Below are 1,086,562 nucleotides of genomic sequence, written 5' to 3'. Positions count from 1 at the left end.
TCAGGGTCGTTTGTCAGGCAGATATTGATAGTGAGCTGGATGGAGCGGATTGACATAATCTGGTTGGGAGGAAGCCTGATGGGGATTTGCCATGTAAAATTATTTCATGGAATATAACGGGTGTCATAACACATATGTCTGCTCCAAATTGTTGGAGAACACCAATTAATTTTTCTTCAGGAGACATGAGCCAAAAAGGTAAAAGGGGAAGTCCTAGTGGGGGCTTGCTTATTTGGGTAGATTCCATCTTAAACTGGCACGTAGAGCCTCGTACAACTGACCTGGCTGATCTTCAACATGTGGTAGCACACATTATTGATGGACATTGTGTTTTGATGTTTAATGTGTATAACAGGCCTAAGACAATGATGGTGCTGAATAGAATCCACTAGCTTATGATCTCTTGGGATGGGTCAGTCCTGACTAGTATGCATGTACTGGTCATGGAGGATTTCAACCTACAGGTCAAACCGTTACTCGAGTTAGAGGGGTTCTGGGAGGACCAGGGTGAGGCCTGGGACATACCACCATTAATAGCAGATGCCACCAAAAGAACTCATTCTTCTGCTATTGAGACAGCTCACATCCTATATGCTCTTGAGTTAAGGGCATGTAATTGGCATTTTGCTAGCGATCAGCCTGCCAGGAAAAAGTTTTTTGGCCCATAGGTTCCACCTTCATCGATTATGTCTTTGTGGCCACCAGAGATTGGAGAAGGGTCATTGATTTCCAAGTTTTATATATATACGATACTGACCATAGGCCATTAGTGATTGTTTTTTTTGTCTGGAACTCCCTTTCCCATCGCTCTGAGACAACTCAGCCGTAATCAGGCATTGACCATCGTTGGACATGCATGTAAGGCTGTTAAATGGCCCAAAGTGCCGGAATGAGATGCTAAGCCAGACTTACTTCTATGGGGCTATTTTGCCCAACCTACATAGAATTTTTGTGTGAGAGCCTCAATATCAGGAGATCCTAACCGAATTTCAAATAATGACAGATGTTGTTCTCCCCTTTGTCACCCTGCCCTCCCCTATAAACTAGCAAAACCCGAATGGTTCGATGATGATTGTAAGTTAGCTAAACAGACGTTAGTTACAAGTTTGGCAGCAGGTCCATCTGTGGATAAGCTGGCTTTGCGATCCAATAGAGCATGGTACAAGAGCACCATTAAAATGAAGAAAGATGCTAATTTTAGCTGTAGCTGGACCTGCCTTACGAATGCGCAGGACAGTGGTGATGTCGCACCTTTTGTAGACTAGTTTCGGGCGTTGATGTCAATGGGGTCAATGGGTGTCAGGATCTCCAGTGTAGTATCACTGCAGAGCCTTGGCTTAATCATTTTGCCATCCTGTATGAAGGGGGTGAGGATCTTGGATTCTAGAGCCCAGCTGTAACCACTCGGTCCAGGCAACAAAGAGGCTTACAATAGAATTTGATGAGGTTGTGAATTCCATCAAATCACAGAAGGGGGGAAAGCGTCAGGTCCAGATAGGCTGCCCACTGATATTTTCAAAGATGAATATGTGTCTGGGCACCTATTCTGTGGAGACTCTTCTTGGCATGTCTTAAATCAAACAGGATTCCAGAGTCGTGGAAAGGTGCTGAAATCCTGCCAGTTTTTAAAATGGGGCGAAAGACGAACAGGGCAATTACTGGCCCATCTCTTTATTGGATGGGTCCAGAAAAATATTTTCTAGGTTTATCTTGGAGCGTGTACAGTCTTGGGTTGCTGAAAACACCCTCATCTGTACCCTTCAGCAGGATTTTAAAAGGGGATGGGGACGGTCGACCAGAGTTTCCGTTTGTATTTGTTTTTTCAGAAATACACAATCTTAAGAAAGACCAAACTATATGACGTCTTTGTAGATCTAAAGACGGTATTTGATGCTGTGCCTCGAGATCTTTTGTGGCAGGTGATGATGAGGAGGAAGATACCGGATTCTCTGATTATCCTGAGTCGCTCGCTATATAGTAACGACAGGGCAGTGGTTCGCCTTGGGCTAGCGGGAGGGGTCACGCCGCAGTTTAATGTTATGAGAGGTGTCAGGCAGGGGTGTGTCCTCAGCCTTCTCCTGTTTACCATCTACAAAGAAGAAGACACATCTGTCCTCTGTGTCGACGGCCTCCACCGCCCAAAGATGTGTTTGGTAAAGTACCCAGGACTTTTTTCATGGACAATGCAATCTTAATGTCACTTTGCCTCAGAGACTCAGAGCTTCCTTGGAGGTTTTTATCACAACATGCGGGGAGTTAAAACCATCCCAAATGTCGATTAGACAAAGTCTATGGTTTTCTTACCCAAGCATGTTAATGTTAATGTTAAAGGACATTTGTACCGCGCACTATCACCACCAGAGTGATCCCCTGGCGCTCTGGCGGCTCTGAAGGGGGGGTTAGTGGGAAGAAGCTGGAAAAGTGCAAGAGAGCAGTGATGTGCTGTTGGCAGCCTCAACCCGGTGGGTCTGTTGGCTGGGCCTGGGGTGTTTTCGGCCGGTAGTCGTTGTGTGCTGTTGTGCGAGTCTATCTGCATTTTTTTTTTGTTAAAATGTAGTGACGTTTGTGCAGTTTGTTGCGCTGTAGGTTTGTGGTTGTGTTTGGTTTGGAGTTTGAGAGGTGTGTGCAGAAGGGGGATTGTTAGTGAAATTGGTTAGTTGGCATCTTTATCCTGAATTGAGGCACTGGGCTTACGTAATCTCCCCAGGTGGGGTTCAAGAACACCCCTGCGCCTCTTCTGATCTGGGTCCGTCCGGCCTTCAAGGCCCCTTTCACATCTGGTCCCCTCCTCCCCCAGCCTCCCTCGCAGCGCTACCTGTTTTCCCTTCCCACTCGTACGGCTAGTGCACCTGCCAATGTCCACAGCTAAGATAGTGTGGTGATTGCCAATATCCCGATAATTCCACCACACTGTGGTACCTGGTCGCAACTAAGGGGCGAGTGCGGGTGTTGGGTGGGAATTAGGGTGGGTTGTTGACTCTGTGTCCTTGGGTGTCTCCTGTGTTCCACTCTAACCGGCGTCCTTCGTCCAGGTGCTGTGTGAGCTTCTTCACATAGGGTGGTAGCGCCGGGAGGCCTGTAGATGGTAACAATGGTCAGAGTGGAGAAGGGAGAGAAGACTGGCTTGCAGACCAGGTTCTCAAAGGAAGAGTATAGCCTAGTTGGTATGACAGAAGAAGGAACCCACTCGTGGAAGATTCACCGCCAGCAGAGTGAGGTTGTGGCTTGGAGATGGTCTTGAAGCCATCAGGGAGAATGCAGTGACTGAGCTGGCATTGAACCATGTCTCGGTCAGAGCAAGAATGTCAATGTCAGTGTCTTCAAGAAGGAGGCAGATGTCGGCGGAGTGTTTGTTGGCAGAGCGGGTGTTAGGAGTCGCCAGGCAAAGGAGATTTCCACCTTTGAAAGTTTTCTGAGGTGGAGTACAGGGAACTTGGTACACCAGTCAGAGGGGGAGAGACAGAGAGTGGTGGGGGAGAGGCAGGTGAATAAAGGAAATCAATGAGGGATGGCAGGCACAGGCCAAAGAGGAGGAGGTTGGGTTGAGGACACTGAACCAAGATAGTGCCTGTGTGGTAGATATTAATGAAGCAGCCAGATGATGAGAACCTGGCCAAGAGGACTTCCCACTTGGTGCCACCATTAATGGGAGAGGATGTGAAAGGGAGGAGAGTGGAGAGGAGATGAGGAGGCCGTAGATCTGGAGAAGGGACAGAGAAAAGGATGTCTGTGAAGACCTCTATGGAAGTTGCAGTGAAGGGTGGGCCAGTGTTGGCTCTGAGTATGTCTTTTTTGTGTTTTTTTCTTCAGGGCTTTGTAAGCATGCTAAACAGCATACTATAGATATTAAAACGGCCAACCATAGACTGGAACAAGTTAAGTCTTACGACTACTTGGGGACTCGCTTCCACGAGAATGGGCGATGGGTGACAGAAGTGGATAAGGCATGTTTAACCTTGGAAAAATATAGTGGTGCTGCAAGGTCATTTTTTTGTCAGCATGGTAGAGGAGCAATTAGGCGGTTAGTTGAATTGTATAAAAAAACAAGCTGCTACTGCAGCCCTTTTTGGGTCAAATCTCTGGGGATATGCAAATTGCTCTACTATGGGGACAATAGAAAATACATTTTGGAAGAGTATTCTTTTGCTCTCTAGGTGGGCACTTAATGCAATGAGACACATGGAAGTAGACGTAAGCCTGATGAACTATAAGGTCTCTATGAAGCCGTTTTATTTTGACTGAAGTTGTAGTATACTCCAAAGTGTGTGAATATCATGATGCGTTGGTTAACCTGCTGAGCCTGGGCTGTACATGTAAAGACTTGTTGTTGGTACTGGGTGAATTTAGGCCCTGGGAACACCCCGAAGACATCACCATGGCTACTTCCCATTGAGTCAAGAGGCTGTTCATGGCTAAGGCCAGGATGGATATGGAGGAAGCTTGTCTCAGGCCAAAGACGGGCCCAGGCTATCTAAGTTGCAAACAAGAGTTGGGTTATGAATGTTACTTAGACCTTGTCAGCCCCCCTTTTGCCTGTTCCTTGTAAATTAGTTTCAGGCTAGGTATACTTAGGCTGGCCAACTTCACAAAGTCATGGGGTGTGTATGGTATGGGCATCTGTCCTCTTTGTGCTCTGTACGAGGAGACTGTTGTACATTTTTCATTCTCTGCTCTCCCCTCTATGCCCTCAAGGGGCTCCACTTGAAACCGTTGTTAAGATCAGATGACATCATTACTATGGCAGGGGCATTAGCATTTTGCAAATGAACGGATGATCTGCAAATTGTTTTTCGGGTTATTAAATTCATCCATCAATCTTGGCTCTTAAGATCAAGGGAACAGTGAGAGAACAAGTCAAATAGAGTGGGCTGTTAATCATGGACAAGGGGGGCTGCGACTGTCCCCCCCCATTATTTTATACAGATAGTCTGTCTTTAGAATTCTTTCTATGAAATTTTAATGAATTGTATGTTTTTAAAAACATATTTTGAATTTCTTGTTAATGACAATGTTGTTTTTGTTGTTGATGTTTTGTATCATTTATATCATTTATGGTTCAGTGCTGAATAAAAGTAAATACATTTAAAACACAATGGGCCTCATTACGAGTATGGAGACAGCCATGCCCTTAACAAGGGCATGGCTGCCTCCATACCGGGTTCCAGTACCAGGTTCTGTGAATGAGGAATGACCCGGTAATTCCTCATGTACAAAACCAATCCCCATTCCCATTTGAACCCCATAGGGCTCAATGGGAATGGGGATGGAGCTAATAACGGGCCCGTATTAGCTCCTTGGTCCCCTCGCAGGACCTGGAAAGGACATCTGGTTTTACCAGACATCTGTTCCGGGTCCCGCTAGGGGACCTCGTAATCAGGCATCCCGTAATGAACGGTGCCAGTCCCGTACTGGCACCCTTCATTACGGGAGCGCAAACCTCGTAATGAAGCCCAATTAGTGTGGAGGATCCTACGTTCCATCAGAGTTGGTCAGAGGCAGATTTGTACATTGTGCTGCGGACAACATTGACTTCCTCGAGGATACACTTCATGGGAAAGTAACTTTGCATAGTATAGTTATGGTGGCCTATCAGGAGAAGAAGGAATCAGATGGCTTAAGCCCAATTGAAATATCAGGACCATCATCATTTAGATCACTGCAGAAGATTCCTCAGTCCGTGTCTGAGGTCATGTCTTGCAACAATCCCAACATTTGACAGCAGTCAAATTACTGATCATACAGAGAGGAATAAGGTTATTTTAGATTCCAACGACATATGATGATGTCGGAATACTTGCCGTTGAGTGATTTTCAAGAATGTTTTGATGAAGAGTTGCTGGATACACATTGTAATCTCACTGAAGAAACCGAGACTGATGAATGTGAGACAGAGTTAGAACCACTCACTACAGTTCCAACTTGGTCAGCATACAATTCCCCATTATAAGTGATCCTCCAACAAAATAAATCAGAGTCTGTGTACTCCCACTCATAGATGCCAGCCCAACCAGAACACAAACACAGATCACATTCATGAAAAAGTTGGAGAAAATAACATCTGTTGTCACTCTAGAATCAAAAACATTTGTAACCTTTGATCTTGGCCTTTACAACCCTGTTTTAAAATTATCTATGGCTAAAAAAGACTTAGACCAGGTGCGCTACATATAATAATTGCGATGCTTTGAGCTATTGGTTCTTTATTGCATGGACGGTACAGGCATTGAGGCCACCTTAACTTTACTTTATGATGCGAATGTTGTGTTGAAGGTTCTATCAGGGAAATGCACAAGAGGAGCATTTGAAGCATACACATTACTAAGGCTTGCACTTTTGAAATGCATCACAGATGAATTCTACAAAGAGCATGTTGAAATCAAGGAAAGGATGGTACCTGAGCTTAAGAAGTTACTTAAAGGTTTACAAGTGGATGATTCCCAAGAAACAAAATCAGCCCATAATTACGTTGTGTCAGTTCTGACACATTGAATGTGATGGCCAAAATGGAAGCATTCAAAGGCTAAAGAATCTCAAGAACAACCAACACTCAGAGTTGCTCTTCAGTACATTCATATGGTGGACACAATGCTTTTATTTCTCGGATCCATCTGAACTGCAAACTGGGATTTACGCCTTGCATCACTTGAAGAGTTTGTTAAGTACCTTTTAGCCCTCGATTTGATAAACTACACAAGTATGATAGCATGGTACTTAGCATAAATAAAACAGCTTGAAAGCAAATCCCTGGATTTGTGGAGTGAGTTTCAGAAAGGCAATTGAGTAGTAAGCAAGACAAAAGTACCATTTTCTGCTTTAGGTTCAGATGAAGGCCTGGAACATCAAAGCAGGGCAATCAAAGTCTTTGGCGGTGTGGTTAATATTACTCAAAAGAAATAGGCTCTTGCACAATTCTTTTTAGCCTCTCCTGAGCTGTGAAGGCTGTCTACAGAAGTGAAAATAATTGTAGGAATCACAGATTACAAACAGTCATAACCATCACCACATAACAACATCCAAAGCAACACACCAAAAGGAAGATGTTCAACAGATCTACAACTCGATCATGACATTGACTAATCATTTGAATTATGATGTGAAATAACTCAACATCTCGACAAAAGAAGTTTTTGGACACATCAAGAATGACAGAAAAAGGTTGTCCAACGTACAACAGCTTTAAAGAAGACCAGATTGTAAAAGACAGTTGTAGCCTCTGAGCACCAATGAAGAAAAAAAAACCTTCAGCTGTTTAAAGTGCACGCAAAGTTGTTAAGTCAGTGCAGATGAAGTCAGATCATTCTTTGTTCACATGTTTGCTGATTGTTTCACGAAGTCAAACTGACCTTAATCTACAGGAATGTTTGAGTAATTACGAAATCTCTGCAGTACCTCTTTCAATGTTCATCTTAGATGATACTATGATTTTAGCTGCAAACAAAAGCAAGCTGATAAATAAACTGGAAGAAGAACAACATACAGAGGTTTCTATAACATGACAGAGGTCTCTTCATTTGTTACTGAGACCAGATTATCTGTACCAAAGCAAACATATTCAGCAGCTGTCCTTGATGAAATGGCAGAATTGCAAGCAATGCAGAAACTGTCATGGGTGAAGACATGCTATGACCTTGCAATTGAATTCAACAAGAAAATACAACTGTATCTGCTCAAGTATGATGAAACTCATTTAGCATTTGATACCTAGCTAGAAAACTCATTCAAGAACTCCATGTGGAGGAAATGAGCAGTAAAAGCAACACCTGTTTGGTACAAAATCACAGATTCTACAAATATTGAACAATGTTCCATGAGAACCCACATATTGCATTCTAAAACTCAAGATAGCCCATCTTGACATCTCAAATAAAGCAAATCTGCATTCACAGAGGATAAAATGAAGCCTGGTAGCCAGTTGGAGAAATTATGCCAGGTCATCAGATGGAAATTATGTTGGAGACCTTAAAAGCACAAATGAGGAGGCAGACACAAAAATGATTCTTCACTCCCTTCTTGTATCACGTCGTCATGCTACTACTCTCCAAATGTTTTCACCTAATACCGAAGTTTTTGTTTTTTCACTTTGGTAGTCACTGTTTTTCCCATCTGACAGCATGTTTGTCACAGGAGTTGTAACTAATAAAAAATGTATTGATCTGAAATGTCTGTGCTCCTGCTTAGGGCCTACAAAAGTGCAGGCATTATTTGCCATTCATGCTCTTTCAGTGTGTGATGTTACCGGGTGCTTCACGAAGAAAGGAAAAGTATCTTTCTGGAAAGTTTTCAAGACTTCAGAAAAAGAAATCCTTGAAGCATTGGGAAAATGTGGATGTCTAGAAGAATTTAAGAAGGAAGATGAACGACTGATAGAGTGAGTAATTTGTCAAATGTACTCACCATGAACAAAGATTTTGGTCATTGGTCAACTGCATTCACAAAAAAAGAAATATGAAGTGAAAATTTGCCACCAAAAGATCCTCTCTAATACCATACATCTGAAGGACTCGTTACCAGACTATGGAGTGATGATGCGCCGATCAACAACACCCAAATCTCCCAGAGCCATCACAGTTCGGATACGTGAAGGCAGATAATCAATATTCTCCTGCTATGTGTACCCTTCCATGTGCATCACAATGAATCATACAGCTGGTATGTTGTGTATGCATCAAAGGACGGTGTGCTGTGCATTGCAAATGCCAAGCTCAGTCACTAAGGTGCACAGAATTGTGTAAGTGTGATTGCAACAAACATCTCTGTGATAACGATTTTGTAGATGATGAAAATGAAATGTGGGACTCAAAAGATGACCTGTAAAACCTTAATTTCTCTCTTCAAATGTAAATAACTATTGTAGTTTTAATAAAGAGTATATTTCAATGAGACCGTTGCAAATTATTTGAAACGTTCTAATTTAGTAGAGCATACAATCGAAGGTTTGCCATGAAGTAGTAATAATTTACGAGGCTATATCTCAGAAATGGTAAAAGTTATAAACAAATTCCTTCTATGAACCTTTCTATTCCTTTTGTCCTGTTTAACAAAAAAACCTATTTAGCAAATTTTTCACAGAACTACCTTAAAAGCAGTTACAGCTCAAAAACGAAATTAGTATCCGTAACTGTGGTAATCTTGGATTAATTATGTCACAGAGCCATTCTGCCACAATCAAACAAAACACCCAATAGTCCATGATTGTGTGCTTCATTATCAATGCCTACCCAGCAGACATACCTTCCCTTCATTCAAAATCCCATGGACTAGGTTATTGTAACAGATGCCATTCAACTAGTCATAAAGGCTGTTTTCAATCTGGACTTGAGCCCACTGTGAGTTTGATTAGATGATATATGGACCTTATGTCCAAAGCTAAGAATATTGTCGCCCCTCCCATGAGGCCCACCATCTCCTGTTGAATAGGGTGAGTCACAGTTAATTTGCATGCAATTGATGCACAAATAATAGCTTATTTACCAATATGAGGAAGAATGATAATTAACAGATATCTCCATGAGAACAATCCTATTGATTCTGGCAATGTTAGTGACACCACTGTTGGGTTGGTCAGGAAAGCTCCCCAAGATAAAGAGGGTTCATGTTGCGCGCGCCATATTCATAACTGGGAGTGCAGCGAACTGGGCACGATGTTGCAATTTCATATGTATTCAGTGTAGCTAATTGTGAATGGGATATGTTACTTTAGTGTTACTTTTTGTTTAAATTGATAAATATTAGATTTGCACACACTTAGAAAGATAAAATGCTAAAACCGCCAAAGGGAATATAAATGTGATTCAAACATGGTGTGCTACAGAGTGCCCAGACGCAGGCAACAAGGAGTTTCATAATGCACATGCGAGGAAGGGGGGCCTCACCTGAAGAACTTACTGTAAAGGAGAGATAATATTTATTAAACATGCATGCACACTAAGGAACGTATAAAGGGAATTTATAAATCTGTATGTAGTGGTCTTTTATGAATTCATTTAGACTTTGCAGCCAGCAGTTCATGCATTGAATTTCATGTGGCTGGGAAAATCTGGTTCTGCAGGATTGAAGGTTGGGGGGTGGGGGGTACAATGATTAACCAAGCATATAGTCAGCCACTGAACAGGACACAATGTTTACGGCTTGGTAGTTCTGCAGGAGGCAGATCTAATCTCTTTAAGTGCATTAAAAATGTTCAGAGGGACCTGGCCATTTGTTTTGACCAGCACTAAACATGGGGTGAAGTAATGCTCACGGCTAAAGTGATCGAAAACCAGGAGTTTCACATTATAAAAAACACAACCAATCCACACAAAATATTAGATTTAAAAACTGCGTAAAATGTGTATTCTCAGATGTGCCGTGCGTGTTGAAATGGTAGCCATTTAGATTAGAATGTTCCGAGATGCCAGTAAAAGTTGAAGTGGATGAGATGGTTATCGGCAGTTGATTTATCGGCTTTCCTCATGTTGTTGAAAGATCCATGCAGACAATGTGCAATTATGATTAATGTTAAGGGCTCAGGCCAGTTGTTACTTTGAATAAATAATGTTTGAACACACATGTTTAACTGTGTGATGATGTCACAACCTACCACAGACGAATTCCATGAAGGGGTGTGCTATGAATACGATCTGAAGATGGTAGTTAAGATAATCAGTGGCCAATGAGAATAGAAGAATTGGAGAAAGATGGGATTTCTCTGTATAGCTTTTGTCCAATCACACATGAGGGTGGATTGTGTTAAAATATGTGAAAGTGTTTTAACTGTTGCAAAAATGTATATCATGTGTCAATTTATGTGGTTCAGCGAGACTTGGGTTTCTTTGGTCCCACAGTGCCATCTAGCTCCTCTCTGGATGATTGTACAATAAACATGCTTTACGTACAAACATGCACTTTGTTCCTTAAGTGGTGGGCCACCCATACACCAGTGACCCACTCCTGCAACAGTCCATTAGCAATCAATGGTGCCCTGGCATGTTACCATCCGTTAATTTCTGAGGGATGTGGCTCTTCAGGTTGTGACACACCTTTTTTGATTTTTTCAATTTCCCTCTCAGTTGTGTTAAGAGCATTACTTCTTTAGGGATGTTTTCGGTCTATCAGAAAAAACCTCACCTCATCATCCTTGATCAGAATGTTCGTAAAGCAGGGCCCAGAATAGCCTCCATCACAAGCACTTACTGCTTCTCAACTAGAACAATTGTCTTACACTATAGCATACAATGCATCCTGCATTGGTAGTGGTGAATAGGGTATATCCTCAGAAAAGATATGTTTGCCTGCCACTTGCAGATAAGAACTCATGGTTGTGTAGTCTGCTGCAAGATTCTTTATTACATGAAATTTAGTCCACCACACATTGGGGGAAATAGGTTACATAGCTCAAATCATCAACCTCGGGAGGATGAAGGCCTGACCCAGTCATTTTTATATTTTAATCAGTGAACGCAGGTTGTACATACATCTCTGAAGCAAGCTCTTAACTTGCCTGGCTGTCTTTCTGGCTATTTCAAGTTTCACTCTAAGCAACGGGGATGAAAACCATAAGCTTGCTCTGAGCTTCACCACGAGAGATGACTGGGCATGTTGACTTGGCCTCGCATTTGATGGGAAAAAGAATATTCTTCCGAACCTGGAAAGAGAACACAGGTAGCTGCCGTTTTGTCTCCCAGAGAGAACATCCTTTATTCTGCCTGAATACATTAAAGTAGCCAGCTTTGTACCACTCGTGAAATGGAAACGTGAATGCGAATTGTGTGATCCTGGCTTCTGCCAAGTCATTTGACTAGTTGATCAAGGTGAGCACGGCACAGCAAAAGCTTCGGGCAACAGTTCCAGCCCAAAGAAACATCTGGAAATGTTCAATTATATTCATCATGCATCGCATGGTCCTAAAATAAACCTCAGTCAGAAAAACAGCATCCATGTGCCCCAGAGGGATATGCAAAGAAGGCGTACATGCGTGGCAATGATCCGCCACCCTTTGTTCTAAAGCAATGGTCTCTGGTTCATCCTTCCTTGGCAAGGATGTTCAGCATAAAGTTGGTAATTCAATTGTTTTTATTAATTCCTGTATAATGTTAAATAATCAGAGACAGGCTCTGCTTCTACGGTGTTTGGTGCACAGCTCTTTCTTGCGAGGGCGGAAGGGTCCACACAACAGCAAATGGTACCATTGTACAGCCTTGATGATCCCCATGTTTGCATAATGGCAGAGCAGTGAGGCTTTGCAAACTGTGGTAGGGGTCGGTGCCGCGCTCTGTCCTCGAAGGGGATTTCTGATTGAGCTTAAGTGATAATACGTGGGGTCATAAAGCAATGTCATTCTATCCTCAGTTACTCCCTATGGAGTCTGCATGAGATTCCATAAGCAAGGCACGGCTGGTCTGCACTAAGGCAGGTGGGCCACAAAGGCCTCAGCTATACTTGGTGGTAAGGGGTGGTTGGCCTCTGTGGTAACTATGGGTGTTAGCCGGGAGAGGGGGATAGCTGAGGGTTGTGACCAGTGGTCAAAGTGGATGAAAAGAAGTAGTGGAACTATGTTCCCTGCTGGCCTGCCCCCGCTCCCTACAAACCCACACCCCCTCCCAGGCACAATCCAAACCCTCAAACAAACACACCTGCTGTTTAAGGGAATGTTCAGTGCAGTGCATTGAGGGGCAAGATTCAACTTCTTCCTACATTTTTATTTTAAATGAAACCATTCCAGAACGGTTTGTTTTTTTAAAGGAAAGTATAGGAACAGTACCGCTCCCAACCGCTTCCGCCCACTTCGACCACTGGGTGTGCCTCTGCAGCACTGGCTGGGAGAGGTAAAACGTTCTTCCAGGAATCTAGCGAGCAGGGCCTCATAGGATTCCATCAGAGGTGCTGAAGAGGCCAGCTGATGCTGCTTTAGATATGAAGGGAACCTGGCGCTGCTGTACACAATACCGCCACTCTGCCCTTGTTTGCATACCCCTAACCCATCTCATTCATCTACAGATTGGGGAAGTTATTAAATGCAAGATTCTGGTTATAAACTAAACTGTCACTTTAGCCACACCCGAGTGGGATGGGTATGCCTAGCTAGAAACACAAACTACTCCTCACTGATGATGCCCAACAAGGAAGAAACTTGTCTGGGGATGCTTGTGGTCTTGTGCAGAATGGATGTGACCTAGCAGTTCGGGCTGGACTTCAGACCAAGCCTGATTTGCATATGGTCTTTCCCCTTCTGCAATGGCTTGGCAGGCTGGAAAACGCCCTGAAGGGTGGCCCAGAGCTGTGCCGGTGGTTATGATGTTTGCAAAACCTTCCAGCCATCATCTCTTAGTTTTGCTATAAACTGAACTGTGACTGCACGTTAATGCATAGCTACGCAATATAGAGTCACATGATTGTAATCTGTGGTTTGGTGACAGCAAGTCTACAGTATCAGACATGAAGAGCTCAAACTATCTAGAAGAGCAACCATCCAACTATGGGCTCCACTTAAAATGGTTTTCAATGTAGATGTGTCAGCCCTACATCTGTATGTCTGTATTCTGGGAATTGCGCATAGAGTACATAATAATAATTAATAATAATTTGACATTTATATAGCGCTACGAACCCTCAGGTATCTGAGCGCTGCTTATTATTACCCACGGTGTGTGGTGCTCATTTATCGACCTCGGAAGGATGAAAGGCTGAGTTTGGCCCAACCGAGATTCGAACCTGCGTTAGCAGACTCTGCACGGATGTCAAAGCGAGCGCTCTACTCGCTGTGCCACTTGGCATCTACATGCACTCCGGAGCATGACATTTGCCTTTGCAGTTAGTGACAGTTTAAAAAATGGCTTAGCTGTCTGTGCTGCCATTGATATTGAAATCAGTTGCCACTGGCTGTAATTCACCCACGAACACCAAGTTTATCTTCTCATTACTTCGTCCGACCTCCTAGGAGAAGCTTCTATATCCTCATAACCTGACTATACCATTACCTCTCTGTTTCAGATCTTGAGTTCAGTGCAAGGCAGGCAAGACTACCTGGGTGTGCTTGAGAGAATAAGACATTTATAAGGTGCATGCCACACTTTGATTTCTTGTTGATGACGGTTCCCTGGTCCAGTGCAGGGGATAATAAAAGATTCAAATGATGGGTTTCCAGTGTCTCTTGGGAGTAAAATAGTTGCCATTGCCATTACAGTCTTACTGCACAGCGATGTACTGTTTCCCTAATGCAATGGCCCACATACTGCTGTGTCGCATCTGTTTATTGTTTGCGGTTTTCGATTCACCAGTGTACTGTAAAAAAAATAATAAATAACTGCATATAAGCGAACTGCATGCTCCTTTATCAGAATGCAATCATACAACACATGTCAGGGGGGAGTTTCGGCTGAACTCTTTTCCTTGTCAGCCCTGCACTGCCATCTCCTAGATGGTAGAGGGCTGGTGGGCGGTCACACATTGCAGAGTCACAGGTATGACTGGCAACGCAGGTGACTAGCGACAGAGTGGTGCATTCCTTTAAATCTCCACATTTTGGCAAATACTGTCCTCTTGGAAATCAATCTCTGTACCTCACCTTGTTTATGTTTGCTTATCACAAAATCTCATTGGGGGGCTGTGCACCCTCATTTGTAATCCACTCGATTTGAGTGTGTGTTACTAGTCCCCTTGTTGTGCTGAAAATGCTATGCAGAATGTACTGATTTTTTTTTTCTTCAATGCGTGTAACTCTGGCGTTAAGCACCTGTTCCAAGCACTAGAACGGTGGGCAGAGACCCGGCAGCCCAAGTTAAACGTTTACTGAGGTCCCCGGCCGTTACCATTCATTCCAGCCCTTGAACGGGTGCTTAACGCCATTAGCATCAGTCCCATGGGGTGGGACAGGGCTACTTGAAAGTATTTTCTTCTGTGTCCACTTCACGGAACGAAAAGATGTTCAAAGATGGCCGTCATTGAAAGGGAAGGCGGGACTCCGTACAGAGCTCTGCGTTTCCCTTTCCGTAGCAGCCACACGCAGGCAAAAAGCTCGAAGGAAGCAGCAGCGGTGGGTGCGAGTGCTGCCGCCGCCACAATGAGATACGTGGGCAGGGGGGATATTTTAAAAAGGGATTGGGGTGAGGGAAGATGGTGAGCAGGGGAGGTGGCCTTCTGGCGGCTTGGAACGTGGGCTTAGATTGCTGGTTTCAGCCTTTGTTCCTAGCCACCTAATTGGCTGGCTTCACCCCTCCCCCCTCCAGGGTGCTTATGCTTGTTGCACAGCAGCTGAGTAACTGTGCCAAATATATCAAATGAATAGGTTTGTTTGCTTACTCATGTGTTGACTCTCTGCTGGAATATCCTTATGTAGCAGAAACTCTGTAGGAGGCACATCGTCTTGCCAGTAGTGCACCCGAATGGGAGGCCTGCAAAGATCATTGCATGCCTTGAGGCCGTATAATTGCCACAGCGCTTGCATGCTTTGGGCCATTATCCCAATTATCATAATGTGGAATTCGACCAAATGTCCTTCCTGATGAACCAGCATCATCCTTCAACAATCTTTGTTAAATGCAGAGTATCCAGGATGCTTTCGGTAATTACAATTGGACAGGGACCATGCTTTTACATGCCTCCCTAGATATGTTCTTCACAGGATGCCTGGACTAAAGCTGGCTCGGCATGTGCCCTCATTTCCTGAATGCGAGATGGCCAGTGCAGATCATGCAGACTTGTGGCACAGAGGTGTCACCTTAGAAAAGTACATATTGAAAGCCTTCCTATATAGAAATCCAGTATGACGTAACCTACTGAAATGCATCAGTCGTTATCTTAAAACAGGCATTGAATTTTCTATTGAGTGTTGATACTAGGAAGGGCCAGGATGCTTACAGGGTTATGTATAGAATGATATAGGGCATTGTGGAAACCATTATGACTGTACGTAGTATCTAAATCATTTACTGAATGTGTATTCAACATTCGGGCGAGACAAGATTCTGCGCGTGGAAACGATGACCAAGGAGTTGGCCACCATCTGAGGAGGATTGAATATTGAGTGGGGACAAGTAGAATGGTAGGATAAAATGGTCCATGTTCCCTTTTGGACAGTGAAAGAAGTGTCCTCAAAAAGTTAAACTGCTCCAATTATCTCATTGGATGTGGCAGTCTGAAAAATCATTGGGGAGAGATAGTTTGGAAAATAAATCAGTGACATTCTAATATTACAAAAAACATGTGCCCTGGACAAGTGTGTTGTTGATGTAGTGCGAAGTATACCTGTTCCTTCAAAAGCCCAGTAGTGGGATGGACAGCAATGAGTCATCGTCACTGAGACGTGATTCGATTTGTGAGTGTTGTGTCTTGACTCCGCCCTTGTCCCTGTGCTGTGAGCTTGTGTGCTGGGAATGCCTGTGGACTGCCTCCTTCTGGAATGGTGAGTCAGTGTTTGTGTTTGAGTGTTCCCTGAATGTCAGTTGAGAAGGAGCTACCTGGATGAGAGGGTGCCCGTTGATGTCTTCTTGTATGTCTCTCATTTGTGAACTTGCGTGATAGCTTTAATCCTGTCTACCTGAATCTAAGTAAAGAAGTTACTCACCCCAGCATGGCTTCATGGTGTCTTCAGTAAAGGACCCATCTTTTCATTGGCAATGAGTTCAAAAGGACACAATGGCGACTGTCCAAAGGGGACAAAGAAGAAACAGTAAGAGAAAAATCAAAAGAAACGACTGAAACACCTGTGTGCGAGACATCAACCACCTCCTCCCCCACACCCCAATGAGAAGACCCTTTCTCCAGCGGCAGTTAAGGTGACATGAGCAGGAAGTAATAGTGGTTCTGCAAGGGGCAGACAAAGAGTTAACTGAAGCCGGGTCTCCAAGGGGCTCTCTCGCCAGGTTAAGGGAAACGACTGCCAGGCAGGTGATCACTTCTTCAGTGGGCAGAAGAGCAGTAACAGCAAGGTGGCTGAAGTGCCAAGTGTGCTGAAGGAGGTTTCACCGGGGCCTCAGGAACCGTGTTGGTAGAGGACAAGTGATCAGTCCTGGGACGGAAGTTGGCTGTGTGGTGGGCAGCGACTGCTGCGGGCACACTAATGTACCTTCAGGAGGAAAGGTGTAGTGATTTGTCTTCTTCCTGCATCCTGGTGGAATCATTGGAATGTGGGCTTGACTGACACAGAGGGTTACCAGGTGGAATGTTGTGTTCTATGACTGGGGTTCTGAGAGAGTCAGTTGAGATGTGAGCCCAGAGAGAGAGAGAGAGAGGATGCCAGTGCTTGCCATTGTAACCTGGAAGTTACCATCTTGTATATATGACTCAAGGAACTGGATGTAACATGCTGGGACTTACTAAAAGAGTCACTTATAACTACAAAGATGTCAAAGTCATATTACCTGAACTCAGACCTTTATAAAGGCATCACTGAATGGCAGTGGCGGAAGCCGGGCGTTGTGAGGGCTGCATGGAGCCATGGAACTTTTGAGCGAGAAAAAAAAAGTAATAAGCCTGGAAGTGGCATAGTGCAGGGAACTGTTAAAGAGCAGGTAGGTGTATGTAGTAAACGAGCACCCCTAAACCACACATAGCATGCACATGTAATGACAACCCCAGAAACAAGATAAGGTGGGAAAACAGGCAGTAAGAGTTATTGAACGAAACAAAATAATCATAATAAAAAAACAAATAACAATAAAACGTGAGAAATGCTTTTGGGAAACATGGGATCGGGTGAGCGAGGCCCTGCTCCATCGTATGGCCAAATCGAGGCTGACCCATGCCGCCGGTCCTAAAGCGTACGACTGTTGTGACAGCGTTGAGCTCTGTAAACCATTTGTAAATTAGTGCATTTTCATGTGATATTGTCCAGGCATTTAGAGCCTTTCCGTGGCCATTTTGGGAGGGTGGGGTGGGTTTTTCTTCAATTAGTGTGAGGTTCCTTCTGCTGCTTAGCTGTGTTGGGAGAGAAGTATGCTGAGGGTACTTTTGCCTTTGCTTTTATGGGCAACAATTAGACTAAGGGCAGAAAGACACCTCATGTGCTAATTGTGAAACCAGCGGCCTCAACCAGTCCAGTTGGCGACCGTCCTTTGGTCGTCTCTTTTGTTATGGGGACATGTGTGCCCATGTCAGGTAAGTGTTACCTGCTATGCCCCTTCCTCCGGGGCTTGGCGACCATTGGTGCCAAGGAAATATGCCATTTGGTTGGCCCCCATTCCCTTTGCAATGGAGGAGGCACCTCCTCCTAACATTTCCACTGCCCGGTTTATGTGCCTGGGCCCTCCACCTCTGGTTCCCAGTGTAAAAGATGCGACTCGAACCTTCCGAGGTGTCATTGCAGTGAGCGAGGCTGCTCCAGGTAGCTCGTGTGATCACAAACAGTGGTGCAATCTGTGTTTGTAGCTGGGAGGTCTGTTGGCCTTACAGACCTGTGCAGCTCGGTGTCCTTTGCCAAATGGTGACATCTTAGAACGTCTACACTCGACGTGCCAAGTCTGTTGGAGGACCTATGGTGCAGCGTGCCGTGTCGCCCGCAGGAGGCTCCTGTGTTCCCTGTAAGATCTAGTGCAATGGTCGTTGGCACAGCTGGATCCTGACATGGAGGGGAAACTCGTACCTTTGAGGTGACCGGCGATGATGGGCAGCAGGCAAAGTCATTATGAGCTGATGAGCTACCGGGATCATAGCATGATGTCCAAAAGAAAGAAAGAAATGCTTGTGGTGTGTGAGGGATGGAACACACGAGGTACTGGTTCCTAGAATGAATCGTCTTGTGTGAGGAGAACCTAAGCTGTCGACACTGTGCACTGTGAACTGTCATTTTGGATTGATGGTGACATCTTTATTTCCTTGTTTTGAGTGCAGGGGTCAAAGCTGTTGTTTTTGCATTTCAAGCTCACGTGATGCAGTGAGTCCATTTTGCCTTTTGAAGTTGGTGTGTTAGGAAGGAAATGGACGCTCTCCTGTACATCCTTGCAGGGGAATGTAATCGTTTTAATCTGTTGGCAGCGTTGCTAATCTGGTGTGCATGTGTGATTGTGGGGCACAGTTGGAGTTTGGAGAGGAGCAGTAAAATTATTGGTTTGGGTTATCAGTGCTTGCTTCTCTGCAAGTCTTTATGTGTTATGTTTAACGTTTCCCTCCACAGGACCATCCAAATATTGCGGACTTCGTTAGCCCAGGACTTGGTTTTGTTTAGAGTAGGGAACTCTTAATTTTCCATATTCGTTTGTGTGCGCATTTATTGCATATTGTGATGGTGTGGTTTCATGTTGTTTGTCTTGTTACGTGAGTGTAACTTGGGGCCTAGAACACCGCCAGTATGCTCCAGGCGGCCACTGCGTTACTGTGAGTGTCTGGTAGCGTGTTGTCCGCTGCAGTGAGCTTGACCTGGCTACGTTCCACTTTGGGTGTTGGACACCCTTACACTTTTGGTTTAGCATATATCTTTCCAGAGGTTCACCTAAAGGTGTTGGGCGACGGTTGCCACGCTTCTTGAGATGGTGTAGGCGCATTGGTTTGGAACTAGACACCTTATAGTATGCTGTGCGTTTTTTTTAAAAAAATGTTTATAGCTTATTACAAACCTTTAAAATATAATTACATCCTCACAGTTTAATCACGTAGCATTACGTTTCCATTCAGCAAATTATTTTACATTTTTACTCATTTGTTTCCAGCCCCTTTACTTGGAGAAGTTCCTTTTCAAAATTATTTAGTTTCACTTCCAGAATGTCTATAAAGAAGGTGAGGGCAAGAGTTAGTTTTCTTTCTGTCTCATCAAACAAAATTTGCCACCAATCCTCAGCATTTAAAAAGGGTCTTTTTGTAATCAAGTCTCCAAGACAACTTGTTCTTTCCTTTCTAAGGGCTGTGCATAACAAAGTAAGGTGTTTTAAAGTCTCCTCACATAGTCCGCAGAATCTCCAGATCTTTGTCAAGTTTTTGTTTTTCTGCCATAAACTTTTTCGCTCTTGTGTTTTATGTAGGTTCAGTTTGAATTTAAAGTACAAATCTCGCCGACGGGACTCAGGAAATAGTCTCAGATCATTTGGAATTTCATTATAGGTTCGTTTTTCATAAGGTACATTTTCCATCAATTTATGAGTTCTCCTTTTATCTTCTGTTGCTATCCAGTCAAATCTCCATAGGCGTTTTTTCACCAAATTTGGGTTGGTATGGAGGGTTTCAATGTCAGTGTCGAGATTCTTCAGGATCATCTTGCAATTCTCTACCCAAGATGTTAGCACATTTTGTTTCTTGATGTTTTCAATGTTCTGTAGGATCTCGAATTGGATGGGGGTATTTATATTAGTCATGTTGGAATAAAGATTTAGCGTGTCCCAACAGATTCTGCCGTGAATTGATATTAGGCCAAGTTCATATCTGATACACGCCGTCGGAGTCCCTTGTGGTAGATGTAGTACTTTAGTCCAAAAGATGTTTTCAAGAGTATTCCACAGCTGATAAGGGGTGCCTAGGGCACATTCCGCTCCATATATGAGTGCTGGAACTGCTTTTTGTTTGTAAAACGCCAAAGCCGGAAGGAGTGAGTATTGCCCATACGTTTTGTGGATAATACATGCTTGATTTGTCAGTTGTTGACATTTAGATTTTACGCTGGCAACCCAGGGAGCATCATTAATGCTTGAATTGATGATCATTCCTAAATATCTTGTGGACGGTATCTTCTGAAGAAACGTCTTTTCCAGGGACCAACAGAATTTGCTTACTCGGCCTTTATTTTTTTCCTCTAAGATTTTCTAACACAAGGATTTCAGTTTTGTTTGTATTGATGGTAAGTCCGTTGGTCTGAACATGTAGCTCTAGAGCATTTAGTTTTCTTTGAAGGGCTATAGGAGCAAGATCGAATAAGATTAGATCGTCCGCATAGAGAAGACGGCTAACGTGATGACCATTTATTTTTGGTGGATACGACTGAACTTGATCAAGAGTAACATCTATATCAGAAAGGAATAGATTGAAGATTTTAGATGCCAGTGCACATCCCTGCTTCACTCCACAATGGGTAGGTATGGCATCCGATAGTTTACCAGTTCTATCAACTCTATTCTGTATGTTAGTTTCAATGTGGAGCTCTCGTATTGCTAATAGCAGGCTTATGGGACAGTTCCAGGAGTGTAACTTAGTCCATACCCTTTCACGCGCAATGCTATCAAAGGCGTGTGCAAAGTCGATGACTGCAATATATTTTTTTTTGCCCGATCTTATAGTTTACATTTTTAAGATATTTACAATTAGAAGGTTCAAGGCACATCCAACTTCTTTCACAAATCCCGTCCGTCTTGGATCCATTTGATTTACAGTGTGGATCCAATCATTTAATTTGCATGTTAACATTGTTGCATAAACCTTTCCCAATACGTCTAAAAGTGCAATTGGACGGTAGTCCTTCGGATTAGTTCTATCTCCCTTTTTGAAGATAGGGACTACAATAGCACTTTTCCAAGACTTCGGGGTACAGCATGATGTCGCGATCTTATTGAAGAGTACCTGGCAGAAACTGGCCCATTTGTCTGGATTCTGTTTTAAGATGTAATTACTCAACCCATCGGGTCCCGGTGCTCTTGAGGGATTTAGATTTTTGATGATTGTTAAGATCTCATCATGATTGAAGTTAAGATCCCACGATGTTGCGACTGAAAATTTTGGCTCTTTTTCATTTTCTTTTTTACTTTATACGTTGGTATAGTGAGCAATCCAGTCTTTTTCTTTTACTGCATTTGTCAAAATGGCTTGTTGTACAGTCCCGTGTTGGTTAATGACACTCCAGAAGTCTCGGGTGTTTGTTTTGGCGATCTTTGATAGCATAATTTCAGCATCGCGTTGTTTCATAATCGATTTGTGGGACATTAACCAAATTTAATACGTTTGAATAATGTGTTTTTTTTACTTTGTGTTTCAGGCATTTTTGTTTTCTGAATAGCTCGTATTCAAATTCTTATTTTGCGTTTTTGTTTCAGAATTTCTAAGTCGAATGTGTGTTTTGGTAAAAAGCTTATTCTTTTAAGGCCTTGATTTTTTTCCTTAAATTAGGTGATAATATGATCATATTCAAGCACATCCTTTTCTTGCTTATATGTCACTGTAATGGATTTAACTCAAGTTTCAGACGTAATCTTGTAGAATCCGTAACAACATCATGTTTCCAATAGGATTAAGGTTTCCAGCTTAGATTAGCCAGACTTATTTCCAACAAATTATGATCACTTTCTATTTTCTCATGGACTTGCAAGGTCTTTATTCACCAGTGCAGGTTCTCGGAGACAAAGAAGTAATCTAGAATAGATTCCTGTTTCTCTCTTCTCCAGGTTGTTTTAGTTGGTATCTCCCCTGGCGTATTTCTGTTTAACATATTCATCTTACGTCCTTCCATCTCCATACACCATTGCTTAGCTATGATTGAGTTGTTCTTGTAAGCTGATGTATTTTCTTCAATGCACCTAATGTTTAGGTCACCACAGAGTATAACGTTGGGTGAATCAGCTTGTTCATAGATTTCATCAAGCAATTGTGTTATCATGTCTATAAAGCATGTTGGTTTCATTATTTTATGTTGCTAGTAGATATTAATAATGTATATTAAATCTAGTGTCCTTCGATATTCATCTTGTTTAGACATGTGGATCACTTGTATATAGGCATTTACGTTTATGGATTCAGTTATCTTGAATCCTAGACCCTTCTTGATCAACATGATTAGTCCAGCCATCGGCCTTCCTTTCTCGTTTTTAATGGCTGGATTGAAGCAGATGTCGTAAGCATCAGAAATGGGAGGATCAGTCAGCCATGTTTCCTGGAGGCATATAATATCTAATCCTTTCATCCATTCCTGTTGGAGGAGATGTTTATATCCTCGCGTATTCCAGGATCCACATGTGATAGTAAATTTAGACGGAGCGGCATGGTGTTAATTTTTTCCATTGTGTTTTGTCAGGGCAGCGGGTATCCAATTCCAATTTTTAGATCACCATCAAACCCTTGCAGTGGAGATCTTGAATTAGTGTCATTACTTTTGTTATTGTTATTACATAAAAATATAATTTGGATTTGTTCTTTTTCTAAGTGCATTTCTACTTGTTCGTTATTTGCAATTTCACTTAACTTTGAGTTATCAATTATGCTACGGGTTTTTAACTTCTTCTCTTTGTTGTTAACTTCATGATTTGATCTCTGTTTTTCCCTTATCTGAAGCAGAGTATTTATGTTTGAGTTTTTAGCTCTGTTGTTGACTCAATCGTCCTCCTTGTTCACTTCAAAGATATCAAATCCTAGCGAGAGTAGAACTGCCGTTGCGTCAAGAAGGATGTCACACACAATCCTGGAGTCAAGATGGAGTTTTACTTTATCGTCTTCAGGTTCTTTAAAGAACTATACACATTTAATGTCTCCCGATTCAATAGTCCTTAACGCAGGAATATAATGGAAGAGTTGTAGGACGTTTTTACGGTTTAACGTCAGTCCATCTTTACCTGAGAACGTATGCTCTAAACCAAGGCAGTATTTGAATTGCGGTTTTCTTTCCACTTCCTGTTGGACATTCTGCCGACAATTTTTTTTGTACATGTGATCGTTTTGCATTCTTTGTTTGGCAGGGATCCACACCGGTGCATTGGAATTGGTCTTGGTAGAGAGTGGACTAGCAGCAGCAACTCCGAATTGAGTCGAAGATTTCCTGTGCATGTTTGTGCTTATTGTTCTTCTAACTTCATCGGACTGATCACTATTGGAAGCCTCTTTGAAGGCCAAATATTTCAGTTTTTCATCCATTGTTCGAAACACAGGACTGGATTAAATTTCCTTTACACGTTTTTGAGTATTCAATGATGGAATCAGCACACATACTCGGACCTCTGTTTTATCATGACTTTCTGGTGTGATCGTGACACCTGCTGTTTCTTTTGTTTTTACATTGGCTTCCTGCAGGTTTACAAGAGAGAGTTTGTCTTGCGAATGAGACTGATCGGTCAAAGCGGTGTTATCTATATTTTTTTCTTCGCTTTCGTCTATATCCTCATATATGGATAGCTCCATTAAATCAGTTGAATTTTCCATATCAGAGGATAGCTCTTTGCAGCTTTCGTGTTGTTTTGTGTTTTCTTTTGCTCCAATGTGGGTATTCTTTTCCTTCTCTGGAATTTTTTCATCAAATTGGTTTATTGTAAAACTCGCTGTTTTAAGATTGCATAAAAACTTTCTTGAGCTATTGGTACTCTTATGTTTTTTCATGTTTTGATTTTTTTCATTTTGACTTGTGCTATCTTTGCACGCTTTGTTCCTGGGGGTTGTTTAATTGCACTGAGTTTATTACGTTCTCATCTTCTATTTCAGGTTTGTCTTTTGAGGATGTAGAAGGTCTTTGGCAGTCCGAGTTGGCTCAATTTTCTGCTCTATTAGATAGGGCAAGTACTTCCTTAAAGGAAAGAGTAGGGCTTGGATCCTGAGTCCGGCTTACAGATTGCTGACACATTTCAATAGTGGCCTATGTGTTCTCTGGCTCTGGTTCTCTTCTTGCCGCACTTAGAGATTCTTGTGTTGTTAGATCAATCACTTTAGGTTCCAGAGCATTTGTTTGATTAGACATTGGGCCTCATTACACGGACGGCGGTAAGGGTTTACCGGTACCGGTATATTATCGGTACCGGTAAAACCTTACCACCTTACTATGAGGTCCCTTTGCGGGTTGGAGAATTTAACGCCTGCTTTTTGCAGGCGTTAAAAACCAACCCGCAAAGGGACCAGGGAGCTAATTACGGTACCGCAATTTGCGGTGCCGTAATTAGCACCTTCCCCATTCCCATTATGCCCTATGGGGCAAAAATGGGAATGGGGAAGGGCAATGGGGGAAGGGGGAATTACCGCCCCACCAACCTTGGAATAGGGCGGTAATTCCCCTATCCACCAAGGCGGTGCCTTGGTGGAACCATCGTCCGTCCGTGTAATGAGGCCCATTGTCACTACAGTGATCGGTTCCACATGAATTTGTTCCTTTGTTACATCTTTTTGTGGGGCAGAAGCATCGATACCCAAGTCGCTGTTTACACATGTCTTTATTTGTGAGTACTTGTTGCCTTCGATAGTTCTTTTCTGTTTTAGCAAGGAAAGCGTTTCTTTCGCAATTTCGGCCAATAGTTTTTTATCTTCACTATTGTTACGTTTTTGTGTAGTTAGTGTTACTACCATGCCGTCGATTTTATTGGTGAGATCTTTAAAGCACTGTTTGGTGTGGGTGTTTTCATATCCTATGTTAATTAGCTTAGAATTCATCAAAGTGATCAGAGTGGTTTGATCCTTTATTGTCTCATTTAGATGCTATTACATTTTCAAAAATGGCGAGATGGACATTGACATTTCTGAAGTCAGGGCAGGTTGTAGCTCTTGAATGCATTTTTTAATTGTATTGTCCAATTGATCAGAGTTGACCCTATTAGCGCCATGTATTCTTTGTTTGGTTTTTCAGCAAGTTCTTCTGATCTTCGGGTAGTCTCGAGCCAATATTGAGGACTCTGTACTGGTTTCGTCTGATGAGGTTTCGGATGGGACCTTTACAGCTTCAGTGTTAGACAGCTTGGTGCTTGTCAGTTTCGTTGATGTTTATACGTTTTAATGTTTTAGTCTTTTCTGACAAATGCATATCTGTTTGAGCTTGTCTCAACCTTTTTTGTGAGTAAAGTATCTTACGGAGGCTCACTATCCATTATTCTTCTCTGTTTCAGAGTTACACTCGGCCATATGAGTTTGGTGTTTGTCAGTGAAGTTCGCTGTCTGTTGCTCTCATCCTCATTACCCATATTTTGTTCCATATTTTTGTCATCCAGTTGTGAACTTGAATTGGATTCATTACCTTCACGCATAATTATATGTGTATTTGTGCTTTTTGTTTATCTCATTTGTATTCAGCAGGGGAAGGGTTTGGTTTTTATCCTTGCGCTCCTGATTGATGTTGGTCAAATCCATTAATAATTTATGTACTATATCCAGAGATTGTCTTCTTTCTGACAAGTCCTCATTTTGTATTTGGACATTGAGGGGAAAGGTATTGTCTGACACAACGGGAAAGGATCCAAAAGAGGGATCTGAATCTAAGTTAGTGGAGAAGAAGACATCTGCAACACGGTCGTCAAAACCTGTTTCATGTCTTTCTGTATTGACATGCTGTTTCTCGTTGGGTAGCGTGTCCAGTGGTCCCATAGTCCTTCTTTTGTCTCTGGTCTCCACTCTGGGCTCAGTCCTCTTTTCATTTCTGGCTTCAGACCCAGGCTCCAACCCCCTCAGGCACACCCGCCCCCACAGCGCAAACCCGCGGGACACCCCCATAGGCGCCTACCACTCCGGCCCCCCTTCCGCCGATGCCCACGATCAACTGGGCCAGGGGCGCCCGCGAGAGGGCCCCCGAACCAGAGGCAGCCGCGGGCAAGAACGAACAGAGCACCGAGGCGGGCGCAGGCAGACTCGCGGACCCACGCGGCCAGGCTGAGGAGGCCACTGAGTCAGCCGGGGAGGATGCAGGCAGACGCGCCGCAGTTCTGAGGCATACCCGCATCGCACGCCAACCCAGCAGCCGGGGCATCGCACACGGCCCACAGCCAGCACTCACGCAGCCGGTAGGATTCTGCTTTACCCTACATTCTATTGTGCGTTTCACTTCCTCATGTAGCGGCATACAGCGTGAACTAGTGTTTACACTGGTCTTCTCAGCAGTCATAGCAGGGTGCTGTATTTCATGTATTGAGTCTAGATCACCAGGTGATTCCACAGGTTCTACAATTTCAACAGGGTCTACAAGGTCTACAATTTCGCTGTCAATCTGTTCACAGTTATTAAGTCTTTCCACATGGTGATAGGAGCAGTCTTGTATATTTCTATGCTCCTGTTCTCCATGGGCTTGTAACTGTAACTGTGACGGTAAGTGTGCACTCAGCACTCTGCTAGTAGCAAAGGTAGTCACATTAGATATCACTTGGTTACTCACTTGCTGCTTGATGTCCGTTTGTTTGTGCTGGAGCTTTTTTCCTCCAGGCAAATGGCTCCCTTGCATAGTTGCAGTCTGGTGAGAGGGTGTGGGCCAGCAAGGGGGTCAGCATGCGAGTCAGATGATTTGCCCCTGGACCGCCTCACACTAAGTTTGTTAGGCAGTTGTATATTTTCTGGTCCCATGGCTCCCCAGGTCTCCACGAGACTCCAAGAGACTCTGCGGCCGCTCCGCTGTGAGTCTGGGTATTTGAGGGAATAGGTCCGCCTCCAGCAAAGGAAAGAGAAAAGCCACTGGTCACTCCAAGAGGCTCTGGAGACTCAGCTGTGCGTTTTTTCATTTTACTCCCCTTTCAGTTTAGCTGGGGCGTTCCAGTGGTGTCAGACACTAGGTGCGCTTTAGGTGCATAAGTGTTGGGTTAGCAGTATGAAGAGGGATGGGTGAGTGAGTTTTAATGTGGAATCCAGTTGTTTTCAGGGGTTGGGGCTGGTCCCCTGGTTGGAGAGTCCTGCTTTTGGACTCTCCAAAGCGAGGACTGTGAGTTGGGTTGCCGTGATGTTGTCTTGTTCATTTCTTGTGGAGGACGGTAAGGGAATGTGGTTGAGCGGGAGTGTGGCTCCATGTTCACAGTATGGAATGGAGTGATTTTTGAAGGCTTTTGGTCGAATTTTACGACGGTCCTTTTATGTTGCTCCATTCCGTTCCCTTCCATTCCTCTTATTCTGTTAGAAGGAGGGAGGTGCATTGTGTCTTGACTCCTCCTTGTCCTGTGAGCTAGTGTGCTTGGAATGCCTGCTTCTAGAATGGGAGTCAGTGTTTGAGTGTTCCCTGAATGTCAGTTGAGAGGGAGAGGCGCTTAAAACCGAAGAGGTTTCTAAGTGCGGACCCAGGATTCGAACCTGTGCTGCTCTGCAACGTCTTGCTTCCAAGAAGAGCGCATTGCCACTGAGCTATACTGCCATAGTATTTGTGAACTTGCCTGATAGCTGTAATCCTGTCTCCCTGAATCTAATTAAAGAAGTTACTCACCCCTGCATTACTTCACAGTGTCTTCAGTAAAGGACCCATCTTTTCAATGAGCTATATCTTAACTTAATCGCACATGAGGGACGCATCTGTCACTCCTTTACACTCAAGGTACTGCACTCTGTAGGCTTCTTTATCCTGAACAAGAGCTTCCGGCAGAGTTCTTCCTCTGAAAACCACCTTTCCGGGAACACAAAGAAAAAGGCATTTAGGTTTCACAATAATAAATGAGTGATCACTTGCCCCCATGTTTCTTTTTCTGGCAAGGAAAGAAAATGAATAAAGTCCAGAGATAGTGGTGAGGGTGTGGGAGAGGGAAGGGGGTAAAGAAGAACATTTTTAAATGGGCCAATGGGATCAACAGGTTGCAGACTGCACAGCTATATCGCCAGGCATCAAAATGTGTGACTGCGCCTCTCCCTAATCTTCCAATTCACAGATCCTTGTTTTCTTGTAAATGGGGCACAATGTTTCTGTTTGAGAGACAAAGAGAGAGTGTCGCGAGAGTGAGAGAGAGAGAGAGAAACAGAGAGAGAGAGAAAGAAGGAAAGAGAGGGATAGAGAAAGAGAGAGCTAAAGAGAGAGAGAGAGGGCCTTATTACACAGATGGCGGTAAGGATTTACCGGTACCGGTAAAATACCGGTACCGGTAGATCCTTACCGCCTTACTACGAGGTCCCTTTGGGGGTTGGGGGATTTAACGCCTGCTTTTTGCAGGCGTTAAAAACCAACCCGCAAAGGGACCCAGGGAGCTAATTAGGGTACCGCAATTTGCGGTACCATAATTAGCGCCTTCCCCATTCCCATATAGCCCTATGGGGCAAAAATGGGAATGGGGAAGGGCAATGGTGGAAGGGGGAATTACCGCCCCGCCAACCTTGGAATGGGGCGGTAATTCCCCTTTCCGCCAAGGCGGTGCCGGTATTTTACCGGCATGAACCATGGCGCTAATAGCGCCATGGTTCTCCGCCATCCGTGTAATGAGGCCCTCAGAGTGTGGTAGGGTGAGCGAGAGAGATTGAAGTGTGGCTATGTGAGATAGGGAAAGGGAACCTGTTGTCAAGAGACCAGTTGTAGAAGTGCAGGGTTTCAGGTTGTTTTATCTTGTAAAGCCTACTCCCCTTACCCCCAAACTACACATCTACCCATTAAGCTCTCCCACCACCTTACACGACACACACGATTACCTCACAGTCAGCCCCCACAGCCTAGCCGTTAGCACATCAACAGTAATCGAGCCATAACTAAGTTCTCCACTTCGGCCCTATCACACCCTCCCACATCAGTGGCCAATCAGACAAACAGGTTTTATTGGGTAATAGTCACTGTTGGCTTTTTGTCTCCTGGGCGATTCCTTATGTGGTTTGTATATTTTGTTTCCACTGGTTCTGCACTTGTGGCTGTAGAAATAAATTAACATAATGTCTGTACTAGTTTGGAACCTCTTGTGCGTTCACAACTCTGTTGTTCATAAAAAAAAACACTTGTGGGTCTGATTGTTGAATTCAAAACAAATGTATTCCAGTTGTTTAAAGATTATTTGTATTCTTTGATGTACAGTGGCGTAGGCCTTTGGGGCACATTGCTGTGGCTAGTGTTGCCATGGAAATGCTGCACGTCAGCATCACCTTTTGTGTTTTCAGATTCCAGGACCCACCTGGGCAGGTGGTCATCCCATTGTGGCGCTGCAGAAATCATGAAACGCATGCAGCTGGGTGTTGTGAAGACATGCCATATCTAGGCCGGCATCTCAAGCTATAGACCGTCCCGCGTGGCCCCAGATACGTCTGCCTCACTGCTCTGTCTGTATGTCTGATTATGCTGCTACCATCTAGTTCAACTGCATGCTGCCAAGCAGTGCCAGCATGTGGAGACATTGTGCATGATATATGCCAGTGGCTGGACATCGCTTGCCCTGTTCTTGGAGTGTTTGGGCAGATCACAGTTTCGCATTTAGCAAAACGCATTCAGTGTTTGCACGTGTCATTAATGTAACAACGTTCTTGTCTCCCATCTGTTTCCACAGGCAGGTTGCCGAAAGATCATGGGCCACATTGCCCTCTCCCACTCCCCACCCCCCTCTCCCACTCCCCACCCCCTCTCCCACTCCCCACCCCCTCTCCCTCCAAACCCACCCCCCTCTTCCACTACCCACCCCCCTCTCCCACTCCACACCCCTCTCCCACTACCCAACCCCCATCTCCCACTACCCACCCCCCTCTCCCACTCCCCACCTCCCTCTCCCACTCCCCTCCCTCCTCTCCCACTACCCACCCCCTCTCCCTCCAAACCCACCCCCCTCTTCCACTACCCACCCCCCTCTCCCACTCCACACCCCTCTCTCCCACTCCCCACACCCCTCTCCCACTACCCAACCCCCATCTCCCACTACCCACCCCCCTCTCCCACTACCCACCCCCCTCTCCTTCCAAACCCACCTTTGCAGACACATCCCGCCTCCGGCACACAGGGAGTGTAGTGCAGGCCAGGTAAGTGATCGCTTCATTTCTATACAAAGTAATTTCCCCTTTCCAAGTCTCCCTGTTATTACACAGTGTGTGTACACACACAATCGATTCAGTCAAAGTTTATTTGGTACACACCATTGAAAACAGAAATATAGAACCGCGGTAGATTAAATAAACACAATAGAATATAGTGGAATTAAGGCGTAACTGCCAATAAAATCACAATACATTAAAACAAATACACAATAAAATATAATAAAATATGGGCCAAGAACCATAACAATGCTTGATCGATATCCATCATTTCAGGGAGGTCACATACGCCCACCCCAGGATTCTTTGACAAATGATAAATTGTCAAACATAAAATCGTCATCAGCTGAGTGCATCATTGAAAACATAGCCTATGCACAGCTTCTAATACTATTCTTTAAGAAGTATGGCCTTTGCCATCTCTTCATTGGCATGCTGTTAATTGTACATATAAATACAAAATGTGTAAGCTTTCCATCCCTTCCCATCCCACATGGGCATTTCCTCTGCATTGCCAACCGTGGAGGTCTGGGGTGCACCGGCAAGGCACTTAGCCTGATCATTAATATGATTCTCCTACACTCGTGGGATTTAAACTTTGTAATGAATTCTCGGGGGTCATCTCGACACATAACTACCTATACATTTTCAAAGACGGGTGCCTTGACATGCGCTTCTGGGGGATTTCCCACTCTTATTTTTCAGCGCACTTTATAATCTGCCTTTTTTCCGTTGCCCTTTTGACAATGTTCTTAGAGGCTCTAATTTGCTCAGCCCGCTTTTTTCCATTAGAGCAATCCCCTTTGGAAAGCATTGGAATTTACCTTGCATGGGGAAAACTAGCCACTTCTTTCAGGGCATTCTTTATATTGGGGTTAATTGATGAGTCACAGTGTGCTTTCATAAAAAAACTGAGCAAAACGAGAACGTGTCTGACATCCTAAACTAGAAATCCCCACCATTCCACGTTCCTTCCATCAAAAATACTGCCCCAGGTGCAACCACCTCTATTTATTCTTGATTAATACACAATGTGCCCCGAGGTATACCTTTCCCAAAAACCACAATCTTTGTTTTAGATAAATGTAAAGATAAATTGTGGTCCCTGAAGAAGGTGTCTGCATATAGAAAGCTTTGCTGGATCCTCCCTAGGGTGAGATCTATCAGAGCAGTACCATTGGCATATAACAAAGCGCTATACTGAACCCTGTTTAACTTTGTGGGAATGATTTTAACAGTAGAGTTGTGTGGGTTAAATCACCCCTGCCTGACTCCTCTATTTGTGCTAAAATCGTCTGAGTATTTATTTGCACCCTCACAGCGGATTGCTATTGAGGTATCCTCATAGATCAGAAGAATCATCTGGTTTAATCCTACGGGTGCACCGATTTGGGCTATCTTCCTCCATAAGAGATTCCTGTCGATTGAGTCGAATTCCTACGTTAAACGAGGAAGGCTACATATACTTTTCTGCCTCTAGCCTTCTTTTATTTCTCAACACTAGTTTGCAAAACGAGACATTGATTCAATGCAGAGAAACCTTTCCTAAAGCCTGCTTGGCTGTCAGGTAACTTATCATTATCCATGGCCCAGATCTGGAGCCTAGAAGCAAGACAGCCTGTCAATATCTTGCTTGAGATGTCAAGTAAAGATATTGGGGGATAGCAATGGGAATCTGCTCTCTTTCCTTTAAAAACGAAAATCAGGGTTTATAGACTCTTATTCCATGAGCTTGGACAGTTCTGCACCGAGACGATTACATTAAAAACATGTGTGAACACAGGGACCCACCATTCTCACATCCAGACAAATATTTCTGGTCTTGCCCTACTGGGACCTGCAGCTTTGCCTGTTTGTAGTAGAGAAATGTGCATCTCAATTACTTCTTGTCCTCCTGCATTAATGTGCAATATTTGCACTTCAAAGTGCTGCCAAGCTTTGTTGCCAGAGGAGAGTGCAGTGTACAACATTGCACCATGCCTTTTTGCAAATTGGTTACAACAAACTCCCATGCTTATTCCAAGAAGGTGGCCACCCAACCGATACACAGCAATCAGGCACTGCACCATGCTGGTCAAGGCATGCACACATTTATGATTCTTGAGTAAGTACCGTTAGGTGGCAACTTCCTTCCACTGGGGAAACTGCCAGGTGATAGGGACAGCTGTTTCTAGTGGCTGCAGCGATTCTCGCCTCTGTGGCATATGTATGACAACACTGAATATACACAGATGCAACAAGCAATTTGTTTGGGCATATGAGTGGTGTGGCAAATGACCTGTTAACAGACAGGGAGGCATCACCTTGCCATTCGGAAGGGTCAAGTGGCAGTGGTTGTCCCAAACGATGCGAGGGGCAACAGGAGGTACATGCCTTGTATGAGCTTACACCGGTGATGTCACATGTCAACGGAAGTTGACACCTGGGTGGTTGGGTGTATTTCAGCAGTTATCACAGACAAGAGCAGCCCACACGGGTTTGCTGTAGTTTTAAATAAAACAAAACAAGGTGTCTGGATTTTTGACACAACTAATAAAAACCAACCCAAAAGAAACATTTCTCTTCAGCATAAGGCAACCAACGCAAGGAATTCACTAGGGTAGTTGGGGGTATCAGAAGGCTGGGTCCCTCCCCAGCGATAAGGTCTCTCAATAAAACAAATAATAAGGGGATCAAGAAATAAAACCAAAAGAAAGTTCAGTTCTCTTTGTGTCCTTGGTCCACTCCTGCTATGAGGATGGTCTTTTGGGTTTTGAACAGAAGGTCTGTGAACCCACCCGCTGCACCCACTGCAAGGGCCATAGTCTTGACTGGGTAGTTACACACAATATTCTATCTATTGATTTTCAAGTCCTTGTCTGTCCGTGGTCAGACCATGTTTTTGTTCATTTCACTGTTCAGAATGAATTTCCCATTAAATTGAGAGGCTTACCTACTCAAGAGCTATGGATCAGAAATAGAAGACATTTGACATTAGAGCGAATTGAACCTCTGCTTATCCCAGCTCTTGCTGATTTTTCTAATTTGCATTCAGCCGAGGAGTTGTCTAACCTTCTCTCTTCTTCGTTTGCCAACATTTCCAATGCGCTGGCACCCTAGAAAAAGAAACTTGGTAAACAAACACGATATAATAATGCCTGGTTTTCCCCAGACCTCAAGAAACTTAAAGCCAGTAAGCTTAAACATTTTTACACATTGACATCTAGTCAGACCTCTCAGCATCTGGAAGCTTATAAAATGTCAGCTAAAGAGTACAAGCTAGCAGTCATTGACGCTAAATAGAATACTTTTAACAACAGAATCCAGAACTCACAGTCTGAAGTGAAGAAGCTCTTTAAAATTTTAAAAGAGCAGGAAACCCCTTGCATTCAAGATACAGCAACTGTGAGAAAAGATGATGCCTGATGCTCATCTATTCAAGAAGCCATGCAAGGAAAACCTGATCAAATCAAGGCAGACATTGTTCTGAAAAACAGTGTTCAAGATAATCAGGAGGCAACTAGGGCTTCAGCTGAGCATCTGGATAACTCTTTGATAAGGCATTTTAGATTCTCCCCCATAACTGGGCCTGAACTAGCCGATATCATTGATCATCTGAAATCCACCAAATGTGAGGGTGATCCTTGCTCTGCGATGAACATTGGGTCTTGCTCGTCTACTTTGTTGGACTCAATTTGCAAATTTGTGAACGCCTCGTTCAGAGAAAGCACAGAATCCGTGGGAATAAAAAAGGCCTCGATAACCCCCATTCTTAAAAAAACAGGTTCATGTCCTAAGATAGCCTCAAACTATAGACCTATAATTAATACGCCCTTTTTGTTAAAAATTCTGGACTGTGTGGCCTATATTCAAATCTCTGCCCACCTCTCCAAATACTCTATTCTCCACAAACAGCAGTCAGGGTTTAGACAAGGCTATGGTACAGAGACAGTTTTCTTGCAGCCCAAGTCCAGACTTTTGCACTGTATAGATAGGGGCGATCCGTCTCTCCTGGTGTTGTTGGATCTGTCTGCGACCTTCGACCTGGTGGTGGATCACTCCATCTTGCTCACCAGGTTGAAGGGCATTGCTAACTTTTTGGGTGAAGTGGCCCTTTGAATCTCTTTGTTCCTTAACAATTGAGAGTGTTGAGTCTTCCCCTATTATCCTTGAATGTGGTGTCCCCCAGGGGGCCTATATCTCTCCATGCTTATATAATATTTTTACGGTCCCCTTTTTTGCCCTATTGGAACAGAATGGTGTTGCCTTTACAAATTATGCTGATTACACACGATACCTCCAACTCGCATCAGAATGCCCTGCTATCTCTGACGAACAGCAGCAGTTTTCTACGCCCGATTGTGATACATCTGCTTCAAATGTCTAGTAGCTCCATGGGCTCACTCCAAGGCAATACAACACTACTCGGAAATCCTGCACAGGTTTTCGAGCACGCATAAGCCCCCGCGTCCTTCTTGCCTTCATGATGCAGTGAGTTCCTTTCACCATCAGAATAAAAGAAATAAACCGGGATGCCTTGAACTGGAAGCTTTGCATGGTTTGAACCACGCAAGACCCCTGGGTCTCTGACCATAAGGCTTGGACTTCGGCCTTTCCGCTCCAAGCTCCCACAGAAGACTTCCATACAGGGACTCCCAAACTGCCACAACTTCTTGCGATTCAGGGTGTCTCTGGGGGTGGCTCATGGTTTGAATACCACATGCGTTTCTGTACCGACGACAAAGAGGTCACACAATCCACTTATCGCTGCCTAAGCAACATGGGACAAGAAGGTCCTTCGCCCTGAGGAAGGCTGTAGTTAGATGCCGCCAATTTTGGCAAAGCCGAAATGTGTTTCCAGTGCATATCCGTTTAAACTTGGAATACTGTTCCAACAGCATTTTTTATGCAGCACTATGTAATTTCGATTAGTTTATTATCATCACACATTGGCAGTTTGGTAGATTAATGGACATGTTCATAAATTGAACATGTTCATAGTCTAGAATAAAATTACCATATCCTACCAGGATTGACATGAAATAAGATCCTGTTCTACACTTTTAATAGTAGGAATTGCTCCACTATGAAAATTAGATAATCTTGTTAGACGAATGTTATGATTACTTGACCTGTTTGTTTTCTTTATTGAAATACTGATTCTAACTTTATTTAGTTCTACTTAGGATCATGTCTACATACATGTATGTTTCAAATTATACATGCATTTTTAACAAACTTGATGTATGATTTTGTTTTTTGATTTTGTTTTCTTTAAATAATTGTATTAACAATAGATTTTGATTCAATTGTAGAGTGTTCTTGCTGTTTTGTTTCCTCAGTGACTCGTAGAGCACAAAACAAGACCTTTTCCTTAAATATATTTAAGTATAACAATGAAATGAAAATTGTTGTAAATGTGGATTTTCGTGTTATAAGTTAATCAGTCTCGATTACAGGCAGTGTGCCATTCTGCTGACAGGTTCACATGATAAAGATGAATCCCTCCTCAATAAAGTGTACAATCTCATTCAGAGATGGATGTTGCAGAATGATCTTGCTCTGAATAGAGACAAAACTGAACTCATGGTAGTCGGTACTCCTAATATGGTAAGGAAATTAGGACCCTCTTATGTGAACTTTCTTATAGGAGACACAAAAATTACTGCACAAAAGAAGATTAAGATGCTTGGCATTTTCCATGACCAGCACCTGACCTTGAAGGCACACATCAGTAGTCTGGTCTCTTCCTCAGCATACTAGATCAACCTTTTAGCCCATCTTCGCCCATTCATCATGCAAAGGAGTGCCAAGACCATTGCAAGGGCCATAGTGGGTGCCAAATTTGATAATTGATGCAGTTTGCTGTACAGCATTACAAAGCTGGACTGCAACCATTTGCAGGTGATACAAAATAGTGCGGTTCGAGTGGTCACTGGTCTTGCAAGGAGAGACCATATCTCGGAGGCAAGACAGAGTCTGCACTGGCTCCCAGTAGAATCAGGAATACGGTATCGCCTTCTGCTTATTGCCGACAAATGCTGCATGGGTAAAATTCCCTCCTACTTACAGGATCTTCTCAAAGATAAAACTAATATGAGACTTCTCTGATCCAATAATGGATCACAAGTAAAGCTATAAAGGGATTGTTTCAGAATGTGGCCCCAAGAGCATGGAATGCCATGCCACTTGATCTCAGGGTTCTGAAGTCCACTGAGACATACAGGAAAACATTTAAAACACTGTTATTTGCTTAATTCTCCCCTGTTGGTTCCTCTTTTTTTCCTATGCTCTCGGATCATGGTCTTCTTGTTGTTTGTTGGTTTCTGTTGATTTATGTGTGCCCTTAAGCCTACGGGTAGATGGTTGTGCGGTATAAATCCAATAAAGTAAAGTCTTTGTTCCCTCTTCGGGGTGGTGGGATAAAGCCCATGCCTCAAATAAGTACTCCTTTCCCCAATCCGCCAGCTCCTGTCAGAATTACGTCGAAGCTTTTGCAGATCCACTGGAGAATCAGGCCATCTGCCTCAGGTCCAAATTAACATTTTAATATCTCTCATTAATTGAATTAACTCCTGCTAGAAACTGAGCAATTTGACAGTAGTTTTGCCACCATTTCAGTACTATGCAGTTAGTTTCTCTGAGCAGTAACTTTACACTAAATGCATAACCGTATCCCAGTATGCACTTGATAGGTTTCACTTAAATCTATGAGGGTACTAGAATTAATGGGGGGAGGTCTTGTCTGTTGACACATAAGGGTCAGATTTACAAACCTTTCCACAGGAGCAAATCAACAGATGCCCGGAACATCTCAGATTTGCTCCTGAGACGTCATACCTGGTCCACAAAGCCTACAACTTGAGCAAAGTCAGAGCTTCCTGGATCATCTGTGAGATTCCCTTGAGCAAATCTTTGTGAATCACATTTGAATTTGAGCCACATTTCAAAGATGGTCCAAGCAGCTTTAGATCTGCTCCAGTTCAATGCTTTGTTGGTGAGGCAAACAATAGCAGGAGGAAAGCTGATATGCTGTGGGTATTTCCTGATGTGCTCTAGTGCAAATCTTGGTGAATCGGCTCCATAGTACTAAGTAAGCCATGTCCATTCTTTAAATGGCATATTCTGGTTGAGGGATTGTTAGGAGTTTAGAAAATGCTCACTTTATTGATTTAAACATTCCTGATAATGTGTTAAATTGAGAGAGGGCTAACCCTAAAACATGTGCATTTCTTTACATCACAAGCAAACCTCACATGGCAAACATCTAAGGATTTGGAAATGGCAAAACCAATGCACGTAATACATCAAAAACTTTTTTGATATTGATGTGTTACCAACATTATCCCAAATGAGTATGATTGCCAATGGATGTGATTTCCAGATTACATAAATGGATTGTATACTGCAGACCAGCTACCACATAAGGTGGTAAGAATAAGGACATTCCTACATTGTCAGATACAAATTATTGTTTAAATTAAATTCCAGACCTCTCCCTATTCTCTGAAAGCATTTTGATTTGTCTCCGAGATCACCCAAAACACTCTGCCTATCTCTACTCCCTGAAGCTGTTGTCCTCGGTAGAGCGTCTGCTTGTTAAGTGAGCTGGGGTCAAAGTAGGAGATTAAGAAAAAGGAAAGGTGTTCCTAATCTCCTCTGTAAAACAGGACTACATAACGTTATGGCATAAACATGGTTTACCATAGTCCACTATCTACCCTCTCACAAGTTATAGGCTTGAGCCACAGGTGAGGTCCTATAACGATGCGGAGGGCATTAACGGCTGGCACAGCCTGAGGCAGAAGGGATATAAAGCTATTGAAATATTTCACCAAATGAGGTTAGAATATTATGTTTAATACAGAGAGAGACAAATAAACATATTGGAATGTTGTCAGAAAAGACTTATACTGGCGATTAGTACCCAGCGTGGGTTATTATAAATGTGGCAAATGCACCGATTGGTGCGTTTGAGAGCCTTACCACACGGTATGCCGGCACGCGTTGCTGCACGTCCCTTGCGCCGGTCTTGTTTTTTTTTTCTTCAGGCCACCATAGAAAGTGAGAAGGGACTAAGGGACTTCGCCTTGTCCCTTCTCACTGTTCCATGGTGGCCATGTTTTTGTTTACTTTTTCTTTTCCATTTAATTGAATGGCCCCCATTGAAAGGGAGAAGGGACTAGGTCTAGTCCCTTCTCCTCTTGCATGTTGGCCATTTTCTTTGTTTACTATCGCTGCCACAGAAAGGGAGAACGGACCATGTTTCCCAGTCCTTGGTGGCCATTTTTAAAATGTTTTTATTTTTTTGTCTGCGAACCACAACAGGTGTCGCAACTGAAAAAACCCACCATTGTTACCCTGGTCTAACAGGCCGGTGTACTAATGGCAATAAGTCCCTCACCAGCGGGCCATTACCACATAAGGTAATGCCTCCGGGGCCTTCAGTAACTATGTAAATATGGGCCCGGGGTCATTACCTTACACTGTAATGGCCCGCTGGCTGAGGGCTTATTGCCTTATTATTGCCCTCTGGGACTGCATGGTCTGTAATGGAACAGATGAAATTCCAGTGTTCTAATGTGGCGTTAAGCACATGTTCCAACATCTGGAATGGATGGTAATGGCCCGGTGACCCAAGGTAAAGGACAGAGCAAAGCGCAGGCTTTTAACGGGGGTCCCGGGTCCTAACGACCCGTTACAGCCCTTGGAACGGGTGCTTAAAGCCATAGGCTGGGATGGGGCTATTGAAAGTATTTTCATTCCGTCAATCGATTGCCTCACTGCGTCCTGTTCACGGAACAAAAAGACTGTTGTTCAAAGATGGCCAGCATGGAAAGGGAAGGCGGGCGCTCCGTGCAGAGCCCCTCTTCTCTTTTAATAGCGGCCTCACGCATGAGGAAAGGAAGAAGGAAGCATCAGCGGTGGCGGCTACGGATGCCATCGCCACAATGAGGTAAGGGTGGAGGGGGTATTATTTAAAAATGGGTCCGGGGTGCGGAGAAGATGGTGGGCGGCCATTAGGTGGCTTGAAACGCGGGCTAACATTGGGAAGTTCGGCCTGTGTTTCAAGCCTCCTGAATGGCTGGTTCCCTCACCAAGGGTGCTAATTAAGCTATATAGACCTGTTCTGAGCAGGGTATTGGGCGTTATGGAGCCTAAAGGCGCAGTTGAAGGCCTTAGTGCAGTGGGTGATTTTAACTAGGTGTGTAGGCCTTGGGTTGGTCTATAAACCTATTAAAACCTATATCGCTCTTGAAAAAACCCATATCGCTCCTCGCCTGGGAAGCATCAGGACAACTCTCATGGATCCCCCCCATCTTGCCCATTTATCCCAGCTGAAACCTAACTTCAGGCATAGCATAACTATCAAACCTTACACCTGTCCTACAGTGGATACCAAACCCTTCTGGAACTCCCCCTCCCCCATCCCTCCAAAACTGTACTACTAGATCAGCATAATCCTACCAGTGGCCCAGCGAAACTTGACCTCCCACGCAATACGCAAACAAGAAATCAAAGACTCTGCTCTAGACTAACTAGACTCTGTGAGCCTTTAGCTAATGCGAGCAAGAACAGTAGACCCCTGAGAGAAGGCCTATGTGTTAAATATAACATCAAGAATATACACAAACCCCAAGTCATCCTAAGTTCACCATCACCTAGGAACCTCTTGCATATAAAACAACCAGCACCCATCCAACCTTTAGACTCTAACCAGCCAACCGCTAGCCAAGCCAATCGACCGACCCTTCTGACTAACTACAACGCTCCTGCCATTAGGTGCGCTCTTATCAACGCTAGATCCTTGGTGGCACACGCTACAGAAATAGCTGATTTAATTTGCACTGAAGACTATGATTTTCCCCGTAGCAACCCCTACCCCCATGGGATACATACCGCAGATTTCTACTCTAAACAGTTTCAGTATTTTTTAACAGCTTCACCTGGCTTTTTACTTTTTCAACACCCAGACGACACCTGCATTATGGCTTCTTGACACAGCACTCATCCACGCTGATCTCTATTCAAACGCCTTGAACCTGTGGACTCTGACTACAACGAATGAGAGCCACCTCCGATACAGAGACTGTACTACCTTCAGGTATGCATTCTTTAGATACCAGTACAGTATGATTACCTCTTGACATCAGATGCCCCTTGCAGTATACTTCCAACTATGCCCTACTCAACTGTGCACAAGCAAGCCTTGCTTTAATCATGTGCTACTTTAGAATTACGCACCCCCCCTTGATATTCTAGGTGGTTGAATCTACCGTTTGTCTGCAACTCTGCACATGAACATCCCAAGAGACCCAGCAAGATACCCTAGGAATCCCATACAAGACGCAGCAGCTAACACGCCGACCTACCCTGAGATATTTATGTTACATATACCCATATGGCTCAAACACTAAAACATCTCCCCTCACACTAGGGACTCCGCCACTGTTGGTCCCCACACCTGGCATGTGTCTATGCCAGCCCAGGCAGCCCGTTTGAACTCTGAGACTGGGGATTCAAGATCACTCTCTCCATATACCCCTGTCTGAATCACAGGGTAAGTATATGAGTGGACCTATTGGTTTTAGTGGTTCTTTTAGCAGTAGTCCAGATTGTTCTTTTGGGTTAAGAAATTACTGTTGTGTCTCTCATGCATTATTGATACAGGGGCAGTCCAGCGCCGAAATGCTTGGCAATTCTCCTCTGAACAAGAGTACCATCAGTATCCCCATACACGTGTTTCAGCCTTGTTGGGCATCATCAGTGATCTTTTGCATAAATTAACTTTGGGTTTAACCCTAAGTTACCAGGGTGATCTAGACGTGGACCCCTTGCTCACTGTTCTTAGAGAGGCGCAGCTTCACCTCACTGATGATGCCCAACAAGGCTGAAACACGTGTATGGGGTTGCTGTGGTACTCTTGTTCAGAGGAGAATTGCCTAGCATTTCAGTGCTGGACTGCCCCTGGGCAGGACAAAGACTGATATGCGGGGAAATTTCTTCTCTGTGAAAAGAGCAGTGAGCTAAAGACTGGGTTGAGACTCACCCAGGGGCCATCCACCCAAGAACAAGTCAATGGGCTGTGTTCGTGCTGGTAGAGAGTTTCCCAGACCCCCCTTTCCTTTGCATAAATTAACTTTGGGTTTAACCCTAAGTTACCAGGGCGATCCAGACGTGGACCCCTTGCTCACTGTTCTTAGAGAGGTGCAGCTTCATGACACTGATGATGCCCAACAAGGCTGAAACACGTGTATGGGGTTGCTGTGGTACTCTTGTTCAGAGGAGAATTGCCTAGCACTTCGGTGCTGGACTGCCCCTGGGCAGGACAAAGACTGATATGCGGGGACATTTCTTCTCTGTGAAAAGAACAGTGAGCTAAAGACTTGGTTGAGAATCTCCCAGGGGCCATCCACCCAAGAACAAGTCAATGGGCTGTGTTCGTGCTGGTAGAGAGTTTCCCAGACCCCCCCTTCTTTTGCATAAATTAACTTTGCGTTTAACCCTAAGTTACCAGGGCGATCCAGACGTGGACCCCTTGCTCACTGTTCTTAGAGAGGCGCAGCTTCACCTCACTGATGATTCCCAACAAGGCTGAAACATGTGTATGGGGTTGCTGTGGTACTCTTGTTCAGAGGAGAATTGCCTAGCATTTCGGTGCTGGGCTGCCCCTGGGCAGGACAAAGACTGATATGCGGGGACATTTCTTCTCTGTGAAAAGAACAGTGAGCTAAAGACTTGGTTGAGACTCCCCCAGGGGCTATCCACCCAAGAACAAGTCAATGGGCTGTGTTCGTGCTGGTAGAAAGTTTCCCAGACCCCCCTTCTTTTGCATGTTTTCTTTGTAAATAATGTATTCATTTGTCAGAACTTTACCCTTTTATTTGCACAATAATGATTCAGAAAAACACTTTTCCCTCCTTGATGACTCATTTGAGCATCAGAACAAGTCTTTTCGAATTGCAGGATGATTTATTTTACAACCCCATCGGTTTATATATGTGGATTTCCCTTTTTCTGTTGTTTAACTATGTGTTAAATATAACATCAAGAATATAAACAAACCCCAAATCACCCTACATTCACCATCACCTAGGAACCTCTCACGTATAAAACAACCAGCACCATCCAACCGTTAGACTCTAACCAGCCAACAGTTAGCCAAGCCATTCAACTGACTATCCTAACTACCTACAACGCTCCGGACATTAGGTGCGCTCTTATTAACGCTAGATCCTTGGTGGCACACGCTACAGAAATAGCTGATTTAATTTGCACTGAAGACAATGAATTTCTGGCCATTACAGAGTCATGGCTCCACGCAGCCGCAGGCCCTGCCCTTATGCTCGCAGTCCCCTATAAATATATTATACTTTGAGTTGATAGGGCAAACACTAGGGGCGGAGCTATTGCTATTAGAGGTAAATCCACCCTCTCCATGAGACTAGTCCCTCCACTCAATTTTAAATCTTGTGAAGTACTTCCCGCAAAACTCTCCCTCTCTGACTCTCAAACACTATCCATCTTATCTATAGGCCGCCAGACACCCTTGGCAACTTTGAGGAGGATATATCTATAATTCTATCGGACAACCTGAAAACGACGTCTCAAATATTAGTATTAGGAGATTTTCATCTGGGACACAATGACCCCAATGACCAGCAAGCCACCGTTATATCCAACATGCTCACTGAACTTTGCTTCACCCAAAGAGTTACATCGCCTACACACAATGAAGGCAGGATCTTAGACTGGGTCGCTGACCTTAATTGCACTGCCTCTATTACCTCCATAACCCCTCAATTTCGGACTGACCATGCCCTCCTCTCCTTTACCTTAGCAGTGAAAACCATTACCGCCTCACACACGCCAGTAGCTCCACCTATCCTCACCAGGAACAAAAAGAACATCACAGCGGACAAACTCATGCCATTGATTATACCCACTCTTAACTCACTATCGAATACCTCTGACCCAGCTACCTTGGTAAACGTATACAACAACGTGATGACTAAAGCCTTGGACAGGATCGCCCCATTAAAAATGAGGAAGAGTAAACCAAGAGCTCACTTGAACTCCTGGTTCACGCCCACCTCAAAATATTGAGAGAAAAGAAAATGTGAAGCCACATGGAAACACCTACCTAATGAGGAAAACAAAATGAATCTGGCTAACATATCAGCTCAATATAAAAAATAAATAATTAAGACCAAACAGGAAACTTACAATAGAATCCTTCAGGCCAAATCAAGCACAAAGGAACTCTTTGTTATACTAAAAGAGTTGGAACCCCCCATACCCCTCGCCGACAATTGCGTGAAAGATAAACTTTGGTGCTCAGATATTCAGAACACACTAATGAATGAAATCACCATACTCCAAAGTAAGATTGCTAAGAAAAAAGATAATTTACCCAATTTAGCCACACCTGCCAGCACCCCTACTCTTGGCACCAAGCCCGCAACACGCTTTAGCTTCTCCAAAGTCATCATCCTTGAGGTTAAAAAAATCATACTCTCCCTCAAACCGTCTAACTGCTGCAGCGACAAATGCCCGGCCCAAATCATCAAAGACGCAGCGAGAGACCTCTCATCCTTCATAATGAAATGCCTCTTTTGCAACAGGCACCATCCCAAATAACTTAAAGGAGTCCTAGGTCCTCCCCCTCCTTAAAAAAAATCACTTGATCCTTCCATCCCCACGAACTACAGGCCTATTACGACAGTGCCTTTTTTACTTAAAATATTAGACTGTGTGGCCTATTGCCAGATTCGAGATTATTTAGAGTCTAATCAGCTCTTGGGAACTCGCCAATCTGAATCCAAGCCTCAACACGGTACTGAAACAGCGCTGATCGATCTCAAAACACAGATTGTGAACTCAGGAATAAGGGGAATACAGCACTGTTACTCCTCCTCTATCTTTCAGCTGCTTTTGACCTGGTTGACCACTTAGTTCTATGTAACCACCTCAACTCAGCTGCCCATTTCGCCCAGGATGCCATCCTCAGGATTCAATCCTTCTTGAGCAATAGGACCATGACAGTCTTTTTGCCTACTGCGGCAGCAGACTCCATGCCCATCACATGTGGTGTGCCACAGGGATCCTGTTTCTCACCCACATTGTACAATATATTCACTAAGCCTCTGTTCGATGATCTGGACCACCTGGGTGTCACATACACTAATTATGCCGATGACACCCAGATCATCATACCGCTTTCAGGGGATTATGATAAGGATATGGCCTCAGTAAAGAAAATGTACCTCATCATTGAGGCATGGATGGCCGCCCACGGACTATGCCTGAATGATGACAAAACTGAGCTCCTCATCCGAGGGACTACAGCTAACCTCAACAAACTCGGTCCCAACTACCCATCCTTCAACATAGATGATAACATCATACAAGTCGCTAAAGAGGTGAAAACCCTAGGTTTCTACCTCGACTCAACCCTAACCTTGGCCAAACAGGTTAATGCCATGGCCTCGGCATATACCTGCAAGCTAATTAGAGCTGGTAAGCCTTTTTTATCCAAAGATAGCTGTATTACACTTGCCCGAGCATTCATTCTTTCCAAGCTGGATTACTGCAATGCCTTATATCTGGGTGCCAGTAAACACATTCTAAATAAGATTCAATTCTTACAGAATAATGCCCTGAGGACAGCCTCGGGCATTGCCAGAGAGATTCTATCTCGGTAGCAAGGCTACACACCAAATGACTATTAACGACAAAATCTGCCTGAAAGCTGTGTCGCTTATCCACAAAGGCCTCAACAACGCTGCCCCTCGTTACCTTGTGGAGAGAATGACCAGAAAAACATCCAATCGTCCCACCAGAACTGCCAATGCTAACTGTCTAATTGTACCAAGATTCAAATTAACTAAAGCAGGTGGGGGTAGCTTCCCTGTCAAAGCAGTGCAGCTATGGAACTCCCTCCCTCCTACCTTGAGGGTAGACCAAACATTTCTTAAACTCAGATATAATACCATTAATTGGCTCAGGGAAAATCACCACTAACCCCATTAGTGCCCATCCTGCACCATTCCATATTCAGTTTCACCTACAGATCTGACTGGATTTCATGACCGATTAATTGCATACTATCTTAGTTATCGTACCTCTACTGTAAATATGAAATTACTGATAGACTCTATCTACATATATATATATGCCTTTTGTAATGAATGTCATTGTCTGTATGTCTAGTATGATTACCAATCCCTAAATTGTTCTGTATTTGGGAGCGGTGAACACCCTCTGTTCTTGTAACCTTGTAACTTATTTACCTGTAAGCCGAAAGTAATCTTGTAACCTTTTCCTGTACCTTGCGCCCTGATGCCCCCGGGTATTTTGCACCACTCTGTGAATCAGGGTATTTGTTGGCAATGCAAAGTCACTTTGCACCACGCTAATAATTCCATGAATCGGGCCCAAAGAGAGAATGAGATTCAGAGAGAGAGAGAGAGACAATGAGAGAGAGAAAGGAAGAGAGACAGAGGGGGTCATTCCAAGTTGGGCGGTAAGTGTTTTACGGGCACCGGTAAGGATGCTGGTGCCGGTAAACCCTTATCACCCTATTCCGAGGTCCCTTAGCGGGTCTCAGCCGGGTCCCTGCGGGACCCGTTAAGGGACCTTGGAGCTAATAACGGGCCTGCAATTTGCAGGCCAGTTATTAGCGCCTTCCCCATTCCCATTGAGCCATATGGGGGCTCAAATGGGAATGGGGAATGGTTTACTGAATGTGGATTTACTGGGTCCTCCAAGGTAGGAATGACCAGGTAAATCCCCATTCAGTCACACCGGACCCGGACCCGGGTTTGGAGGCAGCCATGGACCTCCAAACTCGTAATGACCCCCAGAGAGTTTACTGGAAAGAAGGCAATACAGATGAGCAGATAATTATTGCCTGTAGGAAAGAGTGAGGTAGCACATGCAAACAGCCAAAAGTAAAATGAAAGAAGGCAGAGGCAAACAGAGCAAGCATCTAGCAGACGGGAACAGAGGGACTGCAGAACAGAATTTGGAAGGAGGAATATTGCAGAGAGGAAGGACATTTGTAAAGGAGGCAGGAGCCCAAGCTGTCTGAAGAAGGGACAGTGACAGTGCGGAATAAAAGAGCGTTAGCATTTGCAAAGACAATCGTTTTGCTGATGTGCAGTTGTTTGTCAGGCAGTGGCACTATATGCTCGCTTACGCACACCAAGAGCCTGCTATTGCCAACATATGACCAGGGATTACCATGTTTTGGTAGGTATTGCCATGCCATGGTACTCACATCATATGGCAGATATTGCTAACATAATCCAGATATTGCAATCAAAAGCCCAGCTCCTAGCCCCATTGTCTCGTGTTTGTTATAAATTCCGCAGGAGCGTGTGTCATTGCACAAGCAGTCAGACCTTTCTCTGTGATATGGTCCAGTTAGCACAGCAGGTCAGGTTCCATGATGACCAGTTGGCATAGGAGTGACATTCTATTACGTCCAGCTGCAAAAGTGGTGCTAGACTACAGTCCGCCCAAGGTGGCTCTCCTGACAAGATTGGCTTGCAATCCAAGCATTTTCAAATTGGTCTTTCTCAAAAAATATGATCCTCTTGGCCAGCTTCCAAGTGTGCCGTATGTGAATGCAGTGTAACGTGTTTACATTCCAAGATGGCGTGCTGCATTTTGGCTGCAAACCATGCACTGCATGCACAGGCATAGAATACAGTGACCCCGCTCATAATCTCTCCTTTCTGGGACAGTAAACAAGGTGGCTATGTTTGCATGTAAATATAGTATAGGGAATAGGGCCCAAAGCTGCTGGCATAACTGAAATTCTGCTTCTCTGATCTTTTTCATTGAATTGTACTGTAAAAGTATGTTGCAGTACAGATTCTCTGGAGGGGACATTCATAGAAACAGTAGAAGTTTTGCAGTTAATTTATTTTTCACAAAATTGAAATCAATGAAAGATCCATCTTTTTTCCATTTCCTTTTTTTTAGTAATCCTAAAGGTTCCTTACAAACTGAAGAGAAAAAATGACCCTCGATGGAGAGGTCACCACAATCCATTAATGTTAACAACGATTTGCAGAAGCCTAAGGTGGAGACATTGGGTCGAGTTTTCATGTTAAACTGAAGTGATGCATGCCGTTTGCTGCTATTTTGATGTGCTGTGGTGGCACGTCAGGTAGTGTGGGACCTTGAGAGGCACACTTTGCAGCAGGAGGCTGCAGTGTGGAGCTTGCAAACTCTCATCACAGCCAAGCACAGACACCAACTATTCCAGCAACTCCTTACCAGATCACCAGAAGAGGAGAACCTGATCCATGTCCAAGTTGGTACCAGGCTTTCTTCCTTCCCTGGTGCCGCTTCACGCCCTTCTATTCAAAATGTGTGACAGGCGTTTATGGCATGTACATCCCACCCACGTCACTCCTAGGATGCACACTGGTGGGATTGACAGCAGGCCAGAGTGAGTGGGAAAATGATGTGTCCTCTCACTGCTTTCAGAAGGTGATGAGCATGACACCCAGGATTCTCCCTGCCATGCTGTGTGTGATGATTCAACAACACCAAACTATCAAAGCCCTCTACCTCTACCTCTATGTGGACAACATTGGTTAAGCCTATATATTGATGAAGGATCTAGTATATACGTTCGAGGATATGCTAACTGGGGCACTTATTTGCTAAAGAGAATGCAACCTTCACATTTGAACTCCACACACATAATTAAACAATTCTATTTATTAAATGTATCACAAATAATACATTATTAAAAACATCAGAAAGTTACCAGTGCACCCCATAAAGTGATTTGTGTTTGTGCACATATTGCAATGAACAATTAATATCATACACAGATTAACCAAATCATTGCCTCTAGGTCAATTTTTAACATGAAAATATATACACGTCCACAATTTCACCACCTATTGTGCTATTCTTATTAGAAGCCCTAATCCTGATGTTATGTAAGAGCAGCACTATATTATGCTTTAAATCCTTGCCTTGGTGTTGTTATGGGCAACCACGCCTGGGTGTGCGCCCTTTACCAGATCCAACATGTTTTGTTCCTTCTATAATGACAACGCCTTATTAGGAATTTCTTCAGGGGATATTACATACAACAGCCTATGTAGCCTGTGGCACCAGTTCCACGACAACAAAAAGCACAAATGCTAGTGGACACATCTCATTCTCTTTGCGGTGCTTGACAATTATTTTGCATAGACCGGCTGGCTATGAATAGTCTTTCTTTTTTCTTTTTAAACCTTTATTTAATTTGCTTGACATTACAATGGACAGACGAGCACTCAACCTTTTCAACCATGTGACCTCGCAGGGTCCTATAATGACATCTTGTACATTTTACAACATGAGGTTTACACAAGGGGTCTTGTGACAGTTGGAACAGCATTGCTACTGTTTAGGAGGAGAGGGAGAATCCATACTTCCATCATCATCATCAACTATCAATGACTGCAGTAAGCCCACAAGGGGAGCCAGATATGCACAAGCCTACTAGTGACAGGTTGGAGAGCAGACCACTGTTCCTCCATGCCCATGTGACAGCGTGCAGCCAGTGGTCTAAGATGGGGACTGCATAGTAATAATATGCAGTGTGTGGCCAACAGCATACAAAGCCCTGCCAACTTTCTATAGCTACGGCACATCTGAGGAAACTCATGGAACAGGCATGACGTTGGGGACAGAACAATAGTACAATCAAGTATACGTGACAGAGCCTCACAAACCCCTTCCCAGAAGGTGGCAACTTTTGGACAGGCTCAAAGCATGTGAATATATCCTGCATTGTCGGTGTTGTATCTAGGGCACTCAGGGGACCAGTCCCTTGACATCAGGTGCATTTTAATGGGGGTGTAGAGGTATCTATGCAGAACTTTAAATTGAATCAAGCAGAATATTGAATTGAAGGACACCCCCTGGGTGTGGGTCCACATGTCTTCCCAGATATCATCCGTCATGTCAATACCCAGGTCTCTACTCCAGGCCCAGTGGAGCCTGTCTAAGGGTTGGCATGTCCATTCCTGAAGGAGCCCATATAGCCTAGACACCCCACTGCGTGCCGAGGAGCCGCTCACGACCAGGGTAAATAGTGGGTTGTCAGGGGGAAGTGAGGGGAATTCCTGCCAGCGGTCCTTGATCATCTGGCTCAAGCCAGCATAGTGCAGCCATCTAGAGAGGCGCGTTCTCAAGGATTCCGGCAGGTCCCGCCACTCTGTGAAGGATCCACCATTGTAGACATCACGTAGGACGCCAAAGCTGGCCACCGTCCAATCACGCACAGTCGATTTGTCCATAGGGGGAGCCCCGCAGACAGTTCCAGAGGGGGACGTCGCCATGAAATGGGTGGGGGACAGCAGTCCATTTCCAGATTCTGTTCCATGCAAATATCGTGACCCCAGTGGGGTCGATGGGTTCTCAATTCTGGGCTGGGAAGGGGAGGATCAGGGAGCGGATGTCACGGATCCCGGCCGCCAGCCATTCCAGTTTGACATGCGGGTAAGGCCCGCGGGGGTTGAACCAGAATATAGCAAAGTGAGCCTGGGCCGCCGTCCAGTACAGCTCGAAGTCTGGGGCAGCGAATCCACCCAGATCGTAAGGACTCGTCAATGTGTCCAATTCCAGCCAGACCACACCAGAGTGCCACAGGAAGCTGTTGATAGCTGAGGTGAGTCTCATGAAAAATCCGGTCCCTGGCCAGAGCGGTACATTCAGGAATCTGTATAAAAGCTGCAGGAGTACCACCATCTTGAGGAGTGCCACACGTCCAGCCAGTGTAATTGGGAGTTTCACCCAGCCACTCAGTCTCCGCTCAAGAGGTGACAAGTAACTCCCGTAATTGCGGTCGAAGAGCGAGGACTGATGACGTGTGACAACGACCCCAGGTACTTTATTTCTAATGGAGACCAAACAAACCCAAGAAGGTCCCGGGGGACTATAGTGGCGTCTGTCAGTGGGAACAGTGCAGATTTCGTACAGTTAATCGTTAGCCCAGACAGCTCCCGAAAAGGAGCACCTCATTTATTATTGGGGCTAGGTCATCCTCAGGGGAGCGTATGTAGAGCAACGCATCATCTGCATAAAGCAAGATGATCTCAGGTTCCCCCGTAAGTCTAATGCCTCTTTATGCGTGTCCCTGATGAATCCTGTCAGCTAGAGGTTTGATGGCTATAGTGAATATCAGGGGTTAGAAGGGGCAGCCCTGTCTGGTTCCCATGGCAACCTCAAATTGGGTAGAATAGTGGCAGCTGGTGTACACTTTGGCCACTGGGGATGAGTATAGAAGTTTCACCCAAGATATTAAGCGAGGGCCAAAGTTGCACTTCTCCAGCACGGTCCTCAAGAACCGCCATGAGACCCAGTCGAAGGCCTTCTGTGTCACAAGTCTCTCCCCTTCTCACCTGTTTTTCCTTGCTTGCGACCTTCTTGGATGATTTCTTTCGCACGGTCTGGGATTTGTATAGACCCGTGTGCTGGTCTTCGGGTTCCAGCGTGAGAATAGCAGTCCTACACCAGGAGGCATTCAGATGTCCAGGACCAGGAACCAGGAAGGAAACAATGTCTGAGCTCAGAGGCACGGAACACTGTGACCCGAGCGCAGGCGGGGATCCAGGAAGAAGCTCGAAGGTAAGTTCGAGGAAAGGAAAGGAAGTTGATTCAAGGAATCGGGGAACAGGACTCAGAAGGAAGCCCCGAGCGAACTCCGGCAACACACGTCAGACTACTCCGAGCGGTAGCGTTGAGACGTGCAGAGGCGCGGGGGCATGTCTGTTTTGTAGAATGTTGAACGTAGCACGTAAAGACTGGCAAGCTGCGTTCCGCACCAAACGGCCATGTTGGAAGGATCACGGAATTCAGTCCTCTATGGGTCAGGGACCACGAAGTCCAGAATGGACGCAGGCGGCGGTTCATGACAGTATGCCTCCTCTGAAACCCAGCTCCTCCGGGTTTGCCTGGATCGATGTGATGGTATCTTCATATCAGCCGGGGGGCATTCATGTTTGAAACGGGTTCCCAGGTGCGCTCACTGGGAGGATATGCTTTCCACTCGACCAAATACTGTAGTTGACCACGTCGGTACCTAGAGTCACAAATTCTGGAGACCTCATATTCGAGTTTGTCATTGACAATCACTGGGGTAGATCTTGGAGCAGTTCGAGAGGGCTGAACATATGGTTTCAACAGAGAAGTGTGAAAGACTGGATGAATCCTTTTCTATGACTCTGGTAGTCGGAGTCGAAAGGCCACTGGATTAACAATTTCTTTTATAGAATAAAGTCTGTAATACCTGGGAGCCAATTTATTTGGTCGTAGGTGACGAGGAAGGAGTTTTGAGGATAACCAGACCTTATCGCTAATTGAATAGAAAGGCCCAGGGCTTCTTTTGGAGTCTGCATATTGTTTCACGTCTCTTCGGGCCTTTTCTAGGTGTTTCTTTGCTTCTTTGTGCACATTGATTAGTGTTTCAATCCAGGAATCAACCGCAGGAACTGGGGTAGGATGTGGGAGAACGGATGGTAGGACTGAAGGATGAAATCCTTGACTACAGAAAAAAGGACTGGTCTTGATAGCAGAATGATCCGAATTGTTGTATGCGAATTCGGCCACAGGTATTAAAAGTGACCAATCATCCTGGACATTGGTGGTGAAACAACAAAGCTACTTTTCCAGGGTTTGGTTTACTCGTTCGGTAGCTCCATTGGTTGTGGATGATAACCCGAAAACAATGCACATTGAATTCCCAATATAAGACATAGCTGTTTCCAAAACTGGGATATGTGCTGGGGTCCTCTTTTGGAAATGATTTTGGAAGGTAGTCCATGAAGCCGGAATATGTGTTCTAGAAAAATCCCAGCAAATTCAGATGAGGATGTAGTTTGTATAGAGGCGTAAAATGAGCCATATGTGTGAACAAATCAATGATAACCATTATAGTCGTGTAGCCTCTGGAAGAAGGTAGTTATACGATAAAATCCGTGGCAATGATTTCCCAGGGTCTTGTTGGTAGTGCTGGTTGGTGTAGGAGATCTGCTGGTCTTTTATTGTCATGTTTGTTCTGATTACAGACTGCACAAGTCTGGACATGGATCTTGATGTCATCCTTCATCCTTGGCCACAAAAACTAACTGTCTTTGTATAAGATGGAGGGTGTTGGTTATGCCACATTGTCCTGAATGGAGAGTATCATGGCATAAGCTTGTGATCTTTTGTCTCAATCCAGGAGTAGGGATGACCAGCCGATTGTCCTTGAATAGATATCCGTATTTTGTTTTGAGATTCCACCAATTGTTTCTCTTAAACTCCTTCCAGGGTTCAAAGGACTGAGTTTGGGCTCGAATATCCTCCAGGAGAGTAATTGCTTGAGCAACAAATATTGTGTTGGGAAACATCTTAGGAAAGGTCCGGTCCTCAAGGGTTAATCAGGACTTCTGGATAGGGCATCAGCGATAATGTTATGTGTTCCAGGAAAATGATGGATTTGAAATTGGTATTGGGCAAAAAAGAAGGCCCACCGGGCTTGGCGACTGTTTCTACATTCCAGGGATTGTAGGACTTGAAGATTCCGATGGTCCGTGTGGACTTGTACCGGGTGTTTGGCTCCCAGAAGGAGATGACGCCAATCAGTGAAGGCTTGACGAATGGCTAACAATTCCTTCTCCAGGACGGAATAATGAGTTTCACTGGGAGTCAAGGTACGGGAGAGATAGGCGATGGGGTGTTCTAACTTGTCGCCAAGTTCCTGTTTCAGGACTGCCCGGATGGCATAGTTCGAGGCATCAGTATCAACAAAGAAGGGTCGGTCAGTGTCGGGTTGAGCTGGGATGGGAGCTTGTGTGAACTCCGACTTCAACCATTGAAATGCCGAATCTTGGGCTGAAGCCCACTGAAAGGGGTTCTCTTTCTTTAATAATGTGACAATGGGTTGCACAATCTCAGAGAATGTGGATATACATTTCCTGTAGAAATTAACAAGCCCCAGGAAGGATTGAATTTGTTTTACAGTGGTCGGAACAGGCCAAGATAGAATGGAGTCAACCTTGGAAGAATCCATTCCAATCCCCTTTGGGCTAAGAACGAATCTGAGATATGGAACAGTTGATACATGGAAAAGACATTTCTCGGGTTTGGGCAGGAGCTTGTGTTCTCGTAAACATTGTAAGACTGCCCTTACGTGCTCTTCGTGTTTCAGATAGTCCTTGGAGTAGATCAGTATGTCGTCTAAGTATACAATGATGAAAAGGAACAACATATCAGAAAAGACCCGATCCATGAAACGTTGGAAAGTTGCAGGGGCATTAGCAAGTCCAAAGGGCATGACCAAGTATTCAAAATGGCCAAAGGGTGTTGTAAAGGCTGTTTTCCATTCATCACCTTCTTTTATACCAATAAGATGGTAGGCACGCCTGAGATCTTGTTTTGTGAAGATGACTGCACCTCTCAGTGTTTCCAGGATGTTCGAGATGAGAGGCAATGGGTAACGGTCCTTGAGAGTGCATTGGTTAAGGCCACGGTAATCCAAACATGGCCTAAGCTTCTTGGAATCCTTCTTAGGGACGGAGAAAAGGGAAGCGCCCGCTGGGGACTTGGATGGTCGAATAGTTCCATTTTCCAAGTTGGTGTCCAGGTATTCCTGGAGGGCCCTTTTTTCAGGTTCTGAGAGAATAAACATTCTTCCGAAAGGAATCACGGCTGAAGGTTCAGTGTCAATGGCACAATCCTCAGGTCTGTGGGGTGGTAGAGCTTGAACAATTGCTGTTGAGAATACATCTGTGTATGCCTGGTAGGCCCTGGGAATCCGGATAATGTTAGAGACGGTGACCGGAATTTGCTGAGTTTCTTGAGAGTCTTCAGAGGAACTTGGTAAAGTAATTGGGGACAAACAGTGGGACATACAATGTTCTGAACCAAGAAATAAGGAGCCTGCTGCCCAGTTGATGTAGGGTTTATGCTTCTGTAACCAGGGCATGCCTAGAACCATAGGATAGTGGGCAGAACCTATGATATCAAATGTAATTCTTTCTTGGTGGTGGTTTATAGAAAGAAGAATCTGTTTGGTTTGAAGGGTTATGGGTCCTGAAGATAAGGGTCTCCCATCAATAGCTTCAACAGGTTGCATAGTCTCTCGTGTTTCATGGGGGATGTTGTGACTAGTGGCCCAATCATTCTCTATGAATATGCCCATGGTTCTGCAATCCACTAATACCAGGATGGGGTACGATTCTTTCTTGGAAGGCGATTGGAATGCCTGTAGAATCACAAGATTGTTTTGTCCAGGAGAGTTCAAGGAAGGAATTGATGAGGAGCAGACACCTTTCTCCCGAAACTGTGCCCCACTAGGATCGGGAGCTGGCGTTTCCTGAACGCCGTAGTGGAGCGATAGGGCACTCTCTCACAAGGTGTGAGTCCAGTGTGAATCCGGCGCATCCTTTCTTGTGGGGTAATGGGTCCACACAAGGCCCCCAGTTGCATGGGTTCTGGATCCGAGGTTGGAGAAGCTTTGAGCTCTGGTCTGTATGGATGGTCTGTGGCAGCCTTTTGGGATGTTGACTTAGCCTTTCTTTTCTCTGCCTTTCTTTCCTGGATACGAAAGTCGATTTGTAGGGAGAGGTCCATGAGGGCCTGGAAGGAGCTTGGGCGAGCTACCCTGGCTAACTCGTCCTTTATTTCTTCATTTAGGCATCTTTGAAAGAGGGTGAAGCTGGCTTCTTGGGACCAATCAGCTTCTTTTACAAGTTGTTTAAAGCGGGTCACATAGGTAAGCATATCCTGGGATCCTTGTTGAAATTCAAGTAGTCGTTCTTGAGCGCTGAAAACAAGCTCTGGACGATCAAACATGGCTTTTAGGGCTTCTGCGAACCCATCATAATCATCCAGGAGGGCGTCACCCGAATTTACTAGGGGGGTTGCCCAGGTCAAGGCGTTACCAGTGAGGTGTGAGATCATAAACCCCACCTTTGCTCTTGGGGTGGAAAAGTAGTAGGGCTTGAAGGTGAAATGCACCAAACATGAATCAAGGGAGGCACGAATGTTCTTTGAAGAGCCATCATATTTGTCCACTACTCCTGCCAATAAGATACTTTCTTTAGTAGCAGAGTCATGAGACAAGACTAGCTGCTTTAAAGCAGCATTCTCTGCCTTAAGGTTCTGGACTTCAGTGGTTAATTCCTGCATACCTCGCATGAGGTCTTGAACCGCGGCTTCCATCTCTGTATTCGTATCGTTTTTTAGGCGTCTCAATCTGTCACAAGTCTCTCCCCTTCTCACCTGTTTTTCCTTGCTTGCGACCTTCTTGGATGATTTCTTTCGCATAGTCCGGGATTTGTATAGATCCGTGTGCTGGCCTTCGGGTTCCAGCATGAGGATAGCAGTCCTACACCAGGAGGCGTTCAGATGTCCAGGACCGGGAACCAGGAAGGAAACAATGTCCAAGCTCGGAGGCCCGGAACGCTGTGACCTGAGCGCAGGCGAGGATCCAGGAAGGAGCTTGAAGGTAAGTTCGAGGAAAGGAAAGGAAGTTGATTCAAGGAATCGGGAAACAGGACTCGGAAGGAAGCCCCTAGTGAAATCCGGCAACACACGTGAGACTACTCCGAGTGGTAGCATTGAGATGCGCAGAGCCGCGGGGGCGTGTCTGTTTTGTAGAATGTTGAACGTAGCGCGTAAAGACTGGCAAGCTGCGTTCCGCACCAAACGGCCATGTTGGAAGGATCACGGAATTCAGTCCTCTATGGGTTAGGGACCATGAAGTCCAGAATAGACGCAGGCAGCGGTTCATGACATTCTGCATGTCTAATGTTGCCGCCACTGCTTGCGTTCCTGGATCTGTCCGGGCCAGAATGTCGAAGAGGCGCTGCAAGTTAAGTGCCGTTGAGCGCCTCAGTATAAACCAGCCAGATCGGGATGAATAATGGATGTCATGTACAGGGCCAGCCAGAGGGCAAGCACCTTAGCAAATATTTTGACATCACAGTTTATCAGCCAGAGGGGCTGGTATGATCCACAATGTGTAGCCGGTTTATCAGGCTTCAGCAATACAGAGATGATTGCCTCACACAGCGAGGGGGGAAGCCTACTGACTGCGCATGTCTCCTCCCATACCTCAGGTAATCGTGGAGCCAGGTGTCCCTTATAGCATTTATAAAAGTCGGAGGTGAGTCTGTCAGAACCAGGGGCCTTTCCGGCTGAGAGCCAATCAATGGCTCCCAATATCCCCTCTTTAGCAATAGGGTGACCCAGTATCTCTCTAGCTTTGGCAGATAACATGAAAACGGTAGATAATCCAGAAATGACTCGACATCCGACAGGGGGTCGTATCGTTGTTTGCATATAATGATTCATAGAAGGAGCAAAATTCCTCATTTACTTCCGGGGCAGTATGGGCCAGTGTACCGTCTGCCCTCTCGATTAATGGAATATGGAGGGCACCGTTTTCCTGCCGGACCAATCTGGCCAGCAGTCTTCCGGGCGCTCTCCTCCTCCATACTGTCTGGCGGCCTGAGGTTCATCCAGGAACTTGTGCTCCTGGTCTGCATGTCCCCGAAAAGTGTCGAGAACAGCCCCTATCTTGCCCAGTGTAACGATGGATGGAGAGACGGCATATTGCCCTTCAAGTTGGGCAAGTAAGAGCTCGCTCTCCTTCATGGCCCTAAGGATCGCACCAAGGATCCCAGTTTCCTTTGCCAGGGTTGACCCCACGTATATAGGCTTTAAAGGCCTCCCACAAAGAAGAGTGAGAGTACACCGTCCCAGCATTGAACTCAAAGTATTCATCAATACCTAATCCGAGCTCCGACTCAGAGACCGGGTCCAGCAAAGCATTTGGTTTCAGTCTCCATGAGCGCACCGTCCCAGCCCCCTTACCCCAGATCAACGAGATTGTGACCGGGGAGTGATCCAAGAAGGTCCTGGGAAGGATCAACATCTGTCCGATACACCCAACAAGTGCCTCTGAGAGTAGCCATCTGTCAATTCGAGAATATGAGTTGCGCACCATCGAGTAAAAGGAGAACTCGCGGGATAATGAGAGTAGCAGTCTCTATGCGTCAACCACACCCAGTGAAGCCTGTACCTCTATAATGGTCTTAGTTGGTCTGGTCAGTTGACGTGCCTTGGAACTGGACCTGTCAAGGTTGGTCTCTACTATGGTGTTAAAATCACTGCCCCAAAGTATAGGAACCAGAGGGAATTGGGTCAATAAGGAGGCAAGTTGGGAGTATAATTCAAGGTCGTCGACGTTCGGGCCGTATATATTTAAAGGTACCACCTCCCGCCCCATCAAGGTCCCGTATAGGAGGACATATAGGGGTCCATATGTGACACTTTGTGGGAGAATCTGATGGATTTATGAAGCAGAGTCATCACTCCACGGATCTGAGTGGAGTAGGTAGATTAATAGCGCTGTGTGCCCCATGACCTTGCAAACCTGTCACAGCCCCCAGCCAGTGCGTGTGTCTTTTGCAGAAACCCGGGCTATTTGGCGTTTGTGCTCGTTAGAGCCTCCACAACCTTTGATAGTGGCTAAAACATGATGAAGAATCTTCGATCAAACAGTAAGCAATTTCTCTAAGGAATGCGGATTGTATAACACTTGAGCTGAGACTCATTATTTGACAGAGCCCGCCCTGAAGAAGAACCTGCAAGTCCGAAATGCATCGGCAAGGGCCTCTGCAGATCACTTTTGAATAAAAACAATTGGACTACTCACAGTTTTTGGACATTTGGAAAATTATTGAACTTCTTTTTTTTTAAAGAAAAACAGAACCATTGAGTGCTTATGATTTATTTGAAGTAGTATTTACTACGTACCGGGCCGTCTCCATGCTCAGTGAGAGTTTCACTGAGCACCCCTTGCCCGTTCTGCATAGAGCTGCAATTTGCTCATTTTGACTGGGTTGCCCAACCCCCTAACATTCCAACTCATGAACACCATACCCTCATCCGGTATCTAGTCGGTAGACATATGTTTTCTGAAGTCTGGCCAAGCCCAGAAAAGGAGGTCTCATGTCATAAGTGAACCAGGGAGAAGGTTCATCTCGTCTGTCCAATCGCAAGCCAAGCAACTTTTTAACTTTTAATCCCCTCCCAATCAGAGGAGTGCAAACCAAACTGCCCTTCAACCTAACATTGCATGGGGGTTGTGCGCTGTCCCAGGACAGCCTTAACACATACGCGAGACATAAGGAAGCAAGTATAATGCACATTTGTGGCTTATCAAATCAACATTGCAGGTGACAAATATATACTGTCTGTGGAGCCCCCTCATCAGGGTACTGGCCGAAGCCCTAATCTTGAGGGATACCAGGAGGGAACCAGTACAGTGCAACGGGACACTAACAATCAACCGGGAAAGTGTTCTTCCAGGGAGGCTTCCTCCGGGATGGTAAAAAAGTAGACCTTCTCAGCATACTCGACTCTGTAAGTTTAGCTGGATACAACATGGAGTGTTTAACCCCTATCTCACAAAGTTGTTTCTTGGCAGCCAAGAATGACCTGCCCTCCTGCTGGACAGCAACAGAGAAGTCTGCATAACGGTGGATCCTAGTAGAGCCCAGCAAGAGCTCTCCCTTGATTCTTGCTGCCAGCGAGAACGCATCCCTATCGCGGTAGTTAAGCACTCTGGCAATAATGGGCCGGGGGGCCCAGGCCTGGGTTTCGCTGCCGAGGATCGATGGGCTCGCTCAATAGCGAACTGTGGTGACAGCGGGGGGCCCTCCAGCAAAAAGAGGAGGATGCGTTCCACATATTCCTCCATGGGCATGTCAATGTAATCTTCTGGCACGCCAATTATGCTATTATGGATTCCAAGTCTTCATTTTTCTTCCTAACGGCGTGGACTTGCCTGGACAGGGAGGCGACCTTGGATCTGAGTGCAGAAATGCTGTCTTTGGTAGAGACCACCCTAGCCTCCACCTCAGTGACTCTCAAGTCTGTCTTTTCCATCAGGGCCTTGAAGGAGCTAATTGTCCCCCTCATGTCATCCAATTTCGTATGCAGTGCAGTGAAACCTTCCCACATGTATTCCATCATTTTCTGCATTACAGTGGGTACCCCGGACGTTGAGGGAGGGGCCTCCACCTCTGCGTGTGTCTCAGAAGGTTTTGGCGCAGCCTTGGCGAACATGTTGATTGAGCCCTGTTTTCTGCCCGCTCCCTTAGTCATAGTGTTAAGGATTTCAATCAGGCGACACACCTTGGTCGAGACCTAGTATGCGGCGCACACCTGAAATGCCTATCTTCTTATATTGATTCAATATTTAGATGTACACCACTCATATCACACACCCTTTTCAAATACCCGGGTCACCATAGACCATGAACCAGGCTGGTTGGTAAAATGCAACATTTATTTATTTATTTGAAAATTCAAAAGAAATCATACACTTTTTAATATGGTGCAGCCATCACCAATGGGGCGATAATTACAATGAGAATGCGAGCAATGCACTGGGTTTAACTTTCTAGTGGAACATATACACAGCACAACAGAATAGGAGCACTTTTGGATTTAGGACAGATAGCACCCAAGTTAGAATTTCCCCCTGCAATGTTTCCTCAACCCACAAATAATCGATTCTGAGTGGATAAACAGAAGCAGTAGGTAATCAGGAATGAGAAGCAAGAAATGAAATCAAAATCTGAACTTCATTCCCTAAATAAGAGAGAAAAACAGATTTTAAACCCCTTTCAATGTTATAAAATAACACTCGGAAATGGGACAAATAAATAATGAATGTGTGCTAAAAACCTTGAAGCAAATATAATTCCTCACTAAAGCAACAATGAAAAGACACTAATAATCACAAAGAACGGATTACCAAAAGCATACAGTTCAAAAATTAGTGGCAAGTTTAAAACATGTTGCAGAAAAATGACATGTGTGAAAGTTGAATTTCTTCCATTCCCGCCCAAAATTAACCAAACAGTTTTTTAATAAAAAACGGGTGAAATACACTGATGGTTAGGGGATAGAGGCATATCTCAGGTACAATATGGAAGTGAAAGTAAGTCTCTAGCTGGTAACTTGAGAGAGAGATAGAAGATAGAGTGAGGTTCGTTTTTAGGAAAATAGAGCAGTGAAAAGAGGAATCGGCTTTAAAATTGAAAGGCAAATCTCACTTATACTAGATTTAATGGCTGAGAAAAGAGGAACGCCAACTGTGAATATCAACAGTTACGCTTCAGATCTAACTGTTCACGCAGTGTACCCCTTTTCTTAATGGAAAATTAATTTATTTAAACACAATATCACTGATGACTTAGGATCTATGCAAGACAGAAATGAAGAGAAACGTGGCACTAACACTAGAAATCAATGGCAAGGTTGCACAGATCATTCAGACAGTTTTACAAGTCAGCTGGGTAAGGATGGGATGACTTAGAGAGTGGGATAAGGACCAAGGCAAGACAAGATATACTACGGGTTTCTCTTGGGTGGTAATACTTACAGTCCACTTTTAGTTTGGGGTTTTGGACCATCAAGGGTTCTGGTCACTACCGGCAGGGCGCCTGGAAAACAGCTGGGCAGTTCTGGTCACCGGATGGCACTTCTGGACTGGCAATTCTGGTTACTGGATACTAAAGATCAGTTGGATGGCAGGTTTGCCGGATGTATGCAGTTAGTGGGATCAGGATGCTTCCCAAAAACACCACAGCTTTCCCCTATGGTTATTTGGGGATTTTAGTGGGTTTTCAGAATTGAGGCCTTGCTGGGGCAGGATCAGCAATGCTTGGGTTTTGCAGTGGGCCCTGGAGTAGGTTCAGCAATGTCTTGGCCTTGTAGTTGTGATCTGGAATCTGGATGGATGGAACAGGACGCCGGCGCAGGAAAATCAGGAAGAGTGTGTGTGTGTCAGGGACTCTTATTTATAATGCCTCGTGACATCATCAAAGTATATTACTGGGACAGGCTTAACACGCCTCTAACAACGGGATTGGATAAGGGTGATAGTCTCAGCCTCGCTCTCAGCTGGTTGGATTTTAGGAAAATTATGTCAGATTTATGAGGTGAGTTTTACAATGTCCAAAAACCTCCCACAGTTACTTTAACTAAAATCCGATTTTGCCACAAACATACATTTATACAATTGCAAACTCTTATCAAATTATATAAACAGGTTACATATTTTGTGCAGCACATTGCAGTCCAATATTCCAGTCAGTGAGACCTTGTTTCGCCGTTCTACCAGTTTTTCGTGCTTTTCAATGGTATTTATATTACTCAAAATTCTAGAATTTTATACATGGATGTGGATTATCATTAGGGATGTATGTACAAAAATTCGCATTTGCAACATGGATGCTTTTCTCATAATCTGACAGACTTTGCCATTTTTGTCCCCAAGGTGTCAATGAATTCTACCAAGTCTTAAAAGAAAGCCCATAAAATTATATTTAAAACTGCAAACTTTTTACATTTTTACTAATTCTTGCTGCCGAGATAAAAAGTCTTTAAAGTTTATTAATAAAACAGTCTTTGGAAGCACATGGCAGTCCTTTGTCCTGCACTGGACCATTCTTTTCTTTTTCAGCTGTAACCAACTGTCACTTCAGCCCTGCATAGGGTGTGGGGTTCCCAGTTTGATTGAAGGTTTTATGGCCCCCTACACTTGACAGGTTAGTGTCCCAGGACTTCTATTGTCCCAGCCTGGAGCACAGACGAATATCTGACGAGCGTGTGAACTTCCTTTGTCCTGGCCCATTCAAAGTTTTTCAAGCTGGCAACTATCACTTTCGTATCCTGGAAGATTATGGGGTGTCTCCCTCCCTAGGGGGAGGTTTCAGGGCTGACAACTGGAATAACTGTTTCTTTGGAAGCTTGTGAATTCAGCCCACGTGTTTTAAATCTTTATTTTCTTATTTTGGGTCCTGACTTAAACCAAATCTGTGGAATAAAAATACCCCCTGTGTGTATTATCATCAACAACAAACCCCTTCACATTGCTAGGTAATGGCAGACTTTCCTTCAACAGTTTACTTTTTAAATAGGCATTTTTCTCCTTTAATTTTTGCAAAAGGCCATTTTTACACATGTGTTGAAAACTGCTAGCATTTCCATTCAAATTCGATTTTGCCATCTGACTTCCCAATATTGCCTTGCAGCCATAGTTAGTTTCTTGTACCCAGCAGTCTGTACAAGGCAAAGGTCTCCTGGAATGTGCATGTGTACAGAGCTATGATTTCTTTTCCAGGGTTCATTCCTTTGACACTTTATAGCACAAAATAAAGTGTTTACCGTGCACAGCAGAAAGTGAAGTTTCTTGTTGATTTCTCTCAGAGTTGGTTTGACAGGGCCTGTCATTCAAGGATTATGCCTGGTTTTGGTGAGGCACAATGCAATATCCTGGGCATGGTAGGGCCTTTTTAATCACAGTAGTTTGGGACAGAACAGATGGAATTAGCGTCAAAACAGTATTTTAAAGGGTGAAAAAGTTTCATTTTGAAGAGGAATTTGGGGTTTTCAGCAAAGCAGTGCTGCCTTTTCACTTTATTCCCTTTATATGTTTCAGAACACACTGGCATGATCCTTCAGTGTGTCCCCTGGTTCCATCCTGCCTGAAGAGTGCTTGGCAGGACGGTGCAGCCATCTTTGTGTTGCTGCAGAAACACAGTTTTGAGGTCCTGGTGCGCACAAGAGCCAGCGCAGCCATATTGCTGTTTCTTGCAGACAGGCAGCTTGGTAATGTGATGAAATGCTGTTGAGTGGGTCAGTATATCCCACAATGGTGTTGTGGCGCTTCCGTGTACAGAGATGGCAGAGAACGGAACAGGGAGCCAGAGGTATTCCACAGACTAGTTAAGGCTGCAGGGCCAGCGAACCATCCGCAGGGTGAGGCCAGCTTCCAAGTTAACTAGTCCAGCCCAAGACAATCATGGGTAATGTGAATTATATGATAGTATAGTGTAGGGGCCTCCGTTTGGAACAGCCTCCCTGCCACTCTGAAACTTGAGGAGAACCATCTCCGGTTTAGTAAGCACCTCAAGACCTTCATCTTTGCTTCTGCCTTTGCCCCACTTCTCCCATGCTGATCTGTTTTCTCTCTCTGCAGTATGCACCTGGCCACCCTCTGTCCCCCGGGCCCAGGTACCTGCTCACCCTGCCACCCTCCTGCACTGCCCCCAGGCCACCCCTTGCACTGGGGTCTGTATCTGTAACCATACAGTCCCCACCATGCTTTTCTTTTGCACTTATCAGTTATACCCTGTGGTTAAACCCAGCACTTGCCCCTTGCTGGCTGCACTAATGCTGTTTATTGCCTTATTTATTAATTTATTTAATTTATTAATATTTATCTGTTTCTACTATGTTCCGCACTTTCCCACTTTCCCACTTCTCCCCCCTTCCATGCTCTTTTCCCCTTTTTCCCTTCCCATACACTTGCACGTTCTCAATGTCACCGGGCCTAGTAAGATCGTTGTTTTGTTCTCCCCTGTTCCCCTCCCTTGCCTTGTCGTGCTCTGAAACACTTGTGTATGAGCGCAATATAAATAAAATATCATATCATATCAGTATATAGGTGCAGAGAGTGATCCGCTCAATATATCAGCCCACTGCCGCAAACCCCTGGGACCCGGTGGGTCAGAAAAGTCCGTAGGTAGCCGCTGGTGGCTGCATCCGATCTCAGGAGTCAGACCAATGTAGTAGTGGGTGCCAGAGGCAGCGAGGGCATCACCAGCGGGTTGGAGAAGGTTTATAGAGCCCAGTCTCTACACCACAGCCCCAATGTGGGATGATCCTGGTGCCCTGCCATCAAGCGTAAGCTAGTTCAAGAGCCATTATCCCCAGGTCCAGGGATCTACACAAACCCAGATGGCCAGGGGTTAGAGGGTATAGCAGCTGGCCTCAAAGGCAGTCCCAGGTTGTGAGAGCCCCTATGAGTGCGGGGGTGGAACAGGCTCCCCGCCACGTGGGTCCGAGGCCGAGGCAAGCGGTCACAAAGCACTCACCGAAATTGCTGTGTAGGTTCAGCCTCCTGTCCTCACCGCAGCGTGTGGGCTGTCAGCAGGACCATTCCAGCGATCATCAAAAGAGCTCCAGGGGCCCCAGGAGAGGGGGTCAGACTTTAGATGGGTAGAAGGGCCTGGGGACCACAGTCAATGCAGTCACAGCAGCAGGGCAGTGACTGGGCCCCCAGAGGAGGAGCCAGCCCTTAGTGTTTAATAAAGAAGGTCCTTGTGTCCCGCTCAGCGGAGTTTGCAAAGTTCGGGGCACAGACACCAGCCACCAGCACTGGCTGCCCCATGATGTAAGGTGTGCTCCCCCCACAAACGACCAGCAAGGCGGTGGGGCGAGAAGAAGCAAAGTCCAAGCAGCTAGGCCAGAGCCCCGGGTGCCGCGGCAAACCGCCACCAGCCACCAGCCTCCACCAGTCTCCCAGTGGCGCTAGTGAACACTTAGATGGGGGGTGTCAGACCAGAGGGCCAGCACAGCCCAGGAAGCATGAGCGGCCGCAGGCAGTGATCTGGTCCAGGTGCTGAGCCGGGAAGCGTGTGATTCCGATCGAGTCGGCCGATGCAGGTCTGCCCAAAAGCAGGGGGCTCGGGAAGGTGAGTGAGGGTGCCCAAGGTAAGGGTAAGACCACAAGGATTGTGAGCCCAGAAGTGCACGTTAAGGAATGATATACGCTGTGTGAGGACGCTAGGCTGATGGAGCAACAAGCTCACATGGCCATCTTAGAACCAGCACAACAGCGCTGCCGATGAATAGTCTTTCTTAGTTCCAAGTGAGTAGTCTCCATACACTTACTCTTACTCTTATTCACTTGATTTTCCAATGAAACCTATACCATAGACAAATAAACAGCGATCAGTTACCTGCTGTTTATGCATTTGTTCACCCTCCCTTCTTGCTAGAGTGAGTACAAATATATCTGCTTACCAATATACGTCTGTGGCTATACAGCAATGCTGATCAAGATACATTTCATCAATGATAATTCCGTCCCACAAATGCTGCAAACAATTTTATACAAAGAAGGATACCAGGGTTTTTTGCTTGAGGGAGAGGGGCATACCTGGTTTATAATGCTACAACACCAAACTATCAAGGCCTTCTACCTCTAAATTTATGTGGATAACATTGGTTAAGCCTATATATCGATGAAGGGTCTAGTAAATATGTTCGAGGATATGCTAACAGGGTCACCTATTTGCAAAGGAGAATACAAACTTTACAACTTCACCCTCTGCATACACCTCTCAAACTCTAACCAAACACAACCACAAACCTACAACACAACAATCCACACAAAGTTCACTACACTGCAACACCAAAACAAAACACACATGAGCCACCACAGCAGAGCACGACGTCCCCCAACAGTCTAACACCCCAAGCCCAGCCAACGGAATTCCGGGCCGAGGCCGCCAACAGCACATCACTGCTCTCTTGCACTTCATCTCATCCCACTAACTCCCCACCCCTCCCCTTTTCTTTCAGAGCCGCCAGAGCACCAGGGGACCACTCTGGTGGTGATAGTGCGCGGTACAAATATCCTTTAACATTAACATTCCACACTAATACTTCAACAATTCTATTTATTAAATGTATCACAAATAACACATTATTAAAAACATCAGAAAGTGACCAATGTTTTCCACATAGAGTTAGAGGTAGAGGGCCTTGATAGTTTGGTGGTGTTGTATTATTAACCAGGGATGCCCCTCTCACTCAAACAAAAAAACCCTGGTGCCCCTCTTTGTATAAAATTGTGTTTGATGTTTAATTTGATCGGTATTGGATGTTGTAGTCTTACAAGCCGGTGGGCATACTCGATGGAAAACTACACTAAGGCAACAGCAAGTCAAGCACGGTATTCTTACACAAATGCAGAAGCCCACCAACAGCATTTCTTTGGCACCTCACTGCCAAAATTAATAAATCGTACCCTATAAAACTATTTAAGCATTTAACCGTACTGCATATAACATATTTATACTTTTTTTTATTACTGATAAACACCCTTTAAAAGCTTCACAAAGATACACCAATGAGTTATTGGAAAAAATGTAATATATTTTGAGTCAGTGTGCAGGACGTATGGTTGACTGGAGTAAAATGTGCACAATGCTTGTAATTAGAGCGAAGCACCGAAAACTCAGGGTTAAATCCTGAGAGGCCCATCATTTTGTATTTGAATAGTTCACAGATATGCTCCCGATCTCTTCCTTCCCCTCGGCAGAGAAAGAGCTCAATAATCTATTGCCTAAGTAGGGGAGACATTATACAAGCAGGCACCCAGCTCCTTTCTCCTTCTTGAGGACACAAGATTTGGTTAGTCAGCATCAAGCAATGAGGAATATTTTCATAGGCACACATCTCTTTTCTGGTTGCTCTGGAGTCAGATGATGAGGAATTACGGCTCTATACATTTCCTGTTTACAGACTCTTAGCGCAGTGAGGCGATGAGGGATAGGTGTTATAGTTTTGGTAAGGAAAGAAGGTGGGACAATCTTACATCATCCACTAATGTTTGGATGAGTGCTGCCCCTGAATGAAAAACAAATAAAAAGTGCTGTAACCCTACACAAATGCAAATTCGCACCCGGGGAAGGGCTGATCTGCTGCCTGGAACATTGGATGAAAGTATGTATTCTCCACCTGCTGTTCCAGCCACCTGAAGCCCTTCCTTGTGTGGCGCCATTTTTTAGTTTTATTTTTATGTGGGGAGGCAACAGGGAGGCCAAACAATACCACAGGAAAGGATTATGGCCCCGGGGGAGGGGGTGAACATGTCCGGTAATGGCCAGCAAGATCAAGCCATGGTAGGCAGAGTGAAAATATGGGTATCGGGACTTGGCTTGCACAGCCGATCTCCTGAGGGAAGAATACAAAAAATTGAAAAAAGATGGCCACCGCCATAGGGAAAAGAGACTAAGCCCATTTTCCATTTCCATGGCCACCAAAGTGGCATCATTGTCACTGTTAAACTTTCATAATGCTGCAGCTGCACTCACAAATCATGCCAGCCTTTTAACATACCATGAGAATTGTTTTAAAATGTTCTGACTGTACGGTAAAAAATCACTTTACTGAAATACAGTAAAAAACTGTTGTCTTGGGGTGAGAAAGTCAGCACCGCTGATGCCAACATCGTTCACATGGGATGCATAAAAGGGTCAGAAATTACCCTTTTGTGCATCAAAAGGATATTACAGTAGTGTGATGTACATTATCAATTTGCACCATCAATGAAGGCTTGGAAATGAGTAGAAAAAAATACACAATTAGAGCATCTTGTGTTTTTCGAATACCCCCAGCAGTATTACAGAAATACCACGCCAGTTACCACAGGGTGAGTGGTATTTCTGTAACTAGGTGTATTTTTTTTTTAAATTCCTCCTATGCTGGTGGTAATTACAGCAAGCAGATTTCACCCAACAAACTCTTTCCAGACGGTAATGATGCCCTAATGAAATTTGCATGGAGTAAGTCTTTTTTCTGAAGCCAAAGTAATTGTGCATCACATATATTTTACTTTGTATCTTTGCACAAATCCGAAAGCCCCCACTAGACAGTACTAATATTTTTGCCATGTTTGCTTCACCAACCTTCAACCTGAATGAAAAATGCAACATTCGCTTAGGAGTAATATGTAGAAGTTACTAAGGAAAGCAGAGTGCAATGGGAGACTCAAATGACCTTGTTGGCTTGAGGGAAAACATACTTGATTCTATTGCATTTTCCCCTGTCAAATATGAGCAAACATCTGGGACGGCACTGATTTCCCAGTGGCGGCTGAAGTTTGATCCATGATGTATAGGGCAGCATGGTGTTGAAAGCAGCTGACAGGTACAGCAGAATCAAAACCGAGAGTGAAACCCTTTTCATAGGAGAGGATATCATGCAAGACCAAACCACCAACGCTGTGCATTGACCAGTGCAAAAACCTCATTAGAGGTATATGCAGGGGTGGCTTGTTTATAATGAGTGGTTGGGTAGTGACCCACCCGAGCACCGATTATGGAGGAGCCAGCTCCCCACAGAACAGCAGAGAGAGAACAGAGCCCAGGAGCGCTCCCTCTCTCTGCCTGGAGGAATCCTCTGTAATAGTGCGTGTCCAATTGGCCATGCCTGGTTTGGGCGCACATCTCTCCCAGCCAGGCATGGCTCATTGTCCATACTGACAGGTTTCATTTTGTTTAAAAACATTTTTTATTATATGTTAATGATGCATTCAACCTTTAATATGATGAAAAGCATAGAATAAAACAAATCCAATCTGTCAAAAGAAGAAAAGAAATCAACAGTACATAGATAAAATACAGAGGTTAAACCCAGATAAAAAGTCCAGTAAAAAGAGAACTTCAATAGAGCATCATACAATAAATCATTAGTTCACCCTCATAAAAAATAACTTCAATTACATTCTATAAAACACAATTCAAGAGGCATTACCACAGTCCTAAAACATGTGTAGGTACAAAAGCCACAATTGCCTCATTCGTCTAATGCTTTTTTAAAAATCCTAAAATTCCAAAAATTAACAACAGAGACTAACAATCAGACAGATAGTGATGTTTACAGTTGATCAGCACCCATTAGTAGTGGGAAAACACATTCAATTTAGGGATTTTATAAAACCTGTAACTGCATTACTTACCATTGAAGTGGTTCGACCAGATAAACAAATAGACCAAACATGATTATCCTCAAACCCTGTAGTTAGATGTTGAGTTTTGTTAAAGAATGAGGATCGCAAGCCTGCTAATGCAGTACATGAAGTCAACCAATGTTTTAAAGATTCACACTGTCCGGCTAAATTACAGAAAAGACATAGAGCTTGAACTGATGGAATAATGCCATATCTAACTAGTACCTGCTTAGTAAGAATTAGATTCCAACTAAAACGAAAGAAATTGGATCTGGTTAATTTGTCAGTATAAATACTGAGGAAGGGTGCTCAAGTTCCCAATTTATTGTGATCACACTGCAAATGGACTAGTGAAGGATAAGAATGCATAGATTCTAAGATGTTGATCCAGTCTTGATGGTAAAGAGTTAATTTTAACTTTTGCTGTGTTACACAGTAATTCTATGACAAGACTGGAGGCGAGCATTATGCTTCAACTTCTTTAATTTACCACTCCTCAGCAGTTTCAACAAACTCAAAAACCATAACAAAAACATTGAAAACTGTCTGAAACAGACTTTTCTTCTTTTAAACTACAATTCCCATAGTCTCTGTAGTCCATCTCACTCCATGCTCAGCTTATGACCACATCCTGTCCCTGAGCTCCCCCACTTCTTTTACAGCTCTTCAAGCAGATAAGTACTATTCTTTGTTATCTCCCTATTATATGTGGATAGATTAGTATTGCAGCGTATGTAAAGTAGTTTTTATGTTTGACAGGCATTATAAGTGTTTGACAGTAAGAACGTGGAAGCTTACAGTGTCATTTCGTCCATACAGAGAATTGAAATAGCTAGCAGCCCAGCGGCGCGCCGAATAAGGTAGACGAGCGTTCGGAGCTCGTTTAATTTACCGGCTTGTTTTTACGAGCAGACTCCCCCACGCCTCGCGAGCCCCGTGCCGTATGTCCGGCACTTTAGGGGATTTAGTCGCAGGCGGGGGAGCACGTGCGGAGGAGCATACGTCCGCTAGTGAGTTTGAGCCCGGCATTCGCCCCGGGTACTGCCGGAGGTGGCTGGGAAGCTCGAGCGCCATACAGCGGCCCCCTTCTATCGGGAGGCAGAGCCAGCAAAGAGCGACTAGCGGCCCCCTCCGTTGCGTAGGCAGAGGCAGCGGGTGCCTGCTTCCGTACGCGCATTGGAAAATAAATGCGACACGGAGCAGAGCACCCGTATTAAGCCGGGCCCAGCGGTGATCGTAACATTTATCATCAATGCTACAACCTCGAATTTAACATTCTACTGAGAACCGGAGAGCGCGATCCAGCGCGTGTGCAACAGGAAGAGTCTCCTAACAAGCACAACAAAGGATAGCCTCTCGAGGCATTCAGCTGCATTAGCAGAATAAACTGAAGATCGTTTCCTCTCGTTCAGAGGCACTACAGAAAATAGCCAATATCAGGCTCCCATAAAGACTACCTCCCATCCGGTGCTGCCACCAAGAAATAAAATAAAAAATAAAAATATACAAAGATTAAATAAAGATATTGCATCGATTGAAAACTCATAGAAGGGTCACTAGACTAAGACCCCAAAGCATCTACAGTTAAAGGGGCGTGCGGAGACACCCTCACGGGTACAGCAGGCACTCAGCACCCACACAAGATGTCGGAGTTTGAATGGAGTGATGAGGAGCAGACATCTGATCTAGCTGCCAGCTTCAAACATGTGCTAGGAAGCTCACTGGTAGATGCGGTGGCGCTAGGGGTGAAGCCCCTGCAAGACAGGCTGGAGTCCATAGAGGCGATATTACACCAGCCTCTGGATATTACCGGAGGGAGAGAGAGCACACGCCCGCAGAACCCTCAGAAGCAGGGTCATTGGGGAGTACCAAGGCCCGAAAGAGGAAAGCCCCTCTTGACCCACAGGGCCCTTCAGATGGGGCGAAAGAAAAGGCCCCGGAGGTCGTCGACGCATTCGCAAAGCTCCGAGAAGCATACTTGCGGCGCCAGACTGTACCAGACCTCACGGCCCCCACTCCAGGGGACGAAGAATTTGGAGAAGGAGAACCTTGCTCAGAAGAAGAGCTGGAGGAGGGTGAGAATCTCTCCCAAGAGGAAGAAGAAGAGGTAGAAATTAAACCCAGCGGAGGGAAGAGAATCCGCAAAGAGAAACACCCCGAGGAGGTGGAGGAGGACATGTTCGATCCGGCCAGCATCCGGAACCCGAGATCCTCAGACTGGCAGCCATCGCCTAGAGTGGCTCAATATATGACCAAGAGGTTGCGAAAGGCAATGGATAAAGAAGTGCGCCAGAGACTTTGAGCAGAGTGCCCGAGACCGGACCTCCCAGGGAAGGTGGCCGAGATGTCAGAATTAGACCCTATGATGTTGACTTTCGTTTCCAAAACGACCAAGGACCCACGTAAGGGTATCGATAGATCCTGGAGGAGTTGCCAGGAGAAAGTGTTAGACCTGGCCGGACCTCTCGCAAAGATAATGGATCTGGCCGAAAGAGCTAGGGATTCCGGGGAGGAAGTAGACCCCGACATTCTAGCGGCCTGGGCACAGAGAGCCGTATGCCTCCTGGGGAACGCGAACTGTGCCATCGCATCAGAACGACAGAGAGGGCTCCTTCTAAAGGTAGATTCTAATCTAAGTGACTTAGCTTCATACGAAGCTGGCGAAGCAGCGCAAGGGCTCCTCTTTGGAGAGACATTTGGCAAAGAGATGGGGCGCTTTGTGGGCACCTATGTGTCACTGGAAAAGGCGCAAGCTTCCATTAGGAAGATTTTTCCCAGCCGTGTTTTTGGAGGGACCAGTCGCCACAGGGGTCGTTCGACTGGTCGCAACCAAGGGGGGAGAAGACCCCAGAACCCCAGAGCTTAATACTGGGAGAATAGGCAATAAGACTCCTTCTTCCCGCCCAGAGGACGATTCCCAAGAGGTCGCAGAGGAAGAGGAACAGGTCGCGGACAAGGGTTCAGTCAAGGTGAGAGCGTATTATCCCCCAGTGGGGGGGAGAACAAGCAAATTCTTGAGAAATTGGCGCAAGCTTTCCAGCGATGCCTGGGTGTTGCAAGCAATAGTAGGTTTGCGTCTAGAGTTTGTCCAGTCACCAGTAAAAGAGCGCAGACCCCATCAGCAGCGTTTAGAGCATGCAGAACAGAACCTGCTGGATCAGGAGCTGCGCGAGCTAGCGACAAAGAATGCCATAGAAAGGTGTGCGGGAGCCCCAGCTTTTATAAGCAATATTTTCTGGTGCACAGAAAAGAGAAAGTGCGACCAGTTATAAACTTAAAGGAGCTGCACAGCTGGATAGTGTACCATCATTTCAAGATGGAGGGCATCCATCAGCTCAGAGACTCGCTCAGAGAGAGAGATTGGTTAACAAGACTAGACCTGAAGGATGCATACCTAACAACACCGATAGCAGAGGAGTTCAGAACTTTCCTAGCTTTTCGCTGGAAAGGACAGCTTTGGCAATTCAAGACTATGCCCTTCGGGCTAGCTTCTGCGCCATGGGCCTTCACCAAAGTAATGAAGCCAGTAGCAGTGGCTATAAGAGAGAAAGGAATAAGGATAATCATTTATCTAGACGATCTCCTGCTGCTGGCCGAGGATCGGGAGACCCTCAAGTACCAGACGAAGTGGCTCATGGACCTGTTGTCATCCCTGGGGTTCCTAGTGAACAAGGAAAAATCGGATACCGAACCAGCGCAAAGGCTGGACTTTCTGGGTTTCATCCTGGACACCAGGAAGGCGCCTCTCGAGCTGCCGGCTCGAAAGATTGGAGACATCTAGAGGGAACTCAGAGGATGTCTGCAGAAACAGATAGTATCCCTCCGAACCCTAGCAAGAATTGTAGGGCTATTAGCGGCTTCTATTCAAGCCATTTTCCCAGGGCCGCTACATTATCGGGCGCTGCAGCGATTGAAGATAAAGCATCTTCAGCAGGGCCTAAAATACCACCAAGCAGTGCCACTGGATCAGGAAGCCAAGACAGAGCTAGAATGGTGGTTACAGAATATGGACGCCTGGAATAGACGTGCCATTTTCGGAGACAGACCAGATCTGATCATAGAATCCGATGCCAGCCGACTAGGTTGGGGCGCAAGATGCGGAGCCCTGCAGACAGGGGGGAAATGGAGCAAAGAAGAACTCTGATTACATATAAACTGCCTAGAGTTGCTGGCAGGATCTTTTGCGATCAGAGCCTTCACGAAAGGGAAGATGAAGTCTTGTGTCCTACTAAAGATGGACAACATATCAGCGGTGCGGTACATACATCACCTGGGCGGCACCAAATCCAAAATGCTGGCTGAGCTAGCGAAGGACTTCTGGCACTTCTGCCTACAGTCAGAGACGTCTGTCATGGCAGAATATCTTCCGGGGACGTTGAACGTCGTAGCAGACTGGAACTCTCGTTACCTCACGGATTCCAGCGATTGGAGGCTGGATCCAGCAGTCTTTCAGAGCATGAAAGAGAGATGGGGACCAGTAAGCATCGACCTCTTTGCATCGCGGCTGAATGCCCAGGCAGCAGAATACTTCAGCTGTAGACTAGACCCGGGTGCCCGAGGGACAGATGCATTTCTACAGGAGTGGAGCGGAGGTCCACAATACGCGTTTCCCCCATTTATGATGCTGAGCAGAGTTCTAGCGAAGTGTCGGAGGGAGACGGCGGAGCTACTGTTAGTAGCTCCATGTTGGAAATCTCAAGTGTGGTTCCTGACGCTTATGGAGCTAGTAGTAGATTACCCGAGGATGCTTCCGGAAGGGGAGCACTTGCTCACGGACCCAGTTGGGTCGTATCACCCTCTGAGAGTGAGGGGGGCTCTCCCGCTCGTCGCGTGCAGGATATCAGGAGACACTGGGCGTTGCCAGGAATTTCGTCTTAGGCTGCACAGCTCATCGCAGAATCTTGGGCTCCATCCACTAGGAGGAGCTACGACGCGGCTTGGGCCAAATGGACGAGGTGGTGCAGAGGGAGAGGTGTTCATCCCATTTCTGCGCCCGTAGTAGCAATTTTGAATTTTCTAGCTCATTTATTGCAGGACGGAAAAGCGTTCCACACTATAGGAGTGTACAGGTCCGCCATTTCCGCAGGCCACCTGCCTATTGAGGGAGTACCAGCAGGCGAACACCCAGCAGTGATTCGGCTTATCCGAGGAGCGAAATTGCCACCAGAGCCTCGGTATAAGACCGTCTGGGATGTTTTTTCAGTTCTTAAGTTGTTGGAGAGCTGGCCCGCCAACAGATATCTATCTCTTAAACAGTTGTCAGGGAAGTTGGCAATGTTATTGTGCTTGGTGTCGTGTAAACGCGTGTCAGACGTAAGGGCACTGGAATTAGACAGAAGTTCATTTGAGCCAGAAGGAGTGACTTTCTCTATAGTAGCAAGAACTAAGACAGGGACCACATCGGTCCATTATCCATATTTCCCGAACAGAACTAAGTGGTGTGTAGCAAGCTGCGTAAAAGAGTACGAGAGCAGGACGGCAGAGTTCAGAGCAGCGAGTACTAAGCAATTGCTGATAGCGCGCAGGAAACCCTTCAAGGGTGTATCCACAGCTACGATAGCCTGATGGGTTAAAGAGGTTATGCTTGCAGCTGGAATAGACGTGAGAAAATATGGGGCGCATTCTGTGCGCAGAGCAATGGCGTCTAAAGCTTTTAAGACTGGAGTATCTCTTAGAGATATTTTATTAGCGGCAGATTGGTCAAATGATCGAACTTTTAAAGAGTTTTATTTTAAACCGTCTGAGAACTTAGCGGTTACAGTATTGGGAAGCTTTGAACAAGCATAATGCTCGCCTCCATTCTTGTAATAGAATAAAGATTACCCCTGCTAGCTGCGCAGGGAGTATTCATTCTATTAAAGACTAGGAGGTGAGCATTAAATTCCAACCCAAATCATGTATTGTGTAAGATATTGGATGATGGTATGAGATAATGTTATGATATTATTGACAATACATGGACACCACCCTGATTTTTCTGCTTTCTATTATTCATAGGAGAAGAGCAGAAGAACAATTGAAGTAGAAAACGGGCGGAGGTGATCGCGGAGGTGATCGCCTGAGTGAGGAAGTTTGACATTCGTTTGGAGTGATTCAACTCGTTGCCAGTTGCAGGACTTTTGTGTGGAGTTCTTAATGGACTTTCAGAGCGAGTAAAAGAGAGGAGGAGCTCAGGGACAGGATGTGGTCATAAGCTGAGCATGGAGTGAGATGGACTACAGAGACTATGGGGATTGTAGTTTAAAAGAAGAAAAGTCTGTTTCAGACAGTTTTCAATGTATTTGTTATGGTTTTTTGAGTTTGTTGAAACTGCTGAGGAGTGGTAAATTAAAGAAGTTGAAGCATAATGCTCGCCTCCAGTCTTGTCATAGAATTACTGTGTAACACAGCAAAAGCTAAAATTAACTCTTTACCATCAAGACTGGATCAACATCTTAGAATCTATGCATTCTTATCCTTCACTAGTCCATTTGCAGTGTGATCACAATAAATTGGGAACTTGAGCACCCTTCCTCAGTATTTATACTGACAAATTAACCAGATCCAATTTCTTTCGTTTTAGTTGGAATCTAATTCTTACTAAGCAGGTACTAGTTAGATATGGCATTATTCCATCAGTTCAAGCTCTATGTCTTTTCTGTAATTTAGCCGGACAGTGTGAATCTTTAAAACATTGGTTGACTTCATGTACTGCATTAGCAGGCTTGCGATCCTCATTCTTTAACAAAACTCAACATCTAACTACAGGGTGTGAGGATAATCATGTTTGGTCTATTTGTTTATCTGGTCGAACCACTTCAATGGTAAGTAATGCAGTTACAGGTTTTATAAAATCCCTAAATTGAATGTGTTTTCCCACTACTAATGGGTGCTGATCAACTGTAAACATCACTATCTGTCTGATTGTTAGTCTCTGTTGTTAATTTTTGGAATTTTAGGATTTTTAAAAAAGCTAGTCTTTAATAGAATTAATACTCCCTGCACAGCTAGCAGGGGTAATCTTGATTCTTCTGTGGAGCTATTAATCACATCAAGAATCACAAATTGCTTTGATACACGCAAATCCATGTTCCTGCAAAGTAAGGTTAAGATCAACATACAAGGACCCCTCTGTTGGGCATAAGATCTTACTGAAAAATGTTAAGAATCTCCACTGTGCTCTTGCTCATAACGATTCAATTCCCGATTAGTATTTGATGGTGTCCCCTGGAAAACCACTCAGTAATCTTAAAGTTCTTTTCCATATCAATGACTCAATAGCAGGTCAGTCGTCCAACACATGTAAAGGGTGGGTTTTTATGCCACAGAGCAATCTAGGCACTATTTTACCTTCATAGAAATTAATCAAAGGCTTCAGGGGAAATGTACCATATTACAAATCTACCTTCATCAGTTGGCTGGCCAACCAATGAGCAGGGTCTTTGAACCACAAGTGTAAACTTAGCAAACTGGGCTTCGACTTAATCAGAAACCCAAGATAGGTCAATGAGTTCACATTACTAATCGGTACTTCCCCAATATGCCAATAAAATTTGCTCTTATTTCTGGATTTCGTAAATTGTTTCACTTTTGTTTTTTGAGGGTTCACCTTCAGTGCATGAGTTTCAACGTAGCTAACAAAATCATTGATTAAATGTTGGAGACCTACTGCAGTACAATCAAATAATACATAATCATCCGCGTAGGCCAGCCAACATGGTCTCAACTTGTGCAGTTTAGGCGAAACAAAAGCAGCAGGTTTTAAACAATCATCAATATCAGCTGGCTGGTTTAATACAGCAAGAGGGGGTGCTCCAGGGTGCCCTCTTCTCATTGTGGCTGAATTTGAGGCCTCTGGGCATTCATATTTCACAGCCATGTAATTTGCATGGCCTACATGTGCGGGGCTCTGAAACATGACAACCAATGCTTCCTGGTTTCTGGCGCATAGCCCCCTTCCTGGCAGCCTATCAGTACTTCTGTGAGGAAAGGTGAGGAAAAGGTGATTTGAATGTGTGGGTGAGCGTGTGTGGGAATTTGTGTACATTAGAGGTGTGAGTGCTTGTAGGTGTGAGTGTGTGCGGTGGTCTTTATAAGTGAATGGGTGGGTGTTAAGGGAAGGTGCTTGGTGCAAGGACAATGTTTTAGTCCATGGGCAAATTTGAAGTGACAATGCTGACTTGTATTGGTGGCACCAGCGTTCTGAAATTGTATTAAAGTGACATTGCTAACATATATTGGTGGAACCAGCATCATGAAAGTGTTTAAAGGTGGCAATGATTACATATATTGTTGGCATCAGTGTAACAAAACTGTTTAAAAGTGGCAATGGTGATGCATGTAGGGGGTACTAGAGTCATGAAAGTATTCTAAAGTGGCAATTGTGACATATATTGGTGGCACCATTGTCATGAAAGTGTTTTAAATGGAAATATTGGAGGCATCGCGGTCATGAGCATGATTTAAAATGGCAATTGTAACATGTAGGGGGCTCCACCATAATGAACGTGAGTTAATGAAGTAATTATGGCATATACTGTCAACATCATCATTGTGGGCAGAGAGAGCATGTACACATTTAAATACATAACTCCTATAACATCTCACAATGAGTAAACACTAGAGATACAGCTACTATAATCTATACCACTTGCAAATAATATTACTTCGAAAGCTTAACAAAATGTATAAAACGCCATCCTGAATTCAATATGGCTGTAAGAAAACAAAAGAAAAATAGGACCAAGAAGTGCAAGAAATTGCAACCTCCCTACTCATAGAGTATTTCAAATGCATAGACAATGAATTCATCCTCTGTGATTTCAATTACTAACAATGAAGGTATTTATCATATTGTTGGATACTGGGCCCACAAACTACAGTAAGAAGATTACTAACGACCTCAGCAATTCACAATAAAAGCAGAAGATAAACGCCAGAGGAAAAAACAATATAATGACAATATAAATACAATATTCTATTTTTTTTTTTACCTGTAATTAATCAAGCTGAATCTAACAAGATGACATACTGGAGATGCTGCCCGACGATACGTAGCACGAAATGCAATGTCCACGCCTCTGAGCCTTTAAGAACCAGGGCTCGGACCCTCTGCGGCAAAACCCTCGCAGGACAAGGCCGCCGTGTTGAGCGACGCAAATGTTTGGTGGCGATGGGGTTGCAGCACAAATTGTGAGTGTGGTCGACTTCACCCTCCATCTGCGGGGAGGGAGAATTGCATTACTACACTACACGAAACCCCCTGACCTCCCCGTCTGTCCCATTCGCCCTCTTGCACACGCATTGTTCCTTCTCGCAATTGTTCCACGCTTCTCCCGCCCGTGCGTTCCGCCCATTTTCCCTTCCCGTGCACACTCCATTCAGAACCTAGGCCCCGCTCTACCCGCCTTGCGTGCCACATGCGTTCCCTCGTAATTTAGGCCCAGTCCCCCTCCGTCCTCGTGCCTGCGGCCCCACATAAGCTGCCCCTCAGGCCTAACACATCCCTCTCTGCGCTTCTCCTCACTCATTAACGCTCTGCGTTGCTCGCCACACAACTTGTCCCAGCGCTCGATTGCAACTTTCCCCCGATCTCCTGATCTAGGGCAACCCTGTGTTCTCCCCGACACATTAACTCTGTGCAGCGCTCCCCGCGCAACTTGTCACAGCACTGTTCTCACACAACTATCCCCACTCCCCTGGCCTAGCGCATCTTTCTCAGCGTTGCTTCTCACGCTACCCTACCCTTTTCCTCCTCTCCAGTCTCCCCGATCCGCGTCCAGTGCATTGCTCCCTGACTGTGCCTCGCACCCTACGTCATTACAACCTGTGACCATTGTATTGTTTCAGTCCACTGTTTTGCATTTCACTACAGTATAGTCTCCCATTGCATTGCCTGCATTCCTCTTAAATCCAGGTTTGCATGGATTACCAGTGTTTGTTTTGTTGGTTTACTGTTGTATTGTCTACGTGCTGCATTGCTTGCATTTCCCTTCTTCCCCTCTAGGGCCCCTTTTGACCACCAGCTGTGTATTGTGTACTGTGCTTGCATTCTCATGCCTTGAGTTCCACTGTTGTGTACTTTTGTTGTGCGCACTGTTCTCCCCACTCACGCCAGGACCTCGCAAGGCCCTAGTGTTCTTGCTCTGTGTTGTACTTCATGCTGCCCCTCTGATGTGACCCCTTTGTGTGCCTCTCTCCTGTTTGCCCCTAGCGTGTGACCCCTACTCCTGCTTGGGTTGCCCTCCCCTTACCATCCGCTCGCACCCTCTTTGGTGCTCTCTGTCTCCCCTATCTTCTCTAACTGCTATTCTATCGACTATCCTATCCCTCTCACTAAGTTTGGCAGGAAGAAGCTCAAAAGGGACATCCTGGTCTCCAACACAGGCCTACCTATCGCTGATACCTACACAGTGTTTCCTCGAGACAGACCCTCACCGACATCCTCTTTTTTGTTCCCTCTCCAGGCCTATGAACCCCATATATGGTCTCTGTTCTCTCTCCTTTTTCCTCCTCTCCCATTAATGGTGGCACTCGCTGGGAGGGGGCCAGGAAGGCCTCCCACCAAGACCATCATTAATGTCTACTTAAATGGTGCCATCTTGGTTCAGGGCCCTCAGGCCAATCTCCTTCTTTTCGACAGACGCTTCCAGTGTATTATCAACTTCCTTTCTTCTCCTGCTACTCCGATCTACCCCTCTCTGGCTCCTCTGCCGCCTCCTTCCTCGACCACCTCTCTGGTACCCTCTACTGCTTCTTTGGCTGCTCTGCCACCATCTTCCTCCACCAGCTCTCTGGCAACCTGTGCTGCTTCTCTCGCCGCTCTACCTTCTCCTCTTTCCGCGACCTCTCCGGCACTCTCTTGCTCCTCTCTGACTACCCTTCCACCTCCTCCTTTGCCCATTCTCGGGCACATCTAACACTTCCACAGGGCACATCTAATGCATGTACCACTCCACAGAAGTCTTTCAAAGGTGGAAATCTATTCCTTAACTCTCGCTCCGCTGTCAAACACTAATCGGACATCTGCTGTCTCCTGGAAGAGCTTGATTTGGATTCACTCGATCTCGGTTTATAGTAATTTTTTCGAATACAAAAATGTCGAAAGTCGATTTATTTTATTACATTTTTTATTCGAAATGGGTGGGTTCCCCTCTTTTTTGAATTTTTTTTTTGGTTTTACCCATTTTTTTTTATTCCCGGACCCCAAAATAAATATATAATTTAAAAAAAAGAAATTCGACTTTTTTTTTCGACATTATTTTTTCGACATTATTGACATTCGGCATTTTTTTTTCGAAAAAATGACCGACCACCCTCGATCTCGCTGAGACTTGGTTCACGGCCAGCTCTGCCACAAGTTTTGGCACTCTCCTCCCTGATGACTACAAGATCCTCTCTGTGCCCAGAACCAACCAGCCTGGTAGGGGAGTAGCCCTGATGTTCCCCCGAGTGGATCCCTGCTTCTGTCATCCCTATGCAGGGCTACTCCTCCCTTGAATGCCTGGTCTGCAGGCTCTCTACCTCTCCTGGACTCTCTCTCATGGTGGCCACATTCTACAGGCCACCTGGACAGGTCACCCTCTTCCTCTCCGAGTGGGCTGACCTCTCCTCCTCCCTGCTTGCCTCTACCTCTCAACTTCTCCTCCTCAGGGACCTTAACATTCAATTGCATGCTACTAGCCCCTCCTCTGGGCTCTTTAGCAACCTCCTCAACTCTCTCTCTCTCTCTAGTCTACCCTCTGGCCTGACTCACTTTGCAGGGCACACCCTGGATGTTCTGATCTCCTCAGACCTCCCCCTCTCTAACCCCCTCACTACTCCTTTCTCTTGGACTGACCACTTTCGTCTCTCCTCTCACCTGCTGCTCTCTGCCCCTCAGGCTCAGCCGTCCCCACCACTGCCACCCACCTTCTCGGTCATCCGGGCCATATAGCGTGTGTCAGTGGAGGCTTTAGCTGCTACTTTCTCACCTCCGCCTACACCTTTGACTGACTCACACTGACACCGCCCTTTCCAACCTTCATCTCTCTATCTCTAACACTCTTGATGTCCTTGCCCTGTCATGAGGATCTTTTTTGAAGCCTGCATCCAAGTGCAACTTTTAGTATGATTCTGACCTCGTCACCCTAAGGAAGTGGAGAACATCAAGCACATCCTTTGCCAAACTGGCCTGCCGCCTGTTCCAAAGGCAATACAGACTTGCTGTCCTCTCTAAGAAGAGAGCCTACATCCAAACCCACGTCTCTGCGGCCTCTAACAACTCGGTCGAACTTTTCAAAAACTGCAAGGAGCTGGCCAATCCTGCTGCAGCCTCTACCTCTACTGGTCCCTACCAGGCCCTTTGCACGGCGTTGGCATCTCATCACTAAAACTCAGGACATCCTGTCCACTCTCTCTTCCTCTACCTCCTCTTTCTTTCCCTTTACCATTCCCGGCCCCTCTGACGCCGCATCTCCTCTTCCTTTCCCCTCCTGCCCCCAGTTCACTCCCAACAATGTTTCTAGACAAGTCTGATCTATGAAAGTCTTGTCAAAGCAGGTGCTCTCCTGCTCCTCCAGAACCATTGAGGACCACATTGACACCCTTGCTCCAGCCTTGGCCGATTTCTGTGATCACTCTTTTGCCACTGGAACTTTCCACTCCCCCCTTAAGCACTCCCTTGTGCACCCGCTTCTTAAGAAGCCTCCTGCCGATCCTTTGGCCATCACTCCTTTCCTGGCAAACATCTGGAAAAGCTGGCCATCTCCAAGCTTAATCTAGATACTGAATCTGTTGGTTGCCACCATGACCACCAGCATGGCTTCAGAGCAGCCAGAAGCACTGAAACTGCTCTTCTGAACACCCTTGACACTCTCCAATCTTGACTCTAACCTTCTGTCTGTCCTTATTTTCCTTGATCCATCCTCTGTTTTTGACATGGTCAACCACGCCATTCTGCTTCATCGTCTCAGAGACAACCTGCGTATCTTTCATGATGCCTACCCCCGGACATCCAGACCAAGTCCATCAGTCCAGGGAGCAGGCATACAGACACCTATTCGAAACCCAGCCACCCCGGCTAGGGGCTATCTGGGTTCAGTCCTGGCACCGTAGGCGCCAAGCTCATATATGGGATCAGTCCTGGCGCCATAGACCATGCTGCAAAGAATCCAAGCCAACATGAAGCCTGGAAGGAACTACTTTGTTTCAGGGGCTATTTTTTACTCAGGTGTGGTCTTGGGGAACTTCTTACCTGGGACTACTTTGGAGGCTATTTAAACCACGCCCGATGAGCAGCACACGCTTCGTGTTATTCTGCATCCTGCAGCGTAACGCTCACCGTGCCTGTCAGTCCAGCATCCAGTCTTCTGCCACGCCCGCCTCAAATCCAGAGCTCCTAGAAAGAAGGGAAATAAGAAGAAAAGGTTAGAGCAAGAACATTACCTTCATTCTTCATCTGATCCTGGATCCTTCGCGCATCCGAACAAGGAAAAAGACTTTATTTTGTGCGCGTCGCACCGCCAGCTGCAGCGCCGCGCTGTACTTACCAGTCTTCACAGCACCTCCTCGATCAGGCGCTGCTCCATCATTCATCACCGAACTCCCGGCACCTAAGGGGACGAAGAAAGACAATAAGGTGTGCCGAGAAAACCAACAAAGACAATTTCTATTATCACTATAGACTTACCGAGTTACCGCCGGAGATATTATTCTTCTAGACGCCACATCGTCTTACGCTGCACCTGTCAGGAGAGAGAAAGCAACAGGTTAAGCACTGGCATTTTTTACCGGACAATGTTGGGTAATACAGCCTCTTACCTAAACACAATCAGCTGCTACAGGACAATCTCCTCTCGAATCAAGCTGCAAGACAAAGGAAGGAATCGGACAAGAGTGAATAACAGACATTTTGAACTCTTACGAACCAAACACAGCTCCTCGCCACTTACCTCGGAATCAATATTCATCTGGAACTCACCCAATTCTTTTGGACCAGTGAAGTAACTGGTTATCTACGCGCCCCTGCACTCCACGCAGGATGGAGAGCTCATCATTCAAAACCATAAGGTGAGACTGGTGAAAGGGAATATCGGAGGTGATTAGTGGGAAAACGGAGGGGATGTGCTCGCTCAATCCACGGGTGGCTAATTCCCTTTCTCCGCTTTCAGGAGAATACTCCTATGGGTCAAGCAGACGAAATTGAGCAGGCCAGTCCAGTCAGTCATCTCTGCACTACGAGTCATGTTTGTGGAGGCCGCAGCTATCCAGTTCCGACCGTCGCCCCTGTGGGAGCCAGGTGAGCGTAACAGTATCTCTGGTCAGACCCTTTCCTAGTTGACCTCCTTTCTCACCGATCGACACTCCTTGGTCCAACTGGGGTCGTTCCTCTCTTTTATCTCTCTCTCTAATTGTGGTGTTCCCCAGGGGTCTAACCTCTCTCGCTGGCTTTTTAACCACTACCTGCAACTCTGGCCCACTGCATCTCTACCTTCTGCTCTAACTTTCATTGTTATGCGGATGACACCCATCTCTCCTTCAGGCTCCCCTCAGCCTCTACTGCTCCTTATCTCATACCTGACTGTAAGCAAATCAGAAATGGTGTGCCACCAGCGATCTCTGCCTTAATGCCAGTACGGCAGAGGTCCTCCTCAATGGGACTCCTGCTCCCGTCTTCCTGCTCTCAGTTTGGTCCTCCACCCTGGGCCCACTACCGGCTCCTTCCATTGAGGCTAAGAACCTTGGGTCATCTTCGACTCCACCCTCTCCTTTTCTCCTCACATCTCTGACATCTCTAAGAAGTCACACTATCAGCTGCGCCTCCTCACAAGTATTCTTCCTTTTCTCAGAAGCTCACTTTCTCCAGAGCCTTGGTCCGCTCTAGGCTGGACTACTGCAGCAGCCTCTTTCTAAATCTGCCTGCCTCTATTCTCCGCCCTCTACAGCTTATCCAGAACAGGACTGCAAGACTTGTCCTTGGCCTTAAGCCCTCCACTGACTCCCTGTGGCTGCGAGGATCAAGTTTAAGACCCTTTGCATCGTCCACATGGCTTTCTGGGGCCAGGTACCACACTACATCAAAATTTCTCTTCCTAAGCATCTTCCTTCTCAAGCCCTCCGTTTATCCACCTCCAAATGAGGGTCAGACGCTTCTCCAAGCAGAGAGTGGGGGGTAGATCTCTGTCTTCGGCTTGGGCCTCCCTCTGGAACACCATGCCTGCCTCTCTCAAACTTGAGCAGGACCACCTAAGGTTCCGGAAGCAACTCAAGACCTTCCTTTTCGATTTCGCTTTCTCTCTTCCTTCCTGATGTTCCTGTCTGCTGCGCATACTGGTTACCTCGCCACCCACTGAACTTACGGGATCAGGCTCCTGCATGACCGGTTGCCCTTGCACTGCCTCGGGGCATCCAATTGAGGCACTATATCTGTAACCCTACAGTCCCCTGACTCTCTGCACTTATGGGGCCATCTCCCGGCTGGAATTACTAGTTTCTTTGCACTTGCCCCTCCCACCTAGTACTCCCCCCGCATTTGACACAAGGCCTAGTAAGATTGTCATTTTGTCCTCCTTCTGTCCTCCCTTCCTTGTCTTGTCGCGCCTAAAAACACTTGTGTACAGACGCATTATAAATGACTTATCATATCATGTCCTTGAGCAATGGTGAAATCGGTTTTACTGCAGATTTGGGCCATGGCAACAACACTATTGATTTGGATGGTTGGGAAATTGTGTTTGTACCAGAGTATACTACTCCCACATTGGCACAGACTTCGAAGGCAACTGGCCAACTTACACAAGATTTTAGGATATCCTCTATTGTGATAAACAAGGGAGCTAATAGTGCTTATTATCTGAGAGAACATACTAAGGACATAAATATTTCTGCACCTAATGGCATAAACCACACAATCAATGGCATTGTTCTTACAGACTCATAACATAAACTTAACAAAATGGTCTTCATACTTTAACCAATAAGAAACCAGGCCCTTAAGAAAGTCCTTAGAATAGAGTGCCTTTTTGCCCCAGTTCAGAATGCATTTTGAATCATTCAGCAAGTCTTCACTTTTGTCAACAACTCTTGCTATTGTGCACTATCTCCACGTTTGATATTGTTCATGTTGAAATCCTTGAGAACACACTTTATGTGACAAGTGTCTGCTGTTATTCAAAGTCTATTGATTTTATCATCACATTTGATGTGGAATTCTGTCGATTAGGCTATGATTGCTCCGTAGAACTTCCTAATTAACTCTCTCATTTCTCTGATCATAAGGGTAAGCCAACCAACCACGTTCTCTTTTGAGTGGTACCCATAATTTCCATGTGATGATTTATGCTCTAGGAAGGAGGCTTACTAAGGGTATCTCCCTTTGCAGCATGTAGACAATATCACAGTTGTATCAAATAGAGCTGGTAATAGATCTCTATACTTTGCTAATGAGGACAGTGTTTCCCGCAACCATGATGAGAGCAATTGGCAGTGGCTCTCTGTTTTCTTTCCTAATTACTACTTGAGGCGACCCTCACCGCTGCCTAAACCTAGTCTCGTGGAACACTTGTGGTTTCTCTCATCTTTTTGAAGTGGACAGATTTATATCTATTATTAATTACCTTGCAAGAAACATGGTTAACTGAAGAACTCAATGGCAGATGTACAATACAGAATGCCGCAACTTGGTATCTCCCAAAGGTGGCTTCTTAGTTTTTTTTTACTGTTTATTAGTAATGTGATCCAACAAATGTACATTCATCGTGATTAAAGCATAAGCTTCACGTTACAGTTTCTAACACAATAACAACAACAGAATAACATGCCCAGCATTTTATCTGTTAACGTGCAGCTCACTGCTTCCATCCAGGGTTATGGAAGAGGTCACACCCTCCACAACCCCCAGCTCCATCTTCCATGGAAGCCACATTGCTCCCTCCCTTCCCCGTTACATCTCCTCTATCCAATGTCTTATGTATGTACTCCATGCTACCCTTTTTAAATCCTGTGGTGCATCAAGGGGGGTTTGTCATCCAGAGAGGAGAACATCAATAGGGTGGCCTCTTAGTAGAACATTTTCCCTTCACTGACCTTAACATTTCTTCAGATTTAGTTTTGGTTGGTATTGTTTCCTGGAATACTCTGCTTTGCTTCCTGTGTCTGCTTTTGATATTTAACCTATATGATCCTCTAGGAGGTGTGCCTAACCTTCCATTAGTTACAATGCTCAGAAATCTATTAGCGCTCTATCAAAATAGTCACCTACTTTTAGTCATGATTGACTGTAATGCCAACATCCCAACTCGACTTTCCTCACATGAGGGTATAGCCACATCCATTCTTATGCAAATTACATACGATGCATGAGGCACTGTCTGGGCCAAATGATTTGGTGCTTATGGCCTTTGTATATTGAATGGTTGCTGTCTCTGTGACTCCCCATGGAATTATACCAGATTGTCCCCAAACAGTGCCTCCACCATCGATTATATTTTTGCTCAGGAATTGTTATTTGAAATTGAAGTGAACTTGAAAATCATTCTGCGTGAAGAGAGCGATCATCTTCCTCTTGTTACTTTTCGAGTTCCTGAACCTTTGCTTCCTGTTGATAATTCTGAATATGCAGAAGTTGACCTGGTAAATAAATAGAATTAGCTGGAGTACTTTAAATTTGAAGAAGGCAAATGATAATCTATTTTACATTGATGTTAAGTATTTGAATGGTTTTAGCTCGAACATGTTTTACCATTCTTTTGGTGAGGTTAGCTGTTTGGACTTGATGAGAATCGGTTGTGCTAGTGATCTGACAAGTTCCAATAGTTTGATTATCCTTTCTATTTACAACATTGAGCTTTATACTTAAGATACAAACATATCACTGACTTTATTAAGTTGATTAGGTCGCCTGTAAGAACAATGGCTTATGACATTAATAGATGCTTTCATACTCACCAGTTCGATTATAAATTATGTGAAGCTAAAAGGTGTTTGAGGTATGATTTCCGCCAACTTACAATAGTACTAATAGTAGATCAGAACTTATCTTGTTAATTATAGTAAGGAATAACTCCTATACTAGATGGCTGAGAAATCATAGCAAAGAAAAAAACAGAGAACAATTGTAAGCCCTTATTATTGTGGAAAGAATGATTCCAGTTGTTCTGTAAACCAGCCCTACGTGTTGCGCTCCACGGCCGATGGTTGGTGATGCCTCCAAGGATGAATGGGAAAAATACATAGTTGATGCTTTTGGACAATTTGCATCATCTAGTCACCACTTTGTTGAAATCTTTGCGAAGTGAGTTTTTACAATGCAGGTTGTGGACTGGACAGTCTTTTTTGTTTCCTTAAAACGTTTTCATGCCCCTCGCCCTGACGGGATCTGTAATGCTCTTGTCAAGTTGAGACCAAAAGTGGTTTGTCTTGTTTAATGCCATTAGTTTACTTTCCCGTACCTGGCAGGAAAGCATTAGTGTCCCGATTCATAAAAAGGGACCACACAATAACCCCACAAACTATAGTATCTGGACCATGTTAGAGTCCTTTTTAATGAAATGAAATAACGGGGTCACAGAGAGTAACATTATTCCATTCAATCAGACTGGCTTTTGCAAAGGCTCGGTCACTCAGGTTGACATTTTGGAACTAGCATCCATGGTTGAATTTGCTTGGTGCACAAGAGGGCAGACTACCTATGCAGCCTTTATTGAGTATAGTGCTTCCTTCGACACTGTACGATGGACACTCTTTTAGCAAAATTTTAATAATTGGAGCATAGCTGCTGGCCTGTTTAAACTTATTATAGATCTGTACTCTAAAACCAGTGCCAAAGTAAGATGGACCCTTTAAGGAGAAACCACCAATTTCATTCGCACCTTTGTAGTGCTCAAGCAAGGTGTATTCCAGCCACTGTTGTATTTAGTCTTTTTTCTTGCTGATCTTTCTGCCAAACCTTTCTCCTAGATTAGGTGCTTCCTGTGTACAGTGGCTTGGGTAGGCGGACACGCTTGTTATTCTAGTTGGCACTCCTAAACGGCTTACAGGTTCAGCTTAACAAACTGAACTCCTGTTCTGATAAAAATTGACCATTAACGTTAATACAACCAAAATGAATGTGTTTATTCAGTGCAAAGCTATGTTTAAGAACATGGGGGTTACTAACAATGACAGGTTAACTTGGCAACCCCAGTTGAAAAAGATAAAGGTTAACGTGCGACAAAAACTAGGTGCCATTATGAGTTTTGCCAGGAAGCATGGGGGTTACTCACTTAACTCCATCATAAATGTTAGAAGGCAAAATTTTCCCCGAGATATTATATGTTGTTGAAGTCTGGGGTTGTAGATTTGCATCTCATATCAAGACAATTGTTATGTTGTTATGTTATGTTATAACATTTCTATAGCGCCAAAGCCCTCAGGCATCTAAGCGCTCCTTCACAAGCAGAAAGGATGAACCGAAGATTAGATAAAGAGTATGTGCCCTAAAATGATTATGAAAAACCACAGTTGTTTGCCGGTAGAATACCTGTACTTCTAGCTTGGACTTAATAGCATTATTAACTCATTGAAGTTACATAGATTCAATTTATATTAGTACCCAGCGAGAGAGGTGTGGCGGCCTCCCAGCCAATAAGGAGGCTCAGAACGTGGGCATTACCAAATGGTAATCCCACCACCCTGAGCCTACTCAGGGCTGGCGGCCCCCATCTCCCCTCGCCAGGGGATGGGGTAAGTCTATCCCTCCTGCCATCACACATCCACCGAAATCCCGCCCCGCTCTCCCACCCCCACTTATCTTTTTTTCTGCCCTTTTTGGGAATGGACACGCTGGGATCACTTGTGTCCCCAGCACGTCCGCTCCCGATTTATGACAGGCCATGATGGAAAGGAAGAACGGACTGCAGGTAGTCCCTTCTTCCTTTCCTTGGTGGCCTTTTTTTGTTTACTTCTTTTAATGGCCGCCACAGAAAGAGAGAAGGACTACGTGTAGTTCCTTCTCCCATTTACATGTTGGCCATTTTTTTGTTGACTTTTTTCCAATGGCCGCCATGGAAAGGGAAAACAGACTGCGTTTTCCCTTCCCGGCGCCCATTTTATTTTCTCCAAAAAAATGCTTTTAGTGCCCGAGTCTTATGGGCCGGGGTATTAGTAGCAATAGGCCCTTTGCAGGGGGGCATTACCACTTCAGGAAATGTCCCAGGGCCTTCGTTAAGGCCCTCGATTTGCTTGGGCCTGTAACTATGGACCACTTTAGGTAATGCCCCCCCTACTCTGGGCCTACTGCTTAATTGGAAGCTAACACATTTTTCCCCTAATACTCTAATGCTTCTCATCCGTGTAGCACCAATGAACAGGCCTTGGGGACTTAGAAATGCCTGTCTGAGTTTATTGGTCAATGAAGCCTATAGATGGTGCTCAATGTCTTCTATTGATCGAGCCTGCACTTCACTTGTCCAATACAAATCTATATCTAAACAGGAAGTACTTACCAAGGACACTGAACAAACCACGATTGATTTGTCTTGTAAATCACTAAGCCATGAATATCTAACACAATTTCAAGCCTGTAGCTAACTTCAGATCTACTTGTAGAGAGTACCCTAATCATTGGATTGTTCAAGAATATATGAGATTCAAAATTAATCTCTTTAATTCATTATAAGTAACAGGAGGGCGTGGGCTGTGGCTTGGAGGCCATACGGTGAGGTAGAGCAATCTCAGAGCTCCCGGGAGATCCTGCTGTAATATCCATCATCTGGTCCCATTTAAGTTGCAAAATTGTGGAGAGGTGTTGGAAGGCCGCAAGGACAGCTGCACCAAGAAACCGCTATGCGAGACAGTGGAGAGACGGTGCGCAGCGGCATGAAAGAAGGACAGAAGTGAGGGTACCAAGATGGCAAACTGCACCTGAGAACGAAATTAGAGGAGCACAGAGGCGTGCGACCCTCGGCAAAGGACACAGCCGACTGGGAGAGAAGGAGGAGTAAATCCGCGAAGGAGCATGGCGAGGCAAAAGGCTTGCACAGAAGAAGCACATGACTCCTGAGTGCGGCAATGGAGCGCATACAAGGAGGGGGACCTACTGGAGAAGCCAAAAGAGCAGGTGAGCCTACCTGATCGCAGGCCAACATTCGGCCAGAATAAGGCCGGAAGAGGAGAACGGGTGCCTGAGGCATCGCGGTAGCAGCCCATCCCCATTCACAATGCAACGCGGCAAGCAGAGCTGGGAGTCCTGCAACCTGAGGGATAACGTCAGTGTGGCAGGACCCCACGTCACCAGCGGGAACGCCAACAGCCAAAACACTGTGGGGCTACAGGGAAGGCTACCCTCCCAGCAAACAAGGCATAGAGGGGACGCATCTTTCCAAGTAAAGCAGTTGCAGGAGCATAGCAGCACAGTGTGTGAAAAGGGGAAAGGGGACAGCGAACAGGCACAGAGGCAGTGGACGAGAAGCAGATACTGGTCTGCCGCCTAATCTCCTGAAGGTGCTGAACAAAGGAGAAGCAAAGTCACAGATGGGAGCCTGGGAATGCGAACATACCTAACTAGCCATCTACAAACCCAGCTGCGCAGAATGCAACAGCAGCAGCAGATCCTGGCAGACTCCAACCAAAGCCCCTGAGGAACACTGGGGAATTGGTGAAGCACACACCTTAAAACAGAGAGTGAGATACTTGTGGCCCGGAGCTGAGGGATGCTACCCTATTGACAAGTATCCGCGATAAGAGTCTGGTCAAGGAACACCAACAGCCTGGACGCCAGACAGCACACAGAGGGCTATCCCACGAGGTAAGGTGGAGTAAGTGGGGCACCCAACCCATACCCCAGGGTGGGATTGATGCAGCGCTGCACCCCACACAAGAGGAGCGAGAGGCAAGCACATATGACACACAAAGTAAAAGAGCACAGCAAACGCCAAACTCTACCTCCCTGGCCCCCCTGTTCCCCTGAAGAAGCTAAGAAGGAGCCAGTAACAAGGGAAGCCCGAAGAGCAACAACTCTATCTGACAATCAAGCTGAAAAGACCATAACTGAAGGTTAACCCACTGAGCAAGGCTAAGATTAGACAAACAGGCGGCAGGAAGCACAGAGTATAGGAATTAAGAATAGACCCTGCAACCACGTGGCACCCCCAAAACACCTCGGAACAACCGAACAGTGTTATCTGGATGACTGGGGAGACAGGTAGAGATGAAGGAGTGAGACGGAGGACAGCAAGATGCCAAACAACGAGGGTGAAAGGGTAAACAGACCAGTATGGAGTCATATGCCCGAAAGAACAAAAACAGCCTGCATACCTCAGCGGATACAGACATGGCAAGCTCGGACCAGTAGGCAGGGCGGCAAGAGAACAGACCCATTTTAGAGGCAATAGCTGCACTGAAAACTGCATTAGAACACAAAATGGATGCAGTGATTGTAGATGTCGGCTTGCTGCATCAGGATGTTAGAGCACTAGCAGAACAGATGGGCACAGCAGAAGAAAAGGTGCAGGAAAACACAAACAGCATCGGAAGCACCCAATCCCAAATCACAAGTATGCTAGAAAGAATACAAACCCTGGAGCATAGAACTGAGGATGCGCAGGGGAGAGCTTGAAGAAACAACATCCACATTGTGGGTCTACGCAAAGGAGAGGAGGGAAAAGACCCCACAAACTATGTAGAAAGCCTTCTGCTGCAGGAGGTGGGGGCGGGCACGCTGTCGCAGGGCTTTGCAGTAGAAAAGGCCCATAGATCCCTAGCACGAAAGCCCCCACAGGGAGCCCCTTCTACCCCATGATAGCCAAAATCATGAACTTTAAAGAACGAGAAAAGATCCTTACCTTCTCAAGAGAAGGTGGCGCGATCACCAGGAACTCCTCGAAAATTGCAATCTACCCAGACTACACTGTGCTGGTACAGAAACAGAGAGCACACTTTGGGCCAACGAAAGAGCGACTTAGGAGAGCAAACCTAAGATACTGTATCCTGCTAAACTCAAAGCGTTGCAAAACGGATGATCCTGCTTCTTTGAGAGTACAGAGGAGGCCCACCCTGGATAGAGCAGCAAGACATACCCCAATTGGAAACCAGAAACCGCAATAAAAACATCAACGCACAGCCATAACCAAATGGGAAATAGGCCCACAGGGGCCCGCGAGAAGACTAAAAACAGAACATACGAAAAGACACTAAGACATGGAACCAAAACCGGAAAGATTAAGAAGTGGGAGCCTGAGAACAGGGACCCTGAGGCCTCACCAACGGTTGCCACAGCGAGCAACGCCCAGAATGCTGAGAAAACCTAAGATGTCAGTTGAAAGATATCACGCTGTGGAGGGCCAGACCCAGGAACCCGGGGCTCAGCTAGAAAAGCAGCGGAGCCTGAGCAGGGGAGGGAGGCTGGGCGTCTGTTCAAAGTTCAAGTTTGTTGTTTAAAAGTTTGAAGGAAGGCGGGAGACTATATCTAAACCAATGAGCGATCAGATGGCTTGTGGGGAGGGAAAGTACATGGATCGAACTACTCTACCTACGCCAGAGGGGTTTTAACTTGGATAGCCCCTAACGTACCTTTTCAGTTTATAAATGTTCACAAGGATAAAGAAGTCAGGCTAGTAATTGTGCACGGACTACTAGAAAATAAAGAAGTGTGTTTTGTAAATACGTACGCGCCAAACCATGGAGCAAATGGATTCTTCAGAACACTTGTCTCCCGACTCTCCGCATACAGAGGTGTGGCATACATCTGGGGCGGGGACCTCAACTCTACACTCAACCCGCTGCTAGACAGGTCAGACACAAAACTCAAGAAACCAGCACTCCCGGGAAAAGCCTTGCAGATGCTCTTGAGCCAGTTGAGGCTGGTTGACATCTGGAGAGAAGCACATAATGACACTCGTTGATACTTTCACTTTAGCGCTGCACATGGCACGCATACACGGATAGACTATATTTTCTCGCGGAGCATGACCCTGGGAGAGTTTGCAAACACAGAATATAAGGCAACAACCCTTTCAGACCATGCCCCGTTGGTGACGATATGGCGATACATAAACACAAGGTCCCCCATACCAATGTGGTGGTTGAGAGCCGAAGCACTATTAGATAATGAATTTCAGGAACACATGCAAGAGGCCATAGAAGAATACTTTGAGCATAACACCGGCAGCACATATACGCTTGGAACCCTTTGTGACGCCTTAAAAGTGGTGGTCAGGGGTACGTTGATAGGGAAGCCTGGAAGACTAAGGAGACATATACTTGGGAAACTGGCTAGAGTGGAAAAAGAAATAGCGGAGGCTGAGGGATGAGCGGGAGTAATGGGAAGGGAACCTACTGAATTGCTATCATTAAGGAAGCAGTGCATCGCCATCTGTGAAAGACTGCGGAAACTAGATTATGGGAAATACATTCAAAAGCTACATGCTGAGGTTGATAAACCGGGCAGATTTTTGGCCTGGTTGACCAAGCAGGAAGTGCAAGGGACCCGATGAACGCAGTTAGAAATTGTCAGACAGGGGAAATTGTTAGAACCCAAGAGGATATTAACCAGGTGTTTTTGCCATTCTATGAGGAATTGTATGCCCCGAAACTGGGCGCAGAGGCGTGGGGAACACAGAGGCCCTCACCCAAATAGAAATGCCAAAACTCACAGAAGAACAGGCATAGGTCCTAGACGCTCCGATAATGATAGAAGAAATCGAGTCGGTAATCGAAGGCCTCACACCGGCAAAGACCCCTGGGCCAGAAGGACTACCGGGGGAGTTCTATAAGACATACAAAGGAAAGCCTTCTGCTGCAGGAGGTGGGGGCGGGCACGCTGTCGCAGGGCTTTGCAGTAGAAAGGGCCCATAGATCCCTAGCCCGAAAGCCCCCACAGGGAGCCCCTCCTACCCCATGATAGCCAAAATCATGAACTTTAAAGAACGAGAAAAGATCCTTACCTTCTCAAGAGAAGGTGGTGCGATCACCAGGAACTCCTCGAAAATTGCAATCTACCCAGACTACACTGTGCTGGTACAGAAACAGAGAGCACACTTTGCGCCAACGAAAGAGCGACTTAGGAGAGCAAACCTAAGATACTGTATCCTGCTAAACTCAAAGCGTTGCAAAACGGATGATCCTACTTCTTTGAGAGTATAGAGGAGGCCCAACCCTGGATAGAGCAGCAAGACATACCCCAATTGGAAACCAGAAACCGCAATAACAACATCAACGCACAGCCATAACCAAATGGGAAATAGGCCCACAGGGGCCCGCGAGAAGATTAAAAACAGAACATACGAAAAGACACAAAGACATGGAACAAAAACCAGAAAGATTAAGAAGTGGGAGCCTGAGAACAGGGACCCTGAGGCCTCACCAACGGTTGCCACAGCGAGCAACGCCCAGAATGCTGAGAAAACCTAAGATGTCAGTTGAAAGATCTCACGCTGTGGAGGGCCAGACCCAGGAACCCGGGGCTCAGCTAGAGAAGCAGCGGAGCCTGAGCAGGGGAGGGAGGCTGGGCGTCTGTTCAAAGTTCAAGTTTGTTGTTTAAAAGTTTGAAGGAAGGCGGGAGACTATATCTATACCAATGAGCAATCAGATGGCGTGTGGGGAGGGAAAGTACATGGATCGAACTACTCTACCTACGCCAGAGGGGTTTTAACTTGGATAGCCCCTAACCTACCTTTTCAGTTTATAACTGTTGACAAGGATAAAGAAATCAGGCTAGTAATTGTGCACGGACTACTAGAAAATAAAGAAGTGTGTTTTGTAAATACATACGCGCCAAACCATGGAGCAAATGGATTCTTCAGAACACTTGTCTCCCGACTCTCCGCATACAGAGGTGTGGCATACATCTGGGGCGGGGACCTCAACTGTACACTCAACCCGCTGCTAGACAGGTCAGACACAAAACTCAAGAAACCAGCACTCCCGGGAAAAGCCTTGCAGATGCTCTTGAGCCAGTTGAGGCTGGTTGACATCTGGAGAGAAGCACATAATGACACTCGTTGATACTTTCACTTTAGCGCCGCACATGGCACACATACACGGATAGACTATATTTTCTCGCGGAGCATGACCCTGGGAGAGTTCGCAAACACAGAATATAAGGCAACGACCCTTTCAGACCATGCCCCGTTGGTGACGATATGGCGATACATAAACACAAGGGCCCCCATACCAATGTGGTGGTTGAGAGCCGAAGCAATATTAGATAATGAATTTCAGGAACACATGCAAGGGGCCATAGAAGAATACTTTGAGCATAACACCGGCAGCGTATATACGCTTGGAACCCTTTGTGACGCCTTAAAAGTGGTGGTCAGGGGTACGTTGATAGGGAAGGTGGGGAGCCTAAGGAGACATATACTTGGGAAACTGGCTAGAGTGGAAAAAGAAATAGCAGAGGCTGAGAGACGAGCGGGAGTAATGGGAAGGGAACCTACCGAATTGCTATCATTAAGGAAGCAGTGCATCGCCATCTGTGAAAGACTGCGGAAACTAGATTATGGGAAATACATTCAAAAGCTACACGCTGAGGTTGATAAACCGGGCAGATTTTTGGCCTGGTTGACCAAGCAGGAAGTGTAAGGAACCCGATGAACGCAGTTAGAAATTGTCAGACAGGGGAAATTGTTAGAACCCAAGAGGATATTAACCAGGTGTTTTTGCAATTCTATGAGGAATTGTATGCCCCGAAACTGGGCGCAGAGGCGTGGGGAACACAGAGGCCCTCACCCAAATAGAAATGCCAAAACTCACAGAAGAACAGGCATAGGTCCTAGACGCTCCGATAATGATAGAAGAAATCGAGTCGGTAATCGAAGGCCTCACACCGGCAAAGACCCCTGGGCCAGACGGACTACCGGGGGAATTCTATAAGACATACAAAGGAACGCTAGCACCCAAACAATTAGAGGCATACGAAGAGGCGCACACACAGGGCTAACTGTGTGTCACTACTGTTTTTTACTTTTATCTTGAATCTAGGTGTTGCCCTTATTTCTTTTGCATTTCAGCCAATTGCTCTTATCTTTAAACTAGGTATCGCTCCATGGCATTTTAGCCTTAATGTACTATTGGTACCAAGGGTTTGCCCCACTGCTGTTTTAGCCCCACTGCTGTATTAGCACCCAAGACTGTATCAATCCTATGCCTGACTGTATTATATTAGTTAGTGTTCCAATGGATCCATACATTGAGAGCACCTGCCTACAATCCTTGCCTGCAGGCACTTTATACCTCCACTATGTACTGGTGCCTAACTACTCTCCTTCACCTACTGTACACCTACAATGGATGTTGGACATCCCAGTCTCACCTACATACTGGCCACCACATGCCCACATACACACCTGAGGATTAATACCATGATCTGTGCTAACCCTTATCTGGATGATCCGGCACTTTGGTTACACCACTTTACTACTAGACCATCACCAAATCAACCCTGCTCTATTACTAATAGAAACATCAGACTAAATCCTAGAACCACCCCATTAAAAGTGTGTCTATACTCGAAGCTTTATAATAGCTCACCTTCACCGCGCAACAATATCACAAGTAACCATGTTCAAACTACACTATGCTTCTACCACCCGAGCACCACATTCAGAAATCTCAGATTAGGAGCTTGACTGTGGACTAAAACTCCTCAGCCTCATCTTCACAAGAGAATTAAACACTTGCATGGGCATAACAACCCAGCCAAACATGCCAATGAACCAGACACCAATTTGACCCCTATGACCCCGCATGACACACCCCGACCACCACCGAAAACCCCAGCAAAAGACACCTTCATCAAAGCAGCCTTGGTGAATGCTCGGTCCTTCCCTGCCCACGCATTGGACATTGCTGACTTTACAACTTCTGAAAAGCTTGATCTCCTTGCGGTTACGGAAACTTGGCTAAATGCAGCATCTGGGCCTTCCTTGGCTCTAGCCAGACCAAACGACTATGCTATCATTGGATGTGATAGAAACACTTATCAGGTGCAGGGAGGTGGTCTCGCCTTCATCTTCAAAAACACCTTTGACATTAGAGTCATTCAAGACTTACAAATACCCTCTGCTGAATCCTTGTCCATCAAACTACCACTATCACCCAACCACACAGCAACAGTGCACCTCATCTACCGACCCCCAGGACCTATTTCCACATTCACTGAGGACATTGTATCCCTTATATCTACAAATACCAAACCCAACTCACAAAGTATACTACTTGGGGATTTTAATGTGGGTTTTAATGACCCTTTGAACATTAACGCCTTTCAACTAGCCAACACTCTATCTGACCTTGGTCACACCCACATCATTCATGAGCCCACACATATTAAAGGAAGAACATTGGACTGGCTCACCAACCTTAATTGCACTATTGAGCTTCTATCTAACAAACCATGTATTTGGTCTGATCACCATAAAATAACCTTCTCCATCAAAGCTACTACACAACGTCCTGTGCCAAATTGCCCCAGCCACCCACACCAGGAACAAGAAAGACATTACGCCTGATAAACGCCTCCCGTTATTACTCCCCCTTCTCAACAATACTGCCACCTCTGACCCCACAGTCTTAGTGGACACTTACAATTAGGCAATACTTAAAGCCTTGAATACCATCGCCCCTTTAAAATTGCAGAAACCTAAACCACAACGTCACCTGAATTCGTGGTTTACGCTGCATCTAAGAGAATTGCGTAAAATTAAGAGAACTGCAGAAGCACACTGGAAAAAGTGCCCTTCAGTAACTAATAAGAATGAGCTAACCTTAGAATCTTTTAACTACAAAGAGACCATTATACTTGCTAAAAAAGACACTTACAACAAAAGGATTATACAAGCGGATTCAAATACAAAAGAACTTTTCAAGATCCTGAACTGGAAACTCCCATCGCCCCTGTTGAGAAATGCATCACAGATGCATTATGGTGCACGAACATTCAGAAGGCGCTATTAGATACAATAGCTCTGCTACGATCTAAAATTAACGTGAAAAAATGTACGCTGTTCACTGACCCTGAATACATACAATATCCTAATAAAACCTCTACCTTTGAGCCTTCCTGTAACCCATTTAGTTTCTCACCTCTGTCAATATGGGAAGTGGAAAACATCATTAGGAAACTCAAACCTTCGAATTGCCAAGGTGACGCCTGCCCTGCTCCGATCATCAAAGCAGCAGCACATGACCTTGCCCCATTTATTACTAACCTTATCAATGCCTCCTTCAAAACTGGAGTAGTGCCTGTTAACTTAAAAGACTATTGGGTCATTCCTCTAATCAAAAAACCGACTCTTGAACCAGCCAACCCGTCTAACTATAGGCCGATAACAACGGTACCCTTTTTACTAAAAATATTGGATAGAGCAGCCTACTTGCAAATACAGGCGTATCTAGAATCCAACAATCTATTGGGATTAAGGCAATCCGGTTTCAAACCAAGACACCGCACAGAAACTGCCTTGATAGATCTCACCACTCAAATTCAAGTATTAAAAGACAATGGTAAACTAGCACTCCTCTTACTGCTTGATCTGTCAGCAGCTTTTGATTTGGTTAACCACCAAACGCTATGCCACCATCTGAAATCTGCAGCACATTTTTCCGACTCAGCCACATCTTGGATCAGCTCCTTCTTGGTGAACAGAACTATGAGGGTCTTCTCTCCTGCTGACTCTGCTGATCCTTCCCCGGTACTTTGTGGGGTTCCGCAAGGCTTGTGTGTGTCACCCACACTCTATAATGTCTTTACAAAGCCCTTATTCAATATCCTTGACTATCTGGGTGTCACCTATACTAACTATGCGGACGACACCCAGATACTCATTCCCATCTCTGGAGACTATGCAACTGACAGCAAAACCCTTAACGAAATCTACTCAGTATTACAAGCATGGATGGCGCAACATGGTCTTTGTCTAAACGACGATAAAACGGAGCTGCTTATCCTTGGTACACTTGCCAAACTGAAAAAACTAAACACTGCCTTCAAATCATTTACTATAGAGGGCAACGCCATTCCTGTCTCAAACAACACTAAAACTCTCAGCATTTACCTTGATACCACCTTATCCTTCTCCAAACAAACCAACGCGGTAGCAACTTCATCCGCATATACTTGTAAACTAATCACCGCCTGCAGGCCCTTCATTTCCACACCTAATTGCATCACACTTGCTAGAACTTTAGTTCTGTCCAAAATTGATTATTGTAACACCCTCTATTTAGGTACTATCCACAAAAACATCAACAAGTTACAAGTAATTCAGAATAATGCCATCAGGGCAGACCTTCACATCCCCAAGAAGTTGCATATTTCTGAGACCAGACGCAATCTGCACTGGGTCCCGGTAGAGCACAGAATATCTCTCAAAACTCTTGCCCTAACGCACAAAGCTGGGGCCAATCTCGCTCCACCCTACCTTACTAACCAACTCACTTCACATACGTCCTCAAGACCACTTAGAGCGGCTCAAGCAAATACAATGTCTATACCGAGATTCAAACTCCATAACTCGGGAGGTGCTAGCTTCCCTCTACGGGCATCAAAGCTATGGAACACACTCCCTGCCTCCCTCAGATCAGAACCCTCCTTCCACTTATTCAAGCGCAACGCTAAGTGTTGGCTTCAGGATGTGGATACTATGACAGCTTAACTTCTTTGATCTTAGGCCCTTGTCTGCTCTACTGGATTTATTGTAAGTAATGTACTGGATTGTATTATTTAACTGTATCCTCCTTTATTTACTGTATGTAACTTCAACATGTATGTCTCTGCAACACGTATATGCATCTTCCTTATCTACTGTATGTAACTGTAACGTTCTGCAACTCGTTTTAATTTGATGCGCCCGGATGCCCCTGGGCCTGGCTGTGCTATACAAATAAAATAAATACAAATACAAACTACTAGACAGCAGGCTAGAGTCGCTGATAATACCCATCCTGAAACCTGGTAAAACACCCCTAGCCTGCAGGTTAAAACAGGTCATACACACATTGGTACACACAGACCAGATGGGATACGTCCCTGGACGCAATAGCAAGTGGAATCTGAGAAGACTCCATGTCATAGATCAGACCAACGATAGACAGGAAGAGAGTGCAGTTGCCTGCCTAGACGCGGTCAAGACCTTTGACTCAATGAACTGGGACTGGCTTCTGCAGGTGCTCGAACACTTTGGGATGGGTACAAGATTCCTGCGATGGATCAGGTTGATATATACGGAACCCAGAGCTAGGGTCAAAACTGGCAAGCATGTCTCGCAGCATGGAGAATATCCCGAGGTACGAAACAGGGCTGTTCGTTGTTATCAATGCTCACATACTGGCCCTGGAACCACTGGTGGCCTTCTTAAGGAAAGAATATAGCAATATGGGAATAAGCATACATGACATCACCCACATAGTCTCGCTATACGCTGATGACATGCTCCTATATGTCAACAACCCGGGAGCAAATCTACTCCACTTGCTAGAGGTAGAAACAGCATTCTCTAGGCTATCGGGAACATGTATTGATAAAGACAAATCCTCCTTATATCCCTGGGCGGCACTTAGGCGGGAACATAGAGACCATTTGCCTAGCCTGGGACTAAAATGGGCCCCGGTCTCCTTCCGATACCTAAGTATAAAGATACACCATGACCCAGCAACATCACATCAGGCTAAGACGCTATCAGCCCTCAAGAATGTCACCAAATCCTTGGTGTTTTGGAAGATGCTCCCCCTGGGAATGCCAGGCAGAGGGGCCCTGCTGAAGCTGATTGTACTTCCCTGCCTCCTGTATTACTTTACTAACATACCCTACATTATACTGAAGAAATTCTTTAAGCAACTAAACACATTGATGAGGGAATTTATGTGGAGTGGCTGTAGGAACAGACTAGCATTGGGAACACTACAGAGAGACTACGACTCGGGTGGGATTAAATTACAGAACTATGAATTGTACTACCTGGCACGACAGCTGCAGTTCGTGGCACATTGGCTGGGAGATGAGCCCACCATAGATACACTTCTCTTAAACCCCGCCTTGCAACACTGTTATCTGAAGGAGATCATATGGATGAAACAGTTTAGGAACCAAGAGCTCCTCCTGATCATCACACTGGGTCTCACCCTGTGGAGAAGAGCATGGAAACACTTGAAAATCCCAGACTCCTGTTCAGTACATGGTACTCTAGCCGGACTGGTGAACACCCAATTAGATGCGCTAAAGATGTACAGATGACATTATGAAGCTAAGGGGATAGCCAAATAGGAGACCTCTGGAAGGAGGGTCAGTGGGTGGAATTCCAGACCCTAACAGAAGAAAGCAATATTCAGAAAGTCCAATTCTTGCTATACAAAGGTATGATAACAGCAATGAATGAGAGGTGGCCAGGCCTGAGCACTGGGGAAGGGACGGACGAAGTACTAGACACATGGTACGACGTAGCAGAACGAAGGCACACTCTGTCCAGACTATACGGATTTCTCCTGAGTACTGAAAATGCTGCTGAGTTCCCAGCACGAAAGAAATGGGAATCGGAACTTCAAAAAACCTTCACAGATGAACAGTGGGCACAGGCCCTAAAATATATAAAGAAGGTCTCCAGAATTGTAATGTTTCAACTAACACAATTACATGTCACGCACAGGGCGTACCTCACCCTGAGCAGAATACCCAAAATGTGATTCAGAGCAGAACAGACTTGTCCAAGATGCACAAAGGAAGACGCAGACATGCTGCACGTGTTTAGGACTTGTCCAGTAATAGAGAAATTCTGGGAATAAATAAGGTTAAGAGCTGAGGCAGGAATAATTCAAATGCAAGTGTGGATAGCAGAATCCTATTTGCTTGGGTTGTTTCCAAGAGGAGGCAGGCAGAAAGTGAACCTGGCAAAAATTAAAGACTTAATCAGCATCCTAGCAAAATGACAGATACCGATAGCTTGGAAGTCCAACACAGGCCCGACAGCCGAGGCATGATGTCAGCACCAACGGGTGTGGGCTGTAGGCCAGAAGTGGACAGCCCAAAGAAAGAAACCCTCATGGGGAAAGCAGACACGTACACTCATAAAGAGACAGTGAACATGTAATGTGGCAAGACGGGAAGTACTCCAAAACACAAGCTGTATGATGCTCCCGCCGATGTGCATTGTATTGTATGAGAAGAACAAGTTACTTACCAACTGTAACGTTCTTTTGAATGGATGTTCCTCCCACGTATTCCTCATCATAGATACATATCCTTACCTGCAGCTTTGCTGCTTCGGAAAAAAAGTTCTCCACCAGTGGATGCTCTGCTCGAGTCCACAGAGTCGATGACCCTCGGTGGTATCCATCGAGCGTCAACGTCATCCGCAGTATAAATAGCCCGAGCCACGCCCTTTCGCCTCAGTTCAGTTTTTTCGTATATTGTAGTCAATAATTATCAGATAAGGCGTGTCCCTTTGACCAAAAGCTTTAAAGGAACTTTGAGTGTAAAACATGTAAATTGTACAGTGAGGTTGGCTCGGGGGTCGATGAGGAATACGTGGGAGGAACATCCAATCGAAAGAACGTTGCAGTTGGTAAGTAACTTGTTCTTCGAATGGACTGTGTCCTCCCACGTATTCCTCATCTTAGATAGGCTCACAAAGCAGTTTTAATAGGAGGAGGGAGTACCATGGATATTAATCATGTACAGAATTAAGTACTGATTTTTCAAAGATACCTCCCTGTGAAGAACTTGAGTCAAGGGAGTAGTGTTTTACAAATGTGTGCATGGATGACCATGTGGCTGCTGCACAAATATCTTGTCTTGGGACACCTCTCTGAAGAGCTGTTGAAGTCGCCATGCCCCTTGTTGAATGAGCTCTCAGCCCATCTGGAGGATCTTTCCCAGCCAATCGATAACATTCAGTTATAGCTAAAATTATCCATCTGGACAATGTTTGTTTTGTCACTGCCAGCACTAATTTATGGCCAGTAGATCCCACAAAAAGCTGGTCACACTGACAAAATTTAGCCAGTCTCGATATATAGAAACTAAGAGCTCTCTTAGGGTCTAATAAGTGTAATCTCTCTTCGTCCTACATGCGTGAGGAGGAGGATAAAATGCAGGTAATGTTATCCTTTGTGACAGATGAAAATCTGAAACAATTTTCGGTTAGAAAAGAGGGTTTAACCTTTAGAATAACTTTATCTTTGTGAAAGATGGTGTGAGGAGGTTTTCTAGAAAGCGCCTGCAACTCACTCACCCTGCGGGCTGAAGTAATTGCCACAAGTAGTATAGTTTTTAGAGTAAGGAGCCTTAATGGGCAAGAATGTAATGGCTCAAATGGAATACAAGTGAGAAATGTTAACACTAAATTTAGATCCCACACAGGTACTTGAAAGGGTATAGGAGTAAACATATTAGTAAGCCCTTTTAAGAATTGTACTATTAGGTGGAGGAGCACTTAAAAATGTATAGCGCTGCCAAATAACCCTTAATTGTGCCAAATTTTAGCCCCAAATTGGCCAAATGTAAGAGAAAAGACAATATTGTAGGAATATAACATTGAAAAGGGTCCACATTCTTATCTCTGCACCAGTTACTGAATTTGATCCAACGACACCGGTACAGAGATTTAGTTGCTGGCCTTCTTGTATCTCAGCCTCTCATAAACCATGCATGAAGGCTGAGTGTCTTGACCTCTGGATGGAGAACACAACCCTCCTCTGGTGAGAGAAGGTCCTCTCTTTGCGGAAGATGCATTGGAGGGCAGACGGACATGTCTAGAAGGTCCGGGTACCACACTCTCCTGGCCCAATCCGAGGCAATTAGGATCATAGATTTCCCAAACTTTCTTAACCTTCTGATTAACTGAGTAATCACGGGGACTGGAGGAAATGCGTACAGAAGTGGAAATTCCCAGTGCACCAGACTGGTCGTGAACAGATCCACTTGCTGGGTTCCCCAAAGGGCGAAGATCTCTTGAAGGACTTACTGAGCTAGTTCCCATTCAAGGGATACTGTGCTCTGCCTGCTCCAAGTGTCCGCCGCCGTGTTCTGCTCTCCAGCTAGGTGAATTGCCCTGAGAGAGATTCCTTCCTGTATTGCCCAGAACCAGAGCTACATTACCTCTCTGCACAGTGGAGTGACCCTACTCCTCCTCCCTTGTTGAGATAGTACATGGCCACTGTGTTGTCCGTCATTATCAGGACGTTCTTTCCTTGTTCAAATGGCATGAAGGCCTTCAGTGCTAGTCTGATTGCCCTTGGTTCCAAAAGGTTGATGTTTAGTTTGGACTTTGATGGACACCAATGACCGCTGATTGTCATTGGTGTGAGCCTCCCACCCCGTGAGTGAGGCATCCGTCACTACCGTTATCTCTGCCCATGGTTGCCAAAAAGATTCTCCTTTGAGGATATGTTCGATGTAAGCCCACCATCACATATCCTGTGCCACTCTGGTCGGAACTTGCAAAAGATCTGACATCTCCCCTGAAAACTGGGACCATCGAGTCCTGAGGGCCCCCTGTAGGGATCTCATCCTCAATCTGGCCTCTGGCACCAGAAACATGCAGGATGCCATAGGACCGAGCAACCTTAGAAAATCGAAGGCTGGCAGATGCTGGGCATTCTGGAACTTTGTTACCATCTACAGAATGTGGTGAGCTCTCTCTTCGGGAGGCGAGGCTTTGCCCGTGGAAGTATCCAGGACTGAGTTTTTTTGATGGTATCATCTTTGACTTCTTGAAATTCAGAGAGAAGCTCAGTCTGTGTAGGAAGTGGCAGGTCTTGCATAGATGTTCCTGGGCTTGTTCTGGAGAATGTGCCTTTATCAACCAATCCTCCAGGTAGGGGTAAAGGTGAATTCCGCCTCTCCTGAGACTCTCTGCCACTACCGCCATCAACTTGGTGAAAACGCTTGGGCGGAGGTGAACCCGAATGACAGAACTCGAAACTGATAGTGAGAGTTGCCAATCGCGGACCTCAGGTACTTTCTGTGCTTGAGATGGATTGGCACATGAAAGTAAGCATCCTGAAGTTCCAATGATACCAACCAGTCATGGAGTTGGTGAGCCTGAAGGATCTGAGAAATGGTAACCATCTTGAACTTGTCCTTCCTGAGCAACTTGTTCAAGTTTCTTAAGTCCAAGATGGGTCTCAATCCTCCGTCCTTCTTTGGGATGAGGAAATATGGAGAGTACCAACCCTTGTTCCTCTCTGCTACAGGTACATGTTCTATTGCACCTTTCTCTAGCAGGTTTAACATTTCCTGCAACAGGAGCGGTTCTGGAATTTTGGCAGAGATGTATCCCGGAGGGTGATTCTGAGGTTTCTTTTGAAAAGGACGGCAGTAACCCTGGGATACTCTTTCCGTTGCCCAAGCATCTGAAGTAATGACCCGCCATTCTTGCAGATATTGAGAGATTCTGCCTCCCATAGGGGTCTTGTGGGTCAAAACCTCAGAGTGGCTTTGCGACAGCTGCAGTAGCAGCTGATGGGACAGCTGCTGCTGCTGGGGCAGATCTAGCACCTTTTCCTCGCCCTCGCGTAAATTTCCTTTGTCCTCTTTGACTGGCGTGTCCCCTGCCTTTTCCAAATCTATATAAATAAAAATGTAAATGTTTGTTTGTGCAAAATCTTAAATCTCCGAAAGTTCTTCACTGATTGCTTTGAAATTTTGACATAACATTGCATTCGAATAGGTGCGTGTTTTTAGGAATCGTACAAAAATGTCACCCTCATTTGTGCGCCCCCGCAGTTACTGCGACTTTGGGGGCGCACAAAATGAGGGTGACATTTACTGTGCCCAAGAAGTGCAGGGGTTGCGGGGGGGTGTCCCCCGTTCTGCTTGGGCGCCATAATGGGGGTCAGGCGTTGCAGGGGACACTAAAAAAAAAAGAAAAAGCACCCTGCGGCGTCAGCTCTAACCCACGTTAATGGGAAGAGCTGACGACGCAGGGATAGCAGGGTGCAGGCGGCACACAGAAGTGTGCTGTGTGTGCCGCCATGAACGGTAAATTGGGGGCAGTGGGGGTGGGGGTAGGAAGGGAAAAATCAGGCCGGGGAGTGGGCACAGTGATCTATGTGATCACTGCACTGCGCCGTAACTGGAGTCGGCATTTCGGCCATCGCAGTTATGGGCGGCGCAGTGATCACTTAGATCCTGTTTTTATATACCTACTATACATAGATGTCACACCTGTGACAGGTAAAAACATGCTTTTTCTGAAAAACAGTGCCATCTGTTGCACATAAAAGCAATACACGCTATACTAAATATTTTACTGAAAAACAGCGCCGTCTGTTGGACGTAAAAGCAACACACGCTGTACTGAATATTTTAAGATTCCATTACAATGTTTCAGTGGCTCAAATGCGTGCCGAGGAAGCAGCAGAGCGACGTGCAGCCAGACTTCAGGATGTACGGTTGCGAGCATGGCGATCGCGTTCAGCGGCTTCAGAGCTGCTTCGCTCTCAACAGAATGAACGCGACAGGCCGAGAGTGGCTGAAAGACGTCAACGAGAAACAGCAGATCCACGTCAAACACGACTCCATGCTCAGCAATCACGCAATTACAATCGCCTTGCATTCCGGTACAACCCAGCTGATGATTATAGTCTGAGCTGGCATGTTCTCATTGGCACCATGACTGAAATGTGTCCTTATTGCATGGCACTGAAATTTAATGGAGAAACGAAAGGAATGTGTTGCGCCACCGGGAAAATTAAACTGCCTCAACTTCGAGAACCGCCAGAGCCATTAAAAACTTTGCTTGCCAAGCACCGAATCAAACCATTTCCTATCTAACATCAGGAAATACAACTCATGCTTCCAAATGATGTCGTTCTTTGCAGAAATAGTAACAGTTCAATTCATGCCAACTTGCGGTTGCAATCACCATCAACAAAGCTCAAGGTCAATCGTTAGAATTGTGCGGTTTAGATCTAGGCACGGATTGCTTCTCACATGGACAATTATATGTTGCGTGTTCTACAGTCGGCAAACCAGACAATCTCTATATCTGCACAGACAATGGAGCAACAAAAATATTGTATTCCCACAAGCATTGTGAAATTAAACATATTAGAAACGTGTGCTTTCTCTTTTCTTTCTTTTCCATTTAACCATACTGAGCCACAGCAACGTGTGGCCGGGGTCAGCTAGTGAGGAATAAAATCGAAAGGGACGACCCCTCCTAGTAGACGTGACCACCTGAACCACTAGACTTTCAGGTGATGGATGTTTTCTTAAATATTCAGGGTCTGAAGAAGACGGCCTGTATTTAGATGTGAATTTTTCATTTACTACATTAGCTGACTCAGGATTTTCCCATGCAGTATTCACCTTCCTTTGCAAAGCTATGTGAAAAGGAAGTACTGGGTCTTGTTGAGGTCCCCACGAAAGGGTGTCTGTCATATCATCCTCTTGGTAAATCGGGGAATTTCTGTTCCATCCCATAAATTCTGTTACTCTATTCACTAATCTCCTGTATCCTGCATCTGCATGATCAGCAGGGCCAGGTTTTTCAAATTCATACTCTGGAGATGTATCCAGCCCACTTGCTGTTTGTAAGCACTCATGCAGGTCTGCCATTTTTGAATGAGGGTCAATTAACTCCTCGGGGACTTCTCTTGTCCCAAACTTAACACCAGCTGGTGAAATATTCTCATTCTCTGAGGATTTCTTCTCATAAATGGAGGACATGGATTTGAAAAAATCCTGTCTATTTTCCGGATGGAAAATCTTCACCAGTGGTATAGACCTTGCCTTGGACACAGCAGTCATTTAGTAATGGGAATAAACGAAGACGTCGACAATGGCGTTGACATTAACGATAAAGGCTTTGATACAGTTGAAGGAGCCTTCGATATCATCAAAGTAGTTATTGATGCCGTCGAAGGAACCCTCGACACCGTCGAAGAAGTACTCGACTTAAGAGTCTTCAAGTGGCTTGTCGACACCTTGGACTCAGACGTCTTCGAGAAATGCTTTGAGGAAGCCTTCAATGATGATTTTAATGGCGGATGAGTATCCAATGCCATTTTATCGAGTTTTGCACTGGTAAGCATTTCTTGTGAGGCGTCGGGGAGGATCCCCTCAACCACGCCCTCAATGATTTTTCATCAGATCTTTTTGCTTTATATCTTCCCCTGTCACTTTTAGCATGAGCAGGTGCATGGCTTTCAATATACTTCTTTGAGGTGGTCTGGGCCGCATTCTCAAAGATTTTTAACATTGAGGTTTTGAAGGGCTCCCATTTCTTCAGAGAATCATGTTTGGAAGGGCAGGTGATAACCTCCTCTGAAGATGTCGAAGAAGAAGGGGGAAACCGGTGTTGTCTTTTCTTTGACTTTTTTTTGAAGAAGAAGACACCTTCCTAGATCTACTCTTTGACCTTGATTTCTTAGATTTATGACGTGTTTCACTAGGCTCAGCCGAGCCTTTCTTTCCTCTCGAAGAAGACTTTGAGAATTCCTACCCCACCGCTAGTTTACCTCTATGTTCCTTTATCGCTTTATTGATCATCGACTGACAGGAACCGCACTCGTCTATCCGATGGTCGGGGCTGAGGCACCAGAGGCAATTTCGATGGGGATCTGTTATGGACATCTTTTTATCACATTTCTGACATTTCTTGAAGCCAGTTTTAGGTGTAGAAGGGTTTGATGACGAAATCATATTTGAGAACTGAAGCGCCGTTTTCTTGGTACGAAGCAAAAGCTATCAGAAAAACAAAACTGAGGCCAACAGGCGCGGCTCAAGCCATTGATACTGCGGATGACATCGACATTCGACGGATACCTCCGAGGGACATCGACGCCACGAACTCGAGCAGAGTGTCCCATGGTGGAGAATTTTTTTTCCGAAGCAGCAAAGCTGAAAGTAAGAATATATATCTAAGATGAGGAATACGTGGGAGGACACAATCCATTCGAAGTTGTTTGTTGCTTGGTATGTTATATAAAAAAAACAATAAAATGTATGTTTTTTAAAGTAACAGGAGAACGTACGGGACTGAGTACAAATTTAAGATTATGCAGACTCTGTGCTGTCCATGTTTTAGAAACTGCAAAGGTTTTCGAAACTGCAAAGCAAATGATGCTTCAATGTAATGGTCTTGCAGTAATTAGAAGGAAGTTTTTGTTATCCTGTGGCAAGTTCATGGAGATTTTGCTGACTCCTTGTGTGAGGAACATTGTGGCAGAAATTAAGTCATGCTAATCTTCCACTTGACAAAATTGTGGTGCAGGATTAAACACATTCTAGAGCTACTAACTCTTTAAGGTCACAGAATTGGATGATTCGTCAGAGGTTGTTTCATTTTTTCCCTCTTTTTAACATCTCATTTATGCTTTTTATTTAAGTGGATTGAAAAAATTTGATGCATATTTTGGATATTTTGTATAAGTGGGTATGACATTTGATGTTTATTATGTATATTTTTCAATGACTGGATTTTATGATACTTGATGTACTTTATGTATTTAAATCAAGTATAAAAAGCCATATCTGGCTATGATATAATAACATTAAAATAAAAATGAAATAAATACTTCCATATACTCTTAGCGACTTGGCATCTTTTGGATTTGTTCAAGTGTTACCCTATAGAACTGATGGGAAATTGCATTGCATTTGACCCAATTCCTAGCAAAAATTGTGAAGCAAAATTGTTCAACCTATTATTTAAACAAATTTCTCAGGGGGAGAACCTCCCTTCCCATCAAACCACCTTAGGCTGCTTTGGGCTGCATGCTATGTTCAATCAAGCATACACATTTGTGGGAAATATTTAATCCCTTCCACTATCAAATTTCACCAGCTGCTTCTGAGTATATGGTTAGATTCAAAGTAATTTTATGACTATGATTGCACCAGTCTTTCAATGAATTTGGGGGACCAGAAAAGGTTGCATATGGAGCTCTAGTAAACAAAGATGCTGGGGACTAAGCTTTGCTCTTGGAAGCTGAGTGACCACAAAGAATATGAGGACTTTGGGGCTAGTTCAGAAGAAAGGGATGAGTTACTGATGATGGCTCATGCTATGATGAAATAATATTGTTTGCCAAAAGATGTAGGAATGGCATTAGCCAGCCCGTGGTTGGGTGTTATGCTGGATATGAAATGGAATGAAATTAAAACCTGCATTTCCAAACATTTGTCCAAAAAATTGTGCTTCGAGCTAGTTGGTACAGAGTTCTTAGGAAGTGGGTGGAGTAGCATTGACACAGTTCAGGTTCAGAAATGTTGACTTTTATTTTAAAATAGTCTACTGTGTTTGCTGATTGTGTTGAGAAATGCGTCTGCTATTATGCCCGTCTTGGCTACAGCACTGGATTGTAAGTGGTTAGAAAATGTTTGGTTCTTGGCCATGGTCAACTTTTCTCAGATCATATCCCATATATAAGGAAGACATACAAAGACACTTGACCTTTTTCACCACCATTTTCACTCATGCCCCCCCCCCTTACTATCATGGTCTCCGCCCCATATATGAATGTAGTCCAGGGCCTCCAATGAATTGTGGCAAACCTTCATCTGTCTAACACATGGTTCATTTGGTGTTTACTTGATTTGATTCATCAGTAGGCGCCACTCGCCACGATGCAGGCAAGGCACAGCAGCTGAACTGAAATCCACTACTTTTATTTTTTGACACTTCCACTGCTTTTTGCAACCATTTTCACAGTTGTGGAAGTGTTGTTTTTGACCTTTGATGCATACATCTTCACTTATCTCAAACTCCTTTTAAAGCACTAATCACTTCACTTGGGCTCCTGCAGAGCTGCTGAGCCGCATAACAATGTGTAAGGCATTCTTAACTGCGTACAGCAGTTACATTTAAACTGAAATCTGCTTGGACCAAAGGGAACATTACATTGAAGAAAAGCCGATCCGGAGGACCCCCTTTCTTTGGACATCTTCCCCATGTCCCAGGAAACCTCAGCACATGTTTCGTTACATGATCGACTCCATATTTCCCAGCACACTCTTCGGGGGTCACACTTCTATGTTTGCAAACACTAGTCTCAAGTTGTAGCTGGCACAGAGAGCACAGAGGCCATTTTCGACTCATATGCAGCTTTGTACCCTACAGAGGAATAGAATGAGGGCTGCTGAACTTAAATCATGTCTACCACTCTGTTAGATGCAAATAATTACCAACAGCTGTGAAAATCCAGAGGTTGTGCCCTTTCATGTATAAGGGCAGTAACAATAATGAATTAGAGGATTCGGCTCCAAAACCCTGCACTGCCCCATAATCCACACACAATCTGGTGAATAGGTGACCTGCACTAGTGCACACATGTGTACAAATCACCATTCTTTCAGGACAGGGTGAGGAGTGCCTGTGGCATTGGTGCTCCTGGGCCTCAGCAACTACATAAGATTAATGCACCCACAACATTCACTAACGTGAATGGATCAATCTAACAGTTCTGGCTTCTCTAAAGGCATATCCTTCATCTATGGAGGCCTCCTCCATGGTCCCAGGAAGTGGCAGGCACCCTGCATGTTCAAAGAAGCATCTGCGTGGGAGGAGAGTGCAATGGCACCATTTTCACCCTCTTACTCCAGGCTCTGCCTGGCTCCTCAGTGCCTTCCGGTGTATACTCTTTGTTGCATGTCACATTCATGGGGGTAATTTTAGGGAGTGTGGGGGCAATAGTGTTTGCCCCCCCCAACTTTCTTGGCACACCATTTTGTCACCCACATTTGCCAGGAGGCCCTTTCCTTTAGATGCCATGTCCCCCCAACATTTTCAGCAAAGTTACTCCACTGGTCACATTCCATATAGATATAACAATATCATTGGCTCACTTTATTTGGTACCAAAACACCACCCACAAGACAAAACTAATGAAGGCACATTAGTGCTTTGAGACAAAACTTTGTAACCTAAGGACACCTGCAAACGTCATCTTCCTCCTCGATTCGATCTCTCCCGGTACCTGTACATTTCCTTACTAGGAGGTGCTTTTGAGTCAAAACTCCTGGACAGAGGACAGAAATCCTTAGGCATATAGGTTCCTGGGAGTTTGTCTCTTACAATAAGTGTAGAGTACTGTTTTTTCATTTGGAAAAGGATGGTGCTTGGCTTTTACAGAAGAAGTGAGACATTCCCTCAGCAACTGATGCAGATAGTAAAGATGTACTGCTCTCCCACCTGAGGACAAAGAGGGAGAAACGCCACACACCGGACGATCAAGTGACAACACCAGGAACCGCGGTTAAAAATGGCACTGTTCATTTATACATAACATTTACTTAGCAGAACAGCTACAAACATGACATAACAAGAGCACAGCATCAAGTTAAAAACTGAAACCAAAATCTTCAACATTTTGATTGGTGAAAAACAGCATCAAAGAAATGAAACAGGCCCTTTTATTACATGAACATTGTCTAAAATACCATTTCCTGAAAACAATAAGTTATTGAGAGCTAATTATGGCGACCTAACATATTCAGTTCATGATAATTCAAAAGAGCTAAGCCTTTTGAATTTACATAATTCTGCGGCCTCTTGGCACATTTTCACATCTGAAGCTGAGCACACACGGGAAAGGCTACACTGAAAAGGGACAAATATGCCCGGCATATTTGTGCACCTGTGTATTCGAGGTGGGTGGTCATGCTACCAACAATCGGGGATCAATGTGACATTTCCGCACTCCACTCCCCGCTTTCACAGAAATAGTTCCACTCCACTACACCCACAATGCTCCTCCACGTCACACAGGCCCACCTCACAGGCCTCGGGATCTGGAGCATAGGTCTGGCTGCACCCTGCCAGGATAATGCCACATCCGGTTCCTTAGCATCAGGAAGGGAGGATTTCCGTGAACCCTAAGGTGCTTACCTTCCTGGAAGTCCTGTCAGTCTATGCAAATGAAGGAGTGCAAACTCGGTAGCGCCTCTAGCTAATCCAATCATTATTGCTCTGGATTCCCGGGTAAATGCGTTCACCAAGGAGAGAGAATTGGCACTGGGGGAGAAGGGAGGGGGGCAGATGCTGTCACTTTGGAGGGAAGTAAACTGCATGCAGGGACCCCTCTATCCTAATCTCCTTTTCAGTGTGGCCCTTATCAAGCCTTAGCTCACTGTCGAGGCCCGCTTCTTTTCACTGTCTCCCCTGATTTCTCTTCTAACCTCACAGCTTACTCTACTGCCTAATTTCCTCTCTGATTTTGACGTTTGCTCATCTGCTCACTTCCCCTTCAGTATTCCCAGATCCCCACTAGCGCCCTGAAGCAAGTGGCCTGCAGTCTGCAAGTGCTATACGAGACACCTACATACTTGCCTATACAATGGTCTCTATACTTACCCTCCAGCTTTCTTCAAGCCGGCAGGTCTCCATTTTGTGTCGAGGCCAGACGGCTCAAGCTTTCACATATGTATTCTTTCTGCTGTGGGACATAACTCCATTTTGGTATGTGTTGTACAGCCACATGCATGTATTTTAGGAAACCACTAAATAACGTAGGATACATACAGCATTCTGGACAGTGTCCCTGTTCTTAAAAGGAACATACCCTGCTTATGCTTATCTTGCAGACTCTTTCTCTTACTGAAAATGCATCCACAAACAACTCACGGTGACCACTGGCTCCATCTTAGTGTCTTAGATCACTCCCTCCTTAAAAACACAGGATGACATTTCATAAATTACACTCAACCACTGCAGCAACTGAGGAATGCCAAAGTGACCTTAACTTGAATGAGTTTAGTGTGGTCACCTAAACACCTACCCGGGTAATTTCCAAAAGGCGCTCAGCTTACGCTCTCAGTTGAGCACCTTTGCTTTTTACTCATTAGGTGGCATAGCACATTAGAAGAAGCGAGACTCAATTTGGAGAATTGACTTCATGCTTTGCTGATCACAGTATAACTTAAACACATATCATTTCTTTCATTCCAACCATGATTTCTTTGCAAATAAAAAAACTTGGTTCATCTCGATAAGTATAAAAAAAAAACAGAAAAATAACTTCATATGTTAAATTCAGATTACCAAATCAACACCACAAACATGCAGTAAAAACTGCTAAGCGCTTAGTTCTGTCGATCCCTTCACATATTGTTAGCTAAGCTCTCATAGGGCTGCCCTGGGTCCATCCGGGCCGTTGGAAGAAAGTCTTCTGAACGGGCCTTAGTCTATCTCCCTGGCAACTGGCTGCCAATTCCAGGACTGAGCAGTGTCACCCAGAAAGGCACAAGTGAACATGAGTCTTTTGTAAGGAAGATAGTGTTTGTTACTACGCCCTTCTGTCTTTAAAATCCATCCTGTCATCGTTGCTACCTTGCGATGGCTCTTAAACCAAAAATGGCTCAAATCTGTTTGTTTAAACAACTCCTGCATCACTTCTACTTAGCTGCTCCTTGAATCCCAGTTTCGGAGAATTTCACCAAATCATTCTCCCATTAGAGGAAAAGGACAAAGAAATAGTGGTTTGCCTGGTATGGCATCTAGGGTGTAGGTCATAAGCTTTGGCATCTTGATGGAAGAGTAGGCTCGGGCGTCGGGGTTGTGCTCTGGGCCCACTCCAGAATGTCTGCACACAAAGACTCAACGGCATCAAGTCGCTCAATTTGCACCAGTCTTGTGAGGAGGTCCGGGATACTGTAGCCAGCTGTACTGATTCTATCGAAAAGTTGAAGTCCATCGGTCATGCCCCCTATTTCATCCCTCTTGAGCCCGAAGCTCTCAGCGAGGTGCCGCCATGTTTTGACGATTGCCTTCTCTGTGTTGTATGTTGCACTGAGCATTCTGCTGGTCTTCTCCAAGCAGTCAAATGGAAGTTCTGTAGGACTGAGTCCTGCAAGAGAACAGTTTAAGGTTACATCCAGAACCACAAGTTGTTCAAACCATTTAAGTCAGCTAAATAAATTCCAACATGGAAAACAGGATGTATTCAGCTGAAACATATTTTTCCGCGAGTGCATGACAGAAAGATAGGGCTAATGTTTCTTTATACTCAGTCGGATAGTAGTTAGCTAATGTCATAGGGCCTCATTCCGAGATTGGAGGTATCCATGGTGCTATTTGCGCCATGGCTGCCTCCAATACCGAGTCCGGCACCTGTGTTGTTAAATGGGAACTTACCGGTGCATTCTGACCTTGGAGGGACCGGTAAGTCCCCATTGAACAAACCATTCCCGATTCCCATTTGGGCCCCTATGGGGCTCAATGGGAATGGGGAGGGTGCTAATAACAGGCTCGCGATTAGCAAGCCCGTTATTAGTGCCCTGGTCCCTTAGCGGGACCCGTAAGGGACGTGTGGTCAGACCACATGTTCCTTACGGTTCCCGCTATGGGACCTCAGAATTGGGCAGTAAGGGATTACCGGCACCGGTCTCCTTATAGCTGCCGGTAATCCCTTACCGCCAACTCATAATGACCCCCATAGTCTCACTGTGAATCTATAGAGAAGTAGTAACATCCACCCATGCAGAGGAGAAGATATAAAGATGGGCGAAGGCAAATCCCAAATCGTGCAAAAATCAGCCTGTCCTATGCCAAATTCTGTTAAACAGAAAACACCCTCCAACATCACACCAATATCCCAACAATCCAGAATGATGTCCATGGCAAAAATAAACGGAAAGAAGCTCTTCACAAAACGTTTAAATATCAACTTATCATGTTATTGAGTGATTCCAGTTGGGTCGATTCAGCACTAATCAATTAAAATAAGACACATAGGCCCTCATTCCGAGGTTGGTGCTAGTTATGGTGCTATTAGCACCATGACTAGCACCAATACAGGTACCGCCACTGACATGGCGGTATGGGGACTTACCGGTCCATTCCGTGCTTTGCGGGACCGGTAAGTCCCCATTTTAAAAGCCATTCCCCATTCCCATTTGAGCCCCGATAGGGCTCAATGGAAAGGGGGAAGGCGGCAATAAAGATACCGCAAATTGCAGTACCGTTATTGACCCCGGTATCCCTTTGCGGGCCCTGTCCTTAACGTCCTTAACGCCTGCTAAAACCAGGCGTTAAGAGAAGGACCCGCAAAGGGACCTTGGAATAGGGCGCAAAGGGATTACCGGCACCAATGTCATTACCGGTGGCCGGTATCCCTTTGCACCCGGGTCGTAATGACCCCCATAATCTTATATGCCGTTTACTTTTTCAAATGATTGCTCAAACAATAAGCTGAACGCTTTTTTTTGTTTTTTATAGTTAATTCCTGCACTATTATAGGCACAAAGAGAAATGTTTTCCGTGCTATTTATTTGTTTCGATGGCATTCTAAAGCCAAGAGTAGGTATCCAAAGAGAACAGAGCACTTTGACCTGAAGTCTGGGAACCCTATACGGGCATTAAAAGAAATAAGAAGTGGGCCAGTCAAAGTCTAAGTGAAACAGAAAACAATAGTTCCGTCAAGGGAAGGTGGGTGGTGTCATAATAATTCTGGAACTATTTCAGAGGACAGGATAGGGACAGTGGTGAGTGTTATGTGTAGTCCCATCTTCTGCAGCATATTGTAAAAACTAGCCATAACAGATAATGTAAGTGACAGAAAAATTGCTTTTAATATTTTTTTTTTTTACAATTCTTTCCATTTACTGATCCCATATGTGTGTTGCCATGTAACACATTTCTTACAGTGTAGCACTGAAAGTTCTTGTGCTTCTGGAATCCCATTGGCTTGTGCGCAAGTCAAGGGTCAATGGAGAGAAGGGGACGAGAACAAGTAACCAGAGGGAGGAGGATGCAGCTGCCCCAGCATTGGGGAGCCCTGGTGGAGATGTCTCGACTACCTGGGTTGCAGGAATAATCGGGTATGTAACAATTGACCTTCAAAATTCGGTCAATTGGGCAAAGGTCAATTGTAATTCGAACAATTGTAGTTCGAACAATTTGTATACAATCGTGCCACACATGCCTGCAGCCCATGCTTGAGTGCCCAACATTTAACCACCATTAGCCCATCCATAACCCGTACACTGCTCCATCGAAAATCAGAGCACATTTCTTTCTGAGCCCTCGCTACAGCCCGCCTACCACAGAGCCAAATCAATGATGTACTTCCATATTCTACATTCCCAATGCTGCGGGTAGAATAACAGTGAAGATGCAGAGCTCTGGCATATTTGGGCAGGCACCACGCTGGAGGCATAGAAGATGATGCCAGAGGTTGGTTGCTTTACTATATCACACAGGTGGGATAGCACTCCCCAACTTGGATTGGTACACAGGAAAAGTAAACGGGTGCTGCTGACTGATGAAATGTGGGATAACTAGAGATGCCTGTATAATTGTAAACAATAAAATGCAAGTGTGAGGTGGTCAGAGGTCATCATGTAGGCATGGTCAAGGGTTGGCCTTGGTAGGCTTTTAACAGTCTTTGTAGTGACAGATACTTAGTTGACGATCAAAATAAATAAATCCACTGTACACTACTTCATAAATCTCGGCTAAGGCAGCAAATTAACTTTTTTCAGGATGAAACACATGCAAGATCATGTCTAATCACAAAGTTAGAGTCCCGAATGGGCCAGGGAAGTGGGGGGCGGTGTTCAATTGGTCACGTTGAGCAATGGCTAATAATCCTTGATAGAGCAGAGAAGCTGGACGCCAAACTAGTCCTTTTAGGTCTGGATGCGAGCCTAGAAAAAGAGCCAAAGAGGATGGACTTTATGCCAGTATGGCAGGCTTTCCAGGAGTTTTGTAGTGAAAACAGACATTTCAAAAGTATGAATTTCTCCTAAGGGCAATACGCATGCTTCTGTGAGCCAGGACAGCTGATGCTTTGTTGAAAACAGCGGTAAAGCAAACAGGGAACATGTCAATCCAACGTCAATGCAGGTAGCAAACCAATAACTCTGCCAGAGAGTCAAAACAAAGCGGGAGAGAAAGGGGCCTATGAGTGAAATGACGCATGTTTTGGGAGAAGAGGATAATTCGGGATATTGGATAAGTGAAATTGCTGCTGGTTTGGGGTTGGGATATAAAACAATAACATATGACACATTTCATTTGATTATAGAAGAGTTAATTGTTCAAAACATGCTGATGGAAGGAGCACTTTAGCATTGCTTACCTTCTGCAACACCACAGGCAGTAGCATAGAGATTCAGTATCTTTTTCCTTCGACTTTGAATCTGTGGATCAGACAAAAGGAATATTAGTAGAGGTGCGAACAGAGTGAAATGTACATTTTATATCTGTATCCTACTGTTACCCTAAACTACGCCAAGGACAGATACATTTTCGAGACCTAGGCTTTCCAAGGGTTTATACATTGTCTCCGCTAATGCTTTTCAAGATTCTATATGGATAACGTATCATTTCAGTAGGGGTCGAACCCTGTCTGGATAATAAAGAGCCTCATTTTACCTTTCAAATGGTAGAGCGTTGGACATATGTGCTTTCCAATGAGACACATATAGAATTATAGAGGGAGTTATTAACTGCAGAGATGTATTCCACCGCGGGATTCCATAGAGAACAAGAATGATTCTCAAGTTGTCTATGATGTCCCTCGGAACCCCAATGTGGTTTACACCCACATAGTTTATAGTCAAGCTATAATACCCTCGCAGGCAGGTTGGATTAGGCGGTATCAGCTCGGGGTCCAAGTTATAGGCCTAAAAGAAGCGAGGGCCTTAACGATGGGTGCCGGTGCTACTACTGCCCACCCAGCCCTGCAGCAAGGACATTATAGCTATCAGCACTGCGGGTTTTAAATCCAGTGTGCGGGAAGCAATCTTTTTTGTTTGCATGAATGGGTTATGCACTCACAGTATCCCGTTCATTCAAACAAAATACTTATCTAAGATGGCTGCGAGGAGATGGAAGGTGGGGCACCATGCAGAGCCCCTCTTCCATTTCCATGGTGGCCGGTGAACTTCAGGGGAGCGGCGCCACTGTGCTGCAGTACTGCATCACCTTCAGGTAAGTGGGAGGCGGGGAGGGCTGGGGCGGTGGGGACAGTGAGGGACAATGGTAGGGCAGAAACTCGCAGCTGCACGCTTGCTCGTAGAGTGGGCTTGTAATGTTAGGTGCAGCCCATGTTCTGAGCAACCTGATTGGATGTGGTGCCCGCCCTGGGTGCTAATTACCCATCGGCAGCTTTATGGTATTCTTTTCCACCCTTTGCACTGTGCCCATTTATCAGCCTTGCAGGGTGTGGAGAAGGAGGATTTGAGGGAAGCATAGAAAATGTAAATGGGGACCTTCCTCTGACCCCAAAATTCTTGGTTTCCTTCCACCTTGACTAACTTCCCCCGGCGAGGCAGATATAATGCTATATTCGCCTCCACTACTGTGCCATTACAAATCCTGTCCTGTTTTGTTACAGGAGGAAGATACATAATTTAGAAAATTATTTAGTTCCTACTGGCATGTCTTGGAAGACATAGGACATACACAATCAGAGAAAATACATCCACCGGAAAAGGATTCGGTGGTGCCCAATGTTACAAATGCCACCCATCTATTTGCTGACCATTAAGATGGTTCCTGTTACATGTGTTTACTGACGCGAATGGCATGAAATGTCACACAGCGTGACGTGATGATGTCATGAGAACGTGACGCAGACTAGCCATAAAAGGCTTTTTCAAGATGACGGCGGCAGAGCTACCATGCAGAGCACCGCCATCTTGAAAGAATACAAAAACGATTTGCCAAAGTAAGGTAAGAAAACATGTTGATGCGCTAGGTGCACTATCCCCCTCTTTGAATGGTAAATGTATTATAGGGAATTCCTTTGACAGGTAACTTCACCACCTAGAATGCAAGGAACACCCTTGATTCATGGAAGAAAGGTCTAAAGATATACTGGAACAGGAATCTACCATTACTGGGGCCCAAAAATGGTCATTCTGCATAGAGCTTAAAAATAGGTAAATATGAAAGGGTCACTTTCAGAGAATGGACCCAGGTGGTGTACACGTGGCCACGACAGAAGATACACCCCCTAGGCCTGATTGATTTGTTTTACAGGGATCAAACAACTGATTGACATCCATTAAGGACAGAGAGGATGATAACTTGCCCTAAAAGAACCAATAAAGACATTCCACTATGATACATAATAAGTTAATATGTACAAATGTTATACTTAATGCATGAAATGTTGAAGGAGAGGTCTAACTAGAGAATGATAGCCAACGGAGGACTAGGGACCTAATGGCCTGAGCCAGGCTAGCTCACATGCACTGTATGTACCAGATTCAGTAGAATCACTCCGCTTGGTGCGGCACAGCAAGAGACAAAAGATGGTGGGTGAGTGCTCCTACTTATGCCCAGGGGAAATTTCAACCAATACATCTAAAATGAAGTAAGCCTGAGTCTATCCCTAACAGAACAAGGATAATTGATATTATCATAAATGATTTATCTACTCAAGAAGCGTAAGTTCACCAAGTGGGATATTATCGGTAAAGGAGTGTTCATGCAATAAGCATAAGAACACCAATAGGAATATTTGCAATATGCACAAAATGACACAACTCACACATTCTATTTTTGCTTTTTCCATTCTCGTTCACAGATGGAATTCCAAAGTATATTGTAAACATGTTGTAACAGCATTGTGCAAAATGGTATATGTTTAATTTTGTTATAGACCAGGAATTGGTTAATACAAACACAAAGGAATTTCTAATTGTCAAAGAACAAATGCGTTCGAATGCAGCAGTTCATTTATATTGTTTTTAGCAATCTGGTACAGACCAGAAAGTTACCTGGGGGAACCCAGTCGTGGACCCCTTGCTCACTGTGCTCAGAGAGGCACAGCTCCACCTCACTGATGAGGCCCAAAAAGGCTGAAACATGTGTCTGGGGTTGCTGTTGGTACTCTTGTTCAAAGGAGGTTTGCCTGCCATGTCAGTGCTGGATCCCCCTTGTGAGCGGGACAAAGACTGATATGCAAATGGATATTCCTCCTTTGTAAAATGTATAGTGAGCAAAAAGTGATGGCTGCTTTCTCTCAAAATGGAAAAAAACACAGAACAGGTTATCATGCCATTTTCTTTCTAGAGAGGGGCGCCTGCTACCTTTTTTTGTACAGACGGGAAACGCTTGACAAAGCTTAGAGGAAGCCAATGGATTGGCGAAACAATAGGCACATGCACCAACATGTTATTGTTGGGTAAATCATAAGGTTGCATGTATTAATTGAATATGAGTCAATATTCTAAGATTAAATCACAAGACCATATGTACCTATTGAATATGAAGGGTAAATAATAAAGGGCGCCTGGCTAAGTCCTGATATGCCCAGTAGGGTAAATAGTCATTAAGAAAAATAATCGGGATGAGAGAACCACACAGTAGGAATTAAGGATTTATAAATTTAATCTCAAAATTATAGTGATAATGCATAGAACAAATCACTTATTTGTAGGGTAACAGATAGATGGACAGTTTTTTATTTAGATTTTTAGGGGTACCACTGTGTACCTCCCTCTTTGGTGTAGAGGGTATTAGGCTCATAAAAGTGCAAAATCTCTCGATAACAATTTGAAAATTGATTAACAAAACAGGAGTGAGTGCTGCCAAGGACCACTGTTGGTCCATGGGTATTGTCATAGAAAACACAACAACAAGTGTGAACAGGTAAATGTTCAATGAAGTTGTGTCATTGATCGACACTTTAGTGTTTCGGCCACAGGTAACGTAGACTAGACATTAGTGGCTGGCGTGGCCTTCCTCAGGATGGGGTGAAGGATGAACACTGTCCGTGGGATATTGTTGATATTCGCCGGAGCGTCTCATCCTGATTCTTTTTCTTAATGCCTATTGAATATGAATCAATATTCTCAGAAGATCAATCAAATTAAACCTGATCATATTGGTGAGACATAATAAATCGTGTATTGTTTTATTGAGAAATATAAGACACTCAGTGCACTATTGTGGGGAGATAATCTTGTGCATTCCATTTATTTTCAGACTGGTAGGTTTTACGGTCATCTCCCTGCAAGATGCAGATTGTGTAGCACACTCAAATCAAAAATTTACTCAGAGATGGGATGGCGCTGTGTCACTTAGTAACACAGACACATTCCTATAATATACTAATAGACCAACTAAGTTGGGCAGTCCAAGTGGCATCCTGTGGAGCTGTGGGTGAGTTAGGGGTGTTTAAACAGAGAAGAGGAACTTACATACAGCAATGTAGCTTTACAACCATTCACAAACCTTCAAATTTGTCATTGACACGGTTGTGAACAAACTTAAGCTACACCTCAATGTGTTCGGTTTAAGTGTTGGATGAGAGGTTTGAAGTTTAAAGTGAATTACAGTGTATTTAAATGTGTGAGATGTGCGGAATGTGAAGGGCTCTTTGGTTTAAAAAAAAAACGTTTGGAGTGAGAGAAAAGCTTTCAGAAATGTTTTGGACATGTTTTGTTTTTCCTTTCTGACGTAGAGTGAGTTTGCTGTAAAGTGAGGTTACTCTACCTGAGACCATCCATTGTGGATACAAATATGACATTTCTGTCTAATGGGTGTGCATTTGACGGATTTTTGCCTTTCTGAATAACGTTCTCAGGTGTAAGTCAGAACCAGTTGTAGGCACCACTTTGTCCAGTGCTTGGCTTAACAAGGCTCCTATAGCTCTCTCGACCACTGCTTCCATTGCTTAGTGAGCTTCCCAAAAGATTACCTTTATTTTTCACCCTGTTTCTATTCTTTTCAAGCTAAAGATTCCTTTTGTTGGCACCCGTCCTTTGTGGGTTTCGTTCCCGGGCTGGGATGGTAGTGCCTATAGTGTGTGTTCTTTTTGCTTATGTTCGTTCCAGGGCCTGTCAGAGCTGACATTGTTCTACCATATTTTAAAACCAAAAGTGGACTAGTAATGGAATTTTTGTCTCATTCGTTTCCAAACTAGTATGCCAGATCTGATTTTTCATTGGCACGTGTGGTGGCCAAGCTATTATTGCAATTTTCTGGTCTGCAAAGCTCCTCAAGACTTTGAAATTTGCAGCAAAGAATGTATTGCATAAATATTGTTATTTATATCTACTGACAGAGGTGTTCTAATGTGCCAACAACGAAGCTGTGTGGATCCCTGACCGTTTAACCACCTGACATAAGCAAAAGTGTAGTGAGCATGTTTGCTATTATTTTAGTTTTGTACATTTGTGTCCATCCAAACTAAGAAATATTTTTGTGTAAATAAGAACCATTAGCCTCCTCAAAAGCATTATGAAATTGCTTCACAATTGACAATAGGTGGTGCTGCCATAGTTAAGGCCTTAGATTCCTTAAGAGCTGAAGAATCATACTGGCCCTTCCGGAAGGCCATGAAATCCTGGCTGTTTGCCTAACTCCGGACATTTTCACCCGGCACTCCTACCCTTCCTGACATTCACAGGCTAGGGCACGGCCTAGTGTCCATGATTCGCCTTCCTCAAATACTGTAATGTACCCTAATCAGCGTGACCCACTGGCTAATGTAATGTTCTTTTCCTGTGTGTAACTGGTTTCATAACAGTACCCAGATGCCTTCGGGTTTAGGCGCTTTACAAATCACAAAATAAATATAATTAAATAAATAAAAAAGATGGGGGGTTTGTGGAGGGTGGGGGGTTAGTTTGTCCATAGGGGACAGCTGATATTACCTTGAATCTATCAGTCTCCCCAAGTTTGAGACTGTCATCAGAGGAATTCAGCAGTCATTTTCCATTTGAATCACATTAGGTGGGTCGGTCTGGGAACCAGGCTACACCAATACCGTTAAGACGCACAGCAGCCCCAGGCCACCCTGCATAGTAAAATCTTGTCAGAAATAATACTCTACAAATATTCAGAATATTAGCTGTACATACTCTATGTGACAAGCACAACATGATATGGAGCAAGAGAAAGAACAAACATTGAATGTAGTTGGGTCTTAGTGTATAAGGGCATGGTCTAAATTGAAGACACCAAAGCAGGCTGACATCTAGGATTCGGTGTTTTAAATTGGTCTGTGTGTATATATATATATTTCATAATACATGTACATGTTAACATTGCAAAGCATATGTTTTTCTAAATATCAAAAAGGGAACCTCTGAACGTGACTATTACTTTTTAGATTAATATGTGAGGAGAATATGCAGGGCACAAAAAATAAATTGAGTGTTATGCTGGAAGCAAAAATGAACACATGATAAAAAAAAAGTGGTAAGGAAAACAACGTGGAGTGTGGAATCAAAACTATGCACACGTGGCCCCAAGGAGCAACAGGAGGTGAAATGCTTCTTGATTCAAGGCACGTTTCCTGTAATTTTATCAGTATGTGGGTTGTTAGCAGGAGAAATGACTACAGGCCCATAGGAGGCACTGCAGTAATTGAAAGAGAGTGTTCCATATAAGAAATGCCTTGGATAGGGACTCGTTTCACCCCCCTGCCGGTGCCAGATTCTTGTGAAGCAAGGGCAAATACTTAACAATCTACCACTGATGCACCAATAAATGGAGGGAATAATGCATGGTCGGCAGGGAGTACCACTTTCGCTTAGTGGCCAAACTTGTCTACTTAATTAGCGTTAACATTTTGGAACTACTTTGATGTGCATGCCACTGCTTAACAAGCCATGTATGTATATATTTGCCAGCTGTTTATAAAGCGCCTAACCTGTTACGGTGCAGTCGCTTGTGACTTTTGTGTTTCTCTTGCACAGCTATACATAGTTTGTGAATGTATATGCGTCATAGACCGGGCACTGGAATGGTTGACATTTTTCCTCACCAATCGCCCTTCCCAGATGCAACTGGGCCCTTTTTCCTCCGCCACCACACTCTCGACCTGGAGCGTCCCTCAGGGCTCCATCCTATCACTGTGGCTCTTCAATATCTATCTCGCTCCTCTTGCCCACTTGATCACCTCCTTCTCTCCTCATTTCCAGGGCTATGCTGATGACACACAGCTTTCCTACTTTCCTACTTTACCCCTACTACCCTTTCCTCGTCCTCTCCCATCCCCGACTGTCTGAGCGACACGCAGGCATGATGTGCAGCTAACAAACTCTCTCTTAATGCCAATAAGATGGAGATCCTTCTCATTGGGACACCTGCACCCTGTTTTTTTTCTACCCTCTTGACGTCATCCTTGGGCCCTCTACTCTCACCTTCTTGTGAGGCCAAAAACCTTTGACTCTGACACCTCCTTCACCCCTAACATCTTGGACCTTGCCAAGAAGGCCCACATGCAGCTTGAGGCATTCACCCTTTCTTACCTTCCCCCAGAAGATCAATGTCCCCAGAGCTCGGGCCTCTCTAGGCTGGACTTCTTCCTCAATCTCCCCCTTTCCTCCCTACGCCCCCTTCAGCTAATCCAGAATAGGGCTGCAAGATGTATTCTTGGACTTAAGCCCAGGGACCGAATATTTCCAGTCCTAAAATCTCTCCACTGGCTCTCGGTGGCTGCGAGGATCAAATCCAAGACCCGCTGCATCCTCCACAAAATGTTCTGGGGCCTAGGACCATGCTATCTCCAACATTCCCTCCCTAAATAGTCCCCTGCTAGAGCCCTCTGTTCCTCTAATTCCAACTCTTTGATTGTCAAATTCTTCTCCAAGAAGAGAGTGGGGGGCAGGTCTCTCTCTTCGGCAGGTGTCTCCCCCCTTTCAAACAGCCCCCCTAGCCCTGTCAGACTTGAGCCAGTCTTCCTTAAGTTCTGGAAACTTCTCAAAACTCTACTCTACCTCTTTCCCTGCCTTGCTAATTACCCCACTGCTGCTGAGACTAGCGGCCTGATCCTCATGCATCTCACTGGTTACCAGGTGCAGCAACCCAGACGATACCAGCACAATCCCGCCCCCCCCCCCTATTGGCCCGTACAGCACTGCCCCCTGTGGGCCCCTGAGGCCTCCTCCTGGCTCCCACTGGCAATTCTCTCCCGGGGACCCACAAGCTCTTGTCCATTGCCCCCACCCATCCCTATCTCTTGCACTTCTCTTCACGCCACTTGCATGTCTGAATGTCACAAGGCCTAATAGGACCACAAATGTAGATTTGCTGTCTTGCCATTGTTATTAATTCCCGTATTCACTCCCCATTTAGCCTTCTGACGCATTTAAACACAATTCTGTTGTATATGCACCTAACAAATGCTTAATGAATAAATAAATATGCAAGCAGTTGTCCAAGGGCTGGGGAACTCGCTGATGTCAGTGAATGGGAAGAGGTATAGTGGGTCTAAGGTAAGCTTGTAGGTGGTAGGTGTTGTTAATGTGAGCAGGTTACAAGGGTCAAGGACAAGAGACTGGTTGAGGGGCAGGCTGATTGTGCCATCTTCATAGATATGTACATTTGCAAATGTACACCAGTGGCTTGCATTTTGGGATTGTTCTGCAAATAGTATTGTGGATGATGCTACATTCGCCCTGATCCTACTAGAATGAATAATGGCATTTTCTGACGTTTCAATGTTTGATTCTGCAGTTGTTTTGGACTCTCTCCTCGCCTCTACCCAGCATAGTGAATAGAGAAGGGTCATGGGAGTCGTAGTCCAAAATAGCCAAAGAGCTGCAAGTTGCAAATACGTGCCTGGAACAGTGGTGGTGCAGCTTTGAGGCATTCCACAACACCTGGGTGTCAGTGTTGGTTTGGGTGTGTTGGAAAAATGTGCTGGGGGTGTGTGTTTTTATGTCTTAGTGCCTGGCATTGTGTGGGATGTAGAAAATGGCTGAGTCAGAGGTGGGATTGTTTTGGTTGCTAGGCTAATGTGTGTTAGTCTGGCTTGTTATGAAGTAGAGGAATTGTGCTAGTTGATTCGTGGTACTGTGGAAGTTAGATGGTTGCTGTATGTGTTGATAACTGGTTGTGCTGCCAAATGGATTGTTGTATGGCTTTTGTGATGTGGATGATGGACGGTCGTGTGTGGTGCTTGGTTGGCCAATATGTTCATTTGGTTGAGGTATGGGTGGCACATCAGAGATTTGTCACTGCACAGTATGTATGCGTATAGTATGGGAAGGTTAGTAGGTGGGAAAGTGTAGATTGAAGGTGTATAAGTGTTCAGCACTGTGTGTGGCTTTACAAGATGAACTGCATATGGGAGTCTGTGGGTACACGAAGGTAGGTGTTTCGTTAGGGTCTTCTTTATGCTATAAATGCCACTATTGACGTTGGTCATTTTTATGATAATAGCTCATGTCACTAACCCCAAATTCAGTTGCCTCTAGGTGACCAAATTAACCATGTTTCTATTGCCCAAATCAGACGTTCTTGAAGAACTATGTGGAAAGCTGTTGGTCCAGACGGCATCCGAACCGCAGGCGTGGACGGGCAGCAAGCGCATCAAGCTATTATATAGGACTACCGTCTGCCTTAAATTGGATGGTGTAGGATGTGGGTGATGTGATCTACGCCATGGTACCCAATGTTAGGGACCGAAACTCTGATCCGATCCATTGCACCCCATCTAGAGCTGGAATGGCTTGCCTTCTCAAACAGAGCAGCGCCAGCCCGAGGATGCCTCCCGCCTCTGGGGCATTGCTCCCTTCCCAGAACCAGGGCATCGCATTACTCCCCCACAGACGCTGAGGTGGAGTGTCTGGAAAACTAGGAGCATTACAAATTCACGGAACACAGTTAGTGTACATTTCAGCTGGTGTGCTATGACATTTCACATTTTATCAGCATTGTGAACGAATTATTAATTTGCAGCGAGGCCTGTCCGCACCGTTTTTAGAATCCCTAGGGTTCCCATCTTAATAAATGTCAGATTTTCTAAAATGAAAACAAATAACAGCAGATCACACAGACGACAAAGAAAGCAAAAACAGAACCGCTCATGCTTAGCTGGAGGACAGTGAAAACTGGGAACAGCTGTGCGTCCGCACCCCGATGCTCTCCGATATCCGTGTAGCACGAGCTGGATTCATTGGACTCTATTAACATTTTTTTTAAGGCTGTTTAAAGATGCCTTTTAGGAAAGTGATGTGACTAAAGCACTTGAAGTTAAACCCTGCTTTCTAACATCTTTTTCGATGGCCTTGTAGAGAGATATCATCCATCAGCTTCTACTGAATGCATAGCCTTAAAAACTACATTTCTCAAAGCGAGGTCCACGACAGGAAAATGCCAAAGGAATTAAAGGCATCAATCAGTCTTATTTCATGTTAACATTAACAAATAATACTGGCATACTTCTGCTGTGCTGTCCACAGGATTTACTCGGTCTCTAGCCTGTGCGAGGAAGCCATTTCTATCTTCCACCAATGGCATGAGCGTACAATCACAGTGTGAAAGAAGTTGGGCAGTATCTTGCTCATGCGGTGGATTGGGGTGCCAAAGGTGGTGAGAGAAGACCAAAGGCCGAAAGATTCCAGGAGACAAATTGGTGCAAAGTGGGCATATCTCCAGTCCCACTCCCTCAGTCCCAATCTATGGAAATCCATGAGTGTGGACCTAGCGCTAGAACACCAATCCACATATCCGCATTGCAGTTGGGGCAGACGGCAGTTGTGATTGCTTTGTGACAGTTTTGTGCTGACAGGCTACTCTGAGGGCAGGATTTTGCAAGCAAAGATCAAAAATGAAGAAATGTAATTTAGAAGTTGTGTTGCAGGATGCGGGGCTGCCTAGGCCCATGATTTGTATTGGGATCAGTGTCCTCTTCCAAAGATTCCAGTGTAAAAGCCTCCGTGTACTTAGCCACCTTCTTATGCAGCACATCCTGCATCCACATTTTCATTACACAATTTCGCTGGAAAACCTTTGTGTTGAGAAGTGCACTTTGTAGACCGAGGAAGGCGTCATTATCATGGTATAATGACCTGTCCCCATAAGCTGGGAAGGGCCATTATCCTAAGCTAAAATAACCGCTCCCTGCATCTATAAGGCTAGAAGTAGCACTACAGGTTCTGGCTTGATTGTGGCGAAGTAAAAAGGTTAGTTTAATAGTGAGTTAAGTAAATAGATAAACTGAGTTGATAAATTAAGTGTGTAATATTTTGTAGCATGTAAATAACAAGGTTGTCTTCATTAGTTAAGCATTTTAATGACACCTTTGGTTGAAGTGGAACAGATTTAACATGAGCATGCATTAGGTGTAATTTGAAAGTTAACAGTTTCTCTGTAAGAAGGGGAACACATTGTCCATGTTTTACCTTTATCATTTGTGCATTAAATTGAATGCTGCAATGATAAAGGATCCTTCCAGAAAGGGAGTCTGTTGTTAAAAGAACTCTTGCCTGGATTGCTGGTTCCCTGCCTGTTTTTGAAGTCAGAATGCTCACAATACAATCCCAGTTGTTATTGACTTCACTTTGAACCTTATGATTGGGCGAGATGTCGTCAATGATCACCATGTATGCCAGCATTCTCATATAACAACCTATTCATGTTTGCTTTGCTAATAACACCGGTAATCATACGACAAAACATGTCCATGCTGGCTCTGCCAATATATGCCTATCTACCCATATAAAAACATACTCATGTTGGCTTTGCCAGTAAAACAATGCCATTACACAGTAAGAAAACATGTCCAGACTGGCTGCACCATATAGGACAGTATGGCCACATAAGAACATTCAATGATTGTAATGCCAGTACAAAATGCCTTGTCACAGTAAAAACAAATATCCAGACTGGCTGCACCAATGTAGGTCAGTACGGCCACTTAAGAACACTCATCATGCTGGTTTTACCCCTGAAGCCAGTAACAAATGCCATGTGACAGTAAGAAAACAAGTGGAAGAAATGGATCAGTGGAATGGGATGACGCTGGTTAGATTGAATACATATCAAATTTTATTTGAAAAACTCATCATATGAAAAATCATCTTACTGTCGTAATATTTCATGAAAAACCATCGATCAATTCATACCTTCATACGTATCCACATACAAAAACACATTCATATATACATGAATAAAACACCCTAGTGTAGTTATAGCATCACTTAATACTATTCCGAATATTTCCGGTTAACATCTCCTATAGTGACCCAGTACATAGTATCAGGTGTCGTTATGTAACTGGTATCAAATTTCATCAGATATCTCTCACAGAGACAATGTCGACACGTGTTTCGGTCAGAGACCTTCTTCAGGACGTCGGGCAAAGAGCAAATACTCTGCCCTTTTTTCCACATATATGGGCCAGTAATAAATCTAAAAGAATAATAAAAAACCAAAATGTCATCCCTATTTCTTAAAGTCGGTGACAGAAAAAGTCACAATGTGCCTTAAATTAAATGAGCACATGTGCCCTACTCACCCCCAAATTCCAACTTGCGGGACGGTAAGTCAGGACAGCGGAAATGAATCCTCCACTGGCATCAATATATATGTTGAGCCTGTGGAACCAACAAAGACACCTCTCAGTATCTGTCACAGAGCAAAACACATAGTATGCCTGCCTACAACATTACAATGCATCCAATGATAAAAATACCAAGAGAAAAAAAAAAAACACTTACAAGCACAACGGTGCTGTTAGAAACTCCTCTAGCACAATGTGACCCAGGAGCCCCTAGGGTCCACGTAAAAATTCACAGGGTAGTTTTAAATGTGTGTCAATCACAGGATCCTCCGTAGCGCTGCAAAAGGAAACATATAGTGGCAGTGTGACAGTGGACGAGCACTCACTTCGCATCATGTCATAATGGAAAATGACACAACAAATATTTCCCCATATACAAGGAGTGGTCCCGCTTGTTGCTGCCAATCTCCACATGTTGGAAATATCAAAATGTTAGAAACTAGGACAACCCAGAATGTGTTAACAACTAACTTATCGCAACAGGGCTCGATACACTATATATATCTCTCAATGCGGCACCGCCCGCATGATATTTAGAAAAGACTGCCTGCTGTGCTTGTGATAAAAAGACCTTTGTGAGAAGAATCTGCTACAAATATAGCAATGTTAAACATATGCGCAGAGTTCCTTATACCAAGCCCAAGGTGACAAGCATCTCGTATCTATTAGCCATAAGTGTGTTATACTTTCATTGATACAACCACGTGGTACTCCCTCGTACACGCATTACCTTGACAAAAGACTGCACAGCTCCGTGTGTTATGGGGAAAAGAATCCTCCAAACTGCACCTCCTTCGTTCACGCGGCGCTAAACTTCAACAAAGTAACATCGTCAATGCGCGCTAGACACTATCAAAGGACTAGCAGTTATTCCATGCACCCAACACTAAAAACGGACTACAAGAACTAAAAAAAAATGGTCCATGCCAGCTAAACGCAACAAACACTGAAAAAGGACTACCAACACAGGGACTAAAAATGAAAATGAAGCAGGAGTCCAAGCCAGCTTAACAAAGTTAGAGCACACGGTCAGAAAACATCCGTTATGATTAATTACGGATCCTGAACCAATTGGAAAATTACACAAAAATGTGCGCAAAAAGACAGAAACCGAAAGGGACAAAAATATCCCTTCCTCCTCTGTCACGTGCAACGTAAAACCTGAACAGAGAGTGGGCATCAAATCTACTACACACCCTGATTGGAGGAACTGGGACATAAGGAGAATGAAAGCTCACAGGTACATATTACATTTGTATAAACATGTATTGCCACTTACTCCTAATCGGTACATTGGTTATTTGGTATCTGCAACATGAGGAAAGCCACATCAGGGCGCTTGTCACAATGTACAACAAAGCAAATGAGATAAATTGAATCAAAATAAACAAAACAATCATCTGTGCCAATATATTACAGTTTGCCCCCAATCCATGCACTACTTTTATGATTTATACAACATAAAGAGAACCGCTTCAACAGATTATCACAATGTGATGTAAACACATGAAATAAATTGAGCAAAATGAACAAGATCAACATCTGTGCAAATCTGAAATAAATTGAGCAAAATGAGCAAGATAAACATCTGTGCAAATGTGCATTATCATCAAGCTCCAGTCAGCTGGTGGGTGTCCTTCACTTGCAGGCGATTCTACAATATTACATCTCAATTTTTAGTAACCAAATTGTTCCATTCTACTGAAACGCTAGCCATGACAGAAAATGTCTTCTTGTTTAAAAAACAACTCTATAATAAGGAGAAAGGCATCAGCATGGGGGCCACTTTTGCCCCCGATGTGGCGAATTTATATATGGCTGATTTTGAGGACCAGTTTGTCCTGGGAGAACACAATTTGCTTATGAGCCACCCAATCCTAAAAACGCATCTGAAGCTTTGGCATCGGTACATCGATGACGTGTTTTTTAATTTGGAGGGGATCAGTGACATCCCTTAATGAGTTTCATGTTTGGTTGAATCAGTGTGATATGAATATCAAATTCACAATTGAACATAGTTATCGCCAGGTGAGCTTCCTTGACCTTGTAATTAAAAAATCTGCAAATCAACTCATAACTACTCACTTCAGAAAACCTACTGACAAAGATTCCCTATTACACTTTAACAGTTTTCACCCTGCCAGTTTACGACAGAACTTACCATACAGTCAGTTCTTGCGTATCAAGAGAAATTGTTCTGAGAAGGATGAATTCAAATTCCATGCGGAACAGCTAAAGGATAGGTTGCAACACAGGGGGTATCCAAGAAAGTTAGTGAAAGAGCAACTAAAGAAAGCTGACAATACGAATCGGGAGATTTGCTTGACTACAAGGGAAAGAAATAAGAATGAACGCCTGGTATGTGTTACCACTTTTAATCCAGTGTGCGTGGATGTAAAAAGAATCATTAATAAACACTGGAATTTAGTCAAAAATCCAGGATCATTACGGAAAAAAACGATGTTTGTGTTCAAACGTAACCAAAACCTGAGACAAAGATTGGTTCATACTTATCGAGAGCCCATAAAATAACCCACTATTAATGATCAGTGGGGGTTGCCACCCATTATTGGGCATTATAAATGTGGCAAATGTGTTGCCTGCCCGCTAACTGAAACTAAGAAGGAATTTCATTATGGCAAAAGGATCTGGAAGATGAACTGTCACACCAATTGTTTAACTAAAAATGTAGTTTACATTATTAGCTGTCCATGCCAACTTTTATATGTGGGGAAGACCACACGTGAGGTCAGACAACGTATATCAGAACACAGGAGCTGTATACGTAACAGAGTGGCAGATAAGCCGTTGGTGGAACATTTTACTAAAATGCAACATAAGGATACAGACATGAGGTGGTTTGTACTCCAACATATTAAGAGTAACATGAGAGGGGGCGATATTGGTACAATATTACATCGTACTGAACAAAAATGGATGCATACTCTCAACACAGTCCAGAAGGGACTGAACGTTTCAGTAGAATGGAACAATTTGGTTACTAAAAATTGAGATGTAATATTGTAGAATCGCCTGCAAGTGAAGTACACCCACCAGCTGACTGGAGCTTGATGATAATGCACATTTGCACAGATGTTTATCTTGCTCATTTTGCTCAATTTATTTCAGATTTGCATAGATGTTGATCTTGTTCATTTTGCTCAATTTATTTCATGTGTTTACATCACATTGTGATAATCTGTTGAAGCGGTTCTCCTTATGTTGTATAAATCATAAAAGTAATGCACGGATTGGGGGCAAACTGTAATATATTGGCACAGATGATTGTTTTGTTTATTTTGCTTCAATTTATCTCATTTGCTTTGTTGTACATTGTGACAAGCGCCCTGATGTGGCTTTCCTCATGTTGCAGATACCAAATAACCAATGTACCGATTAGGAGTAAGTGGCAATACATGTTTATACAAATGTAATATGTACCCGTGAGCTTTCATTCTCTATATGTCCCAGTTCCTCCAATCAGGGTGTGTAGTACATTTGATGCCCACTCTCTGTTCAGGTTTTACGTTGCACGTGGCAGAGGAGGAAGGGATATTTTTGTCCCTTTCGGTTTCTATCTTTTTGCGCACATTTTTGTGTAATTTTCCAATTGGTTCAGGATCCGTAAGTAATCATAACGGATGTTTTCTGACCGTGTGCTCTAACTTTGTTAAGCTGGCTTGGACTCCTACTTCATTTTCATTTTTAGTCCCCGTGTTGGTAGTCCTTTTTCAGTGTTTTTTGCGTTTAGCTGGCATGGACTGTTTGTTTTTAGTTCTTGTAGTCCGTTTTTAGTGTTGGGTGCATGGAATAACTGCTAGTCCTTTGATAGTGTCTAGCGCGCATTGACAATGTTACTTTGTTGAAGTTTGGCGCCGCGTGAACGAAGGAGGTGCAGTTTGGAGGATTCTTTTCCCCATAACACACGGAGCTGTGTAGTCTTTTGTCAAGGTAATGCGTGTACGAGGGAGTACAACGTGGTTGTATCAATAAAAGTATAACACACTTATGGCTAATAGATAAGAGATGCTTGTCACGTTGGGCTTGGTATCAGGAACTCTGCCGCATATGTTTAACATTGCTATATTTGTAGCAGATTCTTCTCACAAAGGTCTTTTTATCACGAGCACAGCAGGCAGTCTTTTCTAAATATCATGCGGGCGGTGCCGCATTGAGAGATATATATATAGTGTATCGAGCCCTGTTGCGTTATGTTAGTTGTTAACACGTTCTGGGTTGTGCTAGTTTCTAACATTTCGATATTTCCAACATGTGGAGATTGGCAGCAACAAGCGGGACCACTCCTTGTATATGGGGAAATATTTGATGTGTCATTTTCCATTATGACATGATGTGAAGTGAGTGCTCGTCCACTGACACACTGCCACTATATGTTTCCTTTTGCAGTGCTACGGAGAATCCTGTGATTGACACACATTTAAAACTACCCTGTGAATTTTTACGTGGACCCTAGGGGCTCCTGGGTCACATTGTGCTAGAGGAGTATCTAACAGCACCGTTGTGCTTGTAAGTGTTTTGTTTTTTTTTTTCTCTTGGTATTTTTATCATTGGATGCGTTGTAATGTTGTAGGCAGGCATACTATGTGTTTTGCTCTCTGTGACAGATACTGAGAGGCGTCTTTGTTGGTTCCACAGGCTCAACATATATATTGATGCCAGTGGAGGATTCATTTCCGCTGTCCTGATTTACCGTCCCGCAAGTTGGAATTTGGGGGTGAGTAGGGCACATGTGCTCATTTAATTTAAGGCACATTGTGACATTTTCTGTCACCGACTTTAAGAAATAGGGATGACATTTTGTTTTTTTATTATTCTTTTAGATTTATTACTGGCCCATATACGTGGAAAACAGGGCGGAGTATTTGCTCTTTGCCCGACGTCCTGAAGAAGGTCTCTGACCGAAACACGTGTTGACGTTGTCTCTGTGAGAGATATCTGGTGAAATTTGATACCAGTTACATAACGACACCTGATACTATGGACTGGGTCACTACAGGAGATGTTAACCAGAAATATTCAGAATAATATTAAGTGATGCTATAAAGACACTAGGGTATTTTATTCATGTATGTATGAATGTGTTTTTGTATGTGGATACATATGAAGGTATGAATTGATCGATGTTTTTTGTGAAATTTTACGACAGTAAGATGATTTTTCATATGATGAGTTTTTTAAATAAAATTTGGTATGTATTCAATCTAACCAGCGTCATCCTGTTTCACTGATCCATTTCTTCCGATTGTTATATATTCTACCTGAAGGATCAGGGATTTCGAGTGCAGGTTTACCCCTTTATTTACTTTTTAGTAAGAAAACAAGTCCAGACTGGCTGCACCAATGTAGGCCAGTAAGGCCATGTAAGAACATTCATCATGTTGGCTTCACCCTTGATGCCAGTAAACAATGCCAAGCTACAGTAAGACCACATGTCCAGACTGGATGCATCAATGTAGGCCAGTATGGCCACATAAGAACACTTGTGATGCTGGCTATACTCTAGATGCAAGCAAACAATGCCGTGCTACAGTAAGAAAACATGTCCATGTATATATTTCTCTCCTTGTCCAGTGCTTCTCTCTTGCAGCTGATGTCATTGTATAGGTATTAAGTGAAACTTGAAAAAACAAACAATCAATTTAGAGAGAGAAAGACCTATTAAAATCGACAATTTGGTCTTTCTAAATCAATTGTTAAAATCCCATTCATCCAACTCCCTAGCTCATTAAAAAAACTGCCCACTCAACCCCTCCCCACACTTACCATGTTCGATTCTAACGCTCCACTCCTCTCAGTGTGCCTGCCATCTTGGGGATTATAGATGCTGACAAGTGAGGGACGTCTTGGGAGTAAGGTAAGTGTTTGTTTTGGCATGTGGATGTGTGTGCTGTGTGTACATGTATTTGAGGGAGACGTGAGTGAATGTCTGTGGTGGGAAAGGGAGGGGGCAGTGTGTGGGAACAAATGTGTGTTTGTTTATGTGAACAAGCGGAATGTTTGGTTCGGGGCAGGTCAGGGGCGTCCAGGGGGATGAAAGAGAGTTTGGGGGTGAAACCCCCTGTTTTACTAACATATCCACCAGGACGGGAGCGGGTCGGGCCCAATAGCTTATATTTCGGCATTTTGGAGGCTAGACCAAAATGGCCCAAAGAAATCGGTCTTTTTGGTGTACGGTCCTCAAAATGCAGAAATATCACATAGAACGAGTGTATATCTTCCAACCCAATCCTATTTCTGCAGTTCTGTCCTTTCCTGAATCTATCTTGGACTCAGGAGAGGATCCTCCTTTCAATCAGTACACTACTTAGAAGGATTTACATGTAGAGTTTTGATCTTTGTTGATTACACTTATTGGGCTGTTGGAATGTGGTCTATTTTAATTACTTTTACTGTAAATTGGAACAGCCAGGCTATTGCCCCACCATGTGGAGTACTGATGGTTCTTGATGAAGATCTCAAAGGCCAAGCCAAGGATTGCCACCAACCTCTTTGTCAGGTCTTTCTGTCTCTTAAAGATCTCCAGAGATATCATGTTCAGTCTGTGGGTTATAATAGTGACCAGCCCATCTACTTCTTCCTCTATTTGTAATTGGAAGGACGAGTCGATGTTATCATTTAGTCCTTGATGGGGTGGGATGAATGTTTATGGATGTGTGCTTCATTGTGGAATTTGTCGGTAAAGCTTTCTTTGAGTTTATATTAATTTGGTAATTTTGAATTTCTTTCTCTATTAAAAGTCAGAACTTTCCCCAATTATTTTCTTTCACTGCCTTGATGGGGTCTTGGCATCTTCATGTTCTATTTTCAGTTTCCTTCAATGCTATCACTTCTTTTTATTCCTCTCCACTCTCTTTGATTTCTGTTTGGGACCGAGGGCATTGTTTTTGAATCTCATCAGCAACCTTGCTTTTACTTCTTTGCAATAGTAGTTGTTTCCTTACCTATATTCCTTTCTCCACTGTGGCTTGTTTTGTTACCTCCTGCCCTAGGTTGTTTAGCAGGCACTAACATGTAGGCTCTGTTCTCACAATTTACTGATCACAGGAGAAACTGCGACCTCATTCTCCACTCTATAAGGCGTTCTTAAAGTTTTTCTGTCTATTTTAGCCATCTTCTGTGTAGCGCTCTAGGGTGCGCTGCTCTTGAGGTAGTAGCTTTTCCCTATTCTGTTCTCTCAATGGCTCTCCTGGGGTACATACTATACTCAGTGTGCACGTTTCACTTTGCAAACTTTGGAAAAATTGTAATTTTGATAATGTTCATTTTGGAAGAACAGTGTGTAGTTAATTTCTGATCATTTGCTCCATAATACGGAGTCAATAGAGCTCATAGTCTCCTGACTTGTAACAATTTGCTACATGCTTAGAAAATAGGATGGAGAGTAGTCCGATTTTTGGAGATAGGGGGAAAAGGGATATAGGGGGGAAAGGGAGGCAGAAACGTAGCTCCCCTTCGGTCCCCTCTCTGCCTTCAAAGGCCAGAAAAAAAGTGTGAATAAAGGTGCCAAGGAAGGCGCAACACCTTCATGCCTTTCTTAAGTACCTTTATTTATGCTTTGGGACCTAGAAAATGACCATCACAATGTTACACTGTTTCTAATATTTGTTTGCTACACATTACATGCTGCAAATCTCCTTTCATCTAAATTGGATCTACATTGATTATATGTATCAATAACTTCAAGATCTCTTGCATTACAGTAAGCAAGAGCCCAAAGTGGATGAATAAAGTACCCCCACCTGTATGTATGCAAAAAGTATATTGCAAGTCACCTTGGAGTTCTGAGACCTTATTAAACAACTTGGCTTTAGTCTGTGTTCCTCTATTTGATGATGGTACTCGCAATATCTTCATAACGTATAGTCATGTGTACTTCATGCCATATAATTGAAGGAATTTATATATATATATGTATATATTAGTATTTTTATCAAGTAGTGCGTACACTGTGCCAGAAATACTTCTCTACAACCCAAGGGTATATTCAGTAAATCAGTGCATTGGAAGGGCCCAAAAAGATCACCTCGAAAGATTCTAGGGCCAAGTCCCCCAAACATTATTTTCACCCGCATTTGTACAAATTTCCATTTTTGCACTACCTCAAGTTACAGCAAATATGCCCAAAATTTGCAAGAGCGGATGATCTAAGGTTGCAATTGCACACGTTTGCACAAATAGAAGTGTGGCCATGATTGCGGTCTACCATAATGGCAACACATCAGACATTTGTAGAGACTCCTTTTCCAGGTACCATATACACAGGATGGGTGACTGGAATGTTAAGGTAGGACAGACTACTGGCCCTAGCATGGAGAACACATTTTTGGAACAGGCGTGTAGTATACCCAAGAGAAATATAGTACTTGTATACCTGACAGTGGTGGCAGAGAGCTGGCTTATCTTCTCTCTGAATTTTCCCTGGTCGAACTTAATTGTAGGACACGAGGCACCATCCCCTGAGACGGGCGTTTGCCAGAGGTCCTTACACATCTATAAATGATTACACACTGGTAGATTGCCATATTTTTAACTGGCACATGGACGTCTGGGTGGAAGACAGACCAGACCGGCTACTTACCCATGGTTCTACAGCGTAGAGTCAGGGGATCCTGGAATTGTCAAGGCCAGGGCTTGTTGGGGAATCCTGCACGACGGTTAAACAGGTCAAAAATCGACAGTTGCTTTAAATCTAGAGATTTCAAAAGCGAATACCAACTGTTTTTGGAGGAGGGGCATACAGCAGCTGAAACTGTGGTAGCCTTTTAATCCTTTATTGATACGCTACATAACAGAATGTATGACACACCCAACAGGAATAGCAGAAAGGGGTATGGTATGAGTAGACATGCACCATGGTTTGATTTAGAGTGTCAGGATAGAAAGAAATGTTTATACGCGGCACTCAAGAAGAATGATAGCCTTGTGGCGGGTGAGAGATACATATTCAAAAGGGAATATAAGATATTTCTGAAAAGAAAGAAACCAGAGGCTACGGAAAAACAATGGGATCCTTAAGCTCAAGCAGTGTGAACAATTAATGACAGGCTATTCTGCAGGTTAGTAGCAAAACTCTGGGAAAAGCTGGGCGCCCACCAGGCCGGTTTTATTGAAAAGGATAGATGGCTAACACATTTTAGGAAGATCTTTAACACACATGAAGGTGGAGAGACCAAACCACAATTGGTTTGTTCAAATAATAACATATTGTTTACCAAGATGGAGGTTTCAGCAGCTATTGACCAATTAAAAAGGGAAATCAGCTTGTCCAGAAAAGCTGCCCTCGGATGTGTTTGTGCGTCATGGTAATTGGTGGGCTCCAAATCTGGTAAAAGTTCTTTGAGACAATCGGTGGGGCCGGGAAGATTGCTACTAGGTGGCGAGGTGGGACAATAGACCCAATGTTTAGGAAAGGGAACCTGGAAGAACCCAATTGTTAAAGACCAATCTCGCTACTAGATATCTTGGCTAAGATTTACACAAAGTGCATCTTCAGTAGGCTGGAAGATTGGATCTCAGAGAATAACATTTTGGATCAATTGCAAAGATAGATCACTGCTTTATTTTGTCTGCAATTATTGACAAATATTGCAGATTTCGAGACAGAGTCGTGTACACACCTTTTTATATCTTGGAAAGGTCTTTGATGGAATTGACAGAGACACATTCTGGAAGAAATTAGCTACGTTGGTGATTCAGCTTAATTCATTAAGATTGGTGCAACTCTGTTATGAGCAGACCAAGACGGCAGTCAGACATGGAGGAGTAGGAGATAATACAACCTTTTTTTAAACTAATAGGGAGGTAAAAAAGGGCTGCCTGCTCACACTGTTCCTTTTTATACTTTTCATGACAGATTTGGACCCAGAAAGATTTAATTACAGGGTGTGCCCACCGAGGTTGGGTAACAAGGAAAACAGTGCTTTACTTTACGCCGATGACACTGTCATCTTGCCGATAACCCCAGCTGGCCTTAAGCAAGGGCTTAACTATGCTGTGGTTGTTCTGGCAGCACACAAACTAAAGTTAAATAAAGATAAAACCAAAATTATGATCGCCAGGGTGGGAAGTAAAAGGGGATCCCATAGAAGTTGTGGACGCATACATTTACCTGGGCCTAAAGTTCGCAAAGAATGGTCTCTGGAAGGATCATATTAAATTCCAGGCTGACAGGGCTAAATTTAGGCTCCAAGGATTATGAAGGTTTTATTTTAAATATTGAGCCCATAGACTAGACAAGTGTATAGCGGTCTTCAACCTCAAGGTGGCATCACAGATATTGTACGGCAGTGAGATATGGGATCATAGCACATGCAAGCATTTGGAGTTAGTCCAGCCGCACTTTTGGTGCCAAATTGTGGGGCTTCCACCAGGGTGCCTGAGTAGCGCGCTGAGAACAGATTTGGGAATATAGAGCATTTCCTCCATTGCACAATCTAGACATCTGATTTATTTTTCTAAATTAGAATTGGGATATACAAAAAACCCAAATGTACAGCTGGGATTTGCAATAATGGAGGCTGCCCCAGGTGCCTGCAAGCCAGTTTGGTACAAGATAGGTTGCAGGCTGTGGGGGCAGTTTTGAGCCGGAAAAGGGCTGGATAATTTAGTTCAAGTTAAATCTGGAATTAAAACCTGGTTTAGAGATAGAGCGCCAGTAGAGGATGTTAAACAAATTCAAGCTTTGCCTTTGGTTTCAATTTATGTGGAGGCTAAGGGGAGTCGTTCGGCTACTGGTCCCATTCCTTGCATTCATTCACCTGATGGGAGAAGACTACTGCTTATGACCAGGTTAAAGTTGATGCCCCTGGCCAAAAGAACCGGCTGGCTTAATAATGCCACTTTGACATGGGGCTGGATGAAGACTTGGTACGTTTTATCTTGATCTGTCCCTTTTACAAAACAGAGAGGACGAGGTGGTAAAAACCTCATTTTCTAGTTTACAATATTCGAACCTGCAAGGAAGCGATGGCTTTAATTTTTAACTATATTGAGCACAATTCCTCTTTGACCTAATCAAGTACTGAGACCGGGCTCTGAGTGTTAGAATGCTTAAAATAAAAATGTGGGTGTGGAAACAAATTCTATATTATGATTTTAAGGTAAAATGTTACAGAAATGTTAAGTTATGTTGGTTTATCTGGACTTTGAGCCATTATTTTATTTTTTACCTGGTTGTAAACATGCTAAATAATTGTGTACATATGTGGATATAATGTATTTATTGTTAATAGAGAAATCTGGATACCTTTTTTATACATAGGAGAAAATGTACTTCTTGTAGACATAAATGTTGACGACCTACGTTCCTTACCACAGAGCAGGATACAATGATTTCATGAGAATCGCTCAACAATATTTATTGAGTAGCGGTGGGATGACCTATGGCACGGCTGTACCATTTTAGAAAGAGATACATGTTGGATTATAATTATTAACATTTGTATGCACCTGGGCTCAATATAAGTAACCCCAATGTATAGGGACAGCCAGGGTTACAATTGTCACCCCCTATTGGTTCATTAAGACCTGCCCTTCAGATTCTGTCTGTGCTAGGTCATTGTGTCAGATTGACTAAGAGCTTGTCTAAAAAAGGTGGATTTCCAAGATTTGTAAACTGACACTGGAGATTAAGGATACCACATAAGGAAGGCAAAAATTAGCACAGTGAATGACTCCCACATCAAATAAGCAGCTTCCTAGTGTAGAGCACATGAACTAAAGCTCAACTTGATCCATGGTTGTTTTGACAACCTAGTGGTACTTCCCGGAGAACAGCCAAAAAAAAAAGCCTCCTAAGTAACTCTGGGAAAACCTGTTGATTGATTTAACAAATCACCAGGATTGTGGGTGGTTTTGGCCTCGGCGAATGTTTAGAAATTAGAGATCACAATGGGCACAAATTTAGACCTTTCAAAGAAGAATAGACTGTGTCCATGATAACATGCCCCACTACACGACTGGGTTCTGACAGACCTGTGGGGTATGTCAAAATGTGTTTTCTGTTTCCAGCGATCTTCCAGCAAAGGTATTCTTGGAGAGCTCTGGTGAGGGACAGGGAGGCCATGCTGTAGGGCTGAGGGTGTACGGGTTGCTTTGAGGTGGTGCAGAGGGATTTGCTTATATAACTAAATAAGGACCTCAAATATTCCCAGGTCACTAAACATTTGGGTCAGTGTTTCATAAAAATTCAAAGGCAACTTTTGGACATGTTTGCCCAGCCTTGCTCACAAGTAACCAATGCCACTTTGGGCCTGATTCGTGGAAGTGTTTTATAATGGCACAATCCCATAGGAAAACGTTCCATGAATCAGGCTCTTTAACTTCAGGGTTTTCATGTAATGTTAAATGTGGCTCGCTTTTCAACGGGCTGTCTGTAAAAATAAAATAAATCTAAGCTTATAAAGCAATTATATAAATGTGAACCTGTGTTAAAATATACATTACTGAAAACGGTTATTGGTACAGGCAGTTCTTATAAAATGTTAACGCATAGAACATTCAGTCGCATATGGGTCTTTCTTAATCACCATGGCAAATCTGAAAGCTCAAGTATTATATGGCATGTGAATTGCGAGTTTTCTTTTGATCACAAGCTGGCTCAGCAGCCTAACCCAACATGGTCACACAGACACCTCTTTTGTGCAAGTGTGCTTTGTGCCTACAGGCATTCGCATAAAATAGACCTGTGCCAAGCACAGGTGGGCTTCTTTAACGATGCGCTTTTGCACGCAATGTGCATAACCTTTTTGAGTGAAAGGCAAGCTAAACTCAGTGTTTCATCATTGTAGGTTGGGGATGCCCATTTTTAACCTGCTCTTCAAATGAAGCATGTAAAAGATTCTTGCTTGTCTGAAGATTATTAACCCACTGCAAAACCGTTTGCGTGCCAGATCTGACTGCCATCTCTTGCTTCCTCCAAAAGGGTCGGGTGCACCCAAGGGGATTTTATAAAGTACTTCACACAAGAAACTACAAAATGTAATATTTGTATAATATATTTCAAATGAGTGGGGCTCTAAAATAAGGATCGCTTAAGAAGGGCGTATTCTATAGATTTCGGGTCTTACCCAAATATAGAGTTGTTTGAACCTGCACCTACTCCTGGTTCATATCCAATAAGACTATGTGGGCAGATTCTCAAAGACTTGCACTGGAGCAAACTGATTTATGTATTAAGCATCTGAGAATTGCTCCTGTTACTTCATACCTAATTCACAAACTTTATATCAGAACAAATCTGGAGCTTCCAGAGGCATCTTCGAGATACTCTTGATTCAAATCATTGTGAATTAAATTTGCTCATGAACATCTCAAAGGTGCGCCACCTCTAGATTTGCTCTAGTGTGAAGATTTGTGAATAAGGTCTAGGACATTACGAACAAAGGGGGTAATCCATGGGTTATTTGAACCAGAACAAAACGGGATTTGTGCGCCATTCTGGCCGCAAATCCCCACTTGTTAAACAGGGATTTGTGGGCAGAATGGCGCACAAATCCCGTTTTTTTCAGCGCAAATAATCCATGAATTACCCCCATAATTGAGATTCTCAGGAAATCTCCTGATTTGCTCCAATGCAAACCTTTGTGACTCTGGCCCAATGTCTTTACCTGCCTACCTTTTCCTGGATCCCCCACCTGCCACATAGAGCCACTGACATTGGGCCTCATTACGAGGTTGGAGGTCGCGTTGCCGGTAAGAGCGGCAAGGCTACCTCCATACCGGCATGAAAGTCTGGCACCCATGAATGGGCAATTACCGTGGTATTCCGACCCCGCCGGACCTGGTACTTGCCTTTTCGCGGGTGCTGCTGTCGGTATATAACCATTCCCATCTCATCCCCATAGGGCTCAATGGGAATGGGGATGCCTGTAGCACCGGCACCGTTTATAACGGTGCCGGTACTCACGGGTGCCTTTCATTCCGCCAGGGCAGACCTGTTGGAATGAAAGGCAACCACGGCACAACTCAGAGTTTGCCAGTACGGAAACAACGGTACCGGCAAGCATACTGGTACCGTTGTTACCAGACCGGCAACCTCGTAATGAGGCCCATTGTCAACCGATCTGGAAGGGGGATGTATTAAACATATACCTTATAGCATGTCCTGCTCTAAAGATCACTACAGCTCCTGGCCAACAGAAAGGATTGTAGGGAACAACCCATGATTACTTTCCAAGTCAGGGCAAGGGAACCAGACATGCAAAGAGAAGAGCCTGTTTGATCCAATACTGAATAGTTTGCAGCCATATGTCAGAGCTCTCTGTAGCATGTTTGGGAAAGAACCAGTTGGCATGCCGAATACCCTCATATTTGTGTTCAGAATGCATCCAGAAAAAATGGCATATGTGATTTGGGAGAATGCCCACACCAATAAATAAAGTAATGCCACGATGCATGACACTACTCATGGTTCCATCAATATAGCAGAGCCCAAACGTCAGACTCAGAATGAGGTATGCCCAGTCTGAAGTTAATTCATGTCATAGGGGAACGTAGTGCCAACCATATGATTTGCCACTTTTAATGCTGGCAGGGGTTGCTCATTCCCAGAGGGATGAAAACAAGTTCTTGCAGCCACTGAGACCATGTTATCATTGGTTATGGGCAGGCTGAAGGCTAACACTTACTACCTGAGCATCACGTGATCACACAATACCCGTAACACTTCCATCAGCATTAACACAAAGATGCACATTCACTCACTTATTAACTTATCCGTGGTCCACAGGCCAGGGCTCTAGACCCAAATCTAACCTCATCCTTACAACAAAAACCCTGATTCATGGAACTGTGCAAAGTGTATTTGTGCAGTGCAGAGTCAGTGCAAGTTCATTTTTGCAATGCAAAGTTCCATGAATCAGGGTTTGTGTCGGCAGTGCAAAGTGAATTTTCAGAAGTGCAAAGTCACTTTGCTCTGTGCACATAAAATTCGGGCCCTGTGTGTGCATATACTTTTAAGATGATAGTCCGGTGTATCAGAGAACCCACTGCACCTATCAAAATAAGACACGTTCTAGTAGTTTTGTAATGCATCTCCATGCTGCCATAACAAGAAGGGAATGGAATAAGGCTCGCGTTAGCTTCAGAATTTCCTTTTTCTGTTGCGGGACAAGAGATTTGATACATGTAGCTCTGCAGGTTTCCCTCATGGATAATTCTGGAGGGAAGATTTGATTAGGATGCTACTGTAATCTTATTCCAAATTCAGACCACCAAACAGGTTCTTGATTTCAGGTGTTGGCATTGTCTTGTCCCAATCTTTTGAAATAGTTCTAATTTCTCTTGTGGAAAATATTCTGCACAGATACACCTGTTCACCAAATTGTTCCATACAGACAGATTTCTCTTTGAAACGAATTTCACACGTAGGAGCATAGATTTCAATGAGATGGTGACGCTTCGGCCAGAAATATGAGCGCACTGGCGCCACAGAAGGGAATTCCTTTCAGTTCCCAAGCCGCAGGCAAAGACTTTACCTTCAACTCCTCATGTTGGCTGTTATTAGACATATGATTTTAGTCAAATATGATTTGGTGGGAAACATGGGGCAAACTTTTGCACATGATTGTGCCTATCATATCCAGTCGATTTACGGACAGGAATTGCTTCGAAGTGATTTACTTCAAAGGAATTCTGCCGAAAAACTCATTGAATTATATAGGAGGTGGAGGTAAGGGGTTAACAGGGCTAGGGAGGGGTTTGAGGGCGGGGTATTAGAATAGGGAAAGGGCGGGCTTGGAGGCAGCCATTTACTTTTCTTTTTAAATCGATGAGTATTTTCCAGCGGAATTTCTTCGTAAATTACTTTGGAGGAATTCCTGTCGGTAAAACGACATGGAACCTTAACTACTGCCTGCATACCAACCATATTGGTATGTCATCAGCCACAGAGTATTACTTTGGTGTTGCTCTCTATCACTTCCCCCTCTCTAGTGATCACATTAAACATGCACATGCACTGATCATGCCACACATCACTTACTGATACTGCTGTAGGGGTGATGGGGTAGGAGGATGAGGAGGCGGGGGGGGGGGACGCGGCAGAAGGTGGTGTCATTTAAAGGGTGTTCCACGCTTTTGCCATAATACACTTTGCCAATTTTTTTTGCCACATCTGTCACCATTTTCTTTCCCCACACAAATGTAGATGGCAAGGTGGGTTAAGGTAATAAGGGGGGCGGAAGGTGGAGTCCGGGGTGGGCGAGGGGCTCCCAATGCATTATGCAGTAAGAAAAGTTGCACAAATCGGCAAACAAATTCTGCAAGAGTGTATTCCGGCAACAAAAAAGTCAGGCAAACTAGATAGATCAATTTGAAGAGTCTGTTGTCTATCTAATATTATCATTCATCAACAGATGAAGAGGAATACAATGTCCATGTGTTTGGTGTTTGGCCAGCATTTTACATAAAACAGCAAAACATGTGACCACAGAATGGGGGTGCTAGCTCCAAATGAGCAGAATGACCCCCCCTCATATAACAGCATTACCGAACTACTTGCAAAAAAACACCCATTTTCAGTTTCTCTGCATGCATCTGTTTGATTGAAGGAAATATTAATTATCCTAGTTTGTTCACAAAGCAGAGACCTTATTAAAGGGCGCCATGGCTGCTGGTAAAAGCTGGGCTATTCACACAATAAAAAGAGCCATCTTTTTTTTTTAGCATTTCCCTAATGCTCGGGTTTCAATTACTTTCACCAATTTTGTAAGAAAAGAACCACGTTCATGAGGTTCCACTTTGTTTTTAAAAAGTGAGGATTTTTAAATGTCTTCTTTTAAAAAAAACGTACCTCTGGAAAAGAATCGAACAGCAGAAAACAAATCTACTATTCCCTTATGCAAAATTGTTTGCTACAGATAGTTCTGAACACCATGGTTCTCTCATAAAACTACATTTGGCATGAAGCATTAGTCCTTATTCACCTACACATAATGTGTGATATAGTGGTCCATGTGTGTGCCTGCTTGGCAGCCATTTTCTTCGTCTGCAGAAAAAGTTGAGGGGGGAAACGGTCACCCAAAATATTCCCTCTCTGCCAACCCAAGCAGCAGTCACATTTCAACCCAGTGCTGTGCCAGGCAGAATGTGTCTTGGTGTTCAGCAAAGAGCCTTGTTCAGCCTCCTCCCATCAGCACAGGCTGCCACGCCTGCTGAACACTTGTGCCACTTGTGAACCAGCGTCGCGACTCGCTCGATATCCTACCTCAAAATAGCTGAAGCGGAATACATTGTAAAGAAAGCAATATTAGTACTTGTAATGGGCCCACCCAAGCTACGCTGGGGATGTTCATGGCAACTCTGAGGCATAAACTGTCAACCACAGAGACAGCGAGGCATATAGGAGTACCGACAGAAATACTAGCACAATTAATGAGTGATTCATAACTGTTGATGGTGACCCACCTGAAGATATTACCCAGGACCGAGAGAGGGGGGAACGGAGTGTAGTAGAGGCAAGCCAATCAGTCCCATTCAACCATAGGCTCCTTCAGTATTGCCTGCCACAGAGCAAGGCAAAGGGTTACCAGGAGGAGGGACGCGGCAGACGCCCAATACTTTGCGTTCTTATTGGCCGACAGTGATGCTATGAATCTAAACAGACTTAACATAGGCATCAGGAACGTATTTATATGTGGGGCAGCACTTCTTCTGCAGAATCTCCATACATATTTATTTTTATTGGCCTTTATATTCCTGCACATTCAAATGGCCTCAAACCATGAGAGATCAACAGAAGCCTTTGTTTCGCCAGAATGGAAATTATTTCTACAACTTTCTCTGAATCAAAACGCAATTATATGAAAATTGGCAATACACAATGAAACCGTGGAGCTGAGACGCTTCTGGCCAAACAGAGGCAAAAAAACAGCCAACAGTTAAATAGCTAATGGGCTTCACTGAGGAGCTAATAATACTTTAGAGAGCAGCCAAAAAAGCGAAACAAAGAGGGCTATTAGCAATTTGCAAACTGGTAGCACAATTACCAAAAGGCTCGATCAGACAATGAAATAAAGCAAAACCTCCTTCCTGCAATATCACACAGGAGCAGAACAACTGCCGACGGTCAAGAAGCCTGGGAATGCGATGCTGTCTCTCCCTGCCCATCAATCATTTATTTATCCTTCCCCAATTCTATTATTTGGCACTTCGCCTTGGTTTGCCACCTTCTCATGCTTTGGAAGATTCTCTGGAAGCTTCTGTACAGAAACTGACATCCATCGTAAATAATGATTGATGACATTCCTTTCGTTCTGAGGGTACAAATTAAATTAAAATATTTGTCCCCAACGTCTTCATTCGCCAGAAAAGTTTGCACATTGGACTTGGCAGGAAAATACATGCAATGTCTCCCAGCAGGTGTGGTGGGGCAAAATCTGTGACAGGGTTCAATGCTCCTGAGACAGACACAGTAGAGTAACCGTAGCATCAGAGCATCACAATCACTAACACTTTCAGATAATTAATGGGATCATCTTCCTGGGCATGCATGGATGTACCACAGTGTGATCTTTGTCTTCTGTTTTTCAACTAAATAAATATTTAGTAGTGGAGTGAATAGCTCCAGTAGACTGGTGGATGCAAGTAGTCAAGAAAACTGACAAATGTGTACAGTGTCTAACTTGTTCTGGAAAAACTATGGCGTCTACTGAGGTCTAAGGAGGTAAATATTAAACTTCTTCAGTCACCTATGGGACAATGTTACAGTCATTTAAAACATAACCAACGTCCAGCTCAAGCATTCATTCACAGAACTAAATGTTATAAGTACATCCTCAAGAGCTCAGAGTACAGCAAAGGAGTTCTAATTTGATGACTATTATATTGTCTTGCTGCAAGCAATTCACAATTTACAGTTGAAATGTAGGTTCTGCTACAGCACATGATCTTGTCACATTTAACCATAGTCTGCATAATTGAGTCTCTGCTAATAAGAAACAGCTATTACCATTTAAATATCAACTTTGACAATATATCTCAAAGAACGAGGGTCCACGTTTGACTGCATTTTAATGGAGGCTATTTATCTGCACACACACGTACACACACACTCTTCCACTTCCAGTTTCAGAATGTACTCTATAGACTACACATTGGGATGGCGCTCTATCATTGATCATTCTTCCCCCCCTGTGCTGTCTGAGAATGTGCTATTTTCTTCATCTCTAATAATACAGCAAATTATTTTCCCCAACTTTTATTGGGCTGAACTTTTATTCATTTATTTATTGAACATTTGTATGGGGCCTATACAGCAGACAGTGTTTCCAGGCACCACAAGAAAAAAGAAGGAGTGCAGGGGGGGAGGGGGCGGGACATAGGAGAAAACAATAACGGTCCTCCTAGGCATTGTGACATTCGGATGGTGCGAGTGCAGTATCAAGAGGTGCAGGGGGAGGGGCAGTCACGGATGGGATGGGAAGGGGCGGGGGAAGAGGGCGAAGTGCTGGAGGGAGGGAACCAAAGGGTTGGGCACGTACTAAGGGGCGCCCGGGAGGGTTAGTGCCAGGGGAAATAAGGGGTAGGGTAATAGTGCCAGGGGAGGAACAGCCTCAAAAGGCTAATCAGGGATGGGGGTCTGAGGGCAAGTGCTAGTAGGAAGGGGATGGCTAGGGGGGCTGGACGAAGGGGGCCTGACCCCAGAGAGACTCGTAAGGGACACAGGCATCCAGTTGTAACGGCAGGAGGAGACTAGCATGGGAGGGGGAGAGGGAAGGAGGAGAAGAAAAAGCAGGTCTTGAGGAGCTTCCCAAACTTAAGGAGATCTGGCTCAGGACAAAGAGGGACAGGGAGGTCATTCCAGAGGGAGGCTCCAGCCAAAGAGAGAGATATACCCCCCTCTCTGCTTGAAGAAAGGTCTGACCTGCAGAGAGTTGGAGCTAGAGGGCCGAAGAACCCTAGCAGGGAGGTATTTAGGGAGAGAGAGAATTGAATGTAGCAAGGTCCCAGGCCCTAGAAAGCCTTGTGGATGATACAGAGGGTCTTGAATTTCATCCTTGCTAGCACCGGGAGCCAGTGGAGAGATTTTAGGGCTGGAGACATGTGGTCCATGGGCTTGAGGCCAAGGATAAATCTTGCAGTTCTATTCTGGATTATTTGAAGAAGGCGGAGTGAGGAGAGAGGCAGATTAAGGAAGAGGCTGTTGCAATAATCAAGCCTTGAGAGAACCAGAGCTCTGGAGATTATGAGTTTCTGGGGGAAGGCGAGGAAACGGAAAATGCCTCTGTGGAGGTGAAGTTGATAGTGGGCCTTCTTGGCATGGTCAGCGATATGAGGTGAGAAGGAGCGAGAGGAGTCGAAGATGATACCCAGGTTTTTAGCCTCACACGAGGGTGAGGGCAGGGAGCCGAAGGAGGGCGGCCACAGTGTAGGCAGGAAGTAGGGAGTAGGGTGTCCCAAATGAGAAGTTATTCATGGTTCACCCAGTATACCCAAAAGTTTTTTATTTACATCAATCGATAACCCATCTCATGTTGCTTTTCCTCGCCCTTTTTACTGGTATGTTTTTAGACTGCTATTTAGCCATCCTTCGTGAACGGTGGGGAAATACAATGACACTGCGAGCCTTAATTAAACCTTGCAGTTTGTCTGAATGTAATATTGTGTTCCTATGCTTTGGTATCCATTAACAAAGCTCAACTCCATGAAGAATAATGTTTTTTCATCCTATGATTTCAAATGTGTTGACTTCAAAAAGTCACAATAGAATCATTAATCCAATGTCACTGGCCCGGAAGAAAACTGGAAAATGAATAACTACTAGCTGTAAGAGTCAAAACATGTTGTTTATTCAATATATAATGGAGATAATTAAATATTCTCTACCTTTACTTGACTTATGATGTTTTTCCCTCTAGTATTCTGTGATATTGTTAGGTAATTTGCAATGTCATTCTCTGTATTGTTGTAATATTGTAATTGTCTTTGATATCTTGTGAAACACAAATCTAGCAAGTGGGGAGTTTGGTTATGACTACACCCTAGAAAATCATCCATTACATACTCATCTTTCAAAATAATATGTGGTATTGTTCTTCTGTATAACGAATGGACCTGAATGGTATTTCAACAAACTACATTGTCCTACTACATTTTGTTAGGAGATCTTAAGTGAGCTATTGACATCATGAGACTATGCTTTAAAAATAAATGAGATTTAGTCTGATATTTCAGATGTACGAGTGTATTAAGTAACAGTTTTTATATTGTTCAATCCTCTTTGGGAATTATTTGTTTATATATTATTTGTAGGGTGATGCAACCATCTATATTACTTTTATTTTGCTTCATTCTTATTTTTTGACAAACATAGAAATGTACAGATTCTTGGTGTGCATCTGCTTGGAAGTAACAATTCCCTTTGTACTCAGCTGTTCCCAGGACACGGGGGCTCTATCAAACTATAGAAACAGCTTTCATGATAGCATCTGAACTCATTTAGTTGCGGTCAGAGCTAGATTTATGTTTAGGGGCCCCAAGCACCAACACTAATATGCCGCTCTACCACTGCATCACTGTGTTCTAGCAACTTCTCATTTATGTGGTCATGTGAGAAAAAAACCCTATTAAGATGACATTCCTTAATACTGCAGCACAAATCTATTTGCTAATCCATCTTTGCAAAATAATACAATATTCCAAACCAAGCACACATATCTCCCACACACCAGACACATACATATATGTGTACACTTGTATTCTTAAACACACCCATAGAATCGGAGCTACTCACACAGGCACTCACACAGAGTAACATATATATATATATATATATATATATATATATATATATATATATATATATACACACACACACACACCCACACGCCACACACACACACGCACGCACACACACACGCACGCACACACGCTGTCTCTTTCTCTGCCATTCACTCTCTCACTCTTTCTTTGACATGCATCTCCGGTGTTATCAAACTGCTGCATACGCCATAATTTGCATTGTGCTCTGCACCCGAATTTGCAAATAGTAGAGACAGATAACAGCTTATCTCGCCCCAGATTGTCTTTTTTCTTTGCATCCTGGTGCCATGCAGACCTTTCTGTATGGAGTTACACAGGAATCCACGAGGTTCAGTAATTACCATGGGCCTCATTACAGTTTTGCCAGTGCACTTTTAGCGCACTGGCAAAACACAAGTTTGCCGGTGGGGCCACTGATTTACCTCCAGCCAACAGATGGCGGTACATGTGGACCCCACAGGCAAAAAGGATCCAGAATTCCCAGCACCGGTAATTCCAGCAATCCCCTCCATGGCATTCCATGGAATGGGGATTTACTGGCAGTAATTCCGGCACTCCAAGCGGCAGAAACGGTATTACCGTTTTGGTGACATCCCGCTGGATTAACTGTCCGGATACCACCAAACTGTACTGAGGCCCCATATGTGGTAATTACCCCACCGGGTAATTATTGTTTGGGGCAATGCTTTTGTGTGGAGGTATTTACCTCTGACGAAGGAGGCCCACATCCACCATCACTGCATCCAGTTTGTTTTCTAGCACCACCTTCAGGACCCCTATTGTTGCGTCCATTTTGTTTTCAAGAGATGCCTTCATGGCAGCTATTGCTCCTATGATTGTGCCTTCGTTTGCGTCTTCTGTCGGTTGAGGTGCAGCCATTTCCATGTCTGTTGACGTTGTCTGTTTTTGCCCTGGTGTCTTGGTGTAGGTGTCCATGGTGCTCTGCTTGACCTTCCCTTCGATTTTCTTATTTGGCATTGTGCCCCTGCGTGTCTGTCCGCCTTCGGTCCCGTGGACAGCTGGGCCAAAGGTGGGGGACGGCGTTTCCAAAGCGGGATGCTGGTACCGAGTCCTGATATTTGCCTCTAAATTTTCCCGACCCGGCTCCTCCTCTATCTTTTACGGGTCGTGCACTGTAGCCCTTCACCTTATTGCGTGGGCGCCATGTTGGTCCGCCGGGGGCCCAGACTTTGCCTTGTCTTGGTGGTGTAATGGCGGCAGTTAGGCAGTCCTGCCTGGTGCGTGTTGGTGTCCAGGGAAGCGGGCCGCCTCCCCCTCGCTCCGTGGCCTTTCGGCCGGCGCCGGGAGGCCTTTCCCCTATGCCGCTCAGTCAGCGACCTGGAGCCGGAGGTCCTGCCGCTTCGTCTGGCGTGCGCTGCCCGGTGTCTTCCCCACGGGCCCTGGCTCGTTCACCGTCGGGAGTCCGCTGCGCGGCGACCTCTCTTTCGCTGTCCGTGCCCGTCGGCCTCTCCACGGGGTCTGTCTCCTCCGGGGCCGCTCCTTCCCCCGGCTTGGAGCTTTGCAAGTCAGCTTTATCACAGAATGTACTACTTTAGCTACGCAGAAAGCACTGCCCGCAGCAGCAAATAGAAAGATGAATGGGAGAAGATGTAGTCTACTGCCAGTATTATAACTATAGAGCCAAGTATCTTGGGCTCAGTTCCTGGTATGCCTCCATGACTAATCGATGTGTTGCTGGCCAAATCACTTTACATCACTGAGTCTTGTTTTCCTAAGCTGCCAACTTTGGGATCACCAAGGCGTGAAGAAATTAATGTGTGCACTACCCCCAAAGGACTCACTTTTGCATGGTTTAATGGACTGCAGTGTTTCTCTCTCTATGTATCGACATGATATTGAGCATTTGTGTAGTGGCTATCATAGCTTGGAATGCCTGTTGACTCACTCATGGCAATGCCAATCATAAGCCATGGTTGTGTACTCACAGATAGCATTCCAAACACAGTGATGCTAAGGGATGATAACCGGGTTTGTCCTACGTTTGTACCAGATGCTCCACATTATTGTTTTGCAATTCAAAGCACTACTCTTTTACTCTAAGCAGTGTCACAGCAAACACCCTGTGGGGTGGTGCAAATGTGGAGTGATGCCAATAAATAATCCTCTTCCCCAAGCCATCCCACGTGATACATACATGCGGCTCTGTGTGCCCTGTAACATTTCAATGGTGGTTTGTCCCATGTCCTTTAATAGTGTTAACTCTCAGATAAATTGTCTATTTAAAACCAACTGTACCTCGCTTGCGTTATGGCTGTTACCCTATGAAATCGTTAGAAAGTTGAATGACTTTGAGGTGGTGGTATGAACAAAACATTGACTACACAAAGATATTCAAGTTTTAACACCTTTATTTTAGGGAAATGGCATTATTTCTCAGGTTTCTCTCTGAATTATCAGTCTCTTAATGGATGACCTTCAATTCTTCGACTCTTTATCACACTCTTTTCCATTCTTTCAGTAGTTTCTAGGGGAACCCCAATGCCAAAAAAACCCTTCTCTCTCTCCATCTTCATATTCTACCGCCACTTCTCTTTATCTTCCTAGAACATTTGGCTCACTTCACATTAAACATATCATGAATGTTTTCGTTATCGCAAAGTTGCCAACATACGGGCTGCAGCCACCTTTCTCAACACCTCCTTCGGAAAAAATAGTTTCTATCTTTGGACACCGAAACGCCACTTGCACAGTTTTCTCCACCAAATAACCACTTCTCTTGTACATCTCTCCTGGATCCGTTCACAACTTGTCTTGCTTTTAATTTTCAGTATGTCTTTGTATCTCACCACCGTATTACTCTTCAAAGGTTTGTAAAGTTTGTAGCACCTCTGGGGATGAAGAGCTCGCCCGGGTCCTCAGCACTGCATAGGGTCCTGCATCTTTAAGGGTCAAGCGCTACTGTGGGTTCTCTGCACTTTTTATGTTCAATCGCCTCAAAGGGATTTCAGTACCTCCCCTGAATAAAGCTTGTTCTGTGCGTCTGCAAACCTTGTTAATCCTGGACTAGAGCTCAACTGTCATTGTAGGTAGATGCTCTACACAGTCCTGAAGCTCCTTCTATGGTTCATCTACCTTTGGTTAGCCCTCTGCCCCCACATTCTATTCCCCCTTATAGAGAATGGTGCATTCAAATCCTGTCACATCTTGCCATCCCCTTTGACTCCGATTGCTGGAAGGACCAGCCACCATCTTGTTTCCACCATCTTGTTCCCTTGAGCAAATCTTTGTGATTAGCATTTGCGTGTGAGCATCTCAGAGATTCTACGAGCAGCTCCAGATCTGCTCCAGTATTAGGCTTTGTGATTAAGATACATGGCAGCAGCGACAAATATGGGATGTCACAGGCAACTCATTTATTCCAGTCCAAACCTTTGAAAATAAGGCCCAGAGCATTCTGCACCATAGTTATAGGAAGGTCCTCCATCACTCTGCTGCAATGAGGCAGACTGGATTTCTCGCAGATAGATGGTATGTCCCCCAGGCATAAGCCACTCATGCATGTGTGTCTAGAGAGAGTCCATTAGTGAAACTGCCACTGTTATTTGCATATCACTGGCTCCCGTTTGGAACACTGTCTTTGTCCTCGCTTTATAGCTTGCACAACTGCCTTTGCAGCTTATCATTCACTCTCATTGGGTCAACCTGAATTGAAAAGCCAATGATAATACAAAAGCAAGAGTTACAATGTGTTAGCGGCAACGGCTGTGTTGAGGGGGTGCAGTGACCTGTTACCCACTGCAGGCCTCCATGGGAAAGGGGAGACTTATTGCAAAGAGCTCGAAAACCGGGCTCTTGCATGTGCATAAACCCAGCTCTTTGCTCACTGCCGAACTCTAGATTTTGGCAGCCCCGGTTTTTGCACTTTTATGCATCCTATGTAATCAGGTATGCCTTTCATCTGCTCTCAAATTATACGTCTAGACCTACGTGTTGCAGGATTTCAATCGAAATATATGCTCTCCTTTGTCTATCCCCACGGCTTCATAGTTATTACTTCTATTAATCCAATAGCCCGAAAACAGATGGGAACATTTTCATTGAAATGAGGCCCCGTTGCATTTTGAAATGGCACATCAAAGGCTCACTACATGCAAAAGAAAAATACTGAAAGCAATTTCCAAATACGCTTAAAATCTTGTTAAAGCGGCTATTTCTACAGACGAAAATAAGCGGTGGGTTGAATACCATAATGGTGCTTAGACCACAAAACAATTTCATATGTTGTCATGCCACATGCAATTACGTTACACACAGGTTTACATCCGTATAGCTCGCCCAGCTCTCTTACGAGCAGGTGCCCATGGTATCACCCACATGGAGTTTCCTCGTGCCCCTCGCGACTGTGTGGGGAAATGGAGTGGCTGGGCATTCCATAATTGGGTGTCCATCGTCCATCATAAGGATAGCGCGTGCGTCTTCCTGTAGTGCGGCTTGCAAAGGCTCTAGTGTCACAAGGAGGTGCAGTAGTTGCAAACGAGTTGGCGGACGAATCAAGTCACTGGGTCCACGGTAGGATATGACAGACTGGATGTAATCAAGAAATGTAGCTTATGCAATGGATAGAATTTAGAAAGGGGCACATCCTGGCACTAGTTGCCTTTGTAAACCTGTCTCCTAATCACCAAGACCAAATAATGGAGAGGCCCTGTAACAGCCATATTGTCTGGGAAGTGAGGTCACTGGCAGGAAGTCACTGAGCTATGGCGCTGCAGGGGCCTTCATCTCTGCCAATAAACCCAGTGACTTTGCACCTGAGTGGATGCAGTTATCCCAGTGCTCATATGCAAGGCCAACAATAGTCAGGTTTAGACGATGGCAGAAACAGAGGCCACATTGTTTTGACAGATGGGCATTCGACTCTATCATACATAACTCTAACAAGGAGGATCTAGCATGTGCCAGGTTTGGATAATAGTGTGCTTGCAACCCAGTCGGAGACAAGCGCTCAGGTTCTCCATTAAACCAGGCAACCGTTATCAGGGAAACTGCAGAACCATTAAGACTGACACTAGTCTACAGTTCGAGGTTTGCTACAAGAGTACAATGGGAAGTCACCCAATGCCACATTTGTGCATCCACTCTGAGCTTGACTGTTGCATGATAGTGTTTCTTTTTTCTGTTTTTAATTTTTTAATTTTTATATGGTTTAAAAGAAAACCTTTAAAAAGAAAAGAAGAAAATTAATTCCCAATTACAGCACTTCATAGTGTTTCACTCCAAGGTGACAGCAGTCAAGGATAAACAATTCCACTTGCTGCATCTGTAGCCTAACAAATTCTACCAGACAATTGCTCCATTACCTAATCCACTTAATTCCAGCTTTGGCATGATAGTGTCAAAGGTTGAATGCTAGTGGAAACAAAGCATGTCTCCTTTGCATCCAAATGTAAGTTACCTAGACACTCATATTTTGGTGGGGTCGATTAACTGATGCATGCATGGACATGACTACTAAACATTTCTGGGTTACAACAAATTCAGATGCTTAGGTACTGTTACCGACAAGGACTTGCCGTTAACTTGGCATTCTCACAAAGGTGAAGTGTTCTTGAAAGTGTACTTGAAATGTAGATAGAATAAAGGTATCGTCAGAGTAATCACTGGTGCCATAAGCTAACTGAGCAAAGTTGCTATTCCTGCCGTCCCATGAAAATGTAGTTCTCTATCTGTTGTGGTAGTGAATTCAATTGAAATCCATTTTTGGTGAATGGCTCTGTACGCAACCACGAGGTAAATATTCAAATTGCCATTATGAACACAAGGTAACAGGTCAGCGGTTTGACAGATAGCAATGGGTGGAGGCTAGGAATGCAGCTGAGGCTAGGATGCAGGGCTTCTCTGAGCGTGCCTAAACAAGAATACATTGGTCTGGTATCAGCAGAATTTGTGTCTTACCACAGTTAGTTTGTTGTGTGTAGAATTTCTATCCTTTGCTAAATGGACCAAGGATAACAGGCACAGGTCTGTGGCTATCTGCTTCTCAAAGGCCGCCTCCTCGTCACTGTCGATGCTGCGGCTTAAAAGCTGCTCATTCTCTGATGAGGCGTCATTTTCACTAGAAGAGAAAAGTAAAGATTACTCTATTGACTTGTTTTTTATTTCACGACAAGGGCCATGTGTATTGTGCTCATGCGTAGTTTAATCAGTTTTAATGGCGAGGAAGGAACCTATGTGGTCATGCAAACCGACAGCCATAAACATGAGTTCGCCTAATGATGGTATCATCCCTGCAAGATCTTTTGTTGTTTTCTGCATTTCTTTTTAAAACATGCTGTACTTTTCCTTTGGCTATCGAGCAAGGTGCACTTTATTCAAACTCTTGCTGCAATTTCAGTACATTTCAGCACCAGAATCAGTCGACCAGGGGGGGCATTGTAGCGTAAGTCATTGGCAGAACAGTCAGTAGGAGAAATGCAAATATTTGTTGCAGAGGAAAAGACAGAAGTCAGGAAATCAGGATGTAGGGCCAATGCTAGGGCAAGCATTTCTAGACAGCCACACAGAGTGTCACAAATAGGGTGATGTCATGTAGCAACTATAGCACTAAAGTGGGGAGCTGCTAGGCCTGGAAAAGACCCGGGGCTACACTAATGTCGGAACTGTCGGGACTGGGGGCTAGCTAGTCTTTTGGCTGTAGCTCCTGAGATTCTATCCGGGGCTACAACCAAAAGATCAGGGGCTATAGCCCCCTTAGCCCCCCCTAGCAACGCCCCTGGCACTAAACGATGGTCCTTTTACCTGGGAACGATACTTAGGGGTAATAAAAATACCACATTTCTTGGGGCGACCAGGAACCCTTATACTGGCCATGGAAGCGTATTCAGACAACAGGCTAAGATAGAAGGAGTGCAAGCCAGAAGAGGAACCAAGAAATATGCAGCATAAAACCATAAGCGGGTATATGGGGTGTGTGTGGATGTTGGCATGGAGGAAACCTGAAAAATTGTAAGCATGAGCAAAATAGAAACAGCATTAGATATTAAGGCTGACGGATGGAAAATTAGTGAAGCTAGCGACCCAAGGCGGGAAGGAAGCAGTACATTGAATGTGTGGAGGGGAGTGGAAGGGCTTCAGTGCATGACCAACTTGGTAAGGAGACATTCCTGGAAGTTATTTGGGTGAGGGTAACACTCATAACCTGGGCAGTGCTTGAGGCAGGTTTTGGTTGACAGAGGACTCCTCATGGGGCCTGGTCAATACCCAAGTCACTACTTTGTGAGCAGCAGTGGCACGTCAGGGAGTGAAGGAGCCCCGGGCACCACAAAACATTTTCTAATGCCCGCCTCACTGCACCACTGGACTTTGGTGTGCCAATTCATTTGAACGCCAGTATCAAACAGGTGTATATCAACTGAAGGTATCAATTCTACCTAAGCAATAGTGTGATTAAACACGTTACATAAAGTGGAAGGAACACATGTAAAGGATATCACGAACAGATAGATGACAATCCCTTAACATTGCTACACACATTTTCTCAATTTGTATGAAAAATATCATAAGCATTGAAACACATTACTATATCTGGGCTTATCATTGGTGTCCACTGGTAATCACTACCTTTATTAAATAAGTGATTTTTTTCATGGTGCACTCCATTTTAGGGGGACCTCACAGGTTTAAAAATAATGCCCCTTTTTATTTAAAGCAATAGAGCAAATCCCTGAGATCTGCAAATTATAACCAGCTCAATTTTTCCTTAAATGATAATTGGATCAATGTAATTTTAGTCATTCACAAATGGCTACTGATTAGCCCGATGAATATCTGTGCATCTCATATGCAAATATTCCTTTTGGACAAAAGTACTTTCATGGTCAATGCTTTTATTGTAGTCACAACAATTTCTCCCATCAGGCCGGGATATGGCTCATGGGAAATGTGCTTGCTTTAGGAATAATAGGACAAGCTGTGCAACATGAGTTCCATCCCAAGGGCGGACCTAAGAAGCTGGAGGAGTCCGTCAGTAAGTACATTTGTGGCTCTTTGGAATATTATTTGCTGTTTCAATAGTTGGAACCATTTAAGGTTAATGGGTTGGCAACACCTCCAAAAGTTTTCACCAGCTATTGTACCACTTTTTTATTTTTTACAAGCCGTCCGCTTGCCAACCTGGACAATCAGTATAAATCAATTCTGAATATACTTTTTCAGGAGGAATCGTGTAATTCAATACATGATCTATGTATCTATGTGTTGAGTGTCCTTCAACCATTATATAACATATTAAATCAGCTTCACATATATATTGTATTTATTTTGGGATCTATGGAGTTCTGAATGCTGCCTTTCAGCTAGTAGAAGGGCTTTGGTAGGATGGCCACAAAAGTAGCTACTGAAGGTCAAAAGAGCTGAATGGGCCTGAGGGCGTGCAAAGCCTGCTCTTTACCAATCATATGCTGGAAGTAAAGTTCTGTGTGGTGGACGATGTGAAATATGTAGGATGGATATCCTTGAAGCAAACCCCTTCCTATGTAGGGATGACCAGCTGGAATGCAACAATGGCCAACTGTTATAGAGCAGCTAGGAAATGGGTTGGCTAGGTTTAGCGAAGGAAACACAAAAGTATGTGGGTGGGATATGCCATCGCTATAGATAGTTCAAACAATGTACTAGTACAAAGATTCATTGTTTGAATAAAGAAAACACAACTACATCTGCAAAGAGTAATATTTGCTATTTCAGATTAGGAATATTAATTGCATAAACTGTCTGAGTTCCCAATCACAATTTTACATTCATATTTGTTTTTTAAAGTTTGTTGGATTTGGCTAAATAAAATGTCTAAGGTGTAATTTACTTCCAATGTGATAGTTTGTCTTCTGGTCAAGTATCCAGTTTGTTTGTTTTGTTTGTTTATTATTTATAATGCATACAAGGGGTATATACAGATAGAGCCTATTTACAGGTGGATGGTACAAGAACAAATATACAAATGATACATACAGCTTACATCAGCAATATAATATAGGTGATTGTGGGGTGAATGTGTACAGGTATACATTTGGTAGGAGGGATAGTTGTGGCTCCTCACAGCCGTGAATCCTGGCTGCTTGCTGCATTTAATGATCATTCGATTTCAGCCACAGGATAGTGTTGGTCCTGAAAGTTTGGTAGGGTTGATCAGTTCTCAGTGTGGGAGGTAGGAAGTTCCACAGTTTGGCTGCTTTCACCAGGAAGCTGTTACCACCGATTGTGGAACGATTGAAATTAGGAATAGAGAGGCAGTCTTTATAAGCTGTTCTAGAAGGTCTCAGGGAGATCTGTCTGTGGAATATGTCGACCAGGTAAATGGGCGCAGCATTGTTGAGGGATTTGTGGGTGAGTGACAATGTTTTTAGGAGGATTTTGTCATTGGTTGGGAGCCAGTTGTTCTGTCGGCTACTCTCAGAAATGTGGTCTCTTCTAGAAATGCCTAATGCCGCTCTAAGGGCATTATTTAGTAAAGTTTGGACTTTTCTAATGGTGACTTTGGTTGATCCTAGATAGAGGGCGTTGCAATAGTCCAGGCGAGACAGGATGAGGGCTCTAGCCAGGGTGGTGCAGCTAGTGTCAGAGAGAAATGGCTTAGCTGTGCGGATAAGTTTACACGTGTAAGCAGTGGAGGACGCTAAAGATTTAACTTGTTTGGCAAATGAGAGGTTTGAGTCAAAGTAAAAGCCTAGCGTTTTTGCCTCATGTCCTACTTTGATGCTGTTACCATCAAATATAAATGAGGAATAGTCAGGTCCTAGTTTTTTTAGGTTAGAGGTGGTCCCCAAGATGATGAGTTCGGTTTTATCATCATTCAGGCACAGTCCATGCATGGCCATCCATGCCTGGATGATGATGTACACTCTATTCACCAAGGCCAAATCCATTTGATAATCCCCAGAAAGCGGGAGGAGGATCTGGGTATCATCTGCATAGTTAGTGTAGGTGATACCGAGATGATCCAGATCATCGAAAAGGGCCTTGGTAAAAATGTTGTACAATGTAGGCGAGACACAAGACCCTGAGGCACGCCACAGGTGATTGGTATAGGGTCGGCAGCTGCTGTAGGAGAAAAAACCCTCATGGTTCTACCATTTAGGAAGGATCTAATCCAGTTAACTGCTTTATCAGAAAAGTGTGCAGCTGTGTTAAGGTGGTTGCATATAATAGTATGATCGACCAAGTCGAATGCAGCCGAGAGATCTAGGAGGAGGAGTAGGGCAGCTTTGCCGTTATCGCTAAGCTCGTCAACTTGGGTCTTGAGGTTGATGAGGGCTGTCTCCGTTCCGTGTTGAGGGCGGAAGCCTGATTGTCTGGCTCCTAGTAGGTGGTGTACTTCCAGATGTTTTTGGATTTGTACATAAGCAACCTTATCCAGAATTTTTAGGAGGAAGGGTACTGTCGTGATTGGCCTGTAGTTGGTCGGCGTGGATGGGTCGAGAGTAGGTTTTTTTAAAAGTGGAAGTACCCAGGATTGTTTGAGATTGGTAGGGATGGTATCAGTGGAGAAGGACGCGTTGATGAGCTTCGTAATAAAAGGAGAGAGGTCTCGGGCTGCATCCTTGATAAACTGTGCGGGGCAGAGATCGCCATGGCAGTTAGACGGTTTCAGGGACAAAATGATTCTTTCCACTTCAAGAATAGAAACTTTGGTGAAGTGGATTCATTAGCAGTAGTACTCTCAGTTATTTTAGATGGGGGAGGGTCGTTTAAGGAAGCTCTTTTGCTGGAGATTTTGTTTTGTAAGGTGGATATTTTATTGGCTAGTGAATTTTGGATCTCTCAGCACCATTTTTTATCTTTAATGCATGTGTCAGGTGGTGCTATGGGGGTCTCTATTTCTTTGAGGATGGAGAATAGTTCCTTCATATTGGATTTGGCTTGGGATATGCGCGTGTCGAAGGAGATTCGTTTTGCTAGACATATTTCTTTTTTATAGAGGGATGATAGTTTAGTGAGTTTGTTGGCTGCTGAGGGTAGTTTTTTCCAGGCGGCCTCGCAGTTTTTTTTTTGTTTCCTTGGTACACTTATCTTCCTGCACCGAGATATATGAATGCACAATTTTGATTGTGAACTCTATTCCAGATCCAATTGTGTTTTCGTTATTTAAACAATTCATCCTTGTTTTAGTGCATAGGTATGCGAATTGTGTGAATTATTTGTATTTATTACATTTAATATAGCACTTTATGCCAAAGCGCTTTACATTACAACAACAAGAATACATTAGAACAAATTAAAGCATAATTGCCAAACATGAGACAAACCATCGAAAACAGTATGTAGAACAATTTGCATAGGACTATAGAAGAGGAACAGAACAGAGGAAGAGTAAGAGGGAAGTAGAGAGGGTTATCAGGACGGGGATGAACAAGATGAGATTTCAAGGAGGATAGGAAGGAGGAGTAAGAGGAGATGGAGCGGATAGGGAGAGGTAGAGAGTTCCAGTGTATAGTGGCAAGAAGCTGCACAAGGAGACGGAGGAACAGTGAGTAGTAGATCAGCAGAGCGGAGGGGGCGCAGAGGGGGTGCGAGGGAGCGTAGAAGGAGAGGAGAGTGGAAAGGTGAGGGGGGCGATATCATGACGAGATTTAAAAACGAGACAGAGGAAGTTAAATTTAAGTTGAGAATGAAGGGGAAGCCAGCAAAGAGAAGAAAGAAAAGAGGAAATGGAATTATGAGGAGAGAGAAGGCCAAAGAGTACGGATAGCAGAGTCATAGAGGGATTTGAGGGGGGCGAGTTGAGAGGCAGGGAGGCCAAAGAGGAGAGCAGCACAGTAGAATAGACAAGAGAAGAGAGGGGAAGAGATTAATAATTTAGTGGCATGAAAGGTGAGGGAGGAATGGATTTTACAAACATTGAAGAGGTTTAACAATTAAGTTGTCAAGCATTATAATAGGTGTAATGCATAAGCATTCCACTAGCTACTAAGTCATTTCAGAAGTGTTCACCATTTAACCGGCACAGGCATCTTCATGATACCCATACTGCTTTATTATGATCACGATAGACTGAGGTTGCGGGGCGACCCTGTAGGTAACAGCCCGCCGCCCAAGTGAAGGGCCTGAGCGCAGTGACGATCACTTAATGAGGGTGGTGGTGACGTTACCGAAAGGCAGAGGCGTTGCTGTGGGAGGAGCTAAGTGGGCTATAGCCCCAGATCTTTTGGTTGTAGCCCCGGATAGAAGCTCAGCGACTACAACCAAAATGCTATCTAGCCCGAGTCCAGACAGTCCTGATATTAGCGTAGCCCCGGATCTTTTCCAGACCTAATAACATCCCTGCCAAAAGGGCCAGGACACCAACGACTCAGCATCGTCCTGGATCAGTACTTTTTTAGCTAACAGAACCATTAGGGTTTTTTCTCCTCTAGCATCAGTAGAACCTGCACCTGTCCCTTGTGGAGTCCCCCAAGGGTCTTGCGTCTCCCCCACACTATACAATGTGTTTACCAAGCCTCTCTTTGACATACTTGACTATCTGGGTGTCTCATACACCAACTATGCTGATGACACCCAGATACTCATCCCTATCTTTGGTGACTTTGCTCTTGACGCAAAGAAACTTAATGATGTCTACCTAATCATCCAGGCTTGGATGGCTCATCACAGGCTCTGCCTCAATGATGAGAAAACGGAGCTACTCATCCTAGGAACGCACTCCAAATTGGCTAAACTTGACCCAGCATACAAATCATTCACCATAGATGGCAACATAATCAAAGTGTCAAACTTAGCTAAAACTCTAGGCATTTATTTTGACGCAACTCTATCGCTAACCAGACAAACCAATGCCGTAGCGTCCGCATCGGCCTATGCTTGTAAACTCATCACAGCCTGCAGACCCTTCCTGAACACTGAGAACTGGATCATCTTAGCTAGAATACTAATCATGGAAAAAATAGACTATTGTAACGCCCTCTACCTAGGGACTAGCCAAAAAAACATTGACAAGCTACAAGTTACACAAAACAATGCTACCAGGGCAGCCCTCAACATCCCTAGAAGATCTCACATTTCTGACATCAGACGTAACCTTCACTGGCTCCCTGTCGCGCAGCAAATATCGCTCAAAACCTTAGCCTTAACTTACAAGGCTCAGAATAACCTGGCACCATCTTATCTGACCAGCCGGTTCTCACAGCATGTCGCGTACAGACCGCTGAGATCAGCCTATGTCAACACACTCTCTATACCCAGATTCAAGCTACAGTCTGCTGGGCGATCTAGCTTCCCAGTCCTTGCAGTTAAACTTTGGAACACCACCCCCTTCACACTCAGATCAGAACCCACGTTCCACTCCTTCAAAACCAAAAACAAATTCTGGCTTCACAATCTTGATGAGCCTACTTCACTCCCATTATAGGCGCTCTCCATAGTACACCAGCACTTCTTTCCCTGGTCTAACTCTCATGTTCTCTTTATTCTCTCTCTCATTTGTAGCCTTTACTTTAGCTTCTAGTACCTGTTATACATTTCTGGAGTAATTATGTGTAACCTGCTCCGTTATGTCACTAGTTGTATCATTGTAAATTTAATTGTTTCTTCTTTGTAAGACTGTTCCCCTAGGCGAACAGGTTATGCTTGTCTGTAACCACCATCTTGCAACTACGCGCCCAGATGCCTGAGGGCAAGGCTGCGCGCTACAAATAAATAAATACAAATACAAATAAATACAAACGAGGGGCATATCACCATAAGCACACCTGTAGTTATCTACACATGTGCTAATGGCGTCTTTTTGTTTTGTTTAAATAAACATACATTTCTTGCACTGACCAGCGCCACAGCAGTGCTGCTGATAGGAAGTCAATTTTCCATGTCGATGACTGTGAGGTCATCGACATGGAAATTGAATGCTGTGGCGCCAGGCTTTGCAAGAAAAGTATGTTTATTTTATTAATTTATTTCAAAATAAAGTCACCATTAGCACCCGTGTATGAAACTACACATGTGCGAAGCGGTGAAGAGGGAGCGGGAAAGGGTGCTGCCCACCAAGGCTACTTGGAAGGCGGGCTTGTACTATAGAATACAGCCCACGCTTTGAGCATCCTGCTTGGATAGCACCCGCTCCCAGGGTGCTAAAGACCGGCAAACGTGGGTCTTCAGACCTCTCTGAAATTATGGGAAAGTGGTGTATTTCAGAGGAAGGAAGGATGCAATTAATTCCCAACCAAACCACCATTTTGCAGATAGGGTAATCAGGAGGGCTTGGGGGAGAAAATATCAGTGTATCATACACAAAGGACCAATATATGAAATGTAACGGCAGATAATGAAAGCTAATGAGTGGGATGCCTCAGTAAATATGATAAAGTTGAGCCCACAGGTAATGTGAACAACTTAGAGCTTTCAAACATTTTCAAAACAAAGTCCCAATATATTTAATCTAAATGCCTTAATTTTATGAATCATCCAGAAATGTTAGATCATATACAAAAACGTTTCCGAGCATTCCTAAAATTAAAATGTCAGCCAACTGAGGATGATGCTCCTTGGTCTAGGAACACAAATCAGGAATCGTGTTCCTGAAACCAGAATTTCAGAATCCAGCATCCTCAACTTTCATTAAAACATATTTTTTTTAAAACACGATTGTGTAATTTTTGTCCACAGGTCATAGTTCACTGAATCAATCCCTGATGGCACAATCCAACATAACATCCAACATCCTTCTAAAGTAAACTAAGGATCACAATTGAACACATGGAGAGCAAACAGTAAGCATCAATGAACCTTTGCCAGTGGCTTGCCGCAGTGGATGATAGAAACAACTTTGCAAATAACTTAAACATGAAACAGATAACTAAGAAGGAGCACGAGACAAAGGTGCTAACAATACCTCTTAAGTTGGAGACAATTTATGAGAAAACACTTAAAAGGTAATAAAACACAGCACAAATCTAATTGCCACATTTCTTCATTTCAACACTATTACTATTATCCGTACTAAAATAACCATGTGGTGATATTTTCTGAGTCCGTTTAAGATGCTACTTGCCAACTTACAGTAGGCAGGACCAAATGTCAAGGTTATAAAAGAGCAATATTGATTGGAAAACCCTATGCCACCGTACCAAATACCCAGAGCATGTTTTGTCCATCTCTGTTCCTTACTTTAAACATAGGTCATGCAGATGAGGTCCATATTTGTAGTGTTTAGGCAATTCTGGATCATTTTGCAAATGATAAGCATGACTCTTACATTTTACCCAAAGAATATCCTAGGATTGTGCCAATTGAATGAATGTTAAACATCAAATCTAGTGAGTGTGTTACATGATACCAACAAGCTCTGGCAGTGTTTATTTAAATGATGCTTCTGTTAAGGAATTTCAACTCTGAATACTAGACTTGAGATCATTGGTGAGTTGCAGGAAACATTAGAAAGATTTTTAATGGCATGGAAATACATACCACCTTTCCACTGTGGAAATATAGAAACCGCATGTAAGTGTGGGTAAACAAGGATTAGTGATCTGTAGTGTTCAAAGGGTGAGAAGTAGTAGGCAGGAAGGAGGGCATGGGTCGCTGCATAAAGGAGGTGTCTTTTGAAGGAGTGTTTTCAGAACGTTGAAAAGAGTCAAGGTGGGCTGAATGTACCTTGCAGAAAAGAGTTTCACAGATGGTGGTTGTTGCTGGTGAAGGGCTGATATTGGGGTTGACTTTACTGAAGGCATGGCACTTTAGTCGTAGAACTGCCATAGTTGCTGTGGAGTGAGTTCTGACTAAAGTATGGGATTAGGTCATGAGTATGGGAGCATGTCAAATTGTAAAACATAATTTCAAAAATATGTTTCTGAACCCAGTCCTGCCCAGGTAATCAGCGACATGTAGGACAAGGGAAGAATTTAATTTACATACCTTCTTCCTGAATAATAAATAGTATTTACTAATATTTGCAAAGAGGTATGGAAGACCCTCTGCCGAGAACGAACATTTCCAAATAACCTGTTCTATGGGGAAGGTACACAAGCGGGAGGGTCTACAACCACCTTTTAGGTCACTGCACCCTTCACAGAGGAGAAATATCAATTTGCATATCAGTCTGGGCCCACCCACCTAGGCAGTCCAGCACCCACCTAGGCAGTCCAGCACCAACATGCTAGACAATTCTCCAGGGAACAGGAGAACCAACAGCACTGTCGCACCTTCAAACACTTGTGTATAGGCGCGTTATAAATGCCATATCATATCAGTTACAGGTTTTCGGTCTTGTTGGGCCTCACCATTCAGGTCAAGCTGTAGCTCTTTAAGCACAGTGAGCAAGGGGTCCACGTCTGGATTACCCTGGGTAACTTAATGTGAAACCCCAAGTTCTTAAACTTTCACAAAGAGGTCTGGGAGCCCCTTTACCGAGAAGGAACATGGATACGCTCATTAAAATTGTGTCCTTAAACTCGTGCAGACTTGAGGGAATAAAAACGTTAATTGCCATTTTCTTCAGAATCATATTTTCCATCACAAATAAGTATTGATTTTTTGCTTGGCGCAACATTGCCATGTTTCGTGTTGCATATACTTTTCATTTTTGCTCACCTTTTCTCCGTTTTTACAGGTGTTTCTGGATGTTTTTCAAACTCGTTATTCTCAGCATAATTTACGCCATTTTCTGCAGGAAAAAGTATGTTTAGATTTTTTTGTAAAGTCTTTTGTATACCCACAATTTCTCAGTTCAGTGTCATTTCAACAATGGGCTTGGGAAAACTTAAAAAGTGGTAGATGGAGGGAAAGGCTTGAGCCGACACTTCCTGAACCAACGGTTGTTCTTTGGGCAACAGTCGATTCCTTTATTTTATATACACCTAAAATCTTAAGGAAGGCTCAATCATAACTATTCATTGAAAATTCAAGTGGCCACCACATTACTTATAGTCACAGTTAGTGGACTGCTTAACACCTAAAGCCGCCTCAAGCAGTTTATTGACTGAAACAAAGTAATTCACACATTCAATATCACAGTGCAATGTGGCTTGTCACCACCAGGGCTTGGGTGGCAACCATAAACAAAAGAGTAACCGTGCGACTTCTCTTTTTTATTGTCCCGTTCTGGGGGCACTTCAGGCCACGTCCATCATTCACGCCACAAAACCATCGTTGTAGCAACCCTCGACTTCTCACCCAACTTAGAGCACTGAACACGCCAATGCCCATTCTCATAAATCGCCCAACAATAAACAACCAAACAGAATCTCAAACCTTGGGCTTCCTTCTTTTCTTCCTGGTTGTTTGCTGGGGGTTGAGGTTCCCCCGTTTTCACAGACTGTAGCGCGCAGCACGCTGGAAGTTAAACGAAAAGCATCATAGAAAATCAGCAACAACGGCATCAGAGTGCGCATGCGCTCTCGTGTATTAGGGATGCCGCAGCGTTCTGTTTACCTTGAGACGAAGGCTTGGATTTCACGATGTAGAACATGATGATGAGTACGATGGCCACAGCCATGATAAATATTGTAGACATGGCAATTATGAGGGCATTCGCCAGGTGTCCCTGCCCAGGAAGTTCTGCTAAAAAGACAAGCATTATTTTACTGTCAAGTGTTGGTCTTAGTCGTGTTTTCACTTGCATTTAGAAGCAATTCGGCATGGCTGGGGCCTGCCTGGGATATTGGCGCAGAACAGTTCTTTGGGCAAAATTCACAGTGAGTGAGTTTTAAAAAATATATGTTAAAGATAAAGCACATATTTTTGAGTAGTGTGCTTAGTGTTATGGGCACATTAAGTGGTGGTGCTTCGAGTCTTTTTCGAGAATGTCAAGACGATCATTAGGGCTAGTGATAGTGAGAGCAGAAGGGGGAGGCTATCAGAACACAATATAAATGCAGAAATAAAAGCAAGTAAGACAGACACTATTTGGTTATAGACATTGTCGTTGCAGATAATTGAGAGATTAGCAATAATAACATACAGCTGATAAAACGGCTCAGCCAGTTGATTGTTTGCACCAAAGATCAGTGCATACTATGCTGGGCGCAGGTTCAAATCCCCACCAGGTCAGTTTATCCCATCATCTATCTGAGGTCTTTAAAATAAGTACTATTAAGTTGGCTTACCACGCATGCTACTGTTCAAAGACAAGTCATGAATTTTGGTATCACAATAGTAAAAATAAGAATGTAGGTTTCCACTGGGTTAGAGCCCCTGTAGTTGGCAAGCGGTAATGACTGGCAGTGATTCATTAGGAGAATATTGCACCAAGTTCGCATTCATCCCCTCTTTTTACCCAAGTTGACACACAAGGATGAGCAATGCTGCAATGCATAGTGCCCATTAATGAGCAAGGTTCGAGGAGGCACAGGGACTGCTGACGCACCTGTAGGTAGAGAAGACAGGGCAATTTAAGCATTGATCCAGGAGCGTTTTCACCACATGGAACAAAAGAGTAAGACCAGTGCTTAGGAAAGAGCGCTTCGGCAGCCATTCGGCACGCGAAAAGTAAGAATGTTTACAACCAGTTTGTGAATAGACTTTTACTATGTCTGCTTGTAGTCAGACACCTAATTAAGAAAGAGATGCATGTTTCCTCTTCCATTATCTCTTCTTCCTTTTTCGCATTTTTACAGACACCTGAAGTTTCTTTCCCATCCCTCTAAACTCTTCTCCTCTGTAGCTCACTATTTTGGCCAGCATCTTTGCTGTATTAACACGCATGCCATCTTTACTTTCCTTCTCACCAAACACATTGGGTAATGTGGGCCGTTTTCGTATTGACATGTAATGTATCCCAGCCTCTCACCTCCCCACAACTGTAGTATCTACCTTTCCCTTCCCTACTAACCGATATCACCCCTCATCTCCCCCATCTGCATTGGCTTTCAATCTCTTGAGTTTGAGTTGAAATGCGCTTTCTCACAGCAGTGCTTGTAGGCAGCCAAGGCTTGGATCTACTTTACATCTGACTTCCATTCTCTTCTCTGCTCCTTGGATTCTGCCTCGGTTTGTTTTCTAAGTCTACCCTCACCCTTGCGCACCTTCTCGCATTCATTCCTTTAATCTTTTAGCACCTGATCACTGGGACTGTTGTCTATTTGCAATTTTCCAACCAGTCTCAAAACATGTCTCAGCTTTAAGAAATGTTTCTCCCACAAACCCTTTACCACTGTATAGCCTGTTATACAGTTAGTGAACTCTACAATTATTGATTTTTACTTTGTTTCAGTGTTATAAAGTAAATCAAATATTTCCTTCATGTATATATTCTCAATGTCACTGGGCCTAGTAAGATCGTTTTTTTGTTCTCTCCGCTGTTCCCCTCCCTTTGCCTGGTCGCGCGCTGAAACACCTGTGTATGAGCGTGATATAAATAAAATATCTTATCATATGTTTTAATTGCAATTTGCATTCTGTATCAAGTTTTTCACATGTATCACCTTAAAATAAACTCATCAAATGAAACATATAAATAACATAACAGATGGAATTTAGCCTGGCTCTTAATAATAGAGTGCGATAATCAAATTCAGTGCAGAAGTTCAGTGGTAATTTTAAGAGCTGGAGTGTAGCACTGAAGTTCAATGATTATCTTAGTGAGGATATTCCAGAAAGAATTGATGAAGTTACTGTTCAGTGTATGGCGCGTGGTGATCCCGTTTACTGATAGTGTTTCATTCTAATGTTTAGTGGCAGGAGATGTTGCTGAAAATTTATGATGGAATTTAGTTGTTTAGTTTAAGTTTAATGAATTAAGTTTTCTGTGTTAGTTTATTGATGGAGTTCAGCTATTAATTGTAGGTCATGGAGGCCACTTTAGTTATTACATTTTGGTAAATTCAGTCAATTGACATGATGTAGAGATGGAGTTTAGAGAATACGCTTATGTTCAGTGGTCTCCTTAGTTAATGAATACAATGGATGGGGTTCAGTGAAGAACTTTAGAGATTAAGTTTAAATGTAATAATGTAAGGCAGTGAATAATGGTTCTAGTATCAATCACCTGTTCTTAGATGCCAGACACCCAAAGACACCGTAACCCTGCCAAAAACAGACACAGCACTCTTCAGGTTAAGCTCTCAGTCGAATTGAGCATCTGTGGTTGAGCACCGAAGCAAGTTAGGGTCAGGACATGAGCTCTGGATCGTAGACCTGGCCACCCTCAGATAGGTGAGTGTCACAGCCTGTCTCTTAGAACTGTTTGATAGTGATGCCCCTCGAATCTTGGTGCCCTTGCCCCCCTAGAAGTCCCACCGCCCTAACCAAATGAAGGGGCATGTATCGGCAGTGGCTCCAGGTTTACCACCGATTAACTAACATTTATTTATTTATTTAATTTATTACATTTGTTATACGCCCAGATATTGAGGTATCACGGCGTAGTTACAGACAGTACAAGCTTACATTCTTACAATTGTGAGACAATGCTTACTTACAGACAGTTCAAAATTACATACTTGACAGTTGTGGGCAGATGAGCCCAGAGGTAAGAGCCAGAGGAAGGTGAGAGAAAGGCTGGAATGTCCTCTGGAGTTTGGGTGGTTAGTATAGGTTGAATAACCAAGTTTTCAGTGATTTTTTGAATAGTTGGTGCGACTCTTCTTGTTTGATGTTTGTTGGGAGAGCATTCCAGTGTTTTGGGGCTAGACCTTTGAAGCTGCTGCCCCCTGCTCTTGAGCTTTTCAATCTGGGGATGGCAAGGAGGAGGCTGTTGCTGGATATGAGCTGTCTGGCTGGAGCTTTGTATCTAATAATATTGTTGAGGTATTTAGGATATTTATTGGCAATGCATTTGTGTGTGATACATAAGGTTTTGAAAATAATTCTTGCTTTGATTGGAAGCCAATGATTATTTTTCCTGATGGCTGAGATGTGCTTGTACTTTTTTATTCCCAGTGCTGCTCGGAGAGCTTTATTCTGCATGAGTTTGATTTTGGTCAGATTAGCATTGGATGTACTTAGTAGGAGTACATTACAATAGTCCAACTTCGAGAGTACAAGGGCTCTTGCAAGTGTGATGCAGTTTTTAGGTGTGAGGAATTTAAGGTTTAAAGAGATGAGCTTGGTGGTGTATGAGGGGCTGAGGAGAGGCCGTTGACTTGTTTGGTCATGGATAAGCTGGCATTTAGGTACACACCTAGAGTTTTTACCTGTTTGAGAACTGGGATCGTGGTGCCATCAGTGGTGAAGGAGGCATAAATAGGCTGAAGGGATTTTAATCTGGGGGCAGATCCAATTATTAGCAGCTCAGTTTTATCGTAGTTTAGACAGAGACTATTGTGGGCCATGCAGTTTTGGATGAGAGCATATATTTGGTTGATGAGTGAGGTGTCTTTTTCATGGTTGCCTTTTAGGGGGATAAGGATCTGGGTGTCATCAGCGAAGTTGGTGTAAATGACACCCATGGCATCCATGGCTGCGAATAGCAACTTAGTATAAGCATTGTAGAGGGTGGGGAGAGGCAGGATCCTTATGGGATGCCTATGGGGACTGGAATAGTGTCAGCAGAAGCTTTGCCAATGGATACTCTTGAGGTCCTGTCTGCTAGGAAGGATTTGACCCAACTAGTGGCGTCTTTGGAAAAGTTAAAATTATTAGAGAGGGTGGCACAGAGTTTGTCGTGGTCGACCAGGTTGAATGCGGCAGAGAGGTCAAGGAGCATTAAGAGGCAGAGATACGTCTCTGTTAGCGTCCATTTGTATTTTCAAGTCAAGGAGAGCTGTTTCAGTGCCGTGATTGGGTCGAAAGCCTGATTGTCTGTCGCCCAATAATTGATTATGTTCGAGGTGGTTTTGGATTTGGGTGTATGCTATTTTGTCTATTATTTTCAAAAGGAAGGGGACTGTTGTTATGGGGAGGTAGTTAATGGTAGCGGATGGGTCAAGTATTGGCTTTTTTATTAGAGGGGTTACCCAGGCCTTTTTGATGCTGATGGGGACTGTGTCAGAGTTAAAGGAGGCAGACACAGGCCCCATCATTTCCTTTCTGCAAGCATTGGGAGGGAACTGGAGACACCTGCTTGCTTGGGGACTCTGTCTAAGTCCCCTTCTCACTGCGTGCCTTGACAAAGTGTTAACTCATACTGTCTATCCCTGTCAATGTGCTAACTTAAAGCTATACCTTGGTGCTGGCTGACAACTGAGTGTATGCGAGACTACCAGTACATTTTTGACTTCTTGATCATACTCCCTGTAGAACATTGAAGCGGCTATTCATCTTACTTTACCTCGATTTGCTACCACTGTGCCTTTGAGAGAATGCCATCTGAAATAGTGTGCTTTTGAGATGATTATTCATATTTTTGCAGTGAAAAATGATGCTGGTTTTCGCCCTCAGAAAATTAACTCTGCTGAAAAGACCTCACTTTCCAAATACTCCATGCTTAAAAGTATAGTTCACACATGTTATGTTATGATATGTTACTTGAATTTATACTACACAGCGCATGATCACCCGAAGGTATCTTGGCGCTGGAGAGGGATAGACAAAAGACTACCATCCATTAACCACCCACCACTAGAACAACAATGGGCCTCATTACGAGTTTGGAGGTAGCCATGCTGTTTTTAGAGGCATTGCTACCCCCAAACTCGGGTCTGGGTCCCGAAAAATGGCAATTACCGGGCCATTCTGACCTTTGCGGACTTGGGAATTCCCATTCACGGGACCTGGACCCGGTACATCCCCCTTCCCATTTGAGCCCACATAGGGCTCAATTGGAATGGGAGGATGCTAACAATGGTCCTGTTAATGACGGGACCGTTGTTAGCATCCTGTTCTGTTAGCGGGTGCCGCTCTGCACATCTGGTCTGACCAGGCGTACAGGGTGGCCCACGAGCAGAACTCGTAATGAGGCGGTGAGGCAACAACGGCGCCTGTAGCACTACCGGCGACGTTGTTGCCTTACCGCCAGGGTCGTAATGAGGCCCAATGTCTTTAAAACCCTTTTAAATGCCAAATGATTTGGCAAGGTCTTTACTGACAGTGGCAGGCATTTCCACATTCTGGCAGCGGCAACCGAAAAAGCCCTGCCACAGATGCACGAAAGGCGGAAGATAGGCACAACCAGCAGACCAGCCGATGCAGAACGCAAGGAGCGGGTGGGACAGTAGCGAGTTCATTTGGTTTGGAGGTATTCTGCCCCCAGTCCATGCCACGCCCGATGAACGATGCAGAGTGTCTTAAAGTTGATACACTGAGCCACTGGGAGCCAGTGCAAGGCACGAGGCACCGGGGAGATATGCGCTTTATGGGGTGAACCTGTGTCTACCCTGGCAGCCAGATTTGGGAGGCGTTGTAGATGATGGATTATACCCTTAGGCTGAGCAAGATATAAGGAATTACAGTAATCCAACGGGCTGTGCACCATGGCCGCAACCACCGGTGGACGAAGAGTGGCCGGTAGCAAAGGAAGCACCTTTTTTAGTGTATTAAGGTGAAAATGACCTATTTTGCAGACTATAGAGACTTGATCGTTCATGGAAAGGGATGCAGAAAGAGTCACTCCCAAGTTCTTCACCTTAGTCACTGGTACCGGAAGAGACCCAAGAGAGGAAGGCTAGAAAGAAGACACTCAGATTGAAGGATTGGGGGGGGGCACCTACCACCATCACTTATGTCGTCTTGTCCCCTTACAACTTCAGCCAGTTGCGGCTCATCCACTCACCTACGGCCGTCAGGCAGCGATGCAGGCACGACGACACCTCAGTCTGATCAAGATCTAAGCGGATCAGGAACTGAGTGTCGTCGGCATAAAAATAGCACCTGCTGCCGAGGGAGTGGATGAGACAAATCAAAGGCCAAATGTAAATGTTGAAGATAATGGGTGACAAGGAAGAGCCCTGCAGGACTCCACAGGTTAGGTGGCAGGAACCCAAAAAGGGGGGAGAGAAAGCACCTGAGTGCGATCAGCCAGGAATGATGAAAACCAGGCTAGTACTTGACCCGAGATACCAATCCGAGTCAGGCGAGTCAGCAAGATGGGATGGTCGACGGTGTCAAAAGCTGCTGACAGCCGCTGCATCAACCAGTCTGGCCATGCCATCCTCGACCGATACCAAAACACTCTCCATGCCCCGGCCTGGCCTAAAGCCAGATTGGGCAGGATCAAGAAGTATGGAGGATTAGAGGATTCCAGAAATGTAGATAGCAGGGTTGACACCAAAGACTCCAAAAGCTTCTAGTGACTTTTTTTTCAGAAGGGGAATCACTGTGGCGACCATATGTTCTGCAGGAATAACCCCCAGTCTGGCAAGAGATATTAATAGCCGCCTTAAATTCCATTAGCAAGTCACCCGAGATCTCTTGCATGACTGCCATTGGAACCACGTCAGAGGGAGAACATAACTCAGTTTGCTGTATTGCAGTGGATAACATGGCCTCAGTAAAGAGCGGAAAGGAAGACCATTCTTTCACTTCAGTCAAGCCACCCGGACTTGATAATTCACATGTGTCATTGATCCTTGTCTACGGACACACCAGCAGCTGCAGTGTGATTTGGCAACATGCTGGACTCACAATAATTGCAAGAGCCATGGGCTACCTTTTAAAAGAGAGCACTTGTGATCCATATTATATTTAACTGCGTATACTCATTGGCTGATTAATATATATATAAACATATATATAGTTTGATACAGTGACATATACACAGAAACAGTAAAACTAGCAACACTCAATCTGATTTCATTTTATTATCAATTGGTTTCCTGTGACCCTTGCAGTAGCAGAACCATTTGTGTGTTGTGTCTGGTGTTGGGAGGCTACCCAGATGGTGGACCTGCACAGGAAGCTCTTTTTTGTATTTTGGGAAATGCAAGGGATCAAGAGTAAGACTCAGCCACAGTGGCATGTTTGTTGTTTGCTGTTTGCTATATACTTTTATTTCTCAGAACCATAAGATGGTTGGGGGAAATCCTATCTATCTCTAGTCCTCAGAGGGATTTCCCTGCCTCAGCAAAACTAAGGAACGTCTGCGTCAGGATGTTTAAACAAAAGAGTGTCCTCTGTACAAAAATTCTAATATGACCCTTGCACTCGAAGCTTTATGTAATGTGTGCAAGGAGATATCTATAGAATATGCAGTCATAACCTTCTTTCAGAGATCCAAAATATAATGTTTAAGGTGAAGCAAAGAAAGAAAGTTCTACCAGGAAAAGGGATTGCCCTTCCTCGAGATTCCTACTGGTAGTTTTGAAAGAACCACTTTATCACGATTCTGGTGTTATTCTCAAGGCATTACTTCACAATTTCAGGGGTGCTTACCCTTCCTTTGAACTTTCACACAATTCCTCTTAATCATTCCAGTTCTTCAAACTCTGTATCTTCCACTTGCCTTCAGGGCGTATTGCTCTACCCTTCTCCACTGATTGCTCCTGTTAATGTTCCTGGTATACTCTCCTGCCTGAGTATTTACTCCTTTTCACTGATTCCAAACAGACATGTAATTCTTCCCTTTTATATATTGGTTTGACACGTTTACCAACTTCAGGTTTACTTGTTTTCCCACTCCTTGTTTACTCTCCTGCCAGGATATCACACTGTTTCACAAAGTTCACTTCTCTTGGTTTACTCTGTTGACATGATATCACACTGTTTCACAATGTTCACTTGTCCTGGGTGTGCGTGGGGGTTCAGCCCCGGACTCACTATTTGCCCACTAACATGCTGGGGCTTATTCCATTCTCTGACTTCTTTCCTTGTTATTTACGAAACAATCTTTTCTAAATATTGGGTCACCAACCCTTTCTCATTACAGTTTGTTTCTGCTTTTACTTCTTCCTTCAGATATGGGGTCCTCAGCCCTTTTCAAGCACTGTTCGCACTCGCACCAATTCCTGTTTTTAAACATTAGGTCACCAACCCTTTTCTAATATTGCTTGCATCTTTATCACCTTCTTCAAAAGTGTTACTTAGCACGACAAAGCATTCACCTACACGTGCTTCGGTATCCTGTTTGCTTCCTCTGGGCTTACCGAGTGGCTTAAGTGCTTCTTGTGCCTTCCCTTCTCCATCTTCTTTGGTTCTCTGACTCTGTGTGGCGGTAAGCTTTTGCTTTGCCCTCCTCTGCTGTGCACGGCTCACACTGCCTTGGGCCCTCAAGCAGTAAGCTTCCTTCGGTTTGCCTCTCCTGCACCCTGTTTGTGTCAGCCTCAGCGCTGCTTCTGACGGTCTGCTTGTCTTCTGCGTTTTGACCGGTGTCAGAGCAAGCCACCGACAGTGGCAGCATCTGCCCCTCTCTTCGTTCTGGTGTTCTCTCAGTGGTGTCAACTTTAAACTTCCTGGCACGGTGTAACGCTTTCCAAAGATTAGAACGCAGCATTGGCTTACCACTTCTGGTCATCTTCATTACTCCATCCCTCCTCCTCTTCCCAGTACGGAAACAGAGGGGGCACATACAGTGTTTGACTGCAGTAAGGTGGGATTTCTTCATCTATACCGCAATAAGCCATCTATCCATGTTGCAGCAGCATACATGTGTCATTGGGAATTGTGACTGCAAGACTATTTTGATGTAGTATTCTTCTGTCCTTCTGGAGTTTGTCTTCCCCTATTTGGTCCTCCCGCAGATAGCCATCCTCAGAGTCAGAGTCAGGTAGCTTCTGTCTTTCCCTGACCACATAGAAGCTTCCATCCAGAGAATTAGTGGCAATATTGCTAGATTTGTCACAGATAGCTTGACACATTCTTTGGAGAGCAGGATATTCCTCCTTCAGGGGCGGGGGAAAGACTGGGAGCTTCAAAGTGACATCTGCAAAACAATGCAGACGTCTGACATGGGAGATCATTATTGGAATGCTTTTGATCTCAGGAAGACTGGAGAGGGGAGAAGTATAGTGTAGCTTGGGAGAGGACATGTAAACTAGAGAAGGGCCCGCCATCCTGAATATATGCCACAGTTCCTTCCTGAGATGTCCCTCATTTCCTGCAGAGAAGGCACACTGGAACCAAACATCCCAAGGAATAACCCTAGTTACAACAGGAAGGCACGCCCCTTGCATAATGCTTGGAATGGATAACTTTGCTGTGACAAAGTGATTACCTAAAGGAGTGAAACCTCCCTTAAAAATAATCTTATTTGAATCTTCTTAATGGAACCATCTTCTTTAAGCTTCTTGCAAGATTTTATCGGAACCTTGGTGGAGTAAAGACTGCACAAAGCCCCCAGCCATTTGGGGCAGATAAGGATTTCCAAGGAGGGTAGACACTCTCACCCAAATCATTTCAGGGACATTTTAAGCATCCTGCTGTGAAAAAAAGACTCGACTTCTGCTGGACACTTGCATCCTGAACTGAACCTGCTGAAATGACAAGTTCTGCAGGTTCCCCTGGCAACCTTCCTGGTTAGAAATGGCAGAAGACAGACTTACCATTCCTTAGAGTCCCAGTGGAGCATCTCACAGCAACCCTATGGCCAGAAGAAGCTGCTTTTGGATTGCTCTGCCATGTGAAACCAGTTTGGGCCACTGCAAGTGCTCTGAATGATTGCTACCTGCTTCAAACACCTTTGCGCTGTGCTGATCAGAACATCGCCTTCCTCTGCCAAGCTTCTTCGTGCTTAGAGCCATTGCACCTTGTCAAAACGTGTTGCATTCTTGGACCCAGTCAAGCAAGCTCACCACTGAAGTCGAATTGCTGCTTGTCCGCATCGAGATGCAGTCAAACCTTCCAACCATGTAGATATGCACATTGTTGCCTGTCCTGAGCAATACCTCAAGCCATTGCAGCTTGTTAAATTGCACTCCGCTGCTGAATCCTGTCGAACCAGGTCGACCAACTCAAACCTGATTTTATGCATTAGAAAGTGCCTTGAAACCTGCCTCAATGCTTTTGAACTACTGAAAGAAGACGATACAATATCTAACAGTGGTGCTGCCACCCTGTACTTGTATGAGCTCTCATGACTTTTAAGACCTGCTTTTATGCTTTAAAGACATAGGGCCCAATTCATGGAATTATTTGTGTGGAAAATAGGGTACACGCGTGCCAAACTGCGTGCAAATCCACATTTGTCGATTCATGGAATCAAATGCGTGGTACTTTTCCTGGACTTACGTGAAGTTCGTGCAGGTTTGTAACATCTTTGCGAGCCGTTGAGAGTCTTGCTTGAGACTCCACGCAGAGCATGGGTATGGCTTGCGCAAAGAGCTGGGAAGGTGGCGGAACACCAAAAATGAAGAAGAACTTGCTAAATAGTGGGCGTTCCAAAGGATGGCCTGCAGGCAGTCCCTTGCATTCCTTCTATTTCACAGCACAAGACGTATTCATGGATTCGATCGTGCAACATCTCAGCCGGAAAATGGCCACGCAAGTCCCTCATACTATCTGCCACCGAAGGCAGGCGTAAGTACAATTGCACAAAGGAATTGCAGCGCGGAGGTGGGTTAGCATGTCGAATTTCGGTGTGCGTGTATGCAACCAGGGTACCGATCCAACTTAGGGGTGCGTGTACGCAGTGTAGTGGGGTGCAGGAGCGGTTTACACGTAGATTTTGTGAGATTTCAACCGAGTTGCGCTTTTTCTTACGTATGCTGACGCGGTGCTGGATACATTTACCAGGGACCCTGCGCAGGGTCCCCGAGATGCAGGCCTACTTGCTGGGGACCCCAGAACTGTTTGAAGGGTGCATTTAATCTTGCCCAGGGGAGCACGCAAAGCTAGCTGTTCTGGTTGTCTTTGCTTTGCGTGGGGACGCGGTGAGTGCATTCCGGGCACGACTTGCAAATATGGTTACTTTGGGCAGTGAATTCCATGAATATGCAAGGCGCACATTCTTTAATCTGCGCGCAGGCTCGTGCAGTGTCCTTCTCGACACACGGCCCCTGCAGGATTTCTGTCCACATTTCCATAAATCTGGCCCATATACTTGATCTTGTTTGACTTTTCACCAATAATGTTTACCCGCAGACCCCCGTTCTTCAATACCCTTCCTCTTTCTCCCCTAGTCTGCATTCACTGTATATTTGCTTACAAGGGTGGGCTGTTAGCGTTCAATAGTTTTTCTGCTCTTTTAGTTTAATTTAAGTCTTATTTTATAGAACCTTAATTGGACCTTTCCTTTATTTTGGTACTTGCTGAACTATTTTTGTTTGCATTCTTCCTTGCTGGCTGACTTACCTCTTAAAGAGTATAGTCTGCCCATGGCCCATGCTACACGAAAAGGTGTGCCATTCATGTTGTGCCTGTCTCACCTTTATGATTAAGATTACTGCTGGTTTAGTAGTAGTGTGGGGCTGAGTAGGAGTTTAGAAATCACTTCTCATCCTTGCTTTCCTGCAGAGCAGTAGTTATTTCGTCACATTGTCCTCCTCTGATCACAATTTTTACTTTACTTTAATTAAGAGAGGACATGTCAACTTTACACTATAATAGAAGCACTCTTCTGTAGTAGTTATTCGACAAGATTTACAGGTTTGTCGTATACGTACGTTAACATTGTGGGTGGAAACAAAGCATTTCACTAACAGTCGAAAAAAATGATAAAAGAAACCCGTATCACAATTGTATATACTTAGGAGCGTGATTTATGGAAATTTTAGCACAGTACAAAGTGAGTTTGCAGTAGTGCAAAGTCACTTTGTACCGTGCTTAAAAATTCCACGATGCGGGCCATTAGTACATAACAAGCCAGCTCACACTAAACAGCAGAATTGAATTTCGAATTAAATAACGTACATTAGAGAGTGCTTTGTAATAATAATTAATCAGTAATCACAGCCCCAGATAAATCAACATACTAAAACGCGATCGATTCCGGAATGTTGGCCAAGGTGACAGCAGCTTGAACCTGCAGCTCCTGATCCCCTCCCTGAAGATATTTCAAGATTGATAATGAATTCAAAAAAGAAAATTCATGAACCAGAAAATCCTACTTCAAAGAAACAGAAACAATTGTTGGAGGTGGAAGATGAAAATCCTAGCAGTCAGGACATCTATAAACTTCTGAAGCAAGTGTCCCTTGATATGGCTGAAGTGAAGACTGCCTTGGCAGAACTGAACTCTAAAGTATGTCATCTGGATGGCAGAGTGGAGGAATTGGAGAGAAAATCACATTCAATGACCTCAGAAATGGCAGGGAGCTATAGGGCCTATAACAATTTGAAGAAGGACCTTCATGATGAAAAAGACCGGAGATTGGAAATGGACTTTAAATTGCGGGAGAGAAATATCAGAGTGGTTGGAGTAGAGGAAGACCCTGGAGTTGAGATCCTGATTTCAGTAGTTACTGGGATCTTTAAAGATTGCTTTGGCTTACAGTCGATTAAGGAGGAAGATATAGATCATATCTATAGGATTGGTAAACAACCAGGGTCCAGACCTAGACATATAATGGTGGTTTTTGTTTTGGCCAGGAAGAAAGAAGGTCTGCTGCTTGCTGCTAGGTCTAAGGGATCTACTCATTACAAGGGGAAACCTATTTTTGTGTTTCCAGATTACCCTAAAGATGTCATGATGGCTAGGAAGAGCTTTAAGGGTGTGAAAGATCTGGCAAAATCCCTGAAGGTGAAGTCCATTTTGAATAGATATAATTCATTGACTTTGGTGTTGCCAGAGGGAGAGAGAATAACTTCTGACCCAAAGGAGGCTATGTCTTGGCTTGAGGCACTACGGGATAAATCTAGCACAATTGCTGACTAATTTCACCTAGATACATTTTATGGACCCCCCCCCCTCGTTTTCGTGCGTGATGTGTTTTTTTTTTTTTTTTTTTTTTTTAATTGGATTTAATATAAGAAAATGGCGCCGGGTGTTGAATTCAGTTGCAGATTTGAATTCATCCGCATTCGAGGCCGTAGCACAGCGTGTTGATGCGTGGCTTCAATGGAGGGGGAAGTAAAGGACCTTCGTTGCCGACGTGTTGACGCGCAGCGTTGCACTTCACTGCGTGTCATGTCACGTGTCGGTGTTACAACCGGTGAAGGGTGGCGCGTAGGGAGCGAGCGGTGTATTCCGGTTCGCTCTCCCTCCTCGCACGAATGGATGCGATGTGGTCCGGGGGTTGGATTCGGCTGTCCTCGGCTTCCTGGACTTCCGAATTCGTGTTGATAAATCCCGGAATGTTGCAGTCCGGGGATTGGATTCAGATGTCCTCCGCTTACTGGACTTCGAGGTACGTGTTGATGGAGGTCGCGGGATGATATCGGAGGGGTGTAACTTTAGTGAACGTTAGTTGGAAAGACTAACAGTCTTCAGGAGAACCACTGACATGTTATGTTTTGCTCACTATCCCCTGAATACGCTGGAGTGGTGTGATATGAGATTCTTCCCAGATTACTCAGCCGCTGGAGGAATCCGATGTCAGGGGCACTTGTGTGTTCTCCAATCCAACCTCCTGATATCATGGGAAAGTGATGTGCGATAAGAATCAGTCTTCGTTGGCTGACTAGCGGGTTACAGGCCATAGGAGGTCACTGTACATCGGACGAGCGTCACGCTGGTTCAGATTATAAGACTGAGACGCTCAAGTTAATGCCAAATACAAACATCTATTATCAACAGTATGCTATATCTGCAGATATTAGGCAAAGAGGTGACATCTTGACTATTGGTATTGATCTCATGGTTTAACGCTGGTTTTTTTGGTTCTATGGCACAGCCCCGTGTTGTAGTCACACCACACTGTTTTTGTGATCTGATTACCTATGGCAGGACATTATTGGGTACTGTACTGTGACTGGTGGCACACAATGTGCGCTAAAGCGGCAGGATGGCTATCTCACATGCTGCAATTCAGATCGCCGATGCTAATCTGCGATTTTACGGCTGAACTTGGACGGGAATGGGATGTTACACCACGGTTACCTGATATATATGCTACTGCATTGATATTTGTTTACTATTTAACTATGTTGCTGTGTTGCTGTATTTTATTTTTGTTTTTCTTTCTCTTACTAGGAGGGGGTAGGTTTTGATGGGTGGTTTGATGGGTGTGTTTATTTAATCTCAGACATATTTGCTGTTGCAATCCTTTTCACCTGTTGTTTCAATGATTGGGATGCTTTTGAAGTGATACAAGTGATTCAGGTTATGCTGTGTTGTTAGGCTACTCGTAGCCTGCATGGGCTTTTTTTTAACTTTGGTATTTTCTGGTTGGGGATATCTTTATATGATTGGGAGGGGTATCGGGGGTGGCTTGGGGTTTGTTAGTTCTTGTTGACGTTGGATCCATATTTCTGCAGGTGGGGGTGGGGAAGGGTTTTTGGTATTTATAAGTACAGTATTTTTGATTTGGTTTTTTGTTGTTGTTTTTTCCTTTCCCTTGCAATGCCGTCTGGGAGGGGTGACCAGTTGTCTATTTCCTCGTGGAATATCAATGGTCTAAATAATCCGCTCAAAAGGCAAACGATTTTTAATTGTTTGAAAGATATGCACAGTGATGTACATTTTCTCCAAGAGACCCATTTACTGTTAGAGGATGCTAATATACTGCGCAAAGGTTGGATTGGGGAATTTTTTGTCTCTTGCTATTCATCCAGGAGTAGGGGGGTTGCTATTTTGATTCGGAAGAACTCCCCGATTAAGGTTTTGAAATCTCGCACTGACAAAGAGGGTAGGGTCATCGTGCTCTTGGTGGAAGTTCAGGGAGTACAGTATATTCTATGCAATGTTTATGCCCCTTCAGTAGATGATGGCACATTTTTTGGGACAGTGGCTCAAATGTTGCAGGATTTTGCTTGTCAGAACGTTATTATGGGAGGCGACTTTAATTTGGTTATTGATAACGTCAAGGATCGCAGTGGGCCGCATATTGCTATCAGAAGAGACCCGACTTTTTGTTCCTTTAACTCACTTATTTCTGAATTTGCATTAGAAGACTGTTGGAGACTGCTTCATGGGGATTTGAGAGAATATACATTTTATTCTAATTCTCATGGCTCACATTCTCGTATAGATATGTTTTTCTCGGCTGGTTCTGCAACCCTGAATTTGAAAAGCTGTGAGATTGGTTGTATTGCTGTCACTGACCATGCACCAGTGTTTATAAATGTAGATTTGCAGTTCAGTACTCCTAGGTCGTTTTGTTGGAGAATGAACACTTCAATTCTTCGAGATGAAAAGATTGTGGAGAAAATCAGATCTGAGGCTGATCATTTTGTTGTGGAAAACAGGACAGATGGTATGGCTGTTGGGACAGTATGGGAGGCATTTAAATGTACAATGCGGGGCTTAATTCTAGGTTTGTCCAGTAGCAAGAAGAAATGTATGGTGGACATAAGTATGGATTTGGAACAAAGTATTAAGCAACTTTCACTGGAGGTGGTTAATGACTCTGGGAACATGGAAAAAAAGAGAAGATTGAGGGCACTACAGAGAGAATTGAATGAAACTTTGAAAATAAGGTCTGAGAAGGATTTGTTTAAATTGAAATGTTCGTACTTTGAATATGGTGAAAAGTGCGATCGCTGGCTTGCCTACAGATTAAGGCAACAGCAGTCAGAAAGATCTATCACTTCTATTAATAGAGAGAATGGTCAGGTGACTTGTGATCCAAAACTGATTAATGAGACATTTAAGGAATACTATACGAAGCTATATCAGAATGAGATGGATGTCAATGGATTAAATGGTTCATTTCTGGAAGGATTGGAGATACCTGTAGTGAATGATTTGGAGAATGCGATGCTGAGTGAGGCTTTGACTGTGGATGAATTGAAAACTGCGATTGGGAAGTTGAACTCGGGCAAGTCTCCGGGTCCGGATGGTCTGCCTGCTGAATTTTATAAAATCTTACCTGATTCAGTGGTAGAACTTATGCGGGATATGTTCATAGAATCCAGGGTGGGAGGTTCGCTTCCTGCTTCTACTAGTCATGCCATTATATCGGTTTTTCTGAAAAAGGGTAAAGATAGTTGTTTGACTTCGAATTACCGTCCGATCAGTTTGATTAATACTGATAATAAGATCCTTGCGAAACTATTGGCCCTTCGTTTGCAGAATCTTCTTGTGAAGTTAGTGCACACTAATCAATCAGGCTTTGTTCATGGCCGGAGGACATCTAGCAATATTAGGAACTTACTGTTGTTGATGATACATACACAGGATACGGATGATGATGTTGCGGTGCTTTCCTTGGACGCGGAGAAAGCGTTTGATCGTGTTGATTGGAACTATCTTTTTTCAGTATTGCGTGCTATGAATTTGGGAGAGGAGTTTATTTCATGGATCGTCTTGCTATATGCTTGTCCGACTGCCGCTGTCAGAACTAATGGGCAATTGTCAGACTCCTTTGTGCTACGGAGGGGTACGAGACAGGGATGTCCTTTATCCCCCCTGATATTTGTTTTGGCCATGGAACCATTGGCGATTGCCTTAAGGAGTGATGTGGAGATACAGGGTCTGGGCTTTCATGGTGCTGACCAAAAGTTATGGTTTTATGCAGATGACCTACTTTTGTTGTTACGGAATTTAGCAGTGTCCCTTCCGGCCTTGCTGAATGTTTTGGAAAGATTTCATGCGGTGGCTGGATTTAAGGTTAACTGGTCTAAATCGGAGGCGTTACCAATTTCAGGATATTGTGACAAGAACTTGATCACTGGGATTGGGTTTCAATGGTGTGAAAGGAAACTGAAATACTTGGGTATATGGCTAACCCCACTGGTGGATGAGATGGTTGTGGTAAATATGAACGAGGTATGTACTGATTTGAAAATGAGCATCCTGAGGTGGTCTTTGCTTCATTTGTCCCTATGGGGCAAGGTGAACGCTATCAAAATGAATGCAGCTCCAAGGATTAATTTTGTTCTAGGTATGCTTCCGATGAAAATTGGTCAACATTACTGGAAAAAAATTGATGGTTTGCTGCAGACATTCCTGTGGGATAATAAGCCGCCCAGGCTTAAATTGTGGAAACTTCAGTTGCCAGTAGATAAAGGTGGTCTGGGTGCACCGAACTTCAGGGCATATCATTTAGCCTTTTCAAGTCATTTTATTGTGCCTTTTTTGAGGGATTTGCCTGATAAATGGGTAATTGCGGAGGCGAGTATGTTGGGTCCGCTCCCTCCAAGGGCTATTCTCACGGCGACAAATAAGTCATGTAATAAATCGCCTTTGACGGTTTTCCTGAGAGAGACGTGGAGACAGGTTCATGAATTGTTGGGCTCGGTTGCTTCAAAGACCATTCACTCATCCATTTGGTTGAACCCTTTGATTGCAATCGGGGGAAGGTCTTTATTCTGGCCGGATTGGTTTCTAGGCGGGGTGCTTTGGATTGATGATGTTCTGGTGGATGGAGGGTGGATTGGGGAACGTGAGTTACGAGCAAAGTTTCACATTGATAATTTCAGAACTGAAGACTTCAGGAGATTGAAAAGATGTATCGGTGATGTGGCGGAGCTAGGAAGTTCAATGGTGAATCTTTATCTTATGGAGAGGGAGTCGGGTAGTTGTTCCATTGCTAGCAGGATTTATAATTGTATTGTGTCTGAGAATAAGGAAAATTCAAACTTGAGAGATGAATGGGGAAGGAGGTTGGGGTGTGAGATTTCGCCTGAGATGTGGTTGAATATGTGTGCTAATGTTAAACTCTGTGCAATTGATATGGTGGAACGGTCAAGACAGATAAAGATCCTCAACAGAGTGTTTTGGAGCCCGGAGCGAATGTTTAAGAGGGGACTGATGGACTCGGATGAATGCTGGTGTTGTGGGAATGAACAGGGAAGTCTGGAACATTTGTTGTGGGAATGTGTGCGTGTGCGGGGATTTTGGCACGATGTCTGTGGTGCCTGTCTGCGTGTTTTGAATCTGGATGTTGAATTGGATTTTATGACAATGATTTTGGGGGGTGGAGATTTATTGGATGATCTCTCTGTGTCACGGAAAAAGTTTTTACTCCGTGGAGCTTGTCTGGGTAAAAAATTGGTCCTCAGGGGCTGGAAATCACGGAATGCGCCTTCTCTTGATGATTGGGTGGAGGGCATGTCTGCCCTTGCGTCCATGGAAAGGTTGGTTTACAAGAGGCAAGGGAAGTTGAGATTGTACGGAAAGGTGTGGGATGACTTTCTAGATATTTACTGATTTATTGCAAGTTATGTACTTATATTATTCTGTTACTCTGTGTATTTTTGCTGAGTATTTACTGTTCTGATTGCTTGATTGTTTATTTATGTGTAAATTTTATAAATAAACAAATAAAAAAAAAAAAAACATACTAAAACGCTTAACCGTCGATTTTCAAATAAAGGTGAAAGACTTTGGTTTTTAATGACTAACGCGACCTGCCCCTTGACCAACAATCTAGGGTCAGCATGACTGAGCATGGCATGAGGGCAAGCCATGCACCCAGTGCTGCAGAATGTGCCCAGCCTACTGTTGTTTTGAAGCCAACAAACCGGTGTATATGGTACAGGATCATAGGTAAATCAAAACGTAAAATGTACACTACCATTGGAAAATTACACAGACGAGGCATTTTCCCAATCTCTGAAAAAAAGCTACCAATAGTTTAAGATTTTATTGAAACATTTTCAGTTCTTTAGAGCCTTTCGCGTGAATGCAATACAATACACACAGAACATAAAAGCAGTTTAAAATGCATGGACTCTGTGACGAATCAACTTCTGGGGCACCAGTGGTCCAGGGATGAATATCGGTTTCTAAACCATCAATCAACTGCACACCGCTAGTACACTAGAAGGGATCCAAACAGATTGGAATACAAGCGAATTATAAGACCTCCTTGTCCAATTTTGGTAACGTGGACGGAACGTCAGGCTTATCTCCACAAGGTCGTGGATCGTTGGTTAGTTGCAACACTGTGAAAATACAATTATTACCCAATGATAAAAGGGACTGTGAAGTCAAGGTTGTATACAAATATCTACTTTATTATTACTACAACAGACAGTTCTAGGACACTACAAAATATACCCCACCCTGTAAAGGAACACAGAGGAAGGCACAGTTTCACAAAGGAAAGGGGTGCACTCTGGATAGTGACATGAGTGTAGTTGGTAAAGTAGGGAATAGTTTCTTACCTGTAACTCCATTTCTCCAGCATTGGTATCTTTCATGGATTCACATGCTTAGAATATTCCCCGTCGTCAGGCTGGGAATCCCCGGTACATTATATATAGACCCTTTCCCGTAGGAAAACTTTTTCGACGCTTATGCGTCCTATCCACCTTGTTTTGTATCATGCGTGCCCGCACCGTCAGGACGTCATGATATAAATACAGGACCCGCCCCCGCGCTCCCTCAGATTTCGGCCCCCAAAGTAGTGGGGGAACCGGTTTGCATGTTCAGGGGGAGGCAGGTGGGCGCATGTGAATCCATGAAAGATACCAATGCTGGAGAAATGGAGTTACAGGTAAGAAACTATTCCCTTCTCCAGCATTGGATCTTTCATGGATTCACATGCTTAGAATAGATTACATAGCAGTACACCCCCAAGAGAGGAGGCGTGCATGCAAACCCATATACTTTCTTCGCAAAGCCCGTTCCCTATGATCATGTATACATTAGTAATCGTTAACATAGGAAAACGAACCACATACAGTCATAAATTCCACAGGATGCAACCCCTCAGTCGGGGCTTACCTTATTGGAATAGGTGTCGGAGCACCGCCTGTCCCATCCTGGTATCTTCGGCATGTTGCTGCGACAGGCAGTAATGGCGGGTAAAGGTGTGTGTAGCCGCCCAGGTAGCCGCCATGCAGATGTCCCCCAGAGGGACTCCGGCCCACAGTGCCGTCGACGATGCCGCTGCTCTAGTTGAATGAGCTCTTGGCCGTCGTAGAAGAGGCTTCCCTGCCCTGGAATGGCAGTACGAAATGGTAGATGACACCCATCTTGACAGTCCTTGCTTAGAAATGGCTTTCCCTCTAGCACCCAAACCATAGGCCACGAACAGTTGTCTTGTTTCTCTGAATGGTTGCGTACAATGAAGATAAAACTTGAGAGCCCTTTTTACATCCAATGTGTGTAACGTGCGCTCCGCTACCGAGCATGGCTCCGGAAAGAACGTAGGCAACACGATAGAGGAGTGTTTATGGAACACCGAAGGAGCTTTCGGTATGAACTGTGGGTTAGTGGCAAGGGCTACCTTGTTCTTGAAAAATCGTAAGTATGGCGGGTCTACCATTAGAGCCTGAACTTCTGAAATACGTCGGGCTGAAGTGATGGCCACCAGGAAGGCCAATTTCCACGACAAAAACTTTAGAGACGATGATGACATTGGCTCAAAAGGAGGCTTCATAAGAGACGTTAAGACCAGATTGAGGCTCCACTCCGGTGGAAATTTCTTCTCTGGAGGGAAACTCCGAAAGAGGCCTTTAAGGAAGTGCTTAATCAGGCGGTCGCTGAACAATGGTGTCGAATGCCGTCGACGAGTAAACCTGGAAATGGCTGCCAGGTGTACTTTTATTGACGATACCGATAGGCCCTTTTGAGCTAAGAACAGCAAGTATGGCAGGAGCTGTTCCGGCATAATCGATTGCGGGGCCAACCCTGGTTGGTTCTCACACCACTGACAGAAACTTCTCCATTTGTACGTGTATGAGGCGTTTGTGGAAGGCGCTCTTGCCGCTTGCAGGATACGCCGACAGTCCTCCGGAATCGTTAGCCGACCGAATTCGGCGAAGTCAGGAGCCAGGCCGTCAACTTGAGGCTGTCCGGGTCGTGATGCCAAACTACACCCTCCTGTCGAGACAGGAGGTCGGGGGTCTTCTGGAATCTCATCGGTTCCGCCACAGCTAAGTGTAGCAGGTCTGAAAACCACACCTGTCTGGCCCAGTACGGGGCCACCAGAATTACTCGACATGGGTACCTGAGGATCCATTGCAACGTCCTCCGGACAAGGGGAAATGGAGGGAATGCATACAGGAATTTGTTCGACCATGGGAAGGAGAACGCATCCCCCAGTGAGCCCTGCTGAGGCCATCTGCTTGCGTACTGATGGCATTTCCTGTTGTTCTTCGTCGCGAACAAATCTATGGAAGGATGTCCCCATTTCTTGAATACTTGCTGTAGTTGTTGGTCGTTCAGCACCCATTCGTGAACTTCGTTCATTTCTCTGCTGAGGGCATCGGCTTCCACATTTCTCACGCCTGGTAGGTGGAACGCCAAGATTTGCATGTTGTGTTGTAGGGCCCAATGCCAGATTTTCTGTGCCTCCGTCGATAGGGACCTGGAACGTGTCCCTCCTTGTTTCCTCAAGTAGAACATCGTAGTGGTGTTGTCCGTCATGACACGCACCACCGAGTCCCTCAGTTGAGGAAGAAAAGATTTCAGAGCCCATCTCACTGCTCTCAGTTCTAGCAGGTTGATATGCAGGGAGGACGCCTGCAACGACCACTGGCCTTGTACCTGTAACGTATCCAGATGAGCTCCCCATCCGCTCAGCGATGCATCCGTCACCACCGTCTTCTGGAACTCCGGTTCCACCAGAGGCATTCCTTTCGTTAGATGAGTAGAAACTCTCCACCAACAGAGTGCTTGTACCAGTTGTTCGTCGATGATCAGTCTGTCGGACCAGCGACCTTGGCTCTGCGCCCAACGGTCCGCTAGAAATTCCTGGCAGGGCCTCATAAACAGACGGCAGTTGTTTATCAACGGAATGCAGGATGACATGGTCCCTAGCAGGGACATGTATTTGCGCACCGACACCCTGGTACCACATCTCCATTCCGACGCCTTGCTTTGTAGCTTCTGTATTCTTTCGCTGGATGGTCTTACCAGACTTGTGTGCGTATGAAACTCCGCTCCTAGAAAGACCAAGGTCCTCGAAGGCTCTACGGAGGACTTGCTGAAGTTTATCGCGAAGCCCAGTTCCTGTAAGAGGGACATCGTGGCCCCCAGACTTTTTCGTGTTTGTTCCATGGACGAGCCTCTGACCAGCCAGTCGTCTAGATAGGGATAGACATGGTGACCGTCCTTCCTTAAATGGGCCGCTATGGGGGCCAAGCACTTGGTGAACGTCCTGGGGGAGGACTTGAGACCGAACGGGAGGACCTTGAACTGAAAATGCTTTCGCCCGACGACGAACCTTAAATATCTCCTGTGTCGTGGGCGTATTGGGATGTGAAAATAGGTGTCTTGAAGGTCTAGTGACGACAGATAATCCATGGGTTGCACCGACCTGATAACCTCCTGGAGCTTTAGCATTTTGAACTTTAGGCTCTTTAGCCATTTGTTGAGTACCCTCAGGACGAGAATGGCCCTCCATTTTCCATTTGGCTTCTTGACAACGAAGAACCGGGAATAAACTCTGTGTCCTTCCTGTGCTACAGGAACTCTCTCTACCGCTCCTTTTCGCAACATAAGCGCCGCCTCTTGTCGTAGGATTCGGAGGTGGGGCTGGGTCGAAAATACAGGCGGAAGACGTGGAGGCTTGTCTCTGAATTGTAGCGCATGACCCATGCGAATCGTGTCTAGAACCCATCGATCTGTGGTGATGCATTTCCATTGGTCGAAGTGATGAGAGACTCGTCCCCCCAGGACGTTCCGAAGGCCGTCATTGGTTGCTGGTTTGCTTGTTCTTCGTCGACGAGGGACCCGAGCCTCGCCGCCTGGAAGCTTGATAGTCTCTGCTTCTACGTGCCGATTGGGACGCTCGTCTGAACCCTTGTGAAGAGTACGAGGGCCTGTTAAATCCACGGTCCCTCGAGGCTCCAAAGCGGGAGTTTCCAGAAGCACCCCTAAAGGGGCGAAAAGAACGAAAGTTTCTACCCGTTTGGAGGGCGCCGAGGGACCTAGCAGTATCCGTGTCTTCCTTCATCCCCTTCAACGCTTCGTCAACCTTTTCGCCAAACAGGTGTTCCCCTTCACATGGCATGTCAAGGACTTTGTACTGGACTTCAGGATGGAAAGTAGTACATTTGAGCCACGCTTGTCGACGAAGTACTACGCCATGGTTGATTTGTTTGAATCCAGACTCTGCTAGGTCAACTGCAATATTAATTGCGTGGTTCGAGGCCTCTTCGCCCTCCCGCAACAGTAACATGGCTGCTTTCCGGTGTTCGTCTGGCAGGTGTTCTAGGATAGGGGCTAGTTTGTGCCACATTTCTCTATCGTATCGTGACACGATCGCTAAGGAATTGGCTGCTCTTACCGTCGTCGCACCGACCGAGAGTACCTTTTTTCCAAAGGCGTCTTGCCTCCTAGCCTCGCTTTCTGGTGGAGTTGAACATTTTTGCTGTACCCTGGCCTTCCTAGCCGCTGCCGCCGACACCACTGAGTCAGACAGAGGTTGTGATGTTAGACATTTTGGAGTGGACTCCGGAGCTTTAAACTTTTTCTCAATCCACCCCTTTATAGCTGGCTCCGAGAACGGATGGCGCATCGTCTTGAGACCTTCCTGCCACAAGTTGTCCAGAATTGGGATGACAAATACCGATTTCCTCCTTTGACCCATATGGTCAAAAAGGAAACAGTCTTTCTTCTGCTCCTCAGGAATCAAGCCGAACTCGGAACAAGCTTTTCCCATCATTGCATGGAAGGCTCCCACATCATCCGGAGGAGATGGCTGTGACTGGCTCCTCGTAGACTCTACCTCTACATCCAAATTCCATGTTGGGTCCCTCGAAGGTGACAGGTAGATTTCTGACCCTGAGTCACCCAGTATAGAATCGGACTCCGACAACTCACCCTCCTCCTGCGTTCGAGGACGATCTTTTACTGCCTGAGGAGTCGATGGGTTTTTAGTCGTCGAGCGAGCCGCACAAGTTTTCTCGTCGACAGGAGGTACAGAAAAAGGTGACGACGAAGTCCCAGGTTGAGGGATCTGCGTATCCAGCCGCTGCAGGAGCTTCTGAAGAGTATTAAGCACATCCAGAGACAAAACTGCTTGGGGGTTCAATAACGTTGATGATATAGGTACCATACCCCCACTCGCACTCGTCGTCGTCGCCGACGTGGAAGGCCGTAAGCCTAAATCCGATGGCTGCAGAACCGTGCCACCTTCTCCTTCCACCGAGCAGGCCGTGTCTGGCTGCAGTAAGACCTCAGGGGGGATCGGGTCATAGACCTCTGGCAGCCAAGCCATAGACTGAGTCTCCGTCGACGAAGGAATCCCAACCGCTGCTGCCTGAACGGTAATAGGCATCGTCAATGACACCGAGGTCGACGAGCAAGTTGTCGTCGTCGAGCCCTTAGACTTCGTCGCCGATTTCGATGCCGACTTCCCGGCTGAAACATCTCGACTCACGGAAGACCTGGGACGGTCCCCTGAGGAGGATTTTGACAGCGCTTGCCTCTCCGTCTTAGATGAGGAGGAGGAGGAGGGCTTTTATGTGATGAGGAGGACCCAGCATGCTTCCCCTTATGCTTGTCCTCAGTGCGGTTTTCTGCTGGCCGTACCTTTTTCGATGGAGGTTCCGACTTGCTCCTGGAGGCCGTGGAGCCAACTTCCGAAGCCGGGTAGGCACCCGCTCCGTCATTAAGCCAGTCGACCAGCCTTCTTTTACGGTCCTTAAGGGTTTTTTGGGAGAAACCCTGGCATATCTCACATGTATCAGCCGTGTGGTGCGGGTGGAGACAGTAGATACAATCCATGTGGGCATCTCCTTCATAAACTTTTTTGAGGCCACATGTCGCACAAGGGCGAAATAACGCTTTTCCAGACATATTCTCCAGAATTTGAACGTAGCCGAAGCGAAACAGAAAAAACAACCTAGTTTCCACTAGCAGTAATCACGAGGATCCCACTACTTTGAAAGACGGTTGAAATCTGAGGGAGCGCAGGGGCGGGTCCTGTATTTATATCATGACGTCCTGACGGTGCGGGCACGCATGATACAAAACAAGGTGGATAGGACGCATAAGCGTCGAAAAAGTTTTCCTACGGGAAAGGGTCTATATATAATGTACCGGGGATTCCCAGCCTGACGACGGGGAATATTCTAAGCATGTGAATCCATGAAAGATCCAATGCTGGAGAAATCAGTCTTACAGTTCAAGGTTATTCTGTTCCAGCCCCAAGGGGGCAATGGGTTGTAACTGTCTTCAGGGGCCTTCGGAAAAAGGACCAGGGGGGCAGAACCACAATGTACCTGGTGCTGAAGAAGTTCTTGGTGCTCAACAGTGATGAGGCGGTTCCACGGCGCTTCGCAGCCTTTGAGACAGAGTTAGTGGCGGGAGACAGCTGCGGGTACCAGCGGCAGGCAGTTCGGCATGCGAGGCTGGACGGACGTCTGCAGAATGTCCGGCGTGGCGGCTCGGGGCCAAGAATTATGACAACAGTCAGTAGTGCAGCCTGATGCGGTTCAAGGACTCGACCGTCTCGAAAATGTCCTTAAAAGATGGACGCTGGATGATGCTTGTGCGGCACTCCTCCTAACTTCTTCGTAGGGCTTGTGTCCTTTCAAGGTGGACGCCCCAAAGCTCAGGAGAGTGTTTGCAGGCAACAGCCTTGTCCTTTGTCCAGAGACTCTCTAGTACTTCCCACCTAGGAAGCTTGCTGGCAGAACCTAGCAGGGCATGCTGTGTGCTGTCTGGGTACCATTTCTGGAGCTTCTGGACGGGTCCTCTGAGTCCGGTATCTCCCTCTGTTCCCTGGGAGATGTTTAGGGGAGGGATCTTGCTTCCCTCTTGGTACTCCTGGCGGAAGATGTAAGGTAGTCTGTACCTTCAGCTCAGGACCAAATGAGTCCTTCTTCTTACTCCTTGCAAAGTCTTCAGATGATCTGTGAAGTGAGGGGTTCAGTCCACCTTTAAAGCCAAATGGGCCCCAGTTATTGGTGCATGCTAAGCCTATCTTAATGAACCAATCCTGGGTCCCCACCAACAATCTTCTGTTATGCATGAGGTCAGGTCCAGGGTGCTGTGCAACAGGACAGGCAAGGGGTGACAACATATACCTAAGTCCCACCCATATTCCTGTCTGTTGTAGATCTAAGTGTCCCTGGTTAACTGAGCCATCTGTGACTCTTGATTAAAGCACAGGCTTCCCTTGAAGTATGTGCTGGGAGCAGACTTCTTGTCTCTTCCAAATCACACCCTTCGTCCCTCTGAAAGGGATCTGCTCTGCAGGGACACCTGCGGTAACTGTTGGACCCAGACAGGCTATTCACTGCCTTTGATACAGAGAGGTGGGAACTACCTTCAGGTTGACACATTGCATTCCAAATGGGTGTTAGTCCCCCCTCCCTCTTGTCTCTTCTGGCAAACAAGCCTCTCCTCTAGGCTTGCTTCAATAATCTTGTTAGTATGCACTGCCACCAGCCGGAGTAGCCAAAAGGAATGCAGATCCATGGAGCCTTTGATATTTAAATTAGGCTACTCATGGCTGGAGGAAGGTGTTTCTTCCCCCTTCTGGAGATGCTTTGATGTACCCGGGGCTGTCACATTCCAGCTGAATATGACTGGGGAAGACGGCGCCTGTAAGCTATGCCTTCCCGGAGTACATGTGCCCATGCGTTTTGTGCGGGAAGCAGATAGACTGTGTGCAGAATGGCTTCACACAGTCCTCTGAGGTTGTTCTCCCATCATTCAGTCTCATTATTAAAAAATCACAAAGCCCAGGCGAGAGCACTCTTCCCATGCGGATGGTCTAATTCAACAAAGTCTCAACACAGGACATGCATGAAGAAAGCTGAAGACTATCGGTCTGATTCTCAGAAGATCACACCCGACAGGATGCACCTTTTTAACTTTGTGATTTCAAGAAATGCTCAGTGACCTGTGTGTTTTGGGGTTTCTTTGCACATGTGCAAATGATACGCTGGCTACAGCATTTGTTTGCTTGAGTGTTGTGGTTATGCACCTGACACCAATGTATGACTGCATCTCAGGACTCAGATTGGTGCCGGGAGCATATTTCACATGGCATGCCCTTAAGGATTTCAAATGCCTCAAAAAGAAAGTACATATTTCAATTCCTGTTTGGGGGATATAAATGCACGTGGTACAGCAGTGGCTCATACTGCTGATCTTGCATTTAAAGAAATACATGTTAGGTTCAGAAATCAGGGACTTAATTTGGGGGCTCTCTCTTGCTATCGCTAAAAATACAAAATAAAAATGAAATTACCCGCTTATTACCTGTGCCTCCATCCCCCTGTGCCAGTTCAAGGCACAGTGGAAATCTGATGTTTTTACTCATTTGAAATGGCATCCTGTTTCTGGATTCAGGATGTGCAGAAATGCCCGCTTATTTTTGCAACTGTGCAAAGGGGTTGAAAAAGGCATCTGAATGCAGACTTATATGATTCCCACACTTGCGCCAAAAAGGTTTTCAGAATACCAGCCCAACTAATTACGTATACTAACTGTGGAGTAAGTCATCTGAGTCTCCGGGACGCAAGACTTTCCCAGCGGCAAACTCGTCACCCAACTTCATTGAGTTACAAGGAACGGAGACGCGACAATACTTCCTCTGCAACATACACCACAACCAGGTCCCAGACCCAACAGAATAGCCCAATCCAGGACATGTCCTCTCCAGACCGTAGTCCTCTAAATCCCCAGAAAACCGAATGGAATACTCACCATTATGTTGCTTCCACACCAGACATCTGCTGCGGTGCCATGTCACAGTCCTGATGGCACACACTGCTGAGGGCTTGCTTCTCTTCTGGATACTGGCAGCCAGGTTTCTTGGTGTTGTCCAGACCGGTGTGTCACCTGGCACGTCGATTTTAGGATTCACGTTCTTAGTGCTTGTTCCAACGACTAGTGGCTGTGCGTTGTAGCCTTTTCGATGTTACATTTGCTTCCATAACTATTTGCTTATTGCTGCAGTAATCTGGAACCATTAAGAGCCCAATTCATGGAATACTTGCACGGTTCAAAGTGACTTTGCACTGCCGATAAGTGACTTTGCACTGTCAACACAATCCCTGATTCATGGAACTGTACAAAGCGTATTTTTGCAATGCAAAGTCAGTGCAAGTGATCATTTTTGCAGTACAAAATTACTTTGCACTGACTTTGCGCTGCAAAAATACACTTTGCATAGTTCCATGAATCAAGGTTTGTGTCGGCAGTGCAAAGACACTTTTCAGCAGTGCAAAGTCACTTTGAACTGAGCAAATATTCCATGACTCCGCCCCTAAGGCTGTATTTGAAAATTCTCTTCCAAGCTAGTTCATTTTCGGATTGCAGCAGCCATTACATTTTGAATTTGCTGTGCTCTGTAATGATTTGGGTTACACTGCTCAGTGCGGTCTCATTCCTGTGGCAGCTCTATTGCAGTGCACCCCTGTCGCCGAAAGTCCACTGTTTGACCGTGTACTCCAGTTTTTTGATCTGACACTGATTTGCGTTGAACCCCTATTTTCTGGGCTTGTTCTCCTTGGAGCATATTTTTATTTCGAAATCCTGATCCCTTCTACATTCCTGTCCACTCCTTTGTTGAGTGTCTGTGTGGCAAGGATGTTCTTGCTTTTTCCGAGCTCCATTTGGCTGCCAGTTGTTTGAGCGGGGTTTGTGGCTGCGTGTTCCTGGTCCACTTCTTTGTTTCTCTCTTGTTTATTGGGTGTGGTGGGGCTGTCTGCAGGTGCATGCTTGCCAATGTTTTATTTTCTGTCCAGCAATAATTACTCCTACTTAGCCCCTGGCTTGTGGTTGCCAAGTATCACATGTGTCCACCCTTTGCGGATACCGCCTTTTGTGTTGCTGTGTGATTGGCAGGTTCCGTTCCGTGTGCACCTTTGCCTACCCATGTGGCGGTTTTTGTCCCTGAGAGTATTGTCATGTAAGTTATTTTACCTTATACCACAAAAGTACTCATATGGTAGTATTTATACATAGCTTTTTCTTTTGTGTTTAGGTGCACCTAATGTGTTCCCTGCAACACCTCCTTGTACTCACCCAACTGAAACCTTGCGACCCACGGTTTTGAGTCAGCGCTGCAGAGGGCAAAGAGAATTTCATGAAGGCAAAACCTCAGATAGGCGTTTTAGGGGGCGTGGCCTTTGACCCACTTTCACAGGAAGGAAAGGCTGCTGACGACCCTTAACCGGAAGAGGGTTGCAGGAGCCTAGGGTGCCCAAAGGAATGCACAGAAAGCACGGCGAGAGCAAAGCACGGCGAGAGCCACACTGCGACAAGTACCCACCTGCCAGCGGAAAACATGAGAAACCCCTTACCACCCGGAATAGCTGTGACAGAGTATATTTGGTAATTTTATAATGCCTAATTAAATTATATCTTTTTTTTCCAAGAGATTGAAGTAATATATGGATAGTGATACTGAAAAGTGAGGCTTAAATCCTAAATAACTAATGCCCCAAAATAATAGTGACTTAATATACTTGATCCCTTAGGGAATTGTATCACTTTATATGCTCTTACTAGCGGATCTATGTGATATCAATGAATAAATAAATAACGAAAACATTTTTAACAAAACATTTTTTATGATAAAATGCAGATTTTAAAACATAAATGTGGGGGGTCACCCCCTCAAGCACCCTGTTTACCTTTGTTTATAACCCCAACCCCCACCCCACCCGTTTTAACCCATTACCCCACCCCCATATATATAGATTTTTTAAACAAATCTGTATTTTTCGGTAAAACATAATTTGTTAAAAATGTTGTTCATTTTTTTTTTTATTCGGTAACATCGCGGGATACCCTTCTAGCTTGTGTCCTGATTAGAGTAATGGGACGAGCCTCATGTGAAATTATAAAAGTGAAAGAAACCTGGACGGGAAGGGTGCCCTTTGGTAACCTGGTAACCACCTCTCATATGCTACCAAACGAGTACTACTTTATCAACTACAGGTGGTTGTGTCTATTTCCCAGAAACACCTAAAACATGCTCAGAGTTGTAACTTTTGTACAGCGTTGTTTGTCTCCGACCCGAAAACAGCTCTTGTATTCTTTAACTGTTGAACTTTTTTGGGTTGGCAAGGCAAGCTCTGTGGTGAGCAGCCTTCATGTCCCATCAGCTGCTAATAACGCCATCTTTTGTTCTTCCCTTCACCTGCCCACACCTTTGATATATGAAGCATTTTATGTCTTTCGGTTTTGGGCCAAAAAAGAAAGCCGCAAAAGACATAATGTTTCACTTCCAACATTCCAATCATTTTCCAACTCATGCTTATGTAGGAGATAGAAATTAGCAATTATTGTCATGCCTAAGGCTGATGGAATGTGCTTCTAGACCTGTCCGCAGAAGCCTGGCTTATGCGCTCCATCTAAGTTACTGTCTGAGAAACACTCTTTTCACCATTGTACAGGGAAAGCATTCTTGGATCTACTCTGAATATCTTTCGAAGAGATGCCCTAGTTTAGGGAATTGGTAACCATCCAGGAAAAATGGGATTCTGCTGAGCTTGTTGGGTTTCGCCGTTCATCAATATAACTTGTTAGCACCTTCCTTTACAGGTAAATGTCTGCCACCACCTTTCCTTGCTCCGTCAAACCCACATTTTGAGTTATTTGGTAGTCTAGTAAATATCCAGAGAGTGAAGAGCGTTATGGAGTTCATAAATATTTAGCAGGAAAATAAATAAATAGGTGTACAGTTTTAAATACATTCCTGTGTCAATTTCCTAAACCTTCTTATTTTTTGTTGTTGATGTTTTAAGTACACAACATCAGGCTCTTAAGAGTGGTTAGGCTTTATGTTCCAATACCTATTACTAGGCACTGCATAAGATGTGGACGGCCAAATCCCAAAATGAAGCAGTAATCGGGAAGTGTGAAGTTTGAGGGTTTTGAGATCACTCCACACCTCCTACATCACACACCCCTCTAACACTAGATACTACATGCCATTGATCCACCACACAGCCCTACTACCCCAGGCACACTCGACAAACCACACATTCCCGAGACACAGGTACACCAATATTTAGAGCGATCTGAATCATGGGTAAGTGCAAACTGTATGAAATTATACTCCTGATGATTATAAGCAGGAAGGTGATGACAATCAAACATATAAGCATGGAAATGGCAAGAGTGTTTCTGGTTGTAGTAGGTCTGTGGTGAAGCTGGGTATAATAGTGGAGAAACAACTGGTTATGAGCAGCCAATGCTACATGGTAGAAAACAAGTCACATTCTGTACCAGCTTGTGTTGAAAGTAATGCAATATGATACAGAACAGGTGCCTCTTTTGTGGAATGAATATATAATGGAATAAGCAAATCATTGGCACATTAAAGCCGATTAATTAGACACAGAAAGTCACTGAGTTCTCTTAATCCCATTGGAAGTGATCAGTGACTGGCTTGGAACAGTTAAGCCGACCTCGTTTTGGGCAGCTTGGAACTCCCCAGAAGTAAACGTCCTGAACGTTTCCCCGTTCTTACATAATATCAATAACTTCTCCTTGCCTCAGCTTTAAATTCTTTCATCCGATATACATGCTCTAATTTAGCCCTCTTCTGGCAAAAAAGTATAGAAAAGCTTGCTGCGTACCGAATTCCAGAAGACCTAGAAACGCAATCATTTCTCAGTAGCTCCTTAGAGTGCTGGAAGACCTGATGCATGACTTTTCATAGAAGAGCTAATGAGGTAACCCCACTCCCACTATTTTGCTGTTTAGACATCTTGTGTTACACATGGCCATGTGCTATATAATATTCATTGCCGGCCCTTCATTCACCATAAACCACAGGTGCCATTTAACCCTATGGAGAGGATGTGCAATTCTGCATTCATCTATCTGGACTCTCAATTTGCTAAACTCCGTGGCAATCTCGCTAGAGCTGAATTGAGGGAATCCAGAAATGTGATGCCTTCGACTAATAAAGTGGCCGTAGCTACACTTTCCTCCTACTGTCTGCTATCCACTTCCAGTTTTTGTATCCGTCTTTCTCTGCACAAACACTGGCAGTTTTGTAAACGTCCATTGCTCTCCATATCAATGTAGACTCTAGGTTGGGCTTCTTTTATGTAAAGCTTTTATATCATGGCCTACACTTTATTCCCACAGAAGAGGAGGTGTAAGCGATGGCTGTCCTGTTCAATAGACGGGACTGACTAGTGCAACGCTTTGTATTCTGGACTCTGTGCAAAGTCCATTCACTTGCCACTCAGTCACCCATTCACTTACACCCACAATATCTGGAATACTGGCAAGTCAAATTTGCTTTAAGTTTAAGGTAATTCCTTGTTGGGTACAACCTGTGCAACACCGGGCTTGTAGCAGTCTGATAAAAGTTGTAATGGTACATCGCTATGACATTGTCAAAATAGTGTGCGCTGGCACCGTAGTGTACCAGTGTGTTGTTTTAGAGCAGTGTTGGTGTGGTCTGCTTTGAGAATGTTTACCCACCCATTGCACTTCTTTAGGTGAATGATATAAGGAAATCCCTGAACGGATGCGCTCTTTGATGGTAACCACTCACTACGAGTGCCAGCAAAGACCACCAGACCTCCTTTAAGGATATCACTATTTTAAACCACCCCTTAGGTGGGCTAAAATGTGTGCCCTCTGTCCTGGCTCGGGGGCACTCAGTGCATTTTCTGTATTACGAAATGTTCTGGTGGAGGAGATCATTTATATGGGGGGGTTGTCCCATGCAAAAGAGCCACAAAGTTAGTCTGTGATACCTCTGTGCATACATTATGCTACCACACATAGCTTTGTAGAAAGGGGTTTACTGCCCACTTTGAAATAGAATAAATTGCGCCAGGTATAAAGCCTAATGCAAAATGAAGTTTGTGCCGGGTTTGCGTCCAGAAGCATCACACATACTCGAGACTACTCTGCCCAATTTGTGTTACAATAAGATTGATACACAGCAGATTAATGAAATATATGCAGGTCTGATAAGCGAAAAATATGCCCAGCCAGACTGATTCTCATTCACAAAAGCACATATCCAATAACAGAAGTATAACAATAATAATAACTTGTTTTTAGTTTTGGCTGAAAGTTGGCAAAGCCAGCTCCTTCAAAAGTCTTACTCAGTGGAGTAACTTTGCTGAAAATGTTGGTGGGGGACATGACATCTGAAGAAAAGGTGCCCCAGCCAAATGAATGGGGACAAAATGGTGTGCCATGAAAGTTTGGGGGAACAAACACCCCTGTCCCCCCCCTAAAATTACGCCCATGGTCTTACCGTCTACTTGGGCTTTCTGATTTCTGTAAGGACACAGAGTAATTTGTAGTTTGGCTTGCTGTTGCCTTTCTTTAAAGCATTCATAAGATCAAGTTTGTTCCTGACCTTTTCAAGACAGACTCAGGAACACCCAAATTGGATGTATGCTCCCACCGCTCCCTTATTATCTCTGGTCCTTTCTCTCCGTCCCAAAAAGTGTCCCTTGATATTTGACAACTTTCATATTTCACTTCATTGATCCCTATCTCAAAAGTCATCAATCCATCTGTGTGATTCCCTTTGGGCTGATGCTTGATCACTAACAATTTAAGAAATAAGTTTCACACAGAAGGAGCTGCCGAGTGGCATTGAAGCATACTGGCACTGCTTCCTGAAGTCTATGGCTTGCCGTTTCTAGGCAACGAAAGATCGAGTGCCGTCCCCTGCTACCAAAGTGTCCATTCTCTGTGTTCCTTCATACTCTTTGCAGGACACACGTGCTGAAGCCTGATATCCACGTATCCACCCGGACTGGAGTGATATGGCCAGATATACTCTCACCATTTTTCAGCTACTACCACTAATGGCCAGCTAGTACCATTACGGCAGTGCCTGGCAAATGTCTATCCCATGGCTACACAGAAACCAAAACTGCTGGTATTGCCAGTGCTTGTTATCACTATAGCTAGACAATGTCATTAGTCAATTTAATGATATTGAAATAATTGAATTCCGAAAGATGAAAGTTTGAGTTGATTCTGGCGATATTTGAACTTGCGATCTGCAGATTTTTTCAATCTTTTGAGTATAGCAGGTAAGTTTGGCCACATGGATTGCAAGATGGTAAGATTTGCAAGTCAGGGCAAAGGCAGCTTTATCACAGGCGGAGTAGGTGCGTCGCCATTTCTGCTCAGCCTGCCGTTTCGCAGTCCGTAAGACTTTTTTACTCATCTGTGAACCATGGCTGAGAAGGGCGGCCTGTCTGCTCACGAAGTGCGAGAGGGGCTAATGTATCGGCCAATAGGCCAAACATTTTGGTCAGCACAGAAAAATTAATAGTGTCTGAGGCCAGGCAATGTGCCCTAATGTTGGAGACTATGTCCAGTTCCGACGTAGCTGATATTTACAATCAATATTAACGCGAGGAATCTGAGCCTGAATAAGAAAAGGAACAACCATATGGTCAGACCAAAGAATGGGAAAAGGGGGGAAAGTAGCAACCAGGGCAGCGCTGGCAAATACGCGATCAGGTGCATTGCCAGCTAGGTGGGTGAGGGCGGTAATCAAGTGATCCAGCCGCAGGTCATTCATAGTTTCACAAAAGTGCTTAATAGCAGTAGTGGGTCGGGCATTAAAGTGAAGATTAAAATCACCAGTGATGGCTAGATGCAGACATTTAACTTCAAGATCTGTGACAAAATCAAACAATTGACCACAGAAAAGATGATCTGTTCCAGGGGGACGGTATATCACCAGAAAATGGAGGCTCAGCTGAACCGAGATAACAATTGTTATTAAAAGCGCTTCCATCTTTAAAAAATGAAGCAAGGGCACAACAGTGGCGCCCAGCCAAGTTTTCACAATCACAGCAATACCTCCACCAGGGTCAGGTGAAAGTCGATCCAGTCAGAGAGTGCTTTGAGGGTCAGGAAAGAGCTGGACCACCACAGGACCAGAGGCATCATTCAGCCAAGTTTCTGTGATGCATAAAACATCCAGAGCAAAGTCAGCAAGCAGATCAAAACAAGCAGCTGTATGTTTGGCCAGGGAACGGGTGTTTATAAGTAACCCCGTCAACACATTAGGAGGGATTTTTAAGGGAGAAACTATCGGACAGTCAGAGAAAGGCAGTACCGTATTTGGAGGTGCTAAAGCCAGTAGCCTCCGTTTATGCCATATGATGCGAGCACTAAGCTCCTTACAGTTAGTCTACGGCACAGAGTGCGCACGGACAAGCAAAAACGGGCTTAATTTAGGCACAACTTCGGCGCGCTGAGTGCATGCCCGCTGCGCTCGTCCGCTGCGCCTCTGTGCATAGGTCTGACTAATAAGGCACATGGTTTTGCCAAGGGCGTTCCCAGCAAGCTGAATTTGAGCAGCAAAGAAAGACTTCATCTAATAAGGAACGCGATTCTAAAAAGGCACCGCTGCTTTGCAACATTGCAGCATGTCTCATGAGGCTAGGCATCCTTCGCCCAAGCGGCATACAAGGAAATGAAATTAATTTAAAAAACAACGAAAATAACAATCATGCTGCAGGCGACCGGTCAACAGCCACGGCCCGGTTAAAATAACTGAAGCCTAAATCGAACTGAAAGAAAGTAAAGTAAAGTGCTAAATGTAAAACAAATGTGGTTAAAACATCAGGGGCATCAGCCTACCTGAATATCCAAGGGACTATGGCAATGCGGGAAGACTAGCCCCAAAATGGGCGTTCCCAGCCAGCTGCGTATGAGTAGCAAGGAAAGACTGTGTCCTATAAGGAACGCGATTCTATTAAGACATTGCTGCTTAGCAACGTTGCAGCTTGTCCAATGAGGCCAGGCACTCTCCGCCCAAGCGGCGTACAAGAAAATGAAATTAATTAAAATAACTCAGAAAATAACAATTGTGCTGCAGGCAACCAGTCAAACGCCAAGTCCCGGTTAAAATAACCAGAACCTAAAAGGAACTGAAAGAAAGTAAAGTAAAGTGCTAAAAGTAAAACAAATGAGGTTAAACAATCAGGGGAAGCAGCCTACCTGAATATTCCCTGCATTATTTATACCTCCACTATCCTCACTGTGGCTGAGATCGAGGCCTGTTTCTCCTCTTTCAGTAGGGCAAACCATTAATATAGAGTAATTGAAGACGCGTGAGGGATGCTGCATTCGGGTGACAGGCCACACAGGGATCTTTAAAAACTCCTGTGTGGCTTGTGCTTTCACTTGCAATAGGTTGACAATGCCCTCATAGTCCAATCTGAATTACCGATTGAATAATATTGAGCCAGCCCACAGACACATCACTGTTTTTGCAAATATACAAAACTAGTGGGAAGTTGCACACTGCAGATCGACATTCATGTGCCACTTGCAAAGTCTCCTTTGGAACACTGCCTGGAAATTCACAGTTCAGAAGTTATGCTTATGAATGCTTAGCAATACACAAATGTGTGGTGAATCTGGCACAATATTTGAATCTTGAAAAATGGTGTCTCTAGCTAAATCGCTTTTTGGTTTTGGTTATTAGGTGTCAGAGCCACCTATAGACCAAAACTATTGCATTCGAGTACAGATAGGGAGAAAAGGCTTATGGGGAGGGACACAAAGCTTGAAGGTGTTGTTTGGTTATATGCCCACCCATTGACTGCCCATGGGCATGCTAATAACCTATGGCCAGTCGCACCCAGTTACTACATCTCCCCGCCCAAAGCACCTCATCATGGAAACTCTTTTAGCTTCCTATCACATGCCGAGGTACCCCCACCACTTTGCACCTGCTTCCATCATTGGCCAGTTAATTCCAATATGCTAGTGCTTGGAAAGTGCATTTCTCATGCCTAAACAAAAGACTAAATTGTTAATATTGCCGGGTCTGTGACTCAGTGGACTAATGCATACAGTACAGGGACCTGGGCTTGACCACATGGTCACAGGTTCGAAACCTGGCAGGCCCACTCAGCTCTTCATCCTTCTGAGGTTGATAAAATGAGTACCATTAGGTTGAGTAGCAACAAACATGTTATCTGTCAATAGCACCAAGATGCCTCTCCATGGTTGAACGTGCGCTCTACAAATAAACGTCATGTTTGTTTATTTTTGATACTTCTACAACCGAAAAGGTTTTAAAACATAGAAAATAGATTCAGGTTAGATAATAGGAAACCCTTCTTGTCATCAGTGCTGTTATTTTCATGAGTAGCCGCCTCCCACATACAACCCCACTTTTGCAGAAAGGCTCTCAGACACAGTCGCCAAACTCGTATATGAACATGAGAACCTAATTGTGCTAGGAGAGTTCAATATTTGATTTGAAGAAGAACATGACATTTCTGTGAAAATCACTGAGTACCAACATGTCCAGCAGTCACATTGAACAGCTAGCCAAAGGGGAAACGAACTGAGCCAGGCATACATTGGATGGATGCAATCTTCTGTGAAGGACCGATGACTACAGTCTCTTCAATCCACGCTCCGTAGAGCAACCACTTCATGGTATGCCTTTGTGATCAATGCACCAACACACATTCCCTACTCAGAAAGAACATGCAAGCATCACCAGTAGAAGCTAGAAAACCCTCAACCCAGATGAATTTGCAATGCTAAAGGAGGGCACCAAGCCTATCATACCACCTGCAGATCACTGGTTCTCAGTGAATCGAGCAGAGATGCCCCATAACCAGATTGTAGGGACCCTGGACATCCAAATACCTAAGAAACAATTCTTATCATCAGAGAATAAAGAAGCAGCTAGGTTGTTCACTCCTAACTTATGAACCCTGAACAAAACTAACTGGATCTAGAACAAGTATGGAGGAAATACTAGAATCAGCATGAGAAAGCACCCTACCGGTGACAGATCTGAAACTACTGGCTAAGCCACTACAGTATGCTGAATGCTTCAGAATGTCAAGCAACTTGCAGAAAGAAATGCTCAAAGTCGCTAAGGAGATTAGAAAACCTACATCCTGCAGCAGAACACCTACACCCTCTCAAAACCAGTTATTTCCAAAACAAGGAAAAAACCATCCATCAAGCAATATGCTTAGCACTAATCAGTAGGAACACCATCATCCTTCTTAACGAAACTGCTCCCACAACCACAACACTAAATCAACTGAAGCCCATCTCTGGTGCTGAGGTCTCTGAATTGGTGAAGAAAAGCATCAAAACAGGCGCTCAGCAGATCCCTGTCCCTCGCATATCTATAGAGCTATCATTGTCAGGGAACACCCAGTTTATTTCTAGAGTGAGCCTATGGACTCCTCACTGGATACTGGAGTAGTACCAAAGATGGTACTACTCCAACCTTGTTGGATCTCCTCTCCAACCTTGACTCTAACATTCCCTCTGTCCTCATCCTTCTCGATCTCTCTTCTGCCTTCAACACAGTCAACCATACCATCCTGCTAAACCGTCTCCATGAAAACCTGGGTATCGCTGATCAGGCTCTGGCCTGGCTGACCTCTTTCCTCTCTGATCGACCCTCCCAGGTCCAACTTGGGTCCTTCCTATCAGCTACCTTCCTCTCTACCTCTGGTGTTCCCCAGGGGTCTAACCTCTCACCCTGGCTTTTCAACCAATATCCGGCAACTCTTGCCCACTGCATTGCCATTTTCTGCTCAAATTTCCAGTAATACGCAGACGACACTCAACTCATTTTTAGGCTGCTCTCGGCCAAATCCTCTCCCTCTCTCATCTCTGATTGCCTAACTGCCATTCAAGATTGGCGTGCCACCAGTGATCTCTGTAAGAATTCCAGCAAGACGGAGATCCTCATCGGCACACCTTCACCATCCTTTCCACTCATTCTCTGGCCGGCCTCCCTTGGCCCTCCTCCTACTCCCAACCTCGGGGTCATCTTTGACTCCACACTTTCCTTCTCCGCACACATTTCTGATGTCTCTAAAAAGTCCAACTTCCTACTGCACCTCCTCAGAGATACTCTGCCTTTCCTCCCTTTCCCTCAGAAGCTCATGGTCTCCCAAGCTCTAGTTCTCTATGGGTTGGATTATTGTAACAGCCTCTTTCTAAATCTACCTGTTTCTACTCTCCGCCCTCTGCAACTAATACAGAACAGGACTGCGAGACTTGTCCTTGGCCTCAAGACCTGGTATTGTATCTCTCCAGCTCTGAAATCCTTCCATTGGCTCCCAGTGGATGCAAGAATTAAATTCAAAACCCTCTGCATTGTCCACAAGGCTTTCTGGGGGCTGGGTCCAAAATACCTCAGCTATCCCTCCGCAAATACCTGCCCTCTCAAGCTCTTCTCTCCTCTACCTTTAACTCCCTCAGGGTCAGTTGTTTTTCAAAAGAAACAAGCTGGGGGTACATCTCTGTCTTCGGCTTGGGCCTCCCTCTGGAATAGCCTCCCTGCAACTCTAAAAGTTGAGGAGAACCACCTCCGGGTTCGGAAGCACCTGAGGACCTTCGTCTTTTCTTCTGCCTTCGCTCCCCCTCTCCCCTGCTGATCTGTTCTCTCTTGACATCATGCACCTGGCCACTCTCTTTGCTCTGGGCCCAGGTATCTGCTCACCCTGCCACCCTACTGCACTGCCTCCAGGCCACCACTTGCACTGGGGTCTGTATCTGTACCCATACAGCCCCCCCCTTTTTCTTCCTGCACTTATCAGACCTACCCTGTCTGCTGCCTTAAACCCAGCACTTACCAATTTCTGGCTGCACTACCACTGTTTGTTGCCTTTATTATTTATTTGTTTATTTATTATTATTTATCTGTTTCTCCTTTGCTTCGGACTTTCCACTTCTCCCCCCTTCCATGCACTTTTCCCTTCCCCCTCTCCCATGCACTTACGCGTTCTCAATGTCACTGGGTCTCGTAAGATTGTTGTTTTATTCTCCCCTGTTCCCCTCCCTTGCCTTGTCGCGCTCTGAAACACTTGTGTACGAGCGCAATAGAAATAAAATATCAGTATCAATGTTCAAGATAACACATCTATAAAAGAAAACTTGAAATGTGGTTGACCCCACACACTGCCACCCATTTCAAATATACCATTACCCAGCTAAAACCCTGGAAGGCTAAATAATTTACTGTCAAATCCGGGGACATTTTGAGTCCAACAGAATCTTGGACTATGCACTACTAGGTTTCACACCAATGAGGGAAACAGAATCTGCACTTCTATTCATTTGCGACAATCATAAAGTCAATGCAGTTATAAACCATACCATGGTGCTCATACTTTAAGATTTCTAAGAAGCTTTCAACACCATTAACCGCACATCACTAATAATGAAGGCGGAAGAGGCAGAACTGTGCAAGAAGGAACTATGATGTATCAGATTTTCCCTGAATACAGAAGAGCTCAGTTTACCTGCCTACCCATATTTAGTTCGAACTCAGGCAACATGATCTGTGGAGTGCTGCAAGGATACAGCTTACTGCCTTTGCTTTTCAACATATCCATGGCCACACTCAAAAGGCTCACCAAACTAACCTGATGCAATTACACAGATGGCACTCAAATCATTGTCAAAATGACCACCAACAAGAACACAAACACCACCCTCACCAACTGCCTCACTCAAATGAATTCATGCATGACTAACAATACTAAACCAGGCCAATAGAAAAATCATGACCCTTGTGTACAGGTACCTCCTTGGAAACCTCCTTGGAAACCTCAAAAACCTTGGGATTCTTATGGAGAATGAATTTGCCTTTGAACCAATAATTAACCCACTGGTAAATACATGTTTGTATCACCCATGCTTCATTGGGCACACCTGGCTCTTCCTTACCTTTCCACACAGGAAACTCCCTATCATATAGATGGTCTTTATTAAGAATCAACTATGCCAGCAGCAAATATGTTGGCATGCCAGATTATTTTACCAAAAAATGTAAATGTATCCAGAACGCAGCAGCAAGATTGGTTCTTGCAGTCCAGGGGAGTGAACACACAACGCCAACTCTAATATCACTCCTCTAGCGACCGGTCAAAAAGGATCCCTTTCAAAGAAGTCTGCATTGCCCATAGAAGCCTTCAGAGCTAACTCCATCACAAAGGGAACCTGCACAATTCAGGATCATCTCACTTCCAAGAAAACCTCAAAGATCTGGCTTTTTAACATACCTAACTAGCCAAGGCACAATCCCAGTAAACTATCACCGACCAATCACATGCACTCTCTAAGCCGCCTACTGGGCTTGCCGTAATCTCCTAGACTATCACCTTTAACATCTAAAGAACTCTATCCCCAGACTTCAAACGACACACTACACCTCACAACAAACCTATATACCATCCTATGACGACCAAACGCCTACAACCCATCAACAAATAAAATATAGAAACAGCCTTGCCCGCAGAGCACAGGGTAGTTCCAGTCTGCATGCATCCAACTCGACGTCAAAGCTGTCTCCTTTCTTCAATGTAACCTAAAATCCCCCGCCCCCTTATCCCCCCACGTCTGTTTCAGATCCACTGGAGCACCTGGACAACAAACAAATGGCATACGTGTTTGGGAACCTCTCATGACAAGGTTATAAATAAATGTGTGATTGTCCGTTATTATATTGAACAGCAAAAGACATAGGGCCTCATTACACAGTATGCGGTAAGGGTTTACCGTTACCGGTAAGGTCACCGGTACCGGTAAACCCTTACCACCTTACTTCGAGGTCCCTTTGCCAGACCTGACCTCAACGACTGGTTTTACCAGCCGTTAAGGAACGGGCCCGCAAAGGGACCTTGGTGCTAATTACGGTACCACAATTTGCGGTACCATAATTACCTCCTTCCCCATTCCCATTGAGCCCTATGGGGGCAAAAATGGGAATGGGGAAGTGCCTTGGTGAATGGGGAATTACCGGCCCCGCTCACCTTGGAGTAGGGCGGTAATTCCGCCATCCACCAGGCGGACACAGTAAAATACCGGCGGCAACCATGACGCTAATAGCGCCATGGTTACCGCATACCGTGTAATGAGGCCCATACTGTCCGATATTGACTTGCATCACTCCTCCTTCCTAACCATTTATACCATTATTTTATATACAAATATGTACTTTATTAAAAATGAAAAATCTTCAGTTTTTTTTACCCTATAATTCTGAATATATTGGATGCGTGTGAAAGAGCCACATAAATAAGTTGCCGATGAAGCCTACATAGCCCTACACAAAATGTGAGCACATGTGTAAATAAATGTGCAGGTTTTAATATACCATTCCCCTTAAATCACATGTTCTGAAAGCTCTGCTGTCATATGTTTAGAGAACTGCAAAATATTCCCCACATTTGAAGTGTGCTGGCGGTTATTTCCTTTGCCCATATTTTGACGTTTTGTTGCAACCGTGCTCTGAAATGGATGAACATTGTCAAGTCTTGGATGATGCCATACTAGTTGGAACTCCCCTCCCCCAAACAAGCTGATATGGTGTTGCCCTAGCGAAGCGCCATCTTTTATTATCATACTTAATGCAAAGCCCTTAAAAAAGACTTTAGATGAGGTGTGGAAAGACTATCCAGTCAGATTTAGTGTCTGATTTAGTGTCTGAAATGAAACAAAAAAACACTGTGGGGGTCATTTTACTGACAGAGCATTGTTGCCAGTAAGTATGTGAACCTGATCTTGTTTATAAGGATAACAGTGTGAGACGAACAGGAAGGGTGCAATTGGTCATGGATGACTGCTATTGAAACCAGTGTGTGCCTCTCAGCCTATGATACATTGTAACACAATGGGCCTCATTACGAGCTTGGCGGAAGTCGTGCCTGTTTGATAACAGTGCCGGTGCAATTACGAGTTTTGCTCGCGTGTGCCGCACAGCGCGCACAGCGCGCCAGGTCAGACCTGGCGGGCTCTCAAGCACCCGCGAGCAGAACTCGTAAATCAGCAGTACGGTATGAATGGTGCCGGTGCCTCACATTATAATGAGGCCCAATGTATTCAAAGCTGATCTTGTATGGTACACTTGATCTGTTTTGGAGACTTCATGGTGCATGGTTCTGGAGAAAAAAAAGAATGGTGGCGAGGGATGGATGGAAGGTTAGAGTGAGAGGCAGGTGTGGACGTTGTGGTGTTTATGAGTGCAGTCCATAAGTACCCGAGTCCTGTGTGCCATCATGATTCTACATGACTTGTGGTGGTGACATTTGGGTGTTTGTTATACCTGGAGGGGAGAACCCAAGATCTATCCAGCACTGGGCCATTGGACAAGCCACGGGTGTGGACATGCGGGGATCAGGGTATATGATAAAGCTAAAGATGCTCCAGGCTGTGTAGAGAGCTCTGGGTGACTTTGCAGAGGTTGATGTGATGGAGGTGGTGTTAGAAGGCATGTATATGGGTGCTTTTTCAGGTGTGGGAAAGGTAGTTTGGGAGGCTCTCGATGAGCCCGGTTGGTGGATTTTAAGGCTAGGATGAACGAACAAAGTTCCAGTCTGCTCTTAGCTGAAAACAGCATGTTTGTAGTGTTGTCATCCATCAGGATAAGGTTCTTGATGTTCTGTGTCCATTCTATGATGATTAGAGGATGATGTTGATGTCCCGTATCAGGTGAGTCAACTCAAGAAGATTAACCCTACGAAGTCCGATCATAAGGGTGTTCTTCATATAATGGTTGTGTGAAGGTTTATTTGAGTGTGTCATTGAGATGGACCACAATGGGCCCTGTCTCTAGGGTCCAACAATTAAGCCTTATAGACTGAGGGACAGATCACTCTATCTTGCAATGTTTATCAGTCCCCAAGTTTTGAGTGAGGTGAAGCTGACGGTCATAAGTTGGAACAAGGCCAATTGTCCAAAGCGATAAAGATGCCTCTCTAGGAATAAAAGGCAATTAGCACATTATGGTAATAGCATTATCAGTATATGAGATGTGTCAAGATGGGTACATTGTTTTTGCGGTCACTAACAGAGATTATTGACTGCATTCTAATTATTCTGTGTGCCCAAGAGATTGCCAATAGTGAATGCTGTGTGCTAATAGTGCATATTTCAGTGAATACCAATATGGGATATAGAAAGAAAAGGGTTGCTACTGTGTATAAGTCATTGAGTTTGCATCTTACTCCTCTAAGTGCATCTACAGCGGTCTGGCTTTGATACTAGACCAATACGTTTTGTTCTGTTTCAAGGTGACATTGGTTCACCAGGAGTTCTTCTGCAGTAGTAGTAGTTGTAATCGTAGCAGCAGTTCATAAGTAGTTTATCAGTAATTCAGTGTCATGTTATCACTATTTTAGCAGTAGTTTAGCAATGCCTTCCAGCTGCTGGCAATGCTCTTACCTTTCTGTGCTTGATGGATGGGAGGTAGCGTGTTGGTGCTAGTGCTACTGGTGACGCTAGATGAGATGATGGAAGAGGCTGCAACACCTGCAACAGAAGGAAAGCCATGACGCCCTCAGCTGAATTAAAAAGTATCAACAACATGACAAATGAATATATTGTGTATAAAGAAATGCTGCGGCAAAGAAGCAAGGCAAGGGTCTGCTATATACGTCTAGAGTCATAGGTCTATTTTTGTTCTGATCGTAAAGATGTTCATTTAACAAGACTGGGTGCAAGGTTGCCTATATATAAATAAATATATATATATATATATATATATATATATATATATATATATATATATTTTAATGTAAACTTGTTTTTTATTAGTTTTAGATACAATAAGTACAAAACAAGAAACTTCCACCCCGGGGCCACAAGGCCTATTCCACCGCCACGTCCCACCCAACCAGGGCCATCTTAAGAACTTTGGGGGCCCGGAGCACGGACACCTCTGGGGCCCCTCTCCAAAAGACCTAGGGAATTCATGGATATAGAATATCTAGTGCGCCGCACCCGGTATCACGATAACAACCCATAGGTTGATATGCTACATCACAGAGATGAAAATAAGCATGGTAAACTCCCATTCAGATACCTTACCCTCTATATTCTTGTTGTAATCAGAGTGATACACAAGTAGCATGTTAAGGGCAACATTAGCAGTCTACGACGAGGGTACTTGCGTTCAAGCACAGGTACAGCAAACATTTCATCAATAGCAGCCACGTGGAAGGTATACTGGACATAGTATAACTGCAGGACACAGATTTTATGACAAACGTACAAATAATCCAAAATAGTCAAACGACTCAGATTAGCTGCCTCAGAGACAGCAAAAGTGCTCAAGCATGGATACAGGCGACCAAGGGAAACAAGGATAAAACTACACATACCATAGCATAGACAGTGGATGACTATTTCAAGATACCAGGAAGATGTCTGTATCAGACAGACTGAAATTAGAAGCGGGACATGGTTTTCAAGCAGTGTTGCCATTCGAGTGCAAAGAAACTGGTGGCTGTGGTGTGTAATATATCAATGCGCACTATCATTATAGAGAAAATAACTCCATATATAGCCAGTGAAACCATGGGTGAGTCTTTTTTAAAGATCATACCCTGAGAACGAAATCACTCTGAAGGGCTGACAATTTTGAAAGGTTTTGGGACTTGCAATTTTGACAGGTTAGGAAATACAAGATTAAATGAGATACCCAGGATCACACATTCATTAAGAGGTGAACCTGGGATTCGTACCTACTCTGCAATTTCTGCTCTTTCCCAATTTATTTTCTAGTTTTTACCTTAAACTAAAATAAACCCATTTTACAGAACTGACTTGGAAAATATGAAAATCACATAACCCAATATAAACAATTTACAAAACAAAAAGTTATAGAAACCTATTATGCAAAATGGGAATGATTCTAGCTTCATTGTCTCCATCATCAAGGAAAGTATATAAATACCAGCATACTAATGGATGAGATTTTAAAATATTTCAGATAGGTTTCTCTTTTGTATTGTAAAGTTTTAAATACACCCCAAACACAGGCATGTGCAATGGTATTTAAAACCGGCAGACAAACCTTTGAATTGTACGAAAAAGCAAACCGGTTTGTTGTCACATAAGCAGACCTTAAAATATGCTTTTAAGAAGCCTGCAATATCTGGTCTTCTCTCTTCTGTCTAGAACCCCTTCCACTCCAATGGCCTACATGATAGGAAAGATCAGGTAATTGGCCAAACAATGCCACCAGTATGTGAGAACCAAACCTTTTCATAGAAGGCAGTACAGTACTGTCAGTGATATAAGATTTGTCCAGGATCACTGTATCGTCTGCTGATAAAGCCAGGATCCAAGCATGAGCGCTTTGGTTTCACAGTCTGGAATTTGGATACATAAACACCTCTAACACTTTATTGTCATCAATGGAGGTGCCTACCCAGGTTTTACAACTCCTCATCTAAACAAACCAATTTCTAGACCTTCACCAGACTGACACTATGTTAGGTTATATAGCAACTGCTATCTAGTACAGGTACATTGGTGATAATAACACCTGGAGTGCTATATAACAAAGTACATATACATGCAGGCTTAACAACTTCATACATTCGAAACGCTAAGTCGGCCTTGCTGGAATTTGGTATTGTAATCTTGCATATGAACGCAGATCTCTGCAATGAGTGCTTAACACAAATGAGCTATCCTCTGAACCATTGGGACACTCAAATTTATCAATATGTATTTCAACTTTGGCTATTGCACATGATCAATTTAATCCCCACAGAAAGGTGAGAATGCTACAGGTGTTGTGCCACGTAAACTATGCATACCACAGTGAACATAGCATTACAGGAAGAAAAGATCAGAACAAAATGTGCTTGTCACAACAGACAGAAAGTAGGTTTAGCCATAGCAGCACACCATAGAAAATCCTGATGTGTAATACTTAATTTTGTTGACTTGGGGAAACTGACTTTAAAAAAAAAATAATAAGGCTCTTTCTTGGGGCCCCCTCCATGGTGGGAGCCCGGGGCACGTGCCCCTTTTGCCCTCCCATAAAGACGTCTCTGCACCCAACAACCCAAATGGTGCATTCCTTGTGCTACTACTAAGGGCGCATCAAAGGGTACAAACATTGCCAGCATTTGTTACATCAATTGATCGCTCTCGATGGGAAGCACGGTGCAATTATTTACAGTGTGCAGATATTACCATTAGTTAGTGACCAGTTAGGACTGGCAATACAAGTTCATTCATGGGGAGCCAGTGCCCACAATGTTCTTAAACCTATAGGATCTGAGGGGGCCCAATAGTCAAGAGGTCTGCTACTGGCTGGTAGCGATATGGCAAATGCAGATTCTCTCAACTCGCACATGTTCATGCTATTCAGCCATACCTGGAAGCTCGGGCCTTCTGCTTACCCCAGGCCCTGGCAATAAGCGATCTGGCCACCACTGATGCCATGCCAAGAAACCTCCTCTCTGCCCGGAGGCCGGCCTCTATCAGAGCCAGTAGCCACAACTCAGGCGAATACCCACGCGAGGTAGGTAGCATTTCAACTACTGCTTTTTCCACCTCCCCCCAAAACTGCTGTATATAGGGGCATGCACAAAACCAAGTGAAAATTGTCTGCCCCCTCCTTGTGGCATCTATAGCATGAAGAGAATCTATCTGAGTAAAAACGGTGTAATCTTGCCGGGGAGTAGTGTACATAATGTAGGAATTTAAAATGTGTGAGGCGTAGTCGGTTGTTCAGGGACAGGCCTTTTTTCTGCATGAAAATACGTTTCCACCGGGGATCTGTGAGCCTTTTACCTAACGCCTCCTCCCATAGGGCTCTCTATAGTTGTGTATATGGGGGGTTTTCATGGAGCTAATGATTTTGTATATACAGGAGACGAGCTTCGTAGAGGCTGCGCCCATCTTGACGCCGTGCAACAGTGCCCCCGGGTACAAGGGTGCCTATTGATATGCGTCTATGAATAATGTGTACGAGTGCACAGATGATGTATTGCTTGGCCTCTTTTAATAGAGCATGAAGAGGCAGGAACTGAATCCTTGTGTGGTGGCACGTGTGTATTAGAGTCCAGACCAGCGACCACCAGCTGACTCTACTCCAAATTTGGTGTCACCTGGGCGACTTGGCATAGAAGAGTCTATCTCAGGGATGAAAGGGGCAACTTTGCTCCAGTGTGACATCAACCTGACATTAAGTTCATGATACTTCGCTTTCACAGGAGCATTGAGCAAGTAGGTCAAATGACACAGATGTGTCTTATTTCACGGCAACGCTAGTACACGTGGAAGAATTAGTGCACTGGTGTCTCAACATGACACGTTTAAAAGCGGTTGAAGGTTGCCTAATACGGCCATTGATATATCTACTGTTCCGTAAATATCTAATCTACTAGGTCCTATAAAAAGTGTTGCCAGTAATTGACTGTGCAGTTAACAGGCTGCATTAGCCAACTTTCAATATCTTTGAAACGTGGTCATACTGACACAGCAACGTACTTTCTTCCACATGTACTAGGGCCGGTGTGAAATACACATGTATTTGCACTTTCCATGGTTTGCTAAGGGTAACATTATGTGTGATTGAATTGCCTCCTTACAGGATATTTTATTTTTAAATAAACCTAAATTTATTTTCACGTAAAAATTGATGGCTGAATGAAGAAGGGACGTTTTTGTTCATGAAAGTGCTACATTCAAACATCTGTTGGCTAAATGAGACATCCCTCTTTAGAAGACAATATTGGTATTTCACTTAAAAGAAATGTTCTCGTCTAACGGGATGGTCCCTTGAAAATGCTAGAGATAGTAATGAATTGAATGTTTCCATAGTTTACGGGGGGGATTATCAGCGATGAAAAGGGCATCAGGTAATAATGTCCCCATACATAATGTCGCCGGGAAAAGCCATTGGCAACATTATATATGGTGACATTATGTATGGGGACGGGTCACAGGGATGTCCCCTGCACCGCTTCTTAGCAGACAACATCAGATTTGCTTTTTCAATCGTCTCACTGTCTTTTTTTGTGTATTCTGTGGCTCGTTTCTGCTCTGTTCAGCTATCTTCATTGCTCGTAGTCCGTGCAAACAGATACTAGTACTATCATTACTATCTATTTTAATTTTGTCGCATAATGGCAACAATACAGCCCTACCAGTACGAGCTGGAGTATTCCGAGGCGGAATTACTTGAAAGAAAAAGATGCAGAAACAATGGGGCTTCGGACGTCAGTTGGGAGGACAAATCACCAGATCAAGAGCCTGAGCCTAGTCACATGGACGACGTCTCCACCTGGTGTACCTGCAATCGGTGCGAGGTAATGCCAACCGAGGAGGAGAACTGCTGCTGCCGAGAAAACTCTGGATGCTTGTCCTACATATCGGAAGACGAGACACAGCCGCAATGCGTTACCGAGCTGCATGACTTCAGGGCAGCCTGCCTCACACGGTCCGTGTTGAGGATTATGATGGTGGTTATGCACGAACGTCGAATAACAGTTCACCCTCGCAATCCAAGTAATGAGTAAGTGTACTCTAGATGTGATGTCACTTAGGCCACTAACATTTCATGTTTGTCTCCTATATTGTCGTAACTTTGATCTATCACTGCCAAATGAATGTAGTCTTGCAATTCTATGCGAAAACAAGGGGGGTTCTGGGAGTTCCTCTACTACCGGTCTATATCCCGGGTTAGAGTCTCAACCACAGTCTTTAGCCCACCATCCTTTCACAGAAGAGACATTTCCACTACATATCAGTCTTTGTCATGCCCAGACTCTGGGTAAGGCTCTCATAACAGGACTAATGTCTGGCAGAGAGACTCCCAGGACCCCCTTTGTTATTTGTCTTGCAATTCTATACATCACTCGCGATTTGGGGAAATCATAGTGGTCATCTTATGTGTCTTTCACATACAACCAAGAAAAAATATTTCTCTCTGTCCCAAATGTAATGGAATGCATAGTTGTTCACTTTTGTAATGTGTCTACACTTTAAAGCCCAAGTCAATTGATCCTTGAAGTAACATTTGTACTGGCAACAATGCCATAGGATATAAGATTGCATTTTCAACTAAGGTTTGATACACTTATCTTGTTCATTTAAATACAGTTTGTATCTTTCTCTTCCACAGGTGGTACAGGCTGGTGGCCTATCATGTGTTTACATGGTGGCTTCATGGGAGGCTTCGACACCGCGTTCGACAAGTAATACCCGCCTGTGTCGTTGGTGCCATTAGAGACACATTCCCCAGTGACAGTGGTCAGTACAGGGGATTTTCTCATACTGTGCTGCAACCCAAAGTATTTAATGTGTAGTACATTTGTGCTACCAACATCAGCAACAAAATAAAATACAACTGAACTTTTATGAATGGTTGTTTCAATTTTTCAGTGAATCAAGGACACGCTCACTTGTCCTGGCAGGGCTGTCTGGGTTGGAACCAACGAGGTGCCAAACACCAAGTACACTTCAAATGTATCTTAAGCGCAGGGGCCATTGTACACATGGTTTAGCCAGACCCTTTGTCTCCAGGCAGGCTCCTCTGAAGCAGCCCGTGCCCTTGCAATCCACATAAGTATGTCTCTTCCTTCAGCAGTGTTCCGTGCCTTGTCTGCATGCCTCATGCCTATTCATCCCCCCTCCATTATCAACTGTAGTTCACACCATTAGATGTGTGCTGCCAAGGGGGCGGGCAGGGATGGGAACGGCCAAGGTGCCAAACACCATGTACACTTCAAAGGTATCTTAAGCGCAGGGGCCATTGTACACATGGCCTACCCAGACCCAGTGTCTCCAGGTAGGCTCCCCTGAAGCAGGCCGCACCCTTGTTATAAACATAAGACCACGCCATATACAAGTCACTCATTCACATACACACCTACTTTTCTAATTCTTTATTAACCCCTGATATTTATCATGAGAACATCTGTGAGCACTGCAAGTCAACTCATGATCGTGCTACCTGAGAACATCTGTGACCACTGAAAGTCAGCTCATCATCGTGCTACCCGTGAACATCTTTGAGCACTGGAAGTCAACTCGTGATCGCGCTACCTGTTTTCCTGCTACTAACTACCCTGCTTGCTCAATCTAACTGTTTGTTGGTCAAGGTAAGACCAAGTCACCTAATTATCTCTTCTCGATCTATACATTTCTATCTATTTTGAACAAATGTACCCAGTAGTGTAATGTTCATTCACCTCATTGCCATTACCATTGACTTGTGTTTAATTTTTCTGTTCTCGATATATAGCAATTGTCATCAGTGTCAGATAGACAATTGCTTCATCCTTCGCGGACCGTGTCTATAAGCATGTTTCCTTTTGATGCATGATAGTACATTCAAGGGACGAGTAACACGTTACGATTTCCGTCACATCAATCAATTGTGTATGAAAGTTATCCTAGTGTACAGTTGGCTACGCTACACAGGTTTTCCTTCTCTGACCAAAACAAACATTGCATAGAAAAATATATGATATAATTCAATCTTTCTCAAGCATTCATGCAAAATATTTTGTTAATGATGTGGATTTTTTTTTAACAGATTTTTCAATAATGCCTACTTGTATGGTTTACGGTTGCCGTTCTAAGACCCATACCAAACCTAAGGGCACAATAGTGCATATATTCCTGAGGAATATAGATCTAATAAGAGAATGGGTCAGATATAGCGAATTTGCGCCGGACGAGCTTGAAATTAGAGCCCATATTGTCTTCGGGACTTGAGGGGCGATCGATTCCGCATCTGCAGCCTGCCCTTTACGCCAGATATGTACGACCAATCACAGTACACAAAGAAGCATCGACTCAGACCGTCTCGTAAATTGCTTCCAAATGCAATTCCAACTCTATTCATGCACACGCTGCCTCAGGTGAGTCATGGTTAATGAATTAGCTGTAGGCCTTGGGGTACTGAACAGGTATGGACGAATTGGTGCTTTTGGTGTAAATGTTTCTTACTAAACTTTGCATATTTACCAGATTGTATTGCTTTATAACTATACCCCATTTTGCTAGACATCTGTCCCTGGTTTTAGGAGCATCAAAGAAAATTATTTATGAACACAGAAAACTATGCTATAGTGCCCTTCAAAATAAGCATAATCTTTTTGTAATCGGTTGCTTCACATGTCAATTCTTTTAGGTGAGCATATTGACTGAAGCAGAGACTATCGGTAGTGACAACATCACTGACACGTCCAGTATACCAATGGTGAGCCATACAGACTTTCTGAAGTTCATATTTTTGAGAGTTGGATCTTACCAGATATCTAATGCAAGTCTAATTTTCCCTCTACCACTTCGTGACAATGCACTGAAAATTAAGGAGCAAGATTCTTGATCCATTTCTTTCCCGGAGTCAAGAACAACTTCGAGCGCCTATCAGGTAGTTTTATTTCACTTTTTGATTATGGAAATGTATTATGCATGGAATTTTAGATAATATGAAATAGTTTACGTTTCCTGTCATTTGTTTACATAATGTTTCATTTATGGGTTTTTATTGATATGTACCATTGTCTGCATCTGTTTGTGTCTGTTCAATTTCACTGTTTTCATCCATACTAAAACAAGTACTGTGTTACAGGGGGATGCTGGTACTTCGACTACAATTACATCATCCTTTGGAGATGGTCCAGAGCATGAGGTATGCGTACTGACACTTCCCTTGAATGAAAGAAAGTATATCCCACATCTGATATTATTAGACAGTGACATTATTATAAACGAGCATCTTTTCAAACTTTTACCATTTCAATTCTCACGTTACAATTTCTACCCTAATGCTGAATACAATGCAAAATGCTTGAGTGCAACATTACAATCAGTGGGTTTCGCACAGTGATCTCTGATCGAGTACACTAGCCATCAATCAGGAGAAATTCAAAATGTATATTTTGACTAAATGACATACACAGTTTAAGAGGGTATGTAAGCGATGTGTGCAAGGAAAGAATTTGATTTCAAATACGATTGACTTTTTTTTAATGAATATTCTTTTCAAGGGATGCATACAGGGTCCTGAGTTAGAAAAGGAGGCACATGGATCAGAGGTGGTAGACCAGCTTGTGGGTGCAGTGAAGAAAACAGTTTCACAGAAAATCAATGAAACAAGGGTAACTAACAAACAATTTAGTTTACAAAAAGTGGTTTGGGCTGGTGTTGTCTTCATAACATGCTTTTAAAAAACTCTAAAGTGCTATATAGTGTATGTTGGATTTACATTGAACATGTTTTTACAACCCATCTCCTAGAGACCCAGAAGAAAACGAAGTATGAATACACAGACAACAAATGAAACCAAAGATGCTGCTTGCCAAACAGATTTCACCATTCAGAAACTATTATTTGAGGCGCGGTGTAGTCCAGTCAATAAGCAGACTCTAGATGCTTATGCCCAATGCCCAATGGCCAGAAAATTAATTGAATGTGACCAGCAAAACAAGCAAAGTGTTTTTGGACCATTTCTACAATGTGAGAACTCGACAAATTGAAAAAGAAACTTAATATAAGGAAGATGCTTTGAATTACTCAGTGACCACTTTACACAATATACACCCGCAAAAAAGGGCCACCCAGTAAACAATTGACATTGATGGTTTCTTCAATTTGTGTTCAAATAACACAAGCTGAAATAACAGACGCTGAAGCCTCAACGCAATTGACCAAGGAACTTGCCAAAGATCTCTACTTCAGTGTGTACTTCACTGTGTCCTTTTCAGCCGACATGTCCACCACAGTTGAGACACAAACTGCATTCATGCAGGACAATAGTCTAATAAAAGAGCACAAATACATTTTTTTCGACAGCTGCTTTGTAGAGATTATACTGATGCTGAAATGTGTCCATCCAGTGAGGGGGGAAGTATGCAGACAGTCATTGGTGAATGTGACTCATGTATTGCAAGGCACTAACCTGAAAATCCAAGCCACCTGTGGCCTGCTCCATGCTACATTTTCATGGTCCGCTCAACTAATGCTGGGCAAAGTGTCAGCTGGAAATCTACTGTGTGCAGTAGCCTTTATTTTTCAGTGGCTCTACTTTTAGTAAGTTGTCCAGTTTCTGTCAATTTGTGGGACTCCAGTTCCTTTCTAAAATGCAGTACAAGTAGGAACGAGAATATTTATTCCCTGCTATTAGTGAAGCTTGGAAAATTGAACAAATGTCAATTGAAAGGACATTCTCCGACAAACGGTTCAGGCTAGCCGGCGTTGGATAGTGTGACAGCCCCGGATGTTCAGCAAAGTCGTGCACATACCACTTTCAGGACACGGGAACTATAAGAATTGTGAGTTCGGTGGTCCTGCAGCTGTCCCAATGTAAATCCTCAGTGCCCATGGAGAAACATGGTTTTATAAAATCCCTGGAAGATCTCCAATCGAGGGGAATGCAAATAGACCTCATAGCCACCGACAGACAGGTTTCAATAGCCAAGGCCATGCGAGAGCAGTTTCCAAACATTCACTGCAAATTTGATGTATGGCACGTTGCCAAATCAATCAATAAAAAAATCACAGCTGCTGGTAAAAAAAACGTTCTGAAATATTTTACAGTGGTCACAGTCTTTGAGCAAGCATCTTTGGTGGAGCTCCAAAACCTGTGGTGGGTCTGTGGAAATTCTACTTGAAAAATTGCACTCTTTAATGCACCACTGTTCCAACGTTCACTCTTGGACAGAAAACCTACATGTGCACATGGACCTTTATCGGAGGAGCAGGAACGCAAGAAGAAGTGGTTGGTTCCATCTTCACCTCCACACAAAGCTCTTGAGAAGATTGTGTTTGATAAAACTCTATCAAGAGATCTGAAGGGACTCACAGAATTCTGTCACACGGGAGATTTGGAGGTGTTCCACAATATGTGCCTAAAGTACAGGCCCAAGAGATTGAATTTTGGCATAGATGGGATGCAATATGGGACATTACTAGCGTTCTTAGAGCATACCGAGAACATAGGGAGAGAACAATCGAGCACTGCGGGAAACTTTGGGATGCTTCGTTACACTATGGCCTTTACGAAAAGAAGCAAAAAATGGGTGGTCAAGCCAATATACCAGGAAATGGAATTCGATTTTGTGAAAGCTCTCACTTTGACTGTGTTGGACATACATACTCATGGAATCGCACATGATTTTGTTCCTAGGACACATACATTGCCACAAAACATTGCAAACGTGCCTTGTCCACCGAAAGCAGACCTCATGGAACAGTTCACATCCCGGTTCAAATGATTAACAGCAATTTATTTGTTCAACAATGTTTATATAAAGGTCATCATCACGAGTTAGCCGCTAACCCCGGCGGTATTACCGCTGGGGTATTAGCCCTACTGCCAAACCCCCGGCGCTATTAGCGCCGTATCACAGGTTTGGCGGAACAGTTGGTTCCCATTCCCCATGGGGCCCATTCAGGAATTCCCCATTGGGCCCAATGGGGAATTTCCACGCTATTACCACAGGCGGTATTAGTGCTGGCAGTAATAGTGCCAAAAATTGCCAAAATCGTGGCAGATTTGCCCCAGCTCAGAGCTGGGGGCAAAACCGCCAAGCCCATGATCTGGTGGACCCTTAAATGCAGCAGTAATAGCGCTACCGCTGCATTTAAGGGTTAACGCTAGACTCGTGATGAGGCCCAAAGTGTCCAAATAAAGCGTCCAAAATGTCTTTTGAAATGTATCCTCTTTCTCCATTTTTTTGCCAAGAAGTGCCTTTTGGAGTATGCCATACAGTGTAACGCTTTGCTTTCACACGTCCCGCTTTTGGCGAGCTCTTGTGGGTCCTTCACTGATCGGGGGAGGGTCAGATGGATATCAGCATAAAAGCAACTTTGGGGTTCTGCAGTTGCCTTAGCAATCACGTGCCTAAATAGCTGAATAAATACGTGTCCCACAAAGGAATGAGACCTAGGCTACATAACAAACTTGGCACACAAGAACTACTGACTGTAAGCAAAACGCCTCAAAGGGTGTTGTTGGTGAGAAATAGATGCATTCTGACCTATATTTTTATGGGGGCATGTGTTAGGGGTCGTTGCAATCGGATGCCTTATCAGAGGGGCCGATCTTTGATTTGCGGCCCTCTGAATCTTACGATTTCAAACGCAGTGGGGATAGGTGTCAGTGTTACCAAAATATCTGACCACTCTTAATTAGGTATATGGGAGGTGAAGTTGAGGTGGTGTGGGGGTAGGGGTCATGGGTTCAGGGGACCGCGGACTGGCAGGAGGGGGTTGGAGGTGTCATGAGTCAGCGACCAGAGACGGATTGTGCACTAAGTTTGGAGCTGGGCTTCCTTTGACATTCTCGTACAAGCACATTGTGTCAGGGCTCAAGACTGGCTACTTGCAAAAATGATTAGCTGATTTGCAGTGAGAACAGGAGACGGGCAGAGCTGACAGGTGGTGGGGCCTGGCTTTGAGAGGCACTGGGAGAGTGAGCAGTTCACCAGAGGGACACTAAAAATAAGGCATTTGGAAGTAAACTACCTGTAACTGTTTTCATTAAAAAAAAGTAAATCACTAGAAATTTTGCGTGGCATTGGTTGATGCCAGCAAACAATTAGTTTGTTTTTCAAATATATTTCAAATGCCACTGTGGTCTGCCGGGCTATTCGTTCCCATTGGAAGTGAAGGTCATCGTGTTTGAATTTTGTTTGTGAGCTGTGCACACCCACACATCCTACACAGTATAAGGTTCGTCCTTCGAAGAAAGGTAGGATTCCGATTAGAATGAATGAAGGGAGGTGTGTAATACCGTCAAATATGATAAATGTGATAAGGTTCACCATTCCAAAACTGGACAAAGGAACATGTAATTTGATTTTATGAAAATTTGTTGATCTGAACGGACACTCTGCGTTACGCCGAGAGAATGGAAATGCTGAATATTATGTACGTTTTACTGTGGACAAGTTTATAGAGGAACGTCAAGGTTTCATTTTCTGACCGATATTGCTGGCTTACATTATAATGGGTTGTTGTTTGTGGCATTTTGCAACGACACGCAAAAACAACCGGTGTGTACTTGTCTTAGTCCCGGACAGATGGGCAGTCCAGCAACTAAATGCATGTAGTCCACATCTGGGTTCCCCCAGGTTCCACCAATGCAAAATTCTATGCTAATATTCCGTTAAAATGCCATCTATGTGTTCTTCAAATTCTTCTGTCAGCTTTGGCATCCCATTGCGAGCTAAACATACTCCAAAGCACTAACCTCTCAAGCACATCGTAGACTCCAACTTTCCACAATGTTTTCTCAGTGTCTCCATTGTTTCACGTTTATGTTCATCATTAATTTTCACATGGTGCAGAATGAATGGGTAAATTGATACATTAGAATAAACAACACGCTACTGAGACACATTTCTGTTATGTTTTCTACACAGCTACATCCTGCCTTTCTGAGAATGTCATTAATTCCAGATACCAATTGATGGCTTCTTTAGCCGGCAGATGCAGATACACTTAAATGGCTGGATTACAATGACTCTGTTTTGGGACGATTGCCCTGGGCCGATATGCCCTTTCGCAGTAACAGCAATAAGGAGCAACCTGACATTGTTTAAGGTGGTCTACTGCCAAGATGATGCCGAACCCTTGTGATTCACGGTGCATCCAGTGCGCTTCTTAGACCCAAAGGAACACAGTGTGACTCACGATAAACATTTGTGGATCGAGAACAAAGAAAGAAATTACCAATGTGGTTGAATATGGAAATCAGCGGGTGTTCTGGGAGCGTTTATTGTGAAATAAAAGCACATTATAAATTGCAGAGTATTGCGGTTCCTTTAAAAACAATGTTTTGTATTCAAAATTGGGACACACTGTGTTGTGAGAGGATGTTTGTTGATATTCCGGGTTCTGCGTCAACTGACGTCAACACGTAGGTGATGACTGGGCGCGTTTGGCTACGCTGCCCAGTAACGTCATGGAGATAGGTGGAGAATATCGCTAGGAATGGTGATGTCAGCCTCAGGGGCGGGGGATATGATTTAGTGCCGCCAGGGCAGTTCACCTGAGTGTGATGCAGCAAAGGATAAGATTAGCACAAGATGGCTGCGCCCTGCTGCCTGATTTTGCATGTGTAAAAGTGAGGAAAACTATGCTAAGGTGCATAGGAAATGTTTGTACGATCGATCAACGTATGCTTAAAAACACATGCCTGAACGCTCGGGACAATAATATTTTTGAGCGCACTATTCCTTTAAACGTCTACACTACCCTAATTTTGCTTCCCCAGTGGATACCAAGTTCCTGTTACACAATGATTGGCTGACTGTTTCTAAATATGATTGGACGGCCATTTAGCTCCTGGCCAATCACCTTCAAGCTGGCATTCAGCCACTCTCTGTGTAACAGAAACTTGGTATTTTTTTCAACTGGCTCCAATCTCAGTGAAATTAAGTCGAAGCAGGCCATGGCCCTAAAGTAACATTTCGGAGGGGGTAGGGGTGGAGGGTTTTCTGGAGTGTTACGGATGTCAATCAGGCAACACACACTTTGGTTTCAGCCTAGGATGTAGCGCTCAATTGATATGCCTTTCTCTTTATTTTATGCTAATTCAATTTGAGATGGTACGCAATTCGTATCACACCCCCTTTTTCAAATACCCCGGGTCACAATGGACCATGAACCAGGCCAGTTGGTGAAAATACTATATTTATTTATTTTTTAAATTCACAGGAAATCATACAGTTTTTAATATGGGGCAGCAATCACCAATGGGTGATAATTACAGTGAAAATGGAAGCAATGCACTTAATTAACCTTCTCCCAGAACATATACAATGCACCATTGAATAGGAGCACTTTTTTGATTTTAGGAAAGATAACACCCAAGTTAAGGTTTCCCCCTGCAATGTTCCCCCAACCCACAAATAATCAAATTCTGAGTGGATAGAAAGAAGCTTTAAACCCTTAGCAAAGGCCTAAAATAACACTCGAATTTTACAAATAATTAATTAATGTGTGGTTAAATTATAATATACATATGTTTTATCACAATAGCAGGTATGTTATATCATTGGCAATCACAAGGCAATGGATCAGCAAAAGGCATACAACTCGAAAATTAGTGGAAAGTTTAGACCATGCTGCAGCCAAATGACATGCTGGAACACTTGCAATTTGTTCAATTCCCGCTTTAAATTACCCAAACGTTTTTTAAATAAAAACGATGAAATACTCTGATTTGGAGTGCAGTATTTGGGCTGGGGATTAGATAGATATCAAAGGGACAATAAAGAGGTGAAAATAGGTCTCTAGCTGGTGAATTGAGAGAGATATGGAAGGTAGAGTGAGGTTCGTTTTTAGGAAACTAGAGCAGTTAAAAGTGAGAAAATAAGTTTTGAAAGAAAGGAAAATGTTACACTAAAATATCTAGGCTCTATTGTTAAGGAGGAACACAGTAAGCTCCAAGGTTGATTCGCGAGGTCAACCTTGTCACCCCAGTGCTCATCCCTAACCATAAAATATATGGAAATTAGTTTGATTACTCCAAATATAACTTAGGGCTTATAATTTACACCAGACAAAATTGAAAAGAGATGGCACTACCACTTAAACATTAAGGACAGGATACAACGATAATTTGATAATTTCAACAAGTTACCAGGGTATTAATATGACTACTCAGAGAGTGGGATAAGGACAAAGGCAAGACGAGATAGGCTATGTGTTTCTATGGGGTGGGGATTATACTCACAGTCCACTTTTTAGTTTTGGGATTTTTGGACAGTCAACAGGTTCTGGCCACCACAGGGCGGCGCGCCTGGCAAAAAAGTCATCTGGGCAAGGTCTGGTCACCGGATAGCGAAGAGCTGGGCAATTTGGGTCACTGGTTGGCACAGGTACCGCTGGATGCAGTCAGTGGGCAAGCAGTCGTGGGCAGCAAGCCGGTCTGATTTCAGGATGCAAAAGGTACCATAGCTTTCCCCTTTTTAATGGGAGATTAGTGGGTTGATTCTGGATCACTTGCTGGGATAGGAATCAGCTATGCTTGGGTTTTGCAGTGGGCTCTGGAGTAGGGTCAGCAATGCTTTGGCCTTGTGGTTGGAATCAGCAAGAAGAATGGAGCAGATCAAGAACGCAGCGCAGGATCTTCAGGAAGAGTGTGTGTAGAGTCCTGTCATGGACTCTTATTTATAATGCATAGTGACATCATAGAAGTATATGGCTGGTCAGGCTTAGCTAAGCACACCTCTAAATCACTGGATTGGTCAGGGGTGATAGTCTCCGCCTTGCTCTCAGCTGGTTGGATTTCAAGGGCAGGATGTCAGATTTATGATGTGAGTTTTACAATGTTCAAAAACCTCCCACAGTTACTTTAGCTAAAATCTGATTTTGACAAAAATGGTACATATATACAGTTGAAGTGTCTTAGCAAATTACATAAACAGGTTACATATTTTATGCAGACCATTACAGTCCAACTCTGCAATCTATGAGAAATTATTTTGTACGTTTAAAATTCTGGGACTTTATATGTGCGTACATACTATCATGGGGCCTTTTTAACATTACATTGTGTGTCCTTTCCCCATGATTCACATTCTTCTGGCGTTCGTGTCCCATACAGGCTATTGACAGCCAAGATCTCTTATTTGAAAGCCGCAAAAATCACATTTAAGCGACTAAATTTTTACATTTTTGAAAAGTCCTGTTGCAAAGATAACTGTCTTCAAAGTTTCTTAATAAAATGGTCTTTTGAAACAAATGGGCATCCTTTGTCCTACACTGGCCCATTGTTTTTCTTTTCAGCTACCACCAACTGTCACTTACCCCAGAGCGAGAATGGGGTTTTCCCAGCTTAATTGAAGGTTTATCGCCCCTTCTCCACTTCGCACATCCGTGTCCTGGCAATTCCATTGTAGAGGGCTCAGCCCAGACCAGATTCTGTCCAACCTAGTAATTATCACTGGGGTGATAGTATCTACTGAGAGGGCCCCTTTTGTTTCTTTCATCCTCTCAGCAGAAACCTGTCTTGGGCTGATTACTCCCCTTGTGCAGCCACTGAAGTTTAATTTACTTGTATTTATTTTTGTTCTGAATTGGAAGAAAATCTGCTCTATAGAACCATTTCATACATTGTATTTTCACAGTACAATCCCCTTTCACATTGCTAGGCAAGAAGACATTTTTGTTCAACCTAGGACTCTCAAACAAGTATTAGTTTGCAAAGCCCATTTTTACACATGTGGTGCAAGCTGCTAGCACTTTGATTTCAAATTCAGTTTTTGACTTTCCATCTGGATTCCCACATTGTTTTGCAGCTATAGTTATTTTCTTTTAGGTCCTAGTTTATTTGAACCACCTATGCACCGAAATTGACAAGAGCTGGAGTTCCTTTGAATTATTGACCCTTGACACTTTGTAACTTAAAAATGAAGCTTTTTCCCATGTGGCAGAAAATGATGTTTCTTTGTTGATTTTTCTCAGATTTGGTTTGATAGAGCCTGTCATTCAGGGGTCATGCTTGGTTTTGCTGAAGCACAATGGGGATATGAATGGGCATGGCAGGGCATTATTACTAACAGTAGGTTGAGGAAGAACAGATAAAAATAGCGTCAGAGCAGCATCATTTTAAGGTAAAATACCCCCTTTTCAATGGGGACTTTGGGCTGGCAGCAAAGCAGCACTGATTTTTCACTCTATTTCTTTTGTATATGTAAGAACACACTGGCAAGCTCCTTCAGGGTGCCCCCTTGTTCCATCCTGCCCAATATGTGCTTTGCAAGATGGTGCAGCCATCTTTTTGTTGCTGCAAAACACAGGTTTGGTCCAATGGTACTTAATGGAGCCAGCACAGTCATTTTGCTGTTTCTGCTGAAGCGCAGCTTGGTTATGGAGAAAATCTGTTCAGTAGGTCAATGTAGCTCACAGGAGCCCAGATAGCTCAATGACACTGCGTGCCTGACCTCCCCTATTAAGCTGAAAACGTATGTTTCTTTTGGCAATTTATTCACATCAAGCCGTAAGAGGAAAAAAGTTAGCGACAGTGAGCTGCCAAAGACAGCGCATTGCATTACAGTAAGAACTGTGACAGGGACAAGGAATTCCAATGTCAATGTAAATATTTCTTTGTACTCAGTTATTCATGCACATTTAAAGATACATTTTACCTCTTCAAAACGGGCAATAGTAATAGTGGAGCACCTTCTTGTGGCTCTCTGTGTAGATAAAGATCTAAATACATGCATGAAGCTGTGTGGGTAAGAGCAGGACCTGGCTCCTATATGTCCATTTCCTATTTTTTGTTGAGAGTATTTTTACTCCCTGTTTTTTTTTAGGGTGTATTTTCCCATTTTAGGCAGTAAAAGGGGCCCATTCACCCCTAATCTGTAGTACTGACTGCACTGTATTACCTTCACATTGAAGGTGGAAAGGATTGTAAAAAATAACTTTACAAAATATTTGTTTAGGTTACCCCTGGCGCAGGTTGTATTTCTGGAATGCCTCAGGAGTTATTCTAGAAATACCACCTCGGTTAGTGGTTAACTCTGAATTGGGTGGCTTTTCAAAAATACAAAGGTGGTAACTTTCTCCATCAGCATTTCATGCCTGCTACACAAGAGGAGGAGTATGCACTGGAACTTAGACCTATTATTACTCCCTATGCCTGGTAAGCTGCCGCCAGAAGGATGCAGAACCCAGTCATTGCAGACTTCTGACAAGTACAGAGAGTGAACTGTAGTGAAAGGTCTTCAGAAGGAAGGGGCAGCTCAAGCAGAGGGGCTCAAGCCATTTAAACTGTACTCTAACAATTATCTACTAAACAGTGAGCGTAGCCCTCCAACCCAAACTCGAGTCACTAGAAGGTTAGCAGTGTTCCATTTCCAGAAGTTGCCTTTTTTTCGATTTGGCTTAAAGGATGCCATTGGCAGGACAATTTGGTGTCCTTAAGATCCATGGCTGATTGGCCAGAAATGTTTGCTGACCCATGGTAGGTGTTAGTGAAATCCTTCCTGTTTGCAGCTTTCCCCTCTCTTTCAATGGGACCACCAGCATATCTGCAGACTGCGTGAACCTGGGATGATTTTTGGGAGCTATGTATTTTTCAACCTCATTCCATGGCTTATATCTTTTCGGTTTGGAGGCACTGGTCAATACCCCATTTGAAGAAGATTTGATGTAATAGGAATTGAAATGATAAGTGTATCTTTAATTTGGCAAGGTTGGAAAACTTGTATAATTTAATTTCTTCTTTTCCATGTATTGTTTATTTTAATCAAGCGATTGTAAGGTGTTGTGTACACTTACTTTTGATCAAGTTTTATGAATCATCTTTTAAATTGTTAATATTTTATAGTGTATTGTGAACTAGTAATGTGAAACACTTTTTTTTCTTTTTCTAATGTTAAAAGGTTGAATATTTCAGCCAAATAAAATAAATAAATTAAATAAATAACAATACCCCATGTATGTCTATGGTATGGCACAACTACATCACATAAGGATAGAAGTGGAGGGGAACCTTTTCTCCCCACTATGCTTATATTTTGGAAATTCTTCTACACCTAGTCAAGCCTAGGCAGGCTGGTGGCTGTGGGGCCTTATTTTCTTTCATTTTTGGGTGCACTGCTAGGCACCTATTTAGTTTTACTGCATGACAGCATGTTGAAGATGTGATCATATGGACATCCTCTCTGTGAGCTCTGACCAGATATCTGGTTTAGATATGGAAGGTGGCCCAATACATAATCCAAATCTTGAGTGAGTCATGACTGCCTGAGATGGCTGAGCACCTAGAAATGAGAATGTGGCAGTCCCCTGATAGGTGGGCTGTGGTCCCCCCATCCCTGGATTTCTCATGTTAGCAGAGGATCTGGAGCCATAAATCCAAAGATGAAGAGGCCACAGAGGGACACTAGAGAACTGTTGCTGGATTTATCATTGGCTAAACCATCCACTGCTAGGCAACTCTGCTCTTGAATCCTCATGGGAGACCTTCAACAGGGCCTCCCTTCTTTGAATTGGTCAGCCTAACCTGTTCCGAGTCTAGATTCACCAAGGTCATCACCCTGGAGCCATGAGGAGTCATGGTTCTATATCTGGTTCTATATCTGGAGCACAGCATTCAAAGTGGGGTCTTCCTCTGATTCGTGGATCTACTGCTGTTAATCATTCAGTGTATCCTCACCATGAAACTGGGACCTCGCTGCTCTGCTGCACTCTACCAAAAGGGGAGTCCCACTGGAGTCTGCGTCCTGTGGCCCTTCATCCTTTTTCCGGCAGACCATGTGCAGGATACATTCAGCTGCTTGGTGGGTGTGCCTGAAGTGTCCCACAGGTTCTCCAATATCATGAGAGGCCTTCCTGCAACTTCAACCAACTCCACTCAAGTAGTGATCCATTTACCATAGGTTGCTGAAGGAGACCGGATCCAGCTGTCATAGTTGTCATCTGACCTCCAGCGCTTGACCTAATGCTGACAACAGTTGCCCCCAGCAGCGCTCACTTACTCATTGCTCTTCTTGAGTGGGGTGCGAGAGGCTGGATTGCCTTACTGTTTTGATGCCTGCCCTGTTCCGCATCAATTCTAATGGGCATAAAAACATTCAGCTACCTGGGCCTGGCTCTTGTTGGTGCAACCTGAGCTCTGCATCCTACTTGGGGTACCTTTGAATGACATGGATAGGTTGCTGCCCTTTCCCCATATGGCAAACCTAACTCTGTAATCTTCAAAACTATCACACTACTCTACTGCTACTGCTGAACTGTGAATCATTACCTTCTATGGAAACACTTTGAATAACTTTGCAAACAACCCCCAAGTAGCCAAAACCTGATTAGTTACTTTTTACATAGATGAACACTGTCCTTAGGATAGGGCATGGAGCCCCTTAAGTTTAGTGCTGACTATTGGTGGCATTAAAAGACCTATGTTATAAAGTCTACCATCTTTCCCCTCCACTTTTATTTATTTATTTATTTATGTATTTATTTATTTATTTATTTATTTATTTGTGTTTATGGTTTATACAAACCTTTACACAATATTAAAAGAAAATGTTGCAGATATATTACATTACATTCCATTGCAAACATTGAAGAAAGGACATTAAATTACGTTTCTTACAGTATAAAAGTTATGACCAATTGACATGGGTTGAATAAATAGTTCATACCAAAGATAATAGAACAATAAATGAAAATATAATATCATCAATAAAATCATCTATAAAAATCATCAAAGATTAAGAAATGAGGGATAAAAACTCCTCATCTAAATACATAATGCCAATTAGAATAATACTTCAATGATAAAAGTGCAAATAAAACAATATATTATTAATATACATTAAACAACGACTTGTGTAAAATAATTCAATTAATTCAGTTACTGGGAAATTATTTGTGTATTAGTCTTCTTCCAAACATAGTAGGCAGCACCTGACATAACAATTGATTCCGCCGAAAAAATTGTAGCCCAGAACTGATTCTCTTCAATCTATAATGATGGTGTCATCAGCATAGCTGATCCATGATACTGGTCTGGTCCCAATAACAGGTGGAAAATTACGAACATTTTTAATAAATTGATCCAAAATCTGCTACATATAAATTGTACAAAGTTGGGGTGAATACACACCCCTGCTTAATACCTGTATTGGTACAATGTCAGGGGTAAGTGCACCTGTGCTATTAACCTTGATTCTAACAGTTGTATCTGAGTATAAAGAAATGATAAAATGTAGTAAAATAGGATTAATCACCTATTTCCTAAGTTTTTCCCAAAGACACGGCTTGGATACTGTGTCAAAGGCTTTACTAAAATCAATAAAAACAGACATAAAAACAGTCTTGCTTTTTCTGTTTTGTGGCCGCCATAAAATAATGCTAATATTAGTCAAAGTATTCATACCTCGGCGGAAACTAGTTTAAAACTGCGGCAAAATCTCACTACCACAAATCCACTTATTTAATTTTCTTAAGAGCAAAGCAGCAAAAACATTTTGAATGGCATCAACCAGGGCCAATAGTCTAAAATTGGAGGGTTTAGTGTGGTCTCCACCTTTAAAGACTGGGATCATGATAGATTTCTGCCAGCTCGTTGGGCTGCTACCATCTCTTAATATAATCTTGAATAGTTTTTCAAATACGGGAGCCCAGAAGTTAGGATTATCCCTCAAAATTGTGTTAAGAATCATATCGGGGCCCGGAGCTTGTGAGCTGTTGATCGAGGTTCAAATTATCACAATGTCTTCAATATCAAAACCTTCCAGAGAGTAACTAGTTGGTCTATAAGAATCTATTTTAATTGAAGGGACTTGGGCTGTGAAATAAAGCTCCCTCACTGCTTTGCTCCAGTCTTCAGTACTGATTGAATTAGTTTCCATATTGGATAGGGAATGACTATTGATTCTGATCATAGTCCAGAATCTATTTTCATCCCTTTTACTCTATAATGTGTAAGTATATCTCCAATTAGCATTTGTGGTTGATGATTTGTGCAATTTCAACCAGTTTTTATATCTAGTTCATGCCAGGGTTTTAAGCCGCTGCTTTGCATCATTACTTAGTGAAGAGTCTTTATAAAGAACTGTACATTTTCTGTGGTTATGTTGCTTAGTTAACATGATCTCTCTATCAAAACATCCCTGGTGTATATGTATACCACTTCCTTGTACAACATTTAATTTAAGATGAGTTTTTAAAATCATCATCAACTTATTGAAATTCCAATGATAATTCTGGAGCCAGGAAAATAACCAAGTGTTAGTATCCTGGATAAATCGATTCAATTTTTCCAAGTTTGTATTACTGCATGTGATCATATTTCCTGTTAGATTTACATAGACTGGTTCGTTATAATGGGCAATGTCATGGGTTTGGCCAGTCTTAAGTGACCCAGTCAATACTGCATGGTCACCAAGAGTAAATGAAATCGTTATTTTCTGGCACCAGTTCCATTAGTCCAGGTAATACCACTAGTGTTAGTGGTGCTTCTTTTGTGATTAAGACATGGGATATCCCAAATATGGAATAGTTGTACCCATTTCCTCCCACAATCTTTCATAGTCAATATCAAATCCAAATGGCTCAGAGGGTCATACCATTCATTCTGTGCAAGGTTGAATTTACATAGATTCGGGGCATTTAAGTCCCCAGCAATTAGTATGTTGTCATTTGGAAAATCTGAATGCAATATATTAATTATATTATCAATTGCTAATACAATTTCATTGATATTTTTGTCACCAGGGGGTGAATATACATTGATAATCAATATATATTTTAAAAATGGGGAGAAGTGTAAAATAACAGACAATACATATTGGGAATTAAATGCCAAACAGTAAGGACTAATATAAAGAAATGATTGTGCTCCTATAGCTAGTTCACCCATTGGTCTACCTCGTGGTCCTTTAATTGCATGGAAATTAATAACTGTATAAGCATCAACAATAGCCTTGTTACTGCCCATGTTTCTTGTAATAGAAACACATGACAAGAGCCAATAAGAGCCTGACTTTCTGCATAGTTGAGAAAAGAGTTGTATGCTCTTGTATTCCAGCATAACCATTTAAATGAGGTGGAATAAATGCACGGTCAATTGGTACTAGACGAAAGCCCATTACCATTGACTTGATTTGTATACTGTATATGACGCCCCTCTTTCTATTTTACAGTACACAGTTTAGTATTTTGCAAATAATCATTATGGGCCATGGATGGCTCATCATATCTTGTAATAAGATTATATCCTAACAACTCTGAATATGAATACAATAAAGCTGTAACTGCTGGGGAGGAAAATTCTAGCAATACCCAATTAGTTGAGCTATACATTTAGGTAATTCCAATCTCTGCATATCCTCATTTTGAAGCATAGACAGACGAGGAATGGAATTCCATAATGCTAACAGTCTAGTTCTATTTAAGAAAGGACTGTCATTAGTGGGATTAATTTCCACTAATTTTACAAACGAACTCCGTTTATTCTATGCATCATTGTCATTAAAAGTGACGGGAGGAGCTAGGTTCTTAGGGATATTTCCAGTTGAATTTGTAACCTTTAATGGCGATGTTCCAGCAGGTTTCACAGGTAATTTAAGGTCTACCCTAGCCGCTTTAGATTTAGAGAAATCATCCACTGTTTCCTGAAGCGGTTGTGCCGATCTACCGGAGACATAATAATTCATAACAAATGTACCCAGCAGGGCCTCTAAGATCTACCTGTCTGATTTCCCCATTATCATTGATTCGTGAAATAATAGTGTTAGAGGATTTCAGTAAAATGGATAAGTCGACTATATCTTTATCCTCCACTATCATTTGATTTTTCATGCTACATACCGTTCTTTGTAAAGGGGGTAAAACGAGTAAATGTGTTTGCAATCCTCTTCAGTTAAATGTGTTATCTTTAATAATCTTAGGTTTTTGTGAGGTGTGCTTTATGCTAACGATTTTGTCCTTGTGGATCGGACGTGAGGGTTTTCATGCTAAATTTGAGGTTCTTGTGGATTACTCTAAAGAAAATGATCTTGTCATCAATTTGATTAAAACTAAATCTATGCTGGTTTCGGGCCATAAGGTAAACCGGGTTACATTGGTTGCTGAAACTGGCAATATAGAGTAGGTAGATTATTACCCATATCTAAGAAGCTTAGATTTGATGGCAAGTGGAAGTTATGCTGTTATCATTGAGAGGAAAAAAGTTAAAGCACCGCCAATTTACTCAGCGGATATACAAGTTTGCTAAGCAGACTGCACGCTATTACCTGGGGAGAATACTTAAACTGTACAATCAATGCTTTTGTCCAGCCATTTTGTATGGTCTGGAGCCCTTGGCTATGGGTGATCTACTATGGTTGGATGTTCTGGAGGGACATTTTTGGAGAAGGTTGCTCTATCTGGCTCAGTCTACCTCCATGGCCTACTTGCAATTAGAATTTGGTCTGGTTGCGTTAAGTACACAAGTCTTAATACACCGGTGGATCCTGTACATCAAATCAAAAGTTAATCCTTTATGCCCTCTTTTGGGATTGCTGTCCACAAACTATGGGACTGATATTTGGGGCAAGTGTGGTACGGCTGGGTTTGGGAAATTGAATTTGAAGTGCTTTATTAAAATTGACTGGTTCCCAGATTGTAATAGTGGTACGTGTTTCCTGATCCTGAAAAAATCTTTAAGGCCATTTGATGCTGGAAATGCCTTATCGAGGGACAGTGCCTCCTGTCCTTGTCCTACAACTTCTCTGTGTATGTTTTCTCTATGTTTTCTGCCACTGAGGTGCCGCCTGGACCTCTGGCAGTGCACCTCTTCATTCTTATCTTTTGGTGAACATCACCTATGGGATACCTCCATGGTACCCATGGGTGGGGCTACACCCGTGTACCCCTTATGTATGTTTATGGGCACCCGTGTGTTGTCCAGAGAGCAGGGTATGGGCTGGTGGCAGCTACATGCTGACTCGACGGTGGCTCTGAGTAGCCTCCATTTTGGGACATCCAGGCCCTGCCATAGGAATCAATGGATTCCTGACAGAAGGCAAGACGAGCCCTGTGGCCTCTTGTTTTCTATTGCCGTTTACCTTGTTTCCCAAAGTCCTGGGAAGCCCTGACTCTGCCCCCTCCTCCTGAATGGCTGTTGGGTGGAAACATCATATATATCTCTGTTGTTCCCTTTCCCCTTGACTGGATGTTGGGTGGAAATACCATATATGGCTCTGGGGCTGCCTCCTGTCAGACTGACTGGAGCCTTTCCAGGTGTTGTGTGTTGTGGGTACACGCTAGGGGTGGGAACTTGTGTGAATGGAATCTGAAGGGAACTCACATTCTCTGTTGTGGGTGTCTGGTTTCTGTGTGTGTGACACAGCAAATGAGACAGCCTTGCCTGAAAGTGACATGAATGCAGTGTAGTGTGCTGAAAGGCTGTGTACTTGCCCCAATCCACATCTTTTGTTATGGGTGTCTGGGTGGAGTGAATGGCCTGAATGCCTGGGAGCCTGTTTTGCTGCCTGCCTGCATAAATGCCCTACTGCGTGATTGGCTGACTGAGCCTGGCTCAGCCAGAGTGAATGAGGGACAGATGTGTATATCTGGGGACCTCTCACTTACCAATTTGTTCAGTAGCTGAAGTCGAAGCTTAGCAAGAAGAAGCTGCTCCTTGAAGCCCAGCTGGAAGAGAAGTCTGCTGCTGCATTTCTTCAACAATCCTAAGGCTGTTGTGTCTCCCAAGGACTGATCCAGAGAGGACCTGCAAAGGGGATCTCTGCCCGAGCTACGGGGGACCATCGTGCAAAGCTGCTCTTAATCGAAGTATCCTGGAAGACAGTCCTGTATGCCTGCCGTCCGGGGAAGGGGTCGTCGAAGTATAGAAAAGGAGTTCCGGACATCTCGAGCCAGAGAAGTCCATTGGGGTCACCCAGGGTCCAGAGGTGTGTTTCGGGACTGCTTGAAGCCATTGCAGTCTACCACCCAGAAGAGGGAGTACCCTGGCATAGTGCTGCTGGACACCCAGAGCTGTAAATGTTCCAAACTGCCTAAGAACATTTGAAAGGACATCCTTGCAGTCACCACTGACAATGTTTCCCACCATAGAGAGCCCAGAGCCATTGGGTGCTGTGGAAAGTCTGCCAGTGGGTTTTCCGTCACCAGAAGCTATCAAAGTCGTCCCGAGGGTACAGACATGGTGAGGGCCCGGGGTCCACTCCAGTGGTCCAGTCGATGTCGCCAGAAGCCGTCCAGAGGTCCATGCTGCGGCTGCAGTACCTAAGAAAGAACCGAAAGTCGGAAAACCGCAGTATATTCCGAAACCTGACACCAAAACTGACCTATTCACCCGTCGCTGCCAGAAGTCATTGAAAGGTCCAAGGGGTCTTATATTTATCCACCAAGCCTTTAAGAAGACCACAGAGAGTTTCTTCCTCAAAGGACTTCTACAGTCAGAGAAATATTTGAGCAAAGGAGAGCACTGTGAAGAGCCAAACTGATGCCATTCTGAAAGACTTTGGTTCCTTTTTATTCTTGGATTAGGCATCCCAGTGGCACCTTCTTTCAAAGGGGGACCATCCCGGAGGGAATCGTCGAATAAAGCCGAGAAACTCTGCCACTTCACCTGCCAAGGCGCCAAACATACTGTGATGAGGAAGAGCATCTTCTAGCCTAAGGAGTCATCCAGGGGTCCCAGGTTTATCTTGGATCATGTTCTCCTGTGGCCTCTCTGGTACTTTGGGGGGGTAGAACCTTTTAAAAGAAAGCACAACATAATTGAACAATATTGGACTGGGCTGGAAAAGACAACATAAGTTACTCCCTAACGTTTTCCATTACAGGTTGCAGAGGTGCGGGGGCGGGGGGGGACCTCACGCAGAATTACTTGTCTAGTCTAAAGAAAGAATTCTGCCACTGTTCATAACTAACCTGCCTTTCTTTTCTATTCTATGCTGGTTACACCTTATTTAAGAATTCACCTGCCATTTAAAACTGTCTGCAGTTAGTGCAGTTATTACTGGATTTAAGTAGTGTGTGGTACCATTTTTACCATTTTTTGAAAAAGTATTCCTAAGTACAAAGTGTTATTATTTATATGTGCATATGTTCCTGAACATTATTTTATATAAAGAAGCTGTGTTATCACCTAACATAGTGTGTGGACATTCCTTTGTGCGGGCTTGGGGGAAACACTGTACTTAAGAACCTGCCTGCATCTCCCCCTGAAAGCTTAAGCCTGGCTGGTCGGCCAGAGCTACCAAATTCAGAGCCTTGCTGGGGTTGTTCTGTGCCTTTAGCCTACCAGATAGGGGGCAGAATTACAGATACCCCCTCCAGTCTTTACAGGCCAAAATGCAGAAATGGGACTGGGTGCGTGATTACAAACATCTTTACACACTAAGGAGTTATGTATATGTGGCTATGGTCATACATGAGCTTTTAAAACCCCACCGTTAGGTGTTGCGGTGCCCAAGCCCAGCATTGCAGAGTTTTAGACTTCGCCTTCACATTAATGAACTCCCTTTGTTGGTTACCCAAGGTGCATGTATCAAAATGCCCAAGGAAGAGAGAACATGCCGAATCTGTTGACTTTATGGTAAATTGGAGACAGCACGACATGTCTTCATGGAATGTACACAGTTGACTTCCAATTACATGTGTATAATGGGGAAATATGTAGGCTGTTACGATTCCATTAAGTTCATTGAGTCCCCGGATTATTGTCTGAACACAGATTGTGAAGCTGTGCAAATTGCGTTGTTTAGGCTGTGGCAAATTATTAGCAAATGTTTTCTTGAAAAACCTGATGGGAAGTAAATTAGGTATTATTTATCCATTATAGGTATGTTTGTTGTGCTGAGTTTATAAATCAGAGACAGTGCAATGCATGGGCTTTTGGGTAGGTGCGTTGATGATTTAGTTTCTGCAATGTATTTTAGAGATTTGGAGGATGAAATCAAATTTTAATTCAAAATGAAATTGTATTTTAGATATTGTTCTGTATTTATTGATGACGGATTTGCTATAGGGATTGATATGTATACTTGTAGATTGTTTTGTAAATATTGATGTACGATATGATTGCTGTTATGATTGTCTATATTTGTAAAACTTCTTAGGAACTAAATAAAAATAAAATAAAATATTAATACAATACCAACAGAGGATACTTCAAACACTGGAGCTTTTTTTGTTGGCATATCGCATGGAACCTGCTCTATTTTACTGATATGCACTTCGGCTTTTTATACTTCTACCTTTTCAAGGTTTAACTTGTCCTAGAATACCTCTAAGCACTCCCATGTTTGGGGCAGTGCCTCCAAGGGTCGAGAGCAAGGAACTAACAGTGTTTTAGCCTGGTGTCCCCTACCTGGCCCCTCTGTCAGTCTTTCTAACTGGCCACCCTCCTTTTTCTATTCCTATCTATTTCATCCTTTCTATCTTTTTTCTTTCTTGCCTCCTATCTTTCTAGCTTCATGTTTCTTTTCTTTCCTATTCTTTTCTCCACCCTTTCACCTTCTCCCTTTTCTGTCTTACTCTTTCTTCTATGCTTCTCATTCACTCGGCACTTGATGGTGGGGGCTACTGAAAGGAGGGACTGCATATGATGGGATGATTACGCCTTTTATGGCGGTGCTTCCCAATGTGGATAACAGTGGGCTGATGGTGGGTGAGGCAATGTGCCGGGTCTAAACCTGAATGGCGTGACTGTGATTGATGGCTGTTGTGGGGGTAATTATGCCTGGTTGAGTGGGGGAAAGAGGTATGGCAATGTCTGATACAGCGGATTGTGTTGGGTGGGATGGGTTGTTACTGACTGATGGGGTGACTGCTAAAGGGTGGGCAGGATTTCTAATTGGATTGGTTGTGCATAATGGGGTGGTGGGTCCTCCGAGAGGGGGCTCTGCCCGATTGACTGGCCGACTAATACAAAGTTTATTAGACAGAGTGACCGTTCCCTATGGGAATGACTGTGCCCGGAGAGATTAATCATATCTGTTGGTGTGACTATTCCACATTGCTGTCATACAGCACTCACCCATGTAACTACTAAGCATAGGGCGTTGTGGATACAGGGCCAAGCATGTGAAACCAGCACATGTTGCTTCTCTACCCAAATTCATTTTGTTCACTCATCCTGATAGTGAGCGCCCGCACTTGTTTTTATCCGATTGTGTCTTTTATCTTTCCTTTCTCTGGTCCCGGGATTGACTGCAATAAGATAAATCAAACTGTGCCGGCATGACGGGTGGTGACGTGGAAGGTTGCCTTGAGCTCTCAAGCCGTTGTGGAAGTGGGCTATAGGATTTGCCAAATGACCCAGTGGCCGGCCCTTTTCGCCAGACCTCTCATCGCAATGAGTACAAGATGTCGTCAACATCACAAAACAGGTTCAACGAGAAAATGACAGGCCTGGAAACATTACAACAACATCATAACTAACCATGTTGCAAAAAAGACATCTTTTTTCAACAGAGGTCTGTCAGAATTGTGTAAAATATAGTCCAATAAAGGTTGACATTGTAGAACGCCGTATGTGGAAAATGCTATTGCTCGAGGAAAATCTAGAGTCCCGCTTGTACTGAGCCACAAATCAAGCAAGTGCAGACAACTTCAAAAGCTTTCCATGTTGAGATGGAGACATTGCATGTCGCATTGCAAGCTGCAGCCGAAAACCATCCAAGGAATAGAAAGAAGCATGTTGGCACGTAGTGCTAATTGAAATGTTGGTGTTGGAGTTATGGTGAAGTAAACGTCTCTGCTCTATTAGTGAGTGAAGAAATGGATCGCGAGATTCAATTTTGTTTAACAATCTTGTCACTCATACTGTGTGCATTCATTAATAAGTGTTTCGTGATAGTGCTAAACATTCCACCTAAATGATCACAATAATACACCTCTTTGCAACCATCCTCATAGGCTAATAGCTCATAGCAGTAAAATAAGGTAACCAACAAACAGTTTAAGACTGGCGTCTTTACCGTGATCCGAGACCGCGATGATTTACTGTAGGTAAAACAGCTAAAAGATGGTGTTTTGCCATTTTATCTATTAGAAAACCCACGTGTTGATGATTAGAGTTAGTGTCTTCTTTTCTTTTGATTTACAGGAAAGATAGCCTTCTTTTGTCTTTTTTATTTCTAGTGCACAGGTTATTAGCTATTGATAATTCATCAGGATTGTATGTATTTATGAAGGCAGTATGAGGTTTTAATTATTATGTTATCTAATATGCATTTTTTTCCATACAGATCGCTACAGTATAGGACACGGATAGGTATAAACCGTACAAAAGCATATAAACACATTAATCAGTGTATTATGAAAATATTTTTTTGAACATGCCATACTTTTGTGGTTTTTGTGTTTTTTCTCTTTCTTCTTTTTCTTATGCTTTCTTATTACGTATATAGTGTGGATGCAGCTTGATTAGATTGGAGTTAATTGTACATACCGACGGGCCAATGTCGGAAATGCATAGGCGATCCCCTATGTTATGTGAATGTTGGATTATAGACACGGATTGTTTAATATGCAGGAGAACACGAATTATGAGCTCTGCTTAATATGCAGGAGAGCATGGATCATGAACACTGATAGTTTAATATGCAGGAGAGCACGTATTATGCACTCTGATTGTTTAATATGCAGGAGAGAATATATCATAAACAGAAGAGCATGGATTATGGACACTGATTGTTTAATATGCAGGAGAGCATGGATTATGAACACTGATTGTTTAATATGCAGGATACCACGGATTATGGACACTGATTGCTTAATATGCAGGGGAGCATGGATTATGAACACTGATTGTTTGACGCTATAACTATTAAAGTGTCATTCAGATGGCTCCATTGGCGCATTACGTAGAACATATTTTAGGAGTTATAGATCCATTGGCTACAATGCTGACACACTTGGGAAGCACACATTGTTCAAGGATTTCCTCAGTAAGGCTGGACTCATTGACTCACAGAACAGTACCTTCTGATCAGGCTTTCAGGGTAGCCATACGACATTTGTATGAGGCAAATTTACAGACAATGATTGTGGGCATTACTTTCATACTTGTTCGTCATTCTGCAAAGGTTTGGATTTTAGCTGCATTTGTCATGTCATGTGAAGTAAAGTGTTAACGGTAAAAGCGGTAAAACGCCACTGTCACATTAACTATTTTCATCCAGTTATCACTTCTGCAATGTTACTAGTTCACTCACGAATCACGATGGCTGGGGTGAATACAGAAGAAGGATTACCTCTTTATATATATTAGAAGGAGTCAGCCTGCAGTCATGCTGGTGACTGGGCCCTGGTGCATGCTGTTCTATAACTAAGCCTGATTGGCCTGGACGAGTGTGTTTTTTATATTTAATAAAATGATTAACTGCTTCATGGGGTGTCTGGCCTATCAAAGGGCTTAGTTTAAAAAATGTGAAGTCCAGCCGTCTGCAAATATTTGCAGAGCATCTGCATTTTTAGGGCCGCACAGTGATTATTATCAGATTCATTTTCGAGAGATTTGCCCAGACCACCTTCCAAACCTGGCTTAAGTCATGACTGGCCTCATTAAGCCTAGCATTGTTTTCTCTTTACGCTTCTCACTGAATAAGGAAGACATTCATCAAAATTGAGGGCCAGGACTTAGGCTATGAACCCTAAACATCCAGCCTCTCTGATAACCTTAAAAAGCAGATTTCTCTCGACTGCTCTCTCCTACATTTCTGTTCATCCCTTTCAGAAACTCTGATGGTGAACATGTCACTTTTGAAAGTAGAACACTCCCATACTTGTTCTTCCAAGGACCCTTTAATGAATTACACTTTCCCCATTGACGAGCTGCATATCAGTGTTGTATTACTGCTCACTTCCTGACACCCAGTGCAGAGTACCTTTTTTAGATTCTTTGATTTTTCAGTAGAACTCATACTACAGGGGTGATGACATCCTGCTTCATACTTCTAATAACAGGACCTGGAGTTTGAATGGCATACATGTGTGCGGTAGGTACAGTCAGTAGGGCTTGTTGGTACCTTGGGTGTAGTCAGGGTAATGATACAGGATTGGGAAAGGTTGTTTGGGAAAGGTTGTTAGTCGATGGCACTGTTTGTTTAGTGGCACGTACCTTTACAACCAGTAGACTAAGTCAAAAGCATAACGTGAAGAAGAATGGATATCTATCGGCGAGCTGGGGATTTTCGTTAAACAGGAATGGGCATTTGGTCGCTTGAAGGACTGAAGTTGTTGTCTAAGTTTTTTTTTGGTAAATTCCAGGATGCAGGTAAGTTGGCAGTTGATTCAGTGTGAAGAGGTGATATGATCCAGAGCCGAGGCAGGTTTTTAAATGTCTGACCTCTGATGCAAGTGAGGTTATGTTACAGAATATCAGGGGATTGGCCTGGTGTAGCAGTGCTGTCTGGGAGTGGGCCTACGGGATCAGAAAACGTTAATGTGTTTGTGCTGTAAGTAGGTTGTTCTGTGTCGTGTACAAACATTTTAAATAGGGTGTTATGTGAGCAAAATCAAGTGTGCTCTTTCTGTGCAGGGCACCGTGTATGCCAATGTATCCCTTTCACAAACTCCCTGTGTGACAAATCAACTTCTGGTGCATCAATGGTTCAGGGGGTGAATATCGGTTTCTAAACCATCTTTCGGCCCCACACGTCTAATACACCAGAAGAGATCCGAACAGATTGGAATAACAAGCAAAGGATAAACATACTTGTCCAATTTTGGTAACGTGGACGGAACGGCAGGCTTATCTCTGAAAAGTCGTGGATCGTTGGCTAGTTGCAACACAGCGGAAATACAATTATTACTAATGATCAAAGGTACTGTCCAGTCAAGGTTGTATCAAAAATATCTGCTTTATTTATATCACAACAGACATTTCTAGCAACACTACCAAATACAACTCACCTGGTAAAGGAATGGAGAGGGCAGACAGTTTCAAAGAAGGAAAAGTGATACACTCTGGATACTGACAGGAGGGTAGTCAGTATGGTTAATAATCACAGTAGTTTAAGGTTTCTTGGATTCAGCACATAGGTAGCAATGGGTCTTAATATGTCTCTAGGGGCCTTCTCAGAAGGACCAGGTAGACAGAACCACAATGTACAAAAAGAGGTCAGGACGCCCCTGTGCAAGAAAGAACACGGCATGATAACCTGTTCTCTGGGAATGTGCCCACTCAGAGTCCGCAGCCACATGTTTTAGCTTACTGTGCCTTTCACAAAGGAGGAATAACTATTTGCATATCAGTCTTTGTCCCGCCCACTTGAGCAGTCCAACACAGAAATGCCATTGCAATCCTCCTTTCGAACAAATGTACCAACAGTAACCCCAGACACATATTTCAGACTAGTCGGGCCTAGAAGGCAGACAGTACCTTCAGCCAGCGTCCAAGGTTGCATTCTTCTTTATTACTTCTGGTAAACTCGTCAGATGATCTGCCAAAAGAGGGGCTTGGCCCTCTTTGAAAGCCAAATGGATCACAGTGATTGGTGTAGGTTAAGCCTACCCTAATGAACCAGTCATGGGGTACCTACCAACAAGTCCATGGGCCTCATTACGACCCAGGCGCTAATGGGTTAACGGCGCCGTAAAAGGCTGCAGCGCCATTAACCTATTAGCGCCTAATTACGAGGTCCCTTTGCGGGGACCTCGTAAAAGTAGGGACCCGCAAAGGGACCTTGGTGCTAATTACGGTACCGCAATTTGCGGCACCGTACTTAGCGCCTTCCCTATTCCCATTGAGCCCTATGGGGAAAAAATGGGAATGGGGAAAGGCCATGGAGGAAGGGGGAATTACTGCCCCGCCATCCTTGGAATAGGGTGGTAATTCCCCCTTTCTCCATGGCGGAGTCGGTAACTTACCGGCATGGACCATGGTGGTCTTCCGCTAGGGTCGTAATGATGCCCCATGTATGTGTGAGGTCTTAACCAGAGTGCTTTGCTAAAGGACAGGTAAAGGGGTGAAAACAGGAACAAGGTGTGCCCCAGAACTAAAATGGCACAATCCTTCTCTCAACAGAAAGGCCTCAGGCCACACTACATTGTGATACTTATTCCAACCCATTTTCCTGTCTGTTGATGAAAGGGTCTCTCTGGTTAGTGGGTCTCTCAGTGGTTCCTGATTAAAGCGGCAGGTCTCCCTTGAAGCTGCGGTGAAACCAGACTCTCTGGCTCATACAAACCACATTCCTGTACCTTATTAATGGGGTCTCCCTAGCAGAGTGGCCTACTGTAAACAACAGACCTAGACATGACAGTTTAGTGCCATCGATATTGAGAGGCAGGAGCTGGCTTCAGGTTGACACAGTTGCATATGAAAGGTTGTTGGGTTTCCTCCCCCTTTATTATCCTCTTCAGTCAGGTCCTGTGTGGACCTGTTTGAAACAGCCCTTGTTGGTATGATAATCGCTGCCACCAGCTGCAGGGCCTAACAAAAGAGCAGGGCAGATCCATGGAGCCTTTGTCAGTTAATTAGGCTGACCATGACAGGGGGAAGGTTAGCCCTCCCCCTTCCTGGAGATGACTTTGTGCATTCCTCGACTGTCACATTCCAACTAAATATGACAGGCGGACGGTGCCTGTAGGCGTTGACCAGCCTGGAGTGCACAGGTCTATGCTTTCTCAAGGTGTGAGCATAGGATAATGTGTGGATCAGCCCCACACATTTTCTTGAGGTTGGTCTACCATCATTCCACTTAATTACACATTTCATAAAAGCCCAGGTGAGCGTACACCCTCCGTGTGGATGGTCAAATTCCTCATATGCACCCCAGCCTCAACATTTGAACCACCACCCTACTGATGTTCTCGTTCATTATTTAGGCAAAAGTACCGGCTGAGGTCATCTGCATTTCCATGCTGGGAGCCTAATCCCTGTAGCGATATGGCCCAACGTTCTTCTCTTGCATGGCATTAACCATCGAAGAGGCCGGTGGTCTGTTTAGATAGTAAAGTGCGACCCAAAGATGTAAGGTTTCAGCTTCTTTACTGGCCACATAACTGTGTAAGCCTCCTTTAAAACAATGGCCCAGTTCCTTTTAGTCAATCACCTGCTAATGTAGGCATCAGGTTGCTCTACCCCTTGAGAGTTCAGTTGAGCTAACACTGCTCCAATCCCAAAATCACAGGCGCCTGTCTGTATAATGAATCCCTGACCATAGTCTGGCACTTTCAGAACTGGGGCCCTGCACAATCCGTCCTTCAAATCCTGAAAGGAGGTTTGACAGGCAGGGTTCCAAGTTACCTTCTTTGGCACCTTTCTGGAAGTTACATTTTTCAGGGGCATGGCAATGGTCCCATACCCTTTGATGAATGACCGGTAGTACCCAGTCAGACGTAGGTAGGCTCTCACCTGCGTCTGTGTGGTGGGCATATCCCAATCCTTTAGAGCCTGTATCTTCACTTCGAGAGGTTGTTTCTTACCTCCACCAACCAGGTGGCCCTAGGTAAGTCACTGTGCCCTGCGCTATCTGGCACTTTGTGGCCTTAACAGTCACACCTGCGTTCTGCAATGCCTCAAGCACTTGTTTCAGGTGGTATAAATGATCCTCACAGTTGTGACTTAACCCAGAATTGTTGTCTAAATAGCCAACACTGATGTTTTCCAGTCTAGACAAAACCTGGTTAACCATCTGCTGAAAAGTGGCAGGGGCATTCTTCAGTCTGAACTGATTAGGTTGAAAAGGCTGACCTCTCTCTTGGTCTATCTGTCAAGATGACCTGCCAGTACCCTGCCGTGAGGTCAAAGGTACACAGCGGCAAGCTTGTCAATGAGCTCATCTGCCCGAGGAATGGGGTGAGCATCTGTCTTCGTAAAAGAGTTGAGACCTCTGTAGTCGACACAAAAGCAGACTTCAGTCTTCCCACTACTGGTCTTTTTTTAAGGGCCAGTACCAGTGGGCTAATCTAGAGGTTGTGGGATGGCTCTATCACTCCTAGGGACAACATCTTGGAAACTTTCTCCTTGCTGGTGTCCCTGACCTTATCGAACATCCAGTGAATCCTGCTCTTCATCTGCTTACTGTCTCCAATGTCCATATCATGGGTGCACCAATCAGCGCGACCTAGAGTCTGAGAAAACAGTTGCTGTTCTGACAGGTCTGTTGTAAGGTTGACACCTTCAACTGACCCATCTGTGGCATCAGTGTGCAGGAGCTGTGGGAAGGGATCGGTCTCCTCAGTCTTTCCATCTGTCACTAGAGCCATGACCAAGTCATCCCAGCTATAATGGGGTTTTAGCCGGTTGATGTGAAAGACTGGGCACATCTGTTTAGGTCCTTTCATGTCAATGAGATAATTTACCTTGCTGACCTTTTCAAGCACACAGTAAGGGCCAGTCCACTTGTACCGAAGGGCATTGGGTGTGACAGTTTCCATAATCCACACCCACTGGCCTGGAGTATAAACTGTCACTATGGCCTTCTGGTCGTGCCTGTGTTTCATCAGCTCCTGACTAGCCTTTTGGTTTTTTGTCCACTGTTCCATGTAATGGCCATGCTTCAGTTGAAGACAAGCATAAAGCCAAAGCAAAAACGTGCACGCCTTCGAGCCTGGGTCAGAAGCCTGAAACACCTCGAGACATTTCGAGTACTCGATGAGATGAGAAATTGTCTAACACTTTGTCGGGTCGAGGATCGAGTCCCTCGAACACACGTCAAAGACTAAACTGCGATTCCATCGATGCCTTGTGCGTAGACACTGTCAACGCCATCGACGCCGAAAGTGTTGATAGTAGCCAAGCCGAAAATATTGACTCCAGCAGTTGGTATGTCAAAGACTTTACCTCAAAAACCTATGGAAAGGGAAAATATCTAGAAACCCTTACCAGAAAATGACTTTTTCAAGTCTCTAACCTCTATTTATGAGGGATATGAAACATCAGATGAGACTGCACCATTTGGCCTTCAATTAGATCCTCCTATTCACAGGGGAATATCCCTAATGTTCCAGATTGTTTTATCCCAGATGAAACCAGGATCAGGGAACTGCATGATTCTTTAGAAACAGCTAGGGGGTCGACACCTCTCCTGAATTAGATTTTGGGAAACCAGATCCAGCTGAACATGCTGATGCATCCTTAGTCTGATGACTAAGGGTGTAGACTTTTTAGGTTGGACTAGACCTGCTCCACCATTTGAGCAGGATCATCTCACCGATATTTTGGAGAAGGGTCCACAAAATTACCCGATTCTGCCTTTTCATGTAGTTCTTCAGAGAAAAGTAATGATGAACTGGGAGGTTCCAGAATCTAGTCTTGCAGTAAAAATAATCCTCACCAGATAATACAGGCCAACCAGTAGCGACCCAGGCTACCTATCTAAAGCTTAGTGGTTCAGGCAGCTATATCCGCCTCTAAGCAAGCTGCGTGCCCTACTATCCCTCCAGATAGGGATGATAAACTTGTTTTATTCCTTGGCAAAAAAGGTCTTTTTTGCAGGTAGCATGGCCCTGAAATCTGCTAACTCAACCTGTGCATTAGCAAAATGTACATTCACCCTGTGAGACTGCATAGAGATGGCGGCAGATGGCATCCCTGAAGGTGAGAAAAGAGAGACGGCTTCCTGAACCTGGTAAGGAGGACATGTGTGAGTCTCGGTATCAGGTAATAATATCCCCATATATAGGGTCGCCGTAAATAATATCGCCGGGAAAATGTTGTGGCAATATTATTTGGGTGACCATATATATGGGGACCGGGGCAAAAAAAAAGAAAAAAAAAAGTTTGGGGGTTACGGGGGTGTCCCCCACATGTTCCATGCAATAATGTCGCCACAAAAAACGGCCATTTTTGGCAATATATTTGCATGGCGAGATTTTTGTGGCGACATTATTACATGATACCTGAGTCCCTGCAATCAAGTCTGGACGCTGCTGACAGCATCAGCAGGGCCATGGCGGCAATCAATGTCATATACAGATTTGCGTGGTTGAGAAAGTCAGGGTTTGCACCTGATGTACAATCTAGACTCCTCAACATGCCCTTAGATGGCTTGCACTTATTTGGTAATAAGGCTGACAAAAGCCTTGAGAAGCTGCAGACCTCAAAGGCGGCAGCCAAGTCCCTTGGTGCCGCTATCAGACAGCCACAGCCTTTTCACCCCAGCAGATCATCTTGGAAGGGTAAGTCCTTTTGTTACTATTCCTCAGATCGAAGAGCAAGAGGACAGGCTGGTCAAAGAGGTCAAAGAAGATTCCCTCATGGTGGATGAGGGAGGGGTTCAAAGCCTGCCAAATCAGCAGTGTTTTTACCATCAGCCGCTCCTTCAGCTGCCTCAAAACCTCTCTGAGCTCTTGACTCATGACACCCGGTGGGAGGCAGACTGTCACAGCATTTGAAATAATGGCAAGGTGTTACTTCGGATGCATGGGCACTGGAAACAGTTTTCCAAGGTTACTGCCTCCCCTTCATACAAGGACCTCAGGATCATCCACCGGGAAGCCATTCGCTCAACGTTCCAGACCCATTCCTGTTGCAGGAAATTTTGACCTTGCTAGAAAAAGGTGCTATAGAACCAGTACCTGTGATGGAGATTGGCTATTTCCTATAACCCAAGAAGGACGGAGGACTGAGACCTATCATGGACTTGAGATACTTGAGCAAGTTCCTCAGGAAGGACAAGTTCAAGATGATCACACTTTCGCAGATCCTTCAGGCCCTCCAGCTCCAGGATTGGATGGTATTATTGGACCTTCAGGATGCTTACTTTCATGTGCCAATTCATCACAAGCACAGGAAGTTACCTGAGGTTCGTCATTGGCGGTTTGCACGATCAGTTTTGAGTTCTGCCATTCGGGCTGACCTTTGCCTTGAGGGTTTTCACCAAGTTAATGGCTGTGGTGGCAGCGAGTCTCAGGAGAGGGGGGATTCATGTCTACCCCTACCTGGATGATTGGTTGATCAGGGCATGTTCACCCAAACAAGTCATGGAACATCTCAGTGTAACCTGACACCCCCTGGTCTTCTCCCTCAATTACAAGAAATCCCACATGGTACCATCTCAAAGACTCCAGTTCATCAGAGCAGTCCTGGATGCATCTCTGGGAAAGGCCTTGCCACCAGAGGTGAGGGCTCAACACATTCTGCAGATGGTAACCAAATTCCAGAATGCCCAGCGTCTTCCAGCCTTTGACTTTTTGAGATTGCTCGGCATCATGACATCTTGGATTTTCCTGATGCCAGAGGCTCGCCTGAGAATGAGATCCCTTCAATGGGCTCTCAGGATACAGTGGTCTCAATTCTCAGGCAGGATGTCAGATCTACTTCAGGTTCCGAACAGGGTCACACAGGATCTCCTGTGGTGGGCCTTTGAGGACAACACTCTGAAGGGAGAAACCTTTAGGCAACCATGGCCGGAGATAACAGTAGTAACGCACGCCTCACTTACATGGTGGGGAGTACATGCCAACGATTTGACAATCATTGGTCGTTGATCAACCTTTTGGAGCTAAGTGCAATTAGACTGTCGCTGAAGGCCTTTCTGCCCTCTTTACAGGGCCAAAATGTCCTGATAATGATCACAACACAATGGCCATGTAATACCTCCTCAACAAGAGAGGAGGTGTAGGGTCACTACCACTGTGCAGAGAGGCAATGCAGCTCTGTTTCTGGGCAATTTAAGAAGGAATCTCCCTATTAGCGGTTCACCTAGCCGTAGAGGAGAATACGGTGGTGGATGCTCTGAGCAGGCAGAGCCCAGTCACCCACAAGTGGGAACTAGCTCGGGAAGTCCTTAAAGAGATCTTCACCCTTTGGGGAACCCCTCAAGTGGATCTGTTTGCGACCAGTGTCAACCAGAAGTGCGAATTGTACTGCGCCAGGGAATTTCCCTCAAGAGGAGCTCTAGTAGACGCGTTCATAGTGGACTGGGAGTTTCCACTCCTGTACGCCTTTCCTCCAGTCCCCGTCATTTCTCAAGTCATCAGGAGGTTGGGAAAGTTTGGGAAATCCATGATCCCAATTACTCTGTATTGGGCCAGGAGGACGTGGTACCAATACCTTCTGACATGTCCATCTGCCTTCCAATACGTCTTTCACAAAGAGAGGACCTTCTCTTGCAAGAGGAGGGTCAGGTTCTCCTTCCAGAGGTCAAGACACTCAACCTTCACGCATGGTTTCTAAGAGTTTGTGATATAAGGATTGGGACCTCACGGATTACGTAATGGGGGGTTTGTTTTCGGCCAGCAACAAAGTCCTTGTACCTCTGCCATTGGAACAAATTCTGCAGCTGGTGTATGGAAAATGATGCAGAGCCTTCCAATGTGATACACCTAAGGTGTTGTCTTTTTATCATATTTGGCAAATCTGGGGCTCCAGATTGAAACAATTAAAGGTTACCAAGCAGCGCTTTCCATATTCAAGCGCACCTTTTCATATTCCAAAATACACTTAATAATTCAGCTTCTAAAGGGGCTCACTAATGTGTTTCCACCAAATCCTTTCCAAGTCCCAACCTCGGACCTTTATTTAGTCTTAAAAGTTCCGATTTGTGCTCCTTTCGAGCCGCTGCATTCCTGTCCATTAAGCTTACTCACACTCAAAACTGTTTTGCTGTTGGTCCTAACGTCAGCCCGAATGGGGAGTGAGTTGCAGGCCTTAACATGTAAACCTCTGTTTCCCATGTTTTTTAAGGATAAGGTTGTTCTAAAGGTCAAATCAGCAATCCTACCAAAAATTGTTTCTGATTACCATTGAGCACAGAGCATTGTGCTTCTGACTTTCTTTCCACCACATCACCCTAGCAAGGAAGAGGAACAACTTTATAGGTTTGATCCTGAGAGAGCTCTAAGTTTCTATATTTTGAGAATGTCAAAATTGCGACAACATGACCAACCTTTTATTGGATAGACAGGACATAAAATAGATTTATCGGTTACCAAACAAACTCGATCGAGTTGGATAATACTGGCTATTTCAGAATGTTACAGGCTAGCTGGAAAAGATCCCCCAGAAGGCTTATGGGCTCATTCCACTGGGGGCATGGCAACTTTCTCTGCGCTTCAGAGCGGAGTTCCGATAAATGATACCTGTGAGGCAGCTACCTGATCTACAATTCATACGTTTATAAAACATCATTGTTTAGATACCTCAAACAATGAGGGAAAGTTCTATGCTCTATCCTTGACAAGTAATACAATTAAAAAATGTATACACCCTCTTCCAAAAATGTAATACTGCTTTGGGAGTCTATCATAAAATGAGGAATACGTGGCAGGACACAATCCATTCGAAGAACAAGTTACTTACCCCTGGTAGCGTTCTTTCGATTAGATGTTCCTCCCACGTATTCCTCATCAACTCTCCCAAGCTACCCCGCTGTAGAATTTCCAGCCAGTAAACTACTCTCTTTTAGATTCTGATGAATTAAAGACACTTAATAAGGTTGGTAATTCTGCATATGGGTGGCGTATAAACAGAACTGAAGCCAACGTGCGATGCACGTGGTATATGTACTTGGCGATGATATCAACCAAGACGGAGGTTCTCGAGGGACATCGGGTTGACAGTGTCAACGCACATCACCCTTTGCCGAGAAGAATTTTTTTTCCAAAGCAGATGAAGCAGGATACAATATCACCAACCTTCTGGCGCTCTCACCCTCAGAGTCTTTTGGCTCACTGTACAGGAGTCCATCCTCCCAGTACAGTTTTATCAGTCTAGGGGCCCGCCAGAGTGGGCCACTATTTCTGGGCTTTGAAGAAGTCAGTTTGATGTGGGCCCAAAGCCTATGCAAACTCATCCTGCTTGGGCAGGTCCTTCAGATCTGAGCTCACCTGGTCCTCCAACTCAGGTTCCTGTGCTAGGCCAGGCAACTTCGAAGTCACTGCTACCAAAGTAGGGTCCTCATTGGCAACTGGCCCCTCTCCAGCAGGAGTAGGCGACTCAGCAGTCAGTGGAACTGGACCATGGGCTGCCGGCCACGCCGGTCCCTCCAACAAGCCTTCTGGAAGCACTCGGGTCCTAAGGCGCTGATAGCCTTCAATCTGGCGGCCTCTTAGGCCTTTGATCTGGGATCTGCCGCGACAATCTTGGGGTCAGGAAGATCATTACCCAACAGACATGGGCCAGGGATGGAGTCTTTCACCGCTAGACGGCGCTGGGTCGTTTCACCTTGCCAGCTGAATTTGACTATAGCCAAGGGGCACATACTCTTTCCGTCAAACCCACTGACGTTACAATCAGGCCCATCAATATACTATCCTGGCCTTACTCACTGCTGTTAGCAGTGACGCTAGCTGCGGTGTCTCTGACCGCAGGAGTTTTATGTCCATTGATGCACACATGTTCCAAGAACAATTGAGTATTATTGGGAACGGTTTTCTCTTTTGGAGACCCAGTGTCGTTCCCACTCAGTGTAACCAATCCACATTCACCCACTCCTTGGCCTAGTGGGAGGTACTCCTCTAGGAGGCCCACGATAATGTTTGGCCTCCTCCATGAGTCCAACATTCACTATGGCTTACTTCTGTAAGCCCGTTTAAGCAGGATCCCCTTTTCTATGGCCTAGCTCCTTACTCACAAAACAACCTTTGGGTTGTGAGAACGCAGGTATCCCAGTATTAGGGGTGCCTGCACTCTTCTTTTCCGTGTGTACGACTGAACTAAAGTTTTGGGATTTCATTTCATTCTTTTGGGGACCTGGCTTAGAAGTGGAGTGAGTTGCTCCTGTGTCCTTCCCATCCTTGTTACTTTTCTTGTCTGAGGATTTCTCGTATGGTTTATGTGTGCTCGCTTGAGTATTTTTCTGGACTTGAGTGTTTACAAACCTGTCAGCAACCTTTGTAAGCTCCCTAGGGTCTTGTCCACAAGATGCTGGTGTAGGTCACCCTCACAATTCTTCAAGACATGCTCACACGCAGTCAAATTGTACATCCCTTTAAATGTGTCAACTTTGCTACCAGACACCCACCTGCTCAGATATTTCAACCACAAGTGTGTGAACGCTTCGAATGTCTGCCCACTCTTCTTTCTGAGCTCTCTGAAGCTCTTGATATACTGTTTGGGGGTTTTACTGAACTACTTGAGGAGGACCGCCTTCATGCTCTCATAAACAGGCCTTTCCTCTGGAGTTAACTGAAGAATTGCATCAGTCCCTGGTGTCGGTAAGCGACTCATCAGAGCTGCACCCCACAGAACCTTGTCCACCTCCTGAAGCTGAAAAGCAAGCTCAAGAGCTTCAAACCAGTTAAAAGTATCCTTCCCTACTTGATAAGTCTGCACTAAATCTTTGGGGATGTGGCGCCGGGGCTTATCTTGGGCACCCTGGTTTGAGCTAATACTGCTGCTTTCACTGAGGTGGATCTGTTGGCCTCCTTCTTCTCTACAAGTGCCATCTTGCGCAGCTCTGGGTCCCGCTGTTTTTGTTCCTCCAGCGCTAGCCTCCTCTCCTCCAACAGGAGCTTTCTAGCTGCTACCTTGTTAACAGCCAGAACAATTACTGGGCCTCTAAAAGGCTCTGCCAAAGCCTGGGACCTGTGGGATGCCACACTAGCCCCTGACCTCACTGAGTGTTGAGAAACCATGCGTGTCCCCCAGAGGAATGGTTGACAAGAAACACTACTCGTGCTGTCTTCCTCGCCATCTTCCACTACCCCTCCCGGAAGGTCTTCTTCATTCGGGTGCATGGGACCTAACCCGTCGCATGGGGTCTCCTCCCCAGCCGTCCTCTCTTCTACCCAAGATTGGAGGCTGGTCAGCAACTTAGGTTTATTAATCCTGGTGCTGTGGGAAAGTCCCCTCTCTTGACATAGGCACGAGCAAGGTTGTCCTGCATGTCCTATCAGTCTCTATGTCAAGACCCATGATTATCTAACAACACCGACCAGTGTTCAAAACGTTAACTGCAACCATACTTTTGAGAGAAATCAACTTCCGGGGCACCAATGGTCCAGGGGTGAATATTGGTTTCTAAACCATCAATCAGCCCCACACCTCTAGTACACCAGAAGGGTTCACAACAGATTGGAATAACAAGCAAAATATGCACCTCCTTGTCCAATTTTGTGGACGGAACGGCAGGCTTCTCTACGAAAGGCCTTGGATCGTTGGTTAGTTGCAACACAGTGAAAATATATTTATTACCCAATGATAAAAGGGACTGTCCAGTCAAGTTGTATCAAAATGTCTACTTTATTTATATCACAGAAGACAGTTCTAGTAACACAACGAAGTACAACCCACCCTGTAACAGAATGCAGAGTACAGACAATTTCAAAGAAGGAAAATGGATGGACTCTGAATACAGACAGGAGGGTAGTTGGTATGGTTAATAACCACAATAGTTTAAGGTTTCTTGGATTCAGCACAAAGGAAGCAATCATTCTTAATATGTCTAGGGGCCTTCTGGGAAGGGCCAGGTGGATAGAACCACAATGTACATTGTGCTGTAGGTGTTCTTGATGCTCAACAGGTTCGAGTTGGCTTAACAGTGCCTTGCAGGTTTCTGTGACAGAGTTCAAGACGGGAGTCAGCTGCGGGTATCAGGCGGTAAAACAGTTTGGCGAGTGAAGCTGGACAAATGACTGCAGGATGGCCTACATGGTGGCTCGGGGTCAGGAATCATTGTCTCAGTGCTGATAAGCATTTCTGAAGCACTGGTCGAGACGTCTCCATTCCAACACCCCGTGTCCTCATCTTACTGGATCTCTCTTCTGCCTTTGACACGGTCAACCATGCCATCCTTCTCAACTGTCTCCGTGATAACCTGGGTATCACCGATCAGGCCCTGGCTTGGCTGACCTCCTTCCTCTCCAATCGACCCTCCCAGGTCCAACTTGGGTCCTTCTTCTCCTCTGTCTCTATCTCTACCTGTGGTGTTCCACAGGGGTCTAACCTCTATCCCTGGCTGTTCAACCCATACCTGGCACTTCTTGACCACCGCATTGCCGCTCTCTGCCCCAACTTTCAGTGCTATGTGGATGACACTCAACTCATTTTCAGGCTCCCTTCCTCCACCTCCTCTCCTTCTCTCATCTCTGGCTGTCTGTCCGCCATCCAGGAGTTGTGCGCCGCCAATGATCTCTGCCTCAATGCCAGTAAGATCGAGATTCTCCTCATAGGCATACCTGTTCCCTCCTTTCCTGTCACTCTCTGGCTGGCCTCTCTTGGCCCTCTTCCTGCTCCCACCTGTGAGGCTCAAAACCTTGGGGTCATCTTTGACTCCACACTTTCCTTCTCTCCTCACATCTCCGACGTCTCTAAGGAGTTAAAATATTAGCCTGACCTCCTCAGAGGTATTCTTCTTTTCCTCTCCTTCCCCCAGAAGCTCACTGTCTCCAGAGCTCTGGTTCTCTATCGGCTGGACTACTGCAACAGCCTCTTTCTAAAACTGCCTGCCTCTACTCTCCGCCCTCTGTAACACATCCAAAACAGGACTGCAAGACTTATCCTTGGCCTCAAGCCCAGGGATCATATCTCTCCAGGACTGAAATCTCTGCACTGGCTCCCAGTGGCACCGAGGATTAAGTTAAAAACCCTCTGCATTGTCCACAAGGCCTTCTGGGGCCTGGGACCTCAATACCTTCAAATCTCTCTTCCTAAAAATCTTCCCTCTCGAGCTCTTCGCTCATCTGCCTCAAACTCCCTCAGGGTCAGTCACTTCTCCAAGCAGCGAGTTGGTGGTAGATCTCTTTCTTCTGCTGGGGCCTCCCTCTGGAACAGCCTCCCTCCCTCTCTGACACTTGAGGAGAACCATCTCCGGTTCTGGAAGCACCTCAAGACCTTCCTCTTTGCTTCTGCTTTCTCTCCTCCTCTCCCCTGCTAATCTCCTGGCTGAATCTGAAACTGCACTGGTTACCTGGCTACCCTCTGATCTTGGGCCCGGGTCCCCTCCCCGCCAGTTGCACTCTTGCACTGCCCCCTGGCAACCCTTGCACTCGGAGACTGTTTCTGTATCCCTACAGCCCCTACTAGCACTTGACCCCTTAAGTCTGCTCTTACCCTTGAACTTGCCACCAGCTGGCCGCACTTTCATTTATTGTCTTTATTTATTTTTACTGTTATCTTGTGTACTGCACTGCCCCCTCCCCTCTCCGCCCACACTTTTCCGCTTCTCCCCTCCCCTGCACTTGCACGATCTCAATGTCACCTGGCCTAGTAGGATCGTCGTCTGTCATCCCTCTGTTTCCCCTCCCTTAGCTCATCGCACCTTGAAACACTTTTTTATAGGCGCATTATAAATGCCATATCATATCATATCATATCTCTAAGTGCCTGTGGCTTGACAACTGTCAGCATTGCAGTCGGATGCAGCTCGAGGAACTCGACTGGCTCGAAAACTTCCTTTAAGGCGGACGTCGGGTGAGAAGCTCATTGGGGCAGCTTCTTCAATGGGCTTGTGGGGTCCTTTAAGGCATTTGACCCAAAGCTGAGGAGTGAGATGCAGGCAGCTGCCTTATCCTGGGTTGTAGCTTCAGAGACCCTCTGACACTTCCTATCCGGGAAGCTTGCTGCAGAGCCTAACAGGATACCCAGTTGGGAGTAAAATTATTTTTTAGGGAGTAAACAAGTACATCCCGTTTCCAAAGGGAGTATTTTACAAGCAAGTAAAAATGTTTCAATTGGAAAACGGAAATCTTTTTGTAATATGTTATTTCCTTGCACCTAGATATTCATGCACATAAAAAGATACATGTTTTCTTTTTCCGATCAGGCAGTTATAATCGTAGTTTCTTCCTTTGGTACTACGTGCACTACTGGTCCGTACATATCCATGGAACTGAATGGGTGAAAGCAGGAGCACAAGGTTTTATGGGTCCGTTTCCTATTTTTTGTTTGGAGTATTTGTCTTCATTATTTTTATTTTTTTGGAGTATTCGCCTATTTTTAGGGAGTAAAAGCGGCCGATACACCCCTTATCTGTAGGGCTGCCACTAGGTGTAACTTAACTGGACATGCATTCCTTGGGCCTCATCATGAGTCCGGCGAAGTAATTTATTTTCCAGCGCCAGGCAATGGTGACTTACCGAGTCATTACGGCCCCGGCGGTCCCTACGGCCAGGCGCCGGAAAAAGAAATTCCCCATTCCCATTCGAGTCGCATTGGACACAATGGGAATGGGGAGGACGAATACACCAGCATCATTCAGAAGGGCACCCGCTCGCAGAACTTGTAGTTTGCCGGTCCGGAAACAATGGTACTGGCAAGCTTACCGGTACTGTTGTTTCCGGACCGGCAACCTTCTAATGAACCCCTTGTGTCTTTGGAGTTTACATCTTCTTTGCCCAAGATTTTATTTTCCTCCTGGTTCTTTTACCTTTGCATACTAAGGCCTGGACAACCTGTGCGGGCTAACCATACGCCAATCTCCAGATAAGCCCAAATGTTCAAGCCCACTTCGGTGGTGATTTGGCGCAGTACAAAAAATTCTGAATATAACAAGACATAAAAAAGAAATCATCATCAGTAGGTGGGTTACATCTTTGAAAACGTCATGCTTGAACTCCTTCCTGCATCTCAGCAATGGTGATAGTGATCTCCACTGTAAGTGGTACAATGGCAGCTGTTTTTCAGTTTATGTTGTTCGAAGTACAATGTCCTGAACTGGTTGTTGTTATTTTGGAATGGTTAATATTTTTACATGACGTCAGAACGTTGACAGGGGTGCCTTTTCCCTTTGGACGTGTGTGGCCAAGTTGGCAAGTGGGGTTTTCAGAATTGCATAAGAAGTTATTATGGGAATTTGGGAATGCCATGATAATGTTTGGCTAAGAATGCAGCTGAACATGAGCACCTTTGAACCTGTCCGTATTGAGCTCACTGTACAAGCCCTTAATCTGTTGCGACTTTGGGTTTCAGGCTTAATTTCTGTGGCTATCATCATTCTTTACAACATATTAACCTAATATACAGAGGTTATTTATTTGTGAAAGCATTTTACTCTTGTGATGGACTCAAATTAACCTCATGTTAAGAATTGGAAGTGGTACCTGATAGTAATAGATCCTGTGGCCCAGCGTCTTTGTCTTACTGAGATTTGGTAACGATATTTGACAACAAATCCTCTTACGTTAAACTCCTCGGGGGAGAATTGTTAGTGGTTTCTCCCTTCTTTAAGAGCACAGCAGGCTAAAAAAAGATGGAATCAGAGGCTCCCCAGAGCAGTGGTTAAGATCACTTCAAAGCTTTTACATTCATTGCTCTTCAGTGTTACAAAGTCACCCTAAGTGGGATGGATATGCTTAGACATGAGGCTGAGCTTGTTATGCTTAACATCCCAAAGCGTTCCTCAGCCTATATAGCCCGAGGTGGTCGAAACATGTCTTGGGTCTCTTCTCGTCTCCACCGGAGGGATGTGGCCTAATTGTTCAGGCTAAATGACCCTTTTGGAGGAGAAACATGTCTGACTTGCATTTTCCCTTTTTGGATGGTACAGGGGGCTGAAGTCTCTAAAATGGGAGGCAATACAAGATGATACATTCAATTTAGAGCTTTTCTATCACTCTTCATTGTTTCAAAGACTAGAGGCAGTACTCATCCAAGTCCAATCAGCCATCTTGCCTGTTTAAAGAGACCATCATACACAGACAATGGGCAACACGGAATATATAAATCAAGAAGTAATGTAATATCTATCTCAAGTTGTAATCTAAATGTAAAGGGACAAAATCTGTTTTCAAATTTCCAGGAGGTATGAAACCCGAGCGGTAGCATTTGCTTCAGACTGAGTTATTCAGCTACCTTGTATTGCAGCAACTAAACTGGTGGATTGTCTTTCCGATGCAGATGCATGATCTGATACCGTTCTCAGGTACCGCCCTTCAGCAACTAGGACCTCTCCTTCTGAGACTGTCTAAGCAAGGTAAAGAAAATATATTTCTTCAAAACCAGTGCTGACCAGAAAAAAACCTTCTGCCCATTTTCCACCATGATGTTTAAATGATATTAAGGGGAAGTCTCTTATAGTATGACCTAAATGTAACCAAATAACCTGATGTTCCCTATCTAGCCCACCCAATTGCCTCTTAACACTTGAAGGGTTCTCTGCTGGGTTACAATAAAATGCATTATTCACACAGGCATGCATAGACTATGGGGAGAAAACCATTTATTGTTTCCGATTAGTTGGGGCTATTTAATCTCGAATTCCATTTTTATTGGCGTAACTGTGATGTTACAAGTCAATGCCATGTGTACTTGCTTGTTGCATGCTACTGTTCCTTTCTCCACTGTACCGCCTTGCGCACCATGTTACTGACTCTTAGTCGACTCTTCTGTCCGATTATTGTATCTGACTCCCTTGCTCTATTGTACAATCATGCTCCATCTCATTCGCCTTTACTATTCTGTATTGTATCAAGGTCAATGTTAGTGTTTTTTAATCCGGTAGTAAGCGTGGGCCATCCCTGTTGTTAGCAGCATGCCTGCCCAGGCTAAGGACACAAGCGTAGAGGTCTCCTAATGAGGACCTCGCAGTGCTGTTACCAACCGGGGCGGCCCAGCCTGCAGGTAACTATGGCTATTAGCACTTGTCTTATAACAGAAGCATATAGCATGGATGGTAGTGAGGCTAAGCAGGAAGAGGTTCAGCAGTGGCGGCCCAGCCTGCGGGTAATAATCCCTATTAGCTCTTGTGATATAACAGAAGCATATAGCATGGATGGTAGTGAGGCTAAGCAGGAAGAGGTTCAGCAGTGGCGGCCCAGCCTGCGGGTAATAATCCCTATTAGCTCTTGTGATATAACAGAAGCATATAGCATGGATGGTAGTGAGGCTAAGCAGGAAGAGGTTCAGCAGTGGCGGCCCAGCCTGCGGGTAATAATCCCTATTAGCTCTTGTGATATAACAGAAGCATATAGCATGGATGGTAGTGAGGCTAAGCAGGAAGAGGTTCAGCAGTGGCGGCCCAGCCTGCGGGTAATAATCCCTATTAGCTCTTGTGATATAACAGAAGCATATAGCATGGATGGTAGTGAGGCTAAGCAGGAAGAGGTTCAGCAGTGGCGGCCCAGCCTGCGGGTAATAATCCCTATTAGCTCTTGTGATATAACAGAAGCATATAGCATGGATGGTAGTGAGGCTAAGCAGGAAGAGGTTCAGCAGTGGCGGCCCAGCCTGCGGGTAATAATCCCTATTAGCTCTTGTGATATAACAGAAGCATATAGTATGGATGGTAGTGAGGCTAAGCAGGAAGAGGTTCAGCAGTGGCGGCCCAGCCTGCGGGTAATAATCCCTATTAGCTCTTGTGATATAACAGAAGCGTATAGCATGGATGGTAGTGAGGCTAAGCAGGAAGAGGTTCAGCAGTGGCGGCCCAGCCTGCGGGTAATAATCCCTATTAGCTCTTGTGCTATAACAGAAGGGTATAGCATGGATGGTAGTGAGGCTAAGCAGGAAGAGGTTCAGCAGTGGCGGCCCAGCCTGCGGGTAATAATCCCTATTAGCTCTTGTGATATAACAGAAGCATATAGCATGGATGGTAGTGAGGCTAAGCAGGAAGAGGTTCAGCAGTGGCGGCCCAGCCTGCGGGTAATAATCCCTATTAGCTCTTGTGATATAACAGAAGCGTATAGCATGGATGGTAGTGAGGCTAAGCAGGAAGAGGTTCAGCAGTGGCGGCCCAGCCTGCGGGTAATAATCCCTATTAGCTCTTGTGCTATAACAGAAGGGTATAGCATGGATGGTAGTGAGGCTAAGCAGGAAGAGGTTCAGCAGTGGCGGCCCAGCCTGCGGGTAATAATCCCTATTAGCTCTTGTGATATAACAGAAGCGTATAGCATGGATGGTAGTGAGGCTAAGCAGGAAGAGGTTCAGCAGTGGCGGCCCAGCCTGCGGGTAATAATCCCTATTAGCTCTTGTGCTATAACAGAAGGGTATAGCATGGATGGTAGTGAGGCTAAGCAGGAAGAGGTTCAGCAGGAGGAACAAAGAAATTATAGGTGAAGTTAATGTAGAAGACAGACTACCTTAAGCGCTTTAATCTCAGTACGTGACTTGGTCATTGGGAGCGCATATGTGGCATGGAACAGGATGGTGAGTTGTGAACAGGAGGGAGCCACCATTTGAAAGAAGCCACATGACAGGTAGGGTGGCAGTTGGCTTTGGTTAGGGTCAGTGCAGCATAAGAAGGTGACATAGTAGAAGCCATGAATCGTGTAAGAGACGGACGAATGTGGGCCTGTACAGTTCTATACAGCATGTGTTCTCTTGCAACTGATTGGTAGAGTGCTCAGGTGCCCTTTCAAGGGTGCTAACTCATTGTGCTTTCTGGGCCTTCATATAACTGCCTCTAATGACCTTGTACATTTCTAGTTCGGTGTCATTTTCTCTTACTCCATTGTGTCATCTCAAGCTACATGTCACGGTCTCGCTAAACACCACCCTTTTCTCCATCTTCTTAATTACAACCTGGTGACATAAAGGAAACAAGGCTTGCTTGCTTGTGGACCCCATGCATGGAGGCACCCAGTTGTCTTTTGTAAGGCATCCGTTTTGTGTGGTAACGGGTGTCGTAACATTAATAGCTCACTTGCATGACCCTGGAAGCTGCTCAGAACTCCCATCAAAGATGCAACATACTTCGACTGCCACGAGGATGCCAAACAATCACAACAGGCTTCAGCAAGTCAACAATAGCTTTTTAGAGCACAATGTTAATTAATAGTCACAAATAAAGTAGTGTTTTGTCTGGTTTAAGATTAGCCAACAAGCCGGAGCTCGTCTCCCCTTCAAGCTAGTTGCACGTTGTTTCTCTGTGCCGATTTCAACAGCGTTCAAGATTGCGCTAATGGAACCGTTTCCACTCTGCTCGTTTGATCTCCCCACTCCCGCGGAATTGCTAACACACTCAATTTCTTCATTGATCCACAGGAGCGGGAACAAAGAGGTTTTTGACGCCATTCTAACTCAGCCGGGCATTTATATGTGTAAACTCAGAACAAACACAAACCTTCAGGCCTTCCCCGCCTTCCTCGTGGCAGGACTGGAGGAGAGGAAGGAGGGATCCTGGCAGGACAAGTAGAGCACCACAAGAAGCTGAACTCTTCACAAGAAACAATAGCCCTGTGTGTGTGTGTATCCTTTCCATCGTACTTGTTGCAGTTTACGCACCCTGACTTTTCGTAAAATGTCACCTCAACGGAAAAGCCCAATGGATTCAGAGTGGCGCTGTGTGTTTGCCAAGAAACAGAACTCCAAATCTGGTTTGGAGTCGGTATTCTCCTCCTCAAGCTGGTTTGTAGTGGGAACGCCATAAAGTCAATGCTTGCTGCAAGCCAGGAGGAAGAGTGCACGTAGTGCCGGCTGGTAACCCACAGAGGGTTGTCAACTACAGAACTACTACTGGAGTTGATAGTGAAAATACATACAACTTGGGAGTCAGGGGAAAGGTACTGATGACACCATTCGTTTAGATAAATTTAAATAAAACGCATTTATCAGGTAGTATGTATAAGTGTGAATTTGCGTCTTCACAGCACCATTAAGATATGTCTTCACGCCATACACACCTGGATTAAACACAGCTGACTATTCTTGAAAATGGAGACGATCCAGAAAGTTATTCTGTCAAGAGTGGCGCGCGCGGAGCATACAGGCTAATAGGCCATGTGTAGCTTAAACTGGAAAAATGCTCATCGTTGCTTGATGATTGACCACGAAAATGTTTACATTTATCATTGATATAGGGAGGTTTGCGTTACAAGGTTCATGGTAGAACTCACTTTGAAGCCATGTATCCATCCATTTGTAACTATTTCAGGTGACTACTGAATTCATAACTTTCATTGTGGTTGCCAGAAGAAGCTCTTGTGCATAAAACACGTGCTGGTACAGGTAAAAGTCGCTTTCACATGAGCTACAAGTCTTATTAATCACAGTATTAAGTTATTGGAATATTTTTCTGAATAGGATGGCTATGAGGAATACACATTGACTATATATCGTGGTGCATGCTCGCTTACTCAAGGCTTGTTACATTTGCCTTGGATATTTAGATGGTATTTGGTGTTATGCCCCAGACCTGATCTAGAGACACAGCAGAACCACGCTCGACAGAATTCTTAGGCCCAGCGCAGGAGGCAATAGCACCCCTTTTATTTCTTCATGTTTAAATTGTCTTGGCTGGTGGGCCTTAAATCTCCCTGCAGTTCCTATTCCGCAGGCCATTAATTTTAGAGAAGGCTCCTACTCTGTTCAAGTATGTTAAAAAAAGAAACATGCAAAGTCCTTACTAAATCTTCTTTCTCAACCAAATCACTCATTTTGAACCTCTCATTCTCCTTTGGCTCAAAACATCACCCATTTCCTGTCAACCAATCTCCAAGCTTCAATGATCAGGACCACCAACGGCACGAGCTGGATTACGAAAACAGCACCCATTACGCCTCAGCCAACTTAATAAGGAAACTGCAGGTAGTAAATAAATGCAGGATTGTAACCATCTAGCTCGGAAATGCCTTGTCTGGTTTCATAGAGAGCCCATATTAAATTAAACGTGTTCTCCACACACAACCTCCAAGGCAATCTGGTAGAAAGGCACAAGGAATCTCAGATCATGCTGCCATAGCTAGCTCCCATGAAAGGAAGTAGATACAGGTGGCTTAAGTTATGCATTTCTGAGCCCAAAACTGAGGAAGTTCCTTCCGGACTCACTGAAAGTGATGGGGCTGAAGCCCACCTATCAAGAAAACAATTAAAACCCAGCTCTTTCAGCAGTTCCTTCACGTCAACCTGCTGAGAGATAGCTCTGCTTTTTCTCTCCCGCTGGAATACCTTAAACTCTGAAATCCTACATTGATAGAGGACCCTGTGCACCATCTGAAACTCTGCCCGCAAGTCTGCCAGCCACCAGGAGCACTGTCAGTGGTTCCCAGAGGAACATGCGACTGGAGGCTCATTTCCTTTTTTTCTTCTTTCTCTTGGCCACATTTAGCTTTGCCAGAGGACCCAGTGCACCATCTGAGGGTCCTGACTGCAAAACAAAGCTGCCTGCGCCTACAACGCACATGCCTCTGCCTACAAGCCTGCAAGCCTTTCGGTGCACTGTAATTGCCTCCCAAAGGCACGTGACACACTACCTCCCTTATTCAGTCTCCCCTGTGTGTCCAGCCCAGGCATCTGCAGCCAAGGGGCAAAAGCAGCAAAGAGTAACTGCCTGTTTGGTCTTGTCAGGGCTGGAATGGGCCATGGGCCAGGACTCCTGCTGAAGCCAAGACTTTGCTGCGCTCACCGTTTACCTGAATTCTGCTTCCACACATAGGGACCATCCATTGACTATCCCTTCAATGCACAGCATCTGTTACCTCACAGGACATTACTGTTTTGGGCCTGTTAACTGTCTTTTGGCTACCTATAGCCCCATTCTAGCCCAACTCAGTACTTACACCTGAGTCTTCTCAGCCAACCATTCACCCTTACCCTTTCCACTGAACCACCTACGCTCTCTCTCTTGGGCTGCACCCTCTCTTCATTGTCTTCACTTGCCTATTTCTTCTACCCTTCATCATGCATCTTGGCTCCACTCCATTCCTCTTTCTACTTACTCTTCTCCTTCCTTTCTCTTATAGCCTTCAGCCTGAACTTGGTCTGCCTTCTGCATTACTCTTCAGCCTTCCCGTATTTCTCTATCTGCTCTGCCCCCCAAAGACCTAAAATAAGAATATCCCACACTTCCAGGAACTCCAACTTCCTCTATCCTCCTTGCCTACCACACAACAGCTGCTCCTCTCCCACACCTCCTATTACTCTTTCACATGGCCCCTGGAATGCATAATTCCTCTGCAACAAACATCTTTCTACATCATTGACCACTTTGACTATTATCACCCTCAACTTTCGCTTCTCGCTGTCGGTCACACAAAACCTGGATCCCCCCACATGACTCTGCTACACTAGCAGGTGACCACTCTGACTCTGCTACCTTGTCCCATTGTTCAAACCCTCTTGGTAAAGGTGGCAATGTGGGGTTCCTTATCAATAAGGCCCTCAACACTGCCCATCTACGTCTATCTGACATCACCACTTCCATCTTTGAAAAAGCCCCTATTCAGCTCCTCTCTCCTACTCCCCTCGTAGCTCTGGCTCTCTGTCGACCACCTGGTCCTCTCACCTCATTCTTCCCTGATCTGACCACTCTTCTCGAACCACTGAATACTGGTATCCTATCTGTTAAGCTGGGGGACTTTAACCTTCCCAAGCCTGCTGCAACCACGTGCCTTAAACCTGACTCTCCCCTAGCTGACTACTCCCTCCACGACCAGCCTACCCACTGTGGTCTTGATCTTGTCTTTCTCAATACTTGACTCTCCTCCTCTGGCCTCTCCATTGACCTCTCTCCCTCTGGTCCCTCCATTGTTCACTTTAACATCTTGGTCCCTCCACCCTCTACTCCTTATCTCCCGCCTTCAATGACAAAGAGGGAATGCATGCAGGATTCTCTTGCCCCTTATCGTGATGATGTGAGGACCTCTCTCTGTCTCATTCCCCTATTTATGCCTCATCCATTGCCCGTGCTTTATCTGGCTTTCATTATGCACTCATGGTTCCATTTGACCAAATCTATTCTTCTCTCACATTCAAACCTTACCATCCATGTCCTTAGCTTTGGATCACCATGAAAATTCAGGTCCTCAAAACAAATATGCACCCTGACCTACGACAATAGCGCAAATTACAGACACCTAACCTACCCCTAGCCTAAAAAAAAAAATCTCTTGCTGCCCTAACCTTTGCACTGGACTCTGCCAAATTCGCCTACTTCACAAATCTAATTTTATAATTGTTCTTTTATAACACACTTAATACCGGAGACCGGTTTCTAAGCACAAGACCGACATTCAAACCTGTGTTGCTATGCGTTGACTTGCTTCCAAGATAAACATGTTGCCCCTGAGCTATCCTCCCGGCCCATTTGCCTCCCTTTGCTATCCTCCCCACAAACTTTGCTCACAACTCCCAAACCAAAATTCATCTTCTCCTCACTTTCTCCCAATTACTTTGCTCACTACATTTCTTCTAAACTCTCTAAAATGTGTGACACTCTCACAGCCCTCCTCTCTCTCTCTCTCTCTCTCTCTCTCTCTCTCTCTCTCTCTCTCTCTCTCTCTCCCCGACCCTTCCTCTTGCCATTATCTCTCCCCCTACCTCTTCTACTCTGGACTAATTCTACCCTACCTATCCTATTGAATTAGCACCCATCCGCATAGTACCAACCCATCTTGCTCTCCTATTGACCCTTTGCTCCCCAAATGGTTAAAGACTTAGGGACTCATTACCAGTTTGGAGGCAGCCATGGCGCTATTAGCGCCATGGCTGCCTCCAAAATGGTATCCAGGTCCGGGTTCCCTGAATGAGGAATTACCGTGTCATTCCAACCTTGGAGGACCCGGTAATTCCTCATTCAGAAAACCCATCCCCATTCGGATTGTGCCCCCATAGGGCTCAATTGGAATGGGGATGGAGCTAATAACGGGCATACAACTACGCCATCGGCCTCAGGTGTAGGGATTGGTTCTGTGGGTGAACAAAAGGTTCCTTGAGCGCATCCGTTTCGTCCAGTTTACGACTGGAACGTTCGAATGCCCCTTCCGCACAGCATCTCGCTGCCTTTGGGTTCAGCACCCTTGATTTATGTGGACACCTCTGGGGATGGGCCTGCTTGGCAACCCTCCCCTCTGCGTCCCTGGAATTATCCCCCTCATGAGAGGTCTTCTCCGGCAGCTCCAAAGCTTTCTCCGGAGGATGTTTTTTTCGGCAAGTTTCAGGTACTCATGCGTACCGACCCCATGAGAGAGTATTTCAAGGGTCTTTTTAGGGATATATGCCCGCTTGCACCTCCGGCTCCATCCGCGCCTCCGGTGGTTCCACCAGCGCCGCCTTTGCCTACGGTACCTCCCGCTACCCTTCTGCCCTTGCCTCCGTTGTCCCTGTGGACATGGTTCAGCAGGACCTTGACCTGTCGGATGATGCGCAGGGCGATCAGGACAGCGAAGACCAGGAGGGTGTGCTTTCAGGGGCGTTCACCTTGTCTCCTTTGGAGCGTACTGGCCTGTTCTTGCAGAAGGACGTTTTGGTCGAGGTCCGTAGAGTCTGGGAAAAGCCACACTCTGGACTTTTCGTCAATAAGAAAATTGATGCTTGCTACAGGCTGCATTCTTCAGAAGAGGCGGCCCTAGCATCTTGTCTCCCCCCTCCTCCAGGGTGGTGGCTTCGGCCACTTTACAGTCCAGGCCTGCAGCATCCTCTTCTACGAAGGCTACTCAGGTCGTGGGGAAAGTGGACAAACTCTTCGACTCCCATGGGAGGAAGATTTTTGCTAACTCGGCCCTGCAGCTACGGCAGGCCAATGCAGAACTGGTGTTAGCGGGGGCGAATATGAAGGTGTGGAAAGGTCTGGCGGAGTTCGAGGAGTTCATTCCAGTCGAGAAGCTGGATGACTTTAAGGCGGGATTGTCGGATGCCAGGGTCTTGGCCCAGGATCTGCTGGAGGCCACGGCTCATCACATCAACACTTCGGCTCGGGGCCTTATGCTTGGAGTGGATAACTCTTGGCAGGCTTGGTTGCATGCCACCAAGTTCTCAAAGGAGGTTCAGGACAAAGTGTTAGACCTGCCCTTTGATGGGAAGGAGCTTTTTCATTCCTCAACGGATGTAGAGCTCACCAAAACGAAGGACAGCGCCCAGACATCCAAGTCCTTGTCCGTCCTGGTTAAACCTCCTTTTTGGACCCAGAGACCGTTGTCGCAAAGCCAGCCCTCCTCTGGTTTCAGGGTGTTTCTAGATCGGAAATCCTGCAGAGTGGATACCCCTCTGGGAAATTCCCGCCGGAGGCAGCAACAGACTCAGTTTTTCTCCCGCTCCTCAGCCTCCTCCTCAAGGTCAGGTGGTAACACCACTGAAAAATCTGCCAAATGAGGGTTCTCCGCGCTTGCACGAGACCCCGGTGGGAGGACGCATTGCGTCTCATTGGGAGGCGTGGCAAACCATCACTGAGGACCGGTGGTTCTTGTCAGTCGCTCGGGCGGGCTTCCGCTTAGCCTTACCTCCTACCCCACCCTTCAACCCTCCTTTCCAGCAGTCGGGGTCATCCTCCCTCAAAGCCGAGGTTCAGAAGTTGATGGACCTCGGAGCTGTGGAACCCATTCCCCTAGGGGAGCGAGGGGAGGGCTTCTACTCCCGACAGTTTGGCCTGCGCACCATCCTAGACCTTTCCCAGTTCAATCTTTTCCTACCCCAAGAGAAATTCAAGATGATCACGCCTGGCCAGATAAGATCCTTTTTGCAGATGGGCGATTGGCTCAGCATGGTGGACCTTCAGGATGCATACATGCATATTCTCTCCATTTCTCTGTGGGAGAGGAGCACTTCCAGTTTCGAGTGCTTCCTTTTGTCCTCAGCTCAGCGCTGCGTGTCTTTACGAAGATGATGTCGGTGATTGTGGCCTATCTTCGTCTGCAGGGTATCCATGTGTATCCGTATTTGGACGACTGGCTCTTACGCAGCCCTTGCCCGTTGAAAGTGCGTGCCATCTTCAGTCTCTCCTTCAGCTCTTGTTCCATCTCGGGCTATCATTGAACTGGTGAAAATCTTCCATGACGGTCTCTCAGGACTTGATTTTCCTGGGTTTTCGCTGGAACACGATCGACTGCAGAGTTTACCTGACCGGGGACAGAATGGCGGATCTGTTGGCCACGTGCCAGATGTTTGCACAGTTGGAGAGCATGTTGGCCTGGTGGTTCCAGAGGCTTCTGGGCCTCATGGCCTTGTGTGTTTTGGCTCGTCTCAAGATGAGACGGAATCAGATGGTTCTTCAGAGTTCTTGGCGTCAGGCTGTGGATCCGGACTCCAAGTTGATATTGATTCCGGCTTCCATCAGAGCAGACCTGGAGTGGTCCCCCGCCTCTGCCTCTGATTCATTGGACGATTTGCAAGCTGAAGAACACAGTGAACTGTTCTCTTCTGCTCATAGCCCTGTGGTGGCCGACCAGGCTCTGGTTCTCAGAACTTCAACACCTGTCAGTGTGTGCACCGATCAGGCTGCCGGCGAGTCCCGATCTGCTTCACCAGGGGGATCAACAGCTGTGGCACCCCTCCCCACAATCGTTCAGCTTGGCGGCATGGTGCCTGAGTTCAGGTCCTTAGAATGTCTCAACCTGTCTGCTGATAACATGCGCATTATTGAGGCAGCCAGGAAACCCTCGACAAGGTCCCAGTGTAGAAGCAAATGGCTTAGGTTCTGTCATTGGTGCTTAGACAAACAGCTGGAACCAAGGGCGGCTACGATTGACACTGTGCTGTCCTTCGTATCCCACCTAGTAGAGTCGGGCATTCACGTTCTGTCATGCAAAACTTATCTTTCGGCGGTATCCACCTACCTATCTACAGACCAATGCTCTTACTCTCTGTCTAATCCAGTGGTTAAGAGACATTTCACGGGTTTGACGTGCCTTTATCCCCTGGTTTGCAAACCACACCCGGCGTGGGATCTGAAAGTGGTCCTTACGGCGTTGTGTCATAAACCGTTCGAACCAATGGCCACGGTGGACCTCAAGCACCTTTCGTGGAAGGTGTCTTTTTTGGTTGCCGTTACTTCAGCAAGGCGTGTGAGTGAGCTCCAGGCTTTGTCAGTGGAGCATCCCTTCTTGGTTTTCCATAAGGATAAGGTGGTCCTACGGACAAATCCTTCTTTCCTGCCGAAGGTGTTCTCTGATTTCTATCTGAACCAGTCAATTTCCCTGCCGGTCTTTTTTCTGAACCCTGCTTCAGAAGCGGAAAGGATTCTGCATTGTTTGGATGTTAGAAGGGCTCTTAAATTCTATCTAGACAGAACATCTGAATTTATGAGCTCTTCTCAACTGTTGGTAACCTTTGGTATTCCACAAGGTAAACAGGCCTCTAAGGCGACTATCTCCAGATGGATCGCTGCCTGTATTACGGAGTCTTACACTGTTCCAAGGACTGCAGCCTCCTAAAGGTATTCATGCACACCTGGTGCGGGGCAAGGCAGCCGCAGTTGCCTTTCAAAAATATGTCCCCTGGTAAAACCCTCACAAAGGCAGCTACTTGGGCCTCCCCATCGGCCTTTTGTAAACATTATTGTCTAGACCTGAGCTCCAGATCTGATGCTCAGTTTGGCCAGGCTGTGCTGAAGAACCTTTTTAAGTAAGGGGTTTTCCATCCACCCGTAGTTCCTTTGAGGAGTGCTTGGGAATCTCCCATAAGTATGGAGGAAAGTGGGGGACGGGACGTAGGAGTATAACCAAGTTACTCACCGTAGTGACCACCTTACTCCTAGTCCATAGTCCCCTTTCCTCCATACGCCCGCCCACCATCCCCTCTAATAAGGTTCCTCTGTTATTGCTTAAAGGTCTCTGACCTGGCGATAGAAAAGGACTGATGGGCGATGCGCAGGGTGGAGGTAAGCTGGGCGGGGTTATGGCCGCGTGCTGTACCCCGCGTAGAAAGAGAGGAAGGACTAAAGAATTGTGCCAAATTTTTGATGCTTTTACAAAGTGCTCCGGTCCCGTCCCAAAGGACGGAGGAATGTCCCATAAGTATGGAGGAAAGGGGACTATGGACTAGGAGTAAGGTGGTCACCACGGTGAGTAACCTGGTTAATCTTTCTCATTTGTGTTGGTGACTGTGGATGAGGTTCAGTTACCAGTTACTACTCTTAAAGGCAAAAGATTAAACCTTGCCCTGGTTATTAGAACCCTTTCAAACCTATGTTTGGTCCAAGTAAAATAATCTGAGATTCCCTCAGTAGCAAAAATCGTGTGGCTATGGTTCAATATTTTGTTCAACTCAGCCTGGTCACGTATCATGAGCAACCTGGCCTCAATGTTTTCTAACAATTTTCCAGGAAGAGGAAAAGGCAACATCACAAGAAAAACATTAGAAGAGGCAGACGATTGACAACAAGACTCTACAACAAGGCGAACGACTGGATCTGGGAGGGGAACAAAAACCAGAGCAAGAGGTCAACGCAAGGGAACCTAAAAGTACAGATTTTAAATGTGTCCTCTAGAACTCTGACCTCCACTTAGGAATCTGTTCTATTTTTGGGATTAACATTCTCACCATCGTCTCAATTTAACTCCATTACGCATCCTATGACCACAATGATGACATCACTGATTACATCACTGGTGACACCACTAATGACATCATCTATGACATACACAAAAGTCGATGTACTAAAAAATTGGATACTATTTAAAGACGACTTTTACTTTGTTTAGTATGTGTTTTATTTCAATTTGAACATGTAATCACTTACAAAAGACACACCAAAAGAAATATACATATATGTACATGTATTCAAGCAAAGGTTCAATTTTAAAACTTCATTTCTTTTCTATCCTTATATAAATTTAGAGTAATAATGACTTTTATTTTCAATGCCCATGTATAGAAATCTTAAAATATGTCCTAATACGTAGTTGTTTCTTGTTTTACAGCACTTCTCATGTACTTTAGAAAATGATACGTGTACACATTTTTCTTAGAATAAAACAATTATATATTTACATACGTTTTTTTAAAAAACATAGTAAATAATTAGGGTTGCATATGTGTCTCTTTCTAATGATTTCCTCTAATTGTTTTTGTAAACGTATATACAGATTGTATTATAATGAACATGTCTTAGATATATTTGGCAGAAACAGGAATATTCTAATCATTGTACCATTCATAATTCATCTATCATCTTTTACCAAAGTAATACAAAGGAAAGCTTCACAAGTAGTGATATGATGCATGTGTAGCTGATTACTATTTTAAACAATGTACTTGTTGTTATGAACTATTCTAAAATGCTAATATCACGTATGTAGAAATGTAAGGGTGGTGTTAATTTGAGCAAATACGTAGAGCGATCTTATGTCTGATGCCAATTGTTAAATAATCATTGATGTCATATATGATGCTATTAGAGATGTCACCAGTGATGTCATCAGTGATGCCATTAGTGATGCCATAGATGATGCCATAGAAGATGTCATAGATGATGTCACCAGTGATGTCACCTGTGATGTCCTCAGTGATATCACCATTGTGGTCATAGGCTGTGCAACAGGGGGAGCGAAGTCAAAGTTGCCTTAGCGTAATTTCAGGGCTTTTGTTGTGTTAAGTTCTCACCTTAATGTCCCTTCAACTAAAGTTTTTTCCTTGAATTTCAAAGGTTTTGTTACAATGTATTGCTCACCTTAATGTCCCTGGGTTTTGTTATTCCATAGATTTTTTCCGCACATGGCTGGTAGTCACAGCCTATATCCGGGCCCACGATATCTTTTAGAACACTACCAGACCACTAGCCATAACACTCAAAGATGTTCATCAATCACAAACTGTTTTGACAGGGGTATTGTTATGTATAAAAGACTGCAGGCTTTGAGAACTCACAATGTTTTTAGGCAATGTGCAGTAAGATTACATTATTTGCCAAGGATCAAACACTTTGGTTAAGCAGCGTGGTACAAACCCCTTGTTTTATGGTCGGTCTCTTGTTTAATGTTGTCATACATCGCATGACCCCAACTAACCACATTTAAGCAGCATGGAAAAGGGAAAAAAGATGACCGGCTGCAAGAATAACATATGCCCAGGTACTTTTGCCCCCATATCGAAAATCAAAAGCTGGCACTGATTAATAGACGCACAGCAAGTGAACATATATCTTAAAGTGAAATATGCAGATGTAGTTCAATTGACCTTCTACCTAGAAGAAAGTGCGCAAGACAAAATAGCCTTGGACTTTTAGAAAAAGTAATGAACACCTGACAGAGGAAATGTTCCCAGAAATATGCTGGCAAAGCATAAAAGGTGCTCACCTTTTAAACCCGGCAATCTGTAATGAAATATTCCCTGGAAACAAAATCCCAATACGAAACAAGGGTTTCGTAAGATTGGACTGAAAAAAAAGGTCCGACCGTACAAAACGACCGAAAAATCCTACCACCAAAGGTTTGAATACCAAAAGTTCAAACCTTTGGTGGTAGCATTGCAGGTAAGTAAAAAAAATAAACTGCAGGGGCTGTGGGGGTGTCTCTTGCAACACCCTGCTCACTATACTGTGTGGCATAGTGAGCGGGGTGTTGCGGGGACACCCCCGCAGCACACCCTGCAAAAACAAAAACAAAAAGTGAAAAAAAAACGCGGCTGCAGGGGTGTCCTCCACAACAACACGTGCTTGTGGTCTTGTGGGTAAACGTCTGCACTGTGAACATGACAGACTGAGTAAGATGCTGGTATCCAAACACTTGAGCAAGCTTGCCAACTTAAAAAAGGTTACGCTGTCCACTCATATGTGTCATTTACTTGTGCCCTGAAAAGCAGCCACAATCAGGGGCAAATAACTGTACAAGTGTCCAGGATTGCAAACTGTCTTGCCACAATATGGGAAAATACTCATGACTTGCTTGCCCTCTCATCATCCCCCCCCCCCCGCTCCCCTCACCTCCATGTCTGGCTTTCAACAATACTCTGCTTTATAAAGATAACTTAAAAAGTACACATACAATAGTGTCACTGAAATATATAAATCCTTATAGAACTATGTTAGCCAAAAAGGGTACAATGGTGGCATTATTCCCCCCATGTTGACTGGGAGACTACAAATACCAGAATGGAAATCAGCAAAAGGCAACAAAAATGGTCTCTGAGTGTGATGCTTTCAAGGACTGACAGTAGCACAGTTTAAAATAATATAATGAAGATGCTGTGTGTTTTCTTAGTGCGTTATGAAATATTTAAAACTATTAAAACACATGGCAACCCAGGACTGTGGACTGTCTCCCATCCATGCAGTAATCAGGACTACTCTGCTTAGCTTCAAAGCAAAGACAGAGCCTGCCCCCTCAGGCCATGTTGCTCTAAGTGGTCTTGTGACGTGTGCTAATTTATTAGGCAACATGGTCTGAGGGTGCCGGCTGCTACCTTGCTTTGAAGCTAAGCAGGGTCAGTCCCAGTTACTGCATGGATTGGAGTTCTGAAGGCCATTTCACTCCTGATGTAGCTGTAAAAACATCCTTTTTTAAAAAAAGATACCCTCAGCTATTGGTAGTCATTTTATGTATGGACTACAGATAGCAAGAGCTATCTGTAGAGTTTGAGCCGCGACTATCAGAAAGACGGCAGCAGAAACCGTCTTCTGCCCCCCCAGGCCCTCAGTAAGTGCCCCCTCATCTGTGCCAGTGCCCCCGACCCCCCAGATGGCCTCCTCACTTCCCCTGCCCTCTGTCATTCCCACTACAACACATGTTGTTTTTGTGACGCAGTTTGCTTTGAGGTGTCGGCTATTTGCACATATAGCCATGGTTACAGAAAAGCTTCATAATGCAAACTCAGTCCCTAGACCCCCTCCATCTCCCAAATGTCACTTGATGCCCTCTAACCACCCCCACATCTAGCCTGATGGCATTTGCATGTTTTTTTACCTGCAAATGGCATTTTTCCTGCGTTTCATTTTCCGATATCCTCGGCAATCTCTCGCATTGAGAGAAAAACAAGATGGCAGCTGTTTCATTTCTAAAAACACCCAGTTTTGGCAATTTATTCGAGATATAGCTATCTATTTTGGAGAAGGGGCGCACCCTTCTCCATCAAATCTTTTAAAAAGTACAGCACAGAATAACCGCAAACCATGAAAATGCTTCATGACCAAGTTGTTTTGGACCTGGTTCAAATCCGTCCAGCGGTTTCGGCTGTACAGTCTGGCAAAAATTAAAAAATATTTGTCTACAGGAAAATGAATCGAAAGTAGGCCCCAACTTTTCTTTTGTTTTTTGTTTTTCTTAATAACTTTTTTATTTTTAACAAATCTTTACCAAACGTTGCAGCCTGGGGGTGGAGGGGAGGGAAACTGCACATCCCTAAATGCCTTCAAAATTCTGCCAAATCCTTCACACAAATCAAAATGTATTAGCAATAGAATAGACTGCCGCCCTATAATATATATATATATATATATATATATATATATATATATATATATATATATATATATATATATATTATATTTAATTTCATACAACATTGCACTTCTCTTTTCACAACTTAATTTATGTATTGTGATGGCTATCTGACATAAAACAAAACACACAGGTCGAACTTATAGCAAATGTATGGTTACGTCTAACGCAGCTCCCAGGTGTCACATTAAAGTAATTAGAAAAACAATGTCATTCCCTGACAAAAATGTTGTCAAAGTGACCTACAGGTTTTAGTCCAAGGTTGCAAATACACAAAGCGCGTCAGATGCTGTAACACACAACTTTAACTAGCCTTCAGTTCCTTCATGATGACCTCACCAATCATGTCACCAGTGGTATCATCAATGGCCCTACTCATAAAAGATAAAAGTGCAAATGACATTACCAACTGCTTTATTAAATTAAATTACAGCACGCGAGAGAGGAGCTAGATACCTGGGTTACCACAGTGCCAGTCAGTGTGCGCCCAGCATTCTCAAGCATTTGATCCAAACTTAAGCCATAACTGGGAAATGACAAATCAGAGAATTACGAGTAATTCGAGGTTAGTGTCTCAAGCAGGGCAAGCACCGCCCTCTCACGCTAGACTCTCCCGCTGCAACGCGCAGCTTTCTATTGGATGTGCCAATGTTTAGAGGAATGATTAAAAGGTGTTGAAACTTAGCAAAATTGTTAAACTATGAAAGGAATTCATGGTGCCAGCTACTTTTTTACAGGTGTCTGGTCAAGTGGTCGAAAATAAATGGTCGAATGACCATTTGATCGAATCAAAATGGTAAAAAAAAAAGTTCGAATTTATTATTTATTTATATATTTTTGTAAAGTTTTGGTTGTTTAAAAAATATTTTTAATAAAGAAAAAGGGAGGTTGGAGGGGGAACCCCCCCATAAAATAAAAAATAAAAGAAAAAAAAATTCACCTTTTTTTTCGACCATTTTACTTCGATCAAATGGTCATTCAACCATTTGGTTTTCGACCAAATGACTGGTAACCGTTTTAACACATGCTTTTAGCTTTAAAACGTGCAGACTTTTGGAAAGCTATTTTTTAACTTTGCCAGATGAAGCAAACTTTTATACTTAATCCTTGCTGGTTCGAAGATATAAACCGATTTCTCAGTGGCAGCAGTAGTTGGTGGCCGCATGGTGAAGGGTAACAGTGGTGTTGACATTAACAGTATAGTATGGCAACAGTGGTGAGTTGCAGAAGTGGCGAATGCCATTACAAATGCCATATGTCACTGAGGGTGTATGGCCATAGAGGTCGATTCCGGGGTAGTGGGTGGCAGTAATGGCACACTGAAGCATTAGTCAATAGCAAACGTGGCTCCCGTGAGGGAGGAGGAACTCATTCCTGGCGGGGAAGTTTTGGAAGTTGGTACCAACGCGCCAGTGTGGCCTTCGGGAGGGGGGTAGAGGACACATGCAGGCTCAAAGTTTCTGTAGAATCCACCGTTCCATGCTCAGCTGGGTTTTGGATGACAGTAGTAGCAAATGACTGCCACAATGGACAGCAGCCTTAGCGGATGGCAGCAGTAAACAATGGCAGCACTGGTGGATGAGAGCAATGGTGGAAGGCATTAGTAATGACTGGCAATGGCGGTGGCCCACAGCATTTTTGTCTGGTGGCAGTGGTGGGTAGTGCATGGCGTACAAGTAAGTGTCAATATTGGGGGGATGGGGAAGTGGGTATTTTAATTCGAATGGTTTCATTGATCATCCAGTAGAAAACAATAGCTTGAAGAGCTTGCAAGAAAATACCATCAAAGAGGAAGCATTTGTAGGCTTCAAAAGTAAGGGAAGGGACAAAGTATGAAAGGAAAGTAACACATTGGACGGGGCACTGAGGATAATTGAGCGAGTGTTTGGAAGAAAAAAGGAAATGTTATCATATCCATATGTGGATATGATAAGAACATAACATTTATGTTTTGCTGCTCTTATTTCACACAGATGAATTTTTGCTATTTACTCCACCGCTTGACCTAGGGTGTCAAAGTAGCCAAAAAGACAACACTTTCGACCCAGCCCCTAATGCAGAGACTGCACAAGCCTTTCCTTTTTATTCCACCTTTCTTTCTTCTCCCTTCTTTTAATATCAGAGAAACCAAGAAAGGAAGCGGGAGGGAAGGGAAGAAGAGAAGAGATAAAAAAGTAGAAAGAAAGATGAAAATGAAGGAAGATAAACAAAGAGGGAGAAAAACAATGATGTAAAGAAAGCCACAAAAATGAAGGGTTCTGTGTGGTTTTGTAGAGCACATTTTTGAGTGGTCATTTTGGTCAACCTAGTTTAGATAGTTCGAATTTGTTTTTTTTTCCTTCTCTCTCCAACACTCCCAACCCTTCTCCCACACACTCACCCCTCTCTGTTATATGTATCTTATTTAGTTGAACTATCAAAATTAGGTAGACCAAACTATGTACCACTCTAAAGACAAACTATTTTGTTGCTATGAAACTACCATATACTAAAATGAATTCTGTGGTGCACTGTCGGTGAACACATAAACAAACACACTTTATTCATGTTCCTTCCTAGGCTTTGTTTGTTTGTTTATTTATTTATATAGCACACCGAACCCTCAGGTATCTGGGCGCATTACGGCGTTGCAAGAAGTACTTAGGCATAGTTAACATATATAGCAGCTAGATTACATAATATTACATAAGAAATGCATGGGCAAGGATAGGAATATACAGGATCTGGGTTATAACAACATTACAGATATATACATTATGGCAGATAATGCATTGATTATGCTTCTTGGGCGAAGAGCCAGATTTTAGTATTTTTTCTGAAGCCATAGTAGGATGCTTCAGATGTTAGGTGTACAGGCAGGGTGTTCCAAAGTTTAGCTGCAAGCACGGGGAAACTACTTCTGCCTGTTTTCTGAAGCTTGTATCTTGGAACTTTGAGGAAATGTGAATGTACGGTCCTAGTAGGTCACTCCGATGTGTTTCTGTCGAATTTGCAGGCCAAGTATTTGGGAGCCGCATTAGATAGGCTTTTGTGGGTGAGGGTTATAGTTTTGTACTTGATTCTAACACACTTTAGTGTTTCGAAGCAGTAGAGAAAATGTTCCAGCAGGGGCCACTGAGCACAGTAGATTAGCAGGTTAGAGTGAGGTTTGGACCATGCTCAGCCTGCTAACCAACATACTAAGGAAGGTGATGTGAGTGCCGGGAGTAGGGGGTGGGGTCCCATCTTTCAGGGAGCTCTTTCTCAGAACCTAAAGATCATGCCTCTGATAACTCTTAGCAATCTGCTTATAGTAATGCGTGGAGTCTCCAGACTACCCCTTCCCTCTACTGCCAACTTCCAGATATTTGCTGCACATAGTACACAATCTATTACAGAGATTGGGGGTAGGTGAGGGGCAGGGAGAGACTGAGTGTGAGAGAGAGAGCAAGAGAGAAATGTAAATGCCAGATGTCTTCATAGGTCAGTGGTAGGAGTGTGACGAGGAGATCAGGCCGGGTGCCCTTGTTAGGTCCTTTCCTGGTTTGCTATGACTTCTGTTTTGTTATGCCTTGTCCTGTCCTTATGATGCCTTGCTAGGCCATGTTATATCTTGCTATGTGGCGCTTGATTGTTTGTTCCCTTTGTTAACCTGCTCCCAATTCTACATGCTACATTGAATTATACTGCTCCCATATACCCCACCGTGGTCGTTCTGGCTGGAATTTACTCTCACGTGTCCCACTGCTAAGCTGCTCCTCTGTGTACCACTTTAATTTTACTGCTCCGCGGGTTTGCTCTGTGGTGTGCCACTTTGATTTTGACTCACAAGGATGTCATTTCACCAAAATTCCTGGGGTAGCGAAAATTACATCACACGACCCTTGACCTCTGATGAAATCACAGAAAGTGATGTAATTTGACCGCACCCCAAAGTGACATCACAGGAAGCAATGAAACATGACTTTTTCCCCTTGACAAAGCAGAATATCGCATCACATAGCTTTGTTCCTAAGTACACTACGAAAAATATGGTTACAATATCACTGTAATGTGATATACATTTCATACAAGAATGGATTACCATATGTATGTATCGTTAATATCAGTGTGTATAGGCCTATATGACCAAATTATTGTTAATGCAAGCAGATGTCCATGGCCAAATGAAAATGTGTTATTATATAACACTTAAGCTTAAGCGCATTATATAGAACAGATATACATACAATTTCTCCCAACCTGTGCTTGTACTCATTAATCGACCTCAGATGGATGATAGGCTGAGCTGGCTGTTGTAAAGCCTCTCTGTTTTCTCTCAGCTCAGCACTCATACACAGACCTGCTGTGGAGTCTCTGATTGGTCCAGGTAGAGCTTTATTATAAAGTATGTACATAGTCCAGTTACTCTTGAGTATATAATAATAATAATTTGGCATTTATATAGCGCTACGAACCCTCAGGTATCTGAGCGCTGCTTATTATTACCCACGGTGTGTGGTGCTCATTTATCGACCTCGGAAGGATGAAACGCTGAGTTTGGCGCTGCCGGGATTCGAACCTGCATTCGCAGGCTCTGCACTGATGTCAAAGCGAGCGCTCTACTCGCTGTGCCACTTGACCGGCCAGTAGACCCACCGGCCATCCTACATACCCAGCTCAGGCCCCAACTGACACTCCTAGAACATTCACTCACAGATCTACACAACGTTCTACTGAGCTGCTCATTCATACATCAACATTTTGATAGCAAGCACTCCAGGCCAGTGAGAAGACAAGACTACAATATAACAGCTCCCTTTCATACCAGATTCAACCACATCTCCCTTTCACACAAAAGCCTTCCAACCACAACTAGCAACCTTCCTTCTGGACCCGCCCCATCCAGACACAGAGACTGCCACACTCTGGCACATAACCTGCCACACTCTGGAACTCCATCCATACAAACAGGTGGGGAACAGGATGGGGGGACCATGGATTGCCCTGCAAAGGACCCGGGTACCACCACAACCGTAAAGCAGCACCCAGCGGAACTACTGTCTGTGAAAGTCCAGCAAGCTAACAAACAGAGAGAGGTGTTGCCATGCTCAGGACAACGTTTGCAGATAGGCTACTGCATTTCTTGATCAAACGCAACTTCGCAGAAACATGTGATACTTTTCCTCATCAGTTACGTAGCAAAAACATTCCCAAAGCTCCGGCACTGACACCGAACTATACGGTACTTGAACTGTACTTCATTTCATGTACATTGTTATCTGTTGTATAAAAGTTGCGGCGCATAAACCGTATCTGAAAAAAAAACTTCTTTTCCGTCTACGTGGCAAAGTAGCTGAATTAGTCATTTTCCTCGTTGCCTCAGCAACTCAGTACAAAACAATATGGCCGTCACGTTGTGACACTCCGCTGGGATGCTCCATAGGGTTCTTTATTCCAGCATTTCATCCACAAGGAAAGGAACGCTCCACTCTCGCGCCGTGCTGCCTCCATGAACAGCATGGCATACGTCATCATATTTGCAATGCACGTTGGGGAGACCAGACCATGCTTGGCCTTCCATACCAACCGCCAACCAGAACCATACCCCCATAAGGAGCCTCTCCACTCTGCTCCGAGTTCGCTGCTATGGTGGTTGTACTTTTCCACTATACTTGTCAGCGTATCACACTCATTAATGCTGCGCACACAGGCATGTCTTCCCTTTCCCTGGCATATTACGGCACGCTCGTAAGTCAAATTCATAATTTCTTTATCTTCAGGATAGCTCGGCAGTTCAAAAACTATGCATATATAACTTTTCCCATGCCTCCACATCAGCGCATTTTCCTCATGGATCTCTGTGGATATCTTAGTTATTGTGGACCTCCCTCCCAGAGTCCAGTGCCACTTATTGATTCCTTAAATCATTTAGCCGGGCAGGATGTTTTTTTTAATGTTTTTTTTTAAAGCGCGGGGGAGCAGTGGGTCACATATTAGCTGCTAGCTGCCTCGCCCTCCCAAAGCACTCCTTACTGTCCTTCACTGTCGCTGCAGCTTCACTCTGTACCGTCCTTTAGGCTTCATTTTTCTGCATTTCCAGTATCCTCGTTGCCAATTGTTGTAAAGCCTCTCTGTAGTCTCTCAGCTCAGCACTCATACACAGACCTGCTGTGGAGTGTCTGATTGGTCCGAGGTAGAGCTTTATTATACAGTATGTACAGTATGTACATAATCCAGTTACTCTTGAGTATATACAGTCACATAAGGAACAGGACAGGAACATGGATGGGTAATAACAGTACATACAGAGGAGTAGACCCACCCGCCATCCTACCATACCCAGCTCAGGCCCCATCTGACACTCAGAGAACATTCACTCACAGATCCACACAACATTCTGGTGAGTTGCTCATTCATACATCAACATTCTGATAGCAAGCACTCCAGGCCAGTGACAAGACAAAACTACAATATAACACTGGCCTTGCCAGTATTTGAACCTGCAGATCACACACACATCGCAGCAGTGAGGGCTCAAACCACAGAGCTATCTTACCGGCTATATTAAAATGAGCAATTACATGTCTGAATGTTCTCAAAGTCAGAAAGCAAATGACACTCTGTAGTGGATACCATTAAACTGATAATCTGAGATTTAACAGCAAGCCAGTTCATCTGCAGGTCTGGTGCAAAGTTGGCCACATGTCAAACCTGTGTGGATCTACTTTTCAGGGTTCAGAGGTTGTCAAAATACATACCATTGGGAGGGTTCATAACTGTGTATTAAAGAATTTAGAGTAGCACAGGAAAAGCCGCCCACTCACACGGCATCCCGTAGTTTGGGCACTCGTTACCTCATACATGCAAACATCATGAACAGCATGCCATGGAGATAGGAAAAATAGACACATTGCAACAAAGCATTAATTGTGGCACAATGAAATCAAAGGCCACTTTATGTGTTATCTATGGTCAAACATTTCTATATGGTACACAAGCTTCTAGCCACAAGCATTTTGTCAAGTGACCGAAGACACCAACATGGAATGTCTCGCGATGATCATAACAGACCATAGTAGAAAAAAACATGCTATAACAGCAACCCACAAAAAGCAAAATACATAGCCCGAAATGGATCCTTATTCTACCATAAATGCTTTTTGGGCGTTTTTGTCTACGTTGCGAATTTGAGCTGTCTAAGAACAGACTTAATCAGTGACTCACCCCCTGAAGTGTGCCTGAAATAAACCTTTAATGAGTCTAGCAATTATTGTATAGAATTCCAGAAAGACACATTATTTGTTATTCCTATTCTTTCTCACGTAGGGTCACTGCTCAAAGTGTTACACTTGTAGAACCCCCTGTTTTTTTAAGAGTTAAGAGACTCGAACAGGAAAGGTAGCCACTCCAGAAACAAAGAGACACATGGTGCGGCCTACAGCCCAGGAGCTGAAAAAGTGTTTAGTGGTAGCAAGGGAGACCACAGAGTCACACCTCAACCATGTAGCATGCTGAGTTCTTCTTAGGGGCCCACCAGGACCCTGCCCTCTCTCTGAAGCCCTTACTCTGAACTCCCAGCAGAACTAGTCTCATCCCCTGCCTGCTTGGTACCCACTGCTACATGCTCCCAATTTCTTCCAATCTTCGCCATGTTCCCACCACCTTTCATAAAGTACTAGTTGCTGCAAACTGTCCCCTCCAGATAGGCCAGCACTCTCCAGGGTGCCTCAGGACATCGCCTCAGAATTACCTTATCCGAAGGGCACTAATAATCAGATGTTTCCATTGCAACTTCAGATGGCAGATCAAAGATGCCCACCAGGCCCTCCACGAGCCTTCCTCACTTACCCCTCCACCCCCACCTCTGGGCTCATACACACTATACCAACTAACCCACTCACATACCACAATTGAATAACACTTAATGGACATCAAACAACAGCATGCTACTCCTCTACAAACAACTTACATATCACAGTCCCAACCAGTGCATCTTAGTATAACAGGCATGCAAGGCCCCCCTCTGAACACAAAAGCATCCAGGCTCTTACCCACATTCAGGGCACTTCCAGTTTGCAAGCAACAACAGCAAAGATCGTTTTCATTTTCCACCTCACCCCTTTAACCTAACTTCCTCCCCTGTATTTTAGATCCGCCAGAGCACTTGGAGACCATCTAAATGACAGTGATACATGGTACAACTCCCAATAACACAACATATTGTATAACATATTGTATACCAATGTTCATAGTTCTTCCCGAGTAAACATTTCAACTCAGCAATAAAACTGGGCATAAGACAGCAGAGTGCAGTATGGTTTGCCAAGGAATAATAAGAAGGGGGAAACATGACCAAAACCAGCAAACGGACAGAAGAGCTTTGATTGTCAGCTGGCGGAATTGGTTTGTCAGTGGGAGCTTAGGGTTATGGTTACAGTAAATACATATGACACACACAAAGACAGCTTTTTTGTGCCTTGTGTAGAGAAAAAGGTCTCGTAGCATAGACATTTACAGGCCCCAGATAACACAACCTGCTTTGAGGCGACAAACTATTGTTTGAGTGCCTTGCGTGTATCACTAAACAGTTATCACGGGCAGAGACTTCTTAGTACATATCTTTGACTTCACAGCACTGAATGGGCTTTGCTTGATTCGTTTTGTGTTCATTGTGTACATTTGAACTGATGGACATACTATGCTTTTGTAAAGGCAGTGTCTGTCAAAAACAATAAAGTTGGCTTGATTGCGAATTGAAGGAAAAATAGCTACTTCTTGCATTTAGCTGAGTTTATTCTTTCAAGCAAGGAACCTGGTTATTTTGACAGCCGCTACCTTTAGTTGACCTGCTGGCCTGCACGCACACACTTGCATAGCCTCCTACCCGCTTGCAGGCTCCCATCAGCAGTGCATATGTGGTATGCTCGGCTCATTAGGCAGAATCAATCTTCTCGTTCACTGAGCAGGAAAATCACGAAGGCGCGGCTGTCTGGAGTTGTGTACCGTACATCGCCTACACGCGTTTCTTAACTTTTGAAAGCCAGATATAAATAATTATTTTTACACACTAGCTTTACGTCATAATGAGTCAGCCTGCCTTGTCTGTGAAATAAGTCCTCGGACTTTTGTTTGAAAAGTTGGCATAACTGGGGAAGTGTCAACCTTTGACCGGGGCTCTCTTGGATGCAGACTCAATTACTGGTCCATAGATTTTTGGGCAGTTTTCTCAGGGTCAAGCACAGTTCTTTGCAAAACCTCTGATTATGGCAAATACGTTTCTTTGTAAAATTGCTCGATCATGTTTCATGGGAAATATTTGAATTTATTTGAATATTTGAAAGGGCGGCTCCAAAAGAGGCAGCTCCAGGAGGTGTCAGCCGGGGAAGCCAGTGGCCTGCCTTTAACCAGCAACTACGAGGACCAGTAAGGTAGGAGTGACTTGAGTTGGGGGAGAGCGTCAGCTCTACCACTGAAACCTGACCACTTGCACTAGTTGACATTTGGATTGCATTGATAGGCCTCTCTCCAATTATACAGGACTCACAAATTTAGCAGGGCCACAGTGCCCAAATTGCATTGTGCGGTATTGAGACTACACTGATAGGCCTCTCTCCCACTATACAGGTCTCTCAAGGTTAGCAGTGCCCCTGTACCCAAATTGCATTGTATGTTATTTAGTCTGTACTGATAGGCCTCTCTCCCACCATACAGGTCTCTCAAACTGAGCAGGGGCTCTGCCACCAAATTGCATTGTATGACTTTTAGATTGCATTGATAGGCCTCTCCCACTATACAGGTCTCCCAATACACAGGTCAGGTCTCTCAAATTTAGCAGGGCCCAGTGCCCAAATTGCACTCCGTGATATTTAGATTGCTTGATAGGTCTCTCTCCCACTACACAGGTCCCTCAAACCTAGCAGGGCCTTGGTGCCCGAATTGCATTATGACGCTTAGATTGCATTGATAGGCCTCCCTCCCACCATACAGATCTCTCAATTTGAACAGGGACCCTGCCTGCAAATTGTTTTGTATGAAGTTTAGATTGCATTGATAAGCCACTCTCCCACTATACATGTCTCTCAAATTAGCTGGGGTTCTGTCTCAGATTGCATTGATAGGCCTCCCCCCACCATAAAGATCTCTCTAATTTAGCAGGGGTTCTGCCCCCAAATTGCATTGTATGATGTTTAGATTGCACTGACAGGCCTCTCTCCCACTATACAGGTCTCTTAAATTTAGCAGGGGCTCTGTCTCCAAACTGCCTTGTATGACGTTAAGATCGCACTGATGCGCCTCTCAAATTTAGCAGGGGTTCTGTCTCCAAATTGCACTGTATAATGTTTAGATTGCACTAAAAGGCCACTCTCCCACTGTACAGGTCTCTCAAACCTAGCAGGGGTTCTGTCTCCAAACAGCATTGTGTGACGTTTAGATTGCATTGATAGGACTCTCTCCCACTATACAGGTCTCTCAAATAACCTAACTGCGCTTAGTTCATTACTCTATAAAACCCGGAAACCCACCACAACCTAACTCAATTAAGTCCCATTCCAGCGGACCGTTAACACCCTAATCCCCCCCGACAGTGCACCCTTAGGAAACGCACCTACCCACCGACAGAAAAGCAACACTGACCCAGAGTACACCCCAGCGTATCCAGAGACAGAAAAAACCGAGGTCACTGTGACAGCACAACACAGCATAGAGGACCAGATACCTTAGCACGCCTGCACTTAAACTGGAATATGGCCCGATCCAGAAAAGGACGCTGAGAAAGAAAACAAGATTGTGCAACAAGAGACGCAAACACACAACACCGACAGAACCCACGAGAAGCAGCCCCATTGGAAGGAAACACGCCTAACACAGCCATAACCGGAACTAAATCTACAAAAGAAAAATCCTTATACCTCACACCCTACCTCGCAACAACCACGGTACACCGACACCCCAACACAGAAACCTCGAAACAGGCAAATAAAAACTTCCTGAATCATGCGGAAGTAAGATCGGAGCACTCAACAAGAGAGTGATAGGGCTCTGACCCCATTACCCCTTACATCACAAGAACAGAGGGGCAACATCGATTTCCACTACATCACGCACAATACAGCGAAGCACCAACAACCAACAATTCTACCACCCACCCAGCAATCGGACTCAATGAAGAAACCACTGCTGATCCTCATCCGAACACCATCACAGCAGAAACACCAAGATTAATCAGCCCGGTTATCAACTTAATGGACTGCTTCAATGAAGAAGCAGCAGTCGCCGTTCTTCCTCCTACCGACATCAACGCAGAAACACCACAAACAGACAATAACAAACCTGAACAACAAATAACCTCAAAACAAAATAGCTCACAGAAAATCCACTGTAACCTAATAAACACAAGGTCAATGTGCAAACATTCAACGGAAATATACGACCTCCTGTCAGGAGGCATAAACATCCTATTCGTAACCGAAACATGGCTAGACGACAACTAAAACATCACCCTCAACAACTGCCTGCCTGAAAACTTCAAATGCATCCAAACAAACAGAAAATCCAAAAGAGGGGGGGGGGGGCTAGCGATCATCCACAAGGAACATCTGGCCATCAAATTGGAAGATCCACTAAACATCAAGAAATGTGAATCCTTAATACTACGACTTTCAGTAAATCCCAAAGCTAACCTGAAATTCATCCTGATATACAGACCACCAACCTACGATGCGACTTTCATAGATGCTTTCACGGAAGCAATCGCCATCCTAGCCATCAAATACAACCATCTGATCATCCTCGGAGACTTCAACATTTGGTTCGACGAAGAAACCGCAACTACACAAAAATCCTTAACCCCCCAACAAGCAGCCATGAACCTACAACAACTAGTCAAAGAAGCAACCCACTCAGCAGGGCACACACTTGACGCAATCTTCGCCAACAAGGAACTTATCACCACAGCACCCCCAATTCAAATACTTTGGAGAGACCACCTCATCATTCCATTCATAATCACAACGGCTGCTGCAACTAAAAAGCAACAAGAAAAAAGACCCATCATGATGAAAAGAAATTGGAGAACCATAAACTCCAACCTAACCGAGCTCCTAGAACTCAGCAAACCACAAGCATCAACCATGAAGCAGACCTAGACAAAAAAGTTGCCCTACTTCATACCTGGATCGCAACAACCCTAGGCGACATCGCCAAAGAAAAGCCCTTCATCCCATCATGTAAGAAAACTACAGCAAAATGGTTCACCCCACTATTCTACGCCATGAAAATAAAAAACGAAAACTAGAATCTGAATGGAGGACCAACAACACCACCGCAAACAAATTGAAATTCCTACAACAGATCCGCTTATATAAAAAGGAAATACAAAAAGCATTACGACAACCGAATCTTCAGAGCATCAAACGCCCAAAAAGAACTAGTCAAAATCATATACGAAATAAAAAACCCACCGGGCTGCAATAACACGCCAATACCATCGATGAAACTCTGCAAGGACCTCAGAGACCACTTCAAAAACAAAATAACCTCCATCCAACACACCATACAAAACAGACCAAGCGATCACAGCTCAAACCCCACCGACACCGACGAGGAACACGCAAACAAGCTACGAAACTTCCCAGAAATATCAGTTGAGGCTTTCGTCAAACTGGTAAACCAAAGCAACAAATCAGGCTCTCCCGAAGACCCTTGCCCCCTGGACATATACAAAACAATTCTCAAACAAGGAACCCCCATGGAATACCACAGGAACCTTCTCAACCTCTCAATCTCAACAGGTAAAGTACCACAGGCCTTCAAATCAGCGTACATCAAGCCGCTTCTCAAAAACACAACAGGAAACGTAGAGGACTTATCCAACTACAGACCCATCTACAACATACCCTACATAGCCAAACTGCTAGAAACGTACGTCTACCAAATAACCCAAGAATTCATAGAAGAGCACGGCCTACTAGACCAGGCACAAGTTGGCTTCAGAACCATGAGAGGAACAGAATCGGCTCTCCTCTCAATATAGGATGACCTAAAAACAAACACAGACTCGGACAACTGTACCGCCCTGATTCTCCTTGATATGTCTGCAGCCTTCGACACTGTCAACCACGCCATCCTCATAAAGAGATTAGAAGGTCTAGGGATAACAGACACTGCCCTACTATGGATCAAATCCTTCCTAACAAACAGAACAGAAACAGTATGGATGAAACCATTTAAATCCAAACCCAGAGGCTCCACGTGCGGAGTACCTCAAGGATCATCCTTCTCACCGCTTCTATTCAACATCTACATGTACCTATTAATCAAACTCACCAAAAAACACGGCCTCACATGCTACAACTACGCCGACGATACTCAAATAATATTCAACATGCAAGAATCCTGAGAAGAAAACACCACACTAGGGAATTGCCTTCGCGACATATTCAACTGGATGAACCTCAACCATCTCAAAATCAACCCAGGCAAAACAGAGATAATGATTGTATCTAAAAAAGGAGGAGACATCAACTACATCCCCTGGCCAAGAGAGCTCGGGCACCACACCAGAACCATTATCAACTGTAAAAAACCTAGGGGTCCTGATCGATAACAACCTCACTCTAGAGCCACAAGTAAACTCAGTAATCAAGAAATGTTTCTTCCTCCTGCGAGCAGCAAAAAGGATCCTACCGTTCCTGTCGTTCGCCAACAAAAAACTTATCATCATCGCTCTGATCATGTCCAGAGTAGACTATGCCAATAGCCTATACCTGGGCATGCCCGAACGACTTCTAAAAAAACTGCAACACATACAAAATGCAGCAGCCATACTCCTCCTCAAGCTACCCAGAAGAGAACACATCACACCTGCGCTAAAAATACTACACTGGCTACCACTAAAACAGCGGATAAAGTTGAAGTCCATGTGCATCACGCACAGAGCAATACACAAACAAGGCGCACAATTCCTAAGCAACAAACTACGCCTACATCAACCAACAAGAACACTAAGATCAAGCACTGACATACGCCTGGAGCCAAAACCCTACAACAGAAAAAAACACTCAGAGGATCCTTTTTCTCACCAGGCTCCCAAAACCTGGAACGACCTACATAAGAATATATATGGAACACAACAAACCACCTAGCATTCAGGAAACTCCTCAAATCATGGCTCTTCACAGCGTAACCACAACGGAGATGCACTAGAATGCACAGACATAACGGTGAAAATAACTCCGACCTCGGCCACTCTCAAACTGGACAAACACTCGAACCAAAGAACCAACCAACCGAAAGAGCTTAAGACATCATGGAAAATAGCCACTAAAGGAGGCTCCAGAGACTGATCACATACTTGGACCCAGACGAAAGCCTCAAGTGACTCACCCACTCGTACGTACCGGACGGACCATACCCAGACCGGCAAAGGCATTTAGATAAAATTGTGAATGTTGTCACCGCCTCGCTTGGATGGAATTGTGTGGGTTGGCCTGCGTCGCATCTGGATGGGACCTTGAATGTTAGCATGCCCGCACCTGGATGAAGCCTGAGTGTTGGCATGCCCCACCTACACTGAACGTGGAGACTAGCACAGGCCACACTTAGTATTGTGGACAATTGGCCTGCATTGCTTCTAGATGGGATTGATTGAAGGACAGCATGCCTGCGCCTGGATGAAACTTGAATGCTAGCAGGTGCCACACTTAGAATTGTGAACACCAGCCTGAGTAGCATCCAGATTATGTATGAATGCTAGCATGCCCACACCTGGACAGATTTCTAGACACCAGTCTGCGCCGCACCTAGAAGGGTCTGTGAATGTTGGCATGCCCAGATGCGAAGGCCAACAAGTGCCACACTTAGACGAAACTTTGAATGTTAGCTTGCTAAAAGTCTCCAATATAAACTCAAATTCTGCATACCTATCTCACTCAAACTCACACAACCATCTCTCTCACAACAAACCGCACACACTTCACAACACTGCAACAACACATAAACTGGAGCAACAGCACACGCGGACTGACACAGATCCAATACCCGCACCAAAGCTCAGCATCCGGTGTACACCGAGTTGAAGCTGCCAACTGAACACCGCTCCTCTCACTATCCTACTCCCTCTTCACCCTACTAACCAGTCCCTCCCCAAACCCTTTTATCACTTACAGATCCGCCAGAGCACCCGGGGACCAATTCCGTTGGTGACGGTGCGCGCTACAAATACCTTTAACATTTAAAATTTAACATTTAACATTTACTGAATTTGAATGTACCATATACATCTATATGATTATCTGATAAAGTTGGCTTGATGTTTCACAACATTGATATTTTGTTTCGCATTTTAAATCTTAACATTTTAATATGGTGTTGGTAACTTCCAACCCCACTCTCTCTACCGTCATGACACTCACTGTAGCTTCCTATCACAGGTGGATGGTGAAATTGTAACATAATTGGTTGTAAATATTTTCTCAGAATTTGTAAGATCAAGTGCACCTTGAACATTGGAACCCGTCCAGCGGGGTGTCAGTGGTTCTCCCCCAAGATCAATGTATAAAAGGTTGGTCGAATTGCTGCATTTTAGAGCTCAATTTTTTGGAGAAAGTAGATCAGAAGCCATAAGATCTACGAGCAGTTCTGTAGGGAAGCATGTCATATTTTCCAATACTCTAGGTCTTAGGTCATCAACAAAGCTGTTGCTTACTTTCCGGCAGCTTTAACCGCCCTTCACTTCAATTCTACAACCTCCAACCTTCCAGATGTAAGCACTCCTCGGATTCCACCTCAGTCACTTATAGTGCAATAGCCTGGTTATGTAAAGGCAATGTCACCTCATAACCCTCATAACATAGACACAGGCACAATATATTTTCTATTGTCATAATCCTAGACATAGGCAAAGTACATTTTATATGTTTTCTAGTGTGAGGTTTTTCAGTATTAGACACATTTATTTATTTTCCATTGTAGGAGGGCTTCTAGCTAGAGATAGAAAAAGTGCATTCCAAGCATGAGGACAACCCACACTAGAAATAGAAAGAATACCATTTGTAGAACAGGCTTATTGGCGGGTGCCTGGCGGGTGCTGGGCATAGATAGGAAAGATAAATAAGTGGAAGGGGAAAGAGGAGACTTGACACAGCATGAGGGGTGCTCCCTGGAAGGGAATGAGTTGGCATGAGGGGAAATACATGGGTGCTCACTGGGGAGGGTTGTTGATGGGGCATAGGGTAAAGAGAGCAGAGGAGTGGTCATGGGGTATTCCCAAAACACAGGGAATCTCTGACACTTCCAACCCTACTGCACGGTTATGGTGGGTTCAGGAGCCCTCAGGTGACCTGAGAATATTCACAGGTCACCACATGTTTGCAGAGATGATTCATGGGTGTTGTGACAAATCCTAGATGTTGTCACTACTTCCCGATAACCAGCCCGTTCCCATGAGGCCAGAGTGGTGATTTCGCTACACCATAGTCCCCCTGGGGGTTGGACACAGCTGGAGGTTCTCATGGAGAGACTCCCCCTCTAGGGACAAAGGAGGACATCTCAGAAGAGTGCACTATAATAGCCCTCACCCAACACTCTACACCCCCCCATTCTCTATAGATCCCAATACCTTCCCTAGTGCCCCCATGTACGTCTTTGAGTCTGTAAGTCTGACCCATATGGAGACGAAAAAGATCATAGACTACCGTAGGGAGATTTAGAGGCTTAGTACCGGGATGAAGAGGAGGTGTGGAACGATGGCGAATACTCATTGGAACTTGGGTGAGCACTCTAGTCATCCATGGCAAAATACAATAAAAAGAATTGAAGGACTTACAACTGGGCTCAGCAATCCCAGGAGGAACTGAGGACAAGGAAGCGGCTTGGCATCGGAGATCCAGGCGGCTGCAGACCAGGACATCAAGGAGAAGCAGGAGGCATCCCCACCGGGTCCGACGCCAGGAGACCCTTGCCGAAGCTGTAACCGAACCACACAGGGAATGTGGGCTGCACGGTCGGTAACGGATACGCATACTGTAGAGAGACAAAGGCAGCAGAGCCGCTGCAGTGCAGGGGAAGTCTGGGGGAGCCACGAGAGACACAAGCCGACAGAAGACAGACCCTACAGCAGACCTGAGCCCTCCAGAGACGTCCCAGAAGGTATGCGAGTGAATGGGCTGGCAGGTTGAGGTACACACTTCAGGGGCTGGGATATAACCCCTGGCCCAGAGAAATCGATGGAGAACAATAAAAGGTAGTGGTGCCCCAACAGGGGTAAACATAAGACCCCCCAACCTTAGGACAAATAATCAAGAAAAAGACACAAGTCATCTTCCTCGTGGAAGCACTTGGCACGCAATGCTACAACAGAAAAGAAGCAGAGAAACATGGCAACCACACCCAAAATTGAAGGAACTCACAGACCATCTTCCTCCCGACAGTACTTGGCAGGGTAGTGAACCAAGTTGGCCCAGCTCAATACGTGGAGAAGCCAGGGTGTGGGACCCTCAATACATTTGGTAATAACTGTGGCCAAACAACTTAGATTAAGGATCAACGAGACCAGGAGAAGGGAGTCATGGCAAACTGGTTGTGTGGAATGGTGAAACCTAAGATACCAGGAGGAGGAAGTCATTCTCCTGGTAATACAAACAGCAACAGAGTTTACTAAGGAGTCTGGGGAAAGGAGTTATTCCCCAAGACATTTTAAAAGTGTGTGCCAAAAGAAGGGAGACATTCTCTTGGCATATTGTTGGTGAATACATTAGCCAGGGGAAGGGAGCCATTCCCCCTGGTGAGAACCTAAGGAACTATATCTTACTTTTATTAATACTTCTGACCAGGGGAAGGAAGCCATTCTCCCTTGTAAGAACTGAGAAATCAATTTGGACTTGAAATTTAAGCTCATGTTCAGGAGAAGGGAGTCATTCTCCTGGTAGTGTGGCACTTGAGGAAAGAAGGCAAAGAGCCTGGGTTAGGGAGTCATTCCCCCAGGCTGATGACAAGCTGCAGCCAATAGAAGGGAGTCCTTCTCTTGGCTACTCCAACCATAGTAAGGGAGGCATCCCCTAATTTGTATGATGAACTTTCAGATACAAAGTGTGAGAAAATTGGCATATTGTTCTGAAATATTATGACCAGAAGGAAGGAGGCGATCTTCCTGGAGGAAACCATTGGAACTGCCTATCATATTTTCAGCACTTTGACCAAGTGAAGGGAGTCATTCCCCCTGGTGTGCACCAAATAATGGAACATTGGTTTTGTTTTGTGAACACTTTGGACCAGGGCAAGAGTGTCATTCCCCCTGGCAAGAACTGAGAGCTGACCAGAATATTCTAACTATAAACCTAAGTCCAGGAGGAGGGAGTCACTCTCTTGGGCCACAAGCACTTACTTAGCTCTTGAGTTTGTATTCAAGTGTAAAAGGACAGAGATAAGGACTTTTACACGACAGTGGACATTTTAGTTAAGACGGACATTCTGACTGATCCTTAGCATTTTAGTTGAAGCAGGGAATCTCCTCATAGAAGTAGGGACAGATAGGGTTTCTCTTTCATTTTAAGACAAAATAAAAGTATATAGCAACCACTATGCCACCCATGTCTCAGTCTCCACCTTCTGCACCCTTACAGTGTTCACAGGCCACCTTTATTAAGGGTTTCAGCAGGGCTTACCGGGCATGAAGCCTAAGTAGTAGGAATTAATGACAAATGTGAATGGGATCCTACTTCTTAGTAAGTCATTTTGCTAAGTCTCTATTGGCAGTTCTATGTTAGGAGTATAAATGTTACTTTTGAGGTAATGATGGGACATCAATCACCTCAGTACTAATATGGGCAGGTTCGCGCTGTAAATTCCCCTTTTTAACATGCTATACTGTCACGGTTTCAGTAATGATTGCCATGAGAAACATACAATATCTTGTCTTTGGACTCAAATGTTGTTTGATGTCCCTTCCTGGTATTTCACTGGTGGTCAAGGTTTGTGTGATGCTACTTACACTACACTTATGCTTTTGATGAAGTTATAAAACTGCTTCTGAAGAGGACATTTTATGATACAGTCATGTTTTTTATGCCTATTGGCATAATGTTGTTAATCAGACCCCCTACAGGCTCTCCTTTTAATCTTTCTCTGTATTTTTATGAAGATGGTACAAGCCATTAAAGTGATGACTTCAGAGCATGTACAGGTAAGGGGCCCGGGAAGGACTTTTGTATGTGTTAGAGAGTGGAGAACTAGGAGAAGTCCAGTTTGTGTGATCATCACACTATGTGTGGTCTTCTTAACTTTAGCTGACCTGGTTATTGGTGAAGAGATTGTGGGAGTGAATTCAAAAGGAAGGTGCCTTGAAGTGGCAGGATCAACCACCAAAGCGTTTGTACCTGCACGGGCACGTAATCAGCAGTTGTTGTTCGGGCAACGGTATGCATCTGGATTGCTGGCAGTTAGGGAATACTTTACTGAAATAAACAGAGGCTGCATACATCTGGCAGAGAGTCTTGAACTCTACATGATGCCTGATAGGCAGGCCACTAAAGAGTCTTCAGCACTTATGTGTAGTTTGTTTGGCTTAAAGCAAAGATGTGGTGAGCTCCATGGTTTTGTGAAATTTGAAGTTTCTACTGAACATTTTAGGCGTCTGGCTTGGATCCCATTGCAGTCGTCAGGGTGTGATGTGGCCACTGCAAAGATTAGGGTGATTGTCTAAGACATTGGTCAAAGGGAACAAATTCCACTCAACATCTATGTGGTAATGGGCCAACTTCATGCCTGCTATCTTTTGAGGAACAAATGTGAGTGCTGTATCACAGGCACTAGGCTGCAAACATGTAATTTAGGCACAGAAGGAGACTGTGAGGTACGTGAGGTGGTGAGGTACGTCAGCATTTTAGAGTCCCTTCCTGCTTTTTTAATTTAATTTATGCTCATTTCTATTTGGTTTATGGCTATTTTAGGGGATCTTGCAAAGCACACTACCACCCAAAGGTATCCTGGTGCTGAGAGAGAAGAAAACCCTGAAAAAGGAAAAACAAATAAAAAACACAGTGAGGAGAAAGGTACGTTTTAAGCAGTTTTCTGAAAAGGAAGAAATCCTCAGTTAGTCTGAGGAAAAGAGGCAGAGTTCCACAAGCAGTGAGCTGCTGCCGAGAAAGCTTGTCCACCCACTGTGGCTTTCCTAAACCGGGGAACCACCAGGAGATGAAGGTTGGCAGAGCGAACAGCCCTAGTGGGAACATAGGCTACAATCTTTTCCTGGAGAAATACCACACCTGCCTATGCAAAGAGTGGTGTGTCAGGCAAAGAGATGAACTTGATATGACACTCAACCGAAAGCCAAGGAAGCTGGATCAAGATAGTTTGAGCATGGGACAAATGAGGTAAATCCATCACCAGCCGAGCAGCCAAGTTCTGCCGGATCTGTAGCCTACAGATGTGATATTTGGGCTGGGCAAGAAGAACCGCCTTGCAGTTATTGAGGACTCCTGAGACTGCCGTGGCAATGCAGAGGGAGGAAGGAACTCACCCTCTTAAGCATTTTAAGTTTGAAGAACCCTGATTAACAGGTGGCACTAAACTAGAAGAGCTAATTTTAAGGACAACATTTTTTAAGGAGTCGACAGGCACTGGCATATTCCCTAAACTGGCGGGCCAGAAGTCTGAGGTCCATGCCTGACTGTGAGCCAGGGGGCCGATGATCATAACCTCTGACTTCTCGGTGTTAAGCTTCAGCCAGTTTGTGCTCATCCAGCTGCCAATTGATGCTAGACACAATCTCAGGGCCCTGGCAGAGTCAGCTCGGTTCTGGTCCACTCTCAAAATAAGTAGGGTGTCGTCCACATACGAGTAGAAGTGATACCCGTGAGACCGGATCAGCTTTGCCAAGGGTCTTACATATCTAACATCTGTTAAAGACAGGGGTGAGACGGCAGAGCCCTTAGGGACTCCATAGGTCACTGAAGTCGAGGAAGACCTTCAGGGAGGAAGTGAGAGAGCCTGGAAGTGGTGGGAGAGGAAAGAGATAAACTACCAGCAGGCAGTACCCATAATGCCAACATCCTTGCGGCGATGACACAGAATAGAGTGATCAATCACGTTGAACGCCGCGATAAGTCAAGTATAATCAGGATGGCCGTACCACCTTGATCCCTAATGGTGTGATATCGCCGAGCACTGGAATCAGGGCCGCCTCCGTCCCCATTACAGGGTGAAACCCTGATTGTTGGCTATCCAGAACAGAGTTTACTTCTAAAAAGTCTCTAACCGAGGAGTAACAATAGCCTTGAGAATCTTCATGAGAACCTGCAAAGGGGAAATAGGACAGAAGTTGGCCAAAACAGAGGGATCCAAATTAGGTTTTTTCAGTAAAGGAGAAACCAGAGCCTTTTTAAGGGCAGCAGGACCCATCCCACCATGCAGGGAATAATTAACCGCTGAGGTAATAATGGGGGCAAGATCAACTTTGATCTCTTTAAGCATATAAAGAGGAATGAGGACAAGAGGTGAGCACGATCTAAGCCCCGAAATAATTTCCAAGACTAGCAGTTCCGAATCCTCCTCAAAAGATGAAAAGGTCTGAGGGGGCAAAGGAGAGGGATCACTGAGCTGATGCTCAGCCCTCGTACAGGTCAGAATGCTAGCTCTAATTGGAGCAATTATGCGAACAAAGAAGTGTGAGAGAGAGTCGCAGAGATCTTGGGAAGCTGGGACCTGGGATGAGATAGAGGAAGAGCAGAAACGCTCTTTAACTGCCAAAAAAAGCGCTTTGGGCTTGTTAGCTGCCAGAGAAATAAGGTTTGTATAATAACTGGTTTTGGCAGAGTTAATAGCCTGGTGATAGTCTAACCGTGCTGTTTTAAGCAGGAGTCGATTCTCTGACAAACAAGCTGATCGCCAGGCACGTTCTGCCTGTTTATACACTAATTTCTGTTCCCCTAAGTCAGGGGTATAACAAGGGGCAGAGAACGTGCTAGGGTAGGCCTTATTAATTAAAGGTGCAGCCACATTAGCTGCCATATCAAAGGCAATTTGAAGGGCTGATAAGGGATCGACAGTCGTGTCCGTGGCTGATAGTACGGATAGACTGTCACAAATCTGCAAAGATAGTCTAATAGGATCCACTTGTCTCCAATCACGATGGGCACGGGCCATAGGAAGGGAGGCACTAATGGGGAGAGCACTCGAAACAGTAAAAGGAATTTAAAAAATGATCTGACCAGATCAAGGGTAACGAGGCATGTGCCTCAATCATAGCACATGGCTAAAAAATGAGGTCAAAGGTTTGACCAAGCAGATGAGTCGGCCAATGAACATGCTGTGTGTTGTGTACTACGTACACGTAGTGCGCATGCGCGAGGCTCTAGGGGCTCGCGCATGCGCGGTTAACAAATAAAGGCGGTGCCCGGCAGTTGCAGCCGGAGACCGGAGCCATCGCACGTCTCCGGCGTGCGTTCTTGGTGTGCATGTGTGTACGAGTGCACGCGTGGGTTGCCTGACTTGCGGATCGCCGCGAGTATCTAAAACTGGCGACGAGGAGGAGACACGACCCGCGACCTCGTTCCAAAGTCACTGCAGGAACGAACGGAGCGCGATGCAGTCGCGGACCGCTCGAAAACAGCCGGCGGCCATTTTGAGCGCTTGAGTGAAGTCGTCACTCGCGGTGGTAGCGGCCCGTTCTGGGTGCTCGTGCGCCATCTGTGAGTCATCAGCCATCACCCTAAACAAGGTCTTTCGAATTTCCGAAAATGGAGGGGAAGACCTCCGGAGGAACTTGTTTGAATTTCTCCGGGAGTATCGGACAACCCCGCACCGATCCACGGGAGTTGCCCCGGCGGAGGCACTCTTCAGAAGAATACCGCGAGGGCTCATACCAGAGACCGAAGGGCGAGACCCGGGTGTAATAAACAACGAGCAGGTGCAGCTGGATAGAGTGGCCAGAAACGAGAGAGAAACGGCACGGAGACGGCTACCCGAGAAGCAGATAGCAGTAGGGGACACTGTCTTAGTACGAAACCGAAGGTCGGAAGGAAAACTATCGACAACATACGAGATCCAACCGCTAGGTGTAACTCATGTAAAGGGCACCATGATCACTGCAGCCAATGCCAGAGGCACGATTACACGGAATGTGTCGTTCTTCAAGCGCATCCAGACAGCAGAGGATGACGCGGCAGCGGAGAGTGCTCCGGCACAGGAAAGTGTGCCAGGACCGGCAGAGGGTCCTCCAGGAGCCGACATGCCGGCGCCAGAAGTTCCGGAGGAGGCGTCGCCACGGTACCCGAGCAGGGTAGGGCGGAGACCACCTCAGAGGTTCAGGGACTTCATCATGGACCCGGCTCCCTAGCAGAGACGGCTAAGACATATCCTGGTCATGATGACAAGCAAGTTTTTGTGTTAATGTTGCGTTCATGTTGAACTGTTCTGTTTCTGGGGGAAAAGGAGGAGTGTTGTGTACTACGTACACGTAGTGCGCATGCGCGAGGCTCTAGGGGCTCGCGCATGCGCGGTTAACAAATAAAGGCGGTGCCCGGCAGTTGCAGCCGGAGACCGGAGCCATCGCACGTCTCCGGCGTGCGTTCTTGGTGTGCATGTGTGTACGAGTGCACGCGTGGGTTGCCTGACTTGCGGATCGCCGCGAGTATCTAAAACTGTGTAAAGCTGAGGTCGACCGTCAGCTGTACCAGACTGGCTGCAGAAGTATCCGAAGCGGCATCAGCCCGGACGTTAAACTCACAAAGAATACAAAGTGGAGCATGTTTCAGCTTGAGATCAGCAATCAAATCGACCAATACCTCAGGGAAAGATGCATCATGCCCAGGAGGTCGATCCATGATAAGCATGTAAAGAGTGTTTGATGGGGAGGTGGAAAGGCAAACCAGGAGGAACTCTACCTTAAGACAATGAGGAACAGCAATAACTGTAACTGAGTGTAACAAAGCATAATCTGGAGGAAGTGCGTGCTAAGCATCAGGTATAGAAGAATCAGAACCAGGTTTCTAACACACAGATGAAGTCAGGCTGGTGAGTGAAAAGCAAATCATACATGTCTAACCTCTGTTTCACTAGTGAGCATGCATTGCAAAGTAGACCAAACAACAGGTTTCCAGAGTCCAGAATGGGGGCCAAAGCGTGCTCGTAGGGGCTTACCTACAAAGACCTTTCTGCTATAAGATTGAGAGGACACAAGGTTGTCGGAAGGCAGGGAATCGTGGCCGGCAGAGTTTGCTGGTGCTCACAGCCCCACCGGGACTTGGACGGGCACAGATGGGCTTGCATTTAGCATGCCTTTGGCGCATTTCAGGTGTGCCCGCTGTGCCTGTCTGCTGCGCTACCGTGTCCCCCAACACATATAAGCTGAATGGAGCAGAAAGCGAGCAGAAGCCCTCTTACTCTCTCCCATTTTAATTTGCTTTTACAGGCTGCTGGCTTTTGGCCGTGGCCTGGGCGTTTGACTGGGCACCTTTTATCCTTCATTTGCACCCAGCCTGTGTTCTAAGTTACGTTGCATTTTTTTTGTTAGTTTTTTTCTTTTAGTTTCTGTCATTTCTTTGCAGCCGTTTTGACTTGGCTTGCGGGTGCCTGGCTTGATTGGCTAGCTGGCGTTTCCTGCCCGGTTGTTTGCCTTCACAGATTTTGTTTTTTTACTTGCATACACAGTGCGAGTCTCTCTTCACTTTTTATTTATTGAACTAAGCTGATTGGCTCCTGCCAATACGATGTGTTGTTTTAAAGAGGTACTTCCCCTGCAGCACAGTGGACAGGAGCAGTGGAAGTGCTCCTTGCATGCCTAAGTCACGCCAAAGTCTAGGCCATCTGTGTCCATTTGTGCTCCCAGCGGGCATTTGAAGCCGAATACATCCATCTAACGTTTTTTGAAAAAAATCTGTTTATTGAATTTTGCAACAAATAACCAACAACTTGCTGCCCCTCCCTCAGTCCGAGCCCAGTCTCTGCATACTTATGTCGAAATCCTCGCCTCCCTCCCGCTTCCCCATCAGCTTAGCAGGTTGGTCTCCTCCCACAACGTCCATGCCCCATAGTGTCCAAGATTCTCTCTCAGTCAAGTGTTACCATTCCTCAGGGAGGGAGATCATCCGGGGAGGTCTGTAAATCATGCAGAAGGATGTTACAAGCCAGTCCCTTGTGCTCAGACTCCTCTTTCCTCCTCAGTGCCTGTACCACTCCCTGTTCCGCCGCCACCCACCTCTGCGCATCCGTCACCCATTGCACCAGGATCAGGACCCTAGGACACGTCCATGAGATTGCCAATCTGCGTTTGGCTAATAGTAACAGGAAGGCTGCCATTCTGTTTCTTTGATTCCTTGCCCCTCCCCGGAAACTACCCCCAGCAGACACACATTGGGAGAGCAATCCACCTGACTCCCCAGCAATGCGTTAATCCTTGCTATGACCCCCTGACAGTATTCCGCTATTACTGGGCACGCCCAGACCATGTGCCAAAACCCTGCTGCATGTTGTCCACACCTTGGGCACTGGTGCGAATGGTCTAGGTTCATCATATGCAGATTTGGGGGGGGGGGGGTGTTAAATATCCCCAGTGCAAAATATTGAATTGAATCAATTTAAATCTAGCATTCCTTGCATATTTTGCGCCAAGCTGGTTCCTCAAACGTTACTCCTATATATCGCTCCCACTTATCCTTCTCCTTAAGCTGCATGAGGGTTCTACTATCTTGCAGTGTAGCATATGGTCTGGATATAACATGTCCCTCATTCCCTGTGGTTAGGATGGCCTGAAGGATAGCGGCGGTTGGGGGCTCCTCTGGTATCACATATCGCTTGGTCACCAGGATGCTAGTCAGTCTGGCATAATTCAGGAACTGTCCTTCCAGGGCCCGGCATCTCTCCACCTAAGTGTTGAAAGGCAGCAGAGTTTCCCCCTCAAAAAGGTCTCCCAAGGTCTGGCACCCCCCTTCAGCACATTTGGCGTCCCATATGTCCCTTATCATTTCAGCCACTTTCGCATCGGCCCTTAAAGGCATGTCAGGACTGTTTCCCACCCACAACTGTAGCTGGCCTGTGTCCTCTTCCAGGTTTGCCTAACCACTGTACTTATGCACGATTCTTCCACCCTTCCTGTTGCTTTCCATAGCATCTCGAACCCCGTATGATGCATCCTAAGTTCCCCCATTAATTGCCTGTCTATGTCCCATCCCCAATATCCCATTTGGTAGCATAGTGTAGCTGGGATGCCAGAAGATACAGTTCATAGTCTGGGAGAGCCAGCCCCCCCTCCTATTGCCCTCTGCACAGCATGGCCAGTCCCACTCTGTGCCGCTTCCCACCCCACAGCAGGTCTGCTAATTTGCTGTCCAATAGTTTAAAAAGGGTGTCTTAGCCATATACGGGATATCTGCAAAGAAATAGAGCGACCTGGGGAGGATCACCATTTTACAGATAGTGATCTTGCCCATTAGGGACAGAGGCAGCCAGTTCCAAAATTGTATCCCGTCATCTGTTCACATGAGTGCCCTCCCCACATTATACTGAAATGTGTCCGCCACCGAGTGATGAATCAGAATACCTAAATAGCGGAATGATTCCACTTCCCAACGTAACCCCACCTCGGTGAGGTCCTGTACCGATTTCCCCTATGCGAACCCAGCGGGAATACCTTCGACTTACCCTGGTTCACCTTGAAACCTGTAAGGGTCTCCAAATGGCACAACACCTCTAACATATATGGGACATGTACCTTGGGATTTTGCACGTACAACAGAACGTCATCTGCGTATAGAGAGATGACATGGTGCTGCCCCCCACCTCGATGCCTGCGTCTCGGAATTCAGATCTAAACATTCTTGCCCCTGGTTCCAGCGCCAGTGCAAAAAAGGATCAGGGACATTAGACAGCCCTGCTGGGTGCCCCGATGAGTCAGCTACCGGAGACTACCTTACCTGTCCTAACCCTGGCCAGCAGTTCTTGATATGAAATGACATGATAGGTTGTTTATAACACGCTTAATACCCAGAGGTTTCTAAGCGAAGATCCGGGGATCGAACCTGTGTTGCTCCATGTCGTTTTACTCCCAAGGCGAGCATGTTGCCGCTGAGCTATCCCCCAGAGACAAAGTTGGTACAGTAAGCAAATCCATTGCAGTATATTCGGGCCCAGGCCATTGTCTACAACCACCCAGAAGAGCCACTCGCACCACACTGAGTCGAAGGTCTTGACCACGTCCAGGGAGACAACCACCAGTTCTGCCCTGCTCTCCTGTACCCTCTCTATGACATATTGGAGCTGCCTGAGATTCATCATAGTGCTCTGTCCCCATACAAAGTCGCATTGGTCCCAATGGATCAGATGGAAGGCTTCTTTAGGAGCCAGGGCACTAACACCTTGCCCAGTATGTTGGTATCGATATTTAATTATGAAATGGGACTGGTAAGATCCGCAATGCCGCGGCTCCTTCCCTGGCTTCAATATCACCACAATAATTGCTTCCCTCAGTGACGCAGGGAACCGCCCCCGCTGGAAGGGTTGCTCATAGAGCCGGCAGAGCTGGGGAGCTAACTAATAGGCCAGCATATAGTTTATCAAATACGTCCGGGAGGCCATTGCCCACCTGGCGTTTTCCCAATCCCCAGGGACTCTATTGCCATCTTAACTTCCTCCTCTGACAGGAGCTCCTCTAATTTCATCACCTCCTCCTCTGCTAACCGGGGTAGGAAGGCTTGACCCAACCTATTCCCCACGCTCTCAGCATCCACCTGTCCCTTACTTGCGTACAACTGCTCATAGTATTGCTGACAGTGTTAATGCCTCCCTGTGTTATGATCAGGTTCCCTGCCTCATCCTCAATTTGTGTAATCAGGCGATGCAGCTGTTCTGTTCTGAGCAGCCACGCCAAGAGTTTCCCTGCCTTACTCCCTCCCCGTGAATCCTTGCTGTGAAATGTGCAAAATCATTCTTACCCAGTCGTTCTTGAGCCTGCTGCTGATTAACCCTTGCCCATAGGAGCTCTTCCCCGCATGGTGCACCTACAGCCATTTCCCCTTCCAACTTCCTGATGCATTCGTCCTCTGTTTTCAAGATAGTTAGCAACGTTGAGAGGACCCCATTGGAGGTGGCCATGCATTTGCCCCTAATTGTCACTTTGAATGCTTCCCACACTACACCATATTCTCCCATTGATCCCTCAGTGAACTCAAAGTACTCCACTATGGCCTTTCTGAGCGCCTCTGCATAAGCCCCGTCCATCAGGGCCTCGGTCCGTAGCCGCTAGGTGGGGATGGCACTCGTCCTACTACCCCAGGACATTGTGACTTTCAAAGGGGAGTGGTCTGATAATGTACTACCCATATAGCTCATGTCCTTTAACTGGGTGAACTGCTCCCTCCCCACAAACAGATGGTCTATCCAGGAAATAGTCATGTGCAGGTGGGAGTAGAAGGAGCAGCCTTTCTTATCACCCTTACTCTCCCTCCAGAGGTCTATAAGATCTAAGTCTGCAAGTGTGCAGCCCAGGGATTTAGGAGCCAAGGGCTTATTATGCTCCTTCAGATCTGATGGATCTAGTTGAGGTTGGAGCACTAAGTTAAAATCCCCACCTCAAATCTGATCTCTATATCCATGCCCTACTATCATATCAACCACCCCTGGGAAATACATATTATTATCGATGTTGGGAGCATAGGGATTTACCAGACATATCTCCCTTCCCTCCGTCTCCCCCAGCAGAATGAGAGTCCTCCCCTCCTCATCCTGTCTTACTTTGGTAGCTTGGAAGGGAACCACGCTTGCTATCCAGGTTAAAACCCCCCTGGCGTACGAGGAATAGGTCGTCCCGTATACCTCCCTGCAAGCAGTCTTCTCTTTTTGTAACTCCTTCTTATTAAGATGCATTTCTTGGAGGAGCACTACCTGTACCCCCCACCTCTTCAGAACCCTAATACCTCCCAGCCTTTGGCCGGGCGCTCCAGCCCTCTCACATTCCAGGTAAGAATCGTCACTGACCCCATTTGTCTGACCACAATCCCGCCTTCTTCTTAACAGCTGGTAACCTCATGGAACCCAAAACCTTGTATACACCGCTGAGCTGGAACTACCTAGTCCCCCCACCCTCTCTTCTCACCCTCTCCCAACCCCACCCCCCAGCTTCCCTGCATAACCCACATAAAATGGAATAGCTCTTAACAATCCAAGATACCTGCAACTAGTGCACCCCCTACAGCCCACCTCCTCTAGGGGAGGCGACTCTGTGGTTGTGCTTAAAGTGCACTTCAGACACCAACCCACAGGAGGGCACATGGCCACTGTGTGCTCTGACGGGTGTGTGTAAATGTAAGAGTGAGGGATCAGTCCCCCTGGTGCTCTCCCTGCCCATGTTCATGTCACAGTGATGCCTCTTTGCTGCTGCCGATGCAGTCCAGCGACCTCCAAGTGTTACTGTGTAGTGTGGGTTCTTGATCATGGGGTCGCTTCCTCAGGGCTCTCCGCTGATGTCTCCTCCAGCCGTGCATCTTCCTTATGCAACTGAAGGGTCCCATTGTCCGCCACTGTAACCTTGCCCAATCTGGTCATTGGGGGTTGTCTCTCTTTCACATTCAAGGCTCGATCGTGCCCCCACCTGTTGTCGCGCTTAATGCATTGCTTCATAGAGGCACTCACTGACCAGTTGCCTTCTGACTCCCACCACTCCCAGGCCTCCTCTGTGGTATTGCAGAAGCAATGCTGGTCTCAATTTATAAGTTTAAGCTTTGCCAATACAGCAGCATGTAGCAGGCCTGGTGTTCCCTCAGGGCTGGCTTTATCTTCTCAAAGCACTGCCGTTGCTGCTGCACCATTCTCGTGTAGTCTGGGAATGCAATGACCCTGGAGCTATAATGATTTATCAGACACCTTTTTCTGGCTGCTTGCCGGGGACACATCTCTGTCACAGTAATTAAAGAGTCTGGTCCACAATCTGTCTCTGGCAGCCTCCCGGTATCGTTCTCTGTGCTAGTACTCTATGCACCCATTCTACTGTGAACCATTGTAACAGGCCTTTGCTTCCCAAGTCCTCGGGTAGCCACTTCTCTAAAAACAACTCCACAGAATCTCCTTCCACGTTTTCCAGGAGGCCCACTATTCTCACATTACTCCTTCTTAAGCAGCCCTCTGCCTCCTATACATCTGTCGCCTTCTGCCTCTCCGCTGACTTTTGCATAGCTTCCCCAATAAAATTCAGTTCTTCACTTAACGTGCCAATTCGGAACTCCAGCGCTGTCCTGGAGCTCTGCAACACCTGCAGGACCTCTGTTATTTTGTTCTCCAGACTTGATGCCTGGCTATCCTGCAACACATGAGGGGGTGTGACGAGGCCTGAGGGAGCAGAGGCTGCAGAACCAGTGTTGTAAACTTTTCCATCTTGGGTTGCCTGCCCTTGCCTCCCAATATCTGGTCTGACCGCCGCTTGTCTCTTTAGTTTTGTCTCTGGGCAGAGTGCAAAGGTAGTGGGATCTGCCCTGCAGATACTGACAGCAGCCCATGCTGGGGGTTCTCTGCTCCATACTTCCTGCTTCCTTCTCACTTTCCGCACCAGCTCCTGTGGGTTTGAAGGCCCTGTGTCCACTATGGGGCCAACTAGGTTGCACCACTATTCGGGCTCCTTTGTGCTCATCCCAAGGTGCTTCAGTCATCTAACCTCTTCAGACCACCAGGTCTACTTGAACAGTGTCCCCGTACAGTCGCAGAATGGCACTGCACCCTCCCACTTTCACTGTCCTCCTGTGTGTTGCTGCAAATATTTGCAGAGTCATCTCTCCCTCTTAACATGTGGGGGCTTCCACTGCCAACTCTCCTGTGATCAGATCGCTGTAGCCGCCACCACTTTAGGGGTCCCACAACAGGCTTCCTCCCTTGTATGCTGCACCACAAGAGCCTCAAAGCATCTTCAGGCCAGACTCCCCCCTACCCCTGTTCACCGCCTATGAGGAATTTGACCATCCGCACGGGAAGCGTGCACTCGCCAGGACTTTTTTGAAATTTTGTAAGTAAATTGAATGATGAGAAATCAACCTCCGGAAAATGTGTGGGGCTAATCCTGACCCATTTTCCTATGTTTGCTGCACAACAAACACATAGTCACGTGTACTCTGGGTGGACAAAGCCTATAGGCGAAGTCCTCATGTCATGTTCAGCTGGAATGTGACAGCCTTGGGTACATAAAAGCATCTCAAGAAGGGGGAAGGCAAAACCCTCCTCCTGCCATGGTCAGCCTCATTAACTGACAAAGGCTCCATGGATCTGCCCTATACTTTGTCCGCCCTGCTGGTGACGGTGCATACTGATGAGAGTTAATTGAAGCAGGCCTGTGAGAGGATAGGAAACCCAACACCTTTTTGATATGCATCTGTGTCAACCTGAAGTCAGCTCTCGCACCTTAGTATCAAGGGCAGTGAACTGTCATATCTGTGACAACTGTTTACAGTAGGCAACCCCTGCAGGGGCACCCTCTTTCAGAGGGTAGAAGTGATTTGATGGAGAGAGAACGTCTGTTCTCACTACAACTTCAAGGGAGACCTGCGCTTTGATCAGGAACCCCAGAAAGCTCAATTTACCAGAGATGCCAATTGATCCACAACAGACAGGAAGATGGGTGGTACTTAGTAGTACATGTTTTTCACCCCATTAGCTTTCCTGTTGCAAAGCACTCTGGTTATGACCGCACGTATAACAGAACATTGTTGGTGGGGCCTAAAGATTGGTTCATTAAGGTAGGCTTAGCCTGCACAATCACTGGGGCCCATTTGGCTTTAAAAGAGGGCTGAGCCCCTCTTTTAGCAAATCATCTGAAGACCTTGCAAGGAGTAGCAAGAAGAATGTATTGGGATCCTGGTTGAAGGTACAGTCTTCCACCAGTGAAGAAAGGCCAGGAAATCCAAAAGGAAAGCAAGATCCCTCCCCTTAACCTCTCCTAAGGAACAGAGGGAGATACTGAATCCACACGAGCCTCCAGCAACTCCAGAACCAATACCCAGCCAGCGCACAGCGTGCCCTGCTAGGCTCTGCAAGCAAGCTTCCTAGGTGGGAAAAGCCCAAGAGTCTCTGACCCAAACCAAGGACAAGGTCGTTGCTTTGGGCCATCCACCTTAAAGGAGACACAAGCTCAATGAAGAAGCTAGGAGGAGTGCACCGACAAGCATCAACCAGGGTCCATGTTTAAGGACAGTCAGGCCCCTCGAGCTGCAAACGACTGCACCACTCACTGTTGTCATGCCACAGTCGCTCACGCTGTCCGACCGGCATGAGCACTTCAGACCCGCCAACCAGCACTGAGACAATGATTCCTGACCTTGAGCTGCCGTGTAGGTCAGTCGACCATCCAGCCTTGCTCGCCGAACTGGCTGCCGCCTGATACCCGCAGCTGTCTCCCATCTTGAACTCTGTCGCAGAAGCTGCAAAGCACTCTGAAAGCGACTTGACTGTGTGGACCACCAAGAACGTATACAAGCACAAGGTACATTGTGGTTCTGTACCTCTAGTCCTTCCCCGAAGATCCCTAGTGACATTGCTCCCTTTGTGCTGAAACCAAGTATCCTTGAACTATTGAGATTAATTACTTTACCAACTACCCCCCTGTCAGTATCCAGAGTGCATCCCCTTTCCTTCTTGAAACTGTCTGTCATCTGCATTCCTTTACAGGGTGGGTTGTATTTTGTAGTGTGCTAGAACTGTCTGTTGTGATAATACTAAAGTAGATATTTTATAAAACCTTGACTTGACAGTCCCTTTTATCATTGGGTAATAATTGTCATTTCACTGTTTTGCAACTAACCAACGATCCACAATCTTGCAGAGATAAGCCTGCCGTTCCGTCCACGATTCCAGAATGGGACAAAGAGGTTTATAATTGGCTTGTGTTCTCAATCTGTTCGGATGCCTTCTAGTGTTCTAGAGGTGTGGGCTGATTAATGGTTTAGAAACCGATGTTCATCCCTGGACCACTGGTGCCCCAGGAGTTGATTCACACTGCCTCCTTACTTCTGCCAGATCAAAGCACATGGGGCACTCTGGTGAGGTTCCTGGCTGTTAGTTGTGCCTCGAAGCCCAGGGTACTCCAGCAACTGCTCCAAACCTGCTGCTACACTGTTGCTAATTCTAAATGTGTGTGGCAACGTAGATCGTCTCTTCCTGCTGCTCCCAATCTTCCTCTGTGCGCGTTGCTCAAACAGCACACCTGCAGTGCCATGCGCCTTACAGCAGTGCTTCCAGGGGCAGGGGCCCGATCTCTGGTGCTTTTTAATGTTGGCCTCTGGTACTGGCAGGGAGCACGTCCGTCCGCCCCCCCTACACCTGCAATCTGCTGTGGGGCAGCTGGCTCCTGCACCCCCTCTTCTCTGGGCCAGCGGCAATGCTATCTTCCAAAGCCCATCCCCGGAGCAGCCACAGTCCTAAGCTCCCTGCTGTCGGTTTTTGCAGCAGTTGCTGCTACTTGGCACCTCTCTGCTGTTGGCCGGGTTATGGAGGGCTGCCCGCACTCACTGCTTCTCTGCCTTCGTCTCCTCTCCCCGGGTTGCCGCAGGCTTACTTGTCAGCCGATCAGATAATGGAGGCCATCCTGCTGCATGGCTAGCTTCTCTGCACCTGCTCTTCTCCAGAGAATTGTCTGGGTGAACTCGACTTTCACCTCAGTCTCTGGGCTTCAGTGGCAGCCCCACACCTTCCCCCACATGTATCTCTGTCTCGATCCGGTCAGCATCACCATTTCCAGGATTGGTATTGGATAATGTCAGGCGGCGGTGGACTCCACAAACTTTGCTTCACATTGGTCGCCTGTCGGATATATGCCCCAATCCATCTCACGTTTAATGAATACTCTTGAAACTATGCTTCTCCTTGCCCCTCCTGTGACGGTTAAGCTTGCCAGTGTCCCGTCCACCCAGGTTCTTTTGCTTAAGGTTCACATTACGCTGGCTGTGCGTGCTTCTGTATTTTATGAGTTGCTTTTAGAACATACTCCTGACTTTGTGTTTATTACTGATACTTGGTTGAAGGAAGCTTCTGGCCCCATCCTGGTTCTGGCCCTCCCCTCGGATTGTAGCACCCAGAAAGGCCATCGTCCCAGCCCAGTGGTGGTGTGCCACTGATTTATTGGTCTATGTTGGCTGCAGTGTCTCTCCCTTTTACTCATATCTTAGTATTGAGGCACTTCTTTTGCGTATTGCTATTTCCCCCCTCTAGGACAATTCTTTTATTTCTAGTCTACCATCTCCCTTCCTATGACTCCTCATTTGTCCTGATTTTTTTGGAGGTCATTACTGACTTTCAAATTGCGCTTTTCAGATCTTATTGTTCTCTGGGATTTTAACTTGCATTGCAATTATCCTTTAGAACTGGAGGCAGCCAGCCTGACCTTGGCTTTATCTGACCTTGATCTTCCTCAGCTGATTGTTGATCCTACTCATGATCAGGGCAACACTTTGGACCTTATATTTGTACCTTCAGTTCTTGTCACTATTTTTCCTTCTTTGCCTGTTCTTTGGTCTGATCATTTTATTATTAATTTTGTTATTAAGACTTCTTTTTCTTCTGCTCTATTAGTTCCTTCTTGTCCACCTCATCAGAACTGGCGTTCCATCCTTACTTATGACATTGTGTCTCACATTTGTGCGTTTTGTCCCTCTGATGACATTGTGGATTGGTCTTCGCTTCCTACAGCCATTTCTTCAACAGTTGACATGCTAGCCCCTTTAAAAAAAGTGAAAACTTTTAGACTTCCTTCCAAGTCTTGGTTCTCTGTTGAGTTTGTTAGACTCTGCCTCCTTCGTAGGCAGACAGAGTGTAAATGGCATATCTCTTGTTGCCCCTCTGCCCATTTGGACTTGGCCAAAGCCACCGCTGCCTATCAAGGCGCTATCTTTGATGCAAAATACTCTTATTTTACGGCGCGGCTTGAATCCGCTGTTATTCAGCCTAAGGAATTGTTTAAGCTTGTTTATGCCCTGTCTTCTGCCTCTTCTGCCAAACTTTATGTCATTCTCTTTCTGATTTCTTTCTTGATAAGATTGTTACTATTCGACAGGAAATTGCTGATTCTGGGTCTCAGTCTTTTCCATCTGCTGTTTCTACTGACTCTGTCAGCTCCTCTCACTCTTGGGCGGTATTCCCACTCTTTGATGATTTCGATATCATCGGGGCCACTAATTGTTTTAAATCTGCTTCTCCTTCAGATCCCATTCCGTTGTCTCTTCACACATCTTATTGCTCCTTTGATGTCATCTTCAAATAATTAATCTTTTTCTAATAGTTCTATTCCCTCTGTCCTTAAACATGCTTTGGTGATCCCACTATTAAAAAAAAACGTCCATTGATTCTTCTCTTTCTTCAAATGTTGTGCCTATATCTCTCCTTCCTTTCTTCATGAAGTTACTTGAATCCTTGGTTATTCCGCTTATTGGTTCTTTTTTGGAAGATTCTGGCTTTCTCCATCCTTTTCAACCTGGTTTTCAGCCTGGTTGCGGTACTGAGTGAGTGCTGGTGTCAGCTGTGGACGACCTGGCTCACTTGGTGGACCACAGTGGTGTTGGAGCGTTGATTTTGTTAGATCTGTCGGATGCTTTCTACCGCATCGACCACTCCATCCTGATTGACAAGTTGTCTTTTGGCGACACCGCCGACTCAGTCCTCACCTGGTTCCACTCTTTTCCAATGGACCAATCTCAATCTCTTTATTTCTCCTTTAGTTTCACCCCCCAGTTTCTATCTCATGTGGTGTCCCTTGAGGGTCTGCGCTTTCTCCTTTTCTTTTCAATGTCTATATTCAGCCTTTAGTTAAGCTTATTCACTCTTTTGGTTTTTGTTATTATTCTTACAAGGATGACGCCCAAATCCTGGTTTGTTTAGACCTTATGCATCAGGCTAGTGCTCTGCGTTGTCATGCCTTTCTACACTCAGTCAATGCCTGAATGAGCAACACCTAGCTTATAAAACTGAGATCGTTGTGGTTGGCCCTCCACTGAGCACCTTTCAATAGACTTCAGATGTCTGGCCTTCTATTTTTGGCCCTCTTCCTAAGCCAATGCATGTTGTTAAAAATCTTGGAATCAGGCTTTCCTCTTCTTTGTCCTTGGTGTCACAGGTGAGCTCTGTCTTTAAGTTGGTTTACTTTAAACTTAAAATTCTGCGTAAAGTACTTTCTTTTTTGCCTGAAAATCCTTTCCATCTGGTGGTATCCTCTATTGTTTCTGGGGCCCTTGATTATTGCAATTCTTTGCATGTGTCTCAACCTTCACATCTTATACAACGCCTTCAACTCCTACAGAACACTGCAGCTAGTGCTGCTACTGGTTCACCTTTCTGGGCCTCTATTTATTTCTCCTATTCTTATTTCTCTTCACTGTCTCCCTGTTCGAAGTGCGTTAAATTCAAAGCGCTGTGTATTCTGCACCGTGCTTTTTATGGCACTGGCCCAGAGTACTTGCAAGTTCAATTTTGTCCCTAAGTCAGTCTCGCTCCTTGCATTCTGCCTCTTCACTCTGTATCCAGCTCCCACGTTTCCAGTGCTTTAGGAATGGTGGCCGTGCCTTTTCTGTCATGGCTGCTCAGCTCTGGAATTCTATTCCTTTTGTTCTCTGTGCTACTCAGGGACATCTTTCCTTCTGTTGTGCTCTGAAGACCTTCTTATTCTAGGTTCTTGTGCTCCTCTCTCTACAGAGTTTTCAGCACCATGATCCCCTTTCTGGTGTAGGTGTGCTTTATAAAAGCGTTGTACATAACTGTCCCAGGGTAGCTCAGAAGCCTAAACAGAGAGAGCCTTCCTCATGATATATTTTGCCTCTTTTAGAGGTATTCAGACACCAACTGTCTGTGTTGAACTGTTACTTGTTATGTATGTTACAGTTTACAATGGACTGGTGACCACTATTGATTGAATGTAACTTGTGATGAAGTTGGGTATCATCAGAATACACATGGAATCCAGTACTCTGTATGTTTAGGATATTAGGCACAGGGGCCATGGAGACGTTAAATGGGAGGAGCAATAAGGCTTAACCAAAGGGCACTCCTTAGGTGATTCTTGTGGGTGTGGACAGGAAGGAGGCATGTTTCACTGACTGGTTTGGTTGCAAAGGAAGAAAGAGGTCTAAGTAGGCACGTCCTTTGGTACCCATGAAATAGTTTTGGCTGTGTAATAAAATGCTGGGCTCTACGATGTGAAAGGCAACCAAGAAGTCCAGTAATAAGGCACAGTTCTGGTCATGTTCACTAGCAGAAAGGAATTCTTCTCATACATCTACAGGTAGGCAGTTTACTTACCTCTTCATGGTCACACGTCAGACTGGTAGCTATTAAAGAGTTTTTGTTGCTCGAAGAGATCATAGAGTAGAATATTGCCATTTAGTACAAGGGCTTTTTGGGTAGATGGAAGACTAGAGATGAGGCTACAGTTTGCCAGCATTCTGTGTGAGTGAGTAAGGAAGTACATTTGTATGGTGCTTTATTACAGAATAAGATATTTTGAGGTCCCAGACATCCTAACATAGTGAAAACATAGAGGCGAACTAAGAACATGAGGAGAACTATACGAAGAGGATGGCCTTCATAATGATATGGAAGATAACGTTTTCAGGCATAGCAGAGGGCCACATGGGCAAATCTGGCTTTGTCTCTGGGCTGTTTGGGGCATTTTTAAAAGCTATTGATCAGGTAAACAATTAGATTGCGGATGTATGTAACTTGAAATTTAGGACAGGAGATAGGATGGGGATTGGACATGAATGACGATATGGGCCAGGCAGCAGATCTCTAAGACAATTCTGCATTGAGTCAGTAGCCAAGGTGAGGCCCTCTCCATATTGGAGCCATGCTTACTTTTCCGTATGCATTGGATCACTCTTAAAGAAGCATTTTGTGTCAGACATAGGTGAAATACGTTCTTAGCTGAACCCCAGCATAGAGACTGTTGCAATGGCCTAGTCAACAATTGGTGCTTGGCCCCACCACAGCACAGGGAGAAGAATCTATAAAGGGTAAGAGTGGCCTCAGCCAATTAAGTTGAAAGAATACCTCTTTCATCACCTATAACTGCCTGTGTATTTAGGGAAATTTCAATATCCCACCAAACTCCTACCTTTTTCCTTTTGGCTTTGGGGCCAGTGAAAGGAGGGAAGAAGGCTGACAAAAATTCTATCGAGGGAAGATGATGAAAAAGTGATATAAAAATTGTATTTGTCATAACCCCTTTAATGGAGACCAATTAACATTGTCCACTTCTCTTCTATTTGGAGGCAGAGTCACATGGTGTCAGGCTGAACCAGTGCGGCATTGGTGGAAAAATCGGTCTGGGTATCTTCTGCATGAGACCAGCAAGCCAAATCAAAAGGGAGATTAGGCAAAGGAGGGGGCGGAGATAGATATTAAATGATATGGAGAAGAACGGAGGGCCCTGTACCACTCCACAGCTGTTTACATTCCAAGGGAAGAGAAAACATCCCATGACCCCTGCTGGCAGCCTCTCCTACTTGAATGAAGAGAACAAATTGATTGTGCTGGGACAACCCTCAACACCTCTGGCAGGAGTTTATGCAGGGCGCATCATGTTGGAGGCTGTGGCACCATTACGCAGGGGCAGCAAATAAGGGGTCCACTTGTTTGCAGAGGTCAGTGTATTGTTCCAATTGCCAAGGTGTTGATTCCATGACATGTCGGGACCGATAGCCTGACTGGATAGGGTGAAGACTAGTCTACGCATCTAGATAGACCTGGAGCTGCCTAATAGCCTAACTTTCCAGTACTTTTGGTGAGGGGAATGATATTGAGGCATACAGTGGGCAATCAAGAACCATCAAAAGAGGCCTTCTTAAAAAGGGGCCTTATGCCCGTCTCTTAAAGGAGGTTGGACTATTCCTTCCGTTACTGAGTCATTGTGGGTAATAGTGGGCCAGGGGCTCCACACAGGTCTGAAAACAACAGGCAGGGATCATATTCATGGAAGATTCAGTGGGCTTGATGGTTTGCAGGTAGGATACAATATTATCACAGGAAATCAAGTGCATTTGAGGGATAATAATGACTGAAGGGGAGGCTCAGGAAGCATCAGTGTGGAAGGTATGCATTTGAGAGGGATTTGAGTTTAGCAATCACTGCAATGCCTAGTCATATATCTGAGACTTTCTTTGTAAAACAAGTCATGAAGACTAGATAGGAGGATCTGCATTTGGTAGCAAGGGGTGATACCTGGCTCCAGGCAAAGAGAAATGGTATCATGCAGCTCTGCTTGCTTAGCGCAGAGGTCTGCAACCTTTGGCTCTCCAGATGGTTTAGACTACAACTCCCATCATCCCTAACAGGCATTGTCAATAGTCAGATATCATGGGAACTCTAGTCCGAAACATTGGAGAGCCAAAGGTTGCACACCCCTGGCTTAGAGGGTGGCTATGGACAACTACTGAGTATGGCAGGAGTATGCTACCTACGCTCTATAAATGTGTTAAACTACCACTCCCATGAGCTCTAGCCAGCAAACTCAAGGGTGAGGGATCATGACCCCCATAGTAGAAAACATCAAGAAATAGGCAAGTTGCAGATGCCTGCACTGTGGTCATCATAGCTGTTACACCACTTGCATTTTACACTCCTGCATTGTCTTTTTAGGTTGCTGAGATCTCATAAGATTCCTGATGGCTTTATGAGAACATGCCAAGGAGCAATTACCCCCCTCCACCCTGCCAACCACAAGCCCGATGGTGTAGAGAAGGCCACTGAGCCAGGGCATGTGTCTGCTAGGCCAGGTGCAGGTCAAGAAGGGTCAGCAATTAAGTGGATGGGTTGAGGAGAAGTTTACCCTATCTTGTTTCTGTTCACAAGATGGAGGAGGCAAAGCTATAACAGGAAAGACAAATAGGGTGAAGGAAAAGCAAAGCAGTAAGGGGTCTGATGGCATGAGCAGGGACACAGATACATTCTCTGTGGTCATATTTTAATTAGAAAGAAATTCAAAGTGGCCCTAGCATGAGGCCTAACAATACATTTATTTTAAGTAAATAGTTTTCAGGCTGTTTATGGACTTCTCCCCCAGGACTTAAAACCCCTGCTGTAAGAATGTTTGGGAAGCAATAGTGGTGCAAAAAATAACATCATTGGGGTGGCATAGAGGCAGCATTCTAGAGTAAATGATCTCCAGCATCTTGGAACTTGAGAGATGAAGGCTAAGTTCTACTCATTTTCAAAGAGGGTGGGACACCAGCCTTTGTGTCAGCAGTACAATGTTTGAATATTGATGTGGTGATTGCAAGCTTGAGTTTATCAAGAACAACCCCTAAAATATGGAGGCACTGATGAGAGCGGTTGTGACAGGGTAACTACATGTAGACCGATTTTAGCAATCATGGCATTACAGATATTGGAGTATATTGACCATCTTGGCGACCACGAGTTCAGTAACAGGGTTAAACTGGATGACGTATCCAAAATGGAGTGTTGATGACCCGGAAGGAAAGAGGGTGTTTGTGTGGGTGTTTGTATCCAGTGACAGTACACAGGTTGTCTACTTTGGTTTTAAGAGATATCATTGGGGTTCCAGAGTTACTGGTTGATTTAGATGTACATTAATTATGCATAATCTCCAAAATACATATGAAACGATTATGAAAATCTGTAGAAGCAGTTGTTCCAGTGGGGAAGCACGAGGGAGGCAATGGCAGTGCAATGCATATGTTGGTTATCACCCACAAAGTGGCAATTGCATGGGTGTTCTCTGACATGTTTGCATGCACTAAGAATGCTTTTCTTTGTACACAAATTACAGCCAAATGGATCTTATTAAACTACAGTATAAATTGTGAAAAAATGTTCCACCATGTCTCATATTTAATTGATGAGTGTAGGGCATAGTGGCATTCATGGCAACAATATTCCTCACACAGGAACAAAACAATTTGGCTATATATATATTAAAAATGTGTATTGTTCTGTCCTATTGCAGTCATCATGCAAATGTAGTGTTATGAAAATAAGAGTAGGACTGAAATGGGATTTCGCCACATATTTTACTAAAAAACATATATGAGATCAGGAATAAGTTCATATCCACAGAGTAAAAAATATGGAGTGGAAGAATAGTGTAATTCTCCAATGTGCTGGAGAAGCAATTTGCGACCAAAGGAAAACAGATATAGGAATTAAACAAATTAGCAACTTTTAATCAATACATTTTAAAAAACTAACCACAATTGAAACACACAAATAAATATACACAATCACAAAGACAATATAAATCCAACAATAGCTAATACATCAAGATAAACGACAAATGCAAAGTGCTGTAGTGACCCTTGTGTAACAAAAATGCAGACTGACTAATGAGCTAAAAATGGTCTGTAAACAAATATCAAATCACATGTAGATAATTCTCAGTTGTAATGCCCAGGTGTTTATACGTCGGCCATTGTCGTGTTGCAATGACTAGTGCTCAACATGTTTCAGTTCTGAATTCTTCTAAATAGGTGAACCTTCCACAGGAGCTGGTGATATGGGTCACACTGTGTGGGAGGCTTTCTTAATAGGCACTCCCCATCTGTGATCATAAAATAGAGGCGTCTGTCTGTCTATTGTAACACGACAATGGCCGATGTATAAACTTCGGGACATTACAACTTAGAATGATCTCTGTGTGATTTGAAAATTGTTTACAGACCATTTCTACCTCAATAGTCAGTCTACATTTTTGTTAGACAGGAGTCACTACAGCACTTTATATTTTTTGTTTATCTTGATGTATTAGCTATTGTTGGATTTATATTGTCTTTTTGATTGTGTGTGTTAATTGTGACAACTACTGATTGGGTTTTTCAATATTTATTGATTAAAATGTACTAATTTGTTTAATTCATCTATCTGTTTTTCTTTGGTCGCAAATTGCTTCTCCAGCACATTGGAGAATTACACTATTCTTCCGCTCTAGATTTTTTACTTATTCCTGATCTCATATATGTTTTTTATTGACTAGTGAATCCGGGGAGAGGTCAGGACTGCATGTACAACCTGGTTTCCCCCTTTAATTTAAGGAGAGACAAATATATTACGACATGCATAAAGTATGCATGAGTAGAATGTAAATGTATTACACACATGAGCAACTTCTTCATATGGTCAACTACATCTTTGAATCAATACCTTTGTGAGCGGAAAATGAAGTGCCTGGTCTCTGAAGAGAAGATGTGCACCATATAGTTTCTTGTTTTTTGGAAATGTTTTACTGACACAAAGGTTATTGCACATGTACAAGTTAATTTCCTATGGAACGAATGCAATGTGCACCTTCCATGTCTTATCTTGCCTTGTCGAACAATGGGAGCCTTGAACGTACACAAAACTAGGCTCGCGCCCCCTTAAGAGTCAAACCACATGTATGTACTAATTACTGCTTCCAGAGAAACGGTGTAGGTGCAGGATCCAGGTTGTTGATGCCTTTCTGGTTACTTTGTGAAAAACAGAAAGGCTTCTGTGCATTGTTGCGGGCAAGAGTCTCTTGACTGTGCCCAGAAACTGAAGAAAAAGCCAGAACGAATGGCAGTGAAAACTTTGCTCTCACGAGCAACCACACGCCGTGAAGCGGGATCTCTGTTTGCCACCCTATCCTGGCAAAAGCTGGATGGAGAAACTTCAAAGCCGTATTGCTTTGTGGGGTGGAAGAGTATACTAACAGTAGGTGATTTTAATGGGTGAGGATTAGGTGTCACGCAGTGCCTCAAGCAGTAAGAATGTGCATTTCCGCTGGTTGTGTGCAGAATGAGGGCTGTCGCGAGCTGTCCATCTTAAATTCATGTGATCAGGCAATCTGATGTACAGTTATATAACTATTGGCGCATATAAGAACCGTCAGATACATAATTCTGCCCATATGTCTATATGTACTGTTATTCTGCATTGCACATGGATAGAACTTGGATCCTATATTGCAGAAAACAGACCGTTATGTATACCGTCCTCAATGACTGCGCTATGTCTTAACCCGGAAGCGTCTGCACCCGAAAGAGAGCAGCCACATAACTTCTACACTTTATTCTCTACTACAATTGGCAATTTACGTTGCCTTTGGAGCATTGCACACCACACTTTTTTTAACAATTGAGCCCAGCCATATTTAGTTCAGATGCTTCAGATGGGACACATATCACAAAGACTCTGTTCCTCCATAGCAGTGCAAGTCCAGGTGCCGAGCTTTCACAGAAAATGTCGGGCCCTGTTCATTCTCTGTGTAGGTGGCAGAACTGTACCGCACACTAGGTGCACCAGGTGCATATTATGGCGGTCTAGCACTCTCTGTCTCTCTCTCTCTCTCTCCCTCTCTCTGTCTCTATCACTATCCCTGCTTTTTCTCTTTCTCTCGCATTTTCTGTCAGCATCTCTCTCTGTGGGAGAGAGTCACGTTGTCCGGTGGTTGTTTCCCAGAGCACCGCAGCTATTGCTGACCTCACTGCATCCAGAGATAAAACACAGCTAGCTCCAAAAAGGGCTGTTCATTTGCTCCATAATTTAGGAAAGTCGAATGAGAGCAGCAGTGACAATCGGCATAGTATTTGGGGGGGACATACATTTTCATTGTGTGCATCCTACAGGCATGTTACAATTACACTTAAGGTGCATTTTCCTTATACGGTGGGGACTGAGGGGGACGCGGGTAGGCTCTGAGAGGGGTGCTGGGATTCTGACATACCTTACAAGGGACCAACGCACAAGGCTGCAAGGTATATAAGTAGCTTCTATTTTTTGCTAATTGTTAGTGATTTTGCTATCAGTGACCAGCATGCAAAATATCCATAACCTTGGTGTTCACAGAACAACAAGACCATTGTTGTTAATCTGAAAGCAATACTTCACAAGAAGGGAGGACAAGATGGTGCATAGGTTTGTATAAAGAAGATATGTAGTAGTCATAATAAGAATGTTACACTTGTCTTGCTAATAAAAGAAGTGCACATTATTAAGTATCTTGTGATAATATCAGTTGAATAAATAGTGTTTTACCACAATATGTATTCCTCATTTCTCCATGGCCACCACCTAGCACTTTCCCCAATTATTCTAGGACTGGACTTAGATTAGTAAATTAACCCGTTCCAAGAACATGTGCTAAGCGCTTTGGGGCATCAGGAAATACATATTGTTTCTCAATGGGATTTATTTCACTGATAATATCACATTAGAACCACATTATCAAAACCTAGAAGGTTATCAATCGAGGTTAGACAGATAGACAGTCTGGTACACTCATGTTGTACTCTTTCAACATATCCCTTTGAGAAAGGGGAATGGGACAAACAACACCACTGAGGATTATTTGCTGCTTTGCTTCAAATCAAGGAGCATTTTGAGAACGTAAGAATGACCACACATCTTCAACCTTGACAAATATATCTTTGGTAAAAAGGCTGTATGCTTGGATCACTAAGTAATAATAATACACTCTGAGATTGTTACACAAAACTCGCAATAACATTAAAGTGTTTGCAAATCTGAACCATATATGTTCATTTGGACAGCTTCAGGATTGGGACATGAGGATAGAATTGATGTGAGATCTGTTGTGCCTTTGAGGCAATAAAGACGAAATGAGGCATCATTTTAGAAGACTAGGAGCTCAGAGGGGATGCTGGGCTGTGCACATGCCCAGTCACCAACTCACAGACATCTTTAAAAAATGATATATAGGATTACTACTTCTTGATATATGTAGTGTAGCACATCTTTAAGTAGGTATTTCCTTGTACAATTTCGGAATTCAGTGGCGAGATAAAATGTCCATTGACACCCAAACCTGACTTCAGTTGGATGTGCAGTAAAACCACTGAAAACCAATGCACAGCACCTGTCCATCACATGACACATAGAGTTGACTTCACTAAATTCCATGTTTTCCTTTATAATGAATATCGCTGGGAAAATTGATATAAGGGATCACAATCAGAACCCTTACATGCGATAAAATAATTGTCACATGTTCATTATCAAAATAATCAATTTCACTAATGTGCACAAAATGGGTTGCACAATGTATTCTATTTAATACAAGAAATCATCAGAGCTTTTCATAATGGCCTACGAGAGTTGCTGAAAATGCAAATAAAGGGCAGATTTCTCATACAGTATGGCAGAAAAACCTAAAAATAGTTGTCTTTTATCTTTATTCATAATTTGTAAACATCTGTACCAACTTTCAAACAAATGTAAAATGTACCTACCAAGGCATAAATCGATGAGGATTGTATGTGGAATATACACATTTGGATTGAAAATTGAAGATGCTTATGTATGTGCTTAGTTGCTCAGAGTGGCTAATTACTTTAAATGAAAACGGTCCGGTGTCCTGATCTGTTACTTAAGCGCACAGTTATACATTTGCTATTGTGATGCGACTGTGTATAACTGAGCAAGGTTGTTATATGGCAGCGTTATTCAAAAATGTAAACGAAAAATATTGGAATGTATGCTTTTTGTTTGAAAGAAAAATGGGAGGTTTGTGTTGATGCGCTCTGTTTCAAAAGGTATTAAAAATTAATTATGCAAGCTAGCATGGCGCTTAAAATCAGGTGGGATGTGGTGAGACAATTGTTTTTAAATCTTAATTTACACGGCATTATGTATCACAAATCTGGTCCATGCTCTTGACAGATGAAGCATTTTGTTATTAAAGATTTATTAACAGCACAGCTGCACAAATAAACCGTAAATGTGCAAGTTCATTTGCTTTTTGAGCATTTTTCAATCTTGAAATGATTGTTATGTAAGTAGACATATTTTAATCAGAGCAATAAGAAATGAGATTGATATGAAGTGCTGGCTTGATTGCATGGTGGAAGAAAGATTTGTTTACAGCCTTTTCAAAATGCTAGCGTTAAGGGTGTTTCATTTTTGCCATCTTTCACTTAAAAAAGGCAATTGACTTCAACTTGGAAAACCAAAATAATATTTTATTGTGTGAACTTATACAATGTATTTGAAAAGCATCAATGTGAGCCATTTGATAATAATACTGTATGGATTTAACATATGAATAATAATATAGCATTTTGACTGGTAGGCAGCAAAGCTCAATATATGGATTTTAGTTGGACATATGAGCACAGTGATGACGATACAAGGGGAAACAGGAGCGGTTAAGATGTTAAGATGAGTGTTATGGGGAAATATCCATGAATTAATCCAATTCTTAGCCGTTCTCAATCAATGCACATTTTTCGCTTTCGAGCTTTTTTCAGTCCTTTGGAACCTGGGAAGAGAAAAAAATACATGCAGTGAGGTAGTGTGGAATGTGTCAGCTGGGGGAAATTGTTGTCTATGTTTTAGGGATTTAGTTTAAGAATGGAACACACTTTGGTCAATGCTTACTTTTAAGAACTAGAGTTATGCAATGTCTTAACCATAGCAAATGAAGGTAGATATAAAATTCATGTGCCAGTGTAGACAAAGGGGCCAATTCACAAAGATTTTAACAGGAGGAACACTGAGTAACGTCTGAAGAGGGACTATTTGATTCACAAAAAAGTTACCAATCGTAACTCTGAGAAACTCTTCTCTTTCCAGGAGTACTTCTGCGTTACTCCTGGTACCTTCCTTGGAAATCAATAATATGTTTTCCAGGACTAAGTCAAGAGAATTTCATGAGCTGTTGGGGTTAACCTCCTTGTACATCAAGCCACAGTGTCTAGATCGCATGTTAGGAACTAGACCACTGTGGAATTGGTTCTTGTTTCGGCCTTAGCAGTTTCTGAAATACCCTTCACTAATGTTTGAATTGCTTTGGAGAGTTTACATTATCATTGGCAGCACAAAACATGGTAATAGTGCCAGTGCCATTAAACAGAGAATTGTCATCACGTCTTATATATTTCTAACAACAGAAACAAGTTTGATTTCACCCAACATCAGAAAATGTCTCCAGGTTAAAACAATGCTTTCCAAACTTTGCTAAACTTCAAATGCATTGAATACCTTTTTTTGGTACCAATTACTTGTACATCGGTTGTTGTAGGGTAAATGTTCTTTCTCAGACATATCAGGTATTACATCCTAGCCAGAGTATGTTTTATCCTCAATAGAAAGCAAAATGGTGAAAATACATTGTCCACCAACATAGTCTATGCACAACTATTCACCCTCAAAGTATTGTGCTTATGAGGCTATCGCCTCAGATGGATAAAAGTCAATTTTCCAGCTGACTTGATATCACAGGTTGGCTTACATGATAAATAAAATTGCCAAGCAGGATTTGACAAATCTTAAAAAATTGAGTGGGGCCGGGGGCTACTATGCACTTTTTAATACTGTAATTTAGAGACATTGTTCAAATTCTGACGAAAGCGAAGAGACTATTAAGTTATCCTCTTTCATATGAGAGTGATGTGTAAGACTCTCATAGTTTAGGTTTCAGTCTTTGTTTTGTGATATAATACTGGGCTGGGATTTACCATACATAAACAATCAATGGGGTAGGTCCCTTTGTGTTCTCACATGTTTGCTACACAGAAACTATTAGACAGCAGACAATAAGTACTTTTTCTAAATATTTGTGGTTTGCCCTAACTGGAGCACATAATTGTTCAATCAAAGCCTGTTTTAGGAAAGAAGGTACATTTCATAATGGTTCCACTGGCAGGAGACGGGAGCATTTTGACTAGATATTGATCTAATATGTGACATGCAAATGTTTGTAATTTTAAGTTTATCATATCTGAATATTTTCATCAACCTTGGTTTTATTTCAGTTCACTAGAAGAACTGATGCTGTTGTCATATTTAGCTATCAATTTTTAACTTTACAGCTAGAGAATGGCAAAACATGCCATTCTCTTGGTTCTGTATTATTTCAACAAGACAGAAACGAACATTATTCCTACACAGCTGCAAATATAACATTTGACCTTCCCTTAGCATATTTTCTATTTATTTTCTTCGCAGAACAGTGTGCATATGCCTTCCTCCCATTGTGATCATCTTGTTCTGTTTTTTTCTAGTCACAGACCTCGTAGGAGATCAGTGTATAATTAAAAACTCCATGATTGGCAAATCTCAGAGTTTCTTGGGGGAAATGAAAATGTGCCTCTTTTCCTTGCTCATACATTTATTGGCAAATGTACAAACTAGAACATCAAATCAAATGAAGATTATGAGTTCAGTGGGTTGTCCTTGAAAATAGATTTCCTTTACATATTTGAACTAAGTACTATATGGAGCTCTGAACTTAACATAGTCAAGGTGGAATAATATTGTTATATTTCTTAATTTGAACTCAATTGACTAAATGCTGCAATCATTGCAATTGTAAATTGCAACATATCTTCAAATTCCATGAAAGATGGTGTGTTGATCTGTTAATGGAATGGAATAGTAGGAACTATGTTAGTTGTCACTACATGGAGATTAATATTAAGATGGGTTCAGACCTGTATCATGCCTAGTTTTGTGTATTCCTTTTTGCCTTCAGAGATTTTTATTGGCAAACACAGCTACCTCATTTTGGGAATATTCTTACACATTTCTTAAATGTTGAAAACAAAAATACCGCATCATTTTGATTGGTCCCTTTTAACACATTCCATATCTAATTGAGATCCCTTAAGTGATATGACTGATATCGTGTCTACAAATTGCAATTTTGTCGCACCTGATGAGAATTCAAAGCACCAACCTTTGGACAATGGTGGACCCAACACAAAGAAAATCTCTGTTTCATCCACCATTGCGGGTTGTCTAGGAATATGGGCCTCATTACGAGGTTGGAGGTAGTCATGGCACTATTAGCGCCATGACTACCTCCAATACCGGTACCGAGTCCGCCCTCGTTCAATGGGGACTTACCGGTCTATTCCGACCTTTGCGGGACCGGTAAGTCCCCATTTAAAAAGCCATTCCCCATTCCCATTTCAGCCCCCTTAGGGCTCACTGGGAAGGGGGAGGCAATAATAACAGTACCGCAATTTGCGGTACCGTTATTAGCTCTGAAGTCCCTTAATGGGCCCCGTCCATAAGGAAGGGACCCTCTAAGGGACCTCAGAATAGGGCGCAAAGGGATTACTGGCACCGATGTTCTTAACGGTGCCCGGTATCCCTTTGCACCCACCTTGTAATGAGGCCCTATGAGTACAGTTAATTGCAGAAAGAAATGTAGATTTTCTTAAATTATGCAATAAAATTTTCGTCTGGCTTATGGCATTATCCGTACTAACGAGAAGTCTTAGAAGTTCTTTTGTCGAAAGTAAAAATAGAGATGTATTATGAAATCATATTTTGAGGTATGTGAAGTTCTAATGTTGTTTTTCTTCTGTTGCTACAATTCGCAAAGAAGTTACTAGGAGTAAATCTAAGTTACTCTTAAACAAAGATGTCCCTCCTTACATTTTTTGGGGTTCTTATTGAAGGCAAACCTAGCTATGGAAAGCAACCGCAAGTAATCATGGAAACTACATGAAGGGTAGATAGTAATGAGGGATATAGCATAGAAGCAGGGACTGCGTGGTGAAGAGATGACAATCCAGAGATGCAGGCACCAGTGGGCTAGCACTAGTTAAAGGTGCAGCAACTTGGGGTTTAACATGGAAGAGGGCACAATAGCAGCAGGCAAAAGGAGCAGGGAAATCAGCTATGGGGTTATGCAAGAGGGGCGTGTATGCTTGTACTGGCCAGGGGAGCTGGCAACGGCGAGCGGCAGTTATGAGGGGAGTTGCTCTTCTGTTTCTATGAATAAGTCTGTAGTCTTTCAGAATTAGTACGGGCAACTTCTTTGTAAATAGAAACGTCTCCTTTAGTATTGGACACATGGCTGATGGTTCTTGGCAAGCTGGTCAATCTAAAGAAGAGAACATCCATCCAATAGGAGACCCAAGGAAGACAGAATCTCATCTGCTCACATTTTGTGGCACTGTATGCTAATTGAACGTCTGGATAAGTGATAGATATATGGTATGGGATTTCTTGATCTTACCAAGAGTCCCTTCCCCACTCCCTTCTTCCATAGTATTTTGGCCCAATATTTTCTTACCCGTAGTCGACCTTATATCATTCTTTTCCCTGGTATTTGTTGTGCAACATTTGTGGTCGATTTTATTTCGAAGCCTGGGCTGAGCAATGAACGCATCTTAATCTTGAACTCTTTTACTGCTTTAGTAAAAATGAAAGAAAACATAATAAAAAGCAGTCTCTCGGAGTAAGTCAAGAGAACGTCAGAGTTACTTCCAGTAAAATTCATGTTAATGAATACCTTTTCATATAGTGATAAAGAAAAGAGAATGGTCACACTTTTAGAAGGAATTAAGTGAGTATATATTACTAATATTTTAATATTTATAAACATATACTAATCAGACTCAAGGCCCCTTTAAAGCTAATTTGGGAATATTACAATCTTTTGCATGTTTTGTATACTTTTAAATGTAATGCTAAGTTGCCTTCTATAAAACACTTCTGCCATTTTTTCAGCCTCGTGCAAATTCTACAGAATACACTGTATAACCAAGTGAAATGTTTTTTCATTAACAGTGACAGTGCCAATAGCAGCAATGCAAATTGTGATGTACACCTACCGAGGAGTAACCATTGCAGCATGTTTCCTGCTTTAAAAAACAGGAGTACAAGGTTTACTTCTATATTCCTTGGAAATAAAGTACGCCTGTTATTACTAGTTTAAACTTGGACTTTAATATTAGTAAATGTAGGGAAAGTAATGTGGATTATTTTAATAATGTCTGCTATAAATGCACTCCCTACCTCAAAAGTCTACCTTTGTATCTGCAGGGAAATAGTGTCCTATGTTACCAGTCATGCCATTTGCAGAACGTGCAGAGGGTTTTTGTGGATACTCTTGGTTAAGTGTATTACATAAATTAAATTCGAAAATGATGACATGATCTACCGAAACATGGACAGTTTTGTGAATAAATGAATGTGCACAGTTTACATTTGACATTCCATAATTTCCTAATTTATTTTCATAGCATTGTGAATCTGCTGTGTAGAGTAGGGTTCCATAGTTCGTACTATACCCATAAGGGCACCGTCATTTGTGCATATTAAGGTGTGGGGAGCGTTTGGTAACCTTGAACATTTAGTAATGCTGTTATTTGAACCTGTCTGTTGTAATAAACAGACAAGCAACATATACTTTGACTAATCCTGCGGCTGGAACTTAACCATCTAGCAGAAAAACATTGTAGAAGAAGAAATTGACCATTTTGTGGAAGTCTCAGAAAGGTTTTTACATTCTATGGAATGGGGGCGTTTTGTCACAAATGTTTCTAAGACAACTTTGATATGTTGTGACTAAATATAAAATTACACTTTTTGGGGCGTTTACCTTTCCCAGATTCAGACACCCCCTTGCTTTACCTACAACTTCTTAACATGCACCTGGGAACAACCCCTTTATAGCGGTCTTTGAGTAAGCCAATAAAAAAGTTGAAAATCCTTTATGAATTTGGTCTAACGTCCTCAGACAAAGTCAAAGTTGCTGGTGGAAAAAGCTTTGTGAATCGCCTATAGATCTATAGTGAACACATGCCCTCAATGTGCATGATATTCATACATGGTTGATAATATGAGCAGTACTTCTTGTGTATGCACTTGACCATCTAAGCAGTAAACTAAGGAAACATTAACTATGCAGGAGCGTATCCCACTGCTCACATGGAGTGTTAACATTAAAGGAAAGCGTTTTCTATTAGGTTTCCATTGGACCATAACACTTTTATATATATATATATATATATATATATATATATATGTTTTGTATTGCTGCCTGTTGTGCATTTCATTTTTTGTACAACTTTATCTTTTTTTAAATCATTAAAGTCTACATCTGTATTTAGTACATGGTGTTCCTTATGTCATTTTTCTTGGAGTCTGGCATTCACCATTGGCCCGCGGGAGTGCGGTTCACCCACTCCTCTTTCTTTTCGAGATATATATATATATATATTCAGTAAAAAAACTTTGTTAAAGGGACGTTATGGTTAAGTTGCGCTACTAAAAACCTATGAAATTCAGTGGAAAAAACTTTGTTAAAGGGACGTTATGGTTCAAAGTAAAACCGAAAAACCCCTGAAATTCGGCAGTTATGGTAAGATAAGCAACCACAACTCGCGCCACCGTGCACTGCTAACACTAACACTCAGGACATCAAAGATAACATCACAAATGTCATTGATGACATTACTGATGACATCACATGTGCATTTACTTTTCATAAAAACTCTGTACAAGGGATTCTTATAATGCTGATCAAAAACTGTCAAGGATCATTGGGATAAATATCATGAGCTAATTAGTGCATTAAGCAATGCATTGATATAAATAGCATTCTATTATGAAGTTCTATCCAGTATACTAAGCTACTCATGCAGAAACATAGGCAGTGTGTGCATCATACATGATGAAGGTGCCATATTCATAATCTTGCCATGTTGAATAGTGAAATGATAACTGCTTTCTTATTAGAGTTTTGCGTACTGTGAAACATGTAATAAGTAGATAATAAAACCCACTTACTACATAATTATTACAGACAAAACACAAAGAGACAACAACACATACAAATATGACTATATACAGGGACAGTGAAGTAAACAAAAAAGCAGAAGTAGTAGCAGAAAGAGTTCATTACCTAACTGATTGTCTTTATGCAGAGAAACTATTGCTCTGTTTCAAAGCTGCTACTTACCATATGTATGTGTATCACATGATGTGACTGCACCCAAAGGAAAGGAGAGTGAGTATAATGCATACAAATATGAGCATATACAGGGAAGGTAGAGTAATAAAAATAAAACTATGAGAAAGTGCTGATAACCCTAATGATTATCTTCATGCACAGAAAGGATTGCTCTCTTTCAAGCCTGTGTCTTCCGCTATGTAAATGTTTCATATGATGTGACTTAACTCTAAGTCTAAAAATATAGTACCTTTTCAATTTTTACTTCATGACTGTTACTGAAGAAAACTATGTGGCCTAGATATGTCAGTAAAGGGAAAAAAGGGAGAGCCAGACATGTGATGTCATCAGTGATGTCATCAATGACATTTGTGATGTCATCTTTGATGTCCTGGGCGTTAGTGTTAGCAGTGCACAGTGGCGCGAGTTGTGGTTGCTTATTTTACCATAACTGCCGAATTTCAGGTTTTTTTTTTGGTTTTACTTTGAACCATAATGTCCCTTTAATAAAGTTTTTTCACTGAATTTCATAGGTTTTTAGTAGCGCAACTTAACCATAACGTCCCTTTAACAAAGTTTTTTTACTGAATTTCATAGGTTTTTAGTAGCGAAACTTAACCATAACGTCCTTTTAACAAAGTTTTTTTACTGAATTTCATAGGTTTTTAGTAGCACAACTTAACCATAATATCCCTGACTTTAAATACATGTAACATAGAACATACTGAACCCCTAGTTAGTGATTTCGATGTACGCGGACTACCGCCATGTCCGCGGACATATCGAAAATCTGAGCGTGGTGAATGTAAATTTAAATAGTGTGCCCCATTTCCCCTTTGAGGTTGGCTCTGAAAAGAGCCGTTTTTTTTGTTTTTTTTGCAGATGCTTGACAGACACCTGTTATTTTGTATTTATTCTTTTTTTCTTACTTTACTCCTAAAATCTTCACATAACCTTCTCCAAAGCAACCCTTACATTCCAAAACAGCATGGCATTTCCCATAAAAGATAAGGAAATGCCATCTTCTTTAAAATAAACAGCATTACTGGACTCAATATTCTCATTATTACAGAAGAACATACCAGCTCTAAGCATGAAGGCACACCTGCCTCGGTTGATTACACACCTAGCATTGTTTTGCTGAGGACAAAAAACTGAACTATTGTCCCATATTGCCCTAGGTAGTAATCCAGAAAAAATTACTTTGGCATTTGGAAGGATGTTCATTACTGCTTGAACCAAGTGTTCCAAATCTGCCAACAAAGTAGAGGCACTGACATAGCCCAAACGGAAAGCACCATAGTGCAAAACTACCACATGGGGACTGTTGATCCTGCCCATATCTTCACAAACGTGTACAATTCCCTGTACATTGCAATCAGGCACAGTGCTCCACACGACCTCCACTCCTTTAACATCAAAATTCTTTGCAACATGCCTGCATTGAGCATACTGTTGTAAACCATGCACAAACATATCTCCGAGCACCAACACCCTGACTTTCTCCACTTCTGCCATCTTCACTACACACAGTCTCTTTCAACACAAATCCACAACCTCAACATCTGATTGGCTGATCACTACAGTCTTCTTTCCATGCTGAATTTGCTGGAAAACCCCAGATGTAGCACGCCCTGTCCACGGACAGCCGCGGTGTCCGCGGACCGCGTAACTCTTGGACAGCCCTTCTACCATTTCCACTTCACTCTCTGTGCCATTCCCTCATTGCATACAGCTAAGCAGTCACACAATACGGAGAACGTCCTCAGAACACCCTCATTTTGTTTATTTTCGAACATTTCAGGACACCGCGAGTGTTCTTATAACACATGCAACTTGCCAGCGAACAATACAGACAACGTCCTCAGAGCACCCCCATTTTCTTTATGTATGAACATTTCAGGACACCGCGAGTGTTCTTCTGGCTCACTCTTTTTTCTTTTGCTGACATATCTAGGCCACATGGTTTTCTTCAGTAACAGTCAGAAACTAAAAATTGTATTTTATTTGTGGACGTATCTTACAAGTAGGATCTTATAGTTATTCCCTTAGAGTCCAGTCACATCACATGAAACATATACATAGGGGAAGACAAAAGCTTTATAGCCAGCATTATTTTCAAGCAAATAAATGATGATTTCTCTGTTTCAAAGCTGCTATTTACCCTATGTATATGTATATTGGTATGTGTTCTTGTCTCCTTCTGTTTTCTCTATAGTAATGCAATTATGTAATGCATGGGTTTTATTAGCTACTTATTACATATTTCACAGTACACAAAAATCTATTAAGAAAACAATTATCATTTAATTATTCATCATATTAACATTACGAATATTATACCTTCATCTTGTACGCTGCACACAATGCTATGTTTCTGCATTAGTAGCTTAGTATACTAGATAGAACCCCATAATAGAATGCTATTTACATCAATGCATCGTTCAAAGCACTAATTAGGGTATGATATTTATTGCAATGATCCTTGACACTTTTTTCGCAACATTATAATAAGAATCCCTTGTACACATATTTCATGAAAAGTACATACACATGTGATGTCATCAGTGATGTCATCAATGACATTTGTGATGTCATCTTTGATGTCCTGGGTGTTAGTCTTAGCAGTGCAAAGTGGTGGCGCGAGTTATGGTTGCTTAGCTTACCATAACTTGGGAATTTCAGGGTTTTTTCGGTTTTACTTGGAACCTTAACGTCCCTTTAACAAAGTTTTTTTTATTAGCACGCAAACAATATACAAAGATGGAGTGTAAAAAGCAATTTCTCAGAGATGGCTGTACACAGAATGTTGCAAACTAAGAATTTATGGTCGTTTACAGTGAAGGTCAGCTGCTTCCATTTTTTGCTCGCGTGCCGGAGAGGCCCACGACTCGCACTATAAGGTTCTATTGTTTTTGACCTTGACAGACAGGGATTGTGCTAAAAGACTTCTTTTGAAGGAGTGTTGCAAAAACGTAAGACATGATAAGGATGAAATTTTCTGAAACGAAACCACTTTTATATATTATATCACTATGAGAAAGATCGTTGGCACAGACTGAGTCGTATTTTGGGACTGCACTATGCTTAGACAATGGAAAATGCCAATATAATATAAGTAACCCTTAAGATTATTTTATACCGGAATATAATAACAATAGCGTGGCGTTAAAGCCCGGTTAAGTTGTACTTGTTCCTTCAATGTGGCATAGTGTTTTCTACCGCGCACTATCACCACCAAATTGGTCCCCTGTAGCTTAGAGGGCTCTGAAAAAGGCAGAGGACAGAGGGTGGGTTAATGGGAATAAGTTAACATACTCCGTTGCACTATCCTCGCTAGCAAATAGTTTCACGCCCTAATAAATAAAATGAATATTTTTAATGAAGATTGGCTGGTGAGACTAATTTATGTTTTTTACAAGAGGTATGTCCTCCCGTACTGTGAATGCCACGATTTTCAGACCCCGGCCGACAGATTTTTTAACTGCCAGGTGCAGCTAATTCTAAACAACTTCATGACCCTCACCATTTTATGGGACAATCGCAAAGGACCAATATGCCCTTACACGGTACTAGTGGCTAGAAGCAACATACCAACCATTATGGTGGTCTAATGCCTCGTTGTTGGAACAGCCTTCCGATTATCAGTGCCACCATAGTGCTTATTTTATCATAAACCAACACCCTGTGTACCGCAAAGATGAACTTTTGGGGTCCCAAAACTTTTTCTTTTCCCATAGACTCTCCCTCCCCCCCACCCCCGCTCATGCCCCGTGTGTCTTTCTCCCTCCCTCCACCCCCGCTCATGCCCCGTGTGTCTCTCTCCCCTTCCCCCACCCCCCGCTCACGCCCCGTGTGTCTCTCACCCTCCACCCCCACTGACGCTAATGCCCCGTGTGTCTCTCTCCCTCCCCCCACCCCCGCTCATGCCCTGTGTGTCTCTCTCCCTCCCCCCACCCCCTGCTCATGCCCTGTGTGTCTCTCTCCCTCCCCCCACCCCCGCTCATGCCCCATGTGTCTCTCTCCCTCCCCCCACCCCGCTCACACCCCGTGTGTCTCTCCCCCTCCAGCCCATCCCCGCTCGTGCCCCGTGTGTCTCTCCCCCTCCTGCCCACCCCCCACTCATGCCCAGTGTGTCTCTCCCCTTCCCCCACCCCCCGCTCATGCCCCGTGTGTCTCTCTCCCTCCCCCCCACCCCCGCTCATGCCCAGTGTGTCTCTCTCCCTCTCCCGCACCCCCCGCTCATGCCCTGTGTGTCTCTCTCCCCCTCCCGTCCACCCCCCGCTCATGCCCAGTGTGTCTCTCTCCTTCCCCCACCCCCCGCTCATGCCCCGTGTGTCTCTCTCCCTCCCCCCACCCCCGCTCATTCCCCGTGTGTCTCTCTCCCTCCCCCCCACCCTGCTCATGCCCCGTGTGTCTCTCCCCCTCCCACCCACCCCCCGCTCATGCCCAGTGTGTCTCTCCCCTTCCCCCACCCCCGCTCATGCCCCGTGTGTCTCTCTCCCTCCCCCCCACCCCCACTCATGCCCAGTGTGTCTCTCTCCCTCCTCCCCACCCCCCGCTCATGCCCCGTGTGTCTCTCCCCCTCCCGCCCACCCCCCGCTCATGCCCCGTGTGTCTCTCTCCCTCCCCCCACCCCCGCTCATGCCCCGTGTGTCTCTCTCCCCTTCCCCCACCCCCCGCTCATGCCCTGTGTGTCTCTCTCCCTCCCCCATACCCCTGCTCATGCCCCATGTGTCTCTCTCCCTCCCCCCACCCCTGCTCATGCCCATGTGTCTCTCTTCCTCCCCTCCACCCCCGCTCATGCCCCGTGTGTCTTTCTCCCCTTCCCACCACCCCCCGCTCATGCCCCGTGTGTCTCTCTCCCTCCCCCCACCCCTGCTCATGCCCTGTCTGTCTCTCTCCCTCCCCCCACCCCCGCTCATGCCCCGTGTGTCTCTCCCCTTCCCCCCATCCCCGCTCATGCCCCGTGTGTCTCTCTCCCTCCCCCCACCCCCGCTCATGCCCCATGTGTCTTTCCCCCTCACGCCCACCCCCGCTCTTGCCCCATGTCTCTATCCCCCTCCCGCCCACCCCCGCTCATGCCCCGTGTGTCTCTCCCCCTCCCGCCCAACCCCTGCTCTTGCACCGTGTGTCTCTCCCCCTCCCGCCAACCCCCGCTCTTGCCCCGTGTCTCTTTCCCCCTCCTGCCCACCACCGCTCTTGCCATGTGTCTCTTTCCCCCTCCCGCCCACCCCCGCTCTTGCCCCGTGTCTTTCTCCCCCCGCCTACCCCTGCTCTTGCCCCATGTCTTCCCCCTCCCGCCCACCCTCGCTCTTGCCCCGTGTGCCTCTCCCCCTCCCTCCCACCCCCCGCTCATGCCCTGTGTGTCTCTCCCCCTCCCGCTCATGCCCCGTGTGTCTCTCTCCCTCCCCCTCACCCCCCGCTCATGCCCTGTGTGTCTCTCTCCCTCCCCCCACCCCCCGCTCATGCCCCATGTATCTCTCTCCCCTTCCCCCACCCCCTGCTCATGCCCCGTGTGTCTCTCTCCCTTCCCCCACCCATGCCCCGTGTGTCTCTCTCCCCTTCCCCCACCACCCGTTCATGCCCCATGTCTGTCTTCTGTTCCCCCCGCTCATGCCCCGTGTCTGTCTCCTGTTCTCCCCACCACCCGCTCATGCCCCGTATCTGTCTCCTGTTCCCCTCATGTGCCGTGTCTGTCTCCTGTTGCCCCCCCACACCCCCCGCTCATGCCCCGTGTCTGTCTCCTGTTCTCCCCACCCCCCGCTCATGCCCCGTGTCTGTGTCCTGTTCCCCCCACCCCCCGCTCATGCCCCGTGTCTTTCTCCTGTTGCCCCCCACCCTCCGCTCATGCCCCGTGTCTGTCTCCTGTTCCCCCCACCCGCTCATGCCCCGTGTCTCTCTCTTGTTGCCCCCCACCCCCCGCTCATGCCCCGTGTCTGTCTCCTGTTCTCCCCACCCCCCGCTCATGCCCCGTGTCTGTCTCCTGTTGCCCCCCACCCCCCCCGCTCATGCCCCGTGTCTGTTCTCCCCACCCCCCGCTCATGCCCCATGTCTGTTGTTCCCCCCACCCCCCGCTCATGCGCCCTGTCTGTCTCCTGTTCCCCCACCCCTCGCTCATGCCCCGTGTCTGTCTCCTGTTCCCCCCACCCCCCGCTCATGCCCCGTGTCTCTCCTGTTGCCCCCCACCCCCTGCTCATGCCCCGTGTCTCTCCTGTTGCCCCCCACCCCCTGCTCATTCCCCGTCTCTGTCTCCTGTTGCCCCCCACCCCCCGCTCATGCCCCGTGTCTGTCTCCTGTTCTCCCCACCCCCCGCTCATGCTCCGTATCTGTCTCCTGTTCCCCCCACCCCACGCTCATGCCCTGTGTCTGTCTCCTGTTGCCCCCCACCCCCCGCTCATGCCCCGTGTCTGTCTCCTGTTGACCCCACCCCCGCTCATGCCCCGTGTCTGTCTCCTGTTCCCCCCACCCCCACTCATGCCCCGTGTCTGTCTCTGTTGTTCCCCCCACCCCCCGCTCATGCCCCGTGTCTGTCTCCTGTTCCCCCCACCCCCCGCTCATGCCCCGTGTCTCTCTCCTGTTGCCCCCCACTCCCCGCTAATGCCCCGTGTCTGTCTCCTGTACCCCCCCACCCCCCGCTCATGCCCCGTGTCTCTCTCCTGTTGCCCCCCACCCCCCGCTCATGCCCCGTGTCTGTCTCCTATACCCCTCCACCCCCCGCTCATGCCCCGTGTCTGTCTCCTGTACCCCCCCACCCCCCGCTCATGCCCCATGTCTGTCTCCTGTTGCCCCCCCGCTCATGCCCCGTGTCTGTCTCCTGTACCCCCCCACCCCCCCGCTCATGCCCCGTGTCTCTCTCCTGTTGCCCCCACCCCCTGCTCATGCCCCGTGTCTGTCTCCTGTACCCCTCCACCCCCCGCTCATGCTCCGTGTCTCTCTCCTGTTGCCCCCCACTCCCCCGCTCATGCCCCGTGTCTGTATTCTGTTCCCCCCACCCCCCGCTCATGCCCCGTGTCTGTCTCCTGTTCCCCCCACCCCCTGCTCATGCCCCGTGTCTGTCTCCTGTTGCCCCCACCCATGCCCCGTGTCTGTCTCCTGTACCCCCACTCCACGCTCATGCCCCGTGTCTCTCTCCTGTTGCCCCCCACCCCCTGCTCATGCCCCGTGTCTGTCTCCTGTTGCCCCCCACCCCCCGCTCATGCCCCGTGTCTGTCTCCTGTTCTCCCCACCCCCGCTCATGCCCCGTATCTGTCTCCTGTTCCCCCTCATCCCCCGCGTCTGTCTCCTGTTCTCCCCACCCCCGCTCATGCCCCATGTCTGTCTACTGTTGGCCCCACCCCCCGCTCATGCCCCGTGTCTGTCTCCTGTTGCCCCCCACCCCCCGCTCATGCCCCGTGTCTCCCTCGTGTTCCCCCATCCCCCGCTCATGCCCTGTGTTTCCCTCGTGTTATACCCCACCATCCCCCGTGTCTCCCACGTGTTCCTCCCCACCCGCTGCTCATGCCCCGTGTCTCTCTCGTGTTCCCCCCACCACCGCTCATGCCCCGTGTTTCCTTCCTTTTCCCCCCACCCTCTGCGCATGCCCCGTTTGTACCCTGTTCCCTCTCACCCCCCGCTCATGCCCATGTGTCTCCCCCACCCCCCGCTCATGCCCTGTTGTGTTCTTTATACACCCCGCCTTCCCTTTCCATGGTGGCCATCTTGGTAAAAGATTTTCCTTCCTACACCGGGACGCCGCAGGAAGGAAAATCTTTTGTTTTTTTTTACCACCCGGCGTTCCCACTTTGAGGACATAAGATGTTAGTGGTCTTCATCTATTGAAAAGGATGTTATGGTGACTTTGCACTAATAAAAACCTTTAAAATTTTGTAAAAAATGTTACAGGGACGTTATGGTTAAGTTATGCTACTAAAAACCTATGAAATTAAGTGCAAAAACTTTGTCAAAGGGACGTTATGGTTCCAAGTAAAACCGAAAAACCCTTGAAATTCGCCGGTTATGGTAAGCTAAGCAAACATAACTCGCGCCACCACTGTGCACTGCTTCTTGTATATGCTCATATGTATGTGCGTTGTCGTACCTTTATGTTTTGTGTACAGTAGTACCATGATGTAGTAAGGGAGGCTTTCTTGGCTACTTATTACATGTTGCACAGTACCCAAAACCTTGAAACAAAAGCATTCTTCATTTCACTATCCAACATGGGAAGATTTTGAATAGTGCACCTGTATGATGCATGCTACAGACAGTGGCTACGTTTCTACACGAGTTGGATGATGTACTCAGTGATCGAAGTGAGCGGGAGCGGTCGGGAGCGGTGCTCCTCTACTTTTTCAAATTACGTTTTACAGCTCCTATACTTTTATTTTTAAAAGAAACCGTTCCGGAATGGTTTCGTTTTAAAATAAAAGTGTAGGAAGACGTTGCAGCTTGCACTTCCAGTGCACTGCACTGAACGTTCCCTTAAACAGCAGGTGCAAGAGTTTGGGGGTTTGTATTGTGTGTGGGAGGGGGCGTGGCGATGGGGGTTGTTGTGAGTGGGTGCAAGCCAGCAGGGAACATAGTTCCACTACTTCTTTTCGTACACTTCGACCCCTGGATGTACTGGAAAGAACTCTCTAATGCAATGGTGTTTATAGAAATTCATTGGTTAGTGAACTGTTTATCTCATAATAGTTCTTCCAATGAGCTCTGATAGATTTATGCAAACATTAGAATGCCAATCCCTTGTGGAGGCTTTTCATGAAAACTAAGTACACATGTGATGTCATCAGTCATGTCATGAATGACATTTGTGATGTCATCTTTGATGTCATGGGTGTTAGTCCTTGCAGTGCACAGGGGTAGCGCGAGATATGGTTGCTTAGCTGACCATAACTTGCGAATTTCTGGGGTTTTTCAGTTTTACCTGTAACCATAACGTCCCTGTAACAGCGTTTTTTGTCAGTGAATTTCATTGGTTTTTAGCAGGATACCCTTAGTTTGTAAACAAGAACTGTGCAACATAGTGCAACTTCTGGTACCATGCTAATGCAGACAGCAGTCACAGACTATGCGTCTGTTTGCGGAAATCGTGTGGCATCTAACCTGCTGAGGAAGGCAGGTGCTCTCTTACACAGTGGTACCAATTACCAAAAGCAAAGAACATTGACATACACCATGTGCAAGAATTGCGAGGGAAAATAGAGTAGGTTTGCAAATTGTGTACTTATGAAGCAAACTGGACAAAGGCATTGGGAGTACACCATAACAGAATGCATCAACAACAGAAGTGACGTCTGCCTTCACCAATCTTACCACACTGCTACTGTAAAGGGGAACAAAAAATGAACAACCATAGTAATGACTGGAAAGTGCTAAGACCTGAACATCACTACAATGTAGTAAGGACCCTAAACTTTGTCTAATAACTGCACAGGTGCTGCAGTATGCAATAGTACAGAAGCATAACGTGTCTTTTTGTGACACAGCAATGGCAAGCACCTTAGAGTGGCAGGATGAAAATGTCCCTCGTGACGCAATGATTTTCTATAGTAACCCCATTGGTACGCACAGTGTTGTGAACCGTAAATTATTTAATATACATTGCTTCATGTACACCAAACACATTATGTTTTCGGAAAGAGAACATATTGGAAAGGAAAGCAAGGCAGTACAAGCGACAGCCCTTCCACAGCAGCATATGGGCATAGGAAAGGAAAGAAACTCAGTGCATAGGGAAATGGACTGCGTGGAAGTCAAAGTGGAGAAATTAGTGAACAATTGTGCCGCTTTAAAGGTTGCGTACAGGATATATTTTGGACAAAATGAAATTGCACTGGCACTCCTGCACATGTACTCCTTCCCCATATCGTAGCCCGCCATTTCCTCAAAAACTGTTTCATGGGAGACAATACAGTAATACATCAATCGCTTCCTCCCCTTACAACCAAGTTGTGCAAATCCCCATTTCCTCACAATAAGTATCCACTTCTGCTATCCCTTCCCTTTCCAAATGGTGTATATGCATGTGTACAAGTAAACAGTAATAATGAGAATGTTGCTGAGTGTTTGTGTGGTAATCTTTTTTACCTGAAGTGGGGTTCTGGCTCAGCGGCACACATTCCTCTTTGGAATGACTGCAAGTAAGAAAAAGGTAAGTGTCCTACAGACACCGCAGCTGTCCGAATGACAACGGAGGCATCCGTACGCCGCCAGCAGGCTCTGCATGTCTGCATGTTGTCCACTACCTATCATTGTGTGTGGCAGCACACGTTTCTGTACAGTGCAAGTACACGCATGTGTATCTGTTCCTCTGTTTCCTGGTAACATCGCCACTGTGCAGTATAAGCAAAGGAACGTGCATTAGGTTGGGCGTCCACGCACGCCCTACAGCTAGCTATACACATAAAATCCTACCTGCTGTACCCTATAAATAGCCAGTGTCACTCAAAATGGTCGGCGGACATGTGGCACATTTTTAGTCAGTAGAGAAGATGCAACAGTGTGCATAGGATGCATGTGCGCACAACGCATTTCACCAAAAACGCATCCAGCGGACAGCCGTCCCAAAGGAGAACATTGGCAACGTCACCATGCGACCGCAGCCAAGCTGCGAATGGGCCTTATTTTGGGGACAGGAGCCGGACCCTCGAACACCGGCAAAGTGCAAGGTTCAGCAACGTATGGTGTGTTTTACGGAAAGTACATGCTTACAAACACACCACAATGTGCCGTTGCACATGTATGTATGTTTTGGAACAATGTAGGGCTGCTTTCCGGGTGGAAGTTGTCCACTGCAACCCTACAAAAGGGCACACTGCAGAGGTGCTGTGCAATCTGTTTGCAGCTTTTCAGAACAGTGTAGCAGGCCACATAGGTTTGCCCTGTAAGTAATGGTGCACCAAATCTGTTGTGCTACAGTGCATCTGCAACTAATAGTAACCATGTCAGTCCGGCTGAGTATGCACAGTAATGTAGAAAATTATGACCGGGCCTTGCTGTGACCAACACCCGCAGCTGCGATAGTCCCCGTTGTCCCAATGTCATGGGTAGCTAGCAGCAAAGGGGAGCATGCGCACATGCGTTTCCCCAAAGACGTCGAGGACCGTGTCCCAATGAAGCAGAAACATTCCTTCTTCCCTTTCCAGTTTCTTGTTTGCAGCACGCCGTCATTGCGTACTGTTAAAAAGTTCCACATGCTTCCACCAATGACATTGAAGAGCTCTCCATGTAACAGTATCAGTTCTGTACAACAGTCCTCTGCGTACACACCACACCCAGAAACGTTGTTGTGCAATCCCTGTGGCTCCACAGTCCCATTTCCATGGGTGCCATCCTGAAAATGTCCAGATCTGGCTTTCATGCTGCGTGCAAGCGTGGAGGAATAACTTGCAACCAGGGTAGGGGGAGTTTGTTGTAAGGGGTGGCTCTCAAAAGAGCTTTCTTTTTTCTTTTTTTTTAGAGGCTTCTCGAGAAACACCTTTCTTTCACTTTTTATTTGCTTTTTTTGTGTTTTCTTGTGAGGACATTATTACAGTAAACTCTTCACCGCATCTTGTAGACGGGCAAACAAAATAGCATTACCAATGGGCGACAAAGAAATACCATTTGCTAGGAAAAATTCTGCATTTCCACAACCAATGAGGTCATTGTTGCAGAAGAACATCCCAGCTTCGGACAAAAAAGTATACATGCTTCTGTTGATCAGACACCTTCATGCCTCTGGCTCGGAACAACTTCCAGGAGCAATGTCCCATACTCTTTGTGATCTTATGGATGAGAAAAGTACTGTGGCAGTGGGAAAAAGCCTCTTCACTAGTTTTAGCAACCTCTTCAGTCGACGGTACAAGCCTAAACAAGACAAGTAACCCATATGCATGCCGCCGTAGTGGATGACAATAACATTGGCTCTAGCAAAAGTGGCCAGGTCTTTGCAAAGTGCATCCATGTCACCAAAACTGCACTCGTAGACACTGTTCCACGATGCGACCACTCCTTCCAATCCGAAATTGTCAGCAAAGTTTCTTTCCAGGGAATACTTTTGCAGATCTAGTAGAATTGATCACCCATAGGCAACACAACACGGTTCGCCACATCAGCCAGCCTCACTACACAGAGTGTAATGTACAGCAGTTTGACCACACCTTCCTGTGAACCACACCCACAGTACCTCATTGGATAATCCCGAAAATCCCATGTATATTGGGCAGCAAGGTAAGAAGTGCAGATCGTGGCACGTGCGGTGCTAAAGTACCGCGAGGGCCGCACCCCAGTAAAGCAGGAGCAGTCCTTCTTCCCTTTCCACTACCTTTTGTCCAGCACAACCTCATTGGGTACGGGTAAATGGGCATGCACGATTCCACCAATGCTATCCAGGCGTTACCCTCTAACACTGTCAGTTCTGTACAACACTTCATAGGTACCGTTACAAATTCAGCCTGCTAGTGTGCTGTCACTGGGCAGCACGTTCAGTGGAAAGTTCAATAAAAGATTGCAAGATTTGTGCATCCACATTCATCCACTTGCGCATCCATCACCACAAAAAGGAGGTACGGAAACATTTTCTGCACTATGTGTAGGACTGGGTTATAAGTGCCTCTGCGCACCGTATTTGCCACTGACCGGCCATAACGTTCTTTAAAAGCATACTGGTTTTTTCCCCATCCCCTACCATGAAGTGGCACTTCAGTGATGTGTGCTTGCAACGTTCTCATTTAGCCATATCATACAGGGTAATATCAAAACAGGAACTCTCTGCTTTCCTTCCGACAATGCTAAAGTTATTTTCCCCACTAACCCACCTCCTATATAAATTGTAAAAAAATTCCACCAATAGCAACATTGAATGTATGGTACTAAGCTAAAGCAACTCTCCAAAAGATCACTGTCTGCAAAGCTGTACTTCTGGCTACACTGCACCATTGCAACAGGCTCTTTTTAAATCTGCCCCCTTCTACTGTCCGCCCTATGGACCGCATCCAGAAGAGGAGTGCGCGACTTGGGATGGTATCTCTCCTGCACTGAAATTGTTGCTAATAGCTCCCAGTGGCTGCAAGGAATAAACTGAGAAAACTCTGCATTATGTGGAAGGCCTTCTGGCCCCTGGGACCTCAATACCTTGAACTGTAACTCCCTATATATTTGTGTGCACAAGCTCTTTCCTCCTCCAACTCCAACTCCAAATCCCTCCGGGTCAGGCGCTTCTGCAAAAAAACAGTTGGTGATAGTTGTGCTTTTTCGCCTGTGGCCTCCCTCTGCAACAGCCTCCCTGTCTCCCCGACACTTGAGCGGAACCATTGCCGGTTCAGCAAGCACCTCAAAGCCTTTCTCTTAGCGATTGCTGTTTCTGCTCCTCTCCCTGGCTAACTGCCTGACGGCGGGGGGAAGTGATATGGGCCCGATTCTGCACTACTTACCTGGTGACTCTGTGATATCGGGCCCATATCACTTCCCCCCGCCAGGCAAACCCCTGCACTGGCTTTCTAGCAAACCCTGCACTTGAGGACTGATTTCTGTATGCCTAACAGTGCATTCACCACCTGGTGTGTACACTTAACCGTGCAATTGGCACAATAGGCCCTTATTTTTATTTATTGTCATTTGTTCTTCTTCCCATGTACTGTACCTGCCCCACCCCCTCTATCCATGCACTTGGGCGATGTAAGTCACACCTGGTCTAGTAGGGTCGTTATCTCTGTCTCCCCTCCCTTGCCTCGTTGCGCTTTGGTAGACGTGTGTGTAGGCGCATTACGAATGCCATAGCATACAATTGCACATCATATGATATCATTATGTTTTCTGCAGTACCCCACTTACTACACACTTTTCAAAAAATGTTGCGCAGATGCAGCACAGCTTGCATGTTACTAACTGAAAATAAATACATACAGTTCATGCATACACCCAGGATGCCTGCCCCTTACCTTGCACACCTCCACCATACCCTTCTGCACTTATTTGTGCAAAGAGACCACCTGGCACAGTGTTTGCGTATACACCAGACCCACACCAGACCCACCAACTTTATAGAGCAGTGTCTTTCACTCCACAGTTTCCTTTCCATGGCTCCCATCTAGAAAATGTTTGGATGTGGCAAATGGAAGCGTGAAAGTACAGCGTAATCCACTGAGTTTTCGTGCTAGGGAGGGTGGAGGGTTTGGGGGGTAAATGTAAAACAGGGTAGGGGTTTGGATCTGTGGTACTGTCTCAGAAAACAAAAGATTTTATTCTCTTTTTTTGTCCTGTTTCTGTTATGTACGTGCTTGCATACAATTCTGTTTATTTTTGATCTCATTCGATGACTTTCTGTTTGTTTCTCCTCCTCACCTTTGTGCGGACTGAACGTCAATGCTTCTCTTACAGTTCTACAGGATGTCTGAAACGCTCCGTGTAGACTGGCAAAAAAAACAGCATTGCCAATGGAGGTCAAAAAATGCCATTTCCTTGGAACCACTGCAAATCTTGCTCGTTAATGCTGTCATAGTCGGTGCAGAACATCCCAGCACTGCACATAAAGTCACTCATGCTTCTGTGTATGAAACACCTCCCGGCATCTGGCTGTTGGCAAATTACGCCTGCATGGTCCCATGCACCTCTTGGTGGTATGGAGGAGAAAATCACCTTGTCAGTGGGAAAAATCTGCATCACTGCTGTCATCAACTTCTTGAGGTAACGGAGCAAACATGAGCACGACATGTATCCCTGAATGTAGCACTCCATAATGCATGACCACAACATCCACACTGCCTACAGAGGCCACACATGTACAAAGGAGAATCATGACACCGAAACACCACTCATACACTGTGTCCCAAAAAGCCTCCACTCCTTCCAACTAAAAGTTAGTATCAAAGCCTATTTCCACAGCATACCTGTGCAGATCTTGCACAAAGGTATCTCCCACAATGAACACCCTGCGTCTGCCCATCTCTGTCAACCTCACTTCATCGAGGTTTGGGGAAATATATCACTATCCCTTCCTGTGACCCACACCCTCGACAACTGATTTCCATTTGCAAAGGCACCATGTTCAAAGGGGCAGATTGTAGCATGTGCGCCTTCCCAGCTACAGTAAGGGCCACACCCCAGTAAAGCACAGGCACTCCTTATTCCTTATTCCGTTTCCACTATTTTTTTTATTTTTTATTCTTGTGTTTAATCGTTTAAGATTTTTACAAGTACAGTAAAAGAAGAAGAATCCTTAGTGCTACAAAATCAACTTGCTCAAAGACGTTGAAGAAAAGAGGGATCACAAGGCTGGTGGTTCCAACATTCCACTATTGTATATGCAACACTCCCGTATTAGGTTGTATTCAATAGTCACACACGCATGTAGTATTCATACCCAAGACCTCTGCATCGAACACTATAATTTCTGCACTGCACTGCAGACGTACCTTTACACACTCACAATACAGGTCTTGTGTCATGTGAAAGCACCTCCAGGTAACAGCTCTGCAAACCGATGCATGCTTTCAGCGTCCACATTCACCCAGAGCGGCACCAAGCACCACAAACTGCAGGTAGCCATAGTTTTTTTCCACCCAGCACTCCGCCAACTCCAATGATAAAATACTTCAAAGTGCAGTACAGTAGTTAGTAATCTGCACAATGCACACTACTCAAGCACATACACTATGCAGTTGAACCCTATGCACTGGTACACTCACACTTTCTCACCACAGCACTCAGTGGACACACTGAAAAACTGGTCACTCCATAAGCTCCTGCCATGCACTGGAAAATGTACCATGTGCGAACAATGAGCACATCCATACAATCAATAATGCATGCACAACTCACAAACCTCACACAAAACGCAACAATCTGAGGAGTAATTGCAAGCAACCCACATAGCTGTTCGTGTAAGTCTTCCAGCCATGCATCCAAGACGCTAGGCTCTCACCACACACAGAACTCCCTAGTGCACCCCACGTTGTACTCCTCATGTCATGTGTAATGTAATCCCCATCTGTAATTGCTCCTGCCACCTTTCACCCTGGTCACATCTTTGCATGCATGGCTCCATGACGTTCGGTTGCTTGTGCTAAACTGTATGTGCGTGCCTCTGTACATTGTGCATATTGCAACTTTCTGATGCTGCTGACTTCCTTTCATGGGGCAATGTGGTCAAACACTTTCTTAAGCAAGGATCTTGTACGGGCCTAACCATTGCAAACGCAAATGGTAACATGTGGCTCCCTATTGTGCAACAGGGGAAATGGTGAACACCATATGCTAATGTACGCATAGCAGCTCACTTCTGCTATTCTACCAAGTGCACAATGTCCTCTGCAACCATTGTGTGCTACTCACCAATTTCAAATGCATGCAGAGTGACAACTGCATTGCTGCATTATGTTATTGTGGCTGTGATGAAGGCCTAGTCTGTTGGGTGCATGGCCAACGGCCTTTGGCCATGCACTGAACAGTCTAGGCCTTGGGCACTCTCCCCTCAACATAACAGAGCCATGCAGGCGACCATGTAGGCATGTGCCAGAAATCACAAAGACAACATATGCACCAGCACTTCTACCCAACCGCTGCACCATAAAGCAGGGAGGTAAGGACACGTGTTCTACGTACCGTAATGCAGATACATATCACTGTGTTTGGCAGGTTGTATAAGAATTGTTCGTTTTACAATTGTTCGAATTACAATTGACCTTTTCACAATTGACCGAATTGTGAAGGTCAATTGTAACATATATGCGGGGGGAAACCCGCTGCAACCCCCCACCCAACGCAAAACCCCCTCAAAACCCCCATATATATATATATATATATATATATAGTAAACGAACAATTTGGGTAATACCCTCTGCCACCGCTACCCACTTCCAATCACAAAGCATTATAAGTATGCCAGCCAAACAAGACAATCTTCACAACATTGGGCCTGCTCCCAACACTCTAGTACGTCCATATAACCAATGGTGCGTACTGCACTGCAACACTTCCTAATCTGCGCAAATAATCTACGCAAGCACATATAAGAACCAGTTCCACCGTGACCTCTTCCATATGTACAGTATTCTGTTAGTGCACCCAGTGGACACACTGCACGACTGGTCACGGCAGCATCTCCACACATACACCGACAACTGTAGGTTGTTCTACCAATCACCACCCGCATGCAACCAACAGTGTGTGCACTATAGCCGAATCACAAACAAAAAGCAACAATATGCCACTTCCAACCAATGGACATACCTTTTCAACCAGTGAGATACTTTTCTGCGCTAGGGCTGCAGCCATGCATCGCTAGGGCTACAGACTTACTTCACACAGCACACCATAGTACACGCTATGTTTAAATCCTCACTCCTCGTGGAATGCACTCTCCTTGTGCAAATTGGCTTGCCACCACTCATCAAAGAAAGACATCGCTGCTGCTGATGCCATGACATAACGAAAGCTGCCTGCAATGACCACACGAGAGTGTTGCTTGTTGAGGTATCCGCGCTAATGAGATATATCACATGAAACACTTCTCCCCCTCTGCACCCTTTCCTTTTCAGCCGCCGAAAAAGTGCTCTTCCTACGGGTTTAGCAACTTAACCATAACTACACGGCCACTGCCACATGCTGTGTATTATATATAACATATATATATATATAACATATATATATATATATATTATATATATATATATATGTTATATGTGTGTGTGTGTGTGTGTGTCCTTTTTGATTTTTGAACATATTCATTTCAACCAAGCCATTGTATAGAGGTACAAAAAGTAGACAGGGCAATCTGGCAGTCAGGTGCCTTACAATTGGACTTGCAAAGTGGAAATTGGACAAGGTGATGAAGCTCCAGAGAGAGGACCATCATCTCCATGGCATGAACCAAGGACAATATAAGCAGGGGACACACATGTGGAACACCTGCATGGGTTGCCACTGGAGTAATTGTAGTGGCATAGGAGAGCTGGTTCCTGGGGGGGAGGTGATGGGATACTGTGGGGACCCTATCAATGTGGTGAAGGATAAGCTTGTGGGCCTAGCATTGTGCATACAGGAACCAAGCAAGAAATATACTGTTTAATAATGGTGAATTATCAAAGTTGCTCAATGACCGTGGTTTGAAACAAAAACAATTAAGACTCAATGACAAAGCCAGTGTTATGAACTTTGATGGATGTTGAGGATTAGTGAAGCCACAGCAATTAAACATTGTTTTCCAAGTTAGCCCGACAGCCGATCAAAGACCCTTGTTTTTAGTTGGCAGACTCTTCAAAATTAATTTCCGGGTGATTTTAGAGGGACGTTATTGACGCAACAGGGGGCCTTCAAAGCTGATGTGGATACTTCACTGCACATGGCAGGATAACCAGTCACACATTTTTGGAAATCAGCTCATTCTGAAAGCAATGTCAGCACTGGAAGTGATTTTAATTGGGAAAGAGAGATCTTAACAATCATTGGCGGATAGTCACTGCTGGCAGCTGGTGTCCATTTTTGTCGAGGCCTATATATTATGATCACATAGGTTTATTTGAAAAATGTTATCCTTTCATCAACTTAACCTCCCACAATGTGAAGCATTAGCAATCAGCAATTTTCAGTCATTTGCAATTTGCAGTGAGCTCAACATGTTTATAAGGCAAGGCAGTGAATGCAGCTGACCAAAAGAAAATGCTCACTGCGTGAGAGACTGATTTATGATATGATATGGCATTTGTAACGCGCCTATACACAAGCGTTTCAAGTGTTTCAAGGCGCGATTTGCCCTTGCTTTAGCATGACGCAATAAGGCACAGTATTCTAAAAGATGAGGGGAGTGGGATGCTTTTTATTAGCAACATGTCTTGCAGTATATTCTTGCCTTTTACCTCCCTGTCCTTATTGCCATTATTGGGGGGGTTTCTTACTCCCCCTTTCACGCTAGAAGGTCAAAGACACATGCAACTCATGGAGGAAGCGTAGCACTTTGCGCATGAATCACTGGCACGGTAGAATGCTCTTCAACATATAGTAAAGCCAACGCGGTGCAATTCAGTATGACGGAAAATGCCCTCTGTAATTACAAATGCACCAGTTGTCAAATCCCAAAAACAAATTAGCGCAAATGCTCACTTTGATAGAGGAATGAACCATGCGCTATTCATTTCAAAGACATCACTTCCATCCACACCTTTGACAGCAAACTGTTCAATGACAATGGGCCTCATTACGACCCAGGCGGTAAGTTACCGCCTGGGTCGTACCTTTACCACCATGGCGTAAACTGCGTTTACGCCATGGTGGTTGGCGGACTTACCGCCCCATTCCGAGGTTGGCGGGGCGGTAAATCCCCATTAACCCATTTACCCTTCCCCATTCCCATTTTTGCCCCATAGCCAGGGCATAATGGGAGTGGGGAAGGCGTTAATTACGCCACCGTAAATTACGGTGGCGTAATTAACAACAAGGTCCCTTAGCGCCATGGATTATATTCCACTAACAACGCCACTAGCCCAAAACCAACATCCCTGTAACCACCTTCCTCATATCTCCACCCATTATTTCCAGAGCAGGGGCTTCCTCTTTGTTTGCTCCTCTACCCATGTAACTCTTTCTGCATTTGTATTTTTGTATTTTTTATTCTGGATTTGTTAAGCGTGATTAGTACCCTGGAGGGTGCAGCACATTCAGTAAAAGCTAACGCGATTGGTCAAAATGCAGGCTTTACTTGACAGGGAATCTCTCACTGTACGTTCCTCGCGCCACATCAGTGAACTGTCTTTCCTGCTTCCCTCGAGATTCCGTCTGCAAACGCCATTACTCCGAACTACTGACACGCAGCACTTATCTCTGTGTTACTTTAACATTCTCCATGCCACATACTTTGTAAGCAGTCCAGATTGCTCAGGGAAATGAATATGCTTTCCTCGGTAACTTGCAATTCAATACATACTGACACCTTGCATCCAGTTCAGTCTGGCATTTTTTACCTTCTGTTCATTTTTTAGTTGCAATATCTTTATTATTGCCCTACAAAGTTTCTTTTTCCCTTGCCGTTCACTGCAATTTGATGATAAAGCTAAATATAGCTGCAGTATTGCTTAATTACATTTAGACTGAAACCTTGCAACAAATGCAGTCTGCCATTTTCTAACTTCCTGTTTATTTATTTTGTACAATATATTCATTGTTGGCCTGCAAAGCTTATTTTTCCATTCGGTTGCATGCAATTTGATGGTACAGCTTGATAAAGTTGTAGAATATTTTTATCACAGTTGTTTTCCTACATCTTACATAATTTTTTGTGAAATAAAGTCCATGTTTCATGTTTAAACTTGATAATTCTCTGAGTCTTTCTTGTGCTTACACATCAATGTTACAAAATTATTATATGCAACCAGGCAATCATTATTCACAGTGACCATTGGCAGCATGTCACATTAGTATCCATGCAATTATTACGTACAAACATGCAATGAATTTTGGCAGCGGTAGCAACACGTTGGCAACATATCACATTTTCTATATGCAGAAAGAGCTTCGACAATACAGCATTCACCACAGATTAAACACTTGAATGCACCTGTGGTGAAATTACTGACATGTTTGACTGCCCAAAATATGGATGTGTAGATAATGATGCCTTGTTTTCGGATCCAGTGAGCATTGGTGGTGTGCAAAGGAATGCAAAGCAATAAACAGTGCACATTTTGCAATGTATTGCTTTACATTCCTCATATACCTTTCCTTTTTATTTCTGTACCCAGTTACTTTGTATAAAAAAACAAAGTATAATGTAAATCCCCTTTTACTATGACAGAATTTGAAACATAGCCAAAACAGGCTCTTCACGTTTTAAATCTTGTCACAGTACATTCAAACTCAATCTCTTCTCCCAACATGGCCTCCATGCTTTCCACGCTCAAAATACGCCTGAAACATTCCATTCATTCCGAACACTCACAACGCCACAGAACTGAGGACAGAATCCCTGCAACGACAAAAGATGACACATTAAGTAAAATGAAAAATGAATGATACTGCTATTAATATTCCAGTACACAAACCCGGAATACTAATAGCTTTGTGTTCTTTTAGTCCACTTACTCTGCTAATCCTCTGTCTACCTCCTAGAGGAGGCAGGACCTTGCACCATGCGTCTTCCTCTCCGGCATGTATGTGCCGGAGAGAAGGCCAAGCTGCTGGGAGGTGAGGTTGCACTGCAGCCACCTTAAAGCCGCTCTGCAGCGTTGCTTTGTTATATGGAAATCATTTTTAAAGCTGTTTGAGTGTAATTGTGTTTTTATATTACTTACAAGCTGCCCTGCTAGTGATCAGAGCATTGTGCTCTTTTAGTCCGCTTGCTCTGCTAGTCCTCTGTCTAACTCCTAAAGGAGGCAGGGCCTTCCACCACGCGTCTTCCTCTCCAGCATTTATGTCCCGGAGATACCGCCCGTGCAGCAGTCGGGCACAGCGGGCACGCCGAAGGCATGCCCAAGTCAAGCCAGCCGGTGCACGGGCCGTGCAGGACCTGTACGTTGCTACTGTGAATTCAGGGCCATCGCTGACTTGGAACGCAATGAACTGCTCTGCTTAGCCCACTGTAACACCAGATGTCCTGTGGGCCTTATTAGGTCTCCTATAACAGTTAAAACCATGCCAGTAGCAGGCCTGCAATGCGGGCTGCTAAATACTCGTTCTTTAGTTCACACTCCATGGAGTGCCATGATTTAGTAGTGAGCCACCAGCATGATCTCTTATTTTTGATGGACACCTGGCTCTCTGCGACATCTGGCCCCATCATTGTCTAGGTCTTGCCTCATAATTACAAGCTGGTATATGTTGATTGTGTGGCAACCCATCCTGGTGGTGGAGTGGCATTATTTCGGAAGCCAAATATAAAGTTTTTGTACTGTGCCTAAGCACTTCCTTAAGATGGAGTGTCTCTTGGCCCGGATCTCTTTTTCCCCTACCTCTACACCCACCGTTTTGGTGATCTACCAGCCCCCTAGTGTGGATAGCCTGTTTTGTATGGAATTTCCAGCACTTGTGCTGGGGCTCCTGACTAAATATCCCAGGCTATTGATTGTTGGTGATTTTAATCTTCCAGGTAACTCAGCCAACGCCAGGCAGGTAGCCAACTTCCTGGCCCTGATGTCCGATCTTGGGCTCCCTCAGCTGATTTCTGAGCCAACCCATTAATTGGGTAACATCCTGGATGTTGTCTGTGCCCCCAGGTTGTGTACTACTGTATACTCTCCTACTCCGGTAGTATGGTCTGACCATTTTCTGGTCCCTTTTGTGATCCGTCAGTCGGATCCCATACTGCCTCCCCCGAAACCTGCTATTCTTAAACATAGCTGGTACAAGGTGCCCAATCATGAGTAGATTGTCTCATTTCAGTCTTGGTGTGGCCAGGATTTTCCCTGTTCCCTGACTACACTGGAGGCCTCCTTTACAGCAGCCGCTGACCTGCTGGCCCCCACTAAGCTATGGAAACATAAAAGTCACTCCTCTGAGCCATGGTTCTCCGATGAACTTGGGTCCAGGAACCTGCTATGCAGACAAGCGGAGAGAAAGTGGCGAGCTTGCTATTCCATCGAAGCTAAAACTGCATTTCGTCAATTCTTGACATCCTACCAGAAAACAATTACTGATGGAAAGTCGTAAGGTGGAAAGCACTGTCAATCAACCGAAGGCTCTTTTTCAACTGCTCCAATCTCTATCTACACCTACTAAGGCAGGTCCTCAGGTGCCACCTTCACAGGGCCTTTGTGTCAGGCTCTCCTCCTTCCACACTAAGATCATGGCCATCTGTGAAAATATCTCCAGTGGGATGTTTTTTCTGGCTGTTGATGCTACCCCTGGGGTTTCTTCTCCTCCCAACGCAACCTGGTCTACTTTTTCTAATGAAGGCGTACTTGAGGCGATCCTTCGTCTCAAATCAGCCTCCCCTGCTGATGCCATTCCTCTGGCCCTCTTGAAGGAAATCTCAGGTGACTAGATCTCCCAAACCACTACAGCAGTCAATGCCTCGTTTCGTGATGGGGTTAATCCTAATACTTTGAAACACGCACTGGTGATCCCTTAGTTGAAAAAACCTTCTTTGGATCCCGAGGTGCTTGCCAATTTTCACCCTATCTCCCTCTTTCCTTTCCTCATGAAGGTATTGGAGGCTTTGGTCTCACTTCTGCTCTCCATTTGTCCTCTGGATTCTTTTTTACTTCTTTCAATCTTCGTTTGGAACTGGTTTCGGGTACGGAAACTGTCCTGAACTCTGTGCTAAATGACCTAGACAACCAGGTGGATCAGGGTGGTGTCGGAGCAGCTTTGCTGTTAGACCTCTCAGCTGCTTTCGACATGGTTGATCACCCCACCCTGATCTTCCGTCTTTCTGCGGCTGGTCTTTCTGGCTAAGTTCTGGGGTGGTTCTCGGCCTTCCTGGCTGATCGCTCCCAGTCGGTCTCTCTTCCTCCCTTTCGTTCTAAACCAGTACTGCTGCTCCTGCTTTATAACTGCTTCTACATACTGCCAACGCCAAGATGCCCTCGGGCGAACGTGTACTTAACAAGTTAAGATAAGATAACATAACATAACTCATAGCAATAAGCCCCTCACCACAGAGGCATTACCAAATCAGGTAATGCCCCGGGGCCTTTGTTAAGGCCCTCCGTTTGCTCTGGCCTATAACTATGGGCCCCGGGGCATTACCTGACTCTGTAATGCCCCCGCGGCTCGGGCCTTATTGCTTAAATATTGTCTGCTATAATAGTTTTCTGAAGCTTAGTTTTTCATTTAGTAAATTTGCATGCCCCGATTTTGAAATTAATTGCTTCTCTGCTACACCACTCTATGTTGCTTTCTTGTGATTGGAATTTAAAATATGACTTTGTTAATGTCCAGGTTAATTTGCTCTCTGATTAACGAGTTCTGCTGTTTGGTTATTTTTCTTCTCTGTTTGCAAAGTTTGTTTTGTATTGTGAATAATTGATCCTTTATTGAATTTTATAATTATTTTGAACAGTGCTCCGATGCCATGAAGGGTGATGGCTGTAATTAATAGGGCCAGCACTAGGGTTTGGTTGGCCATGTACAGCAAAAGACCTGGCTTACCCCTTCATTTGCTTATGTATTAACATCACTCGATCACAGAAAGTGACCTCAGACTTTGATACGAGAGGAGAGCATCATAGGAAGTTATATTACGAGAAGTTGTCATGAGCAAGCCAGTAGATGTGATGTCCAGTACTGCTCTCCTGCAGAGTCCCTCAGGGATCTGCTCTTTCTCCTATACTATTCAATATCTGTATTAGTCCCCTTCTGCTTCTTATCCTATCTTATGGTTTTCGCTACTATTCTTACGCTGACGATACACAAATCCTGGTCCACCTGGATCTCACTCGATCTGACACAGCGGCACGTCTCAGGAGGTGTCTTGAGGCCCTAGGTGCTTGGATGGCGACCAACTGGCTAAAGTTAAAAGGCAACTAGACTGAGGTCCTTGTCGTTGGTACAAACTCTCCTCTCTCCTTCTGGACAACTGATTTTTGGCCTGTCTCCCTGGGTCCTTTTCCTCTGCCTGGACCTTCATTTAGGAATTTTGGGTAAAAACCACCTCATTCCTCTCTATGGATGAGCAGGTCGTGGCGGTCTATAAGACCGGCCATTTTAAGCTCTGTATCCTTCGGAAAGTCCTTCCTTATATTCTGGCTAAGTGTCAACCCCTGTGGTGGCTGCACTGTTTTGAGTACAGTGGACTATTGTAACTCACTCTACTTAGCTCAGCCCCGTTTTCTCATCAATCCACTTCAGCTGGCTATCCTTAACCTACTTTTTGGTGCTCACATGTCTCTTTTACTGAGGCAGCTCCATTGGCTGCCCATTGGAAACAAATTCTTTTTAAATCCATGTGCATTGTTCATCGTGCCTTCTATGGGCTGGGGGCAGAATCTCTACAGGCAAAGTTTCCATGCTATGTGCCTGCTTGCTGTCCTCAATCTCAGTACGCCCTCTGGGTGCCTGTCCCTCCTGTCAGATTGTCCCATATGAGGGTCGTGCTTTCTCAGTGGCCGCTGCCAAGACCTAGAACGCTCTCCCCTATTCGCTCTGGCCGATGGTTGACTATCTCTCTTCCCGTCGGTCACTGAAAACTCTCCTATTTTAAGCATCCTGCTTTATAACTGCTTCTCCATACTGCCAACGCCAAGATGCCCTCGGGCGAACGTGCACTTAACAAGTTAAGATAAGATAACATAACATAACTCATAGCAATAAGCCCCTCACCACAGAGGCATTACCGAATCAGGTAATGCCCCGGGGCCTTTGTTAAGGCCCTCAGTTTGCTCTGGCCTATAACTATGGGCCCCGGGGCATTACCTGACTCTGTAATGCCCCCGCGGCTCGGGGCTTATTGCTTAAATATTGTCTGCTATAATAGTTTTCTTAAGCTTAGTTTTTCATTTAGTAAATTTGCATGCCCCGATTTTGAAATTAATTGCTTCTCTGCTACACCACTCTATGTTGCTTTCTTGTGATTGGAATTTAAAATATGACTTTGTTAATGTCCAGGTTAATTTGCTCTCTGATTAACGAGTTCTGCTGTTTGGTTATTTTTCTTCTCTGTTTGCAAAGTTTGTTTTGTATTGTGAATAATTGATCCTTTATTGAATTTTATAATTATTTTGAACAGTGCTCCGATGCCATGAAGGGTGATGGCTGTAATTAATAGGGCCAGCACTAGGGTTTGGTTGGCCATGTACAGCAAAAGACCTGGCTTACCCCTTCATTTGCTTATGTATTAACATCACTCGGTCACAGAAAGTGACCTCAGACTTTGATACGAGAGGAGAGCATCATAGGAAGTTATATTACGAGAAGTTGTCATGAGCAAGCCAGTAGATGTGATGTCTAGTATATGAATAGTCACTGTAAATATTATATATGGGCCCTGATTCATGAAATTTTCTGCGCGCAAAATAGGGACTTTGCGTGCCAAAAAACGCACAAAATCCTGTCGGTGGATTCATGGAATCGACAAACGGTACTTTTTTGTACTTTGCAGGTCCTTCGCGCACGTTCGGCAAGTCTCTGCAAGTGGCCGAGTGCCTTGCGTGAGAAACCATGCAGAGCATGGGTGTGGCCTGTGCAGAGGGCACAGTAGGTGCTCGAACTGGAAAAATGAGAAAGAACAAGGGTATATGTGGCCGTTACGAGGGACACCCTGAAGGCTGCCCATTGCACGTCCACAAATGCACGGAACAAGTCATATTCATGGATCCGACCGAGCAAACTCTCGTTGGGGAAATGGCCACGCAAAGCCCTCATTCTATCCGCCACCTGAAGGCAGGCATACAGACACTTGCGCATAGGATTTGCTGCACAGAGGTGAGATTACATGTTGGATTTAGGGGTGTGTGCAAGCAGCCGGGGTTCGGATCCAACTTAGAGTTGCGCGTACACAGTGTAGTGGGATGCAGGAATGGTTTACAGGGATTTGCATGCAGATTTTACAGAGTTTTACCTGATTGATGGTAATTTGTATGCATGTTGTCGGGGTGCCGGTGTCTGTAACGGGGGACCCTGTGCATTGTCCCTGAGGAGCAGACCTGGTGGTGGAGTACTCCACGCACTGTTTCAAGGATCCATGTGTTTGTGCCCGAGGAGCATGCAAAGGTAGCTGTTTTTGGTTGTTTTTGCTTTGCGTGGGGGTGTGTCATGGGTGTTCTGGCCGCAACTTGCGTATACGGTTAGTTTGCGCGAACCATCCCTTGAATACACAAAGCACCCAGAAAAACTTCTGCTCGGAGGTTCGCGCAGAGTCATTCTCGGCGTGCAGGCTTTACGGGTTCTCTGTGCACTTTTCCATGAATCGGGTCTATGGAGTCACACTACAGTCTATTTTATCATGACTGAGTTTTATTTTAATAGCATACACTGCGAAAATGATTGACTTTTGGGGCCTCCATATTTTGGGGATATAATGCACAGGGAGATAAAATGATTTGCCCTTGTTCATAGTTAAATAATAAAACCAGGCTTTGAACCCTGTCCGTGATGTTGGCACATGACTCGGCTCAGGTGGCTACACATATGTATTAATGTTTGTCTTTTCAGAGCTAAAATAATACTGATTTATAGAGATGACTTGCAAAACATACAAATCACATACTAAAGCAAACTGACAAAACAATGCATTCAGATCTTTATAGAAACACGTAAGCAAAGAGTATGATTGCAGTTATATTTTCCATTCAGGATGGGGGCGGTAACTTGAGCCTTAAATATCTAACGGATTTTACAACTGTGCTTCTAAGACTGACAACGCGCACTACAACACGTAGTGTGATAAGGTTTTCGGCTACTAGCCTTCATTTAGCATAGACTTGCAGATTATGCATACTTCTACCAGAGCGGCACATTTACTTCACCGGCAAGACCACGAAGAGTCAACTTTCTTTGTTTTCAGAAGTGCATTCAAATTCATCCCCAGCGCAGTGCATGGGTTTGTGGGAAGGAGGAAGGCATCCCGTCCGGCAGCAGCCCTTTCCCTTCACTTTCGAGGCCAGATCCGGGGATTATACAGATGACAGCTGCTTCCTGCGGGGCCCCCAACACTGTGCAATACGCGTTTAAAAGAAAATCTGATAAGCCGGGGCTTGCCTGTGTGATTAGTGTGGCCACCTTTGGATCATAGGGAATACGATGAATATGATAGGAGTTCAAAATCATTTTCGGGGGCTGGCCCACATAGATCAAGTTTACCACCTTGAACTGCAATGCATTTATTCCCAGTCACAATTTCCAAGTCTTTCGTGCCCACACCCAGTCTGATGAAAATGAGCACAACTCGGTTGTTCTAGATTTATGTGGAGAGAAGCCCTTGCTCTCCTGACTTTATTTTTTTCTCCCAGTGCTGGTGGAGAGCGGACACCCTTAATGCATAAACTAGGTTAGTGGAACATGACACTCAAATGTTGCTTAGCAATTTTCCTGATCTCCAAGTTATGGAATTCTTTGATGTCGTCTTTTGAACTCCTTTCTGCATTGCTGGGAGCGTAGGTATTTATAAAAAATAGTGGAAGGGATATCAAACACACTTCTTAATTGATGGGGTCCAAGCTGCCATTGGAACGTGCTATTCAGAGAGTCAGAGTGAAGGAACATACTTTGTAATGCACCATCTGCATTATAGTACTTGACTGTAGGACAGAATGTGTCAAATATTGCATAGAGAAATCATGGTGTCCAGTCATAATTTCGAAAACATAATTTCGAAAGTCAAAAAAGTCGAATCAAAAATGTCGAAAAAAAAAATGTCGAATTGTTTTTTTTTTCGATATTTTTTTTTGGGCTCTAGTTTCTGTGAAAAAAATAGGTAAAAATAAAAAAAAATGGGGGTTGGGGGGGAACCCCCCCATTTCGAAAAAAAACGTCATTAAAAAAAAATTCGACATTTTTTTTTTCGACGTTTTTTTTTCGACTTTTTGACTTTCGAATATTTTGTATTCGAAATTATGTCTATGAACCAGAAATCATGCATCATACTCTCAATAGTGTAGATGCTGTATTGAGAGCTGTACTACAGAACAGACCCTTATTTGTGCCATTTAATATGCCCAGCTTTGTACTTCAGATAAGCTCAACATGCTCAACAGAATTCCCATCCAAGTGATACAGAATATGCACATCACTGGTGGCAAGAGGCCCACGAAATAAGAAAGCTTGTGGTATACTAAACCACTTTACTTTATATTACATTGCACTGCAAAATAAGTAGCTCATTGGCTAGAGAAGTTGGTGGATTTGTGTGTAGATCCAACTCGCATATGTCACAGAAGGAGTCAGACTAAGGCAGGCAACTTTCCAACTAGACGAAATAATTTGAGCAGCAAAGAATGGGTAATCATAACAACGATAATGGCAATTTTCTTGTCACCTTTGATGACAAATGGGCGGGGACTATCTTCATTAGCACAGCACTTAATATGCTTAATTGTGACACATGATGTTTGTGCTGTACAATAATGTATCATGTGGTGCCAGGGACTATGGGATCACTACCAAAAGTCTGTTCGATGTGCATTCTTTTGAATGAGTGCAGAGGTCTGGGGGAGAGGGTTCACCCCCTAATATTCTGCCAATTGATGAATTCCCCAGATGCACTGAATTCCAGCAAAAACAACGATATTTCAATAAACTATAGTAGAGTGTGGATGGGAGCTCCATCATTGGACACATACACAGCAGAGTTAAGGGCAGACAGTACAGGAAGTGCAGAACTAGAGGGAATCCATTGATCATTATCGCCCTGGAAGGAACACTGTAGCATCCACACAGACTAAGGCACTGCTGCTAAAGAGCGAACTGAACTAGTGAACTGTCCATATTACCACACTTGTGAATTCTTCACAGCAAATCCCCCGTGGATTTCCCATATCAACGAATTTATGAATTGTGCATTTCAGTGACCATATTAAGCCCCTAAGACCTGTGTATATCTGCCAACTCTTTATTTCTATGTATACATGCAACACATGTAAGATATGTGACGCCAGGAAGAATATTCACTGGCTTCCTATCAAAGAACGCATTATTGTAACGCTCACCTGATTCTCGCAGAGGCGCCGGTCTTGACTGGGCGACTACCGTATCTTCAAAGGTGATGTGTAGCACCCGGTTGGCTCTTTGGGCTGGACCTCTGTGCACTGTATGCCTGACGTGTAGAGTAAGATGTCTGCAGATAGAAAATATGGGGTTAATGAACTGGGGTTATTGGGGTGTCCCTATCTCTTTCCTCTTCTCCTCTCCTGTAGACCCCCAAAGGTTAACGCTCTCACCTTAGGTAAGTGAATGCCGAGCTCTCCATCTGCCTCGGGGCAGGGTGCTGTAACCAGTTTCTTCACTGGATAGGTAGCGCAGGCCTCTTGACTTCAGAGGACTGCTGTCCGTCGTTTACTGCACGAACGGTAAGTTTCGAGTCATTCAAATGTCTTTAAAGTCTTTAGTAATGATGTCTCTTGTTTTGCAGGGTTCCGGCGATGGCGGATGACGGGCTGAAGTGAGTTGAAGATGGAGCCCGTGTGATGAATAGAAGCGCCTGGAAGCACGTAAGTAAGCGCTTGTTGCCTGCTTCACTATGCGCTCTAACTGTCTTTTTATTTTGCAGGTACGAGTTCGGAGCGGCTGCAGGGTGCCGGAATACCCACTGGATTAGATGTGGAAAGGAGTAATGGCACGTGAGTATTAAAGTTCCCCAATGTCTTTAAACGCACCTTGTTTTGTCTTTCAGATGCGGGATGCAGCGCCGAAGGCCTCCGGAGCGTGCGAAGAGTTGGTAAACTTTTGCCTTTCAGATGCCGGAATGCTAACCTGTTCTTTCTTGTCTTATAGGTGTTGCTGAAGACTGGATTCAGGATGGTAAGCCTTTGCCTTTCAGATGCCGGAATGCTAACCTGTTCTTTCTTGTCTTTATAGGTGTTGCTGAAGACTGGATTCAGGATGGTAAGCCTTTTTCCTTAGGCCCAGGACCGGATGCAGAAGACACGATGAGCGTTCTGCTGCAGAGGTTGCAGAATAACGCAAAGCAAGATTCATCCACCGGGTGTGGTTTAAATAGCCTCCTGTAGTGCTTAGGTGTCTCCTTCCACAGCCACGCCTAAGTAAGAAAAGAGTTCCTAGTAAGAAAAGAGTTCCTGCCTTCCAGAAGAGTTCCAGTGTTCTAAATCTAGGGAGTGGCTCCAGCCCCACCCAACAGGAAAAGTAGTTCCAAACAGAAGAGGATCAGAGGCTCAACTGGCAGGCAAGTAAGCAGCATGGTCTGCTGAAGGTAAGTCCACCCAAGCATTATGAGCCCGGCGCTTCCAGCGCTGGGACTGGGCATATTTATGAGCCTGGTGCCACTGGCGCCAGGACTGGGTCCAAAAGGTCCCAATTGGGACTGGTTGGCACTCGGAACCTGGGTTATGGATCTGCTTCCAAGGGAGTTGGGAAAACCCTGACCTTTTGGAAGCAGAGATCATGACAGTACCCCCCCCTCAAGGCCCCTCCCAAACCGGGCTTCTCCGGGGGTTTTGGCTTGTCAGGAAATGTTCGGTGAAATCTTTTGATTAGGCGAGGAGCGTGGACATATTCAGCAGGTTCCCAGGATCTCTCTTGGGGGCCGTAGCCTTTCCAGTCAATTAGGTAGAATAGTTTAGATTTGGAGATCTTGGAGTCCAGAATGCTTTTGACTTCAAACTCGAGTTCTCCATCCACTAGGATAGGTTTTGGAGATTTGGTTAGTCGGGTTTGAGGTTGCACGGGTTTTAATCGAGAGACGTGGAAGACCGGATGTATCTTCATGTGCGGGGGCAAGTCCAACTTGACCGCTACTGGGTTTACTATGGTAGTGATGGAATAGGGACCAAGGTATCTTGGGTTGAATGTGCGTGGCCCTTTTAGAGATAGATATTTGGTGGATAACCAGACTTGATCCCCTACTTGATAGTGAGGGGCTTCCTTCCGATGTTGATCTGCTCCTTTCTTGTATTGTTCTTTAGCCCTTTGAAGGTGAGAAACAGCTTCCTTAAAGGCTTGGGTGATTGTAGAATGCAGGTAGTCTACTGCTGGTGTTTCAAGATCTTGGAGGGGATCCAACTCCGAGGTTCGAGGGTGACTGCCGTACAAAAGAAAAAACGGGGTTTTCCCAGTTCCCGAATGGACAGAGTTATTGTAGGCGACTCGGCTATCCAAAGGATATCTTTCCAAGTTTTTTCAGTTTGTTGCAGCATGCAGCGTAAATACTGTTCCAGAGTTTGATTGGTCCTCTCGGTTTGTCCGTCGGTCTGAGGGTGGTGACTGGTCGATAGTCTCACATCAATTTGAGCCGACCGACAGCAACTTCGCCAAAAATGAGAAATAAATTGACTACCTCGATCCGAAATTAGAACCGAAGGAAAACCGTGCAGTCGGACGATGTTTTCGAGAAATTCTCGGGCCAGAGTTGCTGCTGTTGGCAAGCCTTTGAGCGGAATGAAATGCGCCATCTTGGAGAATAAGTCCACGATTACTAGAATCGTATTGTATCCGGAGCATGGAGGTAGATCGGTGATGAAGTCCATAGAAAGCGTATGCCAAGGGCGAGGTGGGATGTCAATAGGGCGTAAGAGGCCTGCTGGTCTTTCCTTTTGACTCTTGTTTTGGGCGCATACTCCACAGGACATTATAAAGTCTCTGATATCTTTTTTCCAAGACGGCCACCAGAAGTAGCGCTTGATCTTTTCTGAGGTCTTGGCTATACCGGGATGACCTTCCATTAAAGAGTCGTGATAACAAGAGATTACTTTTTTCTGTAAATCTGTGCTGGGTAGGTATAATCGTTCTTGGAAATACAATAAGTTGTCCTTTACTGCAAAGTCCTTTCCCTGCAGATGCCAATTCTGTATGTCTGCTGGAGTTACAAGTTGCCTGGCTTTATCCTTAACTTCCTCTATGGATTCTGTGGCGATTACACCCAGAATTCTTTGTTTGGGTATGATTGGTACAGGTTTAGGGTTGACCAAGTGTTCTTCCACTCCCATCCGAGAAAGGGCATCGGCTTTACCGTTCTTTGTACCAGGTCGATAGGTAATTATGAAGTCAAACTCGGCAAAGAATAATGCCCAACGGAGTTGTCTAGAGGATTGGGCTTTTGCGGTCTTCAAATATTGCAGGTTTCGGTGATCCGTAATCACAGTAACGGTGTGTCGGGCCCCCAGCAGATAATGCCGCCAAGCCTTAAAGGCAGACTTGATAGCCAGAAGTTCCTTGTCAGTAATCGTGTAATTGATTTCAGGAGGCGAGAATTTGCGGGACCAAAATGCCACGGGATGCAACTGATTGGTTACCGGGTCCTTTTGTGATAGAACTGCCCCCATGGCAAGGCTTGAAGCATCAGTTTCCACGATGTAGGGGAGTTCGGGGCGAGGGTGTTTTAAGATTGGTGCAGAGATAAATTTAGTCTTCAAATCCTGGAAAGCTTGTTCCGCCTCGGTAGACCATTCAAAACGTTTGTTTTTCTTTAACAAGGCAGTGATGGGCTGGACTATTCGAGAGAATTCGGGGATAAACCTGCGGTAAAAGTTAGCGAAGCCTAACATGCTTTGCACACCTTTTACGGAGGATGGTGATGGCCATTTGAGAACTACATCGACCTTCTTTGAATCCATACGCACTCCGCCAGGTGATAATATGAATCCCAAGAATTCAACTTCAGTCACGTTGAAAACACATTTTTCCAACTTAGCGAAAAGTTTGTGTTGACGCAATCTTTCGAGGACCATTATCACGTGTTTCCGATGTTCAGATTCCGATGAAGAATAAACGAGGATGTCGTCAATGTAAACAACAACACATACATCTATGAGCTCTCTGAGGACATCGTTCATAAAATATTGAAAGGCGGCCGGGGCATTGCAAAGTCCGAAGGGCATGACCTGATATTCAAATAGCCCATACTTGGTGCGGAAGGCCGTCTTCCATTCATCGCCCTCTTTTACTCGTACCAAGTGGTAAGCTCCTCTAAGATCCAGCTTTGTATATATGCATGCTTTTCTGACTTGGTCCAGGAGTTCAGGGATCAAAGGTAACGGATATCTATTCTTAACGGTGATCTGGTTCAGGGAGCGATAATCGATACAAGTTCTAAGGTCTCCTTCCTTTTTTGGAACGAAGAACAAAGCTGAAGAAGCAGGGGACTTGGAAGGACGAATAAACCCATTTGCCAGGTATTGATCCAGGTATTGTCGAAGGTGAAGGTTCTCAGGCTCGGTGAGGGCATAAATTCTACTACAAGGAGGAGTAGATCCAGGTATCAGGTCTATCTGGCAGTCATAAGACCTATGAGGAGGTAGAGAGTTAGCCTGATCCTTCCGGAAAACATCTTGGTATTCTAGGTATTCGGGAGGTAACTGGGGAGTCTCTGAAGAAATTGCGGCCAGTGCAACACCAGGTGGAGGGTGACAAGTAGAGACACATTCTGGAAACTGGACCGTTCTTGCTCGCCAATCGATCAGAGGATTGTGTTTCTCTAACCAAGGTATTCCTAGAATAATCTGAAACTGAGGGGCCTTGATCACATCGAACACGATCTTCTCATGGTGTCCATCTTGACTTACTAGCGTCACCTCTTGAGTGGTATGCGTTACTGGCCCGGAGGCTATCTCCGTACCATCCACCGTAGTAATGACGTCCTTTACAGCCTTGGGACAAAGAGTTAGATTCATCCTCAAAACCATTTCATGATCCACATAATTGCCGATGGCACCGCTGTCGACGTAAGCTTCAATTGCATGTAATCGATCCGGATTATCAGGGCTAATGAGGACCATAGGTATCACGAAATGCGAGGTCACGGAACTGGTTTTCACGCTCGGCAAGAGGACCTCTATTCTTGTCGGGCGAGGTCGTTTCCCTGCTCAGAGTTTGTAACTTTGGTAACTGCAGCTCCTACTGCCTTCTTGGCAGGTTTCACCGGACAGTCTCGAAGAAAGTGCCCTGAGTTTCCGCAATATAGGCATAATTGCAACTGTTTCCTCCTTTCCCGCTCCCTTTGTGTTAGAGGACCTTTCAGACCCCCTATTTGCATGGGTTCCCCGGAGTCTACTCCTTTGGAAGGAGTTGGCGGTTTGGAAAATACTCGAGCATCAAACTTGGAACGATCGGCCTTCCTGTTCTGCAGCCTGTGATCTATTTGAACGACCAAGTCTATATAATCTGAACAGTCTTGTGGGGGATTCACTACTTGGGCTAAAACGTCTTTGAGCTCTCCACGTAGACCTCTATAAAACAGCATAATCCTTTTGTCCTCAGGCCATTGAGTTTCCACTATTAGTCTATTGAAAGATGCAATATAAGCCAAAAGGTCTTGATTACCCTGTCGCAACGAAAGAAGCTCATTGTCCAAGGCCTGCCCCTGTGAATGTCTTGCGAACAGTTTTTCCATACTAAGCTGAAAGGCTTGAAAATCATGGAGAACCGGATCATCTTGATTAACTAGAGGGATCGACCAGTCTGCCGCATTGCCACTAAGGTACGAAAGTACAAAAGCTACTTTTGCTTGATCAGTTGGAAAGGCTGCTGGCCGGCATAAGAAGTGCAACCGGCACTGATTGATAAATACTGCAAACCTCTTTGGGTCACCAGAAAATCGTTCGGGCGGAGCCAGAGGTACATTCCCAGGTAGGTTGATCTGCACTGGATTCATAGAGGATGTTGAAGGAAGATTTGCCCCTGATGCGGGTAACGGGGTCTGTCCGGCTTGTGACTGTAGCACTTGTCTAGCAAGATTGTCTGTTCTCTCCTTGGAAATAATTAGTTCCCTTCTTAGAGCATTCGTTTCCTGACGAGCTGCATGCACTTCTGCCCTTAGTTCCCCAAGTAACCGGGCTTGGGGGTCAGTATCCGAGGTTTCCATAGCGCCTGGGCGAGAGTTTTGCGGTAGGCTTTGCGTTCTGTAACGCTCACCTGATTCTCGCAGAGGCGCCGGTCTTGACTGGGCGACTACCGTATCTTCAAAGGTGATGTGTAGCACCCGGTTGGCTCTTTGGGCTGGACCTCTGTGCACTGTATGCCTGACGTGTAGAGTAAGATGTCTGCAGATAGAAAATATGGGGTTAATGAACTGGGGTTATTGGGGTGTCCCTATCTCTTTCCTCTTCTCCTCTCCTGTAGACCCCCAAAGGTTAACGCTCTCACCTTAGGTAAGTGAATGCCGAGCTCTCCATCTGCCTCGGGGCAGGGTGCTGTAACCAGTTTCTTCACTGGATAGGTAGCGCAGGCCTCTTGACTTCAGAGGACTGCTGTCCGTCGTTTACTGCACGAACGGTAAGTTTCGAGTCATTCAAATGTCTTTAAAGTCTTTAGTAATGATGTCTCTTGTTTTGCAGGGTTCCGGCGATGGCGGATGACGGGCTGAAGTGAGTTGAAGATGGAGCCCGTGTGATGAATAGAAGCGCCTGGAAGCACGTAAGTAAGCGCTTGTTGCCTGCTTCACTATGCGCTCTAACTGTCTTTTTATTTTGCAGGTACGAGTTCGGAGCGGCTGCAGGGTGCCGGAATACCCACTGGATTAGATGTGGAAAGGAGTAATGGCACGTGAGTATTAAAGTTCCCCAATGTCTTTAAACGCACCTTGTTTTGTCTTTCAGATGCGGGATGCAGCGCCGAAGGCCTCCGGAGCGTGCGAAGAGTTGGTAAACTTTTGCCTTTCAGATGCCGGAATGCTAACCTGTTCTTTCTTGTCTTATAGGTGTTGCTGAAGACTGGATTCAGGATGGTAAGCCTTTGCCTTTCAGATGCCGGAATGCTAACCTGTTCTTTCTTGTCTTTATAGGTGTTGCTGAAGACTGGATTCAGGATGGTAAGCCTTTTTCCTTAGGCCCAGGACCGGATGCAGAAGACACGATGAGCGTTCTGCTGCAGAGGTTGCAGAATAACGCAAAGCAAGATTCATCCACCGGGTGTGGTTTAAATAGCCTCCTGTAGTGCTTAGGTGTCTCCTTCCACAGCCACGCCTAAGTAAGAAAAGAGTTCCTGGTAAGAAAAGAGTTCCTGCCTTCCAGAAGAGTTCCAGTGTTCTAAATCTAGGGAGTGGCTCCAGCCCCACCCAACAGGAAAAGTAGTTCCAAACAGAAGAGGATCAGAGGCTCAACTGGCAGGCAAGTAAGCAGCATGGTCTGCTGAAGGTAAGTCCACCCAAGCATTATGAGCCCGGCGCTTCCAGCGCTGGGACTGGGCATATTTATGAGCCTGGTGCCACTGGCGCCAGGACTGGGTCCAAAAGGTCCCAATTGGGACTGGTTGGCACTCGGAACCTTGGTTATGGATCTGCTTCCAAGGGAGTTGGGAAAACCCTGACCTTTTGGAAGCAGAGATCATGACAATTATCTTTAAAACACTCTCCATCCCCCACGGATGCCAATCCAGCTCCACCCCGTATACCACGCGCAAAAAATCATCAGGGATCAATTGAGCAGACCCTGCAGAACAGCCCACTGTAACAAACGACTGCAACCCAAATTCTAAGGCACCAAAGCTGGCGGTGCCAGCTTCCCAACCTGTGCAGCTAAACAGTGGAACTCCCTGCCTTCGTCCCTGAGAGCGGAACAAACCTACTGGGCTTTCAGAAGATCACTAAAAACATGGCTATTTGCATAACCGTTCATGCTGAGTTGCTCTGCCTTTCCCTTTCACTGTTTTTCTTTCTCTTTCTTCTTTTTGCCTCCACTGACAGCTTTTCATATGTGTAACTGGTTGTAACAGCGCCTTGATGCCTGGAACAATGCAGTGTTATGTGGTTCAGCGATTGAAAGTGCATCAATGGTAAGTACTAGGCCCACTGAAGTGTCCACTGCTGGACAGCTTTTTCAAATAGAGTTGTGTTCCTTTTAAATCATAGCAACTTGGCTTTTCAAATCCAGTGGAGCCCATCCAATATACGACTGCAGTGGCACTGGAAATAAAGTAGCCAGCTCCATCTCTATTCATGACAAGCTCTTCATTGCAAAGCTGGGGTTCATCATGGTGGGGCTGGAGCGTAATCTAACGAAACATGGAGATGTCAAGGCAGGTTGCATAACAATAATGAAAAAGACTGGGCAAAAAAGAAACTCTGTGGAACACACTTGGATGTCTCACTCCGAACACCAATGCGATAACTGTTCAATATTTCCTCTCATGACGGACAGCAGCCAACTAAGACCAAAGCCTTTGGAGAAGGAAGCCTGACATTCCCAAACTAGACATCACCACTTGCTGCTCTTGTGTGTCCAAGGTACCAGAATGACTGACCCTCATTCACGCCATGCTTTGAAGCCTGAGCAATAACCATACAAAACTGTGCAGTCCTGGAAAAAAGCGGACTGTGATTTTCCTAAAACTAGATCTACATTTTGGTTCAGGGAGGACCTCTTTAACAGGAGAATGACCTGAACAGCTTTCATACCATTAGCTTTAAGAGAGATGCAACAGATAGCCAGACTCCACACAGGTGGGAGCAGGATAGTTTTTCTTTTTTTTTTAATAATAGGAACGCTATGTTTAAAAAAGGGATATCATGCATCAATCATGAACAGGCAACAAAGGTAAACTATGTAATCAATCCAACAAGATACCACAACTTAATCAATGAATTATCTTCGGATTCACTGCATTTTAAACCTATCAACGAGGGCAACAGAAGATGAATGAAAGGAAATAGAGAAAGTATAGAAAGTATAATAGTTATTAAAAAAAGAATAGAGCTTTTATTTCACCCTTAATGCTGGAGACCAATCTTTAAAGCACAGGACCGGGTATTGAACTAATGATGCTGTGTGTTGCTTACTTCTAAAACAAATGCGTTGCCCCGAGCTATCCTCACAGGCCGAGAATTGAGATGAACATGCCAGTTTTACACACAACTTTACCCTTATCAGTGAGCAATAGTATGCATTAAATTTAGTGAAATCTTAATAAATCTACACTCTGGCATATATTGATTTTTATCCTTGATTTGCTAAATATAAGTATTCTATCCCTGTCATACGTTGGTATTTTAGGGGAGTATCCCCTACTGTTCATCGTTAGTATCCACAATATGCTCTACTCACTGTCCCATTGGCTAATATGTAGGCGATACCCTCACAGGACCTCTGAGTATCACCCACTCATATCACAAGAATTTCAAACCTGAACTACAATACCGCTACGTGGTTGCGACTCACTCCTTGGAGCAAAGTCTCTTTGATTCGCTGAAGTTTCACACCTCAGAACGATTTTGTTTATTCTATGTGAACTGACAAATCAGAGCATAGACTCATTCACTGAGGGAGAGTCTGACCTCACTCCTGGAAGCACTGTCCCACGCACTCAGCGACATTTCTACTCGTGGTAAAACTACCGGAATGATTTTGTGTGAGCCAAAATATCCTCATGACAGATCAGTATAGGCAGTATAACAACTCTTATTGGAAACTCGAGTCTGCAGCTTGTGAATAACAGTAATTGATGATGGTCACCATAAGTGACTATTGAAACTACAGCAGTTTAGCCACCAAACCACATGCCAACTTTCTTGCCAAGTCTGTTTGGCAACTTTGATGGATGGCGTAATGTTCAAATTTGAGCATGGCTGGCAGGTGGTGATTAGTCTAGGTGTAATGGGGCTGGGGGAAATGTGGGAATTTGACTGTAAGTGATGGAGTGTGCCTGTGGGTGTGTGGCTAGAGTGGTACTACGCCTGTGTGAGGGATTGGATTAAGGGCAGGGACCTCATTTTGGGTGGGGAGTGGTAATGTATCTGTGTGGTTGGCTAGGTGGATAGAGTGGGAAGGTAAGCAAGTGCGACTGTTTTTGTAGAGTGGGAATGTCCTTGTAAGGGGATGAGGGTAATGATGGAGCGTGGAGCTAAGTTTGTGAGCCTATGTGCAAGGTAATTGGAGTGTGGGAATGTATTTTTGTGGGTAGTTTTGTGAATGTGCATATGGATCGTTGATAGAGTGTGGGACTATGTATTCGAGGAGAGGGTGGGGACTTTATCTGGAGGAGAGGAAATGGGATGGCCACACAAGCTCTCCAACGACTGAGTTTTTGATGGGTAATTATTGATAATCCTCGATCAGTATGGCTAACCTAGTTCAATAGTTTTGACTGAAAATACTGCATGATCAATGCTGTTATTTCCCTGCCTCCTCTCATGATTGCCTACTTGTGTCCAAATGATCATTATAGCAAGTGCCCTACCAGCCCATTAGTATTGTTAACGCTGCCTGAAGGTTATTGCTAATGACGCCCAATATAAACACTGCTTAGCCCTTACCTGCTGTCATTATTGGTCTTCTTTTCCCTGCTGGTCAGAATTGCAAATCCTGCATGATAACCCTCAAAACGAATCCTGCCTGGTATACTTTCTTGCTAGTTCTGTCTGTCACCATTACTGCTCTGTAAGCGGTAGTGATGTGTGTCTTATTAACCAGTGCTTTTGAGACAAATGTGCTTGAAATATATACTAGCCGATTCATGGAATTAATGTGCGCGGAAAATCGCAGCGCAAGCAGGAAAATCACAGCACAAGCGTGAAAATCGCAGCGCAAGCGTGCCAAAGCTGCGCACATTGATTCTTGGAAGTCCGTGTGCGCGTAAATCCTGGTATGTCCGCTAGAATCGTGGGTGGCGCATGGGGGCGCACACGTCATCAAACGGCGTGCACTATGCGCACAGCGAAAGCGCACATAGTGCAGCGCACACAACAAAAGTGGGCGGAACACGGGGCGTAACACGCAGGATGGGGAACAACGGGTGAAAATGTGGGCGTTACGGGGGAAGTAAGGAGGTAAATGCTCACAATGCCCACACGCGCGCCTACAACGCGTATTCAGGGACTCGAACGGGGGAAACGCGTGCGCCAAAAAAGACGCGCTAATCCGGAAACACGTACGCCAGCAGGAAGCAGGCGTACGCGGCCTTGCGCAGCATAAAAGTGTGCGCAAACAACAAACAAGCTCATACACTACGATGAATATACCGTTCCCCGCAGCAGTGGTCGTGGGACACCGCAGGAGGAGGAGGAGGATAGCCAGGCCCCGAATTTTTACACCCAGGACCAGCCTTTTTGGGATGCCTGATGACCAGGTGTATGGGAGGTACAGGTTTCCACCACACATAATACTCCACCTGGTGAGTGAGTGGGAGGATGACCTCACATCACCCACCCTGTGCTCCCAAGCACTGAGCCCCTTGGAAAAGGTGCTCAATGTACTGCACTTCTTGGCCACTGTTTCATTTCAGTGGACAAGTGCCATAGTGGGGGGTGTCACAGGCCACGCAGTCATGCTGTCTACACCAGGTGTTGGCCATCATGACTACACGCTCCTCAGTCCGCAGGCACATATACATGCCCAGAACACCTGCAGAAAGGCAGGCTGCCGTCCAGGACTTTTACGGGGTGGTTCACTTCCCCAAAGTGCTTGGTGCCATTGATTGCACCCATGTGGCTCTATGTCCACCCAGGGCAACTGAGCACATCTATAGAAACCACAAGCACTGGCATTCCATCAACGTGCAGGTAGTATGTGATGCCAAGGGAATCATCACCTCAGTATATGCCAACTATCCAGGGTCCACCCATGATAGCTTCATTTTCAGAATGTCACCCCTAAACCGGGACCTAGAAGCTGGGCGGCATGGCGATACATGGCTGCTTGGTGAGTATAAATGCCTCTGCACATGCATGCATGTCAGATACTGAGTAATGTCACAACCCCACCTATGATACACATCATCACCTCCCCAGGGGACAGTGCCTACCCTCTGAGCACCCACATGATGACGCCAATTCGGAACGCCACCACACCACCTGAGGTAAAATACAACACAGCCCATATTGCAACCCGGGGCATAGTGGAGCGCACATTCGGAATGCTCAAGTCACGCTTACGCTCCCTTGACCGCTCTGGTGGGCAGCTGCTATACGCGCCCCCAGTAGTGTGCAGGATCATAGTGGCAGCATGTGTCCTGCACAACGTTGCAACACGCCGGGGCCTGCCGGTGGACATGGTGGTGCCCCCACATCCCCAACCACATGCACGCATGGGAGGTGAAAGGGCACGTGGTGAGGCAGCCTGTACACAGCTGGCGGCTAATTACTTGCCCTAAAATCCTACCACTGTGGAGTGCACACAGCCCTGGCACATACCAACTGAAAATCAATGATGATGAAATATGGGACAGTCAACTGTCACAACCATACCAGCCTGAGATTGGTCACCTGGAAGTGTTACATTGTGTGCATCCCTACCTACTTAAAGACAACCATCGCTGTGTGGCAACAAAAAAAACACATGCTGCATGAATGACTACCCCCTTGAAAAATACAACATGAAAATAGTGCCATGTCACCCAACCCCTCCCGATCTCAGCTACCCAACACACCATGGCATGTCATGCAATGTGAAAGCAACACAATGAATGCACAACACATGACACCAATGTCACAAAGTGCACTGTTCCAAATGTAAACAGGCCACAGACAATATGCTCCCAGTAATCAATAAGAAACAGCACACATTAACAAATACCAGCAACACAGAACAGCAACACAGGATCAAACAGTGTCAAAATACGACAGTACAAAATCAAAGTAGTGCAAGTCTGACAACCTGATTAAGGCAGCACATCAACCCCTTCCAACTGCAGAGTGATGCTGTCAGGCACATTTGTCAGTGTACTGCATACAACATGAACTGCATCTGCAAAGGAGACGGCCTTGTGAAGACATGAAGAAGGTACATGTGAATAAGGAGAAAGTCATGGATGCACAAGCACATATTAATACACCATGCAATGTTCAATCCAACAACAATCCCCACTAAGGATGTACACACAGTTTTGACTACAGACTGCCCACACAGCTCATGGGAGCCCAATGTCACTGTGTAAGTTACTGTCACTTGGTCACACCTTTTGCAAGCCCATGGAAAGGGGAAGCAAGAGGGGTGTGTGTGTCAGGAACCCAAGCATCTAACCCAAAGACAGGACAAGCCTGCATGTGGCCAGCTGGAATACACAGTAGATGCCCATGGGAGCCACACAAGGCAACACACTGTAAAACATATTTAAAAAAAATAAAAAATGGGCATGTGTGGTCCGGGGGGGGGGGGGGCCGCCCAGGAGGTTCGAGGACAGGGTGCACACATGCGTGGATGTTGCAAAAAAAAATACCTCCATGGGGTCATGGCCTGCACGGCTACGCTATTGTGGGAGAACTGCTGTCACTCTCTTCACCCTCTGCTGCTACATCAGGAGGTGGCTGTGCTATGGGAGGCAGCCCACGCAAAACCCTGGTATGGTCCTCCATGGCAGCAAGCATGCGGGCGTGGAAGGTTTGTTTCTGGAGGATGATGGTGCGGAGATTCCCATGCAGCACCTCATGGGTAGCCTGCATTTCTACCCGCATGGCCTTGCGTGATGCCCGGATCTCCGCATGGGTTGACTGGAGCTCTGCTGAGAGTGAACGTGTGAGCTGCTCCAGCTGCTGTTGTGACCTAAAATTTCGGGAAGCTTCAAGTTCACCCAGAGTCTCCCTGAGGAAATGGAGTTCTAACCTCAGGGCTTCCCTGTGGCCCTGTGACTCTACAGATATGGCTTCACGCAGAGTCTCCAGTGCCACCCGTCGGTTCCTGTTGGATGCCAACATGTCTTCCCTGTGTGATTGGCAAATGGAGTCTGTTGCCTGCTGTTGTTGCTCCATCTGCCTTTCATGGGGGAGAATGGAAGGGGCCACCCTATCCATTGCCTGAGCCATCATTTCAACCGATGCTCCTAGTTGTGCTGCTATACTGTACATGGAGTTTTCTCATACAGTATTGCCTGGTGGCGTACGACCACCGCGTCAGCGGGCACCACACCTGTTTGGGGCAAGGCGATCTGCACCTTGCTGTGCTGGCACTGCCTGAGGCTGCAGGACTGCATTCCCCCTCTGATCTGCTGGCCCAGGGACAGGATCAGATGTTGTTGAGTGTGACCCTGCATCCGTAACCGCCAAAGGCGGAGTTACCAACACTGACATCCCCATAGAGGGGTCTTCCCCTGGTGCAGGTGGGTTGGACAGAACAGCATCCCTCCCAGTAACACTCACCTACAATGCCACATTTGTCTCAATGTCTGATTCAGTACCTGAATCATAGAGGTCTGGGGAGGTGCACCCAGAGACATCCGTGGACAGTATGGTCTGCAGGGGGATTGGGTTTTCACGCACCACCATAGCACGTCCTCCACTGGTGCCCGGTTGTGGCTGAGATTCCTCCTAGGTCTGCACCATGTCCTCCACCTCAACAGCATCAAGTGCGTCATCACCTGCAAAAACATGAAACATGGAAACAGGCATGAGCACCATAGCACACACATAGGACTGACAAGCCAGAGATCCAGTACATGAATTACACATGTCCCACATTACTATAAACCTGGCATGCATGCACTGTCAATGAGTTGGAAGGGGAAGCAAAAAGCAGACACTGAGGACTCCAAGATGGAAAAGCAACACATTTACTGCATGCTGGATCGCACTGGCATCACACATTAGCCTGTGAGTGGCATGTCCCATACACGTACATGACACATGCCAGCACACAGATGGCACATAGCATAGCCATGGTACATTTGACAAGCACAGCCATATGTTAGTGAATGAGTACTGTCACCCATCCATGTGAGATGGACATGATGAGATGAAAAATGCAAAATAGTGTGACAGAATATGCATGTGCCACTCACTGCAACACATCCAGTGTACAATTATACAGAGATGGCAGGCAGATGGATACATCAATGGTTGGTCACTTCAACATGACAGGAAACAACAATCATGTTCCACATTCAAACAGGCCGCAAAAATTGATGTGAGCAGGCACTTACTCAATCAGCCTGAATGGTCAAATCATTCCCATAACATGGTAATAAATGTGGGACATTATGGGGTGTAATCTATGACAGAAGCATGTCACATATGTGGCATTAGGGCAGAAAAATGTGTTGCAAAAATGGGAGGATTGAAACAATCAGTCTGAATGAACACTGAAAATTCAGAACATTGCTGTTGCAAGATGGCATTTCAAGGGCAACTGCAGTAATGTGGTTCTAATTGGCCACTGTGGTCAGAAGGGATACTGTCATACCCAAATGGAAGGCCGGTGACTGGTTTGGAGGAATCACATGAGTGACCCATACCATTCATGAGTACACACCCTCACCTGGCACTCAATCATAACATATCACCGAACCAACATACATATGGATTACACACACATGCATGGGCACTCACCGGACAATGCTTCATAATCTGGTAGGTCGAAGGTTCCAGCAACAGACTCATGTTCTGTGAGTTGGTCGTCCTCTGGTGGAGACCCACCGCCAGTCACCAGAGTAGAGGCATGATTGGAAGCCAGCTTGTTCTTTGCTCTGTGTTTCAGGTCATTCCACTGATTGTAGCTGTGCGCCTCACAAATCCAAGGGCACTAATGTGGTCCGCGATGGTCTGCCAGTGGGCCCTACGTTGAGCAGGCATAGTTTTGCAGCCTGCAGTAACCACCATTTCGCGGCTATGTGCCAACACATAGGCCACAAGTGCATCAAGTTCTGCGTCATTGAAGCTAGGCTTCCTTGACGTGCCGGAGTGTGCAGCCATCTCTGGGGTCTCAGCCTGTAGTGCAAGAGCACCCTTCTTCTTCTTCTTATAAGGCGGTGCGGATCCTGAGTGGCTTACGCCGCTCTGGTCAGTAGGGGCAGAAGCGCAGGTGGACTGGGTACTTGAAGCCTGTAAATGTACAATGACCAAAGGTCTTGGTGCAGGCGTTGGCTGCAGGGTGATGGTGGCAGGGCCAACGTTGGTGTGATGGACCTGGACCGACACTGTCCCGGCTGGGAGACTCGGAGCTGGGGTGAATTGAGCTGCAGCTGCCCCTGCAGCCTCCCCACCCTGGCTACTTGGGGCAACAGATGACATTGCTGCCCCAGATCCTCGTGGCCTGGTACCAGCAACTTTCACCGCCACATGTGGCTTAGACTTGGTGATCTGGAAGTCAGCCTGGGAGTCATCCTGTGCCGGTTCAGTTGACAAAATGGGCCGGTCCACCAAGGGCTGAGATGGGATGGTGTCAGCTACGTTTACCACAAACATTGGGGGGGCATAGGTTGCCCCGATTGGTCCTCCACACACTGGGCTCTAGGGGCACCCTGCAAATCCTGGCAACGTCCCCTACCGCGCCCACCATGCCCACCTCTTTGAGATCGGCCACCTTTGCCTCCCTTACTGCTTGGTTGCCTCCCAACCATGGCACTGATGTTGTTGTGCGTATGGGAGTTGCAGTAAACAATTGTCCTGGGCAATTGGGTGAAAAGGGTAGGGTACTAGATGGAATTCGTACCCTAGAGCTCTAGCAGGGCTGTCTGTGAACCCTGGGGGAAGATGACGGGTCACGCAACGCACAGGCACCCCAAAAACAAAAGTACACGTGCAAGCAACCCCTGGTAGACCATGTGCATGGAAAAATGAACCCGCACTACGCTGTGGCACCCAGAAACACAAAAATAAGTGTACGCGTGTTACACGCAGCCTAAAGGGGTACGCGACACACAGGGTCAACCACAGTTGGAAAATACGTGCACGACTCACCGTCTGCCTTGAAAAAGAATGTGAAAAAGACACGCGTGTGCGCATTGGCAACACCCCCGCCAAAAGAAGAAAAGAACACAGTCTGAGGAAACAGGGAGTACGAACTGGAAACGTTGTGAAGTAATCACGTGTGAACCAACAAGAAGTACAAGAATCACCCGCTCGCTCTCCAAAAAAAGCACGTACAAGAAAATAGCATCATAATCGTACCTTTTAAGCCAGCCCACACATGCAACGTCACTTACTCGCTTACGCACTAAGCCCCTTTCCTCCAATAGCACAGTGACGTGCAGTTATCTCACGTGCTGTCTCACTATGCACCCGTGGGGAAGGCCCGCACGCGTAACGTCACTTACGTGCTTACGCGCTAAGGGCCTTTCCTCGGATTTCACGCTGACGTGTACTTTTTTCACATGCCAAATCACTCCGTATCAAGCTGGCCACGCGAAAACACACTGAAGACCACGCTCCTGCCCAAAAGGCCATTTTCCTGCCCCCGAGATCCCAGAGCACACTTCCACTAGACATCTGCTGCCTGCCTGCTGCCCACGTGCCCTGCTATTTGGTGCCTGCACGTCAGCCATCTGCAGGGGTCCAGTTGCTGTGTCCACCCCTGCTGGAACAGAAGACTCCCGACTGGGATACCATTGCTCCACAGCCCAGCCCCAGGACCCAGTTGCCCACCCACCCCTGTCTCGGGGGTTGCCATGTCGGGGCAAACACCATCCGAGACCACTGGTGACCTCCAGCCAAAGAGGCAGAGGCAGAGGGCCACCAACTTCAGTGAGAAGGAAGTTGGTGTCCTGGTGGAGCATGTCCAGGGGCATTATGATGCCCTCTTCACACCATTGCGCGCCGACAAGGAAGGACGGAGAAAGATCTGGATGGACATCGTGGTGCCATCAACGCGGAGGGGGTGCTCCCCGAGACCTGAGACACGTCCAGAAGCGCTGGGAGGATTACAAGTCTAGGACGCTCAGGGGCCAGCTTTCCAACCAGCAAATGAGGGTCCTGGAGCGCATTCGCCCAGTGCTTCACCACCAGATCCTCAGGATGCAGGCCCATCTGGAGTCGAGCGGTAAGTGGCCATGCATTGCTGTGTGAAACAGGGCATGTTGCAGTGTGCTGGTAGTCAGCTACTTGCCTGTATGTGTAACATAGGCCATGTATGGATGTGTCTGAGCCGGGACATCATGGTAGTGCATGTGAGACGAGTAATGCGTGAACCACATGGATGGTGCATGTGTTCCAATGAGACATGGGGAGCTGCATGCGGAATGCACACATGAATGCATGCCAGTCCCTGTTCTTGGACATGGGTGGTGGATGAGAGATGGGTGCTGCTCTCATGTACATGTATGGTGTTCATGTCTGTGTGTCTGAGAAGCGTGTGTGTGACTTTGAAACACCATGGATGCATGACCCTCCGGTGATGTGTGTGCATGGGGTCAGTATGAGCCATGATGCATGTGAGTTGGAAGGCAACATTTTGGTTAACAGAGGCCTTTGTACATGGATGCTGATGTTGATTGCATGCGCCGTGCCAGTTTCTGCATGTGTGTTGTGTGCATTGACCCATGTGTTGTGGAGGGACGGGATGGAAGTTCCGTTTGACAGTGCCACTCATGTATTATTGCTTCCTGTTTAGGGGACTATTGTACAGTACCCTGATGCTTGTGTTCTATGTCTCCCTCAACACAGCGTCCAGTGAAGAAGAGGGTGGAGACGGCGCTGTGGAGCAAAGCGACAGGGATGCCTCCACCGGGCGGTGACGCAAGGCCCAGCCACCCTCCTAGGAATTGCCATCATCCGGGAGCGAGGGGACTGGTGCCGCGTCTGCCACTACGGCTGTAGCGGAAGGGCCAGGTAGCCCCCACAGGGGCTTGCAATTGCGGAAGACGGTGCAGAGACATCCAGGTTGGTGGTCTCCACAGAGGAGGAGGAGCCCGCTACTGAGCCGCACATGGGGCCTGGTGGGGGTAGTACCACTGGTGCAAGTGGTGCAGTCCAGGGCCAGGGTCAGGAGGCAGCACTGGTCACCGCGGAGGATCCTGTGCATGTCGCTGTCCCTGACCCTGTGACTGCACCACCATGCACCAGCAGGGATGCCCCGTCCCAGGCCCGACCGCAGGTAGGGGGGAGGCCCACATCATCTGCCTCTCCACTACCTGTGGACGAGGAGTCCCATGACAGTATGGGCTCCGTCCTGATTGGTGTCGCCTTGTGCACGCGTGTCATTCGTGATGACGTGCGTGGTTCCTGGGGGAGCACGCACGCCATCACGAAGAGCAGCGTCGCGACGTGGCACTGTTGGTAGGGGCCCTGGTCGGTGGGTTCCTACATGTGTTGCGCACTCTGGCGGACCTCTCCTCCTCTGTGGAGACTATGCGCCAGTCGTTCTCCCTGCCGTCTTCCGGCCCAGATTCCACCAGAGCCCCCTGTGGACCTGGCCTGACCAACACAGCCAGCTTGGTGGAGATCCCATCCCTGCCACAGTCGGGAGTCGGCGGTCCAGCAGGGTTGGACACCCCAACAACTGGAGACCAGCAGATGGAGGATGTGCAGGCATCATCGGACAGGGCACATGGGCATCAGCAGCAGGCTCCAGGTGGGAGCAATGATGGCTCAGGGCCATCGACATCAGAGGGGCAGGCATCGGCCAGAGGGCAGGAGGACCCTGGAATGGATGTGTCTTCCATGTGGCTGAGGTTGGGCAAGCGTATAGATGCGGAGCGGCGGCGGGCGGAAGAGGCACGGCTCACAATTGTCAGGGCGGAGAACTCCATGCAGAGGGCACTGAGGCGGGCCGAGTGCCTCCAGGCTATTCGCAGGGAGTTGGAGTCCAATATGGCATCGTCCCTGCAAACCCTCGGGCCATGGAAGAGGAACGCCTCCAGGTAATTGAGCAGGAGTTCGATGATGCCCTGGCCCGGGACATTGGAAAGTGAGCCGTCGGACTAGCCTGCCGCCATTGTAAATAGTTTTTAGTGTTAGGTCTCATTTTCGTTTTCATTTCTTTTGGGGTGATTGGACTATGCCCCACCCATTTGTATATAGTTATTTCTTAGGTAGTTTCTTAGACAGGTTTCAGTTCTTCTGTTGGGCTCATGGACCCTTTCAAAATTCCTTGTACATAGTTGGAATTTGGATTTATGTGCACTTTTTCTTGGGATTTCACCATGGGGCAATGGAGTTTGATTTTTACGTTTCCTTTGGATTTGTTTTGGTGGACAGCAAATTTGGACCATTTTATTCAAGATTTATTTGGATTCTTTTTACATGTCATTTTTCATATTTTTGTCCATGCATTTCATTTCATGTTTGTATTATTGTTTTCCCTTTCATTTCATTACATTGATTTTGTTTATAATACATTTTGATATTTTAATTCCATGTGTGGGATTCGCTCATTGGGTTCATACATGTAAAATTGTGGTTTTACACAATCTATGGCAAACAGTGTGTGTGTGTGACGGACATGTGTTGATGTACATGGTTGACTTTTGATTTGTGTCCTGACATAGGCATGTCGGTGTGGGGTGTATTGGTGAAATCATTGCATGTCAAGACTGGGGTGGCGTGCAGTGGTATTTTGGTGCACATGAAGCCCATGATTGTGCAGCTTCCTTTCGGGTTGCAAGGGGACATGAGTCGGGGCCTGCTGGCATGTGACCCCCACTGCTGGGTGGATGGGGATGCTGGGGGACATGAGTCGGGGCCTGCTGGCAGGTGCCCCTCACTGCTGGGTGGATGGGGTGCTGGGGGACATGAGTCGGGGCCTGTTGGCAGGTTCCCCTCACTGCTGGGTGGATGGGGGTGCTGGGGGACATGAGTCGGGGCCTGCTGGCAGGTGCCCCTCACTGCTGGGTGGATGGGGGTGCTGGGGGACATGAGTCGGGGCCTGCTGGCAGGTGCCCCTCACTGCTGGGCGGATGAGGGTGCTGGGGGACATGAGTCGGGGCCTGCTGGCAAGTCCCCCTCACTGCTGGGTGGATGGGTGTGCTGGGGGACATGATTCGGGGCTTGCTGGCAGGTGACCCTCACTGCTGGGTGGATTGGGGTGCTGGGAGACATGAGTCAGTGCTCACTTGTGCATGGTGACATGTGGGCTGGCTGGGGGGCTTCGCCAGGGTGGATGGGCTGCCTGTGGGGCATGGCCAGGGCTGCAGTGTGTACCCCTGTGTTGGAGTCTGCCTGCAGGCCCTGGGGAGGGGGGAGAGGGAACACCTGGGAGGACACACACTGCCAATTCGTTGGGGCACCGCCGAAATACACGTACCCCGCTTGCACAGGCCCAATCGCGTGTAAAACTTCCTGCGCACCCCCGAAATAGATATACCCTGCTCGCACAGGCCCAATCGCGTGTACAACTTCCCGTGCACCCCTGAAATACACGTACCCCGCTCGCACAGGCCCAATCGCGTGTAATACCTCACGCGTACCCCGAAATACACGTACCCCGCTCGCACAGGGCCAATCGCGTGTAAAACTTCCCGCGCACCCCCGAAATACATGTACCCCGCTCGCACAGGCCCGATCGCGTGTAAAACATCCCGCACACCCCCGAAATACACGTACCCCGCTCGCACAGGCCCAATCGCGTGTAAAACTTCCCACGCACCCACCGAAATACACGTACCCCGCTCGCACAGGCCCAATCACGTGTAAAACTTCCCGCACACCCCCGAAATACACGTACCCCACTCGCACAGGCCCAATCGCGTGTAAAACTTCCCGCACACCCCCGAAATACACGTAGCCCGCTCGCACAGGCCCAATCGCATGTAAAACTTCCCGCGCACCCTCGAAATACACGTACCCCGCTCGCACAGGCCCAATCGCGTGTAAACCTTCCCGCGTACCCCCAAAATACACGTACCCTCCTCGCACAGGCTCAATCGTGTGGAAAACTTCCTGCGCACCCCCGAAATACGCGTACCCCGCTCACACAGGCCCAATCGCGTGTAAAACTTCCCACGCACCCCCGAAATACACATACCCCGTTCGCACAGGCCCAATCGCATGTAAAACTTCCCGCGCACCCTCGAAATACACGTACACCGCTCGCACAGGGCCAATCACGTGTAAAACTTCCCGCGCACCCCTGAAATACACGTACCCCGCTCGCACAGGCCCAATCGAGTGTAAAACTTCCAGCGCACCCCCGAAATACACGTACCCCGCTCACACAGGCCCAATCGCGTGTAAAACATCCCGCGCACCCCCAAAATACACGTACCCCGCTCGCACAGGCCCAATCGCATGTAAAACTTCCTGCGCACCCCCGAAATACACGTACACCGCTCGCACAGGGCCAATTGCGTGTAACATTTCCCATGCAACGGGGTATGTGTATTCGGAGGGGTGCGCAGGGATTTTTACAGACGTTTTCGTGGTTGGGGGGCTGTATGCTGGTCCACTGGGCTGTGCGCCATGTACGGGATTTGTGCGCTGTACATGGTGCACGGGGAGGGGTTGGGGACGTAACTGGCGCTGCTGCAGGGTCGCTGCGTCACTCTGCGCCACTGCTGGTTATGGATGTTAAAAACCATGAATACGCTGTGCGTGGAAATGGATTTTGGTGCACGCGACTCGTACAGACTGTTGCACGCACACACTGTGTGCCAGCTGCGTACGCCACTTGTGCGCTGAATTCTATGAATTACCCCCATAGTTGGGGTTCTCACTCATTAAAGATTCTTGGTCTTAAATTGCCATAGAAATGGTTACACTCGCCAGTGTGCTGATGCATACTTTGTCTCAAAGTGGCAAATATTTCAGTTATCCGTGGTTTGTGATATTTATTTATTCATATTTGTAGAGTGTGCAAGAGCCCGAAGGCATTGTGGCGATTGTTACAGTGAAGTGATCAGAGCTTGGTTACACGATATGATTTCGTTGGGGAAAAATTTTGTGGAGTAGGACACCTGTGTTTGCAAGAGTCAATGATTCCATTCAGGATGGGTGAGGCAGCCAATAGCAATAGCAGGAGTCTAGCATTTCTGCTGTTGCTGCCCAGGTAAGTATAGGACCCAGCTTAAAAGTGTCAGTACTGTCGCATTAAAATATAGCAGACCCCTGAGACGTTCTGTACAGCTATTTAAAATAAGCAGCCATGCTGTGCATTCCGTTTATTCCCTCATCAAAAGTAAATCAGCGTAAATTAGAAGTGCCTGCATCACTTTTTAAGAACGTGGCAGCTCCATTTAGAAGTGACGGCACTGTCCACTAACAATACAACAGCTTTTCTCGGAAATGTTATTACTGTGCCATTCAAGGTATAGTTGGTCTGCTGGTAAGTGCTGATAAAGCCCAAACAAAAATATTTCACTGCTGCAGAGAGGTTCTAAGGCCGTGTTATTAAAAGTAAAGCAGGCCTACTGAGAAGTGTCAGTAGTGCCCCATTTAGAGAATCAACCCTAATTAGAAGCTGATCACTTTCCAGTTTAAATTATGACAGCGCTGTTAAGTGATGGTGCTTTCCTGTCATATCATCATAGATCTAGGACGTGCCAATGGTGTCTCCCATTTAATGTTAGTGTGCAGTGTACTTGCTCTGGGAAGTAATGGGCGAGAGCAGAGTGCATGCTCAGTCCATTCGTGCCCTCTGCCTGAGACTATCATCAAGTGATGTGATATGATATTGCATTTATAACGCACCTGGCACAAGACAAGGAGATGGAAACAGAGGAAGACAAAAACAACGATCTTACTAGGCCTGGTGTCATTCAGATCACGCAAGTGCAGGGAAGTGGAAGGCGAGAAGTGCCGAGGGGAAGGACAGGGAGACGTGCAGGTAACTCAAAAGTGCGGTCAGCGAGTGGCTCAATGCAGGTAAATCAGAAGTGCAGAGAGAAGGGACTGTAGGGTTACAGTTACAGGTCACAACTACTGGGGATGCCGAGAGGCAGTGCGAGGTGCAACTGGACATGCAGGTATCTGGGCCCAAGTTCAGAGGGTGGTCAGGTGACCAGTGCGTGGAGCAGTCGGGACATCAGCAGGGGAGATGAGGAGAGAAAGCGAAAGCGAAGAGGAAGGTCCTGAGTTGCTTCCAGAAACCAGAGGTGGTACTACTCAAGTTTGAGAGAGGCAGGGAGGCTATTCCAGAGGGAGGCCCCAGCCGAAAATAGAGATCTGCACCCAACTCTCTGCTTGGAAAAGCGACTGACCCTCAGAGAGATGGAGGTGGGTGAGCCAAGGGCTCGAGAAGGGAGATGTTTAGGAAGAGACAGTTACAGGTAGTGCGGCCGCAGGTCCCAGAAAGCCTTGTAGATGATGGCGAGGGTCTTCAACTTGATCCTTGTTGCCACTGGGAGCCAATGAGGAGATTTGAGAGCTGGAGAGATACGATCCCTGGGCTTGAGGCCAAGGACAAGTCTTGCAGTCCTGTTCTGTATAAGTTGTAGAGGACGTAGAGTAGAGGCGGGAAGATTTAGAAAGAGGCTGTTGCATTTGTCCAGACTAGAGAGGACCAGAGCTCTGGGGACAGTGAGCTTCTGGGGGAAAATGAGGAAACAAAGAATACCTCTGAGGAGGTGCAGCTGATAGTTTGACTTCTTAGAGATGTCAGAGATGTGAGGAGACAAGGCGAGGGTTGAGTCGAAGATGACCCCAAGGTTCTTAGCCTCACAGGTAGGAGCAGGAAGAGGGCCCAGAGTGGGTGGCCAGCGAGAGAGAGAGGAAAGGAGGGAGATGGTGTTCTGATGAAGAGGATCCCAGTCTTATTGGCATTAAGGCAGAGCTCATTGACGGCACACCTTTCCTGAATTGCGGTCAGGCAGTCTAGAATGAGAGAAGGACAAAAGGCAGCCGAGGGGAGCCGGATCCTGAAAGAGACCTCGGTGTCATCTGCATAAAACTGAAAGTTGGAGCAGAGAGCAGCAATAAGGTGAGCAAGAGGTGCCAGGTATTGGTTGAACAGCCAGGGAGAAAGGTTAGACTCCTGGGGAACTCTATTCAAACACAGAATAAAAAAGACAAAGTAAACAACAGACATTTGCAAAATGGTATCTGTTATGTATTCATCCATGCCTTAGAATGCCTGCACATCAGTTGTCTGCCCTGTTGCCTTCCCTAGCTTGCACATCTTCTTATCTTCTCTTTCTCAGTACATTTAAGTCTCTGTCCTCTCTGTTTCCCAGTCCCCCTTTCCCACCTCCTCCTGCTAGCAATTCCCTATATCGGCCTCTCCCTGCCATGCTATGTTTTTCCCATATCATCCAATCCTTCTCTCTCTCTCTCTCTCTCTCACCCTATCTACCAGTCTGCTTTTTGATTTCCTTTTCCTGCTTTTCATACATCTTTCTCAGTTTCCTTGTGTCTTATTTTGTCAATTATTCTCTTCCCACCTCATATCTGTCCTCTCCTGTCTCTCTCTACACATATCTGTCCTCCTCTTCTCACCTTGATCTGTGTCCTGTCTCCCTCTTGCTGCCAGTGTATCTCTTTCTAATAGGTGCATGGCCCTTCTCTCTGTGTGCAGAGTACCTCTCCCTTGCTATGCTCACGACCACATCTTTGTTTCCTGTTGCAAAATGTTAGAATGAATAGAATAGTCTCATGTCTTTGGGAAATGTGAGAACCTTCTCTTCATGCTTTTCACCAGAGTTCCCCAGCACTATAATTCCACTGGTGGGTAGTGGTCAGTGGAATTGTTCATGTGGTGCGACGTTGTTTCATCACCAGTATATTTTTCAATTCGTTTTTTGCAGAAACATTTTCAACGAAATAACAAATTGAAAAATCTAGTGGTGGGTGGTCGAGGGGATATAGAGGGTGGGGCATAGGGAGTAAATAATAGGGGAGAGCTGGGTGGTTGATGGGATATAATGGGGAGAGGGCGGTTGGACAGGAACCCCCCCCCAGATATTTGTTTTAAAAATGTGATTAGTTTTCTCCAGTAAAAAGGTTTCTGCAAAAACCACATCGAAATAAATTGTGGATGAAACAACAGTTGAAATCTACATGCAGCAATCTAAATACATATTTGATGAGAAGGTACTAAAGGCAGCTCCTGGGTATCAGGCATTCTCCCCCTCACCCTATTGAGCAGGGGGGAGCACTAGAGAACGAGGGTCTAGCACACAGCATGCAGCAAATCTAACTTTCACATGGTTTTCAAACTATACTTTTGTGTGCATTGTATGCACCCAATTGCACTTTAAATATGTTCTAGATGTGTAGAATGCTCCTTTATACTCACTCCCAAATGCATAGACTATATGTCACATGGTTATGCGTGTATGGCACCAGTCTGTACGGGGAGCCAAAAGAAGCCCATGGCTACTGCTGGTATCTGGGCTACAGGCAGAAACTAAACAGCTCCCTGAGATGTAAATCCCCGCACAGCGTTAACACTTACTGCTATGTAGTTGTAAGCATGCCCAAATCCCTATGTAGCTCCCAGGGTATTGAAGTCCTGCCTGGAACATTCAGTGGAACTGTTTTTTTTTAAAAAATCATTTTTATTAACTTTTACAACATCCAAACAACACATAAAAACAAACTTTGCGGTACATGTTATACATTTTTAAGTGTCTCATATCGTATTAGCCATAGCCGCTGTTTACCCGCTGCTCTCCCCCCTAACTTGAGCCTACTCCATTTCACCTTCCCCATTATATCCTCTAGCGATGTTTCCTCATCTGTGTTCTGGAAGGTGTCATATTCGCTTGGGCATGCCTTGGTGGACCCAGACAATGTGGCCACTTGGTACCTCCAGGCCGTCAATGTATCTGCCTCTTCTCCCCCCCCTCTGTTGGCTGCTTCGGTCCATACTGCCGTTTCTGTTTCAGGCCATTTTTTTAGATCATTCCACCACACCTCTTCCTTTGGTCTGTTACATGCTTTCCAGCCCACAGCAATTCAGTGCTTAGCAAGTATATAGGCCAGGTCCTTAAGTTTATTCACATGCTTTAACTTACGTGGTCTAGAGAACCCCCCACCATGCATGCCCACACCGATTCCACATCTAACATGATCCCTTTCTCTGTCAGGTGGTGGGCTACTTCTTTCCAAAATTCTCCAATTTCCAGGCATGCCCAGAACATGTGTGTCATCCCAGCATTCACTTCTCCACACTTGGGACGTGATTGTATTTCTGCCCTCTTAAATCGGGCAATCCACTGGGGGGGTCATGTACGCTCTGTGAGTTACGTGTAGCTGGATTTGTTGCAGCCTTGCATTCCTGGACACCTTTCTATGGTATCTCTATGCTCTTTCCCACAGCCCATCATTCATACTTTCTCCCACTTCCTCTTCCCAATCCCATCTCAGCTGGGTCACTTCCTTCCCCACCCTGGTCATCAACAGTTTGTAGATACGGGAACCCTCATGCCCTCCCTCTGCGATATCATAGATTGTTTCAATGGCTGCATCGGGTTGGTCTTCTAACAGGGGAGTTGCTAGGTCTGGAAAGGACTCGGGGCTAAGCTGTTGTCATAACTGTTGGGACTGGGGGCTAGCTAGTCTTTTGGCTGTAGCTCCTGAGATTCTATCCGGGGCTACAACCAAAAGATCAGGGGCTATAGCCCGCTTAGCCCCCCCCTAGCAACGCCCCTGTCTTCTAATACTATTTCGGACCATGTTTCTTTCACCCATCGCACTAGTCTGGTGTATGTGATATATTGCCCTGGATGTAGACCCGTATCCTCAACAAGTGCGCTAAATTCCAATATCTTCCCCTCTTGCCATATGTCTCCCATTGTTGCAATGCCCACCGGTTCCCAGTGCTTGCTTATCGTCTTCTTCAATTGCATATCCCCTTTTATCAGTGCTACTAGCGGTACTTGTGGGGAGCACAGAGTCGGGCTCTCCATGACCTGGCAAGCCTTCCGCCACATTTGCCATCCCAATTCCAGCATTCTCGGACACCCCTTTAATTCAGATTTAGGCAGCCATATACATTCTTTCAAGAAAAATGGAGTGCATTCTGCCCTCAACAGTCTGGACTCTGGTGTTGAGTCTTCCGTTAGCCATCTGGCCACATATTGTGGCTGGCTGGCCCAGTGATAGATCTCAAAATTGGGAAGTTTTATGCCACCTTTGTCATACATGTTCTGTAGTTTCTACAGGGCTATTCTGTTCCTGGTGTTGTGCCAGATGAAGCCTCTACATATGCTCTGGAGTTTGACAAAGAATCTCTTAGATATCATGTATGGTATATTCTAAAAGTAGTGTATCAGCCTTGGTAAGACAACCATTTTCAACAAGGCCGCTCTCCCCACCATCCCAAAGGGATCTTAGCCCAGAATCTCACGCTATTCTCAATGTTTGCAACTGCCTTCTCTGTGTTATGCTTGTGTTCGTCCTCCACCGCATGATAGATATCTACCCCCAGGTATCTAAAGGTTTTGGTCTCCCAGGGTATTTGTAGGATAGGTAGATGTTCTCGTGGAATCCATTTTTTATCTCCCCAAGGGGAATATACACAACTTTTTGGGGTTAACTGCAATGCCAGAGAGTGGCGCGAATCGCTCCATCACTTCTAGGATGTATTGCAGGTTTTCCTCCGGGTATTTTAGGTACAGCAACATATCATCTGCATACAATGATATTAGGTGTGGCCCTCCTTTCATGAAAATCTCCACCTCTCCATACTGTTGTTTTAGGTATATTGCTAGGGGTTCCAGTGCGAGAATATACAGCATCGGGGACCAAGGGCACCCCTGTCGGGTACCTCTACTAAGTTGCCACCTTTCTGAAATAATGGCTCCCGTCTTAACTCTGGCTAGTGGTGAGCTATACAACAATTTCACCCACTTCAAATGTTCGGGCCCTATTCCATATTCCTGTAAAGTTGCTATCTGCCATGGCCATTTAACAGAATCGAGGGCCTTCACTGCATCTAATGAAACAATAGCAACTTGCTGCGCATCATCGTCATGTTTGCTCTATGACCCTGTGGAGCCTTCTTTTTTTTAAAACTCTTTTTATTGGTGGTCGAGAGAAACACAAAACACAGTTAGAGTTTCATCATACAGATCACAATCATCATGGCACGGTAAAGCAGAGGAACATAGTACATATAATATACATTTTCACTGAGCAATGGGTCTAAGTATCGCTGTCACCGTCGGAGATCATATCACAAAGAAACATTCTAAGGGGACCCCAAATATCCTTAGGTCTGCAGGCCGAGGGGCGTGTGAGAACAAACTGCTCCTCAGCCTCATTCACATAGACCAGCTCTCGGAGGAACTGCTGCACAGTGGGTGGCGACGGATTTTTCCAATGTAGCAGAATGCATTTTTTGGCCACTGCACATGTGACATTAAACAGTCTTCTGGTCTTTTCAGAACATTTTCCGATGTCACTGAATAGGTATTTCTGTGGGGACAGCGTCGGGGGGATTTGTGTGATCTCATCCAGTATATCTGCCACCTCCCTCCAGAACCCAGCCACCACCGGGCAGCTCCAGTACATGTGAAACAAGCCAGCGTAGTCTGCTTTGCACTTTGGGCATTGACTCGGAGCGTTGGAGACAAACTTGGCTATCTTGGCCGGGGTGTAGTGCAGTCTATTGAGAATTTTAAATTGGATCACACGTAGCCCAGCATTAAGGGAAACCTTTTTAGTTAATGAACAGTATCTATCCCAAGTCTTATCATCAATAGGAATCTGGAGATCTTTTTCCCATTTATCTCTGCTAAGACCAGGCGTGGGGGAGTGTGCTTGTACCATGGCATATAGACTGGAAACACTCAAGCGGTCTCCGGCAGTGATCATCTGAACGCAAGGGTGTGTAGGGGGTTCATCAGGGAAAGACGCCCAGTGTTTCTGGAAGGACGATCTCATACGGTAGTATTGCAGAACCCTAAGTGGGCCCCTGCCTAAAGCCCCGGTTGTCTGCTGGAGGGTCGCAAACCTTGCATCGATAAACATATCCCCCAGACACATCTCGTCATCAGGGTCCCAGGCCGATCGCAAGCAGGCATCATGTGTCGGGGGGATACCAGGGTATCTCCAGAGGGAGACCTCCGGATTATACAAGCACGAAAGCCTCAGCTTCTTAAATATTGCCCGCCAGGAAGCGACCGTTCTACTGACAGGGTTGAAATCACATGTGTCTCTGTATTGGTCATCAAAAATGACAGACTGTATGTTCGTGGGTGTAGTGGTAAGTTCTTCTACATCAACATGTGGGGGGGCCCCATCCCTGGAATACCAATATTTAGAGAACTGGGCCTGGGATACATGATAATAAAGTTCAAAGTCAGGGGCCGCCAGCCCACCCGAAGAGTATGGTTTAGTTATCCCTTCCCAGCTTATTCTTGGAGTCTGTCCGTGCCAAAGGAAGGCCGTGGCCATGGACCTAAGTTTAGTGAAAAAGAGCCTTCCCGGCCAAATTGGAATGTTTACAAATAGGTAAAGTAGCTTGGGAAGGACTACCATTTTAAGGACTGCTACTCTGCCATGCAGTGACAACGGAAGGCGGTCCCACAATAACAGTTTGGTCTTCAAGGCCTGTAACGTGGCATCGTGATTGTCAGCGTATAATCTATTTTTCCCACGTGAGACGAGTATACCCAAATATCTGATGGACTCGCTGGACCATCTCATCCCGCCCAGAGAAACGGGGCAATCTGTTGCCGGTGTAAGTGGAAAAACCTCCAACTTATTCTTGTTTATGGTGTACCCAGAGTATGCAGTGAATTCTTGAATCTCTGCCATTATGGGGGGTAGGTTATCCTCCGGTTCACGAATATACAAGAGTGTATCATCCGCGTATAGGGATATTAGTTGTGTGGCTCCCCTCAAGTTGATGCCCCTATTAAAGTGTCGAAGTCTTATCGCAATTGCCATTGGTTCTATTGTCAGGGCAAATAGTATAGGCGAAAATGGGCAGCCCTGCCTAGTGCCTCGTCCCAACAGAAACATATCCGAGATTGTTTGATTTGTTAGCACCCGGGCTCCAGGTTTCGCGTAAAGCAATTGCACATACCTGATAAAGTTCGGGCCAATCCCAAATGACTCCAACACTGCCAGCAAGTAGGCCCAAGAGACAGAGTCGAAGGCCTTCTCGGCATCTAATGATAGGGCCACAGCGTTCCTGACAGGGTCTACCTGGGCCAGTATTCCAAAGAGCCTGCGTAGGTTAAGTGCCGTGGATCTAGCAGGGACAAACCCATTCTGGTCAGGGTGGACCAGTGTTGGGACCGCCGGCAATAGCCTGTTGGCCAGTACTTTGGCGAATATTTTAGCATCTGTATTAATAAGAGACAGTGGCCTGTAGGACGACATATCCTGGGGAGGGCGGCGTGGTTTAGGGAGAACAGTTATTAACGCCTCTCTCATGGAAGGGGGTAGCATGTTACACTGAAGGGATTCCTCCCAGACCCGCAACAACAATGGAACAAGCTCCGAACTAAATTCTTTGTAGAATTCAGCACCAAGGCCATCCAATCCTGGAGCTTTACTGGACGTTAAATCTTTAATCGCCGCAGCAATCTCATCTGTAGTAAGAGGCTGGTCCAGTGCGAGGCGGGTCTCATCGTGGAGTTTTGGCATTTTCAGTGCCGAAAGGTATGTCCCTATCTCGGTGGGTGATTTAGTGTCTCTATTACTATACAATCGTTCATAGAACCCCGCAAACTCCGAATTTATTTCGTCCTCATTCACTATAACCGTACCCCCAGGTGTCTGTATGCTGGTAATTCGATTTGGGTGTCTGTCCTGTTTGAGCAAGTTGGCAAGGGACCTGCTCGCTTTATTGCCCTCGCCATATCTGCGTGCACGGATCGGGGATGCCATGTACTGCACCTCTCTAGAGGCCAGTTTGCTGAATTCCTGCAGATGTGACTGTATGTCCGCCAATATGTTCCTGTCATGGGTGCGAGAATAAGTGTCCTCCAGTAATTTCAGCTTGCCTTCAGTCAGGGACAGTTCCGCCCTGACTCCCTTAAGAAGACCAACAGATTTAGACAGTAGCGCACCCCTGACCCAGACCTTAAAGGATTCCCATACCGTGGAGTATTTATCAACTGAGTCTATGTTGATTTCGAGGAACTCAGCAATCTCAGTGTGGAGCCCCTCAACCGTCCCGGGGTCCCGGAGCAACCCCCCAGGCATCCTCCATCTTCTAGGGGGTCTAGGGCAATTGTGAAAAGTGACTTCAAGTGTTATTGGGGAATGATCAGATAAAGTGCGGGCTAGTATTTCACATGTCTCTACACCAGCAATTAAAGAGGGGGAGACAAACCAATAGTCGATCCTGGACTCGGAATCATGTACCGAAGAGTAGTAGGTGTAACTCCTCGTAGTTGGGTGGAGAGCTCGCCAGGCATCCTCGAGGACAAGCTGAGACAGAACATTTTGCATAGCAAGAGAGGCCCTACTAGGTGCTCTTACAGTTATGCTGGATCTGTCAAACACCGGGTCCATAACAATATTGAAATCTCCTCCCCAAATTATGGTGTGGATGTTGACAGTAGCGATCAATTGATATACATCAGCATAGAAAGTGGGGTCATCAATATTAGGCCCATATGTGTTGACCAACAGTATCTGCTGTCCCAGTATCGATCCCCAGACAAGTGCGTATCTGCCCAGAGGGTCCAGTTTATGGCCATCGAGCCGGAGCCCGAGGTTCGGGTGTATAAGAATGGCAACCCCCCTGGATTGGGATGAATAGTTGGTGTAGAACCTGGACTTGCCCCAGCCGGGCATGATGACCTCATTATCATTTCCCATAGTATGGGTTTCCTGTAGCATAACGATTTGGGCACCATGTCTGACAATGTAATTACCCACTTTTTTGGCTTTCGAGCGATTGTTCAGCCCTCTCACATTCCATGAGATAAGTTTAACCCTCAGAGCATGAGCAGAGCTTTACCTGAAATATAGTATACGGGTAATAACCAGAATGCAAAGAGGGCCTTACAAAAGGATTGTGTGGGTAGTAACGGACGATTCCCAGAGAAAATATCATGTCTTTCAGACCGTGTAAGTGCACTCAAGACCACAAGTACAAACAGTAACCAACTAGAACTTCCCCAAAGAACCTTCTCAGGGCAGAGACCCATGTAGAGGGGGAGCATACTCATTTTGCAGCATGGGACTCGAAACAAACATTCCCAGCCTTCCCCCCCTCCAACCCACCCGCCACCCGCACCGTCTCCCCCAACTCGACAGTGTGCGACCCCAAACTTGTGGAATACTCCCGGGGTAGCCATGTTGCCTCACATGACCGCCATCCCAGGCCTCCAACGCCGCCACAAACAGAAGATGGCTGACTGTAGTCACAGAACAAAAGGGCCCGTGGCATGGGGCCTAAAAACTCTTAATGTCGAATATGAAAGCATGCACTTCCTAGTCTGCTGGTCGAGGTCTATTGCTCGGAGCCGGTCGCTCTCCCCTTGGAGGGAGGGGTTTAGAAGATTCAATATATGAAAGGGCCTCGGATGGGTTTTCAAAGAAGTGCGACCTCCCTGCGTGTTGGATTCTCATTTTGGCCGGGAACATTAAGGCATATTTGATCTGTCGTTCTCTGAGGAGCTTCTTGACCTGCTCATATGAGCGTCTGCTAGCCTGGACAGAGGCGGAGAAATCAGGATAGATGTGTATGCGATTGCCCTCGTGGTGCAGCGTGCCCATCTCAAACGGAGGATTGTGTCTCTGTCTCTATAATTTAGTAGACGAGCGATTATAGTTCGTGGTGGCGCCCCAGGTTTGGGAACCGGCGCTAAGGTGCGGTGTGCTCTCTCAACAAGGAAGTGTTCAGACAATGGGCCTCATTAGGACCCTGGCGGAGAGGGTATTACGCCAGCGTAGTGCATGGCGTACCTCTCCGCCATACTACGAGTTCCCGTAGCGCCATGGAGGTTTTCTCCGCCTGGTTTTACCAGCCGGAGAAAACCATGGCGCTACGGGACCTCGTTGTTAATTACGCCACCGTATTTTACGGTGGCGTAATTAACTCCTTCCCCACTCCCATTATACCCTATGGGGCGAAAATGGGAATGGGGAAGGGCAGAATGGGGATTGGGGATTTACCGCTCCGCCGAGGTCGGAATGGGGCGGTAAATCCGCCAACCCCCATGGCGCTATCGGCGGCTTTCCGCCATGCTTCGCGGTGCATTTAGCACCGCGAAGTCCGCCTGGGTCGTAATGAGGCCCAATGTGTCGGGCCCAAATAAGGATTTAAAAAGTTCTTCCAATTGCTTCTCCATTTGGCCCTTGCCGAAGGATTCGGCCACACCCACCACTCGGACATTGTTCCTTCTGGATCTAGATTCAAGATCCTCGCACTTACTCTGGAGCTTGTACATAGTGTCTTGGATATGAGCTATATCACGACTGTGTTGACCAACAGTATCCTCGGTGGCACCTATCCTGCCCTCAGCCTCAGTGACACGCGCACTTTCCTTATCGATTCTGGCCTTCAAGGAACCTATGGTAGCAACTATCTCATCCAGTTTGGTATTTACAGCCAGAAATCCGTTTTGAACTAGCATGGCCAATTTATCCTCTCTGTCCAGCGTCACATGTCCGCCCTGCTCGTCCTCGCTCTGCTGGGTGTCAGTTGGCTCAGATTGACTGACCGCCGTGGTGAATGTGTCCATAGGGCCCTTCTTCCTAGGGGTCTTAGGGGCCCTATTGGATCTGCCAGGTTCCCCCATGATCGCAGTAACTCTATTTATATATTGTATCTGGAACCGGGTATCTGCAGGGAAGAAACCACCACTTCTTGTGCCAATGATGTCAAGCACACCCGCAGGATATCAAGTATACCGGCCTCCAGAGGTAGACACCAGAAGGCAGCAGATCGGCCGCGTATCTAGTGCAGCGAAGTACTGGTATTAGTCACAACGAGCAGGGATCGGTCAAAGGAGAGCGTAGGGTGGATTGCGGCCCGATAGACCGATAAACAGAGGGTCTAGAGAGGCTAGTAAAAGCGGGAGGCCCGTCGCTCAGAATCAGGAGTTCTGGAGATAAACCCCCGATCTCCCCCGGGTCGGAAGCCCCCTCACCTAGCAGGATATTCCAGATGTCCCCGGCGTCCAGCCCGGCTGGAAGTGGCCGCACGCAGGGGCCTCAGCATTCAGCAGCTCAGCCGGTCCCGAGGAACGTCGCCTTCAGAAGCGGGAGTGTGGGCTCCGCGCTCAACCCGGCCGGGGGCCAAGCGGGGAGCAGGCGGAAAAAGCAAGGGGGGGCCGAACGTCCGTTAGCGGGACCAGGTCTCAAGAGGGAGCGGCGCCAGCAGCACCTATGCCAGGATTAGGCGCGAAGGAGGGGAAGCCCCGCCCAGATCAGGCCACACCAACCAGCCGCCGCGGCACTCGGGTAGATTCCTCCGGAGCCGGGAGCCGGCCAGGGAGCGCCGCTCGTGTCGGAGTAACTTCGCGGGGGCAAATCTCGGAGATGAAGCACTTTTCCCGGCTCAAACTTCCACAGACCGTGCAGGACCCCGGCAGAAGGAGATCAACCAAGTTGCAGCAAATCAGTCAGCCGGAATGCGAATTTATAGGCTCAGGATGTAGTGGCAGCGCGGGAGCCACGGGTTTAGGCAGCCATTTTCTACGTGCGCAACAGCGCCCCCCCCTGTGGAGCCTTCTAAGGTTGTTGGATATGCTCCTGTGCGGGACGTATCCTGTCTGATCAGGGTGTATAAGTTTGCTTATGACCTGTCTCAATCTCCCCGCCAAAACAACCGTGAGTATCTTGCTATCCTGGTTCAGCATGGATAGCGGTCTATATGATCCACGGTCCATGCTCGGCTTATTTGGTTTAAGAATCGGTATAATTACCGCCTCTCTTAGGGATTCTGGCAATATCCCTGTTTTGAGAGCTTCATTTAACATGGCCAGTAGTGGAGGAAGCACTTCTGTCTTGTATGTTTTATAGAACTCGCTAGGGAGTCCATCCGCCCCCTGGGCCTTGCAAGTGGGTAATTCTTCAATCACTGCTTCTAGTTCCTCCAGTGTGATTGGAGTGTCTAGGTTCTCCCTCTCCCCAGGGCTCAATTTTGGTAGGCCAATGTCCTCTATTGTTTCCATTATCTCGCCCCATTCACTCCCATCTCTGTCTCCATACAAATGTCTGTAGAACTCAAGGAACCCTTCGTTCACTCCCTCCTGGGTGTCAAGTATCTGCCCTCCTTCCCCCTATATTGCTCTAATCGTTGGTCTTGGTGTCTCACTTTTATACAACCATGCTAACAACCTCCTCGGCTTGTCCCCACCAGCGTGCTGCCTCTCTATGTATTTCTTGTAATTTAAGTTACATAGCCTTTCCCAGTGCCCTTCACATTCTATCCGTAACTTGTTTATAGCGTCGGCCTCTCCCAGGAAGTCATCCCCTTGCGCCTGATTGCCTCTAGCTTTTCCTCTGACTTCTGTAGTTCTTGCAATATGCCTCCTTGCAGCCCTTTGGATTTTGCTATCGCTGACCCTCTCACCACCACTTTAAATTCCTCCCATAGGGTGACTGCCGATTTTACACTTTCTGTATTGATTTCGAAATATTCTACAATTTCCCTTTTCAGGTCTCCTCTAAACACTGTGTCCATCAGTGCTTCGGCTCTCAGCCACCATGTCGGGATCCTAGCAAAAACAAAGAGGTGATGGCTGGAAGGTTTAGAATTAATCTTAACCACTGGCAATGCTCTGGGCAACCCTCCAGACCACCGTTCTTCGCCTGCCAAGCCATTACAGAAGGGAAAAACCATATGCAAATCAGGCTTGGTCCCACCCCAAAAGGGGCAGTCCAGCCCGAACTGCTAGGCCACATCCCTTCTGCACGAGACCACAAGCATCCCCAAACATGTTTCGCCCTTGTTGGGGCTCATCAGTGAGGAGTAGCTTGGGTCTCTAGGCCCAGCAGGCACGGGACCCACGTCTGGGCATACCCGTCCCACTCGGGGTGACATAGCAAAAACAAAGAGGTGATGGCTGGAAGGTTTAGAATTAATCTTAACCACTGGCAATGCTCTGGGCAACCCTCCAGACCACCGTTCTTCGCCTGCCAAGCCATTACAGAAGGGAAAAACCATATGCAAATCAGGCTTGGTCCCACCCCAAAAGGGGCAGTCCAGCCCGAACTGCTAGGCCACATCCCTTCTGCACGAGACCACAAGCATCCCCAAACATGTTTCGCCCTTGTTGGGGCTCATCAGTGAGGAGTAGCTTGGGTCTCTAGGCCCAGCAGGCACGGGACCCACGTCTGGGCATACCCGTCCCACTCGGGGTGACATAGCAAAAACAAAGAGGTGATGGCTGGAAGGTTTAGAATTAATCTTAACCACTGGCAATGCTCTGGGCAACCCTCCAGACCACCGTTCTTCGCCTGCCAAGCCATTACAGAAGGGAAAAACCATATGCAAATCAGGCTTGGTCCCACCCCAAAAGGGGCAGTCCAGCCCGAACTGCTAGGCCACATCCCTTCTGCACGAGACCACAAGCATCCCCAAACATGTTTCGCCCTTGTTGGGGCTCATCAGTGAGGAGTAGCTTGGGTCTCTAGGCCCAGCAGGCACGGGACCCACGTCTGGGCATACCCGTCCCACTCGGGGTGACATAGCAAAAACAAAGAGGTGATGGCTGGAAGGTTTAGAATTAATCTTAACCACTGGCAATGCTCTGGGCAACCCTCCAGACCACCGTTCTTCGCCTGCCAAGCCATTACAGAAGGGAAAAACCATATGCAAATCAGGCTTGGTCCCACCCCAAAAGGGGCAGTCCAGCCCGAACTGCTAGGCCACATCCCTTCTGCACGAGACCACAAGCATCCCCAAACATGTTTCGCCCTTGTTGGGGCTCATCAGTGAGGAGTAGCTTGGGTCTCTAGGCCCAGCAGGCACGGGACCCACGTCTGGGCATACCCGTCCCACTCGGGGTGACATAGCAAAAACAAAGAGGTGATGGCTGGAAGGTTTAGAATTAATCTTAACCACTGGCAATGCTCTGGGCAACCCTCCAGACCACCGTTCTTCGCCTGCCAAGCCATTACAGAAGGGAAAAACCATATGCAAATCAGGCTTGGTCCCACCCCAAAAGGGGCAGTCCAGCCCGAACTGCTAGGCCACATCCCTTCTGCACGAGACCACAAGCATCCCCAAACATGTTTCGCCCTTGTTGGGGCTCATCAGTGAGGAGTAGCTTGGGTCTCTAGGCCCAGCAGGCACGGGACCCACGTCTGGGCATACCCGTCCCACTCGGGGTGACATAGCAAAAACAAAGAGGTGATGGCTGGAAGGTTTAGAATTAATCTTAACCACTGGCAATGCTCTGGGCAACCCTCCAGACCACCGTTCTTCGCCTGCCAAGCCATTACAGAAGGGAAAAACCATATGCAAATCAGGCTTGGTCCCACCCCAAAAGGGGCAGTCCAGCCCGAACTGCTAGGCCACATCCCTTCTGCACGAGACCACAAGCATCCCCAAACATGTTTCGCCCTTGTTGGGGCTCATCAGTGAGGAGTAGCTTGGGTCTCTAGGCCCAGCAGGCACGGGACCCACGTCTGGGCATACCCGTCCCACTCGGGGTGACATAGCAAAAACAAAGAGGTGATGGCTGGAAGGTTTAGAATTAATCTTAACCACTGGCAATGCTCTGGGCAACCCTCCAGACCACCGTTCTTCGCCTGCCAAGCCATTACAGAAGGGAAAAACCATATGCAAATCAGGCTTGGTCCCACCCCAAAAGGGGCAGTCCAGCCCGAACTGCTAGGCCACATCCCTTCTGCACGAGACCACAAGCATCCCCAAACATGTTTCGCCCTTGTTGGGGCTCATCAGTGAGGAGTAGCTTGGGTCTCTAGGCCCAGCAGGCACGGGACCCACGTCTGGGCATACCCGTCCCACTCGGGGTGACATAGCAAAAACAAAGAGGTGATGGCTGGAAGGTTTAGAATTAATCTTAACCACTGGCAATGCTCTGGGCAACCCTCCAGACCACCGTTCTTCGCCTGCCAAGCCATTACAGAAGGGAAAAACCATATGCAAATCAGGCTTGGTCCCACCCCAAAAGGGGCAGTCCAGCCCGAACTGCTAGGCCACATCCCTTCTGCACGAGACCACAAGCATCCCCAAACATGTTTCGCCCTTGTTGGGGCTCATCAGTGAGGAGTAGCTTGGGTCTCTAGGCCCAGCAGGCACGGGACCCACGTCTGGGCATACCCGTCCCACTCGGGGTGACATAGCAAAAACAAAGAGGTGATGGCTGGAAGGTTTAGAATTAATCTTAACCACTGGCAATGCTCTGGGCAACCCTCCAGACCACCGTTCTTCGCCTGCCAAGCCATTACAGAAGGGAAAAACCATATGCAAATCAGGCTTGGTCCCACCCCAAAAGGGGCAGTCCAGCCCGAACTGCTAGGCCACATCCCTTCTGCACGAGACCACAAGCATCCCCAAACATGTTTCGCCCTTGTTGGGGCTCATCAGTGAGGAGTAGCTTGGGTCTCTAGGCCCAGCAGGCACGGGACCCACGTCTGGGCATACCCGTCCCACTCGGGGTGACATAGCAAAAACAAAGAGGTGATGGCTGGAAGGTTTAGAATTAATCTTAACCACTGGCAATGCTCTGGGCAACCCTCCAGACCACCGTTCTTCGCCTGCCAAGCCATTACAGAAGGGAAAAACCATATGCAAATCAGGCTTGGTCCCACCCCAAAAGGGGCAGTCCAGCCCGAACTGCTAGGCCACATCCCTTCTGCACGAGACCACAAGCATCCCCAAACATGTTTCGCCCTTGTTGGGGCTCATCAGTGAGGAGTAGCTTGGGTCTCTAGGCCCAGCAGGCACGGGACCCACGTCTGGGCATACCCGTCCCACTCGGGGTGACATAGCAAAAACAAAGAGGTGATGGCTGGAAGGTTTAGAATTAATCTTAACCACTGGCAATGCTCTGGGCAACCCTCCAGACCACCGTTCTTCGCCTGCCAAGCCATTACAGAAGGGAAAAACCATATGCAAATCAGGCTTGGTCCCACCCCAAAAGGGGCAGTCCAGCCCGAACTGCTAGGCCACATCCCTTCTGCACGAGACCACAAGCATCCCCAAACATGTTTCGCCCTTGTTGGGGCTCATCAGTGAGGAGTAGCTTGGGTCTCTAGGCCCAGCAGGCACGGGACCCACGTCTGGGCATACCCGTCCCACTCGGGGTGACATAGCAAAAACAAAGAGGTGATGGCTGGAAGGTTTAGAATTAATCTTAACCACTGGCAATGCTCTGGGCAACCCTCCATGTCGGGATCCTGGCTCTAGGGGCCTGATGCTGCCACATTAAGATCAGTGGTTAGTGGTCCGAAAGGACCCTCGCTTCATATTCAGTCTGCACTATCTCTCCTGTTACCTCTGGAGAGGCAAACATTTGATCTAACCGTGTGTACAAGTTATGTGGGGCTGAATAGTGCAAGTAATGTCTATCATGTGGGTAGTGAAGCCTCCACATATCTTCCAACTTGAGGTCTCGCAACAGGGTTTTCAGAGTTTTGGCTGCGGGGGAGGGTTTGTCTAATTTCCTGTCTAACCTGTCAACCCTGGGATCAAGTGTACAATTAAAGTCACCTCCTAATATGACAGCGCCTTCTAGGTATGGGCTTATTTTACTATATAAGGTCTTAAAGTAGGCCACAGTATGTATCTTGGTTCAGGGCATATGTGTTAATAATACACACTTCTCTGTTTTATATCAGTCCCTGTACCACTACCATGCTTCCATCCGAATCTCCCACAGATTGTAATGACTGAAAGGGGACATGCAGTGCTACCCAGGTGATCACCCCTCTAGCATATGCTGAATATGTTGCTAATACGGCGGTACCCCTCCATTTTTTCCGTATCAACTCTTGTTTTTCTTTCGTTAGATGGGTGTCTTGTAGTAATGCGATATCTATTTTCTGCCTTCACAGGTACATCATGATCTTATTCCTTTTCAGGTAGCTGTTGAGCCCCCTGACATTCCAGGCAACTATCTTGAGGTCTCCCATCATTCATCCATACTCAGTCTCGCCACTGTCCCCCATCGTCTCATGTATTTGCGGTTCTTAGACGTAAGCTCGTTCCCCAACTAACATCACTGCACACCCTCCAACTCCCTTCCCACAGCCCTCCCTTCCCATTCCCAACTGTTGTCCAGCTCCATCCCTGGATCTCAGGCTATCCCGCATTTAGTCCCTACTCGGCAGTGCCCGTACCAGTAACCCAGCAGGGGGTTACCACACTTCCGGCAACACAACTAAACTATCTGTAGGGGTATAAGAGTGAGTCTATTGTGTCTCCTGTAATTATGCACCATTATGCTATGCCCATTCAAATCCACCCGCTCAACCCACAGCCTATTGTTTTCCAGGTCACCATTGCCCTATCTTATATTCAAGTCCCAATGCCACAGTTTATACAGCACCTCAGCATCCGGTCTGCCCTCCTTCTGGCTGTCTGTTCCCGATGGACAATTCTAGGCATCCAACCACTCTGTCACATCCTCTGGGACTCGAAGAACAGGGCCCTGTTCTTGTGGGACACTTTCAGTTTCGCTGGGTTCCTCAACATGTATCTATAGCCCGCTTTGCGCAATCTCTTTTTCACCGTTGCATAGTTCAGTCGCCTTCTCTGCACTAGAAGTGTATAATCAGGGTATGCCGTGATAGACGTGGAAGCCCTTTGTATTGTACCTCCTTTTCGGAAGTGTTCCAGGATCTTCTCTCTGTCCCGATAATTAATTATTTTGGCAATTATTGGCCTCTGAGGAGCCACAGGGGGAGGTTTCCTCGTGAGGGCTCTGTGTGCTCTCTCCACCATGAACCCTTGGGTGAGTGCCCATCTTCCGATTTCTTGCAGCAGCTTGGTCTCGACGTAGTCCATTGGGTTAGGTCCTTCCTCTCCCTCCGGGAGCCCCACTATATGTATGTTATTCCTCCGGCCACGTCCTTCGGCTTCCTCAGCTCTATTTTCTAGGTTGCTTACTTGTTGCTTCAGTATGTGAACTTCCAAGGCATGAGATGCGCATGCCGCTGTGTTTGTGGTCACTTCATTCTCCAGCTTTCCTGTGCATTCCGCTATTGTTTGTACGTCTTGTCTAAGTAGGTTGACATCCACTTGTACTGCGCCATCTTTAAGTTCCAGCATTGCCTTGAGTCCGGCCATGGCTGCCTCTAGTTTGGTTTCCCATGTCACTTTCAAGCCCGTAATTGCTTCCAGGATCTGCTGATCGTTGCGTGTTGGGGTTGTGTCCGTTTGTGGGTGCATTTCCTTGCTTCTAGCCCCGTCCGTTTGCTGTGGTGTCTGTACAAATTCCTCCAATGTGGGTTGCTTCCCTTTTGTCTTGTGCAGCTTGGATGCCATCCCGGTGTCACCGTATGTTTCAGTTCAGGGTGGCTGGGGTCCGGCTTCCTGACAATTGAATGCACTGGTGCGGCCGGTGCTTAGGTCTATATGGGGGCTTCCAGTCTCCCCTGCACTGTGTCTTCCTGTTGCTGCCTAGTTTCCTGGCATCAAGTGGCCACAAATCCTCAGTCTCTGTCCTGTCACCCAGAACCACTCCTCTCTGGGGACATGTGCTCACCCAAATCTGGGGTCTTGATTGGCAAGGACATTTCGACTGGATCCGTATGACAGCGTAATGGGTTGTTCCCTCGTTATTCAGTGGGTCTTGCCAGGGTTTAGATTGTTGCTATATTGGGTTTTGAGAACATCTTCAGCCGGGCACCTCTTTGCACATCCCACCATCTTTTGCCATTCTCGCTCTGGTGTTGTCAGTGGCACTTTTCGTGTGCTCCAGCTATGGGTCTGCCCAGGGTTCTACTAGTGCTGACAGCTTGTATTGTAGTTTGCCCATGAAAGCCACATAGAACGTTTAACCCTACTCCCGCGTACCTTTGGTCCAGTTATGCAATTTATCTTACTAATCAGCAGAACCGTTCTGTGCCTCTGAAAGGGACCAACTATCTTCCAGTGTTCGCCCAGTGCCGCTCGCGTCCCCGGAGCTCTGCCCTCAAGCCCAGTGATGCGTGCCTTTTCCAATGCTTGTCTGGTGGCTAGCGGACCATGCTCCGTAGGTTGCTGGTACGTCACCGTCAGCGGCAACCATGGGCAGGGGCTTATGTACCGAATGCTGCTGCCATGCAGCGTTCATTCCGCGGGTCCACAAGCCTTCCATGACTCCTTCAGTTGCAACCCCACAGGCTTCCTGCATTCACAGGCGCCGCTGCATCAGCGTTCACATCCACTGTTTTAGTGCTCCCAACGAGCAATGTTCTGTGTATGTGCACCCCGCACAGTCCCGTTTCCAACTCTTCCTGGATACAACCCTCGTCGGAATCCGCCTTTTTCCGAAATTTCTTCACACGGTCCCTTTGATGTCTGGGACCTCCATTTTGTATCCTTTGTTCAGCTCCTTTCACATTCGTTAAGGTTTCTGAACACACAAATCGTTGCACCGAGGCAGTGGCAAGTTTCAGCACTTGTGCAGCTAGCGTTCCGACATCCAAACCTCCATTTATGGAGTTTTCAGGTGCATCCTAACACGCATAAACACATATTGATTCAGGATCAACAGGAGCCACCAAGAGACCACGTCCTACTCCATGGCTAGTTAGCCACGCCCCCCACCAGTGGTACTGTATTTAACTATATTTCATAAAATCACAACAGGAACCAGGGGAATATTGTCCAAACAGTTAGTGTTTCGTGCTCCAAATAAGATACTCTTGAAATCTATGCCACTGCTTGTTTGACCTTTGTAATCTATCTCACACACTGGTTTTGAGGGTTACCTAGTGGCCTGAAGAAGAAAGTGGGGAAGCTGCTCATAAAGCCCCAACAATTGCCAACTTAAACATAAAGTGGAAGAGCTACACTCAGTTGCTAGAATTGATGTGCTTTCATCTTTATTTTTAATTTTTCATGAACCACATCAATGTGCAGCCCTCCTGAATGAATACATTTAGAACATTTAGACCTGAAATACCTAATGAAGGACACTCTGCCCTCTCATGTATATAGTCAGGAGCATATTCAGGTGCCTGTTTTGCTTGATTCTTCTACCCTGCTCCCCCTCAACCTCCTCCAGCCTACTTCTGCAGGAGTCTGTCCGGATACATTGTGGTTTCACCATCACTGTCTTGTGGCCAATGCTGGATTTGACTTTTATGGACTTCATTGATTCACAGTGCGCCACTCTTTCTCAACTCTCATGCTGGACTTCCTTTGCATCTTGTACTCCTGGTGGCCCTGAATCATGCTGTTCCCATATTCATCTTGTATCCTGGCTTGCAACATTATGTGTTACTACTGACTTCTGCAATTGTATTCGCTCTCCACTCTTGCTTCTCCACTCTTTTTGACTGCTTACTCTCTGTTCTCTCCTCCTTTCCCTTCTCCCTCTTCCTATCTCCTCCCCTTACTTTCTTCTATGCACTTACTCTATCAGAATTGTCCCTGGACCTAATATGATAGCAACCTCGTCTGTTTCCTCCACCCTCCGATTACTGTTTTTTCCTCCCGACACCCTGCCCCTCCAGCACTATCTGAAATGTCGTCAGGCCTAGTATGATAGTCGCTTGTTTTGTTCCTCCCCTCCCTTTCTGCACCCCTCTGCCTCCCTTTCTGCACCCCTCTGCCTCACCTTTTGTTTTTCTCCGGCTCTACCAGAAATGTCGTCAGGCCTAGTACGGTAGGCGCCTGTCTGTTTCCATTTCCTTCCCACTCTCCCCCTCCCTTCCTTCTCTATGTCTTAGCTCTTGCACTATCTGAAATGTCGTCAGGCCGAGTACGATAGTTAATTTCACATCCTTACTTTTCATGGCCTGTAAGAATGTCATTGTATTTTCTCTTGTTCCCTCCCTTGCCTTGAAGCGCTTTGAAACACATTGTGTATAGGCGCTATATTAATAAACTATCATATCATCGTATCATATCATTCGGGAGAGCTGAGCATCTGCTTTGAAAATCTGTGCCCAACATGCAATCACAGGCTCAATTCAGCATGTCATCCATCTGAGGACGATCTATTGTGTACGATTAAAAAAATCATGGCCTCTTTTTATTACAATGCTTAGAAGAAGGAGCGTTTGCACGTGAACCTCATCTTATTAACTGTACTGTAACAGTAATACAAATGTGTGATTTTACATGCTAATCCATTACCAGGTGTCAGGAGAAGGCGGTTTGTATTTCTATATGTATAACTGTAAGAACAATAGAACACATTTATAGTGTTAAGAGTTTGTATGTGAAGAGTGCATCATTTATAGTGTTATGTGTCCAGTACCTCTCCCTTGCTATGCTGGTCACCACATGTTTTTTCCTGTTGCAAAATGTTGGAGTTAATAGTCTCATGTCTTTGGGAAATGTAAGAAACTTCTCGTGTTTTTCACCAGAGTGATCCAGTACTTTCACGGGTGTGTAGTGGTCATGTGAAGTTGCCACACAAAATATGTGTGCTCGCTGACGTGCAAGAATAATTAGATGTCTTGAAAAATGAATTGCGCCCCTAGTGGTCTCACTGTTTTTCACTATCAAGGTTTATAATGACCGTACTACAGTATTCACTCTGGCCTCACTATGTAAGATGATAACTATGCTAATGCACCTGTGAGACTATCTATGCATCAACAAATTCCTTGACCCATGCCAATCTACTTTCCGCACTTTGCATGCAACTAATTCAGCGCCTTGGCGTTTTGTGCTAGAGCAGCGGTCTTCAAACTTTTTTGGCCTGGGCCCCCCTGAGCAAAAGATGGACAGTATGTAGACATCGCTATGAACTTTTGCGTGCTGTCACCGCACCCTACTCCCAGTAGAGACCCTGGGCTCTCCCCACCCTACTCCCACCACTATCCCAGTGCTGCCGCCCATCCTGCTCCCACCACAGTCCCATAACACAAGCATACACACATCCATACACATTTAAATAAAAAACAAATCGCCATAAACGTACCTTCTGCAGGGGCCTGCGTGTGGTTGCTAAAATGCCCCGCTCCAGGTTGCTCTGCCCGTATGTGCAAGAGCACCCCCTCGCACATACATACATGCAGAGCCCCAGCCAGCATTTCCAATGAGCTATGCAAGGCTGTCGAAGCAAAACACCCCCAGAGTTGCATGGCTCAGTGATCATGTGCGGCTGGGGAAATTAACTGTCAAAAGGCAAACAGTGTTTCCCTTTGACAGTTCAACCAGCCCAGGAGCACTCCCTCAGCTGGAAAATGCAGCTGAGGGAGTGCTCAGTGTTTCATTGGGCTGGCTCCTCGGCTCCTCCATAATGGGTGAGGTGGCCAGTGGGTGACTAAAGAAGGGAACAAGACACAAACGTTCCAGACAGTGGAGTAACTTTGCTGAAAATGTTTGGGTTGGGGTGGCATGACATCTAAATTAAAGGTGCCTCTGTTAAATGAGTGGGACAAAATGTTGTGCCACAAAATTTGGGAGGGACAAAAACCCTTGTCACCCCTAAAATTACATGCATGGTTCCAGAGGGATAGACCCAGCCTACCCACCTACTTGATTATCCACCGGTGAGAGCTTTCCGGCATTGCTACAATGAGTGATGGATGGAAAAACCTTGAATTATTTGTCATTGCTAATAGCTCTGAGCAACCTTGCAGCCTTTTGGTTTTCAGCGTGCTGCACTATTTTATAAAGGGAGAAACATATACAAATCATGCCAGGTCTCATTACAAAAGTGGCAGTCATTCCAGAAATGTTAGGTCAATCCCTTTTGCATGAGAACCCAATCTCCCTCAGTCATAATTTGGTCTCATTTGACATTATTGGTGAAGTGTAGCTCGGGGCTGTAAGCACAGAAAGCTCGCGATCCATATCGGGGCATATACCCTTACCCTCTTAGAGCAACCACTGGCACTGGCATTTCTCTGGACAACCTTTAATTCCATTGTGTTTCAGCCTGTTGTGTTTTTACAGAAAGGAAAAAAAAAACATATGCAAATCAGGATTTGTTGCATCCCAAAAGGATGCACGTTCAGCCGAATTTGCTAGGCCACATCCCTTCTGCACAAGAAACCCGAGACATTTTTCAGCCTGATTGGATGTCATCAGTGAGGGGTAGCTTTAGATTCCATACTTGCCAGCAGGCACAGTGGAAGGGGTCAAAGGATTACTCAAGGGAGGTCCAAGTCAACTGAAGAAACTGGTTAGTCAAGGAGGATCAATGGCATAAAACTATGCTTAGGAAAATGCTCACATGGTATTCCACTAGGTGCAAGATACACTCTAGTCTCCACATTCGCCTCAATATCATGTTTTCAGGGGAGCTCAGTTCAAGTCTCTAGAAAAGAAATCAGAACAGAGACCAATCTATAAAGGACAGCATAACTGTGACTTCTAAACAATGTGCCATCTACAATGTGTTGCCCTAGTCCATGGCCCTAGCCTCACTCTGTGGTGGACACCAATTACATCATTTGATTCCTTGCCTTGCATGTTTTCAGCAATATCTGTCTTTATTAGTCCCTTGCTTTTGAAGGTCAAATTCACTGAGCCAGGGGTTGACCGGGCCCCTGCATGGGCAATTAACCATGTCACTGTATGGATTTCCTGTGGCAATAAGTACTTATTATATGCACGTTGTATACTCCTCAACATAACGCAAAACACAATCTAATTAGACAAACTGAAAAGAAATGGTTCAAAGACTCTAAATGTAACTTTCTTGCCTAATGCTGTCAGCTCAGACCAACCCATACATCATAGGTCTCAGAAGCTAAAGCAGAATACTGCTGTAATCATATTCAAATCACCCCTGCGACTTTTCTGAACTATTCATCGATGTGTACATTCAATTCCTAAAGGAAGACTGTTACGAAGCAGCTCCCAGCCTTCTTAGATTGACATGCTAGGTTTATTACAGCTTCTCAGGACACCTTCACAAGCAGTTATATAGCCCTTAAGTAAGTTACATTAATAGGACAGAAACACTGGCAGCCCATCACCCAGGCTTCAGGCTGACTACCTGCCCAACATAGAACCTTCTTCCCTCAAGCATTCCGACACTCAGACACAAACACTCCACCTGACATCACAACATTCCTTCTGCATTCCCACTACCAAGCTAAGCCAGACACAACACATCTCCTCCCCTTACATTGGCACATTGCACAGAGCAACAATACATAAGGCATACACAACAAACCTCCCCTCTTCCGACAACAACACAGACATTAAACATCAAAGACCAGTTTTACTAATGCTTAAATTGAAGCCCTTAGTCTATATTTTATCGATAAAATCTCCTCTCCTCTAAAATGAGGTAGCTGCTTAAATTCTACAGGCTGAACCTTCTACCTTAGAAGTTAAGAGCCGTCCGATGCTGGTTTGGGACTCTTTTTTTGCCAAAGTCCACAGACTATTCTGTAAAATGCACCTTTCTTTGAAGGCTACTGTCCATTCAGAAGATAGTTCCTTTCTGGGCTCCTCTTGTTAATATCACTTTTTCCACTGGTATCATTTTCCAGGCATGCTAAAATGTGGTCAGATGTTGCCTTTATTAAGGAAGCAAAACTTGGATCCCCAACTTTCTTCAAACAATCGCCTCATCACGGCTTTACATTTTCTTTAGGTAAAGTTTTGAAAAATATGCACCAGTTGAATGATAATGAGTTGTCATTTATATAGCGCATTCGCCAACGTGCTGTACATAGAACATATTTACATACAATGTAATCTTCGGAAGGATTCATGGCTGAGTTGTCCAGGATTCAAACATTTAACCTGCAGCTCACACACCAATCATCGCAGTAGTGAGCTCTGACCCCTCTGAGCTATCTCACCGGCTGACCAAGCACAGCACCTTTCTAACTATTTTATTCTTTGGGTCTTTCAGCCTGGGTCCGTCCTTGATGTAGCAATAAAACAGCTACTATTCAGGTGTTGGCTGACACCATGCACATGCTGGATGATGGAGGTGCTTGTTCTCTTGAATTACTCAACCTTTCTGTGGCTGTCGACTGTCTGGCTCGATTCTGGCATGGTTCACTTGCTCCCTGAGAAATCGCTCTCAGTTTGTGCAGGTGGGACCGGTCAGATCCGTTCCTTGGCCTGTAGGCAGTGGAGTAGCTCTGGGTTATATTCGGTCACCCATGTTGTTTAACATGAGCTATTTTGTGGTGGCCATTGGGCTCTCCATTCACTAGTATGCTGACTACACGCAGATCTATCTTCGAATGTCATTGCAGGCTGACATACCATCTAAGGGACTGTCTCCCTGCCATTGAGGATTAATGTGTTCTGCGTCTCTCTCAAACTTAATCCTTTTCTAAAAGAGTTTCTCTTGGTTTCACCTGCCTCTGCTTCCCTTCCCTTTTCAGGAATGGTTAACTACACACCCTTTCTTTTGGTATCACTCCTACATTGGTGCCCTCGACTATATCTTTAGAGGTCAGTCATGATTCTTGAAATAAATCACGTTTCTTCTATTTCACACTTTTGTTTTTTTATCGGTTATCATTATTAGGTATGAAAAAACCTTGTATTCCGACTTTTGCACTGTCATCGCAGGCGTTGGTTTTGTCTGAACTGGACTACCATAATGAACTGGACTAGTTTTTAGATGGCCTTTCGTGTTCATCTTTGGTCCCTTTGAAAGTGGTGCTGCATTCGACAGCTCGCTTAATACCAGGCTTGCGAAGGTTTGATCACATAACACCAACTTTGGTTTCTCTTCATTGCCTTCCTATCCACTTCAGAGCACTTTTCAAGATCTACTGGATTACTTACAAAGTGGTTATGTTAGGACTTCACAAGTATTTAGCAAACAAACTGCACATTTCTGGAGTGCTCAGATGCACTAGAAGCGCAGATATTTTGCGATTTGAAATTGCCAATTTTAAATTTGTTCAGCGGGCGCACAGTCTTTCTTGGCATCAGCAGCCCGAGCATGGAATACCTCACCTGATCAAATCCTTTTATTATCCACCTTGCTTGAGTTGACAAATGCTTTGAAACTTTTGTGTAGCTTTCCCATAATGCTACTGTTACGTTAGATTTTCATGACTTCCTTGTTCATATTTTGCACCTGTTTGCAGCTTCTTGTTGATGTTTTTGATGTTTTGATGTTTTCTAAAGGCTGTATTTTACAACTGTGTAGAGAAGGAACCAAGTACCCCCACCTCAACCACGTCACCCATATTGCCTATATGTTGGCAGCTAGAGCGTGAGACACGTGCGGTACCAGTAAAAATACTGATACCAAAGGGAATCTGGAAGCAAGGTTCCCATTGATAAAACCGTACCTGCATATGAGAAAATATGATGGCCATTTGAATGAAATACTGGAAGAAGCAGAGCAAATGAATGGCCAAGATGAATGGGGACCTCATGCAGAATCGAGCTTACGTACATAGAAGAGAAACAGAGACAAGAGAATGCAGATATTCTAAAAGGCATCAGATAAGTGACATCTTGGTAAAGAAGCTTAGACCAGAGAAATTCTGAAGATGTCAAGTCAGTTTCACGTGTACAGATACAAAGAAACGCAAGTAAACAAAGTATTCTTGAGGCTAGCTTTACAGTGTTAGATTGCGGCATGCGCCAACATATATGCATAAGTTAGTGAAGGATGGATGTTTCCACTATGTGTTATAGCAGAACTGGACTAAAAAAGAAAGGCCTCTTTTCCAGTATATCGCAGTAAGACAACAAATGAATTAAAAGTGAATCTCAGAAGGCAAGGTTGGATGAGCCATGAAGCCAAGCCAACAAGCCAAGGTCTTTTCAGGATGGGGTGATCTGACATTGGATACAAAATTGTGTGAAAGAACAAACCCCTGTTCAGAAAGCATGAACCAAACAAGGAAGACGTCACAGGTTTATTCGAAAATAGTATTTTTAATACACGAGAAGCTTGAAATCATGGTCTTCAGTCTGGAAGGATGAAGTTGGACGAACAGGACTACCACACCTACGCATGAGGGCAGAGCGTGCCTTCCCTCCTCTGAATTCTCTAGAGTTAAGAACACTCCCAAGGACAAGTTGAAAGTCTTAATTGCCAGAAGACCACTGAGGTGATGATAGAAGGATATGCTAATTGGTGGGAAACTGTTCAAGACGAGCTTACCAGCACCTGGAGGTCCAGTCTGTGGGCTGTTAACGTAGGTGGAAAAGTACTGACGAAGGTTAGAGTCCCAACCAATTGTAGGGGTCTGCGCAAATAAGGGTCCTATAGTTTGTGTAGCCAATGAGACTTTGAGTATTTAGTGATGTTCATAGTGGCCAATTTGAAGGGAGGGTTTAGTTGCCCCACCTGATGTTAAGAAACCAATTACTTTCACTCACTGTCCCATTCTAGTATATAACATACACTTAGATATTCCATTAGAACCAATCACTTTCATAAATAGGTTTTTTTAGTTTGCCACATAGGATGACGTTAGTAAAACGTAGGTTAATGTCATCAATGACGATTTTTTGTTATAAAAGACTGCCTTTTTTTGTAATGCATTGAGAGAATTTGCGCTGAGACGTCCGTTGATGTCCTTTGTACTCCCTGTTTTAGATAATTTATATTAAAACAGTTATCCTTTTTGCCAACTACCTGAGTCATTTCGATTATTGATGTATGAATAAAGTCTGTATCCCCATCCATCTCAAGGGTATTGCTACTCATTTTAAGGGGCTGCAGATCATCCCGTTCACGTGTTAGCAGAGAGGATGGTTTAAAAATTCCATCGAGATAAGTAAGCTTTGGGGTCCCTGCAATATCGCACGACCCCTGCCATTCGGCTGAAAGGACGTGAAGCTCTCTCTAGATAGCGGTGTTAGTTAAAAACATTATGCTTGCAAGCTCGGTGTGAAAGGTCCCCCGGTTTCCACATACTCCCCTTCCAGCGTCTACATGAAGCTGAACGAATGGAAAGTTGAAGAGGCGATAAGGAGGTGGACGATCCCGAGAGTCGGAAGTCGAAGAAACGAATGGTGAGTAGAAATGAGTTAGGTGGCAAAATTGTATATGGACGGTGAGTGGAGAAAGTTATAAGGGGAAAACGAATAACGGAGAAAGGCTGGGGTAAAGCAACTTGAGAATAATGAGTGTTAAATATTGAGTAAATTGACTTGAGGAGAGGCCAAGCAATTAAGAAGTATCGTGAGGAGAGTCCACTATAAAGAGTATGCCTAGATACCTGCATTTTAAAGAACATAACAGAAGGAACAGCACCTAAAATCCCATAGTGGATGACTTAGGAGATGAACCCGGTTAAAGACGGGTTTAAGGAGGGCTGTTCAAACTCCATAGGAGTATTTTTAGGGGCAGGAGAAGTCTTGAGGAAAAAGGCTAAGATATATGTGACCGGCTGAGTATGTTTGTTTGTCCGTTTGTTTTATGTGATCGTGTAATGATGACGCAATATTAGACGAGATTAATAAACGTAAATAGGAGAAATGCGAGAGTTAGAGAATTAAGCATGTATTTTAATAAACTTGAATTGACATTTTTATCAGATTAAAGTAAAAAAACATGATACAGAAGGTTTGGAGCCTGCGACGATTGGTGCACGCTCATATTGTTTTGTTTTCTTGATAAGTACTATTGAAATCTGCAAAGAGTAAACAGTGAGTATTGACGGTCAAAGAGTGACGTGTCAAAATGGAGGATATTACTCCGCTTGTACACCTTTGCAAACAGCTGCCGAAACACACACCTAAACTTAGACAGTACAGTGCAGAATGGGTTAAAGGAACAACAGACAAAATGTTCATGCCATGGCCACAAGGGGATCACTATTGAAGTTAGTGCTGCGGCATTTGATGACATATTTACATGCTGCATTTACGGGAAAAAAGTTAGACAAGTGACTAGCGAGCTTCGAGTTCTGGAAGATGTTCCAGGAGGAGAGAGAAGACCTACATCCTGTAGATTGGATACTTAATGTATGCAAAGAGGGGGGTTAGGGGCCTTCTGCTCCACCCGCTATGCCTGAAATAGACGGCAAGAGTAAGAAATATGATGTGCTGTACCCATTGCGGGAGATTAAGGCAGCGACAGGGTATAACAACCCGGCATTTGAGTCGCCTGTGCAAAGCAGTTAAGAGGATCCAGAGAAAAATACTGAGAGAGATGCAATCTCTAAGGCCCGTAGGACAAAGAGAGACACGATAAAGAGAGATGTGAACAATCAAGTAAATCCTTAGATATAGGACGAGAAATAAAGAGATGGAAAGGAGTAAAGATAAGGCTGATGAGTTAGTGCTACTAAAAAATGAATGGATGGGTGGTCAGATTTTGCTCAAACTCGATGGTAAAGGCATCGAGGACGTAAGGCAAAGGTAAGATCGAGATGAGCAGGATAAAAAGGATAAAAGAAAGGGAAGATTATAGGGCAAAAAGAAAGGATAGACAAAGACGGGAACAATTGTATCAAGATGAGAAATTGAAGAAACAGGAAAGAGCAGAGGAGCAAAGAAAATATGACAATGGAAAGAGAGCAATTGAAGAGCAGGAAAGATTAGAAAGAAAAAGAATGGAAGAAGAAGAACAGAAATTAAGGGATAAAAGAATGCAAAGATGTAGAGATGAAGAAATTCGAAGGGCAAATGAGAGAAGAGTTATGAAAAGAAGAGAGGAAGACAGGGTATGAGAGTTTGACTATGAAATAGAATGAAAGAGAAGACTGAGAGCACGTGATCTTGATCACATGGAGAAGGAGGTATTGGATCCTGATACAGTAGTATCATGGGAAGATTTGGAAGAGTTCTTCCGAGAACATGAGCCTATGCCAGGTCTGTCTAGAGCAAATCTAGAGCAAATCTAGCAGATGAATTTGACTCTAGAAGCATTGGAGATGCTATTGTTAAAGTTTAGCAAGAAAGTGTTGCAGGGAAGGGTAAAAATGATTGACTTGAGAGTACACAGTTGGACGACAAAGAGGGAGCCCCGTGTAGTTTTGAGCTCAAATAGCTGTCTCTAGATAGACTGACTCTGGATAAAAAACGAAGAGGAGAGAGGTCACAAGAGTTGGGCACAGGAGATGTCAGATGAAGACAGAGAAGCCTTCCGTGGGGAGGAGGGAGGTAACGCATATGGACCTGAGGGATGTTTTACAATGGATAAGGAAGTAAGATGGTCGGATTTAGACCTACCCAAATCTCAGGCGTCAGAATCATTGGCACGGCTAGATCCACCTAAAGGGTGATCCCATGGTCAGAGGGGGGACTCGCCACCTTATGTGAGCAGGTTTAGGTCATTGCCAGAAAGAAGGCGGTGCGGAACCATTGTCCCTGCTCTGGATAAACAAACAATGGGAGATGAGAGCGAATTTGGGGTCTCACGGTTTCCTTTGTTAGAGAAGGGCGGGGCCAGACCACAGTATATACCTTGGCCGCAGATGGACAAGTAAAATTTAAGGTGAGTTTAACTTCTGGCGCTGGGAAATGGATATATGAATTAGAGAAAATTACAGGAGGTAATACATTTGCTATAGGGGACATTAAGGGTCTCCTAATTGCTTTCCTTGGGGAAAGAGCTGATGGCGTTTGTGGAAGAGAAGCATGTTCTGGTGTTACCACGGAAAAATCACTGCTCGTGATGGAGCGCTGTTCAACAACTGCAGAACAGCATTTTGGAAAACGCTTAGAGTGCTGTATGCCACATGCCAGATATGGGTGCTATAATGACGGAAAAGATGCAGGAAGGGGATGTCCCGCTTGTTTACATTTAGAATTTCCAAGATCAATGGGCTTTGGAGACACACAAGGCTTGGGGGAAATCTATACCTGTGTTTTATCATATATTATGTTAGGGGCTGCCAGACCCAGTACAGATGCAGATCAAGAAGCTAGTGGGTATGGAAGCCAAACTGTGGTCAGAGATATAGCTGAACATCGCACATTATTGCAGGCTGTTACAAGAAAAGAATTGTAAGAAAGATGATATTAGGAAAGGCGAAGAGGCAAAGTTAGTGCAGAAAAAACTCTCCAAGTATGCCATTGAAGGGGCAATGTTAACTGGTGCAGACGGGGCAAATTCATAGCAAGCAGAAAACATGCCACATATTGATAACCAAAGGCAGTTTGACCAAGGTAATAATAGGTTTATACCACGGGTAAGGGGAGGTTTTTGAGGGAGAGCTTTTCAGAATAATCAGGGGAATTTCCAGAATAATCAAGGTGGGTTTCAGAATATGCAGAGAGAACAAATGGGAAGACCTCTGCCTATATGTTGGACTTGTGGTATGACAGGTAATTTTGCCCGCGTATGTAGAAGTCAAGGATTTGTGCAGAATAATCAATTTTTGAGAGGGGGGACTTCAAACCCTCCTGCATATTCACAGCGGAATGGAGATAGGTTTGTTCAGAATCAAACAGTGCAGCAGACACAGGCGCCGAGAGTGCAGCAAGATTTACATACGCAACAGACAGCAAGCAATGAGTCTGCCACAAGGGCAGTCACAGCATTTGCCTATGCAGATACAGCAAAGCACGAGCACAGGGCAGTTAATGACTCGTAGGATAAGGGGTGTCACTGTCGATCGAGGGAATCCGTTCACAGGTACAGGGATGAGGCTGTATCCACAATAGGACAGCTCACTGGGAGACTTGGTGTGTTCAATACTATCAGTGACCCCCAATCCTCAAGAGGAACCGAGGGTGGACGTCAGTATAGGATGCAAGAATTTTTCATTTTTAGTAGACACAGGTGCAACACGCTCATGTATATGAGAGGGGATGTTTTCGATGTCTGGAAATGTTTTGAATACTCAAGGTTTCACAGGAGCTACAAGCAGAGTTTCTCTTATTAACGATCTTCCATTCTCTATAGGAGAGTGTGATATGTCCGTGCCATTGCTATATTCAAGGAAGACACCTGTTAATATATTGGGTCGAGATTCAATGACCAAGTTAAACATGACGATTTCATTCACTGATAAAGGCATAGTGTGTTCAACACCAGGAATGCATTATTTAAATGTGAGTGAATTTTTGTATGGCATTTGCAGGACAAGTGGCTATACTAGGAGTTCCATTAGAACAAGAAGTATTTCACTATGGGGTACGCATTTTGTTAACATGGCTGCCAAGCTTAGTGGGCAGGACTATGAAAATACCTGATACATTTTTATTCAGGCCAGAGATACCTATGGATGAAGAGGAAGGGTGAATCTTTCCTTTAGAATTACAAGCAGCCACAGTGCAAGGAGAAATGGCTTTGCTTGATGGGAATGATCATGATGGCAGACAATGGTGCACAGTGATTGCCATTGGGGAGGGTTACAGATTGACTGACATCACTGACAACGATATGTTTGGAATTCATCCATCAGATGTCGAAGTGATATTTGAGTTGAGTATTACTTATTGGGTAAGAGCAATTAAATGAGAGCACAAAAACATGCCAAGTATTTTGAGGAAGGCATGGCAAAAGTGCCAGCTTCTTTGTGGACTGGGTAACAAAAGGGACTGCTCAAGGGATGTGGAAGAACTTGAGAGCTGCAAATTATTGGAACATAAGGGTGGCGTCCTACCACAACAACATATATTCCTCTGCATTCATTTAATGCAAAGACTGTACCATTTAACAAGCCAAGTATCAATGGAACTGTATACTCATGCTTAATGGAAATGAGAGCAAGAAAAAACATATACATTGACTATTAACTTATTTATTCAACTTTGCTAAAATACTGGCCTCTAACATGGGCAGAACGATATACAGCCAAGTGGACACTTTTATACGGCCCCTTACAGCTGTTCCCCCTCTTCTTCTTCTTCTCTCCTCATGCAGCTTGATTGTCTATCTCCACTTTTTTGCTGCAAGCATTTCTCCTGCATTTTCCAGTGAGATCATAACAGGGTTCTTTAATTCACCCCGCCCTCAGGCTTCGGTTCCAAAGCCATCCGCCAAGCCCAGCCCAGCACCCTGCTATGTTCCTACATAGCGGATCAGGTACTCCTCTCCTGCCAGTCTTGGCACATTTTTCCTTGTTTGATATGTTACTAACCTATCTGGTATTTTGCAGCCAACTGATGGTCTTCCACCCATGCATATTTTTATTTCCCCTAGCCAAGTGCGCCATTTAAGCTTCACCTTCCCACTATCTGCCGCCAGGTACTCTTACCTCTGCGCTATTGGAAGATGATCCATTCTTCAGTTTGCCCAGGTCAGTGACTTGCTATGACAAGCCCTTTGAAAGTGTATATTCCATACACTCTTCACCCTCTGGGGGCCTTTTTATTTGTTTTTATCACACGCTAGTATCACAGTTTCTTGTCTCAACACCAAGGTGAACAACTAGACTAATTACGTCCTCACTTGATCCCTCCACCTAGGGAGACCCGTTCCAGGCCCATGAAGAAGGCTCTATATCCCGAAACGTCACAGGACAATATTTCATTTGGGCAAGCTATCCCTGTCCCGCCACACCATCTGATCTACATCGAGACGTAGACCAACAACTTAGTTACTTCCAAATATCCAGTACACCTCGGAAATAACAACTAGTATGCACTTGTGAAGACTAGCTTTAGTTAATTGTTTACCAATTCACCTCCTAAGTGTTTTGTGATTTTATGAGGGTCACTCCATAAGGAACATGATCTAAATGTGACATTTACAGAGGGTGACTCCGGCAGGATTTATTGCTGAATAACTGCCTTGCATTTATGTTTTTGTTTGGGCATACCGATGTTCATTTATGAGGAATTTGAGCCAATTGTTATGTTTATTTTTTCTGTTCTCTTGTCTTTGCAATAAGTCTACCAATTATTAGGCAGGTGTTTTTTCAAAAAACTAAAAAATACTATGGGAAATTACACCCATGTTGACTGGACATTAACTGAATAAATAAGTTAACAGTCAATGTATATGTTTTTTCTTGCTCTCATTTCCATTAAGCATGAGTATACAGTTCCATTGATACTTGGCTTGTTAAATGGTACAGTCTTTGCATTAAATGAATGCAGAGGAATATAAAATGTTGTTGTGGTAGGACGCCACCCTTATGTTCCAATAGCTTCTTTGTGGATGACAGGTCCCTATGACGTAGGCCTATTGAAAGGGGGTTGGAGAAGTGAAGAATAAATTGAAACCAGGAGCAATGTTACCTCAAGCACAACAGTATCCTATGTCCCGAGAGGCAGATAAAGGTATTTTTAAGACGATATCGGCTATGATGAAACAAGGCATCTTAGTGATTTCAGAGTCATTGTGTAATACTGCAATTTATCCGATCAAAAAAGGGAAAAGGGGGTTGTGACATTTAATTCAAGATTTACGTCTGATTAACCAGATTGTAGAGGCAGAGTTCCCTCTAGTTCCTAATCCTGCGACAATCCAATGCAATATACCTGTTGAGGCACTATATTTCACTGTGATTGACTTGAAAATGCATTTTTCTCAATCCCATTGCATAAAGACTCACAAGATCTGATGTAATTTACGTTCAGACAGACTGAAAAGCACTCCCCTGCCCCAGGGGTATTGTGAGTCTCCATCGATTTTCAATAGAGTCCTGCAGATGGACTTAAACAGTATTGATTTAGAAAGTGTTGTGTTGCAATATGTAGATGATATATTGGTCTGTAGCACCACAGAGGAAAAGTGCAGACACGATTCTGTTCAGCTAATGATCATTCTTGCTGACAAAGGATATAAAGTTGACAGAGAGAAGTTGCATTATTGTCAACAAGAAGTGTTGTACGTTGGCCAGGTAATTTTGCATGAAGGAAAGAAGGTTACTCCTGAGAGAGCTGAGGCTATCTTGAAAACAGTAAAGCCACAGATGATAAAGCATAAGCAGAGATTTTTGGGACTATGTAATTATGATAGAGCATGGGTCTTTGATTATAGCTCATACATAAGGCACTTATTGCAAGCTCTGAAGTAAGTACAGGCAACTCAAGCGAAAATAGTTTGAACTGAGGAAATGGAAGAAGGGTTTGATGAATTGAAAAAGGCAATTTGCACAGCTCCAGTTTTAGGAATTCCAAATTATGCTGAGGAATTCTTTTTGTTTTCACTCACAGGTGGCACTGTTATGCAGTTCTTATGCAGAGAACCACGTTGGGGTACAAGCCCCTTGCATATTACAGTGAGATTCTAGACCCACTAATGAGGGGTCAGTTTCCTTGTGAACAATCTTTGGCAGATGCTACGTTCGCAATTGGCAAACGTAGCGCAAAAGGCTGCCAGTATAGTAATGGGGTGTTCTATGACGTTATTTGTTGAACATGCATTATTTGCCTTTTTGGAGAAAACTAAGGGCACGTTGGCATCTCAAAGGGCTTCTGTTTATGAAGTAGCCATATAAAATCCAGGGATTAAAATAGTATGATGCAGAATAGTGAATCCTGCCATGTTTGTAGCTGAACCACTGGCAGAGGATGAACATGCACAGTATTGCTTGAACTATGAAGAGTTCTACGATGAAATCCTGAGGGTAAAAGAGAATGCGTTGGCAGCTGGGGAGATTCTTTTTATTGACGGTTCTTTGAGAGTTGATCAAAATGATGGACAACGATATACAGGTGCCGCTGTGGTAAAGCACACAGCCAATGGGGAGTTTCAGGTACTGATAAGTGCACAACTACCACCTCTTTTTTTGGCATAGGCTGCAGAATTAGTGGCGCTGATTGTCGTGCTCGAGAATCACGCATACCAGGAAGTAACGGTGTACAGTGGCTCCGCCTATGTGACGTCGATGATGCACTCAGGGCTAGCAGGTTGGAAAAGTAGGGGCTACCTCCAAGTGGACGGCACTCCAATGCAGCATGTAGCCCTATTGGACCGGCTTATTAGAGCACTGCAACTCCCAGTAGCCACCTCAGTAGTTAAATGCGCAGCTCACACTAAAAGGGCAGATTTTATTTCACGTGGAAATCAAAAGGCAGACGAGGAAGCCAAATGGGTTGCATGCTCAGATGACATTATGTCATTTGGCACACCGAATGTGTATGAAAGAATGGTGGTGATGATGAGTGTGTCTGATAGTTATAATACTCTGTCTAGAACTCAATTGATAGAGATTCAGGGGGAAGCACCCCAAGATGAGAAAGACTTGTGGACGCAGAGAGGGTGTTCTTTAAGCCCCTCTGAAGCGATGTGGCGACAAGACAGTACTGGTAAACCAGTGATGCCTGTAGCCTTATTAAGGGTGGCATTGGACCAGCTACACTACCCTGTGCACACAACTAGAGAGAAACTTTCTGCAACTATTGCAGAGGATTGGTTCATTCCAAATTTGGTGGAACACTTTGCATTTTATGCAGTAAATTGTATCGTATGACAAAAGTTTACTGCTGGGCACACATTGCACACAATTAGGGGAGTTATTCCTAGACCTTTTGGCCCCTTTCAGCATTTGCATATCGACTATGTCGACATGCTGCAGACATGTAATGGATATAGATTTATGATTGTAGTGGTATGTCCTTTCTCGAGGTGGATTGAGGCTGGACCGTGTAAACACCCAGACTCCACCTGTGCAGCAAAATTTCTAGTACGAGAAGTGTTTCCTAGATGAGGAATATGTGAAATATTGAGATCAGATAACGGCCCTCATTTTGTTAACACATTCTTTGAGCAAATAAGCTTGTTGCTCAGCATAAAGCATACGTTTTCATCGGATTATCACCCGCAAGCGAACAGTATCTGTGAGAGACTCAACGGCTTGCATAAAGAAAGAATAGCCAAATTGAAGCTTACCTTGAAAAAAGGATGGTTGCATTGCCTTCCACTGGCATTGTATGCGTTGAGAAATCAACCAGGTTCAGACCACCATCTCACCTTGCACAAAATAGCAACAGGGAGGTGAATGAGGACACTTCTCACACCTCCGGCTAAGGTTAGAAGTAATGCCCAGCCAACTGCAGAATTGTTAGGAAAAGAGCTACGTGATAACCTTATTTGTATGACTTCAAATATCTCTGTCATTTCAGATCAGCTCAAGCGAAAAGGGTTTGGGGCCGTGCAGAACACCGAAGGAGATGCTTCAACAAGTGGAACTAAAGAGTTATGTCTTCCCAAACCTTTCCCCTGAGATGCGGTCCTAATCTGCAATTTCACTAAAAGGTGGCACAAACCTCACTTCAACTGCCCTTTTATTGTGGAAGACGTCACACCGTCTGCAGTTAAGGTGCAAGGCAGAGGGGCTTGGAACTTTCCTTGGTGACGTAAAGGTCTATGCTGGAGAACCCCCTTCACACCCACACCTGTCGGAAGCAAGCATCAGGGAAGAACCACAGCATGTGCAGACCAGATGTATGGCGAGGAAGAAGGACGCAAAAGCTGTTGAACAGAGATAAAGAATTCAATGGACTGTGGCTTATTTCGGGACACTCTTTTCAGTTATTTAAAAAGGAGTTAAGGGAAGTTATTGTGTTCTTGAGCCAGAGGAGTTTTGCTGACATTGGCTGAGGCATGCTTAAGCCTTGATTGAAAAACAAAGATATGCCAAATCTGGAGTTCCTTTTCGACAACTGGAAAAGGGAGCAGTACCCTGATTCATTAGAGGCAGGCATGGTGGTGCCCAATGACAACTTTTCATGGGTCATTCTTGCAGTTTTCGTGTTCATATTGCATGCATACCCTGCGCTTGTGGGGAGAACTACTAGTGTTCATTTTTTCTTGCAAGATCCTAAGAATGGTCCAATTGTGAGGAGATTGTTCATAGCAATTGTTGATCAGATTGTCCAGCTTCCTGAGTTCAGTGGGGAAAACACAAATGCCCCTGCCACTGGATAATGCACACAGACTAGTCAGCTTAGTGTTCTACTACCTGATTGAGGAGTGTCTGAATCTGGTTGGGGGGCAAACCGATGTCCGGACGTTCCTGAGAGACCTGAGTCGTTTCGATTATTGATGTATGAATAAAGTCTGCATCCCCATCCATCTCAAGGGTATTGCTACTTAGCTTAAAGGACTGGAGATCATCCAGTTCAACTGTACTGTATTGTATTTGCTTGTGTACAGCATCCCGTTGCCCTGGAGTTAAAGGTCTGCATTTTATACATTTTTAAAATATAAAATAAAAATGTTAAAATACCATCTATTGCAGTGAAAAGATGAATGCTTCTGTTGCCTAATGATCCCCTTTTGCCATAGGCAAAGTCAAAGGCTTTGTGTAATCCTGGTCCTATTTCTCTAAATCTGGCATTGTTAAGCCCATGCTAAAATAAGGCCAGTCACACCCCAACTGTTGTCTTGAGGTCTTTTCGTACTCATCCTACGACCCTATTATTTTATTCACCCATCAAAAGACAGAGGGCAAGGGAGTTTGCTCCCCACCCACCCCACTATTGCTTGACTTGATACCAGCAATACCCTTTTTAGTGGGCGACCAAGTAGTCTTCCCCATCAGCATAACATTGCCAAAATGTCATGGTGATGCTTATTTGGGGCCACTGGGAGATCGATCGCATCTATGGTCTTTGTAAAGCTCTACACTGCTTCCCTATGTGTGCCAAGATTGGGGACCCTGTCCGCAAAGCCACCTGTAGGTTAAGATATTAGCCAGTCCGATAGCACAGCGAGTAGAGTTCTCGCTTTGATATCCATGCGGAGCCTGCCGATGCAGGTTTGAATCCTGGCAGGGCCAAACTCAGCCTTTCATCCTTGTGAGGTCGATAAATGAGCACCACACACCGTGGGTAATAATAAGCAACGCTCATGTGCCTGAGGATTCGTAGCACTATATAAATGCACATTATTAATATTATTATCACAAGATTTTCCCCTGCAAACCCAACGTGCTTTGTGAAACTCACTCTCCTTTTAGTCCGCTATTTTTCCATAGGAAGGCCTAGGTACATGTTGCTTTTAAGTGCAAGGTTGCCTCTTTGGAAAACTCCTCCAGGCTCATAGATTTTGACCAAATAATGTACCTTTTAGTGAAGTACGGAAAGCATCTCTGTATTGCTAAACACCTGCCTAAAGTTGGTGTGTTTGTAAGACGCCGTGATGCCCTCTGCCTTGTTTATTCCGTATGACTGTGTAAATCCCATGAAGAAATGTAGTCACCCGAAACCTCTATTGAGACTGCATGCAACCCTAACAGCCGGAGAGTTGCCTCTGTGCAAGCATACATAATGTTTATTTCATTATTTATTTATTCTGTCATTTATGAAGTGCACCGAACCCGGAAGCATCTGAGCGCTGAGTAGGTACTAAAGTAAGTAATTTAAACTTGTGCTAGGATTATGTGATGTAGGTGTGAGGTAAAGAATGTAAAAAAGAATACTCTTTAACAGTCCCTGACCAAATTCCTCAGTGGGTCCGTCACAGCTACTGTTAACATGCACTGTGTACCGTGTATTTAAAGATTAGACGACTTGAAACGATGAGCTTCATTTGTGTGTTACCCTCTTAGGAGAATAGAGGACAAGATTATTGTATTTAAACGCTGAAAACTGTGAGAGTTTGGACCCTTACAACATGTAGTTCATTCCAGGGCTGTATATGAAGGAGCTCAGGCCAGTGTTCTCATCTGCGACATTGAGTCAAATGGAACATTCTAACCCAACAGCCTAGCAGGAGTTTTTTTTCTTCATCTGAGGCGAAGTTCAGGGGGAAGGAATGGCTGACCTTCTGGGAGAGTGTAGTGGTGCAAAGCCCTCTCATACGTAGCACTCTCACCTGGACCCCCAAAGTGAGGTCCCTGCCATCTGTCCACCAGCCCGTTCTAGCTAGGCCCTCAGGCTACCAGCGGGTTCCATTACTGGGAGAAGGATGCTTCTGCCTTGAGATACATTGGCGAACTGGCTCGTGAAGTATCTGAACATCTGTAAGTAGAATGTGTCAGCCAAATCACAGGTACCCATCAAGTCAGCACCAGAGGGGCCAACGCCAACAGACTTCCCACATTGCCCCTTACCAAGTGCCTGTCTGTTTTGTATTCTTGCAAGGCAAACTGTAACCCCAGGAGGCTGCAGCTGCAAGCCCATTTGATTTTTCTTCATAAACTGTATTCATTGCAACCCATCTGTACCTCACCAACGGTTTCCACATTGTCGGCAAGAGTAAGACTGGATCCATGCATATATGACACTACCCCTCAATACCCACTTGGACATAAGACACAGAAAAGGACAACGGGGTTTGTAGTCCTGCATGTCAATGTGGCTCAGTTCTCCAGCTCTCATGGCAAACTTGTAGAAGTTAGACTAGACATACACCTCTCTTCTCATTTGTTTGACCTCCTCTCCATTTAATCTCAGGTGTTCACGCGGCTTCATCCTCCTCCATAACTTCTATTACGTTAATGCTACAAATGTCATTTCTTCACCTCTTCAAAGTTTCTTTTTTCTTTCTCTTAGTAGTTTCAAGCTTTTGATAAATCCTGTTCACTGGTTCTAATACCTCTCCAAATAAACGTATACTGTGTCATGGAATTGTGCATATACGTTTGCAATATCGTTACAAAATACTGTAGAGATCGAGCCTCCATCTGCTGATACAAAGTATAATGTATCTTTTTTTAAAAAACTATTATTATTTGCATAACGACCATCAGATACGTTAACCAATGTTTTTCATTGCAGATAGCACGTCCTTGCATAATTACACTGTTTCTTGGTGTCTGGCAGTGTGCACAACAATGACCCACACGAATATTAAGTTTATGATCATTGAGGTAATATATTTAAGAATGTTACCCACTTGCCCCTACAGGCTACCTTGTAGGTACACTGGGGCCGCGACAATATCGCCTATGGATTTTTTTTACCCACTCTTAGCAGCATGAACCCATTTCCCTGGTGGCCATTTTTGAGATGAGCGCTGTTGTGGTTTGCACATTGAACAAAAACAGTAGTTCCTGATAAACTCACACACCAATACATGAACGCATGCAGTATCCTAATGGTGTGACAACTAAAATCACTGTGTCATAATCATGCATGAATTGAAGATTTGATCTATTACACCGTTTAAATCCCTTGCCAATCACAAACTGAAGAAACATGAATATAGCATACCTTTTTTTCTGTATTGTAACACAAGTTCTGAGTGATATATATAACACTCTATAACCAGACCCAGAAGGGGCTTCCCCCCAGTAGTTGACCTCAGCCCAATAGGTATTATTGTTTTTAAATCATAATGTTAATGTGTGATGTTACCTAGTACTATACAAATAGTAGTGGCTATTCTAAATGGACGACAAACTATTCATGTAGCAACGTCTTCGAATGTTTTGGTTTGCAGACCTACTTACAAGAATGCGCTGGAAGGCCGACGTCCGTGCTAATCATTACATTCAGTTGGTAGTCTAGTAAAAGAGACTAGCATTCTTATTTACATTAACAAAGAAGAGACACGAGTCCTATTAATCTGGTGCAGCTATTGACTGGTTGCCATTAAGATTTAATGAAAAGATGTTGTTAATTAAAGCCTTTCTAATTTGCCTGTAATCAGTTATAAATCCCTTGGGTAGGTTTAGTCATTTCATTTGTTTTTTTTTTCACTCAGTGGGTGGCACTAAATTGGGCCGCCATTTACATAAAACGCGTCTATTTTTGGTGACTGTCATGTTCTACAGCTGCGCTTTCTGCAGGTTTGATTGCTTAGCGTGGGGACTGGAAAGGGTTCAGTTTATGGTGGCACTGGAGGCATGCCTGGGCTTTGCAGTTACAGTTCTCGTTGTCAATTAAGTTTACAATATCTAACCAACAACTAAGAGATGCCATGGGAATGACTCTTGAAGACATGGGGACTCATTAGAGTTATGGAGCTGAAATAAAACATAGGGGCAATAACAGAATTACCCCCACTTTTACCATATTACCATATTAATGAGTATGTCGGGAAAGTGTGGGGAAGTTCCCACGTTTGCGTGGAAGTTTTTCTTCCCCTTTATCTCCAGAACATGGAACAATCACTATTGGCTGAATTACTATTGGCTGGTAATTACTTCAAACCACAATGGATTAGTATGGGACTCCATAATGGGGAAAAACACCCCCTCGGAATCTGGTAAATCCTCAGAACTTGTGAATAGGGCAATTCCATTGATAAGCAGATTGAATTATTCATATGTTTCGAAAATATTTTGAAGTTGTTAGAGTTTCTGTCTTTTAATACAATCTAGTCGTTAGCCATTATAAGTAATCGCGCTGCATGACATTGATTATTCAAGGAATTATTTTCTAATGCATTTTACTAGAAAGGTCACTCTCTCTCTGGCACTCTTTAAAGCCTTTAAGCATGTAGAAACATTTATTACAAAATGCCACTTTGTCAAAGGCAAAAAGTTACTTGAATAAAATGCAATCCTGAGCAAAAACTAAAAGGTGATGGCTGGAAGGTTTAGAATAAATCTTAACCTCTGGCATTGCTCGGGGTAACCCTCCAGACCATTGTTCTTTGCCTGCCAAGCCATTACAGAAGGGCAAAGACCATATGCAAATCGGGCTTGCCCCCCCCCCCCAAAAGGGGCAGTCCAGCTGGAACTGCAAGGTCACATCCCTTCTGCATGAGACCACAAGCACCGGCAGACATGTTTCAGCCGTGTTGGGCCTCATCAGGACTAGCTTGCAGTCCTGTACTTGCTCTTGCCTGATATTACTACAACTATTATTTATAGTCATAGTATTAGTAGTAGCAGTATTGTTGTTTCAAATATCAATGATAATGATACAAAAAAGTGGATTTGTTTAAATATATTTATACACACACACACACACATACACACACACAAGAATACCAATGATAACAATAAACGTGTGTGTTTTTCTTACATAAACGCATATTTTGTATCATTATTGTTGGCATTGATAGAAATATGTACATATGCGAAAACCCACAAAGGTGTGCAATAATCTTGCTTACAATTACTGAAGGTAAAATTGTTTGTTCTTTTGAATGTGCCCACCCAGGAGTGTATCAATGCCTTCTTTGCGCTCAGAAATATCCGTGTCAATGTGATCCCGCCGACAAGGGCAGCCCAGCACTGACATGTATGTCAATCTCCTGAGAATCAGAATATGAACAGGAATCCACTACAAACATGTAAAAAGAATTGATGGGTTTCGAGTGAAGTCATTAAATAAATTATGTACACATCTCACAACACAAACTTCAGTGATGGGACGCTATGGTTACAAAGCAAAAAATAAAAACCATTGATATTTGCCTGTTGAGGTTAATACAACTATGCCGCCCACCGTGGAATTCCCTTGATGTCACACATGACATCATGGATGGCATCATCAATACAATTATCAATAGAAGAACAGGCTTCAGTGATTTTAGGTCCTTTCAAAGCTTGTTTTTACACGTTTTAAAAGAAATCACAGCAAACTTCCCAAGTCAATGTGTTCCATAGGTAGGTTATAAAATGCGCTCAACGTTGATATGAGAATGCATAAAGATGTATTGAAATGATGACTTTTTGCATTTCCTGTCAGAATGTCAATGTCATCATTATAATACTGCCACTCTTATAGTAGCATTATAAGAGTGTGAGCTATCCTCCCGTGCCCTGGAAGCAAGACGATGCAGAGCAACACCGGTTCGATCCCCAGGCCCTCGCTTAGAAACCTCTGGGTATTAAGCGTGTTATAAGTAACACATTACAAACAGTAAGAGCAGAGATAAGGCACACGATGCTTTACAAAGTGAAAAGATTATACATACTGTACATCATACCTCACCCATAAATGTTCACCAAATGTCCTCACACAAAAGACTGTTTACATCTGAAAATACACGTGACGTTTATTGAACGTTCCTGTGTTGGAAAATAAGGTCTTTAAAAAAGTGCTTTTTGTACTGGATTCTCCATAGACCAAACAAACCCACATTGCCTGCACAAACATATGGATAGTTTTTGTGATGTATGGCATAAGCCTCGGCCTTAGGTGGACTGGTGAATGCCATGAAGATTCAAAAATCGAAATATGGACTGCGCTTTCCATCGATACCCAAAAACCCCATGCTTTCAGAATGTGTATTTCAAAATTGTCTGCTTTGATGCTTTAGCTCTTTTGTCGAAATTTCAAGAAGCAGCCCAGCAAAACCCAAGATGTTTTACTTGCTTAGTAGGCCCGAATAAAATAACGGTGCACGTTTGCGGATTATGCATGTGAAGTCAATGTATAAAGGTCTTTTTTACACTGGCTTTTGCATTAACACAAAAACTCCATGCTTTCGGATGTGTATTTCAAAATTGTCTGGTTCGATTTTCAAAATCGGGCTTTCAAATGATGTAATACAGGTTAAAGAAAGGTTGACCTTGGACGAAAAATAGGCCCAGAGTAAAACATAAAAAAAGTGGTCAATAAAACTGAGAAGTACCAGTAGCCACCTTTTTGGTAAAACATGTGCCAAATAGGGCATTTGAATGTCCTAGGTTTGAATAAAATGGACTAAAACTCGTAAGTACTCATCAATCTGACCCCATCTGTAGTCCAGCCCTTTGGGCATTGCCCAATTGCCCTAAAGGCCAGCCAGGGATTTCTAGACAGTAGTGCTGGGATACATGCTTACAAGCCAGGCCCGCCTCGGCAGCAGAGCAATTTCTATGGCCAACAAGAGGCTGCTGGCCAGGAATGGGCCGCGCAAAGCTGCTGAGGATATTTGATCTTGTCAAGAAAAACAGTTTAGCATTGTTGGAAATCTAAGCGGAGCATGCACGAGCAGTTTTAATCAGCTGCTACATCTCCCAACAATAAGCCTCGCGGAAACTCTAATGGACTGGGGGCGAAGAAAGCAGGGGTGGGGGGGGGGGATAACACGTGTAAACTCTATGTTGTAAACGCGGATCTAGGGCCTGGGCAATGTGACCTGACACAGAGAAGGAATAAAAAGCTTACTTCAAAGCAATTCTTAGGGGTTTCAAAAAAGACTCTGAGTTAAATAAAACAGTTGTCAAGTTCGAACTTGAGTGATATGGCTTGCACACAGAGGAGTTAACTTGCGACATCTGGTTTGACGAAGACGGGTTTCATCCGGGAAACAGAGCAGTGTTGAGAAACTGTTTTGGGCAAGGTTCATTTTTATAGACTTACTCGTGGGTGATTTGTGCAGCTTGTCACTTTGCTGTAGTCGCTTCAGAGAAATTCTACATATAATGGATCAGCGTCGTCTTACAGCAAGTGATCACTTTAGGGTCTCTCGCTGGTTGAGGCGGCCTTTCTCCTTTTCTGCATCAGTTCCGCACCATGGAACTTGACTTTGGACAAAGTCAAAGGTTTTGGGGTGTCCACCGGCATTACGGAGGCATTTGCCAGGTACTGCTATTGTATTGCCATGTAATCACACCATTTTCCAACTTTTGCCATCTTATGTCCAGGTAGCACCATTAAGGCAGGGGCTGGCAATTGCTGCACCTACAGAAAAAGCCAAAACTGTTGTCTTTGCCAATGCATGCTTTAAGGAGTGTGGCTAATACCCCCTTTGTTATGTACGTAGGGGACACCACCATAACCTCCGTTGTTTTCTTATTATTTTCCACCAACTTTTTGTTTTTTTGAGCAACCTTTCTCTCTTCCATTCTACCTCAATTCCTCCCCCCGTGGCCACCTGTCAGTTCCTGTTACCATGGTAACCACAGCGGCAAATTGAATTCCAATTGTACCTTTCTTAATGTAAGATGATTGGACCCTGACATATCTCGTTCAAAAGAATTACGAGTAGGGAATTGAGATGTACAAGAGATGAGCATATCTATATCTAATGACAGAGCTGGGCAGCGAAGATTAATGTGCTGAAAAATAATGGAGTGTCGAGCGACATATTTATGACATTAGGGTTTTGAAATTAGCCTCTTGGGTTCCTCTGATGATGATGAAAATGAACTTAGACATTAAGAAAATCATTGCACATTATTTAGACCTGCTATTGACCAGAGGAGAATGATTCATGTGTGCTCTTGATCAATTTTAACCTGAGGTTTGGAGTCATCCTATGCTTGCCATCAGAAGGCGGACCTCACTGTTACACAGGGGGTCTTGACATCAGTTATCTAGGGTCGAAACCTCCCTATGACTCAGTGACGGCACCCTGATTGCGGCACTGTTTATGGAGCTAACACTGATCAATGCTTTGAGCAGTAAATGGGAGGCCAGGTTTGAAATAACCCTCAGAATCAGTGTGATTTCCTCAATGGTGCAGCTTTGTCTTTTGGAGAGCATGGTGATACAAAAGAAGGCATACAAGGTACAAGAAAGACGAAGAAGAATGGCAAAGTTTGGGGGCAACCGCCTTTTAGAAAGTGGGAGTGAATGTTCTAGTGGATACCAGACTAAACGGCTTAACCAAAACAATACAGCCGCCAGATAGAGGGTATTGATGATGCAGCCTCAAAGCGCTGGCAATATGGATAGCTCAAAGTGGAAATTGCACCAGGCTCAAAGGTGAAATCTTTGTAGATACAGGTGGGAGCATGCATTTCAACGTCAGCGTTCGAGCCCCGTCAGTAATGTTGGCGACTGGTGTATAAGAAGAAGCAAAAGTGCACAATCAGAACATTTTTGCTTCTGTTTTTTGGGGCCTTCTTTAGCTCATGAAGTTTTGCTCTGTGGCTTGTGGAATGGAGAAACACAAAATTAAAGCACATGCTAAAAGGAGGAGACTTAAGGACAGCAGAGAGTTCTATGTGTTTGTTTCCTGGCACGGATTCATCAGCGGTGTTGGATGTATTGGAATATGTGCATGTTATTGATAAGTGGCCCAACCGGGGGCCCCTGAACTGTGAAACTGTTTTTTAAATTGATATGGTAAGTGCACTTCTGTGCTAAAATAGTTTTTGTAGTTTAAACATTTTGTCTCGATTCTGTTATACTGGCAAAACTGATTATTCCCAGTGTGACAACGTGTCTGCTGTTCTGCAGGAGTACAGGGATGACTAGTGGTTAAGGTTCCCACTCGGCTTCACACTACTGCTAAACCAGCAGTAATTCCAATCATGAAACTGAAACAAGCACAGATTTACATGTATACTTACTGCACCATTTGGGGTACCGCGGGCCGAGGGCAGTATATACTCTTCAGGAGGGGTGTGATCGTGAACAGAAGTTATCCAAATAACAATAATACTGTGGTACCAAAATTGAAAGATGTTAACCAAGCTTCTATGAAAATAGGATCTTTAATTAAACTAACAAAAATGCACACAACTAATAAAAAACACTACTGGCCCACCCCATAAGAGAAACACAGAGATAGAACACTTTAAATTAAAAGGCACTCTGGGTTTGTAGACAGGGGTGCTCATGCAAAGATCTCAGCAGCAAAATGTCAAAGTTAATGAATATGGCTTTCTTCAAAAGGTACAGAAAGGGGAGCTACAAGACCCTGAGGCCCTTTGAGGTGAGCCAGGGGGACAGGACCACTTCACATATCTTTAGTGCTTAGCCTTGGGTCTCAATAGCATCAAGCCAGGCATCTTGATGTTGGACCAGGAGTCTGGGTCTTTTCAGTTTTAAGCCGTGGTTGACTTTGGGAGTAGCTGTGACAAGGTCTTACAATTAGGTGCTGTTCATCATCGGTGACAGCTTGCGTGTTGGAGACACTAGGAACAACAGGGGATATCGGATTGGAGCTGCTGGAGGTCTCGGCGGCCTCAGGTGCAGAGTATTGGAGACTTTCCTTCAGCTGTGAGTGGGCTAGACTGGCTCAACACAGTGTTATGGTACTGTAGCGGGCAATGGCTTGAAGCTCGAAGAAGCTTGTAAACAGGCAGGCAGTATCGAGTTGGGCATGCTAGAAGAATCAGTGTGTCTCTTTGCTGTCTGCTTCGAGTGAAATTCAGAGGTGCAGTGATGGTCGAGCATCAAGGTCAAAGAGGGCCCTGGTGGTTCCCTTGCAGTAACATAGAGGGCATCGAAGTAGCCAAGCTGGTCTCAAGGTGATTAGGAAATGCACAGGGAGCCAGGGTTAACTTCCTAAGATTGACCTAAACTACAGCCGGAAGAATTGCCGTTCTAATCGTTTATAAGGAACCGAAATAGGTATGTTTCCTTATACACACTTGGATTAAATAAGCAGTGCCTGCTGTAAATATGATTAAATAGATCGGCTCTAATGATGATTGGAGAGATAGTTATCCATCTCTGTTGTATGAACTGTGGAGCATAACTGGATTGACTCCATTGTATGATACCCATCCAACTAGAGAAAGAGGCTTAACATAGGTTCTCTACCATTTTTGCATGTATTGAAAAAATATTGAAAATAATGAAAGGCTCGTTTATTTGTCCTATATTTAACACACATTGATATAGATATCTCTTTTTTATAGATACCTTGAGACACTACATTATTGACCTTGTAACATTCTGTACCCTCTAATATGAGGCTTTGAACTGTGTCCTGAAGAAAGCCTTTCATATACGACTAACCATTACAAGAACAAGGGGAAGTCGCTGTGGGATTAAAACATTAAGGCTGGAAACAAATGTGTTTACGTCGACACAAGGAAAATGGGATAGCGCAAATATTAATGGGCTAATTAAAAGTCACCCATGTGTTACTAACATCACTTGTTTGCCAGAATATTTTATGTGAATGAACACAAAGATCCAAAGTATAGATCATTTGTCTCTTTTTTATGCTTAATGTTTGATGAGATTTGCAAATGTGACCAAATGGTCGGATTTATTATAGAAAATAATAAATATATGAGATATTTTTGTAAAAATTGAGCCTGCCATCTCTTTATATTTGCTAAAAGATTGATGGTGTGTGAATACATGGACAGGGTTTGAGACCCAATTGTGTAACCTCTGGTGAGGATACCGAAAGGTAGCTTGTTGTTTCTCTTTTTGTTTTTCTCTTCTGAGCTATTCTAACTCACTTTCTTCCTCTGCCTCACTACATCAAAAGAACTCCAGTAATCGTCATCCCCCATGAGAGGGGGCCATTGTAATGACAGGACTATCTTTAAAGCGCCAGTTCCCAGTAGACCTTCCAGCAAGTGTTCCTGTTCCCGGGATGACAGCGTCAACCCCTCTTGGGGAATCAAGGCGAGGGCTTCCTGCGTTGGACTCAACATGGTTGTTGTGCGCACCCCCAGATGTGAGCAAGTAGGAACCCTGTAGTTTGAAGCCTCAAAAACAATTGGAAACCAGACAAGCACCATAAAATGCACTAATAAATGAAGACGTACTATGGACTCTGCATCAGCACCTTAAGGTACACAACGACTTGCACCACACTAGAGGTTCTTTGCCGATTGTGTGCTGAAAGCAGCATGAAGTCACCAGTGCTTCATATCGTTCTGCCAACAGAATGAGCAACAAGGAGGTTCGGAAGTGTCACAGAACTGTCCATCCTAATGAAGGTGATAAAAGCATACATTTTGCACTGACACCAGTTGACTAGTGTGGATGGGCCAAATAGAACCACACAGCCCCAAGTAGAATGAATAGACACATTCATTGGAAGTGAAAATCCCTATTTCAGTTACTCTTTTTTGCCAGATTGTGGAATTAATCAATATTAAACGTGCAATACTAGGACTCAGTTACAATAGATGTTTTCTTAGGGAAAAAATAGAAAGCAGCCTGTCCTATACTCTAGCAAGCTATATAATCTTACAACCCGACTAGAGTTTTTTACTAAGGTGGGTGGACAGTAAATAATAAATATGGTTCTATATACCAGTCCTGACACAATTTTATTACAATCGATTTTTTATCTAAAAAGAAAAACAGGTTTAGTAGTTTAGAGAGGGCAAGGTTTCTCTTTCTATCTTTCACCTAGATAGGCAACCCACCACCGCTCACTAGGGTTCAGGCACCTACCCCAAGGGACAGTTAGAGTCTTTGTAGGAACATGTACTTAGGTTTCCCAGGTTGCAAATAATTGTTTTTTTTTCTTCCTCTCTTTTCTGTGTTTGCATATTACGTATTGGGCGTTAGAGAGGAAGTGTGTTTGCCCAATAGGCTTTTAGTGTTTAAGTAGAACCACCCAGACAGACAGCTGAATACACACCTGGCACTGTCCACCAAGCTAAGACTACAATGACATCAAATGTGTGTGGCTGTATAACTGTGCAAAATCAGTAGCCAGCATGTCAAAACCAGACATGGCTTACCTTTCGTTTTTAACAAATAACCCAAACCTCTGAGGTACACAATTGTAATGTTTTGAATTAGAGGTGAATACAGTTAAAAAGTCACCTCTGTCTGTTAGAGCTTTAGGATTCCAGCAACTGTGTTCAGGAATGCACATGTGGCCTTTGAACTTGACCTGCTGGCACTGCAGTTTTGTTGCTGGGGCTGCCAGGAGACACACAGCAAGGTACATGTGTGCATTACACTTTTATCCTGGAGCATTGTGAATTTGGGGTCTGATTAGCAGATTTCAGAAACAGAATTACCTGCATCATTTTATTATTAAATATCAAAAAAGCTCAGACTTCCAACCCTCATAGATGACATTCTGAATTGTGCAATGCTTGGCTGGTTGCATCAAACCGAATTGGAGCAGTTGATTTAGAAATATTTTATGTCTTTCTGGAGTATACAGATGCAAAAAGATCTGAACACTTCTCCCTTGAAATTAAAACAAAGAACCAAATTACCTGTTTTGGGTACCAGCTACCTTTGAGGGTAGTATCTGGCAATTGTTACACCCCCTATTGCCAGCTTGCTTCAGCATGAATGGGACTCTGGGTGACTTTTTGATGCATGTCCTGGTGTGGAATGTTTGTGAGTTTCTTTACTCCAGTATTCCTGTTGGTGAATTGGTCTATGGAAGCTGCCTTTCCCTGGTGTTGCATTCATACTGTCTCTGTCCCACATTCTCACCAACATCTGCATCTCCTACCAGCTACCCTGTAAACATCCATATGTAAACTTTCCTAATGTAATCATGTCTTTGTGCCATCTAAAAAAAATGTTTCTGCAACCAAAACAATTCCTGGATAAACTTAGAAACGTAATAAATGATTTTTAATGTCAATTTTGGCAAACACAGTAACATTAAAATCTGTGAACAGTAAGGGCCCGATTCATGGAAAGATGTGCCAAAATCCTGCAAGGGCTGCACACTGAGAAGGACACTGTGCGAGCCTGCACGCAGAATAAAAAATGCATGCCCCACATATTCATGGAATTTACTGCGCAAAGTAACTGTATTCGTAAGTTGCGGCCGGAACACCCCCGGCATTCCCACACGCAAAGAATAAACAGCTAAAACAGCTACATATGGGCGCTCCCTGAGCGCGAATACACGCACCCTTCAAACAGTGCCTGGGTCCCCCGCAAGCAGGCCTGCATCTCGGGGACCCTGTGCATGGTCCCCCATAACTGTTGCTGGCACCCAGATAACATGCACACGAAAAATCGTAACTCGGTCTGAACTCGGAAAATCTGCGTGCAAACTCCCGTAAACCGTTCCTGCACCCCGCTGCACTGCTTAAGCGCACCCCTAAGTTAGATTGAAACCCTGGTTGTGTACACTCAGCCCTAAAACCGACACGCAAACCCACCTCCGGGCTGCAAATCCTATGTGCAAGTGTACTTATGCCTGCATTCAGGTGGCATAGTGATCGAGGGATTTACATGGCCATTTCTCTGCGGAGAGGCTGTTCGGCTGGTTTCGTGAATACGTGTTGTTTGCCAAAAATGAGGGTGTGCGAAGGACTGCCTGCGGGCAGACCCTCGTAACTTCCACTTTTTCACATGTTCTTCCCCATTTTCTGTCTTCGGCTCTTTTCCCAACCCTCTGCGCAAGCCACACCCACACTCTGGGTGGTCTCTCGCGCAAGGTCGCTCAACGGTTTATACAGACGTTCCAGGCCTGCGCGAACTCCACTCAAGTCCAAAGAAAGTCCCTCACAGTTGGTTCCATGAATCGACATACGCAGATTTACTCGCTGTTTGGCACGCAGTCCCCTATTTCCCACGCAAATAATTCCATGAATTGGGCCCTAAGTGTTAAAGCTCCTCGCAATCGGAGATAGCACAACTTTACAAACCTATACAACACCATTGTCTAAGTACAATAACAATGAGTGAATTTTGTATTTTGTGTAGATCTATATCCTACCCTAGGAGGTCACAATACAAGAATTCTCAGAGAAGCCTAAGGCGCTCTGATATGGAATGCTCGACCATGCAGACTGTTCAAAGCAAAATATGACATCGATCACATATGTCTGGATATCCTTGTGCCTTGGTCCCTATTTGCATACAACTCTGTCTTGGGCCACTCCTACATAGATTCAAATGTTGCCAGTACTGGAGGGTCTCATCTGCCATGCTTACGTCAGGGGCCCGAAGTGACATCTAGGCTGGGGGCACCCAGCACCAGACTGGGGTCACCCAGTCAGCCCGTGAGCACACAGGCTCTTCCATGGCCTGGGGGCACCCAGGTCGACAACAGCAATCAATGCCGGTGTTGCCCAGCAGGGGCACCAGCTTCATGGTGTAGAGTTGCCCAGCAGGGGCTCTACTGTCGTGGTAGGGACATAACAATGCTAACAGTGTATTTTTCTTTTGAAACTTCAGACCGTGTCATGGTGCGTATAGCAGGAAAGTGGTGCATAGAAATTAAGACATACTCTATACAGAGCCCGTCTTTGATTTCCATGATGCAGGAGGTGGGGCCATTGTGAAACCTGGAGTGAGATGGACGAGTAATAGACGTGCGTGGACGATCGGCAGGGGGGGGATTGAGGGATCAGGACAGACAGGAGGAGGTTGTACAGAAGCGTGCCGGCAGTAGGAGGTTGTACAGAAGCGCGCCGGGGCACAGGGACATGGTGCCCTTGGGGAAGTTGTCAGCCGCAAGTTGGAATGTGGGATTGTACGCAAGATTCAGCCCACGCTCTGGCTATCCTGATTGACCGGCACCTTCTACCACGTGCTGTCGTACTTTTCAGGGCCCATCAGCTTGTCTTAGAGTGGAATAGTTGGACCAAAGCAGCATACAAACATGTGGTCCACAGGCAGATCCTCGATGCAGCACTGCCAGCCTCAGTGAAGTGGTAGCGCAAACAGAGCAAAACATACAGGGACTCTTTCAATGCTGCCCATCTGGGAGCAATAGCTTTTTGCCTGGCGGTTGGGACAGTACATTATCTGCAAGGTGTTGGAAGGTCAAAGACAAGTAAAAGAAATAGGACGTAAAAGCGAGGAAACGAGGAGCTGAGTGGGAAAAAAATAAGTCGTTACTTGTGCCACCTAGGCATGCTCAAAGAGACGAAATATTGACAAGAGAAATGAAAAAAATATAGTTTTACAAAGGTAGCGGGCGCCCCTCTCTCGCAAGAACAGACATGATAACCTGTTCAGTGGTTAATATATGAAAAAAATATAGGAATTATCATTTACCTCAGAATCAGATTGAATAGCAATGATATGATTATTCTAGGTTGAGATGTGCATGTTAGAGTCACACTTAGCCAGATCAGAACTTGATATGCTATGTTCTGCAAATCAGAACATTCTTGTAATTAACTATTTAGATTGTGTATCCAACGATTTTATGGTACCTAGCACAATATACTTTTTTTCAATGACTATTAACAAACAGCAGCTTCCAGGAGGAAGATGTCAGCAAACACATTTTGGTATAAATGTTTGTTAAAAACATCGATTTGTAGGTATTTTCCTTTGCAACCGCAGCTACCAACACAGAGGTCAAGTGGGAGTATGAGGGTATGTCACACTTCCTTGTGGAACATCCTGTGCGATGCTGTGTTTCCAAAAACACTCCAGTGAAGTAGGTGGTCTGCTATAAGAGCCAAAGCAGGCTCAGGGATTTGACCAAGTGATCAGAATTAGAAATGGACCATTTCAAGTCTAAAACGTAGCAGCTTCTCTGGCTACCCCAAACCCCCCTCCCTCCCCCCCCACCAGCACATAGATCCTGGGTAATAGCCAGGGCTGGAAAGCTTAATTTCACTACAAATTGTCTCAAATCATACAACTGAAAAAGAGTTCTAGCTGCATAGATACTGAGTTGCTAAACCATAAATGGTGGTAAATAAAATCCAATGAACACTCACATTCCTTGATGTTTGGAGGTCCAAGTGAACACAAGTAGCAAACCATTCCATAGATATTTCTCGGCCGGTTCTCTAGCATATAGTACCTAGAACAAGAGGCAAGACAAGGCAGATCAGAATGCGACGTTTCTTTCACACAGTCACATCAGGTAATCTTGATAAAATAGATAGGGGAAACTGTGTTTTTTAGAACTGCCATTTAATCATCAGCCGCAAGTTTCCAATGGCCATGGTGTGCAATAGTGGGCCCAACAATGTATATCTCCATGCTAAGTTACTCAGCTGTAAATTGGGAGTGCTTTTCAGCATATTCACCCGATCGTGCTTTTGTACTTCATGTAAATGGGACGAAAATAAACGTACAACCCATACACATTGGATGTGTTAGTAGAAGAATTGGCTTGGAGAACCTTATTCCATGGAACAGTCTTGTCAAACATATTCATTATGTTGGCATCCTAGCAAACTCACTAAGAGTTATCTTGTACTATCTCCCAACCTAACATGGAAGGAGCTTTGGTATACCGCAGTTTAGTGTTTCACTAGTACACATAGGGCCTCATTACGACTCAGGCGGTAGGGGGTTAACAGCGCCGGTAGAGCTGCCGACGCCGTTAACCCCCTACCGCCTCATTACGAGGTCTGCTTGCGGGACCCGCTAAGGACGCCTGGTTTATGAGACGTCCTTAGCGGGACCCGTGAGCAGACCAGGATGCTAACAACGGGCCCATCATTAACGGGCCCGTTGTTAGCATCCTCCCCATTCCCATTGAGCCATATGGGGGCTCAAATGGGAATGGGGATGTACCGGGTCTGGGTCCCTGGAATGGGGAAATACCGGGCCCTCCAAGGTGGGAATGACCCAGTATTTCCACATTCCAGGAACCTGGACCTGGTACCCGGTATGGGGGTAGCGATGCCGCTAAAAGGGATGCTGCAAGTAGAGAGTGAGGTGGAGGAGAGAAAAGGGTCCAGTTGTACTTCGGAGGGTCGATTCGAAAGGAAGGAGGTCAGCCAGTCCAGTGCCAGGTCTGTAAGGCCTAGGGTATCACTGAGCCGATTTATGAGAGTGGAATCATTTACTGTGTCAAAAGCAGAAGACAGACTGAGGAGGATGAGAACGGAAGGAGTTAGAGTCAAGATGTTAGAGCAAGTCATCACAGGTGTTCAGGAGAGCAGTTTCCATGCATCTGGCTTCTCTGACCCATGGTGATCATGGAGACATCCAAAAGATTCAGTGTAAAGGATCAGTCGGGAGATGACCAACTTCTCCAAGAGTTTACCCAAGAAGAGGGTAGTGGAGATAGGGTGGTAGTTAGCAGGGCAGGAATGATCCGCAGATGGCTTTTCTAGGAGTGGGTGCACAAGGTCTGGAAGGAGCCAGTGGCAAAATAGTGGTTGTAGAACTCAGCCAAGGAAGGAGCAAGAGAGGCAATGTTGTCCTTGATAGTTCTAGAGGAGCAGGGAAGCACCTGTTTGGAGCAGACCTTCATGGAGTAAACTGTTTTGGTGACCTCTTCTGGTGCTATGGATGAGAAAGAGGAGAGTAGTAGGGGGGAAGGAGAGAGAGGGGCCAAGGGAGACCTGTGTGCGAGCGCGGGAGGGAGGGGAGTAGAGAAAAAAGAATACAGGATGTCCTGGTTTTTAGTTGCGGAATAGGAGGCTAGAGCAGTGCAGAGGGCCTGTGAAGGAAGAGGGGAAGTGAAGACTGCAGTAGGAGTGGCAAGTTCCTTACAGAATTTGAAAAGTGCAGTCCTGTTGTTTGTGGCCCCAGAAATGTGGGCTTGAATATGGGCCCCATTTCCTGGAGCACATAGAGTCTGTATTGCCTCTGGAGAAGGCGACAGGCCAGTTTGTCAGAGGATGTGCTAGAAGCCAACCACTTCCGTTCCACGACTCTGCACTTGCGCTTGAGTGAATCTGGTCGGAATCGTACCAGTTGTTGCACTTGGAAGTAGGCTTCATGCGGATCCTCATGGCCAGGGCAAGGATGTCAAGGGTGTTGGAGATGGCGAGGTGAAGGTTAGCAAGGGCTGAGTCAGTGTTAGAATCAGCAGCAGGCGTGGGTGTGGAATGAAAGAGGCGGCAAAAGCAGCTACTGACACTCGCTTCATCGGTCGAATGATGAAGAAGGAGACTGGCACTGCAGGCAGAGGCTTAGCCAAGGAGCCCATGAGCTCCAGATGGGAGGAGAGGAAAGCATGGTCGGACCAGGAGAGAGGATTAGTGAGAGGGTTACAAAGTGAGATGTCCGCAGAGATGAATGCATTCAAGGTGTGTCTGGCTTTGTGAGTTGGACCAGAGGGAGGAATGGTGTGGCAAAAAGAGTCACAGTGGTTGCAGGTCACCATTTGTATCATTAATATGAGTGTGTATAGGCCCATATTACCAAATTACTGTGACTGTAAGCAGACGTCCAAAGCCAAATGATAATGATGTGTTATTATATAGCACTTACGCCTAAGCGCTTTTTATAGAACAAATATACATACATTCTCCAGCATGGGGTCTGTCATGGATTCTCATGCTCATGAATATTCAGGCTGGGAATCCTTGGTAAGAGAAAAAACTGTTTCACTTTCGCTTTAAAACTGTATTTCTCCTCTAAACCAATCACTGTCCTCTGGGTCATACTGCCCCATCTAATAACAGTCCTCTCCCTAAGCACCAGCACTGCTAGCCATCTTCAGAGTTTTACTGCACACTACAGTGTTGGGAGACCTCTTAGTGCTCTCCAAGCTTTTTTTCCTAATATTTGTTTTTTTTGGTAGAATCAGAATGTTTTGACTGATTTTTGGCTTTATCGTTCGACTGGAGGTCGAATACCGGCAACAGCGATCTAATGTCAGTGAAGATCAAACTACATTGAGGATATTTCATCAGAAGGCCCAGGTTTGGGCCTACTTTGCGCCTGTTCACCATGACTGAGGAGAAGAGATGCCTCTTCACACTCTGCTCGAAATGTGGACGAAGGAACGTTCTCATGGAGGATCGACATGACAAATGTCTTAACTGCCTATATCCGATCATGATGAGGAGAGATGCAAGGTCTGCCGTGGGTTTTTAAAAAGGACCAAGAAGGACCAATACAGCAGGCTGGCGGCATGGTTAAAATTGGATAAGGCCTTTGACTCAGCCTCTGGGTATGATCATGCTTCCCCCAGGGCCGGCCGGTCCCATGATCAAACTCCCTCAGTTAAGAGGTTGAGGTCCTTTGAGGTCGCCCCACCTTGGGGGTCCAAAAGAATGCAAGGCTGCATGCCATGGGTCCCGCTGGGTTTGTCGCTGTTGCATAGCTCTCAACCATTTGTGTTAAAAAGTGGGTGAAATCACCAAATTTTGTTTTTGGTGGGTGAGACACCCATTGGAATGAATTGCATGCAGGAGGCTCGGCGGGTGACTCAGCCCTTTGCAAGGTGGGTGACACCCCGCCAAAAGCGTGTGAGTTGAGAGCTATGCTGTTGCAGGTCCCGGCTCAGGAAGGACAAGGTCGCCATCACTGACCACATCCACGGTGAGCCTGCAGCCGAGGGTCGCACAGTCAAAGAGAAAGTCCTTGAACCCTTCGGAACTCTGCTTGCCATCGGCGGACAAGCGACAAAGGAGAAATCCAAGGTGGGCCCTTCTCTGCCTCCATCGATGTCTCAACCAGCCAAGACAACACCATCATCAACTGCATCATCAACAGCCACATCAACAATGCCTGACGTTGCCACCTCGTCAACGACCCCATTGACGACCTTGTTGATGACCACTACTTCTTCAAGCCACGAAGGTGGTGCCCAAAGTCATAGCAATGGCTAATCCACGGTTGTCCTTATCAGCACGGTGTGAAGTAACTGCCAGGGCTTCAGTGAAGACCCCCAGAAAGGGTACAGAAGCCTCTTCCCCTCAGAAGTCTCAGCAGAAGGGAGGGAGTAGGACTCTGATGACCCATAGGAAGGGTACAGAACAAGAATACGAGCACCGCCCAGCTCAAGCGGGAAGGCTTGAAAATAAATACAGAGTCCTCTACTCAGCCCCCAAGTACCTGATGTCCCAGCCTTTACCTGACTCTGTGGTCTCATCCACAGCCAGGAAACACTCTGCAAATCAGTCTTCTTCATCCATGGTACCCCTGGACCAGGAGAGGAAGAAGCCGGACGCCATGGGGAAGAGGATTATCTATACGGCTGCCAGCAACGTTAATGCCGCTAATGCAATGCCCATTTTCTCACGGTACGACCAGGAGCTCTGGTATAAACTGGACCCTATTCTTGACGTCCTACCTGATGACAAGAAAACAAAAACTCTTCAACTGTTCCAGGAGGTGGGGGTGGCTTCGGACCACACCATCACAGTGGGCCTCATTACGACCCAGGCGGTAAGTTACCGCCTGGGTCGTACCTTTACCACCATGGCGTAAACTACGTTTATGCCATGGTGGTTGGCGGACTTACCGCCCCATTCCGAGGTTGGCGGGGCGGTAAGTCCCCAATCCCCATTTACCCTTCCCCATTCCCATTTTTGCCCCATAGGGCATAATGGGAGTGGGGAAGGCGTTAATTACGCCACCGTAAATTACGGTGGCGTAATTAACATCAAGGTCCCTTAGCGCCATGGATTTTAACACCTGCTAAAAGCAGGTGTTAAAACCTCCATGGCGCTAAGGGACCTCGGAATCAGGCGGTAAGGGTCGGCGCTGTTTACGCCGCCGTAAACCCCTTACCGCCTGAGTCGTAATGAGGCCCAGTGGCTATGGACATTGCGGACACCGGATTCTGTCAGATGGAAAACGGACTGTCTCTTTGTCGGCAGGGATGGCTGAGAGCCACCAACCTCAGGCTGGACATTCAGTCTAAGGTGCTGGACATGTCATTCGAAAGAGAAAACTTGTTTGGCATGGCAGTCGACGAGTCTCTTCAAATCATCAAGAATGACACAGAAATGGCACGTTCGCTGGGCACCCTGCCGCAATGTCGGTCGCCGTCCTTTCGTTCCTCAAGAGGAAAACCTGCCATGTCCTCCAAGGGCTACACCAGCCCTTATCAGCAGCCTTGCTGCTCCACGACGCAGGAGGCATACAGAGGCTGCTTGCAGGCATACGGAAACGGAGGACAACGCCGCCCACAGGGCAGGGCTCCGGCACCTAAAAAGGCCTGAACCGGCCATGGACTCAGGCTCCCACTCATGTCCCCCGGTGGGAGGCTGGCTGGTGAGGTACGTCAGCGCATGGAAGACAATCACCACCGACGGATGGGTGCTGGACGGTCTCGGAGAGGGGCACACCTTGGAGTTCCAATTCAGGTGTCCTCGTATTCCCCCTGTAGCTCAACAAGTACAGCACATGGCGCAGCTGCTCCAGGAGGTTCAAGCCATGTTAAAAAAGGGGGCACTAGAACCCGTTCCTAAGCACCTCCGGAGCTCCGGGGTATACACCAGATTCTTTCTGGTTCGAAAGAAGACAGGAGGATGGAGGCCGTTGCTGGACCTGCGATGCCTCAACAAGTACCTGAAGTCCCAGAAGTTCAGGATGGTCCCGTTGCAGCACGTACTCAGCCAACTGGCGGATGGCGACTTCCTGGTGTCTCTGGACCTGGAGGATGCCTACTTCCAACTCCCCATCCATCAGAAGTACCACAAGTTTATGCTGTTTGTGGTCCAGGGGCGGCACTATCAGTTCAAGGCACTTCCCTACGGCCTGAAATCGGCCCCAAGGGTCTTCACGAAGTGCTTGGCTCCAGTGGCGGTGCATCTTCATCTCGAGGGCATCCACGTCTACCCTTACTTGGACAATTGGCTGGTTTGTTCCCGCTCCCATGCTCTGGCGTGCCAGCACATGGCAAGGACTGTGCTTCTGCTGACGGATCTGGGATTCTCTGTCAATTATCCAAATTCCTGCTTGGTGCCATCGCAGAATGCTCTGTTTCTGGGGGCACGGCTCAACAACGTGGCTTGCCTGGTAGCTCCCTCAGAAGAGAGGCTGGTAGCCATCCTAGGGAAGGTGCGTCGGCTGTCGTCGGGCGGGCAGCTTCTGTGCAGGTTGTCAAGTTGCTGTTGGGCATTTTGTCCTCCTGCATCAACCTTGTCCTCCTTTGCAGACAAAAGATGAGGCCTCTCCATGAGTTTCTGGAGGCGAGATGGCTGCAAGTCTCGGGATCCTGGACAGACAGAATCCCCCTCGACCAGGAGTTTCGACGAGCAATACAGTTGTCGGGCATGCGCTCTCATCTCACGCAAGGTTCCCCATTCTAAGTCCCTCCTTAGTAGGCGATGGATGCTTCTCTGGAAGGTTGGGGAGCTCATACCGGACAGTTGCAAACCAGAGGCCTCTGGCTGCCAGAGCAAAAGACCCTTCACATCAACGTCCTGGAGCTTTGGGCCATGTTCTGGGCCATAAAGTCTTTCCTGCCGTATATGAGGGGCAAGGTGGTGAGGATCTTCACAGACAACACCACCATCATGTTTTACATCTGGAAGCAGGGCGGCACGCGTTCTCCAGCTTGCTCCATGGAGGCCCAGGATATGTGGCTGTGGGCCATTCATCAGGACATGTTTCTGATCCCCTTTCACCTGACGGGCACCAAGAACTGCATTGCAGACTCGCTTAGCAGGGAGCTACATTCTTGCCATGAGTGGCAGCTTTGCCAAGACCAGATGGATCTTCTATTCCACCAATTGGGTCAACCCAAGATCGACTTTTTCGTGACTGCAACCAATTCCAAGTGTCAGAATCTTGGCAGCAGGTTCGCGCAGCCGACGAGCATGGGGGATGCATTCTCGTTCCCATGGGATGGACTTTTCCTATACGCTTTTCTTCCATTCCCACTCCTGCTACGAGTAATCAACACACTCATACAGTGCCACTGCAGGATGATACTCGTCGCTCCGACGTGGCCGCGCCAAATCTGGTATCCATACCTGCTACTTCTGTCGGCAGTTCCGTCCATCAAGCTGCCACTACTTCCGGACCTTGTGTTCAGATTGGGAGGAGCAATTCTGAACCACGACCGAGCTTCGCTGTACCTCCTGCATCCCTAGAGTTTGGACATTATGCTCTACCTATGGAGTTAGGAACATCCTGGCCAAGGCCAGGGCCTCTTCAACGTTGACGTGCTACAGGCATAAGGGGTAGCGTTTCTCCATGTGGTGTCAGGCTCAGAAGATTACCCCTTTGCATGTCACAGCCCTGCAACTCTTGCCATACCTGCTTTCCTTGGCCAAGGTTGGGCTGGCTCATGCCTCTATCAAGGTGCACCTGGCCGCCATATACCGTTACAGCAGGGAGTTGGGTAGGCCTTCTCTGTGGTCGCACAGACTTTTCAAGGAGTATCTCAAAGGACTCTTCAGGACTCTTTAAGACATTTCTGCCAGTGAAGGCTCCTGCCCTGGCTTGGGAGCTCAATTTGGTTTTTACTAAGCTCATGGGGGCTTCCTTTGATCCGATGCATCTGACCCTGCTCAAGTTTCTATTGTGGAAGATGGCTTTCCTCATGGCGAACACCTCAGCGAGGTGGGTCTGGGTGATTCAGGCCCTGTTATGCAGCCATATTTGTCCTTCCACACTTCGAAAGGTGGTACTGCGTACACACCCCACCTTTATGCCGAAGATGCCATCAGAGTTTGACCTCAACGAGCGTTTGGTGTTGCCCGTCTTCTTCCCGAATCCATCATTGCCAACAGAGAGTGCCTTGCATTCGCTGGATGTTGCTCGTGCCTTGAAGTTTTACGTGGCACACATGAAGAGCTTTTGGAAGACTTCTCAGCTGTTGGTCAATTTTGGACCTGTGAATCATGGAAAGGCCTTGTCGAAGGCTTCCAGCTCCAGGTGGCTCTCCGGCTGCATCGTGCACTGTCATCGACTGGCTTACAGGCCGCAGCTGGGCCGACAGAGAGCCCACTCCACCAGAGCCAGTCCAGCAATGACAGCAGTTCCTTCTGGTGTGCCCCTGCTCGACATCTACAGGGCTCCTATGTGGAGGTCTACACACAGCGTCACAAGGTTTTACTGCATCGACATGAAATCCAGGGAGGAGTCCCGAGTCGGCAAGCGGTGTTACACAACCTGTTCACTTGAGGTGAGTCTTTTCCAGGGGTAACTGATTATTGCTTCTGTTGAGCCTTGCCACCGCCCGTAGTTTTGTATATGTACTGCTGTATAATCGTTATTCAGGAGCATGCCAGAACCATGCTGGAGAACAAAAGTTAGAGGCAAGTAACTTAAACCATATCACCCAACCTCAGTTTGTGCTCATTTATCGACCTCAGAAGGATGAAGGGCTGAGTTGGCCTTGCTGGGATTCAAACTTGCAACCTGCAAATCACACACACATTTTAGCAGCGGGCTCTCAACCCACTGAGCTATCTTACTGGCTATAGCTATCTTACCAGCTATAGTAAAATGAGTAATTACATGTCTGAATGTTCTCCAAGTCAGAAAGCAAATTACACTTTGTAGTGGATAACGTTAAACTGGTAACTGAGATTTAACAGCAGGCCAGTTCATCTGCATGTCTAGTGCAAATTTGGCCACATATCAAGCCTGCATGGATCTACTTTTCAGGCTTCAGCGATTGGCAAAATACATACCACTGGAAGGGTCCATAACTGTGAATTATAGAATTTAGAGTAGCCCAGGGAAAGCAGCAAACTCACATGGCAGGGCACTCATTACCTCATACATGCAAACACCCTGAACAGCATACCAGGGAGATAGGAAAGATAGACACATTGCAACAAAGCATTACTTGTGACACAATGAAATCAAGGGCCATTATATGTGCTATGGTAAGACATTTCTACACTGTACACAAGCTGTAAGGCACAAGGATTTTGCCAAGTGACCCAGGACACTGAGATTAAATGTCGTGTGATGATCGTAACAGAGACAACGGCAGAAAAAAACATGCAAAATCTTCACTTCACATTGCTTTAAAGCTCTGAAGAAAGAGTTGCAGACCAAGTTAAACTGCTTCCTTGAATGGCTGTGGAAGGCCAGAAATACACGGCTATATAACATGCATATTGCTAAACCGCATGCACTGTCATAAAGGAAGGCACTGCTAATGAAGGCCAAAGCTTGTCCATGCTGTGAAATAGAACCATCGATAGTCAGCCCATGATTTCTGCAAAATAATATCTATTCTTATCATGTTTTCTGCTTGGATGAGCTGGTTATTGCACCACAATTTTCAGAGTTAGACTACTCTGAATCCTCTGTACTATTACTTACAGATCAAAAAATTGCCTTGTTTGGTTACACAACTGTGATTATAATATGATGGGTTATTTATAACGGCTTAATACCCAGAGATTTCTAAGCACGGATAGAACATGTGGTGCCTCGTGTCGTCTTGCTTCCAAGGCGAGCACGTTGCCCCTGAGCTACCCTCCCGAGACTGGTTGCTACTCTCTCGAGGTTGCCATTTATAGTCATTTTCCACCATGCACTTTTTTTGCAGTTAAGTAATTTCGACGTTACCATGTCATAGATGGCGTATTTATTTATTTGAAGATAACACATTCGTGCCACCAGTCCGTGTGCGAAGCATTCAGATAGCTATATAATTAGCTTCTTATAACTGCAACTTGCGAAAAGCAAAATACATAGTCCGAAATGTATGTTTTTTCTACTCTAAATGCTTTTGGAAGTTTTGTCTGCATTGTGAATTTGAGGTATTTAAAAACAGACTAAAACAGGGACTCACCCCCTAAAGTGTGCCTGGAATAAACCTTCAATGAGTTTAGCAATTTTTGTATAGAATTCCAGAAAGACAAATTATTTGTTATTTTTATTCTTTCTTATTTAGGGTCACTGCTCAAAGTATTACACTTGTGAAAGCCCCTGTTCTTTTTTAAGAGGCCTGAATAAAAAAGCCAGCTACTCCAAACACAAAACTGCATGGTGCGAGCCAGTTTCTTTTTTTTCTCCAGAGGGTTAGCAAGGGAGACCAGGGGGTCGCAGCTGCGACCCATGGCGACCCCCACATGACGTCCCTGCTTAACAAATGTTATATGTCTGTTTTTTGTTCTGTTTAAATACTTTTTAATTTCTATATAAGTGCAAACATGCTTTAAAATGCACTATTTGGAGCCATGTATTTCTAAATTTGCTTTGGCAGAACACCCCCCTCCCCCACCCAAATAGTACTTAGAGAGGTTGGGCCTGCTTTGCACTGTGGTGCATGGAACCACTTTAGAAAAAAATCCAAGGGCCACTTTTGGTTCCTAGTCGAGTTTTACATCATTGTGCAACTAAGAAAGGAAAATGCACAGCACCAATATGCATCATCATTCCTATAACAATGAGCCACATATCTTAATTAAAGGCTGATCTTTCACTGTCAGTGCCTGCATGAAGAGAAGAGAGCGACAGAGACATTACAGATTTTTGGCTCCACTTTGATGCCGCCAATAGTAATCCTCAAAAACTGCAACTCAGTCTTTCCTTCTGCTCGTTTACTGACTTTCTCTATGCCTCTTCCTGGGTATTGGTCATCACCCTGTAGGCAGGAGCTGCCGTACGGGAACCCAGAGCTACCAAGAGATGCGACTTTGACTTATTGGCTATTATTTATGATGCATTGTGTTTAAATATGTATTGGATGTGTTCAAATTCTTCCCGAATATCATTCTCAAATCCTCAAAGTTAATGTCACATATACATGTTTGTAAGGCACCAGCTGGCCCGACGAGCCATACCCGGGTTGCACAGGTGACTCCCGCGACATAGGATATTCTAAAATGCAGCTGGCGCTCAGTGGCAAAGGATATTATCCCTTTTATTAGAGATAAATGCGACAGTACCCACTCTGTATACCTATTTTATTTAACTCATATGTTTACTTCCCTAGCTGACCATCTTGCTCCTTTGAAGTCTTTTGGGCTATGTCGTCGCTCATCTGAACGTTGGTTCACTGAATAACCGAAAGATCTCCTGCTTAAACGGAGGCAAGCGGGGCGCAAGTGGTGCTCCACTTACAGTCAAAATGACAAGGTGGTTCTATGTTAAATTACTTAGCAATATCATCAAGCTATCTGTGAGGGCAAATGTGTCTTCTATACCAACAGAGTTGAGATTGCCTTAAATCAACCTAAGGAATTATTTCCACTGATACGGTCACTCTCGTCTAATGTTAGTTCTTTGGCAGGTGTTGTTCCTCGCAAACATTGTGCTACTCTCTGTCCGATTTATTTGTAAAGAGGATTGAGGATATTTGCAATAAAATTCTGTCATCTGGTTTGAGATTGGGTAATCTGGCCCCATCTGTCCAGGCGGTTGCCCCCCTACACTCCTGGTCCACTTTTCATCTGTTTACTCCTGTGGTTATATTAGCTGCTACCAGGGGTCTTAAATCTGCCTCCCCCTTGATCCCATTCCCTTGGGTGTGCTCAAGGATATTATGCCGGATGCTGCAATTTGAGTGGTTTAAGCAGTGAATTCTTCATGTTTGTCCTGCTCCATCCCTGCGGCGTTGAAGTAAGCTCTTGTTATTCCCCTCATGAAAATACCGCTGTTGGTCCTGCTACCCCAGCTAATTTCCATCAGATCTCACTCCTTCCTTTTCGTATGAAGCGTTTAGAATCTTAGATTTTTCCTCTTCTTAGCTCCTTCCTGCAAACCTCTAACTTTGTTGACCCCATTAAGGTGCTATTCCGCGCTGGCCTCTGCGTAAAGAGAATCCTGGATGAACTTATCTGGTTGGTTGATGAGGGGGGAGTTGCAGCACTGATTTTATTAGAAAGCTCTGCTGCTTTCGACACGGTCGACTACTCCCTCTTGATGGATCGCCTGGCTTGCGCAGGACTCTCTTGTCCAGTGCTGTCTTGGTTTGCCTCCTTCCTGACTGATAGAGGCCAATCTCTCTCTCTCTTTCTCCTTTTGGCTCTCACTCTAGATGTCTTTCCTGTTGGGTCCCCTAGGGCTCTGCCTAGTCTCCTATTCTATTTAACATGTAAATTCAGTCTCTTGTTCAACTCATCCACTCCCACACCCTATGCTGTTATTCCTATGCTGATGACACACAGATTATTGGACGGCTTAATCTCACCCAGCCTGATACGCCGTCTCAGTTTAGGGAGTGTCTGGGATGTTGGATGAGCAACAATTGGCATAAGCTGAATGAAGACAAGGCGGAGGTACTGGTGGTCGGCCCCCCTTCCACTTCATCTCTGTGGGCTCCTTCTTTTTGGCCTTGTGTTTTGAGTTCCTTTCCTACAATAGTGTCTGTTGTGAAAGATTTGGACTTTAGCATTTCTGGCTCTCTTTCTACGGAGGCCGAGGTCAGCGCTATTTGTCAGGCTGGCCATTTCCATCTAAAGGTCCACTATAGGGTTTTACCCTTTCTTCCTTCACGTATTCATGCTCTGGTCGTTGCCTCCCTTATTTTAAGTCGCATCGACTATTGCAATTCTCTTTTCCTGGCTCAACCTCTCTACCGCATTGGCCAGCTGCAGCTTCTTCAAAATCTGGCATCTTGGGTTGCGACTGGCACCCCTTACCTTAAATTACAGTTCTCACATTTCTCCGGTGCCTCTTCATTAGCTTCCTGTCACGAAATTGATTGAATTCAAGTCTTTATGCATAGTTCACTGTGCATTTTATGGCCAGGGTGTAGAATATCTGCAGGATAAGCTTGCACCCTAGATCCCTGGGTGTTCTCTTTGGCCATAGGATGCTCATTTTATTTCTCTCCCCCGTTTTGGGGTTAAATAGGATCAGGGGTGGTATTTCTCTGTTACCACTCTCAAACTGCGGAATTCCTTTCGGCTTCTCTTGGGGCTATCGAGAATGATCTCCAGTTTAGGCATTTTTTTAAATCTTTCTATTTTAGGGTTTAGGGTCTTATTTCTCTGGCTGTATCTGTTGTGTTTTTGTGCCTTTGGGTGTATGTGCGCTATTAAATGTATGTAACATAACATAGCATGACAAATGTAGCTCTTGGTAGCCGTTGGTTTCAAGCTAACCAGGCTCTCGTAGGCTAGAAGCAGGAGCTAAATAGCTCCCAGCATTTTCGAACCCTGCCGCTGATAGCACTTATGGGCTGTTGGGTACCCTACATGCGATTTTAAAGAATAACAAGTCGGAGGGGAAAAGGAAAGGGTAAAGCAAGGCAAACTCGCTTTAACACTTGAATTTTCCTCTCCATCTTTTGAACAAGTATACACTGCCTGCAAATTACACTTTGCATGGTATGTTAACTAGTGGAATCCTATGGGATACGCCTGGTATTATGCAGGTGCAAACTCGAAGCAGATTACACAGGAATCCATTTGTTTTATGCCTGCATGAAAATCTCACCAAGCAAAAGTGCATGAAGAAAGTGCACACGAGAAAAATGCAAATGAAAAACAAACATAGAACTGTATTTTTTATTGCACGGTTACAAGACTGGAAAGGAAATGAAGGGAGGGATTCCTTTCAGGGGGTGAAATCATCATTCCGAGCTGCCCTAATTGGAGCCAGATGTTATAAGAGGCAGTTTACTTGGTGAAACTAAAACAGAGATCACTTTCCTTGTAGAGTATTAGCAACTACAAGAAAAAGTGGAGGTTTAACACGGTAAACTGTGAAACACATGGTTAGGCAGGTCGGAGTTGCGAAGCCATCGCCATGCTCATGGCAATGAGACCAATATCTGATTAAAGAGGAGGGTCAGAGCGGGAGAAGGCAAATGCACCCCTGCAAATTCTGAAGCGATTGCAAACCACGTGTTCTGTACATCTACTCGAGAATGCATCACTGGTCTGACCATTATGAGAAAGGTTGCAGAAGCTGATGAGAGCAATTGAGGATATATGGCTGTTTAATAAATAATCTATGTGCATATACATTTTTTTTTCATGCCGGCCTCCTCTGCGGAGTGCAATTCCCATTATCACATTACATACAAAAACATATGATTTCTTTTAATAAAGACGTATTATTCCAATAATATACAAAATTATGCTATACCTCCTTTACTACAACGCGTTCTTACAACAAAAACAGTAAACTGTCTAACAATTCATAAAAAATGGTCTCATAATGCATAATGATTTTTTTGTTATTGCCAGATGTATTTGTTTGACACAGATAGGTAATATCCTATTCTGAGTACCCTCCATGCACATGTTCTGTCTAGCCATGCTCCCAGGGCATAGACATTCCTCGGGGGTCTTATTAACATCATGGGCAATCTCTATAGGAGATTATAATCACGCTCCTTGGGCATAACCATTCCTCAGCTATCTTCTTGAGATCGCTGGCAAATTGATTGGCCAATTCTATTCAAGTCGCGCTGCTCTAGGATTCTCGTTTCATTCATGAAACTGCCCTATTATGTGTGTCTTCTATTGATCCCTTCTTTTAGCCTCTGTAGTTTCCTTGCCTGAAAAAAGCTATTCTTGGAAGCTTTTTAATTACTTTCATTTTTTTTATACACCGTAATAATCCTCTTATCTTAATTGGGTGGGGATTCTTTGTGTTGTTCTAGTTTAACATTCCTCCATCTATTTGGTCCTGCTGGTCCTGGACTATCCCAGGCTCTGTGTCAATGCAATATTCATGCGGCTGTTTAATAAAGTACAGAAAGGAAAGACATAGGTCATAAGGAAGAGGATTATAGAAAGATGTCTCCAAAAAGAAGTCACTAAAAGATTGAAAACTACAAAAATGCACAAGATGGCAGTGGCATTTAACAGGGAGAGGCTTTCTTGACAAAGGAACAAAGTAGATAATGAAGAGATACGAGTACTTGGCCATGTAAGGACACAGATCCTACGACAGCTCAGCTGGATGTGCCTTTATCATTAGATTATTGGCAGAAAAAGCGCAAATTAAGCTTGCAGAGCTGCAGTGCAAGTTCATGTGACCACAACTGCTCTACTAGCCTTATCGATTACCACCTTATCTGTTGGTGACTGGTCTCCAAATATCCATCCAAGGTCTAGATATGCTATTGGCCTGTCACCAGGACATTTGAAATGATTTGGGACAGCAGCAACTAATGCCACCGCTAGCCCAATTTACATTAATACACAGAAGGGTCAGGTAAAACCAAGCACAGTGGATTGGCAGGGCATTAGCAAATGTATGTGAATGGATCACATTTGTGAAATATGATTGGATCACATTTGTGAATGCAGGTTGCGCTAAAATATCTGCGGGTTCTCCACATCCCACTGGTCCAGCTTTGTGAACGGGGCAAAAAGAGACATATAAACCTCCATTTACGTTTAAAATTGCGCTTCTTTGCTCATGCACAACTGCACATGCAAAATAACAACTTACACATCAAACATAGTCCCCTGTTCTCTTTACTCGTGGGATATTATTCCTAATGTCATTGCGTTCAGAACTTTTTTGCACAGTAAAATGTTTTGTTAAAGTGCTAAACCAGGAAGCATTTGCCAAAACTGAAAAGGGGAGGTGAGTGTGCACCACTACCTAGTTTCTGGGAAAGCCTTTATATGGCTCTGCAGCTGAACGACTTGGCTGCTCACTCACTCTGCAAGCTGAGATGACAGCTACTAAAAAGGTGGTGTTCCAAGAAATTGTGTGAACAAGGAATGAAGAGACTGACCAAGTGGTACCATAGTGGTTGCTATGGACATTTATTAAATGATAAACCAAACCTGTCTATCCCCAACTCCAAAGGGGTTTCCCCACCTAAACTAAAAAACTCTGCCCCCCCCAGGAAGTCTGTGTGATTCAAAACAAAAAGGCACCGCCCCCGTCACAAAGTCTACTACTCTAGCCCTGTCACTACACCTTAAAGCCCAGCTACTGTTTGTAATCCAGGAGGATGACTCCCTTCTCTTCCGTCCAAACGGCTCTCATGTTGTTCAAAGCAAAATTTCCATTCAAAACAAAAGTTCCATAAAAGTTCTGGGTTCTCTGTAATCCAACAGAAGATCACCCAAGCACGTAAAGTCCTTGTGGGGCTAGGAAAATGACTCCCTACTCCTAGATGGTTTACCCAATGACTTCCACGGTTCTTAATAAGCTCCCTTCTGGAGGTTTTCACAGTCTGTGGGTTTTGCACAATTCTTGATCCGTCCCCACTGGGATGCCAAAGCTGTTCCCAGGAGTTCTTCCTGACTCTCCAGCACCACACTGCAGTGAAGCTGGCCTGGTTTACAGTCTCAAAGGATTTTCAAATTTTCTGGCTTTTCAAGCCTGAAGAAAATGACAATGATAATGGCTTTCTTCTTATCTTGAAGAAGTTATGGTTGAGGTTTTGAGCTAAAAAGACGGGACTCTTAGCAGGATCTGGTGTTGAACAATCAGCAATGTGTAACAGACTGATGACAGAAGATAATTGGAGCTTGGCTCGGTAGAGCTTCTCTGGATGATTCTGGGGTGTTCCCAGGAGGACCTCTGTCTCTATCAGTGATAACCCTCCTGAGAACTCTGTTCTCGTAGACGATAGTCTCGAAGACACATTGACAGGGTTTGTTTTCTTTGGGTTGTACTTGAAAAGGTAACCCCTTGAATACGGTTCAAGGGGTGTCTGGTTTCCAGAGCGGTAATGACAGACTTTAATCTCATCTTCCATGTGAGGGTTTGCTTTTCACTGTTCTTCATCTTTAGATGTGTTCAGCTAACAGTTCTTTACACCATCCTGGTAGTACAAACGTCTTCTGAGTCTCTCTTAGATTTCCCTTGACACTCTCCCGAACTTTAATAATTTCTGTTACCTGGTACTTGCTGTCAGGAGTCTTCACCGGTTCGGGGTGGGTTTCATGACAGTCAATCGCCTTTTCCCACTCTCGTCAGGTTTTGCTTCTTGAGCTTTGTACAGCTGGCTATTGGGAAGCAGATCCTTGGCTTGACCATCCCTCCTTGTATTGATCGTCCAGCCACAACCTGTTTGGATACTGTTCAGGTTTGTGTAGGTAGCTGTGCGAACGGGTGTGTTAGCGGTTTCCGCTCAGTTGCTGGACCACCGGGTCCACCCACTACAGGACACTCCACCACGACCCAATCTTCATCCTTCTGTAGGGCCAACTCTCGACCGACGGGTTTGATGCTTTCCCTGTGTCTTATGAGCAATGTCCTTATGGTTAACCGGGGTGTTCTGACACTCCTTGTTCGGCTTCACTCTCACTGAATGGCCACCAGTTTTCAGATGTATAGAGTTTGGCGTTCTGCCTCTATGCGGGAGGCCCCTTTTCCCCTCTGCATTTCTGCTTTCTCCATAGCCAACACCCCGTCAGCTTGTGAGACGTCCTTGTGTGTTTCCTTGAACCACACCCTCCACGTCTCCTGCTCGAGCTTCTCGTGCCTGCCTTTGGGAATCCTCTCAGCTTCAATCGCTCTCTGGTTTTTGGTTTCTTTCTCCACCTCTATTGCTCTCGCCTTCTCAGTTTCTTTCTCCAGTTCTCTCCTCTGTACTCTCTCTAGCACTCTCTACAGTACTCTTCCTGGTACCCTTCCTGGTACCCTCCCAATAGCCTTCCTGGACCCTTCCTGGTACCCTTCCTCTGTAATTGATTTCTGTTGCCCTGATATAGTTGGGCCCGCCCTGACTTAACATCCATTCCATTGACTACAGCTGTTCTGGAGTTTTCCCCAGTCACTTGTAGTGTTCTCGAGAGCTTCTTTGTCTCAGAGTTTAATGTTTCACAGTAGCACATGGTTTTAGACATATGTTTAGACCCATAAGGTTCAGGTCCTATCATCAACCTACGGAGCTGGGGTTTAAAGCGGCTGTGCTTACCAATCGCATCTTTATGCCCAGGAGAGGAGCCTCTCTCCATGAGATCCACCCGCATATTACCATCCCTAGGGGATTATTGGTTTGCGGTCTCACCTCCCTAGCCTCGTGGAGAGGGGTTTTCCACTCTGGAGAAGTGACGCCATTTGAAGGATCATCACAAAATTAAATATAATTCTATTGTAACCATGAACTCAGAAGGTGTGTGAACCAATACTGAACAAACTATATGCAAAGCACAGAAGGAGGTGGGGCTTTATTAGGTGGAAACAAAAGTAATTGTCCCAAAAGGTGGCATTTAGAGACTTCATATGTCAGCAATCAGGGCTCCTAGTGTAAGCCCCTTTATTTATCACGTATGGTTGATACAACTCTATTTGAATCCCGAATCTAGACAGAATGTCTAAGGTTTATGATAAAGGTTATTACTATACTTCGTCTGTGAATTTTATCAGAACATATTTATTCAATTATTTGTATTTTATCATATTTCTTTTAAATGATTTTTATAGTAAGCCTTGAGCTGCTGATTGTATTTGAATATAAGCACATTTACTTTTAAGGATTGTTTTCAAATCAGAAATAAAGTTTGACGTACTGACTGAAAGGCTATTAGCAAGGCTACCATAGGCTACCATAACATCTTCCCCACGCTTTCAATAAATATACACTTTTGTCTTTTGGTTGTGGTGCATGAACCTAGACAATGGGCCTCATTACCATACTAGGAATTGTGCTTGTGGGTGCCCTTGCAGCCACCAGGTCTGACCTGATGGCTGTACCGGCACCCGCAAGCAGATCATGATGGTAGCACCGGTACCGTTATAGCGTGGTAATTGCCCATTCGCGGGTGCCGGACCCGGATGTGAGTTTGGAGGTAGCCTACCTCCAACCTTGTAATGAGGCCCAATATCTTGTCCTTTATCTCAAATCTGGCCAGATCACGGATTTAATTGGGGTCAATTGAAACGCTCAAGGTGGATTAGGGAGTTTATTATATCTCAGAGGGAGTCATTCTCAAAGATGAATTCAGTCCTTCTTATGCCGCTGATGTGCAGCAACACACCAGCAGGATGGCACTTGGAGGAAAAAGTAGGAATTGTACTTACCTGAAAGTACTCCCTGAAGATCAAGCCGCAGTTGGCTTCCACAGAAAGCACCTTCTCAAGTCTTCGGCGAAGTATTTGAAGTGCAAACGCGCAGCCAAAACGAAGGCGAGCCACATGCAGCACCCAAATGAAAGGGGTGTCTTTGAGATGTATTCTCCAGGGACTCGTGAGCATACGACTAATGGCAAAGGCATGGCTTACAAACAGAAAACCCTCTATAACGAGTAATGTGCAGAGAGAATAGTTGACGATCTGAAGAACCTTTGTCTTCAATGGGTGAAAAAAGAAATGTAAGCAGGTGGACACACAGGAGGGGCAGCACTGGTGAGGGTGCGCCTCTGCAGGTACCTTGGCTGCATACTCTGAATAAATGTTTTGTTGTGTAACACAGCTCTGATCCTTTCCCTTTAGAGACTAATATCGCGCAAGTATGCAGGAATGGGGATGGAGGCAGGAGTGAGGAAACATATCTTTAGGGAGTGCCTTCATGGAGTGTGTAGATTACAATCACACCCTGGTGCACAGAAAAGTATGTTAAAGCAGATCGTCCATTTGTCTGTTACCTTCTGTTTGTTTGCCAAAAGAAGATAAACATTGGACACATAGGTATGTAGGAATTACCATTTTCCCCATTTAGTATATCTGCTGTTAGGTGGAATTGTTCATAATCTGAGTGGGCAGAATGGATGTTCTTTGCTGTTATTACCAGCCCTGAGTAGATTCAGGTTGAAACGAAGCAAGACTGGAAATATCTCGACATCGACAATCGGACATTTAAAAGTGAATGAACTCGCTTTGTGGCACCTCTGTGTGTCCCGGTGCATTTCATGATGTGTCATGATGTGTATGCTGACGTAATGATATTCTAGGCATCTCTGACATGCAGTACATGCACTCAATGCTGTCTTGGCTTTCACGGGTTAAAATGCAGCCAAGTACCAGTTTGCCATCTGCGGGATTACTGGCACTGTCATGATCGTGACTCCTGCCATTGGTGCAATCTCTGGAAACATCACCACTGCCTGGGAATTTGAAATAAAAACGTGTAACATGTTGCTCCCTTCATCCCTGTTTACAAGTGGATGTTTTTTTTATTAGCATTATATTATACTGTTTTAAGTGGTGGTCCGATCCTCACAGATGGGCAAGACTTGATGACAACACATTGTCGGTAAAGTGACTTTAAGGGCACTATCGCGAGCAATGATTTTATACCCAATGCACTCAAGCGGAGCCTCTTTTGGTGGTGGTAAGGAAGAGATGGAAAACATTTAATGTGGCTCCTACCCATAGGTGGCCCCTATAGGAGGAGTTGCATGCAACCCCTTTGTATGATGGATACAACCTAACCAACCTAACGGGCCAACGCACGCCTGCCTATTGCTCCGGGGAGGTAAGGGTCTTTGTGTGATATTCCGTCAACTTTGTAGGCATCGCCCATTAGAACATAGTTGCTATTAAAAATGTAATCTTCCCAAAATGAATTACAGTACTGCTTTCAGTAACCTGAAGGGTTAATAGTCAAAAAGTCGAATCCAATAATGTCGAAAGTCAAAAAGTCGAAAACAAAAAGTCGAAAACAAAAATGTCGAATTTTTTTTTTTGGTTGCTTTTTTTTTTAAATGGGGGGGTTCCCCCCAGCCCCCCCTTTTTTATTTATTTTTTTGTTTTGCCCCTTTTTTTTTACCCCCGGAGCCCCAAAAAAATTTATAAATAAAATAAAAAATTCGAAATTTTTGTTTTTTGACTTTTTGGATTCGACATTTTTGTAATTCGACATTATTGGTTCGACATTATGACTGGACACCACCTGAAGTGAGACCAGCAACTGATATGCAGGGTCTGCCAGGGCTAGTGCCTCACCATACAGAGATATCATGTTATCGTAGGCTGATTTTTCGTCTCTAATTGGCTGGTAGAGCAACTGATGATTGGAAGGGGTGCCCCAGTTCACAACTGCACATGGTTTGGTGAATGAAGCAGCGTTTGTTCGAATCCCTGCCTATTGTTTGTCAACACCATGAATCCTTTTTCACTTGTCATTGTGCATTTTTGACTTTTTATCAACAGTCATTGTTTTTTTTAAACAGTCTTGTTTTAAGCACCACATTTTATAAACCAAATGACAATTTTAAAGGATTTAAAAAGTTGAACATACTTTCTTTGACCAAGTTACCTGGATTAAGTCTTGCCACCTGGAACCACTGAGTAAAAAAAACGGTCAGGTTTCGCAATATGACATGTGATGAATTTCAATGGCGATCGTTTGCATATTTATGGGTCATTATGAAAAGGTGACTGGATTTTACTATTCACTGGATGAACAAACCAAGAGCAGATCTGGAGCCTACTTTGCACGTACTGGTCTGAGGAGAGTTTGTCGAACTGCTGATGATCTCTGAAGATTCAGCACTGAACTGCGGAGGACATGGCACTCATGTCCTGCACAAGACCTACCAGTTGCAGATGATCTGGATGGCCAGATCTTAGCAGCACCCACTTTAATTTCAGGCCCGTATTGCAGTGCCTTAATATAATTACAGCCAACTGGTTACCAAAGCCATACCCTAGACTTATGTGTTTTCATTAACTCCAATTTTTGAGTGCTAGTTTTGGTCGACCTCATTTAGTTAGTTCTATTATTTTTTTAAGGGGGTCTCCCATACTTCCTCCCCAGGCCAGCCCACACCTCCCCAGCCTTTCCCCTACACACACATACACACAAACACACGTGTTATGCCACCCCGTGCTAGCGCATGCAACTGTTGAGATTAAGACGAATTGTATATGTAGTTTCAGAAAATGTCGTTCCTTAATAACTCTTGAATCCTTCCATGAAAATATTGGAGAAAATTCCACAGTCAATTTTCGTGGCAGCCGCCCCTGCCTGGAACATTTCTTAATTCATTTTAGGTTGCTTCATATTGTTAAAAATGATCATTTTGATAAATGTTTTAAGAAGCTTTTAACATGGGTTTTTCTCATAGGAAAAACAAATGTTTAGGCTCAAATATCTCAAAATTTGCTGCTGCGTATGTGTGAGTATGTGTGCGTGCATGGTAGATTAACGTAAGGTTTAAATGTCCAGAAATGTATGATGCTTGTGTGGTGCGTGAAATGTGGATACATTTTAAAATGCATACATTTAAAAAATGACAACCTCCATTTTCACAATTTATTTTCATTGTAACAACCCTTAGTGGAAAACAGGTGCATGTCAAATATTGTGCCACTAGACGATTCCAATTTAAAGATATGTGGGCAATTTTCTTTCCTCCCAGGAACATCCACATCTTAAAAATGTCATTTAAACTTGTTCTTTTTCAAATATAAGACCATCCATTCAAAACTTTGAAAAATCCCCATGTAAGGTCGGCTACCTCACAATTTTACTGTGCATTCATTTCTGAATTTTTCATGGAAGGGTTGCAAAGTTATGAAAAAAAAAGATAATTTTCTAAAACTCCACAGACAATCACACGTAACCTTAATTAATGTATATATATATATACGTATATATATATGTATATGTATATATATATATATATATATATATACATTTTTTTTTTATTTATTCTTTTTTTAGGCTGCTCTACCAAAATGAATTCGAGAAAAATCACCAGTCAAAATCTGAAGTGAACGGAGCCACCATTAAGCGTTAGACCATCTATTCCAACCAGTCTTTAAGCTAATCTAGTCCTTGGCGATTAACCATGGCTCCTCACCTATTGCTTGATCTAGCTCAGCGGTATCCAATTAATTCATCCAGCTCTTCGAGTCCCAAACCACATCTTTCAATCCGCCATCTCCCTCACGCACGCACGCCCCACGTACGGGACGTTCGTTGGCATGCTCAACGCCTGGAGTCGCAGTCCCTGAATGCACTTGGAGTGTTTCGGTGCACAGTGTGTACATCTGCAACAAAGGATGGCACTGTGGAGGCACCCACACTGAGTAAACACAGTCCCTGCCAAACCACAAATGAAGGGAAAAGGTTAGGTACACTGAGAAAGTTATTAATTTAAGTACTGCATATTCGGGCTCTGTGATCTATTAGCTACTGTGCAGAATGGAGAGCGCTACAGCTTTCACCAGCAAGCCTAAGGAATCTTTTGTAATCCGTATCAGGGGAGTCCTTCCTTTCCATAGAAGCCACACTCATTTTTATTAGTAAATTTAATCTCCTACTCCAATATACCTCCGTGACTTGACTTCTTCCTTTCTTCGCTCCTAAACACAGGGCTCATTCCTTACCTCCGGATGTGCACGTGGAATGATATGATATGATATGGCATTTATAACACACCTATACACAAGTGTTACAATGCGCGACGAGGCAAGCAAGGGGGAACAGAGGGAGGACAGAGACAACGATCTTACTAGGCCTGGTGACATTGAGATTGCGCAGGTGCAGAGGAAGGGGCAAGGGGAAAAGTGCGAGGGGGAGGGGCAGTGCAGTACATGGGATCGACAGTAGAAATAAATAGAATATATAAAAGAACACAGAATTATGCCAACTCAGCGTTCTTCCTTCAGATGGCGGGTCCAGAGCCAGAGCTTCTTGACAGACAGGGGCACCTACTTTGGGTGCTCCCAGTGTTTCTCCTTCTCGCTATGTCATATGCAGAACACAGTAATCTCCTTTTTCTAAGAAGGAGATATTTATTGGCCAGGTAAAGGCTTGCATTGAAAATATGATGGATAAGGGCCCCTTGTCTATAAGATATTGCTCCATCGTTTTCATTCCCAGTGGAGTGGTACTCTTTTCTGGTTGCGGCAGTAACTGAAACCCATGAAGACCCTTTCAGCACTGAGTTCCACAGTAGTGCTGGAGCGCGCTTAGAACTTTGGTGATACTCCCATCACTGGTGCCGACCACACATTGTCAGACCCACCCTGACTCTGCACCCCCTAAAGCACTGGGGACACAACAAATTCCCTGCTTGATTCAGGTGCATCCATAGGACCCACCAGACCCTTCCAGGACCCCGCTACAGGCATCTTCTGTACGGCGAAGACAAAGATCACAACTACATGGCTCTTCTTGCTGAGCGAGTGGGCAGCTCTCGGGAGCAACGCTGATAAATCGCTGATGTGATGGTAAATTACCAGTTCTATGACATTTATTTGCTTTTTGTAGGGTGCCTAACCAAAAGACCGATTTTTGCAGCCGACAAAAATAGAAGAAAGGGAATGTCTTCGCCTTGCACCATGTTCCTCCCTTCATTCCTGTTTACTGGTGGATGTTTTTTTTTAATTACCATTATATTGTACTGCCTTAGGTGGTGGTCCGAGCAACAGAAATGGGCAAGACCTGATGACAACATATTGGCGTAGACTAATTGCACTCACTACATTTTTTGTCTATGTTTGAGGCCTACTTCATTTGATCCAAACCCAGGCCATGCCCAGGCTGGCCTGTGATCAGCATGTGTGTGCCACTTTGTGTTTCTCCTTTTAAAACGTGCTGTGAGGAAGTGAAGCATCCTGGGGATGTCTCGTGTTAGTGCAATCCCCATGAACATGGCTTACTTGGTGTTAGGAGTGGAGGACTGCCGTTTCCGGAAGCCCTCCTCTTTCCTGCATTGTCAGACCTGCGGCCCCATCTCCTTTGACCGCCTAATGACTATGAAAAAGCCAAGCTCATGCTCCCGTTGTTGAATATTCCTTCAGCAGCTCGTTGCATAGCCAATGGCCTTTCTGGGCATCCTGTTGGACACGTGTATGCCTTTTTTCATCATTACCTGCCTGGCACATTTTTCTTTGATTGCATAAACGTACAGAAACATTTGTATAAACCTTTATACCTTTACCCTGCCAACACCTAGGCCATCACATCGCCCCTCGCACCGCCTGACACGCTAGACGTGGCCTGCCCCTCTCCTCCCGCCCTTCTCCTCCCCGCCACCTGGTACAGCTGTATCCCTCCTCTGTGCCCCCCCTCTGTATCCTACCCCCCTGTACATCTGTTCTGTTGTTACCTCTGAAAAGTGCTCCGTTATGCATCTGTAATGTTGCATATCTCTTTGAAGCTCTCTCTTATGCATCTATATTGTTGCATACCTCTGTAAAGCGCTCTGTTGCTTCTCGAAGCTAGGTCTTCGCTCAATAAATACCTTGATGAAAATAATGGGCCTCATTACGAGTCACCCGGTATTGAAATAACGGTGGCGGTAAACCCGCCGCCACCGTTGTTTCCATGCCGGGCGATCACAACTCCTGCAGGCGGAGGTGTCAAACCCGCCAGGTCTGACCTGGCGGGTTTAACACCACCCGTCTGCAGGCGGACGAGGAAACACCGGCACCATCACGAGATGGTGCCGGTGTTTCCACTTCCCCATTCCCATTGAGTCCTATGGGACTCAATGGGAATGGGGATTTACCGAATTTCGCCTCCGGAATTCCCGGTTCACCGGAGTCGTAATGCCCCGGTAATTCTGGGAATCACGGAGGCGGAATGGTGATAAGAGTCCGACGGTAACCTGCCGGTTTTTCCGGCTCGGTTACCGCCAGAGTCGTAATGAGGCCCAATGTTTTAAAGCATCACTTTCTATTTTCCAATGCTAAAAGGAGTTGACAATGAAGGCTACACTCCTTTATCAAACAAAGAATCTCAATGCAATTAGCAAAGTATCTGTGTGAGTTTGTGGTGTTCATGCAAACAGTGTAGGCATTACCCCGGGAGGCAAGGGCCGCATTCGGAGTCCTTCTCTGCATTGCCAGTAGTCAGTACAGTGGCCCGGAAGAAGCCTTCGCAGTCCTTGTGTCGTCTACACAACTGGTATCCTCCTCTTGAATACTTGCCAGACGGGCAGGGAGTACACCCATAGTCTTCATCTTTTGTTCCATAGCCACAGTTCTGTAAAACAGGAAGGGTAGAGAGAAACAGCATTCACCTTTGTTCGAAGTGATACCTCCAAGCAATAGGATGATATAATATGCCTTCAAACACTACACGGACCTTTTTGCTCAACACCGAAATTCAATTTTGCAACAGCTCTTAAACGGCAAGCTACCTTTGCTGAAAAGCAAATGTAGCTCTTTGTTAATGACCGTTGTAAGTGTTTCATCTCACAAGCTTCTGCAATCCCCATACAGGAACACAGCACCAAAAGCCTGGACGAGAACCCGATGATGCAAGATCACAAACGAGAAGTAGGGAGTCAACACACAAGAGCCTTTGTTTTTAATTTACCGGGGCTGATTGTTATATGTGAGCAAATAGAACAATGCAAACATACACTGATGATATATATCACCAGAACTCGAGACTATCTTTTGTAGTATATGCTACTGAAAAAGTGTATTTCAGGTTTCTGGTTGACACCATATACCCATGCAATGTAACGCAACTTACAGTTACCTGGGGGTGCACGCACACATTACCCAGAACAAATAACACAATGGCAAGATTATTGCAGTGAACGTAAATGAACCCAGCATCTTTAGAGTGCAAATGCGTCATGTGTTCAATGAATGTGAAGTAAAGAGGGGGATAGAGAGTATAGCAACGTATCAGAAACACCCCAGAGGAATCACAGCCATGCTGGGCAATTCCACCGCTTTGGGGGACATTTGCTAAATGGTTACCAATTTGATGGGGCGTATACATCTCAACGGTAGAGTAATGTCCAATCAGGCTAAAAGGTCTCTGGGGTGTTTACAATTTCATGAATAGGAGAGCGTTCCCAGTGTCTCTCGCTGAGCAGCAGCTACGTGTGCGAGGGCTTTACTGATGTGCGTAGAGATTTTTGTTTTTTGCAACAGCACAAAAAACGTACGAAATTCTGGCATCCTGCTCCGATTACATAATGATGCCCGCCCCATAGATTAAGATTAAGAAGTATATGCTCAAGCATTACCATTAAATTGTTTGTTCTTTTTTTTTTACCGCTAAAAAGTAATTGTGACTTTGCCTGATGCATACTGCATTTTGGATTTGATGCAAATTACAGTGCTAATGACAGCTTAATTTGAGTTCAAAGATCTTCCATATAGCGGATTTCAGCTGTGGGGGGCGCCATGGTGCCAATTTCTTCCCCAACACCTAGGTCCACACAGCCTCCACTCCCCACCCTGCCTTATAGTCAGTGATCTGTTCCCCACTGTTTCCTCCCCTGGTTGCTTGTAGATCCCTTGATCTGAACTGTGCCTGTGTCTTCCCTTCCTGTCCAGGCAATAGACACAGAATTGGTGCCCATTGCCTTTGAGAGTGCCTCATGTTCCCAGCCCATGAATCAATAGGACAAAGGTGAAGCGCAATAGTGCTCAATGGCGGCAGGTGAAGGTCAACAACAGTGGTTTACTGAAAACGGTAGCAATTTAGTATCCAGCTGAAATGCAGGAAGAGAAGAAACAGGGGAAGACTATTCAAGATTTAGTGACTATCCCGTTAAAAGGGTACTCAAACAATGAGTCTGCTGGGACTAACTGCAGAACAGGACTTCATAGGGCCTCATTCTGAGTACGGCGCTAACCAATGGCGCTATTAACGCCTTGGTTGACGCCGTACCCGGACCGGCAGCGCCTTGGTGGATGGCGGAATCACCGCCCCATTCCAAGGTTGGCGGGGCGGTAATTCCCCATTCACCAAGGCTATTCCCCTTTCCCAAATGTGCCCCCATAGGGCTCAATGGGAATGGGGAAGATGCAAATAACGGTGACCGTTCATTACGGTCACCGTTATTGGCTTGGAGGCCCCTTTGCGCCCTCGACTTTAACACCTGCTCAAAGCAGGCGTTAAGGGCGAGGGCGCTGAGGGAACTCGGAGTATGGCGGTAAGGGATTACCGCCACCGGTCTCGTTACCGGTGGCCGCTATCCCTTACCGCCATACTCGGAATGAGGCCCATAGTCTTATAATGGTGAGTGTTACGCTGTCAACAACGACCTGTTACTGTTGCCACTCCAAATGGCACATGAAAGAATGATGTGCCAATTTTGACATGCACCAGGGCATGATATGAAAAACAGAATTTTTCCTCAGGAGTCTAAGGTGGCAAAGATGGGATGTCAGCAGGGGATCACGCTGAGGCACAATACACCAGGAGTGCAAGGAGAAGGTTCGGGGGAATGGCTGCTTATTTTGGGCCCATCTGGCTATTTTGGGCCTGAACTGCCATGATCTCTAGTCAGCATAGTCAATGTTGAAGCATTATGGGAGATGTAGTTCAAAACATCTGGAGGACCTCGTAACATATAACCATGATTTAGGGTATGCAGTAAGGTGGGTGTAGATAATATCAGAACAACAGCTGATGTTTAAGGGTGGCCCGATATATAGATTGCGGCAAAATGGGGGCACCAGGGGAATTCAGGGAGTGCTGGTCATGCTGTTGGAAGTCAGAGATGGGGTTGTAAGAGGTGAAAGGAATCATGACATTGCCTCTGTATGCATTTCTTCTGTATGTCCAAACATTGACAAATTGCAGGGCATGGCAAAAACGGAGAAGGTGGAGACATTTATTAGACTGGGTCCAAGGAAGATACATTAGACGAAATCTCTTAAGACATAAAGCTTGAATGGACTACATTGCATACAGAATTACTAAACTAACAGAATCAAAGGATCACATGCATGACTTCCGCAAAAAGGTAATTGCAATTTAATAGTTTTTGACGGTTATGAAATGGACTCGATGGAAAAGTCGCATTGTATTTCCTCAGAGCAACGCTATTTTGCAATTCTGACAGTATTGCACGCGAGAGCAGCATTCTCTCCAAATGTACATTGAATTGGTATGATTTTGCCTGTTTGATAACCTACTTAAAAAGAAACATTAACCAGGCTGTGTGAAAGACAGCATAACCCAAAAGTATATTTGCTAACTAGTAAGTTCCGCTGATGTACTTTATGTAAATCAACCAGCTAAAACAAAGGTATGTTTGCCTGGATGCCTTGTTAATCTGGCCAGTGTTTACAGGATTAGAAGGCACATGTGGAACTATTTGGATGTTGGCCAAGCAAACAAGTCAGGTGTACTTAATACTTCTGCTCTATTCCCTATTGATGCCTACATCAGGAGGAGTTCTGCTGCAGAAGTGCCATTTTTGTGGCGTCTGCAACCGAATAGGGCCAGATGCAATGATTGTCGGGCTGTAATCCCCCCACCCCTTCCTCCCCAGTGCCACTCTGCAGTTGGTGCACTAAGCAGTCACCTGGAATTGCCTTACTGAGGAACTGGCCCTGGGGACACATGCAATTAGTATGAGACATTTCTCTAAGTCATCACTGCCCTCCATAGTGTAGTCTGAGTGTTGTTTATTCCTCCTTCCTACATTAAGAATGCCATTGAGTCTGGCTCTGAGCCTGTGCAGTAGCAACTGGAGCAGTTACAGGAATTCCTATCCTATCACCATGGCATAAAATACAAAAGGGGTATTCCATCCAGGTAACTAACACAAACAGGTACCCCACCACGGAAGAAACCCTGTGCCAGGCAACACGTACAGCAGACGTGGAACGACAAAGGATGTTTTGTGTGATAAGTAGCCAATAGTGCATAGTGTATGTGTTGGGGCTAGGTGTTCTCTCGTTGTCTTAAAAGGAAAGAGGCAGCAGTGTAATGACCACGCCTTTGCCTGCCATTTTGATGTCACATGCACCAACACGACGTTACAGCAGGGGGAAAAAACATTCCACTAACACCTAATTCATTTTAAAATAGCAGTGGCAGGAGCCTTGCTGCTACCTTTTCCACACTTCTCGTGCCACTACCATCTCATCTCTACCTCCACCTGGCCTTTAGGGTATAAGGGCAGCAGAGAAAAGGCTGGACCATGGTGAGGAATTCGACCATCTGCACGGGGGGAGTGCGCTCGCCTGGGCTTTTTTGATTTTTTAGTAATGAAAATGAATGATGGGAGACCAACCTCCGAGAAATGTATGCTGCCATTCCGCACCCATTTCATCTGCTTCCCGCACAAAGCGCATAGTCACGTCTACTCCAGGAAGACACAGCGTACAGGTGCTGTCATCCCCTGTCATATTCAGCTGGAATGTGATAGCTCTGGGTACATCAAAGCATTCCAAGAAGGGAGAAGGCACAGCTTCCTTCAGCCACGGGCAACCTAATTTAAATATCAAAGACCCCATGGATCTGCTTTCCCTTTATATAATCCGGCTGGTGGCAGTGCATAATAACGAGATGAGGCAAGCCTGAAGGGGCTTGGTTGCTGGACAGACAACACGAAAGGCGAGGATAACACCCCTTTGGGATGCAATGTATCAGCTTGAGGCTAGTTCCCACCTCAATGTATGAAAGGCAGTGAATTACCTGTCTGGGTCCAGCAGTTACAGGAGGTGCCCCTGCAGGGCAGATCCCTTTCAGAGGGGAGAAGTATGTGATTTGGGGGGATAAGAAGTCTGCTCTCACTACATACTTCAAGGGAAACCTGCACTTTAATCAAGAGTCACAGAGGGCTCAGTTAACCAGAGAGACAGTTTTATCTACAACAGACAGGAAGATGGGTGGCACTTAGGTATATGTTGTCACACCTTGGCTGTCCTGTTGCAGAGCACTCTGGTCCTGACCTCATGCATAAAAGAAGATCGTTGGCGGGGACCCAGGAGTGGTCCATTAAGGTAGGCTCAGCCTGCACCAATCACTGGGGCCCATTTGGCTTTAAAAGAGGGCTGAACCCCTCACTTAGCAGATCATCCGACGACTTCGAAAGGAATAAGAAGAAGGACTCATTTGGACCTGAACTGAAAGTACAGTCTACTTTACATCTTTCTCTAGTGAAGGAAGGCTAGGAGTTCCAAGAGGGCAGCAAGATCCCTCCCTTAAACATCTCCCAGGGAACAGAGAGAGAGATACCAGACTCAGAGGACCCGTCCAGCAGCTCCAGAACCGGTATCCAGCCAGCACACAGCGTGCCCTGCTAGGGTCTGCCAGCAAGCTTCCTGGGTGGGAAGTGCCGGAGAGTCTCTGGAGAAAGGACAAGGCTGTTGCCTGCAATCACTCTCCTGAGCTTTGGGCCTTCCGCCTTGAAAGGAAGATACGAGCTCTGCGAAGAAGCTATGAGGAGTGCCACACAAGCATCATCCAGCGCCCATCTTTTAAGGACCTTTTTGAGACAGTTGAGTCCTCGAACTGCATCCAGCTGCACCGCTGACTGTTGTCACGTCGCAGTCACAAGAGCAGTCGGAGCTGCCTCAACCAGCATTCCAGATCTGCCAACCAGCACAGAGACAACGATTCTTGGCCCTGAGCCGCCGGACAGCCTGCAGACGTCCGTTCAGCCTCGCTTGCCGACCTGCCTGGTACCTGCAGCTGTCTCCACCACTAACTCTGTCTCAAGGGCTGTAAAGAGCCCGGGAAACACCTTGACGCTGTCGAGTACCAAGACCTTCTTCAGCACCAGGTACATTGTGGTTCTGCCCTCCTGGTGCTTCTCCGAAGGCTCCTAGAGACAGTTACGGCCCTTTGCCCCCTTGGTGCTGGAACCAAATAATCTTGAACAGTAATACTGATTACTTTACCAACTACCCTCCTGTCAGTATCCAGAGTGCATCCCTGTCCTTCGTGAAACTGTCTGTCCTCGGTGTTCCTTTACAGGGTGGGTCGTATATTTAGTATGCTAAAACTGTCTGTTGTAGTAATAATAAAGTAGATATTTTTATACAACCTTGACTGGACAGTGCCTTTTATCATTCGGTAATAATTGTATTTTCGCTGTGTTGCAACTAACCAACGATCCACGACCTTGCGGAGATAAGCCTGACGTTCCTTCCATGTTACCAAAATTGGACAAGGAGGTTTTATAATTTACGTGTTTTCCAATCTGTTCGGATCCCTTCTGGTGTATTACAGGTGTGGGGTTGATTAATGGTTTAAAAACCGATATTCATCCCTTGACCACTGGTGCCCCGGAAGGTAATTCGTCACAACCATGCACCTCAGCGTCTCTCTCAGAACGAGGTGCTGCCCTACATGGTCCTGCTTTGCTGCACCTTCACATAACGAAAGCGCGGAGTAGGAGGTATTTTCTTTGTAATTTGAGAAAAGGTAGGAGGGTAGAGAGGATAAACAAGGTGCATTTTTTATGTTGTTATAGGCAGTATATAACTTCTCTCCTCGGCACTGGCAAGTTTGTCTATGAAGGCAAAGCCGAGGGAGAAAGAAAAACTGCGGACAGAAGTGTGCACACAACATCGCCTTATGAAATCCTTTGACAACAACATCTAGCCGTTTACCAACTCATGGATCCGAGGTGTTGAAGACAACTTGGACCGTGCTCTTACTATGACACATTTGGGGTATGAAAACGGCAAACATTCGAGATATTGACGGCAAGTGCCTCGATTCTAAATTGATGATGGACCAGGATTGTTTTCCTGCTTTCTTTTAATAAGAATATTGTCCAACTAAATGTGTGTTATGACTCACATCGCTAAAAAAGGCTAACAGGGTCCACTCACCTTATATGGCTCTTCCCCTGGCCCACACTCTGGGCAGCTGTGGCACATCCCAGTGGTTTGGTTATAATATTCATTTTCACCACAGTTCGAGTACTCAGAATTGGCTGAGTATACCAGAGTGATCTGTGAGCAAAGGAAATACAAGTTAATGACTTCCCTACATTGGAACAAACAATACATCAAAAGGTGGCCATTTTGCCAAAAGAGTCCTGTGATTAAGAGATTCATTGTGAAAAGTAGCTGTCATTGACAATCTTTCCTTTTACAGTGACACAGGAGAGTGAATGGTGATAAGATATCAGAGGAAATGTCAGTGAGCTCATCTCACAAATTAGACCCTCAGGGCCCGATTCATGGATTTTTTGGCACGGTTCAAACTGTCGAAACACAGAATGAGATAAAAGTAAACCAATCTTGTTAATGCTATATTTTCTTTTTCTTTTTGAGTTTTGTTACATTTTGCTTGTTTGTTCTTGAAATAGAGGAGACTTTTCCAACATTTGTGCAAAATTGATCTTTAAATCCCTCATCTATCCAATTTCTGCATGGTGTTCTTGAATTTTGGGATTTATGTCTTTGTTTTGGACAAGATAATGCAGTTTACTTGAAATGAGAAGTTATTGGGACACAGGGAGCACGGAAGAAGTATTAGTTCATTGATATTTGGAATAATTTGCAAATTGGCCTTTGGGTAAAGCAAGGCTGAAACAGGGAGTAGAGAAGGGAGAATTTGTGGCATTTGAGTAAAGGACTGGAAAGAGCAGAAATAATGCTTCAATGTTGCAGATGGTGTATTTCTTAAGGTGCAACCCATTCACCAAGGCAGAGGTGTGGCCTAACATTCAAGTAAACTGTTATGATTCAAGATGCATGAGTCCTCCCTATTTACTGCCAAAGTCAAATCGATTCCAGGGAACCCAATAACATGTTTTTCTTAGAATATGACATTTCAGTTTAAAAGTCACAAAAGTGCAGCACCACCTATTAACCATCCCTGGAACTATACCTTCATATCAGACCCACTTAGCAATGCACCAGGGATATGCAAATTAGCCAAAAGGCGTGACCTTTTTTCCCCATATGAGGAAATTGTCATTATCTTATAAGGTAATGTCCTTTATATCTAGCCTTATCAAACCAAGACTGACAACAGGAAGAAGGGCATTGCCTGGCTTTTTTCAAACCCACCATAATTTACAAAATGTGTTAGAAATGCACAAAACGATGACTACGTTGTAGTAACTACTCACTACATAGGCCCATACCCAAAACCCATGTGCAATCCTGGTTCCCAATGTTGCCTGCCTCCCACTTCAAACAATTTAAAGTGTGAGTTGAGGCACATTCTAGACTGCAGTGTGCTATTTCACGTTTGTTTCTCTTACTCACTCTTGTTGTTTTTTCAATGGTGTGCTCTATCATGTCCTTTTTTCAATCTCTGAACGACATTAAGCTTTTGTTTTTAAATCTTACAGGGCATTACTGCTCCTGATTAACCTACAGGTTCGAGTGACATCAGCTACTCATAAGCGATGTAAAGCAAATGGGTTAATCCGCCAGTTAGTACCATCACCCATGGAAGGTGATACGCAAATCCACAAGAAGTCAGAACCCGCTTCCATCTAATCTCCAAAGCAGGAGTCAGCGACCTGCTTGGTTTGGCCTATGACTCCCATTATCCCTCACATTTGCATATACAGACTGGGGCTAAAGGGAGTTGTTGTCCAAAACATCTGGAGAGCCAAAGTTTGTGGACCCCGGCTCTACAGAATATAAAATATCATCGTAACAAACGGAGCCCCTCATCGTAAAAAACAAAAATAAAATAAATAGTGAAATACAGAATTAAAAAGCAGGAGGAAAGACGGACAACGCAACAAGTGACATGACAAATCTAACATGAAAATATTCACATAATATCTCTGTAACAGCTCGGCGGGGGGGGGCTGTGTCGTTTTCTACTGGCCCATATGTGAATTGTTAGCTCCAGGGGAAGTCAAGGGCGCACAACGAGGGCAAGGGGCGATAACACCTGCCATCCCTCCAGAACTGTAGGCTGGAATGCCAGCCTATATAATACGATCAAATCCAAAAAGCTGGTTAAATACAATATAGTTACAAAAGGTGTTTGGAACCTTGGAGTCAGCATGGCCTGGCAGAATCCCTGGTTGAATAAAGGCTAAACTGGGGCTAGATGCAGAATTTAAGAGGGAAAGCCACAGGCATGTAACAGTGGTTAAGGCCCATTTCTTCCCATTCTTTACATTAGGCCGCCCGGATGCCTGATGCATTGTATGGTCCTGGTAATAGGGTAATAGGCTAAACAGGAAAAAAGGACAAGTTGAAGATAATTCGTATGAACCCAGTTGCTTTCTTCGAACAATCATGTGTGCTCTTTGACAGACACACAAGTCAAATGTTCAATTAGGCATAATGAACTTGATTTTATTTTATTTGCATTTGGCTGATGACTCTTTGCATGGTCAGTTAATGAAATACAGTTACAATAGAGCAGAAGGAAACAGGAAAAAAGGAGGGTGAATAGGGTGGGGAACTCGAGGGCGAGGGAATAGATAACGCAGAGGATTCACATAGGGATATACGTGGCATTGGCAAGCCTGCACTCAAAGAAATTAGGTTCCACTCTGCTTTTGTAGTGTGGCTTGGTGCCTTTCAGCCTCCATTCATAGGCCATTTTGAAACTGGAGTCTTGTTACTTAATAGTGATTGGCTGCAATTCCATTAGCTGGATTGGTTACGACACTGACCACAGACAGAGTTGCCAGTTGACTCCATGCCACAACGGACACCAAGTTCCTGTCCCACCTTCCTCTCTCATGAGTTGCCTCTGGGAGATTCTGTGTTGGGTCAATCGAATCCATAAAATGTACTGAAGTAAAACTAAAGCCAAGGACTGGAGTAGGCTACCCCTGCTGACGTGTTGCCATCTGGCAACACTACCGCGCCTCAGAAGGCTTGGGGTTCATGAAGTTTCATCTTTTCAATAGGTAGTTATTTATTGTTAGTTCTCCACCAGGCTCTTCTTATCCTTGCTAGTGCTTTCCGCTTGCTGTGCTACTGTTTGCTTTCAGCCTCATTGCGAGTATGGCACTGTGGTTAAAAAAGAAATGAATTACTGCCAATTTTACCATAGCGCCATATTTGGAGTTTGGAGTGAAAGTGGAGGAAATAGGTCCAGCACTTGGCTGAATCTTTTCCGTCCTCCTTACCTTTAAAAAAACCTGAGGCATTCCCATCAGCAGAATTACTGCTGCCAGTAATTCCTCCAAACTCCATTGGAGTCCTAAGAAATTCCATGATAGGGAATGACACTACCATGAATTCTGTAGGACTTACCTCCTGTTCCATGGCAGTATTATGGTCGTAATAGTGAATGAATTTGTCAAAATTACCATTGATAATTCCACCATACATGTAATGAGGCTCTTTGTGTTGTGTTCCCTTTTTACTTTGCATCTCGCCTTAGACTACCTATGCTGCTCCCGAGGAGTGCTCCTGCTGCTGTGGCAAGTGCTTTTCTGCCCGGGTCAGCCAAGTTTAGAAGATAGCAAATTGTTGGAAGATAGCAAATCCTTAGCTCTCAGCTACCACCCTACCTCAGTCCGATTCTCCTAATAAACTGAATTGCAAATATAGATGCAGCTCTAGGAAAGGACATGTAAAAGTATATACATTTTGTAGAGTAACACCTCTATGTACTTAATTGTGCTTCTGTATTTGTCTATTGTACTAATTCTATTGATGATTACCAATAGGTTTTCTTGTACACTTGTTCAATTTAACACTCCAGGTCTGTTTATGATCCTTTTCCTTTATAATATTGTATTGGTTTAAAATTTGGGAATTGGGATGGGCAATTATTTACATTTTTGGCAGCAATTGAAGACATTTTGTATAAATCTATTGCAATTTAACACTCAGCTGGGCTGCGATACATGTCCTTGTAAACAAAATATATGTAGCTGTATACCACTATGTTTTTGGGGGTAGTAATCTATTTATTAAGTTCATATTCTTTGTATTGGTCATAGGCAAAGGATTATGCTCTGTTGGCAAAATCGACAAGAGGGAAGGATGTTTGGAAATCAGAAGACTTCCCAACATGTGAGCTGCCTCTTATAGGTCAATAGGGCTGGGGATAAGTCAGTTACATGTCAGGTAGTGCAAGACGCAGACAACATTTTCCAACCCACATTGGCCTCTTGGGAGATCCTTCTTATTGGGAAATCTCTCTAATAACCTTAAAGGCCAATCTGCACTAAAAAGAAAGATGGGAGAGAGGAAAGAGCACGATAGAGAGCACTGTATCTGCTGGTGTGATGAGGTGGAGGGCTGCGTGCGAGACAGAGAAAAGGCCATGGAGCCTTGCATCCTCTAGAGTTGTGGAAAGGAGGTGTTTGAAGAGGGCAAAGATTGAGATATTGTGGAATTGCGGAATTGTGCAATTGCCCAACAGGTAAGTGCCTTCTTTGAGCTTTTAGAGTCTGGGCAGATGCATTTGCCTTCCTGTTTTGCTACACGCCATTACCCCTGGCCTAACTGCCATTCAGGATTGGTGTGCCGCCAATATCTTTGTCTGAATGCCAGCAAGACGGAGATCCTCTTCATCGGCACAGCTTCACCATCCTTTCCCCTCACTCTCTGGCCAGCCTCCCTTGGCCCTCCTCCTACCCCCACTTGCGAGGTTCAGAACCTTGCGGTCATCTTTGACTCCACACTTTCCTTCTCCATCCACATCTCTGATGACTCTAAAAAGTCAAACTTCCTACTGCACCTCCTCAGAGGTACTCTGCCTTTCCTCTCCCTCCCCCAGAAGCTCACTGTCTCCCAAGCTCTGGTTCTCTCTAGGTTGGACTATTGTAACTGCCTCTTTCTAAATCTACCTGCCTGTACTCTCCGCCCTCTGCAACTAATCCAGAACAGGACTGTGAGACTTGTCCTTGGCCTCACGCCCTGGGATTGTATTTCTCCAGCTCTGAAATCTCTCCATTGGCTCCCAGTGGATGCAAGGATTAAATTCAAAACCCTCCGCATTGTCCACAAGGCTCTCTGGGGCCTGGTTCCAAAATACCTTCAGCTATCCCTCCGCAAATACCTCCCTTCTCGAGCACTCCGCTCCTCTACCTCTAACTCCCTCAGGGTCAGTCGTTTTTCAAAGAAACGAGCTGGCGGTAGATCTCTGTCATCGGCTGGGGCCCCCCTCTGGAACAGCCTCCCTGCCACTCTAAAACTTGAGGAGAACCATCTCCGGTTCTGGAAGCACCTCAAGACCTTCCTCTTTGCTTCTGCCTTCGCACCCCCTCTCCCCTGCTGATCTGTTCTCTCTTGGCACCGTGCACCTGGCCACCCCCTGCCCTCCGGGACCAGGTACCTGGTCACCCTGCCACCCTCCCGCACTGCCTCTGGGCTACCCCTTGCACTGGGGTCTGTATCTGTACCCATAAAGTCCCACGATTTCTGCTTCCTTCACTTATCAGACCTACCCTGTCTGCTGCCTTAAACCCAGCACTTGCCACTTGCTGGCTGCACTACCACTGTTTGTTGCCTTTATTATTTATTTATTATTATTTATCTGTTTCTCCTTTGCCCCACACTTTCCACTTCTCCCCCTTCCATGCACTTTTCCCCCTCCCCCACTCCCATGCACTTGCGTGTTCTCAATGTCACTTGACCTAGTAAGATCGTTGATTTGTTCTCTCCTGTTCCCCTCCCTTGCCTTGTCACGCTCTGAAACACTTGTGTACGAGCGCGATAGAAATAAAATATCAATTCAATTCAATCAACTCTATTGGCCTCTCTGGGAGAATCCTCTCCAATGTTTGCTATATGGAGTTGATTTATCTCACATGCACCCTCGAATTGTGTCATGCATGAGCGGTCAGAAATAATTTATAGATTTTTATGTGACCTGACAGGTATAAGTACCTTGCAAGAGATGGCAAGGTACTTATACCTGTCAGGTCACATACAGTGGCAGTGTATTGCAGTGGCAATTTAGGTATCCGTTTTGTGCTATGAAACCCAGCACTTTGCATGTGTGAAGTTTGCCACTTTGAGTAGCACTGGTTTTTCATATGCAACATACTTCCAAATATATATTACCGGCTATTTTGTCAATCTATTCTTTTCTGGCTTGCGTGCTTTAAATAAGGTGAGATGTTGATTACAATAAAGAGAAATAAATGGAACATGGAAACACATTTTCGAAAAAAGTGAATTTTTCAAACATGAAACCTGATTTATTAAATAGAACAACTATTCGGCTTCAACTGACACACTATTCGGTATTTGGTTGCATACCAAATGTGTTATCCATTACACCCCTAGGTGGGAGGGATGTGTGTATGACTACACTTTTAATGTACGAGTCTAATATTTATCTGACACATCTAGATGTGTACCGTGGCTGTTAAAGTCCTGTTCATAAAATCAGTCTATTTAACAATATGTTACATTATTTTTTCCAATTATTGATATTGGTTTTAATTCCCATGTCGACCTGTGTTATTAACTGGTAGCCAGAGACAGGCTTTTGGTTGGGCCCCATAGCCACAAGCTGATCATGAAGCAACTTAAAACCTAATATCATTTAAGGATGCACATTTTATAAAATATCAAGGAGCCTCATTTTCCAGTTGATAAAAGCAAATGAGACGTCACCATCCATTAAAACATGCAGAATGAAGGATACCTTGCCTGTGACAAAGAACACAGCACACCCTCCACTGCAGACAATTATGGAGGGATTTCATTCCACGATAGAAGCCACGTCAGCATATTAATTGCATCACACAGATGAGATGCAAACCGAGCAGAATGGTCTGTGATTGATTTTTCATTCTGATCTTTTGGTTGAACTCTTTCAAACTAAAACATGATGTTTACTCAGTGGAAATGTACAAACTCAGAGCTTCCATTTGTGCCTTGCTGGTGGGATTAAATCCCTCTATACATTTCTGGAGAAGAGCGCGGGGTGGATGTGGGGTGAAGATTATGATATGGCATTTGTAACGCGCCTATACACAAGTGAAGATTGTCATTGGGGGGCATATCATTGTTACTACCTATTTTAAAAGGCTTACCATGATGAATCGGAACACACGTGTCCATCGGCACTCCTCCGGCTTGGCCATATCCCCCTGCTACTGTGTCCTGCAATGGTACAGAGAGTCAGTGTTTCATAAAAAAACAAAAACAAAGCAATGCTTGAACATTTCTGCAGCTTATAATGCAGGACCCTGACATCAATGTCTATGCACCCACTAGCTTGTACAATACATTGCAGCCCAGGAGTCAGAAACACCTGCTAAGCTGCATCGTGATTGTTTACTCTAGGGGATGTGGATCTGGGCTCCTAAGCATATAATGCAAGTTATTTCTCATAAAGATTTCTGGAAAAGTCTAGCTATGAGATAAAGGTTCTGAGTTAGGTTTTTAATATAGTAATAAGCACCTGTTTGGTGGGCTTCACAGGTTGGTAATGGCCCGGCCCAAGTTATTGCCTCGAACGAAGCAAGACTTTCATACTGGGCCCCGGAGCTGTCAATAGGCCAGTGAAGCTACGAGATGCTAATAGCAATTTAAAAAGAAAAAAAAACAGCCGTGTGCTTTGCTTGGTTAGGCCAGCGCAAGGTTGGTGCAGTTTGTATGTGATTTTAACAAAAAATGTTATAACGAGGTACGTTTTGCCAAAACCCGAATACCAAAAAAATACCAAATGTTTTCATTTGGGGGGCTCGCACCCCCAAGCGCCCTGTTTCCACATACTCTTACGTCCCATCTCCTTTCCTTCATACTTTTGGACATTCCTTCCTTCGGGACGGGACTGGAGCACTTTGAAGCATTAAAAATTACTTTTTGTCCTTCTTTTATTTATATGCGGAGCCACCGCACGAGGCCGTAACCTCGCCTTCCTGAGCTCCGCCCCGTGCATCGTCCTTCAGTCCTTTTCTGTGTGTGGTCGGGGTCAGATGCACTTGCATCGTGGGGATTCTTTTCTTCTTTTCCCACTTGTCCTTCATCGTCCTGCTCTGGTTCCATGGTCGTCTTCATCTGCGTCTATGCCGGAGCATTAGGGATTTGTGTCTTGTTCTCCGTGCGAACATCATTTTGCGAGGGCGGATCCCCATTCTCTCTGTCTGGATTGCTTTGGCCCAGAACATCGGTGGGACTCTTGTCTCTACTGCGACTCACTCTCTCTCTGGTCACTCCAGAGTAGGCTCATCAGGATGGAGGAGGTGTCCCAATGGCTTCCTCCACCACATTTACAGCAGTCAACTGACGAAAAAAGGAGGTGTCCAGTAAGTTCATTCCATTTAAGTGCACCCCAGCTCGGGGACTCCTTCCAGGTTCTTCTGGTTCCACGAGGGGTCCAAGTGGCTCTTGTACTAGGGTTCTCCCTGAGGTGTCCAGAAGGGGATCTAACCTGGATTCCAAAGTTTCGTCTGAGGTTTCCGGTCAAGGGGCTAAAACAGCCAGATTTTCCTCTGAGGTTTCCCTTCTGGGAACTAACATTAAGCCTGAGGTTTCTAGGGCTACTTCAACCGGGGTTATTTCCAAGGTTTCCCAGTCTGGCACTAAACGTACCCAGCCTCGTCTTGAGGTTTTCTGTAAAATGACAAAAAGTATTGGGATCACTCCTGAGGATCCCCAAATAGGGGCTACAATCAAAACCAGCAGGATGGAGGGGCCCCAATTTGGTACTCTGGCTACTGGGTGTGAACCTAAGCTTTCCCAGAAGGAATCTTGTGGTTGTACTGGTCCTGCTGAGGGGGCAACACAGGAGGGAAAATGCCCTAAGCAAAGATGGATCAGTGAGATCCACGAGCCTGCCCACAAACTTGATCCCAATCCTAACAAATATCAGGAGGGATCATGTATGAAATTTGAGGAACGGAGCCTACAATAAGATTTAGATCTCCGAACCTCAAGAAATAAGAGTTGTTTTGTATCAACTTTGGTCCAATACTCCGAAAGTGTGTAATTAAACATTCCGTGAAGCAAATACACGTGAATCAAACCTTGCTTCTCGACTTATATATTGTTTCCAGTCGAGAAAGATTCGATTACCATCTTTGTTTTAACTTGATGCATTCCAAGAAACCTAAATAAAATGTAATGTTTACCTGGAAAACAACAACAAAAAAAACACAATACATAGGGCCTTATCACACGGACGGCGGTGGACCAAGGTGCTTTTAGCACCTTGGTCCATGCCGGTAAAATACCGGCACCACCTTGGTGGAAAGGGGAATTACCGCCCAATTCCAAGGTTGGTGGGGCGGTAATTCCCCCTTCCCCCATTGCCCTTCCCCATTCCCATTTTTGCCCCATAGGGCATAATGGGAATGGGGAAGGTGCTAATTACGGCACCGCAAATTGCGGAACCGTAATTAGCTCCCTGGTCCCTTTGCGGGTTGGTTTTAACGCCTGCAAAAAGCAGGCGTTAAATTCTCCAACCCGCAAAGGGACCTCGTAGTAAGGTGGTAAGGGTTTACCGGTACCAGTAAAATACCGGTACCGGTAAACCCTTACCACCTATCGTGTAATGAGGCCATTAGAATCTCGAAGGAAGAGGAAAACGGGATACTAAACTATGGATTAACTCCAAAACAGAAGAAATATTTAAATAGAATTTACTTGAATCAAATTGTTATACCTTTATTTGAACCTAATGCTTCTTCCTATAGGTTTGGGAAATTCTTATATCTATTGCACTTTCTGACCAAGTCCTTTTCATAGAGCGGCATACCCAGAGTGATCCAGAAATTCAGGCAAGCTGGGGACGCGGGAGACAGGTAAGAGGTGGGTTAAGTATTTATAAGTCCCAAAACGTGCATTAATATCAGCCCTACAGTGTATCGGACACTTTTACTCCCTAGAAATTGGCAAATACTGCCACAAAAAAAAATAGGGGGTAAAAATCCTCCCAACAAAAAATAGGAAAGTGACACATAGGGCCTTGTGACCCTGCTTTCACCCACACAGCTCCATGCGTATGTTTGGAACAGTAGTGCATGTTGTACCACAGGAAGAAATGACTATTGGTATTGCCTGATCAGAAGAAGTAAACCTGTATCTTTTAATATGTATGAATAACTAGGTGCTAAGGAATAATTGTTACAAAAGCATTTCCATTTTCCAGTTGAAACTGATTGTTACTCGCTTATAAAATACTCCCTTCGGCAATTGGACTTACATTTTTACTCCCTAAAAAATCATTTTACTCCCAACTTTAAAAAATAGGCAGTAAAATACTCCCACTTCCAAATCTTATCTACAGCACTGATTACCGTGCCTGCCTACATCTGTCTCCTGCCAAGCGTGAATAGATCCATCTCCATGCCACACCTGCCTGTTGAGTAACCACAATATTTCCTTTTAGCACCGTCTTTGTTATTATTGCACAGGCTAATAAAAGAATTTCAGTGATATGCTCTTTGTGATCGGGTGTCTCTTCGTGGGCCCCATTTTTGGAGTCACAACTGATTTTTCTGCTGATTAATTTTTGTATCGTGTTTATTGGTACACACTGCGTTCTCCCTCCCTTTCACAACAGTGTGCCACTGATCATCACTAGATTGCCACCGCAGCCCTCCCTAGTCTGCCTTGTCCATCTCCAGTTCCTATGAACATTTTTAGTTGTTATGGCCGTTTCCGTCATCCTCGTTTCGATTGAAAACAAAGTCCCTGAGTCCCGTATTTATGGCGACAACCTCCTCTCCAGTGATGCCCCATACTTTTGTTGAAAAATACATGTGATTTGATATGAATTATGTTAATCAGGAAAGGAAGGGGCATTGAGCTCAGGTTTAGTGACTTCAACATCTATGGAGATGTGGACCATTCTAATTAATAAAGCTTAAAACAACCTAATCAAAATGTTCTGATATATTCTTACCATTTTTAAGATGAAACATGCAAATTCCAGGCTACAACTTGACACTGCTGACAGCATTTCAGAAGCAAGAGGCTGTCCTGTTGGAGCACCTGAACCTTCCAATATTTACCACACAAGTGACCCATTCCAGGTATAAAGTTAGCCCTGAAAAGGGGAACTTCATTTTCTGCCTCGTCCCCAACCCCACAACCATGTGATCCAGGACAGTATGTCGTCTGCCTAGAGAGGTGGAAAAGCAGTGTGAGCTTTTACAGTGACTGAGACACTCACCCTGATTTACACTGCCATAGACCCCCTACAGTATAAGGGAGAAGTTTTTGAAGGAAGAGGTTCTTAGAACGAGATAGAGATTCCAGAACTGCAGAATACAAATAGTGACCAAAAGAACAGCTCCTGAAGAATGTTCACGACAGGAAGGTTAATGAACAGAAACATGTTGAGCAGAATGAGTGAGAGGACAGATGATTAATTCAACAGTCTGCATCCTATCGCAGAACCCAGATTGATTTTTGGACTGTTTCAGTAATGTGGGATAGGGAATTGAAAATGTCACTCGAGCACTTTAGCAGTTTTTTAAAGTGTTTTGTATTTGTGATATATGTCGTTTTTATCAAGGTTTATGTAGTATGAATTATGATCATGTTGTGTGTAATTACTGAATAAAATGAAGTTTTTTTTAACACAAAAGTGGTGATGTGATTATGGTGTGTCTTCACCCTTTTGTACTTTGTTAAACAGGCCCTTTATTCCTCCTGAATACTGAAAAGAAGAGACCACAGTCCAACCTCTGGTTTACTATATATTAAAGCCTTTCCTGGCATAGGTCGGACGTAGCACACTCCCACAGTTGAGGGTGTGGTCCGGAGTCTCTCTGGGTAAAGTGCTTACTTTTCCCCATCATTAAACAATGATATGACTTCAATATACATTATCCTTATCAAAGTAAAATGATTTTAGGATATCTTCATCTCATCTTTCATGTGGAGTAGGCTAACCCTTGTAGTTAAGTTGGAAAGAGGTTTACCATTGGGTTAGCTTCATGTGCATGAAACTTGACAATCATGATCATCTGTTTTATCATGTCACCTCATTTGAATGCTTCTACTTTCCATTTCGTTACTTATGAGATACTTTGAGATACTTTCTGTTGAATAACTACAGGGAGTGTACTAAGCCACAAAGGAGAAGAACTGTTTACAGTTAATTTTGTTTACTGAATTATCAGCAAGCATGGATTGTGCCACTGCTCATGTGATATATTGTTCAACACGAATGTGTTACCGAACAACAAAATCAATTGTCAAACATGGTTTTAGTCTGGCAGCTGATTAACCGAGATCTTTGTCAGCATAAACAATTAAATATTGGGCAGAAGGTAGATATGCAACATTGTGCAACTTTTCATGTGACCACACTCCGTTCAGTTTTCTATTTGGTGGCACTGTAATCAATGCAGCTATTAGCATAGGAATTGAGGAGAGGAGAAAAATGGGATGTGAGGAGGGGCACACAGTCCGTGGGTGTTGTTTGACTTTGTACCCATTCATTTTCTGCCCATGGCCACGCTAGTCCCTACAGCCATTCCCACAAATGGCTTTTCCAAAACCGCCCACCCACCTTCTCTTAGAGCTCTTTGCGATAGCTCTGTGGTTTTAAGGTGATGCCTTTGTTATTTGTACACAGTCTTCTGAAAAGTAATACTGTGATTGCAGCTGGAAGTCAGCTCCTGATGTAATAACAATGTCTTAACTAGGCATACCATCAGCATGTTTTCCCCTGCATCTTGCCTTGCACAAACCTGTTGAAAAAAACATTGGCATTAGAATGTTATCTGCCAGGCACTGTCAGAATATGCCCAGACACTAATACCATTTTCTATGTTATCGTTTTATGGCCAAATAGTACTATCATGGTAGTGCCTGGAAAATGTCTATTCAATGCCTACACAAACACCAAAACTATTGTCTATGCCTATGTTTGTTTTTAGAAGAACATCCACTAGTGTGGATATTAACATGATGTACTATTTGCCAAAAGGTTTCTGAACATGGATTCATGCACTGTGTGCAATGTAATGATACCCAAAATTGCATGTTATGATACATACAGTTAGTTGTATTTTTGCCAAAGTCCTGTTTGTGACAAGACTTTAGAAAGCCCGCCTTGGATGGAGAGGGTTACACCAAAAAGTTGGTAGCATTCGCTGAGCAGCCAGGCTTAGACTAAGAGGGCTGTAGTGAGGCACACAGAACTCAGAGCATACACTTAGTTCAAGGAAACTCTTACACACTACGAGTTATATATAAAATAGGTATTTATTTATATACACTAAGGATTGTAGCATTCAAGTAAGGTTAGTACTATCACATAATAATATAAGCGGAGAACAGTTGCAATATTCACAGATAATGGTAACAAATCACATAATCAAACCTCCTGAAAAATATATGCAAATTTATAGAAACTTTGATAACTTTTTATAACTGAGCTTAGCATATCTTAGAAAGTCCAACCCTGTCTTGGGTGAGTCTCACAAAGTCGTAGGGGGCTCTTGGGCACCAGTGATGAAGGGCTCTTGAAGACAAGGCAAGAAAACAGACTTTAGGGATCAAATGAGCAAAGTCAGCAGAAACTCTTCAAGTTTGCAGGTTGGTAACAGTCAGGTTTAGTTTGGCAAGGAAAGTAACAGTTTCCCTAGCTCGATTGCCCCAAGGACAAGTGTCCCAAGGCAAGGTAGAGCACAATGGGCTGTCCACCCCAATGTAGCTCAAGGTGGGCCCCGGAGGGCTTCAAGGATTAATTGAATGCATGCAGCCCCCTAGGAGCAAAGGAGCAATGCAGCAAGTCCCAGGTAAGTACCTAGGAGCAGCACAGTACCTTTTCAATGAAGAACACAATGCCACAGGACGGTCCCCATGGTGAGGTGGCAGCAGACTCCGATTCAGGTTTCATGGACTTGGCGGCTGAAGAAGGAATTTTGGAGGGATCAGAAAGTGGCACTCTTGCAGTGAGACACCAAGCAGAGGATCCTCATGGCACTGGTTAATTTGAGCCCTTCGCAGGCTTCGGAATAGTGATGGTTGTCGTCCGTCAGACTTACCTCTGGTTTGCGGTTCTTGTATTGGCTGAGAGGACGTCTAGGAACGGGAACGAGTCACTGCACGCCCAGAAGGATGGCCACAAGGTTTCAGCTGAAACCGTGCTTCACAAGACGATGCAGTGCAAAATGGCCCAGGTCCCAGGGTATTGGGAATTTGCAGGCCTGTGATGTCGCAACTCTTCAAGGGATGGTGCAAAATGAAGGTGATCTTTAGACTGCTAAGGCCCACCAGTCCACCATCCCTGTGACACAGAATTCAGGGTCGGGGCAGCAGCGGTCACTCAATGGATCTGGCGGTTGCTGGAAGTTGCTGGGGACATCCTTCTATGAATTTCTCTTCAGATCTTCAGTCCAGTGGTCGCCTCTGAGTTTCTGCTCCAGGACCATCGCCTTTTATGCAGGAAAACCATCTGGACCCAATAATCACATGAATCCATTCAAACTTGGAGAGTGGCTGTCCAATGGGGACAGCCAGCCTTTCTGCACAAACTGGTTCCATGCAGGCACATTGCAGGACAAAGACCAGGGGAGTTTCGGTCAATTTCCCCACTTCCTGCCTTCCAGGCACTCAGAGAGTCTTGGTGGGCTTTGCAAGGGAAGCCTGCCAAAGACAAAAGACCCATCAAGACCTCCACCACCCAGGCACATAGAAGAAGGCTCAAGAAAGAAAAAGGCATTAAAAATTACAGCCATCATTTTAGGCATATGGGGACCCTTGTGTCCCTTACCGCAGCTGCAAAGTCAGCCTTTGACAAAAGCACACAAAAAGTGATGCAAAAAGGTACACTGCCACCAGCCTGCTAGATTAACCTGTTGCTCGAAAAGCGAGAAGAAGGGAGACATTGTTTCCCCTCAGCAATCAACTTAAGGTGGGCGTGCTGATCTTGCAAAATAAATTACAGGTGGGACACAAAGCTGCTCTGGTGACATGAGTCCACACAGGTCAGAATAAAAAGGGAAGCTCAAGGAGCTGCCAGCAACACTGCACAGAAAAGTGCTGCGGGCTGCAATAATAAAAGGCAGATGAAATAAAAGATGGAAGAAAGCACACCTCCATTAGAAAGTACCAAAAAGAGGAAAAAAGGCTTACCATGGTCAGAGTGAAAGAATGAGTGAGTGCGGAAAATGGCTCCCACTCGAGTGAGAATCAGTCCAATAATCCAATAGTGCAGTAACAATGCTGGGGGACTCACAAAGCGGGGAGAATTTCACTCAAGGAGGAAAATCTAACATACATTTAATTGGTTGTCTTGATTAGAGTCTGGTGTAATGTACTGCCACATTATAGTAATTGCTGCCTCAGTATGTTGAGGAGAAAAAGGGCATTTTTTAGTTTTGGCTATTCAATGCAATTATAAGCAGACACTATTGCATTGGAGTACAGCTTGGAGGGACACAAAGCTTGTGGGCATTGTTTAGTAATCTACCCACCTATTGGCTGCTGTGGGCCATGCTAATTCCAATGGCCATTCCCACTCGCTACCTGCCCCTCTTTTCCCCAAACATTTCCTCTTTGTGAACACTAATATCAAACTTTGGTCTGCCAGTGTTACTTCTAACCAGTCTGTTGGGAGTGAATGGCTTCATTTTTGCTGTAAGTACGCGACCGGTATATTAAAAATGTCTTACCCAAGTCTCCCTATAGCCACTTGATTCATATCTGTACCTTGAACTGAAGTCCTGTTAAAAGTACATTGCCAAGGCCAGCAGTTGTGGCTTGTGAATAGTTATTAGATTTGAAAATAACAAGGTGGGGTCCTGGGAGACTCTCTGCCAGACATTAGTCCTGGTTACGAGGGACTTACCCAGAGTCTTTAGCTCACTATCTTTCACAGAGGAGAAATATGCCAAACATGTCAGTCTTTGTCCTGCCCTCGGGCAGTCCAGCACCGAAAATGCTAGGCAATTCTCCTCTGAACAAGAGTACCAACAGCAACCCCAGACACGTGTTTCGGTCTGGTTGAACCTCATCAGTAAGGTGCAGCTGTGACTCTCTAAGAATAGTGAGCAAGGGGTCCACATCTGGATTCCCCTAGTAACTTAGGGTGAGACCCAAAGTTACTTAAAATATGCAAATAACAAGGGGGTCCTGGCAGACTCTCTGCCAGACATCAGTCCTGGTTACAAGAGCCTTACCAAGAGTCTTTAGCTCACTATCTTTCACAGAAGAGAAATATCCCAAACATATCAGTCTTTCTCCTGCCCTTGGCAGTCCAGCAACAAAATGCTAGTCAATTCTCCTCTGGACAAGAGTACCAACAGCAACCCCAGACACGTGTTTTAGTCTGGTTGAACCTCTTCAGTAGGGTGCAGCTTTGCCTCTCTAAGAATAGTGAGCAAGGAGTCCACTTCTGGATTCCCCTACTAACTTAGGGGAGACCTAAGGTTACTTAAAATATGCAAATAACAAGGGGGATCCTGGGAGACTCTCTGCCAGACATTAGTCCTGGTTACAAAAGCCTTAACCAGAGTCTTTAGCTCACTATCTTTCACAGAGGAGAAATATCCCAAACCTATCAGTCTTTGTCGTGCCCTGGAAATGCTAGGCAATTCTCCTCTGAACAAGAGTACCAACAGCAACCCCAGACACTGTAACGCTCACCTGACTCCCACGGAGGCGCTGGTCTAGTCTGGGTTGCTGTGGCCTCTTCGAGCATGATGCGCAGAACTCGGAACACCGACTGAACAGGACCCTCAAATCTTGCTTGTCTGGCCCGTAGGAATATCCTTCTGCAGATGAGAAAGGGGATTAACAGTCTGCTGAATAGTGTACTTGCTTCCCCCTTCCCCCTTCGTTCTTCTCTAACTTCCTCCGAAATCCCCGGTTGAAGCTCACCTTATGGTTTGAAAGGATGAACTCTCCATCCTGCTTCTGGTGCAGGGGCGCGTGTTAGTCCAGTTACTTCACTGGTTTTCAGAATGGCGCTGGCAAAATCCACTTGACTTTTCCGAGCGGAACGCCTTAAGTAAGTTCAAGTGTTGAGCCTCCTTTTCTGTTGCCTTCCTAACCTATGATCTGTCCTTTGTTTCAGGTGCAGAATGAAGGCGATGCGTTGAGGGATTGAATTGCTGATGGTAAACTCAGGTGAGTTAGCGATGGGGGCGATCCCTCTTAATGTCTTTATATTCCTCCAGTAATGTCTTTTTGTCCTTTCCCCTTAGGGGCTGGGGTGCGGTACCTGCCAACGAAGCAGCGCCGCCCCGAAATGAGGAATGGTCCACCAACTGAAGACCGGTAAGAGTTATGGCGGAAAATTAGGCTTTCCTCATATGTTCCTTCTGCTCACCTTTTGTCTCTTCTTCTCTCCCCTAGGCGCAGAGATGTGGCGACCGGTGCAGACAGTCGCGGTGGAGCCAGAAGAACTCCCGAGGACAGGTGAGTGAAGCGCGGCGCTGCAGCGAGCAACGCATTGCTTTTAAATGAAAGTCTTTTCTCAGGAACGCTGGCGTGGAGGTTCCGGATGCAGGTAAGAAGTTTTGTAAAATTCTTGGTTTTCACCTTTCTCTTCTCTTCTTTCCTTGCAGGTGTTCCAGGATCGAGGCGGGCGTGGCTGGAGACCAGATGCAGGAGCAGACACGGTGAGCTTTCAGCTGCTTGGATGCAGAACTACGCGAAGTGTGAGCTACTGTCTGGGCGTGGCTTAAATAGCCCCCAAAGTAGTTCCAGGTAAGTATCCTTCCCCGGCCACGCCCGAGTGGCAAAATAGTCCCAATGAAAAAATAGTCCCTTTCAGGTCTCAGGGAGGCCTGAATCTTGCAGCATGGTCTGCATCAGGTAAGTGCACAAAACACCTTCCTTTATGAGCCTGGCGCCTATGGCGCCAGGACTGATGTCCAACATGAGCCTGGTGCCAACGGCGCCAGGACAGAGTCCAAAAAGCCCCTATAAGGGGCTGCTGGGCTTTTACCTGGGGGCATGATGCCTGCTCCCGGGGGTGCTGGGCCTGGCCTGGTGCTCCGGGGGTAGGCATCATGACAGACACGTGTTTCGGTCTGGTTGAACCTCATCAGAAGGGTGCAGCTGTGCCTCTCTAAGAATAGTGAGCAAGGGGTCCATGTCTGGTTTCCCCTAGTAACTTAGGGTGAGACCCAAAGTTACTTAAAATATGCAATTAACAAGGGGGGGTCCTGGGAGACTCTCTGCCAGACATTAGTCCTGGTTACAAGAGCCTTTCGCAGAGTCTTAAGCTCACTATCTTTCACAGAGGATGAATATCCCAAACCTATCAGTCTTTGTCCTGCCCTCGAAATGCTAGGCAATTCTCCTCTGAACAAGAGTACCAACAGCAACCCCAGACACGTGTTTCAGTCTGGTTGAACCTCATCAGTAGGGTGCAGCTGTGCCTCTCTAAGAATAGTGAGCATAGGGGGCCACGTCTGGATTCCCCTAGTAACTTAGAGTGAGACCCAAAGTTACTTAAAATATGCAAATAACAAGGGGGGGTCCTGGGAGACTCTCTGCCAGACATTAGTCCTGGTTACAAGAGCCTTACATAGAGTCTTTAGCTCACTATATTTCACAGAGGGGAAATATGCCAAACATATCAGTCTTTGTCCTGCCCTCGGGCAGCCAGCACCAAAATGCTAGGCAATTCTCCTCTGAACAAGAGTACCAACAGCAACCCCAGACACGTGTTTCGGTCTGGTTGAACCTCATCAGCAAGGTGCAGCTGTGCCTCTCTAAGAATAGTGAGCAAGGGACCCACATCTGTATTTTCCTAGTAACTTAGGGTGAGACCCAAAGTTACTTAAAATATGCAAATAACAAGGGGCGTCCCGGGAGACTCTCTGCCAGACATTAGTCCTGATTACAAGAGCCTTACCCAGAGTCTTTAGCTCACTATCTTCCACAGAGGAGAAATATCCCAAACATATCAGTCTTTGTCCTGCCCTGGAAATGCTAGGCAATTCTCCTCTGAACAGGAGTAACAACAGCAACCCTAACAACAGCAACCCCAGACACGTGTTTTGGTCTGGTTGAACCTCATCAGTAGGGTGCAGCTGTGCCTCTTTAAGAATAGAGAGCAAGGGGTCCACGTCTGGATTCCCCTAGTAATTTAGGGTGAGACCCAAAGTTACTTAAAATATGCAAATAACAATGGGGGTCCTGGGACCCAAAGTTACTTAAAATATGCAAATAACAAGGGGGTCCTGGGAGACTCTCTGCCAGACATCAGTCCTGGTTACAAGAGCCTTTCGCAGAGTCTTTAGCTCACTATCTTTCACAGAGCAGACATATCCCAAACCTATCAGTCTTTGTCCTGCCCTCGAAATGCTAGGCAATTCTCCTCTGAACAAGAGTACCAACAGCAACCCCAGACACGTGTTTCGGTCTGGTTGAACCTCATCAGAAGGGTGCAGCTGTGCCTCTCTAAGAATAGTGAGCAAGGGGTCCACGTCTGGATTCCCCTAGTAACTTAGGGTGAGACCCAAAGTTACTTAAAATATGCAAATAACAAGGGGGGTCCTGGCAGACTCTCTGCCAGACATTCGTCCTGGTTACAAGAGCCTTTCAGAGAGTATTTAGCTCACTATCTTTCACATAGGAGAAATATCCCAAACATATAATTCTGTGTCCTGCCCTAGGGCAGTCCAGCACCGAAATGCTAGGCAATTCTTCTCTGAACAAGAGTACCAACAGCAACCCCAGACACGTGTTTCGGTCTGGTTGAACCTCATCAGTAGGGTGCAGATGTGCCTCTGTAAGAATATTGAGCAAGGGATCCACGTCTGGATTCCACTAGTAACTTAGGGTGAGACCCAAAGTTACTTAAAATATGCAAATAACAAGCGGGGTCCTGGGAGACTCTCTGCCAGACATTAGTTCTGGTTACAAGAGCCTTACCCAGAGTCTGTAGTCACAGAGCTCCACCCTACTGATGAGGTCCAACCAGACCGAAACACATGCCTGGGGTTGCTGTTGGTACTCATGTTCAGAGGAGAATTGCCATAGCATTTCGGTGCTGGACTGCCCCAGGGCATGACAAAGACTGATATGTTTTCGAAGTGTCTCATCTGTGAAAGATAGTGATCTAAAGAATCTGGGTAAAACTCTCCCAACCAGGACTAATGTGTGGCAGAGAGACTTCCAGGACCCCCCTTGTCAATTTGCATAGTTATTAGATTTGCCAGGCATTACTATCATATGCCAGGATAAACACACCACTTTCCAGCTATTGCCATCCTATGGCCAGGTAGTAGCATTATAGCAGCGTCTAGCAAATGTATGTATTTATGTATTTTATTTTTGTATACTCTACCTACCCTATGCCAATGCAGCTGGCTTTCCCAGTGCTTGTTATAAATGCTTTTACAAGGTAGCTGCCTTTTCGTCTATCTAGCCAATATGCCTTTCATTATCTGACCATTTGTTTGCAGTACTGCTCATTAATTAGTTAGCACTCATACTGCACCCGTACTGCAAGGCAGAACAAACATTTACTCAATTATTTGTGTTCTGAAACTGAAAATCCCTGCTGTTGTCCACTTCCTCTTGTGCAGGACTGCAACTACTTACTGTGGTATGATGAAAATAAGGGTGCAACATTTGCGTTTTTGAAGAATAAAACGATTAAGGGAAGAATTGTATTGTTTCTGCATAAAGCAGTGATCTCACCTTTACATGTGCCTCTGACCAATTGTGCAAGTTTCTTCAGGTCTTTGCTAAATATACTCATCCACTTTGTTCTAAAAAGAATTCTCTTGGGAAAAACTACAAAAACACAAGTTCACAGAAATGTTGTTTGTGGCCCGTTCCACTTCCCATGGTTTTACTACTCTATATTTCAGAAATGTGATCATACATAGCTTGTGCAATTCATCAACAATGATCTGCTCAACCGCTTGTCAGTTTAGGGCTGCTTCTGCCCAAGAGGGACTTCTTCGATCTGGAGGTCTTCCAAGCAAGCAGTCGTTCCCATTCATTGTCCTCCTTCTTAGAAAAATAACAGGAATACCGCAAACGTCCCTACATCTGACACAGAAACCTGCCAAAGAACGCCGCCTGTCCTGTGACGCCGAGTGAATGCCCCATGGACCGCGCCGCTTGCGCGGTTCTGGCAGCTCTCTAGTCATTTATAAATGTAAGCGGGCGCCACCACCATGAGTGCAATACATTTGAATAAGGGTTACCAAAGTGTAATTAGTGCACACCAGGAAACCACATTTGCACCAATGTGGGACTATACTGCAACTAACAAACCAAGGAGCACTTTTGCTTCATCCTGGGTGCATCGCCAATTTACAATCACTACATTATCTTTCCAACATGAACGTACACAACATGTAAAATCAATATAACTGGCAAAACGATGATGACAAGCATTTCTAATGAGACAGCATCTTAATTCTTAATATACAGATGTGTCTGTAGAGGAATTCTGTCTTGCAAAAACCAATGCAAACGTAGATCTGTCTTAATTCCCACGTTACATTGCATATCGTCCAATAGCATTTCCACGCAGAATTACAACGGCAGATCTATTTTTGTATCGTGTTTTGCGAGACAGCATTTTTGGGACAATACCACTGCAGACACAGATTTATTCTGCACTCAGCAACATGATTCGTCCCTGATGATGGACCAATGGGTCCAAATGCGTTTGCTTTGTTGCTTCGGCCTTCTGTATATTAAGAATCAAGATGCTGTCTCTGTACAAAATGGCTGTCCTGATCTTTTCCGCAAGTTATATTGATTGTTGTTTGGTTTCATGTGGGAAAGCCAATGGAGGTATTGCAACTAGGAGGGTGCAGCCAGCATCAAGGAAAGGTGGCTCTTGGTTTGTTACAATATATAATGGTTGTGTTGAGCTATCCCTTGATAGTGTGCCGAAAAATAATGGAATGGCAAGTAGTGATGATTAATAAATTCCTTTTATTTTTGTGATGTTAGAGCCTTTGTGGATAACACGTGTTTCGGCAGAGTTGCCTTTATCGAATCCAGGCTATATAGATAGCTCATAAGTCACTGCATAATGCATAAAGGTGCTGAAGTTCACAGGGATGAATCCCTCCTGGTACAAAGAAGTCCTCCGTATGTACGAGTGTCCTTGTTAGTTGCAACTCTCTGGTGTTTATCGCATTCCCCTCTGCCCTTCTGTACTCAGAACCCCGGGATACAGTGGCATTGATTTCCAAATTCTGCAGCAAGAAACCGAAGATATTGTAGCACAGAACGGGTCATTTTGCAGAATTCATGTGTATCGGAAGTAGGCAGCGTTTGCTACTATACCTGCCCCAGTCCACTGATCATGGCCTTTTCTTTTATTTACTGACTGAAATCAGACTCTTACAGGTAGAGCTGCTTCTTTTAAATGATTTTTGGGGCTTGGGAGCACTGGTGCTATGAACATCAGAAACTGAAAGTGATTTATCCTTTAGATGAAATTAATGTAGGGACAGAGGTGTAAATTACTAAATCGTGCGCTTTTAATTGTGTTTTTTAAAAATTTTGCAGCACAATTCAAAGTGACAGATTTGGCATTTCCTGTTGCAAGGTCTAAATTGGTAGAAACTGGCTGTTTACTAGAGACAGTTATGAGTCTGAACTGTTTATAGAACTGAGCTAGCGAACGACTGAATTGTAAAATTCAATTAGGTTTTCGGTATATCCTCGAGAATAAAGCAGTACAATTTGCCTATAATTAATTAGAATTCTGATTATCAACATATTGTTTGTTCTAAAAATCCGACTTGACTTTTTTATTCAGTGGCTTTATGACCCCAGACCTACTTTTTTGTGATAGAATTTCTCTATAGCTTCTTTGCACATTAGAGAACTAATGTTGCCATCATTTGAATGTACTTATTTTGTCGACCTTGGAATGATGGATGGTCAATTTTGCGTTATAGTTCTTAACACCTCTGGTCCGCACACTTCACACAGATTGCTGAAAACCAATAGACCTATCCACACCTCCATCTCATCAAGCGCAAGGAGGAAGGCACAAACGAGGGCGTAGTGGAAGAAACCTCAATGTAACCCCATTTTAAATGTTCTGCATCCTACCTTGAGCTGCATAAAGTGGAGTTAACACTTGCGCTCGCTCGACCATTAATGGCATGACCAGCCAATGTCAAGGTTAGGCACAAGTGAAAGGAGGACCTTGGCGAGGGGTAGAGACCATTAAGGGACAAGCCCACCTGCAAACACGGGAGGTAGCGCCCGTAGCAAACCAAAGGTAAATGTCCACTTTGATGAAGGGGCACTTGCGGTCATGCACCCCTTCATCAATGCAAAGGTTTACTCAAATAAAGATGGCCGCCATCGACGAGACATGGACTCGCTAGCAAGTCCCTCGACGCTGTCTATGGTGGCCAGTGTTCTGGAGGGCGCATGGCAGCTCAGGTAAATGCGGGAGTATGGCAGATTTGGGGAAAATGAGTGGGGAGTCAGTTGTGCGGGCGAGTCGTGGGACGAGGCTGTCAACAGCACCGTAGCACAGAGAAGCCAGCAGCTCGCTTCAACGCTGTCTTTCACTGCCCATTCACACCCAGCATTGGAGGGAGATGATTGGCTGACATTCCTGCGCCGGTTGCTAATGAAGTTTGTTTCACTAAATTCTGGATTTAGGAAGAAATTACAATTTTCTATTAAACAGTTTAACTCCTTTGACAACTTTTTGGGCTAATGAGCTCTTATTATGCCTTAATTTAATACTGCTGGCTTCCAGTCAGGCGCAAGCATGTTTCAGGAGGAGATGCTTTGCATCTGGGTAGATTTAGCGTGCAGAGCTCCCATCGGGAGGCACAGTGTTCCAGAACTGATTTAGGTACTTAGAAACAATGTTGGTGGTTTTCACATAGGGCCTAAGAATGTAGTCTACACTTATTTGTCTACCCAATGCCAACTGTACGTTGCATAAAAGATCTAGACTTTCAGGCAGTGTGTGCTATTCATGAGAAATGAGTCACCAACTGTATCACTCACTTATTCACTCACTGAGACACACACTAACTCGATCATACCGGTCCAGAAGAGGCGTTTATATAAAAACATTTTACGCCTTGTGTTGTTGAGATACCGTTATAATCTTAGGGTATTGTAATTAGGATCACTCCCGTAAAACAAACAGAAAACATCTCAAGCATCATATGCGGGTTCGCTCCGTGAAAACACAGAACTCATTTCCTAGCTCTGAAGGTTAGGGTTCTATTTACAGTCTTCAATAAACACCCAAATCCTTGAAACGGGCACTCAACACACTGAACTATCATACCGGGTAACATGCTAATTTGCCACGTAATGAAAATAATTGTTCCTGAGAGATCTGATATATATTAATTAAGAGATCAATCTCAGTGCATTTAGCCCTGTTACACAATATTCAAAACGTGAAACAGGCTCCAGTGAAAATTAGTCTTCATGCTTTTTTGATCAAATAAATAAAGACCTATTGTTTTATGCTCTTTCCATGAGCATGTGTATCAAGCCAGTCACTGCCCAACTGCCTTCTTAAACAGTATCCTGCTTCATCATTTTAATACAATGGTGTTTTAGTCTCACAACTGCAGAGGAGGCCCCTCCCCACATCCCCCCCAAACCCCGACCCTCCGGGCGCTCTGAGAATTGCAGGTGTTCATCACAAACCACGGAAGAGAAATGTGGATACACATGCCAGCACTTGAAGGACCACAAACAGCTTAATCCCACCACTAAGCTCCAGTGGGATATATTCTGCACAAGGCTTCAGAACTTCAAAACACCCTTCTTGTGTCCCTTAGACAGACACCACACTTAGGAGAAGTCACAACACATGGTCACGCTGCCTTTACAGACTCTACTAATGTCACATGCCTAGTTATTGCCCCGAAGCACTTATCCTGCTGTGACAATGCGAAGCTTTCCACCAGCCAGAAGCCCCTTAAGCAGAACCAGGAGTGCACCGGTGATGTTGCATGCCCCCAAGAGCTTCTTCACACATGTGGAATGAAATGGAGGTAATTGGTCCTATTTCTTGGACAATCAAGCACTCCTTGCGGAATATCGAGGTTCAGCTCTGATAATCCAAGTAGAAAAATGGCAGGCGTCGGTGGATTGCCCAATGTTCGTGGTAGCATACACATGCCTACTGCGGACACTGAACCTTTAATGCATATACTATTCACGAGTGCTGTGATCGTCAATTTGTATGCATGCTGATGGTGAATAGAGTTCCAGAAGAAATACCCCGAAAAGAACACTACGCCCTTCAGTTCTATATTTTGATAATTAGTCAGGCCATGGCGAGGAAAGTGACAAGCCCTCAGGGTCCCGTCATATATGTGTTTAGTTATTTCACTTCTAATTTTCTGAGAGCCCCAGTAAGTTCTCTGTGTAATGAAGAATTACTTCAACATAACCCTAATTTACTTGGCCAGCCAGTGATGGTTATTGAGATGAGGTTTTATATGAAGAAGAATCATGGTAACAAGGGGCGGGGGTCTTTGAACCTCAGCACCTCTCTTTTCTTTATGCCCCCTTTTCAGCAACCAATGCTTTAATTTCAATATACTTATATGTTCGTTAAGGTATGTACAAAAAATAACAAAGTAAAAGTACCAACTGCAAAACAGCTTCCACAAACTAGTCAATTCTCCAAATGGGCAATGCTCACACCAGACAGTGCCAAACATCGAAGCGAAACCCTAAATAGATCATGCTCAAAAAGCCAATACTAAATATTGCAATTAATTTAAAAAAATCACGAATTTAATTAAACAAGCAAAGGGATATATTGTATGCCGATAGGTATATCATTTTCAATAACATGTAATCTTGTTGTAGCTTGCTGAGTTCCAAGATGGCCGTTCTCTTTCCGGGCTAAGGCGATGGGTTCCACGTTGCAACATTCTTCTGAAGTCAGAGGCTGCCAAAGAAGTGGACAACGAGACTGAGACTTGGGAGTGCCGTTTGTTTGAACCCTGCCGCCTTGGAAGGCCACAGAGGCTGAAGTACACACCATGTCGGAGCATTCCTCATGCATGTAGAGTTCATGTTTACAGTCATGGCAGGGCCATATGTTGAAGTGAGCGTGCAGAGACAGTGTTTTCTGATTTATGAAACGCCGGATGGAAATGCTGGCTTGACACCATCACATTGGCATTGACACAGTGAGGACTCCTCATCATTTGAGGCCTCTGTCAGCAGGTGCACAGATCTGTCCAGTTTACAAGTGGGCAGTGGGATCTGTAATTCACCAACAGGGAGCAGGGATTGATGAGGTCACTCCATGCTCTCCACACAGGCATGAATCAGAAGATGAGTCAGATCAAGGACGTGATGCACTCTGTAGAAAACAAATTGGTGAAAGTGAGTGGGAGACTCACAACAGTAGAGCAGACAGTGAACACGACAGACCCGCGACTTGAAACACTGGAACAGCGCTCTTCCACTACATTGGGAACTCATTGTGCCCAAGACAAGTTTAAAAGTCTTTTAGCACAAAGTATTCTGTGTCTGGATGATCATGTTGAGTCATTTGATAACACTAGGAGGGGAGCTCACCTGGGGGTCTTTGGAGAAGACACAGGGACACAGTGGAGGAGCTCAGTGGAGGGACACAGTGGAGGAGCTCTGTCTACAATTGCGACTTTGAGAGCTGCCATGTTGGGAGGGCTGAGGGATGCAGGCGTCCATGCCATAAAGCACATTTACAGACTTCTGATCAGGGTCTGGACGCTAAGGAGAAAAGGGGGCACACAGTAGTGGTTTTCCTATGTTCTCCTGAGTAATGCAATCATGCAGGAGGTGTTTGGACAAAAAGTGGTGCTTTGTCATTGAAAGTGCCTTCTGTTATTGCCCAGACTATGCCTTGAAACACTACAGCGAAAGATTGAACTTTTGGGCCTAGAGAAAGGCCTGGAGGCACTCTGAGTGAGGGCTTCTTGAGGTTGCTGATTAGACTTAATATTGATCATCAGGACAAGAAATGTTCCTTTACGCAGGAAGCGTTCACAAGGGGGTTGTTGGAGTCCATTAGAGCGGATGGGTGACAACACTTACCCACTCTGTGAAGTTCAGGGGCTTTTTAAGTCGACTGGTCCACTCTGGGGGGAGGTATGGCTATGGATGAGCTTTCCAGAGTAATCTCCCAGGTGGGACACTGGGGAAGGTATACACACAATCCAATAAAATGTCCTTGAGGTGTGTATTGTTCACTTTTGTTCCTTAAATTCACTTACTACCTCACCCTAACGTTCGGTGGTTCTTTTGAACCTTAGAGATATTCATATGGTTTGTTGTTGTGAATTTCTTAGGATCTTCTGAAATGTACCTTAATTTAACTACTGATGTGTTTTCTAGTCTTTGAGGGTGTGTGGGGCTATTTACATGCAATGAGCCCTGTTATCTTTGCTGATGGGATAAGAACTCATGATTGTGTATCCAACTCACGTTGTTAAAACATTTTAAATAAATGAAATGTCATTTTGCTTGACATTTTTTACGTACACATATGTTTTCCAAATGATGGCAGGTTTGGGATATTGCTAGATTTTTTCCAATGTTTTAAAAATAATGTTATGCAATTACCAGAGTGATATTATTTTACATATCACATATTACTGGGTCTGTAGCAGTGTTTGTACTGAACGTTGAAACACAGGAATAGCACTTTCTCAGATGTGTATAATGTTGGTGCCATTTGTGTATAAATCCCCCCAAAAAACTAATATATCCAGCAGGGAATTATTTTGGGAAGTTGCGTGAGGTTCCATCTAGGATTGTACATCGCTGTATAGATTTCCAACACACTTTCCAGAGGAGCAGATGTCTGCGCTTGCACTTCTTTGGCACAGATCAGTCCAGTGGTTTGGTTTTTACATCTTGCCAAAGTGGCAAAAGCATGTTAGTGTCTCGGGGTTTGGCCCGGGTACCTTTCGGAACCATAACCGGTGAGTATGTGGGTTTTGTTGTGTGCTAAATCTATAACATCCATTCATTAAAGTTTGTTTTACTTAATTATTTATGAATATATGTGTTGTATATATGGAAATTCACCAAATATGGTTAATCTCAAACCTCACCAAGTAGTCTTCATAACGTCACACCTGACATCCGAGATATCATTAACAGGCCATGAATATTTTTTCAAGATCCTTTTTCTGTGTTATATATCAGAATGTGACATGCTGTTTACTGCAGTGCAACTTATCATGCTAGTTTGATGATAATCCATTCAACAGTTTTTGCTCTAAACCTTTTTGACTGCCCTTGTAACACTTTGTCCCGCCTCCAGCATGGAACAGAACTTTCAGGCAATATTCCAAGATGACTAGATTTGTTTTATTGAATGATTTATGCAGTTCCGTCTTTGGGGACAGAGTTGAATGGGAACTTATTTGGGGATTTTTCCTACACTTTTGGATCCCATCAGCCACGTCCCCTTTGACGGAATGTCACAAATGATTCCGGAAATATTCAATGTTGTCAGCAAATGACCTTTGGAACGTTTTATGCAGTTTCGTCTTAGGGGGGCAAAGTTATAATCATCCCAAAATTGCATTTCTGTATGGATTAATTCACTACAAAATGTTCAGTGCATACAAAAATAGGCATGGCTCCATATCCAAGCCTTCAAGTCTGACTGGATCAGCAGAATCTGCAGCCGAATTTATTTTTTGTCTACTATAAAAGGGAGCTATTCCATCCTTCTGGGACGTGACCTTGCCCTCCATATGGCGAGGGAATGCTTTTGGGAGCTGATCTACACCCCTTTTTCCAGGGTAGTAGCCAATGATCTAAGATAGTGGCTGGACATTATTTTTAACATCTTTATTTCCCAATCGCATCGCCTGTTCCAGAATGCAGATCTGGATCTGTCAATTATCTGCACACCCAACAGACAAACTGTGCATTCGTATTTTTCGACCACATTTTGTGTCTTTAAATAAATTGCTGGACACATTTTCACCAAGGCAAGCAAAACTCACCAATGGGACCAGGTGTTGTATTCTTGCCCATGTTTGGTGTAAATCCCTGCAGAGCTTTTTGCTGTAGGTAAGAGTGGATATTCCCTGGGGTAACTTGAATGGGAATTAAACCCTCTATTCATTTGGGTGCTCTTTACAGAACTCCCCAAATAAGGTCAGAGCTGAATGGATATTATTTTTGGAATGTGCGATGTTCTCTTGTACACCACCCGCTCTGGACATGTACATGAAATTTGATCAATGCAATTCTCCCACTGTTTTGAATGGGCTTTCTTTCGAGTGGCTATTTTGAAGTTTGGCGGTTTTATAAAGACTGCTATTCAATTACCTATTTTCGTGGTGGGTATTTTGAGAGGATGACACACTTTGATTCTTCGCAGGTACTTAACTATTATGTAATCCCACTGTCAAATCCACGGAATTCTTTTCCAATGTAATCAAAACTTGCATTTTCAATTTGGCCTACTCGTTTTGTGACTGTTATGGTGTGGGATTCTTTTTACATCTTCAAATTATTTCTTTACTTTTAAAGGTAATATACACCAAGGAACTCTTATGTGGTGGTGCCAATACTTATGAGAAAGACTGCTTCACACAACAATGTGTTAACAAGATATTAAGCTATGCAAGGAGCACTGTACAAATGAATAAACATTAGCTAAATCAATTAAGCAGAATCAAATATCCTAAACACCCATTTGGGTCTCCTTTTATTTCATAATTTTTCAATTCACTGGGGTTTTATAATGTTCCTCATCAGTACTCAGACTCAGCGAGCCGGGGAAGAAGAGGGAGCAGTGAAGAGGAGGCGAGGAAGCTGGTTGAGGTGGGATTAGAGTCTTCAAAGCTATACTAGTGGTCACATTCCTCAAAACATAAGCATTTATTACAGGAACATAATATTTTTGATTATTTAGTTTGTGTACCAGAAGTTGAAGAGGTCCTGTAAAGACTGTGAATGGAGGATAGCACAGGGGCAACACGCTGCTCTTGGAAGCAAGACCATGAGGAGCAACAGAGGTTTGAATCCCAGATCCGCGCTTAGAGACCAAACTCAGGTATGGTATTAGGTGTGTTATGAAAAAACAAATTAATAAAATAAAATCGTGATGGGGCACTGTCTGACTCCAGTGAAATTCTCCAGATGGGTGGGGAAGTCAGGCCTGTGCCCGATTACCTGAAAAAAAGTCGCCTCTTCTGGGACTTCCGGTGATCTTTGCTATTTTTCAGATACTCTGAGTGCCCATTTCACAGAATTGGGTCCGCAGTGGAAAGCAATCTGCCATCAAGGCATTTCTTTGTTAATTTCATGTTGTGGTCAGCCCGTTTGTCATTGAGTGCAGGTCCCTGAAGGGGATATAGGGTTATAGATAGTGGTGAAGCATATCTATTTACGTCCAGAGTTCCATGTCTGCCTATGGGTGATGCAGAGAACCTTGAAGCATACACAGTACTCTGACGGAAGCCAATGCAAGTTCTGCAGAACTGGCAAGATGTGTGGCTGCCTTCAATGCCTGTTATCATTCGAATGCTCTATTTTGAATGGTTTGAAGCTGACTGGTAAGCTTTTTAGGGGCACATATATATGCTATTGCAGTAGTATAGGTGTGGTAAAATGAGGGTGTTGACCAAATCCAACCTACATTGAATGTCCAGAAACAATACGATTTTCTTTACCATATACAGTTGAAAATGTACAGCCCTAGCCACCATGTTCACTTGTGGTGCAATGGAGAGGCTGTCCTCGAAGATAACCTGAGGTTTCAACTTTGGTTGGTTGGAGTGGATGAGGCAGCCAATGAGGCCGGCCCTGAGAAATTGGACTGTAACATGGAGCATCTTCACTGGAATTCCAACGACACAAAAGATTTATATAGGAAGCGAAGTTAATTCCAGACAATATAACACCACACTACATTACATACCATAAAAAAAGAAAATTGAAAGTGCTAATAAAAATTGTTAATGAAGTAGACTTTTTAATTTTTCTATACCAAAGGTTTGTCTAATCCCATTTAATATATCGAGGTCCATTGTTAAAACATCACATGGCATCGAAAAAAAAACAGCGAAGTAGAGTGAGAGAGGAAGAAAGGGAATTACAGAAGGCGGGGAACTAATGGAAGGGAGAAGAGAGAGGGGGAGGAAGGAGGAGACATAGGGCCTCGTTACGAGGTAGGAGATAGCCATGGTGCTACTAGCACCGCATTCCGGATCCGGGTTCCCAAAATAGGGACTTACTGGGTCATTCCAACCTTGGAGGACCCGGTAAATCCCCATTACGGGAACCATTCCCCATTCCCATTCGAGCCCCCATAGAGCTCAATGGGAATGGGGAGGGAGCTAATAACGGTACCGCAGTTTGCGGTACCGTTATTAGCTCTGAAGTCCTTTAACGGGTCCCTTCCATAACGCCTGGTAAACCAGGCGTTAAGGAAGGGACCCGCTAAGGGACCTCGGAATAGGGTGGTAAGGGACTACCGGCACCGGTGTCCTTCCCGGTGCCGGTAATCCCTTACCTCCCACCACGTAATGAGGCCCAGAGTGTACATAGGGGGGATGTAGAAAGCAAGGGGATGATTACATATGTATTCAGTGTTACAGAAATGTCAATTAATGGTGAGAGGAGATGGGATTAGTGGGGACGAAGGAAGAGACGAACATGGTCCAGGGTACAAACACGGGAGAAGAGAAAGCACGGTCCATTGTCATGGGGATAAGAAACGTCGGTAGCCGAAGGCTACAGCTGAATGGGAAGCTACTGCTCGCTCAGTATTCACAGGGCCTCTACCTCGTGTACATGCATGCATAAAAAAAGGAAACCGCTCTAGAAAGGAAAATCTTTGGAGTGCCCTTATTCGCATATCATATCATCTGTCTGAGTGATGCACTTGCAAAGCCTCCCACCTGAGAAAAATGATGGCAATGTGACTACTAGAAATAATGAAATACATTTAGCAATATGAAGCAGGAGCTAAATGCAGCTCCTGGACACAAACAGGAGATAACTGCGAGGAAGCAGGACAGGAGCTAGCGCACAGTGGAACCCAAAACTAATTTTCAGTTGATTATATTTGTATTATTATGCCTTAAATGTCCCTCAAAGCTTTCCTTTATTCTTCATAAACCATATTAACAAACATACAAAGGTAGTCACATATGCATGTTTGTATGGTGCCGGTTGGTCTGGGGAGCCTAAAGTAGCCCCTTGCAGCGGATGGTGTCAAGATCCCCAGGGTCTATAAGCATAGAATGAGCTAAAGAGCTCTAAACGCTCAGCAATTAGGGACCACGAAGGAGCCAGCAAATAATGGACGCCTGATAGGGCCGGAACCCAAGGATGGAAACAGAACTTCAAGGGAAACCCATGTTTGTCTGATGGCAGTTTCAGGATGCTTCCAGTTACAAGCATCCCAGCTCTTCCTACAAGGCCGTTAGCACCAGGATGGTCATGCGAGTCCCAGACAATGCACGTGTATATCTAATGTGCTATAAGGTAGCACACAGCTGTTCAAGGAAGGATAAGCATAGTCCACACCGCAGCCAGCGCAATACTTTGGCACAGGCTCAGATGTGAAATTTAGTGTGGCGTGAAAAGGACTTGCGATTCTTGGTAGGATGAAACAGTAAAATCTTCCCCATTGCCTCTGCCTGTCTTTCATGTCTGTCAGGTAACAAAATGAAACACTGTTTCTTTCATATGAATTCTCCAGACAGAAATGAAGAGGATTTTTTGCTCTCAGCAGCGGAAGCAGGGAATGAGTGGGACGCTGTGCCTGAGGGCGAGTCTGCAGCTGCCTCAACCGAAAATGCTCACAAGCATGCCGCTTCCTCTCACACGGATGTGTACAACACACTGCTGCGCTTCCTCCCCTGTTATGCTACTTTGGGAAACTTAAAAAGAAAGGCATTCTTGAAGACTGTTGACTATCTAAACAGAACACGTATTGTACTCCAGGTGGTGCTTGGTGGTTGTCTTGCATGCCACAAACAGCGATGTGTTGTGTGAATCACAATACCATCAAGTGCCTCTAGACACACCAGTGTGGAGTTACATCTCCCCTGCCCTTCTAGAGCTCATCACTCACGCTTGTGCTAAATGTGCTACCTTTGGGTGGAGGACAATTGATGGAGCCATGCTATCCCCACCCCACACAATATTGTGGAGCAAGGGGCAAACAGCATGGAGCCATCCGGACCCTGCTGCCCTCGGGCATACCCATATGGTCAGAGGAGAGAGGCCTGGAGAAAATCACACTCAGACAGGGTTCAGGCTAACCAAACCCAGAATTTCATAGGGTCTGACTGCTAAGAAGGATACATTGAAGTAGATTAATCTACTGTTGGGTCGTCACCTGATCAGATAAACACTATTTTTAACACCAAGGGAATTTGAAATGTCTTTAGCATTTGCCCAGTCAGTCACTCATTCCTCTGTCAAATAAGAGTTATATCCAGACCCACAGTTATCTTGACAAGAAGAGAGATACAATCTGTTCTGTCGCTCACACTCCACAATCTCCTCACAGACAGAAACACATGCTGAGGTTGGGAATAGCGTTGGAAGCTAAACTGTTGAAAGCGATTAATGAACAAAGCTAACAGAGGCATCCGCTGATTACTGTCCCTCCTAACTCCTCTCAAAAAATGCTGAAAAAGGATAGGTTCCTTCCATGTGACCTTTGGATCAGGCATTCTTTCAAAGCAAGCTAAAGTAAAAATAAAACATTGGCCTGTCCTTGCTGAAGAAGGACAGTAGTGACCCGGGCATTCCGTTTTAGCATCAACCTCCAGCAAATTTAACTTTTTTCTCTGAAACGTGATGGAATCTTTGGTGACATCACAATTGCAGCAGCTTCGGGAGCTTTTTGATATTTCCCAGTAAACAGACTTCCGAGAATTCTTTGGAACCGAAATAACATTAGTGAAGGACACTGAGAACCTGCTGGTAACAGTGGAGTGCAGAAGGAGTTGGATTTGCTCTTTGGGTGTCGCTCAACCGCTCTGCAGCATCTGACACAGTGGGCCACGGATTAATGCTGCATCACCTAGGAACTGTGGCTAGAATGTCAGGGAGCTCAATACAATGGTTTGAACTCAAAGGGGTTATTGCTTTAGAACCAGTGGTGATGAATTGTGGCTATCCTATGTCTCAGTGCAGTTCCCCTGTGCTCCTTAATAGATATGTGTGCCCACTGTGTGACATCCTCCTAGCCTCAGAGTTTGGAAAGCACGTAAATGAAAACAGCACTGCTCGACTATTGTAATGCTCTTTTTGCCGGCACCTCATGGCACAACATGCAGAAGATGCAGGTGATCCAGAATAACGCCCGCCAAGCAGCTCTCAATATCCTGAAATGGAAACACATCTCAGCCGCAGGAAGAGATGTCCACTGGCTCCCGATTGAAGAACGGATCATATTCAAAACCTTGTCCAGCACACATTCATAAATACACAAAAGGTAGCAGGCGCCCCTCTCTCGAAAGAACAAGGCATGATAACCTGTTCAGTGGTTATTAACCACATTGAGAGTTCGCAGCCATTGCTTTTTGCTCACTGTACCTTCATAGATGGGAAATATCCATTTGCATATCAGTCTTTGTCCCGCCCACAAGGGCAGTCCAGCACCGAAATGCTATGGCAATTCCTCTCTGAACAAGAGTACCATCAGCAACCCCATACACGTGTTTCAGCCTTGTTAGGCATCATCAGTGAGGTGAAGCTGAGCCTCTCCAAGCACAGTGAGCAGGGAGTCCACGTCCGGTTGCCCCCAGGTAACCTAGGGTGACCAACCCCAAGTTCTTACTGTGCTTAGAGAGGCATCAGCTTCACCTCACTGATGATCCCCAACAAGGGTGAAACACGTGTATGGGGTTGCTGGTGGTACTCTCGTTCAGATTGGAATTGCCATTGTATTTCGGTGCTGGACTGCCCCTGGGCAGGACAAAGACTGATATGCAAATGGATATTTCCCATCTGTGAAAGGCACAGTGAGTAAAAGCAGTGGCTGCGAACTCTCAAGTGGTTAATAACCACTGAACAGGTTATCATGTCTGCTCTTGCGAGAGAGGGGCGCCCGCTACCTTTGTAAAACCAGCACACATTCATGCCTCACCAATTCAGCTCCACCTTACCTGTCATAGAACATCACTCGAGCTCATTTTTCCAAGTCGCCGAGATAAGCCTACGCTCACCGGCTCGTCCATCCGAAATTCAAATGGACAAAAGTGGGAGACTCAAGCTTTCCCACTGTTGCAGCAAATCAATAGAGCTCTCTTCCGCCCACCTTGAGAGCCGAGCAATCGTACTGGGCTTTCCGGAGAGCCTTGAATACTTGGCTTTTTGCATAACTCTGCCTGGGACTTCCTAAGTGCATGGACTCCTTTGTTTGACATGTCTTGGGTGTAACTCGTACTGTAACAGCACCTTGATACCCTTGGGTTTGGCATGTTTTATAAATGGAACAATAAATAAATAAACTTCACCTGAGACTCTCATAAATGGGAAGCATCAATTGAAAAATCTCATGGGTACCCATTTTTTTATTATATGAAGTTAGATGAAGGTTAAGCTACTGTGCCTTAATGCTTCGAAAACAGAATTCCTTGTGCTATGGTCACCATGCTCCCTTAAAACGTTGAAACAGAAGACAGGCAGCAGGGTGATTTGTAACCATATCATTCTGGAGGCCATTACAATGAAGAACCTTGGAGTGACTCTAGACTCCTGAAACGCATGGACCATTTTAGTCAGGCACCGATATTCTCAAATGACAGAGAGATATGACAAACTTGGGTTTCTGAATTAGACATACTGGCTGAAACTCTGCTATTAATTTCGGTAAATGTACTTTTTTTTTAGGGCACTTGATTAGGCTTTGCCTAAAAATTTGCAGAAAACAACAGGTGCAGATGAATAAAACAGAACCCTTGGTCACAAAGCAGGGAGCTTTCAACATGCGAAATCTGTTTTGGAAACATTACATGCGTTGGCCATCTGGGAATGCTTTCACCTTAAAACACTCAGTGGTGCACAATGGGGAAACACTAAGTTAAAATACTGAGTTGCACATGTACCCCAATCGTGGCCAGTGAAACGCTCTGCAGAAAGCAGAATGAATGGATTCCATTCCACATTCATTCATCACATAGGATCATTACTGACAGCTTTCCAAGGATTCTCAGCATAGTCCATTACCTAGGAAAGGGCTGCAGATACCGCACGTTCGAGGTTGCAGTGTCTTTGGACTGCTCGTCCTACCCAACCAAAGCACCCTTTCTTTCACTGTCAGCCCCCTTTCAGTCTAAGGGTCACTTTGAGGAATCCACACTCCACCTTTTATCTTTCCTGCTCCTTGTTTAATCAGGAAGACCCCCATTGCAGGGTTGCACAGCATTCTGCAACTGAGGTTATGCAGCAGCCTAAACAACATGTGAGTAGGGGTTGGTTGGAGCAGACAGATTTCCCTTTTGGCCTGTGAATGGGGAGAAACCAAGGATTGTGGCCCCGACCGCGATCGCTTGACGGACATTTGGCAAACACTGTCTGCTTCCCAGACAGGCAACGCTTTAATGGGCGAAAATCCCAGCTGGCTACTAACACAGTTCCTGAGCAAGTTTTAATGAGGTCTGATGTAACTCTTTCTTGCCAACCAACATATAGGAAAGTGAAATGGGTGAGAGAGAGAGAGAGAGAGAGAAAGAGAGAGAGAGAGAGAGACAGAGCGAGAGAGAGAGAAAGAGAGAGAGAGAGAGAGAGAGAGAGAGAGAGAGAATCACCCACAGATGCAATAGGACTAATCGTTAGCACATAACACTAATCAAGCTATAGCGATGATCTCCTATTTAGCCATATTGATGATCTATTTAGCCCACTGCACATTAACTCTTCCCTCCAGGCTACAGTCTTATTGTGCATAACAGAACCAGCAGTGCTGGTGGCATTGACATTCTGTGCAAATCCTATCTCAACATTTCACACTTGGAGGAACAGGCCTGCAACTCAGACTGTGAATCCCTCCTGGTAAAATGCCTGCTCACCCCCTCACAGACTCAGAGGTTCCTGCTCATATATAGACACCTGGGTTACAACAGATACTTTGCAGTATCCCTTAGCAACTCTTTGTCAGTCATCTTGGACTCCCACCCCTCATCATAATATTAGGGGACTTCAATTTCTGGTTTGACATCCCACACAACCACATGACACGATCCCTATTTGACAACCAGGAAACCCTACATACAACACAACTAGTCTCAGGCCCTACCAACACTGCAGGCCACACCCTTGATGCAATCTTCAGCTCACCGGACCTCACCACCACACTGCCACCTCGCCCACTCATTTGGATGGACAACTCGGCCATACTCTTCACATTTTTGACTGTAGACCCTCCCTCCCACCTGGCAGCCTCAGGACCACCTACCCACTCCCGCCTTTGGAAGAAAGTCAAAGTAACTCCCGACCTATCAGTCCCCTTACTTGCCTCCCTGACTTTCACACCCCTTCATTCTGACCAGATATCCATCCACTACTTTGATATCTGGCCCTTGCAAGCACTCAGCCCACTTCCCTCAGCCAGATCCTTCTCTAGCAGACAAGGAATCTCCCCCAGATTGTTCACCTGAGCCCTCAAAACTCTCAAATCCCAGAACCACATCCTAGAATGCAGATGGCATGCAGGCCCATCACAGTCGAACATAATAGCCTACACCTACCAGCTCAGAGCTTAATGGGCAGAAATTCGTAAGGCCAACAATCCTATTCCTGGAATAGAATCACCAACGCTCAGAATCCCTCTAGGAACTCCACAAGCTTATCTCTGAATTAAATGACCCAGCATGTACCGCCTCCTCCCCACCCACACACAAACACCCTGTGACTCCCTCTCAGACCACTTCCACAACATAGCCCTACAAATAATTATCACCATTGTCACTAAAATAGCATTGCTGAACGCTCCCTCCCCTGCAACCTCGACCAGGACATCGGAACCACCTTCCACCTTCCCACACTCTTCTCTTCCTTCCTTTTCTCCACTCTTCCAGTGTGAATTTCTAAATCTAATATCTAACAGCCACCCCTCAGGATCCCCTGGAGACACCTGCACCCCTGCTCTATTAAATGAAATCCTAACTTCACCTGTGCCAGCAACATCACAAGATCTATCATTAACACATCTCTCATTTCTGGCACCTTCCCAGCAGAATTCATGACCTCCTACACCAAGCCCCTGCTCAAAAAGTCCTCACTTGACCGCCTTATCCCAACCAGTTACAGACCCATCTCAAACAACTGATTCATAGCTAAAATAATCAACCGAGCAGCCTACTCTCAACTATGCCATTGCATAGAATCCAACCAAATCCTCGACCCCACCCAATCCGGCTTCAGACCATTATGGGGAACTGGATTTGTGCCCAGTCTCCATCTGGGATGATCTTAAAAGACACTCAGACTCGGAAGGTTGAAGTGCCCTAATTCTACATGACCTCTCGGAAGCCGTCGACACTATTGATGGCCCCATGCTCATGGATAGACTCCACTCTCTCAGCATCAGCGACACAGCGCTGAAGTGGATATCCTCCTTCCTCTTCAACAGATGCCAAATAATACACATACCTCATTTCTCCTGGACACCCCACCCAATTGTCTACATAGTGCTAAAGGGAGCCTCTCTCCCCTGTGCTCTTTAACCTCTACTTGAGCCCTTTCCTCACACTCATTCAATCCTACAGCCTTTCCTGCTATAACTACGTAGAGGAAACCCAAATTGTCTTCAGAATCCCAGGGGCCCCTCCTCTGTCTCTCTCCCGATCGCGCATCACATCTCTCAGAAATCGAACACTGGATGACTGCCAAGCACCTCCTCCTCAACCCAGGAAAAACAGAGATCATGCTCTGCAGTAAGACCGCCCTATTCCCCAAACCCATCCTGTGGCCGCTCTCCCTAGGTCCAGCCCCACCACCTCCAACAGAATAAAAAACCTTAGATGCATTATGGACGTGGACCTCACCCTGTCACATCACAACAATTCTGTGGCAAAAAGCTGCTACCTACACATGAAACTTACCCTACCTGAGTCTCCACGATTGTTGCTATTGTCCATTCATGCTTTGACCATACTAACGCCCTATACCTGGGGGCCCTGGCCTCACAGCAAAGAAAACGCCAACTCGTACAAAACACCATTGCAAGGCTCCTTCTTGCTGTAAGCTCCAGAGAACACATCACACCCACCACCCGTGTCCTTCACTGGCTGCCGATCGGGCAACAATCCACTTTCAAAGCAATGTACATCACCAACCAAGGACCAGGATATCTGCAACATAAACCTACATGCTACAGGCCTACCAGAAACCTCAGATCAGGCACAGCACTCCTCCTCGTCATTTCAGTGGCAAAATCAACCAGAATAGGGGGCTCCTCTTTCTCAATCCAAGTACCCACCAGCTGGAACTCTATCCCATTTAGAATTCGCCACAAAGAGGATCACCTTGCCTTCAGGATGGATCTCAAAACCTGGCTTTTCCTTTCAGCATCCTCACAGACTTAGTCCATCTCCTGGTTGAACTATTATCCACCCCTGACAGGAATGCGTTGGCACCTGATGAGTCAACAAGGTGGGACCTAGCCCCCCATGGAATGCATCTTAGTCAGGCCTTATGATAAGCTCTCCATGACCACATCTAACTAGGCTCCAGCCTTGCTTTACTGGAATATCTAGCACTCCATCGCAATGGAAGCTGTATCCCGCCCGGGGCACGGCCCACCCACCGCCATACAGCTGCAACAAAAACTGCTCAACTTCACCCATCCAAACACACATAACCACCTCCAACAGAATACATCTGAGTCCCATGAAAGGATTTGGTCCAGCAGTTTAATAATCAGTCTCCTTGTCTCTCCTATTCCCCTGACATTCTTCCATGGCACCCATCACCTAATCTGATATATATATATATATATATATATATATGGGCTGCTATCAGGGACCTAGCCACTCCCTATCTACCTTGTGCTGGCTAACAATGCACACACGTGTTTAGAAATCTTTCTTCCACATCTCACATCTCGTAATATGGTCCTCCAAAGGGTGTTCATCCCACAGCGCTTTGAGGCCATACCAATAACAGTAGGCGCTATACAAATGCCATATTACATAACATATCACAATCCCCACGTCAGAGGATTCTCATACTCAAACTGCTGTAGTCTATCACCTCTTGCACTATTCTTTATGAATATATGGATATCTTACTCCCAAGTATCTCCACCAAACCCATAGAAAGCATATCTACACTGAATAGCCGGGTACTTCTGACATGCAGCCATCAACACCACAGGTTTTGCATCTGCCACTCCCGCTGTCCCACCAAAATCACCCCTCATTTCGTACAGAACCAACCGCAGTCAGACCACAACAAAAGGCAAAAGAGTGCTATACAGAGCCACTTCGTTTATGAGTATTTCACTGTCCATAGAAGCGGAATTCCCAGAATTTGGTTTGAATTTACTTCTGGCCAATGATTGTCCTGAGCGTGGCCAATAATGTTGGAAAGAGGCCAATGAAGACATGTAAAGCTGTACTGTTCCCTGATTGGCTGGAATGTTGGGGGATCTCTGTTTTGGCAGAACATCAATTATTCCGCCCAAGCAGTGGGACTGAGGGAAGGACCAAACAGAATTCCACAACAATGTGCGTAATTGCAACATGGATAGATAGGTATTTCACACACCAATCACCCAAGGAGAATTTACGGATCTTGTACATGAGCTTAGCATGAATTGTTCCTTTTTGATTAAAATGAGCAAAGGTCGGTTAGTTGCAGTACTCAGGGATATCCTACAGGAAAGCATACATTCGACAATAAGAAGGATCACAGAGATTCTGCTTTGTTGGTGAGTCTTGAAAAATGGTTTGCTGAAAACCCTCTCTTTCCATTATCAGTCTGGTTCATAGTCTGTTACTCAGGGACCAGAACTACTGGTGAAGATGGCTAAAGAGAAAGCTTACTGTGTGCTGTACAAAACGGTTGTATACTAATTGACCTTTTCACAATTGACCTCGGGAGAATTGACCTAATTTAGAGGGTCAATTAGGAAATATATGCAGGGGGAAACTCCCCGCAACCCCCACCCAATCCAAAAACCCCTGCAACACCCCACCCAATCACCTTATATTATTTATAATCCAAAACCAACCCAATACATATATAAATTAACTAAAATAATATAAAGGTCAATTGTGCAGAAGGTCAATTGGGACCACTATAATTAGGTCAATTGTGCAAAAGGTTATTTGTAAAAGGTCAATTTGGTTAATACCACACAAAACAATCTCCAAAATAAATGTAAATTAATAATGCCTGGTGTCTACTCTTGCCTCGAAGAATGAAATGTGCATTCATTCACCTTATGAATTCAGAGTTACTCCAATTGATAGCCTATTCCTCAAAGTGACAATGATTTGTTTGTATTGAACTGCAGCAGCACTCTTTCATGGTTTTTCGCTTAAAATGCTCGTGGATGGATGTCAGCTTCTCTGATAGACAATGTACATCAATTCTGGCATCATTTTTGGGAGTGCATTTGCTAGAAAGGGAACTTTAGGAAGGCTGAAGAGAGCTTTTAATATTAAACACATTTTGTAAAGTTATCAGTGGTGTCATATGAGACACTGATTCTCTGCAATACACCACTAAGTGGTCCTTATTTACATTTTTTGAGAGATGTGTCTAGAGTGGTGGACCATCCAGACCCAAGTTCAAACGCCAGGTTTCTCACTAGATCAAATTGTGCGTGTCTATATAAATCACTTTATCGCACTGAGCATCAATTTCTACTCTTGCCGAAAAAATGTAAGGTGGTCAGACATAGGTAGATACCTGTGTGAAGCATATACAAAGCACTTGGGGGCTGATTCACAAAAGGAAATGCACTTGCTGATTACTCGTGATTCATTGAAACTTTATAGATAGGCGGTAGGTGGGTGCAAAGGATAGTAGTACACTGATAATGACACATATTCATTGTGTTAACAGAGGGTAAGAGTGGTGTGGAAGGCCTACCACCAAACATAATATGTGTGCATTCAGTGTGAAGGACTACTGAAATTGCAACTAGAATACGGCTAGCTGTAAGCCAACGCCGTGCGAAGAGATCTTCCTCCACAGGAATCTGCAAGCTGCGGCTCTCGAGATGTTTTGGACTATGACACCCATGATCTCTCACCATTGATTATGTTGGCTAAAGCTGAAAATGGATGGGTTTTATCTGGAACACATTTGGAAAACTGAAAATCTGAGATGAGCAGATGATCTGGAGAAAGGCAGAGCTGGCTTCAGCTTTATACAATTCATTGCGGCTGCGGTAGCCTTTGTGGCATTGCTCCAGAAGGTCCCACCAACCCACCTAACTTGCGCCACTTATATTGGGCATCCTAAACACTCTCAGATATCGGTAAACATCCCGGCCTTTCTCAAGAAGGGAATGTCCAAGTTTGTATATAGCTGTGGATTCCAAGGCATGTAAAGATTGATCACTGTACAAGAATAATGCATATATACACTCAACCGATAGTCAACCAACTGGAATGTGTGTAGAAATCATTAGAATAAACGCATTTATGCTAATTGACCTTTTCACAATTAACATGGGAGAATTGACCTTCTGCACAATTGATAGTGAAATGACCGTCATTTAGGACATATATGTGGGGGGAAACCCCGCACAACCACCACTCAATCCAAACCCCCCCGCAACCCACTACCCAATCCCATTATATTATTTATTAGCCCAAACCCACCCAAACATATATATATAAAAAGTAAAATAAAGGTATAGGTCAATTGTGCAGAAGGTCAATTAGGACCACTATTATAAGGTCAATTAGGACAAAAGGTAAATTGTAAAACGTCAATTTGGGTAATACCAGAATAAACACACACAAAATTAAAATGGGCTACAGCAGAGGCGTTGCTAGGAGGGCTGAGAGGGCTATAGCCCCTGGTCTTTTGATTGTAGCCCCGGATAGGAGCTCAGGGGCTACAGCCAAAAGGCTAGCTAGCCCCGAGTCCCGACATTAGCGTAACCTCAGCTCTTTTCCAGACCTAGCAACACCCCTGGGTTACGGCATGTGGTGCCAATGCAACAAGAAAAATGGCAAAACAAAAGTGTTGTCCCAGAAATGTATCATTTGAATAAAAAAATGCACAACAACATAAAAGGTGGGTTTTTTTTTTCTCTGGAATCAAAACATTTTAGATTTGAGAACATGGGGAGCAATTCAACAGAGGATAATAAAGATGCATCAGAATTGCTGGAGGTACAAAGAGTCTGCAAAATCTCCAAATGCAAAAGAAAATAAACAGCGGAATTCAACGTTGCCGCATGAGAGCAAACAATACGTTGCAAACGCTTCCCATTGGATACATGGAAGGCAGCTGTGCAGGTGCAACATGATTCCCCTTATCAAGTGCACGGCATTTCCTGCATCTCAATCAATGCATTTTGAGTTTTAGCTATCGGGTGGTGTTAAAACGCTGCCTATAAGCTGAAGTTATTTCATCGGAGTGCAGCTAGGAGGGAGATGGGATATGAGAAGCTACACAAAGTAGGTTATTTACCCACCCATTGACCACCCATGGCCATGCTAATCCCTGTGGCCATTCCCACCCACTTCCTGCCCCTGCCAGTCTAAAACCCTTCCTCATGGGAACTTTGTATGCTAGTTTTATCAAGCAGTAACATCGAATGCTGTGCTTGAAATACCTGGCAGTGTTGTTTCAAAGACGTTTTATGAGAGTCCATGCATTCATTCGAGCTGTAAATGTTATACTAGTGTAACAAAAACGTCTTTGGCAAGTGTTTGTTTGTTTGTTTAGTATTTATTATGCGCACCGGACCCTAGGGTATAAGGGCGCAGATGTAAGAAGCCGTACAGCTTAATGTAAGGTTGCAGGTTACATGGAGTCATTCATGCGAAAGGATTGACAATTTAACAATATAGTCAAATCCACAGTAGCGAGATGATAGCAGTTGTAGCAGGCATACAGGTAAAAAGCAGGCAGGGGCATATTAGTGCATTCATTTAGCATTTGTCACAGTCAGCCAACATTTTGCCACATGTTGCCTGAATTTGGTAAAGCCACTTTATTTATAAGCAGCATTCTTATCCTTAATTGAAGCCCTGTTGAAAACCGGCATTGGCAAAGCCAACAGTTTTGTTTTGGCAGCCAGACTCCGAGCATAGCACAGCACAGCTGCTGCACACTGGCACAGGGACATCTCTGGAGGATCTCTAGCAGACTCTCAAAGGAAAACATGTGTAAGTCAATAGTACATGGCAGCGATTAGCACTGATTCTGCCACCTAGTGTATAACTTCATGGCAAATGTGTCTCACTGCTTTGAGCTGCCTTGGCTGCAGCTGCCTTGGGGAGTGTCTGCACGCCTAATGACTCATTGCAGCCAAAGCATTTTATGAGTTTGCTCACAGCCCTGTTAAATGTGTGTACGCGCCCAGAGGATGCATAAAATCTGCTCCAGTGATGAGATTAGCCACAGTTGTGGACAAGGAGTGGCACAAGGAGAGGGCTGGCATCGAAAGAGCATGTCTGAGGAGTACCGGGGCTGTCAGTCATAATAAGCACAATTTAGAGACATAGCAGAGTAGGGGTTTTATGAAGGGACCCTACACTTCCATGATCATGTGTTTATAGACTTAATTTCTGCACATCTGGGCTGGTTTGATTGCTGGGCCTTTATTCCTCCATTGGGAGGGAAAGCATGTGGGTCTGGTGAGCTGTGTTAGTAGCATGCAAGAACCAGGCAGCCACACGGGTGATTCTCACTCCCTTTATAAATGCGACCACTGTACTTGCCTTGCCAGCCTCTGCTTGGGCCCAAGCCCCTGCATAAGAATGTAACACATTCCTGTCCATTCAGGGCGCCTCCCAATTGGCAGTCAATGCAACACAGGCACGGATGAGGTTTGGACAGGCTGGGCGATCTACCGGATGCATGTGCGTGAGGTCAATGTTGGTTTCAAAGAAGCACCATTCATGAAGACCGTTCCATTGGAACTTTCAGTGGAAAGGCAAGAAACAGACACACATCTGGATCGTCGCAAACCAAACGGGATACCCACACGTAATGTTTCCAGAAGGATTCAGAGGCACAATGTCTGCTTTTTGCCTCGCATCTTTCCCTTTGCGCTTGGCTCTGCGTGGATGAGCAGGTGGCCGCATAGTAGCCAAGCACCCTGTACGTGTAGCCATGGCAAACAGGCCTTGCACATCTGGTTGCCAGAGCCACTGTGACAAACGAGGCAAGGCTGCCTGCCCGTCCTTCTAAGAATTCCCGTGTCCACGGGAGTTTCGTTTTGACAAGGAAAATACCTAATAATTCAACAGAACTTTCTTAAGAGTTATTGAGGAAGCAGAACCAGAGGGGTGCCCCGTTTTCAGCTGTTTATGTTCAGTAGCGTCCAATAGGAAGTGCTTACATTTCAACCCAGCGCCTCTAGTAGGGTGTGTGTGAAAAGCCACCTGGCCCACTATGGCCAGTGTCAAATTAAACACAGCTTGCGTCGGGATTCCTCTGAGGTGTATGGGTATGAAGCCAAAGGCTAAATTCACAAAGCAATAAGGCCGAAAGGCACTTGCTTGGAGCAAAGGTAGCAGGAAGCAACCACAAAGTCCCACCAGGAGCAAGTAAACAGGGGTATAGCTTCACGCAGGTGTCACGGCACAACTAAAAAGGAAATAGGCGTATCTGAGGCGCGTGGTGCTCGCTTTGCAGTTTTCAGCCGGGCTAACCATTCTCAACCAACTACTACTGTATCATGTTTTCCCGTACTAAAGGTGAGCTATGAGCACAGATTATAGATGCCAGTAGGGTGCAACCCTTCTCCTGCATGGGCGAATGCCACCCATTTGGCGTTTTAAATCAGCAAAAGAACAACGTGGCGTCCTGCAGAGCGGATACCTTCAGAAGGCTAACTGATACTTTTGTTTTCCAGCTGTCAAGAACAGCCTGGCAGAATGGCCAAAAGGTGACAAGGCGGGTTATGTTATGTTATGTTACTTTGCATTTATATAGCGCCTTGTGTACCATTGGTATGGTCTCAAGGCGCTGGTGGGTTGAGCGCCCTCGGGAACCGAAGTTCGAGTCAGTAGAGAGAGTAGAGAGAGTCAAAAGGTGCGTTTGAGCAACGGATATGTGTGCAGCTGGTGTGGCATTCGTGTGATAGCTGCTCGTTAGCGGTAGGTGTGGTGGTTGAGAAATCAAGAGTATGTGTTTGTTCTGGCAGGTTTTTATCCAGACTGATTCTGGCTGCGTTAGGCCTGAGGAGAACACCTAGGCTGGAGGGTGTGCAACCAGCTGGGTTTAGTTAGGGTGATGGGGAGTATGAGGCAGATGATGGTATGAGAACAGCTAGACTGATAGGAAGGAAGGAAAAGAATAGTGTACTTTGTGATGAAAGTGCCGAGGTTGAAGGAGGTTGCTCCACGATGGTGGGCTTCCTGATGACTTTGGGGTGACTCGCTTTAGGTGGACTGCCTGACAGTACGCTGCTGGAGATGGACAGGTTAAACTGACCTAATGGGCCAAAGACACCTCTTTTTGCTATTTGGCCTTTTTCAAAGTGATCCATTTGAAAACTGACGGGTTACAACACTGAACCCCAAAGCGTCACATTCTGTTCCCTTACACACTTGCATCCAGTGATGTGGTCTTCGTTGCGGCTCACATGAAAATAGCTTTGCCCAGACACCCAAGAGACAGCACTACAAGTGTAATACGTATTTTCAAGGACGTCCATTTAAAAGCCATCATTTTGTACGTGCCGATTTGGTCGAAATAGACCAATACATATGCATATATATGTAGATGTGTATGTGTAAGTGGGTGCAGGGGAGTAGATGGGTGTGGGGCACAAGACACACCTGTGGGAATGTGATTCGTGAGGTGGTGCTGTCTTTTTTTCCTTCCATGTTAATGGGTTGCAGAGAACAAGAGGTGTCTTTTATCTCCTACCCGCTGCCCGCTTGCCATTTCCCTTCGCACAGTCAGGTTATGTTGCGTTGCACTGTTCAAGTGACTGTGCTATGCCTGTGACTGACCATGTCAAGCAGGTCGTTGATTTTGCGCCCCGATGGAAGCAGCTGTAGTGCATAGAAAACTTCAGACTTGGCACTGGGCATATATAAATATACAAAGAAGAGATCACTTACAGAAACAGTGACTATGTGAGAGGACATATGTGCGAGTGGTGTGCGGTACTTGGCACTCATGGATCAGCTGTCGCAAACTGATGTCTTTGCATGGGAGGGCAACTAGACAGATTCTCAGCCCATGCGCTCCACAATCAACGTAATGCCGGTCAACAAAGAGCCCAGATGAACCAAAATATAAGCTCAGGGCACATTTGCACATATTCACAAAGATAGTCGCGCATTCTTCACGCTTCAGGGGGTCTTTTCAAACATTTCTCTAGCAATGCATAGACACATGCATACTTGAGATGTCACTTTTACCAAAGGAAGGATTTTCAAGCCAGGGATGGAAATCTTTCTACCGTTAATTATACTGATCTTAGACGACATTCCGGGTTTGTCCGGCACCCCCATCGGGGTATTAACTGCTCACGTGCTAAGATTTGTTTATTTCAATTAGTTTCTAAAGGAAGCGTTCACCCATAAGTAATCTTGGTCATGACCCAACTACAGATTCAGGCTCCTCGATTATGCCATTCGTACAAACAACCATAGTTGTATGGCGGGCAGAACCTCATGGGGCTGGTCCAGCAACCTGAAGTGCTTCTGGGGAGAATTCCACAAGGATGGAGCAGCACGGTAACAACCCTCCCAGCTAGTTGGGCTAAAAGAGGGGAAAGTTAACATTCTCTCGCAGGGAGAGCAAAGAGTAAGATGAGTTTGACAAGATTACCTTTTCTCTACCAATAAGGTAGGGGGAATAGCATGAAAGACTGTAGGCACTATGAATATCAGCTTAAAAGGCACTCTTTGTGGACAGCTGGCAACCAGTGTAAAGCTCTGCGTGTCGGAGAAACATGGCCCCATTCTCTCAGTTCCATTAAAATTCAAACTTCTATGACCTGTACTCCCTGTAAGTCCTTCAGCTTTTCCTGAGCACGACCTAAGAGGAATGAAGTATGATAGTATTAGCCAGCAGAAAAACAGATGTTAACCCTCAGGCACCTTATGGGAAATGGAGTTATAGGTTGTGTGTATGGTGTTGGACAAAGTGAACTTAGTGAACTTATTGAACAATGTTCAGACCACTCCCTTGACCATAATAATGAGCCTAAATCAGTAATGCAATGGCCCTCCATTCTTAAGCCAGAGACTGAGGGCTGAACATCTGTTTCAAACCCAATAGATCACACATAAAGCATCTATTTTAGGACATTCTCATTTCTCCCCTTACTCTACATAGTCATCCTATTCTGTCATCAGTCTGCATTATTCATTCCCATTCCTCATTCCTCACTCATCCTCATTTGATCAACTATCCATATTATACATTTGAGGACATTTTCAATTCTTTTCTTTTTTCATCCCTTTCTTCTTATTCTTCACTCACTACTTTCCCTCCTCCTTTCTTCTCCTCATTATGTCTCCTCACATTGCCTCCTAACTCCTTCTACACTCTTTACTTGTCGTTCCTAGCCCCTTGCTCCTCCTTCCTAACTCCTTCTGCCTTCTTCCTCACTCGTCTCTCCTCCCAGTACTCACACCTCTCGCCTAGCTATTTCTATTTCTATTTCTATAATATATATGTGTATAAAAGCTGCATGCATAAATGTATGTAACACAAGGCACTACTACCAAAAGGTCTTCAGTTCCTTTTGAAAGGCCATACGATTATTAATCTTGCGAAGGGCTAATGGGAGGCAATTCCACGGTTTGGCAGTCAGTAGAGCGCTGGATCTACCAAAGGCTCTGACCTGTTTGGGAGGATGAATGAATGTAAGATTGCAATATGCGGAACGCTGAGAACCGGAAGATAACAGCCACGTAAATCGTTGCTTTATTTAAAGCAGAGAGAATCCAAAGAGAGATTTATGAGCCAAGGAAAGCAAATTGAAAGAGGTTCTACTTCCGATGGGCAGCCAGTGCAATCTCTGAAGAACAGGAGTTATATGAGCAGGCTGGGCCATATTGGTGACAATTCTGACCATAGTGTTCTGCAGAACCTGATGTTTGTGAATAGAGGACAGAGAGGATCCAGCGTATTATGAATTACAATAGTCTAAACCGGATCTAACAAGGTCTAGAGCAATGGTGTTCAGAGAGAAGAGGCCTGATTTGTCGAAATAGCATCGGATAGTCATTACAATTTTCCCAAATATTCTTGATTTGACTGCCTTCTAAAGAGTTGAGTCCAAAATGATTCCAAGTACGCCAGTAACAACGACGTGAAAAGCGACGTCACCCCCTCGCTAGGCAACCACTATTTACTCGCAATGTCTCTCAAAGAATCGCAAAGGAACTTGTAAAAATATAAAAGATTACACACAAGAAATACATTTTTTTTTAAAAAGATTCCAATTTTTTAACCTTAGTTTATATTTTAATGGTATGTTCCTCTAGTACAAAATCAAGGTAAATTAAGGAAGATTTAGAGTGTGCAGAGGCTGAGGCGACCAGCACAAATTTCCGTTTTGCCTTAGTTCAACCCTAACCTGGTTTGTGTCATCGAACGTTCAATGGATTTAAAAATAGACTGAATATGTGCAGAGTTAGAAGCCGGGTTTCGATTCAGGCAGAAGACCAACTGAGTTTGGTCTTTGTAGTCCTGGAACGTTGCCCCCAAACTGGCTAGAAGGTAGTGCAGGGGCTTCATGTAAATGTTGAATACAATTGGGGATAAGCACTAGCCCTGTGGGACCCCAAATTCCACTAGTTCAGGGCCCAATGTAAAGGGGCCCACCTTAACGCGCAATTGGCCTCATTACACGGTAGGCGGTAGCCATGGCGCTATTAGCGCCATGGATACCCCTTACCCCCATTCCCATTTGAGCCCCCATAGGGCTCAATGGGAATGGGGAAGGAGCTAATAACGGTACCGCAATTTGCGGTACCGTTATTAGCTCTGAGGTCCCTCAGCGGGAACTGTCCTTAACGCCTGGGCAGACCACACGTTAAGGACGAGACCCACTGAGGGACCTCGTAGTAGGGCGGTAGGGGATTACCGGCACTGGTGCCCTTACCGGTGCCGGTAATCCCCTACCGCCTACCATGTAATGAGGCCCAATGTGTGCTGTGATAGGAATGATGAGAGCCATTTCCCTGCCGAGTCCGATGCCCCAGCAACCTCCTGAAAGCACTGGCACAGTATAAAATGAGTAATCGTATCAAATGCTGCAGAGAGGTAGAGGAGCATCAAGAGACTCACATGTCCCTGATCATGTGTAGAAGGGAGTCCTTACTATCCAAAAGGGCAGTTTCAGTTCCCTTACCTGGGCAGACAATGGATATTAGACAGAGTAGAGCACAGGGGGATGCTGTGCAGTTTTTAGTATAAAGCTTGGCCAGTGTCATCAGGACAAGTTGTTGTTTTAAGTAATAAAAGGATGTTCTCAATATCTGGTTTGGAAACCGGGTGAAAATTAAAAAGAGGAGAGTCTTTAATTAGAGAGTCCTTATGAGCAGGAATGGCCCCCTCTGACTGATTACCTGACTCTTGCATAATACCAATATGTTGTCTAATTTTTAGGATTTTATCTTTGAAAAAATATCGGATTTTTGTCTGGCCAGGTCGTTGAGTTAATAATCGGTGGGCAAGTGCGCTCCACAAATCTTCCTGGTTGGGAAGTATAGAAGAAATGACTTACCTTCCCTTAGAGACACTGGATCGGGTCCCTCGGGGCCCAGAAGACAAGAAACATCACTGGACCCTGTTTCCCAGCTTTGGTCAATTTTGGAGCTGGCTGAACTTCTTTGAGACACTTTTCAAGCTACAGCGATCACCAAGAGTTGCCTTTGACATTTGCTGCTTTTTTCGATATGCTGTCAAGCCGCTGACTCAATTCATTGTGTGCCTGCGCTCCAGTGTCCTCGAGCTGCCGGCCACTGAAGCACCGCATTGCATCGTTGAACTTCTTTGTTGCAAATGCAAATGATTTGAAATGCGACTCGACCCATCACATGCCTACGCTTCAACCAATTGGAGACGATCAACGTCTAGAGGGCTGCACTGCTTTGCTGGACCGTCTCAGCAGAATGGACTGCCTCAACGCCGGTGATGCACTTGGAACCACAGACTTGAAACGTCTTGATGCTGACTCAACCCAGTCAAATGGCCTGGTGTTTTATTAGTTGTGTGTATTTTCTAGTTTAATTTAAATATCTTTTGTTGGACATTCTTTTATGTTGGTACCTAAGTACTATTGTAGTTTGGTTTGCTTCTGTATCAGCTCACACCCCTCTTGAATTGTATAGCCTGCCCTCACTAGGCTCACTGCTGGTTGAGTAGTGTGAGTAGGAGTTGTACTACTCATCCCAGTACTCCCGCAGAGCAGAGTACTAGTCATTTCGTTACACACTCACAGATAAGATCTCAAGGATATGTGCTGGCCTTGTAACCAAGTGATAGGAAACTGATTCCTGTTTCATCACTAGAACAAATATTGTGATCTTGCAGAAAGATCAGTCTTCACAAGCCTGTACTAGCATATCCCCCAAAAAATGCAGGTATCTTGAAACAAGTTAAATGTTTGTAGTGCGCGCTTTACAAAGAGGGCAGGGCTCACAACATCCTAAATCTTGCTATGTCACATGCCCAGGCATAATGTGATCTAGTGGTAGGTTGTTGGCTGTCTTTGTCACTTCAACACTCCAATTGAGTGTCCTTAGTAAACAAATTGTACACCACTGTGTTGTCTCTCTTTCCTCATTTGATGAAATTGGTGGCCTTTGTAAATGGGCTTGTTGTTTCTAGTAAACACAGTATGAAAGTTAAACGAACACAGCCATCTTCACTGTGGACAGGAACAGGCCTCATTGCCACCCTCTTCATATCCGTATGCAGGATAGTGTGAAAGGGCCACTAAATGGTCTCAAGTCTGCTATCTAATCTGGCATAATTGTTGGTGCGCACGCAGACAATCTAAATGTTGGCCGTACGCGCAATGTAAAATAACTTCACAGGACCCGCAAAGGACTGGATATGTTCACGGTTTTGGCAGCCCCCAGCCCTGTATATGACAGGTATGTTGTCAGCCGCGTAAGCAGAATATCTCAGTCTATTCCGATTTACCCACTTAAACAAAGTCTCTGACCTTGGTAAAAAAAAAAAGTGTGTACTTTTGTCTTGCTTGCTTAGCTCTCAAAAGATGGAACCCAATAATTGCGCATGAATGGCATTTAGCTAGTATCATGAATGACATTGTGAGACACCCTTTGCGTTTCACTGTCCATGCTGGGACTCATAGGCACACATTTATAAGCTAGATGAAAGGCCAGCACTGGCTCGTGGTATCATGTATGACAGGGTTTCTTGTACAGCATGTGGATTTTCGTGGAGAGGAAATGACGAAGGCCTAAGCTAGACAATGGCCTCGTTCTTACTTCTCGGTTCTCACTTTCTCTCCCCCACTGGTCCTGTTTTAAAAAATGTCCCTTCATTCTTCGTTGACAAATTATCAGCATTGATGAGGGAGGAATGAGGTATAGAGGAGGAAAGATTGAGGAATAAATAGAGTGGGTTGATAGAGGAGCCGCGTGGGGTGAGAGAGGAATAGGGGATTTTTAGGGAGGAAGATAGAAGAGGGATGAGTGAGGGATGAAGGATGAAGAGGAGGGATGAGGGCTGATCATGGGATGAAAGAAAAGGAAAGATGATCGTGGAGGTATGATGGATGATACGTGAGTGGGAAGGGAAGAGGATGGATGATTAAGGAGTGAAGAAAGATGGAAAAGGAGTGAGGGTTGAATGAAGATGACTGAGGGATGAGAGCAAAACAGTGAAGGATGTGAATGAAGAAATGAGAACTGAGGGATGAGGAGTGAAAGGTGTGGGAGAAGAAGCGAGAAGTGAGGAATGAGGTGACAGGAGTGTGAAAGGAGTTGTGAGGTGGGATTGAGAAGGGAGGAGTTGGGGTGAAGGAGGAGTTAACATGAGAATTGAAGAGTGAGGAAAGAGAACTGAAAGCGGAGGATGATGATTGAGGAAGACAACCTTTAATCTAAAAGGTTGAATGTTAATGGGTGAGGAAAAGTACTGAGGAAGACAAAGGAAGCATGGGAAATAGAAATGAAGAATGACGACTTGAAGCATTGAGTAAGAGGAGTGAGAAGTGAGGAGGTGAAATGATGAAGTCACACACCTGATTTCTCTTCTGCCGTGTTTCCGTCTCGTTCGCGTTACGCGTAGCCCAGTCTGGGCTATGTCACTTCTGACAGTCAGTGGTGGCAATCCCAGATGTATCTCTCTGGGATCTTCCAGATTACAGATGGCGATAATACGAAAGGCACATGCTTGAAATGTAAATTGCAGCACATCTTAAGCCAATCACACAACCCCTCAATGGGCCTCATTACGAGTATGGCGGCCGGGGGTTAACGGCACCGGTAAAGATGCCGGTGCCGTTAACCCCATACTGCTGCATTCCGAGGTCCCTTAGCGGGTCCCACTAAGGCCGGCTGGTTTTACCAGCCTCCCCTAGCGGGAGCTGCTAAGGGGCCGGGGAGCTCATAACGGGCCTGCTATTTGCGGGCCAGTTATTAGCTCCCTCCACATTCCCATTGAGCCCTATGGGGGCTCCAATGGGAATGGGGATGGGTTTTCAGAATGGGGATTTACCGGGTCCTCCAAGGTTGGAATGACCCGGTAAGTCCCCATTCCGACTACCCAGACACGGGTTTGGAGGCCGCCATGGCGCTAATAGCACCATGGCTACCTCCAAACTCGTAATGAGGCCCCTGGGCCTCATTGCAAGTTTGACGGTAATTCCTGGAGCACTACCGCCAAACTCTATTACAACTACAGCCACAGGTAATCAGGCTAAATCTGCATGATTACAAGTGGCTGCATGGAAGTGTTAATCCCCACTCTCGGAGCCTATACTGCCCCATGGACAATACGTTATGGAGGTTTACCTCCTACACTTGACTTCTACTCGTGGAGTTTTCAAGTTCTGGGGAGTGGCAGTACAAAGTCGGTAACAGAATTACCAACATTTTCTGCTACTTTTTCACTGCACTTCATATTTGTAACGAGGCCCAATGGCTTTACAGTACACTTGTGTTTCTGATGAAGACAAACTTGCAAAGCACCTCGTAGAAAAAAAAAAGAATAAAGTGATAATTGTGAAAAGTAAGATACAGAGAGATGCTGCCCCTTTGCCCTGTCTCTTAATTACTACAGATGTTAAGTGCTGTAGCCTAATATGTCTTTCAACTATTTTTGTTCTTCACGTTAGGCCTGCAGTGCCAACCTCTAGCAAATAAAAGCAACATTAATAACAGGTTTCGCAAAGAAAATGAGTACACCTTTTTTTTTCAACACATGATGGTCACGTTCACCTTGGCACATATGCACACACGCACGTGTGCACACGTGAAGACCCGCGCACGCATACACGAGCTGGCTCTATGCAGCCCTTGGCTTCAAAAAAGTTTTAACTGTAACAGGAAGTTAAGAAACTGCCAAATTACCCTACATGCGAGCCTCGCCCCCATTATCAGACGAAAAGAATAAGCACGCCCCCTCACTTTCATCTGATTCCAGCACCCTGGAGAAGAAAAAAAATGACACAAAGCGCCTGTGAAGTCAGGAATGCACCCGGGCTGTTTGAAGGGAAGATTTAGGCCTGACACCTTTCTGTAAGCTGACTGTCGAGACTCGTCTGTTAGCGCTGCACTCGAGTCAACCGCAGACTGCCTACCCGAGGTGCTTTATCTCCGCATGAGCGTCTAATCAGAGAGAAATGAGCCGGGCGTGACCACCTTCAGTCACCACTGAAAGTGATCCCTTCCTAGAGCGACCAGGAAGGCCGGATTTATGAAGAAGGCCAAACACTGCAATGCGTTCATATGTAAACTACCTTCTAGGTTTGCAATATACATGCGCACACACACTGGGAGATGAGAGCATGGTTCCAGCTCTATCGCCACTCAGGAAGCTTTGAATGGGGGCTCCCGCTGCCTTTAGAAGCAGCATTCAAACTTCCTCTTCGTATTCATTAAACAGCTAAGTGAAAGTCAGCTGACAGCCACTTAGCAGCTGTTCCTTTACAGCATGAAATGCAATTGTGCAATGTTGGAAATTCACTTTTTATAAAAACACAGACCCGAGTCAAAAAAACAAAGAAATTAATTGGTGATCAGCGGCACAAGATGAAAAAAGGGCTGAGGCGAGGGTTTTCCTTTCCACGTCAAAGATTGTATGCCCCTATCATGACAGCGCCAGGAGACAGCCCTTTTTGTGGTAGCGGTGCGCGGTATAAATCAATGTAACATAACATCATCCCGGCTCAATCCCTTAGTGATTATTATTTTTCATTTGAGCTCTTTGTCGACTTTCGTCTGGACGCCTCTTTCTCCGTATTGGTTCCAGATAATGCTTGGCTGTTATGAGCTTGACTGCGCCGGTGCGCCACAACCGCTGACTACGAACTTTTGGCCTGCCTAAGGGGACTGTAGCAAGGACGGTGTGCGGTACAAATCAACGTAACATAACATCATCCCGTCTCAATCTCTTAGTGATTATTATTTTTCTTTTGAGCTCTTTGCAGAATTTTGTTATGACGCCTCTTTCTCCCTATTGGTTCCAGGCAATGCTTGGATGTTATGAGCTTGACTGTGCATGTGCGCCTCAACCGCTGACTACAAACTTTTGGCCTGCATGAGGGCACTGGAGCAAGGACGGTGCGCGCTATAAATCAATGCAACATAACATCATCCCGTCTCAATCACTTAATGAATATTATTTTTCTTTTGAGCTCTTTGCCGACTTTTGTTAGGATGCCGCTTTCTCCCTATTGGTTCCAGGCAATGCTTGGCTGTTATGAGCTTGACTGCGCTTCTGCACCTCAACTGCTGACTACGAAATGTTTAGCCTGCCTGGGGGCACTGGAGCAAGGACAGTGCACGGTACAAATCAACGTAACATAACATCATCCCGTCTCAATCTCTTAGTGATTATTATTTTTCTTTTGAGCTCTTTGCAGAATTTTGTTAGGACGCCTCTTTCTCCCTATTGGTTCCAGGCAATGCTTGGATGTTATGAGCTTCACTGTGCATGTGCGCCTCAACCGCTGACTACAAACTTTTGGCCTGCCTGAGGGCACTGGAGCAAGGACGGTGCGCGATATAAATCAATGCAACATAACATCATCCCGTCTCAATCACTTAATGATTATTATTTTTCTTTTGAGCTCTTTGCCGACTTTTGTTAGGATGCCGCTTTCTCCCTATTGGTTCCAGGCAATGCTTGGCTGTTATGAGCTTGACTGCGCTTCTGCACCTCAACTGCTGACTACGAAATGTTTAGCCTGCCTGGGGGCACTGGAGCAAGGACAGTGCACGGTACAAATCAACGCAACATAACATCATCCCGTCTCAATCTCTTAGTGATTATTATTTTTCTTTTGAGCTCTTTGCAGAATTTTGTTAGGATGCCGCTTTCTCCCTATTGGTTCCAGGCAATGCTTGGATGTTATGAGCTTCACTGTGCATGTGCGCCTCAACCGCTGACTACAAACTTTTGGCCTGCCTGAGGGCACTGGAGCAAGGACGGTGCGCGATATAAATCAATGCAACATAACATCATCCCGTCTCAATCCCTTAATGATTATTATTTTTCTTTTGAGCTCTTTGCCGACTTTTGTTAGGATGCCGCTTTCTCCCTATTGGTTCCAGGCAATGCTTGGCTGTTATGAGCTTGACTGCGCTTCTGCGCCTCAACTGCTGACTACGAAATGTTTAGCCTGCCTGGGGGCACTGGAGCAAGGACAGTGCACGGTACAAATCAACGCAACATAACATCATCCCGTCTCAATCTCTTAGTGATTATTATTTTTCTTTTGAGCTCTTTGCAGAATTTTGTTAGGATGCCGCTTTCTCCCTATTGGTTCCAGGCAATGCTTGGATGTTATGAGCTTCACTGTGCATGTGCGCCTCAACCGCTGACTACAAACTTTTGGCCTGCCTGAGGGCACTGGAGCAAGGACGGTGCGCGATATAAATCAATGCAACATAACATCATCCTGTCTCAATCCCTTAATGATTATAATTTTTCTTTTGAGTTATTTGCCGAATTTTGTCTGGACGCCGCTTTCTCCCTATTGGTCCAGGCATTGCTTGGCTGTTATGTGCTTAACTACGCTTGTGCGCCTCAACCGCTGACTACGAACTTTTGGCCTGCCTGAGGGCACTGAATCATGGATTGAAGACAATGGGTCACGCCGGAAGTGATAGTAAATATGTATCCTTCCAGGTAGAGTGTCCCGGCAGCTACTCAGACCTCTAGAAACGCCAGAGATTTTTAATTCCTTAGCTAGGTAGGAAGGAGTCAGATAATCTATCGCCTCATATGCTTTACATAAAATCTTGCATATGATCCTAGCTTCTAATATCGGCCTAATGTGTTTCGTGCTCCAACAGCCAAACGTGCAGCAGCATGGAAACGGTGCTGCTGCACGTCTGGCTGTTACAGCACGAGAATACGACATGACTTAGATAAGACTGGAGCAAAAGGTTTCTGATATATGAGGAAAACTAGACAGGTGCCACTTGGCCAGCTAAGATCCACCACCAGCCTACAACGGAATCGTTTTCCATAATTAGAAAATCATTTGTAAATTAACCAAAAAAAATAGACGACTACAATAACCGAAATGTTTGAAGGAATAAGTTCGCTGTGGGCAGGGGCTGAAATGGCTACAAGGATCCCAGAATTGCTCAATTATCTTAACCGAAAATATGCTACCGGAATAAAATAGTAGCTATAACACAAATTAAGATGGGTCAAAGAGTGTGATTATAATACAAAACTACGCATTGGCAAAGGCAGTAGGTTCTGGGTGTCCATTGTGAAGTACACATAACTCCAATAGGCGCCATAGCGTGCCTGGAACAAATCATCATACGCTAAGCCAGGAGTCTGCAACTTTTGTTTCGCCCACTACTCTCATCAACTCTACCCACTCTACCCACATAGTTAATGGCGGGAGCCCATGGGAGTTGTAGGACAAAACATCGGCAAAGGTGCAGAACTCTTTGCTATCGTGTAACCCTGCTCTAATGATAGGTTTTGTTCAGACTTGACTGCCCCGATAATGTGTTCACATGCCTGGGATAGTCACCATATGCCATCATGTGTCTGTAAAAACTGTATAAGTGCCAGATAACATGGATTTCTAATTGTGGCTGCGCATAAAGAAATACAGAACATACTGCTACTAGTACCACATATGGGCAGCATCTAAAATAAACTCCCATTGCCACTTCGAAAAGGAATTGCAGCCTCCCGGATGGCTTGGAATCATCCATTGGGCTACATCCATGTTTTCAGTCTTTGAGGTGCTTTTGGACATAGAAACAATGCTTTGTCTAGACGCACCAGGGCAAGCCTGTAAAAAAGTGAGTAAAAATATGCCTGAACCCCAGCAAGAGCATCACATGCCCTCCAACAGGTTTGAAATACTGTTCAAAGAGCAAAATAATAATAATAATACTATTAAGGATAATAACAAGGCTTAATTCCGAATTCCTCCTACTCTTAAACACTATGGGGGTCATTCCGAGTTTGGAGGTACAAACCCGGGTCTGGGTCCGATCTGGCTGAATGGGACTTACTGGGTCATTCCCGCCTTGGAGGACCTGGTAAGTCCCCATTCAGTAAACCATTCCCCATTCCCATTTGAGCCCCCATAGGGCTCAATGGGAATGGGGAAGGCGCTAATAAGGGCCCGCAAATAGCAGGCCCGTTATTAGCACCCTGGTCCCTTAGCGGGACCCGCAAAGGACGTGTGGTCAGACCACACGTCCTTTGCGGGTCCCGCTAAGGGACCTCGGAATAGGGCGGTAAGGGTTTGCCGGCACCGGCATCCTTACCGGTGCCGGTAAGCCCTTACCGCCCAACTCGGAATGAGGCCCTATAACAGTAGCGGTTAATCATATACAATGTAATAGAGCTCAAGTTATCCATGTTGCAATGATGAAGGGCCATGCTTGCCTTCCTGGGATTCGAACATGAGACATGCAGGCTGGCCCCATGTCACAGGGGAAGCCCTATGGTCATTTCAGACATTTCTTTCTTTTTCCATTCTTTGTGTGGCCCCATAAATTGTTTATTTTCAATGCAGGACAGCGGAGGAAAGGGAATAAATAATCACATTCAGGGTTTGACAAATCAAAGGAAAGTGCAATAGACCCACAGGTTGAGTGACTTAATATTCTACAGGGCCCATGAGTTCTCAACACAACATTGTTTTACCTTAAGTAATTGGATGTCTGCCACAAACTTTGCTCTGCAAATGGCCTAAGAATTAACTTTCACAAAAACCAAAACCATGCAGGTGGGTGGTGTTGGGAAAAAGGCCAGAGCACAGGCAAACTTTACCTTGAACGACCAGCCCCTGGAGTCTGTTGACTCATACATATATCTGGGGCTGGACTTCTCAAAACAATTTGAAATGGCAGGCTCAGATAGCAAGGTCTTCACTTTCGCACTTGCGCCAGTGTGGTATTATTCGAAACCTGATGACCCGATTGGAGGGTGAGGCTCTTTCGGTGCCCCTAAAGATTTACCAGGCCCAGACTATCCCAGTGTTAACATATGCCGCTGATTTATGGGGAGCAAATGATTGCACTGTGATTCAGCTAGCAGAAAATAAATTCTTCAAAGCGTTGCTGGCCTTACCCTGCAATGCGCCATCTACCCCCGTGGCATGCAAATTTGGCCTTATTGAGATCTATTATGCCATTATGATGCAGCCAGTGTTTTACTGGCTGTGCATTTGAAATAATGGAGCTTTGGTTTTGTTCAGGGAGGCTTTGGAGGAGGTTCTTGCGACTCCAGGTGGCGAGAAACGTCATTGGTTCAAGCATGTAAGAACTATGCTCTTTAATATTGGATTCGGGGATCGTTTGAGCGACCCTACAAAGTTGGGTTGTGCCTATAAGGCGGTACTTAAGAATCATTTTAGAGAATGGGCCTGGTGTAAGATGATTGATAAATGTTTAAAGGGGAAAAAAGCGTGGGCTTACCTGCTGCTTAAGGAGGTTTGGGGGTCAGAGGTATATCTGGACCTCTGGATGTCAGTAAAATTTTAATCTTGGTTTGCCAAGTTCCGACTAGGCATTTTTTTACTGGCCCATGAGTCCTCTAAGTGGAAGGGTGGGCCTTGTTCCTCCCCCGCATGTTCCCTTTGTCTGAAGGGCGCGAGAATGAGGCACATCTTTTCTTTTTTTGTAAAGCCCATTCTTTGGCAAGGAGCCATTGGCTAGTCCCAGTTTGGAGCCACTAGTGCACCTCCCAACTCCCTTAGCCATCCAAGCCTTGAAACGTTGTATCCTCCCTGAACATGCGTTGTTGGTCTCAAAATTCCTAAGAGCCGCATATAAGAACAGAATGTTGGGGTCTATCATGAGCGCAAAAATGGGTAAACACTAGTCCGGGTGGGTCGTGCAAATGCTGTGGTCTTCGCAAGCGGTCAGTGGTTTTATCATTGTATGTTTATTTTAACTAACATCTTTTTATTTAATGAGAACAATGTAGATTTGAACACATTATTGTGTGTTTTTTATGTCTTGCATTGTAAACTGCACTTTGATGGTGGCTTGTTTTCCGAATAAAACGTTATACTACTACTACTACTTAAGTAGGACTATAATGAATGTTTCTGTAAGAGTACTTTTTTGTTTACAACTATGGTTAGTTTAATTTGACAAAATTGTGGAAGATTTAATTTGATTAGGTCATTAAAGCCATACATTAAGCATTGCCACCTGACTATTCTTGATACAAAATGTAGGGAGACCAACTACATTTGTCTCTTAATGAGTGCTGAGGACGAGTATGCTCCTCCTATTTGCATGGACATGCATAATAGCCCAGCAGTTAAGGGGCTAAGCACAGTACTGATAAGAGTCTCTCATTAAAGAAAATGAACCTCACACTGGCACCACCCTTGCCACAGTCTAGTAGCCTTCTCCTGTTGTGACAGGGTCAGACACATGATCATTTGAAGAGAGGATGAGGACTTCTCTCAAAGTGAGGCAGGATGCCTATCAGGGTGTTTACCAGAGCCAGTCCTGCCCCAGAGGCTGGAGTGTGGGAGTTGGAAGGGCCGTAACCTCTGTCCCTTCTACCTGTGTCTGCCTGAGAGAACTGAGTGCCATCTTTTCTTGCCCCATACCTGTTATGCACAATCCTGGCCAGTTTCTTTCTGGTTGTCCCATAGGAATACATCTTCCAGAAAGCCTGACGCTGGAGGAGAGAGAGTGAGCAACCCAGCCGAATGAGAGCCAGCAAGGAACTACAGGGCCATAACATGATCCACACAGCAAAACGGATATCCAGATACACTACATGACTTGAGCTGGTACATTGATTATACCTCAGTGTGCTGCCGATCAAACCTGTACGTTATTTGCTCTGCTGAATCCTGATACGAACTCTGGAATCAACTACCCCTCTATCGAGCTGCCATTACCAAATGCTGGCAGTCATATGAAGCATGACATCAACTAAATTTTCAAAAGCCCACTGTTACAAAATGCTGGCGTACCCACGTACGAAAAGGGTTTGGGGCTTAAATTCTGTTATATGTGCTTTCTTACCTACAACCCTTCCCCAAGGGAGAAGGAAGCCAGCGGTTGGACAAGGGAATCAGTTGAGGGAAAGAACCAATGGGGGGGGGGAGAGGGAGGATTAAAACAGGCATTGGAGTCAAGGCAGTGTGGGTTATTTGGGTGAGGTCAATGGAGCACAAGGAGTATCAAAAACCAAGCAAAAGATGGATGTGGAGAGGATCATGGAAGAGGATTTCTGAAAGCATGCACTGAGGTATTAGTTGTGGGGAGAAAGTGCTTCTTGGATGTGAGAGTGTGTTTAAGGTAAGTGAGTGAGGCTAACAGGGAGAGTAGGGGTGAATTAGACTGGCTGGGAAGGTGAGGGAGTGAAAGAAGAGTGACTGTTATGCTCACCTGGTATCCACGGGGGCGGCACACGATACTGGATGGAGGTCTAAGCGATATCCCGGACTCCTCTCTGCTTGGTTATGTGCCAGACATTGGGTAGCGCCTATAACAGGAGAATGGAGGGTTAAGATACTGGTTCTGTGAAGGGTATGGACCAATCCGCGGCACTGCCACTCAGCTATGACAGAATGAAGGCAACCCGCGACTGATCGTTAGGAAAGGCTCCGGGTTTACAAAGTAAACGGAGGTGGCACTGGTTCATGAATACTGCATATTTTCTTGGGTCCCCCATAAAACGTTCTGGTGGGGCCAAAGGAACTGCCCCAGGGAGGACCACCTGCACTGGCTGGAACCAATGGAATACTTCCTGGCAACGGAGCCTGCCCAGCCTGTGTTTGGACCAATTGTCTGGCTAATTCATCGGTGCAGTCCTTGGTGACAATCAACTCCCTCCTAAGGGTGTTGGTTTCTTGCCGGGCGGAGTGCACCTCGGCCCGTAATTCTCCCAGTAACTGGGCTAGTTGGTCAGTCTCTGATGTTTCCATGACACCTAGGTGGATATTTTAATTGAGGTTTTGAGTTCTGTTACGCTCACCTGCTATCCACGGGGGCACCACACGATACTGGATGGAGGTATAAGCGATATCCCGGACCCCTCTCTGCTTGGTTATGTGCCAGACGTTGGGCAGCGCCTATAACAGGAGAATGGAGCTTTAAGATACTGGTTCTGTGATGGGTGGACTCCCACCTCCCTCTGGTCCAAATCCACTCCCCTGGGGTTATTGCTTACCTTAGGTTTTTGCGCGTTGAACTCTCTGTCCTGTTTCTCTGTGCAGGGTGCGTGGTTGGTGCGGGCGTTGCGTGGACCTAGTTGCTTCACTGGTCCGTGTGCCCTTATGTCAGGTCCAGACCGGCTGTGACTCTCACTCTGCTTGCTGTCTTCCAAGTGAGTTATAATGTCTTTTCTGTCTTTATTCTGTCTCTTTCTTTCCCTCTGTTTTCTCTGTCGTCTCGGTGTCTTGCTCCACTACACTGTTCCCTAACAATGGGGGTCATTACGAGTATGGCGGTAGGGGCTTGAACGCACCGTTAAGAATGGCGGTGATGTTAAGCCCCTACTGCCATATTCCGAGGTCCCTTAGCGGGTCCCAGCAGGAACAGCTGGTCTGACCAGCCATTCTTTGCGGGACTCGTTAAGCGACCTTGGAGCTAATAACGGGCACACAATTTGCGGGCCCGTTATTAGTGCCTTCCCCATTCCCATTGAGCCCTATGGGGGCTCAAATGGGAATGGGGAATGGTTTACTGAATGGGGATTTAACGGGTCCGCATAGGTTGGAATGTCCCGCTAAGTCCCCATTCAGTGACCCCGGAGCCAGGTTTGGAAGCAGCCATGGCGCTAATAGCGCCATGGCTACCTCCAAACTTTTTTATGACCCCCAATGTCTCTTTTTGTTTTCACAGGATGTTTGCGATCTCGGAGTTGCCGTGCCAATGGCGAAGACCACAGTGAGTTATTGATGCGTGGAGCGCTGCACTGTTTATTGGTGTTAATTGCTAACCTGTGTTCTCTTCTCTTCTTTGTACGGGTTGCAGTGATGTTCCGGAGTGATGAGCGATCGAAGCGCTGCTTGCCCAGGTAAGTGCTTTGTTAATGCTGACCTTGTTCCTTCTACCTTGCAGGTTGCGGTGAAACCCAGAGATGGGTGAGGTAAGAGAAGTGCAGGGTGCTGCTAGGACTTGCTGCTTGCCCAGGTAAGAATTGTTATTAATGCTGTCCTTGTTTCTTTACCTTTGCAAGTTGTGGCGCACTCCGAAGATGGGCGAGGTAAGCGAAGCGCAGGATGGATTCAAGGCCGGTTACTTCACAGGTAAGTGTTCTTGCTTGCTAATGCTGTTCTTGTTCTTCCAGGTTATTAATGGAATCCGGATCTAGGGCTTCAGGATCGGGACACCAGAGAAGCAGATGAGCAGGAGCTGGACACAGTGAGCGTTACTCTGCAGGAGTGCTGAATAACTCGAAGCGCGTTCGCTGTTTAGGTGTGGTTTAAATAGCCCAGGTAAAGTAGTTCCAGACTAGGTAGTTCCAGGCCCAGCCACACCCAAAACACTAGACCGCATGGCTTGGTTCTAAAGAACTGAGCTGTGTAATAGGCCTCCATGTTGGATTAAGGTCCAAAACTGTTATTGCTTTATTCCTGATAATGAGCCTGGCTCCAAAGGCGCCAGGACTGACTCCGTGTATGTTTCTGATGGAGTTTTAAGGCCCTTGGGGCCAGTGTGAAGGGCTTTAGCCCCACTGCTGCCAGGGGGCTGTTATACCTGAGGGGATCAGGGTCATGGATCGTGACAGTGACTGGGTGTTACGCTCACCTGGTCTCTGCAGAGGCGTTGGTGTGTGGTTGCAGCCCTCCCAGGAATTAGATCACCTCCATCAGGCCTCTCCCTCTGCAGATAACCTGTGAGCAGTGGCAATTGGTGACACTGCTCCTGCGTGGATATGAGAGAAGGTGAGTGCACTGATCTGTGACTATTGTACCTCTCAAACTCTTCTCTCCAAGGTGTGGTTTCTGTGGGCATGTACCGGCCCATAAGGCTCACCTGTTACTTATTGATGATAAGCTCTCCGTCCTGCTACTTCTGGCAGGTGCGCTTGTCGATGGGACCTAGTTCCTTCACTGATCCCCGGTAAGTAATAGTCCAGTCCAGATGCGACTATGCTTCTCCTGGTTGGTAGTAAGTGTCTCTCAATGTCTCCTATCTCTTTCCCTTTCTATGTTCTCTTTGTCTCTTCTCGTTTTCATGTCTTTGTATTATTGCTCCCAATATTGTTGTCAATTCCTGAATAATGTTTCTCTTCTGTTTTCTTCCCAATAGGTGGAAATGCGACCCAAAACCAACTGTGGGGCCTGGGGCGTGGCCAGCTGGAAGATGGATGAATCCGCAAAGTCCAACAGCAGGTAAGTGATGGTTTAAGGAAAAGCACGAGGTTCGTTGGTAGCGTGACCTTAAACTGAATGTCTTTTATGTGTCTAACCTTGTCTTTCGTTTTTCCTTGCAGGTGCTGCTGTCGCAGATGGAGCCATCGTGCTGCGGTGCCAAGATGAAGATGTCAGCATTCCGGAAGAATTGAAGATAAATGCCAGGATCAACGAAGACGGGCACAGCTGAGAGCAGATTTTCCCAGGTGGTAAGTATGATGGCAGGAAATAGGATTCCCAGGCGGTGGTGTGCGTTACGCTGCATGGATGTGCAGAATAACGTAAAGCGTCTGCCTCGGGGAACGGAGCAGCTTATATTGCCGCGATTGTGGACTCGCCCACTAGGCCTTGCTTGCCTGCCACACCCTGCCACTCCTAGAGAGTCAGCACGTGCAAGGCCACCCAATAGCAGCAGCCACACCCAAGAGTACATGTGGGGCTGCTTTAGTGAATGGAAGTTCCCATGTTAAATGCACTTTGTACCCAAAATGAGGTGCTATGTCCATTATAAAGCACTCTTGTCCCAAATAAATGTTCTTGCTTAATGTTATTCATGAGCCTGGTGCCAAAAGCGCTAGGACTGTGTCCATCCGGGCCACCTGTGTATGTGGCCCTTTAATGTTTGCATTCTCGGCCCAGTGACCATGACACTGGGAGAAGATTAGGTGCAGTGTATTAGCGTGTAGAGGGGAGAGCAGTACTGTAGAGAAAGGCATAGTAATATATAGAGAGGAGAGGGGTGGGCAGAGTAGTAGAGTGGAGATGGGGGAGTAGTAGTAGTCAAGAGCACAAGAGAGTAGGAGTTAGATGAAGAACATCAGAGAGACAGCTAGAGCAAGAGAAGAAGAGACAGAGCAGAGTGGAAGTAAGAGACGGGAGAGAGTAGAAGACAGGGAAAAGGAAGGATAGATCAAAGGGCAAGCAAAAGACCTAGCGAAACCTGTGTGAGTGAAGGCACCTCTTCTTCATAACATTCCTATTGTTGGGCCCATGAGAGGGTTCACCTAGATTGTTCCTAGAATGAGAGAGAGAGAGCGAGACAGAGAGAGAGTGAGGCATTGCACTTAGGCCATCACGATCAGTCCGCCAGTTGAGAGATAGAAGGGATTACAGCTATCTAGTGGCCATCTTGGGGTGTAGGAACGGCCCACAGTCAACCCTTCCTCAATCCTTTCAATAAAAACCCTTGAACTGTCTGCGAGAGTTGGTGTGTTCTTGATGCCATCTTTGACACTGTGCCCTTTCTTAGGTCATGTTAACTGCAGCTGCGGTGGAAAGTACGAGCTATGCAAGAGTAGTAGTATGTGCGACGGTTATCACTGCCCTTTCCCTCGGTATGGTAAAGAGCAGTGATTTTGTTAACCTTGAGCGAGAGGAATTATTTTTTTATTTTAATTAAACATTTATAATTTTAACACAACAGAAAAGTATACAATGAGATCCACATGTTGCAATTCATAAAACAAAGGAACGAGAAGAGAAAAAGGAAGAGAGAGAAAAAATATATTAGGTAATTAAAGCAGAGTCAATCCCCTCTAAACAATCACATTGAATAGATCATTCCAAGTCCATCTCCAAAAATCTACCCAGGTGTCTTGAAATGATTTGCATCTCTTTTCATATCACAGAAAAACTCATTTAATGTTGGAAAGGGTATATATCTTCTGAAGCCATACTGACTATGTAGGGAAAGTGGCAGACTTCCAGTTCCGGAAAATAATCCTTTTGGCCACCATGGAGGCCCTGAAAAGCCACCACGTTTGGGAATATGTCAGATCTTCAAATTTGGTACCCGCTCCCAAAAATCAAAGTATCAATGTCATATTCCATATCCAAGACCAAAACCTGGTGCAGTACTTCTGTGACTTCACTCCAGAAGGTGTGAGAGGAGGTATTGAAATGCTATTCCTTCAAAAGTGAAATCAGTTCCATTATATATACGTAATTCATCATGCCACTATTATAATTTATAATTCATTATTTTGTGTCTATGGAAAGGTTACTAACAGGAAGGAACTTATAGACAGGAAGTGAAGGAAATGTCTAAAGGTGCAGTTGGCATTCCACATTCTAATCACAGTGATGAGTACCAATGTAAACTGCCAAATTCCTTGCCCACAACGGTTCAACGTGTTTTGAAAGACTTTCATTTGAAAGTCTGCATTTCGTCTGTAAACCTTTGGTCGACCTGAATTCAATCTTTTTTTGTTTTTTTGTTATGGGGTCCTACCATACGTCCCGCCTTCCTACCCAATGCTCCCATTATCTCAACCCTGTACCCCTACACACACATATGTCTAAATATGTATGTGTACATGGTTGATTAGACCAAATGTGCATAAACAAAATACAGACTTTTAAATGAAAAATAAAGCACTGTTACTGCCCACAACACCATTGCCAATTTACTCTCCATACCACTTTGTATTATGTATATATTATGTATTCAGTGCTCACTACATATATTCAGAAAGTAAGGACAAGCAGCCTGTTGTAACGCTGTGCATCCCACCTAGTTTACAGATCGTTTTGTGCTATTAAGTTGGTAAGCAGGTGCAAGTGGATCTAGGTCACGTGGCTTAAGCCCCACCCACCTGTCAATCACTGCTAAACTGCTGGTGCCTTCCTGTTTTCCTGCCCTTTTTCCCTACTTAAGCAGCCCTCCAGCCTCTTTTCCTTTACAGTTGGTGAGCAGGCCTAATTCCCACCCTCCTGTCAATCACTGCATAACTGTTGATGCCTTCCTGTTTTGCTGCCCTTTTTCCCTACTTAAGCAGCCCTCCCGCCTCTTTTCCTTCTTGGTTAGCATGCGCTAGTGGATCTAGGTCACATGGCCTAAGCCCTACCCACCTGTCAGTCACTGCTAAACTGTTTGTGCCTTCCTGTTTTTCTGTCCTGTTTCCCTACTTAAGCAGCCCTCCAGCCTCTTTTGCTTTGCAGGTGGTGCAAGTGGATCTAGGTCACGTGGCCTAAACCCCAGCCACCTTGTTAGCCCTGCCTCTTCCTTTCTGCTCTTAACTCTTAGACCAAGGGTGTCTCTCGCCCAGGCTTTTGACATGAAGGGCAGATGAAGAAAAGGGCATTTCCTTTTGGGACCTGTTCAGACCGGGAGGACCCAAGGCCCAAACCCCTTCTGGGAAGCATGCACTGACATGTGTTTTCTCCCTCTGTCCCCACAGGCTATCCCCTGCATCACCAGGCAAAGCCAACATCAACAACATCGCCCCTCACTAAGTCTTGGATAATGCAGCAATCTTCCCCACATCAGCCTCCAGCCCATCAACACCCCCTCATCGTCCACAACACAGAAGTTGATGCTTGCCAATGTCCGCTCAGCTATCACCCTTGCAACAGACATTGCCAACCTCATCACTACACATGGCCATTACATCATCTTCATCACTGAGTCCTGGCTGACACCCACATCCACCCATATCCTAGACGTCCTTGTGCCTGTCGTCTACAGCATCCAACACAGAGACCGGTCGTACAAGACAGGCGAAGGCCCCACAGTCATCCAAAAGATCTTGTGGCCCTGCACCAGACTTGATGTCGACAACAATGGCTGCTTCAAAGTCCTATCCTGCCAGTACCAGCTCTCCCCGACGTGCACAGTCACCTTCCATCTCCTCTACAGACCACCCAAACCCAACACCATCTTCATCAGAGACTTCACCGACCTGGGCACCAGTATGTCCCTCACGCATGGCAACAACATGTTTCTGGGCGACTTCAACCTCCAGGCAACAAGGCCACCAAATCTATGAAGGAAGCTCTCCTTAACCTTCTCGACACCCTCAGAGTCACACAGCACACAAAGGACCTAACGCACGCGAAAGGTAACATCCTTGAAGCCACCCACTCAGCCCCCATCGACCGACATATGCCTCTGAAACAACACAACTGTAAACTGAAACCTTCACCCTGGTACATGCTAGAACTCAACCTCAGCAAAAGAGTCATCAGGAAACAAGCAAAAACCTGGCACCACTAGAAGACCACATCTGACCTGGCGCTCCTCAAGGAACTCTGAGCAACCCGCTAATAACTAATCAACAGAGCCAAAGCCTCCTAATATCAGCACACCACAGCAGAAGCCGACAAAATAAGCAGAGTCCTCTTCAAAGCGGTTGTTACGCTCACCTGGTATCCCCGGGGATGCCACCCTGCCAGCTGGCTGCTGATGCCCTTCCTGATGGTTCCCCTGTGGTCTCAGTGTCAAGGGAATTCTGCCTGGAAAATGAAGACTATGGCCCTCATTCCGACTCAGGCGTTAAGGGGTTTACGGCGCTGTAAACGGCGCCGACCCTTAACGCCTGATTACAAGGTTCCCTTGCGGGATGGCTTTTAACGGCTGCTTTTTGCAGCCGTTAAAATCCATGCCCCAAAGGGACCTTGGCGATAATTACGGCACCGTAATTTACGGTGCCGTAATTATCGCCTTTCCCCATTCCCATTATGCCCTATGGGGCAAAAATGGGAATGGGGAAGGGTAAAATGGGAAATGGGGATTTACCACCCCACTCACGTTGGAATGGGGCGGTAAATCCGCCAACCACCATGGCGTAAACATAGTTTATGCCATGGTGGTAAGGGTACGACCCAGGCGGTAACTTACCGCCTGGGTCGTAATAAGGCCCTATGTCAGGACTGGGCGACCAAGGTAAGCAGTTTAATCCCCCACCTCCTTATATTTCCAGCCCTCCAGGTTCTCTTCTCACCTGGTTGCCGGAATCGGTGGGCTCTCCGTCCTGCTCTCTGGGCAGGGGCGCGTTGGCTTTTGTGGGTGCTGGCGGTCCAGTTACTTCACTGACTGCGGCCCTTGTAGTGTCTTTCAGGTAGGTCTCATTGCAATTAATGGCGTCGTATTTCTTGCATGCCTTTGTCTGTTCTAATGTCTCTTTTTTTCTCCTCTAGGGGCGTGGAGTGTCCACTCGGAGAACGGGATGTGCTGGTTCTCACCGTGAGATGATGGCGCGCTATAGCGCTATGATGCAGTAAGGAGGCGCTTTGCGTAGCATAGCGATGCCTTGTCCTCACCGACCTGTGTTTTTCCCCTTTTCGTAGGTCGCAGAGAGTACCCAGCGCAGATGGGGTTTCTGGAGCAGTGCCGGTCGAGAAGTAACCAGCCAGGTAAGTCTTTAAGCGGTTTTATGGTTGTAGTGTCTCTAGTACCTCTGTTAATAATGTCTTTCTCCTTTTCTCAGGTCCCTCGATCCGGGCGGCAAACTCCTCCAACAGAGATGCCCTGGAGCTGTGATCAGAGATGGATGAAGATTGCAGGTAAGATTCTGCTGCTAACAATGTTTCTTTGTTTTTTCTGCAGATCCGGAATTCATCAGGTTCGCGTGAAGCTGGACACGGTGAGCGTCACGTTGCTAGAAGCAAAGTAACGCGAAGTGTGTGTTCTTGTTCGGTGTGGTTTAAATAGCCACTGTAAAGTAGTCCAGGTAAAGTAGTCCCTAGGCCACCACACCCAAAGCACTAGACCGCATAGTTTGGTTCTAGGAACCCAGCTATGTGGATGCCTCCATGTTGGCTGAAAGCCTTAATAAAGTAGTCCCTTAAGCAGATGCCTCTCCCAACTGATGAGCCTGGCGCCAAAGGCGCCAGGACTGGCCCCAAGAGGGCTTGAAAATTGGAGGTCTGGCCTTATTAAAGATCCGAGTCCTGATTCCACCTGGCTTGTGGGCTTGCCAGTCGGGGTCAGGGCTGAGGGTCGTGACAGCGGTCAAGCTACTCGAGCCTGACATACCACACTCCATCGAACAATCCACCGCCATCAACACCTTCTTCATTGACAAAATCTGCAAGATTCGTCAGCACATAGACACCAGCTTTGCATCCACAGACCCACCTCACGTCCCTCCTCGTGAAATCTCCACACCCTGAACCACGTTCAAGACACTCTCTAAAGAGGACCTGGTAGAAACCCTGGATGCCCTCAAAGCCACATTGTATACAGATGACATCCTCCCAGCAACCACCCTCAAGACCCTCTCCGCAAAAGCTCTCCGTCCCTACCTGGAGATCGTCTACAGTTCCCTAACTCAAGCCACCTTCCCATGAATCGTAAAAATGGGACAAATCCTCGCTCTACTAAAAAAAAAAACACTCTGGATCCTGACAACCAAGGTAACTATCGCCCCATCACCCATCTTTCATTTCTAGGTAAGATCGTCGAGAAGGCAGTAGACATGCAACTGCAGAAACACATCGACACCAACAATCTCCTCCAAACCTACCAATCCGGGCTCAGACCCAGCTTCAGCATGGAGACGGCAGCCATACAGGTGGTCAGTGACACCCTCAACATCCTGGACAACAGCCACCTCTACCTCCTGGTTCTACTCGATCTCCCTGCCGCTTTCAACACAGTAGGCCACCAGGTGCCCACGGACACCCTACTTCAGTGTATGGGAATTAGCAAACGTGCCCTATGCTGGTTCAAGTCCTACCTCGCAAACTGCTAGCTCTTTGTTCAGATGGACTCTGCTAGATCGCCAATGCTACCCATCACCTGTTGAGTCCTGCAGGGTTCCATCCTCTCCCCAGTCTATACATGGAGCCGCTGGGAGCCCTCCTAGCCACACACAACATCCACATCGACCAATACGTCAACGATACACAGCCATACCTAAAGATCGACTCCATCAAGGACATCTACAGGCTCAAATTCTGCCTCTCGCTAATCCAGTCTTGGATGTCCAGTGCATACTTGTAGCTCAACCCCTCCAAGACCGAATTCCTACTCCTCACCAACAACACTGAACACCTAGACAAGCAGACCTGGCTATTAACCATGCACCATGAGGGCTTCACACCTGAGTTCATCTTCTATGCCAAGTCTCTCGGGTTCCACATCGACAAACACCTCTCCTTCAAGACATGCATAGCTAAGAAAACTCAGTCAGCATCATATCAGCTCTCCCTCCTGTGGAAGGTCAATCCCATCCTCCCTCCAGACAGCTTAAGATCCACTGTTGAAGCACTGGTCCTTTCCAACCTGGTTTTGGCAATGTCCTACTCAAAGGCCTCCCCTCATCCTCACTTTTGCCCCTGCGAAGTGTCCTACATGTGGCTGCATGTCTCATCAAGGGTCTACGCAGATACGACTACATCACTCTGGCCCTCATCGACCTTCATTGGCTCCCACTACACGCACATATCACCTTCAAGTCTTGCTGCATCATCTATAAGGCAGTTGCCCTCAGGTCACCCAGCTACCTCACAGAGAAACTCAGCATCTCCAGTGGACAGTGCACCACCAGATGCCAGGACATGTGCAGACTTGAAATTTGCTGCTGCAAACAGGAAAGGACCTTGAAAACAAGACTTCTCTGCCTACACCCCAAGACTATAGAACCTTGTCCCTGTCAGCATCAGACTTGCCCCCACGCTCCTACAATTCCAAAAGGAACTCAAGACTCACCTCTTCAAGGAGTCTCTCCTCCTCAACACCTAGGCTATCACATCGCCCCCCTGCACCACCTGACTCGCTAAATCCCATCCACCCCTATGCTCCCCACCACCCTGTACAGGTGTACCCCTTCTATGTGGCCCTCTGTACCTAACCCCACTGTACATCTGATCTTCTGGCACCTCTGAAAAGCACTCATTATGCTTCTGTACTGTAGTATACCTTTGTTAAGTGCTCTGTTGTGTATCTGTATGGTTGCATACCTCTGTAAAGAGCTCTGTTGCTTCTCGGAGCTAGGTCTCTGCTCAATAAATACAATAATAACAATAATATTAATAATACAATAATAATAATTATTGAGTGGATCACACATTTGCTGCACAGCAGATGCCCAATTTTTCCAGTGACATTAAAATAATAAGCTGGTGAGATGTTTGAGTAGACTAGAGCACCTTATAAAAAGATCTTTTTGGAAGTGGAGGACCATGGTTTCAGATCCTGCGAGTCAACTTAGCAAGTTATCCTTTCATGGCAGATACAATGAGTATCACGGATTTTGAGTAATAGTAACACCTGTTGTTATACTGCTTTGAAACTCCGGTGCAGAGGCAACTGGTCATCTTTACAATATAGATCTTAGCTTAGTGGGACAAGCACCAATTTCAGTATCACACTTATTAATAACCTGTGTCACCCATTGTGGTAGTTCCTTACCAGGTCCACCATCGTCCACAATACTTACTCAACAACTGTGTCTTTACTTTCATTTTATGGATATGCCATGAATTCATAGATAAATAAATGTTTTCGAAAAATAAGGGCTAGCAGAATCAGCTGTCTTTTTATGACCTACTGCAGCCCCATACTTCCTACCTTATTTCCAGTTTCATTTTTGCACATAGTACTTGAATATATCATATTTGTACTGACCAATATATATTGATAACAGGCATGGGCCATGCTCATCGAAACTATGTGTTTCCTTGCCTGCTACAGTACTATATTCTCACCTTAGACCCTACCTCTGCCTTTGCTTTAACATAATGAACTTGTAAACATCTGATATTTCCAGACCCCTCTTTTACAAAGCGCAGATAAGCACTGTACTAGCATTGATCCTACTGTGACCTACTGCTGATGTCTGCTACTGGCTTCAGAGCAGAAGCATACTATATTTTATTTTAGGTTTTAAAAGTGATCCATTTTCAATGGCATTGAAAATATGCTTAAAATTGAATTCAAATAAAACGTTTTTTGTAAACTCTTTTTATTTGCATTTTATAATCATACAACCGTAATCCATAGCTAATCAAACTTGCACAATGTGGATGTCCCATTTTCGCAACACTTCCCCCTCCCAAAAACGCCCCCCACCCCCGAATCCCCTAAAGCTACTGTTCCCTGCATGGTCTGTATCACTCCTCTGCTGATGTGCTCCCTCCCGTCCAGTCCATGTCGTCCTCCCGTTTCCCCATATCTTCAGGTACTTGCCGTGCACACCACTGGCTCGGTAGGCTATTTTTTCCATGCAGCAGCAGTATTCCATTCCCTTTTCCCATGTTTCTACCATTGACATGTCCTCGGAGCCCCACTTGGATGCCAGGTCCTGCTTGATCACCATGGCCGCAATTGCAATTAATCCGGCCTCCCATTTGCTCCCTTAATCGACTCTGTTATTATGTAGCAGGGGCCTTTTGGGTTCCCTTGGAATTGTCCTGCCCAACACCCTCGCCAGTTTGTCCAGGACTGCTTCCCACAGGGTCAATATCAACCTACAGCTCCACATATGATAAAATGTTGCCTCAGCCTCCCCATATTTAAGGCACCTGGTCGTGTCTGTTCAGCCCATCCTGAACAGTAGATCTCTTGAGTAGTTCACTCTATGAAGGATGTTATACTGGATCAGCCGCATCCGAGATGATATGTTGATTTCCCTGGCTTCCACCATGGCCTCCACCCATTCTTCGCTCTCAAGAATGCCTGGATCTCTTTCCCATTTAGCTTTCAATTGATCTAGTGGGGATACAGAAAAAGTATTCAATACCTGATACAAAATTGTGATCCCCTTCTTCTGTAATGCCTCTGTGAGCAAACTCACCTCAAGGGGGTTATGATCCGGAAGATCAAGGTTCCCCCGAAACTGGGCCGATATTGCATGCTGAAGGTGTGAGCAAGCCGTATTTGTTCTTCAGTTCCTGGAAGGGTAGCATAGTATTCTTATCCAATACATCCCCCTGTTTCGTTATCCCTTCTCTGGCCCATTGCGGCTGACCCCCCCCAACTTCTTAATTTCCCCAAGGGTCGGGTTTCCCCATTGGGATTGGAATTGTGTTACTTTCCCTGTCCACCCCATTGCCCTCATGACCTCCTCTCGGATGTGCACTAACCTTTGTCCTGCCGGCGGCAACTGTTGCCTGCAATCAAATACATTTGATTGTGGTTCAAGTAAAAATGTAGTTAGTAATACCTGCTAACCAATTTGATTACAACCAATGTATATCTTTATTGCAGTTGGGTTGAAGATGAATCAGAGACCATGTAAAGTGTCTTAGGAGTCCCTGATTCTGCCAAAGGCATGCTATGATTTCAGGGGTGATTCTCAATGTGACCGATTGTGCCACATCCCTGCCATCCTTTCAGAGATGATTCTCAGATAATAAAGCAGTTCTATTGATTTGTTTTAGTTTTTAGTTGGTGCTAAAGCAACCCCTATAACCCAAAACGCCTATTTTACAGTACAAATAGGGAGAATTGGCACACCATCAACATTGATATACTTTTATTCAGTAAAAACAGACCCTTAAGTTCACAATAAATAAATATTTCATAAATAAATAAATGAAAACAGTACATTTCGATGTTCTAAGCCTTACTCAAATTGTTAAAACAAGGAGAGCAATGCTCGCATCCTTGGCGCATACAATAGAAGAGAAAGTGAAAGAAAACATCATTATCCTAGTTACTGGCCCAACACTTCCTCCTCAGCAGCCACATCTTGTGGCTGTATCGAGCTGTTGTCAATGTCACAATAGGGGAGAGCGAAACAGTTAGACGCACAATAGCCTGACTAATTTACAGACTCCAGAATCTCTTAGGACTGGTTTTAAATACAGAAGTCTCAACCTCTTTGACTTTTTGACAAGGCAAAAAGAAGTGTGGCACTGTTTCTTTTGCACTCCCACACATGGGCCAGATATCAGATGCTGTGGGGCACCAGGAACTTGAAAAATGCCCAATCTCAAGAACAAGTACAACGGTCTTTCGAATGGGGGCGAGATTTCATCCAGATACTGCTTAAAGCCTAACTCGCTGGTATCAGCAATGTAAACATGACCAAGATTAGTCTCAAGAACAAGTACAATGATCTTTTGAATGGGGGCGAGATTTCCTCTAGATACTGCTTAAAGCCTAACTCGCTGGTATGAGCAATGTAAACATGACCAAGATTAGTCTCAAGAACAAGTACAATGATCTTTTGAATGGGGGCGAGATTTCCTCTAGATACTGCTTAAAGCCTAACTCGCTGGTATGAGCAATGTAAACATGACCAAGATTAGTCTCAAGAACAAGTACAACGATCTTTCGAATGGGGGCCAGATTTCACCCAGATACTGCTTAAAGCCTAACTCGCTGGTATGAGCAATGCAAACATGACCAAGATTACACTTGGAAGCATCCTCAAGAAGAGATTCCATTGCAATCTGTTTAGCAGAAGTTTTTGCTTTCCTCATAGCTGCTCGGCAACTCTCCCTTTGGTCTCTCCAGAGTTAGCTAATACCCAGATTTTGTAACATGTTCTTCATATGAGCAAGCCAATTAAGGTGTTTCCCTCTGTTCAAGGACATAAGGTGTAGCAACGTCTCCCTACACTTTTCCAGGCCCGGCTGATACCAGACCCTTATCTAAAAGAAGACAGGCTTAAACATAGCCAACGTGCCAATGGGAATTATGTCATACTCCATGTGAGTAGGTGCAGATGCAACACTCCTGGGTAGAAGCAAAAGTTGTTTTAAGAATGTATTTTCTATAAAATTCAATTTGCCAACCTTCACATGACTCCAGAGCTCTGACCCATATACCACTGCTGGCTGTACTTGCTTGTTATAATCCAGAGCCGGGGACACAGCACCACTACTGTGGCTGCAGACGTATGACATAACGGTACAACGTTCATTCATCCCCAGTTTTATTTCGCAGCACTTTTTGCTGAATTTATTTGCCGAAAAAACATCTAAAAATATGGGGGGTGAAGGGAGCTTGTAAGGGGTATGGTGGGGTGGTGTGTAGGGATAAATAATAGGGAGGGGGGATTGGGCGGGACCCCTCCAAATAAAAAAGCAATTAGATGATTTTTTTCAGCAAAATGTTTTTGGGAAAAAGTGCAGTCGACGAATGAACAAAGAGCCGCTGCTTAATTTATCCAGGTTGATTGCTGCTTCATCAACCTGCGTGACCCAACCAGGATACTCTTGGAACCTCCCCTTGAGATAGTCAAAGTGGTCCACTTGTTCAATCAGACCACCTCCCACTTTTAGTTGGATCGCCCTATGTTTGGTATATGGAGGGCTCAACACCATTGATTTGGTTTTACCGACGTTCAATTTCAGGTTGAGCTCAGAACACTTGGCCAGGAAGATAGATAAAGATTGTTCTAGGCCCTGTGGAGTGGTTGAGATAAAAATGGGATGGTCCGTGAAAAAAAGCATTGGATATTTGCACGAAGCTAATGTCCGGCAATCCTGACACTCGCTCAACAATACATTGATTATTTCCTGTATGTAGATGTTAAAAAGGAGCTGGGCCAGGACGCAAACTTGTCTACCACCCATGGACACTTCAAACTGGTCAGTTGTCTCGCCCCCCTTGCCTTAGCAGATACAGGCATTTGTGCTTGAGTACAGTTGAGTTAGGACATGAATTAAGTTTAGCATACGTAATGGCATACGAGGAGGAACACAAACCTTGTAGGTGTTTTATTGTTTATTTACCCACCCATTGACTGCCCCTGGCAATGCTAATCCCTATGGCCATTCCTACCCACTTCCTGCTCCTTACTACCTAAAACACATACTCCTCGGATTTCTGCTTATCAAGTCTTAGTATCAAACCTTGATCGAAAAACATTTGACCTTTTCAATCTAACCACATTTTTTTGATAATTTTTTTTTTGTATATGGGCTGGGTACGGGAATAGATTATGGTGGGAGGAAGTGGAGAGGGGGTGAGGGCAGTCTCCCCCTGCATTTCTGAACAAAAAAGGACAAAAGAAAATTAGGTAAAAGTGGAAAAGGTCAAATATTTTCGATCAAGTTGACCTAAACCTTTTTGAAAACAGTCTTCTGAGAGTTAACGGGGGTCATTACGACCTTACTGGTATCCTGATGGTAAATATGTGCAAAATGTAAGTCTTTGAAAAAGACAGGCATGTTTAGCAACATTATACTTTTCTAATGATGAAATTGAAGCAAAGCAAACTGAGCAGCGTCACTCAAAAGAACCTCCTGACTTCCTTGTGACTTAGGGAACGATGCAGAATAGGTACATTCAGACAGGAAACACAAGGCAATTATGTGGAATTTGTTCAAACAGACGTAAAACTGCAGTATATGAAAGTATAGCACACGGAATACATCAAGTGGTTGTTAGCGACATGTCGGCACTCGCATGCCATTGTTTACAATGGCGTCTTCGGAGGGGCCCGTGTACCATCTCTGAAGCCGCTCCTGCTGGCTTTTTTAATGACAGAAATATATTCTCGCTGTTTGACAGTTCCTAATGGGTTGGCAAAACTGACTTGCTATTATCACAAGTTGATAATTACATATGGGAAAACTGTGATAGCAGTCTCCCCTCCCATCCCAATCTCTCTCGTCCTTTGCTCCTATAACTGACTCTGACACTGCCACAGTTCATCTGCCTCTTCTGATGATCATTTACCATATTCTCTTATCCCCAAGTTATTCCCTTTACTTATCCTGCATCTTATCGCTTTCATTAATTCTTCTCTCGCTTCATCATACTTGCCTTCTAGTTATAAGCATGCTTACATTCATCCTTTCTTGAAACAATCAACTCTTGATCCTTCTCTCCCATCTAATGATCGCCCTATCGCTTCTCCCTTTTCTCTCTAAACTCTCTCTAAACTCCTTGAGCTAGGTGTCTGCTCTAATATGTCTGACAATCTTACATTTCACTCTCTTCTTCCCCATCAACAATACAGCTTCTGCCCCATGTGCTTCACAGAGACTGCTTTGCTCTATGTTACCATTTCCCTTCTCACTGCCAGACACTCTAGTCTGATTCTGCTTGACCTCTCAGCTGCATTTGACACAGTTGATCAACCTAACCTCCTTTCCTCTTTCTCTTCCCTGGGCCATCTTCTTCACTGGTTTTCGTTTTACCACTCTAATCACACCTTTTCGGTTTCATGGTCCAGCTCTCGTTACCCTTCTTTTTTGCTACAATTCAGTGTTCCCAGGCTCTGTTCTTGTGGCTTTCCTCTTTTCCGTCTATACTTTTTCCCTTGCTGAGAACATTTCCGAATTTGGCTTTGCTTTTCACTTCTAACCGAATGACACTCAAATCTTTCTATCCATTTCAAACCTAAGTGATTCCTTTCACGCCGATGCATTCTCGTTTCCTTCATCTTAATCATTCAAAGACTGAAGTTCTCTTTTTCCCTCTTCCACTTCTGCTATTTCTTTACCTATTTCTGCTCTCTCATTCCCTCCTGTGCTGCTACTGTTTTCTGATGCAATCTAGGAATACTCTTTGATTCCTCTCTCTCCGTTTCCCCTCCTATGAACTCCTCCAAAGCTCGAAACTGCCGTTTTTAACTATTTAACATCATAAGATTGGCCATCTTTTAGCTTCTCTGCCACTGAGACATACATTTTTCTCGTAGTTTTTTCTTGTCTATTTGATTGTTCTTCTCCACCAGCCTACCCTCTCTCTCCTCTCTGTACGATCTACAATTTTTCGTTCTGCATACTTCTCTCTGTCCCTTTGCAGTTTTGTATTTCCTCATCTCTTCACTCTCTCACCTGGGTTTCTTGCAAAGTTTGCCTTCTTTTCATTTTCTTTGTATCATCTTTAAGTGTCTCTGTGGCCTTACTCCACGTTAAGCCTCCTCGCTAATCTCATTCTATTCTTCTCCTCCTCTTCCCTTGTTCCCAATCTCTCTTTCTTCTAGCAGTGCCTAAGCCACCCGTTTCTTCATTATGTTTTCCTTCCTTGTATGTCAACACAAACACAAGTTTCTTAACAATATTAAAATTATTAATGGCTCACTGCCACATCGAGTTTTCTACACTTGCTGCTTTTAGTTCAGCATCTTCTATGATAGAAAAGCTGAACATACATTTACTTTGGCTGTTTTACACCTTCATACCATTAGCTCGTCTGCCTATATCTAAGCTTGGAAAGACTATAGCCTCCTCTCCTACACGCCATACCCTCCTCTCCTACACATCTTCACACATTCACTTCGTAACATAGCTCTTTCCTCATCTCACCCTTTGAATGCATTTCTAGTTTTTTCTTTAAATGGGGTAAAAATGATAAGTCCGCTAGTGGCCTTCCTCCCTCTTCTTCCGTCTTCTGGGCAGCACCCCTCCTTCTCATTCATACACAAGCACATTTTTTTTATTTTTTACTTTTTATGACTTTCAGATCTTTTTTCAGAGCTTACAATGGTTGTTTATCGATCGCAAAGAATTTTGAGGTCTTATATAGATGATTTATGTTCTTATTTTACTTTCTTGAATTAGCTCCAGAAGCCACCCTGATCATTATAAAATACCCTACTTATGTTTTTGAAAGTCTTTAAAATAATGGTATTTACTGAATCTGAGTAAAACTGGAAGCAATTTTGCAGCAGTTTCTCATTTTAGAACAGCGAATAAACAATAGAAATGTCAAAAGTATCATAATTATAATAAACGTTAAAATAATGTACTGCGTGAACAGCACTAAATATAGACTGTAAAACATTTTGGGGACAATACGAGCAAAACTGGTTTAGAAACAAAGGCCTCATTACCAGCATAGGATTTTGTCAAAAAGTGGTGGTAAGGTGGCAGTAATTACATTAACTCCACTTTCCCATCACACTAAAGCACGGCCGTACTACGATTTTCCGCAGTAATGTGGTTGAGTTACCACCAGCACAAAGATGGAGCATTTACAGTGTTGCTAGGTCTGGAAAAGATCGGGTCTGTGCTAATTTTGGGACTGTCGGGACTGGGGGCTAGCTAGTATTTTTGGTCGTAACCCCTGAGCTTCTATCCGGGGCTACAACCAAAAGACCTGGAGCTAGAGCCCCCTGAGCCCCGCCCCGCAGCTGTGCCGCCACCCCTAATCCCTGGTAAACCCTCCAGACCGAGAGGAGGTAACAGTAAAAGAGTTTGGTGGTAAATTGGTGCATTTATCGCCGATTTACTGCCAAACTCGTAATGTGGCCCAAAGTGCTGAAGGGACAAAATGAAAGTATAGACGAAATACGTTTCAAAGAAATCGATACAGTAACAGTAGGAAGACACTATGTAGTACAGGAAGGCTAGCGCCCACAAAAGGCTTCCTTATTCCTTCTTTCATCCTCTTCTGCGTGGGCGGGTGCCTCGTTCTTACAAATCTTATAGTAATCCAACCTACCAGGTTTTACATTTCCACCTTTAAATGGAATGAGCTACATCAGACTATAAGGCAAAGTTCAGTGGGGAAAACAGAAAAGCAGCAGAATTCTGCTGAGTCAACAAATGCCAATTATCACGTTTTTTGGCCAGTTTCAACTTAGAATATCCATAATAACATTTCAGTGCGGCTGGAATTTCTTCATAACCACACAATCAGTTGCAAGTATATGTAGTTGTTTTTACTTCATTTCAGGGTGGCCTGGAGGTATTCTATCAATCCAAAAGCTGTAACACCTTCCCATGTATGGTAAATGGCTCTGCCGTATTCTGGCTAAGTGTCGAGGATATTGAGCCAAACCAGTGCTTAAATGCTTTGCCAGCATACAAGCATTAGCGTAGGCAAACTAGGAACTCTCCCTTGGGACGGCCCCTATCTAAAATGGAAACTGCGTTGTCCACGACTCTTCTTTTTTTATTACCCATTTTGAACTTCAGTAGCATTTTTAAAATTGAAATTTATTTGCCTTAGCTGTTTTGATGACATTGGCTAAGACAGGGTGTGATATTTTGAACTTCTTATTACACATTTTTTTTTTTTAATGTAGTCTTGGGTTTGAAGATATTTAAATAAATATCTGTTGTCAATTCAAATGTTTCCATCATTAGCCAACATTATATTGATAATGATTTTCCCCTGGGCCTCCTAAGATGTATCCGCCTCTTTCCAAACTATGTACAAGTGTTTGCATTAGACAACATCTCAGGGCCCAGAGTTTCCGTCACACTGGAGTGTGTTGTGAGTCCTTGGAATTTGAGCGTGTGTGGAGAACCAGATCTTAAAACATGTTTGATGAAACGCAAACCTGTCTAAATAATAATATGGAAGTCCAATGTTTAAGAAGGAATGCAAATCCTTCTGTTTTGGTTAGAAATGAATCTCTGCCACATGGCTAGCAAGTATTGTCACAAGTCTCTTTTGGGGATCTATTGCCCTATGTTGCCAATAAATAGTCTAAGGTTTTCTAAGGCTAATTAAGCTTTTATTAAACCCCAATCAAAGCTGGAGATTGACAAAATGTATTTCTTGAAAATATCAAAAAGATGGATATGCAGAACCCCGACTAGAGATGGGGACCAGTGCAGTGTCAAAATATGTTCAATGTTGGATTGGGCAAGCAAGGATGAAGGAAGATATATCATTTTTTTTATGTGAGGAAAGTGTTAAGGCTGGCTGCATAGTTTAAATTAAATATATATTCTATGTACATGTTTAGCGGTTCTGTTTGATAAGTGCTCATCTTGTTCTTAATAGTTCAGTGGTAAAGTATGAAGGAATTGTTGTAACTAATTGTTATATTATTGACTCCCTAATGGTGCCTCCTCCCCAGACGGCCCCCATACCCTGCCTTTCTCTCTGTGCTCTCCACCTTTTTGTACTGTGCTCAGTGTCTTGCTATATCAATCCCATGCAGATAAACATGCATACTTTCATCTCTCTAGGATGGAGACATTCTCAGTAGATGGTACAGGCATCTCAGGTGCATGAGCAATTATAGTTTCATCATCGACATACAGCAATACTTGAATTTGCTAGACTAAAACAATGGGCCTCATTATGACCCTTGCGGAATGGGTTGGTGCCGGTGCCGGTAAACCCATTCCGCCGTATTACGAGGTTCCCTCGCGGGACCCGGAACAGAAGTCTGGTAAAACAAGACGTCCTTTCCTGGTCCCGCGAGAGGACCAGGGAGCTAATAACGGGCCAATAATTAACGGGCCCGTTATTAGCTCCATCCCCATGCCCATTGAGCCCTATGGGGGCTCAAATGGGAATGGGGAATGGTTTTGTGAATGAGGAATTACCGGGTCCTCCAAGGTCGGAATGACTCATTCACAGACCACGGACCCGGACACGATTTTGGAGGCAGCCATGGCGTTAATAGCACCATGGCTATCTCCAAACTCGTAGGGCCTCATTACGACGCTGGCGGAAATCGTGGCGCCAAATGCACCATGGAGCACGGCGGAAAGCTGCCGATAGCGCCATGGGGGTTGGCGGATTTACCGCCCCATTCCGACCTTGGCGGGGCGGTAAATCCCCATTCCCCATTTTACCCTTCCCCATTCCCATTTTTGCCCCATAGGGTATAATGGGAGTGGGGAAGGCGTTAATTACGCCACCGTAAAATACGGTGGCGTAATTAACAACAAGGTCCCGTAGCGCCATGGATTTCTCCGCCCGGAAAAACCAGGCGGAAAACGCTCCATGGCGCTACGGGAACTCGTAGTAGGGCGGACGGGTCCGCCGCGAATACCGCTGGCGTAAACCCACTCCGCCAGGGTCGTAATGAGGCCCGTAATGAGGCCCAATATGTCATTTCTTTACATGCCACATGTAACATACAGTAAGAGAGCCTTTAATGCAGGCATTGTAAATTCTTTAAAAATCCTGCTAGACTTACACATTCATTTTATGTGTACATTTATTTATTTATTGGATGTTTATAAGGCACCCATGCAACAAATGATGTTTGGATGCGCCACAAGACATAAAAAGGAGGCGGACAAGGGAGAAAGACAACCATAACGGTCCTCCTAGGCCTTGTGATATTCGGATCGTGCAAGTGCAGTAACAAAAAGTGCGGGGGTGGGGTGGTGCCAGTCTGTACTAAAGCTGCACATTTTGTTTTCAAAATGTACATCCTTAACAGGAAAATCCAGTGGTTATTAAACTATGTATATTTCCTCCTTGGTTTAAATAGCATCGGGAATTATTTTTGAATAATACGGTTAATAATAATAATAATATATTTGTATATAACGCTTCTTGCTGGATTCCTCCTCCTGTAAGCATTGTAATAATAGGTGTTAGTACTATCTATTGTCATGGTCCTCAATGTAAAGACCTCGAAACTATGAAGGATTGAGCGGCCCTCCAAGGCTTGGATCCTGAATCCTGCGATCTGACTCCACGTCTCAGGCTAATGCTTAACTCGTAAACTATCGTCCTGGCCTATGGATGAATAAACAAAGAAAGGCAAAGTTACAGAACTAACCGTTGCACGGCACGTCAAGGTTACGCTGTTTGAAGACTGTGTGCCAGTTGCTACTTATTCCTGTTGTAAGTACCTGGCAGAACTCAATACATGCAGGTATAATGGAGGCAAACAAGAAACTTTGAAATGAGATCAAAGGAGTTGGTCGAAAAATAGCTTCAAGCTATTCTATAGAGTACTCCAAATAAAAGGGAACACTTCTGTGTTTCCACTTTCTCCAGTGCCCCTTCCTCATTCTTCTCCACTCCTCCCATATCTGCAATAACACACAAGTAACACACTGTGGTCCGAAGGCACTTCTCCGACTGCGGCCTGCCAAAACAATCACACCAGCAGCCCTGCAGGATCTCAGAGTGAGGTACACAGCCCTCAGCAGGCATCAGTGTTTTTGAAGGAGCATTAAGGGTCCTGAAAACTAGCTCAAGGATGACAGAGTCAAATGTTTACACATCATTTGGCAAGCATCAGTGTTCCTTTTGGACCATTTCCAGATGGCGTAACAGTCCTCTAATCTCCCGATCTATCGGCGAATGCTCATGTAGTGTATACAGCACCCCGAGCTAGCGGCCAAGTGTTGAGAGTTAGAGAAAGGAGGCTCCGGGGCGTTAGGTGATTTGCCAAAGATTGCCCAGCATGCCACTGTGGAAGTCGTGAACTTGTGCCAATTTACTTTATTATGTTTCAATCAAATGGAATACATATTCTACCAGGCTCGGGCTGGCCCAAAGGCCAACAAGGCGACGCCGAAGCAAAAACGGAAAGTGCTAGTCTGGGCCCGTTTTTTTGGTCAAAATAGGCCACTTTTTTGGTCAATGAGGGCCAGTTTGAGGAGCTACTTCACTATGCGGCTAATAGTTTTGTTGCTGAATAAATTCTTTAAATCACACAATTTGAGTCACATTTTATCCAAACAGTCTCCCTTGGGAACCGCTCAAACAGTCGGTCACAAAAGGAATGAATTGCCAACTGTGGGTCACTTTTTCATTGGTGCCTGAGACAATTTTTTGCCCCTGTATTCTACCATACAAGGAAACGCTTGAATGTGAAGAAAACATTTTAGCATACACATATGTAGTCCCAGGACGTTGCGCACAATTTGCACAAATCGTGGCTGGCATTTTTCAAGGTGCATTGCTACAGGTTCTAAATCAGAAAAAATCTGGTGGCAGCTCCACACAATGCTGGGGGGTCGTGGGAAGAAGCAGAGCGTCCATGGTACACCGCGGGTAGAGCATCACCTCAGTGTTGGCTGTGGTTCACCTCTTCAGCTTGGCTACTCGCAAGCAGTGACAGAAATGTGCCATTACCAAATCACATCTTGTTAGAACAATGAGGGGCATCGAGTCAAATCACATGCAGCTCACTCACCCACTCTTGGAAGTGCAAAGGAAGAATATGGGTCTGGTGTGATTACCCCCAGTTTGCAGAGAAAATTTCGGAGAGAAATGCTTGTTGCTGCCGGTGCATTGATGTGTGTATTACTAAAAAGAACCTAAAAGGTTTTCAAAGACAGCCTGGGTGCCTACCACGACCACCGAGTGGCGGCAGTGGGCTGGAATCTAGTGGGGGCAGATAATAAGTGGGGGTGATTTCCACAATCCAAGGAGTTGTGGTTGAAAGGCTGAACTGTGATTATGTTTTCCCAACCTCCAACACCCCACTGTTTTGGGCGACTAATGAATGCCTGGGACTCATGTGTCTGGTCTGTTTCGGGGTACCATTGCCCTCTTGTACTATTACTTCTATGTTGGCATTGTGCTGAGGTATCCTGGAGCACCCACTTCCTGTAGCAGGAGATTGAATGGGTGGGAATGATCTCTTGGATCCTATTTCCTGTCCAAGAAGGGCCTGCTGTCTCTGCTTTTAGTGAACCATGTGAATTTACTTGTATGATGATCATGTCTGTAGGCACCCCTTACTATTCACTGGCCATGTTCAACTATTCCTCTGGCTTCAATCGTGAACTTCAAGGTCATCTGTGCTTGGGACGGCTATTCTTGGAAAAATCATAAGGGCTTCCTCTACCTGATTGTGAATCCTGCTGCCCTAATATTGCAGGGGATCACTGGGCCTTTTCTATCCCCTACACCAAAGCCTACTACCCGACTCTTCAGAATAAGGGACACGTGAGCATCACTTCCACACCACATTTACTCCCACACATCCAGGGCCACCTTGGTCACGTTGCTTTTATAAATGGACTTTATGAAGTTCAAGTGATGTCAGGTTACTACGTAGCCCCCTCATAACAAATCGAGATTGCCTGATGGTGCAACAGGACCTTCCCTGCCAACATTGCAAAGGCTTCTGCATCCAAATTGAGAAGACAGGGATAACTGGAGAATTCAGAAAGGTGGGTTTTGCATGTCGCCTTCGATGGAATGAGACCCTGGTGGGAAGGAACATCTAGGTTTCAGATGGTGTGTACAGGGGGAACAATGTCAAGTTGCTGGGTACTTGCCAGGCATTAAAGTCACTAGACCCATGGTGTGAATGCCAATTCTTTACATGCATAGAACACCATTATTCACCCGCTAAGAATGAATTATCACTCGCCAATGGTTAGCGGCAAGTGACAGTTCTGAGGCCTTGTATGCAGGATTGCCAACAATCTGTGCCAGCAAAACCTGGCGCACAGAAAAAGTATACACAGTGTCAGTGTCAGAGGTGGATGAGCCTGACCAGGCTTGGGCTGGTGCACGTAAAAATGGGGCATTCAGTATAACTATCTTTTAAGGCCGGGGCATACCCTAGGCTTGGGAGAATCTAAGAAACCCACCATTGCTACCTTCCTGCCTGGTGGTGCCTCATTGGTTGGGCACCAACAAGTGGCAAAAGGTTTCTTCAGAAAACAAAAATCAATCAGGCTTGTGGATGTGCCCGGCCAGCCCACCGCACACTATCACTTCCAGCCTTGCCGCTCACACAACAGGATTTGTTAGGGAAGGGCAGTGAGTCACAGGATCACCCTTAAAGAGAAAGGTGTGAGAGTCCTTTGCCCGTTTTTCTATCAGCTCTCATTAAGGCTGTTTCCTGTTTGAGGCATGGAGTGGCTGGCCGTGGAGGACAGAGGTAACTTCATTTTCAAACCATGATCAGATCCCTCCAACTACTCCCGTCCTCTGCCTCACTGTCACTCCTTGGCCAATGCCACCATCTAAATCCCACGTGCGCCACCACATCAGTTCCAGCTCCGTTCCATGCCAGCTTCTCATGAGGGTTCATTTTTGCACCATGCCAGCGCCACCTTCCCTGATAACTGCCCCATTCCAATGCTTCACCCGGAACTAACAAAATAGGCCACACTGCCACCAATCCTCCCTCCCCATTATTGTGATTTGCCATCCGGCATCTCCCCCACCTGTGCCAAGCTGCCCCGATTCCTCTCGGATTTCGCCCGCCTAACCCACAGCCGCTCTTTCCATGCCTTAAGCATGCTTGCTTCTACTTGTTTCCCAGAGCAACCTATCATTGCAAAATTAAGAAATAGGCAATGATATTTCCATTGTATCACAGTTGGTTTCACTAGATAGTGGCACATATTCTGCCCTCTGCCCCTTCTGTGATTGTTTGGATTCAGTTTGAGCCAACGCGATCCATAAAAAGGATTTCCATTAAGCAGGTAAAAACTGTTAGGAAATCTCCATCCAGATTCATGGAACAGAAACCACAAATATAAGAGTGATGGCACTGCTGCCCATGTTATCAGATATCTTCCAAATGCCCCAGAAACATATTAAACTGTGAAACCTATCAAATAGTAACTTGTTGTAACATGCATAATACATGCCCAATAGGTGATCCGTGGGGACCCAGGGCTGCTACACATTGTTGCACTGTAGGAGGGAGAAATCTAGTAAAAACTGACACCCATTATGCCAGAAAGCTACTTAGGGCACGATTCTGCAGTAATATGCCGGCTGTAAAATTTGCTAAACTTCGATGAATAGATTCACATCTAATGAAGCCAGTGCCATTTTAGATTTGACTACAGGGAGTGAGTTGACGAAGATGTCAGACAACCCAACAAAGAAGATGAAAAGGTTAATCCTTTTCCTACTTAGATAGATAAATAGAAAATTGCATGCAGTAACTTTGGATCGCTATTATTCTTTGAAGCGTTTTCCATGAGGTCTATACATTATTTCACCTCCTATGCTTTACAAAGAATCAAAATAATGTTCTATAAGTGGGAATGTATTGTGTTAAAGGGGTATCATACAAAAATGTCACCCTCATTTGTGCGCCCCCACAGTCACTGCGACTTTGGAGGCGCACAAAATGAGGGTGACATTTACTGCGCCCAAGCAGAGCAGGGTTGCGGGAATGTCCCCTGCTCTTCCTGGGTGCAGTAATGGGGGTCAGGGGTTGTGGGGGTGTCCCCCGCTTACCATTTCTGAAAGCGGGGGACACGTAAACAAAAGAAAAAAGAAAAAAAGCACCCTGTGGCGTCAGCTCCAACCCACATTAGTGGGACGAGCTGACACCGCAGGGATCACAGAGTGCAGGCGGCACACGCAGAAGTGTGCCGCCCTAAAGGTAAGTGGGGTGGAGGGTTGGCATGGGTAATGCAGGCCAGGGGAAGCAAGCACATTGATCCATATGATCACTGCACCGCGCCGTAACTGCCGTCAGCATTTTCGGCATAGATCCTGTTGAAGATGCTAATTCAGCACCAGACAGCGGGACACACCTACCAACTGAGAGAGTAAAGAAGGGGACGGCGGGGACAGCTACATGGGAAATGACACAGGTATTCTAAGCAACAGATGCCCCGTACAAAGTCCTTCACCGGAAAAGGTAGGGGGTAATGATGCATTCGTGTGTACACACAGTCCAAGATACTGTCCTATGATTAGCTAAAGAAGGGGAAGGATAAAAATAGCACCATCATAAACACGGGTAGTGGGAAATCCCTCGGGCGGGCTGGATCTGGGAATCCTCGATATGCAACACGTGACCAGTATGACAGGGATCTGCAGAAAGGGGGTGGGGTGTATGCTACCCATTACAAAAAAAACAACATAACTAGAACAAGGTGATGTAATTAAAGGGCGGCCAGCCAAACCAGCCGCCCAGTACGGCAGAGGGGAAAAATTGCTCTGTACCAGTGTGCTGGCCATATAACTGCCGATTCCAATCGGCAGGCGGCTGTGGGAGAGGTACACTGGACAGAGTGGCGTTCCTGGTAGAACCAATCAGACGGTAAGTTCTTGAGCTCTGGGGAGGTGGCCAGCCTCCAAAGCACCTACTGCACAGTTCACAAAGGTCATCATCCAACACGTATCGTATGAATGTCCCCTTTCCCACCGGCTGCAGGTGTCTCATGTTTCGTTCTCAATGGTGCTGACCAATGGCAGTGTATTAGAGTTCTTGCGGTCAGCACAAATGTTACTTAAACAATAACAAGTTGTTCTGAGGTGGGGTGGAAATAAATGTGGTAACACATGGGGAGGCATTGTAATGGGAAACTGTTAAACTGTTGGGTGCAATTATGCTTCACTAATCAATGTAAACTTCAAGGAGGTGATGTCCACGAACCAACGAAATCCCTGAGAAACATAGAAAAAGTCAATTCTCCAACTTGCAAGTGTTTCGATGGATTTCCGACAATTGTATTTCTTGGTATAAAACTAATGTTCCTATTTCATTCAGAAGCCATCCTTTCAATCAGAGCCTATCCACTGTTCTGTTTGATTTGTGCTACCGAGATGTAATAAACAGTGTTGCTTCTTGCCCAGTGTTTGCTCTACTTTTTGAGTATGTGGGTTTTTTATTATGCTCTAATTTGTGGACCCCTGACTACAGTATTTTAAATGGTTCTTCGCTATGTAGAATGAGTTGAAGGCTTTACTCAGGCAGAAGCGTTGGAGAAATCATTGGAGGACATGAATTGTACATTGGAAAAATATAATGGTGAATTACATTCAAAGAAAATAAGAAGATATCATAGAGACACCAGGGGCTTTAAGAGCGATGGCGTGCATACCTGGATGAATCAACCTCTAAACTTGAATATAATTAGAATGTCCCACGAAGGTTCATCAGAATATTTCAATTCAGAATCAGAAAAGGAGCACACAGGTTAGGGGGGAGCTTTCATTTCTTTGAGGAAGAATTGGAGGCAACTGTTCCTCAGATTTTGAGTATTAGTCAGGAATCAACCCCCAAACGTTGCAGTATCTTCTTTGGGGACAGGAATGGAACCACCATGACGGGCATGAAAAAGGAACAAATGTCGTGTGTTAAGACTTGACGACAGATATTGAGGATTTAGTGATTTTTTTTGTCCAAACACATTTTACGTAAATACAACGTGTATTACACAAAAGTATAAAAGTCATCCGTGTTTGTTTTACAACTTTCCTTGAAAACAATGTTGTGTGTTTTAAATTATTCTGATAAATTAAATTGAAAGTGTATTTCCAGGAGGTGATTGAGAATATTGCAGAAACATCATCCCAATGTTATTACTAAACCACATTGTATCCTCCAATTAATGTATCGGCTATAGAACATTTTCAACATTTAACTCTAAACATATTATCTAAATTAATGGGTAAACGGACATGGCACACACATTTTAAAAGTAGTGGGATTCAAATTCTTACATTTATGTATACTAATAAATAGTTTGATTTTAAACAAGCTTGCAAAGGAGAACCATTGGCCATTTTAGATTATACAAATTATAAAGAGGCCTCAAAATGTGCACTTGCCTGTAGCCTTTGGCTAGTGATGATGACTCTTGGCTTGTAAGAAATGGGGTGCTGTCTATATGTATAGCATTGAGGTGGAGAGTGACTTTTTATGGCTGCTAGGAACTTACGACTTAATTTTGCACCCTGTAATATAAACATGGTTGCTTGGGACAGTCGAATGACACAGATACATATGCAATGATTGATGCCACACCATGTTTTGAATGTTTAGTTGCATAAAAAGGATCCTATAAAATGCAGTAGCTATGTGGTGGATAGTGATAATACTGGGGAATTTTTGACAATTAAGATCCCAAGTACCCAGTTTTATCTGTGGTACTAGAAGTTCACAAACCCCCCAATGAACCACAAGAACGCCCAATAATTTCAGCTACAGGTGGTATTTTTACAAACCTTTAGTACATATATTAATTATTGTTTGCAACCTTTAAGCCTGAAATCAAAGACATACATTATGACACAACACACTTTTTACAAAGTATCAATGGTAAATTGGTGGATGAAATTGCCATTATGCTGACATTGGATATAACGAGTTTATGTACTTCGAAAGCACATGATTTGAGTCAAGTGGCAATGGAGTAGGTGTAATTACAGGAAGGTGATACAGGACACTCCAAGGAATTCATTATTACATTGTAGGACTTTGTCTTAAACCATAACTATTTCAGATGTGGGAGGGACAACAATTTACAGATTTCAGGGATCTCACTGGGGAGCAGGATGTCTGTCACATATGCTAACTATGTCATGCAGCAATATGAGGCCCGATTTATCCTGAATCACCCCCTTTGACAACTTATGTTAATAAACTGGCAATGCACAGAACCTGGGCGTGTGCTGTTGGCGGCGGATTGGGATAATTGTTCCCATTTTTCATTCACATGAATTAAATGAAATTGATTAGGGAATTCACTTGACATGAGCCTAAGAAACAAAGGGCATTTTTTTCACTTAGATGTGAGGTTGGATATAGAAGGTGGCAGGCTTATGACTTTAATGTGTCTTAAACTCACTGATGGGAATATCCTGTTACATTATAATAGTTTCCATTCACCTAGTGAGATCAAACTACCATATAGTCAGTTATTAATAGTGAAAAGGAGTGTTAATAATGATTTTGACTCAGAAATTTAGTAAGATCGAATCAAACTTCTAAGTAAGAGGGTATGAGCTAAAGCAATTAGGTGTAGCTGAACAGAAAGCATGTGCTTAGAGATGGCAGGAATGTTCAGTAGTACAACCACAAGAAATGCCAACAGGGTTAGTTTGTGTCACAAAAATGTCTATGCAGAGTGGAAAATGTAAAACTGACTTGTAATAATTGAACCATTCTGACATTTGACTTGAGAAAAGAAGACCTATTTTCATGCCCACCAACCTTTGCTTAAGAATGAAGTACAAATTTAAGAGTAAAATGTGGTATAGATGCTGGTATAGAACGCAAGCGGTTTTCTACTTTGAAAGGGGTAACTTTGACCTGCATGGATGGTATTAAATGCAATAATATAGTGAAGGGTCAGGAGAAAGAATTCCTTTCAAACACTTTGCAACTTGTGATACATTCTGTGAGGAATTCGACCATCCGCATTGTTTGCCGTGCTCTCGCCTGGACCTTTTGAAATGTTTAATTAAATGGAATGATGGTAGACCAACCTCAGGAAAATATGTGGGGCTAATCCACACACATTTTCGTGGAATGATGGTAGACCAACCTCAGGAAAATATGTGGGGCTAATCCACACACATTTTCGTGTTCTCACAGCATGAAAAATGCATAGACCTGACTGCAGAGGGTAGCAAAGGACACAGGAAACCCAATAACCTTTCCTATGTAACTGTGCCAACTTGAAGCCAGCTCCAGCCCTCATGATCAATGATAGTGAACTATCATGTCTGGGGCTGGTGTTTACAGTAGGCCACCCCATTCATAAGGTAAGAAAATGTGGTTTGCAGGAGCCAGAGAGTCTGGTCTCGCCGCAGCTTCAACTGAGACCTGCCACTTTAACAGGGACCAGATAGAAAGGACCATTAACCAGAGAGATCTTTCAGCTGAGAAGGTTTCTGACATTTTGTTCTGGGGTACACCTTGTTCCTGTTTTCATTCCCTTACCTTTCCTGTTGCAAAGCACTCTGGTTATGACCTCATGCACTACAGGAGATTGTGGGTAGTGACCCCAGGATTGGTTCATTAAGGTAGGCTTAGCCCACACCAATCACTGTGGCCCACATGGCTTTTAAAGAGGGCTGGAGCCCCTCTTTAGGGAGATCATCTAGAGACTTCACAAGTAGGATCAAGAAGAGCTCATCCTTGGACCCTGGCTGAAGGTACAGTTTGCCTTACATCTTCTGCCAGTGAAGGAAGGCCAGGACCTCCAAGAGGGAAGCAAGATCACCCCCCTAAACATCTCCCAGGGAACAGAGGGAGATAGAGAATGCAGAAGACCTTCTAGATACTCCAGAACCGGCCCCAGCCAGCACACAGCGTGCCCTTTTAGGCTCTGCAGAAAGCTTCCTGGATACGAAGTGCCAGAAGATTTCTGAACCTACAATCAAGGACAAGGCAGCTGCCTGCAACACACTCCACAGTGTGGGCCGTCCACCTTAAAGGACGACATGAGCCCATTGAACAAGCTGGAAGAAGTGCCTCGATGAGCATCTACCGACGTCCGCCTTAAAAGACATTTTTGAGCTAGTTGAGTGCCTCAATCTGTAACTGATGACAACACTGACCATTGTCAAGCTGTCATTGCTCCAAGACATCCAGACATCTCCACCAGTGCTTCGGAAACACCTATCAGCATTGAGACAACAATTCCTGATCCTGTGCCACTGTGTAGGCCAGCCTGTGGCCGTTCGTCCAGCTTCGCTCGCCGAACCATCTTGCTGCCTGGTACCCGCAGCTGACTCCCATCTTGAACTCTGTCACAGGAGCTGCAGAGTGCCCTGAAGCTGACTCGACCCTGTCGAGCAACAAGAACACCTACATCACAAGGTACATTGTGGTTCTGCCCCCCTGGTCCTTCACGGATGGCCCCATAAGACATATTAAGATCCATTGCTCCCTTTGTGCTGAAGCTAAGTAACCTGCAAGTGTTGTGATTTTAAACCATACCGACTACCCCCCTGTCTGTATCAAGAGTACATCCCTTTTCCTTCTTTGAAACTGTCTGTCCTCTGCATTCCTTTACAGTGTAGGGTGTATTTCGTAGTCTTGCCAGAACTGTCTGTTGTGATATAAATAATGTACATATCTTTGATACAACCTTAACTGGACAGTCCCTTTTATCATTGGGCAATAATTGTATTTTCACTGTGTTGCAACTAAGTAACGATCCGAGACCTTTCGGAGATAAGCCTACCGTTCTGTCCACGTTAATAAAATTGAAAAAGGAGGTTTATAATGTGCTTGCTATTCCAATCTGTTCGGATCACTCCTGGTGTATTAGAGGTGTGGTGCTGATTGACGGTTTTCGAAACCGATATTCACCCCTGGACCACTGGTACCCCAGAAGTTGATTCGTCACACATTCAGTGCTATTTATCTTCAGAAGTCCATGTGGGAAACATGTGGGGCAAAACACAATGAAAGCGAAAATACAGTGGACTGAACACTGTTCTAATATCAGATTAAATATCTTGAAGTCATCATTCATGAGACAATTCGAGGTTTCCAACCACCAAGTGAGTCAAATGCATTTTCAGATTTTAGAAGTTATCTCTTGACCCAAACAAGGAGGAAACATCCAAAAAATACTACTGCAGAGAACATGTTAATGAGTGGACCTGGTTAATGTCCTATTTTAAGAAGGAATGAATGATTAATTGAATTAGAGTTGTGTCTCAGGAATCACAAAGTTAATCAAATATGGTTTAGGTGAATGATGGCATGTATTCAAACTTTATAAATATGTGTACCGTTGCTTAAAAATGTGGAAATATATTGGGAGGTTGGGAGACAGAGAAGGGCAACAGTGTTTAATTTCCAAGAACCAATTTAGACTTAAGAACCAATTTTGATGTATGTTTTAATGATAGCATGATGATATTTGATATTTTAGTCAGCATAGATCAGATCGAATTTACAGCAAGCAAGTCTTGTGTGCTTGGTCTTCCTTTACATCTTGTTGCAGCTTTACGAGGGTAACAAAGGCATGGCATCAATGCGCTGTGGCAGCGTTTATGGGATACTATGGCAAGGAGCTTGTTTAGCATAAGTGGTCCATAGTAGCTGAATGTGGTTTTGGTAACCGAATCTATGATAGGAATTTTAATCTGCAGTGTTCCACATATGTGGTTATATTTTTGGTTACACCATAGTACCTGCTCATAGTATCAATTTTTTCTAAATGTAATATTCTCCCAAAGCGTTGGGATTTTCCTCGAGATGCCTTGAGCAAGTCTTTTCTGCATCATGTGTCTTCGATTGTAAATTAATGAATGTGTAATTGAAGAGTAAAGCTTTTAAAAAGGTCGTCATATATGACTAAGAAGATTTGTTGAATTAAGTCGAGCGTTTGTTGGAATTTCCACGCAAGGAGTGCAATTCCAGATTGGGGCGTGGTCTCCGGTCTCATCTCATTTGCATAATTTCTCACTGCCATTGAGCTTCGATGTAGCCACGCACAAATACAGAGGACTCTAATTAAAAAGCTTAAATGAACTTTATTTAAATAAAGACCAGTGTTCGCTTTTTATCTTCTTTTTTATGCAGTGATGGGAGTCACAAAGATTTGCTCTGGAGAAAATCTTGAGTTGTCTGAAGCAAATTCAAAATACACTTGAACCATATGGATTGTGCATGCTTTTCTACACGGAAAAAGATGCAATACGTACAATTGCATTGTTAAGGTGGGGCAGAGGGGTTGCAATGCTGCTTGCCATTGCAATAATGACCCCACGCCATTGCAGAAACCTGCAAGGAACATGCATTCACTGCAGAGATCAACCGGGATTCGCTGCTTGGATGCTATGAAGAGCATAGAAACCGTGAGATCCGCTACGCGCATTTACTAGATCACTGATCTATGTTGGCCTCATGCAGAGACTGATCATTCGCACCCGGGGAAGGGCCATTGTCCAATATGGTTGCCGGAACAGCGGGCGAGAATATACATTGCATAGTTGGCACCATTGTTTTCTTTATTTTTATGTGGGGGGGCAACAGAAAGAGGAGGCAACAGGGAGCCTCTCCTTGTTTCCCCCCCTCCCCAAACCTCCCAAACCAAAGAAAACCTCTCCCCGACCCCATCTGTCCCTTCACACTTACCTGCAGGACCGTAGCTTTGAGCTCTGGTCCGCCGCTGCCATGGAAATGGAAAAGGGACTTTCCCTATGACAGCAGCAATCTTGTTTTCATTCTTTTTTTCACCTCGAAAGATTGGCTGTGCAAGCCGCATGAATCTCCCAAAAAAAGGAAAGCCATTTGCACTGGAGGACGAACCCTGGGGTGTAAATGGCTTTCATGCCCTGTCGGGGGGCGGACATGGCAGGTAACGCCCCACGGCCCTCGTCGAGGCGCTCACTTCGCTCGGGCTTACCACGGCTCGGGATGTGGAGCACTTACCGGCAAAGACTGCCCTCTACCGGGGCCTGAAAGCCACAGTATTTCCAGAAGAAGGAAAGGTGTACTCGTCAGGTTCTTTCATGTGGTCAAACTGACCTGCTTTGATATGGTTTCAGCCATCATATTGTAAACGTACAAAGTTTAGTTTTGTGCTGACTTAGGTCTTAATAAATATGTTATTAATTTGTGAATAATGAAATGTGCCATTGCCATACGATGTCTGTGTTTTTTTTTATATGCTGGCGAAAGGAAAAACGCTATATGCCGCTCGAGAGAAAAACCCTTAGCTGCTCAGTCTCACTACCGGAAGGATATGATAAAGAGGCACGTTATTTAACTCCTGAGATCACCAAGGAGTGGCTACACTACACGTGGTAGGCATGGCGCTTTTGCATTGCAATCTCACCTTTGGAATGCTCTTCCTTACCTCTGTAACACTTATCCACGAGCTGCATTGCCTCTTTCGGTTGTTCTTCCTTATACACTAGCCATCTACCACTGGGTCTCTCTCTCTCTCTCTCTCTCTCTCTCTCTCTCTCTTCCCCCCACTCCCCCCCCCCCTCTCTCTCTCTTTTTTCTTCTTCCTGGGGTGAGCTGTATCTTCAAAGCTAAAGTCTGGTGCCTAATTCGTACTTCTGGATCGATTCCAAGTGAGATCTGGGATTTTCCGAAAGGAGCCCTGCTCCACCTTCTGATGACTTGGGGGCATCCGACTTCTTTTCAGTTCAGAATCTATGCTGAATCACACGGGCAAGCAGCCTCAATACAGAGATGTGATATCATGATATTCCTCCTACAAAGCGCCCATTTCATGCCCATGGATAGTGTCAAGCTTTCGGCTGGCAATTTCCATTGGTTGCTGTTTCAGGCCTCCCGCATCGCAATTCACAATGAGGTACAGGCACGACTTGCTCTTCCGGTGTTGGTCGAAAAGTATTAATTTACAGCTACGGAAGTGTCCCCTCAAAGAGAAATGCGGGCTGCATGTCACTGTCTGGAAACTGCCAAGGGGGCCCGACTTCCTGATATAAGGGAAGGGACCAAGGCTCAGTGCCAGCGGCGAGGACTGCACACCCATGGGTGTCATTTTAGGTTGGGACAGGGGTGTTTGTCCCCCCCCCCAACTTTCATGGCTCACCATTCTATCCCCATTCATTTGGCTGGGGCACCTTTTCTTCAGATGTCATGTCCCCCCCAACATTTTCAGTAAAGTTACTCCACTGTGCACACCCTAGCCTAACTAATCAGTTCGGCAGTTAAATGAGGAGAAACATGTAATAAATTGCGGTATTAGCAGATGCCAAAAGGCCAATGCATTTCGGACCGTAAATGGTCCTTCGTCAGAGCAAAATCTGCTGCCACACACAAAAACTGCGCTGATCGCACTATGCAAGAGAAATCCGAAGTGTGGATTTAAGCTGCTGGACAGCTAAGAAATCACTGCGTTCGCTACAACAATGAAGATCATGTCACGTGGGTGGGCTTGTAAAAAAAAGTCTGTGCTGTGTGACTACTGTTAAAATGGATTTCTGAACTCTGACCTGGAGGGGCAGAGGTTCAGAAGGCCAGCCTAGTTTCTTGGAACAGGGTAACCTCTGGACAAGCCAGACCAATCAGGGTTGCGATGGCAGCGGTCAAGACTAAGTCTCAAGAGGGGTGAGGGTGAAAGCCTGCAAAGAGCACATAAAGCAAGGACACTTACGTATTACTTCAGACAGGTGTCCCCGACGCAGGCAGACCCAGACTTCTCCAGTTCATTTCACGTTGCTGGCAGGTTCAGCTGCGATGATCAGGACGTCTCGACACCGGGTAGATTCTGTGAAGCAGGATGCAGGGTCGAAGGTGTCCCAAATGTAGCGGACGTGCACAGGTTGTTACCACAGCAGGGCAAAACGGCAACCGCGTTTACTCTGGTCCGGGCGCACTCGTCTCACTTCAGACCTGGGAATGCCAAGTATACGAAATTCGGTGTGAGGGTGCCGTGGACGCAGAGCAAGCAGTAGACCAAGTTTCGAGGGCTTCCCCGAAACAGCGACGGTGACAGAGCAATGCGTCCTGCGTGAGCTGGTCAGCCCACTGGTTGGCCCAGGGACATTTCCGAAGAGGCTTACTTGCAGGGTTTGATGAAGGTGCCGGGAATAGTTGATCCCACTATTCCAATGGGTCGAAGCGCCTTCGCAGAACTTCTAGGATGATCAGATGCAGAGGGGTCTCGCAGGACAACAGCGGTTCAGGGTGCCAAACCTTGAGCGGGTCACCAGCGGTTCCTCGACTCAGCTTCTTGTTGCAGGATACTTGGCTCCTTATCCCTTGTTCGGTGTGAACTCAGGAGATCGACATGGTAGTGGTGTTTCCAGCCTCCTCTTATCCAAAGTTCCCTTCGTGCCAAAACGGCGAGGACCCAATAGGAGATCTGCTCACAAACACTGACACCATACGTGGACCTATCATGGACCACAGTGGTCCCAGGCATTCAGGACACTCCAGACTCTCTGGCACCCAGGATGTGTATTGGGCCCAGACATCCCAGTCCACATTCTGGAGGCACACACAAGGCATGCAGAAGCCTGCGAAAGCTTTGGGGTTTCGCGGGAAAGTGCATGATCAAATAAGGACTGCCCCGGGTCGGCTCGACCTGGGAGAAGGTGAAGGAGCAAGAGGGTCAGTGGATAGGACAAAGAACTTCGTGGCATGGCCATTTTGGAGCCAGGCCACTCATTTGTGCCAAACGCGGTAAGCGCGGATAACATGGCAAAAAAGGGTTCAAAACACAAGAGAAACGATAGCTGCCACCAGTCCCGTCCATTACACACTTGCACAGTTCATAATAAGTCCATCGAGAGTTTCTAGGGCCTTTGGAATGACTAGAGACCCAAGAGCGTGGTAATGTGAGTTACAGTGCACTCTTGTTTCATGTTGCACAAAAGCTGCAACATGAGGAAAGGACTAAGGGAAACAAAGTCTCCCAGTACTGACTGTCTTAAGGGCATGTCAGCTTCCCCATAAGAATTGAGCGAAAGCCCAGAGGAGTGGTGCGGAAGGCTGCGCTTCTCTGGCAAAGTCTAGATCAGGGTGTAAAACAACAGCAAAAAGGTTTGGGGGTTGCACATGGAGGAAAAATTACATACAATATGAAATCTTTCCTAACAACTACTCACGGGCAGGTCTCACCAGTGCACTAGTTTGTGATACCACCAGCACCCAAGGACAGCTCACACCACTATTAACCCAACACACACGCATGCTGCATGGCAATAGATGGAGGCTTCCTGAGCCGTGCACACTTGGGTCCGTTGATTTGTCTGCAGCAGGCCTAGAACACATTTCCCTGTACGCTCGTTTAAATACATGAGCCAGAGTTGTCAGCACAACAATGCAGGTGAGCCGACTTATGAATTTCCTGGGGGGTGCCCAAATATAGAAAGTGACATCACCAGCGGTTATATGACCGCATTTGCACGTAGTCGCCAACTTGGTGCAAGGAAGATGGGGGGGCAGGGGGAGCCTGAACAGGGGAAACATTGGCTAGCATGTACTGCATATGCTAAAGTCAAGTAAGAAGGAGGTTTAAACCTTCCAGCTGCATTCCAGTAGGCCAACACTGCCCCTACTCTACCCCTCTATAATCATCCAGGTTGTAGTAGCCCTCAAAAAGCAGAGCAACACAACTAGGATGGGAGAATGAAATGCCATCCCATCCTGTGAGTGTGTCAAACCTCAGAGTAAAGACTGTGCGTGTGCCTCCTACCTGGGAGCACAATCTCACTAATTTGGTGCAAATCTCGCAAGTGGGTGCATGGTAATCCCATTCATGTGTGTGGGCGGCAGACCACCGATCACATGCTCACTTCTTCAGTGTGAAACTCTGGCCAAGGCTCTTTGGGCAAGCATTCAGGATGGGTCTCACACCTTTAAACAGTGTGATGTATTGAGTGGGCACCTCACTCCTTGGAGCATAGTATAGCCTTTGGTGGTAATTTCACAACTGAACGTACCGTTTCACTCTTGGTCATCTCAGTGACCCCATGTATATTAATGGAGACAGTCTCCCATCTGGGAAGACAATTATATTTCTGTTAAAACACTCTGAATTCTCACTCCAGTTTTCTCGATCTATAGATCCATACCATATTCATTCATTGTGTGTGCAGGGGTGATAACTTGTGTCTGAGAGAGCTCATTCTTCCATTCAGAAGAGATAAAGGGGTAACAACCCCCTGTTAGTGGAATCAGGCTCATTTTGTCCCATGGCCCCTCACTCCAGAATGAGTGAGCAGGTTTTAAGACCCTCCTGATTCTGCTATCCTACAGGCTAGAGCCTTCTATCCCTTGCCCCATCACGGCTTCCAACATTCTGAGCGGCAGCTTTTGTACAGCAGGCAGCTTGGGACCTGCCTGTTGCCAATTGAATGTAGCCAGATCTACTATTTAGACACTGGGAGAGTGTCATGGACCCACATTGGTGGTGAAGAAGCACTTAACATACAGAACACAATGGTATAGTGTTGCAGTCCTGCTGAGAAATTACAATTTAGTCTGTTTAAATGTAAAGCAGTGTGGCTGAGAAGTACACGCACTGTGCCATTAAAAATAAAGCAGCTGTGGTGGGTGGAAGTGCTGCTTCGTGGCATCAAGAGTATGCAATTCCCTGCGGGGTAGTGTTGGTCATTTCCTATTGAAGTATAGCAGTCCTATTGAGAAGTGCCATTAAAAGGGAAGCTGTCCAGTAGGATGGATCAGTGCTGCCCCATAAAAGGTGTAGAAGCTTCTGTGAGAAGTGGCAGTACTGTCTCAACAGTGAGAAGAGTAGCATTTTCACATTAAACACTTTGGGTTATTGAATAGTGCTGCTACATTCTGAGTAATTCCATCCCTTTAAATATATTAGCTCTTGTATAACCACGACAGTGTTGAGTTACTCTGATTACGATGAAGATGATATCAGACTTGCTCAATAGTTCTGGTTCTCTATCATTAAATGTACTTCAGATCTCCACAGTCTCTGGAGGATAGCTCAGGGGCAACGTGCTTGCCTTGGAAGCAAGACGACATGGAGCAACAAGGGTTCGATCTCTCGGTCCGCGCTTAGAAACCTCTGGGTATTACGTGCATTATAAATAACCAATTAAAATTAAAATAAATAAATCTGCTGAGAAGTGCTGGGGCCTTGTCAATAGGAGTGTAGCAGCTCAACCGAGAAGTTCTGATGTTGTCCCATCATCAAAAATATAGCAGCCCCACTAAGATGAACTAGTATTGCCTCAACAAAAGCATAGTATTACAATTATAGAAGCGCTGTTGCCAAGAGGGGTGCACAGATGTACAAATACATCCAACCCAAAAAGATTTTTAGAAATTGAGGGACAGACTTGCTTTGCATCTGTGCCTCCATTTCTAAAAATCATGTACAAATACACGCAACCCAAAAAGATTTTTATAAATCGAGGGACAGACTTGCTTTGCATCTGTGTCTCCATTTCTAAAAATCGTTTTGGTTTGGTGTACCTCTAGATCTGTGCACCCCTCTTCTAAAGATGGGTGCACAGATGTACAAATACACCCAACCCAAAACGATTTTTAGAAATTGAGAGACAGACTTGCTTTGCATCTCTTTCTCCATTTCTAAAAATCGTTTTGGGTTGGGTGTACCTCTACATCCGTGCACCCCTCTTGCCATGAGGGGTGCACAGATGTACAAATACATCCAACCCAAAACGATTTTTAGAAATTGAGGGACAGACTTGCTTTGCATCTGTGCCTCCATTTCTAAAAATCATGTACAAATACACGCAACCCAAAAAGATTTTTATAAATCGAGGGACAGACTTGCTTTGCATCTGTGTCTCCATTTCTAAAAATCGTTTTGGTTTGGTGTACCTCTAGATCTGTGCACCCCTCTTCTAAAGATGGGTGCACAGATGTACAAATACACCCAACCCAAAACGATTTTTAGAAATTGAGAGACAGACTTGCTTTGCATCTCTTTCTCCATTTCTAAAAATCGTTTTGGGTTGGGTGTACCTCTACATCCGTGCACCCCTCTTGCCATGAGGGGTGCACAGATGTACAAATACATCCAACCCAAAACGATTTTTAGAAATTGAGGGACAGACTTGCTTTGCATCTGTGCCTCAATTTCTAAAAATTGCTTTGGATTGGGTGTACCTCTACATCCTTGCATCCGGGTGCACAGATGTAGAATTATACCCAAACCAAAACGATTTTTAGAAATTGAGGGACAGATGCAAAACAAAAGCCTCTTGCTTTGCATCCGTCCCTCAATTTTTAAACATCGTTTTTTACCCGGCTGCCAGAGAGACATAGAGTATGGATGGAACAAAGGGCAATCCATACTGCGTCTCTTCTCTCCGGCCGGGGGGGGTCAGCCCTGACTTCATTCTGCCGGGGGCTGCCCGGTCCCCACAGCCCCCACGTACTCGGCGTCCCTGCTACATTGTAATCCCAAGCAGAGATCTCATATGCCCAGTGTGGGAATAATAAATCCAGTAATGGGCAATCACTCTTTGGGATCACACTGAAGCCCAGGCTCATACTGCATGATCATGCATTCACTGTACAGTGCCCTTCCCAGTCCCGACACCAAAACACACCTAATTTAAGTGTGACAAATCAACATCCAGGACACCAGTGGTCCAGGGATGAATATTGGTTTCTAAACCATTAATCAGCCCCACACCTCTAGTACACCAGAAGGGATCCAAACAGATTGGAAACACAACTAAATTATAAAACCCCTTGTCCAATGTTGGTAACGTGGATGGAATGGCAGGCTTATCTCTGCAAAGTCGTGGATTATTGGTTAATTGCAACACAGAGAAAATACAATTATTACCCAATGATAAAAGGGATTGTCCAGTCAAGGTTGTATAAAAAAAATCTAAATGAGTGTTATTACAACAGACAGTTCTAGCACACTACAAAATACAACCCACCCTGTTAAGGAACACAGAGGATGGACAGTTTCATGAAGGAAAGGGATGCACTCTGGATACTGACAGGAGGGGAGTAGGTAAAGCAATCTGTCTTAACTGTTCAAGGTTTTTGGGTTTCAGCATCAAGAGAGCAAGGGGTCGTAAATGTCACTACGGGCCTTTAGAGAAGGACCAGGGGGACAGACCCACGATGTAGCTGGTGCTTGAGATGATCTTGAAGCTCGACAGGGCTGAGTCGGTTTAAGGATGCCTTGCAGCTCCTGCAACAGAGTTCAAGATGGGAGACAGCTGTGGGTATCAGGTGGCAGGCAGTTTGGCAAGCAAGGCTGGATGGATGGCTTCAGGCTGGCCTACACGGCAGTAAAGGTCAAGAAATGTCCTTGTTTTGGTTGGCAGATCTGTAATGCTGGTCGAGGTGTCTCGGACGGCTTTAGTGACTGCAGCGTGACAACAGTCAGTGGTGCAGTCGGTCGCAGTTTTGAGGGCTCGACTGCATCGAAAATGTTCTTAAAAGATGGATGCTGGTTGATGCTTGTCGTGGCACTCCTCCTAGCTTCTTTGCTGGGCTTGTGTCATCCTTTAAGGCAGACGGCCCAAAGCTGAGGAGAGTGTTTGCAGGCACGGCCTTGTCATTTGTTTAGGGACTCTCTGGCACTTCCCACTTAGGAAGCTTGCCATCAGAACCTAGAACCTAGGAGGGCAGGCTCTGTGCTGGTCAGGTACCGGTTCTGGAGCTGCTGGACGGGTCCTCTGAGGTCGGTATCTCCCTCTGTTCCCTGGGAGATGTTTATGGGAGGGATCTTGCTTCCCTCTTGGAAATCCTGGTCTTCCTTCACTGGTGGAAGCTTTAAGGCAGACTGTACCTTAAGCCAGGGTTGAAATTAGTCCGTCTTCCTGCTCCTTTCAAAGTCGTCGGATGATCTCCTAACAGAGGGGATCAGCCCTCTTTTAAGACCAAATGGGCCCCAGTGATTGGTGCAGAGGCTAGGCCTACCTAAATGAACCAATCCTGGGTCCCCACCAACAATCTTCTGTTATGCATGAGGTCATAATCAGAGTACTTTGCAACAGGAATGTTAAAGGGGTGACAACATGTACTGCCAAGTCCCACCCATTTTCCTGTCTGTTGTGGATCAAAGGGTCCCTCTGGTTAATTGAGCTCTCTGTTGTCCCTGATCAAAGCGCAGGTCTCCCTTGAGGTTATGGCGAGAACAGACTTTCAGTCTCCATCAAATCACATACTTCTTCCATCTGAAAGGGTGTCCTCCAGCAGAGGATGCTTACTGGAAACAGTTGTCCCAGACATGACATGTACTGCCCTTCATACTAAGGGTTGGGAGCTGACTTCATGTTGACACCAACATATATTAAAAGGGTGTTGGGTTTCCTGTCCCCTTTTTCAGTCCTGCGACCAGGCCCCCTGCAGGCCGGCTTCAATTAATTCTCATAAGTATCTGCTGCCACCAGCAGTCAGACAAAGGATAGGGTGGATCCATGGAGCCTTTGATATCTAATTAGGCTGGCCATGTCAGGAAGAAGGTGTTGCCCTCCTCCTCTTTAAAATTTTAATTTTAAAAATCAGCTCTCCTTCTGCAAACTGTTTGGGTTTTTACCCAATTTTTGTTTTTAAGTATGCTCGAAGTATGCTCGAAAATGCAACATTTGAACCCAATATTTTTAAAAATGTCCCAGGACTACAGTCGGTTGCTATGGCATATCTGGGTGAAATATATATGCCCCCCCACTTAAAAAATTCACCAGCCGCCACTGGCCCTGGGACTGTTCTGGGAGCAGGATAGGTGGGAGCCATGTGATAGTGGTGAGAGGAGGGTGGGGAGAGCCCAGGGGCTGTGGTGGGAGCAGGATGGGCGGGAGCCATGGGATAGTGGTGGGAGCAGGGTGGGGAGAGCCCAGGGGCTGTGGTGTGGTGGGGAGAGCCCAGGGACTGCGTAGGAGTGGGATGAAGAAGCCCCGAGACTGTGACATAAGCAGGTTGGGGAGCCCAGGGACTATACTGGCAGTAGGGTGTGGCGACAGGGCGTGAGAGTTCATAGCCATTTGCACTGTCCATTTGGCATTTTTGGGGGGCACAGTATGCCCACATTTTGCTTGAGGGGGGGCAGGCCTAAACAGTTTGAAGACCGACCACTGCTTTAGATTATGGTTGCTGATTATGTCGGCCTGCCGATTTTTTAAACTTGAATTCCCATTAGCTCTAGCCAGAATAGTCAGGGGTGAAAGGTCATGGGAGTTATGGTCCAAAACATCTAGAAGGCCACCTAATGAGCCACCCAGGCTTTTGATGTATAGGCTAAAGGAATTGTTCCCTATGAGGATCCGAATTGAAGCAATTACATAAGCCAATCTCTCTCATCTCCCAAACAAAGTATGTGGTTCAGAGTATGATTTGAGGAAAGTACCTCAAGAGTGACAGAGTTAATGGCATTATTGCTATTGCATAAAATGCCAAAGAAACCCAATGATGCCCAAGAGATATATCTGCAACCACCACATGAAGAATCTTACAGGTCAGTGTGTCGTGATCATCGATGTACGGACCTGAATAAGAGCTCTTCAAAGCACCCATCAGTTTCCACCCAAACCACTTCCTAATACCTGCTGCAATTAGTAGGACCCAAAATCAGAGACGTTGCTAGGGGGGGTAAGGGGGCTATAGGCCCTGGTACTTTGGTTTTAGCCCTGGATAGAATCTCAGGAGCTACAACCAAAAGGATAGCTAACCCCCAGTCATGGCAGTTCCAACATCAGCGTAGACCCGGGTCTTTTCCAGACCTAGCAACACCCCTGCCCAAAAGCATGCCATCCAAGTTGGCTATTCCCAATATATCCCATTAGCATGCTCCTGAAGCAGCGGCTGTTGCTAATCCGGGCCCTGCATCAGGCAGGTCCTTGAGTCAGCATCTGATTCGCTTCAGTCTAATCGTTTGCATATCCTAATGGTCATTACGCATAGAACTTGGCAGCAATCATTATCAGAGTAATTGGCACACAGGGGATGGGATCAAAGTGCCGACCCTTTTTCGAACTTGGAACGCCTGCAGCATCCTTCCCGCCAGCCGGCATTGGTCCAGCTGACACACGGTTATGCAAGAGCCCCACAAAACATAGGTCCACGTCAATCGGGGTACATTTTTATAAAGGGGGAGAGGGAGGTCAGATGGGAACGGGGTGGGGGGGGAGGACTGTGGCTTCATCAAGAGCTTTATTGTCTACTGAAGAATTCAAGTGGGTTTTAATCTTTATTGGCGCTTTCATTAATAAAGATGTGATTAAGGACTGCCTGTGATGTGGTGAACGGCGTGGGCTTTCATGTTCCCAGTCTCCCTTGCGAGTTCCGTGCACGTGCAATGATACGGCGCGCCCGTATCGCCCACAATCTTCTTGAAAGGAAGCAGGCTTCCCTTCACGATGATAGCCGTCACATCATCTCGCGAGGATAGCTGGACCCGGGCCCGCCAGGACTAATGGTATTTTAAAGACTTTACATTTCCGAAATGTTCCAGCTCGACAGACTATTTTCAGAACTTTTTCTTCTGAATAGTCTCTGCCCCCAGTCTCCTCTGCCCCGGCAGTTGCTGCTCATCCATTAGCAACTATCACTACTCTTCTGGGGACTTACAGTTGCTGGGGGTGATGGGGGAGGGGGGTGCTTTGAAAGAATGCTTATAATTAACGGGCCGTTTACAAGGCCTTTCTTTCATGCTTCAAAGCATCGTAAAGGTCTCCCCACCTCAGGGGACCTCGGGCTGCCGCCACTGTGGGGGGGAGTTGTTTGTTTGTTCACCATTATTTCTGCTTATTTGTGTATTTGATTTATCCGTGCGCCACATGCAATTCGAATTCTCTTCAAGGCTGTGCCACAGGGTACAAACAAGTACAGCAAAGCACAAAAAAATCCCCTCCAAAGAACACACTTCCAGCCCCTCTCTATTTCAATGATAGCGCCCCACACCCCCGACCAGCAGTTTTTTAGGCAGGCGATACAAAACAGTTACATTCAAAAAACAATGTTTCCCCACTCCACATAGACAGGGAGCCTCGCTTCCAGTAAAAACACAACCAGGGCCTACCCTCCAGCAAACCCAGCCAAGGGCAAAGCCAAAGTATGGACATTGGTGGACCTACCATACCCCAAACCCGCCCAAGAGCATGGGGAAAGAATAAACATTGCTGGACCTACCTTACCCCAAACTCACCCAGGAGCATGGGGAAAGAATAAACATTGGTGGACCTACCCTACCCCAAACCCGCCCAGGAGCATGGGGAAAGAATAAACATTGCTGGACCTACCCTCCTCCAAACCCGCCCAAGAGCATGGGGAAAGAATAAACATTGCTGGACCTACCTTACCCAAAACCCACCCAGGAGCATGGGGAAAGAATAAACATTGGTGGACCTACCCTACCCCAAACCCGCCCAGGAGCATGGGGAAAGAATAAACATTGCTGGACCTACCCTCATCCAAACCCGCCCAAGATCATGGGGAAAGAATAAACATTGCTGGACCTACCTTACCCCAAACCCACCCATGAGCATGGGGAAAGAATAAGCACTGCTGGACCTACCTTACCCCAAACCCACCCAGGAGCATGGGGAAAGAATAAACATTGGTGGACCTACCCTACCCCAAACCCGCCCAGGAGCATGGGGAAAGAATAAACATTGCTGGACCTACCCTCCTCCAAACCCACCCAAGAGCATGGGGAAAGAATAAACATTGCTGGACCTACCTTACCCAAAACCCACCCAGGAGCATGGGGAAAGAATAAACATTGGTAGACCTACCCTACCCCAACCCCGCCCAGGAGCATGGGGAAAGAATAAACATTGCTGGACCTACCCTCATCCAAACCCGCCCAAGATCATGGGGAAAGAATAAACATTGCTGGACCTACCTTACCCCAAACCCACCCAGGAGCATGGGGAAAGAATAAGCATTGCTGGACCTACCTTACCCCAAACCCACCCAGGAGCATGGGGAAAGAATAAACATTGGTGGACCTACCCTACCCCAAACCCGCCCAGGAGCATGGGGAAAGAATAAACATTGCTGGACCTACCCTCCTCCAAACCCGCCCAAGAGCATGGGGAAAGAATAAACATTGCTGGACCTACCTTACCCCAAACCCACCCAGGAGCATGGGGAAAGAATAAACATTGCTGGACCTACCCTCCTCCAAACCCACCCAAGAGCATGGGGAAAGAATAAACATTGCTGGACCTACCCTCATCCAAACCCGCCCAAGATCATGGGGAAAGAATAAACATTGCTGGATCTACCTTACCCCAAACCCACCCAGGAGCATGGGGAAAGAATAAGCATTGCTGGACCTACCTTACCCCAAACCCACCCAGGAGCATGGGGAAAGAATAAACATTGGTGGACCTACCCTACCCCAAACCCGCCCAGGAGCATGGGGAAAGAATAAACATTGCTGGACCTACCCTCCTCCAAACCCGCCCAAGAGCATGGGGAAAGAATAAACATTGCTGGACCTACCTTACCCCAAACCCACCCAGGAGCATGGGGAAAGAATAAACCTTGGTGGACCTACCTTACCCAAAACCCACCCAGGAGCATGGGGAAAGAATAAACATTGGTGGACCTACCCTACCCCGAACCCATTCAATGGCACTGTTAACTCCAACTAAAGCACAAACCGTGGATTGGTGGAAGGAAACAATACACAACACAACACAACTAGAGATCACAATCGGACATTTGAAAGTGACTTCCGATCCCACGAGATTAAGAACAGACTGGGATGCACTTGTAATGCGTAATTTGCTACAAAGGTACTTGATACCGACATCTCACCCAGACCCAAAGAATGTGTTCAATAGATGCCATCCCTCAATATAAGGGCTAATGTTTAAGAGCCCACATCTTGCCGTCATTATCCACCCTGTGGCCACTGGAAGCACTTGCCGGGGAAGGCCAAACGAAAGCATGTAAGTAGAGACAAATCCGCACTTAATATGCCAAGGAATGGTGTAAGGATGTGTGAAGCCATACAGTATCCGTACAGAAGACAACGCTAAGCAGATCAGCCAGAATCCACTCACCGCAGTGATGCCAAGTACCTCAAAACTGTGAACGGAACTGGAAACAACATCATGGCAAACAACGCCAAAAGGAAAGAGAGAGACGAATATGCATTTGACATACATTGCTTTTAAAAGAACTCAAGCATGACAGGTATTACGTCTTTGTAGCAGGCGATGATGCCCATGAAGATGACTACAGATTGTATTTCATTCATAATGGTATTTATTGAGTGGCTTTGCCAACATGCCACAGTTAGGCCGTTTCACACATCAAAGCCGCTTTCAAATGCCGCAAAGGGCTGCAAAGAGGACCCGGGTGGGAAAGAGTGAGGGACCGAACTATATAATTATATATATATATATACATATATATATATATATATTGCTCACACACGAACGCCTCTGCAACACATCCCCTGAACAGTGCACACAATAGTAAGGTAGACATGCATTTTTTGTGTTAGCTGGCCATTGGGACCCGAATCTGTTTCTCATAATGTTTGCAAACGTCTCTGAATGTATTTGCTCAGGAACTCTCTGGAGTCCACCTTTATCCCAAGTACACCCAACCTGAAAGAGGGAAATGCACATTTCTATGGAAACACAGACAAAGAATTAACGCTGCTCTTTCTGAAATGTTTGACTAGCTTAGCAGGGTTTTCTGCACAATAACCGAGTGGCTCCACATGCATAATCCCGTGCTAGACATGTATGTCTCTTAATCCGAGTAAGGGATGACTGACTCAGGAAACAGGGTGCACGTCCTTGGAAAAGCAAGGGGAGAGCAGGGGAGGGTGGGAGCACAAGCACTGAGATGTGCTATTTACAGAGACTGAGGGTAGTCACTTAGCAAATCAAATGACACAGTACTGAATAAAATACATTGTGGTCACTGTCCCCTTTTCTGCATGCTGAGGATCCAAAGCTTTCCATGTACCCGATGATAGAACAGACGGGGGACCACCCTTCACCCCGTCCTCTGAGGATCGGGGGTCCCACCAATCTTAGAACACTACACTGGTCTCTCCTCCTCTACTCCAGCTGAAATAAGCCATCTCCTGATTAGGCAATGGGGTGATGGATCACTGTGAGGCCTGAACTTTCTACCGTGACACCGTCCACAAGGTGGACAATCACTTTGAAGCCGACAGAAGGTGACATGTAGTTAAATAAATACATTATACATGTGAATGTCACACATCTCATTAAAAGGGCCATAACTCCCAAAGTAAAACTGTAAATGGAAAGCGGCAAGCTGACGCTATGCCCATGTTGAACCAAGGTCACCCTACTGCCCTCTTTTAGCAGGACAAGGTAACTGCAGCCTAAGACCAAAAAGGTAGAAAAGGGTGTATTATGCAGATTAACTCCCAGAAGGGCCCAGCCTCAGCCCAAAGAATTCCAGCCTCCCACAGACTATAAATAACCCTGTAAAACTACTAGTAGGCCTTAAGAACTTGCAGGCAGCCCAGTGCAGTAAATTACTTGTAGCGGAAATCCACTTTAGAGCCCTTCCTCATTTAAGAGTGTCCATAGTTCTGGTCCAGGTTTCCTGTTTGTAAAAGTGCCCGTTCATGGCTGAGGGAGTAAGTAGAAGGGCATTGGCTCTCCACTGGGCCAACATGGCCAGGCTAACCGAGATGCCCAGGTGCTGCGGAAGCTTGACCACTCTCAAGAAGAATTGCAAATTGGAAACGCAGCACTTTACAAAAACCTACTTATGATAACATAAGGAGGCTTCCCTGTATAGTCAATTGCCTATAGAAACAGAAGTGCATGCTGCAATCCTCCTACAATTTACACTTAGTTCCCTGTGCTCTAGAATTCTCATGTTGCACAGGCAACCACATGGAGATACAGAACTGTACAGTAACGTAGCTCCCTGTGCTGTAGCATTGTCATGTTGCACACGCAACCACAGAGACATAGAGACCTGTACTGTAACAGAGCTCCCTGTGCTGTAGCATTGTCATGTTGCACAGGCAACCCAGAGACATAGAGACCTGTACTGTAACAGAGCTCCCTGTGCTGTAGCATTGTCATGTTGCACACGCAACCACAGAGACATAGAGACCTGTACTGTAACAGAGCTCCCTGTGCTGTAGCATTGTCATGTTGCACAGGCAACCACAGAGACATAGAGACATGTCCTGTAACAGAGCTCCCTGTGCTGTAGCATTGTCATGTTGCACACGCAACCACAGAGACATAGAGACCTGTACTGTAACAGAGCTCCCTGTGCTGTAGCATTGTCATGTTGCACAGGCAACCCAGAGACATAGAGACATGTCCTGTAACAGAGCTCCCTGTGCTGTAGCATTCTCATGTTGCACACGCAACCATAGAGACATAGAGAACTGTACTGTAACGTAGCTCCCTGTGCTGTAGCATTCTCATGTTGCACACGCAACCACAGAGACATAGAGACCTGTACTGTAACAGAGCTCCCTGTGCTGTAGCATTGTCATGTTGCACACGCAACCATAGAGACATAGAGAACTGTACTGTAACGTAGCTCCCTGTGCTGTAGCATTGTCATGTTGCACACGCAAGCACAGAGACATAGAGACCTGTACTGTAACAGAGCTCCCTGTGCTGTAGCATTGTCATGTTGCACACGCAACCACAGAGACATAGAGACCTTACTGTAACAGAGCTCCCTGTGCTGTAGCATTGTCATGTTGCACAGGCAACCACAGAGACATAGAGACATGTCCTGTAACAGAGCTCCCTGTGCTGTAGCATTGTCATGTTGCACACGCAACCACAGAGACATAGAGACCTGTACTGTAACAGAGCTCCCTGTGCTGTAGCATTGTCATGTTGCACACGCAACCACAGAGACATAGAGACCTGTACTGTAACAGAGCTCCCTGTGCTGTAGCATTGTCATGTTGCACAGGCAACCACAGAGACATAGAGACATGTCCTGTAACAGAGCTCCCTGTGCTGTAGCATTGTCATGTTGCACACGCAACCACAGAGACATAGAGACCTGTACTGTAACAGAGCTCCCTGTGCTGTAGCATTGTCATGTTGCACAGGCAACCCAGAGACATAGAGACATGTCCTGTAACAGAGCTCCCTGTGCTGTAGCATTCTCATGTTGCACACGCAACCATAGAGACATAGAGAACTGTACTGTAACGTAGCTCCCTGTGCTGTAGCATTCTCATGTTGCACACGCAACCACAGAGACATAGAGACCTGTACTGTAACAGAGCTCCCTGTGCTGTAGCATTGTCATGCTGCACACGCAACCATAGAGACATAGAGAACTGTACTGTAACGTAGCTCCCTGTGCTGTAGTATTGTCATGTTGCACACGCAACCACAGAGACATAGAGACCTGTACTGTAACAGAGCTCCCTGTGCTGTAGCATTGTCATGTTGCACACGCAACCACAGAGACATAGAGACCTGTACTGTAACAGAGCTCCCTGTGCTGTAGCATTGTCATGTTGCACACGCAACCACAGAGACATAGAGACCTGTACTGTAACAGAGCTCCCTGTGCTGTAGCATTGTCATGTTGCACAGGCAACCCAGAGACATAGAGACCTGTACTGTAACAGAGCTCCCTGTGCTGTAGCATTCTCATGTTGCACACGCAACCATAGAGACATAGAGACCTGTACTGTAACAGAGCTCCCTGTGCTGTAGCATTGTCATGTTGCACAGGCAACCCAGAGACATAGAGACATGTCCTGTAACAGAGCTCCCTGTGCTGTAGCATTCTCATGTTGCACACGCAACCATAGAGACATAGAGAACTGTACTGTAACGTAGCTCCCTGTGCTGTAGCATTCTCATGTTGCACACGCAACCACAGAGACATAGAGACCTGTACTGTAACAGAGCTCCCTGTGCTGTAGCATTGTCATGTTGCACACGCAACCACAGAGACATAGAGAACTGTACTGTAACGTAGCTCCCTGTGCTGTAGCATTGTCATGTTGCACACGCAACCACAGAGACATAGAGACCTGTACTGTAACAGAGCTCCCTGTGCTGTAGCATTGTCATGTTGCACACGCAACCACAGAGACATAGAGACCTGTACTGTAACAGAGCTCCCTGTGCTGTAGCATTGTCATGTTGCACACGCAACCACAGAGACATAGAGACCTGTACTGTAACAGAGCTCCCTGTGCTGTAGCATTGTCATGTTGCACAGGCAACCCAGAGACATAGAGACCTGTACTGTAACAGAGCTCCCTGTGCTGTAGCATTCTCATGTTGCACAGGCAACCCAGAGACACAGAGACATGTCCTGTAACAGAGCTCCCTGTGCTGTAGCATTCTCATGTTGCACAGGCAACCCAGAGACATAGAGACATGTCCTGTAACAGAGCTCCCTGTGCTGTAGCATTGTCATGTTGCACACGCAACCACAGAGACATAGAGACCTGTACTGTAACAGAGCTCCCTGTGCTGTAGCATTCTCATGTTGCACACGCAACCACAGAGACATAGAGACCTGTACTGTAACAGAGCTCCCTGTGCTGTAGCATTCTCATGTTGCACACGCAACCACAGAGACATAGAGAACTGTACTGTAACAGAGCTCCCTGTGCTGTAGCATTGTCATGTTGCACACGCAACCATAGAGACATAGAGAACTGTACTGTAACAGAGCTCCCTGTGCTGTAGCATTCTCATGTTGCACACGCAACCATAGAGACATAGAGAACTGTACTGTAACGTAGCTCCCTGTGCTGTAGCATTGTCATGTTGCACACGCAACCACAGAGACATAGAGACCTGTACTGTAACAGAGCTCCCTGTGCTGTAGCATTGTCATGTTGCAAACGCAACCATAGAGACATAGAGAACTGTACTGTAACGTAGCTCCCTGTGCTGTAGCATTCTCATGTTGCACAGGCAACCACAGAGACATAAAGAACTGTGCAGTGACATCCTTAAGACTAACAAGAGCTGGGCATTTACACTCGTACAATGAATAATACAAAAATGTCACCCCGAAAACGGTCACATGCTAATTACAGCGCCTTTGTGCGGTAATAACATGCCGACCCCCACTACACCAACTAATGGGAGCGGGGGGGTCACGGGGATGTCCCCGCTCCCTTTTGTCAGTGTAGTGGGGGTCAGGGGATGCAGTGGTTTTCCCCACTTTCATTAGATGGTAAAAGCGGACAATAAAGAAAAAAAAATAATTAAAAAAAAGACCCTGCGACGCCAGTTCAGACCAACGTTAGTGGGCGGGAACTGACGCTGCAGGGCCACAGGAGAGATGGCGGCACACTTCACGGTGTGCCGCCAAAGAGGTAAGTGGATGGGGGGAGGCGGTTATGGGGATGCAAGGCACAGTGATGTACGCGATCACTGAGCCGCGCCATAATGGGAGTCAGCAATTTAAAAGTCGTCATTATGGGCGGCGCAGTGATCACATAGATTCCTTGTACAACACATTAACAGGCTATTGTGTAAATAACACGGATCCATGCAACTCCAGCTTTGTCCCTTAGGGGCACATTCAGGTTTTAACATGTGGTGACCTTTTTGTGAGGAGGCGACTGAAGCAAGGGTGGGACAAGGGGTCAACTAGGAACTAAGAAATCAAATCCCACTCTCAATGCAGGCTTACACATTTAAAAGGCTAGACCAACATGGTTGCACTGGGAGCTTTCCCGCTTGCCCCTAACCCTGTCTCCACTTTTCTTTTATATTCACTTTTCGCTTCGATGCATGGACTGCATATGCTTTAGCAATCCCAGTGGAAGTTAAGCACATCCAATCGAACCGGGCTACAAGCTACATTAGAATGCATGGGCATATTGCATGCCCATCACATAATCAGGCATCTTCACTCTGAGTACACCCAATGCTAGTGCCACATCTGCCAGCTAAAATACACTTCTATTAAAAGGAGTCACTGCACTCAGCCCTACACCACTAATCTCCTGCACTTTCTCTCAAATGAGCTAGAGAAGCCACGCTGCACACACCCACATTTAAATACACACTCCCTCACTCCACCTAACTGCTTTTTCCTACCTACAACCTACTGAGTGTTTCCTGCTTTCTCCAATCCACCCCGTCATCGTCCAATGAGAGACCAAGTTCTCGAAACCTTGGGGTGGGCACGATATCCCCTTTGCAAGCCTCAGTGTCCGGTGACCACAAGGGTGGCAACTGGGGCAGTATTATTGCCCATTACATTACATTAGAAGAATACCATGGTAACCAAGTGAGTTTGTTGTGTTTGCACATGACAGAGACGTCGCGGGAGGTTGGGAGGGTTTGTAGTAGACGCGGAACACGTTTCTGTCCCTCAATCAGAAGCGTGGACCATGCATACTCCAACCCAACGTTGAGGGCTCTGTGTATATCAACAAAAGCTGGGAGGAGCGGGGGCTAGATTCCGTGGCCCTCAAACCATGGGACGGCCTCCCTTGGAGAGACCGAAAATATCCAGGGGCTGCATGAGGCTCTTTAGTAAACAAACAGAGTGACTGCTTTTAATAGAAGATATGAGACCTTCTGGCATTTGCGGGTTGGCCCGGCAACAGTATTTGTACTTCGGGTGTGGAGGAAGGCTCAGCGGAATTGAACTAGGGAGTCTGAGAATGCAGTCAAAGGGCGGGGAGAAGGAGACACCACAGAGGGTGTGGTGTCCACTCACAGTTGGTCTCTGGCCAGGAATGTTCCTAAAAATGAAAATTACTACATATTAACTTAAATATGTCCCAGTGTGGTATCCATACGGTGGAATATCCCACTTGTCGCAGTTCAAGCTTCGGAAGATAAAGGAACCACATTCAGCCCATTTCAGTGTCTCCAAACGTAGTGACCATCCATTCACCTTTATATCAAACACAGTGGAACACATATCAGCATGGGTCCCTCGGATTTCACACAGGGGAGGTCTGCTCGGGGCTTCTCTGGTGTGGGCAATGCACAGCGTGGAGACTGTGTGCCTAATTGCCAAAACCGTGCACTCTTTCCCTGCTCTCCCCTTTTATTCTCATTATCTGCCCCCTACCTTCATTCCTCACTTATCATATCCCACGTGACCCCCTCCTCTACCCACCCACTTAGTCAGAATCCCTCTGAGCCCTTTTTCTCCTCAACCTCCATTCGAACTCTAAAATGTCTCTCAAATGATGCCCTAAATGTTATTTGATCTCATTGATCCTTGTTCCATCAACCTTTAACACGAGGCAAGTTAACGCCACACATTTTTTATGCTGTAGTTAATGTATGTTTATTCTTATGTTACTTCAATTTAACCACAGGAGGAGCAGTGGAAATTGTATGTATAAGGTACTAAGGAACACTTCCCAATGCATGCAGTATTAAGGCAGTGAGTGACATGGCTACACTCAACGGGAGAGAACTGTCAGAGGATGAGTTGTGGGTTGCAATGGTGAAGGGCATGGTTGTAGAATGTGAGGGGTTGTCTCCACATGGAGAGAGGATAAGGGTGTGTGTATATCGAAGAGCCCTAATGGCTGGTTCGGTCTCAGAGGGGGTGCTAGTTATATTATGTTATATTAAGTTGATTTATTGGGGCCGATTCATGGAATTTATTGTGCAGAAAATAGGGTACTTGCGTCCCCAATCTGCACCCAATCTGTGTGTGCAACCTGGTTTGTCGATTCATGGATTAGAATGTGCACGCTTTTTCAAGACTTGCGTGGATTTCGCGCTGGCCTGGCATGCCTGTGTGAGTCGTCGCGGCCCTTGCACGAAGCTCCAAGCAGAGGGTTGGCGTGGCCTGCGCAGCGCGCTGGGAAGGGAGCAGAACACCAGAAGGGAATAACTTGCAAAGAAGTGGGCATTCTGAGGGACGGCCTGCAGGCAATACCTTGCACGCCCACTATTGCGCAGCAAGAGATGTATTCATGGAATTGATTGCGCAACGTCGTGGCTTGGAAATGCCAGTGAAAGTCCTTCGTAGGATCTGCTACCAGAAGGCTGGTGTAAGTACACTTGTGATAAGACTTTCAGCATGCAGGTGAGATTGCATGTCGTATTTTGGGGTGCGTGTACTCAATCGGGGTTCCGATGTAACCTTGGGGTGCACGTATGCTCTGTAGCGGGGTACAGGAATGTTTTACGTGGGTTTACACGGACATTTCCCAAGTTATTGCCGAGTTATGCTTTTTCATACACATGTTGGGGTGCTGGATACAGTTACGGGGGACCTCACGCTTGCTCCCCGAGTCACAGGCTTGCTTACGGGGGATCCCACACACTGTTTGAAGGTCGCGTGTGTTCACGCCTGGGGGACCACGCAAAGGTAGCTGATCTGGCAGTTTCCTGCTTTGCATGTGGGCGTGTTTGGGCGTTCCAGCCGTGACTCGCGAATACGGTTAGTTTGCACGAACAATTTGTGCAGTGTCCTTCTCGGCGCACTGCCCTTGTGCCATTTCTCTGTGAAATTCCATGAATCGGGCCGATAATGTGCACCGCTGACATATGCATGTTCTCCAAGGGCTCACGTGGGTCTGTAAGGTAAAGTGGGTTTGGGTTGGTTGGGGAGGGATAGGATAGATGGTGTACTCATCTGTTTTGATGCATGCAGAACCACGTCTGAATGTGTGAGTTTTCTGGTTGTGCTTTATTTTGAGCACTGGGGCTTGTAGCTGTATTGGCAGTGTCCAAAGTTTGTGTTGTTTAGTGTTGGAGGCTATTGGGTTTGCAGCTTGGTTACAGAGTGATGTGCAGTTTGTGTGTTTTTGTAGGTTGTTTTGTTAGCCCTCTGGGTGCGCCATAAGGGAGAGGTGTGGGAGTGTGGAAGAGATGAAGGGGAGATGGTTAGTGGGTTTTGGGTGGCCTCTTGGTGTTGTGTAGCTGTGTTATTGTTTCTTTTCATAGCATTTATCTCACGGTTTCTTTGTTCTGGCTTGCAAGTCTGGCTTTTGCTACCATTCAAATCACTGACAGCCCCAACTCGGTGTGGAAGGATACAGCAGCAAGGAGTAGTGATGCCATCCCTACTTTTCTCAATCATGGCTGCTGGACCACTTCTCCATTCCACATTGGGACACCACCCTGGAGGCAATAGTGGTGATGTGCAATTTCCACTGAAGAAAGGAGAGTGCACTGGTACATCACAATTTGCCAAATCGACCAATCAAGGCATACGTAGGTGAATGCCTCCACTCCTTCAAACCACACTAACCTTGGGGTCGAAGTGTAAAAACAAAAAGGTTGTGGAACTATATTCTCCACTGCCCTTACTTCCTCCTTACACACCCTATACTGGGGTCCTAACATTCCTCCAGTCCATGCCACAAAATTGTGTAAAACAACTGTACTATCAACACTGAAACGGTGAGCAAAGACCAAGATTCCATTCCCTGCTGTCTAGGAACAGTGCTCAGGGTTACAAAAAGGAAGGGAACGATGGTGGATTTTCCCTAAAAGTAGAGGAATGTTGTACCCTTTAGTTCCTGCCCGCTTTGACCCCTGTACTAGCTAACGCATGGTCTCCCTTCCAGCTCTACAATGACCTCCTGGCTGAATTCATTCAGGCTTTTGGCGTGTTCTACTCCATCAGCGATTTAATCGCTGACCTGACACAGATCCCATATTGCAGGTTCCTAGACAGCAAAGTGGCCAGTGCTGCTCACAGATCAGTATTTTTCAATATCCTAAAGTTCACAAGATGGTCCCCTATCGCTTGGCCTGTTGATGTCATGTGGCCAAATGTGTGCCCGGAGAAGGGGGCCTTCCGTGTACTCAAACGTGATGGACCTAATGAAAGGTCTAGGAAAAGCAGCACTATGGGTCAGGCAAGGACACGTCATCTATTGAGCCTCCCTGCACTGATAAAGATGTGTGTGGCTGCTACAGTCTTTCATACTGACATCTGCCACAGTGAAGAGAATCATGCGTTTACCAATGACATGCCCATGGCCAATCAGAGATGGCCTTAGCATGAACGTCATCTAAGAGATATTTGTGCCTGGTTAAGGGAGTCTAATCAACACAACTGCTGCATCGACCACCGACTATCAGAACTGTTACCAACAAACGTTAACTGAGGGATAGGCTGACAGGGGAGTGCTGCTGGCATTATCAATGCCAGATCATGTTGCAATGTTCAGGATTTCTCTTAAGCATGCCTGTAGCGACCACCGACCACCACTTCCAGAATTGTAGAGAGTGATCATGTATAATGTTCTCAATACAAAGTTACAAATGGGTTGGTAGTCTCCAGGGTTGAGCGCCCGCTCTGACACGGGGCATAACTACACTTTGAAATTTGAAACGCAGTTGTGCCCACTCAGCCCTTCAACATGAGGTAAAAGGAATAGGGCGCTCAAAAATATTATTGTACCGAGGATTCAGCATGTGTTTTTAAGTATACGTTGATCGATCGCACAAACATTTCCAATGCACCTTACCATAGTTTGTACACATGCGAAATCAGACAGCAGGCAGCAGAGCATGGCCATCTTGTGATAATCTGATCAGTTGCGGCATCGCCCAAGGTGGACTGCCCTGGCGGCACTAAATCATATCCTCAGGGCCCCTCAGGCTGAGATCACGAGACACGTACCGCCCATTTCACAACGCCAATGCACGTCTCGTGTCAACGTTCTCTGTGCTTCAGCTAATAACGTGTCTCCATGGAAATTAAAGGACGCCTCTGTCCTCAATAAGTATAAACAGACCGCTTCTCAACAGACAACATCAGATTTGCTTTTCCATTCCTTTCACTGTCTTTTTTTTTTAGTATTCTGTGCCTTGTTTCTGTGCTCTGGTCAGCTACCTGCGTTGCTTGTAGCCCGTGCGAACAGATACCAGTACTATCAATTTTTTTGGCACATCATAATAATAATAATAATAATAATAATAATAATAATAGCAACAATACAGTCCTACTAGTACGAGCCAGAATATTCCGAGGAGGAATTACTCGAAAGAGAAAGATGCGCAAATGATGGGGCTTCGGACGACAGTTGGGAGGACGATTCAACAGATCAAGAGCCTGAGCCTAGTCGCATGGACAGCATTTCCACCTGGTGTACCTGCAATCGGTGCACGCTAATGCCAACCAAGGAGTAGAACTGCTGCTGCCAAGAAAACTCTGGATGCTTGTCCTACATATCGGAAGGCGAGACACGGCCGCAATTTGTTACTGAGCTGCCAGACGTCAGGGCAGCCTGCCTCACACAGACCGTGTTGAGGATTATGATGGTGCTTATGCACGAACTTCGAGCAACAGTTCGGCCCACAATCCAAGTAACAAGTAAGTTGTGATGTCACATGGACCACTACCATTTTATGGTTGTCTCTCCTATGTTGTCGTAACTTTGATCTATCAATGTCAAATGAATGTAGTCTTGCAGTTCCATACATCACTCGCAATTTGGGGAAATCATAGTGGTCTCCTTATGTTAATTTCATGTACATCCATGAAGCAATATTTCTTTGTGTCCCAAATGTGATGGAATGCATAGTCGTTCAATATTGTACATTGTCTAGGTAACATTTGTACTGGCAGCAATGCAATTGGATACACGAATTGTCATTGGCAACTAATGTTTAATACACTTATCTTGTTCATTTAAAAACAGTTTGTGTCTTTCTCCTTCACAGGTGGTACAGGCTGGTGGCCTATCGTTCGTTTACATGGTGGCTTCATGGGAGGCTTTGGCACCGCGTTCTCCGAGTAATACCCGCCTGTGTCGTTGGTGCCATTAGAGAAAATTTCCCCAGTGACAGCGGTCAGTAAAGGGGATTTTCTCACACAGTTTTTTATGTGTAGTACATTTGTGCCATCAAAATGAGCAACAAAATAAAACACAACAGAACTTTTATCAATGGTTGTTTCAGTTTTTCAATTAATCAAGTGTGTCTCCATTCAGCAGTGTTCCGGCCCTTGTCTGCAGGCCTCATGCCCATCCATCCCCCCTCCATTATCAAAGGCAGTTCGCACCAGTGGGTGTGTGCTTCCAAAGGGGGCTGGCAGGGGTGGGAACGGCCAAGGTGCCAAACACCATGTACACTTCAAAGGTATCTTACGCGCAGGGGTCAATGTTCACATGCCCTCCTCAGACCCTGTGTCTCCAGGCAGGATCCCCTGAAGGAGGCTGTGCCCCTGCAATCCACATAAGTCTGTCTCCCTTCAGCAGAGTTCCAGCACTTGTCTGCACGCCTCAGGCCCATTCATCCCCCCTCCATTATCAAAGGCTGTTCGCACCAGTGAATGTGCGCTGCCAAAGGGGGCTGTCAGGGGTGGGAACGGCCAAGGTGCCAAACACCATGTACACTTCAAAGGTGTCTTACGCCCAGGGCCCATTGTACACATGGCCTAGCCAGACCCCGTGTCTCCAGGCAGGATCCCCTGAAGCAGGCTGCGCCCCTGCTATCCACATAAAACCACGCCATATACACGTCATTCATTCACATACACACCCTCTTTTCTAATTCTTTATAAACCACTTGATATTTAATATGAGAACATCTTTGAGCACTGCAAGTCAACTCGTGAACGTGCTAACTGAGAACCTCTGTGACCACTGCGAGTCAGCTCGTCATCGTGCTACCTGTGAACATCTCCCTGTTCTCCTGCCACTAAGCACCCTGCTTCCTGAATCTAACTGTTTATTGGTCAAGGTAAGGGCAGGTCATCTAATCATATCTCCTTGATCTCTAAATTTCTATCTATTTTGAAAGAACATACACAGTAGTATTATGTTCATTCATCTCATTGCCATTGACTTGATTTTAATTTGTTATGTTATCGATATATATCAATTGTCATCAGTGTCAATTGGATCGAATTGTATCCTTCACGGACCGTGTCTATAAGCATGTTTCCTTTTGATGCTCGATAGTACATTCAAGGGACGAGTAACATGTTATGATTTTCGTCACAACAATGAATTGTTTATGAAAGTTATCCTATAATACAGCCGGCTACGCTACACTGGTTTTGCTTCGGTGACCAAAACATAGTTTGCATAGAAAAACATTTATGGTATAATTCCGTCTTTCTCACGCTTTTATGCAAAGCAATTTTTGAACATTGTTGACCTTTTTTTTAACAGAATTTCCAACAATGCTTACATGTACAGTTTTCAGTTGCCCTTCTAAGACCCATAACAAATCTAAAGGCACTACAATGCATGTATTCCCAAGGAATATAGATCGAATAAGAGAATGGGTCATATATTGTGGATTTGCTCCGGAAGAGCTTGAAAGTAGAGCCCATAAAGTCTTGGAGGACACGAGGGGTGATCAATACCGCGTCTGCAGCCTGCACTTTGCCACAAATATGTAGGACCAATCCAAGTACACAAAGAAGAATCGACTCAGAACGACTCGTAAATTGCTCCCAAATTCCATGCACAGGCCGCCTCAGGTGAGTCACGGTTCCGGATTTAGCTGTAGCCTTTGGGGTAGTGAAATGGTAACTAAATTGACAGATAGGTGTTTTAGGTGTAAATGTCCCTTATAATACTTATTCACAAGATTGTATTGCTTTATAACTAAACCCCATTTTGCTAAACATCTGTCCTTGGTTTTAGGAGCATCATAGAAAATCTTTTATGGGCACAGATAACTATGCTATGGTGCACTTTGAAATAAGCATAACCTTTTCGTAATCTGTCTCTTTACATGCCAATTTTTAAGATTAGCATTTCTAAATCAAATTAAATGTTCCCTTTACAACTCCATGACTATGCACTGAATATGAAGGAGCAAGATTCTGCATCCATGTCTTGCCTGGAGTCAACAACAAATTCGAGCACGGATCAGATAGTCTTATTTAGCTATTCAATTCCGGAAATGTTTTATGCATGGAATTTGAGATAATATGATCATATTTACGTATCGTGTTGTTCGTTTACACAATGTTTCATTCATGGTTTTTTATTGATATGTACCATTGTCTGTGTCACATTGTGTGTGTTCAATTTCAATTTTTTCATCCATACTAAAACAAGTACTGTGTTACAGGGCGATGCTGAAGCTTCAACTACAATTACATCATCCCTCGTAGTTGATCCAGAGCCAGAGGTATGCGTACTGACAGGTCCCTCGAATGAAAGAAAGTAGGTCCTAGATCTGATACTATTAGACAGTGACATTATTATAAACTAGCGGTTTTTGCAAATTGCTTTAGTGCAACATTTCAATCAGTGTGTTTCGCACAGTCATCTTTGATCGAGTAAACTATCCATCGATCAGGTGAAATTCGAAATGTATTTTTTGACTAAATGATGTACACGGTGTACAAGTGTATCTGTGTAAGCCAGGTGTGCAAAGGAATAATTTGATTTCTAATACGAATGACATATTTTAATGGATACTCTTTTCTAGGGCTGTATAATAGATCGGTATATAGAAGAGGAGGCACGTGGATCCGAGTCGGTGGACCAGCTTGCTGGTGCTGTCGTTACAGTAAAGAAGAAGGTTTCACAGAAAAACAAGAAAGATAAGGTAATTTACAAACAATTTAATTTTTAAACAGTGTTTTGTGCTGGTGCCTTCATAGAAAATTGTCCAATACTGTATGTTGGATTTACATTGAACATCTTTTTCCAACCTGTCTTCTAGTTGCCCACTGGTGTATGAACTATGCAGATACAGACAGCTACAGAAATCAGAGATGCTGCTTGCCAAACTAATTTCACCATGGAACTACTATTATTTGAGGAGCAGCATGTTCAAATCAATAAGCAGACTCGAGATGTTTTTGCCCAATGGCCAGAAAATGAATTTAATGTGACCGGCGAAGCGAGCAAACTGTTGCTGGACCATTGCTACAATGCGACGACTGCTCCACCAGATGAAGATGAAACTGAATGTAATGAAGATGCTTTTGAATTAGTTGCATACCACTTGACACAATCCACACCCGCCAAAAAAGAGCCACCCAAAAACCAATCGACATTGATGTTTTCTCCGATTCATGTTCAAGTAACAGACACTAAAATGATAGAGCCTGAAGCATTAATACAATTGACCAAAGAACTAGACCAAGATCTCGACTACAGTATGTCCAGTTTGGCTGATATGTAAACCACAGCTCAATCAGAAACAACATTAAAACAGGATGATAGTCTAAAAAAGGAGCCCCAATACATTGTATTCGACATCTGCTTGATGGAGATTATAATGATGCTAAAATGTGTGCATTCAGTGAGAGGGGAAGTATGTGGGAAGCCATTGGTGAATGTGACCAGTGTATCACAAGGCAGTAACCTCAAAATATATGCCACCTGTGAAATGCTCCATGAAAAATGTTCATGGTCTGCTCAACCAATGCTGGGGAAACTGCCAGCTGGGAATCTACTGTGTGCAGCTGCTTTACTTTTCAGTGGGTCTAGTTTCAGTGGTCCAGTGTCTGTGAATGTGTGGGACTCCATTTCATTGCTAAAACACAGTACTATAAATTTCAACGTCAATATCTATTCCCTGACATTAGTGAAGCTTGGAAAATTGAACAAATGTCTATTCAAACTACATTTTCCGAAAAGTGGTTCAGGCTAGCTGGCGATGGACAGTGTGACAGCCCCAGATTTTCAGCAAAGTACTGCAGATACCACTTTCAGGACATGGAAAGTAAAGAAATTGTGATTTCATTGGTTGTGCAGGTGTCTGAATGCAAATCCTCAGTGGCCATGGAGAAACTTGTTTTTTATAAAATCACTAGAAGATCTCCAATCAAGGGGAATGCATAGCCACAGACAGACACGTTTCAATAGCCAAGACAATGCGAGAGCAGTTCCCAAATATTCGCCATCAATTTGATGTATGGCACGTTGCCAAACCCATCAATAAAAAAATCTGAGCTACAGGGGAAAAAAAAGGTTCTGACAATATTTTACAGTGGTCCCAGTCTTTCAGCAACCATATTTGGTGAAGCTCCAAAACTTGTGATGGGTCTGTGGAAATTCTACTAGAAAAATGACAGTCACTAATGCACCACTGTTCAAACGTTCACTCTTGGACAGAAAACCAACATTTCCACCAATGTGTACATGGCCCTTTGTCGCCGGAGCAGGAACGGAAGAAGAAGTGGTTGATTCCATCTTCACCTCCACACAAAGCCCTTGAAAAGATTGTTTTTGATAAAACTCTATCAAGAGATCTGAAGGGACTCACAGAATTCTGTCACATGGGAGATTTGGAGGTGTTCCACAATATGTGCCTAAAGTACAGGCTGAAGAGGTTGCATTTCGGCATGGACGGTATGGAATATAGGACATTACTAGTGGTATAAGCGCATAACGAGAATGTGGGACGTGAACAATCGAGGGCTGCAGGAAACTTTGGGATACTACGCTACGCAATTATGAAAAGAACCAAAAAATGGGTGGTCAAGCCAGTATATGAGGAAATGGAATTCAATTTTGTGAAATATCTTATTATGACTGTCTTGGAGATACATACTCACGGAATTGCGTGCAATTTTGTTCCGAGTACACATACATTGCCACAAAACATTGCCAACGTGCCCTGTCCACCTAAAGAAGACCTTGTGGAACAGTTCACATCCAGGTTCAAATGATTATCATCTCTTTTTTTATCAATAATGTTTTTTGAAGTGTCCAAATAAAGCATCCAATTTTTCTTTTGAAATCTATCCTATTTGTCAATTTTTTTCAACAAGTTCCATTTTTACAAATGCCATACAATGTAACACTGTGGCTTTCACACTTTCCAGTTTCGTCGACCTACTGTGGGACATTCACTGATTAAAGTGGGTTGTTGGTGAGAAATAGCTGCACTCTGACCAATATATTCATGGGGGTATGTGTTGGGGGTTGTTGCTAATGTAAGGAAGGAGTGGGTCGAATGAGCCCCCCGCACTCATACATTATACGTGAAAGTGAAACCCTGCCCTTGCACTCCTGCGGGGCTCATCCTTTGCCCTTCTGCTGCCATGGGGAAGAAGGCCCTGACATAAACAGAGGTGGGGCTATTGCTATGCACACTTGGACTGCATTTTCTGTACCCTTGACTACAACTTTGGACTAGGCCTCATTCTGTCATTGTGAAGTTTCCCCTACCCCTCAGCAGTGCAAAGAACAGCGAGCACTGACAGCCCCCACATTTTTCCCCCTATGCCTATGGCTCGCAAGTCTCTTTCTCATGGATGCGCCGAGACAAGATGTTACAAACTAAAATGTATCTTCATTCTGAGTGAAGGTCAGTAGCTTTGATTTTTTGCTTGCGCGCTCAGCAAGCCCACACATCGCGCACAGTATAAGGTTCAATTGTTTTTCGACCTTGAGAGAAAGGCATGATCCCCAAATGAATGATTTAAGGGAGGGGTGTAATAACGTCAAATATGATAAGGTTCACCATTCCAAAACTGGACAAATGATCATACAATTTAATGTTATGAAAAGGTGTTGATCTGAACGGTGTCTCTGCAGTACGCTGAGAGAATGGAAATGCCGAATATTATGTAAGTTTTACTTTCTACCATTTATATAGATCAACGACTCAATTTATCATTAGCCCACCGTTATTGCTAGGTTACATTGTACTTGGTTGTTCTTTGTGACATATTGCAATGACACACAAGTACAACCTGTGTGTGTACTTGTCTTTGTTCCCAGGCACATAGGCAGTCCAGCATAGAGATGTATGTAGACCACCACTCGGTTCCCCCGGGTTCAACGCTAATATTTAATTAAAATGCCGTCTATGTGTTATTTGAATTGTAGCGTCAGCTTCCACATCCCATTTCGAGCTGAACATACTCCATAGCATTAACCACTGAATATAATTGTGCACTACTTTTCACATGGTTTTTCTCTGTGTTGCCATTGTTTCACGTCTGTGTTCATGATTAGTTTTAACGTGGGGCAGAATTAATCAGTAAAATTATACATTTTAATAAAGATCGGCTATTGAGACACATTTCTGTTATGTGTTCCCAACAGCTACATCGTGCCTTTCTGCGATTGTCATCGATTCCAGATCCCAACAGACAGGTTTTTCAACCGCCAGTTGCAGATACTTTTGAATGGCTGGGTCTCAGTGACCCTTTTTTGGAATGATCGATACGGGCCCATATGCCTTTATGCGGTACCAGCGATAAGGAGCAACCTGACATTGTTTACGGTGGACTAGCACCAAGCTGATGCCCAAGCCTTGCGATTCACAGTGCGTTTGATGCGCTTCTTATACCTACCCAAAAGGAACACCGCGTGACTCACAACGAACATTTGTGGACCGAGAAAAAAATGAGAAAAAAAAAAATTACCCATTTCATTGAATATGGCAATCGCAGAATGTTGTTGGAATGTTGATTGTTAAATAAAAGTACTTTAAAAATTGTACTGTTTTGCTATTTCCTTTTAAAGTATAGTTTTGTATTCCGAATTGTGCCGCGTTGTGTTGTGGGTTGATGTGTGTTGATTTCCGGGTTCTACGTCACGTAGGTGATGACTGGGCGCGTTTGGCTGGCTACGCTGCCCAGTAACGTCATAGAGATAGGCAGAGAATATCACTAGGTTTGGTGATGTCAGCCTCAGGGCGGGGGATATGATTTAGTGCTGCCAGGGCAGTCCACCTTGGGTGATGCAGCAACAGATTATCACAAGATGGCCGTGCCCTGCTGCCTGATTTCGCATGCATACAAAAGAGGTAAACTACGGTAAGGTGCATTGGAAATGTTTGTGCGATCGATCACCGTATAGTTAAAAAAACATGCCCGAACCCTCGGTACAATAATATTTTTGAACGCACTATTCCTTTAATGAATGGCATATTAATCTATTGGGTGACATTACCAGCTATTATTACAGCATTTAGAAGAGGGGGGAATCTGACATGAAGCGCCATTTAAGAAAACTCATGTCATACTACGAACAAAGAGAACCAGGCAAGATTATTGGAGGCACTATGCAAAACCTTCAAGAAAAATGACAATCATGAACCTGTCAAACCTAACTCTAAGAAGCCTTGAGAAATAAAATAATGTCCGGGCTGTACGAGAGGGCAAGCTCTGGTTCTTAGTCATAGGGAACGTCGCTGGATAGCAACAGCGAAGTCAGCAAGAGCCATACACAGTCTTCAAACAAACACTCATCAAATGTTTGCTATCATCCTTTCGAATGACTATCTCTTAGGACCACCAAAAGCTGAAAAACACACTGTTCAGCCGTACCTGGGGTCTGTGGACTGTCATCACTGACTAATTATTCTAAGTATCATCGCCTCGAATGCCCTCTCTATTACCTGTTAATCAGGGATTGTTCACGAATCCATGTAAAAGTGTTTTTGCTTCACTTCTCTTGATTACTTGTGCTTTCTCTTATTTTTGCATGAATAAAAACAGCATAAATGTTTGCATACAAAATAAACCAAGGCCAAAGTTTGTACGTAAAAATATGTTTCCCATTACATAGTAAACCTGCCTTATGCTGTACTTCATGCAAGTACTTCATGCAAGCATGCAGGTGCCATCATCCCGTGCATTTGCTGCTGCAGCGCCCACCTCTCTGGTTGCACTGTGATGCTCATCTTGGCATATAAAAGATAAATAACGTGTTCGAATATGTGTGTTATACGGTTGAAACGAGAGGGATTTCATTGCTCTCAAAGAGATGTCCCATCAAATGGAGCCCCAGCCACCAACTTCATTCCATGTTTTCAGCTTTTCAGGTCCCCATCCCAGAGAGCACTGCAGGTACACTGTCAGAAGCCACTAGCCAAAAGATTATTATAAACCCTGCCAGATTCCCGATAGGTGCTACCAGTGTTACAGGTGATATGTATCGAGTTTTAAGACCTAATCTTACAGTAATTACAACTTCTTCCGAGATGATGCCAGACCTTGAAAGACTGTTTTCATCGAACACAGTACAAGCGTCCAATAATTGATTATGGGCATTGTAACCACCAAAAGTTTTGCCTCGTGAAATTTTTTTATGCTGGCGGGCATCTTTTGCTTTCGATATAAGACGCAGAATGGGAAGGAAGTGGGGCCCCCAATTTCCTGAAGAAGGTTGAAGACCCGAAACCCATATAGAACAAGAGGAAAATTGAGGACTCCTGCAAATGGAGAGTAAATTGTCTACACCAAGAAAGTTATGGTGGGTTTAAAAAGGTTTGAAAAAAACACATTTTTCCCCTGAAATGTGAAAGTAGTAAAAAATTAATTTGAGCAACGTTATACATTCCACAACGCCACCTAGTAGCCATCGCTGGAAGTTCATCTCCATTTCTGAGCCACAACAGCAAGGCTTTGTGGGTATGCAAATTAACTCAAATACAAACCTTTTTCTCCAGGAAATTGTCTTTGTATAAGAGGGCTAATAGCTTAATAAACTCATGTCTGGGCAACCACATACCTGTTTTCACCCTTATTAGGAATAATCAGTGCAGTATGGTCCCGACAGCCTTGTGATTGTGGTTGGAGGACTTGGCCATGTACTCACAACACCAAGAAAGTTCTGGTGAATTTGAAAAGGTTTATAAAAAAAACCTTTCAAATATTAGGTGGTCTTGTGGAATGTGCAACTTGGCTCAATTGAACTTTTCTAATATATAGATATTCATGCACATTCTGTTACACGTTTTTTGTACCTAATCTTGAATTGCATAGACGTTGATCACTACACTTGAATTATTTACTTGGTACTTAATATTTTTGTATTTTTAGAAAAATCGATGCATTTTTGCAAATAGTTGCACAAAGTAGTATTCATCATTTAGTAGTCCTGTTTTGGAGATAACTGAGCGCAACATCACTCATATATATGATTCTTTTCATAACCTCTTTTGGTCTAAACCCGTACTACCATACATGCATCTCAGCAATCACTACCATTCAACCGTATGTTACCTTTCCCTTTCGGTTGTGACCTATGTATGTCTCTTCTGTTCTCAGACTATCTCCTTCCTTACCATGTCCTACTTACCTTTTCCCTGTTTCCTTTTCACTCCACCGACCAAAGTCTGGTTTACACTTTGGGTGAGGGTCACAGTTCACCCAAACGGACAAAGTCTTGGTGTTTCAAGACCACTATGATGGTGATGTAAACAGTATGAAAGCAAATTAACAAAACATAACATGTACATTTATATCTGTAGAACACCACTGTACAACAATTTAGGATCTGATGTTGACAGCCCTTTGCTTCCGGCACCAATACCTTCATAATATTCTGAACAATATATAACATGGGAGTGTGGCTCAGCAGTACAGTGTAAGCTTTACTATTATTATTGTATTTATTGAGTGCGGAGTGCGTTGGCGGGGAGGAGAAGGGTGGATGGCATCTAGCGTATCAGGTGGCATGGGGCATGACGTGATGGCCTAGGAGTTGAGGAGGAGAGACTCCTTGAAGAGGTGGGTCTTGAGTTCTGGGGCATAGACAGAGAAGGCTTGTTTTCTGGTCCTTTCCTTTTTACTGCAGCACATTTCTAGTCTACATGTGTCCTACCTTCTGGTGGTGAGCTGTCCGCCAGAGATGCTGAATTTCTCTGAAAGGTACAGGGGTGACTTCAGGGCGACTGTTATAGATGATGCAGCAAGACTTGAAGGTGATTTGTGCGTGCAGTGGGAGCGAGTGAAGGCCGATGAGGGCCGGGGTGATGTGGTCGTATCTGTGTACACCCTTGATGAGGCATGCAACCGCGTGTTGGGATGCTTCTCAGGGGCATAAGGGAGAACGACGGGAAGCTTCCTGAAGATGCCACATCTGGCATCTTCATTCCATATGTATCATTCCATATGTATCATCTGATATCACACATATCCTAGTACAGTTATTTAAGTTATATACACATCTGGAGTCTTTGCCCACATGTACCAAGAACATAGTAGCCTGCCCCGATTACAACTATATACTCTCAACTCATTGGCTGTGACATGTAATACGATTTATAGGTGTATTTAGTTACAAGGCGTGACATTGCTTGTTCCCATGTACATATTATTGTGTAACTAAAGCATATGGGCAAGTAATCATTGGAGACATGTGATGTGGCTTGCTTTCGGATACACCAAAGGCTTAGGTGATATTGCCTGGTTCAGGGCAAGCTAGTGGGAAGCTAGATTCCTCTGGCTCTCGTGGTACGACTGCTCATACTCAATGCAATAGATAGAGTTTCAAGGATTTACACAGCAGGAGACATGTAATAGAGAAGAAACCAAGGAGAGAGCGAAGGGAGCTATGTTAGCAGAACATTTATGGCAGTGACCATGGAAAACCACACTGGTGGCAAGTTGGCACCCTTGCATGCTTTCTTTGGGCATTGTAGACTTGGCCCATTGTGTGGTAGGCCTGGTCACTACCTAATGCTGCTGTTGTCTGACTGTTCAAAGCAGAGGACAGGGATGTGAACAGCAGACCAGATACAAGAACCAGGCATTATGCAATTGCTTTTCTATTCACTTACATCCAGGACTGACAAGCGAGTCACTATAAAAATATATACAGATATATAGATATATGTATTTTATAGTTAAGCTAAAACAAGTTTCAGGGAGTATTTACACACAGAGAGAAGCTAGAAAAGAGGATGGTTTTACATGTAAAGTTGCAGTGTGGATCGGGAAGAATTTTGAATTGTTGAGCGTTTTCCCATTCCCGAGGTAACCTGACATCTTTTTTTTCCTATTGATAAGAGCCATTTTGCAACAATTTTGCAGTACATTTAAATTTACCGGAGAACTAAGGGAAGATCCCCAAAAACTATTTTGAAAATGCTAAAATATGCATGAGACCATCAACATTAGTACAGTGTCCAGGGCCGGTGGGATTTGATCATTTAATTGTGAGGTGGATATAAACTTAAGCAGTAGGCCTGGCCACTGGCTATGGCCACAGTCTTTTAACCTATTTGGTGCAAATGGAACAGTGGCCAAAGCCGAAGGACATGGCCAGTGGGTCGTGCTCTTTTTGGCTAGTTTTTGCAATGTTGACTGTAGACATGCCGAAGGCCAGGGGCTTTGGGATAGGATAAGTTGAATATGGGTCATGGCAAGAGTACCAGCCCACTGGCTATGGGCATCAGGATATGGGTCGTGGCCATTGTGACAAATCAACTTCAGTGGTCCAGGGATGAACATTGGTGTCTAAACCATCAATCAACCCCACACCTCTAGTACACCAGAAGGGATCCAATCAAATTGGAATACAGGTACATTAGAAGACCTCCTTGTCCAATTTTGGTAACGTGGATGGAACAGCAGGCTTATCTCCGCAAGGTCGTGGATCATTGGTTATTTGCAACACAGCAAAAATACACAATGATAAAAGGGACTGTCCAGTCAAGGTTGTATAAAAATATCTACTTTATTATTGCTACAACAGACAGTTCTAGCACACTACAATTACAACCCACACTCTAAAGAAACACAGAGGACAGACAGTTTCACAAAGGAAAGGGATGCACTCTGGAAACTGACAGGAGGGTAGTTGGTAAAGTAATCAGTCTTATAGTTACAGATTATTTGATTTCAACACCAAAGGGCAAAGGGTCATCACTGTCTCTATGGGCCTTTGGAGAAGGACCAGGGGGCAGAACACAATGTACCTGGTGCTGGAGAAGTTTTTGGTGCGCAACAGCATCAAGGCAGTTCCAGGGTGCTTCACCGCCCGTGAGACAGAGTTAGTGGCCGGAGACAGCTGAGGGTACCAGGCGGCAGGCAGTTCGGCCTGTTCGGCAAGCAAGGCTGGACGGACATCTGCAGGCTGTTGGGCGATGTGCCCCAGGGCCAAGATTCTTTGTCTCTATGCTGGTTGGCGGATCTGGAATGCTGGTCGAGGTGCCTCGGACATCTCTGGTGACTGCAGCGTGACAACAGTCAGCGGTGCAGCCATATGCGGTTTCAGGACTTGACTGTCTCGAAATTGTCCTTAAAAATATGGATGCTGGATGATGTTTGAGTGGCACTCCTCCTAGCTTCTTCGCAGGGCTCATTCCCTTTCAAGGCGGACAGCCCAAGGATCAGGAGGGTGTTAGCAGGCAACGACCTTGTCCTTTGTCAAAGACTCTCTGGCACGTCCCACCTAGGAAGCTTGTCATCAGAACCTAGCAGGGCATGCTGTGTACTGGCTGGGTAACAGTTCTGGAGCTGCTGGACGGGTCCTCTGAGTCCGGTATCTCCCTCTGTTCCGTGGGAGATGTTTAGGGGAAGAGATCGTGCTTCCCTCTTGGAACTGCTGGCCTTCCTTCACTGGCAGAAGAAGTAAGGTAGACTGTACCTTCAGCTCGGGTCCAAATGAGTCTTTCTTCTTACTCCTTGCAAAGTCTTCAGGTGATCTGATCAGCGAGGGACTCAGACTTCTTTTAAAGCCAAACAGGCCCCAGTGAATGCTGCAGGCTAAGCCCACCTTAATGAACCAATCCTGGGTCTCCACCAACAATCTTCAGTGATGCTTCAGATCAGAATTAGGGCACTTGGCAACAGACAGGGGAAGGATGACAACATATACTTCTAAGTTCCACCCATCTTCCTGTCTGCTGTACTTCAAAAGTGTCTTCCTAATTAACTGAGACCTATGCAGCACTTGGTCACAACATGGGCATCCTTTGAAGTAGGGGGTTGCAGGCAGACTTTCGTCTCCTACAATTCACATACTTCCCTGCTCTGAAAGGAGTGGCTCCAGACAGGACATTCGCTGCCCTTTCATACCAAGGATGGGTGTTAGTACCGAGTTGACACATTGCATTACAAAGATGTGTTGGTCTCTGGTCTCCATTGTCACTTCCTGCACCCAGGCCTCTTTGAGGCCTGCTAATTAACATTCTTCAGTATTCGCCACCACAAGAAGGTTTAACAATGGAGATGCAAATCCATGGGGCCTTGAAATGCTAATCATGTTGCCCACGGCCAGCTTTGATGTACCCACAGGTGTCAGCTACACATGACAGGGGAGGGCGGCGCTGGTAAGCTGTGACCTCGCAGAGTACATGACTATTTTTCTGCTGTGTGGTGAGCGTGGAAAATATGTGCGGGAATGGCCCCATCATTCATTCTTAAATAAATAAAAATCAAAAAGCCCAGGCAAGCTCACTCTCCCTGTGTGGATAGTCGAATTCCTCACAGCCATAGGACGCGGTCTGCAGTCCTTTTGCCTTATTGTTGCAACATGAAAAGTGGACATGATCAAAGGACACAGCTACAAGCCATCATCAAAGGCCATTGTCAGTGGACATCTAAGTTTTATAAAGAAAATGGTGCCAAAAGGACAGTGGACACAGCACAGATAGTGGTGCATACATCAGGCGACAATCTCAACTTCAGAAGTAGTGTGATTTACAACACCGCACAGTGCAACAATGAAACCCTTAAAACTGGGATTTTACAGTGCAATCTTCTGAGACCTTTCTGGAACTGCGCAGAAGGAGTTTACAACCTGGAGCCGAAATACCATCACATACACGAGGATATGATTTATTAAATCTGGTTTAAATGGAGCAGAGCATCTGCAGAGGGAGTTCCCAACTGCCTGCAGTCGGTGTTCCAACTTGTTGCATGGCCGAGCCACTACCTCAGGCTACTCATGAAAGAGTGATGCTGCTAGCATAGCTATTCAGTGCCAGTCTCCTCCACTCAGTTCCGTAACCACCGCAGTTCATCTAGGGAAGTGAAAACCTGGAAGCATCCTATTACCTGTAAAACCCATACATTTACCTGGATATTTTTCAATGCACACATAAATTACTTGGCAGTATTTTTTGCAGCGCAATCGGTCGAATCAGAGCAACAAATACATCAATTGGCAACAGACACCGGGTGAGTTTCAACTACAGCTGGGATTAAAAAAGAGCTATGTTTAGGGCGAACAGAGCCAAATTGTGGCCGGTTTCAGGATCCACGCTTAGAAACCGAACTCAGGTACGGTATTATGTGTGTTATAAAAAAACGATTAAAAAGAAACGTGTTAACCATTGCAGTGAAAGGTTAACTCTTATTATTAAGACATGTTTTGCAGCTCTAGATCGTCTGCCGTGTTCTGTGTTACCTTTAGTGCGGGCGTTGGTGTGTGTGTGTTAGGGTTGTGTGCTATGTGGACCTGGTCGGTCTGGCTCTCTGGTGTAGGCCTTTTTGAACGTCCATGTTTTGCAAGCTTTTCTGAAGTGGACATGTGCTTATGGGTGCCTTTACCTGGTTGCATTCACTGGAGCCTGGCTGCTCACAGAGAATGAGTGCACACCCATTATGGTGGTTTTTGATGCAGGGTTCTGAAATCTTGTCCTGTTCATGGATCTCAGTATTGGGATGTACGTTTGCTACAATATGCATCATTTAGTGTAACTGGCAGGCTTGCACTGCCCTACTATAAGGCAATTGGACAATAATGAAAGGGACGACCCAGCAGAACAGTGTACACTGGTATTGAGGGCCCGTGCGGGGGTGTTTGTCACATTAGTGCACTGTGCAGCTGGTAGTTTTGGATGATGATACTGGCTCATTGTAAATGTAGACCTCTTATTGTTTTTTGTTCTTCTTGCCTTGTCATTGACCTATGCTGGCATTTGAATGGGTTGCGTTTCTCTGCATGCTTTTGTGGAATAGGGTCAGATTACTGTAGACTTGTGTTTCAGAGTCTCCCTTTCAGTAGTGGGCACCTTGCCTTCTGAGAATACTAAACATAATGATTGTAGATGGGCGCTGGGTACTTGAAATGTCCAAATAATCCCCAGCAACTGCTTGATTGGAAGAATTTGCGAAAAGTGCACTTTATGAACAGAGGTAGAGTGAAGGAAAAACAGGTAACAGACTGGTACTTGTCCCTATTAAAACGTATATTTTTAACATATTGATTAGTAATTGACACGATTAATGTTATGTTAGCTGTAATAAAATGTGTGCCTCTGCCATTTCCATGACCCTGTGGTGGTGCTGGCAACCACAAGAGATTGCTTATAGATTTAGGTATGGTGCGCATATAGGGTGTCATGTGTGAGGAGTTCGACCATCCGCACGCTGGGTGTGCACTCGCATGGGCTTTTTTGAAATGTTTAAATGAATTGAATGATGGTAGATCAACCTCCGGAAAATGTGTGGAATTAAACCTCCAGAAAATGTGTGGGAGCTAATCCACACACATTTTCCTATGCGCACTGCACAACATACAATTTGACCCATCGACTCTGGGTGTACACAACATACAGGCACAGTCCCCCCGGTCATATTTATTTTGGATATGACAGCCAGAAGTACACCATGTCATCTCAGAAGGGGAAGGGCAAAACCTTCCTCCTGCCATGGCCAGCCTAATTGACTAACAATGGCTCCATGGATCTGCCCTGTCCTTTTTTTTAGGCCTGTAGATGGGGAAATCGATTAACATAATTAACATACTAATAGAGTGTACTTCAAACAGGCCCACATGGGGCCTGGCTTCAGAGGCTAACACAGGAGCAAGGAAACCCTAACAACCTTTCTGATGCACTGTGTCAACCTGAAGCCAGCTCCTGCCCTCAGTATCGCTTTGACAGTGAAATGTCATGTCTGGGACTGCATGTATTACAGTAGTCATCCCCACCAGGGGACCTCATGCAGAAGATACAAGCACGTGGATTGATGGCACCAGGACGTCTGGTCTCACCGCAGCTTCAAGGGGGATCTGATGCTTTAATCAGGAACAACAGAGAGCTCCAGTGACCACAGAGACCCTTTAATCCACAATAGACTGGAAGATGGGTGGGATTTAGTATTACATGTTTTCACCGCTATACCCTTTCTGTTGAAAGGCACTCTGGCTATGACTTCATGGATACGGAAGATTGTTAGTGGGGACCCAGTATTGGTTCATTAAAGTAGGCTTAGCCTACACCAATCACTGTGGTCCATTTGGTTTTAAAAGAGGGTCAAGCCCCTCTTTTGAGCAGATCATCTGAAGGCTTCACCAGAAGCAGGTAAGAAGAACTCAGCATTGAACCCTGGCTGAAGGTGCAGTACGCCTTACATCTTCCGTCAGTGAAATAAGGCCAGGACCTCCAAGAGGGAAGCAAGATCCCTCCCCTAAACATCTCCCAGGAAACAGAGGGAGATACTGAACCCAGAAGACCCTACAGCAGCTCCAGAACCGATGCCCAGCCAGCACACTGCATGGCCTGCTAGGTTCTGCAGCAAGCTTCCTATGTGGGAAGTGCCAGACAGTCTCTGAACCAAAACAAGGACAAGGCAGCTGCCTGCAGCACTCTCCTCAGCTTTGGGCTGTCTGCCTTAAAGGACGACACAAGCCCAGTGAAGAAGCTAGGAGGAGTGCATCGACAAGCAACTACTGACGTCTGCCTTAAAGGACATCTTCGAACCATGCGAGCCCCTCGAGCTGCAACCAACTGCACCCCTGGCTGTTGTTATCCTGCAGTCACTAAAGCCGTCCGAGACGCCTTAACCAGTGCTTCTGAACCGCTGACCAGCACTGAGACAAGCGTTCCTCACCGTGTAGGCCAGCCTGCATCCGTCCATCCAGCCTTTCTCGCCGAACGGCCTGCCGTCTGATACCCGCTTTGTCTCCCATCTTGAACTCTGTCACAGAAGCTGCAAAGTGCCCTGAAATCGAGCACCAAGAACTTCTACAAGCACAAGGTACATTGTGGTTCTGTCTCCCCTGGTCCTTCTCCAAAGGCCTCTAATGACATTTTACGCCCCATGTCTCCCTTTGTGTTGAAACCAAGCAGCCTTGAACTATTGTAATTAATTACTATACTAACTACCCTCCTGTCAGTATCCAGAGTGCATCCCTTTTCCTTCTTTGAAACGGTCTGTCCCCTGCATTCCTTTACAGGGTGGGTTGTATTTTGTAATGTGCTAGAACTGTCTGTTGTGGTAATAATAATGTAGAACGTTTTAGACAACCTTGACTGGGCAGTCCTTTTTATCATTAGGTAAGAATTCTTTTTTCGCTGTGTTGCAACTAAAAAACGATCCACGACCTTTCGGAAATAAGCCTGCAGTTCTGTCCACCTTAGCAAAATTGGACAAGGAGTTTTATAATTTGCTTGTGTTTCCAATCTGTTCGGATCCCTTCTGGTGTACTAGAGGTTTGGGGCTGAATGATGGTTTAGAAACTGATATTCATCCCTAGACCACTGGTGTCCCCGAAGCTGATTCGTCACATTAGTGGCGGCGGTTGGATCTAGTTGGAGCCTTGCGCACAGCTTACTCACCCAACAATAAAAGTACTGTTGCAGGCAATGTTTAGACACTGCTAGGTATTTGTAATAATCATGGATCTTGACATAGAGACTGCAAAAGGCATGAACAAGGATGTCCTGTGCGTCCTAAGTCAAGAGACACACTGCTAAGGTTAATAAACCTGAGTTGCTGACCAGCCTCCAAGCTTGGGTAGAAGCAGGGGTGGTTGGGGAGAAGACCCCAGGGGACATGCTAAGCCCTATGTACCCAAACGGAAATGACCTTCCGTGAGGGGAAGTCGAAGATGACGAAGAAGACAGCATGAGCAGTGTTTCTCACCATCCATTCCTCCTTGGGGCAAGCATGATTTCCCAACACTCAAGAGTATCAGTGAGGTCAGGCGCTAGTGCTTCATCCCTCAGGTCCCAGGTCTCGGCAGTGTTGGGATGACTGAAATCTGCTTTTGTATGGACTACAGGGGGCCCAATTCTGTCACGAAGACAGATGCTCACCCCATTGCTCGGGCAGATGAGCTCATTGAGAAGTTCGGCACTGCCAAGTACTGAGTACCTTCGACCCGCAGCGACACAGAGTCTGCCAAACACATAGAAGACTCACAGAAGGATGCTGACTACCAAGGCTTCAACATCGAATACAAATGAAACGGGATGCAAGGCAACCACACGCAGTGTCCGTTTTCCTAAACACCAATGGCAGATACAGCATTAATGCTGTTTCACTACCAAGCAGATCCCAGCTCTATGCACTATGGAAAAGAAATACAAGTACATTACAGAAAATGCCCAACAGCAGGGAACCCGCTCCCCACCCCTGCACCCTGAACAGAGCCCAGCCAAAGACACGAAGGGATAGATAAGAGCCACCCAATCCAAGGCCCAGTCGAAGGCACCCAAATCACCAGCCGGACCAAGGATTTGTTGAGACATGCTCTTGACAAAAATGAATAATGAACAGTTTGAATGATTAACTGTATCAGAACTTGTTAAGACTTTCAGAGTCTGTTCCATTGTTTTTTTTCACAGATGTATTTCATGAATGTTTTTCACTATATGTTTATCACTATAGGTAAAGGTTCAAATGTTGTTGGTTCACTAATTGTACCATGGATGAGAAAATACTTGAAGCATCATCTATGGAGATGCCCAACAGCTATTAAGAAATAGAACAAAAAAGAATCAGGCCAACTAATTGTACAAAAAGGCTGTATCAAAGATCAGAAATTGTTGTGCATTTCTTCATACATATTCACATTTTGTGATCATCTAGGAAGGTTACTGGTATTCAAGTACCAGGAAAGTGACAGATTAATAACCATGCAAGATTAGTGCATGTTAAAAGAAAGGGCAGGACACCTTTTGTTATACTACCTTCGCAGGTCGGCTTTACCAGTGGAGCGAGAGAGAGGTCAGCATTCTTAACCCCAGAAGAAGATTATCAATTCACTGTGATTCCCTTTGTATTGAAAAATGCCCCAGCCATTTTTCAGCAGATGGTTAACCACATTTTGCCTGGTCTGGAAAACTTAAATGTCGCCTATTTAGAGGACATTGCTGTGTTCAGCCACACCTAGGAGGATCACTTATCCCACCTGAAACAAGTGCTTCAGGTGCTGCAGAATACAGGTCTGACTATCAAGGTCACGAAGTGCAAGATAGTGCAAGGCACAGTGTCTTACCTAGGTCACCTGGTCGGTGGAGGTAAGAAACAGCCTCTCGAAGTGAACGTACAGAGTACAGATTGTGAAGGATTGGAACAGCCCCACCACACAGATGCAGGTGAGAGCCTTTCTAGGTCTCATCGGGTACGACCAGTCATTCATCAATGGGTTTCAGACCATTGCCATACCCTTGAATAATGTAACTTCCAAGAAAATGCTGAAGAAGGTAACTTGGACGGCCACCTGTCAAACCTCTTTTCAGGATTTAAAGGATGGATTGTGCAGGGCCCCAGTTCTGAAAGTGCCAGGCTATGGTCAGGAGTTCTTTATCCAGACAGACGCCTGTGATTTTTGGATTAGAGCAGTGTTAGCTCAGCTGAACTCTCATGGGGAAGTGCAACCTGGCCACCCACTGAACTTTTTAAAAATGAAATTGAATGATGGTAGATCAACCTCTGGAAAATGTTTGGGTCTAATTTGCACACATTTTCCTGTGCTCACCGCAGTCCCTCCTGTCAAATTTAGTTCGGATATGACAGCCAGGAGTACACCATGTCATCTCAGAAGGGGGAGGGAACAACCTTCCTCCTGTCATTAACTAACAAAGGCTCAGTGGATCTGCTCTGTCCTTTTGTTTAGCCCTGTAGATGGTGGCAGTGATTAACATAATTAATATACTAATAGTGTGTACTTCAAACAGGCCCATATGGGGACTGGCTACAGAGGCTAACAAAGGAGACAGGAAACCCCAACAACTTTTCTGATGCACTGTGACAACCTGAAGCCAGCTCCTGCCCTCAGCATCACTTTGACAGTGAAATGTCATATCTCGGACTGTATGTATTCCAGTAGTCTTCCCAACAGGCAGTGCTTTATGTGGGCCACGGCAAGCCAGGCCAGGTCCCTGGCCATCTCCAAAATGTGGGGCTGAGTGTGTGTACTATGGTTTGTGCACTTTTAAAGCCACCTTTTATAAACATAGAAATATGTAACACATGTCTATGTTTATAAAAGATGGCTTGAAAAGTACACAAACCATAGTAAGGTATGCATACAAATATTTAAATGCTTACATACATTTATATATTTGCGCGCCTTACTATGGTTTGTTCACTTTTCAGGACACGCCCACTATGGAAGACCCGCCCCCAAATGAGGCCCCCCCCTGAATTTCTTACCCCACTTAAAGGACTGCCCACAGGGGACCCCATTCAGAAGGTACGAGTATGTGGATTGATGGCACCAGACAGTCTGGTCTTACCACAACTTCAATGGAGACCTGCTGTTTTAACCAGGAACCACAGAGAACTCCATTGACCAGAGAGACCTTTTAATCCACAACAGACAGGAAGATTGGTGGAACTTAGTATTACATGTTTTCACCCCTATACCCTTTCTGTTGCAAAGCACTTTGGTTATGACCTCATGCATACAAGGGATTGTTGGTGGGGACACAGGATTGGTTCATTGAGGTAGGCTTAGCCTACACCAACCACTGTGGTTCATTTGGCTTTAAAAGAGGGTTGAGCCCCTCTTTTGAGCAGATAATCTAAAGAAGAACTCAGCATTGGGCCCTGGCTGAAGATACAGTCTGCCTTACATCTTCTGCCAGTGAAGGAAGGCCAGCACATCGAAGAAAGAAGTAAGATCCCTCCCTTAAACATCTCCCTGGGAAGAGAGGGAGATACTGAACCCGGGCGGCCCCTACAGCAGCTCCCGAACTGCTACCCAGACAGCACACGGTGTGCCCTGCTAGGTTTTGCAATACCTCCGACCAGCACTAAGACAACGATTCCTGATCCTGAGCCACCGTGTAGGCCAGCCTGCAGCCATAGTACTGTCTGTAATAATAATAATAAAAGAGATATTTGTATGCAACCATAACTGGACAGTCCCTATTATCATTGGGTAATAATTGTATTTTTGCTGTGTTGCAACCAACCAACAATCCAAGACATTTCAGAAATAAGGGTGCCGATCCACCTACGATACCAAAATTGACCAAGGAGGTTTATAATGTCCTTGTGTTTCCAATCTGTTTGGATGTTTGGATCCCTTCTGGTGGGTTATAGGTCAAAGGATCAAATCAAAAGGATCAAAATACAATAGGGTCGAATCAAAAGGACCGAAAACAAAAGGATCCATTTTTTTATTTATTTATTTTATTTATTTATTTTTATTTTTGGGGTTCCCCCTCAAACCCCAATTTTTGGGGTAAAAACCACTTTTTTATCCTATACAGAAACCCCAAAAAATATATATATATTTTTTTAAAAATTCGACCCTTTTGTTTTAGGTCCTAATGACTCGACCCTATGGCATTCAATCCTTTTGGATTCGAACCTTTGACCGGACACCCTTCTGGTGTACTACAGGTGTGGTGCTGATGGATGGTTTAGAAACCGATATTCATCCCTGGATCACTGGTGCCCCGGAAGCTAATTTGTCACATCATAGCAGTGGGTGATGGTGTGGTGATGAGTAGTCCTGGCAGAGGGTCAATTAGCTTTAAACCTCCCCATCTCTTACCTGTGTGGGATCCTTGAGTCGATGTTTGGGTGGGTTTATACTGATTGCACCGAATGCCAAAGCATTGAATGCCTTAACATCTAAAAAAAAGCAACAAAAAAAAGCATCCAATGTATTCATTTTTTTCATTTATTTTTATGGGGGGGTCCCCCTAACCCCTGTTTTTCTACCCCTTCAAACCCGTTACAATTAAAATAAAACTTTTACTTTTGAAAAAAATGCATTCAATGCTTCTTTTTCGATGCATTTCTTTTCGATGCTTTTGGCATTCAATGCTTTGTATTCGATGCAATGACTGGATACCGTTTGGGCGTCTTTGAGTGTGAATCCGGATTGGAGCTGTGAAGCAGGTATGTCGGGTTCCTGTACGACCTCTCCGGGACCTCTCCATTTTCTGCCTGCTCTAGTGTCATGGCATAGGTCAGTGGAGTTCTGACAATAGGGGGGCATCAAGAACCCATCTATTCATCTTCTACCTGTCTAGGTTAGCTGAGGTGATGAATGAACGTTTATGATTCCTTATCAGTGCTCCCACGTGCTTTTGTGAAGGCACATTGGATAGGTATAGGCCCTCTTGTTCCCTGTTGGCCCTCCCCATCTCCTGCGTGTCCTGATTAATTTCAGTCATATATGAGAATCGGTATGCTTTCTGACTGATGATGCCCTTGTGGCACGTCATGGTCTACTGTTATGGGATTTTCTGAAGTGCAGTTTTAGCAGGACGCCAGATGCCAATCTATGCCCATCTTGTCATTTTATGCTGATGTGATGGATGAGTGCCTGTACACTTTCTGTCAATTGCTATGAGTTCTCGCCTGTGCATTGACATACAGACAGCTTGTGGTAGCCCAGGTGTGTTTAGTGGTGATCAGTGCAGGTGTGGCAGGGGGAGAGTACCTGCAGACCTTCCTTGTGCACATCCATGTTTGTGATGTGTGTATTTAGAGTATAAATGCCATTGATTTTTGAACCCATGCTCCGGAGAGTGAGGTGTTGGGTTGGCATGTAGAGGGCCTAAGACAGTCAGCGACTCTGGAGTTGGGTGTGCTGTCCAACCGTAGACCGCCCTTTGTATAAGACTGACAGCTTTCTAACTTTGTGGGTTGGTGTGAGAGCATCTCTGAGGATTTAGAGTTGGCCATGCTTGTGTGTGCAATGTGTATGATGCCTGTTCCAGGTAGAGGTGGTAAGGTCTGTTTGGTACATGGATTTTTCTTGTGTGGTCTATACGGTTACTCATGGGTACGGGGCGTGTGTTATTTGGGTCAGCGCTTCAGTAGTGAGTTGTTTTCTAATCATACTGAGAAATAGTTGCCTGGTCCTAAAAGAGAACATTAGGCATTCATTCTCGGTATAAAACAGAGGGACCCAGTGATTAAAAGGCATCCAATGCGTGCCATCATTTTAGCTCTGTGAAGACATTGCAGAGAAATAAAATGGCCTATGCAACACACTGCAGAAGAGATGCCTACTTTAGTAGAAAAAAAACGCAGGTGTGGAAAAGAGAAAAACAGTGCATGCATTTTAGGGTGGCTGCCCCCAGTATGGCAAAGGAATAAGATGTCATCCCAGCCTCTGATGCAATATTGTGGTAGACTGTAGAGTCTCTATTCTACAGTCTTCCAAACGTACGAAATTCTATTCCATTCGCCCTGTATTCATCTTTAATAATCACATTTTGGTTGATATATTGCAAAGTAAAATACATTGCTCTGCTTTCCTTCTTGGGCATTTCTCTTCGTGTCATTCTGCTGTCCCTCCTGTCCACGTCCTTTCTTGCCTATGGGTATTTGTGATTTATTCATACATACACACATTTTTCTGGGGAATGTACATTGTGAAAATAGCCAGCACAATTCTCCAGGGGGCTCTATTTGCCTTCCTGCAAATGACTCTTTAAAAATGGCGTGTGGAGAAAGTCTCGAGGCTTGTTTGAAGGCCTCATGGGGGCGCGAGTGGACTCGTTAGTGACTTCTTGGAAGGGCGAGCTTTTCCCCGGGGTCTTGGCCCATGAACATAGCTGTGGAGAGGGAAGCTGTCAGAGTGGCAGCAACTGACATATTTTGTCAACTCAGAAATGAACACGAATAGAACACAACTTGACTTAGGACATAACTGGCGGCTAAGAACGGCTATATTTACAGTTTCTCACACAATGAAAGCCATGCCTGACCGCCCCCTGTCTATTCATCCGATACAAGCAGAGAGAACGATTTATTTTGGCCTGTTGTAATCTGGGTGCTTGTATTTGTCTTGAGTTTGATCATGCTCGAGGGAGCTGTTCACTTCTTGAGTGAGCACCGATTGCTGTAACACAAAACAGTGGCTTAGCTGCGCGCAGTTATTGGCCGCAGTTGTTGAAGGTGCCAATTCATTGTCATGTTTGGCAGGACTTAAGAAGCGATAGTGCCAAAATATGTCAAGGGTAAGCATGCATTGCCTTGTCTGTACCGTAACTACTGTGGCTGGGAGCGGATACTGAAGCACCACGTGCGCTTATGCATTGCACATCCTATCAAGCAGACAGTTGTTATGTCTTGTCTTTCCCTGTACCCTGTCCTGTATGATGTGAGTGACTGGCATGGAATGCTGTGTATGAGAATGTTATGTTAAGAAGATGGGTTGACTGAAAGAGGATGCCGGTGGATGTTCTGTCTTAGTAACTTACTTGATGTGGCCTAAATCTATTCCTGTACCCTGTACCTGGGGCTGGACCTTAGTAAAGATGTTTCCTGTTCTTGTGCCAGTATCATTCTTGGCCAGGAACCCAACTTATCAATGGCAAGGAGTATGCTGGCTGTTCTGGCGGGACAGCTCCGGAGCAGGAGAAGGACATCCAGTGCCCCCCGAACCATGAGAAGACCCTCTCTCATGGTAGGAGCGCTGCAGGCTGCAGTGGGGCCAGTGAGGGCCAGCTTTTGATGTGATGAGGCAGCGCTGGGTTCTGGGGGCCTATCGGGTCTGCATGGGGCATGCAGACACATTGTGGGACTAAGGGGCCATCGTGTCTGCAAGGGGCACAAAGAGACATTGCCAGGCCCAAGGGCCAGCAAGTCTGTAAGGTGCAGACAGTGACAGTTGAGAGTGTTATGCCTGCAGAGGTTGGCTGTGCAGGAGCGGGTGCTGCAGGGTCTGACAAAATGGAGCCATCAGAGGCAAGGGATACTGTCTCGGAGTGGGGCCTGTCTTGGTTTTGAGGTGCAGGAGAGTGAATGTAGCCTTTAACGGCAGATCAGTGACTGGAATTAGCATCAGAGCTGTGGGGAGCCACAGTTCAGTGACTGTCATATGGGTCAGAGGACTGATTGTCTACTGTAGCAGGTACTTACAGTTGCAATGTGGGATTCAAGTATGGACGAGAGTTCCTGCAAAAGTGCTTGGCAATCAGGAAAGATGGTCAAGTTTCAAAGGTGAGCCATCAGCAGTCGTATGATAGCTGAAACCTTACCCTCCGAGCTGGTGAGAGCAGCGTTTTATGGGGAGGCTAGTGTGTGGCCGTTTCTGCTGCCGGCAGCCCCGTTTTTTGGCCCAGGCAGAGCAGGCGACGGCACAGGGCGCAGAGCTAAATAGCTCAAGAGGAGGGCGCAGTAAGGGACCCACCCAGAAAGCTGCTTCTGAGCTTGCAGGACAACAAATTAAGCAGGCTGCTGTGCCAACTATTGGGTGTCTGCGATGTGTTTGGAATATGCCAACAAAGGAAAGCATACTCCAAACAGCGTGTGAGATGCTCTAGAATCACACATCCTGTGCCCCTCATTCTTTTTGCTGATAGCCTTTCAAGTGGGGCAATTTGTAATCGATGGCTCACTTAACGAGCTATAGTTTTTACACAGTATGTGCTTAACATTTAAGTGTTAAGAACGGAACATGGGGCATTTTTATTCACCAGGCCAGCACAAGTATCAGTTGGCTGACCAAACCTATGCATTCTTCAAAGAGAAGTAACGTGGCACACAGAAAAATCTGTAAATTATTTTCTTTATGTTCATGTCTCTTTATTTGACACATCAACATGTTTATGTTTGTATATTACTTTTTAGTTACATATTTCGCATCCCTGGGAAGGTTAACTGTCATTTTCTTGCTAAGTATTCTAGTGGCTGCTTTGGGACATGCACTAAATGCATCAGCTTAGCATCAAAGGTCTTTTCATTTCTAAACAAGCCAACCACTGCCTAGCACACCAGATGGCACCTCAATGTGACGTGGCTCCTTGATTAGGAAAGCAGAGTTCATTGTGTGTCACCATGCAGACAGTAGTCCATGGCAAATCAATGCAGCGATGTTTGCAGCAATGATTTGTGCACTGCACAAGTCAGCACCCTGTTGGTTGATGGAGTCTATGTGGTGCTCCCGTATGTAACAGCACATATACCTGTTTTTGTCTGATGTGTCCAATGTCAATACAATAGCACACTGGAATGTTGTGTGTATGTGGCTCTGATGGGCATGCCATAGTGTGCCCACACTTAAACACATAAAGCAATCAAATAAGTTGCCTCTAATTGTACATCCTCTAGGCCAAACGCCCTTTCTACACTGCCACACCATGATTTTCACTAGCTGCAGGCTAGCACTAATGAGAGATGCTAATGCCAGCTCTGTTAGATAGAGCACAGGCCTGCTCTTTTTTGCAGAAATAACCCCTTCGACCAGCATAACAGTGAGGACGTAGTAGCAGAGGAACTGTGGGCCTTTTACCATGCATCAGAAGCCGATTTGGTCAGGCTAAGGTTTTCAAGAGGTACAATCTTTTCTGGGTAGCCTTTCTGTGCATTGTTAATTGGGTCTCTCTTGTATGGTATCCTGTCCTGTCGGTAGATCTAATTCCCTAAAGATGATTCTGTATTGGGTTAGAAACTGCCCTGGCTGCCGGCAACATCCGTTTTGGGTGAGGACACAAGGTGCCACGTCCATGATGTGGGGCTTATTAGAGGTGGCTGCGGTGGAAGAAGAGATGTTGGCAGTTTCGGAGCTGGAGCTCTGTTCTCTCTGGGACCAGGAGTGAAGTGATGACATTGTGGAAGGTCGAGAATAGAGAGCAACGGCCACACGCAAGGTGGAACTTGCCTTCGCTTGTGGGTGATTCTTTCGTTAATGGAGCCCCTGCAAGGGGTTCAGTGGTTTCCATGGTGCTGAAAATAATTAAATGGGCCTGCTGGGCAATAAGTGTGGCAGGGCCAAGGGGAGAAAGTGTTTGGGAGATCAGTTCTCCGTGCCTACCGGGGCACAATTGCATGCTAGTATGGCATGGCTTTCGCCCGAGTTGTGGTTTGGGGCTGGAAGCATGAGGTTGTTGAATGGTTTTGTTATGGTATCCTTTGTTCTTTGGTTGGTGTCTAACCCTGTGTGGTAGAGGAATTGTGTGGCAGTGGCATTTTATGATGTTCATTGTCCCACTGTGTGAGGACGGTTCCAAGGTTTTGTGTGGGTGCGTTGTTGGAAGGTTTTGTTTGAGAAGTTGAAGGATGTACATGTGTTGGGTTTGCGTGTGTATCTATATCCATTGCTTCTTCAAGGCATCTTGTGTTGTTAATGGGGAAGATATGTTATGTCTTGTCTTTTCCTGCACCCAGCCCTGTATGAATGAACACTGGGAGTGACTGACATAGAATGCTGTGTGGAAGAATGTTTTGTTCTGAATGGTTCTGTGAATGTCAGTTGAGAAAATGGGTTGACTGACAGAGGATGCTGGTGGATGTTCTGTCCTAGTAACGTACCTGATGTGGCCAAAATGTATTCCTGTACCCTACACCCAGAGTTGGAATTTATTAATGATGTTTCCTGTTCCTACACTGGTGTTAGTGTCATGCTTGACCAGGAACCCAACTTATCAACCGTGCCAAGGAGTGTCTCATTTCAAAATGGAGGAAACATGTATTTAGTGTTAGGGAGAACGAGGGGGATAATTTAGACATAATAATTCTGTTCAATTTTGAACTCAAATCCAGTGGCTTATAATATGCTATTGGATTTTTCACTTGTGTGTGTGGACCGGTTTGGACACACCGCCATATGTTGATTTTATTATATCAGGACTTTGCAACCTTTGGATCTCAAAATGTCTTGGACTACAGCTCCCATCAGCCCATTCCAGCATAAACATGAGGAATCATGGTTGCTTTAGTACAAATCATCTGGAGAACCAAAGGTTGCAGACCACTGCAAAGGTTGTTGAGTTATATTTCATAATTAATTCTCTCCAGTTATCTTCCTTGTGCAATCAGGCAAGTTAAGTTGGGTGCACAACGCTGAAAATGTGTGTACCACTGCTGCTGCTTGAACTCCACATACAAATGGTTATATGGGACTGTGTGGTGCATGAAGGCCAGTGAGGAAGGGATCTTTTGTAAGGGCGCTCTATAGCAGATGTTTCCCCCCACCTTTTTTTAACTTACTATATTATTGAGATTGTTTGGCATCCTTCAGTCAGATAATGTGTGCTTTTCTTGAACACAGTTTCATATTTTGCCACTTACGAACAGGGGTCACCGAACCTAAAAAAAAAAAGTGTATCTGTTAAGACTCCATTTGCCCCATGTGGATCCCAGATGCCTCTGAACTAGACTGTGGAACTGATCAAGTCAGAACTCAAACCACCTGCTGCTCCACCTCCCGCCCCTTTCTGAAGGAACCATCCCAAGAAATGGCCTCTTTCGGAGTTGAGGTCACTTGGGAAAAACTGGAGACTGGCTTCTTTGTTGTTGCTCCTTTCGTAAGATACCACATCTGGCATTGATGTTGTAGCCCCTTCCTTGGAGTGGTAAGATGCTCCGAAAGGAAATCTAAATAACGTGGGTACGGTTTCACCAAGGTGTTGCTTTAAGTCATAGTCTAGGGTCTTGAAGGTAACAATCTGAGGCAGACAGATCCGCCACGCACATTTTGAATTTGATTGGCAAAGCATTTTCCAATGTGATAGCTCTATTGTAAAACGCTTTTGTAAATCAGTGCCTTTGACTTTTGAGAAAAGGGATTGAGGTGCGAAAAAAAAAGAGCAGTAGGCCGCGTTGGTCATGGCATGATCGCAAAGGGGCACCGACCTGACATCAGGTGCGCCTGAGACAGTGGAGTAACTTTGCTGAAAATGTTGGGGGGGACATGACATCTGAAGAAAAGGTGCCCCAGCCTAATAAATGGGGACACAATGGTGTGCCATGAAAGTTGGGGGGGACAAACACTCCTGCCCCCCACCCCTAAAATTACGCCCATGGCCTGAGATGTGACTGATGCCACCCTACTGTCAACAACGAGCTGGCGGCCTGTCAATAAATGGGGGGGCCTATTGGTCTCTGGGGAAAAAAGTGGACAAGATGTTTTAAGCTGTTCATTTGACTTCCCTACAGATCTTTTAAAGTCAACCTGGAATAATTAATCAATAAGTGTTTAATTACATTTTATTCGGTTTTATGTAAGAATATCTTGGCAAAAAGAAAAGCGAGCTCACATGTATCCTATGTTTTACCCACACCAACCCAAATTGCAAGGCTTGACCATTGCACACCATACTAACAGAGTAGTAAAAATAAGTTTTGCTGTTGCATGAAAAGCTGTTTCATTCGTGTTAGATAAAATATGCCGAGGCTCGTACTTTGATCACTTGAAACACGTTTCAGAAGTAAAGTTCAAGTGACTTCAAAGCGTTTTGCGGCGCCGCCCAAGGGGGTGCACACGCCTGCGGTGTGTGTTTCCATCAGACACCGCTGCCCCTGGAGACGGGGGCTGGAAGGGGCCCGCTTCTCTGACACTCGAAGCCGATCACCTTTTTTTCTTGATAACACGATACCCGGTGCTGCTTATCGAGTGTCCAAGCTTTGGATTAACTTCTCCCAAAAATTATGTTTTCTGTCAAGTTTAGCTGTTAAAAAAAGTACACATGCGCCTTTCAGAGGGGGGGGGGGATAATGGGCGGCGACCTATCACATTTCGGGGCATTGTATCTCTTTAAGTGGTATTGTCATTTTACAAAGGTGCCGTGAAGAGCCAGGGCCGGATCCAGGGTATCTCTTTACATGGGTGGCCGCGGGGGGCTAGCGCGCGCTATTGCCCCACAGCCTTGACACGCACTCTTACTTTCCCGCCCATTCACAAGAAGTGCTTCAATCGGAAAGCGATTGTTCTCGGAGGCGCGCGCTTGCTTTTCCCCGGCACCCGGGTCACAGGAATTGATCTTTCTCAGTAGGTACACGCGTCTGCGGTTTCCTCCTCGAAGGCACGTCGCAGATCAAAGCGGGACCTTTCCCGTGATGTTGCAGCTGATTAAAATACACCGAACTGAACCGTTAAGTGGTTCACGCCTCGCTCTAGGGGCTCAGGCAAACCGATTTTGCTCCAGATGTGTTGCCACCATGAACACGTGACCATGGCGTGTAAAGGGTGCTCGTTCGGTGTGTGGCAAGAATAATGCAAAATCCCCCCCCCCCGCTCCCATCTTGCCTTCGCTATGTGCCCAGAAAGGTGGGTGCACTTGAAGGGACGTAGACATGGTTTGGTGGATGCAGCTGCGTTTGAACCATCTTGACCATGACGCAGGCCATGAGCTACTACTTACAAGGACCTCTGAAGTGCACTGATGGTAGAAGAACTATAGTCTTGAAGTACTTTTCCACTCCCATATGCTAAAAAGTCCCATGCCCGGAAATTGGAAGGAGTCAATGGCCCTCATTACGACCCTGGCGGATTTTTTCCGCCATCGACGGACTTTCCGGCCATGGCGCAAAGTCCCTTTACGCCATGGCGGATGGCGGACTTACCGCCCCATTCCGAGGTCGGCGGGGCGGTAAGTCCCCATTGACCCATTTACCCTTCCCCATTCCCATTTCGGCCCCATAGGGCTCAATGGGAGTGGGGAAGGAGTTAATTACGCCACCGTAAAGTACGGTGGCGTAATTAACACCAAGGTCCCAGAGCGCCATGGATTTTTCCGCCCGCAAAAAGCGGGCGGAAAAATGACCATGGCGCTCCGGGAACTCGTAGTTGGCGGTAAGGGGTCCGCGCAGCTAACGCTGGCGCAGACCCCTTAGCGCCAGGGTCGTAATGAGGCCCAATGAGCATTAGATGTGCTTTACTCTGTGCAACTAATGTATGTGAGATGCTTGTATTCAGCTGTTCCCATCTACCATTCCTCACAGACAACTGGTTAGGAAACAAACAAAGAACCTTGGACCACCTGGAGCCCGATGCTTGCTTGCTCTGTACTGCGGATGGCAACATTTCAGGACAGGCGGTCCATCATTGTCGTGTGTGACTGAATTGTATGAGGATTAAGCTCACGTGTTGGCTTTTCAGTCACGGACATAAGATTATGTCTCAGAAGATGTTGCTTTTATTTGTTGTAATTCTCTTCTGCCACCATGTGTGCAGATTTAAACATGTGGTTTGAAGACCCAGACAATGTTGAGCTACCTAATTTTTGGACACCATACGGTCAGTCCACAGGACTCAAGTAGCTTAGACATGGCTCAACGCATCACAATGCTCACACAGTGGGTCAAAAATGATCCAAAAACGAATTCTTACAGTTCATCCAAAGGGCGGTAGGCTCGAGGAACACATCAGTATTTCATTGTTGTTCCTTCCTGCTTCATAACTCTCCTAATAAGAAGGTAGGCTTGAAATTGGCATATCCTGCTATGTGCGCACAGACACGCTTTCTAAAATGTCATGACGCTCCCTAAGCAGTTGGTGCAAGCACCATGCATGGAGCAGCTACCTAGACACAGCGATCAAAGAGCAAGATCTTGGGGAAAAAGCAGGCCGCAAGGGAGTGAGCCAGCAAGCAGCACGAGCAATGTGGAGTGAGTGTGCCCTGCAACGTAACAACAGTGGCATGGAGATCCTTAAAAAGTAGCTTTCCCCAAGGTTGTCAGCCCACTGCACTATGATCAGCGCCTGGGTTAGCAGCTCACATATGTAACAATTTATTGAGAGGCCAACCGTCAACACAGGGAGTTCCTTCCCTCCCCAAGCTAAGTGTCACACAATAAACGGTTGATGTAATGTCTTTTATTCAGCCCTATATCCAATTAATCTCATACCCCTTGGATCCCTCCCACTAAGCTATCAATGAACCAAGAACCAGGCCAGTGTACAGGAAATATATTTATATTTGTTTGATTTAGGTGTTAAGAAAATCACACTAAAATGTCAAACACCACTTTAACTGTGGCACAACGCAATAAACTTCTCTCAACATAAATAAATCACACAAGTGGGTTGAAAAGAACACAAATCACAATTCTTTACTTTCTACAAATTTCACTTGAAGAAATAATTAAACTGATCAATAAACAAAAACAATTATTTATGCAATGCTGTGCAATTTAGATTTTCCTGTGCGCATAAATGGGCTAGAAGTTCGGTTTATCGATTGGTACAATGCATATGGCAATTATGATTTCACCCACACCTTTTTCTTTAAAATAACACAGGGTGATTAAGCAGTTGTTTTTTCTGACCCCAAATCCCCTAGTTTGGTCTGTGTTGGGGCAGACTTTGGTCTGCGTTGGGGCAGTCAGACAGAAAAATTGGGATGATTTAAGAATTTGGGATTTCAGACCCCCTCCACTTAAAGGCCTGGATTGGGAAAGCTGGATGGTAAACATTGGGATGATTTGAGAATTTTGGATTTCAGACCCCCTCCACTTAAAGGCCTGTGTTGGGGAAGCTGGCAGTTTCTGGAGTGTTTTAGTTTAGGGACAAAGACACCCCTCTTCATAAAGAAGTCAGTGTCAACCGGATCAGCCAATTAAATTACAGTCTATAGTTTTCAGTGCACACCAGGAAGGAGCTTTGTTAAATTCGAATTTTAACAAAAATAACCCTGAGGTGTTCTGCCAAGGGAATTAATTAAATTAATAATTTTAGTTAATTAGACTAAGGATCTACCCAGTTTTGCTCTCCCGCCTACTATAAAGGGAAAGGATTTAAGGCAAGGAGATATCCCCACCTTTTGGTCTCCCAGGGCTCAGTTCTATTTACATAGAAAACCTCTGGTTAAAGTTCAGGAAAGCCAGCTGCATTTCAGGACCCTCTGGAAATATAGGGCAGGGGTCTGGTCACTCAACTATCAAGGGGGCCCCCCTGCTCTACACCATAGGACCCAGTAAGCTTTTAGACCTTCCCAGCAACAGACATCTCCACCCAGAGACAATCTCTGCAAAACATCCTTTTGGTGTTTCCTTGTGTCTGTCAGATGGTAAGTTTCAGCAGCTCCATCCCTGATGATAATTTCCTCATTTCCTCCTAATTTCCTCATAGTGCATCCACTTTATATAGCAGTGAAGACATCATCAAGTTTACAATCGCAAATTGGATTGGACAGTTACCCTGCTCTCTCCTCCCAAATCCAGCCTCTCTCTAAGGATTGGTTTAGGGATCTGGAGCAGACATATGGCAATTCCCATTTGCAATCCCCTTTGTGGGCATGTCAAATGTCACATTTTGACAAAAATCTAGTTATATGTCAAAAACTTTGTGATTTACTAGTAACTGCATATATATATATATATATGTATATATTCTGCTTCAGCTAATCATGGTTAATTTAATAAAGAAACAGCTGGGTCCACACTTTGTTGCGTGGACGTTTGGCAATTTTCTGCCATTTTTACAAAAAACATAATCTTTAGGAACATGCAATTTATTCCCCACATTCCTAATTGTACCCTCCCCCAGTTCGCCAACTCCTAAATACAGTACATGTTCAGATCAGCCAGAAACCCATTTTAGCTTGCCTTTACAGTTCCCTTAGTCGCAGGTGGATGATTTTTATTTCAACAATAACAACTTGAAATTATCTAGAAAATGACACATATATCAAATCAGCATGACTTATGGTTGCTGAGAAATTTGCTCTGCATAGAAATGCCTGCAGCGACAGCAAGTATGGTGGACACTTGGTTTTCAACACTTTTCAGGCAAGTCACATTTCATTGCATTTGTAAACAGCTTGGATGAAGTGGGGGGAGTCCTTTGTGAAGTTTGCCCCGAGACCCACCATTTGTATTTGTCCTGGGCTGAAAGAAACTCACATATTGCATTTTATTTTTTTTATTTTTTTTCAAGACTTTATTTATTAATTTAATACTTTACATAAACAATAAAAAGAATACAATAATACAAATGTACAAGGTCACACTCATTCAGATACAAATTGATAGACTAATCATTAAAGGAATAACAAAGAAGGGCAGAAGTCAAAGAATAAAATGATAAAAAGAGAAGGAAACAAATAAAAGTAAGAGAAAATCCAAACTCAAAAAAGAAACAAGAATCCTAAAATGCGACTAATGATTAACCATAAAGATCATTAAATTCCCCCCAAATCCTCTGATATTTGTCAAGCTGATTCTTTGCATTAAAGGACATGTTCTCTCTCCTTGATAGAAGAGCCAGACTCTGCAACCAATCATCAATATTGGGGAAGTGTCACTTTTCCAAAATTTCTAAATTTGTTTTTGGCAAGAAGGAGGGCTCTATATGCCCGGAACATTTTACTAGTAGACAGTCCAACATCTAACAACATTAAACCTAGCACACCAACAAGTGGATCTCTGGGTATAGCCAGATCCATAACTAATTCCATTCTCTGAAAAACACCATCCCAAAATAGCTGTATCTTACAACATAACCATAACATATGGGGCGTAGTGCCCATCTCTCTTTTACAGTTCCAACATATGTCTACATTACATAACTTGCACAGTTTCTTCTTTCTTGGTAACCAGTACAGATAATGGTTAATTCTTTGTTGCGTGTATCTCAAATCTAAATCTACCTTGTATTTAACGGGACCTGTACAAATGCGGTACCATTCAATATCTGACAATGAATAACTCAGATCCGAGTCCCAATTTCCTCTACCATGTTGTGATGGCAAATGAGACACCGAAGGTGCAATCAATTTATACAAAGTTGATGCAGATAAAGGTATGACCTTTGAAAGATGTAAAATCGTAGGTGAAGAGTGCAACGTAGCATTCAAAGGCAAAAAAATCACAGCGAAAAGTTCCCATAGAGCATTATATCGACAAACTTCAGACAGTTTCAGCTTATATTTAAATCGCAGGAACTCAAAATTAACCATACCTTGGCCATCATAAACCTGTCCAATTTTCCAGATACCTGCTCTTGGCCACGTAATCCATGACAAAACACTGTTATTCTGTTTTATAGCCTGATTCTTCCATAAGCTGGAGTCCGCAAACAGCAAATATTTCTCATCCCTAATCTCATTACAATGATGCCAGTCTCTCACAACATGCTTTACAAAGGGCGGAGTAGTACCAACTGGCAACCTCTTATCCATGAACAAATGAATATCCAGAGGGATGGGAGAAATGGAGCCCTTCTCAATTTCAATGCAACCTGCACAATTAATGTGATCAGACCCCAACCAATGGTGTAACGTGTGCAGAGTAAATGCAGAATGCTAACGTTTTATTCACTGATTTCTGGAGGACATATTTCGGAACACGCGCTCGGTTTCCTTCTCCCCACACACACTTATCCAGGGACTTACTGATCAATTCTAAAATATTATTCAAAAGTGGTAGGGGGAGCATGCTAAAGACATACAATATTTTTGGAAGGATGGACATCTTCACTACATTAACTCTACCCCATAGGGACAGTTTTAGCTTCTCCAAGCTACAGCAAAGACTATCTACTTCTGCAATTTTCAGGCGAATATTATGCGCAAGCAAGGACTCAACATCCCTATTCACATGGATACCCAAGTATTTAAGATCTGAATCAGCCCAGATTTCCCTACCTACATCAAACAACCCCCTATGGCATGACATGGAAACCGGATAAATCAAGGCATTTTCTAACATCAGCCTTGATTCTTTGACATACAGTCTGTTTTCAGCATTCACTTTGCTTTTGCGCTGAAAGTACAGGGCTGTTTCATTCAGTCATTAATAAAATACACTTTTAAAAAAAACTTCTTTTTATTGATTTTCCATCATATATAACATTTCCCTAACTTAACCCCAGCCTCCCCTCCACCTCCCCCCCAGGACATCCAACAGTTTCTTCTTCTGGCTGATTTAGCCTGCACCATTTCCACATTTTCATTCCAGGTCTAGGAGTTTGAGGCGTTGGGGGCACCATACCGCCCTATAGTCATCTTTGAGAAAGGCTAAAGTCTCCCCCCATTTTTCTGTGAATTTGTGCACAGTTCCATTTGTAGCGTATGTGGCCCATTCTAGGGCTACAATGTCCCAAAGCTTGTCTAGCCAGTCCTGGAACATGGGTATGTTCTCACTTTTCCACCTTTGTGCAATAATGGTCATTGCCACCAGAGTGAGGGCTACCCTTGCCTTTTCTCTACCCCTGGGTTCCCCCACTGCTCCCCTTCCTTTTATGCCTAGCAGGGTCTGTTCCGGGGGTCTGCTTCCCCCATTTCCATAGGCCTGTTCCTGGGCCTTTTGGATTTCTGCCCATATTTGCTCCACCATGCCCTCTTCCCCAAATAAAATACACTTTTAATTATCGAATGTCATTTATTTGCTGAAAAGTGAGTCTGAATGATCAGAGTGCACCACTTTTTGATGGGTGGCAGTTTCAGTGAAAATGCAGCATTTATTTTGCAGCCAGAACGGTGATGTGCTTTTCCAATCTGCACTTGGATTACATTTTTGTTTTAGCTTTCTCAGGATTTCCACTGCAGAAAGACACCCACATAGCCTGCCTCCGGCCTACATCAACGTTTCATGGCAACAAAGTGGGCTTTTCTTTTGTAATGTTTTCTGGTATTTTATTTTTTGTCAACACACACACCATGTATTTTCCCTGACATCTTTATTTTGGCAGGAGAACATTTTTCTCATGTCTTGCTTTAACTTGCAAACACACATGCAAAGCCGTTTTGGTGTCAGTGTTTAAGAATCCAGTTTTTCATGCGAAAGGGACCTTTGAATTTCTTCTGCCTTTGTTTGTGAATTAAAATGCTGCATTTCCTTTGGTAATGACAGGTAAGCCTTTTTCACATGGTCTTCCAGTTCTGTTGGTTTGGGGCCTTTGATTACACCCCACACATAACACCTGAATGTACCCTAATGTACACATTGTAATGTAATGCATGGTACCCCCACTACTGTGTGCTGCATTCTAACTTTCATGCTGCCCACAGGGAGAGATACCCTAGCACAATGGGCTTGGAAATCGAGATTTGCACATGGCTGTCGAATATATTATCAAAGTAAAAAGAATCAGGCTGATATACTAACTGATTGGAAAAGTCATGGAGTGAAGCATACACATAGGCTTGTCTAATAACCCATGTCTAAAAGGACCTAGAACCCTTGCACTTCATACATGTTTGCCGCTTCATATATGTTTAACAATACACCCTTTCCCTATTACAATTTTCTACAAATTATTCCAATCTATTCCAATTTAATTATTAGCATGTTACTAAGTGTCTTTGCCTTTTCTTTATGAAACAACACATTAATAACATGCTTCCACTAAACTTTACCCTTTCAATGCAAAAGAAAACAAAATGAGCCCAGCTACGAATTCTAATTGGGGGTTAGGTTCAGTGTTGCTCTATTGCTTAGAAATCAAGTGGCTGATGGCAGTCTTGATTAACACATTCGTTTAACACCACAAGTGGCTTGATGGTTGCAATTAAACCATCACCTTTCAGACAGATGCTTTTGGAGGCATAATGTGCTGTTTACGGCCACATTAATGTAACAAGAATGTGGAAATAGAGCAGCTGAATGACTGCCATTAACCCACTTACTACAGAACAGTTGTTTTGATATGTGGAAATGGTTGATTTGACTCATCTTAATGTAACAAGAGTTTGGATACAGAATTTACCAATTGTCATATTGGCATATAAACATTTGTCTGGCAGACACAATTAACTAGCCTAACCTTTCTTTAGCAATAGTATTTTCTCCAACACAATCCTAGTCCCCAATCTATAAACTAAAACTAAAAAGGGCAATAACCTCCACCGAGCTCCTGACTTAATCTCTCTTTCTTGCCTTCCAATTCCACACAAGAGGCACTGAGGGGCGCTTGCCAGAAGCTGTAGGCACGTTGCCTGCATAAATAATTTGTATTCAGACCAGAGAGCTCAAAATGGGAAGCAACACGAGTTAAGTGCAGAAGCATTTGAGGCCTTGTGCACTTTCAAATATTTTTTTTGGCTGCTTCTTCCTGGAAACTTGATTATAATAAGATTGCATTGCAATGACTATTTCAAATGTCCTGGTCAGTAAAGACAAGGAAACGTATGCAAAACGCAAACCACAAGAGACACACGTTTTTGCAATCAAAGGGCTACCTGCAAACATGCAATCAATAACTTGTACCGCATCTTAGGGCTCATTAAAATTCTACCTTTGATCCTGCCACCCCTAAACCTTTCTGATGGTCATTTCAGCAGCATGGAGGCAAGTAGTCGAACAGTCCCTATGGTTAGATTTAATTGTACCACTAGGGACAATAATAACCAAATCTATTCAAAAGTAATGCTCCACTGTGCAGCTGGCTAAGGCTAGGGGCCATTATGTCTCCAAAGTATCTAATGACTTATCTTTTTTTGTACAATATCCCACAATTTACCGTGCTGGGGGCTACCTGACTTCTAACACTTGCATGAGCGAACAGTGGGACAGTGGGGGTCATTACAAGGTTGGCGGTAAGGGGTTAACGGCGCCGGTAATGGTGCCGGTGCCGTTAACCCCTTACCGCTGCATTACGAGGTCCTTTAGCGGGTCCCGCTAAGGGCGGCTGGTTTTACCAGGTGCCCTTAGTGGGAGCCGCTAAAGGACCAGCATGCTAACAACGGGCCTGTTATTAACGAGCCCGTTGTTAGCATGGTCCCCATTCCCATTGAGCCCTATGGGGATGGGTTCCATGAATGGGGAAATACCGGGTCCTCCAAGGTTGGAATGGCCCGGTAATTCCCCATTCAGGGAACCTGGACCCGGTATGCGGTAAGGGGGTAGCCATGGCACTAATAGCGCCATGGCTGCCCCCAACCTCGTAATGACCCCCAGTGTCTTCCAAAGCCTGCTGCTGCACTGGCTGCTTGAAAGGGGTTTGCGCCTGTGTGTGTGTGGGGGGGGGTGAAGATGGGAACTGAGGGTTTTGTGTGTTGTAATGAGAATGGATGAGAATGAAATCTAGGTTGGAATAAGAGCAGTTATACCGAGAGGGATCTTCTCATGCAGAAGTATAATTACCTTTAGCACTACCCATATGAAATTATCCATACTTATTTTTTGTAATCCGCATTTTAAAAAAAATGATGTGCTAAACCCGATCGCTTGCGTAAAACAATATGAGTTTGTCAAAAATGATGGGGAGCGGGTCGACTGACGTCTGTGAACACCAAATTAGTTGCACAGTGCTCTGTCCAGAGGAGTTGCTAGGGGTGGGCTGAGGGGGGTATAGCTCCTGGTCTTTTGGCTGTAGCTCCAGATAGAAGCTCAGGGCCTACAACCAAAATGCTAGCTAGCCCAGGGTCCGGACAGTCCCGACATTAGTGTAGTCCATATCTTTTCCAGACCTAGTAACACCCCTGGCTCTGTCGCTTCTTAGCTAGGTTTGCTCTTCTTCAGCCCAAATACAAACACAAAAAATGCAAAAGCAGTTACACATAGGGCCTCATTACGACCCTGGCGGAACGGGTTAAACGGCGCCGTAAAAGGTGACGGCGCCATTCAACCCGTTCCGCCACATTACACCAGGCGTGCTTTCCGGGTCCCGCGAGGGGAAGAGGGAGCAAACAACGGGCCATCTCGTAATGGCCCGTTGTTTGCTCCCTCTCCCAACCGGTATAAATCCGTCTGCTGTCCCGTCGCCTCTTCTGGCTCTATCTTGAGCATGTACATGTCTTTTTGTAAGCGCCCCGATGCCCGTGGGCAGTCGGCGCTATATAAATATATAAAATAAAATAAATAAATCCCCATTCTGCCCTACGGGGCAGAATGGGGATGAGGAGCATGGCATTACCGTCACCCGCGAATGGGCACTTACCGGCCCATTCAACTCGTAATGGGCCGGTAAGTGCCCATTCGCGGGTGACGGTGACGGATGCGAGTTCGGCGGTAGTCGTGCCTGTAATGCAGGCACGGCTACCGTTCGAACTCGTAATGAGGCCCATAATCTCACTATGCAGTGGTATTTCTGGGGGCTTCACAGCTGTTTGAGGCCAGTAATGAAACATTTCACTGAGCACTTACAATCAACATACTCAGCTGTAGCATTGGCTAGCAATAACAAGTCTAAGTGATCAACAAGACCAGAAAGGTGGGCACCCCGCCTCTGGAACACAACGTTCAGGGTATTTACCACCAAAATATGTTGAAATATAAATTGTCAATTTTATTCCCCACTTGTAGTATTTTTCTTGAATTGATTTAAAAAATAATAATAATAACAGAGTCTTCATATTTCCGACATTCCATGTGTGATGAAGCTATCCAGTCCAAGTTTTTCCCAGAATTCTCAGATCTGTAGTGCAAAATTTAAAATGGGAAAGACAAAACTGCAAGCCCTACAATCCCGAGAAAGAAAAAAAACGACTGAATTGCTTTGAATGGCATTGTGAAGTTTGAAGGATCTGTAATGAGCAAGGAAATAGCTTTATCTCCTCAAGATATCCATCCGTTTGGCTGAACATTATTGTTCAGGATTATATTCAAAATTCCAGATCTCCTTGGAATGATATTTGGTAATCTTTTGTGTGGCCAGTAGTACAACTTATCCCCAATCCTGGATTCGCCAAAGGGGGGTTCTTTTTCGCAGGTTTTGTGTGTTTGACTGTCAACACCTCAGTATCTGATTTGGGTCTTTTTCTATTCCTCAGGGAAATGTAATTAAGCACGAGTCTCATAATTTACTCCCTTCGCTCTTGTTCTTGCACCATGGGGGCATGATTTGGGGACTGTTCCCTAATGAATTTACCTTCCAAATCCTATGACACAGTATTGTGGTGATTTGGGAGCTCCAACCCCATCATTTCCATTTCTCTTCGTTTCTGGATCCAGTTTGGGTTTTTGGCAGCCAGCATGCTTCTTTATTCAAAAGACTGCTTCCCAGTATGTCTTGCCCACGACTTCCTCTTCCCCCTTGCAGGACAAGGTTAGGTGGAGGATAAGGAACACCTGCACCTGGAGGTAGCTAGCAAACAGCACACCTGATGCATGCGCTTGTTACCCAGCTTTTAAAGCCTCAGTTTACTTTAGTCCAGAGCTGGTCATTGTTGCAGTGTTCCTGTTTCTTGCTGGTCTCTTGTTCCTGGTTCCTCTTTAGTTTTGGCTAGTAGGTGGTGCCAACATAATTGCATTAGAGTACAGCTAAGGAGAAATGGTAGAGTGCTGATTGGCCATGAGTCCACCTGCAACTGCTAACAAAGGTCTAGTTCCCTTCCCCAAAGAGTCCCCGGGCACTTTAACATTTGCCTTGGGGTAAGTGGATTGTCTGTTGCCCGCGTGCCCATGCAGGCTCATTTTGTGTGTTTATTTAGCCGCTTTCGGCTCATAGTCCGACTCCAGCCTCCCCTACCCGGCTTCCTGTATTCTTTGCCTCTCCTGCCCAAGAGCGCTAATTGGACCGTGAACCCACCTGAAACTGCTAACGAAGATCCAGGCCCCTCGCCAGCAGCTTCCCTGGCACTTTACATCTGTTTTGGGGGAAGTGGATTGTCTTTTGCCCGCGTCCCCTTGAAGCCTCACTTTTGGTATTTATCTATTTATTTAGCTGCTTTGGGCTTGTAGTCCGTCCCCGGCCTCCCCTGCCCCGCTTCCTGTATTCTTTGACTCTCGCATCCTCACCAGACCCTAGAGCACTAATTGGGCTCTGAGCCCACCTGTAACTGTTAATGATGGTCCAGGGCCCTCGCCCCCAGGTTCCCCCGGCACTTTAACCTCTGCCTTGGGGTAAGTGGTCTGTTGCCTGTGTCCCCTTGCAGCCACACTGTTGGTATTTATTTATTTAGCTGCTTTTGGCGTGTAGCCTGTCCCCAGACTCGGCATGCACCATTTCCTGTATTCTTCACATCTCCCGCACCCACCGTGCCCCAGAGCGCTGATTGGACGATGAGTCCATCTGCAACTGCTAATGAAGGTCTAGGTCCCCTTGCCCGCAGCTTTCCCTGCACTTTAACATCTGCCTTGGGGTATGTGGATTGTCCGTTGTCCGCGTCGCTTTACAGCCTCACTTTTGGTATTTAATTTATGTATTTAGCCACTTTCGGCTTGTAGTCCCTCCTCAGCCCCTCCTGCCCTGCTTCCTGTATTCTTTGCCTCTCCCACCGCACACCGCACCAGTGCGCTGATTGAGCCATGAGCCCACCTGCAACTGCTAATGCTTGTCTAGGCCCTTTGCCCGCCGCTCCCCCAGCACTTTACCATCTGCCTTGGGGTAATGGTTTGTCCATTGCCAGCGTCCCCTGGCACCCACACTTTTGGTATTTATTTATGTAGCCGCTTTCAGCGTGTAGTCTGTCCCCAGCCTACCCTGCCCCGCTTCCTGTGTTCTTTGCCTCTCCCACCCCAACCCGCCACAGAGCGCTGATTGGGTGGCTTGAGCCATTTAATGTAACCTATTGGGACAGCCTCTGCTCAGGCAGCCACTGGCTAAGGGCCACAAGGCAAAGGGCAGCACCCAACCAAGAAGCTCCACTCTGTGTTTGTCCATTTTTGCATGGGATGCCTGATGCACACAATCTGCAGTGACGTATAAGGTAATTGTGGTGTTGGCGAGGAGTACAGCCACTACTGTACTCCATTAAAACCCCACCACTCTTATTACCAATTATAATATAGCCTATTTGTGTAAGGTAGCCATATTTTTATATTTAGCCCATGTGTGTTAGTCAGCCTTATCTCACATTTAGCCTAAGTGTGTAAGGTAGCCATATTTTGCATTTAGCCTAGTTGTGTAAGGTAGCCTTAACTTGCTTTTAGCCCACTTGTATTAGTCAGCCATATCTCACATTTGCCTAATTGTGTAAGTTGGCAATATTCGGCTTCTTAGCAATTGCAACGACTAGCCACGTGTCACACTTAAATAGAATTGTGAAGATTAACCAAGCGCCCCACTTACATTTGGGGAGCTTAGCCATGTGTCACATTTAGATACATTTATGAAGATTAGCCACGCGTCACATTTAGATTGAATTGTGAAGATTAACCACGGGTTACACCTAGATTTGTGAAGTTTATTCATGCAACACATTTCGATAGAATTGTGAAAATTAGACATGCGTCACATTTAGATAGATTTGTGAAGATTAGCCATGCGTCACACTTGGATCGATGTGTGAAGATTAGCCACAAATCAGTTAGATAGATTCTGAAATTAACCATACATATCACTAGATAGGATTGTGAAGATTACTCATGCGTCACAATACATAGAATTGTGTAGATTAGCCACCTAGAAAAACTTAGGGAGTAGCTGATGTACGAACCACCCCGCTCCTGCTGCCCTCCAACACACCACCCAGGTACTATACACGCCCACTGGGCTAGCTTAATTATACACACAGGCCCAACATAAGTAATGACTTACATACAACAAACAATCCCTGACAGTGGACCTTACCCATACGGATAAAACAAGCCAGTGCGCTCAACCACAACCTTACCAGCCAATCTGAGATCTCTTTGAACTACCTTCATCAAGTCTTACCATCAAACTTTGCTCTCAAAGTGCCTGCCATTGTTTTATCAAAGCATTCTTCTGAAAGTTAATGACTTAATTGTAGCTGTAAACATGCTACTGCTGTAATAAAAATGTCTTAACCAAGTCTGCCTTCAGCCACTCGATTTATAAGCACTATGCATGTCCTTCACTGAAGTCCTGTTAAAAACAAGCGTTGGCAAAGCCAACAGTTTTGCCTTGTGTCTTAGTATTAGGCATTTGCCAAGCACTGCTATTAAATGCCTGGGTACTTGCACCATTTTACAGCTGCTACCATCAATGTACAGTTAATACCACTGTGGCAGTGACTGGCAAATTCTTTTCCCATTCCTACGCTGGGTCACTTTACACAGGATTCAGTTTGATGCCATGTTCTCGTTTACTTCGTGCTACATGCAGGTGGGATAGACTAGTACCTAAATCAATACCCTGGGGCTGAAAAGTGGTTCCTCTGTCATCTCCATGTCTCATTTGTTGGTTTTCTGAGTGAGGGCCCTAAGAAGGACAGCCGCAGACACGGGCACAAGCTCTTTTTCAGTAGGTGCTCATGCTGTGCCTGATTGATGAAGCTTGGCAAGGCTTAAACTTGTCTGGGGGTACGCTTGTATTTCCATACAAAGTTGGTGTGAGCAAGCAATTTAGGCTATTCCCTTCTCTTCCCTATCTTTAGACCTACAACTCCCATGATCCCTCACCATTTATTATGCTAACTAGGTCTGACGGGAAAGAGAGGTCCATAACCTCTGGAGGGCCGCAGGGTTTGCACCACTGATTGGGACTGTGGAGAGGAAGATGGGCTAGGCCCTAGGGCGACTGAAATGAAGCTGCAGCTGAAATGTGTGATCACAAATCTGAGGTCGCAGGCCTGTAACATTTGTTTTGAAAAATGACCTGGAGCGAAAGACGATGGCTTTTAAAAATGTAAATACCTTTCCAGTGATATGATTGGATGCAACACGATAAGCTTATCCTTAAAGCCAGTTGGATGCACGTAACATGGCCCACTTTGGCATCATTTATTTTAAAAAAAGATGGCTATAACAGGAGGCTGGTGCTCATAGCGTATTTCACATCACCTGCCTATTAAAATCTAAAAGCATGTACTCCTGGTGTACTTTTTATTCTTCATCATTGCAAAGGCATAAAAAACAAGCCAAGATCAAAGGTGTCCAGTTGTCGACAAGAGTCGAAATTATCCCGCTGCAACTAACAGATGTTCCCGGAAGACAATGTCACAGTCAGCATTTGGATAGCTTCTGTCAATGTGCTTTCTTTTTTATCCCTGAGGTCCAAAGTGCAGACCCATTACTCGTGCATAGAACATATGGTTCAGGTTCAATACCTCTCCTTAGAGGAGGTTTCTCTGCTTCTTTGATAAATATTATGCCCTGGCTGCCTTCCTGACAGCAGATCAAATTCAAATATATTTGTTTAAAAGAAATAGTTCTCAAGACAGAAACCAGCATCCCATGTCAACAAAGTGACAACGCTGAGAAACTAGCGACCGTTCAGAACCAAAACAACAAACCGACCTTGTCTGGTGGGCCACTTGTGTTCATTCAAGATGGCTTCCCCTCCCCACAACATGACTCTACATAGGGGATTTATAAAGGAAATCGTCTACATTCCTGCTCTGACTAGCCTTCAGCAGGGAGCTCCCCGGCACTTACCCACGTTTGATCACACATGTATGCTCGACGCACTGCAGTACCATCAGCACCCCCGCCCCAAAATAACCTGACCTCACCATGCCTTTATTTGCCGAATACATCTACAAGTTTCCTGTCTCTTTAAAAGCAAGTACCTGTGTAGAGGACCTATATAGGTGTAGCACCAGAGCCGAATCCTAGCATGCTGAGACCTCGGCACTTGGCCTGCTAACGATGAATTATTTCTGTATTATTTTTCAGAAGCGTATACAATAACACAGAGCCACGGTTAAACCTCGTCAAGGTTTCTACAGCAGATACAAAATATTTTTGGTCAGTGCTGGAAATGGAAAACATTTATTGGGTCAACCATCACTTCTTAGGATGGGCAGGGTTTTGGAAAGGAGGGGGCGGGGCCAAGGAGCATGGCCCCAGACAGGGTGTGCAACATAGTGGGCCTCATTAGGAATATTGCGGTAAGGCAACAGCGGCACCGGTATCGCTACCGGCACCGTTATTACCGTACCGCCATCATAGGACTTCCGCTCGCGGGTGCCCTTGCAGTCACCTGGTCTGACCAGGTGGCCGTACCGGAACACAGAAGCAGAACATAAGGGTAGCAACAGTACCGTCATAAACTGTACCACTGCTACCATCCTCCCCATTTCCTTTGAGCCTTATGGGGGCTGAAATGGGAATGGGGATGTACCGGCTCCGGCCCCCGCAAGGGGATTTACCGGGGCCGCTGAAGTGGGAATGGCACGTCCACTGTTCCTAATATGTATATTGTAATATAAATGTAATATAAATAGAATGTAATCTATGTACATATATCTTATCTCTACATTCACATGACAAAGGTACAAGTATTTTATACAAATATGCTCACGCTATGTAACAACTTTCACGTGATATTTTATGTGACTAAGCATGTTTCTGTAACAAGTGCCATGATGCCCCTGGGCTGTTGTGTGCTATAGAAATGCGAATAAAACAAACAAATGGCCCGGTGATTCCCCTTACGTGGGTGCCGGAGCCGAATGCGAGTTTGGGGGTAGACTTGGCGGTAAAACCGGCAAGGCTACCTCCAACCTCGTAACGAGGTCATGTAGATTTCAATCCTGGCGATTTGCATAAAAGCTAAGAGCATTATGGGAACATGATGTCCACAATTAAAAATGTTAAACATGTCTTAAAGTGACTCATTAAGAAAACCTTATTGAATAATGGACTGTTTTGATTGGCCGCAATAATCACCCTAACAATGAGATGTCTGTAAAATGCAGGACATATACCAGTTTGGACAGCTACAAAACTGTATTTGAGGCTTTGGCAGTTTCTGTAGGCCGGCTACAGTACTGCGGGTTCTGAACGCTCGTTGATGAATGGGTTGAGAAGCGGGAGCAGCTTGCACTGCAATGAGCAGACTGCTTTCCGAAAACTCAGCCTTCATGCCGAATGGTGCTCAACGAAGCACAGGATCTGAGAGAGTCAGAGAGGGGCTCAATCCAGCAAGACCTTTTTTTGCAGCTGCTCCATCTTGTTCCGGCCCATTTCCTGCACTGTCTTTGGTGGCTCGGGCGCGTTTTCCTCATCAAGTCCAGATTCGCCAGGAAATCTGGTACCTAATCCTTCGTAATTACTGACCACGGCAACACATGACGCCCCGTGCTTCCCGCAATGATTTAACCACTGCAAGGGGATCTAATAAAAGCCGGGCGCTTCATCTCAAGCCAATGCAACGTGCAATTACATGGAAGCCTCTCATTATCTGCTCTCACACGCAAGCCAGTAGCCGGTGTTTTTCTGCTGAAAATGATTCCGAGCCTGAAGCAGAAGGTGGAGCTTAGATTATCCCTCCTTTTCATGCAAAACATATTTTGCTGAGTTGTATCTGACTCTGAGAGAAGGATCGTCTCTCCACGATAGATGATTTCACTCTAGGCCTGAAAACTGAAGAGAAAGGGATGGTCATATGGAAAGTATGCATTGCCGGGCGAACACACATCAGCAGTAAGGTCAAAAGCCGTCCTCGACATCATTCAGGGTGCCCAGGGGGGAAAGTGCAATCATCGGCCTTCAGATGAGGATTTTGTCTTGTCTCTGTAGTACCCACTGTGGCGGATATACAATAGATCCTCCGGTCACGAGTCAATTTGCCATGACACCTGTTCTCTTGGACGAGCCTTTAGCTTCATCCTCCCTCCTTGGCACCTCCATTACTCCATCTCCTCTTGCGCTCCACTCTCAAGCCATGTACAGAATGCCCCAGCCAGGTTGCGTCCCCCTTTGCTTCAGCCCTGCAGAGGCCCATACCCCCCCTTTTTCTTTGCCTTTCCTTCATCCTTATGTCCACTTGCCGGCTTCCACTCCAACCCAGGGACTCACCCAATGGGGAAGAGCTCTCTCCTCGCTTTTGTCGCTTGTCCTTATTTTCATGGGAGACATCCCTTTAACTCTTTCCCTGGCGATGTCCCGGTGTCCCTATGCCACCTCTTGCGACTCCTATCAGGCATTGCCTATGCATCCATGCGAGTATTCAGCATTAGATTCGTTTGGCATGACCCTTAGGATTGTTGTTATATTATTTCTATGATTCCAGCTTTGCAGATGGACGTGTGAAGGCGTCGGCGGTCAAAGAGTATATGATCGTACTTCCTGTCATGCCATCTGGGTGTTGGAGGTTGATGTCGCTTCTGCTGCCCCTCTGATTGTATTCAAATGACTTCAATGCCCTTAACGTGCCACAACCAGTATCGTTCATCTGGAGAGCACAAAACATGACATTCCTATGGCTCCTCCCACACTCTCCTGAATAGTCACCATATCAAAAACGTAGGTGAAAAAAGATTAAGAGGGCTGTGTTATGTGAATGTAAACATTTTCAACAGAGTACACCAGCAAAGTTATGGAGGGTTAATGAAGGCTTAAAAAAACGGTATTGGCATACTTCATCGCAGGACAAATTTACCTTTTCTATTTGACCGTATTTTTCAATTATTCTTTTTGGGAATTTCGGTAAAATTAAATTATATATACATATATGGGGTGGGATAAGGGAATTGGCGGGGGAAGTGGTAAGGGTGGCTCCCCCCACATTTTCAAACAAAAAAACGACCCAAAAAAATTCTGTCAAATTGGAAAAGGTCTATTGTATTTGGTCAAACAGACCTAAACCAAAAAAAACACTTCCACCTGAAATGTGAAAGTAGAATTAACCATTTGTCCAGGTCACCCACAACGTAGCACCTCCCAGGAGCATTGAATCGAAGTTCACCTTAAATTGATAGCCAGAAACATTTCCTCGACAAAGACGTGCATTTAAGCTAATTTGCGCATCTGGCTCTGAATTGGGGTGAACATCACTTGACTGTAATGGCTAATTTTGTAAGTCTAAGGAAAGTGCAAGGGCTTGCAATCGGGCTATGGTCATAGGCCCTCGTAACCTAAAGGGGCCAGATGACTGGAATGGCCCCCTTACAAAGCAAGTGAACATTGAAAAAGCCGCCAAAGCAATTCATTGCTGTAATGCTGGCCTGCTAATTTATAAAGGAAGATCATACGACTGTCGTCCCCAATGTGTATTTGAAGGGGTTCTCCAGAAGTGCTGTACATAACGTGTATTACAGTCTGGGCGATCACACATCTGAGTGCTTCACAAAGGATCAAAGCAAGTTGATATTACATAGGTCAGGATGTGAAAGGGAGAAAGCTGGAAATAGAAAATTGGGCATTATAAGGTGTGCTTTCAGTAGTAGATCCTCAGAGGAATACAGCGAGAGCCAAAGAGCTAGCAATACCTTAATACATACACCCTTGAAAGACTAGCAGCTCTAAACTTGCAAACGTTAAGAATATTATTTGGTGGAAGATCTAATGGTCACAGGGTCAAACTGATCAAATTCAATTCAATTCACACTGGAAGAAAAACGTATGGTGGAAGCATTGAGGAATCCTGAAGGACCTAGTTTGAAGCCGAAGCAGTGAAATAGCTCTTCATAAAAAGTAATGGTCCAACCACTGTGATGCAAAAGTTCAACACTATGCAACTTTTGATATTGTATATGTATGTGGCACACACACACCACTCTCTTCTACCCGTAAATACAATCAGTTTCTCTTAAGCAACCCCACGGGATGGGGTGGATCGACCTCTGAACGATGAACAGCCGAGTCACCTCTGCCAGAAATGGAACCTGTGACCATCAATGTGCACACGGAATGCTGCAGTGTAGTACATGCAGAAACACACACGGCCTACACCCATAAACACACCACACACACAAATAGTCCAGTGCTACACGGTGACACAATACCCTAAATCACAAATTATTGACAGTCTTTTTCAGAAAGAAATAGATCCACAGTTAAATAGTGCACACTACGTACCCACTATACAGCCTGTCATCTAGGGATTTCCCCCGTGATTACCAAAGTAAAGGCACGGACAGAAGCTATGCTTTGGTATGAGACTGGTGGGCAGGAGGGAATGGCGCTCGGTAAGCGTAGTTCGCAGCTAAAGCACAGACCATTAGTAACTCCACTTTTAGTTTGATGTATTTAGACTGAACATTGTGTTTATTAGATGTATACAGCAACTGTTCTGGCATGCCTATATGTTTAGTCTCTGTCTTTCTGACCAACGCAAAGGTGATTGGTTGAAAGCATTTGAAATACCAACTCAGGAAACTTCTGCAGCTGTAACATTGGGAACTCGGCAAATGCCCATTATTTTGAAGACAGATGTGTATCGACTGTCCTATCGCGCAGAGCAATTCTTAAATTGCTTCTCCGGTCTTTATAACCCTTCAAATGCCACAAATAGTGTTAGACAATCATCTCAAATGTCTGCAACCATTGTCAGTGCATGGAATTAGCTACACTATGTCATTAGGGGTCCATTATCAAACAAACTCACCACAGGCACGGTCATAGCAGATAACCCAGATAAGCTAGGAATGAGAATCACTGGTTGACATTTTAAGACATTCATAATGAAAACAAACCAAATCACAAAATCAACCAATTTCTTTCATTTTTTAGTAGCATTATTACCACATTCCATGACGTGGATGTTACAAGTACACCGACTGCCAGATCAAGAGAATGCACTTCCGTTCATTGCATCCTTCAGCGGACATCAATGATAATAGGATTGCAATTATATATAGCTCTTCATACTGGGTTCCTCCCGTTTCTGCAAATTCGACCACATAACCCGACCCTCATCGAACTGCACTGGCTCCCGATGTAAGCCAGTATCTTCTTCAAATCCTGCTGCATCATCTACAAGGATGTCACCCTGAAGTCCCCAAGGTACCTCACTGAGAGGTTCAGCAGCTCCAGAGGCTTTCGATCCACCAGAAGTAAGGACATGTGCAGACTTTAACTCTGCCGGTGCAGGAGGGTAAAGACCAGAAGACAGGCCTTTTCTGTCAATGCCCCAAGACTCTGCACCCGACTCCCCATCAACATCCAACTCAACCTCTCGCTTCTACAGTTCAGGAAGGAGCTCAAGACCCTCCTCTTCAAGGAATGGCTCCTCCCTACCACGTGGGTCCATACATCATCTACTCCCCACCTAACCTGAGACTGGGTAACCTGATCCCCACTGTTCCCTCCCCTGGCTACTTGTAGATCCATTGCTGACTATTTCCCTCGACGTTATTGGAACACTGAAAATGCTCCATGCAAATTATGTCTTGAGGACAAATTTACAATGGCTTCTTATGGCGTCCACCTTCTTTTTCCAAGTAGTTATTTCAGGCAGATTCCATGGGAAACAATTACATTGAGGCCAGCATAAAAATCCATGCTCGTGTTAACGCACCTTCATTTGTTTGGTGGATGGGGGGGCTTGTTATGTCTGCCCTGCTCCCCATCTTTGCCATACAAACGTAGAAAAATAAGGCGGATTGGAAAATAATATCAGAAATGCATTTACTGCCACTTATTTCGGATTCTCATCAGAACGAACATGACCCTCTTAGTCAGCCATTCAGGATTCTGAAAAAGCTACAAGCATTCACATTTGGCATAACATAGGTCTTTAAGGAATTTTATGTGATTTGTGTTTATTTCAAGCATTCTCTGTAATGTAAGGGGAGTGGTCTGTATAGTGTCCTTCTGCCACTATTCGTGGCCTTGCTGCTCATGGCTCTGAGAAAAAAAGGGAACAAGGAGGTGTGGGGGGTCATTGGTGGGACAGCAGGAGAGGCAGATGCCTCTAGTGTTGATGGGTGCAGGTCAGAAGTACCTGGATCCTGTGTGCCAATCTGCTTTCTATGGGTTTTGTGGAGACACTTTGGAATATGTTACATATATAGGGAAAAGCCCAAGATAATACAATTTTACTGTAGGTATTACAAGCCAAACCCTAATTATGTATAGTAACTGGAGTGCTTAATGCACGAGGTCAAGTGCCTAAATGACAGAGCTGGTTAAAAGCTCGCCTTCACTGCTTTACCAAAGTCTGTGATGCAGGGCAAATCATTTAATATCATGATGCCTCATCTGCAAACATTACAAACATTAGGAGTAACTAGAAGGGATTCATAAAAAGCCTCCATTACAATGAGTCAGATTTACTGGTTTAGGATAATACAATGTCCCCTTGTGCTCCTCTACGAAAGGACCCACAGACTATTGCCTAGACTTGCATTATTGTACCACTGAGCTTGCCTTGACTCCTATCACATGACTTGGCAGGTGGAGGCGTTCTCTCACCAGTCTGTCAGTGCACCAGAGAGTCTAGTATAGTGGAATGGCTGCAGTAGAAACAACATTTATTTTCTCCTCTGATGCTGTTAATCCCTAGAGTAATTTGGGTAAGCAGAGCTCTACCCCAAAGTAGAATGAGAAGCTATTTGCATTGTAATTATGTTGGTATTATATCCGGTATAGCCAAAATGTTTTTGGCACTTTGGCACCTGCAAGCGAAAGAGGTGAGGTAGTACACTAATGTAGAAGGGACAAGGCAAGGTTGCTTAATTTCAGTGTTATCATATGCAGATCTGAAAAGGTAGGGATCTGTGTGGTGTGTACGTTTTAGGTATTTTGCAAGTTATCTGGATCAGTGGCAATGTGTGCTTCTGGTTGGTAATGTGAATTGTGCGTGACTGTCTGTGATGGCTGGCACAGGGATGTAAAAGGTGGTTGAGTAGAGTTGAGCTGGTGCATCTGTGGTGGGTTGGTGTGGTGCTAAAGTACATTTAGTGTAGACATGTGTGTCTTGGGGTAGTGTACGTTCCATTGTGCTATTATGAATATGGAACTTTCAACCACTTATTAGGTCCATCACACATCCAGGCTTCACTAATTTCTCAAACATTTCTCTCTGAAGTTTTGGAAAACTGCCTTTGTGGGAAAAATACTTGTTTCTGTGAAGAATCACATTTTTATTTTCTTTCATCATGTCCATTTTTCCAACATTGGCCAATACTCATACTTATTTTTTTATTGTGTATGGTTCCATTTTAATCAATTCAACCTTTACTTGGGCAATATAACCTGAGGAGAAGGCATTACCGGTAGGGTAATGCCCATGCGGCCATAGTTAGAAGCCCGAGCGAAGCAAGGGCTTTAACGTAGCCCCATGGGCATTACCCTACCAGGAATGCCCCCCTCTGAGGGTTGTATTGCCATTGGTAAACCGGCACATCGTACCGTGTACTAACAGCAGTTTTTCTCAAGTTCAGAAACGGCATTGCAACCGTTTCTCGACTTGAGAAAAAAACCAGCAAAAAAAAATGGCTGCATGGATCAGAAGGGACTACACGTAGTCCCTTCTCCCTTTCCATGGCCACCATTAAAACAAATTTAAGAAAAAAGTCAACAAAAAACTGGCACCCTGGAAGGGGCGAAGGGATTACACATAGTCCTTTCTCCCTTTCCTTGGCGACCAGTCGCGGAGAGAATTCTGGGAAGCGGAAGGCCCGGTCGAGGACCAATGATCTTGCTTTTTACAAGCTCATTGACCCTCGCCGGGTACTAATATATTATTTCACAATATACATACAATTTACAGTCACACATAACAATTTACTTTTGAGATAAAAATTTCACCAAAAATTCATATTATACAATCCATTTTCAAGTTTATAAAACACAGAAAAACATACTCTATCTTTTTTAAATACCCCCCAAAAATGTCTAAAAAATTCAATAAATTCATAGATCAATCACTTAGTGTACACTTTAAGACAATAGATAAAGCCCCAAACAGCAAATAAAATCTTCGAATTACCAAGTCCCACAAGCATCTGCAAAGTAAATCATTTTCAGTAGCATTTGGGCAATAAACATACTGGGCCTCATTACAACTCCGGCGATAGCCGTGCCGATAAAAACGGCAGGCTGCCGCCGGAGTTGTGTTTTTTTTCCGGCGCCTGGCTTTAGGGAATCGCTGGGGCATTACAACCCCGGTGGTCCGTGAAGCCAGGCGTCAGAAAAGGAAACTCCCCATTCCCATTGAGTCCCATAAAACTCAATGGGAATGGGGAGGACGGAAGCACCGGCAACCATTATTTGACTACCGTCAAAGTCTGCAAGCTGGTGCTGTTCCACTCGTCAGGTCAGACCTGGCGGGTGGCAGGGCATCTGGCCCGCAAACTTGTACTCTGCCGGTCCGGTAACAACGGCGTTGGTAAGCCCACCGGCACTGTTGTTACAGGACCGACAGGGTCGTAATGAGGCCCACTGTGTCAAGTGCAACATTCTAAAATACAAAAACTACACATATAGACATGCACATAGCGACACCACCTCTTCCCTTTCCGCATTGTTCTCATCCCCTTGTGTTTCGGTGTATCTCTTCACATCGTTATTCATGCCTCTATTGTTTTGTTTAGCCTTACTACTCTTGCTCTAGACTATGACCTAGGTATCTCTAGCGGAGTCAAATTGCCCCTATTCATCAGACAATGGGCCTCATTACGTGTTTGGAGGTAGCCATGCCATTTTTACCAGCATGGCTACCCCCAAACCCGGGTCTGGGTCCCGAAAAATGGGAATTATCGGGACATTCCAACCTTTGCGGGCCCGGTGATTCCCATTCGCGGGACCCGAACCTGGTACTTCCACATTCCCATTTGAGCCCCGAAAGGGCTCAATGGGAATGGGGAGGATGGTAGCAGCGGTACCTTTAGTAATGGTACCGCTGCTACCATCCTGGTCTGCTCGCGTGTGCCGCTCTGGACGTCTGGTCTGACCAGGCGTCCAGAGCGGCACCCGCGAGCAAACTCGTAATGTTGCAGCGAGGTAACAACGGCGCCGGTAGCACTAACAGCGCCATTGTTGCCTTACCACAGCTCTTGTAATGAGGCCCAATGTCTTGGTATCGTAAATCCACTATGGTGGTGATTGAAGTTGTATAAAAGACACTTAACATATCGTGTTGTTTCGGTGGTGAAGAAATGTGTACAAATGTGTTGTCAATTAGGTTTGGAGGAAGAATGATTTAGAGGTGATTATTGTTGCCCTCATTTTCTTTGAGCGCACCTTAATAGGGGGCGGTGCTGGCAAGCCTCAGGATGGTCCTTTCTTAAGTGGCAGCATAAATGGGGCAGTGTTAGTATATATTGTTGCAAAACATCCAAGCTTGTCAGCTTTCTAGGGCATTGAGACTACAAAAGGATATATGTTGTTCTAACAACCAGAAGTACACACTGTAACTAAAGACAGATTTAGGAACTGCTAGTGTACATGCTCGTATATCATTGACTACATTTGCTTTTGGATTGTTATTAAATGTTGTCTTTCAAATCAGGTGTATGGCACACTTCAGCCCAGCCCTAGAGGGCTGTAGGCCACGCCTCCAATTCCATGATACCGTATTGGTGGTGCACTGTTCCAAATTGTTGAGAGCCGCCAGTGCATCCCGGCATTATCACTGTATACCACTGTTAACATGCTAGAAGGGTCTCCCACCTCCTGCCAATCAAACGCCCATCACACTTGCGCACTCGACGACTCGCACAGTCACAGAAACGGTTCCATGTCATTTCATCGCCTGCCTTTTCATCCCCAGGCTTTTTAACGTGCACATTCCATCGAATGCGCTCACTGTTTTATTTATTTTTTAGGGGAGGTACACCCCCAAACCCCTCTCCCACACTTATTTTTTGCCATTGTCCACCCGCCCAAACCCTTATCTGCCCTTTCCCACCCCCCCCTAAAAAATTTGATGAGCACATTCGATGAAATGTGCACTTTGAAAAGCCTGGGGATGAACAGGCAGGTGATGAAAGGACGTCGTACCCACAGAAACATACACATATAGTTAGCGTGGTTAGCATTTCACCTTGCTACTCGGCAGCTTACATCTGGGAACCGTGTATAACAACCAATGCGTCAGCCGAGTGGACAACAGGGGGTGCGCCCAGCATTGAGGGAAAGGGTCCAAGCAGGCGGACCCCTGCCCTCCACCCCCTTAGCTCCGCCACTGGCGAGAACGCACCAAGCATGGACCACTGCATGTAAAACAGATTGGTGTGAGTGGTCTAGTTGACTTTTGCACCTGTACGTTACACATAGTTACAATTTTAGGCACAGCAGAGTTAGGCGATACACTAGGACAATGTGTTGGCAATGTGCTGAAATTGAGATAATGAAGCAGCTGCCCAGTTTCGAAAGCTAGCAACTTTTCCATCACATCCCATGTCCCCACTCATTTAAGTATGGCACATTTGCAAGAAATGTAATATTTAAATGGAAAGGTACCAGCAACAGAAGCGGGCTGCCCCTGGCTAAGTGACTTACATCTAGAAGGAACATCTCTCAAAGTCTTAGACGCAAAGTTTCTCAGCTCAAGATTTTGAGGACAGACACCCATCTAGAGACCACCTGTGCTCACAAACTTCAAATTAGTGTTTGGACGACAGTCACAATGACCATTGGCTACTTCATCCCCATCGGACTGGAAACAAATGAAATCCTCATTGTTAAGCAAAGTGGGGAGCCCAACAAACTATGTTATTGTGTAACAGGAGGTGATGTAAAAACAACACGTGTGCAAATGCATTCAGCGAGTAGCTTTGGAAATACATCAAAAGATTTCAAAAGTTCTGTATGCGGGGTTGTAGTTATCCCTCCCATACCCTACACAATGAATGTCTGGTCAAAATGATGCTAAAGCGCCGGGGAGCATAGCCTTCAGAGAGCAAGATGTGATTGCGGGACCATGTCTCAGGGCAATTGTGTGTAAAATAAAGTCAATGCTGCTTTTAAAGGGCACTAGATGAGTAATACTCACCACAGACTTGATGAAATTTACAATGCACCTTTACAGGAGTTTGGGTTCTTCGCGAGGGCATTTTTTAGAAAATGGTGGGAGAATCGTGCATGCTATAGGACATTGGGCCAGCCTCATTGGTCTAAGCATGGTAAGATTTTTACATACAAGTCCACACTGCTGTTTGTAGATTCACCACACTTATTTTCAGGATTTCCAATTCTGACTTGCTCAGCAAAAGGTATAGCCAGTTTGAACGTGCCCATCAGCAGATGTGTGAAGCTGCCACATGCCAAGAAACATGCCTGACTATCATCTATGTGCCCCGTGACAGTTAGGCACATCTCCAAATGGCCAGGAACAGATCTGGGCAGTTTGTCTATTCTGGTGCACCTGCTAACCTCTTCCTCCCTGCTCCTTCCTTCTGTGCCTTTGCATCCCTGTTGCCTTTCTTTGCCTTTATGTGCTAAATGCTGAGACCTGTCCTCATCCTGGAGATACCCAGTTTCAATGCCATCAGAGACAGCTCACCCTTTCATCTCTTTCAGTTAGGTACAGCCATCTATTTGGCTTTACAGAGTCCCCAGCCACAAAACAAGCATTGCACCAGTTTGGGTTTTTGTGTAGGCATGAGAAAGACACTTGCCAGGCACTGCCGTAGTGGTATTAACTTGCCATCAATGCTAGCAGGTGCAAAATGGTGCGAGTATCTGGACATCTAATAGCAGTGTCTGGCAAATGCCTAATACTTATACACAAGCCAAAACTGTTGGCTTTTCCATTGCGTGTTTTAACAGTGACTCAGTGAGGTACATGCATATGGTATAATAAGTAATACAATCATGGCAAACATGTTGAATGTGCAAAAAATAGTGGCCAAAAATGCTGTGGTTTGACCTGGTAAAGGTCTACCCCGTTATACCATTTAAGGGGAGCGGAGGTTGCAGGGGTGTCCCCCGCCCCCCTTAAAGGGTATAATGGTTCCAGGGGTTGCGGGGGTGTCCCCCGCATCCTTTACATGGATTGCAGAAGCAAAACCACAACATTTTTGCCGCATTTCTTTTGCATAAACAGCCATTTTTGCTGCGGTTTTAACACATGGAACCATGCATATTGCTTATAGATCGAGTGGTTTATGGCAGATGTGGTTAAGACGTTATTACACCAGCAGCGTGGTTACAGCTCCAATGAAGTCATTACCTCTCAGAAGACTTCTATGAAAAAACACTGTGATGCATGTGATGTGCGCGTGCCCCCTGCCTAACATGTTGTTCTTTCTTCTGTGGACTATTTTAGAGGATGCTGCCGGTTCGAGTGGCCTGACTGGTTGGTCACTCTTTCATCAGGCGGATGGAGAAAGGGCGAGGGAATGCCCGAAGGTGCTGAGGTGCCCAGGAGTAGTTGTGCATTGGATCGGAAGGGGAGGAATGCAGAATAGGGATGTCCGCAACATCGTGACCAGGCATAGTGCGAACCAACAGTGGTCTGAACCGGATCTAGCCACCCTCCCCATTGGTGGCAACAATATGGTTTCTTTGGGTCTGAAGGAGTGAGGGAGTCACTTGCCTCTCTGTTTGACTGGATGGGCAGGTTTTATCCCAATGCTCTGATTGCCTGGTCACAAATTATCCCATGGACAAGGTGGGGTGTGCTGGGTCCCGCTAGGCCTCTGCACATATCTGCAAGGAAACTAAATAATGAACTAGCTCTGTTGGTATGTTTCTGCGGGTGCGTGCGAGTTGTGGCCAACTGACTGGTGAGGGGATCCGAGAACTTGCACACCCAAGGCATTCACCTATCCGTACGGGTTACCAATTTACTGTCGGAGAACTTTTTGGTGCTGGTTCGCACAACATGGTCTGTGGGGACTGCCCCCGGACTGGTGGTCGAGGTCTCTGTGGCAGGTGGGGGGGACCGTGTGGACATTGGGCTGCTTCTTTTGGGGATCCTGAGGCCAGTAGGGTGCAGTGGCGAGGGCACGTTCTGCCTCCGACTGGGTGGTTTTGAGCCGGTGGGGGTCTAACAGGGAGGGGCCAATGGGGGAGGGCCAATGGGAGGCAGGGCCATGAGCGGACAGTGCCGGTCAAGAAAAGGGTGCCTCCTTGGATCGTCCCCCAATAACGGTATGGCAGAGAAGCCCATGTTAGCACAGGGCACCTCAGCGCTGTGCAGCGCCCATGGTGGCGGAGTACGCGGTCCACTTGGACCTTCTGGCACATGGGGATTTGCTGTTATTATGTTCATCTTTATTAAATGCAATTCCCTAATGAAAATTCCTGTTGTGATAATAATGTTTGGCATTTTGGGTCACATTTATGATTTTGGTATGCGTTTTAAGGCTTACGATGAGTACAAATAAATGTGGCCCTATCTTTCCAAGAACCCTGGGTATGTCGTTTCTTCCGCTGCTGCAACTGCCTCCCTGCTGATCCCATCCATGTGGAGGTGTTTTGGGAGGGGCGGCAGCCGGGTGGGAATGGCCATAAGGGCGGACAAATAACCAAACAACACCTACAAGCTTTGTGTCCCTCCTCATATGTCATTTCTCCCTATTTAATAGTTACGGCGCCACCGAATAATCCAAACTAAAAATGTGGTAACATTCGTTACGTTGAAAACGATTTATTATGCGTTCAAAAAAATCCCTTTTGTTTGCTTCATCCTAGCTTCCTTTCCTTCCAGCTTTGTTTCCATTTCCCATCACAATTTCTTTCCTGCATGCCCACTTTCTGTCTCCTAAATTATTTTTCTTTAATCTGTCACTATAGATACTTGTTCCTGTTCTCTCTGTCCTTGTCAAACTACCCTCTCTCCTAATCTGTCTCCCTCTACTTTCATGTGCTTTCCCCATTGCTTGATTTGCTTCCTCCCCTTTTCTTCTCTCTCTCAATCTCTTCTCTTTTTCTCCCTCTCATCTCCCTCTCTCCCTCGCTCTCTCTCCCTTTTTGTGGTTCCTTCTGAGCCGCTCCCTTTCACTGTTGCAAGCCTCTCTTTCCCGGGGTTATTAATTAATTTATTTATGTATTACATATGTTTTAGGCCTCAGGTATCACGGCGTAGTTACAGACAGAGGCAAAACACAATCTTAGGATATAGTAAGGCAATAAAAGAAATAAAACAGTAATACTTTGATAACAGTTATGTATTAATGTCCTTCTGCCTTTGGGCCTGCAAGAAGCAGTGATCGAAGTGAGCGGGAATGGTCGGGAGCGGTGTTCCACTACTTTCATTTTTTTTTTTGTTTACCATTCCTCTACTTTATACGAAATCATTCACCATTCTGTACAGAGGAGTTATCCACTCCTGTCCCTGTGCAAGTGTAAAGTTATAATAGGGGCCTTAACTAGTCACTTAGACGATTGCAATGCCCTGCCTGCAACAACTTGTCACATTTTGCACTATGCTTCTGCTTACCCTCTCCCCTGCCGACACCACAGTCCCACTACTTTTTTCGGTACACTTCTACCACTGGCAAGAAGTGTTCAAAGATGTATGATAGAGAGCTGCCAAATTGTGGCTTCAAATTTGCGAGGCCTGGCTGAGAAAAAGAGTCAGAATAGTGTTGAGGCCATGGGCTTAGGGGGACGAGGGTACAGGCAATGATCTGAAGGGCTGCAAGCAGCTCCTGGTCTTGTGATAAGTAGCCTTGTTCTAGACTCCTGCAGTGTTATAGTTGCATTGTTTCCTGTGCAAACATCTCATTAAGGGACTACTGAAAATCAGCCAATCGGTAGGGCAAGATAATATTGACTTGTTGCCATTGTGTATGATCATTTATCTATGCATCAATCTATGTGTGTATCTGCCTATATATCGCCATCAACCTATCGATGTGCAGATCTATGGAGCTACAAGCACACACAATTTTACAGGCATGGCATTTCAAACAGGGAAAAACCATAGCCCCGGGTGCTTCTATGCTGGGACGCGGAGCAGAGGTAAGGGGAGAGGAGATCAAAAAAGAAGTTTGATAAAAGTTGCATTGCTAGAGTGGCCTTTTAAGTTTTTTGCCAGTAGCAATGAAAGCGCATATCATGGGAGATATCACATGACAGAGGCCAAACTCAATGAAATGCGTGCCTGTATAAAGAGAAGCAGAAACATCTAACGAGAGAGAGCGGGAGAGGGGGGGGGCATATTATCTCAGAAATGTATCTAACAACCCTTTCTGTGGGATCAGGGGAAACTCAGACATCACAGGTTCTAGTCCCAACCAGGTGAGCTCGGCCGCTCACCTGGTCCCAACCAGGTGAGCTCGGCCGCTCTCGGGGGCGAGGGGCGTTGTGTGCTTGTGGTGTCTTCAGCTTAGTATCAAGGAGGTCTGAGCTCCAGCACAGGTATGCCCGCAAGAATCACTTATTTATCCATCCATGTATAATGTGTCTGTTTTTGGAAAGAGCTGCTCCATCTGTTTAGCGCGGCACGTTGCGTGCTGTTGATGAGGCAACAGAAGTAGCATTATTTTTATGATTTTTTGGTGTCTTTCAAAATCCACTTTAATGTAAACAAAAATACAAATTATGAAAGAGGCCAAGGCTATGTGCTGACACTTTGCTCTGCCGGGATCACAGGCAACTTCTATTTAATCACAGTCCAATGGTTCTTGGCAACTTCTGTCCTCCATCTTGTGCAGTCAGTGCCTCCCCGAGATGCACGGAGCGACTCCACAGACCACTGGGCTGTTATGAATATCAATGGCGGCAATCCATCTGGGCCCTCAGCAGTCCATGCGTTTGTCTCTATTTTTTAGGGCATAGTTGTCCTCTGTGGACGGTGTGATTTCAGTTCATGGGCTGTGGTGTCAGCGCTGATGGCAGCGTTCATACAAGACACACTTAGATTCCGTTCAGTCTTTATAGTGACTTGGATGATTTTGACCAAATAGGCGGAGGCCCACTTGCATGTTAGCTATGGGGCAGGATAATTGGGTCCACCTGAAAGAGTACAAGATTGAGGTCCCGCTCCTTTTCTCCCTGGCCGTTGACACCCTGCTTTCCTTCAAATACCCTCTATCGGTGCCCCCAGGTTAATGGACTCTATTGGGATCTTTCTCTGAAGCCCCCCATAACCTACCCTCACTTGGCCTGATGCTGTCATTTGTTGGCCTGAATTAAAAGGAACTAAGGACAACCGGAGTTTCCTGTTCTATCTGGGATCCAATAGCTTTTCGTGGTGTTTTATGTAAAAGTGGTCTTGCCTTCAAGCCACAGAAGACGTCTCTGGTACAAAAAATCTCAATACCATCATTACATGTCATCTCAAATGTGCATTGTGCTCAACCAAAAAACTGTAATTCAAGATATGGTTTTGATCTGATGATTGTGTCGTGTCTGTTTATTTAAATATCCCAAAGAAACGGATTACCTATTTGCAGGAGTTTGGAGAGAAGGAAACAGTCTAGCTTCCAGATTTTACCACAGAAACAGTCTTTGTGCAGGTCTGCAAATGCGCACTCTTTGGCAACTTCAATGCATGCGAAATCCAACAGCCAGACACCTGATGGAGAAGGGGCGATACAGAACATGTTTGCCCTGATAGCTACACTCTTCCCTTGCTTGCCAGAAGTAAAAGAATTTAGCTTAAAACAGCCCAAGTTAGGCATACTGGCTGAGTTTATGGGTATTCATTGATAGGCTTGTAGGGCCGAATGCAGTAGAGAATTGAGGATGTTTTACAATAAATATTCATGAAATAAGCTTATTTACACAATTACTCTGAATGTGGGGTGGGGGCTTTTTGCATATTTGTTTATAGTGAAACCTGATTTAATGTTGTCAGAAAACATTTCAGTAAATATGTATGGCTTACCTCTAGCAGGATATCTCTCTATGATATTCATATTTGAACGATTTGTTCGGTGATTGTTTACACTGACCTGAAGCAACCTTGAAGATACTTCCCACACATCAGAAAGGAGATGGAGGACGGCAAAGCATTTTTAGCTGTAACTAAGGAATTCCCTGCCTGCAGAATTCAATCACCATCTTTAATATTTTAAGTTAAAAAACAGACCGAAACGTGACTGTACACAATGCAATGCCATTTGTTCTACATTTGCCCATTTCTAATCTGTGTTCTGTTGTTTGTAGCACTTTTCAAGTAAATGACGCAAATCGCGACCAAAATAATTGAAAACTAATGGTAGCTCCAATCCTTCAGTCGATAAGCAAACCTCTCTTCCACTCCAGCCGTCCTAACACCAATCACATCCGAAACAATCCGCGTCCTCACCGCCAATGTAATGGGCTGCTGTCATTACACTGACTAGATTTTACCAACCTGCCTTTCAATGGTACTTGTCCCAGCAAAAGGAAAATTGGTAATATTAACGGATGGACAAAATAAGGCATAGGTGAGGAAGGATATGAGGGGGGGTAGGGATGGGGAACCCCGAGTGGCACTGTCTCCGTGAAGGCTAAGTCGGGAATGGGGAACAAAAATAATTGTGCGAGCCTGCGGGTGGGATACTGCAGGTCGGGATGATGGAGAGTCAGGTATGCGGCTAGGATCCAGTGTAACACTAATTCTGTGAGATCTTGAGTATGGCTGAGTGGCTGTTGTTTGGTGTTCAATGTGTAAACAAGAACATTAATTGGCTGATAACTCAATTCTGGGGAACTTCAATAAGAGTGTGGGGCATGGCTCTGGTGCTGGCTGGAGAAGACCAGAAATAAGTGGAACCACAGTGGGGATCCTGGATGATATAGTAAAGGCTAGGAAACCTCCAAGGTGGGGATGCCGTGTGCATACTGAAGAGTTGTTAGTCACCAAGGAATCAGGATTTGGCTACACGGTATTAATTAAAGACTGCGATAATGTGACGAATGGTGTCAAAGACCAGCTTTGGAAGAAAAGCTTCAAACTAGACAAGAATTTAAAAGGTTTCCAGGCATGTGAGCAATCAAAAATAGAAATGGGAGCAGGCCTTGACTACTCCTAAGGAAGCCTAGAGAAAACAAAACACAAGACCGAACATAATGCGGGCTGGAGGGCAGCACTCACAAGTGGGGCAGACCTGGGAGAGGTAATGTGTGTCAAGAAGGGGGTGATCCAAATAGTCACTGATAAAACACCCCTGTGGTCCATAATAGATTCTTCAATGAAAATCATACATTCTAAAAATGATCATTTTGTGGATGCTAATTCTAAATGATGAATGCATAGGAGTTCATCTGTGATGGTATTCACAACATCTGGGCCTTTTTCTTGATGCATAGATCTGCCAGATGCCAGCAGATAGGCACCCTTTAGCCTAGAGTACGGCAGAAAGACTGAGAGGAGCTCTTCTGGCGAACCCTTGATCACCTATACGAGTTCTAGCTATAGGGGCCGACCACCTAAACTTGAATTATAAGTGGATGGCATGTGCTCTACACCAGTGAGGGGAGAGTCCCTACCCCACCACCACTCACCAAACGTACATCGACCAGGAAATGTGCTGGGCTGCGGCAGGGTTAAATACACAGTGTTCCTGCTGCTCACCATTGATCTTAGAGGCAAAACCTGATCTCTTTAGTGTGTATGCAGCTAATGCTCTATCTATGCCCATGAGAGATCAAAGGATCACATTATGAAATGGTTTTAATTTGTGTGATATTTGATAAGGTGCTGTTGAACCTTGAAGGAAAGCCCTGTACCTGTGACCGCTACAGAAGGCAACTGCATATATTACCTAAGTAAGACCCCTCCTACAGGAGGACGCTGTTTGCCACGGATGGTCCGCCCTTCCTCGGGTCCCCCTGCCCCCGCACAGTAATGGTGCACGGCACCGGGCCGGTAGTGGCCCGGTGTGCAGAGGAGGCGTGGCTGGGAGTGGGCATTGCCTTTCGTGGGCTTTGCAGGGGCAGGGAGGGGAGCCAGGGATCTGAAAAGCTGCCGTTTAAGGGCGGCCCGAAGTTGGGGGCATCGACTTTCTACTCCTCGGTGATCCCGCCACCGGTCCCTGCTCGCTGCACCATCAGCCCCGCAGGGCACCATTGATCATTCCACCCTTCCTGTGTGATTGGTGCATGGGAGAAGGATAGGGGTAGTGATGGGGAGGCAGGTTCAAGAGGACAGGGATTTGCCACTTCGGAGGGACACGGGGCCCGGGATAAATCAGTGGGGTAGGTTGGCTGCCTCCCAATGTGTGTTTTGGGCTGTTAGAGGTCATGGAGACGGGGCAGTTTCAGGAGGCAGTTACTACAGGTACCAAGTATGGGGCCTACTGGTACAGCCCACAAAAAGGGAATGGCGGGGAGGCCAGGGCGGCGCATTACCGTCATACCGCCTATGGGTGCGGGAATGGACTACCTGCCAAAGAATGTAAATGATGCATTGTTGATATGTTCATGGTGTTTCCGTGTTAGTCTGCTTACGGGTCAGATTTGTGGGTTGTGCTTGATGCAGATAAATGCGGCCATGATTTCTCCAAGTTGGTTTCACGTGTTCTTCCGCCTTTGTGCGCTGCCCCCTGGTCAGCCCACCAAGAATATTACTCCACAACTAACACATTGAAAGGCACATAAAGCTTTATGGCAGGACAGCAGACTGTGATGCGATTTCCTGGCTGGTTGGGCATATATAAAATGCATTCAATGTAATCAAGGCAGAAAAGCCATTTCAGTTGCGGCACGCAAGTCTGGTTGCATTTGCGTGCCAGAAAAGAAGCGCACAGTCGGCGGCTATGCTGCGCGATGGGCCTTCCAGGTGAAAGGCTTTAACACTGAGCGGAGTTAGAAGGCCTCTCCTCCAGCCCTGCAGTCTATGCAAATGTAAGACGCAGTGGGCCTATTTCGCAAGGTTTGCACTGGAGCAAAGCAGCAGATGCCAGTCAGCATCTTGATGGGCACCTGCTACCTGCTATACCTGAGCCACAAAGCCTAGGGTGTGCCGCAAATCCGGAGCTGCCCGGGGCATCTCTCATGGGCCCTGGTGCCAGTCCTTTTGAAAGCCATTTGCACGTGAGATACTCAAAGATGCACCAGGCAGTTCCAAATCTGCTACACCTTTTTTTTTTTTTTTTAGTTTGGGTTTGCAAATCAGGCATAAGGCAGCAAGTGCAGATCTCGGCTGCTCACATGTATCGCCTGCTTCTCTCTGGTGCAAAGCTTTGTGCAACAGGACTTTCAAAATGTATGTTATTTTGTGTCATTTTTATGCCCATACAAATAACATATAGTGTAGGTGCCATTTGGAAAGCATGTGTTTGCTATGAATGGACCCTTGATTTAAGTTGTGTTTTGCCCATTGGTGGTTGGTACACTAAGGCTAGCAGCGGTACTCACTGCTATATATGGCCTAGTGGTCGTGCGAAACTTTGTGTAGTTATGGCATATGTCATCACACCCTGGATGTATAAGGAAGTACATAACACATATCAAAGCACTTCTATAACAACAATTCGGTGTATGATGTAATGCAGTGTAAAGTAAGGTGGTCTTATATGGCGCGCTTCTGCCAATAATGTTGGCTACTCATGGCATGGCCCTGTAGAAAGGCCGGCAGTGTCTACTAGTCGCATAGCAGGATGGCAGAGGCGGAAACCGGTGGTGTTGATGGGTGCAGTACTCAGGGCTCAAGTCGAGGGTACACGCAGGGGGACGGAGTCCACCCACTTTATTGAGAGGGTGCACTCAGTCCCCCCAGCTAAAATGAGAAACATTGAATGTGCTCTTCGAATTTATGAATTGAAACCGACCTAAGGGATCAAACTGCAGTCATCAGGTTTGTAGGCCGGACATTTCACCACTGTACAATATAACCTGAGGAAAAATAGCAAACAAGTAAAGGCGATATGTCCCATTTCGGTACTGCAAGACCCAGGGAAAACATTTGTATTCGTTCTTGGAGTTTAAAACATGCGCACCTTTTAACGTTTTCAAAAACACTATTAGAAGAACATATCCTGTCTTGGTTTTGTGTGTGTGCTGCTTTTATGAAAGGCAAATGCCATTAGTGCTGTGCAATTTGGGTGGTTATGCAAAGCCAATTTAATGAAATGTGCATAGTTCACCTTGATATGCAAATTCCTGGTGATGCCACATCCCATTGCGTTTGTTGAGGAGTCCCCCACTTTAATTTTTAGGACTTGACCCCTGGCAGTACCCCCTTACCTGTGTGCCGATTTGACTCTCTTAATGTTCTAAGTTGTTTTGGACGGACCTGGGCAGGTTGGCCGTAAGAGCAGCCTCTGGGTTGTGAAGTGCAGAAGTCACAAACACAAATGACGGCCTAGCTTTCTGTATCGCACAGGAGACGCGCCATCCTGAAATGGCAAAGTTCCCCAAAAGACATGTGCAGAAAGGGAATGCACAGTGCCGCGAATGCTTTGCCAAGCCTTGATAAACTGGCCCTATGGGCCTCCGTAAGTAACAGTTTCATCTGCTGAGGCAGAAGCCAATTCCGCCCCCAGGTGTAAAAGTCTGGGGAGGGGTGAGATAAGGGAAAATAAAGCGACTTGCCTAGGCGGTGGGTGGGGCAGGGAGCAGAGACTTCCCTCTTCCCAAAGGCCGGCCCATTGGGGATCCGCATGCCGGTGGAGTACAGCCCCAGGAAAGTGCCCCGGAGCCCACTCTCAAGGAGCAGAGTGGACCCCTGGGAACCCTCCACCTCATATACCAGAGTTTTCTCCTCCAAGACCCGCTGGCTCCCCACCCAGAAACTGCCCACTTTTAGGGCCGCTGAAACCTGGTGCAAAGAGGGTTGCATTACGCCGTAGAGCCCCCACCCCCTTCTAGTGATTCAGTGTGCAGAGCTAGGGGGAATTGCCCACATTAGCACGTGCCATGCTGCCAGGGCCGCACCACTTGCTGCCCACTGCCGGTGTTAGTAAAAGACTCCAGCCAGTCGGACTTTTCCCGCCAGTGGATCCCACGGGGCACATATAAAGGGCATTATGTGAAATAAGCATGTTCTACTGTTACCCCGCATCCTGAGAGTGTGGCACTATTCCACTGGGAATATACTTGCCTCCTGCACTGCCCTTTCCCTTCAGAAATCTCTCTATGGTGCCACACGTCCTTGCTACTTTACAAATATTTCACCTGTCCAGTTTTTTTTCTTGGAACTCTGCTTAACACGGACCCAACCTTATAGCGCTCAGAAGAATGACTCTACAATGTTGAACTACTTCACCGACCACGATGAGTTTCGGACCTGAGCCTTACAGACTGAACTCCGATATCTGAGGTAACGCCTTCACTCGCTGAGCTATCTTGCGCCGAGGATAACTCACCAGATTCTCACAAGGAGACAACTTGATTACTAGCATACATGTTCTTGATAAACTGTGTGATAGTAGGCAAATGACTACACATCTTGTAAAAACACGCTAGCGCATAGAAGCAGGTAACGTCGGATGAACACAGCGCAGACATGTCACATGTATTTTCACAAAATGTTTATCATGGGCAAATTCCAGAGTCAATAATGCATGCTCTTCCCTCAGAGATTGGCCAACACACGTTATGCACAGCATAGTCAAAGTGCAGCGAACTTTGGGCACAAGCGCCTAAAGGCAGTGTTTCATGGCAGGCTATTGGGAAAGGCGGAGTAGCCAAACACGTTTCAAGCAGCGGTCGAAGTGTACGAAAAGAAGTAGTGGAACTATGTTCCCTGCTGGCCTGCACTGCTTCCCACAAACTCCATCCTCACACCCTCTCCCATGCAAAATACAAACCCCAAAACACATGCACCTGCTGTTTAGGGGAACGCTCAAGCTTCAACTTCTTCCTACACTTTTATTTTAAAATGAAACCATTCCGGAACGGTTTCATTTTAAAATAAAAATATAGGAACTGTAAAACTTAATTAAAAGAAGTAGAGGAGCACCTCTCCCGTCCACTTCGACCACTGGTTTCAAGGTGAGCATGCATAGGTAGGAGTAGCTAAATGTATTTGTAGGGCCCAACCTATCGCCTCATTCACAGTATCAAGGCGCAGGTGCCATTTAGCAGAGGACAAACCCAACACTACATGTATCAGCGTGGAGAACGACTGTCTACTCGAAGTCTCGAACACATGGCAATCACAGCCCGGGGCGCTTTATTGCCCCAGTGGCACTTAATGTGGGCTCTGGGGGCCCCAGCTTTTGGGGGTGCAATCCTTGTTGGGTCTAATGTGAGAGCCACCTGCACAGCAGCGCCGTCTCTAGGGCTTTTAGCCGGATGGACATTCGGGCGCTGAGGGAGGAGCGCATTTTGTAGGAACGCTACTAGAATGCGGGAAAACAATGAAAAGCAGACACGTGCACATACGCGGGCAAGACAGGCACCGGAAGGGGCGAGCTCTTCACCTGCACGCGGCGTCGCTCTTCACCTGCACGCGGCGTCGCTCTCCGCTCCTGTCAAGTCTCTGGTCACTGCTGTTTCCGATCAAAGGGTATCTTATGGGAGAGGGGGAGGGGTGGGGCGGGGCTTACGCGGGCAGGGATGTGTCCTGGCCTCTCAACTTTTACAAATGAAAGGGGCCTCGAGCCTCATGGGGGCCCCCCAACAACTGCCCCCATGTTGTCTTGTAACACAGACATTTCTCTGTTTTCGTTCTGTGTCTTAAAATCTGCCCTTTGCTGTTTCCTGGGGCCCTTGCACCCATCACTTCCCTCTGTATAAACTGAATTGCTGTCCTCTCATTTGCTTCCGAATTAGACACTCGCTGACAAAGAAGGGTTTATAGCTCTTCGGTGGGCATTTCTTGCTTAAGATCCCTGCTGGCGGCCTGTCTTGTGGTAATCGGCGGCTATTAACCTTATCTTTGTCGTCATTGTATTGTATGCACGCCAGGGGTGCCTCAGACTTTTTCCGCTCTAAGCAGGGGGCGGGGGGGGGCGGGGCACCCACCCGGGGCACCCACCCATCATGTTGGAATGGGTCACCCACCCATCATGTTGGAATGGGTCACCCACATCTTTAAGCCAGGATTGGGCTGAGGGGGCCTTGTAGTATGTGCCAGTGTTTGTTTTGGGGGACCGTGTGGATGGGCTTGAATTGATTGCACATGAAATCACGTTGCCCCTTTTTGAACGTACCGTGTAGCGCCAACAGGGTGCTTATACCATCTCTCTTGAGGCAGCAGCATTCGGCTGAAGCTCGGAAATAAGCTCCCGATTTCGGATGATTTGGCGCAGTGTAAATGTCTTGCAGCATAACGCGTCGGGTGCAGGCGACGCGGCCCTTTCTAATGCTCGGACATGCATTGAAAGGCAGCGTGCAGGACGCTGCCACCCGGCCCTAGTCCAGCATGCCCGGCTGGTAAGGAAGAGGGGTGCCCTCTTCCGGTGCGTTCCCACTTTTCGCAGGTATGCGGGATGAGGAGATCGGATGTGAATCAACATTCAGCACCCCACCTTGTCCCACCGGAAGGGATCTCTGTGAATGAACTAGAATGTGTTTACGCGCGTTGCTGTTTGCCTGCTCAACTTCAGCATGTCCGCTAGCTCAGCAAGTTGCGCACTCGCTGCATAGAAACGGCACCTGCATTTCATGTACTCAACGTGCAGCCCGCAGGCATAATAGGCTTGAATCTCAAGATGGCCCCACTTGTGCCTTCCAGGAACCTTACACTAAGTGGGCGTCCTCGAGCTGTTCCAGGTGTTACGGTCCTCGAGGCTACCAGGTGCTACCATTAGAGCGCCAAGAAGTGACGCAGTTCGGCCTGAAGTGCTATATAGAAGTCTCACATCAGCCGACGCGCTCTTGTATTCACAACTGTCTTTGCTCAAAGCAGAGCAATTTGTAAAGTCGAAGCTTTCCCCCTTGACCGGAGGCTGAAGGATGCCGCAAGACACCAGTAACCTGTTCAACTGGTTAATCACCTGCCTATAAAATAGAGAATGATTTCCAAACAGAAGAGCCGCGTGCGGGGTCTAGCAGGAGATCGATATTGTCTGGGGTCGCACTAGCTGACTTGGCGATGTGGAACAGTGAGTCATAGCCAGGTTTGAAACCCAGCTTCTTGCTGTTCCTGTGATTTGGCCCATCTCCCCCATCCCTTGGCCAAAACGGTCAAAGTATATAATGCAAATATCTAAAAACAGCAACTGTACAATATTCCCCCCTTAAACCACATCGCTTGCAGGTCTCAAACATCACACACAAACCAGGCTCATTCGAAACCTTCAAATGCCACACTGTTGCTCCAAAATTGTTTTTAAAAGTTGCCAAAAGTATTGCTAACGGTAGCGGTAGAGGACACGTGTTTATGGATGCAATCTGCCTTGCTGATTGGCCGTTACTCCCGCCACGTATATGTTCCTAGTACTGTGGATTGCTAAAAGTTGACCATTCCGTGAAAGAGTCCCAGATGTCCGAGGCGTGAATGAATGGTGTTTGCTTCGCTCGACCTCTCTTGTTGGAAGTGCGCGCCTGGTTTGTGTTAAGTACTTCGGTGATGGTTATCTTGTGTCGTGGTGTATATTGCTCTCCTTTGGTCGTGCTATGCAGTCTATTTTTCAGATGTCCTTCCTCCAGTGATGCTCCTGAGAGCAAGGTCGGTACAATGTGCAATACTGCCCCCTCATACATGCAGCCAGCCCACGTGTAAGTGCTGGGTGCGTGCTGGGAGCTGGAGATATGCATCCTGTGCACGTGTAACTGCTGGGAGCTGGAGATATGCATCCTGTGCACGTGTAACTGCTGGGAGCTGGAGATATGCATCCTGTGCACGTGTAACTGCTGGGTGCGTGCCGGGAGCTGGAGATATGCATCATGTGCACGTGTAACTGCTGGGTGCGTGTCGGGAGCTCGAGGTATTCATCCTTTGCGCGTGTAACTGCTGGGTGCGTGCCCGGAGATGGAGATATGCATCATGTGCGCGTGTAACTGCTGGTTGCGTGCCGGGAGCTGGATATATGCATCATGTGCGCGTGTAACTGCTGGGTGCGTGCCGGGAGCTCGAGGTATTCATCCTGTGCGCGTGTAACTGCTGGGTGCGTGCCGGGAGCTGGAGATATGCATCATGTGCGCGTGTAACTGCTGGGTGCGTGCCGGGAGCTCGAGGTATTCATCCTGTGCGCGTGTAACTGCTGGGTGCGTGCTGGGAGCTGGAGATATGCATCCTGTGCGCGTGTAACTGCTGGGTGCGTGCCGGGAGCTGGAGGTATGCATCCTGTGCGCGTGTAACTGCTGGGTGCGTGCCGGGAGCTGGAGATATGCATCCTGTGCACGTGTAACTGCTGGGAGCTGGAGATATGCATCCTGTGCACGTGTAACTGCTAGGTGCGTGTCGGGAGCTGGAGGTATGCATCCTGTGCGCGTGCAACTGCTGGGTGCGTGCCGGGAGCTGGAGATATGCACACTGTGCACGTGTAACTGCTGGGTGCGTGCCGGGAGCTGGAGATATGCATCCTGTGCACGCCTAACTGCTGGGAGCTGGAGATATGCATCCTCTGCACGTGTAACTGCTGGGAGCTGGAGATATGCATCCTGTGCACGTGTAACTGCTGGGTGCGTGCCGGGAGCTGGAGATATGCACCCTGTGCACGTGTAACTGCTGGGTGCGTGCCGGGAGCTGGAGATATGCACCCTGTGCACGTGTAACTGCTGGGTGCGTGCCGGGAGCTGGAGATATGCACCCTGTGCGCGTGTAACTGCTGGGTGCGTGCCGGGACTGTGCAAGACGCGGAGACTCGAACCCGGAGGCTATGAAAGTCTGTCTTGCGCACGGGCCTTTCTGACAAAAAGCACTTGATATATGGTTGTACATAATTATATGTTGGTGCCATGCTGAGCGAGGAAGGCAGCAAGAATTCACGACTGGGGCTAGAGCGGGCTCCGGTGCACGCGGGGAATGCACGCCTCTCTGAGCGCCTCTCTTCCTGCACGGATGCAGGGAAGGAATGAATGGCTGTGCGGTCTTCTCTACTAGACGGACTCAAACGAAACAAAGAAATAATAATCACGGCGGAATTCAGTGCAACAGAAAAGCGTGAAACCCCACAGGGGTGTAGAACGAACCCCAAGTGCACGCTCACCAAAAGCCGACTGATAACGTTATTCCTTAAAAAAAAAGAAGTTGATGGGGTTAAGCCAAACATGTAAAATGACGCACTGAATTTAGCGCTGGCCACAGAGCGCTGCGTGCTACCTACAAGTTAAAACCTAGGCAGCACCGACTCCGCCTTTCAACCTTCCGAATGTGATAAAGTAGCAGCGCTGCAGTGCAGTTGGCTCACTTGTAATCATAGCCTATCATAACAGCTGCGCGTGGAAATAGGCACACACCATGTTAGGGCAAACTTGTTGGACCGTCGTCGGTTAATTGCGATGGGACATTTTTTAGTATCTCCCCCCCCCCCCTTACCTTTTCCAGCAGACCAGCTGGCGCAGAGTGACCCCGCGCTGTCCTCGGCCCCAGCGGTGAGACAGGTCCTCCGGCGAGTCCCGGGTGGCGCTGCAGCTGTGCTCCTAGTTCATGCCGCGCGCAGCGCCCCCCACCCTCTCCTGGCCGATCCCTGCAGCCCGTGCTCCTGCTCGGCGGCTCCTGGCGCGCTCCCGTCGCGTGCCCGGTGGCAGCCCTGCTCCCCGGGAACTCGCTCGTGCTACCTGCAGCTCTGTCAGGAGAGCAGGAGAGGCGGCTGGTGACGCATCAGGTTTCGGCGCATCACGCACTCCTCAGCAGCCTCCAAGGTGCACCCCTCTGTCAGAGACTCCTTTGTAACCGTAGCCCAGAGAGGTCTGTCTGCTCCGAGCCTTGGCAGCGACTCCACGGGGATTTTCCGCCCCGCTCTTTGACAGGAATCATTTCACCTCGTTTCGCTTTTTTAACTGCGCACACACATCTTAGAATGTAATTAGGTTCGCCACAGTGAGCGCTCGTTTCTTAAGTTTTTACACCGAAGGGGCTTTTGAAGTGGGCCAGGGAAGGCTTCCGAAGGCGTCCTTCCTTGAACGTCTTTAGTCACTGCCAGTGTGTGTGAAAGATTGCCTCGTACATATGGGCAGACGATCGGTGAATTCTGGCCACCCAGTATCCACGGGCAGGGGAGTTGCTAGCTCTGGAAAGGACCCGGGGCTAAGCTGATGTGGGAACTGTAGGGACCGGGGGCTAGCTAGTCTTTTGGCTGTAGCTCCTGAGATTCTATACGGGGCTAGAACCAAAAGACCAGGGGCTATAGCCCCCTTAGCCCCCCCCTAGCAACGCCCCTGTCCAGGGGGCATGGGATTCTGGTCAAAAAGGCTCTTGAGATGCATCAACGGTTTGCACAATATGTCTTCTTACAGACACAGGCAGAGGTCTTTAACTTGGGATAATGCCCAATGCAAAGCTTAGGACAACAAGCTGACAAGGGTGTTATCAAAAGCGACAGCCATGTGTGGTAAAATACATTATTGTGTGCAGTGTCTGCTGTGCTCCTGAAGTCAGAATGTTTGCAATTAGGCCAATGGCAGCCCTGAATCTGCGTTCCAAGCATTCTGATGGGTTTAGAGGAGGGCATTGGCTAAAGAACGGCATGCACTTCTGCAGACCCAGCGGGCCGTTTGTTATTGTTGACCCTAACATGCATGGAGGCAGGTTTGTCAGCAGACCAGGCACATATGTACACGTTGCCAGGGGACGCGCCGAGCAACGGGAGACTTTGGTGGACGCTGCCTTAGCCGCGGGGCACAACAGGCCTCTCAAGGACCCTGTTCCACAGAAGCAGACAGGGGGCGCCAGGCGAGAAAGAAATGGGTGGGGACGAGAGATACAGCCAACAGAAGGGTTTTAAAACTCAGCACCCGCAGACAGACACCCTCTTTTCTTCAGGATCTGCAGCAGAGTACAAGTGAGTATGAGGAGGCTGTATTACTAACCCCTAAAGGTCCGTTTTTTAGATATACATTGAGGTATAGTTCTCTGAAATACAGTATTGTTTTCCAGAGACAGTGACTGTACGGCGGTTAAAAGTACTCCTAGTGTGTTTCACTCAACGTGCACCTTAAAAGGCTCGAGAGCCAACAGGCCGCTAAGGTCACACATATCCCCTTCCGCGGGCTAGAGCGCAACTTCTCACTGTGAAGTTCAACGCATCTTTTTCAACACAGCAATCACGCACAGATCTGCCATGCTACACTGCATGAAGCATAAGTAAGTCGCACAAACCAGTCCACTCCCGTTCGGCTCTGTTTGCAGGCTGTGCATCAACATGGTTTCTCGCTGTTCTCTACTGAAAGAGCAGGCATCATTTTCCGCAATCGGAGCCGCCAACCTCAGCCTGAGCTGCAGCATGACGATAGTCCCACTGCGCCATGCCCATCTCATAAATGTACACTAGCGAGGCGATCATAGCGGGGAGATCCCCATTGGTCACCACCACCTCCTGTGGCCAGTATATCACACACATACATCATGAAATAACAACAGACAACTTTGTAAGGTTATTTGGAATATACAAGGTCACAGTTTATTTGGAGCAACAATAAACTTGGGACGATCCCAGCCACACATTACATTACACTCAGATAAGGGTGAACCGTGTCACCCTATCAGCCAAAGGCCAAAGCTGAACACGCTTCTGGTTACTACCAGGCAAAACACCGGTTAATACCAGTGGGACACTTTGGAGCACTGACCAGGAGGTTGTGGGCATAAGGCCCTAAAAGGGGTGTCAGTGCCCGTCGATGGATTTGGCTCAAGCCCGGACAATCCTGAGCCACTGCTGCCGAAGCTGCAGCGTGAAAATCCCTCATTGGCTAGGACCGCCCCGATACTCCGCCACGCTTTGGGGGTGGCTTACGCTGCCACCAATGCCCCCACACCCTAGGCCCACACTCACCATAACAATTATCTGCAGCCAGCCCTTCTCAGTGCCACCTTTATTGCCGTCAAGAACACATCAGTGCCCTTGTCTGATAGGTGAACCCTGTCAGCAGGGAAGTGAGAAGGTAGGGAGTTCAAGCAGGAATGCCCCGCATAACCCAAGTCTTCTGCCCTTGTAAATTTCTTCACGTTTCTATTGAGACGCTTCCTGGACTTTTCCATGCCTGCCAAAGAAATGGCATCCCTCCAGACCTGTCTTTGCACTACCTCTGACCAAAACATTTCAGTGCCCGGTAACTCCTGGGCTGCTATGCGCAGGGCCACCTGTATCTGGGCAAGCAAGCGCCCCGACCCAACTTGACCAGATTGTTGCCACCCAAATGAATTACCATCTTCCTTGGTGCCCGCCGCCAACAAAGCTGCCAAGGAATGGTGGGTAGCAAAGAGTGCCACCTCATTCCGGGTGTGCCCAATCAAACCAACTTGATCCCCTTAAATCCTAGGTTGGGGCCAACCATCCATTGAAAAGCCCTCTTTTCCACCCGCGTTATGAATGAGTGGCCGATCACCCATACTGCATCATCTGTAAGGAAAAATAGAATGTCATAAGTTGGCAATCCAATCCCTCCAATCCCCTATGACCAAAAACCTTACAACCTGTCCATGCAGGATTGGGAGGCTCACTAACAGTTTTCTGGGATGTGTCCGACTGAGGGCGTACATAAAACCGATAGTGGCCAGATACCCATCTGCCCAGTTTCATAATAGCCCTGGGAGACATACCTTGGTGGAACGCCGTGGTGGCCGCACCTATCCTAAAACTGTGGGTAGACCACCCTTCACCTTTAATGCCCAGAACCCCGAGGGGCATTGGCAGCACCTTCCTGAATTGAAATATGGAAAGGGGGGAACCGTCTGCATGAATTAACAGGGGGCCAGCCACCAGGGACCTAATCCCCCGGAAGAGCTTGAGGAGGTGAACGGGGCAGCTATCCTTGAGTGGAAACTAATGGAATTCTATACTAAAACCCCTACCGGAGTGAGCAGCAGAGTGAGGTTGCAGACAGCGGCAGACCGGAGTCTTTCTGCTGTTTCTCCACTTTTTTTTTCCCAGCGTACCCATCTACAAAAAGGCCTCCCACCCGCGGAGCGGCCGCGGAGTGAGCAGCAGAGTGAGGTTGCAGACAGCGGCAGACCGGAGTCTTTCTGCTGTTTCTCCACTTTTTTTTTCCCAGCGTACCCATCTACAAAAAGGCCTCCCACCCGCGGAGCGGCCGCGGAGTGAGCAGCAGAGTGAGGTTGCAGACAGCGGCAGACCGGAGTCTTTCTGCTGTTTCTCCACTTTTTTTTTCCCAGCGTACCCATCTACAAAAAGGCCTCCCACCCGCGGAGCGGCCGCGGAGTGAGCAGCAGAGTGAGGTTGCAGACAGCGGCAGACCGGAGTCTTTCTGCTGTTTCTCCACTTTTTTTTTCCCAGCGTACCCATCTACAAAAAGGCCTCCCCCGGAGCGGCCGCGGAGTGAGCAGCAGAGTGAGGTTGCAGACAGCGGCAGACCGCGGTTTGAGCGAGGACTAAGGGACAAGCCACCGACATGGATATATACCCGTGTACAGATGAGCCTGTGAGGACTACTGCTGTGATGCACCGTGTGAACGAACAGTCAACTACAAGGGCGGAGATACCCCAACCAGGTACGGCACCCCTTACCCATCACATGTGGGGAGCGGTGGATCCCGCTGATTTCTCAGTTCTTCCAGCTGCTCGTCCGATTTCTCCGCCTCTCATGCCGGAAAAGTCACCCCTCCATGAAACCCGTCTTCCCGTTATCCTACCTACTTCCCTTACCCCTTCCCCGCCTTTCCCTCTCCTTACCTGTTCGACTTTGGAGGCGGAGACTGTAACAAATCAACGGGTACTCAGGCCTTTGAAGGAGTCTGGTCCGGGAAGAGGACCCCTTCGGAAGCGTGGAGAGAAGAGCATTGCTCTCAAGCGGGTGCCGAAGCGCACTATCTCGTCTGGTCAAGCAGAGCCTTCTGAGACACCCAAACTCAAGACCGCGAGACTCCTGCTGGACACTTCCTGCAACGAAGTGTCCTGCCGCATACTGGAAACGGACCAAGGCAGGCCTTCGTTCTTGATGGACTTGAGAGACAACTCGCTAGCAGAGACTCAGCGGGGAAGAACTATCGTACCGCCGATGCTGCCCCCCGGAGATGAACGTGTGTGCCAAGAGGGGGAGGTGAACCAGATTACCAGAAATCGCACAGCTTGTGAGCCATTGCCTACCGCTGAAACGAATCGCAACAGCCCCAAGAGAGAAAAAGACCAACCTGAGGCACTTGCGGGACAACGCCCAAGGACGATAGCGACCACCGACGACGAGTCTTCAAAACATCTAATTACCAAGGACAGTGACCAAGACGCCACGCCCAAGCTGTCGGAGCCTGCAACGAGAATCCTATGTGCTGCGCAAATTCATACTGCATCAGCACTAGATAATCAACAGCGCCAGGCAAAGGAACCCTGGCTGATGACATCCGGGGCTAATGATAAATCTGGAGAAGCACACAATTGCAAAATTGCCCATCGAAATCCGGCGGTTTTTGATCACTCAGAGGATGGAACTACTGAGGATATCGAAACCGCTGCGGAACCGGGCACTGCAACTAAGACCCTGGTAAAACCGACCGTCGCATACTTTCAAATGAAAACTCAATCGAAAAAGAAACAAGAAAAAACGGGAACGGACAACGAGAGGCTGGACATTTCATCCTTAACGACGATCTGCAAACCGCACCGCTATAATCACAACAAAGCGAGAAGTAGAATGGCCCCAAGACCGAAAGCTCCATCAAAAAAGAAACTAGGGCCAAAAACCGGTCCCATTAAAGGCGGCATAGTGGCAGCCATGAATGACTTTTTTAGATTGAAATTGGAGGCAAATCTAAATCAAGGTCACGAGTTGTCCGACAATGAAATTCTTGAGAGTCTAGGCGAAGCAGAAACAAATATATTAAGATCTGAGTGCCTTATAACAGAGACCACTGCGAGTCCAGACTTAATGACCAGTTTATCAGATAAAGCACAAGGAGGGTCCTCTACCCCCCTAAGATGGCATTATTCTAACAATCATAAGAAGAGGTTTGACTTTGGTGAGTCAATGGGAAAGACCACTGAAATACGTTCCCAAGCTCTACCGGAGGCTGAACTAAGGACAGAAAAGGAGAGAACTGAAGAAGAGATCTTGACCCTAGAGCCGAATACATACCTACATGAAACTACAATCATAGAAGGTAGCTCTACCAAAGAACCACGAGATATGGATACGAAAAGTGTTAACAACAAGAGTCCACAAGCCGACGAGAAGCTAGTGATAGACGTCGGAGCAGTGTTGCTTCCAGCCGAACAAGGCCTAATTGTTTCCCCAAAGGAACATGAGATCAACAGGGAAAAAACAAACCTACTGCATCGAGCACGATCTGTGACGCGGTATTTTGAGGAAACTCAACGGTCTCCTTCACTAAATCTCGTGCAGCAAAATAGGGACCAATCAACATTAATGTCGTCAGTGACGATAGCAATGGCACCATTCACAAAGATGTACGAGACTATTAACGACACGCTTCGGGACCAGATGTATATGCTCTCAGCAATGCAATCTAAATTGCAATATTTGGAAGGTTACATAATGGGGACCCAAAACCCTGAAATGGAAAAAATCACGCAAAAAAAAGGACAGGCTCCATCTTGCAGCTGCGCTATTGTCTATGGATTCCATCCTCCAGCTGAGGAGCCAGAGAACAAACAATCACAAAATCCCATTACGGATCAGATAGCCCTCGCTATCAGACAGGACGAAACGGTTGAGCCACTGGCCCACGATGACAGAACCACCTACATCTCCAACATCGAACAAGGCGAAGAGCCACTGGACGATATTATTGCTATCCTGGACGAAGGAGAGAACTATATGGTGACGGAAAACGAAGCAGGCACGTCGGGGGCAAATCAAGAAACAGCTAATCCCTTTTCCTACATCAAGACCGGGGGAAAATTGGGGAACCCCAGTAAAAACACCACTGTAAAGCCAAAGAACTTTACATTTGGAATATTCTCGCAACAAAAATCAATTGTCAACCAAACTTCGAAGAAGGATGTGAACAGATCAACCACTTCTTTGGTCTCTCAAATACCTCCGAAGCAGTCAAAGGTTGACGTTAGGAAAAATGGTCTTGCAAAGAGAGCAGTGAAGAAAACAGTTACTCGAAGTACTGAGGAGAGTGAAAAGCGACCCAACCGTGCAAAGGAAAAAGAACCAGTCCTCATGGTTCTGGAGCAATTAGACGGGAGTATTGCTATTGGGGATGAGACAGGATCCGAAATTCATCCAACAAAATCGTCAAAGAGAAAAATCCACAGAGCGATCATGGACTCTCCCAAAAACGAACCGCCGCACAAGGTCTTTATGTACGAAATTCCTGATTCTCCAATAGAAGCATCAGTGAAAACTCATAGACCGCAAAAAGTAGACTATATATCCACCCGGAGCTCAAGGCCTAGCATCCAGAAAGAACAAAGATCAATCGAGAGACGCAGACACGACACAAACATATGGAAGGAAAATAAAACCCGGTCTATTCCAGCTCACACTCGAGGACAGGTGGACCCAGGAGAGTGGAAAAAGGCTCGTAACTCTAGCCTTGAAAACAAAAAAAAAAAGACCTCAGATTCTTACCTCCAATATATCACTGAGGTGAACCAGAAAAAAAAAGGAGAAAGCACATTAGAACAAGACCAAGAACGGAAAAAAGCAGCAAAGCAAATCCTAACCGCCCATATGTTAAGACTGAAAAATATCAACTCAAAGCAAGAGGATATAACTATGAACAGATCAAATATTCTAAAAATTCTGACTCGAATTACAAGTTTGAAGAAGATTGGAAATAAAGACCTGTGGATAGTAGAACCAAGCACCATCGGGAGAACTGACTATTCTTATATACATCTCTACTCGGAAAATACTAAACGATACATACTGAGAGAATCCGAAAACCTACTTTCCATGGGATTTGAAGTAACGGATCCGAAACAGGCTAACATAAAAAAGGACCTATCTACGCGAACCGAAAGAGTCAAGAGAAACACAGAGGCCACCCTGCAAAAGAGCACTAGATACATCAGCAAAATGCCTCATGCACAACCTGGCCGAACGAACCGAAGTCCACTGAATTTAAGAAACGGAGCGGATAACCAGAAAGAGAGAAAAAGATCTGAGATAACTCCTCAAAAAGACATGCACCGGGAGCAAAACACTCTACGAATCAAACGACCCCAACATTCCAACTGTAATAACTGGTCTCCCAACAACGATGACAGACTAAGTTCAAACGAAGTGGAATCTTGGACATGGCACAGAACCGAAGCATCAAACCACAAAAATTACTAGCAACGATCGAGAGGAATGAAGACCCATATGTGCTTGGGAAAGCCAAAAGAACGAAAAACACAATTTCCATCGCCACATCCATTAAGATTTGGCAGTTGGAACACGAGAGGTTTTGCACACTTAACAAGAGAAACCGATGTTAATCTGGGAATTTTCGATGCACTTTGCCTCCAGGAGACTTGGCTAACCACTAAACCCCAACTAGATGGTTACGACATAGTTTTCACGTGTGCTAGAAAAGGTGAATCGGGAAGACCATCAGCTGGCCTCATTATCGCCATTAGAGCAGGATCAGGCCTGGAAATTTTCAAAACACTACAAACTCCTTATTGGATGCAAGCCGTGCTTCTTACAAGAAAATCCGTCACACTGAATCAAAAGGAAAGCTCGATTCTTTTGGTCAACGTTTATTGGAACCCTCAGGTAACAACCAACGAAGACCTCCTCAACGAACTTCAAAACGCTTTTGAGGAAGCACAGAAGATATGGGATGATCACAGTACCATTATAGGCGGGGATTTCAATGCCATATGTGAAGGAATTGGCAACCGCTCTACATCGCTAAACCTAAAGTCTCCCGTGCGGGAGAGAGGTATTTTTCTGGACAAGATCATGGCCGAACGAGACATGCACAATCTTCACTGGCAGCGAAACAAAGCAAATCTGGCAATTCCTTCATGGCAACGAGACGATCAAAAAGGAACAATAGACCATATTTTCGTCTCGAGAGACATCTTGCCAGAGATTTGCTCCTTTACAATCAGGCCAACAACTTTCAGTGACCACAATCTCTTGGTGATAGAAGTTTGGGCCACCAAATCCCAAACGATTCTGAACAATCTGCCACTGGAGATAACAGAAAAAGGTAAGCGAGTCAAAATATCTGCAAAGGGCATACGGGAACTGGAAGCCCAATTCGCTGGCTCTCAAATTACAGGATCAACAGTGTCTAAAAGAAAAGAGTTGGACCTTGACTACACACCCCTGCTAACCAGATTTCTAATGGAACCAGCTAAAGCATCGGTGGAGAAGAAAGACCAATCTTATCCCCATGCTTACAACAAAGATCTGGTAATGAAAAGGAAGGAACTAAGAAGACTCAAAAGATTAGCACAAAGAACTCCATCCTCAGAGAACAACGAAAAGTGGCTAAAATCGGCCCGGCACTACAGAAGCTGGCTTCACAACCATCGCTACCAGCTATACCTGAACGATTCTCAGCAAATGCTGTCAACCATCTGTGGCAAGAAGCCTAAAGAGTTCTGGAACTTGATCAAAGGAACACAAAAGAATACCAACGAGAGCATCCAGAACAACGTGGGCGAGGCACGCTGGATCGATCATTTTTCAAAATTATTTGCTCCCACTAGTGAAGTGAACGTAACTGAAACTCCGACGAGCGACCGCCACAAAAAGACAAGCCCATGGTCTATCCCTGACGATAAAGAGTCTATCCTAGACAAATTAAAAAAACTAAATAACTCGAGGGCTCCAGGACCTGACGGGATCAGCAACATGGAATTAAAAAAAAATCCTGAATGCTGGGCCAACATCATGAGCGAACTCTTCTCCAACTGTAACAGTAAAAGAGCAATACCACCAACATGGCGAAAAGCCAATATTGTGCCCATTTACAAGAGAGGTGCGACAGACGATCCGAACCAATACAGGCCCATCGCCCTCTTGGACGTAATGGGGAAAGTTTTTGCGTCCTTGGCCCTAGACGCGTTCCAAGAATGGACGCGTTCGTCAAAAGCAATGGACCCATTCCAGAACGGTTTTATCAGAAACTCTGGAACTTCAACAAACATCCTACTCATGAGTGTGCTAAAGGGAAAGGCTCTTCAAAGTGGCAACCCAATCTATATCGTTTTCATCGATCTGGTACAAGCGTTTGACCAGGTAGATAGGGAACGCTTATGGGCGAAACTGGAATCTAAAGGCTGTCCGGAGTCAATTTTAAATCCAATCAAGGCTTTACATCAAGAAACATCAATCCGAGTTCGTCTAAGTGCAGACGGCCGACTCTCGGAAGAAATTGTAACAGCACGTGGAGTCAAGCAGGGTTGCCCTTTGGCTCCATCGCTGTACAACTCTTACATCGCCGATTATGAAGATTCCACTCTTACGATCAGACACTTTCCCCCGACAATGGGAGGGGAGAAGATAGACCGTCTACTGTACGCGGATGATATCATCCTGATGGATTTAACCCCTATAGGTCTTCAACGACAACTGGACAACATGGTAGCATATATGTCGAAAAACAACTTATGCCTTAACACCGCAAAGACCAAAGTGCTTACCCTGGGGAGACCCTCAAAGTGGAACTCTAAGTTTACTTGGCATTGTGATGGAAGGAAGCTGGAAAGAGTGGAAGCCTTTAAATACCTTGGGATTGTAATCAGTAACGATAAAGAGGAAAAACCCGCGCTTGAAACACTCTGGACAAAGTTAAAAAATCTCACAGCCCAAGCTAAGGCCGTGGACAAGAAACACGGCCGTTTTTCGATTGTACCCATCGTGAGATTTTACAAAGCCAAGGTTGTTCCTACCCTAGTTTATGGGATGGACGCAATGCTGCTAGCTCCGAACACCATCTGGGAGAAACTGGAAGCTTTTTTCTGGCGAAAGGTCCTCGGTTTAGCCCAATCCACTCCAATCGCACTAATAAGACGAGAGCTATGCATTTCCTCACTGTTGGCAATAAGACTGAGAGCCACCTTGATGTTATACCGCAAGGTAATAAACAATCCAGAAGTCAAAGTATTGGACCTCATACGGAAAGAACTTAACGAGGGAAACAATCGGGCGCTTGTAAGCTGGGAGCAATCCAACCGGAAAATGTTGGAAGAACTGGATCTTTCTGTTGAAACACTCATACACAATCCAAATCGAGTGTCGCAAAAACTTTTAGAAGCAGATTGGATCCATACCCAAGAAATGGCCTGGTCGTATTCCACCACAGCAAAATTACCAACTGCTCCAATGAAGCTAAACGACATGCGGGGCTATCTACTGAGGTTTCCAGATAAGAACTTAAGTCGTCTGTTCCTAAGATTTAAGCTGAACCAAATAAAAACCAACGAAATTTTGGCACTACGCAAGCAAGTACCATCAAGTTCCTGCCGCTTCTGCCAATCGATAAATGCCATCGAAAGCACAAAACATCTGCTAATGGAATGTACTGGGCTCAAAACGAAAAGAGATAGATACCTTGCAGTCCCATTGAAAAATTACCTCACCCTCGACGAAGAAAACCTCTGGATACTCCTGACGAACGGGAACAACATTAGATGCGTTATAGGAGTAACACTCTTCCTTAAATCCTTGACGCTCGAGTAGGAGGATTTCCCTTAAGGCTAAGCCTACTAAACAAAGACACTTCTAAAAAGAATTCGGACATTTGATATATGAAGACTATCATTCCTATATTTTTGTAAAAATTGTGATACAATTAAAAACAAAATAATAAAAAAAAAAAAAAAAAAAAAAAAAAAAAAAAAAAACCCCTACCTTGCTGGTCTATTTTGCTTTTCCTCAACTGGAACCTGACCCCTTCGCCCCTCACAGAACAGAAAGACATCATCCAATGCAATGGCCCTCCCAGATATGTCATTCTTGGATGTCGAAACCAGCCCACTGATCCTGAAAGCCCTGAAAAAAGCCCATGCAAATGCCAGCCTGAATAGGGATATTTCATAATCATTAAAACATACGCTTGATAAGGCAGAAAGTAATTTTACAAGTAAGACAAAATCGATGGGCTTGCGCACGTCCTTTCTAAAAGGCTCCGATCAGGTCCAGCCCTTCAGTGCGGTGCGCACCAGGAACCCTTTTGTGGGATCATTCTTACCTTCCAGTATAAAATGAAAAGCTACTGCCGCCAGGTGAGATACAGCCAGCTTTTGATTTCCCTTCCCTGTGTGCCCAAAACACAAATGCACGTACCTGTTCCTCAGCATCGCGCTCCATGCAATTTAAAGCCACCATTACACTCTTGAACTTACCATAATTCTGCTGGTATCTACACTGTACGCCCGGTGTGAGCAAATGCGCACTAAACTCACAGAGCGCCCTGTCCACGCTACCAGCTGCCTGCACTCCTTCCGGAACTGAACTCCCTCCAGCTTGGCCACCGGGTGGGCCTTCTGAAACTTGGTCCACTGAAATCGAGAGAGAGCGTCAGCAGCAATATTTACAGCACCCAGCACATGCCAAGCCCTAAATTCAACATTACTGTAAAGGCAAATCTCCACCAATTTCCGGAGTAGGCTCAACATTGCCGAGCAAGATGCTGACTGTAAATTGATAGCTTGGACAATGGCCTTGTTGTCGGACCAAAAGCGCACTCTTTTGTTGAGGCAAATGTTTTGGACCACAACAACAGTGCGACCACAATGAGAAACATTTCCAAGACCATGATGTTTCTTGTCATGTATTTTTTGTGCCACTGTTGAGGCCCTCTCTGGGCACACCACTCCAGTTCTAGAATCACACCAAAGCCCTCGCTACCTGCTGCGTCAGAATACAGCTGCAGTTCCTCACTTGTCTCCCAATGGGTCCGCCAAATCTGCACCCCATTGAAACTTTCAAAAAATTTGAGCAACATCCTTAAATCTGCCTTTAGGGTAGCACTTAATCTAATATGATGATGTTTTTGGACTACACGCCGCAATTGCCCTGGCTAGCCTGTGCGCAAAGACTCTGCCTGCTGGGATCACTTTGGCTGCAAAATTAAGTTTCCCAAGGAGTTGTTGCATTGTTTCCAAGGTGGTTCTGTCTTTTGCCAGATTATTCTCAATGTCTGCCACCAACTCTTTGACTTTATCATTTGGCAACCTGCACGTCCCTTCCATAGTATCAATCTCAATTCCTAGGAAAGTCAAGACCATACACGGTCCCTCTGTCTTCTCTGGAGCCAAAAGAAACCCCAACCTGCTTCATTAAAAACTGGAAGGAAGACATAGCCTGAGCGCAGTCCCTGGAGCCATCCCTGCCTAAGAACAGAAAGTCATCTATGTAATGTACAATGGCACCCCGATATTTTAACCTGCGCGCTACCCACTCCAAAAAGGTGCTGAATATCTCAAAAAGGGAACACGACACTGAGCAACCCATGGGCATACATTTATCAACATAGAAGCTCCCTTCCCATTGAAAACCGAGTAGGTGGAAGCTGGCCGGGTTCACCAGCAATAAGCGGAATGCGGACCCAGTATCCACGTTTGCCAGCAAAGCCCTACTTCCCATCCCCGCTACTACCACCATGGCCTGGTCAAAAGAGGCATAATGTACAGAACATTGTTCAGGGTTCAACCAATCATTCACCGACTCATCCTGTGGGTAGGATAAATGGTGAATAAGCCTGAACTTACCGGGTTCCTTCTTTGGAACTATGCCTAGTGGTGACACAATAAAGTTGGGGAGGGGGGGGTTGGAAATGGGCCAGTGATTCTGCCTAATTCCAGTTCCTTATTTATCTTTTTCCTAACCTCAGCTGGCTGATTCATTGCTGAGGGTAGATTTTTTGCTAACCGGCAGGTCAGTGGGCCCTCATAAGGAATGCAGAACCCTTCCGTAAAACCCTGGAAAAGCAAATCTCTTTCATGTCGCTTGGGATAATCATTCAGATGCTCAACTAAACCAGGCAGATTAAATGGAGAGGGTCACTTGGTCTGTAAATCATTGCTGTGCCCCCTTGGATTTGTGGGATGTCTTAACCCACTGGCCCAAGTCCTGCAACATCACTGTGCATTGCTGGCAGCAGAAACCTCAGAAATGACCAATGGAAAGCATGCTGCTTGCTAGAAATCACCAGAAAGTGTGCAGTGAAAATTTGAAAAATAGGCCGCCATCCACTTTTGCCTATGTTAGTGGTAACACCCATCATTTGGCTGCCCACAGAGCAAAATAATTGCAAAAGAAACAGAGCTGTTTCAAAAATCTGTTTTTATTTGGTGTCAAATTTGCAAAAATCATGGCTCACAAACCACCCAAAAAGATCCAACCTCCTTGTTGGGTGGTCAACATCATTCTACTGCAAGAATCTACATAAATATAAGGTCCACAGAAGTATGTGTTATCTGAACAAAGTCCACATTTGAGGATTGCTTGCTGGAAGAAATCTGTCAAAAATAGGTGTAATACCGTTACTCACCTCTATCAGAAGCCGGCGATTTAAAACCATCATGTATAAAGTTGTACTTTGAACTCAAACTGTGCAAAAGAAAGACTTGCTATCAGAAGCCTAAGAGGTGGATACAATTCAAAACCATATTCTGAAAAGGCTTGAAGTAAGAAATTGTTTAATGTATGTGTTAAAAATGAGAGCTATATTATAAAACAAGACCATTTTTTTAGACATTGGGTTTAAGAGTTAAAGTTTCCCACACTGTGCTTCAAACAAATTCCACACCTCCTCCCTGAACAAAGGAAACATCCCCCTGCCCTTAGCTAAGAAATTGACAGGCTGTTGTGAAAAGGAACTAGGAGGGGCACCCTGGCCTGTTGCTCTGAGTAAAGACAAAGGAGTCCTTGGGCTGAATAGGAATGCTAATTCGGGTGTGACTGACAACAAACTGCTGGCAGGAAGAAGGACATGTGACCTCTGAGTCAGCCCAGCTCTGGAGGCGGACCAGACTGAAAATGTGGATTTGACATTGGGGTAAATGTATATTTTAGAAAAATGCTTATAAAAAATTGCACTGAACTGACAAAAATGTGAAACTTAGAGATTGTTAAAATGAAAAATTCGCTCACAGTTTAAGACTAAGCTGGAATCTGTGCGATGTTCTGAGACTAAACCCTGGAATGTATTCATATTGTAGCTACTGTGTTTATGCTAGGACCATGAAAATTTACAGAAATGTGCTCAGGTGGGATGTGCATGCATATATAAAAATTGGTGCAGAACTAATATTGAGAAACCCACCAAAAGCACAAAAAAGTTGTCATTTCTGAACCAAAGCTCTTAGGAAGATGAGAGTTGAACAGAAATGTACATTAATTAATCTGTGATGTGTATATGTAATATTAACAAGTTGTGCATATTGTAAATATGTTTTTTATGAAAAATAAGATATACTGTACAGAGACAAAGGGGAGGTTTTTTCCTCTAAGCCATAAACATGACACATGATGACACAGGATGACACACTGCTCCTTTCTCCAATCAGGGGACAGGGAATCCTATGACCTATCAGATTCTTAGAGCATTGGGCATAGAGAATCAGCCTCCCCACCCACTTTGGAAATACATAAATAGGGACTGCTGGGGACAGGCAGAACACACTTTTTCCACTCCTCAACTGATTTCTTGGCGAACCACCCTGCAGGAAGAACAAGGCTACAGACAGAGATCCAGAGACCAGACTCTAGAATCAAACTCTAGAACTTTGAAGCAGAGAGGCCTAACCCAAGAAGCTGAACCCTTTTTCAGCAGGCCTCAGAATCTTTCGCAACCTGATTCTAACCCCTAAAATTCCAAGGGGCACACCACAAAATCCAACAGCCTGGTTGAGCTGTTTTGCTGTTCTAGCTAAGAACCCCGTGCTAGAACCAAGTTCCAGACCCGCAGAGCAGAGCTGTAACCCAGAACCCGTCAGATCCAGTCCAAGAGGCCGCGCAGACCAGAGTGCCATGCTGAGAGCAGAACCCAGTACCTGAGACCTGTCTGGTGGCAAGCGAATCCCAGCCAAACCCTTGACCAGATCTTTGACGGGCTCATTCCATTCCAAATCCATAGTTGTAAGTATTTATTGTAGAACTGTCCATATTAATCTCTTAGTATTAAGTAACCCAATCCAACCATTCCAACCTATTCATAACTGCATTATTGAATCTCTGTTGTCTATCCTAAATTCTTCTCTCCTTCACATAATCCTTGATAATTGTAGCATCAATCATCTATGTGTTGATATTTTTCTGAAGAGGGACAAGTGTTTTGACGGACAAAAGTCAGAGCGGAGGCGCCGCTGTTCTGGTGGCTGCCCGTTGAGTGTCTTGCTTCTTCATAGCCCCTTAGTATAAGCCTATCCTTGTTGCTAAATCTTTAAAGTGCAATCTTTCATTTTGAAATCTTGACTTTGTTTCTGAAAAATCTACCTTCACTAAAACCTCTGTAACTTTTGGACCGTGCGTCCTAGAAACGAAATTCAACTGTCATTTTGAAGCCAAGATCCTCAGCTTTCAAACAAACCCAATGCAATCGCGTTTTATGCACGCGGAAAAGTTGCCGTGATTTGCAATTTGGCTCAATTTCACGTCATAGAAAAACAGCTATTTCTTGCTTTTAACTTCTGTATTTTGTTTTCAATCTACTAATCATCCTACAATCATTGCTAGTGTTGACCTGAACCAATCCAAAGCAACTCTCATTTGTTCTGAATTCAATTTAGCGAATTAAAATCATTTTTAGCATTTTTCCCATTCAATTCATATTACATTTAAAAGTATTTTGACCTGTTGAAATCAGCCCTGTTTCTCTCTGCTTGCTGGGGGGAAGTGGGATTGAACTGCATTGTTGATTGTATTCCTGATACCTGTGTGCCCTCATTCCATCTCTTCATATTGCATAGTGGGGGGAGTGAGTAGTAACAGAGGGAAAGAGTGATCATATTGTCTTTTGATTGAAGTCATATCAAGTTATTTCTGTGTTGCATTCTTTCATATCATTGCATTTCCTTAACCCACACAAAGTTATTCTCTGCTACACTGTTTTTCCTATTTCTACTCCTAAATGATTAAAGAGATTGTCGATATTGTAATATTACCCATTGCTGATCATTGTCCATATTTACAAGTGTGATATTCAGATATTATTCATATTCATAAAAGTATAATCTATCCATTGTTCAATCCTTCAAATAAATCTTTTAATTTGCAAAACAAACCTATTTTTTGGTTTAGTGAGACCGGGGGAATTCAAAGAGAGGGGCGTTATATAAGGGTACATCATCCAGAATTAAACTCATTTTGACATAAAAATATATAAATAAGGGTTTCCATTAGGCATCCCATACTAGGCGTTGACTTAGTTGGAGTGCTGGATTCAAATCACTTACAGATTAGTGACCATCAGTGGGGGTAATTCAACATGTGGCCCATTACTGTCCTTTCCGCTGGCCCCTGCCCCCAGAGGCACCCTCTCACTTAATGCACTTGACCAGTGGATGCCCTTCCCAACGTTTCTCACATTCATGGCTGTACTTGCACTTGGCGCCCCAAGTGCAGTTCCCTTTGTTGAAGTACCGACATGTGTTGCCACCTGTCTTCTGGCCCTCATGCGCTCCGGTCGTGTTGGAGCTGGGAACTCCAGAATCATGACCCCCCCGACCCTGGGGGCCGTTATGAAATGGGTGACCCCTACCTACCTGGTCTTTATTACCGTACCAATTTTTCTTGCCTCCCTTGTACAAATCAGCCCAAACCACACTGGTCCTCTGCTTTCCTCTCATATAAGTGACCCACCCCTCCATCTCTTTTTGGTCCCAGGTCAGTTCCGGGCAATCAGCGATCATTTTCCTGAAATTCCTATCATAATCCAGCCAACCTGTAGACCCATATTGTTTGGCCTCTCCTACAATTGTCTCCCTATATTTTGCCAAACCTGGCCCGTGTTCAGGGTTCTTCTCCATCACTATCACAGTCATTATAGCAAACGCTTTTTCCCAATTAGCAATGTTCTCCTCTGGATGATATTTTTTCTGCCTCTTGCTGTTTTCCTCTGCACTTCGTGTTAAGTTAGGGCCGGCATCTTCTACAGCCAACAGGCTGAAAAAGTCAAAATACTCTCTAGACCAAACCCGCTCTTTCATGTCCTGGGGGATGTGCCAAGCTAAAGAGGATCTACCAGACAGCTGGGGAGCAACCGTTACTGCGGCCTCATTTGTTGCTGGAGTGGGCGGGGGTAGGGTGGGAGCAGCTCCCAAGGCACCACTTCTGTTCTGATAAAAAGTGAAAGACCCTCCCAAACCCTCTTTGCTACAGGCTGCGTGTCCACCCTTACGGGTATGCCCCACCCTCCCTGACCATTAACAACATTTCCTCCAAAATTAAACCAAATCTTTCATTGCCCAAGATGCCCCTTCCTGGAGGCACCACTGCTTGGCTAGCCATTGGAACTTGCACCAGTGTCGGTGCCAAAGCCACGGCTGGCACGCCATTACATACTAGCGAACCCTTCATTACATTGGTCAGTGCCGCTATTGGCACCATGCCAGCTTGGGACAGCTCACCCCCCACTGGTGGCGGCGCCAGCCCCTGACTTTCCTCTAGTACCTTCTTACCTTTCTGCTGACGCTTCCTTTTTGCGAGTAACGGCTTCGGGGGAATCTCGCTCGGTGGTGGAGTGTCCACCAAGGGGGGTGGGCAAATCTGATCACTTACTACCACGGGCTGGGTGGGCGGGTGCTGTTCGCCCTTCAAAAGCTTCTTAGCCCACACTTTCACCTCACTGCGCATCTTTTCTTGGAACAAGGCCCAAAGTGCTCCTTCGTCCTCATCCTCACTTGAGCTTGGGGTGTTGGGAACCTCGTCAATGGTGTGGAACAGGTCCTGTGATCCTTCCACAGACATATTGGCCTAAAGATGAGGTAAAAAACTGAAAATTAGACCAAGCGGGTTTTATGGTGCACCAACTGGGCCAATGCGTGTAAAAACAATATGTTTTGGAACCCTTACGAGAATAACCCCAGCCTGTATGCTGGCCTGGATCAGTTCCTAAACTTGAGGCAATCAATTGTGTTCCCAAAATTGCCTTTCAACTGTACTACGCCCTGCAAGGAAGACCAAAAGCTGCTTGCATAGACCCTTCTAACCCCAGGCTGTACTATACCTTGGTGTAACCGGCAGTTATATCATACATGCAAAACACCCCCCTGACAAGTTAATCCTAATCACAAAAAACGTGGAGTGGTTTATCTTCTTAACTCCCAAACGTGTGCCCATGTAAAGATATAAACATTATACGCATGTGGGGGGAAATAATAATCAATGCAGCACAACATACCGCCAACTTTCTGCGAACCCATGAGAAAGGAAAATTACACTGAACATTTGAAGCACTAAACATAAAGCCGCACTTAGAACCGAAGTATGTCAGTTGCATGCTGCTTGTCCATTTAGCTATCCCCCCAAACAGTTTCTTAACGACCAGAAACACTGCACTGACGTGACAACACGATATGTGCCACACGGACTAATGCTGCATTGACAGTAAAAACAGACAGCAACCCGGAAAATACGTTAGAACGTATTCCCACCTGAGGCATTCTCATTCCTTAAACGAAGGGGGGGGACCTAAATCTCAATGTGGCATAACGCAAAGGCCGCTTACAACCAATTCGAATAGACCTCGCACTAAAGCAAAACATTTCAAAGACAATAGATTTTGCGAAACCTGGTAAACTTGCGAGACTTGCTGTTCCATGAAACAGGCAAACCCAGTTTAAACTGACGCAGCACCAACGGATGGTCACCGACATCCCTGCCAATCAACAAACAATTGGCGCGGCGGAGCAAAGAGCGCCAAATGCAAACATCCCTGCCAATCAACATACATTTGGCGCAACGGCCAAAGAACGCTAAATGCAAAAGGCTCATGTTTCCGAAAGGAGAAAACTTTGAACTCTTCCTTGATTTCAGAATTAAATCAAACCTCGGAGATGGAACTACCGCCGGCAGGTCAGCGGTACTTTAACACTGCACCATGTGACCGCATAAATGCACCTAATCACACCATTTTTAATCCCGTAACAAGGCATTTGTTTGCGCGGGGCGGCGGCCGTCAAACAACAAAGAATACCAAGAGTGAATGGATAACTCCCCGTCCAGCCGAGCCAGCGGCCTGGTCGGTCAATGATAGCAACAGCAAAATTGCAGCATGCAAACAAGAAAAAACAGTTACCATCTAAAATAATCGCTTTGCTGGACTGACGCGGTGCGGCGGCCATTAGTCGTTCAATAGCTCCAATTTTGGAACAAGACGTGCATAGCACCAGTACGTCTTTGAAACAAGACGTGCATAGCCCCAGTACATTGGCACGACGGCCACAATCACATTTGCAACACAATCAGAACATAAACCCGACCTGACATACCGACAAAATATTACCCTACTGCAGTGCAGCGTCTATTTAAGCGGTGAACGTTACCGAGGCCGGTAGTGGAAAAAACATCAAAATCATTAACATGTAACATAGCACTGCCAGTGCGCCGACTGGCGAGTGTGCACACCCCTTTTCCCCATACTTACCGTTCCCGAATGCAATGTGCGCCAACGCGTAAACAATCAGTAACGCATGATCAAAACGGCGGGAGCTGCTGAGCAAAGAGACTGATTACCTGCAGATCCCGCCTTATAAGCGTCCCCCAAGAACCTGCCCGGAAGTCAGGCCCTGGGGACGACCCTTCCGTCTCCACAGGGGAGGAAAACTAGAGGCTGGCCACCCCTCAGAAGGTGGCGGCCAGAGGGGTCAGCCCGCTATGTAGGCTGTCCCTCTAGCACCCCCTGCGCGGGCTGGTCCGCCTCTGAGCATAGCCCGGGATCCGCTCCCGGATAGCTCTGCTAAGGCCCGCCTGACTTCCATGTCCAACCAGCGTGTTTTGCAGGTAATACTGCGAATGATCTTTACAGAACTAAAAGGAATCGCTTACACATCCACTGCGCTTCTACAACACAAAGCGCGGTCCATTATTTGCATTAAAGGGAATGGTAATCAAAGCTTGTGTTTTATTAAAATGATCCGCAACCTAAATGTCAGACGCATTTCTCCTGCAAAAACAGTGTGCGCGTTCCCACCACGCCGCCTCCTCTCCCATTTCTCCGTGTGGATGAGAGACTTCCTCCATTATGCACCCCCTCCCCACCTCTGAAGACATCTGCCCACACACCCCTGTGACGGGTGAGAGGGAAGCAGGTTGTAAATGTGGGCAATGTTTGGGAAAAGTTGTAAATGTGTAAGGGTGCCAGCACAGAGCAGAACCCTGATGCTGCGCTGCCAAAAGCGGTACACATGTAAATTACTTGCTGCCTAATAAAGCACCTACAGCCTTATCCACCCCCAAAATATTGTCCGCTTGATATTATTATGTGGGTGGCATGGGGCAAAACTGGGATGAGATCATCAGGGGTGGGTATGGGAGCCGGTACTCACAAACATGGTTGAGGAGCCTCGTTTGGGCTGTTGCAGCTATGCCAGGGGACGCGCCGAGCAACGGGGGGCTTTGGTGGGCGCTGCCGTAGCCACGGCACACAACAGGCCTCAGAAGGACCCTGCCCCCCAAGCATATGGTGTCACCAGAAGCAGACAGGGGGGCGTCAGGCAAGAAGAAATTGGGTGAGGACGAGGGACACAAGATGAGAAAAGAGCAGGGAAGGGGAAGTGAAGGAAGGACTGGCCCAACCCACAGAAGTGATTTAAAACCCAGCACCCGTAGGAAGACACCCTCTTTTCTCCAGGATCTGCAGAACAGTACAAGAGTTTCCCACTGCCCACGCTGTTGGAGATGTTTATGAATGTTTCACTGTTTAAATTGTCCTATTGTCTAATTTACAGCAGAACCTTCTCAGTGGAGGTACATGGTGCATCCAGGCTGGAAGTGCTGACAGGAACCACACAGGACTGTGCAGTCACTGAAGTCAACAGCGGTAAGACCTAAACTCTGATGAGCCAAGGGTCATGTGGTGTGTATGGGGGGTTTGAAGGGGTCGCGCAAATTAAAATGGCGGGACTAGAACAGGAGGCGGAAGGAGCTAGCAAGCAACAAGGTATACGTGTGCGGGAAACCACATTAGGTTGGGGAAGGGGCAGGGGTCCACAGGCACTGCAAAAGGGTACGTCAGCTGGGTGAGGCAGTAGGCGACATAGAGGTTAGAAACAAAGGTGTCGAGGAAAGGGGTAAGAGAGTGTGGGAGAGCAGGGGAAACCAAGGGAGGCAGGAAGAGGTCAAGAAACGAAGAAACCCAAGGATCGAGTAAGAGGTACAGAGACCTTGGGATGCAAGGAAAGCAGGAAGAGGACAACGGTCCTTGGAAATCATGGGGAAGAAGGCAAAACCAGCGGGGGGGAGCAAGCAAGTGGGAAGAGGACAAGTAATCAGGGGAAAAAGTAAGGGGCAAGGGCAGAACACATAGGGAAACCTCATGAAAGGAGCAAATGAGTAAGATGACAAGAAACCTGGGAAAATGGGTACTGTGTAAGAGGTCAAGTTACCTGGGAAATGGGGAATGGTGTAAGATGTCAAGAGACTGGGGGAATGAGTAAGAGGTCAAGGCACCTAGGGATATGAGTAAGGGGTGTAAGAGGTCAAGACACCTGGGCAACAGGGAATTGTGTAAGAGGTCAGGAGACCTGGCAAATTATGAACTGAGTCAGAGGTCAAAGCATCTGGGAATATGAGTAAGTGTCCAAGACATCTGGGCAACGTGTAAATGTGTAAGAGGTTAAGCAACCTGGGAAAGGCACTGATTGCAGGAGGGAGCAAGTTGCAAATGTGGGAAATGTTTGGGAAAAATCTTCGAAAAGTTGTAAGGGGTGCCAGCGCAGAGTGCTGAAAGCGGAACACCTGTAAATTACCTCCTGCCTAATAAAGCAGCTGCGGCCTTATGCACACAGTATATGGTGTCCACTTGATATTATTATAGGGGGGGCATGGGACATTGTGGGGGGTGGCAAAACTGGGATGAGATCAGAGGCGGGTAAGGGAGCCGGTACCCACAAACAGGGTCAAGGGGTGCCGTTTGGGCTGTTGAGGCTACGTGAGTTGTCAATAAAGGTGAAGAAAAGAGGATTTCGTTTTTGTGGTTGAGAGCTCCATTGACGCCTATGGACGGGCAAGGGTTCTGACGAGTGAGTAAACGGACTATGGTGCGTGTCACCCGCCAAAAGCAGGTGAGTTGTCAGTTATGCAGGCAGTCTGATTTCTCGAGAGATATCAGGAAACGCAATCTGGCAGCATACCTGTTAGTGTGTCTGGCTCTGCTAAGTTGAATGAAACCACCAGCCATTTGCCAGGTACAACACCCTAAACGTACCTACTGGCCTTCAGCAATTGAAGAAACCTATTTTTGTGTGAAAGCACAGCAGGCATTGACCTCATGGCGCAACGCTACAGTATGCACACCTCATTATTATCTGGCGCCTTGTTCCAGTCGATTACCTGGCCAATTCTGGCTTATTGGAGTACACATCCAGGGGTGATGGGATTTGAGGAGGGACACAGCCTGTGGGTGTTTTTTGTTTATCAACTCATTGACTGTCCACGGCCATGCACACCCCCATGACCATTCCCACCCATTACCTGCCCCTCCCCACCCAAAACACACCTTCCTGGGATCTCTTCTGTACCATGCAGCAAAATCAAATTGTGTGCTGTGTGGGGCCTACCAATGTTATTTCTATGCAGTCTTCTGCAAATGAATGCCTTACAGTTGTAAACATGTTCCTGGTGTAATACAAATGTAGCTTGTGTGTAGATATTAGGCATTTGCCAGACACTGATGTCACATGCCCTGATACCCTCACCCTATTCCAGCTGTTGTCATCTTATGGCCAGGTTGCAGCCCTATGATGGGCCGCACCTGGCAAATAACTATCCCATGCCTATACAGAAGCCAAAACATTTGTCTTTGCCCATGCTTGTAAATCTGAAAGAGGCATAAAGTGATGTCTGGCTCCGGCAGTGGTAGCTGGCCAATATTTTCATAGGAGAGGTGTAAATATTTCCTACCAATGTGCACAAGCAACTGAGCATAGCCAATGAGCCTCAACAAACCCAGTTCGGGTGGAAGGGTTCTGCCCCTGAGAAATGTCTTAAAACTGTGTGGTTAAAAATTTGTATTTTACCACACACTTTTGTGAAAAATAGGGTAAAAACCTCATGAAATACAATTTACAATCGGTTTTGATGGAAACATGAAAACAACCCTATACCGGCCAGGTCACCAGTGGTATGCAGGAGCATTTTCCAGCACATTTTCAGTCTTTGCACACAATATCTTGCAGTATTCTGTCTGAGTAAGAATATATTTTCATGCTGGCTGTGCCCACAAAATATGCCAGTGTTTTCGCTAATGTCAGAAGACATTTTCATGCTAGCTTTACCCAATAGCATCAGCATTGCTACCGCAAGAACACACTCATGTGGGCTGCGCCCAATACTGCAATTTTTGAAGACTGTAAAAAATAGAAGCCCATGCTGGCAGGACCAATTACTTGCAATCTGGGCAAAGCCAACCCAAGTGTGTTCTGCCAAGGCCAGTATTGCAACAAAAGAACACACTTCAGTGTGCTTCAACCGCAATACCAGAAATTACAGCACACAGTCATGGTAGTTATAAGGCACTAAAGCTACTTGAAGAAGACAAGGCCATGCTTGGTGTGTCAATAGATACCAGTATTGCCACGAACGGACACACTCCTATTACATTGCTCATAATGCACTAATACCATGGTAAGAAGACATGTTCATGCTGTCTCTGCCATTATCTGCCAGTATGCCAATATAAGAAGACTAATGTTGGTTTTGGGCCTAATGCCTTTGAAGAAGACATTTCCAGGATGGATGTGCCAGTAGTGCCAATGAAAGAAGACAAGCTCAGGCTGACTATGTCACTATATGGTAATATTCCCATGTAAGAACCCCCATGTTTGCTTTTACCCCTAATGCCAGTAATGCCACTGTAAGAAGACATGTCCAAGCTGACTGAGCAAAAGTATGCCAGTATTTTTCTGTAAGTACACCATAATATTTTTTTTGCCTATAATGCCAGTAATGCCACCATAAGAACACAAGTTAATGCTGACTGCCCTAATATATGGCAATAGCACACATATAAGTACACTCTTGTTTTTGCCTTGCCCATTATGCCAATAATGCCACTTTAAGAAGAAAAGTCCTCGCTGTCCCTGCCACCATGTCACTATTCCCATGTAAGAACACCCTCATTTTTACTTTTTCCATAATGATTGACAAGTGAATTTGAGGCTGAGCTCAAAGGCGAGAGGTTTTGCTTTGGCGCCAAAGCGCTTCTGAATGCTGCTTTTTCTCCTCAGGTGAATGAAGGCTGGTAGTACTATCGTCCGTCCTCCGATTTTGGTGACCTGGAGGACGTGACGCTCTGAGTCAGCCAAGTAGGGCAGACTACTTAATGCCATGCACCGCTAAGTACCCACAAAGTTCACGACAAGTGTAGTTGAGGCTGAGCTCGGAGGCAAGAGATCTTGCTTTGGCACTGTAGCGCTACTAAATGCTGCTTTCTCTCCTCAGGTGAATGAAGGGTGGTGGAACTCCAGGCAGTCCTTTTCTGATTTTGGTGCCCTGGAGGACGTGACGCTCTTGAGTCAGTGCAGGAGGGCGGACTCCTGAAAGGCTGTGCAGCGTGAAGCACACACAAAGTGCACAAGTGCAGTTGAGGCAGTTGGAGCAGAGAGTTGGGTAAATCCTACTGATTCTTGGCGAGGGGTGAAGTATACAGTCTACTCAAATGTATGCTTTAAGAATCAAGGTCAACCAAACAAAAACAGCAAAGGGGGGGCGCAAATGGGTATGAAAACAAAAGTACCCACCATATACGCATACGGATGAGTCAATCATTTTCCACCCTAAACAATGTGAAGGGAACTCCTGCAGAAACAATTTCTTTGCCAAGGTACCAGGAGATGACGAGATGGCTAATAGACAAAAAGACAGTGGTATGAGCGAGAAAGGTGTAAAGGAGTTGGTTGAAGTCGGTGCGATTTCGAATGATGTATTGGAACTGGCTAGAACCGCTACTTTGCACTCTGCTTTTAATGAATTGCTATCTGCCAATGCCAGTAACTTCAGCTTGTGCGCAGCTACCATACATACACATGCTCTGCCTACTAATCACAGGTAAGTCTGGAGTTTGCGGGGCTCTCAAATGGCTCTATTGTCTTATTTGAAGATTTGCCACCTGACAATGGAAGCCTACACAATTCAGGCCTTGCTCCTGTGGGAAATGATGAAATCCATCAGGAAACAGAAGGTGTCCTCATCCTGAGCAATTGGGTGCAAATGCAATCTCTGCCTTAAACTATGTGTTAAACCCCCTAGTTCGACTGTAGGAAAACTTCATTTTGACCTAAGAGAGACTATGGATTGTGTAAGAACAACAAATTCAAAATTGGGCTTTTTTGGAGGGTTTATAACAGCAATCAAAATGACAGGTGATGACTAGCGATACTAATATCGTGGAGACCGAAGCAAACACAAATCAAGGAGACAAACGTAACAGGTTGGTTAAGCTAGACCTGCTCTCCACTAGTCGAGAATGATTGCACATGATAGAAGATTCCCGAAACAGTGAAAAATCCCACATAGAGGGAGAAATCATTTTTGACCAGATGGGAAAGGTCTCAGTCATCCATCCTCAAGAGGAAGGATTAGTGGGAAATGACATAGTGCAGGTGGAAGTACAAATGGTAGAAAACTATGAAGGGTCATAGGAAAACAAAACATTTGAAACACTTACCATCTTTTAAAAACAAAGGTTCACACAAATTCTTGAGGATTTTAAAGAAGCGATCCCTAAGCCTGATAAAGCAGGTGGAACCACTTTTTGAGAATGATACAACAAAGAAAATAAAAAAAGAAGGGGGAAAACAAAAAAGAAGACCGAGCTAGATCTTATTGCAAATCCCATAAGATCGGATGGAAATATCTTAACCTTCTTAAAAAAAAGCATGCCCCACAGAACAAGTAAATCATTTGGTGATGATGGACTAGAGAACAACTGAAGATTTTGAGGACGAAGAGGCATCTCCTGGCTCTATAATGAGGATGAAGACACTTCAGCACTGCTCAAAGAAGAGATAGGCATGGCATGGCAGCCACCTTAAGGAGTCTGTTAATTATTCACAGAAACGTGTGCCGGACAGCTGAGTGAAAGGTTGCATTAATGAAATTGAAAATTGAGCATTTTTTAAACAAAGGACAGAATGATGAAGAGCCGGGAGTGGGAGATTATGATGTGCAACGATTTATTGAGAAGCCACCCTCAACACGGGGAGATCCTCCCGTCCCCACTAAAGGTATGATCCAACTGTTATGCTCACCTGGTTCCCACGGGGGCGTCGATCGGAACTGGGCCGCTGTTGTTTCCACCAGCGTGACTCGTAGCGCCGAGATGACTGACTGGACTGGCCCACTCAGCCTAGTTTGTCTGGCTCGCAGGAATATTCTTCTGCAAAGGAGAAAGGGAATTAACCACCTGTGGAATTGAGTGTTAACCCACCTTCCTCCTTCCCGTTGTCTTCCCACAGATCACTCTCGATGTCCCCTCCTTAGTCTCACCTGATGGTTTGGAAGGATGAGCTCTCCATCCTGCGTCGAATGCAGGGGCGCGTTGATGACCAGTTACTTCACTGGCGTGGAGGAATTGGTGAGTTCCAGTATTGACTCTAAAGTCCAATTGTTCATAAGAGTTCAAATGACTGATGTTCACTCGGTCCGATTCCTTGCAGGTTGCCGATTAACCACTCAAAGATTTCCAAATGGCAATTGGTAAGATTCAGGTAAGTCTATTGTGGTTTTCCCCTTAGGGGCCGGGGTACAACGTTGAGGCAGAGTTGACTGCGCCGACCCGAGATGAGGTGAGTACCCCCCGTGGTAAATCAGGTAAGTCTTGGGGGTAGCTTGTATTGTCCTTGCTCACCTATTTGTTCTTGTCTCCTCAGGTGTCGAAGAGCGGCTTGGAAATGCCGGGCTCGCGATGGAGTGAAGAAATGCAGCCCCCGGATGGTAAGTTCAGCGCGGCGCTGCGAGGGGCGGGACGACGCGCGTGTGATGACTTCTTACTTTCAGGTTGAAGATGAGATGGACCGGGATTCAGGTAAGGCTTTAAGTTCTAATCTCTTCTTCTCCTTCTTCTCCTTGTTTCAGGTGTTCCAGGACAGATGCGGGCGTGGCTGAAGACTGGAGCTGCTGAAGACACGGTGAGTGTTATGCTGCAGCAAGCAGAATAACGCGAAGCACGTGTGGCTGTCCGGGCTTGGCTTAAATAGCCTTGGAAGAAGTCCCAGGTAAGTATTCTTCCACAGCCCCACCCAAGTAACAAAATAGTCCCTTCAGTAAAATAGTCCCTCCTAAGCCTCATTTGGCTTGGGTCTTCATGCAGCATGGTCTGCTTCAGGTAAGTTATCACTAATGAGCCTGGCGCCCATGGCGTCAGGACTGACTTTATCCTTATGAGCCTGGCGACATAGGCGCCAGGACTGCACCCAAACAGCCCCTAACTGGGGCTTTTGGGCATGTTCCAAGTGGCATGATGCCTACTTCCGGGGCTGCTGGGCCTGGTCTGGTTTCCCGGAGGCAGGCATCATGACAGCACTCCCCCTCAAAGCCCCTCCTAAAGTCGTTCTCACCCTTGGCCGTGGTTTGTCTGGAAATTCCCGGTGGAACCTCTTCACTAAAAGAGGTGCATGCACGTGGTCACTAGGTTCCCAAGACCTTTCCTGCGGACCATAACCTTTCCAGTCAATTAGGTAAAATAGTTTTGATCTCACTCTTTTTGAGTCCAAAATATTCTTGACTTCGAATTCGGGTTCTCCGTCTTTGTGGATAGGTTCAGGTGGAGTGGTTAGCCTAGTTCCTGGTTGCACTGGTTTTAAAAGAGATACGTGGAAGACGGGATGGATTCGCATATGAGCAGGTAGGTCCAACTTGACGGCCACTGGGTTAATTATCGCCTTAACAGAAAAAGGTCCCAAATACCTGGGGTTAAAGGTCCGAGCTCCCTTGAGTGGTAAGTGCTTAGCGGATAACCATACTTGGTCTCCTATTTGGTATTGAGGAGCTTCGCTTCTGTGCTGATCCGCATTTCTTTTGTATTTTTCCTTAGCCTTCTGTAAATGGATGGTTGCTTCCTTAAAGGCTTGTGTAATAACAGCGTGCAGATGGTCCACTGCGGGCATCTCTAAATGCTGTGGTGAGTCCAAATCCGAGGTTCGAGGATGGTGCCCATAAACGGTAAAAAAAGTACTTTGTCCAGTTCCTGAGTGTACGGAATTATTGTATGCATACTCTGCGATCCACAGAATGTCTTTCCAATTCCCCTCAGACTGATGTAGCATTCAACGTAAGTACTGTTCAAGAGTCTGGTTGGTCCTCTCCGTTTGACAGTCAGTCTGAGGGTGGTGACTGGTCGAAAGCCTAACATCAATTTGTGCCAGTTGGCAGCATTTCCTCCAAAAATGTGAAATGAATTGACTGCCCCGATCTGAAATTAACAATGAAGGAAAGCCATGCAGGCGGACAACATTTTCAAGGAATTCCTTGGCCAGGATTGAAGCTGAAGGTATCCCTTTTAAAGGAATGAAGTGGGCCATTTTAGAAAAAAGATCTACAATAACTAGAATGGTATTGTAACCTTGGTACGTGGGTAGATCCGTGATAAAGTCTAATGACAAGGTATGCCAAGGGGTAGGTGGTATGTCTAATGGTTGCAATAATCCAGCAGGTTTTTTCTTTTGCCCTTTATTTTGTGTGCAAATGCCACAAGATATGACAAATGACTTGACGTCCTTTCGCCAGGTGGGCCACCAAAATTGCTTCCTAATTTTAGCTTCGGTTTTTGCAATACCCGGATGCCCTTCCATTAAGGTGTCATGGTAATGGGAAATGACAAGTTCCTGTAGTTCTTTTTGCGGTAAAAATAGCCGGCCTTGGTAATAAGGTAAATCATTGGTGACAGAGTACTCTGGGCCTTTCTTTGCCCAGTTCTGTAGGGCAACGGAATCAAAGAGTTGGTGGATCTTTTTTTGAATGTCCTCCAGTGTTTGTATGGATGTCAGGCCAAGGATTCTCTTTTCCGGAATTATGGGTACAGGTTCTAAAGCTATTTCTGCTTCTCCCATTCCAATCCGGGACAAGGCGTCTGCTTTACCATTTTTACAACCTGGTCAATAGGTTATTACAAAATCGAACTCGGTGAAGAACAATGCCCAACGGAGTTGGCGCGAAGATTGGGCTTTGGCTGTCTTTAGGTATTGTAAGTTGCGGTGATCGGTGATGACCGTGATGGTATGTCTGGCACCCGGTAGATAGTGTCGCCAAGCCTTGAAGGCGGACTTGATGGCCAACAGCTCCTTGTCGGTTATGCATAGTTTGATTCGGGGGCCGAAGATTTTCTTGACCAAAATGCCACTGGGTGCAACTGGTTAGTTTCGGGATCCTTTTGGGAGAGGACTGCTCCCATGGCTGAGCTGGATGCATCTGTTTCCACTATGTAGGGAAGCTCGGGGCGCGGGTGTCTTAATATGGGAGCAGATGTGAATTTAGCTTTTAACTCTTGGAAGGCGTTCTCGACTTCCTCTGTCCACACAAAGCGTTTGTTTTTTCGCAATAGCGTTGTAATGGGATGTACAATGTGCGAGAAGTCCGGGATAAACCTGCGGTAGAAATTGGCAAAGCCCAGCATGCTTTGAACTCCTTTGATTGAACTTGGCGAAGGCCAATTAAGAATTGCATCCACTTTACGTGTATCCATCCGGATTCCTCTCGGGGTCAGAATAAATACAAGGAATTCCACTTCCGTAGTGTGGAAGATGCACTTTTCCAGTTTAGCATATAATTTATGCTGGCGTAACTTCTCTAGGACTGCTCGGACGTGTTTTATATGCTCAGATTCCGATAAGGAGTATACTAAGATGTTGTCGATGTAAACGACCACACAAACATCGATAAGCTCTCGGAGAACATCGTTCATGAAGAACTGGAAGGCTGCTGGTGCATTGCATAGTCCGAAGGGCATCACCTGGTACTCAAATAGTCCGTACTTGGTGCGAAAAGCAGTCTTCCATTCGTCACCCTCTTTGACACGTACCAGATGATATGCCCCCCGAAGGTCTAGTTTCGTGTATATACAAGCGTCCTTCACCTGATCTAGTAGTTCGGGGATCAAAGGCAGCGGGTATCGATTCTTGATGGTTATCAGATTCAGTGCGCGGTAGTCTATACATGTTCTAAGGTCGCCTTCCTTTTTAGGTACGAAGAACAAAGCTGAAGATGCAGGGGACTTGGACGGGCGAATGAAGCCATTAGCAAGGTACTGGTCAAGGTACTGGCGCAAATGGAGATTTTCGGGTTCCGTAAGGGCGTAGATTCTGCTGCAAGGTGGTTGTGCTCCAGGTACGAGATCTATTTGACAATCATACGATCTGTGAGGTGGTAAGGTGTTTGCCTGTTCCTTTTGGAAGACATCCTGAAAGTCTTGGTATTCAACAGGTAACTGTATGGCTGCTGGAATTACTGGGGCCAGGACTGAATTCTGAGTTTTCCTTGGGTAGCAGGTGTGAGCACATTCTGGGAAGGTTAGTCTCTTCTCTCGCCAATCAATACAGGGATTATGTTTTTCCAACCAAGGTATCCCCAGTATCAGCTTGAACTGTAGGGCCTTGATTAAGTCAAACACCATAGCCTCTCGGTGCCCATCTTGACTCAGCAATGTCATCTCTGCAGTGGAATGAGTTACGGGTCCAGAGGCAATTTCCGTTCCATCTACAGTGGTGACAACATAGGACGTGGTCTTGCGGGTGAGGGATAGATTCATCCTGGTAGCCAATTCCCAGTCCAAGTAATTTCCTATGGCTCCACTGTCTACGTACGCCTTTACCGCGTGCATGCATGATGGCTGCTCTGGATCTACAAGGACCATGGGTATGGTGAAATGCGAGGTCAGAGTGTCCTTCTTTAAGCTCGGCAAGCGGACCTCTACGCTTGCCGGGCGTGGTCGTTTCCCGAGTCAGGTTTCACATGGTTTTCTTCTGCTGCTCCTATAACTTTCTTGGGTGGTTTTACAGGGCAGTTCCGAAGAAAATGACCAGTAGTTCCGCAATATAAACATAATTGCAGTTGCCGTCTTCGATCTCTTTCCTTCTGGGTTAAGGGTCCTTTAACCCCCCCGATTTGCATAGGTTCTGAGGCATCTGCTCCCTTGGAGCTTACGTGGGTTTTGACCAAAACCCTATTCTCAAACTTGGTTCGGTCAGCCTTCCTGGTTTGAAGTCTGTGATCTAACTGGACCACTAAATCTATATATTCAGCACAGTCTTGAGGCGGGTTCACAATTTGAGCCAAAACATCTTTGAGTTCTCCCCGAAGTCCTCGATGGAATAATGTGATTCGCTTGGCTTCAGGCCATTCGGTTTCCACTACTAATCTATTGAAAGTTGCAATGTAAGATAAAAGATCCTGGTTACCTTGCCGTAGGGATAAAAGTTTGTTGTCCAAAGCCTGTCCTCGGAAGTGTCGGGCGAATAGTCTTTCCATGCTTGTTCGAAAACCCTGGAAATCTCGAAGAATCGGTCATCCTGGTTAACTAGTGGAATGGACCAATCCGCCGCACTGCCACTGAGGTATGACAGTACAAAGGCTACCTTGGCCTGACCGTTTGGGAAAGCTCCAGGTCTACATAAAAAGTGCAAGCGGCATTGATTCATGAATGTTGCAAACCTTATTGGGTCTCCGGCAAAGCGTTCAGGCGGAGCCAAAGGAACGGCTCCAGGTAGATTTATCTGCACCGGGTTACTCGATGGTACAGGAGCTGGACTTGCCCCAAGTCCTGGTAGAGGTGTTTGTCCAGCCTGGCTTTGTAATAGTTGTCTGTCCAACTCATCAGTTCGTTCTTTTGACACTATCAGTTCCCTCCTGAGGGCATTAGTTTCTTGGCGGGCGGAATGCACTTCGGCCCTTAATTCCCCTAATAATTGGGCCAACTGATCAGTTTCCGAGGTCTCTATGACACCCAGGTGGGTATTTGTGGGTAGGCTTTGTGTTCTGTTACTCTCACCTGGTTCCCACGGGGGCGTCGATCGGAACTGGGCCGCTGTTGTTTCCACCAGCGTGACGCGTAGCGCCGAGATGACTGACTGGACTGGCCCGCTCAGCCTAGTTTGTCTGGCTCGCAGGAAATAATCTTCTGCAAAGGAGAAAGGGAATTAACCACCCGTGGAATTGAGTGTTAACCCACCTTCCTCACTCCTGTGGTCTTCCCACAGATCACTCTCGATGTCCCCTCCTTAGTCTCACCTGATGGTTTGGAAGGATGACCTCTCCATCCTGCGTCGAATGCAGGGTCGCGTTGATGACCAGTTACTTCACTGGCGTGGAGGAATTGGTGAGTTCCAGTATTGACTCTAAAGTCCCATTGTTCATAAGAGTTCAAATGACTGATGTTCACTCGGTCCGATTCCTTGCAGGTTGCCGATTAACCACTCGAAGATTTCAAAATGGCAATTGGTAAGATTCAGGTAAGTCTATTGTGGTTTTCCCCTTAGGGGCCGGGGTACGGCGGTGAGGCAGAGTTGACTGCGCCGACCCGAGATGAGGTCAGTACCCCCCGTGGTAAAACAGGTAAGTCTTTGGGGTAGGTTGTATTGTCTTTGTTTTCTCCCCTTAGGGGCCGGGGTACGGCGGTGAGGCAGATTTGACTGCGCCGACCCGAGATGAGGTGAGTACCCCCGTGGTAAATCAGGTAAGTCTTGGGGGTAGCTTGTATTGTCCTTGCTCACCTATTTGTTCTTGTCTCCTCAGGTGTCGAAGAGCAGCTTGGAAATGCCGGGCTCGCGATGGAGTGAAGAAATGCAGCCCCCGGATGGTAAGTTCAGCGCGGCGCTGCGAGGAGCGTGACGACCCGCGTGTGATGACTTCTTACTTTCAGGTTGAAGATGAGATGGACCGGGATTCAGGTAAGGCTTTAAGTTCTAATCTCTTCTTCTCCTTCTTCTCTTTGTTTCAGGTGTTCAAGGACAGATGCGGGCGTGGCTGAAGACTGGAGCTGCTGAAGACACAGTGAGCGTTACGCTGCAGCAAGGAGAATAACGCGAAGCACGTGTGGCTGTCCGGGCGTGGCTTAAATAGCCTTGGAAGAAGTCCCAGGTAAGTATTCTTCCACAGCCCCACCCAAGTAACAAAATAGTCCCTTCAGTAAAATAGTCCCTCCTAAGCCTCATTTGGCTTGGGTCTTCATGCAGCATGGTCTGCATCAGGTGAGTATGCACCATGGTCTGCTTCAGGTAAGTTATCACTAATGAGCCTGGCGCCCATGGCGCCAGGACTGACTTTATCCTTATGAGCCTGGCGCCATAGGTGCCAGGACTGCACCCAAGCAGCCCCTAACTGGGGCTTTTGGGCATGTTCCAAGTGGCATGATGCCTGCTTCCGGGGCTGCTGGGCCTGGTCTGGTTTACCGGAGGCAGGCATCACGACACCAACAAACTGTTTACAGATTATTTTCTTTAGCCCTACTTCAGACACATATCATGCCCCTTTGTATTACTCCCCCTGAGCTAACAATGAGCCAACAATCAGGCCGGTGGACAGGAAATATATTGGTATTTATTTAAATTAAAAGTAATAGAAATTAGCACGGAAATGTCAAACACCACTTTATGTGTGGCGCAACACAATAAACTTCTTTCAGCATAAATAAATCGCACAAGTGAATAGAAAAGAACACAATCACAATTCTTCACTTGCTACAAATTTCACTTCACTAAATAATTACACTGATCAATAATGAGGGCAATTATCATGTAGGGTTGTCCAATTTTGATTTTCCTGCAGGCTTAAAAGGCTAGCAGTAGGATTTCAAAATTGGTGCAAAAAGGATAGCAGTAGGATTTCAAGATTGGTACAAATACATATGACAATTATAATTTCACACACACCTTTGGGTTACAATAACCACAGGGTGATTTAGCGGTTTGTTTTTCATACCCCCCTTGCTTTGGTATATGTTGGGAAGTCAGACAGCAAAATTGGAATGATTTGCAGAATTTTGGATTTCAGACCTCCTTAGTGAAAGGCCTATGTTGAAGAAGCTGGATAAAAAGGTTGGACTGATTTAAGAACAAAGACACCCCTCTTCCTAAAAGAAGTCAGTGTCAGCGGGACAAAAAGGATTACCTAATTAAATTATTGGCTATCATTTTCAGTGCTCACGGGGAAGTGAGCTTTGTTAATTTCAAATGTTAACAAAATTCACCCACAGTGTTCTGCCAAATGGGGAATTTATTAATGAATGTATTTAGTTAAATTGGCTAATGATCTATACGGTTTTGCCCCCAAAGCACATTATAAAGGGAAAGGATTCAAGGCAAGCAGACTCTCCAACCTTTCGGTTTCCCAGGGTTCAGTTCTATTTACACAGAAAGCCTCTGTTTACAGTTCAGGAAATTCTGCTGCATCTCAGGACACTGTGGAAAGATAGGGATGGTGTCTGGTCATTAAACTCTCAAAGATGGCCTTCTGCTCTCCACCATAGGACCCAGTCAGATTGGAGACCTTCATAGAAATAGACAGCTCCACCCAGATGCACTCTCAGCAATCTCCTCTAGTGTCTCCTTACAGCTGTCAGATGGTACGTTTCAGCAGCCTTCCTGATGGTCTGTCTCTTGTCTGCCTGTTCCTTTGTCTGTCTGTCCTGCTCCTGCGTGTGTGTTCCCCTTATATAGCAGCGATGACACCACCAATTTACAATCTTGAGGAAGTACCATGCAATAAATCCTGCAACTAAAATTGGACAGTTACCCTTCTCTCTACTCCCAAACCCAGCCTCCAAGTCAGGATTGGTTTAGGGGTCTGGAGCAACATAATGCACTTCCCATTTGTAATCACCATTTCTTCTCCTTTCAAATATTTGGCAAAAACTAGTTATGTATCACAACTTCATAATTTTACTATCAATTGCCATAATATGCATATTTTCTCATTCATTTATTTATTATTAATGTGTTTAAGTTTATAAATAAACTTTTCACATAACATATACATCTTACATTAACAAAAATGCAAATATAGAAAATCTACAAAATTAATACAATATTCCAGATAAAAATACTTAACATACTTAAGATGAAGAAGTTTCTAAAAAGAAGAAAACATACTATATTACATTAAATAATATCCTTACTAAAAATAAATAAAGAGCTTATAAAGAGCAGAAGATACCCTTCACAGCCACTTAAATTGATACCTTCAGCAATCTCTCCAGAATGAGCCATATGTTATACATTGCAATAAATTTCTTCAAGTTGGAAGTATTGATCCTTTGCCACCAGAAGATGTCCACGCCTATATGATTAATGTCATGCACATATTTGTCATAGTGTTTCTTATATACATTCATCATTTTAGGACAACCAGTCAATAGATGTTTCCCGGTCTCCACCGCTTTATCATCCTTACATAATCGACAATGACGATCTGCTCTAGGGATCGTATCAAATACACCAGTAGTGGCCATTACAGGGAGCTGGTTAATCATGACTAAAAGCATACATCGTCTTAATCTTGGGGCAGGACACAGATTCAAGTATGGCTGAGGTTTTTTGTATGTGTACAGTACAAACTTTATGAATTGATTTTTTTTAATCCATCTAATTGATCATAATCCTCTATCCAGTCGCCCAGATCGACTTTCCTGGCCAAGGCAGATTTCACTGCCGAACAGTATTCTCCTGCTCTCAAAGTCCAGTTAATCTCACCTAAATACTTCTCAATATTCGTCTTAAAGAGGGACTTCTTAGAATCCTTACTGATTTCTTGTCTCATAGATAATAAGAGTTGATTACTAGAATTGGACATTATTTTTAGATATCATTCAGCCCTTCTTTTTAAAACAATAGATTTCAGCGAGGTAAGCCCTAATTCCAATCTAAGAACGGGCATGGGTATGCAGGACGGAAGGTCCAAGATCTTTCTCCAGTACTTGCCCTCGACTACCTGCAGCCAGTTAAGATCAATTGTCTGGAGGGCTTCTAGGCCATACACCATAATTGACGCCAATACTTGGAGGTATAATAGTCTGGCTGCCCAAATTGTAAAGCCACCATGCGACCTAGTAAATTGAAATGCAAGGGCCGTTAACTGCACAACTCTAACCTTCCTCACTTGTATACATAGTTGATAACGGTTGCCCTTTTCAAATACTATGCCAAGATACCTATAACTAGGTGTATATAGAATCTCCAGTTCTTGTATATTTAATCTAGTACGGGCAATGCTTGTATTAGTAAATTGCATTACTCGATTTCTCATTCAGCTAATCATAGGAATTAGATAAGCTGACCACCAAGTCCGCACCATATAGAACGGCCATGTGGCATGTTTCTGCCGTTTCCATAAAAGCAAAACAGTTATGAATATGTAAATATTACCCATATTCCTAATTTTATTCTCAACCCGCTTACCAACTCTCACATTGGGAACATGTTCAGGTCAGCCAGAAACACATCTTAGATAACAAATACATTTCCATGAGTCACAGTTAGATGAATTTTATATCTCCAAAATCGCCTGGAAATTACATAAAAAAAATGACACAACGATGAAGAAAATCCACCCTGTGATTTCTGAGAATAAGGCCTATATGATAACAGTCCTTTTAAATTAACTGTAAATCTTCATGTGGGGCAAATGGCCTTCCTCCTGCCTTGCGGTCATTTGTGTTCACTGGGTCGGCCTTTACCCAGAGTGTTTCTTAAAGTTCAGTCTCGTTGTGTTGGAAGCTTGCTCTTTGAAGTTACTGACCCCATTTTCACACATATAAATCATGCTCCAGCCAAGGGGAACTTCTCTTGCAGTCAATGCTTTCAGAGCCAGCAGGTCTGGAGAACACTGAATTTCAAGACCCTTAGCAGGAAACTTTATTGCAGTCGTTAATTAGATGGGAAAGTGACACCCAGGCTGGTAGTGGGAGATTTCCCTGTGCGGTTTCCCACCATAGCAAAAGGGTTTGCCTTGGGCTGAAATGTTTTCATGAACACAAAGTGGCTTTTCAAAATGTCACTGGAGTTTTGTATGTGAAACCTAATATACATTGCTTTTTGTCAACCTGCACATCATGTTTTTTTCCCTGACATTTTTCTGTTAGCAGTGATACATTTTCACCTTTAAACTGCTTTTTATTTGCACCCGTGACAGCCATTTTTGGTGTCACTGTTTAAAAATCCTGTTAGCCATGTGAAAGGGAGCTTTGAATTTTCCTTATTTTTGTAAATTAAAATGCTGCTTTTCCTTTGGTAATGACAGGTAGGCCCCTTTTCCACACGGCTCTTCAATTTTACTTGAAAGAAAATAAAGCCCAAGCTGTTTTTGTTTCAATGTTTAAAATCTGTCTGTTCATGTGAAAAGGACTTCTGACTGGGGCCTTTGAATGCACCCCCACATGGCCCCTCTGTTCTTCCATGACTTTTTGTTGGGGAAGAGCAGGGCAGAGTGGGGTTTCCTTAGGTGTAATTTTCTTCATCAGGGAGTGGACACTTCAGTCTCCACTTCCATCTCTGGGTTGGGGATATGGTACGGCACCCCTTTTTCTTCCTTCTTTTGGGAGTGGACACTCCAGCCACCCCTTCCATCTTTGAGTTGGAGGATATGGCACATAAATCATTTTCTTCCTTTCTAGGTCCCTGGGGTTCTCACCGGACTCCACTCTCACCTCTAGGCTGGAAATTAAGGAGGTTAGTTCTCTAAAAAAAGACAAAAAAAGAGTTTCAGTACTTTTTACACACATATTTCCCTGGAAGATTTACATAGAATTGACAACAACCACAACAACATACAATTACAACCTGACATTTTCACCATTTCACAAAACACATTTTATTTATTTTCTTCATTTGTACAAAAACACCAAGTAAATGACTCCCTGTTATTCATATATATTAGTTTCCATCTGATTTTTCATTTGGCTTATCAATCAGTCGTAAAGCATGTCTGGGATGACAGCTTTTCAACTGATTAATGTCGACCCATTTTTCTTCTGTCTGTTCTCCTTTTGGGATGCAGATCTTGTAAGCAACAGGTGATATTTTATCTACAATTTCAAAGCCACCATGCCAAGATGCGAGTAATTTGTGCTTCTTGGCCTGATTCCTTTGGAAATTGTACAGGTAAACCTGTTCACCTACTTCATACTCTTTCTTGGCGGTCTTTAGATCATAGTAGGTCTTCATTCCTTCAGCCGACTTTTCTAAATTGCGCTGAGCATAGGCAAAAGCATGCTGGAGGTGCTTCCTTAAATTTTCAATGTACTAATGAGTAGTGGACGCATTTATCAGTGTCTGCTCCTGAGTCCTTTAGAGCAGATGCTGCGGTAACACAATTTTTCGTCCAGTCATGAGCTCAAGTGGAGGCATCTTTGATGTCCCAAGTGGGCCAAGAGTCTGCCACAAACTTCTTTAAGATACTCACAATTGTTTTGTTGTATCTCTCTACCCCCTAGTTGAGGCCAGGTGTTAGGTAATGGGGAGCTTTCTTTTTACCCCTAGAATCTCCCACATGTTTGCCATCACCTCACTGGTAAAATGGCTTCCTCGGTCTGACTCAATTCTTTGCAGAGAGAAGATGTGGTTGATCATTAGTGCAGCAGCTGTCTTCATCTTAAAATTTGGGGCTGGAAGAAATTCTACTCACTTCGTGAACAAGCATATCACAGTCAACATGTACCTGATTCCTCTAGAGGAGTGAATCACTGGCCTGATGAAATTGGCTTGCAAATCTGACCAAGGTAGTGTCATTCCCCTTTTTTGTAGGGGAGCTCTGTGTCTGAGCCAACTGGGTTGGAATTGATCACACACAAGACATTCCTTCAAGTAAGTGTTGAGGTCCTGGCCCATGTGTGGCCAGTATGCAACCTTGCGCAATATTTCCCATGTCGTGTGAAACCCCCTATGACCGGCAGCAGCTGCATCAAGGGTGTGGTTCAACATCAGCTTCGGAATTTGGTTGGTACCACCCATTGGTAACTGCCAGATAGGGCTCTCCTTACCAGCAAACCATCTTGGATGCAGGACATCTTGGAAAACTTTGTCAACCAGAGATCCTCTTTACTGGCAAAATCGACTCTGTTAGAGGAAAGCTTACAGGGTCTTCAAAGTGTCGATAACATTTACCAATGATTGGGTGCTCTCTCTGGACAGTTATCAAATTTGCATCTGGGGTATCTTTACTCAACTGGGCTGTTGACAGTTCGCTGTTCTCTGAGTTTGTGACCTGGTGACATACAAGAGCAGGGTAGACAGACACAGGAACAGACAGACAAGAAACTAACCATCAGAAAGTCTGCTGAAACTTACCATCCGACAGCTGTAAGGAGACACCAGAGGAGATTGCTGAGAGTGCATCTGGGTGGGGCTGTCAATTTCTAGGACTGGGTCCTATGGTGGAGAGCGAGAGGCCATCTTGGAGAGTGGAGTGACTAGACCCCTGCTCTGTCTTTCAAGAGGGTACTGAGATGCAGTTGGCTTTCCTGAACTGTAAACAGAGGCTTTCTATGTAAGTAGAACTGAGTCCGGGAAACCAAAAGGTGGGGAAGTCTGCTTGCCTTGAATCCTTTCCCTTTATAGTGGGCGGGGGGCAAAACTGTGTAGATCCTTAGCCTATTTAACTAAATATATTAATGAATTAATTCCTCATTTGGCAGGACACTATGGGGCCGAATTGTGTCCAAATTCAAAATTAACAAAGCTGGCTTCCCAGTGTGCCACTGAAAACTATAACCTATCATTTATTTGGGAAATTCTTTTTGTCCTGCTGACCCCGACTTCTTTAAGGAAGAGGGGTGTCTTTCTTCTTAAATCAGTCAAACCTTTTTATGCAGCTTCCCCAACACAGGCTCTTCAGTAAGGCGGGTCTGAAATCCCAAATTCCTCAAATCATTCCAATTTTTCTGTCCGACTTCCCAACATAGACCAAAGCTAGACGTGGTCTGAAAATGGAATCGCAAAATCACCCGGTGATTATTTGAAAACAAAATTGTGGGCGAAATTATAATTGCCGTATGTATACTGCTAGCCTTTTAAACCTGAAGAAAAATTAAAATCGCACAACACTAAATGATGATTGCCTTCGTTATTGATCAGTGTAATTATTTTGTGAAGTGAAATTTGTAGCAAGTGAAGAATTGTGATTGTGTTTTTTTCTGTTCACTTTTGTGATTTATTTATGCTCAGAGAAGTTGATTGTGTTGGGCCATGGATAAAGTAGTGTTTGACATTTTTTCGTGCTAGTTTCTATTGCTTTTAATAATAATTTAAATAAATACTTCATTCAAATAAATTTAAATAAATAATCTTTCCCATACTCCGGTGTGGTTCTTGGTTCATTGTTAGCTCAGGGGGAGGGATACAAGAGACATGATGTGTGTCTGAAGCAGGGCTAAAGAAAAGAATCTGTAAAAAGCTTGATGCATCACACCTTAAGTGGGGAAGGGTGGAGGAACTCCCCGCGTTGAGGGTGACTTCTCAATAAACTGTTACAAATGCTAGGAGTTGGGGAAGGTTTGGTTGGCTGGGGTTGGAATTTATTTTGCAAAAGCATTCCATGATTTGTTAAATCGAATAAATGTCTTGACTTTTGTACATGGCATTCGGAGTTTGCGAGTTGTATACTCTAAGGACTTTGAGCAAATTGAATTTATGGATCACTCAGGTAGAGTCTAGGACCTCATTACGAGGAAAAACCGGCAATGCTACCTCCAAACTCGCATCTGGGTTCGGCACCCGCGAATGGGTAATTACTGGGCTATTCCGGCCCAGTCCAACCTGGTAATTGCCCTTTCGCAGGTGCCAGGCCCGGTACATCCCCATTCCCATTTGAGCCCCATAGGATGACGGTACATCCAACTTGCTGAGCTCGCAGGTGCCGCACTGCCTGCCAGGTCAGACCTGGCGGGCTGACAGGCACTCGCAAGCACAGCTCGTAGTATGGCGGTACGGTAGCAACGGTGCCGGGTGCGCTACTGGCACCGGTGTTGCCTTACCGCCATAATTTTTTGATATGATATGATAGGTTATTTATAACACGCTTAATACCCAGAGATTTATAAGCGCGGACCCGGGGGTCGAACCTGTGCTGCTCTGTGTCGTCTAGCTTCCAAGGCGAGCACGTTGCCCCTGAGCTATCCTCCCTAGAGGATAATGAGGCCGTAACTCCAGGGCTGATTGTAAAAGGATAGTGGGGGCATAAACAACTGTACAGTTTGAAGGAAGAGGTGTTCATATCCCTCTAAAGGAAACTGAATGGTCTTGGCTGCCCTCAAAGTAAATCAACAGTGGGAGTAAAATACACATGATAGGATGGAGGAATTAAAATGTGCTTGTGGAATACACATGGACATTATCACCTATTTGAAACAGGAAAAAGCTATATAAATTTGCCTTACAACTCGGTACTCAATTTCCAAGAAGTACGGCTAAATGAAACTCCCTTCTTGGATGGTTTCTCAATATTTTTACAAACTGCCCAATTGGGACCACAGGGTAGGCCATATGCAGGTTTGAATACAGTCATAAGAAGCTACATTGGGGCCGATTGTAATCCTAGATATGTTCCTCATCCAGGTATCTTGTTAACAGATTTGGGAAAAAGACATTTTGGGAAATCATTATTTTTAAATAACCATTTACTTCTCATAAACATCTATGGAATCCATATGCATCATACGAGAGAGATATCTTGGAGTGTATATCAGATATACTTATAGACTGAAAAAAGTGTCTGGAAGCCCCTCTACTGAGAACGAATACGGCCAAATAACCTTTTCTCTGGGAAGATACCCACTCAGGAGGGTCTACAACCACATTTTAGCTCACTGTACCTTTCACAGAGGTGAAATATCCATTTGCATATGAGTCTGTTCTCACCCACTTGGGCAGTCCAGCACTGACCCTCTAGGCAAATCTTCTCTGAACAAGAGTACCAACAGCAACCCCAGAAATGTGTTTTGGCGTAGTCGGGCCTTATCAGTGAGGTGAAGCTGAGATTGGTGACCATGGCCATTATGTGTGCTGTCGGATCCTGGCCTCCCACACCCAATCGCCTACAGCATCCACCCCTCCCAGCACTTTGCATTGGAACCCACTGGCATATGTTATCACATGCCTGCACTTACATATTTGTTGGTGGCTGACCACTCCACCTATGCACTTACAGCTGCTCACTCCCCAACACTTCCCCCTTGATACACCTAGCACTGATCCCCCAACTCCCTCGCCCCTATCACTCTGCACTTGCACGTTCTGAATGCTCACACAGCCCAGTAGGTCCACCTCTATCTTTCATTGTTATATTTGCTTTCTTTCCCATGCCACCCCCCTTACTGCCCTGTGGGCCCTTTGAAACACGCCTCACAAATGCATCAATAAATAAATAAGTAAGCAAGCACAGGGTAAATTTCTTAACATTAAAAAAAGGGTCTGGGAGCCCATCTACGAGTGCGAACACGGCCAAATAACCTGTTCTCTGGGAAGATGCCTACTCAGGAGGGTCTACAACCACGTTTTAGCTCACCGTACATTTCACAGAGGAGAAATATCCATTTGCATATGAGTCTCATCCACCCACTCTGGCAGTACAGCACTGAAATGCTAGGCAAATATTCTATGAACAAGAGTACCAAAAGCAAGTCCGGACACGTGTTTCAGCCTAGTCGGCATCATCAGTGAGGTACAGCTGTGCCTCTCTAAGCACAGTGAGCAAGGGGTTCACATCTGAATTACAGCAGTAAGCTAAAAGGTGTTTGCAGACCCACCCAATTGGAAGAAATTCCATAGAACAGGGTATTGGATCTATGTTCGTTCTCAGTCGAGGGGCTTCCACATCGATGCTTAATTTGTAAAATTTGGCGTTGCACCCCAAGTAACCCAGGGTAATCCAGACGTGGACCCCTTGATCACTGTGCCTTAGAGAGGCTCAGCTTCACCTCACTGATGAGATCCATCAAGGCCGAAACACGTGTCGGGGGTTGCTGATGATACTCTTGCTCAGAGGAGAATTGCCTAGCATTTCGGTGGTCTATTGCCCTTGTGGGTGGGACCAGACTGCTATGTAAATGAATATTTCTCCTTTGTGAAGGGTGCGTTAAGATAAAACGTGGTTGTAGACCCTCCTGAGTGGAAGACATTCTATTGAACAGGGTATTGGAGCCATGCTCGTTCTCAGTAGAGGGGCTCCCACATCGTTGCTTAATGCTTATAGACTGGTTTAGCAATGGAATCTCAGAGCATGTTGTAGTAGTGGGAGATTTAAATTGTGACTGTCGCAAGTACCTGGGAACAAACCACTTGAAGATACCTGTTCAGGAACATGCTACTGATGGCAATGGGAAAAAATGGGCTGTTCTTATGAATGATTGGGAATTTAGCTGTTTAAGCATTGAATTTGTAGCGGATAATGATATGGATTATACTTGCCATTGAGGGAAGAGCACGTCCACTATTGACTACATGTTTGCTTCACAATCATTTAGGGATGTCTGTAGGGGCTTCAAAATGTGTGCAACCTATTAAGTGATAACGTATTATTAGCTTGTACTTTAAAGGGAAATTATGGGCTTGAAGAGACTGGTATTTTGAAGAATTTAGTGGTTAATAATTCAGGGAATCGTATTATCTTGAAATCGGAAATGGTTCAAAAGTTCAAAACCTGCAGTTGGCATGATTGAACAGCTCAATGAGGATGAGACATTGACCCTCATTATGGGTGCTTATCGGCAGACTCACCTTATTATTACTGGCACCCAATATCCCGGTGTCACTGGGATGTTATGGGTGCCGGCAACAGTGGTAAATTCAAATTCCATGGAGTCCCATAGGACTCGATGGAATGGGAACTACTGAATCCCTGGCACCATTGTTAACAGTGCTGGTGATTCAGTGAATTCTCTGCCTGTAGAGAATGAAGTCCCAGCAGGTCAGGCCTGCCAGTAATTCACTGCTCCAGCCGGCAGACTTGGAGTATGCCGGACCAGGAAAAATGCTGGAGCCGGTATTACCAACCGTTTTGCCAGCATTTTTCCCAGACCGGTATGTCCTAATGAGGGCTATTGGCTTTTATTCTTAGCCCCCTCTTTCTCCACTTGTTTACGGAGAATGGTTAAAGAGTGGGTGGACAACACCAAACCACAGGGATTTACTTGGTATCATGCAAAAAGACATGTATGTGACACTAAGGTCCTTGAAGAAAAAAAGGAATTTAAGACATAAAAAGGGGTCCTCTAAGGTTAATAGGAACCATAAAGATAGATCTATATCATAGGTATTAAAACAAAATTACAACATTAATATGGCAGACTGACAGGGAATTCATGTTCAAAATATTTACAAGAAATCAGACACAAAGTTTCTGGACCTTAATAAATAGAGATGTGAACAATCAAGCCAGAAAGCAATTAAATCCTGTCCTGAAAACAAGCGGGATAAGATACCTATAAGACTTGTATGCAATAGATGGAAGTAATTTGGAGGATAACGATAGAATATGAATAGAAGTTGGGCTTTGATTTTTTTGTATGAGGACATTTTAAATCTGATTTAAAAAGCTAATCCATCCATGGTGGCTTGCCCGGATTGTATAGCAGATTGTACTCTAAAAGGGGACCCTGAATTATGGCCCCCAATACTGTTTGTATGGTTTAAAAACATTGTCATAAGAAAGGAGATCCATGAATGCTGGATAATTTCCTATTTACTCCCCATATTTATAAAAGGTGATAGGATGCAAGCAACGAATTATCGACCTATCGCATTATTAGATGTGGGGAGAAAGATTGTTTCATCTCGAGTATTAAAGGACATTAATAATTGGACCGCTGAGACTGGACACTTGGATAGAAACCAATAAGGGTTCTGCAAGGGGATGGGCACATATCTAAATGCCTTTCTATTAACCCTAATTATGAATACCAGCCAGTCAAAAAAAACTGCTGCTATGCATGACCTTAATCATAGGTCTCCCCTCGTCCTTTGATAAGGTAAATAAGGAGAGACTATGGGAGAAAATGGACGGTTGGAACACACAATACGAGAAATGCTGATTTCCATACACACTGCCACACGGGTGCAATGTCCAAAGCTGTACTTAAAAAGCGGGGACTTGGCCAAGGCTATGTTTTGGTCCGAGCACTTTTCAACGCATACATGGCGGATGTGGGTGATTCCTTAAATAAGGTTAGGGTCCTTCCCTCCACACAATGGTAGCCTATCTATGCATTATCTGGCTTACATGCATGATGTGGTATTACTGGACAAGACGCCTACTGGTCTTCGATGCAGTCTGGAGATAATAGAGTTACCCATGCGGGAGAATGATCTAGAAGTGAATGTGTCAAAATCAAAGGTAATGCTATATGTCTATATAAGAAAAAAGAGAGTTTGAGTCAAAACTAAATGGGGAACTGATGGAGATAGGGGACCATTACGTTTACTTGGGGTTTACGTTATACAACGTAAACACACTGCGCGTCTTGAAAAGATTAAAAAGAAATGTGGAGTATATATTGCACGAATGAAGTAATGAATAGTAGGTATGGACGCTTTTCATTTATGCCTGTACCAAAATATTATAAAGCAAAGGTGATTCCATCACTTCTCTATGATACACAGATAGTTGCGAACATTTATGATGTAATGTGGAAAGAATTTGAGAGATTGATCTGGAGAAGTTTGTTAGGGCTACCAAATTGGGTTCCCGCTCTAGTTCTGAGATATGAACTAGGGTTATTATCATTGCTGAGTGTGTCCTCCCATGGAAAACATTATCATTCCATAGTAAGAATTTTGATCCTATAACTAATTCCCTTTTTACAGACTTAAGTATTTAAATAAAAAGTAAACAATGTCCCTCGCTAAATGAATGGGAAATAAACTGTAATGTTTACTAGGTAAGTCATTGTGAAGAAGATCTTCTTGTGAACCTCCTGCAAGTTTAAAAAGCTCTATGGGACTCCGACTGCTGCTAAACGAGGGATGCGATAAGTACATGCTCTCTATTTTATAACGTGATATGTGACAAAAGATCCTGGAATACGGCAAGTGAATGTATAAAGAAATGTCCATGCCTTAAATGAAGATATCATTTTATCAGATTTAAAGTTAACCTGCTACCCACAAAGTGGTAGGAGCAAGATCACAAATTCTAAGAAAGGATCATATTTTCCACCTATGCAGAGTTAAAAGCTTCATAGAAACTCTAGTGCATCTTATTCCAGAATGCCTGAAACTGTCTGTCCGCCGACAAAAGCACTTTAATACTTGCATTAGCATTTTTGTGTGAAAATGTTGATTGGGAAGCCAATAGCATTCATATTGATAACTTTGAGATTTGCTAATGACATTTGTAAAATCATTGAAAACAACAGTAATAGGAAAGTGTCTGCATTGAAATAGGATGATGCACAACATACATTGTGAGAGCATGGTAATGATTAATTGTTCTAATGGAGGGAATGAGGTATTAATGGATTTATGTGATAAGTTACAATGTATTAGTCAATTCTGTAGGGCACATGAAATGCTAGATGAGATGTTCCATGTTAGGAGGCACCATTTTAAACGTGATTTAAATGGCATGTTAATTTTATACGGTGAATTGATGTTTTTTTTTTATTATGAAATGAATTTTAGAGTGATTTGGGTATATGTATTTTTTCTTAGAGGAATTGTTGAATTAGATGATGGAATTGTGCTTAATGATTTTGATATTGCGTAAGGTTTGTGGAATAAACCAGAGCACAATAAAAAAAAAAAGAAAAATGCCAGTAATGTCTGTGAAATAAATGTCTGCCGCTCTTCAGGCGCAGTGCTTCTCACAGTGTCCTGTACGCAGAGTGGTCTTCGCTTTGCTGTTTGAACTGCCGTCTGATTTTGACCTTTGCTACCGGACTCCGCTCGCGCTATGTGATTTGCTATTGGCGCCTGGTGCTCTTTTGGATTTTGCCCTTTGCTCGGTCTTCTGGATTCTGCACTTCTACGTTTGGAATGCTGTTACAATTTCTATTGTCTGGATTAGGGCTTTGTTTCCTTTTCTGGAGAAATCTTTGCATTTGTTTTTTTCTTGGATTGTGGACCGCAGAGTTTATTGGATTGTTTTGTGTCTTTGGAGTTGTGGACCATTTTGCTTTGATTATTTTGTGACTCCTTCTGGTGTACAGAGGAACCGCCTACCTCCTTCCGTAGTTATTACGTCCTCATGTCGACGTGCCAGCACGTTCGCTTTATTGTTTTGCTTTTTTCCCTCTTGTTTGGGAACGGATTGCCCTTTCATCATTCTGTCCGCACGTCCACATCGTTATGTGGGCGGGCCGTGGTTGAGGCCCACGTGGCACGGCCAGGATATTACACAGGGGTTAGGGAGGGGCGGGTTCGGGTTTTCAGCAGTTGCCATTATATTAAACTAAAGAGTAGTCGCATACTACAGCGGCTCTGTGTCCGTTATTCCCGGCCTCAGGTCACTTTCCTTTTCAGGCCCCACATTTAAGATGCAGGTAACACAGGGAACTGAGGGAAGGAAATAATCCCATTCTATTGTACGATTCATTCTACTTTTTCCCTTGCACCACCAAGTAGAGTGGCGTTGGGGCACTCTATGCCTTTCTGCCCTACCCCAATCCTTAGTCGTCATTTCTACAGTCTGTGTAGTGTGGTCGAGAGGAAGGTCTGTTCCCTCCCAAGAGCTCTGTCCCTTCCCCGAGCTTGACACAGTATGTCTACGTCAGAACACCTTCATATGTTTACTTTGTCCGTGAACCCAGTGATGTCATTATAAGAAAAGATAAGAAAGCATGACTATGCTGGGTGTGGCAATATATACTAGTATTGCCTCAAACTACTTTGTCTGCTGCCTTTGTACAATTTCTCTCCCGACACTTCCCCAACGGGAAACCATTTTGCCCATTGCAATCACTGGTCCAGTTGCTCACACTCACATTCCATATTCCAATCACACGTACGCATGGTTAGCACACATGCACAGACCTTCACTTCTAAACAGGGCCGGTCTTACAACAGATTGCACCCCAGGTGGAAAGCATCGTTGGCGCCCTCCTTCCCCCGACCCGTGATCTCATGCATGTGCATTGGCTGAGTAGCAGGGACTATGAGTTAACAAAATTGTCAATGCTGGCATCTGCTGAATTTCATGAACCTCAGAAAACAGCAATAAGAGGGTCAAACCCGAACAGGCCTGGTTATGTTAGTCTGCTTTTGCTCTTAATTTTTAGTAACAATTACCATTTTGTTGCTGGGACTCAGGTCAGAGAATCGACAATTTCAGATCTACACTAATGTCATTCGTATGACCTCAGACGTTTAGCCACTCTTAAAAGGTTACTCAAACCTCCAAGAACAAGCACCAGCAACATACCCACCGATAGCTGTACAAGCCCGTCTATCTCAGCATTAAAATACATGCATTTATGCTATATGTATTGCATCAAATATTTCACGGGAAGTTAAATATATTTAGCAGGGACACACGTAAACAATATCACTACTCTATGTGAGTGGTAAAGTCTACTTTAAACATATGCAGAGAGTTAACATGCATGTACAATTCAACATAGCTCCCAATGTTAATGTTGGAGAGGTGGCGTTCTTAAATTATGACATTACAATGTGGACTTTACATTGAAACACACTGCAGTGCATTATCGCGGCAGAGAAATGGCAGTTCGAGTATTTGGGTTTGTTTCACTCATGCTTGTGAACTCTCAAAATTCTTAAATGTTTCCTTCGTGATCACTCATTTTAGCTCCCGACAGCACCATGAAACTGTAAGATCGTAAAGAAAAACAATGTCTACCATCCCAACATAAAAACAAAAACAATCAAATTCTTAAAGGGTGGAAGATGACCTTTTCTTGGGACTCGTTAAGTTTACTTTTTGCAAATTACTAGTCGCGTGCTGCTTGAATAACAGCGGCCCTTGCACATTGTGTAGTGTATAGACACATTTCATTTCAAGGGCCTTGGAGTACTGCGGGTATCAGGGGAAGCATCTCCAGTGTACCCCAAGCGTAGTGCGCTTTGCCCTCCACCCTCACCCCCCACCCTTGCAGCCCTGCGCTTTTTCACATTCTCCATTATGGTAAAGAACATTGTCCCGAGCTTGGGAGAGAAATGGACTATGCAGAAGGAGCTGCCTCCCCAGGGTGTGTTTAGCTGCTGGTGTATCAAATGCAGAAATGGGTGGCATCAAGAGCCCCACGCTCTGAAACATCTTTTGTGCACTGGTTGGTCACACGACAGAAAGTGTGAGCAGGTGATTCCCAACCCTTGAACCATTCTTTAGAGACCTGGCTTTGGTTAATGTGGCGTTAGCTAGTCCTGGCCATTCCCCAGCATTTGTGTTAAAGGAGATCGAAAGCTGCACCGTGCAGTGTATTTTAAAGGCCATGAATTGATGCTACAGCATGTCACCCCAATGGAACAAATAAAGTGAAGCATGCATCCTGCAAGTCTGGGTATTTGCATTATACGGAAGACGGGCCAACCGTCCACGGAGACGGTTTCTACTGTAGTTGCTAAGTCGCTTTTCCAAGCCAGCTGCTGTGCAGACTTCGCTCAGCTTTTGGTCCAGCGCCTGCATCCATCCTTCACACCATCATTCACAAGGCGCGTTTGTGTAGGTGTTTGTTTATCTCATTAGACTAGCGTGATTGCTATTCCAAACAAAAGAAGCACAACGACAAAGAAGAATATAAGACAAGTCTGAGCGAACAGTGAAATGTATGAAACTCTTGCACTAAAATAAAGTCAGCAGTGCATGCCCAGAAAAGAGGGAACGACAAACAATATGCTCGAGAGAGGGAACTAGGGAGGGTAGTAAGCCCCAAACCAGCCCAAGAATGGTACCGGCCCCCAGGGACTTGCCCTCTAAGTGATTTTGGCCCGGCCAACGGACCGACCAATCCAACCCCGCTGGAACAAAGGTACTACGTGACATTACAGAAGTCAGAGGCTCCCTCTGACCACTTTCACGTCACTTGGGGTGGAGGGTATAAGCACACCAATAAAAACACTTCAGGTCCATCTGCAGCTAAGACCAGCCCTTCCATCACAATGCCGGCAGGAAACTGCTAACGGTGGCCCATTATTCACTAAATGGTTTTGTGCTGGCACTGAGATGGGAGGGGAGGTGCAGTGGGCTGTGGGGAGTGGGCGTGCCTTGCAGGGACGCACCGTGGGCCCCGACATGGTACAAACGGAGACATGCTTGGGCCGATGGTGCGTCCCTGCAAGCCCGGAGAATGGCCGAAATAATAGTTTAAAGCAGCGCTATTTCTTTCATGCCGCTTCTTTTCCAAACTATATATTAGTTGCACTTTAAACCACTTCCATGGCACTGGTGATGAGTTACTTCACTATGCGGATAATAGTTTTGACCGGTGTTGCTGAGTAAATATTCTTTAAGCTATGAACCGGTTTATTTATTTATTAATGCAATGTTTGTCGGGTACATGGAAATGGATAATTTATTTATTTATGCAATGTTTGTGGGATACCTGTATCCGACACACATTGCATAAATAAATAAATATGCAGGTACCCGACAAACATTGCATGAATAAATAAATAATCCTGGTCCATGTATCCTTACAACAGTTGAGACTTTACTGTATCAAAGCATACACTTGATTCCGACTCAAAGAATGTTAAAGTGATTGTTTATTGGGTTCAGGTGTCTCCTTGTCATTGCCCTCTTGGCTTAGGTTGCCTCCAAACTCCCTTCAGCATCTTGTGTTCTTTGTTGGTTGTATATACTGCATCCTGTGCCATATTCATGGTCTCTTGGTTGGTGTGCCCAGTCCTCATTATCTGCAGCCTAAGTGGGACTGGGGCATAAAATTGTCTTGGGCACCAGTGAAAAAGTGGGCCACCGTTGCAAATTGTTGTGGTAATTCATTCCTTGTGTGACGGACTGTTTGACTTTGGGTAGGAGTTCCTTAATGGTGTAGTTTGGGAATGGTGCGCAGGGTGGAGTGGGAGTGGTACGCGGGGTGCGGTGGAAGTGGCGCGTGGGATGAGGTTCAGGGGGGCGCATTCCTAGTGTTTCGCCCTGGGCAACAAATGGACTAGAAACTGCCCTGGCCGAGGCCACAGCCTGCAGCAGTGCCAGTGGTAGAATACACGTGTAACACGTTAATTTCCCAACATTATAAAAATGAACAGGCACATTCATTTTTATAATGTTAGGACACGAACGTGTGACACATGTATTCTAGTACTGGCACTGTGGACTGCTGGTGCAGCCCCCTAGAGGCTGACTGACGTCAGGCAGCCGCCTGGGCTGCCTGACGCAAAGACCGCCCCTGCTTCTAAACATATACACATTATCCCAAGCACACTATACACATATTTACAGAAATGCGCACATACACACACGCACACATGCATAAGCACAGACACACACAAAACCACTCTATGCCTCATATCACATGAAAGCATGCATGCAATTACATTTACATACCAACACTGCATTTAAAAATAATTACTTATCTGTCACCAGTTTGGAATGAGGCACCAAAAGACTATAGCGCAAGCAGAACAGGCAGGCCGGGAAATCCTGTGCTCAATAATGAAAATAGTCAGCATAAACGGCAAAGACTGCTTTATTAATGATAATGATGTGTTATTTATATAGCGCCTTAATCCAAAGAACTTTACAGAGCACATATTTACATACAATATCACCGAACCGAAATTGGTACTCATTGACCTCGGATGGGTGAAAGGCTGAGTTGGCCTTGCCGGAACTCGAACCTGCGACCTGCAGATCACTCTCAGATCGCAGCAGCCAGCGCTCAACCCGCTGAGCTATCTTACCGGTCATATTAACAAGGAAACGTCCAAAAAGACGATATTTAAAATCCTGAATGGGAGATTTGGCTGAATTTCATCCGTTCGAAAATTCTGAACGGCTGAAAAGTTTGACTACATCCCCATTCGGTGGCAAGGGCTTGCGTGGTGTCCCCACATTCTTGTTCACTATACTGTGAGTGAGGGTTGCAGGGGTGTCCCCCGCAGCTGTTCCCGCAAAAAGTAAAAAATAAAAAAATGAAAGGACCCTGTGGCACCGGTTCCCGATCACAGAAGTGAAAGTGAAGAGGTGTCGCAGGGACACAGCGAGTTGCTGGCACACAGCAAAGTGTGCCGCCACAGGGTAAGTAGGGGGGGTGGGTGCAAGGGCAAATTCTGAAATGTTCAGGGGAAAAAATAATTTTCAGTCTTTTCTCCCATGAACATTTCAGCCATGGTCCTTCAACCCAAATCCTATTAACAATCCATATAAAGCAGAGACAGCACTAAGCACTCAAGTGTCAAGAGTTCTCTGGTTCTTTAATACAAAACATCAGTTTGTAACCACAAAATACGCCATGATTGACATCACATCACAATCTTAGTTGCAAAAACCTACAGGGTTGAGGGATTGGCTAGGGGAATAATCTATATGTAGTTTATATATGGATTAGTTATTTCATTGGGTATGAATATTTGATGGCCCCACCTTGGACCACCCCAGAATTGGTAAAGGTAGAAAAGACATCATCTCAGCAACAGGTAATTGGCTAATGCAACAGTTACGGGGTGGCATCATTTTGAGAGGTGTGATGGTTGGCATTGGTTTTACCAACCTTGAACATTTGGCAGGTCATCAGCACATGAGCAAAAATAGTGGTAGGGTTAGCGGCATCAAGGAACTGCTTCTTCCTATTAAATAAGACACCACCCCTGATTTCCTAGGCCACAGGCCAGGGCATCCGGCTTTGAATTTGGCCTTCTCTGGCATTTCTGTTCTAAGAATTTGTGGGGAGTGAAGGCAAGTGCCTAGCTGTGTCTGGAGTTGATGAATTGACACTGCCTTCCAGTTCTAGGTCACGTGTAAGGAGACTGCGCTTTGAATTATTTTACCCGGCTTTTACTAGGATTTTAAGTCACATTAATGCAGGTGTTATTACTCTCTTTGACCACTCGAGACGTGGTCGATCCGTTCCTAGTGCAGTATTAAGCTTTTAACCAATGGGCACCTGGTGTAAAAAAGGCTGTTTGTTCTCCACTTAATCTAAGAGAAATATATCTTACTCTTGGGAATTATTATCTTCTGTTCTCTTCAGAGCCATGCAGAGCCTCCCTTTTCTACAGTAACCTTGGAAGGGGGCTGTGCAGCCACTGTCTGGCTTGCACAGCTCTGTGATCCAGTTAATTCAGCAAGTTGAATCTTCCTGCAGCTTCGAGGCTTCTTCAAGACGTCCCATTCACTCTCTGGTGGTTTTGCCATCCATTTTTATTCAAGATGACCACTTGTTACTGTTGCAGGTCTATGTTTTAGTTAGCTAAATCATTGTGTTGCGCATCAGCATATACATTGATTATGCCATTTTCTTCATGTCTATATGGTGCAGGTATTATTCGTCATGTCTCAATGTACGTTTTAACCTAATGTCCGTTTTTCTTCATGGTGAGTGCATAGCTGCTTCATATAATTATAATTATACTAATGTCTACTATATCTTCGTGTGTCAGTTTGACAGTGAGGCCACTTGCTCTCGCCCTCTTCAGTTACAGCATGTTCATGGCTTCTTGAGTTTGCAGGTTCATTTCTTCTGCAATGGGTCCAGGATAAGGCCGATATGGTTGCCTTAGTGAATAGCATTTCTCATATATGCGGTATAAAGGCAGAGGAGGGGCCGATGCCATTAATGACAGACTCTTCTCACTTTTACGATATAGAGGAGGGGGAGGGGCTGATGCAGAATGAGGTTCACTGTACCGACAATGCACTGGGCCTCAGTGTTCCACAGGATGGCTTGTTCCAATTCTAAAATGGCCTCTAGTACTCCAGCCAGCATGTCTAATGAGCCATCAAGTTTGGGAAACTCAAAGGGAAAACTACTTTTCCTCAGAACACAGGCATGCCCAGGAGTGCTCTCTCAAATTCTTGCTGCAGGAGAGGGAATGGACTGGTTTATCTGGACCTTCCCTCTGGATCCATTAGAATGAAGGGCAGATAGATGCACTGGAGGCAATCATGGACAAACTGGCCTTGGGGGCATGGCCCCTTGCTCAGCCAGATCTGCATAAAATCGGAAGGGCATCTTAAAGAGGTTTATCAGATGGGCCAATGGGTGAATTGAACCACCAGAGAGATAGGGACTTACTGTGTAGAATTCCACATCTGTATACATTGTGTGTTTTTCAAAAGCAACAATGGGATCCAGAGACATTAACCTGTAATTCCCACATGGTTATGGAAGCAATATAGACAAATTTAGTCATCTACAGTATTTCAAGCACCTCAGGAATCAACCACAATGTATTGCAACCAAGACACATTTTTCTGTCAATTTGTGGTAAATTGTAAATTGTAAAATGCACCTGGTCTCTCACCGCATGCTACACTGGTATGTTGGTCCAACATTCCAAACATTTCTCTATTACTTTGTGGGCCAGTCTGAACCTGGCTATCTCAAATCAGTCAAATTCTAACTTCCAAAGCAGCCTGATAAAATGTACTGCTACAGATGTTGGGATTCAACAGTGCAATGAGGAATGCCTGGTTGCGTGAAACTCACAGCACTATAGCATTAGCGGATGTACAGCTGCGGATCCAATATCATACTAAGAATGGGACCACCTTTCCGTTATCAACCGGTAACCACTGACTACAACCCCTTGCATCCCCTCTCTGCGTGTGCTTCCAAGTATACCCTTCCTTCAGAGTCTTCTTCTGAATACATCAATATTATTGCGCCATGTAACTGCACTCCTTTGTTGTGCAGCACTCTGTTGCACCACAGCTGGATCTGTGTCATACAAAAACTGCAAAATACAACCACATGTACATTTCTAGAGGCTATCTTCAATATCACGTCGCTTCTGTCCCCACCCTCCAGAGATACCAAGAGTTAAAACAACATTTTAGGCTTTTGTGCTGGCACAGGTTAGGGATTCAATGGGTAGGGATATTTCTAGGCTGTAGAGATGTGTCCACTGAATAAAAATGTGAACTTCAGGAGTCAAGATGTTTGGTGTGGTGTAACGCTTAACTGGACTCCTCGGGAGCGTAATATCCCTTTAACGCATAGATCTGTTACCTTGAAGCCATTAGGATTCTTATTTTGTTAAGGCAGACAGATAACAACAGTGGGGGGGGTGGTAACTGCTACGTGAAATGTGCATCAATACCTAGAATTGTACTCCCCTCGAACTCTAGTGCTAACACCCTCCTCACCTGTGTTTTGTAATATTGGAGCTCTCCATCCTGCTTTCAACAGGGGCACGTTGAGATGGTGACATTGCCAAAACTTGAAATGCTGAAGAACTCAGTAATTCTTTGAGGGAGAGAGACTTTTTAAAAGAATGAGTCTTTAGGTAGGTAAACAAGTGAAGATACTGTAGCCCTTCAGAGTTTTAAATTATTCCTATGTTGGAGACATCTCTCGTGCTAATTACTTTTGTCTTTCCCCCTTTTGCAGGTTCTATGGAGTTGGAATGCTGACTATGAATGATGCACACATTTAAGGATGAGTTTTCTTCATGATGAACGGAACCATGGATGCAGAATGGTTGCAGGGATACTCAGGATGAGAAAACGTAAAAACGTAAGTTTGTCTATTCTGAGTACTTACAACCTTCAAAAAGCGAATTACGGCATATTTTATATTTTTATATATAACAATGGATATACCATTACTGAAAATTGTGGTAGTTTGTCTTGTAATTCTAGAAAATCTGACACACATGGACCTAATAGTAGAAATAACAAGAAGAAAGTGCATACTAAGAAGAAGAAATATTATTCACAAGCAGCAATGTATAGCAATAGGTGCCCTGGTCGTAATAAGAATGGCTGTCTTTTAATTGATGAATTAGTGTTTATTACTGATGCTGTCAAAATGAGTCCATCCAAATAAGAAACAGTCCCAAAGCCTTTGCTGAGGAAACCCCTCCCACTCTGTAAGGAACCTAACTACGTTGGGATTCATTCTGTTGCTGTTCATGCTAACCCAGAACGAACATTTAAGAAAGCATCAATTGCACGTAAATCTGATATTAGATCATTCTTGGTCAATGCAGAAACTAAAGTTTCTCTGAAGCCATCAGAAGGTTGGGTAGGCACTTGTAAAATAATAATGAAAATAAAAAAGAAAGAAAAAAGGACCAAGGGATATCTGACGTGGTGTTGATGGAATTACAAAATATATTTGAGGAAGTGAACCGAGAAGAATGTCAGAATAAAGAACCTACTAAGATACCTGAACCTATACAATCCCCTGATAATAATGTTGAAAGTGCAAGGAAATCTGTTAGATTTGTAGGAAATCCAGACAAACGTAATAAGAACATACTGGTTGGTGATAAAATGGATTCCTCTAATCATATCCAAACCACCCTCTTTACATAAGGGGCGTTGCACCAGTTTGAATACCTCTCATTTGACCCAATGCATATGCAGGAATGTTATGACCAATTGTACCAGTCTTAATATCAGTATTATGCCTTGTCGTATTCAGAATGTGCCATTGAATGTTACTATTCCTGTACCCTTGTAACTAAGCTATTGTACGTAACAGTGCCTCAATGCCCTTGAGCTGTTTGCGCGCTATATAAATATAAGTAAGTAAATAAATAAATAAATATCTGTGCTCTCCAATTCCAGGCAATTGACTCTACACAAAAACTGGTGGTTCTGAAAAGAACTCATATATTGAACTTATGTAAATCTTTAGTCCCCTTACGCATGGTAATATCCAAAAAATGTAAAATAGTAGATCAATTGGTGACTCCGATTAAAGTGATTACTAATGTTTGGTGTATGGATACAATGACTCTCGAATATATTCTAATCCATGCCAGTTTCTTTGAGAAATTGGGCTATACATGTAAGGAAACAATGATGGCAAAAAAAAAAAAAACAGATGACAACTTTGAGCTCCTTGGGCATAGAAATCTAAAGCCCCTAGGTGTTGGTATAGCCGGAAAAAAGACAGAGGTAACTCTAGAGAAATCCCTGCCTAAAAGTAGTAATAACATCAAAAGCTCTTTAAACCAAGATCAATGTGGGGTAACAAGCTCTGAAGGGTACTGGCAATGGTTACCAATAGCATTTAAAAATCATTACGAGAAGCAATCTCGATGACACTGATGTGGTGTTATCTTGGAACACAAGAGGAAATACTCACTACACTAGGGATGGGGGATTGCTAGCACATATCCAACACTTTTGTATAGTCACATTACAGGAAACATGGTTATACACTAAATGTGTCGACGGACGTAGTACAATACATCACTTAGCAACAAAGGGAACCAGGGGTCGACCTTAGGGTGGTCTGTTGACCTCCATTAGGCATCCCTGGACAGGCCATGATACTATTAGGTCCACTAAATTGTTACTAGTAGTACTGGTAAACTGTAATCAACATAGGTTTTATTTGCTATTGTTAGTCAATGTCTATAACCCAGCTAAAAATGTGGCCAATACGGTAAACATGCCGTGATAACGAGAGTCTTGGAAGAAACAGATTCTGACACACTGATTATCATTATGGGTGATTTTAATGCCAAAATTAGATACTCAGATGAATCTATCGTAGTGAATCAGAGTTCTGGTCCGATAGATCCAGGGTCCAATATTTATGGAAAACCTTGGGCCAATTTATTCCTTAAATATCATTTGAGAATACTAAATGGAAATTGTACTAGTGATGCAAATCATAGCGCAACATGCATAAGTGGACCTAGTATGTCCACAATTCGTATGTGGTGGTAATGGATATGGCTGTAGGATATTGCGAGGAAAGTGATCACTTTCCTTTGTACCTTCTGTTGTCCACAAACATGAAGTGCAATATAGACCCAATGAATGGTAACATAAGCATCAATAATGCAGGGAATTGGATCACTTGGAATCCCTAGGATTTGGAAAAGGGTAAAATAATGGCGGGATGTGAGTTAACACAATTCATAGAATACATGGTTTCTGTACAAGACAAGGGTCAAATAGAAATGATGTAAGCATTTGAACAAGTAGTGGTGGACATAAAGATTGCTACAAGTCAGAAATGCAAATATTTGAGTAATAAAGTGCGATGGAACTTAAACCATGATAAGAAGAACCCCTTTGATGCTGAAATGCATAAAGCAAAAAAGCAACTAAAATCAGTGATTCGCGAGATTAAGAATAGTAATTCCAAAGAACTTACGTAGCTCTAGGCATGTCGGGCCGGATGGAAACTGCAATGCTCTTGTTCAAATGTCTCCTGATAAATGAGCACTTGCTCTGAAAATCCTGTTTCAATGGAAAGGTAAACATGGTAAGACACCTTCCCCTTGGCGAGAAAGTATAATTTTACCTATTCATAAGAAAGGCAAATGGAAAGATCCAGGCAATTACAGGATGCTAGCTATGCTAGATATACCTGCGAAGACGTTTGCAGAGATTTTGCTTATTGAGCTGAACCAATGGATTGCTGAATCCCACATCTTGCCGTGTAATCAATCTGGTTTCAGAGATCAATCATCTACAACACATAATATAGCAAACTTAGTTGCTGCTATTGAATATTCTTGCCATTCTCGTAGGCTCCCGGTATTTGCATTATTTACAGATTTTACCACAGCTTTTGACACCATAATACGAGAACGATTGTGGTGTAAATTGTAAGCATGAGGTATACCAGCTGGGTTATTAAGTATGATCCATTTACTTTATACTGAAACATATGAGAGAATTTGGGCCTCATTACAAATTAGGCGGTCTGTAAATAACGGTGGCGGTAAACCTGCCGCCACCGTTGTTTCCAGACCGCCTGATATCGACTCCTGCAGGCGGGAGGTGATGTTCCCGCCAGGTTTGTCCTGGCGGGTTTAACACCGCCCACCTGCAGGTGGCCGAGGAAACACCGGCAGCATTGCGAGATGCTGCCGGTGTTTCCATGATCCCCATTCCCATTGAGTTCCATAGGACTCAATGGGAATGGGGATTAACACCATTCCGCCTCCGTGATTCCCGGGAAACCGGGGTTGTAATGCCCCGGTAATTCCGGGAATCGCGGAGGCGGAATGGTAATACGAGTCCGGCCGTAACCAGGCGGTTTTACCGCCTCGGTTACCACTGGACTCGTAATGAGGCCCTTTGCCTCGATAATGAAGGGAAATTATCTATTCCTGTACCAACACTGCAAGGAGTCAAGCAAGGTTGCAAAATGGCAGCAACACTGTTTAACCTGTACCTAGGCAATCACCCGATTTTCCTTTATGGTACACCTACAGATGCCATTAAAATAGGCAACCTGCGATTGATCTCGTTAGGTTATGCTGTTGCTAGTCTATACCCACAAAGGACTACAGACTAAGCTTAAGGCACTGGACTTATTTGCAGGGGTGAATGGTCTACAAATCAACATCAGTAAGACTAAAATATATTCCTTTCAGGGTAAAATGAAATGTTCCCGATCTACTACTTATAAGTGGACGATTAATGATCAACAAATAGAAGCAGTTGAATGTTATAAAATCCTGGGAGTGATAATTAACTATAATCCTAGCTGAAAACGGCACTGGGATGATATTAAAATGAAATGCATGACGACTGCTATGGCCTTGAGCAATTTTATTGTTCATCATGGAGGTTTCACTGTTAGTACTATTTTGTTGTTTTATTCCTCTAAAGTTTGACCTTGTTTAATATATGCTGTGGAAATCTGGGGAATAAGTTTTATTAAGGAACTTAACAAGTTGGAAGCAAAACTGTTAAGGATTTTATTTAGAATGCCAATATCTCTACCTCGTGAATATATTTTATTAGAATGTAACTTAATGTGTGCCAGCAACATTTTAGAATATAAAATGGCAATGTTATATGTGAAACTATGTTCTTTAAATAATGATACCCTCAATATTGAGTTAATGAAAGGTTTCCATATGGAAAAGAATGTCCAAGACGTAAATGTCTTAGCCGCATTGAATAAGATGTAACTTAGATGGGCTAAAGAGAATGCATATCTATGGCTGCAATATACCCAAGTTAGGGTTAAACCGTTATTGAAAACAGCGATATTAAATCATGGGAAAGAACGTGATATGATAGCAACTAAATCAAATAGTGGGCTATTTTTGGAGTCTCGGCCGGGGGTACTTGATACTATTAGACGTTATCTCCTGTTTAAATTCAATATGCTTGATACAATGGAGGTTATGGGAGTAACATTAGGTATCCCTAGGCAGTTGAGATTCCATAGACTATGCTATTCTTTAGTCATAGAATCTGCAAAACCTATTATATGCTACTGTGAGAGTCCTAACATGTCAAGAGGTATATATTTGTAATCGTATGATAATGGATATGTAGAGATCCATGATATATGGACATCTCTTTTACATGGAAATGATCAGAACCTTATGTTTGTTTAATCGTTTTTAGTGGAATTGTCTACTGGCACGCTGTTCTTATTTAATTCATTTTATGAGTGATGATTTTAACTTGATATCATCTGATGCAATGTGATATAATTAGAGTGTTTCGGATGTTTTTGTATATGTAAAGCCTTTGTTGGCTGAGAGCATATTAAATAAATAAACAGGAACATTGATAGGTAAGTAATCAAATTAGAGTGCTAGAAAATGACTGAATGAGAAAGTAGCATGTACATATTTTGTGATAGGATGTATAGTTTTCATAAAAAATGTGTTTCTCTTTGTGGCACTAAAATATTCTTTCTACCCCTCCCTTTAGTTCATTAAATAAATAATTATTTCCTGGACCTGTGTGACGGGAAAGGGTGCTTCAATGAAATCTCCTGAAAGAAAAGAACAGAGAATGAAGGAAGATCCATCCGAAAAAGAATTCTGAAGATCCCTTGCCCTCCCCTTTTACTGCCGCTGAATAAAGATGCTAACGTGAGGAGACAATATGTGGACTGTGGGGTGCATACAGAAGTTTGAGAGAAACACACATATGCAAGCCAAAGGTGTAATATTTTCAGAAATAAAGCATCAGGATTAGGAAACCTACAAATGCTTAGAATATGGACTGTTGATAGGAGTTTGATAAGCCAAGGCAATATGAACTGTGGTATTTTATGAAAGTAGTCACATTAAAATGCCACAGATGTGACTAAAAAAAACTTTAAAGGGAGCCAGCATGGGGTTCTAACATATGGGCATCCTTTCAACTCACAAAGACTCCCAACCCCCAGCATACAGGATGGGAGGACAGAAAATGTACTTTCCCAAGATAATGAACTCTTTGAGGCCTGCCAATGTTTGATGTACTTCCTCATCTGCCACTATATAAAACCTCAATATAGTTTCACATTTAACTGTATCCAAAGCCATGCCACCAGACACATGAGGTTATACACATGAAGTTATTTTGAAGATGGGTTCTAGAACATTTAAAGGCAGCTCATGTATATTGGAATGCATTTGGTGCCAGGAGGCTGTTTTGAGAAGACACTTGTTACTTGGCAGCAGCCATGTTGCCAAATCACATTGCAGCTGCTGGTGTGCTAGTAGACAGGACCAACAAAGTACACTTGTGTGAACTATACCTTTCAGTATGGAGATTTTGCACACCCTTGCAGATGACAGTCTGTCACAGGATGGTTGTTTGGCTGGAAAGTTCTGGCTTTTTAGCTCACATTATTCTGTAGTGGTGTAGGGTATTTCAGGTACTATTTGTCCAGTGTAACACAAAGGAATACACATACCAGAATACAATCCAATGGGAGCCCAAACACCAGGATTCACAGAGCATCTCACACAGGCTAAACTGCAATGTCTTTAATATGCTTGGGTGTCAACATTATTTGACCTTCAAAAAGCAAGCAGTCTTACTGATATGGATGATATGAATACAAGTTGTATTCCCACAAACAACTAAGAATACAGTAAGGTGCACCAAATGGCGGTTTCCAGTTTATGCATGTATGGGCTTTACAAAGCGCAGACCTAGTTTGGAAGCAATATAGTCCCGTACAAAGGAACATTGTAGATTGTTTTTTTTACTTTGTAACTTAGTATTTTCTTTAGAGAAGTTGCAATTGTATGCATTTGTGTTCTGCACATATCTGATTCACTTAAATGATTGACGCTGTTGTAATTGCATCATAAACCTATTTCGAAAAACAGGCCCTTAGTCCCCAGAAGCAATAAAGAAGGGCAGAGTGCGGACCTGTAAACAGATGTTCAATTTCAATTTATGAAAAGTTGCTGTCCTGTAAATGCTTTAAATAGTTACACAGAATGTTTTCAGAGACAACAAAAGGTTAACTTCAGAAGAATTCCGACTGCAAGCTCCTCTGCCCCTGTAATCATTGATCTTGGGTTGACATCCTCTGCATTCTCTCGGTGGGGTCTAAAAGTCTGCAACCACCACCTCGCCAGCGCCCCTGAATCTGGGGGTTGGCTAGCTCTGCTCTGTGAGTAACGAGTCAGTAACATAAACTTCTCTGAACGTCAAAGTCCACCTTCGCTCTGTAAAGCCTGGCTCCGTGAGACCTGTGTAACTTGAGGCACAGCTCTGCTCTGTAAAGTGTGGATCCAGTATATGTGTGTGTAGCCTCTAGGTAAAAGCTGAGTGCTTTAGCTCTATGTAACCTGAGGGAAACTTTGGCCCTGTAAATCCCAAGTCTGTAAGATCTGTGTAAGCAGCAGCACAGAGGCTCTCCATGAAGCCTGAGCCTATTGGCTCTATGTAACCTCTGGGACATGTTTGTGCTGCAAAGAGCCAGTGGGGGCTGCTGAATTCATTAATTGGAGGGGTGTAAATCCAGAGGCGTAGACAGGGTAGGGCCTAAGGGGCGACGCCCACTCAAAATCTGTGAATGCTCACTCAGAAACGCTGTGTGGGGACTGTGGGCATTTACAGATATTTTTGTCAGTGCAGTGGGCCCAACTACATTAGCTTCAGGCCCCATTTTGCTAGACAATCCTGGCTGCGCCTCTGTGTAAATCTTTACAACGAAAATGCATAAGCGGCCGAGCAGAGCGAGGGAGACCAAACCAACCAGCAGGGCTACCAGGGTTCAGGGTTCTCTCCTTGAGAACATTTTACAGTTTACATTTTGCTTTGTAGGGTAATACCAGTAGGTGCAAGTCACCAACAGTACACAGAGCATCTTCTTACTCATTTTCAAGATGACATGGCCCATAAAATATGCCAGTATAAAAAACATATTCATGCTGGTTGTGCCCTTACATGTCCATGCAGGCTGCATCAATGCATGCCAATACTGAGACTCAGTGATATGTTCCCCACTGTTTCCCCTTTCCCCCGGTTGCTTGTAGATCCTTTGCTCCCGACTGCCCACCCTCACCCTTTTTTCTCGGCATTCTGTGTACTTCCTCCTATGATTGTAAATCCCTTTGTTGCTTCCTGCCATCAATAAATATCATAAAAAATATTCATAATAATAATGCCAGAATGACCATATAAGAACATGTCCCTGTTGGCTTTGCCAGTAATAAATGCCATGCCGTAGTTAGAAAATATATCCAGACCAGCTGCTCCAATGTAGGCCAGTCTAGCCACATAATAACACTCATGGAGCCTCATCACGGATTGGGCGGAGCGGTAAAAATGCAGAAGTAATGGCGTTAGCACTGCATTACTGCTCCGCCCAATCCCGAGTTTGGGCAGAAAGTGGGAGGCATTTATTACAGAAACATAACAAACATGCGAGAAAGTGACATGCAGAACTATTAATATTAAAATAGCTCAGGTGACCAATACCTTGTGATAGTTTACATATATAATAAGCACAGTAGCCGGTGGTAGTGCGATAAATTGTAGTATTTTATTTGTAGGAAGGTAAGGGTGTTGCTCTAGTGAAGCAGGGGTTAGGAGGAAACAGAAAGACATCAAGATAAGGAATTCAAATGGAAATGACAATAGACTTTGTCTATATACCGCCTGTCATTTGAAGATAAATAACCATTTATACTTATGCAGACTTGAGATTTGCATAATTCATTAACATCTTTTATAGTAAAATTTGAAATAATATATTTTGGACTGTTTACATTTTTTGTCATGGAAAACAAACACTGGGAATTAAAAAAAGGTTTCTGAACACATTAGAATTACTTTAATTTATTTTGTAATTGTTCATCAATAATTGAAACCAGTAAGGAACTTTGCTCTCATTCAGAGTGCAAGATGTAGATATTAAGGTGTTGATGAAAACATTGTTTACATTGGGTAATTTGGCCTAGTCGCTTATATAATATATAGTTTATATGTAACCTGTAGTGCAACCTTGCATTATTATATTTTAATGAATTCAAAAATGTGCCTCTTTGTCAGTATGGCAAGGCGGTATAAGATTTGCCTAAAGAACGACATGCTTGGTGGTTGCCGCTCCACACACTTACTTTTTTCTGCTACTTACATCTTGCAGCATAATAAAGGAAGTTGTCGATCTACCTCAGAGTCATATTTTTCTTATATTGGTTCCAGTCTTTCCTCTTTCCCTTGGGCGATTCCTGTGTAATGGTATGTTGTGTTTTCACTATAGGCTGCACATCATGTACCCTTATTGTGACTGTAACAATAATCGAAAATTATATTTCTGTTTGTTTGGTACTTTAGGACTGCTCGCTCTCAGTGCTATGTTGAAACAGTTGTAATTTCAAAAACCACATGTATGCTTAGTTTAAGTGTTTTGAACCTGATTTATTCCCTTTATCATGTGACATATTGTATTATTATTCATACAATATCCTTCCTTTCAGTTTTTCATTTATATTGATTGCATAGACTTATTTCAGTCTTTTCTTATTGTATTAATTTCATACAACAGTTTTTTCTTGAATTTTTCATTCAGTTATACAATCATCTCTCATTGGCTGGTATTATTTCAAACAATTGTGCTTTCGTCCATCAACACGTGCTTCCCCATAGTAATGTCTATGGTTCATCAGGAGAGATACCTTAGGTTTTTATGAGCTTCTTGTTTGAGTTTTAAAGAATTGTCTTCAGTGTGCTTCTTAAACTCCTGTTAATTGTCCTCCATATGGTGTTGCCTATGGGGGCAGATCTATTTTTCTTTTTTCAGTATTTCCAGGAGAGAAGATTCGATTGCCTTCTCCTCAGCGAAAAGATCAGTGGTGTCGGAGTCAGAGCCTTTTTTCCAAGGGGCCTACCTCTTTGTTGTTGCAACAATTCAAAAAACAATAGAGGACAACCTTTTTGACTTTGGAAATAACAAAGAAGTTGCGTTCATTTGTTTATATCCATACAAAACACAATTACTTTTGCTTGTATTCCTTATCATATATAATATGATGGTAGGCTAAGTCATGCTATGCAGGTTACACTACACCAGGGCATACATTCAAGGCCCACACATTTTAGACAACTGCCTTGGGGTGTCCCTTTTGACTGCCCACTGACACCTCACTGACACGCCATTATTAGTGCTGCTCAAAGTTACATGGGATCATTGCACAATGGAGCTGAACATTCACAATAAACTAGGAACTGACAAATCTAAACACACACACCACATTAAAACTTACCATGTGTGCACATACCAATAATGTGCATTTTGTCTTCAAATTCTATCATGTTTCGGGCATTGTCATTGGCCGAATGTGCATCATTTGCTCCTAATGTAGCACCAGGTCCCACAGCTTCGAGGAGAACGAGGATTGGGAACCAAATGAGTAAGTTAGCTACGCCCACACGAATTCTCTGAAGGAAAACCTTACTACTTGAAGTGTTAGCCCCACTCCACCCCGATGTTTCTGCCTAGTTGCGCCCCCGAACACTAAATAGGCAATATGCAAAAAGCCCTTTCAGCTCTCGGACATCTTCACACAACACCTCCTCAATGGCTATTGGTCTGTCTGACGAGACCTTGATTTTAGTATACATTTGTATCATCACTGAAAGGCACCTCTCGTGTATATATGACAGCGGTCCAGGACCTTTGCATCTTCAGATGTATTGAACTACAACTCCCATCAGCCCTAGCCAGCATAATCAATGATGATCATAGGAGTTGTAGTCAAAAACATATGGAGGACCATAGGTTGCAGAACCCTGACATATGTTAGTGTGTGTGTTCTGATCAGTGAGACCCTTCCCAGTACTGATGCCGCATGAGCATTGTCTACAAACGCTGCCCCACTTGCTGCCCCCTGTACTACCATATATACTCCAATGCTCCCCTATCTCTGTTTTCTCTATGGCACTCAATTTTCTCACCAGTGACTGTTTCAGTTCTTTACTCTGGCACTGATTTAGCCCTAGATCTCCTGCTGAAGGGCGGTTACATTAATGTTCATTACATTTTATGAAAAGAACAGCTTTATGTTGTTTCTGAAATTCCCAAAAGAACATGTCAGACAGCTAGTCTTCACACAGCAGAGCTATCTCTCTGGTTCTACTGCACCTGGGGACTTCAGCTCTACAGTGCAGAGGTGCCCCTCAAGTTACACAGATCTCACAGCCTCAAACTTTATAGAGCAGGTTGTCCCTGAGGTAACACATATCTTCTGGATTCACGCTGGACAGTGCAGAGGTGTCACCCTGGTTAAGCATACTTCACACTCTGAGTCTTTACATTGAGGTTACACAGATCTCATCAGGGGCTGCTCGTCCATAATGGACGATGGAGCGTCAACCCACCCATTTTGGGTAAGCCCCCAAGTCAGCCCAGTGAAAACACTAAGCACTCCTTCTCCTGGGCTGACTTGAACTGTCATAGGGAACCGCAGTTTCCTTTTGACAGATCGTACTCCAGCGCGCATGTCCAATTGGTCATGCAAAGCCAGGGTCCTTTTGCTTCCCCGGCCTTGCATGGCCCATTGGGGATCAAGGCTGGCGTAACTGTTGCACTGAATGTGTGTCTAGGGGGCGCTGGTGCACCATTCTGCACATCCAGAGCTGCTGAAGCATACACCAGGTTGGGGCATGTTGTAATAAATATCCATCGTAAATGAAGTTTGTTTAATCCAACGAGGGAACTTGATATTTATTTACATCAATTGTTTCTGTATTGATGTTCTGTGTAAGATTGTATAGGTTCCCATAAGAAAAAAGTCTCTCATCTAGGTGGCATCCTTAAGTATCTAATAGATATCCCATGTTTGTACCACGTGTTGAGCATTCAAAATGGCGGCAGCTGAAGAAACATCACTTCCACCTCCACATATGTGTCCTGTCACAGGTTCTTACCGCACACTAAGCATTTGTGTTGGTGGAAGAGGAAGTGATATTACTTCTGCTTTCAACCGTGTATGTTGTATTAATATTATGAAGTGGTGCCACCATCTTTAAACATGTTTCGTGGCCATTAATGGCCAGGTCCACCCGTGAACGTGAGTATCAATGCCAGGATAAGGGGTTCAAGTCTTGGCAGCTCTGACTCAGTCCTTCATCTTTTCAGATTAATATATTTAGTACCGTTGAAATTAACAATAACTGTCTCTGATAAGCAATGGGGGCGGGTATGCAGCCCAGCCAGGAAGCTTGGAACATGTGCTGCATCAATCGGTGCAGGCCTGCATTCTGAGCTAGCTTACGGCTCCTTGCTCTCCACGCTCCCTGCTTCCACCAAAATATTAATGTACTGAGTAATCTTACATGTTTCCTTTATTACACTGCCCGTAGCTTCCAACATAGGGGCCGATTCATGGAACAAACGTGCGCCGAAAATCCATGCGCAAGCAGGCGCAAGGGAGCGCAAGCGTGAGAAACGCAGCGCACGCGCACGCGTGCGATTCAAGGAAGACGCTGCGCGTGTTTCCCGCTGTCCGTGCGCCCAATCCAGCCATGGCGCACGCAGGCATACATGGCGTGCGCTACGCGCACAGCAAAAGCGCACATAGCACGGCGCACACAACCAAAGTGGGCGTAACAGTGGGCGTAACACGCAGAATGGGGAACAACGCGTGAAAAAGAAGACGTAACTGGGGAAGTACTGCAGGGAACTACACGGAACGCCCACACGCACGCGAACAACCCGTATTCATGGATCCGAATACAGGAAACCCGCGTACGGCAAAAGACGCACACAGGCATCAACGCGTCCGCCACACGAAGGCAGGCGGAAGCGTCCCCGCGCACAGTACAAAAGTGCGCGCAAACAACAAACACGTATATACAGCTATGATGAATATTTGTCGCAGCACTGATCCTGGGACACCGCAGGAGGAGGAGAATAGCCAGGGCACGCATTTTCGCACCACGGACAAGCCTTTTTAGGATGCCTGACGACCAGGTCTATGGCAGGTATAGGTTTCCACCCCACATCATCCTAAACCTGGTCAGGGAGTGGGAAGATGACCTTACATCCCCCACCCTTTGCTCCCAAGCATTGAGCCCCTTGGAGAAGGTGCTCAATGTCCTGCATTTTTTGGCCACTGGGTCATTTCAGCGGACTACTGCCATAGTGGGGGGGGGGTCTCACAGGCCACGCAGTCACGCTGCCTACACCAGGTACTGGCAATCATGACAGCGCTCCCCTCAGTCCGCAGGCACATATACATGCCCAGAACACCTGCAGAAAGGCAAGCCGTTGTCCTGGATTTTTTCAGGGTGGCACACTTCCCCAAAGTGCTCGGTGCCATAGATTGCACCCATGTGGCCCTACGTCCACCTAGGGCCACTGAGCAGATCTACCGAAACCGCAAGCACTGGCATTCCATCAATGTACAGGTGGTATGCGATGCAAAGGGAATCATCACCTCTGTCTATGCAAATTACCCTGGCTCCACCCATGACAGTTTCATATACAGAATGTCCGCCCTGAGCCGGGCCCTGGAAGCTGGGCAGCATGGCGACACATGGCTTCTAGGTGAGTACAAATGCCCTTGCACATGCATGCAAGTCACACACAGACAAATACCCAAACCCTGACAATCTCAACTATTATCACCTCCCCAGGGGACAGTGCCTACCCTCTGAGCAACCACATGATGACGCCAATCCGGAACCCCACCACACCACCCCAGGTAAGACACAACGCCGCCCATATTGCAACCAGGGCCATAGTGGAGCGCACATTCGGAGTGCTCAAGTCACGTTTCCGCTCCCTTGACCGCTCTGGCGGGCAACTACTCTATGCACCACCAGTAGTGTGCAGGATCATTGTGGCAGCATGTGTCCTGCACAATGTTGCAACACGGCAGGGCGTACCGGTGGACATGGTGGTGCCCCCACATCCCCAACCACAGGCACAGGCGCTGCCCATGGGAGGGGACAGGGCACGTGGCGAGGAAGCCCGGACCCAGCTTGTGGCCACATTTTTCACCTAAACTCCCACCCTTGCGGAGTGCACACAGGCCTGGCACATACCAGGTGACAATTGATGATGACAAAGAGACAGTCAACTGTCACAACCCTACCACCCTGAGAATGTTGCCATGGAAGTGCCACATCGTCTGCACCCCTAGCTACTTAAACACAAGCTATCCTGTGTGACCAAAAGGCACACATATGACATATGACATGATATGGCCTATACACAAGTATTTCAAGGTGTGATGAGGCAGGGAGGGGGGAACAAGGGAAGACAGACAACGGTAAAACTAGGCCAGGTGTCATTCAGATTGTGCAAGTGCAGGGGTAGGGGGCAGGGAAAAGTGAAAGGGGAAGGAGAGGGAGGGGAGTGCAGTACAGGGGAAGTAGACCAAAAAACAAATACACAGGTCAGCTGGTGGCAACTGCAAAGGTAAGTGCAGACAAGTGCTGGGAAGGGGGGGCTGTAGGGATAGAGAGACAGTACCGCAGTGCAGGGGTTGCCAGGGAGCCAGTGCAAGTGGAGAGTGGCTGGGCCAGGGACCGAGGTCGGTGAGAGTGGCCCAGTTGCAGATCCAGTGCAGTTCCAGTGAAGAATTCCGCAAGGGAGAGGCAGAGAGAAAGCAGAAGCAAAGAGGAAGGTCTTGAGGTGCTTCCCGAACCGGAGATGGTTCCCCACAAGTTCAAGTGAGGCAGGAAGGCTGTTCCAGAGGGAGGGTCCTGCTGCGGAGAGAGATCTACCCCCAGCTAGTTGCTCTGAGAAGCGGATGACCCTGACATGCAAGGTGTGCATCACACATACCTGCACAACAGGCCATGGCCATCACTGTTATGTCACTCAAACCCTCCCAAACCACAACATGACATGGCAAGCAATACCCATACACCAACACAGCAACAATAAGGTACACATTGCCATGTCCAAAATATACAGTGGCATCAGACAATGATGCCTGACCAGGAATCAGATGAAATGACAGACCAACAACCTCCCACCCAAAATAAGTCATTTCCAAATGCATTACAAGAGTTGTACACGTAACATAACAATGAATGCTTGTCTACATGCACATTGTGCATTGCAAAATCAACACTGCAGCTTCTGTGTGCTGTGTCCTACTCCAGCAACACACTGCTCAGCGCACAGCACAGTGAACAGCCATTGTGTGTGATGCACACCCTGAGCATCACATCTAAGCGACAGACCACATCAAAAAGCAAATTAGGCATGTACAGGATCCATAATTGGTCACAGAACATGTGCTGCAGGGACACAGTGGCCAGCAGAAGGCAAACAGTGTACACGTGGATATGGAAGGGTGGGAGTACATGTAGTGCATCAGAGTGCAAGTGTGTGGGTCTGCAAGGACATGCACTCAACATATGCATGTGCACTCAAGTGACCATCAGCGTTCTCTACACAATCACCATGTGTACACCCCAGCATGTCAAACCACAACTATCCCCTCACACCTGAAAGCTAAACACAACACATGAACAGGCATTGATCAGCAGAACACAACATGTACATAGGATACCACCATTACAATGTCAGAGTTTCCATCACACTGCAGGGCAAGGCAACTATCAACAACAACCCCCCCCCCTCCCTCACAAATGACCATGACCCACTGAACAACTGCACCTGGGTCATGGAGCCTTCAACCCTCAATTCCACCTGGCCACAGGATCACCTTTACCCTTCGTCACCATCTCCCACCTTGTGTGTAAAAAGATGCCTGCACCCTCAGAATCCACACTCATTTCCAAAATCACAAAATCCAAGGCATAAAAACGAACTCGAACACCCTCCAGTAGATGACTTGACGTAGCAGTACCTCACAAAGGCCAAGTACTACCACAATGATGCAACAACCAAGCTAGCACAGTAAAACAATGTCACAACAGGATGTGAACCATGTTTGGCACATAACATAGGATGATGCATCATGAACGGATGTGTATTGTCACAGGTCCCGTGTACAGGCGCGGAAGTGTCATGAAACAACCACCTCCACCGTGTCCCGGGTGCCTGCAAGGTCAAACTCACACAGGCCCAGGGATATGCAGTCGGGACAGGTGTTGGCACACTGGATAACTGGAATGAGTGGCAGGAGAGGGGAGGAGGAATGATACATGAAAGTAGGGAATGCACGAAAATGTACTACCTGCATGAACACATACACAATCCAAACAAATTTGGACATCATTGTCATGGCCTTCTGTAGTCCAGGCTTAGGAGTGGTACGAACCAACCACCCCCTCTAGGATTTTGGCGCCTGCAAGTTCGGGGCTTACACAGGCATCCGCAACCCCAGCGGGGAAAGAGGGTTAGGGAATGTTGCTTGGATAGGTACGGGAAGCAGGAACACCGGGTAGAGGGTACAGGGTTCAAAATTGCACAGGATTCCGGGTGATTAGGGGGAAAAAAACATACCAAATTGAATCACACATACATCCATGCGTTAGTGCACCCCCCAGCAAGCCTATGCAGAGCAGTTTGAAAGAAAAACAACAAGACACTTAGCTCTGGTTTTGAGTGCTGGCCTCCTGCCTGCGCACTCTCAGGTCCGGTTACAGGAGCACTGCAATGCTGAAAAGAGAGCCACAGTCAACAACCTGTACGTGCCAATTACACAAAAACACACCACCAAACATGCCCCATAGCAACAAACTACTCTACAAACAGACAATCTGGTGTAGATGCTTTGTACCCATATATAATAGTACCCCTGTGACGGGTCATACACAGTCAATGCAGTAAGTCAGCCGCCGGTGGGTGCGTGGCAAATGGAACACCAATGTGTCACAATTCACACAACATGCAATGTTCCCTGGGTAAGCAGACAGACCCATATAGCAAGCCATGACTTCAGAGCAAGTTGCGTACCACCATGACCGAAACAAAGTTGGCAATGCATTTATCATAAAGTACATGGAAATGAAATGCACTGCACCCGAGTATGTCCCTTGCTGTATGTCCCTGTGAGCTGCCCCTTTCCATGTCTCGGAAGGCTACATGGTTGATACAAGTGCCTCAATGGACCTTGGTGTACCGGAGGGCATGTGCCACTGCCCCTGCAGGTGTCCCAGACAACCCTACAATCAACAGCCATCAGTCCACCAACACATCTGAGCTGCATTGTGTGCTTCAACACCAATATTTGTCCAAGCTCACCCTCAGTGCTGTGACTAAGCCTGCATGTGCAACTCGCCTGGTGCAAGCTTTGCTGTGTAGTGGCCCCCCTGTGCTGCTCACCTTGCCTGGAGTTCCTTGGAACACGTCAGCAGTTCTAGGATGTAGGTCTGCAATCCCTGTGCCTCTGCTTGTGCACACATGTGCATGTGGGCACCAACAAACGTGTCCAGAATTCTGTCGTCCAATGGGCCATGTCTGCTGGCTAAGGTGCTCTGGAGGCTCATCCTCCTGGCGAAAGGGCATGAAACACATGATTAATGCTTCAAAGTCATCTGTGTGTGTCTCTTCAGGCATCTCATTACTTGACCATGCAGAGAGTCACAGCATAAATCACACCATCAGTCCGTCTTTCACATCCAAAGTGTCTAACACTATCTACAGCATGAATTGCAACAAGCATGTGTACAGTAAAGATAAGAAACATACTACACAATGCATAGCAATGAACGTACACATTAATCATGAAACACCCCATCTAGCAAAAGATGAACAGTGGAAAATAACACCAAAATCATTCCCACTAGGGGTGTAAACACAAGTCACACAGCACCAGACATGCCACAGATATGACAGTCCAAGGCCCTTGTGTAAAATTTTGTAACACCAAACCATCCTTGCGAGCCCATGGATAAGGGAGGCAGGAGTGGCATATGTGAGTCAAGGACCCCAAGCAGCAAACACATACACAAGACAAGCCTGAAGGGCCCAGCTGGAACAGACAGTGGATGCCTTCAAAAGGCACAAAGCACCGCACCGTCACATGAAAGCACAATAGACGGGCAATTTTAAACTATAGTAACTATTAACTAATTACACTAACTATGGAAAACCTACATTACCTAATTAAACTAACTATCAAACAGAAACTTAACTAATTAAACTAAAAGAAAAATCAAAAGTGGCCAAATACGACCCGGGGGGGATGGGAGGCACCCAGGAGGGGGGAGGTACAGGGTGCTGCTCAACATCCACATGCGATGATGCTGAGCCAAAAAAAAAAACTCCATGGGCTCAACGCCTGCACAGCCCGACCTATGTGGGAGATAGATGGTCGTCCGAGTCTGGCTCATCCTGGAAAGGAGGACGTGGCACAGTAGCCTGGCCACGCCTAGCCGCAGCTTGCCCCTCGTCGGCAGCAAGTCTGCCGGACGGGTGAGCCTGGTTCTGTGTGGCGATGTGACATAGGTCTGCATACAGAACCTCACGTGATACACGTGCTTCCTCTTGCAAGGTAGCACGTGTAACACGGAGTTCCTCCTGCAAGGCCTGGCTGGACAACCGCTGCACCTCCCGGCAAGCCTGTAGCTCAGCCCAGATGGTACGCTCAAGCTGTGCAAACCTCTCCTCTGCCTGCTGCCTCTGGGACATCATAAGGACACCCAGAGTGGATCTGAGGGAATCATACTCTTCCCTCAGGGCATCCATGTGCGCCTCTGCGTGAGCAGCAATTGCTTGACGCAGAGACGACATTTCAGCCTGGCGTGCCCTGTCTGAGGCCGCCATGCCCAGCCTGAGCGAGCGGGCCGTGGACCGTGCCGCCTGCTGCTGGAGAAGCACCTGCCTAGCAGGGGGAGCACAGATCGGGCCACACGCTCCATGCTCTCAGCGATGTTCTCCATTGCTGCCCCCTGCCGTTCTGAATTGGCAGTCATGTCTTGCTCCAACTCAGTATACTGCGGTTGGGCGCGGCGACCGAGTTGCCGGGCTTGACCCCTGCGGGACCCAAGGACCGGGGGTCCTCGCTGTGTTGGCACCGCCCGCGGCTGCATGACTACATGCCCCCGTCGACGTGATGTCCCAGGCACATCAGTGACTGGTGTGGAGGGTGACCCTGTGTCCCGATCTGCCACGGGCGGAGGAACCAAGACTGTCTGATCCCTCAGTGCAGGTGTCGCAGACAGAGGAGTGTCCACATCAGAATCACTCACCCCTGACACATGGACTTGATGCTCATCCAACTCAACATGGACGTCAGAGTCGTCATCAAGGCTGGACTCATAGGCAGCCAGAGACAAGATGGACTGTAGCACTTGGGGGGTTTCGTGGCCTACCACCCCACGACCCCCACTAGTGCCGGGTTGATGTAGCGGTACCAACCCTGTGTCTGGCATGACAACACCATCCTCCGCCTCCATTGCGTCATCACCTGAAAAATAGAGAGAAAAAAGGTCACTACACATGTCAGAAGCACACAACACACACACACACACACCGACAGCAAACGCATCAGGCAGACATGTGACACACAACATATAACCTGCCATGCATGCTGGGTCAACTATGAATTGCTTCTGTGATCAGACCTGTTGAAAGGTGGCAGTTTCCATGGAAGTGGGTCTATGCAGTGCAGAAAATTTGTACGCCACTCACTACCTACATGTACAAGGACTCCATGGTGTGTGCCAGGAAATGTGAAGGCAGTGCAATGTCAAATTCAGACATCACGTGCATTGTGCATTCAATGTGTACCATATCTAGAAGCCAAGCACCCCTCCACCGCAGTACCAACGCAGGAATACCTAGCATGGTATCAAAAGGCTGTCCATACACCTGTGTATTGACAGGCAGTGTTGACTGGCATCAACAGCTGAATGTGATTCAAGTGACAACACTGCAAATGATGCAGGGACAGTAAGCAGGACACATGATGAAAACTCTGGATTCCGCCCATGTGTGAAGAAGACACAACAACAGTTGGACAGAGTCATTGGCCATTGAACAGGCTGAGGCCTGTGAGCCACACAGATTGTCAGACCCTAAACATGTGTGCAACGCAGGACTGAGCCATAGTTGACATGGGAAGGCTGATGAGATGGCAGGCAATGTCTGTAACCAAGGACTTGTATTACAGTGATAATCCAGTCAAGGACACATAGGGGCTTGCATGCAATGCACATGGAGCATGAATGGGCACTCATGTCCCTGCGGGAGATCTGACCTATGCACAGTACAAGTGAGATACCCTGCATCAAGTACTAAGGCTGTACCACACGGCATATGTTTGGCAGATTCTACGCTGGAAGTTAGCATCTACACAGGACGCATGAACAAGAAAGTACACATTGGCAAGATTGAAGAACACCAGTGCAAAGGTGGAACTGGAGTGCAGAGTGGCGGAGGAGGGGCAAGGGAGCATGCCTACATGGAGTCCCCGCATGCAGGCAGAGGAGACATGCATGACGGAAGCATTGCATTACTTACACATCAGAACCATGTACACTTCACATGTAGCGGCAATCATGCACAACACATCCCACAAGTGAAACACACACGTCCTCAACAAACACGCATCAACACTAACTGGACTGGGCATCAAAGTCCAGCATCTCTCCCACTCCTTCGACCAATTCAGGTGGTATGAACTCCGCAACGAGTGCCTCATGCGGAGTGAGCTCTTCCTCCTCTGGTGCAGGCCCACCGCCAGTCACCAGAGTCAAGTTGTAATTAGAGGCACGCTTAGCCTTAGTGCTGCGTTTGATGTCATTCCAATGCTTTTTGCACTCTTGCGCCGTGCGCACCTCATGGCCGAATGAACTGACATGTTCCGCAACATGCTTCCAGTGGGTGTCACGTTGGGCAGCCGTAGTCTGACTATTGGCACCCACTAGCATGTCACGGCTGTGGCCCCGCACGTAGTCCACGAGGAAGTCCAGTTCCTGCTTACAGAAAGGCTTCTTCCTCAACGTGCAGGAGGTCATGGCTGTGTGTGGGGTCCCAGCCTGTGCTGCAGGTGCAACCTTCCTCCTCTTGGACTGTGGCGCAGACCCTGGCTGGCTAATGCCGCCCTGACCAGTATGGCCAGTGGGTTCGGTGGATTGAGCCAAGGGAGTGGCACGTGCGAGGGATGACCAAAGGCCTGACTTGTGTCAGTGGCAGCTGGGTGCCCACTAATGGACCCTGCGCAGCAACATCAGCTGTGGCAGGGTCATTGACCGCAACGGTCCTGGTTGGCAGACTCATAACCAGGGTGCTGTTGGGTGCATCTGCCCGTGCACTTGCCAACACCCGGCTGTTCGGGGCAGCAGATGACATGACTGCCCCAGGGACACGTGTCTTGGTCTGAGCAGCCCGGCCTGCCCCTATGTTTTCCCTCCTGGTCTGTTGGAGATCTACCAAGGGCTCTTCAAGTGCCAACGCAGCCTGCGCTGGCAGACCCCGAGCCTCGGTGGCGGTGTCCACAGCTGCACCTGCAGCTACCACTACCCTTGGGCCAGTGGCAGTCGATGGAACGGACTGCCGGGTCACACGGGCGCCAGTGCCAGATGCAGAAGCTGCATCCCCCAGAACCACAGGGGGTGGTGGCATGACTGCACCGACACATGGCACAACATTGTGCTCAAGTGGTGCACCCCTGCCTCTTCCCCCTCTGTGGCCGCCCTGGACACCCTGGAGTCCCCCTACTCCCTGGTCACCACGGCCACGTCCCCGACCACGCCCGCCACAGGGAGGACGCCCAGCTGAGGCGCCCCTCACCTTTGGTGCCCTCCCAACCATGGCACAGATGTAGTAGTGCTGGCACAGATGGAGTGGTGCCAATGGGAGGTGTACACCACAACTGACCTGGGCAATTGGAGTGAAGGGGGTGGGAAGCAAGATGTTAACAGCCCCCCTGCACCTGCAAGGCTGTATGTGACCCCGGTGATGTGGTGACGGGTCACGCAACGCTCAGGCACCCCAAAACTGCACTAAAACCGTGCACGCAACCCTGCAGCCTACGTGCGTGGATTCAACCTCCCGCAGTACGAGGTGGCACCCAGTAACACGAATAACGCGTACGCGTTGGACACGCAGGCTACTATGACATCAAAAATGGGTGCGATACACAGGGGCACCCGCAGTGGGAAAAAAAGCGTGTGCGACTCACCGTCTGACTAGCGCGATGCAGAAAAACACGCGTAGCCAATACCCTTGCCAAAAGAAGAGATACGTTCTTGATAGCTGTGAAGTTGTGATGGCGCGCAAAACAACAGGAAGCAGCAACACACGTCGGTCTCCACGAAAGGCACGTACAGCGAACTGCTGGGCCCACTCACCTTTAACCCGTGCTGAGGGAAACGCACGCGCGCGTCACGTTACTTACGCGCATGGGCCCTTTCCTCGTATTACACGCGTACGTGCAGTTTTTCACGCGTGCTGAAATGCCCATGCACGCCTGTGCGCGTCATGTCACAGGGGCGCTTGCGCTTCAGGGGCCTTCTGTCCAATGAAATTGCGTATGCGTGCAGACGCGCTTACGCGCTAAGGGCCTTTCCTCGAATTACACGCTGACGTGCCGAATTTTCACGTGCCAAATCACTCCGTATCAAGCTGGCCACGCGTAAGCACACGGAAGACCACGCTCCTGCCCAGAAGGCCGAACTACTGCCCCCCAGAGCCCCGAGCACGCTCCCACCTGCCATCTGCTGCTGCCTGACTGCCTGCTGCCCACGTGCCCTGCCATTTGCTGCCTGCACATCAGCCAGGGGTGCTGTTGCTGTGACCACCCCTGCTGGAACCGAAGACTCCTGACTGGGATTCCATCGCTCCACAGCCCAGCCCCAGGACCCAGTTGCCCACCCACTCCTGCCTCTGGGGTTGTCATGTCGGGGCAAACACCATCTGAGACCACTGACAACCCCCGGCCAGAGAGGCAGAGGGGCACCAGCTTCAGTGCCACTGAAGTTGGTGTCCTGGTGGAGGAAGTCCTGGGGCAGTATGATGCCCTCTTCGGAAGTTCCCGCGCCGACAAGGAAGGACGGACTCGGATCTGGACTGACATCGTGACTGCCATCTACGCGGAGGGGGTGGCAGTCCGCGACTTCCAACATGTCAAAAAGCGCTGGGAGGACTTCAGGTCCAGGACCCTGAACAAGGCCCGGCGCCTCTTGAAGGCAGCGGATGCCAAGGGGCGCCAGGGCCACTTGTCGGAAGATCAGATGAGGGTCCTGGAACGCATATCCCCAACGCTCCACGTCCAGGTCCTTGAGAGGCAGACCCGTCTGGAGTCGAGCGGTAAGTGTACATGCATCCTGATTGTGAGCTGTGCGTGTGGTGATGTTTCAGTAGTGTGCAGGTTGCACATCTGTATGTATGGGGTCCAGTATGGGTGGGGGTGTACAGGGCCGTGGGGCTAACACATGCGAGGGCTGGAATGTGTGACACATGGATGGTGCTTGTGTGTGTAGGCTTGCATGCCAAATGCAGTTGTGTGGGCACACATGTTTGGATGAATGTGTATGTAAGTAGACATGTCTGTGATGTCACGCATGTATGTTGTTTTCAGCTGCATGTATCAGCACTGTGTACATGTGCATTTGTGTGTATTTGACAAGGGTGCAACAGTGATGCAACATGGATGCATGTGACAGCAGGATGTGGAAGCCTGATTGGCAGATGTGACATGGATGCCCATCTGAACACTGCGACACTTGGCAGAGGTGTACACATGCATGCAAGTGTGGTGGTGTGTGTACATGTGTGGTGCACTTCCTGTGTTGCATGTGATGTCTGGCTCAGCTTTGCCTGCTCATGCTGTTGTATGGGTATGGATGGTGCTGGCAGTTGCGATATGGCTGTGGTATGGTTCATGTGTGCGTGTTGAAATGACATGTGTGTTGGGGATTGTGATGGCATGTCTGAGGTTTGCCAATGCCACTCATGTACAACTGTCATGTGTGTATGTGTCCATTGTACAGTGCCCTGGTGCCTGTGTTTTATTTCTCCCTGTCTGCAGCGTCAACTGATGAAGAGGGCGGAGAAGGTGCTGTGGAGCACAGCGGCGGGGATCCCACCGCCAGCCGGAGACGCAAGGCCCGGCTCCCCTCCCATGTTGTCATCTCGTCGGGGAGTGAGGAGTCCAGTGCCACGTCCCAGGCCGCAGCTGCCGGGGGGAGGTCCAAGAGGCGGAGGTTGGAGTTGGACTCCTCGGCAGCAGAAGGGGCAGCTGGGACCCCACAGGGCCCAATAGGGGAAGATGGCACGGAGTCATCCAGGTTGGTGGGGGGTTTGGTGGAGGAGGAGGCCGTGCAAGCAACAGAGACGGGGTCTGGAGGTGGGGATCCCACTGGTGCTAGTGGTGCAGTGCAGGACCAGGGACAGGAGGCAGCACAGGCTGCCGCGGAGGTGCCTGTGTGCAATCCTGTCCCTGATCCTGTCCCTGCATCATCTTGCACCAGCAGGGATGCCTACGTCCAGACCCGTTTTCAGGCAGGGGATGAGCAAACGACAACTGGCCTTCCTCTGCCTGCGGACGTGGCTATCCGGGTCCAGGTTGAGCCTGTCCTGACTGGTGTGGCGTTGCGTCAACGGGCCATGCAAGGTGACCTGCAGTCTTTTCATGAGGAGACTGCACGTCATCTCGAATGGCTCGTTGACCACGTCAGCCTGCTGGGACAGGTCACCCAGGCCGGATTCCTCCGTTTGATGGGGCTTGCTACGACCCCCTCCTCAACTGAACCCCCTACGCGCCAGTCGTCCTCCGTGCCATCTTCCCACCCATCAGTCACCTGGGTGCCCTGTGGAGCTGCCTCTGACGGTGCGGCCAGGCTGGTGGAGGAGGCATCCCTGCCACAGTCGGGAGTCGGACGTCCAGCAGGGGTGGCCACATCAACGACTGCACCCCAGCCGGCGGAGGAAGTGCAGGCAGCAGGAGGCAGTGCACGGGCAGAGGCACAGCAGCAGCAGCAACGTGGTGGGAGCCATGAAGGCTCGGGGCCTTCAACATCGGAGGGGCAGGCATCGGCCGGAGGGCAGGAGGACCCAGGACAGAGAGTGTCTTCCGTGTGGCAGCGGTTGGGCCACGCCATAGATGCGGAGCGGCAGCGGGCGTAAGAGACACAGCTCACAAAGGTCAGGGCAGAGAACTCCATGCGGAGGGCCCTGAGGCGGGCCGAGTGCCTCGAGGCAATCCGCAGGGGTTTGGAGGTGGACACGTTGACGGCCCTGCGGACCCTCGGGGCCATGGAGGAGGACCGCCTCCGGGACATTGAGCAGGAGTTCGATGATGCCCTGGCCCGGGACATCCAAAAGTGAGCCGTCAAACTAGCCCTCTGCCCTTGTACATAGTTATGTAGGTAGTGTTAGGTTTCCTTTTTTTTGGATTTATTTTTGACCTTTTGGACATTGGCCACATTTATGTATATAGTTTATTTTATTAGTTAGTGTAGTTAGATAGGTTTCATTTCTTTTGTTGGGATAATGGACCCTGGCTTGTTCGTATGTACATAGTTGTCATGATCACTGCTTCCAAGGAGTCAGGAACAGCCCAACGTGCTTGGAAGCAGGCCCATAACCGTTATCTTAGGCACCAGCCAGTCCCCACTGGGACCTTTTGGACCTTGTCCTGGCGCCGGTGGCACCGGGCTCATCAAAGCCATCGGTCCCGGCTCTGGAAGCGCCGGGCTCATAATATGTATGAAGATGCTTGGGTGGACTTACCTACAGCAGACCATGCTGCTTACTTACCAGCCACATAGGAATCCTCTGTGAACAGGAACTACTTTCTTACCTGGGTGGGGCAAGCTCCACTCCCTGGATACAACACGGGAACTCTTCTGGAACTGGAACTCTTTTCTTACCTAGGCGGGGCCGTGGAGGAAGATGCCTCATCACTCCAAGGCTATTTAAACCACACCCGATTGAACAAACGTGCTTCGCGTTATTCTGCATCTGCAGCAGAACGCTCACCGAGTCTGTTCCAGCCTTTCTTCCTTCCGATCCTGAACCTGCAAGAACAATACTTACCACTCCTGTATCCAGTATTCAGCAGCACCTGCAAAGACAAGAAACAACAGGTTAGCACTGCAACCTTTACACGCAGCGCTTTCCTCACCTGATCCATCGGCAGCGAACATTTCTTCACGCTGCACCTCCGCCTGTGAAGACAAAAGCATTGTTATTACTTACCGGCACTCCGCGAATTCCGGATTTCTTCAACGCTGCAACCCAGCATCTGAAAGACAAACGAAGAGACATTAGACAGGTATTTACTCACGTCCATCGCGCTCGCCACAGTAGAACGCCTGCAAATACTCCGGCGTTTTCCAGCATCTCTTCAGCACGAACTCACAGCTGCAAGGGAAAAGAGACAGTTAGAGCGCTTGCATTTACTTACGCATTTCCAAGCGCTTCATTCCAAGGCTCTGGCTCCAACTTCGGCTCTCTTCACACCATCTCCTATCTCAAGAGCCCTGCAAGACAAATAGGAAAAAGCATTATCCAGAGTCCTGTTCTATATTAACGTGCCCACGCACCTAAAGACTAAAAGGACTAAAAAGGTGTCCAGAAACTCACCGCTCGTGCAGTTAACGACGGTAGCGATCCTCTGATGTCAAGAGGCCTATGTTTCACCATTGAAGGAACTGGCAACGGCACCCTGCACCAGACGCAGATGGAGAGTCCAGCATTCACCTATCTAAGGTGAGCACGTTGACCTGGGGGCTCTACGGAGAAGCTAAGAAGAGAGAGAGAGGGACATTCAACAACCCAGATCATTAACCCCCATATTCTTTCACCTGCAGAAATCTCACTCTTCGAGTTCGACACACAGTGCGAAGAGGTTCGGCCCCAGAAGCAAATCGAGTCCTGCACATCACTTTTCGGGTCACAGACACCTTCCTGCCAAGACCAGCGCCTCCGTGGGAATCAGGTGAGCGTTACAGAACGCGAAGCCCACCGCAAAACTCCTACCCAGGCGCAACGGAAACCTCAGACACTGATCAATTAGCCCAGTTGCTTGGGGAACTAAGAGCAGAAGTACATGCAGCTCGTCAGGAAACAAACTGTGTAAGAAGAGAGCTGATAATTTCCAAGGAGCGAACTGAGGACCTCGCTAGGCAATTGCTACAAACGCAGGCAGGACAGACACCTTTGCCCGCTCCAGGAGGAAGTTATCCTTCTGCATCATCCTTAAATCCAGTGCAAATCAATCTACCCGGCAATGTGCCCTTGGCTCCGCCCGAACGCTTTTCTGGTGACCCAAAGAAATTTGCAGTGTTCATTAACCAGTGCCGCCTACACTTCTTATGTCGACCAGCTGCCTTCCCAACAGATCAGACCAAGGTGTCTTTCGTGCTTTCTTATCTCAGTGGCAGCGCCGCAGATTGGTCGATCCCTTTAGTCACTCAGGATGATCCGGTTCTGCATGATTTCCAGGCCTTCCAGTCCAGCATGGAGAAACTGTTCGCAAGACATGCACAAGGGCAGGCCTTGGACAATGAACTTCTTTCGTTACGACAGGGTAATCAAGACCTCTTGACTTATATAGCCTCATTCAATAGACTTATAGTGGAAACTCAATGGCCTGAGGATAAGAGAATAACGCTCTTCTACAGAGGCCTGCGTGGAGAGCTCAAGGATGTGTTAGCTCAAGTCGTGAATCCTCCACAAGAATGCTCAGACTATATTGACTTAGTTGTCCAATTGGACCACAGATTACAGAACCGGAATGCTGATCGTTCCAAATCTGATACCCGAATGTTTTCTAAACCGCAGACCTCTACTAGGGGAGCTTACACTGTGGAACCCATGCAAATAGGGGGCATGAAAGGACCTTTAACCCAAAAGGAGCGGGAAAGAAGAAGACAGCTGCAATTATGTCTCTATTGCGGAAACTCGGGGCACTTTCTTCGAGACTGTCCAGTGAAACCAGCTAAGAAGGCTGTAGGAGCCGCAGATACCTGTACCACAAATTCTGAGCAGGGAAACGACCTAGCCCGACAAGTGTAGAGGTCCTCTTGCCGAGCGTTAAAATCTGTCCCGTGACCTCGCATTTCGTTGTGCCTATGGTCCTCATTAGTCCTGAACGTCCGGATCGTTTGCATGCAATTGAAGCTTACATCGACAGCGGAGCAATCGGTAATTATGTGGACCGTGAACTGGTATCAAGGATGAATCTACCTCTTGTCCCTAAGGCAGTAAAAGACGTCATTACTACAGTGGATGGCACGGAAATAGCCTCCGGACCAGTAACGCACGCCACCCAAGAAGTGACGTTAGTGAGCCAAGATGGACACCGGGAGAAAATAGTGTTCGATGTGATCAAGGCCCCTCAGTTCCAGATCATTCTGGGAATCCCTTGGTTAGAGAAGCACAATCCTCAGATCGATTGGCGAGCAAAGACGGTTCAGTTTCCAGAATGTTTTACCACTTGTTATCCTCGGCCTGATGTTTCACTGGCGGCAATCTCTTCTGAGGTTCCCAAATTACCTCCCGAATACCAGGAATTCCAAGACGTCTTTCGGAAGGACCAAGCTAACACCCTGCCTCCTCATAGGTCTTACGACTGTCAAATAGATCTGATACCCGGAACAACTCCTCCTTGCAGTAGGATTTATGCCCTCACCGAGCCAGAGAATCTTCACCTCAGACAATATCTGGACCAGTACCTAGCCAACGGGTTTATCCGTCCTTCAAAATCTCCAGCTTCCTCGGCTTTGTTCTTCGTTCCGAAAAAGGAAGGAGACCTTAGGACTTGTATAGATTACCGCACCCTGAATCAAATCACCGTTAAAAACAGATACCCGTTACCTTTGATCCCTGAACTCCTGGACCAAGTCAAAGACGCATGTATATATACAAAGTTGGATCTCAGAGGAGCCTACCATTTGGTACGAATAAAAGAGGGTGATGAATGGAAGACAGCCTTCCGCACCAAGTATGGGCTGTTTGAATATCAAGTTATGCCCTTTGGACTTTGCAACGCTCCTGCCGCCTTCCAGTATTTTATGAATGATGTCCTTAGAGAACTCATTGATGTGTGTGTTGTTGTCTACATTGATGTCATCCTCGTCTATTCCTCATCTGAAGAAGAACATCGGAAACACGTTAGAGAGGTCCTCGAGAGATTACGTCAACATAACCTTTTTGCTAAGCTCGAAAAATGCGTTTTCAACGTAACTGAAGTTGAGTTCCTGGGATTCATATTGTCACCTAACGGAGTCCATATGGATTCAAAGAAAGTCGATGCAATCATCAAGTGGCCTTCACCAACCTCTGTAAAAGGAGTCCAAAGCATGTTAGGCTTCGCTAACTTTTACCGCAGATTCATCCCTGAATTCTCTCGAATAGTCCAGCCCATCACCGCTCTGTTAAAGAAAAACAAACGTTTTGAGTGGTCTACCGAGGCAGAACAAGCTTTTCAGGATTTAAAGACTAAATTCATTTCTGCACCTGTTCTAAAACATCCTCGCCCAGTACTCCCCTACATCATAGAAACAGATGCTTCTAGTCTTGCTATGGGGGCAATTTTATCACAAAGGGATCCGGTCACACACCAATTACATCCTGTTGCCTTTTGGTCCCGCAAATTCTCGGCTCCCGAGATCAACTATTCAATTACAGACAAGGAACTTTTAGCTATCAGATCGGCCTTTAAAGCCTGGCGGCATTATCTTTTGGGAGCCAGACACACAGTCACCGTAATGACTGATCACCGCAATTTACAGTATCTGAAGACAGCCAAAGCTCAGTCTTCCAGGCAGCTTCGTTGGGCTCTGTTTTTGGCTGAGTTTGACTTTATAATTACTTATCGACCAGGCAGTAAAAATGGAAAAGCAGATGCCCTCTCCCGGATGGGAATAGATGAACATTTGACCAATCCAGAACCAATACCCATAATCCCAGAACAAAGGATTTTGGGCTTGGTCAGCGATCAATCCTTTGAAGACATTAAGACTACAGTCAAATCACTTTTAACTCCGGTCGACTTACAGGACTGGCAATTAAAAGGAAAAGAATTCTCAGTGGATCGAGACCTACCATATTTCCGAGGACGATTGTACTTGCCCAGTGAGAAAATACAAAAACAGGTAATCTCCTGTTATCACGATTCACTAATGGAGGGTCACCCTGGCATAACCAAAACCATGGAAAAGGTCAAAAGACATTTCTGGTGGCCATCATGGAAGAAGGACATTAGAGACTTTGTAATCTCCTGCCGTGTGTGTGCCCAGAATAAGAGTCAGAAGGAGAAACCAGCCGGTCTCTTACACCCACTAGACATCCCTCCCTGTTCATGGCATACCCTGTCCATGGATTTCATCACGGACTTACCTCCATGCTCAGGGTATAATACCATTTTAGTAGTCGTGGATCTATTCTCCAAGATGGCTCACTTCATTCCCCTGAAGGGCCTACCTTCAGCTTCAGTATTAGCCCGAGAATTCTTAGAAAACATCGTTCGGTTACACAGTTTCCCCTCGGTTTTGGTCTCCGATAGGGGAAGTCAATTCATCTCCCACTTTTGGCGAAGTTGCTGTCGTTTAGCCCAAATTAATGTGAGACTTTCTACCAGTCACCATCCCCAAACTGACGGACAAATCGAGAGGACAAATCAAACTCTAGAGCAATATCTACGTTGCATGCTCCAACAAACTGAAAACCCTTGGAAGGACATTCTTTGGATCGCTGAATACGCCTATAACAATTCAACTCATTCTGGAACCGGGAAGACTCCCTTCTTCCTATTATACGGACACCATCCTAGAACCTCTAACCTTGATCCTCCCCAAGAATTCGAAACACCTGCTGTGGATCACTTGCACTCGGAGATCACTCGTGCTTTTAAGGAAGCCACTGCCCATCTGCAAAGAGCTAAAGCTCAATTTAAAAAAGGAGCAGATCAGCACCGTAAAGAGGCCCCTCACTACGCAGTGGGAGATCAGGTCTGGTTATCCACTAAGCACCTACCTCTAAAAGGACCCCGCACTTTCATCCCGAGATACCTTGAACCCTATCTTATCTCTACCATAATTAATCTGGTGGCTGTTAAATTGGAATTGCCTTCGCATATGAAAATACATCCAGTATTCCATGTCTCCTTACTAAAACCAGTGCAACCAGGAACCCGATTGACCGAACTCCCGGAACCTGTTTTAGTAGATGGAGAACTTGAGTTCAAAGTAAAGAACATCCTAGACTCCAAAATCTCCAAATCTAGATTATATTACCTGGTTGATTGGAAAGGATACGGCCCCCAGGAAAGGACTTGGGAACCCTCAGAGCATGTCCACGCACCTCGTCTGGTCAAGAAATTCCATTTGAATCACCCCGACAAGCCAAAACCCCCGGAGAAGACACGCTTGGGATGGGCCTTGAGGGGGGGTGCTGTCATGATCACTGCTTCCAAGGAGTCAGGAACAGCCCAACGTCCTTGGAAGCAGGCCCCTAACCGTTATCTTAGGCACCAGCCGGTCCCCACTGGGACCTTTTGGACCTTGTCCTGGCGCCGGTGGCACCGGGCTCCTCAAAGCCATCGGTCCCGGCACTGGAAGCGCCGGGCTCATAATATGTATGAAGATGCTTGGGTGGACTTACCTACAGCAGTCCATGCTGCTTACTTGCCAGCCACATAGGAATCCTCTGTGAACAGGAACTACTTTCTTACCTGGGTGGGGCAAGCTCCACTCCCTGGATACAACACGGGAACTCTTCTGGAACTGGAACTCTTTTCTTACCTAGGCGGGGCCGTGGAGGAAGACGCCTCATCACTCCAAGGCTATTTAAACCACACCCGATTGAACAAACGTGCTTCGCGTTATTCTGCATCTGCAGCAGAACGCTCACCGAGTCTGTTCCAGCCTTTCTTCCTTCTGATCCTGAACCTGCAAGAACAATACTTACCACTCCTGTATCCAGTATTCAGCAGCACCTGCAAAGACAAGAAACAACAGGTTAGCACTGCAACCTTTACACGCAGCGCTTTCCTCACCTGATCCATCGGCAGCGAACATTTCTTCACGCTGCACCTCCGCCTGTGAAGACAAAAGCATTGTTATTACTTCCCGGCACTCCGCGAATTCCGGATTTCTTCAACGCTGCAACCCAGCATCTGAAAGACAAACGAAGAGACATTAGACAGGTATTTACTCACGTCCATCGCGCTCGCCACAGTAGAATGCCTGCAAATACTCTGGCGTTTTCCAGCATCTCTTCAGCACGAACTCACAGCTGCAAGGGAAAAGAGACAGTTAGAGCGCTTGCATTTACTTACGCATTTCCAAGCGCTTCATTCCAAGGCTCTGGCTCCAACTTCGGCTCTCTTCACACCATCTCCTATCTCAAGAGCCCTGCAAGACAAATAGGAAAAAGCATTATACAGAGTCCTGTTCTATATTAACGTGCCCACGCACCTAAAGACTAAAAGGACTAAAAAGGTGTCCAGAAACTCACCGCTCGTGCAGTTAACGACGGTAGCGATCCTCTGATGTCAAGAGGCCTATGTTTCACCAGTGAAGGAACTGGCAATGGCACCCTGCACCAGACGCAGATGGAGAGTCCAGCATTCACCTATCTAAGGTGAGCACGTTGACCTGGGGGCTCTACGGAGAAGCTAAGAAGAGAGAGAGAGAGAGGGACATTCAACAACCCAGATCATTAACCCCCATATTCTTTCACCTGCAGAAATCTCACTCTTCGAGTTCGACACACAGTACGAAGAGGTTCGGCCCCAGAAGCAAATCGAGTCCTGCACATCACTTTTCGGGTCACAGACACCTTCCTGCCAAGACCAGCGCCTCCGTGGGAATCAGGTGAGCGTTACAATAGTTCACTGTTGGATTGTATTTTTCTTTCACAATTTGATCATGGAGCAATGGCTTTCAATTATTATTTCCCATTGCATTTTCTTTTGTGGACAGTGACTTTGGACACCATTACTTTGGATTATGATTTTTGGTTTCGCTTTTTTTCACGGACATGCTTCTTTTCATTTTTGTACATTCCCATTTCTGTTTCTTTATTTTTGATTCTATTTATGTTTCCTTTAATACATATTTTTTTATTGAACTTCAATGTGTAGTATCTCATTGGTTTCATGCATATCATGATATGGGTTTTGAGATTCACTGACACCCATTGGGTGTATGTGAGGGACATGTGTTTGTTTCGAAACTTGAAATTGGTGTTCTGTCATGTAATTGCCATTTCTGAGTGGGTGGATGCAATACTCGGGTGGGTGTTTTGCATTTAGAGGCTGACCATAGGGACCAGGGATCTAGATTGTGATGACATGTTGGCTGTGGAACATGAGTTGGGGCCTGCTGGCAGGTGCCCCACAATGCTGGGGGATGGGGGTGGTGGGAGACATGGGTGGGGGCCTGGTGGAGGGTGCCCCTGCACTGCTGGGGGGTGGGGTGGTGGTTCGACATGGGTGGGGGCCGGGTGGAGGGTGCCCCTGCACTGCTGGGGGGTGGGGGTGGTGGGAGACATGGGTGGGGGCCTGGTGGGGGGTGCCCCTGCACTGCTGGGGGGTGGGGGGATGGGAGACATGGGTGGGGGCCTGGTGGAGGGTGCCCCTGCACTGCCGGGGGGTGGGGGTGGTGGGAGACATGGGTGGGGGCCTGGTGGAGGGTGCCCCTGCACTGCTGGGGGGTGGGGGTGGTGGGGAACATGAGTTGGACATGGGTGGGGGCCTGCTGGCAGGTGCCCCACAGTGCTGGGGGGTGGGGGTGGTGGGGAACATGAGTTGGACATGGGTGGGGGCCTGCTGGCAGGTGCCCCTGCACTGCTGGGGGGTGGGGGTGGTGGGAGACATGGGTGGGGGCCGGGTGGAGGGTGCCCCTGCACTGCTGGGGGTTGGGGTTGGTGGGAGACATGGGTGAGGGCCTGGTGGAGGGTGCCCCTGCACTGCTGGGGGGGTGGGGGTGGTGGGGAACATGAGTTGGACATGGGTGGGGGCCTGGTGGAGGGTGCCCCACAGTGCTGGGGGGTGGGGGTGGTGGGGAACATGAGTTGGACATGGGTGGGGGCCTGCTGGCAGGTGCCCCACAGTGCTGGGGGGTGGGGGTGGTGGGGAACATGAGTTGGACATGGGTGGGGGCCTGCTGGCAGGTGCCCCTGCACTGCTCGGGGGTGGGGGTGGTGGGAGACATGGGTGGGGGCCGGGTGGAGGGTGCCCCTGCACTGCTGGGGGGTGGGGGTGGTGGGAGACATGGGTGGGGGCCTGGTGGAGGGTGCCCCTGCACTGCTGGGGGGTGGGGGTGGTGGGAGACATGGGTGGGGGCCTGCTGGCAGGTGCCCCTGCACTGCTGGGGGGTGGGGGTGGTGGGAGACATGGGTGGGGGCCTGGTGGAGGGTGCCCCTGCACTGCTGGGGGGTGGGGGTGGTGGGAGACATGGATGGGGGCCGGGTGGAGGGTGCCCCCGCACTGCTGGTGGGTGGGGGTGGTGGGAGACATGGGTGGGGGCCTGGTGGAGGGTGCCCCTGCACTGCTGGGGGGTGGGGGTGGTGGGGAACATGAGTTGGACATGGGTGGGGGCCTGCTGGCAGGTGCTCCACAGTGCTGGGGGGTGGGGGTGGTGGGGAACATGAGTTGGGCATGGTTGGGGGCCTGGTGGAGGGTGCCCCTGCACTGCTGGGGGGTGGGGGTGGTGGGGACATGAGTTGGTGGGCAGTTGTGCAAGTTGACATGTGGGTTGGCTGGGGGGCATGGCCATGGTGGATGGGGTGCCTGCAGGACATGTGCAGGGTAGGCCCCTGTGGTGTGAACCACCTGCAGGGGCCATGGAGGGTGTAGAGGGAACACCTGGGAGGACCCACACGTGCAATTCACGCGTGGTGCTCCCCGCGCACTCCTGTAATACATGTACCCTGATGGAATCGCGTGTGATACTTTCCGCGCACCCCTGACATGCACGTACCCTGCTGACTTCGCGTGTGTGACTTCCCACGCACCCCTGGAATACACGTACCCTGCTGAAATCGCGTGTGGAACTTCCCGCGCACCCCGAAATACACGTAGCCTGGACATTCGCGTGTGGAAATTCCCGCGCACCACTGGAATACAAGTACCCTGCTGAAATCGCGTGTGGAACTTCCTGCGCACCCCGAAATACACGTAGCCTGGACATTTGCGTGTGGAACTTCCCACGCACCCCTGGAATACACGTACCCTGCTGAATTCACGTGTGAAAATTCCCGCGCACCCCTGATGTACACGTACCCTGATGGAATCGCGTGTGGAAGTTCAAGCGCACCCCTTTAATACACGTACCCTACTGAAATCGCGTGTGGAACTTCCCGCGCACCCCTGAAATACACGTAGCCTGGACATTCGCGTGTGGAAATTCCCATGCACCCCTGGAATACATGTACCCTGCTGATATCGCGTGTGAAACTTCCCGTGCACCCCGAAATACACATAGCCTGGACATTCGCGTGTGGAACTTCCCGCGCACCTCTGGAATACACGTACCCTGCTGAATTCACGTGTGAAAATTCCTGCGCACCCCTGATGTACACATACCCTGATGGAATCGCGTGTGGAAGTTCAAGCGCACCCCTTTAATACACATACCCTGCTGAAATCGCGTGTGGAACTTCCCGCGCACCCCTGAAATGCACGTACCCAGCTGAAATGACGTGAGGTACTTCCCGCGCACCCCAGTGATACACGTAGCCCGCTTGCCGTGCTGGTACAGGGTTAGCGCAGCCCTTTGCGCTGGATTGGGGATTTTGATGGCTTTTCCCTGCACGAGAGGCGTTCTTGGGGGCGTAACTGGCGCTGCTGCAGGGTCGCTGCGCCACTCTGCGCCACGGCTGGTTTAGGTAGCTGGAATCCATGAATACGCTGTGCGCGGAAATGGGTTTTGGCGCACGCGGCTGGCGCAGGGATTCGCACGCGCACACTGTGCGCCAGCCGCGTGCGCCACTTGTGCGCTGAATTCTATGAATTACCCCCTAAGTCTCTTCTGCCTCAGTGAAAAGAGAACAGCAGCTTTTTGTAGAGCTACCATCGCTCTTTTCATTAAGGTCCTCTTTTTTTGTCATTTTTTGCAGGGGTAAACCTGCCAAGTTGGAAGCTGCTACTAGCCAGCAATACAAAATCACTCCCCACCTCAATTCTATATATACAGACAACACAACCTTTGACCACTGAAGATTTGCTGAGAATAAGGGTGATAATGTTCTTGGGTGCACTGATGTTTTGCTGGGGCTAATTGTGATAATGACACGTGTGAACGTTGTGCAGGCTGATAAGTGTCACTCTCTGTAGCCCACCCTGAGGTCGTTATTGCCTATTATTAGGGGTGAGTGAAAGTAGCAGTGGCGAAGCAACATTATTGAAATTCATCCCCAAATTCGCTCCACTAGCAGACCAGATCATGCAGAAACCTTTCACAGAAAACTTCAGAAAGTGTTGCAGTAAACTTCACAAGGTATACAAAGGAAAAGCACTACAACTTCGCAGAGGCGTTATCACCAATTTTGTGGATCACCTTTGTTCCGTATGAACCTACGGGCTACCAGAATGTCACCATGTCAATATTTTAGTATATACTTGTGACAAAATGACGACTGCTCTGCAGGAATACTGGAATGAGTAGTTGGTGAAGTGCCTACTCAGCCCCACACAACTACTAAACCTGAAGAGATCCCAACCATAAACGTGAAACAGCCACCCTGCCTACTTCACTGGTCCACCTGGTGACAGCTGCCAAGATCACTGTTGCTCGTAATTGGAAAACCCCAGAAGGTCCTTTTATCCAGACGCAGTGGGTAAAAATCTAGGAAAAATTGGTGGTGGAAAAAATGACATCGCTGAGCATGTGTAAATATGAGAAATGTAGGAATATATGGTTGCCTTTTATAGAATACTCAGAAAATGTGCCATTGATGACTGTTAAGCCGCCTCCACCCCGCCGATTTCCATTGTTATGATGATGCCAATCTTGTGATGGGTAGAAGGTTTTGGTGGTCGCTGAGGATCGGACCCTGGGGAGTATACTACGTGCATCTATTGGATTTGTATGGTGAACATATCATTGTAAAGTGACAGGATATCTGTCCATGTGATTTCATTTATGTGATAGGTAATAATGGCTGTCTGTTGGTGTTTCAATTTGTATCGCAGAAATGGTTGAATAAAAAGATGATGTTGAAAATAAAAAAAAAGTGAAACATGCATAGCCCGACAGGTCTAACTTCTTCATCTGTGATGGTAACATGGCCGGAGGGCAGGCTATTATCTTCAGAAAGGCACAGAAGCAGCACAAACTCAATACTACTACCGTACCAAAATAAAACTATATCCAACCAAGGGTCTTTCATTAAACGAAAATGCATGCGGCTAATAAAATCACTTCTGGCCCACCTCTCTAAGGGAAAAAACAAAGAAAGCAGACTTTAAAATTAAAGGGCACTCTGGGGTTGTAGAAAAAGGGGTGCTTAGGCAAAGATTTCAGGAACAAAATGTCAGGGTTTAAGAAGATGTATTTTAAAGGTAGAGAAGGAGGATAGACCTGGGGGACGTGGCTACTTCAAATACCTTTAGTTTTTGTCTTTTAGAACTGAAAAGCATCAAGCCAGTTTTTTCGGCATCGTCAAGTTGGGGAGTGGCTTTGATGGGTTCCAATTATGCTGTGCTGTTCGGCAGTGGCAACAGTTTGGCGGTTGAAGATGCTGGGCATGGCAGGTGGTGTCAGTCTGAAGGTTTGAAAGTCTCAGCGGCCTCGAGTGTGGAGAAGCGGAAGGGTTGCCTTTGGCAGAGACCAGGCTTAACTGGCTAAACACGGGTCTGGGTACAGCACCGGCGATCGCTTGGAACATAAAGAGGCTGGTAATCAGGCAGGCAGTCTCAAGTGGCTGATGCTAGAACACTCAGGAGGTCTCATATCCAGAGAAGCCACAGATACGTCACACAAAACTCTGAGATGCAGAGGGGGCGGGGTGGAGCATTGAGGTCAAGGATGAATCTGGAGGTTGCCTTGCAGCAACGTTGATGGTGTCAAAGGTGCCCAAACTGGGGCTGAGGCGGTTCCAGAGATGTAGGGAGAGCCAGGGGTAACTTCTTTGTTTCTGTGGTTGCTGGGAGACACAGTCCTGGGTCTCAGGGGTGAGTAAGTCCTTCCTCTGCCCTTCCCAATCAGGTAGGTCTGGAGACAGCACTTGCAGTGCTCTGTCACATGCAATGAGCAGGGTCTTCGTTACCAGTGTCTCGATTGCAGCAGGCCTCATGCAGCCAGCTGACCATCCAAAAGGGGCCATTTGGATCGGTAGGGAAAAGAAACATACTCTTTTTTGGAAATCTCTGTCTTCACCTCTATGTCAGAGGGCTTTGTAATAGAACCAGATTCAAAGGACAATCCTGCTTGTCTTGAAGCCCAAAGATGAATGAACTAAGGGACGAACTCTCCCCCCCACCTTATATAGGAAACATTTTACAGCGGATTGGTCCACAGTAAGCCTGTTGTTAAGGGTCCAATCCTCCCCCGCCTTATATCGGAAACATTTTACAGCGGATTGGTCCACAGCAAGCCTGTTTTTAAGGGTCCAATCCTCCCCCACCTTATATAGGAAACATTTTACAGCGGATTGGTCCACAGCAAGCCTGTTGTTAAGGGTCCAATCCTCCCCCGCCTTATATCGGAAACATTTTACAGCGGATTGGTCCACAGCAAGCCTGTTGTTAAGGGTCCAATCCTGGCTGTACTAACAAGTGTCCTTTGCTTGTTGATGTTATTCCCAGAGTGTCATGTCTGCAGGAGGTAGGAGGGGGCAGGATGTTTGAGATCCCTAGCAAAATCCAGGCTTGTGAGTTCCCTCTGTGGCATGAACCTCTCTTCTGGGCTACTCTAACTCTGCCTCTTTCTCCTTTGGCCTATATAAAAAAAGGCTTTAATAATCAGCACCCTGGTGTGAGGTGCAATTGTAATGACAGGACTGTTTTTGTAGAACTGAGTCCCAGGCGCCCGCCCAGGGAGTGTTCCTTTTCCCTGAAGAAAGGTGGCAACCCTCCTTTGGGGAAATAAGGTGATAGTTTGTGGGCTGGAACCTACATGTTTGTTGTGGGTACATCCATTCCAGCCATCTTTATACACAACATGGCTTATCATGACTGAGTCAGTGATCACCCACCAAGCTGGAAGTAAATCACACCAAATATTTGTGGCTGTAAAATTGTGTAATCACAGGAGCCACCATTTCAAAAACAGGCATGGCTTATATTTAGATATGAATAACTTCCACCAGGCTGCTGGGGTACACAATTATAATAAACAGAGGTGGAGATGGTTAAAAAGCCACCTCTGACTGCTGTACATTTTATTTCCAGCAACTGTGTTTAGGAATGCACTTGTGAGCGATGAACCTGCCCTGCAGGGCAGCTGCTTGAGGTGCCAGGAGACAGCCATAGCAAGGCACAAGTGTATGCTATAGTTTTTGACGTATTATGAAAGTGGGGTCTGATTAACAGATATAACTTTCAGAAACAGAAGTACCTGCCCCATTTTATTTTTAAACATCAAAACCGCTGAGGCTAGTTCACTATTGCATATGGAATTCTGTCCAATTATAAAGTGACATTTGAAGTATCTTTAGTGTATTACACTTTCTGGCATTTCTTTCCACTCCTTGGTCTTGTAGTGGCTCTTTTTTGTTCTTTCAGACACAATAATCAGGTCTGGTATCAAGGTACAATACACATCTCATTATATATGGAATAACGTACCCTCTACCGTAAGGTATAATGATATTGCAAGTCTCTAAGGAGTTCCATGACAGAATAGAGAAACAAAGCCAAAGGCAGTGTTCCTTTATAAGGTCATGTCACTCTGTGCTGACTAGCAATATCCTTCTACATGAGGTTATTCCTTATAATACATGGCCATACACTGGCTTCTCCTTTGATACCTGGCTTCTTGCAAACAGGAGATATTTCAGTTGCTGACATATAATCAATTTAGAATCTGTTTGGATAAAAAAAAAATATGCAGCTTCTATTGTGTTGCAGAAAAAATAGTTTAAGTAGTTGATTAAAATGCATCTAAAACGTTTCATTTTGTGCCTTAAAATTAGTAATAATATGCACATTCTTGCTCTCATGTATTACCTCCAGCAGCGAACATTTAATAAACAGTTTCTTAACAGTTAGTGGCTGTAAAGTGTCACAGCAAGCTATTCTTCAAGAAAGGAATTTGTAAAGCTTCTGGCGGCTTTAATTTAGTGCAGAGTGGCAGCTGGGATTCTGCTCTGTGATGACTCAAGCAGCAGGCCTTGTGACGTCACAACTGAAGCGTAAGTGCTTACCGAAGGATAGTGATATCATTTTCTTATTACGGGTCAGTTGTGTTATCACAACTCGCCTGCAATACGAACATAAAGTACAGTCTTATGAACGGGTATTGCGGGCTGCTATGTGTTACAACAAACGTGGTTTGCACACCTGTACCTGGTACAACGCCTTTGTAACAATACACCGATTTGTGCACATATAGATGAGGCGCGCTCTTTCAGTCTGGTTTTTCTTTGGTCTGCTTTTTTTGTATCGCCTGAGCCATTAAACCCCTCAGGACTATCCATTTAAAAAAAAAAATCAATTCAAACAAGTGATCAGCGACTCCACCCTACTTTGGACAGTTTGTGGAGAGGGAAAGCAGTGGAGCAGCGTGAATCAGAAAGTAAACAAGCCAAATGTATGTATTTCTACCTTCCCATGGCAAGCCTCTTGGAGCAGAAACGGCTACTCCAGAAAATATGATAACAACATCCACAATACAATCAGAAATCGGGTAAACCTGGCATCTGCCATTTCAGGGATCTGTTCCTGAGTGCGTCTTTTACGTGAAATGGGTTTGCCTTACGGCACCTCCAACAGTGCTGGGAAACCATCTCACAACGACCTCAGCACACTAAGTCAATGGGCCTCATTCCGAGTAGGGCGGCAAGCGATACCGGGTACCGGTAAGGAGAATGGTGCCGGTAATCCCGTACCGCCCTACTACGAGGTCCGTTAGCGGGTTCCTTCCTTAACGCCTGGTCTGACCAGGTGTTAAGGACGGGACCCGTTAAGGGACCTTTGCGCAAATAACGGGCTTGGCATATGCCGGACCGTTATTTGCGCTCTCCCCATTCCCATTGAGCCCTCTGGGGGCTCAAATGGGAATAGGGAATGGTTTGGTGAATGGGGATTTACCGGTCCCGCCAAGGTCCGACTAGACCGGTAAATCCCCATTACACCAAACCGGACACTGTACCGTTATTCGTGGCAGTCATGGCGCAAATAGCGCCATGACTACCACCAAACTCGGAATGACCCCCAATGTCTGCGTCTCTATTCAGTCCTAAGGGGGTAACACAAGAGCTCTCAGATAGTGGTACAAGTTCCAAATAAGTAGTGCAACTGTGACTCCTGTGGGGGATGGGGTGGTCTGGGTGGAGCATGGTACAACGGCTGTTTCAATGGGTTGTGGATGGGCCAGGTTGAAAGCCAAGGGGTGGAATAGGCAAAAGAAGGAGGTCCGCTGTAATGTTTTTGATTAATTTCTCTCAGTTGGTCAGTCACTTGGAACATTTATATATGTGATTGTGCAATCAATCACCTCTGCCTCCTGGTCTTAGCTCTGCTGGAACCCTTACTTAACACCTACTGGAAAAGCAGCTGCTTCAACAGGGGCCTGCCACCAGAGAAATGTGCGCTGTCGTGAATAGAATTTGGTAATTTATTACAACACCTGAAACCTAAGACTGATAATCGTTTATCTCCTCTGGTCTGGCAGAGTCTGAGGGATAAATACTCTGTGGCAGTAGAGTCCCCCACAGGGGTGCATTACAGTAGTGCAAGTGACTAGTCACTAAGACTCCTACTATCACTGTACACTTGTCCAGTGGCATGAAGGGGCAAATCCCATGCAGCCCCTTCATGGTAACATGCAATCCTGGGCAAACGGCCTAGACCTGTATCAAGTGCAACATCTTGGCATTCAACCTGGGATGATAACTTGACAAGTTTTCCAGAGATCAGGGGGAGATGGGGTAATGAGAGAGATAATGCATTGGTGTTAGCAGAATGTCAACCAGTTTCTGACAGTTAGGCTGAAGCCAGATAGAGTCCATCCAGGCGGAGGAGTCATTCCGTCTTTGTGAATGAAAGGTGAAACAGATTTCAGTTTAGCGGTAATTGCTGTAAGGTGGTGAAATGCAGCAGCATGTTCTAACTTCAAAAAGAACTGTTCCGGAACGGTGCAAATGGTTGTAAAAAGTAGTGGAACTGTTACCAGTAAAAAATAAAAGCAGTGGTACACTGCTCCCGGTAGCTCCTGCTCAATTCGACCACTGCACTCAGGGTTCCTTTTTGAAAGACATCTTAATTAGGGGATTTAAGCAAACGTTGTTTCCACGCTGAACACCTGGACCTGGGTACCCAGTGCACACGTGGTACACGCTTCGGTCTATACTCTATTCACCCTCAAATTGGTCCATGCTTCACATCGTGCACAAGGCTCACCACCGCGATAAAACCACAACTATCTCCCCCTTAAGCACGTATGTTGTTTGTGCTATGCTATGGCACAAAGTGTAGAAAGAGCACTATTTGTTACTACACAACCCGTATAACACCTGCCAGACCGTGGACCCGGAGGGGAATCCCTGGGCTAGGAATCTCCACTTTCACAGTCTTACCAGCTGAGCTACGAGTTCCCATTTTTCACTCACATTCGCTTATATTCTCTCCCATCCCCCAATACACCTCATCTGGCCACTAGTTCTCCCAGGCACTCCTAGTATGTTCCTCAGGCCATGCCTTAGACCCTTTGGGGCTCGGGCCTGCCCTTCTTTTTCAATTTATCACCCCTGAGTCATGACATCGGGGACTCAGATTAACAAAGCTCAATTTGATTGAAGCCCAGCAATGCCACCAACTCCCCATGTACAGGTTTCATATCCCCCACATCCCACCTTCCTCCACCTGGACCACCATTCAACTTGAGAGAGAGCCCACGAACCCCTACAAACTGTGGATATCAGCCAGTGCTTTACAGAGTGGCATGGTGTGGGTGTTTACATTTCAGGGACGTTGGTGCCATTTCTCGTTATGGAGCGGCAAGACAAGCAGGAGGATTTCCTGCAGATGTTTGCTTTCTGTCATGAGATGTGTGTGACCAGCCACACCTCACAGGCTGTTACTCTCCCATGTTCATGCTTCTTTGCAGTAGGTGGTATTTGATGCATGTAGTAATTAGTTGTGTGTGTTAACTTCCTGGTCATGGAATGCAATGCATGCTGACTGTCTCCAATGAGTGCGTGATGGATGGAATGCTTGAACCAACACCTTTGAAATGCAGCCACTTCACTTTTATTCCACACTTCTTTAGCGTGTCTTTGTCATCAAAGGAGGAGGCCAACCTTAGGTAGAAAGGGCACAGAGTCTGCAAAAATAATGAATAATGAAAATGAGGAGGCAAAAATAACTTTCATTGAAAATAACCAAGGTACAAATGAAGGAAGCAAACATATTGCAACCTTAATATTTAATAAGCACAAATTGTAAAATAGATTAGAATAAAAATAATGGAACTGGTTTGGATCACTATGGTTTAGAGAAGGTGGGGACGGTGGGGGGGGGAGATTGACTGGTGCTTGGCAGAGACGGGAGCGCGTTCCCCCAAAATTTTGAAAGTGTAACTTCATAGTTCGAAACATGTAAGTGCAAATAATGGAGTGATGGGTTTAATTGGGGGTAGTGTGATGGGATTCCTGCATTCTGCAAAATCCATAAAAATTTAAAAGAACAGAATTTTATTTTTTGGGAAAGAAAGTAAAAAAACAATATAGAGTTATTTTTATAATTTGCATTACTTTCAATGTAAAATTAGTTATTTCTACCTACTTTTTTGTACTGCTACTTTTTTCAGTTTATGATATTTTTTCCGCGATATTATAACATAGAGCATAAGCTGCCACGTCTCGCCCCTCGGTAGCACAGGAAGGTTTGGCCTTATTGCATCTCAGTACTGAGGTTCAGCTTGACTTTTCTAGACAGGCATCTGGGACTGGCCTCTTCCACTCTGGGATTCTTAGAAGTTCGCTCATCTGCTCCCTTTGAGGGCAGTCCCAAGATTGCTTTGAATAAGTTGCCCGCCTCTGTAATGGCTCCGGCCAACTGAAACCCATTGGTGGAATTCAAAAGAGGACTCTGACTTTGAATCCTGGTAAAAATAAATGTATAAAAATTGAACCTTTAATATGACAATTGAATAAGGTCAGGGTAGAGTTATCCTAAAGTGAAAATATGGGCATGGCAATCTTTCAGTGCAATAGGGCCTAACATCCAACTCCCTTTTTGTAGATGCATTGCAAATTAAATTGCATTTATTAAGGACGTTCAAAATCAGAAAAAAACAAGTCATTCACAGGACCTATTAAATACTCGCAAATGGGGATTTGCAGGTATTTAAATATGCATGTGTTATACTACGGTGATAAACAGTGCTAAGAACCATGATCTGCTATTTGCCCTCCACAAGCAGCTCTAACCAAAGGACACATTTGGGTATTAGCGTAATTGACCTAAAAACATTTCACCTAAAACATTTGATGACATTTTTTGTGACCTTTTTTCAGTCAAATGTATTTAAATATATATATATAGGGGTGGGTAAGGGTATAGATTAGGTTGAGGGGAAGTGGAGTGGGGTTGCGGGGTCTCCTCCTGCATTTTAGACCCAAAAAAGGTAAAATAAATGAAATCAAATGTGATTAGGTCAAATGTTTTAGGTCAAATAGACCCAAACGCAAATTTGATGGTGGAGAAATATTCCCTCAAATTATCTCTAGCAACCCAATTACTATGAGGTAAAAAGGATTATAGGAACAAGCATACCAGGCACTGCAGCCACCAAGCAATATTCCTCTTCTACTTTCTTTTCTTTTCTCGTGACCGCTGGGAGTGATAATGATAGCGATTTGTTATTTATATCAAGCTTTCGCCAAAGCACTGTAGATTGGACATATTTACACACAATTATCACTCAACCAAAGTCTCGGGAGGATAATTTAGGGGCAACATGCTCCCTTGGTATCAGGAAGACACGGAGCAACACAGGTTCGATCCCCAAGTCTGCGCTTAGAAACCTCTGGGTATTAAGCACATTATAAATAATCAATTACAATTACTAGTGATCATTGGCCACATCCTGGTGACTGAAACAATCTGGATTTATCCTTCGGTCTGCTCTGTAATGGACACATTATTAAAATATTACTAAGTACAGTTATTAGAGCTCATTAGGTCCTTTTTGGTGAACGTATTATTTAAAACATTTGAACTTATTTGGGAGGGTTGGAGGGTATGAGTGGAGGAGGCCATGCACAACCTTCATTTAGTTTAGCATCGTCATTACAGTCTAGTATTTATTTGTGTGAGCACTGTGTACTACACATACATCCCAACAGTGAAGGCGGAGGAAAATGGCAGGCAGGGCTTAGGGCTCAGGTTGGGGTGGCCTGGGAAAGGGCAGATGTTGCACTGACTGGAGCTGCTGGAACTGAAGCCATTTGGTGTGTTCAGCCATTTTCTTTTTGTTCAGTGTGTTGGCAGACGAGCCAGTGCCAGACCCTTTGCGTTCCACTTGGTGAGTATGGGGAGGCATGGGCTTTGAAATTAACACATACAATTATTTGCAAATCCTTAAGAGATATATACCAATTAAACGTTTAATAAACAATTCAAATCAATGTTTAGATGTTTTTAACTCAGAAAAGGAAAACATTGTAAACATGTGCTTTCAATTGTGCACTGTTTCAATAAATATACAAATATATATGATAAAACATCTGATATGTTACACTTTTCATTTTATTGTAATTTTATTTCCAATAAACTTGATTGCCTTAATGTAAAAAGTCTATATTGTTCTTTATTCATTTTTTATATTGTTTCATTTTTAAAAAGTAATTTTGAATATTTATTACATTCATTTTGTAGTCACACCATATTTTCTATTAATTATAACTATTTGTTGATGTTTTCTAACCTTTATAATTTATTTTGATTAATAACTTTACTTGGTAGTTTTTTATTTTCCATGGATTACTATTTAAGTTATGTATATAGTTTAATGAATCCTGATAATTACTTCTGATAAATACACATTTAATTTCGTTTTAATATGGCTTTTAAGTAATTAAGTGCCTTACCAGAGGAAATTGCTTGAAAAACAAGTATTCTCCTAGTTGCATATTTTTGCAAAAGTGAATGGCCTGTCACACCAGCTACAAGTGGGCTTCCGCCTATGGAGACATTCTTGCTAGTACATTAATGATCTGGGAGAGGTGGTCAATGCTGGAGGTGCCACAGTATTAGTCTTGTTGTTTGCATCTTTCCACTTTTTGACATGGACATGTGATCTACCATGGACATGCTGCCACTGAATTAAATAGAATCTTTTCTGACACACTGCCTTTAGACAGTTGCACTGGGTTCTTTTAAGTCACTTCTAATGACTTTGTCATGTGGTGTTCAACAGGGCACACACAGCATTATCATCATCTTTATTCAAGCTTTACATGTCTGCCTTTTCCAATCTGGTGGAATCCTTTGCGATTCATTCTTTTACTAATGTGGATGACACACAAATAGTAATTCAGCCCGATGACAGTGGCAGTAACACTGCCTGCAATTCCTGACTGTGCCAGGTGGCAATTTATCATTGGATGTTTTGTGACCACCTAAACTTGAATGCAGGAGCAACTAAAATGATTTTAGTCAATAACCCTCTGCACTTTTTTTTAAATTGTGATTTAGTTTAAAATACACCTTACACAAACATTATACTAGTACATACATCATCATAAATTAGTTACATCCATAATCTTAAAAGAAATGTTAACAAGAAAATACAAAAAAGAAAATACATTGAAACTAAGCATAATATTGCAGAAAGAGATCATCAAGGAAGCATTTTCCCTCCTCATGAGTCTAGACCACAGTAGTTCCCTAGGGACAACAGTATCAAAGCATTCAGTGTGTTTATAATACTTAGCTCTCTTCGGACTGAGAGTCGGACATTCCAAATCCCAATGTTGCAAGGTTTCAATACCGTCACATGAGGGACAGAATCTACAATTCAAGCTAGAGACTGGTGTTTCATCCATACCCCAGTACTTAGTCCATTCTCTAGTTCGAAACAGATTGAGTTTGAAAAGCATATATAGATAACGATAACGAATTTGAAAGCTAGTTAGACACATAGGAAAGTGGTCTTTCTTCCCAAAAAAACTAGCATACTCTTTACAGGTTGAATATGTTTTAATAGAATACATTGTATACAGCCAGTCCTGCTTAAATAGTTTTGACTTGGCTCCTCTGGTCGTTCTTCGTCTGAGCATCCAATGGAGGAGATCAGATGTTGCAGCCGTCCTACATACATTTTTATAGAATGCAACGTGTTATCTTCCACCATATGGTTTAGGTCACAGTATAGGGAATTTACCCCTGGTCTGAGGAACTTAGAGTAGTTAAGTAATTGTCTCCATAAGTACCTTGCCTGCAGTGAAGTAAGAGCCAATTAATGGCGAACAGCTGCGCTCGAAATGGACATTGTCAAAGTAAAAAACTCTTTCCATCGGTGCCCCTGCAAACCATTCAAATAATTACATAAGCCCAGTGGTGACAAATCAAGCTCATAAGGTACAACTGTTAGAACTGATATAATATTGTTTCGTCCTCATCGTATATGTTGGCCTATGACCAGTCGCTTTGCGAGGAAATCCGTATTAGATGGTAGTGACCTCAAGTGAATCAAGCCTCCATTTTAGGTTAGAACCGCCATTTTGGGGTTTTGTACAAAGTCACCCTGTAATCTAAAATGGCCGTCTCGTGCGCTCTTGTTCTTGCCTTAACCTCTTCAACCTCTGTAGGAGAGTTAATGTCCAACCTGCCTTCAGGCCACATGTTAGGGTCATGTAGACCTTGTCCTTTGTTGACCTCGGGAGCAGGGGATAACTTGAATCAGCAATGTTAAACTACAAGTATACAAGAACAGTAATGCTACCCGAATATAATATGTGAAACATTTGTTTGATCTGTATTAAAACCATATGTAAAGAGTGTAACGTTAAATTAAAGAATAATGGAGCGTGTTAGTAAATGTATTCAAAAGTAAACCGCATGCACGAGATATGTAAATTAGGAAAGTGAACCTGGCGCGACCCTAGCCCAATGTATTATTAACTTGTAAGAGGCTGGACATCATTTTTACAAATTGTATAAATACGTCGATGTCCAGCTAGCAAATTCTGCTCACTGCTCACATTGAACCCTGCTGGTGGTCTCTGTGATGTATTGACGGCCAAATAGCTATTTGTGTACTTTGTTAAATACTGTTCAGTTTTGTAATAAAGATTCCGGGAATCTTTATAAGCCCGTGTCAGTGTATTTTCCTTTGCTTGGTGTATCAGCCGTAATATAGTATTTTTTCTGATTACACAGATGGCGCGCGAATAGGGACCCTCAAGATTGACTTCGTCTCATTGAAGGTTGGCTCGGCTATCGGACCGGGATCGGACGGTTCCAACAGAAACAGCCATTCTAGACGAGAAGCGAATTCCTCGACAAAACTGCACGATCCAATCCCTGAACGGTGAGCTGTAGCCCGAGACGACGTCTTGACGAGGATCCATACATTCGAGGTGGGTAAATTTGCCGAAAATCACCAGATACGTGGGTCCTTAGCATTGTCCTTAGTAACCCGATCGGGCCTCCCAGTCCTTTGGTCAGGTGAATCGTGTCCCGATTCTTAATCTAACCCTGACAATTTGAATTTGGAGCATTGTACTCGTGAGCACAATTATTTAACCAGGTAACACCAAAACCTTGATATGCCTGGGAAATTGTCTGCCTGCTTTAGGGCATTATCCTGCAGCGACAGACAATCTTTGGAAAATAGCCGTCCCGCACCACAGGAGGGGTCGCCGGCATGTACTATCTACTGTAAGAAAGGCTTTGGTAGTATAGCATTTAATGACATTTGGCACAGACAGACCAGACATAATTCTAATCTTCGGTGGCCAACCAATGGTAGTTTTGAAATCCCTCGTATAGAATATTTAGAGTCTGTATTAGTAAAGAAAAAGGCTAGACCTGCAGCATTTCACGCATTGCACAGTTGAAAAACAGAAGCTTTGCAGCAACAAAAGAGTAGAGAGAAACATATGTGTAGACATATGACAAGTGTCGAAAAGGCACGGTTATATGATCAAAATAAACAATTGGAGTCAGTTAGGAACACGGACAGGGCGTTTCAATTAGGCATTCAGAAAATCTACCCTTCAAAAGATTTTCATACGTCAGATGAATTGATCAATAAACTTTTGCATGAACGAAGGCCCGATGCCTCTGCGCCGCCTCCGTACGTCCCTCCTCCTGGCGCTTTACCCCTTCCCATTGTTGTTCCCCCTCCTATAGTTCCTCCGGTCCTCCCCGTTGTTCTTCCTGTCCTTCCAGCCGTCGCTCCTTTGCCTGCCCCCTTGCCTCCACCTGTTGATATTCAGACTGTGCCTACTCTTCTTCTTCCAAGGTATTCTGCATCGCTTAGAGTAGACCAGGGAGCGAGACCAAGGGTTGTGACTCGTAATACTGTGTCTCCAGACAAGAAGAGTGAATTGATTGCTTGGGTTTAACATTGTATGGAGAAGGGTGAACAAGCCGATGTTTTTTCCACACTCGAAAATTTTAAAAGTTTTCCTGAGAAAAATGTTTTTATTGAAGGATTACAGACTCATTTGAGTATAATGTGGAATAGACTAAATGATGTAGATTTCCCACAAGGGTTACAGGATTTGAACGCCTTAACGTTGTCCAGAGATACTGCGGAGAAGGTATATGAGCATGTTGAGAGGATTTTTGAGTATAGGAAGGAGTTGGAAGGGATACAGAATGAGGAAGCAGATGGTGATAGTTTAGGTATTATGTACTTACAGAAACGGTTTTCTCCTCGCCGTGAATTAAAAGGTGAGGAAGCACGAATTTGTATGAAGGATGCGATAAGATGGATTTCGGATATGTCGATAACTCCAGATGAAGTATATGACACGTATAGTCAGTATATGTTACAAATGCAAAAGAAAGTGATACAGGCTATGGTAGAATACCTGCAGAATGAGTGTGTAAGAAGAAAGATTTGTTGTCCCGCAGAATTGTTGAGTGTTTATAAGAGAGCCTTTTTGATTGATACTTCTTCGACTGCCTTAGTGTTTGAATTGGCCCTCTTGCTTAGTAAGCGTTCGGAGCTGCCTACTTCTCAGTTCCCTATGAGAGAGGTCCTTCCGACATTTGTCCCCAAAGTTGAGATTGCGGCTGATGCTGCACGAGGTATAGTCGCCGGAGAAATTCCTGCACATTACGTTTCACAGTTTGTTCATGTCCCATTTTCAAGACAGGAAGTGAACACCATAAAGCAATCTATTCCCGATATAAGAAAGAATCCGACCAGATTCTATAAAGAAATAGAGTTGGTCTTACAGTCGTCGGTATTCACCTTAAGAGATATTAACCTATTATTTCCCGTACTCCTGCCAGTTGATTTGTGGAAACAGATTAGGACTATAGATGACATACCTGGGTTGGGAGATACATGGGATAACATGGTTAGGCTAGATAGAGAAAGACCAGCTGGCGAACGACCGCCTCAAGTGATATTAACCTTGCCTGATAAAATCATTGTAAAATTGAAAACTATGGTTCCTGAAAAAAGAATCATTTGGGACAAGCTTACAGCCTGTGTCCAAGGAAAGTCTGAGGGTGCTACCGATGTCTGCAATCGGTTCGAGCAGGTATTCTCAGATTTCAGTGGACAAGACCTCGGCACAGAGTGAGGGAAAAGGCTGTTTGTGAACAAATTTGTACGTGGATTGCTGCCTGACATCCAGTTACAGGTTATGTCTTCTGAAAGCGCTTGGCAGGCGAAGTCTCAATCAGAAGTACTGCATATGGCTCAGTACTATGAAAATCGTGTAAATACTGAAAAGGAAAAACTTGAGAAATAAAAAGGTGACCTGAAAACTAAAGTTTTATTACAGCAGATTGTTAGAAGCCCTAGAGTGGGTAATCAATTTTTAGAGGTCAGTACATTCCACAGGGAAGTGCGCCCTTGGCTCCGGTAACCATTAACCAGTGTACCTATTGTCGGCAGGAAGGCCACTGGCACGCACAATGCCCGACCTTGCAGCAAAGGTCATTTGGGAACATGGGTAGATGATCCAGAGGTCGCCCAGGTGCAGGGGGCCCTGGCAGAGGTCAGTTCGCACCAGAATCACAGCAACCTCCTTCACAAGATAAGCAAGTTTCGAATGTGGATAATAGAGACATTTTTGATCACCCTTCTGCCGCGTACCTCTCTGAAGAACTTCCCTTTGAGAATATTCTGTTTCGCTAGGATTGCCTGAAGCAGAATTTGGACCCTACGCCTATTCCCGTTCATCAGAAAGGCCCCTACGTTGAGATGGCGGTGGGAAATAGGAAGCATCTATTTTTAGTAGATACGGGAGCACAGAAATGTTCCATTGATCATTCACGGGTTCCAAATATTCCCCTGTCAGGGCAGTCCAACGTTTCCATAGGGTTTTCAGGCACACCTGTAGTTTGTCCGGTCTCTTTACCGGCACCGATAACACTGGGTCCCTTCACGAAATAGTGTCCATTTCTACTTATCACAAACTGTGGGGAGAACTTGCTCGGGCTAAATTTGTTGAAGGCATTGCATGCAGTAATACATTGTTCTCCGGACGGAGTTTGTTAACAATTTCACCTCAGCAATCACTCGCCTCTCAGTTTTTGACTATTTTGAAACATGGAGTAAACTTGCCTCGCATTCCGCAATATAAGATCTCAGTTGAAGGCGAACAGGCTTTAAAATGTATAGTTTCTGATTTTGTACATCGTGGAGTAATTGAGGAGATTACGGGAAGCATATGTAACAGCCCCATTTTGCCAGTATACAAAAAAGGTGATAATGCGATTCCCTTTCGTTTTATAATTGATTTACGTGCTATTAACAAAATTGTGGCTCCTCAATTTCCTATTGTACCTGATGTTACAACAATACTAACCATGATTCCGTCTTCTGCCACTCATTTTAGTGTTGTTGATCTTAAAAATGGGTTTTTCAGTATTCCCATACACGGGGCTAGCAGGTATTTGTTTGCGTTTACACTAGGTGGACGCTCGTTTACATTCACTCGTGCACCACAAGGGTACACTGAGATTCCAAGTATTTATAGTAGGGCATTGAAAGAGCAGCTCGATACTCTCGAGTTGCCTACCACTTGCACATTACAACAGTATGTAGATGACCTCCTCTTGGCTGATGATTCTGAGTGCGCCTGTAAAGAAGGCACCGTGTTGTTGCTTTGTCATCTAGCGAAACATGGCCACAAAGCTTCACTTAAAAAATTCCAATATTGTTGTCAGGAGGTCGCCTATTTAGGCTACCTCCTGTCAAAGGAGGGAAGATGGTTGACACCTGAATGAATAAAGACTATATCTGGCATGTCTGTCCCAAATACGCAGAAGGAAGTTAGAGCCCTGATAGGTATGGCTTCTTATTGTAGATTGTGGATCCCTAACTTTTCGTTAACGATTAAACCAATGCTGGCTTTGACAAAGAAGGGCATTTCTTTGCCATTGCCAAGGACTTTGGAACACCAGAAAGCATTTGATTTGATCAAATCCGCGCTGTGTTCAGCACCGGTTTTAGGAACTCCGAATTATGACAAGGCCTTTGTATTGTTTGTGCATGAACGTGATGGTTGTGCTTTGACTGTATTAACGCAGGAGCATGGAGGGAAGAATAGGCCGTGCGGTTACTATTCCTCCGCCCTTGATCCTGTAGCATGTGCTTTGCCAAGATGTTTGCGCGCTGTTGCTGCTGCGTGTGTAAAACAGAGTGAGGGAATGGTCTTGGGTCATGCGTTAACCCTAATGGTACCTCACTCTGTAGATATTTTATTGAATAAAACTCAAACGCAACACCTCACTTCTGCACGATTGACAAGATATGAACTAATCTTGTTTGCCCCCCACATTCAAATTCAGAGGTGTTGTGTATTAAATCCGGCTGAACTTTTACCTGTCTCGCAAGGTACTGCTTGCCTTTATATGACCGAACAGGAGACTAAAGGCAGAATCGATCTGAAAGACACGCCTTTGAATAGCCCACAAGAAGAGCTATTTTGTGATGGCTCTTGTTTCAAACTTCCAGACGGTACATCCACGGCTGCTTATGCTGTTACCACTTTAAGCACGGTTGTGGAAACTAAAAGAATTATGCATAACTCTGCGCAGGCCGCAGAAATTATAGCGTGAACCCGAGCTTGTGAACTTTCTGAAGCGCTTACAGTGAGTATATATTCCGATAGTCAGTATGCTTTTGGGGTGGCCCACAATTTCGGTAGACGACCTCGCACGGAACAAAAATCCAGCACATCAAAAGATTACAGATGATGTAGGAAAAGGGAATGCTTTTGCCGATCAGATAGCTAAACAAGCTGCCACTGATTTCAGTTCTGAAATGTACGCTATAAAAGAAATTGTAAACGTTTGCACTTTGGGTGAAAGTATCGATGCTGTAAAAGATATTCAAGCAGATGCTACCATAGAGGAAACTTAGAGATGGATCGAGGGTGCAGGAAGATTGGATGACGATGGATGTTGGGTAGACAATATTGAAGGAAAATGGTTACTCCCTGATGCCTACATTACAATGATGGTTATTATGGCTCATGGTCCGACACATGCTTGTGCGCGTAAATTAACAAAAATGCTACAGAGTGTATGGGCCAATGATAAGATTTTCAAAACCGTGGAGCGTTTTGTCCAAAGCTGCATGGTCTGCTTGCAACACAATGTAGGAAAAGGTACCTCGACTCCTAGAGGAAGTTTCGCTCCACCTTCTGTTCCGTTTGAGGTTATTCATTTTGATTTTATTGAAATGGAAAGTTGTAACAATCTGAAATATGTGTTGGTTGTCATTTGTGCCTTTAGTAAATGGGTCGAGGCCTTCCCGGTTAGAGATGCAACGGCCAAAACCACGGCAAAAACTCTGTTGAAAGAATTTTTTCCTAGGTTCGGGCTACCGAGAGTCATCTGGTCAGATAATGGGCCACACTTTATTGCTACTGTAATCCAACAAATTTGCAAAGGATTACAAATTGACAAACGGTTCCATTCAGCTAGACATGCCCAAAGTGCCGGATTAGTGGAAAGGCACAACGGCATTATAAAGAACAAACCCGCTAAAACGTGTGCTGGCACCAAGTTAAAATGGCCGGATGCCTTACCGATCGTGTTGCTATCAATGAGAACAACCCCTCAAACTAAGACTGGGCTCTCTCCCTTTGAGTTGGTAATGGGGAGACCTGCTAACATTTGGGGTATGCCAAAAAGTCGCTCATTGCGGGACATAGAAAATGTGCTTCTTTCAGATTACTGTAACCAGTTGACTAAAAATCTGTTTTCGATTTATCACCAGGTGCGAGAGGCATTACCTGTGCGCTACGAGGGTCCTGGTCACAGTCTATGACTGGGGGACTGGATCCTCACAAAGGTTTTTGAGAGGTCATCTTGCCTTGCACCTCGGTGGAGGGGTCCCTACCAAGTCCTGCTAGTCACCCAGACTGCTGTGCGGGTAGCGGGTCGTAAAAACTGGATTCATCCGACGCACACCAAATGGATCCTGCAGCCCGTGCCATACAATACAGAAGATACAGAATCTCTTCCCACTGCTGTAACTACTGTGCCTGAAGCAGCAACAACCAACAAGGGAGAATCGGAGACTGCTTCAGCATCTGCAAGGCCGGACAAAACGGCCATCTTGTCTCCGCACTCCCCAACAGTGGAACTTCCAGATCAATCGTTTTCTGATCCCATTTCCGTCCATTCACCACTTCCAGGAGGAAGTGACGACACTTTGTCCTCACCAGAAACTGCAAAATATAATTTGCACCCAAGGAAGTAAACGTACAGCATGGTCTGACTGTGCGATTGAGAAAATCATTTGAGGGCTTGCCTTTTGGCCCGACTGTACGGGAAGATTCTGTTTGCTAAGGGTTGTGGGAAAGACATTAAGAAGACGTGCGACTGGAGTCGCCAACAAACGAACAATTTTTTTTTCAGTTGAAGACGACAATGCCTGCACCCGCTACCGCTCGTACTGAACTTTTAGATAAACATTTTACTAGCAGAGGCAATGATCAAGCATGTAAGGGGACCCCCAAAGTGTATTGTTGCCATTTTGTGATAATTACTGGATTTTTAGTAACTGTTGGGTTTGGGTTATGGTATCTGGAGGAAGCATATCCTTTAGAGGACTTTTTACCTATTGAAAATGTATCTGTTATTCCCACTCCTTCCGTGAAATTGCATACTTTGTCGCCTAGAGATTCTTTGCATAGACAGAACTATCAGAATAATACTCTTTTGTTAATAATGAATGCCACTCATGCAATTTTTAATAAGACCAATTGTTGGATCTGTTCTCATTTACCGCAACATGGGGATAAGGGGCTAGGTTGGTATATTTGTCCCTTACCTTTGACAACTGCCTGTTACGCTTCTCTTAGAGCACTATTTTTTGGTCGATGGAATGACAGCATCTCAGGGAACTTTGATGGTACAAATTTAAATAACTTTGAGAAGAATGTTTTGATGCCGCTGGGATGCTCGCTTTTTTCAAATAGAAATAAGCCAAACGTTGCTTCTGTTAGGCCCTCTGATAGATTGTCTCGTCCCTTTCAATCTTTCAAAATGGCTCCTATAGGCAATAAGGATGCCACGCCTCCATCTTATTCTGTTAACCATAGCCCTGATTCAGTATCCTTCTGCATACAGAGGAATGGAACACGGTCAATGGGTAATTTTAGAAAGTGCGCCAACGTTGCGAATTTGACTAGTGAAAACAGACCTCTGTACGTAGGTGAACCTGTCTATTTTGTATGCGGTAATGTGGCATTTCCATGGTTGCCCAGGGATTGGCAAGGAACCTGTTATTTAGGGATTCTATTACCTGGGGTATTTATTGCCAGTACTGCAGAAATTTTGAAAATTTGTCCACGATGAGGTGTGAAAGGGGATACTCCAGCACAAACTCTAGGGGACATTATGAAATCCTTCGTGCCATTTTTTGGGCAAATTACGAATTCAGAAGATATCAGGGGACTAGCGAGAGTATTGGAGAGAACCATCAACCGGACCACTGACATACTCTATAATATGACGTTAGAGCAGAGAGCGATAAGATTAGTGGTTCTTCAGAACCGGATGGCATTAGATGCCATTCTGGCTGAGCGTGGAGGAGTATGTATATTAGTGGGTTCCGCTTGCTGCGTTTACGTACCAGACCCCTCTCCAACGATCTTTAGGGCTATCCAAAATCTACATGTTCTTAGTTCAGAAGTACATGTTCCTGAAGGAAACTGGGAACTTAGTGCATGGTTTTGAGACCTCCTACGGTCATGGGGATGGAAGTTGTTCTCGGCCCTGCTGATTACCTTGGGAAGTTTTCTGTTTCTTTGCCGTTGTATACAGTGTCTCCCTGGTATATGCTCAGTATTAGGGGGATGTTGCGCGCAAGCAACAAGTGTATTAGGGCACAAAATATACGCCCCAGATAAGGTTTCCAAAGAGTATGTGTTAAAAGAAACTCTGGTGTCAGATCTAATGGCAATAGATATGTCCGACAATGATTCGGGATGTATAGACATTGAAATGTGGAGTTAATCGTAAAGCAATTGAAGGTAGTTTAGCACTTGGCATAGGCCAAAAGGAGGGTTTGTTAGAACTGATATAATATTGTTTCGTCCTCCTCGTAAATGTTGGCCTATGCCCAGTCGCTTTGCGAGGAAATCCGTATTACAAGGTCGTGACCTCAAGTGAATCAAGCCTCCATTTTAGGTTAGAACCGCCATTTTGGGGTTTTGTACAAAGTCACCCTGTAATCTAAAATGGCTGTCTCCTGTGCTCTTGTTCTTGCCTTAACCTCTTCAACCTCTGTAGGAGAGTTAATGTCCAACCTGCCTTCAGGCCACATGTTAGGGTCATGTAGACCTTGTCCTTTGTTGACCTCGGGAGCAGGGGATAACTTGAATCAGCAATGTTAAACTACAAGTATACAAGAACAGTAATGCTATCCGAATATGATACATGAAACATTTGTTTGATCTGTATTAAAACCATATGTAAAGAGTGTAACGTTAAATTAAAGAATAATGGAGCGTGTTAGTAAATATATTCAAAAGTAAACCGCATGCACGAGATATGTAAATTAGGAAAGTGAACCTGGCGCGACCCTAGCCCAATGTATTATTAACTTGTAAGAGGCTGGACATCATTTTTACAAATTGTATAAATACGTTGATGTCCAGCTAGCAAATTCTGCTCACTGCTCACATTGAACCCTGCTGGTGGTCTCTGTGATGTATTGACGGCCAAATAGGTATTTGTGTACTTTGTTAAATACTGTTCAGTTTTGTAATAACGATTCTGGGAATCTTTATAAGCCCGTGTCGGTGTATTTTCCTTTGCTTCGTGTAACTGCCGTAATATTGTATTTTTTCTGATTCCACACAACCGGCTCAATTTTCATAAAGTAATAACGTAAAGAACGGAGAATAGAAAATCTACATACTCTATTAAATAGAGTTTTCATTTGTGAAATGAACGGTACAATCTTGACCCTCAAGGACCTTTCATAGGAAAGAAAAAGGTATGGGGTGGGAGGCACTACAAAGAGTTCATAGAATCAATGTAAACGTAAATACTCGTTCCAGCAGATTTAGTACAATCAATTAATTGAATTTCAGGTCCAGCAGGGCAAATCCCGAGGCCACTCGAGATCATAACACAGAAAAAGCATCAAACATACATCGGGTGTTACCAACCGATAACCCTGTGTTGCACTCCTAATGGGATAGAATCCCCTATGTGTTTTAATAGTCAATCGTGAGAAGGGATCTCCCAGCAATCGGAAGACACCCTCACAATGGTATGCGTGAAACTCTTCAACAAAACAGGGTAATCTAGTACTAATATGTGTTCATAGCAAAAATAAGCTATGCATTTAAATGGAAAGATGTCCACCTGATATAGTCTGTTCAAGAGCCACCAAGAACCTTCACACTACAGGTGCACAACACATATATTTTATATATCACGAGGTATTCAAACACATTACAAAGGATAAATGAAAAGTAAATCAATTCAAATCCAAGTCTCCAACATACAATTGGATAAGGTATCAAACTCAAAGTTAACAGAGAGCATCAAAGAACTCTTCATTTGATGCAAGTGTACAATACATACGATAATTCAAATTCAAAGTTAACAAACAGTGTGTAGAGCATCCATCAGAATGGATAGTCTGTAACAAAACATACAATAGTTCACATTCAAGAAGAACAATAGTACTTTTGTCGTAAACACTCCTAGATGTGATCAAGTGTCAACGCGTTTCGGATTCAGATGAATCCATCTTCAGGGCAGGAAATGTGAAGTTCCTTCGAACTTTAATAGCTATTCCTAGGGAAATGTAAATAACCTAATTAGCTCATTGGGAATTATAGATGATAAGGGTAGTACTGAACACCAAAAACAGGCACTAACCTTTATGTTGAAGTTAGAGATCATTTGCTACAATCTGTATAGTAAGCGAGAAAGTCAATGTCAGCTTATGAGACTCTAGGTTTGTATTCTCAAGGCATTCAAGAAAGGAAATCAGAAGCGTCACTCATCACGTCCAGAGGCAAATAAAGGTCACCCCGGGTGTGAGTGGATTGTTTGGAGGTCGGTCACACAGTGTGTGTGCTGTAAATAATAAAAAAAATGGAATTACTGAGGAAATGAAGTTAGTAACAAAGGTATGTCTCTCTAAATCATATGTAGTCCAACTCAGGAGAGTTAGCAAGGTCTGGTGAGGAAAGTGAGATGTAACGAGCCATCATAGGTTTAGAGTCGACATCTGTGTCATTCACGAGTAGAAGTCATAATGCGCATTAGGTGCGTATGGCATTGTTATAAAGAGCACAGCCCCTAAGGCTGGTCAGTTGGCTCCAACAATCTTACCTGCATTCGTAGAACAGTCGCAGTGCACAAGACGTCCGTTATTCAGATGCGCGGCTCGTGGCTGCCAGTTGTTAAATGGTCGTCATGGCAGCGGCGCGCATGCGCAATGCTTCAATCCACACCATGTTGGTAGGGGCATATGGAGGACGACCGGTAAACAATATCGATCAAAGGGCTCTTATAACGCCTCAAGTGCCCACTAATATTTAAGTATATGTTATGCATCCCAGTACTAGCCAATACACTCTCTAGTACTCGTAACCTCGGATCCAAGGGAGACTCGTAGCGCGAGTGGTCGCCATGGCAACGACGTCAACAGCCAAGGCGCTGCAGAGTGCCGCGTCTGGCTGGGAAAAGACGAACCACGGGCGATCTAATTCCAAAACCGGGTAAGTAAGCCGTGTAAACACAGTTTGACCTCACTATGTCAGGTATGAGTATTACCTGCTGCTGAGGAGGTACACAGGTATGACTGTCATATGGGATAGAAAGGTCTCAATACAGGCTGCTGAGCCTATCTAAAAATCTCAAGATAGTTAGTGGCCGATGCACACCAACTGAGAATGTGAATGGCCTGAGGAAAGTGTGTGTGTAGGATGTGTGAGGGGGGCACCACCGCAGCCAAGAACGAGGCTGCGTGGTGCCCCATCTCACACTCGTGATTAGTGGTGCTCAGCCAGACTGATCATAGAACAACTGCAGGACAGGGCCCGCGTTCCGACCGTCTGGATGGCTGGATAAAGTGGGAGCTCATTGGTATATGTCGTTAGTATGATTGGTGGCTAAGGTGTGGCCCGTGGGCTTAATTTGAGAAATGGACATATGGAGAAAAAAGAGAGCAAGGTGATATTGCATGTATAAAATCAACCATAACTTGAAGTTAACATTTTTTCAATAAAAACAAACATAGGAATAACATAATATCAGACAAAGCACATCAGATCAAATTCGCAGTTCATGCCCCTTGGGGTTAGACAGTCTAGTAAATCAATCCAGAAAATATCCCTTTGTAAGAAGCATCTATGCACATCACCCCCTCTTGGGTCCACTTGCACTTGTTCCAAGATAATGCATTTCAATTGGGCAATTGAGTGCCTTGCTTCAAGGAAGTGCATTGACACTGGTGATCTCAAACTTTTAGTTCGAATGTTTGGTTTATGTTCGGTCCATCTCAACTTAGCTTTCCTCGTAGTGATCCCCACATAATACAGATCACAGGGGCATTTGAGTGCATATACAACATTCGTTGAGTCGCACGTACAGGAGTGTTTAAGTATAATAGATTTGCCTGTGTGTGGATGTGAGATTGTGTTACCCAAAAGAAGATTACTGCAGTGCTGGCAATTGTAACAGGGTTGTGTACCCTTGTGCCGTGTAGTCGTTGGATGGTCCACTCCTGTCTCGGCCCGAATAAGGCTGTTCCTGTAATGTGTTTGAATACCTCGTGATATATAAAATATATGTGTTGTGCACCTGTAGTGTGAAGGTTCATGGTGGCTCTTGAACAGACTATATCAGGTGGACATCTTTCCATTTAAATACATAGCTTATTTTTGCTATGAACACATATGAGTACTAGATTACCCTGTTTTGTTGAAGAGTTTCAAGCATGCCATTGTGAGGGTGTCTTCTGATTGCTGGGAGATCCCTTCTCACGATTGGCAATTAAAACACATAGGGGATTCTATCCCATTAGGAGTGCAACACAGGGTTATCGGTTGGTAACACCCGATGCATGTTTGATCCTCAAGGACCTTTGCCACATAGCAATGGAAGAGGAACTAGACAGGTTATACCCCAGATATCTCACAGAGGGTACCTGGTAAATCCTCTCCTCTCCCAGGACCCATCTCAATAGCTTACTTATTTTTCTTGTGACGATAATAATCTTTGATTTAGATCCATTAGCCTGGAGGTTATTCTATACCGCATAGTGGAGGAAGATGTCTAATTTGCTCTGCAGACCAATAGGAGTACAGTCAAAGAAGATCAGGTCGTCTGCAAATGCAAGCCAGTGGAGCCTTAACTGGCTCAACCTGGCAAGAAAGATGTTATCTGAACCACACCACAACTCCCCAATTTCACTGAAATATAAATTGAAGAGGGTGAGAGCTAGAATACAGACCTGTTTAAGACGTACTCTGTAGGAATTGAACTAGAGAGTGAGCCTTCTCTAGTAAGACAAATCCTAACCAATGTGTTTTTATGAAAAAGGGCAATGAGCTGCACAAATTTAATTGGAACTCCAAATCGTATCAGTTTGTACCAGAGATTGACTCTCACCACACAGATGAAAGTGGAGGACATGTTTAACGATGCCATATAGACTGGCCCCTTATCACAATATTTCACACTATATAGTAGATCAGCCAAAATGGTCAATTGACCACAGTGCCCATGTGCTGCCTAAATCCCATTTGGAATCTAGACAGAACAGGGGTTTGCCCAATAGCCAAATTTAAATCTCTCAACAGTAAAATTGAGAAAGTTTTACTGGTAAAATCAGTTACGGCAATAGGTCTGTCGTTACTTGGTAAACCAGGATCTCCTTTTTTATAGACAGGAATAACAATATATTGTGCCCAAGATTGTAGAATATTATGGATCTCAAAGACGTAATCAAAATGAGCCTCTATGTAAGAAATCCAAAGAAGTGGAGCATTTTCAGGACAAAAGGTGAAATATTGCCTGTGCCCGGGGCTCTCGTAGGTTTCAATCTAGAGAAAGCCCATTCTATGTCTTCCTCAGACTCTGGAAAAGAACCCAGAGTAATAGCGCCCATAGTAATGTCATGCAGGCCAGAAAAAGCCACTGGAAGCAAAAACCTCTCTCTAGTAAATTCGGTCCATGCGCCCTCCAAAATAGAACACTCCATAGAGGCAGATGGAGCTCCTACAGTTCAATTAATATTAGCCCAAAACTGTCTAGGATTAGCCTGCAATATATGACATGGCATATTTTTATTATCCTTTGTAAATAAATCAATTTTCATTGATTTAACAAACTGTCTATGTTGTTGGCAGATGGCTTTTGTGTGTGTAAAGAATTCATTTGAATGTAATCCTTTGTCATCTAGTTTTTTTAGGCTTCTTTTCAGCCTTTTAGAGTTGGTTATGTTTCCATCAAACTGGTGAGTCTCAGTAATATTATTGAGATAAGTAGTGACCATTTGGTTAACGTTATCAGCCATCTCACCCTCAATTGGGCCTATGTTCCCACTCAGTCCAGAAATTTTGGTCATCTCAATAATAGAGCAAATACACCTTCTACATAGTTTCTCGTTCCACCTAAGTCTATGTTCACCCCCTCGAGCATAAGACATGATACAAGAGGGCATTTCTCAAATAACACATGAGAATAGTCAAAAGCAAAAGTTAATATCAGATGGTCACCCAATTCTGGATCAAAGAGTTGACAGAGGCCACAGTTAGCTTTTAATAGGGAGGACCTATAAATGTAATCAATCTGGGACCGATAGAGGCCTCTGTACCATGTGTACATAGGTGTATCATCCGTTGGTACACATTGGAGCTGAAATATCTCCCATTCAGACAGAAACAAATCCCATTTCTTCCCTCTATTTATGCTTAAATTGGAAGAATGGGTGTCACCACTTATTGCATTCAATCTACAAGCTTCAGCACAATATGAGTTCAAATCCCCAGTCCGGACAATGGAATAGGCACAGCCTTCAACCAACCATTCCTGAAACAACCCTGTCAGTGCAAAGTGAACGTGTTTCAGACTCTGTCTAAAGGTATTTTAGTATAAGTTTATCAGGAGTACCTCTATGTTGGAAGCACTTGATGAAATTCCCATCACCATAAGAAAATCTGTTGAGCAGATTAGCTCTGTTTTTATTCAAAGAGAATTGTCTATGGCAATTATGAGACCCCTCCTCGGTCAACTTATGTCGGCTCATGTCGGCTCAAGTGGCCGGGCTAGAATATGTCTGATAGCCTGGTAAATCAAAATCGGTAGTCATCATAGTCTCCTGAAACATAAGTATACTGTGGTCCTTCATAAAGTCTGAGGTACAGAACATGTTATTCAAATTCACCAACCCGCACACACTCCATGAGAGAGCCTTAATCTGGCGAGGGTTAGGAGTAAATCGGTCCCTGTCACTAATCCGCCAAAGATATTAATGCCTAATTATTAGGCTACCGGTTTATTGTCATATTTAAGGCGACATTTTTAATTCATTTGAAATAGTACTATCCATTGATGACAACTAGGGATGCACTCTGGAGATACAGGATAAAATGCAGGCCCACATTTAGCTTTGAGGCTTAAGAAACTAGAGATGGCTAGGAATAGTGTGTCTGATAGAATTCACATATGTACAGCTCTTAAGAAAGTGTCAGCCCTTTACATGTACACAGGCACAGTGTACGCACATTATACAGAATATGAGTTGAGGTCCTTTTATGAGTCTCTATTACCTCTCAATCTTAGGTCCTACAGTCTCAAACAAGCATTGGCAAAGCCAGTAGCTTTGACAGTTGTATGTTAAAACATGGTCCTACATTCAGAAACACTTAGACAGATAAGGGTATGTCCCAGATAAAATAGAGCAGAGAGAGTGTGGGGTGGGTGGATGAATGAAAATGAGTAAGTGTATGTTGTTGGAGTGATGAAAGATTTAGAAGATAAATGAATGAACATTTAAGGGCATATGATAGTGTGACAATGGGCCTCATTACGACCCAGGCGGTAAGTTACCGCCTGGGCCGTGACTTTACCACCATGGCGTAAACTACGTTTACGCCATGGTGGTTGGCGGACTTACCGCCCCATTCCGACCTTGGCGGGGCGGTAAGTCCCCAATCCCCATTTACCCTTCCCCATTCCCATTTTTGCCCCATAGGGCATAATGGGAGTGGGGACGGCGTTAATTACGCCACCGTAAATTACGGTGGCGTAATTAACTCCATGGTCCCTTAGCGCCATGGATTTTAACACCTGCTAAAAGCAGGTGTTAAAAGCGCCATGGCGCTAAGGGACCTCGTAATTGGCGGTAAGGGGTGGCGTAAACCCCTTACCGCCAGGGTCGTAATGAGGCCCAATGTATGGATGGAAATATCCACACTTCTGGCATTGGATGAATGTATTATTGAATATGTGTGCAGCGATTAATACATTCGTGTGAGGATGGGTCAACAAATGATTGTCATGTAAGGTCAGTGGTGGCATGTGATTTTTCTCATTTTAGGTCCATTACTATTTCCCATGAATTAGTGTGAGAGACCACAAAACAAGCTAAGGAATTTGGAGGAGGGGGTTCCCACTAAAAACATTATTTTAAACAATGGGCTGAAATGGTGCATTTCAATTTTGAGGAAAAACGGTGTAAAATGCCATACAATTTGTAATCAGTTTGTAAGCTAACCCATGAAAAAGTCTAATAGATGGATTCCAGGTCAACAACAGTACGATGACTGTGCTCATAACATATCCCAGCACTGTTACTGTAAAACAATTGGATGACGGTGCCCTCAATATATGCCAGCCATCCACAGTAAAGCACAACCTCAAAGGTTATCAGGCTACAATATATGCTAGCATCACCCAAATATATGCCAGGTTGCCACTGTAACACACTTTCATGTTGGTGCACACAGTATATACCCAAATTCCCCTGTAAAGCACATGCTCATGAGGCCTCAGTCTACAAAATAACCAGAACACCCCACTGAAAATACATATTCATACTCCTGTACTCCCCACACAGAAAACACACACAGACACACACTCAGTCATTCACACATATGAATGAATACATGCAGGCATGCTTACACGCAGTGGTCGAAGTGAGTGGTAGCGGTTGAGAGCGGTGCTCCTCTACTTTTTAAAATTAAGTTGTACTGCTCCTATACTTTTAGTTGAAAAAGAAACAGTTCCGGAATGGGTTCTTTTTAAAATAACAGTTCAGGAAGAAGTTGAAACTTGCACTTTCACTGCACTACACTGAACGTTCCCTTAACAGCAGGTGCATGTGTTTGGGGGTTTGTATTGTGTGTGGGAGGCGGTGCAGAGATGGGGTTTTTCGGGAACGTGCGGGCTTGCAGGGAACATAGTTCCACTACTTCTTTTGGTACACTTCGACCACTGGTCACACGTACCTACACTGATTCAAATTCTCAATCTCACACACACACACACAGATTCAAACTCTCGCTCACACACTTTATATAGCATTTGAAACACGAATGCACACCTACATAACATTGTTTTTCAAACATCCTCACATTCTCATGCAGTGAACATGTATTCCCTTATGCCCGTGGCTTGTTGGGCGCAATCAGAAAGAGAGAAGACAGGCGGCAGCGGACTATCACACGCAGGTCCATACAGCAGAAAGAACAGTCGCTGCAGCACTGTCTTCTAGTACTCCCCAGCTGAAGATAAGCCTGAAAGGTGCAGCTGTTTGACAGGTGCACCACTCCTGTGTCCTCCTCTGACCTCAAATGAGGAGTCAGCAGTCCACAGAGCTGCCCAGGAACACACAGATTGTCTTGCCCTGCTCCACAGACTACACTTCCCCACGGTTACCAGACATTTGGTCGAATGCATTTGATCGAATTACAATATGGTCGAATCAATTTGGTCGAAAAAATGGTCGAATTATTATTATTTTTTTTTGGGGGGGGGTCCCCCCCTGGGGTTGTTCCCCCCCCCAACCCCTGTTTTTGGTGTGTCCCCCCCAACCCCTGTTTTTGGTGTTAAAACACCTTTTTTTTACCTTTTTTACCTATACTAGAGCAAAAAAAAAGAATTCGACCTTTTTTTTTTCGACCAAATTGATTCGACCAATTTGTCATTCGATCAAATATATTCGACCATTTGACTGGACAGCCTTCCCCACTTCACTGCTACGGGACTCTGAAGCATCAGCCTCCGCAGCAGTGCACAGCAGGGCTGCGGACCTGTGGTCCCTGCCCTTCCTCCCCCATGACGTGGTTCCATGCGTCCAGCATTACGTTGGGTTGAGAATATGCGATTGCAACATTGCTCAGTATGAATGGGCCCTTTCTTCAGGCATGGGGCTGGGAGGGACCCAAGGTAGTGTTAAGGAGTGTTCATCCAAACCGGGTTTGCTTGGGATGTCAGGTAAGGTTCATGCACATGCATGCAGGGTTTGAAATGGCCAGGAGCTGGGAGCTATTTAGCTCCTCGTTGTAGTCACGTGGAGCCTGTTAGCTTGAAACCAACAGATACCAGAAGCTACTTTTGACTCTGGTGGCAAATCGTGCCATACAAACCTAGCTATGTGATATTAACTGCATTATTTGTATATTGAGGAGAATAAAGAACTCGCCTAAGGGACATTTAGAGCATATTGGACAATATAAAATGGACACAAATTTAGAGTTTGCATCTTGCGCAATGTTAGATTTGCTGCACACTATGTATACGCTCCTGGTTCCCCAGAGGCAGCTCCTGACTAACTGGTTATACCTGATACCCAGGAGCTACATTTTGCCCCTTGTCAACAAATCCCAATTTCGATCCCTGACATGATTGGATGAATGTTCCAGTGAAAGGAAGCAGAAAGCCAAAATACTGTGTATCCTTACACAAATCAGAAATGCCATAGGCAATGCAATACTTTGGCAAAGTTGGCTTTGCAAAGTGTTTATTGAAAAGTGGCATTCCATTATGGCATAAGTATTTAAATGTATGGGCCTCCATTGTGACAGACTGAGCTGAATGCAATTAACCTAATCCCTTGGAGTCCTGCCTAGGAAATATCCCCTCCAATGTGGTTGTTGCAGCCCCAACTCCTTGCTTGAGAGTGGTCTAGATATATTAGTGTGTGTGCTAGTCCATAGGATAGAAGAAATGCTGCACAGAAGGAGTGGGATCTTTCCAGCCCAGCTTTGAGAGGGGCATGTTAGAAGCACACACACATCAAAGTAGCAATCGACCCATTGGACATTTTAAAAGGACGACAGCAGCCATGGAAAAGTGGCCTCCCTGAATTGGCATAAGGCATTTCATAGGTTTAGGTGAGATCTTGTGCGTGCCGTTATGATAGAGTTTTAGTTTACCAAGAGTTAAGTTTATATGGTGATCACTATGAACACAAGTGTAAATGTTAGAGTTCTTTCTAATAATACAAGATTTCTGTTTCGAAAGATGGATTCTATGTCTTCTAATTACCTACTAGAATGTCACCTGTCCTAAAAGTCTTCTGGAAATGTTCTCCTACCTACATCTCGACCTCCAGCACTTACACCGTACACCGAAAGATGGACTTGTCAGAGTGGTCCACTCTCACCCTTCCTCTTCGTTATTGTCTTATAGACTCTTCTTGCATCACTGTAGAAAAAAGCAGCTACTGAAGGAGTCAGGGTTGGGGATTAAGGGTGTAAAGCACTTGCTTATATAGGTGATGTTTCGTTTGTTCTATATAGGTTCTATAGGTGATGTTTTGTTGGTTCTATCAAATCCAAACAATTCTCCAGGCAAGGTTTAACCTTATTAAAGAAAATGGAAAATCCTAATGTTGCATATTAGATGTAGACTCATGAGAAATGTTCCATTTATCTAAAATGCCACAAGGTGGTTGAAGGCACGTGGCAATTGCATTGGTCATGGATACTAGGCTCACAGCCATTTTAAATGTGTAAAGAGTACAATGGTCTGTGCACAGTGATGTAATGTAGGTCTAGGTCTTTGGAGGAAAAGGAACGCAATAGAAATGGGCTCTCCCCTGAAGCGTCCCCATATAACCTCCAATGCACCATTTGATGATTTGCATGCAAAACGGTTAGGGTTGTTTCGCTGGGGGGCCTGAAGGAAAATGATCATGTTTGCTGTTAAAGGTCCAGTTAAGAAAGGAGATCTTGGCTTTCTTGATTTTGACTGTTATTTCAGGGTCTTTGCAATATGTGTCATGTTATTGGGTTTTATATAGCAGAACAGCTGTCATATTCATGGTCTCTTGGTGCTTCGGGACCCGCAGGAGAATGGGTTCCGTTTGATCACTCGGTAGAGGGTGCAGTGAAAGGCTTTGCTTTTTAGTTGATGCATGCAGATCATAGGAAAATGAGCTTTGTGTGCAGGTAAACCTCTGGGGCAGGTACTCTGTTGACACATGGCCTGAGTGCACCCTTAGGTGGCTATGCATTTTGTGTATCAAGTCAATAATTGGGCCTCATTACAGGTTGGGCAGTGCGGGGTAAATGCTGCGGTATTACTGTATGCATGAGCTGGAGGTAATTCCACTAACTTTCGGACATATTTCGGAGGAAATGCCCCATTGAGTTCTACGGTCTATAGAAAAATGGGGAATTTACACCACCACTGCCACTTGTAATCCGGCGGTAACACCCCCGGACCAAGTGGGTGTAATAGTAATACAGTTTGATGGTATCCAGGCAGATTTACCACCCATAGACCACCAAACTAGTAATGAGCCCCAACATTCTGTTATGGTACGTCAGACTGTTTAAGACGTTTGGGGTAGGCCACTGTCTTTGCTTCAAACTTGCTTTTGGGAGGGGCTCCTCAGAGGTTCATATATGTTGGATTTGTCTTTGTGATGATCCTAGTCTTTGTGGTTGATACCGAGCGCTGCACTCCGAGATCTGATGTCGCTTATGTTGGGAGACTGAAAAGCTTAGTAGAGTGCAGTTTGGTACTGTGGCAAAGTTTCCTGCTTTTATCTGGAGGTGTGGGATGGAGTAGTTGCAGGGGTCAGGCACCACTACCTGCAGAATGATGCTGGGCCCAGGGGTGGTATATGGTGGTAGATGGGGGATCTCTTGAATCACCTCACCATAAATCAGATCTGTCAAAGAGTGTCTGCCCATGCAGACGGATGTCTCAGGATGCATTGTGGAGTGCTGCTCGGATGCCCAGTACGTTACTCTCATATGTCTTTATTATTCGAGTAAGAAGAGAGAGCGTGCACGGTGGCTGCGAAATTGGTTGACTGCATTTCGGGAACCTGCAAATCCACATGTATGGTACAGCCATGATGGTTAGATGCTATGTGCCTCTTGCACTGCACACATCAATTTCAAGATGGTGGACGCGTGTTATAAAGGGTATGACCATAAAACATTATGGCCCTGCAGTTACATGACTAAGTCACAACCACAGATGTATTATAGCTCACAGGTGCACCCGTTTGGGAGAAACATGGTACCAGGGAGAGAAAAGTATTTATAAACGTTTGCAAGCTGTTTAGTTAAGGTGTAGACATCAGGAGTTATACAGGGAGGCATCAAGGTCTATGGAGAGGAGTTGGTGGTAGGAATGAGGTTGGAGGAGGAAGGAGTCTCACGGCAGACAACTGGAGGAAGGGTCAAGAGGGAGGAGAGGGAACCATGAAGAAGGTTGGTGGGAACACCAAAGAAAGGTGAGAGAGGGTGTGAGAAAGGGATTGGCAGAAGTGGTGTGCAGGAAGTTGGTCCAGTTGGTGAGCAAGAGATTGACAGACATTGGGAGAAGGAATAAAGGGAATGTTGGAAACCGTGGCAAGAAGGAAGAGAAGCAAAGTCCTGACAAAGAGTAAGCAGAAACTACCAGCAGTGGGGTGGAAAGAACATCAAGGAAGAAACTGGCAAAGGAGGTGAGAAGAGATTTGTAAGGAGTTTTGTGGGACAAGGAAAATGCAGAGTGATAAAATGATGGGAGATGAAACCTTGAGAATTTGGAGAAGGAACCGAGGAGCTACAGAAGAAGGATCAGGAAAGTGAGAAGTAGGAGAAGGGAGAAAACGAAGCGGCTCCCTTAGGAATGAGATGTTTGCACCTCATCAAGGAGGTAGATAAAGGTGGGGCTTGGGGAAAGAAGGATAAAACCCTGGCACAAGGAGAAAGATAGAAACAAAATGTAGAGCAGAACATGCCATCCTTTCCACAGTGGAAGCTGTGGGGAGTTTCCATTTCTTTCCAAGCCCCAGAAATCATCCATCTCCGAGCCTAGTGTGCGAGATCACTAACACCTGTAGGACCCGGAATATACCCCTGTAACACCACGGACAAGATCCTGATGATCAGTAGTGGAACAATCAAAAAGAAAAATAGAAACAGCATGCAATATTCAAATCTGTAGGACTGCGCCTGGCTGGCAACCAGTTAACATCTATGGGACTGGAACAGAGTTTGTGATTTGTTGAACTAAGTACATTTTGAATCTAAGGAGAAGTCATACTATTTGTGTTAATGGAAACTACTTTAAGTTGATTTATATAAGTCATTTGGCCCAATCCCATAAATAACCCTAATTAATCCTGCCTTAACAAAACCTTTCTGTATCCACCTATTGTGGATTCCACTTGGCTTCCTGGCAAAAACTAACATCAATCAGAAGCAATTAAAACCACTACATAATATTAGCACTCCTTAGGGGGTATCATGGGGCCTCCCATCCAGTCAGGGATATTGGAATGTGGGCTTTATCTCATGGTATTGCATGTGTTCTAAGTCCCCTGAGCAGGAGGAGGCCACCATCTTATGCCTGTGACACAGCTCCACTCTTGTCTGTCCCCTCAACCACAACAAAATGCAGCCCTCACCCCATCCCCTCACCACCCCCTTCAAACCTTACACCCAAAATCCCCACCGGCCCCCTCACTTACATGGGCCAAAAGGGCCTACCGGCCTGCCCTTCCCTTCACTGTCAATTGCATCATGTAATTGGAGAAGGGATATATGCAGTGCCCTTCTCTCTTTAATTATGGCAGCCCCTGCACTGCCTCTGGGCCTACCGTGCACTTATGGGATGTATCTGGAATCCTACTGTCCCCTGCCTCCTTGCACTCTCCCAGAGCCATGATGCCCTGGCTGCATTTACTCAGAGCAATGCTGCACTGATTGCACTTCCCCCATCCCTCCCTCTTAACCTTCCCCTCCCCCTCGCCCACTGCACTTTGTGTATCGCACTTGCACGATCTGAATGACACAAGGCCTATTAAGATAATTTGTTCTATCCTCCTTCTGTCTCCCCTGCCTTGTTCTGTCGCGCCTAGAAACACTTGTGTACAGGCGCGTTACAAATGACTTATAGCAAATCATATCATATTACAGTGATATCGTAACCATATTTGTATTAGTCTACTGAGGAACAATGCTATGTGATGTCACTTCCTGTTTCGTCAAGGGGCAAACTTCTCAGTGCACTTTACTAGTGTAAATATCACAATGCACTTTACCACGCAAAAATATCACAATCCACTTTACCAGGAGCAAACCTCAGAGGCAACTTACCAGGAGGGAAGTAGGAAGGACGGAAGAAAGAAAGGAAGAGAGTGAGGAAGGAAGGAAGGAAGGCAGAAAGGAAGGAGGGTAGGGGGAGGAGGGAGGAGGAAGGAAAGAAGGAAGCAAAGTAGGGGGAGGATAGAGGAGGAAGAATGAAGGAAGGAAGGTAGGGTAGGTAGGCAGGTAGGTTAGTTATATGTGATTGACTCAAATATACATTTTCGAATACGATTTTATCTAATTTTTCTCTAATTCAATTTGGCTGCAAATATACGTGTGGGAGTCCTCCTGTAGCCCCTCCCCCCTTCCTGGGCACCCCCTATATTTATTATCATGATGACCCGCCTCCCACAAATATTTGCAGCCAAATGTGTTAAATAAAATTAGACAAATTTGAATTTGACCATTTCTTCTGCATTGTAAGGAGGAAGAGAGGGTAGGACATTTGACAAGGTGACCTTTTTAAGAGGATAATCTGGAGCAGGAGCTAGCGGATTCTTTAGGGCGAAGCCGCTTTCCTTTACATTTAGGTGATTGGCTAGTGACACCAAACAACGTGAGGAAATAATTGTTGGAAGCATCAACAACAGGAACGTCATTTGGAGGTGACCAGGGGGCGCAACTGCAACCCCCGAGGTCTCACTTGCTACCCCTGTGGCTTCCCTTGCTACTCCTAAAAAAGAATTAAGAGAAATGTGGCCAGTGCCCAGGATCTTGTGGAGTTGCTGGAATTCTTGTTCAGGCCTGTTAAAAAACATAGGGTTCCACAGGTCTAACACTTTGAGCAGTAACCCTAAATAGGAAAGAATAGGAATATTAAATAATTTATCTTTCTGGAATTCTATACAATAATTGCTGGACTCATTAAAGGTTTAGTTCAGGCACACTTCAGGGGGTGAGCCACTGATTTAGTCTGTTCTTAAACACCTCAACTCAACCTTTCATCCTTCTGAGGTCGATAACTGAGTACCAACACAGGTTGGGTGATATTGTATGTATATTTGTGCTATATAAATTGCTTAAGCGTAAGTGCTATATAATAACACATCATTATCATTTGGCCTTGGACGTCTGCTTTCATTCACAGTAATTTGGTAATATGAGCCTATAAACACTGATATTAACTATACATATGACGATCCATTCTTGTATGAAATGTATATCACATTATAGTGATATCATAACCATATTTTTCATAGTTTACTTAGGATGCCATATCCTGTTTTGTCAAAGGGTGAAAGGTTGTGTTCCATTGCTTCCTGTGATGTCACTTCAGGGTGTGGTCAAATGACATCACTTCCTGTGATGTCATCAGAAATTACGGGTCGTGTGATGTCACTTCTGCTAGCCCTGGCATTTTGATGAAATGACGTCCATGATCAAGAATAGTGCCTTTCAGGAAGAAACCGGTGGTAGCAATTAGTACAAATTGGCAAAGCTAAAATGTGCCAAGTGTGCTGCCTGGGAGCCTTGCCACGTGGAAGTGATTAGTAGAGGACCAGTCATCTGAAGGAGTTATGTTTGTTGACTCCCTGCTGTGGGGTTCACACTTATTGAAAGTATGCAGGAAAAGTTTGTTTTGGAAAACATGGGCTGCTGCTGATATATTACTGTGTCACGAATATACTCAAGAGGTGACATGAACCCCAAACCCTACAAGATAAATATGGCCAGACCCTTGGGGAGTGCTCAGGCTGTGCCAGGAAGGAAGGCGGGAAAAAATGCTATCCCTGTTCGAGGGATAGAAATGCAAACTGTTATGGTTCATACAGCTACTGTCCAGCTTAAAACACTGCAAGAGTGGGTCAAAAAATGACCAACCCATGCATTGCGTATTCTTCTAAATGCTTTCTCTCTGTTTCAAAGTGCATCCCTTTTATGAATACAGGATGCACTTGGAAATGTGCAGCAAGGCCCCGTTCAACTCTCTGCTATCAGCAATCGTGCAAAGTGGGTAACAAAGGCCGCCTGAATGTGCGCATCACACGTGCCATTTGTGAATTATGTGCAACAGGAGATGCAGCAAAAAAAGATTTCAGAATTGGAGCCTATGCTCTTTAAAAAAGCAAATGAACACGTGTGGGAATTATGAAAAGTGTCATGCACACACACACACGGGAGTCATTCCAAGAAAGAACAACTCTGGCAGGCTGCACACATTGCAGATTTACTTCTCCAATAATCAGTTAGCTGTATACAGTATGTCTGAAGCAAGTGGAATAAGCTGCCAAAAAAAGCTAATAAACTTTCCTTGATAGTCATGTTTTATTGGCCACATTTGCTAGAGTTTCCATTAAAGCCAATGTCTGCCACAATAAAAGCTAATAAACTTTCCTTGATAGTCATGTTTTATTGGCCACATTTGCTAGAGTTTCCATTAAAGCCAATGTCTGCCACAATAAAAGCTAATAAACTTTCCTTGATAGTCATGTTTTATTGGCCACATTTGCTAGAGTTTCCATTAAAGCCAATGTCTGCCACAATAAAAGCTAATAAACTTTCCTTGATAGTCATGTTTTATTGGCCACATTTGCTAGAGTTTCCATTAAAGCCAATGTCTGCCACAATAAAAGCTAATAAACTCTCCTTGATAGTCATGTTTTATTGGCCACATTTGCTAGAGTTTCCATTAAAGCCAATGTCTGCCACAATAAAAGCTAATAAACTTTCCTTGATAGTCATGTTTTATTGGCCACATTTGCTAGATTTTCCATTAAAGCCAATGTCTGCCACAATAAAAGCTAATAAACTCTCCTTGATAGTCATGTTTTATTGGCCACATTTGCTAGAGTTTCCATTAAAGCCAATGTCTGCCACAATAAAAGCTAATAAACTTTCCTTGATAGTCATGTTTTATTGGCCACATTTGCTAGAGTTTCCATTAAAGCCAATGTCTGCCACAATAAAAGCTAATAAACTCTCCTTGATAGTCATGTTTTATTGGCCACATTTGCTAGAGTTTCCATTAAAGCCAATGTCTGCCACAATAAAAGCTAATAAACTTTCCTTGATAGTCATGTTTTATTGGCCACATTTGCTAGAGTTTCCATTAAAGCCAATGTCTGCCACAATAAAAGCTAATAAACTTTCCTTGATAGTCATGTTTTATTGGCCACATTTGCTAGAGTTTCCATTAAAGCCAATGTCTGCCACAATAAAAGCTAATAAACTTTCCTTGATAGTCATGTTTTATTGGCCACATTTGCTAGAGTTTCCATTAAAGCCAATGTCTGCCACAATAAAAGCTAATAAACTTTCCTTGATAGTCATGTTTTATTGGCCACATTTGCTAGAGTTTCCATTAAAGCCAATGTCTGCCACAATAAAAGCTAATAAACTCTCCTTGATAGTCATGTTTTATTGGCCACATTTGCTAGAGTTTCCATTAAAGCCAATGTCTGCCACAATAAAAGCTAATAAACTTTCCTTGATAGTCATGTTTTATTGGCCACATTTGCTAGATTTTCCATTAAAGCCAATGTCTGCCACAATAAAAGCTAATAAACTCTCCTTGATAGTCATGTTTTATTGGCCACATTTGCTAGAGTTTCCATTAAAGCCAATGTCTGCCACAATAAAAGCTAATAAACTTTCCTTGATAGTCATGTTTTATTGGCCACATTTGCTAGAGTTTCCATTAAAGCCAATGTCTGCCACAATAAAAGCTAATAAACTCTCCTTGATAGTCATGTTTTATTGGCCACATTTGCTAGAGTTTCCATTAAAGCCAATGTCTGCCACAATAAAAGCTAATAAACTTTCCTTGATAGTCATGTTTTATTGGCCACATTTGCTAGAGTTTCCATTAAAGCCAATGTCTGCCACAATAAAAGCTAATAAACTTTCCTTGATAGTCATGTTTTATTGGCCACATTTGCTAGAGTTTCCATTAAAGCCAATGTCTGCCACAATAAAAGCTAATAAACTTTCCTTGATAGTCATGTTTTATTGGCCACATTTGCTAGAGTTTCCATTAAAGCCAATGTCTGCCACAATAAAAGCTAATAAACTTTCCTTGATAGTCATGTTTTATTGGCCACATTTGCTAGAGTTTCCATTAAAGCCAATGTCTGCCACAATAAAAGCTAATAAACTTTCCTTGATAGTCATGTTTTATTGGCCACATTTGCTAGAGTTTCCATTAAAGCCAATGTCTGCCACAATAAATGTTTCCATAACTCACAGTTAAACAATATTGAAGGTATGTTTATGTTACAGACTCCTAAACTAATTCAAAAAAGACATCCAAAACCTGTGGACATTCATTGGCTTTGGGGTAGAAAAAGCATTGCAATATTTTTCTCATTAACCTTAGGATGGTTTAAAGAAGCCCGGTCCTCCATGTGGTTTCCCTCTTATTTCGCCACATATATTTCTGCACACCATACATAACCTTCGGCACTATAAACTGATCACGCTTTACCCCCACCTGACTTGCAGTGTGACGTGACTGTTCACGTCACATTGGGTAAGGCTGGAGTTAGAATGGTAAATCATCTTGGTCAGGCTAAAGGTCAACAATACATTCTGGATGAATAAAAACCTCTCTCTCCCTCCACCAACAGCACTGCGCTACTGTACAAAATGGCACGACCCTGTTGTAAAGCGCTCCACTGCTCTTGAGTTAGGTTTGCGCTATAAGCAATAACAAAATAAAAACAAAGATCAAGTTGCCGTAAAGTGTGACTCCATTGACAAAGAAATGGCGTAAAGAAGTGTTAGTTGACAAGCACTTATACCCACACAACATTAATATGCTGTTATGCATTGAGGTTGTCTTGTATTGTCACTGGCCAGGAGTGCATGCCATTAGAATGTTGATGCATGAATGATGAGCAGCTCAGGAGAATGTTGAGTGGTTCTCTGAGTGAATGTTCCATGAATGTCAGTTGAGGGCCTGAGCTGGGTATGTAAGGATGGCCGGTGGTTCTGCTCCTTATATCTCTGTCTAGATAACTACCTGTCCCTGTTCTGTCTACTGTGCCACTGTACATATAAGAGAAACTGGTTGATGCACCATTGTATATATGCACAATACAGATGTCCCGGATAAAACCAATGGCTCCACAGCTGGTCTGTGTATGGATGCTCTGAGCCCAACCATCACAACATCTTTAATTACAACATATGCCAGGTTAGAAATTAAGATACGATGGGCTGCAGCTAAAACCAGCTCATGGGTGCCAGGCATCACCCTGCTGGCAGGAGCTACCGTATGGCAACCTGGAGATGCCTCTTTACGGTTTTGCCCATCATGTATGATTTATTGTGCTTAAATGTGTATTAGATTTGTTCTCAATATTCTTTATTAGCATTCCCAAATACTCGTTAATTTCACATACACATTTTTGTTTAGGCACCAGTTTGTCTGAGGAGCCAAATTTACTTCTGGATAGCTGTTGGCTTTAAGCTAACCAGGCTCTCCCAGGCAAAAGGCAGGAGCTAAATAGCTCTCAGCTCTGAGCAATTTTGAATCCTGAATATGTAAAACCCATTAACAGGCTATTCAACCACCCACAGGCGATGTTAGATCAAGTCTATGGCTAACTCAAAGCATAAAAAGGGCATGTCCTCTCACTGTGCCAGCCGTAAAAGGTTTCTTAGAGTAAAAATGCATGAACTATTAGATCACCAGTGCATGGGCATACTGTGTATTTGGGCGTTTTCTGCAAATACACTGTGTTCTTTCCTGTGGGTGTTTTGTGTCCGCAGTGCCCACGCGGCTACATGAATATGCACGCATGTTCAGGTGCCAGTGTGTTAACCAATCGTTTGTGCAGGTTCATTTTGAGGAATAGAAGGAATACATGCTATCAGGTGTCAGAGTCATCATTGTGGCCTGCGGTATCATGGTGGCTTTGTAGTGGTGTGCTCCATGCTCACCCTCACAATCTTCAATCTGAAACTATGGCCAAAGGCAGTGGAGATGCAGGTTTCTGTTTGGGGTACCAGTCACTGCACTGGAAACTGGGAGCTGGTGCCCGATCTCGGTTGTACAAACGTAGGTTTGGTGACCATTAGCATATGTCTGCCATGCTTTATTTATTTATTTGCATTTTTAAACAGACAGCCCGCGGGCATCGAGGCACTGTTACAGGAATTTTTTTTTTTTGTAGTTGCGTAATTGTTTTTTTTTGTCTTAGTTGCGTATTTATAATGCACTTAAATACCCAGAGGTTTCTAAGCGCGGACCCAGGGATCGAACCTGTATTGCTTCGTGTTGTCTTGCTTCCAAGGCGAACAAGTTGCCGCTGAGCTATCCTCCCGGGACAAGGGGTCGCAAACTTTGCTGAGTGGATGGTTTGGAGTCATCAGAGCCATAATGGTGGACTTCTGCTTCCTTTCTATAAGGTGACTCAACAGCAGTATACAGGGTGCTGTCGGGTAAAAGGAAGATACATCAGCACTCATTCCATTTCTCTGCCCATATGTACTGTTGCACTTATTGTTTGCTACCTGATCTTCCCCGTGGGGATCACTGAAGTCTGGTACCACAGAGGTCTCTCAGCTGAATGCTATTTCTACCGATACTTTTTCCTCCTGACGGCAGCCTACACCTGGCCCACTCTACATGAGTCTGGTGTTCATCAGGAAAGGGGAAAGGAGCATGTATAGTAACATTATACGTAAGAGAGGTTGCTCTTAAACGGAGCGATATGGTGATAGTTCCATAACCAAAAGATTCTTTAGAGCTGATGAAATCTATGCAGATTGCCACCACATGAGGCCCTCTTAATTTGGGGTTAAAGAGGCGATGATGGAAATTAGGGTGTGCCTTATTTATGGCAGAAAATGGCCTCTTGTTAGGGGTTGAGTTTCACCTTCAGGTCTGGTGTCGAGAAATATTACCTGTCTCTGTAGAGGAAGGAGAATTTGGGTGGATCCATTTGGTTTCCTCAGTAGACGTTATTTTCCGAGATCACTAAATTTGCTGGGCTTGGGTCTTTGCTAATGTTGAAAGTCATTTGAATAGTTTGTTGAGAGATGCGTGAGGCACTAGGGTTGCTGGAGTATTGTGCTTGTGGATCTATATGGATCAGATTTGGGCACAAGAAATTAATGTCCCTGTACCACAGTAGAAACGAAATGAAATGAAATGATATTTTATTTATATCGTGCTCGTACACAAGTGTTTCAGAGCGCGACCAGGAAAGTGGAGGGGAACAGGTGAGAAACAAAAACAACACAAAGGATGTTGTCAATGGTGTTGAGGGAATGGTTTGGCTACTGGATCAGTGGATGCACAAAGGGTTCACCTGAAAAGCCACGGGTTTGTGTTGCAATGCCTACTGGGCAGATTGAGGATCACTCACAGACAAGCTGTTGAGCCACATGTCTGAAACCAGGTAGACTTTGTTTTACATATGTGCATTGCGTGGGTTCCAGTTACTTGCATTATATTTACATGGACAGCGACTAGGACAGTTCACAAGGAGCACACCCACTGGCCATCCTCACACACACCCAGCTCAGATCCCAACTGACACACTCATAGCATTCACCAGCAAACACTCACCAACATTCTACTGAGCCGCCAATCACTCCACTTATAAAGCATACATAAGGGGCCAGCAGGACAGACCAAGACCACATTAACATATATAACAACATGGAGCTTCTTTCAATGTAATTGTTTCTCCTACTTAGCAATTCAATTTTAGTATCCCATGGCTACGCAAATACAATACATAATATTGTCAGAGCACACAATCTACTTTCATGAGTTCCGAGGTTGTGAATGTCACGGGATGCTGTACTTGACCTGAACGATCCTGGAGTGAAGCAGATACCGGAATTGAATATGGTGGCAAATGTGTCAAATAGTCCACTGCAGTATCTTAAGCTTGCTTGTATCCTCTATATAAAATCCTGTCAGCATGTCTGTGCCTTGGGAACATCCGTCCTTACCCTGCCCAGCTAAGATTCTGGACCTCAGTGGAGCAACTGATATATTTTTCCATTCACACCACATCCATAATCACATTCTCACTTCAACCATGCTTACCACGCTTCTCAATGCCCTATGTATGTGGTCTGCACACATGTTCACTACACATACCCATGTTGCCTGCTGCACTAGAGATCTCTCATGTCTGCCATGTCTCTCTCATGTCCCACCTTTGCCCCTTCATGGGCCTCCCACGTGCTAGGATCCTAGAGCACCAGGGACCCTTCCAGCTCGAGGATCCTCGCACTTGCGTGTCCACCCCAGATGCGCAGAGGGGCTATTTGTGCCAGGCCTGCAACACCGTCTGTGTTTTTTCACTCATGCTTCCTCAGGGTTTGGCTGCTGCCTCTGTAACACCCATGTGCCACACACAGGTTTGTTCCAAGGAGGTACTCTTACAGGTGCCTGTGTAAGTCAATTCCAGCGAGTACTCTAGCTTGCATACTTTTCCACCCCTGAGGCAGATACTGGCTGCTCAACTGTGCTCTGCTCTGGGCCTTCCCTGTCCACAAGCACCTGTTGGTGCTGGCTGCTCTTGTGACCGTGTTTCAGTTCATCAAAGCATGCGTCAGCCATTTCCCATCCGTACTTGTCCCCTTAGGCCTGCCATTCGCCAGGCACACACCGAGGTGTACCGCTACTTTGAACTCACTCATGTGCATGTCATTTAGCCCTCATGCCATTAGGGATTCAATGCTACTTTGTGTTTCCCTTGGAACCTTCCTGGCCCTAGCCATCACACACCTCTCGGTACTAGGTATTTCTAGCAAGGTTGGCCTTTAGGGATAGCGCCCAAGTAGCTTTACTCTGCCGGCTTGCCAGGCACTAAGGAGTTATGGTCACAACGTACTTGCCGCACATGTTCAAACCCAACTGTACCTTTCCATGTAGCTCTGGCAGAAGCCTCATTATAGGCTTGCCTCACATGTCAGACACCCTTCTATGCAACATAGCGGGGGAACCAGCCTAAACTGAAGGCATGAAAAATACAGGAGTGAAAGCCGGAGTCTAGTCAGTTGACTAAAAACAGCAGTAGCATGTTCTTATAAAAGCAGTTACTACAGGTGATCTTAGCCAAAAGGCCAAGAAACGTAACTTATATCAAAGCCATTCTATTCTCACTTCCGAAGTCTTAGGCTTTCCAAATCAATATATACAGTTATCATTATTATTGTTGTTATTATGCCATTTATTGAGCGTGGACCAAGCTTCGGGAAGCAATGGAGCGCTTTACAATCATGGGGATAAAATAAGGTAAGGTGTCATGGAAACAAGGGAGTGGGGATCTAACAACAGGGGAGGGAGAGCAATAGCCTGCAATGGGTCTCCAAGTACTCAGCGGAGGAAACAGCGGGGATCAGATGACCAGTCTCAGGTAAAATGGGGAGTGGACGGTGTATAGACCTAGGTGTTCCTTGAAGAGGAGGGTCTTGAGCTCCTTCCCGAACTGTAGAAGCGAGGGGGCAAGCCTGATGTTGATAGGGAGGAGGTTCCAGAGTCTTAGGGTGTAGACAGAAAAAACCTGTCTTCTGTTTCTTTCCTTCCTTCCTGTTGTTATAACTGGAAGATTGTAGGCCTCTGGAGATGCTGACTTTCTCAGTGAGGTAGCTTTGGGACTTCAAGGTGACAGCCTTGTATATGATACAACAGGGTTTTAAAATTATAGGAGCTTTCAGCGGGATCCAGTGCAGTTTGATGAGGTTTGGGGTGGTATGGTTGAATTTACGGAGTTCTTTGACGAGGCGTGCTGCAGCATGAAGGACACATCTCAAGTTCAATCTTACAAGCATTTCAATGTTAGAGTGAGAGTTGTGAAAATTCAAAAGAGAATCAAACCCACTTATTGTTTACTTAGCAATTCAAGCATAAAACCCATTTATCACAGACATATTTATCAGTTATAAATATCTGTGGTCATTCTGGTGTTCCCAAAATGCTCTTTGATTTTATCATCAACAACGCTTTTATTTGGAATAAAACCTTTAAGCCACTTAAAAAAATACAGATTTCACAATGTTAAAACCAGATGACTAGGCAGTTAAAAAAGCATACGTTTGATTTCATGCAAAGCATGCTGGGATGCTCACTGGTGTTATTTATCTCAATTCCCATTCACATAGGAATATTTTGATTGCATACAATAGGCGTGTACCAGGCTGCCCATCTTGGAATGATAACCTATCAGAAAAGAATTGTTATTCTATGTTTTGATAATGTTCTTTGCTCTGTAAGTTTAACCAACGCACAAAAGACATGTGATGACACTCTAGCTCATTTCCAAAATGTCACATAGACTTTTCTGATGATATGATATGATATGATATGGCATTTGCAAGGTGCCTATAAATACGTGTTTCAAGGCGCGACGAGGCAAGGAAGGGGGAACAGAGGGAGGACAGAGACAACGATCTTACTAGGCCAAAAGACATTAAGATTGCACAAGTGCAGGGGACGGGGGAGGGGAAAAGTGCCAGGGGAAAGGGGAAGGGGCAGTGCGGTACATGTGATCAAAACAATAAAAGAGGTGCGTCCAGCAGGTGGCAGGTGCAAGGGTAAGTGCAGCAGGTGTCCAAAAGTGGAGGTAGGGGGACTCTAGGGGTACAGATACAGACCTGAGTGCAAGGGTTGCCGGGAAGCAGTGCGGATGTGCAACTGGGCGGGCAGGGACCTGGGCCCGAAATCAGAGGGTAGCCAGGTGACCAGTGCAGTATCAGACAGGAAATCAGCAGGGGAGAGGAAGAGAGAAGGCATAAGCAAAGAGGAAGGTCTTGAGATGCTTCCGGATGGTTCTGCTCAAGTTTCAGAGAGGCAAGGACGCTGTTCCAGAGGAAGGTCCTTACCGAAGAAAGAGATCTACCGCCAAATCTACCACCAACTGATCAAATCATTTCGAGACAATTTCTACTGAAGAGAAATTATACAACTTGAGTAATTTAAAGTGCAAATATACATATTGTTGCACTTCAATAATTCACACATGCATAATTAGGCTACAAAAACAAAGTGACAAATGCCCATAGTGCTTAAAGACCATTAGAGCACAAAACAAACCCCTTATGCAGACATTCTTAAAGCCCTTAATGTCCATATTGCTCCAAATATCCAGGACAAAGAAGGGTGCACAAAATTGCAAAACACTGTGCATGTCGGGCACCAGCCCTTCCACGGTTCAGCAGCCATGGTGCAATGACAGCAACCCTTTCAATAAAAAGGACACAAAAGAAGCCCTGCACAAGTGTAACATTCATAGTTCTTATTGGAAAACAATATATTCTGTAAGTGATCATTAGAAGTGTGCAGTGTAACATTTTAATAATGGGGACTTTACAAAGTTAGCACAATTAAATTTTATTTTTTTAAATAGCTGCTTTTATAAAAAAAGAAAATAAAAAAAAAAGATGCGCCCTCCCCCCACCCAGCCTGAAAATATTGTTTGTCCCCCTGTGGTTGGGTAGGTGTCTGCAGCGGCTGGGGTGGTTTTAGGAAATGCGCATGTGACAACGCCACTCTCACCCACATATAAAGAGACAGAGGCATAGAGAGCGACAAGAGAGCGAGAGAGAGAGAAACAGAGAAAGAGACAGAGAGAACGGTAGATAGAGCACTAGGCAGGCGCATACGCCTGACACAGCCAGTAATCCATTGCTATTTGACTATACAAAACAGCATGTAATCTTTATAAACACCAATAAAATACATGCAACTCTTGGTGTTTGCTCCGTCATGTCAGCCTATATCTATTTAAAATATACAATGTAGGATCAGCAAGTGTGGCCATGTTGATGCCCACTTCCTTCTTTTCTCTTTTACCCGCCATTGTACTTTCAATGGGAATAGCTTTTACAGTGCCGCTAGACCTTATCAATCTTAAGCAGGCAGCCTCTGTTCTGGGACCTGTCCATGCCTTTGCCCCATGTTGACAACTTTGCATCAGTGTTTTCATGCCAATTAACCACAATGTCCCCTTTTGCTGTTACAAACCCCATGCTCAGCTGGTGTTTAGAATACATTGTGATGTCCATGTCCCAACACAACAGGAGTAGGGGGAGCTCACGGACAGTTTCTGATAGAGACAGCCCATAGTTCCTGTGTCCTCTCAAATGTAAAGAGTAAAAGCCTAATAAACAAGCATTGGCAAAGCTAGTAGGTTTGGCTTTGTAAATGCAGAGAACAGCTATGAATCAACATTTGCAAAATCACACTTATTGAGTTTACCAGCAATTGTTATTGCAGATTTGCCATGTTTGAAAATCCCCAATGTTTCAACTTCATAGTGTAGGCTAGATCGCTTTTCTTGCCAATAAAAGTGTTCCCAGGAGCCAAAAATGCAATGCACAGGATACAGGAAGAAGCAAAAAATTATTTATTACAAAATCTGTTTAAGAAGGGAATTATCCACATACATTCAAGTTCTAATGGTGTACAGGCTTATATTAAGTTTTACAGAAAGCAAAAGAAAACATTATTCAATAATGCATCTATCTGCCTGATTGGCTGATTGTAAAAGTAACATAAACGGGTACATTCATTACACATCTCCATTGGCCTATTCTAAACATGTGGTGCAACATCAGATGTGCATGTTAGCTCATCTCTAATGAGATCATTTTAGTTCACACAAGTGGGGATTGGACAAGAAACCTTAGGTATATGTAACTAATGGAATTGCAAGTGTCATTGGTTGCCTTGGTAGGCGTGTGAGTGGAGTGGGGTCAATACACTTATTAGACGCAATTATATGCATGTGAGGCAATTTATATGATACATAAAACATACCTTTCTATTTATGTCGGGATCGCGCTTCAGGCTGGCACCAAAGATTATTCCTGATGTTTAAAATCTATGTTACATTTTGTAACTCAGCTTGATGGGAACTTTGTTTTCATGCTTGTCCGTGAATCATCTTTGCCCTTTCCCTGACTTGCATGCAGGGTTTAGCTGCCAGGGAATCTGACTCATTTGTACAACCGGTGCCAGTGCATACAGACAGAGCATTGTAATTGTGAATTAATGCATTACCTTAGGTTCCTGGTTAATGCTATCTTAAAGAAGAAAAATAGTAATGTTCATTTTTTAAATTTTTTCATTTTTTTATGTTTATTGTTGAAATGTAATCAAATAATTGATTTTTTTACAACATTTCTTTGTAAACGTTTTGTCATTCTGACTAAATCCTTTCACTTTGAGAGACATTTCATAAAGGTGGAGAAGAAAGAGGAAAAAAAGAGAGGACGTGGTAGGAGAGAAGGAAGATCCTAATTATGTTCGTTTTGTTTAAGTTCTAATTTTGCCGTTAGCTGTTGGAGGATCTTAAAAGTCGCTAATTTCCATGACTTTCGATCTCCACTGATCATCCGTGCCCACCACGTCTCTTCATCGGTCGTAGATGAATATCGAAGAAGAAATTTCACGTATGGAAGCCGTATCTCTGTTGTACCTGAGCAAGAGAGTAATAGGTGTCGGATGGTCTCCTTTTCTTTGTCGCAAAATCTGCAGATGTTAGTCGGAGACAAACCTCTAGTGTGACGTATTTCGTTGGAGTCGAGGAGGTTCAGTCTTGCTCTCATTATAAGATTACGTGCTGGTCGACGGGAATTTTTTGATGTAATTTTGAAGTACGTTTATTTTCTTTGATATTGGAGGCAAATGTGATGTAAGTTTGTAATTAGTAGCTGCAGTTAGCGTGCGGATCCAATCCATCTCTTTTAGTTTTTTGAGTATCCTTGTCGGATTTTTGATCAGTTCGTCTTCTGTGCACTCTATGGTTTTTAGTAGCTCTAAATTTTCATTTTTCCATAGGTTGAGCATTTTACAACTTGATGTTTGAAGTTCTTTAAGTACTAGGCTGTGAATAAAGGAGCAGTCTGGTAGACCACATTTTCTGTAGAGCATAAGCGTATTGCAGTCAACCGTGCCCTGAAGAGAAAGCAGACTTAGTTCTCGTCGGATCAATTTGACAGGGGTTGAATTTGGTAAACAGAAGACCGTCTTCCAAAAGTAAGCCTCCAGTTTGGCCAGAGCGCTTTTAGCAGATAAGGCATGGCCTCAGAGCCATAGGTCACAGTGGGAACCACCTTTAGTTTGTAAAAATTTAACAGTGGAATGGTAGAGAATTTGCCAAATTTTCTGTCTATTGCTTTGCCTTTTGTTGCCAGGCTTCGGATTTTAGAAAAAAGGGATTCTTGCATGGCCAACTCTTTTGACCACGCCTAGATATTTGAAGTTCTTAACTTTTTCAATTACCGTTTTGTCTATAGACCAATTCAATTTTTCCTGCTCTTGGTCGAGCAATCCATCACCATTATCTTTGTTTTGTCGATGTTAATTTCTAAGTTGTTTTCAATGCAGAAATCATATAAATTGGCAAGTTGAGGCTGAAGGCCTATAGGGTTCAGGTCCAATAAAATGAGATCATCTGCGTATAATAGTCTGCTGATGTTTATTTGCGCAAGTTTAGGCGGAAAAGATCTGATTGAGGCCTCTGAATGTTGATAATCCCCCATATAGGCAAGAAAGAGTGCCGGGCCAGAGGGCAGCCCTGTTTAACGCCTCTCTTTATATCGATTTTGGTGGAGAGACTTCCTTGTTGGTTTAGCCGCACCTTAATGTTGGTGTCTGTGTGTAGGGCTTTAATCGGGTTTAGGATGTCACTTAGGCACTCCCACATTGTCAGTTTCTCCCAGAGTCTAGTGCAATCGACTCTGTCGAAGGCCTTAGAAAAGTCTATAAAGGCCATGAATAATCTCGGGCTTCCCTCCTTCACTTGCTTTTTAAGATGGATGACAGAAAGATGTTGATCGCGGTTCCTAGTGTTTTTTCAAGCTTGTTTGAAAGTTGTCATTGCAAGGGGCATGAGCGGCCCAGGATTGGAATTTTTTCAGGAGTAGTGATCCGAAGACTTTTCCTATTTGGTCCAGTAAAGCAATTGGACGGTAGTTCGTAGGATCGTGTTTGTCTCCTTTTTTGTATATAGGGACCACTATTGCAGAAAGCCATGAAGGTGGAACAGATTGGGAGGATGCACATCTTATAAACACCGTTCTTATGAATTTTGCCCACTCTTCCGGGTAGGTTTTTAGATCGAAATTGGTGATACCATCTGGGCCTGGCGCCCGGGACTTTTTCAGTTTTCTGAGGATATCTCGTATGCCGTCCAGGTCGTCCAGTTTTATCCAACATTCAGTATGCCTTGGGCTTTTAAGGATGAACAACGTCGTCTGTGAGGGGGTGCGCTGCGTTGGATTGGGCGTGGGCATTTGAAAGAGCGAGCTAAAGTGGGCTGCCCAGGTGGGTTCGCTAATACTGTTCGTGATTTCCAATCCATTTGGTGCGGATGATTTGTTCAACAGTGACCAAAATTCCTTTGGGTTATTCGAGCTGATCGTTTTCAATATGGCTTCTGCGTCTTGTTGGAGTAGCTTCCATCTGTACGATCTCACCCAAGTTTTGTATTTTCTAGTAGCTTCTTTGATTACTAGCTTTCCTTCCACCGTAGGGAGGCGTGCTGTGCTTCTTTTAGCTTTTCTAAAGGCGCGTCGTTTCTGGACCAAAAGTTTATCATATGAATGGGAGATCGCTTGAAAATTTTCATTAGGTTTGCCTCTCTGCGTTCTGTATGGAGTCAGCAAGGGACCATAGTCAACGGGATTGGAGGTAGATGCGAGTCTTGGGTTTGTGTAAAGATTCGTAAGGTCTCTGATGCTGTGTGCTGTAAGGCGCAGTCTGGTTCCCTGAGGGTTTTGCTCTACACCCATGGCTCCCTGTCTGCTCTGCAGTCTTAAGTGTTCTGACCTGCAGATATCATGCATGCTCCAGAAGTCAGCCAGGTCATATTTGCATACCCACAACACTCTTTGGATTAGATACTCCTGTTGCGTTTTACCTGTAAGTGATGTGGTATTTTCACATATGCTGGATAAGAAAGGGTTGAGCGGAGAGAGTTCAGTGGATGGAGAGTGGTGTGAAAAGAACATGGCCGCACTACCTTGGATGTTTTTTGTAATAATGCTCTACTGTATATACCAATTCCTTGTAACTGGGTAGACATATTCACTCGAAAGAAATAGCACAGGCAGTGATGCATGGCACAAGCCCCCACTCCTTTGTAAAACTTAATGGACACAATTTCACCAAAACTGATTCATGTTCTCCTATAACAAAATGTAAAGATTAAATCACTCTGTTGTATTGTTTCATCACATGCACACAGCAAATATGTTCCACAATAATATAATGGGATGCATTACCATGTATTGTTACATGCCACAGTCCAAAGTTAACAAACGCTGAACTGGCACAGTATGTTGTAAGCAGTGATCGAAGTGGGCGGGAGCGGTCGGGAGCGGTGCTCCTGTACTTCTTTTAATTAAGTTTTACCGTGCTCCTGTACTTCTTTTAATTAAGTTATTTTAAAAATAAACCGTTCCGGAACGGTTTCTTTTTAATATAAGAGTGTAGAAAGAAGTTGAAACTTGCACATTCAGTGCAGTGCACTGAACATTCCCTTAAACAGCAGGCAAATGTGTTTGGGGGCTTGTATTGTGTGTGGGAGGGGGCAGGGCAATGGGGTTTGTGAGGAGCAGGACAGGCTAGCAGGGAACATAGTTCCACTACTTCTTTTCTTACACTTCCACCACTGGTTGTAACGGACAGACTCAAAAGCAAACGACATTGGGCCTAAGTCATGGAACTTTTAGCGCAATCAAAGTGACTTTGCACTGCCAACAAACACGTTGAACCGGCCGTGATACACAGAGCGGTGCAAAGTGTTCTGTTTGCAGTGCAAAATCACTTTGCACTGCAAACATACACTGTGCACCGCTCTGTGGATCACGGTGTTTGTTGGCAGTGCAAGGTGACTTTGCACCAGTGCAAAGTCACTTTTCACTGAGCTAAAGGTTTCATGAATAAGGCCCATTTTCTGGTGTGTCCGTGTCCTACCCATCTAGGATGTGTAGGTGAAAATAATGTTTTAGTGACTATGCACTAGTCCAATGAGCGGCACCATCTGCACCATGGCGAATGGAATTGTTATAATTGGAGTTTAACCACAATAAAATTCAGCACTCAAGTGGAAAAAAAAGAAATGTGCCAAGTAGCATGGAAACAAAAGACCCTCTTGAAAGCAACACTCGACAGCTTTCATATTTGAACTAGCTTCTCCAAAATGGCTGTCATTATAACAGCGACGAGCCTCAAGTGCGAGCAGTAAGGGCAGTCAAGCAGGCTGCTGTGCCGCTACTCTGTAGCATTGTGGATTTTCTGCACTGATTCACTGCTGGAGCTGCTTGTTAATTTCACCTGAGGAACTACTTAAATCTCGCCACGCGTGGACGCGCGCACAGAGTGCGAGCCATACATGCAGTCTGGCAGTAAGGCGGTAGGTGGGAAGCTGTTTAGATTACGCTTACCTTTGTATCGAAGTCCTCATATATTGAGACTGCTTAAACATCTGCTCATATAAAACCGTGGTTGGTCATGGAAGGAGAAGGCTGGGGCAATTTCTGTGACCCTGGCAAAGACAAATAAAATTCCCAAACAAAAAACTCTCAGTGCATCTTTATAGGAAAACATTACAGATTATTACACCCCAAATCGCATTGTGCAGAATCAAACAGAAGCAAATCAATATCCAATGAGTGCTTCTGTGGTATCATTGCATGATATTTTAGATAATCATTTGCTATTAGAGCGAAGCGATAGCTTACAGCGAGATATCAATGGTGAAGGACCCCAGCTGAACGCATTAAATGATCTGATTCGGGTATGGCCTTAAAAAGAAAATATGATGGTTTTACCTCCTGACTTGAATGCGCAATTTGATACGAATCTAAGTGCCTCTCCCATATAACCTATGGCCGGTGACAGTACCCATATTTCTGGCCATTGTATGCTTCCAATGGTGTCCAGTCCTAATGATGGGAACAGCTTTATGCAATCTATGTGCCTAATGTAAAAAGCTCTGTTTAAGCTGTGTGAGAACATACATATTGAGACAATTGAGCAAACAAATCAATTATTTGAATTAAAAGGCAGACAAGATACCCAACCTCTAGGGAAGTTGTGGCATATGCCGAGAAGTGTACCAGAACAGCATGATGAGCACGGATGTAGGACTGGAAGGTAATAATGGAAAGTCCCTCTGAAAATAATATTGACGTCATTGATAACTTGCTACAAATACTGGAAGATATAGCTAATTTATTCATGCAAAAAGAGATGATTACGGCAACTAGACTAACGGATGATCGCTCAAAGAAAAAAAGGAAAGGGAATAAACCCGCTCAAAAAAGGAAGGGGAAAAAACTGCTAAGAGTTTCTGAAGCTGGTACACTACCAAATAGTTAAACTGGAAGGTGAATGTGTACTAATATTACCCCGTGGCAAAAAGAAAATGGAAAAAGAGATAGAAAACATCAAAAGTTGTGAATGGGGCAATGGACAGATGGATCAAAAATGTAAACAAAGCAGCAGAAAAGGAGGCTGAGGTGTTGAACATTGTGAGTGAGGAATGGAAGCCAATGGAGGGATTTCAGAGCTGGAGAGATACGATCCCAGGGCTTGAGGCCAAGGACAAGTCTTGCAGTCCTGTTCTGGATTAGGTGTAAAGAGCGGAGAGTTGAGGCAGGGAGATTTAGAAAGAGGTTGTTACAGTAGTCTTACCTAGAGAGAACCAGAGCTTGGGAGACAGTGAGCTTCTGTGCGAAGGAGAGGAAAGGCAGAATACCTCTGAGGAGTTGCAGAAGGAAGTTTAGAGACGTCAGAGATGTAAGCGGAGGTTAAGGTTAATTAAACAACAACGAGGAGACACTGGTGAAATCATTCCGCATTGTCAATTTGTTTCCTGCTAGATCCATCAAACCTGCAATTTGTAGTTGTTTTTATTAATACCACTGTTGCACGTTATTAACACAGGAGACATAGACTATGTACAAATTGGAGAGGACACCTGGAGCCATATAACTAAAGTGTATTGCACATCAAAGGCTATGATACGATTGGTCAAAGAACATACTGCAGATTTTCTTTAAATGTGTTTTGATATTTGTTTTCACGAAAAATACCCCAATGGGAAAATCAGTGAATGTGAAAAACTGAATATTGTTAGTACAACAAGACTCAATCAGTGATTTTTAATGTAAATAGGAAGGATAAGGAGATGGATGGAAGTTGGGTGAATTTCCACTTCCAGGGACACTACAGCCCAGCAATTGATTGATGATTCAATGTGATGTCATGGAATACCAGGGGAATAGTCACTATACTAAAAGCAAAGAAGGGCTTCAATATATTCTGAGTCACCAAATATAAATGATTCAGGAAAGCTGGGTAAATGAAAAAATCAGAAAGAGATGGATATGCTAAATTAAAAAGTTAGATGTGAAAAGTAAAAGTGGTAGACTGAAAGGTGGTTTACTAATTCGAGCTAGGAATAACATCACGCTTAAGAGAATATGTGCGACTAGTGAATTCCCCAATTTACTTATGGCCGAATCGGACATAGTGGTAAATAATAGAAATGTGAAATTGGTGTTGGTTCATACATACGATCCCCCTGATGGTACCGTGACAAATACCATCATTTTTAGCTGTGGCACAAGTAAGGAAGACCCTCTCAGACCCTCAGCTAGAAAGGAGACAGTGAGACTGCAAATTCGACATGGCAGATTTATTGGAAAGCCCATCATATGCTGCAGCACCATGACCCCTGTCTGTCACTGCGAACACACTGCTCTTTAGCATCCTGCGACCACCACACCTCTCTTTTTTATGCCAGGGTGCAGCACAATCTTGAGGAATCCACACCCCACCCTCCACCTCCTCTGCTCTGTGTTTCATCATGAAGATTCCCCTTCCCCTGCAGGGTTGCCCCCTCACTGATGCCGAAGGCCTGATTCCATATCAAAACCTAATGACTTTGTGTCTGTTGGTGGTGGTGGAGAAGCGATTTTCACTGTGGGCTGTGTGAGAAGAGTTTTGGGCTTGAGGGAGTCAGTAAGGTAAACATCTGGGCGAATTGAGCAGCCCCTGCCCTGAGCAATGCCCGACCAACACCTGACAAACACCTTCTTGCCCTGCCCAAGACAGGCCCTGCGTTAACAGTCAGAATTCCCAGCAGGCCACTGAGCAGGGCACCTGAGCATGGTAGAGTGAGCTTGATGCATCTATCAGCCCACCCACCAGCCTGCTAAGCAATGCATAATTTGTGTCAGTGGCCCCAAATTTCAAGTAGCCCTTTCTCTGAACCAAAGGTTCTTCCCTCCCATAACCCTTAGCTGATGCATATGGTAATTTACTGGAGTTTGAAGACTGCCTAACCCCTCTCCCTCTTCTGCCAACTCACAGAAGTATAGCAGAGGCTTTAACAGTAGACAGTTGCCCTATGGGGTGATAGATGATTTATGATATCCATTACCCTCTTGCACTGCAACCCATAGGCTATAGCTCAGTCTCACAAGAAATCTAGTCCAGCTGTCACATATTCACTGACATAGCAGCCATCTCTGCACCTGAACACAATGCTCTACATGATCTGTATAATGTTTTAAACTAGTCATCTCTGCTAGTAATTGAATAGTCACCTAATTCAATGTACTATTTTGCATGCAATGGAATGCTCTTTTCATTTCCATGCATGCACAGGCTCTGGTCTTCTGAAGGACCTTCTACTACACTGCGCTTCAAAGACATAACAATGGCAGTAGGTACTATACAGATATCAGATAACATAACATGACATAACATTATGAATAGTATAAATTAACTTTTCTGGCTGGACAATTGACAAACTGGAGTTGGTGATACTGGTGGTGACTTAAATGCTCACTGTATTGGTAAATATGAGACCTGGAATCAGGAAGCACATGACAAATAGCCATTGGTAAAAATGAAACAGACACAGGGAAATAAACAAGGGCACGTTTGGATAGAATTTGCAACAGAATGGGGAATGGCAATAATTAATGGGCGACTGATGGGTGATGTCCCTGGAAATTACACATGGGGACTAAACAAGCAACAATAGGTTATTTTTCTATGGAAACATTCTTTTTGGATAAAATAAAACAGATGGCTATTGTACAAAAAAATGTGAGTGAGCATAGCATGTTAACATTAGCAATAGATTGGAAGTCACTCCATGTGGATATAAGTAAAGTAGATGAAACAAGTGTTAATTCTGGTGGCAGTAGGATATGCTGGACAGAGCGGAATAGTATGAAACTTAGCAGGCCTTTAGAATGCCAAGATGATCTGACTATGGAGGGGCGAATAAGGAGATACCCCTCCGAACTAAATATAGATTCACTAAGAAAGATCATAGCAAATTATATATATAAAAAATGGAAGGATATATTAAGCAACTCAAAAATTGGAGGCCTTCAGTGCCTGACAGAATAGCTAATGTTGTTATTAAAAGGAACTGTAGTTTCTGGGCAGAATGGTTAGTTACATCATTTGTTCGTAAAGAGTGAACATCAGAAAGTTATGGAAGAGCTCTATCTTGGTCTGTTCAAAAAGGGAGATTGCGCCAATCCTAAACATTACAGTTTACTTGCCCTTTCAGGTGTTGATAGGAAAACCTTCTCAACTGTTAGTCTCAAGGAACTTAAAGATTAGGCAAGGAGAGAAGGAATATTGAATCCCTTGCAAAGTGGCTTCAGAAAAGCTTGGGACACCACTCAAAATGTACTTGTATTGAATACTCTTAAAAGAAAAGCGCTTGTTAAGGGAGCTCCTACATTATATGCAGTATAAGTAGATTTTACAGCAGCTTTTGGTTCCACAAGTAGACAGATACTTTGGAATAAATCAAGAAAATGTAATATTCCAATGGGCATACTGTATATGATGATTGTGTTATATAGTGATACAATCGTGCAAGTCAGATCAAATGGCGAATGAGCACTCAATAAGAAAATCGGGACAAGTTTATGTTTAAAGCAGGGATGCGTGCTTGCTTCCCTGCTATTTAACCTGTTTGTCACTGACCTTTCACAAATAATTAACAAAGTATATAATTTCCCTTTGAATTTGAGAAGTAGGCACATACCTTGGATGGGCTACGTGGACGACGCTATATTATTTGATCATACAGCATTGGGAATGGCACGTAGTTCATAAGCTCTTTATAACTACGTGAAACAGTATCATTTGAAAGAAAATACTAAAAAAACGAAAGTTATGTGTTTTGGTAAAGAGGCACTACAAAACATGATATGGGAGTTAGGAGATGAGCAAATAGAGTGTCCGATACTAGGTACATCCATATCTTTTTCTAGCTCTGATTTTTATTAAGGTTTTCACACAGTAATTATATTATCACATAATACTCACAACATACACCACAGTAAAATACTTAAAAAATTACAACCAAGAAAGGGTTAAACTAACAGCTACAACAAACAATCACCCAAGGATGGACATGTACGCTTCTCTATCCCCCAAAAAGGAGGTAATATTCTGGGACATTAACCGTGATCCCCACAAATCCTGTTTAGCTTTTCTTCATTCCCTTGCCTACCCAGCCACCCCTTCCACAGATTGTTCCATACCCTGGGCTTTAAAAAGACAGAACAAAACACAATAGGTAATACACCCAGTTGGCCTTGTGCCTATTCACTGAACATCTCTCCCCCTTTGAGGAAAACACCAAGGGATGCCCTTCTAACCACCATGAGCTTGTCACCCCCTCATCCCACTGAACAACCCTCCCTCCTTCACTCAGCTCTCCTCAGTTGGAACCCTACATTCTCCTCCCAGCCAATTCTCTCTGCCCCTGTTTGCCCTCCTCCTGGCCCATACTTTGCCATAAATAAGCCTTGAATGTGGACACATCATCGTGGGCCATATACGTGAGTTTCTTCATGGACTGTGTTGCAATTAGCGCCATGGCTGCCTCCATAACCTTACCGACTCCGCCCTGGTGAATGGAGCTATTACCGGCCCATTCCAAGGTTGACGGGACCAGTAATTCCCCATTCAGCAGGGCCCTTCCCCATTCCCATTTGAGCTCCCATAGGGCTCAATGGGAATGGGGAAGGCGCTAATAACGGTACCGCAAATTGCGGAACCGTTATTAGCTCCAGAGTCCCTTTGCGGGTCCCGTCCTTAATGCCTGGAAAAACCTGGCGTTAAGGGAGGACCTGCAAAGGGAACTCGTAGTAGGGCAGTAAGGGATTACTGGTGCCGGTAATCCCTTACCACCCACCTCGTAATGAGGCCCAAGGTCGCTTGTGCAACTTCCCCTGCCACATAAAGCTGAAACACCTATCCTCAATCTCTTTGAAGCACCCCTCCAGTAACGCTGTAGGCAACATTTTGAAATAAAAACAACAAGCGTGGGAGCACGTTCATCTTCACGGTTGTCATTCTACCAATCATTGAGAGCGTCAGTGATGACCACCTCTTGAGGCCACTCTTAAGATCTTCGACCAATGGAAGGTAACTCTCTCTAAACAAATCACTCAGGTTTCTGGGCAGTTAAATTCCTAAGTACTTTATCTTATATACTGCCAATTTATTACTTCAACATTCGTCCACTTCAAGTGGTTCTTCGAGAGAAGTCCCTACTGGCAACAAGAATGATTTTGAGTAATTGAGTTTCAGCCCTGGGCTCCATAGGCTCCTAACACCAGCATAAGTAATCTCTCTGAGAGAGGCCCTTGGGCTGGTAATATAACATAAAATATCATCTGCAAATAATGAGACTTTGAACTCAACTCCATTGCAACACAGTCCGTTAATCACTTTATCCAATCTAATGGTCGATGCCAACGGCTCTATCACTAGAGCGCATATCAGTAGGGAAAGGGGACACCCCTGTTGCATTCCCCTACGTAATGGGAATCCTCCAGATAGTGCTCCTTTCGGTGTTGGTTCATGGTGCATAGCCCTCACCCATGCTCAAACCCAAACTTCACCAGAACCTCATTGAGAAAACCCTCACTCCACCCTATTGAAGGCCTTTTCCAAATCTAGAGAGAACAAGTAGGCCCCCTCTTCCTCTTTATTGGCCTGGTGCATGAGGTTCAGTGTCTTAAATATATTGTCTGCACCCTTCAACCACAAATGAACACCACTTGATCTCCATGGATCAGCCATGGAAGGAATATATCCAGCCTATTTGCAAAGTCTTCTCCAAAAGCTTCACATCACATTAAGCAGCTATATCTGCCTACAAGATGCACACCTCCTCGGAGCATTACCCTTCTTTGCAATTACTCATATAAGAGCCTTGAGCATTCTTGGGGGTGGCGCGTCATCCTGTAATGCTGCATTTAACACTTGCACCATTGCGGGGGCCAAGAGTGAGTGAAACATCTTGTATATTCTGACTGTGAGTCCATCCTACCCCAGTGCTTATCACTTTTCATACCATTGATTGTTGAAATAACCTCCTCTACCTATATCATCGCATCCTATGCTTGTGTGTCTGCCTCCTGCACTCCCGGGAGCTCCACACCTTCCAGGTACACCCTGCACTACCCTTCATCCCGCTCACGCTCTGAGGTGTTAAGCACGGCATAGAAGTCTCCAAACTATTCCACAAATTCCATTTTACTTTTTAAGAGGGCATTGTCGTCTCTTTCTAGCATATTGACCACTCTGGAACTCACCTGAACTCTCAGTCTCCAAGCTAGAAGCTTATCCACCTTTTTGCCATTTTCATAGTGTTGTTATTTCAGGTGTTTCAATTCCCAGTCCGTTTTATATGCCAGGTGGACTTTAAGCTCTGCAGTACATGCACTCAGTTCTTTTAGCGTACACAAGTGCACCGCCCCCTCCCCGGGCCATCCTCGGGCCACAGCTCCTTAATCCTCATCCTCAGGGATTCCTCCTGTCTAGTTTGCTCCCCCCGTATCCCAGCTCAATCAGTTTCCTTTGAATTGTCACTTTAAAACCTTCCCACAAGGTGCCTATTTAAAAGTATTCCTTGATTTTGCAGAGAAGGGATTCCCTCACTATCTTCTCCTAAAGTAGGTAGTCATTGCAATACCACCTCTCTGTTCTGCTGGATTCCCTCACACCCACCATTGCCGTCACCATATTGTGGTCGGACCACAGAACTGCCCTGACCCCCACTTCTGACACTGACGCGATTGAGCCTACATCTGCCAGAATCAGGTCTATCATAGAGAACGAGGTGTGCGCCGCCGAATAATATCTAAATGGTACTGCAAATGAGGCCCCTCTCCCCCCGATGTTTCCCTACCGACCAAACATCTGCGAGCCCTAAACTATGATTGGTGTCCATTGTTTTGGCGGACTCCACTTCCTTTTCTGCTTCTTCATCATCTTCTCTAGTCCATAATCTGTTGTTTCGTGCATCTAAGACCATATTAAAATCACCCCCTATTACTTGGGCCCCTTCTGAAAAATGCCATAGGTGTCTACTAACACCCTCCCAAAATAATCCCTGGCCCGTAAAGGGGTAGTATATTGAGGCCACTGTAAGTTTTTCACCCTGGAGAATACCTTTAAGAAAAACAAACCTTCCCTCCTTATCACACATCTTAGCCTGCACTTCAAACCTGCATGCTTCCCCCACCAGGACGGCCACCCCACTCCTCTTCTAGGGCCTGAGGCATAATATACTGCCAAAATCGTCCGTCCTGCTCTAAGTCTCCTCGCCCCACTTGCCAAAATGTGTTTCCTGAAGTAGCATCATGTCCCAACATGAGTCCTTAAATTCCCTCATTGCCTCATGACCAGTGGTCTTTTAAATGGGGAGTTTAGTCCTGACTTCCATCACCATACTGCAAACATCTTGTTGCTATCTCCCACCAGTCGCCCCTGCTTTCCCCCTCGTTCTCCCTGATGTTCCAATTCATATGTACACACAACCCCCTGAGTAAAATCCAATTGACGCACACAGGAAAGTACAGACATGACAAAAATAAACCCAACAAAATTCCCCATCTACTCAACTACCCTGAATCTTCCCTCCTCCTTTGCAGTGGTGTGAAAAAAGCCAGCTTAACTTTCCCTGGTCGTTCCACATCTATCACCTGAACAAGCCCACAAATGGTCAAACCACCAGGACACTCTCGCGCCTTGAAACACTTGTGTATAGGCGCGTTACAAATGCAATATCATATCATATCATATCACTCCCCCCTTCCCGAAGTGGATCAACATTTTTTATAAAATTCAACTGCAACAGCAACACCCCCAACCAACTTCCCCCCAGACTCCTATTTAGTCCCACAATCACCCCTCCCTACTCACACCCCTTTATAGGCCCATAGGCATGTACCTTCCTCCCCCTCTGCAGAGAAACCACCCTACTCCACACCTTATTTCAAAACCAAACCTCCCCACCCAACCATGGTAGGATCCATATATATGGTCCCCCCCGGCCTACTCCAGCCCTGTTTCAAGGCCACAGGTACACCATTAACAGGTTCGAGCAAAAAGGTGGGGTCATTCTGCCTCTCTCTGGGCCCGCTATTCCAGTGTCAGTGTAGACCGTCGCTAATCCAGGTACAGTAATGGTTATCCCCTTCCATTGGTATGCCAAGTGTAATCATTTAACCCGAATATATTGCCTGTCAGCAAAAAGGTGATGAGTGAAACTGGTGATTCAAGAAAAGGTGCCTTTATTGCATTTGTGCCCCTTGGTGACACATGCTTTGACCCTTCTTTTTCAAACCTGGGCAATCAAAGGTATAAATGGTGGGTATATACATTCATAACTGATTGGTACAAAAAGGTTACATGATACGACAACATTTACAAATCCAATGACAATAAATGGTTCGCATATCGTATATCAAAAATGTGCGTTTACAAAACAAACCTTAGCAAAAGTATTATTTGAAAATTGTAACATTAATGAATTTAAATAAAAGAAAAGAAAAAGCAAAAAAGAGGGGGGAAGGTTTGGGGAGAGACAAAAAATGCAAAACAGCTATGGATCACTATGTCTTATAGAACAAACAATTTATTCAGAGTTCATTCTTAAACTTGCATGCTCAAATACCTACCTGCCCCATTTGTGATTACCAATGCAATGTGAGTAATTAGCCAGTCTAAGTGACATGTCATGCTCTATTTTCGTGTCTTAAAGTGGATAAGTTAAAACTTGGAAACGGTGAGGCTTAGAATTACTTAGCCTGGGTAGGCTTGCAGCTTCTGTTGTATGTAGAATAATAGGGTTAGTTCCCTGGAGCCCTGCAGGTTATGGTTATTGCTCACAAATAGGTTGCATTGAAAGAATTGAATTCTTTAAAAAATATATATGGACTCTGAGACTGGAGACTGGACAAAGGAGGAACGGACGTCCAGGTACAAATTCACAGCCATCTTTAATACAGGTTCAGAAAGACAGACTGGAAGGCGCACATAGCTGCTACAATCAGCTTGCTTTTATAGGTTTCTTTCCAATCACATAATGCTTTAATATAATCCCTCCTTTCCTCTGATTGGATGGCTTATCTGTCACTCACAAAGCTCACATTAGCTGATTTTGGCAAGCACCGGCTGACTGACACATACACTGATAAGCTTATTTTAGACTCAGCTAATCATAATTACACATCCTTTAATGCCTGCCAAGAAACAGACCTTATCTACTTCTCGAAGTCTGTCCAAATTTACTTGGCAGCTCATACCATGAAAAACTCCATGAGCTAATTTTATTTGTTGCCAAGTAGGCAGCTGTTCTGTCTAATTGGTAGTTTTCCCATGCCTTTATCTAATTTACTATCAATCATGACTGCTTTCTTTGCCAACATTTCTTAATGTATCATCCCAGATGTGAGTGTCTCAAGTGAACTGCCGCCAAACAATATCTGCTATCTGCATGAGTAAGGGCTTTGCACACCTTGCCCCCAAGACACCATTTTGTATTTGGCATCCATTTTAGAATCTATCTCAGCTTGTTCAGCCTTGCTACCAAACAGTAAATCAGTATTTACTTTTGAGCATAACTCATTTTCTATCCAGTTTTTAGATTATATGTTTGCATATTCATGATGTGCGTGTAATACCTGAGGCACCCTTCATTTCCTGAGTCATTCTGACCCCAAAAATATGTGTCGCCTCACATGCACGCTTTATCTTCAAAAAACACTATAATTCTGTTTTTGCAATACTCAAACCATTGATCAACCTATCTTGTTATCTGTGCTCAGTTTGAGGGGGCAGGGGGTATGGTACCCCTCTACACACACCCCTCTGGTCAGTATTCGACCACTGTTCAATACACAGCCATTAGACGGCCATTAGACCCAGTGTCCACTCTTACTCATGTAAAGTGTACCTATACATCCATGTCTCAGTCACCTCCCTTAGTGTGATGATTTATCTCAACATGGGAGGTATCATAAAAACATTTCCACGCAACCAACAGTGACTTCGATCATTTTGTGCTCTCTTAATGTAAACAATATATGTATATCCTTTTACTAAAAGACAATTGCAACATTTCGCCCTCTTTGAACTTTTATGTGCATATCCTCAAGAACAACTTTATTTGCTTCTATCTGGATCCTATCCCCATTACCTAATTAAATGTAAACATAACATACAAATCAGGTGATTTCCTTTTTGCTCCCACAAGAATCAAGAGAAATCATTCCTTGAGCAAACCCACCAGCCCATTTTGCTCTGATTTTGTCCATGTGTAACATTTACTATACCATTTTTCCTTCCTCCCACCCCACGCCATTTCCTTGTTTCCTGCTCTCTCCCCATGCACACTTTAATGTTTGTATTTTTTTCATTTTTCTTCCATTGGCACATCTTCCACCCGATTCATCTTTTTTTCTGCGTCCAAGGACCTTCTTCGTTTTTATTCCATTTATTTGTATTTGTCCTTTGAGCTGCTTTGCAGTGAGTTCACAGGCCCTTTGATTCATAGGCCAATCCTTTTTGATTGCCATTGTCTTTTATATCAAAGAGTACTCAAACTTTCAGTCTTCTGATTCGAAGTCAGAAAAAGGGGGGGCATTAGATTGTTTCTGGGGAACACAAGGATGGGGGAGTATCCCCCAGGGACAAACTTTTAAACACAAAGTGACTGCAACTGGGCATCTGGCTGAGTCCCTCGATCTTTTCTCTATGTTCGCAGGATCAGTTGCCATCAATCACCTGGTATGTAGGTATCCCTCGTCTATCTGTAATATAAAACTGAATGAGATTCTCAAAAAATAAGTGTATCTTTTCGTCAGTACTGCCCCCTCAAAACCAACCCTTAAAATACCTATGTGTTTCTTTTAAACACTCCTGCATCCTATACACTTTCAACTGCATTTTCTCTTTTTCTAATATAATAGGTTGGCTGCTCCTTTATCTCTTCTCACACATTTTGGTGTTACTTTATACTAAATACATACTGGCTGATACCGGTACTTGGCTATAATCTGAGGTCATAAAAGATATACATTTTTTTACTTTTTCTGCATTGCCCTATTTTTCATGGGCTTCTTTCTTTTTCCACAACTGCATAGTGCACTAAAGGAAACATTTCCTTTGTGGTTGGCATTCTCAAACCAAAGAATCATGCAGTCCCCTTCTTTATGATAAAATAATAAACAACAAGACAGACAACATAACAAATTCAAAAAATATTTTGTTTGAAAAAGGATGTGTTTTGTTCAATCGCTCCCCTTTTTTTTCTTGGTGCATCTGTAGCTGAGGAAGAAGACAGTGGTGTGGGTTCCTGCTCTCTGTAGAAAACCGAAATAGAGGCACAGTCATGTTTTAGCTGACAAAGCGATACATTTTTTCATCAGGGTAAACCTTTACTTCCTTTTCTCAAAATAATATTACTGAGATCATCTCTTTGGCATTCTCAGCCCACTGAACTGCACGCTGTTCTTCTGTAAAGTTAAACATTTTGTTGGTGCACTTTTTAAAGAACATGCCATTAATATAGCAATCAGGCCTGTCTTTCTTTCGTTTTTTCTACCATGCTAAAAATGTTCTCTGTACTTTTGAAGTCCTCCTCCTGCTGGCATGGGATTACGGTCTCTTTGTTCTTTGCTGTGCTTATTCTGTTGAGACATAATTGACATTTTTCATCGTCCTACCCACAGTAACCTTGCCTACCCATGTTATTGGGAACCCAGCATTGATTATACTAAGTGCATGCAAGTGTAACATATAGGCATACATCATTTTGCCTATCCTCAAAGCCTTATGCATTTGCCAGATGCACTCATTCTGCATTTCTCTGTTACCAGAATTACATAAAGATTACTCCACCTTCTATCCAAAGTCTTCTTCATGCTTGTCGTTAGATATAGCCATACTTGTATATCTTAAGCTATTCTGTGCTCACACTTGTTTGCACCTTTCTTGGGAAAAATGTGATCTATTTATGATATGATATATGTTATTTATAACTCGCTTAAGACCCAGAGGTTTATAAGCGCGGACACGGGGATCAAACCTATGTTGCTCTGTGTCGTCTTGCTTCCAGGGCAAGCATGGTGCCCCTGAACTATCCGCCCGAGATGATTTGAAAGATTGTATCCCTTACTGCCTTTCTTCTGTACTCACTTGGATCCTCTTACTCCTAATAATGTTCAATAGTTTGTTCACAAACTTACTGTGTCAACTGGTACTCACCTTTTCCTTCTCTAATTGTCCATTTAATACTTAACTTCATCATAATATAATGTTTCTTCCCATTATATTGCTGTACTCTTCTAAGGCCATGTAGACATTCCTCCCGTGCTCAAAAAATGACTACAATTTTCATCTGTAAAACATAAATCAACATCATCATATACATACAAACAATGTTTTTGTTACTTACTCTCTTATGTTCTTTGGTATAGTTCTATAAAAAAAATGCTCTTAGATTATCAGATCAATCTTGGCCATCCCTACCCCTTTGGCCCTCCATTAATCACAATGGGCCTTATTATAAGTGTGCTGGTCCGGTAACAATGGTACTGGTAAGCTTGCCGGTACCATGTATACCGGACCGGCAAACTACGAGTTCTGCTCACAGGTTCCTTCACGCCTGCGGCACCCGCGAGCAGAGCATGTCGGATGCACCGGCACCATTCTGAATGGTACTGGTGCATCCGACCTCCCCATTCCCATTGAGCTCTATAGGGCTCAATGGGAATGGGGAGCATTTTTTTCTGTCACCCGCGAATTTGCAATTACCAGATCCGGCGGGCCGTAATGACCCGGTAATGGTCCATTCGTGGGTGCCAGAAAAAAACGCAAGTTTGACAGAAGCCTGCAGGTTTTACAGGCAAGGCTACCGCCAAACATGTAATGAGGCCTAATGTCTCTTCATCAAAATACACTACACAGCTCAATTGTAATGAACACCATCCATTGTGCATGTTGTTTGCAAATCTGGATACCCATTAATTTATTCATTAATTCCTTCATTTTTATTTATTTCACCCCTAAATTGTTGTCAATCTCTTAATTTTGAACTTCTTACTTCTGTGCTTTTATCCTTATCTTTTTATGATTATCTTACATTAATTATTCTAATTACAACACAAACCCCATATGTTTCATATTATAATCCCTTACATGTGTTTATTTTTATTTTGTTCCCCTATTAATTTCAATAGACCCATGTTATAAGGGCCTGTGGTTCACAGGACACTTGGCACTCTCTCTGAGTCTTCCTGAAAATATGCTGAGTGCTGCCACATTTTTATCATTCGCTGTAGGATTTCCCCTTCTCTCTATTTTTATCCAATATGTGGTGCTCATAAAAAAACACCACTTCATCATTTGTTTAGTCTTCTCTATGTCATCACCAGTGACATCAATCAACCTAGACCCTTCTTCAAGAGCTATCACTGTCCTCCATGGTCCACTCTCATTGTCCTTTCCTATTTCCTTTTTACTATGGCTGCTTTCTAATTCTCCAAGGATTGTCTATCCCCCCTCTTTGTCCATAAGTATCCATGATTTTGAACACAAATTTATCAACTAGTCTCACAATGTTCTCCAATAGGTCCAATAGCCATGTTAATAGACTCTGACACTGGAGACTGGACAAAGGAGGAACGGATGCCCAGGTACAAATTCACAGCCATCTTTAATACAGCTTCAGAAAGGCAGACTGGAAGGCACACAGAGCTGCTACAATTAGCTTGCTTTTATAGGCTTTTTTCCACTGACATAATGCTTTACTATAAGCCCTCCTTTCCTCTGATTGGATGGCGTATCTGTCAATCACAAAACCCACATTAGCTCATTTTGGCAAGCACTGGCTCACTGTTACATCGACTGATAAGCTTATTTTAGACTCAGCTAAACATAATTGCATATCCTTTAACACCTGCCAAGAAACAGCCCTTATCTGCTTCTTGAGGTCCTGCCAAATTTACTTGGCAGCTCATACTGTGAAAACCTCCATGAGCTCCTTTTATTTGTTGCCAAGTAAGCAGCTGTTCTGTCTAATTGGTAGCTTTCAATACCTTTATCTAATGTTCTATCAATCATGTCTGCTTTCTTTGCCATCATTTCTAAATATTCCATCCCAGACGTGCTTATCTACAGTGAACTGCTGCCAAATAATATCTGCTATCTGCATGAGTAAGGGCTTTGCACACCTGCTCCCAGGACACCATTTTGTATTTGGCATCCATTTTAGAATCTATCTCAGCCTGTTCAGCCTCACTACCAAATGGTAAATCCTTATTTACTTTTGAGCATAATTCATTTTCTATCCAGTTTTCAGATTATATTTTTGCATATTCGTGATGTGCGTGTAATATCGGAGGCATCCTTCACTTCCTGAGTCATTCTGACCCCAAAAATATGTGTCCCCTCACATGCACTCTTTATCTTAAAAAAATACTATAATTCTGTTTTTTGCAATACTGGAACCATTGTTCAACCTATCATGTTATCTGCGCTCAGTTTGAGGGAGGAGGTGGTCTGGTACCCCTCTACACTAGTCTTGTGAATCATAATTTATGGCTCAATAAATTAGAAGTGAAAATATGGTGCAATATGCTAGAATTAGCACAATGTGTCCCTATTCAAGCACAAAGACTTGAAGTTGAAATAACTTCACTTATACAATGCTATCTGTAATCCAAGGCATTCTTTATTTAAACGTGTGCAAAAATACAGAAAGTCCACTATGGATCTTTATTGGCAACATTATAAAGTGTGATTCCTCTAAAGTGATTAATGAATTTGTTAAACATAATTGCAGATTCTTCAAGGTGATCCATTGGTTTCTAAATGCAAATCTCAATTTCAGTGTATTAGTGAATCAGCTACACAGAAAATCTAGGCAATGGGATTAGCAAGAGAACATGCTCATCTAGCCAAATTTAAGTCCTTCAAAATCCTAGAATTGACGGGATATGCATTTTCATCACCTCAACAATACATAGTTTTATTCCATGACACGAAATTGAAAAGAATATTCATGTACATTAGACTCAACATACTCCCGACATTAGAGGTTCTTGGATCAAGATTATGTGTGACAATAGGCAGTAGATATTGCAGATTCTGTGAAAACAAAGAGGAATTGGAAATCTGCTGGGGATTTATTTATTGCACGTAATGCGTTAGTGAATGTTCGTAAACTCTTGTTATTTTTAAATTCAAAATTTTATTATCATTTTTCACAGTACAAGATGAGAGAAAGCTAACAAAACATTATTAAAGCATGGTATACAGTCAAACAATTGCAACTCACACCTGTTCCCCACCACCCCTCCCCCACCATCCTGGTGTAGGTGACAAAAAACTCCTAACTCAAAGTAAAATCCACAACATCATGTGCGTTACAGGACAAAACAGAAGAAATATAGGCCTTTGGCAGGGCAGCCAACCTACCACCCAGCGACACTGCCTGGTACCACACCATAATAGTGATGGGCCAAAGCCCACCCGATCCTCATAGACAATTTTCGAGTGCATTTGTGCATGCATAATGATAATATGATTAATATAGATGTGTTTTGCAAAGATGTATGCTATGAAGAAGAGTGACTATTGCACTGGCGGTAAATAAATTACGGCGATACATCGATAAGTAAATGTGTATCAAGGATTACAGGACACGGTTAAACAATAGAAACAGATTATGAAATGAATTGTCATTGAACTTACTTGAATTTTTACTCGTGTCTATCTTAAGTGACCTTGTATGTGTGATGTGCTCAGTTTATATTAAAGTAACACACTTAATTGAAATAAAAAATAAATTAAAAAAGTAACAGAGATTTTACCATGATGAACTCCGCAAAGGGGCCCCACGAAAACACTTCATTTTTCACATCCATATCTGATTGTGTCATTACTATTTTCTCTGTGCATGATAGTGTCTATTTTTTGCAGGGCACAGAATTAAGACACATGTATCTCCTTTCCTTGCCTCAAAGGCAGAGATATCCCCTTCTGCAATATGCATATTTTCATTGCCAGACACCAGCTGCATTCTACCCTTCGATGGATACCTTAATCTCAGAATCTCTACTCCCTTCTACCCCATTTGCATGTGCATCTTTCATCATAATCATGTGTTTCACCCCCTGTCTGCCCTAAGTGACCTCTAATCTGACCTGTGGCATTACAGTTGCTTCCCATGTCCCAACTAATCTTCCTCTGGATCCCTTCCCTTATATGTGCTTATTCCATTGCCCTGTTTCATTGTTACTTTCCCCACCTCCTTAATCTGTTCATCTTCCAGGTCACTCTCTGCAGAGATAGCACTGGTCATTCATAGTCCTTTGCAGTTGCTATTCATCCTTGTTCTCTGCTGGCTCTCAGCATAACCTGGATCCCTCGAGCTGGTGCCTGATTTCCCCATGGCAGTGCCACGGTTTCCCTCTCCTGCTTCCTTCTCTGTCTCCGTGGATCCACCTCTCCCCTCCGCTGTCCCTCCATTTGGAGGCAGTCATTATCTTTGATTATGGCCTCCTTTAGGATCACTGCCTTCAACTGCAGAGTTATTCTTCTCACCCACTTTCCTTAATGCATGTTAGGCCTGTTCTAGTCCTTTTTGCCCCTGACACCTCAACTGTGATGCACTGGCTTCAGAGCTCTCTCTTTCTACTATTTAGGGAATTATCTTCACTGATTGAATAGTTCTTTGATCTGTTCTCACCAGGACTATTGCCCATTGTTCCTTGCTTTGCTTCTTTACAGCTCCATCTGCGGCCTGGCACCCCACTGCCAACATTATACCACAACCCACCAATATCCTTGCTGGATGCATTGGTAACATCCTTGGAGGAAGTACTACTCCACTCGCCACAGGCAATGATGTTGTGGAACAAATGTTTAGACACCAGGATAAGATTGGTCTAAAGGGCAATAGGACAGTGCAGGAGGGAGGGCGCACCATGCAAGGGTGAGCCACTCTTGGGGGCCTAAAAAGGGCCAATTTCTCTCATTAAAGCACTGTACGTGGGGTCGTTTTGTCCAAAGTTACAGATCAAATGTGCTTCCAAACTCCCTCTGGATAGCACATTTTCACTCAAAATAGCTATTAAGTCGTACTCAAAGAATTTGTCATGAAAAGTAATGAATTATCATTTGCAAATGTGGGCCACATTTTACTAGTTCCCGGGCCTAGTTTATGCCCCAGTCTACAGTGAACACCTTGTCTCACAAAAGAAAATAATAACCTTACACAAAAAAACATCTTCAGAAGAAAATCGTTTAGAAGTAAGGGTTGTCAAAGAAGACATTGTGGGATCAAGCAGTCCTTAAACTGGAGGATACAGCTGCTGACTTGAGCTGCCAAAAACATCTGTACTGACCCATACGTGCCTAGGCCTGACGACTCGTCATAGTGATGCATTGCAGCGCAAAGTCACTCTACTATAAATAAACCTTAATTCCATGTGGAGACATACAGAGGTGTGAAGAGGGGTTGAGGATCAGAGGAGTCGGAGGTATTTAGGGTTGTTTCAGAGAGGTCTGCTCAATTGCCATTCCCAGGCCTTTGGAACAGAACGATGACTTGCTAGCCCACTTGGACCAAGTCCACTCTTCACCACCACAATACCACAGGTCAATGAATGAATTGAGTAACATGAGCAGGTGGGTGACAAAGGTGATATTGATTGTTACAATGCTTAGAAGCTGAAGGAATATGGTATGAAGCTCTGCATTAGTCAATAAATGGGTGTTACTATTGGTACTCGACAAATCATACCAGCACATAACTCAGGGCCCTGCTGCTCTGGGTGCACTTCCCCCTGTACCCTCTCCCCTGCACTTCTTGTTTGTGCACTTGCACAATCTCAATGACACAAGGCCTAGTAAAATCGTTGTCTTGTCCTCCCTCTGATTCCCCTCCTTTGCCTTGTTGCGCCTTGAAACACTTGTGTATAGGTGCAAAATAAATGATATATCAATCAATCAATACGCCAATCTAGCTCTCTCTATCCCCCCTCCCGTCTCTGTTTCACTCTATGGACCACTTTGCAAGTTTGCCGGTATCCTGGCGGTAAATCTGCCAGGATACTCGCAAACTGAAATACTTATACTGGCACTCAGTCCGGCAGTATTACTGCTGGATTACGACTGCTGGTGTCAGAAGTAAATCCCCATTCCATGTAAAGTCCAATTGGACTCCATGGGGGATTTTGCCAGTATTACCGGCACCGGTAAAACTGGTGCTGGTGATATCAGCGATTTTTGCCAGTAAGGTGCCTGAATTACCTCCAGCAATTGCTCGAGGTTATTTAGCCACCCTACCGGCCAACTTGTAGTTGGCAAGTGCGGAAACTTGCCAGTATATGTTAATACCGACAAGTTAATTCCACACCGGCCAACTTATAATCAGACCCCTCTGTCTCTGTCTGTGGGTAGCAGTTGCTTTGTCAGGGGCATGTTTGCCAGAACCACCAAAGACGTTAGTGACAACATTGCAAAAAGAGACAAAAAAAATAGATCTTGCAGCAGTGGGGGTGCTGTGTGTTTGTGCAAAAGAAGCTATTAAAAAAGAAAATTATTTAATTGCACTAACATTGTAAAGTGGCTAATTCTTTTATTTGACAATGTTCCCATCCAATGTTCACTTCCAGTATATTTTTTAGTCATAATAAGAACGTCATGCCTGCCTCATTGAGCAAAGCACATTATCAAAACCTAGAATTACCATATTGATTATTTTCTGATTGAAGACTCTCATTCAAAGATGGACTGTGAAGTACACTCCTATAGTGCTCTTTCAAAATGCCATTATTAGAAAGGCAAAGTGAACAAATAGAACCAATGAAGGTTCCAGCCTGCTTGCATGAAATCAAAGAGCATTTAGGAGCATACAAATGATCAGAGATCTTCATTTTAAAAAATATGTCTGTGATAAAAAGGTTATATGCTTAAATCATTAAACACATAATTCACACTAGGTTTGTTGTTCATTTCCCTTTTTGCAACACCCTAACATTAAAGTGTTTGTAATCATGAACCAAATACACTCATTCTGACAGCCTTAGGAATTGAAATGGAGGTTAACATGGCTGTGACAACGGCTGTGACAATAGCTATGACATCTGTCACTTCAGTTGGGATTAACACTGTCTTGTTTTCAGAAAATGTAATAAGAGGGGGAGACCCTCATTGCAAACACGCTCAGTTCCCAATGCCCAGGGATCCCTGGAGAATGTTATATATGTTATGTTATGCTCTTTTATGTTGATTTATACCGTGCACCACTAGGATAGGATTATTCAAACCTAGAACATTCTGTGCCTGACACGTTGCGGCGCTGCGTAAACAGTGGGCTTTGAACGAGTGTGCAACTACCACCGATATAACTTTGTTTGCATGCATGCGGTGAATGTACAGTGTGCATGCTTGCCATCAGAATCGTGTGATGATGCTTCATTCAAAATTTAGTAAACTTGCTCAAGTGGAGAAAGCGTTCCTGAGCTTGGACAGTGAAATAGCTGTCACATTGCAAGGCCTTGGGCACTGGGGGAATGTCGTGGAGCCTGCATCCGACCAATCCGACCTCTAAGAACTGCAAATATGAGATAAGATTAAATTTAGGGTGCAGAGGAGAGAGGCATGCAATGTATGTACGTTTTCTTTGTTGTTTATTTTTACCAGTCACATCCTTGTTATTTATTTTATACAGCATAAACAAAAAATGTTACAAGACAAGATTAAAATTTGAACAATCAAAGCAGGATCACAAATGAACAATCAGAATTGATAATCAAATAAGAACTCACTAGAGAGAATTAAAAAAAATAAAAAAATCATTTGAAAAAGAAAATAGAAAGAGAGAGAAGTGGGAAAGAGCAGAGGAGAAAAAGCACACAAATAACAATAATGGTACATAGTTGACACATTAACCATACGTCTCAAGAAAGGATCCCCAAATAACCATAAACCTATCAGTCTTGGCAGACTGCTTGTAAATAGCCTTCTCATATGTGGATATAGTTAATAGTTGATCCACCCAGTCATCAATGCAAAATGAAGTTGCTGACTTCCAAGCCCTGAGGATCATTTTTTTTTGCCACCATACAAGCTCGGAGTAGCCACACTTTTGTGTACAATGGCACATTTGCCAACGGAGATACATCTCCAAGAATCACACTAGAAGCACACATTGTAATAGAACAGTTTAAAACCAGGCTCAGTCTTTCACCTACGCCTTTCCAAAAGTTCCTTGTTTTCTGGCAGGTCCAGAGTAAATGACTCAGGGAGCCCCTCGCCAGTTTGCATTTCCAACATTGGTCACTATCAATAAGGTGTCTAACATGCGTTCCGGAGTCCAATAGGTCCTGAAGAGAAGCTTAGTCTGGGACGCTCTCAGGCCCCAATCTTTACTGACCAGACGGACATTATTGCAGCATCTACGCCAGCAGTCCCGATCTATTCTTTTACTTAGCTCGTTGGTCCAGACATTAGCCAACTCAGTGACTCCTCTGCGACTGGATAGCAGAATGCCATACATTGTAGCAGCAGGATGAAGCACACGTTTGCATAGCTCCAGGGATGTGCATGCTGTATGCAGAGTCATCAGTGGCATAGGGTCTATTCTGGCGGCAATAATTCCCCTAAGTTGTCTGTACTCAGCATAGGTGCAATCACTCAAGTCAAAATCGTGGTGCAAACGAGCCAAGGGGAACTTCCATCCACAATCAAATCCTTGATATATTTAGCCAGGAACCAAGAAGGCCAGAAGAGTATTTTCCCATCACTGGTCAACTCTGAATTAAGTCAGATTGATGTGTCCAGAAACAGATACGGGTCGCTTCCAACCCAGTACGATATGTGGCGCCAGCTCTCATGCAGGAAGGCTGTCATAGGGTTCTCAAGTCGAGAAGGTCTAGTTACTGTTGTCAGCAAGGCGTTCGGCATCAAGTGCGAGACTCTACTGCACTCAGCAACAATTTCACCCCGTACATTAAGTCGGAACCTACAGTCCAACATAGATGTCTGATGGAGAATGCAAGATGGTAATTGAATAAGGCCATCCTCAGCGGTTTGCCATCCCATACAAAGTTTTGTATAGTATTGTCCACTTCCTTGAAAATGTGGCTGGGCATCTTAATATGGAGCATGTAGAGAATATAATGTATTCTTGGTGCTATGTTCATTTTAATTCAGTTAATCTTGCTTCACAGCGACAGCTTCAGGAGTGCCCATCTGTCCATGTCAGATTTGAGTTTGGGCATTACAGAATCAAAATTCTACTTTGGTAATCCCGCAATCTTGGAGCCGATCCAGATGCCTAAATAATTCATTTTCTGAGGGCACCATAGAAAGTCAAATTGGCTGCATGTATGTATCGAACATGATTTGCTGATGGTCATGTAGAAATACCTGCAAATCATCAGCATATAGCCACATTTTGTTCACACCAACTCCTTCTCCAATAGCATGGATATCTTAATCTGACCGCAGCATCACCGCCAATGGTTCCATAGCTAGGATAAACAGAAGAGGCGAAAGCGGACATCCTTGTCTAGTCCCTCTGTTTAGTCTGAAGGGATCTGATATCAGGCCATTTGTGAGTACGCAGGCTGACGGGTCGGTGTATAAAAGCCTCACCATTTGACTGAAGTTCTCTCGAAAACCCATTTTCTTCAAGCACTCGAACAGATATGGCCACTCAACCCTATGAAAGGCCTTCTCTCCATCAAGAGAGACCACCACGGTGGGATACAGTTTTTTTACATCCGATATCAGTACCCAGAAGTAGCCTCCTCATATTATCCACCGCTGATCTTCCTGGCACAAAACTCACCTGGTTTTCATGCACTGGCGAACGCACAACTTGCTCCAATCTTTTGGCCAATATCTTTGCCAGAAGCTTACAGTCAGTGCTGATGAGGCTAATCGGTCTATAATTTCCACATCTAGTGGGTGATTTATCTTTCTTTGACAAAACAGTCACCAAGGCATGTTGCATGGAGTCCCGCAAAGAACCAGATTCGAATGATGAGGTGAACACATCACAGAGCAGCTGCAGGGCGCAATCAGGTAAGATCTGGTAAAATTCGTCCAGTAACCCATCAGTATCTGGTGTCTGTATTCCTCTGAGCATTGACACTGTCAGGCGAACATCCTCCAAATCAATTATGTTTTCTAGGAGCGTGGCTTGGTCATTCGTCAGCTGAAGGATATCAAGATGGTCCAGGAAGGCTAGTTTTGTAGCCTGATCACAACTTAATTCTGATATGTAGAGATCTTCATAAAATCCTCTAAATGTTTCCTTTTTACTTTTTTGATGTGTCACCAGATTGCGGACGGGTTTCTAAACGCAGTGATACAATATTCACTTTCTGTAACTTTTATTCTGTGAGCAAGTAGTCTTCCTGCCTTTTCTACATTTTCAAAATAGTTTATTTTACTACTAGATAGAGCGTAATCAACCTGCTCAGATATAATTTTGTTAAACTCATATTTCTTTCTTCTTAGATTAGATTTTACTTCCTGGTCATGATTCATCACATATTGTTTCTCCAGCGTTTTCGCTTCTTCAGTTAGTCTCTTAATTTCCTTTTCTTTCATTTTCAAATAATTGCCTGTTTTGGACATCAATACACCTTGCATATAGCACTTCAATGTCTCCGAACAACTGGGATAGCGACATCATTAGTTCTGTTGACTGCAAAAAAGTTCTCAACTTCACTCACAATCTCCTCTTTGATTCGCTCATTCTTTAATATGGCCATGTTCGTTCTCCACCTGAAGGATTTGCCAAGCGTATGCTGCAAGGACAGGCATAATGATATCGGGGTGTGATCAGAAACCGCGATGGTACCAATTTTAGAGTTATAGCAACTAGACGTCACGTGTCCAGATGTCAGAAAAAGACAAATCTCCAGCCAAGATAACAGAATCAACTTTGCAATTTTGGATACATTGTGCAAGTGCAGTGAAAAAAAGCAGATTGTCTGCATAAGGTGCATACACATTGCATAACAATATCACAGAGTTTTGTATCTTAATAGTGACCAGGACAATTCTCCCTTCTTGATCAGCATTGATAGACATTATTGTAACATGTACATTCTTTCTTATCAAGATTGATAGACCCCTCTTGTTGGATGAGTGTGTGGAAAAGTAAATTTGACCCACCCACCCTAAGTTTAGCAGCTTCACCATCAGTGAGGTGGGTCGCCTGGAGAAAAGCAATATCACAGGACATAGCTTTTAGATAAGACTGCACTTTGGTGCGCTTTACAGCATTGTACATTCCATTCACATTCCCAGAAACCAGTTTTAAGTGATCTATGGATCTCAAACTCATGGTTGATAGGAAATTTGACTCCGCTATTAACATAAAATTAATATAGATTATAAGACAAAAAAAAGAAGAGAAAAGAAATCCAAACCCGAACTGGGCATGGATGAACAGGAAAGCCTGTTATACGTTACAATTAGATGAACAACTAGTAGGTAGCAGTACAGCACTTTGAGCAAAACCCCACAGTGAACTTTTAAAAAAAATACAAATATACACTAAAAAAAAAAAACTACTCCCACCCATCAGTTCTATCGCATGGCTATCATACAAGTGTCATGGGTGTTAAAATCACACCCTAAACCTATTTCAAAGAGAGGTCCAAGCAGTAGAGATGAATACCTCAGTTCATTCACGAATGAAGCCAGCAGCCGGAACACCCCGGATCAAACAGTTAGATTGAGATGGTGTACTCTTTACAGACTACTCCATACAGGATACATCACCAGCAACCATAACCCTAATGCCCAGAATTTATGAAAGAGCAGGAGCCAAATTGAACATGTTATTAGCGAGAGGCATCAAAGTTTTAAAACATTTTTTTTTTAATGCTAAGAACTTAATGACATACATTACAACAATTCACAGCATTTGGTGTTACGCTACATTAAATAAGATGCCCCATAAATACATTTTTGATCTTCAGTACCAACCACCCTTAAGACCCATTTACCTAAGAGACCCATACAGGGACACAAAGTAGACATAAACAGTACCTATTTAGTGGGGTGATGTGAAATGGTGAAACATTTGACATGACCGCATGGCCAATATAATTGCAAACTGGATAAACTGGGCGATCCGCCCAGGGTATCCCACATGCAAGCAGAGAAAGCCCAAATCCCTGTGCCTCTACCTCTGAACCAACAATGTATGTATGTTAATACTAATTTCTGATTCTCATTGGGATGAATTCATCTGATCATAACTATTAAAACTATTACTGGTGCAGGGCGCCATCTTGTGGGTATCACTGCTTATTACATCAGCTACTACATGGTTTAATGTTAATATAACATAACACCTCCCAAGCTTATTATGTATAAAAAGTAGTTGAACCATCGGTAGAGCATGCCCCTCAAATTAATTTAAATGACGTTTCACGTGCAAATAAGTAACACAGTACTTTAACTATTTTGCTCGTTTTTAATTGTACTGTTTTTGACTGTGATACGAGATGCCCAGAATTCGACTCCATTGCTAAATATAAATTGTACTGAATCACAGCCTTAAAGTGCAACTTGTGTCCTTCCCTGGCGCTCGGCACCAGTAATGGGAGAAGGGATGTCTATTCACCAGAATGTCAGCGGTAGTGTAAAGGACACTACAGACCCAATGACATCACAGGAAGTGATGTCACTAGACATTTGACCCAGATGGCATCATTTCCTCTTTAACTCTGGTGACATTACTGGAGGTGGCTTGTGGGTGTAAAGAAAAGTACATGAACGTAAAACATGTAAAATATCAAATATATACTGAGGCAGACGAGAATATTTTAAATACCAACCACATTTTAACAAGGATGCTGTCTTCATATGTCATGGATGGAGTCCTGATATGACAGGGTTAGACCCAATACTACAACATAGGCTGAGGCAATATTGGTTGCTTCATAGGGCTCGCTATTTGTAGATTTGAATATATCTTTAAGCAATAATGATGGCAAAGCATTGAGTAATTTTGGGGAGTGCTGTTACCAGATTCTTGCTGAAATGTACTCAGACAAACTTACATTGATGGAAAGCCTGGTGAAGATGTACAACAATATGAAAATGATATAATGGGGTATGATATACAGAGAATGTTATTGTATATATTACAAAGGGAGCTAAGCACACACCCAGGGACATATAAGGACATACAGTGCTCCGTAATTAGATTCCCAGGTCTGAAATAATGTTACATTTATATGCGCTTTCGTCTTAACTTACTAGGCTCCTTACAGAGGTGGGGTCCCATAAGTGGGATCCCTTGGCAAGAAAGAAATTGTTTGCTCTGTAAGAAGCCAGGGGAGAGGGGGCAGAAACGCTAAAACATTGGCTGATTGGCTGTAGCACAACACTAAGGCCGAGGAAAATGTGGTTGGAAAATTTCATAAGGAGATCAGAGGATTTAAACAGTGAAGTCATGTGGGCTAGGCTCTAGTATGGATACTCTATCTCATGACCATTGCTTTAGTGAATATTTTAATAGCGATTAACAATAGGTTGGGGGAAATGTTTTTCTTGATTAGTTCCCCCATAATGAAGAAGGGACGAGAATAATGTGTCCGATGGGTGGAAAATGTCATCTTGGGGGTTAGAAAGGGAGGCACTGATGTGTCTGTAGTATATGGTATTATATTGTATTGCGTGGAATGAATTCATGTCTGTAATGTTTGTTTTAGAATGTTGTGTCTGAAGTAATGTGTTGCCATTTGAAATGAACTGAGAGTTTTGAAGTATATGATCAAAAAGGTGTTAACGATTTTCATAAACTATAAACACAAAGAGAAAAATAGGCCGAGGCAATGCCATAGATATTCCACTTCAGCAGCATTGTATGGCCGGTTACTACTATATTATGGCAAATATAGCTGCATGTCAGGTATTGTCATTATATGAAAAGTAGATCCCCTACATTGCCAGGTGCCGTGAGAATACGGCATCCAAATATCCAATAGATGCAAGTCACTTTCAGTGCACAGCAGCATTAATGCTTTAATTAATTATAATGATCTGTTATTTCGCCAAAGAGCTGTACATAGCACATGTTTACATACAATTATCACCCCAACCGAAGTTGGTACTCTTTTATCAACCTCAGAAGAACGAAAGGCTGAATTGGCCTTTTCAGGATTTTCACCTGCCATCGGCAGATCACACACAGATTGCAGCAGCGACCGCGTAACCCTCTGAGCTATCTTACTCCTCTGCTATAAAAAATGCAGTGCCACACAGGGATGTCATTTAGGGGCCATCAGGGGTCACTCCTGCGACCCCTGAGGTCTCCCTTGCTACCCCTGTGGGCTCCCTTGCTACCCCCCCAAAAAAATATATATATCTTTTTTTTTAACAAATTGAAGTTCCTGGGCTGTGGCCAATGCCATTGGCTCTTTATTTCTAGATGGCTGGCTTTCTTGTTCAGGATTCTTAAAAAAAACAGGGGGTTCCACAAGTGTAACACTTTGAGCAGTGACCCTAAATGAGAAAGAATAGGAATAACAAATAATTTGTCTTTCTGGAATTCTATAGAATAATTGCTAGACTCATTTCAGGCACACTTCAGTGGGTGAGCCACTGATTAGTCTATTCTTGAACACCTCGAATTCACAATGCAGACAAAATCCTCCAAAAAACATTTTGAGTAGAATAAGCATCCATTTCGGACTATGTATTGTGCTTTTCGTAAGTTGCAGTTATAGAATGTTTTTTTCTGCGATACATATGGTGATCCATTCTTGTATGAGATGTATATCAAGTTACAGTGCAATTGAAACCATATTTTTCATAGTGTACTTGGAAACAATGCTATGTGATGCCTTTCCTGTTTTGTAATGGAGTAAACGGTCGTGTTCCAGCACTTTCCGTGATGTCACTTCAGGGTGGGGTCATATTACATCACTTCCTGGGATGTCATCTGGGAGTTAAGGGTTATGTGATGTCACTTCTTTTACCCCTGGCCTTTTGGTGAAATGACGCCCATGGTGCCACCATAACAAATCATGTAAAACTGGCTGTACAATATAGGAAGGACATGTAATAACATGTTTGCTGTAGCCATGATGATGCACTGTAAAACATGCAATGCCCCAGTAAGACATACCTAGACAGGCAGCCCCAAATTTCCAATTTAACCACCTAATAACACTTACCATGCTTACTTTATCATAGCTGCCCTGATAGATATACAATGTTACACTATGGACACTTATCATGATTGCTTTATCAGAGATGCCCAGTACAAAATGTCACGCTACAGTAAGAAAAAGCTAGTCTAGCTGCAGCAAAATGCTAGTCTAGACATATAATAACACGTATGATGCTTGCTTTGTTATAGATGCTCAGAAAAATATGCAATGACGCTGTAAGAAATGGCTAGACTGGCTGCACCCAAATGTCAGTATAGACAGGTAATAACACTTATCATGCTTACTTTATCATAGATGCCCTGTAAAAATGTCATGCCACAGTAAAAAATGAGTAGATTGCCTGCACCCAAGTGCCAGTCTAGACAGGTAATAACACTTATCATGCTTACTTTATCATAGATGCCCTGTAAACATGTCATGCCACATAAAGATATGGCAATACTCGCTGTAAAAAAATGTGAGTTTGTCCACTAGTAACACATATCATGCCTGCTTTATCATGGCCCGACCATCATGTGATATGTTGGGTGTCCTGACCCACGTTTAAGCTACCCTGTTACAACATTTGGTGCTGTGGGCTTAGAAAATTCAAGATGGCGGAAAACCCACATGTGCGCTGAAATCCAGGAAAGCTGCGCAGTTTGTGCGCCCACCAAAATGGTTGCCTCACTTGCCACCCACCAGTGCGAGAATGAAAGGCCGGGTTGCCATGAGGGAAATGGGTTGCCAAAGGAAAAACAGTAGCGCCGGTTAGCTTCAAAGCGCTTTAAAACCACCATTGGACTACCCGCACAGTAGTCTGAAACCATTGGGAATGGCAATGCTGATTGCCAAATGCAACCTAGAATTGTGGGGAATTCATTTCTTAAATCCCAAAAATGGGTGCAGTACCAGTACTCACCACTATCCAAAAGCCGGCGTTTTAAAACCACTCTGTGTGTTTTTCTGAAGGCAAGCCAAATGCCTATTTCAAACCTTGCAACATGTGCAAAATATTTACTGAACACCAGCAGACATTGGCAGAATGGAGTTTTGTGTGCCTACAAAATCTGGGAAATGAAGAGCCCAAAAACAATGCTTATAACAAAAATGCTATGGAGTCAGCAGCTTAAGCCTAACTACAACTGGATTTAAAACCACCAAAATCGAAAATGTTAAATTAAATGAGTGACCTATGTTTGGTGTCACATGCCTTTGTAACTGTTGAAATGTCATAGTTTTGCGCTTAGAATCAGCATTCTAGCTGCATGTGTAAAATTACAAGTTATTTTAAAAGCAACAAAAAGTTAGCTGAAGGTCTGGCTTAAGGAACTTGATTTTGCCTAGCAACTACCCATCAGCAGTGAAACTTGAGTCACCACTGTGTTCCCAGGCCAACCTTCCTTTTGCTGCCCAGGCTAAGGATATGCCATCTATCTGATAATTGAATTTCCTGTGCTCTGCCAGAGAGTGAACAAAGCCCTCTCCACTCAGGCAAAGGTTTTTTATTACAGACGTCGTAAAAAGTGGCTTCCTCCTGGAGAAGCTGGGAGGAGCACTGCCTGTGAGAAGCAAGCTGGCTTGGCAGAAACTGGAAAGACTGGTTTCTGTACCATGTGACCTGAAAAGACACACCCCTGCAGCAAGGATATGGTTTTATAAAAAGGGGGATAATTCATAGAGCGGACATGTGAAAATTTTATAAATGATACCATAATTCTTGTGATTTTTCTGCCCACAGTTTAAGACGTGGTAGGAACCGGTGGTATGTTCAGGGGGGTTTTAGCGGAAAAGTGGATATTACTCTAAATGTGTGCATGTTAAAAATCTGAAACTTCATCAGCTAATGTCCCTACCCCCTGCACACATGTATGTAAAGTTGGGTCCATGTCGGAAATTGAAAAAGCAGTTAAAAAGTCAATTATGTACACTCTTTGAATGCAAGCTCCGAGAATGAGCAGATTTGGACATAGACATGGCTAAATTCAGCCACACCATGTATATGTAATTTTAAACAAATGTGTACCTGTGCAAATATGTTTTTAGGTCAGATATAGATTGTGTGTAAAGTTGACAGGGGTGGGTTCTCTGTATCATAAACAGACCTCATCCTGATGACACTTCATTTCATTCCCCCAATCAAGTAAGAAATGGAAGTTTGACCAATTAGAAGCTGAGAGAGAGGTAGGGTCAGTGATGCTAGAACACACCCACATTCTAAACACATAAAAGCAGACAGACAGGACAGATAGGGAGATTCATTTTTCATCTGCCGCTGGAAGCCCTGCCGGAAAAATCCATACTTACCTCCATCAAACTCCAGAAAGCCAAACTAGAGGCTTCAATCTATCCAGAGCAGAGAGACCCAAAGAACCGGTGCCTAGCAGAGACCAGACCCCTGTGAGCAGTTCCAGAGGCCAGGCGCTGTGAGCAGAACCCGGAAAGACCTGACCAGACTGAAGTCCGTGACCAAGTCGCTTTCCTGTTCAAAATCTCTTGTGAGTACATAGCAAACTGTGTAGAACCAAGCTTTTAGTTTAAATTCATCTAATTCAATCTATTTAACCTAAGTAGAACTGCTTGATAGCTCCAAATCTGTCACCTGTCATTCTAGCTGCAAAAATTTGTCACTTGTCATTTTGAAAAAGTGTGCGTTTAAAATTTACAAAACCAAAAACGACCTTTACTAAATCGCTCATATCTCTGCGACCGTTTGAGCTAGAGACTTGCAATAACTTTTATTTGATAGCTTAGAATCGTAGCTTTGAATCGCACCAAGAACCGCATTCCTAGCCCTTATAGTTTTACCGCAATCGCGGAACACGCATCCGCGAATTTTACCGCGATTGGCAATTTCTTCACATGTAAAAACTGGTGCTGTTTGCTTTCCATTTGCCAGAAATTCGTTTTAACCTGCTAACTATCCCTGCCTCATTGCTAGTGTGAGCCTGGACTAATATTAACTAGATACCACTCACCCTGAACCTCTATAAGGGAATTAAAAGCAAATTTAGCATATTTCTCATTCATTGCCAGCACATATCCAAGCATTGCCTGTGTTTTCAAAACTCCTATCTGTTTTCTGTTGTCTAAGCTTGCTGGGATTGAACTGAATTACAGTTGATTGCATTTCTGAGGACTGTGTGTTTTCCTTCCATTTCCTTGCCTTGCATCAAGGGGGGGAGGGGAATAGCCCGAGAAAAGTGATTACATTGTCTGGTTGAATCATATTGCGTATTTTCTGTACTGCATTCATTGAATATTGCATCCACCTGAGCTACATAAAGCATCCTCTACCACATTATACTTTTGTTCCTATTTACCAGTGTGCTACCTTATCCATTTCAGGTCAACTCATTAGTCATTATAAAGAAGTGTGCTAGTGCCAGATTCTCCGTTGTTAATATTTACCATATCAGATTAAGTGTGCTATTCAATTATTAATTTATTATAAAGCGTGATATATATATCTATTTTAAATTATCAAATAAACCTTTTAAACTTGCAAAACAGAACTACTTCTTGGCTCAGTGGGGTCAGGGGGATTCCAAGAGAGGGGTGTTATATAGGGGTAGTCATCCAGAACGCATGAACTGGACCTAAAGATATATCAATAAGGGTTTTCATTCAGTATTCTAGACTAGGCGTTAACTGGGCTGTAGTGCTGAATTGAATCCTCTTACAGATAGCACACACCCCTTCTGCTCCACCCTTCTGACACATCCTCTCTGCCTCCCACTCTCCTCATCCAACCCCAAAATCAGCCCCTTGGCCCAGCATTACCTCCACAGCCCTCTTCCTCATCCCAGTTCTTACGAATGAGGCAAGGTGCTTCATAGGCAAGTACTGGGGTGAGGAAGAGTATGACTAGGAGTAATGATGATTACCGGTAAGTAATCTAGGCATTGAACACAAGTCCACATATTCACACACATTCACATCCTCATTTATACTGCACCAATCCACCAATCACCCACACACCCAGCAAACCGTACATCATGCACACACTCACGCACATTACCTAATGTATATCTACGTACACACGCACACACCTTTTCATGGTTATATGTAATTTTACTGACGGAAAATTCAGAGTGGTATATTTCATTGAGACCATAATACCAAAAAACACCAAATTATGTTTTATTTTATTTGGGGTGTTCCACCCAACCCCCTGATTTTCTACCCTTATAGCACCACACCAACCCCATCCCAACTCATTTTAACCCCTTACCCCACTACCATATATATATTTATTTAATATTTTCTGTGTTTTTTGGTATTATGGTCTTCGGTGAAATGTATCACTCTGAATTATTTTCGGTAAATTGACTGAGTACCCTTTTCAGGCATGCACGCACACACATAAACAAAAATATTTGTACATTTATCTGAATCCGTTGCTGCTCCGAGGAACTCCTCTGCAGGCAGGCCTCTCTGTCCCCCATGCTCCACATACGCATGGAACCAGCTCTGGTTCCTGTCATGCGCAGAGCAGGGGAGCCAGAACCTTCCATGTTCTGTGGGGGTGGGAGGTTTCTTATTGAAGTAATTCTGACTGAAATTATTTCCAGAAAATCGTAACAGAAATCATTTCTTTCTGTAGTCAGACTGACTAAAAAAAGGAAATGAATGTAAAGATGGCTCTCGTCTGAGAACACTCTATATTTTCAGTTTCTCTCTGCCTCTACAACCTTCAACCAGGGGTCACAGAGGCAGATCCAGGGGACGCTCAGGAGTTGCCAGGGGACGCAGCTGCAACCTTCATCAACCCCCCAATTGACATCCCTAAATGGTAGAGGTCATTATGTTAATGCCCACTTCCCGCCTTAGGTTTGCTTCAATCTTTCAGACAGCCTGTGTCATATGGAAGTGGCCAGTCAGTGACTTTTCCTCTCCATCCCCAGCACGTGCTGTTTATTCTATAGCGTGAGCCTCCTTGTCGGCGTAGCAGGTGAGAGCAGCTGAACAGCGTTGCCTGCCTTCCACACCCTCCTTGCAGGTAGGAGATCATCACTGGCCTCATTGCTCCCAATTGTTTGTGCTGTTGCTGGCACTTCGAGCGTTTGTGCTCCCTCCCCCCACCCCTTGTAGCCTCTTCCTCGTTCCCTCTCCCTCCTGCCTCCCAGCCAGCCAACTCCGGTCCGGATTGGTTGTCCCCCTAGTCATTAGCACACCATCCCTGGGCAGCCCTCTGCCCGGCAACCCTTGCGGCCAAGGGCCCCTAGGCAAAGGACGGCTCCCACTTGGCGGCTCCAGTGAGTGTCTGCAGGTGTCCGCAGGGGAAGCCAGTGGGCAGCCGTCCCCACCCAGCCAGATAGGAAGGTAGGAGCGGCACGTTTAAGATAGAGACCCTCTTCCACCCTACAATCCTGTCCATATAGTTGACTCTCAAACTTAGGTGTGTTTACTTCTGTTTGAAAATGTCATTGTGTTAATATTTAAAATTGCATTGTGAAACCCAAGCCTTTTCCCCTCTATTCAGGGCTCTCAAACTTAGGTGTGTTTTTCTCCTGTTTGAAAATTGGATTGTGTTAGTATTTAAAATTGCATTGTGATACCTAGGCCTTTTCCCCTCTATTCAGGGCTCTCAAACGTAGGTGTGTTTTTCTCCTGTTTGAAAATTGTGTTGTGTAAATACTTAAATCTTAGTACCTGTTATCTTGCCCATTGTCAACTTTTCTCTTCTGCTCTGGGTGTCTCGTCTGCTTGCTCTCTGCCCTGTGTCCTTTCCTAGTGTTCTCCCCTTCCGACCCCCCATCTTCTCTCCTCCTACCTACTCTATGGTGCTCTCTGTCTCTCCCATCTTTTCCAACTGCTTCTCTATCGACTATCCCGGTCTCCTCACTAAATCTGGTAGGAAGATGTTTGAAAAGGACATCCTGGTCTCCAACTCAGGACTCCCTATCGCTGACACCTATACCAGTGCCTCCTCCAGGCAAACTTTCACTGACATCCTCTTTGTGGTTCCCTCACAAGACCTATGATCTCTGTGCTCTCTCCTTTCTCTTCTTCCCCCATTAATGGTGGCACCGGTGGGATGCCCTCCTGGCCTCCTTCTACTCCTCTAAGGTCATCATGAATGTTTATGCGAATGGCACCGTCTTGGTCCAAGACCCTCATGCCAACCTTCTCCTCTTCGACAGACGCTTCCTGCATCTCATTAATTTCCTTTCTTCTCCTGCTGTCCCCTCTCCCCCCTCCACAGCTTCCTCACCTGCTCCCTCCTCCTTGGCTACCTTGCCTTCCTCTCCTTCCTTTTCTGCCCCCACTCGGGCATCTTCTACACCTCCGCAGGGCATACCTCTGATTTGTACCCCTCCCTGGAAGTCTTTCAAGGACGGCAACCTTCTCCATATTGCCACTCAAAACTCTCGCTCTGCTGCCAAACACTCCTCTGACATCTGCCGCCTTCTGGAGGAACTTGACCTCGATGTCCTCAGTCTCACCGAGACATGGTTCACGGCCAGCTCTGCACAAGCTTTGACATTCTCCTCCCTGACGGCTACAAGATCCTCTCCGTGCCCAGGTCCAACCATTCCAGAGGGGGTGTAGCCCTGATATTCCCCGAGTGGATTCCTGCCTCTGTCATTCCTACGCAGGCCTACTCCTCTTTCGAATTCCTTGTCTGCAGGCTCTCTCTATCTCCCAGCCATTCCCTTACTGTGGTTACTATTTATCGGCAGCCTGGTCAGATATCCTCATTCCGCTCTGAGTGGGCGGACCTCTCCTATTACCTCCTGGTCTCGACCACTTAACTACTCCTTCTTGGAGACTTCAACATCCACCTGAATGCTTCCTGTCCTTCCTCAGGACTCTATCACAACCTTTGCGACTCTCTCTCACTTGCTATTCTCCCCTCTGGCCCGACTCAGTCTGCAGAGCACACTCTGGATGTTCTGATCTCCTCAGGCCTTCCCCTTTCTATGCCTCTCACTACTCCCCTCTCCTGGAGTGATCACTTTCTCCTTTCCTCCCATCTCACCCTCTCTACCCCCCCAGGCAAAGCCAACTCCAGCACTGCCACTCACCTTCTTGGTCATCCGACCCATGAAGCGTGTGTCAGTTGAGGCATTTGTCGCCATTTTCTCCCCCTCCCTCCCCCTTTGGCTGACTCACACCCTGACACTGCCCTTTCCAATCACCACTCTGCTATATGTGATACTCTCGATGTTCTTGCCTCTGTCATGAGGATCCGCCTGAAGCCCAAAGCCAAGTGCAACTCTTGGTATGACTCAGACCTCATCATCCTTAAACGCAAGTGCAAGGTGGCCGAGAGGAAATGGCGTGCTTCTGACAAACTGGCCTGCCGCCTGTTCCAAAGGCAATACTGGCTCTATGTCCACACCAAGAAGAGAGCTCACATGCAAGCCTGCGTCTCTGCAGCATCCAACAACTTGACTGAACTCTTTAAAATCTGTCAGGAACTGTCTAATCCTGCCGCAGTCTCTACCTCTCCTGTCCCTTCCCAGGCCCTCTGCACGTCTCTGGCTTCTCATTTCATCTCTAAAACTCAGGACATCCTGTCTTCTCTCTCCCCTTCCTCCCTCCATTCCCTGCTCTTCCTCTGGCCCTTCTTCGGCCACTTCTCCTCCCTCCTTCTCTGCCTTTCCCCTGCTCTCCCCAGATGAGGTTTCTAGAAAAGTCTGATCTATGAAAGTCTCGTCAAAACAGGTTCACCCCTGCTCCTTAAAACCCACCAAGGACCACATCGACTCCCTGGCTCCTGCCCTGGCCGACTTCTGCAACCACTCCTTCGTCACTGGAGTCTTCCCTACCCCCCTGAAGTACTGCCTTGTGCACCCTCTTCTTAAGAAACCCTCTGCTGACCCGTCTTGCCCAGCCAACTATCACCCAATCCCCATCACTCCTTTCCTGGAAAAGCTGGCCATCTCCCAGCTTAATCTTCACACTGAATCTGTTGGTTACCTCCATGACCATCAGTCTGGCTTCAGAGCTGCAAGAAGCACGCAAACTGCTCTCCTGAACATCATGAAGACCTGCTCTCCAACCTTGACTCCAACACCCCCTATGTCCTCATTTTACTTGATCTCTCTTCTGCCTTTGATACGGTCAACCATGCCATCCTGCTCAACCGTCTGCATGAAAACCTGGGTATCACTGGTCAGGCCCTGGCGTGGCTGACTTCTTTCTTCTCTGATCGACCCTCCCAGGTTCAACTTGGGTCCTTCCTCTCCTCTATCGCGACCTCTACCTGTGGTGTTCCCCAGGGGTCTAACCTCTCTCCCTGGCTGTTTAACCAATACCTGGCACTTCTTGCCCACGGTGTCCAGTCATAATATCGAAAAAATAAAGTCGAATGACAAAAAAGTCGAATCAATAATGTCGAAAAAAAAAAAGTCGAATTTGTTTTTTTATTATTTATATATTTTTTTGGGGTTTGGTAAGTAAAAAAAAGGGGTAAAATAAAAAAAAAATAGAAAAAAGGGGGGTTGGGGGGAACCCCCCCATTTCGAATAAAAAACGTATTAAAAAAAAATTCGACTTTTTTTTTTTCGAGATTATTTTTTCGACATTTTGACTTTCGATTTTATTGATTTCGATTTTATGTCTAGGAACCCTTGCCCACTGCATTGCTGCGCTCTGACCCAACTTCCAGTGCTATGCGGATGACACTCAGATCATTTTCAGGCTACCCTCAGCCACCTCATCTCCCTGTCTCATCTCTGACTGTCTGTCAGCAATCCAGGAGTGGTGTGCTGCCAATGATCTCTGTCTTAATGCCAGTAAGACTGAGATTCTCCTCATCAGCACTCCCGCTCCCTCCTTTCCTGTCACTCTCTGGCCGGCCTCCCTTGTCCCTCTTCCTGCGCCCACCTGTGAGGCTAGAAACCTCAGGGTCATCTTCGACTCCACACTCTACTTCTCCCATTACATCTCTGACGTTTCTAAGAAGTCTCACTACCAGCTGCACCTCCTGAGAGGTATTCTTCCTTTCCTTTCCTTCCCCCAGAAGCTCACGGTCTCCAGAGCTCTGGTACTGTCTAGGTTGGACTATTGCAACAGTCTATTTCTAAATCTGCCTGCCTCTACTCTCTGCCCTCTGCAACATATCCAGAACAGGACTGCAAGACTTGTCCTTGGCCTCAAGCCCAGGGATCATATCTCTTCAGGACTGAAATCTCTGCACTGGCTCCCAGTGGCTGCAAGGATTAAGTTCAAAACCCCCTGGATTGTCAACAAGCCCGTCTGAGGCCTGGGGCCTCAATACCTTCAACTCTCTCTTCGTAAATAATCTTCCTTCTCAAGCTCTTTGCTCATCCGCCTCCAACTCCCTCAGGGTCAGCACCTCAAAACCTTTCTCTTTGCTTCAGCTTTTTCTCCTCCTCTCCCCTGCTGAATCCCTGGCTTAACTGCACTGGTTACCTGGCCACCCTCTGATCTAGGGCCCAGGTCCCCTCCACCACCAGTCGCACACCTGCACTGCCTTCCTGGCATCCCCCGCACTCAGGACTGTCTCTGTATCCCTACAGTCCCACTACCAGCACTTGACACTGGATGTCTGCACTTAGCCTTGCACTTGCCACCAGCTAGCCACACTTACTTATTGTTATTCTATTATCCCATGTGCTGCACTTTTCCCTCCTCCTCTCCCCTGCACTTCCCCCTTCCCCCTTCCCATTCACTTACACGATCTGAATGACACCTGGCCTAGTAGGATCGCTGTCTGTCTTCCCTCTGTTCCCTCTCCCTTGCCTCGTCGCGCCCTAAAACACTTGTGTATAGGCACGTTATATATGCCATATCATATCATATCATATCATATCATATCACTGTGAAGCAATGAGCACTGTACTGTATTGAAAGGGTGCAACTGTAATGGCGACAATAATATGGATTCATTTAGAAAGATAGAGTGTAAAGAACCCTGGCCTTTCTTCTTGTTTTCCTAAGGGCCGGTTGCCCAAAACCTTAACATATGTTCATACAGCTCCTCTACCATTGAAACATGATTTCACAGTGCTGAAACTGTTCCCCTCATGCACATATTTGAATTAAACATACTCCTAATTTTACTTAAACATGTTTTCATTGTCTCCCAAAATGTCCAGTTGCAAGTGGCTCTCAGCTGGCCCTAATCTGGACCCTGTAGTCCATAAGTGATTCCGAATTGGGCCCCAAATGTAGTACATTGCACTTAAAATTGCTGTGAACCTGTAGCCATGAATGGGTAGCAAGTAAGTTATGGTAAGTGAAGCTGCTTACGAGTGCTCTTAATCTCAAGATATATACGAGCTATGTTGGTTGGGTATGCTGCAGAACTAGTACTGCTGCGTCCTTCCCTAGACCCAGTTGAACGTAAAAGGTATACAGAGTTTGACTAGTATTCTGCACTTACCACGCACTTTGTAAGTATAGACATGAATACCTATCATGGTTTATACTTTTACACTCAAGAGTGGGAGTGCCATTACAATTCACAAATACGACCAATACAAATAATGCAATATAAATCTTCAAAAAGTGGAGTTTAATTATTTACACAGTCCATCCGGCACGTGTTTCGACCACTGGTCTTTCTCAAGGCAATTATTGTTTCAATCAATGGTCCAAAGCTTGTGACTTTACCATATATTATAGGTTGCACAAATGTTCATACTAGTTCTCTTATGACTTCAGCTGTGAGCCCTGTGATAATCTGTTAAAATGCTGTTAATTCTGAAAAGGTTGAGGGTAATTTCTCGCTCCAGGTTGATGTGATCATTATTTAGTGAACTGTGTCCCTCCCAGGTAATAGGCATGACGCTCTGCATGGTTACGCTCCTGCACAAGCTTTGGACCATTGATCGAAGCATTAATTGCCTTGAGAAAGACCAGTGGTCGAAACATGTGACGGTCGGACTGTGCAAATAACTAAACTCTGCTTTTTGAAGATTTACTTATTACATTGCATTGTTTGTATTGGTCGAATTTGTGAATTGCAACAGAACACCCGCTCTTGATTGTAAAAGTATGAACAGTGATAGGTATTAATGTCTATACTTACAATGTTCTTTTTTAAGCAGATGAATACTAGTCGAAGCCCTTATACCCATGTCTCCTTGACTACCCGTGGATATGTGAGATTTGGTTTTGAAATGAGTGGCACCCATTTGCATAAGTTCTTCCCCACAGCACGAAGATATCAGCTGTTTTCCGAACTTGGACCATGCCATGTACCATGTCTCGAAACAAGCCACAGTCCAATGAGGTACTTGACTGCTTCTCCGTCCTTCTTCCTCATCACACATTTAGTCTGCACGTGCTGAGGTTCTTCCCTGTTGCCTGCTACAGATCATCACTTCCATAGGGGAGGAGGTGAAGGGGATTCGCCAATTAATATCTTTATGTCTTTTACAGATGACTAGCCCTGTGCGTTTGTCTTGCACCTTGGCTGCAGGCAAAATCACCTCCCTCCCTAATGGACGGCTACTTGAAGCACAACTCGCTCCTCTCCTTAGTGAGGTTTTACAAAGTTCATGACCTGATGTCTGGTGAAAAACTTGGGAAGACAAAGTCTTTTAATTCCGGTTGTTGTAGCATCTCCTTCTGTGTTCTGCACGGCCCCACATCCCTGTCTTTGGAGCTCATCTGAAATGACAAGGATACTTGAAGTTGTACACATAAGGAACACACATAGCTCCTTTCCTAACAATTCTATTGCTGCTTGGGCATCACTTCTAAGCCGAGATGGAGGGGGAGGAACTTGCTCATCCGCCTCCCTGTCACTTTCTCTTTATGTGATAGGATGGTGGTCCACCCCTGGCCAATTTCTTTATCTCATTCAATGCCAGTGATAGACAATACAACCCATCCTTTCTTTCATAATCAATTCCCATTCGGCTATTCTCTTCTTAAGCAGGCTGTCAAGTTTCTTTCTTACTCTGTCTGCTTGGGACACACCAATGAAACCTTGCTGTATACCGAACAACCAACAAGCTTATCCATTCAAAGGCTTCTTAAAAAAAAAATAATAAAGACCATTATCTTGCTTCACTACCTTACATATTCCTTATCTATACTGACTGTGTGAACCTCTAGTTTCACCACATAGGTGGCGTCTGGGTGTGTATACATGATCCAGCTTTAGTCCACCCTAAAAAAGACAAACTTCTATTAATCATATACCCAGGTTTATCTATTAATTTCACAATATCAGCACGGGTACTAAAATGATTCCCTATTATTTCAAAAATAATTCTCCTGTTAATGCGCGACATGTGCCCAGCAGTAAATCTTCTAACATACGGTGCACTTTACTATACAAAATGCAACGTGTTCTTCTTTTATTCAAACCAAACCATTCCTCGCACCCGTTGCAGCGTGGTTCTATTCTATTAATATGCACAAGACAACGTAGCTATCCCATCACCATCCTTAATAAGGCTTCAGACATCACTGGTATACCATAATGCTGTCGGGTAGCCACAATGCTCCGGGAAGGGCTCAAAAACACCTATTCCACGTTCAGCGATACTTTTCATCGTGGTGCCATTCCTTCTAAATTTCTACTGACTACCTCTTCATATATTTCAACACAACAATTTTTTAAACATAATCATTTATCCTCACCCCTCTCTCTTACATATTCATCTTATCCATATAATCATAACAGAAATTCCCTTTCATACTTATTCACTTCACGTCCTTATTTTTACTTTATAATACCTACTACAATGGCTGCTGCAAATCACAGTGCTCGCTTGTGCATTTGCCATATCTTGTAGGTTGCACAAATGTTCATACTAGTTCTCTTATGGCTTTAGCTGTGAGCTCTGTGATAATCTGTTGGGATGCTGCTAATTTTGAAAAGGTGGTGGGTAATTTCTCCCTCCAGGTTGGTGTGATCACTATTTGTATTTATTTTATTTGTATTGCGCTCCTGGCACTGGGGCATCTGGGCGCATAATGCCCTGGGGCATTTAGCGAACTCTGTCCCTCCCAGGTAACAAGCATGGCGCTCCGTATGGTTACGCTCCTGCACAAGCTTTGGACCATTGATCGAAACATTAATTGCCTTGAGAAAGACCAGTGGTCGAAACATGTGACGGTCGGACTGTGCAAATAATTAAACTCTACTTTTTGAAGATTTACTTATTACATTGCATTATTTGTATTGGTCAAATTTGCGAATTGTAATGGCACACCTGCTCTTGATTGTAAAAGTATGAACCGTGATAGGTATTAATGTCTATACTTACAATGTTCTTTTTTAAGCAGGTGAATACTAGCCGAAGTCCTTATACCCATGTCTCCTTGACTACAGGTGGTTATGGGCGATTTGGTTTTGAATGAGTGTCACCCATTTGCATAGCGTCTTCCCCACAGCATAAAGACACCAGCTTTTTTCCGAACTTGTACCATGCTACTTCTTTTACATAACTAGTCTACGAGTAAAAATGAGGCTCTTGTGCTCCACACTTACACCCGCTCGTTCCTCCTTTCCTGGAGGTGAAGGTGGATCTGCTTCACCAACTCAAATGATCCCTGAAAAAAAAAAGGTTGGTAGTCCTGGCCAAATGAGCACAAAATTTCTCCTGGAGGTCCCTCTCAATAAAACTAGTGAGTCTCCTCAACAAGCTGCTGGAGCCTATTAATGTTGGTAAATCCATCCATGGTACCTCGCTCTGTTTGCTTTTTTGCATACACCTTTATTTTAATGCATAACATTTAATACAAGAAATAAGGTTTTCTGTGTAAGCTACTCACAAATCCAGAGACCATTCACCCTGGGACGATGCATGGGAGCAGGGGAGTTGCTAGGTCTGGAAAAGACCCGGGGCTAAGCTGATGTCGGAACTGTCGGGACTGGGGGCTAGCTAGTCTTTTGGCTGTAGCTCCTGAGATTCTATCCGGGGCTACAACCAAAAGATCAGGGGCTATAGCCCCCTTAGCCCCCCCCTAGCAACGCCCCTGCATGGGAATGTGTCGGAAATTTGCATTGGATGATAGCTTTCGTTGTATCTCCCCCTACTCGCGTCTCTCAATTCGCCCTATGCTTGTCTAGCAAGTGGTGTCTGTCTTTTTGATCAAGTATGTGTATAAGGGGGACGCTCATGATAGTGTATTAGCTGAGAACAGTAAGCAAAGTAGCTTATTGCAACCCATCACAGCAGATGCAGACAGGTATTTAAGTGAAGCCATGTCCCTTTCCAAGTAGAATAGAGGCTATTAATGTGCCATATATCTTAAAGAGGGAATATGCCAAAGTCTCTTTTGCTTCTGATATATTAGGGCCACCTTAAAATAGAATGGAACAATGCCAGAAGAGAGTGAATGGTTATAGGGAGGTGATGGGTAGGAGCAGCCCAGGGGGGCTGCTCTTTGACATTTTGTGGTGTGAAGGGGTCAGCAGGAGCCCTGCAGTTGTTGGCAGCCCCAGGTACTAGTTGACGGTTCAGCCGGGATAGGTGGTGAGAAGTAAGATAGTGAGGCGAGAGTGCGGGTGGGGAGAGAGTGAGGAAGGCAGGGAGGCTGTCAATGCAATACATACATTGCAAGCAAAGTAGGAAGCTGTCTGCTGTGAGTGAAGACAAGAAAGGGAGCATAGCTTTGTGGCAACGTGCAGGTCTTGGAAGCAAGACCACGCGGATCAAACACTGGTTGAAATCTCGGATCCACGCTTGAAAAAACGGATCGCGTTATAAATAACCTGCGCTTCCACAATTCAATTAAACTAGCGCCTAGATGCCTACGGGTTATGTGCGCTGGAATAAATATACAATGAAAACAAAGAACAGAATTTGAGTAGGAAGCTTTGAGTAGATAGCTGTGGTTAGTTTGTAAGGATGAGAGCAGACAGAACATCTGGTTTGGCTGAGTCCAGAGTAGTAATGAGAGCAAGGGGTGATTCATTGCAAGAATCAAGGAGACAAACAGATAGGGGTTCACGCTGGATGGCTAGTGAGGTCCACGCTTCAGGACCTGGGCAAGAAGGCGGGAAGGAGCGAGAAGCAGGGAAGTGATACTTAATGAGAGCTGGGAGTGCTGAATTGAAAACCAGAAATGACAATTCATTTGAATTGGCATGAGAGAGAGAGAGGGTAAGTAGAAGTGGGACAGTGTGTACTACTGGGATTTCAGTGGGGTAGAATTTGGTGAGGAGGTCAAGATCATGGAAGAGTTTGATGGCCCAAGGGGGCAGTTTAAGGGAACGATAGCAAGAGGTGGTTGTTGTGAGAAGCTGAACAGCGATGTGTTCAAAAGAAGAGGGAGCAAGTCAAAGAAAGTCAGGGCCAGGCGGACTGATTTAGTTCATCAGCTGAAGAGCACTGCCATTATTAGATAGTGGTCAATAGGGAAAGGTCAGGATGAAAGGAGGTTTCGTTACTGAAAGTTCGGCCATTGCAGAGTCCCAAAGTGAGTTCAGTGGGTGAGCAGGAGGGGATGGTGGAAGGGTGCTCTTTACGGGAAATGAGAGGCTCAGATGAGGCTCAAGGCCGTGTAGGGTGACCGACCAGAGTAGCATGTGGAGTGGGAAGGGATCCAGAAAGGCTGGGACTGGGTAGGAGAGAGAAGCGCAGTAGGGGACCATGTGAGAAGGAGCCAGGATGTGAGAGGGGCTAGGATGAAGCTGAAGATGTGCAGGCGCCCGATGGTAGGAGAGCAGCCGTGGAAAAGGAACATACCTTGATAGAAACCAGCAGGCAACGTGGGGTCGTCTTTCCTACTACCAAAGAGACCAAGTACCAGGTTGAAGTTGATGGGCGCTGTTTCCGTGTCTCCCTTCTCTGCAGAACACCACGGTGTGCAGAGAAGCTTGTCCGGGAGTCTGGCGCATGCCCCTTTCTAGCTTTGACAGGTCCAAACTGGAAACCACCCAATGTCAGGGCCATAACACTGCCACCATTCCAAAACCAGCCTGAAACTAGCTTGGGATTTAATGTAACATTGGTAGATCTACTAAACAGAAATCCAAACTGCATTTATTTGAACTAGAGCTGCTCAGTTCTGCACTGGGTAATAATATTTCCAAACTACACCCCCATTTACTAAATCTGTCAATGCACAAATCTACTGCAAATCTTCTTTAGTTTCTTATATCATAAGTCAGTTTATAACATTTTTGTGGTCACGACTTCTTGCCATGGAAAGCCTATTAAGGCATACGACGTCACGCACAGCGTACCTGTGCGTCAAGCTGAAGCCCAGGTCTTGGCGAGTGTTTGTGCACGTGCTTGTTTGAGAACTTCCCAAATCACTTGCCAACATTTGTATACATTTTTGAAAGAACTTTCATTGAGAAATAAGTATCACATTACGGCTGCGGATGAAATACGAGAGTGGGTTTATTCGTGTTTTAACACACTCCTGATCACTCAGCAGACGTGTGACCGGCACACCTTCCTCAGGCAGTCAATCAATTATCTAAAATGCGTCGCAATCTGTGACACGGTCCTTGCCCGAAGGGGCTATGAGAAGACACTCGAAGGGAATCTCCTCTGGGGTCCTGGGAAAATTCTGTGCTGCACACCAACTGCATTTAATATATATGTCTGCCAGCAAAATCTTTGTCGGCCTTTTTCGTGTTAGGATGGAAGTGGGAGAATGATTTACGTGCTCACAGAAGCGCAATGTACTGCTTTGTGCTAATGCATATTATGGATACATGTGTAGACTCTGCAAGGTATGAAGTACTCAAGTGCCTGTGATTTATTGCAACCAAGAGATTCTGAGCCATAAATCTTGAGATGGGAACATGAACATGTCCAAATTTAAATTGCTTTCTGAATTAAAACCAGTGCTTTTATAAAGGGACGTGAGTGATAACACATTCATTGAGTTGTCCAGGCCAACACTGTTGCTGGTTCCGGCATACCGCTCAGGCTCACTGAGATAGAACACATCACGGCCGCACTGAAAACCTTACATTGGTTACCGGTCCAAAAACGAATATTCTTCAAAACACTCTGCATAACACACACAGGGCCTCATTACACGGAAGGCGGTAAGCCATGGTGCTATTAGCACCATGGTTGCCGCCGGTACCATACCGGTACCACCATGGAGGAAAGGGGAATTATCACCCCATTCCAAGGTTGGCGGGGCGGTAATTCCCCCTTCCTCCATGGCCCTTCCCCATTCCCATTTTTGTCCCATAGGGCATAATGTGAATGGGGAAGGAGCTAATTACGGTACCGCAAATTGCGGTACCGTAATTAGCACCAAGGTCCCTTTGCGGGTCCCAACTTTAACGGCTGGTCTATACCAGCCGTTAAGGTCGGGTCCCGCAAAGAGACGTCGTAGTAAGGTGGTAAGGGTTCACTGGTACCGGTGCCCTTACCAGTACCGGTAAACCCTTACCGCCTACCGTGTAATGAGGCCCACAGTAATCCACGGCCAAGGAGCAGAAGTCATACAGGGAAAAATATCCATCTATAAACCAAGACGAACACTAAGGTCCAGCAACGACATTCACTGCAAACCGAAGAAAAAAGCAAAACACACATTCGGGGAAATCAGCATTCTCCTGCATAGCAGTGAGACTTTGGAACTCGCTTTAAAAGGAAATACAAACAACAGAAGGTCGCCTACAATTCAGGAAACTGTTAAAAGCATGGCTCTTTAACTCACCAAGCAAAAGAGAGAACACTGGTGCAGACAAACCAACAACACAGCACAATAGTAAAGTCTGAAACCAGAGAACCCAGAGGAATGAAACACTCAACCCCAAATACCATAGAAAAGATTTAACCCAATGGATCAACCCAACGCACAGAAAAAGACTTAGATGCCCCCCTACTAACCCTACTAAAAACGTTCCAATAATCTGCATAGCCACCACCCAACACTGAAGAAACAATACGCATAACTTTGCCACAAAAACAAAAACACTGCAAACTACAATCTACCAACTCTCCACAACACCCAAGATGCACATAAAACACCCACATACAACCACCCAACAAACACCATGCAACATCGACCAACTAAAAACATACAAAAACACAGTGACCTTTCTTTTGTGAACTGAAGCCACCACCAGCACATTAAAGCTTGTTTGTGCTTTTCCTTCTCAGTCCCACTAACTAACCCATCCCAACCCCTCTTCCTTTTCAGATCTGCCTTGGCACCTCGGGACCAATGAAAATGGCAGTGATGCGCAGCCTGAATCGCAATAGCATAACATAGCATCACATAATTGTTTCTTCACATGTGTTTATATACAATTCCAGAAATTATAGTAATTTCAAACCAAAAAACACACACGCAGGGGGATGGTAATGACTTCCATTTGAGGCAAAATGGCACAAAGGCCAACAACAGACCTAAGACTGATGAGGTAAATTGTTTTATGGTATATTCATAAACATGTATAATGTGCAGCCCTGGGCAAACCAGACAGTGGTCTGTGGGGGAAAGGTGATAGTTGAAAATTGAGAGCATAAGAAAAACAGTATTCGGGTAGAGATATATAGCCTTTTAAAAGGTTGACTAATATCTCGTTGTCTATGATGTGGCACTGAGCCCTGAGGTGGAATATTTTCCCTTGGTTGATGATGACTCATGTACAATTGCATAATGTGGTGTCGATAAGTCGAGTCAGCATTTCTGGGGAAGGCAGGGTCCTTTCCTCAAACAGATTGTAGACTTTCTGTTTCAGCGTGGCGTGCTTATGGATGGACTCCGGGCTGATGTGAGGCCTTGGAGGGGGCAGCATGAAGAGGGACCTGTGTGGAGCTGTACCAGCATTCGGCCCTGTGTAAACCCTGTCAATGGAGCGGAGCAGGTAGGTGTGTGGGTGAGTGCGCGACATCACCTCAGGGAAATATGACTTTCATTTTTCACTGAGGTGATGACAGAGCGAGGAATTGTGTGTTTTAGAATGTTATACAATAGCTTAATGGGTTCAACGGAACCCATGTACAACCAACAGATGATCAATTGGAAAGGTAAATGAAGGTTTAGGGGGAAGTAATATGATTGCAATAGTAGGGGGTGCATGCGCAATCCTTGGCAGTTCAAAAAAGAAATGTTCATGATACGGTAATGTTATCTTATAAGGGTCATTTGTGTCCCTTTTGTACGCTACTGAGTCTAGTAGTTTTGTATTTTGCTCTACGCTCAAAGTGAGTAATGAAAAGTATTAGTTTTATCTTGTTCCTATTTTATTTGAGATAGAGCATTTGGCATTTTTTGGTCATTCTCTCATAATCAGATGGAACTCTTTTTTATCTCATTGTGTATTCTCAAGGTGTTACTCTTTATGGCCCTCATTACGACCCTGGCGGAGGACCGTGGTGCAATTTGCACCATGGTCCATGGCGCAGAGCTGCCAACTCCGCCATGGGGGTTGGTGGACTTACCGCCCCATTCCGACCTTGGCGGAGCGGTAATTCCCCAATCCCCATTTACCCTTCCCCATTCCCATTTTTGCCCCATAGGGTATAATGGGAGTGGGGAAGGCGTTAATTACGCCACCGTAAATTACGGTGGCGTAATTAACAACGAGTCCCGTAGCGCCATGGATTTTTCCGCCCGGAAAAACCAGGCGTAAAAATCGCCATGGCGCCACGGAATCTCGTAGTATGGCGGAGAGGTACGCCATGCACTACGCTGGCGTAATACCCTCTCCGCCAGGGTCGTAATGAGGCCCTATGTATTTTTGGTAACCTGGTGGAATTTTACGAACTGTGGATGTATTTTTTGTAAGCCACTAATAGACAGATATAAAAAAAATGGAACTGAACAAAGACAACATGGAAAATTGAAGCAGATATCAACAAAAGATCAACAAAGGGCAGTCAGAAATTCGGCATCCACGGGTATCCCAACATATTGCGCTGAAAAATGGATGGCATAAATCATAAACACGCTGAAGCCAGAGAGGTCAAACAGCAAGCATATCCCGGAGCCATTGACTGGCAGTTGAATCCAAACAATGCCTCAGTGCATGCAATGATATGAAAAAGGGGTCTGAAAGATAGGAGCCCAAGATGCACCCCATCCAGTGTGGGACCGGTCTCTTCAACAGGGATGCACAGTAGCTGGTGCTGATCTTTGGGGGAGATGTGGCAGTTTGGAGGCAAGAGGAGAGGAGACAGCTGGCCCAGAGGAGAAAGAGTAGGGGCTGTGGCCCGTGGCTCAAGGTCAAGATGTTCATCGTCGTAGCCCAAGAATGAGCACATTCTGACTTCATACCTTGTGGCCGGGGAACTCATCACCTCTGTCCTCCGGCTCATTCAAGATGGCATAGAATGCAGATTCCACACAAGGACTGCCGCATCCCCTCTACAAAATCTGTTGGCAAACCTGGACTTCCCCTGCCACTTTGACATCCCAGCAGACCACTGGTCTACTGCATGGAATTTCACAGCCCGCCTGCCCAGCGGTACTCAGCAGGTCTTAAATGCCATATTACCCCATACACATATGTACATTTTCCTTGCCACCACATAAGGGCACATCAAAAGTGCCAAAGGCAGCATTTTTGCATTGCTGGATTCCTGAATGTGTTGTGTCACTGGAAGCCCCCACATAACATTGGTATCCCCCCCACTCCATGCAAGGGGGCTGATCTACGTGTTCCAGAAGCAACAGCATGCCCTCAATGTCCAGATGATCTGCAGTGCTGCCCTGAGCATCGCGTACTGCCACGCCGCCTTATCAGACCTACCCATAACTACTCAACAGCACCCTGTCAATGTTCATGGAGTCACACAGCCAAAAACTGGCCTGGTTAGTAGGCTTGTGACAGTAATGACACATTCTGATCCACAATTTGATCCCCACGTCCTCCCTCAACCCCACACCTTCACACCTTTCCTTGCCTGCACTTCATCCATTACCACACTCCCACCACTTCAAACCCCTTGACAAAAGTGCTACAATTGACAAAATGGGTAAAAAAGAGACCCGAACGAGAACAAAGCAGGGTAATAGGTGTTGTGTCCCTTAATCCTTCAAATGCAGAGGAACCCAAGCACAGCACCTGCTGATCTTGCCTCCTCCTGCTAGAGGCCTCGCTTCCTACTGCCACTCTAGCCAGTTGAATGGGGTTATAACCACAAAAGCGATGGGTGGAAGGTTTTGAATGAATCTGAACCACTGGCATTGCTCTGGGCAACCTTCCACACCACGGTTTTTTAGCCCGTCTGCGCCATTTCAAAAGGGGCCTAGCCATATGCAAATCAGTCAGGTACTGCCACTAATGGTGGCAGCTCAGCCCGAACTGCTAGGCCAGGTCCCCTCCTCACGGAAGCACAAGCAACTTCAGACATGTTTCGGCCTTGTTGGGCCTCCTCAGTGAGGTGCAGCTTGGTTCCCTATGGTGCAGAGCGCAAGGGACCCATGTCTGGGCATAACCTCTCTCACACAGTGAGACAAACTATAACCACAAAAGTGATGGGTGGAAGGTTTTGAATGAATCTGAACCACTGGCATTGCTCTGGGCAACCTTCCACACCACGGTTTTTTAGCCCGCCTGCGCCATTTCAAAAGGGGCCTAGCCATATGCAAATCAGTCATGTACTGCCACTAATGGTGGCAGCTCAGCCGAACTGCTAGGCCAGGTCCCCTCCTCACGGAAACACAAGCAACTTCAGACATGTTTCGGCCTTGTTGGGCCTCCTCAGTGAGGTGCAGCTTGGTTCCCTATGGCGCAGAGCGCAAGGGACCCACGTCTGGGCATAACCTCTCTCGCATAGTGAGACAAACTATAACCACAAAAGTGATGGGTGGAAGGTTTTGAATGAATCTGAACCACTGGCATTGCTCTGGGCAACCTTCCACACCACCGATTTTTAGCCAGTCTGCGCCATTGCAAAAGGGGTGCAGCCATATGCAAATCAGTCATGGGGGTTCAGGGAAGCATCCACCCTGTCCCCCCCCCTTTTGTGTCCCTCAATGCTGTCTCTTTCCAGCTGGTGGCACTCACATTGTTATTCATACCCATTGAATGTCACCACCACCCCATGAAACTTTCACCAACTGCCAGGTTCCATACCCTACGATCCGCTGTCCAGAAAGCAGAATTCAGCACTTGAGTGACCCTCATGAGAGCAGTGCAGTTTGAAGCTCCTCTGTTTTCTGGTGGGTCCAAGTAGCTTACTCTTGATCACATCCTGAACGGTTAATGCAGGGGTGATACCTCCTTTGCTCTTGTCGTCTCTCCCCTTTTCGTCCTCGTGTGGTTTCTCAGTTTTGTCTCGCACAGCCTCAACATCCATTCTGATTACACTGGATTGAACTACCTTACTTGCTAGCTAGATGGGCCCTCTTTTAAGTGATGACCTGTGAACCTGCCCCCTCATGAGGTGGAATGGCAGACCCTTTTTCAAGGAGTCTGATGTGCACCTGTGTATGGTCACCATGTTCTTCACCTCAGCTTACACATCACGCTGATTTGCCAGTAGACCCCTGCATGCATTTCCTAAGCACCATATTTAAGCACTTGGGCAGGCTGCTGCCCTGCAGGTGTTAGAGGGCCACGGTGCAATGAGTTATTCTCACCCATTCAGACACAGATCTGCGTGATCCGACCGCGGCTGATTTCACCACGACGGAAAAGTTTGCATGAGAAATATACGAACCACAAAAGGTTCGTACATCTCCCATGCAAACATACATTACAAATCGCTACAAACCCACACCCCCACACACACCCACAACACACCCACCACACACCCCCACACAAACCCACAACACACCCACAACACACCCCAACCCAAACCCCCAACACACCCGTACCCTACTTACCTTTGAAGACACGCTGGGTATCTGCTGCCACAGTTCCCTTTCACTTCCGTGATCAGGAACCGGCGCCGCAGGGTCCTTTTCTTTTTTTCTTTTCTTTTTTTTCCAGGGAGCGGCAGGGGTTTCCCCCACAACCCCCGCTCACTATACTGTATAGCATAGTGAGCGAAGTATTGCGGGGGACACCCCTGCAGTCCCCGGCTTATCTTTTTTTTTCATTTGGTGGGGGGCTGGAGGGATGCCCCCCAGCCCCAAGTCCGACCCCACCGAAACACCTAAACACACACCACGAAAAGTTCAAACTTTTGGTAGTTAGAACTTTTCGTGGTATGTGTTTTAGGTCTTTTGGTGGGCTCAGACTTTTATATTCGGTCATTTCGTACAATACCAGTAGACACACACTAGAAGCCTAGGTGAGGAGCGCCACCGGGAAGCCACCAGTGGATGTCACTTCTGATGCCCTTCCCCTCCTGCAGCCTAATGAGGTGGTGGCGGTTGATCTGCCTCCACTTCCTCTGCTGGATCAGGGAGAGATTGTTGACCTCATGATTCATGACCACATCAAACCTGTGGAGGATGATGAGGTTGATGCTGGTAACTGGCAACCATGACAGCATTGGCATGCACGGATAACTGCAGGCCATCCACGCTGGAGTCCAGGAGCGATGGCGCGTCTTCACCCTCTGCAGCGCATCTCAAGAATTTGTGCAGAGACTGATGAAGGCCGCGCAGAGCGTGCAGGCGGGGTCTTGAAAGACATCAAGCTGTGCCTGTCCATGCAGGATGGTGCCCACTCCATGGAGAAATGTACCCAATACCCCAACAATGTGGCTGCAGTTAACCGGAAGCTGGAAAGCATGCCTTTATGGAGGAACCAGGAGCTCGGCAGAGAATTATTCTACTGGCTAGCGGCCAGCAAAGCCCTCCGGCATCCCGCAGGAGCCCACAGAGGAGACCAGGGCAGAATCTCCAGTACGTCTTGGACGTTGCGGTGCCGCAGCAGTGCTAGGATTCAGGGTGCTCTATCTTTGGTTGGGACTATGGAACTCCCTCGGATACAAGATCCTCCATCATTTCCTCAATGACTCATCTGTTGGGCGCAGCCCCAGCAGGTCTTTTACAAGAGCAGCGCTCACCTGACACCCTGAGAGGGCGTGGGAAGCATTCCCATAGAAAGTGACTTTGAAGTTATGGGGTTGTGGTGTGTGTGTTATGACGCTTGTGTTAGGGAGTGGGAGAGACTATGGGGCTTTGAATGTGGTATGGCTGTGAAGTAAGGTTGGGGTATAGGGGTGTATCATGTGCAATGGGTGTTGGGTTAGTAAAGGGGTGCAGGGTGTAGGGTATACTGTAGGTGGTGCATTAGGAAGGAGCCAGGTGATGGACTTTTAGAAAATAAATATTATTGATAACGTAATCATATTTTTTCATGCAAAGTATATGTTGTCGTATTTTGTCATATAAATCAAATGTGGTAACAAAATGGCGTCTATAGCCTCAAACATGGTGTTTCAAGACTTTTTAATTCATATATCGCAAGTACCAGACTGTCCAGGTAGATGGAGCTGCCCCAAAAAACTCTTTCCAGGTCTGGCATAAACACCTGGCACTGATGCCCATGTTGTGCAACCTGAAGAAGGAGACGATCACACCTTCTCTGATCTATACTGTCTGGCGCAGGCACCTGAAGAAGGCCTTCACAGGCCCAAACCCTGCTCTTTGCTGCATTGAGCCCTGATGTGCACCTGATTGTAGTTAAGCTCATGCACATTCCTGGATCCCTGACGGGCTTTGATACCCATGTCACAAGTGTGTATCCTGAGTCACATGCAAACTGTGAACAGAGAATGCATGTCAAGGTCTACACAGACACCTCTGACAATATAGATACATTGGACAATTACCAATTTCCTCATGGCAGCCCACATTCACCCCTGTGGAAATGTATTCGAGATTTGAGATTAGCGCAAACCATGTGGGGGTTGAGGTGTGAACGGTAGGGGGGCAGGGGAATGGAAGAATGGATGGGGCGCGTGTGAGGGAGAAGTGGTGAGTGGAAGAGGAGCAGGGTCACAAAAAGATGAAGGTGTAGTGTGTCAAAGTTGTCTTAGAAACCAAGCAGCCAGGTCAGATTTGCTCTGTGCGGCTATGTGTATAACGGCGGGCAGCGACTACACAAGACCCTGGAGCCATGGGTATATCGACAGTTGGTGGTGCAGTCAAATGTACCAAAGTTCATCTGCACCTTCATTTTGTGATATCATACTTATGAAAGATCTGTTTCCTTGCCTTGCAAGCCCAGAGAAATTTGAGTACAATTCTGGACACCCACCACATAGGGGAAGCTAACTGTTTTACACCTGGGGGTATTTACAGCATTTTCAGTCGGCCATGATGCTGAAGGACGAGGGAGATGTTTCTATCAGCATGGGGCAAGACGGAGTCAAGCAACTGGCTTGAAATGACCCAGAATGCACTGGGACATGCAGTGCAGCATACTCACCATTTGCTTGGAGCTGCCTGATGCACAAAAATGCAGAAGAGCCACCACCTTGAGGGGAGAGGGTATGGCAATATGCATATTCATGATGCTGTCCATTTCAAACTCCAGGTGCAAGATGAAGGACATCCACCAGACACCAGTTTTTGCAGCTTGCAGAAGCCTCCGGTATGTTTTGGGAGTGCCTTAGGCCATTTTAACTTTAAATCTGTGTTGTTTTGGGCCTTCATTGCTCCCACCTCGGCCTTTTACCTGTCCCAGCCTTTGTTCCACCCTCCATCGTTTTAAAATGGATCCCCACTCAAATTCGAGTTCCCCTGGGCAGCTGGGGAATTGTATAGGCACATAGGGACTCCTGTTTGCCTGGTCACAATGTCGGCCAAGCCCTTCATTGTCACCCAAATCTCCAGCTGGTCTACATCCAGGTAAGAGACATCAATTCAATCATTTTTCTTCCTTGTTACTGCACATTAACTGTTTCCCCTTTAGATTAACTGTAATGCAGCTAGATTATCTATGACATGGGTACACTCATTATTGCATATCTACATTATTTATTTTATTGGTAGATTAATTGTTGCATACCTATCGTAATTTGTTGCACAGCCAGATATATTGTTTTGCAACCGTTCTTTGCTTTTGAATTTCCCAGGTTACCTTTCCCCCAGATTAACTAGCATTTCACTGTTTATTTGCCCTGGTTTATTTATGTGTCTGTTGCATAGCTAAATCTATTGTTGCATTGCCAGATTAATTGCTGTCTAACCGTTCTTCGCTCTTTGGTTGTCTGAGATTGTTTTGCCTTCAGTTTAATTGTTGTGTCACTCAACTAATTATTGCATAGATACATTAGTGCACAGGTAGATTCATTGTTGCATGGCTACATTAGGTGTTGCATAGATAGATCAATGGTTGAGTAGCTATATTAACTATTGAATAGGATGATTACTTTGCTGCATAGATGGCTTAATGGTTGTATAGCTTTATTATTTATTGAACAGGTATATTTATTTGAGGAATAGCTTTAATTAGTGCTGCATAGCAAGTTTAAAAGTTGTCCAACTGTACTTCGCTCTCTGGTTGCCCAGTTAAAATATTTAACTTCTAGGTTAATTGTTGCACAGCTAGAGCAATTACTGCATTGTTGGATTAAGTGCTGTCCAATTGTTCTTTGCTCCTTGGTTGCCCCATATGAATTGTTTCACCTATTTGGTTTTACCAGATTAAATGTTTTAACTCCAGATTAATCATCGCGACACCAGAGTAATTGCTGCATAGCTTGGTAAATTGTTGAATAACTATATTAATTGTTTCATACATATATTAATTGTTTCATACATATATGAATTGTTACATATCCATATTACTTTGTTGCAAAGCTACAGCAATTGCCCAGATACCTTTTCAAAGCTACATTAATTGCTCACATACTCAAATAGTTTATTTCTCCTCTAGGTTTAATGGCTGCATAGCTAGATCTATTGTTTCATTGCTAAATTAATTGCTGGCAAACAGTTTTTTGCTCTTTGGTTGCCTCAAATTGTGTCTCCAGTAGATTAATTGTTGCACCACTAGACTAATTAGTACACATATTAGATATGTATTGTACAGGTAGATTACTTGTTGCACAGCTATATTAATTGCTGCAGAGGTAATTTATTCTTGCATAGAAATATTAATTGTCACATGCCTATGTTATTTACTGTATACCTATATTAATTGTTGCATAGTTAGATAATTTGCTGCAAAGCTACATTCATTGTTGCCGAACTGTTCTCTGCACCTTAATCGTTATTTTTTTTCCACTAGATGCATATCTAAATCTATTGTTGCCCAACTGAACATTGCTCTTTGGTCACACATGATCAATGATCTTGCATCAATGCACTCACTTTTGCATTATTTATCCGTTGTCCAACTTTACCCTTGGTTTACCCCAGATCAATTTGCAGCATCTCCTTATTAATTGTTGCAGAGTGTTTCTTACAGAACACCCATTTTCATACCAGCCCACCGCACTGCAACAGCACATAATGCCCAGAATATGAAAAGATAGCAGAATTCCAACGGAATACAAAGCCAGCAAACCTAAGGAGTCCTTCCTTGAACCACCAACAAAACAAAACAATCAGTAAGTGATGCTTAGTTAATTCTGACAACCACCCCAAAAGACCCCTTGTGGGCCTTCACCCCAAGATACCTTGTCACACAATCTTCTCTGTGAACAAATGATGAAGTCTCACCAAATGCAACCAACTCACCGCATAGAGGGCTACCACAAAGCAGAAGATGGCATTTCAATTCTCAAACAATCTCCTCTTCGATCACTGATCCTACACATCCAAGCAGACTAACTACCAGAACCTTTGCACTTGGAAAGTTGATACTGATTACAGAGTATATCATGAAACAGTGCATCACCGCAAATCCTCAATCAACCCAGGACAACCAACCTGATTTTATGAAGACATTGCACAGCCTGTTTCAAGACACATTCAACAACCAGGATGTTCACCACCCAATAAACAAGCAACCTGTCTTATTTCCCCCTACACAAAGGAATCTCGAATAAAATGTCAAAGACAGAGGGCCCCTCATCAACGCCCGCTCTGTCCCCAAACCTCTCACATCTAAGATTTCCTCTGTGAGGGAAACAATAGATGTATTTTCCATCACAGAAACCTGGAACTCGGCCAACCTGGCACAGTTTTACATGATGCCATCACTGCATGCTGCAAGATCATGTTTGTCAACAGAACAGCCAAGAGAGTAGGAGGAAATAGGCCTAGTGCATAATTGAAAACCAGATGAAAATATCAGATGACAAACGTAATGGCATCCACAAATAGATAACTAAAACCCTCAACAGCATAGCTCCAAAAAAGCCTTTCAAACTATCGCAAAAGAAACAAGTCAAATAAATAGTTCACTTCCAAGCCAAGTTTAATCAAAACGGAAAAAACAAAGGCGTGGGAAAATGTAAAGAAGAAATTACCTCCCTACAGTTAAATTGGCCTAGTGTCGATAGCTCTGGTTCTACAAAATGGGAACTGTCAAAATAAAGAAAGCCCAGTACTCACACTGAATAGAATCTGTAAAACACAGCCAGAAGGAAGTCTTCAAAATAATCCATAAATTAAAGAAATCCCTGCAGTTTGCATCACGATGCCAACCCCATTGCAAGAGCTGTGTGACTCTATCAGCAACAACATTCTTGAAATCCATGACCACCTGGACAAGAAAGAACCTCCTCCACCCTACCCTACTAGACAAAACCACCTACCTACCCGGACACTAAGAACCTGCCGAGCCTTCTACACAAAGAACTGTCTCAACATGGTCGGCAAAAGCAATCTAGCATGCTCATTGGAAGACTCTTGCCCATCCCAACATTTTGAAAGCTGTAACCACCCAACCGTCCTAAACATCTCCATTAAAAAGAATGACATCAAATAAGCCTTCAGAACAGCCTAACCCAACTTTTCTTAGAATAACAGATGGTTGACTCAAGTGACCCAGCAAACTGCTGACCAATCGCCAGCACACATTTCATTGCAAACTCTTTGATCAATTCATCTAAAACCATCCACAGGAACTTGTTAGAACAACTGGCCCCTGCACAAGTCACAACACAGATTCAGGCCATTGAGGAGAACAGAATTAACTCTATGTCTAAAAGGGACATCCTAAAGAAACGATGCAGACACCAACTCACCCAGCGCACTCATCCTGCTGAACAATCCCAATGCCATTGACACTATCAGCCACAATGTCGTACTTAAAAGACTAGAGGACATTGGAGCAAAAAGAATCATCCTGAGCAGGAATGCCACATTCATTAATGAGAGGATTGATAAAAATAACACAGCCCCTTTCAAGCCATTTCCTCACAAGATGACATGTAGGGTAACCCAAAAATCCAGCCTCCCACCTCTACTCTTCTACATTTACATGACCCAATGTATGGAACCTGTTAACAAATTCAGCCTCACATGCTTCAACTATGCCGTTGACACACAAATAATTTGCAAGCTCACAAAAAACTCCACAACAGAGCCACGTGATCGCCTGGAGACCATGCCAATGGTAACGGTGTGCAGTAAAAGACAATTTACCATAGCATAACAAAAAACACACTGGACCGCAGCACATGCCTTGTACACATGGACTCTTGGATAACTACAAACCGACTCTAAGACAACCTGACCAAAACATAGCTTATGATGGCGCCATAGACCCAATACAAATCCAATGGCCGGATTCAATGGATATTTCTGCTCCACCCATACCAAATGTCAGAAATCCCAGAATCATGATACGCAGCGATCAAACACTGATAGCACGAGTTAAAGCCATTATAAGAATTCGCTTTTTTCACCACTGAATCTGATTAATAATGACCTGCATGTCCTTTAAGCACAGGATCTTGGTAGTTATCGCACCTGTACTCTCAGGACTGGATTACACCAACAAACTCTACCCTGGAAAACCTACTCAACTGACAACAAAGAGACAGAAACACAGCAGACGCTCTGCTCCTGAGACTGCTCTCTGCATGCTCCATTGACTCGTGATCAAACAGAGGATTCACTTTGACACTCTATGCATCACCCACTTTGACACTCTATGCATCACCCACCACGACTTCCATGGCAGGGGCCTTGAATCCATCACAAGGAATTTCATCCCCTGGCGAGCATCAAGAAAGCTTTGATCCATCAATGAGGCTTTAGTGAAAATGCCTAATTGGCCATTCTTCAGCTGTAAATGGCACAGATGATTTTTCTTCTCCTTCCCCTCAACCAAACTCCGGAATTCCATGCCCAAACACCTTCATATGAAAAAAGTACCACTTCACCATCAGAAAGCAATTAAAACCATGGCTATTCAATTAACATAGGTACAAGGCCTGCACTGAAACCTCAACCAACTATACACCTACTCTCGGCCACGTGCGCACGTTGGAAGGTGGGACCCCCCCCCCAACAAGACTTCTGGAAATTGGACACATTTGGGTAAGTCTCCTTGCAACTGAGATGGAATCAAACTAATAGTCCCCAAAACAGTGAACCGAACGCTAATCTAATTCCCAGAAAGTGCCAATGACCTCGCTCTCAGATGGCACCCAACACTTTCCCCACCCACTACATGTATACCCTCTGATTCGCCATTAAAATCTCAAACCTACTCTACACACACAAATTCCCACACATGGCTATCACAGGCCGATCAGCCACCACATCAACATTAATTTAGCTATGACAAAGCTCAACTCTTTAGCTCTGCAAAACCCCACCACATCAGCTGTTAACCCAAACCGAGGGAGCTGTCATTTATTAGATCTTGGGCTCTGCATTCAAGAAAAACATTACCCAAGTGTAACCTCAAACTCCCAGAACCAGAGCAGAACTCCAGAATGGGGTACCTCCATCAACACCGCAGGTTTCACATCTGCCTCTTCTTCATATCCACTAACAACCCCTCTCCCTCTTTTTTTACTGGACCATGCATATTGGGCCCAATAAAATGGTGAGCGGCGCGATACAAGGCCATTTCACATTGCATATTTTATAATTGCTTTGCATCTGTGGTGATGGTCACACCCTCTGGACACTGGGAATCACGCTGTCCTCTTTTTGTTCTGTACTAACCGCCTCTCTCCCCCTCGTGCTGTACCTTGAGATACCTGGTTCCCTCCAAAGCTGTCATGAGCTTGTTCAAATGCACATTTAACATTCACCATCCAGCAGAATGACTCAGCACAACAAATTCATATTCTTACTTGTCATATACCACACACAGTCAATACATTTAGCAAGAGTCTGTAATATCTGGAGAAATTGCAATTTTAAAGAAGATCAACACATCTAACAAGTTTAAAAACCTATTTGTAGAGGAGTAGCCAAGTACGCCCACTCCAACTGCCCCGCCTACATTACCTGAAAAGTATGAACCAAAGTATATGAAGTATACTGAACAGGTAAACCAGCAAATAGAACAGTGTGGACTATGTGCAGTACCCATAAGAATAACTATATCTAAGAGAATATAAGAGGTAAAGTACCCATTGAGGAAACCATACCTGCATACAAGACAATATGATGGCCATTTGAACGAGATTCCTGAAGAAGTAGAGAAACTAAATGTCAAAGATGAATGGTGACGTCATACAAAGTTGAATCGATACCCAAATACAAAGATAACCGGACCAGAGAGGCAGACGATTCATAAAGCACAAAGAGGTACCAAGGATAAGTGACATCTTGGATTCAAGGTGAAGAGACTTATGCCACAAACCTGATGAAGATACTTAGTTAGTTTAAACGTGTACAGATGCAATGAAAGGCAAGCAGCAAAGCAATCATGAAGCTATCCACATGCTTTTAAATAGTTAGACTGCGGCAAGAGCCAACATACATATATATACCTCTATAGATACATATGGACTAAGAAAGGATGGATGTTTCCACTACGCATATAAGCAGTACTGAAGAAAGCAAGAAGGCCACATTTCAGTGTTGTAGTTAAGAAAAGCAATTGAATTAAACAGAATAAAAGTTCAGCTAAGGAGTTCATTGAGCCAAGAAAGCCAAGGTCTTATCAACTAGAATTGTCTGACATTGTATACAATTAATGTGAACGAACAGAAGCTCCTGTTCAGAGAGGTTAACCAAAAACAAATTACGTCAGAGGACTATTGAGAATAAATTCAAATACAAGAAAAGGCTCAATTTCATGGTGTCCAGTCACATGATAGAAGGAAGTTGGACGAACGAGATGATCACAACTGCGCACGAAGGCCAGCTGGGGCCCATACTGTAAAAGTATATTTTGCATTAATACCGCCTGATAGTAAACGATTGGCCTAAGCACATTCGCATCACACTGTAATATTGCATAGAATTAACCTGAAACAGGCTGACTACGCCGGCATTTTGAGTTATCTGCCATTTTGATTGCCTCTTGCTTTCTGTCCTATGTTTAGAATTGTGTTTTCGGCTGCAGCAGAGCAAAATGAACTTTCTACTGTTTCCTTGATGTCAACGTAGATAAGAATGTTGAAGCTGCAAAAGTAGATTATTTGTCCCACACTGAGAAACCTTGGAGTTAAACAAAAGCCATACTAATCAGTAATTTAGATGCCATCTGTTCCAATAGTGCCCTGTCCGTTCAAACAGTAAAGTAGAATGATGAATAGTCGTACGTGGTCTTCTTGCAGAAATCGTTGTTTTCGCTCCTTGAAACTAAGCTGACTTTAAACTCAAGAACAAATGATAGACAAATATAAGCGAGCAAAATAAGGAATGTTACCTTTGTGTCTTATATTTTGAAAACATGTGAAATGTTTAGAGGAAAACAACAAACTATTCAAAGATGTTTAAGCCTGACTTATTTATGTGGATAGGCCATGAACCCTAGGTAAATGTATAAATGCTAGACGCTGGACGATGTGTCTGGAATTATGGAAAATCTGTATAAATACTTGTGTTTTTGAAATGTCCAGCACTCTCTCATCTCACGGTGTTTGCTTGCACACATTGCGGGGTGTTGAGAGCCAGACAGCTGCCTGTTAATAAATGTACATTATACTTTGACATTGTGACTGGTGTATTTCTATTATTTGGTATTAAGCCTCGATATTCTTTAATTTTTCAGATGGCACCCGAATAGGGACCCTCAAGATCGATGCCACATTGCTAGACGAAGACGAGGCTACTGGACCAGGATCGGAGAGTGACGGGCCTCCTGCAAAGTGAGACACAATTCCTCTACAGTACTGCACACCCGATCCCTGGATGGTAAGCAATGTTTAGTGCGCATCACAACGAGGCTCCCTCTATCAAGGCCTGCCTGTAGTGAGGGTTGTCTCTGCAGAAACAAACGTAGCCAGGTAAGATTGCGATTTAACTATACCTGGGAAATTGTCATCCTGTTTCATGGTATTATTCTGCAGGGAAAGACAATCTTTGAAACAAGGCCAACGGCGTGACCCAAAGGGTCACCGGCGTATTTAATATATTGTAAGTATGGCCTGGGAGCTATCGTATTTAATGAAATTGGGCACAGGCAGACTAGACATGTTTCCGAACTTAAGTGGCCAGTTTATGGTAGTTTTGAAATTGTCCGCCTAGAGCATTTAGAATCTGTATTGTTGAGAAAAAAGGCTAGGCTTGCATCATTTGATGCAGTTAAAGATTGGAGAAAGGAAGCTATGCACCAAAAAGTAGAGAAAAGCATGCACGTAGACACATGACGAATGCTGAGAAAGCATTATTGCATGATCCGCAGAAACAGTCAGAATCCATTAAAGGTATGGATAGGGCTTTCCAACTAGATGTGCAAAAGATATATCCCTCTCAGGATTTTCATACATCAGATGAGTTAATTAATAAATTATTGAATAAACGTAGAACTGTTTCAACTGCACCACCTCCTTATCTGCCTCCCCCGTTGCTGTTCCTCCTCCTCCCGTTGGTGTTCCTCTTCTTCCCGTTGTTGTTCCTCCTCCTACACCTCCACCCATGCCAACAAGTGCCGTCCCCATAATTCCGTCTGCACCGCCAGTGATATTGCCTCTGCTCCTGTTGTACAAGGCTTGAATCAATTCTCTTTGCCAGGTGGTTCTGCTCCACCTGTAGTGGATGAAGGGGCGAGAGCTGATCCAACAATAGGGACTCGTGACAAAGTATCTAAAGACAGAAAGAGAGAATTATATACGTGGGCTAAAAAGTACATAGAAGAGGGTGATGAATCGGCTGTTTCAGTTGCGATTTCTGACCAAGGGGGTATTCCTGAACAGAATATTTTGATAGAACGGATGGGAATGTATTTAGTTGATATATGGAGTGATTTAACAGACATGACTGTCACACAGGGGTTGAGGGATTTGTATGTCTTTGCCCGCTCAAGGGACACTGCAGAGAAAGTATATGAATATGTAGAGAAGGTTTTTGAGTTTAAAAGGGAGCTAGATCGGTTACAGAAAGATAAGATGGATGGTAATGAACGGCAAGCTTCATATGTGCAGAAGCGATTTCTTCCTCCATTGAAAACAATGAGTGAAGAAATGTGCATTTGCACAAGAGACGCTTTTAGATGGTTTTCGGATGTTTCAATTTCTCCCATTGACGTGCATGACACGTTTAGTCAGTACGCTACGGCAATGCAAAGGAAAGTGTTACAGGTGATGGTTGAGTAGTTACAAGATTAATTTATGAAGAAAAAGGTATCTTGTCCCGTAGATTATATGGTTATTTATAAAAGAGCATTTTCGCCCGATACTGCATTGACTTCTTTGTCACTTGATTTAGCCTTGTTGCTTAATTGATGTTCAGATTTGCCTTCTTTACAATTGCTGATGAGGGAGGTTCACCGACATTTGTTCCGAAAGTAGAGATTCCTGCTAATGCTGGAGCAGGAACACCTGCCACCACTATTGAAGCACATTATGTCTCACAGTTTGTCCATGTCCTGTTTTCTGGACAGGAAGTGAATACCATTAGGCAATCAATTCCAGATATTAAGAAGAATCCAACAGGATTTTATAAAGAAATTGAATCAGTCTTGCATTCGTCAGTTTTCAAGCTGGGTGATATAGATTTGTTATTTCCCGTGATCCTTCCTGCTGATTTATGGAAGCAAATTAGAACTGTAGATGATGAGGCAGGTATGGGTGATACATGGGATGCCTTAGTACGAGTAGATGGGAAAGGAATGCCGGTGATAAACCACCACAGGTGATACTGATGTTGCCAGATAGAATAGTGACTAAATGGAACTAGGTATTTTAACAGAATTGAGCAAAGTATTTTCAGATTTTAGTGGTCAAGATTTAAGTACAGAGCCAGGAAAGAGGCTGTTCGTTGATACGTTTGTGCGTGGATTATTGCCTGAAATCCAATCACAGATTATGACTTCTGAGAGTGTTCGGCAAACAAAATCACAATCTGAAGTGTTACATATGGCTCAGTACTATGAAAATAGGGTTAATACAGAGAAAGAGAAGGTGGAAAAGAAGAAGGGAGAGCCGAAGACTAGGGTGTTATTTCAGCAAATAGCTAGAGGAGCCAGAGGTGGGAATACGCAGTCCAGGCGTAATTTACACAACAGGGTGGTGCACAACTGGGTCCCATACACAAAAACCTGTGTGCATATTGTAGACAGGAGGGTAATTGGCGAGTACAATGCCCGATCCTTCAGCAGAAATCAAATAGCACGTATGGCACCACGAGTAAATGATCCAGAGGCCGCCCTGGGATAGGGGGTCCTGGTAGAAATCAGTTCGCACAGAACCAACAGACACCATCACAAGATAGTCAGCAACAGAGTGTTAATAGTGGGAATATTTTTGATAATCCTTCGAATGTCTACTTTTCTGAAGATTTCGCCTCTGATGATATACTGTTCCGTTAGGACAGCCTGAAGCATGGTCTGGAACCGGTAACTATTCCCATCGATCAGAAAGGGCCCTACGTTGAAATGAAATGAAGGTGGGGAATAGGTAGCATCTCTTCTGGATAGATGCAGGAGCACAGAAGTGTTCTATTGATCATTCACGTGTTCCAGATATTCCACTGTCAGGGCAGAGCAACATTTCTGTAGGGTTCTCTGGTACACCAGTGGTTAGTCCGGTCTCTCGGCCGGTACCAATTTCACTGGGACCATTCACTGATTCTTGTCCATTTCTATTGATGACAAATTGTGGCAAAAATGTGTTGGGATTTAATTTATTTAAGAAATTGAATGCTGTGATTTACTGTTCTCCAGATGGAGTGTACGTAACAATTCCGTCCCAAATAACTTCCATCTCAAAATCTTTGTCTATGCCTTTACCAACTGAATTGAATAAGGTTCCGACATGTTTATGGGCAGTTAATGACAATGACGTTGGAATTTTACAAATTGAGCCAGGTAAAATTGTGTTGAAACCAGGTGTTAAATTGCTACATATCCCACAATATAAAATTTTGGTTGAAGGTGAACAGGCTTTGAAGAGTATAATTTCTGATTTCGTACACTGAGGTGTAACTGAGGAAATTGCGAGGGAGTTTGTGTAATAGTAATAATTACCAGTTTACAAAAAAGGGGAAAATGTGATTCCTTTTCGTTTTATTATTGATTTGTGTGCCATTAATAAGGTTATTAATAAGGTTGTTGCTTCACAGTTTCTGATTGTACCTGATGTCACCACAATTCTAGGTTGTATACGAATTGTTCGAACTACAATTGTTCGAATCACAATTGACCTTTGAACAATTGACCGAATTGTGAACGTCAATTGTTACATATATGCGGGGGGAAACCTCCCGCAACCCCCATTATATATATAAATATATATATATATATATATATATATATATTACATGGACGCGGTAGCGTCCATGTAGTTATGGTTAAGTTGGTGTTTCCATAGGAAGAGCATTTTTTGGGTGGCTTATAACTTCGCTCCCTCTGGACGAATCCTCACCAAACTTTGCAAAGAAAGTATATGGCCCACTCTGAATCGTTTTCAGAGTTTGGAGAGGTTTGGTCCAGTGGGGGCAAAGTTATAGGGGGGGTCCCAAACCTTTTGTTTTTCCCATAGACATAATGGGAAAAAACTTTGCGCACGCCTACAGCCCAAACCGCTTGATGGATTTACACCAAATTTGCGGCAGGAGCGGGGGCTTGGTCCCGAAAGCGTGCTTTTGCAAATTTGGTGTAAATCCGTCCAGTAGTTTTTTTTAAAATGACCAAAATGTAAGGCAAACAAATTAGTGATATCTCCGTTCGCTTCGTGGACGATCTTCTCTGTTCACTCCACGGACAGTGCCCTAATTGGCTGAGCGGCTTGCGCGATGTCCGCGGACACCCGACGTGTTCGCTGATTGGACGGCGTGGTGCGTGAAGCGCGTCAGATTTTCTGTGGCGCCCACCATCTTGCATTCGCGGATGACCGTGGACAGCGCGGTGAAACTTGGATTAAAAATTGTATTTAGTGGAGTGCGTTGGTGTGTAAGAGTAATTGGAGAGGGTGGGGGAGTATGAGATAGGTTCAATGTTCTGTTTTTTTTATATGCTAGACACTTTTGTTGTGTTCGATTTGTCTGCCGACAACACGGCTGTACTGAAATGTTCTATATAAACTAAATTGTGGGGTGTTCTGAGGACGGAGTATATGTCCGTTTTGTTCGCAAGCAAGCTAAAATTGAGCTAAGAACACTCGCGGTGTCCTTAAATGTTCGTACATAAACAAAATGGGGGTGTCCTGAGGACGCTGTCCGTATTGTACTCCGGCAAGTTGAATGTGTTCTAAGAACACTCGCGGTGTCCTGAAATGCTCTGATTACTTACCAGTAATCTTCATTACTCCTAGTCCTATTCTTCCTCGTCACAGTGCTGATGACCCTCCTCACCCTCCCTGCGGGGAAGGTCCCATGCTCCGGCTTGGTAATATGAAACTGAGTGATGTGGATGTGGGGGAGGAGTTATAGGAATTTAAAGAAATAGAAGAAGGTCCTGTGTCGGAGGCAGGGGCCTCATGAAGTAAATACTGGGACGAGGAAGAGTGGACGTGGAGGTAATGTTTGCAATTAAACAAAATGGGGGTGTTCTGAGAACGCTGTTTGTATTGTTCGTTGTCAGGTTGAAAGTGTTCTAAGAACCCTCCTTATGTCCGTTGACATTACAATTTCCTATGGCCCTTACCTGACTTTTTGTCCACTAAACAAACGATAAATCAGGCTGGACATTATGTGATAATCCTATCACTTGCCCCATCGACCTGGCTGACCTGCTTTTGCGACACTAAATCATATCTACCGCCCCTAAGCCTGACATTATCAAAGCATTCATATTCCCAGTCTCTCTCCGTGACGGTACAGGATGTGTAGCCAAACGCGCCCAGTCGTCTCCAGTCCTACGCGACTTTACACAGAACCCGGAAAACAACACAGATCATCTCACAACACAGCGCGCAACAATTCGGAATATGAAACTGTGATTTAAAAGCAAACAGCAAGATTGTACATTTCGTAAAGTATTTTTATTTGACATCAAATGTTTAGAGAATATTCAGCAATTTGCATTTGTCTTTGCTGTCGATCCGCAAAAGTTCATCTTGAGTCACGCGCTGTTCCTTTGCGGTTCCTACGCGACTTTACGCAGAACCCGGAAAACAACACAGATCATCTCTCAACACAGCGCGCCACAATTCGGAATATGAAACTGTGATTTAAAAGCAAACAGCAAGATTGTACATTTTCTAAAGTACTTTTATTTGACATCAAATGTTTAGAGAATATTCAGCGATTTCCATTTGTCTTTGCTGTCGATCCGCAAAAGTTCATCTTGAGTCTCGCGCTGTTCCTTTGTGGTACACAGGGTGTTGGTTTATGATAAAAGAAGCACTATGGTGGCACTGATAATCGGAAGGCTGTTCCAACAACGAGGCATTAGACCACCATAATGGTTGGTATGTTGCTTCTAACCACTAGTACCGCGTAAGGGCATATTGGTCCTTGGCGATTGTCCCATAAAATGGTGAGGGTCATGAAGTTGTTTAGAAGTAGCTGCACCTGGCAGTTAAAAAATCCGTCAGCTGGGGTCTGAAAATCGTTATTTTTCACAGTACGGGAGGATATACCTGTTTTAAAAAACATAAATTAGTCTCACCAGCCGATCTTCATTAAAAATATTCATTTTATTTCTTAGGGCGTGAAACTATTTGCTAGCGAGGATAGTGCAACGGAGTATGTTAACTTATTCCCATTATCCCACCCTCTGTCCTCTGCCTTTTTCAGAGCCCTCTAAGCGACAGGGGACTAATTTGGCGGTGATAGTGCGCGGTAGAAAACACTCTGCCACATTGAAGGAACAAGTACAACTTAACCGGGCTTTAACGCCACGCTATTGTTATTATATTCCGGTACAAAATAATCTAAAGGGTTACTTACATTATATTGGCATTTTCCATTGTCTAAGCGTAGTGCAGTCCCAAAATACGACACCGTCTGTGGCAACGATCTTTCTCATAGTGATATAATATATAAAGTGGTTGCGTTTCAGAAATGTAACCCTTATCGTGTCTTACGTTTTTGCAACACTCCTTCAAAAGAAGTCTTTTAGCACGATCCCTGTCTGTCAAGGTCAAAAAACAATAGAACCTTATAGTGCGAGTCGTGGGCCTCTCCGGCACGCAAGCAAAAAATGGAAGCAGCTGACCTTCACTGTAAACGACCATACATTCTTAGTTTGCAACATTCTGTTTACAGCCATCTCTGAGAAATTGCTTTTTACACTCCATCTTTGTATATTGTTTGCGTGCTAATAAAAAAAACTTTGTTAAAGGGACGTTATGGTTCCAAGTGAAACCGAAAACCCCTGAAATTCGCCAGTTATGGTAAGCTAAACAACCATAACTCGCGCCACCACCGCGCACTGCTAAGACTAACACCCGGGACATCAAAATGACATCACAAATGTCATTGATGACATCACATGTGTATGTACTTTTCATGAAATATGTGTACAAGGGATTCTTATTATAATGTTGCGAAAAAAGTGTCAAGAATCATTGCAATAAATATCATACCCTAATTAGTGCTTTGAACGATGCATTGATATAAATAGCATTCTATTATGGGGTTCTATCTAGTATACTAAGCTACTAATGCAGAAACATAGCATTGTGTGCAGCGTACAAGATGAAGGTATAATATTCGTAATGTTAATATGTTGAATAATGAAATGATAATTGGTTTCTTAATAGATTTTTGTGTACTGTGAAATATGTAATAAGTAGCTAATAAAACCCATGTATTACATAATTGCATTACTATAGAGAAAACAGAAAGAGACAAGAACACATACCAATATACATATACATAGGGTAAATAGCAGCTTTGAAACAGAGAAATCATAATTTATTTGCTTGAAAATAATGCTGTCTTTAAAGCTTGTGTCTTCTCCTATGTATATGTTTCATATGATGTGACTGGACTCTAAGGGAATTACTATAAGAACCTGCTTGTAGGATACGTCTACAAATAAAATCCAATTTTTAGTTTCTGACTGTTACTGAAGAAAACCATGTGGCCTAGATATGTCAGCAAAAGAAAAAAGAGTGAGCCAGAAGAACACTCGCGGTGTCCTGAAATGTTCGTACATAAAGAAAATGGGGGTGTTCTGAGGACGTTGTCCGTATTGTTCGCTGGCAAGTTGCATGTGTTATAAGAACACTCGCGGTGTCCTGAAATGTTCGAAAATAAACAAACTGGGGGTGTTCTGAGGACGTTCTCCGTATTGTGTGACTGCTTAGCTGTATGCAATGAGGGAATGGCACAGAGAGTGAAGTGGAAATGGTAGAAGGGCTGTCCAAGAGTTAAGCGGTCCGCGGACACCGCGGCTGTCCATGGACAGGGCGTGCTACATCCGGGGTTTTCCAGCAAATCCAGCATGGAAAGAAGACTGTAGGGATCAGCCAATCAGATGTTGAGGTTGTGGATTTGTGTTGAAAGAGACTGTGTGTAGTGAAGATGGCAGAAGTGGAGAAAGTCAGGGTGTTGGTGATCGGAGATATGTTTGTGCATGGTTTACAACAGTATGCTCAATGCAGGCATGTTGCAAAGAATTTTGATGTTAAAGGAGTGGAGGTCGTGTGGAGCACTGTGCCTGATTGCAATGTACAGGGAATTGTACACGTTTGTGAAGATATGGGCAGGATTAAACAGTCCCCATGTGGTAGTTTTGTACTATGGTGCTTTCTGTTTGGGTTATGTCAGTGCCCCTACTTTGTTGGCAGATTTAGAACACTTGGTTCAAGCAGTAATGAACATCCTTCCAAATGCCAAAGTATTTTTTTCTGGATTACTACCTAGGGCAATATGGGACAATAGTTCAGTTCTTTGTCCTCAGCAAAACAATGCTAGGTGTGTAATCAACCGAGGCATGTGTGCCTTCATGCTTAGAGCTGGTATGTTCTTCTGTAATAATGAGAATATTGATTCCAGTAATGCTGTTTATTTTAAAGACGATGGCATTTCCTTATCTTTTATGGGAAATGCCATGCTGTTTTGGAATGTAAGGGTTGCTTTGGAGAAGGATATGTGAAGATTTTAGGAGTAAAGGAAGAAAAAAAGAAGAAAAAAAATACAAAATAACAGGTGTCTGTCAAGCATCTGCAAAAAAAACAAAAGAAACGGCTCTTTTCAGAGCCAACCTCAAAGGGGAAATGGGGCACACTATTTAAATTTACATTCACCACGCTCAGATTTTCGATATGTCTGCGGACATGGCGGTAGTCCGCGGACATCGAAATCACTAGCTAGGGGTTCAGTATGTTCTATGTCACATGTATTTAAAGTCAGGGATATTATGGTTAAGTTGTGCTACTAAAAACCTATGAAATTCAGTAAAAAACTTTTAAAGGGACGTTATGGTTAAGTTTCTCTACTAAAAACCTATGAAATTCAGTAAAAAAAACTTTGTTAAAGGGACGTTATGGTTAAGTTGCGCTACTAAAAACCTATGAAATTCAGTGAAAAAACTTTGTTAAAGGGACGTTATGGTTCAAAGTAAAACCGAAAAACCCCTGAATTTCGGCAGTTATGGTAAGATAAGCAACCATAACTCGCGCCACCGTGCACTGCTAACACTAACACCCAGGACATCAAAGATGACATCACAAATGTCATTGATGACATCACTGATGACATCACATGTGCATTTACTTTTCTTAAAAACTCTGTACAAGGGATTCTTATAATGCTGACCAAAAACTGTCAAGAATCATTGGGATAAATATCATGAGCTAATTAGTGCATTAAGCAATGCATTGATATAAATAGCATTCTAATATGAAGTTCTATCCAGTATTCTAAGCTACTCATGCAGAAACATAGGCAGTGTGTGCAGCATACATGATGAAGGTGCCATATTCGTAATCTTGCCATGTTGAATAGTGAAATGATAACTGCTTTCTTATTAGAGTTTTGCGTACTGTGAAACATGTAATAAGTAGATAATAAAACCCACTTAATACATAATTATTACAGACAAAACACAAAGAGACAACAACACATACAAATATGACTATATACAGGGACAGTGAAGTAAACAAAAAAGCAGAAGTAGTAGCAGAAAGAGTTCATAACCTAACTGATTGTCTTTATGCAGAGAAACTATTGCTCTGTTTCAAAGCTGCTACTTACCATATGTATGTGTATCACATGATGTGACTGCACCCAAAGGAAAGGAGAGTGAGTATAATGTATTCAAATATGAGCATATACAGAGAAGGTAGAGTAATAAAAATAAAAATATGAGAAAGTGCTGATAACCCTAATGATTATCTTCATGCACAGAAAGGATTGCTCTCTTTCAAGCCTGTGTCTTCTGCTATGTATATGTTTCATATGATGTGACTTGACCCTAAGTCTACAAATATAGTACCTTTTCAATGTTTACTTCCTGACTGTTACTGAAGAAAACTATGTGGCCTAGATATGTCAGTAAAGGGAAAAAAGGGAGAGCCAGACATGTGATGTCATCAGTGATGTCATCAATGACATTTGTGATGTCATCTTTGATGTCCTGGGTGTTAGTGTTAGCAGTTCACGGTGACGCGAGTTATGGTTGCTTATCTTACCATAACTGCCGAATTTCAGGGGGTTTTCGGTTTTACTTTGAACCATAACGTCCCTTTAACAAAGTTTTTTCACTGAATATATATATACATATATATATATGCGGTCAATTGTGCAAAGGTCAATTTGGACCCTTGACTTTCGGTCAATTAGGTCATTCGAACAATTGTGTTCGAACAATTTGGGTAATACCCAATTCTAACTATGATTCCAGCCACGGCTATACATTTTAGTGTTGTGGATGTAAAACGCTTTCTTTAGGATTCCTGTGCATGTTGGTAGCAGATATTTGTTAGCGTTCACCCTAGGGGGACGCTCGTTCACATTTACTCGTGTGCCGCAAGGGTACACTGAGAGTCCAAGTATCTATAGTAGAGCGTTGAAAGAGCAGCTTGATACGCTCGAGTTGCCTTCCACTTGCACGTTGTTGCAATATGTTGATGATCTACTTCTAGCTGCTGATTCTGAAGATGCCTGCAAAGAGGGCACTGGGCCTCATTACAAATCGCCCGGTATGGAAACAACAGTGGCGGTAAACCCGCCGCCACCGTTGTTTACATGCCAGGCGATCACAACTCCTGCAGGTGGGAGGTGATGTTCCCGCCAGGTCTGACCTGGCGGGTTTAACACCGGCCGCCTGCAGGTGGACGAGGAAACACCGGCAGCATTACGAGATGCTGCCGGTGTTTCCATGATCCCCATTCCCCCTCCGTGATTCCCGGAAAACCGGGGTTGTAATGCCCCGGTAATTCTGGGAATCACGGAGGCGGAATGGTAATATGAGTCCGGCGGTAACCAGGTGGTTTTACCGCCGCGGTTACCGCCGGACTCGTAATGAGGCCCACTGTGGTGCTTCTAATTCATTTAGCAGAACAAGGACATACTGCTTCATTCAAGAAGTTTCAGTATTGTCGACAGGAGGTCTCCTATTTGGGCTATCTCCTGTTGGAGGAGGGAAGAAGACTGACACCTGAACGGATACAAAGCATCTCTGATATGTCTGTTCCAAATACACAGAAAGAGGTCAGAGCTTTAATAGGCATGGCCTCATATTGTAGACAGTGGATCCCGAATTTTTCGTTGTTGATAAAAACCTATGTTGGCACTGACAAAGAAGCACATTTCTTTTCCTTTACCATGGAACATGTATTTCCAGACGCTTTTGATTTTTTTAAGGCTGCGTTGTGTTCAGCACCAGTTTTGAGCACACCAAATTACGAAAAAGACTTTGTTTTGTATGTGCATGAATGTGATGGATGTGCTTTGGCTGTTTTGACACAGGAACATGGGGGCAAGAATAGACTGTGCGGCTATTTTTCTTCCACGTTAGACCCTGTTGCATGCGCTTTGCCTAGATGTTTGAGAGCTGTAGCTTCTGCTGCATCCATGAAACAAAGTGAGGTTATGGTTTTCGGTCACTCTTTAACCGTGATGGTACCCCACTCTGTCGACGTTCTATTAAACAGAAGGCTGGCGCATCATCTCACATCAGCTCGACTAATAAGGTACGAGCTGATTCTATTTGCTCCGCATATTCAAATTAAGAGATGTTCTTCATTGAATCCGGCTGAACTATTGCCTTCTCCACAAGAGAAGGATTGCAGTGACGAAATGTCACATGATTGTCTCTTTATTACAGAACAAGAAACAAAGGGCAGAATTGATTTAATTGATACACCTTTAAAGAATCCACAAGGGGAGCTAATCTGTGATGGCTCCTGTTTTAAACTACTGGATGGAATATCTACCGCTGCTTATGCAATAACCACATTAAGCACTGTTGTGGAGAAAAACAAATTCCGCATACGCTTGCGCAAGCTGCAGAGATTATTGCATTAACCAGAGCTTGTGAAATTTCTGAAGGGCTTAGTGTAAACATATATACAGATAGCCAATATGCATTTGGGGTGGTTCATAATTTTGGCCGACTATGGGCTGAAAGAGGATTTTTGACCTCACATTGAACAAAAATTCAACATGGCACTCTGATAGTCCAGTTGCTATCAGCACTTGCGCTTACTTGCCAACTAGCAATAATGAAGTGCACTGCACACCAGAAAGTGACGGACGATGTAGGAAAAGGAAATGCTTTTGCTGACAGAATAGCTAAACAGACTGCTATTGATTTGCACTCAAAAATGTTCATGCTCGATTCAGCAAGATTGGTTACTGATACTTGTATGATGGACGAAGGGATTAGCAGTGTAAAAGAAATTCAGGCTGAAGCTACTCCAGAAGAAATCAGTGGGCTGAGGGTTCAGCGGGTCTAGACGATGAGGGTTGTTGCGTGGATAATGAGAAGCAAAGATGGATGCTACCCAATGCCATAGTCACCATGGCTCATGGCCCAACACACATATATGCTAAAAAGATTTGTCAACAATTAGATCCCGTCTGGTATAACACTAATATCTAGAAAACTGCTGAACGTTTGGTCCAGAGTTGCATAATATGTTTGCAACATAACATTGGGAAGGGAACACCAACACCGAAGGGAAGTTTTGGTCCCCCTCCATGCCTTTTGAGGTGATCCATTTTGATTTCATTGAGATGGAATGTTGCCAAACTATAATGTGTCTTAGTTGTGATCTGTGCCTTTAGCAAATAGGTTGAGGCTTTCCTACTAAAAGACACCACAGCAATGTCAATGGCAAAGACCATGCTTAAGGAATATTTCCACTCGGCCAGACATGCTCAGAGTGCCGGCCTTGTGGAACGCCATAACGGTATCTTCAAGAATAAAATCACTGAAGTCTGTGCACACAGCAATCTGAAATGGTCAGACACTTTGCCAATAGCCTTACTATCGATGCGGACAACCGCACAGTCAAAGACAGGGCTCTCCCCTATGAGATTGTCATGGGGAGACCAGCCAATGTATGGAATGCACTGAGGCCCAAACAGTTGAAAGATATTGAGTATATGCTTTTGTCTGATTATTGTGACCAGTTGACTCAAAACTTGCGTTTGATTCACCAACAAGTACGAGCAGCCCTCCCTGTAAAATACCAGGGTCCAGGTCACAGACTCCAACCTGGTCAGTGGGTCTTGGTGAAAAATTTCGAGAGGGGCACCTGCCTTGCACCTCGTTGGAAAGGACCCCATCACATCCTTTTGGCTTTGCCAACTGCAGTACGAGAGACCGGAAAGAAACACTGGATCCACGTGACACGTGTGAAGAATATTCCTTTTCCTCTGCCCTATGATGAAGGGGAGGAGAGGGCAATTGATGATCCTCATGCTCATAACGAGGGTGCTACGAAAATTCTTCATGAGCCCGGGAGGCCTGGGGTGTCACAGGTTTCCCCTTTTCTCACCTGTTTTCTCTGTTTTGCGGAGTCCTTTGTCTGGGTTTTCTTCCGAGCAGTTTGAGTCTTGTACAAGCCCGCTCGGCCGTCTTCGGATTCCAGGATTCGTTCAGCTTCTTCGTCCGGGATCTATGAAAACTCCAGGAAGCTAGGAATGGAGGCAGCACCACAGAGGCGGTCTGCGCGGAATGTAGAAGAAACAGGATCAAGGAAGGTAGAAGGAAAGGAGAAGGAGGAAGGTCCGGGAACCAGGAAGCAACACAGTTCAGGAGAACGAACTACGGAGCACATCAGGCCACAGCTATCGGTAGCGTTGAGACGCGCAGAACCGCAGGGGAGTGGCTAATTTATAGAACGTGCTGCATAGGACGTAAAGGTCGATAGACCGCGTTCCGTGTATATGGCCATGTTGGGTATACTACAGCGAGTCACCCCCGATGTGTCAGGGACCAGGAAGACCAGAAAGGGCTTGATCGACAGATCATGACAGCATGCCCCCTTCTAAAACCCGTCCCACTGGGTTTACCTGGATGTATTCGGTGGAACCTTCTAAGAAATCTGGGGGAGTTCAAATTTGAGACTGGTTCCCAGGTACGTTCGCTGGGTGGATAACCTTTCCATTCCACCAGGTATTGAAGTTTGCCTCGTCTATATCGGGAATCACAAATACGAGAAACTTCATATTCCAGCTGGTCATTGACAAGCACAGGACTAGGTTTAAGAGTAGTCCTGGTAGTTTGGATGAAAGGCTTCAACAGGGATTTGTGAAAGACTGGATGTATCTTCTTCCAGGAGTCTGGTAGTTGGAGTCGAAATGCCACAGGATTGAGGATCTCTTTTATAGAGAAGGGTCCATAATACCGGGGAGCCAACTTATTCGGTCTGAGATGTCGGGTAGAAGTTTCGAGGATAGCCATACTTTATCCCCAATGGAGTATGAAGGCCCTGGTCTTCTCCTTGAATCTGCATAGTGTTTGGTTTGGATTTGCGCTCTTTCGAGATGTTCCTTGGCTTCTCTCTGAACATTTATGAGTGTTTCAATCCAGGAATTGACAGTAGGAACAGGTGTAGGGTGTGGAGGAACAGAAGGTAAGACCGAAGGGTGAAATCCTTGGCTGCATAAAAAAGGGCTGGTCTTAACAGCCGAATGGTCCGAATTATTGTAAGCAAATTCGGCTACTGGTACTAAAAGTGACCAATCATCCTGGATTTTGGTAGAGAAACAATGAAGATATTGTTCAAGGGTTTGATTTACTCATTCTGTGACACCGTTGGTTTGGGGATGATATCCTGAGGAGAGAGCTCATTGAATCCCTAGTATCCTGCAGAGGTGTTTCCAGAACTGAGAGATATACTGGGGTCCTCTGTCCGATATGATCTTGGAAGGAAGTCCATGCAGTCGGAAGATGTGTTCCAGGAAAATACCAGCAAGTTCTGAGGAGGATGGTAATTTATACAGAGGAGTAAAGTGAGCCATATGAGTGAATAGATCAATGGTGACCATGATAGTGGTATAACCTCTGGAAGGCGGCAATTCCACAATGAAGTCTGTAGCAATGATTTCCCAAGGTCAGGTTGGTGGTGTAGGCTGTAATAAGAGACCTGCTGGTTTCTGGTTATCATGTTTGTTCTACTTACAGACGGAGCAAGATTGAATATACAGTTGTACATCGGTCTTCATCTTGGGCCACCAAAATTGTCTTTGTATTAGACGGAGGGTGTTGGAAATACCACGATGACCGGAATGAAGAGTATCATGGCAGAGATTTATTATTCTTTATTGTAATTTTTGTGTAGGAATGACCAGATTGGTATCTTTGAACAAGTATCCGTCCTTGACTCTAAAGTTCCATTGATTCCTTTCTGAAATTCCTTTCAAAAGTTCCGAAGTTTGAGTTTGAATACAAATCTCTTCCCGGAGGTTGTTTGCCTGAGCTACGAATATGGTATGAGGAAACATCTTGGGATATGCCCGATCTTCCGGAGGTTCATAGTCTGGATGAGGAGAAAGTGCATCAGCTATTACATTTTGGGTTCCAGGGACGTGGTGAATCTGAAACTGATATTGGGCAAAAAAGAAGGCCCACCGAGCTTGGTGACTATTCCTACATTCCAGGGCTTGCAACACTTGTAGGTTTCGATGATCCGTGCGACATGGAGCGGAAATTTGCCTCCTAGAAGTAAATGACGCCATTCTGTGAAGGCTTGACGGATGGCTAGCAGCTCTTTTTCTAAGACGGAGTAATGGGTTTCACTAGGAGTTAATGACCGAGAAAGGTAGGCGATGGGATGTTCCAAGCTATCCTCGAATCGCTGTTTTAGGATGGCTCAAATGGCGTAATTGGAGGCGTCTGTCTCCACTATGAATGGTCGATTAACATCAGGCTGAGCAAGAATGGGAGCTTCTGTAAATTCAGACTTTAACTGTTGGAAGGCTTTCTCTTGGGCCATGGTCCAATGGAAGGGAACATATTTTTTCAATAAGGCAATTATTGGTTGGACAATCTCGGAAAAGGAAGGTATGAATTTCCTATAGAAATTAGCCAAGCCCAGGAAGGATTGTATCTGTTACACCGAGGCGGGGCTAGGCCAGGATAAAATACCTTTAACCTTGGATTGATCCATACCGATATCATCGGGAGCAAGGACAAACCCTAGGTAGTGAACAGTAGAAGTATGGAAGATGCATTTCTCGGGCTTCGCCAGGAGTTTATTTTTCGCGTAAGCGTTGTAATACTGCTTTCACATGTTCTTCGTGCTTCAGAGGGTCCTTCGAAAATATTAGAATATCGTCCAGATAGACAATCACAAAAAGGATCAGCATGTCCGAGAACACTCGATCCATGAAACGTTGGAACATCGCTGGGGCATTAGCAAGTCCAAAGGGCATGACTAAGTATTTAAAATGCCCAAAGGGTGTTCTAAAGGCTGTTTTCCACTCGTCACCTGCCCTGATATGAATCAAATGATAGGCGCCCCTGAGATCCAGCTTGGTGAACACAACTAACGCTCTTACTGGCTCCAGGATGTCTGAGATCAAGGGCAACGGATAGCGGTCCTTGAGAGTACATTGATTTAGACCTCGATAATCCAGACACGGTCTGAGTTCTTTAGTGTCTTTTTTAGGAACTAAGAACAGGGAGGCCCCTGATGGAGATTTAGATGGTCGAATGGTACCATTTGCAAGATTTATATCCAGGTATTCACAAAGGGATTTCTTTTTAGGTTCTGATAGGATGAACATCCTTCCAAAAGGAATCACTGCGGAAGGTTCCATTTCAATAGCACAATCTTCAGGTCTGTGGGGAGGTAAGGCCTGAACAATGGCAGAGGAGAAAACATCGGAATATTCCTGGTAAGCCTCCGGAACCCGGATGATGTTTGAGACTGAGATTGTGTTCTGATGAGTTGTAGGAAATCCTTTCGATGGTGTAGGATCAGTGCTTAATTTGTGGGGGGGTTGCCAGTGCCCAACACTGGCACTCTTTTTTGGGCACCGGAACTCATGCGGGACCAGCGCACTTGCAATTGCTTTATTTGTTCTTCCACTTCGCTTTGCTTCGATTATAAATCATTGGGATTTGTTATTCTGATCTCGATCTCTCTTATGCTTGCAGGTTGCAGGCCATGGCTGGCTGGGCCTGGGAGGGGCCAGCAATAGCAATGAACAACAAACTGTTACAAACAAAAGCCAATGAAAACTACCATTCTGTTGTTACTATGCAGTATTTGATACATTTTGTATAGTAACACAGAATGTGCAGTTTTGATTGGCTGTTCTTCTGAGCCAGTGAAATTACATGGTGACGTGTTGTTGTTGCCACAGGAGGCAGCGCAGCGCCACCTTCATTTCACGAGTTACTGTGAAGTGAAGGTGTCGAGGCGTGGCGTCGTCGGTCCTGACTTGTGAGAGAGAGAGCCTGCCCTGCTGCACTGCCTGGTGCAGCCTAGTTGCTTCCTGGGGCCGCCTCTGCCTGCTTTTTCATTTGTGCTGGCGCCAGTGTGCGCACCAGGCCTCCTCACCCTGAGGCCTGACAGGAGACCAAGTCCCAGCCGGCAAAGCAGGTAAGTCACTTGTTGAGTGCAGTGCAGCCTGAGCCTGTCACAGTCAAGTGATCAGGCAAGGAAGGCAGAGGTCGGGGCCCGGGCGGCGGCACGGTCCCCTGGTGGTGTCCTGACTACCCAGGAGTCAGGACTCCACCAGGGGCCCATCCGCGCCCGGGCTTCTGTCTGTGTGATCTGTGTGCAGTGTGCTGCTGACTGCAGTCAGTGCCAGGCCCAGGCCAATTTCTGTGACCAGGGGCTGCCGGCTGCCACAGACTGAACCGGGTGACTCTGCCGCGGGTAGCTGGGCCTGTGGATTGTGCCCAAAAGTATGTTTATACTTTTTTCTTTGAAAACCTGACCTTCTGTGGGGCCGGTGGCCGGGGCCCGCCACACGGAAGGTAGGTTTTAAAAGAAATAACTTATTTTGAGTGGCAGCTGTGGCCCATCACTTCAAAAGTGATGTGCCCCAGCTGCCCAAATATACGTTTTTTCTTTTAAAATATTACCTTCCGTGGGGCCGCCGCGCACCTATTTTTGTCATCATCAGACTCAGCATGGCCGTGGCGGTGGTGGCCCCATGAAAGGTAGCCTAAGTGATTGAGGCAAGGCAGGGCAAAGCCCAGGACCGGGCGGGGCACAGGCGGCAACCAGGTCCCACTAGTGTCTGTCACAAAAGGAATGAATTGTCGTTTGCAACTTTGGTCACTTTTTAATTGGTGCCGAGCCCGACTCGAGACAATTGTATGCCCCAGTCTAATCCTGGATAGCATTCATCTAAGCGAAACATGAACTGTGAATTTTTCCTGGGTGTTTCCGTTCTTCCTTTTAATGTTATCGACCTCATTAGTTCACAAATGAGCTTCAGTGAGGGGACCCGGAACGGTGCACGTATTGGGCCGAAACCAAACCGGCTGCACTTTGCGAGAAAAGCCCATGCAAAGACGAACTTCTGAAATGCCATTTCAGGCTTAAAGATACACACATGGAAACTAGACGGGGATAAACATGGTGCACATGCCCACTAATCTGCAGTCATAAATAAAAGCACTAGTTGAGTATTTGAGTATAATTCTCAATCGTTTTTTGCTATAATTATTTTACATAATTCCAGCACATGTTTTATATCCTGATGTGTGGTTTATACACCAGATGTGGCCCCTTAACCTGGGTACAATACGCTCTGAACATGTGCTCCGAATGAGAGCACATGCAATCCTCATATAGGAATCCTCAGATAGGGAAGTGGGTGTCTGTTACACCCGGCAGTTTAGTGAAGTATGTCAAGAACATGCCAGTGGGAAGGAGATATCCGAATATGCATTCTCCTCTGGCTCCTGAATATTGGGTGACAAAACATATTTAGTTTTTTAATATGTGTTAAGGTGGAAAGAGGCCCTAAAGCAGAGGTAGCACAGGTTGTTGATTTCACAACAATGTCTTGCAGAAATAACTTTTTCCAAGTTATACAACACCATTCTCATGCTTGAAGGAAGGGTGAAGGGGGATGCATTTATGAGATGTGATGACTGATAAGGGCTTGAGAGTAAATTGATTACACAAATACCTGGATGAGGTGACTGAAGAACGAGCTGAGCGTAGGGTGCTCTTCCTGGAGGTAACCAATTAACAATACTTGGTGTACTTTAACAGACTGTCAGATGGGGCAGAAAGGGTAGAGACCAATACAGTGCAACAGTGACTGAAACATAATGCTTTTTTATTTATTTGTATTTTTAAAGTGCTCACACAGCACGGAGGCATCGAGGCACAGTTACAGGAGGAGCATGTCTTAGTTGCGTATTTACTACTAGCCTGTGCCAGCAGTTGCTGCAGCGCTAAACATGTGACATGGTGCAGCAGCAGTGTGATTGGCTGGTGGGGGGCCGATCTAGGTAGGTCTAGCACTGAACTGGCATGGCTGGAGCGCCCAAGCTGAGGTTGGCACCGCGCCTGGCTGAGGGCGGCACCGTGTCTGCACTGCGGGCGGCGCAGCGCCTGGCATTATGGGGCCAATATTTTTTGGGCACTGGCACTTATTTTTTTACAAATTAAACACTGTGTAGGATCAAGGTCTGGATGTAAGCAATGGGACATACAAAACTCAGAACCCAGGAACAAGGATCCCGCTGCCCAATTGATATAGGGGTTGTGTCTTTGAAGCCAGGTCATTCCCAAAACCATGGGGTGATGGGCTGACTTGATGATGTCAAATCTTATCCTTTCTCGATGTTGATTTATAGCAAGCTCGATCTCCTTGGTCTGCAGGGTTATAGGTCCAGAAGAAAGGGGTCTTCCATCAATTGCTTCTACAGGTTGCATGATAGTCCGGGATCCATAAGGAATATGGTGTTTTAGGACCCATTCATGATCTATGAATACCCCCATAGCTCCACAGTCGACCATTGCCAGGATGGGGTATATTTCTTTCTTGGATGTTGTCAAGAAGGCATGTAAGATTACCAAGGAATTTTGTCCAGGAGAGTTCAAGGATGGAAAAGAGGTGGAGCAGACATCTCTCTCCCGAACCTGCGCTCCGTTTAGGATCGGGAGCTGGCGTTTCCCGAGCGCCGTGGGGGGGCAATCGGAAATTCTCTTGCTAAATGTTTGTCAGATGCACAATACATACATAATCCAGTATGAATCCTTCGCATCCTCTCTTGGGGGGTAATGGGTCCACGGAAGGCCCCTAATTGCATAGGTTCAGGCTCCTTGCTTGGAGTAGAAATGCCTTCTGAGCTCGAAAGGGTTCCAATGGGGTTTTTCTGGAGTGGTAACTTGGTTTTCTTTTTTTCTGCCTTTCTCTCCTGAATGCAAAAGTCAATCTGTAGAGCAAGATCCATTAGGGCTTGAAAGGAACCCGGGCGTGCCACTCTGGCTAGTTCGTCCTTGATCTCTTCGTTCAGCCCTCTTCGAAATAAAGTAAAACAAGCTTAAGAGGACCAATCCGCTTCCTTAGCCAACTGTTTGAAGCGTGTGACATACGAGAGCAAATCCTGGGTACCCTGATGAAAGTAGAGTAAATGTTCCTGGGCACTGTAAACTTGTTTCGGGCGTTCGAACATGGTCTTGAGGGCCTCTATAAAGCCGTCGTAGTCATTCAGGAGAGCATCACCAGAGTTAACCAATGGGGTGGCCCAGGTCAAGGCATTCCCGGAAAGATGCGAAATAATAAAGCCCACTTTAGCCCTTGGCGTAGAAAAATAATAAGGCTTAAATGTAAAGTGGACCAAACAAGAATCTAGGAATCCACAAAGGCTCTTTGCCGAACTGTCGTACTTGTCAAAGACACCACCTAAAATTACACTCTCCTTCGTGGCGGAATCACGGGATAACACCAATTGTTTTAACACGGCGTTTTCCGCCTTTAAGTTTTGCACTTCGGTCGTCAGCTCTTGCATGCCATGCATAAGATCCTGGACGGCCGCTTCCATGTCTGTATCGAGATCGGTCAGGTGGCGTCTCAATCTGTCACAGGTTTCCCCTTTTCTCACCTGTTTTCTTTGTTTTGCAGAGTCCTTTGTCGGGGTTTTCTTCCGAGCAGTTCAGGTCTTGTACAAGCCCGCTCGGCCGTCTTCGGATTCCAGGATTCGTTCAGCTTCTTCATCCGGGATCTATGGAAAATCCAGGAAGCTAGGAATGGAGGCAGCACACGGAGGCGGTCTGCGCGGAATGCAGAAGAAACAGGATCAAGGAAGGTAGAAGGAAAGGAGAAGGAGTAAGGTCCGGGAACCAGGAAGCAACACAGTTCAGGAGAACGAACTACGAAGCACGTCAGGCCACAGCTATCGGTAGAGCTGAGACGCGCGGAACCGCAGGGGAGTGGCTAATTTATAGAATGTGCTGGATAGGACGTAAAGGTCGATAGACCACGTTCCTATGTTGGGTGTACTACAGCGAGTAACCCCCGATATTCCAGGGACCAGGAAGACCAGAAAGGGCGTGATCGACGGATCATGACATGGGGAGATTGTTGCTTCTTCTTTGAAAGTCCTTCTTGAGCCCATGGGCATGGGGAGATTGCTGACATTACATTAATGTAAATAGAATAGGAAAGTGCAGCTAGGATTCTGTACCCACAAGAAACCCACAAGAAACCAATGTTGAGCCAGTCCCTCGTCATTCCTCTGCTTCATACAATATGAGGCAGGGACCGGCAAGGTTACCTTCAATCAAGATAGGCCACGTGGTGAGGTGCCACCCACGGATGAACTAAAGAAGCCTAACAGTGAGGCTTCTTAACGGACGCTGAGAAACTATGCCTATTTTAGGGGCCACTCGTACTAATAAGGATACTGATTGTTTTGCTGATGATGAATTTGCCCATCGAGGGCCATGGTCCCCTAGGACCAAATGGATACTGATCACAATAACAGCTTGTATTGTAATTACATTGACACTCGTATTTTGGTATCTGGAGAGTTCACATCTGCTTGATATTTTATTGCCAACTGCAGGTGTCTCCACTGTGTCTCCATCTTATGTGCATTCGCACACTCTTCGTCCTCGAGACCTTCAACACAGAGGGGGTTATCATAACAACACCCTCTTGATGATTATGAATGCCACGCATGCCATTCTAAATAAGACCAATTGTTGGATATGTTCACATCTGCCACAACATGGGGAAAAAGAATTGGGCTGGTATATACATCCTCTCCCTCTTACTACTGCTTGTTAGCCTTCACTTTGGGCATTATTCTTTGGCAGGTGGAACGATGGTGTCACTGGGAATTTTGATGGGACTAATCTCAACGAGTTTGAAAAACGAGTTTTAGCACCTTTAGGATGTACTCTGTTTGCAAATATGAACAAGCTAAACGCTACTTCTATTAGGCCTTCTAGTAGACTCTCCAGACCTTTCCAATCTATGATTACCTTTAAAATGTCTCCCGTAGGTAATAGGGATGCCATGCCTCCTCCCTATACCATTAACCATAGTCCACACTCTGTTCCATTTTGCATATAAAGAGAGGGTTCCCAGCCAATGGGTACATTTGAAGGAAGGATGAATACTGCCGTACTAACCAGTGAGGATAGACCTCTGTATGTAGGAGATCCCATTTACTTTGTTTGCGGTAATGAAGTGTATCCATGGTTGCCAAGAGACTGGGAGGGTACTTGTTATTTAGGAATACTGTTACCAGGTGTATATGTCGCCCCCACTGCTGAATTTTCTAGAATTCGTCCCAGGCGGAATGAGGATTGTGATACTCCTTCACAGATTCTGGGTGACATTTCTAAATCCTTTGTACCATTTTGGGGACAGATAATAAACTCCCAAGATATTAGAAAATTGGCAAGGGTTTTAGAGAAAACCATCAATGAAACCATTGACATTCTATATAACATGACGTTAGAGCAAAAGGCTAATAGATTAGTGGCTCTCCAAAATAGGATGGTGCTAGACATCATTCTAGCTGAGCATGGTGGGGTGTGCAAAATGGTGGGATCCGTGTCTTGTGTTTTAAACCCGATTCCTCCCCCAACATATTTAAGGCAATTACGAAATTGCACACCTTAAGTAGGGAAGTACATGTTCCAAAGGGAAACTGGGATATTAGCACATTGTTCTGGGACTTGTTACAATCTTGGGACTGGAAAATCTTTGCAGTTCTGATGGTGATCCTTGGCATTGTACTGTTTTGCTGTTGTTGCATACAGTGTCTTCCTGTCATCTGTTCCATGATAGGGGGAAGTTGTGCACAAGCAGTTGGTAAACTAGAACCTAAGACACATAGGCCGGGAAAAACTACTAATGCCTTGGTAATGCAGGACATCACCATAAAGGAATTAATGGCGATCAATGTTTTTGAAGATAGCGATTCAGGATGCTCTGAAGATGATACGTGGTTTTTGGATGATGCTAATGTTTGAGTAATGCTCTTGGCTTAGGCCAAAAGGAGGGTTTGTAAAAGTGTATTTTGCATGCATACCGCCTGATAGTAAATGATTGGCCTAAGCACATTCGCATCGCGCTGTAATATCGTATTGAATGAACCTGAAACAGGCTGACTACACCGCCATTTTGACTTATCCGCCATTTTGATTGCCTCTTGCTTTCTGTCCCATGTTTAGAATTGTGTTTTTGGCTTCAGCAGAGCAAAATGAACTTTCTACTGTTTCCTTGATGTCAACGTAGATAAGAATGTTGAAGCTGCAAAAGTGGATTGTTTGTCCTACACTGAGAAACCTTGGAGTTAAACAAAAGCCATACTAATCAGTCATTTAGATACCATCTATTCCAATAGTGCCTTGTCCGTTCAAACAGTAAAGTAGAATGATGAATAGTTGAATGTGCTCTTCTTGCAGAAATCTTTGTTTTCGCTCCTTGAAACTAAGCTGACTTTAAACTCAAGAACAAATGATAGATAAATATAAGCGAGCAAAATAAGGAATCTTACCTTTGTGTCTTATATTGGAAAACATGTGAAATGTTTAGAGGAAAACAACAAACTATTCAAAGATGTTTAAGCATGACTTATTTATGTGGATAGGCCATGAACCCTAGGTAAATGTATCAAATTCTGGATGCTGGACGATGTGTCCGGGATTATGGAAAATCTGTATAAATACTTGTGTTTTTGAAATGTCCAGCACTCTCTCATCTCACGGTGTTTGCTTGCAAACATTGCAGGGTTTTGAGAGCCAGACAGCTGCCTGTTAATAAATGTACATTATACTTTGACATTGTGACTGGTGTATTTCTATTATTTGGTATTAAGCCTCGGTATTCTTTAATCTTTCAGATGGCGCCCGAATAGGGACCTTCAAGATCGATGCCACATCGCTAGATGAAGACGAGGCTACCGGACGGGATCGGAGAGTGACGGGCCCCCTGCAAAGTGAGACGTGATTCCTCTGCAGTACTGCACACCCGATCCCTGGACGGTGAGCAGTGTTTAGTGGGCATCACAACGAGGGTCCCCGTATCGAGGCCTGTTGGTCAAAAACGCCAGCCACGACGATTTGATGTCCGATCGGACCCTTTGATTGATTGATATCAGGTGAGTCATACCCCGATTCCTAAAAAATCCTGATATTTGTTGCAAGTGTTGTAACCAGGTAAGATTGTGATTTAACTATACCTGGGAAATTGTCATCCTGTTTCATGGTATTATTCTGCAGGGAAAGACAATCTTTGAAACAAGGCCAACAGGCGCCACCCGAAGGGTCGCCAGCTTATTTAATATATTGTAAGTATGGCCTGGGAGCTATTGTATTTAATTAAATGTGGCACAGACAGACTAGACATGTTTCCAAACTTCAGTGGCCAGTTTATGGTAGTTTTGAAATTGTTCGCCTAGAGCATTTAGAATCTGTATTGTTGAGAAAAAAGGCTATGCTTGCAGCATTTAATGCAGTTAAGGATTGGAGAAAGGAAGCTATGCAGCAACTCAAAAGTAGAGAAAAGCAGGATAAGGAAAGTTACCTTTGTGTCCTATATTTGAAAAACATGTGAAATGTTTAAAGGAAAACAACAAACTATTCAAAGATGTTTAAGCATGACTTAGTTATGTGGATAGGCCATGAACCCTAGGTAAATGTATTACATGAAGAGGGGTTGGACAATGTGTCCAGGATTGTGGAAAATCTGTATAAATACATGTGTTTTTAAAATGTCCGGCACTCTCTCATCTCACGGTGTCTGCTTGCACACAATGTAGGGTGTTGAGAGCCAGACAGCTGCCTGTTAATAAATGTACATTATACTTTGACCTTGTGACCAGCATATTTCTATTACGTGGTATTAAGCCTCGATATTCTTTAATCTTTCAATAATCCTTAAAAATTCTCAGAGTACAGTACAAACTCAAGGCCAACTTCAAAGCACTAATTGAGACTGGATCATTGAGGTGATGATGGATGATATGCTAATTGGTGGGAAGCTGGTGCTAAGACGAGCTCACACGCATCTGGTTGTTCAGTCAGCATGCTGCTAATCTAGGTGGAAAAGTACTGACGGGGGTTAGAAGGCACCCAATTGTAGGGGACCACGTAGTTGGGGGTCCTATAGCTTGTGTAGCCAATGGGACGTCGTGCATTTAGTGATGTTTATAGTGGCTATTTTGAGGGGAGGGCTTAGTTGCCCAGCTGATGTTAATTATCCAATTATTTCTCTCTGTTACTCTATACAGATATAGAACCTATGCTTAGTTATTCACTTAGACCCAATCCCACCTCCCGTAAAATTTTTGTAGTTTGCCATGTAGGATGATGTTGGTAATGATGCAAGTCAACACATCAGTGATGATCAATTTCGGGTACAAAACCCACGTTTTTTATGAAGTAAGCAGAGACAGAGTATGGAGCGATTGCTGATGTTCCTTGTACTCCCTGTTTTAGATACTTGACATTAAAACAGATGAATTTTGCCAAACTATTTGTGTCGTCTTGATTATTGATGTATGAATAGAATCTGCATCCCCATCTATCTCCAGGGTACCGCTACTCATCTTAAAGGGCTGTTTGGGAACACCCAGCTCACATTGCTAGCCAAAAACGAAAAAAGTAGTTTCCTCTTTGCTTTAGCATATAAAGGGCAAAGAAAAATAAAGTGCATTTCACATTCAGTGAGATCAGTGCAAAAAAATGTGTCTGAACATTTCATATTCCACTTAGAAGTGAAAAAAGCCAGTGTTGAAATACTAAGCCTAAATTTCTTATACATCAAATTTCTCCTAGGATCTGGTGCCCAGAATAATACCCGATGCCTTTTTTAATGACAAATACATGTCAGATAAAAGACTTTGGGCCTCATTACGAGTTTGTTGGTAATTTGGAGGTAAATCCAATGGGCCTCATTCCGAGTATGGCGGTAAGGGATAGCGGCCACCGGTAACTAGAGCGGTGGCGGTAATCCCTTACCGCCATACTCCGAGTTCCCTTTGCGCCCTCGCCCTTAACGCCTGCTTTGAGCAGGTGTTAAAGTCGAGGGCGCAAAGGGGCCTCCAAGCCAATAACGGTGACCGTAATGAACGGTCACCGTTATTTGCATCTTCCCCATTCCCATTGAGCCCTATGGGGGCTCATTTGGGAATGGGGAAGAGCCTTGGTGAATGGGGAATTACCGCCCCGCCAACCTTGGAATGGGGCGGTAATTCCGCCATCCACCAAGGCGCTGCCGGTCCGGGTACGGCGTCAACCAAGGCGTTAATAGCGCCATTGGTTAGCGCCGTACTCGGAATGAGGCCCAATGACTCGTTCACTGTTACTGCCACTTGATCCAGTGGGTTTATGACAAGATTACAAGTGGTGGTAGGGTGCTGCTAATCCCTATTTTTGGAGTCCACACGACTCCACTGGGGGCTTTGACAGAATTACAGCAAGAAATAATTCCACTGCAGTAATACCCCAATTTTATTAACTTAAAGTGGTGAATTTACAGCCAGCATGATGCTGGAGGAAAATACTACACTTTACGGTCAAACTTGTAGTTTGCAGGTGCAGTAAAAACAGCGACAATTCCGCTGCTTCCAAAAAAAAGTGGCGTGAATGGAATTACCACCAGTCTTTTCCCGCACAGCCGAACTTGTAATGAGGCCCAGGTCTTCTCGTTTAAAAACTGGAGCATTGCCCAATCATTAAACTAGTCGATTACAACACTGCATGGATTAGCCTGGGTGCTTAGACATTTGTCCCGCAATCTGGGAAGATAGAACTCTGTGCAATCTTTATAAATCTGTGACATTTCCACTTTGGTGTTTCTATCGATTGCACTAACTCCCATAAAACTTCTTTGTGGAATGACAAGTCATGTAGCATATTGAGGCAGAGCCAAAATAGAATTGGCTTGATATAAGCCTAACCAATTACTTGTGAAGACCAACCTCAAAGTACACAGGCACGGCTGGTTGTGTTCTTTTAGGAGGCGCTGGCATATTTTCCAAAAGAGATCTTTCCGCAAGATATAATGGGGTAATTGAGGCATATCTCCATAATTCAGCCATATACAGAATGGCATTTCCCTTCCCTCCCACTTCCACTCACTTACCTGTTTTTGTTCTCCTCTTCGGGAGCAGACGCGCTGGAAACACTTCTATCTCCAGCACGTCCACTCCCGATCTGCGACACACCACCATGGAAAGGAAGAAGAAACTACAACCCTTCTCCTTTCCATGGCAGCCATTTTATTGTTTACATTTTTCCCTTTTTGTTTTTAATGGCTTCCAATGCGGGCATTTTGTTTGTTTACTTTTTTTTATTGTTTTCAATGGCCGCCATGGAAAGGGAAAATTGACTCAGCCTAATTACACGGATGGCGGTAAGGGTTTACCGGTACCGGTATTTTACTGGTACCGGTAAATCCTTACCGCCTTACTACGAGGTCCCTTTGCAGGTTGGGGAATTTAACGCCTGCTTTTTGCAGGCGTTAAAAACCAACCCACAAAGGGACCAGGGAGCTAATTACGGTACCACAATTTGTGGTACCGTAATTAGCACCTTCCCCATTCCCATAGAGCCCTATGGGGCAAAAATGGGAATGGGGAAGGGCAATGGTGGAAGGGGAAATTACCGCCCCGCCAACCTTGGAACAGGGCGGTAATTCCCCTTTCCATCAAGGCGGTGCCGGTACTTTACCGGCATGAACCATGTAGCTAATAGTGCCATGGTTCACCGCCATCTGTTTAATGAGGCCCTTAGTCTTCTTTTCCCGGTAGCAATTTAAAAAAAAAAATGTCTGTTCTGAAACGCTGGACTGATTCAGAACAGACCCCGGTCTTACGGGCTTCGCTCGGGACTTCAACTATGGGCCCCAGGGCATTACCTGAAGTGGTAATACCCCCCCCTGCGAGGGAGCAAAACACACACCTACCTGATGCCTTTCGCTAGCTTACGGGTCTTGGTGCATTCATCCCTTGCGTAATTTCTCACTTTGCATCATACCAAGTAGAGAGGGGGTGTGGCTTTACCTTTTAAAATTTGTATTAACCTAGCCCCATCTGTGCTCTCAAATGCTGTCTGGAAAAAGACAAATACCCAAAGCTCCTTTTAAAATGTGATGGTGGAAGCACAAGTGCTCATCAGTTAAATGGCCTTGTGGGGCAGAGTCATGTAAGTGTTGAAGCAGAAGCCAAGGTTTTTCATGTGGGTTGAAGTAGAAGGGGGGGGGGGGTATGAAGGATTTCAGCCTGGGGGCTAGAGATGAGATGGCAGGGACTGATGCAGTGGTTCATAATAATGACTTCTGCCTTGCCTTTGTTGACCTTAGGCATGTTCTAGATGCATTTCGGGGTTAGAAGCTATTACACATTGTGAGAAGGAATGTGCAAGTTATGGGGTCCTATTCCAATGTGAGACACAGTTTACTATTGTCTGCATAGGTATAAAAAGCTAGTTCAATGATGTAAATAGAGAGGCCAGTTGCAGAAGATAAATATTTCAATTATGGCTGAGGAAGGGAAGAGTCGTCAGGGACTCCACAGTGTAGAGGAGGGACTTGTATTCTGTCCGTGAGGACGGAGAAGATCGAAGACAGCACAATGCCACCTACCACAACAGACAGTAGACAAGCAACAACGATGGGGTGTTCAAAGCTGTCAATGTTTCTGGAGCAGTCCATAATAACACACATCATAACACCATGGTAATCTTAAAGTCTTCTTAGATTGCTGAGAAAATAGACAATGATGAGCTCCTCAGTGCTTCTAGGAGATAATGATAGGTTTGGGGTGCACAGAGGACATTCCTGGCCCTTATATGTGGTGCCCCTACGCAGGATCCCCCCTACCACCACTGTAGTACAATCAGAGTTATGGAAGACAAACAACCATGACCTGGTCTTGCACAGTGCCTTAAACACTAGACCCTCGTCAATTCACAAATGCCATGAAGAGTGCAGTGCCACCAAGGAGCCCATGTGCCCCACACGCCCACCTTGGATCAGCACTGCAGTTATGGTCTGAATGCACCATGCCACCAGGCCACACTCCTCCCCGTCCCCCCGACCTCCCCGGACACATGCTGAGTGTGATGAACAGCAGTACTCCTGTGCCTCACTGCCAAAGATGCTTGAAATCAGTAATGGGTCTCCCAATAGCAAACAGCTGGGTGTTTTGGGGAAAGGGGAGATATGGTGATTTGAATTAATAGGGAACTGTATGGGTTGGGTGAGTCAGAGTTCTCTATGGAAAGAACAAGCTGCATTTTCTTCCCATAGCAACTACTGTCATAGTGAAGATATTGAAGGAGTTTGCAATCAAGATGGAGTGTATTGTGGACAGAACATACGACAAATAGGTATGCAGATTTGGAATAATGTGCTATTGAGTGGTACTGAAGGTGGTAAAGATGATGGGGGTCATTACAACCCTGCTGGTAGGGGGTTAAAGGGGCCAGTAGAGCTGCCGGCCCCGTTAACCCCCTACTGCCTCATTACGATGTCTCCTCGCGGGACCCGCTAAGGATGCCTGATAAAACCAGGCGCCCTTAGTGGGTCCCGCGAGCAGACCAGGATGCAAAAAACAGGCCCGTTGTTTGCATCCTCCTCATTCCCATGGAGTCCTATGGGGGCTCAAATGGGAATGGGGATGTACTAGGTATGGGTTCCCTGAAAGGGGAAATACCGGCCACTCCAAGGTAGGAATGGACCGGTATTTCCCTATTCAGGGAACCAGTACCCGGTACCCAGTATGGGGGAAGCCATGGCTCAAATAGCGGCATGGCTACCTCCATAGTCGTAATGAGGCCCACTGTTATTTAAGAACTAAAGAGGTAAGTGAGGCAGCATGGCATCATTTTGAACAACACGAGTTTGCAAGAAGTCTTTTGTTTATGTTTACTAGAATGATCCAGATAGCAATAGTTGGCCTCATTTCAAGTTTGGCAGTATTCCAGTGGTAAAGTTGCTGGAACACAGTCAAATGCAATTACCATTACCGCCGCTTGGTCTGGCAGATTTCCTGGCAGATTAAAAGTGCTGGAAGTCGATGTGAGTCCCCATTTTTTGTGGATGGGGATTTGTGGCCAACAGTAATTCCACCGATTTAGCTGATTTTTGGCAGTAAAGCAGCTGATTCCCCTCCAGGCTTTTGCTTTAGGAAAATCCTCCACCTCACCACCAAACCTGTCGTACAGCAGTGCAGTAAAATAACAGTAAAGGAATTAGTGCCACGTTAGTGTCACTTTTTTACTGCACCTGCATACCTGTAATGAGCTCCACTTATCCAGGTAAAAGTGTATATTCACTCGACCCACGAGGATCAGAAACACATCGCATACTCTGGCGTCAACTTAGGAGTTATCAAATCTGATATCGTGGTGAGAGTATGATGGTAGCTAACATAGCAATATAGAGTTTCATGCAGCGTGTGCTTATTTGTTCACTCAAGGTTAGTGTTCTGTTTCCTTTGCATTGATTTAGTCCACTTAAAGAAGGACTTAAGGAAGGACAAAAGTCCAAAATATTGTGATCGAATGACAATCTTGATCAAAGCATTGATTGAATCAAAATTGATTATTAAACTGAAGAGTTGTTACGCGGATTAGAACAACACTGAATTCATAATAAAAATGGGTGAATTGTGAAAACATGACAGCCCCATTACAAGTTTGATTGTATCTTGCCGGCAGATCTGGTGGGATACCACCAAACTGTATTAACGTTCCCGCCACTTGGTCTGCTGGAATTACTGGCAGATTACAAGTGGCGGGAAGGCTTGTTAATCCTCATTCCCATGGGTCGAGAGGACGGTGCTGGTAATACCAGCTATTTTATGCTGGTATGGTGCCTGACTTACCTCCAGCTCATGGCTGGCGGTAAGTCAGGCTCCCTACCGGCAAACTTGTAGTATGTCTGTCCAGAAACATACCGATAAATGGAGTTACCGGCACATTAATTTCAGACTGTTGTACTTATAATGAGGCCCAAAAAGTCCCCAGGAGGTTTTCTATGTTAAACACAAGCAAGATCGTGTGCAGGGTTATATGGCAGGAGAGCCATATGCAATAGCATACCCTTCTCCGGACCCTCGCGCAGTGAGCCTTTGAAACCCTATTAAATTGCAGTCCAGATCAATTGTTGAAATACATTCTAAGGGCAACCTGGTCTTGTGACATTGCTACTGTGTTTCACAAATGGAACCAGATGAGTGCGTGCTCAGGAAAAAGAATGATCCGATGATGCGATTGGAAGGGGACTGTATGCGTCGATTGACTAACATTCAAGTCCTATATGGGAAGAACACACTGCATCCCCTCCCTCCAGCAACTACTGTCTTTGTACAGGTATGGAAGGAGCTCACAATCAGGTTGGGGTATGTGGCAGATGAAAAGAGTCCATGAAAAAGATATATGTTTTAAAAAGACTTTATTGTTTACCCATCCTGACAAGAATAAACACATATAGGGTATAGGGGTTTCTCTGTAAAAAGGAACTAGTGTTCTTCTCTCTGAACCATCTAAGCAACAAGTGTAGGGAATGGGTAAACTATAATGCATTAGGTTGTCCTGTCCAGTGCAGATACTGGCGTTCTCTTGCTCTCTGCTGTAAATACAATATTGGCGATAAAGCACCCAGTATGATTTTGAAACTTCAATCACAGTCTGAAGGGTACAGTGCCTAGCAAGCTTGTGGCACCTACACACTGGGCCTCATTACGATTGTGGTGCCAAAATCGGGTCCGGGTTCCCAGAATGGGGAATTACCGGGCCATTCCGAGTTCGGAGGGCCCGGTAATTCCTCCCTCCAGGAACGCGGGCCCGGACCTTCCCCATTCCCATTTCAGCCCCCATAGGGCTGAATGGGAATGGGGGAGGGAGCTAACAACGGGCCGATTATGACCGGCCCGTTGTTAGCTCCCTCTTCCCCTCGCGGGACCCGCTCTGCACGTCTGGTGAAACCAGACGTGCAGAGCGGGTCCCGCAAGGGGACCTCGTAATGTGGCAGAATGGAGTTAACGGGTCTGCATCCTTTTGCGACACCCGTTAACCCATTCCACCACTCTTGTAATGAGGCCCACAGTCTCTGGGATATAGTGATGAGTCCGCTATTTATAGCTCCGAAGGAAATATTTTCCAGCTCATTTGACCCTCTCAAATGCAGTCTCAGTGTCGTTTGCACAGCACCCTTCTTCTCTGTCAAATACAGTCTCTTGGATATAGCAACCTGGTCGCTATTCGTCCGTCCATGATTACATAGTGCCCTGCTTGCTTCTTTATATACACTCACGGATATAGTGCCCTGCTAACTTCCAGGAATATAGTGCCTGGCACATTAGGAACCCAGGACTAATTGCTCTGTCTTGCACGTAGAGATTAAGTACCTGCTTAGTCTCTCAGCCAATATCAGCTATTCTCACAATTTGGTTGCCACACCCCCTGAGAAAAACCATAGAGCCCAGATCTCCTTGGAGATCCTTCAGCTCACCTGGAGTTTTCACGTCTCTCAGACTGCGCAAGTCTCTTGGCTTTCTCAACCTTCTTGAACCCCTCTGCCCTCTTGGCCATCTCAGATTTCCAAGATCACTTACCACTGTTGGCCACTCAGCGTTCCTGGCCACTCATGTCTCTAGGGCCACTGAGCTCTCCTGGGTCACTTAGCTCTCCTGGGCCACTCATCTCTCATAGACCATTCAGCTCCTCGGACCCTCAGCTCCCACAGGCCCCACAGCCCCTCAGCTTTCAGCCCCTCCTCTTCTTCTTTATGCCTTAGTTTTCTTTCCCTCTGGGTTCCTATTAGCTGCAACACTCACTCTGGCTTCTCCAAGCATTTCTTCTGGATCTGAGCGGGCTTGGTAAGCTAGGGGAGTCTGTTTGAATCCCCATAAATTTGGGTGCCCTTCTTTCTTTACAGAAACTCGTAAGTAGACACTTAATTGGTGTGATAGATAACCACATCCTCAAACAAAACCAAATGTTGATGGCTGGATGGGTTTGAATAAATCATAACTACGACAGGCTCAGCTCTAGGCAACCCTCCAGACCATCGTTTTTCAGACTGTTAAGCCATTACAGAAGGGGCAAGACCATATGCAAATCAGGCTTCATCCAACCCCAAAAGGGGCAGTCCAGCCTGAACTGATAGGTCACATTCCTTTGGTACGAGACCAGTGGTATCAGGTAATGGTATCCCCAGGTATCCCCAGACCTGTTTCGGCCTATAACCACATCCTAACTACTGACCATGCCGCTTTATATCCTAAAGCTTTCTAAGTGATTGGCATTATCTACTTTCCTTTGACTTTTGTTGAAAAATTGAATAAGAGCCAGGGCTGGACTTTTTAAGATAGTAGTCAGAATTCTATATGTGAGCTTTATATTTTGTCATCTATTTTATATTTCTAACTTCTGATTATCCAGATTAAACTGGAATGTATATTACTTTGTCCTGTATTTTGTACTGTTTGATTTACAGTGTTTCAGGTGTCAGTGACACCACTGCTTTTTTAAAAATATATATTTGTTGTACTCAACTTATAGTTGATCTTGATTGTTATACAAATGTGTGACAATAAATACATACCTTTTCAGAACTCACCTATCTGGTTAATTTGTATGCTTTGTGCGTGCATGTGTGTGTGTTGTGATCTTTACTTTACATTAAAGCTGGGTCTGTCCCAAAAAACTGGTTCTGCACTTACCCATTTGGGACATGCAGACTAGTCTCAGATGGACATTACCTGAGAAATGTACTATATAATGAAGAAAATTGAGATAGAGGAGGGCAACTGAGGCTTCGAGAAGAGCACTGGCTCAGTATAACAAATTTGCTGTGTTATAGGATTAATGGCTGTGATGAAATGTATTCATAACAAGGCTACACAAGAATAGTAACATCAGCCGTAATATAACTGATTTGATAAAGATTGTACTTTGATAACTTGAATCATAAAACTAGAGGTTACAGCCATTTCAATTGTAATCAAATATGGTTAATCCCTCTTGAATAATGATATATGTATTGTATGTATTGTTGGGTATACACTGCACCCTAGATAAAAAACAAGTGATTTCATTATAATGTGTGCACTGATGGCGTCAACAGAGCGTGACGGATCCGAAGTGTAAATAGGAGAGCATCACAAGGTAGGGTTTATCCTCCAGTGTGTGCAGGAAAGGGCTCACTTACTTTATAGTAGTAAACTGTGTAAAGTTAACATAAGGTAAGGAAGAATGTTGAACGCCCACACATGAATAAGATGACCTAAGTCACAGCATAGTGATAGATGTGTTCGGTGATGAAGTGCCCAATGTGAAGAATGTGCCTATTTTGAATCAAGTGTCCATGTCTCAACAGCAGGAAAGAAAAGTGAATGGATAACCACTGGTGATATACAAACAATATACACTGGGTAAGAATCCATAGCCACCTGTACATTTACCATTTGCTAGAGGTCTGGGATATATGCATCATACGTACAGTTAGCAAACATGTGACTACATTCTGTCTCTAAACTACTCCGGATTGGAAATTCTATCTAAGCAAACTAATGTCGAAACATGCAGAATTGGAAGTAGAACACTTGAGACTAATTTGGAAGAGGGGACAAATAGGCTACTGGTGTATGCCATTCGAAAACATAATTTTAGAGAATTAGCTTACAATATTCTGCTGACGTTAAATGCACTTGTAGTTGTTTGAGACTGAGTCCGGTATGTTGGCAGACATATCTCATCATCAAATTTACCCACCATCAGTTGAACAAGGAATTAAGGAGTTAATTGAGTCTGACTGATCATATACATTGAGACTTTAGACTAACAATTAGGAAACTGTATGATTTACATATACTATGATTATTAATATAAGTGTTTAACTGTTATATGCAGTAGTCATAAATGCATGAACCAGTGATTGATCAGTATAGAATGTTTAATGTGTTAAACATATCTAACCTATTGGAGTCCTACTATGTTTAAGGGCATATGAAAAGTCTTCCAAACCCATATATTTTGGAACTATTTACATTCATATCTTGTGCAAATAAACAATGGTCCTGATGAAGACGGGGAGGAGGAATATGAGTCTCATTTCCTCTCATGTCGCAACACATGAAGATGCAAAATTAACTGTTTGGAAAATAAATTAAATCTCAACATTATTTGTGTTTTTGTTAACCACAGTTTCATTCATTTATATGAACAAACCGAATGTTAAATATGAAACATTTTCACTATAGATGGAAATACAAAGACTTATGTTTTGTGAAATTGTTTATGTACTGGATATATTTGTATACTATTTTTACTAAGATTATTGCTAATACACTAACGTTCCCTATAGTGAAGATGTGTCAATTGATTTCTGAATTTGTGTATTTTTTTCAAACATATTTAACTTACTACATCTTCAAGTAAAATAATACAATAGTAGAGCTCCTCTGTGTGGCATGCACTGCTCATGCCTCCAGACTGAATGCAGCTACACAGAAGCACATATGGCAGCAAGAGCTATGGGCTAGCTATCTGCTATTTCTTTTTTTGTTGTTGTTGGAAGTATTTGCCTAATTTTAGGAAGTAAAGCTGACAGGTACTCCACTTATCAGGCAGACCGATTGCACTTATCAATGATTGCCTAAACACTATTATGGTCTCATTATTGACTGGTTAAGAAGCTAACACCAGCCCATCCTCAATGTAGACAACATCAACAAAAATGATGATTCACAGAGCCATCAGTCTCCTACGGCTGGGTCTCTTATCCACATATATGTTTAAGGCTCCAAATTCAACAAAGTTGGCAAACCATTACTCTAAAATAAAGATAAAATTATGTCCAATATCGAGAAAGACACAACAACTGAAGAGCTGTCAAAATTAGTCTGGTGAGAATACTAAGAAAGGGATACAAACCCATTGTTAACTATTTTCACAAAGCAGGCCAGTGATCTTCTTTTCTGGCATCTTTATGGATGAGTAAAGAAATTATAGGAACTTTTATTCCTCAATTATTAAATCTGAAATGCACAAGACCTTTTGAATTGTAAAGAGCCCACAGATTACCTTCTTAACAATAGTCAAATGTAACATTTCCAAGGCCCATGATTTTCATTCCATCGTGCTTTCAGCATGCTAAAGCGCAACCCTAGATAACCTGAGATGGTCATAAATTCTACATGAATGAAGACTTCTCTTGGAAACTACACCACCAAGGAAGACATTATTTACATATAGACAAAAAGAAAGAGAACTAAATATCAGATATGGCTTTGTAGGTCTAGCTAAATTCAAAATCACATTCAAAGATGCCTCATCCATCTTCAGACAGCCTATAATCTTGGTATGCATCTCAAAGAAATTAACCTTGAAACTATGATCTCTTGAATACCTTACTGTAAACTCACCTGTTGCTTATGATTTGTCATCTGATTTGTCATCAAGCTGGCACCCCATGAACCAGATATACAGAATCAGGTGTATGTAGGCTTATGTTGTTAGCACCCTGGGGTTGACATGTATTAAGAGTTGTCAAGCCTTAGGGAAAGATATGTATGACTTGGTATGAATGCTACAGGTACAGTGTGTTACAAGTAGAGAAGCAGGTAGGGTTTTTTCCCTGTAGTTTCCCCTTGTCCTATCCACCTTAGGTTTCCCCTCAACCTCTTCCCGGTGTTCGTATACTCCCCTACCCATCCACAACCTCTCCCTAACTCCTCTTCCCCCCATTGGCTGCCACGTGGTGTCCTGTTTTCTATTATCAGGCACCTGTGCCAACCACGGGTGGAGGGTCGACTTTCATTTGGCTTGCGCGTTTCGAGAGTGTTGAATACTCTCCCTTCGCATTGGCAATAGTTCAGGACCACAAAGAGTTTGAAGAACTGTGGCCCAGCAAGGGCATCGAGTCGTCTGTCATCTCCCTGGTCTTTAGGTGGGGGGAAACCCACGAGTGGATACTCCTCAGCGCGTCCGTGGCCTCGACTTTCTCCGGTGGGACAAAGTGGTCGACTGTGCAGACGAGAGCGTCCTTGGATCGAATGTTCTTAGGCAACGGAAGCACTGCGGCTCCGGTCGGTGACGGCAGTCATCGACGTTAATGGGCAACAGTCTGGGCGCTTCTCCTTGGGATTCCACAGCAGTCCCTGTCTCCGGTCGGCAGCCTTTTGTAGGTCTGTCTACTAGGGAGCTTTGGCAAAGATCAGCTGGTGCACGATGGTCCCTCGTAGCTCAGAGAGAGGTCTCCTTACCAGGTCCTCTCTTGGATCAGTTCTTGGAGACACAACCGTTTTCAGATCGGCGAAGTAGAGCAACAGCAATTCTTTTCTTCCAGCCGGGCTTCAAGGTCAAGCTTCAGTTTCAAATCCAGTTTCTCTTCAGCTTCTGAACGATTTCTAGCAGTGAGAGGCCCCCAGATATACTAGTTGATCTCCCATTCATTCTGCTGGGTCACACTCAGGCAACCAATCATTCAGAAGGGCATTCAGTAGTCAGTCAGCCAATCAGGCGCATGGTGCATTCAGGTCATTCTTCTCCATCCAAATACTCACAACACAGAATGTGGATTCGGACAAGTACCACTCCATTCAACAGTACAAACTGCATTAATACCAGTTTTGGGCAGGGTTGTCTCAGTCATTGTGGCAAACACCAGATATCAGACATCCACAACAAGAAGTGTATATTCGTCACACACTCCATTCACCCAGGTCCCACCCACAGGTGTACCCACAACATACGGTTGTTGGGAAGGCTCCAGCCAGTCTGGTCGACACTTCCCCACACTACCATATGGAACTTCCACCCAAAAGCCAGTCAGGGGGAAGGGACAGAGTCAGTGCTTCCCGGGACTTCAGAAAGATCAAGGTAAGCTGCAATGGAAGGGAAGAGGCCACGGGGGCCATCTTGTCTCCACCAGGAATCTACTGATTCCAATGACAGGGCCTGGGCATCCCAAAATGAAGGACGCTCAAGGCACCAGTCATTTCAGCACAGAGCTGCCACCAGCCCGTACCCTGCTCTGTGGGCCACCCACAGGTGCCCAAAAACATACACTAGGGGCACAGGGTTGTACCCCACCCATGGGTGCCATAAAGGTATCCCGTGGGTCTGTACACCAAACCAAAAGAGAGAGCTGCACCGCCAGGAGTCCCACATGAACTCCTGCATGGAAAACACAACAGAACACATCATAAAAAGCAGTAAAGGACAAGGATACGAGGCCCTGTCGCTCCAATGCATTTCCAGCAACACAGTCCCCCCCACCCCCGACTGAGGTTAGGGGGCTTAATCTCCCACGGGATAAACACCCTCATCCAGACAGTCAACATGCCTTCTGGAAAGGCCATCTGCATTATCGTGACTGTTCCCTGGTCTATGCTCTATGGTGAAGTCTAGCCCTTGCTAAGGTAGGGTCTAAAACGCCTGAAGCTCCAAACTGTACTAAAACATTCCTTTTCAACAGTAGCCCACCTAAGTTCTCTACCCTTGAGTTGTCTACTGATGAATATGATCGGATGTTCTCTTCCTTTGTCATCTAACTCGGGAGAGACAACTCCAACTCCTGTGTTGCAGGCGTCAGTTTGAACGATAAAGGGCTTGCTGTAATCAGGTGCACCCAACACAGGTGCCCTACACAGACTTTCTTTCAAGCTATTAAAGGCCCCCTGACAGTCTTCAGTCCAATTAGCCTTCTTAGGCTGTTTGGGTAAAGTCTGAGCTGTCAATGGTGCAGCTATGGTTCCATAGTCAGACATGAAATTGCGATAATACCCAGTGAGGCCCAAAAAGGCTCTCATCTGGGTTTGAGTAGTGGGAGTCTCCCAGTCATATACATCCTGTAATTTACTGGGGGGAGGTTGGATTTGACCCCCTTCTACCTCATGACCAAGATAAGTGACTTTCCCCTGAGCTATCTGGCACTTGGTGGCCTTGATATGAGGTTAGCCCTTTTCAAGGCCTGCAACACCTTATCCAGATGTGTCAAATGCTCTTCCCAGGTAGAACTGTAGACAGCAATGTCTTCTAAGTAAGCCACACAAAAGGCCTCCAGCCCACTGAGCGCATGATTGACCAATCTCTGGAAGGTGGCAGGGGGATTCCTCAAACCAAAAGGCATGACCTTAAACTGGTAGAGTCCCTCAGGTGTTGAGAACGCCGTATTTTCCTTGGCATGGTCCATCAGAGCTATTTGCCAATAGCCTGCGGTAAGGTCAAAGGTGCTCACAAATTTGGCAGCACCTATGGTGTCCACAAGCTCATCAGCCCTGGGCAATGGGTGCGGTTTTGGTGACGGCATTGACTCCTCGGTAGTCCACACAGAAACTGCAATCCTTGGTACCTGCCTGGGAACTTGCCTTGGGGACAGGGACCACAGGACTGGACCAGGGACTGGTTGAGGGTTCAATAACACCCAGATCCAACATCTTGGCGACCTCAGCCTAGAAGTGGTTCTTAATGGTATATGACATACGGTAGCACCTGCTTTTGACAGGCACACTGTCACCAGTGTAAATCTCGTACCTACACCACGGTGTAAGGCCGGGTGTCAGTGAAAACAGAGAGGCATATCGCTGGAGCAAAGCCATGCAGGCCCTCTGCTGCTCTGTCATCAGATCTGGAGAGAGATGTACTCCCTCCACTGAGCCATCCTGAGGGTTGCTATGCAGAAAATCTGAAAGGGGCTCACTCTAATCCTCTTCTTGCTCTGAAGCTAGCAAGAGACATGAGACTTCCGCTCGCATATGGAAAGGCTTGAGCCTGTTGACGTAGAATACTTGAGGGGCTACCTCAGAGACTCCAAAGTCAACCAGATAATTGACTTCACCCATCTTGGAAATTATCCTGAAGGGTCCAGTCCATTTGTCTGCCAAAGCCAGAGGCTTGATAGGCTCCATCACAAGGATCTCCTATCCTGGAGTCCAATCAACTTGCGAGGCTGTAAGGTCATGCCAGTACTTATACAAATCCTGACTGGCCTTGAGATTTGCTGTCACCTGACCCATCATCTGTGTCATCCTCCATCTGAGGCCTAACACATAGTCCCCCACTTGCTTGGCGGGAACTGGAGGGGTGACTTCCAAAACTTCTCAGATCAAGGAAAGAGGCCCCCTCACGGGATGTCCAAAAAGTAACTCAAAGGGGCTGAAACCAACACCCTTCTGAGGTACCTCACTATAAGTCAACAGCAGGCATGGTAGAAGGAGATCCCATTTCCCCCTTAGGGGCTCTTCCAAAGTGCCTATCATGCCCTTGAGAGTTTTATTAAATCTTTCAACCAGACCATTGGTCTGGGGATGGTAAGAGGTAGAGAACTTGCAGGTTACCCCACACTCTTTCCACATGGTTTTCATGTAACTAGACATGAAGTTGGATCCTCTGACACTAGTCAACCTCCTTAGGGAATCCAACACAGGTGAAAATGCCCAGGAGAGCCCTGGCAAACACCTTGGCAGTAACAGTCTGAAGGGGTATAGCCTCAGGGTACCTGGTGTCATGATCAACCAAGACCAGGATGAACCGATGTCCACCTGAAGTTGTAGGGTCAATGGGACCAACAATGTCAATGCTCACCCTCTCAAATGGTGTGCCAACCACTGGCAACGGCTGCAGTGGGGCAACGACACTGCCTCCAGTCTTGCCAGACAACTGACAAGTTGGGCAGGTCCTTCAGTCAGACTCCACTTCTACTCCGATCCGTGGCCAGTAGAAATTGGCAGAGAGCCTCTGCTTAGTCTTCTTGGTACCAAGATGACCAGCTAAGGGCACCTCATTCGCCAACTGCAGCAGGAAGGGCCTGTAAACCTGAGGTACCACCAACCTCTTGAGGGCACCAGGTTCAGGCTTAGTGGGCTCACTAACAAGGAGTGCACCCTCCCAATAGATCCGGAATGTCCTAGGCACTTCTCCTTGTGCATGGGACAGGGCCTGGTTTCTCAGACCCTCGAGAGAAAGGCACTCTCTCGGACCCTTACAGAAGTCCACCCAAGAGGATCCCCCTTCAGCTAACAAGCATTGAAGGTTGGGGTGGTCCTCCGGGTTGAGTACCTCTCCCACAGGAAAGACTTCTGGCTCTTCTCCCACAGGAGTTGAGACTGGGTTCACCACTGGACTCAGCCCACTGGAGCATGAGTCCCACCGGATGCTGCAGCAGCAACGGGAAGAGAAGGAGTCCCCTCCACAGAGGTGGCCTTCCTACTCTTCTGTTTCCTTTGCACCCTGGGTTTCCCTGTTGGTAAGGGTACTGGGCTCGCAGCCGGACCCTGTGTGTCTTGTGATCGGGTGACCTCCACAGCAGCCATGGGTAGAATATCCGTGATCATCTCCAACTCGACCAAATCGTTGCCTAACAAAATGTTCGCAGGCACGTTGTCCTGAAGCAGGACCAGAAGCTTTGCTGTCTTGTCTCCAATTGTGATGAGGACAAAGGCTATAGGTGATCATTTGGGAAGCCCATCAGCTAACCTGGTAGTACTTAGAGGAGAACCTACATAGTCCTCTGGCTTGAGCAGGGTCCTGTCCACCACTGTCATGCTTGTCCCAGTGTGTCTCAAACCAGTAGAAGGCTGGCCATTCATGAGGCCACTTCTCAAAAATCTATGGGTGTTCTGTCGGATACTTGCCAGTACTTCTGTGTACTGGTCCCAGGCCCCAAGTGACACTAAGGAAATCTCTACAGGAGCACCAAATGTGATCCCTGTAGAGGAGAGGAGGACAGTGGCCTCCACCTCAGGTACAGAGTAGGGGCAGGTCAGGCTGACAGCCTGGACTCCAAGTGCCTTACCCTTACACTTGGGGTCACCCCTTCAGTGATCCAGAGCCCCACAATCCCAACAAGTGCCGGGAATGTGGGGTATGGTACTGGAACCACTGGAACATTGCTTTGCAGCAGGCAGACGACTACTCTTACTCCCACCCACAACAGCCTTATACCCACTAGGTTTTTGGGTTTTAGGAGAGGAAGGTTTTGGTTTATCCAACTGTGATTGCTTTTGGGACTCCTCAGCTTTCTGAGAGGTCCCCTTTTCTTTGTCCTTGTCCGGGACATCCGGTGGGAGACCCACTTGTCAGCCAATCTAGCCAGCTTAAAGGGATCCAAAATGTTCTGGTCAGCAACATAATGACGCAGCTCTGGTGAACAGGCTTCAAAAAATGTTCAAAAACAAAAGGTGGGACAATTCAACAAACGTTTTCACCTTGTATCCACCAATCCACCTCGTCATGTTCATGTGCGTAGCACTCACCCAGTCAACCCAAGAAACATTCTCTCTTTTCTTAAAATCCCTGAATCTTTTAAGGTATTGGGTAGGTGTCTTGCCAAACTTGGCAATCAAAGCAGACTTCATGCACTCATACTGACCCCTTTCTTCCACACTCAGTTTCAGAATACAGTCATGTCCAGTCTGAGGCACTCTGCTTAACAAGCACTTAGCCCAATCTCTCTTATCAACATCATGAATTGCACAAGCCATTTCAAAAGCTTCAATCCATTGGAGGATATCAGAACCCTCTGCATACACACACACCAAATCTTTCATAAACTTGGTGGCTGGGGACCTGACACTCTCAACTAGTTTCGCTGGTCTCCACTCAAGCTTTCTCTAACTAGATTCTCTGACATTCAGTGCCCTTGCCTTTGAGTTCTAGATCCCTGTTCTTGAGTTCCACTTGCTGCGCCAACTCCTCTTTCTTAAGCTCAGCATCTATTTCCAACTTGCAGTATTCAAAGGCCAGTTTCATCCTTAATAACTGAAGTTCCAAGGAATTGCTGGGGGTCGGAACAGAGGCAGCAGGAATGGTGGCATTCCCAGAAACAGATTCAACAACAACCCCAGGGGCAGAATCCTCATTCGTTGCATCCCCTCCTTCAAGAGTTTCACCATCAGTCTGGTAGTCCGCCAGGGCAGCTATCAGCTCAGCCCTAGACTTATCCACAAAGTCTAACTCCCTGGCTTCAAAAGCACTCTGGAGAGCCTCTAAACTCATCCGAGTCAGTTTACCATTCGCAATAGATTCCATTGCTTGTAATGCAGATAAATTGTACACAACTAAACCTCAATTTAACAAAGTGCAGATATTTTGTAAGTGGCACAGTTATACACTGATTCTTAAAACGATAAGCATCCCACCGTTGCTACCAGTGTGAAGAAGACTGGAGGGGGGGTCTGTACTCCTGCTCTCTATATGGTAGAGGAGAGGCACAGAGGACCCCAGCCAAGATTCTCTATTACGGTAGGAATGGACGAGCAATCAAGGCCTAGCTTCTCAGGAGGTGATGCGGGCTGGTTCATAAGTACAGTGTAGTCCCCAAGCACCCACAAAGGAATGTCCTCACACTGTATTAGTTAAAACACAGTCTTTATATAATTAATGTTCACAGTTATGTACAATATCACATGTAAGCGGATTCAACTCAACACTACAGCTAAGTCAATGCCTAGTCTGGGATGCTGAGGGAAACCCTTATTGATATATTTTTATGTCCAGTTTGTTTACTCTGGATGACAACCCTTATATAACACCCCCTCTTAGAATCCCCCTGACCCCACTGAGCCAAGAAGTAGGTTTGTTTTGCAAATTAAAAGGTGCATTTGAAAATTAAACAATATATATATGTATATCACACTTTTATAATAAATTAATGTTTGATACACTTGTGAAGATGATAGTGATCAACAATGGATAATGTTACAGTGGTACACTCTTTTTGATGGCTTAGAAGTGATACAGAGAGGATAAAGTAGCTGAGAATGCTTTTATGGCTTCAAGGACAATGCAATGATGAATGAAAATGCAGTACAGGAAATAAACTTGATATGACTTCAGGAAAAGACAATGGGCCTCATTACGACCCTGGCGGATGGACCATGGTGCTAATAGCACCATGGTCCATGCCGGTAACTCTCTCACTCCGCCATGGCGGAATGGGGAATTACCACCCCATTCCGAGGTTGGCGGAGTGGTAATTCCCCCTTCCGCCATGACCCTTCCCCATTCCCATTTTTGCCCCATAGGGCATAATGGGAATGGGGAAGGCGCTAAGTACGGTGCCGCTAATTGCGGCACCGTACTTAGCACCAAGGTCCCTTTGCGGCATGGTTTTTAACGCCTGCAAAAAGCAGGCGTTAAAATCACCATCCCGCAAAGGGACCTTGTAATCAGGCGTTAAGGGTCGGCGCCGTTTACGGCGCCGTAAAACCCTTAATGCCTGACTCCTAATGAGGCCCAATGTAATCACTTTTCTTTGACAATTCACCCCCCCCCCCCTTTATGCAAGGTAAAGAGATGGAAGGAAAGCACACAGTTCTCAGGAATGCAATCAAATATAATTCAGTTCCCCCCTAGCAAGCTTAGAGAAAAACAGGTAGGAGTTTTAAACACAGGCCCAAAATGCTTTGAATGTGATTGCAATTAAGTGAAAAATATGCTAAAAATGCTTTTAATTCCCTCTAGAGGTTCAGGGCGGGTGACAGCTACTTTGTATTAGTTTGGGATCACTTTAGCAATGCTCTATGAATGATTGTCAGGTTGCAAACAAAGTTCAGCAAAGGAAGCAAGGACAAATCTTTTTACACGTGGCTGGAATTAAGCAAAATGTCAAATCGCTGCAAATTTAGCGCGTGCGTCGAGCGCAATTACGGAGGCACTATAAGGAGTAGGAAGTCGTTTCTAGGCTCGTTGGAAAGCTTATAATCTTAGCTTTAAGATGACAGTTACGGTTCCCGAGATACGGCTGATACAGTAAAGGTGGTTTTTCGGATTTTAAATTTTAAAGCTCAGAATGACAGATGACTGTTTTCAGTTTTAAAGATGACAGAATGACACGATTCTAGGAGGCAGTTCTAATAGGCTAAAATAGTTTGGATTAGATTATTTTAAACTAAGAGATTGGTTTTGGCACAGTGCTAGCTGGGTACTCACACTAGATTTTGGACAGGAATGCGACTTTGTCACCGATCGGGTCAGGATTGGCTGGACTTCTGCTAGCAGTTCTTCACAGCGATCTGGTCTTTGGTTCTCTCTGGTTCCGGATACAGCACTGCTTCTGGATGCTGCTACAGGTTCTTGCAAAAGTTCTTGGCAAAGAATTCAAACAGCTCACCCGGCTGTTGAATAGTTTGGTTGGTTTTGAGGCCTGCTGAAGAGGATTCAGCTTGTGGATTCAAGCCTCTCTGCTGCAAATTCTGGAGTTAATTTCTGGTCTCTGGAGATTGATGGATTTGAAGTCTGGATCTCTGGATGTGAAGTCTGAAGTCTCCCGGCAAAGTGTCCCGCAAGAAAGTGGAAAGTGAATGTCTCTACCTGGGTTTCAATGTTCCTTTTATGTGTTTTGAAAATGGGTGTGTGCCTGGGCCTAGCTAAACCTGCCCCTCTCACTTATCATTGGCCAAGCTTTCCTCTCTCCCTTGATTGGGGAGCTGGGTTGTGTGCCATCTTTATGGCTTACAAAAAGACAGTGCCCTTGTCAATGTGCACAAAAATCTATTTCTGATCCAAATACATATTTCCCAGATACACAATTTGTTGAAATTACATGTACATATTACAGATTCCTTATGGTCCATGCTTGTCCGACTCTGATCTTCCTGGGGGCTTGCATTAAAAAATGACAACTTAATTTCGTTTTTAATTGGTTTACCAATGTTAAATCTGTATCAAAAATTACACCAATGTACACCCTCCTTCTACACACATTCCAGTAATTTACTAGGTTTCTTGCATAAACCCGGTGTCTGTAATATCAATAAATAGCGGGGTTTCGCCTCAGAACATGGTACAAAGTTGAATCAAGTCTTGAATTGTGGGGACATTTCTTGGATTAAGGTTCTCCAAATTGCACATTTTTGTGAGCTTAATACAATATTTTAGAAGCATTTAACTTAAACATATATTTGCTGCAATAGGAATCCACACTCAAGTCTGGCCCGCCCATCGAAGCTGGGTGGTTCAGCTCACATGTCCCTGCTCCCAGGCAGAGCTATGTTTACAGTCCACATCCAAAATTAACATACTCCATTCAAGGGAAAGAGTCCATCGTGTGGGTCTCTGGGGTGAGAAGGTTTCCCAGCCTCTTGGCCTGTTAATTGAATCAGATTGTCTCTGGGAACAGCAGGTGGTTAAGAATTTTAATTAACCAACAGGCTTTGAAGTTCCAGTTAGGTTGGATCCTCTTGCACTACTGAGATACAGTCCTACTGTCAGAGTTTAGAACGCTAGCGCCAGTTTGTGGACAAAGCTAGTACTGCACCCATTTTTGGGATCTGTCTTGAATTAATGCGTTTCAATAGAGTGGTCTTTTGCTTGATAGTATAGGACCCTTGCTTAACATTGTTTTGATGGCATCCTTACAGTAGAGTGGTGATGTGGAACCCCCCACAAGAAGGTTGCATCTTTAGAGTGGTCTTGTGCCCATGATTTTAGCAACTTTTTGACATTAAAAAAACAGATTTTGAACAGAACCACCTTTCTTTGCACTGGTGGGTGGCAGATTAGGTGACCATTTTGGTGTGCGCAAACTGCGCAGGTCTCCTGGATTCTGGCGTGAATGTGGGCGGCGACAGCTCATCCCCACATCTACCCAGTCTATTGATTTAGTTTGTTCTGGGATAGAATAATGGGCGGCGACAGCTCATCCCCACATCTATCCAGTCTATTGATTTAGTTTGTTCTGGGATAGAATATTGGGCGGCGACAGCTCATCCCCACATCTACCCAGTCTATTGATTCAACATGGGTCAAAACCCTTGACAAGCCCCCCGCCTGACTGCGCTTTGATTTTGAGTCGAGGGGAGTCGGGTGCAAAGGATGTTTTGATCCACGCGCTGGTATGTCCGCATCATCTTCTTCCAATTCTGTCGATGCCACAGTTCAGCATCTTTTCCTCCATCCAGTTGGATCGATCGGTTCTCCTCGCCTGTCCTGATGGGAATATTGGGCGGTACCCCGGGCCCCTCGGATCTCTGCTCCCGGTCCCCGGATCGTTCTCCTTGGTCAGTCTCCGTGGTTTCATCTCTCCTAGGATGATAAAGCAAAAGCGGCAATACCTATTCGTAGACATTTCTCCACCACTATTAATGGTGTGGCGAACACATACATTTCATACATCCGGTTACATTTTTCAGTCTTGTTTTAAAAACAAGATATAACAGGAAATATTGACATTACATTACTATATTTTTGGTATGTGGAATATTTTAGGGTTGGAGCTTTTATTGATCTGGGGCGGCCCCCTCTGGGATTCCAGAGGATTCCTCCAGTTGTTGCAGAGTGTGCCTAGGATGGCAACACATTAGCTGATTTATATGGACCCACTTATCTTCCCCTTCCGCCAGACTACCTTTAGGGATGCGGATCTTATAGGCTACAGGGGAGATTTTGTCTATAATTTTAAACGGTCCCTTCCACGTAGGCAAACATTTTCGCTGTTTGGCCTGGTTCCTTTGGAAATTGTATAGGTAGACCAGGTCCCCCACCTCGTATACTTTCCTGGTGGTTTTCAGGTCATAGTGGGTTTTCATGCTATCAGCTGATCTTTCTAGATTCCGCTGAGCATAGGCAAAAGCATGCTGAAGGTGTTTCCTTAAATTCTCCACATACTCATGAGTTGTGGAGGCATTTATCAGTGTCTGCTCTTGGGTCCTGTAGAGCAAATGCTGGGGAAGCACCATCTTGCGTCCGGTCATCAACTCAAATGGTGACATTTTAGTAGCAGATGAAGGGGTAGATCTGATGGCCATTAGGACCAGAGATAATCGGATATCCCAACTTGGCCCAGAATCTGCCACAAACTTTTTTAAGATGCTCACAATGGTTCGGTTGTATCTCTCCACTGCTCCAGAAGAAGCTGGCCTGTAAGCAATGTGTAGCTTCCTTTTAACCCCCAGTATCTCCCACATCTTTGTCATTACTTCACTGGTGAAGTGGCTACCTCTGTCTTACTCAATCCTTTGAGGTAGACCAAAACAGGAAAAGATGTGGTTAATCATCAGGGCAGCTGCTGTTTCTGCCTTGCAGTTTGGGGCCGGGAGACATTCCACCCACTTGGTAAACAAGCATGTGACGGTCAACATGTACTTGTTTCCTCTAGACGAGCGGATTACAGGGCCTACGAAGTTGATTTGCAAATCTGACCATGGCAGTGTCATCCCCCTCTTTTGGAGAGGCGCCCGGTGTGTGAGGGATGTTGGCTGAAATTGTGCACACACAAGACACCCCTTCAAGTATTGGTCGAGGTCCTGCCCCATGTGTGGCCAGTATGCAACCTCTCTTAAGATTTTATGTGTTGTATGAAACCCCCTATGACCGGCGGTGGCTGCATCATGGCCGTGACTTAACATCAGGCTTCGGAATGAGGTAGGAACCACTCACTGATCATGGCCAGCTTGGGATTTCCTTACCAACAAACCGTCTTGGATTCAGAAGATTTTTGGACATTTCATCAACACTCTTAGGTCCTCTTTCCTCATGTAATCGGTATCCATCAGGGGAAAGTTCTCAGGGTCCTCAATGTGTTGGTAAAACTTACCAATTATTGGATCCCCCTTTTGAGCCATAATTAAATCAGCATCAGGGGTCTCCTTACTCCATTGTGCAGTTGAAAGATCATTGTGAGCATTTGTCTGGGACCTAGTGATAGCAGTGACCTGGATTTCCCCCAACAGGGACTCTATTTCTATTAGATCCCCTTGGATGGCCCCGGTTTTGGCCAGCTGATCAGCTAAGTCATTTCCAGTTTTGTCTGGTCCCTCTACTTTGAAATGACCCTTGATCTTCTTCCAGTAGATGGTCATCCCATTCGAGGTAACCAGATCATCAATGTTTTGAATTAACTTCCCATGTTTCAAAGGTTTGTTATTAGCACATAACATGCCTCTGGTTTTCCAATTGACCAGGTGCTCCACGAACCCGTTCCGTACATAATCCGAATCTGTGATTATGCCCAGTTCATGGAGTTGATGTTGGACAGCAGTGAGGATGGCCTGATGCACAGCCATCAACTCTGCCACCTGACTACTTCGGGGACCAATTTTGTATCCAGCGGAGGGTTCTGGAAACTCCTTCACCCATGCATTCCCTACGCCGGCCACCAGTTCTTTCTCCCCGTTGTTGTCAACATGGTAAGAGCATCCATCCACATAGACAGTGGGCATTCCCCCACACTTGTCTTCATCAAAGACTTTGTGTGGGGAATTAAGGTATGCCTCCATGTTGTCCTTGATTTTTAGACTTTCGTCCTCGAGACAGTTTTCTCTGGCACAATCATGCAAGTCAGCCAGACCTTGCGCGAGGCGACTCTTCTTGTTTTGGCCATATCTGACCTCCACAGGAAAGCATTGCATTGACAGAATCCAGGAAGTAATTTGGGAATTACTCACATTTCCGGCCCGGATTCTGTCACTTTGGAGATATTGCAGAGGCTGGTGTGGAGTCTCCACTATGATGTGTTCCCCCTGGATAAACGGGTGGTAATTCTTCAATGCCCACACCGTTGCCAGGAGTGCCTTCTCACAATCGTTGAATTTTTCCTCCACAGAGGATAAAGTTTTGCTTGCATAGGAGATTGCTTTATTGACCTTGTCATGCTTTTGGTATAATACTGCCGTCAAGCACGTATTAGAAAACCCTGTCTCCAGGAAGAACTCCTTGATTCCGACAGGGTAAGATAGGCAAGGCGCTTGTGAGAGGCTTCTTTTGAGTTGTCTTACTGCCTCGGATTGTTCTGGACCCCATTCCCACTTGACCCCCCCTTTCAAGAGATGAATCAGGGGTCTAGTGATCTCTGCGTAGCCTTCAATGAACTTTCTGCTGTGATTAGTCAGTCCAAGGAGGCTCCTTAGTTCCCGCAGAGTGGTGGGGTCTTTCAGTTTCTGAAGTGCTTCCACTTTCTTTTCCTGGGGACAGAGACCCTGAGGAGTAATCTGATGCCCCAAGAAATTAACACAGGTTCTACACCACTGTGCTTTCTGAAAGGAAAGTTTTGCTCCGGCGGCCCTCAACTGTGTCAGAACATAACGGATCTCTGCTATGTGTTCCTCCACAGATGAACTTTTAATGAGGACTTTATCTACATAAGCCAGGTTACCCCTCACACCCAGGTCGGGCATGGCCTTATGTAGGAGAATGTTGAATTCATTGCCGGAGTTGAGGTATCCGAAGGGAGTCCGGGTCCATGTGTACTGCTGGCCCCCAAAGGTAAAAGCCAGTTTGTATTGGTCCTCCCTACTGACAGGCACGGTCCAGTATCCATTGGTCAGGTCTATTGCTGTGAATACCTGTGACCCCTGAATCTGGGCCAGCCCTTGGTCAATGTAGGGCAGAGGCCATCGGAAAGTATGGACCCGTTTGTTGAGCTCCCTAAGGTCGGCGCAGAGTCTCCACTGGCCGTTTGGCTTCAATATTCCCAGCACCAGATTATTGAAAGTGCTGTGGACTGGACGGATTATTCCCCGGGACTCAAGGTTCTTAATTATTTCAGTAAGGGACTCCATGGATGCGAGAGGCAAAAGATATTGCTTCACAAACACTGGAGTCATTCCAGGGTCCGTGGCAATTGTTGTTGTGTGGATGTCGGTGCGACCACAGTCATATGAGTCTACCTTAAAGAGATCTTGGAAATCCAAGAAAACTTGTTTCAACTTTTGCTTCTGTTCCAGAGTCACACAGGCATCAGCTAGGTTGACTCTCTCTTCCACCATCTGCCTGAAGCCTGGAAAGACTTCTGGTTTGGCTATCTCAGCGGCCTCCTCCAGCTGGGTGGAGAAGTCCCTGGTCAGAGTGCTGATTTGGACTGGAGGCTTCAGGTGGGAAAGGCAGCCCTCATGGACCTGGAAAATCACCTCATCCCTCCTGAAGTCACAAATCACATCTTACTTACCATAAAGGCAAGAAGTGTACACCAGGAAGTTCCCCCCATGCCGGGTGAAAATCCTGTCTGGTGTTGTATTGTCCTCACTGTCACTGCCAAAACAGTCCTTGGGGATTGGTCCTAACAGTTCATTTCCTAAATCAATGGAGAAATGTCGGTCATCAACCGCCATTCCAATAATGGTGCCTGCGGCTAGAGTAATACTCTGTAAGTCGCTGGTATCCACCTCTATTGGAATGGTGTCATGTTCTATGTTGACTAATGGTGTTGGGTTTACCCCTAACCCTTGTTGTTGGAGAGAAGCATTTAGATGAATATAAGCATCAGGGTTTTTCAATTTTTGTCCTCTTTTAACTTTCACTTCCAGGGAGAATTGTCGGGTCCTTTCTGGGATGATGGCTTCCTCTTTAATCTGAATTTCAACTGCATAAGGTAGCAATTGAGCTGACCTAAATGCTTTTTCTGAATCATCAACGCCCATGGGATTATCCGCTAATCGGGACCAAGCTTTGAAGTTTATTAGGTCCAAATTAATGGCAAAGCGATTGAGAATGTCACTGCCTAAGTAAAAGGCGGCAGTGACGTCTCGCACGACCCAACAATTATGGACTATGCTCTTGTTCCCAATGGAGATTTTGAGCATACACCTGCTTGGCAGGAGATGTTTGGAATTGTGTGTTTCCAGATCCATTTCCCATTTGTCTATCAGTTTGAATGTGGGAATGGCTGGGTCTTTTGGGAGTTGGCGGTACATGGCTTCGCTGATGAAGCTCTTACCTTTGTTCACACACACTCGGGCGAGAACAGAGTCCTTCCCATCATTTAACTGAACAGGGATGAGCAACTGCTCTCCAATTTGCTGAATATCAGCCAGGCTCTGAGCTGATTTCACATCTTTCTGGACTATAGGAGTGGGAGTGTCTGATTGTGGATTGGTAAAGAATTTCAGAGTATTTCCTTCCAGTGTGGAATACCACCTTAAACTGGAAGGAAGGTTGATTTTCAGAAATAGAGAGGACCCCCCATCACCAGTCTGTTGTCCTACTGCTATTACTGTCATGTCTGGAATTTGGTTGTTCTGAAAGTGAAATTCTACTTGGTCAGATTTTTGTTCAACCATGTGGCAGGTGCTGTTTAAACTAACATGGTTGACACTCTGTTTTCATTTTATTGGTCGGCTAGTCTGGGTCCAGAGGACCTTGTTTACACAATCTATTAGGGGTGACAACCTTTGCAGGAGGTCATTCCCTAGTAAACAAGGGGTGCCCTCTGGAGTTACTACTATGACCGGGTGTTTCACCTTGTGTCGCCCAATTTTAATGTCCAACTCTGCAGTCCCCTCGACGGGAATTTCCTTCCCGTCAAAGTTCTGCAGTTGTCCAGGAAGAGAGGTGAGTGGAATTCGGTAATTCTCCCCCCTTCCTGCATTTAGTTAATCAAAGGCCCTTTTGGACAGAAGGGCAGCTTGGGATCCAGTGTACACCAGTGCCCAAATTGTACCCTGCCCCTGTACTTGTACTGGGGCATAGTATCTTCCCTCCTTCTCCTCAAGGGGGCACAGATAATGCATATTTTTGGACAACTGGTGGGCTAATTTTCTGGTTTTGGACATGGCGAGAGAAGAGATTTGGGCAGAATTCTATGAAGACCCTGGGGAATCTGAAAGAAAAAGTTGGCAACTGGAAATGGTTTTGGGTTCTGGGCCACTCCCCGCCCCCTTTTTGGAGACAGTCATCAGGATGGGTTTGACCCATGGGATTTTGGTATTGTTGGTTCTGGGATAGAATGATGGGTGGCGACAGCTCAATCCCCACATCTACCCAGTCTGTTGATTCGGTTTTAGGTTCCCCTGGTTCCGGTTCTGGGCCGCCCCTGCCTTTTTGGAGGCAGTCACCAGGATGGGTTTGAACCAGGGGTTTTTGGAATTGTTGGTTCTGGGATAGGATGATGGGCGGCGACAGCTCAATCACTGCATCTACCCAGTCTGGATTGGAATCTCTTGGGACCCATTTTTCCTTGGGAGGAGTTCCCCCATCTATGAAGGAGAAGATCCTTTTCCCAGGATCTTCTGAGGATCCCTCTCCCTCAAATTCGAAGACCTGTACCTCCTCCACAAAGTGGGTCTGTTTGGGTCCTTTGTTTCTCCTACCCCCCCTCTGCTCCTTGGGAGGCAGGCTTTCAGGGGCAGGAGATTTTGTTTCCGGTTCCTGGTTTTCCAGGGGCTGTTTACAAGTTGGGAGGGAAGCTTCCTCCAAGGCTTTACACCCCTCTTCCCCTTGTGCCTCCTCCCTGGGAACCGGTGGGCTATTGGGGTGCTGCCCCCGTCATTGTTCTGGAGCACCAGGTCCAGAGTTTGGGGCATTCTGCGGGGGCATGCTCATCTGAGGGTTCTGTTGAGCCCTCAGTATGTGACCCAGATCCCGTGCCATATTTTGGACCTGGCGCTCAAGTTGGGAAACCCGCTCAGGTTGATACGGGGTTCTGTTTTCTCCCCTGGGCTGATCCCGGGAAGGGTAGCTATCCCTTCTCTGGTAATACCCCGGATTGGGAAGATTTGGGTACCCCTCCACCCTTGGCCTCCCCTCTCCCGGATTAGGTTGGCTGGGCTCAGGGAATTGGGGAAAGAAGGATGGATGGTTTTGGGGTTGAAAATTGGGTGGATACCTGGGGAAAAAGTTCTGCCCAGGATTTGGGGAATTTCTGCCCTCCTGTGGGAAGTTAGGAGTTAGGAGGGCTGGAGGAGTCCACACATAACCCAGGATTGGTCGGTTTCCCTTGTAGCGGGGACTTACATAGTCAGGGGAGCGGGGGACCCCATTTGTGGGACTACCTCCTCGACTCCCTGTCTGTGACTGGCCCGAGGGCCTTCTGGGCTGTGAATTATTTGGTGCAGGCAGGTTTTTAGGCCCCCCATCTCCAAATCTAAAACGGGGGCAACCTTTACCTCTGCCCCCTTGGCAGCAGCAGGGGTGCTGTTGGTTTTGGGGTTTTTCTGCGCATTACTTTTATTTTCTATGGGCTTGTGCACCTCATAGATCCGGGTGGCTTGCTCAATGACCCAGTCTAAAGATCTTTTCTCGTGAAAATCTCTCACGAGCTGGGTCACTATGTACTTGGGAAGAGCATGGAAAAATGTGTTGATGAATTCTCTGCTGTCCGTGCGCACCCTTCTGGTGGTCTGCGCAAAGGCACGCTTCAATTCTTGCACAAATTCTTGTGGGGCCTGATCCTCCCCACATTGCAAATTGTAGGCTGCCTTGCGAGCCTCTTGGGGAGTTCTATGTACAGAAAAATGTTTCAAGATGGCTGCCCTATATGTGGACCATCTTGAATGGTTTTGGTCCTCCAGCCCCGTAAAGAAACTGGAGTATTCAGGGGAGAATGTCCATTTGACGTACTGGATGCAGCTACTGCTGTCCTTCAAATGGAAAGTCTCCATCATTTGCTCATAGAGCTCCAGGTGTTCCCAAACAGAATACTTGGCGTTCTTATGATAAGGGGTGATAACACTCCTGATTGCCTTAATCTGTTTTAAGGGGTCCTTAAGCAAGGCCCTTTTCACCTTATTGGACTTTTTGGTTCGGGTAACCCTGGTCCATCATCCTCTGATTCAGAAGCACTGCTCCCAGAGGTGCCCGTCTGATCTCCCAGGTTTTCCCGGATTCTGCGAGCCTGGGAATAGCTGGCAGAATATGGGGACCTGGTCTCCTGTGTCCTGTGACGCTCAGAGGAGTCTTCAGATCCCTCCTTGCTACCAGGATTTGATGGGTACCCCCCCCCCCCACTGAACTAACTGGGCAGAGGTTTTCAGGATGCCCTTAGTGGGCCTACTCTCCTGGGGTTCCCCGCTAAATTGCACTGTACTTAGGTGCCCATACCCGGATGCCCGCCCATCCGTTCCTGGGTGGTACTGGCCTATGAGCCCCATCCTTTTGGCTGGATAGTAATCTGCCATCCCTGTGGCCCTGTGCTCATGTGTGCCAGGGGACATGGGGGTGGCAGAGTCCAGGGACTGAGAGAGATGAAGGCCTCTGGTACTAGGGCTTCTGAGGTTATGCTCAGGTGTTTCCCTTTCCCAGCGAACTTCATCTTTGTCAGCACCTGCTCACCGTTGCAATGCAAGAGCCTGCACTTTCAGTTCCTCAGTTAAGGCCTTACTAGACTCTATCAGTCTCTCCTGCATGGCTACCTGTTGCTGGAGCCTATCATTGTGCTGACAGAGAGCCTCATTTTCTCTCTGTGCCTCCAGATTGGTCCTGGAGTACTGGGCCAGTCTCTGCTGCAGGAGGGTTACCTCCTGAGTCTCAACCCTACTGGCCTGCTCCTTTCTTGCCAGAGCCTCTTCCACCCTCCTGGTGTGCTCTAACAGGTTCTGATGCTCTTTTTGGAGGTCACCCAGCCCCTGGAGGGCCAAATGATTTTCTTCAGTTTTTCTTTTTAAATGGCAGACTTTCTGGCCTAAGGTGTCCCTTTCCTGACTAAGAGTCTGCATCTGTGCCGCCAGGTGGTCCCTTTGCCTTTGAAGGGCACCAGCTTTCTGGCGCTCCTGGTCAAACTCTGCCTAGGTATCCAGGTCTTTCAGGATCAGTTTATTGCTCTCTGCCTTTTCCCTATCTATGTGGCTTTGCAGGGTGACTACCTGCTCAGCACATGCCCTACTGAAATTTAATTGTTGCTCCAGCTTTTTCTGGCTCTGCAGTAGGGAGTCCAAACCTTCTTGGTACTCCTTCTGCAAGGCCAGAAATCTGGTATCCTGGTCAGACTTTTCCTGTTGCAGGATAAACATGTCCTCTTTGATACTGTCTGCTCTCATTTTCTGACTCCTGGCTTCTGTGCATCCTCTGCTCAGAAGAGACCAGGTCAGATTGGGCCTTCTCTAACGTGATCTGTTGCCTATTTGCAAGATCTTGGCCTTCAGCACATTTGTCCTGCATGGCTCCCATACATAGATACAAATATGCTGCTATTCTAACCATCTTGTCGTGTTCATCTTTAGCTTTAGGAGCCATGCATAGTTCACTCAGGGCCAAATGTAAGGGACCCTGATGGCCCTGCTCAATCCATTCACCTCTCACAAATAGCTTATATAAGAAGTGCTATCTGGCTATTTTCATGTCTACCAGTGTCGTCATTCTGGAATTTGAGTTCCTTCCTCACTTACAGAAGTTTGTATTTTATTTTGCAAAACAGACCGTTTCCTTAGACCGTTCCTTTGAGGGGTGCTTTCACAGAGTAAAACAGCATGGTGATCTAACCGGATATGTGTATCTGGTCAGTTGCCACACTGTATTAAGCTGCACAAGTGGTAAATCTAACCCAGAATATCCCGGCTCCGAGCCCCCACTTTGTAAGCGGATTCAATTCAACACTACAGCTAAGTCAATGCCTAGTCTGGGATGCTGAGGGAAACCCTTATTGATATATTTTTATGTCCAGTTTGTTTACTCTGGATGACAACCCTTATATAACACCCCTCTCTTAGAATCCCCCTGACCCCACTGAGCCAAGAAGTAGGTTTGTTTTGCAAATTAAAAGGTTTATTTGAAAATTAAACAATATATATATGTATATCACACTTTTATAATAAATTAATGTTTGATAGCACACTTGTGAAGATGATAGTGATCAACAATGGATAATGTTACAGTGGTACACTCTTTTTGATGGCTTAGAAGTGATACAAAGAGGATAAAGTAGCTGAGAATGCTTTTATGGCTTCAAGGACAATGCAATGATGAATGAAAATGCAGTACAGGAAATAAACTTGATATGACTTCAACAAAAGACAATGTAATCACTTTTCTTTGACAATTCACCCCCCCCTTTATGCAAGGTAAAGAAATGGAAGGAAAGCACACAGTTCTCAGGAATGCAATCAAATATAATTCAGTTCCCCCCTAGCAAGCTTAGAGGAAAACAGGTAGGAGTTTTAAACACAGGCCCAAAATGCTTTGAATGTGATTGCAAATAAGTGAAAAATATGCTAAAATGCTTTTAATTCCCTCTGGAGGTTCAGGGTGGGTGACAGCTACTTTGTATTAGTTCAGGATCACTTTAGCAATGCTCTATGAATGATTGTCAGGTTGCAAACGAAGTTCAGCAAAGGAAGCAAGGACAAATCTTTTTACAAGTGGCTGGAATTAAGCAAAATGTCAAATCGCGGCAAATTTAGCGCATGCATCGAGCATAATAACGGAGGCACTATAAGGAGTAAGAAGTCGGTTCTAGGCTCATTGGAAAGCTTATGATCTTAGCTGTAAGATTACAGTTAAAACTCGCTCCTAGCACAAACGGTTCCAGAGATACGGCCGATATAGCGAAGGTGGTTTTTCAGATTTTAAATTTTAAAGCTCAGAATGACAGATGACCGTTTTCAGTTTTAAAGATGACACAATGACACGATTCTAGGAGGCAGTTCTAATAGGCTAAAATAGTTTGGATTAGATTATTTTAAACTAAGAGATTGGTTTTGGCACAGTGCTAGCTGGGTACTCACACTAGATTTTGGACAGGAATGCAACTTCGTCACCGATCGGGTCAGGATTGGCTGGACTTCTGCTAGCAGTTCTTCACAGCGATCTGGTCTCTGGTTCTCTCTGGTTCCGGATACAGCACTGCTTTCTGGATGCTGCTGCAGGTTCTTGCAAAAGTTCTTGGCAAAGAATTCAAACAGCTCCCCTGGCTGTTGAATAGTTTGGTTGGTTTTGAGGCCTGCTGAAGAGGATTCAGCTTGTGGATTCAGGCCTCTCTACTACAAATTCTGGAGTTAATTTCTGGTCTCTGGAGATTGATGGATTTGAAGTCTGGATCTCTGGATGTGAAGTCTGAAGTCTCCCGGCAAAGCGTCCCACAAGAAAGTGGAAAGTGAATGTCTCTACCTGGGTTTCAATGTTCCTTTTATGTGTTTTGAAAATGGGTGTGTGCCTGGGCCTAACTAAGCCTGCCCCTCTCACTTATCATTGGCCAAGCTTTCCTCTCTCCCTTGATTGGGGAGCTGGGTTGTGTGTCATCTTTATGGCTTACAGAAAGACACTCCCCTTGTCAATGTGCACACAAATCTATTTCTGATCCAAATACATATTTCCCAGATACACAATTTGTTGAAATTACATGTACATATTACAGATTCCTTATGGTCCATGCTTGTCCGACTCTGATCTTCCTGGGGGCTTGCATTAAAAAATGACAACTTAATTTCGTTTTTAATTGCTTTACCAATGTTAAATCTGTATCAAAAATTACACCAATGTACACCCTCCTTCTACACACATTCCAGTAATTTACTAGGCTTCTAGCATAAACCCGGTGTCTGTAATATCAATAAATAGCGGGGTTTCGCCTCAGAACATGGTACAAAGTTGAATCAAGTCTTGAATTGTGGGGACATTTCTTGGATTAAGGTTCTCCAAATTGCACATTTTTGTGAGCTTAATACAATATTTTAGAAGCATTTAACTTAAACATATATTTGCTGCAATAGGAATCCACACTCAAGTCTGGCCCGCCCCTCGAAGCTGGGTGGGTCAGCTCACATGTCCCTGCTCCCAGGCAGAGCTCTGTTTACAGTCCACATCCAAAATTAACATACTCCATTCAAGGGAAAGAGTCTATTGTGTGGGTCTCTGGGGTGAGGAGGTGCCCCAGCCTCTTGGCCTGTTAATTGAATCAGATTGTCTCTGGGAACAGCAGGTGGTTAAGAATTTTAATTAACCAACAGGCTTTGAAGTCCCAGTTAGGCTGGATCCGCTTGCACTCCTGAGATACAGTCCTACTGTCAGAGTTTAGACCGCTAGTGCCGGTTTGTGGACAAAGCTGGTACTGCACCCATTTTTGGGATCTGTCTTGAATTAATGCATTTCAATAGAGTGGTCTTTTGCTTGATAGTATAGGACCCTTGCTTACATTGTTTTGATGGCATGCTTACAGTAGAGTGGTGATGTGGAACCCCCCACAAGAAGGTTGTATCTTTAGAGTGGTCTTGTGCCCATGATTTTAGCAACTTTTTGACATTAAAAAACGGATTTTGAACAGAACCACCTTTTTTTGCACTGGCGGGTGGCAGATTAGGTGACCATTTTGGTGTGCGCAAACTGCGCAGTTCTCCTGGATTCTGGCGTGAATGTGGGCGGCGACAGCTCCTCCCCACATCTACCCAGTCTATTGATTTAGTTTGTTCTGGGATAGAATAATGGGCGGCGACAGCTCATCCCCACATCTACCCAGTCTATTGATTCAACATGGGTCAAAACCCTTGATACACAATAACTCACTTTGTACTCGGTTATCTATAATGGCAAATCCATACAGTTCTACGTGGTACCACAATCACTATTCAATCTCTTTAAAGTGCATCAACTGTACGGTTAAATGTCACAAAAATCAGTTTGTAAAGGAAACCAACTATAGATATAAGAGGAAAGAAGTTGGTTAGAATAATTGGCAGAATACTGGGTCTGTTACCTAGACACAGTTCTGTGTGGAGATCCCCCCACCTGGGCAACGTGTAGAATAAAGATATATCACAAGCCCAGTCCATATATTGTTCACCAGAGTCTTTCCAATAGTTCTGCAACCCCAAAGTACCTGGTGTTGTAGAGTTCCTTGCTGGGAAATCGACAGCCATCCTTGAGTGCACTCCCTTTAAGGCAGGAGCCGCGGGTCATCAAACGTCTGGCGATGAACAGGGTGAACTACGGCAGTGAAGTGGCAGCTTCTTTTCTAGCAGTGCTCGTCGACGACGGAGTGTAGACGTCCTGCTAGGAAGAGGCGTGCGGGGCACCTCTGTGTTGATAGCTCATGACCTCAAAGAGTTTGAAGAACTGTGGACCAGCAAGGGTGTTGAGCCGTCCGGCCTCTCTGTGGTCTTTAGGTGGCAGGAAACCCACTGGTGGATACTCCTTGGCGAGTCAGCGGCCTCGACTTTCTCCGGCGGGACAAAGTGGTCGACAGTGCAGATGAGAGCGTCCTTGGATCAAATGTTCTTAGGTCCGGTGGGCGATGGCGGTCGTCAACGGTGACGGACAACAGTCCGGGTGCTTCTCCTTAGGATTCCGCGTCAGTCCCCGTCTCTGGTCGGCAGCCTTTCGTAAGTCTGTCTACCAAGGAGCTTTGGCAAAGATCAGCTGGTGCACGATGGTCCCTCGTAGCTCGGGGAGAGATCTCCTTACCAGGTCCTCTCTTGGATCAGTTCTTGGAGACACAATCGCTTTCAGATCGACGAAGTAGAGCAACAGCAATTCTTCTCTTCCAGTAAGGCTTCAAGGTCAAGCTTCAGTTACAACTCCAGTTTCTCTTCAGCTTATGAACGATTTCTAGCAGTGAGATGCCCCCAGATATACTAGTTGATCTCCCATTAATTCTGCTGGGTCACACTCAGGCAACCAATCACTCAGAAGGGCATTCAGCAGTCAGTCAGCCAATCAGGCACACAGTGTATTCAGGCCATTCTTCTCCATCCAGACACTCACAACACAGAATGTGGATTCGGACAAGTATCACACCATTCAACACTACACACTGCATTCATACCAGTTTCGGGCAGGGCTGTCTCAGTCATTGTGTCAAACACCAGATACCAGACATCCACAACAAGAAGTGTATATTTGTCACACACTCCATTCACCCAGGTCCCACCCACAGGTGTACCCACAACATATGGTTGTTGGGAAGGCTCCATTCAGTCTGGTCGGCACTTCCCCACACTACCATATGGAACTTCCACCCAATAGCCAGTCAGGGGGAAGGAGCAGAGTCAGGGCTTCCCGGGACTTCGGGAAGATCAAGGTAACAGGTAATGGAAGGCAAGAGGCCACGGGGCCCATCTTGTCTCCACCAGGAATCTACCAATTCCAATGACAGGGCCTGGGCATCCCAAAATGGAGGACGCTCAAGGCACCAGTCATTTTAGCACAGAGTTGCCACCAGCTTGTACCCTGCTCTGTGGGCCACCCACAGGTGCCCAAAAACATACACTAGGGGCACAGGGTTGTACTCCCACCCATGGGTGCCATATGGGTATCCCATGGGTCTGTACACCAAACCAAAAGAGAGAGCTACACTGCCAGGAGTCCCACATGAACTCCTGTGTGGAAAAAAATGGCAGAACACACGATAAAAACCAGTAAAGGACAAGCATACAGAGGCCCTGTCCCTCCGATACATTTCCAGCATCACAGCAGGCCATCAGCCAAAGTCTTCCTTTTGTAGTTGACCTTGTTGCTGCTCACTGTTCTGGAACATTCAAGGGAGTATGAGCACACCACTATCTTAGCTTGAAGCTCTAATGAATAGTCTTTGTTTTCGACTTCTGAGTCACGTTTGAGTGGACCACTAATTTGTCCATTTCAGCATTCCATTTAATGGTATTTGATTTAATTATGCCAGGTGCTGTTGCTCCTCTTGGACTCTGGAGACTTGCTCACTCTGTATCATATGAACTTTATGCACTTTTAATTGACAAGTAGTTTGGCCCTCACAGATGTTTTCGTCTTCCTTCATCTACGAAGAATGTCTCACGTTCAAAGCTTATCCATGCACTCCCTTTGTGCTTTGTACTTATCCTTTAAAAATAGAATCTTCACTCTTGGCCAATCTTGACTCATCGTCGGGTCTGCTTGTGGGGCAGTCTTTTACATGCCTACTGATCCTTACATCTTCAGCTTTTTTCTGAGGTAGATTGGTTCCATTCAACAGGAACCATCGTCTATTTTACTAATATGGCTGTCCTTGCCATGTTATATATTCCTCTATAGCAAGCTTTTATACATTGTCTTTCTACCTTGCGTTACTGCGTATTTACAGTTATTGGTCAATAAGTAACTTCATTTCTTTTGAGATCCATGATTACTTTAACTTTAGGTTCCTGTTACTCTTAATGCTTCAGTTACTTAATTTACTTAGTATTTTCGTATCTTTTCAACATAGGTTCATATATCTTCTTCATGACATCACTTTGTCCTCATCATATTTCATATTTCATTTTAACGTCTGTCCACGATTTCCATTGATGCATTCTGACACTCTGGCATACGACATCCTTCCATGCAACATCCTACCACATTTTCAGTGCTGGGGTACATTGTGTATGGCTGTCGGAGTGCATAACTACTCTCATACACTCAATGCGGTATAGGAACGATACAGGGGGTCCCATCTATAACTCTTCTCCGATGGTTCCAATATGATGGTGGCGAGTGGGCATGTACTGGCAGGATAGCGCCTACCTGCTCCTCTAGAATTATATTTTACTTGCAGGTATGGGTTCTTTGTTGTGTTAGGGCAGGACTCTCTAGTTGGCTTTCCTTTTGTTTCTACAGGTTGCTCACCTGCTGCCTGTTCATTATATTTCTATTTGTTTATTAAGTGCCAAAAGCCCGTAGGCGTAAGGCCGCTACACAGGACAGGGAAACAAAACAGACAAGGCAACAATAATGAAGGGACCAAAGTCCAAACCCCAAAACCCTACTTAGACATATTTCTATTTGTTAATTAAGCGCAAAAAGCCCGTAGGCATTCATAGAATGACTAAACTTCCCATCCACACCAGGCTTCATTATGAAGAAAATGAATGCCCCTGGCGATGGAGGCAAGGGTAAACCACCAATGTTGCAATGGCATGGACATTACACAGTAGAAATTCATTATCTAATTTAACTGGTACATTAATAATTAAGAATTGCACACATATTTCCTATGGATGTTTAGGGATGTCTATGGAAAACTAATGTACACATGCAAACACATACAAATGTTGAATTTACAGTGGTTTCTTTCAGGGTGTTGCCAAATGTGAAATTGCCTGCTGGCGGGTACAGTAAACCCTTTTTCTGAGGTCCAATGAAGATGATCCTATAGTTGTGGGTGTGTAATGGTCTTCAGGGCCTCTAATTGACTACAACCTTGAAAGGTAGACTTTCATGGCAACAATTTTATTTTTTCGTTTGTAGTTTAAAGCTGCCACATGAGACAGTATGGCTGCTTCAATGTGCAGTAATTCTGTACAAGCGTATGCAGTTGTATATGGTACGTTCTGTAGACAAGCATCACATTATGTATTATTGCTCATTAAAATGGCATGACAATCAAAGCTTTGGCAAAAAAAAGGAATGACGTGCATGTCTTTCAGAACTTTAAGTGATCATTTTGGCAGAAGGGACCTTCCCAAACTGCACCATTTCCCTTTGGCATTGGTGCATTATTCTGGATAGGCAAACATTTAGTTTCATTTGGAGCACACTGAAGGTTTTCAGATGTTTTCCGCACCATTGAGTAGTGTTCCAATGTACCCTTCATCACTTAATCAAACAATGTATTGGCGTACCAATAACTGTTCAGGCTCAGACAAAGGTGCATATCCCATGAATTCTATGGAAGACCAACACTATTGCACCATATAAATCGATGCAAATAATCTGACAAGACAGGAGCGTTGATCTCATTTAAAAAGATGATTCTGGCTCCTTAGGATCCCGCGCATTCAATAATCTTGAATGTACTCTAACCAGCCAGTTTATATGAACAGGTAGTCTTGGAGGACAACAGAGACTTAATTGAAGTAAATCAATTATTTAGTCCTTTTCAGGCCAGATTCTGGCTGTTAAAAGTGTATTCATTTCTCTATAGGAAGACCTGTGGATGACGCAGGGGTCAGTGCACAGACTTGTCGCCTGTGCTGCTCACTGTCAGCCATTCTTTTTCCCTGGTCACCTCCAGCATGTCGGAGGTTAAGGCAGGGCCTCGAGTTGGCCTCATTCTTTCCTGTCTAGTCGCGTGAACACTATGAATGTACGCCCTTGCAGGTCACAGGAGACCAATATCTCCTTCTAGGCATCAGTCTTTGTGCTGCTCTTCTCTGTGGCATCACGGACATCACCCCTCTGCTCTCTTTTGTAGTCCTAAGCCAATGCCGTTTAAATGATCGTCAAGCTTGATGGAAATAGAAAGTTGTCAGCATCTGTCAGGGTTATATGTGATTTAATTGCTAGGAAAAACAACATTGAGGAGTACTCAATATGTTTTTTGGCCCACTAAACACCCTTCGCGACATATTGTAGGACTGGTGCAATTATATAAGCAAACTCTAGTCCTAGAATATTTGGGGAAAGTGTTGGATAGTGGGCTAAAAAAAAAGAATTCGAGTATCCCTCGATGTTTTTTTCAGCGATGAAATCACTGGGTACCTTCTGCCAGTGCATGGAGACCAATTGGCTTAAGTAAAATTCTGTCAAAAAAAGAAAATTCAGATGTTGAAGGCAAGCCCAAGCCCCATCCATATCTGCAGTCGTTCTATGGATATATGCTTTAAACCAACATAATGGCTCTGGACACCTGCCTTTTTTAGAGGATCAACCTGCCCTTGTGATGCAAAACTATACAGTCCCTTCCCCTCGTTTTTAGCACAGGAAGACCCTCAAAAAATTTTTTATTTCATGTTAAACTATGAAAATGGTCCGTATGAGTGACTCTACAACCATCCCTGATTTGTGCCGTTAACTTATCCAGCACAGGGAGGCCTGTCAACTTTTTGTTACCTAGTGGATCGCATGTCACTAATTGTATTGTCCCTTTCTGGTCTCTTTATGAACCTTTTTAAGATCAAGGCTCTGTTTATAACACAAGGGGCCTTTATGGACTTGCACCACATTTCCTTCCAAGTTTAAGGATTACGCTCTTCATGGTTTGCCAGGATCTTCAACAGAAAACCACCTGGCTCCTGGCAAATCTGACTGCATAGCAAACTATCCATACCTTAATATTAGTAATAATCAGTTCAACCCAAGCTGTCTCTTGGATCTTTAATAGAAAACCACCTGGCTCCTGGTAAATCTAGATGCATAGCAAACCATGCCTAGCTTTATCTTATGATATAATATTTATAACAAGCTTAAACTGTTAAGGATTTCAATCAGGCACACACCCAGGTCTCGCCTATCATGTAGTGGGCAATGAACCCCTTATTTATTTGTGTCTATAAATTCAATATTCTGAATGATATACCACTCATATCACACCCGTCTCAAAATACCCCTAGGTCACACTGAACTAGGAATCAGGCTAGTTTGTAAAGGTAATATTTATTTTATTTATTTAATATTCAAATCATACATAAGTTTAATATATCTATATATGGACAGCAATCATCTAGCGGTGACAATACAATTCAGAAAATAAACAAAGCAATTGAATTCACTTATGATGATGCAGAATCGAAAACGCAGGAAAAAGAACAGTTTTGGTTTGTGAACAGATAGTGTCTAGGTTAATATTCCATCTGCAACGTTTTTTAAATACAAATGCACAATCCTACACAGATGTAAGTAATCAGCAGGTATTCTGGAATGAAAGACAATGGGGGTCATTACGAGTACGGCGTTAGGGTGTTAATGGCACCGGTAAGGATGCTGGTGGTGTTAACCCCCTACCGCCGCATTCCGAGGTCCCTTAGTGGTTCCCACTAGGGGGCCATTATTAGCTCCTTCCCCATTCCCATTCGAGCCCTATGGGGGCTCGAATGGGAATGGGGAATGGTTTTCAGAATGGGGACTTACCGGGTCCTCCAAGGTCAGAATGACCCGGTAAGTCCCCATGCTGACTACCCGGACCCGGAAAGGGGTTTAGAGGCAGCCATGGCGCTAATAGCACCATGGCTACCTCCAAACTCGTAATGAGGCCCAATGTCTAGAGTTTAAATGCAATCTTCCCTCCCCAAACAAGAGAGAAAACCATTTTGGAAAATGACACTTTTAAACTGACAGGTGAAATGACTTAATGCTTAAACGGATAGAAATCCTGAGGAAAGCAACACTAAATAGGTCCTAACACACATGAGCTATGCTATAAACAACAGAACACACTTTAGATCAGGATGGGATGGAAGAAACCTTTGGATGGGAAAAGACACGTGGGAAACTTTTTGCTAAAATGACAATTCGCGGCAAACTTTTACTATGTAATTGGATACTCAATTTTCTTCTGGGATTTACTCTAGTTACTCAAAATCACTAAGGAGTTATGGTTTTGTAACACAGATGAGAAAAATCAGCGCAAGAAGGATGCTAATAATACTAGTGTTCTGAATTTAAAGATCGGATGGTTTGAGATAGGATAAGACAATGCAAATATACAAGGGGTCACTGTTCTTCCTATTAATACTTGCAGTCCCTTGTAATTAAAATTGGACCGTCAAAGTTCTGAGCATCGGATCGGGTCAGATCTACAAGCAGCAGGGCACTTCTGAAGGGATTGGTTCAGCGCTGCGGTTCTGGTCAATTTTGGACTGCACCTCAGACTCGATTTTGGATCGGCCCTTCTGGTCACTGGACACAGCAAATTAGCAGGATGCAAGTTTCAGCGGGCAAGCCTTAATGTTAGCAAGCCAAGCTGAATCATAATTAAATCCCCTCAAGTTTGGGAGGTTTGAAATTGGGTCTAACTAGCAAGAGTTCAACAATGCTAAGGTCTGGATTCTGCAAGGAAATCTGGATCTTCAAAGAAGTCTGGAGTCAGCTACAAGATGCAGAGTTCTGGAACAAGGTGCTGCGCGGAAATCTAGATGTGTTCTGGAAGCAGTGTGTTATGTGTTGTGAAGTTCCTATATTTATATTGTCAAATGCCATCACCCAGTTTATGGTGTGAGCAGAATTTCAAAAACACACCCCCACGGCTGTGAGTAGCCACAGGCACTTGCCTTGTCCTGGTTGGGGGTCTGAACAGAGCTGTCAACTTTATAATGGAATTTAGAAACTCCCACATTGATTTTGACCAAAACCTTAACTTTTGCACAAATGTACATTCCTAAACTTATGTACCCTGATAAAGTTGGACACATGCATATCATATTTGATTGTCTATATTCACACTCAATCCCCATCTTTGTGAGAGCTGTCTTTGTCATTATACGGATTTTTATCAATTTTAACCATAACAGTTTGGATTAATCATTTCTAATTCAGTACATCTCTGGGCGCTTATCAGTGGATCATGTACATACAATCTTAGGTTTGCAACATTAATCATTCTGCTACAATGAGAATTTTTTTGTTACTTTGGTTCCTTAAATGGTACAGGTTTCATCAATGTCTTCAAATCAAAAGCCTGAAATTAGGTAAACGTCTACCAATTTTCAGATTTATCCCTCTTTAAGTTGCTCAGTTAAAGAGTTTCAACTTTAATCACAAATAAGGATTTAAAAAGTCCCCAGAGTTTTTTTCTTCTTTGTACCTCTCCTTCACAAGCACCAGCTGTCACAGTCCTTTGATCAGGGAGGTGTGTCCCCTTCCTGGAGAGGGAAGCTCCCCTGTAGAGATCAGTTGGGCAGCTTGCCACTGTTCTTGGCTCAGCCCCAGACGAATGTCTAATGCGGTCTCATTGTGGTCCTTGTTGTCATTATGTGGGAACCATTAGGCTTCCTGTTTTCAAGCGAGTGTCAAGGTGAGATGTCAACTTTCCCAGGCTAGGCACTGCCCAATCAGAATTAAGCAGTTACTTCCACTGGGTTACTGTAAGCTTCACAATAAAGTATTTTCCTTAACACATATAAAAATAAGCACAGTATATAAGGGATTTGGACATTTAAAAGAATTAAGCCCTTCACAAACATGCTTTTCAATAGGCACATTTTGAAATTTCTTCCAGAAAAAGAAACACCTTTAAACTGGGTTTGACAGCTAATTCCCTTAAGCAGCTGTCAGGCAGTGAGGCCTGGATTCCTCTGACTGGCTGGAGAATCTATGATTTCAGCACACTTTTCTTTTCAATAATTCACTGGGAAAATGACTGAATTTAGCACCAAAACAGCACTTTGAAGGTTGACATTGATTAGAAAGCTGTATTTAAAAGCATTGGGCCTCATTCCGAGTATGGCGGTAAGGGATAGCGGCCACCGGTAACGAGACCGGGGGCGGTAATCCCTTACCGCCATACTCCGAGGTTCCCTTTGCGCCCTCACCCTTAACGCCTGCTTTGAGCAGGTGTTAAAGTCGAGGGCGCAAAGGGGCCTCCAAGCCAATAACGGTGACCGTAATGAACGGTCACCGTTATTTGCATCTTCCCCATTCCCATTGAGCCCTATGGGGGCTCATTTGGGAATGGGGAAGAGCCTTGGTGAATGGGGAATTACCGCCCCGCCAACCTTGGAATGGGGCGGTAATTCCGCCATCCACCAAGGCGCTGCCGGTCCGGGTACAGCGTCAACCAAGGCGTTAATAGCGCCATTGGTTAGCGCCGTACTCGGAATGAGGCCCATTGTCAGATTTTAGACTTTCTGTGGCCTTGCTTCAGCTGACGGGTGACAGCTGACAGGTGACAGGTGACAGTCAGTTATTCCTGTTTTTACACCAATTTTGACTTTGTGTGGCAGGGTGTGCAGCCTCTTGTGATAGTGAATAATGCGCAATTTTGCAAATATGGCACGCACAGGGCTTAGTGCCTCCTTTTTTGGCAGTTTCTTTCCCCATTGGCAAAGGGTGCAGTGGCATGGGTAAAAATATTCCACACATCCCCCATACTCCAGCGTAACGTCCAGTCTTGGGGGAGTCGGGCACGTGGGCTTATTTTTCCTTCGATCCTTGTGTAGAAATCCAGTTGCTTCTCCCGTCAGCAATGGATGCGATACGCTCTCCTTGCTGGTTCTGGTTGGAAGTGTGGAGCGACACTCCAGGCTCTTGTTTTTTTTTTCCTCCCAGTCCCCGAGGAGTTCCCTTGGTGATTAGGTGGTTTTAGTTCCAGTACTAGAAAACAGAACATAACACAGGTATGGAAATGTCCCCACTACTGTTTCCCGAGGTGTGTAGAGGGGCGAATGCATGCATTGAATACAATTTACAATATTCCCCGCCTATAATTAATAATGGTTTTAACACTCCTCGCATGTACTCAATGAACATTAATTTTTTTTTTTTTTTTAGATCTCTGGATTTTCCCCCCTTTGGGTTTCTGGTAGGCTCTTCTATTTGGTGAAAAATCTGCCTGGGATAGCAATTCTTTAGTTGCTTTATGTGGACCCACTTGTCTTCCCCTTCTGTCAAATTTCCTTTGGGGATGCGGATTCTGTAGGCGACTGGTGAGATTATGTCTACAGTTTCAAAAGGACCCCGCCTACTTGGGAGAAATTTGCACTCCTTGGCTTGGTTCCTTTGGAAATTGTACAAGTAGGCCCTGTCTCCGACATGATGTTCCTTTTTAGTTGTCTTAAGGTCATAGTGGGCCTTCATACTGTCTGCAGATCTTTCTAGATTCCGCTGAGCATACGAAAAAGCATGTTGAAGGTGTTTTCTCAGATTCTCAACATACTCATGGGTTGTGGAGGCATTTATCAAGGTCTGCTCTTGGGTTCTGTAGAGCAGATACTGGGGTAGCACCATCCTTCGTCCAGTCATCAGCTCAAATGGAGACATTTTTGTTGCAGAAGAAGGGGTAGATCTGATGGCCATCAGGACCAGGGGTAATTGAATATCCCAACTTGGCACAGAATCTGCCACAAACTTTTTTAATATGCTCACAATAGTTTTATTGTACCTCTCAATCTCCACTAGAGGACAGCGGTATGCAATGTGTAATTTCCTTTTTACCCCAAGTATCTCCCACATCTTTGTCATCACTTTGCTTGTGAAGTGACTACCTCGGTCTGACTCAATCCTTTGGGTTAGTCCAAAATGCGAGAAGATGTGATTGATCATCAGGGCAGCTGCTGTTTCTGCCTTTCAATTTGGGGCCAGGATACATTCCACCCTTTTAGTAAACAAGCATGTTACGGTCAATATGTACTTGTTCCCCCTAGAGGAGCGAATCGCAGGCCCAATGAAATCGACTTGCAAATCTGACCAATGCAGTGTCATCCCCCTCTTTTGGAGGGGAGCACCATATGTGAGTGATGTTGGCTGAAAATGTGCACACACAAGACACCCCTTCAAGTATTGGTCTCGGTCCTGCCCCATGTGTGGCCATTATGCAACCTCTCACAAGATTTCTAATGTCGTATGAAACCCCCGATGACCGGATGTGGCCGCAGCATGGGCGTGACTTAGCATCAGGCTTTGGAATGAGCTACGGACCACCTGCTGGTCACAGCCAGATATGGATATCCTCACCAACAAACCGTCTTGGATTCAGAACATTTTTGGACATTTCATCAACACTCTGAGGTCCTCTATCCCAATGCAACCGGTATCCGCCAGGGGAAAGTTCTCAGGGTCCTCAATGTGTTGATAAAACCTAACAATTATTGGATCCCCTTCTTGAGCCATAATCAAATCAGCATCTGGGGTCTCCTTACTCCACGGGGCAGTTGAGAGTTCATTGTGAGCATTTGTCTGGGACCTAGTGATAGCAGTGACCTGGATTTCCCCCAACAGGGACTCAATCTCAAGTAGATCTCCTTGGATGGCTCCGGTTTTGGCCAGCTGATCAACTAAGTAATTTCCAGTTTTGTCTGGTCCCTCTACTTTAGAATGACCCTTTATCTTTTTCCAATAGATGGTCATCCCATTTGAGGTGACCAGATCATCAATATTCTGTATTTGTTTTCCATGTTTTAGAGGTTTATTGTTAGCACATAGCATGCCTCTGGTTTTCCAATTAACCAGGTGCTCCACGAACCCGTTCCTGACATAATCTGAATCAGTGATTATGACCAGTTCGTGGAGTTGGTGTTGGACAGGATGCATAGCCATCGACTTTGCCATTTGACTACTACGGGGACCAATTTTGTACCCAGCGGAGGGCTCTGGGGCATCATTCACCCAGGCATGCCCCACGCCGGCCATAAGTTCCTTTTCTCCGTTGTTGTCAACATGGTAGGAGCACCCATCCACATAGACAGTGGGCATTCCCTCACACTTGTCTTCTTCATAGACTTTGTGTGGGGAATTAAGGTACACCTCCATGTTGTCCTTGATTTTAAGACTTTCATCTTCAAGACAGTTTTCTCTGGCAAAATCATGCAAGTCAGCCAGACCTTGCGCGAGGGGACTCTTCTTCTTTTGGCCATATCTGACCTCCACAGGAAAGCCTTGCATTGACAGAATCCAGGAAGTAATTCAGGAATTACTCACATTTCCAGCCCGGATACTGTCACTTTGAAGATAATGCAGAGGCTGGTGTGGAGTCTCCACTATGATGTGTTCCCCCTGGATGAACGGACGGTAATTCTACAATGCACACACCGTTCCCAGGAGTTCCTTCTCACAATCGTTAATTTTTCCTCCACAGAGGATAAAGTCTTACTCACCTAGGAGATGACTTTATTGACCTTGTCATGCTTTTGGTATGATACTGCAGTCAAGCATGTATTTGAGAACCCTGTCTCCAAGAAGAACTCCTTGTTTTTGACAGGGTAAGCTAGGCAAGGCGCTTGTGAGAGGCTTCGTTTGAGTTGCCTTTCTGCCTCGGCTTGTTCTGGGCCCGACTCCCACTTGACCTCCCCTCCAACAGATGGATCAAGGGTCTTGTGATCACTGCGTAATCCTCAATGACCTTTCTACTGTAATTAGTCAGTCTAAGGAGGCTCCCTAGCTCCCACAGACTTGTGCGGTCTTTTAGTTTCTGGAGTGCTTCTACTTTCTTTTCCTGTGGACAGAGACCCTCAGGAGTTATCTCATGCCCCAAGAAGTTGACATGGGTCCTACACCACTGTGTCCTTTGGAAAGATAGTTTTGCTCCGGCAGCCCTCAACTGTGTCAGAACATAATGGATCTCCGCTACGTGTTCCTCCACTGTTGAGCTTTTGATTAGAACATCATCTACATAGGCCAGGTTACCCCTTTCACCCAAGTCGGACATGGCCTTATGCAAGATGATAGTAAATTAATTGCCAGAGTTGATGTATCCAAAGGGAGTCCGGGTCCAAGTGTACTGATGCCCCCCGAAGGTAAAGGCCAGCTTGTATTGGTCCTGCCTACTGAAAGGTACGGTCCAGTACCCATTGGTCAGGTCAATGGCAGTGTATTCCTTTGACCCCTTGATCTGGGCCAGCCCTTGGTCAACATAGGGAAGAGGCCATCGGGAAGTGTGGACCCATTTGTTTAGCTCCCCAAGGTCAGCACAGAGTCTCCACTGGCCGTTTGGTTTCAAAATCCCCAGCAATGGATTATTGAAGGTGCTGTGGATTGGACAAATTATTCCACGGACTCAAGGTTTTTAATTATTTCTGTGAGGGACTCCACAGATGCGAGAGACAAGCAGTATTGCTTCACAAACACTGGAGTCATGCCAGGGTCCGTGGGAATTGTTGTATGGATTTCAGTGCGATCACAGTCATATGAGTCCACCACAAAGAGATCCTGAAAATCTAAGAAAACTTGTTTCAATTTTTGCTTTTGCTCCATAGTCTCACAAGCATCAGCTAGGTTGACTCTCTCTTCAACCATCTGCCTGAAGCCCTGAAAGACTTCTGGTTTGGCTATCTCAGCGGCCTCCTCCAGCTGGGTGGAGAAGTCCCTGGTTAAAGTACTGACTTGGACTGATGGCTTCAGGTGGGGAAAGCAGTCCTGTTGGACCTGAAAGATCACCTCATCCCTCCTGAAGTGACAGGTCACCTCTTCCTTATAATAAGGGCAGGAAGAGTACACCAGGAAATTCCCCCCATGCCGGGTGAAGATCCTGTCTGGTGTTGTGTAATTGTCGCTATCGCTGTCAAAACAGTCATTGGGGATTGGTCCTATCAGTTCATTACCTAAATCTATGGAAAAATTACAGTCATCAACCGCCATTCCAATAATGGTGCCTGCGCCCCAGAGTGATACTCATAAGGTTGCTGTTATCCACCACTATTGGAATGGTGTTGGGCTCTGTATTGACTAATGGTGTTGGGTTTAACCCCAACCCTTGCTGTTGGAAATGGGCATTGAGGTGAACATATGTGTCAGGATTTTGTAGTTTCTGTAATCTTTTAATTTTTACTTCAAGTGGCAATTGTCGGGTCCGTTCTGGAATGGTGACTTCCTCTCCAATCTGAACTTCAACTGCATACGGCAGCAATTGAGCTAACCGAAATGCTTTCTCTGGATCATCAAAGTCCATGGGATTAACCGCTAATCGGGGCCAGGCTTTGAAGTTTATTAGGTCCAAACTAATGGCAAAGCAATTGAGAATGTCACTGCCTAAATAAAATGCAGCAGGGACATCTCGCACGACCCAACAATTATAGACTTTGCTCTTGTTGCCTAAGGAAATTTTGAGCATATACCTGCTAGGCAGGAGATTTTTGGAATTGGGTGTTTCCAGGTCCATTTCCCATTTGCCTATCAATTTAAATGTGGGAATGGCTGGATCTTTTGGGAGTTTTCAGAACATGGCTTTGCTGATGAAGCTCTTACCGTTGTTCACGCACACTCGGGCGTGAACAGAGTCCTTCCCCTCATTTAACTGAATCGGGATGAACAACTGTTCTCAAATCTTCTTAATGTCAGCCAGTGTGGAATGCCACTTTAGACTGGAAGGAAGGTTGATTTGCAGAAATAGAGAAGACTTCCCATCACCGATTTGTTGTCCTACTGTAATTAATGTCACATCTGGGATTTTGTTGTTTTGAAAGTGGAATTCAATTTGGTCAGGTGTTTGTTCAACCATGTGGAATGTGCCATTTAGACTAATATGGTTGACACTATATTTTAATTTTATTGGTCGGTTAGTCTGGCAGGGACGTCATTTAGGGGTCGCCAGAGGTCGCAAGAGCGACCGCTGCCGATTGGCCAGCGACCTCTGTCAATCTCTTGCGACCTCTGGCATTCATCCAATCAGAGGCGGAGGGGGCGTGGCCACAGCTATGAGCACGGTGCTGCGACGTGCTTGTGGTACTCCATTTTGGCTTTGCAGTTCCATTGCACGTGTTTTTGACCAGAAGAAAAGACCGACGCCGACACTGACACTGGCTCCTCCCGAGAAGGCCAGCTTGAGCTTCTTTCTACCACGTGAGTAGGGTGGCAGTGAGTGGCTGTGTGTGTGTTTTGACTCACTGGTGGGGCTCGAGGTGCGTCTGTGTGCCGTGTGAGTGTGTGCTGCCTGCTGCTGGGTTGGTATGTTGAGCCAGGCCTGTGGCCTGGCTGCTGTTACGGCGTGGGTGTGTGTGGTGCCCTGTGACTGTGCCGGGTCACAGGTGGCCGTGCTGTCATGCCTGCCCTCGGGGCCGCAGTGCCGTGCTGCCAGCAACCTCAGGCTCAGGCAGAGCCAGGTTGGCTCGGTCGGCTGCGCCGCTGCGGACCCGGGGTGTGTGTGCAGGCCTGGGGCCTTGCTAGCTACGCCTGCTATAAGTATACATTGATTTACTGCCGCCCGCGATTCTGTCCAGCCCTCTTAAACGGTTTATTAAGAGGGCACAATCGCGGGCGGCAAAGGCATAACCCCATCGTATTTCATGTAAAGCAAAAATGCATTATTCTGCTTTAAATGAAATACGATGGCGTGGCGTTATGCCTTTGCCACCAGTGATTCTGCCCTCTTAAACGGCAGAATCACGGACGGCAAAGGCATAATTTAAAGCAGAAATGCATTATTTAAAAAACATGGTTTAACTTAAACCATGTTTTTTAAATAATTCAGTGACCAGGCTGCACTTTGCCAGTTAATCCCGTGGCAGTAATACGTGATAATAACATGTGTTATTAGTGTGCTTACCAACATGAGGAAGCTGGCATGAAACTCTATATAGGAACACTAATGGTTATTATTAGTGTTTGCTGGTGATTGGTTATATTCACTGCTGCAGCTGCCTGTACCAGCACAGGTGTGGATGCAGATACAGGTACAAAGGGCTCCTTCTTGATATGATATGGGCATATGGCATTTATAACGCACCTGTACATTCTGCTTTACATGAAATACGATGGCGTGGCATTATGCCTTTGCCACCCGTGATTCTGCCCTCTTAAACGTTTTAATAAGAGGGCAGAATCGCGGGCGGCAAAGGCATAACACCATCGTATTTCATGTAAAGCAGAAATGCATTATTTAAAAAACATGGTTTAACTTAAACCATGTTTTTTAAATAATGCATGGCTCTTGCGATGGGCACACAGTGATAGGCACATGTGGCAGTGCAAAGGGGGGATGTGTTTTAGAGCACTACATATGGGTTATGTGGGAGAGTACATGAGGCGTATGGGGAGGGGCACATGCATAAGGGCACACCAGGAGAGTGCAGGAGGCACAAGTGAAGGAACAGCAGGAGACGCATATGGGAACTAATAGGAGGCATATGTACATGAGGGCACAGCAGAGACCCACCTTTGGGTACCACATGGGACACACATGCAGGAATGCACAGGGGGAATGCGTATTGGAGTACAATGGGGGTGCCACTGAGGCACACAAAAGGACGGAACGGCATGAGCGCAAAGGAGACATGAAAGATACAGTAAGTACACAGGGAGTGTGCCACGGGGAAAAGGCGTGATGGCACAGCAGACACAGATGTGGCAGAGTACAGCAATCACATGTGAAGTACGATACATGAGGCATACATGGAAGGTTTCAACAATGGAGGTACATGTGGAAGGGCAGGGGAGAGCACAGCAGTAGGCACAAGTGAGAGGCCAGCAACATGCTCATAAGTAGAAGGGCAGCAGGAGGGACATGTGGGATTGTGCAGGGGGACCATGTGTGTTCAAGCACAAGAGGACGGGCATGTGGTAGGATACAGATGGAATATGGGGCATGTTCGACATCAGGCACGTGTGAGTGCATACCAGGAGGGTGCAAAAGTCACATGTGGTAAAGTATTGGAGACACATAGGGAGTTTGTCACAGTATGGACGCAGCAGAGACATGTGTGAGAGTGGATAAGGTGCACATGGGGCTGGCAGCTAAATTGGCTGAAGTAGAAAATTCCAGTACCCCCTACCCCCGCACTGCCCCATCTGATCAGTCGGCAAGTCGGGGGTCCTTCGCTGCCTGCTCTAGCAACGCCATGGCCTACCTGTGTGGTTGAGCTCTACCACATAATCTGCATGCTTTTACTGAACGGACCCTTACATCTCATTCTCTTGGAAGATTGGCCCCTCCACCACTTTCCCTCCACCAGTAAGTGCTCCACAGGGGTCCGACTGTGGCTCTCTCCTCTTCACATTCTACATATCCACTGACAGAAAAGCCCCCTCATCCTATGTCTTCTCTTATCCAAGGCCGGCCTTAGTGGCGGCAGTGCCCCAGGCAGCAAAATAAGAATATGGCTCCCCACCCCTCTGTGTGCCCCATGTCATGAGGGGGTGGGAGGGCACCACATTTTTTAATAGGCGCAGATGTGAAAGCATCAGCACCCTGCCGCGCCTTCTCCCACCACACCACACCAGGTCGGGGGAGCCCTTGAAAGACTCCGCCGAGCTGGCGTGGCGGGGGACAAAGAGCGTCCCGGGCGGCCCTGCCCTAAGGCCGGCCCTGCTCCTATCACTTGTTTTACTCTTATCTTTCCCTTCGTGCTCCCAATCAAGGTTCACTCTTTTGCACCACTGATCCAGGTTCAAGGGCGTGGGCAGCTAAGGAGCAGGTTGGGGTTCAAGCATCACCGTTTGGTGAGGAGAAGGCAGAGTGTCCAAGGGTAGTGACAGACATGTCACATTCATGGACAAATATCTTATTAAACAAGACCCTTCTTTTAGAAGAGGGTGAAACACTTCCAAAATCCTCTAGACTTCACTTCACCAGTGTTGCTTCATGTTGTCTTTCTCCCAAGGTGAGCACGTTGCCCCTGAGCTATCCCCTGGATATGGGAGACACTACTCTGCCAAATTTGTTCAATATGTTGATAGCATGGCTTTTGTAGCCTGCCGGTTGTAGAGGGTGATCAAGGTGGTGTAATTGTCCATAAACCATGTTTCAGTTAGCCACAAGAAGTCAATATCAGGCTCCTCCAATGAGTCATGAATGTTTGTTTGCTGAGTCTGCAATTAATATGGTGTGGTGTTGCACAAATGAATGATTCTGGTATTTTGTTATTGTTTTCAGACCTGCATCTTCATGTGGGAGTTCCTTCCTTTCTCGTTCTTAATGCCAGCAAACAGTACCACCACTGAGCAACTGACACCCAGGCTTATCTGTGACCGTTGTGGGAGGTAAATGAACATGAAGCAACATATTGAAAATGTACAGCATATGTTAATGATCTGATCTGTTAGTCCATACCTGTTTATGCATTGCAGCCTTGTCATAGTTGTTCCAACACTAGAGATTGCTGTCTCTCTTCCATTGAATCAGAGACTACCACAAAATTTACTTCAAAATGTATGACACTGAACGCATGCTTCACTTCAGTTTTTCGGGACTAAGGGGTTTCTTTGTTTAGGGGCAGAGTTTGAACAGGGTGCAACTGTTAATCTCTCAAATCTAAACTATAACCCCGACAGATAGGACTGGCCTAAAAGTAAGCTACAAAAATAAATACTTGAAATCACAGCTTAGGTATGTGCTCCAGATAAGATTTTGAAGTGGGACTATTTTATTTCCTGTAATCTTGGAAGTAAAATGATTTTTAGGGAGTAAAAATGTAAATCCAGTTCCCCACGGCAGTATTTATTAACTGAAAAACGGAAACGGTTTTCTAATAATTATGTTGCACCTAATTACTCATACACATTAAAAGATCATGTGCATGTCTTGTATGTAGTATGCAACATTCTAAGGCCCTGTTTGCCCCTCTGCACTCAGTATTCATCGGCCAGGTGGCGAGGGCAGGAGCCCCCACCCTCCCCAGCCCAGGATCAGCTCATCTGAGCTGCTGCACCGTGCCACGAGGCACGAAGAGGATCGCCGCCCAGACAGGCCCCCACCAGCCCCCACCAGCACCCCTGTGCTGGCCACCCTTCCAAGAGCGCCTCTCCACCGCCCTGCCGCCCACCCCTCACCCAGAAGCGGCCCGGGTCGCGCTCCTGCAGCCGCGCCGGCAACAGAAAGAAAAAAAAAGAAAACAAAATGTCGGGCGCGATGCGGCGCCAGAGCGAGGCTCAGCGTCCTGGTTGCTAAGCAACCGTGCTTAATAGCACCCAACATCCGCCGGCAGGCGGAAGAGCCGGCCACCTCCAAAGGCCATTCTAAGGCCCTGTTTGCCCCTCTGCACTCAGTATTCATCGGCCAGGTGGCGAGGGCAGGAGCCCCCACCCTCCCCAGCCCAGGATCAGCTCATCTGAGCTGCTGCACCGTGCCACGAGGCACGAAGAGGATCGCCGCCCAGACAGGCCCCCACCAGCCCCCACCAGCACCCCTGTGCTGGCCACCCTTCCAAGAGCGCCTCTCCACCGCCCTGCCGCCCACCCCTCACCCAGAAGCGGCCCGGGTCGCGCTCCTGCAGCCGCGCCGGCAACAGAAAGAAAAAAAAAGAAAACAAAATGTCGGGCGCGATGCGGCGCCAGAGCGAGGCTCAGCGTCCTGGTTGCTAAGCAACCGTGCTTAATAGCACCCAACATCCGCCGGCAGGCGGAAGAGCCGGCCACCTCCAAAGGCCATTCTAAGGCCCTGTTTGCCCCTCTGCACTCAGTATTCATCGGCCAGGTGGCGAGGGCAGGAGCCCCCACCCTCCCCAGCCCAGGATCAGCTCATCTGAGCTGCTGCACCGTGCCACGAGGCACGAAGAGGATCGCCACCCAGACAGGCCCCCACCAGCCCCCACCAGCACCCCTGTGCTGGCCACCCTTCCAAGAGCGCCTCTCCACCGCCCTGCCGCCCACCCCTCACCCAGAAGCGGCCCGGGTCGCGCTCCTGCAGCCGCGCCGGCAACAGAAAGAAAAAAAAAGAAAACAAAATGTCGGGCGCGATGCGGCGCCAGAGCGAGGCTCAGCGTCCTGGTTGCTAAGCAACCGTGCTTAATAGCACCCAACATCCGCCGGCAGGCGGAAGAGCCGGCCACCTCCAAAGGCCATTCTAAGGCCCTGTTTGCCCCTCTGCACTCAGTATTCATCGGCCAGGTGGCGAGGGCAGGAGCCCCCACCCTCCCCAGCCCAGGATCAGCTCATCTGAGCTGCTGCACCGTGCCACGAGGCACGAAGAGGATCGCCGCCCAGACAGGCCCCCACCAGCCCCCACCAGCACCCCTGTGCTGGCCACCCTTCCAAGAGCGCCTCTCCACCGCCCTGCCGCCCACCCCTCACCCAGAAGCGGCCCGGGTCGCGCTCCTGCAGCCGCGCCGGCAACAGAAAGAAAAAAAAAGAAAACAAAATGTCGGGCGCGATGCGGCGCCAGAGCGAGGCTCAGCGTCCTGGTTGCTAAGCAACCGTGCTTAATAGCACCCAACATCCGCCGGCAGGCGGAAGAGCCGGCCACCTCCAAAGGCCATTCTAAGGCCCTGTTTGCCCCTGTTCGCCGTGCTCGGCGCGTGGCGAGTTGTCCAGGACATCCTACCCGAACTCTGCCTCATCATGGACAAAAGCAGCTGTAAGTAACACTATGCCATTCTAAGCTGCTCTATAGAGCTTACATATGCGCATTAAAATGTACGCAGCTCCTTAGCGTGAGTCTCGTTCAGGCCCCACTCCTAGCCGCTGCCCAGGAATATTAGTGAATTGCTGCATTATGCCTAACTCCTATGCCCCACACTGCTAGTGAATTGTCGCATTGTGCCTGTGCCCCACACTGCTAGTGAATTGTCGCATTGTGCCTGTGCCCCACACTGCTAGTGAATTGTCGCATTGTGCCTGTGCCCCACACTGCTAGTGAATTGTCGCATTGTGCCTGTGCCCCACACTGCTAGTGAATTGCTGCATTGTGCCTGTGCCCCACACTGCTAGTGAATTGCTGCATTGTGCCTGTGCCCCACACTGCTAGTGAATTGTCGCATTGTGCCTGTGCCCCACACTGCTAGTGAATTGCTGCATTGTGCCTGTGCCCCACACTGTTAGTAAACAGGGCCCAAACCTCTGCTACCTGACCTCCACACTGTGCCTTAACTAACTGCACCTACAGATGACTACTACCCTATGCTCACCCATCATGGCCAATACCACACCCCCACCATCCGCACTCATCGCCCCCACGCCCTTCCTCCCATCTTTTTTCACCAAACCTACAGTACACAAACCCAACCAACCCTCAACGCACCCCAGAACCACAAACTCTAGAAATCAAAAGTTAGGCCTCCGCTCCAGACACTCACAGCAAACCTCTCTAAGCAAAACTAAAAACAAAATATCCCCTGAACACAAGAAACTGTCCACTCCCAAGAAGGTAGCCAAAAAGCCTAATACCACTCCCACACCTCGCCCAGACCTACAGTGTGCATTAATTAATGCCAGATCCCTCCCCGCCCACGCCACCGAAATCTATGACCTTCTCACCAACCTTGACCTCGACATTCTTGCCATCACCGAAACCTGGCTACACAACGCCGCCGGCCCAGCCATCTCACTAGCCATTCCACCAGGATACTCCATCCTCAGACAGGACAGAACATTATCTACAGGTGGAGGAGTGGCACTCATAGTCAAAGACCACCTTGAATTAAGACAAACTCCCTCCAAACTAGGGGATAACATTGACTCTCTATCTGCCAAGATCGCACTATCTCACAACACCACCATCACTCTCAATCTAGTATATCGCCCACCAGGCCCTTTACTGGATTTCCAAGACAACCTCACACACCTGCTAGGTGAAAACCTTAAAACCACTACAAAAACCATTCTCCTAGGAGACCTCAACTTGGGGCTCCACGACCAGAAAGATAAACCATCCACTAAGCTAGCACAAGCTCTCCAAGAAATGGGCTTTGTACAAAGAGTTCTCCAACCTACCCACAGTAAAGGGCGCACTCTTGACTGGGTAGTTGACCACAACTGCGGCATCGACATCAGCTCCACCACGCCCACGCCATGGTCAGACCACTTTCTCATTCACTTCTTCATCCCCCTACCTATCAACTTGGTAACAAAACTCTCACCTGCACCCCCAGCCATGGCCAGGAGCGCCAAGAACCTCACCAAAGAAAGCATCACACCCTACCTAGCTCCTCTCACGAACAACCTCCCTGCCTCATCTGACCCAGCTGCACTGGCAGATATCTACAAAACCACCATTAGCACTGCCATTGACATCATCGCCCCCCTACAAAAGAAAAAATCCAAAAACTCCAAACACTCCAATACGTGGTTCTCAACAGAACTAAAAGAACTACGAACTAAAAAACGCAAAGCCCTCAACGTATGGCAAAAAGCACCCAATGCCTCCTCACTATCGTCCTACAAATCACTGGCCACCCAATACAAATAAAGCATCATAGCAGCCAAATCTGCATCATATAATGAAAGAATCTCCAACGCCACCTCAGAATCCAAAGAGCTCTTCGCCATCTTCAAGGAACTCTCCACACCGGCCACTAAGTCACAAGAGATTGTCAAGGACCAAGCCTGGTGTAACACCATACAAACCGCCCTTCTAAAAAAAATCGAACTCCTCCAAGCCAAAATCCTAAACCATCACAAAAATCTCACTCAGCAAATCTTAGCTGCATCCCCTAAGGAAACAGTGATTGAGAACAAAAAGATAAGTCACATCACACCCTTTAAATTTAGAGAAGTCTCAGAAAAAGAGGTAATCGATATCGTTAACAGAATCAAACCCTCCAACTGCAAAGGCGACGCTTGCCCCGCCAAACTAGTCAAAGACTGTGTTGAGACACTAGCACCATTCCTCAAATCCTTCATTAATGCATCCTTCAACTCTAACTCAGTCCCAACCAGCCTAAAAGAAGCCTGGGTGCGCCCCCTTCTCAAGAAACCCACTCTAGATCCAGAAAACGCCAACAACTATAGACCCATTACAACAGTTCCCTTCCTGCTCAAGATCCTCGACAAAGTCGCCTACTCACAAATACAGCACTACCTTGAAGAAAACCACATCTTAGGCAAAAGGCAATCGGGCTTCCGCCCGGGGCATGGGACCGAATCTGCCCTTCTAGACCTTAAAATTCAACTTAATGACATCATGGACAAAGGCAAACCGGCTCTCCTCCTACTATTAGACCTATCTGCTGCCTTCGACTTGGTCAATCATGACATTCTAGGCACACAACTTAAAAATGAAGCTCACTTCTCGCCGGAAGCCGTCTCCTGGGTCAAATCCTTCCTAGAGGGTCGACTTATGAAAGTCTTTTCTGAATCTGCAAACGCTACCCCAACCACCATCCACTGTGGCGTCCCACAAGGATCCTGCACTGCACCCACCCTATACAACATTTTCACCCTCCCTCTGTTCAATGACCTCGACCATCACCACATAGCTTACACCAACTATGCTGACGACACCCAAGTCCTGCTCCCCCTTACTGGCTTATATGAACAAGACGCCGCAGCACTAACTAAAATATACACAGCCATTCAAACCTGGATGGCAGCCAACGGACTCTGCCTTAACGGGGACAAAACAGAGATCCTACTAGTTGGCACCAAAGAAACACTAAATAAACTCCCGCCTCTATACAAATCCTTTAACGTCGATAACTGCACCATCACAGTCTCCACTGCGGTAAAAACGCTAGGAGTATACCTCGACTCCACTCTCTCCATGACACGGCAAGTCAATGCCGTAGCCTCCTCTGCTGCATTAACCACTAAGATAATCAACGCCGTTAAACCCTTCCTATCCCCTAAAAACTGCCTGAATGTAGCCAGAGCCACAGTAGGTACCAAATTGGACTACTGCAACGCCCTCTTCCTGGGCACATCTGCACAAAACATTAAAAAAATGCAAGTCACACAAAACAATGCTCTAAGAGCAGCCATAAGCATTCCAAAAAGGGAGCACATCTCCCAAGCCAGAAAAGAAGCACATTGGCTACCTATAAAAGAACGCATACTATTTAAATCCATGGCCATCACACACAGATGCCTCTCTGCTAATGCCCCACCCTATCTTTCTGAAAGGATCACCCTCCATACCTCCTCTAGACCTACCAGGTCACACCTGACCAACCAAACATATGTACCCACTTTCAAAAGAAGCAAAGCCGGAGGGTCCAGCTTCCAACACCTAGCACCCAAAAATTGGAACGCACTCCCCACCGCCTTAAGAAGCGAAAAATCATACCATGCCTTCCGTAGACTACTCAAAACCACGCTGTTCCACTAACCCCGCCTCACCTGTATTCTCACCACTGTAATTATGGAAATAACAGCAAATGTATGAAAAAACGCGTCTATGCTAATCTGTATATCTGTATACTCACCATGTATGCCTGTAACAAGTAAGAATTCTTAGCGCCACGATGCCCCCGGGCAGATGTGCGCTCTACAAATCCAAATAAATAAATAAATAAATGTCTACCGATCGGGCAGTAATAGTACTTTCTTCCTTTGGAACTACGTGCGCTACCTCTCCAAACATCCATGGAGCTGTGTGCGTGAAAGCAGGGGCTCGGGGTCCACAGTGTTTGTTTCCTATTTTTTTGTTGGGAGTATTTGTAATCTCTGTTTTACTTTTTGGGGAGTATTAGCTTATTTTCAGGGAGTACAGTGATAAAGTTGTAAGCCAAAGCAATACATTTCAGATTTATCTCCCCTTTGGTATGCAGCAGAAGTGGTCCCCCAAAGAAGAGTGAAGAACAAAACAAAGTCGGAAGGACACCCAGGAATCCATCATTTGCTTGAATAATAGCTTCTGATTTAGCAGTACTAAAAGAACGAACATGTCTACACCAACAGGAAAACCCAAGGATCCAAAACAGAGGTCAATCCCTGATATTTTTTCTCCAAAACCAGCCCGGCACCAACCGCATCACAGCCAGTTTTCTGTGACCTCAAAACAGCACCTGCCATACTTGCAGCCTCTTCTCTGCCAAACACCTGCAGCTCCACTACCAGAGTTCTGTGTCTTCTTGATCTGTTGCCATTGAACACTCACAGACTTCTCCTCTGGTTTCCGGTCACCTAAGCAACAACCTGCCTTCGAGTCAGAATCTTCACCTTATATGCCACTGAAACAGCAGCACCGGCACGTCTGTCAAGCCACTGTTCTGCTCAGTCTGGTAAGAAACGACATTTTAAGTCTTATGATCAGAGTGAAGGAAGAGCAACTGTTGGGCATTATCCCAAAATCTATATAATAGTACTAATTGTTGGAATGTGTACCATTGTGGAGAGGTGCGGGGTGTGGAGGACAATGAACATGTAGGAACAGAAACCTAGGCATATAAAGAGTGTTGGTGACTGTGGGAGTAATGCAAAATGCAGCCAGGATTTTTTCCCCCATAAAATATGGGGACAGGACTGATGAGGCTTTTGGTACTGAAGCTCGTACCACCCAGTAATGCACTGTATGCCTTGAGCACATTTAGAACCAATCTTTTGGCAGCCAAAATAACACAAGAAGAAGAATCATTAAAAACTGAGGATGCCATACATGTTTTGTGGTGAAATATTCTCCCTCTCCCCTTTTATCCTGGCTTTCCCCTATCCCCATGCCCGCCTATCCGTCCCTGTCCCCCAGGAATGTGATTTTGCTCTGTAGTCCTGTTGAAATAACAGGGCAGATCCACATAAAGAGGGGATTGGGGTTCATACACTTCACGTGGCAACATGGACCTTGACACTGCTACATATGATGATCCATTCTTGTATGAAATATCACAATACACTGATATCGTAACAATTTTTTTCTTAGTGTTCTGAGGGATAATGCTTTGAGGCCACTTCCGGTGATGTCATGGTGGGGGTGTGGTCTAATGACATCACTTCATGTGGGGTGTGGTCGAATGGCATCACTTCTTGTGGGGGGTGCGGTCGAATGACATCACTTCCTGTGATGTCACTCTTGGGGGCGTGGCACTGTGATGTCACTTCCGCTACCCCAGGCATTTTGGTGAAATGACGTCCCTGTAGTCTGGATCCAGAGGACCTTGTTTGCACAATCTATTAGGGGAGACAATCTACGTGGGATGTCATTCCCCAGTAAACATGGTGTGCCCTCTGGAGTCACAACTATGACCGGGTGAATTTCATTCCCATCGAAGTTCTGAAGTTGTCTAGGAAGAGGGGTGAGAGGGATCTGGTATCTCTCCCGCCTTCCTGAATTCAGCTGATCAAAGGCCCTCTTTGACAGAAGGGTGGCTTGGGATCCAATGTCCACCAGTGCCAAAAATTTACATTGCCCCTGTATTTGGACCGGGGCATACCATCTTCCCTCCTTCTCCTTAAGGGGGCAAAGATAATGTGCATTTTAGGTCAATTGGTGGGTTAATTTCTTTACTCTTCATTCTGACAGAGGGGTAGTTTGGACAGGATTCTGTTTGGGAATCTGTAAGAAAAAGGTGACATTTGGATATTGGGGAAGTTTTGGGCTCCCCTGGCTCTGATTCTGGGCTGCCCCCCCCCCCTTTGGAGGCAGTCACCAGAATTGGTTTGGACAAGGTGACTTTCTGCCTTGTCATTTTGGGCTTCAATGATGGGCGGTTTTAACTCAGTCCCCACATCTACCCAGTCTTCATTAGGATCTCTCGGGACCCATCCCTGAAGGATAAGATCCTTTTCCCAGAGTCCTCTGAGGACCCCTCTCCTTCAAATTGGAAGACTCTAACGTCCTCCACAAAATGGGTCTTTTTAGGCCCTTTATTTCTCCTACCCGCCCTCTGTTCCTTAGTTTGCAGACTTTCGGGGGCAGGAGATTCTGGTTCTGGTTCCTGGGTTTCAAGGGGCTTTTCACAAGTGGGGAAGGAAGCTTCCTCTAAGGCTTTACACCCCATTCCCCATGTGCCTCCTCCCCATGGAACCTGTGGGTTGTCAGGGTTCTCTCCCGATCATTAATCTGGGGTACCAGACCCTTTATTTGAGGGGTTCTGGCATGCCATGTACATCTGAGGGTTTTGCTGAGCCCTCAACATGCCACCCAGATCCTGTGACAAGTTCTGTACCTGGCGCTCCAGTTCGGACACCCGCTCTGGCTGATACAGGGGTCTCTGGTCCATCCTAGGTGGATCACGGGAAGGGTATCTGTCCCTTCTCCCATAATACCCTTGGTTGGGATAGTTCTGGTAACCCTCCACTCTTGGCCTCCCCTCTTCCGGATTGGGCTGATGGGGCTCAGGAAAGTGGGGAAAGAAAGGAGGGTTGTTTTGGGGGGTTGAAGTTTGGCGGGTACCGGGGAAAGAAGCTTAACCCGGCATTTGGGGGATTACTGCCCTCCTGGGGAAAGTTAGGAGGGAAGTTTCCTGGGTTGGCAGCTACCTGGTTGGATCCCCCCCTTGGGCTGGGGGAGTCCACACATAGCCCAGGATGGGTCTGTTGCCTTTGTAATGGGGGCTTATATAATCAAGGGAGTTAGGGGTCCCATTTGTGGGATTACCTCCCTGACTACCTGTTTGGGATTGGCCCGAGGGCCTTCTGGGTCTTTGGTTAGAAGGATATTGCACAGGAATATTTTTAGGCCCCCCATCTCCAGATCTAAAATGGGGGTAACTTTCACCTCCGCCACCTTAGCAGCAGCAGGGGTGTGTCTGGTTTGGGGTTTTAATTTGTATTTTTATTCTCTACCAGTTTCTGCACTTCATAAATACGAGTCGCCTGTTCAATGACCCAGTCTAGTGATCTCTTCTCGTGAAAGTCGCTCACCAGCTGGGTCATGATGTATTTAGGGAGTGCATGAAAGAAGGTATTAATGATCTCCCAACTGTCTGTGTGCACCCTCCTGGTGGTCTGCGCAAAGGCACATTTTAGTTCTTGCACACATTCTTGTGGGGCCTGGTCTTCCCCACACTGCAGATTGTAGGCCGCCTTGCGGGCCTCTTGGTGTTCCGATGTACGGAAAAATGTTTTAAGATGGCCACCGTGTAGGTGGACCATCCTGAGTGATTTTTATCTTACAGCCCTGCAAAGAAGCTGGAGTATTCAAGGGAAAATGTCCACTTGACATATTGGATACAATTCTGGCTGTCTTTCAGGTGGAAAGTATCCATCATTTGCTCGTATAACTCAAGATGCTCCCAAACTGAATACTTGGCATTTTTGTGATGGGGAGTTATGATGCTCCTAATGGCCTTGATCTGTTTCAGGGGATCTTTCAGTAGAGTCCTCTTAATTTTGTTGGCCTTTTTAGCCTTAGTCACCCGTGTCCACTCATCCTCTGACTCAGAGGCACTGCTACAGGAGGTGGCTATCTGATCCTCTAGGCTCTCCCTGATTCTGTGAGCTTGGGAATGGCTTGTGGAATGTGGGGGCCTAGTTTCTTGAGGCCTGTGGTGCTCAGAAGAGTCTTCTGACTCTCCCTTGCTCCCAGGATTGGCTGCGTACCCCCCCCCCCTCCACTGCCCTAGCTGGGAAGAGGTCTTAAAGATACTCCTTTTGGGCCTAGTTTCATGGAATTCCAAACCAAAATTTACAGACTGATCCTTTGGTAGGCAGTATTTTTGAGGATCCAGTTTCCTGATTCTCCCCTCACTGGAGTCTTCCTGATCAGAGAGGCTAGCCCTAACATTTGGGAATCTGTACAGAGATGCCCGCTCATCCATTTCTGGGAGGCGCTGGTCTGTCAGTCCCATGTTTCCCATTCTGCTGAAGTCTACCATCCCTGTGGCCCTTGGTTCATATGAGCCAGTGGACATGAGGGCAGCAGAGTCCATGGTACTGAAGGGGTTAAAGACCCTGATGACAGGGGTCCTGATGTTATGCTCAGGGGTTTCTCTGTCCATTTCTACCTCAACTCTTTCAACCTCTATTCCCTGGTGACATGCTAAAATCTGACTCTTTTGCTCCTCTATTAAGGCCTTATTGGTCTCAATGATTTGCTCTTGCTTGGCTATCTGTTTGTGGAGCCTATCATTCTTTTGACAGAGAGCCTCATTGTCTCTCTGTGCTTCCTGCCTGGTTTGGAAATACTTGGCCAATTTTTGCTGCAGGAGACTCACCTCCTGAGTTTTGTCATTATTGGTCTGAGTGTTCTTTTCCAGAGCATCCGCTACCCGCCTGGTGTGCTCTAGTAGCTTCTCATATTCGGTTTTAACTTCACTAAACTCCTGAAAGGCCAGCTTTCTTTCCTCTAACTTAGTTTTTAATTGGCTGACTTCCTGGCCTAAGGCGTTCCTCTCCTGACTTAGAGTGCCACTCTCTGCAGCCAGGTCGCCCCTCTGTTTTTTAAATGCGCTGGACTTCTGGCGCTCCTCATCAAATTCTGCTTGAGATTCTAGGTCTTTAAGAATTAATTTACTGTTTTTCTCTTTCAAGGATTCTATGTGGTTCTGAAATGTGACTCTGTTCTGCGCATGCTCTGTTGTAATTTAACTGTTGTACCAGCTTCTGCTGATTCTGTTTTAAAGAGTCAACCCTTTCCTGATACTCATCTCGCAGTGTCTGTAATTTGGTATCTTGCTCTGCATTCTCTTGCTGTAAGAGAGCCAGATCTTCTTTTAGTTTGGTGATATACTGCCTAGCCTCTGTTTCTGATTATTGGCTCTTCTGGAGCCTTTGTTCTGCAGAGTCCAGATTAGTTTGGATTTCCTGCAGTGTTTCCCCTTGCTTCTTTGCCAGATCTATGTTGTCTGCATGCTTTTCCTGCATTATTCCTATGTGGAGGTACAGGTAGGCCTCTATTTTGTAATTTTACACTGCTCCTCTTTTATTTTTGGGGCCATATACAGTTCGCTAAACGCTTGGTGTAATGGACCCCTGTCCTACCATCTATCTAGGTCTATGGCAGTCACTTGTACTTTTATTTCCTGTAGCCATACCTCTTCATCCTGCTTGGGCCACTCACCCCTGACAAACAGTTTGTGCAGGAAGTGTTTGCCATTTCAGAAATATCAATTTCCTTCGGACTTATTTCAGGGTTAATTTACTTTTACAAACAGGCCCAATTTTAGGAGTATTTCTTTTGAGAGGTGCTTGTACAGTGTAGCACAGTACCCCAACCCAGCAAGGTGTCTGTACCCACTGTCACAGGTGGTATTTCAAATTCAGAATCACAGCACGAGCCCCCAAGCTGTTAAGGATTTCAATCAGGCACACACCAGGTCTTGCCTAGCATGTAGTGCGCAATGAAACCCTTATTATTTGTGTCTATAAATTCTATGGGCCTCATTACACGGTAGGCGGTAAGGGTTTACCGGTACAGGTATTTTACCGGTACCGGTAAACCCTTACCGCCTTACTACGAGGTCCCTTTGCGGGTTGGAGAATTTAACGCCTGCTTTTTGCAGGTGTTAAAAACCAACCCGCAAAGGGACCAGGGAGCTAATTACGGTACCGCAATTTGCGGTGCCGTAATTAGCACCTTCCCCATTCCCATTATGCCCTATGGGGCAAAAATGGGAATGGGGAAGGGCAATGGGGGAAGGGGGAATTACCGCCCCACCAACCTTGGAATAGGGCGGTAATTCCCCTTTCCACCAAGGCGGTGCCAGTATTTTACCGGCATGGACCAAGGTGCTAATAGCACCTTGGTCCTCCACCGTCCGTGTAATGAGGCCCTATATTCTGAATGATATACCACTCATAACACACCTGTCTCAAAATACCCCCCAGGTCACACTGAACCAGGAATCAGGCTAGTTTGTAAAGGTAATATTTATTATATTCAAATCGTACATAAGTTTAATATATCTATATATTGGACAGCAATCATCTAACGGTGACAATACAATTCAGAAAATAAACAAAGCAATTGAATTCACTTATAATGGTGCAGAATAGAAAACGCAGGAAAAAGAACAGTTTTGGTTTGTGAACAGACAGCGTTTAGGTTAATATTCCCCCGGCAAAGATTTTTAAATACAAATGAGCAATCCTACACAAATGTAAGTAATCAGCAGGTATTCAGGAATGAAAGACAATGGCCCTCATTACGACCCCGGCGGTAAGTGAAAAACGATGCCGGTAAATGATTACTGGCATCGTTTTCCGCTAGGTCCGATCATGACCCGTGAAAGTGCTATTAGCGGCATCGTAGTTAACGGTGCCGCTAACTGCACCAAGTTCGCGCGCACGCGACCTTCCATGCCGTAAATACCAGCATCGCGCAAAGGTACGCGAATCACGAACCAAGCGGACATGCTCTTAACGCCATCACAAAGGCCGTTAAGTACCTTACCGCCATGGTGCTAATTCCGCCATCGCGAACCAACCGTAAATGGCCATGTGCAGTGTATCCAGCTGCCACAGGTGCACAGAATCAGCACAGGTGGAGGCAATACAGACTCACCAAGTACAAAAAGAGCACACCCCACCCCTTCCCACACCCAGTCACACTCCACAATGATTCCAATACGACTAGCAATGTTGGGGCTGGAGGACCTGATTGCAATGCAAGTTCTACAACTACAACTACAACAACAACAGGCAGCACAGAGGAGAAGGAGGGCAAGGCAGGGCCAGCAGCCCCACCAGCACAGCCAGTGCCACCACGCAGGCAGCCCACAATCCCACGCATCAGAGCCAGTCCATTGAACCTCACCGCTGAGCAGATCCACACCCTGTACCGTTTGGACCGGGACACCATCACCACCATCATGGACATGATACACAACGACATTGTCAGCATGATAGAAACACCCACCGCCATCCCACCCCTACTGAAGGTAGTGTCCGTGCTCCACTTCCTGGCCACAGGCACCTCCCAGCACACAGTGGGGCACTTGCATGGCATTTCACAACCATTATTCTCACGTACACTGATCCAAGTGCTCGATGCCCTCCTCAAGCACACAGACAACCACATCTCATTACCACGGTCTGCCCAGGAGATTGCAAACACCAAAGTGGGTTTCCATGCACTAGCCGGCATACCTGGTTGCATTGGTGCCACCCACTGCACCCATGTGGAATTGGTGGTCCCACATGCCATGGAGGTACCGTACCGCAACCGTGAACTATTTCACTCAATCAACGTGCAAATGGTCTGTGACTCCAACAGGATCTTCACACATTGTTGTGCCCGATTCCCCGGATCAACCCATGATTCAATGGTCCTGTGGAACTCCACAATACCATGCTACATGGAGCGACATGCAGGGCCAAGATCCTGGCTACTCAGTGAGTCTCATGTCATGGCCATGGAAATGTGAAGTGGGTAGGTGATCGACGTACCAATGCATACTTTACCTGGCTGAAAGGGGGGGGGGGTGATGCATACTTGACCTGGCTGAAAGGGGGGGGATGATGCATACTTTACCTGGCTGAAAGGGCGGGGGGAATGATGCATACTTTACCTGGCTGAAAGGGGAGGGGGGATGATGCATACTTTACCTGGCTGAAAGGGGGGGGGGTGATGCATACTTTACCTGGCTGAAAGGGGGGGGAATGATGCATACTTTACCTGGCTGAAAGGGGGGGAATGATGCATACTTTACCTGGCTGCGAATAGCAGAGGCAATGGAGCCAGCTCATACCCTAAAGCAGCACAAACGTCAGCTGACGCCTGTACACATAATGCCCGATGTAAGCAGCCCTACCATGTGAATTAAGGTGTGTCCCAACCATGACACAACCATCTGCAAGTGCATTGTACCGATTCGGACCACATTGACTTCAACGAAAGGAACCTACATGCACGGCACCAAACACCATCAACTGAAAGGCCTGTCCCCCATAACTGCGCACAAAGGAGGCACATGACGGACAGAAAAATCGATACACCATTACACAGACACCAAGGCGCCAAAAATGTCCCTATCAACATCAGTAGTGCTCAGTGGGGTCATCATGAGGCTGACAGCAATGTTGCCATGACGTGAGCGTTGATATCGCAGGACACGTGCCAGGTCACCAAAACAAACGCCATGAACGAACACAGTGGATGAGCACTCACAAGGCACTTGACCCCCCTGCATACATTGGTTGTTGGCATGCAAAACAGTCCATGAGAGTAATACACATATACCGGTCACATAGTGTGAATCCATTTGTGTATGTTAAATTCGTACGAAGTAACAGTCAAATGCATGCCATGGTGGCACATCATGTTTGGTATTTGATGTCATGACTGACACATACATTGTTGCCCACATACAGGTGATGCAGGCTATCCCCTGAAGAGGTGGCTCCTTACACCAGTCCGGAACCCACAGAACCAGCACGAGGAGGACTTCAACCGTGCACATACACGTACCCGTGTGGTGATTGAGCAGGCATTCGGCCTACTGAAGGCACGTTTTCGCTGCCTCAGCAGGTCTGGTGGGGCACTCCTGTACCACCATGAGAAGGTTGCAAAGATCGTCATGGCATATGTCATGCTACACAATATGTGCATCAGACGAAATGTGGCCCTGCCCCCTGACGCTGAACTTCAACCACCTGACGATGAGGATGAGGAGGGTGGGGATGGGGCAGCACCTCAGGGAGGCAGCGATGCACAGGAGGGGTGTGAAATGCGTCAGACTCTGATCAACCAATGTTTCTAGCACACACGAATGGGGGGTGTCACATGGAGATGGCAATTGGGGCACTGTGTGTGTCTGGGATATGGACACTGTTGACTCTTCACCAATAAAGCACACATACGCAATGAGCAATGTCCACACATGTGACTTGTGATAAAGAGAAACTTGTATTATAAATGTGAATTCAATTAACACACCCACTCCCGCCTCCCCCCTCAACTCCCCAACACACCCACTCCCGCCTCCCCCCTCAACTCCCCAACACACCCACTCCCGCCTCCCCCCTCAACTCCCCAACACACCCGCTCCCGCCTCCCCCCTCAACTCCCCACAAAAGTGCGTGGATCCCTGTGTCAAAGTGCCTAATGTGGAATTGATCCACTGGGTGGACTCTAATGGCAGCCCCCTCTGCCGGCCCCTGGGTCACCCCTGCCTCTACTCTGCAGGTTCCTGGCCGACCTGGGGACGGGGCTGCTTGGGGCAGAACTGGCAGCGGAGGAGGTACTGGGCTTCTCGCTACCACGCATGTCCCTCATTGTCTGTACGAGCTCACTGAGCACGTTCCGCACCGCGGCTAGTTCAGCACAGATGTCTTTGCTGGAGGATTGGATGGCTGCCTTGACAGTCTCGGCACATCTTTGCATTTCTGCACTGGCACCTCCACAATCGGCCACATGCTGCGTGAGTAGTGTGGACAGTTGTTGTTGCCTCGGCAATATTTGGTCCAGTGACTGTTGGTAATTTGTGGCATTGGATGTTGCAATTGCTGGGGTCATTGGGCTACTCCCCTCCTCCACACCTCCCACTGGGCAGGGAGTGGCTGGCCAGGAGTTATCAGGGGATAGCCCATGTGTGTTGACATTGTGCCGGCTACTTAGGGACAGGTGGGGGAAATGAAGGTGGTCAGTGGGGGGACATTCTGTGTCATCCTCATCAATTCCCACATCACTGTCAGAGCAGGCTGCAATGGCAGCAGTCTCCCAAATTGTACTGCATCTTGCAGACACATTCCCCTCAGTGGCCACCAGTTGTTGCATGCCCTCTGCTGGTGGTACCATGCTGCTTGCCTTTGGGATCGTCGCTGCCCTGGGCTGTGTTGTGGCAGGCAATTTTGGCTGCTGTGGTTTTTTAGTGGGTCCAGCTGAGGTGGAGGGTTCGTGTGCTGTTGCCTCTGACCTGGCCTTCTTGGCAGGTGTGGTGCCAGTCTCGTCCTTGCCGGTGGCCGATTGGGAGCCTGTGGTGGAGCAGAGGAGGGAAAGTGTTATTGATGGGTCAGTGGACATTGAGCAGGCATTGTGATGACTGCCATAAATTTGATGGATAGATGGTGCACTTTGTAGGATGTGACATACAGGTTGTCTCCCTTTTGGGTGGGTTGAGCATGCAGGAATGTGGGTGCCTACTGTGGAGTGTGCATACTGCATGTGTACAGGGTGTAGGTCAATGATGCCTGTTGGCAGTCTTCTGCTGGTGTGTTGCGTTAACCCTATAGGGTAAGATTGTGATTCCCATGCATGTGGACTTCAGGGGGTTTCGCATTGGCTTAATTTGAGGCACCTACCTGTGTCACCTGATGTCGGGGCTCCTCTCTCCATTCCACCGACCCCCTCGATGCTCTCAATGCCGATCGTTGTGGCACATATCTTCTCCCACGGCTGCATTTTAATTGGGGAGTCTGCTCCTCCGCCAGTTGCCATGCCCATGTTGCGGTTGGCCAACAGTATGCTCCTTACCCAGAGCCGGAGGTCGTCCCACCTTTTACGACACTGTTTGGTGGTGCGGGGTGTAGTTCCTACGGCACTGACCCGTTGTGCAACTAGTTCCCATATCGCCTTTTTCCATGCTATCGCCGGTCTGCTCATTTCAGTGGAGAATATAGTGTCCGCCTTTTCCTGGAGCGTTTCCGCCAACATTGTTAGCTCTTCCCTACTGAAGCGGTCCTGCCGCTACCGATCGCAGGCTTTTTTGACAACTTTTGGCATTGTGGGGTTGTGTGGATGTGGGTGTAGTTTTCTGCAAGGTCTCGGGGTCAGATGTGCAGTGGTTGTGGAGGATTGCAATAGATTGTGTTTTTAAAGATGGCCGCCGTGCTCTTTCCCGTTCCGGTGCGATGGCGTAATTTCCGGGTCCGTTTTTTTACGGTCACCGCTAATAGCGGTGGTCGCTAACATCGGTGGGTAGGGTGGCAGTGGTGCAGTTTACACGGCATACGATGGCGGTAGCTGACGTTTTTGGGAGGTTACCGGCATGGCGCTGATTACATTAACGGCATGGCGCAATGACCAGCACGGACACGTTAGTTGCGCCATGCCAGTAATGTCCATTACTTACTGCCAGGGTCGTACTGAGGGCCAATGTCTAGAGTTTAAATGCAATCTTCCCTCCCCAAACAAGAGAGAAAACCATTTTGGAAAATGACACTTTTAAACTGACAGGTGAAATGGCTTGGTGAAACAATTCAAAAGGGTGCAAAAATGCTTAAATGGATAGAAATTCTGAGGAAAGCAACACTAAACAGGTCCTAACACACATGAGCTATGATATAAACAACAGTACACACTTTAGATCAGGGTGGGATGGAAGAAACCTTTGGATGGGAAAAGACACGTGGGAAACTTTTTGCTAAACTGTCAATTTGCGGCAAACTTTTACTATGTGATTTTTTATAAAAACGGGTCAAATACACTGTTCCACGATGCAGGTTTTAGGTATCAGTGGGAGTTTAAATTTCGTTTCTATCTTTAAAATTGAAGAAGTTGTGGAGGTTTTAGTAAGAGGAGTTTTTGCAAAATAGGCACGAAATGAAGGAGAAGTTTGGTTTTGAACATGACAGACAGTTTTTATTACACTATATTAATGACTAGGAAAAAGAGGAGACCACACAGGAATCTTCACAGTTACGTGGCCATCACAACCATTCACGTGGTTGATACTCAATTTTCTTCTGGGATTTACTTTAGTTACTCAAAATCACTAAGGAGTTATAGTTTTGTAATACAGATGAGAAAAAGCAGAGCTAGAAGGATTCTAACAATACTAGGGTTCTCAATTTAAAGATGGGATGGTTTGAGATAGGGTAAGACAATGCAAATACACTAGGGATTCTGCAAGGAAATCTTGATCTTCAAAGAAGTCAGGAGTCAGCTGCAAGATGCAGAGTTCTAGAACAAGGTGCTGTGCGGAAATCTGGATGTGTTCTGGAAGCAGTGTGTTATGTGTTGTGAGGTTCCTATATTTATACTGTCAAATGCCATCACCCAGTTTATGGTGTGGGTAGAATTTCAAAAACACACCCCCACAGCTGTGAGTGGCCACAGGCACGCTTTGTCCTGGTTGGCGGTCTGAACAGAGCTGTCATCTTTATGATGGAATTTAGGAACTCCCACATTGATTTTGACCAAAACCTTAACTTTTGCACAAATGTACATTTCTAAACTAATGTGCCCTGATATTGTCGGACACATATATTCACATTCAATCCCCATCTTTGTGAGAGCTGTCATTCTACGGATTTTTACCCATTTTAACCATAACGGTTTGGATTAATCATTTCTAATTCAGTACATCTCTCGGCGCTTATCAGTGGATCATGTACATACAATCTTAGGTTTGCAACATTAATCGTTCTGCTACGATGAGAATTTTTTTTGTAACTTTGGTTCCTTAAATGGTACAGGTTTCATCAATGTCTTCAAATCAAAAGCCCGAAATTAGGTTAATGTCTACTAATTTTCAGATGTATTCCTCCTTAGGTTGCTCAGTTAAAGAATTCCAACTTCAATCACAAATAAGGATTTAAAAAGGCCCCACAGTTGTATTCCTCTTTGTACCTCCCCTTCACAAGCAACAGCTGTCACAGTCCTTTGATCAGGGAGGTGTGTCCCCTTCCTGGAGAGGGAAGCTCCCCTGTAGAGATCCGTTGGGCAGCTTGCCATTGTTCTTGGGTCAGCCCCAGACAAATGTCTAATGCGGTCTCATTGTGCTCCTTGTTGTCATTATGCGCGAACCATTAAGCTTCCTGTTTTAAAGGGAGTGTGAAGCTGAGATGTCAACTTTCCCAGGCTAGGCAATGCCCAATCAGAATTAAGCAGTTACTTCCACTGGATTACTGTAAGATTCACAATAAAGTCTTTTCTTTAACACATATAAAAATAAGCACAGTTTATAAGGGATTTGGACATTTAAAAAGAATTAAGCCCTTCACAAACATGCTTTAAATAGGCAAATTTTGCAATTTCTTCCAGAAAAAGAAATACCTTTAAACTGGGTTTGACAGCTAATTTCCTAAGCAGCTGTCAGGCAGTGAGGCCTGGATTCCTCTGACTGCCTGGAGAATATATGATTTCAGCACACTTTTCCTTTCAATAATTCACTGGGAAAATGACTGAATTTAGTGCCAAAACAGCACTTTGAAGGTTGACATTGATTAGAAAGCTGTATTTATGGGAATTTTTGGATTTTAGCCCTTCTGTGGCCTTACTTCAGGTGACAGTTGACAGATGACAGGTGACAGGTGACATTCAGTGATTCCTGTTTTTACACCAATTTTGACTTTGTGTGGCAGGGTGTGCAGCCTTTTGTGATAGTGAATCACACGCAGTTTTGCAGATTTGGCGTGCACAGGGGTTAGTGCCTCCATTTTGGCATTTTCTTCCCCCCATTGGCAAAGGGTGCAGTGGCATGGGTAAAAATATTCCACAATACCCAGAGGTTTCTAAGCACGGACCCGGGGATCACAAATGTGTTGCTCTGCGTCGTCTTGCTTCCAAGGTAAGCACGTTGCCCCTGATCTATCCTCCCGACACTAAAGTCTTAGTACAATCAGTTCAACCCAAGCTGTAACTTGATTTTGGTGCAGCGACAGTTGAATTATCCAGAACTTGTGTTCTGCCATCGCCACCATGTTTGCTTATACGGTGTCTATGCCGGGGGTGTAGGGAGGGGGGTTTCTTTATCATCTAAGTCCTCTGAAAAAAGAATCTCCAGAGTTAATCCCCAAACAAGAAATCACACGTGTTTGTTTTTAAAGTCCTATTTCATATCATGTTTATGTGTTGACTTATTGTTAAACTAATTATTTATTACATTCTAATCTTGATGACATTTTTCTTTTAATATTGTATTACATAATTGTATGCAATTGATGATGTTGATAAAATGTGTGCTTAAGGTGTGTATTAACCAAGTGCACAATAAACATTTATTTTACAAAAAAAAATCACATTTGACCAAAGCTTGCAATTAGACAGTTGCGTTAAGTGCTACATTTTCCACAAAATAATTCCACACAATATTTTGGGGAATAGATCCCAAGATTATTATAATAGTACACAGCCTCTAACATCCAATCTCTACAAGTGGCTCAGAATATTGCTGTGCGTAACATTTTCAATCAGTCTCGTCGTACACATATCTCCACCTTCAGTAAAAAACTTCATTGGCTCCCTTTCAAACATCGTATAACACACAAGATGCTTACCACGACCCACAAATGCCTCAGTCTAATTAGTCCCACTTATCTGTCATCCCGTATTAGCACCAAACCTAATGTGAGGAACCTTCGCTCTTCCTCTGCGATCATTCTCAAACATCCCAAATTCAGGACAGCCAAATTTGGAGGTACTACTCTTGATGCTCAGGGTCCCCTTCTTTGGAACACACTCCCAGCCCGGATACGGCAGATCCAGAGCTATACCGTGTTCAAACGTGCCATAAAAACTCACTTCAACTTGGAATAACCCTCTGACTCTTCTCTCCTTCTGCCTCATATGCCTGTTTGTCTTTGTCTCTGTCTTGTTCTGTGTGTGCCCTGAGGCCCGCGGGCATGTTGGCGCGTTACAAAAAATAAAATAAATACAATAAATAAATAAGACCTATAAGTTAGAGATAATATGTGTATTTAATACATCATTCTTCAATGGGGAATATTTTTGGTGTCAGAGCTCATCTCACCAAATTGACACTTGCATAGCTCTGAAAAACATCAAGAGTCCTGTGTATTCCTATTGGTCCACACTCCCAGGTGTCAATATCCTCCACATACACAGGTGCATGTATTACTAGATCTTTAGACTGGAAAAGAATACGCTAGGATCTGATTGCACCCATCTCCTCACACGCCGCTTGCAGTAAGTAGTGCCTATTGTTTACTCTGTTCCATTTTTCCTCCACAAATGTTCATTGAACTACTTGAATGTAAAACACTATTCACATCTTGAGACCATATTTCATCCCTCTCCTTGCCAATTTACTGCAATAGCACCTCTTGATTACCCATTTTAAAAGCTGCCTCAAAGCCAACGCATGCCCTGAACAGACACAATGGGCCTCATTACGAGTTTGGAGGTAGCCATGCCCTTATTAAGGGCATGGCTATCCCCAAACCTGGGTCCCGGTCTGGGTTCCCTGAATGGGGAAATACCGGCCAATCCGACCTAGGAGGGCCTGGTATTTCCCCATTCAAGGAACCCAGACCCGGTACATCCCCTTTCCCATTTGAGCCCCCATAGGGCTCAATGGGAATGGGGAGCATGCTAACAACGGGCCTGTTAATGACGGGCCCGTTGTTAGCATGCTGGGCGGCTCGCAGGACCCGCTAAGGACATCTGGTAAAACCAGGCGTCCTGAGCGGTTCACGCAAGTGGACCTCGTAATAAGGCGGTAGGGGGTTAACAGCGCCGGCAGCTCTACCAGCACCGTTAACCCCCTACCGCTAGCCTTGTAATGAGGCCCAATGTCCCCACAACTTTTGAGGTTCTTCTGTGAAAAATATGGATAGAGTATTTTTTTTTTTAATCCAACTTGTTAGGTTGGAACCAGATTCTTGGTTTCCCGGACCACATTTTAATAGAGTATCTGTTACCATTATCAAGTGAAGATATCAAGCACTGTCATGTAGTAACGATGCGCTGGTCTCCCCTGACTATCAGCAAAGTAATGCATTCCCACCGCAAGATAGGTATTGCTATAATTTTATGAGCTTCCATAAGCGGGAACACCAGAGGAGTACAGCCACATAATCACACGGCCTCCCTCATTTATGGTCATGTCAATACAGTCCCCCCATTGAAGTGGAGTTATCGTTTTTGCTCCATACTCATGTAGTGGTCGGCCATTCCGTTTAACTCAACAGCAAATCAAAGTTCTCTGTACAGCTGTGCTGACACCTCATATGCACTGCTACCAGGCTCGGTGGTATCTGAAAAAGCTGGCAGTGAAAGTAATGCCACCTGTTTTTTTTCAAACTGCCAGATTATGGCTTAGAAAACCAACAATGTGGTAAAACTGCCTGCATGGGTGTAGCGGTATTACCTCCAAAGAATTCAGGGTATTGCCATCAGCAAGTAATAATTTAGCTGAGACGCCGCTGCTACCACTGGTGGTAACTTTATTCAGTGTGGGAGGGGCACTGTTGCACTTGATCAATATGGCCGCCGGGGTGAGCTGCTCTGAGCTTAGAGAAGATCCTTTCTCTGATATTGCGTGGATGGTGCCGTGTTTCTTCATCAAAACTTGCAGACTGACTCATGTGGGTCTGCTGCCGGGGCTGTCAGACTGCGTGTCCCGGGGGAGCACCATTGCGTAGTTACCGGTTGCTGTTGAAGACACTGACTGCTTACCCCGTGGCATCCCGCTCCCCGCCTCCACGGGGTGCGGTCTTCTACACACTCAAAGGGCTGAGGACCTGGGCCTAGCTGGGGGAGGGGCAACCGCTGCTCGGCGCCTCGCACTCTGAGCCTAACCGCATTGTAGACCTGTGGCTGTGGTACTGGGCCTGGTCCCCCATGATCCCTCGTGGGGACGACAATGGTGCGGACGCCCAGGGATGATCCCTCCCACCTGCTGTCATACCTCGAGGACCCGCCTGCAAATCCTCATTCTGGGGCTGTGCCCCTGATCCCTCGGGTGGCGCGGCCTGGAGCTTCCTGGCCCCCCGGCTCTACACAGCGAACACAGAGAGCCTCAAGATTCCAGCAGCGCTCTCCCAGACTGGCCCTGCTATCACCCCGAGAGCCGAGGGTCCGCGCCTGCTGACCCACAGCAAGAGGACCCGCAGAAGGTGATACGCTGGGACCGCATGTGCGCTCGTATTCATGACATCTCATTCAATTCCCGATTTAAACTGATTCAATTTTAGGTTCTCCATAGATTCCACTACACACTGATCAGACTGCACCACATGTCAAAAGATCATCCCCCCCCATCTGCCCAAGATGCGGATCAGACGACGCAAATTAGATACACATGATGTGGTCCTGCTTACGCCTCTCCCTGTTCTGGGAGGAGGTATGCTCTACTGTATCTGACATATTAGAGTGCACCATAGCCCCATCTCCATTGACTTGTCTCTTTCATGAATTCCCCGACTTGGGCGTGACTCCCGAAAACTGGCTGGTCTATGCATGCTACTAGCGACCTGATGTATCTTACTGCTATGGCTCCGCACTGGGGCACCCACACATGATCAATGGCTTTGGGCTGTCACCTGGGCCTCCGACGCTGAGGAGTGCTGGGCAGGCCTGCATCCAATAGCCACCAGACCCAGGAACATTTGCACCCCCTTCTGCTCTTATATTTCCTCCGTATCCGTTGACTCTGAAGATGACACTGATGACCGGATCTCCCCAGCTCCCAATCTCGTTTAAATATTTATCTCGACTGTCATTGTCTCATCTGTACTGCTGAATACTGTACCCCAACTGGTATCTATGGTTTTGTATAATTTCCCACCAGCCTATGTTTGTGAATGTAAACGCATCAACTGTCTGCATATGCCCGTTTTTGCTGTTGTAATGTCAAGCTTAATAAATTAAGTTTTAAAAAATGTCAGTGTGGAGGTATTGCCAGCGCGAATACCTCCATGCTTATAATGAGCCAATCGAAGACACTCCTTTCTGGAAGATTTGTTTTTTTTTAAAAAAACGAAAGGTTTCTTATTAATACAGATGAGCCAACTGCAAGGATGTGAATTTTTTAATGATTTTCAATGTGTTTTTTTTTTCCGGAGGCAGGTCATAGCATTAGCACGAAAGTCAAAATGGAAACTGTTTTGTAGAAATGTATGATTTCCCTCCTGTCATGTCTAAAATATGTAAACTAATAAGGGACATCTCGAGGACTGTGTTGTTCAATTAGAGAAAGAGTCTGCAGTGAAAGCCCACAGTTCCTTTCCTGTTGGCAAAACATATTTGCATGAATTATGCAGTTGCTGAGTTTATTACATCCTCATTAAGGAAATATAGCACTAATTGAAGCTACTGCTCGGTTTAGGCTGTGCTCATTAATTTGCTTGAAATGCATTTGATCTTATGATTATTTTGGGATATCATTTTGAATACTAATTTCTAACGTATTATTATAAACTCGGGAGCCTTGAGTAAAAGATATTATTTGCATACTTATCTTCCAGCACCTAAGTCGCTGTACAGAAAACAGGTGTCAATAGGACGTTACCTGAATCTTTGGCGTCCATCCACCAAAACGTTCCTTTGATTGGATTACTTTCAGGACTTGGTCCTATTGCCTCTTCTTCTATGGGTCCTTTTGTGAAGAACCAGCCCTCCTGCAGATAAGGTTTCGGAATGCTTTATGAACGCCAAACTTACCAAAATTAATAAATTACAAATGCCAAAGTGCACCCTGGAATCCCACCCCAACCGCTCGCCGGTCCAGCCTACATCCAACTCTTGTAACCGCTTTATAACCTTCACATTGAGTGCCTGGAGACCGCCTGTGTAGTGGTTACGGTGCACGGCATAAGTCAACATAACCTAACATTCCAAATTCTGCACCAACCCACACTCCTTCCATTCTGTCATAACTAACCACCATACGCCTCAACCAAACACTGCGCAAGCTATGTCCTTTCCTCCTGCACTCCAACACACACTTCCAGTTACTACAAACTACCTCACAGCTTCCCCTTTCACACAAAAACACAAACACTACAAAAAAAAAAACAATAAATGACTAAGTCCTAGATCTACAACTGTCCTTTGGAAGATCTCACGCTTCTTCCCACATCAGTCTCGGGTGTTCTTCCAGAGCCCCTCTGTTCCTTCACCACCCGTGTCCCTTGCAGCTGGAGTTATAGCCAAATGGCCTTTTTGGTTTGAAAACTAATAGTATGTTAAGAGTCTATACTCTTTCCAGATGATAGGTTCGGGGAATGAGGGCAATCCTTTTCTTACTCCTGCAAGTTAACCATTGAGAGCAAGGTCCTCTCTTAGTACTGTACCTCCTCAGGATCATGAGGCACATTCCACTGGAAACAGCCCATGCTGCTACTATCGAACCGGTCTTCATGCAGATCAAGTCAGAAAAAACTTTATGATTTAGTTTTGTGGTACTTTGATTCTTGATTCTTGTAGACACTGCACTGCCTGCTTTCAGTTCTGCATTAAGATCTTGTGAAAAGATTGGGTACATCACAAATAAAAGACATTGGGCCTCATTACGAGTTTGGAGGTAGCCATGCCATCATTACCGGCATGGCTACCTCCAAACTCGTGCCCGAGTCTCGACTTTTGCAGGCCCAGTAATTCCAATTTTTGGGACCCGGACCTGGTATGTCCCCATTCCCAGTTGAGCCCCCAAAGGGCTCAATGGGAATGGGGAGGATGCTAACAACGGACCCGTTAATGACAGGTCTGTTGTTAGCATCCTGGTATGCTCGCGAGTGCCGGTATGCACGCCTGGCCAGACCACACGTGCATACCGCCCCCCACGAGCAAACTCGTAATGTGTCCTAATTTACTGGTAATTGTTCATTCATGGTTGCTCGATTTTCATGCCGGTATGGAGGTAAAACTGGCAAGGCTATCTCCAACTTCGTAATGAGGCCCATTAGCCCCCATTACCGGTCTGGCGGTAACTGTGCTGGGTGACTGAGTCCCAGAGAGTCCCGCTTTGCCGCAGATGAGTCTGCTTCCTTTGGACCAATTTCGTATTTGGATTACAGCGTTTGGACTCAGCTTCCCACAAGGTGAAAACTGCCATAAGGACTTAACAATGGACATTCAATCCAACATTATAGTGTTCACACTCTCCTTTTTGTCTGTTTAGGCGCTGTTTACTCTACGTGTGGGAGTGACTATAAAATAGCGCACCCGAGTGAGTCCCGGAGAGTCCCGCTTTGCCGCTTCGCCGTGGCAGCTGGGGCAGTGGAGGACCTATCAGGAGTTTATTCAAGTGTGCTGGTAAGCAAGCGGTCTTGAGATCATGACTCACTTGACCTTAAAATCAGGGATGCCCGCGTGCAGCCCCTTAAAGATTGCTAAAGAGGGGCGAGTAGAAAAATCCAGTGAGGCAGTGCCCATATGCTCCACCCCTAGACGGGGAGGATTGAAAGTCAGGGCGGTGGGAAACGCGGACATCAGTAAATTCTGTACGGTTCTTTGTCCGCGTCCGCGCGCAAACTGGGAATACGCCTCAATCCAAAAGTACGACAGGAGTAATTGAGGTGGATAAATGGCTGGAGTTAACGAATCATGATGCTGCTTCTGTTAATTTAAGATCTGTTGTTCCAAATAAGGATCTGCAGGGTTGCCCGAGGGGGGAATGCTCTATTTCTGATACTGCTTTACTTGACTCAGTCCCTGTATCCGGGCTTCCGCACCTATTTCCAGCAGTGCCCCACGATCGAGTGGAGGATCTCGGGGATGTTGTGGTAATAGATGTGGATGCAAATGACACAGTCTTTTCAGATCACCTGTTGCCTGAAAATCTATCAGCGTCGCCAGTCATGTTCTCTGAGAGCAGTATAAGTGACTTGGTTTCTGTTAAGGAAACCCCAGGAGTGATAAAATCAATAACTAATAATCACAGTATGAATACCTCAGTGGTTGTTCAGCAGAATGTATGGGGAATAGCCTTACAGTCGATGAACCTTGCGCTGGCCTCAATGTCTAGATCTGTGACTATATGTGAAGAGAAATTAAGTGTACAGAGTGAGTGCTTGGAAAAAATTATGGCATGGCAAGAGAGGAACTCATGTCAAACTGTGAAAGTATGGGATAAGAGTGTGCCAACATGTGAATTGTTGTCTTGTAAGTTTTCGGTAGCATCACAAACGGAATGTGGTGTAGACATCAGTCAAATTACCGGAAATGTTCCTTATGCTGCTAAAAAGCCCTATGTGGTTAAGTCAGTAATCCCATGTTTTGATGATATCATTTTTGAAAACCCAAGGGGAGGGCAGGGTCTAGTCCCTGCAGGGAGTGATGGATTGAAATCACTAGCTCCTGTTAAGGACGTATTCCAATACGAACATGTAAAGGGTAAGAATGCAATAACAGCCCCCCCATAGTGAGTCAAGCAGTCAAAAAAGGAAAGACTGGGGATAATAAAACAAATAAAAAACTCCCAAAGAATCAACAAACTCTGAAAAACGTAGGGAAATCCTCAGTAAAACACTTCTTTAAGGTGATCACTGTTCCAAAACGCACCTCCATAGCAGCATCGCAGGCAATTAAACCAAAATATCAACTGCTTGCGCTTGAGAAAAGAAATGAGCCCCTGAAGTTTATCCCAGCCCAGGCAATGGAATATCCGCCATTGGATGAGCTCATGGAGGTGTTAGCAAACATAGTGAGCCTTGCGAGTAAATGAACAAATATAGAGGCAACCCAAACCCCAAAGGTAGTGGTGAAATTGAACCACGACCGAGAGGCAATAGAATCAACTCTTGCCATACAGCGGGCCGAAATCCGGAAAGCTGTTGATGCATATATAGATGGTTTGACTCCAGCAGTACTTATCCCACCTCCTCAAAAGAGCTCAATTGGTGGTTTAAATAGCCAACAAATTCCCGCTAGTGGACGGCACCCAGAGTGTCCAGAGGAGACAGTTGTAGTAGGTTCGGGTAAGAACTTCCCGGGAAAAAACAGCTCCAGTAAGAGATATGTGCTTAGAGCCCAAGATGAAATTGGCGCCGGCCCTTTCTGTGAGTGGTGGTATTCATACTCAATCTCAAGAGTTAGGTAGGTAAAATGGAAACAACAGAGATCTTTCACTTATGTCAGGGGCTATTATGTCCCTAATTGAGAGTGCCCTGAATAAGATGCAAGGACATAATCAACAACCAGAGGCACTATCCCCGCCTATCTCTATGCCCAATAATGGGGGAAGATATTTGAAACCCCCGGTTCGGAGTAGGCCTGCACAGTATGCTCTAGCCCTGGCCTGTAGGAGGCCGCTGTGCACACAATATGATTTAAATAGATGTGCAGTGTTAGCAATCTTCTCTGAGATCCCACAATTAGATGATGTCTCCTCTGACATGGTATTGGTTGAATTCTCTGTGAAGGGCCAGTTAAACTCAGTTAACTTGTGGTTTAAATCTCGTGTTGTACAAAATGTAATCTGGGATTTGTTCTTTCGACTGTGTCATACCAGACATCAAGGTCGACTACCCCCTGACAGCCAAAGAGTTGGCAAATGGGTGATGGGGGGGGAATATGAAAGTACAGAAAACACAGCCCGCCTCTTTGCTGGTATGAGTAATCGGTTGGGAAATCAGAAGTAATGTGAGGAGGGGGCGAAGGTAAAACAGATATCCCTGGTCTGTTGGAATACCAGGGGTTTTAGCCATCTTATAAATAATGACTATACCAACTTAAGTAATTGTGACATTGCATTGCTTCAGGAGACATGGTTCATTACTGTCCCCATCTGGGATAACCACAAATTGTATTTGAATCCCTCAATTACACCTGCGGTGGGTCGCCCAAGTTCAGGGCTCTTAACAGCGATAAAGATGGGTAGTGGGCTGTCGTCGGAATTGTGGGCCATGCCAAATGAATATATGATTTTGGTGAAAGTATTAGTTGGAGATCACGGATACGCAATTTTAAATATTTACTGGAACCTGATTGCCATGTCTGACGATAGTTTCTTTAATGATCTAAATGCAATCTTGGACATGGTAGTGCTGGATCAAAAAGTAAGAGCACTATTAATGGCAGGTGATCTGAACTTAAATTGCCTGAGTGAGCTTGGCAATAAAAATAAAACAAGATTCAGAAGATGGTCCTCCTTAGTGAAAGCTAGAGGGCTGATTGCTCTTAATGGGGCGTTTGAAACAGACATACCCCCGGCTCCGACCTGGCAAAATTGCAAAAGTAAATCTACCATTGTCTATATTTATGCGAATGAGGACTTGTGGCCAGCTTTATCGAGGCTGGCCACAAGCATGTCTAAATTTGAGGCAAGTGATCATAATATACTTAAGGAAAAATGGGTCGCAGGCTCAACAAGTGATGGTCATGATCATGAGCGTGAATGAGGTGTGTGTGTAGTGAATGCCGGAAGAAATAGACTCTGATGGTCGGAGAAAGAAGTAACTAATCTTGAGCGACTGTTGATACTCGGCTTGCCGGAGTACGGCTTACTGGGTGGGAACATTAACAATGTGCAAACCAACCTATTCCTGGTGCTTCAGGAACAAAGTGGAAAAAGAAAACAAATAGCAACACATCTCCATTCGTATGACAAGGAGGTGAAAGAAAGGAAAGCGCGATTACGCGCCGAATTAAGATCTGTCCAAAAAGAACCTGTCATTTGAGGCAACCTTTAATTACTAAGCTAAGAATGTCCCATAGAAATTGGGTAAAAAGCCACCGTGCCACATTATTCCAAGAAGATGGAGCCAATATGTTAAAGATCTTAGCTGGCAAAAATATCGTAAAGATGTGGTCGGCTATAAATAATTCAGGTGTTGCTCCTCAAGTGGCCTTGCAAGCGAGTGCAGTTCCAACGCACGCATGGGTAGTTCATTTCACACGACTGTATGCTCATCCGGTCCCTACAGAGCAAACCGAGCTAGTCATTCCCCCGCTCGCATTTTATTTGGAGTTCGAGCTGTCTGATATCTTAGCCTTGATCAACTCTGCTAGTAACTGAAAAGCTAGGGGACCGGATGGTCTTTCTAACTTTGAGCTCAAAAAATATCCTGAACTATGGGCGTCTATCCTTTATAAAATCCTTTGGCTAATAAATGTAACCCAGAGGCTTTGCAGCTCATGGACACAGGCGATAACTATCCCAACATATAAAAAGGGGGATAGACAAGAGCTGTGTAGTTACAGGCCCATCTCTATACTCGATGTGTCTGGGAAATGGTTCGGACGGCTATTATTGGGCAAATTGCAGGAATGGGTAAAGAGTAAAAAACTAATAGACCCCCTGCAAACAGGTTTTGTAAAGGGCCTGGGAAACATTCCAAATATAATATCATTGAGAATGATTAAAGATCAGCAGGCGGAACGTAAGCAACCCCTGTATATGGGGTTCATTGATTTCAGAGTCATGTTCGACTCAGTCGACAGAGATCGGCTGTTTTGAAAATTAGTATAGTACGACTGCCCACACTCCCTTTTGTCATTAATAATCTTGTTTCACTCAGAAACATCAATGAGAGTGCATATTAGCCTAGACGGGAAGTTATCACCTGAGATCGAGACCCATCGTGGGCTAAAACAAGGGTGTCCACTGGCAGCGTTTCTATTTAATTTCTTTATCCTAGATCTAGGCCAGGAATTTGCAAACTGTAAGGGCGATGCCCCAAGGATTGGTGATCAGCGAATCCCTTATCTGCTATATGCAGATGACCAAGTGTTACTGTCACAAACGCCACAAGGCCTACAACGCATGTTGGGGCCATTGGGAGAGTATGTTAAAGTAAATAGTCTGATGATCAATGTCTCCAAATCCCAAATCTTAAATTGCCCGGGCTCCGCGGGACCCAAGAACCTCGCTGCTGCTCTATCATGGTCGCTTCAAGACATTAAATTAGTAAGAGTGTCGAAATATAAATATCTGGAGATTGACATTACTAAAAGACAAATTAACTCTGTTGATGTGGCATCTGCTGGGATTAAAATGCAGCACTTAATCTCACAGTCTAGAATTCTAATAAATACATTTGGGAAATTTTCCCTGAAGCATGTGGTGTCCTTCTATAAAATGAAGCTGTTATACCAATTATGCTATACGGTGTGGAGGGCAGCCTGCAAGGTACTGGAAGCAGATCCTAGCTTTACCCAATGCAGTACCAATTGCGTTAATACGCCATGAATTTGGGTTATTATCCGTTCATGTTCAGGCAGTGTGGAGACAATGTGTGTTTTTATGCAAATGCTTGCTGGGAGTAAAAAGCGGAACTATTCTAGAAGTAATTGGTTATAATCTTTTAAAACCTAGAAATGGATTCCCCAAGTCATGGCGGAACTATATGTTAGATCACTTGGCTGAGGCTGATGTGTCTCTAGACTTGCTGATTTCGAACCCTGACCGTACGAAAGCAAAACACTTTCAAGCAGACTGGGCTAAAAATTTAGCAAAGCGCACTCAGTATAAAGATTTTAATATCTGGACATTTGGATTAAAGAGACATGGAAAGATGGCGCTGTGTCTAATGAAATGCCCGTCACAGAAGGTTAGGGCTGACTATCTAAGGTTCAGAATTAATCTATGGGGTACCCGTGATGTCTTGTGCAGGCGGAAACTGGTTCCAATGGATTGTAATTACTGTAGATACTGTTTATCAATGGAAAAAAGAGAAACCCTACAACATTTGTTGGTGGAATTTTGTGCCCTGAAGAATGTACGGTCAAGATGCTTTGATAATGTGTTTGTAATCCACACTGAGGTGACAAGTGATCATATATGGCAAATGTTGTTTTCTAATCCTGGGGAAAGGGTACAGATGGCAATAGTACAATTCTTAAAAATGGTTCTACCTCGAGTCGAAGATTCTCTCAAAGGCATGGGGAACAAAGAGTGCGATTTCTGATAGTGGCCTATTTAGGTATCTGTAAAGTTATGAGTTATGTATGACCTGCGGCTGTATTTAGTCCGTTGTTTTATTTGATTTTAACATAGATTGGAAATGCTTATTTGAGTGAGGTAGTGGTACTGTTTTGTAAGTGTTTATTGATCTTGATGCCTCCAGTTGGGGTATCGAAAATGGTGGATGTATTCTGTACCCTATTGTGATTACCAATATCAGTATGATTTTATTCTCATTCTTTTGTGTTATGTTATACTACTTGTGTTGTATGTATATATGTCCGATCATTGTTTATATATGTTTGAAATATTTGAAAAGTTGCGTTGCAACTAAACCAAATAATAATAAAAAAAATGGTAACTGTGCTGGTGCTACCGGCAGGTTGCCGCTGGACCCGTAAATATTTACCAGCATCTGACTTCCCGGTGCCACCGGGAGATTATAACCCGTTGGCCCGTAAAGTCAGGCGCCAGCTAATTGTAAGTCCCCATTCCCATAGAGTCCTCTAGGACTCTATGGGAATGGGGACCACGGAAGCACCGGCACCGTTGTTAACAGTGCCGGTGCTTCCGTGATGGCTTTACCTGCCATGACCGTTGTTCCCGGCAGGGTCAGACCTATTGGGCACTGCAGCTCCTGCATGCAAACCCGTAGTGTACCGGTCCGGAAACAATGGTGCCAGTAAGCTTAAAGGCACCATTGTTTCCGGACCGACAAACTTAGAATGAGGCCAATTGGGGTCATTATAAGTTTGGTGGTGCCGGTAAAAGTGGCAGTAATTCCGTTACTGCCACTTTTCCCGCACCTCCAAACTACATGTTTGCTGGTGGGGGTTCACTGATTTACTGAGAACGGGAGGTAAATTGGGCCCCCCACCGGCAAAAAACATCCGGTATTACCGGCACTGCTAGTAACAGTGCCGGTAACACCAGCAATTCCCCGCATGGAGTCCTATGCGACTTCATGGAATGGGAAATGGGGAAGGACCGCCGTTGCCGGCACCTGTATTATCCCGAGATAGCACGTGGGTCTGTTTGCTGGCGGAATTGCCGGAATTACCAGTGGGATTCCGGCGAACATATAACAACTACCATTCAAACAGTAAAATAAGGCATGTCAAATTCAATGGTATCGGAAAGTAGAAACTTTGACCTGTCATGCAACTGTTTTGTGTACACAATGATTTACTTGACTTCTACCTTGCTTAATCCCTTAACTTTACTCTTTCTGATCTGTTTAAATCAACGTGTTCTTGAGGGGCGAAAGGTGACAAGTCACCCCTCTCAAAACTCTTACCCTGACCTAACCCCTATATAAAAAATACTGAACTCACTCTCCTTCCTGCAACATCTGGAAGCTTATTTAAAAATTCGACTTTTATTTCTAGATTGAATTTCCCTGGATGCTCCTCAAGCGTTGGCGGTAAGATGCACTTTGATAAACACCAGAATTTGCCTGAGAATGTGTGATGCAAAGAATTTGCAATCTGCTTTAAAGCAATTATTTATCTAATTAGAATGAATGCCTTTTGCGCACAGCTTCTTCCCAGTACCCGGAGCCCCACCTCCAGCAGCAGCTCAGCACACCCTCCTGTTGCTGAACCAACAGCAGCATATCCACATTTACCACTACCAACTTCAACACAGTGTGCACAATGTCATGTTAACAGTGTGCAACCCTCTACATCCATTCCTGGATTCAATTCTCTGATCCTTCCATTTCTTACCTCAATATCTGCCAGACCTTGTAATGTTAGTTTCTCAGTTTTATGCTAATGAGCAGTACCCTAGCCCATTAAGGTTAAAGATCTGACAAAGTTAGACTTGCGTTTCTACCTGACCATGGGAGGAGTTTGCGCAGTTGGAGCAGAGAGGACTATTTATCTTTGATGGAATGGGTAGAGTCAAAGATTACTCAAAGATTGTGCACTTTCTTAACCTATGTTGGCCCCTGGCATATGGTAGAGGGCCATGTACAGGCAGTGTCCACTCATTGACCATCGCCTTGAAAAAGACTCCATGTCGAAACACGTGTTGGCTGCATTTCTCTTAAGAGTGTACTCCATTAAAGCAAGAACTTTGTAAAAAGATCATTAGACTAACTCACCTACATTAATCCATAGGGGCGAGTGCGACCAACTGGTAGAAATCTGCTATAGTTTGTATACATTTTGAGGTTGGGAGTAGAGCCTTGATGTACTAGCTGCGCTGCACACCTAATACCTGATTTCTAGCACTATGAACGCACTGCAAGTCGGTCATACTCACCTCTCAGTTTCTGTTATCTCATAAAACACTTTCAATCAAGTCCTTGTGTGCTTGCTTTGGTGCATAAGATAAAAACCCTGAGCCTTGTACTTCAGAGACAATTTGATTGTAGCTCTGGTCTATTTTCATAAGTGCATCATTGACAAGCTCATGAAGCTCAATAATGCCATGCAAACTTTAGGTCCACCACCTAGCAAAACTGCTGTAGGTTTCCTTTGCCTCTGAGATCTCCATCTTGATCTACCAACTTCAGAAATAGCTATAGGTTATAGATGCTGCCTCCCAGGGAGACTGTGCAGAATCCCCTCTCTGAGTTAGTCGAATGCTTGTGGGTTGGCACGTGAAGAGATCAGAGGTTCGCAGACTGTGCAGGAGGGATGTGGGGTTGCACAGAGCAGAGACGTAGCCAGGATTGTCTAACAAGTGTGGGCTGAAGCTAATGTAGTTGGACCCACCGCAGTGACATTAACATCTGTAAATGCTCACACAGTGCTGCTGAATGGGCAGTTACAGAGTTTGGGTGGGCCTTGCCCTTTCAGGCCCTACCCTGCCTACGCCTCTGGCACAGAGCACCTCTAGGCAGGACAAGAACATGCCTGAATCAATCTTGTCACCTCCACCACATTAGTGCACAGAAGCAACCTTAAACAGTGAGGAATATATTACCAATAGGTGAGCTAGCAGAGCAATAATTGCTGTACATCTTCTAAATAAATATAAGGAAATTAATGGTTAGTATTAGAGTGTTAAATATGTGCACACGGTATGCCATCTCACTGGACCAGCGAGGTGTAAACCCTGTCACTTCCTAGTCTATCTATAGTAGCTGCCATTTTGAGGTGCGCCCTACTCTGCCTCTTCGCTTAGGACTGGTTGGGGCTCATCCAATAGCAGAATACAGGGCGTGGCCACTGCAAGTGGACATTACAGTACAGATGCAGTTCATGCAGCATTTCATGCGGGTCTATTAGGGAGATCTGGCTGTTAAATGCAGCACCAGATTATTCAGGCATCTGGCTGCAAATAGCTGGGAACCATTCTTTGAATAAAATTGTTGTTATGATCAGTGCCTAGCACTAGTGGGGGCATGACCCCTACCTTTGGTTCACTCTTGAATGTAGTTGTGTAACTCTAACCAGGCTTATCAAAAGGAAGCTGGAGTTGCTCCCCAACATCTTAGATGTTAATATTTTCTTTGGTTTTTTCCACTACTGGAACTGGTTGAATGGGTGGGGACTGCCCCAATATGAGAGATGGGGGCCTGGAGCTAGGGAGATAAGAGACCGCTTCACAGTCTAAGTTAAGCACTCACTACTGAGATCTGCATACATGCTGAAGCCAACAATTTAAAGTTAGCATGGTCAGTTCATGCTTTCAGCCTCCTGGGTTGATACATCGAGTACCGCTTAATTTATTAATAGCAATATGTTCCTATAATTAACTGATTTTTCCAGAGGGGTCAAGCAACAAGCTAAGAGGGGCCAAGTCTCCACAGTACCCCAGGGACCCTGCAGTCTGAAAATCTGAAAGCTACCCAAACCTGGATGTGTCCTCAGGGCAACCCACTTATCACTACTAAAGAGCGGACTTGAGGGGGCCCAACATGGCTGACCTTTGGGAGCATTGATGCGTATGTAGTTGGATGATAGAGTCCTTGCAAGCTCCTCAAAGCTGTGAGGTGACTTTGTGGTGGCAGAAACAGATTTATTTATTTATTTATTTATTTATTTATTTATATGTATAAGATGTATAAGCAACAAGAATACCATAGCAGAATGTGGTAACAGTCATGTAACACGCGCAGAACCTTGCACAGGAACCCTGAGTTATGCAGAAAGTGAACTCCGGGGCACTATATTGTCAGAATATCGCACTATTTTTCCTTCATAATGAGCGTCAGGCTTGCAGCATCTCCGAGACACAGAGCGGCCCGTCCTACCCTTTTGTTCAACTTCCTCCAGCTTTCGCACAGTCCATCCTAGACTGCGCCACACCTGGTCTTCCGGGTTGGCAGTCCCAAATTACTATTCTGGAGTTTGCCTTGTGAGAAAATGTAAAAAGTCAGCCCATGTCAAAAAGCCGCCATGTTTAGCTGGACTGCTAGAGCCCTTCTACACTGTATGTTCTTTACTACCTTTTTTTTGCTCCTCTAAACAAGTCTTAACATAGACACAGCGCTTGATGGCAGGCACACTTACTTAAAACATACTTTCCTTCCTTCAATACCGATTGTTGGTCCAACTTAATGGATTCACCTGCACTCATGACATCACAAAAAGTTCCCTTTTCCGTTCTATTGCCCCCGTGCCCATGTCTGTGGCATTTCACCTGCTTTCCCATCTCTTCCTTCACAGGCTGTTGTCTAGATACGGCGGGGTGGGTGCGGGCGTTGTGCAGGGGGTCAACATAACAACTGCTGAACAAGCCATGCACTCTGAGATCACTGCAGTCATGTTTTGTGCACTGTAACATCTGTATAACATGTGACATAGTGCTGAAAAACGTTAACACTGGGAGCAATTACTGTGTCAAAATAAGTTATCGCTTGCAAGACACTTCAGATCGAGGACACACGTCTCCAGGACTGTACATTTTAATTGTGGGTTTTTTTGTGTGTCAGAAAAGCAAAGTGACCTATAAAATAGACTTTTCATGTCACATTTCTGTGGCCTGAGTGTAAATGTGTGATACGATCTGCTTTAAAAGTAACTCCTTTGCAAGCCCTCTTTTACGCCATCCTGTTTCCACAGGCCTAGTAGGACTGAGGTCACGTGCCCAGACCCCGCTCCTGAGCGGGTGGATATCAGTTACAGGCTCTGTCAAAAAAAAGGCCCGGAGTTGTGCTTCTGTATCTAGCAATTAAGAAGCTTTCCGTAAGTACACCCTGTGAAAGGTGTCTCTGGGAGTTTCCAGGCCGGAGGCCACTTGGCTAGTACATGCGTGCTCAGTGGAATGCAAGCATGTTGTGAGTTTGGGAGAGGCATATACCCTTGGTTGTTCGATTCCTCAGCTAGGCCTACTTTTTGTTTCTCAACTGCTTGTTACTGAGCACCCTCACTGGATCCATTCTTTGAGATGTATTATGTGTATGTGTCCCTCATTGGGAATGCCGGAGGCTTATTTCCACTTTATGTTCAATGTTTAAGACCTGTTCAGGTTTCTGGCTGTCAGTCTATGTAAAGAGGCTGCAACCTCTGTCACACAATGTTATGCTACTTGGCATGTATATAGCGCTCTATATATCATTGGTATGACCTCAAAGCGCTGGTAGGTTAGACGCCCTCGGGAACCGCAGTTCAGGTCAGTAGAGATATATGGTGCCATAGGGTGCGTGGGTGCACCAGATATGTGTGCAGCTGATGTAATTGGTAGCTGCATCCTGGCGTTAGGTGTGGTGTTGAAGATATTAGTTGTATGTGTTTGCAGTCTGGTGGGTGGACATCCAGACTGGGTTTGGCTGTGTTAGGCCCGGAGGACGCTTATGTGAGCATCTAGGCTGGAGTGTCATGGGATAGCTGCGTTTTATTAGGGTGATGAGGTGTTCATGGGGTAGTGTTCGTATGTGAACAGCTAGGTTGAATATTATCAGGTGTGTAAGTGTGTTCTAGTGTGATGGTGTATAGTAGAGTAGGCGTGGTGATGTGGTATAATGTGATGGTTCATCTTTGAAGCGCCCGACAACAGGCTTGTGAACAGGATGGCAGGGAACACATCGACACAGACACACAATGACAGTGGGTTGGTGTTATGGTGACAGGAAGGGGCATATGGTTACATAGCAACTGCTTGGGGGACAAGAAAACAGAGTACAGAGTGACATATGGGCATGGTGGGCATGCATGGTGACCAGAGGGTTGGGTAATTCATTGGATACATAGCGACATCACGGGAACAGGATGGAGGGAGCAAAGTGACACACTGACACAAAGTGACAGGGGCAAGGCTTACAGTGATAGGATGGGACATAGAGATGTAGAACAACGGGATGGGAAACAAGAAATCAGGGTACACAGAGACACGTGCACAGGTAATAGAGGGTAGGATAATTCCATCGATTCCATCCATCCATCCATTCCATTGAAGAGGAAGTGCCAGGCATCATCCACAGCCAGCCACCCCCTTGGAAGTGCCAGGAATGTTCACGCCAAAATATGTGACGTATGGAGAACAGATAAACCAGCAGAGAGCCGCAGTTGGGCTCTGCCCAGTGCCTATCAGAGTAACAGCACCTATTGAAGTACCGACAACTAAGCAAACCTGTACAGTAAGTTATCCACTAAGAAATCCATACCTACAGACACGACAAATGGACGTTTGTCAGAATGGAATACCGAAATAAGCCAAGAAGATACTAAAAGAAGACGACTGGTGATGTCATGAGAGATCGGACTGATGTACTTATAGAGTATATAATGACCTGAGAATGCTGATAAAGTGCCATGGCCACAGGCCCCAGAACACAAAAACCACACCGTCTAGTGATGGGGGCAATGGGTCACTTGACTCACTTATGTCCCTTTGGGACCAATAAAAACAGGGGCCTTTGGCGCCAGGCTCATATAGAGATGTGAGCAGGAACACTTTATTTCAGTGCAGGAGTGCTTTTACTTTATTTCAGTGCAGGAGTGCTTTTATTTTACAAGAATTTTCCAGGAACTGAAAGCCTTTATTCCAGAGAACATCCTCATGTGCTGACTCATCAGGTGAGGTTCCCTAGGCCTGGTCTTCATGTGCTGACTCATTGGGTGTGGCAATGTGTGGCAGGCAGGCTGAACCTGGTCGGCGTGGCTTCAGAAGCTGAGCTATATAAGCTGCTCCATCCTTAAGGCCGGTGCTTCACGTTACTGTGCAATTGCATGTAACGTGACGCTCGCCGCCGCTTGGACTAGTTTACGTACCTTTGAAACCAGGCGTTCTCCTGCATTCTAACCTCCAGGAAACTGGTGCTTCATCGCTTCATCTGCAGATTCCTCTCCTGACATCCAGTGATCTTGATCCCGATCCTGCAGCACCACGCTCCACATCCACGAACTCAGACCCTGTGACGAAGAAGAAAGACAAGGTTAGAACATCTGTCCTAGGGCCATGCCGTATTTGAACCCCACATGCCCCCTAGTTAAAAACTTACCAGCTACTGTACCGCTGCAGCTTCATTCCTCGTTCCCTCCGGCTGCCACCTCGAGCTCTGCAGCTTCTGCCGGGCCGGCAACATCACCTGCAAGGGAAGAAAGCAAAAGAGCAAACATCAAAAGCAGAATGGACAGCAATACAAGATAACACACTTTCCAATGCAACAAAAACAGACGAGGAAAGCCAAAAGCAAACATGAACACTTACCTAAAGTATAGTGGCTTAGTCGCAGCAGGACTGGACTACCACGTGCAAGGGACCAGTGAAGGAACTCGGTCCAGATCATACAAGCACCCCTGCCGAAGCAGCAGGACGGAGTGCTCACCAAAACTAATCAACAGGTGAGCTTTCCAGGGACAGCACATCCCACGGGTACCACGGTTTGGGAGAAGGGGTCTGGAAGGGGATCAGGCACACAAGCTGGCATACTCACGCCCCCTATTCTCCACGCAGGAGCAGTTCCGAGCAGCATCACCTGTTACCACCAGTCATCACATAAGTGCAGAGGGCAAAGTCAGACCCGAGCGACCGCACCACCGGAGGGCTGCAACCATGCCCCAACCCCTCCGCAGAGACCAGGTGAGCATAACAGAACGCATAGCCTCTTCAAATCTTTGCCTGGGCATTGTGGAAACTTCTGAAACTGAACAGTTGGCCCGATTACTGGGAGAGTTACGGGCTGAAGTTCATGCCTCAAGACAGGAAACCAATGCCCTAAGGATGGATCTAATTGTGAACCGGGAGCAGCCAGATGAACTAGCAAGGCAAATGCTCCAGGCACAGGCAGGCCAGGTCCCACTGCCGGGCTATACCCCTCCTGCCGCATCTCCACAGCCCACGCCAGTACAGCTGGTTCTTCCGGGGGGGGGTTCCACTGGCCTGGGGCATTCCCCAACGATCAAGCGAGAGTGGCATTTGTACTCTCATATTTGGGAGGTAGTGCAGCAGACTGGTCAATACCCTTTGTAAACCAGGATGATCCTTTCCTTCGAGACTTCAGAGGTTTCCAGCGTGAAATGGAGAAACTATATGTGAACTGTTATCACTATGGCAGGGTCACCAAGAGCTACTAACATATATCGCTTCCTTCAATCGTCTGATAGCACAAACCAACTGGCCAGAGGAGAAAAGAACTATGCTCTTTTACCGAGGCTTGGAAGGGGGACTGAAGGACATATTAGCCTAAGTAGTAAATCCCCCAGAAAGATGTGCTGAAAACATAGACTTGACAGTGCAGCTCGATCACAGATTGCAGGACCGGAAGATGAATCGGGCCAAGGCCGAGGGGTGGTCAGTCTATGTGCGTCCCCATGAGAATCAAACAAAATCCCATGATCAATCCGAGACAATGCAAATCGGAGGCTTGCGGAGCCCACTCACCAAGGCAGAAAGGGAGAAAAGGAGAGAGCAGCAGCTTTGTTTGTACTGTGGTAAGGCAGGTCACTATCTCAGAGAATGCCTGGTGAAACCATCCAGGAAAGCAGCTAGAGCAACTGACAAGTGTAAAGACGAAGAACAGGACTCAGGAAACTCCAACGCCCGGCAAGCGTAGGGGTCCACTTGTCGAGCGGTGAAAAGGAACCTATATAGACCTCACATTTGTCATCCTTGTGCTCCTGGTAAACCCCAGGCAACTGTCAAAAATACATGCCTTGGAGGCATACATTGACAGTGGGCCTGTGGGAAATTACATGGACCAAAATCTGGCTACCCGGATAGGCCTTCCTCTCTGACAGTAGCAGGTTTCATAAAACGTCACAGCAGTTGATGGATCTCAGCTATCATCCGGCCCAGTGACGCATTACACCGAGAAGGTTACGCTTCTGTGTCAGGACGGTCACCAAGAGGACATCACCTTCGATCTCATTGGCGCTTCTGCTCCTCAGTTCCAGATGACATTAGGAATGCCCTGGCTGTAGACCCACAATCCGAGGATTGACTGGCGTAAACAAGTTCTGACCTTTCCCCAAGACTGTGATGACACCTGCTATAGCAAGGGATTCTCATTAAAAGGTCTTACCAACCCAGGTTTGTCAAAGAAAGAAACCATACTGGGCCTCACCAGTTCACTACCACATGAATAGCTGGATTACCAAGATGTTTTTCAAAAAAGAGCAAGCAAACACCCTACCTCCGCATAGACTGTTTGACTGCCAAATTGATCTGGTACCTAGTGCCCAAGTTCCCTGCAGCTGGATTTAGGCCCTAACAGAACAGGAAAACCAGCATCTAAAAACCTACCTCGATCAGTATCTGGCAAATAGCTTCATTCGTCCGTCCAAGTACCCTGCATCCTCGCCCCTCTTTTTGGTGCCTAAAAAGGAGGGAGACCTGAGAACTTGCATTGACTACAGAGCACTTAAACAGATCACAGTAAAAAAAATGGTACACGTTGCTTATCCCCGAGCTCTTGGATCAAGTAAAAAATGCTGAGATATATACAAAACTAGACATACGAGGGGCCTACCATCTAGTAAGAGGCAAAAAAGGAGACGAATGGAAGATGGCCTTTCGCACGAAATAGGCCTTTATGAATATCAGGTCAGTCACTTTGGACTATGTAATGCCCCGGTGGCATTCCAATTTTTCATGAATGACGTGCTCCGCAAACTGTTGAACGTCTGCGTTCTTGTCTATATTGCTGACATTCTTATCTATTCGACCACCAAGGAGGACCGCCTCAACCATGTCTGGGCAGTTTTGGAGAAGCTGTAGCAACACTGGCTATATGCCAAATTGGAGAAATGCTTCTTTCATGTGACCGAGGTAGAATTCCTCTGCTTTATTCTCACACCACGGGGCATAGGCATGGACACGTGCAAGGTAGACGCTATCCTTAACTGGCCCTCACCGACATCCATAAAGGGAGTACAGAGTGTACTCGGGTTCACCAACTTTTATCGCCGGTTCATTCCCGGGTTCTCCCAGATCGTCCACCCAATCACCTCTTTACTATGGAAAAATAAACAATTTAATTGGTCTGCAGAGGCAGAGAAAGCCTTCAAGGAGCTAAAACAAGCATTTACCACAGCACCAATTCTACGGCATCCTCGACCAGAACTGCCATACGTGGTCGAAACTGATGCTTCCAGCATAGCAATGGGAGCAGTCCTGTCACAACAAGACCCCGAAACAGGTCAGTTGCATCCCGTGGCATTCTGGTCTCGCAAGTTTTCAGCCCCTGAATTGAATAATGTAATCACTGATAAAGAACTGCTATCAATTAAGGCAGCGTTCAAAGCCTGGAGACATTATCTTCTTGGAGCTAGAAATATAGTCACCGTCATCACGGATCATCGCAATCTACAATATCTGAAGACTGCTAAAGCGCAATCATAACGCCAACTTCGCTTAGCTCTCTTCTTTGCGGAATACGACTTCGTCATCACCTATAGACCCGGAGTGCCCAATGGAAAACCGAACGCCCTGTCTCACATGAGTGAGGGAGAAGAGGCATTTACTACACCGGACCCCGTGGCCATCATCCCGGAAGGATGGATCCAAGGGCAACCACCACTCTAGACAACTTAAAATCTGACCTGCAAAACTTGATGAGTCCCCCAGCGCAACAGGAATGGCTAGGGAAGGGAGACCGGTATACGATCGTGGACAACCTACCATAATACCAAGGACAATTGTACATCCCGGATAACAAATTACAGAATCAAATAATCGCAAACTATCACGATTCATTAGTAGAAGGGCATCCGGGAATAGCCAAAACCCTAGCTAAAATAAAGAAAGATTACTGGTGGCCAACTTGGCGAAAGGACATAGTCAAGTTCATCGCAACCTGTGGAACCTGTGCACAACATAAGTCCCAAAAACAAAGTCCTGCAGGTCTCTTACGTCCTTTAGAAGTACCCCAGCACCTTGGCATATGCTATCAATGGATTTTATTACAGACCTTCCCTCCTGTAACAGATACAATACCATTTTAGTTGTCGTAGATCTGTTTTCCAAAATGGCTCACTTTATTCCCCTAAAGGTCTCCCAACTGCTTTTACTCTGGCTACTGCGTTTTGGAACAGATTGTCCGGCTACACGGGTTCCCATCAATATTTATATCAGACCGAGAAACTCAGTTTGTCTCTGCATTCTGGAAAAGGTTTTGTAGAATTGCCAAAATTGACCTCCGGTTATCTACAAGCCATCACCCCCAAACCAACGGCCAGACCAAACGGACTAACCAGACCCTTGAGCAATACATAAGATGTATGCTGCCACAAACTGAGGATACCTGGAAGGACATACTTTGCTTAGCAGAATATGCATATAACAACTCCATTCACCCCAGTATGGGACAAAGCCCATTCTACATAGTGTATGGTCGACATCCATGGACATCTGTTTACGACCCACTCGAATCATTAGAAATGCCCACTGTAACGACCTTACACAAAACCATCACCCAGGTTCTTAAGGAAGCAGCAGAGCATCTTGCCTGAGCCAAAGAGAAACAGAAGCAGTTTGTGGATCGACACCAAAGGGAAGCTCCCAACTACCAAGTCGGAGACAAGGTTTGGTTAGCATCCAAAAACATCCCCCTGAAAGGACCACAGGCGTTCCGTCCCAGATATCTGGGACCCTACACTATCAAGGCTGTGATCAACCCTGCAGCCATGAAATTAGAATTACTGGCCCACATGCGGATCCACCCAGTGTTTCATGTCTCCCTCCTAAAACCATTGAGACCAGGTACACGGATCGATACTCCACCGGATCCCAAAATAGTTGAAGGAGAACCAGAATACAAAGTTAAAAGGATCCTAGACTCTAAGATGGTCCGGTCCAAGTTATACTACCCTTATAGACTGGAAAGGTCATGGACCCCAAGATCGGACCTGGGAACCCAGTGAGCATGTCCATGCTCCACGATTAATCAGGCAGTTCCACCACAATAACCCCACTAAACCAGGGCCACGGGGGGGGAAACCAACCATGAGGGGGGCCCTGAGGGGGAGTGCTGTCATGGCCACATGCCCCAGAACACAAAAACCACACCATCTAGTGCTGGGGGTAAAGGGTCACTTGACTCACTTATGTCCCTTTGGGACCCATAAACACACGGGCCCTGGCAGGACTCAGTCCTGGCACCTTTGGCACCAGGCTCATATAGAGATGTGAGCAGGAACACTTTATTTCAGTGCAGGAGTGCTTTTATTTTACAAGAACATTCCAGAGAACATCCTTATGTGCTGACTCATCGGGTGTGACTCCCTACGCCTCGTCTTCATGTGTTGACTCATCGGGTGTGGCAGGGTGTGGCAGGCACGCTGCACCTGGTGGGCATGGCTTCAGAAGCTCAGCTATATAAACTGCTCTATCCTTAAGGCCGGTGCTTTGCGTTACTGTGCACTCGCGTGCAACGTGACGCTCACTGCCGCTTGAACCAGTTTACTTACCTTTGAAACCAGGCGTTCTCCTGCATACTCACCTCCAGAAAACCGGTACCTCATCACTTCATCTGCCGACCCATCTCCTGACATCCAGTGATCTGGATGCTGATGCCGCAGCACTGCACTCCGCAAACACGAACTCGGACCCTGTGAAGAAGAAGAAAGACAAGATTAGAACATCCGCCCTAGGGCCGTGCCACATTTGAACCCTGTGTCCCCCTAGTTAACAATTTACCAGCTACTGTACCACTGCAGCTTTGTTCCTCATTCCCTCCGGCTGCCGCCTCGAGCTCCACAGCTTCTGCCGGGCCGGCAACATCACCTGCAAGGGAAGAAAGCAAAAGAGCAAACATCAAAAGTAGAACGGACAGCAATACAAGACAACGAACTTTACAATACAACAAAAACAGACGAGGAAAGACAAAGGCAAACAGAAACACTTACCTGAAGTATAGTCGCTCATTCGCAGCAGGACTGGACTACCACGAGCAAGAGACCAGTGAAGGAGCTTGGTCCAGATCATACAAGCGCCCCTGCCGAAGCAGCAGGACGGAGTGCTCGGCAAAACTAATCAACAGGTGAGCTTTCCAGGGACAGCGCATCCCATAGGTACCACGGTTTGGGAGAAGGGGTATGGAAGGGGATCAGGCGCACAAGCTGGCATACTCACTCCCCCTATTGTCCACGTAGGAGCAGTCCCGAGCAGCATCACCTATTACCACACAGTCACCACATAAGCGCAGAGGGCAAAGTTGGACCTGAGCGACCTGACCCCTGGGAGGTCTGCAACTGTGCCCCAACGCCTCTGCAGAGACCAAGTGAGTGTAACATAAAGAGACGAAATACCATGGATAAGTGACATCTTCAGCATAAGGTGAAATAGTTGATTTCAAGATGAAGAAACTTATGCCATATGCACGATGAAGACTTTAAGCCAGTTTAAACGTGTACATATGCAAGAAACCGCAAGAAGCAGAGAGGTCGTGAAGCTTGCCTATGCTTGGTAGTAAAATAGATTGCTGAAAGTGCCAAGTAGACACATATCTACCTCAAAAACACTTTATAGATGAGTGAAAATCCACTATGCACATGAGCATAATTGAATACAGGTTACTGAAGGTCTCAAGAGGAGAGGGCCACAGCAAACAAATTAGGAATTAAAGACGGAGAGAAACTCAGCTGAAGGTAACCATGCAAAGAAGCCAAGGTCGCATCAGACTGGAATAGGCTAGCAATGCCTGCAATTAAAGAGAAATATAACAGAGTCTCCTGTTCAGCAAGGTCGAGATAAGCTACAGATGGTAGAAGACTGGCAGAAGTAAATCAAATACACGAAAATGCATGAAGAAGAGGCCGATTTCACAGGTTCCTAGTCACGTAGCAAGGCAGGCAGAAGGGCATGATACTTTCACACCTCCCTCTTAAACAGTACAGTGCACAATGGGTCAAAGGGACCGCAGACAAAATGTTTGTGCCATGGCCCCAGGGAGGATCGCTGTCTAAAACTGTCCTACAGCACATGACAACATATTTGCATGCCACGTACACTGGCAAAATTTAGACAAACGCTTAGCTAGTTTAGAACTTTGGAAGATGTATCAACAAGAAAAGGAGGAAGCGCCACCGATAGATTGGATATTGAATATATGCACAGAGGGGGATAAAGAGCCTTCTGCGTCACCCGCCCCATCTGAAACAAAAAGCAAAGCTAGTAAAGAGGAAAGATTATACCCGTTGAGTGCAGACACAATTTTATCCAGCTATTAACAATACTGGCTGAGAAAGGATATAAAGTTGACAAAGAAAAGTTACAATATTGTTCACAAAAAGTGCAGTATATAGGCCAGCTAATCTCACATGAGGGGAAAAAGTTTACCCCTGAAAGAGTTGAAGCCATTTCAAAGACAGCCAAACCACACACGATAAAACAAATGCAGAGTTTTCTCAGATTATGCAACTATGTTAGAGCATGGGTCTTTGACTACAGTTCCTATATCAGACCCTTGTTACAAGCCTTGAAGAAAGCACAAGCAATGACAGAAAAAATTGTGTGGACGGAGACCATGGAAGAAGGGTTTGTTGAACTAAAAAAGGCCATTTTCACAGCACCAGTTTTAGGGATTCCCAATTATGCAGAGGAATTCTACCTGTTATCACACACGAATGGTAGTGTTATGACAGCAGTACTCACAGAGAGAACCACATTGGGGTACCAGCCCCTTGCATACTACAGTGAGAATTTGGACCAAGTGATGAGGGATCACTTCCTGTGCAAACAAAGTTTTTCTGCTGCAGCATTCGCCATAGAGAAGGCTACAACCATTGTAATGGGATGCCCAATGACGTTGTTCGTTGAGCACGCACTAATTGCCATTTTAGAGAAACCAAAGGCACACTGACATCTCAGAGAGCTTCTGCTTATGAAGTAATTATATCAAATCCAATGATTAAAATAGTTCAATTCAAAATAGTGAACCCAGTCATGTTTATAGCAGAGCCAGTCACTGAAGGAGAGCCAATACATGATTGCGTAAACTATGAAGAATTCTATCATGAGATTCCCAGAGTGAAAGAAAATGCATTGGCTGAAGGAGAAATCGTCTTCGTTGATGGTTCTTCGAGGATCGATCAAAATGATGGACAAAGATATACAGACGCCGCTGTGATGAAGCACATGGCAAATGGGGAATTTTGAGTACTCATTAGTGCATGATTACCCTCACACTATTCAGCACAAGCTGCAGAATTATTGGTGTTGATACTCGCACTCAAGAATCACGCAGACCAGGAAGTGACGGTATGCAGTGACTCCGTCTATGTGACGTCAATAGTTCACACAGGCCTTGCGCACTGGAAAAGGAGGGGCTACCTCCGAGTAGACGGCATGCCAGTGCAGCACGCAGTCTTATTAGACAGGCTCATTAAGGCACTACAGCTCCCAGTGGGCTTAGCGGTTGTGAAATGCGCAGTCCACATGAAAGGGACAGATTTTATCTCACGTGGAAATCAAGCAGCAGACACTGAAGCCAAGCGTGTGTGACTAAAGATTAAATAATCATGAGTGTGGAAATAACTGATGTGCATGAGAGAATGACTGTTGCACGAAGCGAGCCTGAAGGCTATAGCAATTTGGCAAAGACTCAGTTAGTGGAGCTCCAAGGGGAGGCACCACCGGAGGAGAAGAACCTATGGAAGCGACAAGGGTGTTCTTTAAACCCTTGTGAGAGCTTGTGGCGACAAGACAGCACTGGTAAACCAGTGATGCCTAAAGCCTTATTGAAAATAGCACTGGAACAGTTACACTATCCAGCGCACATGACAAAGGAGAATCTGGCAGCAATGATTGCTGAAGACTGGTTCATACCGAACTTGGCAGAACATGTTGCATTTTTTATGGTGAACTGTATAATTTGCCAGCAGTTCATGGCTGGGCATACACTACATGTAATTAGAGGGGTTATTCCAATGCCTAAGGGGCCTTTTCAGCACTTGCATATCGATTATGTAGATATGATTGAAGTATGTAACGGGTACAGGTATCTAATTGGTGTGGTGTGTCCATTCTCTAGATGGATAGAAGCAGGTCCATGTACACACCCAGACTCTGCCTGTGCGGCCAAATTCTTGGTAAGGGATGTATTTCCCAGATGGGGAGGTTGTGAAGTCATGAGATCTGACAATGGTCCTCATTTTGTTAATGAGGTATTTGAACAGATTAGCGTGTTGCTTGGTATAAAGCACAAGTTTTCTTCGGCGTATCATCCTCAAGGGAACGGCATATGCGAGAAGCTCAACGGCTTGTTAAAGGAAAGGATAGCCAAGTTGAAGCTTACTCTGAAGAAGGGATGGCTACACTGTCTTCCACTGGCACTGCATGCACTCAGAAACCAGCGTGGTTCTGACCATCAACTCACGCCGCACGAAATTGTGACAGGCAGAAGGATGAACACACCATTAACACCTCAAAACAGAGCTAGATGTGATGCCCAGCCAACAGAAGAAGTGTTAGGATATTGGAATTGCAAAACTACTTGAATTGCATGACATCTTGTCTTACTGGCATTTCAGGACAGCTGCAGCGATGACAAGAAGGGTGCAGGGCAGCACAGAACACAGAAGGAGATACTACAACAGACCCATTTCCAAAATTACACGTTCCTCCCACATTCCCTGGGGACACAGTCCTGGTAAGAAACCACACAAGAAAAAAGTGGGATGAGCCGAGGTTCAACGGCCCCTTTAGAGTATAGGATGTTACACCCTTTGCAGTCAAACTACAGGGAAGAAAAGCTTGGATTTTTTTGGGCGACATCAAGCCATGCATCGGAGAAGACCCTCTGCCTGCACCCCACCGTGTAGAGACTACAGATGATGGGGAAGAACCACAGCACGTGCAGACGAGATCCACGATGAGGAAGAAGGACACATGACCAGCAAAGCAGAGACACAGAACATTTTGTGCAAGTTGTGACTCAATTTTGGAAATTTCCTTTGAGCAAAATAAGAAGCAAAAATATAAAGGGGGACATAAAAACACTGACACTCTGTCCATCCTATTTGCAGGGTGAAAAAGAAGAATTGCATATATAAGCCATAAATTAGCTTGTCGATTTTGGACTTTGGACAGAGGCACACTGAAGCCTTGAAAAGAAAGGATATGCCAGATTTTGATCGAGGATACGTAATTTGGAAGAGAATACAGGATCCTGACTCTTTCAATACAGAAGCCTTATTTGGACTTACTCATGGTGTCATGCAATAGTGACCTCACCAAAGAAATTCTGATCTATTTCGAGTTAGTATTGAGGTCTTACCCATCGTTGGTGGGAAGAATCACAAGCATAACAGAGTTTCTTCAAGATCCTGAAAACAAAAAGACAATAAGGAGGCTAGTCACAGTGATTGCAGAGCAGTTTCTTTTGCTTCCGTAATACAGCAAGGACAAGACCAATGTCCCTCTCATGAGAAGATAGCAGACTAGCTAGTAACATTTTCTTTTGCTTAATTGAAGACTTTCCAGAACTTGTGGGGAGACATGCCAGTGTTAATATCCTCACACTCATTAGAGACCCAGCAAACTCTGTACAGATGAGTATGCTCATGCATGTTATCATAATGCAGGTCGAACTTTATAATCATCAGCAGAATCACCTGAGAAGATTGTAAATCTTTCCTTCGAGGGACAGACCGTGAAGGTTTTGCCAAGGATTTCGCTTTTGTTTATGTTGACAAAAGGAACGACATGTCATCAGGAGCGAAACAGATAAGAGACATTGGGGGTCATTAAGAGGTTGGAGGTAATGGAAAAAAGATGCTGGTAAGGGATTACTGGCACCACATACCACTCCGGGCTATTACGACTCAACAACCCAGTATTAGCGCCACTGCTGATACCATGTTCACCCTTACCGGCATGTGCGCGGGCATGCGGCCCTTCGGTCCTGCAATACCGGGATGGCGCTAACAGGAGGACATCACAAGTCATGCGGACATACAAATACCGGCATCAAGAAGACAGTAATATGGGATACCGGGATGCTGGCATCACCGGCATCACGAACCACCCGCAAACAGCAAGGTGCAGTGTTCCCAACTGCCACAGGTGTACACAATCAGCACAGGTGGAGACAATGGAGTCTGGCACGGCACAAAATGAGCACACCCACACACCACACCCCTTTCCACACCAAAATGATTCCACTTGTAGTAGGAATATTGGGGCTGGAGGACATGCTTGCATTGCTACACCAGCAACAACAACAGGCACCACAGAGGAGATGCAGGAAGAGAACGAAGGTGAGAGAGACAGGCCCAGCTAGCCCCACCAGTGCAGCCAGTGGTACCACGCAGGCAGCCCCCAATTCCTTGCATCAGAGCCAGTCCATTCAACCTAACCCCTGAGCAGATCCACACCCTGTACCGTCTGGACCAGGACACCATCACCACCATTGTGGACATGATACACGACAACATTGTCAGCCTGATTGAAATACGCACTGCCATCCCCCCTCTACTGAAGGTAGTGTCTGTGATCCACTTCCTGGCCGCAGGCACCTAACAGCATGGCATATCACAACCCTTATTTTCTCGCATGCTGAACGAAGTGCTGGATGCCCTCCTGAAGCACTCAAGGAACTACATAACCCTACCACGGACTGCCCAGGAGATATTTGACACAAAAGTTGTCTTTCATGCACTGGTAGGCTTGCCAAATTGTATTGGTGCACTTGACTGCACCCAAGTTAGAATTGGTGGTGCCGCATGCCACGGAGGCGGTGTACCGCAATCGAAAGCTATATCACTCCATCTATGTACGGATGGTATGTGACTCCAGCAAGATCATCAGACATTGTTGTGCTCGATTTCACGGATCAACTCATGGCTCAATGGTCCTGCGGAACTCCACGCTACCACACTACATGGAGCGACATGCAGGACGACGTGCCTGGCTGCTTGGTAAGTCGCATGACAGGCACATGGCAGTGTAATGGGGGGAGAGATGCACACACCACCATGGCGTCATTGGTGTGGTGACAGCACAGAGTCCACATCGCAAAACATTGTGCCCCAAAGCATCCCAAACTGAACATGACTACCAATCCCCATAGCAATGATGGAAGCTGCACACCAATTTCAGCATGCCTAACTTACAACCACACCACATCCCACAACATGTCCACCACCCATCATCTCACCTCACCCTCTGTAACACAATCCAGCAACATGCTGTGAGTATGCACAATGTAAATGTCCGCAGCAATTCACAACACAGCACAAGCATCCATGAGAGTGCACAAATCAATTCCACCAAGGGTATACACTGCTTGTCACAGGGCAACGAGCACAATAGCGCTGCATGTCACCATGGAAATAATAAGCGCTGAATGACAAATAATGCTGAGACTTCTGGCAACGCTGCCAGTAAAAGAATTATACCAATCACTACACATCACATAATGATAACAAACACAGCGGAATACATCCACAGTGCATGCAGAACATCAAGGGAGTGTACACCCTCTATCAACTGGAAGACGCAACCCACACCATAAGACCATGGCACAGCACACATTGTGGCAAGGTAAAATGTGTGCATACAACCAGGGACATGTGCATGTGAACAACAACAATCTGCAGGCATGTGTGATAAGTACATGTGTCCATCAGGAATGGACTTTACACATACCTTATTTTTCACCCATGCAGGTGACAGTGGCTATTCCTTGAAGACGTGGCTCCTCACACCTGTCCTGAACCCGCAGAACAGGCATGAAGAAGACTACAATCGTTCCCATACCGTACCTGTGTGGTCATCGAGCAGACATTTGGCCTGTTGAAGGCACATTTTCGCTGTCTTAGCCGGTCGGGTAGGGGACTCCTCTACAAGCATGAGAAGGTGGCCAAGATCATTATGGCATGTGTCCCGCTGCACAACATGTGCATCCAACGGAATGTGACTCTGCCCCCTGACATTGAATATCAACCACCAGGTAATGATGAAGAAGATGAAGAAGATGTGGTTGCACATCATCGCAGTGGCGATGCACAGGAGCGACGTGCTGTGCGTAAGTCAGTGATTGGCCAATACGTTTAAGAGACATGGGCACTGAGGGTGCCATGAATGTGGGACTGAGGGCACTGGGTGTGGGAGTACAAGGACACTTTGCACTGTAAACCAATAAATGACACATACACAATAAGGAATGTCCAGGCTAGTATTTTTTCAGGTACACAATGGGTGTATTCAACAGTAAGAAGTAAAAAGTGCTCATACCCTCCACCTCACACACCCCCCATCCCCCATCCCCCTCCTCCCACAACTCGCCCACACACCTCCACCCCCCCACAACTCCCTCACATACCCCCTCCCCTCACAACTCCCCCCACACTCCCTCCCCCTTTCCCCTCCCCCCACAATTCCCCCACACATGGCGTGCAATATTATGGCACTCGAGTCTCCATAGGTGGGCACATGCAGGCTGAGCCTCCAACTAATGGCGTGTGTCTGACTCCGGGGGTGGCATGTTGGGGCAGCGCATGGTGTGCACAGACCTGCGCAGGGCGCTTGTCTGTGTGGAGCTTGAGGAAGAACCCGTGGGCGCATGCTCAACTGTCGGGGCAGGAAGCAGAGCCTCCATGGCATCCGCAATCCTGCCAAGGACCTGCCGCACAGCTGACAGCTCCTCACAAATCTTCTGTGTGCTCGCCTCTATGGCCCTTTCATTGCCAAAGTGTTGTCTCAAGCCTCCCTCCTCGTCACATCACCATCAGTGACATATTGTTTGACTAGGCCACTCAGCTCCTGCTGGTGCACCGCCATCTGTGTCATCCTGAACTCCCCGTCCTGGACCCCTGTGGAGGTGGATGGCGGGTGTGGCAATGGGCCCAATTCTGGTGTGCCCTGTGTGGGGCCCCAGGCCTCTGCTGCAGCCTCTCCTCCCGACTGGACATGAGAGGTGCCTTCGGGTGAGCTGATGGGTATGTACTGGTGTTCTTGTGAGGGGCTTGGTGTGCTAAGGAATTCCATGGCGTGGGAGTCTTCCTAAGGGACACAGACCTCGCCTTGTGAAAGGACCTCATCGCCACTCTGTGGTGCATTGGCAACTGCCTGCCAAACTGAACTGGTAGCTGCAGACAGGGTCCCATCTGCTACCGGCTCTACAGCTGCAGATTCCACAGGTGTTGGGCCTTGTGGAATTGTGGAAGACCCATGACGGCCCTGTACCATGATGTCTTTGTCCTCAGATGCAGATCTGCCTTGCCAGTGCCCTTGGAGGTGGAAGGCCTGTTGGTTTCTTCCCTGGACTTGGCCCTCTTGGTAGGTGTGGTGGCCTGTGCTGCAGAGTCCTCTGCATCGCTGTCGGTATCTCAGCCTGTGGGGGACCATAAGAGGGACAGCATCAGTGATGGTTGTACATGCATCATGCATACAATGGTATTAGTGCAGTTGTACACATTTGATGACCTGCTGTCCTACTCTTGTGGCATACAGGTTATCTGCCATTTGGTAGGGTTGCTCAGGCATACGTTAGGTTCAGAAATGTGTGAGGTAGTGTCTGCTGTGAGACGTGCCTTTGTGTTGTGGACTGCGTGCAGTGTGACACATGCCATTTCCCTGTCTGTGGTGTGTGTCAGGTATGGCATAGGCATGCTGCATGCATGTGGATGTGTAAGTGCTGGGGACGGCATCTAGGCAGGGATGTGTCCATGTGTGTGTAATGGCCCATGCATTGCCTCATGGCATGGTCACATTGGTGGACTATCATCATACTTTGCAATACTGTGTTTCCTTAGGACACTCACCTCCATCTGACGATGACGTGGCTCCATGTTCCATGTCTTCCACATCTTCTATTGATTCCATCCCGATTGTGCTGGCGCAGGTTTCCTCCCAGTGGCTGAGTTTGATTGGGGAGTTAGAGCCACCTCCAGTAGCCAGGCCCTGGCTCTGGTTGGCCGACAAGATATTGTGCACTCTGAGGTGCAGGTGGTCCCAATGTTTTCTGAGGTCCTTTACTGTGCGGGGGGTGGTGCCTATTGCACTGACTTTCTGGGCCACCTGCTCCCAGATCTCCTTTTTTTAAGTTGTGCTGCTCTTTTCAGGTCTGTGACAAAGACCACCTCTGCATTCTCAGCCAGAGTATCCGCGAGCATGTTCAGTTCATCCTCAGAGAACCGCTCCTTGCGCTGCCGGGATGCCCCTTTCTTAATAACCTTTGGCATGGTGCTGGTGGTATGGTAGATGTTCTGGTGTTGGTTTTAGGCTCCAGGTCCTGCGTATCAAGGATGGCAATGGATTGTGTTTTTCAAGGTGGCCGCCGCACCATTTCCCGTTCCAGCGCGATGACGTTACTTCAGGTTCTGGTATTAGCGGGCTCACTATTAGCGGGCCCGCTAATGCCAGGCCAGTTATTTAGAGGGGACGGAGGTGGAAGGGCTGTCAGCGCTTTCATTGATGCCGCTAAGAGATGTTTTAGGGACTTTTGGAGCAAGCCGGTACTGTTAATACCGGCATGCCGCTACGCACATACACACATTCTCGTAATCGGCCGCTGTTAGCAGCATCATTGCTACCCGGAACCGGTATTGCCTCCATGCCAGTATTTTTACCGCGAATCTCGTAATCACCCTCATTGACTGGGAACTTGTTTATTTTGAACACTCAAATTAAAGACTTGCTGAACTTACCGCCTCAGTTGGAACTTTGTTAACAGAAAAATAACTGTTTTCAGAGACAACCTATTACTTGGAAAGAAAAAGAGGATAATCAGTCTAGCATGTGTGATGCACGAACAGAGGCAGCAGAATCCAGTGGCCATATTTAGCATGTATTAAAAGTTAGGTTTGCCTCCTTAGATGATCGAGATGGGAAACCAGAGCAGTAACGTTGTCCTCCCTCATCAGGAGAGATGTTCATATTGTTCAAGGAACAAATGCTTTAAACTCACTTACAGATGTATTATTTACATGTGCATAGTATTTATTATCATATTACTGTCATTGACGATTAGAACTGCATTTTTCATTGGTGCACAAAGCGTTCAGTTTCCTGTGCACCCACCTAATGATGTATGCATGCAACCTAAAAAGGTACCCAGACCTTACGTAGTCATTCCAGTTCCTAGAAAGGATGACAGAGGGACTGAACTTGAGATGGATGTGATAAATAATGAGACACTCACAAAACTTGGGGTAACAAATGAATTGCAACGCCGGAGACAGGGTCGGCAAAGTAAACCCGAGAAGGGGTTGAGAAAAGGTACACACACACAAATAATGAGTACATACATACCTGGTCTAGTGTCAATAAGCTCAGAATCACATTCCAGAGAATGGGGGAAGCTTGGACAAACAACGATGAGAAGTTCCACACCAAGAGAAGTTGAGAGGCAGATGGAGAAAGCTGAACTTTTAAAGACACAAAAGACTCTAGAGAATGAACGAACAGAGACAGCACCAACGAGCACACCTGGTCCAGTGATGAAGAGGTCAAGTTTAAGTCCTGCAATACAATCAAGTGCTGGGATAATGGCAGAATCAATATGGATATTCATAACCAGAGCCAAAGGGAGACAGGAAGACAAGGGAAGACTTACCAGACCTCCCCTTACTCAAATGGTAAAGATGAAAATGCCAGGAGTATTGATGAAGATACATGAGAATCTTCCAGCAAGAAGAAGCTATACAGATGTGTTTAAGAATGTGGTTATAGCAAACTACAGGAAAACCTTAAGAATTAGAAGGAGCACAGAAGAAGACAATAACAAATTGAATGATTACTTGGACAGCACAGCACACTTGGGAAACAACATATGGTACCAACACATGGAGGAAGTTGGAAGACAAACTTCATAGGAAGAATGCTTTGTGTGTGCACACCTACCCTACAGCATAGGGAAGTCAAGAATCTTTGTAGCTGTTGAAGTAGATGTGCAGACAGCACACTGTCTGTCACATATAGCAATGGGCAAGACCAAAGGGCAGTTAATGGGAAGTGATGCTTCACTCAAATGGGCAACTGAAGCGACTGATACAGACGAAGATGATTATGTACAAGACATAAAGACAAGAAACAAGGCAAAACAAAGAATATTGTGATACGATATGAAAAGCCTGGAGTTAAAAAAGCAGAAATCAGAAGAGAAACAAACAAAAAACTGAATGTCAAAGGGAAATCTCCAGAAGAAGCTTGAAGATGGAAGAACAGAGGTCAAATGCAAATCTGGGGAACTGTGCTTTTGCCAGACAGATGGGAGAAAGGAGTAGTGATCTGCAGAGCATGGATGATCATTGGACACTATAAGGAAACCATCGAAAATGCACATATGGTATGTAAACCATTATGGCCGAGACTGGCAAGACTGCTAACATGGGTCGATGACAGAGGAGGACCCCTACAGATAGTGCCATTGGAGAATTCCAAACTGTGCTTCAGAAAAAATGGTACGAGAAAAATGGGAGAAAATAAGAACTGGAGACGAATCTTCGATGCCACAGGAATGGTACATGGTACTGCAGTGATCATGGATCATTGTTGGGCATGTGGATCCAAAGCATATATTAGGTTGCCGAAGAATTGTGGAGGTATATGCACATTGGTGAATGTCCATGTTCCAGCGTTGGTGATTCCAAAAGGTGACCTGAATATTGACAGTTTCCCAAAAGCAGATGCTCACCTGAGGAAGAAGAGATCTGTGGAACTGATGAGCCGAATGAAGAGAGAGAATTATTTATCTGCCAAATCAGAAGAAGCCTTTCATGCAATCCCATATGAACACAGAGCTCATCAGTGTTCACAACAATCTTGATGCCAGGAGTTCAGATTGGAGAAAATACTAAATGGTTGCAGATAACCAGATGGGAGTTACTGCAGACCATCAACAAAACCATAAAGGGATTCAATGCAATCAAAGAAGAGTTAAGAGCGATTCAACTAATGACTCTCCAGAACAGATATGTCCTAGATATGATCACAGCTATGGATGGAGGTGTTTGTGCAAAAATCGGAGAATCATGTTGCACATTTATATCATCTCACGATGACGAAAATGGTACCTTAACAGAAGCCATAGGTATGCTGACAAAGGCACAGAATCAGATGATTGATGAAGATGACAAAGGTGATGATGACAGCTGGTTTGGATCACTGTTTTCCTGGGTTCCACAATGGATGGCAGACACATTCAAGATCCTAGAAGCCTTGTTGGTGATGATATTGCTTGGATTCTGTGTTATCAAGATAATAATCTGTCAGAAAACTGCAAAAAAGGCCATAGGGATGAAAATCATGATTGACGTTGAGTCAGGATGGAAGCCCAAAGACCTGACAGATGAAGAAATAAGAGACTTTGTGAAGGCCAGCGTTTATGCACCAGAAGGAACTAAATTTCGGTACCCGAAGAAACATAGAAAATATGTGGGAAAATGGATCTATTGCAATCCAAGTGGAGAATGTCAACTAATGACATGGAACAAAGACGAGCATGTAAGAACAGCAGGATGTTTAAAGGGAGTGATAAAGATATGGACCCCAAAGGAACATTTCTGCAGACCTAGATGTCTAGATCCAAAGGATGACAGAAAGGTGAATGCAAAGAAAGAAGTAGGAGTGGTTGATGAATCACCCAGAGGGGGGAGTGAAGAGGAAGTGCCAGGCATCATCCGCACTCCAGCCACCCCCTTTGAAGTGCCAGGAACATTCACGCCAAAATATGTGACGTATGGAGAACAGATAAACCAGCAGAGAGCCGCAGTTGGGCTCTGCCCAGTGCCTATCGGAGTAACAGCACCTATCTAAGTACCGTCACCTAAGCAAACCTGGACAGTAAGTTATCCACCGAGAAATCCATATCTACAGACACGAAAAAAGGACGTTTGTCAGAATGGAATACCTGAAGAAGCCAAGAAGATACTAAAAGAAGACGACTGGTGACGTCATAAGAGATCGGACTGATGCACATATAGATACTGACCTGAGAATGCTGATAAAGAGACGAAATAACATGGATAAGTGACATATTGAGCCTAAGGTGAAACAGTTGACTTCAAGATGAAGAAAATTATGCCATATGCACGATGAAGACATTGGGCCTCATTAGGAGTTTGGAGGTAACCATATCATAGCGCCATGGCTGCCTCCAAACCCTTACCGACTCCGCCCTGGTGAATGGAGCTATTACCGCCCCATTCCAAGGTTGGCGGGCGGTAATTCCCCATTCACCAGGGCCCTTCCCCATTCCCATTTGAGCCCCCACAGGGCTCAATGGGAATGGGGAAGGCGCTAATAACGGTACCGCAAATTACGGTACCGTTATTAGCTCCAAAGTCCCTTTGCGGGTCCCGTCCTTAACGCCTGGAAAAACCAGGCGTTAAGGGAGAACCCGCAAAGGGAACTCGTAGTGGGGTGGTAAGGGATTACCAGCACCGGTGCCTTACCAGTGCCGGTAATCCCTTACCGCCCACCTCATAAAGAGGCCCATTAAGCCAGTTTAAACGTGTACATATGCAAGAAACCACAAGAAGCAGAGAAATTGTGAAGCTTGCTTATGCTTGGTAGTAAAATAGATTGCGGCAAGCGCCAACTATACACATATTTACCTCAAACGTACTTTATAGATGAGTGAAAATCCACTACGCACATGAGCAGAATTGGATAGAGTTTACCAAAGGTCTCAAGAGGTGAGTGTCAGACTTCGGCTCCACCTTCCCCTTCTCCTCACCTGAATCTTCTGATACTGAGTCCTTTACCGTAGCCCGGATTCGGGGACGTTCCTTCTTCTTCGTTGAGATAAGATCCTTAGGTGTTCTAACCTTCTTATCGTGCAAGTAAGGTCTGGCCCCTCCGGAGGACACCTTGGCAGTGGTGGAAACCTGCCGTGGGGGGCTCCCAGTGGGCCAGCCTCGGTGCCCAAGGGAAAAAGCCGGAACGGCAGAAAAAACCCTTGAATGAAGATCTGCAGGCGAGGTGAGGAGTGGTTCCTAAGGAAAGGTATAAGGCAGGTTCTCCCAGGCTGAAATGATGAAGATGCAGGAATGATGGACCGAGAAGCGAGGGATTTCTCTAAAGTCAGGACACTGTAGAATGCCTGGAGTGCCAGATGCCTCGGACACCGAAACTGATAGGAGCCGCGAGCGGTATAAGGTACAGGAAGGTAACAACGAGGAGCAGAGTGCGAAAGGTTTCGCTAGCAGAGAAATGGTTAACTGGAAGGCAAAGAGAGGAGCGGAATGCGAAAGGGATCGCGAGCGGAGAAAAGGTATCAGGAAGGCAGAGCGAGGAGCAGAGTGTGGGAGGTTTAGCAAGCGGAGAAAAAGTAAACAGGAAGGTAAAGCAAGGAGCGGAACGCGAAAGGGATCGCAAGCGGAGAAAAGGAATCAGGAAGGCAGAGCGAGGAGCAGAGTGCGAGGGGTTTCGCAAGCGGAGAAAAAGTAAACAGGAAGGTAAGCAAGGAGCGGAACGTGAAAGGGATCGCGAGCGGAGAAAAGGAATCAGGAAGGCAGAGCGAGGAGCAGAGTGCGAGGGGTTTCGCAAGCGGAGAAAAAGTAAACAGGAAGGTAAACAAGGAGCGGAGCGCGAAAGGATCGCGAGCGGGAAAGGCAGAACACAGATAGTCGGTTATTAAAACCACGTAGGCAAGTAGAAAAACAAATGGCGTAAGAAGAGAAAACTCAAACAATAAAAGCTAACAGAACCAAACACAGAGCGGACAGAAGGGGAGAGGGACACAGGAGAAAAAACAAGCTCACGCCAAAAACGTGAGCGTGAAGGAATACTCGGAAAGAAAGTTACGAGCAACTCTGAGCGCTGGTAGTAGTGTAGGCAATACACAGATACAACGCGCTGAGCTGGGGGCGGAGCCTAGATTTATAGTGGAGGCAGCCAAGATGGGTGAGGACTAGAGCGTCCATCGATCCCACAGCTTCCACCCTCAATTCCTGACAGTATACCCCCTCTTCCTGTGGGGTCCTCCCGGCTTGCCTGGGTGAAAACGATGGAACCTTTTCACAAGATGAGGAGCATGTATGTGGTAGTCAAGCTCCCAGGTTCTCTCCTCCTTAGGATAGCCCCTCCAATGTACCAGGTACTGTAACCTGCCCTTACGATACCCGGAATTGATCAAAGGAGCCACCTCGTACTCGTCCGGGGCAGGATCCACCTTAGGGCGTCCCTTATGAACAGGCCTCTGAAATGGGTCTTCCTTGTACGCCTTGAGAAGAGAGGTGTGAAAAACAGGGTGAATCCTCTTGAGGGAATCCGGGAGTTTAAGTTTGAAAGCCATCGGATTGATCTGTTGAACTATGGGAGAGGGTCCTAGAAATCTAGAAGAAAACTTCCCCTTGTGAATCCATCTGGGAAGAAATCTGGTTGACAGCCATACCAATTGTCCCACCTTCCAGTCGGGGTTTGAGTGTCTGCTCCTGTCTGCCCACTTCTTCTGGGCACCCTGGCTGGCTAGATGAGCTTTCTTGGCTGTCTCCTGTACCTCGTGCAGATCTCTAAGAGCCTCATCTAAGGCTGGAACTTTGGTCGATCGTGTATTAACCCATGGTAGATGGTGTGGGTTGAAACCGTATGTACAAAAGAACGGACTCATCTGTATGGTGGTGTGAATTGCTTTGTTATAAGCAAACTCGGCCTGGGAGAGAAATTCGAACCACCTCTCTTGCTGTGGACTACAGAAGCACCTAAGGTACTGTTCCAAGCTGGCATTGAGTCTTTCCGTTTGGCCGTTGCTTTGGGGGTGATAGCCCGAGGAGAGAGCCCTATGGATTCCCAGAACCCGACAGAGAGTGGACCAGAATTTTGAGGTGAATTGGGAACCACGATCAGTGACTATAATCCTAGGCAAACCATGCAGGCGGACTACGTCACGGAGGAAGACGGTAGCTGTCTCTGAAGCCGAAGGCAGTTGCCGAAAGGCTGAAAAGTGTGCCAACTTGCTGTAGGAGTCACAAGTGACCATAATTACAGTCGTACCAGAAGACACCGGGAGATCCACAATGTAATCCATGGAAATATGTTCCCAGGGGCGATTAGCTAGAGGAGGCTGTTGTAAGAAACCTGTTGGCCTACCCGTCTGATACTTGTTTGCAGCACAAACAGAGCAAGTAGAGACGTATTGACTCACGTCCTTTCTTAGCGTTGGCCACCAGAAACCCCTACTTAATAAGTCATAAGTCTTTCTGATGCCAGGATGACCTGTCAAGGGTAAATCATGGCACCAGGAAAGAACCATTCTTTGAAGCTTCTTGGTGGGAACATAAAGCGCCTCCTCATGGTAATACAATCCATCCTTCCCTTTGGTGATAGTAGGCGCGAGCTCTGGGCAACTCTGATACAGGGGTATAAGCTCCTTGAGAAAAGTGGTCGTGGAGGCCAAAATCCTGAGCTTGGGGAGAACAAAGTCATGCCCTTGATATAATCCTGACACTTCCCCCTTACTTCAGGACAAGGCGTCAGCCTTCTTGTTCTCCGTCCCAGGGATGTAAGTTATCACAAAGTCATACTGTAGAAAGAAATAGGCCCATCGGGCATGACGGGCATTGGTGCATTCCATCTGCTGGAGTACCCTGAGATTTCTGTGATCGGTGCGAATCAAGAAGCTATGAGCAGCTCCCTGTAGGAGATGACGCCATTCCTGACAAGCTAGCTTGATGGCTAGTAGCTCTCTTTCCAATACATAATAGTTCCGTTCGCTACATGTTAAGGTATTGGAGAAATAAGCTACAGGATGCTCAAGATCATCCTCAGATTCTTGGAGGAGTATGGCTCCCACTGCTCCAATGGAGACGTCAGTTTCCATGATGAACCGTCTTGTCTGGTCAGGTTGGATCAGGATGGGAGCCATGGAGAATCTTTCTTTAAGGAGTTGGAAAGCCTTCTGAGGTTCTCCTTCAAAAGAAAACCGTACTCCCTTCTTAAGTAGAGAGGTAAGGGGGAGCACAGTTTGTGAGAAGTTGGGGATGAAGCGCCGATAAAAATTGGCTAAACCCGGAAAGCTCTGTAGCTCCTTTATGTTTCCGGGTTCCTTCCAATCGTGAATGGCCTTAACCTTTCTTGGGTCCATTTCGATACCTTCTTGAGAAAGGATGAACCCAAGGTAGGACACAGAAGTAGCATCAAACTGACATTTTCCGGGCTTGACCAACAACCAATGGATAAGGAGTCTTCTCAACACCTTCTTGACCTGTGATCTGTGTTCATCAAGGGATTTGGAGTAGACGAGGATGTCGTCTAGGTAGACCACCACGGATAGGTATAACATGTCAGCAAACACCTTGTCCATATACCTCTGGAAAACTGCCAGGGCATTGACAAGACCGAACGGCATGACTCTATACTCGTACAAGCCGAACGGAGTGCGAAAGGCGGTCTTCCATTCGTCCCCCTCCTTGATCCTAAGGAGGTGATAGGCCCCTCTTAGATCTAACTTGGTGAAATACATAGCCCCTTGAACCGCCTCCAGGATGTCTCGTATCAGGGGCATGGGGTAGCTATCCCTTATAGTGATCTTATTAAGTCCTCTGAAGTCTATGCATGGGCGCAACTCATCCGAATCCTTCTTGGGGATAAAAAACAATGATGCACCGCAGGATGACTTGGATTCCTGAATCAGCCCGTTCTTTAAATTAGCGTCCAGATATTCTCTGAGGGCCCTTCGTTCCGGAATGGACAGGGGATACATCCTTCCGAAAGGCACGATAGAATCAGGCACCAGGTCGATAGAGCAGTCCTCTGCCCGGTGTGGGGGTAGCTGTTTGGGGAGAGTATCCAGAAAGACTTCGGTGTATTCATGGTATTGGGGCGGAACTGTTGCTACAGTTAAGGAGCCGGGAGCTTCGGGACCTCCCCCAGTCACCACCATAGCCGCAGCAGTAATTAGACAGTTTGATTTGCAGAACTGGGAGTCGAAGCACACCTTGTTGGCAGACCAATCGATAAGAGGATTATGCCTCCTCAACCAAGGTATCCCCAGAACTAAAGGAAAATGTGCTGCACGTATCTGGTCGAATACCAGGAGCTCTTGGTGATTGCCCACTCTCATCTGCAATGGAATCGACTCCCTCAGGATACGACCCGAAGAAAGAGGTTCACCATCAACACCCTCAACAGGTATGGGTCTGGACTTGGGTCTGGTAGAGACTAGGTTCTCCTTAGCCCAGTTAAGGTCCATGAAGTTACCCGCGGCACCACAATCCAACATTGCCAATACCTCTACTGATGTCGCTTCAGATAACTTCACGTGGACCTTGAAAACCATTAAACTATTGTCTTCGCCCTCTTCTAGGGTTCTTGAGTGGATGCAAGGGTAACTGGCAGGTCCCCCGAGACTTCCCTTGCAGCAGCCCGGGGGTGGAAGTTTTCCTTCTTCCTAGGAGGAACTTCTGGACAGTTTCTCAACAGGTGTTTAGAGGATCCACAATACATGCACAATCCCGCCTCTCGGCGCCGTCTCCTTTCTTCAGGAGTCAGAGGTCCGCGAGCTGCTCCAATCTGCATTGACTCTTCGGTGGACGATACCGGTCTCTGAACTGGAGTCTGGGAGGGCAGGCCTATCGTCTGTGAGGTTCCCCGTGGGCGTCTCCTTTCTTGTCGGCGTTCATGCAGCCTGAACTCGATCTGGAGAGACAAGGTCATCAGGTCACGAAATGACTGTGGTCTGGCTATCCTCGCAAGCTCATCCTTGATCTCGTCCTGAAGTCCTCTTCTGAAGATCATCTGTTGAGCCGAGTCCGGCCAGTCCGCCTTTGCAGCCAGTCTGAGGAAGCGTGAGATATATGTTTGCATGTCCGTATTTCCTTGACGGACATCAAGAATGGCTTCTAATGAGAAGTATAGAACCTCAGGTCTATCAAATCTATCCTTAAAGGCTGTCACAAACTGATCGTAGACATTCAGGGATGGATCATCATTGGAGACCAGTGGTGTTGCCCATGATAAGGCATTCCCAGAGAGATTGGCAATTATGAATCCGACCTTGGCACGGCTAGTCTCATATGCATGAGGCCTGAATGTGAAGTATACTTTACAGGCGTCCAGGAAATCCTTGAGACCTCCTGGATGACCATCATACTTGCCGAACAAGAGAGGCATCGTGGGTAGGTCTCCGTGGTCATCTCGACGCAATACTACTTGTTGGCGAAGGACTATGTTTTTAGCCCTTAGGGATTGTACTTCAGCTGTCAGGTTCTGTATAGCCGCTACGAGTTCCTGGTATTGTTCCAAGGATGCCATGTTTGTAGTTGGGCGTTGTATGCTGTCAGACTTCGGCTCCACCTCCCCCTTCTCCTCATCTGAATCTTCTGATACTGAGTCCTTTACCGTAGCCCGGATTCGGGGACGTTCCTTCTTCTTGGTTGAGATAAGATCCTTAGGTGTTCTAACCTTCTTATCGTGCAAGTAAGGTCTGGCCCCTCCGGAGGCCAACTTGGCAGTGGTGGAAACCTGCCGTGGGGGGCTCCCAGTGGGCCAGCCTCGGTGCCCAAGGGAAAAACCCTTGAATGAAGATCTGCAGGCGAGGTGAGGAGTGGTTCCTAAGGAAAGGTATAAGGCAGGTTCTCCCAGGCTGAAATGATGAAGATGCAGGAATGATGGACCGAGAAGCGAGGGCTTTCTCTAAAGTCAGGACACTGTAGAATGCCTGGAGTGCCAGATGCCTCGGACACCGAAACTGATAGGAGCCGCGAGCGGTATAAGGTACAGGAAGGTAACAACGAGGAGCAGAGTGCGAAAGGTTTCGCTAGCAGTGAAATGGTTAACTGGAAGGCAAAGAGAGGAGCGGAACGCGAAAGGGATCACGAGCGGAGAAAAGGTATCAGGAAGGCAGAGCGAGGAGCAGAGTGCGAGAGGTTTAGCAAGCGGAGAAAAAGTAAACAGGAAGGTAAAGCAAGGAGCGGAACGCGGAAGGGATCGCGAGCAGAGAAAAGGAATCAGGAAGGCAGAGCGAGGAGCAGAGTGCAAAGGGTTTCGCAAGCGGAGAAAAAGTAAACAGGAAGGTAAGCAAGGAGCGGAACGCGAAAGGGATCGCGAGCGGAGAAAAGGAATCAGGAAGGCAGAGCGAGGAGCAGAGTGCGAGGGGTTTCGCAAGCGGAGAAAAAGTAAACAGGAAGGTAATCAAGGAGCGGAAAGGCAGAACACAGATAGTCGGTTACTAAAATCACGTAGGCAAGTAGAAAAACAAATGGCGTACGAAGAGAAAACTCAAACAATTAAAGCTAACAGAACCAAACACAGAGCGGACAGAAGGGGAGAGGGACACAGGAGAAAAAACAAGCTCACGCCGAAAACGTGAGCGTGAAGGAATACTCGGAAAGAAAGTTACGAGCAACTCTGAGCGCTGGTAGTAGTGTAGGCAATACACAGATACAACGCGCTGAGCTGGGGGCGGAGCCTAGATTTATAGTGGAGGCAGCCATGATGGGTGTGGACTAAAGCGTCCATCGATCCCACAGCTTCCACCCTCGATTCCTGACAGTGAGGGCCGCAGCAAACAAATCAGGAATTAAAGACGGATAGAAACTCAGCTGAAGTTAACCATGCAAAGAAGCCATGGTCCTATCAGACTGGAATAGGCTAGCAATGCCTACAATTAAAGAGAAAAATAACAGAGTCTCCTGTTCAGCAAGGTTGAGATAAACCACAGATGGCAGAAGACTGGCAGAAGTAAATCAAATACACGAAAATGCATGAAGAAGAGGCCGATTTCACAGTGTCCTAGTCACGTGGCAAGGCAGGCAGAAGGGCATGAGACTTTCACACCTACGCATGGAGCCTTGCCATACCCATAGTCCTTAACTTTCTCAGACCAAGGAGCAGACTCAAGGCCAAACTACAAAGCAGTAATTGACACACGACCACTGAGGTGATGGATGATTGTAAAATAATTTGAGGGAAGCTGGGGTGCAAACTTACTCCCTGCACCTGGCTAATTATTTTTCATGCTGCTAAGCGCAAGTGGAAAAGTTAGAGTGGGCTAGATGCCAAGCCAATCACAGTGGACCATGTAATCTCGGGTCCTATAGAGAGTAGAGCCAACAGGACGTTGTACTTTCAGTGACGTTTACAGTGGCCAGTTTTGAAGGAAGGGCTTAGTTGCCCCACCTGACGTTGATTATCCAGTCCCCTCTCCCCGTTACCATATACAGATATAGTACCTATGTAACAGTTACATTCCTATAACCAATCAAGTTGCATGTTAGGTTTTTAAGATTGCACATCAATGACGATGATATTTTCTTATAAAGGTTGTGTTTTATCTGAAATTATTTGGAGTTTAAGCGAGAAGGAAGATCGAGTGGTTGCTGACGTTCATTAAACTCCCTATTTTTTGTACTTGCCATTAAACGGACTCCCTTTGCCAAACTATTGAGTTGTCATTATTATTTGGTGCAAGAATATGAATCTGCATCCCCATTTATCTCGGGGGTGCTGCTGCTCATCTTAAAGGGCTGTTTGGAGACCCCCAGTCTTATAGGCCGGTTGGGGTCCATCCAGTTCACCATCATTGCATCCATCAATGTCTTCCATTTCTTCATCCATTCCTTCCATCAACCGTCCATTTCATTAATGTGTCAATCCATTTCTTCTATTTTTCTATCCATTCATTCCATTTATCCATTTTGTAAAGGCATCCATCCGTTTCACAAGGAAATAACAGTGTCACCTTAAGTTCCTGGTATTCATTGGGTACAGTGCACACTAACCAAAAGGCCTGGATGAATCTCCCATGAAAAACCATATGCAAATTACCGCTGCCTCGACCACTGGATTTGTGTGCAGTTGCAGGAGCCTTCGGGACAATCGAGTGGTGGAGAAAAAAGGGTGTGGCATGAGGAGCAGGGCCTGCCCTCCCTTCCCCTGGGTCCAACATATCCTTCTGTCCACATCATGTGTCTCTGCTCCTCTGGCCTAATGCATACCTTGCTGGAGCAAGCATATACAACCTGGAGAAAAACATGTCCCGGAGACCATGCAAAATGGCTGCTCTACCTGGCACAAGTCCCAAAAACATAACAACATAACATAACATAACAGGATCTAGGAAAGCCAGGAACAAAACGAGCTTTGAATTTTTTTTAAAAAAATTATGTGAAAAGTAAGTGTGTGTGTGTGTGTGCGTGCGTGCGTGCGTGCGTGTGTAACCTAAGCAGTTCAATCTCAATTAAGTTTCAAAAATTAGCAGGAAGATCAAGAAAACCATGAGCATGTGAAGTGGAAGACATGAGCTATGCAGTTATCTAGAGCTGTGTGTGCATTGTGCTTGTGATACATGCATTTGTGATGTTTGGAATGTAACGTAAGAGCTGTTATATAGCGCCCTTCTGACAATAATGTTGGCTTCACTGTGAGTCTCTGTAAACAAAGCTGGTGTGCTGTGTTAGTAGGAAGGAAGGACAGGCCGGTGTGGAAAAGGGAAGAGCGCACATTTGAAGTAAGCAGTGAGGTCAGGGCTCAAAGACTTAAAGGGTGTGGAGCTAAAGTCCTTCCTTGGTTTTGGATACCGTGGTCAAGTTTGGAGTATCGTAGGAGGCGAGATGGGTAACCATATGGGGTATCCCCTGATTGGTTGCTTGCAGAGAGTCAACTGACGGGGTGTATAGCAGACCAAACTCGTTTTAGCATTTTGAATTGTCAATTATAGTGCCTATTCACTTTAGGGGTGAGGAGGGAAGGTGGTGAAATGATAGTTGCATTGGTATACAGCATTGTGTTTCCCTAAGGAGGAGGTACACCATATTGTCTCCAATGTGGGGTCTTTTTGTATGGGGAACTGTGTGTGCCCCTATACATGGCGCGTCAAAGGGTTTGGGCTGTTTCTTTTTCTGTTAGTCTTGGCCCAACAGTGGTGGTGGATGTTATCCATGTCTCCACAATGAAGAGGCCATCCAAGTCCTGTGGGATGATGAGGCTGGCAATGTCTGCTGCATTTTCCATTGCTCAGTGGACATTGGCGAGCATCAGTGTTAGTGCAGTGGTGGAAGATTGAGTGCTGATTGGGTCTATGGTGGTGCGGGTGAGGTTGCTGTCATGCAGTGTCCATGATGTTGCTGGTGAGTGGCGTGGTTTGCAATGAGTGGTGATGGTGGAGATGGGCTGTTGGGAGAGAGTGGTAAACCACATTAGAGGTAGCTTACCTGATGTTAGAGGAGCAGGGGTTCTGGTCCTGGGTCCTCCTGGACCACATAGGTTCAAACAGGAATTCCCCTTTTCTTAGTCTGCAGTTCGCTTCCTTTGCCCAGGCAAGAAACACACTTTAATCTAACAGTTAACAAGAGACAGGAAGGGGCAGCGCTAAGCAGGACTTTCTGAAAGTCGCACATAAAAAAGATGGATTTGGTCCGGTTGATTATGTGCGGCCCTCGGAAAGCGAGAAAAGGACATGCCTGTGGGTTTTTTATTTGGGAGGTTTCACCCGCGACCCCCCTTTGCTCCTCCCCACCCCCACCCACACTCTCTCCCACAGGATTACCTCGAAATCGGGGGGTTTTGCCCCCAAACCTCTCCCCCTCAGCCCCCACCGCCTCCCTCACATCAAAGACTCCCCCAAACCAAAAAACACACAACACACACGACACACAACACACCAACACACACACACATACACACACTTACCTGTTCTCGACCTACTTTGCTTCCAGGTCCTGGTGAACCTGTCAGCCCCTCCGCACACTCGTGTGCGGCAGGGGTGAGAGTTCAATTTAGAAAGACCGCTCCGTGCAGTGAAAGAGCTGTCTTTCTAAATCGATTTTTTTTCCATTCAGGGGAAAAAAAGTAATTTGACCTAGAACGCTTAGGTCATGTCACTTAAATCCACTTGGACCATCTTTCCAACTGCAAAAGAAAAGAAGATGGCGCGCTGCTTAAGTACGGGAAAAGAGCAGCAAAAAAGAAGGCACCAAAATATTAGCAGTGATTGACAGGCGGTTGGGGCTGAGGTCTTGTGAACTAGATCCACTTGCACCAACTCACCCGCTGTATGTGCTGGCTGAGCTCTTTACAAGACTCTCCTTCAGCCTCTGGCCCTTCTCTCCATTCTCCATCAAACAGGTTTTCCTGATCTAGTTTCCTCGCGACTTGCTCTGCAACTCTGTTCACACTCTTCCAAGTCTCCTCTAGTGGCTCCTCTAGTAGAGATGAAAGAGGTCTTTGCCTGTGTGAAGTCGTTCTGCTGGTTGAGATGTTACTGACCATGATGTTTTCTGTGACACTTCAACACACTGCACAGTCACAGTACATTTGCCAGCTCTCGCCAGCTGTGACTCTACTCTGTGGGTAATTTATGGGCGAGGGTATTACAGTGAGGGGATTACTGCAAGGTAGGCCTCCAGTATACAATATGGCCTCCTGATGTTATCAATACACCTTTACTGCAGTAAGGAACTATTCTTTTAATAATGTTGTGTTCTGTAGCCTTCCTATTGCTGTGTGGCTTTTCTCCTTCACTGGTGAAATATCCCACTGCCACCAGTTAAATAGTAGGAGAGGTGAACCAGGTTTGATAAGACTACAATTAAAATCACTGGCAACGCCAAGAGTTTTGCCTTTTGTGTACGCATTGGCTAGGAATGTTCCAGGTACCGTTAAAATGGTATGACTTGGTCACAAATGACAACAGTTGGCCAATGGTGTTCATATCTGGGCATATTATGCCAGTGCCTGACAAATGCCTATCCAAGAGCCAAAACGGTTGGCTTTGCCACTGCTGGTCTTTAAAATGAATTCAGTGCAAATGATAGATGCAAGGACACACATATTGCTTGTAGATCATGTGGCATGATGGCTTGCTTAGTTAATCCATTTGCATGATGGCTTGCTTAGTTAATTCATTTTTGTTAGACCAGAAGCTGTTTTACTGCTGCAATGAAGCTATTTCCTCCACATCCTCCTTCTCGTTATAGTACTTACCTATGAGGTGCCCAGTGGGGGCTCGTCCATAGAGGGCGCATCGGCTCCGCCTCTCCCACCCACCCTACATTTTTGGGACCCTTCAGGTCCCCCTGAAGAAACCTAGAGAAGCAAAAAAAGAATAATTCCCATTTGCATTAAGCAGCAAGTGATTTTAACTTGCTCCATAATAATGCAAATGTAGTATTTGCAGTTGCAAAGATTCTTAAAGACATTTCAATTGTTTGCAAATGCAAAGACTGGTGGTGTCCCTTATGCCCTACACAGCATTTTACATGGATGAAAGCGGGTGAATAAAACGCCCATGTCTTCACTCATGTAAAGCTTTGTGAAGGCACTAGGTAGACCACGGGTGACGGCACACCCGTCAAGATGCTTCAGTGCGCTAGAAAATCTGGGACAGGAGGCATCCTAAAGAGCTGTTTCATCCTCACTCTCTCTGTCTGTCTCAGGCCGGGGGTGGGGTGGGAATAGGCAGGCGGAGCGGCATACGTGATGCAGGTAAGCTGTATGGAGCTGTGACTCCTTGTGAATGAAGTGTTCTTGTGAGTGTCATGTGTATTATAGAGAGATTCCATATGAGTGCATGACTTCGTGTGTGCATGTGTCTACGTGAATGGGTTTATGTGCGTGAGCGAAGTGTTCCGCTGGGCACTGTGTGAATGAATCATTCACACGACATTCACCAGAACAATCACTCAGCCAGGTGCGCTGACTCATATTTACATGCACACAAGCAGTCACACACACCCACACAGCTTCTCTAAAACATCCAATCATGTAGAGAAGCTGGGTGGGGCTTGTGTGAATGTGTATGTCTGCGTGAGTCAACGGTGCTGGAGTGGGCTGTGTGTATAATTGAGAGGTGATGTGTGGGTGACTGACTGCTTGTGTGTATGTGCTTATATGAATGTGTGTAACTGCATGAGTGAAGTGCTCTGCTGGGTGCTGGGTGAACTAATCATTCACACAACACCCACCAGAACACTTAGGCAGATACCCATATTAATACATGTATGTACACAACGGGCCCCCATACAGTTTCTCTCACTGATTCTTTTTTTAAACTTCTTTTTATTATTCAGCATGGCAGCAAAACACAAGCGAACAGCATAAGGCGTTACAATATGAATACCGTATACATAATGTAGGTTCACAGAGGTTACTTCACATAATATCACAATCAATGGGTACAATCACAGCATGGATTGGGCAACAGAAGACCGCAATAGGGGTGAGGACCCGAGCAGGCGGGGGGAAGGGGGCGTGGGGGGAGGTATCCGGTGTCGCGATTAGATCGGACATGTAAGAGCGGAACTTAAGCCATACATTTCTAGGTCTGGAGTGGGCAGGTTGCATATGGGACCAGGCTTCCTCAGAGTCCGAGGCTCAAGTGACCGCCCTCAGCCATTGAGCGTGTGTGGGAGGCGAGGGGCGAAGCCAACAAAGCAGGATGGAGCGCACCGCTAGCAGCAGGCAGAGGCCGGCTAATTTTTTGGAATCACGGGAGAGGCCTGGGAGATCATGAAAGAGACATACCAACGGGGAAGGAACAATGGGATGGTCGAGAACCGCAGATATTGTCGAGCAAACTGCCTCCCAAAACTGTGAGAGGCGAGGGCAGGACCAAATCATGTGAATGTAGTTGGCATCGTCTCGATAGCATCTAGGGCAGCTGGAAGGGTGATCCCTGGACATACGATGTAGTCTGATCGGGGTGTAGTGAAACCTGTGTAGTACTTTGAACTGAATGAGTTTAAGACGGGAGTTAAAGGACACTCGATGTATACGCTCGCATAGATGTGCCCAGCGCTCATCCGACATTTCAACACCCAGGTCTACCCCCCACACACACTTCAGTTTAGTGAAATCTGGGACAGATCTGGATTGCAACATCGTGTATAACCTAAAGATTTTACCTCTTGTGGGCCCAGGGGAGGTGAGCTCCTCAATAGCCGGGTCGTCCGGAGGCAGCGCAGGGAACGTTTGATAATTACGTTTGAGGGTCCTGCGGAGGGATGCGTACTGAAGCCATGCACCATGGTCACTCCTCAGGGGCAACAGGAGATCGGGCCATTCAACAAATATACCCTGGTCAAACACATCACGCAGCAGCTCGTAGCCTGCGTCGGCCCAGCGACGAACCGTGCCCGGTAGGACCTGCTGTACCCCCGGGAAGAAATTCCAGAGAGGGAGGTTGCCGTGAAAGGCGTAAGTTGTTTTGACTACTCTCCACATCTTCGCTAATGCGATGGAAGTGCAGGCGACCGGGCTCTGTGAGTCCAGTGCTAAGGGGGCGGGTTGTATCACCAAGGAGCGGATATCCCGGTCACAAACCGCAAGCTTCTCCAGTCGAACATGCGGGGGAGGGTCAATTGTATTAAACCAGTGAGAAGTATATTGGATTTGGGATACCAGCCAGTATTTGAGGAAGTTAGGGGCACCGAAGCCCCCGTTAGAGATGGGAGTGGACAGGGTATCAATTTTAAGGCGGACCGCACCCGAGTGCCAGAGAAAGGAATTCACAGTGCGAGTCAAGTCCCGGAAGAAGCCCCCCCACAGCCACAAGGGTATGTTAGTGAACCTGTAAAGCAACTGGGGTAACACCACCATCTTCAATAGCCCTATCCTGCCTGCCAGGGAAATCGGGAGCTTGTCCCAGGCCCGGACCTTAGCCGTCAGGTGTGTGAAATACTTCTGATAGTTTTCTTTGAAGGTCAGCGCCTGCTGGCGCGTCACCACTATTCCCAAGTAGGTGAATGTGGACTGAGCCCATGTGAAGCCAAAGGTGTCAGGAGGAGGGAGAGTGCATTCTGTGAGTGGAAAAAGAATGGATTTCGAACAATTCACTTTAAGACCAGAGATTCGACGGAACCGAATGATGTCCTCCAATATTGGGGGTAAGTTGATGGAGGGAGAGCGCACAAACAACAATGCATCATCCGCATATAGGGACACTATGTCCGACTGGCCCGCAGTGCGGAGGCCTCTGTGAGCATGAAGTTGGCGGAGCATATCAGCGAAGGGCTCTATTGCTATAGCGAAGATCAAGGGAGAGAAGGGGCACCCCTGTCTCGTCCCCCTGGTGATCTCAAAGAGGGGGGAGCAGTGGTCGTCGGTGCGGACCCTGGCCACCGGGGAAGAGTAAAGCAATCTGACCCCGGAGAGAAAGGAGGGGCCGAATTTGCAACTATCGAGAACCCGCCATAGGTACCTCCAAGAGACCGAGTCAAACGCCTTTTGCATGTCGAGGGTGACAGTCACTGCTTGCGTGTCGGGACTGATTCTGTTAATTATATTAAATAGGCGCCTCAGGCTCAAAGAGGTGGAGCGACCCGGAATGAAACCAGCCTGATCTGGATGGATGATAGATGGCAGGAGGGGAGCCAACCGGAGCGCCAGTGCCTTGGCATATACCTTGACGTCACAATTTATGAGTGAAAGCGGCCGGTATGAACCACATTGCAGGGGGAATTTACCTGATTTAAGTAGTACTGTGATTGTGGCCTCCCGGAGTGAAGGGGGGAATACACCGGACTCCACAGACTCCTCCCAGAGAGCTAGCAAGTGAGGAAGCAGCTGTGACTTAAAATGCTTGAAAAATTCGACCGGAATACCGTCCGAACCGGGGGCACGCCCCGAGGATAAGGAGTCAATAGCGTCCGACATCTCCTCCAGTGTGAGGGGGGAATCGAGGGAAGCCACGGCTTCCGGGGACAGGGCTGAGAGAGGGAGGGCATTGAGAAAGGAGTCGATCTCCGCCACCGACACCTCATCTGAGTTAGAGTATAGGGTTTCGTAAAATGTGAAGAATTCCCTGTTGATGTCTTGCGAGGAGACAGCCCTGGAGCCGTCAGGTATCTCGACTCCGATTATGTGTGGGGACCCCGTCTCATGACGGATCAGACATGCCAGAAATCGACCGGGGCGCTCCCCTTCCCCATATCTCCTCGCCATGCCAGGACTATCCAAAAACCTTTGTTCGCGATCCGCGAGGGATCGAAACGTGTCCAATTCCGACCCTATGTCAGCCAGGTTGCCCGGGGTGGAGTGAAGCGAGCATGTAGCTTCCAGGGTAGAGAGTCTGGATTCACTAGCAGCAAGATCCCTCCGGATTGACTTAAGGACCCCATTCTCTTTGGACAACGCAATCCCTCTGATATAAGTCTTAAATGACTCCCATAGAGTGGCCTGGGTCGCTACCGAGCCCGTATTAGTCTCGAAGAATTCCTCAATCGACCGCTCGAGCTCGGAACAGAACTCTGGGTCCAGTAAGGACAGGGGTTTCAGCCTCCAGTTGCGTGTCCGGCCGGGATCAGGACCCCAACCGATGGTCACAGTGACTGGAGAGTGGTCGGACAGGGTTCTGGGGAGAATCATTAGCTGTATAACGCTCTTAACCAGTTTGTTGGAGATCACCCATCTGTCAATGCGGGAATAGGAATCGTGGACTGAGGAGTAAAAAGAGAACACACGGGAGTCCGGGTAGAAGAACCTCCACGCGTCTACCATGGCGAGACGGGGCAGGGATGATAGTGCAGCATAGGCTGCCCTAGAGAGTAGACAGGGCCTGGATCCAGATCTGATAAGGGCCACATCGAAGATCGTGTTGAAGTCGCCCCCCCAAAGGATGGGAACCAGGGGGAAGCCTTCAAGGAGGGACGTGACCTGTACATAAAAATCCGGGTCATCTAGGTTAGGGCCGTAAATGTTCATCAGGTCCACCTCCCTGTGTTGTAGCGTAGCATGAAGCAGTACATATCTGCCTTGAGGGTCTATTTGTGAGGAAATAAGAGTAAACTTGAGGCTCTTGTGAATGAGGGTCATGACCCCGCGGCTTCGGGTAGAGAAATCAGGTAAAGAATCTATGGGGACCCCAGGTTTTGGCAAAACGCATACATTGTTCCGCGCGGGCATGTGTCTCTTGTAAAAACAGAATCTTGGACCCATGACGCTCGTTCTGCAACTGGAGCTGTCTCATCTTTTTATAATTTCCCAACCCTCGTACGTTCCAGCTCATGAAGGTCAGGTCACTCTCGGTCACAGATACAGTGGTGGTTGAAAAAGAACAAATGTCAGTACCCTGCGGGCCAATTTCACGGCCCTGCAGCACCAAGTCCTGAGCACCACCTCGCGGCTCGCCTTCGCTGCCAACGCCAACTTTTTAACAACAAAAACCCTGACATGACCCACACCCACCCACATCCCCCCCCAAACAGAGGGATGACAATCCCCACCCCCCTCAACCAAAACCAAACCAAAGGCATCAGCGCCTGGGGGCCTGAGGGCCGGACTAGCCGCCGCAGTCCGGGCTGCGGCAGTTCCAATAAGACAAGGGGTGCCCACAGTGGACCTTAGCAAATAACTTGAACAGGGTTCTGGCACATGTTGATGTGGCACACATTTGTAAAATGAACACAACAAGCAGATTACAAAATAGAGGATCAAGTAACCCCGATGCAGGAAGGCGGCCTTGCCTGGCCCCTCCACGTCGGGACAGAAGGATAACTGCAAAACCGTGAACAGAGGGGAGGGGTCAACCAGGGAAATGTTCGTCGATGAACCTGGAGGCCTCCTCCGGGATCGTGAAAAAAAACACCTGGTTGACGTGTTCTATGCGGAGTTTGGCAGGGTAGAGCATAGCATATTTGACTGAGTGGTCCCACAGCCTGCGCTTCACAGCCTGGAAAGTCTTGCGTTCACGTTGGACGGCCGTAGAGAAGTCCGGATAAAGATGAATCCTTGCACCGTCCAATAGTAGCTCCCCTTTTAGTCTAGCTGCCCTGAGGAGGGCATCCCGGTCACGGAAGTTCAGCACCCGGGCTATGATGGGCCGAGGTGGAGCACCAGGTCTGGGCTTAGCCGTCAGGGCTCGGTGTGCCCGCTCAATGGCGAAGTGCGGGGAGAGCTTGGGAGAATCCAGTTGCGAGACCAATGTGCGCTCGACAAAGTCCTCCATTGGTTCATACACTTCGTTCTCGGGAACCCCGATGATGCAGAGGTTGTTACGCCTCGATCGAGATTCCAAGTCCTCGTTTTTCTTCTCTACCTCAAGGACTCGGTTGGAGAGAGCGGTGACCTCAGAGCGCAGGGCTCCCAGTGCATCCTCTGCGGAACCGACCCGTGTCTCGACTTCTGACACCCGGCTGTCAGTCCGCTCGATGTGGGCCTTAATGGAGGATATAGTACCGTTCATGTCATCCAGTTTTGAGTGGAGTGCGGTGAAGCCCTCGCGAATAAAGTCCATCATATTTTGGGATTCCGGTACTGTGTCGGGTGGAGGTGCAGCAGGGGCCTGCTCAGTGGTCTCCTCTGATGATCTCATCGCAGCCTTAGTAAACATGTTGATGGAGCTCTGTTTCCTCGCCCCTCCCTTGGTCATCCTGGCGATGTTGGAGGTCGAGTGCGGGTGAGGGGGGGGACCCCGGTCGCCCCGGGAGAAGGGGGGAGCCCAGGCCCTGTACCACTTGAGGCAGAGTGCGAAGTGTGGTATAAGACAGGGAGTAATGCAGGGGAAGCCGTGGCTGTGAATCCATGTAGATGTGATGTTGCGGCCACCAGCGCAGGCTACGAGGTCTCAGCCAGCCCAGAGAGGCGTGGGGAGGAACGCGAGGAGACCTCGGGGTGGAAGACCCCAGGGTTGGGGGCGATGACGCCCAGCGAACAATGTGAGAGCCTGGATCCAGATATGGGTGGTCGAGTGCGATGAGTGAAGGGGGTCGCCTCCCAGCGCAATGCCCCACAGGGTAGGCAGGCCGCAGCCTCGAGCACAGTGATGGAAAATAGGGCAGGCAGCCGGTGAGCAAAAGGTCCTGGGCGAAGTAGTGACACCAAGATCACCGCGGCCCCCTCAGAACACAGGAGACCCCCAAGGATGGAGACACCCGCAGCCCGCGATGACCAGTGGAGCGAGGGGACGAGAGAGATTCCGGGGGGGCTCCAAGACAAATGCAGGCCGGGGAGGCGCCAGGCCCGGGGTGACACCAACCGCTAATGGGCCCAGAGGCCGGGGGCACCGGCGGGTAATCCGCAGCCCCGTGTATGGAGGGGGTGAGGCAATGCTGCCGCCCAGGAAAAGTCCGCGGGGGCCTCCCCGACCCACGTACCTGGTGGCCGCAAGGATCCGGTGCACCGCGTGTGTCCCCCGGGCGCCGGAGTCCAGATGTCTGTGGGGGGGGAGAGCTCCGGCGAGGTCCAGCAGGCGGAGAGAGGGGCCCGGGCAGCTCCGATGCAGGGCGGACATCCCTCCGAGTGTGCCCCGGGTCGCGGCCGCTCGTGCCGGCGGTGCGCGGTCTCAGAACGCACCTCGGCCGCCTCCAGATCGCACCACCAGTCAGGGGAGAGGCGGACTGCCACCCGGCAGCGTACATCAACCGAGGCGGGGGCACGTCGCAGGCCCCCGGGCGAGTCTGTCCGCTCCGCCAGGGGACGAGTTTTGGCGCGGGAGCGCTGCAGTCAGGTGGGGGATGGTACGGCAGCGCCCAGGAATCGCGCTCCGCAGCTCCGATTTTCGACGGGATTCGATCCGCTGGGTCCCTGGGGTAGCTGCTCCAGAAACGTATAAGCCGGGATCGGCTATCAGGCGTTAAGAGTGCCAATTTAGGATCTCGTGATCTGCCGGCTCCGGAGCTCGAGCCTCAGGCGGCCATCTTGTTCGGCGCTCAACAGCGCCCCTTCTCTCACTGATTCAATGCTTGAGAGAAGCTGTATGAGGGCTTGACTGCTGTATGCATTTATATATGAATGTGTGTATCCGCGTGAGTGAAGTTTTCTGGTGAGTGTCATGTGAATGATTGGGAGAGGCTGTATGGGTGCGTGACTGCTTTTGTACATGTGTGTATAAATATGTGTGTGTGTGTGGGCTCGGGTGGGGGGCGCATTGGTGCAGGACAATACCAAAGTGAGAAAACATGTTCTTGCTGATTGTTTGCAATGCATACACCCAGCAAGAACATGTTTTCTCACCTTGGTTATTCCCTGCACCAATGCCCCCTTTGGGCCCCTGCCCCACACACACACACGCACATGCACACATGCAGTCACGCACCCATACAGCTTTCTCAGTCCTTCACATAACAACCACTCAAAAACTTTAGTCACGCAGAAATATGCATTCATAGATCTGGTATGGTATGGTAATGTTTATTTGTAAAGCGCCCATACACAAGGCAAGTCTTACAAAAACGCTCAATGATGGAGGGAACAAGGGGAAATAAACAACAGTCATTTAGAGCCCTTGAACTTCTGAACAATATAAGTCTTCACAGACAGAGTAAGTGCATAAAATACTATTAACAGTGTAGATAACAGCAGATAGGTCTCACAACGATTCTGCAATTTTTCAAAGTGCGTTGAGGAGCCACTATGCAAGGAAGGAAGACAAAGGAAGATAGATAGACGATCTTCAAGGCATGGTAGGTTCCGATCGTGTAAGTGCACAGATGGTACAGGGAAGGGGAGGGCTGGAGGGGTGGGCGGATAAGTGCAAGGGTTACGGGGGGAGTGCAAGTGTGCCCAGTCATTCAGAAGCTGGGGTAAGTCCTGAGCAATGCTACTCTCATGGGTCATTGACCAAGTACAGTAATGATGAGGCAAGTGCAGGCCCGGAGGCAAGTGTGAGAGGACTGGTGAGGGTGCCAGGGACCTGTGAGACTCTGAGGTACACCCGGAGGCCAGTCAGCAAGCTGTGTGGAAAAGGAGGCAGAGAGGGCTAGAGCGGAGAGAGAGGTTAGCAGGGTAGAGGGAGAGAGAAGGAAGAGAAGAGGAATGTCTTAAGGAGTTTCCGGAACTTAAGGAGATCAAGCTCAAGATGGAGGGCGGCTGGGAAGCTATTCCAGAGGTAGGCCCCTGCTGAGGATAAAGATCTCCCTCCAAATCTCTGCTTGGAGAACCAGCTCACTCGCAGAAGGTTGGAGGTAGATGAGCGGAGGGCTCGGGAAGGACAGTATTTAGGTAGGCATTGTTGCAGATAGGTAGGTCCCAGGCCCCAGAAAGCCTTGTGGCCAATGCAGAGGGTCTTGAACTTGATCCTTGCAGCCACAGGGAGCAAATGATTTCAGTGCCAGAGAGATGCGGTCCCTGGGCTTGAGGCCAAAGATAAGTCTTCCGGTTCTGTTCTGGATGCGTTGCAGAGGGTGCAAATCAGAGGCAGGGAGGTTGAGAAAGAGGCTGTTCCAGTAGTCCAGCCTTGAGAGAACTAGGGCTATGGAGACAGTGAGCCACTGGGGGAAGGTGAGAAAAGGAAGAGTAACTCTAAGGAGGTGAAGCTGGTAATTGGACGTTTTAGAAATGTCTGAAATGTGAGTGGAGAAGGAGAGAATGAAGTCGAAGATGACCCCAGGGATTTTTGCTTTGCAGGTGGGTGTGAGCGCAGGGCCAAGGGAGTCCCGCCAGAGTGAGAGTTGGAAAGTGGGATCTGGAGTCCCAATGCAAACGATCTCAGTCTTACTAGTAGTTGGCTGAGGGTAACCTGAAGGAGACTTGCGTGTCATCCGCATAACACTGGAAGTTAGAGATGAAGGTGGCAATCACACGTGCCAGGGCAGCCATGTAGATATTGAAGAAACAGAGGGATAGGTTAGAACCCTGGGGAGCGCCACAGGTTGAAAGAGTGATAATAGATAAAGGACCCAAGTTCCACCTGGTATGGGCAGTCGGAAAGGAAGGAGGTTAACCATGCCAGAGCCTGACCTGTGATTCCCTGAGTGTCATGGAGATGTGCGATCAGGATGTTGTGGTTTACTGTGTCAAAGGCAGAGGAGAGGTTAAGAAGAATGAGGACAGAGGGACTGTTAGTGTCAAGATATGAGAGCAGGGCTTCACGGGTGTTCAGAAGAGCAGTTTCCATGCCTCTGGATGCTCTAAAGCCAGACTGAATGCCGGGAAGGCAACCAGAAGATTTGGTGTGGAGGGTGAGCTGAGAGATAGCCAGCTTCTCCAGGAGTTTGCCCAGCAAAGGGGTGATGGAGATAGGGTGGTAGTTTGCCAGAATGGAGGGGTCGGCAGAGGGTTTCTTAATCAGAGGGTGGACACGGGTGTGCTTAAGAGAAGTTGAAAAAACTCCAGTGGCAAAAGAGAGATTGCAGATATCAGCCAAGGCTGGGGCTAGAGAGTCAATGTTGCCCTTAATGATTTTGAAGGGGAAGGAGTCAGCCTGTTTGGATGAGGCCTTCATAGACCAGACTTGTCTGGTGACCTCATCAGGTGTGATGGGAGTGAGAGAAGGAGGAGAAGTGGTGGAGGGGCCAAGGGAGGCTCCAGGGGTGTTGGTGTATGATGTGGCATGGAAGTGAGAGAGGAAAGGATGTCAGATTTTTGTGGTGAATTGTGCACCCAGGACAGAGCAAAGGTCCTTGGTGGGCGTGACAGTAGAGGAGGCTGCTGCAGGATTGGCCAATTCCTTACAAACGTTCAAATGTTCGGCTGTGTTGTTTGATGCCGCGGAGGTGCAGGCTTGAATAAAGACTATTTTCTTGGTTTGGATGCAGAGTCGATATTGCCTTTGAAGGAGGCATCAGACCAGTTATTCAGAGGGTCCGCCTGACAAATTCCATTTCCACTCAGCTGCCCTACACTTGCATTTAAGGGCAGTCAGATCAGAGTCACACCAAGAGTTGCACTTTTTGGAAGGCTTCGGTCAGACCCTCATGGCAGGGGAAACAGTTTCAAGGGTGTTAGAGATAGAGAGATTGAAGTTAGCAAGGGCTGTGTCAGGGTGGGAGTCAGCCGCAGGAGTAGGAGGCGGAGAGTAGGTGGAAGCAAAGACAGCCACTGTCACTCTTTTCATGGGTCTGGTGACTTTGAAACCGAGAGGTCACGCAGGGTGTGCCGATGCGAGAGGAGAGCTTCAAGTGTGAAGAGAGAAGAGAGTGGTCCGTCCATGAGTGAGAGTTAGTGAGAGGGATAGAGAGAGGGATGTTGGTAGGGATGAGAGCATCCAAAATGTGTCCCACTGTGTGCGTGGAGCCAGAGGGTAAGATAGATAGAGAGAGCGAATCACATAGGTTGTGAAAAGGACCTGAGGAGTCAGTAGAGTCCAGATGGATGTTGAGGTCACCAAGCAGGAGGAGTTGAGAGGAGGCCCCGTCAAGCCATTCCGAGAGGAAAAGAGTGAACTGTCCTGGTGGCTGATAGAAGGTGGCCACAAGGAGAGAAGATTTATGAGAGAGTGAGAGCATGCAGACTAGGCACTCGAAGGAGGAGTAGGGCTGAGTGGGGATGATGGACACAGGTATCCATTCTGGGAAGATCAACACCACTCCCCCTCCTGACCTCATGGGACTGGGCACAGAGAGGATCTTGTATCCTTCAGGGATGAGTGTGTCAAGGCTTGTGACAGAGCTGTCCTTGAACCATGTCTCCGTGATGGCGAGCACATCAAGATCCATGCATTCAAGGATGTTGCAGATGTCATCTGCATGTGTGAATTGTTCTGGTGGGAGTCGTGTGAATTATTGAGAGAGGCTGTATGGGTGTGCGAATGCTTGTGTGCATGTGTATATGAATGTGTGGGTGTGTGGGCTCGGGCTTGGAGGGGGAATTTGTGCAGGAAATAACAAGGTAAGGAAATATGTTATTGCTGACTGCAAGCAGTGGACACAGTCAGCAAGAACATGTTTTCTTACTATGGCATGATATGTTTTCTTGGACAAAAATGATAAAGTAAGCATGATGAGTGTTATTACGTGGCTAGACTGGCATATGTTGGTGCAGCCAGTTCACCTATGATGGTAACATAAGCATTGTAAGTGGTATTAAGTGAATAGATTGGCTGGCGTTGTTGAAGCCAATTTGGACTTTTTTAATTTTTATTTTGGCATGGCATTTTAATGGCAAACCAACGGGAGTATGTTCTTACAAGGGAATATATATGTTCTTATACGAGAACACTGGCATATATTGGTGCATGGAAATGTACCGGTACAGCCATTGTGAAAATGCTTTTCATAGTGGCATATACTGTGGGGGAAGGGATTATGAAAATGTGTTGTGGAATGCTACAAACACACTGTTGGTGACTTTCATCTATTGGATTTTCCCATGAATTGAGTTCCCAAGCTGTATAACTTTTACCCAATTTTTCACGAAGCATGCTCTATAATGCACAATTTTAAACCATCATTCAAAAAAATTTCTGTAGAGAGATGACCCACCCCCCACCCGAGCCACCGTCAGTTGATTTGTGCTCTCACACTGCGCTCGGTCGCTCATAAAGATTTGTGGGAATTATTTACGCCCCTAAAATCAAATAATTCCTCAGCTGCCACTGTAAGTGACCCACCTCCCATGCAGAAACCCTTTTTCTATGTTTATTATTTGTTTCTTGCATGCCCCGCCCCTCTCATAGGAGTAAAACATCCTACCGTGCATTCGTTTTTTCGATCCTGCCTCCTACATGGACCATCAGAAAGTGACCATGCCTGCCCTAAAACAATTACCTCACCCCACTGGGCAGGGATAGGCAACACACATGCATTCCCTCTGAACCACTCCACCGAGCAGAGGCCTGGGGGTATGAGTCCAGAGGACGGGAGGCTCTCAGCGACCCTGCAAGATGAGGGCACGCTGATTGAGCAGGAGGTGGGACACTTCTGGGCCTGGGAAGTGTGGCCAAGGTGGTATCCCCGTTTCATGTGAAGGACTGCAGAAGAGCCCTGTATAGACAGCCAGGGCACAGGTAAGGAGAGTCCGTTTTAAACCTTTTTCCATGGTGATTGCCGGAGCGTCAAGGTCTGGCAGAAGTTGATCATGATAGGGAAGCATCTTCGAAAAACAGTGGGAGGGCCATTCTGAGAAAGGTTTATTGGAAATCTTCAGGAAAGCTATTAAGGAGCAGGGCTACAAGAAGAAAAACAGGAAGGTTGCTACTCCCTCCTCAGATTCCTCTATTATCTCATCCTCTTCTTCTTCTCAGGCGTCACAGGTATCCTTATGCTCGTTTGAAGCTGAGCAAAATGGGTAATATTTGGATAAGGAGGTAGTCGCCTCTGAGCTGATCCAGGTGGTGAACCATATGAAGTTCTCAGCTCCTGTACCTTCTTGTCTACTGATAAAATGAATCAAGCTCTCCCTCCCCCCCAGTTCAAGCGCACCATGGCGAGTCGGTTGCCCTTACTCTCGAGGTACAAGAGGAAATCCTCAGGGAATGGAGGGACCCTGCGAATGTGGCAGTTCCAGGATTCTTGACCAAACTTTATACTCTGGGAGTGGAAGAGAAAGCTATGTGTTGTGTTGGGCCCACCTGCAGGGGAGGAGGCGGATTCAGGTAATAATGAGGACTGGAGGCAGGAAGCACGTGAGTAGCTTTGTTGATTTGTAGATCTGCTCCGAACATGAGAGCTGCACCATCAGCCTGTCACTGCCCGCTGCTGTCCTCCGCACCACAGCGCGTCACACAGAAGCATTCAAAGGATGCCCCTGTGCAAGCTGCTGCACGAGGAACATCAGCCCAGAGGCCCGCGGGGTGCTGCCACAAATAACGTGTGGGCGCAGCCGCACATTTAACAGTAACCCACTACACACCTTCCCCCTTAACCAAATATGCTTAGCACAAAGTCCTTGAATTTGCTTGGTAGGTGTCGCAAACAGGCACCATGCCGAAGATTTCCTTCCTCAACCGGGGACTCACTACCCACTTGCTGGATGATTCCCTTCCATAGCCTGTCGATCACTTTCCACATGAAGGCCGCTCTCCAGAGGTGCCTGCTGGGCCCCCTACGGGCCACGTGTCACTTTCACTCCAAGATTCTCACTTACTTCAGGTGTTTCACTTCTACCCAAATGCACCACAGGCACTTTATCCATTCCTAAAGTGCGAACCGGAGCACAGTCAACATGCAACCCATGGGGCATCGCACCACTTCCCACCTGCACTTTGATCTCCATATCGTGACACTTCACCAGCTGTCTCATACTCACTTGGTGCTATCATCCAACAACACCACTGTACCCATCACTTTCACAACTTTCCTTGGAGCGGACAAATATGGAGCACCGCTCCTCTCACTCTCGGGTTCTTTATTCTGGCCCAACTGTCCACACCAACAAGTTTCCTATCCACACACGTCCTACTGTCAAACCACTTCTTATACCACTCCTGGCACATGGCTGCCCTGCTGATCAACTCCTCCCTAATAACCTTGATGGGACCCAAGGTACCCAGCCAGTATGGAGTCAATTTATCAACCAGTTTCCTGTCTTTAAGTACCACTAAAGGTGTGACTCGTGTGCTGGAGTGAGGCATTTTCCTATAGGCTCAAAGCATGTCCCGAGTCAACCCGTTAACATCCAAATTAGATATCTTGGTTAGTTGTAATGTCCCTTTCACCACTCTATTTAATCTTTCTAACATTCCATTTTGGCCTGGACGCTGTCATTTCGTGGTGCACCGCTGCCTTCCGGAGATAATCGGCCACTATTTTAGACTTAAACTGCACTCCATTGCCACTATGCAAATGTGGACGGAAATCCTTCTATTCTACAGATTCCATCAAGGAAATCCACCACTTACTTGGCTGTCATCTCCTACGACCAGCAGACACATGGCCATTTTGAATAGTAGTCCATCAGAACAAACACATGCTTCTTCCCTTGGTAACATTTCGGTAAGGGACCAATAATGTCCAAGGTTTTCCTTTCCCCAAGGTTTTGTTGGAAATTTCACCAGCCATAGAGTGGGTTCGGTTGACACATGAGACTTGTCGCTGTACGCACACAATACGCAATGTGTCACTATTTGCTCCACCTCAGCATCCATGGTTGATATTCTCGTGTTCGCACCTGATCTCGAGCTCCACACGAGTTTTGTACGTGAAGTGTTGAGTATTTTGGATCCGGTTGGGCCGACCGTTAGGAAGGAAAAATGCATATTTGGAATGACAGCGGTGTGTGCCACCTAGGACATATCATTGATTGGTGAGGCATCAGGCCTAAAACTAGTTTGGTGGATGCTGTGTTGCAGGCTCCAGCACTCCAGAACAAGGATTCATTGAGACCGTTATTGGGGTTAGCAGAGTATTACTATAAATGTATCGAGGGACTTGCCTCTATGTGTTGCCCATGGGTCAACTGAATAGGAAAGCCGGTTCCATGCGTTTATAACGACACCCTAAATAACGACATACATTTAAAACGACACCTGAATAAAGAAAAAAGTTTAATTATTTTTTATTTTTTATTTGGGGGTTCCCCCCTAAAGCCCCCGTTTCTGCAGCCTTTTTACACTCCCCCTATTGCCCCTATCCCTTTTAGTCACTTACCCCACCCCATATATACTTTTACTAAAACATTCGACTTTTTGTCGTTATTCAGGTGTCGTTTCTTTCGTTATTAATTCTGCATACTGGAAAGCCATGCTCTAGGCAATATGGGATCTTCTCCAGAAAGGAGCCAGTTGGAGGGTGCATAGGAGCTAGATCAGTTGTAGTGGAGTGTTGAATGTAGAGAGTCACCAAGAAAGATGGACGGCCCAGGTAACTCATGATTCCTCCACTGGCAACAGTCCTGAGGGATAGTTATTTTTCCTCCAATTCTTCAGGGGAGACCTGCCATCCTGTAAACAGACAATACTGTGGCTCTGGCCCACTTGAATAAACAGAGGGGTTTGTTACAGACCCCTGAGCAGTTCTCTCTGGAGTTGCGAACTTGGGTCGAGCAAAAAAATCTTCTTGAAATCAGGGTGGTCCACATAAAAGGAAAGGATCATCTGTAAACAGACCACCCGAGCAGGAAGTTTCCTTCCACTTTCAGAGAGCCTCTTCCAAAGGTTTTCTTTGATCTCTGCCAGACAGAAGTTCGGGACTCCCGAACTGGCTCTCTTTTCCTCCCCAAAATATGCCAATCTTCCGAGGCTTTGTCAACGCTCCCTGCAAGGGGGGTGGGGGTCCTTGGGAAGCATAGGCAATGGCCATAGAATGGCCAAAGGGGCTTATGTATGTGTTCCCTCCCCTTCCAATGCTCCAGAAGGTCATGCTCAAGATTCTAGACTCTGCATCAGAAGTCATTCTCATTGCCCCTATTTGGCTGTAGAGGTCCTGGTTCTCCCTGACCCTGGATTTAGCAGTAGATCCAGGGTCCCCATGCATTAATTCCCTATCCTATTATCCTATTATAGAGTTACAGAGGATGGGAAGGCTCCAAAAAGCAGCTGTGAGGCCTGGGCATTGATAGGTAGAAACGTGAAGGCCTAGGGTGGTCCGAAGAAATAGCTGTGCAGTCCATAATGATAGGCGTCCCTCCACGTTGAAACGTTGTGATAGGCATTGGAATTCAGATTCAGTGTACTAGAAAAAAGATTGCAGTCAGGAGCTGCAGGATCCCAGATGTGTTCTAGGTTTTGCAGGAAGTTACCTTGGATCTGGAGGTCTCCCCCTCTAGGGCACAAGGGGCAGCCGTTAGGTCCTTCTGGTCGCCCTGGGAGGCTTGGGAGAACATGGGTTTGGTGGCTCGCCTCCTGAAGAGTCCAACCCCCTCCTTGGATCTTCCCTGAGTCGTGAAAGCTCTCAGTGTTCTGGGTGGTGATCACATCTGCCAAGAGATTGGGGGGATTGGGCCTTTGGTATGTATGGCCCCCTATTTGGTGGTTCTGGAGGAAGCCCTGTTCCTCGGGTGTGATCCATTCTTTCTTCCCGATGTCATTTCTTAATTTCATTCATCCCAGCAGATCTTTCCTCCTTTTTTTCAAGAATGTTTTTTCCCCAGACGAGGTGGCATGGCGCCACTTAGATGTAAGGCGAGCTGTGCTTGCTTACTTTGGCAGGTCTAAGGTTATAAAACATTGTGAAAGTCTCTTTGTGACATTGGGAGGTGACTGTCCTGGCAGGAAGAGTACTGTACAAACCATTGGCAGGTGATAAGAGAAACGATTTCCATGGCCTATTCGCTGGATGGGAGGCCCTAACCTCCAAGGATCTATGGACGATCAACTAGGGCTATGGCTGCATCTCGGGCACTGGCACAGGGGGTTTCCATCCAGGACATTTCTAGGGTGCGCACGTGGGCAGATCCAAACACTTTCATTAAGCACAATAGGTTGAACATAAACTCCCAGGGTTCCAGGGGATTTAGTGAAGGGGTGTTGAGTGCTAGTCTATATTGAATTTCTACTAGATGTCGGTCACAATAAAATGGTGTTGTTTGGTGTGCAGGACATCTGGTTGTTCAACATGGGCATTCTTGATGCCCCACTCCCCAGGAGCTGGTATTTCTAATACATAAGTACTGGGGCGAGGAAGAAGGACGTGGAGGTAATGCTCGGTTTACTTGCTCGTATTCTTCATTACTTCTCGTCCTGCTCTTCTTCATCACAGTGCTTGCATTCCCTCCATCCAGATCAGGTTCATGGTGCACTCACTTTATCCAGAAAAATGCGCTGTCGATCAGACACTGTGTGAACTTACAAAGTGCATGGACAGGTTGATTTTAATTAAATTACCTTTGTCTCTGTCAGTTATTGAAGGTGCATTTTTTTATTTATTTATTTCAATTCTTGGGAATGCGCCACATCACCCGTAGGCCTGAAGGCGCACTTGAATCTTGAATCAGGAGTACATTAAAGAGTAATCATTTTTATTCCTCGGAAGCTGGTGATGTATTTTCTCCATGTCATGTGCATTAAGTACTTTAAAATCAGCTTCCAGGGAAAACATTTTCTTTAGATATTTGAGTCACTGTTGATGTTGAAACGAAAGGAAAACCTGTGACAGTGATCGTCAATAAAGTAAAGCAGCTAACTTGGTATAGTACATGCATTAGTGATTAGTGCAGCCATCTTTGAGCCATGGGGTGTTGCTCTGTCTGGAAAAGATCCAAGATTATGCTAATGTCGGGACTATCGGGACTCGGGGCTAGCTAGGCTTTTGGTCATAGCCACTGAGCTTCTATCCGGGGTTACAACCAAAAGACCTGGGGCTATAGCCCCCGAAACCCCAACTAGCGACGCCTCGGTTTAAACCCACAGTAAAATGGCTGCTTCGAAGAAAAGAATTCTGCCTCGTGATTATGGCTGTTCTGTCAGGCAGCAGGTCTGGAGTAACACGCTTAAATGGACACTCCAGAGTGCTGGAAATGGAGAACATTTCCTCTGGGAGCCCCCTCCACACTCTTTGCAGGTTTGATGGTGGTTAGGGTGTATGGATAGGGTTGTGGACAGAGCTGAGAAGCGGAGCCCCAGTCCAGGTCTAGCACACCCTATCCCTTCAGGAAACCCTATCCAGGCAATTTGCATACATGCAAAGAGCATTTTGAGAACATAAGACTGACCAATGCAAATTGGTTTTTCTGCTATTTTCATTTGTCTCAGTACTCACTCTAGCAGTAAAAATGTTTGTAAATTGCAAGACACATTTGAACAGCGTGCTCATAAAATGTGTGGTTTGGGGTGTTTCTGTACAGAGCTTGTTATAAGTTAATCGTTATTCTAAAGACTTTTTATGGGAGAGTGTTGGTGAGGAGCAGATCTTGGACACTGCTGGGCCAGCCTAGAGAAAGGGATTTGGTCACAGGGACAGAAGGGCAAGGCAAACTTTGCTGGAGCTCGGTCCCAGGAGGGTTTCTGCAAAAAAGCCATGACCTGTGACAGGCATCAATGCACCTTCCTAAGGACCCACATTTCCCGATCTATATATAGAAAGAACTAAGCCTTGTCCTTGCCCGCGAACAGAACAATTTACCCAGTGCTTCAGATGTTTTGAAGTGGGAGTAAAATGATTTTTAGGGAATAGAAATGCAAGTCCAATTCACAATGGGAGTATGTGATAAGCGAGAAAAATACGTTCTAACTGGAAAACGAATGTTTTTGTAATAATTGTTCCCTTGCGCCTATTTATTCATACACGTTAAAGTATACATGTTTACTTCTTTCAATCAGGCAGTGATAACAGTAGTTTCTTCCTGTGGTATTATGCGCACTGCTGGTCCAACATGTCCATGGGGCTGTGTGAGTGAAAGCAGGGGCACAAGGTCCAACGTGTCTGTTTCCTATTTTTTGTTGGGAGTATTTTTACGCACTATCTTTATTTTTTGGGACTATTTGCCACTTCTTAGGGAGTACAAGTGGCTGACACACCCCTTATCTGAAGGGCCAAATTAGCCACTGTTTCTCGAACCAGCTGATCAGGGCATTGAACTGTGTGCTGAGATTTCCCTATTCCATGGGTCCCATCCGACACAATAATCCCATCTCTTTTGATTCCAATGTGTGGTCTCTGCTGGAAGAGTTGAACCTGAAAGGCCCACATCAAGCACCTTTAAACTTATAGAAGTGGGATTGGTTTTTACTAACTGCCTTGTTTGAACTTACTTCTGTAAATATTCTATCTTTCACAAGAGAAAGAGTGAGGGGGCTTCATTGCTGCAGGTGAGCAGTGGTGGCAAGCGACAGGCATTAGGCGGAACGACCGCATTCACTCCTTTCTTCACCCTGCAGCTACATACTTTGCAGTGTCACTTTACCCGATACGGGAAACCAAACCTCCATCTTAATTCAGACCAGATTTCTGGGACTAGGACCTCTTGGATTCAAACATATGCAATGGCTAAAACTCCAAGATTTCATATGAGTGACAACATTGAAAGAATCGATTTTTATCAAGAATAATAGGTACCAGGCCCTGAAGACGGATTATATCCGAAATGCGTCGGCACACTCATAAAGGAGCCTATTAGAGTCAGACTATAGACCTTGAATTTTCACAGAAATGTGATTACACCCTTGTGTGACAACAACACAACCATGTACCTTACCACTGCATTTTAAGTGGACTATGTAGTAATTTTTGAATTGTGAAACCGTGATGTCAATGGTTTATTAGAATTGACGTTCTTCTTTATTTACTATTGTGTTATGTATACTAAAAAATGAAAATTTAAACTAGTGCAGTGTCTGTTTTTTGGCAATAGAAACCTTCACACACATACAGTTGTTTCCAATTTATTGCTGGAAATGAAGTTATTATTCAACAAACATATTGAATTTGTGTAATAATTATACTAGTCATGAGGATTTATTGTCCCAGAACACCTTTGTAAGAGTTACTACGGGATTTATATCCCCATAAGAGTGCGCTAGTGGGTCTCCTGTTAGCGATTAACAGGTTTTGCTTCATATTTGTTTCCCATTACAGTCTTGGTTGGCCCTTAGACTGTCTAACCCATACGCACCTGAAATAATTCAATGTATGTACCCATAGTTAAGGATTGCATTGGTGCATCTTGCACTACTAGTAATGACCACAATTTAACTTGTTGTGCCCCCCCCCCATCCCTCCTTATTCATTCTCATATATGAAAAGCAGGCATAGCCTTGGGAGTTGGATTTGTCGCCACCGCGGATATCAAAGTACCATGCTTGATGCAGTTTTTTTTATTAGATTCTCTCTTATCCATGACATGTATTTGTGGTGCCATCTGATGTGTTAATATTATTGAGTACCGATTGGCACAATCCTTGGGTGAGTTGCTTTTCAGTTAGTTTGCATGTTTAAGATAGCCCTTCTTATGTGAGTTAGAAAAACATTGGAATTTTGTCCCACTGAATGAGGGAACATTTTCAGACTACAAATCCTTAGGTCTGGATAAACTGAGAAGATCATGTTGAGTGCAGGCATGAGGGAGGCTGCTATAGTTGACGGTATAATGTTTAACTTGGGATACCTGGAAATTTCATCTCTAGCCACTAAGGCAAAGGTAACCTGTTGACAAAGGAACACAGAAGTTCAATGCAACCGCCTACACAATCACTTTTGGAAGAGGGGACACAAGCAAATGCTCTTGGCATTTCCTTTTTGTTAGGCTCGGACAGACCTGACAATGCTTGAGGGTGGATTCTACCATTGTGTACACAGTCGGGAGCCATACCTTGTGCTCCTGAGACTTTTCATGGCTGCTATTCCCCGGCAATCTTCATGAGTCACATCTATTATCTTATGTTACAGCCCCCTGGGTATGACAACAGAGGTGTGCCTGAGACGGCAACCATCATGGGTAAACGTAATTCAGTTTGAATCATTTTCTGCGTTTGCAGCTCCTCAAAATCAGCTCCTGATGATTTTTTGCTAGTTTCCATAGCATACCTCCATCAATAAGAATGGGTCAGCAGACAGTATACTGGCATTGTGGAATTTAGAGGAGATTTTCATGTCCTTGAAAGGAATAGAGAGGGGCCTTGAAAGGTAGACAACATAGTTGAAGTATTCCTCAGCCACAAAGGGATGATGTTAGTCACTGCCACTGTTAACCTGCATCGCTCATTCAGGGAAGCTCTCAGCGCTGGCAGTCTCCCACTACAGGTGTATTCCCGGGTCTAGGTATGGCGGCCATCTGTGACTGTTTAATTGCGGATACCTACTGTGCAATGGGCTGAGGCCTGCGGCCTTGTGTGGCCTAGGCCCTCCACCACCCTGCATGATTCTCGCGTCTAGTTGTAGCCCCCTCCTTTTGTCTGTTGTATGTTGAGGCCTGCTGCATTTTTAAGCCTGGGCCTCCTGTCCACTATGTGCGATTCTCGATAACAGATGCAGCCTCCATCTTTGTTTACTATATGATGAAGCGTGCTATACTGCAGTGCCTGGGCCTCTCTACCACTATAGAGGATTCTCATGTCTGGGCGTGGCTGCTGTCTTTATTTACTGTGTGCCTAAACCTACTGCACTGTAAAACATAGGCCTTTCTCCCACTATACGGGATCCTCAAATCTAGGTTTAGGTGCCATTTTTGTTTGTTATACATGGATACCTGCTACAGTGTGAAGCCTAGGCCCATTGGTATGGAACTCTCAATTCTAGACCTGGACAAATAAGCAATCTCCCAGCCTACGGTATATATATCTCACACCACTAGTGTGGACACAGGCCACAGCCTTGGCCAAGCATCCATGCACGATAGAATACAGCTACGGCTAAGCACATCGGGTCTAGCTTCACCCATAGCCGTCCAGACTGAAACACCTGACATACCTCAACACCTCTGCCACTAGCAAACAGCTACCACCTCCCGAAAGGAACCCGGTATAGCTGGGCCCATATAGACTATGTTATGTTATGTTATGTCAACAATAGCAATCTATCTCTAAACCTCTACAGCACCCACCCATGTTTCTGACCTTTCCTGGGCTGCTTAGTCGAGTCTTGCCAGCCACCCAAGGATTAGAACGGCAACATGCACACATGCATCCCATAAGCCAAACTCCCTAGAATTTCCAACCACATCGACTACGGTCACCAAGGGCATTGCAACCAAGGAAAAAAGCGCATTGAGGCCACACAAGTGGGTAAAGAGAGCTATATAAATAACCAAATACAATGCAATACAATACAGGAAATTGCATGTCTGGAGAAATAGTCTGCAGGCCTATGTATGATTTTAATCATATAGTCTTCTGGAAGCAGGTCACAATTCTCTATACGAGGTGCCATCTTGGCTTCTGCATTACCATAAATGGTGAGCAGAGATTGATGATTTGTAATGATGGTGACCTCTTTACCAAACATGAACAAGTGATGCAATTCATAGGCCCAGATGACCCCAATGGACTTGCTCTTTGACTGAAAAAATGCCATGTTGATATATATAAAGCTCCAGCTGGCACACAATACAACCTTTCTTCTATTTGTTACTACAGGTTTATGTTGCCCAAGAATTGCACCCAAACCAACCGGCTGGCATTAACTATTACTTCTGTGCACAGCATGGGACAGAAGTACATCATTCAGCACCTGCTGTTTTACGTTTCACATTCTCAAGCAACGCTTGGGATTGTGCATTCCATGCATAGTCCTGACCCAGCCTGGTGAGGTGGCAGATGGGCACGCCGATGGATGCACATTCTTGAATGTAGTGGGCACAGTAGCGTGTCATCCCCAGAAACGAGCAGGGAGGGGCAAGATTATCTGGTTCAGGTGTTTAGGTGAGGGCATCCACCTTGCTTGGATCAGGTAACATTACATTGTTGACTTGTTCAACTCAAATTTATTCTTAATGAACCTGAGTTGTACATCCTCCAGTGTCATACAGACTCTGCCGAGTGTACTGTCATGGGATTCTTGCGAGGTGTAAAATACTAAAATGCCCTCACTGCAGTTCATGCAGTCAGGAATGATTGAATATTTTTGATATATTCAATGAAAAAACTTTGTTAAAGGGACGTTATGGTTAAGTTGCATTAATAAAAACCTTTGAAATTTAATGAATAAACTTTGTTAAAGCGACGTTATGGTTACAAGTAAAACCAAAAGACCCCAGAAATTCGCCAGTTATGGTAAACTTAGCAACCACCGTGCACTGCTAAGACTAACACCCAGGACATCAAAGATGACATCACAAATGTGATCAATGACATCAGTGATGACATCATATACCTGGGCCACTTGTTTTTGTTCAATGACATATATAGGCCAGGTGGTTTTATTCACTGACTGTCAGAATCTTAAAATTGAAAAGGTGCTGTATATCTAAACGTTAACCTTGTCATATGTTCTTAAAGTACTTTCCTTAGGGTTTGGTCTCAGCTCATGGTGCACATACATGTGGAAATGAGCAGGCCTCAAACACACAATTCATTTGTATACATGAAGATAAACGTTAATGTTATTAACATTTTCTGATGATGCTGTTTCTTTCTTCCTTACTTTAGTTTCACTGTATGTGCCTCTGATTTGTATGCATTGTGGTTCTTCATATGTATTGTTTGTACTAGCACCAAGTGTTGTAAGTCTTGAATTGTTAGCTAGTACACGGTTAACATTACTGAAAGCTATGATAAGGTAGCATTCATTATTGTACTATCCAAAATTACTAGTTTATAAATATTGTACTTCTATGGTGGGTGCATGCTGCAGTCATTGCCTATGCTTATATATGATTAGGTTTCTGTATTAACAACAACACTCCAATACAATGATTTTAGATGAGTACATCCTTAAACAGATTAAGTAGTTCATTATAGGTCTCCCTATCACCCCTGACATCTTGTTACCAACAATATAAACACAATCCCTTGTGGGGACTTTTCATCAAAATTTATTTCACATGTGATGTCATCAGTGATGTCATCAATGCCATTTGTGATGTCATCTTTGATGTCCTGGGTGTTAGTTTTAGCAGTGCACAGTGGTGGCGCGAGTTATGATTGCTTAGCTTACCATAACTGGCGAATTTCTGGGGTTTTTTGGTTTTACTTGTAACCATAACATCCCTTTAACAATGTTTTTTTATTGAATTTCACAGGTTTTTATTAGTGCAACTTAACCATAACATTCCTTTAACAAAGTTTTTTCAGTGACATTTATAGGTTTTTATTAGTGCAACTTAACCATAATGTCCCTTTAACAAAGCTTTTTCATTGAATTTCATGGGTTTTTACCAGTGCATGCTATTTTCCTACAACTTACTAATGTCATACTTACCCAATATAGCAATATTTGTGTCCAATTTACAAAGTGTCACCTTAAAACTCTTTCCCACCTTCAAGAATAATTTAAAACACTTCTATACACATTTTGCAACTATTTCAACTGGTTTTGCATCCGTAGACGTCTACGAACATCTGACTTCATTGCAAACCTTCCGGACAGTGCCACATGACCATACGCTGGCGCGCGGCATTCTGACGTGTCCGAGAACCTGTCTGCACTTCACAATAAGATCTGTGCTTTGTGAACAGTTCGGAACTGCATTTTCTACAGATCTAGGAATTTTCAACTTCAAAATTTACCTTGCACAACTCCTATACCTATTCCTACTCATTATCCATTAACAATCTCGTACACAGTACATAATTTTAGCAAAACTGCTATTTATCTTAAAATGGCATCAGCTAATGCCATCCTTCCTTCACAAGAGCCACCACCACTGCTGTAATCAAGGAGCATGAGAAACACTGCCCCCTACCTTAGAAATAACACACATACAACATTTTCCCCTGTCCACCTGCCCCTCCATATTAGTGTTTGGAGCCTCTTCCCTCATTTCCCTCCCCACCTTTCATTCTAAGCTCTCTTGGCAAAATAAAATACATCCGAAAACAACAAAAGAAATGTTCCTTTAGGAACCACCTTTCACAGTTAAAAAATAGAAGTAAAAAAAAAACATATAGGGCCTCATTACGAGTATGGAGGCAGCCATGCCCTTAATAAGGGTATGGCTGCCTCCATACCGGGTTCCAGGTCTGGGTCCCACGAAAGGGGATTTACCATGCTATTCTGACCTTGGAGGGCCTAGTAAATCCCTTTTGCGGGACCCAGACTCGGTACTTCCCCATTCCCATTTCAGCCCCCATAGGGCTCAATGGGAATGAGGAGGGTGCACAACGGGCCCGTTGATAACGGGCCTGTTGTTAGCACCCTCTACTGCTAGCGGGACCCGCTAAGGACGTCTGGTCAGACCAGATGTCCTTAGTGGGTCCCACTGCAGACCTCGGAATAGGGCAGCCCGTAATGAACGGTGCCGGTCTTGTACCGGCACCGTTCATTACGGGACTGCCAGGGTCCTAATGAGGCCCATAGACTCCATCTACTTTATATTTCTCATTGAAATACAAAGACTCAAAAATATTTCACAACATTTCTATTTGTATTTTGTGTTATGCTAATGGGAATATTGTGGCATTCATCCCCCGTTCCAGGGGCTAGAACAGTGGATACCAGCCCAGCAGCCCAAGTTATCAGCCCAAGCGAAACAAGGGTGGATAACGAGGTCTCCGGACCGTTATCCCTCCATTCCAGCCCCTGTAATGGGGGATGAAGGCCATTAGCAACCTAGGTTCCCAAAGCAGGAACCCGGGGTGCTAAAAAAGGATTTTTCTTCCTAAACCGGGACGCCTGCGGTGTCCCGGTGTAGGAAGGAAAATACTTTTCCAAGGTGGCCACCATGAAAAGGGAAGGCGGGGTTCCATACAGGGCCCCTCTTCGGTTCCCATGGCAGCCTGCAGAAGACAAAAAAAGAATCCTATGACCATATTACCACAAGCACATTTTTCTTCCCTTTCAAACCTATTACAATTTTGAATAACTTTACCACAAAGCCAGTCCCAGGTGGACATGGCCACTTTAACCTCATGTGTTGTCCCTCGTGGTCATCGCCAGTATCCAGATTGTCCGGATCATTACCTTATTCCATGACCCAGACAATGTGGCCACTGCTTATGGCCACAGGCTACACCTCAGTCACCAAAGGTATATCACTATTTTTTGTACCTACATTATGACACTTGTCAAAAAATAAAACATAGACACATTTGCAAAACCATGCTTTAAGGTCCTTGCCAAAGCGCGTTACACAAGATTCCTGGAAATCCACCCATGTTTTATTTTTTCAAAAGTGTCAAATGTATGCACATACAATAGTCATATAACTTAGCCCAAACTTGACAAAATCCATTCAGACTTTACAAAAACATGTATATCTGGATTTCAAATCTTTTTTGCAAACTTTTGTGTAGATTCGTCAAATTGCACTAAATTTATAAGCTTTTTGCAATATTTTGGGAACCCCCCTCAAATTTTGCCCCCTCTTGACAGAACCCCACGAGACTCTGCAAAAACATTTATATTTAGATCTATATTCTTTTTGCAAACCTTTGTCTAGATTTGTCAAATGACACCAAATTTATAAGCCTTTACAATATTTTGGGACCCCCTCTAATTTTGCCCCCTGTTGACAAAATCCCACCAAACGTTGCAAAAACATTTATATCTAGATCTATTATCAGTTTGCCAACTTAAGTGTAGATTCGTCAAATGGCACCTCATTTATAAGCCTTTACATTATTTTGGGACCCCCTCTAATTTTGCCCCCTCTTGACAAAATCCCACCAAACTTTGCAAACCCATTCAGAATCGGGTTAAGAATATAAATGCAAAATTGTATGCAGTATTATTAAGTGGTGCCAAAGTTATAAGCCATCCAAGAACTGATTTTCACCAACCCTGTGATGCAGAGGTGCCGGCGAACTTCAAAGGACTGTTTGCGAACATTCAAACTGTTCGCAGACTTTCGCAGTGAAAAACACCCGTTTTTTTTGCTTCTTGCAGCCATGTCCCATCCCATCCTCATCACCCCTCACCTCCCCAGAGATTATTTGATAAATTTGACAAGTGCAATGTTGTGTTTTTTTATATGTTTTACTGCGATGTCCGCGGACACCGGCCGATGTCAGTGAATCCAAGATGGCGGGCTCATCGAGAAAATGTGACGCACCTCACGCTTCACTCCAATCAATCAGTGAACACGTTGATGGTCCGCGGTCATGACGTACCCCCACTAGCCAATCGGTGTCCTGTCCGTGGTGAGAACAGGGAAGTGTGTCTGCGGAGCGGACATAGATATCACTAATTTTTTGGGACCTACTTTGTGGTTGTTTTAAAAAAAACTACTGGATGGATTTCCACCAAATTTACAAAAGCATGCTTTCGGGACCAAGCCGCCACTCCTGCCGCAAATTTGGTGAAAATCCATCCCGCGGTTTGGGCTATAGGCGTGAGCACATTTTTTCTCCATTCAGTATATGGGAAAAAAAGATAATTTTGGACCCCCCCCTATAACTTTTTGGGGAAATGTGTGTGTGTCTTTTCAAAATGTTCAGCATACTTCCCAACATCCCACAAACCTGGAATGTGGCATGTGGGTAGGTTCCATGGTGTAGACAATATAGAAAGCGTTAAGCGAATTCAATTCAGCACTCCAACTAAGTCAATGCCGAGTCTGGGATGCCCAGGGGAAGCCCTTAATTATATATTTTTATGACAAGTTCATAGATCTGGATAATAAACCCTTGTATAACGCCCCTCTCTTTGAATCCCCCTGACCTCACTGAGCCAAGAAGTAGGTTTGTTTTGCAAATTAAAAGATTTATTTGAAAATTAAACTATATATATATATATATATATATATATATATATATATATATATATATATCACACTTTTATAATAAATTAATATTTGATCGCACACTTATGAATATGACAGTGATCAACAATGGATAATATTACACTAGCACACTTTTGTAATTACTTAGGAGTTGGTATGGAAAGGATAAGGTAGCTGAGAATGCTTTTATGGTTTCAAGGAAAAACAATGATGGAAAGAATGCAGCACAGAAATAAACTGATATGGTTTCAATAAGAGAGAATATAATCACTTTTCCCCTTGTGGCAATTCACTCCCCCTCTATGCAGTATAAAGAGATGGAAGGGGAGCACACAATTTTCAGAAATACCATCAAATGCAATACCAATTCAGTTCCCCCCTAGCAAGCTTAGAGCACAGGGATGATTTTAAAACACAGGCAAAAATACTTTAAATGTGATTTGCAAAGAAGTGAAAATATGCTAAAAATGATTTTAATTCCCTATAGGAGATTCAGGGTAGGTGACAGCTACTTTGAATTAGTTCAGGTCTACACTAGCAATGATTCATGAGGGATTATCAGGTTGAAAATGAATTTCAGCAATGCAAGCAAAAGACAGCTATTTTTGACAGGTGAAGAAGTTTGAGCTAGTTTTCAATTCGCGGCACTTTTTCTGAGTGCGTCGAGCGCGATTACGGAAAAACTATAATGAGTATAAAGTCGGTTTAGGGCTTGTTGGAAAGCTTAGATTCATAGCTTTAGAATTTAAAATGAAGTTAAATCTCATTCCTAGCACATATGGTTCAAAAGATACGGACGATTTTGTGGAGGTAGATTTTCAGAAATTAAATAATGATTCAGAATGGCAAATGACACTTTTACAGGTTTGAAATCACAGAATGAACACACGATTTCTATGAGGCAGTTATAAATAGGTGGAAATGGTTTGAATTAGATTATTTGAGACTAAGATTGGTTTTGCACAGTTCTGGCTGAGTACTCACACTATAAATTTGAAATAGGCCGTCAAGGTCTGGTCAGGTTTGGTCTGGTCTCGGTTCTGGATCTCTGGTTCTGGTCTCGGCACTGCACATCGGTCTGGTCTGGTCTGGTCTCTGGTTCTGGCAAAAGTTCTTGGCACTGCACGGTTTTCTGGGTTTTTCTGCACAAGGTTCTAGGCCAGAATCAAACAGCTTGCCCGGCTTTTGAATAGTTTGGTTAGGTTACTGGATTCTGAGGCCTCTGAAGGATTCAGCTTGTGGACTAGGCCTCTCTGCTACAAATTCTGAAGTCTGGATTCTAAGTTCTGGATATGGTCCTTCTGGATATTGTCTGGTCCGGCAAAATGCTTTGCAAGAAATCAGTTTGAATTGGAAAGTGAATGTCCCTAGCTGGATTTCAGTGGGTCTTTTTATGTCTTTTGAAAATGGGTGCGTGCGTGGGCATAACTAAGTCTGCCCCTCGCAACTTATCATTGGCCAAGTTCTCCTCTCTCCCTTGATTGGGGGAAGGAAATGGAGTGTCATTGTGATGAGGTATGTTTATGGGTCAGAGGATCCTCCCCTTGTCACTTTGCACACAAATCTATTTTTGATCCAAATGCATATTTATCTATGACCAATTTTTCTAATATTATATGTCCAGTTAACATATTTTCTGTAGCACCAAACCATCCGATCCCTGTCTTTGTAAGATGTCGTGTCCACTTCTGACAGAATTCTGCCTTTTCATCAAGAACACAACCTCTAAACCTTTCCAGAATTTACACAAATGTGCGCAAGGAATATGGGCATCAGATGATAAAGTGTCAGATTTTTAACATACAGACATTTGGAGCAATACCCTATTTTCCGCTTCTACCCTCAGAACATACCACATAGTCCTAACCCCTCTTAAAATGTGCACAGAAAAATCACAGGAATAATGATATTATTTATATAATTTTGACAGTTATGTACTATGAATTATCCATCTTTTTAAAATTATGCTCTGGCCCCTATGGGTGTGGTTTAGGTTCCAAAGCACATGGGGGAATTTCTGTTTGTCCCCGCCTCCAGCTCAGGTGGCACCCCGAGGCAGCACCCCTCCCATTTCCTTCCAAGAGGAAGCCATTTACGACCCCTGATTTAGCATTTGCCTGAGCCAAGGAAAGTTCATTGTTCTGTTTTCCTGCAGTCCCCTCCCTGATTCACTCAGAGAGGTGTGATTTCCTTTTGGTGGGGGCAGCAGAATGCAGCCAGGCCTGTGAACAGTAGGTGTTAAGAATTATCATTAACCAGCAAGGCTTTGAAGTTTCCAGCTAACTCAGGTTCCTTGTCAGCTCCTGAAAGACAGGCCTCCTGTCAGAGTTTAGACCGTTAGCGCCGGTTAGTGTTGAGCGCCGGTACTGCACCCCTTTTTGGGAGCTGTCTTGAATTAATACATTTCAGATTTTGAACAGCACCATATTCTTTTGCACTGATTTCGCTCATGGCGCTTCTGGCCCATCACGCTCGCACTGGTGGGTGGCAGGTCAGGCGACCATTTTGGTGTGCGCAAACCTGCGCGGTTTTCCTGGATTCTGGCGCAAGTGTGGGCTTTTCGGCCATCTTGGATTTTCTAAGCCCACAGTACCAATGTGGTAGCATAACAATTCAAACGTGGGTCAAGACACCTGACAAAAGTATAAAATATACATTTTCCTAATTTTTATTTTTTAAGCGGTATGCAAAACATATCCTTGCCATATGTGATATGTGTGTCTGTTCGAAAGGTTCAGCATAGTTCCCAACACATACAACCCTGAAATTTAGCTTGTGGGTAGGTGCCATTGTGCAGATAATGTCAAAAGTATAAGATATGCATTTTTTTATTTATTGTTTCTTTATCGGTCTGCAATGCTAACCCCTGCTTTGTGTGGGTATGTGTTGGTTCGAAATGTTCAGCATACTTCCCAATATGCTACAAACCTGAAATCTGGCATGTGGGTAGGCTCCATGGTGTAGACAATGTAAAATGCATAAAAGATAAGCAGTCTGCAATGCTTACCGCGGCCATATGTGGATATGTATGTGTGTCTGTTTGAAATGTTCAGCATACTTCCCAAAATACAACAAACCTGAAACTGGCATGTGGATAGGTTCCATGGTGTAGACAATGTAAAAAAGTATAAGATATAGATTTCTCTAGTTATTTTCTATTCTGTCTGCAATGCTAACCCTGCGCATATGTGGATATCTGTTTGTGTGTCTGTTTGAAATGTTCAGCATACTTCCGAACATGCTACAAACCTGAAATGTGGAATGTGGGTAAGTTCCATGGTGTAGACAAAGTAAAGCGTTTAAAAAATAAGCGGTCTGCAATGCTTACCCCGGCCACATGTGGATATGTGTGTGTGTCAGTTTAAAATGTTCAGCATACTTCCCAACATGCTAAAAACCTGAAACTGAAATGTGGGTAGGTTCCATATTGTAGCCAATGTAAAAAGTATAAAATATACATGTTTAGAATTTATTTTGTTTTCGAAGCGGTCTGCAGTACTTACCTCTGGCGTATGTCGATATGTGTGTGCGTGGGTGTGTGTCTGTTCAAAATGTTCAGTATAGTTCCCAACATGCTAAAAACCTGAAATTTGACATGTGGTTAGGTTGCATGGTGTAGACAATGTAAACAGTATAAGATGTACATTTTTCTATTTTTACTCCTTTTAAATGGTCTGCAATTCTTACCCCTGCCATACGGTTCCTCGCACCGTAGTTGTGACATAGTTCTATGTAAACTTCAGCAGTTCATTATCCCTAAACTTTCCCCACTATCAGCATTCTAGCTGATATTAGCGGCACACACTTTTGAAGTCATGCGGATGACACAAAATGGTGCTTCTGCAGCAATGCGGTTGACAGGAAAATATGCATGTCTCTTCAATAGTGTCTGCAATGCCACTGTCCGTCACATCGTGGCAAATCTCTCATGATAATTAATCTTGGGAGGATAGCTCAGAGGCAATGTGCTTGCCTTGGAAGCAAGATGACACAGAGCAACACAGGTTCGATCCCCGGGCCTGCAGTTAGAAACCTCTGATATTAAATGTGTTACAAATAACCTACCATATCATATCAGTTACAGAAACTGCATTTCCCACGGATGTTGTTGAATGAATACCATCTCAATAGTACGAAGCTTACATGTTTCAGCCATACACATATGGCACTTATGTTGAGTCGCTGCTGCTTCAGCTGTAAATCTGCTTCACCATCATGACACTGAGGTCCCAACCACAGCCTACTGCAAAGCATGAAAGAAAGAACTGACACTCACTCGCGCAGTCTTTGTGGCACAGCAAGCCCTTGAGTTTGCCCTTTCAGGTGCAGGCCTCTCACAGACACAGAAGGAAGACTGTGCCCACCAGACTCAACCAGCTATTCCGGCATGCTCGTGCCCGAATCTTCACCCATCATGTTTACAGTGGCCCCTGTATCAATGAATATTTTGATTGGGTGCTCGTTTACCTGTAAAGGTCTGATGCAACTATTTTCCTGGTCTGATTCAACTCTTAGATCGAATGTGTATCTGCTTGATTGACAATCACAGTACAGTGAATAAGAGGCAACTTGGAATCAGCTTCCCGCATCTTCAGTGAGTGACGTGGGATGGGATACAGCGTGCCTCCTCCACAATCTCTGGACCCTTAACAAATGACGCATACTTTGAAAATGGGTGACCTTGCCACATGCACAGCATGTTTGACCCATGGCCTGACGTGCACCATCGTGTGGGAGATCCTGCTGCAGAGGTAAAGTGTGTGCTTGCACTCATTGCTCCATTAGCTCTGCCTTGACGTCAACAGTCAGGGAGAACCCAGCGATGCCAAGGATGTCTGTGGTGGCGTGCCATTTGTCCAGACATGCCCTCCTGATTGATGACAACTCACCTCCAGCAATAACTTCAGAGCCATGTTATTGTGATTCAGGTGGACACCGTAATACGCAGGATGTGAGCCTCGTGACAAAGCTGTCCATGGGTTCCCCTTTCTCTTGTTTCGTGGGGTTGAAAATGTAGTGTTCATAGTCTGCACTTCTTAAGTATAAAATAGTCATCTTTTTGGTCGTCAGAGAATTATGCATGTCTGTGTCGTCAGCAAGAAGCTCGAAAACGATCCTATGGAGGGACAGGTCCAAGCATTTTTACACGTATTTTATTGAGAGATGTATGAATTAGGTAAGACTGGTGAAATAATGTTGCTAACACACAATAAATAAAATAAACATATCCCATCCAGCAAGACCAACAGGGAACAGAGTTGCTGTTCCTGGGATGTCAAAGTGGAACAGTAACAGCAGAGAGAGGCCGTTCCTCACTACGGTTGCTTGAGGCAATGCTGGGATGGCTGGTTCAGAAACCCAGGCTGGAGGACGTGCCAGGAAGAGGAGGAGCTGAAATTGATGGAGCATCACGTGACCTGAAACTCTCATGTAAAGCCGGTGGTCATAAGCTGCGTAGGTGCAAAGAACACGTGGGAGGACAGGCATTACCCAAATTGACCTTTTACAATTGACCTTTTGCACAATTGTCCTAATTATAGTGGTCCTAATTGACCTTCTGCACAACTGACCTTTATATTATTTTAGTTGTTTAATATATGTATTGGGTTGGTTTTGGATTATAAATAATATAAGGGGATTGGGTGGGGGGTTTGTGGGGGGTTCCCCCCGCATATATGTCCTAATTGACCTTCTAAATTAGGTCAATTCTCCCGAGGTCAATTGTGAAAAGGTCAATTAGTATACAACCGGAGGACACTCAGAAGCCAGCCTTGAGAGAGCGTGTTGCCAAGGGTTGAAATGGCATACCACTTTCAGGTTGGAAAGGAATACAGCAGAGTCACACCCACCTTCATCTGTCAAGGACATGCTGCTGCTGAGCAGATGAAGTGACGAGATTTCGCTGCTGCTCCTGGAGGGTCCCCACGCCTTTTCCTTGAATGGGTTTACTAGTACCCGTGCCTGCCTGTCAAAAAGATGCATTGTTTACACTACTACACATGCATGCACAGACAAAATGGCACTCAACATTTCAACTCATGGGTGAAAACCACTGGCTTTAATCTGCATTATTGGGACTCCATATGGTTGCCAGTGTAGTGTTGACCAGTGGGTCTGGAATCCCATGTCGATATGGAGGTGTATATTGTAAACCACTTTTATTCAGAACATGCCCGGCACACAGCGCACTGCTCATGCCACTAAGAAGTGAACCTACGTCCTGTGACGTCCTTCCTGTCTTCTGCCTACCTCCCAGATGGCCTGATCTGTACCTGGGCTGAGCTAAGCCTTGCGCACATAATGATCTGCACATGACAGTGGTTGGCTCTGATTCCTAACTCTGGCCCAAAGACAGCACATGTTTTCACTGGAGATTTGCTCGCTCTTCTGATGTCCTCCAGCAGTGGCCTCCAGGCACATACATACCCTTTGCGCCGGCTGCACAGGTGATTTACCTTCATGGTGACTGTCGCACTCACTTGCAGATGACGCTCCTTGACTGCAGCACTGGAAGACAGTGGTGGAGGTATCCAGGGCTGTTGCTAATGCTGTGTCCCAGCAAATGAACAAAGGCACATGCCATTTTATTTAGAGCTGGGAGGATAGCTCAGGGGCAACGCGTTTGCTTGGAAGGAAGGAAACACACAGCAACACAAATCCCTGTACAGCACTTAGGCCCTGATTAATGGAAAAGTGTGCATTGCTCCCGGCCCTAAACGCAAAGTGTCACATGTGCACACTGTGTATTCATGAATTCAAACACGCTTTTCAAACCAACCCGCAAAGAAAACTGAGGAACGCCCACAACGTGCCCCCCCCCCCGCAAACCAAAACCATAGCCATAGAACAACGATTCTGCAAACCTCTGCATCCACCACTGACCCAACATCCAGCACCACAGGGTCATGGCGCAATGTCCCCCGTAAGTAACAGCTGCACTGCTGCCAATCTGCGAGAGGTCAACCATAACTAATGGCTGCCCCCTGCCAATCTGTGTGTGGTCCCACGTAACTAACGGCTGCACCCCTGCAATCCTGCACAAGCACCCCCGTAAGTAACGGCTGCATCCCTGCGATCCTGTGCGATGCCCCCCCGTAAATAACGGCTGCACCCCTGCCAATATGCACAAGATCACACGTAATTAACCCTCCACCATACTCCCAACACACCCACACTGCTGCCATATAGCCCTACTGCACAGCAGCCCCCTCAAGTCCAGACACCACCCACCAGCCCCCCTCACCTCATTCAGCACTCCCAGGCAGTCCCTCTGGTCCTGACACCCTCCACCAGCCCCCTCACCTCCAACACCACCTTGAGGCAGCCCCACAGGTCCTGACACCACCCACCAGCCCCCCTCACCTCAGACACCACCCCTGGGCTGCCGCTCTGGTCCTGACACCACCCACCAGTCCCCCTCACCTCTGGCACCACCCCAACCTGGCCCTGCCACATAACACCACTACCAGTCCAATATAGACCAACAACTTACCTTAACTCCACTGGCCAGGTACCATCATAAAGCACACCAGCCACATATCCACCCCTACACTGAACAACTGGGGGCACTGATGCAGACTCCATGTCTGTAGCTCATCACAGGACCCCCTGATACATCACAACCAGTTGCACAGCAACAGGACAGCAGAATATAGCATCAGCTATACTGTGAAAGCACCATGTACATGCAACATAGTAAAGCAATATAATGCAATGTCACGTATCATTGTGCCCATGTGCCATTGCAATGGCTGCAAAGTGCTGTAGGTGAATGACCTAGGAGGACACAAGTCCAAGAGATTACTGATAGGACAGAGTCACATGTAATGTGTGTGCAAAGTCGCATGTAAAAAATCAATGAATGAAAGGAGTCAGGTAAGAAAGCATAGCAGTCAAAGCTCCTGTAACTAACACAAGTTGAACAGCCATGTGTTCGAGTGTTGTGAAGGATGTCTGAGAGTGTGTGAGCCAAGAAGATGGATGATGTGTACAGCCAGACTTTAAAAACCCACACGTGAAGATGAAGCATGGCATGAAAGCATCCACTGGGTGGTCGCTGATTTGCGTAGGTGGGTGGCCAGGCATTGGGAGGGACACACCTACCAAATAATGACTGAACACTGATGACTTTATGCCACACATCCACAGTGAGGCCCCCACCCCATATGACAGTCACATTACAAATGCATACCAAAAACAAAGTAAATCAAATGTAGCACATGAACAAAGAAACACCAACAATTGTGTGATCAATTAACTCAAATCTGTTTTATACATATGTATACTATGAAAACCTACTACCTTGAAGGGAGAAATGTCCAAGGGCAAAAATTAACAAATGTCAAAAAGGAAAATCCACATAATTAACTATATACATAGACAGTGGGCTCAATAGTCTCTCATTGCGACCTGCAGGGCAGAGCTGCATTCATCGTCCTCCACATGGAGGCGGGCCACCATTCGCTCCTGGATTGCTTGCAGTTTCTCCCACATCCTCCTCTCCACCTCCTCCTCCTCACTGCAAGCCAGCCTGCCTCAGAGTCCTTCTCTCCACCACCTCTGACCTGGCCCTAACAACCCTTGCCATCCTCGCCTGATGCCTCTCCGCCATTAGCTGCATTCGGAAGTCCATTCGGATGCACACCATTTACACCATTTGCCTGTATATCCTGCATTCCTCCTGCCAGGTGACTGCACTGCCCTGCTTGCCTTGTCACCTCGATGTTGTCTGGCCCTACAAGGGTTGCCTCTGGGCACCCCTAATCTGCTGATGTCTGGCAGAGGGTACATTGCGCAGGTCCCCTCGCCATCTGGATTTTGCAATTCGGGGCAGTATACAGTGCCAGTACTGTCCTGAGGTGCCAGCTGTCCCACTGATGCCTGTTCCTTTGTTGGTGCCTAGGCAGGCACAGTGGCCACCCCTTCTGTAGTTGCCGGGACTTCCACCACAGGCAGGGATGTGCTTACCACCAGACTGGGTGGTGTGGGTGGGATTGGAGTAGAGGGGGCCATGATGGGGACTGGCAAGGAAGGCCACCCAGGGGATGACTGGAGCACAGAGGAGGCAGTGGAGCAGGTGGCAGATAAATGTGCCAGTGCACAGAGAGCACCTGAGAGTAGCGCACGTGCCTTCTGGCCCAGGTAGAGGCACATCGATTCATGATGCTGTGAGAGCTCGCAACAAATAGCTCTCACATCATCACAAATCGTGGCCATTTGCCTGGCAAGACCAGCCAGCTGGGCATGCAACATCTCAGGGGTGACCTGCCTGGCCTCAAGGGGGGGACACAGTCTGGGTGGAGGCATCCATGACGGTCGTCATTGGTGCTGCAGATGGAGCAGGGACAGGAGGTTGGGCAGCTCCCTTTACGGTGCACTGGACATCCTCCTGTCCCTGGTGCAGGGGTGCAGCCTGAACATCCTCCTGGATACCCCCACCAGACCATGTGTGCTGGCATTCATCTGCCTTCTCCCCCACCACCACCTCCAGCTCCCTGGATGACTCCAAAGAGCCTTCCTCCTTGGATGGCCCATCTCTTTTTGCACCCTTGCCCACAGCCACTGAGGAGTCCCCCTCCACAACAACCTCCTGGGACATACCCGCAGCAGCTCGGCCCGATGTTCCTTGCATGCTCCAGCTTTCACTCAGATGAGGTGTCTCAATGGTGGCTGGCCAGAGTATCCACTTCAGTCCAATGGCTCGGTCCCTGGCCTTCTGCTCCACAGCTATGCCTGCGCTGTCTTCATGAGCTTCAGCAACTGTGGAAAATGGAACAAAACACATTGACATCAGTAATCGTTGTCAATGCATGTGTGCCATAGACAACATTAACATCACCAAACACGCATCATGTTTCAACCATGAACTGACACAAACAATGCACACACACATGTACGTGCCCATGCAAACTGCATGTCAACTGCTGCATGAGTGTAGTGTGAAGGCTGAATCACAGTCATGATACATGCACATGTTAACCAAACACATTGCTGAGTGGCCACCAACACATAACCAAAAACATGCAATGCCACCCTATCAATGATCAATTAACACAAGTATGACATTCAGCCAATTAACACAAGAACGACATGAAGCCATGGGCGTGGGAACAGCACCAGGGCACCTGCCCACATAAACACAGTCACCAACATGCACATGGGACAGCATGGCCTGCAAGCAACATGTACCACCATACATATCTGGGAACAAATTGCACATTTAATGTGACATATATTACATGTACATACATACACTTGTGCTCCATATGCAGTGGGATGAGACATCACATCCCTGTCCTGGAGATGCCAATGCATCAACTTGACATACACAGAAATTCTCTCTCAGTCTGTTTAAATAGAGAGAGGGGTGCGTCAAGGTTGCTTGATGGCACCCTTCTCTTTATTTTATATATGTTGGATCTTCTGCAGTGGCTAAAGAAGAGCGGTCTGGTGGGCCCAAAATTTGGCAGTATGAAACTCAATTTGATAGCGTATCTTGACGATATTGTGGTCTTAGACCACACACAAGTCGTACTGCAATGCTTACTATCGGCACTATCTGAGTATGCCAAGGAAAATGACCTAAAAATAAATCCAAACAAATCTAAAATCATGGTTTTCAAACATCCAGTAAGAAAGTTCAAACCATTTGTTTGGTATTTGGATAATTCCTCTATTCCTATTTTTAAGGAAATTATTCATTTTGGCTTCAAATTAACAGCTTTTCCCACCAAGGTCGTCCTCTGGAGACCATAGATTTGAAAGTTCTTAACCTGGTGGCTGAAATGAAGAAAATTTGCTTACAATATTGCAAATTCTCTCTGTTGCCACTCATTAAATTGTACATCGGTAAGGTGGTTCCAGTTATTATATTTGATATGTAGTGTAGCATGTGGGCGTTTGACATCGACTGGAGCAAGATAGAAAGTGAAATCTGGAAAAAAGTTCTGGCATTTCCAAATAGTGTTCCTATTTCTTGTCTAAGGTTTGAGTCGGGGCTTCTCTCCCTTGGTGGATGGATGGAGTGGAAGGAAGTGGGTGTCAACCTATAGGCTTATCTTGGTCCATCCAAAATGTTCCTTATACGATGAGGTGGCTTTAGCTTTACATAATTCCACCCATGATTTTCTGAATAAACTGATGCTTTCATCTCAAATCCACTGAAAGCTAAAGAAGTACTTAATCGCATGGACTGGATTAGGACAATCGACAAGATGAGATTGTGTAAAAACTCCTCATCACCTGTGTTAAATGACAAACCTGGATCATGTATCCCTAAATATCTAAAGAAATTCCCTGATTCAGCCGCCCAGATGGATTTCCTGGGATTAAGACTTAATCTATTACCAATCCAGGAAATCCTGCCTATCCGGTATGGTGACATTTATGTACCAAACATGTGCGATAAATGTGACGCAAATGTTATGCAAACTATTTGTAATCTTCTGGTTGATTGTGCAGGAACCTGGCTGCTCAGAGTATTGAAATTCCAAAGATTTGTCCATGACCCTTACTCACTTGTCAGGGATATGTTCTGGGACAGGTTGATTTCGGGAACTGAAGTCTTTCTTACTCTGGAGGTGGTCGCGCTGCTGAATGTACTTAATTTGACTGTTAATAAGGGTGTTGTGAACGCTGGGCCTTTAGTAGACACATGAGAACTCCATCTACCCTTTGAAATGATTCTTTGGCTTATGATTTGTCTTCCTCTCTTTTTTTATTTTGTATTTTCTATGTCATTTTATTTTTTCTTTTGTATGGAATAAGAAATAAAAATCTATTGCACAAAGTATGTGCACTCTGGTTATGTTTTCTAAACTGTGTAAAATGTCATATTTTTGGCAAATGCACAATAAAAAATATAAAAAAAGAAAAAAGGAAAACCATGCACATGTGCCACTCTCAGCAGGTGTGTCTGCATGGAAGCACTGTCAGGAGTGCCACACATGGAGTTGCCCATCATGCACGTTCCTTGCAGACCCACAACATAGCATGTCTGCATCCGTACTGTCGCAGCACTTGATCCATGATCTCACGCCTGTGCCCGAGTACAAGTCATTGATGAAAATTTTGCCAATAGCCATGCAAATGCTAATATACAATGTCTGATGTCACACATGCCCAGCATTGGCATGAGGCAGCAAGCTTCAGCGTCTAACACCACAAACAAACTGTAAACAGGGTGTGGCATCTGCAAACATACATGCCACACATACACTGTTGAGCATTGCTTGTCATGGGTACTCACCAGCAGCCTCCAGACTACTTCTCCAGACCAAGATCTGGGAGTGAAGGTCTGAATAGAACCTCTCAGGGACCTGCAGCTCTGCCTGGGTAAACCAGTGGCAAGCTGCATGGTACACCTCCTCAGTGGGTTCCTTGGTGAGGGCTGCCACCACCTTCTAATGGTTATGGGCCTTGAGGTCGTCCCAACATTTCCGGACCATGGTCTTTGTGCGATCTGCCAACCCCTCTGGGTTGATGGCAGCCATTATGTCATCCCAGATCTTCAGCTTTGCGTCATTGCCCAGCTGCATTGTTGGGTTAAAGAGGGCATCATAGGTGCCCAGGACCCGATCCACCAGGATGCAAACTTCAGTGGAGGTGAAGTTGGCAGCCCTCTGCTTCGATGTGGGGGTGCTGCGCTCCTCAGATGTTGTAAATGGGGCAGGCATGGCACCCTGAAGAAGATATGGCTTTCCTGGGTCCAGGGTAGGCACTGCTTGGTGGTGTTGGCAGGGAAAGGTGGAAGTACAGAAGGGGTGGACACCGGCCCAAGACAGGAGTAGAGGCAAAAATAGGACAGCAGCCACCCCAAAACACTGCTGGTTGCAAGCAGGCCATCACACCCAAGCAGGGAGTGAGTGAGGCAAAGCAGGGCCGGAGGAGGCAAAAACAGCAATTAGCAGACATGAGGAACTGTGGTTTGTGTCTCTCATCCTTAGCAGCCGATAACAGAGTAAAAGCCCTTATTGTAGTTACGTCCTACATGCGGGGATGCTGTGAGACTATGTTGCACACCTACGCAGCTCACGGCAATGACAGTGTGATATAAGGCACTCAACGCGCATCACTGGGTGTGCATGTGAAGTTACAAACCAGACGAGTGTCTAATACTTATTTTGGGGTGCTATACAAGCCGTTTACTTCAGGTAATGCGTACTGCTTATTTTCTTTTGGGGGGTTGCTGCACAAATGGTTTGTGTACTTTTGGAGGCCTGCAGTGTGTTGTGCATGCAATTATTGAGTTTAGGGGTGTCTCTGCTTATTGCGTACGGTACGTTTTGCTTTTCAGAAGTTTTCCGGTATCATGTGTGCAATTTTTGAGTTTAGGGGTGCCTCAGTGTATCGCATACAGTATGTTTTGCTTTTCGGAAGCTTTCTGGTATCACGTATGCAATTTTTGACATGACCTGGCACCTGGATGCCAACGTGGTCAGACAGACAGGCAAAGCACCACCACTTAGTGCCTCTCTTGCCAAGAAGGGACACCCTGCAGAGCAGGAACAGGCTTCAACCCTAGATACGGGACAGGAGATGGGTCCGCATAGGAAGAAGCGATTTGCAGCTGAGATGCTCCAGATTCTCATTGACTACCTGACCAATCACTATCATGAGATATGCCAGTATGCAGGGAGCACCCAGACAACCGCACAATGGACGGTTTATTGATAGCGTGTCACAGTCCAGAACAACATCATGGGTGTGGAGATGCGCACTACTGAACAGGTTCAGCAGTGGTAGAATGATCTAACACGGAGGACCAAACACACACTCAGTGTCAACCTGGCCTCTGCACTGGCTACCAGAGGAGGAGCAGCTGACACTACACGAAGAGGCCACAAGTCAATTCATCACCCATGAGCGGGTGCAAGGCCTGGGAGGCCTGCAGAACTATGAGGACACATCTGGTGAGTGGCATTTCTTATGCAGTGTATGTTCCGCCAATCATGTAAGAGACACCATATTTGTGTAGTGGAACATCTGGCTGCAGTTGTATAACATCCTTGGGTAATGCATGTTTGGTAACGTTTAGAGTCATGTCACATGGCCTTCTATTTTTGGAGTATCCTGTGTGGTGGGAATGTGTGGCACTTGTTCCTGTGACAGTACACAACACTTTCTGCTGGCCTTCCCAGCAGTGACAGTACATGCATGCAGGGTGTCAATGTCAAGGACATGTACAAATTGCCAGAACCAATGATGTGCAGTAGCAGTTTGCAGCATTGTATGAGATGACAGTGGCTGTTGCCTGACAGAGTCATCCAAAACAACAGTCAGTGATTGTTAGTCACTCACTCATGGCCACTCATCGACTGACGCTTCATATGACAATGTCATGTGAATGGCAATGTTATCACACACAATGTAAATTTACAATGCATATTCCTGACTTCTGCTAGGCATACAGCATGGGACATACATTGATGTGGAGCCACACACAGAGTGCTGGGAGACGTGGTGTTGACATTGATGTGCACAGCACACGTTAACAGGCATGCAGCATTTGCATTGATTGTGCAAAATGGTTAGAAAGTATACATGTGTGTATTGACTGGACATGGCTGTCCACTTCTCAGTTGACGTCTTGTTTTGTGTCATGTTTTGATGGTGGTAGTATCTGGGGACTTGTGTGGCTGACAGATGCCATTTGATAGCCATCACCATTACAATGCCCCATGTGCAGTACTTGTCCCTCGGTTGTGTGCTGACATGACAGTTGCATGGACCATCAATTAATGTGTATGCCACTTTGGTACGTCAATGTTTCCACTGACGGCATGGACAGGATACGGGGGGGGGTTGTGCTGCATGTCAGCAAATGCCATACATCAGTGGCTTACAGCTCATAGTGTGGGACATCACGATGTCAGATGCTTACATGTCCTGCCATTTTGTGTCTGTCTGCACTTCGATGCACATGTGCATTTTTGTCTGGAAGAACATGACTCAATATATCATTCTCTGCCCATGTGCAGGTGAGGATGCACCATATGCAGAGGAGGAGGAGGATGAAGAGCCGTTGGTACATCAGACCACCAGTTCGCCATGAAAGCCCACTCGTGCTAGAGATGATCATCAGTCATGCTGTGGCCTCGTCAGACTGTTCTGACTCAGCTGATTTGGCTGCAGAACCAGAAGTGTTTGCTTCACAATGGAAGAAGGTGAGTGCACCAACAGGCAGATCAGATGGTGCTATTGAGTCTGCGGTAGTGCAGCTGGCTTCACAAGGCCAGTCAGTGGTGGGCCCCACGTCCGCGGTGGTTACGGCTGCAAGGCCACCATCCCATTAGTTAGCATCAGGTTCTGGGGCTGATGTCAAATGGAGGGTTGCAGACCTGCAGCCAATGACAGGGGCACCGCGGCAACAGGCAGGGCCCCTTGCATCAGGCTGCCATGGACCCTGCACAGGTGGTGGGCGTGTGCAGGCTGGAGAGCGAGAGTGTGGGAGCAGAAAATGTTGCGTGAGATGGAGGCCTTGAGGACTGCACTGCATGATGAACTCTCTGCCACAAGAACACATCTCCTTGAGGCGATGGCTGCCTTGAGGCAGACGCTGTCACAGCAACTCGATGCATCACGAGTGAGTGCTTATACAGACTCTGTTCCCATTTGTGAGGATTCACATCGAGACCTCACCGCAATTGGTGTGCTGGTGCATGCATCCATGTTACGGCTAGCCGTGGCCAATGAAGACCAGGCCTTGGCATTGCATGCATTGGATCCACCACCACAACCACCAGCAGGTCAACCGCAGGATGGGGGTCCAGCGCACCCACGCCTCCTGAACCACTGTTGCCGTAATGTCCATGAGCCCATGGAGGGAACATTTTTTTACTTTTGTGGATATTGGCATGCACGCTCCCCTTGACCCCTCCAGGGTGGACCTTTCTTTTGGACCTTTTTATTTATTTTTTACGTGACTGGAGTGGTCTGTTTTTTTATTATTTTTACCCCTTTATCGGGATGGACATTTATTTTTTATTTTTTGATACCCCTGTCCAGGATGGAGGCATGTGTTGTTTTTTTCCCCAATCCAAGATGGACTAATTTTATTTTCTTTGTTATTTCCTTGAGAGATGTGCTGTTGCCCGTTCAAAAGTATGGTTAGTGCAGTAGTGAACATGCAGCCATGCACAGTGGTGTCAACTGCCATGCTTGCCTTGAGGACGTCACGATGGCATGTGCAGGTAACAATGGGTTGATGGAACATTGACACAGATAAGCTGTATGCATTCTTAGCAACTATGGCTGGTTTAATACTATGTCCCATTTTGTTTCAGTGATCCTGACTCATCCTGTGATTGCACTCCATGGGATGGTCTCATTGCATCCTTTTACGTCCCTAATCCCCATGCCCTCTGCCAGGCACTGGTCCCCCTTTCATGAATTAGGAGATAGATGTTATGTCGGTATCATTGGTCACCACGGTCTTTGCATGTATTTCACATATTTGGTAGCTGAGGGTGTGATCATTGAGTCCCAGTAAATGTCACTGCAGATGTGTGTCTGTCCATGTATGCATGTATGTGCACTTACACTTCGATGCGTGTGCATTGTATTGGAGGATGGACTTACACAATTTATGACAAAAATAGAAGGTATTGTGCAGCATTGGTCACAGTGGAGCCAATGGCAGTATTTCCCACATTCTGGATGTACATGCTAATTAACTAAATGCATTCTCTGTGGATCTGCACTCTGTGTATTTTGGTTCGCAAACACTTGCCTCACTGATTGTGATGATGTCTCCTTACTGACACCCTTCTACTGCTCCTGCCCCATGGTTTCTATGGGGCCCATCATGTGTAGTACCTGTCCACTCTACCCTTTGACCTTTGCCACTGCCCACTCCACTCCCTTAGTGGCTCACATGACCTGCCATGCTACTATTCCACATGTAACACATGTGTCCATTGTCAGGTCTTCACATCCATGGGTGCTCCACTTCATGGTGTTGCCTCTGGTGACACAGTTCTGGACATTTGTGTACATTGTCCCCACAGGACAGGTTTTTCACACTTGCTGCATCTAGGGTTGTACAGATGTGTGCATGTTTACCCCTGACGGACTGCAAGGGGACACCGGAACAGTCAGAAGCTTCCCCACCCTTTTTGGGGCTAGGCGTTTTTGTGGTATAGATGGTCATGAACCATGGTGCTTTAGGGCTGGGACTGCCCCCCAATTTTGTATGTATGCTCCAATAAACTGTGATCTGTGTTTCCAAAATGTAAAATGTTGTTGGACTATTATTCACTGACTGATCAGGTTTTGGTTTCCAAGATATGTAATCTTTACACGCCAAGGGGGGGCGCCAATGGGGGCTGACACCGCTAAAGGGGCGTACCAGCCCCTGCAGGGGCGCTCGAGGGATGTCCCACATATCGTGGGCACCGCTCTGGCAGCCCCCCTCCCCGCAGGGGAAGTTTCTACCCCTTCCGCTGTATCACAGCGAGGGGCGGGCGTCCCCAGGGCGGGCATTTCTGGTCAGCCTTGGGGACAGCCTACAAATACATAGGAGGACTGCAAAAGTGGCCTCTGTTTGCAGTCCTCCTACATTGAATTACCCACCCACCCTCACCCAATGGCAGGTTATGGAGCACAATTGGATGGAACTGGGGTAGGAGGATCCAGGTAGGTCAGGACAGAGAGGTAAGAATTGGGGGGGGGGCAGAGGACCCGGAGTGTAAAAGGTGGCGGGGTATTTATTCAATTTCTAGGGTTGGTTTTCTTCGAAGGGGTATTAGTGGAGTAACTTTGTTTTTATTTTTTTTCCGGACGGCGAGGGGCAATGGGGGTAAAGAAAAGGGTTTCAAGTGATTTCTTACTACAAATGGTTTTTAATATTTCATTTTTCGGATTACAGCGAGGTGTAAGTTCAAAGGAAAGTGGGAAAATGGCTTGCTGCATAACGTACAAAATGTAATCCTTCAGAGGAGTGTAGGGTGGGAATAGCGGAAAGATTTTAAAAAGACCTGGGGCTTCAATTCGTATTCAATTTTCATTTTTCAGCGGACATCGAGGTGTAACTGGGTGCAAAGGGCATGGTTTTAAGGTTCTGGTGGCGGGGGTATATTTGTTCCAATTTTTACGCATTGACTAGGGGTGTGTCCGGGGAAAAGGTTTCAAAATGTTTTGCATGCTTCAATTTGTATTCATTTGTACGTTTTCAGCGGAGATCGAGGTGTAAGTGGGCGAAAGGGATTTGTGTGAAATTGCGGGCTTTATTTTGTACTAATTGTTCCTTTCTTGTCACAGGCAGAGTTAGGGGCAGTCCTAGCCGGGGAGGAGTTCGCCACGGCTTGAACAGTGGGCGGGCTCCCGATGGCTGTATACAAGCCAAAGTCGGATGACGGTCATTGGATCCCTATGGACACTGGAGACTCCTCACCTTCATGTGCAGTGGCCCGAGGGAGAAGCACTCTGTGCACCAATCTTGTGCGTATGTCCAGTGCCTTGCGACATGCATGAAGGCGGCAAGGGGACACCGGAACAGTCAGAAGCTGCCCCACCCTTTTTGGGGGCTAGGCATTTTTGTGGTATAGATGGTCATGAACCATGGTGCTTTAGGGCTGGGACTGTTGTTCATTGTTGTTCATTGTTGTTCATTGTTCATTTCTGTATGTTGTGTGCACCTGGAAGTATTGCATGACTTATGTTTACCTGGCTTGTTGACCTAATCCAGCACTGTGAGTGACTGCACGGTGTGTGTGCGCATTGTGGGCGCATGCATGTGATACATTGCCCACTCCCCCCAGCTTGTCTTCATCTGTTGTCCCTGTAGGTGTTGCAAGTGCATCCTGGGATCCATGCACACTTATTGGGAATGTCTTGCACAGGTTGTGCAGTCTGTAGGAGGGTGAGTGAACAGCTGCATATTGTCGTGGGGTCCATGTACAGTGGTGTCCAACAGGGGGGTAGGTGGTTGGTGCAGGGTATGGGTATGTGGCTGTAGGCAATTATTTGCTTGGGCGGTGCAGACATTGGTCTCTTTCTGCTTTGCATGCCATGGTGTATTGTGCATGTTGCTTCATTGATGTGAATCTGCTGATTGACCTTTCACAGGTGGCCTTTCTTTGGCAGTCTGACTTCTCTGTCACCCACTTTTGTCCTTCCTTAACCATTACATGTGCTACTTTTCCATGTATGTGCCTTCCAGCCTATCTGACCAGGCTGATTATTTTACAAGTGTTCATGTCTCTGCCTTCCTCTCTTGGCCACCTTCTCTCTGTCCTCGCCCACCGTGACGTCAGACATGTCAATCCTCATCCCCCCACCAGCCAGTCTCCTCCTTGCACCGCATTTCCCCTATCCCACTCTCTCTCTCACTCACTCACTCACTCTCTCTCTCTCGCCACTCCACTGATATGCATTCATCACTCTGTGCCTTTTATGCCTCTTGCCCTCTGTCATACTCTCATCAGTTAGCACACGTGTACTTCCACTCCCGGGACGTCAATTTCTCACTTAGTGCCCTTTTCCAACCCGGCATCCATGGTTGACCCAAAAGGCACACAAGAGACCTGACGGTGGGTGTGCAGAGGTTGTGGGCCTGCAATCAAAGTCCTCACTTGGGCCTGCATCCCAGGGCTGAGTGACACCTGTCTCCGGGGTGCATGTTGTGCTGTAATTGTAATGTGTTGGCTTTGCTGCCAGTCCTTTCTCTGTTGGTCAGTTTTGCTGTTGTGATGTTGATAGTTGCTCACGCTTGGTTGTTTTTGCATCCATATGTTGACACTGGGTGGTCCATGCCTATTTCTGCGTTCCCTACGGGGTAGTCATGGCTGTCTACTATCTTTACATTGATGCAATGCATGTCTTTGCAAGTACAAAATGTTTCAGGTGGGATGCAATGGATGGCAGCCAGGTGTGTAGGTTGTGCAGGTAAGTCAAGGGCTCTCTGGGTGGCACTTGTGGTGTCTTTGGTGGCAGGGAGTCTGGCACTGTGTGGGGTTATTTGTATTTTGCTTGTACTGAGGTGAGCGGCTCCAACTTCATGGATGCATATGACACATGGTGATGGTAGGCTGGTGTGTCTATGCATGCTGTTTTATCAAGGCAATCAAGGTGGCAGTAGTTGCAGGGTACTTGTTGTGATGGAGGATGTCACTGCAGAGCATGTATTGGTGAGTTTTCATGAGGGTGGCAGGTCTGGCTGTATGTGTGCTGGGAAACATGGTGATGGGAGAGATGGCGAGTGTTTTCTTGCGGTGGTTGCATGTGTCTTGCATGCCGCGTGGTATCACGTTCACTGAGCTTTTCTTGTCATGTCTACCTACACAGGCAGCCCACTCTCGGTCCTTTCTGCACTACTGGGGGTGATGTTCTGAGACAAATCCACACACAGCACAAAACTGATGGCCATTTGGTGGATGCCATGTTCTACACAGATACCAGGCACACGCCATTGGCCAGGTGTTGTTGTTTGCCATGGTATACATGTACCATGCACGGTACACCAGCAGATATTTTGCAGCCTGTTGACAGATGCTCAATGCATCTCAATGCTCATTACAGTTGAAAGCACACTGGTCCCCGTTCATTTCAGTCCCTGTGAAGTCTGACTTTCCTTCCTCTTGCCTGCTGCCTGTTCCCTTTTGTGTGGCAGAGTCCTTGGCCTTTGTTTCTCAATCATTTCTCATGTCTGCTTGTCTCGTTCTTGCTAGTTGCCTCTGTGCCCTGCCTGCCTTCCTGCATGACTGCTGCCTCTGCGAACTCCTGCCTTCTGCTGGATACTGTCTTCAATGCAATAGCTGATATGTTTGTATCCCATTGTCTTGGGCTTTACATCATCGGCTCCCCTGCCAGTGCTCACTGCACTGTTCCGCTGCAACATTAATCAGGGGATGCCATGTCGTGGCATTGGGAGTACTTCCAAGGAGATTCTGGGTTTCCATCTTCTCTGTGATATCTTTTTGGGAGCCCTTTCAGTGTCATGCTGACTCTGGCCGGATCAGAGTGTTCACAATGTCCCATCACCATGACAAGGGGTAAGTGGTACCTGGTCCTTCACTGCATGGCTCTCTGGGGGACAGGCAGTGTAGGTGTTGTGGGTTGTTTTCATTGCATTGGCGTGAGGTGGGCGGATGTGGCTGCATTGGTGCAGGGACACATGGTGATGAGTGGCTGCTAAGTTCTTGTTTGCATTTGTTGCATGGCGCTCAGGTGGGCACATATTGCTGTGTAACTGGGTGCATGGATGTGTTGCCTGCCCTGAACTTGTGTTGTATTTCTCTACAGAGGCATTCTTCTGGGGGGTAGATGGTTGCAGCAATTGAAGGGGACGTTGCTGTTGTCTGTGTGTACAGGACACATAATCAGAGTTGGGTCATTTGCATGCCTACACAGGGGGACAGCTGTGCATTCCAGGGTGCAGCTGGTGCAGGCTCACAAGGTAAAATGTGTGAGGTGAGATGTGCATCTTGGTTGCAGTGCTGTTGCATTTTTCAAAGTTTGCATGGCTATTTTGATGTGAATGTGTGTTGTGCACATAGTTGTTAGGGAATGGGTTGTCCATTCGACCTGTATATTGTTGTGGAACATGCATAGGGGGTCCAGGGCATTCCTCATATCTGTTGGTTTGCTAATTTCTATGTGCAGAATAGTCGTTGGTGTGCAGGTGACAGTGGTCAAGGACTTTGTTACTTCTGTAGTGCACGTTTGGGTGTGATGCATAGACACTGTTGGTTCAAGTTGCTATGACTGTGTTGGTGATATGTGCAGCCCTACAGATAAGTGGTGTATCATTCACTTCCACTCGATAGAAATCGGCACATACTCACATCAAATAATGTTAGGGAGTGGAAATACTCCCAAGAAAATAGAATATCTAAAAGACATGTGGAATCTTGAGCCCCTGCTATCACCTTCACCACGACATGGACATGTTTGGCCCACTGCTGCACGTAGTACCACCAGTGTACAATACTATTTCAACTGCCAGAATGGGAGGAGTAAAAAATGTCTCTTTTGATGTGCATATATCACTAGGTGCAAAGAAATGTATATTTTCAAATACATGGAGTTGTTCAGTTAGGACATTTTTTTGCTTGCTTCTGAATTACTCTCATTTGGGAATTTGACCTATATTATTTTCTCCCAATGAAATCATTTTACTCCCTACTTGAAAAAATAGGGAGTACAATACACCCACTTGCAATCTTATCTGGAGCAGTGTTTGTGCATGTTATTTCATGTCTCATGGACTCACACAATTTGCCTCTTCCAGACACAAATTCTGAGGGCGTTGTTATAGACACGGAAGATAGGCCCCAATTCATCATTGAATGGCACCTGGGATGTGGCCTCACTGTGTGTACTCCACAGGTGCATGTTTTTAGGTGAAGTATTTTTGCACCAGCTGGGTGTGTCCAGTCTCTCCACGTGCCCTTTGGCCAGCCAAGGGTAAGGCTGGTGCATGTGGCTGAGGGCACCGTCCCACCTGCAATTTCACTGGTACGCAATGCTGTGTGGTGACATTGTGCAATACACATGCTGCCACTATGATTTTACAGAATACTGGTGGGGTATATAGCAAAACCCCACTAGAGTGGTCAAGGGAGCGGAAATGTGATTTCACCACCACAAATGTGTGCTCTGCTATGGCCCTAGTGGTTACATGTGCTGAATTGTATCTTACCTCCGCCGGTGTGTGGCAGGATTCCGGAACAGCGTCATCATGAATGGTGACAGCGAATAGGCACAGTCCCCTACAAATGTGTACATGGCTGTTATAGGCATTTATTGTCCTGGTCTGTTGTTCAGTGTGCCACATGCATGCATCTGCATGACAGTTCATATTCACCTATGGGACATGTGTTACCATATTTTCTAGATGCCAGGGCCCAGTTGAGTGGTGACTGGTGGTAGATTAGCTATCATGCATGCTGCCAGGGAAATTGGCATACACATCCACGATCAGCCCATTAGCCACACACACTACCTGCACATTAAAAGAGTGCCAGGGCTTGCGATTGCTGTAGATATGCTCCGTCAATCAAGGGGGTCGTAGCACTACATGTGGCAGTCAATTGCACCCAGTACATTTTGGAAGTGTGCTACTGTGTAGAATTCCTGGCACACTCTATGTCTTTCCTGCAGTGTGTGGGGTACAAATAGGTGCCTGCACAGTCATGCATGTGCTGTTATGTATGCCAATACCTGGTGGAGACAGCGGGATTGTGTGGCCTGCAATATCCCACCAACTATTGCCATAGCTCACTGGAAGGAGTAAGTTGCAATTAAATGGAGTCTAATCAGCACTTTCTCAAGGGGTCTAAGGGCTTGAGAGCAGATGGTGGGTGATACTAGGCCATGTTCCCACTCCCTGACAAGGTCTAGGATTAAATGGGGGAGAATCGGTACCTAGTATATACATGGTCATCAGGCATCCTGGAAAGCAGGGTGCATTGTGCGAAAATCCAGGTCCTAGGCATCCTCCTCCTCCTCGGGTGCCTGTGTACAATGGTTGCTGCTCTTGCTGGGTTCATTGTAGCTGTGGACATTGGTTTGGTGTGCATCGTGTGCAGCGTCATACTGGGACAAGAAATAGGCCCAGTGACCCAAAGAAAAGTGGCCCACCCCTCGCCTCAAAAAAGTGGCACATCGCTTGCCTCACCACCCTTGACCTCAAATGACATCACATGAGGTGATGTCATTTGAGCCCACCCCAACATGACATCCCGGGAAGCGATGAAACACGACCTTTCACCCCTTGACAAAACAGGAAGTGGCATCAAATGACATTGTTCCTAAGTACACTGCGAAAAATATGGTTATGATTTCACTAATGTGATATGCATTTCATACAAGAATGGATCACCATATGTATCATTAATATCTGTGTGTATAGATCCATATTTTCAAATTACTGTGAATCCAAGCAGACGTCCAAGCCAAATGATATGTTATTGTATAGCACTTAGGCTGAAGCTCTTTTTTATAGAACAAATATGCATACAATATCACCCAACCTGTGCTGGTACTCATTTATCGACCTAAGAAGAATGAAAGGCCACGGGCCGAAAGGCCGAGGGGCCAATCCGACACTGATCCTGTGCTTTATACGCATTGGATGCCATGCGCGTAGAACTTTCCTAGTTCAAAAGACTTTCCAACTGCTATCTTGTGGCGGATGGATCACAGGCTTTGCGACACAAGCTTGCGCTTTGAAATCCATGAATTCGGTTGGGTTTGTGGTGGAATGGGCATGTGATTGCTTAGTGTGGACCGTCCCTCAACACGCCCACAGTTGCCCTTGTTCTTCCTCATTCTGCTTGTTTGGCCCTCTATTAGGGTCTCTGCTTAGGCCCGGCCCACGCTCTGTGAGGAGTCTTGCACAAGGCGCTCGACTGTTTGCAGAGATGTGCTGAGCCTGCGCAAAATACCCGCAAGGCCCAGAAAAGTCCTGCAAAGTCGATTCCATGAATCGACGAACAGGATTTTGCGTGCAGAATGGCACACAAAGTCCTAATTTTCCCTGCAAATAATTCCATGAATCAGGCCCTTAGAGACTTTTTAATTAAAGATCAATTAATTGTTAGGTGTGTATTCTTTTTATTACGTTGGTCCAGCAAAGTAGCAACACTGTCATTCTTGCTAGATATAAGCGTGAGTGATGCTCCCTCTCTTAACTTCACCTCCAATCTTATTGATGCTTTATATAGTGCCCAAATACTCGAAATATTTTTCTTCACAGCACTTTTGGGTGGAAGGAAGCAGGGGGACGCATGGGAAAAGGGTAGTCTTTAACCATGAATTGTAACATACAAGGTACAACAACTTCATGAAAAACCAGAACAGATAAATAGGTCATGAGCATATGAAGATGCTATGGCAAAGAATGTGCTACTTCTGTTTCCAGTTTATTTTGCTTGCAAGTGAAGTAGTAGTCAGACATATTAGCAGATACGTTTCTTGGGACGGGCGAAGGGGGCGACTGTGCGTGACCAGGGCGCATAGCTAAATAGCTCATGAGGCAGGGGGTGCACGAAAGGCTCCAGACTGCTGCCTCTGAGCTCACCGGAGAAAAGGCAAGCATTGTTAGAAACAAAGGAATGCATATTCCGCACACAGCCTCTGAGATGTTCTGGATACACACACCCTGTGCCTCTCACTCTTTTTGTTGACTGCCTTTCATGTGGGGGCAATTCATACGTGATGGCTCATTTAGCAAGCCATGGGGCCTCATTAGGAGGTTGGAGGTAACCATGCCACATTTAGCGGCATTGGTTGCCTCCTTACCGCATACCGGGCCCGGTTCCTCAAATGAGGACTTACCGGGCCATGCCAACCTTGGCGGACCCGGTAATTCCTCGTCCGAGGAACCCGCACCCGGTCCATCCCGATTCCCATTCGAGCCCCCATAGGGCTCAATGGGAATGGGGAAGGAGCTAAGAATGGGCCCGTTGTTAGCTCCCTAGTCTCCTTGGGGACCCAGTAAGGATGCCTGGTTTTACCAGGTGCCCATTGCGGGTCCCGCGAGGAGACCTCATAATAGGGCGGAATGGGTTTACCGGCACCATTACCGGTGCCGGTAAACCCATTCCGCCAGCCTCCTAATGAGGGCCATTGTGTTAAGAACTGAGAATGGGGCATTTGTATTCTGAAGTTCACCATAAGCCTCAGTTAGCTGACCAAATCTGTGCATTCTTCCAAGAGAATGAACGTGCCACACAGAAAAGGTTCTACAGTATTTTCTTCATTTTCATGTCTTTTTATTATGTATATTACTTTTTAGTTACACATGGTGCATTCCTGGAAAAGTTAACTGTCATTTTCTTGCTTAAGTATTTTAGGGGCTGCTTTGGGAAATGGACTAAATGCATCTGCTCAGTTTCAAAGAACTTGTTATGTTCTGAACTGGCCACCCACTGCCTAGCGCCCGCCAGATGGCACCTCAATGTGACTTGGAACGTTGAAAGCAGGGTTCATTGTGTGTCACCGTGCAGACAGTAGCCCATGGCAAATCAATGCAGTGATATGTGTGCAGCCATGATTTCTGCGCTGCACAAGTCACCAACCTGTTGGTTAATGGTGTTGTTGGGGTGCTCCTCCATGTAACAGCACATATGCCTGTTTTTGTCTGATGTGCCCCATGTCCATGAACTAGCACACTGAAACGTGTTGTCTATGTGGCTCTGACAAGTATGCCATACTGTGCCCATACTTAAACACATAAATCAATCAAAGAAGTTGCCTCAAATTGTACATCCATTTGTCCAAATGCCCTTTTTCCATTGTCACACCATGATTTTCCCTAGATGCAGGCCAGCAGTAATAAGAGATATTCATAGCTCTCAACTCTTTGTACCGTCAAGGCGAGTAAAAACGTCCAGTTCTTTTTTTGGGTGGGTGACAGTCCAGTGAAGTGAATGGGCCTCCAGGGGTCTTGGTGGGTGAGCTAGCTAATAGCAAGGCGGGTGACACCCACCAAAAGCTTGTGAGTTTAGAGCCATGCATGCTAGTGCCAGATATTAGATAAAGCACTGGCATGCTCTTTTTTGCATAAATAACCCCTGCGGCCTGTGTAATGGTGAGGAGGTAGTGGCTGAGAAACTGTGAATCCTTTATCATTAGAGCCAGTTTTGTTTAAAATGCTTTATCTGCTTATTTCTGGACAGGTGTTGTGATGGAACTGAGCCTATCCCATCCCCTTAGGCGCTTCCAAATAAGGCGGACTCCATATGAGGCAATATAACCTAACAGGGGGAGCCCTATGCATCATCAGACACCTTACAAAGACCTTGCCGCACAAAGAAGTAGGAGCTCAACACTAGAAAGGGCCACTCCCTGTGACTCCATTTTGTATTAGGCCAAGAAAGGACAAGATGCAAACTTGCGCTGCTCAGTTCGCACAGAGTTACCATGCCCAATTTCTGCATAACATGCTCGCTCCACCTGAGCCCAATTCCCACGGAAGTCTGTTTCTCTCTTGTCCCTTTAGTGTTGCGAATATTTAGTATCGTCTCTAGGAATGCGCTGGCAGAGAGCGTGAGACCGCACCAGGCAATGCACCGTGTCCATTCATCTCCACTAACATTCCATCAGCCCTCTAACCCCTGCCCAGCCAGGCTGGAGCCAGCCCCCCACCTCTCACTCCACCCTTACACCTTTTAATTCTGGATAAACACACGACCCTCAGGTCCTAACCTCCATAAAGTGGTCATCCCAGATCTAAAATCCTGCACAACTGTATCTCTCTCCAGCTCCCACACACGTCCCCTGTAACATGAGGTACCGGGAAGTGTAAATCAAAGATCAATCCCCTAGGGGGAGACGTTGGGTGCGGGAACTGCAGTATTAATTAAGTCCTGAATGTATGGGTCAGCTTGACTGTATTTTATTCTCCCCTCTCCCTGGCACCCCTTTCCTGTGCCTGCCATAATGAGTGAATAGTTGGTTTTAGTTGTTTAGCTCAGATCAGATACAATGTATTTTATGTGTTCCCGACATTCACCACAAGGATGAGCCCAGCTGACTCACGTACTTCAAGATCGATGGGGAAGAACCAGCCAATTATCTCCTGGCATCCCCTTTGAAGCAGGCCCATGTGTAGGGCGCCTCCAATCAAGGGCACCAAATTGCCCTGTATACGAAGGATGCTTTTTGTGTTTATAAACCCATGCTCGATGATGTAAGACCAGAGTGCTCTCGAGCAGCAGAGTTCTTTGCTGGCACTTGTATTTTGTACAAGTAAACCTTGTTATCCTTGGAAAGCTATCTCTTGACTTATTTCCCTAGCGGTTTGTATTTACTCTGGAGTGTGCGTATAGAGGGACTTGCCTTCACAGGCTACATTTTGTAAGAGGTACATTCCTTTCTGTGTATCCTTTCTGTGCATTGTGTATTGGGTGTCTCTTGTAGGGTATTCTTTCCTGTCTATAGATATAATTCCCTAAAGATGTTTCTGTATTGGGGGTTGGGCATGCTCACACTGAGCCCCAGCCCCTCCTCATCTACAATTTTCCAGAAACAAGAAGCAAAAGAGCCTGTGTACCCCATTTCAGTGGCTGATGTTGTAGCCATTTCATACTCACATCCAACAACATAAGCTGTCCGAATGAGTATGTATGGTTCATGGTTACAAACTTTTTAATGTTAAAGTAAGTGTTGTGAACAGTGATGTGAGCACCAAACCATGAGTCTGTTATGTAATTAGAGATTCACATATACAACCCTTTTATCACAGACTTGTTTATCAAATATAGAGATCTCTGATCACTTTTGTATTCCTGAAATGCTCTGTGATTTAATGCAAAGCAGACAGGAACACTCATTGGTGCTATTTGTCCCCTTTCCAACTTTGATAGAGGAATTTAATTTTGAAAGGGTTCAATAGCAGTATACCAGACTATCCACCTTAGGATAATAACCTTCTATCAGAAAATAATTCATATGGTTAGTCCCTTGCGAAATACAAGTGAGGTAGTACGAGCAGAATGCCTGCAACACAGGACCAGTGGTCAGTGGGCCCTCAGACCCTGGCATGCTGTTCACACCGCAGTGTGCCAGCATTGAGAGTTTGAAACTGCATTTACGCAAGGCATTCCCTAAGAGCGGGTGCCAGAAGAACCATTTACTTGGGCAGCAACAGCTGTGTTTTCACACTAGATTTCTTCTATTAAGTACTTGAATTACAATGTAATGAAACCAGCCTCATTTATATAGCAATGATTTATTGATATTGAGGAGGGTTTTTGTCCTGTGACACAGAGGTGTAGTTTGGGGGTGACGTGGGCCAATCCTAGGGGGGACGCATTCTAGAGTTTCGCCCTGGGCACCAAGTTGACTAGAAACTGTCCTGTATATTAGTACAGGTGGGATCTATCCAGGGTAGGTTATGATGGTTAGGGTGGGGGGATGCTTGTATAGGTAGGTTCAGCTTGGAAGGAAAGCGTGGCCAAACATAGCCTGCATTAGAACCTGATCTAGATTATCCCCCATGGCAGGAGTTTGAAGAGTAGTTCCAGAATTTGGAGGCAATCACCTGGAAGGTCCTACCTGAGTATTGATGCTTTAGAATTTAGGTGGGGTCTGTTGATTCTCCTCAGCTGATCTAAGAGTTCTCCTGAGACTGTAAGCAGTAAGAAGGGCTGGAAGATATTTAGTGACAGTATTGATTAGCCAACTAGGATTCAGGATGAAGACTTTGGTTTCGATGCAAAATTCATCAGGGAGCCACCAAAAGACCCGTAGACCTGAAGCGATAGTCATTTGCTTCTATCTATCTGTCTGTCCGTCTGTCCATCCATCCATCCATCCGTCTATCTATCTATCTATCTATCTATCTATCTATCTATCTATCTATCTATCTACCTATCTCTTTCTATCCATTCCTCTGTCTATCCCTCTATCTCTCTATCCATGCCAGTCCACGCACAGCGAGCAGAGCGCGCGCTTTGACATCTGTGCAGAATCCTCTGATGCAGGTTCGAATACCGGCAGTGCCAAACTCAGCTTTTCATCCTTCCGAGGTCGATAAATGAGCACCACACACCGTGGGTAATAATAAGCAGCGCTCAGATGCCTGAGGGTTCGTAGCGCTATATAAATGCCTAATTATTATTATTATTATTATTATTATTACTATTATTATATCCATCCATCTATGTGTCTGTCTGTCTGCATGTCTACCTGCATATGTACTTGAATATCTTCATACGACTTGTTTCTGCAACTTTGTTAAGCACTGTTATGCTACTCCGGTATGATATGATACTTTATTTTAAAAAGCACCTTAAGTGCCAGAAAGAAAATGATGATTAACTGACTACAAATCAAGCCTGACACTACACCCGTACCTTAGAACGCACTTGAAATATCATCCATAGCAGAGGTAACGAGAATCTTGTGAGAATGGAGTGCCACTGCAGTGGTAATTGAATATATACAGGAAAGGTTCCTTTCACTGGAGCACAGCCACGAGAAACCGGAAGTAACAATATTGAAATTCCTTGCGCCACAAACATCAAACTCGCATGCCAAACCTTGAGAATAACAATGTGCAAGGTTTCTCATGGCTTCACAGAAGGCCATTTGGGAGGATTGCGCCATATAAATGCCATATCATATGTATGGTGGCACACAGTATCTGGGACACATATCGGTAACTGGCGAGTCCGATCCTGGCAGGCTCACCAGGTACAGTACGTTTTCCCATGTGCCTCAGCTTGTTTCCAGTGTTTGGCAAAACCACCCACGGACACTCTGTTCCCCGTAGAAATACCAGGATGGGCAGGAAATACACACAAAAAGGACCAGATTTATAGAAAAAGTGAAAAGACCCTGCATTGTACTTTGCGCGTACAACAACTCTGCACCCACTTGCACAGGAAAGTATCTTTGCACGTTCCAAGTATTCACGGAGGCCTAAACGCAAAGCAACATGATTCGCAAAGAAAACCGAGTTGCGCCTGGATGGCCCACAACTCGCCCCCACGCAAACAAAAACCATTGCCAAAGAACAACATTTGTGCCTACCTTTGTGTCTTCCTTTGCCCCACCATCCAGCACCCCTGTGAAACTGCATGCGCGGTCCCTCAGTAAGTCAAGGCTGCACCCCGGTGAAACTGCATGCATAGTCCCCCTTAAGTAAAGGCTGCATCCCGGCAAACCTGCGCGCAGTGCCCCGTAAGTCAAGGCAGCACCCTGGCAAAACTGTGTGCGCTTCGCCAGGTGAATCGTGTGCAAAAGAGCAGGACCATGGTACGACTGACAGTGCTGGCATTAACATCTCTACTTAGTGCTGGCCTGAAGCCAGTGAATACCATGTTGTTGTGGTGTGATAAGGGAGTTTGGTACGGTGGAGTTTTGAATTTGAGGTGAATTCTGTGATTGATTCATGTGATTGAGTGTGGGTACAGTATGGCACACTCGTAGTAGATACATATGCAGACGTTCCCAGTGCACAATTGTATGTACAAGTGAAACAAAGCTGCCTCAAGGGACTACCAAGATGTGTGGTCACACGGGACCAGGACATATATAGTGCACCGTCAACACACACAATGTGAAGTGTCACTTCACATTGTGTAAGATAACAGCACCCGTTAAAAGACAGTGGCCCTCATTACGAGTATCCCGGTAACAGCGTGTCCATCACCGGCATGCCGAGACGTGCGAGTCCGTGCCCGTATGAACCCGCTAACAGCGGGTGATTACGAGTGCGCGAGAACGTGCGTTACCCCATGCCGGTAGTGGCAAAACCGCCATGCCGGTAACGGGCCACCAACCCCCCTATACCGGCATTGCGGGTACCACCCATTCCGTAACCGCGTCATAACAACCACTAAACACCGGCACAGTAATACCGGCACGGTATTACCGTGGTCGCAAAAAAGGACCCGGAAATTACGTCATGGCGCAGGAATGGGAAATGAGCCGGCGGCCATCTTTAAAAACACAATCCATTGCCATCCTCCATAACCACCACTACACTTGTGTTGTTGTGTGCCACAACTGAAGCAGGATGTCAAAGGCCACCAGAAAATCCTCCCAAAGGAAGAGGAAGCAGGGTTTTTCTGATGCTGAACTCACAATGATTGCTAACACCCTCGAACAGCATGCAGACACAATCAGAAGCACAGACCTCAAGCATGCGGCCCAAACCAGAAAAAAGAGGTCTGGCAGGAAGTCGCTCAGAGGGTGTCGGCAGTGGGGAGCACCCCAAGGAGTTTACGTGACTGCCGAAAGCGCTGGGACAACCTCCGCCTCCGGGTCAGGAAGATCCTGGCGGAGAACCGGAGGGCTGCAATGGCGACAGGCGGTGGCACACACTCGGCTGTGAAGCTCACTGTATGGGAGGAGACCGCAAGTGCATTCATTGACCCGGAATCCATAGAGGGAATAGGAGACCAGGAGGGCGGTGCTGCAACTACCACAGAGGAAGGTGAGTGAACCATAACATCCACGTATACCAAAACATGATGTGGCATAAGTGATGTGGAAGTTAGAGTAGGCAAGGCAATGCAAGTTCCAAGGCTACATCAACACATCCATAGAATAATGAGTGCCACACCCTGCACCACACGCATGCTGAGTGAAAATCCCAATCCCAACAAAGGTGCAACATGACCCAACCATGCCCATGGGACCCACCACACAGACACCAAACTAATGCTATGCCACCAGCCATGCATTGATTGCCAACATGTCCCCTCAGTACACCAAATGCCACACACCAGAAATGAAATGATGCCTGAATGTATGAAAATATCACACCGCAATACATCATAGCTGCCATTTGACATCACTGATGACCTGCATCTCTTCTATCTCCCAGGCACCGATGAGGAAGGTGGAACACAGGACAGGGGTGCGAGTACATCCAGTGCACGCAAAGGGACCAGGGCCACCGCCACCCCCCGTCCAAGAAAATGCCTGCAGCAACACCCAGTGTGCCACGCAAGGCATCAACCGTGCAGGGGGCACTTGCAGCGACAGAACAGCAGCAGGCACTCACAACAGTGGGAGCCATTCTGCCGGCCACCACGGACGTTGTGTCCACAGAGGTGGATGATGAGGCTGGAATCATGTCTGGAACACCCACCCCAAGGCCCATTGCCAGCCACCCCCCCACCTGCGGAATCTGAGAGCCTGGACGATCCGTTTCTCCATGACTCTGACCTTGGAGAATCAGACATTGGGATCTTCGAGGAGGACAGTGCCCAGGACGAGGACCCCACGCAGGTGCCTTCCACCACCCTGCCAGCCACCAGCCTGCCAGCCACCACCCTGCCTTCCACCACCCTGCCAGCCACCAACCTGCCACCCACCAGTACACCTGCGGCCGACACCTCCTTCGAGGCTCACCTGGCAAGGGTAGAGGCTCGCCAAGAGTCAATGCTGCAAATCATGCGTCAACAGGTCGACGCTGGGAATGAGGCCACTCTCACCGACCTCGGTCCTGGGCCCAGTCACTCTTCACTTGCACTGCCTCCCTGGCAAACCCTGAAGTGCGGGACTGTCTCTGTATCACTACAGCCCCCCCCAGCACTTGTCTGCACTTACCTTGCACTTGCCACCAGCTGGCCCTATTTATTTATTATTTTATTTCTATTCTACTTATTTGTACTGCACTCCCCCCTCCCCTTCCCCTTGCACTTTTTCCCTTCCCCCTACCCTTGCACTTGCGCGGTCTGAATGACACCTGGCCTAGTAGGATCGTTGTCTGTCTTCCCCTTGTTCCCCCCTCCCTGCCTCGTCGCGCCTTGAAACACTTGTGTATAGGCGCGTTACAAATGCCATATCATATCATATCATGAGGGCCATAGCCACGGCCATTGCAGCCAATACAGCTGCTGTGGAGCCATCTACGTGTGCATTCAGGGAGTGCATGGGGGCACTGACACAGGCCCTTCTTGCAAACATCCTGCAAATGCAGCGGCCACACCTTGGCCCAGCCATGGGACTGACAATAGACACCTCCACTACAGCAACCCCTTCCACCTCGGTGCAATCGAGCCCTGTGCGGATAACGCGGTGGAGCGCACCGCACTCGGCCATGGCACCCCCAGACCCAAAAGTCTCAAAGAAATAACAATGTGAAGAACTACATTGGTGAAGGGAACACTGTTTGTTGCACACATGGGGTCATTTTGGATCTGTAGGGTGGGTGAGGGAGTTTGTTGGGGTATTTGCTGGGGTTTGTGGGGTGGGTGAGGGAGTTTGTTGGGATATTTACTGGGGTTTGTGGGGTGGGTGAGGGAGTTTGTTGTGGGGGTCTGGGAGGGGGGAGTGGGCACATTTTTGCTGTTTTAAAGAATGCACAAGTTGTGAGAAGAAAAGTCCATGGCTGGACATTGTTATTTTTTGTGTGCATCCATTTAATGTGTTACGGTGTTCAGTGCCCAACTCCCAACATTCCCTGTGTGCATGTTCACATTGGCCCAGTGTCTGACTGATACAAGTCTTTCATAGTCCCTGTGTTTCAGAAGTATACTTGAATTCGTGCTTGCCGCACAGCATGGCCATCCCGTGCATCACGTACTGGCAGTGAGGCTACTTCACCTCCGTCTCTATCCTCATCATCCTCACCCGGCACACGCATGTCAATGTCAGGTGACAATGGTACATTTCTCCGGACGCACATGTCGTGCAGCATGACACAGGCCATGGTGATCTTTGCCACCTTCTCAGGCCTATATAGGAGTGCCCCACCAGACCTGCTGAGGCAGCGGAACAGCCCCTTCGACAGGCCAAAGGTCTGCTCAATGGCAACACGGGTACGGGTGTGCACACGATTGTACTCCTCCTCATGGCCGTTCTGCGGGTTAGGCACAGGGGTGTGTAGCCACGGCCTCAAGGTATATCCTCCATCACCTGCAAGCAGATTCAAATAGGTGTGTGTCACTCTGAACTCCCATAAATCAGGGAGCACAGTCATGCCGCCAGCTATTTGGTGTGGCCATGCACATGTCCCTGTAAGCATGAAAAAATGTTATCTAGGTGCAATCTGTACTGTCATGAGGTGTGGTAGGCTGGTTGGCATTCAATAGATGATAGTGCAACAATGTTTTGACTCCAATTCATGCTGTTCATTATTTACTATGCATGGTCACACTGCCCACATAGCCACACTTGCCGTCCTGTTCATTCATGCATTGCTTGCCATCAACATGGTGGCTTGGTTGTGCCTCTTACTTGTTCTCATTGAAATGCATTATTTGTGATCTGTGGCCTAGTGAAGTGTTATGTACCGTTTGACTGGTTCAGGTCAGGAGTGTTTGGCTCTGCATGCATTCTCCAATCACTGGCTATTCCCACCCAGGTGCAGTATTGCCCCCCCTCATGCCTCCCCACACATCAGTACCCCAAAGCACTGCCATGGGACGGTTGTGCAACTCACCAAGCAGCCAGGCACGTGGTCCAGCATGTCGCTCCATTTGATGGGGTACCGTGGATTTACCCAGTAACATGGCATCATGTGTTGATCCAGGAAATCGGGCACAGCAATGTGTGATGATCTTGCTGGAGTCACATACCATTTGCACATTGATGGAGTGGTATTGTTTGCGATTGCGGTACAGGGCCTCTATGGCATGGGGGATTATCAATTCCACATGGGTGCAGTCGATGGCACTGACACAATTGGGCATGCCTGCCAGTGCCTGGGAGCCTACTTTGGTTTCGGCTATCTCCTGGGCAGTCCGTGGTAGGGATATGTGGGTGCTTGCGTGCTTCAGGAGGGCATCCAGCACTTGGTTCAGCATGCATGAAAATAGTGGTTGTGAAATGCCATGCAGCTGGCCCACTGTGTGTTGGTGGGTGCCTGTGGCCAGGAAGTGTGGCACAGACACCACCTTTAGTAGTGGGGGGATGGCAGTGCATATTTGTATGTGGCTGGCAATGTCGTTCTGTATCATGTGCACTATGGTGGTGATGGTGTCACGGTCCAACAGGTACAGGGTGTGGATCTGCTCAGGGGTAAGGTTGAATGGGCTGGGTCTGGTGGGTGCGAGGTATTGCGGGCTGCCTACGAGGCTCTGGTGGCTGCGCTGGTGGTAATGGATGGGCCTGTCTCAACCTCCTTCTCCTCCTGTGTCTCCTCTGTGCTGCCTGTGCTTGCTGCTGTTGTTGTTGTTGTTGTTGTTGCAGTTGTTTCTGTAGTTGTATCAGTATAGGCAGGTCCTCCTGCACCATGTTTGCACATGCTAGTGGTGGCATTTTGGTGTAGGAAGGGGTGTGGTGTTTTGTTGTGCTCCTTTTGTACTGGGCAACTCTGCATTGCCGACATCGGGGGGGGTTGTGGTGTGTGGGTGTGCTCAGTTCATACTAGCGCAGCCTCCTTTGACTCCACCTGTGGGGATTGTGTGCACCTGTGGCAGCTGCCTTGTATCTTGCTTGCTGTTTGCGGGTGGTCCGCGATGCCTGTTTTGCCGGCATCATGCAGCCCGTTATTACCGGGTTCGCGATGCCGGTATTTGCATGTTTGCATGGGTTGTAATTACCCCCTATTACCGGCATGCCGGTATTTACTACCAGAAGAGGCGCGTGTACGTGCCTATGCCGCTATTAGCGGCACCGTTGTTTGGTATGCCGCTAATACCGGGGTTCCACGTCGGAATGCTACGGAATGGTGATTGATGCCGGTATTTACATACCGGAATCGTTTTTCCCTTACCGGCATACCTCGTAATGAAGGCCAGTGTCATTTAAAGCGACTGTCAATGACTTTCAGTCAGTCCTATGTATCTATATTTCACTCCACTATACCAAACTCCCTTACCACACCACAACAACATGGTATATACCAAAAATGTGGTAGAAATGTTGGCATAGAGTGCATTGTGCAAGTTAAAGCAAATTTCTGAATTGGCTCATAAATAGCGGTAATGGACCCCAAACACATGTTGGTTTGGTGGTTAAGTTACTCTCATTGAGTTGTGACTTAAAGATATCCCTTAGGCTTAAAAGAAATAGTAGAATATGTATTTGGTATTTCTGCTTTTCTGACATAATACACAAAGTCACACATGATATTTATATGAATGTCTGTTTGTTTTAACTTTTTAGATCTGTTTCGGAGCACATTTTGTTCCTAGTATGCAACACGTGTAACATGACTGCGTGATGAAAAAAGAAAGTGTCCTGAAGACAGAATATATGCAAAATATAAAGAAAAAAAAAATTGAGTCTATTACAAAATTACATATAGCTTCCAGAAACACATGTCTAGTGTTGACACACTTATGTCTCCCTTGAAAAGGCAACGTTTCACTGAAAACACATAATTGATTGTGGGTACATGTTATGTTTTAATTTACAAACATGGCGAAATGTGTTTTGATGCATACTCACTGTAATTAAATGGTGTTCGTAGAGGAATGAAACAATTTTTGTGAACCATTAGGGTTTGTTTTTTTAGAAAATGTGTTTGATCTTTTTTATAATTGCGTTTTATGAATTGATAGACATTAAAATATGCATATTTTTTTAAGAATCTTGTGTGCCTACCTACATTTTGAAAGGGTAGTTTGTGTATGTGTCAGGCAGCTGCCATAGACAGACTTATAGCTGAAAGGGAGGAAGTTGTTTTATGGGATTTGTCATGTTTGATATAGTGTAGTCCTTACCCATACGGCCCCTAAAAAGAGGACAATACAGCTCTGGTTAGCTGACCCTTGAACATCCATGCATGTGCAATGTTTTTCAGGTGCACTTCCACAATGGACAGCTGACTCATGGGAATGTGCAGAACTTATTGCACTAATGCCATTGGCAGTATTTGCCACATCCCACAATATCCTCATTCACAACCTCAATTCTCTGTACATGTGGGCTCTGCATTTTGATTGTTCACTTCTTGCCTTAATGAACGTTATGCTGTCTTCTTACTGCCACCCTCTCCTCCCCTTAGCCCTGTGTGTCCTACAGGGTCCTGTAGGTGTACTCCCTGTCCACACTACTCTTTGACCCGTGCCAGAGCCACTCCACACCTTTACCTGCCCTGCTACAAGTACATGTCTTACACACACATCCATTTACAGATCACCAAGACCTCTGCTGCTCCCTTTCATGACCCTGCCTCTGGAAACACAGATCTGGCCATTTGTCTCCCTGCACTACACAGGACAGGTTTGGCACACTTGGTGCATCTAGGTTTGTACTGGTTTGCACATGTGGAGCCCTGATAGCCTTTACCTGTGTTCCCAATTCAAGTCACTTGTTGTTCATTGTTTTTTTCTGTATGTTCTCTCCTCCTGAATGTATTGCATTACTTTTTTTCTATTACTTGTTCTGATCCAGCACTGTGAGTGACTGTACGGTATATGTGTGTACATTGTGGGCACATGCATGTGGTACATCGTCCCCTCCCCGTTTATCTGTTGTTCCTGTAGGTGTTGGCCGTGCACCCTATGACCCCCACCCCATTCCTGGAAATGGCACATCCAGGGTGTGTGGTCTGTTGGAGGGTGAGGGAACAGCTGGTGACTGCTATCATGTCCATGAACTATGATATCCAACAGGGGGTGTTGGTGGGTGGTGCAGAGTCTGGAGTTGTGGTTGAACTGATGCATTTGCATGGATGTTGAGAACATGGGTCTCTTTCTGGTTTACATGCCATGGTCTTTTGAGCAAGTTGTTTTTGTGATGAGGAGCTGGGGATTGCCTTTCACAATTGGCCTTTGTTTCCCAGCCTGCCCTTCTCCCTCACCTCATATTGTCCTTCTTCACCTGCAACATTTTCCATCAATGTGCCTTCCAGGCTCTCAGACCATGCTGCCTTTTTTCTAGTCTTTCTGTCTCTGTCTTCCTCTCTTCACCCCCTTCTCTCTGCCCTCACCCACTGTAACGGCCACCATCTCTCTCCCCAGCTCCCCACCAGCCAGACCCCTTTTTGCTCAACAATTCCCCTCTCCCTCTCTCTCTTTCTCTCTTTCTGCACTCGTCAGCTACACATTCATCACTCTGGGCCTTATCAGGGGTAGGGAGAAGCGGTAGAAATGCAGCAGTAACAATATTACTGCTGCATTACTGTTCCGCCCAATCCCAAATTTGGGCGGAAAGTGGGAGATTTACCTCCAGTGTTTTGCTGGAGGTAAAAACCTCCCCTTTCCACCCATTTTCAGCACTATTACTGCCGGCGGTAATAGTACCACAAAAGCCCCATAGAGTCCTATGGGCTCAAAATAATGGAGATTAACAGCACCACCGGAATGCGGGGTCTGGTGCAAATTGGCTGGACTGAGTTACAGTAACGCTTATACTAGTAGACGGTATCCCAGCGCATTTACCGCTGGGATACCGACCAACTCGTGATGAGGCCCTCTGTGTCCTGTCTCCCTCTTGCCCTCTGTCATCCTTCACATCAGCTCCCACACTTGTCCCCATACCTTTATCACCGCACTTGGTGTCGTTTTCCCTCCGCTGCATCCATGAGTGAGCCAAAAGCACACATGACACCTGACGGTGGTTGTGACGAACTTGTATGCCTGCAAACAATGGCCTGACTTGTGCACACTTCTCAGGGCTTACTGACCCCTATTTCCAGAGGGCATGTCATGCTGTGGTTGAAATTTGTTTGCTTCACTGGCAGTAATTGCTCTGTCAATGAGTTTTGATTTTTTTGGATTGCTCGTTGCCCACTCTTTGTTATTTGGACTTCCGGTCGTTGACACTGGGTGGTGCATGGCGGTCATGTTACTTTGTTCCAAATGGGCGTTGTCAGGGCTGTATAACTTGTTTACTTCCATGCAATGCATGTCTTTGCAAGCTTAGAATGTTGTTTTAGGTGAATGCTGTGGATGCGAGACAAGTGGGTACCATGTGCAGGTAAGTTCAAGGCACTCAGGGGGGCACATGTTGTGGTGTCGTTGGTGGAAGTGAGGCTTTCACTGTGTGTGGTGTTTTGCATTGCATTGGCCGGAGGTGAGCAGGTTCCGCTGCATGGGGGCAGAGACACAAGGAGTTGGGAGGCTGGTGAGTAATTGCATGCATTTTTGTATTTGTCATGCCTACTACACAGTATGCCATTCACTCACCTTTTCATGGCGTGTCTATCCACGCTGACAGTCCACTCCTGGCGCTTTGGCTCCATATGGGGGTGCACTCCCAATACTACTCCATACTCAGCACAGCATGGCAGGACATGTGGGGGTTGCCCTGTTTGTCCGACCACAGCAGGGTGGATGTCCCACCCCTGGACACCAGGCACACGCCATAGGCCTGATGTTGTTGCTTGCCATGGCAATGCGTACCGTGCACCATACACCTACAGCTATTTTGATACCTGTTAACAGCTGCTCAGTGCATCTCACTGCTCCCTTCAGTTTCATGGTCATTGGTGCCCATTCAGTTCAGTCACTCTGGGCTCTGCCTTCCCTTGCTCTTGCCCGCTGCCTGCTCCCTTTTGTGTATCAGTATCCTTGCCCTCCAGTTATCATACCTTTCTCTTGTCTGCTTGTCTATTTGCTGCCTGTTGCTACTGGTCCCCTACCATCCTCTTTGATGGCTGCCTGTTTGCCCAGCTGCCTTCTGCCAAATCCTGTTTTCACTGCAAATGCTGAGGATTTTGCTGACTGTAATCTTTGGTATTCCATCATCAGCTCCGCTGCTAGTGTGTCCTACACTGGCCTGATGCCACGTTAATCAGGGGATGTCAAACCATTTCATTGGGAGGGCTTCCCAGGGAATCCTGGGTTTCCAACCTCTCAGGGATCTCTATTCAGGAGTTTTCTCAGTGTCATTCTGACTACAACCTGGCCTGATGTATCACAATGACCCCTCACCAGTACAAGGGAAAAGTGGAACCTGGTCCTTCACAGCATGGCACTCACGAGGTCAGGCAGTGGAGATGTTGTGAGTGGTGATGGTGTCATTGTTCGCAGTGTTTTATATTGCATTTGCTTGAGGTGAGCAGATCAGATACATGGGTGCGGGTGTGAAATAGTGATGGTAGGCTGGCGACTCATTGCTTGCAGTCTTTGCATGTCATCCAGGGGACAACAGGAACAGGGTGGGGTGTCATTGGGTGCATGGATGTGTTATATGCTGTGACCTTGTGTTGTTTTTCAGGACTGAGGCATTCTGCCAGGGGAGATGATTGCTGATATTCAAGGTAACAGTGCTGTGAGACGCCTGCACGCAACACCTCATCAGTGTCGGCTGGTTTGGAGACCTACAAAGTGGAGCATCGATTGAATCCTGGGTACAGCTTGTGCAGGCACGCAAGGGAACAGATGTGAGGTGAGATGTGCATCTTTCTTGAAGTGAGCCTGCTATTTTCTCAGTTCATGTGACTATTCTAATGTAGATGTGTATTGTGTACATGATTTCTGTCAGTGAATGGGGTGGCAAGTCCACCTCTATGTTGTTGTGGGACAAGCAGAGGGTGGCCAGGGCAGTACTCACATGTGTTTGTTACTTGTTGCTTTCTGCAATGTGACTTCTTACTCGTGTTCTCCTGTGTGCTGGTGGGTATGTACGGGCACATTATTTGTTGTGGGGCATGTGTAAGTGGTAAGGGATGTTGTTGATTGTGTTGTGTGCTTTGTTGTGTGCGACGTGTATACTGTTGCTTCAACTTGCTGTTACTGTGACAGTGGTTGGTGCAGTTGATTTTATGACAATGGACACACATGTTGTGCATGTCCCAGGCACACATTCTCGTGGTATTGATATGGGCATGGTGGATTGGCCCCAATTCATCATTGGATGGCACCAGGGATGTGGCTTCACTGTGTGTGCGCCACAGTGGCAGGTATTTATGTGTAGAACAATTGCACAGCTGATTGTGTTCAGCCTTTCGCTGTGCCCTTTGTCTGACCAAGGCCATGGGTGGTGCCTGTGGTTTAGGGCAATGTCCCACCTGCATGTCCACTGTTATGCCACACCGTGTGGAGACATTGTGCAAGATACAAGCTGCCACAATGATTTTGCATACTACTGGTGGGGAATATAGTAATACGCTGCCAGAGTAGTCAAGGGAGCGGAAATGTGACTTGGGCACCCCAAATGCAAGCTCCACTATGCCCCTAGTGGCTGTATGTTCTGCATTGTACCTTACTTTGGCTGGTGTGACAGGATTCCTGAATGGCGTGAGCAGGAATGGTGAGAGTGGTTAAGCGCTGTCCCCTGCAGATGTGTAGACGGTTATTATTGGCATTGATTATCATGGTCAGTTGTTCAGTGTGTCACGTGACTTCATGCAGGCCATTGGAGACTTCTTGCAAGGCTGCCTCAAGCTGTCGCTTCTGGGTGGTTCTGCTCGGCCCGGGTGTGATTTGATGGATACACATGTCCCCACTCTGACCCTTCCATCAACTGTTACGTCTGCCATTCCCACGGGATCCCTTTTCTGCCCTGATTACTCATGGGATATTGTTTCTGTTTCCTGGCATAGTCATACCATCTTGCTCCTCCACCTTTCTCTATACTC

The 1,086,562-nt window shown here is 45.4% G+C and overlaps 1 protein-coding gene across 4 annotated transcripts; it reads right to left on the bottom strand.

Moving 5' to 3' along the window:
• Positions 1–112,177: 112,177 nt before the first annotated feature.
• EDAR (ectodysplasin A receptor) lies at positions 112,178–664,603 on the bottom strand. 4 transcript variants are annotated; one of them, XM_069636867.1, is made up of 12 exons: positions 664,053–664,603; positions 477,544–477,613; positions 470,441–470,563; positions 463,696–463,877; positions 438,232–438,317; positions 213,779–213,865; positions 169,331–169,459; positions 169,151–169,231; positions 168,491–168,563; positions 157,874–158,033; positions 118,001–118,061; positions 112,178–114,766 (listed from the first exon to the last, which is right to left on the bottom strand). In XM_069636867.1, the coding sequence occupies exons 2-12, from the start codon at positions 477,592–477,594 to the stop codon at positions 114,429–114,431; spliced, it is 1,371 nt and encodes a 456-aa protein (XP_069492968.1). In that variant the 5' UTR covers positions 477,595–477,613; positions 664,053–664,603; the 3' UTR covers positions 112,178–114,428. The 4 variants fall into 4 exon arrangements, with proteins under 4 accessions (XP_069492968.1, XP_069492972.1, XP_069492970.1 ...); XM_069636871.1 differs by having other exon boundaries at positions 169,331–169,456; XM_069636869.1 differs by lacking the exon at positions 664,053–664,603 and adding an exon at positions 660,049–660,126.
• Positions 664,604–1,086,562: the final 421,959 nt, after the last annotated feature.

This window comes from Ambystoma mexicanum, chromosome 7p, assembly GCF_040938575.1.
Source record: "Ambystoma mexicanum isolate Mex_15411 chromosome 7p, UKY_AmexF1_1, whole genome shotgun sequence".
Classification (NCBI taxonomy): domain Eukaryota; kingdom Metazoa; phylum Chordata; class Amphibia; order Caudata; family Ambystomatidae; genus Ambystoma; species Ambystoma mexicanum.
Note: the sequence above shows the minus strand (reverse complement) of the source record. Positions and strands in the feature narration are given on the sequence as shown.

Bases quoted from the DNA above. Each gene is read 5' to 3' on its own strand.
- EDAR (XM_069636867.1), bottom strand. From the start codon at position 477,594: ATGGCCAAGCCGGAGGAGTGCCGATGGACACGTGTGTTCCGATTCATC. The intron at 470,564-477,543 runs GTAAGCCTTTTA...CTTTGCTCACAG, and splicing joins GTGTGTTCCGATTCATCATG to ATCACTCTGGTATACTCAGC. The intron at 213,866-438,231 runs GTGAGTGTTCAT...CTTCTGTTGCAG, and splicing joins ACCTCCAAACATCAAGGAAT to GTGTTGCAGCCTCTTCCATC.